Genomic DNA, 1,028,197 nt, shown 5'->3' with positions numbered 1-1,028,197 from the left:
TACAAGTTGACTGCATTTGCCCAGGAGATGAGCTCCTCTTAAAACACACCAGCCATGACCTGGAGTGTCATGATCCAGAAGGGGCTAAGGAAGGAGGTTGAGGGTACTCCAAAGAGCTGAGCCACCAGAGCTCCTTACTTTCCATTACACCAAAGTCATGCTTTGAAGAAACAGAGCTCTGCACTCCTCCCTGGCAACTCTTCTTTCCCTGAGAGGTACATTTGGAGGGAATAATCCCTCCCTACTTTGTGTACTTCTGCTCTGTCTTGTGTCCCTTGTCCTCTTCTGCCCTACCATGCTCCTGCCCACTTTCCACAGGAAAAGAATGTAGCATTCAGAAATTGTTCAGTCAATTCAACTAAACTCAGATGGCTTGTTCCCCCCCCCCCCCCGCCACAGCCACTGGTTTTCTGGATGCAGTAGGCAGTGTGTTTTCCGAGTCATTGGGGAGGCCCCTGTTTCCTGCACTCACTTCAATGTATTAATTTCTTTGACTGAAAGCGTTTCCCCTTAACAAAAGGAGTAAACATAAAGCCCCAATGGCCATTTACATGTTTGTATAAACAAATATATAAGGCTATTCCCTTAGAGCAGGTTTTTATAGAAAGAGGCAAGCATAATGAAACAGGGTCTACCTTATGGAGCTTCAGAGAAAAGGCAAGAGGCAGGGCTCAAAACAAGAAGTCTGAGGGGACCCAAGACTCTTCTTAACTGGCCAGCCCCTTCTGTACTCTACTCAATGGATGCCTTTCTTTCTTGATACTTTCCTTAACCTCCTCTGCCCCACTGTCATTCAATCCAAAAGGACCTTCTGTCAATACTGCATTGAGACAAGGAGAGCTAATGCCAAGGACCTTGGCTACATCTTCTGACATCTGCCCAGCCTTCACAAGAGTCTAATATTCAATTAACAACAACGAATGAGTGACCATAATCTTGCCTTTCCTTCTGGGGTGCCCATCTCAGAAAAGTGCTTTGTCCATACTGCCCCCTGGTACAACCAAGGATATCTGGACTGCCTGTGTTTGGTGGGCAGGGAAACAGGTATAGGAAAAGGGAGCAACTGACTGGTCATACCACAAGTTATAGGAATTTGTCTCAATAATTTTACAGTAGCTGCAGTTCTTACCACAGTTAACACTGAGACTTCAAGTATTGGGACTGCAACTTGGGCACAGCGATGAGTGTTCATGCACAATCTCAAATTCTCTCCCATTTGAGGTGGGTACTGTTACATCCCTTTTTTATAGAGGAAATCTGGTGGCAACAAGTCTGTAACCGATATACCCTATTTCTCTGCAAATCACTTTTTTGTTTCAGTGTAAGCAGAAGACCCTTTGGGGAGGATTTGTGGTGTGTCAGGTGCCCTTTCCTATTTTGATGAGATTCTGGATTTCATTAGAGTCCAGCCATCCAAATGCTATTGACAAAGAGAAATGACTCTTTAGGAAGGGGAGAGCTGAGGTGGGGGGGATTAGGTTATGAGGAAGGAGCTACAGGATGCCATCTTAGTCAAAACCTAAAAAAAAAAAAAAAAAACGGGCACAGGGATTCTTCTTGTGGACGGAGGGTTGTAAAATTGTGGCCTTTGGCAGCTGTGGGTTTAGGATTGACATCTCTTCCCCTCCCACACATGGCCTTATTATTGCCCTTGGCCTTTTACCTTTGATTCTACTTATTTCTCTTAAGATTAAGCCTGAGCCTCTCTCTAGCTGTTGGCACTCTCAGAGGGTTTGAAACTACCAGGTGAAATCTTTCTCCTTCTGAAAACTCAGATGCACCTGAGAATTGACCTGTTTTATTCAACTCCTATGGGACACCTGCAGTGAGCCGGAGTAGTCATCGGGGTGGGGGTGCTTACAGTTAGCTGGTGAGAAAGACACTGATTGGACACTCACACGGATAGTTAAGTCATTGCAATGTTGCTTAGCCCTGCAAAAGAGAAATTTCTAACAGAGGAACCTGGCTTATCTACAGGGATACGTAAGGATTCCCTAGGACGGACGGACGGACACACACACACACACACACACACACACACACACACACACACACTGTAGACCTTCAGGTTGAGTACTGGTGCTTTTCAGAGGTGGGCTGGCTGCTGGCTGTGCAGAAATATAGATGTTGACTATGCCTTAGGAGGTGCCTAGATGGATACAGTGCAGAACAAAACCAGCACACAGTGGGTACTTCAAGGAATGCTCAATGAGTGAAGTCTTAAAGTAAGTTGGTCCCAGTAAGCCCACCCTGAATGTTCCAGAGCACCACAGTCCCCTTTGGGAACCTGAAGCTATGAATACCATCTGAACAATGACCATTTCTGCCATATCTGTGCCCACCACCATAGAGCAACTCACTGTCCTACTGATTTTACCAAACCATTAGTCTCCACAGAGCCCTGCCAGCTTCTCTCTCAGCGTCTTTGGAGCTTGGCCCAAGACCCAGCTCCATTGATTTGTCTATTGCTTCATTCTGGTGATACATTTCTTGGTGTGGACAAAGGTGTCCTTTCAGTGCCAAGAACTATAGAGAAGGATACACTGACAGTCTGGTCTGGCTCCATGCTTCTATTACAAGCCTACCTTCCAAACAGAAAGGAAGATTTCCAAGTTTATAAGGGTCCACCAATGGTGAAGGGCCCCTGAGGCTGAATCTTAGTTTGAATATGGAGTTATGTTAGTTTCCTAGGGTTGCTGTAACAGATTACCACAAACTGGGTGGCTTAAAGCAACACAGATTTAGGGGCGCCTGGGTGGCGCAGTTAAGCGTCCGATTTCAGCCAGGTCACGATCTCGCGGTCCGTGAGTTCGAGCCCCGCGTCGGGCTCTGGGCTGATGGCTCAGAGCCTGGAGCCTGTTTCCGATTCTGTGTCTCCCTCTCTCTCTGCCCCTCCCCCGTTCATGCTCTGTCTCTCTCTGTCCCAAAAATAAATAAACATTGAAAAACAAAAATTAAAAAAAAAAAAAAGCAACACAGATTTATTCTCTCACAGTTCAGAAGTCAGAAATCTAAAATTAAGGTATCAACAGGGGTTTCCCTTTGGAAACTAGGGGAGAATCTTTCCATGCCCCTTCCAACTTCTGGTGGCTGTTGGCATGTCTTGGCTTCCTAGGCTTGTGGCTGCTCCATTCCAGTTTCTGGTCACATGGCTTCCTCCTCTTCTATCTGGGTCTTCTTTTCTGCTTCTTCTAAGGACACTTGTCATTGGATTTAGGGCCCATCTCAGTAATCCAGGATGATCTCATCTCAAGATCCTTAACTTAATTATTTTTCCAAATAAGGTCACATTCACCAGGTTCTGGGATTTAAATGTGGCTAAATATTTGGGCGGCGGAGGTGGGGGGGAGCACTACTGAACCCACTACAGGGATTAAGGAGGGAGATTTCTACCGAAGCCTTTGCATCTTGTACTGATGAAGAGCAAGAGCTAGAAGAAGTTAGTGCGAGGTGCCCTGGGACAGATCTCAAGGATTTAGGTTGAGGATGAAGCTCTCCATCCCAAAACACATCCAACTGCTGTGGTTTTTCCGTTTAGATGCAGATCTGACCATTTCACTCCCTATTCCAGACTTGTTTAATGATCTCCCATTATCTTTAGTATCAAGCTCTCTGCCTCCTCCAGACTTATATAGCCCTCTGTGGTTTGGCCTCATTCCTCACCTCCCCCTCAGTCCTGTGCAATCTGGAGGGAACAGCATGTAACTTCCCTGCAGCCCCTGCTCCCTGTCCCTGTGCTCCTCTCATTGGAACAGTCTTACTCCTTGCCTTTTGCCAGCAGCATGGTCTTCATCTACCCCCAGCTCTCGGGTTAGTTCAGGCACACTCAGGTGGGAGCTGTCTCCCTGGAAACTCTCAGTGTGACAGCCTGCCAGCCACAATGGCTGAGTTCTTCCAGTGCTGTCGATGCAGCAGATTTCATTTGTCCATCTACCCTACTGTGCACCAGGTCCTGTGCTAGGCCCGCAGCACAACAGTGAACAGGGAACACTCATCTCTGCCCTCCCTGTGTGATGCCTTTACCTGAATTATGGGGCACCGAGAACCCTGTTGGGCTGATGTAGGGGAGAAGGAATTAACTAGGTTTAAGGGTCAGGAAATATTTCTCTGTCTGATACAACCTGGAGAGTGGGAGGTGGGGCAAAGGGGGAGGTGGGGCAAAGATCAGCCTCCAGGTAGAAAGTACCCCACGTGCAAGGCAGGGAACCCAGAGCAGGGTCTCTGTGGGTCTGCATGAGCTCCCAGGGGTGAACAATGGAGCTCACAGGAAGCCCAGCCTAGATCATGAAATGTCTTGTAAACCAAGGCAGGAGGGACAGATGATAAACAAGAAAATAACAGGTTGTAATACATTAAAACAGATGGGTATGCAAATGAACAGGGAGCTCCTTTAGATTGAGTGGCCCTGAAAGGTCTTTGGGAAGAGATGATATTTGGCTTGAAATCTGGATAATGAGGAGGATCAGCCTGTGAAGATGGGGATGATGTCATGCAGAGGAAACTGTTAGTAGAAAGGCCCAAAGCTGGGAGTAAGTTCGGATAGTTTGAGGAACATCTCAAAGGCCACTGTGGCTGATGCTTGGTGAGGCAGTGGGTAAGGAGAAGTACGGGATGGGGTCAGGGGTCAGAGTGTAGAAGTCGCTGGAGGCCTTGTCAGGGGGAGGGGATAGGGAAGAGAGATGGAGAGAGTTCTTAAGGATGGAAAACTGTGAGGTCCCTCCTGAGGGAACAGGACCAGGCAGGGGAGGACTGCAGGCAGAGCCTGGGGTCCCTTGTACCCTTAGCATGTCCTCCTAGAGGCTGGGTCATGGATGGGGTTAGCATAACTAAAGGGTGGGTCTGTTTGGTTTCTGCAAACCCTTCTCTTTACATAAGCATTCCCAACCTGGAGAAGATTGCATGCAGGGTCCTGCAGAGCTCTACAAATGAAACCTCTCTCCTTCTCTCTCTCCTCTCTCTCTTGCACGCACGTGCACGCACGTGCACACACACACACACACACACACACACACACACACACACACCTCACCTCACCTCATATGCTCTAACCTTTGTGAGATGGGCCTTCAGAGGCCATCCTGAAGCTACCAGGAAGCTCAGATCCCCATCCCACCCACAGACCTTGGGGTCTCCAGGGACTGGTAGTATTAAGACACCCCAGAGGAGGGCAATGGTGGGGGAACGGCACAGGTATCGAATCAGACTTAAGTCTAACCTTGGCTTTGCCACTTACTATCTGTATAACTTTTTTTAAAGTTTATTTTTATATATTTTGAGAGAGAGAGCACAAGCGGGGGGGAAGAGTAGAGAGAGAGAGAGGGACAGAGAGAATCCCAAGCAGGCTCCACACTGTCAGCACAGAGCCTAATGTGGGGCTCGAACTCATGAGCTGTGAGGTCATGACCTGAGCCGAAATCAAGCTGGACACCAACTGAGCCACCAAGGCAGCCCAACTATCTATATGACTCTTGACAAGTTGCTGAGCTCCTCTGAGATTTAGCTTGGTGGATGTAGTTCAAATTTAGCTTAGTTTAATTCACTGGGAGCACATTTTAGCCTCCCCTCTAAGACTGAATGTAAGAGTGACTGCATCAAAGGCTTGGAGCAACAAGAAGGGCATTAGATTCCGGTTCAGTGCAGAAAATATTGTAAAATGGAATAGACATTTATGTTATTAAAAGTTTTGTGAACATTGCCCATGAGGAATTTTCTCTGGTCAACTCTGGCCCACCACCCTGCTGGTTGTAGGATGACCAGTCACCCTGGTCTGCCTGGGACCTTAAAGGCCTTTCCTAGGATGTGGGACTTTCCGTGCCAAAGCTGGGAAAGTCTTGGGCAGACCAGGGCATATTGGTAACCCTAGTTGGTGAGAGTTTAAAACATCCCACCATTTGGGTTTTTTTTCTAAGCGTGTCCTTTGGCCTTTCCTTTGACTCCTTGAGGTGCCCCTCAGCATTTTCCAATTAACTCCTTTTTGGTTTATGTTAGTTGACTCTGTTGCTTATAACCAACCCCATCCCCTGCTCTCTGCACAGTAGTAAGAATCTTCTGTAGGTTGACAATCCAGATCCCTGCTATATACCTGACTTTTAAACATCTGACTGTTAGCTGCGATCGGACCTTAGCCCTCACACTCCCCCTTCCTAACCTTCATGAGATGCTGCTCAGGCCTTGAACTAAAACCTCCCATCTAGTTCCCGCTCCATCTCCAGGAGACCTTGCCAGTTATGGTGTATGCTTGGCACCCCTGCACCTGTTTTTGAGTCTTAGGTTGATTGCTGAAAGCTAGAGGAAGCTCTGACATGGGAGCACCCAGACCTAAGCCCTTCTTTCATAAACTATAAAGCACCCAGAAGTATAGATCAGGACCTTTCAAATTTTGCATATATCCCAGGATTCAGCTCTAATCCGATTGGGATTAATCTGATTTAGGACCTATCCTTTTCTGTAGTAGGGTCCCCAAGAGTCCTTTAAAGATAGGCAGTCTGCCAGCCACCTCTGGGTGGACAGTCAAGGACATCTACTAGTGCCTACTACACCTCCCTGGCTTGCCCGCAGGCAGCTCCCTGAGACAGTCCCTCCTGCTGAACCAAAGCCAAAGGTCAAGGCAGGGGACAGAACTTTGTCTAGACCTCTTTGATACCAAAAACCAAACCTCTTCCTTGGATAACTTTAGAAATGAAAACGAAATGACATTAGGTGTTATTTTGCTGACTTTCACTCAATCTGTTACCCCAAGGTCTTAGGCCTGCTGACCAGCAGGACCAGATGGCGCCTTTTACAGGAATATCTCATCATTTCTGCTTTTGTGTAGGCCCTGAACATTCTAAGAAACAATATGTTTTCTCCTTCTGATTGACATATCTGTGCATCAGATATATTTTCATATATTTTTCCTATGACTCTGCTGAAAGCACTTGGCACCCAAGCCTAGTTTACATTTCGTGTCCTCGAGATGAGAGCTGACCTCGTTGAACAGAAGGGAAAGGAAGGGAAGGGAAGGGAAGGAAAGGTAAGGGAAGGGAAGGGAAGGGAAGGGAAGGGAAGGGAAGGGAAGGGAAGGGAAGGGGAAGAGGAAGAGGAAGGATTAGATGGTTCCACATTCATGACTCTATTTTGCAACCAGCCGTTTTTTGGTCTCCGGAATGTGACCATCTACACTCCACATTGCCCTAAGAACTTCCTGGCTGCCTCATGAAAGATGCAACATCTCTGACTTTGAAGTCTTTAGACCTGAGTTTGAATCCCAGGTCCCTGACTTACTTGGGCATGTTATATAACCTATCTAAGCCTCCGTTTTGGCTTATACTAGGCCAAATCTCCCAGAGATGTGGAGATCAGATGAGACAATGCTTGACAAGTGGTTGGCATGCACTCAGTGTCAGATATTAGGAGAAATATTCTCGTAGTCTCACAAGTCAAATGCAAGCAGATGTCACTCCAGCAAACATTTTTGGGCTCCTGTTGACATGCTCATCATGGCCAAAACCATGGGTTTTGAATGCTTCTGATCTGAACTGGCCCACTTATTAATTGGGAGGCAAATTAATCTCTATACACACAAGTTTTCTCATCTGTAAAATGGGAATGATAAAACCTACTCTGTAGGATTATTGTGAAGGTTAAGTTAAATAAAATGATATGTCTAACATGCTTAGTACAGATCCATGATTCCTTAACTCAAAACCCATGGGGTTTTGCAAAGCTTTTTGGATTTCAGAAAGATAATAACATTTATATGCTGTATATTTTGTAGTTTCTGGACCAGGTGTGAATAGGACCTCACAGTCCAACACATTATTACTTCTACATGGAAATCTATAAATGTCATATTAAGTTGGGGGGGGGGGTAAATAAAAACTCGAAATGGCCTTACATCCTACCTTGTGAGACAGGACAAGTGTAAAATTCACACTTGACAGATAACAAACTAAAGATCAGGATAGTGGATGGTTCAAGATCACATCGTCCAGAATTGACAACATGAGGGTCCCTGGGCCATCTAAGTCCCAGGGACTCTCCCCCTTACACCACACAGTGTGACAGATTCGACCCTACCTACAACCATCCTCTTGGCTTAATGAACTTTTCCCCCTCCATATACACACAAAGTGCCTACTAAACAGTTAAGTTTTCTTCTCATCTTTTGAAGCGTATGTATGTATACTTCTGTGTTCTTTGCAGATTCTGCTTTTCTTTACTTTGGTACCTGGTACACATTTCTCTGTGTGGCATTTTAAGATCACTTTTAAAAACTAAAGAGTCTTCCAGAATCATAATATAACCTTAATATAGCTTAGTTATTCCCCTATCACTGAGTATTTGCATGTTTCCAATTTTATGCTGTTCTAAAATAATGCTCAGTCACTCACTTTAAACTTTGCCTTGGAGATGAACAAGCACATCCATCAGAAAACACCTGTCCCTTGAGCCCCTGGCTGGCTGGCAGCCTTTGGGAGATTGTATTTCCAGGCACTTCAACTATATATTTGCTGTTCCCAATCAAGTAATCAATTAGGGTTTATTGATTACCTGCATGGGGAACAGGGTGCTCTTTGGTGCAGAAGGAAGCACAGAAGCACAAGCATAGAAGAGTAAGATTCTGAGTATTATGAAGTGTACGTGTAACCAAGCAGGTGTTTCAACTTCAAACCAAGTTGGGTTTGCGTCCAGCCAGTGAGGTCTTCTAAGAAAAACTGATCAGGGTGGGCACCAAAGTGTGACATTAGGGGTGAATGGCAAGAACTTCAAATAGGTCTCTGATCTACCTTTTTGCCTGTCAAGGGTGTTGGTTCTATTCAGGACTAAGGCACTAAAAGTGAAATAGTGAATAGGGAAAATAAGGTCAGGGGTTCCATGAAGCCTTCCCTAATTTGTCAAGTTTTACTTTCCGACTCTAATGGTAAGGGTGAACCATTAAAAATCAATATAGTACCACTTCCCTGACTCCCCTTGGTGGGGGCTCAGCAAAAGGATAAACAAGACCCGGTTGCTGGTTTTATCTTGCTTCCCCTTAAGCAAATTAACTAACCTTTTTTCCCCATCCATCAAATGGTAACAACAGTAATGCTCTCATGGGACTCACAGGATTGTAACAAGGATTGCTTAAGATCCTGACGAGTTTTTTAGAAAGAACGAAATGTTGCCCAAGTTACCTGAGGGAGGTCAAGGACCACATCTCATTCACTGCCACATCACAGGCAACCAGCACAGTGTGGGTCTGCACAAAGTAGGAGCTCAATAAACATTTGTTGAATGAACAAGGGAATTGGCAGGTGTTATCATGAACCCATAAAGGGCAGAGAACTGCCCATCATTTCATCAACTCTGAGCCTGAGGGAGAGGCTCCCTCCACTCCAGCTGCACCCCCATGTCCATCCTCCCTAGAGCAGTCCCCACACTGACTCTGTTACCCATGTATCTACTATAAGGAGTCCCATGTTCAGGGCAGTAAAGATTCATAGCCTAACATTCACCTCCAGTGGGGAAGCGTCGGCAAGCACTGACTTCAAGCCATCTCCTCAGGTTTCAAGGCTGCAGGACTCACTGTCACAAGGGACTGGCCAGCTCAGCCCTCACTTCCCGCTCCTGGCTGCTGAGGCAGGGGTACGTCAGGCCATTGTGTCAGCAGCAAATAGTAGCTCTCTGGCCAGTGGAAGACACCTGGCAACAGACAACAGCTGTGCCTTATCTACCTCCATCTGGGGCCTCAGGTGTCCCATCACCTCCTAGCCCAGCCAGCCTGCTGCTCCTGAGCATTTGGTGCCAACAACAGAGACCCACCCCCCCATACACAGCCCCCCTGCAAGCCTGTAATAGGGAGCCAGTTCCAGGTGGCTCAAGTCCGGCCCACTGGCTGGACTTTTCTAAGGCGCTCTCCTGGATTTCCTGAGTCATTCATGCTTCTCCTTGAGATATCCTAGAGAACAGGATGAGCTGTGAAGGTCGGCAGCTGTGGGGTTATAACAGCTGGTCACTTTCTAAAGCCTGATTTCTTTCCTCATGCCTTTGTCACTTTATGCCTTTGTCTCTTTATTTTATCTTCTCCACCGGACACACGGTCCAGAGAGCACAGCGCATTGCTAACTCACTGCTTTCTCATCCCAGTGCTGAGAACTGCGACCACCCCCAAAGAGGTGCTTCATTAATATTTGTGAATGAGTGAACAAATGAACTTTTTGCAATGCTTATTACATATAATAAATGAAAGTTATTATAAATAAGTGATTATGATAAGTACCTTTAAAAGGAAGCAGAAATTTCCAGTCTTTCAGGATTAATGTACACACTGTCCCGCCTTATTCAGTAATTATGTATTCATTCAGTCATTCAGTTATTCATTTAACCTTGTGTTTGATCTGTAAGAGATGAGAATTAAACAGTTGTATAATGTAGTCAGGGCTACAAAATAGGGGTGCAAATTTTTAGGAGTGTGTCTGATGGGGAGATTTAACCTAGTCAGAGAGGTCAGGGGAAACTACCTGGAGGAAGTCCCATTTGAACCCAGATCTAAACAAAGTCATTAACTGGGAGCCAAAGAATACTGCTGGGAGAGGGGATGCCATGTGAAAGGCCTAGTGGCAGGAGGGAATGTGCAAGGAGCAGAAACTGAGGGTCAGCTGGGGAGTAGGACTGAGTCAGCCACCTTGGAGAGGACAGCACAGCAGATGGCCAGCAGTGTCCACAGGTGCTCAACAGGTGCCCTGGGCCAGGGCATGGTGCCCTTTAGGAGATGTCACCTCTTCTAGGAGACTGTTCCCAATCCCCTCTTCCCCTCCTTGGTTAGGGTCCCTCCTTTGTGTTCCCATGGGACTCAGGGCTTCCTCTCATTGTTTAACTTATACAAGTCTACTTTAATGATCTGTTTTCTCACTTTTTGACCTCCTCATCTCTTGACTTGTGAGTTCTGTAAGTGCAGAGACCTTGGCTATTCATCTTATGCCACCAGTGCCTAACACAGTGCCTAGGACATGATGGGGACCCCATTAGTGTTTGATGAATGAATGAACAGACAGCGTTCCAATCATGGAGCGAACTGGACAGGTATTTGGATTTCTGCACACTCAGGAAGCTCCCGCTGAGCCCAGTGCTGCAAACAGGAGAGAGAGGACAGCGATCTATGCTGACTTCTGGAGACGAAGAGAGCCAGAAGGCTGGGGGAAAAACAGTCAGGGGATACTGTGCAATTAGTGACACATGAAGGAAAGGACTTACAGTGCAATCCTTAATAGGAAGGAGAGATGACAGTTTCAAGGAGGATATGTTTACCAGATGCGGAAAAGAAATTTCAACAGGTAAAATTGCATGAGTTTACATGGGTGAAAAAGAACATCAGCTGGTATTTAACAGATTCTAGTGTATTATGTGCCAAACGCTGTTCTAAGTGTTTTTCAAGTACTAAACCATTTAAATTCTCATAACAATTGCATGAAGCATTTGTCTGTGTCTATTTTGTCAGTGAGGAAACTGAAGAGCAGAGTACTCCTCCCCAGCCCCCCACAGTACCTCCAGGTCCAAGCAGCCAGAAAGTGACAGAACCAGGGTCTGAGCCCAAGCACTTTGATCTGGAAGCCAGGCTCTTACCCCCACCCCATCCTGCTCGCAAGCCAGCCCTTGCTCTGCAGCTGGTATACCTGAGGATTTGGTATCTTTTCAAAGATCCTCCTGAGAGGGAGGTATGATTCTTCCCTATTTTGCAGATAAGAAAATTGAGGCTCAAAGACATTAGTTTGCCAAAGATCAGCCAGCTGGTAAGTGGCAGAGCCAGGGTCAAGGATGACAGCCACCCTTACTACCTTTCTTATTCTCTCAATGCTCGCAGCTGAGCTCTAAACCTGCGTCATCTTCTGTGCCACTCCTTTGGCAGCTTAGGAACCACAGCCCCAGCCTGGCAGATGGCCGTACCTTGCACACATTTCTGACTCAGCAGCCCCTTATCTACTCCCTGGCTTCCTATCCCAACTCTGAGCCTCTAAACCGCATGACAGAGACGGGGACATCACCCCGACCTGGCATGGGATTAGGAACAGCCAAATCCATCAGCAACTTTTTGGGGAAAAAATAGGTACAGTTGAAATCTATTTATACTACCCTGATGGGCAGGAAGGCGACAGCCTGATCTAGGGAAGGTGGTTGAGGATTCAGCATCCCAGGGACCTGTGAGGCCAAGGTGAAGCATCCTGGGCAGGGCTTGGAGCCTCAAGCAGACCTGCTGTCTCACCACTTGGGTGCCAGGGTGCTTTTCCTAGTGCTGCTGTATCTTTGCTCTCTCCTGCTCCACCCCTCAGGGGTTCCCTCGTCCAATGGCTAGCAGGCTCATGGTGACCTGAGACCAGGACAAAGGGCAATTGGACCCAATCTAGCCTCTTTACACTGAGTCCTAGGGCCAAGTTGATCGCTCAGGCCTTTATTCTGTATCTTGTGGTTACTTTTCACTTCAATAACCTGACTCAAAAGCCATCTGATGCAGGTTTCACTACTCAGTTCCCCTTCCTGAAGGTGACATGTTGTTGTGACAGTCTGTGCCTCAGTTTCCCCATGTGTGAGAACAGAAACTTCTCAAGCTTCTAGCACATACAAGCTTGACCAAGGGAGCCCTCCCTGAGAAAATAACTGAAAAGATTTCCTTTTATGGGCTGAGAGAGGCAGCCTGGTGAGGGTAAGGGGCAAGAGACACTTGGCTTTCAGGATCAAACAGATCTGGGTTCAAGTTCTGGATTTGCCTCTTCCTATCTATGTGATCTCTGAGCCTTGGAAATCACAACCAGTCCAATCCTCAAAACAGCCTCTGAAGTAGATGCTATAATTGAGAAACGGGTAGAGAGGTAAGTTAGCTTGCCCACAGTCACAGAGCTGGTAGGTAGCAGAATCAGGTGGCTGAGCTCTGGCCTCTGCTCCTAACCACCACCCTACACTACCCTGCTTCCTATAAGACCTTGAAGAGCAGAATTCTGATCCTGGCCCGGCCAGTAGCTTAAGTTGCATTGTCGCTTGGGCCTCATCTATAAAACGAGGGAAGAAGACCCCTGATTCTACACAATGTAGCACTATCTTAGTCTTTAAGTTGTTTCTGGGAGTGTGTTGGTTCTGCCCCTCAGACCACAAGGTCCTGGGACAGTTGTTGGGAGATCTCTCCTCCTTGCCCCCCACATCACTATGCCTTGCCTCCTAGCCTTGGCTTCAAGGATCAGCAACCAGGGCTGTGAAAGAGCCTGTTCCCAGGGTCTCCTGGGTGTCCACAGCAGCCCTCTTCCAGGGCTCCAGTGTGCTGTGAGGAAGGAGGCTGTCTCTGGACAGCGTGGACCATGCTGTGCCGATAGCTTGCATCAAAGTTCACTTGGCTTTTTGGTCACATCAAAGTTCACTTGGCCTTTTGGTCACACTGGGTGACCAATTTAAAGTAATTCTGAGAATCTCAGTATTAGAGGGGAATGGGCAACCAGGACAGGAATACAGGAGTGTCATCTTCAGTGGCTCTGACCCACCTGGCTGGTGTGGCCTCATAACAGCCATCTCAGCCTAACCTAGGACTCAAGTTAGGGCTAAAAGAGTCTGAGCCCCTCCTATCTGGTCCAAATAGAAAGTTCTTCCTCAAGTTGTGCTGCAGTGTGACTTTCCTGTCATGTTCACCTTCTGGGGCGAGTGTGGCCCTTTAGAGAATGGCAGGGTCCCTCTCATGGGATAGTCCTTTATCAACTTGAAGAGAGTCCCTGTGTCCCTGCCAACTCCTCCATTTCCTAGATTAAACGTTCACATTTCCTTTAATTCTACATCTTGGGTCAGAGTTCTTTGAGGCTTTTTCCTCACCACCCTACTCTCTCTTCTTTCCAATCTGTCCTAATGGATTTTCCAGGAATCCCAACTCAGGATCTCTTTAAAGATACTATTCTCAGAGGGGTGCCTGAGTGATTCAATTGGTTAAGTGTTGACTCTTGATTTTAACTCAAGTCTTGATCTCTGTGTCATGGGTTCGAGCCGTGTGTTGGGCTCTGTGCTGGGGATGGAGCCTACTTAAAAAAAAAAACAACACTATTCTCAGAGCATAACACTCCAATGCTTGGTAGGCCAGGACTATTGTCTATTGTCTCCCTTTGCCATTTCTTTCCTCCACCCCCTCCAACTCTCCAGGCTTTCTTCTGGAAACTGCACCCCCCAAAACTCCACCACGTGGTCCTTGTAGGGATTGCCTTGCTCAGCTATGATTCTGTCCCCAAGGATAGCTGATGGGCCAAGAGGTTGGTACTATATTTAAGCTGCTCCAATCAATTAATTTCTTGGGATTTGGGGACTTGAGTGCCTCTCTGGTGGCTACAACTGTGAGATACAAAAACTCAGTAGCTATTGGCAGCTATATTGATCAGGACAGAGTAGGCTATGCCGTGGAAATGAATCAATCCCGAGATGTTAGTGGCTTATTCCAATGAAAATATATTTCCTTTCCATGTAAACTTTGATGGGGGTTGGGTACTTCTCCTCGGAAGCTCTTCTCCAAGTGGTGATTTAGGGATCCAAGATCTTTCCACCCTAAGGTTCCATCCTCTTAAAAGTCTTTCACTTCCAGGGGCGACTGGGTGGCTCAGTCATTTGAGTGTCTGACTTTGGCTCGGGTCACAGTCTCACGGTTTGTGAGTTCGAGCCCTGTATGAGGCTCACTGATGTCAGCACAGAGCCTGTTCCAGATCCTCTGTCCCCCTCTCTCTCTGCCCCTCCCCCACTCACAATCACTCTCTCAAAAATAAACATTAAAAAACAAAGTCCTTCACTTCCAGCTGCACAGATGGGGGTGAAGGAATGGAGGGGGTGGGGGGAGGACATGGAGAAATCCTGTCTGCTTTGAACAGCTTCTACCTTAAAGGATGCACATCACTTCCACTCACATTCCCCAGTCAGGCTGCAGTCTAAAGCCTCACTTAACTAACTGCAGGGTGGAGACTAGGAGAGGTCATCCTTCTTTGTGCTGAGGGAGAAGAGAAAAAGCAGAGATCTGTGAAAATTATCAAACTTGGGATAGGAAACTTGCTGTTGCCATGTTATGTGCAGAAAGCTGGTCTGTACTGAGAGAAGCAGGCATAGGCAGGAGAGGTGAGAGATGGGGAGAAAGTTCCTGACTAGATGGCTCCTGAGGTTCACCACCTTTTCTAGGGCTTCTTTTCTGTGAGATACCACGGCATACCTCCAGTACATTTCTCCTGTGGTAATTTTGTATTACTTTTGGTCACCTACATCTAAAGGAGACTTATTGAAAACATACCTTGTCTTCACATTATAATGCTACTCATGCAGACTAAATGATCTTTTTTTTTTTTTTTTAACCTTTTCACTCAAGCTGTTATAAATTCAAATCTCTGCATCAGGACTTCCTTGTCTATTTCATGTGACCTCTGCTAGCAAATATTTTAGACATTGTAGACCATACGATCCCTGTACAACTACTCAATTCTGTTGCTGTAGTGTGACAGCAGCCACAGATAGTATATAAACAATTGAACGTGGCTGTGTTCCAATAAAATCTAATTTTACAAAAACGGCTGCAGGCTGGATTTGGCACACAGGCTGTAGTCTGACAACCCCTGATCTAGGTGGTCTTTTTTAGATCTGAGCTTGAGATTCTCATATCTCCCTATAAAACATAATCTTGTTAACTTCGACCCATCTTTCATGTCAGCAGACATATTTTTGGATCCTGACTCTACCATTAGCATAGCAGATTCCCCTCCCAGCCCCTGCTCTGTGTCATGTGCATATCAAATGAGATTTCAGTGTCTTAACGGTTTGTCTAGACTAGCAGGCCCTTGAAAATGTAATAGGTGGTGACTGTGCTGCCCCTCCTGAGAAAGGACACACTGGGAAGCCAGGACCCAAAGATAAGATGTGTGACAGGACACCCTCCTAATCATTCCATGCCCGGCCTCTGCTGACCTGGGCCTAACACCCTATCTGTTTCTCTGATTTCATGGAGGGCATCTGGCTCAGGGGTGGGGCGGGAGTAATTTGGGGCTGTTTGCTTCCCTGAAGAATTCCTTTACTCAACATTAATTGTGATTCAGTGTGATAAGCCCCATAGGGACTTATTCCTTAACTGTGTCCTCCAGCAATCTCTGGGGCATCCTCCATAGGTTAGAGGCATGGATGGCAATCTTAGGGCTGGGTGGAATTTAGCAATCATCAAGTCTAGTACCCCTCATTATGTAGATGAGAAATCATGAAGGCGGAGATGTGAACAACTTGCCCAAAGGCAAGGAGGGCATCTGTGGAAGAGGCAAGCTGGAAACCGGTGTCCTGCTTCCTCCTTCCACATCCTTCCAAAAGGAACTGCTTCCAGTGAGCTTCCAGGCCATGAAGCCCCAGGAACCCTGGGTACTCAGTGCCTCTATGTGGGCTTTCCAGCTTACCATCAAAATGAACAGAAGATCTAGATTTTCCTGGGGAAAAAACTGGTTTTGTGGACTCTCATTGCCTTGGCTGTAAAGCCAAAAGGACTTTGAATTAGTCATAAGAAAACTGTGAAGTCCATGAGCTGCTTTGTAAATTGTCTTCCTTAAACCAAGGTGATGATGTTTCCTTATGAATTGTGATTTCTATGTGCATGTTTTTTTTTTTTTCTGACTCCCATGAGTGTTTTTTCCCAACACCAAATATGTGTTGTTTTCTCCATCAATTCTCCATCACCAACTAGGTGTCTAGCAATTCAATTCAATTCAATTCAATTCAATTCAATTCAATCCTGACACTATCTACCTGGAGTTAGCATCAGATCCCACAAGCTTTAGGACTCAGTCCCAAAGACTCTCCCCACTCAAAATACCAGCAAGTGGAATCCCCAGATGACACTTAACTTTTACCTGACCCATTCAGAGGTTTCCACAATTTCCCCCAAACCAGGTCTGATAATTCACTGAAATGACTCACAGAACTAAAGAAAGTCCTCTACTTATGATTACCATTTCATTATAAAGGACACAACTCAGGAAGAGACAAATAGTAGAGATACATAGAGCAAAGAATGAGGCTAGAGGGGAGAGTGGAACTTCTATTCCCTTTCAGGGCACATTACTCACTGAACACTTTGATGTGTTCACCAACCTGGAAGTTCTCTGAATCTCATTGTTTCAGAGTTTATATAACTCAATCTCCAGCCCCCTCCCCCACCCCCAAGAGTTTGAGAGCTGGGGCTGAACATTTCCACCCTCTAATCGTGTTTGGTCTTTCTGGTGATCAGCCCCATCCTGAAGCTAGCTGGAGACTCTACCCTGAGTCACCTCCTTAGCATAAACTACTGTGTGTTCAAAAGGACTCAGTATGAATATCAAAAGACATTCCTATCAGGGAATTCCAAGGGTTTGAGGAGCTTTGTGCCAGGAACCCAGGATAAAGAACCAAAAAGTACATATATTTTTATTATACCATATTATACTACATAGTTCCTGAATCAGCTAGGATATTTATAGTTGGATCCCTAGAAACACACTCTGGACACACAGTTTATCACACTTATCACTAAGAGGCCACCCACTTACCACAAAAGGCAAGGATACTCCTTGTCTTACTTAGTACCTGTTTCCTCATTTGGGATATGAGGCTTGACTGGGGCCATGCCAGTGTTATACTCCTGTTTCTGACTTGACAGCATTACCGCCATTCCCAGAACCTGGCCCTCCTCCCCTTTGCCTGTGCCAAGCCATCTCCTTGGAATGCTCTTCTTTCCCTTCTTTTCCTGTCAGATTGCAGGTGAGTAAAAAGACCTCAGGACACAGAATAGTTTGTGATAGTGGTAGGTCTTCTATGACAGGATGCTCTTAATTTGCATTTCTTTCATTTTTCCCTTTGGCTAGAAGAAAGTTTTACACTGTCAGTTTTACACTGTCACAGAACAAACACTTGCACTTTTTGGCTCACAACTTACAGAGCTCATTTAATGCAATTTTATTGCTTCTGTCACATTTCTGACTATCACAAACAAATCCTTCTCTATGGGGGTTGGAAGGACACATGCCCATCCTCCCCTTTTCCCTGAGGCTACATTTGTGGTCAAAATCATATTCATCTTCACAAGCCCTCCTCAAGTGCTTCCTCCTCTGTGAAGCCTCCAGGGTTCATCCAGGTAGAATTAAAACGGATCTTTGCATAGCACTTTGTAGCCTGGGCTCTAACATCTTGTTTATGAGGCTGTTGCCCGCAAAGGCTGCATTTGTTGTTTATCTTTGCCCTGAGGAGTATCTGACACATAATGTGGGCTTACTAAATATTTAGGCCTGATCTATAGGAGAGAGAAGTCAACCTAATTAGACAAGAACCAGGACAGGACACAGAGGAAAACTGGTGGTGGGGGCAGGGAAGGTGCTCCTTGATAGCCATCCTCTTTTCAGAGGAGAGGCTATTACTCATCTATGCCTGGTTCTGGTTTACTCTGCTTTTGGCACTGCTGGACCCACCTCCCACTAGACACACACATAGTTCTATTAATAGATATAACTCAAAGACAACAACTCCAAAAATAATCTCTTCTTCAAGGTCAATACAAGGCCACAGAAACACCATCCTGGTCAACCCATGGAACCAATGGGTGGACATTGGGTCCTAGGCAAAAAGACTCCCAACCCTCAAGGATGGGGCACTGTGGAGTGTTAGAAAGGCCACATTATGACTTTCATGGGACTTAGGCACTTGCGCCTTTGTGGGCTCATCCCTCCATAAAAATATACGTAAAATTATATTTTACAACTACGTTGGCATAAAGACAAATATAATCCAGTCTTGACTCATTATTTTTTTTAATTTTTTTTTCAACGTTTATTTATTTTTGGGACAGCGAGAGACAGAGCATGAACGGGGGAGGGGCAGAGAGAGAGGGAGACACAGAATCAGAAACAGGCTCCAGGCTCTGAGCCATCCGCCCAGAGCCTGACGCGGGGCTCGAACTCACGGACCGCGAGATCGTGACCTGGCTGAAGTCGGACGCTTAACCGACTGCGCCACCCAGGCGCCCCTTGACTCGTTTTTATATGTCTATTATTATTACATTCATCTCCTGATTTTAAAAGAAATTAAAACATTTTCATGGGTCCCTAAAAGTATTGTGGGCCTGTATTTGCCTGGGTTCTCCAGAAAAATAGAACCAATAGGAGATATATAGATTATGTACACATATTATAGATCTATATTATAGATATGTACTATAAGGAATTGGCTCATGCAGTATTGGAGGCTGAGAAGTCCCACAGTCTGCAGTTAGCAAGCTACAGACCCAGGAAAGCCGATGGTGTAAATTCCAAGTCTGAGATCAAAGGCAGGAGAAAAATCAATGTGCCAGCTCAAAGACAATCAGGCAGAGAAAGTGAATTCTCCCTTACTCTGCCTTTTTTGTTCTATTCAGGCTTCCAACAGATTGGATGAGGCCTACCCATGTTGGGGAGGACAATCTGCTTTACTTGATCTATGGATTCAAATGTTAATCTCATCCAGAAACGCCCTCACAGACATACCCTGAATAATGCTTAACCAAACATCTGGGCACCTAATAGCCCAGTCAAGTTGACCCATAAAATTAACCATCACAAGCTCACCCTTCATCAACTAGGCATCCATACACATCTTCTTAAACCATACTTATTCTCCAAATACAGACAATAAAAAAGGCCATAAATCTGCCTAACATGATACAACAATCTTGCATACAACCAAAAATGCACTCCTTCCCCAGAAGCGATAAACTCCTTTAATGATGTTTACTCTTCTTTCTGATATCATAGAACTTAAATACTATGATGTAAAATTAACAAATCTTTAAAACTATTATAGAAGGACAATATATCTTATGTTACATGATAAGGGAATGGGGGGGAGGGAAGAAAAAAGATATTTGCATACCAGTATATTCATAAAAAAATAAAGAGGAAACAGTCTTTACAATTATAGCCCTCATTTCTGTAACTGGTCATGTGGTCATAGCCTGTATTTATTTATTTTTAATAATGTCATTTTAAAAAATTTAATTTTTTAAAATGTTTATTTATTTTTGAGACAGAGAGAGACAGAGCATGAATGGGGAAGGGTCAGAGAGAGAGGGAGACACAGAATCCGAAGCAGGCTTCAGGCTCTGATCTGTCAGCACGGAGCCCGACGCGGGGCTGGAACTCACAGACTGTGAGATCATGGCCTGAGCTGAAGTCAGATGCTCAACCGAAAATTTAATTTTTTTTAGAGAGAGAGAGAGAGAGCATGCACATGAGCAAGGCAGAGGGGCAGACGGAGGGAGACAGAGAATCTCAAGAAGGCTCCACGCTCAGTGCAGAGCAAGACATGGGGCTCTATCCCATGACCCTGGGATCATGACCTGAGCCAAAATCAAGAGTCAAATGCTCAACCAACTGAGCCACCCAGGGGCCGGCATATTTGGTATCTAGAACGATTTTCTTCCATTAACCACTCTGTATTCCTTTTGCCTTCTGCAAGCACCTCAAGTAGTCATGGTTCTTTACCTGGTGGGGTGACCCAAATCTTCATTCCTGTAGGATCTGGGCCATTTAGAAGCCGTGCCTGGATTGAGTTGTTGCAGTTTTTCACTGACCTTACTCACAGGTCATGGTAATACCAAGAGACATCCTGAGAGAGCTCCTACATTCCAGACATACTCTCCTTTACCTCAGTGTGCATTCACAGTCCAATTTCCCCTTGTTAGTGAAGACCAATCATCCCCTTTAGTAGGGTAACTTGGTCTTCTTTGCCTGTTGATTCAGGGGCGTGGGGAGTCCAAACTGGCTGGGCTGTAGTCTTAACTTCCAGTTCAATAGAATAATTGTTGTGTCTCCAGGTGAAAACATTCCTCCCTTTGGAGCTAAGGCCTCTAGGCCAGCAGAGCATAAGGTCATGGGAACAGGAAGCAAAAATGTTGCTAGTGAGTAAGTAGGGGTAATAGTGAGCAGTGCCACTCCCGTTTCTATCTCTTGATTCCTGGGTCTGTGAATCCTGGCTATAGGGGAAACAGCACCATATTTTGACACTAATTCAGAGTTTATACAGCCTTCTGGAGAACTTTATCCCAGTCCTGCAAGGTATTGCCACCTAGCTGGCACTATAAATGAGTCTTCAAAAGATCACTCCACACTTCTATCAAACCATATCAAACCAGAATGGTGGGGAACATGGTAAGACTAGTGAATTCCACAATCATGGACCTATCGTTGCACTTCTTTTGCTGTGAAGTAAGTTCCCTGATCAGAAGCAATGTTGGGTGGAATTCCATGATGGCGTATTAGGCATTCTGTAAGTCCCTGGATGGTAGTTTTAGCAGAAGCATTGCACTATAGGTAAGGCAATTCTGTATCCAGGGTATCTATTCTAGTAAGAACAAAATACTGCCCCTTCCACAACAGAAGTGGTTCAATGTAATCAACCTACCCCAGGTAAGTGGACTGAGCACCCTGGAAAGTTGTGCCGTATCAGGGGCTCAGTGTTTGCCTCTGCTGCCAGTAGTTTGGACACTCATCAGTGGCCAGCTAGGCTAGCTTTGGTGAATAGAAGTCCATGTTGCTGAGCCCTATATAACCACCACCCCTGCCACGATGGCCACTTGGTTCATGAGCCTGTTGGGTGATGGTGGGGTGGGTGGGGAAAGAGGCTGACTGGTATCCACAGAACAGGTCATCTGATTCATTTGAATATTAAAATTCTCCTCTGCTGAGGTCACCCTTTGGTAAGAATTCACACGGGACACAAATATCTTCATGTTTTCCCCTGCTCCATTCAGAGAGGTTTATCCACATAACTCTTCCTCAAATTTCCTTATCACCAATTTTCCAATCATGTTTGTCCCAGATCCCTGGCCATCCAAACCATTGGCCATAGCCCAATGGATCAATGTATAATCACATGTCTGGTATTTCTTCTTCCACACAAAGTGAAAAACCCAGTGCATCCTCCCAAGAGTTCTGCCCACTGGGAGGATTTCCCTTCACCACTGCCTTCAGGGATGTCTCAGAGAGGGGCAGCAGTGCTGTAGCTGTCCACAGTCAGATGTGCCTGCATGCCATGCAGAACCATCTGTAAGCCAGGCCTGAGTCTTCTCTTCTCCTGTCAACTGATCATAGGGAACTCCCCATGAGGCTGTATGTGCAGGCTGGGAGAGAGAAGGCAGTGGAGCAGGGGTGGGGACCATGAGCATTTGGGTAACTTACTTTTGCCTTCAGGGTCTGCTCAAGCAGGATCATGTATATATTATTCCCATTTGATGATGGAATACATGCTGGACTTCATGGTTTGGTAGGTCAGATAACATCTGGTTCACAACAGGGAAGCTCAGGTTGCCTGATAACTTGGTTAAGTGTTCAGTCTCTGCTGAGGCCCAGTAGCAGACAAAGTGTTGTTTCTCAAAAGGAGAGTAGTTAACTTCAGAGGATGGGAGGGCTTTGCTGCAAAATCCTAAGATCCTGGTGCTGTGATTCACCTACAAGGGCCTGTCAAGGACTCTGAACAGCATGTCTATCTGCTGCTGACACTACAAGCATCATTGGGTCTACTGGATCATATGCCTAAGTGGCAGAATAGCTGTGTGGCAGCCTGGATCTGTGGCAGAGCCTCTCCTTTTCTGACCCCACTGAAAACTAGCAACTTTTTGGGTTCCTTAGTAAATGGGCTGGATAACATACCCAATGAGGAATATGTCACCTCTAAAATCTAGAGGCACTACAAAGCGTTGTGTTTCTTTCTTGGTTGTAGGAGGAGCCAGATGCAACTAATCCTTCACGTTTCAAGAGTTATCTTGACATGTTTCACACTACTGGACACATAGAAATTTCACTGAGGTAAAGGGCCCCTGGATTTTTGTGGGATTAATAAATCCTACCCTCCGACATGCAAATGTCTTACCAATGACTCTAGAGTCATTGCTTTTTCTTCTGTAGGTCAGTTAGCTAATGTCATCAATGTAATGGACCAGTGTGACATCTTGTGGAAGAAAAAAGTGATCAAGATCCCTGTGAACTAAATGATGACATAGGGCCTGATACCCCCAAGGGAGGACAGTGCAGATACATTGCTGGCCTTGCCCGCTGAAAGCAAAAAGCTTCTGGTGAAATTATGTTGTCAAGAAAAAAGCATTTTCCAGACCAATTGCTGCATGTGAGGTATCACGGACATGCTAGTTTGGCACTAATTCCCAGTCCCTCCAGGAATGTGGTATTGCTTTTGTTTCCTTTTTTTTTTTTTTTTTTTCTAGATAGATGCTTCTAGTGGACTTTCCCACCATAATAATCCTCACTCCACAGGTCAGGGAACCCATGTGGGGATTATACCAGCTGCTGAGTAGATCTATTCCAATCATGAATTTTGGAACTAGGGAAATAACCACAGGACGGGCTTGAGGACTGCTAGGGTCTGAATGTTTGTTTTAAAATTCATATGTTAAAATCCTAACCCCTAAAGGTGATGGTATTAGTAGGTGGGGCCTTTGGGATGTGATTAGGTGATGAAGGTGGAGACCTCATGAACAGGAGTAGTGCTCTTGTGAAAAAGATCCCACAGGGCTTCCTAGCTCCCTCCACCATGTGAGGATACAATAAGAAGTCTGCAGCTCAGAAGACAGCCCTCACCCAACCATGTTGGCACCCTGATCTTAGACTTCTAGCTTTTGGAATTGTGAGCAACAAATTTCTGAACCACCCAGTCTGTGGCATTTTGTTATAGCAGCCTGAATGGACTAAGACAGGGACCCAATGGGAAATGAATCAGAGTTAAAATTCCACTGATCACCTGACTTCCGTAAGCCTCTGCTCTGGTAGACGACAGTGACATTTTGAGTCTCTCGGAATTAATGTCACTTTGGAGTCAATGCCTAGTAGTCCCTGAAGGGCCTGATTATTTCCCAATGCACAATTAAAAGTAAAAAGTTAAAGTTTTTTATTTTATTTTTTAAAGTTTATTATTGTGTGTGTGTGTGTCTGTGTGTGTGTGTGTGTGTGTGAGAGAGAGAGAGAGAGAGAGAGAGAGAGAAAACAGACTTGGGTTGGGGAGGGGCAGAAAGAGAGGGAGAGAGAGAATCCCAAACAGGCTCCGCACTGTCAGTACAGAGCCCAAAGCCTGCTTGGGATTCTCCCTCCCTCCCTCTCCCTCTCTCAAAATAAATAAATAAATAAATAAATAAATAAATAAATAAATAAATAAATAAATATTTAAAACAATTAAAAAGTATACGTAAAAGGCTATAGGTCTCTTTGGGAAAGGCCAGGAGAAAAATTCACAGTATAAATTCTGGCAGTGTACTGGGGTTCTTCATTAAGGGAAACTGACTTCTCCTTCATTCCGGGGTTCTGGGTCTATAAACCTGCTCACATTTGGGAGTTGACTGAGGGAGCATGACTTTTTTTTTATGATTCAGGTTAAACTTTTGTTCATTTGACCCAGAACTTGTCTGCTTACACAGATCAAGTAAGAATTTAATAGGCTCCCTATCTATTTCACTTCTAGGAACACCATGATCAACTAGCTAACACCATAGATCTATGGGAGTCAGACTATTCTGATTGCTGCTTTGGCTCTGCTGTCCTTTACCATAACCATGCCCACTTTGCTTCCGGTAGTTGAGCGCTGACATTTGACCCCTACCATACCAGGATCCAATTACTCCCATTGCATTTAGGTTTCCCGATTCAGTGACTGTGGTCCTTACTATAAGGTCTGGCCTACAGATAAGAGTGATCCCAGGGGCGCCTGGGTGGCGCAGTCGGTTAAGCGTCCTACTTCAGCCAGGTCACGATCTCGCGGTCCGTGAGTTCGAGCCCCGCGTCAGGCTCTGGGCTGATGGCTCAGAGCCTGGAGCCTGTTTCCGATTCTGTGTCTCCCTCTCTCTCTGCCCCTCCCCCGTTCATGCTCTGTCTCTCTCTGTCCCAAAAATAAATAAACGTTGGGAAAAAGAGTGATCCCAGAGATTTTCAAGGATTCCTGGGCTCGTTTCACAGATTCATTTCTCACAGTAGTGGTGAAGGGTGGATATTCTGGACTCTTCCAGTGTGGGTGAGTAAATCTTAAATGATTAATCCACTCTAAAATTCCAACCCCCTTAACCTTTGACTCTCTTCCTCTACATTAAACTAAGGCTGGCATGGCATTTGTAATTCACCCACTGTGGGTCACCTTTTGATCCATATTTTAGCCAACCAGACAAACTGTTAGAGCCCTTCACGATGCCCTCAGCTGAAACATTAAATGCAGAATTTCTGCTTAGTGAACCCATGTCAATAAATTTGGCATGATCCAACTTTACGTTCTTTCCACCATCATCCTACACTCCCAAGCTTCATTTGCACAAACATTACCCAAATTTCTGTCTGTATAAATCAGAAAACTCAAATAGTTCTTTTGGAGTGCAGCACACCTCTTCATGGGTCCTACTTTGTAGCTCATCTTTAGGGACTTGAGTCTGGCTGTAGGTCTAGGAGCAGAGAGGTGATGGAGGTGGGTCCTGAGGAGAATCAGCATCGTCTTGCACGGCAAATGCCTCAGGGGAGGACATTACGGTTTCTTCAGGTTGTGCAGGGTTAGTGCCCTCAGATGAGAGGGAAAAGTTACTACTGGAGGTGGGGAGGCTGCTTCCTCTGGCAAAGAAGACTCTTCAGAATTTAGGGCCTTACCGTCCCCAGCTTCATCAGGGTCTTCTTACCTATCCCCACTCCAATTTATAGGATCCCATTCTTTCTCAGTCAATGCCTTCACTTTAACAGTAGACACCTCTCAAGAGAGGGAGCTCAATTTGTGGTGTAACTCAGCTAGTGGCACTTTTTTATTTTAAAAATGTCATCCAAGGGGTGCTTGGGTGGCTCAGTGGGTTAAGCAATCAATTCTTTTTTATTTATTTTTATTTTTTTTAACGTTTTATTTATTTTTGAGACAGGGAGAGACAGAGCATGAACAGGGGAAGGTCAGAGAGAGGGGGAGACACAGAATCTGAAACAGGCTCCAGGCTCTGAGCTGTCAGCACAGAGCCTGACGCGGGGCTCGAACCCACGGACTGCGAGATCATGACCCGAGCCGAAGTCGGCCGCTTAACCGACTGAGCCACCCAGGCGCCCCAAGCAATCAATTCTTGATTTTGGCTCAGGTCATGATCTCACCATTTGTGAGATGGACTCCCACATCAGGCTCTGCACTGACAGCATGGAGCTTGCTTGGGATTTTTATTCTTCCTGCCCCTCCCCTGCTTACCCTCTCTCTCTTACAAAATAAATAAACTTAAAAAAATTATTGCATTAATTGCATATAATTATTGCATTATTGCATATAATCCAAATTTTGCATTATACTCCATATTTATTTATTCTTCCCCTAAATATTTGCATAAAAGATGATGCTCCATTTTTATCCCGTAGCTCCACAAGTCCTGGAATACAGGTCCCCTACTTGAAGAAAAATGGATTAGAGAGAAAGGCCAGCTCTGAGGCTCTTTGTCAGAGACTAATGACACTACAAAAGTTAGGATCAATATTCTGCTGTCTTTCCTGCCTTCTCTTCCATCTTCCCATTTTCCAGATGGGGAAAGTAAGGCCTAGAGAAGGGTGCCTATTTGCTTAGTGTGTCAAGGCAGGGGATGAGACAGAATCAGAGCAGCAACACAGCAAACCAGGAGATCTTCTGGGTGTGTCTTCCATATCCTAAGCATCATCCAGAGACAGACAAATCCTACCTACCTATGTATTCAAATAGACCACACTCCATGTACCTAAGGCCCATTTAATATAACTTCACATCCATATCAAGGAAGTTCAATCTTTGAGAAAATAAACATTGACCCAGCTTCAAATCGGTGAGACCTTCTGCTGTTTATTTTTAGTTCTCTGGATGTGTGATCATCACTAATGCAATAAAGAAAATGCAGATGCTTCCCATAATTACCCAGATAATAAATCATGGTTGAAAGGCTGCTAGGGACAGTGTGTTCTGTGGCCTCGGCTAGGGAGGTAGCTCTGTCCCTGAGGAATAAATGAGATGCATTGGATGGGGAATGGATTAGACACTCCTGGCTGGTGTGTCCTGAGAGAAGGCTTGAGTGGGTATGTAATGTGTCAAAGAATGGATCTTAAGGGGTCTACATAGAATGAGTGTGGTGTGGTGTGTGTATGTGTGGTGTGTATGGCATGGTGTGTGTATGTGTGTTGGCATGTTTATGTGGCATATGTGTGGTCTGTTTATGTGGTATATGTTTTTGTATGTGGGGTGTGTGTATATGTGGTGTGGGGTGGGTGTAGGTATTGTGTAGTACGTGTGGTGTGTGGTGTATGTGTAGTGTGGTATGTGTGAATGTGTGTGGTGTGTATATGTGTGTGGTATGTGTGTGCAGTGTATGTGTGATATATATGCGGTATGGTATGTTTGTATGTGTGTGGTATGTGTGTGAATGTGTGATGTGTGGTGTGTGGCATGGTTTGCATGTGTATGGTTTGTACAGTTTGTATGTAGTGTGTGTGTGGTGTGTGTGGTGTATCGTGTGGTGTGTATGTGTGCAGTGTGCATGTGGTGTGTGTATATGTGTATTGTAAGTATGGTGCATGTATGTGGATGTAGTATATGTAGGTTTGGTGTGTGTATGTATGTGTGGATTGTGTACGTGTGTGGTATGTGTGTGGTGTGTGTTGAATGGTGTATATGTTTGTGTGGTGAATGTTCGTATCTTGTATATGGGGTATCTGTGTCTGCTTGTGTGGTATGTGTGTGTGTGCTACATATGTGAGTAGTATATGGTATGGTATGTGTAGTGTCGTATGTATGAGTGTAGTGTGTATGGTGTGTGTATGTAGTGTGATGCATATGTGTGGTATGTGTATTGTGCAGTATGTGTGTGGTATGTGTATGGTGTGGTGTCTATATGTGTGGGGTGTGTGTGGTATGGGTGTGGTATGGTGTGTGTATGTGTGTGATGTGTGCATGTGTGGTGTGTATATGATATGTGGTGTATATGTGGAATGGGTGGTGTGTGTGGTGTGTGCATGTGTGGTATGTGTGGTGTTTATGTGGTATACGTTTGTGTATGTGGCATGTGTATGGTGTGGTGTATCCGTGGTGTGTGTACATGCATGAAGTGTTTGTGTGGCATGTGTGTGGTATGTGTATGTGTGGCATGTGTGTGGTGTGTGTATGGGTTTATGGTGTGTGTGTATGTGTGGTGTGTGGTATGTGTGGTGTGGTGCACATATGTGCATGTAGTGTGTGTTTTGTGCTGTGTATGTGCATGTATTATGTTTGTTTGGTGCTGTGTACGTGTGTGGGGTGTGTGTGTGTGTGATGTGCTATGTGTGTATGTGTGTATGTATTTGTGGCATGTTGTGTGGTGTGTGTGGTATGGTGCGTATGTGCATGTAGTGTGTGTTTGTGTGGTGCATGTGTATGTGTGGTATGTATGTGTGGTGTGTGTGGTATGTGTGTATGTGTGTGGTGTGTAAGTATGGTATGTGTGTGGTGTGTGTGTGGTGTGATATGTATGTGCGTGTAGTATGTGTTTGCATGGTGTGTGTGTATATATATGTGGTGTGTGGGGTATATGTATGTGTGTGGTGTGTATGTGTGGTATGTGTGGTGTGGTACATGGATGTATGTAGTGTGTGGGTGATGGGTGGGTGGTGTGTGTATGTGGGGTGTGGTATGTGTGGTGTGGTGTGTATGTGGTGTAGTGTGTGTTTGTGCAGTATGTGTGGGGTGTGTGTGTGCACTGGAAGGGATGGGGGTGGGAAATGAAAAGACTGGGGGAGCCAGCTGATGGGTTTTGAACCACAGCGGGGAGGCTGGTGGCAATGGCATCTACTTCCAGGTGTCTAATGAGCATCCAAAGTGTTTTCCTGCCAAGACCCTATTTCTCTTTCTTTCTGGTTGAAATTCTTGAATTTCCCTTTTGTCAAAGACAGTTTGAGTTTAGTTTCAGCCACTGGCAAGGGAAAGAGCCCTAGGCAGCCATGGAAGAGTCCCGTGAAAAGAGCATTAGGCTGAAAGTCATGAGCAGAGGCTCTGTCACAAACTGCACTTATGACCTAGACTTAGTTTCTCCATTTGTAAAAAGATGAGTCGTTCCAGATTTTGGATTTCATGGGCCAGTTAATATCATTGCAAATAACCATGTCACCCACAACTATCACTAACATTTTATAAAGAGAGAATATTTTAATATTGAAAGTGTGAAGGACAACATCTCAAAATTAAAAAACAGAATTAAGCTGGATTTTAAGAAAAACCCACCATATCATTTGTATTTTTTCTCCATATTGCCCTAGACTGGAGAAAACATCATTGTGCACTGGTACTGCTCTGGTGCCTGGGGTTTGGAGACTTTTACATTTCATGAACTCTCGGGTCCATCTTCAAGCTCCAATATGGTAGCATTAATCTTCCAGCTCTGCACCTTCTTTCAAAATTGTCAGTCTGTGACTTGTCACTAGCCTAGCCCTTAGCGATTCTTTCCTCCTTCCGCAGCTGAGAAAACAGAAGTGTCTACTCTAATAAGGAGACATTTCCTCCTCAAGCACACACACTGATGAAAACCTACTGCTACTGCTGCTACTACTACTAAAATATGGCCAAGAGCCTATTCCTGACACGATTCTAAATGCTTTACTTGTTTCATGTTTAAAAAGCTAACTCACTTCCATTTCACAACAACCTTATGAGATAGGTGTGATTGTTATCTTCATTTTGCAGATAAGGACACAGGCACAGAGACCCAGGGGAGGGCACTGGAAAAGGCCTTCTGAGAAAAGGAGGAAGGATCAAGGGGAGATTAGGGATGGGACAAAATATCTTGGGGCCAGAGCATCCTACCCTGGGAGCTTTGCCAAGATGGGTCAAAGTGGCCTTGGGGAGATCTCTGGGAGAGGGCTCCATAGCTGGGCTGGGAAGGGTGTTAGACTGGATGCAGAACACAGATGGCAGATGGACTCTTTGGTGTTATCTCAGCCCAAACCCTTGACTCATTGGGCTTAACCTGTAAAATTGGGTTAACAGGCCTTACTTGAGGCTGGGAAGGAAGATGAGATAATAACTTCCTTGACTTTGGAGTCAGGGCATGTCTGAAGACATTGTCCTGTTCCCGCTCCCCACTCCTTGTCCCCCTGGCCCCTACCAACCTTCCCCACCTTGGTAAATGGCACCACCCAGCACTGGGCTGCTCAAGCTGGAAGTCAGGGATTCAGCCTGACTCCTCCCCATCACCTACTCCAGCCCAGCAGCACGTCCTCTGGGTCCAACCTTCCAAACACGTCTCCAAATCCCCACCTCTCTCTCAATTCCACCAACAATTCCAAGCAGCATCCTCTTTCACTTGGACACTGCAGGGGTTCCTAAATGTTCTTCTTTCTCCCACTCCTGCCCCTAAAGCCTGTTCCCAGACCTGCAGCCACAGTGATGCTTGAAAATGTAAGCCACAAAGGGTCCCTTGCTTAAAGACTTCCAATGATTTTCTGTTCTCCTCAGACAAAAATAAAAATCCCTAAACTTAGTCTGATTGGTCTGGTCCCTGCCCACCCCTCCAACCATCTCAGGCCACAGGTCTTGCCTTCACTCACTGAACCCCAACTCCGATGAGACTGCAGTTCCTAGAACAGACCAAGCTCTTTTCTGCAGGACCTTTGCACCTACTGGTATCTCAGCCTTGTGCTATTCCCTGTCAACTGCTTCTATCACCCAAACTCAGAGAGGCCTTCCCTGACCATCTTATCGGAAGCAGAATTTTACTTTATTTTCTATCACAGTACCTGTTTGTTTCCTTTGAGCCCTCATTATAATATAAACATGTCATTCCCTGACTTTGCCTATTTTTTGCCTTGAGTTCACTGGACTGTAATGTCCATGAAGGCAAGGTCATGTCTGTCTTTTCATGGTTGTAGTTTCCTTGTGCAGCATTTGGCACACAGTAGGCACTCAAGAAATACTTTTGGATAAAAGATGAAAGATCTATTCCACAGGTCACAATAGGATCCCATCCCAGTGTCTCTTCTTGCCCCCCACCCTGCCCGCTTCTGTCCCTCTGCTCTCTTCCTCCAGAGGGTAGGTCACCACACAGGAGGCTGGGAAAGTGCTGAATCCACTCTCAGAACTGGTTTCTGACCTCATGAGGAGGGCTACACAAGGTCTGAAGGTGGCAGTGAGGTTATGGGGTGGCAGATGGAGGCTGGGAGGAGTGACAGCTCCCAAGCACCTACTCTGACATCCTGAGAGAACTCTTTCCCCAGCCTGATCTCCCTTAGAGAAAAGGCGCCCCCTCTGCTGGACTGTGTGAAGCTGCTAAAGACTGGGTACCACCCGGGGTGCCTGGGTGCCTCAGTCTGTTGAGTGTCTGACTTCAGCTCAGGTCATGATCTCACTGTTCAGGAGTTCGAGCCCAGGGTCAGGCTCTGTACTGATAGCTCAGAGCCTGGAGCCTGCTTTGGATTCTGTGTCTCTGTCTCTGCCCCTTCCCTGCTCGTACTCTGTCTCTCTCTCTCTCAAAAAACAAAAACAAAAACAAAAATTAAAAAAATTTAAAGAATGGGTACCACCCAGGGGAGAAGTGGTCAGGTATCCAGGAAGAGGTGAAACTTGGTATTTCAGGGCCAGGGAACCGATGTGCTGGTTTGAGAGGAAGAGTTTAGATTCTCCCCCAGGGCTGCAGGACATCAAGAATGAAATCTGGGGTATGTTGTTGCCTTGCTGCCCCCCTCTCCCCCAGCAACTCTGTGGTACAAAGTAGACTCTCCCTTCCTACATAGATGCCCACTGGCCTGGCATCCTGGGCATTTGCCCAGCCTTCATGAGGAGGCTGGCCAACCTTGACTGGAAAGTAGTATCTTGTGACATCCACAGATCCTGGCAAGAAGCCCCAAGGCTTCAGGCAAGAATGGATCTGCAGGTTCCAGGAAAGAGGCTTCTGTGGGAAGCAGAGCCACAGTGGCATTTCTGCACCTCAGGGATCAGCCCACAGGAAAGTAAGAATCGTCTGGGAGCCAGAGAAGTTCAGAATCGCATTTGCAACACTCCCCATCTCCTCTGCTTATCCTGAAAAGTCAATACTTAACAGTCTCCACCATGCTGCCTTCTGATCTCTCTCCCTGCTCTCAATTTGGTGCAAAAATGGGTGATCAGAAAAATATCCTGATGCGCTGATCCCACACAGCAAGATTCAACATGAGACATGACCAAGGGTATAGTGGGATGACGCTTATGGGATGCCAGGCCTTGGATCAAATCCAAGGCAGAAAAGACCTGTTATCACCCAGGATCTGGGGGCCCAAGGGAGGAAAAGGACAGGGGGTGACATCCAGGCAAGGATGCTTTGAGGCGGGGACCCTAAAGATCTGGTATTCCAGGGGTGCCTGGGTGGCTCAGTCAAGCAACCGACTCTTGATTTCAGCTCAGGTCATGATCTCATGGTTCATGAGTTCGAACCTGGCATTGGGGTCTGCACTGTGTGGAGCCTGCTTGGGATATTCATATTCATATTCATATTCATATTCATATTCATATTCTCTCTCTCTCTCTCCCCCCCCTCTCTCCCCCTCTCTCCCCCTCCCTGGCATGCGCACGTGTGTGCGTATGCGTGTGTGTGCATGTGAGCACTCTCTCTCAAAATAAGGTCAAAAAAAAAAAAAAAAAAGGAAAATAGTTAAAAAAAAAAAAATCCAGTATTCTGTTAACTCTTCATGTGACCCTCCTAGGAGTTTGACAAATACCTGAAAACTTGTATTACCATGATGGAGTTTAAAAACAATTTATAGAACAAAATACAACATGATGAGCACCCAATGAGTGCTCTGTTACTCTGTCCTGTTGTGGCCACTGCTCTGTGGGCATCTCACACACGTGCATTTGCTGCCCACAGAGCTGGGTATTCTCTCTGCAGTCCTCATAATTTATTCCCTTTTCATTTCTGTAAATGCACAGGGGCTGTTGCTTCAAACACAGTTTGGTCCTCCAAATGCCCCCTGCACTGTGGTTGGCTTACAGTATAGTGGCTCTCACATCAGTGCAATTATGAGTCATCTAGCCTGCCTGATAAAATGAATATTCCTAGGCCCCCTTCAGATTATGATTTACGAGGTCTGAAGTGTGACCCAAGAACCTGTCTTTCTACACCATCCCAGGGGATTCTGGTTAGAGGGTCATAAGACGCCCCTGCCCCACCCTTTGAAAGGTACTGACTTAGAAGTCATTGTGCAAATGGTTGGTTTCTAATGTTTTCCTATTTAAATAATACTGCAATGAAAACTTTGTAGAAATGATTTTTTTCTTTTACATTATTTTCTTTAGACATTTCCTTATAAGAAGTATTATGGAATCAAAGGATAGGAATTACTTTGTAGTTTTTGCCAAATTAGTCTCCAGGGAATTTGAATAATTGAACATTAAGTTTTAGCATTTAAGTTGATTTTTGTAACAGTATACAAGTTGCTAAAACTGCAAGTTCGAGATATATAGTGGGACTGCACATTTTTCTATGTAGAGGTTGGTGTGTAAATGATGTGCTCACTTCCTTTGACTACTTATCAAAAAAGGAACAGGATACTGGCCTTTTATAGTTATATCAATTCCTTAGCTTTTTTGGATAAAAAGCTTTATTTGCCACATAGAATTCTCCTCCTTCTGTGGCTTTCATTTTTATGTTTGCTTTATTACATTCAGTGGCACAAAAGGCTGTTAAAAACACATTTGGATCCATCTACCCTGTCTGTGATATCTCTTTCATCAATAGTCAAAATGGTTTCTCCTCTTCATGGTTGAAACACATTTGCTTTTCCATTGTCTTCTCTGGCTTTTTATGACCCATTTGAAATGTATTGTAGTGCACGAGGTGAAAAATATGAATATAAGCTCATTCTGATTCATGCGGACGTCTCACTATTTAGATGATATTTATTCAATAATGATTCTTATAGCATTGTGTTGATGCTTATTCATCTTACATAAAGTTCTTAAATACCTTCAATCTATTTTTTCAGTATATTTCCCTCGTCAATTTTTCTTGTCTTTACCCTGATCGATTGTAGTGATAGCTATCTGGTTATTTTAAGTTCCCTAAAACATTTTTTTTTCTAAATATTTTGCCCATTCATACTCCAGATGAGTTTTACTATTTATTTGTTAAGCCCTGCAATGCAGCTCATTGTGTCTTTATATTCTATTGTAATCTTAACTTTATTTAGATTTCACAATCAAGATCAAGGTGCAGCTCTTCAGGGGCACCTCAGTGGCTCAGTCAGTTAAGCGTCTGACTTTGGCTCAGGTCATGATTTCATGGTTTGTGAGCTGGAGCCCCACATCAGGCTCTGCACTGACAGCATGGAGCCCGCTTGGGATTCTCTATCTCTCTCTCTCCCCCAATAAACAAACAAACTAAAAAAAAAAAGTATAGCTCTTCATTCACTCATGTTTTCCTTTACACCTTAACGTTTTCTTTGAAAAAAATCATTTATTCCAAGTTAAATTAATTCCCAGCTATTTACTTTTTGTTGGTCTGCTTTTTGTTGTTCTTTTTTTCAATGCAGAAAAGGAACCTACAGTGTGTGTTAAGGTTTGATTACCTGTTATTTCCTCTTTATCTGCCTAGGACTTGGCCCCAGCTATTTACTGTTGCGGGGGGCAGGAGGAGATTATTCTTGTGACTAAGCCAGCTCTCTCCTTTCTTCTCTCCACCTCACTCCTATTCTCATTCTCATGTTCACTAAAACACAAGCATTTTGACCCAAAAGCCTTGCAATAAAATGATACACTGTCCCCCCAAGCCCAGCCCAACCCAGCTCATGCTATTTCTTGGTTTCAGCCAGCAGTAATCTGTACGCTCCTCTGAGGAGTCCTCCATTTATCTTTCTCCCCTTTCCTTTCCCTCCCTTAAGATGGGCAGAATTGTCCTGCCTCCAGGACTCAGCATATTCCATTTATTAAATAAAACAGGAAGACACAGTATACTAGGTTTAATAAGCATCCTCTCAAAACTCATGTCCACGTAGGACCTCAGAATGTGAACTTACTTGGAAATATGGTCTTTGTGGATATAGTTAGTTAAGATGAGGTCATGCCTGGATTAGAATGGGCCCTAAATCCAATGACTGATGTCTTGATAAAAGGGATAACAGAGACACAGGCAAAGACAGGCGGATAGACAGACAAACAGGCAGACACACACACACACACACACACACACACACACACACACACACACACACGGGCGAAGGCTATGAGACAACAGAGGCAAAGATTGGACCAAGGAATCCCAAGGATACCTGACAAGCACCAGAAGCCAGGAGAGGCCTGGAGACCTGAAACAGATTCTCCCTCTGAGCCTCCAGAAAGAACCAACACTACCAATACCTTCTAGACTTCTAGCCTCCAGAGCAGAGAGAAGAAGTTTCTGTTGATTTAAGCCACCCAGTCTGTGGTACTTTGTTATGGTGGCCCTAGAAAACCAGTCCACACAGGATCCTTGGTCTCGCCTGAAAGCACCCCAATGATTTTAATTGTAGAATTCTCTAAAACACAGGGAAGTGTCTTTGTAAATCTGCCCCAAAGCAGAGAATGAACAGTTCACTCTGGAATGTAAATACTTAAGAAATGATGAGGTTTTTCCTGTTTCCTGACCAACTAAAAGTCTCTCTCTGTAGAAGGCAAACTATTTATGGCATATTCCAAGTTCTAAAAACCCAAGACTCTTTCACTAAGGGAGGTAGTGTGGTGTATTTCAAAAGGTTCAGAAGGTGGTCTCAGATGACCAGGGTCTTAATCTTGGCTCTGCCATTTACTAGAAGCCTAAGTGAGCAAGTTATAATCTCTTTGAGCTAGGCTCCCAATTTGTAAAAGGAGACAATAAAAACTATGCCTAACATATTTTAGGAAGCTGTTGCTGGAATCTGATGAGATAATTTCTGGGAAATTATTGTTTAAAACTGTAAAGTGTCGGGCGGATGTTACCAATCAATAGTGGTTGCCTGTGAGGTTGGAAGAACAGGGCAAAAGGGTGTGAGGGAAACTTACTTCTCACTGTATCCTCTTTTGTTCCATGTAGTAATGGAAATAATATGTTAAAGAATATTTAATGTGCACCCACAAACATATGGCCAACTAATCTTTGACAAAGCAGGAAAGACTATCCAATGGAATAAAGACAGTCTCTTCAGCAAGTGGTGCTGGGAAAACTGGACAGCGACATGCAGAAGAATGAACCTGGACCACTTTCTTACACCACACACACAAAATAAACTCAAAATGGATGAAAGACCTAAATGGAAGACAGGAAGCCATCAAAATCCCTGAGGAGAAAGCAGGCAAAAACCTCTTTGACCTTGGCCGCAGCAACTTCTTACTCAACACATCTCTGGAAGCAAGGGAAACAAAAGCAAAAATGAACTACTGGGACCTCATCAAAATAAAAAGCTTCTGCACAGCGAAGGAAACAATCAGCAAAACTAAAAGGCAACCGACAGAATGGGAGAAGATATTTGCAAACAACATATCAGATAAAGGGTTAGTATCCAAAATCTATAAAGAACTTATCAAACTCAACACCCCAAAAACAAATAACCCAGTGAAGACATGGGCAAAAGACATGAATACACACTTCTCCAAAGAAGACATCCAGATGGTCAACCAACATATGAAAAAATGCTCAACATCACTCATCATCAGGGAAATAAAAATCAAAACCACAATGAGATGCCACCTCACACCTGTCAGAATGACTAACATTGACAACTCAGGCAACAACAGATGTTGGGGAGGATGCAGAGAAAGAAGATCTCTTTTGCGTTGCTGCTGGGAATGCAAGCTGGTGCAGCCACTATAGAAAAGAGTGTGGAGGTTCCTCAAAAAATTAAAAATAGAACTACCCTACAACCCAGCAATTGCACTACTAGGTATTTATCCAAGGGATACAGGTATGCAATGTTTCAAAGGGACACATGCACCCCAATGTTTATAGCAGCACTATCAACAACAGCCAAATATGGAAAGAGCCCAAATGTCCATCGATGGATGAATGGATAAAGAAGATGTGGTATATATATACAATGGAGTATTACTTGGCAATCAAAAAGAATGAAATCTTGCCATTTGCAACTATGTGGATGGAACTAGACGGTATTATTCTAAGGGAAATTAGTCAGAGAAAGACAAATATTATATGACTTCACTCATATGAGGACTTTAAGATACAAAACAGATGAACTTAAGGGAAGGGAAGCAAAAATAATATATAAACAGGGAGGGGGACAAAACATAAAACACTCTTAAATATGGAGAACAAACAGAGGGATGCTGGAGGGGTTGTGGGAGAGGGGATGTTTAAATGGGTAAGGGTCATTAAGGAATCTACCCCTGAAATCATTGTTGCACTGTATGATAACTAACTTGAATGTAAATTTAAAAAATAAAATGAGATAAAATAAATAATAATTAAAAACAGACAGACCTGGGTTCAATCCCAGCCCTATAGCTTAAAGACCATGTGATCTTGAGCAAGTTATTTAGTCTCTTGGAATTGGTTTCTCATTTGAAAAATACAGAACAGAGCTAGGCCACAGGAACATTGAGTTAAACAAGATAATGCACTTATGGGGTTTAGTGTTGGCACCCAGCGTGTAGTAAGTGTTGAATAAATGTTAGACGTTGTTGTTAGCAGAATAATCTGGTTGGTTGGTTTCTAGTCATGGCTTTAGCCCACTTGAGTTTTGTGAACTTGAATGAAGTATTTCACCCCTGCAGGCACTTATTTCATATAAAAAGAGAGGATAGGTCTTGAACCTTAATATTCCTCTGACTCTAGGATTCTATGATCCCTTTAGTCCTAATGGGATAATTCCACTTGCCATGAGAACCAACATTAGGATAATCACATGAGGTAGCTGCCTAAAGGGCAAGATAAGAGAGGTTGCCAAAGTTCACCTGGCTTCTGCAGACCAAAGCCCATCTCTGTCTTCTGTCCTAGATCCCAGGCAGCAGTAGGGAGGCACTGTGGGGAGCTGGTCTGTGGAGCATCCTGGTAAATAACTAACACTGAAGGAAGGAAGGAAGGAATGCCAGGCCCTTAGGCCTACCTGAAAAACAGATTTAGAGGTCTGCAGGAAGGGGAAGTACTGGGCAGGGCAAGAGTCTGCCCCAGACTGAGTGCCAGTGAGAAAGGAGGCTGTGAGGAGGCTGAAATTGCAGTTTCTGGAGCTGTCTGAAGAGGCATTGTGTGCACTGGTTAAAAACCTAGCTGCGGAGCCAGATTGCCTGGGTTTGAATCTTGCCTCTTCCATTTATCAGCTGTGTGATCATGGTCAAAGTACTTAACATCTCTGGGCCTCAAATCCTCCATTTGTGAAACAGGAGTAAGGATGATAGTTCCCCCTACTGGGTTGTTGTGGAGAATAGTGTATATAAGAACTTAGCAAAGTGCCAGGCATATGATAAGTGCTACACAAGTGCCAGCTGTGAATATTTTTATGATATTGGGGAGCAAGATATCATTTTGGCCTTGGAACACTTGAGAATACATGTGTAGGTAGGTGGGTGGGGGAGTGGTCCCTCTGTTGTTTCATTAGAAAGTCGGAAGCATCCCCCCATGCTGACTGGAGGCCTGGGGCACGAGTGGAGCTCCTATAAGATACCTTCTGGAGACTCCCAGAAATGTGCAAGAGACTTTGTGAATGGTCCCGTAACAGTAGCAGAATATGCCAGAAAAATATATTCCTTATAATTACTATAGTCCCTCCATACAGGCGCTTGAGGAAACTAAGTTTATACCATCACTGTTAAGGTTCAAATCCCCTCAAGTAAGAGTATTTTTGGAAGTGCTAAATAGCAAATTATCTGGGCACCTGGGTGACTCAGTGGGTTAAGTGTCCAACTCTTGATTTTTGGCCCAGTTCATGATCTCATGGTTTGTGGATTCAAGCCCCACATTGGGCTCTGCACTGACAGCACAGAACCTGCTTGGGATTCTCTCTCTCCCCCTCTCTCTGCCCCTCACGTGCTCTCTCCCTCTCTTAAAAATAAACATTTAAAGAAAGAAAAAAGTAAATAGTAAATTGTCTTCAGCCATGAAGTGCAAATGAGTTTCTCAGATGGGCCAATATTTTAGTAGAACCTGAGGGAATAAGAACTGGAACTGGTTGGGGCAGGTCAGTCCTGCCATGAGCTCTGTGTGAGACAGAAGGTGGGTGGGGTCCTGGGTGGCAGACAAGAAGTTCTAAGTGTGCTTTGGGTGAGATACGAGGATGCTAGAGAGTAAGGAGAGGGGCATTGACAAAGGTGGCCTGCTTAAGTTTGGCCTTGGAGCCCCTGGGCCTTGGGTTGGCTGAATTTCCATGGCCACAGCCCATGAGGGCTGTTCCTCTGGCCCTCCTCGCCTGGTGGACCTTACTTGCCAGGTATACCTCAACTGCATGGGACTTGGCTGCCTCCTAGTGGCCACTGGGCAGACGTTCTCTTAAAATGGGCAGAGACAACAGGAAGATTTTACAAAAGCCATTTTGATAGTGCTTCACAGTTATAAGGCACTGTCACAAAAATGACAGTGTAGCTTTTCTGTTTGAATATGCCCCCTGTCTTCCCATAGTCTTCAGCCACCTCAAGCATATTATCTACGCCAACCCTTCCCCAGCCACCTCCAACACTCCACCTTTCAGTTTCCCTTGACTCATCTAATTTCTCCTAACAGGTGGAGAGGGTCCTGGAGCTTGGAGAAGCAAGGGAAGACTGGTGAGCTGACTCCTCCAGGGCCTTGGGTCCTTGCTCTAGCCAGAGATTAGAGAGTGTGGCTGGAAAATGACAGTCCCCTTCACTCAGCTTGTGCACACTCTCCCCTCTTCACATGGTGGTCCTGGCTCCCTGGACATGCCTTAGGACTAGAACTGCCCTGAGCTGCCTTCGCTTCCAAGCCACAAACCCCAGGAGTCCTTAGACTTTAAGTTCCTCTTAAAACCAGACTATCCACCACCACTCCCTTCCCCAAATCAGCACAAAGTCTGCCCTTTCTCTGATGCTATGGAAGGTACTCACACTTGGCCATTTGAGAGGCTTACCAATTGTCCCTATAGTGAAGGTGGCAGCAGGCAATGAAACATCCATCACAGCAAGATACATAGGGTCCCACACTTTCAAAGGACTCAGTCATGGTCCCCAGTTTTTGGTTCCTAACTTTGCTGAGATCACTGAAAACCCCAAGGGTGAGGCTGACATCCTCCTCCCTCGGTAGCTCAGCCGAGATGCTATCAGACTCAACAATACGCTCCCTTGTGTACAGAGTATCCTAGTGACCATTGTTCTGATTGTCTTTCCACAGGAAAAGGTAATCTGAGAGTCATACTGAATATTTTAAATGTTGGATGTTGAGTGTGTTTTGGTTTCTGATGTGTTATGTTGAGAAACCACTTAGAGATGTTTTATTTGGGGCAGCACAAAGCAGCCATTAAAATGGTTTCATTTGCAGTATTAAACTCTGTTTCTCCAGGCACAATACAGCAGTTGAGCCTGTTGGGATGATGTCCCTCCTTTCCAAGTAGGACTTGAGAAGAATTAAGGCAGAGAAAGGTGAGGATGCAATGGAGGGGGCCTCGGACTTCTCTGATGGACAAGAGCTGAGCTAGGACCATGTGGAACCAACTTCTAGGCACAAAGTAGGGTCACAGCAGAGGGTCCTTTCTGGTCCAATGGCACCCCAAGAGCCAACCCAACCCTGTCAGATTCACCCCTCCATGGAAGCCTCAGTAGGTACCCTGTTCAGGCAGGTCACGACCCAAGAGAGAATGCCAGATGTTGAGAATGGAAACGAGGGGGAAAATGGGGGTGGGGGGTGGGATCAGTTGTTTTACTTCCTTCTCTCTTAACAACCCTCAATATTTTAGCTTCTCTCCCCTGCCTGCTATTGGTATTCAATTCCACAGGACCATAATAGGTGAGAATGGAGAAGAGGATTTCAATTCCTTTCATCGCTCCAAATACTGCAGGAGCCATAGAAATACCCACCAAGGACTCATTTGCACTTGGATGCTTCTGAGGAGAGGGACAGCCATATACTTGCCCTCTCTGGAAGGAAACAACACCCAGTGAGATGGAAGAAAACCTCAGGACATATAGGAAGCTGGATTGGCACAAACCCCTGGGTCTACACCCTTCCCTTTTTTTTTTTTTTTTTACAGCTCCCTACCAACTGTGCCAGTAATCACCACAGCTCTCCCCCTTCTCCTCTCAGACTCACTACTTCCTGTTTCCTGTGCTATGAGCACCCTGATGCCCACTTTCCCTCCGAGTTCCCCAGTTCTGGCAATGGACACAGCCCATATCCCCACTTCAGACCTTCCTGGCCTCTCTCACTCTTGGTTTCTCCCTTCTGCAAGCACCATGGCTGCCTGGAGACTGTGCTAGAGGCTGAAAGGCATTTCCAAAATAGCCTCTGTTAGGAAAAAGCTGGTTGGGGAGGTTACTGGGGAGGGGTGCTCATAGATAAATAATTAACTGCAAAACCATGTTGTTAAGTACTATCATAGAGGCTGACACAGATGGTCATTTTATTCTTTAAATTCATCTTGCAAACAAACACCCTCCCAATCCCTTCTTGTCCCTTTCCTTCCTGCTTGAGACAGTGTTTTGAGAGAATGATGTTTGTTGCTGTGGCAACAAATGCATGAATGAGGACAGGGCAGGAAGTTGGGAAAAGCCTGATTTGTGATGGCAGCATTGAGCCATTGGGTCAACTCTGATGTCACCTACCTCCAGGCTCCTTGTTAAGTAGATAAACACATCTCCCTAGGGTTTAAGCCATTGTTGGTGGACTTTTGGTTACTTGGAACCCAAAGCATTGTAACTGATTTTCTTCTAGGTATGAATGAAGGAGTTAAGAGTGACTTAGGGACAGACTCATCACCGTTCTGGTAATCAGTCTGGGCAGAGTCAACTTCTTTGTGGAAAGGGACAGAAAGCCCCATGGTGGATGGACCCACTTAACCTGCATTCACTGAACTTATTCAGCCCTTATTTATGGAATGGTGCCTATGTGCCAGGAATCATGAGGAGTTGCTGTGGCTAAAATCAAGAGTAAAACCACACATAGTCCTAGTTTTCATGAAGCTTAGAATCCAATGAGGGAATAAGACATTAATCAAATAATAACAAGTAAACAATTAAAAGATGAGCTAAGCACATGGAGGAAAGAAGATGCCGTAAGAACATGCAACACGATACATATTAAATAAAGCCTGGGAGCCAGAAAGATATCCTTGAGAAAGTAATCTTTAAACTGGGACCTGAAAGAGGAAGAGGAGGGGTGTGCCAAGCAGAGGCTAGTGAGGCTTGGAGTATAGGGAGCTGTGCATGCAAAGGCCATGGGGCATGAGAGAACCAGGCTGGCATGAGAGCCCTGAGAGGAACAGACTGAGTTTAGGTGGGTTGAAAGTTTGCCTTCAGTACTTCCCCAAAATCTGGCCTACTAATACTCCTTGCCATGTCCCCTGCTTCTTCACTCATCCCACACTGCACCCCCCCCCCACCCCGGGAACCCTGTGTCTTCAAGGCTCTTTGACTAAAGTGCCATGCTGGGGTTCCACCCAGTTCTGCCCTTCCCTCTACTCTACCTTGCAAATGACTCTCCCCTCTATCAAAATCTCCTTTTCCTCTCCATAAATCAAGCTATTAAAGAATCTCTTCTACACTTTGTTGAGACAGAGAAAGAGCCGTTGGTGGAATTCAGACAGCAAGCAAAGAATTTCAGGCAGGAGGAAGGCCTTAGACATCATATGTCCTGCTCAGCGGTCTCCTGGCCTCCTCCATAAGACACTTGTGGGCTGGGGTGCAGGTCAGTCTGTGCGGGTGCGCTGGCCACTCCCCTCCTTTCCTGGACACGCCAGTAACTTCCCTCAGCGGCTGAACTCAGAAGTCTCCCTACCCTAGTTTTTTACTGCAGCAGCACCCAGGGCTTTGTGGGAGGGCTGGGCCACCCTCTGATGAATGGACTTCAAAGCGCCTAAAGAGAGGCAGTGGGAGGAGCCTCGCTTTGGAACCAGAGCAGGAGCCACACAGTTCTGGGGATGAGGCTGATCCCCAGTGTGCTGCGTGAGCTCAGGCTGTCACTTAGCTCTCTGGGCCTCAGTTGCCTCATCTGCAAAAATAAAGATGATCTTCTTTACAGAGTTGCTGGGAGGATTAGAAATAAAAATGTATAAAAGGGGGACAAAGATGAGGTTTTAAATCTGAGCTCAAGCACAGATGTAGCATAGAGATTAACAGTCCAGTCCCAATTCCAAATAGATTGCCCTATACATCTACTCCCACCTATCAGGCCCTGGGTCCTGAGTTTTTATTGGAAAACATGACGATCCCTAGATCTGCATTGTCTGATTTGCTAGCCACTGGTCACAGGTGGCTGTATAAATTCTAATTAAAATGAAATAAAATTTAAACTTCAGTTCTCTACACTAGTCTCATTTTAAGTGGCTCAATAGCCTTTCGTGGTGTCGGACAGAGCAGATATAGAACATTTCCATCAGCAAAGAAAGTTCTATTGGACAACAGGAACTTAGAGAAAGGAGCCACTTGTAAAGAGGAGGTATGTTTATTTTACTTGTCATCTCACTCCTGGACCAAGACACTGATTGGGACAAACTGGCAGTTAGAGAATCAATGGGAGTCTGGCACACATGAGTGCACATATATGTGTGTGTGTGTGTGTGTGTGTGTGTGTGTGTGTGTGTGTGTGTGTCTGCACATGCATACGTGTATGGGTAGCAGACAGGCCATGGGTCCAGCCTTCAGGCCTTCCAGATGATCTCATTGACAGTCACCACTTGCAGGGCTCGACCTGGTGAGTAAAGTCACAGAATGAAAACCCACCACAGAGATCTCAAACTTGGCCCACCTGTGAGACCCAGGGCTGGGGACAGGGAAGAGGTCCACAATCCTGGAATCTAGTCCTGACTCAGGACCCCAGGAGGAAAGGATCTCCTGGTGTTGCTTCTAAGGCAGAAGGAGAAGATGACACAGAGCTACAAGATACAAGTGTGCCGCCCTTAGGACAGAGGGCCATGCAACCCTGATTGCTACCTTGATTCAAGGGCTAAGACAAGGACTTGGCAGATAAAACAAATGGGCTCCCCAGGGAGTCTGCTCTACAAAAGATACATAAGGAGGGGACTGGGTCATTCCAGAGCCTACAGTAGGTCTGCCTCCGTGGGTTTCTTACTCACAAGTATGGCAGTCTCTCAAGCTGTTCCTGGTCATGAGACACAACGTGGACTGTTTTCCCAGCAGGCCTACTTCCCAGAGACCTTGGCATCATAGGTGACAGACTTCCTAGCTGACTCCACTTCCAAGAGCCACAAATGTCCTGAGCGGGCCACAGCCACAAAGAGAAACGCCCAGGGCACCCCAAAGCATTTCAGTGCTGTAGACTCAGCTCCCTGGAATTGTGCTGCAGGGATGCCTGCCCTCCCAAACGCCTTCCTCCTCTGCACTCACTCATGAGTTTCACTCAGAAGTCATTGGAGCCCCAGGCCTCTGGTCTGCATCTTGAGAGATTGTCTCCATAGTATATGATATTCAGTAAACCTTTTGAGTTAAGAGCCCAAAATTTGGAGTCAGCTCTGTACAAGCTTGGCAAGTTACTTCCATTTCATCATCTGCAAATGCAAATAACAGCATCTACTTCTTTGGGCTGTTGGCATTAATGGATGACTTAGCACAGTGGCCCAAATATGGCAGCTATTACTATTATTAGTTCTACCAAGATGCAGTGACATACAAGGCTGAGCCCCAACTCTGGCGGGTAGCTGGAGAGAGCTTCAGTAGAGGGGCCACAGAGATGGGTCTGAGAGAGAAGCAGGATCCTGCTAGAGAGGGAAGTGGGGAAGACCATTCTTGGAGGACAGTTGTCTTGCTCAGCCCTTAGGTCTACCTGACTGGGCGGACACCTGAGGCTCACCTTCTTCCTTCCTAAGCAATCATGAGACACCTGGAGGGGTAAGAGGGAGAGAGGGAAGGAAGAGGTAGCCATGGTCTGTGCCCTGGCTTGGGGTAGACACAAATCGGAGGGCTGGATAACTCACTACCTCATCTTCACATTGCTGGCTACAGTGTATCCCCATGTCTGGAAAGTGCAATTAGGGGTCAAGAGCAAAGCGCTGTCTTCAATAGAAGCTGTCTTGAGAGCGGCCTCTAGAAAGAGAAGGCACTACTGTTACCATGAAATGGCTTCCCCTGATTTATAATAGGAAGTGAAGAGCTGGTCTTGTTCTCAGAATGGCCTCAGAAATTCACTGTCAATTTTCCTGTCCTAATAGTGACGACTAAAATAGTAATAATGGCAATAATTCTTAAAACCTGCAATTTTTCTATTATCAATTTCCTTATTGTTACAGTGATAACTCATTCATCCAGAATTCAATATTTGGCAACCTCACTCATGTAAAACAAAGCACAGAATCAGAAATCAGGTGAAAAAGCAAAAGCCTGGAGAAGCTTTGGAGAAGCACATATCATGTGACGAAAGCACTCAGACACCATTTACCCTTATTTTCTGCACAGTTCTAATACCTTGGGTTATGTTTCTAAATTTAATCCGATTGTAAGCAATTTATACAGTAGCTGCTGGAGATGGGCACCCTGACAGCAGTAGGTGGCAATAAGGGAGGAGGCAAAGAAACTTTGAAGGGCAGACCAAGAACCGCAAAGCACAGCAACTGGACCTGTTTAAGAGGCAGTGGTTGAGGGCACCTGTGCCATTCCCACAGGATTCTAGGTTCTTACCAAGGAGCTCAGGACATACATCCCAAAAGTCCAACAGGTGTGTGATCCAATGATTTGGACTGTGTTCCTGCAGGGACAACCGGCACCCATCTAGTCTCAACCTCCCCTCAGCATTTCTGAGATGCTAGGTTACCTTCCTGCTGCCTGTCCCCCACCCCCACCCTCCCACACACATACTGAATACAGCCCAGGAGGAAAAGCCCTGGCATAGAGGTCTGAGTTCTGAGTGTGACCTCACAAGTTGTCCCTCTGACCTATCATTTATTCTTTGAACTCTTCCCAGGAAGCTCAATTTCCTCCCCCGTAAAAGGAATGTTGGACTACATAAGGTCTGACAGTCCATGTGTTCAGGGAGAGGCTGTCTGGGGCTGAGGGATAATGATCACCGACATGATCAAGGATATGCACAGGTGATATCTAAGTGCTTTACGGGCTAACCTTTAATCCTCTCAACAACCCTGTGAGGCTCCAACAGTGGCATAGGGCCCCACGACTGTTTTAACAGTCTGCTGCTGATACCTTGAAATTCTTAAGTTTTGAAACTGGAGCCTACCTTTTCATTCTGTATTGGAACCTGCAAATTGTGCGGCCAGACCTGAGTTCGAGGTCTCCTCTTTACAGGAGCTAAGTAACTCCTGTGGTTCCTAACCAAGGACAGTAGCATCATCTGGTGACTAGTTACAAGTGCAAAGTCCCAGGCCCAGCATAGCTCTCTAGAGTCGGATCTGCACTTTAAGGAGATCAAATGCAGAGTCTGCCATCTTAGCCACTGTTTGTCTGCTATTTTCTTCCATGTCTGCACTTACTGGAAACGTATCCTTAATTGAACAGGAAAGATCTCAATTTCTGATCTTCAAGTGAGAGGAGATTCACCTTGCTCAGGGGAGGTGGGCTTCTACACGGGCGGGCAACCCCAAAAGCTGTGGAGGAGCCAGGTAATTCAGAAGTTGCACCCGCAGTGGTCAGGACTCAGGCTGGGACTGGGGCGGGACTAGCAGGAGAAACAGCACAAAATTTAAGGAGACACGCGCTTTCAGGGGTGGACCTTGCACCTCCACACTCCGAGAGCCTCCTTAAACTCTTCGTCCAAGGCTCCCGCTCGCCAGGTGTTGGTGGGAAGTCTGCCTCGGCCTCCACAGCTGACCTCTGCGCGGCGCCTGCCCCGCCCAGCCCACGTGGTTCCGCGTTTGGAATGCGGTGAAGCGTCAGCCTCCAGACCTGGGAAGTTCTGGCCCGAGCTTCCCCCTCACTGGAAACTCCCAAAAGGGGTGTGAGTGATTGCTACTTTGAGAATTCAGTCTTCACGCCATCTCTTAGCATTTTTAACCTCACGAAGCCCGCAGCAACCCCCTACTCCTCACTTTGTCTAGGTTCAGAGCTCTGTGTTGGGGATTGTTGGGGCAGGCTTCGCCCTCTTCTAATCTCCCGAGCAGACCGCCCCACCTAGCAACTGATAGCCTCTCCCGAGGGCGGAGCTGGGTGCGTGGGGGCTGGGGACGCTTTTATGCCACCCGGCCTGAATGCAGGTGGGAGACCAGCCTGGAGACTGACTTGCACACCCGAATTCAGCTCAACCACATCACCTGGGGGACGCACAGGATTTCCCTCCCCCTGCCCCCGTCGTAGTCAGCAATGGGGCTGGTCTTCAGTTGGCACCCACGTTTGAATTCAGAGAGCCCTTCCCCCTAAGAGGGCTGAGAAGCTCAGGGGTTTTTCAGGACTAAGGTTCCCAGAGCTGACCCACCTCCTCACCAGGACAGGTTTCTTAAATGAGGCTTTTCCAATCCACAAATCAGAATCTCCTGGGGATGGGCATGGTCCCTGCTACTTTGTATGAAATAGAAGAAGGTGCCTTCTCTGGGCAGAAGCAGTCTTGCTAGGATGTGACTTGGCAAGTGGACAGAGACTTTAGGTTAAGAAAAATCCCCCCTCCCTTTAGAGAATGCAGCCCTGAGTTGAGGGCATGTGTGGACTGTGGAGCATAGCTTGCACTTTGGCTTCCATTTGCCCTTTTTATGCAGTACACAACCTGCCTTGTTATGAGTGGAGGCCCTGAGTGGTGCTGGTTAAAAGCCCTGCAGGTGATTCTGATGATTGGCCAGGTGGGAGCCTCTGAGGCCGGAGAACAAATATGACCAGATGTGATAGTGATACATGGTGGCCAGCACATGGCACCTTAGCCAGCCCCTTCCTGCTGGGGTTCCTCAGACATTCCCAGGCCAAGGTTCTACCACCCCTCCCCCCCTTTAAAAAATGTATTTATTTATTTTGGGAGAGGGAGAGAGAGAATCCTAACTAAGCAGGCTCTGTGCTGTCAGTGTGGACCCTGATGCCGGACTCCATCAGGAACTGTGAGATCACGACATGAGTTAAAATCAAGAGTCAGATGCTTAACCGACTGAGCCACCCAGGCGCCCTGCTCCCCCACGTTGCCCCCCCTTTTTTTTACACACACAAAATAAGCCAAAAGAAAGCCTAACCTCCAGGAATGACATTTAGAGAAGGGGGGAAGGGGGGAGAGAAGGAGGGGAGGGCCCTTATCTATATTAAACAGGTCCAGTTCTCCCTGAACAGACAGCTGAGTCATGAGATGCATCCTGCTCCACCCCCTGCCCTTCCTGTCCAGGAGACAGCTGCCACAAGCATTTCTCCTAAAAGGCTGGGTTCTGAGGGACAGGCAGGATGGAGGGCACTGGTGGGGAAGCAGGGAGTCTGGGCTGTCCCCGACCAAAGGCTGGCTGAACACCCTGGAGAGACTGACAGCTCTCTCAAGGTGTTTCAGCTTTGCCAGTGGAACAGTGAGGTGAGTTTCAGGGTGTTCATGAGAGGGCACTCCATCCGTCCATGTTAGGTGTTCCAAGCTGCACAGTCCTGGCATTGTCCAGTAGCGTCCTTCAGGATCTGGGACGCAGCTGAGGTGGAGAGCTGTGGGTATCAATGAACTTTCACCAGTTACACCGTGGTAGCAAACAACCCTCCCCCAACCTCAGTGTCTACAACAACAAAGGCTTACTTCTTACTCACGTTGGCTGTAGTTCTTTTCCCAAGTTGTGTGCACTCCTGGACCCAAGTTGTGGAAGCAGCCCCGATTTGGGCCATGCCAGGCTTGTGGAAAGGGTGGAACCAGGTGATGGCACTTAAATCTTCCACTGGGACGTGCAGGTGATGTTCTGTGGGTCAAAGCAAGTTACAAGACCCACCCTGAGTCAAAGGGTCAGGGAAGCCTACCACAGGCAGTGAATAATTGGGAACAAGAATGCATCTTACCACAGTAACCCTCTGACTTAGGCCAATGGGATTCCTTCTCCAAAGAGAGAACATCCTTTAGCGAAAGGAGACAGTATGAAGTAGTGGAAAGAACAAGGCTTGGAATCAGACAGGTCTAGATTTTAACCTGGACTGAGCCATATACTAGCTTTGTGATGTTGGCCAAGTTATTTAACTTCTCTGAATCTTCATTTCCATCTACAGAATGGGTATAATCCCCAATTCACAGGGAATTTTTGAGGATTAGATAAAATAGTATATGCTAAGTCTTTGGCACATAATAGGAACACAGTAAACATAAACTCTCTGCTCTTCTACCCCCTTCCCAGCTTTGGTATTTTATCCATAACTGTGGGGTACTTACAACCAATACTCCTACTAACTTCACAAGGTTGGGATCAAATGGAATTGAGGGAATTTATTGTGTCCTACTGTGTGCCAGGCATTGGCACTACACAATTTACTTTCATATTCTCATTTATTTTGCCCAATAACCCCGTGAGACAGGCACTTTCTTATCCCATTTTATGGATGAGGAAAATAAGGATCAGAGAGGATAAGTAATTTGCCAAAGGTCATGTAATGGCTGAAATAAGATGTGAAGTTTCCAGAACTCACACTCGAAGTGTGGTTTATTTTATGAGTGGTCTGTTTGGTACTGCTCCGTGATAAGCTAAGAACAGAAATGGAGAGTGTTTGGAAACTTTTATGGCAGCTGGGCATTGCCACGACATTCAAGTGCATGATGGATGGTTTTATTTCATTGAACAGAATATAGATGAGTTTGATTGATGCAGAAGTCTCTGGTAAGTTGCCTGTGGTGGAGGCTATGTTCTAGTCATGCACACTAGGACCACCCAATAGTCCACGACTCAGGGGAAATCAAAAGCACTGGTCTTCAGCACAGATGGTGTGGGTAGCACTGTTCTGGAGCACCACTTTTTGTGTTGGTGGGCCTGCCCTGCCACCTGTGGCAGACCAGGGGGATATTCATGGTTAATCAAAGTGGTACTTTGTCTACACTGATGTGTAAGGCCTGGGGCCAGGGTCTGTGTATTCCTCCTGGCAAGTGGTTTGTGCTTTGTACGTGGAACATATTCAATATGAGTCTCCACCTTGGTGAGTGAATGAATGAAATGATGAATGAATGAATACGTTTCTGGCTGTAAGAGAGCAACTTGGGATGGCTTTGAGCAAAACCATGAATTGGGCAAAATTTCTCTACCGGCTCTCTCTGCTGCCTTCACTTCTAGCTTCCTTCTCCTTCCTCTTTTTTCTGCCCAATGCCTTCAGGGTGCTTTCCCGGCTGCCCAAGACCCCACATGCCCCCCTTTTCCTGTGAGTGGTGCTCTACACTGCACCTCTTCACTGCCCTCTTTCCTGGCCACTTCCCAGTTCCGAGTCTCTTCCAGGGGGATCTCCCCCAGCTAGCCATCCCCTGATAAAGACAACACAGAGCCTACACATCTAGGAAGGGGCTCTGCTCCTCCCAATAAAATCAGCAAAGATTTCTAAAAATACTACAGGTAATACTGGTGTAGACACCCGAGACTGCCATTATCATATGCTGCTGGTAAAGACATCTTGTGGTATGTTTCTAAAAGGCAGTTTGGAGATGTGTATCAAGAATTTTAAAAATACACCTTTTAACCTAAAAGCATGCTTTCAACATTTATCCAAAAATAATCAGGGATGTGGCAGAATGTTTACGTACTGAGGTATTTATCATAGCATCATTTACACAGTAAAACAGGGAATTCAACCTAAATGAAAATGATGAAATACATTATGATATAGGCAGGATGAAATGTTATTCAACCATTAAAATTATGTTTTTGAATTACTTTTAATGATCTGCTAAGATGCTTATTAGCTATTATAAATGAAAAAAAGACAAGGTTCAAGAATTTTTAAATAAAAATATACGTGAATGTAAAAATATTATCTGCCTGGATGATGGGATTTGTGTGGTGTTATCTTTTTTTTTTTTTTTTTTGTAATTTCTAAACTTTCTATATTGAGCACAAAAATTATTTATGGTCAGCAAAAACATGGAAGACATTGTTTAAAGTCTTTTCTGGCTTTGCAGACAGAACTCTTTCCAGTGTGTGTAGTTATACTCTCAAGGCAGTCCTGTTCTGATGCAGGACACTGCTAGGGAAAGTGCCCTTGGCGTTTGCTGAGAGCTAGCCTTGAAGTACTTGAAGTACCTTGAAGTACTGTTAGCCTGTTTCCTGGTCTTGCATTGCCACTAACTGGCTGTTGGGCCTTGGACAAGTCATTTTATTTCTCTGGGCTTTGGGAGTCTTCATTTATAACATTCTGATTAGATTCTGATTCTGGATTCTGATACACTCATTAAGTCAATGTATTCATTGTAAGGATTCATGATTTACCGTTCTCTACTGTGAGTATCTTTAACAGTGGATCCTTATCTATAGCTAGAGGAATGACTCTCTAATGATGGAATTTCACATGAATCACCTACAAGCAAACACTGACCATATAGCTCTCTACAACTCACACATTCTAGATATTATCTGACCTTCTGAGAGAGTCAAGGATCCTTCCACATCAGCCTAAGTCTTGAGAGGGAGAGGAGAGTTGTCTGCCTGGAAGAGTAAGATAAGCTCTGGTGTTCTGAGCTTCCTTACCTTTCCCTCTCCTTTCTCCAAGTCTCAGCTGTTCACCACTGTCTGCTTCCTCTGTCTTCATCCTCTTCCCCATGGTTGAGTTGGGCTTATGTCAGCGTGGTTCCCTGGTGGGCTGGTGGCTCAGCCACTACAGCTGGGTGAGGAAAGAGTGTGACTCATGCCATGGGTCCAGTGAGTCAGACGGGGTGGGCTGGACCAGGGGCTTCCCCAGGACAGGAAGCAGGTTCTAAGTATGCAGAGGCCTTAGTTTCCTCCTGGTAGGGGGCACTTCCAGGAGAGAGGACCAGTATTGTTCCCTTTTCCATCTCTGTGAACTCATTCAGGAACACTTCTTGTCAAATGTATTGCCACCTCTTCCAAGTCTTAGTAGACTGTGTTAGTCTGTGCCAATCCCCTGCTTTCCTGGATTTGAGAGGAAGAAGGAGATGAGCAGGCCACAGCCAGAGCCAAAGAGGATAAGAATTTCCCATTCTATCCTCCCATGTCCTAGGTTTGAGCCCAGCAAGATTTCAGAGCTCATGTGATTCTTTACTCCTCCTTCTAGCTCAAGAACTGAGAAGTAAGTGTAGTATCCACACTGCCCTGGAGTTAAAATCCTACGTTGTGTGACCTTGGGCAAGTTATTTAACTATTTTGAGTTTCAGTTTCCTTTGCTGGGAAAAAACAAATAAAGGGATAATAAACTCACCTAATGGGATTGTTATACATTAAATAAAACCTCGCACCACTACAGACCTGGCTTCAGAAGGTACTGAGTCTATGTGCGTTTTGAAATGGAGTGGAAGATACATTCATTGCTTTTGGATTCACGGGGAGATCTGAAGTCAGTCAGTGAGAAGGCATTTCCGGGGCATTGGCACCGGTTGGGAATTGTGCACCAGGCTGGTTCTGAAAGGCAACCTGGGGTACTTTGTTCTGACAGAAACTTTTCTTCTCTTCTAAGCAGCTAGGGCCTTTCCGCTTCCTGGTGAACAATCCTTAGGGGGCCCTTCACACCCAGTGCAAACAATGAACAAGCTGAATGTGTCCTAAGGATTACTAGAAAGAATCAGTATTGCTATGTTTCCTTTTGTTGCAGGTTCCAATATGGTCTGGTAGGACATGACTGACCCCGTCCTCATTTAAATTTTTGTTATTTTGTTCATCTGGGGATTTTTTTTTTTTGCATTATTTTTGATTTTCAAAAATACTGCATTAAAATATAATTTATCTAGATTACTGAGTTCCTCGGCATGCCCTTAAATTTTGCACCTAATGAAGTAATCCCCAGCTGTAGCTTTTTTGGGGGTGGGTGGGTATATTCTGGAGGCAGAGGGCTCCTGCAATCTGCGCCTGCTTCTTTAAACCTGTGACCGGTTTTTTGTTTTTGTTTTTGTTTTTGTCAACGGGAACTTTGCCCTGCGCCCACCAGGGGCCAGGATAGAGTTCCCAGCTGGTTCCACTCCATCCATTCTCCCCCACCCCCACCCCCCATTTCCACTGAGCTCGGGATTACTCGGAATCCCTGCAAATCCTTTCAGTGCCGTTTAATTCCGTAAGTATTACTCTAGGGCCATACACTAAGTGCCAGGCAGGCACCTGGTTAAGGCTGGGGGCTGGCGAAGATGGGCAAAGACCAGACAGCCAGAGGGGCCGCGCGCGCTCAGGGGCACCTGGATGGGGCACCCCGCCCGGTCGGAGAGCGCGGGACGGGGAAGGCTCCCGGAGGCGACGGCAGGGCGGGACGCTCAGAGCCCGCAGACTCTGTACCCGGAGGCCTAACCGCAGACCCTAGCGCGCCTTTGCGGGGGCGACCACGTCAGAAACCCCGACCTGGCATGACTTCCTGCCCGGGAGGCCCCGCGGTCTCGGGCTCTGGACGCGGGCCAGGGAGGCGTCGCCCGCGCGGGGTCGGAGGTGCTTCCTGGGCGCCGCGGGCGCGCGGAGGAGCGGGCGGCGCGGGGACAGCGCACCTGGAGCGCCCGGAGGCCCGGCTGGCGCGCGCAGGGACATGGAGGACGGCGTGCTCAAGGAGGGTTTCCTCGTCAAGAGGGTGAGCGGACACTGGCCCGGAGGGCGGCTCCCGGAGCCGGGTCCCCAGCCCGCGCCCGACGGCGGTCTCGGCGGCCTGGGGACAGCCGGGTGCCGGGGTTGGAGGGCGGCTTCAGGTGGAACAGAGCGGCCGGGGCACACAGGCAAGGAGGAGAGTTCAGCTTGGCTAGTGGTAGGAGGCGGGGGGCGACTCCTGAAGGGTTATCTTAATTAAAACAACGTATTAAGCTGGAAAGAGTACAGTATTTAAATATGCTATATTGAAGCAACTTAAGTGTGCTCGCGGCGCCCGTCTATGTACGAACGCATCATCTCCTGTACTACTCACAGTAACCCCTGAGCGAGGAGGCAGCCCAGGCTTCTGAATGAAGCTCTTAGCGTGTAGGAGTCCCGGACCTCGTGTTCTTCAGCCCCTCGCAGTCCCACACGTGTAGCACCACTTTCCTCCCTTTCCCCAAAGGAGAAACTAGGTTCGGGGAGGTTAATTAAGCAGCTTGCTTAGGATCTGGGTGCTAGTGGTGATGGAGCGGGTACAAACCCATAAGGTTGACTCCAAATCTTATTCTGTCCACAGCAGGGTGGGTGTTGTTATCACTGAATTACAGATGAGGAAACTGAGGGGGCAGAAAGATGAAACCGCTTGCCCAGAGCCGGGGGACTAATAATGCAGTCTCCATCCTCAGTCCATGGCCCATGGCCTCATGCCCATGGCCCATGTCGCCTTTCCCACAACTTACAAGACTTCAGACAGACAAAGAGCACACAGATCAAGGTGGAAAAGGAACCAAAGAGCAGCTGCAAGAGGAAGTTCAATATTTTAAAATTCTTTTAACATTGATATCCACACTAAGGGTTTATACTAACATAACAGCAGGGCATAAAATCTGGGGATGAGACTTTTGGCTCTTCTACTGAGATTGTAGCTCTGGGAGGGAGATGGATGAAGAGAGATGATGGGGCTCCCCCTTCCATTGCCTCCCCTGGCGGTCAGAGCAGCCCTGAAGTCTCAGAATGCTTTCAGGTCCATGGGTAATGTAGCCATGCTATGTTACACATTATTTCTATAGGAGGGCAGGGGTGTTGTTTGCTCAAAACTACAAGCAGGAGATCTAGTAGGAGGCTGATGCCGGATCAAGGGTCAGGCTGGACACAAGCAGGTACCAAATTCCAAGCCACTGTGGTTAGTCCTTCTCGTTCTGTGGAAGCATCTGCACCTCAGAAAGACAACCTATGGCGGGGTTGCTCCAACTTTCCTGCACCTTGTGAGGTGGGAGGGAGAGTGTGAGCTGGGCAGGGCATCTGATAGGCATCTTTGATTGTCCACATAGCTTGGCCCTAGTAGGGGTCTCCCCCAGTTGCTGGAGTTTCCTCCCAAGATTCCCCACCACCACCACCATGCAGAATCCGGGAATGCTAGAAGGAAGGATGTGAATTCTCTTCTGGATGGCTGCCCAGTCCTGGGTCGCTGGCCAAGGGAGTTCAGGGTGCAGGGAAGTGAGAACAGTCTACAGGTCCAGCCCAAAGGCCCACAGAAGGCACTTGGCTGAAATACTGAATGCTCATTCCAGCTAAACCCAAAGCCTGGTGTTTGGAGGCTGGCCCTGAAGCTAGCGGAAACCACACCCTTTCCTGCAAGGTGAGGGACCTGGCTGGGTGCCCCTGCTAACAGTTCCCGCCTATTGATCAATCTCAACTTTTTCTCCCCCCCACCCCCACTCCCTCTCCTCCTGGGTGGCGCCGGCAGCAGCTTCTGTATCCACTGGACTAGTTGCAAGGCTACGGCCGTGGGATTCCATAGATTTAGGACGGTTTAAAGCCTGGGGTGGGAGCAGGGCCTGAGCTGGAAGCCCAGAGTACAAAACAGTCATCACCCAGGAGGGTGAAAGCAGTTGACGGGCAGGGGCATGATAGATCTAGCTCTCACTCCCGCCCAGACAAGAAAGAAGCAAAGCTCCAGGCAAAATGCAGGGCACTCACTTGGCCTGGCTTTAAAGGAGGGTGAGGGGGAAGGAAGTGAGATCAGCACGGACAAGATTGCTTTTCCTTTAAGAAGACACTGAGGTACTTCAGGCCTTGCTGCCCGGCTCATACCTCTGATGACCCTCTTAGAAAATGACATGGTAATGCTAACACCCTTTGGCCTGAAAATGTCCTTTGTAGGAAGGACTCTATCCCAAGAAAATACCATCAAAGCTTTATGAACACAGTATTATTTATGTAGTGAAAAAACTGGAAACTACCTATATGTCCGCACAAATAAACAAATGACTAAGTATATTATGGTTTTGCAGATGTTAAAAATGCTTATAATCTAATAACCCAAAAAGTGAAAATATAAAAGGTATTATTAGTAAGGAAAAATAGGCATAGAAGAAACAAGTCTGGAAGGAGTTCTGCAGGCTAGAAGTCTGAAATCCGGGTGTTAGCAGGGCCATGCTTCCTCTGAAACCTATAGGGGAGAATCCTCCCTTGGCTCTTTTGCTTTGACGTTTGCAGATTTTTCCTTCCCATGTAGGGAAAACCTTATAGGGAACAACCTATTGTTTCTTTATCCTGTGAATTTCCTTTACTTGTACTCACAACACTTCCCTTCTGACACTGCTGGTCACCAAAAGTGTAGAGGTTTTCCCCAACACCAAGCAATTCTCTGTGATACCAGCTACATGTCCTGCCATTTAACTCAATTCTGACACTATCTACCTAGAGATAGTATCATATCCCATGGGTTAAGAGATCAGTCCCACAAAACTGCCCCCCTCCACCCCACCCCACCCATACTTTAGACGCTAGCTGCACTTCTGACTGACCAATGGGCTATCGATTGGAGGTTCCAATACACCCCCTTTTCCATTTCAGTTAATTTGCTACAGTGACTCACAGAACTCAGGAAAATATATTTACCAGTTTATTAAAGGATATGATAAGTGATACAGATGAAGAGCCAGTTGGAAAACCTGGGTAGGGCAAGGTATGTGGGAAGGGGCATGAAGCTGCTATGTACTCTCCAGGCATGCCAGGCTCAGCACTTCCATGTATTTACCAACCCAGAAGCTCTCTGAACCCTGTATTTTTGGGATTTTGTGGAGACTTCATCACATAGGCATGATTGATCATTAACTCCATTTCCAGCCATTCTCCCTTCTCAAGAGAATTGGGGTGGCGTTGAAAATGCCAAGCTTCTAATTGTGGTTCTTTATGGTGACGAGCCTTCATCCAGGAGCCCACTTGAGTCACCTCGTTAGAAAAAAGACATTCCTATTACCCAGGAAATTACAAGGGTTTCAGGAGCTCTGTGCCAGGAGCCAGGGACAGAGACCTAAATATAAAACCTATTATCTCACGCAGGCAATTCTTGCCATTCTTGGTTTGTAGATGCATCACTCTAATCTCTGCCTCCACTGTCCCATGACCATCTTCTTCCTGTATATCTCACTGTCCAAATTCTCCTCTTCATATAAGGAATACCAGTTAGTATTAGGTCCGCCCTAATCCTTTATGACTTCACGGTATCCTAATTACATCTGCAAAGACTCTATTTCCAAATGAGATCACATGCATAGGTACCAGGGCTTAAAACTTCATACCTTTTGGGGAGGGAAACATAATTCAATCTGTAACAAGTACCATCTCTGATTTTCTAGGGTTGTAAGGTCTTGGGTAAGACCTTTATGGGCCTCAGTTCCCTCATCATTAAAGTAGGGAGTAGTATGGACTTTCTCAAAGGGTGCCTCCAGCTATAATATTCCATGCCTCTTGAACCCAGTCATAGGTTTGTTATCCCAGCTATGGACTCTCCTCCCTCTCCCTAAAGGGGTTCTAGGGACTCTAAGCCACTTGTGATTGGTCCAGTGGGCCTCTGGCCTTGGCCAGCCATTTGCAGACAAGGAGCCTGGAGAGGGAGGAAACTCCCTGGGTAGAGGGAAGCCTGGGATATCTTTCAACTTATACCACAGTAGTTTTGGCCTCCATCCCTTTACCTGGTGACATTAGACCAGTTCCTTATTTCTGCTGAACATGGCGTGCTTTTCTGTAGACCAGGGATAATGGAGTTCTCCTTCCCATTTTGTGGATTATTATGGCATCTGCCAACTGAACTGCCTGCTCCAGTCTGGCCCACTTCATTCAGCTGTTCTGCCACAGTGTGGTCAAGGTGATCTTCTTTTTTTTCTTTTTTTTTTTTTTTTAATTTTTTTTAACGTTTATTTATTTTTGAGACAGAGAGAGATAGAGCATGAACGGGGGAGGGTCAGAGAGAGAGGGAGACACAGAATCTGAAACAGGATCCAGGCTCTGAGATGTCAGCACAGAGCCCGACGTGGGGCTCGAACCCACGAACTGTGAGATCGTGACCCGAGCTGAAGTCGGACGCTTAGCCGATTGAGCCACCCAGGCGCCCCAAGGTGATCTTCTTAACATGAGAACCTAAGCCTTTCTTAGCAGCAGCTTCTTAGAAGTCTTCTAGGACTCCCCTCTGGCCACAGTATACAGATCAAACTTTACTGCATGGAACTTGAAGCTGACTGTGCCTGCATCACTTCTGTCCTTTGCCCACAGGCCTCTGAGCCTCATCCATACAGAACCAGTTGGAGTTTCTCAAAAGTGGAAGTGGTTCAAGCTCTCCTTTCCCTGCCTTCCTGACCTGACCAACTCTACACAACCTTCAAGACTCAGCCCCAGTAGCAGCTCTTCAGGGAGCCAACCTAACCCCACTCACTCTCTTTTGAGCTTCTTCTTCCACCTAAGCTGCTTTTCGGGGTTTGCATCATGACCTATATCACTTCTCTATTGTTCTATAATAGTTGCCTCAAACCTTAATGTCTTTTTTTTTTTAATTTATTTTTGAGAGTGAAAGAACAAGCAGGGAAGGGCAGAGAGAGAGGGAGACAGTACTGACAGTGCAGAGCCCAGTGCAGGGCTCGAACTCATGAACCTTGAGATCATGACCTGAACTGAAACCAAGAGTCAAGACACTTAACTGACTGAGCTAGCCGGGTGCCCTGCCAGAGCTTAACATCTTAAAGCCATAAACATTTATTGTCTCACATAATTTCTGAGGGGTATGTATTCAGGAAGAGCTTAGCTGCAAGATTCAAGTCTCTCATGAAGTTACAGCCAAAATATTGCCTAGTGTGGCACTCTCCTGAAGGCTTGGCTGACTGGAGGGTCCGATTCCAAACTCAATCACATGGCTAGTGGCTGGAAGTCTTAGTTCCTCACCTCTCTATAGGGGCCGGTCATGATGTGGCATCTAGCTTTCCTCAGAGTCCGTCTTTTCTAACCTAACCTGACAAATCATTACTCTGCCATATTCTCTTGGTCACACAGATCAGCCCTTGTACAATGTGGGGAAAAAGTATATATAAGGTTGTGAATACCAAAAGGTGGATATCCTGGGGGACCCCACCAGTCATCTGTCCTGGAACTTATCACATTGAGTGGCATCATTGTGTGTCTCCTCTGCTGTCTTGGGTCAGTATCTTGTTCATCTTTGTCTCCCTGCTGCCAGCCCAGTGCTTGGTGCAGTAGTAGTTAGTCATTGATTGTTGAATGAATAGATAAGTGAATGAATTATTTCCCTAATCATCTCATCAGGATTTTTGTTTGTTTGAATTAAAATTAATTTTCCATTATAAAAATAATACATACTTTTATTTAAAAAAAAAAACTAGAAAAGTACTCAAGGCTGTAAATTGAAAAATAAGTTTTCATTCTTGTTGCCTTATGTCCAGTCTTAGTCCTTAGAGATGACTATTAACAATCCTGAGGTATCCCTTCAGAAATTTTCTAAAATAGCTACTAGAGTCATATTTAGGTATCGTATGAAAAAATGTAAGTAAAAGTGCTTTACCTGTGTTAAAGACCATTGGCGCTGTGATTCTTGTTGACTCAGACTGCTGTGTTTGACCTTGAGGGCTCCACCAATGACCTTTTCTGCCATCTGTTAGGATTGGAATGCCTCCCCTATAGCCACAGTGGGCATGGTATTGTTACACAGTTAGAATATTTTGCATTATTTTATTATAAGCAATGATCCTAAGTGTCTCAATACATAAAACCTTTTCCCTTTCCTAGATGATTTACTCCACACACATCCCCGGAAGTAGAATTATTGGGTCAGAAGATTTGAACATTTTTTTTGAGGGTCACAAGCTGCTTCAGGGTTTCTACCTACACAGTAAATCCTTTCTCATCAGCCTTTCTCCTCAGACCTCTCACCCTTACTGTCAGGATCTGTAGTTGCTCATAAACACATTCCACTCTAGTGAGTTTGAACAGAAAGGGATTTCATGGAGGAATAATAACTATTAAGCAACTCAGGAATATTTGGGAGGGCCAGAGAACCTGGCTGGGATGCTATAAAGCCAGAGATGATGTAGCTAGACAAAAATACCTACCAGCACCAGCAGACATTTCTAGCGGAAACATCATTGCTGACATTGTTTGCTATTTGTCCCTGGTAGCCCTGGGGACTGGGTGTCAGAAGAACCTATTCTTCCAACATTGTTCTCTCCAAAAATTCCTGTTTCCCGTGGGAAACCATGCATAGGGGTGGCAGCCACTTGGTCACCTATCAGTTCCCTTCGTGCCAGGGGTTCCGAGAAATGTAGCATTTTGTCCAGGAAAGTACAGTATCTCCAAACTGATTTGTTCTGTTCAACATCTGTTGGTGACACTTTCTTGAACGTCTCCAGCCCCATTTCTCCTCTCCCTGTTGCTTAGTTTGCTAGAGTGTTGAAACAAAATACCACAGACAAGACAGCTAAACAGATTTATTTTCTCACAGTTGTGGAGGCTAGGGTAAAAGGTCAAACTGTCAGCAGGTTTGGTTTCTTCTGAGGCCTCTCTTCAGCTTGCACATGGGCACCTTCTTGCCATGTGCTCACATGGTCTTTCCTCTGTGCATATTCCTCCCTGATGTCTCTCTGTGTCTCTGAGTGTCCTTTTCTTATAAGGACCCCAGTCAGATTGGATTAGGGCCCACTTGATGACCTCATCCTAATCTAATCACATTTCTAGGGCCCTATCTGCACCTACAGTCAACACTGAAAGTTAGGGCTTTAATATATGAATTTGTGTGTGTGAGGAGTGACATAATTTAGCCTGTAACACCTATGTTTTAAGATATAAGATTATTTGACCTTCTTCACTTCTCTACCTCACACCAGCCCCCATTCCATCAACTAGGATTGCATTCTCTCTGTACACAATCTTTTGAGCCAACAATCTACTGCTAATGCTGCTTCAACAGCCCCTCAGAAGGGGGTCATCGAAAAAGAGGACCCGAGTCTGGGCCATGTGGGGAGCAGTAGAGAACCCCAACTGCTGAGACGTCAAAACCAAATCTTCTTTGTTTCTTGAAACATGTCTGCCCACATCAAGAAAAGCTGTCACCCGTCATGTTACATGTCGATCCTAAGTATGGGAGAGAGCAAAAAATGTAAACTTGAACTTGACTATGAAAGTTATCTTCTGTGAAGAGCTTGATCACCATGCAATGTAATAGCACTTAGACATATTAATAAATTCTTGTCATATTAACATAGTTAAAAGTTTTATCGAGTTGCCACAGTAAATTGTTTGGGCATAGCCCAGTGCTCACTCGGTCAATTCCCACAACTTTTGGTTCCCTAACAGCACTGTGCACAGTACACATCGAACAATCACAGTTCCACAGATGTGAGAACACGAGGAGACTTTGAACTTAATAAATGCTAGGAAATGTAAGCAAAGGAGTGAACTAGGGAAATGGTCTCTGATTCAGATAAAGCCCATCTCTCTTAGTTAGAAGCTCGCTCTTATTGGGCTCTGCTCTGGGAAATACGCCATGAAAGTTGCTTTCATGAGTATGTACTAAACCCATTCCTTTCTGATTCCTCAGCAGACATTCCCTCATCTGTTGGTCTGTTCTAGAAATAGGCTCTTTGCCTTTACCTTACTATCCTGTCCATTGGCTCTATGACTCACTTGAGAACCCCCAAACTACCCTGTCTTTCAGTCTTGCCATACCAAGCTAAGCAAGATTATTAGGGTCCTTAGCACTGGTAGACTGTTTGTGGCTTCAACTTTACAAATTGCCTACATCTTTGACTAGTGACATTCTTTCTAGGAATATATGCTAAGGAAAAGAAAATCTGAGAGGCAGATCAGAATTTATGTGCAAGAATATTCATTGCAGAATTGTTTATAACAGTGAAAAAAAGAAACAACCTCCGTTCAAACAATAGAAGATTGACAAGTAAATATTGCATCCACCTAGTGGTCATTCAAAAACATGTTTTAAAGAAATACATCGGTGTGAGATGATGCTCTGCAAAGCTCAACAAAACAAAAACTAGATAATGAAACTATATGTAACATGGTCCTGATTTTTTTTTTAAACCAGAAAGTAAAAACTAAGGAAAAAAGACAACAAGAAAACAAAATGTTAGCAACAGCGGTCTCCTAGTAGTAGGACTTCCTCTTCAGTATACTTTGTAGTTTCTTTCAAGGTTTATAACCACAAACAAGGTCAAATGGGAACTGGAAGGTCAATGCCAAAGGTCTTGGTTACATACTCAGATGACAAAGAGATCCAGACTGATAATGCTTTTTTCATGCACATGAAAATAAAACGTATGATTCTGAACTAGATCCTTTGGCTATTAAAGATATTACTAGGGCAATTGGTGAAACTTGGCTGGGGGTTGTGGAATCGATGATAATAATATATTAATGGAAATTTCCTGATGTTGATGGTTGCATTGTGGTTATGTTGGAAATATCCGCCCCCTTTTTTTGTAGGAGATGCACAATAAAATATTCAGAAGTGTTGGAGCATCATGTTAAGAATTTACTCTTAAATGATTCTATCATACAAGTTCTTAATACTATTCTTCAGCTTTTCTATGAATTGAAATTATTTTAAAATAAAAAAATTAAGTGAAGTTAAAAAAAAAAAAGATAATGCTGTCCCCCTTTCTGGGCAGTTGATCCCACGGCACAGTCTGGCTACCTGTGCTGTGGGACACCGCTCCCTGAACACAGTGTCGTCCCCTCAGCCATCTCACCACAGGGCTGTGCTGTCCATCCTCAGGGTCACATTGTCCACAACTGGAAAGCACGATGGTTCATCCTCCGGCAGAACACGCTGCTGTACTACAAGCTCCAGGGGGGTCGGAAGGTGACCCCTCCCAAGGGCCGGATCCTTCTGGATGGCTGCACCATCACCTGCCCCTGCCTGGAGTATGAAAACCGACCTGTAAGTGAAGGCCCCTGCTTCTCGGCTCCTTTCTGCCCGGGACCCTCTCATCTCTGGCCTCTTTGGTGAAGGTGATGTGGATAATAGGAAGAGCTAAGTTATCATTGAAAAAACCTAAATTCAAGTCCTGCTGAGCTGTGTAGCAGGTGTGACCTTGGGCAAGTAATTGAGCCTCTCTGAGCCTTAGTTCCTCCTCTATAAAATGGGGTAAAATAGTGACACCTCACTATCCCCCATTGATTGTATTGAGAATCATGCAGAAGGTAACAGTCTGTCAAAGCACCTTGTAGGCTAGGAGGAACCTCACAAATGGGAGCAACTATTGCTATCTTGGGGTTCAATGTGATGGCTTTCATCCCCTAAGGGGGTGAGTGTTCTAAAAGTCAGGCGCAGCTTCAACCCTACCATGAAAAATTATCTGAATCAGTCGTTTTTTTTAAGGGCCCATTTTGTGCCAAGAAATTTGCTAGGCTTGGAGGAGTCAAGGAAGAAAATGGTAAGAGTGCTTTCCCTGGAGTTAGTCATCTTATTTTGAAAACAAGTGGTTAATCAAAAAACATTCAGAGTTCCAAATGTTGGTATAAACATGATTAGTCATAGAGAACACCATATTCCTGAAGAGGAGGAAGACGTATTTATAGGCTGTTGAGTCAGGTACAGCATTGGGAGGAATAGAGACTTGGCAAAGATCTGAAAGAGGAGAGAGGCGGATATTCTGGAATGTCAGGTGGAAAGTCTTGAGTGAAAGTGAGGGGAGAGATAGGGATAGATTTGGAGATGACGATGGCCAGTGTGGCAAAAGGAGAATGTTCACCAAGGGAGCAATGGGAGATTGGCTGGGGCCAGATGGAGGTAATGGGGAGTCACTGAAGGTTCTGAAGTAAGAGAATGGACTGGTGGAAACACTCTTAGGAGGACTAAAATGAGGAACTACGCTCTGATTTTAATAGGTTACTAGATCAATAAAGAAGGGATCTAACCACTTATGTTTTTCTTCTTTGACTTTTCTAAACCAATTGACAAGCCTTCTAAGTATAAGAAAACGTTTGTGACAGTCCATTCTGGGAGGTGGGTTTCCTGGTATTATGTTAACTGCTGTACTCTTTTGTAGTTTTGACTTTTTCTCAAATAAGAAAACAAAGGGAGCTATTAAAATAGTGAGGCATGAAATAAAGCAAAAAGTAGGGGGAAACACAAGAAAATGTTATGAAGGACATGTCAACAGGACCTGGTTGACTGGATGTTGAGGACAAGGGAGAGGAAGGTATTGAGTGTCATTCCACCCTATGAGGCTGCAAAATGAAATGTCATTCTACAATTTCCTCTGCTAATCTGGAAGTGCCACTGATTAAGGGAAAAAGTCAGGTGGGGTAGCATTCTGTTGGGTGGAGGTGGGGCTGCCGGAGGATGCCCAGCCTGGGAAGACTGGGGCTGCATCTTCTTCCTTGTGGGTAAGAAGACCAAACACAATGTCTGGACACATAGCAGATGATTAGTAAATGTTTGTTGAATTGATGTTTAAGAAAGAAGAAACATTTACAGCGGAGACGTTTTTAAGAGGAAAAACCCCTAGTTTTCTAAGTGAAGTTAAGACTCTACTTCTCAATAAATTAAACCCCAGACCTTGTAGGGTTGCTCGTTAACCTGATGCCCTTTAACAATCTTTAAGGAATAGTGGAAAGCAAAAGTGCTGGTAGAACGGGCTGGAGATAGAGAAGCTTTCAAAAAAGGAAATAAGTGAAATTTGCTAACTGGAGTCGTGAACTTCATGTTAGTTTTCCCTAACATTCTCAGATTGTCATCCTCCCAGTTCAAGAGTACTTGACCTGCAAGAGGTCAAGAGGAGCCAGCAAGTTCACTAAGAACACGTTATGAAGTATATACATGTGTATGTGAATATATATACGTGTATACACACACACACACACACACACACACATATATATATATATATATTTATTTATTTATTTTTAATTTGGGAAGCTATGAAAGAGTATGTGTGGATTTCACATGGAATTATATAGTCTCTCCTGAAATTCTTTCATTAAAATGTTGATTGCAGACTGCCAGTGCAGGTGCAGGGAGCTGGGTGAATTTGTTCCCCTACGATGCTGATGAGTGAGTCAGTGTTAACTTGGAGGAACGGATTTGTGGTATCCTTTGGGACTGTGAACCAGCCTCATCTCATCACTGTTTTTACTGTTAGTTGAGGTGAGGGATGTTGAGTCTGCAAACAAAGCAAGTTGGGAATTAATGCACTGGAAGACAGAATCAGAATGAAATAGAATGCATCCGCTTTCCCAAAAGAAGCAGTAGGCTTCTAAGATGACATTTAATAGGGTCAACATCAGAATCCCACAGTGGCCAAAAATAACCCAAAAAACCCTAAATGCACATTTAAGGAATGGAGGAGATGTGGTCTACATCAAAAAGACTGTCTGCTGACCTCATAGAGTGCGAGTCTATGGTGCCACCAGAGCTACCTCGGGCCGTCAGCCGTGCCACCCTGTGCCCCTCAGAGCTTTCCTGGAGCAGCCGGCTCCATTCCATGGGTCATAGTTTATGAGAATGGCGACCACCTGCAGAACATGTAACAGAGCATGAGCTGATTAAGGGTTTAAGCCATATGATATGAGAAGTGTGTGAAAGATTGGGGATGACTGAAGAAAAGAGGACCAAAAGGAGCATAAGGAACAGTTCCTCCAACGTAGGTGTTAATATCCCCATATGACAGATAAAGAGACTAAGGCTTGGTGGGGTTCCTTTTTTGTTTTGTTTTGTTTTTTGAGAGAGGGAGAGGGCCCAGTGAGTGAGGGGCAGAGACGGGGGCTGAGGGGGGGAGAGGGACGGAGAGGGAGAGAGAGAGAAAAGTGGGGCTCACCCGAAGCAGGGCTCATGGTTTACCCGAAGTGGGGCTCGAGCTCACTCGATGAGGGACTTGAACTCATAAACTGTGAGATCATGCCCTGAGCCTAAGTCAGATGCTTAACGGTCTGAGCCACCCAGGCACCCCTTGGTGAGGTTCCTTAATGTGCCCAAGCGTTCACAGCTAAGTGGCTAAGCTAGGATTTGCATTCAGATCAGTTGGACTTGAAAGCCAGTACACTTCTCACTTCAGCACAGGGGCTGTCCAGGGAGGTAAGGTTAGTCTGTGTGATTAGAAGCAAGGAGGCAAAGTACCCAGGCAACAGTCCCTATGCTAACTAGTCTGTCCAAGAGGGAGAGCTTGCCTTGTGAGCCATGAGCTCCCTGTTGCTTCAGGTTGACAAGTGAATCTTTGAAGACCACCCCCTGGGACGTGGTTGAGGGGTTGGGAGTTCGGCAGCCACCAGATCTGTGTGTCCTGGGCTTGCTGTGGCCCCGTCATCTTTGTTTGGGGCCAACATTCTCTGGCCTGCCAGGCCTCTGAGTGCTGGTCTGACGAGCCATCTCTTCCTGCAGCTTCTCATTAAGTTGAAGACTCAAACATCCACTGAGTACTTCCTGGAAGCCTGTTCTCGAGAGGAGAGGGATGCCTGGGCCTTTGAGATAACAGGGGCTATTCATGCTGGGCAGCCGGGGAAAGTCCAGCAACTCCACATATTGAAGAACTCCTTCAAGCTGCCCCCTCACATCAGTCTGCAGTGAGTACCCAGCCCACCCCTGCCCCTCACCCTGCCTGGCTTTGTTGCAGCTGCTTCTGTCAGTGCGACTGGGGAGGGGGTGGGTTCTGTTGTTACTACACACGCCTGTCTGGTGCCACCATTGTGCGTCAGGGTTTTCTGCTGTCACTGTCCTGTTTGTATTATTTTTTCTGCCTGGGAGTGGCCCTCCCTCCCTGCCCTGCTCCTATGTAATATCTTGGGGCCTCTGCTGCTTTCACACCTCGATGTCTTGAGACCCTCCCTTCAATTTCAGCCAGGGTGCCTGGGGCTATGTCACAGCCCCCTAGGAATCTCCACTCACCAAGTCGCTGGTCTTGTTTGCAGCCTGGTGGCAAGAATGGTGTGTTCTGGTAGTGGCTGCATTCTTGCTCTATGAGGTTCCTCATTCATCCATCCATTTATGCATGCATGCATGCATCCATCCATTCATTCAGGAAATAGTTATAGAGGGCTTCTTGAATGCCATATACTGTACTAGGTGCTCAGGAGATGCAAATATGAATAAATAAGGTCTCATCTCAGTGGCTTTCCAACTCAGGGGCATAAATAGAAAATGAGAAAAGATCTTCCATTGGTGGCAGGAATCATCTCACAGAACAGAAGCAAAGCAGATCATTGGTGGAGGCAATACTCTAAAGTGGGGACGTCAGAAAGGAGTGCCATCATGGAAACTGTTATATCTACAGGAAATACCCTCTAGCCTCCCAGGCAGCAGAACTGTTACACCCATCAAAGACAAGGCACGAGTCCATTCCTGGGCTCCCAGAAAGCTCCATGCCAGTCCCTGAAATCTTGATTGTGCAGCCTGGGTGCTTGCTAGACCATGGTGAGTGCAGGAGGAGCAGTGGAGGTAGGAGTGGGTTGAAGTGATGGGTGACTTTGAGAAGTAGCTGGAGGAGGTCCGACTTCTGCAGATCATAGAGAATCATTTTGTATATTATTTTGCTTTTAAGTTGAAAGTAATAGCTCTTAAGTTTTGCTACAAAAGTAATACCCATCTAGTGTAGAGACATGAGAGAATTTAGATGAGCAAGAAGAAAAGAAACATCCTGAAATCCTACCTCTCCAATCTGATGCATTATGGAAATGCCTCTTGCTTTGTGATGTGTATCACACCGTTTGCCACTTGCTTTATACCTGTAGCAGCACTCTTGGACTCCACCTCCTACCTGCTGGTGTGATGTGGGTATCACACACTGTGGGGCCCCTCTCCTTTGCCTTCCTTCTGTGTAGTCGCATTGTGGACAAGATGCACGACAGCAGCAGTGGAATCCGGCCAAGCCCCAACATGGAACAGGGAAGCACCTACAAAAAGACCTTCATAGGTGAGCATCCCCTCTTGGGGGCTGGGCTGGGCAGTGGAAACCTGGGGCATGGCGACCTGAGACTCAGCCATGCTTGCCTTCCTGTGCTGAGGCCAGAGCTGCCTGTGGCCAATGGGCTGGTCTGAGATGGCCGCATGCTCTTGGGTAGAACCCAAGGCTGCCCAGGAGGTTAGGGTCAATGAGGTCACAGCCAAGCACCCCCAGGGAGGCTGGTCTGTAGCCTGTCATCTGACTGATGCTGCCCTTGCCCCAATGCAGGCTCCTCCCTAGTGGACTGGCTCATCTCCAACAGCTTTTCTGCTAACCGTCTGGAGGCTGTGACCCTGGCCTCCATGCTCATGGAAGAGAATTTCCTTAAGCCAGTAGGCATCCGAAGCATGGGAGCCATTCGCTCTGGAGACCTGGCCGAGCAGTTCCTGGATGACTCCACGGCCCTGTACACTTTCGTAAGTTAGGGAGTGGGTTCTTCTTGCCGCTGGGGCAGAGGGAAGGAGAAGGTAACCGAGTGAGGGCCAGGGGATCCACAGTCATGGGCCAGAGGCCTAGGGTTTGGGACTTCTTCACCCTCAGGGGGAGTGAGGTTTCTGTACCAAGGACTTTCCTGTCCCCTGTGGTAGTCCCAGAGCCTGGAACTGGAGCCTTTTTGTAACAGAGCCCTTGTTCACTCCTTCCCACTAGGCTGAGAGCTACAAGAAGAAGATAAGCTCCAAGGAAGAAATTAGCCTCAGCACTGTGGAGTTGAGTGGCACAGTGGTAAAACAAGGCTATCTGGCCAAGCAGGTATGCTTGTCTTGGAGAGGGAGATGGACAGAATGCCCCCAAAGGGTGGGAGGGGCTGAGCTGCTAAAGGGCACTCATTACCAGCAGAATCTGTTAAAGCAGGAGCCGGTGGCGGCTGCAGGGAGCAAGGCAAGAGGCATGAATGTGCCCGTTCACACATGTGTGCGTGTGTGTCCCAGACACAGGGGAAAGTACGCACAAGTCAGTATCACAATGCTAAAAAACGTCTGCAGCACTGCCCAGTTCATGCATTTGTCTGGAAGGACATTGCTTACTGGATCAGTGTTTTGCATTTGCTGGCCTTCAGCTCCAGAACGCTTCCTGGGGTCTCTGTCTTCTTCCGTGGGACTCTGCATACCCTCCAGATACACTTTTCGAAAAAAAAAAAAAAGTCTTTTAAGACAAAATTCTGCAGTGTAATGTCAGTGTTTAAAACCTGACTGTGGTCACTACCGCTAACCGTGTTGGAGAGCAGCCCTGTCCCGGGCACACATGTGGCCTTTCTACCTGTGCCTGACACACAGGCTATTCTGTGAACAGAATCCCCACATCCCAGCATGTGAAGTGACCTCTGCACACCCCTCGTGTTTGTGCATTTTCCCACACACCGTGTGAATGTGCATGTCTGTACCATGGACACACGTGCTGCTCAGTGCCCTGCCCGTTTTTACTTGGAGCACATGGCTGTCCTTGTCACCTGCTTCTTGCATATCAGGATCCTCATCTGCTCTTGGATTATTTACTGTGCATGCAACTGCCTATCTCCCCAGATAGATCTCTACTGCCGCTCCCAGGCCTGACAGGAGTCTAGTGAGGGGAGGCAGTGAGGCCCTGGAAGACCACGAGGAAGGTGTGGGAGGGGCTCTGGGTGTTCCAGGCTAAAGGGTTGAGGAAGCTTTGCGATCCAGGGGATGAAGCCAAAGAGAGTTACACACACACCAGTGTCTTACACATTTAGATTTTAACATAGAAGTGATCATTTCTTTTGCTGATGCAGAACGTTGAAGTGGTTTTCCCTGTATTTGTGTGCACATAAGTACATGCAACTGTGTAGGTTTGGGTTTTTTGCTAAGTTGACACTTAAAGTTGGTGCCCTTGGGTTCAAGTTTGCCCGTAGCTGACACCTGCTGCCTCCCTGTCCACCTTACACGCTGAGTGGGCCCTGAGTCATGCTCCCCTCTTCCTTCAGTGTGACCCTCTTTGGTTCTGGGAACTTGGCTAACTGTGACAGTGTTTTTGCTAATGTGTCTCTGAGCAGGGAGGTCCAAGTCACTGCAATCCCTGGGTCTCCAGCAGACTCCTCTTAGAAAGTAGTCTGTTGGAACCAGCTGGCTTGGATGTTTGGCATTAGCTGCATGGAGGTGGGAGGAAGGGACAGAGCTGTCACAGATGAGCTTGAACCCTTTCTTTGCCTCAGGGACACAAAAGGAAAAACTGGAAGGTGCGGCGCTTTGTTCTGAGGAAGGATCCGGCTTTTCTGCATTACTATGACCCTTCCAAAGTGAGTGTCACATGTTCACTTGGTACCCGTGTGTGATACTTCCAGACCCTTCTCTCCTGGGCATAGCAGGCAGCTGGCTGTACTTCCTTCCTTTCTCTCAGCATCCCTCCCTCCCTTCCCTCCCACAATCCAAGCTGCACTCGATGGTCTGATCATTCCCTTCAGCACGCCGTTGCCTGCGCAAGAGGGTTATCATTATTTTGAGAGGAAAGCATCTTTTAGTTTCTCCAAAGCTTTTTGTGTGGCTGGGGAGGGTGGAGCGGGCTGATAGACTCCTAACTAGTGCTTTCCAACCTCTTCACCCCTTTCTATGAGGAGATCCCATGAATCCTGCCCCTCAACCTTTTGTCCCCACCAGTGTTGTGGAAAGTTTCTTTTACCATGTACTGTTTAGGCCATAATTTACTAATTTTGTTTTCTTTTTTCTAATTGATCAAAGGATTCCTACTCTGAGTTTCAGATATAAGAATTATTGTGTGATGAGTTGATTTAATTCCAGTCAAAAGCAAAGAAAAATGGCCTTTTAGTTGGCCTGTCCAGCCTTGTCTTGGTAGATGTAGGATTTTCATTCATTTTTTGAAATATTGGAGAGTGGGCAGTTCCTCCATCACCAGGCTTCAGTCAGGAATTCCCGCCCTAACAGTGGCACACGATGGAGTGAGGGGAGGAATGTGGCCCTGCCACTGCTGGCAGTGAAATGAAGCCCAGATTTCCTTACTGGTGCATGCCACATGGCCGTGTGATGTCTAAATTCAGCCTCGCCTACTCTTCCAGATGACTCTCTGACTTCTTTAGCGGGCCTCAGGGTGGTTACAGGCAAGAGTTCAACTCCTTTTTCCCTTTTATGCATTCACACTATGCCTAATCAGGAATCCTTTCCGCTGCAGGAAGAGAACCGGCCAGTGGGTGGGTTTTCTCTTCGTGGTTCCCTCGTGTCTGCTCTGGAGGATAACGGCGTTCCCACTGGTAAGGTGCAACTTCACGCTGGCCTGCAGGCCTCAGGCTCCTCCTCAAATCCCCCCCTGCTGTGCTGTCAGCAGTGCTCTGCTGATGGACTGAGCTATGGGAGCGGAGTATGCTCTCTCAGTGAGACGAATGGTGTGAGTTTGAAGCCAATTTCAGAATTAGGGAAAAGGGCAAGGGGGGTGGTGTTCTTAGTCTTTTAACAACACAACTAAATAATCCTTGTCTCTGGTATTCTTTCCTTTCAGTTTCTGTGCCTACTGGCAGATAAATTGCCACCTAAGAATAGAAGCCTACAGTGTTTAAGGATTAGCAACACAGCTGAATGTCTATTAGCACGCTAATTTCACAATGGCCAGCTAAGACAGTATTATTCCCATTTTATGGACATGGAAATTGAGGTTCAAAGAAGTGAAACGAGTTAATATCAGGTCCCAAATCTGTGCCTGCTTTTATCATAAGCATACTGGATTCTTTGATGTGAATGGAACTGTAGATCTGTGGTTGGTGCAGGGAGCAGGCCAGGAGGGCACAGGTGAAGGACAGGGAATGGAGAGGAGGAAAAAAGGGAAGCGGGCATTGGGTGGGATTCCCCAACCACATACGTTGGCATTGAAAAACACTTCATGTGTATTTTTGTTTTTGGCTCAGTTGACTTCTAGCTGAAAGCAGACATGGCTACTCACTCACTGATTTTTCTTCTGCCCAGGGGTTAAAGGAAATGTCCAGGGGAATCTCTTCAAAGTGATTACCAAGGATGACACACACTATTACATCCAGGCCAGCAGCAAGGCTGAGCGAGCTGAGTGGATTGAAGCTATCAAAAAGCTAACGTGACAAGGGAGCGTGTTCCTGAAGGAACAGGACAAGGTTTCCTCCCTCCTACCGGATGGTACAGACAAGATTTCCTGGAGAATGGGTGTGTGCAGACTTATAGCTTCTTTGTATATTTTGCACTGCTTTGCAGTGAGACTGGTGATCCTTAGATCACAATCGGCAGTGGTGCTATTTCCTTCCCCACCTTCCTGTTAACAGCCTGGAAATGCTAGAACAACCATTAGGCGTCAACATCTTGACTTTCACCCATCTTCACAGCCAGCCATTCCTCGGGCACCAAGGTAGGGTTCCCTGTTGTAACACTAACTAGCCACGTTGCAATACTAAATAAAATGCTAATATCGCGTTGGCTGTCTCTGAAGTGCTGTTAAAAACTAACTCCTTCCTTGGAATTAATAAAAACTGCCATGTTTTTAGCTATTAGAATTTCCTGGACAAAGTTGTATGGTTTTCAAAGGTTTTCCATACTCGAGCCTATGTAAATTACTATGCAAGATTATGAAAACATGTCAAGTGACCTGTCACTTCATCTTAAAATGCTTCATCTTAAAATGGGGATGATGGCAAAATTTTGGTTGAACATTCCTTGAATATTGATTGGCTTTGAAAAAGAAGCCTGCATAAGCATATATACTGCAGAAATCATGGGCTCAGTTGGGAGAGATTACTCACACATACAAAAAAGAGTGAAGTTACAGTGTTTCTATGAAAAATGGCATTCAGAAAGAGATGCAGAGCAGAAGCTGCTGAAGGACAGAGAAAGATGTAAAAGAATTAAATTAAGGCATGAAATTTTTGTTTTAAACATTGAGACATGTAAGTACCAAGAAGCTTCACCAGTGGGGTTAATCTGAAGTAGTGAAAAGTCTGTATCATACAGTATCTTTAAAAACATTTTTATTACTTTCAAGTTTATACAGTAATCTGGCACAAGCTACTGCCAGCATTCTTGCCAAGTACAAGTGCTTAGACTTCCTTTAATGAATAGATATGTAACTTACATTTAAGGGGAATAGTATTTCCAAAGTGCTTAAGGAAAAAATTTTCCTTTTAGTTTGAACTGTCTCCTCTTAATCTGGTCTAGAAATACCTGACCTGAATGATCAGGAATTCCAAGCTAACGAGGTTTTATTTTATTCCTTACATTGTAAGAGACTGCCTTTTAAAGCACCATTTTCCATTTGGCATTTCACCAAGGTCTGATGTCCCTGGAATTAGTTTCTTTATTGCTCTTTGAATATCAACAAGTGTTTATCTAAATTAAACTGCATTTGGCTTGATGGCTTGACTCCAAATTGGTGCAACGGCACCGTTCTATATAGGTGTATCAGAATCTTCATGCATTGAAAAAAGTAGATGGCCATCACCTTGAGGCAAATCAGGGGGCAACTGTTGCCAAGGACCAGTACTTGAATTTTTAAAAATCCCAAACCATTTTAACTGATGGATCTTCATACAAAAGTAGCTAAAATGTTTGAAAGTATGGCAGCTGAGTAATCATCATAATGCTTGGCGTGATTTAGTGCTTAGCAGGTCTCTGTAGGTTTCCCCTAAATGAAAATGACCCATGTACGTACTGGTCCGTCTTCTTTTGCTATAAAATACAGCAAATGAAATGTTTTGAATGTTCCCACTTTTTCTCGGCTGGTTTTGACTTTCAATTATGATTAAATGAGACCCAAACTACTGCTAATTTTCAGTTGTGTGAGCTGATAACTGCTTTTACCTCAAAGGCAGAATGGGGAGTAGATGAAATTGTCAGTTTTTAATGAAAAGACGCTGTGGGGAGATGCAAGATTTGGATAAAGTTGTCAATTGTCCTTGTCAATCTGTTCCTCAGTTTATTTGGAGATGGGTGTGTAGCTTGTCCTCACGTTTGAAAGTGATCTTGTTAGGGCAGCAGGGTATATGTATGCTTTTACTTAGTTCTCTCCTTCAAGGTATCAGTGAGGTATTAACCTTTTCTCTGGGACGGGTCATAAGTTTGCAAAATTGTTGTAGAGCTGAGCAAAAGGCTTGCATGGGATAAAATCACTCACCATAGAGGTCACCGGTACTTCTCAACAGTTACGCCTTCGAAGTACAAAAACGTCAGTAAACAAGGTGAAAATTCAACTCTCCTGCCTACAGCAAACATTTAGGGAGCATCGGTTATATTTTGATGACATTCTTGATGTCACAAGCCTTATAGACTAGTTTTTTGACTCCTCAAAAAGACCAAAGTGAAAATCATGTGCCAATATTTAGATCCTCCTCTAAATATTCCCAGTATGGCATGCTAGCTGGCAATCAAGGCTATCTCGTCGAAATAGCCATAGGAAGTTATACTTTGGGATTTAAAAAGCTACTAGAGGCTGCTGAATTAAATAAAGGGACAAACCTCCAAAAATGGCACTGACTGTTTCACCAACACACTCTTCTATTTCCTAGTCCCTTTAATAATTGAATTAAGTCTAGTCCTCAGTCAAGTAAGGTGGGTTAGGTTTAATCTTTTATGTTTTTAAATAGCTATTCTTAGGAGTAATTAATAAAATGAATACATCTAGTACCTCAAGTATCCAAAGAGATTAAATCTATGAAACAGACCAGTCTTCAAACTCAAGACTTTCTACACCCTGGCTACTGTAACTTAACTTCAAATAGCAACTTAGATATGTATCTAAGTTACTATGTTATCTATGAAATTTCTTTACATTTCTTTACCTTTAGATTCATATACCTTTAAAACAATTAGCTCTTAAACATACAAATGATGGAAATATAGAAAAATCATTGTAATTGTGTTCAATCAGATCCCTATATGTTATAAAGAACTAAAGCTCTAGGTGGCACCTAGTGAATGATTTAATGGGAGAGAAAAAAAAAAAAATCAAAAGCTGAGCAATGATACTCAAAATAACTAAGGCAGCATCTTTAAAAACAAACAAACAAAAACTTTACCACCCTAAATTACAAACTCAGGGCGAGCAGCTTAGTACACCAACAAGAACCAGTGTGATAAATTCTCCCTCATACCATGTATTCTCAGTCTCAAACTGGCAAAAGGCACACATCCTATGTAATTTTTATATTGTGTTTTAAGGCTTTTTCTCCCTAAGAGTCAACTGTAACTGTGGTTAAAATTGAGAAATTATTTTCTCCAAACCCTTCTTTGAAAGGATCCGCTGTATAGATCCTTTGGTCACCTGCCCTTATGTTTCTTCTACATCTAGACTAAAAGGAAGATAATAGAATTAGGATCTTAGTAATCATAATGCTTTTAACTGGTGACAAGAAGGAAGAAGCCTATAGTTAAATATCCCAGAAATTTATTTAATGTTTGCTTGATACATTTTATATAGAAAGGTTGAGGCTATTTGCTTTGGGTGCCCCCTTGTAAATCTCATGGAGGCACTGAACTACAAAGGGGTGCCAATCTGGAGACATCAGAAATGGAAACCACAAGCCCAATTTTATGTTCTTAAAGATTTATCTCTAGTGAAATTAGGCCCACTCCCTTAAAAAATGCTGAATGTTGGAGCTATTGTGTGAAAACAGCTGACTTTTTGACTTTTAGGAGGGCATTTCACATTTTGGTCTGTTGGAACATTTAAATACTTGGAAATAAAAAATATTCAGCTTTGAAGTTTTCAATACTGGAAAACTTTCAGTCTAGGGTTTACAGCCAGGAAGGGCTGTTTTGCGTTCCTTAAACTGGACTCTGTTTCCCACAAGTTAATCTTCGGCTTTGGCTTCCATTTCTTCTGCATCATCGTCTCCATCCACTTCTGCATTCTCTCTCTCAAGCCTCTCAAGCTGCCTTGCAAGTTCGGTCTCATCTGTATCTGTGACCACTTTAGGCTGTGGAAGCAGAGGCATAATTTCAAAGTGAGATGGTTAAACAGTATACGAATTCAACTTTAATACTCTTATTGCCTAGTATTTTAACTCTTAAAAAAATACTTTTCCTTCACCAACTCTGCCATCTGTTCATTCTTGAGTGCTGCATCATTAATAAATTCCATTAGATAAATAATGGGAGAAATGTAAAAGAGTGAGAGTATGGGGAAAAGAAATGTGTACTAAAAGAAAATATTCCCTTCTATCATTTTTATAAGCCAAAACTGAAAAATATGACAATCATCTCGGTGGCTGTATCTTTCAAACCCATAAGATGTCTTATAAAAATGCATCCTCTGGGTTTAAAATAAATTACTTACTATTTTTTTCTAATTAGGTTTCATTCTTGTTGAGATGAAAATATTACTCTTGTTCCTAATCCTTAGATCAAATTTTAAGCCTTCCACATTAAATTCTGACAATAACCACTCATTTTTATTGTCTATTTTTTTTCTCTTTTGGGGGGATAAACCCAACATCCATCAGTGACCTTACTCCTGAATAACCATCATAGTTCTCATTTACTTCTAAATGAGTGACAGTTCTCATTTACTTCTAAAAAGCCCCTTTAAGGGCCCTCTGAGTCAATGATTATTTTATGCTTAGCAGAATTATAATCCTAGATGTATCTCATGTTTTAAAAGGCAGTGATTAAGTATTTTAGAATGCAAATCATTTAGAGATTTAAATTCCGTATGTATGTATATACATACATATGTATGTATCTAAGTAATCTCTAACCCCAAGGTGAGATTTGAACTCATGACCCCAACATCAAGAGTTGCATACTCTACTGACTGAGCCAGCTGGGCACCCCTAAATTTCTTATATATTTTAAGAACAAGGCAAAAACAGTATAGACCTTACCTCCATTTGGACATTGAAGACACCCCTCTTTTCCTCAATCTTTTCTTTTATAACAGCCATAGCTTGATTGAGGACAGAGAGGCCTTCTGTTCTCTCCAGGGTTGTTGTTGTCATCACATATCTAGGAGGAGCTATTAGATTAATCTAAGAAAGAAGAAAAAAATCAATTATGAACATAACAATACAACACAAAACCATCAGCATGTTTGAGAACTTTTTTGCTAACCTGCTGCCTTAACAAATCACCCTAAAACTTAATTTCTAATTCTGTAAGTCAGCAATTGGGGCTGGTTTGTTAATGCAGCAAAAACTAGTTGATACAGTGATATAATCCAACGTAAACAGTCCACTGAAAGACAATATATACAATTAAGACTTCTCCCTCTTTGGTGGCTAAAATAACTACACCCATCATCAGAACAATGGATAATTTGTTTCTAAAAGCAACAAAAATTCTTATTTGGTTCTAAACTAAACTGACAGAAGAAAATCTAAGATTCTGAATAACAACCATCTGGTTAATTGTACTGCTTAGAAGATTCAGACCAAAACTCCTAAAAGATGTGTGAATATGAGAATATGTTATCCTTTTCAAGATCCTATGGGCATTATGGGCACAGCAATTCTTTTTTTTTTTTTTTTTTTTTGAGAGAAGAGAAGAGACAGCCAGCAGAGGAGAAGCCGAGAAAATGAGGGGGAACAGAGGATCTGAAGCAGGCTCTGTGCTAACAGCAGACAGCCCAATGCGGGGCTCAAACTCACGAGCCACAAGATCATGACCTGAGCTGAAGCTGGACGCTTAACTGACTGAGCCACCCAGATGCCCCATAGCAACTCTTTATATTATAAAGGAGGTTTAGCACAGCCGGCTCTCTGGCACTAAATACCAACAGAAATCTTTATCCACTGTGACAGTAGCAGTAGCATCCCTTAGACAACAGCACCAAGAACCACTCTGCCCGACACCTGTTATGAAACATGATCATAAAAACAATCTGATTTGGTTTAGGTTGGTATTTTAGCAGGGAAAGAGAAAACATTACTCACCTTGATGGGCATGGTTTCTGTAGAACAATTCAAACCTGCTCTCAGGGCTTCTTTTACAGCATCAATGCCTTCATAACCATAACAAGCCACTTCAATATCTAAAAGTACAGAAATTGAAAAACATATACCAAATAATGCAAAAAAGCACTGAAAGGCTTAAAAATCAGAGATGTGGCAGATACACTAGCACTCAAACACTTATGAAAGCTTTCATAATCCTTTCAGTATAGAAATAACCCTATATGTTAACTTTCATAATTATAAAATCTGAATATGCAGTGAAATGATATCTTCTCCTCCACATCAAGCCCCTGAATGATGACTATAAAGGAGAGAAATTCAACAAACACCTTGCTTTCTGCCTATGCCTAGGTTAAAATCATGATTCCAACATCTCTATGCCTCAGTTCCTTATTTGTCAAGTGGAGAGGAGGAGTGTGATAAAGGCTGAATGAAACAATAACTGCAAGTTGCTTAGAACAGTTTAGAAATTGCATACCCTCTGACCCAGCAATTGCACTTCTCTGAGTTTGCCTAACAGAACACTCATATAACTGGGTGTCTATGTTACAAGCATGTTAATTTGTAATATTTTTTTCTCACAGTGAAAAAACTGGCAGAGGATAAATGTCCATCAAGAGAAGACTGGTTTATACTGGTTTTACTGTTCTATAAAATATCACACCTAGCTGGGGCGCCTGGGTGGCTCAATCGGTTGAGCGTCCCGACTTCAGCTCAGGTCATGATCTCATAGTTCATGAGTTCAAGGCCTGAGTCGGGCTCTGTGCTGACAGCTCAGAGCCTGGAGCCTGCTTCAGATTCTGTGTCTCCCTCTCTCTGCCCCTGCCTTACTCGCACTCTGTCTCTGTCTCTCTGTCAATAAACATTAAAAATATCACACCAACCCATTAAAAAAAAATGAGAAATAATCCCATGTTTTGCATGGAAAGGCAACCATGCTAGTTGAGGAAAATTTTTCATAGTATGATCCCATCTTTGTAAAAAACAAAAAATCTATGAATGTAAATAGCATATAGTCCTATACAGTGTATATGTGTAGGAAAAATGTCTGAAAAAATATACTCCAAACTATATTAACAGTGGTTAATCTGCAGACATAAAAGGGTATTACTGTACTATTAGAATATTTTAAAGTTATTTTCTAAAACAAAATTACACCCCCCCTTTAAAAAAAGGGGCTAACTTAATGTTAGTTGAATGCATATATGACAGTTTTCCCTTGTGTCAATATATACATTTTATGATTCAGTAGAAGCAAAAATAATTTCTTCAACTTTTCTTGTTATAAGAAATAGACATTTAGAAAAATTTATAGATGTTGATATAGCAAAATATTCTTTGGTAAGTCTCATCATTTAACAACTTTTTAATTTATGCAACGTATTTTAAACATTTAAAAAATCACTTACCTGCTCGAATTTTGACAGCTTGTGGTGTCAAACGCCTATTAATATTGTTAATAAGTACTCCCCGTTCATCTTCATTCAAATCTAAACTATCCAAAATAGATGGGTCTCTAATTAAAGCAAAACAAAACACACACACAAACATAAAAGATCAAAGTTACTTTACTAATAACTGACATCAAACACAGTACCACAGAATGTTTAAGAGCACAGGCTTTAGTGTCAAGACTGAGTTCAAATCTTAGCTCTGTACTTTAATAATGGTGTTTCGGTGCCCTTCCAGACCTCAGTTTCGAAACTTGTAAAATGAGGACGAAAACTCATTCACCCAGTCACTGGACTGTGGTATTAAATGAGAGTGCAAGTAAAGCACTTAGGACAATTATGACAAATTGAAAACACCTAACTGATTACTATGTAAAGAAAAATTTTAGAGATCTGGCTAAAACAAGGAATTTAAAATGTCTTCTAAAACATCTGGCATCCCACAATAATTAAGCATTTCCATGTAATTAGCAGTCTCTGTTTCAAGGAGCCTGAAAAGAACAAAAACATACAAGCAAATTTAAAAATAAAAGTGCATCCTTGGGAATCAGTAGAGGAAGGGATTACTTTCAGTCAGTGGGCTCAGGAAGGGTTGCATGGACTAACGTGGCATTTTACCCGACCCTTCTGAGTGCCACAAGGCAGGGACCAGGGTCTTAGTCACCAGCATGGTTGCGGAACATGAACAAATGAAAAAACTGAATGACTAAAAGGATGGTAGGGCTTTAAAAAGCAAAGGTAGAAGTGTTGTAAGAAAGTTATAAAGTATTAAAGTAGAAATGGCATGAGCAAGCATCAGGCCTAAACAGCAGGGGTTCGGGAATGAAAAGCAAAAGAATTTGGGTGGAGGGAACTTTCACTCAGCTAATACTGCCTACAAAATGTAACAAGACAAACCATCAGAAAATGAGCAATAAGATGAACAGATGTTTCACAGAAGCAGCAGTAAGCACAGGAAAACTGTTAACTTCACCAACAACCAGTAAAATGCAAACCACAACAAGATACTATTACACCTATCAGTTTGGCAAAAGGGAAAACAATCTGAGATATATACCAAATGTTGGTGAGGATAAAGAGAAATAGGAATGATCATACATCTGCTAGAGGAAATATAAATTGTAGAACCAATTGGGAGACTATTTTGACAAAACTGAGTCAATTTAAAGATGTGTGTAATCAGTCCTATGAGCCAACAACTCTACTGCTATGTGTATACCTCAGAAACTCCCAAACATAGAGAAATGTACATGTATATTCTTTTTTTTTTTTTTTTAATTTTTTTTTTCAATGTTTATTTATTTTTGGGACAGAGAGAGACAGAGCATGAACGGGGGAGGGTCAGAGAGAGGGAGACACAGAATCGGAAACAGGCTCCAGGCTCTGAGCCATCAGCCCAGAGCCCGACGCGGGGCTCGAACTCACGGACCGCGAGATCGTGACCTGGCTGAAGTCGGACGCTTAACCGACTGCGCCACCCAGGCGCCCCTGTACATGTATATTCTTAATAGCACTGTTCAAAAATACGGGATAAGGGTGTGTGTGTGACCTTATATCTCTTACTAGAGGAATAAAGTATATTCTCGAAATACTGTATAAAAATTAATATGAAGTAGGCACACATCTATCAATTTTGAGAATCTTGCTCTTAACAGCCTTAAGTAAAACTGTAAGGTACAGAGATCTGCAATGACAATAAATTTTGTTTTTTTTACATGAATAAGAAATATTTTTAAATACAAAAATTCTGTATGTACTTTACAGATATATATATGTAACAAAACTATAAAAATGTAAATAATAATGATGCATACTAATTATAGTAGTTACCACTTACGAGGGGAATGGGTTGGGAAGGGTAAAATATGGTTTCCAACTATCTCAGAAATTTTATTTCTTAATTAAAAGAAAAAAATATGAAGCACATGTGGCATAGAATTATCTTTAAATGTGGTCACTCCATGGCTGATGAAACAAAAGAATGTTAGGGAAAAGGAAAGACAACATATACCAATGCCGAGCAGTAATGGAGGGGGTGCTGGAGGTGGAAGTGAGAGAGCTAAGCCAGGACTGGAAGATGACAGCACACCAAATTATGAAATGTACTGGCTGACGGATGCAGGACTGAAATCAGGGAGGAAAGAAATATACCACAGTGCTTAGTGGTTAATAGCATAAGCTCCATATGGAGCCAGTATCTAGGTCTGAATCAGGGCTCTACCACTTGCTAGCTCTGTGCACATGGACAAATTATTTAATCTCTGCTTCAATTTTCTCACCTGTAAGACTGGGATAATAACAGCACTTATACCACAGGTTGTTGTGAGGCATATATAAATGTTAGCTATTCTAACTATTCTTCTTACCTTTCCCACAACGTAATACGAAGAAAAAAGTCACATGAGGGGACCAGGGGGACTCTAAGGGATTTGGAGCCCCAGAGGAGTTGGCTTGCTGGCGACTCTAACAGTCCCAGGTCTTACTTGGCCATTCTGAGAGCTGAGGGGACCAATATCCTTTGGCAGCACAAAGGCTGGGAGATTAACCTTGGTGTAGTGGTGAGGCTGCTCGTGGGGCATTAACATTTGGGAAAGAGTAGGAGGTGCAGAAGGAGAGACAGGAAGTACACAAAAGTGAAGGAGTCTGGCTATTAGAAAGGATACGATACTTGCTACAGGAGAAAGTAGAGGAAGGTAGCAAAGAAGTTTGCTTTTAGTATAAATGGGAGAAGGTAGAGCATATTTTTATACTAATGGAGCAAAACCAACAAAGATAAAGGCTGAAAACCCAAAAGAGAGAATAATGGATAAAAAGAGATCCCCGAGCAGTAGCTGTGCACAGGTGGTAAGATTAGTTTGAGAGCAGGAAGGATATGAATTCCAGCACAGGAGGTAATGACGGATGGGAGGGAGAAGTTTGCTGAGATAGTGGAAGGAGTACAGGAGATCCTGTGCAATGGCTTATATTGTCTTTATAAAATAGGTAGTGAAACATACCAGTTGAGAGGGAGGGAAGGGGGGGGGACTGGGTATCTGATGGAGAGTGTGGAAAAGCTCTAAAATAGCCACTTTAAGAATGGGAGAAGAACTGACAAAGAGCAGAGAGAATGTGAGGCAGCAGTGAAGGCGCAGCTGAGGTTGGAGACCATGAGTATGCAGTGGCACCAACCTGCAAGACTGTGGTTTTTCCTAGCAGCACCCAGTAGTCTACAAGTGTAGAGAAGGCAGGAACATCGATCCAAGGCTGGATGTAACAGAAGGAAAAACAGGGCAAAAGCTCATGACATTGGCAAGAAAGTTGTTGGAATGATGGACCATGGTATGTCTATGCTGAATAAGAAAGAGAAGGCAGGAAAGGGTGAAAAGACAGGGAGGAAAAAAAAGGTCTGGAATCATAGACTGGCAAAAGAATTAGGAAGACACAGAGTAGAGCTAACTATGGGGGAGCTGGAAGGACAGGAAGCTGTGCTAAAAGAACAGAATGTATGAATTACAGGTTTTGGAAACACAGCAAATTCTGGTGATAATAAGACCCAAGGTGAGGCCATATGAAAACTGGCTTAAGTGGCATGGGCTGAAGGTCAAAGGAACTAAGGTAAAGAAAATAAGGTTACTGTTATAGATGAGACATCTACACTGGACCTGAAGTTAACCAGAATAACAAAACTAGGAGGGGAAAACGTGTAAGCAGATAATGTGAAACCATATGGTTTACAAAAACTATGGTGTACAAAATTACAGATGCTTGGTTATATAGGATTGGCCCTTTTATATTATATTATTTTATATTATGGGCCTTTTATACTGAAATGTTTTAACCTAAATTTGGCAAGGACAGAATATGTGGATGTTGTGCTTTTATTACATGTCAGGCTTTCAACCCATGTGCTAGACCTAGCACAGCTGTGGTATCAAGGTAGAAACAGAGCCAAGAAGATGTTCTTACGAGACTGCATGCTTAAATGCATCATAGGCACCGTATCCGGGTCTCTTGTATTTGTCATCAAAGACCCAGGCAGTCCTCTGGAACAGGCTCTCCAGCTGCTCGTCCTTGGTGTACTCTAACACCTCAGCAACATGACGAAGAATACTGTAAACCTAGAAACAAAATGAAGAGTTCAACAATTCAAAGATTCAAGAGAGCTATTAAAAAATAGGTATTTTTATATTTCAGTAGACAGCATATAAAACCTTGGTTAATTAGACTACAATAATTCCTTAACAAAAGATTAACATACAAGTTCTTTTTTCATAGAGAAATATTGGCTTTCCAATAGTAGTTACCTCAAGTAGGTATAACAAGTAGAAACAGGATGTAATTTAGTGTCCTAAGACCCAGACTATGAGTTGACTCTGGGACTAATTAACCTCTCTGAATTTGTTTCCTCTTCTGGAAGAAGGAACTACTAACATCTCTCCTTTTTACAGCAGTGAGCTCTCACACAGGTCAAATATATCCAAATGCAGCACACTATAAATGGAAAATATTGTACAAATGTACAAAATTTATAAATTATACAAATCCTCTTATGCAAGTGCAAGCTATTATTACTACTCCATATGACAGCATGGAACCAGAATTGAGATTTTAATATTTTTCTGCTCTGTTATCATTTTAACAGTTATCCTTCAATCCTACCTACCTCCCACTCACTGCTGCCAAACCCTTTTTCTAATTTCCTAAAAATAAAAGGGCTTAAAGACAAGAGGTTTTCATGTTACATATGAAAATTGAGTGAGGAGGGGCGCCTGGGTGGCGCAGTCGGTTAAGCGTCCGACTTCAGCCAGGTCACGATCTCGCGGTCCGGGAGTTCGAGCCCCGCGTCAGGCTCTGGGCTGATGGCTCAGAGCCTGGAGCCTGTTTCCGATTCTGTGTCTCCCTCTCTCTCTGCCCCTCCCCCGTTCATGCTCTGTCTCTCTCTGTCCCAAAAATAAATAAACGCTGAAAAAAAAAATTTAAAAAAAAAAAAAAAAAAAAAAAAAAAAAAAAAAAAAAAAAAAAAAAAAGAAAATTGAGTGAGGAGAGGTACTAACATTGCCTATTTCATTCTATCACCTTATCATCCTGATAAGATCTACTAACATACTCATTTTACAATATTCTAAGGGGACAAAACAAAGTGAAAGTTTCCTAGAGTGGAGCTTATCAAACTTAGTGGGACTTGAAATACTGCATTAAGTGGTCAGGTGATGTCAATGCTGCTGGTCCAGAAACTACATTTTGTTTTTTTGTTTTGTTTTTATTTAAAAAAATGTCTTTAATGTTTATTTATTATTGAGAGACTAAGAGAGACAGAGCATGAGCAGGGGAGGGGCAGAGAGAGAGGGAGACACAGAAGCCGAAGCAGGCTCGAGGCTCTGAGCTGTCAGCACAGAGCCCATGAGATCATGACCTGAGCGAAAGTCAGACACTCAACCGACTGAGCCACCCAGGTGCCCCTAGAGACTACATTTTGAATGGCAAGGGCCTCAGATTATTATTATTATTTTTTAATTTACTTACTTGTTTTTTAAAAGTTTATTTATTTTTGAGACACACACACACACACACACACACACACACACACACACACACACACACAACCATGCGCTTGAGCACACAAACAAGGGAAGAGCTGAAAGAGCGGGAGACACAGAATCCGAAGAAGCACGCTCCAGGCTCCAAGCTGTTAGTATAGGGCCTGATGCAGGGCTTCAACTCCAGAACTGGGAGACCATGACCTGAGCCAAAGTCAGACACTTAACCGACTGAGACACCTAGGTGCCCCAGGTCATCAGATTATTAAGAAGGGATTTTACTGATTGTGTTTTCTAATGTGTAAACCATACTGCAGTAATAGTAAACAGATCAGTAAAAAAAAAGGAAAGGTTTGGATAATGGTCTTTTGGTTGTTTAGATTTGTATTCTCTTATTTATTGGGGTTACTCAAGATTTCAAAAATCTCTTCATTTAAAGCATTGTTTTCTTGGCATTTTACCTTGAGGACAGAAACACACAAGAGAGAGAGAACAAAAGAAAAAGAAAACAGAAACAATGGAAACAGTGCCATTAAGAACCTAAGACCTAGAGAATAAAGGATAATCTATATGGGACCAGAGAAGAGAAAAATATAGACAGAAGATAAAGAATGAAAAAAATGACTGTTCTTGCTTGATTAAGGCTTACTGCACAGAAGTAGGGAATTTCAGCAGAAATTAGAAAATGAAACAGAAAAGAACCCTAGCAAAGTGGGGGAGGGGAACTAGTAACAGGCCCCTGCCTGCCTTGCTTTCCTGGATTCACAAACCCTTTCTTTTTCTTTTTTTATTTTATTTTTAATGCTTACTTCTTTTGAGAGAGAGAGAGAGAGAGAGAGAGAGGGAGGAGACAGGGAGAGAGGGAGAAAGGGAGAGAGGGAGAAAGGGGCAGAGAGGGAGAGAGAGAGAGCGGAAGAGAGGGGCAGAGGGGGAGAGGGGGAGAGAACAAGCAGGTGAGGGGCAGAGAGAGAGGGAGACACAGAAACTGAAGCAGCCTCAAGGCTCCATCTGAGCTGTCAGAGCCCAATACGGGGCTTGAACTCACGAACCATGAAATCATGCCTGAGCTGAAGTTGGATGCTTAACTGACTGAGCCACCCAGGCGCCCCTTTCATTTTATTTTAGAGAGGGAGGGAGTGCAAGTGGGGGGTGGGGGAAGGCCAGAGGGAGAGAGAATCTTAAGCAGGCTCCACTTTCAGCATGGAGGCCAACTTGGGGCTTGATCCCACGACCCTAGGATCATGACCTAAGCTGAAATCAAGAATCAGATGCTCAACTGGCAGAGTGACCTAGATGCCCCGACCCTTGCTTATTCTTAACATACAATAGCTGGTTGTCTTGAATATCCCCAAACAGGGTTTAATGCCAGGAACTACATGTTACCGTAAGTCAAACTGACTGAAATCACCCATAGTTAATTTAATCTAAAATAACTTAAAAACACTAACATCCAATATACTCATTATAGAATAGCAAACCATAAGCAATGCCTTAAGGTAGTACCACCACCAGATAAAACACTGCAGTCATAACTCTTTTGAAATTAAGACTTCAAATTATTCTTCTCAACTCATAGTTGTAAATGGAAATACAGTTACAGAAAATTCATGGTTTTTTTTTTCCTGCCTATAATATTACATGCTGATTATTAAACATATTAAATAGTGAACTAATTTCACTCAAATATCGAACTTACAGTTTTGGATTTGGTGAATTTATCTTCACATTTGATTGCTTCCTCTGGAGAAACTCTTCTTTTTGACAAATCAATATATCCTGTATGAGAAAAGTTTGAAAAAAAGCTTAGCACTATGATAAATTTTTGCAACCATGTTGTTTGGTTGGCATATCTACACTTATTTCCCACTAAAATTATTATCAATAAAATGCTGCATAAGAAATATAAGATGAGAGATTTCTGTTTTCAGAAGGCACTTGTATCATGTAACTGCATATTCTGCATCACTTTAGTAGAGGGAACTAACTAATACTTTCAATTACCCAAATGAAAGTTAGTCAAAAGATTCTCTATACTTGTCTTTTTGGCATCCATCATCACAAGGTCAATTGTATTATCTATATTTTCTGTATTCTTGATGCTCCTTCTGTCTCCTGACCAAAACTGGTGCTTCCTCATGGTGGCCCTACATGGCATGTGGCCACAGCATTGGCCTCTTCATGTTGTCAATCACATCCATAAATTAAAATCCCATGGGTATATAACGAGACAAGCACTTAAATGCATTTTGAAGAATTTAAGAGAAAAATAGTCTTTTACATTTACCCACATATTTCCTATGTCAGGCCTCACACCTCATCGGCCTGCACAACTTCCTTTATTGTTTCTTATAATGGAGATTTATTAGGTAATACATCCTCTTAAGTTTCTATTTACCCAAAAATGTCATCATTTTTGATCTTCACTATTGAATATTTTCTTAAAATACAGAATTCTGGGTTGACAATTTTTCTTTCAGTGCTTTAAATGGTCAGTCATTCAATGCTCAGACAGCCACTATTTTCAGTAATACCATACTAATTCATATTACTATTCCCCTGTAAATCTCGAGTCGTTTTCTTTTGGCTACTTTCAAGATTTTCCCTATCTCTGTTTTTCAATGGTTTAACATGCCTAGATGTGGTCTTATTAGTATTTATCCTGCTTGAGGTTTGCCAAGCTTCTCCAGGTTGTAGATGTTTTTTTCAGTAAATACAGGAAACTTTTGACAACTATTTCCTCAAATATATTTTCTGCCCTTTCTCTCTCTTCTTTTGGAATAGAGCTTTTAATATTTGACACATTTTTTTTTCCTGCTCTGTTCTTCAGATTGGTTCTTTTACATTTATTTATTTATTTATTTATTTAAATAGCCACATATTATTATTTTAATCTTTATTTATTTATTTTTTTCTTTTTTAAAAAAAAAATTTTTTTTTTCAACGTTTATTTATTTTTGGGACAGAGAGAGACAGAGCATGAACGGGGGAGGGGCAGAGAGAGAGGGAGACACAGAATCGGAAACAGGCTCCAGGCTCTGAGCCATCAGCCCAGAGCCTGACGCGGGGCTCGAACTCCCGGACCGCGAGATCGTGACCTGGCTGAAGTCGGACGCTTAACCGACTGCGCCACCCAGGCGCCCCAATCTTTATTTATTTTTGAGAGAGAGACAGCGTGTGAGCAGGGGAGGAGCAGAGAGAGAGGAAGACATAGAATCCGAAGCAGGCTCCAGGTTCCAAGCTGTCAGCCCAGAGCCTGACGCGGGGCTCGAACTCACCGACCGTGAGATCATGACCTGAGCCATGGTCATGGCTCCTCAGCTGACTGAGCCACCCAGGTGCCCCTATTTATTTTTTGATAGTGAGAGACAAAGCACAAGTGGGGGAGGAGCAGAGAGAGGAGACACAGAATCTGAAGCAGGCTCCAGGCTCCTAGCTGTCAGCACAGAGCCTGACGCCGGGCTTGAACTCACAAACTGCAAGATCATGACCTGAGCCGAAGTCGGATGCTTAACCGACTGAGTCACCCAGGTGCCCCAAAATTGGCTCTTTTAAATGAACTCCCTGCAAGTTTGACTTGAGCCTTCTGCCATCTATGCTGTTAGCCCAGTGAGTTGTTTAGATATTAAACTTTTAATTTTAGAATTTGTATTTAGTTCTTTGTGAGTTTCTAATTTCTCTGAGATTTCATTTTTTTCATTCATTACAAGCTTATTTTCCTAATATTCTTGAGCAGTTAACAACATCTGCTTTAAAATCCTTGTCTGTTAACTCCAATATTAAGGTCACCTCTGGGTTGGTCTCCACTGACTGCCTTTTCTCTCCTGTTTTCTGAAATGTTTAGCAATTTTGGACATCGTGAATAATATGTGCCAGAGACTCTGAGTTCCTTTATGTTCCTCTTGATACTGATTTTTTGTTTTAGTAAGCAAAACTTGTCTGAATTCAAATATTAAAGCTCTGTTTCCCCAGGTGGAAAGCAACCAAAATCTGTTTAGATTTTTACCCTGTTGCCCCTCATGGGGCTGTACCCCATCCTATACGTTACTGGTTCAGGGTTCAGGCAGAGATTTGAGAATTTATAATTTAAACTAAGGGGCTCTCCTTGAGTTGGTCCTTTCTCTAATCCTCATCACTACCTTCCAAATGTTGTGGTTGTCCAGAACTCTCATCTGATTCTCAAGCCATTGAAACACTATAGACTTTCCACTAGAATTTTAGCTGCCCTGCTGGAAGCTATCTATGGCATGCACTCAGACAAACAACTGTAAAACTTATCCAGTGCAGTTCCTCTCTTCCAAGTGTTGATCTACTTTCAGTTTTGGCCTGCCTTTGGTTGCTCCCAACATCTTTAGGCACTTTTTTTTTTTTAATATATTTGTTCACAGCTTTTCACTGTTTAACTGTTACATTGGAACATTTGTCCAACAGAACCTAATCCTCCAATATCAGAAGTGGATGCCCTCTATAGGATCTTCTGTACTTTGCTTGTATCTTACTCTAGGATCTTTCCATATCAGAACACTGAGATCTCATTCCGTACAAAGTTGCGCTGCATGAATGTTACAATTTATTTAACCATGATTTTGATTGTTTCTTGTTTTTAATTAACACTGTGCAAACGGTGCTACTATGAAAATACTTTTACATCTACTGTACTTAAGTATACCTTTTCACTTTTTTCTGATTGCAACTGAAAATATATTTGATTCCTTCTTGTGTATATATTCTCTATGATAGAAAATAAAATACTAGACAAGACACCATTTTAAGTCCTAGTGGGGCAGTGATATGAAGACTTAACACAAGTTTAAGGTATAATTTGTCTTTAGTAGTTTAATAATAGGGGGTTCTACAAGTTAAGCCCTACGAAAACATATATAATAATCAATATGCTAAGTGGTAGTCACTACCTAAGGGATAACAAAATGTCTCTAAAGTTTATCACCTACGACTATAATCAGAGAAAAAAAATGTCAGTTATGTATAAAACCAATCACTTGCAGAAGTGTCACAATTAACTAGATGGCTGAGGTATTCAAAAAGACAAGTTCAATCAAGGTGATTGGTCTTTTAAGCAATGATGGTAACTACTATGTAAAACTAACACCTAATAAATTATAGTGAGACAATTATAACCAATTATTTTATAAAAAAATTTTCTTTTCCAACGTTTATTTATTTTTGGGACAGAGAGAGACAGAGCATGAACGGGGGAGGGGCAGAGAGAGAGGGAGACACAGAATCGGAAACAGGCTCCAGGCTCTGAGCCATCAGCCCAGAGCCCGAGGCGGGGCTCGAACTCACGGACCGCGAGGTCGTGACCTGGCTGAAGTCGGACACTTAACCAACTGCACCACCCAGGCGCCCCAATAACCAATTATTTTATGGAAGTTGAACCCCAAATTTACTTAATGGTATTGTACACTGTGTCTAGAAAAAAATGTGTTCACAAAGGTGAAGATTTACATGGAGTCCAGAAAAAAGGGGACAAGTAAAAAAATGAATACACATTCAGCACTATCTGAAATCTCCCACATGATTTTGGGGGAGTCACAAACATTCTGATAACCGAAGAGATACAGAATACTGGGTTTTGGATGTGTGTTTGCAGCATATTGCTTTTTCAAAGCTTATATAAAATGTTCCTAAAATCCACTGTACCTTTGCCCCATTTCCACGTTCATCCAATAATCTGATCGCAAATTTAGCTTTAAATCAGGAAAAAAAGCATCTTACAAATCTAAATGAACTAGTACTCTGGTTTACTTATCCTATCTCTTCTGAGTTTAGCCAAAATGAGTCAACTACCAAGAGCCTGTAACGTCTGGGAATAAAAGTCATTTCACCCACAAAAACTAGTCCTGGGATGTGCTAATTAAGCCACTACTAACTTAAGAAGTCTTACTTAGATGGCTAATTGGCATCCTTCTCTAACAACTCTGTATGTAAAAAGAATTTAAGCATAAAAGGAGATGTTTTTGTTTTGTTTTTACAGCAGCCAGCAATTAAAAAGAAAAACTAAAATAAAACATTTTTAAATCCAAAATATGTATTTTAGATATTTTTCCCACTTACCTTTTTCTTTGTCCACTCTAATGACTACCACACATTCATTCCTGCCAATTCTGATGAGTTTGTTTATAGAACGGATACGCCTTCTGGACAACTCACTAAGAAGAATCATGCCTTCAATATTGTTGTATTCCAGCAAGCTGACATAAGCCCCCATTTCAGCAATGGACCTTACGTTCACCATCACTACATCTTCCACCTCAGGAAATTTGTGTTGATAAAATCTACAACTTAGACCCGGCATTCTGCATTTTAAACAAAAGAATCAAGTGAGTGTTCAGTTAAGGTAAAAATAAAGAAATGTCAATTTTCCACATCTTGCCACTGGAAGAAATGATTAGTCTTCTCAACTCTTCAAACTTCTTAAATGGTACCAGAAAACAGATGGATGTTCAGGAACGAAGCTTTAATTTTTACTCCACATTTTTGTAGGGCTTGAGTGATTCTCCACATTTTTGCTCCACATTTTTGTAGGGCTTGAGTGATTCTCTGACATCAGTTTTAGAGGAATCATAAAAACTAATGACCATCTATGAAGTACTCTGAGACTTAAGGATTAAAGGTACACCTTGAAACACTATTTTAAATACCACCACTTTAAGAAATAACAAATGATGGGAAGCATCACGACTACTATAAACCTATCAACAAAACCAAAGCTACTCATTCTCCAAGTCAGCTAAGACTTTATATACTACCACCCACATAAAGGGAAGAATCTTCCCATTACTTAAACCACAGCCCTCACCATATATCAAACAATATACCCTATCATTTATTCTAGCCAAACTCACAGTATCATGTTACGACAAAGACCAAAAACTTATTAACAAAAAAATAAATATAACTAAATACAACTAAACACTTTACTTCTATCAAATAGGTATACCCAATCTTGAGAATAGCTTTATAGAACTCCATTACTATAAAGTTCAAGCATCTCTTAAACTCCAAGCACTAAATATATTTATTTTTATTTTTTATTTTGGGGGGAGCACACACGTGAGAATGGGGAAGAGAGGGAGAACAAGAGACAGAAAATCCTGAGCAGGCTCTATGCTCAGCGTAGCCCAACAGAGGGCTTGATCCCACGACCCTGGGATCATGACCCAAGTGAAATCAAGAGAAGGATGCTCAACCAACTGAGCCACCCAGGCGTCCCAACCACCAAGCATTAAATATATTTAAAACTATTCCCTTTGATCTACCCAACCTACTTTCAGCACCACTCCTTTTATGACCCACAAGACTGAAATTATACCATGCACAGGATCGTATTTTTAAAAGAAAGCTCTAAAATGAATCACAGTTGATTTTCATGTTTTTCTACTAACCTTAACCAATTTACTATTGTCAAAGTTCAGAAAACAGGCAGTAATAGGATCTAAAGGCCTACGAAAAATGTGTGAAAATTCATTTACTTATTTTTTTCCTAACTGGGCAATAAGGCTGCCATTACTTGATCTTAAAGACAGACCAACCACATCCAGCCCACAGAACACCAGAGTTCTGCTGCAGTTCAGTTTGAGAACTAATTGCATCCACATGTATCTTCACAGTGGCTTCCCACTGATTTTTACATCTACCACCTATAGGTATTGGCTACTGCCTGAGTACCACTTTCCCCCTAGTTCTATATTATAAATGAAGAAATTCAAACAGGCTAAGCAACTTGTTCTGTCATATACTGCTAACAACTGATAGTCAGAATTTGAACCTATGAAGTCTGGATCCATAGTCTGTGCTCTGATTCATCAGGCTATATATTCTCCCAGTATTACTGATAGATATATCAGAAGCATCTTTAAAAAATGCAATATACATATTCATTGCTGAATCATAGATCATAGATTAATGCAAACTTTTAGTACCAATCTATCCTGTTAAACAACAAAAATAAAGTGGCATATTAATAATAGGGCCAAAATGTAGTTCTCTTGTAGCTTGACAAAATAGGGATTTAGCAAATAAAGGGAAGTAGACATTCAATGGCCAGAATTACCCAGCAAGAAACAGCTGAGCTGGTTGTTTCATTCTTAAATGGCTTTTTTTTTTTTTTTTCCTTTTGGACAGCTGTTGTCAAATATCTGTATGTAAAGCACTAAAATTTGAGAGCTAGAAAAGTCTCAAACTGGGTATCAAAGTAAGTGATGTCACAGAATGTGTGAAACAGTTTTAAGAGATTTAATAGAGGCTAACCACATTTACTTACCAAATTTATGCAAATAGTAAAGCTGATAATTCTGGGGAATCAAGGCTTAATTTGATAATTAAAGAATACAAGTAATACTGTAAAAGAATCCTGATGGGAGAGATGAATGCTACTGCTCCAGGAGGTATCAGTCTCTTTACAATATACAAAGTAAAAAAAAAAAGAACACAGCTGATGGTATGTTATTCAACACAAAGAATAGCCAGTAAGTACAAAATAGCTCTAGACATGGGTTTCAGCCCTTGCTCTCCTACCTACTACCTGTTGTTGCTTGGGAAATGCATTCACATTAAACTGTAGTTTCTAGTCTGTGTCATGGACCTTGCAGGTTTGTGGAGTGTATCAAATTAGATTAAAATATATGTAAATCTGCAAAGTGTACTGTGCTGTACAAATAATGACGATAAAAGGCAAAGGAGTAATTTTTTTGTATTTTGTAACTTAATTCGTTAAACAATTATTTTTGCAGTATCTACTATGTACTAAGTACTACTAACACTTAAAGATTCTTACCTAAGGAAGTTAATCATAGAGTGGGAAACAAACTGGTAAGCATATCAATTGCAATATGGGGTACTAGAAAAGGATTACAGTGAAGCAGGGTTCCAGGGAACCAAGGAACAGAAATATTAAATGACTTCCTCAAGGATAAATACTTAAAAGGTACTGGAACAGGAACTAAAACCAAGACTTCGCATAGTAAATCCAGAATACCTTTAACCCACAGAATCTCAGTACGTCAGAATACTGCAATATGGTATGTGTTCTTCAATGCTGAATATCCACCTTTCAAAATGTATTAAGCCAATTTCAAATACCTTGTGCCTGGTCAAATGGTAGGTAGGACTCCTTAAACCAGTGCATGGTCAAGTAACCATAATAGATCCAGGACGTCCACATTCCTTTCCAAAGTTAAGTATGTTATGTGACAGAGACAATTCACGATAATTTTAATTTGTCTCTCACCGTCACCAGTAACGCTCTCTGAATGGTAGTTTCTAGAAGTGCTACACAAATAAGCTTTTAAACATTTCACTGTAGTTGAAATATGAAGCCCTGATTCCTACAAATATTACTGTGTGTCTTTTTGAGATCTTAGAATCAGTAACTGTCACTTGGCATTAGATCAACTCAGTAGACAGTAAAGCTCTATATAATTCACACACTGTTGAAAGACACATAATCACAAGTTTTTTTCCTTGAACAACTTCAATCGGGAGAAAAACCAGGACTTCTCTGCTACAACTTTTCTCCAAGAAACAAAGTAGCCTAAGTTTGGGGGATAATAAAGGGGACCTGAGGCTGAATACGCATTTAACCCTAAAATTCCCTTATCTTTTTAGTTATGTCTGTGAGGCCACAGCGTGTAATTCTCTTCTCATTGGTGCTGAAATACGGCAAACCGATACTAAGATTAGTGAACTCTTCAACAGTATGTTTTAGCTTCGATGCAAAGGGTGACTCATTCTGTAAAAATGCACAAGTCAAGCGATACAGTAATATGAGCATCAATTTAAAAAAAATCAATTATCGGACAAATAAACTATTCTTGGATCTTTCTAACCCAGCTCTTGTCAACGTTACGGACCACCCCAATGGTTCCTTCACGTGTCTGGTCTGGTTTCCACTGAGAGGTAGCATTTGCTTGGGGCGAAAGGAAAAAAAAGGGGTGGGAGCGGAATTCTTAGAGTCCTGGGGTGGGGGTGTCACAGCGTTTTCCCAAGGCCACCCCCTCGTCTCAAGGTACCCTCACAGTATATTGAAGGTGTACAGTCGTTTGGCCCACTTTCCTTCACAAGATCCCTCCGCTCGTATAATGACACCTCTGTTAACACTGCCGACCAAGCCGGCGCTGGCGGGTGGTGTCGGACACTTCCCGCGCAGGAACGGGAAAGGGAGGGGTGTTAGCCCAGGGCCTACTCTCTCTCGACCACCAGTCAACCGACACAACCAAAGTGAATTCTTGAAGAAACCGATCTGGGGGACTAATCACCTGAGGTATGTATGTGAATCCCGCGCCGGGATCCCGTGCCGTGCTCTTTAATCGCAGAGATTACACAGTCCAGCCGCAGCAGCAGCCGAACCTCAGCGTGTGCTTCGCTCTATCCCACCGCGCATGCGGAACCACCTCGCATTGCGCATGCGCCAATAGAACAGCGGTCCCTCTTCCTCACTGATCATAGAGTCTAGGTCCTCCGAAGAAAAGGAAGAAGGTAGATCATAGGAGGACCTGAAAAGTACGTTTTCTCGATTATCTGTCGTTTTCGTTAAGTAACCTTCAAGGCGCAGGGAACTGGTAGGACTCTGATTCCTTGTCCTTGAAGAATTAACTCTCTCTCAAAGCTTCTGTCAACCATGAGGTGGCGCTGTGACCAAAGACGAAAAGTGGAGGAAGAGAAGGAGTGTACTCCTCTCCTGTTCTTTCACCTCGCGCGTGCAAAGCCTTACTCAGCCTCCTGGGAGGGGGAGGGGGAGGGGCTAGGAGGCGAACCGGAAGTGAGGGGCGGTTCGGGGGTGGAGGGGGCGAGGCCTCAACATCCGGGCATCGCCTTTTTTTTTTTTTTTTTTGTCCTCCCCAACCGCCCCCGCCAAGTGCCAACAGGAAGCGGAAGTGAAGAATGCGTGTGTAAGAATCCCGGCTGCCACTTAGCAACGCGAGGAGGTCAGGTGATACAACCAGCTGACTCCCGTAGAGGAGGTCCCTGTGGCTGTGGGTGTTGCAGCCACGATAGCCCGGCCCAGACTCGAACCGAGCTATCATCGTCAGAATGTCGGGCAAAGACCGAATTGAAATCTTTCCCTCGCGCATGTAAGTAAAAGAACGGGTCGAGCAGCATTCATAGGTTCATGAACGCCTGTTCGGAGCAGCGACCCCTCCATACCCTGGACTAGCAGGGAGGTTCATTGTTTCCTGGGTAGATCCTGAGCTCACCCCGTCCCTTTTCGTGAGTCTGGGACGACGCTTCCTGATGACCCCCTCACATATTCCTTTGAGGGAACCAGACTGGACAGATCCCAAGCCGTAGGAACAGTCTGTCCGAACTGCTGGTTTTTATGGAGGTCCGCAGTCTTTATTCATTAATCGAGTCATTCGTTCCATATTCCCTTATTGAGCTGGGCACTGGGTTTATAGAACTATGAATCGTCGCCAGTTTTGCCTTAGAGAGCTTACAGTTTAGCGGAGAGATGGACAGGCCAGCGAGGTTTCATAAATACTTTGAGAAGGGAAGTTTACTGTGGTAAGCACATAGAAGAGGCTTCTAGGCCAAATTGGGGGTTGAATCGAATTGCACTAGCGTGGACGTCAGATTCGATCTTGGATCCCTTTTCTCATTTTCTAAGATCCCATGAAATGTCACCTGCGGCTGAAAGATATCCCTGAGTTTCCCAGACACTCTTTTTTTGCTTCATCACCATTGCCCCTTGTTCAGACCTCTGTTAATACCACCCATCACACTGTAAAGTGGATATTTGTTTACATATCTTTCCCCCTGGACTGTGAGCTTTCTCCAGGAGAAGAGTGTCTTAATAATCAATAGAAAGTCTACAAAAAATGTTCCTTGAGTGAACCTATGCCTTGGAATCTGCCCAGTTGTGGCCTGCCTTTCTCTTTTGTCTGAATTCTTTGGCAGGAGAAAAAGCCCTAAGTGTTTGAACAGTTGTAAAAGGTTTTGTAGTTTTCTCAAATGTGCCTAACAATGTGTGGAAAGTATAGATTGTTATTTTCTCTCTCTTCTTCCACTTCCTTTTGTCTTGTTTGTTTTTTCCAGCAAGGAGCAGGAAATCAGGTTTGCCTCTGACATTTAGATCTTTAGATTGTGGTCCTATTTCTTTGAGGGTGTTCTGTTCTTTTTCTTCATCTTGATCTTTTTCCTAGAGAATCTGAGAATGCTTAAAATAAAAGAATTATATTCAAACTCACTCCTAGATTTCTTTCCAGGGTGGCTGCAGTTCTTAATGAAATGAAAGCGTTTTGGGATTTTGTTATTTTTTACCTTTACCTACTGATTTTCTAGTAGATATTTGTATTAGGTGGGAAGCAAGCCCATTGTGGAGAAAGGCACTGCCTGTAAAATAGGTCAGGATCAAGGCTACTTTGAAGTAGTGAGATCTGCAGAACTCCCAGTACTTGAGTTTGAGTCTTACCAAATGTCTGTGCTGAGAGACCACCAAATTCTAGCATGGCCTAAGGCCATCAACATGGCTGCCTGAGAAAGCTCCGTGCTTCCAGGAGAATTTATTGTTTGTTCTATCCAATACTTTTTTTTTCTTTTCTTCTTCTTCTTTTTTTTTTTTTTTTTAGAGAGACAGAGAGCAAGAGGGGGAGGGGCAGAGAGAGAGGGAGACACAGAACCCAAAGCAGATTCCAGGCTCTGAGCGGCCAGCACAGAGCCTGATGCGGGTCTCAAACTCATGCACTGGAAGATAATGACCCAAGCCAAAGTCAGACGCTTAACCAACTGAGCCACCCAGATGCCACGATCCAATACTTGACAATAGGCTCCTGACTTCCCTTTCTTAAGGCATTCAGTAAAAGTAGCTTACAATTATGAATCCTTTCTTTTCTTTTTGAGATGTATATGTCTATTCTACAACTTAGAAGTCCCTTTCTCAAGGACCTGAAAGCCATTTCTTTGAAACATAGATATTAGGAAGGATAGGGCCTCTGTCTGCCAGTCTCTGTGGGAGGATAGAATCCTAACTTCATGATTGCCAGCTAGTAGACACAGCTTGCCTAAAGTCATTTTTACTGACTAACCCTTGGTAATTTTTCAGTTCTGTGACCCTTCTTGAGGCTGCTCTTAGTCCTCTCCCTTATTCCTTTGAAATACCCAACCACTTCTGCACAAATCAGAATGGAGCTCAGCTCTTTCTCCCACTGTTAGTGGTTACTGAACAAATTCTGTTTTCACCATTTTAATGTCTGGCTGTGTTTATCTTTGATAGTAGTCAGAATGTTAGCATTTTTGTTTTGTTTTTACTTTGAGACTAAAGTGAAAATAAACTTCTTTGGACTTATACAGGAAGACTAATAGGTTCCAAAAGGTGAAAACTGCTATTTAAGAGCACTCAGCTTGCTGATTGAGAGGAAAATCAGGTGCAGGAAGTAACTGCTTCTCTAAATATTTTCCCTAAGGCTTAGCAGTGGGTATTTTGTCATGCAGTCAGATGCGTTTGATTCAGCTGAAAACAGTCATCATTCTAGATGAAGGTCATACATTTTTCCTATGGTCAAGTGGCTCTGAAACTTATAAAAGAATATGTGTTTTAAGAGCTAGGATAGAAAATATTTTCGTGACTTCTGTGTCAGATACTTGCATCTTACAGGTTTTATGACATACTGGCTGTAAGTCCTTGGGCAAGTCACTCTTCAAATCTCAAGAATTAAAATTTGTCTGTTTCACAGAAGTGCCATTAGCTGGGAGGAAATTAAAATTAGCATGGTAAATTCAGTTTTATCAACCAGATTATCTTTTTTACAATAAACTTGCTGGAATCTGCAGTACTGGGATTTGACTTAAATTTGATCCAGCCCTTCGAGCTCAAATTCTGGTCCTTAGTGTCAACAATATGATATGTTAAATGTACACATTGGGGAGGATAGCTCCAGCTCAGGCTGGAAACTGAACCAGCTTTGCTTAGACCTTCAGTGAGGCCAGTGAGTACAAAGTCAGTCACTGATAGTTTTCAAAGAGAGAACTGTTCATCTGATGCTGTTTCTTTCTTTTTTTTTTAACATTTATTTTTGAGAGAGAGAGAGAGTGAGTCGAGAAGGGGCAGAGAGAGAGAGAGGGAGACAGAATCTGAAGCATGCTCCGAGCTGTCAGCACAGAGCCTGATGCGGGGCTCAAACCCATGAACCGTGAGGTGAGACCATGACCTGAGCCGAAGTCTGGCGGCTCTCAACCTACTGAGACACGCAGGCATCCCCCGCCCCATCTGATGCTGTTTCTAATAGGCAGCGTGGCATGTGTTTGGGATACAGTGGGACTAGGTTTGAGCCTTGCTTTGAGCCTTGGACAAGGCACTGGAGTCAGAAATCTGTTTAAGTCTATTTATTTTTTTCACCTAGAGTGAGAAAGTGTTTTGTTTTTCTAAGTCTCATTTTCAAGATGATGTTTAAAGTTTCTTCCAGCTATAGAATTGTCTCAATAACGTTTCCCCTATGGTAAAAGATGAGTAAAATCTAGGAATTTACCCAAAAGTCCATTAATACATGATACTTTGCAGTTTGTTACAACACTGGTAATATGAAATTATATCCCCTTATACAAATCATTTTATCAACATTATACAACATATTGTTAAATTGTATTACCCACTTTTTTTAAAAATTAAATTTTACCTGGCATAGGGTAGGAAGGACAGAAATGTCAATTTCTGCTATTACTTTCTTGACTTGTATTGGGATTTCTGATAGGAAAAGATTGGAATAAGGAGGTAAGGAGACTTCAGTAGTTTGCCACTTCTCAGAAGTCTTTACTTATATGTGTCATTGTTTCCTAGAATCATTTATAAATTAATAAAATGATTGCTGGTAGGATTTTGACTGATGATATGAAAACATTAGTGCCACACTTTTAATAGAAAAAGTAATAAATGGTTGTGGTATAAAACTCAAAAGGTTCAAAGGAATATAAATATAATAGTAAAAAGTAATCCATTTTTTTTCACTCAGTCCCATTTCCCAAAGGAAACTTATCAGTTTCTGTGAATCTTTTCTAGAAATATTCTCTGTATCAAAATAAGCATATTTATCCCTTATTTTGTATGAGTAAGAAAATATAAAATAGGGAGCATATGTAGATCTACCTTCCTCTTATTTTTTTTTTATGACTGCATAACATTCCCTTGGAAGAACCATGATTTATGGGACACTAATATCCACCCTTTTGCTACTACATATAAGGCTGGAGTACTCATCCTTAACCTTGTGTGTATTTTTGTGTATATGTGGGAGTAAATCTGTAGGATAAATTCCTCAAAGTGGAATTGTTGGTCCTGAGGTAAGTGCATTTCAAATTATGATATTTATTAGTGGACAGATTTTTTTTTAAATGCTTAATACATGTGTAATGGAAACACAGATATTATTTTAACTTACAAATCAAATTAATATTTTAACTATGGTGGCATTATAAGATAGAACTCCTGATAAATTTTATCATAATTTAATAACTAATTCCAGATATTGGTTAAAGAATTGTTTCTGTTTTAAATAAATGAACTTCTTATTTATGGAATGCTGAGGGTGGAAATCTACAGTATCGAGAAACCAATTAATTGTAACTGTCAGCACAAGTCCTATATATTCTTATTCTCATGACATCAAAGAATGAAGCATGATTTTAACACTGTATTGGGGAGATATTTGTATGTCTTTTAAACAGTGGGAATAAATGTCTCTAACTTTGTTTGTGTAGGGCACAGACCATCATGAAGGCTCGATTAAAAGGAGCACAGACAGGTCGAAACCTCCTGAAGAAAAAATCTGATGCTCTAACTCTTCGATTTCGACAGATCCTAAAGAAGATAATAGAGGTAGAATGAACTGTTTTTAGAACAGTTATTTTAGAGGTATCTAAGGAAAATCTAGCATGGCTATTGGCATTTAAATTTTTCTTTAAGTTATTTTAATTTAAAATTTTGTCTTTTTATTATTTAAAAAAAATTTTTTTGTGTGTTTATTTATTTTTGAGAGAGAGAGACAGAGTGTGAGCAGGGGAGGGGCAGAGAGAGAGGGAGACACAGAACTGAAGCAGGCTCCAGGCTTTGAGCTGTCCGCGCAGAGCCCGACGCGGGGCTCGAACCCACAAACCGTGAGATCATGACCTGAGCTGAAGTCGGACACCCAACTGACTGAGCCACCCAGGCGCCCCTAATTTTTTTTTCTTTCAAAAGTAAAAATACCATCATCACTGTAACAAGTTTCAGATTACTTAATAAAATTCAAACTCATTACTCTTGCCTGCAAAGCCCCACTTGATCCCATCTGGCCCCTGCCTGCCTCTCTGATCTCATTTGGAACATTCTCCGTACCATCTTCCTCCAGGACCTTTTCAGTAGCTGTTTCTTCTGCCTGAAATGTTCTTTCCTCAGAACTTCTTGTGATTTGCTCCTCTGGCCTTTCTGGTCTCTTCAGAGAGGCCATCCCTCATTACCTAATCAGAAGTGACCACCATATTTACTTCTGTCACATTTCCTTATTTTAGTTGTAGTATGTATTACTGCATATTTTCTTGTTTGGTTGGTTAGTTCCTTGAGAGCAGAGACTTTCTTGTCCCTAGAACAGTGCTGGCCCATAGTATGTTTCAATTCATTGCTTTTTGGGTAATTGCTATGTGAATATGGAAGTATATTCAAAAAGTGAAAGTTACTCCTCTTCCCCTACCTAACTACCCTTGTTTCATTTCCCAGAGTTCTTCATGACATTTTGATTTTTAGTCTTTTAGTCTCCCTGTCTGTCTTTCATGATGTTTTTAGCAACAGACATGCAATTGTTATATAATTCAATAACGTTTCCTGGCTGCTCCCCCTGGCAGAGTTTGGACAGCTATCTACATCAGTGCATAGATTTTCCTTTTTCTTTATAGCAGCTGCATGGTACTCCATTGAATGGACAATGGAATTTAGCCGTTTTCCTGTTGATGAATGTGTAGTTTTACTATTTTGTGGGGGAGGGTACTCTTAAATCCTTTTGTGTATGTGTAAGAGTGCTGACAACACTGACTCCATCTTTGGCCCTCCATCTTGTTCATGCGTGCACTATGACTTTGGGGCTATGTGTTCCAGGCTCCATGGAGGTTAATGTTTGCCGTAACCAGAATGTGGGAAGGCTTGTCCTGATCTTTCCTAAAGTGGCCCACAGAGGGCGCCACTTTAGGTAACTAGTAGAGATGGCTGGCACACAGAAGGTGCCACTTTAGGTAAGTAGTAGAGGTGGTTGGAAGAGCTGCTCGAGGTAACTAGTGGGATGGTTGGTGCACAGAAGGTGCCACTTTAGGTAATTATCCTGTAACCACTCCACCATGCCCCTTGCTCTATAAAAGCAGGGGATTATGGGCCAGGCTTGGCGGACAGTAGCTCTTTGGGTCGTTAGGCTTCCTGATCCCTCCCTGTTGGTAAGTTACTGTGAGTAAAAGGGTGTAACCGGTTCTGAGAGGCTTGCATTGTTTTTCTGAGTGCCTTCTCAGTGTCCGTCCTCCATCTTCTACCAGCCGGCAAGCCAGCCAGGAAACTGAAAGTGAAGCTAGCCTGGTCTAGGGGCCAGGGGTGGGGGGAGCCTGAGCTGGCTAGCCACCGCCACATGGGGAGACTTGGCCGGGTGTGTGAGTGCGGGGGTGCCCTGAAAATGTCCAAGGGGTTGGTGTATAGCCTGCCTGAAACCGGGAGAGGGGGAGAAAAGGAGAAGGGAGAGTGGAATACCAGTTGTGGCGGTGGCTTGGCAGTTGGTCTGTGTGTTGTGAGGTGCCATGGAGGGAGAGTTGGGAGTAGAGAGGGATTTGGAACGGACCGGAGAGGTGGCATTGGCTTTGTAAAAGGATGTGGGAGCAGCACGTTCTTCCCCTAGGGTTGTTCTGTCCAGAGGAATCCAGCAGCAGGGTTGGGGGGGTGGGGCACTTGGGAATGATGGCCGTTGGTGGCAGGCGGAGGAGGGTGAGTGCCCACTACCTCGCACTAAAGGGAGAACTGTGAGGTCTCAGGAGAGTTGGCGTCCTGAGGCCTGCGATCCCTGGGGTAATGGCTCTGATGAGGAGGATGTTTTCCTAGAGGGGGAAGATGATTTATAGGCATGCCCTTTGGTTGGAACAGAGCCCCAGGCTGCTTGTTTGCCTGAGGACGAGCAGAAGAAATTCCTATGCTCAGGAAACGACTGTGAGGGAATATTCTGCCCCTGACGTAGTGGAGCCAGTCAGCCACTTTAAGAAGGAGGGCCGAAAAAGGGGTGGCAGCTTGAGTGTTGGGACTGTGGGATACTGGGGAAGATGGTGTTCTGGTGGAGGTTTGGGACGTCAAAAATGGCCTCAGTCCCTGCTCAACCTGCCTTGTGACAAATACATGCCACAGTCCTAGGTGAGAATCATGGGCACTTAGCTAATTTGACTGGATAAATGCTAGTATTAAGATAACTTGGCCTAACTGAAGCCTGTCTCTGGCTTGCAGATGGCTGTGTCCTCACATGGTTTTTCCTCTGTGGTGTCTCTCTGTGTGTTGTAATGTTCTTATTAAAAGGACGTCAGATTGAATTAGATTCCAGCCTAAAGGCCTCATTTTAACCGGGGTTAGGACTTCAACATATACCTCATGGGGACCCAATTCAGCTTTAATTATATATGTATATATTCTATATATAGTAATGAATAAACAAATTAGAGAATAAATAATGCGTTACATACCAGTGTGCTGAACTTGTGACTGTGACTGTGAGCCAACCATTAATAAAAACTGAAATATAATGGGAATTAAAAAAAAAACTTGGCCTAGCAAAGGGGATATTCCCTGATCTCTATGCAAGAACTACAAGAAATTATACGTGAACTGGGAATGAAACCTGCCATTTATGCCTAGCATTTTAGAGGCCTCAACAAAGAATTATTTTTCTCTGGTATTGAAGACCTTATATTACAGTCAGCCCCAGGGGCATGATATGGGACTTAGTATCTGTTCTTGTCCCTTTGGTTAATCAACCCATTTGCTATAGTAGCTACTATGGTGGCTGACAAGTCAAACCAGAAGAATCTGTCATAAGGGAAATAGGTTGAAAAATGGGAAAACAAAAGGTCCTGCCAATGATAAAATGGCAGAGAGGGGGTCCATCAAGGTCTCTCAAAAATTATTGCCAAGATCTAATTTTATATAGGTCCCGGAGAGAAAATCTACACAACCCAGTTTGGTCTTGGTAAGCCTATGGAAGACATTGCTTAAGGGAAAGCAGTTTATTCCCTTGGAGGAAAGCTCAAGAAAACCAGGTGTGTTCCCCAGAGCACCTCTGCTAACAGGAATTTTGGGAGTGGATACACCTTACCCCTAGAGACTAGGGATTATGCTAACATTGCTTGCAGTAGGGGGCAAACAGAGGCTGCATGTTGAATTAACCATTTATTGGTCTTGCACTTACAGACTACCAGCTCTAATAGACACTGGAGCTGAATGCACACTTACGGAAACCCCTTGAAATTTGGGGGAAAAGTAAAGGCAGTAGATATTTATGTGGGGCAGATTATCAAAGTTCTGCAAACTAGTCTTTACTTACAGATTGCAGACTTCCTGCCTGTTGTTTTCTAGTGCATATCTCCCACATTTCTGAGTATTTTGGGCATCAATGTTCTGCAGGATCTGAATCTAACAACGACAGGTGGATTCAGTTGTGTATCCAAGTAGTGAAACTTGTTGTGGGTCATGGCAAAATGCGCACCTATACGGCTGCTGGTTTCTAAAGAGTAATAAACATAAAATGATATGAGCTACTTATTAGGGGGGGCATGATGAGATTATTGCCACCATTAAAGAATTAGAAAAGGTGGAGGTAATCAGGCCTGCTCAAAGCCCATTCAGTAGTTGGTTTGGCCTATAGTGAAATTTAATGGGACCTGGCAAATGACAGTAGATTATAGGGAACTCAGTAAAATTACTCTGCTCATCCATGCCATGATACCTAATACAGCCTTATTGTTAGGGGAAATCATGGCATCCATTAAGACTTATCATTACCTGCTAGACTTGTCTAATGCCTTTTCCAGCATTCATTAGGATGTGAATCCCAAGACCAATTTCCCTTCGTGTGGAACCCGAGTGACCTTCCAGGTGTTGCCCAAGGGTATCTCCTTAGTCCCTCTGTTTGTCACAGGATGATAGCCAGAGATTTGGAAAAATGAATATTTTCAGAAGAGATGGTGCTTTATCATCATGTCAGTGTTATGTTAACTTATGATGATTTATCCTCCCTGTCTCAAGCAGCCACCTCATTCTAGGTGTGAAGTCTTGAGGGTGAGAGGTAAATACCAACAAATCCAAAGACTGGGTTAATCAGTAAAGTTCCCGGGCATCATCAGTTTGTGTAAGACCAGTGATGCCACAGATGGTCATTGATAAAATGTAAACCTTCCTAGTCCCTAAAACGGTAAAGGAATTATAGGCTTTTTGTTGGTTTACTGGGTTACTGAAGACTACTTATTGCCTGTCTAGTGTGATAGGGCAGACATTAAGACCTTTTATATGCCTTGGTTAGGAGGGGAAGCTAATGAGATTGGGGTGCAAACCAACAAGAGGCTATCCTAAAAAATGACAGTAAAACAAGTACAGACCTTGGGGATATTAATGCCAGCTGTGACTTGTGAATTAGATGTAAATTCATGTCTAGAAGGGTTTGGTTGGGGCTTGTGGGATGGATGAAATGGGAAACGGATCCTGTTAGGATTCTGTGGCTTCAATTATGGAAGGAAACAGAAGCCAGGTAGAATCCCGTGGAAGCACAGGTATTAGTTATATATCTTGCACTGCAGCAGATGGAAGGCCTGAGTGCTGATTTGCCTGTGATGGTACGAACCTCTCTGCTGGTAGGAGGATGAACTAAGGACAGACATGTTCAGCAAACCTAAGAGTGCCTGTGCCCAGGTAAGCACCTTACAGAAATGGCATGCTTATCTACAGAGGAGGAACCTCCTCTCTCATGAGCTGCACCTGGTACTAGGGCTGGTCACTTAAATCGACCCTGCCCAACTTCAGAATTGTCTGACTTTATGCTTCCTTCCCGCCCCCAGTAAGGGAAGAGGTAGGCTCATCTCCAGCAGGTGCATAGTATACTGATGGCTGTTGCTGGGGAAACTTGCCTATTTGGCATTCCTCTGCCATCCAGCTGGATTCTGATGTACTTTGGTTTGTAGGAACTAATCAAAGTCAGTGGGCAGAATTGAAAATGGTATGGATTGTGTTGACACATGAGCCAGTGCCCATCAATTTGGCTGCTGACAGCTGGGCAGTGTTGTAAAGGTTGACAACATAGATGCAATGATGGCACAAAGAAGGCTGGGCTATATTAAATAGACCCCTGCGGAAAGTAGAACTGTGAGAAGATGTTTGGGTAGTATGCTCTAAGCCCAATGCAGCCATCGAACAGCCATCCAAGTATGGCATATGTCCCTGCTCACTCCCCGTCCACACTACCAGGCAATCCTGAGGCAAATGCTCTAGTCTGGGTATGAGCCCTTCAGCTGGAGAAAATGCTGACCCTGTCTGATGTAGCAGAATGGGTCCATCATAAATCAGGACACTGAGGTCCCAAAAGTACCTGAGAAATGAGATTACATTTTTCTGTAAAATATTCAGTCTACAAGCTGCTGACAAGAACTGCCCCCAGTGCCATCTCAAGCGATGGACCTTATGCCACACCCTGGGGTGTATTGGGTGGACTATAAACTCTGTTTCTCACTGGCAGATCTATTACATAAGCCCTTTGCCAGTATTGGGAGGGCACAAATATGTACAGACCTGTGTGGACACTTGCACAGGACTTGTACAAGCCTTAGCCTATAAAAAGAGCTAATCAGGCTGCAACTGTAACAGATTAACAAAACTGGAGAGCATGTACAAACACCCCCTACTCAGTGATCAAGGGACACATTTTACTGGCCATGATATCCAAAAATGGGCAGAGACCTGGGTATATTACGGACTTTCCACCTGCCGTACAGCCTCATTGTTGCAGGCCTAATTGAAAGGATGAATGGGCTAATAGCACATTAAAGACTTTATCACGGGTGGATCCCTGAAAGGATGGTCTCCAAGACTAACCAGCAATTCATCTCCTTAAAGCTATGCCCATAGCAAGACAGACATCTACATATGAACACCTCACCAGCAACACCCATGCAGTTTGCAGCTCTCGTGCAGGTGTTATCTGGAGACCCATGGTCTGTTGGGGGAGGAGGGCCTCCTTTTGTGATTGCTACAAGACCTCCCACATGGTAAGACTTTAGTTCATTGGAAATAAACTTGGAATGCCTCCTCCAGGTGGCTTGGTATCCTAATCCCTTGGGGCCACAGCCTCCCATCCAGTAGTATTCTTAACCCTTTATTATGCATTGGTCAGGGCCCAGCACATGCAAATAACTGCTTCTGAATTTCTGATGCTTGGTATTGAGGTAGGGTTGTTAGTGCAAACCGAAATGCCCCTGTACAATATAGGTACACCCTTTGATGATACTAAGGGGCAAAATACATGGGGTCTTTTCCCAGGGAAAATAAGCCAGGGGTGTTCTTAGCTCATGGGGCCCAAACCACTACCCTGTTGTTTATGAATGAAGATTTGCCACACCTGTTGCCTGTAAAACGTTTCTTACTGCCCTTAACCTTGCATCGTTAATGTTTCTATTGTGTCTGGAAGCGTCTTCTTGTCATAGGCCACCACTTACGCTGAAGTTGACAATTGCTCTGACTGCTGGGTCTGCAGAAAGCGTTGCTGGGAAATTGTAGTTAAGTATTTTCTTTGGTCGTACAGATCTGTTGTTGCTGCTGTGGTATAGAGATGCAAGTCCCCTCCCAATACCTGTCCGTAGGGTCATTGTGGAAGAAGGGTGTGTAAAGGTTATATGGGCCATAAAGATGTTGAGGGTAGAGTGTAGTAACGCTGACAGCACTGACTCCCATTTGTCAGTGTTCCATCTTGTTCGTGTTGCGCAATGACTTTGCTTGGCAACTGGTAGAGATGGCTGGTGCACAGAGGGTATCACTTTAGGTAACTCCCTTGTGATCTCCCCACCATACCCCCCACCCCCTCTATAAAAGCTGGGGGGTTATGATCCAGACTTGGCAGAGATAGCTGCAGAGCTGCCTGGATTGTTGGTCCCTCCCTGCATAAAACTGTAAATGGTCTGCAGTGCCTTGCATTGGGTTTCGGTCTCAGAGTGTCGTCTTAGCCTGGAAGATGCTCGACTGTCCCTTCTCCACCTTCTGACAGTATATGTACTGGCATTTCTCTGGAAAAATCTTAGAATCTCAAGGATTTATTCATTTAAATTTTTGATGGATAACTGTCAAATTGTTTTCCAAGTTGTTATACTAATTTACATTCCTGTCAAATGATTATGAGAGCACCTATTCTCTCAAATTCATCATAACTGGGTATTAGTAATCTTTTTTATTTGTTGCCAATCTATGGGACTAAAATTGGTATCTTTTAATTTGCACTACTTTTGATTGTCAGGTTGAGCATCTTTTCATGTTTACTGGTAATTTGATTTTCTTGGTGAATATCTTTTTGTAGAAGTTCTACAATAGTCTGGTTAGTGTGTAAAATGCCAAAAATATTTTCTCCTAGCCTTTTTAAAAAATATTTCTTGTTTGGTGAAGTCTTTTTTTTCTTTTTAACATAGTACTTGGGTTATACATAATGCTTAGAAAGGCCTAAAAAGATTAAGAAAATATTCTATGCTTTATAGTTTTTTTTGAAACTAATGACTTCTGGGGAGAGAGAGAGAGAGAGAGAGAGTGTGTGTGTGAGTGTGAGTGAGAGAGATGTGAAGAGGTAGGGATTTAGCTTTATCATTTTGTAAGTGGGTGGCCAGTTGAATGGTCTCTTTGTTACCAAATTCCCATATAGGCTTGCAACTCTTTCTCAGTACTGTTCTGTTTCATTGTCTTATTTTTCCCATATCGAATGAATTTCCTTATTGTAGGTATACATTTTTAAAAAATTAAAAAAAAATTTTTTTTTTAGCGTTTATTCATTTTTTGAGAGACCGAGCATGAGTGGGGGAGGGGCAGAGAGAGGGAGACAGAATCCGAAGCAAGCTTCAGGCTCAGAACTGACAGCACAGAGCCTGACATGGGGCTCAAGCTCACAAACCTTGTGATCATGACCTGAGCCGAAGTCGGACGCTTAACCCACTGAGCCACCCGGGCACCCCATTAAAAGCAATTTTTCTAATGTTTATTTATTTATTTTTTTTTAATTTTTTTTTCAACGTTTATTTTGGGGACAGAGAGAGACAGAGCATGAATGGGGGAGGGGCAGAGAGAGAGGGAGACACAGAATCAGAAACAGGCTCCAGGCTCTGAGCCATCAGCCCAGAGCCTGACGCGGGGCTCGAACTCCCGGACCACGAGATCGAGACCTGGCTGAAGTCGGACGCTTAACCGACTACGCCACCCAGGCGCCCCTAATGTTTATTTTTTGAGCAAGAAACTGAGTGCAAGGGGGGGGGAGGGGGCAGAGACAAAGGGGGACACAGAATCTGAAGCAGGCTCCAGGCTCTGAGCTGTCAGCACAGAGCCCATTGCAGGGCTCAAACCCACAAATTGTGAGATCATGACCTGAGCTGAAGTCAGATGCTAAACTGACTGAGCCACTTAGGCACCCGTGTAGCTATACATTTTTAATACTTGGCAACTCTGCCCTTCTGCCCTAACTTTTTTTTAAAAAAGGTTATTGAATATTCTCAAACGTTAAATATTTCGTTTATATTAAAGCCACTATGCCATTAAGATTTTGACTGCATTGCAGTGAGCAAATTGGCATGAACTCATTCAGGAATAAGATTGGTCCTTCAGTAAAGATCGTTTTCTATTTCTTAATGTCTTTATTCTGATGTTTTAATTATAAACTGTATGGTTTTGTAACACTATTAACTGACCATAACCAAAACTGTTAAAACAAAATTGGATATTTTTGTTATCAAGTCGTTATTTTAGGCACGCACCTGGCATAAAATACTGGTTATTAAAGAAATGTAATTTTGATGTTTTTTCCGTGTAATAAACTTGGTTGGATCAGTTGTTGGTTTATGCTTTTCCAGACTAAAATGTTGATGGGTGAAGTGATGAGAGAAGCTGCCTTTTCACTTGCAGAGGCCAAGTTCACGGCAGGGGACTTCAGGTAAGACTTAATGGGGTGTTTTGAAAAATCAAAGTGCTTTCATGTTCATAATTTCACTTCAAAGCTGTTCTTAATGAAAACCATAGAAGCAATAAAGACAAACGATGGGGGTGCAAGTGTTCGTTGCTACTACTCTGTCACCCTAACACTAGTGCCTTTATTATCATCCACATGTGTCTGTTACACAGTTGGAGGCACAGGGTACTTAACATTTTATAGTTTTCTTTTTTTTTTTATAAGTTTTTTTTTTTAACGTTTATTTATTTTTGAGACAGAGACAGAGCATGAACGGGGGAGGGTCAGAGAGAGGGAGACACAGAATCAGAAGCAGGCTCCAGGCTCTGAGCCATCAGCACAGAGCCCGACGCGGGGCTCGAACTCACGGACCACGAGATCATGACCTGAGCCGAAGTCGGCCGCTTAACCGACTGAGCCACCCAGGCGCCCCTAGTCTGTTTTCATTTAACATTGTATCATGAAAATTTTTCCTGGTTTTTACATAGCTGTATAACCTTTCTCTAAATGTACATAATTTATTAACCATTTCTAATGGTGGACTTTTGGGTTGATTTTCAGATTTTTTGAATATTAGAAAAGATGCTGTAAACATCTTCATGTATATATATTTTTTTGTTTCTGTAGAATTACTTCCTTAGGATAAGTTTGAGAATGGAATTGGTTGTTAAAGGGCATAAATTCTCTAAGGCCTTCGTCACATCAGTACATGCTTTACAAAGAATATAAAATGTTTTTGTTTTACAAAGGGGGTTTTGCCAGTTACATTGTATGATTCTCCCCAAATAACCTTGTGAGGTAAACCAGGCAAGCATTGTTATTCCTCATTTAAATTCAGTGCCTTCCTGAAGGCAAATGGCTATTTGGGGGCAGAGGTGGAAATTTTCAGGGTTTTTCATTTTTGTTGTCTTTACCCAATGATACAGTGTCTCCATTCTTAGTTTGTGTTATCCGGGAGCATTACCTAATGGGCAGGTCTTACAGCCTCAGGGGCAGAAGGCCTTTTGTGAAGAGATGGACTTTAATTTTGCCAGTGTTTGTGGGACAGCACCTTGCATTGACTTTTCTAGCAGAGACAGGGAATCAGTAGTATGAGTGGAATGTGAATGTGTTTTAGGGTGGTTATGGTGAAAACACTATAAGAACAAACTGGGGAGTCAGACAAAACCAGATGGAAGTTAGGTTCCAGGTTAAAGGAATTAAAGTCCTGCTTAGCCAAATCTAGAAGGTTAGAAGGAACGAATTTTCTCTAAATTACATTAGCTGAATAAAAGTCCTTAAATCACCTTTCTGGCACCACATGCCTGACTGAAAACTCAATCCATGTACTTTAAAATAATTTTTTGTTATTTTCTTATGGTTAATTTTTTTATATTAAATATAATTTGTTGTCAAATTGATTTCCATACAACACCCAGTGCTCATCCCAACAAGTGCCCTCCTCCATTTTCCCCTCTCCCCCACCCCCAACAACCCTCAGTTTGTTCTCAGTATTTAAGAGTCTCTTATGGTTTGCCTCCCTCCCTCTCTGTAACTTTTTTTCCCCCCTTAAGGTTTTGAAAAATTGTTCATTCTTTACTCTCTGAGGCCCTCTTCTTGCAGCAGTGATTTTTTTTTCTTTTTCTGGAAAGACCATTCTCGGAACATACTTAATTGTGCTATCTCATCCTTGTTGAAATTACCTGATCAGTCTCTGTAGTTTTCTCACTCTAAAATCTCAACTAAATCATGGCCTTTTCTCTTTCTGCAGCACCACAGTAATTCAAAATGTAAATAAAGCCCAAGTGAAGATTCGAGCTAAGAAAGATAACGTAGCAGGTAACTTTTCAACCCTTTAGCATGCCTGGGAAGAAAAGATGACGTTTATTTATTTTAATGTTTTCATTTTTGAGACAGCACGAGTGGGAGAGGGGCAGAGAGAGAGAGAGAGAGAGGTAGACTGAGAGTCCAAAGCAGGCTCCAGGCTCTGAGCTGTCAGCATAGAGCCTGATGTGGGGCTCAAACCCATGAACTGTGAGATCGTCCTGAGACGAAGTCGGACGCTTAACCGACTGAGGTACCCCAAGAAAAAAATGACATTTAAAAACTAATGTGTTCATACAGCAAGATCTTCATGTCCTAACTAATCTCTTCTATTTAGAACAAGTTTATTGGCTTTACATGTTGAAACCATTGCCAGAGGATGGGGGTGGGGGAAATGGGGAGCTGTTCAATAGCTATAAAGTTACAGTTACACAAGACAAATAAGTTCCAGAGATCTGCTGTATGACATAGTGTCTATAGTTAACAATGCAGTGTTGTGTACCTAAAAACTTAGGGTAGATCTTGTGTTGAGTGTTCTTAACACACACGAAAAGGGACACAATAAATCTTTTGGAGGTGATAGATGGGTTGATTGCCTTGATTGTGGTGATGGTATCATGGGTGTACCCAGGTATCTAAATTCATCAAAATGTATGTGTAAAATATGTGCAGTTTTTTTCCTGCATTTTATGTATACCTCAAAACTGAAAGGAAGAAAATTGTGACAGATCTCTTATGACTCAGGATAATTTGATTATTAAATAGGAATGAACGCTTAAGATAGCAAGTTCCTAAATTCATTTATTGAAACCAGTTCCAGTTCCAGACAGTCTCTTGACTTTTGAGTATTTGCTGAAAAAGAAACACAGGCGAAGAGTGGTGATTAAGAAACAGTACTTCAGGGGCATGTTTGTAATTCACACGTTTTGTATTTAACAGGGGTTACTTTGCCAGTGTTCGAACATTACCATGAAGGAACTGACAGTAAGTGTGAAACTTGGGTAGTCTGTGTCTCTGGATTCTCCAGGTTCCTCTTTAAACTTTTTTCTGGAAAATGGTGCTAGATAGACCTTCTTTGATTTCAGTGGCTCCAGTGTGTTAGCAGCCTTCTCATCTGGTACAGTTGGGACGATGGTTAGTTAAAGTGTTATGGCAGGGGTCTTAAAACATTGTGATGTCTTAAAATGTTTTATTTCCACCTAGATAAATATACAGTCATTTGCTATTAAAAAAAGACTTCTGTGTTGTCTTTCTGCATAAACTGCACCCATAATGCATTGTTTATAATTTCCAGTTTGAATTTCTTTAAGGTTTTAGACTCTCTGCTGAATCTTCCTAGATTTTATAGCTCAGCCTCAATTTTTTACAATTGTATTAGAATTTCCTAATTTGATAGCATTTTTTGGGTAGTAACACATCTTTGTTGATTCTTTTCAAAGTAGTCAACTTTTCTTCATAGAAACAACAGTTTTTGGTACTATTCTTTCATTGGTTCACAGAGGATATTTAGTACAGCTTGAATAAAGAAATGGAGCATCCTAGAGAGTCACTTGTTAATGGAGAGTTACTGTACTATGGGCAGGCATCAGGCCATATGATATAAGGGGATGGGCACAATGTGAATAAAGTGAAGGTTGGTTAAAAGCTTCTTCTATAGTTATATTTAGAATAGCTTCCTTAGGGAGAAAAGTATGTTCACTGTTAAGTCTGAACTCTGGAGAACAAACTGATGGCTACCAGAGAGGAGCTGGGTGGGGGATGGGTTACATAGGTGATGGTGATGGGGATTAAGGAGTACATTTGTGATGAGTACCGGGTATTATATGGAAGTGTTGAATCACTGTATTGTATGCCTGAAACAAATACTACACTGTATGGTAACTAACCTGAATTTAAATAAAAACTTAAATGCTTAAAACTTCACATCAAAACAAACATGTTCACTGTTCAGCATGCCTAGGGAGTAGGATGGGTACTTAATGTTTCCATTTAACAGGGGTTAGTGAATTTGTTTCTTCTTGGTTGGTATTATTCTGACTTCTTTTTGGGAAATTTATCGGGAAGATTATTTACGTCTACTTACAAGTGTTGTCTAACTGGTTCTTTCAGGTTACGAACTGACTGGTTTAGCCAGAGGTGGGGAACAATTGGCTAAATTAAAGAGGAATTATGCCAAAGCAGTGGAATTACTGGTGGAACTGGCTTCACTTCAGGTCAGTAGCAGGAGAACTAGAGACCTGCTGCGGTTTGATATCTGAGAGCCGAGAGGGGAAGCTTCAGGTCTTGAATCCACACATCCTGCACTTACTGCTTTAAACTGTTTCCGTGACTTTATGTAAAAAAAGCCAGGGATGTTTTGATTCCTTAAATGATGGCTTCTGTACCTTTGTGTCTACTTCTTACTACTAACAAAATGTGTGTGCAATGGTATAGTTTCACTCTTGTGTAGGTGAGAACAGCAACAGTGGATACTGGATTTAAATGTAAATATAACCTAGTTTATGCATGAAAGCTATTTTTTCCCTTTTGTGACCAGTTAATGTAGATCTATGTAATAGTGCCTGATTCTTTCCCCTTGCCACTTTTATAACATTAGGCACATCTGAAGTGAACAAATTAGAATAGCATAGAAATAGTATTAGCTCTGTGGAAATCTCACAAGAATTTTCCTGTTTAAGCAGATTGAAAAGTAGTCTTGGTTTCCAAATGTTCTCTACAAGTGCAGTCTGAGTGAAGCCAAGTGAACAGGACATGATTAGGAAGACTTCATGCTTACATTATTTGTTCTCTTATTTTAGACTTCCTTTGTTACTTTGGATGAAGCTATTAAGATAACCAACAGGCGTGTAAATGCCATTGAACATGGTGAGTGTAAGCTGCTGTGAGGCTCTTTGTTCACCCGCTTGTCCATACCTCCACATTTGTTATGTAACTGCTGGGAATCCGGCACTGATCACAAGGTGAATAAGACCTTGCCCCTGTCCACAGTGGGAAGGGCCATGAGTCAGCAGTAAAGTGTTACTAAGTGCTTTGATAGAAGTATGTTTATGATTTGGGGGTGAGTTACACAATGGAATGGGAAGTTAAAAGTTCTGAAGTGTTTTATTCATTCCTGGTTATGAATAAAGGGCAAAACTATTTTTCAAGAGCTCTAGTGTTTTCTTTAGTTCTTTCCAGTGATTCAGTAATCTTTTGAACACGTTAAATATTTAACTTTAAATCCCTTTCCTGTAAGTTTTATGTCCTGCTCTTCTTGATTCCTAAAAATTTTCCCATTTGATGCATTTTTTTCCCCATCTCTTATTGTTCTAAAACTACACTTAATGTTGGCACAATACTTTCTGTTCAAAGAACTCCGTTTTCATTAAAGAAATGCTCAATTTTAAGGTAAGAAAGGAATAGATTTTGAACAGCACAGGACTTATTTTGGTCTTTTGGTGTTAAAGATGAGGTTATCTCATTTTTCAAAACCACACACATTTCCTGGCTGGTTGCTAGTGCCAGGCTTTGTCAGTGGAATTGCAAGCAAAACAAAATGGGTAAGGTTATAAATCGTTCCAAATCTTCAGTGAGTTCAGTTTTTGAAGCAGATAGACAAATTCTATGTAAAATAGCACCTTATGACTACCGTAAAACTCTACAACTTAGTGCATTCTCTTTGCTTGATGATCTACTTTTTATCTTAATTATTTTTTTTTTTAAGAGTGCGAGTTAGAAAGAGGGGCAGAGGGAGAGCGAGAATCCCAAGCAGGCTCCATGTTGAGCATGGAGCCTGACATGGGGCTTGATCTCCTGACCCTGGTATCCCTGATGATTTACTTTTTTACAGTGGATTGGTGTTCTGTTTAAACTAGCATCTGTGGTTCAGTGTTACATATTCATATAAATCCAGTATATTCAGTGTTGTGTATATTGTGATTCAGTGTTATTGGTCTATAGAAAGGACAATAGAAAGGTATATACCAAAATATTTACAGTAGTTATTTTAGGGTGGTTGGATTATACTTTATTTTTTTTGTTTTCCAACTTTCCTGTATTAAATGTACATTAATTTTACAATTAGAAAAAGTATCTATTATACAGATGAGCACTGGCAGTTTGAAAAAAGGTTTGAAGTTCTCATATATATATATATATATATATACACATATATATATACACACATATCTATTTTTTTAAACCCTAGTCATCATTCCCCGGATCGAACGTACCCTTGCTTATATCATCACAGAGCTGGATGAGAGAGAGCGAGAAGAGTTCTATAGGTTTGTTGGAATTGGTCATTTTTTGTTTTCATATTCCAAAGGCTAGATTTTCTCAGAGACATGTTGGCTTACGTTCTTTAGAATTAGCACAGCCTGTATTTTATTGTGATAAATGAGAAGCAAGACCTAATATTGGTATAAGGCTATGGAGACTAATGTATGCTGAGTTTTGCATATACTTAAAATGTGGCACTCTAGAAAGGCCCTTAGGAGAAACTATTGATAGACTTGATTATTCTTTAAAATGAAATCCTAATTTAGATTGGGTGTCTCCCACATAAAAAGAAACTGGAATTAATCAGTTAACATTTATGTATTGCATAGTGAACATGCTCCAGGAGAAAGTATAAAGTACTGGGGGGCATTATGTAATCAGATAAATGACACCATTAGAGGATTAGCACAGTCCTCAGAAATGATGCATCTACCTGAGTTGGTTATCAACAGTTAGGCCTTGTAGGGACAGCAGATCCTCAATAGGTATAGTACACAGGGGTCAGTGTGCCAGCTTCCGAGAAGTGGGAGACAGGTGAAGGCAAGTATTCAGGAAGGATGTGGCCTTCTTGGATCTTGAGTAGCATCTGAGTATGATTTATAATCTTAATTATAAGAGGTTATTGTGTTTCTGTCCTTCAGTGACATTCAGGGTTGTAGTGATCCAGATGGAATGATCCAAAATTTTATTAAATGTCTGAATGCTCAAACGCTGTTCCATTATTAAGGGGCGGATTTCAAAGTTTATTCAGTCTGGGATAGTAACTTTTGAAGTCTGTTACTAGCTTAAAATGTCTATGTTCTACCTCAAATACTTTAAAAATGGGTTATAAATCACTAAAAATGAAAGTTTTCTAGTTTGTAGATGTTATTGTTACAAAACTAGAAGAAATCACATCTACTTAGAACTGAAACCATGTTCAGAAAATCCCCTCCTTGTTTTACAGGTTAAAGAAAATCCAAGAGAAGAAAAAGATTCTCAAGGAAAAATCAGAGAAGGACTTGGAACAGCGGAGGGCAGCTGGAGAGGTGATGGAGCCTGCTAATCTTTTGGCTGAAGAGAAGGATGAGGATCTTTTGTTTGAATAGTTTCCTGCTCTGGTTCTTTCATAAGCCCTAACATGGCACCGTTTTAATTCACGGTGTGTAGGTTTGGTACGTGTGGCTATTTATTTTTTGGCCTAAGAATTTCACTGGTGGTAACATTTCCCAGGATGTTGGTTATGGGGCTGCCTTTGCAAAATCCTAATTCAGCAACCATTTATATCATGTGAGATTTGTAGACCTTGCCCAGGAACCTGTAGAATTTACTCTGCAGAAATGGTACCCTATTCTGTTTACATCTGTTACAAGTGCTCTGCTTACCAAGCATATTAGGAAATTCCCCTTAGGAAACAGCAGTGGCCTCAGGCCAGCTGTCACTGTAGCACCCTTTGTTCCTACCTGCTCCCTGAGATTGCTGCAGCCATCCTTGTGTTACCGTGGTACTTCTCTCAAGCTTTATGAAACCTTCACTATTTTTCCTTGCATGACAGGTCTCTGTCTTGTCTGTCATGGGAGTTCTGCCAATTTTAATGTGACTATGGTGTAAACAGTAAAATGATTTAAAAATGAGTTGTTCTTTTATTTAAGAAATTTACTGCTAAAATCAGTCACGTTCTGCTCAGATCGGCACATGGGATTGTTACCTAAAGCATTTTCTCTGCAGACATGCAGGAGGTGGATAGCCTCCCTTTATCCCCTCTTCATATGAAGTGCTTTACTGATAAACTTACTGAGAGGACTGTTGAATTTTGGGGTACTCATAAATATGAGTGAGTTAAGGGGGGTCATTAATATTTTCTCATCTAAGAAAAAATACCTTGTTTCTTACTCTCAGGTGGTAACTTTTTATCTTCTAAACTGTAACAACTTGCTGTCTTCCACATAGGAAGATGAGGCATTTGAGTGGCTCTGTTAGAAGCAGACTGAGGTTTTTGGTGCTGTTTGATTTGGTGTGAACCACCCATGATTACTCAGGCTTTCTTGTACCCACTGTCTGAGGTGACTGGCTGTGGGAGAGTTTTTAGTGAAATTGTTAACACTAGGCTTATGAGTATTGTATTTAAGTCCATTGATAGCACAGCCAAGGCTTTTTAAAGTACCAAGTAATCTTGCAAACATTTAATACCTGCTATAAAATAATCTTAGTTGTGTGCCAACTGTTTTAAGTGTTTTATTTATCTTGTCACAACAACCATAAAGAGATACTTATTTTAACACCACTTTTCACAGAAGAAAACTTTGAGGCACAAGGATCTTCAGTAATTGGTCCTAGGCCAAAAAGCTAGAAGTAGTGAATCTAGGCAGTCAGCCCTTAGTGTTTTGATACCTTTAACCTCTATCCTTTTTTGCCTCCCCTAGATTTAAAACTTTGGGTGAAGGTAAGACACAAGGCTTGTGCTGGAGGAGCTGAGTTTTAGGAAATCCTGTTACACTGAATCTGAGCTTTTATTCTGTAAGTAACTTTGATAATGATTGGAAAACCAGTGAGTGAGTTCCTGAGCTTTGAAAATAGGTAACATTGACCTGCTTACATTTAATCCTCCCACTACCGGAGTAAGGTGTAAATCTTATCCTCTCCATTTTGCAGATGAGAAAACTGAAGCTTTGTCAGGTCAAATAGCAGAGCTGGCATGGAGGCATTGGTTCTTAAGCAGTATGTACTGCCTTTCTAGGAGGCAAAAGTTAGCTTGAAGTGTACTTATAGAGAGCCAGGTTACTTAATAGTTTTTCATTTAGGTAAAATTAGTGTTCACCTTAAAACACTGAGGCAAGAGAAGAACCTAGATTTTTCCCATGGCTTCTTAAAACTCCATTTTTTATTGGCCTTGGTCAAACTCCCTACACAACTTCAGATGACTTTATAGTTTTAGCATACTGATCAACTAGAAATTGTGAACAGTTTGTGTGGGGTGATGTGATCCATAGGGGAAGGGAATGATCAAGAATGGAAAGCCAGCTGGGTAGCAGGTATGTATATGTGTGACACTTTTTGTTGGTATGATTTGCTTCCTCTGGGAGATCTAGAGAGGTAGAGTAGAAAAGGGAGAAGTGAATGTGGTCTACTTGAGGCTAGGGTGGGAGTTAACCATGTCCTACAATCCTTGGCTGCATAGAAGTTGAATTTGCCTATTATATGATTAAGCTCACAATGTTAAGCTATCTTTAATTTTTTAAAACCAGGAGACAGAACCTACATCTGTACCAATAGGGGGCACTCCCCTGCCATTAAGAATACATGAAAAGGTATTTGACATTTCACCCAGAGAATCCAGTGAACTTTATGGCAAAAAGTTGAAGACAGGGTGGTTACGTGAGTTGAAACCTCGAATAGTGGACATAAACACAACTTACTCAATGGTTTTATTTGAAATATAATTTTACTTTTGTTTTTACAAGACAGTGTGCAGTAGGACAACTCAATAAGAGTGCAGATACAAGATAAGAGTACAAAGGAGGATTAACAATAGATGTCAAGAATGGTTACCTTTTATTAAGGCTAAATCCCTGGTTTATATTTTCCATACACATTCAGAAAATTACATTCAAATTATTCCTTATCAATATTCCTTAGGCCATAAGGAAAAAAAATCCAGACATTACATTTTTCATATAAAGCAAATCTGAATTAGTGTTAAGTACTGTTTTCCTTTCCAGTTGTTGTGACTTGTGAAAATTTAGCAAAGGAAGAGATTTCCTTATTTGAACTAATAGGCATTTTTGTAGCTATTGATACCATTCTATAAGTGGATAAGACCTCTCCCACACTGGAGTCGCCAATCAGAACCATAAGGGACAGGAAATGAACTGTGGCCAGAGCAGTTGGACAACTGGGTGTATAGCAAGGTTTTTTTCTTTTTTAAGGAAGTCAAAAACAACTAAGTTTTCACTTTGTGTAGGGGGATGCTGTGTTGAATATCAACACAATACATCCATGTTACTGGGACTGAAAAAAGTTTGGGATGTGAACATTTCTATCCCTCTACCAGTGCTAATGAGATCTATAGGACTTCACTGACCCTCAAAAAGTATACTTTGACATGGCATGTGCCTTGGTAGGAGATTTGCTTTTAAAGCCTGCAGGCTTAGGAACTGGCACAAGAGCTACTTAAACTGCCACCATTTTAGATGCTAGGGCTGAAAACAGTTTTATGAAAAGCAGCTCAAAAAACTCCACTGTCTACCATAGACTACTTTCGCCTAAGGAATGAAAGGTAAACTGGAGAACTGAAGAGTTAAGTGCTAATATTCCTTGGTTTTCACTGCCCGAAGCTGGAGTGTTTCAGACCTGAAAAATAGTATGTGTGGCATTCCTTCCCTTAACCCAGGAATGTTACTTTCAAGATAACCTTTCCTTAGGAAGAATTTCCACATAAGACACATTGCAGCCAACTTCAAGGCCATGCAAATTTGAACAGAGAACGGCAACATAAACTATCTACATTTGTTCAAATAAAATTACACAGAAATCAAATACATACACGACACCAAGAAAAACACCTTAAAAACAATTGCTTATGTTAAATTAAGTGACAACTCCATGTTATTCCAGTGTTTAGCTTTGGGAACAGGAAATGCTGTAGCTAAAATCATCATAAAAATAAAATCAAGACATTCACATTTGAGGTCATTTGACACACATCACACCATCCCTAAAGGCTTGAAAAGACTACAAAATAACTTTCCATGCCAATTACAGAAGTTAAAATTTAAAGCTACAGCTATAGAGATAGTATGAAAATCCCATTAGCTTAAACATTTATGGTGTAGCAAGCTGCTGCATTCTGGTCATAAGAGGCAGAACGTGATAGGATAAAAACCTGTTTCTATATGCTTAACCCCCCACCCCCCCAAGATCTTTTCCTACAATGTTCAAATGACTTTCAGGTCATCCTTTCCTTGTGATCTCAAAGTCAATTGTTCTAGCATTTCCCCTTGGATATAATTTTATTCCAATGCTGAATGAGTGTTATCAATAACCATTTGTCAATCTATTAAATATCAGTATACAGTACAGCAGCTATATTCATCACAGAATTCCAGTTTATTACCTATATGGCATAGTCCTCAAATTCTACTGTGCTCATGTATAAAAATGCAAAAACTGTCGAATGTGCTGTCTTCTCATGTATATGAAAAACTACTTGCATCATGAGGAAGAAACGATCAACAGTTTATGACCATCTGCCATTCATAAGTGTAACTTATACATTCTATTGTACTATACAGATTAAAGAAAGCAAGGTTATAGAATCAGTTGTGACAGTTTTAAAAAGATCAGCATATGCTCTGTAAGTTTAACTAGATCAGAATCTGTTGAATGTGCAGTGAAATCTGATCCACAAAGTAGCTAAAAAACTGATGTTTCTAACGGAATGTTTTAAGAATTAAAAGACACACAAATGAATTCAAGCCTAACAGAGTAGCTTGAGACCAAAGTGGCACCATTTTTCTTTTCAGGAAAACACATTTTTTAAAGTATCTCTGCACCCAGTGTGGTGCTCCAGAGATCAACAGTCTCATGTTCCACCAACTGAGCCAGCTAGGAATCCCCAGGAAATGATTTCTGATGACAAAACCAGCCTTCTAACCAAATACTGTCTTGCCCAGTGCACAGAAGCACAGTCCCCATCCCCCCAATTCCCACAAAGTCCTTTAACTGTTAAATAGCATCAATATTTAGAACTATGCGAGATATGGCCCGTTGGATATAGTCCCACAAGTTTTTCATGGAACTAGGGCCAGGCAGAAAAGATTTAGTTAGGTGAAAACAGAATTAAAGTTTTTACATGGATAAAATGGAACTGGTTGAAAGCTTCCATTTAGAATCCCCAAAGGAGCCAAGAACCTCTGAAGCCATGTATACAGAATAATAACTGCTATGAACAAATTGCCTAAGGGGAATTTCTTCTCCCTAGTTTGAGATCAAAGAATAGCTTATTTGGCCTTCCACCTGTACTCAGGGTCTTGCTGAAGTATCAAGGCTATCTTCCTAGTGGTAGGCTGCCAGATCAGGTCCAATCACGCCACAGAACGGATGTTTCCCTCACCTGAGCCAAGTGGATGGCACCCACTGAGGTTCAGTATCGAGTTTGTTAATTAATCTAAGCAATTCTTGATAGGCTTTATCAAGATCTGAATTCACAATTGCCGTGTCAAAGTAGTGCCCATTGTTCTGCTCCATCTCTCTAGTCTTCTCGATGATTTCTCTCAATTCTTCAGGCTGTAAAAAGAAGACAAAAACAGGTAATTCCGTTAACAAAATAGACGATGAGTCAGAGATGACTCAAGAACAAAAAATGACCTTATATTGCCTGCTATCTCAATATATGCAACTTCAGGAGCTCCTCCTCAACCCTGTTTTGGCCTCAGTGATTTCCTTTGCTCTGGCGTCAATTAGGACTCATACTGAATCATTTGGAATGCAACATAATCTGTTTGTACTGTTACTCAGGTTTTCAAATATTTCTGTCTTACCCACTAGACTAGAGGCTTCAAGAGCAAAGACTGTTACTTTGAATTCCCTACAGACCTTCGTTTTCAAGCATTTTAGGGCATTATAAACTTTCCCTAAAAAATAACATCTTTTGTAATACAGAGTGAACCCTTCCGGTTGAAGCAAGGGTGGTAGGACCCAAAATGCCATCTACTCTTGGCTTAATGAAGAGCCACTGCCCTTTATATCTGTTCGGCAGGGTAAATAAACATCAAGGGAAAAGAAAAGGATCAACAGAGTGGATATCTTTCTATGAAAACATTGGTCAACCCAAGATTTAATAATCTAATAAATGTTTACTTGCCTTTAAACTGCTTCTCTATTTTCAGTACACAAAGGAGGTCTTTAAAGATGCAAAAGAAGTATCCTAAGAAGAGTTTCAGAAATGATACAGAGTAGGCTACTTTAAAATACTGGGTAAAGGAAATAGCTGTTTCGTATAGATGAGCCTTAGAGATAAAGCTAGGTGCAAAACTTCTTCAGAATCCTCTGGATTACCAGGCACATGTGTTCAAGAAAGTAAAACAGCACCCAGATCACCCCTTGTCAATGAAGAGAACTAATTAAACTCAAGTCCAAATGTCTCAGATATAAAAGACACACCAATACTATATTGGACACTCAATGCAAAACAACTTCTATCATTCAACTGGTTGAACTTCTGTAACAGTAGGAAAACCTATTAAAAATAGGACAGCTCTGGCTTGTCCTGCAGCAGTTTCTTGTGTGGCTCTCTAATTTTCATTCTGGAATGTTGTGCATCTGGCTGTGGTACACAGAATCCTTTGTTTCCTAGGGGATTCTACTACACCATGATAACTAAATACACTGTAACATTCTTGCTAAAACTTATTCTACTCAAATCTCAGTATTATTGAAAGAACATTCCAGAACTCAAAACAGAATCTAAATTTCGTGGTGCTAGAGCTGAAATGTAAAACCCTACATCTTACGAAGATTCACATGAACAATCCATCTGTTTTTTCTTTATCAAATTTAAGACATTATTTTGTCCTTTGCCAAAATGGCATCTACCATTTGGTACTTTTAATTTCCTCTTATTTTTCAAATAACAATTTATAACTAAGATGAAACAAAGTGTTTTTGCTCAAAAAGTTTTGGACTGAAAAAACTGGCATAGGAGTTTAGTCCTCTCAGACCCCCATTCTAGCAGGAATTCAGAGTACAATCAGATTAACTGATTATTTACATTCTGCATCCAGGGAGGAACACCATCACTTTCCTGACTGGTCCATGTGGACTTGTTTTTGCTCAATACTTCTATCGTATGAGTGATAAAAAGCACTACTAGAAATACCAAAGGAGATAAAACATAAGTGGAATAAAAAGGCAATCAGATACACCACCCTCTAACATTCTAACCATTACATTTATGGAACATGCACACAGAACTGATGTTGGGTCATAAAAATAAGGCTCAAACATTTTTGAAAGGCTACAATGTTCTTGGACCATAATGGAATTACAAATCAATAAAGTATTTTTTTAAATCTCCAAATTGGTGAAAATTACATTCTTCTAAATAACCCATGTATTAAAGAAAAGGACAAAGGGAATTAGTAATTTCTGACAAGATGATAATGGAAAAATTACCTCAAAATTTGTAGGATGCCATTAAGGAACTGCTTAAAGGGAAATTTATAACTGCCTATTAGAAAAGAAAGATTTTAAAATCTAAGTTTTCTTCAGGAAACTAGAGCAAGTGCAAATTAAAGCCAAAGTAAGTGTAAGTTAATGAAATAAGAGACAGACAATAAAGAAAATTAACAAAGACAAAAGGCCTCTGACTCTGTTCTTTTTCTAAAGTGTTTGGTTATTCTTTTTAATTTCCATATCAACTTTAAAGTCATCTTTTCAGAAAATTTTTTTTTCATGTTTATTTTTGAGAGAGAGAGTGTGAGCAGGAGAGGGGCAGAGAAAGAGGAAGACACAGAATCCGAAGCAGGCTCCAGGCTCTGAGCTGTCAGCACGGAGCCCAATTCAGGGCTTGAACCCACGAACCGTGAGATCATGACCTGAGCCAAAGTCAGATGCTTAACCAACTGAAGCCACCCAGGTGCCCCTGAAATCATCTTTTCAATTTCACAGAAACATCTGGGATTTTCTTTTTTGATTACACTTTTCTTGAGATACAATTCATTTATAATTCACCCATTTTAAATTTTTTTTTTTTCAACGTTTATTTATTTTTGGGACAGAGAGAGACAAAGCATGAACGGGGGAGGGGCAGAGAGAGAGAGGGAGACACAGAATCGGAAACAGGCTCCAGGCTCTGAGCCATCAGCCCAGAGCCTGACGCGGGGCTCGAACTCACGGACCGCGAGATCGTGACCTGGCTGAAGTCGGACGCTTAACCGACTGCGCCACCCAGGTGCCCTTATAATTCACCCATTTTAAAATGAATGATTCAATCGTTTTTAGTATAGTCACAGAGTTCTGCATTCAACAGCACAATTTTAGAATATTTTCATCATCCTCCCACCCCAGCCAAAAAATCCATACCCCTAGGCAGCCACTCTCCATTGTCTCCCAACCCCCAGCCCTAGGCAACCACTAATCTACTTTAGGTCCCTATAGGTTTGCCATAAAATGTAATCATACAACATGTAGTTTTGTGACTGGCTTCTCTCACTTATAATGTTTTCGAGGTTCATCCATGATGCACCATGTAGGAATACTTCATTCCTTTTTCTGACTTTTTTTTGAAACTTCTAAATAAAACTGCAGTAATCAAGACTGTGTAATTAGCATAAATACAGCATGGAGTCCAGAAATAATCCTACCCCACTCTCCACTATATATTTGGCCAGGTGATTTTTTAAAAACATGCCAATTGAATTCAATGGGAAAAAGGACGGTCTTTTTCAAGAAATGATGCTAGAGCAACTGAACATCCACATGTGATTAAAAAAAATAATAAAAACAAAAACCACCAAACCAACACCATCCTTACTTCATACTAAAACAGACATTTTAGAGATTGTAGACCTAAGAGTAAAAGCCAAATACAAGAAAGCTATTGCAAGAAAACATAGGATAAAATCTTTATAATCTTGGAAGTAGGCAAATATTTTTAGACAGTATGCAAAAATCATTAAAAGAAAAATGAAAAAGTGTGCTTCTTTAAAATTAAAAATATTTTGAGAAAATATTTCCAGAATATATAAAAAAAAATTTACAACTCAATAAAACCACCAATTTAAAAAATAAGACATTTCACAAAAGAATATACTTAAATAACCACATGAAAAAATACTATCATTAGTCATCAGGAAAATGCAAATGAAAACCTTAATGATACTTCACACTTATTAGAATGGCAAAAGTTGTTGACAAACCAACAAAAGCGAAAGCTGGTAAGGATGTGAAGCAAATGGAACCAAAGTGGGAGCAAGTGGAACCAAACTGTTTTAAAAGAGCTTTACAACTTTATACAGTTAAAATATACACTCACCATTTGATCCAGCAATTCAAAAAAACCCAAAAACATCCACGTCCACCAAAAGACTGAATATTTCGAGCTGCTTTAATCCCACCAGCTCAAAACTGGAAACAACCCAAATGGTTTTTAACTGATGAATGAACCAACTGTGATATATTTAGCTCATGGTATACGACTCAGCAATATGTAGGTATGAACTGTTAGATGCAACACTGATAAATCTCAGTAACACTATGCTAATCAAAAGCCAGATGCAAACTTAAATATACACTATGGTTCCACTTAAATGAACTGCTAGAACAGACAAATCCACAGTCACAGAAAGGAAATTAGTGGTTGCCTAGGGAAGAATGGAGGGGTATTAACTTCAGAGAAGCATGGGGGCACCTGGGTAGCTCAAGTAAAAATCTTGTGGTTGTGGGATGGAGCCCCACATTGGGCTCTATGCTGAGCATGGAGCCTGCTTGGGATTCTGTCTCCCTCCCACCCCTTCTCTTTCAGAATAATAAACCTTTTTATTTTTAATTTATATAAAGAAGCAGGAGAGAATTTTCTAAAGTGATGAAAATGTTCTAAATCTTGACTGGCATGGCAGTGACACAGCTATACATTTTGCCAAAACTCAATGAATTATACAGGTAAAATATATAAAATAATTTCAATAAAGTTAATTTTTAAAAATTAGAAATTTCACGGGGCGCCTGGGTGGCTCAGTCGGTTAAGCGTCCGACTTCGGCTCAGGTCATGATCTCACGGTCCGTGAGTTCGAGCCCCGCGTCAGGCTCTGGGCTGACAGCTCAGAGCCTGGAGCCTGTTTCCGATTCTGTGTCTCCCTCTCTCTCTGCCCCTCCCCCGTTCATGCTCTGTCTCTCTCTGTCTCAAAAATAAAAATACACATTTAAAAAAAAAAAATAATAAAATAAAAAAAAATAAAAATTAGAAATTTCTCATTAGAAAATCAAGCATACTGTAAACTAGTAAAACATCTTGGTCCTGATTAAGTTCTTCATTTAAAAATACGTATAATTGGTATCATTCTAGACCTTACTCAATTTGGGATAGCTAATTCAAAATAAATAATAGGATAAATAATCCCATGAGAGCACTCCAGACGACCAACCCAAAGAAGGTTGCCTAACATGTTCTGGAATGGTATACAGATAGCCCTTTGCACAATACTGAATCCTTGGAGAAGAAAAAACTAACAAAAAAGTTAAATGTGCACATTAGAAAATTGAAAAATTAGACTGAACAAGTAGGATGAAGTCCACTCTCGTCCTTAATATCCAGCCTTTTCCTTAAACAACCATGGTATTTCTTCTGGTCTACCAAAGTAATTACTGGGCACTAAGTTTCACAGAGTATCAGTTTTGTTTTCTTTATTGTGACCCCCTCAAGAACAGCCAGTGACCATGTCTCATTTTTTTGGGTATCATCCCAAGTGCTAAGAACAACAGATACTTTGACTCTATTAATTAATGAACTTAACAATTATGTTGCAAAAACTGAAAAAAGGGTGAAACACTACTTTAACCAGATAGCCTACTTCAACCAGATTGCCTAAAGAAAGCAACCAGAATTACGCTCATCATGTAGGATGAGAAAGTCCTTGATTGTCTATAGCCTAAGACACTGAAAAATATGACCTTCACATACAGATTGAATAAGAAACATAAGCAGACCAAGAACGGGAAAAGATATTATCTTGGTGAGGAAGAAAGAGGGCTGGTGGCTATGGTGTATAGCCAAGAATCAGGAAAGGAGTGATGTTATGCTTTTAATGACTTTTTTTTTTTTTAATAAATGTTAAAAAAATTTTTTTTTTCAATATATGAAGTTTATTGTCAAATTGGTTTCCATACAACACCCAGTGCTCATCCCAAAAGGTGCCCTCAATACCCATCAACCACCCTCCCCACCCTCCCACCCCCCATCAACCCTCAGTTTGTTCTAAAAAATATGGAATGCTTCACGAATCTGCGTGTCATCCTTGCACAGGGGCCATGCTAATCTTCTCTGTATCGTTCCAATTTTACTATGCGTGCTGCCGAAGCGAGCACGCTTTTAGTGACTTTTAAGAATCTTATAAAAAAGCGTGACGATGTGTGTTCATGTTTTTTTTTTTTTTTAATTTTTTTTTTTTAACGTTTATTTATTTTTGAGACAGAGAGAGACACAGCATGAACGGGGGAGGGGCAGAGAGAGAGGGAGACACAGAATCGGAAGCAGGCTCCAGGCTCTGAGCCATCAGCCCAGAGCCCGACGCGGGGCTCGAACTCGGGGACCGCGAGATCGTGACCCGAGCTGAAGTCGGACGCTCAACCGACTGAGCCACCCAGGCGCCCCTTTTTGTTTTTTGAGAGAGGGCACAAGTGAGTGAAGAGCAGAGAGAGAGAGAGACAGAGAGAAAGAGAGAGAAGCGGGGCTCGCCAGCGGCTTGTGTTTTTTACCTGAAGCAGGACACAAGCTCATCTGACATGGGACTTGCACTCACCAACTATGAGATCATGACCTGAGCTCAAGTCATATGCTTAACGACTGAGCCACCCAGGCACCCTGTTTATGGTTTTTAAGGAGATTTAGAGAGAACAAATGAAATGAGGAGACCTAAATGATTCCTCTGTAAAACAGAAATATTTAAGATATCTGGGGCATCTGAGTGGCTCATCAGTAGAGCATTTGACTTTGGCTCAGGTCATGATCTCATGGTTCCCTGAGTTTGAGCCCCCCATCAGGCTCTCTACTGTCAGCACAGAGCCCGCTTTGGATCCTCTGTCCCCTTTCTTTTTGTCCCTCCCCCACTCACACACCCTCTCTCTCAAAAATAAGCATTAAAAAAAAGCGGGGGGTGGGGAGTGCCTGGGTGGCTCAGCTGAGGTCATGATCTCACACAACTTGTGGGTTCGAGCCCTGTGTCAGGCTCTGTGCTGACAGTGTGGGGCCTGCCTGGGATTCTGTATCCCTGTCTCTCTCTGCCCCTCCACCCTCATGCTCGCTCACTTTCTCTCAGAAATAAACATTAAAAAATAAAAAATTAGAAAAAATTTTTTTAAAAATCAGCAAAAAACAAGGGAAAGTACTTGTTACTTTGATATAGTAAGTCACTTGACAGTTTTCATTTCACATATTTAAACAAAGTCAATGCTTTCTGATTAAGTACATCAGTATAGTTTTGTTACTAACAATGTTTAGTAAAATGTGAACTACCTCAACCATGTCCAGCATCTAAAATAATTAAAAAAAATTTTTCCGTTTCAGGTCATTTGAGAAGACCAAAGGGAGAAGGCAAATAGAACATAAATTTCAATGAGAAAAAAGAGAAAAAAGAAGAGAAAATCAAGAGCACTCAAGTCGGCTCCCCACATATACAGAGTATCTAACAAAGAAAAATGGGTAATCCCTAAGAATCTGCTGAGCACTTTTTTCTTTGGGGGTAGAAAGCAGGGAGGTCACATAATCTCTATTGGAAATAACATGGACCCATGTAAAGAAGGTTAAGGAATACCAAGAGTAACCACACATTTGGGATAACAATAGAGACTGTGTGGGGAACAACAAGGGAAGTCCCTGCTTTGGAGAGCTGTCACAGTCCAGCCAGAAGCAACAACAGAAATTTTGGGAAAAGTGACAGGGCTCAAAGAATAATCAGTTTGAAAGCTTAAGCCGATGTAGCTTTTAAGCACTTGTGACATATTAGGTCATGACTCTTTCATGTTTACTTTCAGTGGAACAGTACAACATTATTACCTTTGGATTCTTGCCTTCCTTGGCCAATAATGCACGAAGTCTCTCTTGTGAAGGGGGTGCAATGAAGATAATATAAGGTTTCAAGTCTGAATTCCGGAGAGTCTTCAATGACTATTAAAAAAAAAATATTTTGGATCTTTATAATAATTTTCATCATTTATTTGCTTCCCAGTAATATACTTCAAATAATAATATCATTTAAAAAAAAAACAACATTGCCTATGTTTCCAAACATCTTTGTAACAATTCACAATATTTTAAGATCCTACCATTCACTGTAAGAATATATTATGTACCTATGCAACACACACACACAAATTAGCTTGCCCTGTTTATATAATGAAATAAAAATGACACTGAAGGTATACAACTATGTGATGCTAAAATATCCTCTAATAAGATCACATAAAGATTATAAATAACCATATTCAAATTCCATTTTGGAGGAAGTAGAAATAAGCAGTAATGTTATTGGGTGCTGGGATCTAAATACAAGCAGAATATCAAGAAAAATTTCACACACATATATAAAAAGAAGTTCTGGAAAAGTACACCCAAGAAAAAGCAGACTGAATTAGGAGATTGGTTTTCACCCTGCCTTTGCCACTGCATGACTGTGTGTTCCTCAACTGAAGCACACTGTCTAAACAGGGATTACAGGAACATGCTTTTTCTATCTAATAACATTATTAAGGCAATACGCTTTAACTACCCTAAGTTCTTTGATAAATGTTTTCACCCAATTTAATATTAAAGAATTCTGAAGGCATTTAGTGAAAGCATTTATACTTCTTTAAAATGTTTTTAATGTTTATTTATTTTTGACAGAGACAGAGACAACAGTGTGAGCAGGGAAGGGGCAGAGAGGGAGACACAGAATCTGAAGCAGGCTCCAGGCTCTGAGCTCCAAGCTGTCAGCCCAGAGCCCGATTTGGGGCTTGAACCCAAGAACCGCAACCGCAAGATCATGACCTGACCTGAGCTGAAGTTGGACGCTTAACTGACTGAGCCATGAGGTGCCCGCATTTATACTTTTCTTTTTTGTTTTTTTACATTTATTTTTGAGACAGAGAGAGACAGAGCCCAAGTGGGGGAGGGGCAGAGAGAGAAGGAGACAGAATCCGAAGCAGGCTCCAGGCTCTGAGCTGTCAGCACAGAGCCCGACGCAGGGCTCCAACTCACAAACCATGAGATCATGACCTGAGCCAAAGTCAGGCACTTACCCGACTGAGCCACCCAGGTGCGCCCCTGTATTTTTCTTAAATCAAATGTTTATAATTGAAATAGTAGAGACTAAGTTCTTTTGTCCACTAAAAAAACAGATGACCAGTGGAAAAAATAGTATGAGAACTTTATTTACCTGTGTACGAAGACTTAAAAGACATATTTTGCCAGAGTTGATCACTTGCCGTACAGAATCTATGCTGGTTCCATACAGATTCTTCTCAAATTCACCATGTTCAATGAACTTTCCAGCTGCTATGTCTGCCTCAAATGCTTGCCGTGAAACAAAGTGGTAATCTCTACCAGCTACTTCGTGGTCTCGCCTACTCCGAGTTGTATCTAGGCAAACAAAATCAGGTAAAAATAACGGGCACGGATCAGAGTAAAGATGGGGGATATTTCTGCTAGTCAGGAAAAATTTTAATTTTGTAATACAGAGGAAATGTAAAATGACGAACTGAGGTAATGTTAAGAGCCCATGTGTTTAACACTGACTGGTTTTATTTCTAGACTGAGAAATGAACAAAAACGTGGTTTTAGTATCTTAATAATAGTTACATTTAATTGCCGTAACACATTTTATGCTTACACTTTAAATTGCTTCTTGCATTTAAACACTACCATTTTTTTCCTAAAGTTTATTTCCATAAGATTAGGCACTGTGTTTTATTCACTTACTTACCTATTTATTATTTACTTATACTATTTAATTTTAAGATACAGCTTTTTTTTAAACGTTTATTCATTTTTGAGAGAGACAGAGCACGAGTAGGGGAGGGGCAGAGAGAGGAGACACAGAATCCAAAGCAGGCTCCAGGCTCTGAGTTGTCAGCATAGAGCCCGATGTAGGGCAAGATCATGACCTGAGCCGAAGTCAGACACTTAACCAACTGAGCCACCCAGGCGCCCCTAGGTACTATAAAATCTTTAAACAGAACTTCTGTGTTCAGACATTCGGTCTACATTTCTATCTTCTGCATCAGTTTAAAAAACAGAAGCTGATTCCATATTGAATAGGGAATCGTAAGAAACCCAAATTGAAATTCATTTAGAAAGTAATTAGTACCACAGGAAAAATGGAAATTTCTCAATAATGACTATCTTGAGTTACATATTCTCAAAAGATTTGATTAAAACAAAGTTGCTCTTTTCTGGGCAAAACTATTTTTGATGAACTGGATGAAAAATTTCCCTCCAGTTAGGTTCTAAGATAGAAAATTGAAAAGCACAGGAAAATGAGAATGCATCCAAACTTACGAGGAACCGCAGATGCAAAGCGGTCTTTTTCCTTGTTCATGAGCCTCTGACGCAATTCATTCTGGCCACAGTTCTGTGGACCAATCAGAATGATAGGTCTTTTCCTATTTGCTGGCTGATGATAAAGTGACATTTCCTCATAAGTTAAGATCTCTTCATTGTCATAATCTTTGAAAAAGAAAAAGTTAAGCCCTTCAGATAGAATTATTGCCATGTAATAAAAATGTACTCAAATTTTCCAAAAAATTGGAGAGAAGACACTTTATTATCATTAAAAATGCTTAGCTTTTGGATCAAGATAGTAATAACTGGGTAGGATTATATGAATATTTTCCAATGTGAGTATATACTTCCCAGGATACTACGAAAATAAATCAGACAATATACTGATCCTCTGGAAGTGTTTACTGCTCCTTATGCTTCATAGTTTGAATGTTTTAATACAATATAATTACACTCCTTCTTATGTAAAATAACTAGTTTGCAGCCAATACTCTGTCAGAGGGTGGGCACCAGGGGATAAACTAATGAGAATATTATCTGCCAGTTTTGTAAAATGGAGATAAGAGGGTTGGTTTAAGGATCAGACACAATATATATGCTGAGCACAACACCTGGCACTGACAAACATTTACAAATAGTAGCTACAACTAGTGTTATCAGAGAAAGTAGGGATACTTTTCTGTGATTATATAACTTGAAATCAGGTCATATGTGTGCTATCCAAACTTGGAATACTAACTTGAGGTCACGATTCAAGATGTATAAATTGTGAAAGGTGGGGTAACATTCCTAAAGACCATAACCCAGATGAAATCAGAGCTGTCAAGTGGTAAGAACAAAGGCAGAGAACTAGCAGCCTGCTATCTTCTCACTCCTGTTCTCACTCCCTGACGGGGAAAGAGCATCAGATATATGGTCACACTCGGCTGTAAGTTCCACGGGGTCAGGCAATCATTTTAGTCTTGCCAGTGCTTTGCACAGAGTGCAGAGTAGGAACCCAAACTGTCTAGATTCGAGCTCAACTATATATGCTTTAAGAACTAAAGCAGATTTTTAATATTTGAACTTCAATTTGTTAATCTGTAATCTCAAGGAATTTATTGTGAGACCTAAATGGATGAAAGTATCTAAAGTATATAGTTACTACCCCTGGAATAGAATGGTTATTATAAATGATAGTTATTATTGTAGAAATATAATTCCTGCCTTTCCCAAAATACTTTACACTCTGAAAAATCTGAGTTCTTCCTTCTAACATGTACAATCAGACTGTGGCAGCATTTTTATTTATGAAGACTTAGTTTATAAATCTGTAAGCTTCAGATATGCAGGTTTTCTATAATAGCTGTTAGAGCTGAACCAATTTAGTATGTTTCAAAAGATGCAGAAACATATATTACTTACCCAAATATAGAGCAAAGGATTAAAAATTCAATAAATCTTAATTACATAGTGATTTAATTAGCATTATGGATATTTATTTTGGGAAAAAAATTTTTATTAAAGTAGACTGAATCTCTTTTAAATAGAATTTTTCAATAACCTATAGTATTTTATTTTTGTGTTTAATTTGTGCTACCTAAAAAAAAAAAAAACAACTCAAGATATTGAGAGAATAATAAGCCTTATAAATTGTATAAGAAGTTAAGGAGTGCCTTTGCTTTATTATTTGGCTTGTTTCTGACATGAAGCAAAGCAGGGGGAGAAAATTCTAATAAATGTTAAGGACCAATGAAGAAGGTAATGAAAAGCAGTAAATGAGGTTGGGTTTATAAAAACTGAATGTGGAAACTGCCGAACTAAGGTAGTTGGTGCCTAATAGTCAACAGCCATCACTCAGGTCCAGCAGACTGCTGTCACTTGTGAACACAAACCCTGTGTTACTAGAGCCTTTGATGTGTAGAGAAGCTACACTTAAATTTTTTTTTTTTAAATCTTAGTAATAAAACAAAACAAAAACACTCTCCTTTTGTGCCTGACTCAGCCAACAGGTAGCAGGCTCTGTGGAAGGATTGTCTTGGTGACATGAGTTACTGTAAACAAAATACTAATTTGGAGGCATGTATTAATTTTGCAAAGAATTTAAGTAGGAAAAACAGGAATCTATCAAACACTACATAATGCTAAATTGTACTTTAATTTTTATGCCAGTTTTTCTCTAAACTCAAAACACTGCATTACTCATAGGATTCCAAAAGAAAATAATTTCTGCTAAACGACTTTCTTAACCACATGTTACATTAAGAAGCAAAATAGGACTAATAGTATAACTCCCTAAAAATAGCAGTTTAATTTCTTTCAAGTGTTAGATATAGACCTCTTTGAGATGTAAATCCAGCTATATCTTAGAGGAGAACTCACCATCATTTTTATTTGCATTATATAAAACCTTTTTCCTCTTCTTTTTATTCTTCTTTGCACACCATAGTTTTCCTGTTGAACAATCAGAAACAACTATAAATGTGGTACTTGTTTCCTTGAATAAAGCTATGTATTTCAAACTGAAGAACTGAAATAGTTTTCCATTGAAATTTATAAACACATATTACATTGTTCACAGAACTATTTTTCAGGGAAACAGTTACAATTTTCCATTAGTCTCACATCACAGACACTTTTTAATACTTAAATCTTGTCCTTCATTTAGAGTCCTAAGATAATCAGTTTTGCTGCTCATATCACTCTTACCATGAATACATCTTTCTTGACAGTTCTAACTGATTTAAACAGTTCAGATGGAGACCCAAGAAACCTCTCATTAATGTCAAATATTAAGTGTCCAACCTGATTTTTCTGGCTCCTTATCTTCCTCTATGGTTTGCTTCATAGCTTCCCTTTGCTGCTGAAAGCTTTTCCCTTAGTAGCAGAAAGAAAATAATTAGTATAATTAAATTAGTATAATTTAAGACAAAAGAATAGAAGGGTTTTTGTTTTTTTAATCAAGGGGAAAACACCAGAAGTAACTCTTCACTTATATTCCTTTTTTTGGTTATGGTAACCTTCTTTTAATTTTTTTTTTTTTTTCCGTTTATTTATTTTTGGGACAGAGACAGAGCATGAACGGGGGAGGGGCAGAGAGAGAGGGAGACACAGAATCGGAAATAGGCTCCAGGCTCTGAGCCATCAGCCCAGAGCCTGACGCGGGGCTTGAACTCACGGACCGCGAGATCGTGACCTGGCTGAAGTCGGACGCTTAACCGACTGCGCCACCCAGGCGCCCCGGTAACCTTCTTTTAATATAAACATATAAACCACAAAAGAAACAAACAGGCAACAATAATACAATCCATTATAAGATGTTTCTAATATGTCAAACACTAATGTTGGACTATGATCAAATGTAAATTAGAGGGTACATTATTTAATGGTAAGACACGTATTTTTTTTTTTTAATTTTTTTTTTCAACGTTTATTTATTTTTGGGACAGAGAGAAACAGAGCATGAACGGGGGAGGGGCAGAGAGAGAGGGAGACACAGAATCGGAAACAGGCTCCAGGCTCTGAGCCATCAGCCTGACGCAGGGCTCGAACTCACGGACCGCAAGATCGTGACCTGGCTGAAGTCGGACGCTTAACCGACTGCGCCACCCAGGCGCCCCAAGACACGTATTTTAAAAAGTTCTTGTGAATTCCCCTCCGTGGTCTCAGTCTAAGAGATGGATTGTGACAAACAGTTTTCCTTTTCACTCTCTTTTCCTCAACATGCAATTTTCAACAAAACTTAAAAGTTGTACTCTCTGTATTCTAGCACACAGTAATGTTTTATGACTAAAAGTATTAACTGGCCTCTTTTCAGCATTATTGTTATCAGTAATAATTACTGATATTTATGCTACATTATAACTGTTTGATTCTTTGGTTCAAGGTTTCTGTGAGTAGGATCAACATTTATTTGCTTTTCAAAGAACCTTCCAGCCCTTACCTCTCTACCCACTTTCCAGTGGTTCTTAGTAATCAAACCAGTTACTATTTATTTCCCTTTCTCATATACAAACAAATGAAAAAACAAAAAATTAGACACAGAAATAACTGGATGGATTCAATCATAAGATATAAATATGTTCTAGAGATTACTGGGTTAACTCCCAAAGAATAGATCGTACTTACTTGACACAAAACTTTATCCAAAACAGAGTCTTTTTAATTTTTCAATTTAACCAACAAGTAGCATTTGGAAAAGGTTTTTCTGAGGGGAGGATCACCATAAAGTAAACTAAAATAGTAGTAGATACCATTTGTTCCCAGTGACGATTTCTTATCAGGCCCCAATTGACAGATTTTTATGCATAACACTGATGTTTTTATGAAGCATTATTTTCTGAATTTACAGGTGAGGTAGCTACACCTCAACGAAATTAAATGATTTACTGAAGACTCAAAAGGAGCAGAATTAGGATTCAAATTCCTATCTCTTACTCTCCAAGACAGTGCTCTTTTCATAGTACTATGAAACCATAACATTTTATTTCCTCTTTTTTATGTTTTCCTCCCTTCAATGGAATTGACTGCTCTTTCTTCTCAATAACTAATAATGTATAATGAGATCAGTTTAATTTTAGATCATGTAGTAAAGAATCTGTGATACATATGGAAGACACCAGGCTATGTGCTGAGGGTACAAAGACATGAAACTCAGTCTAGCTGGCAGAATATATTCCCTTTTAAATCTTCCTGCCATCATATGAGAGTATGTCAGCTATAATTATAAGCCTCCAAATGTTTAAAGTATTAAGTTTCAGCCTCACTATCAACCAATCCTAGGACATGTTTTACTAGAATATAATATCTTATAATAGAAGATAAATAATAAACCAGTGTTAGAAAATTTAATAGTTCAATTTTTACAAAGCTTTCATTAAGCATTTACTATGTAGAAAGTATTACGTTGGATCTTGGTTCTGGATCATTTAAAATTATCTCAAATTAAATAAATTAATTCCAGGAGGTCACTTTACAAAATTATATGTGAACATTCACCATTTGAATTTAAGATACTACTCAATGTATTCCCTTGCATTTATTCTTCTCAATTCCTTTTTCTTCACATATACATATGTACATATATATGTTTTAATCATTTTTTTACTTCCACCTTTCAGCTACCAATGATACAAATAAATGAAAAACATTTCATTCTAAGTTTTTCCTCTTAGAATTAAGATTTTAATATAGGCGGCTTTCAAAGTTTTTGATTTTCATCTTGTTTTCAGAGATCTACCTTAAAATCAAATGTATTTTTTTTTGAAAGATAAAAGTGGTTTTACTTAAAAAACTTGGACTAGAGTTCAACTTTTTAAATTTTTATATCTAGTTTTTTTTTGTTTGTTTGTTTCAAGCCAAGGATTCTTGGAAATCAATAAGCAAATTCCATCTATGTTGGCATAATCTGCAGAACTCAGTGTATTTCATAAGAACAAAAGCAAAACCATTAATAGTGAGTCTGATACACTCAAGAAGCATTAAAGATAACCAGGTTATCTTCAGGAGCTATACAGACTGCATTCCTAGTAAAAACAAGTAACTATGGTGATGGAAAATTTTAGAGCACTAAAATTTTAAAGTAAGTAAAAAAGAAATAAAAATAAGTATCCGATGTTAACAGATTTAGAAAAAATAAGGAGCAAAATAATTTTGATCAGTTACATATTAAAATGTTTAAAAGCATTATAGTCATGTACTTCTATGGCACATTTTTATAGTACATATGGATGTAGACTGTTGTTATGACAGCAGACATTAATGGAAGGTAGACAATATGACTTCTTAAGAAGTCTTCTAACAAAACCATCATCAAACTCAAACTAAGGTGGGTTCATTTATTTGTCCTATAAAAAAAACCTTGCAAATGATATCACTGAAATCTCCTTGGTGCATCTCTATACTTTTAGAAACTCAATACAATCAGTCAATATACTCTAGTTCTAAATATTTATGGGCTAAGGCTGGCATGATGAGAAGATATCAAATTGATATTTGGCACGAGCACTAAGTAGAACATGATGGCTGCTCAATACCGCAGGATTTCTAGAGGAACATCTCATGTCTGTTACTGTGAAGAATCAAGGGTGTAGCATCATCCCCTGAAGTTAATATAAGAAGCCCATTCCTCATTCCTTGAAATATGACTGAGTATAGACAAAATCTGTTTTCAGCTTTTGGATTTTAAAGCAGACGGTTTGTGGCCTTCTGTGGTTTTATACACATAGACTCAACTGCATGAAAAAGTAACTACATCTGTTTTTAAAGGACATGAAAAAGTGAGTTCTTCTCTGTGAAGCCTTATATTTTAAATATATATTTTTTTAAGTTTATTTGTTTTTAGAAAGAGTGAACAGGGGTGAGGCAGAGAGGGAGAGAGAGAGAATCCCAAGCAGGCTCCACACTGTCAGTGACAGAGCCTGACATGGGGCTTGATCTCACAAACTGTGAGATCATGAACTGAGCCAAAATCAAGAGCCAGATGCTTAACTGACTGAGCCACCCAGATGACCCAAAATGATTTTTTTTTTAATTAAAAAAAAATTTTTTAAAATTTACATCCGAGTTAGTTAGCATATGGTACAACAATGATTTCAGTAGATTCCTTAATGCCCCTTACACATTTAGCCCTTCCCCCCTCCCACAACCCTTCCAGTAACCCTCTGTTTGTTCTCCATATTTAAGTCTCTTATGTTTTGTTCCCCTCCCTGTTTTTATATTATTTTTGCTTCCCTTCCCTTTGTTCATCTGTTCTGTGTCTTAAAGTCCTCACATGAGTGGAGTCATAAGATATTTGTCTTTCTCTAATTTCGCTTAGCATAATACCCTCTAGTTCCATCCACATAGTTGCAAATGGCAAGATTTCATTCTTTTTTATTGCCGAGTAATACTCCATTTTGTGTGTGTGTGTGTGTGTGTGTGTGTGTGTGTGTGTGTGTGTACACACACACACATACCACATCTTCTTTATCCATTCATCCATCGATGGACATTTGGGCTCTTTCCAAAATGTTCTTTTAAATATGTACTTTATACTATATTGTCTTTTTACCTGGAACAAGCCCAGCTAGAGGTTGATTATCTTCGTCCCCTTCTCTATAGGCTTGCCACCAATTTGGATCTTCTTGACTGATGACATGAAGTATATCGCCTTTTTGAAAAGATAGACCTAACTCTCGACATGGAACATAAGGGTCATCTGAGGGGTCATAGTCAAAATGAGCTTTCACATGGATCTAAAAGATAAAAAGGGTAAAAATCAAAACAACAGTAATGATGAAATGGCAACACAAAATATTCAGCATAAATATAATCAAAATGTTACAATTTTATTAGTGCAAAGCAATTATGAGTTGAAAGAAGGGAGGTTTAGTTAAGTAACTGCAGTATTTTCTCAGGCTTGTTTTCTTCAGTTAAGTTCATCACTCTGTTGATTACAAACATGTACTAGAGTACAAACAACAAACAAAAACTGTATAAAAGTATGCACAGGACTGCACTGTTAGCTGCTAACTGAGCCTGAAGTGCTAAGGGGCCTCAAAGGCTTGAGAGAAGCAGAAGGAATGTAACTGAGACCCTTTCCCCCTCTATTCCTGACCTTTGAAAACAATGACTCTGCAGTAAGGTATGTAATTTCTAAACCACTACTATCTAGAAATGTGGACTAAACCTCACCACATCTGTCACCTATGCAGGAGAGTGTCAGTTTCCCTGGTGCTGTTACCCTTCTTGAATACACTGTCAGTGCGACTGTGCCTTAAACTTCTCTCAGTGTTTCTTTTAAAAGGGATCTGTTTAGGTTCATAAACAATCACACCCCAAACTGCTAAAATCACCTAAATCAAGTTTATAATAAATTCCTGTGTATTCTATTTGTAGGCTTTGAAATTTAACTAGTTGTACGGTTATAATTTTTGCTAACAATTTTTCTGCATATCAAAAAAATGTGTTACACTTGCAGCATTAAAGGTAGGTAAGAATTCACATGAATCTTACTGAGAGCTAAGTTATTCCTATACTATTTCCGCCAATATACCTCTGTAAGATGTAACAAAGTTGTCTTAATTTTAATAAAGTAAAAAGAATTAATATTAATATTCTCTTTAACTTTCCATTATAATTTTCATCCAGCCTGTTAAGTGACATGTGGCATTTCCAAAATCTGTAAGAAGTCCATTTTCATCTAATGAAATCCAGCACCTATATGCAATGAGTGTTTCTGCCCCATAGAGGTTAAACTTCAGGTTTCAGCTCAATGAGCCAAGCAACTAATTGACAGCGTAAGAATTTTATTATTCGGAGTCCTTTTCTATCCAATTGTTATTGCCTTTTACATCCTCACCATAATTGAGGCCACCTATCATAAAAATAATACTGGTCTGCTTCAAGAATTGTTTTATGAAAGTACAGTATCTTTTTTCAGCTCCTAAAACACAAAATTGAGTATTTTCAATCAATGATGATGGATATATGAAATGTGATAAAACACTTTCTAAGTGATAGAAATATATCTCTATCTATCTAATCCATCTCCCTCCATAAGGCATAACCAAGAATCCTCATGAAAGTAACAGCCTCTTTCAGAAATTATGCTTGAGGGTGTCTTAAATATTTTTATAATTTCAGACAAATATTTTACTAACTACTATATATAGGAAATGAGAAAATCCAACTCCCAATATAAAACTGGCAATACTGAAATAAAGCAAATGATCCAGTTAAAAATGCAGAACTTACATAGCTAGTCTGCTTTTTTGGGGTTATCTTTTCATGGATGTACTCCGTAAGTTCAAATAGTACACAAATTCCACAAATGAAACATACCTGTATAACCAACATGCAAATCAAGAACGAGAATATCACCAGCACGCAAGAAGCCCTGACTCCTGTACCTTTTGGTCACTAACCACTCTATGTCCTCCAAGGGCAAACATCATCCTGATTTCTAGAAGCATAGATTAGTTTTCCCGGTATTTTGCTTCATACAAATGGAATCACAACGTACACACTCTTGGATTAAATATGGTTAAGAGACCTCTTTCATTTGGACTGTGTTCTGCTGCATTCCAGCTAGAGAGTGCCCTAAAGAGCCTTACTGTTAATGTGAAAACAGAGTTTTAACACCTTGAAAACTCTGCCAGGTAAAACCAAAAATAAATTTTAGAAAGTTATACAAAAGTAGCAGAGAATCAAAACACAGTTGAGACTTTGAATCAAAACACAGTTGAGATTATACATACAATTTATAACCTTGGCATAAAATGTAGGATAATCTAGAAGTCCCTGTCAACTATCCCTGTCAACCAACCTTCCAAAATCTGCTTAAATTGTTGCCTTTTTAGCCAAAGAGTCTTAGGAATCTAATTATGGAATCACAGGGATTATTTAAGGAGGTAGAGAGATTTTTGTTATCAGGCTTTTATTTTATTTTATTTTAAAAAAAATTCTTTTTTTCAACGTTTATTTTTTTGGGGACAGAGAGAGACAGAGCATGAACGGGGGAGGGGCAGAGAGAGAGGGAGACACAGAATCGGAAACAGGCTCCAGGCTCTGAGCCATCAGCCCAGAGCCTGACGCGGGGCTCGAACTCACGGACCGCGAGATCGTGACCTGGCTGAAGTCGGGCGCTTAACCGACTGCGCCACCCAGGCGCCCCGACAGGCTTTTATTTTAGACATTTAGGAGATCAGACTAATTTGGTCACCTGACTGACGATTTTATCAAATAGCTTTCTGAAAGCAATACAGAGCATGTTTTCAAAGTGTTCTGCTAAGATCACTTGCCTAGAATGTTTATCAAAATACTAAATTCTTATGCCACATCTCCGACTTCGACTCTGCATTTTAACTAGGTTCCTCGGATAACTGTTATGCACATCCCATTTAAAATGTACCCTAGTGCCTGGGTGGCTCAGTCGGTTAAGCATCCAACATCAGCTCAGGTCATGATCTCATAGTTTGTGATTCGGGCCCTGTGTTGGGCTCTGCGCCGACAGCTCAGAGCCTGGAGCCTGCTTCAGATTCTGTCTCCCTCTTTCTCTGCCCTTCCCCCGCTTGTGCACTGTCTCTCTCAAAAATAAATAAATAAGCATTTAAAAATAAATGAATGAATGAATGAATGAATGAATGAATGAATGAAAGAGAGAAAGAAAGAAAGAAATGTACCCTAAAATCTTAGGGAACTACTACCCTAAGGGAAACTAATTAGACCACTGTGGAGGCTGTATCTAGTTCAACGACCTTTGCCAAAGTCCAACAAAATCAGCCAGAGATGCTTTTCACTCTACTCCTGCTTGGGGTCACCCCTTGACCATTCAGATATAGCTGGTTTGGAATGGGGCCTCTCTTTGTGTAGGCTGAGGAACAGTACAGAGGGGAAATGCTTTGCTTATATGACAAGTTTATCTAGAGCTGTATACAATGTACCCTAAAATTAAGAGCAGAGCAAAAAAAAAAAAAAAAAAAACAAAGTTTTTTCACAGCAGAGCTTGACCATTTGGTTGAGCTAAAGTCTGAGCATTGCCTTGTCATACTCTATGTGACTTCTATCCATATATTCTACCGATCAACTCTTATCAGTGCTAGAAGGTATCTCCATCCATTTTTCCTCTCCAGCTCCTTTAGTGGCTATTTTTTTTTTACCATACAAAGGAAAACAAAGCCTTTTTAAAATGGAGAGATGCTGACCCTTCTAGAAGACTCCAGGGTTTAACAATGCTGCAATATCAGTACAATGTATCTCATGATCAAAATATTGTTTGGTTTCAAAACAAAACAAAATCTTGTGTTTATATACAATTACCTTCCAGCCCAACATTTTTCTCTGGGCCTTTTCATAGTACCTGTAAACTATTCACATTCGAAGTCCTAATGATGGGGATATGGTAAAAAGATAACAATTCATCAATTTATTTACATCTTTCCTAAGGGAGTCCATGCTCCAAAATAATTTTTCTTTGTAATTTTTATTTCTGTATTTCTTATTATAGATTTATCTTGAAGTTTTAAAATTATTTGTGGAAGAGAAAAGAATGAAAGTCTATCTATCTTCCTTTAGCTTTGGCCTAAACTCTACCCCTTGCTCACACTGTAAAATTAAGGGCAGCATCAAGAAAAGCCTTTCCAGTGTGTTATAACAGTTTCCAAATTCCTCCTCCAACCCTAGATTCCTCCTCCCGATGCCCACTCAAGGATTATCTTTGTCTGCTTCCATATTTTATATGAGAAGTTTTGGGTATCTGTGGGACATCCAGAAGTTGTTTAATAGAAGGGAGACAGAAATATGAACCTTAGCATAACAGCAAACTTAACACAGCAATTGCCCTAACTTGAAAAGGGATGTCCATCTAATATACACCGAAATTTCATAAAAATCTTAAATTTTTAAAAAATGTTTATTCTTGAGAGAGAGAGAGAGAGCAAGAGAGAGAGCAAGAGCGAGAGCATGAACGGGGGAGAGGCAGAGAGAGAAGGAGACACAGAATCCAAAGAAGACTCCAGGCTCTGAGCTGTCAGCACAGAGCCCAATGTAGGGCTCAAACTCACAAGCCGTGAGATCATGACCTGAGCTGAAGTCGGATGCTTAACCAATTGAGTCACCCAGGCGCCCCAGTATTCATAAAAATCTTACTGCATTATAAAATTCCAGATCCTCTTCCAAAGGAGAGAAAAAATTAAGATGAAAATTAGAGAATACATTTTATACTTCTTAACAGAAAAGTAAATACATTTGACAAAGGCAGTTGTCAACTCTAAAAACTGTGAACATCCTTAATCATTTTTTTTTAAACTGTAGAATTTCTTGCAAACACATAATACATATAAACAGACTGCTCCCCTGACCTGCTCTCCCCACAGTAAATACAACTATAGCCCAGATCTCTCCTTAGAATTACAGACTGATACATTCAATTCTATGTACTCAGTATGTCCACATGAATGCCCTTCAACCTGGAAAATGGACCTCTTCATTCTTCTCCCCAAATCTATTTCCTCCAGACTTCCCTTTAGTAAGCAGCACCACTATCCACTCAGTGGGTTATTCAAGCATCCTTGCTTCCTCTTTTACTCTCTGCATTCTTTACAAGGTCTTGCCATCTCTACTTCTAGAACACAACCTGATCTATTTTCTCTATTGCCACTGCTATCATCCTAGTTTAAGCCATCATCATACTTTATAATGATTTCAGTTTCCTAAGTCTCCTTGCTTCCCTTACTGGCTCTACTAATCCAATTTCCACACAGCGGCCAGATGATTTTTTTTATGTGTATTTATTTTTGAGAGTGAGCATGAGTGGGGGTAGGGGCAAAAAGAGAGCAGAACAGAGGATCTGAAGTGGACTATGCACCGACAGAAGAAAGCCTGACATGGACCTCAAAGTCACAAACCATGAGATCATGACCTGAGCTGATGTAGGCCACTTAACCGACAGAGTCACCCAGGCGCCCCAAAAATTATTTTTTTATTTTTTAATTTTTTATTCTTATTTATTTAAATATATGTTTTAATGTTTATTTTTGAGAGAGCCAGAGACAGAGCACGAGCAGGGGAGGGGCAGAAAGAGAGAGGGAGACAGAATCTGAAGCAGGCTCCAGGCTCTGAGCTGTCAGCACAGAGCTCAACATGGGGCTCAAAATCACGAGCTGTGAGATCATGACCTGAGCCGAAGTTGGACACTTAACCAACTGAGCCACCCAGGCACCCAAGAAATGTTTTTTTTTTAATACAAATCAGATCATGATACTAGATTTAATATCCAAACTTCCTGCTGTGGCTACAGAGATCTACTTGACCTGGTCCTACCTACCTCTCCAGCTTCATCTCTTTGAATCCTCTCCCCACCTTTCCACTCCCCCACTTTCCTCCACCTCCAAGGATTTCCAAATAGAAAGGTCTTCTGGCAATTAATAGGCCTAGCTTCAACTCTTCTTGCAGGTCTCAGCCTCATGTTGCCTCCACCCAGAGGACTTTCCTGACCACTTAATCCTATTTCTTTTTATTCTTCAGTGTTCAAGGCTGCTTATTTCCATTTTATCATTTACTACAAGCTATGGCTATTTTATGTCATGTTAATTATTATCAACTCCCTGCTTAGCATAGTGCCTAGTACACAAAAACAAGATTTTCACTGTAAGGAAAAAACTGGGGACCCCTAAGAATAGATTTCAATTATTAATACCATTTGGCTAGTGGCTAATTCTGTGTTTTGTATCCCTGACCTGTGATTTTTAGCATTCTCCTTTCCTAAGCCTATAAATTCCCCTTAAACCACATCTCTCTCCTATCCTCCCATCCCAATCCCCACAAATGAAGACTTCAGTCATGTTCCCAGTCTTCTTAAAGCTGTAAGTCTTCTGTAGGCAAAAGAGACCCTATGGCAATTTAAAACACTAATGTCTTTAGTATGCTTTTATTGTACTCAGAATCCAGTATCATTATTTATATAGCTACTAACAAGTTTTTTTTTTTTTTTAAGGTTTATTTACTTTTGAGACAGAAAGAGAGAGAGAGCACACACGAAGAGGGGAAGAGCAGCGAGCGAGCAAGCGAGAGAGAATCCCAAGCATGCTCCGTGCTATCACTGCAGAGCCTGATGTAGGGCTCGAACTCACAAACCATGAGATCATGACCTGGGCCAAAATCAAGAGTTGGATGTTTAACCAACTGAGCCACCTAGGCGTCCCAGCTACTAAGACGTTAATTCATCTATAGTTACACTTTTCTATCCTGGTATTCTAATTATTTTCTTTAGATTGATAATAAACAGTAATGCAATATTTAGTGGCTTTGTGGGACATTACCTGTTCTACTATACACTGTTAAAAGCATAATTTCTGGAATAAGCATAAGATTTAGTCCTTAGTCACTTATTAATAGTGGGCTTGGGCAATTAACTTGACCTAAGTTCTAGTTTCAATGCCTGTTGAAGGGGTTAAATAAAAATACCTGTATCTTTACAGGGATGCTGTGGGCATTAAATGAGGTAAAACCTATAAAAAACAATTAGTACCATACCTGGTACTGAGTAACTAATCACAATAATAGCTAATATTTATTGGATAATCAATAATCTCTGAATTTTCTAGTACATATTCCATCACTAATAGGCATTGTGACCCCTCACATTTCAATTTATTTCTGTTAGATCAGAGCACTGGACTACATGAAAAAAGTGCCTTCATGTTCAAATATTTTATTTCTGCCTTCCATATTATTTCAATTATATGGTAGACTAATCTAGAGTTTTGCACACTTGTCTGAGAACTCCCAACTTTTTTTTTCAAGTCAATGCAGACAGAAGGAAACTGCCATTTAAATGATGTTATGTTGGGGCACCTGGGTGGCTCAGTCAGTTAAGCGTCTGACTTCGGCTCATGTCACGATCTCATGGTTCATGAGTTTGAGCCCTGTGTCAGGCTCTGTGCTGACAGCTCAGAGCCTGGAGTGTGCTTTGAATTCTGTGTCTCCCTCTCGCTACCCTCTCCAGCTTGCACTCTTTCTCAAAAATAAACAAACATTAAAAAATAAATGAATGAGGGGCGCCTGGGTGGCGCAGTCGGTTAAGCGTCCGACTTCAGCCAGGTCACGATCTTGCGGTCCGTGAGTTCGAGCCCCGCGTCGGGCTCTGGGCTGATGGCTCGGAGCCTGGAGCCTGTTTCCGAGTCTGTGTCTCCCTCTCTCTCTGCCCCTCCCCCGTTCATGCTCTGTCTCTCTCTGTCCCAAAAATAAATAAACGTTGAAAAAAAAAAAAATTAAAAAAAAAAAAATGAATGAATGAATGATGCTGTTTCCTGGGACAAATGTGCCCATCACCCAGAAGTGAACTACAAAGGTGCCAAGACTCTTGCCCTCTGTGACTGATAGAGCAGCCACTGGTTGCTATGTGTGATGCAAAAGAAACCTAAATAAAGCAATACTTCTGATAGAGCTGACTCCTGCCCTCTGTGATGTCATAATTCAGCAAGTAAATATAGTGGGGTTGGCAGATAACTCCCATTTTCTCTTAAACACACATTTCTTCAAACATCACAAAACATACATCAGAAAGATACCTTTTGCTGCTCTTAATAGATCCTGACTTGTACCATAACAGTGGTCAATAAATTGTTTTAATTTCTTAAATTCAGCAATCTCACAGATAATTATTCTGCATACTCTCCAATAACTAAAATTATAATTTCCTATCACTGTTTTCTTTGTGTAAGCTTTAATAACAGTAATTCATTTTCAGCCAGTTAGGTTTGATAAAAACTTTCCAAGAGATATGGCAATTTTGAGAGTTCTTAACAATTTAAGAAGGAAATGAAGGAAAAAAAAATACTGTACATCATCTTTTCATTTTGAAAAGCATCTCTAACCTAAAGACACCTACAGATTGAAAGTAAGGGGATGGAGAACCATCTATCACGCTAATGGTAAACAAAAGAAAGCCGGAGTAGCCATACTTCTATCAGACAACCTAGACTTTAAAAAAAGACTGTATCAAGAGATGAAGAAGGGCATGTATATCATAATTAAGGGGTCTATCCACCAAGAAGACCTAACAATTGTAAACATTTACGTGCCAAATATGGAAGCACCCAAATATATAAATCAATTAATCACAAACATAAAGAAACTCATCGATGAAAAGCATCTCTACCATCAAATGCTGAATCAATGTGGGGCTTAAACTCACAATCCTGAGATCAAGGGCCACATACTCTACTGACTGAGCCAGCTAGTCACCCCCAAAATACTGTATTTTAAAATGGATAAACCTTCCGTCTTTTCCTTTCTCTCTGTCCCTTTATTATTTTTTTTAAAGCCCAGATAAGTAAATGCATATTCTAACCCTCCTCTGTGAAGTCTACTCAGATTGCAGAGCTACTTTTGAAATTAAGGCCTCGTTTACAGGGAAAAAGGCATAGAGAATGAGGCTGATGGAATTCAGGGACAAACTATTTCCTCATTTTTCTTCCTACAAAGCACTTTAAACAGAAGGAAGCTTGCAGATGCAACATCAACTTCACTATGTTCCATAAGGAATGAAGGGAAAACATGGAATGATAGCCAAAATATGAAGCATAACTGTGATGAAATTTTTTTTTTTAATTTAACGTTTATTTATTATCGAGAGACAGAGAGACACAGAGCGTGAGCAGGGGAGGGGTAAAGAGAGGGAACACACAGAATCTGAAACAGGCTCCAGGCTCTGAGCTGTCAGCACAGAGCCTGACGCGGGGCTCGAACTCATGAACTGTGAGATCATGACCTGAGCCGAAGTCAGTCGCCCAACCGAGCCACCCAGGTGCCCCATAACTGTGATGAAATATTGACAAAAAAATGAAACTGTGTTCTTTCAAACCATTATGCTTTTGTAGAAGTTAATAATAACAGACGCAATACACATCAGCCTTCTACATCAACTCAGCATTTTGAAGTCTGTAAATTTCCGAACAGCTTTACTGAGAAATAACTCATACATTATAAAAGTCACTACTGTACACAATTAGATACTTTTTATTAATTCAGAGTTGTACAACCATGAACAATTTTGTAACATTTTTTTTATCACCTCCAAAGGAAACCTCATACTGATTAAGAATCACTCCCATGCTCTCCTAACTCTCCATTCCTACACCTAAGGATCTACTACCTCCTGTCACTACCAATTTACCTATTCTGGACATTTCATATAAATGAACCAATATATGGCCTTTTGTGACTGGCTTCTTTCATCTAGCCTAATTTTTTCAAGTTCACCCATGTTATAGCAAGTATCAATACTTTATTCCTTTTTACTGCCAAATAATATTCCCTTCTAAAAATGGATAGATCATATTTCATTTTCCATTCATCAGGTAGCAGACATTTGGGCTGTTTCTACTTTGTGGTTAATAAAATAATGCTGCCATGAACATTCACATACAAGATTTTTTGAGGATGTGTTTTCAATTCTTTTGGATATCTAAGAGTGGAACTGTTAGGTTGTATGAAGTTTGTCTTTTACCATAGCAGTTGAATAAATGTTTAACATAAAGAGCAATAGATATTCTAAAATTAAAGCTGTACATACTTTGAAAAAGCACTTTTTCCTCCTACACTAAGTATGTTTAAGTTAAATAAACCACCTATAATGACAGAAAAAGAAGTTGCAAGTCATAAAAATTCTGGAAGAAAACTATGTTTTATTTTTTACTTTTCAGAGTTTACTAACTTTGAAATATTAATATTTATGTTTATTTAAATGAGAACTGCTGAATTTACCTTTTACTTGAGTGTTAAGAAATAAAGAGACATTTCTAAGACTCAAAAGTAAACATATATGTACAAGTTTTTGTGTGGATATAAGTTTTCAATTCCTTAGCATACCAAATGAGACAAAAACATATCCACACAAAAAAACCTGCATAGGACTACATGGATGGAACAAGACGGTATTATGCTAAGTGAAATCAGTCAGAGAAAGACAAGTATCATATGACTCACCCATATGAGGAATTTAAGATACCAAACAGATGAACATAAGGGAAGGGAAGCAAAAAGAATATAAAAACAGGGAAGAGGACAAAACATAAAAGACTCTGAAATATAGAGAACAGAGGGTTGCTGGAGGGGTTGTGGGAGAGGGGATGTTTAAATGGGTAAGGGGCATTAAGGAATCTACTCCTGAAATCATTGTTGCACCATATGCTAACTAACTTGGATATAAATTAAACAATAAATAAATTAAAAACCAAAAACCAAAAAAAAAAAAAAAACCAAAAAAACCCAAAAACCCAAAAAACCTGCACAGGGATGTTTATAGCAGCTTTACTGATAACCACCAAAACCTAGAACCAAGCAAGATAGCCTTCAGTAGGTAAGTGGATAAGCTACCGTATAACCAGACAATGGAACATTATTTGGCACTTAAAAAAAAAAAAAAAAAAAAAAAAAAAAAAAAGGAGCTACCAAAAGCTAAGAAAAGACATGGAGGAAACTTAAATGCTTATCACTCATGAAAACAGCCAGTCTGAAGTGGCTACCTACTGTTTGATTCCTCCCATATGACATTATGGAAAAGGCAAAACTATGGAGATCAGTGGTTGCCATGGACTGGGGTTAGGAAGTGCCGATTAGGCAGAGCAAGACAATTTTTAGGGCAAACTATTCTGTATGATAAAATGATGGATACATATGAACTATACACTTGTCAAACCCATAGGATGTACAACACCAAAAGTGAATCCTGATGTTAACTATGGTCTTTGAGAAATAATGAAACCGTCGATTCATCAACATAACAAGTGTTCTACCTGGTACAGGATGCTGATAGTGGAGATAATTATGTGCGTGTTGGGGCAAGAGATATGTGAGAACTCTGTACTTGGTGTTCAATTTTGCTGTGAACATAAAGTACTCTAAAAAAAAAAAGTTTGTCAATTAAATAAAAAAGTAAACAGTAGCCACCAGAAAATAAATAATGGGACATAAAAAAATCACTTACTACTGTTTCCTTGGCTGGAGGAGGCTTGATCTGTTGACTGGGAATCAGAACAAATGTCAGAGTACCATGCATATCAGACTGCAACAGAAAGATTAGGTTATTTAAAAATTGCCACTTACAAAAATCATTCTATGACCTTATAATCAATATTCCCTAAACTGGACTATTCTGGATCCCCTAGAACACTTTCTAAAAAGTTGGTAAAGATGAATGCTGTTTCATAAGGAAGCACAAATTGGGCCTTTCATGAACTCCATTATATTAAGCTACTCAGGAATGGGACATTCTGCAATTCTGGTCCACCACAGAAAGCAACTTAGCTTATAAGTCTTTGGTTTTTGTATTCCATTTGGTGTAAGCTTAGAAAAATTGCACAGTGAAGGACTGAAAGATACCACAGTGCTATAACAATTCTAGGTTATCTACTCTGGCACACATCAATTTTAATAAAGTATAACTTGAAATAGTAATTGTGACCAGGATTAGAAAAATGATGCAAATATACACATATTCTCACTTCCCAGATACATGGTCTCTGTCATTCATTCTATTTTTTAACTGTATGTAGTTTTACTGTCAGGTAACTATTATTTCCCAGTACACCACTGACTGCCTTGTTCAGATACCTCCAACCTGAACAGTAATCACAAATTCTCCAGAGATAGCAGGGAGCAGTGTTCAACATAGAGACAAGAGCCAATAAAACAAGGCCTAAAAACAATGACCACTGACACTGCTCTACCAAAGCAATGAATGAGTTTGGGTGAAAATAAGGACATTTTATAGATTCTTCAACAAACATCAATAGATAAGACAGATTCTATTGTAACAACTGATATTAAATAAATAAGAATAGAAGTCTGGTTTGTGGATATATACAAAGTGATCAAACTGCCCTCAAAGACAGACTATGAAATGGCTTCCTGATTATACCAGCACTGTCCAAAAGAACTTTCTACAACGTTCTAATACGGAAGCCATTAGCTATATACTACTCTTGAACACCTGAAATGCAGCAAATATGAATGAGGAATGTAATTTTAAATTTTACTTAACTTAAATCTAAATAACTAGCACCAGGAGCTAGTGGTTATTATGTTGGGCAGTGTACATCTATACCATTACTATTACCTAATATCATTAAGGAAACAGCAATCAGTTGAAGAGAATTAAAAAAAAAAAAAAAGAACTTAAAAATGATAAGGGTATGGACTTTGTTTTATCACTATTTTCCTACTGGCTAGCACATGGTAGGCACTCAATAAATATATGTTGAAGAAATAGTTATATTGTGATTTCAGAGGCAATATACATAGTAGTAATAAAGCTCAAAAAAAGAAAAAATCAGTGGTAACCACCCCAAAATGAAACTCTACTAATAAGTATTACAGAAATAATTATATCATGTGAAAATTCAGTTAGAAATTGTCTAAGAATTTTTAATATTTTTAAAATATTTTGTTTTGAAGTCTAATTACAAAGAAAACAGCTTTTAAGAATCTAACAGTTCTTTTTATTTTTTAACATTTATTTATTTTTAGGAGACAGAGACAGAGCATGAGAGGGGGAGGAGCAGAGAGAGAGGGAGACACAGAATCTGAAGCAGGCTCCAGGCTCTGAGCTGTCAGCACAGAGCCCGACATGGGGCTCGGGCTCACAAACCATGAGATCATGATCTAAACCGAAGTCGGACACTGGGTGAGCTGGGTGAGCCACCCAGGTGTCCACCTAACAGTTATTCTCCTGTATTAACTTACCAACAAGTCAAAAACCTCATTGACATCTTTCCCTCGAATTTCAATGCCATTAATCTCCAGAACTTCATCTCCTTCATGTAATAAACCACTTTTCTCTGCAGCACCTCCTTTTACTATCCGACTAATGATGACAGAATCCATCTCATTACGAACTGTAGCACCCTAAAAAAGGCAGTATGTAATTTTGAAATAGAAATGCACTTTTTTGTTAAACATTTCTTCATTAATTTTTTTTCTATTCAACAATACTAGCTTTCAGTTATCTTGAAAAAAAAAAAAACGAAAACAAAAAAACCTACCTTACACAACTAGAGTAACCATGGTAATTAGCTTTGAAAGTTCATCATTTTCCTTATATTTTGTTTCAGACACACTATATATTCATTAGAATCAAGCAGACTTCTGAAGTATACAACAACAGAAATATGCACTTAAAAACAACGTGAAGACCTATAATCAAATTTCTTCTCTAGATTCTGGATACTATTCATGGTTATACTATATTTAGACGTACTTTGTGAACATGATTTGTAACTATAAAAGTCCTTTTTTAAAATTCAAAATATGATTAAGGGATGAATAATAATCTGCTTGATTATTCAAACATTATATATTATAGCTGCAACCAATTCACATTTAAATGTATCAAACATTAGCATTCATTACATAAATTGAAAGCACAACTGAAATACATATGCTCAAAAAATGGAAATATGAAATATGGATTAAAAGCTTAAAAGCAGACAGAGTTCGTAACATTTTTCTCCTAAACTTTAAAAAAAAATGTTTTTTTTAATGTTTAGTTTTGGAAGAGATAGACAGAGGACAAGCAAGGGAGGCACAGAGACAGAGAGAGAGAGAGAGAGAGAGAGACAGAATTTGAAGCAGGCTCCAGGCTCTGAGCTGTTAGCACAGAGCCCTACTCAGGGCTCAAACCCAGGAACTGTGAGATCATGACCTGAGCTGAAGTCAGATGCTTAAATGACTGAGCCGCCCAGGTGCCCCTCTCCTAAACACTTAAAATTTTCTTGTAACTTTCCCAATTTCTTTTTCTGTGGGGGGAAAAAATCTAATTACATAACTGCCCATAAGGTACAGTCCCTAACTTATGTACCACACTATTCAAGATGTAATTTGAGACATTGTTTCTCTGAAAACAAAAGAAAGAAAATTGAGACAATGATAGCAGATTTAGAAAAGAGATCGGAAAAAAAAGTTTTACATATGACAACATTAAAAAACAAAAAAATTAATATTAACATTAAAGAATACATATTTCTAAATATATGTGGAAAATATAAGTAACTGTATTTCAAGAGATTTAATGGAATGAAAATATCAGAATTTCTAATTGTTTTTTTAAAAAGCTGGGAGAATAAATGAAGCAGATAATTTGTCCCTTCTTTGTTCCTCAACAATTATTTTACAAGCTATTATTTTCATCAAATCATAGGTAAGAAAACATGAACAAATTTTTCTCAACTGAATAAGGAACATGAGCAAGAGCAAGAACATAAAAGAACTCCAGCAAATCAACCTCAAAAAGAAAAACTACCAGAAATGTAAAGGGGTCTTCAATTATCTGCCATATAGAAGATCTCTGTGTAGAAAGGATCTCAGATCAGAGATGTGGAACACTTACCAGCGGAATATCTCGAGCCTTTTCGATACGAACTATTTTTACAGTTTCTCTTCCATACTGGCCAATGCTTTCATAAATTCTCTCATCTGAAATGGGCTCTAGCTGCATTTCCTGCTCAGCAACCTTATCATGGGCCAATAAAAGTGCCTGTTTCAAAGAAATCCACAGCATTTACAGTAGCAGCATGATTTCTGTAGAGAGATTTTTAACCTAATCATGTAGATTAATATTCTCATTTAAACCTTTAAAAGAGGTGCTATAATTATTTATTCAGATCTGTTTCCAAAGTTTCTAACTGAAGTACATATGCAACCCTGTGTCTTTTATAGCTAAAAATAAAGATGTGTTAAGTATAACAGGGTAACTCTCAGATGAGTTATCAAAGTCTAAAATGCTTATTAAACTTCAGGGGCACCCAGGTGGCTCAGTTGGTTAAGCATCCGACTTCAGCTCAGGTCGTGATCTTGCAGAGTGTGAGTTCAAGTCCCACGGCAGGCTCTGTGCTGACAGCTCAGAGCCTGTAGCCTGCTTCAGATTCTGTGTCTTCCCCTCTCTCTCTCTCCCCCTCCCCCCATTAACGCTGTCTCTCCCTTTCTCAAGAATAAACATTAAAAAATAAAATTTAAAAAATGCTTATTAAACTTCATAAAAACAAAATCAATTTAATGGACCAAAACCATAGAAAATTAAAATTTATGGAAAAATATAACCAAAAAAGGGGAAGAATTTTTTTAAATCTTTATTTTTTAGAGAGAACATGAGCAGGGGAGGGGCAAAGAGGGAGGAAGAAAGAGAGAATCCCAAGGAGGCTTCCCACTGTCAGTGCAGAGCCTGACGTGGGGCTCAAAATCAGAAACCATGAGATCATGACCTGAGATAAAATCAGGAGCCGATGCTTAACTGGATGAGCCACCCCCACCCAAGTACTCCCAAAAGGGGGGAATTTTTGTGAAAAATATAAACTTGTTTCAAAACTAATGTGGTTAATTTTAAATACAAAAATAGATAATCCAAAAAATAAGTAACTATATAAATATCTATATCTATATTATATATCTATATATATATTTCAACATAGTAATTTATTTTCCAGTGGGAGGTGTAAATAAAACAGGCTGGACAGATAATGTTTGAGGTTCTTTCTAGCCCTAAGAGATTTTGATTCAAAGAGATTTTGAATGCTAGAAAAATCACATATATATATACATACATATGGTTCTGTTCATTTTCTACCTGAATATGTGGAGCATTCAGCAAAGCAGTTAATTCTTGTCCTTCCTTCTGGTGGATTGGCTTCAAAACAGTTTGTACCTAAGAAACAAAAGATTATTTTTCCTAGGTTACAGGAAACATCACCAGCATCTATACAAGTCTTAAAAAAAAAAAAAAAAAGATACAATTTAAATTAGTAAAATCTACTTATAAGAAAGGAAAGCACTACAAAGAATTATAAGAGAAAAAAGGAATGTGTTTTTTCTCAGAGTTTTCCATCTTGCTATCATTGTTAACAGTGTTTTTTATTTAAAAAAATACACTAAAGATTTTGGTATTTATGACTATGAATGAACTGTGTTTTTTTTTTTTAATTTTTTAAATCTTTATTTTAGAGAGAGAGTACAAGCAGGAGAGAGGGGCAGAGGGAGAGAATTTTAAGCAGGCTCCATTCTCAGTGTGGAGCCTGACGTGGGGCTTGATCCTATGACCTTAGGATCATGACCTGAGCTGAAATCAAGAGTCAGACAGCTACTCAACCCACTGAGTCACCCAGGTGTCCCAAACTGTTTGCTTCTTGGAAGTTTCTATCAATGTACTATAAAATAGACTAAAGATGATTACATAAGGGAAGAAAAACTATCTTAACAGTTACTTGCTATTTTGTACTTTTAAAATATGTTTATATATTTTAAACCAGAGATGACACTTTAAAGAGTTACAGACTAACGAGATAAGCTTACATGAGAGTAATGGAACAATTACAATACCACAGGCACAGGTAATTAAAAAAGTCTCGGGGTGGAGCAATTCTTGCATTCATAGGAGAAACAATTATGATGAGTTTCTTTTAGCCTTTGTTTCCTTACCTATAAAATGGCACCTACCATTCAAAGTTTGAGATAATCCATATAAACTGCTTAGCACAGTACCTAGGCACACAGTAAAACCTTGGTCTGTGAGCACAATTCACTCAGGAAACCTGCTTGTAAACCAAAGCACTCATGTATCAAAGCAAATTTCAAGAACCATCGGCTCAGTTGTGATCATGTAATGTTTGGCATCACATTATTACTCATATTGTAAGAGACTGCCGTTTATCATGTTAAAATGTATTAGAAATGATTGCTTGGCTTGCAAGACACTCACAGAACAAGTTACAATCCAAGGTTTTAATAATAAATTACTATTTTAATACATTTCTAGATGTGAGTTATTCATATTTTAAGATTTCTATATTAATGTTCCTAAATTTCTATATTAATGTTCCTACACTTAAGTGTTAAAACAGTTTAACACAAGAATTATGTTTCTTAATGTTTTGACAGAGCTTGTACATAAAATCACCCGAGCATGGTGATTTTTTAAAGGTGGATTTCTGATTTCTTAATTTTAACTATATTTTATTGATAGTTACTTGTCTACTTTTTTGGGTTATCTGTCCTTAAATCACTTTGGCAATTTATATTTCCTTAAAAGAACCATCCACTTCATAGCACTTGGACATTTAACACCATAAAGCTGTAACTGTATTATAATTTTTTAATCTCCTATGTTTGCATTCATGCTTTTTTCTTTCCTGATGTTACTGGTATTTTTTTCTTTCATGTAACTTGGCAAAGGATTCTCTATTTTCTTGTACTAAAACCCAGTCTCTAATTTTAAATCTACTGTTCCTTCCATTTAAATAATGTAATTCCTGGGATGCCTGTGTGGCTCAGTCACTTAAGCGTCTGACTCTTGACTTCAGCTCGGGTCATGATCTCATCTCATGGTTCATGGGATCGAGCCCTGTGATGGGCTCTGCACTGACAGTGCACAGCCTGCTTAAGATTCTCTTTCTCCTCCTCTCTCTGCCCCCTCCCCTGCTCGTGCTCTCTCAAAAATAAATAAACTTAAAAAAAAATTTTTACAACTCAGACCAACAATCTGCTTTTTTAAGTGGTAAAAAAAACTCTGACAAGCTATTTTACAAAAGATAGGGAAACAGCCTATAAAAAAATGCCCACTATATGTTAATACAAACTAAAATGAGATACCATTACACATCTGCCAGAATGATAAACAGGAAACAAATATCAACAGGTGAGTGGTTAAACAAATTGCAGGATATTCATACAATGGAATACTACTACTCAGCAAGATGTTACAAATACTGATAAATGCAACACATGGATAAATATGAAAAAGAAGTCAGACACAAAAGACTACATATGATCTTATTCCATTTATATGAAATGTTCAGAAAAGGCAAATTAGTAAATAAAAACAAAACTGATCAGTGAAGGCCTAGGGCCCAGGAAGTGGGAAGGAGGTGTTACTGTCTGTAAAAGGCCATGAGGGAGCTTAGCAAAAGTCACGGATGCTTCTGTAACGATCACAGTGATAGATTACACAGGTGTATATCATGTGTCAAAGCATACTGAACTATACAATAAATGTACCCAATTTAAGCATATGTAAATTATAGCTCAATAAAGTTGGCTATCAAAAAAATATGTCCATAAACCCCAAAACTATGGGAAAATCTGGGTGTATCTCCTTTACGCTTAGTTTTACCGAAACAAGATCATACTATTTATATAATTTTATAACAGCATTTAATAACTACTTTTACTTGATATTAATTATAAAAACATTTTTCTATGTCATTAAATATCTTTTTCAATTCTAAAACAGAAATATAAACATTTTAATTTTTGTTGGCTGTCACTTACAAGATCACGTCCAAGCTCCTTAGTGTTATTCTTAGCATCATCTGATTTCTGCCTCTTCTCCAGCCCTATCACCTGGCACTCCTCATGCTATAACCTTTTTTGGTCCAGCCCCAAACTGCTGCTTCCTCCCTGCATGCATCAGGCTGTCTCCCTATGATGACCGTGAATGGTCCCTATGATGCCAGCTGTTCCAGCTACCTGAATTTGCTTAGGTAACATGTACTCATAAGTCTGAACAAACTTGATTTAAAATTGTTGATGGGACCAGACTGAGCTCATTATAGATGGAACTATTCTTTTTCAGCTTTGTTTGACTACTCACAGAATGGCTGGCAAACTGCATTCAATGTTTGACAAATTCAATAAAAGAGGACAGGAAGTCTTCCTTGATGTCTCCTTTACCTTTAGTCTCCATATAGGAACAATAGGTCCTATTAGTTTTCTATTTAAATATTTCTTCACTTCATGTTCAACTGCTACTCAAAATCTTACAGCTGGACAATTACAATAGCCTCCATATTTTATGCCTCCATTCTTGACCTCACACAATTTCTAAGTTTTTTGCTTTAAACTTTTCTTTACAGTGACTTTTTCATATTAAATTTGGGAAACATAAATATCAAAATAAGAAAATTACCTATCACCCACCACTTAAAGATAGCCTTCTTAATAATTTATTTTTTCCAATATCTCTCACATGCATGTTTGAAAAGGATGTTTGCATGTGTACAAATTATATCCATATTTTAATAGGCATCATGTTGAATATCAAATAAACCAATGTTTTTGCTTCTGAAAGTAACTAATTCAACCTATTGAAATTAGAAACAAATTCATAGTTTCCCTGTTCTCCCACTTTATATTTCACTATTATATATACTATTATGTTTTTACTTTTTCGTTGTAGTAGCTAGTCCCTCCAGAAAAATGTTAGTACTAGAGGCGAGAGTCTGTAGATTGTCCTGTTCCAAGCTTAAAAAGCAATGTGGTGGGTATTTCACCATTAGGCAAGATGCTCCCCCTTGATTTGATATTATTTATCAACTTAACAAAATGTACCTGGCTTTCTAAGAATTTTCACCACCAAGGGAAAGGTACTGAATTTATTTTCAGGTATCTTTTCTGCATCATCAAGTTGATCCTATGGTTTTTTCCTTTCATCTATTTGTGTAAGTTAATTATTTAAAAATATTTACCAACAAGGATCCATTATAAGTTAAATTTAAACTTATTAATACGGCTTATCTGGCCTTCAGGATCTGGACTCCAATTTTAAGACCATATCCTACCCTTTACTCATTGTTGAACAAATATGCCAGAAACTTTCTCAGTCACTATGATCTTTGTACCCTTTGCCAATGGAATGGCTTTTCCTCTTTCTTGGACTTCCTGGTAAATTCCCAATCATCCTTCAAGATTCAGCAACTTAAATTTTCTTCAAAATTTTTGCTTCCTCCCATCACTGCCCCTTGAATCAGGTACATCTATCACATGCTCTTGGTACCTTACTCATACTGCCATCACAGTACTTCTCATTAGATTGTAATTGATTCACTGTTCTTCCTCAGTGATAGCTTAACTCAACTTTCACTGGTCAATGGACATCTGGGTTGATTCCAGTTATTATCTGAATGCTAAAACAGTATTTGTACCTAAGCCTTTGTGTGGATACGTTTTCAGTTTTCTCAGGTATGTAACCAGAAGTGGAGTTGCTGGTTCATAATATATAGGTACGTTAAGCTTTAGTAGATATTGCCAAACATTTTCCAAAGTGGTAGTACCAATTTATACTCTATGAGAGTTTCGGCTGCTTCATAAGCTCACAAACATTTGATATTGCCAGTTTTTTTGTTTTTTGTTTTTTTAAGTCATTCTGGTGTCTCTGTAGTGGTATCTCATTTTGTTTTAATTTGTATTTCTCTGATAGGAATGATCTGAACACCTTTTCATACTTATTGACCATTTGGATTTTTTCTTTCTGTGTCTGTTCAAGTCCTTTGCCCACTTAAAAAAAAAAAAAAAAGAACAGTCTTTTTATTAATTTGTGAGAGTTCTTTTGGATTCAAGTTTTTGTTTATACATGTATACACATGTATATATCTCAATATCTCAAAATCAAATAATAAAATAAAATACTATTTCCTAGTCTGTTGTCTTACATTTTTACTGGACTAAGCAAAAAGTTCATTAAATGAAACCCAAGTTTTCAACCTTTTCTTGATAAAAGCACTTTAATGACAAAAATACTTGTTGTGGGGTTATTAATACATTTCCTATATTTTCAAAGATTTAATCTTGATTCAATATATAAATTTTATTATCTGTTATAAAATATTTAGTGTTTAACTGACACACAAAAAACTATAAAAATACTATTTTAAAGAGCTATAAAAACAGAGAACACTTCCTAATGTTTTAAGACATTCTTTCACTATATTCCTTGAATTTTTTTAAATTTTCATGTAAAAGTGATACAACTAAAGCATGAAGTAACCTCTTCTTTTAAATACTGCATATTAAAATAGTTGGAATTACGAATGCTAAAAAGCAGAACATTAGGTATTGGACGTATGAACAGCCTAGTTATTAGTCTTATGCCATTCACAAAACCTCACCTGACCTCACTATCAATATCCAGAAATATAAAACAGAAGGGTTGAATTAGGTGACTGCTAACATTTTTCCAGCTGTAAAATAAAGGCAATGAATGAGTCCATTTAACTTTTAGAATTTTGTTTTCAGATTTAAGACTTTTCTTTGATGAGCTCTGAGTATATACTTTTTTTTAAATGTTATGCACTCTAAGCCAGGGCTGCCACAGAGTTGTGCACGCACAGCTACAGGAAAGTTATTTACACTGCAGTACAACCACACACATTGTGACACACTGACTAGATTCATCAGTTTGTACTCATTTTAAGAACAGTCTCAGTCCAAGATAACTATCACCCACATATCTTACCACCACCAAAGCAACACAATCTCAAGTGTTACTGAAGATACTGTAAGGATGTGAAAGTAAACGTTCAGAAAGTCTCCTTGCTATGGCACTTTTAGAACTATGAATCATGTAAATACGTTAGCTATCTTAAAACTAATTTTCAGATTAATTTTTTAAAGTCCTCAACCCTTTCTCTCCCAAAGTATTTACTCTTTAAGCCACTTCTAGTTCTTTGTCTCACTTAACTCCTAAAACTTTTTAAGCTATGTATGCCTTTTTTATTCCTATTTCTTTTCACCCTTTCTGTTGTCTGTGTCACTTTCTTTAATTGGAACAATTCTGATCTCTCCTGCTTATTTCATTCTCTTTCCCACCCATTGTTCCATTCAACAAACAAAGGCCCAATAAGACAGAGAAAAGAATGATTATAATTATTTATCATGCATTCCTCCCAAACCTATACAATGAAAGTTACGCTGTATTTGTGAGTAAATAAAATCAAAGTAATGTCGGTTATTTTGATCTCTGCAAGGAAAGTAATTTTCAGAAAAACCATTTAAACTATAAGTAAAACCACAGAGATAATTTTTTAATTAAAATTTTTAAATTTTAATTTCATATTTAATTTCAATAATGAAAGATGAGCACAAAGAATGAGTTTCAACTAGCTCTTTTAAATTCGAGTGGACAGAAAACTTCCTCTCTAGGAACAGGACCTTATGTCACACTCTCCTGCCCTGGGTAATAATAGACTTCTCTCAGTTACTCTTGTCCACTGTATGCACCTAAATAAATAAAATACATTCTGTGCTCATTTGAAAAAAATGCCTCCTAAGGTATTTTATAGGTCTGTAGTTCTGAAAGTACTACTCTTCCCCAGAGCCCATTTTCTGTCTAGTGTCTGGGTTTAATCAAATAGATTTACTTGATGGGCTTCCAGAATTATTAGTTTTCATAATATCAAAATAACTTAAAATACTATAATGACAGAATTCTACCCCCCAAAACAGGAAATGACTTATATATATCTTTTTAAAACCTTCAATTTATTATTTTATTTCTAGACAGAGAGGAAATCTTAAGCAGGCTCCATGCTCAAGTGTGGAGCCTGACGTGGGGCTAGATCACACAACCCTGGTATCATGACCTGAGCTGAAATCAAGTCAGACACTTAACTGACTGAGCCACCCAGGTGCCCCTAAAACCTTCAGTTCAAAAGATGTTTGCAGAATACATTAACACTGAACATCAACACCAACAAACAGTAGAAACTAGAACTTCAATGTCAGCATGTTAACAAGAGAATGTCTCACTGTACATCAAAATTCAATTATTTTGGAGCTTCTATAGTTTTTAAAGAGGAAAAACTTCAAAGTATCTACAAGCAACAAATTTCAGAAGTTATATATTTATGACACCTGATTATCAGACAGAATTTTATCTCATTAGTACTCCTCTCAGTTTATAATGTATAATGCTTAAAACTATACATTTATAAAAGTACTAAAACACTTCCCTTTAGTAATTTAGACAAATATTTCTCTCACAATGTAAACATAATTTTATATATAAAACTAGAACTTCTTTTCATGAAACAGATCTCTGACTCTGAACTAAGTATGTATTTTTTCAGGATAAAATGCATTTGGCAAATTTTTCCTAACACAATAAATTAGTAACATGTGATCAGTAGTAATTAATTCAAACAAGCCTTATATTCACATCAGTATTTTCCAATAATACTGCCTTACTATCGCTAACAATTAGCTTGTATATGTCAAGCAGATGTTCAGAATACATACCTCTTGTGCAAGATCTTGTGCATTGGAGATAAGAGGAAAAGGAGGACTGGCCTTGTTCATGTGTACTGTGACAGCGTTGTGTATCTTAAATGCATTCTGGAAATCTTTATTTTGTACGAGTTGTAAAAGCAGTGAGATATCCTCCTGGCTCTGAGAATCTACCAAAGTATGTTGGATATGTTTAAGTGAAGAAAACAAGTCTTCCACTTCTAGTAGGAGAAGGAAAAGTATCCAAAAATTAATTGTTTCTGTTTTAATTCAACATATTTTAAGATAAACTTTCTTGAACCAATAACAATTTCTCAAAAAAAAGTTCTCAAAAAAAACTCCTTGCATATATTTTTGAGTTAATTCACTGTCATTTTAAAGCAGAACTCTACAAATTATACAAAATAGAATAACATTTTTTCAAGTGTTTTAAGTATAAAACTAATACATATGACAAAAATAAATGAGTAGGAATACAGACATGAATAAATAAATTTAAAACCAATAGTCCCATCATCTAGAAACTTTTTTTAACATCTTAGATCATTTCCTTTTTAAACAGTACTTTTTAATTATTTTCCTACATCACCAGTCTTTTAAAAACATTATATATAATTGCTCCATTACACTAAAGTTAAGCATTCAGGTTGCTTCCCTCCAATTTTTTGCTACTATACGTAATAAACATTTCAGTACATAACGATTGCTGAATACAAATTTGTCTGAGATTCTGATGTTTTCCTAAAATAACTCCTAGGAATACAATTTTTAGGTGAGATTCTGACCTTTTAAAGACCAAACAGCTTTCCAGGGAAGTTTTACTAACTTAATTTACATCCCATTAGCAATATTTTCCCCAATATTCAACATTACAGTTCTATAAAATCAATTTACTTAATGGAGAGGGTGAGATTTAGTAACATTTACCAGGCACTTCTTTGTGATTCATAAAACTCTTGTGAACATGAGTCTCCTAAAATTATATTGAAAGCTGTCGGCACATATTATGTGTGTGCATGCCTGTTAGTGTGCATATATAGCACATGTATTTTTCTGGGAGGGAGTTATCCCAAAATGGTTAAGAAACACGAGTTGTCTCTTCCCTGCCCCCCAGTAAGGTAGATGTATGCATGTGTTTGTATACACTTTGTCACATTTGTTGGCAACAGTTTTTTTCATGTTAGCTGTATATATGGTAGCCTTTACTACAGAAAAATTATTTCACTGTTTCTATACTTACAAACTCCTTCTCCCAGGTCATTAAATATCTGCCTATATTTCTTTTGGTTTCTACTTCATAATTAACTTTGACCTATCTGAAATTTACTTGGTAGAAATTTGAGGGGAAACTTTAACTTCAATTTTTTTCTTCCAAGTGGTTAACAATTATTGTAATACCATCTACTGAATAATCCTTCCTGTTCCACTGATGTATGACACCAACAAATTCTTACATATAATGATCTGTTTCTAGTCCACTGGTCTAATCAGAACCACAATATCTTATTATAGTAGGATTACAGTCTTTCCTCATATTGATAATACAAGTACTTGCTCGTTACTTTTTCAAAAATGTCTCTTAACCATTCAAAATGAGTTACAGAATCACTTTTCAAGGTACTTCCCAGTGTCTCCCATTTCTGCAAAAAAGAAAAGTCCTATTGAGATTCTGACTGAAACTAAACCTGTATACAAGTCTGGGAAAAACTGACAGTGGATACTACCTGTCTCATACTCAGTCACATGGGAAAAACCCTCTCAGCTTAAGTCTTTTTTGTTAGTTTTCTTCATGTAAGGTTTGCAGAAAAGCTACTAATTCTTATACACGTATCTTATAACCTACTACTTAACAGTTAAGTTTTTTCATAGATTCGAATAGTTCTTCAGCTGATTCCTGAGGTTCCTTATCTTTTCCCCCCAATCAAAACAGGTTTAGTCCTTATAAAATAAACAGATATGCTCTTTAGTAATCTAAAATAGCAAATAATCTAAAGCAGCAAATAATGGGGGGATAAAACTGGAGAGTCAAAACTGTCAATCAGATAGGCTAAGGAGCTGTGACCCAGAGCAATATAAAACTTAAAAAACAGCTAGAATTTAACCATAGCTAAGATGGATGGCATCTTTTTTTTTTTTTTCATGTGCATTTATTTTTGAGAGAGGGACAGAGCTCGAAAAGGGGAAGGGCAGAGAGAGAAGGAGACCTAGAATCTGAAGCAGGCTCTAGGCTTTGAGCTGTCCACACAGAGCCCGATGTGGGGCTCAAAACCATGAGTTGTGAGATCATGACCTGAGCTGACGTTGGACACTTAACCAAATGAGCTACTCATGTGCCCCTTTAAGATGGTATCTTTAACAGTAGACAGAAAGAATACAGGTAAAGGGAACTGGGAGATGTTGGTCAGAGCACAAACTTGGTTTTAAGGTGAATAAGTTCTGAGGATCTCTATGATGACTATGTCAATAATACTGTATTGTGTACTTGAAATTTGCTGAGTAGATCTTAAGCATTCTCATACTACACACAGTAACTGAGGTGATGGATGTGTTAATTAACCATGTATACATCAAATTATCACATTATACACTTTGGATAAATACAATTTTGCTCGTCAAATATACTTCAATAAAGCTGGGGGGTGCAGAAAAAGGTTATGGACTATCAGATTCGACCAAATTCAAAGAGGTCACCATGGAATTACTAAGCTAATAAAGAATTTCTAAGAGCATAAAGAATTCAATAGGCTTAAACTATCTTTAGAGCAAAACAGGAAAACATTTAATTAAAAAGGAAAAAGAATTACAAAACCAACAAAGTAGTTAAGATACTTGGGAGACTATCTTAGATTTCACTGAGTGGAAAATAAAATTCCTGTTTTAAAATTTTAGTAATTAAGAGCTCCGACTGGCTGTTGGGGCAATGAGAAAAATCAAGGGCTTCAGATCTCACTGCTCCCTGAAATCAATACACAACTTTATTCAGCCCAAAAGATAACCATCTATTGTCTTTTTAACCCCAAGATATTTAAACTTTTAAAGGCAAAGGAACTTTTGCATTAATCTCTTTTGTGTACCAAAGTCACCCATAAACAATACTGACATTGTAAAAAACAAACAAACAAACAAACAAACAAAACTCTATTGTTGTATCTTCCAGCTAGAATTACTGGTGTTAATTTGTTATACTGCCTTTCAGATTTTTTTTTTTTCTTTTAAATCTGGGGCACCTGGGTGGCTCAGTTGGTTAAGCATCATGATCTCACGGCTCATGATCTCATGGCTCAAAACTGTGTGCTGACAGCTCCGAGCCTGGAGCCTGCTTCGGATTCTGTGTCTTCCTTTCTCTCTGCCCCTCTCCCACTCACACACTGTCTCTCTCTCAAAAATAAATAAAAATTACAAAAAAAAATCCTGATCTAACTGTATAGGTCACAGAGTAAATGTTTTGCAATCTGATATTTTCCAATTTCTTTAGAATTCGTAAAATAAAATTACTGATCAGAAAACAACATTTAAAACTTTGATACATGTTGACAAATTGCCCTCCAGACTGTTACTAATACTCCTACCAGCAATTAACTTGAGTGCTCATTCCTACAAATGACCAAATTATAAGGATTAATTTTTTCATTGTTGGTGACCTGGTTAGGAAAAAATATATTTCTTAGCCTAGTAGTGAGATTGAATATATTTTCACAAGGTTAACAGCCATTTGTATTTCTTCTTTCACCTTTTTTCTGCTTCTCTTTTGCCTATTTTTCTATTAGAGGTTTTTTCCCTTAATGACTGGAATGACACTGATTATATAAGTATCTTAAGTCTTATGCAGAACTTACTGAATGTAACTATCTTTTCTTGCTTTAACAAAACAATAATTTTAATTGAGGATATTTACGAGAATTACTAAAAGAATGTATAAATTTTTGTCCTGAGTTCTACCTCAAACACAATCAGAATCTGTGTCTTTTTTAATGATATATGAAGTATAAATATAAATACATATGTATTAAGTTTATTATAATGTACTCTTCTGGTTAAGAACCACAGACTTAAAGGCTTTATTAACCTCAGTTACTATAATATTTTAAGACATGATATACTTGGTACTAAGGTAGTCAAACCTATTTTCTTCTATACTAAATGACCTTGATTGCTATATTGAGTCTTGTGTCTGTTTTTTATAGTTATTCTATTGCTTCATTGGCAACTGGTTTCTTTTGTTGTCCTCTTCGTTTCTATTGTAAACACAGCATATAATTCTTATTTAGAATACTGTAAGTATAAAATAAGACACTGTAGTCATATGCCATAAAGAGAAAATAGGGAAAGTAAGGTAGAGTACCTCAAACTAGGAATGGCTTAATGAGAGATGCAACTTAAAATCAATGACCTTATTTCAGGAGAGCAGTTAACAGTTGAGACACTGCTCAGATAGGAAATTTTGTGGAAATAGGAAATTTTGTGGTTAGTCCAAAATGGATAGTGTAAGGAATGCAGGTTCAGAGAAAGATGAAATCTGGCCAATTTGTGCATATTGAGTTCTAAAGCCACAAAGACCACCTAGGAGAGTTTAAAATCCAAGAGAAAAATAACACTTCTCAGTCAAACTGGAAATGTCTTTCACTCAGAAGGTCAGGGACCAAGGTAAGGTCTATAGGAAGAGGAAAGCTATAAAGCATAATACAACAGAGTCCCAAACAGGCTAAAAGACCTAGTAGCTACCTACATTAAGTAATATGTTGTGGGAGAACCTAAGGATCTTACCAATGCTAGAAATATTAAAAAACTTAACTAGGCCTAAGGTTCAAGATTATTAGGCTAACATCAAGACCAATTTAAACTTGTTATTTTTCATTCTTTACAACTTCACTCACCTCTTTGAAGTCCTAGTCACATTTTTGTTTAGTAAAAACTGTCTTCATTGAAATTATCTTTTCTTAGGAACTATCTCTAGACTTATTACATTATGAATGTTGCCAGACTGAATTGAGATCACCTGCACTTAAGCTCAGCTTTTAAAATTAAACATCGCCAACCATTTTTTGAAAACCTACAAATATGTATTTGGCCCATATTAGTCATTGCCATTAGTGAATAGTAAGATACAGAATATCAAATTATGTACATATACATTATTTTATTTAATTCTCATAAAAACCCTCAGAAATATTTCCCAATTAAAAAAAACAACCCCCAAACCCCCAACTAGAGACATATATAATTCAGATCAAATCTCTGGGGGATATAAAGCCATACAGTAAAAAATGGCACCCAGATAAAGAATCCATTTCTTCAACTTAAAAAAAATTTTTTTTTAATGTTTATTTTGGAGAGAGAGAGAGGGAGAGAGAGTGCAAGGGGCAGAGAGAGACAGAGACACAGAAACCAAAGTAGGCTTCAGGCTCTGAGCTGTCAAGCACAGAGCCCAACACGGGGCTTGAACTCACAGACTGCGAGATCATGACCTGAGCCAAACCAGGAGCCCCCATTTCTTCAATTTCTAAGGCAGTACTTTTTCTACCACACCAAAGAAATAAAAAAAGATAATTTTTTCCCTAGATTCTAGGGCTTGATTAGGTTATCTGTTTTGGAAAAACTGTCCTGAAATGTCTTTTTGCCCAATACAGCAGCATGTAATGCACATAGGTCAGTAATCAGAGGAGCTCATACATTTTAGCTATCTTACCATGTATCTTTAGAAGGAATTTCCTCTAGTTAACTCTTTGTGAATGTTCATACATATAATGCATATAATACATGTGTTTTACTTGCCCTACAAATGCTACTTTTATAATATTATGCAGGAAAGCTGCTCAAAGTACTCTTATCCTTCCAATCCAAGTTTCCATTAAAAATGTTCAGTGAACAAGCAGAACAGCTTAAATTAGCAGACACTCAGGGAATTTTTAAACTTCATTAAATATATGTAGATTGACAAGAAGATATGGACTAAAACTACACACAGTTGAAACAAATGAATATTTAAGAGAAAATAATAAGTAATAGAACCCAATGGTGAAATCAGTGGGTTTTTAAAGTTTATCAATTTAAAAGACATTAAAAATGATGCTGCTTCTGTCCAGTAAGTTTTAAAATCACATAGGAAGTACAAATACCTACAGCTTTAGTCTTAAAATATGGATCATGATAAATGAAATAGGTTCACGGTCTTTACTCAGTTCTTTACTAGAAAATTCTCAATGGAATTTTGACAAAGGGTCTTTGATATTAAAGATTACGTCTAATGAAAAATTATTGTGGGTAACATCAACTCAGGGATTCTCACTTTGACACATATTCACATTTTAAGTCTTCATATAAAAATTCTTAATTTCAAAGGTCACAGTAGTTAATTGTAGGTTAAAAAAAACCCTTTGTTCCTCTATTGTACATCTTTAAAAGCACTTTACAAATACATATCATTCAAGAACAGTTAATTTTCTATACAGTTAAAGAAATGTTCCATTGTCTGATGGAAGCTGTATTTGTTTACTTAAAGCAAATAAAAAGCCACCTAAGCTCTTCAACATTCTGTACAATTCCAGAAGGAATTTAAAAAATCCAATTGGATGCAACTAAATCATTTGTCAAATATGTACCCTCTTCTGTAATTATCAATGAAGATAAACAATAAAGAGAGGACAGAATCCAGAGAACAGAGACTCCCTCCCCCACTCCCATAAACAGCGAGACAGACAAAGGGGAAACACAAGGAGAAGCCACATGGACAGAAAAATAGATAAATGGAGAATCACAGGGTGAGAAAGAATGACATTGGTGCAGAGTGGGGAGTGGACAAAGAAGAGAATACTGTAGCAGAGAGATAACCACAATAAGGCAGGATAGAGGGAGGACAGAAAAGGGGATACTGCAGAGGAGAAGGCAAAGGCAGGTATAGGAAATCTGGGTTTGATGATAAATTCTAGTCTGCTACAGCTTCCCTACAAGAAAGTTCTTTATCTAACTTAAATTCTTTGTCCCACAGTTAGATCTATTTCTTCTCACTTGATGTTTAGTAGAAATTGTTTTAAGTTTCCATAATGTTCTCTAATGTTTCTTGTAACACTTAAATCAATTATTTATGTTAAGATTAACATAAATCAAAAATTTATGTTAATTTATCTAAAAGAAAAATTACTTACATTTGGCATTGGAATAAAATTAATCAGATAAATACAAACATACACACAAATCCACAAATTCACCCTGTGAACCCTCTCCTTTCCCCTCAGCCCTCTGCTAGTAGCCTAAAATGTAAAAGAGTTAAGATTTAAAATAGGCAACAGAAAGCAATCACCCAGAGTTGCTCTATCTGAAATTCTATCTTTGAACACCAAGACTCTAGGCAGCCATATGGGAGAATTTTTCGGCTTTAAGGGTAAACAATAAAATTACCCAAAGAAGCTAAGGAATCTCCATCTCTGGAGAAGTTTTGAAGTAATGGTGATAACCCTGGATTAGCTCTGCTTATTTTTACTTATGCTATCATTTACCCCATGTAAAAACACAGTTTCTAGAGATCTATTCTAGCATTAAGATTCTTACATGTCATTGCTTAAATAATACAGATTCTTTTAACCTATCCTCAGAAATTTCTAGATTTCAACCAACCTTTTGACTTTTTTCTGAAACTTTTTAAGATTTCTTTTCTCCTAAACTGTACAAACTGAATATTCAGATGAAGACCTTAATATTTCTGAGTAGGAGGAAACTGTATCAGCTCCAGTATATCTATCGCTGAATCAAAATTAGAACATTCATTCAGGAAATCTTTGCTTAAATAGAGGTAGACTTCTTTTTTCTTTCCAAGTTTAAGAATACAAAGTTCAGATCTTTGATTAATTTTTTTTTTTTTCAACGTTTATTTATTTTTGGGACAGAGAGAGACAGAGCATGAACGGGGGAGGGGCAGAGAGAGAGGGAGACACAGAATCGGAAACAGGCTCCAGGCTCTGAGCCATCAGCCCAGAGCCCGACGCGGGGCTCGAACTCACGGACCGCGAGATCGTGACCTGGCTGAAGTCGGACGCTTAACCGACTGCGCCACCCAGGCGCCCCCAAAGTTCAGATCTTTGAATTCCGGTTGTTAGTGGACTAAGTCAAAATAATTTCTTTAAATGTTTATTTATTGAGAGAGAGAAACAGAGAGAGCACACGCGAGCAGGGAAGGGGCAGAGAGAGAGGAAGACAGAATCTGAAGCAGGCTCCAGGCTCTGAGCTGTCAGCACAGAGCCTGACAACACAGGGCTCGAACCCACGAGCAGCAAGTTCATGATCTGAGCCAAAGTCTGACACTTAACCAACTAAGACACCCAGCGCCCCAGTCAAAATTAACTTTTTAAAAAATAATCAGGGGCACCTGGGTGGCTCAGTAGGTTAAGCGTCTGACTTTGGCTCAGGTCATATCTCGCAGTGCGTGAGTTTGAGACCTGCATCGGGCTCTGTGCAGACAGCTCAGAGCCTGGAGCCTGCTTCAGATTCTGTGGCTCCCTCTCTCTCTCTCTGCCCCTCCCTGACTCCTGCTCGCTTGCTCTCTCTCAAAAATAAGTAAACATTTAAAAAAATTAAAAAATAATAAGAAGCTCATGAAAGATCCTGAACAATATTCATTAACAAATTGGGTTACAAATTAAAAACAAATACCAGTTAAGTACACAGGCCAAAAATAGTTAAGAGAGCACAGCAAAAATCTCACCCCTAAATATGGTAAGACAATGAAAAACTGTTACTGAAGCCCCAGATCTGGGATGAGAATACGTGGGTCCTAGTTACTGCTAGATCACTTATTGGCTGCATTATACGTCACTGGACAACCCATCTCAAGTCTATGGGCCTTTCTATAAAATGGGTGGGTTTGACTAGGATAGTATTTCTCAAACTTTGCTGCCAATCCATTAAAAAGTATACATATTTGATTTCAACCCAGCATATTCATACCTATTTGAAATATAAGATTTATAAATACTCATGTGAAATATACTTTAATATTTTCTATTTTATTCTAGTTCTTTAAAAATTACTGATAGGATGGCTAGAATTAAAAGACACATAATACAAACAGAAGCAATGATGTAGCTTAAACTGGAACCCTCAATACACTGCTGGTAAGAATGTAAAACAGTGCAGATACTGTGGAAGGTAAGGCGTTCCTCAATAACTTGAACACAGAATTACCATATAACCCAGCAATTCCACTCCTAGGTGTATACCAAGAATTAAAAACAGGTGTTCAAACAGAAACTTGTACAGGAATATTCATAACACTATTCACAACAGCCAAAAGGTGGAAACAACCCGTTCCATCATCAGATGAATGGATAAACAAAATGTGGCATATATCCATACAATGGACTATTATTCAGCCATTAAAAAGGAATGAAGTACTAGTTTGTGTTATAACATGATGAATCCTGAAAATATTATGCTATGTAAAAATAAGCTAGTCACAAAAGGCGACATATTATATGACTGAGTTATAGGAAATTTCCAGAATAAACAAATCTACAGACAGAAAGTAGATTAGGGCTGTTGGGAGAAGACTAGGGAGTGACTGCTAATGGGTACAGTTTCTTTTTGGCGATTATGGAAACACTCTGAAATTATACAGTGGTGATGGTTGCACAATTTTGTGAATACACTAAAAACTCGGGAATTACACAGTTTAAAAGAGTGAATTTTATGGTATATGAGTATCTTAATAAATTTGTTATTTTAAAAAATAAAATGAAAATTTACCAGTTAAGATCAACAAATTAATTTCACAGACTAGAAAGTTAAAGGATCTCTGGTGGCTTCTAATTCTTACACAAGTTAAGTTCTAGGGAGGCAAATCAAAAGAGACTCTTAAATACAGAGAACAAACTGAGGGTTGCTGGAGGGGAGGTGGATGGGGAGATGGGCTAAATGGGTGATGGGCATTAAGGAGGGTACTTGTTGAGATGAACACTGGGTGCTATATGTAAATGATGAATCACTGGGTTCTACTCCTGAAACCAATGCTACACTGTATGCTAACTTGAATTAAAAAGACAAAGTTAAATTTCAGTCAAACCTTCAGTGTGCCACATATGTATTTACATTTTTTCACTTGGTCCTCAAGAAAATACAGAAACTGTAGTGGAGGCTCAGAAAAGTAACCTGTCTAGTGTCAACAGCAATTAAATGAAGATAAGTATTAAACTCTACATCTTAACTCCAGACACCCCTTTCCAATACTCAGTGATGTGAACATATCATGACATAATGATGCAAGTCTTTGTAAGAGGAGAAAAAGCTAAAATCTATTAATTTTTTAAAAGTTTTATTTATTTGGGAGAGAGAGAGCATGAGTGTGCACATAGGGGCAGGAAAGGGGCAGAGAGGTAGAGAATCCCAAGCAGGCTCCACACTGTCAATGTGGAGCCTGATACAGGGCTCAATCCCACAAACTGTGAGATCATGACCTGAGCTGAAATCAAGAGTCGGACACTTAACCAACTGAGCCACCCAGGTGCCACTTAATAGGTAAAATGAAGTTTTTGATGCATTGTATCAAAGACTGGTAACACTTAATTATTCTTCAGTAGAATGATGCTTATTTAACCACCAAACATTACATGTCTATCCACATATCCTAATGAATTTTCTATTCTTTATGTTAGATTAGCTCTAATTTTAGCAATCTGAACACATGAGAATGTGTTGGGTTCAAATAGACCCAACATGTTAAACATTAAATCTAGTACCAATAAGTCTAATCATGTCACTCAAAGAAAAAAAAAAGTTCCTCAAAGAATGGCTAAAAGAGCTTGGTAATATCTACCACAGCTGAGCAAAAATTTAATAATAATTAGCTTCTCAGAAGTAGGCTGAACTCAAGGTTTATTGGCACTGGAAGTTTGTTTGTTGGCTTTAAGTAAATGTTGCTAAAAGCCGATCTTTAAAAAAGCTTATCACAATCTAACAAAGTTCTAGTATATCCCATGGTCAGTCAGAAGCCAAATAACATCAGAAAGAAATGTAGAAGAGATATTATACTTTGTATCATCAAATACAGGAATACTATTGGCTTCATAGCTGAATATTCAGACACGTGGCAAAAATATGCAGATACTAATCAAAACTGAAACATGCTATTATTAATATAATGAAATATTTTATTCATCCTTAGTTTTCTGCCCCTTGGCGTATCTTTTATCTTCATACTAACAACATTTGGTGTGAATTAGCCCCTCTTCACAAATCTCAAGGGTCTCCTTATTAACCACAAAACAGATAGCTTGCCATGGGTGTGTTTGGGTGGGTGGGTGTGCCTTTCCTAAGGTCTCTTCATATGTGATAGATGACTTTATTCCCTCTAAATATTCTACTGTATTTACTTGTCTACAACCTTGGCCAAAAATTACTTCTATGTGAATACAAAAACAAAACAAAAAAAAAAACCAGTGGCACCTGTAAATTACAGGTATCTGAAAATGATTCTACTGTACTTCATTCTACTCTAACCTGCTTTCTGTTATTTTCTCAGGATTTCTCTCACGAAGTAGTTTGTTTTGCTTATGAAGAGAACAATCAGATTTTATTTGTAGCAAAGCAAGTTTTAATAGCTCATCTCAATCTTAAGGAAATCTTCCCTAATATATCAAAATTCTTATAATTTATAATATTAATATTGGTCATTTATTTGAAATTAAATTCCCACATCACTATTTTCTAATTTTCAGTAAGATTCTGACTGCTTCTAAACAAGAAAATTCAGTTCATCCTTTTGGAATATTTTCTATTAATTCCATCCCTGCACTTTTATTATTATACAGTGTCTAATTTATAAATCCTTTCATTAAAATCTATCAGACAACTAAGTTATCAAGTTTTCCAATCATGTTTTCAATTCTTAAAATAGTATTTTCTCTACTCACAGATAAATGATGATGTATCACTGGAAACTGAGGGCTCCCTCTCAAAGAAATAAATTAGTTGTTCAATTCTTAAAATAGTATTTTCTCTACTCACAGATAAATGATGATGTATCACTGGAAACTGAGGGTTCCCTCTCAAAGAAATAAACTGGTTGTCCCATCCTTCCCTCATTTAAAACAAGGTGGCTGTTTCTGGCTGAAAAAGGCTGAGAAGGTGCCTCCTGGCATGTGTTTATTAATCAAAATATTGGCAGGGAGACACATAAAACTTTAAGGGAGTACTTCTGTTGTAGTTTGATGAGTTAGCAAATTATGCACAGGAAAAAATGTTTGGTACAAAGCTATTACACTTCATTTTAAAATGAAAAATTAAAATTTAATATATTCAAAAACTGAAACTTTAAATAGCAATAACTCTATAACTTACACTAACTTTTCATGTTTCCTAGAATTAACACATTTGTGTTGAGTCTATTAACATTAAATTTACTACTTACTTCTCAAAATGTTAAATATTTTCTCCTAGTCAAGAACTGAATTACAGATACCTGGTACTACATTTTGAACTACTTTAAAATATGTGAAACAGTGGGTTTATTTTTTTTTTTGTAAATTTTTTTAAATATCTATTTATTTTTGAGAGAGACAGAGTGCAAGCAGGGGAGGGTCAGAGAGAGAGGGAGACACAGAATCCGAAGCAGGCTCCAGGCTCCAAGCTATCAGCACAGAGCCCAACGCGGGGCTTGAACCCAAGAACCGTGAGATCATGACCTGAGCCGAAGTCGGACGCTCAACCGACTAGGACACCCGGGCGCCCCACATGTATTTGTTTCTTTACTGAGACTACATGAATATTACCTATTAGATGGACAATTATGCCTGATCTACCTCAAGCAAATGGACAAATACTTTAATCTTAAAGAAATTTAAACAAAAAAAAGGAAAAAACCAATCCAGGCTTAGGCTGGATATATTACAATGTAATACAATGTAAATGTATATTCTCAATATATTCTCAATGTAAATATTCTCCGAATCATAGAGAATACTTACCAGAATATTTTAATAAAAAATAATGGGATTGGTGTGCAGGAAGGGAGGGCAGTAAGTTCAATGATCACATATTCTAAGTTTGGAAACATACATCTGATGTCAATCTCTCTTGTAGATTCAGAATGCCTATTAGTACTCTAAAGGATCTAAAGAAAGTCCCATAATAAGAGGTTTAATTTATTTAACCCACTGTTGTCAAAATTTATTTGGTCACAGAATTCTGTTTTGTTTACCTCTATTAATATCCCATACCATTAGTTTTTTGGTTTTTTCACAGAATGGAATTTGGAAATTCTGAGCCATGTTTTATGTGTATGATGCCATATGAACAGCTCCAGTTCTTCTTACTGGCAGTCATTAAAGAAAATCAAATAGATTATAAGCTACAGATGTTAATTTTATTACTATTTTACAAACTATAAGGAAATCAGAAATTCAAAATCTGAAAACTGCTTTTCAGTAATTTTGACATAAAAGTTTGAAATAAAAGGTGAGTTTCAAGGCTATGTTAGGCTACATGTAGAAATTTTTAATTCAAAGATTATATCTAAAAACCATGTTGCAGTGACTGAATGTTTAAGCCATGTGCTTTAGCTCTATGTAACTAGAAGTAAACAATCCCTCTTTCTTCCTGTACACATTTATGTTAAGGCAAGAGAAACAAAGTAAAACATTTTCCATAATTCTGCTGTATTTACTTACCTAATATTTTCACAGCATAATGAGGACTTTCTAAGACAATTCCTTCCTCTGTATCAAATATAGGGTTATCTATTCCAGTCTTTGGAGGAATTTGGGCTAGTTTCTTAAGTCTCATGGAAGAATTAAGGTCAAGTTCTTGTTTTTTCCCTTCTTCCTCTCGCCTACGCCTCATGTCTTCCTGTTGTTGCCGAATACGTTCCAATTGTGCACTTCGACGTACTGGCATCATCCTGGTGCCCAAATCTCCGGGGCAGTCAACAGCCATCTCTCGATGCTTCTGATGTTCCTCTGGTGATGCAAGATCAACATTTTTTACTTCGCTGTCTGATTCCTCAGTAACATGCCCATTCATATGGGATGTTGTCATGGTTATTTATAAAAACCTGTACCACTTTTTATAAATCAATTTCTCCTATAAAGCCAATCTCTTGATTCTGTAGTATAAAATCCATGTTACTTCAAAAAAAACAAAAAACAAAAAACTTCTCACATCACATAATAATGCTATGAAATGTATCCATGAAGGAAATCTAAGGGGAAAAATGGGGGAAAAAAAGTGTAAGAGTTACAATATAAAAACAGATTTTACACAGCACACTTCCAATCTATGCACAATACAGTAGCTCGTAAGTGTACAACATTTGGCTATACATATTAAATACTTTCTTTTCATTTGACAGATAATGCTGAGGAAATCAAATATTTAAAAAAATCCTCCCCCAGGAATTTGAAGCATACCATTTTTTTATAGCTGAGGAAAATCATGTATTGCAAAGTTTAGCAAAGCGGGAAAGTAAGAAAGTTTTAGGTACTAGTCTAGTAGAGAATAGGTTGCTTAAGGTATAAAGATGTTTTAGTCATCTCTGTATAGTTGTACTATACTATATACTATACTGTACATCTTTGTACAGTACTTTATACTCAATTAATACACAAGATTGAAATAACTTCCTAGTTAATTGCTAAAGAAACTGGCATATAGCAAACGATATTAGTGGCTCACTTGAGATTAAGGCAGTATTATGGAGGACAATTAACTTTTAGGAGTTCATGAGATGCAGGAGATACCTAATGAAAAAGAAACTTTTAATTAGCAGCTAAGGCATCTATAGGATAAAACCACACTAAGTGAAAAAATATATGTGGGTTTTCAGTATTCACAACCAGTCAACATTAAAAAAAGAATTAAAAGTTAATTTTTTACAAAGATTCATTCAGAGAAAATGGTAGTATCTGTCACTGCTCAAAAAAACTTTAAAGTCACACTGTACAGCAAATAAGAATATATAGGACTTTGGGGCACCTGGGTGGCTCAGTCAGTTGAGCGTCTGACTTTGGCTCAGATCATGATCTCATAGTTCATGGGTTCAAGCCCCACGTCAGGCTCTTTGCTGACAGCTCAGAGCCGGGAGCCTGCTTCAGATTCTGTGTCTCCGTCTCTCTCTGTTCCTCTCACTCGCACTCTCTCTCAAAAATAAATAAAGATTAAAAAAAAAAGAAGATACAGGACTTATAGACCAGAAAACTGAATTTTAATTGACTCTGCCACTTCCTCTAACTTTAAGACTTAAGACTAGTCAGTTTCTCTCTCTGAACCTTAGATTCCTTTGGAAAATTTATTCATAGGATTATTCTGAGTTTTATTTATTTTTTTTTAATTTTTTTTTTCAACGTTTATTTATTTTTGAGACAGAGAGGGACAGAGCATGAACAGGGGAGGGGCAGAGAGAGAGGGAGACACAGAATCGGAAACAGGCTCCAGGCTCTGAGCCATCAGCCCAGAGCCCGACGCGGGGCTCGAACTCACGGACCGCGAGATCGTGACCTGGCTGAAGTCGGACGCTTAACCGACTGCGCCACCCAGGCGCCCCGGATTATTCTGAGTTTTAAATGAGATAGTGTATGTAAGTTTTAAAACTAAAGAATATATATATGTATACTAATTCTTAGTATAAATTTGATTCTCTTATTTTAAAAATCCTTCAACATATTTTTTATTTTTATTTTTTATTTTTAGAGAGAGGGATAGCTGGAGCTGGGGAGAGGGGCAAAGGGAGAAAGAGAATCTTAAGCAGGCTCCAAGCTCAGTGCAGAGACTGACACGGGGCTTGATCCCATGACCCTGGAATCATTACCTGGGCTGCAATCAAGAGTCAGACACTCAACCAACTGAGTCACCCAGGTGCCCCTCCTTCAACATACTTTAGACAAGAAAAATATTTCACGGATGACACTGGCTTTTCATCAAGCTATTTCTTAGGCATAAACAGGCAGACTGTTTGTATATGTGTAAACCCACACATTAAATCTAATTAGTCTTCTCTGCTCAAGATTTTAAAAATATTTACAATAATAAATCTGCTTCCTCGAGTTGAACATCACTTCAGTAAATAGACTGGTTAGAGGACATGCTGACTCAGCAAAAGCAGAGTTTTCAGATAATATTCCTAAATGCCAGCCAATCTTCTGTCCAACAAACACCTTGTCACAGACTTCTTAAACCTACCTAGAATATGAGGTAAACCACTAGACCAACAAGCAGGAGAACAGATGCAAGCTACATAAGTCACCAGAATTACATTTTCACAAGAATTTTGGTAGACTTTTCTGTCTTATATCCAAATTTTAACTTCTCTCTTTATAATTATGTGACTTACACATAAACACCTTATAATTAGATTGCCTTCTTTTTCATTAAAATGAGAACTATCAGAATTACGTTAGGCTATCTTATTTCCTTATTTATTTATTTTGAGACAGAGAAAGCATGACCAGGGCACAGACAGAGAGAAAGGAAGAGAAAGAATCCCAAGCAGGCTCCGTGCTCTCAGCACAGAGCCCAATGTAGGGCTCGAACCCATGAATCATGAGATCATGACAGGAGCCAAAATCAAAAATCAGATGCCTAACCAACTGAACCACCCGGGCACCTCACATTAGGCTATTCTTAAGTTTTATATATTGACTATATGTAATGCAAATTCTCATTACACCTAAGCAGAAATTTATGTGGGAGTTACTGTAGTGCTATACTTAATTTTGATTTTAAAAATCTAGGAGTATGCATATTTCCAGAAAAATAAAAGTCTGAACTCTTCCTCTAATTATAATATTTACTGGATATTAAAAATCAAATTTAATAATGAATAATGTAATTTTTGCCTTAATGCTATTCTACAAAATTATGATCTGAAATTAAGACTCTCAGCATAAAAATTGTAAGGCTGTGTCCATATTCACCATAACAGATCATCAGGGAGGGGGTGATTATAGCTCATGCAAGAGAGACTGGGCCAGGTGATCTGGGTCAGGGTTTTCATGCTTGGACTATTAGCATACTTGTTTTTCTCAATCTAATCTCTTACTCTCAGAAAAATTTCTGCAACCTGATATTAATCCATTTAAATTCCATTTTGGTCATTTCCTTGGAGTGTTCATTCTACTGGGAGAGAGAGCAAAGAAAATGAATGATTATTCTTCCCCAGTTGGTTTCTCCTCATTAGATTCTAAATTCATTAAAGACAGGAGTCTAGTCTTATTTTTATACTCCCTAGTGCTTAACACAACGCATATCATAAAGAGAATGCCCAGTAAATACCTGTTCAAGTAACAATGTCAGAAATTCAGAGGACCGCACAGACCACAGACTCTAAAACTTAGTATATGGTAAGGAGTCACAGCAAATACGCAAAACATAAGGATACATTTCTTTGAGCAACATTTCAAAGAACAACAAAAAACTGGCCAGATAGAAGAGTCTGTTCCAGGGGTGCCTGTGTGGCTCAGTTGGTGGAGCGTCCAACTTCGGCTCAGGTCATGATCTTGCAGTTTGTGGGTTCAAGCCCCACAAGCTCTGTGCTCAGAGTCTGGAGCCTGCTTTGAATTCTTTGTCTCCCTCTCTCTCTGCCCCTCCTCTACTCACGTGCTGTCTCTCCCTCAAAAATAAATAAAACATCAAAAAAAAAAATCTTTAAAAGAAGAGTCTGTTCCAAGCAGAGGGAATCACATGACCAATAAGAATGAAGAGTATGAAAATATGGCACTTGCAGAAAACAGAATAGAATGCAATAGTCTGGATGTGACAATGAGAGCATATCATACATGAGTAATGATAAAACTGCAAAGGCAAGCAGAGGGCCAGAGAATTTAAGAGCTAAAGACTTTGATCTTTATCCTTAAAGTAGTAAGAATTATTATAGGATTTAAAGCAGAGCTGAAATGATCACATTTGCTTTTTCAGAAATATCACTCTGGTAGAAGTGTACAAGACTGAAGGGTGGTAATGAGACCAGTTTGAAGGCAACTGTAAGAAATGGGGTACTGAATTAAGAAAGTGATGAAGAAAAGTTATATTAAAAAAAATATATAGGTTATAGAATTGCTAAAAATTGGTGTCTTTATTTCATATAGCCAAAAGAGTCAAGAAAGAGAAGAGGAGAAGAAAGAAGTAGTAATAGCAACAGTAGCAGTAGCAGTAGTAGTAACAATTACAACTTTAACATTTACTGAGCACTTACATGCTGGAGAATATTGCAAACACTTTACACAGTATTCATTCATTTAGTAATCCTCATTACTACTCTAAATACAGTTCCAAATATGCCTATTTTGTAGATGAGGAAGTAGGTCTTGAAGATAAAATGCAGAAATAAAAAAGGCCATATGAACAAAAAGACTGGAAGATAAAAGGTGTGGGAAAAGTACAAATAAGGCTAGTTGAACTAAAGCAGTCAGCTTGTACAAGAGAATAGTGGCTAGAAAGTTTGCGTGGGTCCAACTTAAGGAAGGTCTTAAATAAAGTCCTTAATTCTCAAGACAGTAAGAAAGCCATCAAAGATTTAGAAAAGAGTGATTCATACATAAATATAAATAAGCATTTATTCTTGGCTAGGTACTACATACAGTTATACAGATAGGATTCCTGACCATTAGCCTATCTACCAAAAGGTCCTCAGGGATCTAGAAATTAATGCGTCCAGAGTTATACTCATTCTTTCCCTTTAATCCCCTCATATTCTCTTTAATCCTCCTCTTCTACTCTCAATTGTAATTAATGCCATTATACCTACCCAGTTACCCAAGACAACATAATGGTTAGGAAAACACACTCCAGAATCAGACTACTTAGGATCTAATCCTTTCCTACTCTCCTTTTAATATTCTTTAATTTTTTTTAATTTATTTTTGAGAGAGAGAGAGAGAGAGACAGGGTGCGAGCAGGGGAGGGGCACAGAGCCTGAAGCAGGATCCAGGCTCTGAGCTGTCAGCACAGAGTCTGATGCAGAGCTTGAACCCAGGAACTGTGAGATCATGACCTGAGCCTAAGTCAGATGTTTAACAAACTGAGCCACCCAGGTGCCCTGCCTAGTCTCCTTTCGAAAGTCTCAAATACATCCTCGTCCAAATTTCTAGGCCTCCCCAAACTGGTTATATGCCTGCTCTGGAATCCCACAATTCCTATCACATCTCTGATCAACCTAGACTACAGCTATTTGTATCTCTGTCTGCCCCATCAGACTAGAAGCATTTCAAGGTCAGGTACCACACTGACTCATCTCTAGATAAATGATATTGCCCAGCATAGGGGCCAAGCACACAGGAAGGCTTCAGAATAGGAACCCAAGCAGTGTGACTCCAGGACAACTATCTTTGGGTTAGTAGGTGGCAAATATCATTAACATGGAGAATACAGGAGAAGAATTAGATAGAAGAGGACAGAAATTGAAGAGTAATATGGGTTTAGTTTTGGACACATTAATTTCAAGGTGATTGCACTGTCTTATTCACCTAGTAAGGGATATCTAATAAGGAATAAATGCTTATTTCAGTATTTGAGCAAATCACTCCTCTGTTCAATACCTCTGATGGCTTTCATATTGCCTACAGAACAGAGTCCCAACTCACAAGGTAAATCCAAACTTTCTATCTTTACTACTTTTCCTGCATAAACCTTCTAAGTTAGCTTCCTTTTTATGCCTATCCCTTATCTTTTTTCTTCCTGCCCAAGTGCCTTATGAAATAAGAAATAGGATATGCTTCTCCTTTCATCTCCTGCCTTCAAGATCTACCTCAACCCCCATTTCCTTTAAGAAACCTTTCTAGACCACCTCAATTAAATAATGATCTCATCAAACACTCCAAAACACTTTGTAATGCTCACAAGTTAATTCATAAGGGCCATGAATGTTTCAAAAGTTATTCCAGAATCAAAGAAACATTATGCTACATCCTACGGTTCTAGCATCAAGATCATAATTCTCAAACAAACTGTGAATACTCCAGCTCATATATGTAGTCAATACACATCAATAAAATGTGACAACCCAAAGGAATTATATTCTCCCCCTCCAAATACACATACACACACAATAAAATGTGGCAGTCCAAAGGAATTAATACTCTCCCTCTCCAAAACACACACACACACACACACACACACACACACACACACACACACACAAGAAAGAAAAAGAGAAAGCCCTTTGACAATTGAGAAGCTGGTAAATAACTGAACTAAAGAATTACCTCCTTATATGTAAATAAAAGACCACCTTATGCAGATAATGTAGTTACAAATTCCTGGCCCTTAGAGTATTCCTCTCTTCTCAATCTTCTAGTTGTAAATTATTTTTATTTTTATTTACTTTTTTAACATTTTATTTTTGAGAGAGAGGGAAGGAACGGAAGCGAGGGGACAGAAGATATGAAGTGGGCTCTGTGCCAACAACAGTGAGCCTGATGCTGGACTCAAACTCATGAAAGGTGAGATCATGACCTGAGCCAAAGTCAGACGCTTAACTGACTGAACCACCCAGGTGCCCCATAAATTGTTTTTAAAATGCCTCAAAAGCCCACATTTCAAATCCTCATCAGACTCCCAGCTCACACCCGTGCTCATGAAAGAAAAAAGAAAAAAGAAAGAAAAGAAAAAGTTAAAAATCTTTACATAGTCCAAAAAACAAGAAAATGAACTTTCAGGTTGGCAGGCCAAAGTTGTTTCAATGCTAACTTCAAACCAGCAGGGGAAAAAGAGCTTTGCTTATGCGAGTTGGCTATAGGAGAAGGGAATAAAAGGAAGCTAAATAAGCTTCAAATAATTACAAATCATGAAGATTGGGAGGCCTGAAATAGCCTCAGGGATGGAGGCCCACTGAAAACTCCACACTAAGAGAAACATTTGTGTGACAGCTGGGGAATATGAAGATGGTTGTCTACACTAGTGTCCAGAACTCAAAAAAAAAAAAATTTTTTTTTTTTCCCAATTCATCCTTCCTCCCCTACTCCCACAAGTAATGCCCTTTGACTAGCAGCTGGGAAGTCTCATTTTAAGTGATCAGCATTCCTCTAACATTCTAAGAAGTTGGACTATTTGTTTCCATAGAAACAGCTTTGTCAGCTAACAGAAGATTCAAGCCAAGAATAGTGAAAAGAACTTACGTTATGCAAATTGGAAAGCACTAGTCTACTATCCTCTTAGCTTTTCTTCTCTGTTTTTTCACAGAACTCAAGCTAACTTTCTTACTCCGTAAAACAGAGGACAATGAAGTGTAAAGGTCTGCAGTGTTTTTTAGAGGGAGAGACTGAGAAATGTTAACTCATTAAGATATCTAATTCTGTTTGCAGATGGCTAGGATTTCTTGGTATGAAGTAGTAAAAATGTAAGTCCTCCTATATTTACTGGTCATCAATTAAAGTTCAATACAAATTACCTGAAATCAGTGAGAAGAAAGAGGTAAACATAACTGATAAGACCCTTTACAGATTATTAATGATAACCTTCTGACCTCTAGGTTAAGGCTCAAACAAAAATGCAATTTATATTTTTCTTTAACTATAACTTCTGGATCAATTTTATTTTTATTTTCTTAATTTTTACTTCTTTTTTAGTTTACTTATTTATTTTGAGAGAGCAAGAGAGAGTGTGCAAGTGGGAAAGGGGCAGAGAGAGAGGGAGAGAGAGAATTCCAAGCAGGTTCCACTCCTGATGCAAGGCTTGAACTCAAGAACCATAAGATCATGACCTGAGCTGAAGTCGGACACTTAATCAACTGAGCCACCCAGGCACCCCTGAATCAACTTTAAATATTAAGAATAGCTTATGACTCTGAAAGAATGGGAAGTGAAGGATCCAAAAAGATCCAAAGGAATATGACAAGTCAGGAACCACAGTTAATTCAGAGAGGGAAACTTTTATGCTATACTGGACCAAGATGGGAGAGGATCCTGTCCTAATGGAGCTTTCCTTCTGGCAGAGTGATAGGTAATAAGGAGCAAATATATGGTAAGATGACTCCAGGTAAAGATCTAAAAAGAAAGTGAAACAGTAATATAATAAACAGTGTGATGCTTAGAAGGGGTTGCAACATTAGATAAGATGGCCAGGGAAGGCCTATTTTAGGAGGTGATATTTGCACTGAGACCTGAATGACAAAAAAATGAGTCAGCTGTGGGAAGATCCAGAAATAAAGGGTTCTAAGTTGAGGGAACAGAAAGTACATTTCTACACGAATATCACCAGGAATCTCAATTTCAATATATCCTAAATGACTTCAGTTTCTTCCCTACTGCTGTTAGTTATACCACTATCTCCAAGATTTTTATCTTTTTCAAGCCCTATTATCTACTCAGTTGCCAAGATCTGTGGATTCTACATGGTTTTTAGAATCCACTGAAGGGTGGAAAATGTGCCACCCCAAAATATCCCACTAGAAGATACTGTTCAGAAAATGAAAAGGTATCCTAGAAAGAGGAAGAAATATTTGCAAATTATTTACATCCACTATAAATACTCATATCAAATAATCCAAATTTTAAAAATAGTGCAAGAGACTTGACCACTTCACCAAAGAAGATATACAAGTGGCAAAAATGAACATTTGGAGGGGCGCCTGGGTGGCTCAGTTAAGTGTCCGACTCTGGATTTCAGTTCAGGTCATGATATCGCAGTTTGTGGGTTTGGGCCTCACGTCGGGCTCTGTGCTAACAGCATGGAGCCTGCTTGACATTCTGTCTCTCCCTCTCTCTCTACCTCTTCCCTGTTTGTGCATGCTCTCTCTCTCAAAAAAAAAACAAAACAAACAAACAAAAAAAACAACTTTTTTTAGAAAAAAAGAACATTTGGAAAGAAACTCAAAATAATTAAAGACCAATGTATATTCATATACATTGTGTATTCAAAACGATTCACAAACTGACATTATATAAAAAATCCTGCAGAATGAATTAATGGTCCATACACTGTCTTCACAGAGGAGTTTTAGCTATATGTAACACTAAGTAAATACAAGTTAAAATTCAAATATATTTGGGCTATTCATGCAAAGTATTAACTCAGAAATTATTACTGACAACTTTCTTTTTTAATCCAGTGAGAAAATTCTCCATTTGCTTATATCAAACACAAAGTTGAAGGTCTTTGGAGACATTTAAGATGGCGAATTCACAGCAGGAATTGGTTAAAAGCCAAACAGTATCAAAGATATCAAATGGTTGGTTACTTGAACTCCCCATTATCACCTTCAACAACTTGGTAATAAAAGATTAAATGAGTCCAAAAGGTTAGGAAAGTTTCTAAAAAATTATTAGGACAAAAGGTAATTTATAACATTTCTAAAATGACCAGAAATGGATTTTTAAACATGTGGGATAAAATTACTTGCAACATTATGGCTTTTCAGCATATTGCTACCAATCAAGAATATATATGGCCTAGTTGGAGAATAAGGACAGTCTTGATAAGGAACAGAGCCAGTGTAAGAGATAGATGATAAAGCCAGAGTTGACTCTGAATGCTAAGCTAAACTGTTTGCATTTTCTCCTGTAAGCAATGGGAAACTATGGGTTTCTGAGTTTAAAAAAAAAAAAAAAGCAAAAATGGGCTCTTTAGAAAGTTACATCTACACTGTAACAACCAGAGTTGACCAGGGGAAATGTAAGTAGAAGAGTCAACAGAGATAATGTTTTAATACTTGATGCATGGGAGGATAAAGGAAGTAGCAGAAGGAATGAAAAAGGGATAACTTCAAACAATAGTTATTACAAAGGACGATCTGGTAGGATTTGGAGACCAGGAGCCAAATATAATTCTAAAATACTGAGCATGACAATTGAACCTGGGAAAAATTATGGGACCTTAAAATAGAAGAACTCAGAGAATAAGGTTTTTCTCCTTGAGAGGGAGAGGAGGAGGATAGGGAGAACTGGAAAGATGATAAATTCCATTTTACTTTTTTTAAAAGTTTATTTATTTATGAGAGGAGGGGAGGAGGGGCAGAGAGAGAATCCCAAGCAGGCTCCACACTGTCAGCACAGAGCCTGATGTGGGGCTCGATCTCACAAACTGAGATCATGACCTGAGATGAAACCAAGAGTCTGACGTTTAACCGAGTCACCCAGGCACCAGATAAATTCCATTTTAAAAGGGCACTTTTGGCAGGTTGTTAATGCTAGACAGGGAAACCAAAGAGGACAAGCTAGAGATGAAAATTTATAAGTAATTTATATATTCATACCTTACATTTGTAAAGCTTTTCAGTTTCCATAATAAATTCAAGTACATTATCTCATTTGAGCTCCAGTTTGCCTGAAAGGTAAGCAGGTTGGATATCTACACATTTTCCAGAAGATGTGGAGGCACAGCAAGTTAAGTCACAGAGCTACAAGTAACAGAACAGGAACTAAAATCCACATCAGTGAACTCTTGTGTGGATCCACAGTCCATTGTTAGTTACATCTCTATAAGATGATACTACACTGACTACATACTTCATTCAAAACTCACATAATTACATCATTCTTTCACTTTTAAAATATGATTGGAGAGAATTCATCTTTTCAACTGACTGCTTCATAAAACAAATTTTAACCCAGTAATTAATTTCGCTTATATGTTAACAGACTACAAGTACCACACTGTGGTAGCATGACATCTATTGCTCAAAGTTTCTAAACGCTCAGCAGAGGAGAGGTCGTCAAGTAGAGAAATGGTAAAAATTCATAGAAACTTCTCTCCTCATTTGAAAACTAAAATTAAGCTACAAACACTTCAGTTTCCTAGTGACATTTAAAAAATGTTATTCTCTACTCTGTATTGCTCCAATTTCAGTATGTGCTGCCAAACTGAGCCACATGTCCTACCGTGACAAACTTTTTAATATTAATTTATAGCTTGAAAAATGAATACCATAAAAATAAGACAGACTTGACAGATTAGTCTTGTCAGATAAATTAGCTGTCCCTGGGTGCAAATTTAAGTACTAAGAATCATAACTGTAATATCCCTAAATATGTTAATAATTAATTACACCAACACATCAATTCTCCTTCCATAATATCTCACACATATACCCTTAGCTTCTCCATTCTCATACCACTACCTTAAATCATATTCACATTATCTCTTTCGTGGGTTATTCTATGAACTTAAATCGCCCCAATCTTGGTCTTTCTAGTTGCCACTCACTTTACACAGTTGACCCTTGAATAACATGGGGGTTAGGAGTCATAAACTACTAACAGTCTACTGTTGACAGGAAACCTTACTGATAATATAAACAGTTGATTACCAAGTATTTTGTATGTCATATGTATTATATACTATATTCTCTAGCTCTAAAGTAAACTAAAGAAAAGAAAGTGTTACTAAGAAAATCGTAATAAGATAATATTTATAGAGCTGTACTGTATTTAAGGAAAAGAAGAAAACCCTCATAAGTAAGTGGACCCATGCAGTTCAAACCTGTGTTGTCCAAGGGTCAACTGCACTAAATAAATTCTCCTGAAGCACGCCTATTATCATGAGTGTCCCTTTTCAAAAGTTTTTTTGTTGCCATTCCCTTCTCTTCAGCTACTGTTTACCAAGCGTTTACTGTGTATCATTCATTCACTGTGCTAAACACCTAGCCTGCATTATTTCATTTTACCCTCACAACCATCTTCTTGCCGAATTTTGTAACTTAGCTTAGTAAAGACACTAAATTGTCCAATGTCAAAAGCTAAATGGCACAGTTGGGCCTCAAACTGAATTGTTTGACTCCAGGGTACTTTAACAACTTCTGGAGAACCCATTTCAAGTTCCTTAGCCTGTCATTCACATGGCTCCCTTGAATTAGTTCTAAAATACCTTCCTCACTCTATTTCTCCCTCCCTTATCTTCCAAAACTACCTGCTATTTCTAATACAAGCCCTGCAATTTCCCACCTCCACAGCTTTTTACATATTATTTCTTACATCCAGGGGGGAAAAAAAATCCTCCTGTTCAACTCCTTATCTGTTAAAATTTTCCTCTACCATTAAGAGTCTTATGAAATTTTCCTTATTCCTGCCTGCTCAAATCCACAACCTACACTTCTAGGGTACTTAATCTATGTCCCTGCTGTAGCATTTATTTATACATTTTCTTCTCCCCATAAGTTATATTTTCCTTTTTAAATCCCTAATACATTTCCATGTGTTCTGGTAAAAGAATCAATTTACTCTTTAATGTACACATTCAAATAAATCAGGTAACCTATTAGTTTCTTTCTTGCTTTATAGTCATCTCCTTCCTGGAGCCCTTCATTCTCTAGCTCTAAACTGGATATTTTCTTTTTGCCCAGATTCACTCATCCTTCTCCATCTACTCCAGGTCTAAGAAGGCTGACCTCTACAGACTGCATTACCATGTTTTCTTATCTTCTGGCTTCCAGTGGGCTCAGCTAGGGCGAAGTACCCATTGGGAGGGAGGAGAGAGGATTGGGTTCTTTATACCCTCACCTTTCTCCTGTGATATGGCAGGGGTTACGTTCCTCTAAGGCCACAGTTCCCACTAGGTGGCTCCTCGACTTACAGTAGCAGCTCTAGTAAATTCCTGTACTACTCCCTCCCTGGCCCATTCAGGCCTAAGCTTAGTAGGCAGCCGGCTGTTGCTAACGCTGGGATACTTCTTGGTTCCCTTAATTCACCCCACATCTTTTAAATAGTCCCTTCATCAAAACTCTCTTCCATTACTCAGGTTGATTTTGTCATCTGTTTTCTGCATGGGATCTGACAAAAACATGCTCCAATCTGAATTTATTCTCTAAGTCATCTTCATTCATGTATCCATATTCTAAGAAATTTTCCTCACCTCTCTCCTTTCTTCATCTACTTCCTTCTCCTTGAGAGACTTCCAAAAGGTTCCTAAGAAAGGGCACGTGGGGGTAAATTTTTTAAGACCTTGATTTACTTGGTACTAGAGCAGATTAAATCTTTTTTGTGTTATTCTTTTGCATCCTTGCACCCAACCTTAATTCCTCGCAGCTTTTTATGACTTCTGAGCCTGCTTTTTGTTGTTCTCCGCAAGGAAACATTTATAGTGAGTGACCCTTTTCTTCCAACAAGTAGGAAGAAAAACAAGTAGTATAAATATGTAAAAATATTTACCTTGGTAAAAAGTTTCTGTGTGAGTAACCAATCATCTTCAGTGTTGGAAACATAGGAAAACAGACATTGTGTACTGCTGACTCTATAAGACAGTACAATATTATGAAGAACAATTTTGCAAAGTCTACCAAAAATTTTAAATAAACCAGGAGCACCTGGGTGGCTCAGCTGGTTAAGTGTTCAACTTCTGCTCGGGTCAGGATTTCACGGTTCGTGGGTTTGAGCCCCAAATCCAGCTTTGTGCTGATAGCTCAGAGCGTGGAGCCTGCTTTGGATTCTGTGTCTCCCTCTCTCTCTCTCTCTGCCCCTCCCCCACTCATGCTCTGTCTCTCAAAATTGAATGTACGTTAAAAAAAATTTTTTTTTTTAATTTTTAAATAATCTTATGATCTATTAATACTTTTTCTAGAAATTCATCCTATAAAGTATGTTTGGAATAATCTGGGTATGTTAATCTATGTTTTCAACTATAAATATAATAAAACCTAAATATAGATCAAGTATTTCCAATGAAAATTTATCATTCTGTAAATTTTTTTAAAAGTTTATTTCTGAGAGACAGAGTGTAAGCAAGGGAGGGGCAGAGAGAGAGAAGGAGACACAGAATCCAAAGCAGGCTCCAGGCACTGAGCTGTCAGCACAGAGCCTGATGCAGGGCTCAAACCCACAAACTGTGAGATCATGACCTGAGCCAAAGTCAGATGTTTAACCAACTGAGCCACCAGGCACCCCTGAAAATTTATCATTCTAATCGAGATGTGCCATCAGTGTAAAATACACACTGAATTTCAAAGACTCCATATGGGAAAAAAAATGGATGTAAAACATCTTATTATTTTTAATATATGTGGAAATGGTAATATTTTATACATTATGTTAAATAAAATATATTATTATATTGCCACTAACTGTTCCTTTTAAAATTTGTTTTTAAATTAAAAAAAAGTTTAATGTGGCTGCTAGAGATTGAAGCTCTGTATGAACTGACATGGAATAAAAGCAAGTGAATAAAGATAGTTTCAGAATGGTGTTTACATTTCATACCATTTTTACAAATGCACATAAAAGATGTTTATGTGGGCACGTGAGTGGCTCAGTCAGTTGGGCATCTGACTCTTGATTTCGGTTCAGGTCATGATCTCCTGGTTCAGGAGTTCAAGCCCCGCATCGGGCTCCATGGTGACAGTGCAGAGCCTGCTTGGGATTCTCTCTCTCTCCCTCTCTCTCCGCCCCTCCCACACGCTCTCTCAAGACAAATAAATAAAAACTTAAAAGAAAAAATAAAAGATGTTTATAAAGTTATTAACAAAAAATCTAGAAGAATATACACAATACCGTTTTCACTTAATATCTCTGAAAAGTAAAGATAACAGACCTCTCAGGTTTTACTTTCTACTTGTACTTATGTACTATTTGGATAACTTACAAAATGCTGACCAAAATAAATGTGTTACTTTTATAATTTGGAGGAAAAACACAAAGATATTACCTTTTTGAAAGAAAAAAAAAAACACAGAAACTTTTAATTACAACTACTTTCTTAAAGTCTATAAAAGTTTACAGCACCAACAAAGCCCTTTCAAGAATTCTGGAATCTTTTCACAAAAAGAAGTAATAAAAATATTATCCCTAAGGCTGTAAACAATTTAATAAACAATAAAATAAGAATTCCTAAAAGAAAAAAAATTCCTAAATAAAGAACTTAAACCATCAATATGAGCAAGACTCATACTCAGAACTGCCTCTACCACACAGTAATGACTATATAACATCTTTACCTAAAAATGAGAGGAAACCATAGGAATAAGAGCAATAAGGGATACCTCAGTGGCTTGGACAGTTAAGTGTCTGACTCTTGGTTTCCACTCAAGTTATGATCTCGAGGTTTGTGAGATTGAGCCCCCCATTGGGCTCTGCATGCAGAGCCTGCTTGGGATTCTCTCTCTTCCTCTCTCTCTCTCTCTCAAAATAGATAAACATTTAACATCAATAACAACAAAAAAAAGAGTAAGAGCAATAATAAGAAAAACTTCCAAATGGGACCACCTACACTTTAAAATACAGAAGTCAGGTTCACAATTTTGATAGCACTGATTCTTTCATCATGTTAATAATGCACAATGACAAACTCTTAAAGAATCCCAATTAATCAAACTCTCATGACTATTCCTTTGCTTTCTAGATACATTATTTCTATACCTATCCCATATAGATTTTCTCCATTCCCTTTAATCTTGAGTGTCAATCCTTTAGTCAACTGCCTTCCCTGGAACACATGTATCACAAGTTTCAGGTCTGTAAAAATGCATTGTAAGAGACTCCAACTTTTGACCTCAAGTGATTTATAGCTTACAAGAAAATAATACACTCTAAAGGTCAGCAAATTAGTAGATGATTACCTAGACCTACATGGCTCATTGGTATGCAATTCAACAACTGGCCATAAAAAAAAAGAGAATAGTTTGCCCTGTCATTAAAGAACTACCAAATAACCATTTCTGAGCTATTAGGACAAGAATATTAAGCAAAATTGGGGCACCTGGGTGGCTCCGGTTAAGCAGTCCACCTCTGGATTTCAGCTCAGGTCATGATCTCACAGTTTGTGGTATCGAGCCCCATGTCAAGCTTCTTGCTAACAGCACAGAGCCTATTTTGGATCCTCTGTCTCCCTCTCTCTGCCCTTCCCTAGCTCACATGCACGCTTTTTCTCTCTCTCTCAAAATAAATAAATAAACTTAAAAAAACAAAAACAAACTTAAAAAAAGGATATTAAGCAAAATTAGTAACAACTATTCCTATCTACTGCTATCTACAAATCTGACTAAAGAAGGAACACAGTATTTTTCAGGACCAGAACTAGAGTTATATCAACAGAATAGGAAAGAAGAATCTAAGAAAAAAGACTGATGAGGATACAAATGTCACCAAGTTTAGAATCCACTGAACTTTTAGTACTATAGTACTGCAAATTCTGATTTTGGCCAGATAGTATTAGAAGGCAAAAAACATAAAGGAAATACTATGCAACATGAGTAATAAAAACAAAAGGTTAATTTTAAAGATTACTGTACTGCAAATTCTGCAGTTAAAAAGAGTTATTTATAAAGTACACTTTATCCAACAACGTAAGTACCCACTTGGCATAAAAGCTTGGATAGTTGCTGGCAAGAAAAAGACTGCTAAGGCAGTCTCCTTATCCTTAAGCAACTTAAAATCTAGTATGATAATCAGATGAGCAAATGAACAAAACCCTATACAACTGCAATGTTACTTGGTAAGTGCTATACTACAATGGCAGAAAATGCTATAAGAATTACTTGCAGAGGAAGAGCATTCTAAGAAAAATCTGTATAAATGGGAAAGAATAGAAGAGACAGGTATGAAAGGCATCCATTACACAAGGAAAAAAGTAAACAAAATATTAACACAAGCACGTTGATATTTGTAAAATTAAACAAATGCTTTACCTAAATAGAAGACTTTAAATCATGGTAATGAAACTCAATTCTGTGAATGCCTATTTAAAAGTGTACAGTAAAAACAACCTAGGGGAAAACACCCTAGAGTAATGCTTCAGTCAATAAGAGAAACTGATAAAATTGAGTAAAACTTACCTCACTACATATGTGAGTTGTTTATAAATAAGGTAACAATTATTTCCCCCACTGACTTTCACTGTTAATTCAGAGATGAAAAGAACTTTACTTCAACACACAATTACAATTTTTCATCACCGACTCAGTCTATGACAACCAATTCACACAATTCCTATAAAATTGCTTAATCAAATTAAGCAATTAATTAATTAAGCAATTGTTAATCACATGATCCACTAAAAGTATTTATTAAAATGTAATGCAGTTCATTGCTATTCCATGTGAATGTCACAGGTTTATAATCTCTCATCTAACATTTATAAAGTGCTTAATAAAGGCACTATGCTACTCATTCTTGATACAGCAGCTCAGTTAATCCTCAAAATAAAGCTCTGAGGCGTATTACACTATGCCACCCCAAAATGTGACACTTTGGCATAAGGATTTTTTTGAGCTAAAGGCAATTAAGAAACAGCAGGGGTGGCTGGGTGGCGGAGTTGGCTGAATGACTGACTCTTGATTTTGGCTCAGGTCATGATTTCATGGTCAGGACTCTTGCCAGCTCCATGCTGGGCATGGAGTCTGCTTAGGATTCTCTCTCCGTGTGTCCTGGGATAAGCCGGCCCTGGACACAGCACAGTGAGACCCTCCCCAAGAAAATCACAGTGGGTCAAAAACGTGGGGGTCTCTGATGTGTGGGGTTTTGAAACACAGCCACTCCTTAGATAAAACTCTGGAGAGAGGCACCACCTCATAGGTGGACAGCTCAGATACAGATAGGGGGAAGGCGAGAAGCTGATTTGGGGGCGGTGGGGGCGACACGGGAGGGATGACTGGTCGCTCATCTGTTAGGGGATGAACTTCCAACTCTGGAGACTAGAAAACAGGTGAAGCCATTTTCACCATTAGCCCACCAACACTGATTGACCCCAGTGAGCTACAGAGCACCACCAAGTGGAGAAAGGAGCTGTTATACCAAGCCCTGACCCACTGTGCCCTCTAGGCACATCTCCACTAGAGCAAGTTGGCCTGAAAACCAGAGCAGCAGGCCCCTCCCCAAGAAGACCAGCACAAATTCCTATGAGGAGCTTAGTCAACTGACCATAGACTGCTGCAAAGTTTCAGCTCTAGGGGAAACTGGATCTAGCTTCATCTGGGTTGATTTGTTTGCTTGTTAATTTTTGTTGTTGTTTTTCTTCTCTTTTGTTTCTTGCATACAAAAGCAAAATCTATTATTTTATTTTATTAGTCTTAATTTTTTTCTCTTCTATCAAGCTTCTCTTTTTAAAAAAATGTTTATTTTCAGAGAGAGAGTGTGCATGCACAAGCCAATGAAGGGCAGAGAGAGAGGGAGAAAGAGAATCCCAAACAGGCTCTGTGTTGTCAGCACAGTGCCCAAAAGGGGGCTTTATCCCATGAACTGCAAGACCATGACCCGACCCAAAACCAAGAGTTAGACGCTCAACTGACTGAACCACCCAGGTGCCCCTCTATCAAGCTTCTCTTAACAAGCAGACCAAAACACAACTTCCTTTATTTGATTTTTAAATTTTTAGTTCATTCTATTACTATTATTTTTTTCTTCCTCCAAAATGCCAAGACACAGGGATTCACCTCAAAAAAACAAACAAAACAGGAGAAACGACAGCCAGGGATTTAGTCAATGAAGATACAAGTAAGATCTCTGAACTGGAATTTAAAACAACGATTATAAGGACACTAGCTGGGCTTGGAAAAAGCATAGAAGATACCAGAGAATCCCTTTCTACAGAAATAAAAGAACTAAAACTAGTTGGGCCGAAATTAAAAATGTTATAACCGAGATGCAAACCCATATGGCAGCCATAAAAACAAGGATGGATGAGGCAGAGAAGCAAATTAGTAATACTAAAGATAAAATTACAGAAAATAATGAAGCTGAAAAGAGGGAAACACGGGTCAGGGATCATGAAGGCAGACTTAGGGAACTCAGTGACTTATCAAAACATAATAATATTTGTATCATAGGAGTCCTAGAAGATGAAAGGAGAGAAAAGGGGCAGAAGGTTATATGAGCAAATTATAGCTGAAAACTTTCCTAAACTGAGTAAGGACATGGACATCAAATCCAAGAAGCACAGAGAACTCCCATTAGATTCAACAAAAACCAACCATCACCAAGGCATATCATAGTTAAATTCACAAAATACAAAGACAAGGAAAGAATCTTGAAAACAGCAAGGGAAAAAGTCCTTAACCTACAAGGGAAGACAGTCCACAGAAACTTGGCAGGTCAGAAAGCAGTGGCAAAATATGTTCAACATGAACGTGAAAAATATGCTGCCAAGAATACTCTATTCAGCAAGGCTGTCATTCAAAATAGAAGGACAAATAAAGAGTTTCCCAGACAAAAACTAAAGGAGTTGCCCTACAAGAAGTTTTGTTGTTTTTTTTTTAACCCAAGTTAGTTAACATATAGTATAATAATGGTTTCAGGAGTAGAATTTGGTGATTGATCACTCACACACAACATCCAGTGCTCATCCCAACAAGTGCCACCATTAATGCCCATCACTCATTTAGCCCATCCTCCTACCCAACACCCCTCCAGCAACCCTGAGTTTGTTCTCTATACTTAAGAGTCTCTTCCCTGGGCATTATATGTAAGTGAAGAATCAGTGGGTTCTATTCCTGAAACCAATACTACACTGTATGTTAACTAACTTGAATTTAAATAAATAAATAAATAAATAAATAAATAAGCAAGCAAGCAAGCAAGGGAGAAAAAAAAAAAAGTATCTTCCAGTTTGCCTCCCTCCCTGTTTTTACCTTATTTTTCCTCCCCTTCCCCTTTGTTTTGTTTCTTCAAGTGCTACAAGAAATTTTAAAGGGGACTCTTTGAGTGGAGGTCAGGAGAAAAAAAGACCAAAAGCAACAAAGACTAAAAAGGACCAGAGAACATAACCAGAAACACCAACTCTACATGTAACACAAGGGTACTAAATTCGTATCTTTCAATAATTACTCTGAATATAAATGGACTAAATGCTCCAAAAAAAAAAAAAAAAAAAAAAAAAGACATACGGGGGTGGGACAGCACCCAGGTAGCTCAGTTGGTTGAGTGTCTGACTTTGGCTCAGGTTATGATCTCATGGTTCATGAGTTCGAGCCCGCATCAGGCTCTCTGTTGTCAGCTCAGAGCCCGCTTTGGATCCTGTATCCCCTTCTCTGCCTGCACCTCCCCCACTCATACATGTGTGCTCTCTCTCACTCTCTGTCTCAAAAATAAATAAATATTTTTAAAAACCATACAGTATCAGAATGGATTAAAAAAAAAGATCTATCTATATGCTGCCTACAAGAGATTTATTTCATTTTATTTTAAGTTTACTTATTTGAGAGAGAGAGAGAAAGCACACATGTGCCAGTGGAGGAGGGGCGGAGAGACAGAATTCCACGCAGCCTCCAAACTGTCAGCACAGAGCCTGATGCGGAGCTCAAACTCACAAACTATGAGATCATGACTCAAGCCGAATTCGGATGCTTAACTGACTGAACCACCCAGGCACCCTGCAACTCATTTTAGACCAAAAGACATCTGCAGATCGAAAGTGAGAGGATGGAAAACCATCTATCATGTTAATAGACATCAAAAGCAAGCTGGAGTAGCCATACTTATATCAGACAAACTAGATTTTAAAACAAAGCCTGTAACAAGAGATGAAGAAGGGCCTTATAATTAAGGGGTCTATCCATCAGGAAGATTTAACAATTATAAACATTATGCCCACAACTTGGCAGCATGCAAATATATAAATCAATTAATAACAAACAAAAAGAAACTCGCTGATAATAATATAAAAATAATAGGGGACTTTAATACCCTACTTACAGCAATGTACAGATCACCTAAGCAGAAAATCAACAAGGAAACAAATGGCTTTGAATTACACACTGGACCAGATGGACTTAACAGATATGCTCATAACATTTCATCCTAAAGCAAAATACACATTCTTTTCAAGTGCACATGGAACAATCTCTACAATAGATCATATACTGAGTCACAAATCAGTCCTCGACAAGTACAAAAAGACTGAGATCATACCGTGCATATTTTCAGACTACAACACTATGAAACTTAAAGTCAACCACAAGAAAAATTTGGAAAGCTCACATACATGAAGGTTTTGAACATCCTATTAAAGAATAATGTGTTAACCAGAAAATTAAAGAAAAAATAAAACAATACAAAGAAGTAAATGAAAATGAAAACATGCCAATCTAAAACTTTTGGGATGCAGCAAAGCCAGTCCTAAAAGGGAAGTATACTGCAATTCAGGCCTATCTTAAGAAGTAAAAAAGGTCCCCAAACACAACCTAACCTTATACCTAAAGAAGCTAGAAAAGGAACAGCAAATAAGACCTAAAGCCAGGAGAAGAAGGGAAATAATAAAGTTTAGAGCAGAAATAAATGATATAGAAACAAACAAAAATCCAGTAGAACAGATCAACGAAACTAAGAGCGGGTTCTTTAAAAGAACTAACAAAACTGATAAACCCCTAGCCAGATTTAACAAAAAGAAAAGGCACAAATAAATAAAATCACAAATGAAAGAGAGATCAGAACCAACACCACAGAAATACACGCAATTATAAAAGAATACTATGAAAAATTATATGCCAACAAACTGGGCAATCTGAAGAAATGGAAAAATTCCTAGAAACTCACAAATTACCAAAACTGAAACAAGAAGAAACAGAAATTTTGAACAGACCCATAACCAGCAAAGAAACATAATTAGTAATCAAAAATCTCAGAACAAACAAAAGTTCTGGGCTAGATGGCTTCCCAGGGGAATTCTACCAGACATTTAAAGAAGAATACCTATTCTTCTCAAACTTCCAAAATACAGAAATAGAAGGAAAACTTCCAAACTCATTCTACAAAGCCAGCATTACCTTAATTCCAAAACCAGACAAAGACCCCACTAAAAAGGAGAATTACAGGCCAATATCCCTGATGAACATGGATGCAAAAATTCTCAACAAGCTATTAGCAAACTGAATTCAACAGTACATTAAAAGAATTATTCACCATGATCAAGTGGGATTTATTCCTGGGCTGGAGAACTGTTTCAATATTCATTCATCAATCAACGGGATACACCACATTAATAAAAGAAAGGATAAGAACCATATGATCATGTGAAAAGATGCAGAAAAAACATTTGACAAAATACAGCATCCGTTCTTGACAAAAACACTCAACAAAGTAGGGATGGATGGAACATACCTCAACATCACAAAGGCCATGTATGAAAGGCCCCCAGCTAATATCGTCCTCAATGGGGAAAAATAGAGAACCTTTCCCCTATGGTCAGGAACAAGACAAAAATGTCCACTCTCACCATTAATATTTAACACAGTACTGGAAGTCTTAACTTCAGCAATCAGACAACAAAAATAAAAGGCATCCAAATTGGCGAGGAAGAAGTCAAATTTTCACTATTTGTCAACGACATGATACTCTATGTAGAAAACCAGAAGACTCCACCAAAAATCTGCTAGAACTAATACATGAATTCAGCAAAGTCTCAGGATATAAAACCAACATGCAGAAATCTGTTGCACTGCTATCCATCAGTAACAAAGCAGCAGAAAAAGAAATCAAGTAATCGGTCCCATTTGCAATTGCACCAAAAACAATAAGATACCTAGGAATAAACCTAACTAAAGAGCTAAAAGATCTATACTCTGAAAACTATAGAATACTTATGAAAGAAGTTTAAGAGAACATAAAGAAATGGAAAAGCATTCCATGCTCATGAACTGGAAGGACACTGTTAAAGTATCTATACCACCCAAAGCAATCTACATTTTTAACGCAATTCCTTTCAAAACAGCACCATCGTTTTTGCAGAGCGAGACAAACAATCCTAAAATTTGTATGGAACCACAAAAGGCCCCAAATAGTCAAAGCAATCCTGAAACAGAAAAAACAAACTGGAGGCATCTTGATTCCAGATTTCAAGCTATATTACACAGCTGTAATCAGCAAGACAGTATGGCAATGGCACAAAAACAGATTAATGGAACATAACAGAAAACCCAGACATGGACCCACAACTATATGGTCAACTAATCTTCAACAAAGCAGGAAAGAATACCCCACGGAAAAAAGACAGTCTCTTCAACAAATGGTATGGGAAAACTGGATGGCAACATGCAGAAGAATGAAACTGGGCCACTTTCTTACCATACACAAAAATAAATTCAAAATGGATGTGAGACAGGAAACCATCAAAACCCATCAAAATCCTGGATAAGGAGAACACAGGCAGCAACCTCTTTGACCTCGGCCAGAGCAACTTCTTACTAGACATGAAGGCAAGGGAAACAAAAGCAAACATAAACTATTGGGGCTTCATCAAGATAAAAAGCTTCTGACATCCACCAAAAAACTGCTAGAACTGATCCATGAATTAGGCAAAGTTGCAGGATATAAAATCAATGCACAGATACCGGTTGCATTCCTATTCACCAACAATGAAGCAACAGAAAGAGAAATCAAGGAATCGATCCCATTTACAATTGCACCAAAACACATAAAATACCTAGAAATAAAATCAACCAAAGAGGTGAAAAATCTATACACCGAAAACTATAGAAAGCTTATGAAAGAAATTGAAGAAGACACAAAAAAATGGAAAAAGATTCCATGCTCCTGGACAGGAAGAACAAATATTGTTAAAATGTCGATACTACCCAAAGCAATCTACATATTCAATGCAATCCCTATCAAAGTAACACCAGCATTCTTCACAGAGCTAGAACAAACAATCCTAAAATTTGTATGGAACCAGAAAAGACCCCGAACAGCCAAAGCAATCTTGAAAAAGAAAACCAAAGCAGGAGGCATCACAATCCCGGACTTCAAGCTATACTACAAAGCTGTAATACCAAGACAGTATGCTACTGGCACAAAAACAGACACTCAGATCGATGGAACAGAATAGAGAACCCAGAAATGGACCCACAAATGTATGGCCAACTAATCTTTGACAAATCAGGAAAGACTATCCAATGGAATAAAAGGCAGTCTCTTCAGCAAGTAGTGCTGGGAAAACTGGACAGCGACATGCAGAAGAACCTGGACCACTTTCTTACACCATACACAAAAATAAACTCAAAATGGATGAAAGACCTAAATGTAAGACAGGAAGCCATTAAAATCCTCGAGAAAGCAGGAAAAAACCTCTCTGATCTTGGCTGTAGCAACTTCTTACTTAACACATCTCTGGAGGCAAGGGAAACAAATGCAAAAAATGAACTACTGGGACCTAATCAAAATAAAAAGCTTCTGCACAGCGAAGGAAACAATCAGCAAAGCTAAAAGGCAATTGACACAATGGGAGAAGATATTTGAAAATGACATATCAGATAAAGGGTTAGTATCCAAAACCTATAAAGAACTTACCAAACTCAACACCCAAAAAACAAATAACCCAGTGAAGAAATGGGCAAAAGACACGAATAGACACTTCTCCAAAGAAGACATCCAGATGGCCGACACATGAAAAAATGCTCAACATCACTCATCATCAGGGAAATACAAATCAAAACCACAATGAGATGCCACCTCACACCTGTCAGAATGGCTAACATTAACAACTCAGGCAACAACAGACGTTGGGGAGGATGCAGAGAAAGAAGATCTCTTTTGCATTGCTGCTGGGAATGCAAGCTAGTGCAGCCACTATGGAAAACAGTGTGGAGGTTCCTCAAAAAATTAAAAATAGAACTACCCTACAACCCAGCAAGTGCACTACTAGGTATTTATCCAACAGATACAGGTGTGCTGTTTCCAAGGGACATATGCACTCCGATGTTTATAGCAGTACTATCAACAATAGCCAAGGTATGGAAAGAGCCCAAATGTCCATCAATGGATGAATAGATAAAGAAGATGTAGTACATGTACATATATATACAATGGAGTATTACTCGGCAATCAAAAAGAATGAAATGTTGCCATTTGCAACTGCATGGATATAACTGGAGGGTATTATGCTAAGCGAAATTAGTCAGAGAAAGACAAATATCATAACTTCACTCATATGAGGACTTTAAGAGACAAAACAGATGAACATAAGGGAAGAGAAATAAAAATAATATAAAAACAGGGAGGAGGACAAAACATAAGAGACTCTTAAATATGGAGAACAAACAGAGGGTTACTGGAGGGGTTGTGGGAGGGGGGATGGGCTAAAGGGGCATTAAGGAATCTACTCCTGAAATCACTGTTGCACTATAGGCTAATTTGGATGTAAATTAAAAAAAAAAAAAAAAAAAAAAGCTTCTGATAGTGAAGGAAACAATCAACAAAACTAAAAGGCAGCCTACAGAATGGGAGAAGACATTTGCAAATAACATACCTGGTCAATGGTTAGTAGCAAAATCTATAAAGAACTTACCAAACTCAATTACTCCCCCCCAAAATAATAATCCAATGAATAGGCAAAAGACATGAACACTTTTCCAAAGAATACAGATGGCTAACAGACATATGAAAAGACGCTCAACATCATCATCAGGGAAATACAAATTAAAACCATAATGAGATACCACCTCACACCTGTCAGAATGGCTAAAATTAACAACACGAGAAACAACAGGTACTGGCAAGGATGCAGAGAAAGGGGAACAATCTTGCACTGTTGGTAGGAATGTAAACTGGTGTGGCCACTCTGGAGAACAGTATGGAGGTTCCTCAAAAAGCTAAAAATAGAACTACCTTTTAATCCAGCAATTCCACTATTAAGTATTTACTCAAAGGATACAAAAATACAGACTCAAAGGGGTACATGCACCCCAATACTTATAACAGCATTATCAACAATAGCCAAACTATAGACAGAGCCCAAATATATATCAACTGATGAAGAGATAATGTGGAATATATACACAATGGATATTACTCAGCCATCAAAAAGAATGAAATCTTGCCATTTGCAATGACGTAGATGGAGCTAGAATGTATTATGCTAAGTGAACTAAGTCAATCAGAGAAAGACAAATACCATATGATCTCACTCATGCGAAATTTAAGAAACAACAAATCAACATATGGGAAAGGGGGAAGAAAACAGAGAGAAACAAACCACAAGAGACTTTTAATGATAGAGCACCATGGGTTGATGGAGGGAAAGTGGGTGGGAGATAGGCTAGATGGGTACTAAGGACAGCACTTGTGATGAGCATTGGGTGTTGTATGTAAGTGATGAATCACTGAATTCTATTCCTGAAACCAATATCGCACTATATGTTAACAAAATTTAAATTAATTGGCCCCTGGGTGGCTCAGTCGGTTAAGCAGCCGACTCTGGAATTCGGCTCAGGTCATGATCTCACAGTTCTTGAGTTTGAGCCCCACTTTGGGCTCTACACTGACAGTGTAGAGCCTGCCTGGGACTCTCTCTCTCCTCTCTGCTCCTCTCCCATTCTCTCTCCCTCTCTCTCTCTCTAAGTAAATAAACAAACAAAAAAAAGTTCTCTCTTCCTCTCCCTCTGCCCCTCCCCCACTCACACGCTTTCTCAAAAAACACAAAAAATTGGGGTGCTTGGGTGGCTCAGTTGGTTAAGTGTCAGACTCTTGATTTTGGCTCAGGTCAAGATCTCTTGGTTGTGAGATCAAGCCCACAGGCTCTGTGCTGGGTGTGGAGCTGCTTAAGAGTCTCTCAGCCCCTCTCCCCAGCTCCTCTGTGCCAGTTCTCTCTCTTTAAAAAAAAAAAAAAAAAAGGAAAAAAAGACAGTACACACAGGGGAAAAAAAATTCAATGCCCTCCCCTTATCTGGTTAAAAAGCAGGCAGAGGGGCACCTGGGTGGCTCAGTCTGTTAAGCATCCGACTTCGGCTCAGGTCATGATCTCACGGTCCGTGAGTTCGAGCCCCGTGTCGGGCTCTGTGCTGACAGCTCAGAGCCTGGAGCCTGTTTCAGATTCTGTGTCTCCCTCTCTCTCTGCCCCTCCCCTGTTCATGCTCTGTCTCTCTCTGTCTCAAAAATAAATAAACGTTTAAAAATAAATAAATAAATAAATAAATAAATAAATAAATAAAAATAAAAAGCAGGCAGAAACTTCCCTTTGTAAAGGTACAAGGAAGAGGACTCAATCCTGGGAAGTTACTCTTATCAATGGAGAAGGCACCAACTTCAATCTGTATAACAAACCTTACTAAAACAAACTTTATCTTCCATTAGTTTTCCCCACATACTTACCTTCCCACAATTTATATTCCTTAAAGGCCTAAACCTCTTTTCCTCTGTTTTGTCACTTTTCCACAATTTATTGCTCAGCCTGTTTCTTTGGGACTTCAATTCTTTTCTATGAGTATCTCCATATGCACAGTTAGTAATAAGCCACTTTTCCTGTTAATCTGTCTTTTGTCACAGTGAACCTAAGAGGATAGAAAAAGGTTTGTCCTCCCCTACCACCCTCTGAATTGGGCACTGATACAATTCCATTCTGCAAATAAGGAGTCAGACTTTGATAAGTTAACATACCCAGAGTCACACACAGGACAAGAAGGTATCGCAGCATTAACTCTAACTCTATAGCCTGAGTACTCAATCTATGCAAGGACTGTAACTACACTGTAATGCCTTTACACAGTAAAGGCCCTTGGAAAAGCAAGAAAAAGCCATTAGCAAATTTATCTGTTTATGTTTATATCTTTGTAGAAAGTTAATCAAGACTATGTGAAAGTTAGACACCGCCATTAAATACATTTATGGTCAACACAGGATATACGGAATTGCATTTTGAATCTCAAATTCTACCAAGTTCCAGGGGGTGACTAGGTTAGAACAGTCTCTGATATTTATTAAACTCACAAGCAAGGCTAAAATTTAAACAAATAATAAAAGTGCAAACTGGTAACATGCATCTACTATGGGCCATATTAAGCAGTGAGATATCAAGATAAAGACAATAGCTCCTAATCCTTAAGGAGCTTACAATTTACAGTTTCACGGTTCTTCACTTTAATTCAAGTACATTCAAACACTAAATCAAACATGGCATTCCTCAAAAAGATTTTCATCATACCAAAAAGACACTGTTAAAATAAGTCTTAAGGCAGACTAAAATACAGGCAAAGTAGAAAAATCCAAGGTCTCTGGAGTCAAATAAACTGAATTCAAATCCTTGCTATCACTCACAATAAGACTTTGGATAAGACAGTTAATCTCTGAGCCTCTGTTTCTTCATTTGTAAAAGGGAGAATACTAACAAACACCTTACAATGTAGCTGTTAATACTTAAAATATACACAAAGGATATACATACTATATAACACATTAAGAGATGGGGCAAGAGATACTGTTCTAGGTAAGAGTTAGGGGAAAGCAAAAAGTACTGTGATTTAGCCAAATGAATTACTACTTTTACTATAAAGTTTAAGTGTAAAAGGATAAGGTATTATGTCTAAATGGTAAGGTATAAAAGGAACACTGTCCCTTCAAGATACCTACAAAGAATTATCAAATTTCCTTTCATAAACTCTTAAGTATCTGTTGATTACTTTTAAAGTGAATCATTATTTTGAAAAACATCTGTAGGGGCGACTGGCTCAGTCAGTTAAGCATCAGACTCTTGATTTTGGCTCAGGTCATGATCTCAAGGTTTGTAAAACTGAGCGCATGTCAGGCTCTGCACTTACAACAGTGAGCCTGTTTGGGATTCTCTGTCTGCCCCCAATAAATAAATAAACTTAGAAAGGAAAAAAAATTTTTTTGAAAAGTATCTGTAGGATATATATATAGTCCTTAGATGAATCACGTGAGTTAGAGGTTTGAATTTGGGGTTCACGACCTAATTTCCATGAATCCCCTAATACTCTCCGCCCAATAGTGTGTGTGTTACAGGTGAAGGGTCCAAAGAACCATCAGATTCACAAAACATTAGTTAAATTTACATGTCCAGTATTAATAAAGTGGAATTTATGCAATTTCAGTAAGGCAATTTAAGGAAACGCAATAGTTTGCTGCTAGAAGTATGTATTAATAAAATGAATCACACTGAAAAAGTTTGGCATTATCTAATAAACTGACCACATCTATACCTTATCATCCAATAATTTCATTCCTAATTATATACTTGGGAACATTATTGTCCAATAGAACTTTCTATAATAATGGAAAAATTCTACATCTACACTGTGCAAATAATAACATAGCCACTGGCCATATATGGCTACTGAGCACTTGAAATGTTGCTCCTGCAACAGAGGAACTGAATTTTTAATTTCAGTTAATTTACATTTAAATAGTCACATGTGCTAGTGACTGCCATACTGGATACTGGAGAGCACAGCCCTAGAGAAACACATGTACTTATATACACCATGATGAATGTACAGAACACTCATAATACTCATAGCAACCAAAAACTAGGAACAACTCATAGGTCCACCAACAATAAAGTAATATGGTTAAATAAACTATGATATATTTAAATAAATTTGTAATTCTTAAACATTATAAACTCAATCCTTAAAGTCACTTGCATACTATTGAGTTAATTCCATGATCCTGCTTCCAATTTTGAACAACTAGTAAGTTCTCTTAATACAATCTAATGTCGGACCACCTGGGTGGTTCAGTCAGTTTGAGCATCCTACCTTGGCTCAGGTCATGATCTCACAGTTCGTGTTTCAAGTTCCATGTCAGGCTCTCTGCTGTCAACACAGAGCCCGCTTCGGATCCTCTTTCTCCCTCTCTCCCTGCCCCTCCCCTGCTTGTGCTCTCTCTCAAAAATAAACATTAAAAAAATAATAATAATAATAATTCAAAGCAATTTAGCTATAAACACAATTATTTCTAATCCTTATTCTAATAATTTCTAATATTTGGAATAACTTTAGATATACTACAAACTGTAAAAAACCTGAATCTCCTTAATTATTTAATATCTGTTGATCACAAAGCATTACACAGCAACAAAATTGGAGGAGGAGGGGCAAATACTTATTAAGTATCTACCACCTGTCAGAATATTTTGCTCAGGGCCTTCAATACCTTATTTTAATCTTTTTAATCATCTTCTGAGGCAGCTACATGTTACAGACGAGGAAAGTGAGAGCCTGGCTGGGAATTACAGCATGGACTAATTTCCCAACTAAGCTCATCCTAATGCTCTTACCACTACATTACTACAATTATTTTCATTTCTCCTGCTGACTTTTTGCCCAAAACAAAAGTAGGCAAACTAAAACCACAGGTCAAGTCAGGCAAACCCTGTTTTTATAAAGTTTTACTGGAACATTCACTTCTTTGGCTGCCTTTACACTGCAACAGCAGAGTTGAGTACTTGCAATAGAAATGATATGGCCCCCAAAGCTTAAGTATTTACTATCTTGGCCCTTTACAGAAAGTTGTCAACCCTTGTCTTAAAGGATCAAAATTGCCAAGAACCTCAGAGGCCTCAAAACTTCAATGTTCAGGGTCTTGGGACAACTAGTAAACTAAAAAGAAAACTTTAAAATTATATGAGACAGAGGCCACAATGCTTGAATTTTATGATTAAATCATATAAGCGCAAACTTATAAAAATGTTGAAATTAAACAGCTTGATTATGAAATTACTGAAACTTTATTTTCATAATGAAGGTTTAGTTTGAACTGATGGAGGAAAAACTTCACAATTCCAAATGTTAAAATGAACATGCATCTTTTTACCATATACCCAAAATTGGCATGAAGGAACATCTTCAGTACAGCAAAAAAGAGTCTTTTTCTTACAGGTAACTTATATTTCACTTCATATTTTTTATTTAATACATCGCTAAATTCATTCTACACTAAGACAAGCATTTATGTGATTTCTCAAAGGTCTGTGGTTGATTTTCTGATGTGAGGAAAGAGGCTGGGTTTTTGTTGTTTTTTAAAATTCCCATTGCTTTTGGGGTGCCTGGGTGGCTCAGTCGGTTGAGCATGTGACTTCAGCTTAGGTCATGATCTAACGGATCATGAGTTTGAGCCTGCGTCAGGCTCTGTGCTGACAGCTCAGAGACTGGAGCCTACTTCAGATTCTGTGTCTCCCTCTCTCTGTCCTTCCCCTGCTCACATGCTCTGTCTCTCAAAAATAAACAAACATTAAAAAAAAAAATTTAAAATTCCCATTGCTTTTATTCCAAGTAAAAATCTTCTAATTAAATAATTTCATCTTCATTCCAAATTTACTTCAGCATTCAAATAAATTTAAACAGCTTTCCTAAATTAGCATGAGAAGTATTTGATTACAATGATACAAATAATATTTTCTTCCTTCATTTAGTAATTTTAGACAAGAGTCCTGCAGTGGTAAACTACAGTGTACAAACTCCAGTATAGACCAAGAAAACTTAAGTCCTACCAATATGTAAAATGTACATAACTATTAAGGAATATCTTGACTCCTCTGCCTTTATAAACACTTTACTCGCAGGGCACCTGCACGGCTCAACTGGTTAAGTGTCCAACTTCAGCTCAGGTCATGATCTCATGGTTCATGGGTTAGAGGTCATGATCTCATGGTTCATGGGTTACAGCTCCAGAGCCCAGAGCCTGCTTCAGATTCTGTGTCTCCCTCTCTCTCTGCCCCTTCCCTGCTCGCACTGTCTCTGTCTTGCTCTCCCAAAAATAAATATACGTTAAAAAAAAAAAAAAACAAAAAAACACTTCACTCACAAAATTAAAAAAAAAATTTTTTTTAATGTTTATTAATTTTTGACAGAGAGAGAGAGAGAGACAGAGCATGAGCGGGGGAGGGGCAGAGAGAGAGGGAGACACAGAATCTGAAGCAGGCTCCAGGCTCTGAGCTGTCAGCACAGAGCCCGACATGGGGCTTGAACTCACAGACCGCGAGATCATGACCTGAGTCCGACACTCAACTGACTGAGCCACCCGGGCACACCTCTCACAAAATCTTATATTCAGTTTCCTTCTTCATTGTTAAGAATAAATGCTAATGTATACAAGTCAAAGAAAAATAACCCAAAATTACTTTTATTTGAAACAACTCCAGAGGTTTCCTAGAAATATGCAAGGCTAGTTCAACATTTGAAAATTGCTTAGTGTAAGTCACCATATTAACAGATTTCAGAAAAGATACCCACATGATTACCTCAACAGATACAGAAAAGGCATTTGACAAAATTCAACATCTACTCATGAAAAAACCCCAGGCAACCTCAGAGAAAATTTCCTTAACTTGATTTAGAGAATCTATGAAATTATCTACAGCTAACATCATATTTAAAGGTGAAAGACTGAATGATCTCCCTTTAAGAAAGACTGTAAACAAAGCAAAGATGTTTCCTTTCATCACTCCTATTCAAACATCTCATTAGAATGTGAGATGTGCAGTAAGTGCAATAAATCAAAAAAAGAAAAGGCATCAGATTAGAAAGAAACAGTTCTTTATTCACAGATGACATGACTGTCTACTTAGAAAACCCCAGGAAATCCACCAAAAAACAAACAAACACCCCTAGAACTAATGAACGAGTCTGGTAAAAACTGAGGGTACAAAGTCAATACAAAAAAAATCTATTATATTTCTATATACTAGCAATGATCAATTAGAACCCATGCTTTTTTAAAAAATCATTTATATTAGGACCAAAAAATTGAAATACTTAAGTATAGATTTAATCAAGTACTTACAGGATTTATATGTTGAAAACTACAAAACATATATGAAAGGAAGACCTAGGTAAATGGAGAAAAATACTATGTTCTTACTGGAAAAACTCAATTTTGTTAAGATATCAATCATCCTTGTTTATCTATAAAACACAATCCCATTCAAAATCCTAGCATATTTTTTTGTGTGGATATTAACAAGAGGATCCTAATATTTACATGGAAAGGCAAAAGAACTAAAATAACTAAAACAATTTTTAAAAATGAATAAATATGGGAGAACTCACATTACCTGATTTCAAGATTTGTTTTAAAACTATAGTAATCAAGATATTGTGATATTGGTAAAGGATAGACAAACAAACAGATCAATGAAACACAAGAGTCTAGAAATAGGCCCATAAAAATGTAGTCAAATGTTTTTTGACCAAGAGACAAAGGCAATTCAATGGAGAAAGGATATAGTCTTTTCAACAAATGGTCATGGAACAACTGGACAAATAAATGAAACTCAACCCTAAATTCTCTTTATGTAAAAATTAACTCAAAAAGGAAAACAGATCTAAATTTAATATATATAAAACTATAAAACTTGTAAACAGGAAAAACCTGTGTGACGTTGGGTTAGACAGAGTGCTTATATACAATGCCAAGAGATACACACACACACACACACACACACAAATACTGATACTTTGCACTTCATCAAAATGTAAAACCTGTTTTCAAAAAGCACGGTTATGAGAATGGAAAAGGCAAGCCACAAACTAGCAGAAAAATCACTGCAAATCACCTGTTTGACAAAGGACCATGAAAAACTCAAAACTCATCATTAAGAAAGTCCAATTTGGGGACAGCGCAATCAGGATAGGGCCAGAGGGGAACAGAGGATCTGAAGCCAGCTCTGCACTGACGGGCTGACAACAGTGAGCCCGATGTGGGGCTGGAACTCATGAACTGGGAGATCACAACCTGAGCTGAAATCAGATGCTCAACCAACTGAGCCACCCATGTGCCCAAGAAAATCCAATTTTAAAATGGGCAAAAGACTTTGCTTCACCAGAAGAAGATACACAGATGGTAAATAAGCATATGAAAAGATGTTCAACATATTAGTCACAAGAAAATGCAAATAAAAACCACAATGAGATAAGGCTACAAACCTATCAGAATGTAAAGGTAAAAAATCTGACCATACATAGTGATGAGGATGTAAAGTAACTGGAACATTCTTCACACATTGCTGGTAGGAATACAAAATGGTTCAGGCTCTTTGGAAAAGTATGCTGTGTAACAAATTACCAAAGACTTAGTGGCTTAAAACAACACAAATTTATTATTTTCCAGTTCTTTTCGTTAAAAATCTGAGATAGGTCTCCCTGGGCTATAATCAAGATGCTGGCAAAGCTGTGTTCTGTTAATCCATTTCCTAGCCTTTTCCAACTTCTAAAGACCACATTCCTTTAGTTTATGACTGACTCCTCTCTCCATCCTCAAAACCAAGAACTCTTCCATCTATCCCTCTGGTGCTGCTTCTGTTTTACATCTTTTTTTTTTTTTTTTTCTTACTATACTGCTTCTCTCTTTCCCTTTTAAAAAGCACTTTCATGATACATCGGATCTACCTAGACAATCCAGGATAACCTCCCTATTTTAAAGTCAACTGATTAGCAACCTTAATTCCACTGCAACTTTATTTTGCCTTTACCGAGTAACCTAATTTATTCACAGGTTCTAGGGATTAAGCTATCTTTGTGGGCCATTATTCTGCCTACCACACACCGGTTTTTAAGTTTAAACACACACTTACCATATGACCCAGAAAGGAAGACTTATGTTCACACAAAAACTGTTCCTAGAGATTTATAGCAGCTTTTTCATGGTTAAAAAACTCTTTTTAATTTAAAAAACTAACTCAAATATCCTTCAACTGGCAAATAAGCTAACTGTGGTAAATCCATACAATGGAATACTACATTCAGCAGTAAAACAGAAGGAATTGCTGATAGCCTCACAACATGGATGAATACCCAACTGTATTATGCTAAATGAAAGAAACAAGACTCAAAAGGCTAAATAAACACTAATTGATTCCGTTTATATGATAGTCTAGAAAAGACATACTCCAGGGGAAGACAACAGGTCATTAATTGCCAAGGGTTACAGGTGAAAGAAGGGTTGATTACAGAAGAGCAGCTTAAGGGAATTTTGGGTGCTGGATCTGTACCCGATTTTGGTAGTCACACAGCTCTATGCATTTGTCAAAACAATTGTCCAAGAAAAAGCATTAATTTCATTTCATGTAAATTAAAAATAAAGTTAAAATCTTTTTAAAACAAAGAAAACAAAACATCATTTATCAGATTGGCATAAAATTAATTATCTGACCATGCCACCTAACAATTCCAACTGCGGGCAAGGATGACTTGTATACTGTTGGCAGTAATGCAAATTGTTACAACTTTAGAGGATAATGTGATAGCAGCTAGCAAAGCTGAAAATGCACATCAACTTATGGCCCAGCAATTCCACCTACAGGTAGGTATACTTTCTAGGGAAACCCTCATACATGTGCTTAAGGAAACATGCACAAAGATATTCACTAAACATTGTTTAAAATACTGAAAATCTGAAAACAAAATAATTGAAAAACTGAAAGCAGTGAAGTAATTGCATTGAGTGGTTATTTAAAAAAAGAAAAGAAATGCAGGAAGATTCAATCGTGCTAGCTACATATATGATTTTGAGAAGAATAGTTTACTGGTTTGTTTATCTAACAATAGTATATAGTGAAAAGAGCACTGTACTTGGAATCTGGAGACAAGTATTCAGCATTTAGTTTCAACTTTGCCACTAATAAGCAGTCAAACTATGGACTCCTTAACTCTATAAACCTCACTTTCCTTTTCCTAGAAAATGAAGACGTTAAGCTATACAACACTAAGATTATTTCCAACTCAAGAATTCTATAATTCAATAAATATATAATCAAGAATTATAAAGAATCTATGTTGAGAAACTGTTTTTTCTCAGACACCCTGAAATCAGAAACTACCAGAGAAACAGAACATCTTAGTATATTGATACATAAAATGGACCAAATTTCCTCGTTTGTGATGAACTTTTTAATCAAGATCATAATTTAGAAAGAGCATATAAACCGCAAAACCCACCATACTGACTTGGGTCACCCTCAGGTAAAATTCTCCCATTTTGATATTCTAAATCAAGTTAATATTATTAATGAGTCCATCTTTACTTGTCAAGTTCAGGTCTGTCTACCAAAAGTCATTTAGATACATGATAAAAATTATTTTTTTAAAAAAGATAAAATAATGAATTGCTTTTCGTATTTTTGCCTGTTCATCTATAAAGATCTTACATTATAATTTAATAGCTTCAGCCTACTACAATAGTTTAAAGAGCCTTTTAAAGTTTATTATGCCATGTCCACAGGGAACTAGTGAAAAAAAAAAAAACCCACACACGCACACACAAGGTAGTTCATAATTCAAAAAAAGCTTACTTAACAATTTCATTACCACCAATATTTAAACATCAAAGACACCAATAACCACATGTCATTTGCTCCTACTGCAGAATTTAATAGGTTATTAACTTCTGGTATATTCCAAAGGCATAATTAGGATACTATTATTAAAGCATGAGATTACTTTTTTAAAAATCAGAAATATTAACACCTTTTACCTTGTCAAGAAAATCAGTATTTCAAAAGTCCTGTTCTATGGGCTTTCCAAATCTAAATCCTTACAATTCTAAACAAGCAAGGAGATAAAACACACACTTACATACTTCTAAAAACCTAGCTATCAGATTTTAATTTTAGCGCCACTGCCAAGAAAAACCTTCCGACCGAAACCTAAATTCCGTACACATTACTGTATGCCCATCAACTAAACAGAAGGTGAGTTGTTATTATTATTACGAAGTTACATAATTTGCACCAAAGATTATTTAAAGCGTCTTTCATTAAATGAAGGTTACAACAATTTACAGGCTTCAAAGTTCACCTTGCAAACTTGAAGTAAATTATCAGAAACCATTAACGACATTAGGGTTTTCTTTAAAAGTGGACACAAGGAAGTAGGAACTGTTTATTTGTTTAAAGAACGCAAAGAGCAGCCGAATACCAGGAGCTGAGTCAGGCAGAGGAACGCTGACTACATTCCGTCTTCTAAAGGAAAGTGTTCGCCCCGCCGATCTCCCCTTCCCGCTTTAGGGGGAGTCCCAGGAGTCGCGAACTCGGGGGCGGGGGCGCAGAGAAGAGGGGACTCCCTGCTGTGCCTCCGGCGTCTCGGGCCGAGCAGGCAGGAGCCCCCGCCAGGGTGGTCCCACGCCAAGGCAGAGGGAGCGGGCAGGGCCTGCCAGCGTTCCCCCCGGGGGACAAAGGTTGGGCTCACGCCCTGCGCCGCCAGCCTGCGGCTCCCGCCGCCTGGAGACGCCAGCAGAGCAGCCGCCGGTCCCGCCCGGGCAGTGCGAGCGGCGGGTGGGGGAGGGGACAAGCCCCGCCGCCCCTCCCCCGACGCGCTCCCGGGGACCTGTTGATTAAGATCTCTACACAGAGCCGCCGCTGGTCCTCTTACCTCTGCGCCACGGCGGCCGGCGATCCTCCCGCCCCGGCCGCTCCCACACACTGCACAAACGACAGCTCCCCTGCGGCACTTAAAATACCGGATAAAGAACCCAGAAACTCCCGATTCCCCACCTCACAATCCTTAGACCCCGCCTGCGCCCCACCGCCAGTCGCCGCCGTCACCGCCGCCACCGCCGCCAGCAACTCCGCCTCGAGACCGCGCGAGACCGGCCCCCGCGGCCGCCGCGAGACCGCGCACGCGCCCCCGGCACGCTGGCGCAGCGGGCGCGCCTATCCCAGTTCCCTCCTCGGCGCGCCCCGCCCGCTGCTAGGCCGGGAGGCTGGCGCGGTTCGCCCAATCCCGCGCCGGCGTGGAGGGAGGGCCCACTCGTTGGTCCGCCCCGCAGCCCCGAGCCGTGGGTCGCGCGCACTCGCGCGCCTCTTAAGTGAGACGCGAGCTGCTTTTTGCTCGTCCGCGTGAGGCGACCGCTTTGAGGTTGAGCCGCCCGGCCGAGCCGTGTGGGGACATAAGATTTCCCTGAGACTTAGTCCGACGCGGGCTGTAGTCGGGAGAGCCCTTGACCTTAGTCTCCCTGACTGCCCGTCAGTCAGCTCCTGAAGAAAATCTGATTCCCGTTGAGGCAACTCCAGTGTTCTGTGAGGCACGTCACACAATCTAACATTTGTTTAGAGAACCATGACATACTTAAACACCTGGATATGTGTAGCGTCCCACAGAATTCTCTGTTACGGCAGAAAACTCCAAAAAGCTAGCAGCTAGGACCGAGTTCTGAAAAACGGAAAGGAAGAAGGGCCACAGCTGTTTCACAAAACTCGAGTGAATGCACTGTTACCTGGGCCACCCCGTATGCAGTGCAAGGAAATCCACAAAAAGTCTCCAGGACTCCTTAGAAACGGTTAGTCACATCCCAAAAGGAAATAAAAAAGGCATGTATGTGACCTATTTTCTCTTAAATGCGTAAAGTAAATAATAATTCAAGAAGCTTCCTCTAAGCTCCTCAATGAGTTCTTCCTCTGGCACAGGGTTTCCCAGTCTTAGCGCTATTGAATTTGGAACAGCTAATTTGTCACGGGGGCTGTTCGGTGCATTGTAGGATGTTTAGCAGCATCCCTGGTCTCTCCCTATTGGGTGCCAGTAGTACCACTACCCCCATTGGTGACCAACAAAATGTCTCTAGACGTTGCCAAAGGTCCCCTGGTGGCAAAGTCACCTGCAGTTAAGAACCACTGATCTACCTGTTCAGAGAAATGGCCCCTTAGGAAGATAGTCACTCTTTACCCATATCTTCCAATTGCCTGGCCCCAAGCAGGTTTACAGAACACCACCGCCCAAATGAAGCCTCCAGCTACCTAGCCTTGCTTCACCAGCTGCTTGGACTCCTCTGTCACAGGACCCCACACTAATAGAATGGCGATCACTATCTGTGTGAGAGAGCAGCTACTGATCTCAAAATATGGGGAAATACCTTTCTAAAGTGCGTTCCAAATATTATTTTTACTTCCTAAAGGTATTTTCGTTTTAAAAGAGGGTGGACCCAATGGCAGATTAAAAAAAAAAAATGTATTCTCTGCTAAATATTACATTCCCAGAATCCCCAAATCATTCAAATTACTATCCTTGTGTGAAGAAGAAGAAGAAGAAGAAGAAGAAGAAGAAGAAGAAGAAAAGGTATAGAAAGTGGAGGTAAGGTGATTCTATTTGAGTTGTAGTTTTGATGATAACTAGTTCTGTGATTTGATGATAACTACTTCTGGGATACATGACAAGATTCCTGGGCCTAAATTTTCTCATCTGTAATATGTTTCTTGTTTCTGGGTTTTGTTTGTTTGGTTTTAGATTTAAAATTCTGGTAGCCTCTGTATATGGAATGTAACATGGATGGCTTAGGGGGTTAGAAAATATAGTATTCATCCTTAAAAAAGAATGAAATGGGTAATCTGTGGTTTAAAACCTCAAAAGAGTCATTCATTCTTGTCATAGGGAAGTTCACCCACTGAATCACTCTGGCAAATTTGTAACTAAGTATTTTGGGTGAAGTAGTAAAAGGCAAACTGTAAAGTCAAGTGTACAGTGGAAAGTAATGGCAGCAAATACCCTTCTGCCTTCCTTATTTTGGCATCTGCCAACAGCCTCTATTATATGTTTATATAATATAATGTTATACTATTTTATTTCATTCAAGTCTTGAGGAAATATGTTAATATTTCATTTCAGACATTTGCAACAGATCTGAAATCTCAGTTTTCAAGATTCTACCATTCACCATTATATGGGAAATCCTTAACTAAAGGATATAATCAATATCCCTCTGGTTTTCTTACCTCTAGGCACTAGTGAAAGCTGTTTCCATAACTGAGTTAGCAGCCTAATCTCTATAATTGTATGAACCAGAGATCAGAAATAATGTAAACTAAAAGAATACTCACTGATTCATGTATGTTATGAAATAAGCAATTAGTAGGTGAGTTCATTATTAACTACATATATTTAAAAAGTATAAAATAGCCAAAAAAAGCAAACCAACAGGGGTGCCTGGGTGGCTCGGTTGGTTAAGCATCTGACTTCAGCTCAGGTCATGATCTCATGGTCTGTGGATTGGAGCCCCACGTCAGGTTCTGTGCTGACAGCTTGGAGCCTGGAGCCTGCTTTGGATTCTGTATCTCCCTCTCTCTCTCTGCCCCTCCCTACCACCCCGTGCATTTGAGTGCGCACTCTCTGTCTGTTCTCTCTCAAAAATAAATAAACATTTAGGGGCGCCTGGGTGGCGCAGTCGGTTAAGCGTCCGACTTCAGCCAGGTCACGATCTCGCGGTCCGTGAGTTCGAGCCCCGCGTCGGGCTCTGGGCTGATGGCTCAGAGCCTGGAGCCTGTTTCCGATTCTGTGTCTCCCTCTCTCTCTGCCCCTCCCCCGTTCATGCTCTGTCTCTCTCTGTCCCAAAAATAAATAAACGTTGAAAAAAAAAATTTAAAAAAAAAAAATAAATAAATAAACATTTAAAAAGTTAAAGAAAGCAAACCAACAAGCCCTGAAGTTTTTGAATTTCATTGTGTTTAGTTATTATTTTGATGTGTTTCTTCACCTTTCATCTAGCTAAAAAAATTATGTCTCTAAGCTAAAAGCATTGTGCAGTTGTTGCCATGTGGAATGAGAGGTCCCACTGTCTAAGGTTAGCGACAGTATTATTTAGTACAGGTCAGTATCATTCAAATCAAATAGCTTTACTATTCACACATTAATTCAAAAAATATATACTGATACTTGCTGTACTGTAAGGAATTAAAACGTGACAGTTCTCATCCGGGAGGAATTAACAGGCAGCTTGGGAAAGGGACAAGACAATCCCATATAGATAAAATACATTAGGAAAGTATGGCAAATGAAAATAAGGTGTTCTGTGGACTCAAAGGTAAAGTCTTATACTATGTAATGATGGGTGACAAAGAAAGGAATAGAGAATAAACTATTGAAAATACCTTCAATAATAGAAAAACCAAGGTCTTGTACATGACTTTAAAAAGATGAGTAAAAAACGTTTATCAATTTAAATAGGTGAAGTACGCAAAGAAAAGTATGGGCTTATTATGGGAACAACAAGTATCAACCATAACTTCAGGGTAAGATATTCAGTATTTAGGATGTGAGTCATTTATCACACTTTCGTTTGTACCTTACTTGGATGGTTCTGTGCCAGGCTGGGGATGAGTAGACACATAAAACATGGTCCTGGAAAAATTTTATTTTGAAGAGAGGAGGTAGACAATTTCGGAGCTTTGAAAAAAATTTTTTTGATTTATTTATTTTGAGAGAGAGAGAGGGATAGAGAAATCCCAAACAGGCTCTGCACCGTCAGCACAGAGCCCCATATGAGGCTCAAACCCACGAACCACGAGATCTTGACCTGAGCGGAAATCAAGAGTGAGACACTTAACCAACTGAGCCAACCCCTTGGAAATTTTTTAAATGAAGGAAAGATCAAGACTTAATGCCAAGAGAAGGGAAATCAAGTTTGTTCTCCTTGAAAATAGCTATTAAAATTTCCCATATCTTTTCCTCACTAAGCTCCCAATCAAATCTCTATTTTGTCTGTACAACAAATCTTCGCTGCTGCTTTAATTCATATCTATATGTGAATATCTATGACTGGGAATGGGATGTTATCTGTGCTGAACTCCAGAGTTGAACTTAAATGCCTCTTTTATCCTCTCTTGGACTGACTCTGAGCTTTAACTCCACCACTGCTTCAAAATAACCTTTGTCAAAGTCATTAATTAGAGCCACTTTGTTAAATGCAAATGTTAATGTTTGGTTCTCATCTTACTTTGACTTGCCAGCAGCATTGGATGCCACTGAGCATTTTCTCCATTTTATCCTCTGGGCTCTTGAAAAGAGCTTCTCTTCCTACCCACTGGAACCTCCTCCTCATCTCCTTTGCTGGTTCTTTATCTCCCTGAATGCTTAAAATTGGAGTGTCCCAAGATTCTAACATTCAGTGTTTACTTCCTCTCTGCCTGGCTTTCAATCCCAGCTCTACCACTTGCTGACCGTTTGATCAAAAGAAAATAATTTCTCCGAGATTCAGTTTCCTCATTTATAAATTAAGGATCATGAAAGTAGCTACCTACTACAGTGGTTGTAAAGACTGAATATATATGTAAAGTGCTTATAACAGTGTTCTACACTGAATGCATTAATCATTTGTCCTTATTCTTATCATATTCTTCATCGTTCACTCCCTACATGATTTCATCTGATATCATGGCTTTAAATTCCATCTATACACTGTCAATTTTTTTTTTAAGTTTATTTATGTTGAGAGAGAAAGAGAGGGAGGGGTGGAGAGAGAGATGGAGAAAGAGAGAATCCCAAGCAGGCTCCACGGTGCCTGATGCAGGGCTCAAACTCAGAAACTTTGAGATCATGACCTGAGCCAAAGTCAGACACTTAACTGACTGAGCCACCCAGGTGACCCTACACTGTCAATTTTAAATTGATCTCTAGTCTGAACTTCTGCTGCAAACTCCAGAATCATGTATTCAACTGTTGGCTCAACATTGCCGTTAGAATTTCTAATGAGCATTACAAATTTAACATGTCAGAACTTTTTTAGGAATAACTTCTGTCTAAAGATGATTGTTTTTGTTCCTAAGTGGTCCTCTGTGTGGTGAAGAAGGGAGAGAGTATGGCAAATGCAAAAAGAAAAAGGAAAAGAAAACTATTTGCTCTTTACCACCTCCTCCTATGCTTCATGGTTGATTTTAACTACTATAATAATCCCTCATTTATTTATTTTTTAAACGTTTATTTATTTTTGAGACAGAGAAAGACAAGCATGAACAGGGGAGGGGCAGATAGAGAGAGGGAGACACAGAATCTGAAACAGGCTCCAGGCTCTGAGCTGTCAGCACAGAGCACGACGTGGGACTCGAACTCACGGACTGTGAGATCATGACCTGAGCCGAAGTCGGACGCTTAACCAACCGAGCCACCCAGGCGCCCCAATAATCCCTCATTTAATTAATACAGCTGAGAATTAGAAGGCAGAAAGCTCCTTCAAAAGTCAAAATTAGTTGCACGTCACTTTTATTCCTGAACTGACAGAAGTCTCTGACAAGCTTAGATATCTTTTTTCTAACATCTAAGTGATTATAAGGTCTTATTATATGTGTGATTCTTTAATGGATGTGTCAGTTCAAAGCAGACATACCCCTGCCATGAGACAGGGTCAAGGAAGTCAGTCGGAGGAACAGTTTCTGATGGAAATTACAGATCAGATAAAGGAGGTAATTCTAACTAGGAATTTGCAAAAACTCAGTGGAAACAGATATCTGGGATTTACAAACTTTTTTCCTCATCAAAAAATCAAAATCTTTAGAAGGTAAAATCCATTCAGTGGTTGTAAGGGGTGAGAGTAGGCTGGGGTGGGAGTTGGGGGGGGGCGTGGTTAATTGCAAATGGTACAAGGAAAGTGGTTCATTTAAATGAAAACATTTAGGGGCACCTGGGTGACTCAGTTGATTGAGCATCTGACTTTTGATTTCAGCTCAGGTCATGAACTCATAGAGAGAGACAGAGATGCAGAATCTGAAGCAGGATCCAGGCTCTGAGCTGTCAACACAGAGCTTTACGAGGTCAGATGATCCCGCGGTCAGATCATGACGTGAGCCGAAGTCAGAAGCTCAACTGACTGAGCCACCCAGGCACCCCTTCTATTTCATTCTTGATTGTGGAAATGGGAAAGAAATGCCTTTTACCTCTGGAGCAAAGATAAGAGGAGGAGTAATTCCCTGGGATTGTGAGCCGAGGGGAATGGAAAGAGGATTTTCCTGTCCAATAGAAATGTAATGTTAGCACATATGTAATTTTGTGAGATATTATTTAGTAGCTAATGAAGAAAGTAAAAGGAAACATGAAATTAATTTATAAGTTTTAACCTGATATATCCAAAATACTGTAATTTAAACACATAATGAATATAATTATTGAGATATTTTCTTATTTTTTTTTTGTACTAAGTCTTCAAAATCTGATGTATATCATATACTGAAAATATATCTCAATTCAGGTGCTAAATTTTCAACAGTTAAAGTGAAAAAATGTAGCCGTACCAAAACAATAAATTTATGTTTAATGAAAAAATATTCTATGCTGCTTAAGCTTTTAAATTTAAATTTAATTACAATTAAAAGAAATTTAAAATTAAGTTTCTCAGTTGCACTAGCCACATTTCAAGTGCTCAGTGGCCACATAGACCCAGTTGCTACCATACTGGACCATATAGTTCTAGAGATTTGTCTGTGGGACAAGAAGGAGAAAATGGAGGTGAGACATATTCCTTGTTGCGACTCAGGACACAGTAGAAATACCAGCACAATTTGTGTGAAATTTGAGAGAGAGAGAGAAAGAGAGAGAGAGATCTTCTATGTATATATCTTTTTTCCCCAGCTACATGATTTTGAACAAGTAACTTGGGTAAGCTCCACTTTCACCACCTATCTGTAAAAGAGAAAAGTAGTAATACCCCTTTAGATTGTGAAGATTGAGAAAGCATGCAAAGCACATTGTAGAATGACTGGCAGCTTTTTGAAAAGGAGTAAGTGGTGGCTTTTAAAAATCCAAACTATTCTTCGGATAGGGACTGTATGTAATTCTTTTTCTATATTTAAAAGCATAGGAGTTTTAGGGGTGCCTGGATGACTCAGCTGGTTAAGCGTCCAGCTCTTGATTTCAGCTCAGGTCATGATCTCATGGTTCATGGGACTGAGCCCCACATTGGGCCCTGTGCTGATAGCATGGAGCCTGCTTGGGATTCTTTTGCCCTCTCCTGTGCCCCTCCCCTGTTGTGTATTTGTGCGTGTGCACGCTCTCTCTCTCTCTCAAAATAAATAAACTTTTTTCTTTTTTTTAAGTATAGGAGTTTTAAAACACCTGTTTGGAAGTGGCATTCATTGATTCAGCAAATACTGTCTCTCAGGCCATGTGCTCAACACTTAGAACACAAAGACTTAAAGACCATGGTCCCCCTTCAAGGACCTCATAGTGCTTAATGTTAAAACAACACAGAGTTGGGCTAATGTCCAAGTGAGAAAAGTAAAACCAAAGAGAATAACAAATTTAACCAATAACTCCAAAGCAAAGAAGCCCTATAGATAAAAATTGAGTTTATAATTTGAAAACCTTAATAGTTCTGTATGTTTCTCTACTTTTCCTTTAAAACTGATATCCCCAATTATAATAATCAAGATGTAAGAAATTACATTGGCATGGATTTAAATACTTAATGATTGATTAGTAGTAGCCTTTATTTCTGCCACATGGAAGACACTGCCTTGTTTTTCTCTTCTGTTGGTTATTATTTCTTGAGTTGTTCTTATTTTTTAGTTTAGTAGTTTGTATTTATCTGCCAAAAAGATGGAAAAGTCAGTTCAATTCAAAGGTCTAAAACACAAAATATTTTTAAAGTTATTACTGTTAAGTGTAAAACATTAAAAAACTAAATATAAGTAAAATAAGTGATTGAAATAAGTAAAATTGCATTTTAAATATAGCTTCTCTTCTTAATCTAACAGTAAAGATCCTTTGGACAGATAAGATCTCATTTTTTAAATCTAGAGGTTGAAGTGATGTTAAAGGAACCTCTTATAATTTCTTAAATTTTTTGTTTTTAAAGGTTGTTTCTACTCATATAAGAATCTAATAAATCAAGATGCCAAGATTAAGATTATGGGCTTTAGTCTTTAAAATTTATAGATGTGTCACTGAATTATTTGCAAGTCCTTGATCTCCCAGTCTGAGTCCTAAAATAAGTCATATATATATATTTACATACACATAATACATGCTCACTATAAATAAGGGGCCAAGTAACTTTCATACTTTTTCAGTTGTGATAATATGAAGTCTTGATTAGTACCCAAAATTTTTCACCATTAAAAAAAATCATCTGGGGCACCTGGGTGGATCAGTCGGTTAAGCGTCTGACTTCAGCTCAAGTCATGATCTCACAGCTCATGAGTTTGAGCCCCATGTGGACTCTGTGCTGACAGCTCAGAGCCTGGAGCCTGCTTCAGATTCTGTGTCTCCTTCTCTTTCTGCCCCTCCCTGCTCATGCTTTGTCTCTCTCTCTCTCTCTCTCTCTCTCAAGAAAAAAAAAAAAAAAAAAAAATTAAAAAAAATTTTTTTAATCATCTACTTTTTCTTATATATCAGCAGTTCACAATTTAAATATCTGGGAGCCACTGTTTAAATTTTAGAAGCCAAGATTTAAATATGGTATGTGTATTACTATTTTTGCCCTTCTTTGCATTTGCAGATCTCTCTTCCTAAGACCCTGGGGTTTGAAATTTCATCATTATAGAAAATATCAGTCAAAAGATGGGATCATTGTAGAATATTGAGTTATCTTTAAATGAATTTCTCTTTCTAAATGCTGTAATATATTGAGAAATGACAGGGGTTGGGACCCTCCCTAGGTACCAACACACATCACCCTGAGTGCCTCCTTTACTGTCCACCGCCACCATAGAACAATATTAAGAGCACACTTATGGGAGGAAAGAGATGATGAAAGAACAGGCCTAGACGAAGGAGTGTGCAGAGAGGCCAGGGGGTATTGTGCATGGGCTTTTATCTTTTGGCTACACTGTTTTCCTCTGGTGCATTACGTCTGGCCCATGGTGTGCATCTGGGTGAGTTCCTATTAATAAGTGCCCAAATGCTAAGCTGACTGTGGTGGCAGAGTGACACAGAAGAGTGGAAAGAAGGGTGGGCACCTCAATTCCAACATCAGAGCCCAGATGAAATATGGCTATGTGGTTCCTGCCAAGGTTGGAAAAGAGTTTGAGGAGGGAACAAAGAGAAAGAAGAGGGATGAGAATGATGGAATCACTTGTAAAAGCAGCAGCAAGTAATATTCTTCTAGTGCCTCACCTGAAGCTCCCCTAATCCCTGTGCGACATTACATTTTGACACTTGAAGGATTCTAGAGCAGAAACTACAATGAACCCCCAACATTCCATTCCACCTCTATTGTTACTACAATAGAAGCAATAAGATTCAATGTCAAAAGATTCAATTTATTGACAACTTTTTGTGAAAGTGTCATGTCTGTCCTTTATCATCTATAGCAACTTATAATTGTAAAAAATTACCTTTAGGTTGTCTTACATGTTTTTTTCCATTGGCCTTTTCTTTTTCTGTTTTACTTTCCTTTCCTCACATCCATTCCCCTGAGAAAGGGGGAGACAGATGAGGCACAAGTTTGAGGGAAGTAAAAGATTTGACATGAGAGGAGGGAGCCAGCGGGCGAAAAGAAAAATAGTGAGGAAAGTGAAATAGAGATCATTAGAGAGGGAAAGTGAAGAAGAAAGAAAAAAAGCCAAAAGCAAGAGAGAAAAGCACAGGAGAGAGAACTCAATTTGGTCTTAAATTTAAAAATGTCTTTATTTTTCCCAATGGAGCCCATTGTTAAATTTCACAGTTTCCTTGTTAGGGTCCTCCCATCCTTTCTCTTTTTTAGACTGGGTTTCATAAACAGAATGAACATGGCTGCTTAAGATTGCAAAGAATTTGATTTGCAATAGTTAAGAGGAAAGTGGAAAAGAAAGATGGATATAAATGGGGAGGAAATTCCTGGTGTTTGGTAGCAGTTTTCCCTTCTCTATTTCTTGGATGTCTATCCTTTGTCTGATTGCTTTCCATCTTGGGAAAATACTATAGGATCAAAGGTAAGCCTAAGTTTGGGCTCACCGTAAAGAGATCAACAGAGCTAAAGTGAGTAAAACCTAGATAGGTAAGAAATTAAAAGTCAAGAAAAGGGACAGATGGACCCAGATCCTGAGAGACAGTGTTAGCCTAGGCTCTTTCCTGCAGCCTTTTCATGAAAACAGTACATTCAGAGTCCACTTTACCCAAAGCCTTACTCAGAAAGGAGAAAAAGTGTCCTTTTGTCAAACTGCTGAGTGGTTTGAGACATGAATAAGAGACCATGGTCCTCAGGTAGCATTGCCTGGAGTTGGGTGAATGTGAATCTGACCAGGTTAATAGGACCAGGGTTTTGTTTTATTGCAGTGGGGAGCAGTTACTATTCTGGCTACTGCCTAGAATAGAAATCAGATTCACAGACTCATTTTTAGTCTACATTTAGTCTAAATTCAATGGAACAAGGGATTAAGATTCTACTAATCCTTGCTCTTCTTGGGGTAAAAAGTGTTAAGTGTGAGTAAGGGTATGAAAGGGCAAAAAGAAGTGATTTAGAGGACTGTAAAAAGGGGGAAAGAAATGCTAAGCAGAGGGAAAATCAAAATACTATGCAAGCCTAAGTAAGGAAAAATGGGAAGACAGGAGAGAAAAGTGGAAAGAATAAGAAAGTACATGAAAAAAAAAAAAAACCAGGAAAAATAATTAATACTTTGTGAAAACTGCAAGCCAAATTTGTATATTGTACCATCCTCATGATTTAACAAGCTGAGTGTGACAAACGTCACTGCATGTTTGCTCTACCTTTGCTTAGCTCCTGATTCCCAGAGCCCCATTTTAAGCTGCCTGCTAAATTTACAAAGATGGGCCACCAAGACCATAAACATGTCAGCTTATAAAGTCATAACAGCTGAAAGGGTCTTGAGACAGCTAACCATGCCCTCTTCAATTCCTCACCCATATGCACACATATTTGGCAGCTGAAGAAGCTTGAGGTCCAGAGACATTAAATGACACATCCGTGGAACAGAGGAAGTGCAGTTAGAACTCAAACCTAGGGCTTTTGATTCCAGGTGCAGTATTTAATAGCTGGTTTCTTCATCATTGCCTTCCAGATTTCCTGTAATTCATTTTCCCAGCTTGTTTCATGGACTCATTACCTCCTAGTTAAGTTGCCTCTCAAACTCTGTCGTCCTTAGTTGTTGTTTTTTTTGTTTTTGTTTTTTTCTCTTGTCCCCAAAGTAGTCAGTCCAATAAATCTTGTTAACTGCATATTCACATCCTTGTTTCCATCTGGCTTTTTTTCCCCTCCTAGGTTCAAGACTGACACATTTCACCCCGGACCATTATAATGATTTCCTACCTGTAGCCTGCTGCAGCTCTCTTAGAGATTGCAATCAGAGTAATCGTTCTAAATTTTTTTTTTCAACGTTTATTTATTTTTGGGACAGAGAGAGACAGAGCATGAACAGGGGAGGGGCAGAGAGAGAGGGAGACACAGAATCGGAAACAGGCTCCAGGCTCTGAGCCATCAGCCCAGAGCCCGACGCGGGGCTCGAACTCACGGACCGCGAGATCGTGACCTGGCTGAAGTCGGACGCTGTTCTAAAACATAACACTCATTTCGTTATTTGTCTTTCAGTGGCTCTTACCTGCCAAAAGGAGGTCTGTACTATCCAGACTCCTTAGATGACCCAAGACTTCCATCATCTGGATCCTGCTTTGCTTTCCAGCTGCATCTCTCACTATTCCTAAATTGAATATGCCCAACACTGTCTTATTTTTCAATTTTGCTCTTACTGTATCCTGTACCCAGGATATTCTTATTTCCCTTTTCCTAACTCAAAGACTGCTTCCTTCATAGACTCTTTCATGATTTTCTCTCTTGAGCTAAAACTATATTCTCTACTTTTCTCTGAAAGCACCTATAACATTTTACTTTATGTTATTTGGGCCCATCTCTTGAGGCCAGGTGATGTCCTATTATGTATTTTTAATCTCTCTCAGAGTCTGCCACGGTGCCTCATATATAATAGATAAGGATCAAATGCTTCTTCAGTTCAACAAAACTAAGCCTGTGCCAGAAGACAGGTGAAAGAATCAGTCACATATGGAATGAAAATAAATGTATCAATATCCTACATTAATTATAAATTCCCAATGCATAAATAACTAGTGCTTCAGAATGTATGTTGTATGTGATTGTACTAATTATGTGTTAATAATATGCTAACATACTAATTATCAGTAATAAGGCTGCTGCAAGATTTATCCTTGCTTTTATTTTTATTTTTTTTTTTTTTCAACGTTTATTTATTTTTGGGACAGAGAGAGACAGAGCATGAACGGGGGAGGGGCAGAGAGAGAGGGAGACACAGAATCAGAAACAGGCTCCAGGCTCTGAGCCATCAGCCCAGAGCCCGACATGGGGCTAGAACTCACGGACCGTGAGATCGTGACCTGGCTGAAGTCGGACGCTTAACCGACTGCGCCACCCAGGCGCCCCTATCCTTGCTTTTAGAAAGTAAGATGAAAATATCTGGCTATTGGACATCTCTAGAATTTCTATAAATTTACTGTGATTTCATTTTGAAATAGAACTTGAGGTAAAAATTGGTAGGTGAAAATTCTATATATTGCAAAGGAGATTTTGCATTTTTCTTATAAACTACAATGGCATTTCCCTACAATGTTCTCAGGTTCAATACTGTAGATTGGAACTTCACATCTCAGTGAAGTTCATCTGGTACTTTTGGACACCAAAGCTCAGTGGTAAGGTCTACAGATAAAAATCCCATTTATATAAACACTATCCTCTAGTTGTTTGCTCTTCTTTGTAGGACTCTTGCAAATGTGACTGAGAATGCCTTCACGGGTTCTTGGATTTTAAAGCAGAAGTATTTTTTTTTCTCTCCATGATGTTCTTTTATGTGCATGACTGGAGCTGAGGCCTATCCACCCCTCAACTTAGACAGTAACTTAGAAGTAGGTCAGCAGGGGCGCCTGGGTGGCGCAGTCGGTTAAGCCTCCGACTTCAGCCAGGTCACGATCTCGCGGTCCGTGAGTTCGAGCCCCGCGTCTGGCTCTGAGCCATCTCAAGCCTGGAGCCTGTTTCCGATTCTGTGTCTCCCTCTCTCTCTGCCCCTCCCCCGTTCATGCTCTGTCTCTCTCTGTCCCAAAAATAAATAAACGAAACGTTGAAAAAAAAAAATTAAAAAAAAAAAAAAGAAGTAGGTCAGCAGCAAGCAAGAGGACAGATCTCCACTGGTGCCATATGACAAACCCCATGTTAAAAACTTGTTGCTAAGGGGCGCCTGGGTGGCGCAGTCGGTTAAGCCTCCGACTTCAGCCAGGTCACGATCTCGCGGTCCGGGAGTTCGAGCCCCGCGTCAGGCTCTGGGCTGATGGCTCAGAGCCTGGAGCCTGTTTCCGATTCTGTGTCTCCTTCTCTCTCTGCCCCTCCCCCGTTCATGCTCTGTCTCTCTCTGTCCCAAGAAAAAATAAACGTTGAAAAAAAAAAAAAACAAAAAAAACACAACTTGTTGCTAAGAAGTTAAAAGATCCTCAGACAGGAGAGTATGTAAAGAAACAACTGCTGAATAAAACATTAAATAGTATCACCCGACAGCAAAGCAGAGCCCCAGATACAAGTAAGGACTATACAATTGTAGATTTACCAAGAAATTTAGTGGTAGACCACTTTCCTTCCAAACCAGCAAGGATACAAGACCCTATTGTTTGGGTTCTGCCTGCTGAGCAGGCCTGGGAGTGGTTCATGCCCGTGAGCTGGATTCAGGGAACTGGGAAACTGACTCTACCAGCACAGAAAAAGTGCAGAGTTGCCTACCACTTGCAAGATAGCATGAGGACAGGCTTTGAAGAATAGTTCCTGCATGGTAGGACTCTCAGAATGGAGCAAAGGGGACACATCAAAACATCTAGCTGGATTCCTTTGCTCATAACTACTTTCTTCCAGGACCCAAGGTTGACTACTGGATACCAGAGATCACAAAGAAATGTAGTGGAATTTGTTCCATACCTGAAGTGCCTGAATCCGTTCTCATGCTCCTGCAAAAATAAACAGCACATTTCAAAATTTTGCCAGTGTAACCACAAATATTTAGAAAAGAATTACTAAGTAGGAGGTAACTGGCCTTTCCTAAATGCTTTGTAGGTGGTAATGAAACATGTGTAGCAAGCTAGGGTATTACATTATTAACACATATTAGAGTAAAATTACCTAAAATTCTGTCAACATGCAAGCTATCCAACCTGTAAAAGCCATAAAAGTGAATAGTATATAATGACACATAATCTATTTTTATTTTCTCTATCACCGGTCACTCGGTAAGGCTGTGGGCATCCCTATCCTGCTGCCTCTCCAGCGTTGGAAAACTCATTTGGGGCTGAGGCAGAGAGAAGCTAATCGCTGCTGCTCAGGGGCTTCCATAGAGTCTATTGTGTTGGGAATATAGGCCCTCATAGAGACGTGGGAGAAATTCTGGAATAGATGGATGCCTGGGGTTAGAAGGTGCCCACTTCTTCTGGCTTCATCACAATCTCTATGGCCCTGATGGAGGTGACAGCGCTTAGGAATCTTGCAGGCAAATGACATGCTCAAGTATTTGCCTAAGTTAGTACTTGGTTAGTTTACTTAGCTTACTGGATAAAATAGAAAACTATCTGTCAGGTGTTCAGACCATTTCACTTTCGGAAATGCCTTTGGATAACTAAGCTTTTGGATGTCTTTGGACAAAGAAGTTTTCTGCATTCCTGATTTTAAAAATTAATAACAATAATTAAAATACTTGTTTTCTTAACCTCATTAGCATGCTAAAACAAATTTTCACCAAATCTTTGTTTCTTGGCTACATTTTCAATAAATATTTTGGAAGCATGGCTGTTTGAGTAAAAAAAAAAAAAAGCATTTGGGAAGAATAATTACCCTCAGATAATAGCTTCCCAGATAAATGTATAAAGACATAATTATGATCCATTTTAAGAGGTCTGGCAAATACATCCAGTTGGAGGTCTACAATGGATCTTTCTGAAATAAAAGTAGATTAGTCATTTTCTAAGGCATTTGCAAATAAATTCTCCTGTAGCCTTCACCAAATAGGTTGGTGATTTAAATAAAGGTTGAGCTTAATGATAAAAGTTTTTGAGACTGAGAAATATTAAGTAAATGTACTTTAAAAAATTGGTGCAAAATTAAAATGAAGCCTGATATTATCCTCTTTAAAACAAAGGAAAGAGGGGCGCCTGGGTGGCGCAGTCGGTTGAGCGTCCGACTTCGGCCAGGTCACGATCTCGCGGTCCGTGAGTTCGAGCCCCGCGTTGGGCTCTGGGCTGATGGCTCGGAGCCTGGAGCCTGTTTCCGATTCTGTGTCTCCCTCTCTCTCTGCCCCTCCCCCGTTCATGCTGTGTCTCTGTCTCAAGAATGAATAAACGTTGAAAAAAAAAAAAAATTTAAAAAACAAAGGAAAGAGTCATAGTAGCAATATTGTCAAGGTATAAGAAGGAATAGAAATAGAAATGCTCTATAAAGTAAATCCTAAGGTAATGTTATAGAAGTCTCCATAGTCTTTCATTCATCCAGATCGAAACTGCTCAGTTTACATTTTAAAACTAATACATCTGAGGGCAAAATATTCAACAAGCTCATCGTTTAATTTTTTTTTTCATTTTCCCAAAGTACGCAGTTATAAAAATGTCACTGAAATCCATGGTCTTGGAGATGAAAACTAAATAGAACTTACTTATCACTTTCAGTGTCTTGACTTAATTTTACAACTGTCCCAGGAATAAACTGAATTCTATTCTGTTCTAGGATATTACACCTTTCATTCATAATGAACATTCTCAAATTAGGCTCTGGCTAGTAATTATGTTCCAGATGCAAATAGGCAATAAAAAAAGAACCCATACTTGATTAAATTGGGGTTAAAAGGATTACTTGGAACCCACATTTGTTTTTTGCTTTGTTTTTCTTTCTTTGTCCCCAGTACAGTCAGCAGAGAGAGGAAGCTGAGAGACTGAAAGGCAGAACCTTGAAGAAATTGGGATTTGTTAACCTTCACGATCCTTTTTATCTGTAAAATTCTATGATTTTTGCCATTTATATAGGGATTCATTTTCTCATTGTTTCTAATAGTGATCATAATAGTTAAACAAATCTTTGCACCTACAGAACATTTTACATCCTAAAAATTTAAGTTATACTTTTTAATATTTTAGTTTTATTTATTTATTTTTTACTTTTTTTATGTTTTGAGAGAAAGAGGGAGAGAGTAGAGGAGGGGCAGAGAGAGATGGGGAGAGAGAGAGAGAAAGAGAGAGAGAGAGAGAGAGAGAATCCCAAGCAGGCTCTGCACTGTCAGCACAGAGCCAGATGATTTCAAGATGTGTGGTTCTCCTAAGGATCACCCTTATTCCTTTGCTTTCCTTGACCCCTCCTTGGCCAGGAAAAAAGGTTAAAAAGAAAGCCAGCTTTGAGTAATTAATCCTCAGTTGCTTAAGATATTTTTGAGTAAAGGTTTTTGGTGTTGTGCTTTTTTGAGCCAGAATAGCCAAATTTCTTTTATCTACACTATTGGAAATGAAATGAATTATTAGTGATAATAATGACCATTTACTGGGCATCTAATGTGTCCCGAGATCGTTCCATACTTTTATTGCTCTATTTCTAAGAACGCTGCAACACACTCAGGTGCATTTACTGTTTCCATTCTGTTCCACTCCTTTAAGGAGTCCTCAGGATGTACTTATATTTGACTTCACCATGCTTTCTGTCATTCACTGTAGCAGTAGATTAAAATTACATAAGAAACACGAACAAGTCTTGACCCCTTGCAGAAGAATGTCTGATCTCTATCCAGGACAAATGGCCTGATGCTTGTTTTTGAGAAGATTCCAAGGAGAAAGATTCTACAACCTCCAGAAATTAGTTCCATTGTTTATTAATATCTAATCAGTAATATGCATTAATGCTTTTTTTATAGATTGGTTGATTGTCTGCTATATTGTTTTACTACATAATAAAGTTTTCTTTGTAAACTTTAGTTAAAATAATTTTCAGTTTAAATCCACTTTTTAATTTTTTTTTTTAACTTTTTTTTTTTTAACGTTTATTTATTTTTGGGACAGAGAGAGACAGAGCATGAACGGGGGAGGGGCAGAGAGAGAGAGGGAGACACAGAATCAGAAACAGGCTCCAGGCTCTGAGCCATCAGCCCAGAGCCTGACACGGGGCTCGAACTCCCGGACCGCGAGATCGTGACCTGGCTGAAGTCGGACGCTTAACCGACTGCGCCACCCAGGCGCCCCGAAATCCACTTTTTTAAATTTAGCCTTTAAATTTGGACTTCCTCATATGCTGAAGATGGTAATTGTCACCTATTCCCATTTTCTTCCTCAATTTAAATAGCTTTGATTTCTTTCCTGCATTAAAAAATATTTAAGTTTTGTGCCCCCCCCCCCCGGGTTCAGTTTTTGGATAGTATAGTAGAAAGATTACTTCAGAGGTATAGAATCATCTTTCTACTGTATTCAATGTAAGTCAAAGCTATGTTAGATTTATGTTCAGTCTAATCTAGAATCTGAATCCTCCCTTCCATCTCTCCCTTTCTCTCTTCCTTCCTCCCTACCTTTCCTCCCTCTTTTAATCTATTCTCTTTTTTTTTTTTTTTTGAGTAATTACCAAGCGCCTGGCATTGTGAAGTTTTTAATATCAGTTTATTTAATCCCTGTAACAACTACATGGTTAGTGTTATTTTCATTTTACAGATAAGGAAACTGAGACCTGAAAAAACTAATTTTTTTTTTTAATTTTTTTTTCAACGTTTATTTATTTTTGGGACAGAGAGAGACAGAGCATGAACGGGGGAGGGGCAGAGAGAGAGGGAGACACAGAATCGGAAACAGGCTCCAGGCTCTGAGCCATCAGCCCAGAGCCCGACGCGGGGCTCGAACCCACGGACCGCGAGATCGTGACCTGGCTGAAGTCGGACGCTTAACTGGCTGCGCCACCCAGGCGCCCCTGAAAAAACTAATTTAACTTGCCCTAGAGGAGGCAGAATTTGAACCCAGGGTTGTCTGACTGCAAAGGTCATTGTCTAGCTGCTGTGTCTTCCAATTAATGCATCCTAGCATCAGTTTTGATTTTTAAATTATACATGTAATTAATTGTACAATAAAAGTTTAATGGAAACATCTATCAAAAGCTACAACAAATATTAATTCCTTTAATCACCAACTATGTCCAAACACTGTGGTTTCTTATCATCCTGTCTGCAGAAATAAAATACCATTGTATATACATTTTTCAGAATTTCACACTTCCAGTTTGCAGTTCCTTATAGTCATATAGGTCTTTTTATTTTTTTTTTTAAGTTTTTTTTTTATTCAACGTTTATTTATTTTTGGGACAGAGAGAGACAGAGCATGAACGCGGGAGGGGCAGAGAGAGAGGGAGACACAGAATCGGAAACAGGCTCCAGGCTCTGAGCCATCAGCCCAGAGCCTGACGCGGGGCTCGAACTCACAGACCGCGAGATCGTGACCTGGCTGAAGTCGGATGCTTAACCGACTGCGCCACCCAGGCGCCCCTTTATAGGTCTTTTTATTGAAATTTTCTGATTCTTTTCCTAATGGGGATCTGTTGTTTCACTAAATTAACATACTATTTCCTGGTTAGCTATTCTTCTGCCAGGGGTTGTTTGGATTGCTTTCAGGTTTTAATTACAAAACAGTATGTTCAATTAAATTATTTTCTGTTTCAAATTACTTCTTTGCCACATGTTCCTTTAAGTCAAGGGGTATAACTATTTGTAGTGTGAATTGCCAAATCACTCTGTAGAAAGTTCCCACCATTTACAGTGTCCCCATCAATATTAGATGTAGTTAACATCTAATCAAAAGCCAAATGGTAAATGCTTAACTTGTATTTCTTTAATTATTAGTGAGATTGATCCCTCACTAAGTGTTTATTTGTCTTCTGGAGTAAATTTTCTATTCATAACTTTAAACCATTTGTTAATTGGATCCTTCACAAATTTCCATCAGCTACTTATATATATGGAAGGTAAAACCTTTATAGATTATTTACTATTATTCTTTTTCCATTGTATTGTTATGTATTTATTAAAATGATTTTTTTGGCAGATATTTATAATTGTTTTGCAATCAATCAACCTGAACTCTATTCTTTCAGAGCCCCACCTTGCTTTCAGATCTCTGTCCTTCCTCAGAGAAGCTTCCAGACCACTATAATATATCCTTCCTCCTCCTCAAATCACCTTCTATTCTGTTATCCTATTTTTGTTTTGGGGTTTATTTTTGAAGCTTTTTTTTTAATATTTGTTTTTGAGAGAGAGAGAGAGAGAGAGAGAGAGAACACGCACATGCATGTGCAAGTGGCATAGGAGCAGAGAGAGGACAAAGGATCCAAAGTGGGCTCGGTGCTGATAGCAGCAAACCAATGTGGGGCTCAACCTCACGGACCGTGAGATTATGACTTGACAGAAATCAGAAGCTCAGCCGACTGAACCATCCAGGTACCCAGTTTTATTTTGTTTTTTAATGTTTATTTATTTATTTTGAGAGAGAACGTGAGTGGGGGAGGGGCAGAGAGAGAGAGAGGAAGAGAGAGAATCTCAAGCAGGCTCCCAGCTGTCAGCACAGGGACTCAGTCTCACAAACCATAAGATTATGACCTGAGCTGAGATCAAGAGTCATACACTTAACCTGACTGAGCCACCCAGGCACCCCTCTATTTTTGTATTTATCACAGCACATTCCAGCTGGCATAATGTATTTTATTTGTGTATTATCTAGATCCACTAGAATGAAACATCCTATAACTTATATTCACAGCTGTATCCCCAGTTCCTAGCACAAAGAAAGTGCTCAGTAAATATTTTTGAAAGAATGAACCAAACTTTGCCATTGAAAATTTCTTCTGTTGCTTCAAAGGAAAAGAAGTGATGTTTCTTATGCAATTGAGGCAATTTCAACTGTTCCATTTTCTTCTAGCTTATTTTAGTTTTAAAATATTTTATTCTTTTGGAGTACCTGGGGGCCCAGTCAGTTGAGTGTCCAACTTCAGCTCAGGTCATGATCTCACAGTTGGTGAGTTTGAGCCCCCAGAGCCTGGAGCCTGCTTCGGATTCTGTGTCTCCGTCTCTCTCTGCCCCTCCCCTGCTCACTCTCTCTCTCTATCAAAAATAAATAAACATTAAAATTTTTAAAAAGTATTTTACTCTTTTCCCATCTGAAAATTTTTTTGTGGTGCAGCATAAATCTCTGACATTTTGTAGAGTTTTGCTTTTTTTCATGTTTTTTTTTTGAACCTCTATCAGTTTGACTCAGTTTTATTGTCTTAATGTCTATATCCTAAACTTTCTGATGGCCATTTAATTATAATACGGCTTAAGATTTTATACAACTGAGTCCCTCGATATATTCCAGCACCAAGTTTCCTTGAGATTCTTACTCTTCTCTTTTCCACATACTTTTTATATTATAATTTCTATGAGATATCCTATTGAGATAATTGGTATTATATTAAATTTATAAATTAATTTAGGCTTTATCATCTTTGTTGTCTTAAATATACCTACCCAGATAGAAAGCTTGTTTTTCCTTATTGAAGTGTCTTTGGTTTCTGCCACTAGAGTTTTGTAATTCCATGTATACAGGTCTCTTATCACTCTCACTAAATATTTAATTTTTATTGCTGCTTTTGAAAAATACATTCTCTTTTGTCAATGTATTTTTGGTTTGTTAATAAAAATCATGAAACAAATGATATTTTGTGAGTTTATCTTCTAATCTGTGACTATCCTAAAGTTGTTTACAAACTAATATTTTTGATGATTGTCAAGTTTTCTAAATATAAATTTCCATTTGCAAAGAGTGATTTTTAAAAATCTCATATTAATCATATTTCTTTGTCCTATTGCAATTGCTAGACTCCCTTAAATTATATTACATAGAAGTGTTAATAAGGAACATCTTTAATTTATTCTAAGTTTTAAGTAGAACACTTCTATAATTTTTCATTAAAAACAATTTCTTCATTAAATTTCTTGGGGCACCTGGGTGGCTTAGTTGGTTAAGCATCCAACTTCAGCTCAGATCACGATCTTGCGGGTTCCTCAGTTCGAGCCCCGCTCTGTGCTGACAGCTTGGAGCCTGGAACCTGCTTCAGATTCTGTCTCCCTTTCTATCTGCCCCTCCCCAGCTTGCACTCTGCCTCTCTCTATCTCTCCCCCGCCTCTAAAAAATTAAACATTAAAAAAAAAAAAAAACCACAATGCTGTCTCTGGTTGGGAATAATTATTTAAAAAAAATTTTTTTTTTAATGTTTATTTTTTGAGACAGAGTGACAAGCAGCGGAGGGGCAGACAGAGGGAGACACAGGATCCTAAGCGGGCCCCAGGCTCTGAGCTGTCAGCACAGAGCCGGATGCGGGGCTCAAACTCACGGACAGTGAGATTGTGACCTGAGCCAAAGTCGGACGCTTAAGCGACTAAGCCACCCAGGCGCCCCTGCTCTTCCTTTAAATAATGACTTATATTTCCTTAATTTCATGTTAAGCGCTTGCTACATTTTGCCCGCTAAGATTCTATGAATTTAACATTTATTGTCTTAAGTAGGGATTAATCTAGAATTTTATTTCTGGTCAGTCTTTATAATCCAAACAAATTATTTGCTTCAAAAAATTAGGAGAACATAACATAATTTTTCTATATTTAAAAGAGAACTTTACATTAAATAGAGATAATTCTTAGAATATCTAAGACCCTGTCCAGTAAAAGTCACAACTATGTTTTTCTCTTTCATGGGAGCTCCTGGATGACGTTGTTCTATGTTCTCAAGTTGTGACTGTGCCAGTTTTGCCTCTTTGTATTTTTGTTAAAGTCATTTATTTAACTTAGGGTTTCAAAGCTATTAAAGAAAAGCTGTATGTAATATTTCTCAATAACATTTTACTATTGTTCTTGTTAGTTGATGATGACCTCTAAATTTCTAATTTTATTATTAAAAAAAAAGTTGTCCAATGGTTTGCCTGTTTTGTCATTCTTTTTGAAGAACCAGCCAAACCCTGTGGAACGTCACATTACTAATAATTTTTCTCGTTTATTTATTTATTTATTTATTTATTTATTTATTTATTTTTTGCTTTGTTTTTGTTTTCCCTTGCTCCTTTTTTATATTTAAAAAGAATTTAGATAGGGGCTCCTGGGTGGCTCAGTCACTTGAGTGTGTCCAACCCTTGACTCAGGTCACAATCTCCAAGTTTGTGGGTTCAAGCCCCACATCAGGCTTTGCACTGACAGTGCAAAGTCTGCTTGGGATTCTGTCTCCCTCTTTCCCTGCCCCTCCCCTGCTTGTTCCCTATCTCTCTCTCAAGATAAAAACAAACAAACAAAGAAGAATTTAGACATAGTTCATTACATTCCCTATTTTCAGTCTTACTATTGTAAGCATTCAGACCTCTGTGTTTTTCTTTGGTTTCTTTTTAGTAGTTACTCTGAAATGATTGGATTAACTTTTATCTTTAGAATACATCAGTGCTCCTTCACATTCAGCTTGCAACTGTGTATTAAAATTATGAAAATATTTTTTTCAGATTATTAACTTATTAGTTGGAAATGTACAAAAGCATGAGAAATACATAGAGGAGAAAATAGAAGTATAAAGATGAAAGAAAGAGTTCCCATAGTCTAACTCCAAACTGTGGACACTGATTCTATCCTGTATTCTTCAGCCACACACAATTGATACCAGATAGACTCAAATGTGAACTGAAGGGTGTGAGAAGTTGATAGGGAAATAAAAATTTGACAAGGTTAAACTGAATGTGGATAATTTAGTTTTTTATAAAATTTTATTTACTTAAAAAAAATTTTTATACATTTATTTATTTTTATTTTTGAGAGACAGAGAGAGACAGAGCACAAGTGGGGGATGGGCAGGGAGGGAAGGAGACACAGAATCCAAAGGAGGTTCCAGGCTCTGAGCTGTCAGCACAGGGCCCAATGCAGGGCTCGAATTCACAAACCACGAGATCATGACCCAAGCTGAAGTCAGAAGCTCAAATGACTGAGCCACCCAGGCGCCCCTAAATTTTTATTTATTTTTGAGAGAGAAAGAGAGAGAGAGAGAGAGAGAGAGAGAGAGAGAGAGAGAGAGAGTATGAGCAAGGGAGGGCCAAAGAGAGGGGGAGACACCGAATCTGAAGCAGGCTCCAGGCTCTGAGCTGTCAGCACAGAGCCCATTGTGGGCCTTGAACTCACAAGCCGTGAGATCATGACCTGAGCCGAAGTTGGATGCTTAACTGACTGAGCCACCCAGGCTCAGTGGATAATTGAGAGTTAACGATGGTATCATTCAATTACATTGTATTTACAGTTGAGACTGTTCAGTAGCAAGGGCCAGAGTTGCGGGGACCTTAAAGCACACACTTAAATTACTTCACGTCTTAGCATCCCTGATATTTCCCTGCCTCACATACCTGGATTCCTCAGCCTTGAGAGCTGTGTTGCTAAAATCAGTTGTCCTTATTTCAGATGTTCTAATAATGCTCATCCTTTTGAATGAATTTATGTCACTTTCTTCTGGAGTCAAAGTAGAATGAAAACATCGTTCATCTTCGAAAGTCAGTGTTACATTTGAGATGGTGACATGTTTTGAGGATTCTTTGCATTCATTCTTAATTTTTGTATCTCGTAGACACCCAGGCTTCAGAATGTTTTCCATTTTTTCCTTTGAAAATAATAAACAGCAGCAAATCAGGTAACAGAACGGTGTCATACAGAAATAGATGATTTCTGGAGCAATATCTAATACAGTAATCATGTCATTCGTATTAACTGAGTGCCCTCGAGTGCCTGGGCGCAGTAATGAGGGAATGACGCTTGGTGTTGTGTGGCCACTGAGGAGGCCAGGCGGGCATCAGAGGCTTCTAGTGTGGGACCTGACACAGCCCATTCAGAAGCTCATGTGGTCAGGCACACCACTGTCACCTCACACGAGAAAACTAGTATTTAATTACAGCATTTCCTCTTTCTGAATTGTCGGGGCATGGAAGGTTGTCTAGAAATGCCTTGCCACCTGCTCTCCAATCTAATGTTGCTCTTTATTTAAGAGCATTTACCAGGTGACATGAGTTGGGAGGTTCACAATAAGACAAAAGCATTTATTTCTCAAAAGACTTAGAACCAATACCTAGAACTAATACTATAAAATCTCTCCTGTTGTCTTGATTTCTTGGTTTCTATTAATGCATCACCTCTCCTCACCACTCACTGTCTTCCTCAGAATCTGTCTCGGGCCTCAGAGGAATTGGTCAGTGGGTCCTAAGGACTCCGTCTGTCTGACATCCCTCATACCCGCACCCTCCTCCTCCCATCAGCACCGCCTAGTCCATCGCCTCTCCTGACTTCCCTCGAAAATAATACAATACTCTTCTTCCTTAAAGAAAACACGTTTTTTTTCCGTAACACATACTTACTGTAGAATATTTAGAAAATCCTGGAAGATATAAAGTGAAAGGGAGAATATTATTGTCTGCTTAAGGCCACTGGCCAGAAATAACTACTCCTATGGCACATGTCATTTAGTCTTTGTGCCCATTTATTTATTTTGTAAGTGTCTTCTTTGTGATAACATTTCAGTTCTATATCCTAATGATTTTATTAAAAGCATTCTCCTCATGTCATTAAAAATTGTGTAAAACTGCTTGAATTTTTTTGAATTAAAAATTATTTCTATTGTAGGAAATAGAAAATTCAGAAAAGTGTAAAGAGGAAAATATTAATCCCAGAATCTAGAAATAAACTGCTGTTAACAGTATGACTTTCTCACCTTCTATTGTTTGTGAGCATGAAATGTATTTTCATGTAATAGGAATCATACTCACTTTTCACTCAACTTTTCCCAATCATGAAAATTTCTGCAAGAAAAATTTTTCCAACAATTTTAATAACTACAGAGTAGTCATTCATTTAATAGATATTTACTGACTGTCTATGGTCTTGCCTGATACTGTCGTTGCTCCTGAAAAAAATAAAGAAGGCACCTGTCCTTTGTAGATTTACATTAGTTTAGCAATTCCCCTGTGGTGGATATTTAGGTTACTTTCAAATTTTTGTTCTTTCATTTTTACCAACATGGTATAGATACAGTATAATTAACGTCTTTACAGCTAAATCCTCATTCTTATTTCTGATTAATTCCTTAAGAAAGATTCCTAAAAATGGAGTCACTGAATCAAAGGGTATAAACATTTTTAGGTTCTTGATTCATAATGATTTCAAGAAAGTTTGGGCCAATTCTCATCCCTACCACAAACCTATAAGAATTCCAAGTTGACCACATCTTTACTAACACTGACTATTTTTCTTCTTCTTTAAAAAAATTTTTTTTAATGTTTATTTATTTTTGAGAGAGACAGAGAGGCAGAGTGTGAGAGGGGAGGGGCAGAAAGAGAGGGAGACACAGAATCAAAGCAGGCTCCAGGCTCCCAGCTGTCAGCACAGAGCCTGACACGGGGCTCGAACTCATGGACTGCGAGATCATCACCTGAGCCAAAGTTGGATGCTTAACTGACTGAGCCACCCAGTGCCCCTATTTTTATTCTTTTAATTAACAGTTTTATAGGTTATTTTTCCCCCAAGTTTGCATTCCTTTGATTACTAGTGAGGTTAAATTTTCTCCACGATATTTATTGCAGTTGCTTCTCCTGTAAAATATTTATCCTTGCCCTTTATGACTTTTCTCTTGTGGGCCCCATGGAGATTTTCCTCAGTAGTCCTCAAACTTCTCTCTTTACCTACATTCCATGTTACCGTCAGATTAACCTTTCTAAAAACACAGCTCCTTCACTCCCTCACACAGAGGTTTTTTACAGTTAAAGTTTGCCCAAAGAGCAAAGTCCACGCTTCTTAATTTGGCATTCAAGGTTTGCAGACAACTTTCGAATCCTATCCCAATATTTTCCGTATATATTATGCTCCAGCCAAACTGAACTAACTGTTCTTGGATATGGCTCTGTGGTTTTTCACTTTCTGGCTTTTTCTAAAGCAACTTACTTCTTTTGGTATTTTATTTTTCTATTTCCACCCTCACTTTTACCCACTGAAATTTCACCCCATCCTTCAATGTAGTGTGTACTTTTATATACATTTAAACTTTAAAATAGCCCTTACATATCAGTATCCTCACTTTGGAGATGAGGAAACTGAGGCTCACACAGCTTCAGTGGATTGGTCAAACAGATACGCAGCAGGGTAAGTTTCCAACCCAAGTCTTCTGACCCTGGTCCCAAAGTTCTTTCCATTCCACCACAGCTTTCTGATACTGGGTTAAATCTGATGGTAAGCATGGTCACGCCTCTTTCAGGATATGTCTTACAACTCCTTTATACTGGGGCTCAGGGATACTATCTCATTAAAATTACTCAGAGCACATTTCACAGCATTTTGATAATCAATGTCAAGGAGCTAACCAAGAAGGGTGATCTTGGTTATCACTCCTGTTCTTGATTATTAAGAATGAGTCTTCCATATCACATACCTTTTCCTCTTGCTTGGCCCTTAGTATGTCATCGTTTTCAAACACCACTGTAACCTCCGAGTTGCTTGGGACATCACAGACATCCGTGACTTCTGTGACTTCTGTGACAATTTTTATATCTGGGGCCTCTGTGACCTCATTTTCTGGAACATCTGTGACGTCTGTGACATCGGTGACATCTGTGAATTCTGAGAAATCAATGCTTTCTATGGCATGTACAGGGTCTGAACATGTGTACATGTGCGGGGTCTGTATGGCTGCAAATGCTGCAATATCCATGATGTCCACTGAACCTGTGATATCTGTGCTATTGGTGATTTCCGAGAGGCTTGAGACTTCTGACAGTTTGGAAGCTTTGGCTTTCTCCTGATTCAAGAGGGAGATGAGTTCCACCCATTGACAAAATAGGGTGTCCTGTTTACATGCAGGGGCACAGAGCTGCAGGTAGTAGGCTCGACCACTGACCAGCTTTACTTTGAGGCGCATATTCTCAGCATCGTGCACAGAAAGAGTCACAAACTGTAGAGGGAGAAACCTGCAAACAAACACAAATGTCATCTGGAGGCCTGATTGGAGACCTGTCAAAAGGCTTTTCCTTTTATGTTGCATAACAGTTGTGACAGTGAGATTCAGGGAAACAGGCTTGTCTCCCAGACGGGCCTGGGTTGGGGCAGGCACAAGGTTGAACAGTACCTTCTTGTGGCCACCATGTTCCCAGGTCTTGTCCTTAGCTTTTGAGGCTCAAAACTTTGATTTTTAGTACATGTAACCAGGCTCCTGAGGGCCATCTCGCTCAAAGCATACTCCTAAGACTCTGATGAGCTTAAAAAATCAGAGTATCAACTATTTATCTTGAGAAGTTGTCCTACTTAGTTAATCCTGGAAAGCTGAGAGAGAAGTTGAGTGATTGCTCTAGGTCATACAGCAAGTTAGTGGCTTGAGACAAGACTAGAGCTAATCCTTTTTTTTTTTTAATTATTTATTTTTGGGAGAGTGCAAGTTGGGGAGGGGCAGAGAGAGTGGGACAGAGGATCCGAAGTTCTGCACTGACAGCAGCAAGGCCGATGAGGACCTGGAAGTCACGATCTGCAAGCTCATGACCTGAGCCAAAGTTGGACGCTCAACAGACTGAGCCACACAGGTGCCCCAAGACCAGAGCTAATTCTGATGGAGGCTGAGATGCTGGGGAAAGAAGGACATGCCCTAGAGAGGCAGTTTATTATGAATCTTCAGTTCCTGTTACTTAGGTTTAGTTTTTAAAAATTAACTACCTGTTTGACTGCCAGCTTGTCATAAGCTATTTTCCCAGACTTTGAGGACACGACTCTATCATTTGTCACACAGTGCAAGTGAGATGCTCCCTTGGAGCAAATATCATTGGTGTTTCTATTTTCGGTTTCTCAGGGGTAAAGCATGTTTTCTGAGAGATCCTTAACCTCTTCCCTTTGTAACTCACCTGGTGAGCACCAGGTTCTCTGGAGAAGGAGATGTCAGGAGCCTTTGAAATAGGGGTTCTGAATCTTTCCGGGCTTCAGGTGTCAGATGTGCCAGAAGCATCACATTGGGGGTCTTGTGGGTGCTACTGGAAGAGCAGATGCCTACAGTCACCCAGTTGGCTCGGTTGTGAAGGTAAACGGATTCACCTCTCCTATTAACCTAAGGTAGAGAACAGGAAGAGGAGTTTTGTGATAAAGTATATGGCCCCAACAACCTGGCTTACCTGAGCACTGCAGAAAATAATGGAGAAATGAACCATGATGCATTTGTTCAATCACTTGTTGATGTGAATTCTTAGAAATATCACAGTGTGGGATGCCTAGGTAGCTCAGTTGGTTGAGCGTCCAACTTCAACTCAGGTCATGATCTTGTGGTTCATGAGTTCGAGCCCCACATCAGGCTCTGCTGACAGCTCAGAGCTTGGAACCTGCTTCAGACTCTGTGTCTCCCTCTCTCTCTGCCCCTTTCCTGCTCATGTTCTGTCTCTCTGTCTCTCAAAAATGAATAAACATTAAAACATTTTTTCAAAATAAAAGAAATATCACAGTGAATGGACGGACACAGTCCCTGGGCCATGGGGGTTCTGTCAGGGAAGGTGAACATTAAGCAAACATGTCACTAATCATTATTGCAAGAAGTATTCCCAAGTACAAGGTCAGGGTGCTGTGCTGTGAAGCATATAACAGGAGACTTGATTTAAGAGGAGATATAGGCAGTGGTGTGCTGGTAAATGTATAACAACTATCTCTTGGAAGATATGCATATGATAATTACATATTTTACTGCTATAAAAGATGAGTAGCACAATTTACAAACAATGATATTTACAATTTTCTTCATTTTAAATTCAATATAGTCAATTGATTCTCACACAAGTCTTCACTGACCTTTGCCAAATTTTTATATCCATAACCTCAAGAGCATAAATGATAGTAAAATGTAGTAAAATAATAGGAATGATGAGGTTTGAGTATATAAGTTTATACAATCTAATTTTTAATAATGGCTGTGTTAAACAGTAGACTTGCAAACTTCCAGAACACTTAGCTGCTCCAGCACACCCTGGACATAGGGTCAGAGAAATCTCCCAGAGGAAGAGACCTCTCGCTGAGACCTGAACAATATGAGATTAACTGACTGGACAGGAGAACTTTCCAGGCAGAGGAATAGCATGTGCAAAAATCCCCAAATCAAAGAATCTTGGCCAGTAAAAATCTCTGCCAGTTGGAAGATGAGAAGACTGAAAAGTGGCTAGACAGGGATGTGAAGGAAGCCAAAGAGGGGCAACACTTGGTTTCTCAGCTGTACGTTCTCAAAAAAAAAAAAAAAAAAAATCACTTAAAAACAGATATACTCAGAAAAAGGTTGTAGCCCACACTATGGACCTACCCAAAGCCATGCCTGATTAACAGCATTCAGAATTCATCCAGTATTTGCCCCTCAGGGATGGTGCTCCAGCTCTGGGGTTAAATACTGATAAACCTAAACTGGTCATGGTGATTTCATCCCCTTGCCAATGCTTGCTTTCAGCAGGGGCATGTGACCCCCTCCTGGCCAATGAGACACAGCAGGGGCCTCCTGGTGGCTCTGGGAACAGTTTCTCAGCCCTCACAGAAAGTTGCTAGGATGAGAGCATTTCGTCTGTTTCTGGCAGCTGTCACCATCCTGTTTGCATGTAATGTCCTGAGGGGAGCCAACCTGAGGGTAATAGAGCAAAAGGAGAGGACCAGGGTCCTCGATGACTCCATGCAAGGGAGCTGTGCTCTTTTACTTTGAGATCATTGTTCTTTTTTGTTTAAACTTGAGGCATAACCTGTGGCAACTTGCTGCCAAAGACATACTAACCTTGAGAGGTTGTGTACGTTGAAGGGAATAACTTACCCAGTTATGATATGGGGTGTGTCTGGTCTACAGGGTGCTAACTACCTCTCCCAGTGTTCATTAGAGCTTGCAAAAGGTTATTGGAAAAGGGTGCAGGAGGAAGTGAGCTCTTGGTTTTGGGGGTAGATTCCCGTGGTTCATCGCTTACATACAATACCCAGTGCTCATCCCAACCAAAATTCATTTTAATACTCAGTCATGTCATACATTTTATTCTTTAAAATGTCTTCTAAATCTAAGAAAGGAGCCATCTGAATGCTTTCCTGTGGTGGGATGTTTGAATTCATTGTAATTCCTTCATGTCATTTTGGGAAGACATGATAGAATGACAATTATGGTAGAGTTAGAACAGAATTCCCGGGTGAGAGTTTGCTGGGAAAAATTGAGGTGAATTTTCCTTTAACATTATAATTATTTTAGGTTGGTTAAAGTTCCAAAACTATTCCCTTTAACTGTCTCATGCAGTCCTTTATCACATTTAAAATAATTCTCCTCCCAATCTTTTCAGTTTCTTTGAGAAAATTAATTACTGAAGTTATTGGAACTTAATTCAGGGCTCAAATATGATTTACCTGGATAAAATTGCTCTCTAATATGGGAGGAGATACAAAAGGGGCATACTCTCCTCCATCCAACATATTTTGAAGATCTCCTGCATCTTGGAAGGGTGGGACGGAGATGGCATCTTGCTTATTGATCCTTGTGGTAGAGTTCCTATTGTTCTTCTTCATGGTGCTTACTCACAAACATCAGAGAGTCGAGGGGATGGGAATACAATGAACAGATACAGAGAAAATTTAATATGATGAAGTTGCCTCACTTACTTATTAATTCAACAAATTTTATCAACATCTATGATATGCCAGTCACTGCTTTGGGCATTGGTGATACATCTGAACATGATTGAGAAGATCCCTGTCCCCATGCAGCTTACACTCTATAGGAAGAATAAGCAACTTAAAAAAAAAAAAAAAAGGATACTGGATGATTAGAGCTCTCAAGATTCTAGAAAAGATCCATGTAACAGAAAATGCCTGGGGAATGGGGCTGGCAACACTTATTTATTTGGGCAGTTAGGAAAGGGAAAGAACCTCTCTAGGAGGCCTTGAAACACACACACCACATCCCCCAGACCATTATGTTCTGTCTTCCTAATTAATAGTACCACTGCTCCTGCCATCATGAAGAGTTCTCAAATCCTTTTTTGTGAGAACTGTATCAAAACTACACTACACTGAGAACGTCTTTTCCTGACCATTCACCCTTGACTGATCCTTAGCTCTTGGATGAGGATTTCTAACCAATGACTGTTGTCTATCTCCTCTGGTCTCTCGTTCTGGCTCTCTCCCCAGAAACTGCTTCGACAATGAAAAATGGCTATACATCATTGGATTTCGCCTCTTATCTACCAGAAATGACAGAATTCCAGGAAGGGAACATGGTCTCAGAATGTAATTCTATTCATATTTTCAAAAGATCACCCTTCCCTTTTCACAAGTTCCCTGCCAGTTAGAGTAAGGTTCCTTAACCAGCAAGCTGCTTATGTGTTCTGCCTCAGGTGTATAGTTCCACCTCAGTCCTTCCTCAGAGACTCTTTTTTTCCCTTTTGCTCAAGTGAAGGGGTAAGTAGTGAACATGTCTTGCTGCTGTCCCAGCCAGGGTCATGGGATGCAGACACCACTGCTACATGACATCCCATTAAGCATATGAGTGTGGGCATGGGAATTCCCCATCAGACCTTCTGCTGGTGGCAACTCAATGCCTCCCTTCAACACATCTGTACATGAACATGGGGAAAGTAAAAAGAGTCTGGAAAAGCAAGGAAGTAAAACAGTCTAGAGTGAAGCCAAAATGGAAAAAGAATGAGAAAGAAAGAAAGAGCATTAAGGGGATAAAAATGGGAAAGAGATAAAACCACCACCACCACCATCTAAAACAGAGAGGATGGGAACTAAGTCCCCATACCAGGATTCAAACCCTCATAGTCTGACTGGTGGAGCTTATGCCACTGTCCATGGTTCAATTTTGCCTTGACTGCTTGGAAAGCAAGGACTTGGCAAGAGTTGGCAAGGGTGAGAGGGGTCAGGATAGGTCAGGACAGATGGAAAAGAGGAAAAAGAGGGAGCACCAAAGAATACAGAAGACGTCCTTCTTCCTATTCCCTTTTATTCCTGAACAATTTTGTCTTCAATCCATTAGCTGGGACAAAGAGAGGCAGGAATCTGTACTTGGGGGAGTGGGGAGCCTTGGCTCAGAACCCAAAGGAGGCAAGAACACCTCTGTTGTCAGGATAAGGGGAGTACAGTGTAAGAAATCAGAGCCTAGCAGGGTGAGGAGGGTGTCTGAGCAGGAGAGAGGATGGTAGAGGAGGAGGGTAATTGGTTATATACAGGGGAACTGGTCAAATAAAATAGGAAAACTTGAGAATCTATACTGATATAAATAAATGAATAAATTAAAAGTTTGGTGAGGAACAGAAATTTACATAGCTCAAAGTACCTTCCACCAGCATACTTACTAATTTTCAAGGAGGAAAAAGTAACTTTACATTGAAGAAGCCGTGCAGACACCATCATAGTGGAGTGGTGAATGAACAACATCAGTAACGGGACAAATCAAAATGGTGCATCATCTTATAGGATGCAATGAGGGCACAGAGCATTCCCTTGTGATATTCTTCCCAAGGATGCATGACCCAAATCCAACCATTAGGAAATATCAGACAGAGCCAGTTAGAGGGATATTTGACAAAATAATTGGCCTGTGATCTTAAAAAATATCAATGCAAGTCAAAGTCAAAGAAAAGACTAAGAAACTTTTTCAGACTGAAGGAGACTAAAGAAACATGATAACTAAATGCAATCGTGATTCTGAACTGGCTAGGCAGCCCATTATTGGGACAACTGGTAAAATTTGAATGGGGTCTCAGGATTAGATGATGGTAATATGCAACATTCATGTTCTGATTTTGATGGTTAAATTTTGGCTCTGGAGGAGAATACCCTTGATGGTAAGAAACACAAACTAAAGTATTTGGAGGTAACAGGGCATCAAGTTGGCAAATTACTCTTAAAAGATTCAGGAAAAAAAAGACCTTTGTAGTGTACTTGCAATATTTCTGTATGTTTGTGATGTTTTAAAGATATTAATGGAAATAATACTACAAGGAAAGAGGAAGTAAAAGGTATAGAGAAGAGGATGGGGGGTGTAAAAGAAGATCTAGAGAAGATGGACAGGTTCTGAGGGTTAGAGTGCAAAAAGGCTTTATTTAGCCACGGTTTCCTAGAAAAGACCTTTGCAACAACAGTAGAAGAATCCTTATAGTGGTTGGATGGTAGGAAAAAAGCACCTAAAGTCTCATTGCCATCTACGTTTTCTCTCTTTCATGACTTATCCAACAGCACAAGGCATTTATACCATCATCACTTTGTTGAAAGACAGTGAAACTGCCTTAACAGAGACAGAGGACACAGCAAGTGATCAAAACATCAACTGGATTCTTTGGGGCCTAAATATATGGGGGACCTTCTGGAACATGACAAGAAATCATTACAAAAGAGCATTTTTGGATGAAAGCAAGGTATAATGGAGGAAAGAAGACAAAGGTCAGCAACCCTTTGGGTCAGGGTGACAAGCAAAATCACAGCAGTTGTTCACCCTCCACTTTCAAGAACAGCTGTGATTTCTTACACTTATCTTTCTCAGCTCAAACTCTCTCTTCATGTTCTCCCTCTTGAGTTCATGTGTCTCCCTTTTGAGATCTAGAAAAGTAGCATTCTTGGTCCACTGAGTTTCCAGAAGAGGAAAAGAGGCAAAGACAGCTTGGAAAGGAGAGGAAAGGAGACAGAATGGAGAGAGAAAGGGAAGGAGGGTATGTGACGATGTAGAGCTTAATACGGTCTCATTAGTATGCATCAACATATCTCACCTTAACTCAGGGCCAAGCCACAATCCTCTCTCCAAGACGAAGGTTTTAACTCATTTCAGTCTGGGCTTCCTCCTTTTCATGGTGAAGTCTTTTGTGAAGGAAACAAAAATAGAAAATAAAGTGCATACAAAGGAGGAAAATTTCAGTACAAATCCTTACTTTTATTTCATATCTGAGAGGTCCATGCCTTAGAAAGAGTTTTCCTAACAAAGCAAGGTGGGTGAAGTGCTCAGAGGGCTGCTGTTTATACCTGAGCTGAGCTGTTGTCAATGATTCTAATCATGGTCTTTTGGTGAGTGGAACCAGACAGTCACGAGTTCATAGCTCATGGTTGACCTGAAATTGCCAAATGGTAAAATCCTGGGCTCTTAAAGCAAGTAAGATATTTGATAATGTGACAAAGGAAGTAATATAGACTCAAATAACTATTGTACAATGGAGGGTCATAAGAAACCTGAATTATTTTCTTCCCATAAAAAGCCAGAGTAGCCTATATTACTAACTTTCCAGCTCACTATTTTGTCACTTGTGTATCGTTCTCCATATTGTGCTTGCAGTCACTACAGACGATACTTTTTTCTCTCTGTAAAATTCTGATTTAAATAACCCCTTTAGGAATACCTGGACAAGGTAAACCACAACCATAATAACTACAGAACTCAATGCCATAGGCCAGTGTGGAAACTGGTATAACTGGGACTATAAAGGATTCTGGAGTCAGACACATCCACGTTCATACTCGGGCTCTGTCGCCTACTTTTGTGGCCTTGGGCATGTTACTTAACATCTCTGAGCTCAAATTTCTCATCTATAAAATGATGATAAAACTACTTAACTCAATAGAGTGATGTATAGGAAACACTGAACACCATGGCTGTCACATAGTGAGCACCTGAGAGCTTATATTGGTCTACTGACACCTGCCCCTCTGTCAAAAAGTATAATTTACTCAGCATTTGCTGCCCTGGGTTCCCTCTTGCTCACTTATAGTTTCATATTTCCCAAGTTTCATTCATTCTAAGAAACATTTTTCCTCAGCTTAACTCTGAAATGGAATGTTCCTTGTGATCACTCAGCTGGTGGTGGTGGCGGGGGGGGGGGGGGGGGGGGAATTGCATGGTGGTTGCTATTTGGCTGCATATGCGCAAATTTAATTATGGTTATTCATGTTAAATTATGTACATTTATTGTACTACATGGGTTGCATTTAATTGTCATTTAAAATGTGTTTCTAAATCAAAAGATACTTCGGGACAAATGAAAATGAAAACACAATAGTCCAAAATCTTTGAAATTTTGCAAAAACTGATCTAAGAGGGAAGATTGTACAGGTCTACCTCAAGAAGCAAGAAAAATCTCAAATAAACAACCTAACCTTACATTTACACCTAGAAAAAGAACAACAAACAAAGCCAAAGCCAATAGAAGGAAGGAAATAATAAGTATTAGAGCAGAAATAAATGAAATAGGGACTAAAAAATCAATAGAACAATGAAGCCAGGAGCTGGTTCTTGGGAAAGGTCAACAAAGTTGATAAAAATTTAGTCAGACTCATCAAGAAAAAAAAAAGAGAGAAGACTCAAATAAAATCAGAGATGGAGGAGGAAGAATAACTAACAGCACAGAAATACAAAATATTATAACAGAATATTATGAAAAATTGTATGCCAACAAATTGGAAAATCTAGAAGAAAAGGTTAAGTTCCTAGAAACATATCATCTTCCCTAACTGAATCCTAAAGCAATAGAGGAAGAGACCAATTACTAGCAATGAAATTGAATCAGTAATCAAAAAAGTCCCAAAAAAGTTCAGGGCCAAATGTCTTCACAGGCAAATTCCACCAAACATTTAAAGGAGAGTTAAAATGTATTCTTCTCAAGCTTACCCAAAAAATAGAAAAGGAAGGAAAACTTCCAAATTCATTTTATGAGGCCAGCATCACCCTGAAAACCAACCAAAGATACTACAAAAAAGAATAAAGCTACAGGCCAATACCTCAGATGAACATAGATACAAAAATCCTTAACAAAATATTAGTAAACCAAATCCAACAACACATTAAAATTATTCACCATGATCAAGTGGTGTTTATTCCCGGGATGTAAGTGTTGTTCAATATTCACAAATCAATCAGTGTGATACATCACATCAATAAGAGAAAGGATAAAAACCATATGATCATTTCAAAAGATGCAGAAATAGCATTTGACAAAGTACAACATCCATTCATGATAAAAACCCTCAACAAAGTACGTTTAGAAGGAACATACCTCAGCATAATGAAGGCGATTTATGAAGAACCCCAGTTAATTTCATAATTAATGGTGAAAAACTGAGAGCTTTTCCTCTAAGATCAGGAACAAGACAAGGATGTCCACTGTTACCACTTTTATTCAATATAATACTGAAAGTCCTTCCCACAGCAATCAGACAAGAAAAAGAAATAAAAAGCATCCACATTGGTAAGGAAGAAGTAAAATTTTCACTACTTGCAGATGACATGAGACTATAAATACAAAACTCCAAAGACTCCAAAAACTACTCCAAAACTCCAAAAACTACCAGACCTGATAAATGAATTCAGTAAAGTTGAAGGGTACAGACAGAAGTCTGTTGCATTTCTATACACTAATAATGAAATAACAGAAAGAATTTAAGGCAACAATCCCATTTATAATTGCACCAAAAAGAATAAAATACTGAGGTAAACTTAACCCAAGAGGTGAAAGATTTGTTCTCTGAAAAGTATAAAATGGATGAAAGAAACTGAAGATGACACAATCAAATGGAAAGGCATTCCCCGCTCATGGATTGGAAGAATGAATATTGATAAAATGTCCACAATGTCCGAAGCAATCTATATATTTAATGCAATCCCTATCAAGATACCAATATTTTTCACAGAACCGGAATAATCCTAAAATTTGTGTGGAAGCACAAAAGACCCCAAATAGCCAAAACAACGTTGAAAAAGAACAAAGCTGGAGGCAATACATCCCGGATTTCAAGATACACTGCAAAGCTAGTAGTAATTGAAATAGTATGGTACTGGCACAAAAATAGACACATAGATCAATGAAACAGAACTGAGAGTCCAGAAATAAACCCACACTTTTATGGTCAATTAATCTACAATATACAGTGGGAAAAAGTCTCTTTAACAAATGGTATGAGGAAAACTGGATACTACATGTAAAAGAATGAAGCTGGACTACATCTTTATGCCATATACAAAAATAAACTCAAAATAGATTAAAAACCTAAATGTGAACCTGAAACTATAAAATTACTTAAAAAATAGGAAGTAATTTCTTTGACATCAGCTGTAGAAATATTTTTCCAGATATGTCTCCTCTGGCAAGGGAAACAAAAGCAAAGTTAAACTATCAGGACTACACCAAAACAAAAAGCAAAAAACAAACAAACAAACAAACAAAAACAAAAATAAAAACAAACCCAAACCCAAACCAACCCCCTCCCTCCCCTCCCCAAATCAACAAAACAAGGCAACCTGCTGCATGGAAGAATTTATTTGCAAGTCATATATCCAATAAGATGTTAATACCTAAAATATTTAAAGAATTTATACACCTCAACACACACACACACAAAAAACCCAATTAAAAACTGGGCAAAGGACTTGAATAAACGTTTTTCCAAAGACATTCAGATGGCCAAAAACACGTGAAAAGATGCTCAACATCAGTAATCATCAGAGAAATATAAATTAAAACTATAAGGAGATATAACTGTACATGTGTCAAAATGGCTAAAATAAAAAAGACAAGAAATAACAAGTGTTGGTGAGAATATGGAGAAAAAGGAACCCACATGCACTGTTGGTGTGAATGCAAATTGGTACAGGCACTGTGAAAAACAGTATGGAGATTTGTCAAAAAATTAAAAATAGAATTACCATTTGATTCCACTAATGAGTATTTTTACCCAAAGAAAACAAAAACAGGAATTCAAAAAGGCATATGCACCTTTATGTTTATTGCAGCATTATTTACAAAAGCCAAGTTGTGGAAGCAACCCAAGTGCCCAATGATAGATGAATGAATAAAGATGTATATGTATATATACAATAGAATATTACTCAGCCATAAAAAAGAATGAGATCTTGCCCTTTGCAACAACATGGATGGACCTAGAGGGTATAATGCTAAATGAAATAAGTCATTAGAGAAAGACAAATACCATATGCTTATATGTGGAATAATTTAAGAAGCAAAACAGACAAAGAAAACAAAAAAGCAGATTCTTAAATATGGAGACCTGGTGGTTGCCAGAGTGAAGTGAATAGGGGGATGGATGAAATAGGTGATGGGGATTAAGAATACACTTATCTTTTTTTTTAAATTTTTTTAAAAAAAATCTTTATTTTTGAGAGAAAGAGACAGCATGCGAGCAGGGGAGGAGCAGAAAGAGAGGGGGACACAGAATCTGAAACAGGCTCCAGGCTCTGAGCTGTCAGCATAGAGCCTGACGCGGGGCTCGAACTCACCAACCGTGAGATCATGACCTGAGCTGAAGTCGGACACTCAACCAACTGAGCCACTCAGTTGCCCCTCTTTTTTTTTTTTTTTAAGTTTATTTATTTATGAGAGAGAGAGAGAGAGTGTGTGCGCGGGGTAGGTGCAGAAAGAGAGGCAGAGAGAGAATCCTGAGCAGGCTCCGAACTGTCAGCACAGAGCCTGACACGGGGCTCGATTTCACAAACTGTGAGCTCATGACCTGAGTTGAAATCAAGTCAGGTGCTTAACTGACTGAGCCACCCAGGCATCCCAAGAATACACTTATCTTGATGAGCACTGAGAAATGTATAGAATTGTTGAATCATTATATTGTACACCTGAAATATAACACTGTATATTAATTTATACTTGGATAAAAATAAAATGTGTTTCTAATGATAATCTGAAAACATTTTGTTGATACCTTCTGATGTGGTCAAGAAAGTTCCAGTATAAAACTTGCAGAAGACCTGTCAGAGTTTAGGAAGAAGTTCCCAGAGACTGGAGTGGAGCACTCTTTTAAGAAATGCACAGAGGATGACAGAATAGAGTATGACAGACATTGTGTGGAAAACTTCTAAGTAATGAGAAAGCATTTAATTGTGTAATTAGCAGCATTTTTTTTCTTTCTCAGTGGTCCATAACATAATGGATATAATAATTGAGGGATCTTAGATCTGATGAAATGCAGTAGTCAACTTCTGCTCATCCAGAAGTGAGTGACAAAGTGCACATTAAAAAAAAAAAAAATCACTCTAAGAAAAGTGACAACCTGCAATGTCTACTGTTAGCAAATTCACGATAATCTGTGGATTCTCTGTGGTCACTAGGACTAGGGAATGCCCTTTCCAGCAGTCATTTATGTGGTCCCCAGGATCCCTTTGATGCAAGAACAGTCCCTCCAGAGAGCAGTCAGTGGACAATCTCCTGAGGGTACAAGTGTAATTGTGAAATTAGGGCCACAGAGAAGGAATTTGCAGTGAATTTGCAGCCACACTGGGCCTTGCCCTTCTCATCCCTTTTGAACTCTGGAACAAAATGGAGATCAGCTAAGGAGCTGAAAATGGAACAGAATCTTTTATCTTCACCTGTGTGGTGTTTGTTTCTAAACATTTGTTCCAGAATTGTTTTGACACTTTTGGATCATGTGTATAGATGGTAAAAATAAATGTGTGAATTTTAACTGGTTTTGTTGTAACTGTCATTCGAGATTACCAATCTGTCCACCACAAACCCTGCCCACACCTCTCCAATTATCCTGGTAATGAGCTGAGACTGCACTGTTCTTGAGACATATGAATTGTTCTGTGAAACCAATTTTGGCTAAACACACACACCACCACATATTTTGTCAAAGATCCCAAAGCATAATCATCAACTGTTAAATTAACTATTTAGGGGCGCTTAGGTGACTCTGTCAGTTAAGCATCCGACTGCAGCTCAGGTCATGATCTCATGATCGTGAGTTCAAGCCCTGCGTCGGGCTCTGTGCTGACAGCTCAGAGCCTGGAGCCTGCTTTGGATTTTGTGTCTCCCTCTTTCTCTGCCCTGTTCACACTCTGTCTCTCTCTTAAAAATAAATAGACATTCAAAAAAGTTAAAGAAGACCCTATTTAGTAGGTTTACTCTCAATATCTGGAGATAGTACTAAAGTTTTGGTATATATATATCTTTTTAGTTTTATAAATATATATTTATATAATATGTAAAATACACAATGTTGTATGTTAGATATATACATTGTGTATTACATATAATACATATTAATATTTTCCTATAACATTAAATATTTTAAAAGCAGGAGTTACCAATCATGGTGTGGACCTATTTGGAACATCACAATCTTCTGTAAGATGTACCAAAATTAATTGTGCCCAGTGGCTAAGCTGATGCTTGAGAAATGAGTTTCTCTTAAAAAGCAGTAGATAATTCATGGCCCTCACTCTGATAAGTTCCCTGTGCTCTGCTGTGCTTTCCTGTGGGAAGACCAGAACAGCCTGATAGCTCATAGCCCCCAGCCCTCTTATCCAATTAGCAACCCTTACTGAGATATTGTTATTAATTACAATGATTCAAAATAATTCTAATTTGTGTGGGCTGGACTTTTCCAGATATTTTTGTTCTCTTAATAATTTTACTTATGGATCAGTTTCTAATATAGCTTTATTGAGATATTGAGATATAATTTACATAGTATCAACTTCACTCATTTCAATGATTTTTAGTGTATTTACAGAATTGTACAGCCATCACCATAATCTCACTTTAGAACATTTCCATCATTTCCATGGATACATTTTTTTCCCCTCAGAAAGTTTTACATCTATTTGTTTTTGAGAGAGGGACAGAGCACAAGTGGGGGAGGGGCAGAGAGAGAAGGAGACAGAGAATCCAAAGCAGGCTCCAGGCTCTGAGCTGTCAGCACAGAGCTTGACGCGGGGCTCAAACTCACAAACTGTGAGATCATGACCTGAGCTGAAGGCGGATGCTTAACCGACTGAGCCACCCAGGTGCTCCTCCATGGATACATTTTTAATAAGGATAAATGTAGATAACGAAGCATAAATTCCTATGCATTTATGCTTCTCTTGCATTGCCCTGTGACCACTGCAGTTTAGAGAATGATATGACCACAATCATTATGATGAGAAATCTGAGCAGAGAGATGTTGCAAGTGAAATTTGCAACAGTGTTACTCATATTAATGAGTACACCATTTGTAGATTCCACATAAATATTTTAAAAATAAAGCGAGGCTTATTTATGCAAATTCTTTATGGAAGTTCATACTATCTTGCTTTATTAACATTACATGTACAATAAAGGTCTGCAGTATAAAACTCATAAATAAAAAGTAAATTTTAGTATTAAAAAACGTTGATCACATCAAAGGGCCAGTGAATGTATATGTTATAGAATTACAATAAATACGTTTTGGATGAATGTGTGAAATAGAGCAGAGAAACAAAGCAGACTTGCTATAGGGCATCAGGGGAACCTGGCTTCATTTCACACATACACAGAATCTTTTGTTATAACTTGTTCTACAAGGATTGTGTATTCATTTTCACAATCACAGTTTATGTTTTTGTGATAATTTATGCCTTTCCCTAGGCTCAATAAATGTTTTCTACATCTAATTAAGCAAGTATTGTACGGGGAGAGCGTGTATAAGGGTTTTAACTGTGTTACAGAGCGTGAAGGAATCTAATTGTATTTGAGATGGACCCTAACTTATCCTGTCACAAGCAGATTCTTTACATTCTTTGTTATTTCTTTTAATTAGTGCCCCCTCCCCCCATCCTCTTTTCTCTCTTTTGGCTTTAACCGGATGAAGATTAATTCAGGAGATAGTTACAAAAGGTTGCATTTTTCTGGAGAATTACAATGTGACTGTCATTTGAAAAAGCATTGTTGGCTACTTTTAGTAAAAAGAAAAGGTAGAGAGATTCCATATTAAATTGGATTACAAATCAGAAACCAATGCCAGCAGTTTAATGGGGACATGAAACACAGAGAGGCAATGAGCTGTATATATTTCAGGGATGGAACTTCTTCAGCTTTGCTCCAGACTTCCCATGACATCACCAGACTTCCTTCTCTGGGTAATGTTTCAAGATGACCAAGGCCCTATTAGGGCTAAGAATAGTGTGGATATGAAGTATATTCACCTGTGGGCGGTGGTGGAATGTCTTGATTTTCCCAGGAATGAATGTAGTCACTGTGGATTTTGTGGACTGGTGACAGTTTGACTTTAATGGAAATTGGGAAAGGGAGGGAGCAGGAGTCTGGGAGCCAACATGGAAATGTTTTCAGGGCCTTTTCTGATCACTTAATTTGGAAGGGTGTCTATAATTCTTTGCTATTTACCATTCCCATTTGATCTTTTCCCACTGGTAGTCTATTATAAAAAATTTTCCAACCTATAGCAAAGTTTTAAGAATTCTATAGTGAGAGGCGCCTGGGGGGCACAGTCGGTTGAGTGTCGCAACTTCGGCTCAGGTCATGATCTCATGGTTCTTTAGTTCAAGCTCTGAGTCGGGCTCGCTGCTGTCAGTGCAGAGCCTGCTTCAGATCCTCTGTCTCCCTCCTCTCTGCACCTCCCCTGCTCATGCTCTCTCTCTGGCTCTCTCAAGAATAAACAAAACAAAACAAAAAGAATTCTATAGTGAACGCCCTTATACTGACCACCTAGATTCTCTTGCCTTTTCTTCTGTGTGCGTTATTTCTCATCTGTAATTACATAAAAGCTCTTAAATGGCAGTGTTTACCCATTACTTGTTCTCTGTGGTACTTGTGCTTTCAGGTTAGTTCTTCATAGCACTTTGAAGCATAACATCTCCTTAGTTTTTTTTTTTAAACATTCTTAACACACTAGTAAACATATTTTTAGGATTGCTGCATCACAATTCTATGTTGCAGTTCTGGCCACCTTTGAGAAGGTTGGACTGTTGTGGACCGCATTCTCCCCATGGGGCTCCCAGCTAATCATTCAGCTTTGAACAGGAAAGCCCTGTATTCTGGATCTTCTCTCCCATTTGAATAATGAAAAGTGACCGTCTTTCCAAAAGTTCATTCAATTCTCACTCAATGAAAGAAAATTGGGGTAATGGTTTGGAAAACCAAAATTAATTAATTAATTAATTTCAAAGTTTATTTATTTATTTTGAGAGAGACAGAGCAAGTGGGGGAGGGGCAGAGAGAATCCCAAGCAGGCTCCGTACTGTCAGCACAGAGCCCCACGCAGGGCTTGAACTCACGAAGCCGTGAGATCATGACCTGAGCTGAAATCAAGAGTGGGACACTTAATAGACTGAGCTACCCAGGCGGCCTAGAAAACCAAAATTTAAAGACAATTAGAAAACTTGCTTTCATTTTAACGCAAATTCTCTATGAAATTATTTTTAAGAAAGATCCAGTAGCTAGAGTTAAGTCTCTGAGCTTTCCTGCTGTTCTGGTTGCAGTATAAGACATGAAACTAGAAGGAAAAGAGGAAGATGGAAAGAAAATAGACATTTTTGCCCTTGAAGTACTTGAATTCATTCAAGTACTATCCATTTCCTTCTTCCTCAGGTTCGCACTGAAATTGTACTTACATAGATGTGAGGCTGAAATAGATCTCTGGAGATCTCTTGGATGTCGAGTAGGAGAATAGTCTCCAAACAGCAGGTTTCCAACTCTTTTCACATTTCTTTGTCAGAAGGTGTTTATGTCTACCAGGTAGGCAACTAACCACTTAGTAAAAGAAGCAGAGGAGGCCACGCTGCTCTGGGCATTGTTCTATTGCTCCTGCATCACAATGTGTTGACATAGTCTCTGAAGTAAGAGAAGAGCTCTGGGAAGGAGCAGCCCTGAACGTCAGCCGCTGAGATCAAGTGTTGCCAGCATTCCCACTGGCAGCTGGGGAGCGGTACTTCTGGTTGTCTGTGAAGTTTACAGAGGCTTCTTTGGAGAAGAAAGTCAACTTAGCAGTAGAATCACCATGGAAAAGATACCATGCTGAGAAAGTTGAAGACACTTTATACTGTTTACCATTCAATTGATAATTCATCAATTTCCTTACATCCCAATTTTCTGAAACTTCAACATAGTTAAATCACTTTGAGCTTCTGTAAAGAAAAGCTTCAAAAGACTGTAGCATTCTTAGAGAGCAGAGGTGTCTTCATGCTTCCAGTGTCTGGTGTATTCTAGACATATCGGGCTCTGCACATATGTGGAGCCTGCTTGGGATTCTCTCCCTCCCTCTCTCTCTGCCACTCCCCCACCTGCTGTCTCTATCTCAAAATAAAGAAACATTAAAAAAAAAAAAAAAAGAGTTCCCAATTGAAAAAAAAAAGGGCATCAGTTCTGGTGATAGCTCTCCACATGTAACTGGTTCAGTCTGCAGACAAGGGCAGTCTCTCCACTCACAGACTCAAAGGTTTCCTGTTACCTTTGCTTTGGATACTCCTTTTCCTGTCTTCTATCCTGAATGTCCTCTTCCGGTTGGAAAACTCTTCCTGTAGTCATATGAGTACTATGGACTAGATTTCTAGTCACCTATTTCTTCATTCAGCCCAGTTATTGCATGATCACCACTTGCCATGTTCCTGTTCTTCCTGCCTCAGGGCCAGGAAACATTTTTCAATAAATATGATCTCCTCTTTTTCCAGGTCAATGTTAATCCTGATGAAAGTCTTTGGTATTATCTCACTTCCATTTTTTTTTTTTTTTTTTTGGCTATTGGTATATTAAAAAGTGAAGAATAGCAAAGGAGGGAAATAATCATGGAATATTTTAAACATTTACCTTTAAAATATTAATGTTTTTAAAACATGCATAGAATATAAAACCATATGTGTAACTTCATTTGGAGATGATGCCACAAGTCAGCATTTGAGGTGCTTTGTCAAAGTGAGGTCCATGACCAATTAGCTTCTATCCTTGTCCCTTCATGAGATGTGTTCACTAACTCATACCTTTATGGGCTCTTCTCTGTTGCATGTTCTAAGCTTGGGATATGAAATTTTCCTGTCAGGTTCTGGCTCTGGCCCCCTGCTGAGTGCTATATAAGGTCAATTCTGTTGGTTTGTTCAGTAATGAGTACCTACCACTTACAGGGCACCATGCATGCTGGGGTTACAAAGAGGAACATCTTTGCCCTCAAGGAACTTACCATCAACTGGGGGAGGGGCCATATAAGCAGACTCTTCCAATGAGATTCAGTGATAAGTAGGAGCATAGGTGAGGGGCACTTAGTCTAGTTTGGAGATTTAAGGGAAGGGTTCTTGGAGGAGTTAATGCCCAAACTAAGCCTTGAAAGAGTAGCCATCTTGTGCAAAGGCACGGAGGCATAAAATGACATGGTTTGAAGGGGTAACTGCAAATTGTCTGGTGTTACATAAAGTTGGAGGGGGGAAAAGTGAAATTGGAGGAGGCAGGGGCTAGGTTCCGGAAGGCTCTGAATGCCCTAACTGGGTTCTTGGACCTCATCTGCTGAAGTAGTTTTCAAACGAAGAGTCTTAGCCTGAGGATATTTGTGTTCTGGATTGATCACTCTAGCAGCAGTGTGAAGGCTGGATATGGGGAGGGCAGTTCTTGGGGCAGAGGAAAGACCGAGGTAGTAGCAGTGAGAATAGAAAAGAGAGGGTTACTTCATAACTATTGGTAGAGTTGACAGAATGTGGTGACGGATTGGACGTGGGGAGTGAGAAGAAGGAATGACTCAGAGGTTTCTGGTTGGGAAACTGGGTAGACCAGAAATCAAAATGCAGACAGAGGAACAGGCTAGAAGGTAGAGAATGAGTTCCTTGTTTGCAAGAATCCTTGTCAAGTATGGTGCCTTGTATTCAATGGGTATTTAGCAAATAATAGACTTTTTTTTTTCCCACCTAAACCTTTAGCGGCTTCCCAATGCTCTTAGCAGATTTGCATTATAAGGTGTGTGTGTTTTTGTATTACACCCAACAGCCTGCATATTTGTGGGCATGATCTGGCTCCATCCTGGCCTCAGTTCCCTCGAATTATATCTCAGACCACACTCCCATCCCTCATCATACTCTGACTCCTTTCTGATGTTGTATTCTTTAAGCCCTTTCCTCTGAAATGCTATTCTCTTAATTATTAACATGTGGGGCTTATTTTCATTCTTTAGATCTGAGCTCAAAAGTCACTTGTTTAGAGAACCCTTCTCCATCACTTGACCAGTGATCGTCTCTCAGCTCCAAATCTACCATTGCATTCTGCACTGTGGTGCTGGGGCTGGAACTCTGCAGTTTTTTGCCAGCTGGCTTCCTGTTAGGTTCAGTAAGAGGTTGCATTAGACTGCAGGGAGCTTGGAAAGCAGAGGGAAGGAAGAAGGAACTGGTGGTCCTTCCTGTTCCCTGTTTGTTTCTGTCAGTGTTGCCCTGGCAACAGCAACCGGTTCTAGCCTCCATTTTTTCCCCCCAACTCAGAATAAGCAGCTGGGCAGTGCCCACTCCTTAAAAGGTTGAATCCTAGCTCCAAAGGCTCTGACTTCTGAGCTTCTAGATTCTGATTACTCTAAACTCTTCCTCCTGCCACCCAGACCCAGTTGTGATAGTTGCTTCCTGTAGTTATTCCTCTGACATCTTAATGTTTCCTTTGTGCTTTTCCAGGTCTCTAACACCTATTTAACTTACTCCTACATTAAAGTTTCATAGTGTGATTTCTCCCTTTTTTATTAATGGCTGCACCCTGACACAGCCACCAAATATGATTTAGGCCTCTACCCAGTTAATCTCTAACATATTGGATTTTCTTCATAGACTTTTCATAATCTGTATTTCAAATAATTTTTTTTCTCAAAATCTATCTCCTCTACTTGGATGTCAGAGTCTTTGTCTCACTCATCACTGTATCCTCAGTGCCAAGCATGGAGGCTGGAACACTGCAGGGACTTAATAAAGCCTTGTTAAATAAATTATTGAGTTATTGCAAAAGTACTACAGGAGAAATATTGGTAACTGACCATACAAAATGGCCAAAATCAAGCAACTCTTTAGCCTTTTGTCTCTAGACCAAGTTATTGATGAACATTATAACAATGTAATTCTCTGTTAGAGTCCAGCTTAATGCTTGTTATAAGCATGTTAGAATGCAATGTATTATTTAACTCAGATCCATCATCATTGGTATAACAAGATACATAGTTTATTTGATTTGAATTCTGTACTTACACAAATGTCCACTTTCTATATTTGGGAATGATAAAGACTTACCTTATTATATAGAGTTTCATGAAGATCAGGAATTGGTTGTGGGTCAGATCCACAAAGTTTTCTCATTAGCAAATAATTTAAAAAATGAAAGCCATCCGAAGAATCCACTTGTTGTACATGCAACATCACTTAATAGCATTTACTTGGTGCAATTAATGTGCTTATGTTCTTTTTCTCATTGTGTGATATAGTTTGAGACAACTAAAACATAGAACCAAAAAAGTAGGTTAAAAAAGAACTGCTTGACTTCCATATAGTTATAAGCAAGAATCTGAAGACATCATCTATAGTCTTTTATTTAAGTATCAACTAAGACAAAAAAGGGTAACACATCATGCATGTGTAATTCTAAAATAACTTAGATCAAATAAATGCAAATAGATTAAATGACATTGATTCCCACTGTGCCAAGTAGAACCATTTCATTGAATCTTAAATTTTAAATTAAATTTCCCTTGTATCTACTTCAAATACACTCATTTTTTTTTTCTCTTTTCTAACTCAGAAGGAAAAAATGTTCCATTTCTACTCCAGGTTAATTAGACCCCAAGCATCCTTAAATCCAGCCCTTTCTTCCTTTTCTTTCTCCATCTGGAACCTTACTTTTGCATTTTTAATATGCTCACTATTGTTTTCCTCCTTTCTCAAAACTCACAAACAAAAATCTTTCTTCTGCCTTGTTATCAGTTCAAACTACCATCCAAGTATCTATCTTTTCTCATGTACAAGTTCCAAATAATTCATATTCACAGAGCCTATTTTGCAATCTGGCTTTTGTCCTCAATCCACTATTCAAATTGCACTCTTGCAGCTCACAAATGATTGCCTAATCAGCAAATCTTTTTGAGCCTTCATGCTTGACATTTTTGTTTTTGACAGTTGATTATCCTTCCTTCTTGAAACTCTCCTTGGCTTTGGGGATATTGCACTACTTGGTTCCTCCTCTTCAGCAAACTGCTCTTTTTTTCATTCCACTCATGGTCTTTTCTGTCCAACTCTTTAAACTAAGGAGCTCCCCAAGGCCCTCTCCTCTTCTCCTGTTAATCTTTCCCAACCACCCTTATGTTTCAAATACCACTGCCATGTGAACGATCCCCAAGATTACACCCAGACAGTATCTCTTTTGTGAACTCCTAACCTATGCTTTCAAATGCCAACAGGACATATCTACCTTAGTATTCCTCTACCATCTCAAATACGTATCCAAACTCATCATCTCCTCCCAAAAATTCTTTTTCTTTTTGCTAATGGTTTAACATTTTCTCAGCCAAGATGTAGGACTTTGATTCATCTCTTACTCCTACTAACTTCCCTTCCAAAACTTGAAATCAGTAACAAAATTCTTTCCATTCTTTATGTTCAGAAGTACATTGATCTGTTGTGATCTCCCCATCACCATCACTTCCACCACTAAGGTTAAGGCTGTCATCACCCCTCACCACCAGATCACTTCTTAACTGGTGTCTCATTCCAGTTTCTCCTCAATCCAATCTGTCCTCCTCAATGCTGCCAGGCCATTTTCCCTAAAAAGACAGTTCTGATCCGAACACTTCCCTGATCAGGAGTCTCTAACAGTTTGATTATCTCTAGAATAGATCTAGATTCCCTAACCTGGTTTTCAAGAACTTCATAGTTTGGCCTCAAACATGTACTTTTTTGGTCTTACAAATGTATCAATTTTGTTTCTGTAACTTGGTGTTTAAGAGTATGGACTCTGGGGACACCTGGGTGGCTCAGTTGGTTAAATGTTAAATTCTTGATTTTGGCTCAGGTCATGATCCCAGGGTGTGAGATGGAGCCCGGCATCGAGTTCCAGGCTGGGAGTGGAGCCTGCTTAAGATTCTCTCTCTCTCTCTCTCTCTCAAGAAAAAAAAAAAAAAAGAAAGAAAGAAAAAGAAAAAGAAAAAGAAAAAGAAAAAGAAAAAAAAAAAGAGAGTATGGACTCTGAAGGCAGATTGCTAAGTTCAAATCCTAGCTCTTTCTCTAACTAGTTATGTGACCTTGGACAAGTTTCTTAACTTCTTTGTGCCTCAGTTTCCTCATCTATAAATAGAAATAATAAATAATAGCACTAATTCTGTTGTGAAAATTAAACATATGAAAAGTGCTTAGAAATTTTGCCTGGCATATAGTAAATTCTGTATTACGTGTTTCATTGAACAAATATTTACTGATATTTACACATGTGTATATATGTCAGGAACTTCTCTAAGGACCCGGGGATAATACCAGTGAACAAAATAAACAAAAATCTTTGCCCTGTGGAACTTCCATTCTATAATAAAAATGATTATTATCAATTGTCCATAATTCTATTTCTGCAATACCTTTCCTCTTGCATCATCATCATCATTAAAATTCTACCCTTCCTTCAAGATCCACCAAAATGCCACCCTGCCCCTTGAAATGTTAACCTTATATGAGATTCTCATTTGAACTCCTCCAATTCTTTAAATCTGAATTATAGCATTTATCACATTTATCACATATATTATCAAATATCAACCATATTAAATCTTATAGTTCCTTGTACAGTTTTATTTCCCTTGATGCAGTATAGTGTCAGCTGTTATTCCTTTCATCCTTGTAAATAGTAGCAGGATGTACCTTGCACCCAAGCACATAGTAGATGCTCAATGAATGAATGAATGTAGGCAAAGAATACTTTACATGATCTTTCATTTAACTTCTAGTGATTAATCTTATGTTCTTTAACTGAAAATATAAAAGATTTAAAACATAGATCATTTTATTTTCAACTCGGGAAATATCAGATATCAATATCAAATTTTCCTTGTTTACTACTTGGCTTTATTCACCATCATCATTTGGGACCTTATTCACTAGTAGCCCAATTTTTGGTGTTTGCTTTGCTATGTATACCCTATAGGATATTTAATGTCCCTTGTTATCACCAGTTAGAAAGTGCCTTTAAGTTTTTACTACAGGAGCCAAGTGGATAAAGTATATTTTATTTGCATATTTTCCATGTGTAGCACAGAATTTTCCCATTTCTCACTGCCTTCCTAACATGAAAAAATTTCCAGTTACTCATCTGCAATACTGTGGTTCATTAGTTCTTGTTTTTCCTCCATTCCAAAGAACTGTAGATGTCTAAAATTTGTTTTTATTGCATCTCTAATAAGAAATTAGTTTCTTTTCCTCAGTATCAAGTTTCTTCCCTCTAAATTTGCTTGCTATTCTCTATCCATGACGGGAAAGACCAGACTGACTATAGGTTGTCTTGTACTTTCTAATTTGTATTTTCACAATGCTGTAGATCACAACGCTATGATAAAATGCAGAATATATTAAAAAAAATTTTTTTAATGTTTACTTATTTTTGAGAGAGAGAGAGAGAGCATGAACAGGGGAGGGGTGGAGAGAGGGAGACACAGTATCCGAAGCAGGCTCCAGCCTCAAAGCTGTCAGCACAGAGCCTGAGGTGGGGCACAAACCCTTGAACCGTGAGATCATGACCTGAGCTGAAGTCAGATGTTGAACCGACCGAGCCACCCAGGCTCCCCAGAATATATTATACTACATTTCAATCACCTTTACACCACTTACCCTTGCCACATTATCTTAACTATTCCTTTTATCCAAGCAGAATCCCATCAGAATGGCATGACAATCTTCTGTTTTTTAATAACACGCCAACACAATAGATTTTTAAATAATGATCAAGGATTTTTTTTATTCATTAAGTTTCAGTATCATTACAGAAAATGTTATGGTACAGAGTTGTTCAACATTATTTTTTCTTTGCTCTTGATTTCCACATGAATGCTGGTAACACTAATATCTGTACAAGATCAGTCTTTGATTTTATTTTTTGTTCTGTACAATTTTAAATGTATTGGTTAAAAAGGCTGTCAGCACTTAAGGAAGCATTTTTCCCCCAGTTTGTTTATTCAAATAAAAGGTATCCAGTTACCGCCCCAGAGTACTGTGCCATGAGGCTACCGGGGTGAGGCGCCTCCCGGGCGCTCTGCAGGTGAGGGTGCTCCCTGCAGCAGGGCTGGGCCTCCACCCGGTCACTCTTCTGTTGGCACTGTGCACATAAACACGATACATGATAAAGAACAAGCAAAAGCTCTCTGAAAAGCGGTTATGAAGCATACTAAGAAGGGAAATCCGAGTGTCGCCTACGCTAGTATAAATAAGCAGACAGCCTTGATTAAGAGCATAATTAGTTGTATTTTAAAGATGAGAAAAACACAAGTTCTGCAGGCACCTACTGCTGTCTACTAAAAGCTATCGCTATCAGACCTAGCATTGAACACACAAAGCAATTTGCAAGAAAGAAAAAATTTGCTTTGATATAATCAGAATAGAGTTGTCTGTTAAGATTTATTTTTAGGTGTTTTTTCTTTAAAAGGTATTTAAATTCTTTTGAAATATAGTTCAAGATGTTGACTATACAGATCAACTTTTATCCAGATCAGAAAAACTAGCTGTGCCGTTGCATATTACAGGATACAGTCAATGATATGTGGACATGCATCAAAGCTTTCTCCCTCTGGGACCATCATAGCCGTCCGATGACCATGACATCCACCACCTCGCCCTTGTGGAGTTCCACGTACTGCTCTGTCTTTGGAGGTAGCATCAACAAGCCATTGGCGCTGCGCATGCTCATCAGACGGCTGCTCATCTGGTTACCTAGAAAGAAATATCTCATTACAGCAGCATAAGCAGCACACTGTGTACATTTGGAGCCCTTGCGGTTCTTTTCAAAATAAACACCCATGAACAGAAACACAGGTCTTCAAGAGGAAGAGAGAAGATCGGACTTCCCAGTCCCTTTTCCAGGTGGCCTTGCTACTGTATCCTACTACCTTCTCACTAAACTCTAAAAATAAACAGCAGAAATTATTGCCTAAAAAGAATAAAATAGGATTTTATAGCATTATGCAAAACGCCATAGAATTTCTCAGTTCAGGCTAAAAAATGTTATGTGTGTCTGAAAAGAGAGGTTTTTAAAACTTATTTAAAACAAGATAATAATAGCAGTGGCTACCACTTTTTTTAGTATTTATTAAGTACCAGACAGTGTGGTGGGCATTTTACTTAACTATCTTATTTACTTTGCACAAGACTCAAAAGAGGTTAGGTAATTTGCCTACAGTCCTACTAACTAGTTGGTGGCCAATTTGAATGTAAGTCTGGGGGAGACACTGCCTATGTACTTATTCCCTCTGTTAACTGATGTTTGCACTTGATAGGACCTTTGTTTAGAGGGTAATACAGTTTTCTGGAGACACATCAGAAGTTATATAACTATGACTAGAATACTTGGGGATAAAAGTTTAAAGTCTAGAGGCGGTAACTATAGAATACTTGAGTTATCAATATTGATTTCTCAGTGCTTAAAATTTACCAATATTTAAGGTATAGTAGAGGCTACAGAGGATCACATTATAATTGAGCTTTAATCTCACATTTCAGAGTAGCATAGTCATAGTACAACCAAAGTTGTGCTCAGAATTTAGAGGTTGAACAAATAGACAAAAATCTTCCATAATTCTAAATTTGTGTTTATCTAGAAAATATGGCTCCATGGAATAAGTAAAATTTTGTTTTTACTCTTATTTTCTTCTTATGCTATACCATTAGGGAATAATTTAACTCATCTAATCTTTCAAAAAGGAAAATGTACAACAATTACTAAATTAGGTGTACCCAAAGAAGGGGTTATGCATAAATTTTGTGTTTTAATGGGATACATGGATAGACATACCCACAGATGTGAATGACTAACCTGTGCTCTGTGCCCAAGGCAGTGGTTCTTGGTGATGCCAAGTCAATATACAGCGATGGTATTCTGGGCGAGGATCCAGTTTTACATCACATGATAACTATAGAATATAGAGTAAATGAAAACAAACTTGATCACCTGATCATCTCTTAAAACTACAGGGTGGTGGAAATTGTGCAAAGAATAAAGTAGACGTGGAAAATATCTTGGCATTCTGCTGTTCCAACCTCTACCACCTTATGTTCTTAATACAGAAGTCCAGAAGTTGGGTTGTTCCAGTGAAAAGAGAAGACTAAGAAGTTGGTATTCACAGTGGGGAAAAGGGCAGATGAAAAAGAGAAGGTCTATTTTTGAAGTCTAATTTTATGGGTTGATAGCACAGGTACCTCTGACCTATGAATTGAGAAAGCGGATATTTTAACACCGAAAAATAAAAGAAATAGACCTAAAGAAACAAGCTCAATATCTATTTATATGTACGTCCATCCATCCATCCATCCATCCATCCGTCCATCCACCCGTCTGTCCATCTAATAAATATTTACTGAGGCACTCTTCAGCTACCAATTCATAGACCTATCTTTAACATAAAAGGGACGCTTTCTTTTACTCCTGAATATTCCCCATGTCCCAATACTGACCATACAATCTCTTTCAGGCAAATAAAAGTAGTCTCTACTAAAAGTTATACCATTTTTGTTTAGCCACATCACTGGTAATAAAAGAATTATGGAATGGCATCTTTCATATCTTTCCATTAAGGATGAAAACCTTTCTAATATAGCAACTTCAGTTTACACATGCAATGTAGAATGACTAATCAACCTTTAACCTAGAGCCATTAAAAAAATCTATTTCATTAAATTCATCCTGAAATCTGATAAATCAAAGTGATAATGTCTTGGTAGTAGGTACCTAAGAGGTATTCCTTGAACAAGTTTATATAGTGTATAATTATGGACGATAGCCTATCAAAGATTAGTTCAATTTTGGTGAATATAAGACTTGTTCCAGTGTATGAGAATTAACATTTTCCATTAGCACAATAATCATTGAAGTTACTCTACCTTAAAATGGAAGAGAAACCTTTTATTCAACTAGAACAGGTATTGCTTAGATCAAATGATTCAATTACAGCTTGAATATCCTAGAAATTTTTGTATTTTCATTTTCATTTGTTTCCATATATTTTTTAATTTCTTTTCTAATTGGCTGGTGGACCCATTCATTCTTTAGTAGGATGTTCTTTAACCTCCATGCTTTTGGAGGTTTTCCAGACTTTTTCCTGTGGTTGATTTCAAGTTTCATAGCATTGTGATCTGAAAGTGTGCATGGTATGATCTCAATTCTTTTATATTTATTGTGGGCTGTTTTGTGACCCAGTATGTGATCACAGGAAACCATCAAAACCATAGAGGAGAAAGCAGGAAAAAACCTCTTTGACCTCAGCCACAGCAATTTCTTACTCAACACATCTCCAAAGGCAAGGGAATTAAAAGCAAAAATGAACTATTGGGACCTCATCAAGATAAAAATCTTCTGCACTGTAAAGGAAATAATCAACAAAACTAAAAGGCAACCAACGGAATGGGAAAAGATATTTGCAAATGACATATCAGATAAAGGGCTAATATCTAAAATCTACAAAGAACTCACCAAACTCCACACCTGAAAAACAAATAATCCAGTGAAGAAACGGGCAGAAGACATGAATAGACACTTTCCCAAAGAAGACATCCAGATGGCCAACAGACACATGAAAAGATGCTCAACGTCACTCCTCATCAGGGAAATACAAATCAAAACCACACTGAGATACCACCTCACGCCGGTCAGAGTGGCTAAAATGAACAAATCAGGAGATTCTAGAAGCTGGCGAGGATGTGGAGAAACAGGGACCCTCCTGCACTGTTGGTGGGAATACAAACTAGTACAGCCGCTCTGGAAAACAGTGTGGAGGTTCCTCAAAAAATTAAAAATAGATCTACCCTATGACCCAGAAATAGCACTGCTAGGAATTTCCCCAAGGGATACAGGAGTGCTGATGCATAGGGGCACTTGTACCCCAATGTTTATAGCAGCGCTTGCAACAATAGCTAAATTATGGAAAGAGTCTAAATGTCCATCAACTGACGAATGGATAAAGAAGATGTGGTTTATATATACAATGGAATACTATTTGGCAATGAGAAAGAATGAAATCATGCTATTTGCAGCAATGTGGATGGAACTGGAGGGTATTATGCTAAGTAAAATAAGTCATACAGAGAAAGACAGATACCATATGTTTTCACTCATATGTGGATCCTGAGAAACTTAACAGAAGACCATGGGGGGAGGGGAAGGGGAAAAAAAATAAAGTTACAGAGAGGTAGGGAGGCAAACTCTAAGAGACTCTTAAATACTGAGAACAAACTGAGGGTTGATGGGGAGCCAGGGGAGAGGGGAAAGTGGGTGATGGGCATTGAGGAGGGCACCTGTTGGGATGAGCACTGGGTGTTATAAGGAAATCAATTTGACAATAAATTATATTTAATAATAATAAAAAAGAATATCCTAGAAATTTTGATTCAGGTAAATCTATCACCAATCTATTCTGGTTACTCTGTTTTTTAAACATTCTAATTATTCACTCTGACAGTCCTTGCTTTTCCTCTGGAATCCAGAATAAAATTCAATGCTGAAGTGTTTTTCCTTGGCTAAATCATACTAAACTCTTTCAGTTGATATTGCTTATGTTTATACTCTGTTTCGTATCTACTGAGGGGTAACTTGCCATTATTCCTGAATTATTGTGTGCCTAGCTAAGGGCAAAAATGTCTCTCTCTCTTTCAATCTGTGTATGGGGGTTCTCCAGAATTAAACTACAAGACTATTCCCGTGGCTGTGTTATTTGTTAGGTGTCTGAGCAGGTTTTCACCTGGCAAAGGCACTGATTGGCTCATGGTAGTACGAGAGAACAAATACTAGAATGGGGTGATATCTGACCTCCGCCTTCTACTCCCAGGTGTACCGTTAACTGGCATGCTATGTTAGGAAATTATTTTGCTTTCCTATACCTGTTTGTTTATCTACAAAATGGGGTTGTTTGTTTTAAAGGAAGATATTTATGTTAATTTAAAGAACAAGAATCAATTGCATCAAATTGAGGTGAATACAATTTTTTTTGTAGCCTTACAAACAGCTGTTCCTTTTGCTGAGATGAAACCGACTAGATTTTTATGGTATTTTATGAAAATGCAGAATACTTTATTAACCAATATATTTAGCTGTACTGATATTATAGTTCTGGCATATTATATCACTTAGCTTAAGAAATCACTTATTTACTATGAGTGTCAGTGCTTACATGAATGATGTACCATGAGGAAACACAAAACACATTTTTTTTGGGTGAAAAAGTTGATGCTTCACTTTTTAAAAAAAAAATGTTTGTTTATTTATTTATTTTGAAGGAGAGAGAGAGAGAGAGAGGGAGCAAGCATGAATGGGAGAGGTGCAGAGAGAGCAAGATAGAGACAGAGAATCCCAAGCAGACTCCGTGCTGTCAGTGCAGAACACAATGCGGGGCTTGATCCCATGATCCATGAGATCATGATCTGAGCCGAAATCAAGAGTCAGATGCTTAACTGACTGGGCTCCCAAGACACTCCTGATGTTTCACCTTTGAGGACTTCTATTCGTTCAAAACTAGAGTGGGCTATGGACTAAGACTATTTCCTCTGTTTCTTTTCAAGTATTTTTCTGACATGCAGTAGTCACTCAAGAGATAAAACTGGGGGTGCCTGGGTGGCTCAGCAGGTTAAGTGTCCCACTCTTGACTTCAGCTCAGGTCATGATCTCAGTTTGTGGGATCGAGCCCTGTGTTGGGCTCTGCACTGACACCATGGAACCTGCTTGGGAGTCTCTCTCTCCTTCTCTCTCTGCCCCTTCCCTTTGCTTGTGTGCATGCGGTCTCTCTCTCTAAATAAATAAACATTAAAAAAGAGGTAAAACTGTATTATGTGGTATAGTATCGTATATGTTCTACATGTAAATGTTTAAGGGAGAAAATTAGAGGAAAAAAAAGGTCAACAGAATGAGGAAATAAGCCACAAACTGGGAAAAAATATTTGTAAAAGACATCTGATGGATGTCTGCTTTCCAAATTATACAAAAAATTCTTAAAATTCATTAACAAACAACTTGATTAAAAAATGGGCAAAAGGCCTGAACAGATATCTCATCAAAGAAGATATACAGATGGCAAGTAAACATTGAAAGATATTCAACATCATATGTCATTAGGGAAGTGCAAACCAAAACAATGAGATATCATTACACACCTACCAAAGGTCAAAATGCAAAACTCTGGCCACACCAAATCCTGGTGAGAATGTGGAGGAATGGAAACTCTTAATCACTATTGGTGGGAATGCAAAATGGTACAGCAACTTTGGAAGATGGTTTGGCAGTTTCTTACCAAAATTAAACATACTCTTAGCATACAATTCAGCAATCGTGCTCCTTGCTATTTACCCAAGTAAAGGGAAAATTTATGTCCATACAAAAACCTGCACATAGATGTCTGTATCAGCTTTATCCATAATTGCCAAAATCTGTAAATAATCAAGGTGTCCTTCAGTAGGTGGATTGACAAATAAATGGTGGTACACCAGACAAGGAGGAAACTTATATGCCTATCACTAAGTGAAAGGAGTTAATCTCAAAAGGCTGCATGATTCTCGAAAAGATACAACTATGGAGATAGTAAAAAGATCAAGATTATAGCATAGAGGGAGGGATGAATAGGGAGAGCACAGAAACTACTCTGTATGAAAGGACAATGGTAGATACATGAAATTATACATTTGTCAAGACCCAATGAATATACAACACTAAGAGTGAATCCTTGATAACCCTGGGTGATAATGATGTGTCAGTTGGTTCGTCAGTTGTAACAAATGTACCACTTTGGTGTAGATGTCAATAGCAGGAGAGGTTGTACGTGTGTGAGGACAGTGGGTATATGGGAACTCTATGTACTTTCCATTTAATTTTGCGGTGAACCTAAATGAACTTAAACCTAAAAAAAAATTTATTAATAAAAAAAAGGTGAGAATATTTTGTTCTTCCTCTTTGTCCTGTCCATCTTACAGAGAAGTGGCCTAAAAAATTTCTCCGGGTAAATAATTATTTGCAAATCCAGTGCAATAACGTTATTTCCAGAGCTGTCAACAAGGTATTAAAATGGCACAAAGAAGCTAAGTAGTCAACCCTTCTTAGGGACACCGAGAAAGGCTTCACAGGGGATGTGATTTCTGAGTCTTATGACTAAGGAGTCTTGAAAACTGAGAAAGGAGATGGTGGTGGTTAGGGAAGAACCTTCTAGGAAGGGGAATAATCACAGGCATAGGCAGGGGATCTCATGTCCATTTTGGAAGCAGTAAATAGCTTACTATGGTGAGAGTTCAGGACGAGAAACAGATGAAGCTGGAGAGGGAAAAAGGCCATGGGGTGAAGGGCCTCCTATGTTCACATGAGCAGTTTGGATTTAACCCGGGGGTCATGTGAAGCATGGAAGCATTTTAGTTGGAGATGCTTACATGGTTAGAGTTAGAACAGAGGTTTAAGAGGAAGCAAGATTAGAAGAAAGGAAACCATTAAATATGTCAAGGATTATAATCTAGTAAATGTTGGAGCCATCATTCAAAGCCAGGCTTATTCGGTTACAAAAGTCAGAGGATATGGATGGTGGAAGCAGCTTTAGGAGAATGGTGAAGATTTGGAAGGCTGCTGTAAGGAATGGAAGAAGCTGATCCATAGGGTATAAAAGGATCATGAAGGGAATTTGGGCCCCTGCTGAGGTTTGTAAATTAGAAGTGCTAATGTGAACAGCTGTAGACTCTTCTCTAGTTGTGGCCTAGGAATAAAAATGAAAGATAAAGAAGGAAGGCTTGATCCAAGTTTGTGGATTTTTAGAGTGGGCTATCATGGAAGGAAGAGGCAAAAAAAAGTTGATATGCTACACCACAGGACTTAGGTTGGGTGAGGAAAGTGACAAAGCCAGTGCGGCTTAAGGACTTAAGGGTAGGGGTGAAAGGAGTGTTTATACCCTTTTTACAAAGACTGATAGTAACTTGCCCTTGTTCCTAAATTGTACATCAGAGTTGGTGATTTTGGGATGAAGTACTTCAGGGTATTGGAAGTGACTTGCTGAAGTAGAAATAAAGATATTTAGAATTGTAGAAATAAAGCAATTGATGGTAAGAGGTGAGCTAGAGAGGTAGACTATGAGACACTTGCCAAAGACCTGAATGAGGAAAAAGTGAAAGCTCCAGAAGGTTCAAGGGAATAGGTTTGGATGCAGGACTGTACAGATTGGAGAAAAGAATTTGTGAGAAAACAGATGACCAAAGGGGATTCTACTTGGGCGGGGGCCTAAGATAACATGTGCAAAGCCCTGGTTGATGCTGGGGGCCTGGACTTTGCTCCAATCTGGTCAAAGCTTCCAAAGAGTGGCTCAGGCAGCTTTACGTTAACTTTTTTGGTAAGTGCTATAAAAGTTATGAGGCGCTGATTTCATTAGTCTACCACAGAGATCCTTGAGTTTATTTACCCTGTAAATCATTTATCTAAAATTTATCATGTAACTTTAAAATGCTTGCACATGCTGCTATGGATCAGTTTCAAAATAACTTTTCCAAAATTTTTATAAATTATATTTTCATGTATATATTTTTCATTTCCTAATACGTTAAAACTGATTTACATCTCTTATAAATCATGGAAAGTCCTATAATTTTCCATATCCATTTTTTTAATCTATAGGACATAATATTATGATATAATAGGCATCCAATAACATTTTTAATGATCAATGACTGATCTTGTCACAATAAATAATCATATTTCTCTCTACAGCTGCAAACACCTTAGTAATTTTCCAACAAAATAAACATTTTGTTAAGATGCTTTGTATTTTACTGTTTATGACATCAGCCAGAAAGCATTCATGAAGTTCTCATAGCAGGAAGACAATAATGCTCAAGAGAAGAGATAAGATGGGAAAATTGGAATAGCCCAGTAGAGTTCAACATGCCCATACTCTCCCAGCACATGCTGGCCTAATCCCATGGGAGATGAAAATATTTTCCCTTTCCCTTCTCTTAATCATTGCCTGAGATGGGCTGTTAATACTAATAGGAGTTGTGTAAGGTATATTTCTAGAGAAACGAGTTGAGAACAAGGGGCAGTAGAGGGCACTTTGATGGGATATTAAGGAAATGTGTTAAGGAAACACAAAAGGATATCTGTTTGTAGAAGCATTAGGTTAATAATTCAGTGAATTAAGGTTACGTTTTTAATTGCCTACTGAAAGCCAGAAGTATTTCAACTTCAACCATAACTGACTCAGGTTATGGTGCAAGTGTTCTAAATTGATGTCAGAATGCACTGATACAAAAGATGACATTTTTTCTGTTGACCTTTCAAAATAATGCAGCATTGCCCTAACCACAGGACAGCTATATCAGAACCAGCACTACGAGTTACCGACACCAGCATTTAATAACTACCTCACTTTCTGAAAGCAGTAAGGATTGGGAGAGGCTGTGATTTTGGTGGCCATTTTGGAGAACAGTAATAAGTGGTGTCTGTAAGCTGCATATTGGATGGTCAGAAAACACAGACAAGAGGCTTTACCATATTTCAAGGAAGTGAATAAAGTTATGTTCTAAAAGTGACAGTTATGTCAGGAAAGGTGTGGGGGTGATTTTAGGAGTTAAAACCAAAAGAAGTAAACAGCCAAGGACACTGATGACCCATCTGACAGTCCCAGTGACACTGCTCTGTGGGAGAAGGGAGTTTGACTGATTCTTAGACTAATTCTCAATTCCATGAGTTGACAGGAGTGAGCAGCAGTGTGAACAATGTACCATGCATCAGTGTGATTGTAGAGCTCTAGCTCATCACTACTGTCAGAAAGGATAGCTGCCACAACGTCAGTTTTAGAGAAGAGATAATGAATGTTAAGATGAGAAATAAATGAAAGGATTCATAAGAACTTTGCAGAGTCAAAGAGAAATCCTCTTTTTCTCTCTTATAACAATGCAGATTTTTCTTATTTTCTAAATTTAGCAAATATGAAAATGGTGAGCAAATTCATATTATTGGTTTAGATGTCTAAGCTTTATGACTCTGACCTTCTGATTTGATCAGAATACTTTTTGTTTACTGATGGCTGTTTTTCTTCTTTTTCCATTAAATTTAAAATAAGACCACCACCATGATTATTGGAAAATCCCCCGATAATCTGTTTTCAGAATATATAGTTGAGCTTTTACTAAAATTTTAGGAAAAGGAGGATATCTCTTCATATGCTGGCCTACAAAATCTCAATATTTAAAAGGTCAATGTTAAGAATATTTGAAGTTTAGGGACACCTGGGTGGTCATTTGGTTTAAGCATCTAGCTTTGGCTCAGGTCATGATCTCTCAGTCTGTGAGTTCAAGCCCCATGTCAGGCTCTGTGCTGATAGCTTGGAGCCTGGAGCCTGCTTCGGATTCTGTGTCTCCCTCTCTGCCCCTCCTCTGCTTGCACTCTGTCTCTCTCTCTCATTCTCAAAAATAAAAAATAAACATTAAAAAAATTAAAAAGAAAGAATACCTGAAGCTTAGGTTTCCTTAATGTTTTATCCAATGTATTCTCACAATATTTTATAAACATTCCTTCTTCCTCCTCTATGCCTTGTGTTCTTCCTGTCAACTAATCATAGCATTCTGTCACATTGGAATTTATTTCAAAGCTCTCAAAAAATAACAGTTTAAGTATTGGAAAAATGGATATATATATGCAGAAGATTAAATTTGGACTCCTTTTTTACACAATACACGAACATTAACTCAAAATGGATAAAGGACTTATATTTAAAACCCAAAACAGTAAAAATACAAGAAAACATACAGGAAAAGCTCTTTGATATTGGTCTTGGCAATGATTTCTTGTATTTGACACCAAGAGCACAAGCCACAAAATAAAAAATAGACAATTATCCATAATTGTCAAAATAAAAAATACATATCCAGTATTTTATGTATAAAAAATACATATCCAGTATATATCAAACTAAAAAGCTTCTGCACAGCAAAGGAAACAACAGTATGGAAAGGCAACCTATGAAAAGGGAGAAAATGTTTCAAACCATCTATCTGATAAAGGGTTAATATTCAAAATATATAAGAGTCTCTTACCAGTCAATAGCAAAAAGACAAATAACCTGATTTAAAAATGGGCAAAGGACTTGAATAGACAGTTCTCTAAAGAAGATACGTAAATGCATATCAAAACCACAATGACATACCATCTCACAACTGTTAGGATAGCTATTAAAACAACAACAACAACAACAACACAAAAGATAAGTATTGACGACAATGTGGAGAAACTGGAATCTGGATATAATGTTGGTAGGAATGTAGAATGGTTCAGCCACTGTGGAAGAAAGTGTGAGATCCCCCCCAAGTTGAAAATAGAACATATGATTGAGCAGTTCTACTTCTGGGTATATATCCTAAAGAACTCAAATCAGGATCTCAGAGACATCTGCACTCTCATGTTTACTGTAACATTATTCGTAATAGCCAAGATATGTAAACAACTCAAATGTTTATTGATAGATGAATGGAGAAGGAGAATGTGCTATATTAATACCATGAAATATTATTTAGTTTTAAAAAAGAAAGATATTCCTACCATTTGTGGCAATATGATAAACCTAGAGTACATTATGCTAAGTGAAATAAACCAGTCACAGAAGGATAAATACTGAGTGATTCCACTTATTTGAGGTATTATAGTCAGTCACAGGGGCGCCTGCATGGCTCAGTCAGTTAAGCATCTGACTCTTGATTTCACCTAGGTCATGATTTCACAGTTAGTGGGATGGAGCCCCACATTGGGCTCTGCGCTGACAGTGTGGAGCCTGGTCAGGATTCTCTCCCTCCTTCTGCTGCTCTTCCACTCATGTGCTCTCTCTCTCTCTCTCTCTCTCTCAAAATAAATAAATAAATAAATAAATAAATAAATAAATAAATAAATAAACAAACAAACAAACTTAAAAAAAAAAGCCCTTTATAAAAAAAAATAGTCATAGAAGCAGAGAATAGAATGGTGATTGTCAGAGGCTGAGGGGAGTGGGCCATGGGGAATTGTTTTTCAATGGGTATAAATTTTCTCTTATACAAGGTGAGTAAGTTCTAGAGATCTGTTGTACTACACAGTACCTATAGTTGACAACATGGTGTTCTTCACTTTAAAATATGTTAAGAGGATAGTTCTCATGTTAAATGTTCATACCACAAATCAAACAAATAAAACCACAAAAGAACACAGAAAGTTTATGGAGGTGATAAATATGTTAGTACCTTGACTGTGGTGATGATATGGGCATATGCGTATGTCTTGTCAAAATATATATGTTATATATATGTAATTTTTTGTATGTCAATTGTATTTCAATCAAGCTTTTAAAAAAAGCAATGGTTTGATACTGTAGGTCACATTGCCAAGAGAATTATTAGTTATATAGAAATTGTGTTACATAATTAGTTGAGTAGTAGTAAATCAAACTGAAGTTAGTGTTGGTGGAGAAGGGGACTCTAATTTCTAAGTGGCCTTTTAACCAAGTATAATTTCTTAGGCTTAGTTGTCCTTTTCCTAACAATGTGGTCAACGTTTTATTTTAACTCGCTAGTCTGCTTCTAGTCCTTTGACTGTCTTTTTCCAAATTGTTTAAAATTTATCAGAGAGGTTGCGGAAAAAGTGAGAAGATAAACAGTTGGCTGTGTGACTTTACACAGCTGAAAGGGAATTCTTGTCCCTCCTTCCGTATAGGTTTATTTTAGGGTAGTGCCAGTCTCATTCTATTTGCCATTTTATCATTACATATCCACTTCCATATGGATTCTGCCAGAAAAAATTATTTACTTTAGAAGTTGTGGAATAATGTGGGCTGGGAATAAATGGGACCCTTTCCCCTCCATTTCTGTCATGATGGGGAGAATATAACTACATTTTCCCTCACAACGATTACAAAATTCTGGATGTTTATTTTGGGCAGTTGGAAAATCATATCCTTAATTGTTATTAGGCTTCAGTTTTGGTTCCTTGTCATTTAGAAAACATTACCCTGGCTTTGATGATGGTTGGCCGAGGATCCAAGATGCCCTGCATCTTTCTCAGTGCAGGCACAACAAAGAGGTTGCAGGTGACCACGGCTGACACAGGATTCCCTGAAAGTCAACCAAGCAGTTATTTATAGTATACGTATAAAAATTTGCCAAAAAATTACAATTGTCTATACCTTCAGGCATCATAAAGAGTGAAGTGACTAACCACTAACTCCTAATCTTCTAAATCACCTTAAATCCTGAAGGATGCCAGAATAGAGCTACAGTCAACCAAATACCACAGAAGGTATAAACATTTGTCTACCAGTGAAATGCAGAAACTTCTGATTCCCTGAAACTGTTTAACACAGTTTTTTATTTCCAATTTCCTGGGAACTATACATTGAAAGTCATTACTAATCCTTGTAAGTTTTAAAGCAGATTGTACCTGCTATTTTTAAAATATTTTAAAATTGCCACAGTAATACATGCTCCGTACAAAAACATTTAGAAAATACGTTAAGCACAAAGAAATGTATCCATAACCCCCCTCTACCCAGAAATCTCTTTAAATTAAAAAAATAAAACTAAACAATTTAAGCTGTGAAGGACTTGAAGAGGAATACTGTTATAGGCTGAATTGTGTCCCTTGCAAATTCATATGTTGAAGTCTTAACACCCAATATGACTGTATTTATAGGTAATAGGGCCTTTAAAGAGGTAATCAAAGTTAAATGAGGTCATAAGGATGAGGTCCTAATCCAACAAGACTGGTGTCCGTATAAAAAGAGGGAGAAACACCAGGAGCACATGTACGCAGAAAAAAAGGCATGTGAGGACACAGTGAGAAGTTGGCCATTTGCAAGCCAGGAAGAAAGACTCAACAGAAACCAGCCTTGCTGGCATCTTGATCTTAGACTTTCAGTCTCCAGAACTGTGAGGAAATAAATTTCTGTTGTTTAAGCCATTAGGTCTGTGATAGTCTGTTATGGAAGTCTGGGCAGACTAATAGAAATACCAAGTTCTTTTAAAATTATAAGCAAAACTTGAAGAATTCAGTTGTACCTCTCCAAGAAGAAATCTGGGTGGGTCATGCACTTCGAAGGAAAGAAAGGTGGGCAATGAAAAAAATGACTGTGCTGAGAACCACAGATTTCGTTTCGTGTGTGGTACTGTTAACTAAATAAACTGAGTGGCCCGAGTGAGTTCCAAACCTTTCTGAATCTAATTTTACTCTTCCCAAAATGAAAGGTTTGGACTACATGCCTCTCAATATCCCTCCTGGGTCTAAAATTCCAATTTTACTAACACATTAATCCAGTGGTATCGAGCATGTATATGTACGCGGAGGGCTTGGGATCGACTATTAGATTTTTAGTTTCCCTTGGCCTGGCTTGTGCTGCTAATTGCATCATCAAAGTAAAAGGCAATGGTTTAGCCTATTATTAGCTAAAACCATACCTTTAATTTTCTTCCACCCACAAAAGTAGTTAAGAATAGATTTTTTTAAGCTGTAAAAAGTGATGAGTAATAGTAATAATTTCAATAGAAAAATGAGTTGTCTTGCCCAACAGCACAGCAGACTCTTAATGAGAATTAATTGCTTTTCACCTGTCTCAAAATACACAGATGAACATGTTTCTGGGAAGGCAAAAAAAAAAAGAAAAAAGAAAAAAGCTATTGTTCAGCAACGATGACGGCATTCTTGTAATGCTGCTGCTTTATAAAATTACTCTAATTGAAAATGGATGGCAAACAATTGCAAATAGTGGTTATTTTGTGTGTAGGGGGAAGGGATTACCAATAACATTTCTTAACGCTTACCTGTATTTTCTAATGTTTTTATAGTGAACATATGTTATTACAGTAATTTTAAAAAGTTAAAAAAAATGGCAAGTAGATACATCAATCTTTTTTTTTTTAAAGTGTTTTTTTTTTAATTTTTTTTTAACGTTTATTTATTTTTGAGACAGAGAGAGACAGAGCATGAATGGGGGAGGGGCAGAGAGAGAGGGAGACACAGAATCGGAAGCAGGCTCCAGGCTCTGAGCCATCAGCCCAGAGCCCGACGCGGGGCTCGAACTCACGGACGGTGAGATCGTGACGTGAGCTGAAGTCGGACGCTCAACTGACTGAGCCACCCAGGCGCCCCTACATCAATCTTTTAAACTGCTTTAAAAGTTATCAAGATTAGGAGCTCCTGGTGGCTCAGTTGGTTAAATGTTCAACTTCGGTTCAGGTCAATATCTCACGGTTTGTGAGTTTGAGCCACACTGGGCACTGTGCTGACAGCTTGTAGCCTGGAGCCTGTTTCAGATTCTGTGTCTCCCTCTCTCTCTACTCCTCCTTCTCTCCTGCTCATGCTGTCTCTCTCTCTCTCTCCAAAACAAACAAACAAACAAACAAACAAAGTTATCAAGATTAGTAACAGTTTTAAATGTGCAGCCTTCAGAAAAGCAGAAATACAATCATGAATTTTAAAATCCTTTTAAAAGGAACCACTTTACTGATTCCACAATCTGAACATCTGGGTTGTTGCTGCCCTCTTTTGGTTCACTGAGGCTGGGCAGAGAAAATTTCAAATGAAAGTAGCAATTTGAAAATAGGTTATTTAATTATAACTTCTTTGGCAGATGAACAATAGTTCATAAGGAAAGGCAAAGTAGGCTCCCAGTATAATTCTTTGTCTATAGGGCAAGTCCTGTCTTCTGTAGACAAAGTAACAGTCTTTTCTAGGCAAAATGAAGCTAGGAAGAGAATTACATTTTTCCAGAGGATCTGAGCATACATACCTTAAAGGCCCTAAGGAGTTTTTACTACAGATACATTTGAGGACTACTTTACTTAACAGTCTTCTCTCTTAACATTTCCTGTAGGATATAAACCTAATCTTTTATGCTTATAGATAGGAGCTTTAGAAATGCTTTCAAAATTCAAAACTCCAAAAAATGCTTTTCAAAATTTTCTGCCTGTCTTCCTTTCCTTATACTCTATTTTGAGATTTATTTACTATCAAAAGCAGATAAGTATCCCAAAGTCACCAGATTTGTGCATCTGAAAGGAATAAGCAGGTTATTTTCTGAAGGAATCTGTCCGAAAACATAGAGAATAGGACGCTGCTACAGATCAGAGGATAATTTTAAAAGCTGGAAAAAATAACAAGTAGATACACAAAACCTCTAAACTGCTTTAGAATTTATCAAGATTGGTAATGACTTTAAAAGCATGGCTTTAACTGCAAGCCAAAAATCAATAAAAAACTGACTGAAAGTCTTTATAAACGGAACCACTTCGCTTTTTCTACTGTCTGAACATGTGAGTTTCTGTTCACACGGGAGCGAGGATGGGGGACAGTGATATGGTCAGACTGATGATGCCTGGGGTTTGGCTGAGAAACCCCTCATTCCATGTTGCCTGCCCCATCCCAGTCCAAATCTGGCAAGAACAAAAGCCAGTTTTGTTTTGTTTTGTTTTTTTTGTTTACCATTTACTTTCATGGGTGATTCAAGGCCCTTTGGACTTATGAACACAATACTTCTAGCTATGGGAGGTGATTAGACTGCTAACTTAGACCAATTTTTTATAAGGAAAAGCAGGTACCCCAGATAGATCTAGTGACAGTTAACACTTGGCTACCATTTTAGGGTTTGGGATATACTTTGAAAGATACTATCTAATTTGACTTTTACACCAATCATACAAAGTAGGCTTTAGCCCATTGTATAGATGAAGAAACAGCTTCAAAAAGTGTAAGTGATTTGCCCAAGGTCATACAGTAAGTAAAGCTGGGTCTTGAGCCCAGGTCTTTCAGATTCCAAATGGAGTGCTCTGATAAGGAACTGGTCACCTGGGTTTCAAAATGATTTTGATCATTTTTATAGGAAAAGCAAAAGAAACTGTTTCAATTATTCTTACCTGGTAGTGCAAAGATTATTTTTCTTACACCATCAATATCCAAGGTTGCAAATGTTGTTGGCAGGCTAGAGAATGAAAGAGATCATTTGTTAGGGGCTGCTAAGTAATGTGACAAGTAAATTAAGTACTCCAGTTTTCTTGCTATGTGGATTTCCATATAGAGTACTTATCATATAAAAATACTTTTCTGTTGACTCTTCTTTAAACCTTTATACCATGAATTGTTTCAAAAGCATTTACATTAATTTATTTTTAGCATCTTTATTTTCAAGTAACCAAACTTCCTGGTTTTCTGTAGCTTTTTTTTTTTTTTTTTTTTTTTTTTTTCCATTTCCTGCTAGTGCCAGAGAAGTGTATCTCAAATCCTGGAGTTTCTCTACCCTTCTAGTTGATAACGTCCATACTATTTTTGCTGGAGATCTACAACAATCATTCTTATTACTGCAAGACTAGCTGGTGATAGTCTATCAGATAACTGCCTGTTGTTCAAGATGAGTACTCCTCAACCATTTAAAACTATACTCAGCAATAAACACAACACTGGCTTTTATGAAGGGATTTTTTTGAAATGTCAAAATAAATAAAATACCATGACTAGAACAAAACTAAAGCAATATTAATTTAAAAATATTTATAAATTATACTTCCTCAAGATTCTGACATGAATCCTGATCATGGGGGTGTGGGAGAGGGCTGAGTGTAAGTGGCACAGAGTGGACAGGCAGTCAAGAATAGTGATATTTTTTTCTATTGATTATGCTTTATATAAACTTTTAGCTAAGATTTCCTTATATTAATGAAACTTGAGTAATGTAGAATCATTAGGGAATGTTAAAATTTCCATATAGTTGAAAAATTATCTCTTTCAGTACCTAAATCATTTTTATTATTTTTGCAACTTTGTCTTTCAAAAATGGATCACTCATTATTAGCTTTTGCAATAATATGATGAACATTAACATTTTTTTGATGATTCACAAATATCATTATTAACTTATTCTACTCTGCTATCCTACAGTGATGTAGGGTCACAAGGGTATATTGTGCATTGTTTTCACCTATAAACCATAACTTCATCCCACACACTGAGGGTCTTGTCTCTTTTCCCTTAGTTTTTTTCTGTGGCTCCCCTTCATGCTAGGCTCCATCATCTTGTCCCTTAAAGCTGGCTTTAGGTTTAGGAACCAGAGAGGATTAGTAATAATTATATTGTCAGAATGATAATAATAATAGTAATGTTATTATTTTGAAAGAAACATCTATGCATTACATCCATTATTTCATTTAACTTTCACAACAATCCCATGAAGTAACAGGTATCATCCCATTTTATAGATGAGGAAACTAAGACTCAGAGATTAAGAAATTTGGCTCAAATCACTTAGCTACTAAATGGGAAAACAAAGATTTGAACCAAGATTCTTTTAATTTTATGGCTCATAATTGGACAAGGCTCTCAGAGGGTCTACTGTGAAGTGTTAGTATGTGTACTATGTAACATCTATTTTTGGCTACTCTGAGGCCCTTTTTGCTTATTTCCTGATTCTTGGCTGTATTTTAGAAAAACTAGATTACATTATCATACCAATTTATGAATAGGTTATTTGGCAATGACTGTTACTATGTGATGAAAATAATTTCCAAGATACACTCCTGGCAACAGCTATGTTCACTGTAGACGACCCATAGAATTGTGATTGGTAGTCCTGATTGGTAATACTTCAAATGTCTTTTTAAATATCTCTGTGTCTAAAATGAAAGAGGTTAATTACATTCTTAATGTACTGTATGTGGGAAGAGCAAAGCTAAATTGTTCTTGAGCTTTTTATACTTCTTGTTCTACTATTAAGGAGCAATTACTTTTAAATTCTTATCTTTAGACAAGTATAAATTCTGGCCAAGTAAAAGGAAGCCCACTTAAACTTCTAAACTATTTTATTATAGCAAACTAACACACATAATAAGAGTGAGGAGGGAATGCATAATACTTTCCTTCTACTATATTTAGAGCCAATTTAAATTATCTTTTACATCTTGCAGACAGGTACTGTGATTTCTCTAAAGGTACTCATTTAAAAAGCATTCCATTACAACAAAACATTTTATCATGCACTGCTATCATGAGCGTCCTATTACAAGACTGTGAAGCTTTTGTTTAAGTTCTGGTAAGCCATTTCCTTCTAACTCAGCACCTATTGTTCAGTTCTCCTCTTGAGATCAGAATGTAACAGCATTTATACAATGACTGAGGTCGCAGAGTGTTATGACTTTAAGGGAGGAGAATAAACATTAGGAACTGATGACAGCGTTAAGTTGAAGTGGTAAAAAGATAAACTGAAAACAAAATAGTACCAAAATTATACATCACAGGTGCTGAGATTGACTTAAATAATAGATATTACAAATAATTCTCCTCTAGAGGTGAGGGCAACTAATATCAGCTTCTTTCTCACTACAAAAAGAACAGTCAATTCAATTTTTGAGGTTACTGAGAAGCACACTGACATGCTTTTGGGATGTCCTCTGTATTCTAATCAAATTAGTACTGCCTACAGGGATGGGAAAAAATGCCTGTGCACTCACAACATAATAATATTTACTTAAGACAAAATATTCTTAATGAGAATGATTCAAATTCAATAGTCTCAATAATAAAAGGACTTTGTTAGCAGCAGCCATATTGGGGCAACTACAGAAATATAATGCCAGGAATTTTACATTCTATCAAATTGTGGAGAAGACTTTAGGGTTAATCTTAACTTCATACTTAAATGGTAAAATCATGGTGATAAAGCCTAATCCTAGACCTGATGAGAGGTACCCAATAAATCGGGGAGTTGAGGAGGGATGCCTTTATACTTAAAAAAGGTTTCTGAAATTTATGATGTTCCCATAGCTCACTCCTAACAACTGATGTCTCACCTCTACTCTCTCTTAGGGTTCACATGAATACCCATCAGAGTATAATTCTGAAACGAAAGCATAATTACTGTTGTCCCTGACAGCATGGAGGTGTGCTAGAATTTGAATGCTCACCTCTACACTGAAGCCTTTGAATGGGGAAGGAAAAGTTTATAGAGTAACAGGTCTGAACAGGCAAACTATTGCTTAAAGACATGGCCACACATTTTCATCAACACCATTGTTTGGCATTCTTTGAGGATTTATAACTGATTACAGAACCTCCATCAGCCCTTCCTTAGGGAGTTATTAGCTTTAGGAGATGTGCCAGATCTTGGTATGTGGTTATTTTTGTTTTTCCCAGGAGGTGGTAAGAAGCAGTACGAAAGAGTACTGATGAAGTATTTTTGCAAAGGGAAGAAAAATTGAATCTGAATCTAATCAAGCTTTTAGATCTAACTTCTAGTCCATACAATATACTGGAAAGAGAGCAGAACAAGTTCACCACCACCACAACGGAGCCATTAGCCAAATCCATTTGTTAGGACAAATGATTCAGTTTCTTCAGCAAGTCAATGGCATGAAAAAAGGAGGGTAGAGGTAAATGTTCTTATTCAATATAGATTTAATAACCAAATACAGCTTGTGGAACTGATGAATTCTAATTCAAATAAAGCATGTAAGAAGGCATTCTCTCTTTTTTTTAATTTATTTTTTTTATTTTGAGAGACAGAGAAAGAATACGAGCTGGGGACAGGGGCAGAGAAAGGGAGAATGGGAGAAAGGGAGAGAAAGAGAGAGACAGAGTGAGAGAGAGAGAGAGAGAGAGAGCGCGCGCGCGAATCTTAAGCAGGCTCTACACTCAGCACAGAGCCCGATATGGGGCTTAATCCCACAACCCTGGGATCATAACCTGAGCCAAAATCAGGAGTTGGATGTTCAACCAACTGAGCCATCAAGGCTCCCCAAAGACATTATTTTTCTTAACATTTGGGAGAATTTTGAATATGATCAGGGTATTAGATGATATTAAGATACTCTTATTTATTTTGTTAGGTAAGAATACCACTGTGATTACACAAGAGAATGCTGCTGTTATCGTTATTATTATTTGAGATGTATACCAAAATGACATTGTAGAATTTGCTTTAAAGCAATAAAAAAACAAAAAAACCCCAAAACAAACAAACAAACAACCCAACAAACAATCTAGCCTTCTGTCCTCTCAAAAAGGGAAGGGAGGATTGATAAAACAGTCTGGGAAAATGGTGATAGTTACTGAAGCTAGGTGATGGGTACACGGGGGTTTCACTGTACTCCTTATTTTTGTGCATTTTGAGAATTTTCATACTAAAATGTTTTTGAAAGGAGAGAAAGCAGCAGTATGGAGAGAAAGAGAAAAAGAGAAAGAAGGAACTAGACATGGGAACTACAGAGAAAAGGTTTGGAAAATTGCTTTGCTTTGTTTATAATAAACCCAGTGACTCATAAAGAAGATGAATTCCCATTTCAGGTAGGCGCTACACTGATGCAAGGAATTCTAATACTATTTCTTTTATTAGAATAAATAATCCATAACAGAAAATGTAAAAAGAAAACATTTAAAACTTTGTTAGTCAAAGCAAGCCAAGCCAACCCCATATATGAGATAACAAGATTATTTTCATACCCTGGTTTCATAAAAACCCTGCCAAAATGGATCTGAGCATGAAGATCAATGTCCAGCACCTGCTTGAGATAGTCCTGCAAATATGAAAAATAATCACTTTACTTTCAAACATTCTAATATCAGACTTTCAAAACTTCAAATGAAAATAAAATGAATTTATAAGATTGAAATGAAAAGAAACACCTTATTTTAGTGAATTTGATTTACTTAAGACAAATATTCCTTCATCTCTTCATTCTTGTCATTCATTTATTCTTCAATATTGAGTACCTGGTATATGCTGAGTACTAATCTGGGTACAGGGGGATATGGGCTTGAGCAAAAGAGACAATGTCCCTGCTTTCATAAAAAATACATTCTAGTACAATTAGATAATAAACCAAATAACCACATTAGCATATAAATCATTACTTGATAGGCTACTGTTTCTCTTTTAATATAGAATTTTATGTCTGAGAAAGGATGTTAGCAAATAAGAAGCTTAAGAAGTTGTGCTGGGGCAGGGAAACCACATGTATGTATACTATATTATTTTACTTAATGGACTTAAAATAATGCACACATTCCTTGAGGAAAGACTTGGACATTTGCCCACAGACTGCCAAATCTAAGTAAATCAACTAAAATAAAAAATAGGGAGGGAGCTCTGAAACAGAGTAAAGGGAGTTTAATTGTTCCAAATGTATATTCTGCCAACAAAAACACAACCAGCTTAAAGTTACAACCAATCCACAGTGGTTTGACAAAACCTGACCTTTGAAAATGAAAGGCAACACTGCTATGCGGTTGGTTTTGTAGACATAAAGAAAACAAACTGCAGTCTTTAAAATTTCTCAACCTCTAGCTCTATTGCTGAGTTTCCTATTCATTAATCTAAGAGTAAGTCTAGTCACTTACTAAAATTTAAATATTGTACAAGCTTAGGATACTTTATTTTAAAAATATGTTCCCTTCTATCTCCACAGCCTCAGCCAACATCATCTCACCTGGATTACTGAAATATGTCTCCTTGGCAATAGTCTTGCCCTCCTCCAATTCATTCCCCCCACAGTAGTGAGAGAGATCTGAAAACAAATCTGATCAAGTCACCATATAATACTTCAAAACTTTCTGGTTTCCAGGAAGGAGTCTCATCTTTTTAATATCATATCTATGATTCTTGTATCTTCTAGCCCCCTTTTATCAATCATTGCTCTCATCAGGCAATCCTCCTCCCATCCAACCCCATTTGTCAATCTCTCTGTCTCTCTCTCCAGTTTGAAACTTTCTTGCCTCCGTTCTTTGAAAATGTTCTTACTTCTGTCTAGAATACTCTTTCTTTCTACCTTCCTCTCTCCACAGCTTATCTCAGTTTCACTTATCTTCTCAACCTCCCCTTCATTCCCAAGGCTAGATTTGGACAAAAGATTGTTTATGTTTATTTTGAGGCTATGTTGTTACATACAAATTTAGAATTATTATATTTTTCTGATGAACTGATCCATTTAAATATATGAAATGTCCCTCCCAATAATCTACAATCCTGCTTACCTTAATTTTCTCTGATATTAATACAGCCACACCAGCTATCTTTTATTGCAATTTTTTTCTAATCTTTTCTTTCAATTTGCTGTATCTTTCCGTTTAAGGTGGGCCCTTTATTACCATGATACAATTTATTGTCTTTTCATAATCCAGGATGACAATTTTTAATCGGAGGATCTAGTCCATTTACATTTAATACAATTTCTGCTACATTTGGGTTTAAGACTATCACCCTACTATTTGTTACTTCTGTTTTTATTTCATCTTTTCTTCTTTTGAATTCACCATTTTTTTTGTTATTTTAATTTCTTTCTCTTCAATTAGCTTGTTAGTTACTAGTTTTTTTATTATTATTTTAGTGGTTATTTTAATTTTTTTTTAATGTTTATTCATTTTTGAGAGACAGAGTGCAAGCAGGGGAGGGGCAGACAGAGAGGGAGGGAGACACAATCCAAAGCAGGCTCCAGGCTCTGAGCTGTCAGTACAGCCTGATGAGGGGCTCGAAGTCACAAACCACAAGATAATGACCTAAGCCAAAGTTGGATGCTTAATTGACTGACCCACCCAGGCGTCCCCTATTTTAGTGGTTATTTTAGAGATTATAATATGCATCCTTGGCTTATTATAGTATATTATAATTTGATATTTTTATTACTTCCCAGACAATGCATGAGATTTAAAATATGCTAACTACATTTATTCCTCTCTGCTTTTTGTGCTACGATGTACCATATGTTCTATATAAATATTTAGTATATATAATATTTAGTATGTATATATTTAGTGTATGTATGTGTGTATATATATAACTATTATATATATTTCTATATATATTATACAAACATATACTCTACATTTATGATTTAATATATAATATTTATATACAAACCAATTTTTTTTTTTTAAATTTTTTTTTTCAACGTTTATTTATTTTTGGGACAGAGAGAGACAGAGCACGAACGGGGGAGGGGCAGAGAGAGAGGGAGACACAGAATCGGAAACAGGCTCCAGGCTCTGAGCCATCAGCCCAGAGCCCGACGCGGGGCTCGAACTCACGGACCGCGAGATCGTGACCTGGCTGAAGTCGGACGCTTAACCGACTGCGCCACCCAGGCGCCCCTATATACAAACCAATTTTAACTTCATAAGACATTATTATTTTATACAATCAATAGTCATTTACATTTACCCATATATTAACACTTCTTTTTGTTCTTTAGTCCTTTCTGCATTTCCACACCTACACAATATTTCTGACTAAAAAATTCCAGTCTTTGCTAAGGCTGGTATATTTCCTATTTGTCCTTATTCCTAGAGCACTTCAAAGGTTTAAACTAAGAGCCTGAGATATTTGCCAGGGCCCCTCCCCACTGCAGGCCCTGAACTGCTAAGACTGCTAAAATTCTGTTTATTTTCTTAGCCTCTTATCTACTCTGTTATGGTTGGCTTCTTGGCCTCTTCTACCATTACACCTTCCCCCATCCCTCTGGTTTAGGAATTAGTAAATGCTTTGAGGAAAAATGTGGCAGAGAATTCTAGTGTTACTTCTCTGTCCTTTGCTTTTCTCTGAGATCTTGGTGCCTTAAATCCTGGATACCTCGGTTGTTCTCTTCAGACACCTGCTTTTTCTTCTCTTTTTTTTTATTTAAAAAATTTTAAAAATTTATATAGCTTTTATAGTTGTTCTTGGTGGGAAGCTTGGTCCAAATAAGCCACTGTATTATAGTAGGAGCATAAATCTCCAGACCTTATGTGCTGTTATAACACTATGTCCTTCTGATATCACACACATAGGTTATACTGCAATTGGCTGATAATTGGTATATATCCTTTACTGGACTATACAGTTTGTAAGCATAGAAACCTTGTGTATATATAACAAACCCCCAGTGAATAGCACATGCCTTTCATTCACTCATTTCTTAGTTTGACAAATATTTTTGAGTGCCTATTATACATCAGGGATTCTATATGTGCTAGAGATTTAATGGTGAAGAAAAATAAACAGGACACAAAGATGTTCTGTTGTGTTTTTACTGGTGAAGACAGACTAAAATAAGTAAAGCAACAAATAAAATAATTATAAAGTGTGGTACATGCTATGAAAGAAATAAACAGGTACTAGGATAGAGAATAATTGGGTGGGGTAGCAGATAAGGAAAGGCCATTTTAAAAGAGGTGGTGAGGATGAGAAGGATTCAGCCATATGAAGGATTCAGCCATACTTCCAGGCAGAGGGAAGTACATACTAAAGCAGTAAAGAATGTGCCTAGAACTAAAAAGACAATGAGTAGGAAAGAGGCATAAGATGAGGTTGGAGAGACAGGCAGAAGCTATATACCTGTAGGCTTTAAAGGTTATGATACAGAGTTTTAGAAAGCAGATATGCTCATTACATATTTGCTAAATGAATGGAAGTATTTTATTTTTCTTGCAAGCAAAAAACCTCTCTGTTGTTAAAAATGTCCCTTTTCATTCTTTGTGAACATGAAGGAATGCTTAACCTTGCTGTGACAGAGGGAAAGCTTGTACCAGACATAGCCATAAAGGCTGAGAATCATCATTGTTTTAAAGTTTTTGTCTACCTATAGAAGCAGCAAGGATCTCTGTCTGATATTCTGAAAGCTGGAGTCAGGAAGAAGAAAAATGAATGGGTGAAGAAGCAAGGCCTTTTCCACAACTCAGGTAAGAACAAACAACATTAGTCAAGTTGCAAAAGACTTTAAAATGGGCAACAAAGATTATTGGATGTCCAGTGTAGCACAAACTTCTGGCTTATTTGTGTGTTTCATCATCTTTGAGCTATTTTACAAAAATTAAGCTTTAGAAATGGAATATTATTCAGCTATAAAAAGAATGAAATCTTGTCATTTGCAACAACATGAATGGAGCTAGACAGTATAATGCTAAGCAAAATAAGTCAGAGAAAGACAAATAACATATGATTTCACTCATATGTGGAATTTAAGAAGCAAAACAAAAAACAAAGGGGAAAAATGGGAGGGATTGAGTGGGGGAAAGAGAGAGGGAGGGAGGGAGGGAGGGAGGGAAACAGAGAGAGAGAGAGAGAGAGAGAGAGAGAGAGAGAGAGAGAGAGAGAGACTCTTAATTATAGAGACCAAACTGATGGTTCCCAGAGGGGAGGAGGAGGGAATGGGTGAAATAGGTGATAGGGATTAAGGAGTGCACTTATGATGAGCACAGGATGATGTACAGAAATGATGAATTACTACATTGTACACCTGAAACTAATACAACACTCTGTGTTAACTAACTGGAATTAAACTGAAATCTTGAGAAAATTTAAGCTGTAGAAAACTGATGATAAACAAGATTATTATTCATCTGAGTCTGAATGTGATGGAGGTGTTGGAAGGGGCAATCCAAGAGCCTCTCATCCCCAACCCTCCAGTTTTAGCAGGATCTAGAGAGAAGAGCCCCCATCTTAGGGCCACAGTAAAGTTTGCTTTACCAGGAGGAAGAAGAAAAACATACCAAAACAATTATATTGTCTCTTAAATTAAAAGGTGCTCTGTTCTGATGGACTTAGATAAATAACTGCTTATATAAATAGAATATTCCTAAAATTATCAGGCTAGAAGAAAATTTAACATATTTTAAATCAGCTACATTAAAAGGTATTCTTATAATTTTAAGAATCAAAGATCACAAGTTAAGGTAAATCTTTAGCAAATGAGATAAGTTTTAGTTATTAAGAAAACCCACCAATGTTCTTTTTCTTATTTATCAGTGTTAAGCATAATTAGGCAAATATTTTTTATTTTGCTTGGGTTTGTTTTCCCTAAACTTACATAGGTTTATTCATCAAATAAGCTAATGCTATTCCTATATATTTTAAGAATGTGAAAAATGTAATATTGGGTACAATATAATTGACTCTTTATCCTGACAAACTTTAAATTTCAATAGTAATTATGTTTGTAGTATGTCAGCTTGAAAATAATTTTCAAGATCTTTAAGTAACTTAAAATCTTATTGAACTGATATTAATCAATGAATAATCATCAGAACACCCGGATGATTTCTAAGTAAGACAGAATCCTGGGTCATTGATAACTAAGCATAATTTAAGTTAATATACAGATCTTCCTTCACTCATGATGGAGTTACCTCCTGAACCTGCTGTAAGTTGAAAATATCATAAGTTGAAAATACATTTAATAAAGCTAACCCACCGAACATGACAGCTTAGCCTAAGCTACCTTAAGTGTGCTCGGAACATTTACATTACAGAACCCTTCTGTAAAGCCTGTTTCATAATACAGTGCTGAATATCTTATGTCATTTATTGAATACTATACTGAAAGTGAAAAAGAGGATGGTTGTGTGGGTACAGGATGGTTGTAAGTTTATCAGTTGTTTACCCTTGGGATTGTGGCTGACTGTGAGCTGCGATTTGCTGTGGCTGCCCAGAATCACGACAGAGTATTGCCCTGCATATCGCTGGGCTGGGAAAAGATCAAAATTCAAAATTTGAAGTCTGGTTTCTACTAATGTGCATCACTTTTGCACCATTGTAAAGTTGAAAATTCATTAAGTTGAACTACCATAAGTTGGGTACCATCCACACTTTTGTTTGAAAGTTAATATACTTTGTTTCTTACTTTTATATGCTAGGGAGAAGCTATATCTTTAGGTCATGTTAATTAATATGTTTGTTCATCTGTACTACATCAGGAAAGTACAGAAAGGATGCATGTGGCTGTAGAAAGTTATATTCTGTGTGTTTATGAACTTTGCTAGTCTTCTCAAATGCCTACATATGATTTCTCAATTATCTAGTTTTCACTCTGAAAGATAAAATTAGTTATTTCCTTAAACATTTTGATGAAATATGGGTGGTTATAATTATGCTAGTAACATTAATGACAGAGAAGTATAACGATGTGTGTTCTTTTGTTTTTCAAGGAAAAAAGAGTATTTTTTTTTAAAGTCCAGCCGGCCCTCAAAATATTTGATCTCAGGACACTTTACACGCTCTTAAATTAAAATTTATATGGATCCCTAGAGCTTTTGTTTATGTAGGTTATGCCTATTGATAGTTACTGTATTAGAAACTAAAACTAAAATATTAAAAAAAATGTTGGCTCATTTGGAAACAGCAATGATAAGGTCATGTTGTGTTTATATAAGTAACTTATTTTTTATGCATTGTTCTATAATTTTGACAATTCCTTGAACATTTGGCTTAATAGAAGTCAGTTGGATCCTCTTACTTTTTTCTGTGTTGAGTCTGATGAGATATTACACAATATACAGCCACTGGAAAAACTCACTGTACATTTATGAGAGAAAGAGAATAAAAAATTCAGATAAAGTCTTAGGAATAGTTCTGACCTTGCAGACCCACTTAAAGGGTCAAGGGACCCTTGTTCTTTGTTCTAAAGTAAAGTGGCGGTTTGTTGCAAAATATAAAATAACATAATAAAGGGCAAAACTTTGAAAAACACTTTTATTTGCCTTGGTTTATAATACCTGTGTCTGAAATGAAGCTGAGAACTATTTTAAAATTTTAGTAAGTTCATTCAAGTTTGATGAGCTTATTTCTTTAGTTTAGTGATTAATGTTTTCCCCATGAAACTAAAGGTTATTCTTTTTGTGTAATCTTCCTTTTGTGCTTTATGTTTATTTTGCCTTTTTTTAAAAGAAATAAAAAATAAAAAATGAAGTTTCCTCATTTATGAATGAGCTAAGATTTTTTACGATCATGCTACTTTCTATGCTTATTTCCAAATATTTTATTGTTGCTTTGAAAAATTAGGCAACTAGTATTGTTTCTCAGGTATTCATGATCCTATCTTAAAAGTTTTTTTTTGGGGCGCCTGGGTGGCTCGGTCGGTTAAGGGGCCGACTTCGGCTCAGGTCATGATCTCACGGTCCGTGAGTTCGAGCCCCGCGTCAGGCTCTGTGCTGACGGCTCAGAGCCTGGAGCCTGTTTCAGATTCTGTGTCTCCCTCTCTCTGACCCTCCCCCATTCATGCTCTGTCTCTCTCTGTCTCAAAAATAAATAAACGTTACAAAAAAAAATTTTAAAAAAAAATTAAAAAAAAGTTTTTTTTTAATGTTTATTTACTTTTGAGAGAGAGATAGAGACAGAGAGTGATTTGGGGGGGGGGGGTATGGAGCAGAGAGAGAGAGACACAGAATCCAAAGCAGGCTCAAGGCTTTGAGCTGTCAGCATAGACCCTGCCGCAGGGCTTGAACTCACGAACCATGAGATTATGACCTGAGCCAAAGTTGGACACTTAATCAACTGAGCCACCCAGGCGTCCCTCATGATCCTATCTTAATTGAGGACTCAATTCTTTTTTGACAGCTCTTTTGATTTTGCCTTGTAAAGATCAGATCTAAATTTAGTAAAAGGTAAAAATTTCAGAATATCTTTTACATCTAAAACTGTCTTTGAAATTTCCTAGAGGGCCCCTAGAAAATCACAAAGATTTCTTCTTTCATCTTATAAAAAGATATGTTAGAAAGATTTAGGTGTCTTTGATATGTTACCATTGTAAGAGGTTCATGGGTGGGGAGTTGCTGTCATATCTGAGAAGACATGCTCAGTGTGCCCAAGGTTAGATCCATATATGTGGAAGTTCATATAAATAGTTTAGAAATTGTGTAGAGATTTGGCAATGCCTTACTGCCCATATATGTTTGCACTCTCAGCGGGAACACATAAAAACTTTTATGAAATAGTTACTACTGTATCTCAATGGAGAATTTTACTTATCTTCTATTCTGAAATTATTAGTTACAGCAACAAATTAAGTACAGCCATAAAGTGTCTGTCATCTTTGGAAAGTTTCTGTTTTACTCTAATGCTTGCTTAAAGGCTCTGCTTTTTTTGTACCTGCCAACAAAGACAGATTCAGAGCACTAGGGAAAAGGACCATGGATAGGTAATTTGAACTTCTGACACTTCAAAGAATAGTCTCTTGGGTACAGGCACCTGAGGTGATACAGCTGAGATAACTATTATATAGAACCAGTAGACTCTGTCAGGAGTCCCAGGACTCTTTAGAATAGAAGCAGATGGCTTCATGAAAGCGGATTGCTAACCCAAATATAGCAGAACAAGAATGACACAGGACTGAAATAAACAATAAGTGAAATTTTATTGTATTTATTTGTTTGGAATACTGATTAATTTTAATAGTCTATTGCTGTATGGCTCTAGATTTGCAAAACAAAGTCAAGAAGGCCTATATGGTTAATGAACACTTTTGCTGTTAAATAATCAGGCCAAGCCTTTGAGACCAGCCTTTTTTGGTGATCAATAATGATCTTTATGATTATTTTGATCATATGAGATAGGAGGGAGACACTGTCAGGAAAAAATTAAGAGACTTTCAAATAGACAAAAAAAAAAAAAATTACTGGGTGTCCAGTGTAGTGTATCCTCCTTGGTTATCTGTGCCTTTCATTGTCTTTGAGCTATTTTACAATCCTGTAGGTTGTGAAAAATTTATAGTAATGTAATCATTCTTTTAAAAATGTTTATTAATTTATTTTGAGAGAGAGAGAAAGAGACAGCAAGTATGGGGGAGAGGCAGAAAGTGAGGGAAAGAGAATCCCAAGCAGGCTCTGTGCTGACAGTGTGGAGTCTGACGCAGGCTCAATCTCACGAACTGTGAGATCATGACGTGAGCCAAAACCAAGAGTTGGAGGCTTAACTGACTGTATAGTACTCTGCATAGTAATGCATATAAATTCTTTAGTTTTCATAGCAAAAAGCAGATACTATGTACTTGAAATTGTCAGTATTTTACAAAAGTAAACACTTGGGGGCAGAGGGAGGTGGAAGTAGGAAAAGATTTTGAGGGAAGCAACTGTGGAAGAGCCATTTTTTCTTGGCTGAGAAGAGGATTGAGGTCTGTGGGTCTCACAAGCATTAGGAGCTTCTTCCCCTTGCCCTAAGGCTTCCAGCTTCCCCATGATCTCAGTGTGTCTAGCAAGTCCCAAAGGAGCAAATAACTGAGACCTAATGGCACTAGAGAGATGCTCTAGGTGTATCCGGTGCAGACTGGTGACCACATGTGTCTTCCTGATCTGCTGTTGGCCTCTTAAGCCCTTTACAGTTTCTTGGCATAATCCTTGGTGTGGGTGAGTTCCATAGTGGCTTCATAAAATTTCTTGCCTGTTCTGTAGCATAGGTGCTCATAGTAGGATTTAAGTTGAATCAAGTAAATAAATTTCTTGCATACCTGAGTTTCTGCACACAAGATTCATGCTTGTTACATAATGCTTTTTGGATCTTTCCTTGACCTCCCTGCCTTTTCAGCGACTGGTTTTCAGGCTTAGCCCTTGGGCTGAAGCAGATGTTCTGTTTCTTATGCTTTTCTTTCCTCCTGCCACTGAGTACAACTGAAATTCTTTTTTGGCAACTAGAAGGTTGGCAGGAGTCTGCAGAACTTAGGCTTTATGTCTTTCTTCCCAGTTCCTTTTTTGTCTCATTCCCACTCAAGGAGGAAGAAAGGACAATTATTAGCTCCCATGGAATACTACGGGATGCCTAGTTCCTAAAATCTCCTCCCTAGTAAACTAAAGGTTTAGTGTAAGTATTTTACCATACAGATAGTAAAATAAATAAAACCAATGTGGTTTACTATATTGCTTCTTTATTTTTAAGTCCCTAGGAAAAATCACATATTTGTGAGCACTAATAAAGAAGGTTAAGGTTGAGAAGTGTTCTGTCCTTACCAGAGTTGAATCACAATTGCCAAACCTATGTATGTTATAAGCTAGTTGCTTTTAGAAATATTGGAAAAGACAAACTTCAGGTTTTTCAAACAGGTATTATTCTATAATTTTTGCAACCAAGATAATTTGCAACCAAGATAAATTATACATGAAATACTCCCTGGAAACAAATTTAACATTCAGTACTCTTTTAAAAAATTTTTGTTTTTAATGTTTATTCATTTTTGAAAGAAAAAGAGAGAGCACAAGCAGGGCTGGGGCAGAAAGAGAGAGAGGGACACAGAATGCAAAGTAGGCTTCAAGCTCTGAGCTGTCAGCACAGAGCACGATGCGGGGCTCTAACTCACAAACCATGAGACCATGACCTGCCAAAGTTGGACACTTAACCGACTGAGACACCCAGGTGCCCTAACATTAAGTACTCTTAACTTCAGGGTTTGCTCTTGTGTTACCACAGGGAGTTTGATGGTAATGAAAACAGACAGGCTGAAAATTATTTCTTATAGCTCTATGACAATGCAGACTTCAGCCCTGGCCTTTGTGATCTCAAAAGAGCTCTGCAGCAATTTGCTCCACCTGGGGCTAAGGACTTCTGTGAGACGCTAAGACTAACCTAGCCATCTGTCTGCTATAAGGAGAATACCTACCCACACTTCAACACTTTCATTCTTGGATGTAATCTGAGATGGTTGTCTTAGACTGAGATTCTCTATTTTTCTTCTATGGTTTTTGGCCACTTAAGGGCTGTTTGTAAACACTCTAAAACTAGTTGCGAATGAAAGGTAGACATTCTCTATTCACACAACTGAATTCTGCTAAAGAGTAAGGTTATAAATTTAGGCAGTTTTATAGCTAGAGAGGGCAGAGACCAAGAACAATCATATATATAAGATCTAGCCAAAAATTAATTATGCTCTTGGAAAATCTGAATTTTAGTAAAAACTGCCATTCTGACAATATTCTTACAATTTTTCAGTTTAGTCATTAATATGAAAAAATAAAAGATGGAAAGGGATTATAGGCCAGTAAAAACATTTTGTGTTCTGAAATATTTTTGAGCCAAAACATCAGGTTGGTTACTGTAGTAAAGTATATTTTGCTTTTACAACATTATTCAGTAGTCCCAATAATCATCATGAACCAACACATTTCATTAAGATATATAAATTTAATGATACTGGGACACTGGAATTAGGATTTTTAAAAGACTAAGCATATATTTTATGCAAATATACTTAGTCTTATAAAATCCTATATATGCTTATATATATGTTTGCATTTTATTTCCTTCATTTATTATGATTATGAGCCTTATTATTTGTCAAAAGGGGCAATGGAATGCCTAATTCTGTCTTTCTTCCCTCTGGGAAGCTAAGGGTTATCAGGTTTGGAATATGTGGCAGGGGAGGACAGGATCTTGGAGCTTTATCTTGGGGTTAAATATCATGTATAAAGGAAATCCTAATGTTATAGCAAAGTTGAGCGAGCAAAGAAACAGAAATCTACAGGGGAACATTGGAACCATTTTGCATGCTGTGGGATTCTCCAAGTTGCTCCTGATCTACCCATACTGCATCCCTTTTAGAATGCCCAGAAATTTCTGAAGCCCTAGGGATTTCCAGATTTGTGCAGGTCTGGTTATGGGTAACAGATATGTACCAGACTATAGTTAATAAACCATATGCAAGGACATTACAGCAGATAAATTTTCATGAATCCCATTTTTCATACCTTTTCCCCCATGGATACACCCCCTGATGTGATGATGACATCAGCACGACTGATACCCTCATTCAAGGCATTGAGTAAGTCATCTGGGCTGGAAAGAAATAAAGACAAATAAGTTAATCATAAGGACAAGATTTTACATATGGGTGCCAACTTAAAACTAAACCACTTTATTCACTGGGTAGGTATTAACATAGGTATAGCATTATACTATGTATGAAGTGGCAATCAAAAAGGTCTCTGTCCTTGGGGCGCCTGGGTGGCGCAGTCGGTTAAGCGTCCGACTTCAGCCAGGTCACGATCTCACGGTCCGTGAGTTCGAGCCCCGCGTCGGGCTCTGGGCTGATGGCTCAGAGCCTGGAGCCTGTTTCCGATTCTGTGTCTCCCTCTCTCTCTGCCCCTCCCCCGTTCATGCTCTGTCTCTCTCTGTCCCAAAAATAAATAAACGTTGAAAAAAAAAAAAAAAAAGGTCTCTGTCCAATAGGAGCCTAAGTCTTACTGCAGAGAAAGGACATCATAAGTGCAGAAATAGTGGCTACTGATAATTTCACAGGACTTTTTGTTCTAACAAGGAAGAGACATTGAGGTGTTGGTAGGCTGTCTAACCATCTCAGTTTGCCTAGGATAATCCCAGATTTAGTACTGAAAGTCACATGTCCTGGGAAATCCCAGGCAAATCAGGACAGTGCGTGACCCTAGATATTGGAGAGGTCACACAAGACTCTTTAGAGGGGATATGACTTAAGTTAGTTAGACCTTGAGAAATGGGCTGGATGTTTACAGGTGGAAGGAATGAGAAAAGGCTTTATAAAAAAGAATATCAGCCTGCAATGCAGCCTCACTGGGGATTAATATGGAGAAAATAAACTGTCTAGAACAGTCATGTAAGTCTATCTATTTTCCATTTGAGTCTGAAAGCAGGAAAGACCAGGGTCTCAGCTCAGACAATTGGGCAGGAGGATTTCCCTCTTACTCAGTCTTTCTTCTATTCAGGTCTTCAGTTGATTGGATGAGACCTAGCAACATCAGAAAGGGCAACCTGCCTTAGTTACTGATTCAAATGTTGGTCTCATCCAGAAACACCCTCACAGGCACACCTAGAATAATGTTTGGCCAAATGTGTGGGCACCTGATGGCCCTGTCAAGTTGACATATCAAATAAACCATCAGAGTCAGACTATGAAGGGCCTGTTGACCACGAGAAATTTACCTTTATCCTCTACACAATGGAACATCTTTAACATATTAAATAGGACAATGACATAAGCAGGTTTGAGATTTAGAAACTGAATTCTGTAGCAGTCTGGGGGAACTAGCATGGGCAAGGGCAGTCAGGAGGCTTCTGCAGTGATCAGGACATGGGGTGTCAGCTTGGGGAGCAGGTTGTGATGGAGACTGAGAGAAATGATATACTCCAGAGATATTTAGAACTTAGTATTGGATACGGGAGAGGGGGAAGAAAGAGAGGTCAGGGCTGAACCCAAGTTTCTAGCCTTGACAACTACAAGGAAGGGAAGGGAAGGGGAGGGAAGGGGAGGGAAGGAGAGGGGAGGGGAGGGAAGGGAAGGCGAGGCGAGGCGAGGCAAGGCAAGGCAAGGCAAGGCAAGGCAAGGAAAGGATGTAGAATGACTGGGATAGGATAGTATTTTGGAGGGCCCTTAAGCTCAAGAATTGGGACTTCATCTAACAAGAAAAGGGTGGTGGTGGAGGGTTCCCTAGAAATATGAAGAGGCAGTAGGTATTTATTGGGGAAAAAAGGGTAGGAGAAAAAACTAGGAAGGCAGAGACTGTATGAAATATTCTGAGAGGGTAAAAGGACAGGATGAACATCAGGAATTGAAACTAGGCAGATTCCTGATAGTCAACTGAAAAGACAAATATACAGGACCATTTCTTGCACAGGTCAAAGGCCTGGGAAGAAGAGGTGGAGCAAAATCAAGAGTCTATCCTCTGGATGTTAGAAGGGTTACAAAGGCATACTTTGAGATTGATGAAGCAAGAAATAAAACAAAGTGCCAGGCATGAGGGCTTATGGGCAGATAGGAAGGCAAGGGTGAGCTAAAAAGAACTATCTAGTTACTATCTGAAACTATAATGCACTGCACTTGCATTCCTCTTTAAATGACAGAGTGCAGGAAGGGAGGCTTTTGAGGAATATCTGTCTAGCAATACCCTTGTTTTCTGAGAACTTCTTACCTGTGCAGAGGGGATGTTCTCTTTCTCTCCCCTGGACATTCAACATGTACATCGAAAAAGGGAGCAAACATAGCTTCTGCTTTTCTAGTTCTAGTTGAGGCCTATTTTGCTCCTGAGTTCCATGAGATAGCCCTACATCTTCCCATAAACCCCTCCTTTTTTTTTATTATATGAAATTTATTGTCAAATTAGTTTCCATACAACACCCAGTGCTCATCCCAAAAGGTGCTCTCTTCAATGCCCATCACCTCCCTTCCCCTCCTTCCCACCCCCCATCAACCCTCAGTTTGTTCTCAGTTTTTTTAGAGTCTCTTATGTTTTGGCTCTCTCTCCCACTCTAACCTCTTTTTTTTTCTTTTTTTCCTTCCCCTCCCCCATGGGTTTCTGTTAAGTTTCTTAGGATCCACATAAGAGTGAAACCATATGGTATCTGTCTTTCTCTGTATGACTTATTTTACTTAGCATCACACTCTCCAGTTCCATCCATGTTGCTATAAAGGGCCATATTTCATTCTTTCTCATTGCCACGTAGTACTCCATTGTGTATATAAACCACAATTTCTTTATCCATTCATCAGTTGATGGACATTTAGGCTCTTTCCACAATTTGGCTATAGTTGAGAGTGCTGCTATAAACATTGGGGTACAAGTGACCCTAAGCATCAGTATTCCTGTATCCCCTGGGTAAATTCCTAGCAGTGCTACTGCTGGGTCATAGGGTAGGTCTATTTTTAATTTTTTGAGGAACCTCCACACTGTTTTCCAGAGTGGCCGTACCAGTTTGCATTCCCACCAACAGTGCAAGAGGGTTCCCGTTTCTCCACATCCTCTCCAGCATCTATAGTCTCCTGATTTGTTCATTTTGGACACTCTGACTGGCGTGAGGTGATATCTGAGTGTGGTTTTGATTTGTATTTCCCTGATGAGAAGTGATGTTGAGCATCTTTTCGTGTGCTTGTTGGCCATCTGGATGTCTTCTTTAGAGAAGTGTCTATTCATGTTTTCTGCCCATTTCTTCACTGGGTTATTTGTTTTTCGGGTGTGGAGTTTGGTGAGCTCTTTATAGATTTTGGGTACTAGCCCTTTGTCTGGTATGTCATTTGCAAATATCTTTTCCCATTCTGTTGGTTACCTTTTAGTTTTGTTGATTGTTTCCTTTGCTCCATAAACCCCTCCTTTGCTTAAGCTAGCCTCATGTTTTTTTGTTAACTTGAAATCAAATGGTAGCTCGGTGAGATAGCATATATTTCCCCAAATTTCTCTTGGTAGTGAAGTTTTTTCATGTCCCTTTACCTTAATGCACTATTTGATGGGGGAGGGAGGGAAACAGAAGGAGGTAAAGGGGGCGGAAGAGAAGTAGAAGATTTGTAACTAGAACATCATTTCACTCTTTTTCCAGGGGTGACAGAGGTAAGGAGAGGAGCTTGAGATTCATCTGAGAGGCTACCTTCAGTTCTCTAAGGCTCTGTAAGAGATAAGCCAACTGGGAGGTGGTATAGCACAGAGATCAAGAGTACGCTCTAAAGTCAGATGCCTTAGTTTAAATCCTGGGGCTACTACCTGTTAGATGGAGAACCTTGGACAAGTTGCCTAACTTCTCTGTGCTTCAGCTTGCCTTCTACAAAGTAGAGATAGTATAGGGTTGTTATGAGGATTAAGTGACATAATACATATAAAACAGTTTATGGAATAGTATGCAGTCCAAACTAAGTTTTAAAAGAAAGGTTAGTTGTTGTTGTTATTGCTGCACTACTGACAGAAGCTTATCATATAAGCACACCTAACAATCTGGCAGAGTTCAACTTTAGCATGTTTGACAGTATAGGAGAATATTCATGACTAAAACAGAAGAAAATCATAGTTTGGGCCTCAGATACATTCAGAACTACATGTGAAAAGTCTAAATGGCTCAATAGAAGTCAGGCCTGGTTCCGGCCTAAATAGTTTCATCTAATGTTCTCTTACTGGATCTGGATAAAATTCTCCTCTTCAAGCACTGGCCTGTCAATGAAGGTACTGGGGGTTGTTTGGCTTTGGGAAGCAAGCTCCCAAGGAGAAAACACAAAAATAGAAGTTTGAAAAATGGCTCACATGAGGTTCAAACTACAAACATAGGACTCTTTAAAATCATCCACTTAATTACTTATGCAGCCGAAAAGGTACCCAGGTATTTAATAAAGTTAGGATCTATGTGTAAAACACTTAAAAAACTTAAAAAAATCCCTTTCAAAGTTAAACACGTTGGGCAAACCTCTTGGAAGAATTATATTCAATAATGAATGTATTTAAAGTATTATTTTAAATGTTCATTTATTTTTGAGAGAGAAAGAGAGTGTGAACAGGGAATGGGCAGACAGAGAGGGAGACAGAGTATCCAAAGTGGGCTCTGCACTGACAAGAGACAGTCTGATGCTGGGCTTGAACTCATGAACTGCGAGATCATGACCTGAGCCGAATTCAGACGCTTAACTGACCACTCAGGGCCACCCAGGTTCCCCTTAAAGTATTTTTGCATTAAGTATTTTGTACAGGTTTTTCATCAATCTTTTTCATTTTGTGTTAGGGAAAAAGATAGGAACTTATCTAGTTGTGTTAAAATACTATAAGATATGCACATGTTGGGTTCCTGATTACTGCATGCCTAGAGCTCTCGGACCCTTTATCATTAGGGTGAGTCAAATGGTTGGAAAAAGGAGTAAATGGAAAGAATATAAACACAGGTTGATGTAGAATGTGGTTCTGGTGAATGGACAATGAATATCATCAACAAAATACAATTTTGTGTTAATATAAAGAGATGTTAGCCAATTTCACCAATTTTATAATACGTAATTTATAGCATGTCAGCTCTAGAGGATTATAGTAAAGTCCTTGGAAACAAAGCAGCAGTGACATGCACATCTTCATGGATTAATCTTTGTATGTGGATAAAGGTCCTGGGATAGGCCAGCTGATGATGCAAATAAAAACACTTTTCAGTGAATTTTTTCTTAATGATTGTTTTTATATTATCTGGGGGAGATTTTTCCCCCCTATTTTATAAAACTGCAGAGTCATCAACTCTCCACATGAAAATTTCTAATTTGTAGAAATAAACTAAGAGGGATTTTATGCCAAGTCCTTACCATAATTTATTATGTTTCAAAGAATATTGTCAATGTTGCTTTCTACTCTGCTGCTCGTGTATTCCTGTGAATCTTAAGGTTGGAAAGGCCTTTGCGGGGTGGGGGGGGCGGGGGTTCCTTGTGTTCAGTATCACAGCTGGGTGCATTCTTTGGGTCTTTCTCTTCTCTTTCTCCTTCTGCCCCTTTCTTTGACTCTACTTTCTGTTGCATACTTCTGTGCCTGGGATCTAATAAGAGATCACAGCTTACTAGAGGGACAGGTACAAATGTACGAAAACAGAGGATCTATGACTTCATTTATGTTGTATACTATAACTCCACTTATTACTTTACAATCAGTCTGTGAGGTGGATTGGACAGGTATTATCATGCCCATTCTACAGAAAAGGAAAGTAATATTCAGAGCAAAGTAGTGTTTTAAAGGTAGAGTAGACAGCAATAAGCGGCAAAGCTAGAACTAAAACCTCTGGATCCTCATTATGTGTTTATTCCATCCTACTGACTAACCAGACTGACTGTCCAGTTTTTTCAGAAGCATGAAATGTCATATGAGGAAAATTCTCATGAGAATGGGCCCTTGTGCAAAAGCACCAAATAGAGGATGTTAAGGCAAAAAAGTGAGAATCTGCCTATGCTGACTAGAAAAGTACATGTGGGGACATGTTAATATAATTCTGGGGAATGAAATAAATGTGATTCTTAATCCTATATTTAGATAGAAACTAAGTAAGATTTTGACTAAACATGACTTTATGGGCTTGTTTACAAGTCAGACATTTGCTCTCTTTTTTATGATATATACTGTTAAATTAATTAATTAATTAACTTACTTTGAGAGAGAATCTCAAGCAGGCTCCATGCTCAGCACAGAGCCTGATGTGGGACTTGCTCCCATGACCCTGGGATCATGACCTGAGCTGAAATCAAGAGCTGGATGCTTGACTGACCGAGCCACCCAGGTGCCTCCCATATTATATTTTAAATGACAACATATTTCCAACATAAGATAATAGCATAACACCCATGTATTCATCTCTCAGATTTGACAAATGCTGATATTTTCCATTTATTTCACATTCCCTCTCTGTCACCTTTTTACTTTTAAGAAATAAAAACAGATTTGCTTTCTAAGACTAGGCAATTATCTGAATGATAAAAGGAATAGGTAACAAGTATTATAATTGTGGATATTACAGTAGAATAAAAACAATTCATGATTTTCTCAGTTGTGTTAGAAAGAGCATGGTATATAATTTTCTGAAAGATGGGAGAGTAAAACTAAAACATTATAATCTGATCCTTTAATATGACTGTATATATCTCACATGTGTTTTTCATATGACATTACTTTGTACATATTAGATAATTTGATATTTAAGAAATAAAAGTAATGACAATAACATGTATGTTGTAAAAGAACTATGCGCTTTTGGGTGCCTGGGTGGCTCATTAGGTTAGGCATCTGACTTCAGCTCAGGTCATGATCTCATGGTTTGTGGGTTTGAGTCCCGCATTGGGCTCTCTACTGTCAGTGCAGAGCCCACTTTGGATCCTCTGTCTCCCTCTCTCTCTCTCTCTCTCTCTTTCACTCTCTGCCCCTCCTGTGCACACACACTCTCTCTCAAAAATAAATAAACTTTAAAAAAAAAAAAGAACTAGGCACTTTCACAGCTATGTGTTAATTTCATCATTCTATGAGTAGGCACAGGGAGAGAGGGCCCTGGGGTTCACAGAGGTGGTGAAAGGTTCAAGGTTACCCTATGTTCATTCTGTTCTTTTAAACTACAGTAATATTCACATAGTGAAAGACATTTTGTTATATACAGTGTGCCTTCAGATAAAAACTGTTTATTATTCTAACCTAAATATATAAATCTTATTTGTATATGTTAAATAGAGATGATAAAAACCCAACAATTTGTACTTTTAAAATTTGAACTATCTTCTCAGCATTGCTACTGGAGGGGATACTGGATTAAGCAGATTATGTTTCCTAGGTATATACCAGTAGCTCTCCTTTTCTCCAAGTGCAGCACATCTTAAAGGAATATTGTGATATCATTTATTTCTTCATTAACAGCTGCAGTTTTAATTAGATTTGAATGGTGATTAATAATAATTTCTTTGAAGATAAATCTAATACTAGCATTAGTCTGGATTTACTAGCACTTTCTATCCATTTTCACTTGAATTATTAAGTAACTACCCACTGTTCTCTTAGAGTACCAATATTATATAAAAGCATTCTACAAGAGAGCTGATTTAGAACAAAAAGCTAAAAAATGAAGTACTATGTGACAGAAAATAGAACTATTAATTGAAGGTCTAGAACCCAGTTTTGTCTCTACTGCTAATTAAGATGACTCTGAAAAATCAAACATCACATTTTGGGATTTCATTATCCTTACCTGTAAAATAAGAACATTTCGACCACATTCTTTCTATTTCTAACATTCATTGATTTAAATTACTTGAAGCTAAGTGGAATATAGTTTAAGCACAAAGGTATCATTCTTTCCTTCCTTTCTCTCTCTCTTTCTTTTTGCATTTCACTAGAACACTGGCAGCTTGCCATTGGTGCTCTGCAATTCATGAGCTGTGATTTCTGTGCCTTTTACCACTTGTGATCCTTTTTTCCACTACAACCATGTTCACCTAATGGCCACACTACCCTAGCAGCCTCCTGCGGGCTGAGAATAAATAAAACTCTCAGTAGGCAAAGGAAAATACCAGCAATCTAAGAGGCCAGCAGCTGGAGGGTGGTAGGATAAGCACAATATTTAGGACAGATGCTACTGAAGTAAAGCTGCTGGGGGAAATAAATAATTTTAGCAGCAGTAACAACAAACAAAGCACTAATGGAGACAGACTTACAACATGAAAAGGATGTTTTGGAATGGAAAACATGATTTTCAAATTTTAAAATTTAGTAGATGAAGGTGGAGATAGTGCCTGGTGCAAACTCTGTCAGTGGCCTGAAAGCCCAAGTGGCAGAAAAACCTCAAAGGAATGTACAGAAATACAAAGGGAGGGAAGTCAGTGCAGGAAATAATAAGAAAATTGGAAGACAGAGCAAGAGACTGTAGATTACGAATAGGAATTCCAGAAGAAAAAAAGGAACCAATGAAGGAAGAAAATTTCATTTATTTGAAAAGGTCTTGGAAATTTAAAAAAATGTACTGAGTTCAAGACAAGATTGCCAAAAAATATAAACCTAAGAATGTCTTGGTACAATTTTGTAATTTCAAGGATAAAACAGAAAATCTTACCAGCTGTCAGACAGAAACATGGGGGTTATTAACAAAGGAAAATAATATTAGCTTTGGACTTCTTACCTACAATACCAAAACTGCAAAACCATAGATTACCATAAATATACTCTGAGAAAAAAGGCCTGCAAGGTCTAAATCCTATACCCAGTCAGACACCATTGACCTATAAGGATAGAAGAATCATATTTGTGAAAATGCAAAGATTCAGATAATAAATCAACCAGTAATGTTTTGGAACAATGACTCTAAATGAAAAAAAAATGGATCAGATCAGAAATCTCAAGATAGGGGAAGACAAGGAGGGTAAGAAGCATTTTTGAAGCATATATATAAACACATTTATAAAACTATATATGTAGCTAAATCTAAATGAATAATGATCAAATAAACTGGAAAATTATAATGTATACACTAGATATGGATTCCCCAGAATGTGTACAGACTTACTACAAAAGACAACTTAATCCTCGTCTAGAATTCAAAGCATTTTCTCAGCAATACCTAAAAGTTTATGGGTGGGAGGAGATGGGGGAAGTAAAAGTTCACTGGTGTAGGGACATAGAGGAAATGGGAATGTCTTGGAAGAAGGATATAGTTAGCACCTTTTAAAAAATATAATAGTGGAGAAATGCATATTTGATTATGAGTATCAGAAATTGGAAGGAAAGCACGAGGGGAACGGTAAAGTCTAGCATACCTTCTAAAATAGTAAGGGGGCAAAAGGGAAAAATAGCACCTGGATGAAACCAATAACAGCAAGAAGGACAAGGAAGAAATAACAAAGTTGGATGAACTGTAAACATAAAGTAAGATGGGAGAAAAAATATCAAAGGAATAATTTATAGCAAATTTCATGGTAAAGCAAAATAAACTTTATGCCAGGATTAGGGTTATAATGACTTAAGGCTGGTACAAGATTGAGCCTTTTTTTTTTTTTTTAAAGGTCAAATCCCATTTGAATGTTATTCACAAAAGGTACAGTAAAAGAGGAAAGACTGGAAATCAACAGTAGGGTAAAGAGACACCAGCCAAGTGTAAATAAGCAAAAAAGCAAGAGTGGCATTATTAATGTTGAAGTGGAATTTAAGTTAAAATAACTAAAAAGCATAGAGAGGCAATAAATTGTGATAAGAGGCAAATTTATAAATTTGATATGATAATGTGTAGCTGTCTCACAAGACAAGGTCTCATGTTATCTAGGCTTCTTGGTTGCCCTGACCTGTACATTGCAGGCACTCAATAAATAAACCAAATTAACCCTGGCTTCAACTCAATTTCTCTATAATAGCTTTGGGAATGAAGAGTGTGCAACTGTTACGACTATAACGTAATATAGTAATACTGTCTGCAGATGGAAAAGAAGACACTACTTCACATTTATATAATCATAAATAGTGCCTTCTTTGAAAGGTTGTCATATAGAAGAGGGAGTAAATTTATTTGGTATTGCTCCAGAGGGCAGAATTAGGACTCATGGATGGAAGAAACAGGGGTGAAGACTTTGGCTTGCCACAGCAGCCATTCAACAAAAGAATGAAGATCTTTCTCACTAAAAGTGGCAAACAAAAACCTGATGGCTAGCTGTCAGAAATTTTCTCTAACATCTTCACTAGGTGAAAGTCTGAACTGGCTAACATCAGAAGTTCCTTTCAATTCTAAGATACTGTGATTCTCTGGAAATAACTGAAATTAGTATACACACAACGACTATTTTCTTTTCACATAGAGACTGAAGCATAGAGGGAGAAACTGACTCCAGCATTGCAATGTAAGACTCATCTTGCAGATCATACTTTTTTCCTCTCACTTTTTGAACATCAGGAGCATTTAACTATTTGACTTGAGTAAACAAAGTAAAAGCATTTTTCTTTCCAAAGCTACGACATTCACTTTCAGCTTGGGGAATGGCTACCAATAATAATAATAAGAGTACTCTCCCCAGAATTCCAACTTAATCAGACATTAAAAAAGCTTAAACTTAACAGAAGGGTAAAGCATATCTCAAAATAAATCTATCAGGGAATGCACGTAGCTTTCTCAATACTTTATGTACTTCAATTTCTGTGAAAGAATATGTCTAGAAGGTATAATATCTTTTGACTATAACATCTTTTCAGATTTCAGAGGGCTTTGGGAGACCATTTTCACTTCAGACTTTTTTTGCTTTTTAAAATCTGTGTCTGCCTTAAATTACTATAATCCTTATTTATTTGTTTGTTTATAAAGTAGGCTCCACGCCGAACATGGAACCTGAACTCAAGACTCAGAGATCAAGAGTCAGATGCTCCACCGACTGAGCCACCCAGCGGCCACTAAATGACTACAATCCTGATTCTGACATAAAAAAAAATTTTTGTTTTGTTTTATGATGAAGTCTACCATAAAATTCAAAACCAAGACAGAGCCTTTACCCAAGTTTAGATTTTATGGATTTTAGAGCATTCAGAATGCAAATGCAGTTTTATTTTAAAATATTTAATATAAACACACAGATGGACAACAGCTGCTAATTAGTTTCCTGTTTCATCTGTTACACCAACTGTGAGTTGTATCATTTTAAGATGAGTGAGGATGACAGTAGAAAAAGGAGAAAAATTGTAGGATTTAGAGATTAAGGAATAATGGCAACTGATCATACCAAGATAACAAGAAAACAGTTCTGAACATAAACTAACCATAGACTAATTTTTTCAGAGGTCAAGGATAAGTTCCTCAACTGCAAGTATTTTCTGGGTATCTACTTCATGTATTGAATCAAATTCCATACTACATTTAGCCATCATTTAGTCCTTCTTCAGTCCCACTGGGTGTTTAGGCACTATAAAGTCATGTAAACACAGAAGAAAGCATGGTCCCTGCCTTTAAGTTTATAAGCAAGTGCAGAAAACATATGACAAAAATTTAGGAAAATAAATAAACTAAGCAATGAAATTAATATCATTGATGGAATTCAAATACATAATTAAAGTGAAATTACATATAAGGTAAAATGGTATAAATGTTGAGTGGTACAGAATTTTCAGAATTGGCATGGGAGAATCCAGAAAGGCTTTCTAGAAGATATTACTTTCTATGGGGGACAAGTAGGAAAAACATTTCTAAATGTACAGTAATACCCAGAAGTTATGTTTAGAAGAATTGGCAACATCAACTATAACAGCAACTCTTAAGGGTTAAGAAAGGCAACTATAACAGCCACCAAGTCTGTCCCTGGGAGGGGGAATAATCTCTTGTTGTTAAGCCCATCTGTTGGGGTGCCTGGGTGGCTAGGTTGGTTAAGCATCCCACTCTTGATTTTGGCTCAGGTCATGATCTCAGGATTTGGGAGTTCTAGCCCTTTGTAGGGCTCTGCACTTGATAGTGTGGACCCTGCGTGGGATTCTCTGTCTCCCCCTCACTCTTTCCCTGAAAAATAAACATATAAACTTAAAAAAAAAAAAAGAATGTGCTTTCATTTATTAAAAAAAGCACGCATGTTAAAGTAGAAAGCACATTTTTGGTTGGCCAATAGAAAATGAGAGTCCTCTCTTAATAAACAAATCTATTTAGAAATCTATCAGAAAATAAATTATATTGATTCAAAATTAAAACTTTGCATTTTGAGCAGGAAAGGGTATTTATTTCTTTTTAAAAAATGTTTATTTACTTTTGAGAGAGCACATGAGCAGAGGAGGGGCAGATAAAGAAGGGGACAGAGGATCCGAAGCAGACTCTGAGCTGACAGCAGCAAGCCCAATGCCAGGTTCCAACTCACAAACCATGAGATTATGACCTGAGCTGGAGTCGGACGCTCAATTTACGGAGCCATCCAGGTGCCTCAAAAGGTATTTATTTCACAAGGGAAGAAAGGCAGTTTATAAAGATGACAAGAACTAATTAGATTTGGATCTAAATTCTCCTTGATATGTCCACTCTCACTGCTGTTGTTTAACATAGTGTTGGAAGTGCTAGCATCAGCAATCAGAAAACAAAAGGAAATCAAAGGCATCCAAATTGGAAAAGATGAAGTCAAGCTTTCACTTTTTGCAGATGACATGATATTATACATGGAAAACCTGACAGACTCCACCAAAAGTCTGCTAGAACTGATACATGAATTCAGCAAAGTCACAGGATACAAAACCAATGTACAGAAATCAGTTGCATTCTTATACACTAATAATGAAGCAACAGAAAGACAAATAAAGAAACCGATCCCATTCACAATTGCAGCAAGAATCATAAAATACCTAGGAATAAACCTAACCAAAGATGTAAAAGATCAGTATGCTGAAAACTATAGAAAGCTTATGAAGGAAATGGAAGAAGATATAAAGAAATGGAAAAACATTCTGTGCTCATGGATTGAAAGAATAAATATTGTTAAAATGTCAATACTACCCAAAGCTATCTACACATTCAATGCAATCCCAATCAAAATTGCACCAGCATTCTTCTTGAAGCTAGAACAAACAATCCTAAAATTTGTATGAACCACAAAAGGCCCCGAATAGCCAAAGTAATTTTTTTTTTTTTTAAATTTTTTTTTCAACGTTTATTTTTTATTTTTGGGACAGAGAGAGACAGAGCATGAACGGGGGAGGGGCAGAGAGAGAGGGAGACACAGAATCCGAAACAGGCTCCAGGCTCTGAGCCATCAGCCCAGAGCCCGACGCGGGGCTCGAACTCACAGACCGTGAGATCGTGACCTGGCTGAAGTCGGACGCTTAACCGACTGCGCCACCCAGGCGCCCCAGCCAAAGTAATTTTGAAGAAGAAGACCAAAGCAGGAGGCATTCCAATCCCAGACTTTAGCCTCTACTACAAATCTGTAATCATCAAGACAGCATGGTACTGGCACAAAAACAGACGCATAGACCAATGGAATAGAATAGAAACCCCAGAACTAGACCCACAAAAGTAAGGCCAACTAATCTTTGACAAAGCAGGAAAGAATATCCAATGGAAAAAAGACAGTCTCTTTAACAAATGGTGCTGGGAGAACTGGACAGCAACATGCAGAAGGATGAAACTAGACCACTTTCTTACACCATTCACAAAAACAAACTCAAAATGGATAAAGGACCTGAATGTGAGACAGGAAATCATCAAAACCCTAGAGGAGAAAGCAGGAAAAAACCTTTCTGACCTCAGCTGCAGAAATTTCTTACTTGACACATCCCCAAGGGCAAGGGAATTAAAAGCAAAAATGAGCTATTGGGACCTCATGAAGATAAAAAGCTTCTGCACTGCCAAGGAAACAATCAACAAAATTAAAAGGCAACCAACGGAATGGGAAAAGATATTTGCAAATGACATATCGGACAAAGGGCTAGTATCCAAAATCTATAAAGAACTCACGAAACTCCACACCCGAGAAACAAATAATCCAGTGAAGAAATGGGCAGAAGACATGAATAGACATATCTCTAAAGAAGACATCCAGATGGCCAACAAGCACACGAAAAGATGCTCAAAGTCACTCCTCATCAGGGAAATACAAATCAAAACCACACTCAGACACCTCACGCCAGTCAGAGTGGCCAAAATGAACAAATCAGGAGACTAGAGATGCTGGAGAGGATGTGGAGAAATGGGAACCCTCTTGCACTGTTGGCGGGAATGCAAACTGGTGCGGCCACTCTGGAAAACAGCGTGGAGGTTCCTCAAAAAATTAAAAATAGATCTACCCTATGACCCAGCAATAGCACCGCTAGGAATTTACCCAAGGGATACAGGAATGCTGATGCATAGGGGCACTTGTACCCCAATGTTTATAGCAGCACTCTCAACTATAGCCAAATTGTGGAAAGATCCTAAATGTCCATCAACTGATGAATGGATAAAGAAATTGTGGTTTATATACACAATGGAATACTACTTGGCAATGAGAAAGAATGAAATATGGCCTTTTGTAGCAACGTGGATCGAACTGGAGAGTGTGATGCTAAGTGAAATAAGTCATACAGAGAAAGACAGATACCATATGTTTTCACTCCTGTGTGGATCCTGAGACACTTAACAGAAGACCATGGGGGAGGGGAAAGAAAAAAAAAAGGTTAGAGAGGGAGGGAGCCAAAACATAAGAGACTCTTAAAAACTGAGAACAAACTGAGGGTTGATGGGGGGTGGGAGGGAGAGGAGGGTGGGTGAGGGGTACTGAGGAGGGCACTTGTTGGGATGAGCATTGGGTGTTGTATGGAAACCAATTTGACAATAAATTTCATATTTAAAAAAAAAACAAATAAAAATTCTCCTTGATAGAAATTTCTACTTTTAGAACATTAGGTAAACACCAAGATGTTAGGATATGTTTTGTTCACAAATTGTAAGATGTAAGGCAACGGGCTTTGCCCAAATAACCACTGTACTGTTAACTCTATCTTGATAATTCCTCCTAAATGTGCTAGTTTTTTAAGAATCCAATTTGCTGTCTCAGTGCTTGTTCCTTCTGTTTCATGCTCTAATGTGAAGAGGCAGCTTCACAAATTGGCAACAACAGGAGCAGGCAATTCAAATCCCGCACACCAATCTATGACAGAGCCTAGGAAGCCCAGTATGATTTGAGTGGGGCAGGCTACTGTGATGGCAATTTTCCAGAAGGGGGAACCCTTTTCTTAATTATGGGAATTTCTCAGCCCTGCAGGCCTTGAAAGGCTAGAAGGGCTAAGTCAGCAGTTACAAGCTACATTACCAAGCTGTTTTAAAGCTGCTGTAAAAATATAAACAGCTGAATAGTTAAAATCAGTCTTAGACATTATATAAACTCGATTAATGCTGAACTTTATCTAAAAAAAATTTCCCAAGGGGTTTCTGTATATTTGGATCATGATTACTGCTTATTTCATTGAAGAGGTAAATGTATAACATCCATCTATTTAAGCCCAAGGAAACAGCTCCCCAACTTTTTAAATTAGAGGCTTCCCAAATCCATTTGGAATTCTGCTCCCCTCCCAGTTTATATTTCTTTTTCTTCAGAAATATAAAACGAATTATCTCAGCCACAAAGCTTTACATTGTGCATTTTTGGGGGATGTGTCTCAGTTAGTAACGGAATTCTGTTGTCAGTGCCATACTTTCTTGCCTGTTCCTATGGCTAGGTTTTTGGACTCACTGTGAAGGGACCCTGTTAGATTCTTTTGGACAGTTGCATAGTTTCTAGGTTCCATGGAAAGAAACGGTAGTATAGGAAAAGACGGCAGGGCTACCTGATCTAGGAGATGTATTCCTACTTAGTGCTGTGTACACAGGGGTACCAAGACACTCCTTCATGGAGCTTCCTGCTGGGAAAGAAAATATCCCTGGCTAACTATGAACAAATCCTTTCTCCACTCTGTATAAGCCACATAAAACAGCAATTTCTCTGAGAAATTTTATCAGGAAAGTGAGGGAAAGGAAAAACAAAGAAAAACATATGTGCCCAAATGATGACTATCTTAACCAAGTCTGCCCACAATTATCTTGGCTGGCAAATATGGTATACCATACTCATTTACCTATCCAAACTTCCTCATTTGTCTCAGACTCTTCCCCCACAGTAGGGAAACAGTAGTAGTTCATGCTGCCTGGAGGACAAAAGGGGGCTAAGAAGTCATTGAACCAGCCATGGGAAAAAGAAAACCAGGACATCTACTATCCCATATTCAAGGTAGAAACAGGATGGAGCTTAGAAGTAGTTTATCCCTATAGACCCATACCAATTTGTGCCAATTAGAAACCTCTAGACTTGATTAGTTTCATATTCAGGTTCATACTCAGTGGTCCCTCTCTTTCTTTTTCTGTTACTTCCTGGCACTTATTGAATAGTTACCATGTGCTGGCACTGTTCTAATTGCTGAGGATACAGTCATGAACAACTTGTTTTACATGCCTACCAGCAGTTGAGGACAGCAGTTATTTACCATTTTACCTCTGCCATCAACATAGTTTTGGATATGGCAGACACTCAACAAATGGTCACAAAATGAATAAAATAAAAATTTAAAGACACTCGCAAATAATTGTGGGTATATGCCAAGATTTAGTGATGGAGGTGTTCATCATTTACTTGCAAATGAGAAAGATTAGAAACAACCTAATGCCTAACAATAAGGGATTGTATAAATAAGTAATATTAAACTTTATACTAGAGAATAATATATAGGCATTTAAGTGATATAGCAGAGAACTATGTAATCAGACAGATGTTTATGGTACATTGTGGAAAAATGAAAAGTTATAATAAGAGTATGATTTCTTTGTTTTCTTACACTCACATATATATGAACTCTATACACACATAGAATTGAAGAATAAAAGGAGAGTAATACTGGGTAATGGGATTATATGTTAATTTCCTTTCTTTGCTTTTTTTTGATGAACCTATATTTTCTAAATTTTCTTCAATGAACATTTGTTTATTCTAAGATTAAAAAGTTACATTAAAAATGTACACTAGAACCTCTCGAACAATGGCCCAAGAGGTGCTTAATAGAATTGGACCAGGAATAGAAGATGATCATGTTAACCCATATCTAAAGTCTTTTAATGTCTTACTGCTAATTACATCTCTGTAGACAGCATTAAAAGATACCATGCAGTTAGTACAAAGCGGCTAGCTTCAGGTAAGTCTTTTTTGCACAGCTAATTTGTAACTCACAGGTTATGTAAAATTGGTTGTTTGTAACCTAGAACACCTTTCTATATAAACATCTGTAAGTACTACACATGGTGGGTATGATTCTAGGGTAAACAAACAAACCTTAATTTAGCTCATAATGTTACTCGTATATTGCGGAATTACCCTGCAGTAGTACTAGCCTGAACTGTGGAAGCAAGATGGAAGACTGAAGAAACAATGTTGAAATATAAAGCATTTGCTTATGACATCTTCCCACCTACCTTTCTTTAGTCATTTCCTGTGGCCAATGCACTTCTTGCTGGGCCCCTAGTATCTTGCTATGCTAAGGTTCTGTTTCCGTACAGTTTTCCCACTGCCTCAAAGAACTCCAAGTTCTAAGTAATTTACTCCTGTTCATTCAGGACAGCAGATTTACTCAGATGTTGGATGTCTGGTTTAAATGTATTCACATTAATATGCAAACTTTCAAGTAGAATACTTTTTAACACAATTGTATCTTTAAATATTATATTATCAGAAAGTATAGCAAAGTGAATAGAACACATTCAGCCAGTATGTGGGATATCTGGGCTTAACAAACATCTCTCCTAAATAGGCTACATTGTGAGGGTCAGGCAGCAAGGAGATTAACAGTACCACTAAATTGTTCTTGTTGTTCCTGGCCTTCCCCCTTACTTCTCAAAATGCTTTTTCTCCCTTCCCTTCTTTTAATGTAGTGACAGAGAAACTTTATATGGTGAGTAGGAAAAAGGAAAGAATAAGGTTGGCTGTTTGGGAATCTAGGTTATTTGTAAGTTGAATAAATGTAGGGCTGACTACCAAAGTATTATACATTCACACTGTGTGTATGCTCTCTTCTCTTTTCCTTTCTCCTTTATCTCCCCACCCCCACAAAAGATACTATGAACTTGGTGTAACATAATAAATAACCAAACATAATAAATATCGCAAATGCAGCCCCAGCAGCTGTGAGAAGAAAGGTAAAGGAAGAAATTATAAAAGGAAGACTGTAATAAGTCCTCCTGTCATTTTCCTCATTTCTATATCATCTATATCATCTAAAGATTTGGATTCTGCAACTCAAGTCTTTAAAATTCATTTATAACTACACAGTTAATATGTAATTCACAATTTAAATTTTCCCCTCTGGCTTTTGAAATGTTCACAGCTACTATTTCCTAAGGGGTTTTATTCATTAAAATAGATATAGCCTATTTAGTTTATTAGCCTTAATATTAATGAAATACAGATGCTAAGTCCAATTAAAAGGGTAGCATGGTAGAGCAAAAGGTTCTAGAAAGGACCCCGGAGTTAAGACAGGCCTGGGTTGAACACCTTACTCTGCCTTTTACTAGCTGCGTAACTCTGAACAGTTTAATTTTTTTAAGTTTCAGTACTATTATCTCCAAAATGGGGATAACAGACACTTATCTGGCTCTGTTGTTTCAAGAGGCTTAAATAAGACACATAAGTGAGAGAACGTAGTACAGTGCTATTTATATATGATGGGTACTCAATGAAGACTGACATGTTTGCAGTAAGGAGTCTGGAGAAAATGGATGTATATTGGGTGGGAAGGGAAGAGAGGAAAGGATTAGAATTGAAAACTTCTTTGTATTCTTACTAATAACTGTATCATTCATCTCTGTAGTACCAAGGACTGGTACAATACCTGACACAGTAACCCCTCATAAAAGTTTTTTGAATTATTAGGGTGTGCTTATCCATATATAATAAAGCCCCAATTCTGCCACAGGTATAGAATACACACCTTAGAAAGGTCATACTAGTAGCAGAATCGAGGGTGAGTTAGAGGAGGAGAAGACTTAAGGAATGGACACCAGTTAAGATGGCAGTCTCATATGTCTAGACAAAAAATAAATGGAGCCCTGAACTAAGCCAGGACAGTACGGATGAAGGGATGAGAATGCAGAGAAGAAATATCAAGAAGGGAAAATCTCTAGGACTTAAATACAGGGGTGAGTGAAAGAGAGGACCTATGAGGACGTGCTCAGGTTTCTTCTGGCTTGGGTGACTGGGTAGGTGGTGAGGCAGTCACTGAGATAGAAGAATGAAAGGAAATGGAACAGGGCAGTCGTGGGGAGAGGCGGTAAGTGAGGTGAGGGGATGGTGAACTGATTTTTGGACAGGTTGAGTTTGCAATGCCCATTGAACTTAAAGAAGATGCACCTAGGAAGTAAGTGGATCTAGGCATGAAGCCCAAGACAGAGATGAAGTTTGGGAGTCATTGGCATAAGGAATCAGAAGGACAGAAAGCCAAGAGGGAGCAATGGGGACTCCTAAATTTAGGGAATGAACATAGGAAGAGGAGCTACAAAAATCAAGAAAAGATAAACTACAAATAAAACATGAAGAAGTGGAAATGGTGTACTGCTAGCGAGGAATGTAAAACCGTGGTAGACAGACCTAATAGCTGGGTTTTGCAGGCATTTTATTTGTGTTTATAGTCACATACCATTTTGATGAGGCTTTGTAATCCAGATGAAGACAAATCAACATTGACACTCTTCTGTTATATGTAATAACCATCACAATGTCTTTTGATTTAATCTCTTAAAGAAATTCTACTTCCAAATGTGAGTTTAAGCTCTGGAACTTCATAAAACATTTTTATTACTAATCTCTAAATTCTAGTACATTTCTAGTACATGTAATTTCAAAGGCAAGATCTAGGTCTGTTTAAGCTTTGTATCTGCAATAGCCTTGGTCTTAAGATTCATAGTAGATACATGATTAAATTGACAAAAATCCTTGTTATTTCCTGTGATCCATGGACCAACAGCTTGGTGTCCTTGGGAGTTTGTTAGAATGCAAAATCTTGGCCCACCCCACAACTGCTAAATCAGAATCAGCATTTAAAAAAAAAAGCTTATTTATCTGAGTGTGTGTGTGTGAGAGAGAGAGAGAGAGAGAGAGACAGAGAGAGAGAGAGAGAGAGAGAAAGAAACAGAGAGAGAGGGGTAGAGAGAGGGAGACAGAGAATCCCAAGCAGGCTCTGCACTGTCAATGCAGTGGGCTCCATCTCATGAACCACAAGATCATGACCTGAGCCAAAATCAAGAGTTGAACGCTTAACTGACTGAGCCACCCAGGTGCCCCAGAATCAGCATTTTAAATAAGATCTCTAGGTGATTCTCACAGGTACACAACCAATACTTCCTGACTGACTGAACAATGAATAAATAAATTGTATTGTTCTTTTACCTAGTCCATCTCCAACTTTAGCCCATGTGAAATGCCTTGGTCAAATTATCTTTGTAAAATAATGGTTATGATGTCAATTTCGCTTTTTTTTTTTTTTTTTAAAGCTTCAAATTTAAATGTATTGGGTAGTTTCTGCTTGGATTGCAAAGGCTTTCAAAGTCTGGTCTCAAATTTCTACCAAATTCACCTCCATTATCCTTCTACCTAAACCTCCTGTTCTAATCATTCTGGCCTGACTTTGAGTAGCTCGCTGTTTATTTCTACTTCTGTATTTTATTTTCTACTTCTCTACTTTTTATTCATTCCATGTTTCCTACTTGATTAACAACTCTTTTTCTAACTATACAAATTCTATTCATCCTTCATGTTTTGGCTAACATTGCACTTTTATAAAAAAAAAAAAAAACAAAAAACTCTGACCACTGTAGCGCAGATTCCTTTCTGACATATGTAGTTATTATCTTGTCTTCATAATGATAGCAAAGAATTGCAGACTGATAATTTCAAGACTTAAATTCCATTTTCACCTCTGCCAGTAACTTGCATAATGCTGGGCAAGTTCATTTAACATCTCTGTTTCAAATTTGTCTTTTTAAAAAACTGCTAGGAACTCCAACAGTCTTGTGTTACACATGCTGTGAGAAATTGTCTTATGGAATGTATTTTAATACACACAAAATATTTATAAGTGAATGCTTTTAAAATACAGTTGCGGGGCGCCTGGGTGGCGCAGTCGGTTAAGCGTCCGACTTCAGCCAGGTCACGATCTCGCGATCCGTGAGTTCGAGCCCCGCGTCAGGCTCTGGGCTGATGGCTCAGAGCCTGGAGCCTGTTTCCGATTCTGTGTCTCCCTCCCTCTCTGCCCCTCCCCCATTCATGCTCTGTCTCTCTCTGTCCCAAAAATAAATAAACGTTGAAAAAAAAAATTTAAAAATAAAATACAGTTGCTAACTATTAGGTATTTGAAGCACCTTTCCCCAAATTTTCACTATACCCTCTTTTTAAATAACATGTACAATAAACAGAGGAAAAATTAAGCCTAATTTAATTACAGAGTCTTAGTCTACAATTTCAACATTTATCATTGTAATTATGGTTGGTGATAAGAATAAGAGCTGAGAAGTAGAATCATAGAATTTAAAAACCAGACTCCAACCATATTTTAAATATAAGAATAGAGCTCTTACTCCCTACTCGTATCTGTCGCAACTGAGCAGGGGTTCTGGGCTTGCTGACATTCTTGAGCTGTTTCTCTCGTTGCTTTAAAGAAAGTGTAGTTTCTCCCATGACCCTCTTGTTTCCCTGGAGAGCTTCACAGAGAGGCTTCTGTATAACATTTGCTTTCATTAGCAAAGGGCTACATAGGAACGAGAAGAATGAAGAGGGAGGCAGCCTTCACAGAGTATCAACAGGCTGCAGATTAAATGTACCTTGTTTCCTTTGCTAAATTCCCAGCACACATTTCCATTAGAACAGTTATAAATTCTTTCCACCCACATTCCACCTCTGCATTCTAACCATTTACTCTGGGCCTCTTTAATATAGCACTCTAAGACTGAGAAAGTCTAGCTTTGCATTGTTGTATTTTAAAAACATTGTTCTCAGTTTTCTGGAACATATTTTCATTTGAGAAAAGGATATGCACTAGAGATATGTATATTCTCAGAACTGCCTATATCTTGCTTATACTTTTATTGTTCTTTATATTGTTTTCAAGGAACATTTTGGAGTTAACATATGAAACCAATATTATTAGTAAACATCTACCATAACTCAACAGTGTGGGCCTGAGACAATTAAATATTAGCATATCAACATATGAGGCCTTCAATGGTGTAACAGCAGCAAAAATAGTATATCAAGTAAGCAATTGTTTTTATATACAAAAGTGCAAAAATAGGAGGAGTGGACAGAATTATAGTCCAGAAAAGCTCAAGGTAAAAATGACACACACACAAAAGTGCTTCCTTTACCTTATAATATTTCTTACAGCCCATTAATGCCCTTGAAGGCAAGGCCAGAGGCAGTTGTAGGTGGGAAACAAATCCTAAACAATCTGGTGAGTTGGTCCCTAGAGTTTCTGGACCTACTCTGTGCTTTTGGAACTCTTGGGTTCCTCTTATCTCTTTTGGGAAGTTAATTTTTGTCTTTTGTAAAGGTGTACCTGCATCAGGATAACTTTTGGGTGCTTGAAGTTTATATGAAAGGACAGGTTAGGGATGCCTGGGTGGCTCAGTTATTTAAGCATCTGACTCCTGATTTTGGCTCAGGTCATGATCTCACGGGTTTGTGAATTGGAGCCCTGCATCTGGCTCTGAGCACTGATAGTGTGAAGCATGCTTAGGATTCTCTCTCTCTACCCTCCAGCGTACTCACTCTCTCTCAAAATAAATAAATAAACTTTTAAAAAAGTTAAAAAAAAAAAAAGGACAGGTTAATAGTCAGGCCCAAATTCACATAACTACTCGTCCTCCTGCTGCCCCCCGACCCCCGGCCCCCTTTTTTTTTCAGTGGGTTATTTCTACTCTTTCCCAAGGGCTAGGGAGCCTGGGTCAAAGTGATATTAAGTAACTGTCTTCACCAGCATGGGTTCTAAGTTGGCTGGTTACTCAGCTATAGGCATCTCTAAAACTAAGCATCCAAGTAAATACAAAGGTGAAGATTTTAAAAACAATGACATTTGAAAACATGTCTAACAGACTCTGTATTCCAATATCCTCAGAGAACGGAAAAAAACTATGAGGAAAGGAGAGAACTTTGAAAGGTGAAAGAACATAAAACTACTCCCTTTCATGTTATCAGCAAGATGCTATGTCCAAGGTTTGGATTGTGTTGTGTCCAGTTTGAGCTTAAGCTGGGGTGTAAGTGTCAGAGCATACTCTGTGAAATGGTAAGGTGGTGCCTCTTCAAAGGCACATTTGCTGGTTAATTCTTACCTTGTCCTGGGGAAGAAAGATCCAGATATAATGAGCTTTTCTCAGTGACAAGGTGGTTACAAGAAAGAAAGGGGCAATTATGGGTGACAGATACATCATGCTATCTATCACTTAGATTTGTCTCTGAGCTTTGTCTCTACCAGGTTGATGTTTGAATATTACTAAAAAAAGCAGGCAAGTGTCTTGTGAACTGGAAATCCTGATGAGAGAGGGCTGCATGGCAGTGCTGTGTGGTAGTGGGGTGCTCAGAAAAAGACTTGATCTTGATCACAGGTTGGAAGGTACAGAAATCCTTGGGGGAATTTAGCAGAGGGCTGAGTTAATTTAGCATATGGGGTAATTGCTCTTAGAGATGGGCAATTCTAGTCACAGATTCTAGTTACAGATGGGTGAATGAAGCCTGGAGAAACTTGGGTTACATAAGGCTACAAAAATCAATATAAAAGTCCTAGAAAAAACTGTACTTAAACTACAAAGGAGCAGTTAGTGCTAATTTTGACATTCTTTTTTATCTTCTTACCCGTGTCTTCCCTGTCTTTCTTGAAACAAGTGTGGGTGAATAGGAATAATACCATCACCATTAATTCCATTAGAATAAAGCCAACACTATCAAAAAAGACCCTTGTAAACTTAACATACCCACAGGAGAGCAAAAAGTATTTCTCCTGTTGTAATAGGCATTCTAGGAAAATGTCCCTAAAGGACATAGACATGTCCATAATTTTTTGGCTTCTGAAGAATGAGATTATTGAAAATTATTGTATTAAATTTGTCTCTTTAGCAACAACCCCACCTAGTTAGTACTCCCAAAATTCAAATTTGTACAAAAACAACTTCCAAATAAAATCCAATACTTACTTGTCTCCCACAATTCCCAAGTTGATTGTGGGGTAACCATGTTCCTGAATTGTTGCTAAGAGGGTTGAACGATTGCTGTCTCGAATCTTTCCTGGTAAGAGGTCATCTTCAGGATTTAGCAGCTACAAAGCCAAAAAAACCACCACAAATTATTCTCTTAGGATAATGTTGCTTATGGTTAATGGAAAAGAAGTAGATGTAGGACACAGGGGTTAGGATATCTAACACCTACAACAGTATCTGGCACATAGAAGGTACACACCCAAAGGGTCCCTGGATAGAGAGTATAGGAGGTTGGAAAAAATGTCCTTCCAGAATTAAAAAGCATTCAGAAGTTTAAATGGTGACTAAATAGCAGGCCAGATATCACACCTGCTTTGGCTACAATTTGACAATAGTGGTTTGTAGAGATTGGCCTTCCCAGTGGTTGCTCACAGGGGCAAACTAAAGAAAACAACTTTCTTTTTCCCTCCCAATATTCTTCTCTAGTTTGTCTTTCACTGAGAACATCTGAGGTAGAGACTTTGTGACATGATATTTTCAAGTCTGAAGAAAATGATTTTTTATATTTTTTTTCAAGCTTTTGATCTCTTCTCTGAAGCGGGATCAACAATATCAAAGAAGTTAAACTTACTTGAAGGAGAGGGAGACAAGTATCTTGTCTCTTTAGTAGCAAAATTAAACAAGTAATACTTAACTAGAAATATGCATAATTATCCCATGACTCTGAATTGAATCACCCTTTAGAGATTTAATATCTCCCATTATGTCTATGAAAAAAATTATTGGAAACTTATTCTATGTTAGGATGTTTCAGTGAGGCAGTGTGGTATATAGTGGGAAGAGCTTGGGATTCAGACATTCAAATTCAAGTTACCTAAACACATTATGCCTTAATGCTCTTACTTATAACATATAGTAATAATAATTGCCTTTAAAAGTAGTTAGGACTGGGGTGCCTGTGTGGCTCAGTCGGTTAAATATCCGACTTCAGCTCAGGTCATGATCTTGCGGTCCGTGAGTTCGAGACCCACGTCAGGCTCTGAGCTGAGAGCCTGGAGCCTGCTTCGGATTCTGTGTCTCCCTCTCTCTGACCCTCCCCTGTTCATGCTCTGTCTCTCTCTGCCTCAAAAATAAATAAACGTTAAAAAAAAAAGTAGTTAGGATTTATTGACGTAATGAACACTCAGTTAATGTGGGTAAATATATAATAAATATGATTATCTTCCTTCATGAAAAATGACATTTAAAGAGCACCTATTTTACCCCAACTATTTTCATATTTTACTCCTAGACGCTAGTGTAGATGGAATTAGCTTATAATGTAAATACAGATTTAGATCAGATTATAACATACTTAAGAGGAGGGGTCCTTAACACATGCAGACACACCAACGTACAACTTTAATTCACACATCAATTTTAAGATGTACTTTGAATCCAGAAATACAAAATGAATAAAAAGTACATCTTGGAGGTGAAAAAATCTGGACTATTACCTTAGGAAGTTGAAGGCAAGCCTGCACATTTTAGATACTTAGGCTGTTAATATGGCCAATACCTAGAGCTTCATATCTCAGTTCTCCCAAACAATAACCCCAAGCCCCTTCAATCTTCCTTCTGACTCATTAGTGATACCATGTGGCAGGACATTTGGCTTTATGTTGAAAAGTAGTAGCTTTGCAACCAACTGTTCCCTTAAAATAGCTAGAGAAAAACTGATCATCTTATTCAGTGTCACCTGGGAGTCTTGCCTTCAAATACTGCATTAATTTAACTTAATCGGATGCCATGTGACATTGCAACCCACTTTCATCCTTAGTCTGGCAGAGCTTAGAAAATTGCTATTGCAGTACTAATATAGATTAATTTTCTGATCTTAATTAACACACAGTTATTGAAGTCATTATAATTTTATAAAGGCCAAGGCTTACAGTTCTTTAACTCCATTAATCAGACAAGTTGCTTCAGAAAGAAACTGTGTGGTTATATAATTTTTTTTTTTTTTCACAAAAGGGTACTGACCAACTAAACAAGAGCCCTGTTTTTAGGGTGTTATTTTGCTGTAAACAGTTCTAGAAATAACAGAACAATTAGAGATCATTGGAGAACTAGTCATTTATCTGTAAAGCTGACATGATAAAATAATACTTAGTTAAATGAGGGTGTGGGATTTACAGTGCATTTCATGTATTTTCAAAGAAAAACAGAACGGAATGGGAGATGAAGGCTGAATATACTAGAACAAATTCACAATATTTCCTTTTAAAACTTAATCTTATTTTTTGGTTATCTTATACTTCTGGTCATCTTTGAAATGATGCCTGAAACCTGCCACGGTTAAAATACAAAAGAACAAAATAAAACAACACATAACCCATTATCTCCCTACCTTGTTACTTTCCTGTCTACCATATATTAAATTTCAATTTCCTGTTTCTGTTACTAGTGGTGCTACTGTCTTTCAAACATTTAAACTTTGATTCTTTTTATTTCCCTTTGTAGTTCACTATCTTCCCAAAGATAACAGTTCTTAAGAACATCCTATAACATATCTTCCTTGACCCTATGGTTTTAGTCATTCTCTTACCCAGGCGTCCCACTCCTTCATTTCAGATATTCAATGTCTAAATGTCTACAAATCATTATAATTGGCTATCATACATACAAACTCTTTCCTTCTGAGAAACAGAAACATCAACTTGCAAAACTGTACTATTATTTGTATAACAGAGAAACTGTACCAAACCATGACAAGTAACTCAAACAACTATCTTAAGTCAAATTGTTTTAACATAAACTTGTTTAGACTTATATACTCCAAGACCATGGACAAATTGAGACCATGATAACTCCAGATGGACTCATGTGCTCCAAAGATGAGACCATTTCAGCAACTCACCTATTTTATAAAATCTGACCAGTCTCTGCCTACACCTTACTTGCTAATTTCGACCTTAAAACCACCCCCAGTTCTCATGACCAACCTCAGTTCTCAAAGTCCTGTATATATCCTTCTGTAATATCCTCCATTTCTGGCACTACTGGGATTCTTCCATGGTGATGCTCTCCCTTGCTCAGAAATTTTTATACAGCTTTGTATGATCAACAAATTTCCCTGGTGGTTGTTATATCAAGACTTTGATAGTCCTAGAGGTCCCACCAAGACTTAGACAAGACCCCTTCCTATGAGTATTCTTATATTGGTTACATTGAACTTCACTGAGGTCTCTTGAGTCTCTTTGCTCCAGAGATTCTTTGCTTATGATGGTAAGTCCAGCACTTCCTTAAGGTCTGATCCTTTTTTGTTGAGCTCCCAAAGCTAGCTGATATTTATTTTGTTTGTTGTGAGAATAAGGTTCCCAGGACTTTTTGGTTATTTGATCAAATTTGTACAAATTTTTGTTTTTCTTGTGAAGATGTGTTAAAGCATTGATTTGATACTAATCATCTTGCTTGTCAACAAACAAGATGTAGCTTGTTTGGCTAAATTCTTGTGTGTCTGTAAGAGCTTTTCTTTGTTTATGTTTGAGAAATTGGCTTTGGGAGAGATCTCTTCTCTAACTATTCCTGCTGATTTTTAGGGTCAGCTGTTAGGGATTCAACCTTAGTGCTATGGACTTCAGGTATAATATATAAGCAATATTTTTCCAATTCATGGGTTCATCTAATAATAAAATTCTTGTACTTCCTGGCATAACTCTGGCTTGTTTTATTTTTCTTGCATTTATCTTTCAAAAAAGCATAAATTCATGAAGAACAATTTGGAATTCCAGTGGTCACTTTGAAGTACATATGACATGATCACATTTATGCACTTGGAAGCATGTTGAGAACAAAAGGGAAATACAATTCTGAATATTCAATGATTAGCATTTTTATTGTTATGCAAAGTTTCAAAAGGAAGTTTAAATAAAAATGTACAAAATTTAAAATTCTTTTGTTAAACCCTCATGAGGAGGTTCTCTGTCTCCTTTCTAAAAGAGAAATCACTTAGTTATTTCAAGAGACATCCTTCTTTGTTTCTGTTCTTCGGAGATTTAATCTTATGGTCTTGATTGAATTGTCAAAGGGCCTGAGATTGATTATAATGACTCACTTTCCCTTTTCTATGTTTTGAAATGGGCTTGTCTGCATAAGACTTCTCCCTTCTTTGCAAAGGGAAGATAATCAGGCTTCTCTAGTGGTCACTAACTCCATATCCATTGCAAACAGCTCCCTTATACATCCCTACTTTTCTTTTTCCTTTTTCTAGAATACTTTATTAATTGATCAAAAACCAATTCTAGTAATTATGGACACACCTTAGAAATACTCAGATTGTCCAGGTAAACAGATGTAACACATTGAGAGAAAAAGTCAGATTATAAACTCTAATGGAGATGTTTGTATTTTAAATAGCTTCTGATTAAACTCTGGGGAAAACAAACAAACAAACAAACAAAAAAACCTAATTGCCTCAGAAAGAAAAAAAGGGCATTTAGAGCTTTCAAACATAACTTAAGGAGTATTTTAAGAATTTGGTTTTTAAATACTGAGGTTTACAAATTGTATTTGAAAAAAGTCCACATTCTATTTCTACCATGATGACTCTTTGCACGAATTAGGCAGAGTTGATAATCTTGCTTCAAAAATTGTCCTGTGTTTTCTTCCTGACTTTACCAGCATGTAAGAAATGATACTAGAAATATATTCTAGTTTAATTTTAATTTTCTAAATTTCCTTTCCTAGTTTTGCTACAAAATAGCAATACTGTGTTCATCTAAGTCTGAGAATGATGATATGGCATGTCTCTGTGAAAAGAGGATGATGAGGTTCAAGGCATTCTACCCCAAAATATGGCAACTGGTACAGTGGATATTTCAAGCTGAAGGAATTTGAGAAACGGCATGTGCAAGAAGGACCTCCCCATTACACAGGTCATAAAACCTTCATGTGAGAGGTACCCTCCTTATGCCTGGAGGAAAGGAGCATCCTTATCTCTGAAGATGAAGGGACACAGAGGAATCCAAATGAACAAGAAGCCTTGCTAAGTTTCCCTCAGTTTACTACACTTTCCTCAAACCCTTTGTCCTATCATATTTTTCCACGACTTTCCACTCCTCATCAAGCCTAATATAAAAATGCTCAGGTTTGACTGTTTCTTCAGGTCTTCATTTTCTTATGAAGGCTCTTCTGTCACAAAAAACTTAAAAAAATGTATATGCCTTTTCTCTTGTTAATCTGTCTTTTGTTTCAGGGGTAACAAAATTGAGAACTTGAGAAATTAGAAGGGTTTAGGAAAAATATATTTTTCATTCTACAGGATGAATTCTTGTAAGGCTTCTATTAAATCATAAGATCTTATATGAAATTAAATTTTATTTTATTAAAAAATTAAAAAAATATTTATTTATTTTTGAGAGAGAGAGGGAGTGCCTATGAGCAGGGGAGAGGCAGAGTGAGAGAAGGAGACAGAGAATCCAAAGCAGGCTCTGTGCCATTAGCACAAAGCCCGACATGGGGCTTGAACCCACAAACCATGAGGTCATGACCTGAGCCAAAGCTGGACGCTCAACAGACTGAGCCACCCAGGTGTCCCTGAATTAAATTTTAATTGCCAGATCCTTGTTAACTTTAAGATCTTAACAAGTATTAATTTGAGCAATTGATAAATCATTTTTTTAAATATGAAATTTATTGTCAAATTGGTTTCTATACATTACCCAGTGCTCATCCCAACAGGTGCCCTCCTCAATGCCCATAACCCACTTACTCCTCCCTCCCACACCCCATCAACCCTCAGTTTATTCTCAGTTTTTTTCAACGTTTATTTATTTTTGGGACAGAGAGAGACAGAGCATGAACGGGGGAGGGGCAGAGAGAGAGGGAGACACGGAATCGGAAGCAGGCTCCAGGCTCTGAGCCATCAGCCCAGAGCCCGACGCGGGGCTCGAACTCGCGGACCGCGAGATCGTGACCTGGCTGAAGTCGGATGCTTAACCGACTGCGCCACCCAGGCGCCCCTCAGTTTTTAAAAGTCTCTTATGGTTTGCCTCCCTCCCTCTCTAACTTTTTTTTTCCTTCCCCTCCCCCATGGTCTTCTGTTAAGTTTCTCAAGATCCACATAAGAGTGAAAACATATAGTATCTGTCTTTCTCTTGTATAACTTATTTCACTTAGCATCACACTCTCCAGTTCCATCCACGTTGCTACAAAAGGCCATATTTCATTCTTTCTCATTGCCAAGTAGTATTCCATTGGGTATACAAACCACAATTTCTTTATCCATTCATCAGTTGATGGACATTTAGGCTCTTTCCATAATTTGGGTATTTTGGATATTACATTGCAGGCAATGTAATCTTTAACATACTCATGCTCTTATTACATACATCATTAACAGGTTAGAGTAACCATCATTAACAGGTTAGAGTAACCATCATTAACAGGTTAAAAAGGATATACAAAGGCAGAGGAATGCTTGTGCAAGGTATTGAATATGTTTAGTTTTTAGGTAAAAAAACAGAATATTTTTCTTCAGGCAAAAATGATCTGATTGTGCCAAAATATGAGGGATGACAGTGAAAAATATTTGGGAGTATTACACAGTAAGTATAGAAGGTCTAAAGGAAAATTACTTTTATAGCTTGGGAGTAATAATTATAAATAATGAATTCACAGAAAGGATAATATGTATGAAAAATATTGACAAAGTTGGTCATATGACATGGGTTTCTTCATAAGGAAAAAAAGCCTGTGCATTTTTTATTGCAAATCATTATTATAATTTGGGTTTTCTTTCTGTTAAAGATGGCCAAGTTATCTTGTGCCCAGATAACAAAGGTCCCTTTTTATAACCAAAATATTTTGTTAAGTCTTTGAGTTGTGGCATACTCTTAAATCACTTCAAACAAAAGCTTCTAATAATCACGGTCACTTATTGGTGATTTAAAAAATATTGTTTGCAAATATTTCTTGTTTTTATTTTGACTTTTTTTTTTTTTTAATTTTTTTTTTTCAACGTTTATTTATTTTTGGGACAGAGAGAGACAGAGCATGAACGGGGGTGGGGCAGAGAGAGAGGGAGACACAGAATCGGAAACAGGCTCCAGGCTCTGAGCCATCAGCCCAGAGCCCGACGCGGGGCTCGAACTCACGGACCGCGAGATCGTGACCTGGCTGAAGTCAGACGGTTAACCGACTGCGCCACCCAGGCGCCCCTTTTTTTTTTTTTTTTTTTTTTAATTTTTTTTTTTTTCAACGTTTATTTATTTTTGGGACAGAGAGAGACAGAGCATGAACGGGGGTGGGGCTATTTTGACTTTTATTAATATCTTTTCTCCTCTGACAACTCTTCTTGGTTTTGCCTTTCCCATATTCAGGATAAAACTGTTCAGATGTCTTTTATACCTTTAAAACAAGGTTTTACTTTCCTGGATGGCTACTAGGTAATACAAAGATTTGCTCCTTTCTCCTGATAAAAGGAAGGATGCTAAAGTATTTGACATATTTTTACATTGAAATTTAGAAATCTAGAATTGTGGCTTTGAAGTACCTGGCAAACTTTTATATTTGCCTTAATGTTAATCTACGTGGCAGTGGCCAGATGTGTAATCTCTGGAGCTTTAAATGCTACTGCATCTGCTAAGCTATACGGTTTAACAAATCGTCATGCAATAAATAGAACATGAAGACATGATGCTCACATAAATCAAAATGACTACTTCAGAAAATCTAATACACAATAATGGCCCATCAAAAAGTGATAAAAACTGGACTGATCACATCTCCAGAAGATAATGGTCTAATTTAGGCTGAAAGTGACCAGGAGTGGGGGAAACTGAGAAATGAAATTGAAATCAGGACTTCCAAAACAGATAAATTGTGTCACATGCTAACACAGAACACAAACTATTTTAGTTTAAATTGTTTTTAACTCCAGCTCATAAAGAGCTGTAATTATATATTTGCAGAAAGTTATAAAAATAGTACAGAGAGGTCCCCAGTTTCCTCAATAGTAACATTTTATATAACTATAGAATAATATTAAAACCAGGGAACTGACATTGGTATAAGGAATATGTATACTTCTTCGCCACTTTGCCACATATGTAGATTTGCATGACCTGCTACCTCAAATCAAGATGCAGAACCATTCCTTCACCTTGAAGATATTCCTCATGCTAACCCTTTATAGTCATATTCTTCCTCCTGTCCATCCCTAATACATCCCTAATACATTTTCCATCTTTATAATTTTATCATTTTAAGAATGTTATATAAATGGAATCCTATAATACGTAACCTTTTAAGATTGATTTTTTCCTTCCACTCAGCATAATACCACTGAGGTCCATCCAAGTTGATGCATGTGGCAATAGTTCATGGCTTTTTATTCCTGTTTCCAGTTTTGGGGATTACAAATAAAGTAGACCACTTATATTTAATGTAATTATTGATATGTTAGAGCTTACGTCTGCCATTTTATATTGTTTTCTGTTTGTTGCTTCTTTTTTTTGTTTCTTTTTTCCTTCATTCCCCCCTCCATTTTCTTTTCTTTTCTTTTTTCTTTTTTTTGTCTTCCTCTGGATTAAATATTTTTAACAATTCCATTTTGATTCACCTCTATTATTTTTGAGTGTATCTCTTTTTTTTTTTTGGTAGATGCAAATAAATATGTTCATCACAGCATTGTTTATTTCAATGGTAAAAAATGGTCAACAAATTATATATCTAACAATAGGGAACTGATTAATTATGATACATATAACAGAACTCTTTATAGACATTGATGCATTATGGACACATATCACTGCCATTGAAAGATTTGTGATATGCTATTTAACTGAAAAAATAAAACCCAGAAAATAAAATAGTATTTATGGCACTGTCTCATTTTTACAAATAAATATATATTTATATAAGCACAGAAATTGAATGACTATATATCAAAATGTTAGCAGTGGTTTCTTTCCCTTTTTGTACTACACTAGAATGCAATCTTCATGAGGACGGGGACCACTGTGTTTTTTTGTTAACTACTGTTTTCTGGCAACTAAAATAGTACTTGGCACATAGTAGGAGCTCATATATAGTAAGTAGTGAATCAATGCTTATTTGTATTTTCTAGTTTTCCTATAAGTAAGCTGTCACTACACCTAATCTCCTTATGTTAAAAAGATAGCGTACACCCAAAAAATTGAAAGTAGGGTCTTGAAGAAATATTTGCACACCCCTATTCATAGCAGCATCATTCACAATAGCCAAAAGGTGGAAGCAACCCAAGTGCCCATGATGGCTGACTAGATAAACAAAATGTGGGGTGTGTGTGTGTGTATTTATATACATAGAATTTTTATATAAATTTATATATAAGTTATATATATAATTTTTATATAAATATATACACACACATACATACACATATATATAATGAAATATTCAATTGTAAAAAGGAAGGAAATTCTGACACATGCTATAACATGGACGAACCTTGAAGATATTTTGCTAAGTGAATTAAGCCAGACACAAAAAGGCGAATTCTGTGTGATTCCACTTACAGGAGGTACTTAGAGTAATGAAATTCATAGAGACATAAAGTAGAATGGTAGTTGCCAGAGTCTGGAGGGAGGGAGAAGTGAGGAACTGTTGTTTAATGAGTACAGAATTTCAGATAGCTCTGGAGACTGGCTGAACAACAATATGAATGTGTTTAACGCTACTGAAATATACACTTACAAATGATTAGGATTGTAAATTTTATGTTAGGTGTATTTTACCACAATTAAAGATGAAAAAAAATTTAAATGTCACTGATGGCCTTGGCAAAAAGGGTTCCAGGAAATAGTGATGCCTTCAACAACAAAAAAAGGCAAATCTGGAAGGAAGTATTCCACTCTTTATGGTGGTAGAAAGGGAAAGATGGTGAGATTAGGTAATAATGGAACATCAGGTAGAAATATCCAAAGAAAGTTAAAAATGAAGGCTTGAATTTACAAAAAGAGGTCAGGATTGAGGCTATAGATATGGGAAATTACCCGCATGTATTCAAATGAGAGAAAAACTCTAAGGGAGAATTTAGAGAGTGGGAAGACATGGCAGTGGAACAGAATTTTGGGAAAGAATACTCCATTCAGCGAATGGGAGAAAGATAAGGAACAACAGAAGTAGTAGTCGGGGCATCAAAGAGGATGGAATCACAGAATATAAGAGACAGTTTCAAAGTGGTAAGTGAAGAATGTCACTGATACTAAATAGTATAGATAGGTTAGGGAGGATAAATATCAGAGCAGGATTTGGAGATTAGCAGTTATTACTGTCTTCAGGAAATCAGTTTCTGTACTAATGGGGCACTAAATAGATTTGGGATTTTTTTGTTTTGTTTTGTTTTGTTTTTGTTTTTAAGTGGATAGTGAAGAAGAAAATGCAATGAGTGCAGATCTCTCTTTGCACAAACCTAGTAGTCAGTAGGAGGGGAACAATGCACTAGCTCAAGGAGGCAATAGGGTGTTTAAGTATAGGTTTTCTTATGAGAGTGGTAATCACTGTATATTTGGATATAGAAGGAAGATGAGCCATTAAAGAGAAAGTAATCAAAGACATAGAAAAAAATAATTTAGAAAGTTATGAGGAAGGTGAGAAAGAATGAATTTAAAGGTAGAAGTAGAGGAATTGTTCTTAGAAAGAAATACCATTTCCTTTTAGATTGGAGGAAAGAAAGATAGCTAAAGGAATGGGGAAAATTTTTAGTTAAAGAAAAGATGAGGGAGCCCTCATCTAGTTCAGTTTGACACATATTTCTTAGTTTCATTTTTCCATTAAAGATGCCAAGAGTGAGAAAGAAGGACTATTACTGAGGTATAAAGAGGGTACAGAATGTATGAATGAACTATCCACAGGGGAATGTGCTAGGAAATCAACAAGACCGTGACATCAGGATTACCAAGCAACTTTAAGTACCAGGTTGACATTAAGTGGCAGAAATTTGTTGTAGGCTGGGTAATCACAGTTCTATTAATTTTTTCAGTAATGTTTCTCTGCTTGGGAGCAAAAATGGAGACAGTAGAGGATAGAGTCAACCAGTTTAGGTATCAGTGTAGAAAGCAAAGGAACAGATTAAAGGAGTGAGGCTATCTGAAGATAGTGAGAGCAACTTTAAAGTGGTTAAGTCATAGTCTTTAATCTGGAGAGTAAGTACAGTATAGCTAGAAGACACTAATGACAGTAAAAACTACTTAACCTGATAGGTTTCAGGGCTGCCATTAAAAGCTGGAGATATGAAATTTAAGGAGATTCCCGTGGGAAGCATTGTGGCATAGGGAAGAAAAAAAGTCATTACAACCAGAAGACTTAGTTGTAAAATCAACTTCTATCCTTACACAAAATAGATTATGTTGGGAAAATTGCTTTGTTTTTGAGCTTTAATTTTCTCTTACTTAAAATGAAGGATAATTATACTACCCTCATGATGTTGCTTTAATCATAAAGCACATAGTGGTACTGGTCACAGGAGATACTCAACTTCTTGTTCCTTCTCTTATTAGTGAAGTTAAATATAGTTTTCTAACAGCAGCTGCTTGTGGAGGGCCCCAAAGAGTAGTATATGGAGATTTTACAGAGACTTTACATTTTAGAGAGCTTGTTTGTACAGGCATCTGTTTTTGATGGTGGCCAAGAAAATGATAAAAGATGGAATAGAATAAGCAAACACGTAGTGGAGATGAATAGATTTAATTCTGTGTGTATGCACGTGCGCACGCGCGTGCGTGTGTTTGTGTGTATGTGATAGAGAGTGAGTGAGAGAGAGAGAGAGAGAGAGAGAGAAGGGATATTAAATGAATAAATGTAAGTTATGGAATATGACTGAAAATGACTGAAAGAGTACCCTTCGAACTAGAAGAGCCAGCACCTACTAAAGAAATAATTATTGCTTCTACTTGAGTAACTAGTTAACATGCATTGAGTCTTGACTTCCTGAACTAATTGGCAGTGGGCTGACTGATGTCCAGTGTAAAGTCCTTTAGGTCACCATCTATAGTTTTAAGGGGATCAGAATGTATTTGAGGAACAAAGAGATGATAGCATAAAGAGTCAAAATTAGAAATAAAATTGGAAAGTATAAAAACAAAACAAAAGAAAAACAAAACTGGGCAGTATAAAGGTTGAGGAAAGAGAAGGAAGATATAGCTGTCTCCTAAGGGTAAAATTTGTATCTCCTATCTCCTATTTATATTCATTTCCTATGTGACTTTATTATCTAGTCTCATGATTTTAAATACTGTGTATATGCTGATAATTTCCAAATATGTTATCTTTAGCTTTAATCTTTCCCCTAAGCTCCAGACAGTATGTTCAACTGCCTACTCAATATTTCTACCAGGATTTCTAAAAAGTATCTCAAACTTAACTTCTCCAAAACAAAAGCCCTGATTTCTGCCGCCCAATCTTTCTCACATGGGTAAGTGATAACTATCTCTAGAAACGCTCAGGTCAAAACTTTGGAGTTTATCTTGACTCCTCACTTTCTCTTATATAGTTCTACTTTGAATTAATAGCAAAACCTCTTGGCTTAATCTTCAAAGTATTTGCTGGATCTGATTATTTCCTACCAAATATTTCCCCATTTCCTGGATATTACATATCTTTCTAACTAGTCTCCCTTTTCTATATGCCATGTGATGTTGATATCAGAGTAAACATTTAAAAATTTAGGAAATGTTAGGTTTCATATTATCTTTTCCTTCCTCAAAACTGACTATTTAGAATGAAATGGTCTTATTTCTGTTATCTTTCCAACCTCATCTCCTTTTACTTTGCTCCTTTTCCTCTGTACTTCAGCCACATTGACCTCCTTGCTGTTCCTCAAACATGATGAGCATACACCCTACCTCAGAACTTTTCTGTCTGTTGTTCCCTCTGCTTGGAATTCAATTCCCCTTATGGCACACACCCTTAATACCTTCAGATTTCCACTCTAATTTTGCCTCATCAGTGAGACCTGATTACCCTATATAAAATAGAAGACTCTATCAGTCAGGTCTGGAAAGGAAAACCAAATCCTCTAGGTATTTCAAATGCAGGGGAGTGGGAGAAGAAAGGACTTAATACTAAGAATTGGGTACAAACGTGTTGGGAGGGTTGGAGAAACAAAAGGAAAAAAGTGTGTTTCCAAAGATTAGTAACTGCAGGAAGTCACCATTGTCTCTAGGGCTACTGGGGGAAAGTGATGTTACTGAAGGTTGAGGAGCTTATACTTCTGCTAACTTCCTTCCAACTTCTAATATTGTGTCAATACATCCCAAATGCAAAACCAATAGAGAGCCCGGGAAATTGGGTTTTCAGGCTTCTAGCCTTATTGTATAGGGGAGAGCATGAAAGGGCTGATGTAGGGTAGGTTTCAACAGATAATATTAAATAATTAATAATAATAATAATATCATTATAATAATAATATCATTATAATAATATAATTATTATAATAATATTATTATAATAATATCATTATTTAATAGATAATAATAATAGGTTTCAACAGCATATACCTCTTCTACTATCAGTCTTTATCTACCATTCTTTATTTTTCTTTATAAAACCACTGACGACTACTTGTTCATTGACTATCCACCTCTGTCCCACCTCCATTAGAATATAAATTTTGTAAGAACAGGGATTTGTCTTTCTTGTTTGCTGCTATATCCTGAGCAGTCAGAACAGCGCCTAGCATCAGTATGGTATAGTATACTAAATAGGGAGGGGTGGTGGAAATGGTTTGCCCCAGTGGAGAAGAATATTTTACCACTGACATTGTTTAGAATTGCCAGTGTATGGTGATAATAAAAAGCAGAACGACTTGTAGTTAGTTTTATTATTATTTTCTAATTTGCCACAGATAATGCATCCTCTTACGCGAGGGTAAATAATTAACAAAACCTTTTTCCATCTCTAAGGACAAATTTGACCTTGGGTTAACTTTCTAGCTCTGTTCTCCTGGAAATTTGATACAGATGAAATGTCAGCTTGTTACCAGGCAGCAATTCTTATGGCAAAAATGGTCTCTGATTGGTAACATGCATATGGACTAGAAGGAACTATAAATGAATTATAAATCCCTAGTGGAAAGTAACATCTTGGGGCTTTTGTGAATGTGGTGACACTTGTATCTGGACATTTCCCTTGTAGGGACCCTGGTAGCTGCCTAAGACTGTTATAAGAAATACTGATTCCCATGCAGAATATGCTTCTATGTTGGTGGCTCCCATACTCTTTTAGTATAATTCTTGTTCCATTGTACCTGAATGTCACTTGAAAAAAGAGAATAGCTCTTGGATGGCTGTGTAGATGATTAAGAGGACTAGTTTCACCAAAGATGAAAGTCTGGTGCAGCCTTGCTGGACAGAGTTTCCTGTTCAAAATCCTTTTAAATAAACTGGTTCATGATACAGTGTATTCACATCTTATATAAGTCTGATATTTAGTTAAGATAATCCCTGATGGGCATTCCAGCATGTAATAGATGCTTAATGAATATTTATTGAACAAGGCTGGAAGTGTCTGCCATGATTACATAATTACTGGACGGTATTACCTAAATGTTAAAATACATAATTTGTTGAAACCAACAAATGTTTACATTGGCTGTTCTGTATTAGTTATAGTTCATAACTGTACCTCTTCAATTTTGAAATAATTCCCTTATCCAGAACAAACACATGTACTCGTAAAATACTGGGCAGGTTTTAAAGACAGACATCTTGTATGGCATTCTTTGGGTTGCCTCAGGCCACTGTTCCACTTACCTATATACCACACTGGATTAAAAAGTGGACATATATGAAGCCACACATATCAGGGGAAGTTAGTACTTAAGAGGAGTGTGTACTGTGACTGATTAAATTATAGACTTGCCACATTAATAGACAAGTATAATTTCTTTTGGCCTATCTGAAAATTAATATTTTTTCCCATTATTTCTATCAAAGACCTCAAGCCTTTAGAAGAGATACTATACTTTATTCATCTTTTACCACCAGTTTCCAGTCTAGTGCCTGGTATAGAGGCAGTCAATAAACATATGTTGAAATAAATTATACAATCACAGAGAGTCACAAGAATGGCTAACCTTGGATGGAAATAGGGAAGGAATGTTAAGCTATATGGAACCAGAGATTTATAGAATTTAGATACATTAGTCCCTTGGAAAACCACAGTAAGTACAGCAGGTCAGAGAAAGTAGGGGAATGGAGTCATATAGTACCTATCAAAGCCTCTCCAAAGATAATCAAGCCTATGGAGGCAGGGAGCTGGGACTACAAATTCTTCCTTAGATTCCATGATGTAAGTATCATCTCTATTCTTACCCCATCACTTTTCTTTATCACTAGTAAATAGTTTTAATATTGAATGTGTGATAGTACTTTTTTTTTAAAGTACTACCAATGTATTCTGGGGGATAATTGAGAATGCTGTCCAGCCCTACAAAAACATTAGGAGGAATACAAGAAATATAGCTTAAACAAAGTTGCCTAATAACTAGTTACTTATGAATTTGCTCATTATCTTTAGCTTTCCCAACCCCCCTGAACTCACTGAGGTACACAAAGCACATACATAAATCACAAATAAGAATAGTTCATTAAATAAGCCAGTTTAACAGAAATTTCTTTCTGATGCTAAACATAGTGTCAGTTAGTCCTAGGGATATTAAAAACATTACTATGTAGAACACTCGAAAAGAATGTTTGTTTTGGGGGGTGCCTTGGTGGCTCAGTCAGTTAAGCGTCTGACTCTTGATTTTGGCTCAGGTCAAGAACTCATGGTTCATGAGACTGAACCCGCATTTGGTTTCATGCTGACAGCGTGGAGCCTGCTTGGGATTCTCTCTCTCCCTCTCTCTGCCCCTCCATCACTCACTCTCTCTCTCTCTCAAAATATAAATAAACTTAAAAAAAAAAAGAATGTTTGTTTTGGGTCAATCAATCATTTTAGGGAATGACCAGCGAAGCTATACAGGGTGTAGAATATGGATTCATCTCTCCATTAGCAAAACAAATATTCTATTCCTTTCTTTTGCCCTTTCCAAAAGAGCTATAAGGGTAATGGAAAGACCTTTGAAAAATATTCATTTTTAAGACTTTAAGAAATTAAAAACAATGGTACAAATAAATGGCTTATTTTCAGAACAAAATTAGGAGATTAAAAGAGAGAAAAAGGAAATCCTGTTAATCTTTTTAAAAATAATAAGGTGTAAAGTCGAAATAAATCTCTGTAGTATTTGATTCTGCTCTTAGGCTTTGAATTACCAGCACACTCATTTTTCAATATTCCCAGTTTCATTAGATCCTCCAACTGAATTTTTGTATAACCTAAGCAAAACATGAAAGAGGCAATTTTTCAAGAGTTCTCAGAGAAAGACTGACTAAATTCCCCATCCTGAATCAGGGCTGAAATGACACTTGACATATTCTGAGAAGCAGGCCACTAGAGAAGCTATCTTTAGAAAAAAAGAAAGAAAGGTTATCAAATCTTTCCTGGTGATTAAGAATCACATGGAACTTCCAGCAAGAAGGGCCAACCACTGTGTTCCAATTCATTGATTATTTCCCACACAGAAGTGGCCCATTATCTTGGCAGGTGGGTGGGCACAATGCATTGTCCTAACAGACTGGGCACTAAATGTGCACAGTTGAGTATCTATAGCTAGCAGTCAAAATTCTTTGTTTATATATACTGAATGTGTGGAAAAGCCATTGGTTGTAACATTTCATTCTAATAATGGAAGGGAGCATTTCTCAATATGTAATTTCTACTCCTCCTCTTTCTTCTGTATTTGAATTATTCTGAAGCTAATTTATTTCCCTGTAATGTAGGAATGTGGTAAAATCTATAATGCACAATGTTCTATTTACAACGAAGAGTTCAAAAATACTTCTATCTGAAGGCCCAATTACCCTCTCATCCCCCCCCCCTTTTGTTTTTACCTCATTCCCTGTTGACATGACTGCAACAACTGGAAACTTATTAACTTCAACCTCTGTGACGCCTACAGTTGCCAGAAGACCAATCTCTGAGGGGCCCATATGGGTTCCTTTGGCCAAAACGCATTCCCCTCTTTTAATGTCATGGCCGATGGGTCTGAAAGTCAAAGCAGAACCATAAGCAAGATGACTAAGAATAGTATTTTTTCAACTAACTTTAGTGTCAGAGAAGGAGGACACTCAAGAGGAGAAAAAAGTCAAGAGATGAGGCAGGAACAGAACCATAAAATAAAAGATTCTAAAAACTCAAGGCTTTTTTAATAAAAAACTTAAATCACGCAACAGAAGAGAGAAATAGGATTTCTATCTATTACTGATAAACAGTGTTACTTCACATTCGAAAACTGTTTTACAAATTACTTTATACCACATTACAGCCAGAAATGCCAACTGAAAACTTTCTTTGATGTAAGGTAAGAATTTATATGAAAATATCTAGTGGCATTAATGATAAGAGTCCATATCTTGTTAGCTTTGAGGTGAGGAGAATAACACTAATGAGGTTACCACAGAGATAGTTTCTATTCAGACAATTTAGGCTGACCCAGGTCTGTGGCTGCAGAAGTCCATTCAACTTGGCTTCCTGCCAGAGGGAATGTGAGAATTGTAGCTTTGTTATGAAGACATTTGAGCAAATTAGTATTGACAGGATCAGGGCAAACATATTCCTAAGTAAGAAAAATAATTTAAAGTATATGCACTATTTATGGTAAGACAGTAATCTCCTCTTTGTATATAAAGAGTAGCAGATTATTATTATTGATAGTCAGTAGAGGAGGGACTACCATCTAATTGCATAAAAACTCAGCTCTGGGATTACCTGTGTTGATACCAAATTCTGGATTCTCTAGGGGTACAGTTGGGTGACTCTGGATTATCTGGAAGTAGGATTAACTGTGGATTAAGTGGGCTCATGACTTTACTTTGTTCACATGTTGTTTTGACTATTTCATTTGCCTTTACCACATTTATGAAAAAGCAGGCAGAGCAGACATGAGATGTAGAATTAAGAAAATTCATTTTACTACTTGTTAAAATCCCTGAATGCTAATGGCTAATTAACTGAACTGTGGGTTTATAACAGCCATGCTCTCTCAAGTTCATGATCATGTAGAAACAAAAGTGGGCTATGCATTCTATATGTTATGAACTTACCTGATATCTTGGCCTGGCCGAGCTTGCACCAGAATTCGTACTTCAAGTTCCTCAGTGCCCTATAATGAGAACAAGTCATGTAATTTCAAACAGAACGATCTAACAGAATTTCTGGTCAACAGAATTTAGCTACTCAGATGCTTTTATCATCAGATAGGTCCAGGATACATACAAAGATAAAGAAATGGAGAACTATTTGCTAAACATTTGAACATGATAAATGTCTACCACAGGGTCCTAAAAAATTAGGTTTGATGCCAAGATATAAATAAAGGCTTTTTTCCATAATATTCATGCTTTTAAAAAATGTATCAATTAAAATATTGGATCTTACATTGTAAGCAGCATTCTCAAGGGAGAACAAAAGACATACCTATATGGCTACCCTAATAGATACAGTGAATATGTGTGGAAATAACCTGTTTCTTCTGTTCCCATGAATCATGGGTTCAATACTATGCCAAGTTTTCCAAATATCTGGAGAAATTTCAGTGAAGGGCTTACAGTTTGCCTGGCAGTAGGTTTCTGTAAATTAATGGTGATCATTAATTTTACATTTTGGGGCTGTGAATAATATTGTGATACTGGAATTGTGTCTTGTCATGTGGCAGAGTTTGTGGATATGTATGGTCTGGATTTCAATGCTCTGCTGGCTTCCCTGATGCCAATAAATCTGTTGGACAGTTTTAATAGCAAGCAACGTGATCTGTATGCCAAGAGTTGAATTTTATAAGCCTTTCATGTGGGAAAGTGATTAAAAAGAAAATCCCAGATCAAGAAAAGTGTTTGTCTCTCAGCACGCCCAAATTTTTCTATATGCCCAGCACAGAAGAATACTATTTATTTTTAGCTCTACCTTTTAAGATATAAAATATCTTAAACTTCTTCAAAAAACAAGATAGCCAATCATTAAAACCTCAGTTGAAACTATTCTTTTATTAGTGGCTGATCCTCTGGTTCTAATAATTGCCACTAGTTTCAGTGAGATGAAGGCCTGCTTAGACCAAAAAAAAAAAAAAAAAAAATCCCAGGGTCCTTTATTGTAGGCAAAAGAGGGGGCACTGACATATATTTAATATTTCCAGGTATCATTTGATGACAAAGAGTTTCCTGAATTACAGAAAACTATAGTTGATGGGTTATTAGGTTCAAATGGTTGGCTTAGTGTAATATTCAAGAATTTCTCTGTTAAATTCTTTTTCATTAAATTCTCCTTCACATTTTATCAGAAGCTAGTCTTGTTTTTCCAGAAGCTAGTCTTGTTTTTTTTTTTAATGTTTATTTATTTTGAGAGACAGAGAGAGAGAGAGAGAACGTAAGCAGGGGAGGGGCAAAGAGAGACAGGGAGAGAGAATCCAAGAATCTGACAGCACAGAGCCTGATGTGGGGCTCAATCTCACCAACCATGAGACCATGACCCGAGCTGATACGAAGAGTTGGACACTTAACCAACTGAGCCACCCAGGTGCCCCAAAGCTAATCTTGATGAGCAAATTTCTCAGCTATAAGGTATGCCAACAGTTAATATCTCTGCTCTTCTATCTTGAGATAGTTTCTTTCCTTGTTTGCATGTGAAATTTCTTGGATCAAATGTGGTTCAAATTCTGTTATAATCATGGTAATGATCCTAAAAACATTTCCTGTAACAAAAGCTTTTCAAATCTAAGGCAATTTCTATTTACTGGAGATCTATACACTACAATGTAAGATCCTAACATTACCAAAAAAGCCTGGATTAATCTTATAAACACTGCAGAAAATGGGCATGATTTATAATGTTGCCATAGGAACAGAGCCGTAAGACCTGGTGATGACGTACATCATCGGATTCCCTGATTAGTTCGGTATCTTCTACTTGTACTACTGCATCAGCACCGCAGGGGATTGGAGCACCTGTTGTAACCCGCATGACTTGTCCTGGCATTACTGTCTGAGTCGGCTGGAAATACAAACATGTAAGAAAGAATGGATTTGCTGTTGCAAAGCAAAAGTCTGCAGGAGATGTAATATTTTTAGAAACAAATCATAAAAGGAAAATCTTATACTCTTACTCATTTTGATCCCATGTAACAAAAACTACCCACAAACAGGTACGTTTACACCAAACAGGATTCAACTTGATTTAAGGTAGTGACCATTAGATGTCTTTCTTGATGTCCTGTCTTCCTTTTGAAGAACTGCCACTTACATTTGCCACTATTGTGTCTAACTTAAGTAATGTGAATTTTCTTAATACTTGTACGTAAGTGATTTGAGTGTCTATAAGAAAAAAAAATGCCATGCGATGTGATTTTATGAAAGACAATTATGAAAAACTAGCATGTTGGTCATTTACTGAAGTTCTGATATTTAAGAAATAATATTTAGTTATTAACTAAACTTTTTGATTTAATAAAGGCAAGCCAGAAAAATCATTTCAATTATTTCTCTTGAAAATAGTTCTAAACCATATTAGTTCACCTTTTAATAGTAAAAGTCTAGGAAATGTAATTAAATAATTCAAAAATGGGTTTCACTGTCTGTAATGATTTGGGTTAAACATTATATCCAAGATTTTCATTGTTTGAACTATCATATAGAAGGTACAAGAGACTGATTGCAGAACTTGCCCTGCAAACTTCTCTCAGCATAGAGAAAAGCATATTTTTTTTTTTAATTTTTTTTTTTCAACGTTTATTTATTTTTGGGACAGAGAGAGACAGAGCATGAACAGGGGAGGGGCAGAGAGAGAGGGAGACACAGAATCGGAAACAGGCTCCAGGCTCTGAGCCATCAGCCCAGAGCCTGACGCGGGGCTCGAACTCACGGACCGCGAGATCATGACCTGGCTGAAGTCGGACGCCCAACCGACTGCGCCACCCAGGCGCCCCTGAGAAAAGCATATTTTTATATGATCCATTTGATAGGTTTGATTTGGCCCCAGAAGAGTCACTTGTCATAAGCCATGACTTAGGTCACAGTTGGGAAAAGGAATGCTTCAAATTTCCCCTAAAAGAAAATTCTGATACGATGTTAACTTCTCAATAAGAAAGAGATTTTTCTAAAGATATCTGCTTCATAAACACTTAAAATCTTAGGTCACAACAATGTGAATATTGTGAACACTACTGAACTGTACACTTAAAAGTGGTTACAATGGTACATTTTATGTTATACATATTTCTAACACATTTCTATACATATTTTCTACCACATTAAAAAAAAATTAGGGAATGGTTAAGGGAAAATATCCCTCTACTGGATGTACAAAGTAAAACCAGAAATTTACTTATTAGAACAGTCTTAAAAATCTTTCAAGAATATTATTGCTGCAAACAATACCATCAATAGCTAAAATTATCAAACCTTTCAATCTGTGCAGAGTACAGTGTTAAGTGAATTATTACATTCTAGAATATAAATCCTACAAAGACAGGGATTTATTTTTTGTTTGCCTCTCTGATTACATCATCCTTCTTGATCTTGTGCAATGGCCCAGAAGGCTGACCTCTATGGACTATTTCAACCAGGTTCTCGCTTCTGGTTAGGTTCAGCCAATAGGAGTGGCCAACAAGAGATTAGAGGGTAGGAGAAAGAAAAAAGTAGGGTTTTTATTCCCCTTGCTCTTTCCCTGCTGGGCTGCAGTTTGGTGATGGCTATATTGTCTTTACTATTGATGGCTACAGCTTCTAGTGGGTGGCCCTATCCCGTAGCTATCAATCTCCCTTGATCCAGGCACCACTTTTTCTCTTTGCCCCTTCAGACTTAGAGGTGGTTGGTAATGGAGTGTCACTGTTGTAGCACCCAGGTGCTTAACATTCCTTTGTTTCCTTTAACTTCTATTTCTTGGGTATAGTCCCATTAATCACCCATTTTACACAAATATTTACTGCTCTATCATACCAAACCCTAGAAAGTGTCTAGCACAAAGTTGGTTATGAATAAATATTTCTAGAATGAATGAATGAACTCTGTATGATCTCAGTAGCTGACAACTACATGAAGTATTCCATCCTTCTTGGCTTATAACTCCAGTGTTCTCTGTGCTTTTCTCCCATATTCAATATTATTTCCCATATTCAATAAATTCAATATTATTTATTGTCTGGGACCTCTTAATCTACTACATATGACCATTTTGCAGTGCAATGATTTTTGATTAAAAGCGTTAAAGTTTTGATATGACATATACTAATGCTAAAACTATCTTAAAAGCCTGGGGAACAAAGATATTTAATACAGGCCTAACCAGGTCTTCCTTTTGCTGAAAGTGCCTTTTTGGTGAAGGTAGAAAGTGAATCCTAAAGTGAGTTTCAGGGCAGTTGCTTCTTAGGCTGTAATGTGTTAGCATGAATCCCTGCCTTAATTTATTCAGGCTCAATGTACCATATTCTGTAAATTTACTTTAAGTTTTATTGTGATTGTACCTGTAATTTTCTCTACTTCTTGGCTTAAACCAAGAAGCCACCTCTTAAGAGGTGTTTTTGGGTGGTTATTAAATAAAAAATTTGGCTCCTCTCTAAGATTAGTGAAGACTTCCTACCAGCTCACTGATATGAGATCCAAAGTAAAAGATATTATTGGGTATATAAATATTTTTATATAACCACCTAGAGTAGACATACAAAACTCAATTGAATGTAATTGGTTGAAAAACTCCAGGAATATGTGAAGTACTTCCTTTAGATTGTTAAGATTAACAATTCTTTAAGAGTAACTTGCTCTTTATTTGTATTGGTATGTCTTATGTTTTATATAAAGTAAAAATGTTAAAACCCCAATTTTTCCTTAATGGAGGTATTGAGTTTTTTGAGATTTGCCCAATGACAGCACTTCATAATCATGTAATATTTTCTTTGAAAGTGTCTAATGCTAATCAGTAGGACCAAAACAAACTATAAGTTTGATTTAAGGTCAAGTATTTTAGTACACCAAGAAAGAATTTTGTAAATCACTGTCTCTTTGTATGCAATGCCACCCAATTCTCAAGTGTACGTACTTTCAAAAAGTGAGTAATTTGGCTCTTATAAGATCTCTGAGATTGCTACAAAGTTTGTATAACACCTTAGTTATAGACAAAGGACATCACAGGTAATTTGAAGAAAAACCCCACTTTCTCATAGTTTTCATCTTTTTTTCCATCAACCTTACAAGAAGTTAGCAACTTTTAAGTATCATGACTTTTCTTGTGTTCCTAGTTCTCTAGTACCAGTTGGAAGTCTTAACTAGTAAATAAAGTTTAAGATGTCCGCAAGACCCTTATTAATCTGTTACCTATGTATTTATTACCTATGTATTTATACTAGGCTGTGACTACCACAAACTATTTGTAGTTCCCTAAGCACTCCATGCAATTTTTAAAAATACCTCTGTGTCTTGATTTATACTATTCTCTTGGCCTGGAATGTCCTTTTCTCATTTCCGTTTTTGAAAAACTCTCTTAGGTCCAGCTCCAATGTTATTTTCTTAATCCTCCTAGGATGAAATGCTCAACCTCTCTATTATGCTCCACAGTACGTGACTGATAGCATTAGTTTAGCACTTAACATATTATATTGTATTTAATTTATATTCTGTCTCCTCCCTGGATGTAAACTCCTTAAGAGTAGCAATCATATCTTAATCTACCTCATATACCTAGAACCTAACACAGTGCTTGGTATACATAGTAGGTATGTTTGATAAATGTTGAATAGACTCAATTGAAGATCAGAGACCTAGAATAATTGGTATTTTGTGCCTTTGTTATAAAAGTGGATGCTTTAGACACCCAACACTGAATAAAATATATATCGAAGTCAAATTCTGAGGTCACAATAACAGTCATTTATAAAAAAGGGATCCAGGCCTAGCTGTTCTTTTTGCCAGGAAAACAGTCATGGGGACTGAAACCAGCCTGTGTACAGCTTCTAATCACTATAGTGCCAGGCTTGGCTTCAGAGATCTGTACACATTTCTCCTCAATGCTTGAATGTAGGGATGAGGAGGCTAGGGTCATCACCACTGGTACCATCCTTCTCCTATATATTTCCTCAATTTCTCCCTATTTTCAGTACATATGGGAGCACATAATAGGCAAAGGAAGAAAAGGCATGAAACATAGCTTTTGTCCAAACTGCCATATTCACTCATTCATTCATTCGTCCATTCATTTCCTCCTTTATTTTTATATAGTCCTTATAACTGCTTGGTAGTAGTAGAGGAAAAAAGTACATTGGTCTTCTTCTGGTTCTATTTAATAAGGTAGGAACTCTTTTAACCAACCTCAGAAACTCACTAGATTAACATATGCTCTCTATTTCCTCTTAAACATAATGATGCTTACAGCACTATTTAAGTTTGAGGCTGTTCGACTCTTGTATAATTGTAAACTACTGCTTTACAGTTCAAATGAGTTTCTTCCCATACTTGTTTGTGCCAGTTTGTGGCAGTAGTTGCTACTGAAATATGTACTTTAATTAAATATTATGCAAATCAATGATATATGAGTGTGAAAAGAGTTTTTTTCCTATAAAAATTAAGTTAAAACTCTGTTAAAACTGAATTAAAAATTTTTGCTTAAAAACAACTGTCAGATTAGGTGTGGGTGAAGTAGCTTTTAAAAATTGTAAAAATATAATAAAAACCTAAAAGGATTCTATACTTAGATAATTTGCAAATGTCCTTGAATTTTTTTCCATTTTAAAGATCAAAACTGGAAATCACATAGAGTACTTTGGGGTGTGATTTATGTAAGAAAGACCAGAGACAAATTCAAATAGCAGATACTTATTAAAAGAAAAGTCTTGGCTTTCCATCAAATTACTGACAAGTAAATGTTCATTTATTTCAGTTAAATTTATGTTTATTTAAAAATATACAATCATTGTCCACTTATTTCCAATTAAATGGTCAATTACTGGTCTCAGAAGCATTAAATAGAGGACTTCTATTGTAATTCATTATGACCCATTAGTGCTTCCTTTTCTTAAAAGACATACACGCATACCTGTACACTGGCTAGCTCCCTAATGAGAAAAACTAATTTATTTTTTTTTTTTTTTAATTTTTTTTTTTTTTTCAACGTTTATTTATTTTTGGGACAGAGAGAGACAGAGCATGAACGGGGGAGGGGCAGAGAGAGAGGGAGACACAGAATCGGAAACAGGCTCCAGGCTCTGAGCCATCAGCCCAGAGCCTGACGCGGGGCTCGAACTCACGGACCGCGAGATCGTGACCTGGCTGAAGTCGGACGCTTAGCCGACTGCGCCACCCAGGCGCCCCCGAGAAAAACTAATTTAAATGATTAGGTAGAGAGGTTAAATAATTTGCTGCTTCTAATTTTCCTTGTTAGTAACACAAGTTGGAGAAAAGTCTAAGAAGATCACCTAGAAACTGTAGTTCTATTCACAACATTAATGTTTATACAGGAAGAATTATCCAATCACAGGACTGGAAAATCTGGGGCATGTCGGTGAAACATACCAACAATATATATTATTAGACACAGAGTAATAGACACAGATTCTTTCAGTTAAAAAATAATTCTTTTGTCTCTTTCTCATGGGAACCATCCTTTAACTTCTTTGATACCCTCTCTAATCCACATCTAAGATTTCCATTACAATGATGGTAGCTTAAAATTCGATGCTAAAAGTCCATGAAACTGAAATCTTCAGGGCTTTTCAGACCTGTGAATCTCACCTGTTCACCAGCTTGGGATTCCCCAATGATGAAACGATCTCCTGGGCCATCGGCAGCTGTTAGGTGAACAGAACCAAGAACAAACATCAAAATTGTCCTAAAGCAAGGAATAAGGGCCTAGTGTTGGAATTCTAAAATTTGACTCAAATGATCAGATAAGGCTTCAGGAAAGTATAATATTTTTCTGATCTCCTAGACCAGACAATATCTTTGTTACTACTGGTTTGATCTTCGATATCCATCACTCACAAGTACGAGTAGAAGTGATCCTAATCATGTCCTTTCTTGATGTCATGGGAGATGGTCACCCTGTTGCTCCATAATTTCCATATTTGTGCTTTTTGAATAGAACTATTTCTTCTAGCCTATCCTCCTAAATAAATACCACCTTTTCTATAGGTGTGTATGTGTGATGTATGTGTACATTAGTGGATACACCTATCTATACAGATATATTACTATTTACATTCCTATTTCTCCATTTTCTAAAAATTTTAAACTATTTCTTATTTTCTTATTTATTACTTGGTCTGATTTTCATAGTAATCCAGCCAAGTAGAAAGAACATATATTCTTTTTTTTCATCTAACATTTGAAGGAAATGAGTCACAGAATGAAGAGACTTAGGTTGAACAAGTTTTGGTTAGTGGTAGAGCCAGGACTAAATCACAGTCCCTTAATTCCCAATATAGTATTTTTTTAAAGTTTATTTATTTATTTTGAGAAAGAGAGAGAAAGAGAGAGAGAGAGAGAGAGGAGACACACATGGGAGGGGCAGAAAGAGTGAGAGGGAGAGAGAGAATCCCTAGCAAGGTCTGCTCTGTCAGCATGGGGCCTGATGCAGGGCTTGCACTCACAAACCATGAGATCATGACCTGAGCTGAAACCAAGAGTCAGATGCTTAACTTACTGGGCCACCCAGGCACCCCACAGTTTTTTTTAATAATGTGCCAAAATGCTATTTCTAAATCATGATATATAGGCAGTTCTGCATTACATTTGCTGACACACAGAAAAGTTAACACTTTCTATATGAATATTTTAATTATATTTGCAATCATGCTAATAATAAAAAGTATTTCTTTTAAAAAGGACATATGAAATTCACTTTTTTTATGTGACTACAAAGTGGTATTTTTCTTTTTTTTAAAAAAAAATTTTTTTTTTTCAACGTTTATTTATTTTTGGGACAGAGAGAGACAGAGCATGAACGGGGGAGGGGCAGAGAGAGAGGGAGACACAGAATCGGAAACAGGCTCCAGGCTCTGAGCCATCAGCCCAGAGCTTGATGCGGGGCTCGAACTCACGGACCGCGAGATCGTGACCTGGCTGAAGTCGGACGCTTAACCGACTGCGCCACCCAGGCGCCCCAAAAGTGGTATTTTTCTAAAGGCTTATATATAATACTGTTTATAATGAGTCACTTTTTTTTTTCTTTTTTTGGCATGGCTTTGGTTAACCTGATGTAGAGAGGAACAAGAATTAACTTTTTCTTAATGTAGTAGATGTTGTATCTTGTGCTTTATAGACTATCTTAGTTAATAAACTCTTGGCTTTCTTGTGCTTTTTAGAATCCTATTGTATTTTCAGTGTCCATTTGAAAAACATGAACAGCTTTTCTGCAATGCTATTCTTATACTGCTTTTGTGTTTAAAAATTTTTTTAGACATAAAACAGACATAGAATCATTGCTTCCACAATTATCATTTTAGCAATCTTATTTTATCTATCCCCTCATTTATTTTTACAGTATCTTAAAGTGAATTTTGATTTTCTTATTGAAGAAAATTAAAAAGTCAATTATCTTTCAGAATTCCACACTAACTACATCTCAAGGGTGAACAAATTTAAAGTATTTTTCTACTACAGATATTCCTAGCTTGCAACCTATCATAAGCAACCTAGACATTTTCTCTTTTTCCCTCTTTCACAAGGGGAAGTTAATGGTGTTTTAGAGTAAAACAAAGCTGCATCTGAATCCTAGTTCTGCCTATTATTAGCCTCAGGACTTTCAGCAAATTATTAAGCCTTTCTCTAAACTTCAGTTTTCTTGTTGAAAACATCGGGATAATCATACTTTAAAAATAATATATTTTAAAGCCATTTATTCCTTTCATTCATTCATTGAATTACTACTGAGTATATTCTATGCCCTAAGTTTCATATTAGGTGGTGGAACAGAATGGAGTAAAACCAGACATGGCTTCTATTCTAATGCAATGCCAATTTACGGCAATGTTCAAATCAAATGTGGAGGTGGGCTGTAAAATAAACTTGTAAATAATCTTTTTGATGTTTTTATTTTTGAGAGAGAGAGAAAGCATAAGCTGGAGTGGGGCAGAAAGAAGGGGAGACAGGAACTGAAGCAGGTTCCGCGCTGAGAGCATAGAGCCTAATGTGGGGCTTGAACTCACAAGCTGTGAGATCATGACCTGAGCTGAAGTCAGACGCTTAGCTGACTGAGCCATCCAGGTGCCCGCATTTGTAAATAATTTTAAAAATCAGAATGAATAGAAATATACTTCATTGCACATGGTAAGATGAATCACATTGTTTCATGAAACATAATTTTGTTTATATATGTGTGCATATGTACATTTATATGCATTGTATGTTACATATGTTATATATTTGTGCATAATGTATTTAATATGTGTCTTTCTATGGGTGTAGTTAAAACCACTGATGTAATGAAGGAGATAGATACTAATCAGATAGTCACATTAATAAATGTATAAATGCAAATTAAGAAGATCATTCTAAAGGAAAGGAACATGGTTTTATGAGAGCATGCAATGAAAGTGAGCTATACGAGAGAGTCAGGGAAAGCCACCCTGATAAAAGGATTTCTGGTGTGAATATGAAGGATGAGTGAAAGGTAAGTAGGCAGAAGGGGTGTGTGGGTGTGTGTCTGTGTGTGTGTGAAAGGGAGGGGGAAATGAGTGGAAATGCTCCATCTAAAGATCTTCACCTGTGTGCAAAGGTCTCTGGTTCATACCCTCCTTAGATCTTACACTCTAGCCACTCTCAATTTCTAGAATTGTAGCTCCCTGAGAGTACCAAGATGACTCCTACTTTAACTCCATTAATACATGCTACTTCCATTGCTTGGAGTGTCCTTTTCCTACCTGTGCTTTCTGATTAAAGACTTCTTAGTCTTTAAGACTCAGCTCAAGTGTCACCTTCTCTATGAAATCATATTTGACTCCTCTTCCTTCAAGAGTCAGCTACTTTCTCTTTTGTTTCCCCAGTGTATTCCCTAAACAACTCTAATTTATGGCTTCCTAATTATTTGCAGTTATTTGCTTATTTGTTTCAGGGGAATCCCTAGCACTTGCTGCATAATAGGTATTCAATAAATTTTCAATATGTGAAGTACTAAAAATGTTCAATAAATGAACGAGTATGGATTCTAAAAATATTTTTAGAAAGATGCATGCATAGGGGCGCCTGGGTGGCGCAGTCGGTTAAGCGTCCGACTTCAGCCAGGTCACGATCTCGCGGTCCGTGAGTTCGAGCCCCGCGTCAGGCTCTGGGCTGATGGCTCAGAGCCTGGAGCCTGTTTCCGATTCTGTGTCTCCCTCTCTCTCTGCCCCTCCCCCGTTCATGCTCTGTCTCTCTCTGTCCCAAAAATAAATAAACGTTGAAAAAAAAATAAAAAAAAAGAAAGATGCATGCATAAATGAACAAACAAATAATATTTTTCAACACAAAATGCTGTATTTTGGGGGCACCTGGGTGGCTCAGTTGGCACGTGCACTCTCTCAAAAAAAAAAAAAAAAATCCAAACTTCTGTATTTTGGATGCCTTCCATTTTCTGCTGGTCCATTTTTACAGTTTTCAAATGTCAGTCAATGTTCACCATCTATTTAGAATGTTTAAAAAGACTGCTCTGCTTAATTTTATATAATAACTTAGATTATGTTGCTATTCTGTCTAGCATAGTGCCTAGCTCATCATTGATTCTCAATAAATATTTGTTAAAAGAATAAAGAAATGAATTTGGCATTTCCATAATACTTAGGGGGAATGTTTGTAAACTGATTTGTACATATTAGAATTATGTTTTCAAAATTTTCTTGAATAATTTCATAAATGTGTATACTTTATTTCTTCAGTGAGATTATGAGCTTCTAAGAAACAGGGATCACTTCTTTTATTTCTTTTTCGAAACCCTCTGCTCTTCAACTTTCTTCCTGTCTTCTGTTCCTCCACATGTGCAAATACACCTACACTGAAAATGCCTTATATCAATGTTGTACACAAATGCTCCAAATAAATGTCACTGAATAATGAGCCTGCAATAGAGTGTTAAGAAGGCCAACAACTGAAAGAGCCTTTAAATGATTCTAAGCTGCAAGAAAGGTGCACTGACTGTGCAGAGAATACGTGCTCACTTGAACTATGTTCTTCACCTTGCCCTGAAAATTTCTATCTGGGAGACATGTCTCTATATTGCTAGCTAAAGAAGGCTCAGTCAAACCACATTATAGAAGGTTCTTGGTGGCAAGAGAGCAGTTGTTTTTATTATTTCTTTTATAAGAGTGCTTCTCAACCCTTCAAGTGTGCACAAATCACCTGCAGATCTTGTTAGAATACAGATTTCTGATTTAGTAGGTCTGGGACAGGGCTTGAGGTTCTACATTTCTAACAAGCTGATGCGATTAGTGCTCATTCCTGAACTACCTTTTTGAGGAGCAGGGCACTCTAAGACTGAACTGAATATAGACAAATTCAGACTTAGAGAAAATGTAAGGATAAAAACTAGTGAAGTACAACAGAAATCCTGATTTTATATTATCATGAAGCCTCACTATTTCTTATAAAGACAAAAATAATGATTGATCTAACTTGCTGATATTTATTTCAAAATATCTATTAAAGAGACAGGTGAAAAAAGGTGCCATTTTCACAATGAATTCTATAAGCCTGGGTGGGAAGGAGCAGAAGTGGAGGTCTGCTGGCATGTGATCCTAAAGCTTGTAACTAAGTAAGCAAGCCACAATATGCCATTAGCAAAACATGCATGGATTCCAAGGATTTCTGGAGAGGCTTAGAACTCCGCCCCTCTATATTCAGACTTTTCTGTTAGTAAGTTATTTTTCTTTTTTGTAACTGTAGAATTTAATTTGAAGGAAGTGATAAAAGTAATATAAATCAAATCCTAAAAGCAAATGTATTATACAACTGATTCATAATACTTCAGTGCTAGATCCTGACATTGTTCCCACTTCCACCTTCCTTTTTAAATTTTTTTTTTTAACATTTATTTATTTTTGAGACAGAGACAGACAGAGCATGAACGGGGGAGGGGCAGAGAGAGAGGGAGACACAGAATCGGAAGCAGGCTCCAGGCTCTGAGCCATCAGCCCAGAGTCTGACACGGGGCTCGAACTCACGGACCGCGAGATTGTGACCTGAGCTGAAGTCGGACGCTCAACAGACTGAGCCACCCAGGCGCCCCACTACCTTCCTTTTTTAATGTCCAGAAAACACTTTTAGTCTTCTTCACCTGTTTATTTGAAGATTTTCAATGATATCATTTAAATATGGATACCATTAGTTAACTATTCATTGTGGCAATGTATAGAATATGATCTTCCCGAGCCATCTGCTATAGAACAATTCTTCATTTTCATTTTCCAGCCATATGTGAACTCTCTTTAAGCCTCTTGAAACACTTTATAGCTATTCATTAGTTTTCAATAATAAAGAGTTTCAACCTCTTCATGTTAGGGCTGAATAAACTGAGGCTATAGAGATAGCATATGTTCAGAGGTCCTAGGAAATATCGTTGACAGACAAATAAGGCAGAGGGATTAAGAAACTGATTATGGAACCACACTAAGACTGGATGATAGGCAGCAGGATAATAGCATTTATGTATATACTAAAATTAAGATTATAGAAAGTGCTGGGGGGCAAGGGAAGGTGACAAGACTAGCACAGCAAGATTAATACTTTTTGCAATCATACTGAAGGATTAAATCAAGTGAGTTGTTTGGAATTTTAAATCTGTGGCTTTTTCTTAGGGAAAGCAGGAAGTTAAGGGTAGGACAGGTGAGTGAGAAAAGATTTTATATTCTTTACCATCATCTTCCTGGAAAAAAAATGCTCATTTATTGTTAGTATTGTGAAAAGAGATACTATATCCTTAAATATAGTATTTTAGGCTTTTTGGAACTGACTAAAATTAATTAATCTGAATATCTCTCTGCTCACTTGAGTAATACTCCCACATCATAAGGCCCTCTTCTTTATCCAGAATGACGTATAGTGGAAAGCAGTAAGTTATTAAATGGAAAACCAGCCGTGGCTAGAGATTTAGATGGGAGAAATAGAAAACTTAGAACATGGCTTTCCCGAAAGAACAAGACTAGCTCTGAATCAAAAAGGTTATACTGAATTTTCGTATGCATTTTAACCCACTGGAAGTACAGTGAAGTCTTAATGGTGGCTGGGTAGGCAGTGACATAAAGGGTAATTTTAAAATGTTCTTTTTAATTTTCTGTATTTTTCATATGCATGTATTTCAATCAGGATGTAAAAAAGAAAAAAAAAGCCTTTCAAATTTACTTTACCCAAATGGCAAAAATTTTTCATATCCTTCCAGAATTGTTTGTTATACATGATACTTAAAATAATTAGTGGCTTGTTCTTTCTTTTGCCTTTTTCTAAATCATCTCTGTAAAACAAGTTCTGAAGGGATAAGCCTTTCAAATAGAAAATTTTCAAGAAAGCTGAACGTGGTATTCTGAGGTACTTCTGCCTTCACGAACATCTCCAAGAAAACTGAGAAGACAGGCATCGGCATCTCTACAGGAAGGCAGAAATGCATCAAGATGATTAGCTTAATTAGTGTGAAGAGAGAAACAGCTCTTCAAAAATATGAATAAAAATACCAGGTCAATCCTAATTGGTAACATGCTACTTTCATTTTCTTTTCTCTGCTTTTATCTTTCAAATTCATCCCATTCTTGGGGTGATTGTTAAGGCTTGAGCCTGGCACCTTCCCCTTCTGCCTGAGCCCAAAATAAATCTCTCCCTTTCTCTTTAACGATGACGACGACGACGACGACGACGAGACGACTACTCACTCCATCCTGAATACGGTTTTAGGTTTATCACGTTACTTGTCTTCCTGTTACATCATCATCCCTTGATTCCTGCAGTCTTTAAACTTTATTCTTTTTTTTTTTTAAAGTTCTTTGTTTCAGTTTCTTTCTTTTTTAAAAAAAAATTTTTTTTAACGTTTATTTATTTATTTATTTTTTTAATTTTTTTTTTCAACGTTTATTTATTTTTGGGACAGAGAGAGACAGAGCATGAACGGGGGAGGGGCAGAGAGAGAGGGAGACACAGAATCGGAAACAGGCTCCAGGCTCTGAGCCATCAGCCCAGAGCCCGACGCGGGGCTCGAACTCACGGACCGCGAGATCGTGACCTGGCTGAAGTCGGACGCCCAACCGACTGCGCCACCCAGGCGCCCCAAACGTTTATTTATTTTTGAGACAGAGAGAGATAGAGCATGAACGGGGTGGGTCAGAAAGAGAGGGAGACACAGAACCCGGAACAGGCTCCAGGCTCTGAGCTGTCAGCATAGAGCCAGATGCGGGGCTTGAACTCACTGGCCGTGAGATCGTGACCTGAGCTGACTGAGCCACCCAGGCGCCCCTATTCTTTCTTTTTTTTAAAAAAATTTGTCCCTATTTGTTATTTGCTTAGTCATTTTTTACTGTCTTGATTTGCAACCCACATACCTTAAAGCAAGTGATCCTCCAACTGGTTTGGAGTTTTATGCCACATGTTTCTGAAGGATATTGGCTAATGCTTAGTGATCCAGAGCAAGTTAGCAACCTCTTTACACCTACAGGGTTAGCAATGCTCACTGGTGCCACTGGGTATTACTGGAAGGCCTAAGGCAAAGGCAGAGGAGAAGAAAAAAGGGAGAATAAAGGGAGTGGGGAGACAGGAACGGGAGTAAAGGAAGACAGGGGTGGAGAGAAGAAGGCACACGAAGTAGAGTGGTAGAGAGCCACAACAATAGCCTCAAGGATATTCTTTACCAAACACTGCCTGTGGGGAGTGTTCTAACACAGAAACTAGGACCATGCCTCTTTGTTCACTGATGTCTTCTATTGCCTTAATTATGATGTTGGTATATATACATAGACACATCAAACACTCTTAGTTTGAGATTGAACCTTATCCACAATGGTTATCTGTTATGTATTATGTCTCTGTTACATATTCTGTATCTTAGAGATAGCTACACTACCAACACTTCACAGGAAACACATAATGAATCACGAGCATGATAGTTTGTTAAACCTTTTATATTGTGAGATGTTATTTTAGATGGTTTGTATGTGTGTGCGTGCATGTGTGTGCACACGTGTGTGTGTGTGTGTGTGTGTGTGTATGCATGTGAAATAACTAAAAACACCACCACTTCAAATCAAAAGAAAAAATAAGATACCGAAAGGAAATTTTAAGTAAAATTTCTTTGGTATATTCTATAGTAGCAGAAAGGCTCTTTTGAGGCTCATGTGGGCTAATCACTCTTTCTGGCAACTAGAAAAGCTAAGAGCATAATTTCTTTTTATTGAGCTGTTGCTAACTCATGTAAAAATCACAGAACAACATTCTGTTTGAGAATAATTCTGCCTCCAATAATTTATTTTCTCACTTTCTCCTATATTATATTATCAAGAATGTAAAAAATACTTTCTTATCCCTTTGGTATTTCATCTGCTATAGTTGTTTGTTCTACTCTGGAAGTAAGAATTCCTTGTCATTTTACAGTAATCCTATATGGCTACCAATTATAAATTCAAAACAGAACTGACATTTTAGTTGGAGAATAAGAAGCAACAAGAGCCAATGAGGCTATCAGAAGATTGAACTAATTTTCTTTCTGGACAATATTCATTATAATAAGCACTGTAGAAGGAATACATTTGGAAGAAAAAAAGTCTAAGAGCTGCCAGGGATTTGTTATTCAGGTTCTCAGAAATACTCTCCTTTAGTGGGATCAAGCTGAATGAGGTACATCTAAGATAGTATTCCTGTGAAGGAATACACTAGTAGGAATTAATCTCTCCACCACTTTATTTACATAGAATATGAGAACAATTCAGATAAATGTTACCTTTCTTTCCAGAGATGATCTAAGGAAATGTGTTTATACTAATGATAGTGATAATAATAGTTACCATTATCAAACGTTTAAAAAAACAATTATTGTGTGCTTGTTTTTGGTGCCAGATACTTTACTAAGGCTTTCTAGGGTCTCATTTAATTCTCAAAACAACTTGTTGGGGGGTAAGTATTTTTATAATTATCATCATGGAGAAAACTGAAGCTCAAAAAGTTTAGGTAATTTGCTCAAAGTTACACGGATAGAATCGGTACTTGAAACCAGATTAACTCTGACTTTGCTTTTCGAAGCCCATAACCTTAACCATTTGCTATGTTGTCTCCAACACAAAAAGATACTGCTAAGAGATAGTGATGGAACATGGAGGAGATTAATGAATATATTTAATTATAAAAAAGAGGAAATTTTTTTAATGGCTAGATGGAGTAAAAGCAACAACAACAAACAAGTAAGAGACTTCATAAAGGACCATTAAAAAGGAACCTGTCTTCACAGCTCTAGTCAACTGGGAAATGTTTTTAGACATTTCTTCAATGATATCAGCCTTGAGTTAATAACCAATAATAGTTTCTAAGTAATTCACTTGCATTTTCATTTTGGGTTCTTAGATTAGACTTTAAGCAGGCAACTGCTATTTAGTATTTTGCTTTTAACCTTTATGCAATCTCAGGCAACTCCAAAGGTATAAATTGCTGGTACTATGTAAGGTTTCAGAGCGTTGAAATCCAGTTCTTCCAGGGAACCGTGCTTGCTTTTTAAGAAGCCCTTAATGATGTCTGGTTTTAAAGCAGAAGAAAAGACCACCCTACATTATCTCTGTGCTGGAAATCTGCTCTTCTTTCTTGGACCACATAGTTTTCAACTAGAAAACATCTGGAAAACTTCTAGACCAGGACTGTCTGCTACCAGTATGTGTAGAGGTCAGAAGAATAAATTATAGTATAGAGTTTCAATCAATCTCTACATATTTATTTGTCAACAAGCATTTTCAGGTAACTATAATACTTTCACTGAAAAGTTTTAATCCAGATTGTTATCTGTGATTAAATTATTTTGATAACCAAGGGGGAAACAAATGTAAAACTCCCTGGGTGCCTAGGCTGAGTCAAAAATCTGAAGGAAAAAAAATGCAGTGTATGATGATACTCAAAAACCGCAAAATATTTACCTCGGACAGCATAGCCATCTTTTACTGATGCTGGAAAGGGGGGTAGGTTGTCTTTTGCATACACATCTTGAGCAAGGACTCGCCCCATTCCATCTGAAAAAAGAGAATATAAGAAAAATATGGATGTTGAGAGTAATTGGTTAAATAGGCAGTCATAAACAAGGTAGGTATGTGTGCCTGTCTGACAAGGCTTGTATATGGGCTCAGTTAGACCTCCTGATTTCTATCCCAAGGAGTTGGAGACAGAAGGAAAAGATGTATCCTTATGTCTGAAATGAAAGATTAGATTCAGTCAATTAATAGTTATGCTTGCAGAGATTATCTGAATATGAGTGGCTACACAGTCATCAAAGATGTATTGAGTTTGATGTGTCATTAATCCTTTAACTACCCAAAGATGATTTTCTTTAAAAACCCAATTCTTAAACATTTTCTATTCATTTACCCAGTAATTTCACTTCTAGAAATCTATCCTAAGAAAACAGATAAATGTTTATGCACATATTTATTTCAGTTGCTTATATTAGTAAGAAAAGGAAAGAAATAAAAAGGTCAATAATATAGAAATTTAAATACACAATGGTCTATTTTTATGATAAAATATTATGTAAACTAAAGTAATATTTATGAGGAATATTCACTGACCAGGAAAATTTTTATGACATATGTTTAAAACACATGCAGAACTATACATGTAGTATATAATCTTAACTCTGTTAACATAGATGTGTACATGTCAATAGAAAAAGAGAAAGGCATATATGAAAATGTAATGCATTTGTTATGTTAGTATGTTTAGAATTATGTATGATTTTTATTCCCTTTGCTATACTTTTCTGAAAATTTCCGAGTTTTCAACAATGATCATATGCTGTTTTTACATTAAGCAAGTTTTTCTTTTTCTTAAGAAAAGTAAAGAAAAGGAATTTTAGCCTTTGATTTTGGCTTTATTAACCTAAAAAATTATTGACTCTAAGCAGAGGGACAGTAAACTATCTTGTGAAATGACTATTCAAACCACTCTGGATAATAATCATTTTTAGCTAGAGCTTAGGAATTTGAATCAGTGCCAATAAAAATAAGAGTTTCAAGAGTCATGACCAATTCCTTAAATCTTCTAGTCAGAATCTGTCTTATTATTTCAAAGAAGCAAAGGAATAATAGGAAGTGGAAATGGAAGAAGAGGGGGAGGGAACACATCAAGCTTGTCCCTAGAGACTGTAAGTAATACAGGACTTGATTTACAGGAGATGTTTGTATAATTTAGAAAACTCCATTGCTTCCAGAGCTGAATGGGTGTCTTTGTTTGTTTTTTGTTTTTGGCTTTGTAGGGGCTCTGGTTTCCAGATCCCAGGATCTAGAAATAAGTACAGAGAGATTTTTCATTTTGTATTCTGATCTACAGTGACAGTGATATTAACGCTTTCCTTTTAGGGAGGTGATAGATGAATTGGAAGGGGAAAATTCTTAGCCATTTTTAGCTTCAGATATTCCTAGAAGGTTGTAGCTATTCTGGACATATCCTGAAGCTACTGACCTATATTTAGTAAGACCAAGGAAGTGGTGAAACCAGAGAGTCTAGTTTGTATTCACTTATACACTATAAACTACCAAATGAACCTGATGGCGAGCCCCATGGCATTTGACAGGATCACAATAAACTTCCTGGGGTGGTTCCTTGCCTGGAACTAATCTGGCCTAGGGTAGTTCATGAAAATGTAAGTTATACACTAGCTCAGATTCTAAGAGAATGACTTTGCTGGGATTATGAATAGCTCAGTAAAGGTAATAGTTAATATTCAAAGATAGTACAAGGAGATTAAGAAGTATAAACTTCCAGTTACAAAATAACCGGTTCTCCTGGGTCTCCAGCTTGCAGATGGCATATCCTGAGACTTCTCAGCATCCATAATCATGTGAGCCAATTCCTCCTAATAAATCCCTCTCCCTCCCTCCCTCTATATACATACACACACACACGTATATGTATATATATATGTATATATGTATATGTATATATAAATATATATATCCTATTGGTTCTGTTTCTCTGGAGAGCCTTAACTAATTCAAACAGAATAGAACAGACCCTTATCTTCCACTATATATAAAAATTAACTCAAAATGGATTAAAGAACTACATATAAAACCTAAAACTATATCACTCTTAGAAGAAAAGATGCAAAAAGCTTTATGACATTGGGTTTGGCAATGGTTTTTTTAATAATGGTGATGAATACATAAAATGTTTTATATTTTTCAAACATTTTCTGATTTTATATTGAAACATTTCTCCCAACAATCTAAGTGGGCCTCACATTTTTAAGAAGCTTTTATTTAAATTCCAATCAGTTAACATACAGTGTTAATATTAGTTTCAAGTGTACAGTATAGTGATTCAACCCATTCATCACCTGGAGCTCATGACAACAAGTTGACCCTTTCACCTAATTTTTAAAATTTTATTTTTTATAATTTTTTTAATGTTCATTTATTTTTGAGAGAGAGACACACAGAGTGCAAGTTGGGGAGGGGCAGAGAGAGAGAGGGAGACACAGAATTCGAAGCAGGCTGCAGGCTCTGATTGGTCAGCACAGAGCCCGATGCGGGGCTCGAACTCACGAACTCGATCTCGAACTGTGAGATCATGACCTGAGCCAAAGTTGGACGCTTAACCAACTGAGCCACCAGGCGCCCCTCCCTTTCACCTATTTAACCCATTCCCCCCACCCACTTCCCTTCTGGTAACTATCAGTTTGTTCTCTATAGTTAAGAGTCTATTTCTTGGTTTTGGCAATGATTTCTTGAGCATGACACCAAAGGCATAGGCAACTAAAGCAAACATAAACAAATGGAGTTACATCAAACTTAAAAACTTTTGTGCATCACTACTGGGTATTTACCCCCCCAAATACAAAAACTATTTCCAAGGGATACATGCACCCCTATGTGTATTGCAGCATTATTTATAATAGCCAAATTATGGAAGCAGCTCACATGTCCACTGAATGATGAACGGATAAAGAAGATGTGGTATATATATATGTGTGTGTGTGTGTATACATATATATATATACACACATACATACAATGGAATATTATTCAGCCATAAAAAGAATGACATCTTGCCATTTTCAACAATATGGATGGAGCTAGAGAGTGTAATGCTAAGTGAAATAAGTCAGTTGGAAAAAGACAAATAATATGTGATTTCACTCATGTGTGGAATTTAAGCAACAAAACAAATGAACAAAGGGGAAAAAAAAGAGAGACAAACCAAGAAACAGACTCTTAACTATAGAGAACAAACTGAAGGTTACCAGAGGGGAGGTAGATGGGGGGATGGGTGAAATAGGTGATGGGGATTAAAGAGTACACTTACCAGGATGAGCACTGCATAATACATGGCATTGTTGAATCACTATATTGTATACCTGAAACTAACATAATACTCTGTGTTAACTATACTGGAATTAAAATAAAAAACTTAAAAAAAGATTATATCGAAAAAAAAACTTCTGTGCATTAAAGGACATAATCAACACAGTGAAAAGGTAATTGATGGAATGGAAGAATATATTTGCAAATCTGATAAATGGCTAATGTCCTGAATATATAAAGAACTCTTATAACTCAGCAACAAAAAGATCAAGTAACCCAACTAAAAATGGGCAAAAAACTTGAGCAGATGTTTCCCCAAAAATGGTATACAAATAGTCAGCAAGCATATGAAAAGATGCTCAACATCACTAATCATCAGAGAAATGCAAATCAAAACCAGAATGAGATATCACCTCACACCTATTAGGATGGCTACTATAAAAAAAACAAAAAAACAAAATAACAAGTGTTGATGAGAATGTGGAGAAATTGGAACCCTCATACACTCTTGGTAGGATTGTAAAATAGTGCAACCACCATGGAAAACCATAAGAATGTTTCTCAAAAAATTAAAAATAGAAATACTAGGGGCGCCTGGGTGGCGCAGTCGGTTAAGCGCCCGACTTCAGCCAGGTCACGATCTCGCGGTCCGTGAGTTCGAGCCCCGCGTCGGGCTCTGGGCTGATGGCTCGGAGCCTGGAGCCTGTTTCCGATTCTGTGTCTCCCTCTCTCTCTGCCCCTCCCCCATTCATGCTCTGTCTCTCTCTGTCCCAAAAATAAATAAATGTTGAAAAAAAAAATTAAAAAAAAAAAAAAAAGAAATACTATATGATCCATCAATTCTCCTTCTGAGTATGTATCCAAAAGAATTTAAAGCAGGGTCTCAAAGAGATATTTTCACACCCATATTCATAGTAGCAATATTCATAACAGTCAAGAGGTAGAAGCAGCCCGAATGTCCATCAATGGATGAATGGGTAAACAAAATGTGGTGTATATCTCTATACACTGAGACATGATACAACATGGACTGACCTTGAAGACATTATGCAAAGTAAAATAAATCAGCCACAAAAAGACAACTACATTATTCCACTTATATGAGGTATAAAGTAGTCAAATTCTTAGAAACAGAAAGTAGAATGGTGGTTACCAGGGGCTGAGATGAGGGGGAAAAGTAGAGTTATTTAATGGGTGTAGAGGCTTAGGTATCCAGTATGAAAAAGTTCTGGAGATATGTTTCACAACAGTGTGAATATACCTAATGTCACAGAATTACACAATTAATAATGGTTAAGATGGTAAACTTTATGTTAATGTTTTTTACTACAATAAAAAAAGGAATGAAGTACTGATACATACTACAACATGGATAGATCTTGAAAATACTAAGTAGAAGAACCCAGTTACAAAAGACCACATATTATATGATCCCATTATATAAAATGTTCAGAATAGGTAAACCTATAGTAGCAAGTAGACTAGTAGTTGCTTAGGGCTGGATGGGGGTGACAAGGTAAGAGGAGGAAGCTAACGAGGATGGGGTTCTTTTTGACATGATGAAAATGTTCTAAAATTGACTGTGGTGATGGTTGTACCTATCTATGAATATACTAAAAACCCTTGAACTATATACTTTAAGTGGGTGAATTATATAACATATGAGTTATATCCCAATAAAGGACAAGGATAATAGATGTTTTTAAAAATAAGAATATTTACCTCATTTGAACATGTAACTATATTTAGAAGAGCCAAGAAAAGTCATTATTTGTAGCATACATATACCATCTGGTCTTTAGAGACCTTCAAGAATCATGGAAAGAAAAATAAAACATTTCATCTGGAAAGAAAGAACTGCTTCATATTTAGTTAAGGGTACAATAACATATATAATTAACCATCTTTTTATTTTGGACTCATGCTAAATACAGAGGTTACTATCTTTAATTAAGGTAAATTTGATCCCTAGTGGATTTGTTCTGATTTTGGAGTTGGTATCAAATTAACAACAGAGATTAAATTTCTTCAAAGAGAAAAACATACATTACCTCAAATTTTTGTCTAAAAACCTAGGGCAAGGGAAAGGATTGGGAGAAAAATAGGCAGTTGATTGAAAAATGGTCTAGGCTACCAGCTGGCAGAAGATACAAGAGAACAGAAGGAATATATATCAGATACACCTCTCAGCTACAAAAGAAACTCTATCCACATCTCTCAGGAGGGTTCAGGACTAAATAATTGATAGCTTTTTCAATCAGTCAATATTAGACTTCACTCATTATGTGACCAGATGATCTATTTGGGAACTTAAAGAGTATACAGTAGTGCTGCAAATCACATGGGATATTCTTACATACACTTACCTACATGTTAAATCGTCCCTTCTCTTTGCCCATAGGTGGAGCCCAAGTATTAATGTTGAATAAACTTTGGGCGTGTGATGTTAGAAAAGGAGTCTCAGCCTTCAAACTTGAATTGGAACCAGGCAGGAGTAACTTCTCAAGTAGGTATTATGACTGTTTTAAGTTTATCATTTGGTAAAGAAGCCACAGTGAGCAGCTGAAGCTGTGCAAAATATATGATTTCAGGAAGACCTGAGCAAAATTACTTTTTCCCATTCTCTCCAGTCCAATGAAAGCTCCATTTATAATAAGCAAAACAGTTTCCCCAATATATAATTAATATAACTAATATGCTTTCTTAGGAATATTTGATGGTGGGAGTTTACAACCTTCACAGTCTGCAGTGAGCATTTCAGTTGTAGAAAGTTAGGTGGTGTGCCAAGAAGTTATGGTCCTGTATATTCAGAATCTGAGGACATAATATCCATTCTGTTCTACCATTCCCCCCACACAGTATTCTCTAAGTTCTATATAATAAAGAACATATAAAATTTGATAAAGATGAAGATGATAACAAATGCAAATTTCTAGATTCTGTGGAGATCAAAAATTTTAAAGGTAGGGCTATGTATCACTGGGGACGCTTGTCCATATATACAATTAAGTAATCAAGAGGTTGATAAGAAGAAAGGAATGGAAAAGATTAGTTGATGATTTACACTGTTTTGTGTAGTATGCTTGGTTATAAGGTGATAGAATTTTTATGTAGTCAGCAAGATACTTATATACAAGTCAGCTTCCCAAATAATAGTAGTCATTAACAAATTCTCTACTCTTTGGAGTGCTAGCTTTTTTACACTGGGATGACTGGCCTAAAAATATCTTCAGAAAGAGTCTTTACAGATTCAAATGGTTGACAATGGACATATATAGAAGGAAATCAAAACAGAGAGCTATTTATAAAGTTGAGTATGAATTGTAAGCATTGAATCCAAATGTATTATCTAAATGGTAAAAGTAGTATATTTAATTTGTTTGGATGGACATTTATTCTGGCCCAGATTTTATATATATATATATATATATATATATATATATATATATATATATATATATATATATATATATATAAATCTAAATTTAGATGTCTAAATTTAGGTGTCTAAATTAAGATGTTAGGATACCCAAATGACTTTTGGATATAAGAAGGAAAAGCATCTTAATTTTTCAAAGTCACTTATTGAAATGATTTCACAGCTGTAAAGTTCACTGTGTTGTTAGTTCTAAGAAGGCTGTGGAGGAAGTCAAGGGGCAACTCTGAGTTCAGTGGTCTGGGAAATTGATTCCTTGTCCTCACTTTGGTTAAGATCTATCATATTCATAGAACTTATCATAAAGATCATGATTCATATCATAAAACTATCAGTTTTATGAATCAGGAGTATAGGAAGAATGTGGCAGATAACAGAAGGCTGAAAAGAAAATATTGTCTAAGACTTCCTCTTATAAAACATGCATATAAATCCGTTTGCTGTTGATTACAAATTCCTCAAAAGCTTACTTAAGTTCATTGTGACAGCACTGATACTGCAACATTTAAAAACCACCATCCCATCCAATCTAGTGAGAGGCTACTGAAGGATACTTTTGACTTAATGGCTATCCATTGTAGTCACCAAACCAGTTGAGAGGGCAGGTTTGATACCATATGCTTACTCAGGCCAAATGACTGTTGGTAGGAACAATATTATTTATTTATTTATTTTTAAATTTTTATTTAAATCCAAGTTAGTTAACATATAGTGTAGTAATGGCTTCAGGAGAATTCAGGGATTCATCACTTACACATAACATCCAGTGCGCATCCCAACAAGTGCCCTCCTTAATGCCCATCACTCATTTTCTCCTCTCTCCACCCAATACCCCTCCAGCAACCTTCAGTTTGTTCTCTGTATTTAAGAGTCTTTTATGGTTTGCCTCCCTCTCTGTTTTTACCTTATTTTTATTGGTAGGAACAATATTAGATATTAGTTAAGGCTAGGGGTTAAGAGGAAAGGTGAAGCATATGAAGATTTGAGTTGTTACAGCATTAAAAAAAAACCTTAAAATGAAGTAAAGCATATGTACAGAAGGCTTCTTGATTATTTAACAGATACTAAATAGTTAACATGGTGGATCCCCTCCAACCTATCCCAATATAATTTATTCTCCATATATTCACTATATATTTGAAAGACTAGACAATATTTTGGTACACTATAGATCTCATTTATGCATTATAGTCTTCATTTATGTGAAAGTTTCATGTATAAACTGAAAAAGAGTGAATGATTGAGAGGTGAATATCCCTATGATGAAAGCAAGTACATTAATTACTCTCTAGTTACTCCAGAAGTCATGGTTATGGAGTAGTACAATGAAAATCTCTATGCTTTAAAAATATATAGCTTGTTCAAAGGGGCATTATGTTGTGTATTTGTATTTTTTCATCTAGGGATGCTCATTACCTGCCAAAGCAATGAGTAAGGACAAATATTACGTTATGGTTCTTATGTCATAAAATAAAAATAAGCTTTGTGCAAAGTTACAGAATTTGGAATAAATGCAAGTGTTATGATTACCAGAATGATTGTCATGATTTAGCAATAAAAAAAGATGCAATGCAATTGGTAACAAATTAATTCTTAAGTTGTATTGTGGTTTCATGATATCTGTTTTATTACTGAGTATGATAACCCACATCTGTGTCACCTATATTCATTTCTATATGTAAAATATTAAGTTTTAAAAATAACAACCGTGTAACTGTAAAAAGCATTTAACTTGACTAAAATAAAACAGTTTAGGAGAAGTACTTAAAAAAATATATAAAATGTTTTTAAGGTCACAGAAAAGGTTTCAGTTGGGAGTAAGTGCTCACTTCTTTTAGTACTTAATCATGGAAACTTTGCCACACCCAGGTCAAGTAAATAGGGTGTCACTGGTAAATGGGTAGCACTTAAGTCCAAGGGGTGAATTTGATGGTTAGGATTTGGTACAAGTAAATAAAATGTTTTTTGTATAGTTTGAACTATTTAAACTTTTCTTTATTGGTAATATCTCAATCATTGTCCTAGAAATTGTCAAGTGCTCCACAGGAAAAAAGAATTTTTTTACTCTAATTTCCATAATTTTGAACTACATATCCTACTATACTAAAAATTATTTCTAATTTTTTCAACATTGGTCCTCTATCAGGATATTGCCATGGTTATTAAAAGAAAGAGGGTGCCTGGATGGCTCACTTGGTTAAGTGTCCCACTCTTGATTTTGGCTCAGGTCATGATCTCATTGTTGTGAGATCCAGACCTGCCTCAGGCTCCATGCTAAGCATGGAGCCTGCTTGGGATTCTCTCTCTCCCTCCCTCTCTCTCTCTCTCTCTCTCTGCCCCTCCCCCACTGGCATGCGCTCCTGTGTGTTCTTTCCCTCATAATAAACATTTAAAGAAACATTCATTAAAAACAGAAAGGCAAAATATGCAAGAAGTATTTTATAAAAAGAAAAAAATACATGATAAAATAAAGCTCCTAGATGGAATGCAAGAAGAAATAAATAATAAAATTACCAACTATGATATTGACTTTCAAAAATTACTGGTGGCTTGGGGTGTCTGGGTGGCTCAGTCAGTTAAATATCTGACTTTGGCTCTCTTTCTCTCTCTCAAAAATAAATAAACATTAAAAAATTCTAATTCTATTCCATTTTAATGGAAACATTTTGCCATTGCTTGTATTCTGAATCATAATGGTTTTTTTTTGAGTATACCATTTCTTTTTTTTAAAATATAATTTATTATCAAATGGCTAACATACAGTGTGTAAAATATGCTCTTGGTTTTGGGGGTAGATTCCCGTGGTTCATCGTTTACACACAACACCCAGTGTTCATCCCAACAAGTTCCTTCCTCAATGCCCATCAGCCATTTCCCCCTCTCCCTCATCCCCCCCATCCACCCTCAGTTTGTTCTCTGTATTTAAGAGTCTCATGGTTTGCCTCCCTCCCTCCCTGTTTGTTAACTATTTTTTCCCCTTCCCCTCCCCCATGGTCTTCTGTTAAGTTTCTCAGGATCCACATATGAGTGAAAACATATGATATCTGTCTTTCTCTGACTGACTTATTTGACTTAGCATAATACTTTCCAGTTCCATCCATGTTGCTGCAAATGGCATGATTTCATTCTTTCTCATTGCCAAATAGTATTCCATTGTATATATAAACCACATCTTCTTTATCCATTCATCAGTTGATGGACATTTAGGCTCTTTCCATAATTTGGCTATTGTTGAAAGCGCTGCTATAAACACTGGGGTACATGTGCCCCTATGAATCAGCACTCCTGTATCCTTTGGATAAATTCCTAGTAGTGCTATTGCTAGGTTGGAGGGTAGTTAATATTTTTTGAGGAACCTCCACAGTGTTTTCCAGAGTGGCTGCACCAGTCATAACTTTACGGTTTTAACATAGACTATGGCACTTCAAAATAGATACTGAATAAAAAGACTGTAAGTAAATTATGTCAAATAAAGCATACATACTTAAAATGTGAAAGGATAATGAGGTATCCATAAAGAATGGAAAACTAAGAATCATATTTAAAGACTTTATCTTGTTTTAACCTCAGATATATTCAATAGAGCTGTGTAAATTAACTTAAACATCATTAAAACTCCTTCTTACTTTTTTGATTAAATATACATTATTTTCTATCGAAATTGCTAAAATGAGATATATTTATGATACGCTTTATTTTAAAAAAGAGGATACATGTATGGAAATATATGATGGTATGCATAGAAGAAAGTATAAAATAGGAAGATAAGTCTACCTGGTTGCAACATAGGGATAATTAGGCCAATGTTATAGGTCTTATTCCTATGGGAGTTAATTTTACTCAATTATATAACCATAAAAATAACTCCCCCAAACAAAGGGGCCTTGTGACTACTGTGATAACAGCCCATGTGTGTTATACCCACAATATTAGAGGAAAATAGTACCTGAAAGCACAAATACAGAGAACAGTTGGGTAATATAATCATAGATCAATATAATCAAAAATCCAAAGATTTTTGGATATGAAAAAGAGCATATTCTCTAGATGTTGTGCTTACGTGCGTATAAACACATATATGCACCACACTTCACAAATACATAGATAAGGATGTTCATATTTGTGGAATGCAGGGAGAAGTATAAAGGGAATGATGCAATCAGAAGCATAAATAGAAGGATTTAATGAGATGTACACATTTTAGAAGTGTAATGAAGTTTATGGACTAAAAAGTCTAAAAAGATGAGACAAACCGAAAGGAATTATGAATGAATTCAAGCAGCCACATTAATGGAAAAACCTACAGCAAATGCCAGCACAGACCAATTCCCAGAAAGATATCTTCAGGTAAACAGGATCATCCTAGGTGAAGACCTTACTAGGTGGAGGTAGAAATGAGGTAGTAATTTGGATAATAAAAATATATCTTTCTCAAACTTTTTAAAATATAACTATCTCAATTCTTTGCTTTAATTTTATAAAGCTCAACCAGAAATTAGCAGAAAAACAGTGAAAACTACTGTTTAATTTTCTAATTAGGTAGGAAGCACAGGCCTGAAAGACCTGGGTGAGTGGAAAATATAAAACAAGTTACAACAAAATGCATAGGGATCCAGAGATTGTTAACGTGGATCAACAACTGCAGCTGAACCAAGGAATTCTAGCTTTGACTTCGTAATTTACAATGTGCTTATCCTAAGGCTATGATTTTAGAATTCCAACATGTAGAAGGAAGGGAAGAAAATCAGTTACTAAATTCCAAATATGACAGCTTAGTGAAAACTAGATGATTTATACATATTCTTTCCTTTAACAGGACATCACAATGACCTTATTGGGTGGATATTATTTCTATTTTTATGTATGAGGGAAATAAGATTCTGAAAGGTTATGTAGCTTGCCCAAGTTCTCTCAGCTACTTAAAAAGCAAAACAAGGTACAGAGTATGTTTGATGGCAAAGCTACTTGCAGTAGATCTTGCTTCCTTTTTCCTTATTTTCTGACAGCCTCTGAACTGTCAGGAGGAATTAATGAATTCCTAGCATGATGTCTGAACCAGTTTGGTGAGAACCTCCTACCACTTGGAATTAGGGGCTTCCGAATTTCTTCAAGAGGGCAGTGAATTTCTGTGTTAGATCACTGCCTGAAGATATGCAGTTATCTAACTACTATGTTAGAGACAGGGAGCAGTCCCTCTGCTGTGGTCAGCATTATGAAAAAGATACTTTACTGTCTCAAACTAGTTCCAGCAGAAAAGCTTACAGGTTCCTTGACTAGAATTGCTTAAGTCCTTTATGGAAAAACAAAGAACCCAAGTCAGAGATGCTAAAATCTTTGGTAATGTAAATTTAAATAAGAATGCCTAGATAATGTAATCTAAAATAATGCTCCTAAGAAAGCAGAATTCTTTCTCTTGAAAGCTCAAGTTTTTCCATCATTAAGTGAAAGAGATTGGGAATTACAAGGAATGATGCCAGAATATTTAAATCTGCTTTACAGTAAGGGGCTGGTACTGTAGCAAATGTAAAGTTGTAATTTATTCACATCATTCCTTCTATTTTATTAAACTTTTTTTTTCTTAAATGTCTATTTATTTTTGAGAGGGGGGGGGTGCAGAGAGAGAAGGAGCACAGAATCTGAAGCAGGCTCTAGGTTCTGAGGTGTCAGCACAGAGCCTGATGCAGGGCTGGAATTCATGAACTGTGAGATCATGACCTGACCCAAAGTTGGATGCATAACCGACTGGGCCACCCAGGCGCTCCAAACGCCATGCATTTTACAAGCAAAGAGGATGAATCATATGTGGTAGTCTTACAAATCCTATCATCCATTGTTACACCAGGTATGCCTCTCCCAAGAAACCAAAGGAAGGTATTTATAATCAGTGGAGCACTTGCTCTTTAAAGGCCTTGCTTGCAGATAGGAACTGAAAATAGTAGATTAGGCCACAGACAACAAAAAATTCATCTGTAGTCCAAAAAGATTAAAACAAATGAACAATACTTTGCACATAAATGCACATGTAGGCACTTGTTTTAGAAGAATAATTTTCATATTGATTTGAGATGTAGTATGCTATAGTGGAATGAACAGCAGACTACGAGTCAAGAATCCTAGGTTACCCTAGGTTTCAAACATAACTATGTGTCCAACTTTAAGAACATTATTATATTTCTTTGGTCTTAATTTCCCTTATCTTTAAAGTAAGAGAGACTACTTGATTTCCAAATTACCTTCTTTCTATAACATTATAAGTATTTCATGTATTATACTCTAAAATTCCTTCATAGAGTTACCCTATGTCTTTGACCTTGACAGCAATCACTTCCAGCATTTCTGTATATGATTTATCCTTAGTTTTCTGGAATTATTGTTGAATCTTCTCAGACATAAAAAAATTTTTTTTAGAGATGTTACAGTTTCAAACTGCTTCACAGATTCAACGGTTCTGAACATTTCTTAGGAATGATGGGCTCTCCTCTATGGGCTTCTATAATTGTAGGTGTCGGAGAATTTTCACAGGCAAAATATTTAGGATTTCAGAGAATTGTGGAGGACTTTCAGTCTCCCCTGCCCTAGTCCCCATACTTTTCCTACTCAGTGATCAGTGGATGAAATTCAATAGTTAGAGGTGCATCTACCTGAAATAAAAATGAACTATGAAGGTTCTGGATAGAAGATCAAATCAGCTACAACATTCCCTTAGGTTCAAACCTAATCCAGAGCAAGGCCCTAACTCTTTTCACACCTGTAACACTGAGAGAGATGAGGAAGCTGCAGAAGGAAAGTTTAAGCTAGCAGAGGTCAGCTAATGAGGTTTAAAGAAAGAAGCCATCTCTACAACATGAAAGTGCAAGGTAAGGCGGCAAGTGCTGATGTAGAAGCTGCAGCAAGTTCTCCAGAAGACCTAGCTAAGATAATTCATGAAGGTGGCTGCACCTAACAACATATTTTCAATGTAGACTAAACAGCTTTCTATTGGAAGGAGATGCCATCTAGGACTTTCATAGTTAGAGAGGAGAGAGGTCAATGTCTGGCTTCAAAGTTTCAAAGGACAGGTCGACTCTTTTGTCAGGGAATAATGCAGCTGATGACTTTAAGTTGAGGCCAATGCTCAGTAAGCATTACAAAAATCCTAGGTCCGTTAAGAATTATGCTAAATCTACTCTGCCTGTGCTCTATTAATGGAACAACAAAGCCTGGATGACAGCACAGTGGTTTATAACATGGCATAATATGAATATTTTAAGCCCATTGTTATGAGCTACTGCTCAGAAAAAAAAGATTCCTTTCAAATATTACTGCTCACTGACAATGTACCTGGTCACCCAAGAGCTCTTATGGAGATGTATAATGAGATTAATGTTGTTTTAGGGACTGCTAACACAACATCCATTCTTCAGCCCATGGATCAAGGAGTAATTTTGATGTTCAAGCCTTATTATTTAAGAAATACATTTCATAAGGCTATAGCTGCCATAGATAATGATTCCTCTGATGGATCTGGGCAAAGTTAATTGAAAACCTTCTGGAAAGGATTCGTCATTCTTTTTTTTTTTATTTTTTTTATTTAAAACAAAATTTTTTTTTTCAATGTTTATTTATTTTTGGGACAGAGAGAGACAGAGCATGAACGGGGGAGGGGCAGAAAGAGAGGGAGACACAGAATCGGAAACAGGCTCTGGGCTGATGGCTCAGAGCCTGACGCGGGGCTCGAACTCACGACCGTGAGATCGTGACCTGGCTGAAGTCGGACGCTCAACTGACTGCGCCACCCAGGCGCCCCTCGTCATTCTTAATACCATTAATAACATTTGTGATTCATGGGAAAAGGTCAAAGTATTAACATTAACAGGAGTTTGGAAGAAGTTGATTCCAAACCTCATGGATGACTTTGAGGGGTTTGAGACTTCAGTGGAAGAAGTAACTGCAGATGTGGTGGAAATAGCAGAACTAGAATCAGAAGTGGAGTCTGGAAATGAGACTGATTTGTTGAGATCTTAAGATAAAACTTTAACTGATGAGGAATGCTTCTTATGCATGAGCAAAGAAAGTGCTTTTTTGAGATGGAGTCTACTCCTGGTGAAGATGCTGTGAATGTTGTTGAAATGACAACAAAAGATTTAGAATATTACCTAAACTTAGTTGATAAAGCAGTGCAACATTTGAGAGGATTGACTCCAGTTTTGAAAGAAATTCTGTGGGAAAAATGCTATCAAAGAGCATCATACGCTACAGCCAAATTGTTCATGAAAGGAAGAATCCATTGAAGCAAAAAACTTCATTGTTGTCTTATTTTAAGAAATTGCCACAGCCACCATAACCTTCAGCAACCACCATCCTGATCAGTCAGTAGCCATCAACATCAAGATGAGACCCTCTACCAGCAAAAAAGATTATGACTTGCTGAAAGCTCAGATGATGATTAGCATACTTCAGCAGTATTTTTTTTAAATTGAGAGAGAGAGAAAGTTGATTTTAAATTGAGAGAGAGAGAACATGAGAAGGGGAGAGGGGCAGAAGGAGAAACAGGCAGAGAGAGAGATAGAGACAGAGACAGAGATAGATAGAATCTTATGTGGGGTTCAGTCCCATGACCCTAGGATCATGACATGAACAGAATCAAGAGTTGGACACTCAAAGGACTGAGACATCCAGGCACCCCAGCGGTATTAAAATTTTTTTTTAATGTTTATTTATTTATGAGAGAGAGAGAGACAGAGCATGAGCAGGGGAGGGGAAGAGAGTGAGAGAGTGAGAGAGAGAGAGAGAGAGAGAGAGAGAGAGAGAGAGAGATACAGAATCTGAAGCAGGCTCCAGGCTCTGAGCTGTCAGCACAGAGCCCAATGTGGGGCTCGAAGTTGTGAACTGCGAGATCATGACCTGAGATGAAGTCAAATGCTTAATCAACTGAGCCACCCAGGTGCCCCCCAAGCAGTATTTTTTATTTAAGGTATGCACATTCCTCCAAAATGGATGAAATACCTAAATGTGAGATGGGAAACAATCAAAATCCTAGAGGAGAACACAGACAACAACCTCTTTGACATTGGCTGTAACAACTTCTTACTAGACATGTTTCTGGAGGCAAGGGAAACAAAAGCAAACATGAACTATTGGGACTTCATCAAGATAAAAAGTTTTGCACAGCGAAGGAAATAATCAACAAAACTAAAAGGCAACCAACTGAATGGGAGAAGATATTTGCAAATGATAGATCTGATGAAGGGTAACTATCCAATATTTATAAAGAACTTATCAAACCGAACACCCAAGAAACAAATAATCCAGTTAAGAAATGGGAAGAAGATATGAATAGACATTTTTCCAAAGAAGACATACCAATGGCTAACGGACACATGAAAAAATGCTCAACATCACTCATCATCAGGGAAATACAAATCAAGACCATGATAAGACACCAACTCACACCTGTCAGAATGTCTAAAATTAACAACACAGGAAACAACAGATGTTGGCAAGGATGTGGAGAAAGGGGAACCCTCTTACACTGTTGGTAGGAATGCAAAGTGATGCAACCACTTTGGAAAACAGTATGGAGGTTCCTCAAAAAGTTAAAAATAGGGGGAGCCTGGGTGGCTCAGTTGGTTAAGTTTCCAACTCTTGATTTCGGCTCAGGTCATGATCTTATGGTTCATGGGTTCAAGCCCTGTGTTGCACTTTGTGCTGAGAGTGCAGAGCCTGCTTGGAATCTTCTCTCTTCTTCTCTCTCTGCCCCTTCCCTGCTCATGCTATCACAATAAATAAATAAACTTCAAAAAAAGGTCAAAAATAGAACTACCTAATGACACAGAAATTGCACTACTAGGTATTTACCCAAAGGATATAAATATACTGATTCGAAGGAGCACATGTACCCTGATGTTTATAGCAGCATTATCAATAATAGCCAAATTGTGGAAACACACACACAGAGGAATATTACTCAGCCATCAAAAAGAATGAAATCTTGCCATTTGCAATGATGTGCATGGAGATACAATGTATTATGTTAAGTGAAATAAGTAAGTCAGAAAATGACAAATATCATATGATTTCATTCATATGTGGAATTTAAAAAACAAAATATGGGGCGCCTGGGTGGCGCAGTCGGTTAAGCGTCCGACTTCAGCCAGGTCACGATCTCGCGGTCCGTGAGTTCGAGCCCCGTGTCAGGCTCTGGGCTGATGGCTCAGAGCCTGGAGCCTGTTTCCGATTCTGTGTCTCCCTCTCTCTCTGCCCCTCCCCCGTTCATGCTCTGTCTCTCTGTCCCAAAAAAAATAAATAAACGTTGAAAAAAAATAGATGAACATAGGGCAGCAGGAAAAGAGAGAGGGAGGCAAACCATAAAAGACTCTTAACTACAGATAAGAAATTGAGGGTTTCTTGAGGGAAGGTGGGCGGGGGTACAGGCTAGATCGGTGATGGATATCAAGGAGGGCACTGGTTGAGATGAGCACTGGGTATTATATGTAAGTGACAAATCACCAAACTGTACTCCTGAAACCAATATTATACTATATATTAAATAAATTTTAAATAAAACTTAAAAAAATGCATGTACATTTGACATGCTATTGCACATTTAATAGAATTCATATAGCATAGACAATTTTTTATATACAGTGGAAAATTGAAAAATTCATTTTACTTTCTTGCTTTATTACAATATTCACTTTATTTTGTAGTGGTCTGGAACACCTGCAATATCTCTGAGGTATGTCTGTACTTTAGCATCAAATTGGAGAATGGATTGGAAGGATGCTAACTGGGTTAGGTGAATCAATTACAATAACCTTGGATGTTAATAATAAAGACCTAATCTAAATCAACAGCAGTGGGGATGGAGAACAAGGGATGGATTCCAGAGGATGTAGAAGAAACATGTGGGGGTAAAGAAAATAAGTTTAGTATTGGTCATATTATATTTATGAGCAGCAGGTATTCATTTGATGTACGAGTCTGGAGCTCAGGCAAGCTCTGGGAAGTGATCTAGACCTAGAAATCACATAATATGTGACACTCATCGGGTTATCCTAGGTAAATGTGTAAGATCTGAAAAGGGTCAAAGACAAAAACTCCAAAGAACATTTATATTTAAGGAATTGAAAAGGGAAGGCAAGCCTGTAAGAGCAAATAAAAGAGACAAGTACCACATTATTCATCTGTCTCTCTCCTATACTACAGTGAGATCCATGGGGCAGGAGTTTTGTTTTATTTATCTTTGTATATCCAGGACCTAACATAGTACCTGACATTTAGCAGATGTTTAGTAAATATATGTTGAACAAACTGAATATGTTTCTATATATAGTATTGTTGTTTAAACACCTAACTAAAATGCCTAGGAGGTTTAATTACAAAGCTCTTTTGCATTAAAAATTGAGTTTGATCCAACTCAAAGGTTGAATGCAAACCTCACTATTATTTTTTATCATCATGGTTGGAAACACTTGACAAGGAAGTTAACCATCCATGAAGAGTCTGCTTCCTTATGAGTGACAACTGATTTAATGTATAAATGAAGAGGAAACAAGCACATGAAGGGAAAGAGAATCCATGCAACAGCATTTTTTTTCCTAAAAGAAAAATAAAAATGGGTCATTTTCAGTTCTGTTTTCTCCTTAGAATGACTAGAATTTGTTTAAATGTAACTTGGCATACACAGTGAGATTATCCTAAGGAGTGATGTTAAGGGAAACTCTCCTAAAATTATTACAAGCCAGTGATGGTTAACTTATTTTTATAATAGGTAAAGTATTAAACTTTTTTCCAGCTTAAGTTTATATTTACATTTTCTGAAAATGTCTTGATGTTGATATAAAAATATCTGAATATTTTGCTTTTAATAATATAAAGAAACCTATTTCACTAAAATTGATTTCTGAAATCATAGAGCTAGTTGTTAATTTTGCACTCTAGACAGTTTTTAAGTCTTTACTTCCTTTAATGAGTAAAACAGAAATAAAAGGTCTCAGCCTGATGATATACACATATTTAAAAGAACAAAAGTCAAAGATTATAACTATATAAAAACAACTTTTGTTGAAGTAGGGTCAAGGACCAAGGAGACAGAATTGGGCACTTAGTATTTCACTAGTTTTAAGCCTTTTTCCTCAAGTTTTTATTTAAATTCTAGTTAGTTAAAATATACGGTAAAATTGGTTTCAAGTGTAGAATTTAGTGATTCATCACTTACATATAACACCCAATGCTCATCACAAGTGCCTTCCTTAATATCCCTCACCCATTTGGCCCATTCCCCCATCCACCTCTTTCCATCAACCCTCAGTTTGTTCTCTATAGTTAAGAGTCTCTTATGGTTTGCCTCCTTATCTCTCTTTCTCTCTCTCTTTTCCTTCCCCTATGTTCACCTGTTTCGTTTCTTATCTGGTTGGCTCAGTTGAAAGAGTATGTGACTCTTGATTTCAGGGTCATGAGTTTGAGTCCCACGTGTGGTGTAGAGATTACTGAAAAAAAAAAAACCCTGACCGTTCTTTTTATTAAATTTTTTTAATGTTTATTTATTTTTGAGACAGAGAGTGAGACAGATCATGAGCGGGGGAGGGCCAGAGAGAGAGGGAAACACAGGATCTGAAGCAGGCTCCAGGCTCTGAGCTGTCAGCACAGAGCCTGATGTGGGGCTCGAACCACAAACCGTGAAATCATGACCTGAGCCGAAGTCAGACGCTTAACCAATTGAGCCACCCAGGCGCCCTGAAAAGCTGACCTTTTTAAAAAAAGTTTTATTTATTGAAGTACTCTCTACACCCCACATGGGGTTTGAACTAATGACCCCGGGATCAAGAGTCACATGCTCTCCCAAGTGAGGTAGGTGCTCCACAGACCTTTTAATTTAAACAGAATTTTTTTATGTTTTCTATCATTTTTTATATTTTAATACTGAAAGAAGAGCACTATCATGTAGTAAAAAGATGAATTTAAGTCTTGAACTTTAGTCCTATTCCTTTTCTGCTGGTCTGAATCTGAGTGTCCTTGCAGAAAAATTATGGTGTTTGTATAGATGCTCTCTAATGTTCATTGAAGTTTGAATATTTTATGATTTATGAATGAAGTCCTTTATTTGTAAAATCAATCCTTTTGTGTTTATCTGCATAACAAAAACAATTAAGAAACTGTATTTTATTCAAATTGCACTAAAACTTCTATCTGAATATTTAGAAAGGGAAATGGTTGATTAAAAACTGAAAACACTGGGGAATACTACCTTTTCGTTATCTTTTCACAGGCTGGTCTCTATGTGCTATTAAACTAAGAGCTTATATGCTCTCATTGAAAATGAGAAGATGGATGAAGCAGAAAAACTGAGGTCAGACTGGTTGTTCAGTGATCCATGAATAAATTAATATATTTTTTATATTTTACATTTAAAAAGATGTTTTCCACAAAAGAAAACATGGTTAGGAGACACATTTATTATCTCTCATTTCTGACAGAAGGACATCAGGCAGACTCAGAGTTAACTATTTTTCCTTACTCAGTGCTGATAACTGTTTCTTTAATTTAGAGTATTGGTATTTTGACAAACAGGGTAAACATAGTTGATTGTTTTCCTTCTTTTTTAATGAAAAGGAAGTTTTATGGGTGGTTTACTCTGTATACCATTAATATTGATCTTAGAGTTGACGAGAAATAAGAAGCAAAAAAGCAAAAAGAATGATGATAGTAATTGTGATAATGGTTAATAACCTTTCTCTTTCAGGAAAACCATGTATTAACATTATATGAATCTTACTTGGAAAAAAATGAAAAGAAAAGGCAATGGGCGAATATAACAGTACCTCGGTAGTTGATGATTTCTGTCCCAAGCACCGGAGTCATCTCCAGGACTGTGATGAAGGCTTTGTCCATAGATGTTAGAGGAAAAGGAGACATGCGGTGTCTTCTAGCCACCTTGGTGATATCGACAGCACTGTGACCTAAACAGGAAGATAATTAACTAAGACTATGATGCTGAAACACTGATTAAAAAGTGGAAATGTCTTATAAGTATCATCAGTTCTCCTTTTCATGTCTGTAAATGAAGATTACAAGGTGAGAAATTTTCTCCTGCTTCCAAAATATAGCCTGCTTTGGTGGAACATTAAATCAAGTCAGCAATGTTACATTATTTGTCAAAACTTGGTGAAATTTAAAGATGTTACTGCATAATCCTTTTGAGTGCTTACTATGCATTGTGGCACTGTTCTAATTAATCTTCACAACAATCTTATGGGGAGCCATTATTATCTTTATTTACAGATGAGGATAAAGGGGTTTACATATCTTGGCCTAAATCACAGACCTAGCAACAAGCAGAGCCAGAATTCAAACCCAGGAAGTCTGGCTTCAGAGTCTATGTCCTTAACCACACACCAAACACTGAATTAATTAATGAGCTAGTTAGTAAAATGAAATACTCAAACTCAAATTTATTTAGGATTTCATAGGAAATTTTCTATTTTCAGAAAAGTCACAGAAAAAGATTATTTTTTAGCTACTCACTCCTTATTCACTCCCCTTCATGGCATTAATATCACCTACACACTAAAACTCCTCATTTATATCTCCAATCCTAACCTCTACCTTCAACTCTAGATTTATATGTCATCCAAACAGCTGGTGGATAAGAGTGTAAATCATCCAACATGCACTTGGATGTGTAACAGGCAATTCAAAGCTAACATGTCCAAAATGAAACTCTTGATTACCCACCCTTCTATTTTATCCTTACAATGTCTTATTCTCTTGCTATTTCCATCTCAGAAAATAGCAACTCCATTCTTCCAGTTACTAATCCCAAACCTTTTCATCAGAACCAAATCTAAACTACTGTTGAAATATATCTAGAATCTGACCATTACTTACCATCGCCATAATTACTACAATAGTTGAAACCATCACTTATTTCCTGGGAAATTGAATAGCCCCCTAACTGGCCTCCCTGCTTCTATCCTTGTTCCACTATAATGTATTCTCCACACAGTAGTTATAGTGATCCTTTTACATTTTAAATTGGATGGTGCTAATCTCTGCTCATAACTCTCCAACGACTTTCCATTTCACTCAGAATAAAATCTTTGCTATGGCCTATGGAGCCCAACATATTATGGCCTCCACTGTCTTCAACTCCTGTCATTTCCTCTCTTGATCACTGTGCTGTAGCCATAGTGATTCCTTGCTTGTCCTTGAGAATGTAAAATACATCTTCCCTCAGGGTCTTTGCACTTGCTGTTTTGTCTACTTGGACATTCTTCCGCAGATATTATGGCTCCATCCATCCTTTGTTTATTTCAGGTCATCAGAGAGGCCTTTGTGAAATGCCCTATATAGAATATTACCTACCATCACTTTCTATTCTTTTTACCCCACTTTACTTTTCTTCGTGTGTGTGTATATATACACACAGATATATATTCATATATATTCATATCCACATATCTATAATTTGTATCATATATACACTTATATTTATTTTTTTATAGCTTTATCTATGTAGAACGTAAGCTCCATTGTCTTTTTTGTTAACTGTTGTTATCTCCAATATCTAGAAGAGTATTTGGGACATACTCAACAATAAAAATAAATATTTGTTAAATCAATGAATCATTTAATGACAAAAAGGGACTTCTTAGATCACTATATCTTCATGCGTAAATAGCTTGGCCTTTCTTTAGAACCCTAACGGTATGTAGCCCAGACGGTAAACAGAAAAGGAGTAGCTACAAACACAGTTGCTTGGCTATCCTGTCTGCTATCTACAACTCCATTCTTCCTTAGCCACTCTGCAGCTGAGAGTGACCATATGACATAATTCTGGTCAGTAAGATGTTGAAAGCTGGGGGCAGGCTTCCTATGGTGAATAAAAAGATAAAGAGATAAAGCTTTAAGAGGAGAAAGCTTTTGCCCTTCTTTCTTCTTTCTGCTTGGAACATGGCCAGATACCGGGACTTGGCATAGCCATTTTTTAACCATGAGGATGGAAACGCACACAGTAAGAATGGAAACCTGAGAAGAAAAAAGAGCCTGCATCTCTGATGACAATATTGAGCTGCTGAACAAGCCCTGAACTATCTGCCTTCAGGCTTTTAATATTCAAGACAAATAAGCTTTTATTTCTTTAATCTACTTTATAATGACTGTATATATTCCTTAGTAGTAAGTTTCTACTCATTGTAATTTATTAAGTTTAATACTCCTACCCCAACCCCAGAAGCTGCTTCAGACGTCTTCACTGAATTAACTTAAAGGTACTGCCTCAAAGAGTTTCCATTCTAAGATATGATATTGTACAAGTACTCAAAGAAAAAGACCTATATAGATGCTTATACTTATGACATTTCTCTCCCATGGGTAATCATAAAATTACAAAATTTTCAAAGCTTGAAGGACCTTAGAGATTTAGTGCTAAACATGAATAACATTGTCTACTCAAAATTTAAGTAGGTGAACACTAACAAAGGATAATGTATGATATGATTTATCATTTACTTACAACAGAAACATAAATTTATTACTCATTTTCACTGAAGTCTCAACCTTGCAATTACATATCATAAAAGCATATTGTCACAACCAGTGTAATTGGAGAAGAGGACAGAGCTAGGTGTTTCTGTTTTTTATTCAGGTTTATAGGTCTCAAGTCTGATATTTTCTAAAATATATTTTACTTTCTATACGGTGCAAATTGTGTCTAACCTTATAAAAGCTATCCTCTTAAAATGTTTAGTTTCTGAGGAGAAAACTGTACTTTTTAACTGTACAGTTTATTTCTTGCATATGCTTTGTAATAGAATTTTTCTTATTAGAAAGTTAGTTTGATTATCAGTGATATACACACCCATTCAACAAATATTTATTGAATGCATTTTATGAGCCAGGTATGTTAGGGAATTGGGATACATAGAGTGACATATACTCTGCCATGAGGAACATTATAGCTCAGCAGAAATGAAAGATGGTAAATAAAAAAAAAAAAAAAAAAGAGCAGGAAGGTAGGAAACCACTCTAACTACAGAGATTGGTAGTTTTCTGTCTCTCTTTAATTGAAAATGGCAGTGTAGATATCTACCAGCCTAAAAAATCTTTCCCAAAATCTTTAAAATAATTTTGTATCTTATTTGTATATTTTTTAAGGGTACCTATCACTCTCCATCTTATATTATAGACATTTAAACATTTGTCTTAGTTACATTAGTCAATTGTAAACTCCTTGAAGGTATACCCTGTATGTTACTAAATTTGTGGTTTGTTTCCATTTTTTAAAGAAACACAATTTTAACTATTTTCTGATGTTGACAGCAGTGACTTGCAAGAAACTTCAAAGTGAAAGCTTCAGAAAATTTAAGAATAGTTATCTCTGACTTCTCTTATTTTGCAAGTTACAATCCCAAAGCACTTATATTTGTCCTGGGCCATTGAAGAACTAAATCACACAGGAAAAAGAATCAAGAACTGCTTTCCTCCACATTCTAATACTCTTCTTGATTCTGAGCCCAGCACAGAAATCTGATGGAAGAAAAAAAAGTATGTACTTTTATCTCTTGAAGGCCAGATGGGTTATATAGTCTGGTAGCCAAATTTCATTGAATGGTCCATAAAATCCAGTTCGGCAGAAGTAGGAAAGGAAGGAAAGAATAATTTTTTGTTAAAGTAAGAAGGTTATAATAAAAGGCAGCTTGAATTTTGGATAAAGAAAATATCCAAAAATTGAGAGAAAATTTGGATAGAGTTTTTCCTATAAAACAAAAATAAAATATTTCATAGCCACAAATATATTCTGATAGTTACATTACAAATAAATACCAGTGGTCACAAAGAGAATCTGTGAGGGCATCAGCTCCATTCAACTCATGTATGATACAAAACTAACATGCAAAAATACGTGTCCTATAGAGAAGATTATAGTGTTCAAGGGAATATCTATTTAACTTATAAATGTATGGTTATCACTGATAATTGGTAGGCAGCATGGCTATTTTGACAAAAATAAACTACTAAGTGCTGTAGGATATGGGATCTTTATATGGGAGTGGGGCAAGGATAGGGAAATGAAATCTAGACATCGCCTCCACTAGTAGCTGTCTGAACTGAGCAGAGAATAACAGGTTGAATTACTATAACATCTAAATTGATAGCATTCTTCTGCAATGGGCTTAATTTTCTCAAGTAGACTTATAAGATTAAAGCAATTCTAAATTGGCAAAGATTGACCACCTTGAGGTTTCCCTTATAAATCTAGGTTTCTATAAGTGAAACTTAACTCGTCTCTCTTATATTTTCTAGTGCGTAAGTCCAGTCATAGGGTTGACTTTGAAAGTAAAAGTCCTCAAAATGTTACTGGGATTTCCTGTCTTCTATGCAGCAAGACTACATAACACAGACAGTGTAAAAACAGTATGGGTTCATTCAGGATTGCCATCATCAAAGATATGTTTAAATACTAATTGCAATGTCTATGATGTATGAGGCCTTCAAAATGGCACAGAAAGTACAAATGGATTCCTTTCTACTGAGTAGAGTAACTCAAGATCTTTGTCATGTAGCAGTAACCGTTTTCTTATAGCATGGCTATCTTGAAATGAAGCTATACCAATTTTATACCAATGAAATTATTTTTCCCACTTCAAATGCATTATTTTTAATGTGACAATTCTTAATATACAATGTTTCATCCTGGTTTGAAAATACTTCTTTAAATTAGAAGTAAATGATGAAAAGATGTTTTCAAATGATAGAATATAACAGAAAAAAGGTATTTATGAAGGTTCTTCTTGATTAAATTAAAATCTTCAAGAGGAAACTTTATCCCTCAAGACAAAAATAAAAGAGTTCCCCAAACTGCCTAAAGTATAAATCATTATTCATTCTTTGGATATACAGAAAATCTCAAGGAATAGATTTGTTCTGCCCTATTAATAACACTGCCTTTATTTATCATAGTACTTGCAGCTTGAATTCATTATTTTTCTACTTTCTGGAGCTTTCAGAGAAGCAAACCACCTAAAATAATAAATATCTTTCCTAGGAAACCTAAAGAGTGAAAATGATAGTTTGTTCAGGTTAAATAGCTAGGACCTTTGGTAATTTGAGGAATTTGAGGTTTAGATATGTAAGCATTTACTCTTTCATATATATCTCTCTCTCAAATTAACAGAGATCAAGTTCAAAGCCCAAGGAAGCACTGGCGATGGTAGAGTTCATAGGCTTAAAATGATATAGCATTTTGTATATCTGAAAATAATCTCTCATACTTTTTTCAATTTAATAGTCTTAAACATCTTTCTACTTATTTATCCAAGATAATGAGCCTCATAGCATTTCTGACAAAATCTAGAAAACATGGCTGAAAGGATTGTGTTATTTTCTAGGGCAATATAAGAAATATTAAAAGAAAATACTCCTGGGATTTCTATGCATCAAGATTATGAAACAGGGAAATGTTTGCTCTTTAATCTCTATCTATGGTTCACTATCACCCACAGGATAAAATCAAATTCCTTAGAATAGTATACAAAGTGCTTCCTGGCTTCCTTTTCAGTCTCATCATTCATTCACTACTTCATTAGGAAATTGATGATATTGCAGATATTGGAATATAACATACTATTTCATATTTTCCTGCCTTAGCATATGATGTTCGTTCTGCCTAGAATGCATTTTCTCTTATCTTGTTTTCCTAAGAAATTATTATTCTTCCTTCACAACTCTCTTCAGTAAGGAAGTAATCAAATAATGATGGAACATGTCAAAAGGATCCTGCAGTCAATTGGAAGAGACTCTCTTTGGCCAAAACTGGGACAATTTAAGCATCAAAGTAGATTAGGATAGTAACAGATTACATAACCCCTTTAATAAAATAAAAATAAGATTCTATGAACAAACACTAATATAAATAAAGAAATAATGAAATAAAATTCTTTCTTACAACAGAATGCCAACTGATAAATGAAGAAATTTTGGAATTAGAAAGTCAACACTTGGCAACTATCATAGCAAGAATTGGTTCAGGTTAAAATCATCAACGGATAGTAAAACTGAAGGTAAAAATCTGAAGAAAAACAATGAATTTATATAGTTTCACTATATAACCCCACAAGATTCTACTAACTACAAAGTAAAATAGTAGTTTTGTAGTGGAAAAACCTGGAAGACAGCATCTTAACCAAGTGATCAAAATTAATATTACCAGTAAAATGGGAATGCAAATTGGTGCAGCCGCTCTGGAAAGCAGTGTGGAGGTTCCTCAGAAAATTAAAAATAGACCTACCCTATGACCCAGCAATAGCACTGCTAGGAATTTATCCAAGGGATACAGGAGTACTGATGCATAGGGGCACTTGTACCCCAATGTTCATAGCAGCACTCTCAACAATAGCCAAATGATGGAAAGAGCCTAAATGTCCATCAACTGATGAATGGATAAAGAAATTGTGGTTTATATACACAATGGAATACTACGTGGCAATGAGAAAAAATGAAATATGGCCTTTTGTAGCAACGTGGATGGAACTGGAGAGTGTGATGCTAAGTGAAATAAGCCATACAGAGAAAGACAGATACCATATGGTTTCACTCTTATGTGGATCCTGAGAAACGTAACAGGAACCCATGGGGGAGGGGGAGGAAAAAAGAAAAAAAAAAAAAAAAAAGAGGTTAGAGTGGGAGAGAGCCAAAGCATAAGAGACTGTTAAAAACTGAGAACAAACTGAGGGTTGATGGGGGGTGGGAGGGAGGAGAGGGTGGGTGATGGGTATTGAGGAGGGCACCTTTTGGGATGAGCACTGGGTGTTTTATGGAAACCAATTTGGACAATAAATTTCATATAATAAAAAAAAAAAATAAAAAAAAAAATAAAAGGACATAGTGGGATTTTAACATATTTGAACAAATTTGGAGGTCTCAAGCTGCAATTGTGTTTTAAAACTTCTTTGTATGAATGAAATTGCTATTGGAAATGATAATTGCATTTCTCAAATACCAATATAATTCAAAACATTAAAAAAATTCAACACAAAAAAAAATATTACCAGTAATGGAACAAAATGGTATCATGAACCTCTTGATATGGTGCATGGAGAAGGGTACAACATCACATATAAGCTATTTCTATCAAAAATGCTTAATCTGAATCAGACCATCAAGAAACATCCAAAAAGTCTAAATTTGAGGAACATTTTACAAAATAATGACCTATACTCTTGAAAAATGTTAAGGTCATGGAAAAAAAAAAAAAAAAAAAAAAAGAGGAATTGCTCCAGATAAAGGAGCCTAAAGGCACATAGTAGCTAAAAGTAATGCATGATTCTGGATTGGATCCCAGATCAGAAGAAGAAAATGTTTTTTTCCTTTTGCTATCAAGAACATTATTAGAAAAATTTGCAAAATGTAATTTGAATAAGATTACATAACAGCATTGTGGCAAGGTTCATTTCCTGATTTTGATAATTGCACTGTGGTTATGTAAGAGAATTTTTTTTCTTTCTTTTCTCCTTTTTTAATTTATAAAGGAAATATATATTTGAAGTATTAGGGATAAAGAGGCATCATGCTTGTAATTTACTCACAAGCAATTCCAGAAAAAAAAATTAATATATAGAGAGAAATGATAAAGCAAATGTGGCAAAATGCTAACATTGGGAGACTTTGGATGAAAGATATACAAGAATTCTTTGTACTATTTTGGCAACTTTTCTGAAGTTTGAAATTATTTCAAAAAAAAAAAAAACTTTTTCAATAGTCTCTCCTTTGTGAAGCAACACATAACCATTCCATGTTTTCTTCCTGCACTGAGGCACTATTAAATACTCTTAGGATTCTCATTACCTACTATATTAACTACATATCTCACAGTAATTATACTTATTTATATACAAGTCTATTTTCTTAACTAGATTTTCAGCTCTTTGAGAAAGGAAAACGTGTCTTAATGTCAAAGCTCAAGGATGCTGTGCACACAGTGGTCACGTAGAACATTTTTGTTGAACGAGTTCCTAAAGGCTTGATTTTAATCACTAGACTATACAGCTTGACAAAGAATATGGGCTGAGAGATAAACACTACATGTAATTTCAAACATTATTCTGGTCAGTAATTTCAATGTTCTGTTTACTAGAATTGTCTATTTAAAAAAATGATTGCAGGGGCACCGGGGTGGCTTAGTTGGTTAAGCATCTGACTTTTGGTTTCATCTCAGGTCATGATCTCACGGTTTTGTGGGTTTAAGCTCCATATCAGGCTCTATGCTGGCAGTGCGGAGCTTGCTTGGGATTCTCTCTCTCTCCATCTCTCTCTGCCCCTCCCTCATTTGTGCTATCTCTGTCTTTCTCAAATAAATAAATAAAGTTAAAAAAATGGTTGCAAACATTAAAAAAATTTTTTTTAAGTTTGAGAGAGAGAGAGAGGGAGAGAGAGAGAGAGAATACATGCACATGCGCTGGGGAGAGGAGAGAGAGAGAGAGAGAGACAAGAGAATCCCAAGCAGGCTCTTGCTCTCAGTGCAGAGGACACCCACGTGGGGCTTGATTTCATGAACTGTGAGATCATGACCTGAGTCAAAATCAAGAATCTGACGCTTAACCAACGGAGTTACCCAGGCACCCCCACACATTTTTTCAACGTTTATTTATTTTTGGGACAGAGAGAGACAAAGCATGAACGGGGGAGGGGCAGAGAGAGAGGGAGACACAGAATCGGAAACAGGCTCCAGGCTCTGAGCCATCAGCCCAGAGCCTGACGCGGGGCTCGAACTCACAGACCGCGATATCGTGACCTGGCTGAAGTCGGACGCTTAACCGACTGCGCCACCAGGTGCCCCCCCCCACACATTTTTTAATAATAAGCTGAAACTGGGTTTTTATTCTCTTTACCTTTTTGTTTAAAAGTGGTAAAAGCTCAATGCTGTAGGGAAATGAAAAAGAATAAAAAAATATTTTACCTGTGGTCAAGTAGTCAGGGAAATGGAAAATTAGCTTTGTTCAGTGTACTACCTAAATAATTAACCCTTATAGGTTATTTTTAGATCAGGAGGTTTATCTATGGAAAAATTATAAGGCCAAAAGGAGGAAAAATAATTTATTTCCCATGATCAGTTATAAACTGTCTTTATAGCTGTCTTCCTTTGGCTCTTTTTTTTTTTTAATTTGTCACATACAAATAAGTTAAATAGATATTAAAAGTAAACAGATAAACTTAGCTGAATGTACAGGCGAAAAAGAGATGAAATGAAAAAAATGGTATTAGAAGATACAATGATAAAATAGATTAGCTAAAGCAACATGAAAAAAGGATAAAATCATTTTTAAAAAACTATAAGTATGAGTCAAGTGTTAACACACCCAACAAAGGCAAGTAAAGTCTTTTGAGTTGAGGTGGATGCAAATGATCAACAGGAATTTTCCATTGTAGTGTTCCTAAGGACTGGGGGCTCTTGAGAAAGGACTCAAATCATGATCCTTAGGTTCCTGCCCTTACTAGCAGTACTAGTGGTGTATATACATTAAAAATTGTAGGTCCTGATTATAGCTACTATGGCAAAAGACCAGCTTTCAGATACAATCTTTCCCTTTCCTGCACCCCTGTTTCATCACCTTTCTCTTCTTTGCTTACACAATTAGTAATTATCCTTTGCTTTGCTGTCATTCTGGTTCAGGAATACAAACCTCAGAGCTTGTATATTATTTGGTTTGAAATCCCTTGGTTCATTCTTGTCCTGCTGTTTGATTTCTGGCTTTGTGCCCTTTTGGGTCTCTGAACTCCAGCTTGCTTTGTTAGGCTGCTAGGATCCCCTTTTTAAACCTAAATAGCCAAAAGGCTGAGAATTCTCTTATTCCCCAAAGTAAGAGGCTGTCAGGATATAATTTCAGAGTTATAAATATATGTATGTATATGTGTGTGTGTGCACATATATGTGTATGTATGTGTGTTGTATGTGGCAAACAGAACACCACAATGACCATAGGTGCATATTGATGCAGGCTCCAAGATCTCTGAGAAAACTTGAGATCGTAAGGTTAAAAATAACCTGAAATGACTTGAGTGAATTGCCTTTGGGAAATGTGGTCTGTTCTTTAGTACGCAGATAGGGATGTTCCTGAAAGGAAGCCAGCTGTATATAGCACAGTGCATTCACTCCCTTCTTTGACTTTGCTTCTGTCGTGAAGACTCTTATCGGAACATAGGTATCTGCAAGACTGCTCTTGTATGCAAGATATGTATGATAGCTGAATCGGATGTACATTGTTGACATGCTTTGCTAAGCTTCTGTTGTTAATCATTGCTGACCTGTTTTTCCTGAAAATGTATATAAGAAAATGTACAATAAACCTCAGTACCTCGGGCTGTTGACTCGGGGTCTCCTGTGCCTCGCTACACTGTGGTCTCTTTTTCTCAGTTCCTTCACTGCCCTAGGTCCATGGGCCATTTGAGGTCTACATGTGTGTATGTATGTATGTGTGTATATATATATAAATTTAAATATATATTTGTTAGTTTCCATTTAGAATGTTTTCATAAATGCCACTAGTATTAAAATGCAAAATTAGGGGTGCCTAGGTGGCTCAGTCGGTTAAGCATCTGACTTCGGCTCAGGTCATTGATCTCATGGTTTGGGAGTTCCAGCCCTGCATCAGGCTATCTGCTGTCAGGGCAGAGCCTGCTTTGGGTCCTCTGTCTCCCTCTCTCTCTGCCCTTCCCCTGCTTGTGTTCTCTCTCCTTCTCAAAACTAAACAAACATTTAAAAAAATGCAAAATTAGAATTGTTTTCTTCAGTAGGTTAAACATTCTTTAGACAATGGTAGAGAAGAAGTAATTTTTCTTTAGAAATCACAGCTACTATATCTCTAAAAGTGGAGTCTAACAAGTACCGTTTAAAGCCTTTTTCTAAGCATTAACTAACTAGTCTCTATAATGCCCTGGGAAAAAGAACCAAGAGAAGTTCAGAGTCATTTTTGTAGCTAGAGGAGTTTTACCAGCTCATAAAAGCCACATTTCCCTTAGTGAATCTTCTCTACATGGTGTTGTTTCTCATATTATTAGGTGTGAGCACATAAGGCTACAACTTCCAGAATACCTATTCTATTTATTAATTTCAATGACAGACTAATAAAAAAGTAAATTCTGGCTAATATCTTTTGTAAGAAGTAGACATTACTCAATGTGATCGTTAGGCATGTGGTAGATGTCAATTTGTATAGTTGAGAAAGAAAATCTTAGAACAGGTGATCACAGAGGCAAATATGAAGAGTCAGTGTCACTGGTGAAAATAGAAATAGTTTTTAAGGTATTTTGTACATAAGCAGAAATTATACAGTTTATTCTAAATTTATTGGGCACTTGATATTGTCCTCATCTTTCCATAGGCCTAAAAAAGGAGTTAATTCACAACTAATTCTGCTGATACAAGGGCTATAGTTTTTTTTAAAAAAGTATAAATTACAGTACAATTATAACTGTGAATTACTATACAACCCAATTAATATACAATCCAATGTGTATACTGGAAGAAAATAAAATAATTATATGTTAGTAGTAGTTATCTTTAAGTAGTAGGATGAGACTGATTTTTTCCCTACTTTTTTGTATTATTCAGATTCTTGAGAATAATCTTACATCACTTAAAAATATTTAATAAATGCTTTTAAATTTGAAATAATTATTTTCTTAGCCAAACCTAGCCAATATCTTCCAAAGTCATGGTCCAAATTCTGGGGTTCTAGGGAAATTTCTCAACATCATTTAATTGTATTTTTAACCATCAAAAAATCTTCCTACATGTATATGTGAAACTAATAAAACACTGTATATTAACTATACTGGAATTAAAATAAAGACTTAAAAAAAAGCTTCCTACTGCCGTAGGGTAACAGTTCAGATGACCTAGAGTAATTCTAGGCCTTTCATGATTTGTCCTTTCTCTTCAACTTCATCTCTCTTTGCTCTTACATATACTAGCAACAGCAAACTTAATTAATTTCTAGTACACAGCATGATTTTCTTCTGACACATCTGTCTCAACTGCTCTTCTCCTTCCAGCCCAACTAGCAAACACATACTTATTTGTTAAGACTATGAAGATAAAGTATGGGTCATATCAATATAAAATCTTGTAATTCACATATTGCCCAAGTTAAAAATTGGGGGTCATTTTTTACTTCCTTACCTGCCACATGTAGTTCCCAATCCTGTCAATTGTGATTCCTTAGTGTTTCAAAAAATCCTGTATTATTTTTTCTATTTCTATTGCTCCAGCTTTAATTCAAGCTCTCATCAGATTCCTGCTTCTGATCTCACCCGGAATCAATCCATTCTTCACATAGTGGTAAATGTTCTTTCAAAATTTCAAATTCGATCTTGTCATTCCATGTTAAATTCCTTTATTGACCTTTACAATAAAGTCCATTAAAGTCCCATTAGCATGGCAATTAGGAGGTTCATCTGCAAAAACTATATGGCCAGTTGGAGGTCATGATTTGATAGCTTCTCCAGCCTCTTATTTCCCTTAGTCCCTTCCTCCTCTTCAAACTGCACCCTCCTCCTCCATCTGTGTGCCACAATGCCTGGAGCATGGTAAGTTTTTCATAAATGTTAGATACTTGCATTAACATTTTAACAGAGCTATCATCCGAGATAAATAGATTTAAATTCAGCTGGAAAGAACATTTTGAAAAAAGCAGCTACTTTTGTTCTCATACAACCCTCTCCACTTTTCTTTACCCTGCTCTGTGTGCCCCAATAGGCTAGTGTTTATGGATAGGACCAATAGAATCCTTATACCTGTGGCTTCTGCTTGAGTTCAGCCAATGGAAAGCATTAGCAGGAGAATAGAGAGAAAAACAGTTCAGACATGATATTTATTCCTTTGGCCTCCTGTCTGCTGGTTGGCAGTGGTTATGTTCCTTTAATAAAAACCATTAGTTCTGTGAGACAGGCCTCAAAGACTTATTTTAGACAATTACTCCCTTACCTGACTCCTTGAGGCTTAAGGGTAGTAACAATTTCGTGCTGTTGCTAGCCCCCAAAGCTCTTTAACTTATCTTGCTTTTCCTTAACCCTGGCTACTCTGTTGTAACTAGTTCCTTTATTAAATTCTCCATTATCTTGTTTGAGTGTGTCATTTGACTCCTGCCAGGACTAAGTGATACAGCAGCCAAGGTGAGACTGGACACAATATGATTAGAGAAAAATGTAGAGATAAATATTGTAGAGCACTGGATTCCTAATGGGGACCAGAGGGGGTTGAGGCTGGAAAAGTAACTAAAATCAGACCATGGTGGCCCTTGAATGCTAGGCTTTGGAGTTTGAACTTTACCAAATAAGCCAATTGGAAACAATTTACATAACATTATCATGTAAGCCAATATTTTGAAGTTTATAAGCCTAAGAGTGACACCTATAAAGATTTCTTGTGGACTACAAATTCTACCATAGAAAGGTTGAAAAATTAGCTCAATGGTATATGTCTAAATAGATAGTACATCAAAATGAAAAGACCAGGGGTGCATGGGTGGCTCAGTTAGTTAAGCATCTGACTTTGGCTCAGGTATGATCTCACAGTTTGTGAGCTGGAGCTCTGTGGGGGGGCGGGATGGGAGTGGGGGGGTGGGGGGTGGGGAGGGGCTCTGTGCTGACAGCTTAGAGCCTGGAGCCTGCTTTGGATTCCGTGTCTCATTCTCCCTTTGCCCTTCCCCTGCTTGTGGTTTGTCTCTCTGTGTCTCAAAAATAAATAAATGTAAAAAAAAAAAAAAATGAAAAAAAAATGAAAAGATCAGATACCCAGATTTTTAGTTTGGTATGCTTTTTCCTATATCATACTAAGGGGACTTTCTTTCCTTCAACTTCATTACTAAATATTACTTCATTTACTAAATATAAATTGAATACTCTCTCCATGTAAGGTACTTTATGAAACATTAGGCAGTAATGCTGAGGTAAATAAGATGAGATTCCTATTTCTCAGTCGCATGAACACAGAAGTCAGACTGCATTTTAAGGAAAATGAAAAAAAACCCCACCAAAAACAAAATAACAAGTACATGCTTATGTTTTAATGTTAAAACAAAAAACTATGTATGATAATGCAGAAAAAGGAAAAACTAATTCTGATGGTACACATGGTAAAGTTCCACAAGGTGGTGACAACTGAGCTTTAAACAATAAGAAAAAGTGAGCAACATCTGAAACAGAATGAACAAAATAATTGAGATTTGAAAGTACTTTCAGAGAATGAGGGAACACCTAATGAGGTTGGAGGTGGAGAGGATGAAGTATCCTCCCCATAAGGCATAAGGCTGGTCATTTCAGTTGCAGACAGGATTTGAAGAGGCTTAGTACTGTAGAAAATGGAGAGTTAGTCAAGATTTTTAATAGAGAAGTGATACATAAAAATGTAATACTTGACTGATAGCAGATTGGAAGGAAGAGCAGTAAGTGTGCTATTACGATCCTAGAGGCTATAGATGAAGAAGGCCTGAACTAATATAATGGGAATTGGAAAAACAATATTTTGAAGAGTCATTAACAAATAGTTCTATGACTGTGCTTTGGGAAGGAGAGGTAAATATTGTGGTGAGATTTCAAGTTTGGTTATGACACCAAGTGGGAGTGACATTAAGATAGCAACAAAGAGACAACTTGAAGGGTATTAAATTTGGTTTCTGATGAGGGAAGTGTGAGATGCCAGCAGAATATCAGGTGGGGATTCCAGTATGTAACAACAAAAGGAGTTTGGAGTTTGGGAGAGAAAGGTTTTTCATCTTGTGTGACTGAAACTCTATACCTATGGAACAAATGCCACCCACCTCCTTCCAGCCTCTGGCAACCACCATTCTATTTTCTGTTTCTAGGATTTTGATTATTTTAGCTATCTCAGATAAGTTGAGTTATGCAGTATTTGCCTTTTGTGACAGGCTTATTTCATTTAGCATAATGTATCAAGTTTTATTCATGTTGGAGCATATGACAGGATTTTTTTTAAAGGCTGAGTAATATTCCACCATATGCTTATATTCATTCATCTGCTGATGGATATTTAGGCTTTAGAAGCTATCACGAATAATGCTGCAATGGACATGGATATGCAAATATTTCTTTGAGATATTGTTTTAAATTCTTTTTGATATATACTCAGAAGTGGGATTGCTGGATCATATGGTAGTTTTACTGTTAATTTTTGAGGAATTTCCTTAAAGTTTTTCATAGTAGTTGTGCCATTTTACCATCCCATTATTAATAGTACACAAGGGTTCCAAGTTTTCCACATCCTTACCAACACTTATTTCTGTTGTTTTGATGGTGGCAGTTTTGATTTGCATTTCCCTTATGATTAGTGATGTTGAGCGTCCTGTCGCATGCATGGGGCATTTACATATCTTCTTTGGAAAAATGTATATTCAAACGCTTTGCTCACTTTTTAATTGATTTTTGTACTTTTGTTGAATTGTAGGAATTCCTTCTATATTCCAGATATTAAATCCTGATAAATGGTGTAGAACTATTTTGTCCCATTTTATAAGTTGCTTTTCCATTCTGTTGATTGTGTACTTTGCTGTGAAGAAGTTTTAATGTTTAATGTAGTCCCATTTGCCTATTTTTGCTTTCGTTGCTGGTGGTTTGTGTTGTGTCCTCTGATTGTCCATTACAATATCATGAAGATTTCCCCCTTATGTGTTCTAATTTTATAGTTTCAGGTCTTATGCTTAAGTCTTCAATCCATTTTGAGATAATTTTGGTACATGGTATAAGATTAAGTGTCAATCTCTATTTTTTTTTTTTGCAAGAGGACATCTAGTTTTCCCAACACGGTTCATTGAAGAAACTATCCTTTTTCCGTTGTGTAGTTTTAGCACCCTTGCAAAAGATCATTTGACCATATACGTGACAGTTTATATCTGGGCTGTCTGTTTTGTTTCATTGGTCTATATGTTTGTCTTATGTCAGAACCACACTATTTTAATTAATGTATTTTTATAATATGTTTTGAAATCAGAAAATGTGAAGCCTGCAGCTTTGTTTTTTCTCAAGACTGTTTTGGCTATTTAAAATCCTTTGGGTTGCCTGGGTGGCTCAGTCAGTGAAGCACTGGACTCTTGATTTCAGCTCAGGTAATGGTATTATGGTTCGTGAGATTGAGCCCCATGTTGGGCTCTGTGCTGATAGCATGGAGCCTGCTTGGGATTCTCTATCTCTCTGCCCCTTTCTTACTCACACGTGCCCCCCCCCCCCAAATAAATAAATTTTAAAAAATCTTTTGATTTTTTCAGTGAAATTTTTTTATTAAAAAAAATTTTTAATGTTTATTTTTGAGAGAGAGAGAGAGAGAGAAAGCGAGCATGAGCAGGGGAAGAACAGAGAGAGAGAGAGAGAGAGAGAGAGAGAGAGAGAGAGGGAGAAATAGAATCTAAAGTAGGCTCCAGGCTCTGAGCTGTCAGCACAGAGCCCAACTTGGGGCTTGAACTCGTGAACTGTAAGATCATGACCTGAGCCGAAGTCAGATACTTGACCGAGTCACCCAGGCATCCCTTCTCTTTATTTTTTAAAGTGACAACTGACTGAGCCACCCAGGCACCCCAGATTTTTTCACTGAAAGAATGGTTTTTCTATTTCTGACAAAAATGTCATTGGAATTTTGATAGGGATTGCACTGAATCATTAGATTGCTTTGGGTAGTATGGATATTTTAACAACATTAAGTTTTCCAAACCATGAGTAATGGATGTTTTTCCATTTATTTGTGTCTTTTAAAATTCCTTCACCAATATTTTATAGTTTCAGTGTACATGTCTTTTGTTTCCTTGTTTAGTTTATTCCTAAGTATTTTACTTTATTGATGATACTGAAATGGGGTTGTTTTCTTAATTCCTTTTGGGCTGTTCATTGTTAGCATATAGAAACACAACTGATTTTGGATTTCTGAGTTTGTATACTGGAACTTTGTTGAATTCTTTAATTCTAACAGTTGTGTGTGTGTGTGTGTGTGTGTGTGTGTGTGTGTGTGCACGCACACACATACACACGCATAATTCAGGTTTTCTACATGTAAGATTGTGTCATTTGTGAACAGAGGTCATTTTATTTCTTCCTTTCCAGTTTGGATGTCTTTATTTGCTTTTCTTCCCTAACTGCTCTGGCTAGAACTTCCAGTACCATATTGAATAGAAGTGGTGAAAGCAGCTACTCCTGCCTTGTTCTTTTAAAAAAGAATTTTTTTTTTAATGTTCATTCATTTTTGAGATACAGAAACAGCGTGACCAGGGGAGGGACAGAGAGAGGGAGACACAGAATCCAAAGCAGGCTCCAGGCTCTAAGCTTTCAGCATAGAGCCCCAACGTGAGGCTTGAACTCACAGACTAGATCATGACCTGAGCTGAAGTCAGATGCCTAACCAACTGAGCCACCCAGCACCTGTCCTTGTTCTTGATCTTAAAGCAAAAGCTTTCAATTTTTTACGGCTGAGTATAATGTTACCTGCAAGCTTTTCATATATAGCTTTTATTATATTGAGGTAATTTCCTTTTATTCCTATCTGGTGAGTGTTTTCATCATGAAAGGATGTTGAATTTTGTCAAATGCTTTTTCTACATCTATCAATGATCATGTGGTTTTTGCTCTTTGTTCTATGAATTTGGTGTATGTTGATTGACTTTTGTATGTTGAATCATCCTTGTATCCCAAGTATGAACCTCACTTGTTCACAGTGTATAATCTTTTACTGTGCTGTTGAATTTGGTTTTCTAGTATTTTGCCCAGGATTTTTGCATCTATGTTCAGAAGAGATATTGGTTTGTAGTTTTCTCATAATATCTTTGGCTTAGGGTAATGATAGCTTCAGAAAATGAGTTCAGAAGTGTCCCCTCTTTTTCAATATTTTGGAAGAATCTGAGAAGAACTGGCATTAATTCTTGTTTAATTGCTTAGTAGAATTCTACAGTGAAGTCATCTGGTTCTGGTCTTTTTGCTGGGAAGCTTTTGGTTACTGATTCAATCTCCTTACTAGTTATTAGGTCTGTTTGGATTTTCTGTTTTTGCATGATTCAGTTTTGGTAGGTTGTATGTTTCTAGAAATTTATCCATTTCTTCTAGGTTATCCAATTAGTTGGAATGTAATTGTTCAAAGTAGTCTCATAATGTTTTTTTATTTTTGTGGCATCAGTTGTAATGTCTTGTTTTTCATTTCTAATTTTAGTAAATGAGTCTTTTCTCTTTTTCTCAGTTTGGCTAAGAGTTTGTCAAATTAACTAATGTTTAAAAAAAACCAACTGTTTTGTTAATTTCTTCTATTATTTTTCTATTCTCTATTTCATTTACTTCTTTTTTAAAAAATGTTTATTTATTGAGAGAGAAAGTGAGAGAGACAGAGAACACAAGTGGGGAAGGGGCAGAGAGAGAGAATCCAAAGCATGCTCCATGCTGTCAGCAAAGAGCATGACACTGGCTCAATCTCACAAACCAGGAGATGATGAAGTGAGCCAAAATTAAGAGTTGGATGCTTAAATGACTGAGTCACTCAGGTGCCCCATTTATTTCATTTATTTCTGCTCTAATATTTATTATTTTTTTTCCTTCTTCTAACTTGGGGTTTAGTTCTTTTTTTTCAAGTTCTTTAAAATGTACAGTTCAGTTGCTAATGAGGTCTTTCTTCTCTTTTAGTATAGGCATTTATGTTATAAACTTCCCTGTGTTATTGCTTTTGTTGCATCCTGTAAGTTTTAAATTGTTAAGGCTTTTTTTGTGTCTGTGTGTGGTCTAATATCTGATCTGTCCTGGAGAATGTTCTCTGAATATGTATGAGAAGAATATGTATTCTGCTGTTGATGGGTGCAGTGATCTGTACGTATCTATTAGGTCAAATCATTTTATAATGTTCAAGTCCTCTGTTTCCTTATTGACTTTCTGTTTGGTTATTCTATACATTATTAAAAGTAGAATATTGAATCCTACTATTATTGTGTTACTATCTATTTCTTGCTTCAACTCTATCCATGTTTGCTTTGTATATCTGGGTACTCTAATGTTAGGTGCTTATATATTTATAATTGTTATATCTTTCATTGTATGAAATTGACCTTTTTATCATATAATGTTTCTTATAACAGTTCTTGACTTAAACTCTATTTTGCCTGATACAAGTATGGCCACTCCTGCTCTCTTTTGGTTACCATTTATATGGAATAACTTTTTCCATACTTTTACTTTTTGCCTATGTGTATATTTATATATAAGGTAAATCTCTTGTAAATATATAGTTGTATCTTATTTTTTAAATCCATTCAGCCACCCTACGTCTTTTGATGGGGGAGTTTAATCCATTTATTTTTAAAGTTAGTACTGATAGGGAAGGACTGACTATCACCATTGAAAAAATTTTGTCTGTCTTATGGTTATTTTGTCCCTCTTTTCTACTCTTGCTGCTTTTCTTTGTGTTTCATTGATTTTTTTTGTATAGACTTTTGATTCTCTTCTCATTTCTTTCTGTGTATATTTTATATTTTGTGTGTGTGTGTGGTTTCTATGAAACTTACATAAAACATCTTAGAGTTACAACAATCTATTTCACGCTGATAATACTTCAGTCATATACAAAAACTCTACTCTTTTATGTCTTCCCATTCATACTTTATGTTAATTGATGTTACAAATCACAAATACAAATGTGTATCCATTAACATAGTCTTATAGTTTTTTGTGATTTTATCTTTTAAACTCTACACCAAAATTAAAAGTGCTTTACATACCACCATTACAATATTACAGATTTTTGTATTTGTTTATATATTTACCTTTGCTGGTGAATTTTATATTTCAATATGCATTTGTGTTGTTGTCTAGCATCCTTTTGTTTCAATTTGCAATTTGTCCTTTTATTTCAATTTACTGCAAACTGAAATGAAGACCTTGTAAGGCAGGTCTAGTGGTGATAAACTCCTCAGATTTTTGCTTATCTGTAAAAGTCCTTATTTCTCTTTAATTTCTAAAGGACAGCTTTGCTGGAAACAGTAGTCTTGGTTGGCTGTTTTTCTCCTCTCAGGACTTTGGATATATCATCCTACTCCTTTCAGGCCCATAAAGTTTTTGCTAAGAAAGCCACTGATAATCGTATAAAAACTTCTTTAAACATTATGAGTTGCTCTTGTTACTTTCAAGATTTTTTAGTTATCTTTAACTTTTGGCAGTTTGTCATGTGCCTTAATGTAAGCCTCTTTGGAGGCTTACAGCCATTATTTCTTCATATAAGCTCTCCCTTTCACTTTTCTCCTTCTGTAAGTCTCATGATGCATATATTGGTTTGCTTGATGTTGCTCTATAAATTCCTTAGGCTTTCTTCACTTGTCTTCATTTATTTTCACTTTGTTCCTCTGAATTGATAATTTCAAATGATATTTCTTCAAGTTCTTCCTTTTGCTTGATTTAGTCTGCTACTGAATGCTTCTACTGACATTTTTTTTCAAAGTTTTAAAATTTATTTTGAGAGAAAGAGAGCAAGCAGAGGAGGGGCAGAGAGAGAAGGAGAGAGACAATGCCAAACAAACTCCAAGCAGTTAGTTCAGAGCCTGAAGTGGGGCTCAATATCACAAACTGTGAGATCATAACCTGAGCGGAAATCAAGAGTCTGATGCTTAACCAACTGAGCCACCCGGCACCCCTCTAGTGAAATTTTCAAATTAGTTATTCTTCATTCCATAATTTCTGCTTGGTTGTTTTTTAATTATTTCTATGTCTTTGTTGATATTCTCATTTTGTTCATGCATTGTTCTCCTGATTTTGCATAGTTGTGTATCTGTATTCTCTTGCAGCTCATTTAGCTTCAAGAAAATTACTTTGAATTCTCTGTTAGGAAGTTCATGGATGTCTGTTTCTTTGGGGTTGGTTTTTGGAGATTTATTTTGTTAATGTGATTGAATCATGTTTCTCTGTTTCTTCATGTAGTTTTTTTCTGAGTTTTGTGCATTTTTTTCCTGAGTTTTGTGATTTTTTTCCTGAGTTTTGTGCATTTGGAAAAACAGCCACATCTCCCAGTCTTTACAGAATGGCTTTGTACAGAGGAAGACATTCACCAAACAGCCCAGCTACAGAATATGAGGGTTTTGTGATTTCTCTTGGCTGTGTATGTAACTTCCTAATCAGAGGTTTGCAGGTTTCTTTTTCAGGAGCCCATAATCTTACTCCCTCTGGTGTTTGCCTGCAGCACTGCAGTCTCTCTGGTGCTGTAGCAGCAAGTCAACTGCTCTCCTTTAATCTCAGTGGCCTCTTAGCATCCAAAGTGTGTCAGCTCAAGTACCCTAAGTCAGAAGAGACATAAACCAATCCTTTGCGTAGCACCCTCCCCCACAAACTGAACTGCTGCATGCATGCTACACTCTTTTCCCTTCTTCCCAGAGGATGAGCTGGGGGTTGCATGCTTTCTCCCCACCACACTGAGCTATGCCAGCCTCTGCATTATTTTAGGCTCTCTAGTGTCACTGCAAGTTGCCCTTGCTCTCACTTGCTTTCCGTGGCCCCAAGGCACCCAAACTATGCTGGTTTTATCAGCACTCTAAGTCAGATGAGACAAACCAGTTCCTTGGGCAGTCTTCAAAAGTTGAAACATTGGATATACATTCCATGCTTCACTCTCCTTTTCCTTCCAGTGAGAGGCTACAAGTTGGGTGTTTTCTGATGATCATAATAAGCTGTGCTGGCTTAGAGTCTTTCCCATTTTAATGCAGCTTTTCTTGGCTTGTTCTTAGCTTTGCACTCACCTGGGGCATTGCAATTTCTTAACTGGTTTGTGGAATTCTCACAAAGGTATTTTGGTCCGTATATTGTTGTTAAATTAGTGTCTCTGTGGAGAAAAGAAGGGTCGGACTTCCTATTCCATGATTCATTAACAGTGTTTTTAGCTATATGAGATAAAATATTGATGATGAAGAGGCTAAAAAAATGATTAAAAGTAATAAATGAGTCATAATTTTTCATATAAAATAAAACAAGTAAGATCAAATTTAAATTGAAGGCAAACACTACTTATGAATGTATTAGGTTTCATAAAAAAGAAAAACTTTGAGAACTTGGTAAATAAGCTATATGAAGATATATGAAAGAAACAGTTGATTTACTTAGATTAGATGAGGAAGTTGAGAAGGGCAGTGCTTATAAATGGTACCTCAATAAATATTTATGGAAGTGAACTGCTAATTATCTTTACTTATGTAAAGAGAAACTAAGTAAGTGATGATAAGCAGTTGTTTGGTCCAGTAAGTGCCAATCAAGAGGGTAAGGAATAAGATCACAGCAGGAGAGAATTAGGAAAATTCTTCTAAAAATAAGAACTACAAGAAATTAACATACTTCTTCAAGGACTATTTTATAATTCTCTTAAAGAATTTGTTTTATGTTTATCCATTTTTTGAGAGAAAGAGAGACAGAGCACAAGCAGGGAAGGGGCAGAGAAAGAGGGAGACAAGATCTGAAGCAGGCTCCAGGCTCTGAGCTGTCAGCATACAGCCTGACGTGGGGCTTGGACCCATGAATCGCGAGATTGTGACCTGAGCCAAAGTTGGACGCTTAACCGACTGAGCCATCGAGGTGCCCTTTAAGAATTTTTTCTCATAAAGAAAAAAACAAAACTCCATGGCTTTTAATAGCAAGGTGCAAGAAATTTAACTAGAAGACTTATCTACTTAGGACAGATTGAAAAGCATAAGACTGGAACCAAAACGTATGATAATATACTCTAGGTTACAGGTCCTGAATCTGGTGACACTAGTGAGGATGAATGAAAGAAGGGCTGGAATAAAAACTTGAAATAATTTGAACAGAAGGAGGAGTTAAGGAAAAAATAGCATTGGTAATAAAAAAAAAGTAATGTTCTTGCTTATGTTGATCATTTTCCTTCACTGTTTCCATTCTCTTGTCTTATTCTGGAAGCTCTGCTATCATTTCCCTACTCTGCTTGCCCAAGGTTTTCCTTTCATTTATTTACTCACTCACCCATTCGACTCGTTTATTGAGAGACAGTCATTGTCATAGATCCTGGGAACAGTATGAGTGAACAAGATAGATCAATTACTGCAAGGAGCTTAGGATGGAGTTGAGGAAATAGTTGAAAAGGGAGAAAAGCACTATACTGTAATGGGCTTGCAATAAAGTAAGAGAACTGCAGAGCACTAGAGGAGAACACAGGAGGGGTACTTTGCTCAGCTTTGGAAGTTGACCAAAAGCCTTTTGGAGGAAACGGAGGATATGTAGGAGTTATCTAGGAGGAAAGATAGAAGAAAAACATTTGGGGAAATTGAAAATTGCAGCACTGAATTCAAGATGGAAGTGGCAGAAGTAAAACTAGAGGTAAGCAGAAGCTAGATTGTAAGCAATTTTAAGGAGTTAGAACTTTAAGAACAAATAAGAAGCTATTAAATGGTGAAAATCATTAAAGGAGTATGAAAGGTTTAGATTTGCATTCAGAAAGATAAAAAATGGTTGTAGGAAAAGGGATAAAAAAACACTGTAAAGAGGTTTCATTTGGACAAGTAGGTGGATTCTTTCAGATATTGTGAAGAAGAGCATTGAGATGATAAATTTAACTTTGGTCATGTTGAGTATGAGATACTTCTGGAATATCCAACAAGAGATTTACAGTAGATGATTAGAAATATCAGTGTGGGGGTGCCTGAGTGGCTCAGTCGGTTGAGCATCTGACTTCAGCTCAGGTCATGAGCTCACAGTGTGTGGGTTCGAGCCCCATGTCTGGCTCTGTGCTGACAGCTCAGAGCCTGGAGTCTGCTTTGGATTCTGTGTCTCCCTCTCTGTCTGCCCCTCCCCTCGCTCACACTGTGTCTCTGTCTTTCAAAAATGAATAAACGTTTAAAAAAAGTTAAAAAAAAAGAAATATCAGTGTGAAGTTTAGGGAAAAGACCTAGGTTTACTGAAGCTTTGTAGGTGGATGATCTTACCCATATAGAATACAGTGTGAATGCAAAGTCTAAGGGAGAACTCTGAAAAATAACCGATATTTAATGACTGAGCCAAAGTAGGAGCCTTCAAAGAAGCTAGAGAAAGAGGAAACGGTTTAAAAGAGGGAACACCATTTGCAATGACATAGATGGAGATAGACTATTATGCTATGTGAAATAAATCTGTCACAGAAAGACAAATACCATATGATTTCATTCATGTGTGGAATTTAAGAAACAAAACAAATAAGCAAAGTAAGAGAAAAAGAGAAAGGAAAATCCACAAAACAGACTTAAATTAACTATAGAGAACTGATGGTTATCCGAAGGGAGGTAGATGGGGGGATGGGTTAAATAGGTGATGGGGATTAAGGAGTGCACTTGTTATGATGAGTACTGGGTACTGTATGAAATTGCTGAATCACTATATTGTACACCTGAAACTAATATTACACTGTATGTTAACTAACTGGAATTTAAATAAAAACTTAAAAAAGAAATTGAAAAAAAATATTAAGGATATATTAAGGAAAAATTAGGGAAAAATTAAGGAAAAATAGAAAACACAAATTAAAAAAATAAAAGGAGAGAACAATGTCAAAGAAGATAATTGTTTCAAGGAGAGAGTGATTAAAAGTGGTACCCAACCCTGACCTGCGTCCTCTAGGCTTTCCCTTTCTTTCTTAGAACTAGGCCCTCAGGGGTGGCAGTCAAATTATCTGATAAATTTACCTAAAATCGATGGATTCTAAAGGCTTAATCTGTTACCCCAAAGAGGATTTTCATTGAGGTAGTTTTTTGAGACAATGCCTTCATTCCAAAGAATAATTATTATAATAATAACATTAATACTAGTAGTGCTAGTAGTAGTAACAATAGCAGCTAACATTTACTGAGTGATTATTGTGTACCAAGCATTTCACTATTTAATCCTCATAACAACCCATGGGGTAGATACAGTTAGTGTCCTCATTCTACAGATGAGGAAACAGAGGCACCAAGACACTGAGCACTTATGCAAGTTCATGCAAGTGGAGAAATTAATGTTTGAACATAAGTAGTTTAACTCTAGAGCCTGTTTTCTTTTAGAAGATGAGCCGGTGGAGACAAGTGTTTGAGACCTGTAGATTTTTCAGTGTACCTCAAAATATATTCAAAGGGTTACCATTTGCTCTGTTTATGCATAAGCCTGAATTTGAGCAGCGTATCAGTTTAGAGGGCACAAGCTTATTCCATCACAGATCTTGCTTACTGAAAATTGTTTTATTGTTTCCTTAAATTAGAATTAACAATTGAGACCTATAATATTTTAAAAACTAAGGGATTTTAATGAGCCCTCTTTACATTACAGGTAATATTTGGCAAATTTGACGGTGAGTGTGCTGATAGGTTTCTTAAAGATATTTAAGATCATTATCATTAAAATGATGATGGCAAAAATGGAATATCTGACATTTGTGTATGGGTATTAAAAGTATGTGATAAGTGGGGTTATTAATAGAAAATCATGTATTATATAATATTCTAAACTAAATATAATTTCTGAAACCTTTGCTTGAGTAATAAGATGAGTAGGAGGAACCCTAAAAATAATAAAGTTCAGTTGATTAGAATAAGACTAGCAAACTCTTACACATAAAGTAGAAAAAGCAAGCCACATAGAAAGTTAGGAGCTGCAGATAAATACCTAAAATTTTTCACTTAATAGTTCTGGTAAGGATTTTGATGATATTCATCTCATCTGCATCCCATTGAACCCTGTTCTATTATATAATGAGTGTCCCCAATAAAATAGTAATGTCTTCAAGTAAACATGTCCTTAAGATAAAATTATTTTAAAATTAAAAGTCCATTAGAAATCTAGGATAAATGTGCTAGTCTTTGAGAACTGGCAAAACAATCTGGAAAAGAGTTATTTGAAAAGGAGAGAATTGCTGAGTCAGTTCTGAAACCGAGCCATGGGAAATCCCTTACTTTAGAAGTGTTTCAACTGAATCATGATTCTAGTTTCTTGCTGCTGAAGAAGTAAAATTTCTTAACTCATTCAAAGGAGAAAGTCAGTTCTGTTTTTATATAACCCAAAACCTGGAGCCTATATTTTACTTATTTTATAATTCATTCAAATAAGAATCTCTAGATATTAGCATACAATTTTATACATAGTTAAATGAAAAAGGATGCTTTCTTTTAGGCACCTAGTTAGGATGCAGATAAATTATTCCGTATTCTAGGGATATTTGTGCCTACATAACTACTGTTGTCTATTACATTAGGGTCAGAATTGACATGATTTTACTATTCTAGGTCTTCACCAACACAACTTAATCCAGAAAACTCTTACCTGGGAAGATAAAACTTACAAATACTTTAGTATTCATTCTAGGAACTTCTTGAAAGATCCATGAACTCTTAAGTAGCATCAAAGATACCTGACATAGCAAGACCTTTTTAAACTCTCACCCTCAAACCCTTGCACTGGAGGTGGCTTGCATATTGCTGTGGTACAAAGACCCTTCCCATGGAGTGAGGCATGCTGTGGGCACAGGGTCCTGGCCTCCACTGCTGGCTTTGGGGGACTGGCCTGTTTCAAGACTGTCAAGTGGCCTGGCCCTCAGGTGTGGCTGGAGATATGGGAGGAGGGGCAGCCGTGGGGTAAGGAGCACCTGGTGTTTGGCACAGTAGATCACAGTAGTTCCAAGTTTGACACTGATATGCTGGTTTCACTTCTGAGGCAAGAAAATGCAAATGATATTTGTGTAATAAAAATTCCTCCAGGGGCACCTGGGTGTCTCAGTCAGAAGTGTCTGACTCTTAGTTTTGGCTCAGGTCATGATCTCACAGTTTGTGAGTTCAAACCCTGCATTGGGCTCCGCACTGACAGTGTGGAGCCTGCTTGGGATTCTCTCTCTCTGCCCCTCCCCTGCTTGTATTCTCTCTTTCTTTCTCCCTCAAAATAAATAAATAAACTTAGAAAATTAAAAACAAATTCCTTCAGTTATGAAATACATAGATTACTTTGTGATTGGGCGTGGAATCTCTACCAGATACTTACATGTCATAGCTACTTCATTGTGAAAATGTACAAACACCTGAGATATAAAAAGTGAGCCTCACATTAAGATCTAAAGGAAGACAGATCAGAAGACTTAGTATTGTAAAATGGCAATACTACCCAAAACAATCTACAGATTCACTGTTATACCTATCAAAATCCTGATGGCTTTTTTCCTTTTTTCAGAAACGGAAAAGTCAATCTTCAAATTCATATGTAATGGACTCTAAGAGTTAAAACAATTTGAAAAAGAAAACAAAGTTGGAGGGCTCTCAATTCCCAATTTAAAAACTTACTACAAAGCTACAGTAATCAAAACTGTGTAAGACCAGTATAAGGATAGAAATATAGATCAATGGAATAGAATTAAGAGTCCAGAAATAAATCGATATATCTATGGTAAACTGATTTTTGACAAGGGTGCCAAGACCATTCAATAGGGGAAAGAACAGTGTCTTCAATAAATGGCACAGGGACAACTGAATATCTGCATGCAAAAGAATGAAGTTGGATCCCTACCTCACACTATATATGAAAAATTAAATGAATCAATGACCTAAATATAATAGCTAAAACCATATTAAAAGAAAACATAGGAGTAAAGCATCATGACCTTGGATTTGGCAATGATTTCTTAGATAGGATACCAACAGCATACACAACAAAAGAAAACTTAGATAAATTGAATTTCATTAAAATTAAAAAATTTTGTGCAAAGGACATTATCAATAAGTGAAAAGACAACCTAGAGAATGGGAGAAAATATATGCAAGTAATATATCTGATGAGGATCTAGTACCCAGAATACATGAAGAACTTTTATAATCAACAGCAAAAAGACAAACTAATCAATTAAAAATTGGGTAAAGAACTTGAACAGATATTTCTCCAAAGAAGATACAAATGGCAAACAAGTATATGAAAAGATGCTCCACATTTTTACTTATTAGGGAAATGCAAATCACAGTGAGATACTGCTTTCCTCCTACTAGAATGGCTGTAAAAAAAAATAAGGTAAGTTTTGGCAAGGATATGGAAAAATTGGGATCCTTGGATACTGCTGTTGAGAACGTAGAATGGTTTAGCCATTGTGGCAAATAGTTTGGCAATTCCTCAGAATGTTAAACATAAATTACCATCTGACCAGCAATTCCACCTTCTAGGTATATACTGAATATAACTGAAAACAGATACTCGAACAAATACATGTTCAGGCAAGTTCAAAGCAGCATTGTTCACAAAAGCCAAAAGATGAAACATTCAAATGTTCACCAACTGACAGATGCATAAACAATATGTATTAACTACACAATGGAATTTTATGCAGGAATTTTACTCCTTCCAAGAAGGAATGAAATACTGATTTTTGCTACAACATGGATGAACCTCAAAAATATTAAGCTAAGCAAAAGAAGCTAGACAAAATCATCACATATTTATATGGAATTGTATGATTCCATTTATATAAAACATCCAGAATAGACAAATCTTCAGAGAAAAAAGCAAGATTGGTAGTTGCCAGGGGCTGGGGGGAGTAGGGAGTAGAGAGTAACTGCTTAATGGGTATGGGATTTCCTTTTGGGGTGATGAAAAGGTTTTGGAACTACATAGAGGTGGGGATTGTACAACATTGTAAATGTACTAAATACTACTGAGTTGTTTACTTTGAAATGCTTTATTTTTGGGGCCCTGGGTGGCTCAGTTGGTTAAATGTCCAACTCGATTTTGGCTTAGGTCATGAAATTGAGCCCTGTGTTAGGCTCTGTGCTGAGCATGTAGCCTGCTTAAAGTTCTATCTCTCCCTCTGCTCCTACCCTTCTCTTTCTCTGTCTCAAAAAAAAAAAAAAAAAAAAAAAAAGCTTTATTTTATTTAATGTGAATTTCACCTTAATTAAAAAAAAAAAATTGAAAGAAAGGACACTGATGACTGGCTCTGTTTGGACTTTGGGAGCCATGGTAATTCATTTGATGTTCCAGAAACTAAATAAACCTATTAATTAGAGAAATTACATACCCTGTATTCCTACAATAGTTTAGATGGCATCTGAAACATGAAGACTTCATTCTTAGAAGAGAAGATGGTACTTCATATCTGACTCCAGTGGAATATGAGTAAGAATAAAATGAAATGAACTGTTTCAGTCATTTCAGATTTGAAATGAAAAATATAACTCCTTATCTCTGTGTAGCTGGTTAGGTTGTGGTTAATACAAGCCTTCTCTACTTCCTGGGTATGCATGCTGACGTGTTAAGGTAGTAGTTAAACGAGCTAATACACCAAAAATCAATGTGTTCAAATCACAATTTTAATATGTTGTCTTTAATCCTGTGGATCTCCTGGAGTTAGCACTGGCTCTTTGTTCAACTTGAGTTTTGTTCAGGTTTTTTAAAAAAAAAATTTTTTTTTCAACGTTTATTTATTTTTTTTGGGACAGAGAGAGACAGAGCATGAACGGGGGAGGGGCAGAGAGAGAGGGAGACACAGAATCGGAAACAGGCTCCAGGCTCTGAGCCATCAGCCCAGAGCCTGACGCGGGGCTCGAACTCACGGACTGCGAGATCGTGACCTGGCTGAAGTCGGACGCTTAACCGAATGAGCCACCCAGGCGCCCCGAATTTTGCTCAGGTTTTAATTTTGTGTAAATGCAAATGTTCTGCAGAATATGGCCAAAATTAAAAAAAAAAAATCACACCACACACACAAAATCCTTGCCTTGCTATGTCCACCAATCCTAACCTATTTTATCATGATTTTACCCAATTCTAACCAAACTGCCACAATGAAAAACTCAACTTAAACCTAGTTTCAAAACATCCTAAAATACCTCAAAGTTGAACTCACGCTGAAATGCTACTAACGGTGTTCTCTTTTATTACAAAAACTTATTTGTGGGGAGCTAGCATTTAACAAACATAGAAGCCACAGAGAGACCTAGTCAAGACTGACCTCCTTCTTAACAAAGCCCAAGACTCTTGATTTGATAACAGCAAGCTCCTCTGAGGCCCTCTGAGCCTCCAGCTTTAGAGAATGGGAGTGTCTCCCATTACTACAATGAGATAAGGAAGTCTCACATTAGTTCGAACTCTTGATTCTTCTTACAGCTCTCCAATTGCTAAGTTAATTTTGTCTCCTAGGAATAAGAAAGCATTTTTAGGACTTCTTTGATAATCAGACCAGATATATAAAAGAGCTTTTATCCTTGGTGGAAATGTGACTTATCACATTACTATCTGTCTATTCTAGTCATTCATTCATTCATTCATTTTTTTGTTGTTGTTGTTATACCTCTGTAAAGGGACAATTCATTGGAAAAAGATGGACATAGTCCCGGTAAGTCTATTTTTTCTTACTGGCCTTCAGAATTGAGAGGTTCAGGTTTCTTCTTAAAGTTGTGACCTTTAGATAAACTTTGCCCTGGGTCACTCATCAATGTCAGAGAAGTTTCCATGTTCTTGTTTTATTAGTGACAGTCTGGTTTTTGGAGAAAGGTCTCCATCAAACCTTTCCATGTTCTGGAACTATAAATATGTCAGTTTGTAGTGGGACAGCGCAGCCATTAGGTTTTGGAAGCCTGGCACATGAGGTGCCCAGCAACATTCTTGGCTGGATTATTCACAGGTTTTCAAGTTTGTCTTAGTCTAAATCTATATCTATGTTCCTTCAGGCCAGACTCCTACTTCTTACATGTAGTTATGCTATAACCCGAAGTTTTGCACTTATCTTTAATTTCACCAAGGATAATTTAGAGTTACAGTGGCCACTTTGGGGAACTTTCAATTTAGACAAAATTGTTTGAAAACGAACGAAATCTTGCCATTTGTAACAATGTGGATGGAACTAGAGTGTATTATGCTAAGTGAAATGAGTCAGTCAGAGAAAGACAAATACTGTATGATTTCACTTATGTGGAATTTAGGGAAAAAAAAAACCCCAGATGAACATATGGGAAAGAGAAAAAAAAAAGAGAGAGAGGAAAGCAAACCATAAGAGACTCTTAATGATACAGAACAAACTGAGGGTTGATGGAGGGAGGTAGGTGGGGAATGGGCTAAATAATTGATGGCTACTAAGGAGGGCACTTGTTATTATGAGCACTGGGTGCCATATGTAAGTGATGAATCACTAAATTCTACTCCTGAAACCAATATTACACTATATGTTAACTAATTAGAATTTAAATAAAAATTTGGAGAAAAAATAAAATAATTTGAGAGATGCTATATAACAAAAAAGGAACAAAATCCCAAACATCCAATGGGCTGGATTTTTTTTATTATATGAGGAAATATCCAAAAGAAATTAAGATTCCAAAATTGGCTCCAAGAAATTCCTTGGCCAAGGTAAAATAAAAGTGTGAAAAACTTTAAACAATGTCTTTTTTAGATCCTCCAAAATCACATCTTGAACTTCGTGGATTTTATCCTACTATTTCTCTTTCTTCATCCTATACTGCCCCATTCCCCTCTGCCTCATCTCTCCCTCTGCTCCACTCCCCTTTCCTTTTGGCTGGCCAGAACTTCCAAAGCTCAGTTACCTCTTGAACTTCCTTCAGAACAGAAAAATGCCCCCTAGGGTTGATTTTAAGCCCTGTTCTTCCTCTGAGCTGAGAATTATCAATGATTTTCCAAAGCCTAGAAAGGATAGAATGAAATTTGCAGAGAAAGAATAATTCTAAAAGTTTATAATCCAGGGCTTCCAGATCTAAAACATTTAGTTAATATCTAGTAGAAGCTTGAGATGCAAAAAAATTCCAAAGGAAAGGCAGAAAAAGAAGAACCTGACTTGCATAAGAAACCAGAGGGGTTTAGAAAAGCTATAGAAGTTGCTCAAGGTCTTTTGAAGGTTATTTACAAAGTCTTTCCTGAGAAAGTAGTTTGGGCTCTGATGTAGTCTTATAGGCAAAGAAAGGATGAGAACATTGGAGATTTCAGGGAGAGGCTCTTTAACACCTTTAGATAGCACTCAGGAGTAGACCTTAAAGTAGATGTGACTCCTAACTCTCTCCTAGTTTTTTTTTGTAACCTGTCTTAAGACAAAAATAGAGGGTTTTGTATGTAAGCAAAAACTAATATGGAAAATAATACCATTGCCAGACTTCTAGCATCCTGCTGAGTATTTTGAGTCTTAGAGCAATAACAACAAAAAACTCAATTAATAGATGGCCTTACAGATAAAAACAAGTAGATGCTCCTATCAGGGTTTTTAAATCCTGAAAGGAGGAATCTTTTGATAAAGATACTTATAGATACTATATATAAAAAGGACATTGAAAAAAAGAACTATTTTATCTTAGTTAAGAAACTAAAGGGGAAAAAAATGAAGTAAGTTAATGAAGGTGCTCTGAGGGAGAATCAAGTGCCCAGTTTTTTGTTCTACCCTTAAATTCCCAGGGACAAATTTCTCTAAATTCTCAAGGGCAACCTTATAAAATTTTTTGTTATTGATACAGGGCATATAGTATCAACCTGAACTCTATCACTGTTACATGATCTCCCCACTGGAAGTAAAAAACTATGTACTGGTGCACATCTCTAATAATCCTCTGACAGTTCCATTCATAACTGTATGCCCTAGATATTTAACAGAGGAAAATACTTCCCTCCTCTGTGATATCATACCTGCTAACTTGATAGGAGTGTACTGTATAAATGAAATTGCTAGATTAAATACTCTTCCTTGAAATCCCTTAGGACTTCCCTATGTCTTTTTAAAAAATGTTTACTTATTTTTGAGACAGAGAGAGAGGGGGAGAGAGAACACACACAAGCGGGGTAGAGGCAGAGAGAGAGGGAGACACAGAATCTGAAGCAGGCTGCAGGCTCTGAGCTGTCAGCACAGAGCCCAATGTGGGGCTCAAAGTTGTGAACTGCGAGATCATGACCTGAGATGAAGTTGGATGCTTAACCAACTGAGCCACCCAGGTGCCCCAAGGACTCCCCTTTTTGTGAGATTATAGCTAATTTGGGTATTGATTTGCCAGTACCTTTGTGTTTACATCAACCCCAAATTGAAAATCTCAAGGAAATGCCAGAACTTTTTCACTTTGTGGGCAAAAATTCAACTAATATAGCGAGAATTACTGGGGCTGAATATATTAAGATTCACACCAGCCATCCACACCTCTACTCCAAAGTACAAAATGCTCTCTTAAACCCAAATCTAAAGAAGCACTAAAATTGGTAGGTGAAAGTAAATAGAGAAAAGATTCGACATATTTTGTCTTTATTCTTGTAACACTTCTATCCTTCCAATCAAAAAGCCCAGTGGGTGGACACATGGATTTGTTTAGCATGTCAGGCCTATAATAAAACAGTCATTTCCCTTTTTCACACAGAACCCATCCCTAAACCTCTTTTATCTTCACTGCCTCCTGAGGCTGCATATTTGATGGTGTAGGTTTATGTTTTGTTTTCTTTAATACCGTTTAGGTCAAAATAGTCAATATTTGTTTGCCTTCTCCTAAGAAAATCAACAATATACCTAGACTGTTCAGTTCCAAAGGTTTCCTGAAATATTCTCCTACTTCTCACAAATTTTCAACCAGGACCTAAAGGACTCTATTTCCCTGGGATTGTACTTTTATTCAATATGTGGATAACTTTTTGTTGTGTTCTAAAGATGGAGTGACCTCTAAGACTGATTCCATCTATCTACTTATGGTTTTAACGCACAAAGAAAATAAAGTTTCCAAAGAGAAATTACAATTCTGTCTATAAGGTCATTAGCTAGAATATGCTTTGTTTCAAGGAAGTAAATTTCCTACTCCTGACAGAGTAAGGACTTTATAAAACTTTCCCATGACAGTAACTAAGAGATAATTAAAAGGATTCCTGACTCTCACTGACTTATTGCAGGCAATAAGTTCTCAACTTTTCTGAAACTGCCATGCCAAAATAAGACTTAACCAAGTTCTCAGAAACTGAACCTCTTCCTTGGGTGCCAAACGTGAGCAGGACTTCTGTGAGTTAAAATGAGCTCTTCAATAACTTCCTACCTAATTGTCATAAAACTTCATCCCTAGAATAAGAATGATCCTTTGCCAGAGGCAAATCTGCCCAGGTGGTAGAACTCTTGTGAGCACAGCGGAGATTTCCATTACCTAAAGATAACAGGGTTAATATATGCACTAATAGTAGATATGCTTTTCGGTTATTCCATGATTTTGAAATGCTTTGGAAATAAGGTGGGTTTTTGACCTCAGCAGGAATCCTAATTAAGAATGGTTAGCAAATTATAGAACTTTTAAATGCTCTAATGCTTTTTGAGGAAGTGGATATTACAAAATAGGAACTCAAACAGAAGGAGATAATATAGAGGCTAAAGGAAATGTTTTGATTATTAATCATGCCAGACTGACAGACAGCCTTCACTAAGATTATAGAACTCAGAATACCCCAAGGGACCAACTGTTTGGTTTAAAAGCCAGCTCTGAAATCAGAAGAGAGGTACTAGGAGAATTCTCAATGCAAATTGACTATTGGCTATTTTAGTAGCACTGAAAGACCTCAAATGGAATCTTGTAAAAATTTTACATGAAATTACATACCAGTGAAAGAACAAATTTGCCAATGTACATACTTTACATCGATGGGAAAGCTTTACTATATTTCATTTGCCACCAACATAATCCTGGTAAAACTAAAGGTGGAACATGGACAAAAGCCCAAACCTCAGGGCCCCCTTAAACACCTCTAAATAGATTATATAACACTAGCCTCTATAGTGGGTTTTGAATACGCCTTGATCATTCTTTGCTTGTTCTTGGGATGTTTGAAGTCTTTCCTTGACCATCAACTACAACTCTAACAGTAGCAAAATTTTCTTGATTTTGTGTTCCCAGCCTAGGGTCACAGGCTCCATGACCTCTCTAGTAATGGAGGCATCCATTTTACTGGGTCTATTACTAAAAAGTTTTGTAAAGCCTTGCCACTTACTTAAATATGTTATTGTCAGTCTCACCCCCAATCTTCAGGAAAGGTAGAGAGAAGAAATATAAGTTTGAAAATTAAATAAGCTAAACTCTTAGAAGACTCTTGTACTTCCATGGTCTAAGGTATTATCTTTAATGCCAATGAGATCAAGTCTTTCTGGGGTTCATGAACTCCCCCACATGAATTAGTAATAGGCCAGTCCATACATGTAGGAAGATCACCTTTGATTATAAATTCCACACTGAGAAGCAGATAGAGCTAATTATTGCATGGGATTATTCCTGCTGTCCAAGTCTCATAAACAAGTATGAACTGTCTTTCCTCAATACTCTTCTAAACAATCCTTGCACGACCTAAAACCCAGAGACATGGTCTTTTGGAAGGGACATCAGAGAAAGACAGCTCTGGTACCCCACTGGATGACCTTATAAGGTACTGTTAGCAATGAGCACAGCAATGCAACTCCAAAGGTTTGATTTTTGTATTCATGTCTCAGAAATAATCCATTCTTGAATTTGTGGAAAAGCTGGGGTGTTTTTAGGAACTCTCTAGAGGCAGATAGTCCTCTGAAAGAGACATCTTCTAACTAAGACCTGTGACCACGAGATGTAGAGAGCTTCTACCCAAGATCCATAGAACAAACACAACTGACTACCATGCTTTAATATGCATTCTTTGGTTCTTTATTTTCATTGTTATTCCCCACCCTGTGCGCCCCTCCCTGCCCTCCTAGTTTAAGGTTTCTTTTAACCATGTCATCTATATTGCCCTATTCTTAATATTGCTTTTTGCATTTTTAATTATTCATTGGTATGTGTTTAGTACCCAGCTATTATTTACTTGTAAACTAGCTAAAGCATACAATCAAACTAGTTTTGTACACATCTTTCTTTGGTAGCCACCCAGATTTTTTTGGTTCTACTTCCTTGTAATGAATCCATTGCTATCCTGGATAACTGGACTCAACTATTAGGTGACTTTTTCAGATGACAAAGTATATAATAGGCTAGAGAGATGGAAATCCAAAATCCCCTCTTAGATCATACCTAGACGAAAAGGTTCTCAGGGATTTTTTTGGTGGGAATTAGTTTTTATTTTTTTAATAAGTTTATTTATTTATTTTGAAAGAGAGAGTGAGCGTGAGCAGGGGAGGGGCAGAGGGAGAGAGAGAGAGAGAGAGGGAGAGGGAGAGAGAATCCCAAGCAGGCTCTGTGTGACAGCACAGAGCCTAATGTGGAGTTTGATCTCATGAACAATGAGATCATGACCTGAGCAGGAATCAAGAGTCAGAGCTGTAACTGACTGAGCCACCTGGGTGCCCCGGGAACTAGCTTTTGTAACCAAACTTAAAATTTTTTTTAATGTTTATTTATTTTTGAGAGAGAGAGAGAGAGAGAGAGAGAGAGAGAGAGAGAGACAGACAGACAGAGAGAGAGGAGGCAGTCTCCAAGCTGGGGAAGGGCAGAGAGAGAGGGAGACACAGAATCCGAAGCAGGCTTCAGGCTCTGAGCTGTCAGCACAGCTGTTTCTTTTCTCAGAAAAAGACTGTTGGATAACTTAATTTTTAAAAGAGGTGGGAAAAGTGGGTCTTGATTTAAGAGTCAAAATCCTCCATAGTGTTTTTTCATAGTGGCTGCACCAATTTACAATCCTACCAACAGTACATGGGTCCTCTTTTCTCCACATCCTCTCCAGCACTTGTTATGTCTTATCTTTTTGATGATAACCATTGTAACAGGCATGAGGTGATATCTCCTTGTGGTTTTGAAAATTTCCCTTATGATTACGAAGTGTTGAGTGCTTTTCAAGTACCTGTTGGCCACTTGTATATCTTTGGAAAAATGTTTGTTCAGGTCTTTTGCTCAGTTAAAAAATTGGATTATTATTATTATTGTTATTTTGTATTGAGTTACATGAGTTCTTCATATGTTTTGGATATTAGCCTCTTATCAGATACATGGTTTGCAATTTTTTCCCCATTCCTTATATTGTTTTTTCATTTTGCCGATCATTTCTTTCACTCTGCAGAAGATTTTTAGTTTGATACCCTATTTAAAAAAAATGTTTTTTAATTTTGTTGTCCTTTAGGTGTTATATCCAAAAAAAAATCATTGCCAAGACCCATGTAAAGGAGCTTTTTTCCCATGTTTTCTTCATGGAATTTCATGGTTTCAGGTCTTATATTTAAGTCTTTAATCCATTTTGAGTTAATTCTTTAAGTGCCGTTAAGACAGGTGTCAAGTTTCATTCTTTTTACATTTGCAAATTAAATTTGCATTTCCCCTGCACCATTTATCATAAGAGTCTATCTTTTCTCCATTGACTATTTTTTTAAATGTTTTTATTTATTTTTGAAGGAGAGAGAGAGACAGAGCATGAATGGGGAAGGAGCAGAGAGAGGGGGAGACACAGAATTCGAAGCAGCCTCCAGGCTGTAAGCTGTCAGCCCAGAGCCCGACGTGGGGCTCGAACCCACAAACTGTGAGATCGTGACCTCACCCGAAGCCGGACGCTCAACTGACTGAGCCACCCAGGCGCCCCTCCATTGACTATTCTTGACGCCCTTGTCAAGTATTAGTTGGCTATATATGTATGGGTTTATTTCTAGGCTCTTGTTTCTGTTTCACTGGTCTATGTATATCTTTTTATGACAGTACCACACTATTTTGATTACTATACCTTTATAATAGAGCTTAGAATCAGGGAGTGATGCCTCTCTCTTTGTTCTTCTTTCTCAGGGTAGATTTGGCTACTTGGGGTCTTTTGTGGTTCCACATAAATTTTAGGATATTTTGTTTTCTACTGTGTAAAAAATGCTGTTGGAACCTTGATAGGGATTGCACTGAATCAACAGATTGCTATGGGTAGTATGGGCATTTTAATAAGATTAGCTCTTCCAATCCATGACCGCGGGATAGCTTTCTATTTATTTGTATCTTCTTCAATTTCTTTTATCAATGTATCCTAAGTATTTTATTGTTTTGGATGCTAGTATAAATGGGATTATTTTCTTTCTTTCTTTTTCAGATAATTTCATTGTTATTGTATAGAAATGCTACTGATTTTTGTAAGTTAATTTTTTATCTTACAACTTTACTGAATTCATTGATTAGTTCTAACAGGTTTTGGTGGAGTCTTTAGGATTTTCTAAGGATAAAATCATTTCATCTGCAAATATAGACAGTTTTACTTCTTCTCCTCTAATTCTGATGCCTTCTATTTCTTTTGCCTGATTGCTCTCTTTAGGACTTCCAGTACTATGTTGAATAAGGGTGGAAAGAGTGGGTACCCTTGTCTTGCTCCTGATCTTAGAGGAAAAATTTTCAACATTTTACCACTGAGTATGATGTTAGCTGTGGGCCTGTCATGTATGACCTTTATTATGTTGAGGTTATCATGAATGGATGTTGAATTTTGTCAAATGCTTTTCCTGTGTCTATTAGATGATTATGTTTTTTCTTTCATTCTATTAATGCACCACATTTATGTATTTGTGTGTATTGAATCATCCTTGCATTCCAGGGGTAAATCCCACTTGATCACGGTGAATGATTTTTTTTTTAATTTATTGAAAGAGAAAGAGAGAGAGGGAGGGAGGGAGGGAGGGAGGGAAGGATAGTGCAGGTAGGGGAAGGGGAGAGAGAGAAGGAGAGAGAGTCTGCAGGTTCCACACTGCCAGAGCAGAGCCCGACTTGGGGCTGTAACTCACAAACCATAAAACCATGACCCAAGCTGAAACCAAGATGCTCAACTGACAGCCACCCAGGAGTCCTGTGAATGATTCTTTTAATGTGCTGCTGAATTCAGTTTGTTAGTATTTTATTGAGAATTTCTAAATCTATATTCATCAAGACTATTGGCTTGTAGTTTTCTTTTGTTGTGTTGTCTTTGCCTGGCTTTGGTATTAGAGTGATGCTGGCCTTATAAAATGAGTTTGGGAGTGTTCCCTTTTCTAAAATTTTTTGTAAGAGTTTGAGAAGGATTGGCGTTAATTCTACTTTAAAGGTTTGGTAAAATTCACCAGGGAGGCCATCTGGTCCCGGTTTATTCCTTTTTTTTTTTTTATTAATTTTTTTTAGTGTTTATTTATTTTTGAGAGGAAGAGAGAGAGAGAGAGAGAGGGAGAGGGAGAGGGAGAGAGGGAGAGAGGGAGAGAGAGAGAGAGAGAGAGAGAGAGAGAGAGAGAGAGAGAGAGGAGGCAGTCTCCAAGCTGGGGAAGGGCAGAGAGAGAGGGAGACACAGAATCTGAAGCAGGCTCCAGGCTCTGAGCTGTCAGCACAGAGCCCGACACGGGGCTCAAACCCATAAACCGGAGATCATGACCTGAGCCAAAATCGGATGCTTAACTGACTAAGCCATCCAGGTGCCCCCTGCTTTTTCTTTATTGGGAGATTTTTGATTACTGATTCAATCTCCTCACTAGCAATCAGTCTGTTCAGATTTTCTATTTCATGATTCAAAGGCTGGTTGTTTCTAATAATTTTTTCATATATTTTAGGTTATCTACTTTGTTGGGTATATAGTTGTTGTGGCTTAATTTTTTATCTCCTGGCTGAGAAAAAGGACTACAAACTCTGATCATAAGTCTCACATTTGTGTAGCTGGGTTCAGATATGTGATCTCCCCAGTCCTAAGTGCTGCTATACAATTGCTGTCTCATCAGATGGCTCAATAAATGATCATCCAATAACAACAACAGTCAACACAAGAGAACTTGACACCTATGAAGATTGAGACAACTTCTCTAGACAGTTGACTACTATTGTGATTTCTTAGTAAAGGTCTGGATTGACTGACTGATGACACTCTCAGACATCAGGCTGAAGACTGACCACAAGGATAACCTTGATACCTGAAATCATCTATAAGTACACAACCTTCTGTCTTTATTAGCATAACATTACTATTCCATTGTGTTTATTAACATAACTTCACTATTCCAGAAAAATCTCCCCTAAAAGACAGAAGTTGTAAGTAACTTCATTACTCATTCTAGAACTTCTTAAATAGTCTGCTTGAGATTCTCTCTCTCTCCCTCTCTGTTCTTCCCCCACTTGTTCTATCTCTCTCTCAAAATAAATAAATAAACTTTAAAAAATAGAAATTATCAAAAGACAATTTACATACCAAGACTCTCGGAATCCCTTGCCTTGCTATGTCCATGATTCTGAGATGATTATATAACAATCCTTATTTAATTTTAATCAAGCTCTACATTAAAAGATCTGCTTTAAATAAAAAATCTCCTAGGTATCCTGAGTTTGCCCTTCCCTTTCAGAGAAAGTATTAGTTGAGACTATGATTTTGTTGAAGTGGTATTCTCCCGTATCGTATGTGATATAAAATTTATAAGAAATATGTATTTGTTCATTCAGAAGACCAAAATATATTCCTCAGATATATTTGGTCTTCATCCACAGTTCTTGAGAATACCTCAGAGCCTTAGGATGAAATGAGTATCTTATTATTTAAAAAAAAATTTTTTTTTCAACGTTTATTTATTTTTGGGACAGAGAGAGACAAAGCATGAACGGGGGAGGGGCAGAGAGAGAGGGAGACACAGAATCGGAAACAGGCTCCAGGCTCTGAGCCATCAGCCCAGAGCCTGACGCGGGGCTCGAACTCACGGACCGCGAGATCATGACCTGGCTGAAGTCAGACGCTCAACCGAATGCGCCACCCAGGTGCCCCAGTATCTTATTATTAATCATGGTGACTTTTAGGCCCCATCCTAAGGCAGGGGCTCGTTTCTAGGAGGACCAAGTGATTTTTCATGTGATTAAAGGGCTGGAACTTTCAGGGGCACCTGGGTGGCTTATTTGGTTGAGCATTTGACTCCTGATTTTGGCTCAGGTGATGATTTCATGGTTCGTGATTTTGGGCCCTGCATAAGGATCTGTGCTGACAGCGCGGAGCCTGCCTGAAATTCTCTCTCTCCTCTCTCTGCCCTTCCCTGCTCTGTCTCCCAAAATAAATAAATAAACATTAAAAAAAAAAAAGGGTTGGAACTTTCAGTCCTACTCCCCCAGCCTCTGAGGTTGAATCAGCCAGTGGCCAATGAATTGGTCAATCATGACTATGTAATGAAGTCGTCATAAAAACCCAAGAAGAGCTTCTGGGTCCTTCTTTTACAGAGAGCTTCCACACCTGGGGAGCTAGCATGCTTCCATGTGCCTCAGAGCCAGGCACCAAGCTCCACAAGGACAGAAGCTCCTTTGCTCTGGATGTTGCCTTATGTTTCTCTTTATCTGGCTGTTGATTTGTAGCCTTTATCATATCTTTTAGTAAACTGATAAATGAAAGTAAGTGCTCCCCTGAGTTCTGCAAGCCACTCTAGAAAATTAATGAAATCTAAGGAGGAGGTCACTGGAACTTTCAATCTATAGCCAGTTGGTCAGAAGCACAGGTAACAGTTTGGGGCTTGAAAATGGCATCTGAAGTGGAATATGGACAGCAATCTTGTAGGACTGAATCCTTAACCTGTGGAATATGATGCTATTTTTGGGTAGATGGTGTCAGAATTGAGTTGAATTCTTGGACATCCTGCTGGTGTCTGAAAAATGCTTGGTATTGTGTGTGTGTGTGTGGACACTCCCGTCAAGGTGGAATTAGGCTGCAAACCTTAAAAGACCACAGGAAGAATAAACTCAGGTTTATTATCAACAGGTTGTTTTGATGACATTTTTGAGGCGCCAAAGGAAAGTTCTTACTTAGAAAAACATTACCAATGTTAACTCCTCCTTGGATAATTCTAGAAAAACTCCAAGTTTTAATCTTAGAAGTTAAGTTATAACTCTGTTCTTTTTTCTAGGATCTGTTGATGATGTTTTGTTTTGACAAATTTCTACGTATGCTAACAAAGAAGTTGATTACAGGCATATCTTGTTTTATTGTATTTCACATTAAGGTGCTTTGCAAAGATACTTTGCAGAAATATTGTATTTCACATTAAGGTGCTTTGCATATCTTGTTTTATTGTATTTCACATTAAGGTGCTTTGGTTTTTAACAAGTTGAAGGTATATGGTAACCCTGCATCAAGCAAGTCTATTGGTGCCATTTTTCCAACATTTGCTCACTTCATGTCTCTGTGTTACACTTTGGCAATTCTCTCAATATTTCACACTTTTTCATCATTATTATATTTGTTATGGTGATCTGTGATCAGTGATTAAAACTCACTGAAATTTCAGAGAATGGTTAGCATTTTTTAGCAATAAGGTATTTTTAAATTAAGGTGTATACATTTTTTTTATATGTAAGGCTACTGCATATTTACTAGACTACAGTATAGTGTAAACATAACTTTTTATGCACTGGGAAACAAAAAATTACTTGCTTTTTTGCGATATTCACTTTATTGTAAGTGGTCTGGGACCAAATCTGTAATATCTTTGAGGTATACTTGTATAGTTTTCTTCACCTTGACTATATTTTGGAAATGCTTTCCATAAGAATAGGCAACTCAGTAAATAAGTGAAAAAACGATGATAGTTACCTTGCTGAGAGAGAACTCCGAGGAGCTCACACTTGAACGGAGTCTTGAAGGATAAATAAGAGTTTTCTAGGGGACGCCTGGGTGGCTCAGTTGGTTAAGTGTCTCACTCTTGATTTTGGCTAGGGTCATGATCTTGCATTTTGTGGGACTGAGCCCTGTGGGGCTGGTAATCAGGCTCTGTGCTGTTAGCTGGGGATTCTCCCTTGGGATTCTCACTCATCCTAGCTCTCTGCCCCTCCCTTTCTTGTGCTCCCCCTCTCAAAATAAATAAATAAATCTAAAAAAAAATATTTCCTAGGAAAACAAGGGGAATGGATACTTTATGCAGTGGGGGAAAGAGTACTCCTAAAAGAACAGAGGCAGAACACAGCAGTGGGAGAATGAGGAACTGCTAATTAGGTCTACATGACTGCAATACAGTAGTACAAGGCAAAGGATGAAACTAAGGGTGATTAAAGCAGACTAAATAAGCAATTAGATATTGAAGTTAAGAAGTTCAGAGGTAGAGGGGGTGCCTGGGTGGCTCAGTCGTTAAGTGTCCGACTTCAGCTCAGGTCATGATCTCATGGTCCGTGGGTTTGAGTGCTGTGTCGGGCTCTGTGCTGTCAGTTCAGAGCCTGGAGCCTGCTTCGGATTTTGTGTCTTCCTCTCTCTCTGCCCCTCCCCCACTCACGCTCTGTCTTTCTCTATCAAAAAATGAATAAATGTTAAAAAAATTAAAAAAAAAAGTTCAGAGGTAGAACAGCTCATGGCGATGAAAGAGCCTTGGGTGTGGCTATGAGCGTGACTACGAGTTACCAAAGTGGTGTTGAAAGGAAAGACCTTAAACTTATAGATAGGTTACAATGTTGAATGGGCTCTCTATATGGATCTAAATGGCTATACGGACCATGTACATGACTATGACATCCTAAGAAAACATGATCAGGAAAACCTGGACCACTGTGATATCCATCCAAAGTGATTAATGGTCTATAAGCCAGTAAGAACATAACCGAAATGAAAGATGTTCTAACAACACAAAAATCCATGATAAAGGTGTAAGAAGATTCAAAGAAATCTGTTGTCAGTAAGAAATTATTTTTGTTCCTAACCATCATAATCACTATCAATGATCCATCATCATCTTGGGATCAACAATAAATAGAAATCATACAGTAATCACCATAAATGTCATTTTAAAAGCTCATTTACCTGCATAGTTTTATTTTAGTGAATATTATATCATCACTCCCCTGACTCAGGTTTCTCTCAACCTTAGGTCTTAGCAAGGGATTACAGAATGTTACATTTCTTATATTGAAGAGCCTCCCTCAAGTCACTTGTCTGTCAAACGTTGTGGAAACTTACAGTGGTATACCAGTAAAATCTGTTTGCTTCAATTTATTTTTATACAACTTTAATATAAAAGTCCTGGGCAAGTAATTGCAGTGTGCTTGCTTACCAACTCAAGGGTTTCAAGCTAACATAACAGATTCACAACACAGAAATGGGAAAAATTTACACTAAAGAAAATAAAACAAAACATGCATTTTAATCTATTTGAAGTTCTCCAATTACTTTTGTAACAGTAAAAAAAATACAGATATTCTACTGGAAAATCATCCTGTTTACTAAAATTCCCAGTGGTGTAGGTATGCAAGAGACCCATTTAGTTACGTATGGCCCACCTGAACTTCATTTCTTGATAAAGATCAGGGAGAAGATAGGATGATGTCATTAATTTTAAGTGACAGAGAACAATATTAAATTATTAGCATTTATATAGTACTTTTCTCTTAGGATCCCCAAACTTTTAAGGCACAACCTCCCTATTTCAAGGATACAGGTAAGGAAAAGCTATTTACAGTTCCTTTTTATAAGATAGAAACATGAATAATACACAAAGTTAAAGGACTTTCAAGTTAATATTAGTTAAGCTCTCCTTCCTGTTGAACCACAGTCTTATAGTCCATCTGAAATGATGGCATACTTACTGGCTCTGAGAATGTTCTCCTTGCTGCTGCACCTGGACTGGACCTGCAAAGAGAGCATAAACTCAGTAATTTAGGGCTCAAAACACAGATAGCCAGATATGTATGCATACTTAATGGGCAAGCTCCTGAGGTTTAGGAGCAAAGGCTCAATATATCTCAGATATCAAAACACAGTAGTAAAAATATATTACATTTCTTTCCTATTTTTTGTCTTTTTCTTACTGTAAAGAAAGAGCAGACTTCTGAAAAAAACTGGGGGTACAACATTATAAATGGCACAGAGGCAAAACCAAAGGCAATTTTTTATTGATGTGTACTGAAATTAGTATATGGAAAAAAATGTTACAACATATTCAGGTGTGAATACAGACCCCTAATCTTAAGGCACTGTGATAACTCTTGACTAGACTAATAATGCAATCCAGGTAATAAAGTTGTAATAAAATATTCCATTGTAGTAATTTTAGTTGTACACATTGATAAGGGGAAAACAGAGAAATCCTCATATATAATATTAATGTGTGATTCCAATGACTTTTGTTACTTACTGATTATAATAATTGGTTATAATATTGGCTATGAAAGATGCCTTTGTTGGGAATCAGTAAAACTGAACTCATTTATTTACCAGTTCTTAGGTGTGAATAAAGTTTATCAATCAGAAACCCTTATGCTTTGATGCAAAAAGTTGATGTCCAAGCAGAACATTCTTTTAAATGTTACAGAAGTGTTGAATTCAAAAGCCACATTGGATGGCATACATGTTTGTTAATATCTGAGGAAACTGTATTTAAACTGCACACCTCTTTTTTCCCACTCCCCAGCAGCTTGCCCCAAATGTATATATATACAACAAATTAATTTCTATTGCTTAACACAATCTACTATTGTAATGAAACAACTTATGAAAGAAATGTTGCAACTTAGGGTGGGTTATGGTTGTCCTTCCCTGAAAAGAACAATTGTTAATGTTTAAAGAAACAACAACAATAAAAAAAATCACAAACATACACACAAGAAAAACACACACACACACACACACACACACACACACCAAAAAAAGGGGAAAAAAGGGAAAAATAATTCCAGATGTTAAAGTTATTCCCTTTTGGCCCAGATTGTTTAGTTAGTTATAAGCTACACTAGAATGAAGAAGCTAATCTGGGAGATAATATTCTTACATTCTTTTACTCAGAAGTTCTATTGAAAAACAATTATGGACCAAATGGGAAAGGAAAATAATTAATGACTACTTAAAACAAAAATACAGGGAGAAAGACATGAGAGTGAGAAAAAGAAAAAGAAGAAAGAGGGAAATAGTCTAGACAAGAGAAAAGAAAGTATGGGTTTATAGAAGGAGCCAATATGTGAATGCAAAATGTTCTGCTATTTCTTATTGAAAATTCATACTAAGAAAGTAAGAATCTCTAATGAACTTGCTGCAAAATAAACAAGCAAGTTTGTACACCATGGAATGAAAATAGGTGTAACTATACCACTACAGCCTTAAAGGAGAAAAGAAACAAACACTAATAGACAAATTAATAGACACGCTTAATAAAGAGTTAAACTACATGTTTAAAAGCAGTTCAGGGAACACAAGAGAAAGCTAATAGAGTGAGAGAAAAATCTGGGAGAGAGAAGGAAAAAAAAGGGGATAATGCTGAAAGACAAAAACAGAGTTCAAGGAAGTCAAATGGAAGTCAAGAAAGTCTTCAACAAGATGTAGAAACAGAAGGAGCCCAAACCCATAGCGCAAAGCAATGTTTGCGAATGGAAAGCAGCTCCTTTGATCAGTAATAGTTACTCTTAAGTCGTAGCCTCTATTCCTCCAGAGTTCATCTTTAAGCCCTTCCAATTTAGAGTGGAGCTAGTGTGTGGATAGAAACAAGAGATTTATAATGAACAGAGCATTTCAGATGAGTAGTTCAAATTGTCTCATCAAATGTTTCAACAGATTTAGATAATGTCTAAATGGAAATGGTGGTGAAGAACTAGCTAGCTTTACCAAAAAGCTGAACCAAACCAAAATAGCAACAACAACAAAAAACCCTCTTCCTACTTTAGGTGGCTAAAAAATTAAAAAAATTGTTCATAGCATGAATTTAATAATGAAACCCAAAGTCTTGTTTTGTGGCACCTGAGTTCGTAACTATATATTTCGCAGAAATTTGGGTGATAAAAAATAATTCAGTTTCTGGAATGTGAGTATTCATTTTGGTTCACAAATTGCCAATAGCAGTGTAACCAATGTTTTCTCATTTACATTACACTGGCTATTTGACCTAGATTTGAGGAAAATCACTTACAATCAATGATTACATGAACTTCTTTACTTTGGTGATCTTGAGTATATATTAAAAAATGAGAAAAATAATTTTAAGATATTAAAAATGTATATGCAAAAGTGATGCCCCTCTCTCTTATACCATGAAACTGGTCACCTTTACAATATTTACCTAATTTTATAAAATCCCAATATGAAGATTTTTACCTAACTCACAATGTAATGGGATTTACTTGAAAAAATAAAATCAAGAAACAATTACTGTTCTTATTCTCATATATATAGATTAGAAAGAAGGTAGCACAGGTTTGTCCCAAGTTTTACAGTTCACTTTTTTTTTTTTTTTAAATCTTACACTGGCTTTTTAGTCAATGGAAAAACAAAAAACAAAAAACAAAGGGAAGTCTGAAAAACAAAATAAAATTGACATTTTGACCTAATACCAAATTTATTGGGGATTAAAAATGAAAGGTATGGTGTTCGATTATCTATTACTTTATTTTATTGGATTATGTTATTTTATTACAATTAACATCTAACTTTATGGTGTTGAAAATTAACCCCCTTTGAACTGGAATTAAACAAAAATAATGTCTAGAAACAGCATTTATTATATTACAGTCAGTGGAGGAAAAGAAAAACACAAGAGACTTACTGAAAACATAGGTATTCATTTACTAATCAAGACTGCTTTCAGACATCAAATAATTCATTTAATTCATTTCAACATGTGTTTACATGTATAATATAATTTTTGCTGAAGATCACATTGTACGGTAAGAAATCTTAAGCCATGAAACAGAAAACAAAAGGGGGGAGAGCATGTAATAATGGTAAAGAAAAAAAGTGAAAATGCTTTAAACAAAGCTGAGAAAATTTTAACAAACAACCACAATCTTTAAATACAGTTAGAGAAGTGACTTACCTTATGCTTAGGTCATAACAAGAATAGCACAGTGTTTAAAGTCAGCTCTTCATTATGGGAGGTACAATTGAAAGCCATAGGTTATAATAACATGAATTGCTACACAGAAATGAAGACTTTTTCAGCCCAACATGAAAAGCTAACTCTTATGGGAGAACATTTCAACTTATGTTTAATGCAGCATGAAGAACAATTGAGGGGGTAAACATCAAAACACATGAATCTCACACCAGTAAGAGAGACAGTCCAATCTCTCAGGAACACAGAATATTTAATCTGTGAGACTATAATCTGTGACACATAAGGGAAGGCACATCACTCTAACACTGAAAGATGCATGCATAATGTATAACCATCCACTGACAAGTCTCCCCACCCCATCCCACTCGTACACACACAAAACCATTAAGATACGGGGAAAAAATGTAGTGCCAAGCTGTTATGAAGAAAGCAGGACACACGGAAGCGCAGCAGTGGTCATGTGATTTGAGAGGTGTTCTTCCCTTAAACCATCCCATCACCATGCTTATTTTAAAGAAGCCAGGAAAAGACCCCCTTCAATGCTGCAGTAGCTATGAGCCCCCAGCTTGAAGCTAGTGTGTGGAATTTTGATCACCGTTCCCTGCGATGTCAGGGGCTCTCCAGTGGAAGCCAGATGTGTAACACCAGTTAGTGGGGTACAATGTGTGAATAACAAACATCCTTTCCCTTCTGCATTTCACAGAAGTGAGGGAGGAGAGAAACAATAAAATAAAGCCCATGTTAAGAATAGATTCATAACAATATAAAGATGTATAAATATTAAAATGGAGATTACATTTGATTGCAGGTTAGCACAACTCAGGTTACATAAAAACTGCCTCAATTTTGCTGCTCACCAGGCTAATATGTATTCTTTCTCCTTGCAAATATTAGGAATAAATCTATACAATATGGTTCATACTGAAAAATTCTGAGCGGTTGGTCATATGGGGTCAAAGTCGAGAACTAAAGAAGTTGTCTTTGATGGACATTAAGAAAGCCCTATCTTTCTATTTTTAGCATCATTTTACTGGTCAGCAGTCACATTTTAAATTAGAAATTAAGCTTCTGTATATCTGCTTACTTATGTAATTTGAGAAATTCTATGGCAATGGTGTAGAAAGATAATTTAAATTTTAATCTTCTTACATTTTAAAAGACAAACCACAACAAAGACTACCTATTTAGAAACTGTTACTAAATTTCCTATGTACTCTTCTCTACTGTCAAAACTTATTTTAACATGGGTTGTTCCTGCCAATAGGGTATATCAGCTCCTTAGAAAAAACTTCAACTTTGCTTTCCTATTATTGATAATAGTAAACTTCATCTATTTTTTATTCATATGTGACATGAAATTTAGTTAGATTTTTAATAATGCAAAGATTATTTACTTATATTACCATTTCCTCTCCCTCATCTATTCTTAGCAAGCCAGAATATCCTGACCTTCCCTTTAGCATGTCTTTATTATTTTAGGCTCTAGGCCCTCCTTGAATCTCCATTTCCTTATGGGGGAAATAAAGATTGTTAAAGGGCTCAAAGGAAATAAGACATGTATCAAGGATTTTAAGCTATAAAGATAGAAACAAATGTCAGTTATGATGTTATGATCAGTAGAGGAACTGACAGTTGTAAAATAATTATAATTATATCCTCCTCATTGTAACTTGATCATTAGCTAAAATGGAGGCAAAGTCTTCTTTCTGAACCCCCAAAAGAAATAAAACCCATGTACAGTTATACGCTTTCCAAGAGAGATTGACCAAAACTTTGGAAATGTCATAGCCATATGGCCATACATATTGGTAGGAAAGCAAGTTTTATATATATAAGTTATATATAAAACTTTTATAAAGAATATATAAAATCTAAGGCTTGCAGGAAAGTCTGAACTAGCTCCTCTAGAATATTTCTTGTACTCTTGAGCTTTTAGACTAAATGAGCTATTTATTCTGTCTGGAATACCTTTGGCTTATTTTCTGATCCAAATACTACTTGTCCTTTAAGATCTAGCTTAAAATGTGCCAGCTGCAAAAACTATTCCAAAAGTTCCTTAATAAGAAGTTATTTCTTCTTTCCCTAAGTTCTTTCTTTTCAAATTTTTATTTATTTATTTTTAAGTAGGCTCCACATCCAATGTGGGGTTTGAGCTCAAGACCCAGAGATCAAGAGTCATATGCTCTACCTATTGAGCCAGCTAAGTGTCCCACCCTAAACTCTTTTAATTTCTTTATTGAAATACAATTTACCTACCATAAAATTCACCCATCTTACGTATACAGTTTGATGAATTGTAATAAATCCCCATGGTTGCACAACCATCAATCACCAGAGTCTAGTTTTAGGTTTACCTAAATTCTTAAAGCCTCTTATCTGAACTTATGAGTTACCATAGTTATTTATATTCCAATTACTGATGTGGGTCCCTAAATGTACTACAGGTTCTTGGAGGGAAAGGATATGGCTTTAATTCTCTTTATATTTCCTACTATGTCAAATATAGTGCTCTGTACACAGTAAACATTTGCTAATTCTTAATGTTTATTTTGTAGTAATCATAGTTTTTTTTCAAACTCAGCACATTAAAATTTATTTTTTATAGTACAAGTATGATCACAGTCACTCCTGTACTAGCTTAAGAATGATTTTTACTTAGCTGGGTGGGCTCATATTAAGAAATGTAATATAAAAAAGCATGTGGATTTTAGGTCAGGTTAAGCAGACTCTTTATTTTCTAAGAGAAAAGGACATTCTATATCTCATATGGTGAGGTCACTAGAATGACAGCGATGATAGAGATGTTTGATGTAGTCTGCCTCTTTGACTTTGACTTTTCTACCCTACTTAACTTATTTAAGAGCAGTGTGCCTCTGAAAGAACAAACTTCTTTGAATACCATTTACTCATAAAAATAAAACTTAAGAGGACAGAAAAAAGGACCTCATTGGCATGTACTTAGATTACTTGCCTCTTCAGCCTACCCAGAAACAGAAGGAAAGAAAGGTTTGATTTAAACAACATTAAGCCAACAACTCTACAATCTCAGACTTTTAAAATTCTATTTCTTTACTATCTTAATTCTTATATCAAAAATGGAGAATTGGTTTAGAAAAGATCTTTCCATAGTTCCATTCATTCATCACTTTATCTGGATAAATTAGGGTACAAGTATTTGGCTCATCTGAACCTAATGACAATTCATTTGTATTTAATTAGATTTATATTACCACAACACATATTCAACTGAGGAACTCAGAGTTTTGCTTTATGACATGAAAGGCAGCATGATACTCTGGAGTCTATTGGTATGGTTTCTGATGTTGGTTTTTTCTATTCTTAGCTGTGTGACCTCAGACATGACATTTAACATCTTGGAGTTTTAATTTTCTTATCCATAAAATGGGGAAAATTAAGTAGGATATTGTTTGTGAAAGTGAAAACTATCATAAATGAAAAAGAACAATATAAGTCTAAGTCATTATTATTATCCTTATGTAGATTTCAAGTCACTTACATTTACTTAGGTAGAATCTGAGGTACAATGACAATAAAGAATTTGCTCCATATCATGCCATGAGTCAGTGACAAATGACAGACTATAATTGCCAATTTCTAGACTAAAATTTCAGAAAAAGGCTGAGTTAAAGTCTGAAGTTACCTTTGCAAGGATTAATCTAATGCTGTGTTGTATGATTTTACTCAAGCTATCTTAATTCTATGGGACTTAGTTCCCTCATCTGCAAAATGAGAATGTTTCCAGGGGTTTCAACTGAGGATGATAGGAGCCCTTGAGAGAACCTGTGGATAAAAGTAAGGAGTTCATTTACTAGGATGGAGAAAAAAATTAAAATTTTTATATTCACCAACCTAATTAAATTTTATTAATTTCTTTCATTATGAGCTTAGGAGACAAACCACAATAATATTAGCAGGATCTATTACTTCAAATTATTATGGATGTCTTAAAATATTGTTCATATTGACCAAGATTTCAAATTACAGTAGTGTAATGACTTGCTGCTAGATTTTGTTATTTAGTGCATTTTGAAAGAGGCAGTATTATTACACAATTTGTTTTTTATAGATATTTCTATGATTTTAATTTCATTAGTCTTTGTAATTGTACATATTTTATTTTATATATTTAAAAGTACTTTCTGAATAGAAGTCTGTAGACTTTACCAGATTTCCAAATGGCTCCATAGGAGAAAAAAGGTTAAAAAATTTTGAAATAGACAATTTCCAAGCTTCCTTTTATCTCTAGGATTTTGTTGCTCTAAGAAATCTCTCCTACATCCATCTGCTGCTCTTTGGCAAATCATATATAAAAGAAGTTTTTTCTTTTTTTGAGAACAATTATATAAAATTGGTAATGAAATTAACCAATTGCCCATTTAATAGCCCATCTAAGAAACAAAAAGAAATATGGTTATCAAAAAGTTATGAGCTCAGGCTTATAAAAAGTTTCTGCTTCACTTGCTCTTTTCCCATTGGTTTAGATATTTAATTACATGGAATAATCATTAAAAGTCATCACATTTAAAACTCCCTAACAAAACGTGAACTTCCACACACACACACACACACACACACACACACACACACACACACACACAGACACACACACACACGTATTTATCCACAACTAATTATTTTTTGAACTTTTAGTCATGTGGTGAACACAGATAAGAGCAACAAAGCTATTATCTATGTATAACATAAGCCTTTTCAGGCACACAGTATCTGTAAGCAATACAATTTTACAATCTTTTCCAGAGGACTATTTGTAACTGTTTCCCCACTGTTACATGAATTATTATTATCTTAAATTCCACTGAGCTTTCTTAATTTCTAGGTAAATGTGAAGAATTTTTCTTTCTCAGTATTGACTTCTTCTAAAAGAAGCTGGAACTATAGCAGGTTACACAGTTGGTGAAATGAATTATAATTAACACTTAAAATCAAAAGCCTATTTATGCTGCTTTATAGGTAACTTGGTGAGTTCCTTATTCTCAAAGAGAATAGTATGATATGCAGAACATAACTAAGAACAGAACTGGTTATCACCATAACTCAACAGAATACAAATTCAGATATCAATGGTGAATATCCTTAATGTATTATCAATAAAGCTTTAATTTTAAATTGAGTCACTCACAATGATTTTAAGAAAATTGTAAATCTCAGGCTGGTCTCTCTTTGGTACCAACAATATTTTTGAGTTGATGTCTGTTCTGAGAATTCTGACGTTGAATTAGATAAATATAAGGGATATATACTATCTAATCATCTGAATATATATATTCAGACTAAACTGAATAAACTAGTTTTTGACTGGTAGGGATTTCAGATTATTCTTGACACCATTTCTCAATCTTTAGATGAATAATTAATTACTTTATAGTGTAACTTGTCTTCACTCTAGAGATGACAAAGCAGGGGTTGTTACTGGCTTTAGATCAAACAGTAAAGTAGTAATGAAACTTAGCCTTCCTGACTTCCAAATTCATTTCTCTGTACACCAGTAAATGACCCTATCTTTCTAGCCTACCAGTGGCAATCAGTGCATTCCTAATCAGACCTTGAATTTTCATTGTCTTTTGCTCTTGACTATTTCTTGTAGCAATAAGAGCCACTCAGAATAGGCAGGTGGATGCAGGAGTGAAGGAAAACTGTTATGGTGAAAGGCAGTTTGGGGAGTAGCACTCTGGAGACAGCCTGCCTGGATTTGAATCTTGGCTCTACCATTATTAGTTGTATAACAGTAGGTAAGTTACAATCTCTTTCAGGTCTTTGTTTTCTAATATATAAAATAACAGCAATACCTATCTCATAGGATTTTTATGAAGAAAGTGAGACAATATGTGTCAAGTGTTTGAGTAGAAGAGTATCTGGCTCAGTGTGAATGGTATATAGGTGTTAGTTACTACTGTGTTTGTTGTTACTGTTGTTTGGATGATACTCTGGACCTGTAATTCAGAATGTTAGCTAATTTCTTTTGCTAACAAGAGCAACAACAGTTGCTCTCAAAAATAAGATCAAGTAAGATTACTTCAAGTATCTGAATAGAAAGTTTAAAAAAAACCCATGAACTTTATGGGTTTATGAACTAGAGCCTAAAAGACGAATATAGTTAATAATATAAAACTCTGAATTATTAAGCATTTGTAATTATTATCATTTTCTGGCACTTCTGGAAGAAAGTCACACTGGCTTTCATTAAACATGAGTTTTAAGAATACGGAGTTTTTAACTAGATTTAATATTCTCCTTGGTTTTCATTTAAGGGTAGCAGAATATGCTGTAGGCAAGGAAACGTTTTCCCTTCTTCTTTTCTAGGTTCTTTGGCAGGTGTAATAATTAAATTGGCATAAGACAGATTAACAGGAGAAAAACAAATTTAATTTTGTATGTACAGAAGCCCCAGAGACATAAGGCTCAAAGAAGTGACCACAACAATCAGCTTTTGTACCTTTGAGATAGAGAAAGAATAAATCTGTGAAGAATTGACAGGACAAAGGGGTTTGGGGTTACGGTAGTAAATTAGTGAAGTAACAAGGTTTGTTTATATAGCTTTTTCGGAGCTAAATTCCCTATTTCTGGTGATAAGGATGCTTTCAACACTTCCAGTACAGGAAGGGTCCTTTCACATGGGAGATTTATTTCTGCTTTCAGGGGGACAAAGGAGGGTTAGAGTATCCTTCTTGAGCTGGCTGTTTCTTAAGTTACTTTAACTCAAAATAATCAATATGCTATATTTTGGGGTGGCACATAAGGAGGAGCAGAATATGCCCCTCCAAAATGTACCTTTTTGGTATAAAGATTTTTTGAGCTGATTATTTTGAGAAACACTAGACACAAGAAGTTCCGAAAAGAGAGTGGAAGTTACCCTTTGGTAAAGGAAATTCATATTTATAAAAGAAATATATAAGTTTGTCTCCCTCTCTGTACCTGAAGAGAATATTATCAATGGAAACGACATAGATACAAATCTGTTTAATAAACCTTACTCTTATTTACTGTGTTTTTTTCTGGTGACCTCCCCATAACTGGCCTCTCTGCCTCCACTTAATTTTGTCTTTGGCTAAAGATGGTATTTAATTTGGTGGTTTAGGCTATCTTGGGGAGTTACTCTCAGATATATATGAGGTATACATTTTAATAAACTTTTTGTTTATCTCTTGTTAATCTGTCTTTTGTTACAAAAGGTCTTAGCCAAGGACTCAGAAAGGTAGATGGAAAATTATTTTCTTCCCCTAACACATTCTTAAATGTTACGTCATATCATTTACTTATTCATTAAAAAACGACAACTACTACTGCTTCTACTGAGTATAACACACCATATAAGAATTGGCTACATAGTTTTCCTTTCTCAAAGGCTGTTGTACTGCAGTTTTTATTTTTCTAAATGTTTAACTAGTACACATAAGACACATGGAAGATATACAAAGGCAAAGACATTTCTATACTATATTAGTAAAACAGCAGTGGGTTAGAAAATGTTTAGGATGTTCCTTTGAGGACTGGAGATAAGAACTAAATTTTCTAAAGCCTTATACTGTAACCATGTGTGGTATATACTATGTTAATCAAGTCTGTTATGACCTAACCAAGTAATAAATAGTTTACAGATGTAGTTTGATATTATTAGACTCTTGCTTACATTACACATGCCCTTTGCATTTTCTCTGAATTCTCAAGTTTTGGATGTCTGGGCTAAATCAAATGGAAAAGCAGAAAATCCATTGCCATTAAAATTAAATATTTAGCTTATAAAGAAGGGATAACTGTGTTAGAAGTTAATTTTTTTTAAAAAAAGGTAAACTCGTGACTCTCATACAAATATAAAATGAACATATGTCAAAGATTTCTATCTAAGTGTTAGTAAGAGAACCAGAAAAATGTTCCCATTGGTTCAAAAAAGAATTAAAAATACCTCACACACATGGGCCATCAGGAATGTTGACATGAACTTCAGATCAATTGAACAAAAATCATTTGCATCTCCAAATACACACGATGTTTATTCCTATGGATTAGAATAACTTCCATGACTATTTACATATTACAATTTAGTGTTGTACAATAGCTCAAAGAAGGGAGAAGACGATCCAGAAGGGTACCCTAGACAAGACAGCCAAAAATAAGTCTTGTCTATTTCAAAGTCTTTCACAATTTTACCTGAGAAATTTATGGCTTGGGAGTACCTATTAATAGAATTTGTCTATTAACTGAATTCCAGCTTATTTTTGAGTTTGTTCCCTAGTGTATACCTTTGGTTTTTAAGATTGTATGAAATACCTTCTGTAGTCACTTTCAAATGGACTGTAGATTTTGTCTTGACTATAATATTAAAATAGTGGTTTACTGTATTAAAAATGGAATAAATTTACATGAGATATACATTATATCTTTTAAGCGTCTGATTTAAAATATAATTTCCAAGGCTTAATACACAAAAATTTTTTGTAGTTTCTTTTTTATCCGTTTAGTGAAAACTCAGCTTGAAAACGAACTTTATTTGGTCAAGATTCAATCATGAAAAATTCTTGAGGGAAAGAAAACAACCCATTAAAATAAAAGAAATTCAATGTAAATATATTGGCCATGAATTACTATGTAATTAAGCATTATATTTTCTGATTGAAGTTTCCTTTTAGACTTTTTTAAATAGAAAAAGCTAAATAGCCATGTGTAAAAATTTTTGAAGACAAAGGGATATTTTTAGAACATTGTTAAATTTAGGTTTATCAGTATTTTGAGGTATTCCAGCCCACTTTAATTACCTTGCAAAATTTGCATTTGCTCTATATACATTCCTGGTTCTACTCCCTCATACTAGTGTAAGTTCACATTTATTTAACTCATTCTCAGGATGAAGAGGATAGGCAAGATTAGTTTAGATGTGTGCCAATCTTTATTTCAAATTAAGCTTGATAGCTGTAGGTCCAGGAACATGTGCTAATTTGATCTGCTAAAGTTAGAGACTTGCATATGCAATGAATCCTTCTTTAAGTAGACAAAAAATATAAAATTATGCTAACTACAGACCTTGGATAAATTACTCAACTGTTTAAGCATTGGTTTTCACATGTTACAAAAATCAGGATAATGATAACTTTCATTTACTGAAAAAATACTTCTTGAGCACCTACCCAATGCCAGGCTTAGATCTAGGTGTGGGGTAAAAAACATCAATAAGATTGACAGGGACCTTGGTACCATGGAACTTATATTCTAATAGGAGTAGACAGATAATAAACACTTAAACTGTTTAATATGTAAACGAGTAAGACAGTTTCAGCTAGCAATAAATGCTTATGAAGAAAATAAAAGATAGTAAAGGGATTGATAGGGTAAAACTTTTATTTTATTTTTTGAAAATTTATTTAGTTTTGAGAAAGAATGAGAGAGAGAAAATGGGGAAGGGGCAGAGAGAGAAGGAGACAGAAAATCCCAAGCAGACTCTGCACTATCAGTACAGAGACTGATATGGGGCTTGGTCTCATGTACATGAGATCATGACCTGAGCCGAAATCAAGAGTTGGACGCTTAACCAACTGAGCCATCCAGGGGCCCTGTGGGTAAAGCTATTTTAGATAGAGTGGACAAGAAAGATTTCTCTGAATAGGTGTCATTTGAGTTAAGATCTGAGATACCCAGAGGAAGATCAAAGAGAAGAACTGCCCAGATTGAGGGAAAAGCTAGTAGTATGCAAAGGCTTGTGCTTTATTGAGTTTCCACCTCATTGGACTATTTTGAAAATTAAATAAACAAACTAATGCAGGTAGAACATTTGATCTATACCTGACATTTAATAAAGGATAAATATGTTATCTCTGATGATAATAATAGAGGTGAGAATGATAAATGACTATGATGATTATCAAAAGTCAGCTACTGGAACTATTCTCGTCAATCCTTCTTAGTCTGGAACTGACCAAAGAAGAGTGTTGTAATTTGTCAGAAAGGCCAAGGATTGGTAATGAAAAGAGACATGGTATGTGTTTAGACTTAGGGTTCCAGCTAAGTGGTATATAAAAGTGCCTTTTGAAAATAATTTGATATTTCATAAAAATCAATGAAGTTATCTACGATAAAAGAGAATACTTTTTTGATTGAAGTTTTACTATAAATTTCTGCATAAAAGCTCTTGTGATACCATATTGTTATTAATCTGTGATAGCTACTATACTTGTTAGTATTCTTCAGACAGCGGATTTATAATTAATTAGAAGTGTTGAAGCATTTTCAAAGTTTATTAAAAAAATGTATCACATGGGCAAACTAAAGAAAGCTGAGTTATAAAAAACTTCTATGCTTAACAATCATCAATACTTATGTCCAAATCACATTGGGCTTCATTTGGAACAAAACAATGTTATTAATCATGCCAGGGGGGTGTTTTGGTTCAGTGTTAGTTCTTTTTGTTACTTTTGCATTCCTGTTTTGTTCCTTTTGATTTCCTATATATTCCTAGTATAGATCTATGGTATTATGGTTTGGTTGGGGTCCGTAAGAGCAGTTTTTGAGATTTAGCTCCTACTTTTGTCCAGTTTATTTATTGTCTCAGCAAAATAAACAGGAAAATGATCATATATGTGTGTGTGTATATGTATATATTCATATACACACACACACACATGCATATATACACACATACCTAGTATATAAACAGCTTATTGAAGGAGTTCAAATATCCTTAGAACAAATATCCTCAAAGTGTGCCACTTAGACATGGACTATTTTGAGCTGAAGGCAATCAAGACGCAGTGGGCTTAAGCGAAACTTCTGCCTCTCCCGTAACTACCTAGAAGAATTTAAATTGGGGGTCTTTCTCAGAATGAGAGTTTTTACATTACATAAATTTTATCTGAGTGACCTATATCTATGGCAGGACAAACATCTAATCACCAAACATCTGCTCTTTTTCTTCTTACTGCCCCGTGAATTGCCTTCCTTCCTTTTGAAGCCCAAGCCCTTATCCCATTCCTTAGCTCAGGGTAGCATAAATACCTCATTTTACATTTCTGACTTGACTTTGAACCTCTTGAGTATGTGAAATTCTCTTATGTACAAAATTAAATTTTTCTCCTGTTAATCTGTCTCATTTCAATTTAATTCTTAGACAAGCCAAAAGAGATTTTGAAGGTCAGAGAAAAATTTTTCCTTCCCAACAATACATATACATATAGTACATGTATGTGTGTGTATTTTTCTCTCCACTAGCACATACCAAAAATCACTGAAATCATGCTACTAAATCAGTGTTTTTTAAAAAATATAAGCAGGAACATATCAGTTTGTCACAGGAGCAAAAGGGATGATGAGAAATATAGTACCATTCCAATGCAGGGTTAATATATGCCATATATGTGGAAAGAATATATTTCTGATATATTTCTAATTTTCTATCATATAATGTATTGTTCTTATATAATGAAAATTCTATGCAAAGGGAACCTGAGCTTTGTCACAATTCCTTAATAGAAAAACATGTTAAAAGATCTAAAGAAATTACAGTAAAACATGAACATTTGCTAAATCTAGGTGGTCAGTATATGGGTGTTTTTTATTTATTTATTTTTGTATATTGGAAATATTTTATTAAAAAATGAGAACTATAAAAGAAAAGATAAAAGGGAACTGATTCACCAAAGGACACTTACATGAAGCTGCCAATACCCATAAACCTTTTAGTGTAGACTTCTCAAATTTGGAATGTGGGATCATCTGGATACTCTTTTGCCCTCTTTAGTCTAAGAACAAACACAGTGCCAATGTTTACAAGTCATATACTTTCATTATTTTTCCTCCACTAAGTATATATTAACTGAGAATGTTGTTAAACTGTAACTGCTGTCCTTGACAGTTTAACTAGTAACCAACTTACTCCCTCTATCCTTTCAGGGCTGCTTCAGGTAGCTTTGCTGTGCCCTGAATTGCTCAGCTGTTAAATGAGGAATAGAGTGAAGTCAAACTCTGCAGAAACTCATTCAGCAGAGCTTTCCAACTCTTAAATCTCTTATACACTAGCTATTCTTACATTTTTTCCACATAAGGAATCCTTCAATGATAATTACTCCTTCTATATATGCTTCTTTATTTTTTATTTACTCTGTAACTCTAAGGAAACTCCTACTTTCTCTTTTCTTCAATTCACTTATTATTTCTGTTAAATTTTAACAATTAACATGGGGGAGTTCAAGAGTGATTTTTTTCTCTTTTCTTATCTATGTTCTTCACTGAACATATGAAAAACAAGACAGAAGCTATTGAAAATGAAAGAAAAATACAAACTGATGTTGAAAATGAGACACTTGATCTTTAAAAAAATTTCTAAAATTCAAAACTGTTAGTATAATATAGACTGACCATTATAATTTTTGTTAAAATCAGTCTCATTCAATTGTTGACAGATTTATTTTGAATCATCAACACATCCTTCTTCAGTCCTCCCCTGCATACATATCTGCAATAATATAGTTAGGATTAGTTTATAGTCTATTATGATAGAACAGCTGTGAAGCAACTGGCTTTACAAATCTGTAACCCTGAACTCATTAGTATTATGTTTTAATGCAACTAAGGTGAAAAAGGTACATATATTCTTTTTATAAATAGTTTTTTCACAGGGTCACTGTATGACTTAGAAATTTTACAGTAGAAATGTTATACCTAATTCATTTATGCTAGTTTCATCCAGATTATCTCTCCCATACTCCTGTGAATTTGTTGGCTTAGAATTTGGGCACAGTATATGTTTGGGTCACCATATTCAAACACTAAAGCAGCTACACTCATCCCATTTTGTTCCTTTACAGCAAACTGATATAAACATTCACTTTAACAGAAATTATTAAGGTTGATACTCCTTCTCAGTGGCTGAGATGGGTTGGGTTATTATTCATTGAAAAGGGAAAGGAAAACAAGAAACAACTAGAGATAAAGAAGACAGGTAGTTTCTGTTAACACACACACACACACACACACACACACACACACACACGCACACGGAAAGGGAAAAGACACACAGAAAAAAGTGGAGCGTAGGGAACTGCACTAAGAAAGTAGGTGAATGTAAACGAGGTAATAACAGAATGGGGATTCTTATAGATTATTCTCTTCACACTTCTTACTTTAACGTTCAAAACACATGGTAGACCTTAAAAACACCAATATCATTCCTGATCTCAAATTGTCTTTTAAAGTCAATAGGCCATAGTCAAAAGGCATAGCTTATAAAATTTTAAAAGGTGTATGTGCATGTAAGAGAAGACAGAATCACATCATGACTAATCACAAGAGCAGAATTTCTCTTTGTGGATGGGATGCTTAAAATGAAGCCAAAGTGATTTCCAACATAACTTAAAGCAATGACACAGTGTGACTACATCTACCAGGATAAATGATTCAGTAAAGCAAAGTCCAAGTAGATAGCTCTAGTTGGGGAACATTTCAGACCAAGCCTTTGAAACAGAGTTCAGTTATGTTTGAAAGTTAGTTAATAAATTACAAGTTAACTGTCAATTAATTGTAAGTGACAATATAATGATACAGATGGACTGAAAAAGTGGTACTTACATGCCCAAGAACACTTTAGAAATACTACTATCACTGACATATAATAGTGAGGTTATAGAGACCCTTGCTATATGGTGTCAGCAGAGGTTGAGTGAATAACCCAAGATTATTTTGACTTGTTCTCTAATTCTTGAACTGTGTTACATGGCTCTAAGACAGATGACTTGGGGAGATTAAAGATAAACTTGCTATGTATAAAGAAACGGAAATGAGCTAAAGGAAGGCACTTAGATGCTTCTGAGCTTTCTGCTCATACAACACTTTTTGTTTGTTTAAACTTCATTAACTTATATATCAAAGGTTGGAATAACTGATAGCTGTATGGTTCAATTGCTGTACTAACAATAATTTTCATTGGGAACATCCTGATATAAATTAAGCAAAACTTAATAATTTATGCCCACAAAAATAATTTAGGAATATAAAGATTAAATGCCCAATTTCAGAACCATTCACTTGTTTCCCACCTTTTTGAGATGAAACTGTTATTTGAAAGTAAAAAAGAAAAACATTTTTCCCATTGGAAAAATAGCATCCAGTTTATTTTCTGGTAAGTAAAACATGCACATATGAAACAAGATAATGGTTAATGGAACTAATGAAGGGTGCTGATCACTTGATCATTAAACCAATGCTCCCATTTAAAATATTGAAGGCAATTATAAAGTTTGTTTAAAGATTTTGGAATTGTCATGGATATGAGGGATACGGAATTGTCATGGATACATATTTGATATATTTAAAGCTGGATGATTAGTCTGTGAAATCTGATGGTAAGACAATTAAAATCAGTCTTACTTGGATCCAAAGTACTTCTGACTCTGAGCCAAATATTTGAGATTGAAGATTGATTCAATGTTTCCTTGTAGCAACCTCTTGCATGTCCCAGTGGCATCTTTTTTTTTCCCTTTCCTTACTCTCCCACTCATGTATATTCTTAAAGGGATGCCTACCTCTAACAACTGAGAAGCACCTGTGACTAATTTAGCAGCATCTGACTGCAGGAGACCATTTTCTGCCACCGTTCCCACTTTTATTCCTGGGGAACTCCCTTCTCTGTCAAGCACTGCACAGTTCATCATTAATTACTGCAACTTCAATACTGAGTTCAAAAGGCTAGTTTGCTATAAGAACTTTTCTTTCAATGCAGATACACACAGCAGCCTTCTCAAAGAGCTATGCATCAGTTCATGCCATGCTTCTTAACAAGAACAGTTAGGCATGGTAGCCCAAACAGAATTAGATTTAATTGCTGTGTGCTGGGATAATAGCAAGTTGCCAAAGAGGAAAAAAAAAAAAAAAGCAGCAAGCTGATTTTTATGATTCTAGGCAATATTGAGTACAGAATGCCATGGACAAAATTTCAAAAATAGACCTTTCTTTTCTGATCCTAAGGAAGATTTAGAAATAACACAAGGAAAATTGCTAACACAATTGAAAACTATGTTTTCATGAAACTATGAAAGTCCATATGAATCTAAATTCCTTTCAGGGTTTCATGGAATATGAATCCAAAAATATCCTTAAGGTCTTTTTGAATTCACCCTTCTTTTGTAAGTTGCTACTTATACACTGAACTATTTAATATGGGAAAGTCAGAATAAATCACCTCTTCTTTAAATACTGAAGCAGAAAAGGGAATGAAAAACCAGGGCTTGTTTTCTTTCTCCATCATTCCCTTTCTTTTTTAACCCCCTTCCTCTTGTTTTCATTCTTTTTTTTCCCCTTAAAATGCAAAACATTTGAGTACCAACATAGCTACTTCTTTTCTTCTCCCCTCTCAATTCCAAGGGATATATGCAACATTGGTTTTCCTATGCATAACACATGTCTAGCTCTGTTTTATTATAAAATATTATATTTTACATAATAATCTATTTTTCATAATTCTTCACTTTCTATAGTAATAAAAGTCACATGAAAATTAAGTCAAAAGTATTTTAAAGGGTAGTAGATTCACAAATAATGCAAGCACATGTATTTCAAAGGATGTATGTAGCTTCAAGTTATCATCCAATGCGTTGATATTTACTCCTGGATATAAAATTCCTCACTGAACCTAAACATGAGTCTGGGTTCCCAAAATATTCAAGCTGAAGAGAAGTCAATCAGTATGATAAAAATGAGCATACCTATCAAATACTGACATTATATATATGTAACTATACAAGGTGAGCTTTTTAAAGCCAATAGAAAGGATGGTACCATATATTCCCCATTCTTTTTCTAACTTAGCATATTGATGATGATAGAGTATATCTTATAGAAAAGCCCTCAACTCTCTATAATTTTTAACTCTGTAATTTTTGTTAAAAATGAGAATAAAACGAATATTCTTAGAGAGATGCTGTGAAAAGATAAAATGATATTATTAAAAAACCTCTTGAATAATAAACATAGCACACACAGGATTATTAAGCCTGTAAATATTATACATTAATCTATTTTGGAAAATGATAGCTGCAATTGTTAAATAGCGTAGGAAGAATTTATTAGATAAACACAAGCAGGTGGCTAAAAATACATGGTAAAGACTATTAGTTTGATTAAAATATGCCCTTATATTCAACTGAGCGGACTTCAAAAAATACATAAAATTACTTTACATAAACAATATCACCTTTGCATATGTTGTTCATTCTAACCTATGATGCTTACTGGAGTCCTCTTTCTTTCAGGGTCTCCTATATCACTCAAATGTGTTAGATAACTTAGCAGAGCAAAGGAGAGCAGTTAAAAGGTGAAAATTTGCATTCTTCTCCAATAAGTAATGTTAAAGAGTAATATCATGCTTTGCCTTTGTCCCTCTTTTCCAAAAGGGTCTGTACTTGGCAAACAAATTAAATGAAACTACCACCAACTTAGAATAACTGACACAATCTCTATCTAGACAAAAATGTGGCCTAAAGAAATATTATGGCACTTTTAAAGTTATATAATAAGGTCCCAATAACTCAAATCTATTCTAGGAAAAACTACCCTAAGCAAGTTCTGTTTTGGGACTGAACAATAATTTGGTGAATTTTAAAATACTCCCCCCATGGCTATTTTGTGAACAAAGGACTGAAGAATGATGATTTTCCCATAGACTTTTCTTTAATGCTAATATTGAATAGCTTTAATTTTCAGAGCCAACAGCACTGCTTCTAGTAATATTCTTCAACATCACAGTCTGAATACATAAATATGATTAAAAAATAGACAATATACCAATTTGTAAAATCTTTAAGTGAGGCCCTATAATTTTTTCTACATTCTCTATATACCTAATACGGTAATGTCTACTCGGTATTGTAGATGCTTAGTAGATACTTGATGACTAATCATGACTTATTGGTAGTGTCAGCAAAACTGAAAGTATAAAGAATCAAATACAAATAACAACCATATCAATTTCAATTTTTACAATCACTCAAGACATCAAAATCTGTTATAGACTTTTAAGTTCAAAGCATGTTTTTTTTTTTACTTGTATTTATTTGGCACTCTGAACTTTCAAGTAGAAAGCAAAATGCACACAGCATGATCAAGACCCAATTCCTTTAAAATTGTACCATTAATATTTTAACAGTATTGAGAATCTTGTTGGCTACATTCATGATGACTTAGCTTTCTCATGGATAGACCAGGTAACAGAAGTCACCTCTTCTAATTCACAGTCATATATTTATTTTACTTTGCTAAGTTGGCTCAAAGACCTCTATGGTGTTTACAAGGTAATAAGGACAAAAAAGGCATTTAATAAGTCAGAAATATCAGCATTCACTAGAAACATATAGTAGAAATAATAACAGGGCGCCTGGGTGGCTCAGTCGTTTAAGCGTCCTAATTCAGCCCAGGTCATGATCTCATGGTCTGTGAGTTCAAGCCCTGCATTGGGCTCTGTGCTGTCAGTCCAGAGCCTGGAGCCTTCTTCAGATTCTGTCTCCCTTTCTCTCTGCCCCTCCCCCACTCACGCTCTGTCAAAATATGAATAAACATTAAAAAAAAAAGAAATAATACCACATAATAGAAAGCTTATTGAAATTTAACCATATAGGCATAAACCCCTGATATAAACATCCTCAACAGACATTGATTGATGATGCTGTCAAGAAGCCATTGACCCAAATTGCAAGTTTCCCTCTTCCTATACCTTCCCCTAGTAAGTGAATATTCTAAGCAAGATATCCCATTTGAGCTGTTGGAGGAAAGAAAGAGGATGAAAGATTCTGTTGCCATTTAGAGTTTGTCAGAATAAAAATGCCTTTCAGTGGGCTGGATTCTGTTAGAGGTTAAAATGCATTTCCCCAAGAAATAATGTTACAAATAGTACATAGATTCCTACATTTAATCACATATGTCTAGGGGTGCCTGGGTGGCGTAGCTGGTTAAGTGTCCGACTCTTGATCTCAGCTCAGGTCATGATCTCACAGCTTGTGAGTTCAAGCCTGCATGGCATCAGGCTTTGTTTCGATGACAGGGAGCCTGTTTGGGATTCTGTCTCTCCTTCTCTCTGCCCCTCCTCTGCTTGTGCTCTCTCTCTTTCAAAATAAATAAACTTAAAAAAATTAAAAAAGAGTAATTTTTAAGAAAATCATATATGTCTATTTGACTCCCAATTCAGTTAAACTACAGTGCTATTTCAGTTTTGAACACTAGTCTAGAAATCTGGTCAACATTTTTAGTTATTTTCATGTGAAACTACTTTGCTCTACTTATAAGTTGGTAAATGACAGTAGAGCATGACATATAATGGAATTCAAGGACAATATGATGATGGGGTTCAGGACATGCTACCTCAAAATATGGCATCTTGGCATGTTAAATATTTTAAACTGAGTAAGTTTGAGAAAATGGCAGAAGCAAGAGGGTCTCTCTGTCCTTGCCCTGCACTTCATTCTCGAAACAGGTCATAAGCATTGCCCTCCCTATACCCTGAGGAAAGGAGCATCCTTATCTCCAAGATGTAGGGACCTGTTTCCATAATTTGGCTATTGTAGATAATGCTGCTATAAATATCGAGGTGCAGGTATCCCTCTGAATTAGTATTTTTGTATTCTTTGGGTAAATACCTAGTAGTGCTTTTGAACAGGGGAAAAAAGGACCAGATAAAATTGATAATTCCATTTGCTGAAATCTAGGTTCCTCATTTCATTGTACCCAAATGCATATTTGTGTGAACAAGCAAAGAAAATTTATATTGCTGGTAGTCAAGAAGATGTTTATCTTAATGTTTAAAAATTAGGGGATTGGTGGTAAACCAAATCTGTCTGTAAATCTATCAGTATGAACCAAAGCAGGGTATGACCATGAGCTACTTAGAATCCATTAAACCTATGTAATTTATAGGAAGCTGTGCCAGCATGCATTGGATTACCTCCCATGTAGAAGAGACAAGTGGGTTAATTAAGAGAGAAGAGAAACAGACAAAATGCTGGCCTGTGGTACATAAGGCACATGAAGAAAAAGAATGCTAGGCATCAGCCTAGGGAAAAGTAAAATTCACTTTGATGTCAATTCCCCTTACTATTGGATAGAGAGCAATAAAAACAAAAATGGCCACTGGAAATGTATATGTTGGTCCTTCTTTTGACTTAAAATGCCAGCCAATACTCCCTTTGTGTCTTGGTAATAGATAAAGCTTTAATCAGAGGCCTATGTACAACTTATTTACCAATCAATAACACTAGATTCTGACTTCATTTTTGTTTAAAGCTAACTAAGGAATACTTACTACTGGCTTAACAATAAACCTCAGGTTTCTATATTTTTTTTATGTACCAGTTCTGATTCCCATACAAATTCCTATCTGAATTTATGAGAGCATGATTTTTCATAGACTTTAGTTCTCAGTGTTTTTCAAACAGGATGTCAAGGAGACTGATTGGGGTCACAGAGAATAAAGCTGTCCTGCTCTCGGTAAACTTAGGTTTCAACAACAGGGTGAGAAAGTCAATTCTACAGTTTGAGATTCTCTTCACTCCCATTACATCCAAGGTCAATAAGGATTTAGAATTGTAGAGACTGGAGTAACTGATATTGTTTGAGCCCACATTCAAGAAAAATTAGGCTGCTAACCCTGTTATTTATTTGTTTAAAAAGTGGCTATCAGAGTATACTGCAGAAACAGTCAGGCAGAGTAGAATGAAAATGTTTTAGAAGTACTGACTGTGATTACCATATGCTTTTAGAAATTAGAAAAATGCATGCAAATCTTTATATATGACACATATACAATGGGATATTTGAAACTGGGTTCTAACTCAAGATCTGGTCAATATGTGTATATTAAATACTCACTGTGTGCTAGATGGGGGAAGGAGTAAAACCTAAAAGAAGCTAAGTCAATGTCTTTACTCAACCAAGTTTCGTAAACTAATAATAGAGTGAATACTATTCTAAATATACCCATTAGGGGGTAATTCAATGTCATTCATTCAATCATTCACTCAACCCACATTTACTGAATACCTACTGTTTGTCCCAAATTGATCTAGCCTCTGAATTACACGTTTCAAACAAAAAAGCAGTTTCTGGTCTCCATGAGCTCACAATGCAATAGATAAAGACAGTTAAGTAAACATATTAATTATAACACCTCATGATAAATGCAGTAATAGAAGTTAGTACATATGTGGATACATATGTGGTACATATGTAGTACATATGTGGATATGCACGAGATGCTCCTAACTCAGTTGGAGGTAGGAGTTGAGGGGAGATTATCAGGAAAAACTTTCTGGAGCTGGGATATAGGAGCAGAATTTTAAGGGACAATTACACTTTGGTTAGCTGAAGAAAAGGCAAGGAAATCAGAGAAAAAGGCAAGTGTAATTCACAGATATGAGGGACCCTGGCAACTGAGAAATGGCAAAAAGTATGGCTGAAGCTAATTTCAACCATGACAGGAGGTGGTAAGAGGATTGTTGACGAGGTAAGGACCAATTCCCAAGGGTTATGGAGAGCCACTGAAAGATTTTAAGCAGGGGAATGACATGACTACATTAACATTTTAACAAGTTCGTTCTGGTGAGCAATGTAATGATTAGAGATGGTCATGGAATAAATGATGAGGGTAGAGAAACTGGTTTGGAGATTAATCTAGTAATCCAGATGAGAAATCCAACTAAATCACTGAAAGTATTCCTGGAGAGAAGGGCATAGGTTCTAGAGATACAAAAAACCCTGAATCTATAGGACTTAGGTTCTGAATGGTCATAAAGGATATAAAATAACTCTTGAGTTTCCAGTTTGAGTAATTGGGTAGTATCATATATTCAAATAGTGGATGAAGGAACAAAATTGGGGGCTGAGTTCATGTTCAAGGCGCTTATAACTCTGGAGAGAAATGTGGGCTATAGATAGTTGATGCCAAGGTAGTTACTATATTGTGACAGTGATATGTGACAGTAAAATATGTGAAGCTCCTAGAATTATCCCTGACCAAAGTTAATGCTATAAGTACAAACAGAAGTAATAATGATGATAAATGGTGATGATCATAATAACAATGGTTGGTTATGAGAACTTCTGTGGTGATAAAAATGTATATCTGTGCTTTCTAAAAAGGTAGCCACTAGCCACATGTGACTACTGAGCACTTGAAATGTGGCTACTGCAAATAAGAAGCTAAATTTTAAATTTAATTAATGTTAGTGAATTTAAACTGGCTATCATGCTGGTCAGTGTAGATATATAGTGAGAAATAAAATGAGAATCTGAGGGGTGCCTGGGTGGCTCAGTCAGTTAAGCATCTGACTCTTGATCTTGACTCTGGTCATGATCTCACAGTTTGTGAAATTGAAACCCATGTTGGGCTCTGCGCTGACAGTGTGGAGCCTGCCTGTGATTCTCCTTCTCCATCTCTCTCTGTTCCTTGCCTGTGCACATTCTCTCTCTCAAAATAAATAAATAAGCTTAAAAATAATTTTAAAAAACAAGAATCTGAGAGTAAATCAAGTTGATCATCAACATGTAAGGAACAGAAGTAAAAACAATCAAACAGGCAGAAGGAAAAGCAATATAGAGTAATACTGTCTATAAGCACAATTGAAATTCCCTTCAGAAGATGATTAGGGTATGTAGGAGTTGGTAGAGGTGGTTTTCTGGAGGAAGGTAGACTGGAGCTATTAAGTAGATGAGGGCATTTCAGAAAGACAAAATAGCACAAATAATGGCCAATAAGAAAGAAGGAATATAACAAGAAGGTATCCCTTGACTGGAGTGGTAGGTACATGATAGAGAATAAATGGCCAATTGTCCTTGTTTGCCAGGGACTGAGGGGGTTCCTGGAATACAGAACTTTCAGTTTTAAAACAAAATAGTCCTAGGATGTGGTACTTTCAATTCTAAACTAGGAGTGCTGGGCAAACTGGGAGAAGTTGGTCACTAGAAAATAATGTTAGATAAACAGTGGATTATAATTATATAAATTATAAAATTTATAATTTTATCCTATATAAAAATTATAAAGGATGTTGGGAGAAAGGAAGAAAGGCATTTACTCTTGATACAACAGCTCAGGGGTAGGCTACTATAGCTTTTTTGATTAGAGAACTGATGGGAATTAAGGTAATGCTTAGGAAGGTTAGTCTGACCTAAGAAGAAAGAAGGACTAACAGAGAGAATCCAATTGTTTGGCTAATGTCCCAAATCCAAGTCTGAGGTGATTAGAGCTTACACATCTAAGAAGAAAAAGAAATCAGTGCTTACTATGTCCCTGGTACTCTACTAGATTTTACATAAATTATCAATTCTCCTTGAAACCCGGATATAGAAACTTTATAAGGTTTAGATAAGTTGGCTGATTTAAGAATTCATTCACCATTTACTAAATATTTTTTGAATGCCTCCTATATGACTTGCCAAATTCATTATTTTACTAAAACCAGATTTGAAAGTAGATCTGGCTACAAAGTTCATTGTACTTATTACAAGTAAGAATTAAAAGGAGAATAATTCTCTCTCAAAGAAATACATAGCCTATAAAATACTTACATCAAAAGCTTCCTAAACTTGTTATCCATGCATTAATATTTCCTCATCTTAAACTTTAAAATTCTCATGCCATTGTTCCAGTGATCACCTCTTTTGTATTTCAAATGATCAGATTAGATGAGGCAGTGTATGAGGATAAGCAGAAATTCACAGTCAACTACAACAGTTTAAAAATCTTTTTGTTACGGAAATTTAAAAGTGTTATGCCCAAGTAGACAGAAGTACCCATCATTTTTTTTTTGAAAATACGTCAATCAATTCTTTTCAGTTCTTTTATAAGAATGTTTGATTAGATAGGTTTATCAAATATCCCAGTCAAATGTGCGTTTCCATTATCTTTATGGCTGGTCCCTTATTTGGACCTAAGAGAAAGGTATTTTCTTATTTTGATTCAAACAATTTATATATTCTGGTAAGCAGCAGTTTTAGTGTTTTTAAAAGATACTATTCCTAACAGATTTCTTCACACTATCTCCAAATTCCCAACTATTATAAACAAAGAGAATGAAAACAATGAATGCAAGAGTGACCGGAAAGAGTAAAACATCAGAGAAAACTATACTGAAATAAATAATACATTTAATATTAAAAATTTTCTAAGTGAGATTTTGTGAAGTAGAAAATCTTAGGTGATCATTTCACAGTGTAGAATCTTTATTTTATTTTATTAGTTTCATCCAAGGTAAATAGTTTGTAGTGCTACTGGTAGTTCAAAAATGGCTCTATTTTTTCTTTTAAAGAGGAAATGTTACAGTGTTTAAAATCTAGTTTTCTTTCTTCCCTTCCATTTTTCCTTCCTTCCTTGAATATGTAGACCTACTATTTGCAGTTCAACTGAAGTTTCCATTTCAGAAGCTCCAAATTGTCAGTCAGTCAAGGTTTGTTTAGATCAGAACTGGTGTTCTAAAAGTGTGATGGGTTCAAAGGGCAACTGTTTTGCAAGTTACAATTTGAAAATGTCACCATTTCTTTAGGTAGCTAAAAGCTCTTAAGCATTAAATAAAAATAAAATTAAATTTCAGTCTGTCCACTCAACAGTAAAAATCAATTTAACTTCAAAATTTCTAATTATTTAAATCAACCTTGCTACTGGGAAATCTAAGACATTAGATATAAGGTTTTAAAGGGTTCAATGATTATTTTTTTGTTTATTGTTATAAATCATAAAAAATTTACATCTAGTGTATATTACAACTTTTCAAGTAAGTCAGAAAGAGCACTGTTACTACAAGGAGATAGTACTCATGCTGGCTTTCTTCTAAACTAAGTGAATTCTGAAGCAATGTTTTCAAAAGATTTTAAAAAATGAACATTGCTGGAACACTGTTGAAAGAAAGCTGAGATTAGCTGGAAATGTGGAAGGTGAATTCTCTTTTTTTTACTTGGCTTGAGGGGATGAACAATAGTGTACACAACCTGTGACACCGATCTCATTACATTCATGATATTCTATGCATTCCAAATGTGAGGCCAATTCTAAGGTCAAGACAGAGCTAGCAGATTACATTTAAATAAGGAATAGTAAGTGCTCAATAAATATTTACTGAATGACTATATATAAGAAAAATAAGAATAATTATAAAAGGTATGTCTTTCTAATATTTCCTGGAATTAAAGTTTGCATCTAATAGATAAATTTATATCCTCTCACAAGGATCCAAACTATGTGATCAACCTGAACCAGGTAAATATAGTCCATGAAAATGTAAGACTACTGAAGGCCACCTACAGCCAACTTTTAATAACTCCTGAACAGCAGCAGAAAGCATGGTATTTAGGAAAAACAATTTTCTGACACTCACTTGGAAGCTTTATGACCTTAGGCAAGATATCTAACCCCTTTGAACTCATTTTCCTGGTTTGTATAATGAGGATGATGACAGTATCTTCTTTAAATATCTATAGTGAAGACTAATTGAAATAAGATAAATGAGATGTCAACCACAGAGCTTGTCACATAGTAAGAGAACTGTATTTTTCACGAAGGGGCAATCAACTACATGGAGTAACATTTGCTGAGCAGTAGCAGGTAAGGTTAGCAATTATCTTGTTCTTGGCCAATTCATGGATAGATTCCTTTTTGAACAAAGCTTATTTTTTGGTCTTATGAATGTCACAGAAGACAGTGACACGAAATTGATTAAGCCCACGTGCTCCAATAGGTACTGGAGAATTTATTTCTTTAATAGTGAAGGTCAGTGAAGATGATGTAAATGAGGGAAAGAAGATACTGAGCCATGGAAAGTTTGGCTACCTCCATAGTGATGCTATAAAATAAAAAAATGCACTTAAACAACAGTTCCATCAAGAGGTTTCCATATGAAAAATGACACATGAGGACATTTCTTGAAATTCTAATTAGTAAGAGTCAAAGTCTAAAATTTTATAAAATAATCATTTACCAATTTAAGATGAAATAGAAAAAAATTATGGAAGGTTATTCTGTATTCCCTAAGGAGTTCTTCAAGATATTGGTCTTTACAGCATCATAAATTAAACATAATCACCACCTATGGAGTCCACAGAGGTATGGCACTGGTAACAAAAAAACCCTACCACAAATGACAAAAAGAGAAACACATTTTATGACAAATAAATAAAGCTAATGTGTCACAATGAAAGTAACAAATCCAGATAAAGCCAGAGTTCATTTAAGAGCAGAGTGCTAGGGAGCAACAGCATACCCAATCCCATCCCCCCAGAAGCCAGTTCCACATTCCAACCTGAGAACCCTCCTGCAAACATGCTGTCACAGAGAAAGTAATACCCTGATGGATGCTGTAGGCTGTGTTTGAAGATGATGCCAATGGTAGACTTCTTATACACTCTCATGGGAAATGGAGAATTGCCTGGATGAAGTGTCAGAAAGAAATGGGTTATATATTTTTTACACTGGGAATCATAATCCTGGGGAATTAAGAAAAGACCTATGGAAAATGTGGTGATGAGATGATATCAATCTTGCCTTTCAACAGTCTGCTGATATCACAAGTCATTCATCTGCCTTTCATTACTTTCCTTTTCCTACAGATACATATTTCAAGAAGAAATTCATTCTCCATAAAACCAGTTTTAAAAGAAAAATCTAAAATAGCTGTAACATTCAAAAGAAAAAAATTACAGAAGATGGCTATAATTCTGTTGATTCAATAAATTCAACCTTGTGAGGCTAAACCCTTGTGGGTTTAGTCAGGCTCTTCCTTTCAAGGCTTTTATTTATTTTTTTTTTAAATTTTTAAAATTTTAAAGTAAAAAGATGTTATCTTGCCTGTGGTTCTGGAAACACAACCTGGTATTTCAGATGGTGCCATCTTTCTGGGTTTTTTGCATGATATTCTGAGACAGTATTTCTGCAAACAGAATAAAGCTAACAATACTGGCCTGCCCATGGTAGCTACCGTGGTCTGCAAAAACTACATGTAGAAATGTGTTTTGTCTATAAGATAAAAAATTAAGATCTTAAAATTCATAGGGTATTAAAGTTCTTTTATTTACTAGCCATCTTGAGGCACAAATTCTCTTTTCTCTCAGCTACTCAACAGTGCCTCTGCTTTGGAAAGGATATTCAAAATCTATTAACATTTCAATGAATCTGTTTCACAAAAACAGAAACACATGTACACTATGGTTTTACACAGTAAGAATAAGAAATTAGACCCCAAAAAGGCAAAAAAAAACATAGCTCAAATGTCATGTAAAATATTTTGTTAAAAGAGCACGAATCGGGGCGCCTGGGTGGCGCAGTCGGTTGGGCGTCCGACTTCAGCCAGGTCACGATCTCGCGGTCCGTGAGTTCGAGCCCCGCGTCGGGCTCTGGGCTGATGGCTCAGAGCCTGGAGCCTGTTTCCGATTCTGTGTCTCCCTCTCTCTCTGCCCTTCCCCCGTTCATGCTCTGCCTCTCTCTGTCCCAAAAATAAATAAACGTTGGAAAAAAAAAAAAATTAAAAAAAAAAAAAAAAGAGCACGAATCTCATGAGTGATTACAAAATTAATCTTCCAGATTATAAGAACCTTATGAAAATATAAGTATCAAGGAAACTATTTTCCTGAGTAACCTAATCAGTTTTTAAAAAGGAATAAATCTTCCATTTTATACAAAAATAGGGGAATCATATTAATTTTTCATTTAATAGACAATTTGGGATGCTGTGTCTATGGTTAATGGGACAAGATTGTCACTTATGTAATGTAAATCTTCAGCTACCAGAGAGACTTAGGCCTGAAAACCAAAATCTTTGTCTTTAGCCAATATTAGTTTAATAACAAATTACCTGGCTCAAAGAAATTTTTATGGAATTAAGGTGGTGGTAACAATCAAGTTGGCTGTTCAGACTTTAACCATTTCGACATGATACAGTGACTGCTAAAAAAAAAAAAGTTAACTTAGAAAACAGTACAGTATAAAAATATTGAAATTTCCTCCTAAAACAGCTAACTTTTCCCTTTTGGTACCCTCATCCCTTTCAGCCAAGTGCAAAGTGCAAGGCAAAATAAATTAAGGCAAAAGGAAAATAAAATAAGAAAAATGGTGAGGGCGAGCATGTTGTTGACCATGTAAGATAACACGTGCAAAGTATACCTCAGATACACTATAAGTAGATGAGCACGAGGGAAGCCGAGCCTGGTTTTGCAGTGGGGAAAAGAAAACACTGTTAAAGAGGAAGTGATAGCACAGTAAGGGTCTCAGAAGATTAGATGGCTCCATCACGAACACATTTGTCAGGTAACAAGATAGCCTTATAAGCAAACACTTGAGTTTGAAATCTCAAGGGTCAAGCTATTTGAGGAGAATCTTGTGATATAAAAATACCTGGCTTAAAAAAAAAGAAAAAAGTCTGTGACAGAGATGACTCCCTCTGATCAGATCTGGTATGATTTTACTGAGAAGATGTTCATTTAAGGTTAATTGGAAAGCAGAACACTGGTCATTTTTCTCCTAAGGTACTACACTGATCTTCATTGGTTTATTAACATTGGCAAACTATATGTGACGTTATTTATAGAATGAGGGCTCTATTGTACATCTTCCTATTGTTTTTTAAAGAGGGCACCAAAGCCAGCTCAGTATTCTGACTCTCATGTGCTGTTCCTATTATTCCATTCACAGTATTACTGAACATTCATATATATGTCCATGTGATATATTAATATATATATCAATAAAAACACCATAAAAACATAAAAACTGAAACACAAATTCTTATCTAGACCTTTTATCAGAATGTTTCATTGATCTTTTAAAATAGCTATTTTATACTCAAAACCATGTTTAATCTTCATGATTTGAGCTGATAATTTTCTGCCTTGTTCTTACTTTCTAGGTTGTCACACTGCTATGGTCATTTCTCTGGCGTCTTCTTTCATTAGGTTGTACAATGCCACGTGAGGTAAATTATTAAGTATGCAGTTTTGAGTTACAAATTCTTCATTAAGTTCCAAAATGCAAACTTAGGGTGGGGAAATGAAAGTATAGAAGATGACATAGTGGAGAAATCAGAAATGCTCTTATTATCTGATTTGTTCTTTAATTGTATTTCTAGCACCCAGAACAGAAGAATGTAGTAGATGCTCAGTAAGTGTTTAATGAATAAATGAACATACAAACTCTTTTTCTTCTATGTTTAAAAAACTGAACTGTGTGAAATAATGTTGAGAAGATTTTACATTTACCATCATAAAGATTTGTGATCAAATGTTATCACTACCACTTAACGGATTACTTTGAGGTATTTTCTGAAATATGGTCATTATAGACATCTTAAGAAATTGAATCTTTTTTTCCAACCACATACACATCTAATTACACATACACATCTTCAGCAAGGTGCTAGTTCTAACAAAACTTTGCATGTTTGTTCTATCTCCATAACTATATCCATAAAACTGAAAAACTTTATCTTTCATAAACAGTTGGAGTCTTATCTCCCCCTGCTCCCCTCAGTTCTCCATTTTCTGTTACTAGGGAAATTTGTCAAGGAGATCGTTTATTAGTACCTTATTTGTATATTAAAGTCAATTCTGGGAAGAGCAATTTGCAATAAGCATTAAACACGTCACAGTGTGTCATTCCTGCTTCCATGATGTCTTAGGCTACTGTGGGTGATTTTATAAGTATTAGATAAGAACATTTTTGTTCTAAACACAGATAGATTTTTGGTATTCAGTAGAAGTGAAATCTCAGAATTGTATTAGTTAACTTTACACATTAAATACCAAAAGTGAAAGGTAGCAAAATTAGTCTGTTTTCCAAAGAGATAATCCTGAAGTTGATTTACTGTCATCTTTGCCATTATTGTAGTCTGGTCATGTTTATAAGACATACATCATCTACTAAGATGCTCAAGATGTTACATAATTATTATAAATTAAATAGTAAATAAATAGATGTTAATATTTTGAGTAAGTGCCAACACATCAAACAAGGAAGACTTATTAGGAACCTCAAATAAAAATATTCTTCATGTAAGAACCAAAGACAATAAAATTTGCCTAAGAAAGTAGAGTTAACAAACAAACTGATGTTTACTCCTTTAAAAGCTACTGAATATTTAAGGACTAATCAATGTTGTAGCTGTTCTTCCTTTCTTCAAAGTTGGCTGACTTAATGCAGATGCCTTTTAGATAGTTAAGTGTCATATATTAAGATATGACATAGTTGATCATGTCAGGGTGTCTTTACCAGTTGCACAAAATTTCCTATAGACAGGATGATTTTAGGTACATTTAAATAGGAGAAACCAAAAGTTGGTCTCCAGGGGAAAGATCTTTAATGAAACATAATGAAGTAAAAACAGAAAAAAAGCAGAGTAAGCAAAAACACTCTAAAAACGCCTTTTAAAAAAGTTTGAGAGCAAGATTGGAACATATCTTTACACCCTAAATTTCTGTAGAGGCCTCCTCAAACAAGAGGAATTTATAATCTATATTTGCAGAAGAATAAAAAAGTAAAGGTGGAAGATCAGGGTATCAACTCTTTTAGACAGATATTATTCTGGGCAGAATAATCTGAAACCATCCCCAGAAAAATGAGCAGCTCTCCTTTCCTCAAGCTCTAAAATGAAGATAAGTTTACAAAGACTCTATTATAATCATTTCTATGTCCTTGTCATTTTGACACACTAGCCGGTTACAGCAGGTCTTGGTAAACTTTTTCTATAAATAGTCATATAGTAAACATTTCTGACTTTCTGTGCCATATGGTCTTTGCTGCAACTGTTCACCTCTGCTTTTGTACTGTAAAAGCAACCACAGATTATATGCACATGAATGAATATGGCTGTGTTTCAATAAAACTTTATTTTTGGACACTTATATGTTTTGGACACACATATGATTTTCACATGTCATGAAATGACAGTCTTTTGATTTCCCCCCCATCATTTAAAAATGCAAAAAAATCATTCCTAGCTTGTGGGCCCACAAGAGAGAAAAGGATTTGGGCCCAGAAGCTACAGTTTGCTGACCCGTGAGTGATAGCATTAATTTGATGAATATAAAAATGCAAAAAAAAAACCCTCCCAAATAATTTATCAAAAATATAAGAACAAAGACTGGAATAAAATATTGATCTTAAAAAATCTATAAAATCACAACTATCTAATCCATTATTTATATTAGTCCCATTTCCTAGAAGTCTTATTTCAGCATTCAGAAAATCATTCTTCAAAAGACTTATTCCTTTCTGACTTGATTCAGATAGTTTTCTTAAACTTACTAAAAACATAGTCTTATTTTAAGTGATAACTCCTCCCTTAACTTTTTCCACCTCAAATAATACCTTGTCTTTATTTATATTAGCATAGCGAGTACTTGTAATTATCATATTCTTTTTACTTCATAACCGAATTCCTAGGTCACTTATATGCCAATAATCTGTCTTCATAAATCATTTTCCCTTTGATTGTTTGTCAAAGCCTTTAAAAAACTAACATATTTGGTTACCTAAAACCTATCTGTATGTTTGCAGCTCAGTAGAAATTTACCATCACACTGCATACACTGAGAAAATATAAAATTTGTGGTTTTGGTATTTTTACTTCTCTCCTTTCTTTTCTTTCTACTAGTTTTTATTTCATGAACATTTATCTTCTTTTTCTCTGAATATTTTAACACTCAAGCTTTTCAGGGTTCCATCACTCTTTAACTAATTCAACTTTGTAAACTCACTTTGACTTAATTTTGTAAAGTATTAGTTTGTATCATCTTATGTTTCTCAATTCTCAACTCTGTTTATACAGTTTTTCAACTTTAAGCACTACTTTTAATGTTCTTCCTACTAGATTCCTATATTTGATTAAATGTAAAGGTAATTTTTTCCTTTATGTGGGATTTTTCAGTCATTATTCTCAACACATTATTAGTCTAAGGATTTGTAGTAACTTGCAATCATTAAATCAGATAAACTTTGTTTACAAGATGATAATTTGTAAAGCCATGTGATTATAGTTTTATTATTAAAAGTTACTAAAAACTGATTTAGGGTTCTGAATACTTCCACTTTGTACTACATACAGAAAATGATGATACATTTATAATTCCAGAACCTAACACATCCTACTTTTTGCTATAGAAGTGTCAATGTATGATAAAGAAGTACATTTTCATATGATAAATAAATTTTAAAATTATTCCAAAAATTACATCTTAGAATATTCTACCTTATATCATTGATTATCTGTAATAAGTAAGGATGCAGGAATCTTTTCTCTCTAAAATATAACACATAGAACATACAAATTGAAGCGTTAATGATTTAATTAAATCCTTATCCCAAAGATTTGAATGATGTCTCATTTTCCCAAGTAATAATAAAATATTTAAGTACAAACATGGTTCTAATCTTTCATCTTACTGAACTATTTATAAATGTTTCAATGATGTGAAAGGCACCTACATACTTGCTCTTGTGTATAGACGCCTAAAATACATTTTCACAAAATGGAATGGTCATTATATGCCAATTTATCTCATTTTAGAAACAAAATCTGTTTATATAACCTATGCAACTGAGAATAGCTTTATTCTGCTTCTAAGCAACAATTTTTAACATGCAAGGCTTTTTGTAAGGCCTTCTGGGGTAAGGGGATTAAAGGGGAGGAGAGAAACTAAACATTCAGCTCTTTGAAACGCATCTTCTCTGAACTGTCTACAGAAGATACAATTTGACTTTTGATAGTTTTCCTCCAGATACTTTTCTAGTTAATGGGAATCTTAGAATGTTATACCTCATATTCAATCTTATTAGACAAAAAAAAGGTAATCAGAACAAAGTGTGACCCAGTGAAATATAACAAAAGATGAAGACATTGGGGTTAGTCATTATATACTGTATCATGCAGTGTAGGTGTTGAAAAAAAGAAACTGAAAAGTGGCATGATATAACTCAGTTTTTGAAGCCAAAATTTTTAATTTAACCCTAATCTAACACTAACTCCCTTCTATACAGGCCTTAGCAAGTCTCAACTATCTAGTCTTGGTTTGACTGAAAAAGAAAATCACTTCTCATGATTGGTTACAAACAGTATGACACTAAATACATTAATTAATTAATCAGAATTTTTTTTAGGGCTTTCTAGAAGAATATCTAGGTATGTTCAGACTGATTTAATCATAAAATTCTTTTTTTTTTAAGACAGTGGAAGAAATTCTGGGAGTGATTATGGATGATCTTTCAACTTCTAAGAATATGGATAGAAAAGAATGACTGACTCACAAGAAAGTAGAAAAATGAGATACTTGCATTAATTGCTACATCAACTTAACTTAGCAATCAGAATTTAACAATCAGTATTAATAAAAACAAGTTTGTGGTTTAGTAATCAGAAATTTAATATAGAGATATACTTAACTATGTATAGTATATAATTAAAAACAAGCTGAGATATCAGAGAATTATAATATCACTATTATTGTTTATTCTATTCTTTATAAGAAAACTATTATAGCAATATGGATTAAAAGCATGACAATAATCTTGGGAGAAGTGGATCCAGGCCAGGCTAGGATTGATAGAAACTTCTTAAAAAGCATTAGGAATGGGATGTCAGAGTTAAATTGAGCCAGAAATTACTTACTGCACTAATTTAGCTTTTCTTCTGCCATATTTTACATCATAAACCATTTTAGAGATTTTATTTCCATTTTTTTTTGAAAAGATATATTTAGGAGAAGGACCAAGCATTCTGAGTCTGAACTATGGGTCACAAAAAAATACTACTGTTAGTATTATCTATCTGATACATGTATAGTATTGAGTAGCTATAAGGTATTGTTCTCCTTCAGAGTGCTGTCTTGGGTATAATAGCCTTTATCTCAAGTATTTGTAAGATGTTACATGACAGTGAAGATATTTACTGCTTAATTTTTTTTATTTTTAAACAAAAAAAATTTATCATAGCTATTCCCAAAGAGTCCGAGTTAAGAGAAGCCTATTAATTCAGAAGAAAATGTGTCTACTTGCTAGATTACCTATGATGATATTCTAACATTGATCATTTTCCTTGATAACTGAAATTGAATTATTAAGGATCTGGCACTTGGATCCAGCCAATAATTTATAATCCTGCTGACATATCCCACAAGGGGCAGAACACAGTCAATGGAAAAGCTCCAAATGAAGTCTCATAAAAAGTCTCAGAAAATTATACAATTGTATAAGAAACATAAATTTTGAAAAGAATTTTTATTTTGCATTGGAGCCAAAATGTTATTAAATCAACTTCAGTGTTAGTGTGACTTGCGTGTCCTCTACCCTGCCAATTTAATCTTTATTTCATAAACGTGAGCATGAAGCTGCAGCTAGAAAAGGAAGAGAGAGATAGGGAGAAAAGAGACAGAAAGTAAAAAAGATGGAGATGAGAGGACAAACCAATCAGATTTGGAATTACCAGTCAGCAGAAGTTTAGGAAAAAAAAAATCACCGAGTGAAATCGTACATTTACTCTGAGAGAGTATCCTTTCACATTGCCTTCTAGGTGATCTCTGAGCTCCTCCAGCTTTCGATGGAGCTACATGTAAACATCAGAAAATGAATTGAAAAAGCAACTTGTTCTCTTTCCAGTTTTCCTTTTTCCTTTTAAAAATAAGATCACAGCATTATACATTTCTCACTGCCTTTGGCAAACATTTCAAAACATTAAAGATCTTTGTATAACAGAAGAATACATGTTCAATAACCTATGACTAGGAAGCCAACGTTTTATTTTAATTATAGCATCTTTTTTCCCCAAAGTGTTAGAGTAAATAAATAAATAAATACTATAACTATCCTTATAATTCCTTAGAGATTCACTTTAAAATTTTCTATTTGGTAGAAATGTGGAATAAAAATACTTAAAAATTATGAAATTTGTCTTTCTTTCCCAAACACATTTTTTGATTTAAGGCTGAATGAATACATATTAAAGCAAATTGATTGAACCCTAACGTGTATCTTTTTTTCTTATACATATATATGTGTATATACATAATCATACTGTACATACACTTAAAAATAATAAGCACACAATTATAACTTGAAGTTCTATACAGCCAAAAGCCGAATTTAGAGATAATTAAACACACACACACTTGCACACACAATCCAATTTATAGCAGATGGTGCTGCACTTACAGATGCCATTTTATCTTTATTTCACTATCAATAATTCCTAAAAAGTTATGTCACACTGTACCTTTTCGCTTGAATCTGACTCATAATCCATTAGGCTAAACAATAGTGGACTTATCTTCCCTTAAAGACAAAGGTAAAATATGATACCTCACAAGAGACAGTGAGGAATGCTACTGATACATCATTGGGATGCATAAACTTGTATTTTTTTTACTGAATAATTTTAACCTGCCTTGATTTTGAAACAGGCATATAATCAACACTTCCCATCCCCTCTCGTTATCCTTAGTGAAAAAAACATAAAAAAAAACCCAACCAACCAAACAAAAAACCCCCCACAACAAATCACTACCCAGTATACAGCAGCGTCAGAAACAGAGAAGATGGCTTGTCTGGAATAAAGGACACAAACATACAGACACACCTTCATCCATGTGCACTCATGTGTGTGCACACACACAAATAAATAAACGACAACAAAAAAAGTAAAATTAAGAAGGCAGAAGAGGCAAGGAGAAGAAGGAGTGCAGAAATTAGTGCTTCATAAATTGTTAAATGAAAATGAAGGGGAGGTGTATAAAATTTTGAATTGACTTAATATTAGGCCTTAAGGTAGTTAATTGAATTTTGAGACACCCCAATGCAGTGAACTGTCTGTCATTTTGATTAACAGTTACTAATGCTGTTAGGACAAATGGGACTGAGAGATACAAGTAGTGGTTAATTTGGGGGGAAATTCCTCTGCACATTTTTAAAATTCAGCAAATTTTCTATCTTGCATTTATGGTGGCAGCATTAAAAGTGATCAATGACTATGTCTTTGTTTCTAAAGGGTGATAACTGGCTTACCTTTTCATTGTGATTGAATGTTAGAGTATCGAGTGCCCAAGATACATTGACCAAATAGATATTTAAGAACTAGCAAATGGGACCATCAGATCAGAAATCTTTGAGCTGTGTATTAGCAGATTACATACACAAATGGGCAAACATTTGGATATATATTAGTTTCCACTGATTGTTATATAAATTTTTTAATTGAAAAAAAAAAAAAAACCAAATGGGATTAAAAGTGTTTAAATACTATTAGCTATACATGAGCCCATTACACCAGCATCATATAAAATTCCTTTTCTAATTCTTAAGATTCATTATATATAACAAATGTTACTATCTCATAATAGTTATTTTTCTGGTATGAACTACAAATGGTAATGACACTAAAATAAAATTTAGTTACTTTTTATAAAAAAAGCAAAAAGGGGAGATAATATTCTGAAAATAAATATTAGTTCTCTGTGTAAGAGGAACTTAACACATAGTCAGTGACATCAGTCAGAGGAACGGTTTACTCTAGAACCCCAAATTATAGGCACCTGTAATGAGACAGTTGCCCTTTCTCTTGTTTGTGGTGCCATTCAAAGCTAGTTATTTGGCAGCTTGCCTTCAGCTGGTTGCTCTATGTGCAGCTGAAACAAACAAAAAAAAAATGACCCAACAGCCAATAAAAATATTAAAATAAAAAAATGGGATGGTGAAAAATGGAAAAAGCCCCCTTCCTCCCACCACCCTCCAAAAAGGAAGAAGTGTAGGCTATAGACGAAATCTTGCCAAAAAAATGTTAGAAACATATTTACTTTGAGGGATCCAACTCTACTAGCAACTCCTTTGCTTTCATCCGGCCGTCTAATTTGCTACAATGAGGGAAGATGGGTAAAAAAGACAGAATAAAGAAAAAGTGAACTTAAAAAATTTTCTACACATTAGTAATACATGCAAAACATCAATCGACTCTTTGAGGTACCTCTTAGGATGCCAAGGAGTTAACTAACCCAGAGGCTATATGACATGCTCTGCAAATAGGCTGGTTACTAGAATTCAGTCTTTATTATAGCACTATTCTTGAGATTAGGAAACGGGCACTTACTTTTGGTTATCTTGGGGACTTCTGATGTAGCAGTTTCTGGAGTAGTGTTACATTTGCATTTGGTTTACGAAAAACAAAAAATTACAAATATACCTATGCAGAGAACTTTGTCTCTTTAAGGATTATAGTGTTTATTCCATTATAATATCAGAAACATCAATGGTATGACTAGAAACATGAGTGTTCCCTAACTGGAAAGATCAGTTCCAACAAGCACCATTCTTGGTAGGTGACAGAGTGACGCTCCTCTGCTTGCTGACCCAAGTGCTGAGGTTGTTCAGCTGTAACTGAGATTCCCAATTAAACAATTGTGCTGCCCAACCAGAAAATTTTAATGCCAGACCAATGTTAAATACATCTGCTCCCTCAAAACTGTCTGTTATTTCAGTTAAATTTTCCTTTTGGGTAAGATAGAGAAAACTAAAACTGCCATTTTAAAAACTGGTTTCACTTTAAATGAGAAAAGGAAGATTCTCAACACAAAGTGTTTCATTTGATGAGGTACAAATTAGAATTTTTTTTTTTTGCTTTTTTATAGAGCTGTAACAAGAACTAATATTTGGTTAGAGAGGAAGATAAACAAAAAAAGTAGAGATGAAGGGTGAGGAAGCTTCAGACCAAGTGTTTTTACACTATGGGTTCCTATGCGTGCAGAATGATGGTTTCCATTCAGACCAGCATAGGTCAAGTTAGCTATGCTGGCTAGACGCTCGTGTGTGTGTGTGTGTGTGTGTGTGTGTGTGTGTGTGTGTGTGTGTTTGTTTTTTTGTTTTGGGAGATGGTAGAGGAAGCATCGATGTGATGCCAGGTTCCAAGTGTTAAAGTCCTCAGGAAAAATAAGACACCTGACCATGCTACAAAATTCTATTTCCTGGAGTCAGGCTGTAGATTATCTTATCCCTTTTAGGACACCACTGATAGCATATGGAGCCTGCTTAGGAATAATACTGAGAAAATGGAATTTTCATTTTGAAAAAAAGCATCATGGTACATAAGAATTATAACAACTTTTGGTTTTACTTGATATAGTTTTTACTAATGCTTCAGCATTAACTAAACATTATACACAAAAGATAATCACCAATGCTCATTCTTCTTGGTCAAACAGAATTCTCAAAATTAGAAACAATGAATACTAATTAGAATGGCAACACTGTAAGAGAGGGCTTCTGAATGGGCAGGGTACTTATAATATCTAGTCCTTCTCTTGTGCTATTTTCTTTGGTCTTAGAGAATATCTTTATACCAAAAGCTGTTTCCCATTTTAAGTGGAGACTCACAATATCTTGATTATAAACTAGGTAATTTCCTATAAAAAATATAAATTCTAATGCCCCATGCTGCTTTCTGAAAACTTTTAGAAGCTATGAAGACGTTCAGAATTGTTACCCAGTAACAAGTGAATACCATTTTCTATACAGTGTTTTATTTCTAGAAGGCTTAAAATTACATCAATTCCGGCAACATGAAGTATCTTTTCAAGGTTATTTGTTAATAACAAATCTAGGAACAATACCCACAGTTCCTGACTTCTAGTTTAAGGTTGTATTCCCTTTATAGGCGTGGAAATAAAAGGGCTGGAAAAAAATTGATGCTTATAAGAAGATGTATATGTATATATATGCCTCTGCCTGACTTGTGTGTATCTGTTTCTCCATTGATGGAAGAAATTTTATGTTACTGTATTTATTTATGGAAGAAATTTTTCCTCAACCATTTCAGTTCCAAATGCAAGTGCAATTACCAAAACTTAATGAGTTATAAGAAAGGATAGCCACCCGTGAACTCTAAGTGTAAAAAATAGACTATAATACCAATTGAAACAAAGATTTTTGGGAGTAGACAGCTCAACTGTCAATGCTTGACATCAATTTTCTGTATATAAGTCTGACTGTAAATTTAGACTATCACAAGAGGAAGACTTCAGAAAACCAATGTGGTTATTATCAAAGCCAGAGTGGTTGTAATTCAAGTGTCATGTGATTATTTTTGTGGCTCCTGAACCAGGTATAATAGCTAATACTGAAAAACTTCAGAAAGAATTTTTAAAAGTATGTCTCATAAACTAAAATTTGAGAACTAGAGAAAAGTCACATCAATAGATCTTAAAGTTTAATACTCTCATTTATTCTAGTCAACCCTTGATCATCAATTGATGGAATAGTATAAATAAAAGAAATTCATAGCTAATCCAAATGCCTGACTGTCATTTTTCTTTGACAATAATTTAAAAGTAATCACAAAAGATTATCATTTGGATGAAATAAATTACTTTAGTCTTCATGATAATTGTAAGAGCCTCACATCATTAGCTAATTTTACGTATATTTGCCTACGAGGCTAAACATTTTGCATCAGTAGTAACTAAGAGGAGTAAACTGCAAATATTTATATTACATATAGGATCACTGCAACATAAATGAAGTTTCACAATTGGATGGAAAGAATTGCGGGGATTATGATTGGTTAATATTATTAGTGTATATATATTAAAAATTAAAAAGTAGTAAAACAAAAAATGTTATCCCTAATAATTTTTCTACCCTGAAGAAAACCTTTTTATAAGCGTTTCACTGAGATTTCAAAAGATACAAATCAGAGGATCAAAACCATTTCAATTTTCTATTGAGCCTCTCAGCTAGAATATATTTAACAAAATATCTATTGAAAATAGTCTGAAAATATTGCAGTGTATCACCTCTTTTGCAACCTTTTGGGAATCTTTCTTCAGAGATTGATTACTGAGGAATCTATCCGCAAGGATCAATTACCAGGATGTGGCGTGTAAAAGCAGTGAAATGACTCTGCTATTTGTATTTACCTTTTTTTATGAGTTTGAATTCTAGAAATATCGTGCAACAGAAGAAACTGTCTGGATGCTAATACAATATGGGTTGTTGATTACCTTTGATTTAGTCCAATTCTCCAAACCTGAGTTCACTGTAAGATCATTTCCACTGTTAACAAGATAGAAAATTACCCCATCCCACCTTTACCTCTCTTGCCAACAATAAGTAGTTGTAAACGTTATATTTGTACTAAAGCAAATATGTAGATTTCGGCAAAGAAACCCAACTTTATATTAATTTTTAAAATAAAATATAAAACTTGAAAGACATTTTAGGCTTGTAAAAACCGTATTGTTATATGCCCGTATCCCTGGGTGTATGTATTCACACTTCTCTTTAGTTACTATAGATTTGTGAAAAAATTTGAGAAAAGATTTTATATTTTCTGGGTTTGAACTCTGATTTAGAGAGGTTAGGGGCTTTCTGAAGACATATCAATTAAAAAAAGCTCAGCTACTCTTAAATTCTTTCTCAGGTCTTTTCATTAAACTTAGACTTTCATGGACTTAGACTTTTATGGACTTTTTATGGAATGCCTAATGTAGTTCTTCCCTCTTTTTCTCATGATATATTTTATATTGACTTGAATTAAAACTGCATAGATTAAACATATTTCCTTTTTTTTTTGTCCTAGGAACTGAAGTGCTGTATTTTTAGAATTACCTAATTTACGTTCAGAACTACCCCAAGAAACAAATATTTCTAACCCTACTTTATTTTGCTACTTTTTAAAGTATGGGTATCATTGAGAGGAAATAAAACTTCTGTCTTAGAAATTATCTTCTAACCAATACCACTTAGTATATATTGGTACAGTTATAGATTGTTTCTGGTAGTTATGATTTGGAAATTTTTAAAAATGTTTTACTTTAGAGCTCAAAATTTAAACACACTCTTGTAAAGAAATATTTTTTAGGATCTAGTTAATAGTTCAATTCACTGCATTTCAGCTCTGTTGTTTCATCATAAAACAATTTGGTTTCATATGTGATTTACTGTGGTAAAGTAAAAAAGAGGGAAGGAAGAAATGTAAGTAAGATAAGTTATAATTATGTGTCAAGGAAAAAGAAATACTTCAATGCATTTCTGGAGAAAAGCAATATGATTATGAATTAAACCAATAAAAGGCTGCAAAGGTTAATGAAGAAATGAGAAATCAAAAATCAGAATCTTGTTAGCAAGACACAGATCCACCAACCTCTTCCCTAAAAAAATTTTTATCCTTAGGAAATCCTTTATTTTCAAGGATCTGATTTCTTATGGTATATTAACATTTGAAATGATTTATTTATAGTTTATTATGGATTTAAATTTTGATCTTTAAGTTTCTATAATAGCTTTGATTCTAAAACAATCTATACAAAATTAGATTTTTAAGCAAGTTATTTCCTGCCAGAGCATAATGCAATTCATGTTTTTTCCAAAATTTTTATCTCTCTGAAAGAATTATAAAGCCATCAATGGTATGGTATAAAAGAGTTATTACGCACTTCGAAATAACTTTTAAATAGTACAGTGCCTGTTATTAAGAATTATTTATTATTTGTATATGAAACAGAAAAAAATTTATTTTCAAACTTCCACTGAAATATGACACAATTTTCTACCCAGCAAGATTAAGAATAGAATGGCTTAGCCTAGATATAAAAATGCTCTGGTGTAAACAAATAAATAGTTGGTTTTATGAATATTTTTTATAAATCTGAAACTAAGCAAGACATCTCTCTTATCACCAGATTTTATTTAAATAACCAAACAAACATTTTTACTTTTCTGGTTGAAAACAATATATATGTTATAAAATAACTTGCAATTCTGTCCCTGAGCAGTACTGTTTACTAATTTTTCTAGCCATATGTTTTTTTTTGAGCATTTTCCTATGTCATTAGATATTCTAAAAGATATGATTTTTTAGGTTATATAAATAACTGATATATGTATGTACTATAAGTTATTTAATCATAGACATTAATGTTGGTTCTAAGTTTTCATGAATATGAATAATATTATGATAAATAATTTTGTACATAAGTCTTTGATGGCTTCTTTGATAATTTCCACTGGATAAATTTCTGGTAACTATGATTGATTATAATGTAAGAAAAAATTTAAGGCTATATATACGTTTGTGTGTGTGTGTGTGTGTGTGTGTGTATATGTATATATATATATATATATATACACACACACATATATATATATATACACACATATATATATATATGTGTATGTATATATAGTTGTTCACTTGAAGGTTACACAAATTTATATTCCTACTAGTGTGAATATGAATACTATCTATCAACTCTTTATCTGATAGATTTCTTGTAATTTTTTTTTTTTTCATTTTCAGCTCCACTATAAGGTCCTTGAGGGCAGGGTCAGTAAGTCTTTATACTGCTTTATACCATATTCCCAACACCTAGCATAATTTTGATATAATATGCACTAAAAATATTCATTGAATAATTTTCCGAATTAATGTATTGTTCCGTCGTTAATAAAAACCGAATGAGTAGGGAGAGCAGATAATCCTGAAGTTGTGGGTGAGAAAATACATGGCCAGTTTTAGAATATATATCTTTTTACGATAAAAAGATCTAGAGACTATTTTAGTTTGGGATATGCTCTGTATTAAAGTCATAAGTGAGACACATCAGTAATTTTGTTCAGCTGCTTTTTGCGCAAAACATGCCCTAAACCATTAAAAATCAATTTAGAGAAATCAAAACTTTTAAATTAAACTGAATGGTTGGTGTTCTTAATTTCACTGTTTCTTGTATTTCTACAGATCTTACTGTCCTATCTTCCTATAACTTGAATAGAACTCTAGTGGATACCAAAAGAAACCAATATTCCATTTAAAATAGATGAGCTTGATCTGAGTAAGAAAGATCTGAAATGAGGTTAGAACATTTTCAGTTGATGATCTTTAACTTTACATAGTAGCATGGAATGCAAAAGCTGGAATAAATAAATGTAAATTATTTTATGTTAATTAGATATTAATATATTATCAAAGAGAAGGGTAAATAGAGTGATAATACTTATTCAGTTAGTACAGAAACTTAGTACAGAGGAATGGGATTATAGGCCAACAGGTGATTTTAGAGAATACTTAATTTAATACCAGGATGTTACAGAAATAGAAACTGAAGTCTACTAAGTTCTCAAAAAGTTATAAAGTGGCAGACTAGGGTTGATAGCGCCTCGTAGGTGCAATACTTCTACATACTCAATGTTGTTAATTTTTCAAACAGCTTTGGATCCATAATTTTTAAATGTCTGCCAGGAAATCAGTCAAATGCAAATGCTAAACTTGCCTCTTCCATAATATCATTAAACTGAATTTATGAATATGCAAAAGTAATCTCTTTTGGGTATCTATATAAATTATAGGAATCAAGACTTATGAATTCTGCATATACTTTTAAAGGTAGAATTAATACAAGTTGCTATGTTTAACTAAGAGAAAACTAAAACATTTAACTTCTAGAAAATTATTACACTATTTTTTTTAAACTGGGTAATAGTTAACACCTAATATATCCAAATAGTAGTTGGCAAAAAAACTGCTACATCCCTGAAACAGAATACCAAATAAGCAATAATATTGCAGAAGATAATTTTTAAAAATGTAAAGAAGTTCATGACATAGAAAGATGTTCATATTACTAAATGAATGGGATAGGTTAAAATATTATATAGTTTAATAGTAACAGCTAACATTTAATGTGAAACAGAATACCAAATTAGTAATAATATTGCAGAAGATAATTTTTAAAAAAGAAGTTCATGACATAGAAAGATGTTCATATTACTAAATGAATGGGATAGGTTAAAATATTATATAGTTTAATAATAACAGCTAAGGGTATAGAGGTAAAGAAACTTTCTGAAAGTCACACATCTAGTAAGTAATAAAGCTGACATTCCTCACCAGGCCTCTCAAACCCCAGAACCTGAGCTCTTAATCACGGCCTTCCCATTATTCTCCATTTATATAAAATATTTGAATTTATAGAAAAAAAGAACAGAATATATAGCAAAATTAGAAGTTGCTATTTACTAAGGGTAGTTATACAGGAATTCTTTTTTTCCCCTGTAAAATGAGCATATACCTATTACTTTTTTTAAATAAAAAAAAAAATGCCACTTTAGACTACCTGAGCTATAAAACTGTTAACTCTGTAGCTAATAATTTCTGGTTAGTTGTCTCTTCTCAGGCTAACTAATCAAAATTCATTTGCAAGTTCAGATTTCAGGATGGCAATTATACATTTCACAGTTAAGTTATACTGAACTTCAGTGATGAACATATTTTGTGAACATTCAATAATTAGGCAAGGATGGGATGAATTCCACTTTTAATTTCTATTATATATAAAGGCAGAAGAGACAATCAGATGAATGAAGAAATAGAAATCAACATCTAATCCTGGATACTTAGCAGAATGTCACAGAATAACTATTAAAAATAATTTATAAATTCAAAATTTATAGCTAAAATATACTGTTATCATCCAATTTCAGTTTTATCAAAATATGAAATACTTTACCATATTGGGTAGTACCTTTCTCATTAGAAAAGAATATAAGAGAACCATCCTTTATTTGGAGTCTCAAAAATCTGTTTTGCTATCAAATCAGAATAAAGAGCAAAACACACATGTTGTTATAAAGGACAAAGTAGGCAATAATGAATGAGAGTGGAAATTAGTTATGTCTATAGAAGCCAGGGATTTAATGCAAATAAATAAAACAGTTTGGTGGGTATAAAGAATACCAAGCTAGTATTTATATATGTCAGTATTAGCCCAGTAATGTTGATCTGATTTTTTAAGGAAAAGCTGAAAATTTGTATTTTTATTTAGAAATCTCATCAAGTTTAAATGTTCCAAGCTAATTAAAAAAAATGGGCCATCCTCAATTATATCCCTAATAAAATTATCTTCCAATAGCTATGCTATAACTTGAAAGAGGGCTCTCTATGTATTTATTAGGACAGGATATCCCGGGGATAAATCAGTTGCTACCAAATACAGAAGTAGTATCACATTGGAAATGAACAGAATTAGCTGGAAATTACAACTGGGTTATGTGTCTTCAAAAGACTCTTAAAGTCTTCTCTCGTTTTCAGTTAGGTAGGAGGAACTCTGTTCCCTGCCCTAGAATTAATCTGGATCATAGAATCAGGGTGAATCATTTATAATACTTAAGCATGGTACTGGTGGTCATTTACATAAAGGATATAATCTCTGGACTGAGAATATCACCGTAACACTGTCTTCATGGAAAATGAGATTCAGCATACATAATTTCGACCTAGGATATTTTCAAGAAACGTAAGGCAGGTTACTTATTTTACTCTACTAGTCCTTTTAAATACAGTCCATGGACCCACAAAGGTCCTTGAGACCCTTTCAGGGTCTAAAAGGTCAAATTATTTTAACATTAATTTCCTTTTTCACTATATTGACATTTGCACTGATGGTACAAAAGCAATGGTGGGATGGCACTTTAGTGCAAATCAAGGCGGTGGATCCAAACAGTATGAATAGTCATCGTATTATTCACTACCATGTACTAATAGTTAAAAAAAAAACAAAAAAAAAAAACCCAAACTAACTGTTTCAAAAAAGAAGAGCTAGTTTCATTTAACATTGTCCTCAATAAAACAGTAAATACTAATTTAAAACTTGTCCCTTGAGTATGACAAAATGGAAAATATGCATAAAATACTTCCACTGCATACCAAAGGATGAACATTGTCTCAAGAAAAAGCACTTCTGCAATTGAGGTGCAAGCTGAACTAGCCAGGTTTTGCATAGAACACTGTTTTTACTTGGAGGAATGAAAGAATGACAGACAGACTATGATTATCCAGACTTAGATGTTTGGTAGACATGTTTCTCAAAACTGAATGAAATGAGCCTGCCAATTCAAGGAAAACAAGACAGGATTTGTTGCTTTTTGCCAAGGATAACATTCTAGCTTTTAAATAAAATTAGAATTGTGGAAAACATATATCACCATGAGCTTGAGAGCTTCCAACGCTTCCAAAACTTTTTTTGAGAAGTCTGGCGATTATATCAATGAAGATAATTTTTTGGTATAATATAATGAAATATGTCACCATTTGGAAGAACTTATATTTTCTAAGTGACCAATAAATACATTCCAAAACCATGTCCAAGTATAAGATTCATTCAAAGTTCAAGATGGCCCAACTGATTTTAATATAGCAGAGTATGGCAGAGTCCTCAACAGGGTTTTAGATTTCAGACTTCAACTAACTTTTAATAAACTATCAATTGTAAATTTTTGGTGTAGTGTCCACCAAAAGAAGATCTACAATTATGTGAAAATGCTCGTTCTTTTTTTTCTGACTACATAAATGTGTGAAGCTGAATTTGTTTCTTCATATTTCAACCAAAACATATCACAACAGACTGAAGTACAGAAGCAGGTATAAGAATTCAGTTGTCTTCTCTTAAACCAGACATCAAAATATATTTGAAAAATGTAAAACAATGCCATGTTTTTCAATATTTTTTGTTTTGGAAAATATTTTTTCATAACAATGTTGTTTATGTTAACATATAAAGGCTTTATTATTATTTTGAAGCAAATAAACATTTAAAAATTTCTCAGTTTTAATTTCTAGAACAGTAAATATTGCTAGATATAACCCACATAAGCTATTTTGGGTCCTTAAAAATTTACAAGTATATAAAGAGTTCCTGAGACCATTAAATTTGAGAATTGCCAGATTTGACCATAATGTTGAGACAATTATTTGCTTAGTATTCCCCAGATAGGGCAATTAACTTTGTACAAAAGAAAACTTCTATGTTTATGCCCAGAGGATGTACTTTTGATGTCACTAATTCTGTGCATTCCAAACACTTTGGCACTTGTTGACTCTACATATAGAACCCATAAATTTCTATTTGTCACTAACAATTGAACAGATGTTGATATACCAATGTTGATGTAATTTCAGACAAAAGCAAAGAAATTTAGCATTTAAAGTAGTCTTACTGATTTTGTTTAGCTCTTCAAAATAGTAGAAAATAATCTGTGGGTTCCACTTAGTGTTTTTATCTTGGCTAGAATTTTCACAACTTCACAAGATTCTCCAGACTTGGGAGCCTCAGGTTTCGAACCAATGAACTAACCATATCACATAATCACGCTGGTGTTCACAAAGGAAAATAGTGACAATGTGGAATCATTTGTACAAACTAATATGACTAAGAAAAAATCTCAGAGGGAATATAGATACTAGACCTGATACTAGATCAATAATGCCATTTTTATATGTAAAGGAAATCACACTGCCTTTCAGACATACACATTGAAACTGTGAATGAAGAAAATCATTTATTCTTTATCCAGAAGAATCTAAATTCATTTGCTCAAAGGAAAATAATAGAAACCTATAGTGAAATCATAATTCTGCATTTTGTTTGAATAGAAGATTAGGCATTAGTGTATTAAATGAACACACCCTTAATATTAAGGTTATTTCAATACACATACTTTTTAGTCATTTCATAAACTTTAGTTTTAGTTAGATAGTATTTATATTTTCTTCCTGAGAGGAAAAAAAAAACTTGTTTGTTAGTCTGGGCACAAAATTCTATTCTAATCTCTAAGGTACAGGGGATATGTAACAATAGACTACACTTATTTTTTAAAGTCAAACTTCAGATGCTTAGGCAACAAAAAGATACTTAAATTGGTCTTTAAAAATTATTCCCTATTTTAACAACATCTACTGGGATGGTGAACTGATTGACAGTTTGGATTTTTCCCCCCCCTTTTTTGCTCTGGTCATTATTCTTTACCTCATGCTTCTTGATTTCAAACAGAGATGCTACTAACTTTTATAATGGAAAAATCAGTATTCATATAAATTGTGAGTCATGTTTACTTTACAAGAGAATTTTTCTGTTATAGAATTTTTCTTTTAGCAAACCATTTTTTGGGAGACAACCACCATGTTAGAATTTAAGTCTTCTAAATATTGCCCACTACTATTGAAATAGAATCTACATACTATTTGACATTTTTGGCTAAGCCACTGTTTTACTTAGGGCAATGAAAGATTAAAATCTCGTTTGTTCTTACAAGATACTTCACACTGTCATAAAGCAAGTGGAGTAAAAATCATTTGTCATTTCAGACAGATTTAATCAAAACAAAATAACTGATATAAAAGAGAAATAAGTTTTTCCCCACATACAATAAAATATTATCTCATTTCAGCAAATAAATATTTGTTGGAGACAAATCCATTTAATAAAGAATTGTTTAGAAAAGATAATACATGGTTATCTTTACTAGATTTTGTACTAAAAAGGAAACCCAAATGGTATATGGTATACCTTTTGGTATATACCAAAAGGTAAATCCAAATGGTATAGATCTTGTCTGGTATATTTTATAGATCTTGTCCTCAATACAGCTGATAATTAAAAAAAATAAAAGGATAATCTATGATATGATATTGTATTATATTGTAGTAAACATATAAAATATGAACCTAAAATAATGTTTGGTATTATAGTTGTTGATCTAAAAGAAAACAGATGCACACATAAGTCCTTTAGCTTAAATACTGACCAGCTGATAAAAAGCTACAGACAGAAAGGTTGGAACTACTAGCTTTTAATCATAATTTGTTTATTTAGCTGTTTTACATTTTTACAAAGACTAGGTTAAGTGCTTCTGATGGTTATTCCCAAAGTATTCTGTCCTCTGGTGATAGAGCATACCACTTATACTTTATTATAATTTGTAATTGCCTGTTTGTCTGTTTGTAATGGTAAGAACAATATCTAGTTGCTCACCACTGCTTCCCCAGAACCAGGAAAAGACTCATTTAATAAATTAATAAACCCTGTTGGGGAGGCAAAGATTACATTTAATCACAGATCCAAAGCTCAGAAAAGCTGAGCAACTTGCTTAAGGTAGTGTGGTTATTAAGCAGAGAAGCCAGCATTTGAATCTATATCTTCTACTATCAAGTGTTTTTTCTACTGCTGATCATTCAAGACTGTACTATATTTCTCATGTAAAGAAAATGTATTTGCACATATATTTCTGCACATGACAGACTGCACGTCTAATCTGAAACATAGAAGAGGGATTTCTATGAGGTTTAGTGAACACTATTAGGTACTAAATTATAAATATCAGCACCAAGATGCAATAACAGTAACAGTAACAGTAACAATGTCAAACTCACTGGTGTTCTAATTTTATGCTGGCTGTCATTCATGGGATGTCTCATATATATCTCAGATTGAAGACGTTCAAAACCAAATGTATTAATTCCTTTTACCTTCAAAATGTGTTTCTTCTCTTATTATTCCTTAATATAGTTAGTAACATCATTTACCCACATCTCAAATGAGAAGCCCGGCTTTCTGACTTTTCTGCCCTAAATATTCTATGCTAAAATAAACAATTCACCTAGATTTATGTGCTAAAACCTATGGCCTTGTAATTTGACTCAGTAGGCAAAGACAAAAAGTCATTATTTAAAATACATAGAACTAATAGCTGAAGTTGGATTTTGAAGTCACTGAATTAAGACTTTCATGTACTAAGGATGTTTTAGTCTGAGAGTTCCTGATTGGTGATAATTGGCTGGTGACAGCCACCTTTAAAATGGTCATTATTGCTGAATTTTGTTTTGTTTTTATATATCCTTTTTGTCCCTGGTGAAATGTTCCCCTTAGAGACGTCTTCTCTGATAATCCTATTTAAGTAAGGTTTCCCTTCTATTATTTTCTATCAATGTAACTTTTCATTTCTGCTTAGCAAGAATTTCAATTTATAATTATTAAGTTACAGTAAAATTATGATTATCAGAATAATTTACATTTATCTTAATATTTATTTTAATATACATTAATTAAACTGTAAACTCCATGGGTGCAGTGACTATATGTCACTGATATAAAAGCAAATATAAGAATATTTAGTTTAGATTTGAATTAAACAGTCTTATAATTTGAGACTTTCAAAGATTAATTTGACTTTTTTATTTTTAGGATTTCACTTTAGTGAATTTGGAATGCCAAATTATTTTAAAATTGTATTTAATGTTCTCTTTGTAATTAGGATATAATTATAAAGTTTTAAAAAGGCTCAAGAACTGCTATGTATAACTGAATTTAGCTTAAAATATTTATAAATGTTCATAGTATATTATTAAGGAAAAGAATACTGCATCTTGAACAGTTCTGCATTCCCAACGTTTAGGTCTTAATATTTGACTAAACATTTATAGTGGACTTAAGTTTTAGCATTATTTTCTAGACTTCATAAATGAGTATAGCTTATATAATTGAGATTTAATGCAAACAATAAATTATTTTGTTAAAAAATTTTGAAAGTCATGAATGAGATGCTTCTTTGCAATTAAAGTCTTAGAATTCCATGTTTTCATTCAGTGGAAGATGTAAGCTGACTGGCACCTGAATGGCATTAACATACATTTTATGTCTAGAATGTTCTTACATTTTGTCTTCATTAAAGGTTTAGAACCATAATTTTTTTAAACTATAAATTAATATTGGTTGTATTTGACACAAGTCTAAAAACAATGATATACAACAGTAATAACACTGTGAGGACTTTGCTGAGAAGGTTGTACCATGGAATGTAAAAGCAACCGTACTACACATATGAAGAATGGCTTGAGATCACTTCTAGTTAAGTCCAGTTGTAACATTCTTAAAACTCAGGAAAAAGTTGGAATTGAGGAAGACAGCTATATAAGTGGTAAATCTGATGACAGAGAAAGCCATAGTTTGAAAAATTACCTGCATATCTCTTGAATAAATTTAGTGAAAATTTGATATTGAACACCATATCTTATCAATTAAGAAGGAATGTTACTGTTTATCTTTTGATGCCAATATTGGATCCATCATATTGAAATCTTGAAAGCACAAATGACTAACTTAACCAGGAAAGGGACATTCTGGAAGAAAGCAGTAATAGCCACAATTATGTCTGCTACTTAATTCATCATATACATGGAGATGTGAGGCAGCAAATAAATGTCTAATCCTTTTTTTCTCCAACACATGATTCAGTACTTGGGAAAAATTGTAAAAAAATAAATACTACAAAACTTCCTCCCTCCCCCAAAGGTTGGCATTAAAACTTTCTTTCTAATCAATTTAGATTTGTTTCCAAATATTAGGCAGCAACATTCCAAGTTGAATATGTTTGAAAAAATTTGGCATGATACTAGAGCAGGGAGCTACCCTAGCTTGGACAAATTAAAAAAAAAAAACCCTTTGGTGACATTATTTTGTTAATTTTGCTTTTTAAAGAAATGCATTCACCCTTTGCATAAACAAGTAACTTCACATCTATACTGATGAGTATGCTAAAAAATAACAAGTCTAGAGCAAAGAAACAGGAGCTACAGAAAGTGATATCTGTAGCTGTGAATGTAGGAGTAGACATTTTACATGAAATTTCTATTATCTTACTATTGGCCTAATATGCACAATCTGTAAAACAGTAAGTGGTAATTATCTTATAGTCCGCTAATTTTTCATTGCATTATCTTGCATGCAATCCAACCTTGACAAACAGAGGGAAATACTGGTTAAGTTTCCCACACTCAGATAGTAGAATAGGTGTAAGGTGCCAAGGAACTGTACTTACTTTTGGTGTTGGGCAGGAAGCTGTAGAAAGGCGAGATGTAGCCTGAGCACGAGGCGATTCTGAAGGAGTAGTGCTGAGGGAGGCTGTGTCTCGTGGGAGCACCTGAACACCACGAGAAATGATGGAGTCTGGAATCTGAACAAGAAAAACAAGGATGGCTTAATATTCTGAAAACACCAACAACACTGAAATCAGTATCAACACCTAACTTTTTTTCTATGACATTATTTGCTGCCTAGCTCTCATATATTTGGTGTCACTTACTGTTAGGTATAAATGCCTGTCCGTGAGTTTGGATATAGGTTTCTATCCAACAATCTGTGATAGGACGGAAACCTTCAGATTTAAAATATTTTCCCTGGCCAAATAATATTTCATGGAACTTTTTTATGAGAAGCAGTTTAGCATTATGGTTACGGAGTAAAGTGTTTGGCATTCATATACTGGCTCTGCCACGTAATAGTTATTTAATTCCTAGATATTTTCCATTTTCCTTTCAGATTCTCCACCCTTCTTCATCCTCTCTGCTCTAAACTGACCTGTATAGATAAAATCAACAAGCCAGTCTGTACTGTCTAGTTTCTAGTTGCATTCAGCCAGTGGGAGGCACTGCCAGGAAACTAAAGCATTAGAGGAGATTAAGATCTGGTCTTTATTCCCCTGGCTCCTTTCTACCTGGTCACCGCAGGCTGGTTAAGTCACAGCCCCTGTCAGATGACCCTTGCTTACAGCTCTTTTCTGGATTCCAGTAGGAGTTCCCTGTCTTTGCCCCATTAGGACTAGAGAATTAATGGTTCCCAGTATTACTAGTCCCAGGGAACACTGGGACACTGCATTGTGTCTTGTTGCTTTCCCTATAACCTGCCCAAACTTTTGTAGGCACTATTGTCCCTTCATTAAACTCTTCTCAATTATCCTTTTAACTATGCTATGACTTCTGCTGGGACGCTGACGGCTATAATTTTTAAATCACCATTTCCTTTATCTAAAAAAAATGAAGCTAATGATAGCATCTACCTCACTGGATTACTATTGAGGGTTAAATAAGATACTGTACATAAATTATCTAGCACTGGTAAGTAGTAAATACTTAATGTTTATTATTATTGATATTACACCTATCAACGTGATACTGATGTAACTGTCACTATTCTAAAAATATATAAACAACATGGATTATTTATTTTAAAAATTACTAATTATGTTGATTATAAAATTATTATTTTGCAGCATGCATAATTTTGTTCTGGGCTAGTACTAATGGGTTTAGGTTTTCTAATCTCAAAATGAGAACCTGACCACTTTCAAGTTTTGTGCATAAGAGGGGATGTATATGTGATAAAAGGATAAATAATTAACTAATATTCAATCAGCAAGTATCACTTACTATGTGAAAACAAGGAAGCAGCAGCCAGACTTTATGACTGGGAAGGTACTGCTGTTCTTATGTATCATCTGTTTCTCACAAAGGACATAATACAATTTCCATAGAAGCTCTTTTATTTAGTTTCCATACCAACATCCTCATTACTGATGGTATTGCTACCATGTTAGGGCCTAACATTTTATGAGATTTATAAAGAATATTCCCATAACTAGGGTGAAGGCAATGGGAATTCTGAGAAGAAAAACTGCTCTACCTAATACATTTGAGTACTGAATTGTGATAAATATTTTAAAGAAATGGTGGATAGTCTGGTTTAAAAGAGCTACATGTTGCCACTTATGTCTAATAAAAAAGGCCAAGTATTGGATAGAAAGTCAAAGAAGGCTCCTATTGTACTTCACTTGACACCATGTTTCTCTACTTCATAGCAATTTCCACATTCATACTATATTTATATGTATACTACATTTAGATGACTATCTCACATACTAGAATGCACTGTCATGATGAAACTGTGCTTTTGCTACTATTGTATGCCCAATACCTAAGAAAGCATATGCTCAAAGTAGGATGTATGTATGATATATAGATTGCCAGACTCACACACACAAGTATACATATACTACACATCTCTCTATGTATGTGTGTGTGTGTGTATGAATGTAAACAGAACAGCAGGATATTTCAGGGAAAGATAAGTTTAAATTTGAAGGACATACTTTGGGGTTAATAGTCTGGAGATACCCAATGAGCTATTAGAAATATGAGCTGGAATGGCTAACATTAAAAACTCAGGCAACAACAGATGTTGGCGAGGATGCGGAGAAAGAGGATCTCTTTTGCATTGTTGGTGGCAATGCAAGCTGGTGCAGCCACTCTGGAAAACAGTGTGGAGGTTCCTCAGAAAACTAAAAATAGAACTACCCTATGACCCAGCAATTACACTACTAGGCATTTATCCAAGAGATACAGGTGTGCTGTTTCGAAGGGACACATGCACCCCCACGTTTATAGCAGCACTATCAACAATAGCCAAAGCATGGAAAGAGCCCAAATACCCATCGATGGATGAATGGATACAGAAGACGTGGTAAATAGATACAATGGAATATTACTCGGTGATCAAAAAGAATGAAATCTTGCCATTTGCAACTACGTGGATGGAACTGGAGGGTATTATGCTAAGTGAAATTTGTCAGAGAAAGATAAAAATCATATGACTTCACTCATATGAGGACTTTAAGAGACAAAACAGATGAACATAAGGGAAGGGAAACAAAAATAACATAAAAACAGGGAGGGGAACAAAACAGAAGAGACTCATAAATACGGAGAACTGAGGGTTACTGGAGGAGTTGTGGGAGGGGTGATGGGCTAAATGGGTAAGGGGCTTTAAGGAATCTACTCCTGAAATCATTGTTTCACTATATGCTAACTAATTTGGTTGTAAATTTAAAAAAATAAAAAATAAAATAAAAAAAAAAAGAAATATGAGTCTAGAGCTCAGGAAAAAGTTAAGGATTAGATATATACTTTGGGAGGGGCACCTGGGTAGCTCAGTCAGTTAAACATCTGATTTTGGCTCAGGTCACAATGTCATGGTTTGTGAGTTCGAGCCCCATGTTGGACTCTGTGCTGACAGCTTGGAGCCTGGAGCCTGCTTCAGATTCTGTGTCTCCCTCTCTCTCTGCCCGCCCCCCCACCCCCAACTTGTATTCTTTCTCTCAAAAATAAATAAACATAAAAAAAAAGATATATACTTTGGTAATTATCAATGGAGGTGGTAGTTTCAGCCATGCAAATGTTTCAGATCATCCAAGGACAGTATGTAAAAGACAAAAGATGATGGCTGATAATTCTAGGTAAGATCCATATTATGGAACTCAGAAGATGGATAACAGAAGAAAAAATTGAGGAGAAAAAAAAAAAGAATCTGTAAATGAAATAATAGTACATCCTATTTTTCCTTGAGCAATCAGGATTTGTATCTATCATACTGGCTCAATATTAAATACCAAATTTTTCATTTTCAAAAGTATTTCAGTTTGGAAGATAAATTATTTGGTTTTCAAATCTTTAAGAAATTGTTAGACACTTAAAAGGAAAATCAAGACAGTGTGAACATAAGGGAAGGGAAGAGAGAAGAAACTTTCAATGAGATGTTAAAAGATATCAACTATTATAATATGAGTAGGATGAGAGTTGGAAAAAAGCCACTGAGAGCCTGAAAGACTCCACCAAAAAACTGTGAGAACTTATAAATGAATTTAATAAAGGTTCAGGATAAAAATCAGTCTACAGAAATCTGATGCATTTCTATATACACATAATGAAGCAGTAGAGAAAGAAACAAGTAATCAATTAAATTTACAATGGCACCAAAAACAATAAGATACATAGGAATAAGCTTAACCTGAAGATGTGAAATATAAAACACTGATGAAAGAAACTGGAGATGACACAAAGAAATGGAAAAACAGTCCATCCTCATAAAATGGAAGAACAAAGATCTCTACTATCCAAAGCAATCTACATGTTTAATGCAATCCCTATCAAAATATCACCAGCATTTTTCACACAGCTAGAAAAAACAATCCTAAAATTGGTATGGAATCATAAAAGATCCCGGATAGCCAAAAAGCAACCTTGAAAAAGGAAAACAAAGCTGGAGGTATCACAATTCCAGACTTCAAGTTATATTACAAAGCTGTAGTGACCAAAACAGTATGGTACTGGCACAAAAATAGACAGATAAATCAGTAGAACAGAACAGAAAACCCAAAAATGAACCCACAATTATATGGTCGATTAATCTTTTACAAAGCAGAAAAGAATATTCAATGAGACTTGAAATCATAAAAATCCTAGAAGAGGACACAGGCAGTGACCTGTTTGACATGGGCTGTAGCAACTTCTTTGTAGATATATCTCCTGAAGCAAGGGAAACAAAAACAAAAATAAACTACTGGGACAACAGCAAAACTAAAAGGCAACTGACAGAATAGGACATGATATTTATAAATTAAAAATCCAATAAAGGGTTAGTATCCAAAATGTATAAAGCATTATAAAACTTAATACCCAAAAAGTAAATAATCCAATTAAAAAATGGGCAGAAGACATGAAAAAACATCTTCTCAAAAAAGACATACAGATGGCCAATAGACACATGAAAAGATGCTCAACATCAGTGATCATCAGGGAAATGCAAATCAAAACTACAATGAAATATTACCTCATACCTGTCAGAATGGTTAAAATCACTAACACAAGAAACAATGGTGTTGGTAAGGATATGGAGAAAGAGGAACCCTCTTGCACTGTCGGTGGGAATGCAAACTGGTACAGCCACTATGGCAAAGTATGGAGGTTCCTCAAAAAGTTAAAAATAGAACTACCCTACTATCCAGTGATTGCACTACTAGATATTTACCCAAAGAATACAAAAATACTAATTCAGAAGGACACATGAACCCTGATGTTTACAGCAGCATTACCTACAACAGCCAAACTATGGAAACAGCCCAAGTGTCCATCAACTGATGAATGGATAAAAAAGACGTGGTATATATATACGTGTGTGTGTGTGTGTGTGTGTGTGTGTGTGTGTGTGTGTGTATACATTTCCATACATAAAAAAGATTTAAATCTTGCCATTTCTAATGACGTAGATGGAGCTAGGGAGTATTATGCTAAGCGAAATAAGTCAGTCAGAGAAAGGCAAATCCCATATGATTTCATTCATATGTGGAATTTAAGAAACAAACAAAACAAATGAGTAAATGGGGAAAAAAGAAAAAAAAAAAAAAAAGAAAGAGAGGCAAACCAAGAAACAGACTCTTAACTATAGAGAACAAACTGATTGTTACCAGAGGGGAATTGGGTATGGGGATGAGTAAAATACATGATGGAGATTAAGGGGTGCACTTGCTGTGATGAGCACTGGATGTTGTATGGAAGTATTGAATCACTACCCATACACCTGAAACTAATATCACACTGTATGTTAGGTAACTGGAATTTAAATAAAAACTTTAAAAAATGTCATTAGATCCAGCAATTAAAGAAGTTACCAGTAGAGTAAAAAGAGTAGAAGTGAGTTGAGGAAGCAAGTGGGATGATAAAGTGGGGTAATTTGTAAGAAAAGAGGAGACACATTCACTATTATTTTTTCCTTTCATGCTTGAAGTGAAAATCCATTAATGAGAAAAATAGGGAAATATAAGTGGCAAAGATAACTTTCATAAATATCTGGATATATATGTTGATGAATTAGCAGGGAGGATAACTAAGGATTTGGGCAAGGAATTATCAATAACATGGATCCAGTTATAACTGGCAACCATAAACTCACAATTTCATTATGTAGCCTAGAAATAAATTTTCCACCTATCTCAAAAGAAACTTAGGCAAAAGATAAACTTCGAAATTCTTTGCAGGAGTAGTTATTAGTTGTCTGAGAGGCAGTTCTTTCTTTCTTTTTTTTTTCTAAGTTTATTTATTTTGAGAGAGAGATGGACAGAGAGAAAGAGACAGAGACACAGAGAGACAGAGAGAGAGAGAGAGAGAGAGAGAGTGCACCTGATGGGGAGAGGGACAGAGAGAGAGAGGGTAAGAGAGAATCCCAAGCAGTTCAGAGCCTAATGACAGGCTCAAACCAACCATGAGATCATGACTCAAGCTGAAATCAAGAATCGGATGCTTAACCGACCATGCCACCCAAACGCCCTGAGAGATAGCTATTTCATTATTTGATGAAGACAGGTACCCAATTATAAGAGGTAAAACAAAAACAAAAACAAAACAAAAACTGGAGGTAAGGAAAAGGAGGCAGTGAATATGGATTACTCAGTTGATGGGTATTTGTACTGTCTCCGTTTTGGAGACACTATGAACAATGCTACTTTGAATATTCTAGCATGTATCATGATTAGTTTTAGGATACACACTCAAACACACACACACACTCAGAAACAGAATTGCTGGCTTTAGGGTAGGCATACCCTCTTTTACAAATTTCCAAACTGGTTAAGGCAATTTATATGTCTATCAAAAGAAAATGGTGATAGTTCCTCCTACTCCACAACTTATCTCTACCTAGTATTGTCCATACTAGCAATTTTTTTTTCAAATCTGGTAGTAGTAATAATATGTTTTTGAGGGCTTGATTTTCCTTTCACTATTAATAAGAAAAAGCATTATTTTATATGTTTATCAGGCATTTAGATGTTCTTTTTGGTAAAGACCCTCTTCAAGTCTTTTGCTCAAATATTCCCTTATTGGGTTGTCCTTTTTAAATAAATTGTTAGATGTCTGTATTTATTCTGGATAACTAGTTCTTTATCAGTTTTGTATGCTGAAAACATCTATTTCTATTTTATAGCTTGTTGTCTTACTTAATCATGTTTTATGATTAATAGAACATTTTAATTTAGCCAAATATACCAATAGTTTCCTTTATAGTTAGTGGTCTTTGTGTCTTAAAAGGAATCCAGCGGAAATGGCAGAGTAGGAAATGTGAAAATTCTATCACACCATGAAAGAGAGGAATAAACTAGCAAAAACTGTCAGAATCAACTTTACCCCAAATCTAAAAACTAAAAGTTTATAGCAACCAGGTGAATACTTAATCAAGAAAAAAATCAAAAATAAAAAACAACAACAAAAAACCAATTCCTCCACTAAACAGCTCAGTGGTAGACTTGAAGACACAGCTCACATTCCTCATAAGGTTCTTAGTACTGGAGGGAGAATAAACCTTATTCTTAAGAATTACAGTTCTTTGTTTCAACATGTCAGTTAGTTCACCGAAGGGCATTTAGGGCTTGCTTTTATTTCTCCTAACCTCAAACTCTCCCAGGGCTCCTACAGCTAACCAGCTGGTGGTACTGCCCCAAAATGTAAAGACAAATATATTAACTACTGCTGTCTGGGCAAGGGATAACAGTTGGGACAAAGAATAGACTAACAAAAACTTGGGAGGAAAGGCAATGTAATGAAACGCTTTCAGGCATAAGGACTTTGAAAAACTCCCACATATTCCTGGGAATCTAGAGGTCATATTTATACCCAGGGTTGGCCACATCCTCAGAAGACTTCACCTAATATTTCACCTCTTGTCAAACTTCAGACTCTGCACAAGCAGGAAATGAAGGCTAAGTCAAAACTGTAAACTGGCTGAGTGCTGAAGGCATGCCCTGACACATATACAGAGTCCAAATGCAAAGAATGAGAGATTTTTCTTTTTCAGTATATATTTATCCCAGACATTTAAGGAAATCTCTGTTGAATCACTAGCTGATCAAAAAGCTAATGGAACAGAGACTTCAGTAACCACACACGATAAATAATAATTTAATCAACAAACCAAAACCTATAATTATGACAAAGAGCAATGATATGCGTAATGGGAGTCCCAGAAGAAGAGAGAAAGAGGCAGAGAAAATATTGGAGGAAGTAATGACTGAAAACTTTCCAAATGTGATGAAAGACACAAATCTATATACCCAGGACGTTCAACAATTCCAAGTTAAAGAGATTTATACCAAGACACATAACAAATTGTTGAAAGTAAAAGATAAAGAATTTTGAAAGCAGCAAGAGAGAAGCAATTCATATGAGAGATCCCCCAAAAGATTAACAGCTGATTTCTCAGCAAAAACAATAAGGGTCAATAGGTAGCAAATTAACATATTCAAAATGCTGAAAGAAAATGGTCAACCAGAAATTTTATATCTGGCAAAAATATAATTCGAAATGAAAAGGAAATCAAAATATTCTCAGATAAACAAAAACAGAGTTCAATACTAGTAGACCTTCCCTACAAGAAATGCTAAAAGGAGTCCTTCAGGCTGAAATGAAAGTACATTAGATAGTAACTTGGGATTCACATGGAGAAATAAATAAACTGGTACTCTACAAGGTAGACATAAAAGTATTAATACATATTTTGGTAAATCTAATACCATTTAAAAATAAAACTATATAAGACAATAATTATAAATTTGTGTTGGTGTACACACAAGGTATAAATATGTATATTGTGAAAATAACATAAGTGAGGGAGATGGGACAAAGTTTTTGCATAATATTTAAGCTCATTTGGTATTAATTCAAATTAGACTGTTACAAAGTAAGATGTTAATTTAACCCCCAGAGCAACCACTAAAAAGATAACTAAAAGAATATTTGCCAAAAAAATGAGAGAAAAATCAAAATGACACACTAGAAAATATCCAGTAACTTGTTTTTAATGTTTATTTTTGAGACAGAGAGAGAGAGAGACAGAGAGAGAGACAGAGAGAGAGAGCGAGGGAAAGGCAGACAGAAGGAGACACAGAATCTGAAGCAGGCTCCAGACTATGAGCTGTCAGCACAGAGCCTGATGTGGGGATTGAACTCATGAACTGTGAGATCATGACCTGAGCTGAAGCTGGACGCTTGACCAACTGAGCCACCCAGGTGCCCCTAGAAAATACCATTATTCAAAAATGAAGGAAGTAATGAAAAAAATGAGGCATAAAAATAATAAGATATATAGAAAACAACAAACTGGAAAAAAAAAAACACCTTACCTTATCAGTAATTATGTTAAATGTAAGTGGATTAAACTACCCAAATAAAAGGTAGAGACTAACAGAATGGATTAAAAAAACATTATCTAAGTACAGTACATATTTTAGATCCAAAGACACAAATAGGTTGAAGGTAAAAGAATGGGAAAATTTATCTTATGCAAATGGTAACCAACAGAGAGCTAGAATGAAAAAAAAAAAGAAAAAGAAGACAGCTAGAATGGCTATAATAATATCAGACAAAATGGACTTTAAGATAAAAACTGTTACAAGGGACAAAAACGTGAATAATGATAAAAAAGGTCAATCCATCATAAAATATAAGAATTATAAACATATCCACACCTAAGGAGAGCCCCAAAGTATATGAAGCAAAAACTAACAGTATTGGCGAAAAAGTTTAACAATAATACTGAGAGACTTCAATGTTCCACTTTCAATAAATGGTTAGAACAACTCATCAGAAGATGCAACAAGTAAAACAGAAGATTTGACCAATGTTATAAATCAGCAACAATACAGAGGAAAAAATCTACCTGATAACAGTAAAATACACATTTTTTCTCAAGTGAACAAGGAACATTTTCCAAGTAGACTAAATGTTAAGCCACAAAATATGTCTCACTAAATACTGAAATCATACAATGTATCTTCTCTAACCATAATGAAAAGTAAGTAGAAACCAATATAGAAATAAATTGGGAAATTTACAAATATGTGGAAATTAAACATTCTTTTTTTAAGTTTATTTATTTTGAGAGGGAGTGGGCGACTGTGCATAAGAGGGGGAGGGGGAGAGAGTAGGGTGGGAGGAGAGAGTGGGGTGGGGGGAGAGGGAGACAGGTGGGGGGAGAGGGGGAGAGGAGGAGAGAGAGAGACAGAGAATCCCAAGCAGGCTCGGCACTGTCAGCACAGAGCCTGATGGGGTGCTCGAACTTACAAACTGAGAGATCATGACCTGAGCAGAAACCAAGAGAGGGATGCTTAACCAACTGAGCCACCCAGGTGCCCCCAATTTAAACACATTCTTAACTATGAGTTGAGGAAAAAATCACAAAGGAAATTACAATATTTTCACATAAATGAAAATGAAGACACAACATACCAAAACTTACGAGTACAGCAACAGTAGTGCTCAGAGAGAAATTTATAGTTGCAAACATCTACTTTAAAAATAAAGATTTCAAATCAATACTCTAACCTTACACCTTAAAGAACTAAAAAGAGAGCAAACTAAACCTAAAGCAAAGAGAAGAACTAATAATAAGTATAGTAAAGATAAATAAAATAGAGAACAAAAAGACAGTGAAATAATCAACAAAACCAAAGTTCGTTCTTTGGAAAGAACAGCAGAATTGACAAATTTTAATCTAGACTGAGAAAAAAAAAAGAAAATTCATATTACTAAAAGCAGGAATGAATGTGGGGACATTACTATTAATCACAAGGAAATAAAAAGAATTATAATACTATAAATAATTGTATGCCAACAATTAGATAACCCAGATGAAATGAAAAAATTCTTAGAAACATAGAAATTATGAAAACTGATACAAGAAGTAGAAAATCTGGAGTAGACATACAACAAGTATGAGTTAATAATAAAAAAAAACTTCCAATAAGGAAAAACTCAGGGCCAGATGGCCTTACTAAAGAGTTTTATCAAATGTTTAAAAACTAATTAACACAAATTCTTTACAAACTCTTCCACAAAACTGAAGAGGAGGAAACACTTCTCAAATCATTTCACAGGGCCACAATTACCTTGATATCAAAGACAAATGAAGACATCACAGGAAAATAATACTATAGACCAATATTCTTTATGAATATAGATGCAAACTCTTAAATAAGACACTAGAAACTGAATCCAACAGCATATTAAAATGATTACATACCATGACCAAGTGGGATTTATTCCATAAGTGCAAGTGTGGTTCAACATTAGAAATATAATCAGTATACTACAACACATTAATAGAATAAGAAAAAAAATCCACAAGATAATCTCAATTGATGTAGAGAAAACATTTGACAAAACTGAACACCCTTTCATGATAAAAACATTCAGAAAAATAGATATAAATAGAAGGCAACTTCCCCAACCTGATAAAGGGCATCTATGAAAAACCCATAGTTAATATCCTACTTTTAGATAAAAGACTGAAAGCTTCCTCCTAAGATCAAGATGAAGGATGTCTTCATTCACTACTTCTTTTCAACATTGTACTGGAAGTTCTAGCCAGGGAAATTAGACAAGAAAAGAAATAAAAGCTATCCAAATTGGGAAGAAGAAATAAAACTTCTTCATAGAGGGCATAATGTTATACACACAAAATCCTTTAACCCACAAAAAGAACTATTAGAGCCAATAAATTCAGCAAAGTTGCAGGATACACGAGGAACTCACAAAAATTGGTTGTATTTTTGTACACTAACACTGAAAAAATTTTTTAAAATTTCAATAAAAGAATCTCATTTACAATAGCATCAAAGGGAATAAAAATTTAAGGAATAAATTTAATTAAGGAGGTGCAGGACTTATACACTGAAAATTACAAAAAAAAAGACAAAGAAATGGAAAGAGGTATATTGTAAACATGGCAATATTACCTTAAGGGATCCCCAGATTCAATGTGAACCCTACAAAATCCCAACAGATTTTTTTTTTTCAAAAATAGAAAAACCCATCTCAAAATTCATATGGAAACTTAAGGTCTCCCTGTAGCCAAAATAATCTTGAAAAAGAAAGTTGGAGGATGCACACTTTCTCATTTGAAAACTTACTTAAAAGGTACAGTATTCAAAACAGTGTAATCCTGGCATAAGGATAAACATATAAATCAATGGCATAGAATTGAGAGTTCAGAAATAAACCCTGTTACATTTAAGGTTAGTAGAAAGAATAGTTTTTTTTTTCAATAAATTTTGTCAGAACAACTGGATATCCACATTCAAAAAAATGAAGTTGGATCCTTATCTCATACCACATACAAAAATTATTTCAAAATCAATGAAAGCCCTAAATACAAGAGCTAAAATGACAAACCTGCTTAGAAGAAAACATAGGAATAAGTATTCATTACCTTGCATTTGGTAATAGATTCTTAGATATGCTATCAAAAGTATTGGAAACAAAGAAAATTTACAAAAGATTTCATCAAAATTAAAAACTTCTTTGTATAAAAGGGCATTACTGACAAAAGTAGAAAAGATGATCTATAGAATGGGAGGAAACATTTGCAAATGATCTATCTGCTAATGGTCTAGTACCCAAAATATGTAAAGAACACTTACAACTCAACAACAGAAGACAATCCATTTAAAAACAACCTCATTTTTTTAGTTTTTATTTATTTATTTTGAGACAGAGAGCATGAACAGGGAGGGGCAGAGAGAGGGAAAGACAGAATCCCAAGCAGGATCCACACCATCAGCGCAGAGCCCCACGGGGGGGTTCAAACACACAAACCGCGGATCATGGAGTCAGAAGCTTAATGGACTGAGCCACCCAGATGTCTCTAAAAACAACCTCAGTTTTTAAAAGAGGCAAAAGACTTGAATAGACCAGTCTTCTAAAAAGATATACAAATGGCCAATAAACAACAATAAAAGGTGCTCATCATCATTAGTCATTAGAGAAATGCAAATCAAAACCACAATGAAATACCACTTCACACCCACTCAATGGCTATATATATATATTTTTTTCTTTAAGGAAAATAACAAACGTTGTTGAGCATGTAGAACAACTAGAAACCTCAACCACCACTGCTGGGTATGTAAAATGATAGATCTCAGTAGACAACAGTTTGTGTGGTTCCTCAAAAAGTTAAACAGAATTATCGCATGACTCAACAATTCTATTCCTAGGTGTACATGCAAGAGAATTGAAAAGTGGTGTTCAAACAAAAACTTGTACACATATGTTCATACCAACATTATTTTAATAACCAAAAGGTGGAACCAACCCAAATGTCCATCAATTGATCAATGGCTAAATAACATGTAGTGTATCTACATAATGGAATATTGTGCAGCCATAAAAAGGAGTGCTGATATATGCAACAACATAGATGAACGTTGAAAACATGATGTTAAGCAAAACCAGCCAGACATAAAAAGCCACATGTTATATGATTCCGTTTGTATGTAATGTCCAGAGTAGTCAAACCCATAGAGACAGAAAGCAAATTAGTAGTTGCCAGAGGTGGGGAAAGAAGTTATGGGGAGTGACTGCTTAATTGGTATGGGGTTTATGGGGGGGGAAGTGATAAAATATCCTGGAATTAAATAGACCTGATGGTTGCACAACACGTGAATGTACTAAAAGCCAGTGAACTATACACTTTCAAATGGTCAAAATGGTGAATTTTATGTTATGTGAATTTTATTTCAAGTATTTTTAAAAGGAATCCTTCCCTAATCCAGCATAAAAAAGTGTTGTCCTATAACATTCTACAAGTTTTATAGTTTTGCCTTTCATATTTAGGTCTCCAGTAATCTTAGAATTGATTTTTGTATACTTTATGAGATAGGTGAACAACATTTTTTTTTTTTTTTTTTGACACGGACAGCCTATTGTGGCAGCATCATCTATTGAAAAAAGACTTTTTCCACTAGTATGTAGTACAAACTATCATATGTGCCCATATGTGTGTTGGTGTTTGGGGGGGCTTAAATTCTGTTCCAATGGTCTGTTAAATTTTACACCAATGATGCAGTACTTTAATTACATCATTTTAAATCTTGATATTAATAAGGCAGGACTTTCCACTTGGTTCTTTTCCTTATTCAAGAGTATCTTGGTTATTTTTGGCCTTTGCATTTATTCTATATGTATTTTAGAAGCAGTTTGTCAAGTTTCTCTCTTCCTTTCTTAATTTAACACACACACACACACACACACACACACACACACACCACTTAGAAACTACTAGGATTGTATTTACTATGTATAGAAAAGTATAAAAAAGTTTTGAAAGGTAACCCTCTGATTTTTAAAAAAAGTGATTACTTCTGGGGCAGCGTGAAAGCAAATAAAAAGATGAGGGGATAGTTCAAATGGGTGTTAATCATCTGTTTTTTATTTTTTCATTTTTCATTTTTAATAAGAATGTATTCATGTATTACTTGTACAATTATAGATTTTTTACTAATAAAATCCACGAAAGGGATTATTTCAAAATTAAGACCTGGTCTACACAGTCAACAGTTAGGGAGAAGTAAAAGAATGAACACAATGTCTTGCATACTTAATAATGTCTTGATACTTAATAATTATTTCCTTAATAATAAAGAAGTAGAAGCAGCCACTAACTTTTAAGAATTATAAGCTCTCTTTGAGACAGAAGGAATAGAATGAAGAATTAACTCAGAAAAAATAATTTAAGCAGAGGGACAGATGTTTAGCCTTGGTCTTTATTTTAATAAAACAAGAAGCAAGAGAAGAGAATGGGGAAAAGGAGGAGGTGAAAAAAGGTTAAGCTCTGAAAATTGCAATTCATCAATGTGTATGAAGGAGTCAATAAGAGATGAACCCAAGGCTTGCCAAGGAGTAGTGAGGATCCACCTAAAGTAAGCAGAATTTATAGTGGGTTAAGTCAGCACAAATGAGAAAAAGAAATGCCAAATCACTTCCAAAGGAAATAACATTCCTTCACTTTTAGAGAGTAATCTGTATTCTTACTGTCTTATGCAACTGAGAGCATGGAGGAAACAATTAGTCCCAGTTGATCCCAAACCTTTTGCAGGTATGCTATGTAATTTTGAATGTCGATTATTAAACAACAGAATTTTCCCCTTTAAGGGAAATTGTAATGAGAACGCATAGTTTTTTTAAGGAACCGTGATAATTCTTTGAATCTATGTTGTTTTTCTGGTCTATTAATTTGACTGGGTGAATACTTGTAAAAGAAAAAATGGAGTTACAATATCAAACTCAGAACATGTAACCGAAGTATCACTTCTCTTTTTGAACTCTGTGGTCTTTTGAAGTGCCAGTAAGAATACTAATAGAATAAGCACATAAACTTGTATTTTGATGTCAAGGAAATTCATAAGTGAGTATACAATGCCCCTTGAATCATTATTTTTACCACTTAAAATTTTGTACTGAAAAAATGTTTAAATTTACAGAAAAGTTAGAAAACTAATCAATAGGAAGATGTTTGGATTTAATTTTGGGTAGGCAGTGAGCAAATTTATAATAATTGGAGCTAGTTTTTCCCAAAGCAGGCATGTATGAAGGGTTACAGCTTCCATAGCTACAATTTGTCAATCTCCGTAGCAGTGTTTTTAGAGTCACTGTCCAGCTTGGTGGTTAGCTCCATCATGTGTACCCTTTCCTGGTAACTTCTGTTTAAAGACCTTCAAAGTAGGCTGTATTTTCTTTTTTTTTTTTTTGTTTTTAAAGTTTTTATTTATTCTTTTAGTAACCTCTGTACCCAACATGGGGCTCAAACTCACAACCCTGAGATCAAGGGTTGCATGCTCCTGTGCCTGAGCCAGCCAGGAGCTCTGGGTAAGTTGTATTTTCTAAAAATCCAACTAGACATCCAAATATGCAATATAAGATCTGAATTTATAGTAAAAATAGATTACATATAAATACAAAATAGATTTTCAGAAAATATATATCATGTATCTTTCTAGAGCTTCTGATACTGTTATTTTAGTGGCTATGATTAAGTGTTATAAAAATTTTACTAAGGCACAGAACTATCAAATTAGTGTATCCTGTTCAGTAAGGCATTTAAGTCATTCATAAAATTCCTGTGGACAAGACAGACAAAGAAAGTGGGTTTTGATGGCTAGAAGAGACATATATGTTAGCTGGTTAACATATACACATACGAATAACCAGTAGGGTTTCTGTTAGCATGCAAAATCGCCTATCCTAAAAAAAGTTCTATCAGTAACTTCAATGAAAGCATGTTTAACATATATGCCAGTAACAGAGCTAGAAAATACAGGTAATATGGCAGATACCGATTTAAAAAAAGATCTTCTTCAGCTAGATTGATCAGATACATGTAGCAAAACAAAATTTAACAAGAATAAATGTGAGGACCTGCATTTAGATTAAAATTAATGACAAAAAATACAAAAGAATTATGATTCATATTTACAAAGAAAAGCCACACTTTATGATTTTGTCTAGTGAACATGAGGTCAACTATAACATATTTTTTTATAAATGTAAAATTTTAAATCTTCATGATTTTATTTCTTTATAAGGACTATTTATACTTATTAAAATTATTCTCATGTTGTTTGAAATTATTCAGAATTTTTGTTGTTCTCAATGGTATTAATCAGAGTCTGTATGAAAATTTGTTTTGCCATATGGACTTGTGTTCTAAGAAAATAAAAAGTATTATCTTGCTGATACCTGCATTTAAGTATCAATTTCTGATAGTTTATATAAACCACTTAAAATACTATCTGCTACATAGTTAGCATTAAAAAGTTACCTTCTTGAGGCGCCTGGATGGCTCAGTTGGTTAAGTGTCTGATGTCAGCTCAGGTCATGATCTCACTCACAGTTCGTGAGTTCAAGCCCCGCATCAGGCTCTGTGCCGACAGCTCAGAGCCTGGAGCCTGCTTCGGATTCTGTGTCTACCTCTCTCTCTGCCCCTCCCCTGCTCAACCTCTATCTTTCTCTCTTAAAAAATAAGCATTAAAATAATTTTTAAAAAGTTATCTCATCATCATTACTATAGTCACTTAATATATTGGCTTACTACAGGGAAAGAATATACTGATTATGTTTCATGGAAGAGTCCTTACACATCATGAGCATTGATAACTATATCTTGTTTTTTTATATCTGTCTTGTAAACTTAGTTAATGGATAGTCTCATGGAACATATTTAACAAATATTTACACAGTGTATAATATGTTCCAAGCTGTGCTGTATGTTGTATAGATCAATCATATAAACTAAGAGATGTGATACTTGTCCTTATGGACCTTACAGACTACATATATAGGTATCAAACACATGAATAAGTACACAATTGTAAACTGTGGTAAGTGCTATAAAGGAAAAGTATTAGATGCTATAAGAGAAAGTAACTGTAAGAATAATTTAGACTGGAGGAGGCAGATCAGGTCTTTCTATGAGAAAGAGATACTTACAATGAAACATAAAGAATAAATAGAAGTCAGCCAGGCAAAGAGTGGGGTTAAGAACGTTTTAGGTAGTGGGGACAGAACATTCCCCAAGGCAAGAAAAAGCTTGATGAAGCTTAGTGAGCAAAGAGGAAAGGGAGAAGAATGCTAAGAGAAAGGCCTAGAAAAGTTGGAGAGAGCCAGATCAAGTAGAATCTAGCAGAACAAGTCAAGGAGTTTTAGTTTTATTCTGTATGGAACAAGAATCCATTGAAAGTTACCAGTAGAAAAGTGACATGATTTACTTCATGCTTTAAAAAGTGGACTTGGCTTTGAGAGGAAGAGTAAACTGAAGAGAGGCAAAGGTGGAACTGATGAGACTAGCCACTGAAATAACTTGAGATGAAAGATGATGGTGGATTAGACCAGATTGTTCTCTGGGAATTCATCATGCCAAGTAGTTTCAAAATAGCCACTGATAAATCTCATAGAATTTTCTAGAATAAAATTTGGACTAGTTTTGTTCCTGATGAGAACACTAAACAGTTATGATATACTTATAAAACTAGTTCATTTAAGAATATATTCTCTTGTACTATACTGTGAGTTCCTCAAGGGCAGGGCCCAAACCATATACAATCATTTAAAAACTCACAAAATCCAACAAGTGATATATGCATATTAGTGTCGAGATAAATATTTGGTGAGTGAACGTAATACAAAAGGAAAGGAAAGATAAATATAGATTAGATCTATGAAAAGCTTTAGGGAGGAGGCTGGACTTTAGCTGGCACAAGAATTTTTTAGAATTTTTATTTATTTTTATTAAGTTTTTATTTAAATTCATTAGTTAACATACGGTGTAATATTAATTTCAGGTGTACAAGACAGTGATTCAACAGTTCCATATAGCAATTGGTGTTCATCACAAATGCACTCCTTCATCCCCTCACCTATGTAACCCATTGCTCCACTCACATCCCCTCTGTAACCATCAGTTTGTTCTCTATAGTTTTAAGAGCCTGTTCTTGGTTTGCATCTTTCTTTTTCCTCCCCTTTGCTTGTTTGTTTTGTTTCTTAAATTCTACAAGTGAAATCATATGAAACTTGTCTTTTTCTGACTTGTTTTGCTTCACATAATATATATACACACATACATATCACATCGACTTTATCCATTCATCAGTCATTGGACATTTCAGCTGTTTCCATAGTGTGGCTATTGTAGATAATGCTGCCATAAACATTGGAGTGAATGTATCCCTTCAAATCAGCAGTTTTATATCTTTGGGTAAATACCGAGTAGTGAGACTGCTGGATTGTAGGGTAGTTCTATTTTTAACTTTTTGAGGAACCTCCATACTGTTTTCCAGAGTAGCTGTACTAGTTCACACTCTCACCAACAGTGCAGGAGGGTTCCCCTTTTTCCACACCCTCACCAACACCTGTTGTTTGTTGTGGCACAAGAATACTTAATCTAAGGGATAGGCCTTGCAACTAAGCTCAGCATTTGTGTGCATAGCCCCTTGGAGAGGGGAGGCCACAGTAATCACATTTCCAAAGGAGGTCACCACCTATAAAAATATAAGAACCACTGGGGCGCCTGGGTGGCGCAGTCGGTTAAGCGTCCGACTTCAGCCAGGTCACGATCTCGCGGTCCGTGAGTTCGAGCCCCGCGTCGGGCTCGGGGCTGATGGCTCAGAGCCTGGAGCCTGTTTCTGATTCTGTGTCTCCCTCTCTCTCTGCCCCTCCCCCGTTCATGCTCTGTCTCTCTCTGTCCCAAAAATAAATAAACGTTGAAAAAAAAATTAAAAAAAAATATATAAGAACCACTTATTAGGCCTTAAATGATATCTAAAGGTAGAATAAGAAGGAAAAAGAAAGGATTGTTCAACTGGGCAAAGGAAAGAGGAGGTATGAAGAGAGAAATGTGTAAGTAGCATCTGAAAGCTGCGTTGGTATCAGTGAGGTGGTTGACTCCCTAAAATAATGAATGCTTACTTTTATTCAGACACTGAATTAAGTGCTTTTATATCCATTTTCCTATTTGAATATTCACAACTTAGTCATTAAGTAATCATGATGTTAATATCATTGTTCTTCCTATTTTAGAGAAGACTGGGGCTTAGAAAGGAGAAGCACTACACCCAATGTCATAGAGCTACTAACTGATGGATCTGAAAATATATGATGCCAAAATTCATGCTGTTTCATAAAGCACAATGCATATTGCTTCCCAAATATGAAAAAGGTCTTTGTAGTTTATTTTAATATAGCTTTCTACTTATTTTATGATAATAATAGTTAGCTTAATGTAAAACTTATAAAAACATACATTAACCCAAATAATCATTACTTATTCCTAACACATAGATACATAATTGGGTCACAATATTACTCAAAGGTCAATGCTAGAAAAAAACAATTGGCATCCTAACAAGTCACCCCTTTACAAACAAGAGCAGTGTTATAAGCACTTGTTGGTGTTTTTAATTGAAATCTTGAGAAAATCAACAGTCATTTTTAAAGAAGCACATTAGATCCATGGACATCTTGAGTAAAAATTTTATTTTCTTTTGTAAACATCCATGCATCTTTGTATTCCTTTCACAGGTCAAGAAAAATTGTGAAAGACTTTAAAATGGACAAAAATATTAGGAGTCCTGTGTAGTGGACCATTCTGGATTATGTTCACTGTCCAGTCTTTCAGCTACCTTACAACTCAAACTTGCAGAAAATAGTAATGTAACTGGTTTTTGTCCAAATGATTCTTTTATACAAGAGAAGTGCAATGGGCTGCTTTGCAGATAACAACTAAAGTGTTGCATCTATTTGTAAATTTCGTTTCCATTCATTTAGTTCTTAACGTTTACATATTTGTGTCCTTTGAGTTTTTCTGTGAACCAGTTGTAATACCTTTCTGGTTCCTTCAATAATTAATTAATGAAATAACACCATTGATATGTATTCATTTAGTATTTGTAATAAAGTTATGATTTTAACTTTAAAAATTATTCATTGACGGTTTTAAATTAAGGGAAGCCTAGGTTGCTCAGTTGGTTAGGTGTCCAACCACGGCTCAGGTCATGATCTGGAGGTCCATGGGTTCCAGCCCTGCATCAGACTCTGTGCTGACAGCTCGGAGCCTGGAGCCTGCTTCAGATTTTGTGTGTCTCTCTCTTTTTGCCCCTCCCTTGCTCATGCTCTGTCTCTCTCTATCTCTCAAGAATAAATATTTTTTAAAAAGTTTTAAATTAAAAATTGTTTTTAAAAATGTTTATTCATTTTTGAGAGAGAGACAGAGCATGAGCCGGGAGGGGCAGAGAGAGAGGGAGACACAGAATCCAAAGGAGGCTCCAGGCTCCCAGCTGTCAGCACGGAGCCCAATGTGGGGCTTGAACTCATGAACTGCAAAATCATGACCTGAGCTGAAGTCGGACGCTTAACCGACTAAGCCACCCGGAGGCCCCTTCTTTAACAGTTTGAGAGATCATCCACCAATATGCCCAATGAATTCAACTAATAGGACCAGATAAACCACACTGCTGGAGGAGTACACTTTCAAGCACTTGCTTAAGCCCACAGGTATCTTTTTGTCACAACCACAGGTAAATCCCGAATGCCAACAGAATTCTATTTTTTCTTTTGTTCATTTGTTTTGTTTCCTGAATTTCACATGAGAGTGAAATCATATGGTATTTGTCTTTCTCTGACTTATTTCACTCAGGATTATACTTCATAGCTCCATCCACGTCACTGCAAATGGCAAGATATCATTCTTTTTCATGGCTGAATAATGTTCCATAAATGTCTGTTCATGTCTTCTGTCCATTTTTAATTGGATCTCCCTAAGGATTTTAAGCCAAATTTCACTTTATTACTTTTTATTTTCTTCGTTTTTTCCCCCTCTCATTTTATATCCATATTAGTGACTGAGATAGATTTTTTTGACATCCATGGTCTAAATTATTACTGTTTAGTTATACTGTATTTATTTATTTTTAAAAAAATTTTTAAGGTTTTTTTTAAATTTTTTTTTTTTTTTTTTTATAGTTAGCTATACTTAACAGTTTAATCTTTTCTGGCCTGGAGTTTTTACAAACTATCATATAGACAGTGACTAAAACAAGTGATAATGTATCCTTCTAAGCTTTTATTTGAAGATTAGTAATCTCAGAAATTGTATCAAGACTCAAATCTCTAAATGGTAATAATGACAACATAATGAAGGAAAAGAAAACCAGGAGAAAAATCATGAGGCAAAAAGCGAGGTTAATTAAATATTAGTTTGACCAATTTGTTTGGATTTTTAAGACTTAAATTGATCCTTTTAATGGCTTATCTTAATTGAGCCAGGTAATTTATTTAAAGGTATTTGATAAAATTACTAAAGGAAAATAATAATTTCTGAGCAATGAATTTCTCGGGGTTGTGTGATAAATGCTTTTTGTCACATATGACAGAATCTTAATGATATTAGAGTATTTTAGGTACAGGAGAAACTATTAAATTCCTTGATGGAATATGCTCAGTGGCACTTACACTTTTAGAAAAAAGTATGCTGAAGATCCTTCAGAATAAAACACATCTTCCATAAAATGTTATACCTATCTCCAAGGATAGGAGGTAGGCTGTATGCTTGCAAAATCATTAACGCAAAAGCCTATTGTCTTACCCGTTCATCTGTACTGTCTGTTGCATGATGGGAATAATTGATGAGACCAGGAATGGGCTGCTCACCGTGTGCCATGATAACAGCTGGACTGGTGTAGAATGGATGCTTCTAATGCACAACACATAACAACTATGAGTACAGTGACAGGAAAACATGAAACTATACAAGCAAAATGACTGGAAAGGAAAAGGTGAAAACAAATGAAACAATGAAATGCCAAAAATTCTCAAATGTAGAATGACAATATCAGCTTAGACTTCAAATGTTGTAAGCTTTTTCTTAAGATGGAAATTGATGGCACTTTTTACTCTTTTAATTAAGAGTAAAAGAGAAGATACAATGATTTAAAAATGTACCTATTTAATCAGCTTCATAAAAACAAAATGAAACAAAACAAAGCAAAAATCACATACAACATAACTACTTACTAGTCTTAAGTAAAGACTTAATGGACCACTGAATAGATGTGGAGACAAAATCATTTGGTCTTCAGTGAAAGAACCACTTACTGGTGTAAAAGGACACCTTAAAAAGATCTCTACGATCCTTTACAATTTATGTGTTGTCAAAAATCCCCCCAAGTTATGTTCATAACCAAAATACCTGGATGACTCTTGAAACTTTAGGAATTACTTCATATAGTAAGACTAGGTTTTTAATCTTTATGCTCTCAATGAACAATCATTATTCTCAGAAGTGATATGTTACTTTCTGAAGATTTTAAAGCATATTGGGTGGATTATACTAAATATGAATAATAATGTAGATGATGTTCTATGACTAAGGTGACTAAATTTATGCAAGTACCACATGGTACTCTATTTACTACCAGAATTGCCCATAAAGAATCTGTAATACTTTGGTACTATTCTAATAATATTACTTTATTAAATAAAAAATGCAAATACATTGTATCTTATTTCCTCTCTATAGTACTTGGGTAATTTGGGTCAAGAAATATTTAAATAAGTGTTAATTGTTGAAAAACTCTGTCTTTAAAAAAATCTTTATTAAGCTTTCTCAACTAATTTTAAAATTATCTAAGGTCTCTTACCTTCAGTTTGCTGCTCCTTTATGAATTTGTGAATATTTGATGTTTTAAATATAAAAATATTATATATTTAATATGATCACAAAAATGATATTTCTGGAGAGTTCTTAAAATGTCACATTGTTTATCATTACAGCTATACTTCAATAGGTAACAGCAATATTTTTAATGCCTCAAAACTGAGAACAAACTTCAGTGCTTTCAACGAGTCCATCTACATTATGGAGGGAACATAGCTGTGAAGTGTCATAAATACCTTAGTTCTTTTTTAAGGATGCCTTGAAGATGTACTGAACTTACGAAAAAAATGGGACGGAAAGAGGGATGAAATCAGTACATTTACCTGTGGTTCCTTTAGATCTTTGGGTCTTTGTCAGCGGGCTTACCTTGGCAGCAATGGCTGCTGCAGTTATATGTGATGAAGAACTATCCTCTGTTGAAGCAACACCACTGTCTTTCTTCTCTTCTTCCTCTTCCTCACATTGAACCCCTTTGTCTTCTGTCTGCTTATGGGGGCTAGTTGTGGGAGGAGGGGAAAGAGGAGGTGGTGGGGAAGGTAAATCTTCAAGTTCATCATGCACTTCCTTTACTTTTACAATGGCATCACGTAAAAGGTCAATGGCATGAGGTAGAGCTGGCAGTATAAACTGAAAGCATTCCTGTATACAAGAGGAAGAAAAAAAATGAAGATAAAACACCTTTACAGGCATATAAAATGGTAGAAATCACATTTATTTGTGATTTTGGATCTATATTTCTTTCTGTCAGTCTTAAGAATAAATCATATTTAAGGTACTGTCTTTGTAATATGAAATATGAAGTAAACACTGTATATATTAAAGTATTCTCTGTAAGCTGTAGAACTACAGTAATGTATAAGCCTAGAGTACATTTTTCTTAAAGTAAAATTTCTATACAACTTTGGGTCTTAAAGAGGCATTATGAGAAAGGCAGGAAACAGTTTTCACCTTTCTAGTTAGAGCAGAGTACTAGAATTAACAAACCAATTGAGGACTGACTTAATTTATTTGGAGAGCTAAAGTTCTGACTACCATCATAAAATACAGCTAGGCAACATCGTGCAATATGCAAAAATAGATATGAGTTTGTACAGAGCACTGCATAAAAATCACTATAGTCTCCTGCTCAAGTGTCCACTGTTACCTGTAATGTATCACCAAAAGAGAATAGGTAGAACTTTAAAACCAGAACATAGGGCCAGATATGTCTGGGGAATGTATCTGGGCAGAGGTTTTTCTCTTTTAAAATAACTTACCTTAAAATCTAAGATATAAAGAAATATCTTAAAATTTACAGAGGGTTATGGGAATATCTGTAAGGGTGCCTAATCTTTTGACTTCTCTTTGTATGATTCAATCACCCTAGAGATAAAGATTATATGGCAAAGAATTTAACCTTGACTAACGAGAGGTCTGGCCTTTACTCTCAGCTTTTGGAAGGTGAACTCTAGTTCCTGGTCTTGCCTAAAAGGAATGTCGCTGATTGCCTGGGTGATCTGCCCACTGGACAATCTAATAATGTGGATTAGTATGAGGATTTAGGGAAACATGGGGTCAGTTTGGCCTCTGGAAGAACCTGGAGACTAAAGACAGTTTTTCCTCTGGGAAGACTAAAGGTCAACCATATGGGTAATAAGTGATCAAGTCCCAGTAAAAACTCTGGACATCAAAGACAAAGGTGAGTTTGCCTACTTAGTGATATTCTGTGTGTACTGTCTCATATTATGGCCAAGAAGAGGTAATGCTATCCCTGACTCCATGGGAGAGGATGAACAGAAGTTCCTCATTTGAGGAACCTCTCAGAGTTTGCCCTATATGCTACTTCTCTTGGCTGATTTCAATCTGTATTCTTTCCCTGTAATACACCATAACTTTGAGTTTAGTAGCTTTCAATGAGTTCTGTGAGTGCTTCTAGTGAATTATTAAAATTGAGGGTAGTTTTATGATGCCAGAAGTGAGGGAAGTCTCGTGGAGTGCTCCACATTTATAGCTGGCTAACTTTTGCAGTTGGCCCAAACTCCTTACAGTTGGTGTTAGAAATGAAACTCAGTAGAAAGATCCTGACTCATGTGATCATGAAGCATGATCTGGGAAGAGAACGGAAGAGGGTGGGGATGATGAATCTTTAGAGCCTGGATAAACACAGGATCATGCACAGTATGCAATTGTAACTGTGCTATGATTAGTTATTGGAGATAAAAGTTAGCAATGGAATTTTGAAATGAAAGATGCAACTTTTAAGGAGTTGTATTGGATGCATAGAGAAACAAGGTAAATATACAATCTCTTGGCTATTGTTATCTGTACTAACAAAAACAAAATGGAGAACATAGGGGTGGATCCTAAGGTTGCACCAAGCTTAGATTCTGGCTTATCTGACATATAGCTGCTAGCCCCTGAGCTGCTTCCAAAGAAAAATGTTACGCTGAAGGAATAAATAGTAATAAAGTTAGATTTATTCATTAGAGAATGGGGAAAAGAGAAATGGGAGACACAGGGGACTTGTCCTGTCAGGGTAGAAATACTTAAATGATTATTAAGAAATGGATGAATAAAGTGAGCACTGTTGGAGGCAAAAGAAAGGTCTTAATATAGCACCATTATGGGTTGAGCAGACAGATGGGGAGCACTGGTCTCCCAACATTAAAGGGTCCTAAACAAATCTAAATTTACCCTAGTTTGAAGGAATTTTAAAAGCTAGAAGGCATAGATAACTAAAAGAAACCTCACCTTGAATCACCTTAAGTGAGGGTCCCAAATCTAATCAATAAAAGTCTAGACCAAAGAGTCTGAATCCCTTGGTCCAACCCAGGCCTAGAGATCCAAGGCCATATACATACAAATGGATAAAATGGTCATGGGAGGGAGAAGATCCTTTTCTAGGATTCCTTGTCATGGCACTACTCATGTACTGTGATTCTAACACCTGTTGAAGTTCTAATGAGGGGATACAGTTAGACTGGAATTATACAGAGATACAACAGTTGATGGAATTATGGTGAAAGTTGGGATGAAAATTAGAATGTCTGAACAGTGAACTTTATATGAAGTGGTCAGTCTCCTTCACTGGAATGTATTATGGGGATGAATATTATGTTTGACTGGATAATTCTTCCCCTACCTAGTACTGTAAAACAAAGCATATAAATCTACTCTTCCACTAACATAGATTGTACATGTCAAGTGGGAACAAGTAAGATTGCCTGAGTCAACACAGGTTATTAATTGAAGAAGGGAAAAACAAATCAGCTTGATGGGCTGAACTGCATGTTTGCCCCAATGTTTGGGTTTTTACCAACTGATAGGAAGTGTCCAGGGGCCTGGTGGAGTGCAAACTAGGTTTATAGCAGAAACCTGTGAATGCCACCTAAAAACAACTGCTGGGATTTGGGACCAGAAAATTTCCATTTGAGGGGAAATTTCCATTTGAGGGGCTTGCTATTGGATTTATAATTGAGACTACCCTATGACTGAAGAACATAAAATTATCTTGAAACCTGAAATATCCATAATGTTTTAGGTAATAGTAGAGAAATGCTCTAATGGGAAGGCAATGCCCAGGAGAGTTCCATAATAAAATGGAAATGGTGCATATAGGATCATGCTACCAGGAGAATGCAAGGAGGTACTCACGAGCAGGTAGCCTCTTTTCACCTAGGGCCGACTTCGGAACCACCTGAGGAGCTGCTGGATCCTATGGCCACTTGGGCCACTTGGGCGGTGCCCTATAAACAGCTTTCTACTGATCAACAAAGAGCTGCTTGGTTTATGGATGGCAATTCCAAGGTGAAGGGACAGCATCCTGTTTGGAAGGCCGCCACTCTGATTGAAGAAGGTAAAAACAAATCAGCTCGATGGGCTGAACTGCATGGTGTTTGCCCCTATGTTTGGGTTTTTACCAACTCATAGGAAGTGTCCAGGAGCTTGGTCATATGGTTAGGCAGAAGGGCAATGGAAAATTGGTCTATCAAAGGGATGCCTGTATAGGACATGGAAATTACTCCGGGAATAGAAGGGGTATATTAAAGTAGAATACGTTAATCCCCATCAGAAAAACCCCCTTTCAGAATGGGAAGTTAACTGGAACTCGTGAGCAGATATCCGAGCATGCACGCTTGACATGGCACCTGGGCCCATGAGATGAATGGACAATGGAGGGCTGCAACAATGCAGAGATGGGCTGAATTGATAAATTTCTCTTGTACCCTCTGAGGCACAAAATGCCAACAAGAACTGTTCTGTCTGCTAACAAAAAAGACAGCAGAAAGCTATATGGCAGATTCCATAGGGGAAGGTCCTACACATAGCTAGCAAGTTGGACTGATGTTGCTAGTCTCTGGAGGCTACAAATGAGTCCTAACAGGAATAGACATTTACTCGGGACTGGGCTTTGCTTACCCAATGGTAGATACAAATGCTCAGTGTACTATGAAAGGACTAGGGCAGAAAATATTGTACCAATGACTGTAGAGTCACATTTCTTTAGACCAAGGTACACACTTTCATATTCAGAGCAATGATTTGATAGAAAATTTGAATGGGCAATGGAAACATTTGTTGTCTAAAAAAGGAGGAGCATGGCTTACATACTCTCATTAGTGTGTGGTCACATTCAACATGAGGGAGGCCAAGGGAGGGTCCCCACTAAATATAGTCCTCTACCTTTCTGGGGAAGAGAGGGTTGGGGGGTGATGTTGGTAAGACTATATTTTTTCTTTAGGCTATACTTTTTCTTTTATCATATCAGATCAACTTTCTTTTTTTCTACCTGATGCTGTGGTGACAGGAGCAGGGCTGCAACTGTGCGTGCCAGAAGCAGGATGATTCCTAAGCAGAAACTGTATCTTTAAGTCTTTATGTCAGAGTTTCTAAGGGCCTGATGAGGTAGATTATGCCTGACTCCATCTGGACAAATTGGGATTGAAAATGGATGCAGTTACATTGCCTGGTGTGTGCGATTGCTCACTAGTTCTGTACCTACTACGTAACCCTACCTAATATGAATGGAAAAGGACTAAGCAGGTGGCACTTGCTGAATAAGTATTACTGGTGGCAATTTGGACCAGCACAGTGGCCAAATCAACTGTCTCATTCAAAGATTTTCATAGGAAAAGTCCGAGTATACATGGAGAGAAGGAGGAATGGTAACTGGAGGTAAAGGAATGAGTACATGGGTTATGCAATGAAAGAGATCCAATATTATATTGGTGTCTCAAAATCCTTAGAACAAGAGGATACTGTTTCTTAGCTCAGTTGTAATAGATGCCAGAAGGGGTAAAGCCCTATGTTGCTGAGACTACTCCTGCTCTGGGAACCTGATAAGCCTGTAAACCTGAGTAGCATAGTTCTGGGAGACATTTTGGTCATATGATACGATGATGGACTAGGTTGTTAATATCTGTGTAGGACTCCAGTAGTGTGCCAGTATCTTCTGGCTCATATTTCAGGTTATATCTACCACCCTACTGTGAAATGTTATAAAACTGGTGTTGCTAGAAAGATCAGAATACTGATATTGATGATCATATATAATGGGAAATTGGGTTAAATCCTCCTCAAAATATAATACCAATGGAAAAATGATTGGCTTGAAAAAGTCAGCTAATTTTTGTGGTAAATAGTTCTGTTCAAAGTATCACATAATACAAATAGTAGCAGATTGAGGTAGAAAAATTAGTATATTAGTACAAAAATATGAAAATGTGTGTAATGGCTTTAGAGGATAGATTAGCTGTTTCTCAAATTCATCTCTCATACTGGCTTCTTCAAATTTTAGACATATTCATACTGATACTGTTGTTGCATCTGTAATATAAATGCTGTAGTAAATATAGATGCCCAGCCAGATAAATACAATCATTTTCTATAAGACAGCCTCAGCCAAAGGCCAGGGGGAAGCTTGTGTAATGAAGACTTAACCTTATCTCAAGAGAGTGTGGCCTTTGTTCTCAGTTTTTGGGATGTGATAGGAGTCTTTGTTTGCCTTGGAGCTTTGGCCACCAGACAGTATTAACAATGTGATTTATGATGGGTGCTTTGGGCATTTGGGTATCAGTTTTGCCTCTGGAAAGTGGTGGGGACTAAAGGAATCAGCATAACTTTTGGAAAGGGCTAGAGACTAAAGGCCAGCCATATTGGCAGAATGTGATGAGCCCCAGTAAAACTCTGAACACCAAAGGCTTGGCGGCTCCCTGATTGGCAATGCTCCCTGTGCTGCCGTACACTGATGCCAAAAGAATAATGCTTTCATGACTCTACAGGGAGAGGATTATAGAAGGTGTGCATTTAGTCCTTCTCTTTTACTCTTGGTTAACTTTAATTTGTATCCTTTCCCTGTCATAAATTATATCCACCAGCATAACATCTTTCAGTGAGTTCTGTGAGTCTTTCTAGTGAATTATCGAAGGTGAGGGTGGCTTTGGGAATATGCTAGGTTGCAACTGGTGTCAGAAGTGAGGGCAGCCTTGTGGAGTGCTCCAGCTTTTTGTTGACTAATTTGCAGTTGGCTAAAACTTTATACTAAACCATATAAATCTCAAGGTGGCTTACCTGAGATCCTTTCTTGCTACCTGGCAGGTTAATTATGAGAGTTTTACCTCTGATTCCACATACAGGCCTGAAAGGAAAGAGAAACTGAATGAATACTAAATTGCAATGAATGGTTGGTTTAAATGCATTCAACAACAGAGATCAAACGTTGCATTTCACACGGGAACAACTGTTTTAGAATGAAATTACTACAGCTAGAGATTCACCAATTGTTACACAAATTGGGCATTCTGGCTGAGGTTTTCACAATAGCTAGTGTGTTAGATTGTAAAGATGTACTGACATAAAATCAGAATATATTAGCCAATTTAAAGAAGTAATGGCCAAAACATCGTCTTTCTCTAGCTTCTTTGTATCTCATACAGTTCTAAGATTTCAATGAGATAAATGTAAAAATGTCTAGCACAGTAATATTTTCAAAAGTCTAAAACAAAAAGCACTCAAGAGTTGAGGGAGACTTAAATTTGAACTATTGCTTCTTAGCAAAGTGTAAATTTTAAAGTAAAATAAGGTCTCTCACAAATGAATGGCAGTGGGGAGAGTTTGGAGAGCTCAGCTGCTAACAGATCCATTGAAAAACAAGGGCAACTGAAAGCAGAAAGGTCTTTCAAGATTACTGTAAATTTCCAAGCCACTTTTAAACTAGGTGGTTAGATAAGAAACATAAACAATGGAAAAGCACTGGAAGACAGGAATCAAGAGTTGAAGGCCTGTATTTCATATGAGAGTTGGAATCATGCTTTTTCAATAACTGGCTGTGTTACTTTCACCTGGTAACATCTGATTTTCATCAGCTGAAAACAAAGGGATTAGTCTATTTCTAAAATTTTAAAACTAAGATTTTTAAGTCATATAACAATCTTTTCCCAAAACTTGTTCCTATGAATGAGATTATTAACTACTTTCACTCTCTGAAATAACCTAAATTTGTCTTATGTTTTATTGTTTTTTTTTTCTTGAGTCCTGTTCACAAAGACAAGAGATGATAGCTATTTACTTTAAATTTTCCATATTCTTTTAATTGAAATATAATTGACAAATAGCATTGTATTAGGTTTAGATGTACAAAAATGATGTGATATGTATATATATTGGGAAAGGATTATACAATAAGCTTAATTAACAACCATCACTACACAGTTATTATTTTTTTCTTGTAATGAGAACTCTTACAATCTACTTTCTTAGAAACTTTCAAATATACAATATAGCAGTATTTACTATAGTCACCATGCTAATATTACATCCCTTACATTTATCTTATAATTGGAAGTTTGTGTCTTTGACTACCTTCCCCCATTTCACCTATTGTGCAATGCCTGCCTCAGGCAACCACCAATCTGTTCTCTGTATTTATGAGTTTGGTTATTTTTAGATTCCACATATATGTAAGATAATACAGTTATTTGTCTTTCTTCATCTGATTTATTTCCCTTGACATAATGTACTCAGGTCCAACTATGTTGCTGCAAGCAGCAGGATTTCATTTTTACGTTCAATAATATTCCATTGCATATACATACCACAGTTTCTTCATCCATTCATCTGTCAATAGACACAGGTTGTTCTATGTCTTGGCTACTGTAAGTAATGCTACAATGAACATGGGGGTGCAGACATCTTTTCAAGATAGTGATTTCCTTTCCTTTGGATAAATACCCAGATGGAACTGCTAGATCATATGGTAGTTATATTTTTAATTTTTTGAGCAACTGCCATACTCTTTTCCATAGTGACTGAACCAATTTACATTCCCACCAACAGTACACAGCATTCCCTTTTCTGCACATCTTGTTATCTCATCGTTTTTGATAATAGCCATTCTAGCAGGTGAGTAAAGTGGTATTGCATTGCAGTTTTGATTTCCAATTCTTTGTATCTTTTCATGTAACTGTTGGTCATTTAGATCTTATTTGGAAAAATGTTTATTCAGATCCTTTGCCCATTAAAATTTTTTTTTTTTTTGTTTTTGACAGAGAGGGAGAGTGAGAGAGCAAGCACAAGTGGGGGAGAGAGGCAGAGGGAGAGGGATATAGAGAGAGAGAATCCCAAGCACGCTCCACATTCAGCATGGAGCCTGATGAAGGGCTGGATCCCACAACCCTGGAATCATGACCTGAGCTGAAATCAAGAGTCAGATGCTTGACCAACTGAGCATCCTTGACCATTTTTTAATTGGATTTTTTTTCTACTAAGTTCTATGAGTTCTTTATATATTTTGGATATTATTAACCCCTTATTGGATATATAATTTGTGAATATTTTCTTCTGTTCCATAGGTTGCCTTTTCATTCTGTTGATGACTTCCTTTGTTGTACAGGTTTTTAGGTTGATGTAGTCCCATTTATTTTTGCTTTTGTTGCCTTTGCTTTTGGAGTCAAATCCTAAAGAGCACTGCCTAAGAATGATGTCTAGAAGCTTATCCACTGTTTTATTCTAGGAGTTTTATGGTTTCAGGTCTTACATTCAAGAATTTATATTGAGTTGATTTTTGTGTATGGTTTAAGATAGGATAGTAATCCTATTGTCATTCTTTTTCATGTAACTGTCCAGTTTTCCCACCATTTATTAAAGACACTATCCTTTCCCCATTGTATTTTCTTGGCTCCTTCGTCCTAAATTAATGGACTACATATGCATGGGTTTTTTTTATGGGTACTTTATTTCGTTCAGCTGATCTGTGTCTGTTTCTATGCTTTTGATATATTGTTCTGATTACTATAGCTTTGTAATACAGTTGATTAGGAAGTGTGATGACTCTAGCTATGCTCACATTTCTCAAGATGCTTTCAATATTTGGGGTTTTCTGCGTTTCCATTAAGAATGATTGTTCTAGGGGCGCCTGGGTGGCGCAGTCGATTAAGCGTCCGACTTCAGCCAGGTCACGATCTCGCGGTCCGTGAGTTCGAGCCCCGCGTCGGGCTCTGGGCTGATGGCTCAGAGCCTGGAGCCTGTTTCCGATTCTTTGTCTCCCTCTCTCTCTGCCCCTCCCCCGTTCATGCTCTGTCTCTCTCTGTCCCAAAAATAAATAAACGTTGAAAAAAAAAAAAAAAAGAATGATTGTTCTGTTTCTGTAAAAAATGCCACTGGAATTTTGATAGGAATTGCACTGAATAGGTAGATTGTTTTGGGAATACGGACATTGTAACAATATTATTTCAATCCATGATCATGAAATATCTTTCCATTTATTTGTGTCTTCAATTTCTTTCATCAATGTCGTGTAGTTTTCAGTGTATAGGACTTTCACTTCCTTCGTTAATTTTATTCCTAGGTATCTTATTCTTTTTGATGCAATTGTAAATGAGATTGTTTTCTTAATTTCTCTAATAGTTCATTAGTGTATAGAAATGCAACTGATTTATACATATTGATTTTGTAGCTTGCAACTTTACTAATTTGTTTCTTAGTTTTAACATTTTTTTTTTTTGGTGTAGCCTTTAGGGTTTATTATATATAATAACATGTCATCTGCATACAGACAGTTATACTTCTTTTCTGATTTGGGTGACTTATCCTTTTCCTTTCTAATTGCTCTGGTTAGGACTTCCAGTATTTTGTTAAATAAAAGTGGTGAGGTAGGCATCCTTGTCTTGTTCCAAGTCTTAGATGGAAAGCTTCCAGTTTTTTACCATTGAGTATGATGTTAGCTGTGGGCTTATCACCTGTGTTATTATATTCAGATACATCTCCTCTATATCCATGTTGTTCAGAATTTCCATCATGAATGGATATTACATTTTGTCAAATGCTTTTTCTGCATCTGTTGAGAGGATTGTATGATTTTTTTAATTAAAATTTTTTTAATGTTTATTTATTTTTTAGAGAGAAACAGAGAGTGAGCAGGAGAGGGGCAGAGAGAGAGAGGGAGACACAGAATCAAAGCAGACTGAGCTGTCAGCACAGAGCCTGACATGGGACTCGAACCCTCAAACCGAGAGATCATGACCTGAGCCAAAGTTGGATGCTTAACCATCTGTGCCACCCAGGTGCCCCAAGTATTATATGATTTTTATCCTTATTTTGTCAATGTGGTCTATCACATCAATTGATTGATGGATGTTAAACCATCATTGAAACACTGGGAAAAAAATCCTACTTCATCATGGTCCTTTTATTGTTGTACTCAGTTTGTTAATATTTTGTTGAGGATTTTTGCATCTATGTTCATTAGGGATACTGACCTGTATTTTTCTTCTCTTGTAATTTTCTTCTCTGGTTTTGGTATCAGGGTAATGCTGCTCTTATAAAATGAATTTGGAAGTATTCTTTCCTCTTCTATTTTTGGAAGAGTCTGAGAAGGTTTGGTATTAATTCTTCTCTGTTTGATAAAATTCACCAGTGAAGCCATATGGCCATTGATCTGTTACAAGGTTTCAAATTACTGATTCAATCTCCCTATTAGTAATTGGTCTGTTCAGATTTTCTATTTCATGATTAAGTCATGGTAGACTGTATGTTTCTAAGAATTTATCCTTATTTTGTAGGTTGTCCAATTTGTTGGCATACAATTAATCACCATAGTCTCTTATGATCTTTGTATTTGTGTAACATCAGTTCTAACATTTCCTCTTTTATAAATGGTTTTATTTAGTTGAGTCACCTTTTTATTATTATATTTTTGGTGAATCCAATTTTTTAAATCTTTTCTAAGTATCAGCTCTTAATATCATTGGTATTTTTGTTGTTTTTATTCTTTAGATCTTTTATTTCTGCTGTTCTTTATTTCCATCCTTCTAACTATGGGCTTAAAATTTTCTGTTTTAGATCCTTGAGGTATAAAGTCTAGTTGAGGTCTAAAGTAGGAAATTATTGCTATGAACTTCCCTTTTAGAATTGCTTTTGCTTCATCCCGTAAGTTTTAGAATGCTACATTTCCATTTTCATTTCTCCCAAGATATTTCTTGATTTTGTTTTGGTTTCTTCTTTGATCCACTTGTTCAGTAGCATGTAGTTGAATCTCCATATATTTGTGATTTTTCCATTTTTCTTCTTGTAATTTCTAATTTTATACAATTATGAATAAAAAAGACACTTGATATGATTTTAATCTTAAATTTATTAAGATTTGTACTGTGGTTTAATATATGATCATGGAGAATGGACCAAGTGTGTTTGAGAAAAATGTGTATCCTGCAGCTTTTGGAAGGAAAGTTCTGTAAATGTCTATTAAATCCATTTGGTCTAAAGTGTCGTTAAGTGTAATGTTTCCTTACTGATTTTCTGTATGGGTGATCTAATCATTGATGAAAGCACAGGGTACTGAAGACTCCTACCATTATTGTATTGCTCTCTAATTTTCCCTTAACGTTTGTTAATTTTTGCTTTATATATTTAGATACTCCATTCTTTGGTGCATAAGTTTTAGCAAATGTTGTATCCTCTTGTTGGATTGATCCCTTTATTATTATACAATGACCTTCTTTTGCCTTTTTCTTGAAATGTGTTTTGTATAAGCATAATTATCTCAGCTTTCTTTTGTTTTCCATTTGAAAATATCTTTTTCCATCCTTTCACTTGCATTCTGTGCGTGTCCTTACATCTGAAGTGAGACTCCTGTTGGCAGAATATAGTGGGGTCTTGTTTTCATTAATCCATTTGCCACTCTATGTTTTAATTGGAGAATTCAGTCCATTTTAAGTAATTATTAATAGGTAGGGACTGACTGTAATTCTGTTGTTTTCTGGCTGTTTTGTAATACCTTTGTTTCTTCTTTTGCTCCCTTTCTTTGTGATCTGATGGCTTTCTGTAGTGGTGTGTTTCGATCCCTTTCTCTTTATCTTTTGTGTGTCTCCTATAGGTTTTTGCTTTGTGGTTACCATGAGGCTTACATAAAACATATTTATAACAGCTGATTTGAAGTAGATAATAACTTAAGTTTGAAAACATTCTAACGCTCTACATTTTTACACCCTGCACTACATTCTATTTTTGGTGTCACAATTTACATCTCTTTAACTTGCATATCCATTAATAAGTTACTACAGTTATAGTTATTTTTTAATACTTTTGCCATTTTTTTTTTTGAGACATAGAGTGAGCAGGGGACAGGCAGAGAGAAAAGGAGAGAGAGAATCCCAAGCAGGCTCCCCATTGTCAGTGCAGAGCCCTCACCAACCGTGAGATCATGACCTGAGCTGAGATCAAGAACTGGAGGCTTAAATGACTGAGCCACCCAGGCACCCCAATACTTCTTTTAACTTTCACATTAGATATATAAGTGATCAATCCATCACCATTAAAACATTATTCTAAATTCAACTATATATTTATTTTTACCAATGAGATTTACTTTCATTTGTTTTCCTGTTACTAAATATTACCCTTTTGTTTCAGCTAAAAGAAATCCCTTTAACACTTCTTGTAAGGCCAGTCTAGTAGTGCTGAACTCTTCAGCTTTTGCTCATAAGGAAAACTCTTTCTCTCTCCTTCAATTCTGAAGGACAACATTGTTTGGTAGAGGATTCTTGTTTGGCAGGCTTTTTTTTTTTTTTTTTTTCTCTCTGCACTTGAATATTTTTTGTCACTCCATTCTGACCTGCAAAGTTTCTGCTGAAAAAAAATCTACTGATATCTTCTAAGGATCCCTTGTATATAAAAAAAGTTTTTTTTTCTCTTGCTGCTTTTATGTCTTTCAGTGGGTCTATTTGGATTCATCCAATTTGGAACTCTTGGGCTTCTCGAGTCTGGATGTCTATTTCCTTCCTTAGCTTAGGGACATTTTCAGCCATTATTACTTCAAATAAGCTTTCCACTTCTTTCCCTTTCCTCCATCTGGGATCTTTACATTGTGAATACTAGTCTGCTTGAGGCTGTCCCACAAGTGTCTTAAACTATCTTCAATTTTTTTTTCTCCTTTGACTGAATTCCATTGCCCAGTCTTCAAGTTTGATGATTCTTTCTTCTGCTTCATCTAGTGTTGTTAAATTCCACTACTGCTTGTTTTAGTTATGTATTCTTCAGCTATGTGATTTTTGTGTGGTACCTCCTTATATTCTCTCTTTTGAAATTCTCGCTTTGTTCAGACATTATTCTCTAGACCTTGGTGACTATCTTTAGGACGATTATTTTGATCTCTTTATCAGTTAAATCATCTATCTCACTATCATTAATGTGTTTTTATGAGGTTTTATCTTTAAGGTACAGAGAATTTGACTGATACATGCCCCTGAGATCTTTGTAATTTTATACAGCAAGTTCATCCCATCTGTGTTAATGTAGATTCCTTTTCTAAGGATAATGGCAATGAATTTATCCTGACAATAATGTATTTCAATATATTTGTAATTTATAAAGTACTATGGAACTTGGAATTTAATTTCCAATTATAAGAATGTAACTCTATTTTCCAAGAATGTTTAAGATGTTTCAAGTATTAAGTCCCTTCACCACAAGGTTATTGGCAAATACAAATTCAGTTAATTCTTTTTATTCCAACTTTTTAGTAAACAAGCCCAGGACTATTATATTTCCAATAATACTTCATCTACTCTCAGATGACATCCTAAATAGTAGTGCTAATAAATGTATAAATAAAAACTCCAGTCAGTATTGTATGTATGTAGAAAAGTTATAATATCTAGATTACTACTTTTTTGTGTGTGTGTTATGCATGTATTGTGTATATAATTAAAAACCTTAGTATATATTCATGAGAAACTATATCTGTTACTTTCTCTTAATCATTTTGGACTTTTATTTTGCCACTTTTTCAAAAAGTCCATCAGTTTCTTTCAATATCTAAAAATTAATTTTGGGATGTGGTTTTTCATCTATAGAATGTCCAGAGTCACGGCAAAAAGAAAATATTTTAACTTTATATAACTCTTTTGTTTATTTTCACAAACACTATCTTATTTAATAATTTTCAAAAATACAAGTACTATAGTCTTAGTATATTCCAACTAAGGCATATTAGGAAACTAAGGACTCGTGCTAAGTATTATGAGATAAACGCAACTCTCTTCCTTAGGGAATTTACAAGTGTAATACAAAACATTAAAGCACATAAACAACTATAAGATAGTAGGTAATGTCACAAATTGACAAAAAGTGCTGTAAGTTCAAAATAAGAGTTGTAAACTTTTTGGTGAGGATATGAGGTAAGTCTTCATGGAAGAGGTAACATTTGAGTGATTTTCTAAAGGAAAATATTTCAATAGGTAGGAAAAAATGGGGGAAGGGTAAGAAAAAGAGGGTAGTTTAGATAGAGAAGAAATACAAGGTAAAAGCACAGAGACAAAAAAGAACCAAGTACATTTTGGGTATATTAAGTCTTTCATCTAGGGAGAGCACAGTCTACTCAAAAGACTAATGTGAGGTAAGAAGTACCGGTGGACAGATGTCATGGTCTGATAAATTAGTAATTTCCAAAATGTAGTCTCTGCATGAGAACATAGCATCATTTGGTAATTTGCTAGACATGTAAAATCTCTCATATTGCCCCTCTCCTTTCCTTAATGCTATTGGTCTACTCTTTACTATTAATATAATCCTGGCTTAGTTACATAGCCCCTCTAATGCTTAGTTTTCAAAACCTGAGTGATTGTAAGGATTAATATAATCTTTGAAATATAATGTATTGTATAGTGTCTAGTATATTATGGATAATCAATAAATACTGGCCACTTTTCCCTTAAAAAGTACATTGGGATTAGATGAAGAAGGTCATGAATTCCCTGTAAAGATGTAGACCTCTTTTTTTTAATTATTAAATTTTTAATTTCAATTCCAGTATAGTTAACATACAGTGTTATATTAGTTTCAGGTGTACAATATAATGATTCAACAAATCTATACATTTCTCAGTGCTCATTATGATAACAGTAATCTTAATCACCTTTACCCACTGCATCCATCTCCTCACCCACCACCCATCTGGCAACTACCAATTTATTCTCTTTAAGTCTTTTTTTTTCTGTTTGTTTCATAAAGTCCACATATGAGTGAAATCATATGGTATTTGTCTTTACATGAGTTATTTCACTTAGCATTATGTCCTCTAGATCCACTCATGTTGTTTCAAATGACAAGATTTCATTCTTTTTATGGCTGAATAGTATTCCATTCTATAGATATACCACATCTACTTTATCTATTCATCTATGGATGGACACTTGGGTGCCTTCCATATCTCAGCAATTATAAATGATGCTGCAGTAAATATAAAGATGCATATATCCTTGAATTTTTGTTTTAATTTTTTTGGGCAAATACCCAGTAGTGAAATTACTGGATCATATATGGTAATTCTATTTTTAATTTTTTGAGGAACCTCGTATTATTTTCCATAGTGGCTACACCAGCTTGTATTCCCACCAACAGTGCATGAGGATTCCTTTCTCTCTACATCCTTGCCAGCACTTGTTGATTCTTGTTTTTTATTTTAGTTATTCTGAACAGGAGTGAGGTGGGTATCTCACTGTGGTCTTGATTTGCATTTCTGATAATTAGTGATATTGAGTATCTTTTCATGTGTATGTTGTCTCTCTGTATGTTTTCTTTGGAAAAAAGTCTGTTCATGTTCTGCCTATTTTTAATTGGATTATTTCATTTTTTGGTGTTCAGTTGCATAGCTTCTTTATATATTTTGGGTGCTAACCCTTTATTATATATGTAATTAGCAAATATCTTCTTGCATTTATGAGGTTGTCTTTTTGTTTTGTTGGTTTCCTTGGCTTTGCAAGAGCTTTTTATTTTGGTGTAGTGCCAACAGTTTAATTTTGCCATTTGTTTCCCTTGCCAAAGAAGACAGATCTAGAAATGTTTTGATAGCAGGTGTCAAAGAGATTACTACCTATGTTTTCTTGTAGGAATTTTATGGTTATAGGTCCTACATTAGGCCTCTAATCCATTTTGAGTTTATTTTTGTGTACCATGTAAGAAAGTGGTCCAGTTTCATTCTTTTCAGTCTAGCTGTTCAGTTTTTCCAACATCACTCATTGAAGAGACTGTCTTGGGCGCCTGGGTGGCGCAGTCGGTTAAGCGTCCGACTTCAGCCAGGTCACGATCTCACGGTCCGTGAGTTCGAGCCCCGCGTCAGGCTCTGGGCTGATGGCTCAGAGCCTGGAGCCTGTTTCCGATTCTGTGTCTCCCCCTCTCTCTCTGACCCTCCCCCGTTCATGCTCTGTCTCTCTCTGTCCCAAAAATAAATAAACGTTGAAGAGACTGTCTTTCACCCACTGTATATTCTTGCCTCCTTTGTCATAGACTAACTGACCATAAAATCATGGGTTCATTTCTGGGCTCTTTATTCTGTTCCATTGATCTATTTGTCTATTTTGTCCCAGAACCATACTGTTTGGATTCCTACAGTTCTTCAGCATGTATTGAAATCTGGGATTGTGAGACCTCCAGTTTTGTACTTCTTTTTCAAGACTGGTTGGGCTACGTTCAGAGTCTTTTGTAATTACATATAAATTAGAAGATTATTTGTTCGGGCTTTGTGAAAAATGTTGCTGGAATTTTGATGGACTGCATTAAATCTGAGATTGCTTTGGGTGGTATCGACATCTTAACACTATTGGTTCTCCCAACCCATAAGCATGTAATACTTTTTCCATTTGTATCATCTTCAATTTTTTTCATCAATGTTTTATACTTTTTACAATTACAGGTCTTTCATGTCTTTGGTTAGGTTCATTCCTAAGCATCTTATTTTTTTGGTGGGATTGTAAGTGGGATTATTTTCTTAATTTCTTTCTGTTACTTCATTATTGGTGGATAGAAATCCAACAGATTTTTGTATATTAATTTTGTATCTTGAGATTAATGCATTCATCAATTCTAGTAGTTTTTTGGTAGAGTCTTTAGAGTTTTCTATATATAGTATGACATCTGCGAATAGTGAAAGTTTTACTTCTTCCTTATCAACCTGGATGTCTTTCATTTCTTTATCTTGTGTATTTGCTGTGGCTAGGACTCTCAGTATTATATTGATTAAAAGCGGTGAGAATGGACATCCTTGTCTTATTCCTGTTGTTAGAAGAAAAGCTCTCAGTTTTTCACCACTGAGTATGATTTTAGTTGTGGGTTTTCATGTATTACCTTTATTATGTTGAGGCATGTTCCCTATAAATATATTTGATTGAGAGTTTTTTCATGAAACGATGTTATACTTTGTGAAATGCTTTTTCTGCATCTATTGAAATGATTATATTGTTTTATATCCTTTCTCTGGTTAATGTGATGTATCATTTTGATTGATTTGAGAATATTGAACCACCCTTGTATCCCTGGAATAAATTCCACTTAATCATGGCAAATGACTTTTTAAATGTATTGTTGGATTTGGTTTGCTAATAATTTGTTGAGGATTTTTGCATGTATGCTCATCACAGATATTGACCTATAGTTTTCCTTGTTTGTGGTGTCTTTCTCTGCTTTGGTTATTAGGGCAATGCTTGCTTCATAAAATGAATTTGGAAGTTTCTCTTCCTCTATTTTTTGGAATAGTTTGAGAAAAATAGGTATTAACTTTTTTCAGTGTTTGCTAGAACTCACCTGTGAAGCCATCTGGTCCTGGACTTTTGTTTGTTGTGATTTTTTTTTTTAAGTTTACCTATTTATTTTGAGACAGCAAGTGCAAGAGGGGACTGGGGGGAGGAGAGAGAGAGAGGGAGGGAGGGAGAGAGGGAGAGAGAGAGAGAGAGAGAGAGAGAGAGAGAGGGAGAGAGGGAGAGGGAGAGAGGGAGTATCTCAAGAAGGCTCCATGTTGTCAGCATGGGGCCTGACGTTGGGGCTCAAACCCATGACCCATGAGATCATGACCTGTCACGAAATCAAGAGTCAGATGCTTAACTGACTGAGCAACTGTGGAGCCCTTGGGAATTTTTTGATTACTGATTCAATTTCATTGCTAGTAACCGGTCTGTTTAAATTTTGTACTTCTTCCTGATTCCATTTTGGGAAGTTACATGTTTTTAGGAAATTTGCTTTTCCTCCAGGTTGTCCAATTTGTTGGTATATAATTTTTTGTAATATTCTGTCATAATCATTTGTATTTCTGTGGAATTGGCTGTTATTTCTTCTCTTTCATTTCTAATTTTATTTTTTGGAGTCCTCTCTATCTCTTTTGATAATTCTGACTAAAGGTTTATCAATTTTGTTGATTTTTTTTCAAAGAACCAGCTCTTGGTTTCATCTGTTATGTTTTTTTTTTAATTTCTATTTCATTTATTTCTGATCTAATCCTTATTATTTCCTTTCTTATAATGGCTTTGGGTTTTATTTATTCTTCATCTAGCTCTTTTAGGTGTAAGCTTAGGTTGTTTATTTGAGATTTTTGCTCCTTCTTGAGGTAGGCCTTAAGATTGTTATAATTATTGTATTGTTAAAAAAACTTGCAACAAACAAAAGTCCAGTACCAGATGACTTCACAGGGGAATTCTAGCAAATGCTTAAAAAAAAGAGTTAGTACCTATTTTTCTCAAACTATTCCAAAAAATACAGGAAGGGAAACTTCCAATTTCATTCTATGAGGCAAGCATTACCAAGCATTGCCATATACATATACATATACATATACATATACATATACATATACCTGTACATATACATATGTATGTAATTATAGTATATATATACATATAATTATATTTTATATATGTATAATACTATATATAATTGTTAATAGAATTATAATATAATTGTATTGTTATAATCTCTCTTAGAACAGCTTTTGCTGCCTCCCAGAGATTTTGGATCAGTATGTTTTCATTTTCAATTGTCTCCATAGATTTTTTTGATTTCCTGGTGGACCCATTCACTGTTTAATAGCACGTTTTTTTTTTTTTAATCTTCAATGTATTTGTATTCTTTCCAAATTTTTTCATTTCTAGTTTTACATTGTTGTGGTCAGAAAGGATGCATGATATGATTTCAGTCATTTTGATTTTGTTTAGACCTGTTTTGTGGCCTAATCATGTGATCTACTCTGGATAATGTTCCATGTACACTTGAAAAGAGTGTGTATTCTGCTGTTTTTGGATGGGAAGTTTTGAATACATCTGTTAGATCCATCTGGTACAATGTGTCATTCAAAGCCACTGTTTCCCAGTTAATTTTCTGCCTGGATGATCTATCTATTGATGTAAGTAGCATGTTGAATTCCCCTACTATTATTGTATTATTGTCAATTTCTTTCTTCATGCCTGTTAATAGTTGCTTTATGTATTTGGATGCTTCTACATTGGGTGCATAAATATTTACAATTGTTATAGCTTTTTGTTGGATTGCTCCCTTTGTGCATATGTAGTGTCCTTTTTTTGACTCTTATTACAGTCTTTGTTTTAAAATCTATTTTGTACAAGATAAGTATTGCTATGTCAGCTTTCTTTTCACTTCTATTTGCATAATAAATGTTTTTCCATTCCTTCACTTTGAATCTGCAGGTGTCTTTAGGTGTGAAATGAGTCTCTTGTAGGCAGCTTATAAATGAGACTTGCTTTTTACGCATTCAGTCACCCCATGTCTTTGGAGCATTTATTCCATTTAAATTCAAAGTAATTATTGATAGGTACATACTTATTGCCATTTTGTTACTTCCTTTATGGTTGTTTTTGTAGTTCTTTGTTCTTTTCTTCTCTTGCCCTCTTTCCTTGTGGTTTATGATTTCTGTAATGATATGCTTGGATTCCTTTCTCTTTATTTTTTGTGTATCTACTACAGGCTTTTGATTTGTGATTTCCACCAGGATTATATATAACATCCTATGCATACAGCAGTCTATATTAGGATGATGGTGCCTAAGTTTGACACTATCCTGAAGAACCAAAGTTTTGTTCTCTCCCCAAGTTTTCATGTATATGATGTCATACTTTCCATGCTTTTATCTTGCAAATACCTTGACTGATTTTTATAGATACAATTGATTTTTATTATTGTTGCACTTTAACCTCTGTACTGGTTTTATAAGTGATCGATGTACTACTTTAATCATGTTTGTATGTACCTGTGAAATTTTTTCTTTTCATAATTTTTTAAATCCTGATTATGGCTTTTTCTTTCTACTCAAAGAATTCCCTTTAACATTTCTTGTAAGGGTAGTTTAATGGTGAGGAATTCTTTAATTTTGGTTAGTCTGGAAAACTCTTTAAAGCTCCGTCTATTTGGATTGAGAAGCTTGCTGGATATTCTGGTTGCAGATTTTTTTCCTTTCAACACTTTGAACATATCAATGCCACTCCCTTTTGGTCTGCAGAGTTTCTGCTTAACAAAAAATCACTAATAGGTTTACAGAGTTTCTCTTGTATATAACTGTTTTCTTTTCTGTTGCTACTTTAAAAATTCTCTTTTTGTCATACTTTTTGCCATTTTAATTATTATGTGTCCTGGTATAGACTCCTTGGGTTGATTTTGTAAGGGGCTTGATTTTGCCTCCTGGATCTGGATCTGAATGTCTGTTTCCTCAGACTAGGGATGTTTTCAGCTACTACTTTTTCAAATAAATTTTATGCTCCCTTTTCTCTCTCCTCTTACTGAAATCCCTATAATGAAAATATTATTAACACTTGATACTATCACTGAGTTTCCTTAATCTATTCTCAATTTTTATTATTTTTTGTATTTGCTGTTCAGCTTGCTTGCTTTACATTACTCTGTCTTCCAACTTGCCAATCTGTTCCTCTGCTTCTGTTTGTCTACTATTTACTCCCTCTTGTGTATTTTTTATTTCAGTTATTGAGTTCTTCATCTCTGGTTATTTTATATATTTTCTATCTCTTTGTTGAAGGTCTCACTGAGATCCTCTCACTGTTTTCTCAAGTCCAGTAAGTATGTTTGTAACTATTATACTGAATTCTTTATAAGGCATATTACTTCTCTTCATTTCATTTAGCTCCTTTGCTGTGATTTTGTCTTGTTCTTCAATTTGGGACACATTCCTCTTTCTCCTCATTTTGTCCAACTTTGTGATTTTTATCCTACATATTAGGAAAATCAACATTTCCTGATCAAGAAGTCTTGTAGTGTCTTGTAGTGCAATGTCCCCTGTTCACAAGAACGTGTTGCTTCAGGGCTGTCTCCTATGTGTGTTGCTTGCATTCCACTGTTGTGGCTGAGCCATGTCTGCCTTCAGTCCAGTTGGCTTCCATGGCCCTCTGTGCTTGTGGTGGGCAGAGTTTGGTCTCTGTGCAGTTAAGGGGTCAATCTGGGGCTGACTTGGGCTTGAAGTTTGGCTAGATCAGATGCCTCCCTCAGTCTGTTTGCCAGAAATGTGAGCACACCAGATTGCAGGGCACTCTCCCTGCATTGTTCCCCAAAAGACTCTTTGGTGGGAGGGGCCTGCAGTCATACCAGATGTCTGCCCCCAGTCTGTCTGCTGGGGTTGCAGTCACACTGAACTACAGGGTTCTTTCTTTGCTACTCCCTGTGAGGATTTAAAAATTTTTTAAATATTTATTTATTTTCGAGAGAAGACAGAGGCACAGCATGAGTGGGGGAAGGGCAGAAAAAGAGGGAGACACAGAATCCAAAGCAGAATCCAGGCTCTGAACTGTCATCACAGAGCCTGACACAGGGCTCGAACTTGCCAACTTTGAGATCATAACCTGAGTCGAAGTCAGGTGCTTAACTGATTGAGCCACCGAGGCACCCTTCCCAGTGAGGTTTTAATTGATGGGTGAAGCTGGCAATCAGATAAGATGTCTGACCCCAGCCCACTGTTGGGCTGCAGTTAACCTGTATGTATGGTTATCTTCCCTACTCCCCAGGGCAAGAACTACTTAGTCACTTTGGAGTGGTGCTGGCCACTGCTGGGGCTGCTCGCAGAATGAAACATGTTAGGTGCCACTTTGGAGAGACCCCTGATGAGTAGGGTGGGTTGGATGGAGCAGTCCACAGGAGCTTTTCAAACTGCTGCTTCTACACTGATTTCAGTGGGTTGTTTGCGATACTGTTCTCTTTAAGGGTGAGGATTCAATTTCCTATCACCTCTGGCTCTCCCAGAGCCAAGCTGCTGATTTTTAAAGTTCCTAGTGTTAAGTCCACTGGCTGTAAAACTCATGAAGTTAAGCCCCCCTGGTTTTCAAAGCCAAATGTTATGGGGACTCATCTTCCCAGGGCAGGTCTCCTGTATCTGGGGTGCCTAGTGTAGCCTGTTCTTCCTTTTCCATGCTTGTGGTATTCCTCCTGATGTGGTTAGTCTCATAGGTTAGTTTGGTTCCATACCATAGTTGCCCAGGTCTCTACTCTTCCTATTGTTTTTTTCATGTGGCCTCTTCTCTACAGCTACCTGTGGAGAGTCTGTTCTGCCTGTCTCGTTTTCTGGGTTTGTTACATTGACATGGCTGTTATCTAGGTGTATCCACGGGATGAGGTGAGCTTACGATCCTCCCACTTCTCAGTCTCTAGAATGTATTCCTTTTTCTTGCATTTTATTTATTAAAACGTTTTTTTTAATATATGAAATTTATTGTCAAATTGGTTTCCATAATTAAAAAGTTTTTTAAATGTTTGTTTATTTTGGGAGAGAGTGAGAGTATGAATGGGCAAGGGGCAGAGAGAGAAGGAGACACAGAATCTGAAGCAGGCTCCAGGCTCTGAGCTGTCAGCCCAGAGCCCAACACAGGGCTTGAACTCACAAACCACGAGATCATGACCTGAGCCGAAGTTGGACGCCCAACTGACTGAGCCACCCAGGGGCTCCAAGAATGTATTTTTTTTTATCTTTCATTTCATTTTATTTCAGAGAGAGGGAGAGAATGAGTAGGGGAGAAGGGCAGAGGTAGAGAGAGAGAGAATCTTAAGCAGGCTCTATGCTTGGCGAGGAGCTGAACATGAGGCTTGATCCCATGACCCTGGGATCATGACCTCTAAAGTCAGAGGCTCAACTGACTGAGCCACCTACACATCCCTCTAGAATGTACACTTAACACAATGGGGACCACTGATGGATTCTTTTTAATATTATCAAAGACTATGTCAAAAATAATAGTCTAAGATAACATGAAAGGGAATGATAGAAGATATAAAGAAAAAAAGTATGATAAAAGTTCAATGATTTTTTTTGCTTCATGTTCTGTGATGTATCTGTTTCAGTACCTTATACAGTACCTTGTTTTTTCTAGAGAATATCTTACTTCCTTTTCTACTGTTTTTTCTCTTTTCTCTTTTGAGGGAAGGGAGGGTGCAGAGAACTAACTTTTTCTTTTGCCATTAATAATATGGAAAAGATGTTAAGATGACTTGTAAGTAACTTAATATCTAATATTTAACTAGTGCTTTTTATCTGTCATATACTATACTAGTAATTTTATTTTCTACTCAGAACATCCATGAGGTAGGCATTATATATTACCTTTCAGTTTTTAATATGTAAACATAAATTTCTAACATCTTTGAAAGAAACTACTTACTCTTTAGTTCTAATTTTTAGATATTTCTACATATGATACAGAAGATAAAATTATTATTTTTGTCAGCACTAGAGTTAAGATAGCAACGTGTTATTCAACAAGAGGTTGAGATATATTTTCTTAAATTTACTTATGAAATAAACATCAGAAAAAGAAATATAAATAAGATAAGGATTTTTGTTTGTATCCTTTGAAAGATTGTTCTGGTTTTGTCTTCTTCAAACATATCAAATTAGAAAAGGCATAAACAGCCAGACATATTCAATATTAAGTGGTAAGACAGAAATAGTTTTTTAAAATAAGGAATATATTTAAAATCAAATTAACTCAGCGCATTACCCTCAGTAACAGATTGAATTATCATTAATTTCAATATAAATCCATCTAGTGGAGAGCTACCAAGGCAAAAAACAAAAACAAAATACAAGAATAAAAAACATGAACTTATTTCCCAATTAATTGTGGGATAATTTGTTATTTTTATTACTTAAACCACCTTCCAAAAATATAAACAGTATGGTTACTAGAGTGAATTCATTTCTTTATTCAGCAAGTATTGAGTGCTTACCATAGGCAAGGCAGTGTTAAGCAATGGGGTTACAAGAATGAGTAAATAATCTTGCCTTAGGGGAGTTTACAGATTTATAGGAAAATATCAGTAAGTGTTAAGATAATTAAATAGGTGCTACAGGTACATGAAAAACTATGGAAATGGTAGGAAGGCATTTTAGTCTTAGGTGAGAAAGGGTAATGGTGATTAGGGAAGAAAAGAAGGAAGAAAAAATTTAAGCTGCTACCTGAAAAACAGGTTAGAGGCAGACTGGGAAGAACATTCCAGGCAGAGGAAATGGTATGTAAAACGGACTCAGAAGCTAGCAAGAGAACCTGATGTGTGTGGTAACAACAATGAGGACAAATGGCTGGAACAGAGTAAATGGGTCTCTCCCCAAAAATTTGTATGTTGAAATCCTAACCCCAATTGTGATGGTGTAAGGAGATAAAGCCTTTGGGAGGTGCTGAGGTCATGAGGGTGAAGCCATCATAAATGGGATTAGTGCCTTTAAAAACCGACTCCAAAGAGCTCTCTCACTGTTGACCCATTGCCACATAAGGATACAAACATGAGTCAGAATTCTACAACCTGGAAGAGGCTCTCATCAGAACCTAACCATGCTGGCATTCTACTCTCAGATTTAAAGCATCTAGAATTGGGAGAAATAAGATTCTGTTTAGAAGCCACCCAGTCTATGATACTTTGTTATAGCAGCCCAAATTAAAACAGTGGGTGGGAAATGCTGCTAAAAAGGCAGTTAGCAGAGATAGTTTATATAGGCCCTGGAAAATAATCTTAAAGAAATCAATTTGTATTCATAGGAAAATGATCTTTCACTTAAGTTTTGAGAAGAAGAATAATATGTTGATATTTTTGTTTTCAAAGGATATCTCTGGGCTGCAATTTGAAAAACTGATTTGATGGGTGGGAAACAGGAAGCAAAGAAACCTGTTGAGAGAATGTTGGAATAATAGGAGATGAATTAGGATGGTTGCAATACTGATGTACAAAATGGACATGTTATATTTAAGTATATTCTGATTTACAGAGAATATGAAACTAACTTGTATTCTAAAATATATATTTTTTGAAATTTAAATACACAAAGGACAAATTTTTAAAATGAGAGAGATATATTTTTAACTTTTTATTAGTTTTTAAAATTTATATCCAAGTTAGTTAGCATATAGTGCAAACATGATTTTAGGCAAAGGTTCCTTAATGCCTTTTACCCATTTAGCCCATCCCCCTTCCCAGAACCCCTCTTTATGTTTTTGTCCCCCTCCCTGTTTTTATATTATTTTTGTTTCACTTCCCTTATGTTCATCTGTTTTGTATCTTAAAGTCCTCATATGAGTGAAGTCATATGATATTTGTCTTTCTCTGACTAATTTCACTTAGCATAAAACCCTCTAGTTTCAACCACGTAGTTGCAAATGGCAAGATTTCATTCTTTTTGATTGCTGCGTAATACTCCATTGTATATATACTACATCTTCTTTATCCATTCATCCATCGATGGACATTTGGGCTCTTTCCATACTTTGCCTATTGTTGATAGTATGGCTATAAACATTGGGGTGCATGTGCCCCTTTGAAACAGCACACCTGTATCCCTTGGATAAACACCTAGTAGTGCACTTGTTGGGTTGTAGGGTAGTTCTATTCTTAATTTTTTGAGGAACCTCCATACTGTTTTCCAGAGTAGCTGCACCAGTTTGCATTCCCACCAGTAGTGCAAAAGAGATCCTCTTTCTCTGCATCTTCACCAATATCTGTTGTTTTCTGAGTTGTTAATGTTAGCCATTCTGACAGGTGTGAGGTGGTATCTCATTGTGGTTTTGATTTGTATTTCCCTGATGGTGAGTGATGCTGAGCATTTTTTCATGTGTCGGTTGGCCATCTGGATGTCTTCTTTGGAGAAGTGTCTATTCATGTCTTTTGCCCATTTCTTCACTGGATTCTTTGTTTTTTGGGTGTTGAGTTTGATAAGTTCTTTATAGATTTTGGATACTAACCCTTTATCTGATACGTCGTTTGCAAATATCTTCTCCCATTCTGTTGGTTAGCTTTTAGTTTTGCTGATTGTTTCCTTCACTTTGCAGAAGTTTTTATTTTATGAGGTCCCAATAGTTCATTTTTGCTTTTGTTTCCCTTGCCTCCAGAGACGTGTTAAGAAGTTGTTGCTGCCGAAGCCAAAGAGGATTTTGCCTGCTTTCTCCTCTAGGATTTTGATGCCTTCCTGTCTTACATTGAGGTCTTTCATCCATTTTGATTTTATTTTTAAAAAAAAATTTTTTTTTCAACGTTTTTATTTATTTTCGGGACAGAGAGAGACAGAGCATGAACGGGGGAGGGGCAGAGAGAGAGGGAGACACAGAATCAGAAACAGGCTCCAGGCTCCGAGCCATCAGCCCAGAGCCTGACGCGGGGCTCGAACTCACGGACCGCGAGATCGTGACCTGGCTGAAGTCGGACGCTTAACCGACTGCGCCACCCAGGCGCCCCAATTTTGATTTTATTTTTGTGTATGGTGTAAGAAAGTGGTCCTGGTTCATTTTTCTGCATGTAGCTGTCCAGCTTTTCCAGCACCACTTGCTGAACAGACTGTCTTTATCCCATTGGATAGTCTTTCTTGCTTTGTCAAAGATTAGTTGGCCATATATTTGTGCGTCCATTTCTGCGTTCTCTATTCTGTTCTATTGATCTGAGTGTCAGTTCTTGTGCCAGTACCATATTGTCTTGATGATTACAGCTTTGTAATACAGCTTGAAGTCTGGGATTGTGATGCCTCCTGCTTTGGTTTTCTTTTTCAAGATTGCTTTGGCTATTCAGGGTCTTTTCTGGATCCATACAAATTTTAGGATTGTTTGTTATAGCTCTGTGAAGAATGCTGGTGTTATTTTGATAGATATTGGATTGAACATGTAGATTGCTTTTGGTAGTTTTAACAATATTTGTTCTTCCTGTCCAGGAGCATGGAATCTTTTTCCATTTTTTTGTGTCTTCTTCAATTTGCTCCATTAGCTTTCTACAGTTTTCAGTGCATAGATTTTTCACCTCTTTGGTTAGATTTATCCCTAGGTATTTTATGGGTTTTGATGCAATTGTAAATGGGATCGATTCCTTGATATCTCCTCCTGTTGCTTCATTGTTGGTGTATAGGAATGCAACTGATTTCTGAGCATTGATTTCATATCCTGCCACTTTGCTGAATTCGTGGATCAGTTCTAGCAGTTTTTTGGTGGTATCTTTTGGGTTTTCCATATAGAGTATCATGTCATCTGAGAAGACTGAAAGTTTGGTCTCCTCCTGGCCGATTTGGATGCCTTTTATTTCTTTGTGTAGTCTGATTGCTGAGGCTAGGACTTCCAAAACAATGTCGAATAACAGTGGCGAGAGTGGACATCCCTGTCTTGTCCCTGACCTTAGGGAGAAAGCTCTCAGTTTTTCCCCATTGAGGATATTAGTATTGGGTTTTATGATCATATATGGCTTTTATGATCTCAAGGTATGATCCTTGTATCCCTACTTTCTTGAGGGTTTTTATCAAGAAAGGATGCTGTATTTTGTCAATTGCTTTCTCTGCATCTATTGAGAGGATCATGTGGCTCTTGTCCTTTCTTTTATTGATGTGATGAAACACATAGATTGTTTTGTGGATATTGAACCAGCCTTGCATCCCAGGTATAAATCCCACTTAGTCGTAGTGAATAATTTTTTTAATGTACTGTTGGATCCGGTTGGCTAATATCTTGTTGAGGATTTTTGCATCCATGTTCATCAGGGAAATTGGTCTATAGTTCTCCTTTTTAGTGGGGTTTTTGTCTGGTTTTGGAATCAAGGTAATGCTGGTTTCATAGAAAGAGTTTGGAAGTTTTCCTTCCATTTCTATTTTTGGTAACAACTTCAAGAGAATAGATGTTAACTCTTCCTTAAATGTTTGGTAGAATTACCCTGGAAAGCCATGTGGTCCTGGACCCTTGTTTTTTGGGAGATTTTTTATTACTAATTTGATTTCCTTACTGGATGTGGGTCTGTTCAAATTTTCTATGTCTTCCTGTTTCAGTTTTGGCAGTGTATATGTTTCTAGGAATTTGTCCATTTCCTCCAGATTGCCCATTGTATTGGCGTATAATTGCTCATAATATTCTCATTATTATTTGTATTTCTGCTTTGTTGGTTGTGATCTCTCCTCTTTCATTCTTGATTTTATTTACTTGGGTCCTTTCCTTTTTCTTTTTGATCAAACTGGCTAGGGGCTTATCATCAATTTTGTTAACTGTTTCAAAGAACCAGCTTCTGGTTTCATTGATCAGTTACTGCTGTTTTTTGTTTGTTTCTTTGTTTTGATAGCATTGATATCTACTCTAATATCTATTGTTTCCAGTCTTCTGCTGTGTTTGGGTTTTATTTGCTGTTCTTTTTCCAGCTCTTTAAGGTATAAGGTGTAAGGTGTATCTGAGATCTTACTTCCTTCTTTAGAAAGGCCTGGATTGCTGTATACTTCCCTCTTATGAACGCCTTTGCTGCGTCCCAGAGGTTTTGGGCTGTGGTGTTATCATTTTCATTGGCTTCCATGTACTTTTCAATTTCCTCTTTAACTTCTTGGTTAGCCCATTCATTCTTTAGTAGGATGTTCTTTACTCTCCAAATATTTGCTATCTTTGCAAATTTTTTCTTGTGGTTGATATCAAGTTTCATAGCACTGTGGTCTGAAAATATGCACGGTATGATTTTGATCTTTTTGTATGTTCCATGTGCACTGGAGAAGAATGTATATTCCACTGCTTTAGGATGAAATGTTCTGAATATATCTGTTAAGTCCATCTGGTCCAGTGTGTCATTCAAAGCCATTGTTTCCTTGTTGATTTTTGATTAGATGATCTGCCCATTGCTGTGAGTGGGGTGTTGAAGTCTCCTATCATTATGGTATTACTATTGATGAGTTTCTTTTTGTTTGTGATTGATTTATATATCTGGGTGCCTCCATATTTGGTGCATAAGTGTTTACAATTGTTAGGTCTTCTTGGTGGTTAGACCCCTTGAATATGATATAATGCCTTTCTGCATCTCTTGGTACAGTCTTTAAAGTCTAGATTGTCTGGTATAAGTATGGCTATTCTAGTTTTCTTTTGTTGACCATTAGCATGATAGATGGTTCTCCATCCCCTTACTTTCAATCTGAAGGTGTCTTTAGGTCTACAGTGGGTCTCTTGTAAACAGCATATAGATGGATCTTGTTCTTATCCATTCTATTACCCTATGTCTTTTGATTGGAGCATTGAGTCCATTGATGTTTAGAGTCAGTAAAAGATATGAATTTATTGCCATTATGTTGCTTATAGAGTTAGAGTTTCTGGTGGTGTTCTCTGGCCCTTTCTAGTCTTTGTTGTTGTTTTTTTTTTTTTTTTTTCATTTTTTTCTCCCCTCAGAGAGTCACCCTTAAAATTTCTTGCAGGACTGGTTTAGTTGTCAGGAACTCCTTTAATTTTTGTTTGTCTGAAAAACTTTTTAAAATCTCTCCTTTTATTTTGAATGACAGCCTTGCTGGATAAAGAATTCTTGGCTACATATTTTTCCAATTCAGCACACTGAATATATCCTGCCACTCCTTTCTGGCCTGCCAAGTTTATGTGCATAGGTCTGCTGCAAACCTCATCTGTCTTCCCTTGTAGGTTAAGGATTTTTTTCCCTTGCTGCTTTCATGATTCTTTCCTTGCCTGAGTATTTTGTGAATTTGACTATGATATGCCTTGTGGATGGTCGGTTTTTGTTGAATATTATGGGAGTCCTCTGTACTTCCTGGTATTTGATGTCTGTGTCTTTCCGTAGGTTAGGAAAGTTTTCTGCTATGATTTGCTCACATAACCCTTCTACCCCTTTTTCTCTCTCTTCATTTTTTGGGAAACCCATGATTCTGAAGTCATTCCTTTTTAATGAGTCACTGATTTCTCTAAGTCTTAAATTGTGCTCTTTTGCCTTAGTCTCCCTCTTTTTTTCTGCTGCATTATTCTCCATATTTTGTCCTCTATATCACTTATTTGCCGTTCTGCCTCATCCATCCTTGCTGCCGTGGCATCCATTTGAGATTGCAGCTCAGTTATAGCATTTTTTGTTCCATCCTGATTAGTTTTTACCTCTTTTATATGTGCAGAGGGGGATTCTAATCTATTTTCGACTCCAGCTAGTATTCTTATTATCATGATTCTAAATTCTGGGTCAGACATCTTGCTTGTATCTGTGTTGATTAAATCCCTGGCTGTCGTTTCTTCCTGCTCTTTCTTGAGGTGAATTCCTGCTGAGTTCTGTGGCTTGGTTGTACAGATTGTTGTGTTAATCCTCAAATCAGTTTTCTAGGTGTGCAAGATGGTTTAGTGTTGATCTGACTATATTTCATGTATGCAAGACGCAAAAAAAATTCCATGGTGTTCCGCCATTTTGGCTCCTCCGACTAAAATAGGATATATTTCAATGAAAACTGGTCCTAGTCAAGATTCAGGCCAAAATTTTGATATTTCATGTTAAACTTGGATATATAAAGGCATGGATATATAAAGAATATTACAAAATAATTTTGTTTCCCTTAAAATTAAAAGTTTATTAAGTATTAAATACACAAAAATTTATAATGCATATGTAAAATGTAGGTAATAATAAGTCACCCATGTACCTAAAATCTAGGTTGAGATTATTATTTATATCTTCAAAGACCACTGTGTGTTTTATACTGATCTTGTCTCCTTTTTCCCAAGTAACTCTTTTCCTGACTCTTAAAACCATTTCTTTACTTTTTTTTTGAATGTTTATTTTTGAGACAGCGTGCATGTGCAAATGAGCAGGGGAGAGGTAGAGAGAGAGAGAGAAAGAGAGAGGGACACAGAATTTGAAGCATCCTCCAGGTTCTGATCTGTCAGCACAGATCCTGATGCAGAGCTTGAACCCATGAACCATGAACGAGATCATGACCTGAGCTGAAGTCAGATGCTTAACCGACTGAGCCACCCAGGCACCCCCTTACTTATTTTTATAAAAACTTTATCGAGACAGAATCCACATTCTATACACCTTACCCATGTAAAGTGTAAAATTAAAAAAAAATTTAAGTATTTCACAGAGTTGTGCAACCATCATCAGAATCAACTTTAAAACATTTTTATCAACTTACCCCCCAAAATCTCATACCCATTAGCAGTCCACATTTTCTCCCAATCTCCAGCCCTAAACAACCCATAATCTACTTCCTGTCTCTGTATATTTGCATATCCTGAACGTTTCACGTAAATGGAATCACACAACATGTGGCCGTTTGTGACTGGCTTCTTTTACTCAGCATGTTTTCAGGGTTCATCCATGTTGGAGCATATATCAGTCACTCATTTACTTAAAAAATACTTTTGCACAGATGTTTATCTAAATATATTGTTCTATTCAGTTTAGCATGTTTTTGAAATTTATATTAGTGTATATTAGTGTAGAATACTGTATATATTCTAATATAACTTGGTTTTCTCATTCAACATTGTGTTTGTGATGTTCTTCCATGCTGACATACATAGATAGCTTTAGTTCATTTTCACTGATGTACAGTATTCTATTATAATTATACCACAATTTATTTACCTATTCTTCTGCTTATGGGCATCTTTTACTTCTATTTGTTGGTATTATGAAAAAAAGCAGCTATTAGAAAACGTTCCTTTACATTTTTCTTCGTACCTATGCGCGAGGCTTTCTTTAAAGGGATGTTCTTCAACTTGCAGGTCAACGCCAATTAATAGGGTAGTAAACTAACTTAAATAGTTATAAGTAGTATGCCAAAAAAAAAAAATAGAACAGAAAATATCAGAATGACTTTCTTGTAGTTAGGATTATTGTTTCCTAAACATTTTGTAACTTCTATATACATATATGTGCATGTATATGTATACATATATGTATATATGTATATATATCCACATAGAGACATACACACACATATGTATGTGGGTACTGGATTACAATGTGAAGTATATTTCTTACTGTGGCTCATGGACAAAAAGTGTAAGCTACCTTTCTAGGGTATATTGGTAGATGTGGTTTATGAATCATAGGAATAAGTAGATGTACATCATTACTATATGAAAACAAATCATTTTCCATAATGTCTGTACCAATTTACACTTCCAACAGTAGTACTGCTGCCTATTCTGACGAGCCTTGATGTTGACAGTTTTTTAAAAATGTTGTTTGAATGAATAGATGATAAATGAAAAAGCAACTACAGTAAAATGTTAATAGCAGAATTCAGGTAGAATCTATAAGGGTATTCACTGTAAAAGTCCTTCAATGTGATATAAAAAAAGGTTAGGGTAAAGTTGCCTCAACTTGTAAAGGTTTTTTTTCAAAACAATACCATACTGGACTAGCCTTTCATTCTAGCCACCATTCAATTGATCTTTGTCCTATAAACAGTTTGGGTAATACCACTTCCCCTAAGAAGTATCCAATTGAGTTACTAGAAAGTAATTACATGTCTCATCTTGATCAGTTTGGACAAGGATATCCTGATTTTCCCCAAATTTTCTGTTCACCAGCTTTATCCTTGTTTCTCCACTTTTACAAATGTGCTAGAATGCTGTATAAGCACCTTACTGTTCATTTATATATTGGCCTTTTAGTTTTGCTCTGTTATTTATGTCTCTTCATCTGTTTGTGCAGGGTGTCCAAGACTTGTAAATTTCTAGAGGGCAGGTATGGACCTTTTGCATAGCATCTAATACAATGTTATCATTTATGCAATTAATAAATCCACTTTATGTAACAAGTTCAGAAAATTGAGCTAAAGTTATAATCTCCACATCATGAAATAAAATAAACCTTGCAAATGGCTGTATTAAAAATACATTTTGGATTTATAGGATAGCAATTGATGTATAGTTATGATAGTCATGACAGGACTCTTTGTCTTATTGCTAACTTTAAAGAGAAGACTAACAGCATCTATTAACTATATTTGCTTGATCAGGTTAAGGAACTTTCCTTCTTATCCTAGCTTGCTGAGAGCTGTTATTCATAGATGGGTGTTGAATTTTATTGAATGCTTTTTATGAATCAAATAAGAAGACTATATGTTTTTTTCTCATTAATTTGTTAATGTGGGGTTTCATGTTAATCAGTTATCTAATGTTGAACCATCTTTTTATCTTGGAAATAAATCAATCTTGGTCTTGATGTATTGTTTTTTACATATTGCTGGATTTGGTGTTTAATATTTTATTTTTGAAGTGCTTTCCATCTATGTTCACCATGATATTACCCATATTTTTCATTTTTTTGACTATTCTTTTCTGGTTTTGGTTAAGATTATTGTAGTCTTACAACATGAATTAGGAAGTGTTTACATTTCTATTATTCCAAAGAAAAGTTTATGTAAGATTGGAATTACCTGTTCCTTGAAAGTTGTATAGAATATGGCTCTAAAATGAGCCAAACTGTTTTTTAAAAATAGGATTTTTTTAACAACTTTAGATTTACTGAAAAGTTGAGAAGATAAAATATACAGTTCACATATACCCTGTTCCCAGTTTCCCCTATCTTTTAACATCTTACATTAGTATGGTACATTTTGTTAGACTTAATGACCAATATTGGTATATTACAATTAAAGTCCATACATTATTCATATTTCCTCTTGTCCTTTTTATGTTCTAGGATCCCATCCAGATTACCCTATTACAACATTTAGTTTTCAAGTCTTGTGATGTTCCTCTTGGCTGTGACAGCTTTCCAGATTTTCCTTGGCTTTAATGACCTTGACAGTTTTGAGAAGTATTGTTTAGGTATTTTGTAGGGTGCCCCATTTCTCAAGTTTTCTGATATTTTTCTCATAAGACTAGAGTTGTGGGATTTGGGGAGGAAGAGCATAGAAGTAAAGCGCTATTTTCATCACATCATATCAAAGGCACAAAATCATACCATGATACATGAATGTTACTGACTTTGATCACCTGAGGTATCTGTCAGATTTCTCCACAGTACTTTTTTCCTTTCCTTTCCATACTGTACTCTTAGGAAGGAAGCCATTTTGTACAGCCCACATGCCCCTTCTTTGAGGGTAAAACATATACATGAATAACTTGGAAATCTACATGAAAGACTTCTCTCTTTTTCCTCAGTGTTAATTTATTCAATTATTCATTTAGATCAGTGTGGACTCATGGATATTTACACCTTGGGTTATAATAAAGTACAACTACATTTTGTTGCTTAAACTGTTTCATGAAACTTTGGCCATTGGGAGCTTTGTCAGTTGGCTCCTATATGCCTTTGACATACATCCAAAAATGTGGGGTTTTTTGTTTGCTTTTTTGAGCAATTCTTTACTTTTGAGCACTAAAAGGTGCTCTAGGCTTATCTTGTATATTTCTTGCCCAGTCCTGGAACCAGCCTTTGTCTGAGAAGAAGTTCCTTTTATTGGTAAACAGTATTAGAAATCAAGATCTGAGCATTAGGTATGCTTGTTTTTACTGAAGTATTGTTTCTTTTGGACCCTTTCTGCTGAGAGAGCAAAGGAATATGTATGTATGCTAATCATGTACGTACACATATCTACAAATATTTCTATATACATACCATTTATATACCATTTATATTAAATAAACATGAATCCACACTGATGTCTCCAACTCTGAACACATGGATCATTCTAGCCTCCTCCCATTGTAAATATGTGATTTTCTACTGTATCAATGAGAAATGCAGTTCCCACCATTCACCATCCATTTACTTAATTGTTGAAACATATATAGTGAACATATATAGTGATATCAGCAAACATATATAGTAACATCAGAATTGTTAACTCAAGTGTGCAAGGGATAGAACTATCACCTAGAATAAAATGCTTATGTGCAATTCCTTTACCTTTAGCCTTACAAACACCACTTATATCCAAAGGTACAGTAGTATCCCTGCCCCCTCCCTTCTGCAATTTCACTTTCTATAGCTTCAGTTACCCATGATCAACAGCAGTCTGGAAGCAGATGGTCCTCTTTCTAACATATCATTGGAAGGTCAATAGAACACTATGTCACACTGCCTATGTAATTCACCTTACGTCATCACATTACATACGCATGTATCATCTCACATCACCACAAGAAGAAGGGTGAATAGAGTACAATAAGATACTTTGAGAGGAAGACCACATTTACATAACTTTTACTACAGTATGTTACTATTGTTCTATTTTATTATTAGTTATTGTTGTTAACCTCTTACTGTGCCTAATTAATAAAGTAAATTTTATCATAGTTAAGTATGTATAGGAAAAAACATAGTACACATATAAGGTCTAGCACTATCTGTGATTTCAGGCACCTATTGGGGATCATGGAATGTATCCCTGTGGATAAAGGGGGACTACTGTATTTAGGTCAGCATCTTTTCCCTCCAGCCCCTTCAGTGAGATTGTTTCCTATATTAAAAAAAAAAAATGTTTCTTTATTTTTGACAGAGAGAGAGAGAGAGAGAGAGAGAGAGAAAGAGAGAGAGAGAATGAGTAGGGAGGGGCAGAGAGAGAGGGAGACCCAGAATTTGAAGCAGGTTCCAGGCTCTGAGCTGTCAGCACGGAGCCTGACGTGGGGCCCGAACTCATGGACTGCGAGATCATGACCCGAGCGGAAGTTGGACGCTCAACCGACTGAGCCACCCAGGCGTCCCTGTTTCCTACATTTTTAATATATTTAGTTTCTCTTCTCAGAGTCTGCATTATTTTCTGGGATATGCCAACTGCCTAAATGCTGTTTTTAAAGAAAATTCTGCATATATTAAGCATTCTTTGTAACGTAAAGTTCTGTGAGTTTTGACAAATGCATAACATATGTTTCCATGTTTCAGCCTATAGTATCATACAGAATAGTGTTATTGCCCTCAAAATTGGCTGTGATTCATCTATTCATCTATGTCCCTCTTTCCACAAATCCCTGGCAGTCACTGATCACTTCACTGTCTATACTGTTTTACTTTTTCCAAAATGTCACAAAATCAGAATCCTATGGTATGTATCATTTTCAAATTGGCTTTTTTTTTTTTAACTTAGCATATGCATTTAAGATTCCTCCACGTCTTTTTTGTGGTTTGATAGCTCATTTTGTTTTATCATTGAATACTATTCCATTGTATGGATGCAACACAGTTTGCTTATACATTTACCTACTTAAGTACATCTTGGTTGATTACAGTTTTTAGCAATTATCAATGTTCACATGCAGATTTTTCACGGGCATAAAGTTTTCAAATCATTTGGGTAAATAACTACGAGTTCTTTATTTTGGATGCAAGTTCTTTTTTAGATATTGTGATAGAAGAACTAGATGAAAAACCAATAATGATACAGAAAAACTCAAAGGCACCATCAATTATCCGGATCTAATTGACATAGAATAGTCCACCTGACCAAACAATCTATATTCTTCTCCAGTGCTCATGGAACATTTACCATGAGAGATCATATCCAAAACCATAAAAATAAACCTCAACAAGTTTAAAATAATTGACATCATACAATGTGTTTTCTGATAACAGAATCAAATTAGAAATCAATAACAGAAAGATAATAGGAAAATTCCCATACACTTTGAACCTAAACCAAGTTTATAAATTTCTAGGTAACCAATGGAGCAAAGAAGTCTTAAAGGAATGAAAAAAAAAATACTGCAGTGATTAAAAATGAAGAGACAACATATCAGAATTTGTGGGATGCACCTAAAACAGTGTTTCTAATACATTAAAAAGGAGGTAAGTCTCAAATCAATATAAGCTCCCACCTTAAGGACTGTATACAGCAAAATAAACCCAAAATAAGATAAACAATGAAATCATAAAGATAAGAGCAGAGACCAATGAAATTTGAATATGGAAAAATAATAGAAAAAGCCAATGAAACAAAAAGCCCAATCTTTGAAATAATCAATAAAACTGAAATATCTTAAGCAAGACTGAGAAAGAAAAAGAAGACAAATTACCAATATAAAAATGAAATAAAAATATTAGTACAGACAATGAAGACAAACACATATCAATAAGGAGATACTAGGAAAGTACTACATACGTAAAACTTAGATGAAATGGGAGAATTCCATGAAAAGTACAAAATGCCACATTCAATCAAAAATAAAATAATTTGAGTAGCTTTATAACTTTTAGGGAAATTGAATCTACAGTGAAAACACTCTAGAAAAATAAATCTCCAGGCCATATGGTTTCGCTGGTAAATTTTACAAAGTGTTCAAAGAGAAATTAATATAAATTCTACATAAACAAACTCTTCCAGAGAAAAGAAGGAGGAACGCTTTATTTACTACTTTTTATGAAGCTAATATACTTCGGTAAGTAAATACAGATAGAGTAAAAAAACCTGTAGAATAGTATCTTTTATGAATATATATGTAAAAATTCTTACCAAAATATTAGCAAACATATTTCAGCAATATATAAAAAGAATGGAAAAAAATGATATGACATAACCTAATGGAGATTATTCTAAGAATGCAAGACTGGTTGTATATGTAAAGAGGTCAATCAATATAATCTACCATACAGACAGAAAAAATAGATCACATAATTTATTAATATATGTACAAAAGCGTATCAATATTCATTCCTGGTAACAATTCTTCAGAAAAATTTGGAATAGAGACAAACTTTCTCAGACTTTAAAGCTTTTATAAAAAAGCCTACAAATCACATTATACTAATTGATGAAGGACTGAAAGCTTTTCCTGTAAGATCAGGAAAAAGTCAAGGATGTCCATTCTCATCATGGCTACTGAACACAGTGGTGGAAATTCTAGTCAGTACAACTGGCAAGAGAAAAGAAAGAATCAAGGCAGGCAGATCAGAAAGGAAGCAATAAAACTGCTCCTATTTACAGATGACATGATGAAAGACTCTTAAAACAAAACAAAACAAAACAAAAAATACCCTCTTAGATCGCACTAGTATTTAATCAAGGCTGCAGTACATAAGATCAGTATACAAATTATATTTCTACAAAGAACAAACTGGTGGTTGCCAGAGGGTAGCAGAGTAGGGGGATGAATGAAATGGGTGAAGGGGATTGGGAGGTACAAGTTTCAAGCTATTGCAATGAGTAAGTCCCAGAGATGAAAGGTACAGTATAAGGAATACATAATTGTATGGTAACAGATGGTAGCTACACTTGTGATGAGCATAGAATAATGTATAAAGTTGTTGAATCATTATATTGTATACTTGAAAGTGATGTAATATTGCATGTCAACTATACTTAAATTAAAAAAATTAAAACAAAATACTGTTTACAGATTTCTTGTGTCCAGTACTTCATGTTAGAAGCTTGAAAATTGTCACTCCATCCTACTAACAAGTAAAAGCCTGAACAGACTGAAAAATCAACTCTTTTTGAATCTGTAAGAGAGGGGAGACACAGGGCAAACTGCTGTCTCCATGACTGGAGAGGCCAACAAGCAAATACAAGAAGTTCTGGCTTACCACAGTAGAGAATTGCAAGGGAAACAGCTGCAAGAAATAGTGCTGAGGTGGGAAAACCTGAGTTGTTATTAATGAATTGCTGGATGCTCAGTATGGACAAGTGGAAGTTAAAAATTCTAGGAGGACCTAGTCATAGGGAACCCTCCAAAATATTGTGAGATTTACCTCCAGGAGCATAACCAGGTTCCTATAGTATATACTGAAGAAAAATCCTTGTGCTTCCAGCAAGGGGAGAAGAAAGGAACCATTTTGAAACACCATTAGCACTCTGTTCTTCTTAACAAGGCGTGCCTTCAGAGGTAACTAGTTAACCAGAGGATAATCTGCTGGGATATTATCAGAGACTAATTGACCTGGAAGACACAATATACCCCACTCCTGCTCCCTCTAGCCATGCTGTCCCACCTAAGGTTGGGGGTGGTGGTGAGAAAAAAACTACAAACACTTGTGAGGTACAAAGTCCAGAGGCAATGGTTCACTAAAGTACAGAGACCTGATGTAGGGATACAGAACACTTTCCCTCCTCCCAAATTTCATCACCATATTACTAAAGGCCTATTTAAAACAGTTCCTTTTATGTGAAAAATGGGGCAACCTCTTGTATTGTTGGTGGGAATGCAAATTCGTGCAGCCACTCTGAGAAACAATATGGAGGTTCCTCAAAAAGTTAAAAATAGAACTACACTATGATCCAGGAATCACTACTACGTTATTTATGCAAAGAATACAAAAATACTAATTTAAAAAGATACATACCCCTGCAATGTTTATACCATCATTATCTACAAATTAGCCAAATTATAGACACAGCCCAAATGTCCAATGATTGATGAAAGGATAAAAAAGAGGTGTTTACACACACACACACACACACACACACACACACACACACAAATATTACTCAGCCATTAAAAAGAATGCCATCTTGACCTTTGCAATGATATGGATGGAACTAGAGTATCATGCTAAGTGAAATGTCAGAGAAAAATACCATATGATTTCACTCATATGAGGAATGTAAGAAACAAAACAAATGAGTCTGAGGGAGAAAAAGAGAAAGGCAAACCAAGAAACAGATTCTTAACTATAGAGAGCAAAATGATGGTTACCAGAGAGGAGGTGGGTAGGGGAATGGGTTAAATGGGTGATGGGAATTAAGGAAGGCACTTGTGATGAGCTCCAGGTATTGTATGTAAGTGTTGAATCACTAAATTGTACAACTGAAACAAGTATTTCACTGTATATTAACTGGAATTTAAATAAAACCTTAAAAAATAATCTAAAGAAACCAAACAAGTTCCTTTTACCTAGTACACAATGTCTGGCTACCAAGAAAAAATTACAAGGCATACTAAAAGGTAAAAACACAATTTTTAAGTGAAAGAGCAAACATCAGAACCAGATATGGCAAGGATGTTGGAATTATCAGACCAGGAATTTAAAATAAGAATAATATGTGAAGTGCTATAATGGATAAAGTAGATAGCATGCAAGAACAGATGGGCAATGTAAGCAGAAAGATAGAATCCAATGAAAGAATGAAAAAGAAATGCATAAAAAAAAATTGAACAGTAATGATGAATGCCTTTGATGGGCTCATAGCTGAGAAAAGAATTTCTGAACTAGAGGATATATTAATAGAACTTTTGAAAACTGCAAAGTAAAAAGAACACAGACTGAAAACAAAACAAAATATCCAAGAACTGTGGGACAACTAAAGAAGGTATAACATGTGTGTAATGGGAATACTAGAAGAAGAAAAGAAGAAATACTTAAAATGCTTGAGAATTTCCCCCAAATTAATGTCAGACACCAAAATAGTCAGAGAACTCCAAATAGGATAAATGCAAAAACAAAAAACAAAAAAAACCTCAAACTATACCTACACATATAATTTCAAACTATAGAAAATCAAAGAGAAAGAATCCTAAAAGTCAGAGGAAAAACAAAACCTTTATGTAAAGAGAAACAAAGATAAGAATTAACCTGACTTTTGCTCAGAAACCATGCAAGCAAGATGAAAGTGGAGAGAAATGTTTAAAGTGTAAACAGAAAAGAACAACCAACTTAGAATTCTGTACACTGTGAAGTTATCCTTTTAGCAGTGCAGGAGAAATAAAGACTTCTCAAATAAAAATTGAAGGTATTTGTTGACAGTAGATCTGCCTTGCAAGAAATGTTAAAAGAAGTGTTTAGAGAAAAGGTAAATGATATAGGTCCTTACACAGAGCATAAAAGAAGGAATAATGAAAGTAAAATAAAAACTTATTTTTCTTATTCTTAATTGATCTAACATATAATAGTTTGTTCAAAATGATAAGATCAACAGTATATTCATTATATATGCTTATGTATATATTTTACGTGTATATGTATCCTTATGTATATAAGTGAATGAATGACAGCAGTTATACAAAGGATGGGAGGAAGGAAGGGATTAGGATAATTTTGTTATTACAAGGTGTAATTATAAGGTATTCCATTTGAAAGTGGACTTGGTTAGTTGTAAGTGTATATTGTAAACTCTAGGGCAACCACTAAAAAAAGTAAAACAAGAAGTATAATTGATATGCTAAGAAAGGAGAAAAAACAGAATCATATATAAGGCTCAATTAAACAAATGGCAGAAAAAGTGAAAGATAAAAATAGGAACAAAGAATGGCAACAAATAGAAAACAGTATTGAATATGGGAGACATTAATCCAACTATATTAATAATCACTTTGAATGTCGATGGTCTAAATGCAAAATTAAAAGACAGTGTCAGAGTGGATTAAAAACACAACCCCAATATATGTTGTTTACAAGAGACCCCCTTTAAACATATAAATATAGATTAAAAGTAAATGGATATATATATAGAAAAACCTATCATGCTAAAATTTATAATAATAATAATAATAATAATAATAATAATAACAACAACAAAGCAGGAGTAACTATATTAGTTTGAGACAGAGCCGACTTCAAAGCCAGGGCAGTTGCCAGTGCTAAAGAAGGACATTTATAATGATAAAGGGGTCAATTCTCCAAAAAAACATGTTTTTAACAAGCGGTCACCTAACAACAGAGCATCAAACTATGTGAGGCAAAGACTAAAAACTACAAAGAGAAGAAATTAAGCCCACTATCATAGTTGCAGACTTCAACACCCCTATTTCAGAAATGGACACATACTACAGGCAGAAAATCAGTAAAGACATACCTAAACTCAACAACTCCATCAAACACTGGGTATAATCGACATCTATAGACTACTTCATCCAACAATGACAGAATACACATTCTTCTCAAGCTCATGTGAGACATTCACCAAGGTAGACCACTTTCTGGGCCATGAAACACACCTTAACAAATTTAAAAAGGATAGAAATTCTACAGTGTCTACTCTCAGACCACAGTGGAATTAAACAGCACACTTTGAAATAATGCTTGAGTCAAAAAAAAAAGAAAAGAAAAGAAAAGAAAAGAAAAGAAATAATACTTCAAGGGAGAAATATCCAAGAGAAATTTTGAAATATTTTGAACTAAACAAAAATGAAAGGGAGTAAGAGAATTGGCAAAATAGCTGAAGATAATTAAGAAATACAAATTTCTAGTTATAAAATAAGACACAAAGATGAAAAGTAAAAAAAAAAAATAGGGAGAGAGAAATTTCAAACTTTGAAATGCAGAGAAAGCAGGGTTTAGAAGGAAATTTATAGCCTTGAACACTAAAAATAAAGATCTTAAATCAATCACCTGAATTTACACCTTAAGAAAAATAGAAAATAGAGGCGCCTGGGGCGTCTGGGTGGCTCAGTGGATAAAGCGTCTGACTTTGGCTCAGGTCATAACCTCATGGCTCGTGGGTTCGAGACCCATGTTGGGGTCCATGTTGACAGCTCAGAGCCTGGAGCCTGCTTCAGATTCTGTTTCCCTCTCTCTCTGAACCTCCCCCACTCACACTCTGTCTCACTCTTTCTCAAAAATAGATGAACATTAAAAAAAAAATTAAGAAAAAGAAAATAGAATAAAAGCAAAATAATTCAGAGTAAGCAGAAGAGAAATAACAAAAATTAGAGCAGAAATCAGTGAAACTGAAAATTGGCAATCAACAGAGAAAATCTCCAAAACCAAAACCAGTTCTTTGAAATGATAAATAAAACCAATAAGCCTCTAGCCAGGCTAAGTACAAAAAAAAAAAAAAAAAAAAAAAAAAAAAAAAAAAAGAGAGAGAGAGAATACACAAATTACTAATATTAGAAATAAAAGAGAGGGTATCACTACAGTTTCTATGCACACTAAAAAGATAATAAAAGAATACTTACAACAACTCCACACTCATAAATTTGATAACCTGGATGAAATGAACCATTATATTAAAGATGCAATCTGCTAAAATTCACATAAGAAGGAACAGACAATCTAGATAGGCCTATTCTATTAAAGAAGTTGAATCACTAATTAATAATCTTCTAGGGGTGCCTGGGTGGCTCAGTCGGTTGAGCGTCCGACTTCGGCTCAGATCATGATCTCACAGTTTGTGAGTTCAAGCCCTGTGTTGGGCTCTGTGCTGACAGCTCGGAGCCTGGAGCCTTCTTTGGATTCTGTGTCTCCCTCTCTCTCTGCCCCTAACCCACTCACATTCTGTCTCTGTCTCTCTCAAAAATAAACGAACATTAAAAAAAAATCTTCTAAACAGGAGGCACCAGGTTTGGATATATTCAATAGTGCATTCTACCAAACCTTTAAGGAAGAAATTACCCCAATTCTCTACAATCTTTTAAAGAAGATAGAGACAGAGGGAATACTTCCAAACTCATTTTATGAGGCTAGCTAGTATTAGTCTAATACCAGCCAAACAAAGACATTAGAAGAAAAAACCTATACACAATATCTGCAAAAATCCTCAACAAAATATTAGCAAATTGAATCCAACAATGTTAAAAAAAATATACACCATGACCATGTAGGATTAATCCCAAGTATGCAAGGCAGGTTCACCATTTCAAAATCAATTAATATAATGCATCAATCACATCAACAGGCAAAAAATAGAAAAGTCACATGAGCATATCAATAGATGCAGAACAAATATTTGACAAAATCCTACACCCACTGTGATAAAAACCCAGTAAGCTGGAATAGAGGGGCATGAGGGAAACATCCTCAATTTGATAAAAAATATCCACAAAAACATACATCCAATACATTTCTCAATGGTGAAAATTCAAAGCTTGCTTAGTAAGATCAAGTATGATATCCTCTCTCACCACTCCTTTTCAACACTATACCTGACATTTTTAGCTACTGCAATAGGACAAGAAAAGGAAATAAAGGTATTCAAATTGGGAAGGAAGAAACAAAACTACCTTTCTTTATATATGACATGGTCATCTAAGTAAAACATCTGAAAGAGTCAAGAAAAAAACTTCTGGAACTAAGAAGTATTATGGCAAGGTTACAGAATACAAAGTTAAAATACAAAAGTCAATCATTTTCCTATATATCAGCAATAAACAACTGAAACTGAAATGAAAAATATATCAGTTACATTAGCAGCCCCCCAAATGAAAAACTTATATACATCTAACAAAAGCTATCAGACTGAGTGAAATCAATGAAGAATTAAATAAAGTTCCTATTCCATGTTTATACATAAGAAAAGTAAATATCATCAGGATGTCAGTTCTTCCCAGTTTGATCTATAGATTCAATGGCAATCTAAATAAAAATCCCAGCAAGTTGTTTTATGGATATTTACAGACTGATTCTACATTCTCTATGGAGAGACAAAGGATCCCAAATAGTCAACACAATATTGAAGCAGAATAAAGTTAGGAGACTTATACATATGGACTCTGATTCCCTTCTATAAAGTTATAGCTAGTGTGGTACTGGTGAAGGAACAGCAAATAGATGAATGGAACAGAATAGAGAACCCAGAAATGTAGAAACACATAAATATAGTAAATTGATCTTTGATAAAGGAGCAAAAGCAATACAACGGAGCAAAGATAGTCTTTTCAATAAATAGACTGGACATGTACAGGGAACAACTGTACATCTTTCTCAAAAATTAACTCAAAATGGATCATAGAACAAAATGGAAAATACAAAACTAGAGAACTACAGGATAACACAGGAGAAAACATAGATGAGTTGGGTATGATTACTTTTTAGATACAATGCTAGGGGTACAATCCGTAAAGGAAATAATTGGTAAACTGGACTTCATTAAAATTAAAAATTCTGCACTATGAAAAACAATGTCTAGAAAAGACAAGTCAGAGAATGGAAAAAATATTTGCAAAGGACACATCTGATAAAGAAATATTAATCAAAATGTACAAAGAAACCTTTAAACTCAACAATAATAAAACAAACAACCCAAAAAATGGGCCAAAGACCTCAACGGATAACTCATTACAGAAGATATACAGATGGTAAATATTCATACGAAAAAATGTTCAACATCATATGTCATCAGAGAAATGCAAATTAAAGCAATAATGAGATAACACTACACATCTACTAGAATGGCCAAAACTTGGGGAGCCTGGCTGGCTCAGTTAGTGGAGCATGCCACTCTTGATCTCGGGGTTGTGGGTTTGAGTCCCACATTGTGTGCAGAGATTACCTAAAAAAAATCTTAAAAAAGAAAAAAAAAGAATGGCTGAAATTCTGAACTCTGACAACACCAAATGCTGTTGAGGACACAGAACAACAGAAAATTGCATTCATTGCTGGTGGGAATGAAAAATGATGTAGCCACTTTGGAAGACATCACAGTTTCTCAGACAATCCAGCAATTCTGCTCTTTGATATTTACCCAAAGTAGTTGAAAATTTATTCACTATAAATTTATTCACCAAAATTTCACACAAAAATCTGCACATGGATGTTTACAGCAGCTTTGTTCATAACTGCCAAAACTTGGAAGCAACCAGATGACCTTCAGTAAGTGAATGGATAAATAAATGGTACATCCAGACAATGGAATATCACTCAGTGTTAGAAAGAAATGAGCTATTAAGTCATGAAAAGACACAAAGGAAGCTTAAATGCATATTATTTAGCAAAAGAAGCTAATCTAGAGAGGCTACATACTATATGATTCCAGCTAGATGACATACTGGAAAAGTCAAAACAATGGAGACAGGAAAAAGGGCAGTGGTTGCCACGTACTGAAAAGGAAAGAGGGATGAATAGGCAGAGCACAAAGGATTTTTAGGACAGTGAAATTATCTGTATGATACCATGAAGATGAATATATGTCAGTATACATTTGCCAAACACATAGGATGTACACTACCAAAAGGGAACCATAATGTAAATGTAACAAATCACTCATACATTGTTGGTGGGGATGTAAAATGGTACAGTTATTGTGGATAATGATTTGGCAGTTTATCATAAAAGTAAACACATAACTGCTATATGACCCAGCAACTGTATTCTGGGTATTTATCCCAGAAAAACAGAAATTTCTGTTAATAAAACCTGTAAACAAAATTCAGAGTAACTTTGTTCATAAAAGCCAAACCTGGAAATGACCCAGATGTCCTTCAATAGAAAAATGGTAGAACAAACTATGATACATCAATTCCAGGGAATAATACTCAGCAATAAAAACCAGTGGACTGTTGATTCATGTAACAATTGTTTGAGTCTCTAGGGAATTATGCTGAATGGAAAAAAAACAATCAAAAAGGTTACATACTACATGATTCTACTTAGTTAAATTCTCAAGATGGCAAAATAGAGAAATGGAGGACAAATTAGTGGTTGTCAAAGATTTGGACAGAAAGGCTGGGTAGGAGATAGGTAGGTATGGCAAAAGAAAGACAACGGGAGAATCCTTGTGGTGATGGAATTGTTCTTTATCTTCACTGCATCAATGTTAATATGCTGATTTTAATTTTGTGCTAGTTTTACAAATTGTTCCCATTGGGGAAAACCTGATAAAGGTGCATGGCATTTCTAAGCAGTATTTCTTACAGTTGCATGCCAATCTACAATTAGCTTAAATAATTCCACCAAACACTTAAAGAAAAACAGACACCATTCCTCCTCAAACTCTTCCAAAAAACAGAAGAAAAGGGACTTCCTAACTAATTCTATGAGGCCAGCATTGCCTTAATATCAAAGCCTGACAAAGAACAACAAGATAAGAAAACTACAGGCCAGTGTCCCTTATGAACATTGATGTAAAGATCTTCAACAAATACTAGCAAAACAAATTCAGCAGTATATTAAAAGGGTTATACACCATGACCAAGTGGAATTTATCCCTAGAATGCAAGGATGGTTCAGCATATGAAAAGCAATCAAGGTAATACACCACAGTTGTAGGATAAAGGAGAAAAACACATTTAAATGTTTGGTAGAATTCTCCAGTGAAGACATCTGATACAGCCATTTTATATGTAGATAGGTTCTTGATTACTGATTCAATCTAACTTGTTACAGATCTATTTGGATTTTCTATTTTTTTCTGATTCAATCTGCATAGGGTTTGTGTTTATAGGAATTTGTCCATTTCATCTAGGTTATCCAATTTACTGGCATACAATGGTTAATAGTACTCTCTTATAGTACTTATTTCTATAGAATTGATAGTAATGTCCCCATTTTTGTTTCTGAGTTTAGTAATTTGAGTCTTGTCTCTTTTTTTTTTAGCCAATATAAGCTAAAATTTTTCAATTTTGTCCATCTTTTCAAAGAGTCAATATTCGGTTTAGTTGATTTCTATATTGTCATTACATTTTCTATTTTATTTATCTCTGTCTTAATCTTTATTATTTTCTTCCTTCTGCTGGCTTTGGGTTTAATTTGTTCTTTTTCTAGTTAAGTTGTAATGTTATGTAGTTGTTTTTGAGATCTTCCTTTTTTTTAAATGTAAGCTTTTACAGCTATAGCTTTCCCTGTTAGCCTTGCTTTCTCTGAACCACTTAAGTTTTGGTAGGAAACATAGAGCCAGAAGACAGTGGAATAATGTTTTTTCTATAGTGCTGAAAGAAAATAACTGTTGATCCAGAATTCTACATCTAGTGAAAATATCCTTCAAGAATGAAGGTAGAATGAAGATATTTCTAGATGAAATAACTACTATGAAGAAAAGCTACTGAAGGCGTTGTCATGCTCTCAACCAATAAAACACCACAGCAGTGATCACACTTAAATAAGACTTATTATGAATCAGTTGTTGTTCTAAGCACTTTATATGGATTCAATCCAAAAAGGTTGTTACTATTAACATGTTCATATACACATGAGGAAATGAAAACAAAAAAGACGTTAAGTAGCTAGTAAGTAGTAGAGTCAGAACTGAACCCAAGCAGTCTGGCTTCAGAGATGATGCTCTTAACTATTACTTGATACTATCTTGTAACTAAGTTGTTATAAGTTACAAGTTGTATAACTTGAGTTTATTTAATCAAATAGATAAAAACCATTTTAAGCAGATTTAGAAATTTAAAAAATTATTTTTATTTAATGCTGTTTTCTAGAGATAAAAAAATAGGAAGGCAAGGCAACAACTTGTATTACTTTACCTTGAAAAAAATCATATAGAATGAGCATGAAACACTGATTTATCAGCAATAATCATAATAATAAACATTCTTTGAGTACTTACTATGTGTCAGAAGTTGTTTTGGGGTCTGAGGATGTAAAAATGAATGTGATAAAGCTCCTGTTCTTAAGGATTTTATACAAATTAGGTAATACAGTCAAATAAGTATATAATTACAATATAGCATGTGCTATAACAGAAGCATGTACAAAGCCCAAAGTACATACAAGGTAACAATGATATAAGAAAGGAAACATCAATATAATCATGGCTGTTTTAAGACAGTAATATTTTTAAAAGGCCTTGAAAAAAGGCCTTGCTCACAAAAAATGAAGAGTTAGGAAAATATTCCACAATTTTTTATGCATGATACACACAGACTACTCTCTGTTTTAAACTTGTAAATAAACTCTCCATTAAATAAGCAATGAACAGAAAGAAAAGCACATAGAATCTGTTACCATCCTGTGTAATTATTTTAATTTTCAAAGCCTTCAGCATAAAGACGATAGACTTATTCCAAAGTACTTAGAATCACCTCCTGCTGATTAAATTTCTACTCACTCAATAGTCCAGTGCTCAGGAATTATGTGGATTCAGAAGGTAGAAGAGGAATTAATCCAGAAAAATCTTTCAATAAGACGGAAAGTGATATTTCTATACTGGATAAAAAAAGCTATATTGAACTTAAAGAGTTACCTTAACAGTTGCAAAGAACAAGTTCTCCAAGTAAACTCTGGGATCCTTAAGGTGAGGATTATGCCTTATTTTTCTTTCTATCCTTAGTATCCCTAATGGTTAATACAGGGCTTGGCAAATAGAGCATTATTATTTCTGCTCAATTAGATTTTTATTATAAAAGAATCAACAAGAGATGAAGTTTAATTTTTTCTTGACCATATTCCTTGTATGCCAACAAAATGTTCTTTTATGTCCAAAGGCCACTGCTTAATTCCACAGAGAAAAGGGATCAAATGTGACCCTTGACCTCAGAAATGTAGATATGGTTAAAAAAAGACAGCTTAAAAGAATCAATGCAAATTCCTTAAAGATCAGCATGGACTTTTAAATTTACAATTTCTACATGCTACTATAATTCTTTTTTGCTCTTACTGAAATTAAATGTTATAGTACATGTCACAGCAAAGAGAATATAGTAACTAATGACCCATTCACATTTTCCTGTAGCTGTGCTTCAAGTAACTGCCATTAATGGGATATAAACCCTGTCTAAGTAACAGAAAGGACATTATGATTCATATTCCATGTGTTACCGTTACATAGATATATTTAGTTTTGTATTCATAATGTACACAGGATGAATAAATGGCTATACATGATGATTATGAATCCCTAAATTATAATGTTGTCGTGTATTTTTAGATTGCTCAGAGATCAACTGTCTATTAATCAATGGTCATTAAGTCAACAGGTTCTAAGTTGATACTTCTGTCTTTAACTTAAATGATGTATGCTGTCCTCATTAAAGAAGATTTTAATCTAAGTTACTAAAACAATAACAAATAACTAAAACATCAGAGAGAAAGGATGTCAACATCTATGTCAACAAAGGCACAGTTTTAAATACACTAACTTAAAACACTAATAATATTAATTTAGCTTTTTATGACCACACATATATATGCCTATTTAAAAATTTCTAACATATGAGAATAACTTACTGAAAAAAAAATTCTGTTTACTGTTATTAAATTAGCATTTAATGACAATTAACGAATATTAATTGATGATTACAAATAATCACATACAAAAATAATTTTACATCTTAATAAACTGCACTCTTCTCTGGGTCAGGATTGATAACTTTTAGCATAATCTAATATTTTCTAAAAGTTTAAAGATAATATGTGAAAAAAATCTTGAAGGAAACTGGTTAAGATTTATCTAGACAGGATACTAAGACTCTTAACTCTGGGGGGAAAAAGGGAGCAAATTTAAGTGTTATTGGCTAAAGTTTCTTATATTAATCAGACTATTGTAGTGATTAGTGGTATGGAATTAATTTTCTTTGCAACATGTTGGTGACTTTCTTACCTAGAGAGCATGCCCAGAGGTGTAACATTAAGTGATCCCATCAGCATTGCCAGGGCCATCCCTGGCGCTTCCCGTTCTATTACTTCTTTTGTGGCCTGTAATTAAAGATTAAATAGCAAACTGAGTGAAATAAGCCAAAAAGAAGGAATGCAGAGTAGTAAAGTTAACTTAAAAATAATGATAAATCATGCTTTCTATAAACCATACTTTGTAGTTTCCCAAACATTGTATTTATTGAGACTCAGTTCTTTGGGACTTCTGAATAAAAGCTGACAACCAGGACATCCAGGGAACTTTTATATATTAGCAGACCTTTCTTATTTCTTATAATTCAGAGGTATTTGATGCAAGTCTCATCTAAAAACCTAAATTTCAAAATGAAATCTCAGATTGTTATAATAGCTCAATGATTTTCACAGTGCAAGAAATCTGGGTATTTTTCTTTGTCTATTACACATGAAATAATTAATCCCTAAAACCTGAGATCATTTTGTTTCTGTCCTAGCTCTATGATTTTATGATACAATTAAAAGGAACTCAGGAAGTACCAAGTTAACTTTCTCATGTTTTGGGTAGAAGAAAAACTAAATTTACCATCTTTCATATTTTCAATATAAATTATCTTAGTATTTTTAAAAACAATTAATGGAGTGATAGGTTTTAACTATACAATAGATGTTTTAAGATAGAGCATTTTTAAGACTGTGTAGTTAAACCTGAAGTGAATTAGACAGGAAAATTTCACTTTCTAAAGGTCAAAGTAGATACATATTTATCATATTGTGATGGTAAAGATATGTTTAACGCTCAAAGTTGGGAGTGAAATAAGTGACTAAATGTATTCTTAATCCTGTTTCTACATATGAAGTAATTTAAAGTAATTGGGAGCAATACAGGAATAAAGTTTGCAAAATAAACTATTCCAGTACAGAAGAAGAAAGGCAAATGAAATAAAAGATAAATTATGGAGGAATATAGAGAAAGATTAATTTTTTAATATTTTATTAGAAGTAGAGGGACAGTACTAAATCAGATTGTAGCTCCGGCAAAATTTAGGTCAAGGACTTGGCAAAATAATTGAACTGTATCAGGTATCCCAGCATATGTCCACTGAATCCCAGCATAACGTGATATCTAACAATGGCAGAAATTTTAAAGGAAAATTAACACTACCATAATGTCTTTCAATAAAACCTGCCTTAAAAATAGAGGGCCAGCAGGCAGGAGAAAAGGAAATTCTTAAATTCCTAAGTTTGGGAGTTAATTACTTTTATTTAAATATATAGTTAAAATAATGCCAAGCTAGCATTATCCGGAATCTCTCCTTGGTTTTCCAAACTCAGCTTTCTTGTATGATTCTGAGGTCTCCTGAGAAGAAACACTATTTCCATGTGATAAACTATTTATTGATGTTTGTAACCTTTACTTAGAGACTGTAAATCTTAGAGTCTTAAAAATCAAGTATGTCATATTACTGAGAACAATCTTAAAAGAATTCTTTGGACAGGGCTAACATTTACTTCATCTGCTTGAAAAAGTCACATAAACAGTGTTCAACATTTAATGAATTTGGGAACCATATAAAGATGATGTACTCCAAAGTATAGTAGCATACGTTATTTAAGGACAAAGGAAGAAAATATTAAAATAGCTGAGAAGTCTTTCACTTAAACACATACCTCAAAAACATTTATCCATCCACGCAACAAATATTTATTAAGCATCTAATACGCCCTAGGTAGTATTCTAGAATTGATGTTACAGTAGTGAATAAAACAAACTTCTAAGAGTGTGTAAATTCACCGTCACCTACCACATGAAAAACCTGATTGACAAATTGTAAATGAGAACTATCTACAAGAGATGTAATTCAATAATTTTTATAGATTCTCTAAAATAAACCACTGGATTTGGCTGGACCACAGTGGTCTACCTACAATGCCTCTTCTCACTTTTCTAAGAATTGTTTTACTATATGCAACTGGATCCAGTGAAATGGCTCAGTGAAACTCGTATTTATATTAGGAAGTATTTAAGGCCATCGTATACCACTTTGCACTGTGATCCTCTTTAGGAGGAGCTATATGAGAAACTTTCTCTCAAGTGTCATACTTAGGAATGGGTACTCCCCTGGGCTACCAGTTTTTGTTTGTTTGTTTGTTTGTTTTTAATTATGATGCTTATGAATCAGTTACCCTTGAGAAGAGTCAAATCTGTGTATCCTTTTTAGTAGAGAACACAACCTAATTTCATCTTATTTTTCCTTTCCTTATTTTCCCACATTTATTCTATTAAAAGGTCTATTTTTGCTTCATGTATTTGGGCAAACCATCCTAAATATCTTTTCAGAGTATTAATAAATATATGGATGATGAATGGATGGATGAATAAACGTATTCTTTACACAGAGGTCTTCATCTTTTTCTAAATGTAATTTAGGGAGGACAATTAATGGCGAAGCCGACTAGATAATCTGGGCCTCCAGACACAAATTTTGCTTGTTTTAGAACATAAAAGAAAAACAGATACTTTGGTGATGCCACTAAAAGGCACTGGTGTCTACAGTGGTGAGTGCAGAAGTGTCACACTCTTTCAAGGACTAAATACAAAACAGCATTTTTGATTGGATATATACATTTTTTATCATTCTCTTGTTGAACAAAAATGAAACCAATGAAAAGAATGATAACAATATCAATTTCTGAATTCTTTGAAGGATGCGTATATATATATACACACATATATATGCATACATACACACAAGATATTTCTAAATAACACACAGAACAGTCCTTTTTTTTTACATCTATATCAAATATTATCTTTTCCATAAAACATTAGAGCCCTTCTATTTCCTTCGTATTTTCTCTTCCTCTAAAGCTGTTTAGTATAGCAGAAAGATCACCATCTGTGAAGTCAGACAATGCCACAACAGTTACAGTTCATGAGAGTAAGAGCTGGATGTATTGCAGCACCTAGGACAGTGCTCAACATATAGTATGTGTACTCAATAAATATTTGTTGAATAAAAGAATGAATAAATGAACCAATATAGGTTTGAAACCCAGCTTTATCACATAGTTGCTCTGTGAATTAGAACAAAATATTTAACCTCTTGGAGCTTCAGTGTACTTATGAATAAAATGGAGATAATAATGAAACATACCTACATCTTAGGAGAACTAAATGATACAAGTCAATAACCTAGCATAGAACAGGCATTCAATACATGGTAATTCTCTTTGTGCCTCTTCTTTCTAATCCACCTTACTTCCTTGCAGTTTTGATTGATTATACCAGTTAGAAAATAGGAAACATACAAAAATCCAGAAATGAAACCTAGAAACAGTGGTTGAGAAGCAAAGATGAGGGGAAAGAGAATGGAGAGCGAGAACCTAAATGTAAGAACACTGGCAAGTGGGAGGCAGGGAGCAGGATACTGAAATACTGGATCTAAAAGAAACAAGCAGCCAAATGAAGTGGGAGTTGGAAGGTGGACAAGAGGGCAAGAGCCGGGTAAAAACATCTATAAACCATAAATGAAAAGGTACAAGAAGGTGGCAAAGAGCAATGGAATAAAACTTAACTTAGAGGAAATGAGAAAATTGTGTCTAAATTAGTAGATCATAGAAACAGAAGAATGGTTTTAATAAGTGTAGCTTTATCTGTGCCTGTTAATGAGTAGGTAACAAGCATTCATTATCAATAGGCTATTCATAATGAATGGCAAAAAAGAATGCCATTAAAAGTTTGAAATTTTTTAATTAAATTGTTTCTAACTTTCTTATACATTATCTTTGTTTACTTGAGCAATAGGAGAAGTTTATATTCCTACTTCACATATAACCTTTTCTGAACTAGTGGAGTCCAAAATAATGAGGTTTAATTGGATTTAGCCACTCTCTTTAAATAAAACATTTCATATTTAACTTCTTAATACTTTCTAAACTATGAAAGTTGTTAAATACTTTCTAAACTATGAAACCACCTAGGGAAAACCACTTATTGTGATCTTTTTATCAAAGAAACTTTTAAGACACATTAAAGTCAGAAAGTGCTTCATAGACTGTTCAAGTTGCAAAAAAAGGGTGTTATAAACAATAATTTTATAGCCCCGAGAACTTGCCAATGAAATTCAGATCCATTTTAATTTCACAGGAAAAACAATATCAAAAAATGTTATTGCTAACGGGCCATGTGGTTTAAATATGTACAGGACACATAATAGCTAAATGTAAATGTGCAGAAATTCCTTATACTCATGGTGACTGTGAAAAACCACTTAGTATAGTGCTTTTCTTTATTTTTCTAGACATATTTTTATCAACAGAGCATAACCTATGTATTAATATCTATATGACTGTAATTTGACTATATAGATTTAACAAAATTTCCTAAGAATTACTGCAGTGCCCTCTGCTGATTAAATAGTCTTAAATAACAAAGAGTATCTTTAAACCTTTTTTTTTTTTTTTTTTAACGTTTATTTATTTATTTTGAGAGAGAGACAGCGCGAAGCCCTATGTGGAGCTTGGACCCATGAACCATGAGATCATGACCTGAGCCGAACGAAACCAAGTGTTGGCACCTCAAAATCTGCATTTCTAACTAGTTTCTGGTTATGCTTGTGATGCTGGTCAAAGGACCAACTTTGAAAAACACGTTACAGATGGAAGGAATGCTGTAGATTAATGATAATGTGTACCACCTGATCTAATTTTCATGCTCACCTTGTATTCAACTTTGTAAAGTAGACTGAAATAAATATGAGGAGCCTTCATCAGAGCAAAATATAGACCTACTGAGGAGATAAATTAGGTAATAAATAGGCAGTTTAATGACAGCCAATTAAATTTACCCTACTTTATCAATTAAAGGGTAAACACATTAATTTTATTTTACACTTTAAAAAAGGGTTATAATAAACTAACAATTCAGAGTCTGCCTCTGTAAGTATCGTATGGCACACAGAAGCTATCTTTAATATATTTTTTTCCCTTAAGACTACACATGATGGATAAAACTTGTACACGACTAACTCCTAGATATTCAAGAAGGAGCACCAGCTACAAATCTACTCCTTTCTCCTTTCATTTAAGAGACAGAGCATAATGGAAGCAAGAGGGACATTATTCTAAAGGCAGCCTTGAATTTATTCTAATTGATTAAAATATTCACTTGCATAGTTTAATTTTTTATTAGTTGCAAATACCTTTCAACCAATCATAACACATCAGTGTATCATAACATGTGACTAAGTGGTTAAAGGCTACTGTTACAAAGGAGAAGTTGCAACCAGGGAATGAAGGTACTTATCTGAGTTTTATTTGGAAGAAACGATCTTATTTATATACTTCTTTAACTCAGAGTTTTTAGACTTCTTAAATATTTACATTTTCTTCCACTCCTAGAAGAGTGGAGATACTCTCATTTTGTTTTTCAGTTAAAGTTGCACAATGTTTAAGTAAGATCTGAGTATGATGAAAGATCAAAGGAGACAAAAAGCACACAAGAGTAAAAATTTAAGTACCACAGCAATGTCATCTTCCATCCCAATGAAGTGAGTATAAGATGCCAACAGCCCCACAGTTCAACTCAGTCCTCATTAAGTGTCACCAAGTTAACATATCACCAAGGTTTAAAGATAAGTATTTCTTATAACATGGCTCCCTAAAGCAAGCTAACCAGTTTATCTAGCTCAACAAAAGGATTTATTTTAACATTAGAGTAAAAATCAGTTTCTGGGCTACTGAGACTGTCTTCATCATGGGTAATTAAAAAATTTCCAAGTATTATTTTATGAAAAATCTCACCTTGTTTGCTAACATTTAGATCCCAACCAAGTTGTTAACCAATTTGAGAGTATATGGCAAATACTTCTTAACTTTACTTTTCTCTTTCCACAGTGAGTTATTTTTTCACATTAAATTCCTCCTTTATCTAAACATTAACTTGATAATCAAATTATCAAACAAAAATCAGGGAACTCAGATGATAAAATTATTTTTATAAGAGATTTTCATGAGAATACTTATCTTCATATTCCACTTATATAAATAGCACTACTTCACATCTCATTGCAGGAAAAGGTGAAAGACTAGTGATACTTCTATGGATTATTAGTATTTTTATATCTGTAATATACATTTATTCACTTTTGGCATTATGTAAAAGACAATAAATGTTTTTAAATTAAAAAAAAATTTTAATGTTTATTTTTGAGAGAGAGAGAGAGAAAGAGAGAATGAGCAGGGGAGGGTCAGAGAGAGAGGGAGACAGAATCCGAAGCAGGCTCCAGGCTCTGAGCTGTCAGCACAGAGCCTGATGCTGGGCTTGAAGCCACGAACCATGAGATCATGACCTGAGCCGAAGTCGGACACTCAATCGACTGAGCCACCCAGGGGCCCAAGAAAATAAAGTTCTTTATGGTAGATACATAGTACATATGTCTTTCAATCTATATAGAAAAAAAAATGTTACTCATTCATGCTCCTTTTCAAAAGCTGATTGTGTACATAAGGGAAAATATCCTGTTTCTCAAATCTGAAGAAAAATGAAGTCGAAAGATGATACAATTTAAAATTGTATAATAAGGGGGCTGTCTGGTTACTCAACAGGTGAGAATATAGCCCAGTCTCTGTATTCCACCTACTCTGGAGTTGTTTTTTGTTTGTTTGTTTGTTTGTTTTTTGAATGTGGTTAGAAGTGTACAATTTAAACAGAAACATAACAGCTGCCTAAAATCTATACATTGAATTTCCACTTTACTAATGATCACACATAATTACTTGGTATCCCTAAACCAGTGCAAGTTTTAATATTTATATCACAGTGTAAGTTTAGGCTGTCCTTACACATCTTAATTGAGAATAAAAGAAACAAGCTCCTACTTTAGACCTATATGTACTGTTTGCAAATGGCTCACTGCCAATTGATTTTAGACAGTCTCAAACTTTGCTCTCTTGCCCTAAGGTATGCTAATTCTCACTGTGGACTCTTTATAAAGTATCTACATTACGAACACATAATTATCATGTTTAAAGTTCTCTTTCTACAAAATTAGGTTCTCACAAAAATAGTCACATGGGATAAAGTGAGAGGAACAAGACATAGGTGAAGTCAAGGAACTGGGATAAGTGGAAGAACTGCTGAGAAGAGAGAGAAAACAGGTAAAAACAGTTCCTTTCTGTTTTAATTATCATTATAAAGTGTTGTATTTTGTCATCTCATACCACCTTCAATTTTAAAATTAGAAGCCAACTGGGAAAGAAGAAAATGAGTAAGTCCTTCCTAAAAACAGTAATCCAATATTTCTGTTATTTTGAGATAAACTTAACTAAGTTCCATTAGTAAATATGAGAGAAAAATGTGTACACATAAGTATTTGGAGCCTATGGCATGCTTGAGCTTGAATTAAACAAACTGCTCTACAGGTTTGCTCATCTAAAGACTGATTTTAAACTACTAACCTCTCTTGGGGCGCCTGGGTGGCTCAGTCGGTTGAGCGTCCGACTTCGCTCAGGTCACGATCTCACGGTCCGTGAGTTCGAGCCCCACATCACAGGCTCTGTGCTGACAGCTCAGAGCCTGGAGCCTGCTTCAGATTCTGTGTCTCCCTCTCTCTCTGGCCCTCCCCCCATTCATGCTCTGTCTCTCTCTGTCTCAAAAATAAATAAATGTTAAAAAAAATAAAAAAAAAAATAAAGCTACTAACCTCTCATTTTATGATCGTCTCACTTTTTATTCATCACCTATAACCTAAGAGTCCTTCATTATTTATATAATAAGTGAATATCAGCTTATGTTTTTATTTTTATGCCTCTGGAAACTTATCTCTCAGTTTTCCATTTTTAAAGAGGGGTCATGATGTTTGTTACTCTTCTTATAAAACTAAAGTATTAACACTATAAAGTATTTTTAGCTAACTAAAAGGATGTCACAATATAATGCTAGTTATGATAACATACTCTACATTTAATTTATAATGCTCTGAAAAAAAGCTTATTTCTCTATTACACTGGAGAGTTAAACATGAATATCATTTAACCACATAATTCAATAGTAGAAATATTCACATCAGAAGTTTTTATTTATGTGCTTTTACAAAACACCTACAGATATTCTCTATTTAAATAGTTAACATATTCTTATATTACATAATACAGAAGAGATTTATTACTTCTCTTTTGGTAAAATTCTATAACTAATCCAAAGCCACAGGGTAAATCAGTAGAAAACCTCAGAAAGGAACTCATACCTGTAGACTCCAATTCTGAACTTAATCCATTAATCATTATTATATGCTTTCAGTTTATAAGACATTGCACCCTATTCAGACTTAGGATTTTTTTCCTTTGCTTAAATACAATAAAACATATAAAATACTTAGTATCATTCCTAATACATATCAAGTGCTTAACAAATGTTGGATACAATTATTTGTACTAAGACACAAATCTGAAGTCATCTATGTTGTATAAGTTGTTGCTATAGTCAAAGCAATTGTGAAAACTGAACAGTTCTATCAGAAACATGTAGAACAGAAGCTAGGAGATGAATATGTCTGTTTGTAATGTGTTTGAATGATCAAAGGATGTCTGACAAATGCAACATGCCAGCAACAATCTTTAAAACTTAATGAAGAATTGGGGTGCCTGGATGGTTCAGTCGGTTGAGTGTCCGACTTCAGCTCAGGTCATGATCTCGTGATCTGTGAGTTCGAGCCTGGTGTCGGGCTCTGTGCTGACAGCTCAGAGCCTGGAGCCTGCTTCGGATTCTGTGTCTCCCTCTCTCTCTGCCCCTCTCCCGCTCATGCTCTGTCTCTCTCTGTCAAAAATAAATACACATTAAAAAAAAAAAAACTTAATGAATTCTCAGAGCAGTGGTTTTGAGGACAACAATTACCAGAAAGATAGCCTTGGACACTACCATAAATCTTTGGGAAAAGAATGTGCAAAGACTGAAAATATCCCTTGAAGGAAAAAGAACTAACAGCATCTCCTGATTTATGCTTTCACCCAAGTCCAACAGAAAACAGTAATGTAATTATGTACCTAAGCAAAGATGAAAAACTATGTCAGTAAATTTTATTAACTTAAATTTCACCAACGATCACACACTAAAACTTAAAGCTGTAAAAACAGTAGCTGTCAGGACAGGAATAAGACTCAGGATGGTGTAAAATAGGGTAACACAAAGAGGCAATGTTCCATTCACTTCAAGTTAATGCTCTGCTGCTCATCTTAAACACAGGGGTCTAAACATACTCATTTTATTACCTATCTATTTATTTATTTTAGAGAGAGTGAGACAGGGGAGAGGGGCAGAGGGAGTGAGAGAGAGAATTCCAAGCAGGCTCCATGCATGGAGTCTGACGCAGGGCTTGATTCCACAACCCTGGGATCATAATCTAAGCTGCAATCAATAGTCAGGAGTTAAATCAACTGAGCCACCCAGGTGCTCCTTAACATACTCATTTTAAATCAACCATTATTATACTTCACAGTAGAAAAGTTTATTTTTTAAGAGCCTCTACAAATACAAGAATGGATAAAAATAATTTAGTGAGTTACAACCTAGGAGAACTATAAAAGGAAGAACACATTATTTACTAAATAAAATTGACATAAGTTAAATGAAAGAAGGTCTTTATGTTTATTATATTGGAAGAAAAATCTCTTAACAAGAACTTAAAAATGATCAGAGGCTTAATTTTTAAAAACTGTTGTAAAAAGCAGTGCAGCTATCCTCTGTCACTGAAAAAGTATAAACGCAGGAATGCAAAAAAGATCATAAATAGAAAAAAAATCTTGAAAATTACAGTTCTTATATATACTCTAATTTCAAATATGTGTATATAAAAGAAATATTTTTTTTCAATGAGATTCCTCCAAGGAATCATAATTTTTATACACACATGCACACACACACACACATTTTTTTTTTTTTTTTTTGGTATGGAATATGGGGCTGATATCTATGAATCAGGATGTGTAATTTAAGCTCTGAGGACTGAGACTTTCAGAACATTCATACTATCGTACCTAGAATAAGGAAGTTCGCTATCCAAATGAAGCCTGTGTGGTGTGGCCTCTTTAAAGATTGAGATTTAAGAGAAGTCAAATAGAGTTGACCACTGGGCAAAATAATTATACTTTGTAAGCTGAGAATAATGTATATGGGTGTGTGTACACATGTATACATGTCCTAGGATTGGGATTGAAGTTGTCAAGTTAGGGACATAGGAAACTGAATAGCTGACTTTATTAGGGCAGCTGGTAGACGTGAGGAAGAAGTTGGTTGTATCTACTGGCACAAAACAAAGCCCGTCATCTAGTCAGAATGGGAAGAAAGGATTATCCTATTAACAGACCCAAGACACACATACCAACATACACACACTCCTGAGGCTGTTCATTTATAACCTTTCCTCTGTTGATGCTACCTTGATGCTCTAGTCCAATGATACGCTCTAGGAATTGTACCCTAAGTGTGGCTCAGGGTATGCAACAGCCAAACCAAATTCACAAGAATCAACCAAAAAAGGATATAAAAAATTCAGATTAAAAAAAAAAAATAAATTCAGGTTTTTAAAACAAACCTGAAGGATTTGGTAACCAAGCAATATTATTTTACATTAAGACAATTATGAGGTTTATTCAGGTCCTCTCCTCACATAAAAAACTGTCCAAGAGCAGAGGATGCCCAACGCAGGAACATCAAGTGGGGCAGGTGAAAACTGGCATTTTGCTCAAATCTGCAATAGGAAAGGTAGACTTCAATACCTGACAGAATTTGCCTCTAGGGAAAGGACAGAAAACAAAGAAATAGGTGGGGATGTGGAGAATGGCAAGACTGGATTCTGTCATGTCCTGGTTTCCCAGGAGTTTTTTTTTTCCATAATGCAAGTTGCCCAGAAGCTACGAGACATTTTGTAATTTTCTCTGAATAATTTTCAGATAACACAGCTGTGTCAAATTCTCTATCTTTTTAAGCTTTTTATATTACAAAATGATGGGTTTATGTAAGGAATATTTTCCTTAATCTTCCTGACCTGGCTCTGATCAGCAGCAATGAAAAGAAAACATCAAAGAGAAACAGTAGTTGTTTAAACTTGGAAGGAATCAGAAAAAAAGAATAAAATTATGATATAGTATTCATTTTCAGCATCTCAAAATAAACCTGGCCTAAATCAATCAGGGCAAATGTAGGTCTACTCTTAAAAGTTATTTATAAAAAAGGAGATTAAATCTGAGATGTTCTTGTGTCATTAATAGATTTAATCTATTAAATAGATTTTTACTGTGAAAAGCAGTAAGAATATTTAAGGCAAGGGACAAATAATAAGGTTTATTATCATAACTGAAAAGCAAGCTCAGAATTACTTAAGTGCTACCTCAGAACAATATGAGACACTATAATGTTTTGAGTTTAATATGATATTAGGTATGACTATGGGCATAAATCTTTATTTTATTTTGTATCTAGAATTGTTTTATTATTTATTTATTTATTTATTTATTTATTTATTTATTTATTTATTTATTTTAATATATGAAATTTATTGTCAAATTGGTTTCCATACAACACCCAGTGCTCATCCCAAAAGATGCCCTATTCAATACCCATCACCTACTCTCCCCTCCCTCCCACCCCCCATCAACCCTCAGTTTGTTCTCAGTTTTTAAGAGTCTCTTGGGAGTAAATCTTTAAAGATAAAAGGACACTGCTTTTGGTTAAACTGTAGATAACTGCAACCTGAGACTCAAAAATGAGTGAGTTTTCAATCCCGGTATATTAAGATCATTCTATAGGTTGGTTTCAGTTTTTTAGTTAAGTAGAACAGTGAAATTATTACAATTGAGAAGTAAAATTATTATGTGGGAGGAACAAAGCTTTTAATATTATTTTTATGTTAAATATATGCTAATTTCATTATGTGATAAAAGATTTTAAGAAGTTGTTCCCCAAAACATAAGCGTAAAGGCATGTGCAGTAGAAAAATTGACAATACTGAATACATTAGAAAAGAAAATAATACAATGTGTAATTCAGTTTTGAAATATAATATCTTCATTCAAGAAAACACTTTAGAACTTTTCATGTAACCCATAAATTTAATAGGTACATGGCATCCTAGGATTTGATATATTGTCCTAATGAATACAGTCTTAAGTGTCTTCTCAGGCAACATTTTATTTATTTATTTATTTATTTATTTATTCATTCATTTATTTATTTATTTATTTATTTATTTATTATATGAAATTTATTGTCAAATTGGTTTCCATGCAACACCCAGTGCTCATCCCAAAAGGTGCCCTCCTTCAGGCAACATTTTAGAACAAGTTTCTGTCTTATATTATGAACCTCCGAGTAGACACTTCACATATTTACAACACAAAATGAAAACTTGTATAAAATAATTTACAAAATAACTTTTTCAATACTTTGAAGGTATTATTTTACTGTCTTATTCCAATGTTGTTTAAAAGCCTACCGTCATTCCTATAAGTGATCTTTTATTTATGGCTACTTTTAAGATCTTCTCTTTTATTTTGGTTTAGAAGTTTCACTTTTACATATTTATTTTATTTATCCTTCTCAATTTACACCATATTTTGAGGATGTGTGGTTTCATGTTTTTTTAGCAGTTCAGTAAATTTACAGCCATTACCTCTTGAATCATTGCCTTTCCTCCATTCTTTCCTTTTGGGGCTTTGATGTAATGTGGTTTGGACCTTCTCACTTCTTCCTCCATACCTTATGTCTCATATTTACATAACATTTTGTCTCTATGTAGTTATTCCAATATGAGGTAATTTCCTCAGATACATGTTTCAGTATGCTAATTCTCTCTTCTGCTGGTCTAATCTGCTGTTTCATCTTTTTACAGATTTAAAATTTTTAATGTATATTTTCTCATTTCTAGGAGTCCTATTTTCTCCGAAATTGCTTATTCAAAAATAATGATCTCTTGCAATGTCTTTATCTTTGTGCGTCTTTGTTCTTTTGAAGATTTCATCATCAGTAGGTTAAACATACACCCTGGCTTGTCAGGGACAGTTTGATATACTTCTGTTGTGTCTGCATCCTGTCTGGTCTAGCAATAGTCCTAAACAAAAGTTTCCCAGCGTGAAAAATGAATGATAATAGTCACCAAATTCTTAGCTATATTATATTTTGTCTTGGACAGTTCTAGTAGTTGTCACATTTTTCAGTCCACCTATTGATTAATGGTTTTGTTGATATTCATTACTTGATCTTAATCTGTTAGAGTATGGCTGACCCAAACTGGGGAAAATTTCCTTTGGAGAAAATTTATTTCTGCCTCTACCTTTCATTAGAGAGTATGTTTAATCACTGACTGGTTCCACTTTAGCCTCCCACAAGGATCTCACAGTCTTAGGGAATTCCAGGCTTAATTTTACACAGGGTTTTTGTCCAAGCCTAAGTGTCTCACCAACAGTACAGGTATAGCCATCTGTCCTCAGGGCTTCTCCTCCCTTTGCAAAGTCCAGGCTTCCTACAGTTATGCTTCCTGCTCTCTGCTGCTTTGACCTTCAACTCATGGTATTTTGGGGGACACAATGAATCTAACGACTGACACTGTTTATGTCCTTTCACATAGTATGCCTCACAGGTTATTTCTTTGTACTGGGTCAAGTTTTTCTAGAGTGGGAAGGCTTTTTAAGTACTAAAACAACAATTATTCTAGGCTGTACCCTATTTGTAAACTGTTGTTATTCCCTATCAGATAAATGTCTTTTACACCATTACACTGAAATGTTTGATACACTGCAGATTGCCCTATAGAAAAATGGTACCAATTTATACTCTGAACAAAGGTCTTTTCACCCAAGCCTTGACACTTCCAGGCAATCTTTATCTTAAATAGTTATTTAAATGATGTGTACAAAGCAATACAATATTTTCAAATTTTACATTTCTTACCAGTTATAATGAACACATATTTAAAAGCAATTTGCTTCTTTCCCATTGCAAACTGCCTGAATGTATCTTTTGCCTGTTATTCTATATTGGTGTCCATGTTCTTGCTGTTGAATTATTAAGAAATTTCTACATATTTAAAATATTAAACTTTAGCAGTTTAATCTCTTGCAAATATTAATTTTTAACATTTAACATTTGTAACAAGTTTTTGCTTAGTTGGCATTTTCATTAAAAGGTTTCCAATGCTTATTAACAGCGGGGGTTTCTATCAATGTTTTTATTGTATTTTCTTTGTTTTATGTCTTACCTAGAAAGGTTTCTCTTGCCTAAAGATAATAAAAATAATCTCTTAATTTTTAAATCATAAACTTATAGTTCTTAATGTTTAATTAAATGTTTTTATTTAATTAACTGTAGTTTAATTTTGTGTTGTATGATCAATGTCCACCAAAATGGAGAGCCAATTTTCTCAACATCTTTTACTGGCTGATCCTTCTTTCCTCAATGTCTTGAAATGTCACATATATAATATGTTAAATTCAATTTCACACATAGGTATGTTAATAAAATATCATTTGGTGGCATTTATCTCTGACTTTATTTTCTTGTAACATACCAAATATTTTAATCACTGCGCCTTATATCATGTTTTTACATCTGAGTAAAGCTCTCTCATTGTTTTACTTAAGAAAAAAATCACAAGCTATATTCCCCCCAAAATCCATTGGGAATTATATCTCATTTATCTCAATTTAAGGTAAATTGACAATTTCACAAAAATATTTGCATCTAAGAATATGGCATAACTTCCAAGTCATTCAAGCTATATTTTATGTCCTTTAATAAAGTTTTCTTTATTCAGGTCTGGCAAATTTTTTTAGTTTATTCTTGGGTATTATGAAGTTTACTTTTTTCTGCTATTACAAATGAGATCTTTTCCCATTACTTTTTCTAATGGTTGTTTCTAGCTTAAGTAATACTGGCATATAGATTTTTATAAAGGAAAATACCCTTTATTTAACCACCATGCTGAACTCTTCTTGATTCTAATACCCTTTGAATTGATTCTTGAGTTTTCTAAATGAATAATCATATCTCTTCTCTGGGTCACAAAGAGACAACTATCTTAACCATTGTCTCTGCAATAAATACCTCTTTGAAGTAATACTATTGCCTGGTGACAATGGGAAGCTTTCTGACTCACTGCCTTTATTCTCTTTAGGGATGCATGTACAAAAAAAGTAAAAGACAGTAATCTCAGACCTAGAAATAATGACTGGGAACTCTGTTAACTCCACTATAGATAGTTTCTTTCTAATTCATATCGATACAATATTTTACTTTCTTTCTTCCTTTCTCAACTCTTGCTTTTGGTGTATGCACCAACACACAAGCACTTGTCTCATTTTTTTCTTCCTGAGCCAAAACCCACCTGCTTCATGATTAAATGTATAAATTTAGTGAGAGATAAAAATAAAATAAAAATAGTGAAATTCTGGAACAACAGAAAAAAGTCATAAATTTGAAATTAAAATGAAAAATAAAAGCTACTACCTTTAGTTTAGACTTGGTCTAGACTGTTACCAGTCTATGATTCTATGGATCATATGGATCCATATTCTATGGATCATATGGATTCTCCATGAAGATTTCATCAATGTATTCATTTTCAACTAATAATAAATGTTTTTCTACAAGTTTGAATACTATAGATAAACTTGGATGTTATTTTGAATTCAATTTTAATTGCTGACATTGAATTCTATCATTTTTCTTCACTGTACATATTTTATATTTCAGTAACACACATAGGATTTTGGAAGTTGGCTCAGGAAACTAACCTTTGCAAATTCCATACCCAGTTAGTCAAAAGTGCTATTAATTAATTTTATCCTCAGAAAGTAATCTATCCCTATCTACCCTTGTCTTCATTTAGCTACTCAGCATCTTTTGTTTGAATATTTTAATAACCTCCTGATTAATGTTATAGCTAAGTTTATGCCCATTTAACTCATTGTCTATTCTACCAAAAGCGGTCTTTGTAAAATGTAAATCTCACTACGTTCATTGCTGTTTAACATCTTTCAAAACAATCTTTATTTTCTACTAGAAAAAAACCCAAATGCCTTTTATAAGACACAGACAGCGTCCATCATTTGGCCTTACCTACCTCCCCAGGCTCTCTCTTGCCACTTCCCCTTCACATCCCTTTCTGCAGTCAGACTGATCTATTGGCAGACTTAAGATCTCAGCAATTGTGTCTTTATGGTTGTTTAATATATATTGGCATAGTCATAAAAACAATTACTGTATGTAGTGATAATGAAGAAACAACTACATGTATCAAGTTTATAAACATAATGTTGAGCAAAAGAATCCAGATACAAATGATAACACAGTATAAGATTTCATTTGCATAAAGTTTACTAAAAAACAAAAATAATGATGTTAAAAGTCAAAACTGTAATTACTCTTGAGGGTTGGGCTGTTACTGAAAGGGACACAAAAGGGGGCTCAATCTGGGATACTGATAATCTGGTGTCTTGATCTGGATGCTGGTCAGTATGTTCATTTCTTAAAATGTTCATTTTTTTATGTTCATTTTATGTTCATTTCTTAAAAATTCATTAACCTGTTAGCTATACTTTTTGTGTGCTTTTTGGAAATTTAAGTGAAGAGACAAACAATAAGAACAATAAAAACAACAGTTCCAATATTATTTCTTTGAAAATTTCCCTAAGTCCCTCAGGTGAACTTTATCCTGCTCCTAATATATCACAAACACACCATTACTATACTGATGATCATGTTATAGTTTATTTATCCAATTCTTTCCCTTTCCTAACCATCCTCAACCTAACTAGTAACTTCCCTCAGTGCTAAGATCATAATTTTCTATACATGTGTCCCCAACCCCAAGCACAGTGCCTGGCAGTCAGTGAATACTCAATATTATTATTAAATGAGGATCTCTCAATTTCTGCACTATTACAATTCAGGACAGAAAATTTTTTGTTTTAAGGGCTGTTCAGGGCATAGTAGGATATTTAGCAGCATCCCTGACCTCTATTCACCTAATGTCAGTAGCATCCTTTCAGTTATAACAACCAAAAATGTCACCAGGCATTGCCAAATGTTCCTCAGGCACCAAAAAATCCCCAGGTTGAGAAACACTTACATAAATAAATGTTTCTGTGGAAAAATTCAAGCCAAGTGTTAAACGATTCACTTACCAAAAAGCTTTGGGCATGAAATGATTTGCATGTGAGGGGCAACTAAAAAAAGAACAGGCTCTTTTGAGCAATGGAGGGAATTAAGCTCTACCTATCTGAAAAAGTCTATAAATGCTTTAAATGTCTAGATAATCAAATGGTAATTCACATTAATTGCATGCAAGAATATTGTTTCTTTTGGAATTCGTATGTAGAAAAATGAGTTTGCCGAGCAAAAAAAAATGTATAAATAGGATTGTATATTTGGTATTTAAAAAACATGACTGCTAAAGTAGCTATGTATATTCAATGTCCTAATGATAAATTATTTTGTTAAGATTTAGATCTATGAATGGATCATTAATTCTGGAATATTAAGTTTCAATAATTTTCTATCCACACAATATTTAACATTGGCATCCCATAAGATAAGAATAGTTATAAAATAAACCACTGTGCATCAGCTATGGAAGAAAAAAAACCTCATTATGCACATAACTAGCTTGATAGAAAATAATGCATTCGTACTTTATTAACTGTATGCCTTTGATTCAGGATTATTTTTTTGAACTTGACCTCTGCTGTAGAGGGTAAGTAATGAAATAAATGAGTACTATTATGTTAATGGAGCTCGAGAAAAGAGAAAATAAACTGATTTTTATGTATATATAGTTTTTATTTTATATATATAGAGAGAGAGCACCAGGGGCAGAGAAGAGCAAAGGGAGAGAGGGAGAGAGAGGTACGGGGGGGGGGGGGGCGGGAGAGAGAGAGATAGAAAGAGAGAAATAATCTTAAGCGTGCTCCATGCTCATTGTGGGGCCTGATGCGGGGCTTGATCCCACAACCCTGGGATCATGACCTGAGCCGAAATCAAGAGTCAGATGCTAAACCGACAAAGCCACTCAGGAGCCCCTAAACTGGTTTAGATTTATGATATAGTCAAAATGATATAGTTAAAATATAAATCTCATTATGCCAAAATTATTTCCTGACAACCAATTTCTTAAACATCTCTTTGTAATTAGAATCAACTTTCAAGAATTGGCTACTGAGCCAAAGAAAACAAAACAAAACAAAACAAAAAAAACAGGCAATTTACAAAAGAAGAAAAAACTAGACAAATACAAGAAAAGTGTTTAATTCATTGTTAGTCTACAATATGCCAATAAAGCCAAATAATTTTCATCCATCAAGCTGTTAAGATTAGAAATAATGAATGTTTAATTCCAAAAACTGGTAGTATGAATATATAAATTTATACATATATTCCTGAAGTCAGTTTGGCAGTTATGTATTATGAGAACTAATTCTGAATCAGTTATTCTATTTGAAGGAAATATTTCTAAAGTTATAATCAGAGATGTTTTTGACAATTTATTTATAAAGAGAATGTCTATGATACGAAATAAAAAGAGCCTAAATGGTTAATAACAAGGAAATGAAATTAATTATAGCTTGCTTATACTCTGTAGTGATTGGCAAATCTCATTTTTTTTGTAAAACAGTTGTTAAATGGAAAAAAAGCTTAATTTATATAAAAAAAAGTGGTTAAAAAGCAAGGGCTATGGTGTCAAGACTATCTAGATGAAATTCTAATTCTATCACCTTCTACTAGCTCTGTGATGTGGGTTATTTCATGATTTAATCTTTCTAAAACTAATTTTTTCACCTCTAAAGTAGTACTTATTCTGTAGGTTTGCTGTTAGTATTAAATAAGACATTACATAAAGTGCTTATCACAATGCTTGGAACGTAGTAAGTACACGGTAAATTTTAGTAGCTATGATAACAACTAGAAACCCAAGATATAAACCTGTATATATGATGGGTTCTCAATATGAAAACTAATGAATTAGTCCCAGATAATAATTATGTATCAATTATTGGTGATTTTCATTTACTTCATTTTGCTTTCCTATATTTCCCAAATTCTTTTTTAGAAAAAAACCCATATAATCAGAAATCTATACTCAGAAAAAGATAGGTGCTGTTTCTTTTAAGGCTATTAATATAAGGCAAGATAAGTATTTAAAAATCCTTACCTTTTCCTTCCCCTAAATGACCATATACTCTTCTCATCTTTAATCTCATCTATAATACTTTACAATCTCATCTTTATTACTGTGTCACAATAAAAAGTCATCATTTTATGCTCTTATTGAACACCTATTACATGCAAAATACTGTGTTCCTAATATTCTGACACTAACTGTGAAGTATGAACATTTGAAGACAGATTTTCTTGTTAATAACATAAGAGCTTTCTGCAGATGGTCTTGGGTTTTAGTTTTTAGTAACTAACCATAATGAGAAGCAAGATATCTGAAAAGGCTCTTTGCCTTTATCTCCTCACAAGAATGATCTTAATTTTGATCAGAAGGCATTAAGTTGAGAATGAGAAAATATAAATTTAACTTACAAAAGATACTTTCTTTCAGAATATTTGTTTAAGATGTCTATAATGGGATTATTACTTCTAACTGCAAAGTAAATACACATTTACTCCTATAATATAGTTAGGAACAAACCAAAGAAAAACTGATTCTTGAACACCTGAGATGTTTTTATGCTGCTGATATGAATAGAATATAAACTCTATTTCTTCATAAAAACTAAATATTACAAGAAACCTAAAAAGTATTCAGAGACAAATACAAAATGTTTGGGAGTGGATTGTATTTTGTAAATATCCAAATATCTAACCAGTGAACTTTTCAAGTATTGATTTTGATATTCATGAAATTAAATACTATTAAACATACATAAAGGATCTTTGCATCAAATAGCTTCCAGAGCTGAGGCAATTAACTTTCCCTCAATGATATCTCTCACTCCATAGGATCTCTTGTACCACAGGAGTACTGGGTTAATTTTTTCCAGCAACACTGAAATATCTGATGGACAGAGAGCAAAAAGGAGAAAAAGAGATGAGGGGATGTAGAGACTAGTTATTAGTGCCTGCTATTGTCATTGTTTATATTCAAAACTGAAGGAGTAAAACTACCTCCACAAAATATTTGTATCAGGAAGTTACAACTTCCTTGTAAGGTCCTGAATATCTTCCACTGTTCTTCAGGAGTGAAAAGGAAAGAATGACAACTTGTTTATTAGGCGTGGTTGCCTACAAAGAATCTCCTGATTGCAAGGAAATTTAGAGGATTTTGTTATTCAATGTACAAAAGACTTGAGTCCTATAGGTAAGAGTGTGTTAGCAACACTGTCTTTTCAAGTTAACTTTCATAAAAAAGAAACACATTATACAACTTTCAATTTAGCTTTTCTCAAAATAAAAACAGGATTTCAGAGATCAAAAGAAGTATATTTATTACTAATAAAATAAGTTTAATAAAATGTTACTCTTATATTTTCCTTTATCTCAGATCTTATACCTTAAAATTTCTGCATAATCTTTATTTTTCACAAAAAATATTTTCCAGAATAAATACAAGTAAAGCAAAATCTTTTAAAATTATTCATTTTTTTTTTAGAAAACAAGTTAATTCTGGATGTAATTTCTATTTTAGTGCTTCTCTACTGACATGAGAACTTAGACCCTCCCTCAGCTATGCTGGCAAGATAAACAACTTTAGTAGGACATCAGGAGATGAGAGGAAAAGCAGGTTACTAAAACTTTCTTAGGCACAGCACTTTAAAGAGATTCCTTTAAAGCAATCATTGTGAATTAGTGAGCAGTAGGAATGAAGCTTACTGCTCTCAAGTATGAAGGCACCCATCAATATAGGGAGAACAAATAAATTCCTAATTAAAATGGCTAATTAACCAAATTCATAATAAAAACTAATGAGTAGGACTGAAATTCTGACACCAGGAATTCAAGTGAGGTTTAGTTGACAGTGAGTATAAATTAAATTCCCAAACATTTTCAGTATTGATATACAGCTGGAGAATACCTCATTGTGCTTGCAATAACATTCAAGAACAACCTCCTGAACATTAGTTATCAATTTTTCTCTAACCACTTTCTATTCTTCCACTACAAAATTAGTAACATTGGGTTTAGATAATGCTGTTTATTAACAGTTACCAATGAATCACTAATCTGCCACTGAATGCTTCAGGTTTTTAATTAAAGAGATTCTTATTGGCATTTAAACTATTACCAGAGTCCTCCAGTTGTGATGAGGCATTAATTATAGAACAAACTCTTATTCCTGAATCACAGATGCTTAGAATTTCCTTATATACAATTACTCTGATTTTGAACATTTTCCCTGAAGAACTAGAAGAAAATAACAAAATTTTGAAATGATGTTAGAAATTCATTGTTTTGTTAAATGTCTCTTTCCCTCTCTTGGGCCTTATCTTTGTGTTATGTACTCCTAACAGACTACATAGCATAGAACAAGCCTGTTTAAAATAGGTTCTGAGAGAATTATTGGAAGTAATGAATTAACTTTTCTCCTATGGTTATAGAATAGAACTAATTCATGTACCACCCTTGGGAGGATTGAGAAGTCACACAAATCATTTTCTGTGTTTGATAGTTTAGATGAGAAACCCTGGTTGAGAAAAGCAAGACAAAGTATGTAAAATCACCAAAAAATTGTTGAGTTAGAAAGTGAAAACATTATCACCTAATGGATTGAAAGTCTTCCTTCCAAAATCAATTTTTTGCTTACTAAACTACTCCAGTTTTAAACTCCTTGAAGACAAGGACCAATTCTTCCCAACTTTTGTAACTCCTGTAAGGTCTAGGACACTATGGTACAGAGTTCAATTTAACTCACACTGTGTTTTACCAGTGGATTAAACACACACACATGCATATACATAGTGCCTAAACCATTATCTCCAGCCTAATGAGTCAGAATCTTTGGTGGGGTTGGGCCTAGCAATCTTTTTAGTAAAATCTCTACAGGTAGAAAACTGTGTGTCCAGAACTGAGTACCACTGAATTTAAAATGAATTCCTAATCCTATTGCTGGTTCCTCTAAACTTAACCTAGCTCTCTCATCTCAATCCAGTTATCTTCATTTAAATACCTACTTCTTTACAAGTCTGCATTATTCCATTTCAAAGACATGCCATCATCTGTCCTAAAATTGGTATATATTTTTTGATGTTTATTTTTGAAAGAGACAGAGAAAGGGTGAGAGTGGGGGAGGGGCAGAGAGAGGAGACACAGAATTGGAAGCAGGCTCTCCAGGCTCCAGTCAGCACAGAGCCTGAAGCAGGGCTCGAACCCACGAACTGCGAGATCATGACCTGAGCAGAAGTGTTGGCTTAACTGACTGAGCCACCCAGGTGCCCCAAGATGGTTTATTTTTTTTTTCAACATTGTTCAGAATGATTTTTTTTGTCCTTCAAACATCCAACATCTGTCCAATTTCATTCTCCCTTTCATTCTTAGAACATAAGGTCTTCTAAATCTCACTTGGCATTCTGTGTCTTTCTAAAAGTTTATAATTTTTTGCTCCTAATGCAATATCTTGGACTTATCCATCTTTCATGTTACTTATATAGTTCCCCTGAGGTCTTTAATTTCCTCTTAGACAAGAATATTAAAAGCTAGGGAGTTCACTTCTAGGTAAATACCCAAAGAATGGAAAGAAAAATAGACATTGCACACCAATGTTCATAGCAGTAATATGCATAATAGCCAAGAAACAACTCAAGTGTTGTCTGTCAACAGATGAATGGATAAACACATTGCAGTATATACATAAATGGGATATTATTAGTCTTAAAAAGGAATGAATGGGTATATGCTACCACATGGATGGACCTTGAAAATACGATGTTTAGTGAAATAAGTCCAACACAGAAGGACAAAAATAGTATGATTCTACTTATATGAGGCACCTAGAATAGACAAATTCAGAGACAGATAGTAAAACGGGGAGTGAGGAATGGGGAGTTACTGTTTAATGAGTATAGAGAGTTTCTGTTTTGGATGATGAAAAATTCTGGAAACAGATAGTGGTAACGGCTGTACAAAATGTATTTATTAATGCCACTGAACTGTACACTTAAAAATGGTAAAAACAGTAAATGTTATGTGATGTGTATTTTGCCAAAATAAAAAAAAAATAAAAAGCTATTGAAATGATTTTCTTGACTTTCTTACAGCAGCCTTTTTCTTGATACTAGTTTTATCTCTATTGTTAAAGTAAAAGAAAAAAACAAGTGTCCATACCCTTTTTCTATATTCTCTAAATTTATTACTCTCTTTTTAGCTTTTGCCTTTTCCTTTCCATTTCTTTTTCATAAAAATAAAATAAAATTTAATATGGAGACTCAGAATATTTCACACTTCAAGCACAATGATGTTGTGGATACATATAAAGAACACTTAAAATCTACATACACACCACATGCGTGTGTGTACACACACACACACACACACACACACACACACACACTTGCATACATACATATACACCCCACTTCTAATCTCCTCAGACTCTTGAATTGTTTACAAATTTCACCAAAATTTTTCTCCACTTCTTGTTTGGTCTTGTTTTTCATTTAAATATGAGTAAATAAGACATCAAGCTTCACAGTGCAGATAATTTTGTATTTCAAGTTCTTCTTAGATGCCAAGTACTTAGCAAATAATGGGGAAATTCAATTTAAAGTTTACCCACACACAAGAAAATATAGTTTAAAAGGAGGGAAAGATAAATACATCAAAAGAATCTCTAAAGAAGTGATATTACATAAATTATGGGGTGGCTGAGAAATGATATTCTCAGAGGAAAAAATGGAGCAGTGGAAAGCTACTTTAACTACAAAGAATCATAACTAAATTTATTATTTTTAGAGATGACACTTTTAAGTTTCAAAAAATTCTTGTATCTTACTAAAAAGGAAAAATTAATAGGAGTAACTCATCCTCAGGAAGCCCCAGAAAAATCATGGAAAATAAGTTATGAAATAAATTTAATATATGGAAAATCACTGAAAGATCCTATATACAAGAAACAAAAGTATACAATATATGATATCAAAGGTCAACTGAGGCAAAGATGATAAATTATTTGAAAAAAAATCTATTGTTAAATAAGGGAAAGAATGTGGAGTTGTATAAAAAGGCAGAAAGGATGGTGATAGTGAGTTTAAAAGTCAGTTTAGGAGTAAACTGGATTGGACTGTTAAATAGTGAAGCATTTTCCTATTTCTAAGATATGTTTGGACAATACGTAGGCAACACTTTTCTTGGAAATAAAATCTGATCAGGGTTACAAGACAACAGAGGAACAACGCCAGTGATTTACCAGATGCAGAAAAGTATAAAGGAAGTAATATGAGCCGATCAGCAAGTTGCAAGTCTGATTACATAGGAGATGAATGCAATGTCTTTAGTTAATTAGTGAAGCAGCCATGGCAGCAAATAGGTAAAGGAGACAGTAGTCAAGCAACCTCAGTCAGCAGTCCAACTTAGTGGCACAAGACAAGTGGAGATAGTTAGCAGAAGTGCTAAACAATCTGAACCTACTTATAATATCACAGGCACAAATTGGGCAGGACAAGATCAAGCAGGCAGATAGCGTAGCACTTGGAAGGCCATGATATAGGAGAATGGTAGGAGAGCAGATAGACAATGCTGGGTAGTCTAAAATGCTAAAATAGCAGATGGATATGGCAGTATCAGGCCATTTCCTGATAGACAAAGTACCAGTAAGTGAAGAATGCAAATCATTCAGCAGATGCATAAAAGTGGGGCAAAAAGTAGAGGCGAAAATCAAAGGCAGTCAAAGCAATAAGACAGAACAGCAGAGAAGCAATGACAGATCATCAGAAGCAGTTGTGTAGGGTAGGAAAAGCTCTCAGCAGGGAACAAAAACACCATTCAGGAAAAGATGAAACTGAGAGTAAAGCCAGTCTCCTGAATTGGGTTTCTTCCATCTAGGAAACACTCATCAATAAACTGCATATGAGAATCCACAAGAGAACAGCACACAAATGGAAGTAGCAGATGAATCTGAACTCTATTGCCCAGGGATACAGAATGATCCTAGAACATAGATACATAACAATCCACAAGGAAATTAAATGGATGGGAAAAATGGGTCCAAGCATTCTTTATGATGATAAAAAAAAAAAAAAAAACCAAAACACTAAAAATTATTAATCTGGAAATGATTGGCTGGGATTGAAGTCTTCGCTTACCCCTTTCTGGAGCCCACAAAATGGGAATGTTGGGAATTTCTGCAGCAGAAAAACAGAAGAGAAAAGGGATTTCTGACTCCCAGTTTGAGGAAAGCAGGTCAAATTTAGGGCTGTATGAACTGGTTCAGGGAAATAAGAACCAGCCTGAACCTTCTCCATTCCTCAAAATCAAGCAATTTCTGAGGTTTGGGAAAGGTTTAGGAAGCCCTCACCCCATCATTTCCCACAACCTCCCCTTTCACACTTACCTCCAGTGCAAACAGTTTCCAGCAAGGAGGTACTTGGGAAAACTCACTCCCATGTTTATACCATGGCAAAATTTGAGGATGGCCAACTAATGATACTTTCTGTGTAGGTCAACTTTCTGATTCAATGGGATCCCTGCTATTTGTGAATAGGAAGAGGGGATAGGTTACTAGAAACTACCTACCTCTTTGAAAGTGGATGAGGAAAAAAATCAAGGGCAGTAATACCGATAAATAAATAGTAATACCAGTAAATACGTTGGTGATCTCATCAATCGTCACAGATTTTAAGTCCCTCAAGATGCTGATGACTTTAAAAAAATAGTGTCTCCAGTCTAGACTTCTCTGCCAACTTAACATCTCCACTTGGATAGTTCATTTCCATGACCAAATTAAAACTGACGTTCCTCATCAAATCTACCCTTCCCACAGCCTTCTCCATTTCAGTAAATGGCAACTCCATCTTTCCAAATGCCCAAGTCAAAATCTTGGATATTATACTTGACTTCTCTCTTTCTCTTATTTTATCTGTTATCTCTATCTTCAAAATATAGCAGTAATGTATTTCTCACTACCTTCACCTCTATTATTGGTCTAAGTCACTATCATTTTTCACCTGCTTATTTCAATAGTCTCCTAAATTATTTCCCTATTAAAATATAAGTTCAATCATGTAGTGTCTCTGCTCAAAACTCTCCATTATCCTAAGGGTGGCATACAGATTCTACATGATCCATGGCTTGCTCCCTCTGCTCATTTATGTCTTTGCTCAAATGTCACCTTACCAATAAGGCCTTCCTTGACGGCCTTTTTAAAATTACAACTCTCTTTCCTGCCTGTGCTGTGCTACCTATTCACCTTTCTTGGTTTATTTTTATCCACAGTACTTAATATCATCTCTAATATTACACATCTTACTTGTTTACTTATATTTGTGCCACCCACTAAAATGTAAATTTCATAAAGGCAGAAACTTATGACTTCCTTGTTTACTGCTGTATCCCCAGCATCTTGAACAATGTCTGGCATATATACAGCAGGCACTCAAGATATAATTGAATCTACAAAGTGTTAATTTCTTGTGGGGCATCTCTGTTCTCTGTCTTAAATTCTCAGAGCATTCTTCTGAAAGCTCAGATACTATGAACCTTTGATTAACAGAGGAGATTCTAGCACACTTTAGGGGTTGGCAAATCATAGCCAATGGGACAAATCCTGCCAGCTGCCTGTTTTTTGCATTGCCTGCAATCTAAGAGTGATCTTTGAATTTTTAAGTAATTGAAAAAAAATAGAATAATAATATTTATATCATGACATGATAAAATTATATGAAATCCAATTTCAGTATCCATAAATAAATTTTTACTGGGGCACAATGAGGTGCATTCATTTATACTGTCTTATGATGGCTTTTGTGCTACAGGGCTGGCAGAGTTGAGTAGTTATGACAGAGAACAAAGAACCCACAAAGCCTAAAGTATTTATTGTCTGGACCTCTAAAGAATACATTTGCTGACCCCTGTCCAAAGGTATTTTATACTTAGAAGGCAAAGAGTAATAACTAAATTTTGAGCAACACTAAACTAGACCATTGTTGTTAAATACTGTTGCTGCTGTTGCCCAAGATACACCTAGGAGGGAAGATACATTTATACTAGGATTTGCTTTCACATATATAAAAGTAACCTTCTCATTCTTCTAAATGTTATTAAATAACATTAATGACTATTAATAGTCATTCATCTATCTATCCCACAATAAAGCAGCCTCATCTTAAGGGATAGAGCATAGTATAAGTAAGACTTAAAAATGGTGAAAAGGAAGGGAACAAGAAAGTAAATAGGGCCCACAAATAGAGCTCATATCAAAGTATCACATAATTAACTAATACCCTGTTTAACATATCCTGATTAACTATAGTGGGAAATTGTCATGATGTGAATCTCTTTTGAACCTCATCAATGGGGGTCATACTGAACTGACCTTGTTATAATGGGGTCTCCTAAATAACTGTAGTCTTAAATCATTACAAGCGTGAAACACATTATAATAAGACTCCATTGGATTTATACAATATTCAAAACTAATAGTTATTTTCTCATTGGTTCAAATGTCTACATTTTGTCAAAAAGTATTTTAAAAATTTGCAAAACTCTATTCAAAATCACCTCCTAATCACCTGACTCATCTTTCCTTACATAAAGTTTCACCCTAAGGATTATGACATGCAAGTATATTATAGTATATGCTGCAACCAAACTTACGGAAAGGGGTGAAAAAGGTGAGGGGGAAACACTTAAATTATACCAATGACATCCACCACTACTATGCTACCTTTAATCTTCATAAAGAAGTAAAATTTATGTCCTCTTACATCAGTTGGTCGTTGCTGCACAATCAACTGCTTCTTTTGGATTGTTATCTTTGTGAAACTGACAACAGTTCATTTTCAAAACCCAAACTTTCAATAGCGTTACTGCTTCTTTCTTCTCAGCATTTTTTAAAGGAATTTGGATTCTTCCCCTAAATTCTCACTTATGTGTCAATCTTAATGCTTATCTGAAATGATTACTCCTTCCACTGGGCGATTGTCCTCTACTCTTTAATAGCAGCCATGTTCTTTCCAAGTTCTAATATAAGAAAATAATACTGGTAAAATTATTAGAATCATTCCAAATAGTTTATTTGTTATCTGAGTCCACTTTCTGACTCCCTAACAGTTTCTTTTTATGGTAGGCAATATGTTGGTATGTCAATGGTTTGTTTCCAAGAAGCTCAGAGGACTTCACAGGTGTAAACTCATTTGTTGTCATTTTATTACATTTTGCGTGAAAAGCAACATTAAGTCTAAATGGAGGTCTAACACAGAGAGATGAATCTATATTCTTGACCAGACAATGAAGAAAGGGATATCCTAAAAACTTCTTTCCTGTAACTATATCTCTAGATAAATATGCTTTGGGCATTTTATACTTGTAAAATATTGAATGATTTTTTTTTGTCGTTGTGTTAGTATATATTTTGTAAAACTAAAGTATTCTGGTATGCCAGCATCTGCCATTTTATGACAGTAGCCTTGTAATGGTAAGTTAGAAAGATGATTTCAAGATTTTATCACTCTGATAAATTCAAGGTAAAAATCAACATTTAGCATGTCATCTCTATTTCTTTCCTTTCCCACAGTTACATCAGTGTATATTTTACGTCTTATCTTGCTTAATTTTTTTCCCTGGAGAAAAATTCTTTCAATATTTATTCAACCATCATCTACTTATTTTTAAGCTACAGCTCTTTATATTGTAGGTGATAACAGCAAATATTTATGTAGCAAATAAATATTTTTTCGTGTTTTACTTATGTTAATTCACATAATATAACTATCCTATAAGGAAGTAGTTTTATTCTTTCTATAGGAAGGTAAGTAAGTTGTATAAGGTCATATACTAGTAAAAGGTAGATCTAGGATTCAAACTCAAGTAGTCTGTGCTCTTAACTACTATGTTATGCTGCCTCACAAATGGTTATGTGGGCAACACTGCTTTTCTAGTAAGAGCTCTAATTAGATACAGAATTTTCCATAATAAATATATTTGTATTTATTTGTATGTTTTATTGATAGCATCTCTCTGCTTCATAAGGGCCCCCAAAAGCTGGGTACATATTCTGATACAGAGTAGGCATGCAATTAAGAAATATACTCAAGGGAATGAAGACAGCATTTTATATATGGGTTCTTCACATATGAAATTTTTGTTTTTGTTTTATGCTCAAAATTCTAAAATTCTGACCTTGAGGAGCAATGTGTTTTTCCCTCTATTGATTTTATGTGGACTAGGAGACTTTCAACATAATAGTTTTAAATTCAATGTCACTTATTGCCTTAATTACCTTATCTAAATGATTAAATTTTGTACCTTTACCTTTCCCCTGGTACAATTATACCAAGGAGTTTTTCTTTATAATGTATAAGTGAAATAGAGGTTGAATGTCTTGGGAAAGTTTGTATCTAATGGAAACAAATGAATGCAAAGAAAATCTACAGAAGAATGTGGACTTAAGAGGAAAATGTAACATTTACCTTCAAATATTAGAATTATCATGTAAAAAGGAATTTACCTTCTTTAGTATATTGCAGAAAAGAATTGGAAACATTGATTAGGAAATTATAAGGTGCCAGGTTTCAGTGTGACACGTTTGGACTTTCAAACAATTAGAATTGCAAAACCAACAAACTCCCAGATGGAAGAAGTAGTGATTGAGATGTTCAGACAAAGGTTGGGAATGATGAAAAGGGTACTAGGACTTTGAACACAATGGCCTTTGAATTCTCCTCAAACTCTGAGATACCATGATTTACCTATTTTTTATATAGTTTGTAATTTTATATAAAACACTAAGCTAACTTGAGACAAATTACTGATGAAATCCATGATAAGAAAATATTCCTTGATTGTGTTGATTGTAAGATAAACATTGACTGAAATGGTTTCCAAACAATAAATCAAAGAACTGGAACTTGGTGCTTCACAGCAGTCTCAGTTTTATCTATAAATAATGGTGCGTATAGTCACTAGGTACATTAACAAAAATCTTCAAAAAGAATGAAGTTAGTCCTACTGAGGAATGTGTTGATCTGTATTTGAATAAATGACATCTCAAAAGGGTCTACTTTTAGCCTTGATGTCATGATTTTACTGTGTGTACTGCTTCATAGTAGACTTATGAATTCTGGCTTCTAAGGAATCTTGGCATAAGGACAGTTGCTGTTTTTAATCTCTACAGATGGTGCTACTCTAGATGTTCTAAGAAAGAGATTAAAATAACATAAGTCTAGTTTATCCATCCTTCTATGTAAAATGAATCCTCTTCTCTAGCCAGGAAGATTTTCTTAATTTTATCTTTCTCTGTAGTTTGATCACACATTTCCCTTTCTTCTTTACTCCCATTAGTAATGTCCTCTTCTTTCCTAATCTGAATCCTATTTCTCTCCTTCAATTTTAGCTTAAATTCTACTTGTACAAAATTTTTACTGATTAATTAGCTTTCTCTTAATCGTTCTCTTTAAAGAAATCTTCTGGCTGAACATTTCTGATACTAGATTTATAGTGTCTTGATTTGTCAGGTGACTATTTGGGGAGTACATGTACATTAGCACTCAGTGAAGCTCAAGGTGCTTGATAAATACTTGTTAAACTATTACTTGTTAACATAATACTTGTTAAACTAAGAAAAACTATAAACGCTTTAATTTTTAGCAAACTGGTAGCTCCTAAATGTGCCTATGCTCTGAGACATATACTGCTTTTTAATGGATACTGCCAAATAATTATAAACCCCAGAATAAAGTGAGCTATTACGAAAAAGCTACCCTGAATCTCATATATCTCAGCTTTTTCAAGCCAAATTCCAAGAAGTTTAAACTACAGAGGAATTAGGGACCTAAACAAAATAAACAGGTTCAGGTAGGATATAAAGAGGTACTTAATGCAACTGCACTAATACTCCGCATTCCTCATATCATTTACACTATAAAAATTCTTAATCTTATTCCTTTGTCTCATGCCTGAAAGTAGTAGTGGGGAAATGTTGACTGATATCTTTATTTTTTAGACTATCCATGAGGTATGTTAGTAGCTAACAATAGATACCTGAAGTACAAGGGTTAGTAGGAGAAATATTTGGGGCTGTCAAATCTAATTGGAAGTAATAGATAATATTAATTAAATGAGGAAGAAAAAGGTAAGAAAAAAAATAAACATTTACCAAACATCTACAAAGGTGCCAGGTTTTATACTAGATCATTTTACATGCATTATTGTCACTATTTTGGATAACCCTGGACAAGTCAATTAATTGATCTGTGTCTCAGTTTCTCCATCTATAAAATAGATGTAAACCACATACCTCGTATGGTTGTTTTGAAGACTAAATTAATTAACATATGCTTAAAACAGCTGCTAACACATAGTAAGTGCTATATATAAATATTAGTTATTATTATTGGCTACCTTTATTATCTCAACCACTAGAAACAACAACCTTGAGAGGTAGGCATTAGCTAATTTAGTAAATGAAAAAAGTGAAGTTTGAACATGTTAATTTGCCTTAATTTCACAGTGGTAGAGTTGGGATTTAAATTCAGGTCTATTCGACTCTATGGTGTTAGTGTATCCCAACATGTTAAGACAAAGACATGGAAACATATTTCTTATGTCCTGGGCTATTTCATAAAAATTAAAGGAAGAGATTAAAATGGCATAAATTATAGCCATATCTGACCACAGAAGAGTGATATATTTTATTCAATCTAGTTTGAAACGTTTCAAGTGCAAGGGTTTCTGATATTCTGCTTTATCAATTTCATATTGTTCAGTTACCCTTACAGAACAATTTTAAGAAACTCAAAATCCTAGTTCAATACGGTTATATTTAGCTTTAGCACATATGACAGGTATTTTATTTTAGTAAAAAACAATCATAGCACTACAAAATAAACTCTAATGTTCATAGAGTTTTAGAATATCAGTATATGATATTTTTCCAGGGAAAGAATCCATGTTTCCTGAAGAGTATCATATATACTTGAAAACGATATAATTTAATCGACCTGTGTTAGTGATTAAATTTTCTTTCGAAAACAGAAATTATTAGATATGATATTTTTGGGTATAATACAGGAATTTTTCTGTCAAAATGTCTGATGTTAAGTTTTAGGTGAAGCTGTTAAATGTCAGTTCTCACTGATTTTCACAAGTCACAAATTGAGAATCATTAATGTATAGTCAGTAACTCAGGTCAAGGATGTCTCCTTCATTTTACTTACAGAGTATTGTTATTTTTGAAGCTTTATAATCAAGAAAGAAAAATGGCTAATGACTGCATAAAATGATACCTGGCCTACAATACACTCACACCTAAAATGATGAAATACATGAATTCTGACAAATTGATTATAAAACAAATTTTATAAAAAAATTTTTCTTTGATTTGAGATTTTTGTGAAAAAATTTCTAATAACTTAAGTGGAAAATATCTGTAGAAAGGATTAGATAGTAATTTGTTCCAAAGAAATATAAATACTATAGACTATACACAGAATATGCCTTCTAGAATTCATAATCTTTTCCCAGAAAAACATCCTTTGTACCAAATTTTCAGTATTCTGTTCCCTTCAGCATTGGTCATTTTGTCAGATGCTTCTTCAATTCCATAATGAACCATAAGAATCCTTTTTAATGAATATCCCTTATATCAAAATTTATAGTTTCCTGAAATTTTTGCTATTTCTCCTTTTGCTTGATTGTTTCATCATGCCCAATTATATCAGGACACTTGTTAGAAGGTACTGCTAAGAACAACAGTTCAAAAAATTTTTAAGAGTGAGATTTTATTTAATGTATAATAAATCCATTACTTTGATCAGTTTAGAAGTTCAAAATTTTATATATTTTTAGAATAAGGGATCTTTTACTAATGTTATACTGTATATTGAGACAATGTGGCAATATACTTCATTATGGCAGAAAAGCATTTTTCTTTGCTCCTTCTAAAATTAAACATTTAAGAAATGAAACCCAGTATCATTTCAGATTACTAAAGAGAAAAAGATAAAAATCAATTTTTAAAAAAGTCCCTAAAATATGTGAGTAAAGATGACATTGTCATCCAATAGACCAGGGGTCGACAAACTTTTTCTGCAAAAGGTCAGATGGTAAATATTTTAGGCTTTGCAGGCTATAAGGTTTTGGTTGCAAATATTAACTCTGCTGCTGTAGCCACAAGCAATACACAAAGGAATGAGTGTAGCTGTGTTCCAAAAAAACTTCATTTATAAAGGACACTGAAACTTAAACTTCAAATAATTTTCATGTGCCACAAAATACTATTCTCCTTTTGATTTTTTTCAGCCATTTAAAAATACAAAATCCATTCTTAGCTTACAAGCCACATACAAAAACCAAACCAAATCAAACCAAAACAAAAAGGCAGGCTGGATTTGGCCTATATGCCTCCTTTGCTGACTCCTGTAACATATTTAGAATTCTTAAGAATAAGGACCATGCCTTATTCATTTTTTAACTCCAGCACCCAGCAAGTATGGCAATGCATACATATTAAGGATTAAAAATAAAAAGTGATGAATGAATAAGAACTAAGATGTATGCTGGGCTTCTGTTTAAATATATATATTTATATATACTTAAATTATATTAAATAATTTAACATTTTCTAATTTACCATAACATGTCATCAAAAATTGCTTGTTAATTGTATATACACATTTTTTAATGCTTCTTGATCTTTTATTGTCTTCTAGAATTTATGTGTAAAAAAGGGCTTGACCTCAGTAATATGTCCTTAATTATACTTTTTACAAATAAGATTCTTTAAATAACAATTTCAAAAAAATAATAAAAAAAATAAAAATAAATAACAATTTCTATTTTGGACATAAGTTGTTTTCAACTGATAATGGGACATGATGAGATAATACTTTATACAGCAATGAATTCTTATGTTCTTTTAAAAAATGTTTATTTATTTAGTGAGTGGGGGAAGAGCATGTACTCATGCTCACAAGTGGGGGAGTGGCAGAGAGAGAGAAGGAGAGCGAGAGGGAGGGGGTGAGGGAGAGAATCCCAAGCAGGTTCCATGCTACCAGCGCAGAGTCTAACGTGGGGCTGAAACTCATAAACCGTGAGATCATGACCTGAGCCAGAACCAAGGGTTGATGCTTTAACTGACTGAGTCACCCAGGCAACCCTGAATTCTTAAGTTCTATGGAATTTTATAATTACTAGCATTCACCAATGCCAACAGATTATCCAACCTTTGCCAGATCAGAGAAAATAAAAATTATTCTTAAAAAATGAAGATTTTCATATCAAAATAAAAGTCTAAAAAGTTGAAGGGAGTAGATTATTATGCTATTATATATAAGCTTTGATAGCATCTCATATTTATTAGAGGCAGGGAGCAGGTCAGCCGGCATGTAAATATCAGATGAATCATATTCTAAGCCACAGGGCCTAAAAATAGAAACAATCTCATAATTTAGGAAAATCAATTCTTATTTCTATATATGAACAAAGGAAACAGGACATACTTTACTGAACTTGCTATTCCACTTTTCTTTTAATACACTTGGGAAGAAACCCAAGTCTATAAACTTTTCATGTTCTCTTGGGTTCATACCCATAGACACTAAGTTTAGATTGCTTTATTTCATTTATCCAGTTTTGGAGGAATCCAGTTTTTTCCCTAACAACACACATATTCCACAAACACTTGTCCTTTGTGTTTGTAGATTAAGCCAATTGTCAATTACCGACTATAAAACATTAGTACCTTAATAGAGAAGTTTTATTATTTTACCTTAATAATTAATATTTGTGTTTTCTATAACTTCTCACTATTTAAAAAGTTTTGCAACTGTAAACTGTACATAGTTACATGTAGTCTAGAAATAGTTACTTCATTTTTCAGGCACAACTATCTAAGACATGTTAAAGACAAATAACTGTATTATGACAGAACTCAAATTATATTTATGGATTCCTAGAAGATATCCCTGTGTTGTATTTTAGATATCAGAAGAATGGCAAGTATTAAAGTGTGTAGAGAAAATGGGAAATCAGTAGAATTATTTCTGGTTGGCCTTACATTGCTTTCATGTTTGTTTATTTTTCAAAGGCATAACAGTTCTAAGGACTTTGCTGTAGATAATCATACCATATGTATATGTAAAAAAGATGTAGTAAAGTGAACCTATTAAGAATCAAGATATCTACAATCAGCTAAGTTACCTATTCTCAAAAAAAGATATTAAAAAGCCTTATTTATGTATATTTTTAACTTATTAAAAAAAAAACCCACCCTAATACAGCTCTACACAGGTAGTTGTTATAGGCACATATAAGAATTTAATTTAGGTGCTCTAAGGGGCACCTGGATGACTCACTTGGTTAAGAAACTGACTCTTGATTTTAGCTCAGGTCATGGTCTGACGGTTTGTGAGATTGAGCCCTGATGTGGGTTCTGTGCTGACAGCTGTCAGCTATGAGTCTCTCTCCCTCTCTCTCAGCCCCTCTCCTGGTCACGCATGCATGTGTGTGCACATGTTCTCTCTCTCTCTCTCTCAAAATAAATAAATATTAAAAAATATATTTAAAAAACATCTCTAAGATTTTAAGTTAACTAAAAGACTTCATTTAAGGGGCGCCTGGGTGGCTCAGTCGGTTAAGCATCCGACTTCAGCTCAGGTCATGATCTCGCGTTCCGTGGGTTCCAGCCTCACGTCGGGCTCTGTGCTGACAGCTCAGAGCCTGGAGCCTGTTTCAGATTCTGTGTCTCCCTCTTTCTCTGACCCTCCCTGTTCATGCTCTCTCTCTGTCTCAAAAATAAATAAATGTTAAAAAAAAAAAAAAAGACTTCATTTAAGGATAAAGGTTTCTTAATTTCAGATATAATGAGACATACAAGGTCAGGGAAAGAGACTCTTGTCAATTAATGGCACTAAAAAAAAATGGATGGGATAGATATTAAAATGGTAGAATTTTAAACCTCTATTTCACATGAAGATGAGAAAGATAAAATATGAAGCTTACTATATCAAAATTCAAAAAATAATTTAACAAGATTATAAAGATTTCATCGATACACTTTAAATCTACCATAACACTGTTTTCGTCCTTTTGGTAGTTACATACAAAAAATACTACCAAATTTGTCCACTTAGTGTTTATGTAGCAACTAATAATAATAATAAAAAAACTAACCCTTAGAAGTTAATCCTTGCATATACAGCACTTACTAAAATGCCAGAAATAGTTCTCACTGGATCCTCACAGCTCCCAGTAGGTAGGTACTTTCGTTTACCTCACTTTATAGGAAACTGAGGCACAGAGTAGTTCAGTAATTAGTCTATGGTCACCCTGTTAGTAGCAGAGCCAAAATTCAAAGGTTTACATTTTCAGCCTAGCATTTGGTATTAACTTGACACTCCACAGAAAACAAAATACTTAACTTTGTGTGCAAAGCATTCCCTCCCAATTAAAAACAATGCTGTTATCTGATATAAATTCTATAGTAACTTTTTTCTGTTTTTTTCTGTAATAAAAATAAATAGTATGAAAATCTCAAACCATCACACAAAAAACAGGGACATATAAACCCAAGGCCATTTACTTCAAATACTTAACACAACAAACTCCAAAAATCAAGGTCTTCACATATGTATGCAATTTTCTTACAAACAAAACACAGACACACCTCTATAGGAGATGGCTTCCCTTCAATTGTACTTTTTAAGTTGGTCTCACAGTTTAAAAGAAATGTAAAAATTGGCCAAAGGACCACTTCCCCATAAGATTCAGAAGCTAAACTAATTATGTAAGAATGATTTCTTTTCTGAGCAGTTGAAATTAACAACTTCCCAATATAACTCTATTCTGATTGCTTTAAAAGCAAACCATTTTATTTAGAAGTCTAAAATTAGAATAATATCCAAAAAATTGTCATGATTTTTACATAGAAGAACAGTAAATATTTACACTTTGTTTAAAAAAATGTCCATTTTCATATCCTAGAACAGTGGTTTTCAAAGTCTGAAAGTATGGTCTGTAGACCAGCAACATCTGCACCACCTTGTTAGAAATACAAATCCTTGGGACCCACTGCAGATTTACTAAATCAGGAACTCTGTGGGTGGGTCCAATAATCTGTTTTGATAAATCCTCAGCTTGACTGTGGTGCAGGCTAAAGTTTGAAAACCACTACAGTAGAGTAAGAAGGACAGTAAATATTTAATAGATGCAGAGTAAAAGTATCTTGCTGTTAAGTAAACAGTAGATAAAATTGTGTTCTGGTTTGAAAATAGAAGGATGTACTTAATATTAAGTTGAAATTCAGCCAGCAAACATTTTTTTGGGAGGTAAAGAAAACAATACCACAAGTGGTGATATAAGTTTGCATATGACTCTGAGGTTTACGGCTTCTTCTTAAAAAGAAAAAAGACTCTTTCTCCTGTATCACTGAGCACTGCCTACTCTTCATTTTCTCCCTTAATTTTTCTACTTATGCAAAGGTTTAAGGTGATTCTTGTGGCATAAAGCCTAGATATTAATTCTGCTTTGGCTTATTAAATTCTGAATTTAAATTCATATTAAAATTATGCAATATGTAACCCTTTCTCTTCAAAAGTACTATAAATTTGGTATATGTATTCTATCACAATTTCCTGTGCTTTGAGACCAATGACAAGGGTATCTGAAGAACAGAGATATCAGATACATTTTGAATTACATTAACAAAACACATTAGACCAGATGCCATGCTAAGAATCAGAGTTCTGCTATCACCTCCTTTGGCAATATGTCTGAAGTTCAGCTTATATCACAGTCCACTGAACAAATGCAAAATTACTTTCTGTACCAGTTCAATCTTCCTCATTTTATATCATGTCTAGTAGAAGTCCAAAGAAAAGTAGTCAAAAAACATTTTCTATATAACAATCCTTCCACAGAACAGTTTTTACATTCTTAGAACCACAAGTCTTCTGTTCTGCCTAGCAACATTATAAAAGTAATATAAAACATAGTAAAAAAGATGAAAAATAAAATGACTAGCCTACTCCTTGAAAAAAGAAAGGCACAGACTATCTCACCTCTGGAGTGACATCTCGTGGTGCAAACCCTGTTCCTCCAGTTGTTAATATCAAATTAAGTTCCTTTTCATCACACCAATCTATCAGGGTTTCCTGAAAGAAAACAATAGTATTGTCACATGAAGAAGAACTTACCTGCCCACTCAAAACATCCACATATTCAAATACTTTATATACCAGTGAAGAAACACACATTTATCTCAGCAATCAACACGAAATTCTGAAGCACAATTCATGGAACATATTTACTATTGATCAAAACACATTGCTATTTCTGTATTTATTTTATGCAGTATAAAAATAAAGGAAGCATCAAATTTTTAAAATAAATGAAGAAAAAATGAAACACAGGAAATATCAGAAATTAGGAGCTTATAAAAAAGTCTAATGTTGGATATTTGATAAAATCTCAGAGGGAAAACAGAGCATTCCAATAAAGATTATAAATGGACTCTGGTTTTTTGATATTTCCATTTTTCTCTGTTTAAGTCTGTCCAGATCTGATAGTCTGGAATAACTTTATCTTTCTTTCCACATATCTGCAATGGTTTGTGAAATAATTTTGGTGTGAAGGTTGGATATTGTTCAATCAAGATTTTGTTTTTATAACTATATAATAACCAGACACTTGGAGGTATGAAGAGGATAGGTAATATAATAGTGCTAATATCTTGATCTTTCTGAGCAGTGGTTCAACCAACTGTGTCTAAGGTTTAAAAAGAGAGTAGGGGTGCCTGGGTGGCTCAGTCGGTTAAGCGTCCAACTTTGGGCCCAGGTCACAATCTGACAGTTTGTGGGTTCAAGCCCCGTGTTGGGCTCTGTACTGGCAGCTCAGAGCCTGGAGACTACTTTGGATTCTGTGTCTCCCCCCTTCTCTGTCCCTCCCCTGCTCACTCTCTGTCTCTCTCTCAAAATAAACATTAAAAAAGTTAAAAAAAATTTAAAAAGGGTAACTTATTTATAAAATACTGTAACTTATTATTTATAAATATTATTTATAAAACTGTAACTTATTAATAAAATTTTCCTTATTTTTAAACGTTAGAGAAAGATCTCTGTTTAGCATGTAGTATCTCTCATGCTCTGACATTCACTTTTTTTTTCTATTTAAACGAAATAAAATGCCTCTGTATTAGCTTGAGAGTACTATCCTGGTTTTGCATAGCTATTTCTTTCACTTTCAGTTAAACATCTATCCATTCTTCTATCTATAACATAGGCATAGATAGATGAAATGTTTTCAACTTTAATAATGGTTATTTCTGGATAGATGTGAAGTACATTTTAATTCCTTTTTATTTTCTTTTGAATTTTCCAATTCTTTAAAATCTGTATGTATTATTAAAAAATAAAAGGATTTTACAAATTGAACTTTCTGGTATTTGTTCTTTATTTAGATAGCCAGCACCTTAATGTCTCATTTTTTCCTCAATTTTCAGCCAGCTCAGAAATAAATTTTATACTCAACAACTATGCATATTCTATACTGTGGTAGGTTAAATATAACCACATATTCTTTATAAATCCTCCTGTCAAGAGGTAGAGTCTACTTTCACCAATTCTGCATCTGGGCCAGACTTGTACCTCTGATCAGGGCAGAAATTATGGTATATGAGTTCTGAAGGTTAGGTCTCAAAAGGCCTCAAATCCTCTACCTTCACTCTTTTGGTAAACTTCTCTTACCATGAAAGGAAGTCCAGTCTAAATAATGGAATGAAGAGAAAACATGTAGAGAGAAAGCTTAGCAGAATAGAAAGCACCAAGGGCCCAGACCCCCGAGTGAGGCCATCTGAGTGAGACACCTAAGCAAGCCTCAGTTGAGTCGACCAATTATTTCAGCCACATGAATGACCCCCAAGTAAGACCAGAAAAAGATACACTCAGCTAAGCCCAGCAAACCCACAGATTTGTGAGAAATAATAAATCATTGTTGTAAGACACAAAGTCTTGTGGTGGTTTCAATGGAACAATATAGTACATATAAAATTACTTTCCTAGTTAGCATCTTTGCATCCTCCTGCTGTTTTCAATTTATATTTATTGTATTTTATTAGTCATAAGTCTACACATCCTTTACAAGAATCTTCACAACAGCTTTGAAAGTAAACCTGATGTGAATTAGGTTTAAATAAATTGCCATGAAGACTCAATTTTAATCATTCAGTTTAAGAAACATACCAATGCCTAGTATGTGCCAGGGAAATGTGAGAATGAAAAAAAATGTAAGACAAATGGCCTTGATGTCAAAGATCGCAGAGGTATGAACAAATTAATACAGCACATCAACATATCATGGTTAGTGCTATGAAAGAGGTGTGATCATCTTAAGAAAACTGTTTTACAGATATTACAGGTATTTATGAATATATAACATTTTCTTTACTGTGACCAGAATGAAAACCATCATTGCAGAGATTTTTTTTTTTTTTAATTTTTTTTTTTTTTCAACGTTTATTTATTTTTGGGACAGAGAGAGACAGAGCATGAACGGGGGAGGGGCAGAGAGAGAGGGAGACACAGAATCGGAAACAGGCTCCAGGCTCTGAGCCATCAGCCCAGAGCCCGATGCGGGGCTCGAACTCACGGACCGCGAGATCGTGACCTGGCTGAAGTCGGACGCTTAACCGACTGCGCCACCCAGGCGCCCCTAGAGATTTTAAGCAATATTTTTCTCTTGCCCAAGACTAGAGAACACCCAAAAGAGAAAAATGGGACAGTAATAGAGCCACCATTCGGACATCTACCTAGAGTCTCATACTCATCTATTACAATAGATATTTTTTCTTTTCTCTACATTTATTGATGGAAACATGAATCACTGAATTAAGTAGACCTCACCAATATAAAACCATTTGAGAAATGTCATATTTTCTTTGGTTTATTAAAGAATCTGATATAACCACCTAAGAAATTCCTATCTATACTTAATGAGACACAGCTTTAGGACATGTCAGTAGTCTCCACTGACTCCTCCAGACAATTTATTCCTTGTGTGTATTACCAGGCATCCCTTTGGGATAGCACTTTTCATATTTTACTGAAATTTACTTGTTTACATGCCTCCTCCTCTATAAAAGTGATCTCCAAAATTCTGATCATATATCTGTATACGTAAAGTAAATTCTGAATGTTATGCTACAAAATATTCAGCATGCCACACAAAAAGATATTTAAAGATGACATAATAGCTTTTGTTTTGGGGCGACTGTGTGGCTCTGTTGGTTAAGCGTCTGACTTCAGCTCAGGTCATGATCTCACAGGTCTTGAGTTTGAGCCTCACATTGGGCTCTGTGCTGACAGCTCAGAGCATGGAGCCTGCTTCAGATTCTGCATCTCACCCTCTCTCTCTGCCCCTCCCCCACTTGAGTTCTATCTTCTCTCAAAATTAAATAAACATCAAAAAAAATATTAAAATATATTTAACAAATGTGTTCAAAAATCCACTAAAACTTTTCTAAGGGAACATTTTTAAATGGATAGGGATATTGTTTCCTAGTTTTTAAGTGTGCAGTTATTAGTTTTCATAAATGACAGAAATACCATTTCCATGAACAAAATAACATAATGCAAGCAGTTTTAAGTTATCTAAGTATCTTAACTTAAGCATGCTTTTATATTTTAGGAAAATTTTCCTAAGATCTTTCATGTCTTTTCCCCAAAATTGTCTACTAAATTAGCTTAACTTCTCATTTATTTTTCTAGGCAGATTCTGCCATTCCTTGTCTGTTATCTCATCTTCAATTATGTTATCTGAACTAGAAATCTCCCTCTCTGGTCCTTTCTGGCTTTGAGAATCTACTCCAAATCACTTTAAAATTAGCATTCTAAAAATAGATTTCTTTAAAACCTTCCCCCCAAACCTACTTTTTTCCATTAAGACAATATCAACCTATTTCCCAAATATTTGTTAATGTAGTTGAAGCTTTCACCAAAACCTTCAAAAAACAAACTCAAACAATAGTTATCATTTACTAGAGTAACACACTTAGCAAGTGATTACTTAAATGAGAAGTATAAGGATTCCTGGGATATCTGGGGATTGTAGACACAAGGTAAATAGGAGTTTTCATCCAAGGAGTATCCATGCATTATTTTTCATACATTCTTATTTTATATTTGCATTTATATAAACATTATATGTATTTATAACATATATTCTTAAAATATACATGTCATGTTTATATAGTCCTTAGAACACTTCCTATCTAGAGAAGATCCCCAAATCAGGATTTTGTTGCATTTCAAGTGACTTTTTGTTATTCTCACACCACCAAAAGTGTCAACCCAGAATGCCTTTTCAGGCTAATTTTATAATTTTCCTCCTGAGAAACAGGGCTTCTCTTTTTCTCACGTGGACTGACAGCTTAATCTTTAGACCAATTTCAGTTTAATTCTATTCATTTAAACATCAAATACTATATTATTCAAATACTGTACTGCTTATAAAGTTATTTTAGAGAATGTGAATGATTGGAGTTCTATTTATTGTTTACCTTAATTAATGCAAAGATCCTCCAGTTATTGTGTCAAATGGTTTTGAATAGATTACTATTATTCCAGATAATGCTTCTTCTGTACTTTATAAATGCTTTTTATCAATACAATTTTCTCAGCTTTACTAGATAACAATATATTAATCCTCTCACATTTGAAATAAATAGAAATAAGTAGATGTAACTACATCACATGCCTACTTATTCAAAAAAATTTTTTTGTGCTTAAGTATCTCTAGTATATTGTTCTGAATGAAGGGAACTCAGGTCCACATTTTGTACTCATCACAATAGCATGCAAACAATGTATTGTGATGAGGACCTAAACTCAATTCCTTCACAAAATACCAAGGATTTGCTCCTATTGATGGAATCTCACTGGTGCAAATTAAACACTTGGCAGAGTACTTAACACATAGTAACTGGTAAATAAATGGTTTCTTTTGTTATTTTTTCAACATTATTTATGCCAGAGTTACAGTGGCCTAAGTGTGAGCTTCTCCATCACTTTAATCACCTTAGAAGACCCAAGTAGAGTCAGGGTTCATGGTACTGCTTTTATCACTAACTCTGAGAGGCCAAAAATTGAAATATTTTAAAAGGGAAGATTCCGTAAAACAGAACAATTAAATGATTTACAGAGCTAAATGGATTGAAGAGATACTCTTTTGGCCTTTTTATGCTATTTTCCCTAAGGCCTTCCCTGAACTTAAGAGCCAAATTTTATGCATATTGATATTCTTCAGTGATTAATATAATAGGTGACCTGAATAAATGGTGATGGCTCTACTGACATAAAGCTTGGTCTAAGATTGACTGGACCTCTGAAGAATTGGGAATAAGTAATTAAAGCCATAGAATAATAAATCAAGCACATTATGACTATGACTCTGATAGGAATCCTCAGGAATCCACCAAATGTAAGAAATGCAACATTAGAAACCTGGTAAATATTAGCAGTCACTACACTTCTGAGAGGGCCCAGGAAACCACAAATTTACTTTCTGTCTCTATGGATTTGCCTATTCTAGATACTCACAAAACTGAATTCACACAATATGTGGTCTTTTGTAACTGGCTTCTGTTAATTAGCATAATGTTTTCAAGTCTCATACATGTTGTAACATTTACCAGTACATCATGCATTTTTTTTTTCAAAAAATGTTTATCATGGTAAAAAAGTTATATAATAAAACTTGTATCTTAACCATTTTTAAGTGTACAGTTCAGTGACATTACACATTGCATTCACAATATAGTGCAATTGGCACCACTATCTATTTTTGAAAACTTTTATCACCCCAAACAAATCAATATTCTTAATTCAGGGTTGGCTTGGTTATTATAAAACTTTATTCTCTGAAATGGAGTGCTGAAAAAGTTGGTTTTAACAATTTGTTTGTTTCACAGTGTTTCTATGGAGGAATGGGAGTTTTGAACTCCAAAACTAGCTATTCTACTGTCCATTATTAATTCTAAATCAATAGATAATCTTTCTTAAGAAATTTGCCAAGGAAAAACAGTACATTACCATTAGTATGGTCACTATCCTGTACCCAAAGATTATTTTTTGAATAAGAATTAATATTTTCATTTTCCCTTTATTCTACATATAATTCCTACAGTATAGTTCCACTAATAAACAATACCAAAACTTTCCAAACACAAATAACTAGGCATGAATCTTACTGGTTTAAAAGCTAATCCAACATGCTTTAAAGTTTTATTTAATAACTATACATTTATTACATGATTGCACTGTCATTAATCTTAAACTGGTTCATGTGGGACCCTGAAATTAAAGATAAAAAGGTACTTTCAAAACTCTTTAAAGCAATTGTATTTTTCAGTTCTACAATTTTCACTTGGTTCTTTTTGTTTCTATTTTTTCTGCAAAGACTTTATATCTCTTCATTCATTACAAGCATATTTTCCTTTACTCCTTGAGCCTGATTATAGAGCTGCTTTAAAAATCGTTGTTAATTGAAATAACTGGGCCATCTTGGGGTCCGTGTCAGTTGATTATCTTTTTTGAGAATGGATCACATTTTGTTTTTTTATGCGTTAAATAATTCTGGACTGTATTCTGGACATGCTGAATGATATGTTGAAGAAACTCTAGGTTTTGTTATATTGCTTTGAGGAATGTTGATTTGTTTTTATTTTAGTAAGCAGATGACTTGGGTAGACTCAACTGCAATCTCTGTCTGCTCTACAGTGATGGCAATTCAAAATTCAATTAAGTTCCTTTAGTCCCAATTGCAGTGTTTGTAGTTTACCCAGCACTATCATGGTTCGGAGGTCAGCCAGAGACCTAAGGGGCTTATTTATAGAATTTGAAGATCTTCTCTTTGGCTCTCTCCCTTCCAGGATATCCCCACCCCTCCATCAGTTTAAAGCATCTGTGCTTGTCCCAAACTCTGTTCTTCTAGCCAGTAAGCTTGTAGGTTTTAGCTGCCACATACACCAGACTGGGACCTACTGTCAGGATAAAAGTTATACAAATGGGGTATTCAACAAGAGCCTTCTTCCAAATGACAGAATCTTCTTGCATTTGGTTGCTACCCAGTGTTTTCAGATGGTTATTTTTTGTTTAGTTCAGAGTTTATAACTGCTATTTGTGATGACAGATGAGTCTTTTGATAGGAGCTACTGAGCTATACTGGACTAGAGCTTCCCCTTAAAGCACTAGGTATTTTATTTATCAATAAAATTTAGTACCACCTCTATGAGTTTGGCATTTAAAGCCATTCTACTCACTGTTGTAGAATAGGCAATACGAAAACAAAATGAGTGGCTATGTGAAAGAAATTTGATTAAATGTATCATCTGTTTTATAATTGTAAAGTAGGTTCTAGAAATGATATTTGGTGAAAAAAATGTTTTATATTTCAACCTATTCCTATTTTTTATTCCATTTTTAATTTTTTGGGCCCACATGAGAATATTCTTTGTGATTTTTTTATAATTCTAAAAAACATGCTTATTAAAAAGACAAAAATAACTCAATCAACATAAAAGGTATAATGAATTGAAAGTCATTAAAAATTTAGCAGAGATAGGGAGAGGAGGGAAGATGGCGGCGTAGGAGGATGCTGGGCTCACCGCGCCTCCTGCTGATAACTTAGATTCCACCTACACCTGCCTAAATAACCCAGAAAACCGCCAGAGGATTAGCAGAACGGAGTCGCCGGAGCCAAGCGCAGACGAGAGGCCCACGGAAGAGGGTAGGAAGGGCGGCAAGGAGGTGCGCGCTCCACGGACTGGTGGGAGGGAGCCGGGGCGGAGGGGCGCTCGCCGGCCAAGCAGAGCCCCCGAGTCTGGCAGGCAAAAGCGGAGGGGCCTGACGGACTGTGTTCCGACAGCAAGCGCGACTTAGCGTCTGGGAGGTCATAAGTTAACAGCTCTGCTCGGAAAGCGGGAAGGCTGGAGGACAAAGGGAGGGAGAGCTGCTGAGCCCCCGGACGACAGAGCTCAGTTTGGTGGGGAGCAAAGGCGCTCACCAGTGCCATCTCCCCCGCCCATTCCCCAGCCAAAATCCCAAAGAGAACCAGTTCCTGCCAGGGAACTTCCTCGCTCCGCGCAAACACCCAACTCTGTGCTTCTGCAGAGCCAAACCTCCGGCAGCGGATCTGACTCCCTCCTGCTGCCACAGGGCCCCTCCTGAAGTGGATCACCTAAGGAGAAGCGAGGTAAGCCTGCCCCTCCTGCCCCTGTGCACCTTGCCTACCCACCCCAGCTACTACGCCAGATCCCCAGCATCACAAGCCTGGCAGTGTGCAAGTAGCCCAGATGGGCCACGCCACCCCACAGTGAATCCCGCCCCTAGGAGAGGGGAAGAGAAGGCACACACCAGTCTGACTGTGGCCCCAGCGGTGGGCCGGGGGCAGACATCAGGTCTGACTGCGACTCCGCCCACCAACTCCAGTTATACACCACAGCACAGGGGAAGTGCCCTGCAGGTCCTCACCACGCCAGGGACTATCCAAAATGACCAAGCGGAAGAATTCCCCTCAGAAGAATCTCCAGGAAATAACAATAGCTAATGAGCTGATCAAAAAGGATTTAAATAATATAACAGAAAGTGAATTTAGAATAATAGTCATAAAATTAATCGCCGGGCTTGAAAACAGTATAGAGGACAGCAGAGAATCTCTTGCTACAGAGATCAAGGGACTAAGGAATAGTCACGAGGAGCTGAAAAACGCTTTAAATGAAATGCAAAACAAAATGGAAACCACCACGGCTCGGATTGAAGAGGCAGAGGAGAGAATAGGTGAACTAGAAGATAAAGTTATGGAAAAAGAGGAAGCTGAGAAAAAGAGAGATAAAAAAATCCAGGAGATTGAGGGGAAAATTAGAGAACTAAGTGATACACTAAAAAGAAATAATATACGCATAATTGGTATCCCAGAGGAGGAGAGAGGGAAAGGTGCTGAAGGGGTACTTGAAGAAATCATAGCTGAGAACTTCCCTGAACTGGGGAAGGAAAAAGGCATTGAAATCCAAGAGGCACAGAGAACTCCCTTCAGACGTAACTTGAATCGATCTTCTGCACGACATATCACAGTGAAACTGGCAAAATACAAGGATAAAGAGAAAATTCTGAAAGCAGCAAAGGGTAAACGTGCCCTCACATATAAAGGGAGACCTATAAGACTCGTGACTGATCTCTCTTTTGAAACTTGGCAGGCCAGAAAGAATTGGCACGAGATTTTCAGTGTGCTAGACAGAAAGAATATGCAGCCAAGAATCCTTTATCCAGCAAGTCTGTCATTTAGAATAGAAGGAGAGATAAAGGTCTTCCCAAACAAACAAAAACTGAAGGAATTTGTCACCACTAAACCAGCCCTACAAGAGATCCTAAGGGGGACCCTGTGAGACAAAGTACCAGAGACAACACTACAAGCATAAAACATACAGACATCACAATGACTCTAAACCCGTATCTTTCTATAATAACACTGAATGTAAATGGATTAAATGTGCCAACCAAAAGACATAGGGTATCAGAATGGATAAAAAAACAAGACCCATCTATTTGCTGTCTACAAGAGACTCATTTTAGACCTGAGGACACCTTTAGATTGAGAGTGAGGGGATGGAGAACTATTTATCATGCTACTGGAAGCCAAAAGAAAGCTGGAGTAGCCATACTTATATCAGACAAACTAGACTTTAAATTAAAGACTGTAACAAGAGATGAAGAAGGACATTATATAATAGTTACAGGCTCTATTCTTCAGGAAGAGCTAACAATTATAAATGTCTATGCGCCAAATACTGGAGCCCCCAAATATATAAAACAACTACTCATAAACATAAGCAACCTTATTGATCAGAATGTGGTAATTGCAGGGGACTTTAACACTCCACTTACAGAAATGGATAGATCATCTAGACACACGGTCAATAAAGAAACAAGGGCCCCGAATGACACATTGGATCAGATGGACTTGACAGATATATTTAGAACTCTGCATCCCAAAGCAACAGAATATACTTTCTTCTCGAGTGCACATGGAACATTCTCCAAGGTAGATCACATAATCGGTCATAAAACAGCCCTTCATAAGTGTACAAGAATTGAGATCATACCATGCACACTTTCAGACCACAGTGCTATGAAACTTGAAATCAACCACAGGAAAAAGTCTGGAAAAACTCCAAAAGCATGGAGGTTAAAGAACACCCTACTAACGAATGAGTGGGTCAACCAGGCAATTAGAGAAGAAATTAAAAAATATATGGAAACAAACGAAAATGAAAATACAACAATCCAAACACTTTGGGACGCAACGAAGGCAGTCCTGAGAGGAAAATACATTGCAATCCAGGCCTATCTCAAGAAACAAGAAAAATCCCAAACACAAAATCTAACAGCACACCTAAAGGAAATAGAAGCAGAACAGCAAAGGCAGCCTAAACCCAGCAGAAGAAGAGAAATAATAAAGATCAGAGCAGAAATAAACAATATAGAGTCTAAAAAAACTGTAGAGCAGATCAACGAAACCAAGAGTTGGTTTTTTGAAAAAATAAACAAAATTGACAAACCTCTAGCCAGGCTTCTCAAAAAGAAAAGGGAGATGACCCAAATAGATAAAATCAAGAATGAAAATGGAATTATTACAACCAATCCCTCAGAGATACAAACAATTATCAGGGAATACTATGAAAAATTATATGCCAACAAATTGGACAACCTGGAAGAAATGGACAAATTCCTGAACATCCACACTCTTCCAAAACTCAATCAGGAGGAAACAGAAAGCTTGAACAGACCCATAACCAGCGAAGAAATTGAATCGGTTATCAAAAATCTCCCAACAAATAAGAGTCCAGGACCAGATGGCTTCCCAGGGGAGTTCTACCAGACATTTAAAGCAGAGATAATACCTATCCTTCTCAAGCTATTCCAAGAAATAGAAAGGGAAGGAAAACTTCCAGACTCATTCTATGAAGCCAGTATTACTTTGATTCCTAAACCAGACAGAGACCCAGTAAAAAAAGAGAACTACCGGCCAATATTCCTGATGAATATGGATGCAAAAATTCTCAATAAGATACTAGCAAATCGAATTCAACGGCATATAAAAAGAATTAATCACCATGATCAAGTGGGATTCATTCCTGGGATGCAGGGCTGGTTCAACATTCGCAAATCAATCAACGTGATATATCACATTAACAAAAAAAAAGAGAAGAACCATATGATCCTGTCAATCGATGCAGAAAAGGCCTTTGACAAAATCCAGCACCCTTTCTTAATAAAAACCCTTGAGAAAGTCGGGATAGAAGGAACATACTTAAAGATCATAAAAGCCATTTATGAAAAGCCCACAGCTAACATCATCCTCAACAGGGAAAATCTGAGAGCTTTTTCCCTGAGATCAGGAACACGACAGGGATGCCCACTCTCACCGCTGTTGTTTAACATAGTGCTGGAAGTTCTAGCATCAGCAATAAGACAACAAAAGGAAATCAAAGGCATCAAAATTGGGAAAGATGAAGTCAAGCTTTTGCTTTTTGCAGATGACATGATATTATACATGGAAAATCCGATAGACTCCACCAAAAGTCTGCTAGAATTGATACATGAATTCAGCAAAGTTGCAGGATACAAAATCAATGTACAGAAATCAGTTGCATTCTTATACACTAACAATGAAGCAACAGAAAAACAAATAAAGAAACTGATCCCATTCACAACTGCACCAAGAAGCATAAAATACCTAGGAATAAATCTAACCAAAGATGTAAAAGATCTGTATGCTGAAAACTATAGAAAGCTTATGAAGGAAATTGAAGAAGATAAAAGGAAATGGAAAGACATTCCCTGCCCATGGATTGGAAAAATAAATATTGTCAAAATGTCAATACTACCCAAAGCTATCTACACATTCAATGCAATCCCAATCAAAACTGCACCAGCATTCTTCTCGAAACTAGAGCAAGCAATCCTAAAATTCATATGGAACCACAAAAGGCCCGGAATATCCAAAGGAATTTTGAAGAAGAAGACCAAAGCAGGAGGCATCACAATCCCAGACTTTAGCCTCTACTACAAAGCTGTCATCATCAAGACAGCATGGTATTGGCACAAAAACAGACACATAGACCAATGGATAGAATAGAAACCCCAGAACTAGACCCACAAACGTATGGCCAACTCATCTTTGACAAAGCAGGAAAGAACATCCAATGGAAAAAAGACAGCCTCTTTAACAAATGGTGCTGGGAGAACTGGACAGCAACATGCAGAAGGTTGAAACTAGACCACTTTCTCACACCATTCACAAAAATAAACTCAAAATGGATAAAGGACCTGAATGTGAAACAGGAAACCATCAAAACCTTAGAGGAGAAAGCAGGAAAAGACCTCTCTGACCTCAGCCGTAGCAATCTCTTACTCGACACATCCCCAAAGGCAAAGGAATTAAAAGCAAAAGTGAATTACTGGGACCTTATGAAGATAAAAAGCTTCTGCACAGCAAAGGAAACAACCAACAAAACTAAAAGGCAACCAACGGAATGGGAAAAGATATTTGCAAATGACATATCGGACAAAGGGCTAGTATCCAAAATCTATAAAGAGCTCACCAAACTCCACACCCGAAAAACAAATAACCCAGTGAAGAAATGGGCAGAAAACATGAATAGACACTTCTCTAAAGAAGACGTCTGGATGGCCAACAGGCACATGAAAAGATGTTCAGCGTCGCTCCTTATCAGGGAAATACAAATCAAAACCACACTCAGGTATCACCTCACACCAGTCAGAGTGGCCAAAATGAACAAATCAGGAGACTATAGATGCTGGAGAGGATGTGGAGAAACGGGAACCCTCTTGCACTGTTGGTGGGAATGCAAATTGGTGCAGCCGCTCTGGAAAGCAGTGTGGAGGTTCCTCAGAAAATTAAAAATAGACCTACCCTATGACCCAGCAATAGCACTGCTGGGAATTTATCCAAGGGATACAGGAGTACTGATGCATAGGGGCACTTGTACCCCAATGTTCATAGCAGCACTCTCAACAATAGCCAAATTATGGAAAGAGCCTAAATGTCCATCAACTGATGAATGGATAAAGAAATTGTGGTTTATATACACAATGGAATACTACGTGGCAATGAGAAAAAATGAAATACGGCCTTTTGTAGCAACGTGGATGGAACTGGAGAGTGTGATGCTAAGTGAAATAAGCTATACAGAGAAAGACAGATACCATATGGTTTCACTCTTATGTGGATCCTGAGAAACTTAACAGGAACCCATGGGGGAGGGGGAGGAAAAAAGAAAAAAAAAAAAAAAAGAGGTTAGAGTGGGAGACAGCCAAAGCATGAGGGACTGTTAAAAACTGAGAACAAACTGAGGGTTGATGGGGGGTGGGAGGGAGGAGAGGGTGGGTGATGGGTATTGAGGGCACCTTTTTGGATGAGCACTGGGTGTTGTATGGAAACCAATTTGACAATAAATTTCATATAATAAAAAAAAAATTAGCAGAGATAGCCCATTTTAAATTTATGTCAATCATCCTTTCACACAAATTTCTATAAATAAATAAATACACATGCATTTACAGAGATGCACAATGCACACACAGGTATTTTTAACTTGTTTGTTTTTCATTTCGACAACACGTCATGAGTAAGCTCACTATAATGAATTCTAAGTCTACACAACAGTCTGCATATTTTAATTTGAAAACCCTACTGATATTTACTCTGCTTTTAGTTTTTCTCATCTATAAACAACAACGTTTACCTCTTTAAATTTTCTAGCTGTGAGGTACTGGGGTAGAAGAAGAGGTAACAGAAAGGGAACAAGATTGGGGCAAGACAGACCTGGGTGCCTGTTCTTCCAGTTCCAGTCGACTAACTACCTTTGGTTCCATAGGCAAGATACTAAAACTCTTTGAAACTTGGGTCACTGTTTAAAACAATAACATAAATAAGAACATGAAAAGCATCTACTATCATTCTGGGTCCAGAATAAAAACTTAAAAAATAAATGTCTGTTTGTATGCACACATGTGTACATTCATGCACATTATGAAACTTCTTAAGGAAGCAAAGATATTGGTCAAACCATATTATTTATTACCAGCTTCTGTATATACCAGTGTGAAAATGTGATGTGAGCATATATCTTCATGTTGAAATTATACAGTGAAAAGGAAATAGAAAAATTTCTGTCATAATTCTATCACCTTCTCTCAAACATCGGTAATATAATTCTGACAAAGTTTTGTATATGATATGGCTTTATCTTTGAACATTTTATTCCAGGCTGAGTTAAACCAGTAAATAATTAGGCATGGATAACATATATTGTATAATTAATTTAATTCTACTTAAAAATCTCCTTAACAAAAACCATCTGGAAATAGTTGCATTCATTGATATTTAGTGCTTTGTGGAATATAAAAGGTCTGATTTACAGTGACTCAGTAATAACTGTCACTGTGGTTCAGTTTTTTGTTAGAATATTAGTGGAAAAAAATCCTTAAGGTGTTACAATGTAATTTTAATGTCTATTAGTAAAAAAATAGAGGAAATTCATTTTTGTAAGGTTAAAGAAAGTATAGTATTCTGGTGGAATTTTAGCCAATATTTTTGTATCAATTATTACATAATAATTAGTAAGAGAAACAATAGAACATTGATCTATTTATAGGCAGCAAAAAATAGCAAAAATACAGGTAGGCTTAAACTATCTTTTCAAAGATGGCCAAGAACTAGAGATCAAATTGTCCTAATGTCATCAGGAAAATTATGATTCCACATTATACAATGGGTAATCATAAGTTGTGGGTGGAAAAAAAAAAGGAGGGGCATGGACTAAATGTTCAGAAATGTAGTAGAGAGAAAACCTGTATTAATACAAAATTTATCATACTTGAAAACTATGTATTTTTTTCCATCATTCCTCTGACGTTCTCTTACTGTGAGAAGACAGCATAGGAAAAGGAACTCTCAGTGACATGAATAGTACCAGTAAGAAAAAAGAGAGATGAAAACCACCAACAGTGAATAAATCAAACAAAAGCACTAAATTATTTGGTTAGGGGAGTGAATAAATTTCCTAATACAGGATCTTATATGCTTTAAAGACCAGTGAGCGGAGGAGTGAAGATGGTGGAGATGTAGGTGGACTGGGATTTCCTTCATCCCTCAAACACAGCTGTATTGAGGTCAGAACACTTAGAACACCTAGGAAATCAACCTGCGGAGTGACAGAAAGATCTTCACAGGTAGAGAAAGACAGCTTGGTGGGACAGAGGTGCATGTATGCGAATTTGGTGAGATCACAGAATTCGAAGCAGGCTGCAGGCTCTGAGTTGTCAGCACAGAGCCCAATGCGGGGCTCGAACTCATGAATCATATCATGACCTGAGCTGAAGTTGGTTCTGAGCCAAAGTTGGACGTTTAACTGACTGAGCCACCCAGGCGCCCCTCCACCAGACATTTAAAGTAGAGTTAATACCTATCTTTCTACAGCTGTTCCAAAAAATAGAAATGAAAGGAAACCTTCTGGACTCATTCTACGAAGCCACCATTACCTTGATTCCCAAACCAAAGACTGCACTAAAAGAAGAATTACAGGCCAATATCCCTGATGAACATGGGTGCAAAAATTCTTAACAAGATATGAGCAAATAAAATTCAATAGCATATTAAAAGAATTATTCACCATGATCAAGTGGGATTCATTCCTGGGCTGCAGGGCTAGTTCAGTATTCACAAATCAATCAGTGTGACACAGCACATTAATATAAGAAAGGGTAAGAACCATATGATCCTGTCAAAGATGCAGAAAAAATATTTGACAGAATACAGCATCCTTTCTTAATAAAAACCCTCAAGAAAGCCGGGAGAGAAGGAACATACTTAAACATCATAAAAGTCATAAATGAAAGGCCCATAGCTAATATCCTCAATGGAAAAAAAATTGAGAACACTCCCCCTGAGATTAGGAACATGACAGGGATGTCCACTCTCACCACTGTTGTTTAACAAAGTGTTGGAAGTCCTAACCTCAGCAATCAAGACAACAAAATGAAATAAAAGGCATCCAAATTGACAAAGAAGAAGTCAAACTTTCACTCCTTGCAGATGACAAGATACTCTACGTGGAAAATCTGAAAGACTCCACCAAAAAACTGCTAGACTTGATAGATGAATTCAGCAAAGTCCAGGATATAAAATCAACATCCTATATGAATTTCTATACACCAATAATAAAGCAACAGAAAGAGATATCAAGGAATCAATCCCAAATACAATTGCACCAAGAACCGTAAAATAGCTAGGAATAAACTTATCCAAAGTAAAAGATCCGTATGCTGAAAACTATAGAAAACTTATGAAAGAAATTGAAGAAGACACAAAGAAATGGAAAACCATTCCACGCTCATGGACTGGAAGAATAAATATTGTTAAAATGTCGATACTATCCAAAGCAATCTACACATTCACTGCAATCCCAACCAAAATAGCACCAGCATTCTTCATAGAGCTAGAATAAACAATCCTAAAATTTGTAAGCAACCACAAAAGACCCCGAATAGCGAAAGTAATGTTGAAAAAGAAAACTAAAGCTGGAGGCATCTCAATCCGAGACCTTAACGTGTATTACAAAGCTGTAATCATCAAGACAGTATGGTATTGACACAAAAACAGACACAAAGACCAATGAAATAGAGAACCCAGAAATGGACCCACAAATATATGTCCACATATTTTCGACAAAGCAGGGAAGAGTATCCAATGGAAAAAAGTCTCTTCAACAAATGATATTAGGAAATCTGGATGGCAATATGCAGAAGAATGAAACTGGACCACTTTCTTACACCATAAACAAAAATAAATTCAAAATGGAAGAAAGACCTAAAATTTGAGACACGAAACCATTAAATCCTAGAGGAGAACATAGGCAGCAACCTCTTTGACCTCAGCCATAGCCATTTCTTACTTGACATGTCTCCAAAGGCAAAGGAAATAAAAGCAAAAATGAACTTTTGGGACTTTATCAACATAAAAAGTTTCTACACAGCAAAGGAAACAATCAACAAAACTAAAAGGCAACTGATAGAATGGGAGAAGATATTTGCAAATGACATCCAATAACGGGTTAGTATCCAAAATCTATAAATAACTTACCAAACTCAACACCCAAAAACTAAATAATCCAGTGAAACAGTGAAGAAATAGGCAGAAGACATAAATAGACACTTTTCCAAAGAAGACATCCAGGTGGCTAACAGACACATGACAAGATGCTCAACATTGCTCATCATCAGAGAAATACAAACCAAAACCACAAAGAGATACTACCTCACATCAGTCAGAATGGCTAAAATTAACAACTCAGGCAACAACAGATGTTGGCGAGGATGAGGAGAAAGGGAATGCAAACTGGGGCAGCCACTCTGGAAAACAGTATGGAGGTCCCTCAAAAAATTAAAAATAGAACTACTCTATGACCCAGCAATAGCACTATTAGGAATTTATCCAAAGGATACAAAAATGCTGATTTGAAGGGGCACATACACTCCAATGTTTTTTGCAGTACTATCAGCAATAGCCAATGTATGGAAAGAGCCCAAATGTCCATCAACTGATGAATAAAGAAGATGTGGTATGTGTACACACACACACACACACACACACACACACACACACACACACACACACTGGAATAGTACTCAGGGATGTAAAAGAATGAACTCTTGTCATTTGCAGCAATGTGGATGGAACTGGAGGGTATTATGCTAAGCAAAATAAGTCAGAGAAAGACAGATACCATATGATTTCACTTATACATGGGATCTAAGAAACTTAACAGATGACCATAGGGGAAGGGAAGGAAAAATAAGATAAAAACAGACAGGGAGGCACACCATAAGAGACTCTTAAATACAGAGAACTGAAGATTGATGGGAGAGGGGAAAATGGATGATGGGCATTGAGGAGGCCACTTGTTGGGAAGAGAACTGGGTATTGTATGTAAGAGAATAATCATGGGAATCTAATTCTGAAGCCAAGACTACACTGTATGTTAGATAACTTGAAAAAAAAATACATACATACATATATACTTGATTTCTAAAATAATAAATAAATAAGCAAAAAAAAAAAAATAAATACACAAATACCACCAACATTCATTATTCCCTCCAAATAGAACTGTTCCTCCAAATTTCTTAGTTCAGGGATTGGCATTATTTTTCATGAAGTTGTCTAAGCTAAATACCTGAATTAATCTCTATTTCTATTCCTCATTTCTCAACTCTATTTAGATCATGTCACACAGCTGTCATTATGTGATTACTATATATTAGGTACTTGGCTAAACAAACATTTACTTCTCACAACAATAGTAGGTAGGTCTTGTAATTCAACAAAGGTAGGCTTTTATTTCTAGGAAAACACAGAATGGTTAAAATACACACAAGGTCACAATCCAATTCAGATGCAGAGCCTGCTTTATTAACATTGTGACATACCTCCCATATTTTCCATTACTGTTGCTACTGACTTGAACCTTGTCTTTATCATCATTCATCCAGATTGGTATAAAGCTAAGTGTTCTGCCTCTATTCCCCCTTCAAATTCATTTTGGTAAGGACAATACATCCTCTGAAATAAATCTGGAAATGTCTTTGCTTCAAAATTTCTAGAAGCTCCCCTCCCTAAGGCAACCAAATCATTTACAATGTGACTCCAACGTAACTTTAGCCTCATTTTCTGCAATTATTAACAACCCCTTGACTTCAGCCAATTTGCACTTCCCAAAAACACTGTTTACTCATGTTTAGTGTCTTTGTTAATATTTTGTTTTGTTTTGTTTTAGAAGCCCCTTCCATAATATTCTCCATGAATTTCTTGTCCCTGTAGCCAGAGTTAGTCTCCTCTGTACTACAAAAAACTTCTGTACATATATTTAATATAGAAATTACATTTTATAATAAAATAGTCTCTTCTAGACGATGAATGTCTTCAGGATCATTTAAACAACAAATAATTATTCATTAACTGTAAGTGAAAAGATTGGCAAGCTAACCTATACTAAAATTAAGGTATTTCTATTCATCAAAGAAATTTTTAAGAAAACAGGGAAGCAGCAGAGATAATGTGCGATACATCAAACAAAGGAACATATAAGGAATACCTATTAATAAATAATAAAAATATAGTTAACCTAATATTTTAAAAGTGGAAGACATGAACAGTCACTTCATAAAAGAAGATATTCAAATGGCCAGTAAATATATAAAAAGATGTCCAACATCATTAGTCATTAGGGAAATACAAATTGAAAACAAATTTTGGTATTACTATTATGAAATGATTAAAATGAAAAAAGACTGATAATACTAAATGTTGGTGATAATGTGAAGCAAACAGGAGTTCTCATAAAATGATGTTACTGTAAAAGTAAACATGTACCTGGGAAAACTATTTGCAGAATCTAGTAAAATTATTCATTTCCATACTCTATGTACCAGTATTTCTAGGTCATATCTAGTCTATTAGGTGGATATCTATTGGGTGTGCATACATATACGCACCAAAAAAAATGAATAATACCCACCTCATGTTTGTCATGAAAATTAAAACAAGTTAGCATTTAAAAATTTTTTTAATGTTTATTTTTGAGAGAGAGAGAGAGAGAGAGAGCATGTGGGTGCAAGAGAGAGTGGGGGAAGGGCAGAGACAGAGGGAGACACAGAATCCCAAGCAGGCTCCAGACTCTGAGCTGTCAGCACAGAGCCCATAGTGGGGCTCGAACTCACGAACCATGAGATCATGACCTGAGCTAAGCTGAAGTCAGAGGCTTAACTGACTGAGCCCCCCATTCGCCCACAGTTAGCATTTTTAAAGCACTTGCAACAGTGCTTCATTCATCAAACATTAAACAAACAGACCAGAATCCAGGCAAAAGGATTTTACTTTATAATTTCACTTTACCAAAGCTTAATCAACTGATAAACTACTAGATATAATAAAAGTGTTTCATAAATAATTAAAGGATTTATACATAAAACAAACAGCTTTTCTGTATCCTAGCAATAGTGAGTTCAAAAAATATAATAAGGGAGTTCTGCTTTGGGGTAGAATGCAGTAGGTCACAGCAGGTCAATACTTATATAATAATAAGTAAACACAATCAGATAATTACAAATTCCTACTTTTAAAGACACAGGAGAAACAGAAACAATAAATTGGATAAATACAATTCCAGAAATGGGGAAACATTCCTGAGTTAAACTGATACTCTCTAGCTTTTCCCATCCATCTGCCAACCCATCCCCACTGGGGGTATTTGATGATTGAGGTCATAGGGCTGACAATCAGCTTTTCTAGGCAAAGAGTCTCTAATGGGAGGAAAATAAACCAGAAAACTTTTAGACATTTAGGAATTAGAAATCTGAATATACTTGAGCCCATGGCAGCTTTTCTCCTTAAAACAACTGTAGATTGTGGTGCTGTACACAAGGCTGTAAAGCTAGACAACAAGCTTATTAAAGACAGAGTAAAATCTTCATAGTGCTTAAAAAACCAAGACCTGTTAGGGACATAAGACTAACCATGGAACAATGCCAGTTTTCCCTTCAGGATGTTTGCCAGTTTTTGAGGCACATATTAGTTAGGCTGCAGGCAAGAGAGCTAGGCTGCAAACTATGACCAGCAGAGCTAAATCTGCTGTTATTGTTCGGGAATAAAGGGATGTAAACCAACTCTTCTCAACCCAGTTCTAATCCACATCAATTCCTGATTAGACTGGATTGATCAGTTTCTCATACTTTCTGTCAGGAGAAAGGGAGACATTCTATGATGGGTGATAAATCATCTACAAACAATATGGTCCTTTAACATATAAATTTATAAAAATTACTTGGCATGCAAGAAAATAGAATCCAATACTAAGATAAAAAAAAAAAGATGGAAAATCCCACAACAGATGCAAGGGGAGTGTGTAGCCAACTTCTTTTTTTTTTTTTTTTTTTTGAATTTTTTTTTTTTTCAACGTTTATTTATTTTTGGGACAGAGAGAGACAGAGCATGAACGGGGGAGGGGCAGAGAGAGATCGGAAACAGGCTTCAGGCTCTGAGCCATCAGCCCAGAGCCTGACGCGGGGCTCGAACTCATGGACCGCGAGATCGTGACCTGGCTGAAGTCGGACGCCCAACCGACTGCGCCACCCAGGCGCCCCTAGCCAACTTTAAAATAACCTAAAATTAATACATTCAAGAAAATAAAGTATTTTTTTTAAAAAAGAGAGGAAACAATAGATAATTTCAGCAGAAATTGGAATCTATAAAAAAATTAAATGGATGCACTAGCACATAATTACAATATCTGGAACTCAGATCTAAATGGGCAGGTTTATCAGGATTAAAGAATGTAAACTCAGGTCAAAAGAAAAAATGCAGCAGAATGCAAGAATATTAAAGACAAATCAACAAAAAAGGTACAAAATGATACAGAGAAAGAATGAATAAACAGAATAGGACAAAACACATATGTGATACATACTCAAGAGGTCTAATGCATGTATAATTAAACCCCAGAAAGAGAAGAAAGACAGAATGGGAAGAAACAATAGTCAAAACCAATATTTAGAAATCTTCCAAATTACTATTAGAAATGACAAAAATAATGATTAGTATTAAAAAAAAGTAACATATGCATGTTGTAATGAGACCTGGGATAAATCACACACACGTGCATACACACACACACAAAACTAGCAGAAAACAAAACAAAAACCCAACAAAATACCAAACTACAATCAAACTATATATAACTAAAAAATTAATAAAAGAAAAAACTGATAAAAGCTACTCTATTAATCTAAAAGAAGACAAGGAGAGGAGACAAACTGATTAGACAAATAGGAAACAAACAATAAGTACTATATTAATAATTATAATAAATGTAAATGGTATATATGCTGTAAGCGAAAAATAGATGTTTCAGAAAAAAATACAAAGATGCTTATAAGAGACATTTACATTTTAAATAAAATAACAAGAAAGGAGACATAAATACATGATAGAAAAAGAAATGTCATGCGAACATCAACCAAAGTAAAGTGGTTGTAGCAATATTATAGCAAACCAAGTAGAGCTAAGAGGCAAGAAATGTTAGATGAAAAATATTTTACATTGATAAAAGAATCAATTCAATAAGCAAATACAAAAAATATTTTATAAACAACCAGTAACATAGCTACAAAAAATATAAGGCAGAATTTGACAGAATTAACAGGAGAAATACACAAATCTCCATCATAGTTATTTATATACAACGTGAAACCCAATCACTACAGAAGGTGCAGACTTTTTCAACGCAAAGGTAACAATTACCAAAATAAACAATACATTGGACCACAAAGCAAGCTTCAGAAAATTTTAAAAAACTGAAATCATAGGAAGGGAAAGAATCAAGCACTTAACCTGCTTTTTCGGTATAAACTGTATCACTGCGTAACTATATAGTAGATAAGGGAAAGCATCTCTTTAAAAATGTATTCTAACAAAAGAATTTAATTCTGCCATTCCTTTGGGTTGTTATTTGCATGACATATGTTTGCTATCCTTTTAATTTTAACCTCTATGGCACCTTTCAATATATAACATGTCTGGTGTACATAGTATTATAGTTGGGTCTTTAATAATTTAATAGTTTGACAGTATATGCCTTTTGACTGGATTAATAAATCCATTCACACTTAATATTATTGATATAGCTGTGTATACATCTGCCATTTTACTTTGTGCATTCTATGTGTCTCTTATCTCTTATTTATTCTTCTATTACCCCCTTACTCTTTTCTTTTGCATGAAATCAATATATTCCAATGTGACATTTTAATTCCTTTAATGATTTTTTTTAATGATTTATTTTTGGAGCTATTTTCTTAGTGGTTGTTCTAGGGTTTACACTGCATATCTTACCAAATCAACTTCTGATTTATAGCAACACAGAAACATTACTTCTATACAGTTCTGTTGTCTCTTCTTTTTTGTGCTATTATTCTTATCCATGTTACCCATATATTTTTTAATTTTTATTTTTTTTTACCGTTTATTTTTGAGAGAGAGAGAGAGAGAGAGAGAGCGCGCATGTATGCAAGCGAGAGAGTGGGCAGAGAGAGAAAGGAGACACAGAATCCAAAGCAGGCTCCAGGCTCTGAGCTGTCAGCACAGAGCCTGATGCGGGGCTCAAACTCACAAACCGTGAGACCATGACCTGAGCCGAAGTCAGATGCTTAACTGACTGAGCCACCTAGGCGCCCCCCGCCCCATATATTTTTGTGTGAACAAAAAGATATACATATACATACATACATAAAATCCAACAATACACTGGTATAATTAATATGTTGCATAGTTTATGTCTATTAGAAAAGCTGAGAAAAGAAAGTGGACAAGTACATGTAGACAAGAGTTTGTTGTATTAACATTCTTATTTGTTATTTTTGATTCTTCAATTTTGTTCTTGTGGATTTGAGATACCATTTGGTATTAAATACTTACTTCAATGCAGCTTTGCTTCAAACCACTTTCTTTGTGCTGTTATTGTCAAATATATTACATTGCTATGTTATAGACTCAACAAAAGTTACCTTTGTATTCTTTTATACAACTGCTCTTAAAATTAGTTGAGGGGTGCCTGGGTGGCTCAGTCAGTTAAGCACCTGACTTTGGCTCAGGTCACAATCTCATAGTTAATGGGTTTGAGCCCCACATAGGGCTCTGTGCTGATAGCTCAGAGCTTGGAGGCTGCTTTGGATTCTGTGTCTCCCTCTCTCTCTGACCCTCCCCTGTTCACGCTCTCTCTCTCAAAAATAAATAAACATTAAAATAATTAAAAATAATTAGTTGAGAGGAAAGGACAAGAAATACATATTTATACTGTCTTTTATAAATACATAATTACTTTTACCAGTGCTCTTTTATTGAGTATGTGGATTTAAATTGCTGTCCATGGTCACTTGCTTTTTAAGCCTGAAGAATTTTCTTTAGTATTTCTTATAAGATGGATCTGCTAGCAACAAATCCTCTCACAGTTTTTGTTCCTCTGGGAATGTGTTTCTTTCATCTTCAATTCTAAGAGATAGTTTCCCTGGATATAACATCTTGGTTTGTTGACAGTTTTTTTCTTTCACTAATTTGAATATGTCATCCTACTGCCTTCTGCCTTCTTTTATTGATGATAAGTCAGATGTTAAGTTTATTGGGGCTCACTTGTATGTGATGAGTCATTTTGTTTATATTGCTTTAAAAGTTTTTGTCTTTTAGCACTTTTACCATGATATATGGTGTGAAATAAATGTTTGTGTCCCACAAAAATTCATAATTTGAAACCATAATCCCAATGTGATGGTATTTGCAAGTGGGTCCTTTAGGAGGTGATTAGGTCATGAGGGTGGAGTCTTTACGAATGAGACTAGTGCCCTTAGAAGAAGAGGCCAGGGAACTAACTAGCTTTTTTTTTGTGGCATGTGAGGATACTAGAAGTCAGCTGTCTGCAACCCACTGAGGATCCTCACAAGAACCTGACCATGCTGGCATACTGATTTCAGACTTCCAGCCTCCAGAAATGTGAGAAAAAACATTCTACTGTTTATGAGCCACCCAGTCTATGGTACTATGCTATAGCAGCTTACACTGACTAAAATCATGTGTCTAGGTGTGGATATCTTTGAGTTTATCCTATCTGGAATTGAAGGAGTTTCTTGGATGTATAATGTTTGTAATCAAATTTGGCAAGTTTTCAGCCATTACTTCTTGTAAGGTTTTTTTTTGGTGCTCTTTTCTGTTCTTTTATTCCCGTTATCTATATGCTGGTATGCTTAATGATGTTCTGCATTTCTCTGAGACTGTTCATTTTTCTTCATTCTTTTTTCCTCTCTGGTCTTCAGCTTGTATAATCCCTACTGATCTATCTTTAAGTCTGCTGATTCTTTCTTTTGCCAACTCAGTGCTATTGTTGCGCAAACCCCACTGGAGAATCCTCCGTTTCCGTTATTATACTTGCAGTTCTAGAATTTGCCTTAGCCTTTTAAAAAATAAAATTTATATTTCTATTGATAGTCTCTATTTGATGAAATATTGTCATCATGGCTTTTTTTCTTTCAGTATGGTTTCCTATAAGTTTTCTTTTTTTTAGCATATTTAGAAATCTGTTAAATTCAATATCTACAGCTTCTCACAGGCAGTTGTCTGCTTTGTTTCACAATCTCCTATTCTTTGCACGTCTTGCAATCTATGTTAAAAAATGAACATGCTGGAAAGAAGCCAGACCAAGATGGTAGCATATGAAGATCATGAAGTCACCTCTCCCATGGACATACCAAACCTACAGCTACATATGAATCACCTAAAGATTCTGAAAACTAGACGAACTGCTTCTCCACAACAAAGGGTAAAAGGACAACACTCAGACAGGTAGGAGAGGCAGAGACATGATCTGGCTAAAAATCCCACCACAGGTATGGTGACACACAAAAGGAGGGATCTCGTCAGTCTGGTATTTCTCTCAGAGGAGTAAGGGGCTAGTGCCCCACATCAGGCACCCCAACTCTTGGGATCTGCACCAGAAAGATGAGTTCCCCAAAACATCTGCTTAGAACACCAAAAGGGCAGATATCAAGGTACTTAACTGGCTATAGGAAATGGAAATTCTCTTTTTAATGGGCTTGTGTATAGTCTCACTTACTCCAGGATCCAGCACAAAAGCACCAACTTGAAAAGTACCTACATTATATGTGAACAATCAGGCCTTGCTGATCTGGGGGTATTCTGAGGCAAAGGACAGTTGGGATTCTCTCTGGAGACTAAGGCATGGGCAAATGCCATTTGTGCACTCTAAAACCTACCCTGTTAGCATAGGTAGGTGCACTCAGATGTGGCACCCTTCCACTGCCTACCACAGGGGTTGCAGTGATCCCCCACTTCCTGACTGAGGCAGGCAAGTGTGAATGGTTACAGCATTCTCTGGCCCCCTTACTAAGAAAGTCAATGGTCACAGGTGGTGGCAACACTCGCTCATACCCCAGCAGGAGCTGATGAGTAAATGGTCATGTCACTCTCCCACCGCCAACCCAGGGCCATGGTGTATGCACAGATAGGGCACTCTCCTGCAGCACTGCCGAAGGTCACAGGCATACTCAGTCAAGATATTTTCCCACTGCCTTTCAGAAGCTGGAGTGTGTGCCCCATATTTTATACTCTCAACTGCCCTGCTAAAGCCAGTGGGTGCACACAAAGCACAAAGGAAATGCCCCTTGTTCATCTGGCCCTGGTAGTCAAGGGAGTTGGTATTCCTGAGCTCAGAGGCACAAGAGCAATTAGAAAAACAGTTCTCAAAAAGAAAACATCCCTAGAGCACTCCACAGACAACAGATTGAAACATACCCCCACCTTCTTGTGAAAAAGGCCTATATACTTATATTGAATGTTTAGCCTAAAGGACAGGCTCCAGGTTTCCCACACATCTATGAGCTATGAAGGCACTTTCAAGGAGTGTAAACAAGGAGACACCATCCTGTGTAGCCCTCAGTCTCACTACAGTTTGAGGAGATTTCTCAGAAAGGAGCTCTACAATTACCCTGATTGTTGCAACAGTTGCTCAGAGTACACCTCCAGATCTTTTGGTATGGAGGTAAGCAGAGTTTATTATTGTGGCCCTCCCGGACTGTATATATTGCATGCTTTAAAAGCTGCTGTTTGAGGGTCTGGCTTCTGCTTTGCCTGAAACTAGGTGCTAAATGCGATTCCTCCTCTTGGAACATTGACAGGTATTGAAAGATCCTCAACAATGAGGGCATATAAAAAATAAACCAGTATATTTAGACAATCACAAAGGTTCAAAAGATAACCAAGAACAAGTGCAAGGGTGAATGAAAAGGCTCATCATCTACACAAGGCGATACCTTCAAGACTGAGAGGAGGTAGCTGTTTTGCCTAATACATAGAAACGAACAGAGAGGTAAGCAAAATGAACAGAAAAATATTTTCCAAACATGAGAACAATACAAAATCTCAAGAAAAGGCCTTAATGATATAGAGATAAATTATCTAATAAAGAAATCAAAATAATAGTCACAAAGATGCTCACTTAACTCTCAGGAGAAGAATGGAAGGGCATAGTGAAAACTTTAATAAAGACCTATATAATAAAAATATATGAAAGCAGCAAACAGAAGACACAGAACTGAAGAATATAGTAACTGAAGTGAAAAATACATAAGAGGAACTCAATAGCCAACTTAATGAAATGAAGAAAGGATCAGTGAGCTGGAAGACAAAGCATTAGCACTCAACCAGGCAAAGGAGAACAAAAGAAAAAGGAATTTTATAAAATGAAGATAACTTAAGAGACTGATACAACAACATTAAGCATAATAACATTTGTGAAAGAGAACAGAGAGAAAGAGAGAAAAGGGCAGAATACAGATTTGAAGAAATAGTTGCTGAAAACTTCTCTAATGTGGAGAAGGAAACAGACATCCATGTCCAGTAAGTCCAGAGAGTTAAAAAAAAAAAAAAAAAAAAAAAAAAGGACCCAAAGAGATCCACACCAAGAAATATTAAAATATAAAAGTTAAAGATAAAGAGAGAATCTTAAAAGCAGCAAGAGAAAAGCAGCTTAAATACAGGGGACACCCAATAAAGCTATCAGCAATTTTTGCAGGCAAAATTTTGCAGGCCAGAAGAAAGTGGCATGATGTATTCAAAGTCCTGACAGGAAAGATTCCAACTAAGAAACCTCCACCTTGCAAGATTATCATTCATAATTGAAGGGGAGATAAAGAATTTTTCAGATAAGCAAAAGCTAAAGGAGTTCATCACCAATACACTGGCCTTACAAGAAAGATTAAAGGGACTTTTTTAAAAGAAAAAGAAATGGCACTAAATAATAACAAGAAACATATGAAAGTACAAATCTCACCAGAAAAGGTAACTATATAGCAAAGATGGTAGATAATTCACTAATTAAGTTACTATGAAGGCTAAAAAACAAATGTAGTAAAATTAAACTACAATAATTAGTTAAGAGATAAATAAAAAGAGCTAAAATGTAACCTCAAAACCATAAAACACAGGGGGAAGTTGTAAAAATGTAGTTTTATAATGTGTTCAAATTTAAGTTGCTAAATAGACAGTTCTAGTCATAGGATGTTATATGTGAACCTCTCAGTAACAACAAAGCAAAACTTTATAGTAAATACACAAAAGATACTATAAAATAAATCTAAACATAACACTAAAGAAAGACAACATACCAAAAGAAAGAAGAAACAGAGAGGAACTACAAAAACAGCCAGAAGACAATGAATAAACTGGCATTAAGTATACCTCTATCAATAATTAAGTGTAAATGGACTAAATGCTCCCATCAAAAGACAAAGAGTGACTGAATGGACAAAAAATAGACTCATCTACATACTTCTTCCTACAAGACACTCCTTTCAGAAGTAAGGACACATACTGACTGAAAGTGAAGGGATGGAAAAAGATATTTTATGAAAATGCAAATGAAAATAATGTAGCTATATTTATTTCAGACAAAATAGATTTTATATAGACATTTAAATTTTTAATTTTAATTTTAAATGTTAAAAAAAAATTTAAATTTTAAAAACCATTTAAATTTTAAAAGACAAAGAGGGGCATTACATAGTGATAATGCAGCAAGTAGATATAACATTTATAAATATATAAGCACCCAGCACAGAAGCACCAAAATAATATAGCATTATTAGCAGACCTAAAGGGGGATATCAACAGCAATGCGATAATAGTAGAGGACTTTTAACACCCTACTTATCTCTATAGACAAGTCACCCTGACAGAAAATCATAAGGAAGCATCAGCCTTAAACAACATATTAGATCAGATGGACTTAATGGTTATATATAGAACACTCCATCTAAAAGTAGCAAATACACAACCTTCTCAAGTGCACATAAAACATTCTCCAGTATACTCCACATGTTAGGTCAGAAAACAAATCTCAATAAATTCAAGAAGATTGAAATCATACAAAGCATCTTTTCCTCCCAGAATGATATGAAACCAGAAATCAATTACAAGAAGGAAACTGGAGAAAAATCATAAATACATGCAGATTAAACAACATAGTACTAAACAACCAATGGATCATCAAAGAAATCAAGAGAAATTTAAAAAACCTAGAAAAATGAAAACATAAATATTAAATACCAAGATCTACTGCATGCAGCAAAACCAGTTGTAAGAGAGACCTTAATATAGCAATATAATCCTACCTGAGAAAACAAGAAAAATCTCAAACAATCTAAATTTACACATAAACTAAATAAAGAAGAACAAACCAAGCCCAAAGGTAGTAGGAGTAAGGATATAATATATATCAGATTGAGATAAATGAAGACTAAAAAGACAATAGAAAAGATCAATGAAATTAAGAGGTGTTTTTTTGAAAAGATAAACAAAACTGATAAAATTTTAGCTAGATTCACTCAGAAGAGAGTGGGCTCAAAAAAATAAAATCAGAAATGAAGAAGAGAAGTTACAACTGATACCGCAGAACCAGACAGGATCATAAGAGACTACTGCAAAAAATTACATGCCAACAAACTGGATAAAAATGATAAATGCCTAGATATATACAATCTTGTAAGACTGAATCAGCAAGAAAAAGAAAACATAAATAAAGTAATTACTAGAAAGGAGATTGAATCAGTAGTCAAAAACATCCCCCCAAATAAAAGTTTAAGACCATATAGCTTCACTAGTGAATTCTATCAAACATTCAAAAATGATTTAATATCGATCTTTCTCAAACACCTCCAAAAAACTGAACAGGAAGAAAAGCTTCCAAACTCATTTTACAAGGCTGGGAGTAATTACCCTGACACAAAAACCAGATAATGACACTACCAAAAAAAAAAATATATATATATATATATTTATATATATATATATATTTATATATATATATATATATATATTTATATATATATATAAATATATATATTTTTATATATATATATATATCCCAATATCCTTGATAAACAGAAATGCAAAAACCTTCAACAAAGTATTAGCAAACTGAATTCAGAAATGCATTAAAAAGATCACACACCACGATCAAGAAGGCTTTATTCAAGGGATGCAAGAATAATTCAACATTCACAAATCAATCAACATTATCATCACATTAACAAAACGAAAGATAAAAATCATAAGATCATCTCAATAGATGTAGAAAAAGCATTTAACAAAATACAATCTTCAGTTATGATGAAAACTCTTGAACAAAGTGGGTATAAAGGGAACATACCTCAACATAATAAAGGCCATATAGGTCACACTCATAGCTAATATCATACTCAACAATGAAAAGCTGAAAACATTTTATCTAAGATCAAGAGAAAGATGTCCACTCTCACCAGTTTTATTCAATATAGTATTAGAGGCCTTAGCCATAGCAATTAGGTAAGAAAAGAAATAAAAGGCACCCAAATTGAAAAGAAGCAGAACTATCACTATTTTCATATGACATAGTACTATATAGATAGAAACCCTAAATATTGCACCAAAAAATTATTAGAAAAAATTAGGTAAAGCCGTAGTCTATGAAATTATTATGCAAAAATCTGTTAAATTCCTAAACTCTAATAATGAATTATCACAAAGAGAAGTCAAGAAAAGAATTCCCATACAGTTCCAGTCAAAAGAATAAAATACCTAGGAATAAATTTACCCGAAGAAGTGAAAGACCTTCAAACTGACAAACAGAAGAAACTGATGAAAGAAACTGAACAAGTCACAAAGAAATGGAAAAATATCCCATGCTCGTTGACTGGAAGAACAAATATTGTTAAGATGTCTGTACTATCCAAAGCAATCCTCACATTTAATGCAATCCCTATCAAAATACCAACAGCATTTTTCACAAAGCTACACCAAACAATCCTAAAATATGTATGGAACCACAAAAGACCCTGAATCGTCAAAGCAATCTTGAAAAAGAAAAGCAAAGCTGTAGTAATCAAGACATTACTAAATGGGAGACAGGAATCCATAAACATCCTAGAGGAGAAAACAGGCAGTAACCTCTTTGACATCAGCTGTAGCAACTTCTTACTAGACATGTCTCCTGAGGCAAGGGAAACAAAAGCAAAAATGAACTAGTAGCACTTCGTCAAGATGAAAAGCTTCTGCACAGCAAAGGAAACAATAAAACTAAAAGGCAACCTGCACAATGGGAGAAGATATTTGCAAATGACATATCTGATAAACGGATGGTATCTAAAATATATAAAGAAATTATAAAAGTCAACACCAAAGAAACAAATAATCCAGTTAAAAAATGGGCAGAAGACAGGGATAGATATTTTTCCAAAGACTACATACAGATGGCTAACAGACACATGAAAAGATACTCAACATCACTCATCTTCAGGGAAATACAAATCAAAACCATAATGAGATATTACCTCAACCCTGTCAGAAAGGCTAAAATTGAGTTAATTTTTGTATAAGGTGTGAGATTTAGGCTGAGGTGTTTTTTTGGAGGGTGGGGAGCAGTTATGGATTCCAATTGTTCCAGCATCATTTCCTGAAAAGGTTATTCATTGAACTGGTTTTGCAGATTTATTAAAAATCTGTTGAACATATTTGTGTTAGTCTACTTATGGGTTGTCTATTCTGTTTCATGTATTTTTTTTTCTGCCAACACTACACTGTCTTGATTACTGTAACTAACAGTAAACTTTACCATTGGATAGAGCTAGTCCTTCCACTTTGTCCTTTTGCAAAATTATTTTAACTGTTCTAGGACCTAGGTTTCTGTATAATTTTAGAATAAACTTATATAATTGTATGTCTACAAAAAAACCTTGTTGGGTTTTTGATAGGAATTGCATAAACCTGTAATATCAATATGGGGAAAATTACATCTTTAGTGTGTTCAGTCTCCCAACCCATGAACATGGCATGTCTGTCCATTTCGTTAAGTGTCCCTTTATTTTGTTAACGTTTTGTAGTTTTCAGCATACAGATTAACATATGTGTGTTGATTGGGGTTTTTGTGTGTGTGTGTGACTGTTGATCTTACATTCCTCAAATTAACTGAATTGACTTATTACAGTTGTAGGAATTTTTCTGTAGATACCTTTTTCTATGTAGACAATCATGCAATTTGCTAAAAGAGAGTGTTGTTTCTTACTTTCCAATCTTTGTCCCTTTTAATACTTTTCTTGCCTTATTGTGCTGCTTAGAACTTCTAATACTCAGTTGAAAAAAGAACTTCTAATACTCAGTTGGAAAAAGTAGCGAGAGTTGACAACTTTGCTTTTTGTTCCAGGAGGAGAGCATTTGTTTTTTTTCACCATTAAGTATGTTGTTAAGTGGTAAGTTTTTTTGTAGATGCTATTTATCAAGTTCAGAAGTTCCCCTCTATTCTTAGTTTGCTGAAAGTTTTTATCAGGAATGGATTTTAGATTTTATCACTTTTTTTTGCATCAATATATATAATCATATAATCTTTCTTTAGCTTGTTGATATGGTGGATTAGATTGATTGCTTTTCCAGTGTTGAACAAGTTTTGCATACCTCAAATAAATCTCATTTGGTAGTGATCTATAATTTTTTTATACATTATTGGACTTGAGTTGGTAATATTTGGTAGATTTTAAGTTCATGATAGATATTGGTCTGTAGTTCATTTTTTGCACTGTTTTCCTGATTTTGTTATCAGGAAAATACTAGCCTCATAAAATAAGGTGGGAAGTATTTCCTCCCCTTCTATTTTCTGGAAAAGACTAAAGTTGATGTCAATTCTTCTTTAATATTTGGTAAAGTTCTCCAGTGAAACATCTTGACCTGGATATTTCTTTTTTAGATTTTTCATTGTGAATTTAATTTCATTAATGGTTGTAAGACTACAAAGATTGTCTATTCATCTTTCTTCATGTTGGTAGTTTGCGGGTTTTGAGGAAGTGGTCTATTTCTGCTAAGATGCCCAATTTATAAGTATAAAGTTTTTCACAGTATTCTCTAATTATCCACTTAATTGATGGAAGATTTGTAGTGGTAGTCTTTGTTCAATCCTGGTATCAGTTTTATCTTTGTTAGTCTACTGTGTATCAACTTTATTGAGCTTTTAAAAGAACTCTTTATTCTGTTGATTTTTCTCCATTGTTTTACTGTTTTCCATTTCACTGTTAAGAATTCTTGAGTATTTCCTGTCTTCTTGCTTTGACAATATTTGGCTTATCTTTTTCTAGTTTTTTTTTGAGAAAGAAACATGGATTATGGACTTTAGAAATTTCCTCTTCTGTAAAAATTAATGTATTCATGGTATATCTTTTTCTAACTTTTTATTTTCAACCTACCTATGTCATTGCTTTTCAAATGAATTTCTTGAGGATAACATATATTGGATTTCTAGAAATCCATATATCAATTTCTACCTTTTTCATTGGTATATTTAAATTATTTATATTTAAGGTAACTACATCTTAGTACCAAAATGTGCCATTTTATTATTTGTCTTCTTTCTCATACCTTATTGGGGATTACTTGAACAAACTTTAAGATTCTATCTTAATTTACAGTGTATTTGAGTACAGTGTTTTGTACATTGCTTTTTAGTGGTTGGTTTGAGTGGATGCTTTGTATATTATAATAAACAAATATAACTTATCTCAATCTACTGGTATTGACATTTATCATTTGAAATGAAATGCACAAAATTTACTTCCACTTAGTCTCCCTTTACCTTCCCATATTTAAGTATGATTGTATTCATTTACTCTACATGCACTGTGCACATCATATAGTTTTAAAATTTTTGCTTCAATCTTCACATATGATTTAAGAAAACTATAAGATAGCTTGCTATATTTATCCATTCGGCTGTTCTTTCCTTTTTTAAAAATTGCAAGCCTTTTTCTGTCATTTCCTTTTCCTCTCTTTTTTAAGTTTTTTCATTTCCTTTTTTTCATTTCTTTTCTAATTCTCTTTAGAGATTTTATTTAGCCATTTTTACAGGGTACTTTATCTAGTGACAAATTCCTTAAGTTTTCTTTTGTCTGAGTGTGTCCTTATTTCCCTTTCATTTCTGAAGAATAACTTCACTGTATATGGAGTTTGTGATTGGTAGTTCTTTCTTTCAGCACTTGAAAAATGTTGTTCCACTTCCTTCTGGCACAACTGCTCCCTGCCTCCCTCCTCCAATCAGCCATTTATATTAGTGATTGTACTTTTCAGTTCCGTAATTAGCATTTTGTTCCTTTTTGTCATTTCTATTTTCTTTATTTGTTTCAAGAAAATTAGTAATTGCTTGTTGAAGCATTTTTATGATAAGTGCTTTGAAATCTTTGTCAGATAATTCTAAGGTCTGATTCATCTTTGTGTTGGTGTCTATTGACTATTTTTTTCCACTGAGGTTGTGATTTTTCCTGCTCTTGGTATGATGAGTGATTTTTTTACTATACCCAGGGCATTCTGGATATTATGAGACTCTACATCTTATTTAATCTTTTTTTTAAGCAGATGTCTCTTTGTTGTAGTGTGGTATGAGGGCTATATGAATATATATGTGCAGCTTCTTGCTGGGTCCCACTGACACCTCTCTGGCAAAATTGAGGCACTGCTTCATACTGCTTCATGAATTTAGGTAGAAATTTAGGTCCTCTCTTGGCCCTGCTGAAACCTTTCTGGCCAAAGTGGGGCATCACCTTCCTCCACATTATTGAAAGTAGAGTTATATGTTCAGCTCCCTGCTGGGCCCTGCTGATACCAAAAGGGCAAGTAGAAGATTAACTTGTACTGGGAATGAAGTATCAATTATTTCCATCTCATTCAGTCTTATTGATGCAGACAGGGATGGAGTTACATTTCTCTTATAGGCCTCAGTGACACAGGAAAGGGAAGGTAAAGCAGAGTGGTGAGTGGTTCCACCTTGTGCTGTCTCTTTAGTCTTATTGCTGCTGGGTGGGGGTGGAGACTTGGCTCATCATTGGACTCCACTAACAATACCCTGCTGTAGGAAGCAGAACACAGCCTGTTTCCGCTGGGCTGATGGAAAATCAACTACCCACCTGGCCTCACCTACAATATACTGGCAGGTAAATCAGAGCACTATCTGTTCTGTCATGTGGAAGACTGAACGGCTCAGCCCTGCCAACAAACACTACCAGGGGAGAAATTCAAAGCTTTGCCATCTGCTTTTAGGGGGAGCAGGGGGTGAGGTGGAAGATCAGCTTCCTGCTTGGCTCTGCTAAAACCATGGGGGAACTAAGTAGTTTCCCCACTAGTGTTTGGCTGCAGTAGGGTGAGTATTAACAAAGGCTTTTGTTCTGTTAGTCCACCCTTGTCCTGGGTCCTTTGGCTTGAGGAAACAGACCTTTGTAGTTTTTTTTGTTTTGTCTGTACCTGTGGGTATTTCCAGGTTAGAGGCTTCATCAGTGTTCTGTTCAGTTTAAATAGGAGGCAAAAGGGAAACCCAGCTAACTCACTGCTGTGTCATTCCTCAAGTCCTGAAGTCCTTATAAAGTCTGATTTCTTCTTCCTACCCTTGAGAGTCTTTCTATGCTTGTTTATTTTGTAATGTCCAGGGGTTTTTAGTTATAAAAGAAAACATCTGGGAAGAATAGGGCTACTATATCTTGGCTAGAACCAGAAGTCTCGTCAGTAGGAATACCTTTGAAATTTGATAAACTTATCGTAATATTATCTGGATTAATTAATACATGAACCAACAGAATAACAAACACCCCTCCCCATCCACAAACATTTCCTATTATGTTTTAAAAGCACTATAACCACAACAGTGTGGTGCTAGCAGTGGAACTGGTAAATAGATGGATGAAACAAAAGTTCAGGAAAAGACAGACTTGTGTATGTATATGTGTGTACCCAGGCATATGAAAATTTAGTATATGATAAATGAGGCAACTCAAACAAGTAGTGGACAAGATGGCTTTTGCAATAAATTGGGCTGGGAAAATAAAAATATATTTGAAAATATTTTGTAAGTTTAGTCATCCCATATATAAAAATTTATACCGATATAAATTACAGATAAAGAATATTTAAATATTTCTATTTAAATATTTCTATTTAAAATATTTCTATTTAAAATAAATATACCCAAGGTGGTAGTATATTTAAATATTTCTATTTAAATATTTCTATTTAAAGATTTCTATTTAAAATAAATACACCCAAGGTGGTAGTATAACTGGTATAATTATCTTGGAAAACAGTTTGACTTCATATAGAAAAGCTGAAAATACACATTACTTAAAACCCAGAAATTCCATTCCTTAGTATATACCTCAGACAAACTTTACACAGGATGCTTTTATAAGAATTTTATAACATCATATCTCATAATAGCTCCAAATGGAAGCAAGCTGAATGCCCACTGCGAAGCGGAAGTCTCAATAATTTGTGGTACAATGGAGTATTTTACAGCAAAAAAACAAAACAAAAAGAACAAAAACAAAACCCTCTAAAATCTTAGCCATAGAAAACACTATGAATAAATCTCATAGTGTTGAACCAAATAAGTAAGGCACAAAATAATTCATTTAAAATTCAAAGAGAAATACAAATATATTATAATATTTAGGGATGTATATAAAAGTAAAACTAAATAAAAGCAAGGAATGGAAAACAATAAAAACTCAGGGTATTAAGTGGAACACATGGGCATAACTGGGCCAGGAATGTATTTGCACTTTATCCCTTAAGCCTTTGGCCAAGCATCCATTGACTATGAGGTGATATATTGTAATTAATAAATACATGCTTAATTCAAACTATGCATGAACTAAATAATAATTTCTGGTGCTAGAAAAATTGTGAAAGATTACCATACCGTATAAAAATTGAATTGTTTCATTAATCAATTATATTTTAATGTTTATTTATTTTTGACACCGAGAGAGAGAGACAAAACATGAGTGGGAGGAGGGGCAGACAGAGAGGGAGACACAGAATCTGAAGCAGGCCCCAGGCTCTGAGCTGTCAGCACAGAGCTCAAAGTGGGGCTCGAACTCACGGACCAGGAGATCATGACCTGAGCAGAAATCGGACGCTCAACCAATTGAGCCACCCAGGTGCCCCTCATTAATCAATTATAATTTAATAATAAACAAACACATATATATTTACTTATACATGTTATATTGTGGATATATTTCAAATTTAAATGCAGTTGTACTATTTAGATATTTAAAATTACTCTGGTATTTGCCAACTAAAATGAACATTACAACTAGATATTTCACATTTCCTATAATTCAAACAAAAAAGATTACATCTGATTTCAGTTGAAAATGCTAATGGTGCCATCAAATAAAAGTTGATGAAATATTTTATAAAAGGTTTTCTTCTGACACTTTAAAAAGCAAGAAGCAATTTCATATTTTTTTATGCCTCAAGCCTCAAACTCTCTGAAGCTGTTTTAGATATAATGCCATCAATTAATTTAAAAAATCATATATTAATGTCATCCATGAATCATGTTTTTTTGAAGGAATTTCTTGAGGGATAACTCTTATAACTCTAAAATTTCAAAAATACAATGAAAAATTACTTCTTTAGAGGAAAATATTAAAAAAATTGGCAATGTTTTTGCTAATTAATTAAGCTAATAAAAAATACATGAATCCTCTAGCTCTTAAATGGGTCAATAGTTTTGGTTCACTGTTATTACCTCATATATCCTTTTAGGTGATTCCACTTACTAGCATGGCCTCAAGCAATTCTTGGATAAGGACAAATCCCATTATCAACAGAAAGATAAAATTATCTTCCTTCTGAATTTCAGGCTGATTTATCCAATGATTTAATGAGTGTTTGGTTATCTGAGAGAGATTTCAAATTATTAAGTCCAAAATTATTCCTCTTTTCTCTCAAATTTATTCCTTATATCTCCTCTTTCAGTAACATAAGCTGGATTAGATCTAAGGTTTCTCCAAACTATTTTATGAATTTATATCAAGTTCGAATGAGTCATTTGACACTTTTTTTTATGCTAGAATGTAATTATTGAATTAGTTCCTGATATTGGCTACACAGAACACCTGACATGTTATAACGAATAGTATATTATTTAATAGAGACCAATTACATTAACAGATTTAAAAATAATGCAAGCAAATTAAAAATAATTTACTAAGATTTGAGTTTATTGAACTCAATTTTGGAAAGTTTGATTAAATCAAGCTTAATGATTTGTTGAGATCTTTACATGTCATTGTTAAGAATTTAACTCAGTACTGTTGCCCTTGACTATTGCTACTCAGTTGTTAAATTTTATTTATGTAACAGATAGTAAGTTCAATTCTCATTGGATTGTAAATTGCTCTTACAGAGCATGTTATGCCACATGTTATGCTAGAAGACTAATAATCCATACGACTTAGTAAAATGTTAAAAACAGAAGAATGCAATAATGATGTGATTTTCAAAGAATAAGGTCAATTTTTCATTTAATGTACTACAAATTTTAAGTCGCAGTTTGCATACTATGTTTTCAATGGAACCAGGAAATATTTTCTAGAAGACTGGTACTATTTATAGTTAGTGAAAGCTTACAGGGAAAACAAATTAAAACAAAATAGAAAGATAATCTGTTATGCATTCTAATGCTTTTATACAGTGTTTAAGTAGATTTTTAACGTAGTTTATAGGAAAGGGTTCTTTTTTGATTTTCCAAATATTTTTCATAGAAATGCACTGATAATGGTAATTGAAATCTATCTGATATATATATATTAATTAAAATAGAATAACTGTGAAATAAATGATATCCTAACACATCCAAAGATCAATAGTACAAAGAAAAAGCAATCCTTCCCCCCACTTCCCTGACCTGTCAAGATATTAAGTCTTTGTAGAGGTGAAAAATGCCATACTATACCTTGATTTCTTCTATTTCATCTGGTACTATCTTGTATGCTGATATAGTCCCGCCCAACCTGAAATTAGGAAAAGAAAATATTCTCAAAACCAGCAATAGCGCAAAAAATATATGGACTATTTCTTCCATTAGCATCAAAATGCCACCAGTAATTGCCCATTGCCCACCCCAGTAACCATGACGTAAAAACAACTTTTTATGCTTAGGTTTTCCATATATTACTTAAAAAGTGGTAGATGATGAATGACTACAAAAAGAGGAAATATTAAGTTATATTTTTAACTATAAGTAAACCTCTCATTGATACTTTTAATGATGCTACCACTTTTACTGACAGATTCTGTCACAACTAAGATGTATGAAGCACTAATAGCAGACATAGTAGTTTCCTTATTGGTTTGTTTTTAATTAACAGAATTTACTTTTTAGAGTACTTCTGAATTTACAAAAAACATTGAGTAGAAAGTAAAGAGATTTATTTCCCAGATTTCCCATCACAGTTTTCCTTGTTGTTAATATCTTAGTGTTGTACATGAGTCACAATTAATGAACCAATAATGATTTTGCTTCTTTTTAAAAATAATGTATGGAGTGCCTGGGTGACTCAGTTGGTAAAGCATCTGACTTCGGCTCAGGACATGATCTCATGGCTCATGGGTAGGAGCCCAGCATCTTGGATCTTTGGTGTTAGCATGGAGCCCTGTGTCTCCCTCTCTCTCTGCCCCTCTCCCACTAGCGCTTTTACTTTCTCAAAAATAAACATTAAAAAAAATAATTTAAACAAGAGTCAGAGAGGTGGGTCCAGCATTGTCCAAAGGAAAGAGATGAGTGTTTTGAGGATTACAATTTAATTCCTAAAATACAATCTTTGTCTTGAGGGAGTGAGGTTATTACATGCCATGTTCACCTGTTTGAAAATTTTTGTTTTTTTTTTGGAAATTAGCTAAGATTTATGTAACGCTTATCATTTGCCAGGCATGTGATGTATCATCTAATTCTTATAACTGTTATCATTGTAAAAACGGGGAAATTGAGACACAGAGTGATCCAGTAATTTTCACAATTGAAGGAGGCAACTGAGATGCACATTAATAGTAAAATATATAACAGATTTCAAATACTTGATACAAAAAAGACTAATTTAAAACAACTGAGTATATTTTAAAACAATATGATGGATATATTGAGTTAAATTGTTATTAAAGTTAACACCATCTACTTCTTTTCAGTTTTTAAAAAGTCACTACTAAAATTTTTAAATTAAAGATAGCTTGCATTTCTTGGCGATTATCATATATCCATCAAATAGGAACTCTAAGTTCTTAAACTCCAAGATTATTTACCTATCATTACTCAGATTCAGTGCTTAAAAAGGAACTTTCTGATTACTTATTTGACTTTATAAGTATCTGAATTTTAGAAAAGAGGGAATCACAAGGCATTTACACACTTTAGATACTTTAGGATATCATCTCCTGTCTCAAAAGTAAATTAATAAATGACATTTTTGGGGCTGCTGGTGATTAAGTGTCTAACTCTTGAGTTTGGCTGAGCTCATGATCTCATGCTTCATGGGTTTAAGCCTCAAGTCAGGCTCTGTGCTGACAGCATGGAGCTTGCTTGGAATTCTCTTTCTCTCTGCCCCTCCTCCACTCATGCGTGCTTGCTTATGTACTCTCTTTCTCTCTCAAATAAATAAATGAACGTATAAAAATGACATTCTGGTTTCCATTAAAAAATAACTTTATCTGACCAAATGAATTTTATTGAAAAGTCTACATTTAAACTCTTTAATATTACTATTTATACTTGCTAATGGAAATAGGGTTCACATCTTGATTTGAGAATTACTTCCTAGATTTAAAGTGCCACAACTGAATGATGAAAACACTCATGACATTTAACTTAATTCATATTATACAATATATATAAGTGATATACCAAAGAAGACCATAGTAAGTAACTGGCAAAAGAGGACGTAGCTACTAAAATGAAAAATTATATAACCATTTTAAAATTTTTTTTAGAGAGAATGTGAGTCAGGGACAGGGGCACGGGGGGAGAAGAGAGAGAGGAGAGAGGAGAGAGAGATGAGCGAGGAGCGAGGAGAGAGAGAAAGAGAGGAGACAGAAAATGAATCTCAAGCAGGCTCCATGCTCAGCATAGAGCCTGATGTGGGGCTCAATCCCAAAACCCTGGGATTATGACCTCAGCTGAAATCAAGAGTCAGACACTCAAGTGACTGAGCCACCCAGATGCCCCTATATAACCATCTGTAAGATGTTTGAAGTAGGCATTTAAAAAATGTTTTCACTGTCAATTATTTAAGTTTTCAAATTAAAAGTTGAGATTGTTGGGATATCAATGAAGAAATTAGAGCAAAAAAACTATTGAAAACTCAAGGACTTCAATTTAGAGTCTTGCAAATAATGGGTTAATAATTTTATTCTTTGAGTTTATGATATGTAATAGATACAATCAAGGGAATGAGGATGCAAAGAAATCACAGTCTTGTATGGAAGCAGATTGAGTAAACAAGTATCTGTAATATAAAGCAGTAAAGTGTCACAATAGAACTAGGCAGAAGTTGAAAGTTTGAAATTATTTCAAAAAAAGAGTTTTTAAAAAATACCTATCACTGTAAAATAAACTGATAATAACACAAGCAGCCCACAACAACTTTTAAATAAATGGCTATTACAGAAATACTTTTGATTCGTTAGTACAATTATGATTCAAAGATGCAGTGTTGATAACAGTTGACTTCTGGAAGAAAAATTAAAAAGTTGCTATGATAAACTTCAATAAACAACTCATTTTCTCTTGATTAATGTTGACTAACAGTACTCAAATACTGCCTTTCCTGAAATCCCAACCTAGGGAAGGTAAACTTCCAGATTAGTATTTCTACATCAGCTCAAATCAATTATAATGGTCTTTTTTTTTTTTTTTAAGTTTATTTACATATTGAGACAGAGAGAGAGAACAAGCTGGGGAAGGACAGAGAGAAAGAAGAGAGAAATCCCAAGTAGGCTCCACACTGTCAGCGCAGAGTCCAACATGAGGCTTGAACTCACAAACTGTGAGATCATGACCTGAGCTGAAAGCAAGAGTTGGACGCTTAACTGACTGAACCACCCAGGCACCCCTCAATCATAATGGTCTTAAATGTTTTAATTTAATTAATTTATTTTTTATTTGAGGGAGAGAGAGAGAGAGAGAGAGATTGAGTGAGTGAGTGGGGAAGAGGGGCAGAGGGAGAGAGAGAATCTTAAGCTCCATGCTCAGCAAAGAGCCTTATGAGGGGCTTGATCCCATGACCCTATGATCATGGACCGAGTTGAAATCAAGGGTTGGATATTCAACTGACTGAGCCACACAGCCACCTCTGGTTTTAACTGTTAAAAAAAGGCAAGTAAAATATGATTTAATATGAACCTACTTGGATTAAAATGGATATGGGAGATACAAATAATATGCATATGAATAGTATGCTGACAAAACAGTAGGATAATTGTATTCTAAAACAAAGGAGACTTGGAGGGCGTCTGTATTATACATAACATAGAGTAAAAAAAAATTTAAGCTGATATAACATCAGAAAAAAAATCTCATAAAAAGAAACAATCTAGAAGTAATTAAAAAAAAAACAAAGAAACAAACAAAAAAACTGAGTCATAAGTGAGTTTAAACAAAGAAAGTTCAGGGGGTGCCTGGGTGGCTCAGTCGGTAAGCGTCCGACTTCAGCTCAGGTCATGATCTCACACTCCATGAGTTTGAGCCCCACATCGGGCTTTGTGCTGACAGCTCAGAGCCTGAAGCCTGCTTCAGATTCTGTGTCTCCCTCTCTCTCTGCACCTCTCCTGCTAATGCTCTCTCTCTGTCTCAAAAATAAATAAAAACATTAAAAAATTTTAAAAATAAAAAAAAGAAAGTTCAAGAATAAACTTACTTCAAACTATCTTTTTTTCCTATTCCACAACTAAAACCAAATTACGGTAACTTCACCATCAATTTTGTCCCATGAACTGATTACTGAAGATACATTTCTATTTTTGTGGCATCAAGAAACATAGCCAGATTTAAAATACTTATAAATTTAGCATACTATCAATATTCCATTGTTACTGCACTCAAGGCAGAATCTTTCCAATTTTCATGTTCTTTCCATTACAATACACTTCTCATTGTTGAAGAAAGACTACACACTAGTAGAGTTCTAACTTACTCTAGTCAATATATAAAAATGGTATTACATTGACAGTGACAGTGGTAATAATAGTACCAACACTACTAGTATTGGTATATTGAGCATTTACATGTATTTACATGTATTTTCTCATTTAACTCCTATAACCTATGACGATTATGAAAAAAATGAGACAAGCAATTTTTTTGAAATTCCCAGAACTAGTAATGGCAGAGCTTGGCTTAAGAACCGAGTTCTAAAATTCATAAGAAGATTGTAAAACTCATATGAAAATTCAAGAGACACACAATAGTCAATCACAAAAAGAAGAAAGTTCGAGGATTCCCACTTGCTGATTTCAAGTTACTAGAAGGCTACAGGAATCAATACAAAGTGGTACTGGTATAAGGACAGACATATAGCAACAGAGTACAACTAAAAGTCCATAAATTAAAGTCACATTTATGGTCATCTGGTTTTTGTTTTCCTTTTTGCCATGGAAAATACATGTAATAAATTTGCATTTTAACATGTATGATTCAGTGATGTCAATTGCATTCACAGTGATATGCAACTGTCATTACTATTTCCAAGCTTTCTATCACATAAGCAGAAAATCTATAACTATTAAGTAATTGATGTCCCATTTTCTCCAGATTTTTTATGAATTCGACTACTTTAAGAACCTCATATAAGTGGAATCATAAAATATCTGTCCTTTTGTGTGTGGCTAATTTCACTCCGCATAGTGTTTTCAAGCTGCATCCACATTGTAGCATGTATCAAGAACCACTTTATTCCTTTTAATGACTAATATCTCATGATGCATATACACTACATTTTATCTATTCATCTGTTAGTGAACACTTAAAATTGTTCCAATTTTTTTGTTATTATGAATAATGCTGCAACCAACATTGGAATATAAGTATCTGAGTCTCTCTTTTTAATTCTTTTAGGTATATACCTAGGAGGTGGAAATGCTCAGTCATATGGTAACTCTAAGTTTAGCACTCAAGCACTGCCAAACAGTTTTTCACAGTGGCTATACCATTTTACGTCACCAACAGCAATGTGTGAGGGTTCTAATTCATGCTTACCAACACTTGTTATTTTTATCTTTGTGTGTTTTTAAATTTATTTTTCAAATGTTTATTTATTTTTGACAGAGAGAGAGAGAGACAGAGAGAGACAGAGCATGAGCGGGGGAAGGGCAAAGAGAGAGGGAGACAGAATCCGAAGCAGGTTCCAGGCTCTGAGCTGTCAGCACAGAGCCCAACGCAGGGCTTGAACTCACAGACCGTGAGATCATGACCTGAGCCGAAGTCGGACACTCAACCGACTGAACCACCCAGGCGCCCCAGTGTGTGTGTGTGTGTGTTTTTTAATGGCCACCCTAATAAGTATAAACTGGTAATTCTTTGTAGTTTTGACTTGTATTTCCATAACAACTAGTGATGTAGAGCATCTTTTCAGATGTTTGCTGGCCATTTGTTTATCTTCTTTGGAGAAGTATCTGTATTCAGGTCCTCTGGCCATTTCATTCACATTGGGTTGTCTTTTTGTTATTTAGCTGTAGTTCTTTACATATTCTGGATATTAAATGCTATCTAATATACGATTTCCAAATATTTTATCTCTTTCATTTTCTTTTTTTTTTTAATATGAAATTTATTGTCAAATTGGTTTCCATACAACACCCAGTTCATTTTCTATCTTGATAATGTCTGTTGACGTACTAAGGCTTTTAATTTTGGTTAAGTCCAATTTATCTTTTTTTTTGTTGTCGTTGCTAATGTTATTGGTCTCGTATATAAAAATCCATTATCACAGAAACAGTAATTCAAAAGGATACATGCATCCCTATGTTTACTGAAGCATTATTTACAACAGCCAAATTATGGAAGCAACCCACATGTCCATCAAAGATAAATGGATAAAGATGTGGTATATATACAATGGAATATTATTCAGCCATAAAAAAGAATGCCATTCACATAGAGCTAGAGAATATACTGCTAAGAGAAATAAGTCAGAGAAAGACAAATACCATATGATCTCACTCAAGTGTAGAATTTAAGAACTAAAATAAATGAACACAGGAGAAAAAAGAGATAAACCAAGAAATAGACTCTTAACCATCGAGAACTGAGGTTTACTAGAGGGGAGGTTGGGGGTGGTGGTGAAATAGGTGATGGAGATTAAAGAGTACACTTAACATGATGAAAAACAAACATCCGTTGCCAAATCCAAGATCATCGAGCTGTTCTAGCAGTATTTGTTAAAGAGACTTTTCTTTCCCAAAGCTGTTGTTACAACTTTGACTTAGCATCCTTGTCTAAAATCAATTTCCCATACATATATGGATTTAGTTCTGGTTCCTCAATTCTATTCCACTGGTCTATAGGTCTATTTTATAACAGTGCCACACTGTTTTGATTTTGGTAACCTTTGTAGTGAGTTTTGAAATTGGGAAACATTCTCCAATTTTGTTCTTCTTTTACGTAATTGTTTTGGCTGTTTGTGGCCCCTTGTAATTTCATAATTTCAGGTATGGTTTTCTCATTTCTATTTTTAAAAGGCTGTTTGAATTTTGATAGGGTTTACACTGAATCTGTAGATCACATTGACTAGTACTGATATCTTAATAATATGAAGTCCTCCAATCCATGAACATGGGATGACTTTTCATTTCTTTAGCTAATCTTCAGTTTTTTCAGCAGCTTTTGTAATTTTTCACTGTACAAGTCTTTTATTTCCTAGGTTAAATTTATTCCTAGACATTTTACTTTTCAGAGAGCATTTTAAAAGGAATTGCTTTTAATTTCCTTTTCAGATTGTTTATGCTGGTATATAGAACTGCGTAATTTTTGTGTTCTTCTACCCTGCAATTTTAGTGGACTCTTTTGTTGGCTATAACTTTTTTTTGGATTCCATAGGATATTCTATATACAGAATCAGAGTTAACTGTGAATAGCAATAGATTTACATTTTCTTAAACAGTATGGATGTCTTTTATTTCTTTTCCATGTCTAAATGCTTTGGCTAGAACTTCCAATGCAGTGTTCAATATCAGTGGTGAAAATAAACACTCTTGTCTTGTTCCTGGATTTAAAAGAAAAGTTTTTCCGTTTTTCACCACTGAGCATGTTAGATGTGTTTTTCATGTCTTTTGTCATGTTAAGGAAGTGCCCTTCTACTCCTAGTTTTCAAAGTATTTTCATCAAAAAAGGGTGTTAGATTTAAAATTTTTGTTAAATGCATTTTGTGTCAAATGAGATGATGATGTGGGTTTTTTTTTTCCATTCTTTAATGTGTTGTATTACAGTGATTTTATTATATTGAACTATTCTTGAATTCCTGTGATAATCTTATTTGGTCATGGTGTATAATCCTTTTGATGTTGAATTCAGTTTCCTAGTATTTTGAGTATTTTTTGTATCTATATGTATTCATAATGGATACTGGTCTGTAATTTTCTTTTCTTGTGATGTCTTTTTCTGGCTTTTGTATCAAGGTTATGCTGGCCTCATTACAGATGTTCTATCCTCTTGAATTTTTTGGAAGATGTTGAGAAGCACTGGTGTTAATTCTTCTTTAAGTGTTTGGTTTCATTCACAAGTAAAGTCATCTGGTCCTACATGTTTCTTTGTTGGGAGGTTTTTGATTACTGTTCAATCTCTTTATTTGTTATAGATCTGCTGATATTTCCTATTTCTTCTGTCAGTTGAGGTAATTCACATGTTTCTTGGAATCTGTCTATTCATCTAGGTCATCAATTTATGGGCATACAATTATTCACAGTATTCTTTATAATCCTTTTATTTTTGAAAGTTGGTAGTAATATTCCCACCTTCATCTCTGACTAGCTTTTGTATCTTCTCTTTTTTCTTAGTCAAACTAGCTAAGATTTTCTTAATCTTTTCAAAGAACAAACTTTTGGTTTCATTTTCTCTGTTGTTTTTCTATTCTTCTGTATTTCATTTGTCTCCATCCAAATCCTTATCATTTTCTTCCTTTCTCCCTTTTCTTTTTCCCTCTTTCTATCCTTGCATTATTGCCTTATCTTGTGTTTAGCTGATTTTTTTCTTTTTCTTTGTAATGAATTACAGTAAAAGCTTGATTACAAATAACATGTTCTGTGAGTGTTCTGTAAGATGAGCAAACATTTCTAATAAATTTCAAATTAATAAATGAGTGATGTCTTATGAGTAGTATATGATACTGAATGTCACATGATCACAACTGAGGCAATGGTTCTTGAAATTTGCTTTGATGTACAAGCATGTCTCCACAACAAATTATGTTTGGAAACCAAGGTTTTACTGTATTTTGATTCCTTTGTCATTTTATGTTATGTATCTTTTAGATATTTTCTTTGTGGCTTTCATGAGGAATATATTTAACTTCCTAAATTTATAACAATCTGGTTGAATTAATAACTTCAATAGCATAAAAAAAAAAACAACTCTGCTACTCTATACCTCTATCCTCGTCCCACTCTTATGTTGTTGTCACAACTGTGTTTGCTAGTTTGGGGTTTAGTTGTCACTTCTTTTCTAGTTCTTCAAGGTATAAAGTTAGCTCATTCATTGGAGATATTTCTTCCTTTCTAATGATGGCATTTCTAGCTATAAATATCCCTCTGAACAGTGCTTTCACAGCATCTCATGAATTCTGGTATGTTGTGTTTTGTTTTCACCTGTCTCAAAATATTTTACTAATGACTACTTTTTGAACCACTGGTTAAGAATGAATTACTTAATTTTCACATACTGTCAATTTTCTAGTTTCCCCCCTTTGTTAATTTCTAGCTTCATCCCATTGTGGTCAGAGAAGATACTTTATATGATTTTAATCTTTTTAAATTTACCGAGACACCTTTTGGTAGCCTAACATTTGCTTTATTATGTAAAGTGTTCCATATCTCTTTTTGTATGTTGTCAACAATTGCCTATTGAAGCATAACTATGCCTGGCTTTCCTAACTTATTTTAAGTATTAAGTATGATAATTCATTAATTTTCTTAATACAGATTTCTTTTAAAAGTTTTAATTATATGACTTTTCTGAATGAAATAGTCTACTACCTATGTAATAAAATAAAGAAATATTTGATAGTGGTTATTGCCATAAGTGAAACCATTCCAGAAAAAAAAAAAAAGGTCCAAATTTATTGGTAATAGTGATGTTCAAAGGTAATTCAGAGTTGCTCTGAAATATTTTAATTTTCTGTCCCTACCTAAAATCTGCTTCTCCTTTACTTTTCTCCAATTTTTGCTGTAGTAAATATTACTTCATCCAGAAGTCCATGTCAGAATTGTGGAAATATTCTTGGATGTCTTCCTCTTAGTCCCTACAACAATTAGTAACTGAGTCATATTTCTACTTAGCTTAATTTATCTTGAAAATACTTATTCCTCTACTTCCAGATTGTTATTTAAGAGTTTATAATTTCTGGGGCGCCTGGGTGGCTCAGTCGGTTGGGCATCTGACTTCAACTCAGGTCACAATCTCATGGTCCGTGAATTCGAGCCCCGCGTTGGGCTCTGGGCTGATGGCTCAGAGCCTGGAGCCGGCTTCCGATTCTGTGTCTCCCTCTCTCTCTGCCCCTCCCCCGTTCATGCTCTGTCTCTCTCTGTCTCAAAAATAAATAAACGTTAAAAAAAAAATTAAAAAAAAAACAAGAGTTTATAATTTCTAACCATAGTTTTAACAGTATCCTTATCATAGATGCACCAGTCAGACCTTTCTAAAATGTAATTTTTGTCATGTTGCATCCTTATTTTATATTTAATATCTTAAGTTTGATGAAACAACTCCCTTTGTAACCCAATTTTTGACTCCATTTTTTTTTCTCATTTCCTGTTACACTCTCACAGCCTCTTTATTCTAGCCATGCACAATTATCAGTAGTTTCATTAATGCATTAGGCATTCCCTTGCCTCTTTGTCTTTGTATTATCCCTAAGCTGAAAGCCCTTCTGCATCCCTGAAACTCCTAATCATCCTTCAGGAGCAAAATATCACTTTCACAGGATTTATCTAGATTCTAGAATCAGAGATATGCTCTTTTTCTACTATAAGTAGTACCTTACTCTTACCTGCATTCTGGGATTTATTGTTGTTGTTGTTGTTGTTGTTATATTTATTATTTACCCAGAGATCTATATTTCCCATTAGATTAGGAAGGTACAGATTACATTTTGAGTTAGTTTTGTAACTGACACACAGTGGTCACTTAAAGCTTGGTAAAAATGTTCAATAAATTAATGAATGATGAAAATGTTAACCACACTCTTCAGGGAATCCTTTGTTAAAAGCAGTATCTCCATTTTAATATTTTTTATCATACATTTTTGGTACACACAATGTGGTGTAAACTGACTTCTTTTATAAAATAATTCTTAGATGTCTTAGTTTGAGCAGTATTCTACTCTCAGAGCTTTCAGATTGACAGAAGAAGTAGGAAATGTTCAGTGATTTTAAAAGAAGCCAAACTATTGCTTCATACATTAATATTAATGAATTAGCCTTATGTAGACAATATTCTAAAAATATCTGTGCATAGGGCTTGGTTCTCTCTATTTTAGAAGTTATCAGATGTCACTTAAACATTAAGTAAGGTTAATCTTTTTTCCTCCCAGGGAGATCATGTTATCTAAATGATGCTAAAGATTATGATCCCATTGGAAAACTTCTATCAGATATAAAAGGGAGACTACTAGACTTATGTAACATACACGCATATCCAACAAATTCCACAAGTGGTTATTTTAGTCTATTTTTATCCTATGCTTAAGGCCCTGTGGTACTCAATAAAGTCCTAGCACTAGCTCTAATTAAAATTCAAATCTAAAATTGTTACAAGAAATTATATCTCCTAATAATGTGGCTTATCACTGGTTTAAGATTTACAGTGTTAAGACAAAAAATGGTAAAATTATCAAATCAAGAAACTGGATGTCCCTTCATTCAATTATATTTCTGCCACTGATTTGTCATAAATATTTCATTCAACAATTATTTCTTTCTCATAATACTTTTTGATTTCTTAAAGTTATCTTAAATGCTATAAATCACCATATGCCTCAAATAAATATAAATAATACAAATATAAAATCACCAGGTGCCTCAAATAAAGAGCAATTTTTTAATTAAAAAACACAAAAAAACCCACATTCCTCTAAAAAGGAAAGTATTAAACAGTGTCTAGGTCTAACTATAATCAGTCATACATAATGTAAAATGCTACTATATGCATCAATCTTTCAAAATATGGTTTCTTGGGAGAGAAGTCCATAAATCAACAGTTCTCTAAATTTTATTCCATTAGGGGAAGAAGTTTTAGGTTTTAATATCACAATTTCAGTGACATTCAGAGAAAAGGCATGCTTTAAGAAAAAGGTGTAATATCTGAGCAGATCTGGAAATACAACAGTATAGAAGCAAACCATCTTTCAAATTTTCATAGACTCTAAAGAAGTACACTTTGTGTCATTTTGAAATACAGCTAAATTTCTAAATATGCTGTCAAATAGAGGAAAACAAAAACCAACCTGGAAAGTGGATGCATGCTAACAGCACAAAGGAAGGAACTCTGGTCTGCTCTTATTTGAACAATAACATAACTATGTAAAGCAAATATTAAATCAAGCAGATAGCAATAAAAGTTAGGTTAGGTAAAATTGTGTTCAATAACTTTGAAAATTCCCATGTGAGTATCAAATAATTGACTAAATATCTCATTGTGTGGTACGTGTGGAATACCTGACTTTTTTTTCATTTTTTTAAAATATGAAATTTATTTTTAAATTGGTTTCCATACAACACCCAGTGCTCATCCAAAAAGGTGTCCTCCTCAATACCCATCACCCACCCTCCTCCCTCCCACCCCCCACCAACCCTCAGTTTGTTCTCAGTTTTTAAGAGTCTCTTATGTTTTGGCTCTCTCCCTCTCTAACCTCTTTTTTTTTCTTTTTTCTCCCCCTCCCCCATGGTCTTTTGTTAAGTTTCTCAGGATCCACATAAGAGTGAATACATATGGTATCTGTCTTTCTCTGTATAGCTTATTTCACTTAGCATCACACTCTCCAGTTCCATGCATGTTGCTACAAAAGGCCATATTTCATTCTTTCTCATTGCCAAGTAGTATTCCATTGTGTTTATAAACCACAATTTCTTTATCCATTCATCAGTTGATGGACATTTAGGCTCTTTCCATAATTTGGCTATTGTTGAGAGTGCTGCTATAAACTTTGGGGTACAAGTGCCTCTATGCATCAGCACTCCTGTATCCCCTGGGGAAATTCCTAGCAGTGCTATTGCTGGGTCATAGGGTAGACCTATTTTTAATTTTTTGAGGAACCTCCACACTGTTTTCCAGAGCGGCTGCACCAGTTTGCATTCCCACCAACAGTGCAAGAGGGTTCCGGTTTCTCCACATCCTCGCCAGTATCTATAGTCTCCCGATTTGCTCCTTTTAGCCACTCTGACTGGCGTGAGGTGATATCTGAGTGTGGTTTTGATTTGTATTTCCCTGATGAGGAGCGACGTTGAGCATATTTTCATGTGCCTGTTGGCCATCCAGATGTCTTCTTTAGAGAAGTGTCTATTCATGTTTTCTGCCCATTACTTCACTGGATTATTTGTTTTTCGGGTGTGGAGTTTGGTGAGCTCTTTATAGATTTTGGATACTAGCCCCTTGTCCGATATGTCATTTGCAAATATCTTTTCCCATTCCGTTGGTTGCCTTTTAGTTTTGTTGATTGTTTCCTTGGCAGTGCAGAGCTTTTTATCTTCATGAGGTCCCAATAGTTCACTTTTGCTTTTAATTCCCTTGCCTTTGGGGATGTGTCAAGTAAGAAGTTGCTGCGGCTGAGGTCAGAGAGGTTTTTTCCTGCTTTCTCCGCTAGGGTTTTGATGATTTCCTGTCTCACATTCAGGTCCTTTATCCATTTTGAGTTTATTTTTGTGAATGGGGTGATAAAGTGGTCTAGTTTCCATCTTCTGCATGTTGCTGTCCAGTTCTCCTAGCACCATTTGTTAAAGAGACTGTCTTTTTTCCATTGGATATTCTTTCCTGCTTTGTCAAAGATTAGTTGGCCTTACTTTTGTGGGTCTAGTTCTGGGGTTTCTATTCTATTCCATTGGTCTATGTGTCTGTTTTTGTGCCACTACCATGCTGTCTTGATGATTATAGCTTTGTAGTAGAGGCTAAAGTCTGGGATTGTGATGCCTCCCGCTTTGGTCTTCTTCAAAATTACTTTGGCTATTCAGGGTCTCTTGTAGTTCCATACAAATTTTAGCATTGCTTGTTCTAGCTTCGAGAAGAATGCTGGTGCAATTTTGATTGGGATTGCATTGAATGTGTACATAGCTTTGGGTAGTATTGACATTTTAGCAATATTTATACTTCCAATCTATGAGCATGGAATGTTTTTCCAATTCTTTATATCTTCTTCAATTTCCTCCATAAGGTTTCTATAGTTTTCAGCATACTGATCTTTTACATTTTTGGTTAGATTTATTCCTAGGTATTTTATGCTTCTTGGTGCAATTGTGAATGGATCGGTTTCTTTATTGGTCTTTCTGTTGCTTCATTATTAGTGTATAAGAATGCAACTGATTTCTGTAAATTGATTTTGTATCCCGCGACTTTGCTGAATTCATGTATCACTTCTAGCAGATTTTTGGTGCAGTCTATCGGGTTTTCCATGTGTAATATTATGTCATCTGCAAAAAGTGAAAGCTTGACTTCATCATTGCCAATTTGGATGCCTTTGATTTCCTTTTGTTGTCTAATTACTGATGCTAGCACTTCCAACACTATGTTAAACAACAGCGGTGAGAGTGGACATCCCTGTCGTGTTCCTGAACTCAGGGAGAAAGCTCTCAGTTTTTCCCCATTGATGATGATATTAGCTGTGGGCTTTTCATTAATGGCTTTTATGATGTTTAAGTATGTTCCTTCTATCTCGACTTTTTCGAGGATTATTATTAAGGGTGCTAAATTTTGTCAAATGCTTTTTCTGCAGCTATTGACAGGATCATATCGTTCTTATCTTTTATTAATGTGATCTATCACATTGATTGATTTGCAAATGTGGAACTAGCCCTGCAGCCCAGGAATGAATCCCACTTGATCATGGTGCATAATTCTTTTAATATGCTGTTGAATTCGATTTGGTAGCATCTTATTGAGAATTTTTGCATCCATATTCATCAGGGATATTGGCCTGTAGTTCTCTTTTTTTGCTGGGTCTCTGTCTGATTTGGGAATCAAAGTAATGCTAGCTTCATAGAATGAGTCTGGAAGTTTTCCTTTCATTTCTATTTTTTGGAACAGTTGAGAAAGATAGGTATTAACTCTGCTTTAAATGTCCAGTAGAATTCTCCAGGGAAGTCCTCTGGTCCAGGACTCTTATTTGTTGGGAGATTTTTGATGACTGATACTATTTCTTCCCTAGTTATGGATCCGTTTAAATTTTCTGTTTCTTCCCGTTTGAGTTTTGGTAGTGTGTGGATGTTTAGGAATTTGTCCATTTCTTCCAGGTTGTCCAGTCTGTGGGCATATAATTTTTCATAGTATTCTCTGATAATTGCTTGTATTTCTGGGGGATTGGCTATAATAATTCCATTTTCATTCATGATTTTATCTATTTGGGTCATCTCCCTTTTCTTTTTGAGAAGCCTGTCTAGTGGTTTATCAATTTTGTTTATTTTTTCAAAAAAACAACTCTTGGTTTCATTGATCTGCTCTACAGTTTTTTTAGATTCTATGTTGTTTATTTCTGCTCTGATATTTATTATTTCTCTTCTTCTGCTGGATTTAGGCTGTGTTTGCTGTTCTGCTTCTATTTCCTTTAGGTGTGCTGTTAGATTTTGTGTTTGGAATTTTTCTTGTTTCTTGAGATAGGCCTGCATTGCAATGTATTTACCTCTCAGGACTGCCTTTGCTGCATCCCACAAGGTTTGGATTGTTGTATTTTCATTTTCATTTGTTTCCATATATTTTTTAATTTCTTCTCTAATTGCCTGGTTGACCCATTCATTCTTTAGTAGGGTGTTCTTTAACCTCCATGCTTTTGGAGGTTTTCCAGACTTTTTCCTGTGGTTGATTTCAAGTTTCATAGCACTGTGGTCTGAAAGTGTGCATGGTATGATCTCAATTCTTGTACACTTATGAAGGGCTGTTTTATGACCGATTATGTGATCTACCTTGGAGAATGTTCCATGTGCACTTGAGAAGAAAGTATATTCTGTTGCTTTGGGATGCAGAGTTCTAAATGTATCTGTCAAGTCCATCTGATCCAATGCATCATTCAGGGCCCTTGTTTCTTTATTGAATCTGTGTCTAGATGATCTATCCATTGTTGTAAGTGGAGTATTAAAGTCCCTGCAATTACCACATTCTTATCAATAAGGTTGCTTATGTTTGTGATTGTTTTTATATATTTGGGGGCTCCCGTATTCGGCGCATAGACATTCATAATTATTAGCTCTTCCTGATGGATAGACCCTGTAATTATTATATAATTCCCTTCTTCATCTCTTGTTACAGCCTTTAGTTTATAGTCTAGTTTGTCTGATATAAATATGGCTACTCCAGCTTTCTTTTGACTTCCAGTAGCATGAAAGCTAGTTCTCCATCCCCTCACTTTCAACCTGATGGTGTCCCCAGGTCTAAAATGAGTCTCTTGTAGACAGCAAATAGATGGGTTTTGTTTTTTTATCCATTCTGATACCCTATGTCTTTTGGTTGGAGCATTTAGTCCATTTGCATGCAGCGTTATTTGAAAGATATGGGTTTAGAGTCATTGTGATGTCTGTAGGTTTCATGCTTGTAGTGATGTCTCTGGTACTTTGTAGTCCTTGCAACATTTCACTCACAGAAGCCCCCTTAGGATCTCTTGTAGGGCTGGTTTAGTGGTGATGAATTCCTTCAGTTGTTGTTTGTTTGGGAAGACCTTTATCTTTCTTTCTATTCTGAATGACAAACTTGCTGGATAAAGGATTCTTGGCTGCATATTTTTTCTGTTCATCACATTGAAGATTTCCTTGCATTCCTGTCTGGCCTGCCAAGTTTCAGTAGATAGATCTGTCACTAGTCTTACCGGTTTCCCTTTATATGTTAGAGTGCATTTTTCCCTAGCTGCTTTCAGAATTTTCTCTTTATCCTTGTATTTTGCCAGTTTCACTATGATATGTTGTACAGAAGATCAATTCAAGTTACATCTGAAGGGAGTTCTCTGTGCCTCTTGGATTTCAATGCCTTTTTTCTTCCCCAGATCAGGGAAGTTCTCAGCTATGATTTGTTCAAGTACACCCTCAGCCCCTTTCTCTCTCCCTTCCTCCTCTGGAATCCCTATTATATGGATATTGTTGCATTTCATTGCATCACTTGGTTCTCTAATTTTTCCCTCATACTCCTGGATTTTTTTATCTTTTTCTCAGCTTCTTCTTTTTCCATAATTATATCTTCTAATTCACGTATTCTCTCCTCTGCCTGTTCAATCTGAGCTGTGGTCACCCATATTTTATTTTGCACCTCATTTATAGCATATTTTAGCTCCTCCTGTTTCTTAGTCCCTTGATCTCTGTAGCAATAGATTCTCTGCTGCCCTCTATACTTGTTTCAAGCCCAGCGATTAATTTTATGACTATTATTCTAAATTCTTGTTCCATTATATTGCTTAAATCGGTTTTGATCAATTTGTTAATTGTCGCTACCTCCTGGAGTTTCTTTTGAGGAGAATTCTTCCATTACGTCATTTTGGATAGTCTCTAGAGTGGGGTGGAACTGCAGGGCACTTCCCCTGTGCTGTCTGGAGTAACTTGTTTTGGTGGGCGGGGCTGCAGTCAGACCCCCCCACTGCTGGGGCCACAGTCAGACTGGTGTGTACCTTATCTTCCCCTCTCCCAGGGGCAGAACTCACCGTGGAGTGGTAGGGCTACTTGCACACTGCCAGGCTTGTGGTGCTGCTTCTATGGGATCTGGCGTATTAGCCAGGGTGGATCTGCAAGGTGCACAGGGGTGGGAGGGGCAGGCTTAGCTCACTTTGCTGTGGTGGTCCCCTGAGGGAGGGGCCCTGCAGCACCGGGAGGGGGGCAGGCAGACCCGTCGGAGGGACTGATCCACAGAAGCACAGCATTGGGTGTTTGCACAGTGCAAGCAACTACGGTGACAGAAACTGGTTCCCTTTGGGATTTCGGCTAGGGGATGGGAGAGGGAGATGGCGCTGGCCAGCGCCTTTGTTCCCCGTCAAGCTGAACTCTGTCTTCTGGGGCTCAACACCTCTCCCTCCTGTTGTTCTCTCGCCCTCCTGCTCTCCGAGCAGAGCTGTTAACTTATAACATTCCAGATGTTAAGTCCCACTGGCTGTCAGAACTCACACAGTCCAGCCCCTCCGCTTTTGCAAGCCAGACCCGGGGGCTCTCCCTTGCTGGGCGGGCTGCCCCTCCACCGCCCCGGCTCCCTCCCACCAGTCTGTGTAGCGTGCAGTGCCTCTCTGCCCTTCCTACCCTCTTCCATAGGCGTCTACGCTTGGCTCCAGACATTCCATTCTGCTACCTGATTTTTTTTTAAAGGAAAAAATATATAGGTACAAAAAATTAAATTCATATTATAAAAATGTCTAAGGGCTCTTGTGTTGCTCAGTCAGTTGAATGACTTTGGCTCAGGTCATGGTCTCATGGTCTCATGGTCTTATGGTCCATGGGTTCGAGCCCCGAGTCATGGTCTGTGCTGATAGCTTGGAGCCTGGAGTCTCCTTTGGATTCTGTGTCTCCCTCTCTCTCTCTGTCCCTCCCCTGCTTGTGTGCTCGCTCACTCCCTTGCTCTCTCTCTCTCTCTCTCTCTCACAAAAATAAATAAACATTTCATGCTCATGGACTGGAAGAACAAATAATTAAAATGTCTATATTACTCAAAGCAATCTACACATTCAGTGCAATCCCTATCAAAATACCAACAGCATTCTTCACGGAACTAGACAAACTAGACTGACAAACTCTTAGCCAGACTAAAAAGAGACAGAAGACTCAAGTAAAATAAAAATTTAAGAAAAGACATTATCACTGATGCTACAGAAACAAAAAGAAACATAAGAAACTATTAGGTACATTTATACGCCAACAAATTGGGTAATATAGAAGAAACACATAAATTCCTAGAAAGGTACAGTCTACCAAATCTGAATCATGAAGATTAGAAAACCTGAACAGACCTATGCTGATTGAATCATAAGTGAAAAATCTCCTAAGAAAAAGAGCCCAGACCAGATGACTTCACTGGTGAATTCTACCAAACCTTTAAAAAATAATTAACACTAGAGGAGGAGTTAAGATGGAAGAGTAGTAGAGGCGCCCTGAGCTTTTCTCATCCCTAGATCAACATCAAATCATTCTGAACACCTAGAAAGTTGATTTGAGGACTAACACAATAATCTGCAAAATTTGAGCGACAGATCTTGGCAGGTATGCAGTGAAGAGGGGTGATCTGGGGGGAGAAAACTTGCAGTGCCAGAGGATAGGGAGCTGTTTTTGAGCAGAGAGGACAAAGAGAGAAAGAGAAAGGGGGGACAGAGTGCAGCATGCTGGGATTGTGCAAGAAAAGCACTCTCCCTGAAAAGAGCTAGAGAGAAAGAGTGAAACCACTCGCAGAGGACTGAACAAGAAATCTGTTCCACAAAACCACTGGAAAAAGGAGTGGGTTTCACCACGGCCAGTTTGTTGTTAACAGCGGAGCACAGTCTTGTCTGAACTTTTGAGCTCAGTGCCTGGAGATGCTCTGATGAGGAAGCCTGGCAAATTCCAGGAATGGGCAGTGCAGTCTGAGGGGCCCCTATACCACATGGGGAGAGTGGTTTCTTTGCTTAAGAGTACATTTGGTAGAGGCTAGATGGCCTGTGGGCAAAAGTCCTGGCAGGCCCCAGAGAGCTGCCATGTTTATTGGTACAGGAACAAAGACGCTGGCTGAGGGCAGCAAACCCTGGTACCAGTTATGTGTTGCAATTTACCATACTCAAAGTCTCTGCCACTGCATAGTTGCACAAATGTTTTCTGGGACAAGTTGGTAGCTGGCCATTGCTTCACAAGACCATCCCCCAGAGGATCAGTGCAGGTATGAACCATGGGGGTGTCTGGGGTTTTCAAACAGCCCTATTTGAGATAAAACTATGGAAGGAGGCACTGCCTGGCAGGCAGACAGCCTGGACACAGAGTAAAGGCAGGGAGTGGAGGAAAGGCTGAGACAAAGGAAGGGTGACTGATTGTGCATCTCTGAGGCCATGAAATTTCTGCTCTGGAGACTAGAGAGAGGGGTGAAGATATTTTTACTACTAGCACACCTGCACTGATGGACCCCCATGAACTAAGCAGCACCACCAAGGGGAGAATGGAACCTTTACACCAAGGCCTGACTACCTGCATCCTCCTGGCACATCTCTAGAAGGGCAAGTTGGCCTGAGAAACAGAGAAGCAGGCCCCTACCCAAGAAGACCAGCACAAATCCTTTCCACCCGCTTAGTCTATGGATCATAGTATGCTGCGAAGTTTCAGATTTAGAGGAAATTCTATCTAGACTCATTTGGGTGTGTTTTTGTTTGTTCATGTTTGTTTTCTTTGCTTCTGTTTTTATGTTGTTTTTTTCCTCCTTGGATAAAGAGCAAATTTTTTATTAATTTCATTTATTCTATTTTATATTTTTTAATGTTTTAATTTGAAATTTTTTATTAATTTTTTTTCTTCCTCAAAAATGAAAAGATGGGGGAATTCACCCCCAAAAAAAGAACAGCAAGAAATGATATCCAGGGATTTAGTCAATACAGATATAAGTAAGATGTCTGAACTAGACTTTAAAACCATAATTGTAAGATTATAAGTTGGGGTTGAACAAGTACAAAGAATTCTAAAATTTGTATGGAACCAGAAAAGACCCCAAATAAGCAAGTAATGTTGAAAAAGAAAATCAAAGCTGGAGATATCACAGACTTCAAGTTGTTTTACACAGCTTGATTCATTAAGACAGTATGGTACTGACACAAAAACAGACATACAAATCAATGGGAGAAACAGAGAACACAGATATGGACCCACAAATGCATGGCCGACTAATCTTTGACAAAACAGGAAAGAATATCCAATGGAAAAAAAGTCTCTTCAGCAAATGGTGTTGGGAAAAGTGGACAGCGACATGAAGAATGAACCTGGACCACTTTCTTACGCCATGCACAAAAAATAAACTCAAAATGGATGAAAGACCTAAAGGTAAGACAGGAAACCATCAAAATCCTTGAAGAGAAAACAGGCAACAACCTCTTTGACCTTGGGTGCAGCAACTTCTTACTTGACATGTTTCCAGAGGCAAGGGAAACAAAAGCCAAAATGAACTACTGGGACCTCATTAAGATAAAAACTTTCTGCATAGTGAAGGAAACAATCAGCAAAACTAAAAGGTAACCAACAGAATAGGAGAAGATGTTTGTAAATAACATATCAGATAAAGGGTTAGTATCCAAAATCTATAAAGAACTTACCAAACTCAACACCCAAAAAACAAATAATCCAGTGAAGAAATGGTCAAAAGACATAAATAGACACTTTTCCAAAGAAGACATTCACATGGCTGACAGACACATGAAAAGATGTTCAACATCCCTTATTAGGGAAATACAAATAAAAACCACAATGAGATACCACTTCACACCGGTCTGAATGGCTAAAATTGACAACTGAGGAAACAACAGATGTTGGCAAAAATAAGGAGAAAGGGGAACCCATTTGCACTGCTGATAGGAAAGCAAACTAGTGCAGTCACTCTGGAAAAGAGTATGGAGGTAGCTCAAAAAGTTAAAAATAGAACTAACCTATGACCACGCAAGTGTACTAGTAGGTATTTATCGAAAGGATACACAAATACTGATTCAAATGGCGCACATTCACCCCAATGTTTATAGCAGCACTATCAACAATAGCCACATTATGGAAACAGCCCAAAAGTCCATCAACTGACGAATGGATAAAGAAGATGTGGTATATACGTACAACAGAGTATTACTCAGCAACCAGAAAGAATGAAATCTTGCCATTTGGAACAACATGGATGGAACTAGAGTGTATAATGCTAAGCAAAGTAAGTCAGTGAAAGACAAATATCATCTGGTTTCATTCATATGTGTAATTTAAGAAACAAAATAGATGAACATAGGGGAAGGGAAGGAAAAATGAAATAAGATAAAAACAGAGGAGGCAAACCATACGAGACTCCTAAATATAGAGAACTGAGGGTTACTGAAGGGGAGGTTGGTGGGGCATTGACTAAATGGGTGACAGGCATTAAGGAGAGCATTTGTTAAGATAGACAACTGGGTATTAGATGTAAGTAATAAATCACTAAAATCTACTCCTGAAACCAATGCTACACTATAGGTTAACTAACTTGAATTTAAATTTAAAAAATTCTTTGACACTAATCCTTTTTAAACTAAAAAACAACAACAACAACAAAAAACAAAACAAACCAAAAAACCCCACACAACTGAAGGATAGGGCACACTTCCAAACATATTTTATGATGCTAGGACTACACTGACATCAAAGCCAAAAAAGACACTACAAAAAACCAAAAACTATAGGTCAATAACCCTGATGAACACAGATGTAAAAATCCTCAATAAAATAATAGTAAACCAAATTCAGCAGCACATTAAAAGGTGAGACACCATGACCAAGTGTAATTTATCCCTTGGATGCAAGAATGGTTCAATATATCCAAGTCAATTAATGTGATACACTGCATTTTCAGAACAAAGGATAAAAATCACATGATCATCTCAACAGATGTAGAAAAAGCACTTGATAAAATCCAACACTCCTATGATAAAAAATTTCAACACATTAGGTATAGAAAGACTGCAGCTCATCATAATAAAGCCATACATGAAAGTCCACAGCTAACTCATACTCAAACTTTTCCTCTACAATCAGGAATAAGACAAAGATGCTCACTCTCACCTCTTCTATTAAACATACTACTAGAATTCCTAACCAGAGAAATTAGGCAAGAAAAATAAATAAAAGGCATAGAAATTAGAGAGAAAAATGTATCATTTTCTCTGCTTTCAGATCACATGACCTTGTGCATAGAAAACCATCAATACAACACCAAAAAACTGCAAGAAACTAATGAATAAATTCAGTAAAGTTGCATATTATCAAAGTAATATACAAAATTCAACTGCATTCTATGCACTAACTACCCCCAAATAAGGAAAACAATCCCATTTACAATAGCAACAAAAAAGAAAAAAAATACTTAGAAATAAACTTAATGAAGGAGGCAAAAGACTTGTATACTGAAAACTATAAGAACATTACTAAAAGATATTTAAAAGACACAAATAAATGGAGAGACATCTTGTGTTCATGGACTAGAAGACTTAACATTGTTAAAAAATGTCCATACTACTCTCAAACATCTTCTGAGAAAGAAATCTAGAGGATTAGGTTAAAGAAGAGGAAATAGACAGCTTTCAGGGACTGCTGACCTTCAGTGATGTGGTCAAAGAATTCTCTCAGGAGGAGTGGGGATGCCTGAACCACATTCAGCGGGAATTGTACAGGAATGTGATGTTAGAGAACTACGGAAAACTCCTCTTGGGTCTCATTGTGTCAAAGCCAGACCTGGTCATCCTTTTGGAACAAAAGAGGAACCCTGAAATGTGAAGAGAAAGGAGACAGTAGCCTTACATCGTTATGTCTTCTTATGACACCCTGGGATTGTTGACAAAGACAAGCAAAGAAGAGTTATTCCATAAAGTGCTATTGGGAAGATATGGAAGCTTGGCTTTGAGAATTCACAGTTAATGAAAGACTGAGAAGGTGATGGAAGGAAGTGAAGGGCAGAAAGAATGTTATTATGGATATAACTAAACTGAGACAATTACCCTTAATTGAATCCTTACTGCCAAAAGAGATAGAGAATATAAAACATTTTGGGGAAAACTCCAGTTAGGTTTGCAGAACAATGTCTTATAAACAGAAAGAACCAACTCCATTTTTTAAACATACATATTCTCTGAAAAGAAATTTGGAAAATCTGGAAAGTCATCTATTCCATGCAGAAACCAATGATTTAAATCACTTCAAACATTTCTGAAAATTAGAAATTTAAAAATGAATATAAAAATTGTAATTGTAATCAATTTGAAAAGTCCTTTTCTGAGGGTTCATTATTCTTCTACAACAAATAATCCCTTCTTGTTCCAAAGTCACCTAATTTTGATAAACATAGGAGAGTCTTTATCCCACCTCACTGTTCAAAAGTTATCACAGACATAATTTGGAGCAACATTTTATGTGTAATGAACTTAGGAAGAAGGCCTTTTGTGAAGACTTTATTTTTAATAATTACCAAGGTATTTATAATGGAGACAGAGCTTCTGAATGCAATGAATCTGGGAAAAAAAATTAACAAGGATCAAAGCCTAATAAACTTCAGAGAACTCAGTTTCCAGATACCATTATAAAAGTAATAAATGTCTGAAAGTTTTCTATAAAAAAAAAAAGAAAATGAAAAAAACCAAAAAACCTGTCCATATTTCCCAAAGCCATCAACAGATTCAGTGCAATCCTTATCAAAATTCCAATGGCATTTTTAATGGAAATAAACAAATCTTAAAATTAATATGGAACCATAGAAGACCTGAAATACTCAAAACAATTTTGACAAAGAACACTTTCTGATTTCAAAATATATTACAAAGCTACAGCAATTAAAACAATACAGTACTGGCATAAAGACAGACATATACACCAATGGAAAAGAATAGCGTCCAGAAATAAACCCACACATAAACTGTCAACTGCTCTTGACAAAGGTACCAAGAATACACAATGGGTAAAGGATAGGCTCTTCAACAAATGATGTTGGAAAAACTGGACTTTTTAACAAATAATTTTGGGGGAAAGGGTGAAAAAGGGGTAACTTATAGATTAAAAAATATTTAAGAAATATATCAAGTCAAAACAAGTTTGTTTGGATACTGATTCTGAAAAATGAAAAGTAAAAATGAAAAAGAATTATAAGACAAATCAGGAACACCTGAACATATACTGGGTATTTGCTATTAACATTGATTTTTTAAGGTATGATAATGGTATTATTGTCATTTAAAAAAACGAAAGTGTTTCTGCCTTTGAGAGACACGTACTGAAATATCTGTGGATATAATTATTTGATGACAGAAATTTCCTTGGAAATAATTCAGTAGTGTATGGGGAGAGTGGAAGTAGAGATGAAATAAGTTTGGCTATGAATGATTAAATGTTGAAGCAGTGTAATGGTACGGGGGGGTTATTATACTATTCTCTCTTTTATGTATGTTTCAATTTTTACATGGTAAGGTTTAAAAATGAAAAAAAACTGGGAGGAGAGGAATTGTAGATAGGGAGTAGAGAAATATTCCATACTATAAAGGGAAGCTTTATTACAAAGGGAAAAAGGTAAATAGGTCAATAATCAGAAGGAGATATCTTTAAGCAAATATACTTTTAAAGGATAGGAAAATAACAGCACGTTTTTAAGCTGATAAGAAAAGTCAAGTGAAAAGAGAAAAATAAAAATTCAGGAGACCGGAAAATTTTGGTAACTATATCTTCAGATGGATAAAAAGGGATAGGATTTAGAACACAAATGTATGACTTGACCTTTGCTTATAAGTCCGCATGGTTCTTTCACGTATATTCATCACTGATAACACATGAAAAGACAAATTGTTTGAATTCAGACGCAGGAAGGTATATAGTTGTAATAAGAACATAGGGAAATTCTCTTTTGATCTTCTTTTCTCCATGACACAAGAAGCAAGGTCATAAATAAAGAGGAGGAGATTGAGGAGGAGGTGTTGGAGATTTGAAGACATACAGAAAGGTACAACTACCATCTAATATGGTGAAAGAGATAATGTACTAGTACAGGGCTTAGGAAAATCTGGTCTGCTGTCTGTTTTTCTAAATACAGCTTTATGGAACACAGCCACATTCATCTGTTTATTTATTATGTGTATGGCTACTTTTGTGCTATAATAGCAGAGTTGAATAGTTATGACAGAGAACATATGGCTCACAGTATAAAAATCTTGTTACCTGGCCCTTTACAGAAAAAGTATGCCAACTCCTGGGCTAGAGAAATAAATCATAATGCTATGTGACAGACCAATATGAAGTTAATGATCATGAATTTAAGCACAAAAGAGTCATTTGGTTATATGTTTATCTCCAGCTGCATGGAAGCAGATCCAAAATAGATGGAAAGTTGGGATTTAATCAACTTTATGGTTTACCCAAGTGTATTGTTTCTTATGGCTATTGTAACAAATCACCACAAACTTGGTAGCTGAAAACAATGTATTCTCTCATAGGTCTGTAGGAGAGAAATCTGAAATCACTATTGCTGACTGAAAATAATCACTGAAGTCAAGGTGTCAACAGGGCCACATTCTCTACAAAGGTTCTAGGGGACAATCTGCTCCTTGCCTCTTGCAGCTTCTATGCCTTGGTTTGTGGCCCATAACTATAATCTCTGTTCCCTGTTCACATTGCCTTCTCCTCTGTATGTCTTCTCTTTTTGCCTGTATGAAATTTTTCTGTCTCTAATAAGGACACTTGTGATTGGATTTAGAGCTCACCCTGATAATCCAAAAAAATTTCCCATTTCAAAATCCTTAACTTAATCATAAACTGCAAATACATGCTTTCATTTTAAGGTAACATTTAGAGTTCCAGGAATTCGTTTTGGGTCACTATTATTCAGCTAAACAAACTCAATGAAACAAGAGAGGGACAGGAAAATTAAAGATGTGTTGAAGGGAGTAATTGTAAAGATTGACCATAGGATATAAGCTGGGTAAAGAGGGAAATGAAAGGGATAAAGAGCTAATCAAAAGTCAATGAATCAGAGGTCCCAGAGAGATCAACTGCAGCTGAGTTACAAGAAGGAGTTAGAGAAAGAAGTGGTGACTAGAGAGAGGGATGACTGAAGTAAAAATTATAGAAGGGTTGTAATTGTTAGCAATGTAATAGTTTAGGGTATGACCACTAGATCCAGTGACTCAAGAAGAATGAATGACAGCACTGGATGAAAGGTGGCAAAGGAACTGAGAGTCTGAGAATCCTTTTATTCCTTCTGTTTTAAACTTTTATTAATATTTTTGGAATACCAGTGTTTTATAGAATATAAGATAACAATGCAGAATTAACAAATACATGCATCTTAGTTACTATTAACCCTAGAAAGATGTGATAACTGCATAGGACTTAATGCACTGTAGAAGAAAGGCTGGAATAAATTTTTGCTCTAATTCTCTGCAGAACAGCTTTCAGGGTTTACAGGTTTAATCAATACTAAAGGTAATACATAAAGAAAACCCTACATGGGATCAAATATTTTAATTATTTTGGGGGCGCCTAGGTGGCTCAGTCAGTTAAGTGACCGACTTTGGCTCAGGTCATGACCTCACAGTTAGTGATTTGGAACCCCATGTCAGGCTGTGCACTGACAACTCAGAGCCTGGAGCCTACTTTGGATTCTGTGTCTCCCTCTCTCTCTTTCTGCCCTCCCCCAGGTGTACTCCCCTTCTCTGCCTCTCAAAAATAAATTAATTAAAAAAAATTATTTTTCAGGGTGCCTAGGTGGTTCAGTCAGTTGAGCGGCCAACGATTTCAGCTCAGGTCATGATCCCAGGGTCATGGGATTGAGCCTGAAACTCAGCGCAGAGCCTGCTTGGGATTCTCTCTCTCTCTCTCTCTCTCTCTCCCTCTCCCTCTCTCTCTCTCTCTCTCTCTCCCCCTCCCTCCGTCTCTCCCCACCTCTTAAATAGATAATTAATTAATTAATTTTCCAAAATATACCAGAAATAAGATCATAACTAGCATATTCTTCAGGAAGCAAAGGAACAATAAGAATTAAAATTTGGTTTCTTAACTCAATTTATGTACATTTCATAGATGCTCAGTAATTTTCTTAAAATACTGTCAATAAATACCTATACATTATCTATATTCTTTGCTGTCTTGAGACAGCCCAACACCTCTTCAGCCTCATCTCCCAGTATTACTGCTTCCTTTACTCCACCACAATGCACTTACTAAATTTCAAACAATTTAAAATCACATATAGATGCCCAAAGATCCGTATCTTTTCACATATCCACACCTTTCTGTACAGTGTTCTCTGATTGATCCTTCTGGCAGACAGCTATATGTCTTTTAAAACCTAAGTGAAAAGTCAAATTTTCTGGAAAATTATTTTGGACATTCCTCTCTCTCATCCCTTCATTAGTCCTTCCCTCTTATATGGTTAAACATCAACACCTCTTTTCTATCTATACTGTGTACCTATTTCTATTGTTTTACTTTATAAATCTACTAGTATAATGTACTGTTCTGCATAGTTGTTCTACTCATTACTAAAAGTGGGGTATTGAACTCTCTAGCTGTTGTTGTTGAACAGTCTATTTGTCCTTCCAATTGTCACTTTTTGCTTCTTGTACTCTGAGACTCTTAGATGGATGTGTGTGTGTGCTTGTTAATTCTTTCTGATGGATTGACCCTTTTATCAATGTAATATGCCCTTCTTTAAAACTTACTGCAAAAGTCAGAGACTGTTTCTATATTACAAAACTTGGCCTGATGTATAGAATAGGTGAGAAATAAATGTGTTTTTAAAATAAAACCTATTTTAATTTTCAATAACATAGATTACACAACCTCCTATAGAACTATATTCCAATGCCCCATTTTGTGTACTTTTTCCTATAGAATAATAAAAATCACTCATTTTGCAATTCATATTGATATTCTTTTGTTCTGCTTTTAGTATATATATACCAAACATATAGTCACATTTCTATATATATCAAGTCTGTGCGCTAGATGGCCAAGTCATTACTCAGCTTTCTCTTTAGTAACTTAAAATTTTCCAGTAAAGAAAATTCTTATAAATTTGATTTTCTAAATCTTTGAATATTCTTGTGGTTCTTCTCTGAATTATCTCCAAATTCCTCAACTAGATCCATATTCTAAATTAATGAACAATTTTCATCATTTGTGTACCCTTATTTATACTGTTTTAAAACTTTATTATCAATTTATAATGCCTTATTTGGTAAAACAATTAAATATGTTCCTGATCTATGTAAGTATCTCTTCTCTAGTCAATCTCAGATATATTATTGACAAGTATTTCTATTTAATAATCCTTTGAGCACCTACTATGTACAAATATTGTTATATGCTACCAGGAAACACACAATAAACAGTGGTAGCATTTATTCATTATAAATTTATGCTAGTTAACTGCAACTTAGATATAACTGCTGCTCAATGGCCATTCTGTGTATATGATAGCAATTATTCTAAATTTCCACTTTTGCCCAAACTTTTAACACATGCCTATCTCTTCCTTTTACCAGATAAATTTTCCTTCTTACTAAAAACACAGAAGTTACTGATAAATTATATTTTTGTATGCTTGATCCCAGAATTTATTCTTCTCTTTTTTCCTTTACGGGGGGGCAGGGTGGAAGGTGAATCAGCAATGGAAATCTATAGGATGATAATCTCTCCAGAACTTCATAGTCCAGACTAGAAATTGAGCGTACTAGGGAAAAACAGCCTAAGCTAGTGAGTAGAAATATGAAAATGAAAAAATCCTTGGGAAGGAGGCCCACTGTGCCACTAAATGTACTGTTGAAATGGCTGATCTCGGGGTTTGGGCTGATAACAAAGCCAGTATAAAAACTGAAGAAGTTGTAAAGAATAAAGGAACTGGCAATCACGATAAGACAGAACATTTTTCTGAGAATAACAAAATTGGAGGAAGAACCAAAGATGATGTGGTCAGAAAAAAATTCCAAAAGTTAATATTCTGAGGGTATAAAGATTTAAACTATGTAAATCACATATTACTTTAAATCAGTACAGAAGGCAAAAAATGGGTCAACAATGCCCTTGAAAGACCATTACAACTACTCTACATTGGAAATTTACATACTGTCTTCTTCAATATTATAACTCTAACAGACATAGTTTCCCTTTCAGAATCAGAACAGACTATTGTTTCTTTGTGCCAACAATGAATTAACTGGTTTGAGTTTTAGAGGCTGTGTTGTATCAACAATATGTGTTGTTTTTTTTTTTTATTTACTTTATCTATCTATCTATCTATCTATCTTTATTTATTTTTGGGAGACAGAGAGAAAGCAGGGGAGGGGCAGAGAGAGAGGGAAGCACAGAATCTGAAGCAGGTTCCAGGCTCCAAGCTGTCAGCACAGAGCCTGACACTGGGACTGAACCCACAAAGTGTGGGATCATGACCTGCAGGCGGAAGTCAGATGCCATCCAGCTGAGCCACCCAGGCCCCCCAAATTTTTATTTTAAAAATGTTTTAAATGTTTATTTATTTTTCAAAAACACAGTGTGAGTGGGGGAGGGGCAGAGAGAGAGGAAGACACAGAATCCAAAGCAGGCTCCAGGCTCTGAGCTGTCAGCACAGAGCCTGATGCAGGGCTCAAACCTATGGACTTGAAGACCATGACCAGAGCTAAAGTCGGATGCCTTACTGACTGAGCCACCCAGGCACCCCTGTGTTTTTAGATACCAGAAATTTAGTCAGTGTGGCCAGATGCTCAAATTGTAAGAGGCATTGTAAGTAGTGACATCGAACCAGCTAAATGGATTATAAATTCAAGTCTCTTGTCTCATACTCACTCCAAGGGATAAACACATTGAGTACAATGCCTACTGAACACCCAAAATATTTAAATAATTCTTTTCTTTTTGAACATATCATTTGATATTCATAAGTTAAAAGCTTGTATGCTGTGACTCTATTATAAAGAATAATGGAGTTGGAGAAGGAGATTAGAATCAAGATTGAGAAGCTAACTATGTTGGAAGCTACTGACAGGCTTCCTGAACTTTCCTAAAATGGCAGATAACAGGAAAAGTACAGTTGCTAAAGTCATTATTCTGAAAGGCTGGCTGAGCAGAAAGCAAAATTAATGAAATTTTCTATTTGTCTTTGTTTTCAGCAGCTTGATACAATATGCCTAGCTGTATGTGTACATATGTGTGTACATAGAAAATTTTTTTGGTTCTTGAATGTGCAAATGCTTTCAATTTTTATAAAATTCTCAGTATTTTTAAAAATATTGCTTCAATATCATTCTCTCTTTAAATTCTAGACATTTTTACCATGTGCTATATGTGTCTTAGGATCTATTTTGGTTTGAGCTTTGTTTTTTGTGTGTTCCAATGTGGCTATGGTCAACTGAACTCTCTCATTGTTCATTTATTTTCTCTTTCTGCGCTTAATCTTCCATTATACATATCTAATGAATTTTTCATTTCATTTAAAGCACCTTTCACTTCTATACTTTCCATTTGACTCTTAAAAAAAAAACAAAAACAAGGTTTTAGATTTTTCCATCTTTTATTTTTATGAAGATATTAATTGCAGTTATTTTAAAATATCTGATAATTTTGGTATCTTAATCACCTGTGGGTCTGTTTTTTCTCTTGGTTTTAATTACTTGGAGGTGTTTGCACAGGATAAATTTCTAATGAGATGACTGACATTAAGGTTGAGAAATATTGTAGGCTCTGGATGCTGTTATCTTCCTTAAAAAGGTTATAACAGTTTTCTTCTGTCAGGCAGACTGAGTACCAGTGATTTTAGTCTTTGTTGGGGCTGATATATTTTAGTATTTTGCCTTCTCCTAAAATGTGGTCCTTCTGGGGTCTCAGCTAAGTCTGTATTGTTTACCAAGGCTCTCCCATGTTGGCAGGGCTTAAATTGAACCTTTCCTTCAGGCCCATGCAGTGCTAAAATCTCTGCTAACCTCTTCAGGCTTATAGATTGCTTTTTGATGAATTTCCTGGAATTTCAAAATGTACATATAGATCTTAAGAGTTGGTTAAAGTTGGCTAATAACAGTTAAGACTCATTTTCCACTGGGGTGCTCATATTCTACACCAGGAACAGAAAAATGCCCTCAGGAAAAAGCCAGGATGAATTTGGAGCTCACCAGTGCTTCTATTCTCTCAAATATCATACTCTCAAGTAGTATGTAAATTGGTTGTTCTCCAGTTCCTTCAAACCATTGTTTTGGATGTTTTATTCAGTTTTCGTTGTTGTTTTCAGTGAAAGGGCTAACCAATACAAGTTACTCCATTACTGCTGGAATAGAGTCTCATCATTGCTTGAATGAGAAAGATTAATGTGAAGAACTACTGCATATCAAATGAAATTAATTACTGAGATATAGATTTCATTGTAAAAAGATAACTGTATGTACACAGGTAATAAATTTGATTGCTTTTTCATTACAGTGTAGGTTCAGTCATTCTCAAAATCCCAAGTTAAAGAATCATCTCCAGGAAATGCTGCATATAGACCCTTGAACTGTGGGGACCATAACTGAATAGTAGAGTCAAGATATATAATATAACGTTACAATTGCTCTTATCTCACTGACTTTTATTTACTTCCTGGTTATTTGTCTCTTACTTGCTGGAGTTTTAAAACAGGAACTAAAATAGGAAGTTTATTTAGGATTATCTTGGTGTTCCCAATGTAATTACAAGAGTCTTAAAAGTAGAAGAGAGAATCAGAGAGATAGCACTGTGAAGAAGAGGGTGCCTCACTGTTCACTTTGAGGTGGGGAGGGGGAGCTATGAGTCCAGGAAAGAAGGTGGCCACTAGATGCTGGAAAAAACAAGGAAACAGATTCTTACCTAAAGCCTCCAGAAAGGAAGACAGCCTTGCCTACATCTTGATCTTAACCTAAATGAGATCCTGAATAGGATTTCTGAAGTACTGAATTGCAAGACAACAAATTTGTGTTATTTTAAGCCATTAAGTTTGTGATAATTTGTTGTGGTAGCCATAAAAAACTAATATAGAAGTCAACATACAGTGTCTAAAACTGATACCACAAAGGACATGGTCTGAAACATATATATAAGTATCAAAACTAAAAGAAAGTGTTTGGTTATGGAAGCAGCGGGGGGAAAACCTAGATTACTAGTTTCTATAATTGTTATGAGCTATTTTGCATCATTTGATTTTTTTAAACACGAAAGATTACTTCAATGAAAAATAAGACTTAAGTTTTAAAGAAAAACCCAACAAACTAAGGAGGTTGTTTTTACGGTGGAAAAACCGGATTGCTCTTCTAATGTTTGCCTGGAGTAAGAGTAGAGGATTCAGTGAAGCTAAATTGTAGCTGATCTTTTCACTGTTTTTATTTTTACCTCTAGCCAGCAATTATCTTTCAAACTTTTCTGTTCTCCTCACCTCAAACATTATCAATTCTTCCTTCTCACACACTAACACTATAAACAAAAGGACTAACAGGAAAAAAGGTTTGCTTATCATGACTGTCAGCAGTAAAACAGTTTATTTTTATTTGCAAGTGAATTGAAGAGAGGTTAGTGGAACTCATAGTATTACATTACCCCATATTACTGATGGGAAATTTGAAGGTAGAGGGAAATGTGGATGGAGAATATCTTAACTTCAGGTCTATGAAATGAATTCTGGTAAAAATCTGAAAGAGGCGTATAACAATACAAAGATACCATGATTTTTAGAGAAAGCGCAAAGGCAAGATGCTTCTAGTGAAAACTGCTTGGAAAAGGACTGTTCTAAAACAAAATGATATTCTTTTTCTACAGACCTTTAAAGGAAGTGGTTATCTCAATTCATTTGACATGTAATCACACATGCTGTCTTGTTTTGTTATTGTTTCTGATGTGTGTGTATGCGTGTGTGTTTTCTTTTCACAATGCATTATAAATTATTAGAAAGCAGGAACAGTTCTTACCTTTTTTAAAAGATATATTACTGAGTGTTTAGCATTCTTATATGCATACATAAGGCACTTTATATATAACTCTTAAATAAATATGAAGATGTTTTTACATTGAGAAAGATGAATCATTAAAGATATACCTTGTTCATTCTCTTCTTTTTTACTCCTATAACTAAGTCTTCCCTGTTCCCTACTAAGTGGTTCAACTAGGCTTCCTGCCAAACCTAATTCAACATTCTGACAATTTACCTTAGACATTATAAGCTACTGAAGTTATAAATTTGAATAGCACTGAAGGAGCATATCTCTATAGCATTCTTTATAGCCCAACAACATGAACTTGCAATAGCATGGGAATTCAATAAAACACTAAAAAAGAACCAAAGGTACTTTTAATAAGATTATAATTTAATTGCTTTATCTACATACTTATGTTCTGTTGAAAAAAAAATCTGCTAAAACCACCAGAATAGTTTGTAACTGCCAGCAATTTTGCTCCCAGGGGTCATTTGGCAATGTCTGCACACATTTTAATTAGTTACAGCATGGATGATGCTACTAGCATGCAGTGTGTAGAGGCCACTGCTTAGCATCCTACAATGCACAGTAAGGCTTCTCACAACAATTATTTGTTCCAAAATGTGAACAGTGCTAAAACTGAGAAATACTGCATTAAAGGAATGAAGACTAACTAGAAAATGAGAAAACATTTTTTTAGAAGAATTCACAATATATTTTTCATGGCTTCTGATACAGATCTTTCCAACATACGAATTTAACAGTAACAATAACTATACAGTTTTGTTTATTTAACTCAAATAATTTAATGAGCACCTATAATGTCACAGCAAAGTGTTGTGCTATGTGCTGAAAAGAATATAAAGAAAAAAATTTAGAGCACAAAGAAGTTTAAGTCATCATCCATGTCTATCAAGAACTGACAATACAGTTAGAAAAATGTGATATAATTAAGTATAGCAACATGTAGTTAAGCTTAAAATGAATGATACAGATAATAATAATGATCAAATAGTAGAGTACAGAATATAAAAATCAGAGTGGGCTAGAGTGGCTACTTATGACCTGAAAAAGAAAATGGAATTTATTTATGGCCTAAAGGGGATTAAATTTAGATAAAGATAAAGGAAAAAAGTACTTCATGTGAAAAGTATAGTGAGTTAAGATAGTAAAGATCTACACTGATTACCTATAGCACAAGTTGGATGTTCAAATGAAGTAGTCTAGAGTTGGAAAGACACAGGGGGCAGGGCCAAGGAAGTCTTAAATGTTAGGCTAAATAATGCTGTTATTATAAAGTCACTGAGAAGCAAATGACATTTCTTTGATGAGTGACATAACATACGAAAGTAGATTTCATTAGTGTGTTAGTCAAATACCTAGAAATAAACCTAACCAAAGAAGTAAAAGATCTATACACTAAAAACTATAGAAAACTTATGAAAGAAATTGAAGAAGACACAAATGGAAAAACATTCCATGCTCATAGATTGGAAGAACAAATATTGTTAAAATGTCAATACTGCCCAAAGCAGTCTACATATTCAATGTAATCCCTATCAAAATAACACCAGCATTCTTCACAGAGCTAGTACAAACAATCCTAAAATTTGTATGGAACCAGAAAAGACCCCCAATAGCCAAAGCAATCCTGAAAAAGAAAACCAAACCTGGAGGAATCACAATTCTATACTTCAAGCTGTTTTACAAAACTGTAATCATCAAGACAGTATGGTACTGGAACAAAAACAGACACATAGATCAATGGAACAGAATAGAGAACTAAGAAATGGACCCACAAACATATGGCCAACTAATCTTTGACAAAGCAGGAAAGACTATCCAATGGAAAAAAAGGCCCTTCAGCAAATAGTATTGGGAAAACTGGACAGTGACATGAAGAATGAACCTGGACCGCTTTCTTACACCATGCACAAAAATAAACTCAAAATGGATGAAAGACCTGAAGGAAAGACAGGAAGCCATCAAAATCCTAGAGGAGAAAACAGGCAACAACCTCTTTGACTTTGCACGCAGCAACTTTTTACTTGACATGTACCTGGAGGCAAAGGAAACAAAAGCCAAAATGAACTATTGGGACCTCATCAAGATAAAGAGCTTCTGCACAGTGAAGGAAACAATCAGCAAAACTAAAAGGCAACTGACAGAATGGGAAAAGATATTTGCAAATGACATTGGATAAAGGATTCGTATCCAAGATCTATAAAGAACTTACCAAACTCAACACCCAAAAAACAAATAATCCAGTGAAGAAATGGCCAAAAGACATAAATAGACACTTTTCCAAAGAAGACATTCAGATGGCTAACAGACACATGAAAAGATGCTCAACATCCCTTATTATCAGGGAAATAAACACCACAATGAGATACCACCTCACACCAGTCTGAATGGCTAAAATTAACAACTGAGGAAACAACAAATGTTGGCAAAAATGAGGAGAAAGAGGAACCCTTTTGCACTGCTGGTGGGAATGCAAACTAGTGCAGTCACTCTGGAAAACAGTATGGAGGTAGCTCAAAAAGTTAAAAATAGAACTAACCTATGACCATGCAAGTGTACTACGAGGTATTTATTGAAAGGATACAAAAGTACTGATTCAAATGAGGTACATTCACCCCAATGTTTATAGCAGCACTATCAACAATAGCCAAATTATGGAAACAGCCCAAATGTCCATCGACTGATGAATGAAGAAGATATGGTGTGTGTGTGTGTGTGTGTGTATGCATACACACACACACACACACACACACACACACACACACACACTAGAATTACTCAGCAAATCTTGCCATTTGTAACAACTTGGATGAACTAGAGTGTATTATTCTAAGTGAAATAAGTCAGAGAAAGGCAAATACTATATGATTTCACTCATGTGGAATTTAAGAAACAAAACAGATGAACATAGGGGAAGGAAGGAAAAATAAAATAAGATAAAAACAGAGGGAAGCAAACCATAAGAGACTCTTAAATACAGAGAACAAACTGAGGGTTGCTAGAGCGATGTTGGGTGGGGGCGATGGGCTAAATGGGTGATGAGCATTAAGAAGGGCACTTGTTAAGATAGACAACTGGGTGTTCTATGTAAGTTTGAGTCACTAAATTCTACTCCTGAAATCATTATTACACTATATGTTAACTAACTTGGATTTAAATAAATAATAAAAAAATAAAAGTAGTCTTGCAACTGAATTCAACAATCAATTAAAAAAAGTGTATTAGAGTTCTCCAGAGAAACAGAATAATTAGATATGGATATTCATGTAAATAGATACAGAAATATAGATATAGATACAAATATATATACAGATATAAATGTCGATACAAATATAGACATAGATGCAGACTGAAGATATTAAGAATTGGGTCACATTGTCATGGAGCCAAGAAGTCCAACAATCAGCCATCTGCAAGCTGGAAAACCAGGAAAGCAGGTGGTTATAATTCAGTCCAAGTCTGAAAGTCTGAGAACCATGGAGCCAGTGTCCAAGGGCAGAAGATAAATGGTCCAATCTGTACATATTGATCTTAAAGATCAAAAGCAGAGAGATAATTTGCCCTTTGTTGGCTTTTTTGTTCTTTCTGGCACCCAGTGGATTAGATGATGCCTGTCCATATTGGTGAGGGGGATATTTTTTACTCAGTCTACTGAATCAAATGCTAATCTCTGCCCAAAACACCCTCATAGACACACCCAGAAATAATGTTTTACCAGCTATCTAGGCATTCCATAGGCCAATCAAGTTGACACATACAATTAACCATAATTGGAAGATTACTTTGGAAGCAGTATTGTAGCATGAGGTGACAGAAACATCAGAAAAGGGATAATTATAATAATTTATGTATGTGATAATAAGAATCTGATTTAGAAGAAAAAAAACAGACTAAAGAGCAGTAGGGAAAATTAAAGAAGAACAGTCAGATTTTCTTTTTTAAAGAAGAGTAAATATTTTGCACCTAACAGTTTAAGAAAGTTTGGAAAGTGTATTTCACATAAATCTGCAAAACACCAGATAGAGAATTAAAAAACCTTAGCTTGATAACAGCTTTATTTCTGACAAAGAGTTATAAGACTTTAGGTAAACTGCTTAATCTCCCAAAGAGCCAGATTTTATCAATAAAATAGGCAAAATTATGACCAACTTTCTCCCTCATAAATTTTTTGCCAGTAACAAATAGTACATATGAATATACTTTATAAAGTCTAAATGCTACAGAATATAATTATTATTCAAAGTAAGAAAAACTGGAACAGTTTTACTTATTATATGACTATAATAAATACAGGGCTTACTAAGATATGATTGTCTTAAAATGAGTAAAAATTACATAATTTTTAATTTTAGATGATTAAAAACTAAAACTCTAACTCCAGGTTTTTTACACGGTTTTATTTTGCTTAACTGTAATTTATTTTCTCCATTTTGATAGTTCAACTGTTATATGACTTTCTGAATACAAAAATGACTTTCAATTACATGTATTTTCTTATGGATTTATACAAAACAGATAGTATAAAATACTATAGTGATAAGAGTACTTACTTAGAAATCAAATCTGCTGGGTTTTATTTCTAGTTATTATATGAACTTGAGTTATTTCCTAATCAATTGGAAACAACCTAAATGTCTAAAAATTATGCAATTTTTATCAAATTATCAAATTTTATCAATTTATCAAATTATCAAGATTCTTTGAATTCTAAGAATTCAGAGAAAAAGAATATATGAATCAAAGAAAGAATATATGAATTCTTTCAAAGAAAGAGAATTATTCAAAGAAATAAATTTCTTTTGAATTTTCCAAGAAAAAGAATATATGAATCTATTCTATAGTTCTGTATGCAATATTATGCTCACAAATTTGAAAATGCTAAAGGAAGATTTCCTAAGAGAACATGAATTATAAAAATTGAAATAAGAAGATGTTTAAAAGTAAAAAAAAAAAAAAAAAAAAAGGGGGCCAACCACCAAGAAGAGACTTAAAAGGCAGACAAGGTACACCTGGGTGGCTCAGTTGGTTAAGTGTCTAAGTGTCCAAGTGTCCAAGTCTCGATTTCGGCTCAGTTCATGAGTCTCATAACACAGTGAATCAATAGATAGTGTCTATCTTATACAAACAATTGTACAGCATTAAAAATATTTGATAAACTAGCATTAATTTGATGCCAAAACTAGGTTAATATCTTTTAAAAATGTAGATGCAAAAATCTTAATAGACTGTAGCAGTGTATTAAAATAAAACCATATAATGTCCAAGTAAGGTTTATCTCTGGAATAGTGTTCAATATAAATGAAAAAACAGAAGACCATCTCAATAGATACTGATGTTTTTAGTAAAACATTGTTTTTAATGTTTATTTATTTATTTTTGAGAGAGAGAGCAAGCCGGGGAGGGGTCGAGAGAGAGGGAGACGATCCCAAGCAGGCTCTGCGCTGTCAGCACAGAGGCCCACAGCGGGCTGGAACTCACAAACTGTGAGATCATGACCTGAGCACAAACCAAAAGTTGGACACTTAACTGACTGAACCACACAGACGCCCCTCAATAGATATTGAAAAAGTACTTGATAACATTCTAATTCGCTCCTGATTCAAATAAACAAAAACTAAAGCTTCAAATAAACTAGGAATAGAAGGAAAATTCCTCAACCTGATAAAGGGGATATATAAGAAATCAAAAGTAACATAGTACTAAATGGTGAAATATTAGAAACATTTTCACTAAAACAGGAACAAGTCTGGAAATCACAGTACCTTCAGTTTTAATTAAATCCATACTTCAGGCCTTATCAGAACAAATAAGAGTTCAATATATTGGGTGGACATGAGATTAATAAACAAAAATCAAAACACTAATAATGACCTATTAGAAAATGTAAAAGAAAAAAAGGGCTATGTTCGCTATAGGAAATATACATGCACATACCTATATATACATTCATACACACTAACTAGAAACAAGCCTAATGAGTAATTTGAAAAATCTGCTTTTTCAGCAAAGAAAGCTGTGTCTGCACTTGCGGATATCTTTTTGTGAAGGCACTCCTTTCAAGGTTAGAGTCCCTTCAGACACCTAAAGGTTAATCTGCAATATTAGAGGTTGTGTTGTAAACTCATGGGCCATGTTAATTCAATGTTTTAAGGTAATTTCTTTCGACATATGTATGTTTGTTTCTGTACATTCCTCTAATCAGTGACTGGGCTCTCTAGGCTAACATAGGACCTAGCTCTCCCTGTTGTCTTATACCAACACTTGGCATTTTTATAATACTTGTGTTGCAACTGAGGACATTTGATTTTGTAACTCTCAGTTTTACTATATGTCAACTTGAGTGTACAATTTCTGAGAACATAAAGCTATGTATTATGTTTTTTACCTTCTGCAGAACCTAACAAATCCTACAAAATAAGCATTTAATAAATATGTGTTGGTTTATTGATTTTTGAGTGATTTTAGGGAGATTTTAAAGCAAATTTGTGTTAGTACAATCACGCATGTAATGACCAAAATGACGATATAGTTTACACATTTAGAATATTAAACCCATTTGTTTCTAAATTCTATTTTCATTGGATTTATTCCCATGTTGGCTAGGAGATAAACTCTAGGCATTTGGTTACAGCCTTACACTCTTAATCTAATGATTTGGTAAAGGAATAGTGTAGTTAGAATTTGCTATAGTAAGCATTTAGTAAATGAATATGTTCTTGATTAAAATTAGGCAATTTTCAAAGAATGTCAACACATTAAAGCAAATGAACTTGTTATCCAATGGGGAAGATGAAGCCCTATGGAAATCTCATAGTGAGAATATTGAAGAAATACCTTTTCCTTTGCTTATTCCCTCCTGGCGGCCTAGAAAACAGCTCTTTTAGTTCTTTACACGTTGTGTTGGAACAATTAGATATCAATATGCCATCAAATGAATCTTGATCTAAACCTCACACAAAAATGAACTCATATTGATCTTGTATCTAAAAGTAAAATCATAACAATTTTTAAGAAAACACAGGAAAAAATCTTTGTGGCCTCCATAGCAGTTATTCAAACAGTTCATGAAAATTGAGAACTTCTGCTCTGTGAAAGACACTGAAGAAAATGAAAAGACAAATTACAGATTGGCAACAAATATTAGCAAATCACACATCCAACAAAAGGCTTGTATATATCTCCACAAAGGATATATAAAGAACTCTCAAAACTCAACAGTAAGAAAGCAAACAACCTATTAAAAAATGGACAAAAGATTTGAATAAACACTTGATCGACAATGATTTACAGATGGCAAATAAGCAAATGAAGAAATGTTCAACACCATTATCCAATAAGAAATTGAAATTAAAACCATTCACTTGTAGTGATGAGTACTGGGTGTTGTATGCAAGTGTTGAATCGCTATACCATACATGTGAAACTAATATTACACTGTATGTTAACTAACTGGAATTTAAATAAAAAATTTTTTAAAAATTAAAACAATTCTGAGATACTACTACATACCTACCAGAATGGCTAAAATAAAACAATACTGGGGCTCCTGGGTGGCTTAGTTGGTTGAGCTCTTGTTTTCAGCTCAGGTCAAGATCCCAGGGTCATGGGATGGAGCCCGGTGTTGGGCTCCAGGCTGAACATGGAGCCTGCTTAAGATTCTCTTTCTCTCTTTACCCATCTCCCCCGGTTATGCATGCTCATTTGCTCCCTCAAATAAAAATTAAAATTATAAAATAACATAAAATAATACCAACAATACCAAGTTCTGAATGCGGAGCAACTGGAACTCTCATATATATTGGTGAGATGTTACAGAAATTCAGGAAAATAAGTTGGCAAGCTCTTAAAAATTATACATAATACTTACTCATAGAAATACTTGCACATAAATGTTGGTAGCAGTTTTATTCATAAACTTTTAAAACAAGTGATATTTCAGATAAAAACATAGGTTTCAGATTTTCATTTTAAAAACCACTAAACCCCCATACCCTAAATGATCTGGCAACATAGGTTCCACCTTAAAAGAGGGCAACACTGGCTGGTGAAGAATAGTAACTTCTCTATGTTTAGGGCATGCCATAGCTTTGCCCCCACCTCTTACAGTTAATGCATATGCATTGATCTGGCCCATTTCATTTTTGTATGTTACTTGCCTGGTCTTTTATGGCAGAACTATCAAAAATATGTGTGTCTCCTACCACAGTGTCAAGTTTATTGCTGGATAGTGGTTGCCTGGTCAGGGACCACATTTTTTCAGTTACTTGACTCCAGATGTGGCCACATGACTAGTTCTTACTATCAGCAGAGTGATCTGACTTTCAGGCCAGGATTTTAAGAAGTGTGCTTTTCTCTCCTTGCCATCTGGAAACAAATGTCTCCAAGACCTTAACAGATGATGAAGCCACAAGATGATGAAGTAAGATGTGCCCCAGGCATACAGAAATATTCACATTGGATTATTCCATAAAAAGTAAATAAAACTTCTCTTGGGTTTAAATCAATGAAATTTTGCGTTTGTGTTGTATCTAGTGTTATTAGCTACACATGGTTATTTACATTTATTAAAATATTTTTTACTCCTCAGTTATACTAGCCCATTTTAAGTGCTCAATAGCCACATAAAGTTAGTGGTTACAGTGCTGGACAATACAGATAGAATATTCCCATCTTCACAGAAAGTAGTATTGCGAAGAGCCACTCTAATATACACCTGTAGGCACGTGCGTTTGTAAGTACTGATTTAGGACCTGAAGCAAATGGAAACATTTACTTGTCAATTTGATGTAAAACTATTCAGGAAGGATTAATGAAAGTATTATTTGATATGGCAGATAGAGGTTAAGAAATACTTTGATACTCTCATCTAATTTGGGTCTCCTAAACCAACTTTTTCAGGTTGGCAAGCATAAATTTCACCTCTTTCATTCAATAGGAGCATATTCCATCAACAGATCTTTCTTATTATACAGGTAAAATTTAATATAATATATGCTTAATATAAAAGTATCAAAGAAAATAGTACTGAGGCAGACTTACTATATATATTTTTTGAATGTTTGTTTATTTTTGAGACAGACAAGCAGCGGAGGGGCAGAGAGAGAGGGAGACACAGAATCTGAAGCAGGCTCCAGGCTCTGAGCTGTCAGCACAGAGCCCGACGTGGGGCTCAAACTCATGAACCTTGAGATCATGACCTGAGCCGAAGTCGCTTGCTTAACCAGCTGAGCCACCCAGGTGCCCCCAGACTTACTATATTGAGAACAAATAAGTGAGGGTAGAAAAGCTAGTGTCTATTACTATTCTTATTTGCTCCCATTTTAATAAGGATTAATGATTTTCATAACTTTTTGTTATAACAAAATTTCAGAGTAGAAATAAATTTTGAAATTCCCTTTTAGATCAATTTTGGCATCTTTAGAATCAAGACATATTGTGGTTTTGAAGAAAAAAAGGCATTTTTATCTGCAATCTTTTTCAATGGGCAAATAAATGGGTGTTGACTTCCAGTAAAAGACAAACTACTTAATATCCAGATAATTAGAAATGCAAATTAGGTTTTCAAATTCACAAATAATGTCATTGTTTTGCCCTTCATGGTCAAAAGCACCTTGGAGTTCTAACGCTTTTCTCAATGTTTGGTTCTGTTTGAAGCTGCCTTGGACCTTCCAGCCTACCTAGTATTCTTTAGGCTTTAGTGAGTACTCTTAGCCAGTGAGATTAACAAAACCTTTCTCTGTATATCTATAGATTATGCATTCCTTCCTACAAAGAACAGAGCACTTCTACATGTCACCAGGCTCTTTGGCACCACCCTCAGCACTGAGGAACCAGACCCTTCTGCACAACCTCCAAGTACCATGATAATGTCTGTAGCTGACACCACCCGTCTGCACATAATCAAGAAATGTCACACACTACTACACTCCCTTACCTGACAAATTGCCCTAACCCCTGTAAAAATTCTCTGGGCCAGGCAGAAACCTTGAAGTTGGCTTTTGGACAAGAGTCTGCCTTGCTCCCAGATGGCCAGCCTCCTGAATAAAGCTCAAATTCCTTTTTTTTTTTTAATTTTGTATTTATATATTTTTGATAGAGTGTGAACAAGGGAAGGGCAGAGAGAGAGGGAGACACAGAATCTGAAGCAGGCTCTAGGCTCTGAGCTGTCAGCACAGAGCCAGACGTGAGGCTCAAACTCACGAGCTGTGAGATCATGACTTGAGCTGAAGTCGGATGCTTAACCGACTGAGCCACCCAGGCGCCCCTCAAGTTCCTTTTTAATGAAAACTAGTCTCTTTAGTATTGGCAGCTGAACTTGGGTTTTGGTAATATGTTCACAGTCTGACTAAAAGAAGTTGTAGTCCATTTCTTCTTGTTCTCTCTTCCCTCATTATCATCATTAATTGAATTGTTGGTCGCTATTAACGCGCAGAAACACTGCTTAGGCATTTATCTTTATAGCACTTGAATACTTAGAATTATCAGGCATGCAGCAATGAAACAAGATAAATCTTTATTCCTATAGAGAATCTTACCTGAGGTTAAAATATAAAGATAGTAAATACCCTACAAGAGGAATTCTAGAACTTCTATGGAAAGGTTTATGTGTCACTAACTCATACTATAACTGATATAGGATGGTTACTTTGCCTTCATAATTAATCATTTTTTTTTTGAAATTGTGAATACTTGCACTTTTCTAAATTATGTACAAAACTACCTTTTTCTTTCTGTAGTCCAGCAGGAAACAATGTTGATGGACAAGATAGTAATTTTGAATGTAACATAAGAATCTGATGAAATTCTCCTTTATTTTTACTCTACTAATAATTGAATTTGTTACCTGCGAAAAAAGTTTTCCTTTTCATGGACATTCAATAGTTCCATACTTTTAAATGTGGCATATTTGGCTTATCTTCTATAACTTCTTGCTTTAAAAAAAATTCAGTAACAGAAGACAGCAAGAAGCTGATGACTTTCAACACAGTCAGTACTTACAGGCTTAGTAAGAAAAAGGTGACAAATACCCACATAGAAATTGACGCATTAAAAAAAAAATGTTAGCCTATGCCTTTCACAGAATTTATAGAGCTTACTTTAACCATATGCTCCTTCTATATTTTACACCAATACCAGATTTTCTGCTACTAACTCAGTATCATTTTCCTTCTAGGTGTTTTCCTACATATTACCCATTTGGAACTGGAGGCAGCCATAATCATATGTATATAATTCTTTAAGTTGCTTCAACTTCCGGAATCTCTAAATGTGAGCAGTAAAACTGAAGTCCAGCAAAGGTCTTACTTGACCTTCATTCCTCTAGCCTTTCCACAAGTTTTAGAAACTACTAATTCCCTGAAGTAAATCCCTTTCTGCTTTAAAAAAGTAGAATGGGGGCACCAGTTGGTTAAGCATTCGACTCCTAGCTTTGGCTCAGGTCATGATCCCACGGTTTGTGAGTTTGAACCATACAACAATCTCTGCACTTACAGCTTGGGATTCTCTCTCTCTCTGTCTCTCTCTCTCTCTCCCTCTCTCTACCTCTCCCCTGCTCATGCACTCTCTCTCAAAATAAACAAACTTAAAAATTAATTTTAAATAAATAAATAAAAGGTAGAGTGATTCTTATTTTTCTGATTGAATCCTGATTGACACAGTGACCTACTCAAAAAGCTAGAAAAACTAACACCAACCTAAACTTCTCCAAAGTACTAAAGAGAGAGAAAAAGACAATTAAAAAAAAAAGAAAATTACACCAACAAGAAACAGAAAATTTAATTTGGAAAATGAAAAATGAGTTTCTATAGTTAAAACTGTAAGCAATCTCAGAGAGTTACTAAGATTCTTTCAAAAACACTATTTAAGAAAGGATATTGTTTATCTGGCCCCAGACATTTAAATTATATAACACAATAGAAATGGACTTTTCCCCTCATTAGTCAGAAGTCTCGGGATGCCTGGGTGGCTCAGTTGGTTGAGCGGTCGACTTCGGCTCAGGTCATGATCTCGTGGTCCGTGAGTTCGAGCCCCGCGTCGGGCTCTGTGCTGACAGCTCAGAGCCTGGAGCCTGCTTCAGATTCTGTGTCTCCCTCTCTCTCTGACCCTCCCCCGTTCATGCTCTGTCTCAAAATAAATAAACGTTAAAAAAAAAATTTAGAAGTCTTATGTTTTCACTAGTCTTCACTGAAACAAAAACCTATAAGGGTATCATTCAATAATATTACCACTCATGTCTAATCTTCTCTTTTACTGTTTTAAGTAAGAATAATGGTAACCATCTGCTACAACTGCAAAAATAAACCTGCAACAGCGCCACAATATCCAGCTGTTATTTGGAAAGGAAAAGGTAGGTGTTGTCAACCGACAGCATTCCTGCAAAACATTCTCCTCTTAACTATTTTACTCTTTAGGAATCGTTTTATTTCCTTGTAATAGATTTAAAAACAAAAATTCAAAACTTATTAGCTTTTAGGTGTGATTTGTAGTTATGCATTTTCCTGCTGTTAAAACTAAAATTCAAATAAAGAACTGGAATAAGTTTCTACTTCAAGATGCTCATATATAATTCATTTCTGAAGGCTTGGTTTTAAAGTAATTTTCTGGGCACATGGCGTTGTATGCATTTAACTGCCTCGCATGTGAAACTACAGAATAGTCATTTGTTAGATGAAAGAAATAAGCAACAGGTTTTTAATTGAGAAATATTCAATGGGCAGAATACAAAGATTAAAGGAATATGCAATGGAAACTCACTTTAGCAATATTCAGGGTAATGTGTAGAATACAAATTGATGGGTTTGGCTTGAAGAAGGTTATAATCTTGATGAAAAAGTAAAACACATATAAATAAATAAATATAGCATATGTATATATATGAATAGTATATATACGTATAGCATATATGCCATATAATATAGATACATGTCACATAATATAAATGTATATATTTATTTAAATATAATATATAACCTATGGTAACAATATATATTTTAATGTGGAGAACAACGGCAAAAGAAAAAAATTAAATTGCCTTACAACTTGACAGCCTATTGACAGGTCTCTGAGACAGGCAGAGTGGCCTTCCTCTAGGAATTCAACTGCCTAGATATTAATACTTTGCTAAGGGCAAAAGGCAACCTTAGTTTAACATTAGCCTGACCTCCAGGATCCTGTGTCCCCTATAACATATAAAAATTCCTTTGAAAATTTCTTTATCTTTACCCACCCTCCTCCTCCAGATATGTTAACAATCAACCTCCAAGCATATGGCCCACTGATATACATTTGAAGGGTCTCATGACTAAGGTTTTACAAGAAAGTAGTAAATGACCTTTTCCTAGCAACAGCTAGTCCCTCAAAGTTCTGGAAACCTTGCTTCCAAATTCCTGAGAGACTCACATTATCCACCATCCCCTCCCAACTTAAAAGTATATAATTAGTCACTCCTCATAACCCCATTGCAGCTCTTTTTGCCCACAGGTCCTGTCCCTGTGCTTTAATAAAACCACTTTTTTGCACCAAAGATGCCTCAGGAATTCTTTCTTGACCATTCACTCCCAAACCCCAGGATTTTCACATCACATTTTATATATCATCCCTCACATTTTCTCATATTAGATATATATGTGAAAATATGTTATCTTATATGACATATATGGGAAAATATGAGGAAAAGCTGTTTTAAATATGAGAACATGTGAATGAGAAAATTACATGCATACTCCCTACACATAACCAAATGTCTCAAAAGCTTTTTGTCCATTTCTCAAACAAAGGTCTTATATCTCATTTAATTGCAATTTCCCTACTTTCTCTCTAAACTCATTCAAAACTCCCCTCTTACCTTAACCTTTCTTTCTCCTTTCAATTCCTCCTTCTCTGGTCACCTCTTTATGATGTGAAAGAATCCAGTATATCCACTTTTGGCTTCTTCAATATGCCACTCTAACAGTTATCCAGAAAGGGAGTTGAAAGGTATTAAGGGTATAACATGTTGTGAAAATATATTTATGTCCCTATCACATATGAGTAGATGAAGAGAAAGTAGATGATAATTCTGAAAAATAGGAAATTATGAACAAAAGCAAAGAAGGTAGAAATTAGAATTGTACACATAGAAGACAGAGGCAGCAAAATAAGGAAAACTGTGCTGAAATCTAGTAGAAAGTAAGGGGATTTTATATATTTATTTATTTATATTTATATATTAATTTATATATTAATATTTATATATTAATATATATTTATAATATACATATAAACACACACATATATGGATGATAAATTATGGAAGCACTGGAACACAGTATGGAATTCTGACTAAGATGAAAATAGTTTGTACAAACTAGAATGCAATATTGGGTGAGGAGTACCTGCCATGATACTCAAACACAGAAAAATTAATTCATAGCTAAGGTTGAGGACAGATCCCAGCCCCTCCCAACCAGAGAGCCTATTTCAGAAACTGCAGCTAGCCTAGAGCAGCTCATCCCACTCCTGCTCAGGCAAGGGGGCTGGGACATAGCTCTCCTGTAGAAAGTGTCTTCCAACCCCATCTGACTAGAAGGCTGATGACAAAGCCTGAAAGCTGTGTGACTCAGCAGTGCTCAAGCCAAGAGAAGGGCAGAGTTGATAGTTTGTAAAGAAAAGCACATGGCCCTGTTTGGCCAGGGAACTTAGAGTACAGATTGGCTTCAGTTAAGACAACAAACAAAACTTCACCTGTTTTAGGGATCCGTGGGTGGCTCAGTCAGGTAATCGTCCAACTTCGGCTCAGGTCACGATCTTGGTTTGCGTGTTAGAGACCTGCACTGGGCTCTCTGTTCTCAGTGTGGAGACCACTTAGGGTCGTCTGTCCCCCTCTCTTTTTGCCCCTCCCCGCACACACACTCTCTTTCTCTCTCAAAAGTAAATAAACATTAAAAAAAAAAAAGGGGGGGGGTGCCTAGGTGCTCAGTCAGTTTAGAGTCTGACTTTGGCTCAGGTCATGATCTCACGGTCCATGGGTTCGAGTCCTGCATCAGACTCTGTGCTGATACCTTAGAGCTTGGAGCCTGCTTCAGATTCTGTGTCTCCCTCTCTCTCTGCCCCTCCTCTGCTCATGCTGTGCCTCTCAAAAATAAACAATATTTTTTTAAAAAAGATTTTCACCTGTTTTCAAACTGCTTCTCCCCTTGGGTCCAGGCAAAAATATCTAATTCCCGGTCTGGCTCATTGTTGAATACAACCTTCAGCCCATTTGACCAAGGAAACCAACAAGAACACATGAAAACTGTTTAACCAATTCAAAAGCCCAAAGACACTTGAGCTGAGAGCAAAACCCATGGCTTCCCCTGTCTGGAGACCAAAACTGGTGGCCCCACCTGACCAGGGAATTCAGTTCACAGTCAGGACTGATTTGGGCCCCCAAACAATTTGTATAGGCCATGGGCACTGGCCTGCTGATCTGCCAGGCATGGAATCTAATTAATAAGCCCATATACTAAAGATTACAGTACTCAGTTTCCATAATCTAGAAAACCTGACCCGTGAATTCACGCAATTGTGCAGTACATTCTATAGCCTCAATTAGGTAAGAAGCCAAGCCAGAAGCCCTACCCCATTGCTCTCAGACAATGGCACAGCCTCAGCCCCATCCATGTCCTCAAGTTCAAAGAGGCATCTTCCCTCAAAAGAAACCATAGTAGCAGGCATAATTGCCCAATGACATTAGCTGTAAATGTACCCAGAAACCCAAACTAAGCTGACTGATGAACCATTGCTAACAAAGGAAAATCTGTGAGCTCTGGAAGAGAAGCCCCACTATTCAAAAGTGCAGACACCAATGTAAGGAATCAAGGATCATGAGAAATAGAGATCTATGAACTATGAGACAAAGAATTCAGAATAATCCTCTCACAAAAATTTAGTTAACTATAAGAAAACAGACAATGAAGAAGACAATACATGAACAAAATGAGAAGTTTGACAAAAACTAACACAAAAACAAACAAATCCTAAAGTTGAAAAAATACACTAACTGAAGAATTCAATAGAGGAATATCAAGGGATACAGGAGTGCTGATGCATAGGGGCACTTGTACACCAATGTTTTTAGCAGCACTTTCAACAATAGCTAAATTATGGAAACAGCCTAAATGTCCAACAACTGATAAATGGATAAAGAAGTTGTGCTTTATATATACAATGGAATACTACTTGGCAATGAGAAAGAATGAAATATGGCCTTTTGTAGCAATGTGGATAGAACTGGAGAGTGTTATGTTAAGTGAAATAAAGACAGATACCATATGTTTTCACTCTTATGTGGATACTGAAAAACTTAACAGAAGACCATGGGGGAGGGGAAGGGGGGGAAAAGTTAGAGAGGGAGGGAGGCAAACCATAAGAGAGACCCTTAAAAACAGAATAAACTGAGGGTTGATGGGGGGTGGGAGGAAGGGGAAGTGGGTGATGGGCATTGAGGAGGGCACCTGTTGGAATGAGCACTGGGTGTTGTATGGAAACCAATTTGACAATAAATTTCATATTAAAAAAAAGAAAAATTAACTTGTTGTTTAAGCAATCATTATTTTTCATTTTTGGGGGAATAAATAATTGTTCATATGGTAAAAAATTCCAAAATCAGGAAAAGTATAGTAAAAATTCTTCCTTACCCTGATATACTAGTTTCCTCTATGATGTTCCTCTAGGCATATAAAAACAATTGTGTATGCAAATACACACACATATGCATATAGATCCTTTTACATAGGTATACTCACTACTGCATACTTTATTATTCAATATTCATGATAATGTTTACATAATCTTCCAAAAAAGATGATCTTAGAGTGAATATCTCTAGTTCTTAGAGATTCTTTCAGTTCAAATAAAATATACCACTAAATTTTATTTTTTCATATAGTATGGCTTTTGCTAGATTCTCCACACCCATGTCACACACACTCACTCTCAACTAACATATCTTGTCTCTACTTGGTTTTTATTTCCTTTCACCCTTTGTATTACTGCTGATTATACTGGTTTTTAAAAAAATGAGAGGAAATTTAATGAGTTGAACTCAAGCATGTATAGACAAGAAAAATAACTATTTTAGGCAATTCAAAGACCACTATATGCTATTTCTTCATTAATTGCCATATATCTCTATTCCTGCTTTGCACAATTTGGAAATATTGCTGTTCTGTCTTGTTTTATGTGATTCGGATTTAAATAAACACAACCTAGATTTATGAAATTTCATGTTCATTATCAGTGATGACTACTATTCTCAGAACATGTGAAATAATCAAAGGTACTCATTTACTTATTTGTATATCCTAATGATAATTATATGTATTAATTTTGCAATCATCCCATAGTTAATGAAGAACTGGGTATATGATAAAAGTAAACATAAGAATCTAAGAGATAATAAAAACAAATGGTTCAAGTTTAGGATCTGTCAGTTATAAATCTTTGTGTCCTCGCAGCAAATAATCTACTCTTTCTAAACTCCATATTGCATGGTTATAAAACAGAAAATACCATCATCTACCTCACAGGGTTACTACGACAACAAATAATAAAAAAGTGTGAAGCCATTTTGTAAATTTTAAATAAAACTAAGTAACTGGTAGCTGTTAGATATTTCCATGTCAATGCGCAATGAACATTCATATCATATGCAGAGTAAATCGACAAACTCTACAAATATTTTTAAGTTAACTTGTGAGTTAAACATTCAAAATCATAAATATACTTTTTTGAGCAACTACTACTATATGCCAGACAATGTGCTATGACAGGAGATAAAGGAGAAAATTAGACAATCTTTGTGCTCATACAATTTATAATAAAGGGGAGACATTAAACAGATAATTGTACAAAGAAAAATTAATTCTAATTGTGATAAGTTGGTATGAAGAGGTAAACTCTGGCATGTATTACTTTGGCTCATTCACCAGCCCAAACATTCTAGTAGACTCTCTTTTTAACTACCCTTTTCCTTTTACCTGTTTTAGAGCCTAACAGTACACAGTATTTAAATTAGTACCTTTATATTCTTGACTCACACTTAACATGTAAGAAAGAAAAGTACGTTAATTTGGGTAGAGATATATTTTATATCTCTACATTGGTTGATAATGCTCACAGATCACAGAAATTTTTTATATTCCATAATGTGACTAAACGATTCTAGCCATATACAAATGTAACATTTTGCAGAAGCGTACTTCACACAGAAAGAGATCTGAAAAAGATCACCAGAAAATAACAGTCAAACAGCTCTATAAAGCCTACTACCCAAAGAGCTAGGAATACATGGAAACTATGCCAATAACAGGAGGGTACATTGAATAGCTTCTTAGAAAAATGTCTACTATTCATGAACCACTTGATCACTTTTATGAGGCTTCAAGCACTGAGACAGGCTTGAAAAGTTGCCCAAAGCTAGATCAGTGTTGAAAGTTTGGTTTAGCAGCAAACCTCATTTAAAACCCTTAAGATTCAGTTTTACTGTAATAGATTTATATTGAGCAAATATAGTCAGTAATATCAAGCTAATTACTACATTTAATCTCTACTGGGAAATATCATTGAAATTTTAAAAGTACCCTACTTGCATGAAACTCTCCCTGATATTCTATACCTCTATAACTTCATATTCTTAGAAATTGATGTCACAAACCATAGCATTGTTTTAGACAAAATCAGAGACAAAGATTTCTAATTTCTACTAAAATTGAAAGACTACAAAATTACCAATTACATTTTTTTTTACTTAACCTCCAGTGACAAATGCATTATTTGGCTGCAGGCTTTCTTCATATAGCGCTATAGGTCAATATACTGTCCAAATATGGCCAAATGTTTCCTTACATTGACTGATAATGTATTTCAAACATTTCTACAAAAAAATACAAGAAAAACAAATATAAAAACATCCAATTAGGTTTTATAATTGATTCATAGGAAAGTGCACTTTGCCACAGCTACACCTGAGATATGACAACTTCTCTAAATATGACAGCCCTCAAAGGTCAAATATATTTTAATTTTTTAATGAAGAAAATAAATTATTGTAATTTAATTTCTCCATGGACACAAAATGAGTCTAGGTAAAACAAAATTACTGCATAAAATAACATGCAGTTCTTAAACAATTTTATAGATTTGTGGTAGAAAATAAGATCTTATTTATATTATTTTATTACTTTTAAAAACCATGAAAAGATTTAAGACCATATTTTAAAAGGCCCATCTCACACATTTCTTATACTATTGCATAAGTTATACATACTAGTCAATGTACAGAAAAATACATTTAGCAAAATTTTAAGTTATCAATTTTAAATTAAAGTCTTATTGGCATCACATTCTGTACCTTATGGAACAATATGAGAACTTCCAATGAAAACTATCAACCATATACTACACTAAACATATTGAGAGTTTCCATTATCATCTCATTACATGTTAAATAATATACAAGTTAGATAAATCAGACCAATTTCCTAAACTATGGAAGAAACATTACCCTATCATCAGATAATCTTAAAGGTTTCGATTGTGCTCTTATTAATTAAAGGCACTGGCAGGGAATAGATGGCATATTCAAACTCAGTAAAGGAAGAGAGTTTAATAAAGTTATAAACTAGGCTCAGGGAAACCACCAAGCAATAGGGTAATACCACACAGCTAGCAATGATGGTAAGCCATTACACCCAGCAATAAAGACGTAAAGGGAATTAGCAGTAACTACAATGTAAGAGTAGTAGCTGTATGGACGTGGAGAAGGGTTGCAAGAAAGCCCCTGCAACCTGGCATGGAGTGAGCTGAGAAAAAGAGCTTTTTGATTTTACACTGAAGACCCCAATCCTAGTTCTCAGGTACCAACTGCCAACCAAATATATCCAATTTCCCAAAAGGAAGATATAAGGTTCACCTTAATAATGGAATCTACAGTTGTAATTTATCCATTCCATTATATACACATATCCATTATATATATATTCATACTATAGAGATAGATTAGATTAGACTAAGAAAACAATTCTATATCAAGAGAAAAAGAAAAAAGGAAGCCAAACTGTCATGAATACTTGAATTACAAGTAGAAGGAAAAACAACTGTAGTTACAAAGGGTGTTATTATTCTGGATGTTATTATTCTTGGTTTTAAAACCTAGAACACTTTATATATAAAAGATAGTAATCAGAAATAGTTATTATCACTCTGTTATGACATTAAACTCTCTAAGAGCACACATAAATACTGAATACAATTAAAATTGCTACTAGTTTTCCCTCATAAATTTTTGGTGAGAATGTAAAATGGTTCAATGACTTCGGAAAACAGTTCCTCAAAACTATTAAACATAGAGGTAACACGACCCAACAACTCTACTCCTAGGTATTTACCTAAGAGAAATGAAAACATACGTTCATACAAATAGCAACCTTATTAATAAGAGCCCCAAATGGAAATAACCCAAATTTCCATTAACTGATGAAATAAACCTTGTATGTCCATATAATAGAATACCATTCAGGAATAAAAAGAACCTAAGTATTGATACATGTTGCAACATAAATTAACCTCAAAACATGCTAAGTGAAAAAAAAAAAATCACGCACAAAAAACTCCACATGTTGTATAGTTCAATTCATATAAAAAGTCCAGAATAGGCAAATCTCTACAGATAAGAAGTAGATTTGTGGTTGCATAGAATAGGACTGGGGAGGTGAGGAGAGAAGTGTCTGGTAATGGGCACAAAGATTTCTTTGGGGGTGACAGGAAAGTTCAAAATTAGATTGTGGTGACTGTTGCAAAACTCTAAAAATACTGAAAACTAGTGAATTACATAGATTTTTAAAAAATGGGTCAATTTTACGTAAAGTATATTTTGATAACATTTTTAAAAACATAATGCTAGTTTAGTTTTTTACCTTGGTATGATTGCTTCTGCTAACATGGTCTAATGAATAAGACCAATAATGTAATAGTCTATTTTCCTGTTGGACCAACAGATAGAGATGTATCTTTTGTTTCCATTATCAATTAATGATACAAGAAAAAATCAGACTAGAACTTGCCTTAAAACATTTTTTCAGCAGAACAGACATATTTGTATCAGCTATTGCTTATATTACACAATATATAATATAATATAATATAATATAATATAATATAATATAATATAATATAATATACAATAGTCACCTTAAAACTCAGAGGCTTAAACCAAGCATAAATTATTGTTTCCCCTAAATCTGTGGTCTGGCTGAATAATACCTTTTCTAGGCTGGGCTCAACTGGATTCATCCACGAATATGTGGCTAACTGGCATGTTATCTGATTCAGAGAGGGCTTGGCTGAGGGGTGGCTGTCCTTAGAGTTTCTTGTTCTCTTGAGACAAACTGTCACAGTATGTTCTCAGTGGATGGTGGATATGTAAGAGAGAAAGCAAATACATGGAGTCTCATTGCATTAGTAACAGCAAGTGAGCTCATCAAATCCAGTTATAAGACAAGGAATTGTGGGTGAGGCAGACTTTCTTGCCTTATAACTTTGGATTTGACCATTTAATTCACTGTTTGAATTAATGAAAGCCATGATGAAAATTAAGGAGCTTAAGTGCAATTGAAGACATAAAAAAGAATAGAATAAATTCAAAGAAAGTAGAAAAAAAGGAGATAATAATATGTAAGAACAGAAATTAATAACATTCTTCAAGATGGGGGACAGATTGGCCACTCATATAAGATTAACTGATTTGTGTGTATAGTATTCTTCCTAAAAAATGCTTGGGATAGGGGCGCCTGGGTGGCGCAGTCGGTTAAGCGTCCGACTTCAGCCAGGTCACGATCTCGCGGTCCGTGAGTTCGAGCCCCGCGTCGGGCTCTGGGCTGATGGCTCAGAGCCTGGAGCCTGTTTCCGATTCTGTGTCTCCCTCTCTCTCTGCCCCTCCCCCGTTCATGCTCTGTCTCTCTCTGTCCCAAAAATAAATAAACATTGAAAAAAAAAAAATTAAAAAAAAAAAATGCTTGGGATAATATCTTGGCCCTCAAAGAAGGAGAAAGTAGCATTTTTGGCTATGGCTTTTTGGCAAAAGTATGTGACTGTAGTACTTACTCATTTGCAACCTCAAATACTTTATTTGAGTGAGATATAAAGCACACTCTAAGTATTATATTGAAACTGCAGGCTTAATAAATGGTATACACAATGGGCATATCTGAGAAATACACAGAAATATCATTTTCACTAAAACTGTATTTATCCCCCTGGGTCAAAGCAGGCCAGTGAAATCTCAAGGTACTCTTCTAATTTTCTGGCATATTAACCCAACTTTCTGGATATTATTTAAACTACATATCTCCTTACATGTTATGACATATGAAGTAGATGATGAAAAAAAGAAAAAATGTACTACATGTACAGCTAAGATTAGCAACCAATCTCCTTCAACAATAAGATTTCAAAAAGAAAAAGATGACATATTATGTGATTCATCCTTAAAGGATTTAGTTAATTCATTAAACAGATGTTAAATGCCTTTAGGTACCAACCATTAACGTTAGGCGCTGGGTATATAAAACAGGCTCCACAAATTTCAAAGAATCAGAAGGATACAAACTAAGTTCTCAAAACACAGTATTATTAAATACAAGTCAATAATAATATGATAAACACAAAAGTCACATATATTTGGAAATATAAACACATTCTTCTAATAAGTCTTGTGACTAAACAAAAACAAAACTAATGAAAAGGCTGCATATCAAATTCTGTAAGCTGAAATTTAAAGTTATAAAACTGTGCAATAGAAAAGAGAATGGAAGAAAATTAAGAAGACTAATGTGAAATTTAATAAATAAAAGAGAGAATAAATTGAAAGTAGAAGAGATGACAAAATATAAAAGCAAAATTTAATAAAAAATATACAACAGAGAAAGATTAAAGTAAAGGTTAAAGTAAAAAACTATGATCCTTCAAAGACTAATAGACAAAGTCTGATGAAATACCCAACACACCAAAAAAAAACTTTGAAAAGATACAAATAAGTAATATTTGTAATAAAAAAGAAACAGAACTACCAATCTAGCCAGCTTTCAAAAGACAAGGGGTTAGTATGAACAATTTTAGCATAATAAACTTGAACAGTAGCAAAGTGGACACATTCCAGTAACAATGTAACCTTTTATTTTTTAAATTGTATTTATTTATTTTGAGAGACAGCAGGAGTGAGCAGGGGAGGGGCAGAGAGAGAGGGAGAGAGAGAGTCCCAAGCAGGCTCTGCGCTGTCAGCACACAGCCCAATGTGGGGCTTGATCTCACAAACTGTGAGATCATGACCAACGCCAAGATCAACAGTCAAACACTTAACTGACTGAGCCACCCAGGTACTCCACAATAACCTTTTACAACATACTCAAGATGAAAGAGAGAGTCTCAATAGTACTAACACCATTCAAAACTGAATCAGTAGTTAAATATCTTAACAAAGCATAAGGCCCAACTTTCACAGAATGAATGCTTTTAGTCTTATACAAGTGTACAATGACAAAAATAACAAGGAAGTAAGGAAATAAAACAATCTCAAATTCATTTAATTATAAGCAGTAAAACCTTGATATGAAAACAAAAACCAGGCAAGAAAAGTAGACAAAGATGAATTACAGGCCAATAACACTCCTAAAGAGATGGAAACATTGAAAACAGAGTAAAGGCAAGCCAGCAACTACAGAATGCATAGAAAAGATAATACTACATCTGTTGAGTAGGAGTTCTAGAAAAAGAAGAGAAATACATAGCAAGTGAAAACAATTCAACAAAAGAGGAAAATTTCCAAAAGCAGAAAGACAAATCTTTCAATTGAAATGACTTATCAAGTGCCAAACAGGATGAACAAAAAAGAGCCATAACTAAACATGTTATTACATGCAATTTCATAAAATTTCAGATAAGAAAAGATCTCTCAGAGTTAGAAAAATAAATGGTTAAGAGAAGGAAAATAAGAAATTCAGCAACACTAGACAACAATGTAGAATTGCTTTAAAGTTTTGAGGGCAATTGATTTCGAATCTGGAATTCTACAACCAACCATAGTATCAGCTAAGAATAGGGAAAATAAAACCTTTTTTCAATGATACCAGAACTCAGATACTTTACACGGCAATAGCTGTGTAGTAGGTCTAGAGAGCAAACGGGCTCTGGACAAAATCAGAGTACTCTGGGAAGATAAAGATGAAAATGTGCACCAGAGTAATACATGAGAAAATGAGAAACTTAATGATACGGTAACAGCATACACTATGGCGGGGGGCGGGGAGGGGGGAAGGCAATTAGAAGCCTCTAAAAAAACTATTAAAAAGTCACAATCCAAATATAAAACAAATACAAATGAGTCATTATTTTGAACTCATGGAGTATAGGAAGAGAGAATGCATTTAATCTTGACATTCTTCTTTGAGTAGCAGAGGGTTAGGGGACGTAGTATTACAATTCCTTATCTATTAAGCTTGTTATATCACCTGATTCTGCAATGAAGAATATGTAAAAATTACAAACATTTACATACAATTTATTAGATTACAATTTTTAGAATCAATGCTTAACAAAGCATGGAAGACTAGATTATAAGCCCCATGAAGGCAGATATTACATAGTTAAATGTTCATCACAGCATCCACACCACCTAATAAGGTATCTGTTACTTCAAAAGCAATCAGCCAAAATGTATGCAATGAATGATTTAATATGGCTCTAAAAAGTAATGTAAGCAAAACTAAAAGGCAGCTTAAAAGGCAACTGATGTAATGGGAGAAGATATTTGCAAATGGCATATCAGATAAAGGGTTAGTATCCAAAATATATAAAGAACTTATCAAACTCAACACCCAAAAAACAAAGAATCCAGTGAAGAAATGGGCAAAAGACATGAATAGACACTTCTCCAAAGAAGACATCCAGATGGCCAACTGACACGAAAAAATGCTCAATTCACTCATCATCAGGGAAATACAAATCAAAACCACTATGGAGGTTCCTCAAAAAATTAAAAATAGAACTACCCTACGACCCAGCAATTGCACTACTAGGTATCCATCCAAGGGATACAGGTGTACTGTTTTCAAGGGGCACATGCACCCCAATGTTTATAGCAGTGCTATCAACAATAGCCAAAGTATGGAAAGAGTCCTAATGTCCATCAATGGATGAATGGATAAAGAAGATGTGGGAAGATGGCGGCGTAGGAGGACGCTGGGCTCACCGCGTGTCCTGCTGATGAATTAGATTCCACCTACACCTGCCTAAATAACCCAGAAAACCGCCAGAGGATTAGCAGAACGGAGTCGCCGGAGCCAAGCGCAGACGAGAGGCCCACGGAAGAGGGTAGGAAGGGCGGCGAGGCGGTGCATGCTCCACGGACTGGCGGGAGGGAGCCGGGGCGGGGGGCGGCTCGCCAGCCAAGCAGAGCCCCCGAGTGTGGCTGGAAAAAGCGGAGGGGCCTGATGGACTGTGTTCCGACAGCAAGCGCGACTTAGCGTCTGGGAAGTCATAAGTTAACAGCTCTGCTCGGAAAGCGGGAAGGCTGGAGGACAAAGGGAGGGAGAGCTGCTGAGCCCCCGGACGCCAGAGCTCAGTTTGGTGGGGAACAAAGGCGCTTGCCAGCGCCATCTCCCCCGCCCATCCCTCAGCCAAAATCCCAAAGAGAACCAGTTCCTGCCAGGGAACTTGCTCGCTCCGCGCAAACACCCAACTCTGTGCTTCTGCGGAGCCAAACCTCCGGCAGCGGATCTGACTCCCTCCCGCTCCTCCTGAAGTGGGCCCCTCCTGAAGTGGATCACCTAAGGAGAAGCGAGCTAAGCCTGCCCCTCCTGCCCCTGTGCACCTTGCCTACCCACCCCAGCTAATACGCCAGATCCCCAGCATCACAAGCCTGGCAGTGTGCAAGTAGCCCAGACGGGCCACGCCACCCCACAGTGAATCCCGCCCCTAGGAGAGGGGAAGAGAAGGCACACACCAGTTTGACTGTGGCCCCAGCGGTGGGCTGGGGGCAGACATCAGGTCGGTCTGCGGCCCCGCCCACCAACTCCAGTTATACACCACAGCACAGGGGAAGTGCCCTGCAAGTCCTCACCACGCCAGGGACTATCCAAAATGACCAAGCGGAAGAATTCCCCTCAGAAGAATCTCCAGGAAATAACAACAGCTAATGAGCTGATCAAAAAGGATTTAAATAATATAACAGAAAGTGAATTTAGAATAATAGTCATAAAATTAATCGCCAGGCTTGAAAACAGTATACAGGACAGCAGAGAATCCCTTGCTACAGAGATCAAGGGACTAAGGAACAGTCACGAGGAGCTGAAAAATGCTTTAAATGAAATGCAAAACAAAATGGAAACCACCACATCTCGGATTGAAGAGGCAGAGGAGAGAATAGGTGAACTAGAAGATAAAGTTATGGAAAAAGAGGAAGCTGAGAGAAAGAGAGATAAAAAAATCCAGGAGTATGAGGGGAAAATTAGAGAACTAAGTGATACACTAAAAAGAAATAATATACGCATAATTGGTATCCCAGAGGAGGAAGAGAGAGGGAAAGGTGCTGAAGGGGTACTTGAAGAAATAATAGCTGAGAACTTCCCTGAACTGGGGAAGGAAAAAGGCATTGAAATCCAAGAGGCGCAGAGAACTCCCTTCAGATGGAACTTGAATCGATCTTCTGCACGACATATCATAGTGAAACTGGCAAAATACAAGGATAAAGAGAAAATTCTGAAAACAGCAAGGGGTAAACGTGCCCTCACATATAAAGGAAGACCTATAAGACTCGTGACTGATCTCTCTTTTGAAACTTGGCAGGCCAGAAAGAATTGGCACGAGATTTTCAGTGTGCTAGACAGAAAAAATATGCAGCCGAGAATCCTTTATCCAGCAAGTCTGTCATTTAGAATAGAAGGAGAGATAAAGGTCTTCCCAAACAAACAAAAACTGAAGGAATTTGTCACCACTAAACCAGCCCTACAAGAGATCCTAAGGGGGACCCTGTGAGACAAAATACCAGAGACATCACTACAAGCATAAAACATACAGACATCACAATGACTCTAAACCCGTATCTTTCTATAATAACACTGAATGTAAATGGATTAAATGCGCCAACCAAAAGACATAGGGTATCAGAATGGATAAAAAAACAAGACCCATCTATTTGCTGTCTACAAGAGACTCATTTTAGACCTGAGGACACCTTTAGATTGAGAGTGAGGGGATGGAGAACTATTTATCATGCTACTGGAAGCCAAAAGAAAGCTGGAGTAGCCATACTTATATCAGACAAACTAGACTTTAAATTAAAGGCTGTAACAAGAGATGAAGAAGGACATTATATAATAGTTACAGGGTCTATTCATCAGGAAGAGCTAACAATTATAAATGTCTATGCGCCGAATACCGGAGCCCCCAAATATATAAAACAACTACTCATAAACATAAGCAACCTTATTGATAAGAATGTGGTAATTGCAGGGGACTTTAACACCCCACTTACAGAAATGGATAGATCATCTAGACACACGATCAATAAAGAAACAAGGGCCCTGAATGAGACATTGGATCAGATGGACTTGACAGATATATTTAGAACTCTGCATCCCAAAGCAACAGAATATACTTTCTTCTCGAGTGCACATGGAACATTCTCCAAGATAGATCATATACTGGGTCACAAAACAGCCCTCCATAAGTTTACCAGAATTGAAATTATACCATGCATACTTTCAGACCACAATGCTATGAAGCTTGAAATCAACCACAAGAAAAAGTCTGGAAAACCTCCAAAAGCATGGAGGTTAAAGAACACCCTACTAACGAATGAGTGGGTCAACCAGGCAATTAGAGAAGAAATTAAAAAATATATGGAAACAAACGAAAATGAAAATACAACAATCCAAACGCTTTGGGACGCAGCGAAGGCAGTCCTGAGAGGAAAATACATTGCAATCCAGGCCTATCTCAAGAAACAAGAAAAATCCCAAATACAAAATCTAACAGCACACCTAAAGGAAATAGAAGCAGAACAGCAAAGACACCCCAAACCCAGCAGAAGAAGAGAAATAATAAAGATCAGAGCAGAAATAAACAATATAGAGTCTAAAAAAACTGTAGAGCAGATCAACGAAACCAAGAGTTGGTTTTTTGAAAAAATAAACAAAATTGACAAACCTCTAGCCAGGCTTCTCAAAAAGAAAAGGGAGATGACCCAAATAGATAAAATCATGAATGAAAATGGAATTATTACAACCAATCCCTCAGAGATACAAACAATTATCAGGGAATACTATGAAAAATTATATGCCAACAAATTGGACAACCTGGAAGAAATGGACAAATTCCTGAACACCCACACTCTTCCAAAACTCAATCAGGAGGAAATAGAAAGCTTGAACAGACCCATAACCAGCAAAGAAATTGAATCAGTTATCAAAAATCTCCCAACAAATAAGAGTCCAGGACCAGATGGCTTCCCAGGGGAGTTCTACCAGACGTTTAAAGCAGAGATAATACCTATCCTTCTCAAGCTATTCCAAGAAATAGAAAGGGAAGGAAAACTTCCAGACTCATTCTATGAAGCCAGTATGACTTTGATTCCTAAACCAGACAGAGACCCAGTAAAAAAAGAGAACTACCGGCCAATATTCCTGATGAATATGGATGCAAAAATTCTCAATAAGATACTAGCAAATCGAATTCAACGGCATATAAAAAGAATTATTCACCATGATCAAGTGGGATTCATTCCTGGGATGCAGGGCTGGTTCAACATTCGCAAATCAATCAACGTGATACATCACATTAACAAAAAAAAAGAGAAGAACCATATGATCCTGTCAATCGATGCAGAAAAGGCCTTTGACAAAATCCAGCACCCTTTCTTAATAAAAACCCTTGAGAAAGTCGGGATAGAAGGAACATACTTAAAGATCATAAAAGCCATTTATGAAAAGCCCACAGCTAACATCATCCTCAACGGGGAAAAACTGAGAGCTTTTTCCCTGAGATCAGGAACACGACAGGGATGCCCACTCTCACCGCTGTTGTTTAACATAGTGCTGGAAGTTCTAGCATCAGCAATCAGACAACAAAAGGAAATCAAAGGCATCAAAATTGGCAAAGATGAAGTCAAGCTTTCGCTTTTTGCAGATGACATGATATTATACATGGAAAATCCGATAGACTCCACCAAAAGTCTGCTAGAATTGATACATGAATTCAGCAAAGTTGCAGGATACAAAATCAATGTACAGAAATCAGTTGCATTCTTATACACTAACAATGAAGCAACAGAAAGACAAATAAAGAAACTGATCCCATTCACAATTGCACCAAGAAGCATAAAATACCTAGGAATAAATCTAACCAAAGATGTAAAGGATCTGTATGCTGAAAACTATAGAAAGCTTACGAAGGAAATTGAAGAAGATTTAAAGAAATGGAAAGACATTCCCTGCTCATGGATTGGAAAAATAAATATTGTCAAAATGTCAATACTAGCCAAAGCTATCTACACATTCAACGCAATCCCAATCAAAATTGCACCAGCATTCTTCTCGAAACTAGAACAAGCAATCCTAAAATTCATATGGAACCACAAAAGGCCCCGAATAGCCAAAGGAATTTTGAAGAAGAAGACCAAAGCAGGAGGCATCACAATCCCAGACTTTAGCCTCTACTACAAAGCTGTCATCATCAAGACAGCATGGTATTGGCACAAAAACAGACACATAGACCAATGGAATAGAATAGAAACCCCAGAACTAGACCCACAAACGTATGGTCAACTCATCTTTGACAAAGCAGGAAAGAACATCCAATGGAAAAAAGACAGCCTCTTTAACAAATGGTGCTGGGAGAACTGGACAGCAACATGCAGAAGGTTGAAACTAGACCACTTTCTCACACCATTCACAAAAATAAACTCAAAATGGATAAAGGACCTGAATGTGAGACAGGAAACCATCAAAACCTTAGAGGAGAAAGCAGGAAAAGACCTCTCTGACCTCAGCCGTAGCAATCTCTTACTCGACACATCCCCAAAGGCAAGGGAATTAAAAGCAAAAGTGAATTACTGGGACCTTATGAAGATAAAAAGCTTCTGCACAACAAAGGAAACAACCAACAAAACTAAAAGGCAACCAACGGAATGGGAAAAGATATTTGCAAATGACATATCGGACAAAGGGCTAGTATCCAGAATCTATAAAGAGCTCACCAAACTCCACACCCGAAAAACAAATAACCCAGTGAAGAAATGGGCAAAAAACATGAATAGACACTTCCCTAAAGAAGACATCCGGATGGCCAACAGGCACATGAAAAGATGTTCAGCGTCGCTCCTTATCAGGGAAATACAAATCAAAACCACACTCAGGTATCACCTCACGCCAGTCAGAGTGGCCAAAATCAACAAATCAGGAGACTATAGATGCTGGCGAGGATGTGGAGAAACGGGAACCCTCTTGCACTGTTGGTGGGAATGCAAATTGGTGCAGCCGCTCTGGAAAGCAGTGTGGAGGTTCCTCAGAAAATTAAAAATAGACCTACCCTATGACCCAGCAATAGCACTGCTAGGAATTTATCCAAGGGATACAGGAGTACTGATGCATAGGGGCACTTGTACCCCAATGTTCATAGCAGCACTCTCAACAATAGCCAAATTATGGAAAGAGCCTAAATGTCCATCAACTGATGAATGGATAAAGAAATTGTGGTTTATATACACAATGGAATACTATGTGGCAATGAGAAAAAATGAAATATGGCCTTTTGTAGCAACGTGGATGGAACTGGAGAGTGTGATGCTAAGTGAAATAAGCCATACAGAGAAAGACAGATACCATATGGTTTCACTCTTATGTGGATCCTGAGAAACCTAACAGGAACCCATGGGGGAGGGGGAGGAAAAAAGAAAAAAAAAAAAAAAAAAAAAGAGGTTAGAGTGGGAGACAGCCAAAGCATAAGAGACAGTTAAAAACTGAGAACAAACTGAGGGTTGATGGGGGGTGGGAGGGAGGAGAGGGTGGGTGATGGGTATTGAGGAGGGCACCTTTTGGGATGAGCACTGGGTGTTTTATGGAAACCAATTTGACAATAAATCTCATATATTATTAAAAAAAAAAAAAAAGAAAAAAAAAAAAAGAAGATGTGGTGTATACACACACACACACACACACACACACACACACACACACACACACCCTGGAGTATCACTCGACAATCAAAAAGAATGAAATCTTGCCATTTGCAACTCCAAAGACAAGAGACAAGAGAAAGACAAATATTATATGACTTCGCTCATATGAGGACTTTAAAATAAAAAACAGATGAACATAAGGGAAGGGAAGCAAAAATAATATAAAAACAAGGAGGGGGACAAAACATAACAGACTCTTAAATATAGAGAATAAACAGAGGGTTGCTGGAGGGGTGGGGTGGGGTGGGGGGAGACGGGTTAAATGGGTAAGGAGCATTAAGGAACCTACTCCTGAAATCACTGTTGCACTATATGCTGACTTGGACGTAAATTTTAAAAATAATTAATTTTCTTAAAAAAGTAATATAAAGGGTAGAGATCTTCACAATATGAAAGTAATGGCAAAGTTGACAGAATCTGGGAAACAAAAGAAGAAAAATAAAGAAAGAAATGGGATATTGATTTCCTCAGTGTATAGAAAGTGAAGTAAAGAGACGGTGTTTAAACTTTACATTGAAAGAAATGGATGCATATTAGGTGAAGTAAAAAACTAATCCCATCAAAGAACTAAATCAACATAAGTATCAAAAGGGGGGACAGGGAAAGATGTGATGATGTGAGTCAATTCCTCACCTTTTAGAGCAGGAAGTCCATAAATATTCTTTACATTTGAAGACTTAGGAAAAGGAATCAGACTGTCATTTTTAGTTATGATGGTAAATATGAAAACGACTAAAATCTGAAATAGTTAAAAGTGTCTCTAGGGAACTGGTATAGGACTACATGTGGAAAAAGTAATATCTTCCTTTTAAATTTATGGTTTTTTAATATATGAAATATTTTACTACTTTGAGAAGAAAAACAGAAAAATAGATTTCTTAGTTGCATAAATTTTGTAAACCTGTCACTAGATGGCAGTCTAAGCAGAAATCTAGACATGCAGGTGACAACCAACACCAGCACATCTTACACTTAAACATTTGAATTCTGATGGAGTAGATCTAGTGTGGGACCTTAAATACTGCGTTACTTAAGAAGTCCTAGATGATCTGGGGCGCCTGGGTGGCTCAGTCAGTTGAGCGACTGACTTCGGCTCAGGTCTAGATCTCACGGCTCGTGAGTTCGAGCCCCAGGTTGGGCTCTGTGCTGACAGCTTGGGAGACTGGAGCCTGCTTCGGATTCTGTGCCTCCCTCTCTCTCTGCTCCTAACCCACTCGCGTTCCGTCTCTGTTTCTCTCAAAAATAAATAAATATTTAAAAAATTAAAAAAAAAAAAAAAAAGAAGTCCTAGATGTCAAAGACACTGGACCAAGGACTACATCTTGAATAGACAACAGAAATTAACTTCTCATTTCATAAGCTCATTCATGATTACTCTAAGAAATTTTACAATTTGAGATTCAGCAGGAAATTAAGACAAACCCAGTACTTTTCTTTTAAAAGTATATCCCTACCAAAAATGCATGAAGATATAAAACATACAATTGATAAAACCAATAAAGTCACTTTTTAAAAACTTAGGTTGTGCCTGTATCCAAGTAAAAAGTTAACTTACATATGAATTCATCTAAATTTGTGACAAATCAGTAAACCCCACTGATCAGACACAACAGTGACACATGATATTAAATTTAGACAAATATTATTTTTAAAAATCCCACAGAACTATTGAACTATAATTTTTTTAAAAGCAATTATTCAGGGATGTTATTACAGTCAGATTATTCAAGTGTTAAGTAATCCTCTAAGACTTTAATTTGACAATATCACAAATATTTGGTAAAACTCCACATTTAAGGTCCAATTGGTTGGTAATGATTTTGCAGTTATACTTACAGAAGGATAGAAGAGATACTTAAGTACAGTAGCTCCTAAGAATTTCTTAGCAGGCTCCTAAAATTGACACTGATCTTCCCATTAATCTCATTAATATATGTTAATCTCTTAATCTCTCCCAATGACATAACAATTGTCGGTTTAGACTTTAGCTATATACTAATTATAAATAAAATATTTACCATCTTCATTACTCAGATGAGTAAAGGAATAAATAATAACTGTGAAGAAATTGAGAGCCTCTAATTCCCTAGTCAATGTTTGTAAGCTGTAGACCAGTGCAGTCCAATAGAAATCTATGCTAATAACCACACTATAATTTTAAACTTTCCTTTTCTAATAAAAAAAATTTAATGTTTATTCATTTTTTGAGAGATGGAGACAGAGCGTGAGTGGGGAAGGGGCAGAGAGAGAGGGGAGACAGAATCTGAAGCAGGTTCCAGGCTATGAGCTGTCATACAGAGACTGATGTGGGGCTTGAACCCATGAACTGCAAGATCATGACCTGAGCCAAAGCCAGCCGCTTAACCAACTGAGCCACCCAGGCGCCCCATAATTTTAAACTTTCTAGAAGCCACATTGGAAAAAAAAAAAGTAAACAGAAATGGGTAAAATTAATTTTAATATATTTTACTTGATTCCATATAACAAAATATATCATTTCAACAAGTAGTCAATTAAATAATTATTAAGGAGATATTTTACATCCATATAAGTTGTTAAAATCTGATGTGTATTTTATAATTAGATCCCAGTCTAGACTAGCCACTTTCCAACTGCTCAACAGCAACATGTGGTTAGTTGGCTACCATACTGAATGGTGTATATCTAGATCAATGTTCGCCAAAGTTTTCTTGATTGAACATCCCATCTGTAAAAATTGTTAGCATGCACTTCCAGTTTTTCTGTGTACATTTATGTATCAATTATTGCTTACCCTTGAACAATGCAGGATTAGGGGTGCTGACCTGCCCTCCAACACAGTCAAATATCCATGTATAACTTCTGACTCCCCACAAACTTAACTATTAATAGCCTACTGTTTGACCAGAAGCCTTACTGATAACATAGTCAATAAACACATATTTTGTATGTTATATGTAGTATATACTGTATTCTTACAATAAAGTAACCTAGACAAAAGAAAATGTTATTACAAACATCATAAGGAAGAGAAAATACATTTACAGTACTATACTGTATTTATCAATACCATAAGTTTGCATCTGTTTGCAGGATGAATCATATCAGTACCTACAGCAATATGATAGGATAAAAGGCACTGTAGATGTTGTATTACTCACACTAAACATCAAAAATGAAAAGATAAGGGGTTCCTGGGTGACTCAATCAATTAAGCACCAACTCTTGATTTCAGCTCAGATTATGATCACATGGTTCCTGAGTTAGAGCCCCTCAATGTGGCTGTCAGCAAGGAGCTTGCTTGGGATTCTCTCTTTTCCTCTCTCTCTGCCTCTCCTTTGCTTGTGCATGAGCTCTCTCTCGCTCTTTCAAAATAAATAAATAAACTTTAATAAAATGAAAAGATAATGTGAAAAAGAAATTCCTATTTATTTACAGGTATAATGATTCCTGCATTGAAAACAAAGAAGCAGCAATATGATTGCTTTGTGGTATCTTAGTGTAATCAAATATGACTGCTTATGGCAGCCTAGTCTATACACTAATGAATGGTTATAAAAGTTTTATGGCATACAGTATTAGTCATATTCATGATATTGGAAACATTAGTTTTTTTTAAAAAAACACTTACCTATGACAGGCTGATGTACAGTTTCTCCAATTATGTGAGATAGGCATACTATACAGTAATGTAATTCTTTGGAAGCAAAGTCATAAAACAGTAAAAGAACACATTATAATTTTACACAGTATTAAAAATCACTCACTTAATGCCTAAATAAGGATAGGCCATCTACTTCCATATAAGACTTGCACACAGTGTTGTACATGATGAATACTTAGGCAATGATGAGGATTATAATGACACAAAAGTATCTCATACAATTCTTGCTGTATAGTTATTAGACTTTCACATGAAGACACTTGCATACACAACAGATAAGTTTATTGACTCTACACCATGATGATTATTTATTATTCATTAAGTGAAAGTGGATCATCATAAACGTCTTCACCCTTGTCTTCACATTGAGTAGGCTGATGAGAGGGAGGAAGATGAGAGGTTGGCCATGCTATCTTGGGGATGGCAGAGGTGGAAAAAGTAGAGGAGGTGGGAGAGGAAGATACACTGAATAGTGTAACTTTATGGAAATACATTATCATTTCTGTCCAACATTTTTGCTTTTTCATTTATCGAAAAATGTTTCTATACAGTACTGATCCTTCATCCACCATTTGCTATAGTTTCAGTGCTCATACCAAAGTCCGTGTCATTAAAGAAGTCAAAGTCAGTCTTGAATAATCTGAACCCTTCTGCTAGATTGTCTAAAGTCATTTTATTTTCTGGCACTTCTTCTACGTCTTGTTCCTCATGATCTGACACTGTTTTGGAAGCACTTATCAAGTCATCTTCTGTTAATTTCTCTGGTGTGTTGTCTATTAGCTCTTGGGTTTCTCCGAGATCTACATTTTGAAACCCTTCACAAACTGCCTTTTCCCCCATATCCACATTCTCTTTCATTATTTCCTTGATTAGCTCTATCGTAAATCCTGTGAAGTTATGCACAACATCTGGATAGTTTTCTTAGGAGGAATTTATGGTTTCAGGCTTGATGGCTTCCACAACTTTTCCTGTACCAATGATGGCATCTTCAATGGTCTAATTCTTCCAGACTTTCGTGATATTCTATCAGGGTTCTCTTCCATGGTGTTGACAATTCTTTACATACAGTACTGTGTAATAACATTTAAAGGTCATTATGACCCCCTGATATAGAGGCTAAATTAGAGACGTCATATTTGGGGGCAAAGAGACCACTTCAACATCTTTTGTAGCTGAATTCATGGGGTTCTGGGTCACCAGGGGGCACTGTCCAATATCGAAAGCACTTTTAAAAAGCAGTCCCTTACTAGAAAGATATTTCCTGACTTCAGTGACAAAGCATTGATGGAACCAATCCAGAATAAGAGTTCTTGTTATCTAGGCCTTCTTGGATAACAACCAAAAGACTGGCAGCTGGTGTTTATCTTTTCCCTCAAGGCTTGGGGGTTGGCAGCTTTAGAGATAAGGGCAGTCCAGATCATAAACTGAACTGCATTTGCACAGAACAGAATTAGCCTATCTCTTCCTGCCTTAAATCCTGGTGCTCACTTCTCTACCTTACTAACAAATGTCCTTTGTGACATTTTTTTTTTCCAGAATAGCACAATTTTGTCTTCAATAAAAGCCTGTTCAGGCAAATATGCTTTCTCCTCAAATGATTTTCTTAATGGCACCTGGGAACTTGTCTGATGCCTCTTGGTTGGAAGAAGCTGCTTCTCCTGTTATCCTATTACCTTGACGCTGAGCATGGAGCCTGCTTGGGGCTTCTCTCTCTCTTTCTCTCTACCCACCCCCCCCCTCCCCTGCTGACACTCTTTCTCTCTACATATAAAAATAAAAAATAAAAAAATAAAAAATAAAAATATGTGAGAACTACAAGAGACCACTTTTTAGTGTGATAAGCCTTTCATTGGATAAGCTCTCTAGATGGTTAGCATCACATGGTACTTTAAGCGGAAACTCACAATACTTGAGGTCACCGCCATAGCAATGAGGTGGTGATGAAACTATTACAGTACTACAGTATGTAGTGATTATGTGCAATTATGATTTAATACTGCAACTTTATGTTTGTCTATATTTCTCTCAACTACAAATATTGCCATGTACAGTCTGTAAGTGTGTGTATAAGTATTGATAAGTTTTAATAAAAAGTTAATAATAGATTTGTGTATACTTACGGTAGTATATTATAAAAGAAACTATTGTCTATATATTTTACATACTTGTGAAACATGTTTTTCTTTTTTTATTTTTAACATTTATTCATCTTGAGAGTGAGAGACACAGAGCGTCAGTGGGGAAGGGGCAGAGAGAGTGGGAGACACAGAATCCAAAGCAGGCTCCAGGCTCTGAGCTGCCAGCACAGATACCGATGCAGGGCTCAAACTCACGGACCATGAGATCATGACCTGAGCTAAAGCTGGATGCTTAACTGACTGAACCACCCAGGCGCCCCACACCCAACTTTTTCTTTAAAATTTTCAATATTTCTAAGCTACACAGTTTGTAACTTTTTGTAAATTGTCACTAATATCCAAAGTATTTCCAAATATTCACTGAAAAAAAGCTAAATATGAGGGAACCTGCACAGGGACACCTGGGTGGTTCAGTCGGTTGAGTGTCTGACTCTTGATTTCAACTCAGGTCATGGTCCTAGGGTTATGGGATCAAGGCCCACATCAGGCTGCATGCTGAGCATGGAACCTGTTTAGGATTCTCTCTCTCTCTCTCTCTCTCTCTCTCCTCCTCTCTGCCCCTCTCCCCCACTCATTCTCTCTCTCTCTCAAATAAACTTTAAAAAATATATTAAGTTAAATTTAATTTAATCAAAAAAGAAACGAACCCACACAATTCAAACACCTGTCAACTGTATATGCATATACTATAATCATTAGATAATATTTCAAGATACAAAATATACTTAAGGCAAGATACTCTACATTAAGTGGGCATATGAGCCACATGAGAGCTTGTTAAAATCTAGATTCCTGAATCTCATTCCTGGAGATTCTGATTCAAAAGGCTTTAGATGAAGGCCAGAAATACCCATTTTAAACAAGCTTTCTAGGTGATTTTGATGCAGACAGTACAAGAGCATACTTGCAAAAACACTGCTATAGACCTCTAGTTCTCAAATTGTGATTCATAAACACCCACATGTTTGCAAAAGGCGGAAGGTGCCCTAATCTCTCCTCTAGCCAGAGTGCATTTCTAGTATGAAAAAAAAAATGAAAGGACAGGTGTTATAAGACAAATCTACTATAGGACAATGCTTCTTTTAGGAGCCTTCAGAAGTTCATGACCAAAATGTGAGTGCCACAAAATTTTCAATATTATTTACTGTTCTTCTGCTATTTATCTGACATTGATATCAAAGTAACACATAATTAATTATGATCCAAATTCAACCAAATTAGAAAATCAGCCAAATGACTAGCCACAACCACAAAAATTTTATTTTTAGGACAACTGTTTCAGCTCGCCTGGCTTGCTGGAATCTAGCCAAAGCTATGTTGCACAATTAGGAGTAATAGTAACATGGGGAAGTAATACATTAGGATCAAAATGATGAAGTCTTAGAACATGTTCAGTCTACCTCAAATTCATTAAATTGTGGACTTAATCATCAGATTTTCCACATAGATAAAATATAAAAAGGTCAATGACATTTAGAATTTTACTGAGACATGTTAAACTTTATTTTGTTCCTATCAAAAAAAGTGTACACTGACCTTATTATAAGCCAATGTGTTACCTCTGTTAATTTTTTTTAATGCTTATATATTTTTGAAAGAGAGACAGAGCACGAGCAGGGAAGGGGCAGAGAGAGAGGGAGACACAGAATCTGAAGCAGGTTCCAGGCTCCAATCAGCACAGAGCCCAAGGCGGGGTTCAAACTCCTGAACCACAAGATCATGACCTGAGTGGAAGTCAATTAGGATACTTAACCGACTGAGCCACCCAAATGCCCCTTTGTTACCTCTGTTTAAAAAAAAGAAAAAAGAAAAAAATGAAAACAATGAAAAAAAAAAGAAATAAAAAGCACTGAAACCATCTTCTCTACTCCTCCCAAATTAATTTCCTTCCTTCTGGACCAATGAAACTATAGCCATCACCTTTGTGTTAGTCCTTTTTATATTTGCAGATTCAGAAAACAGCTATTACGTCTGATTTTAGTATCACAATAGTGTCAAAAAAGTGAAACCCAACCAAGAAATCCCTTCTGAAAAATCTCATAATCTATAAAAAGTATATTGGATTTGTTTGGGTTATTTTATTTAAGCTTTATTAAAAAAAGATTTCTGAGGTAATTTAGTTTAATTCTCCATTTTAAAATAAAAAATATAAGTAAGTGTCTTGTCCAAGATCATCCCAGATAACACTGCATAGAGGCACAGAAATCATATCTCTTGGCTTTTATTCCAGTATTCTACTTGAACATGACGCTTTTGTTATCTTGTTAGATAAAATGTAGACTAGATATCAAATTTAAGAGATAATACTGGGCATATTTTTTAACTTGCCATAAATTGTCTATAACAAAATGAACAAAGTAGATGTTCTTGTTATACGTATATGTTAATTATTACTATTATTATAGGAAGTAATTGCCAAACTGGCCACAAAAAGTACTAGCATTCAGTGAATAGAAAGGCATATGGACTAAGTAGACATAAACTAAGGAGAAGAAAAGAAAAATGACAGGACTGGTAAAGAAAAGTCTCACACTTCTTTAATAGTCAAACTCTTTTCTGATGATCCTTCATACAACAATGAAGCAAAAGTCATTAGAAAATACAGAATTCATTATTTGTTTCATTGACTATGAAAGCTATTTCAAGGGTGTGCTAGTTGACTAACCAATAAAATTAGTTAAGGTGAGGAATCATAAAAACAATAAATTACATGGTTTATTTTACGTTAAAACATATAAATGATTATCTATTGACCAATATTTTGATATGGAACTAGGATCTGCTCTGAGTATGGGCCTTCTGATTGGAGGTAGCACAAGGTTTCTTTCATTAGCCACACCTAGACTAAGTAATTATAAGTTCTTTTGAAACAATCATTAGAATAGATTTTTGATTTTACCTCATATATAATCTAACCACATCTAATTTAAAAACAATATTTAGTAACTCAACTTTATAATCTTCCCCAAGTTTATAGAAACAGAAATAGATTTTTCACTTATTTAAAAATTAAAAAAAAAATTTTTTTTTCAACGTTTATTTATTTTTGGGACAGAGAGAGACAGAGCATGAACGGGGCAGGGGCAGAGAGAGAGGGAGACACAGAATCGGAAACAGGCTCCAGGCTCTGAGCCATCAGCCCAGAGCCCGACGCGGGGCTCGAACTCACGGACCGCGAGATCGTGACCTGGCTGAAGTCGGACACTTAACCGACTGCGCCACCCAGGCGCCCCTTATTTAAAAATTTTTAACATTTAACTGAGCAATTACAATAAAAAGATCTACTGGCATAAAATGGTTTTGGATAAATACAACTGATTCTTAGAAGTATAAATGTCAACTGCTGGGAATTATTCTAGAGAGTAGCCTAGCACTCTAATGGCAAATGTTTAGTGTACAGTTGATCCTTGAACAACATGGGTTTAAACTATGTGGATCCACTTAAATAACAACTTTTTACTTACATTATTGTAAACGTATTTTCTCTTCCTAATTTCTTATTTGTATTGGGAATTTGCATTTCCCTATTTGTCTTGTGTATTCCCACAAGAGACCTAGGGGTGAGGGGGGGCACTAAGCCACCAGGCAGGGTAAGTGACCTTCCTCCAGCAGGAAGCTCAGGCTAATTTTCAGGCAAACCCTCATGGTTGCCAGGTGGAACACTCCAGGTGGTGTTGGTGCGCTTTGGTGGAGGGTGCACACTTGTAGAGCAAGAGGTAGGAGGGCAAGTCCTTCTCTATTACCAGAGGCTCTTCCATGAGACCATACCACTTAACAGCACAGCTGTTCTTATCAAGAGAACTTGGTGAAGTTCCACTTGGTGACATGTTCTAGGATTCTTCTCCCCTTGGGCTGTACTTTCATACACTTCTAGCAGGTGGTCATTGTCTCCATTCACATACATGTTGTACATACGAAGTGTGATGTTATACCCAGCAGCAAATTGATGGTCTCTACAGTACCCCCTGGTTTTTGCCTCCTGAACTACTTGCAAGAGAAGACCAAGATCTATAAACATCACTTAGAATATAGGGTGTGCAGGGCAACCAGCTGAGTATAATTTATATCTGTTTTGACTCATTGTGAGGCCACAAAGGTGATGATACACATGAAGTCCCGGTGCTTGTTCAGTTTAATTATGCTCCCCTTGATGTCCTTGGCTGACAACTAATGCATGGAATGAGCATAGTGCCAGACTTCCCAGGATGTACATATGGTATTGGCTGGTGATAGCTATAGTCCCACATAGCAGCTCTGGCTTCCTTCCTTATGATTTTCTTAGTAAGATTTTCATTTCTGTAGCTTACTTTATTGTAAGAATATAGCATATAATACATATAACATAGAAAATACATGTTAATCAACTATGTTATCATTAAGGCTTCTGGTTAACAGTAGTCTATTAGTAAATGTAGGATGAGTCAAAAGTTGCATGCAGATTTTCAATCGAATGGGTCAGTGCTCCTAACTCCCATGTTGTTCAAGGGTCTACTGTATTTTGAACATCTGTCAGTGTGTTTTACATAAGCAATTGAGAAGACAGGTTAAGCTAGTGAATTGATTAAGGGGACGTCAGTTAAATGTGGATGTATAATATCTTGTATTGTTTATATTTTGGCATTTATTTTATTTGATCCATTATATTATCATGGCTTTATACCTTTCCACAAAAAGTTTTTAAGATCAGGAACAATTTTTTCCTACTCCAAAACCTAGAAATATGCCTGTGAACAGGAAGAGCTTTACATATGCTTATTTCAAGAATAAAAGAGGTGAGATCTCTCAATAACTCATCATATTGTCTACATTTATCACAAGTTTTCCCTTACAAAATAGAAGTTAGAATATCCATATCTTGTTCTATGAAATAGAAGTGTCCTTATATTAAGAAATTCCTTAAGTCAGAAATATGGGGGGCTACATTCTGAGTAGTAGATACCATAAAGTATAGTGGAGAAGTGATACTAAGGAAAATGGCCCTTGGAACTGGTGGTAACTATTGCAGGCCATGACGAATGTTCTTAGCCAAAGTCACCAATTCCAAACTCATCATTTCACTTAAATTTTAGCATATTACAATTCAAAACATCAGTAATACATTACATGTGACAAATCTAAAATACTATTTAAATCTATAGCTAATGATAGTTAATTTCAAGTTCAAAATCTGCTTTATCAATTCTACATCTAAAATACTGATTTAGGAAAAAAACATGATTAATGTAGCCTCTTAGGGACTGGTATGGTATTGGCACAAAAATAGACACACACATTTATAAATGAACCCACATCTATATGGTCAATTAATCTTTGACAAAGCAGGAAGGAATATCCAATGAGAAAAAGACAGTCTCAACAAATCGTGTTGGCTAAACTGGAGAGCAACACAAATGAAGAAAGAATGAAACTGGACCACTTTCTTACACCATTCACAAATATAAATTCAAAATGGGTAATACATGTGAGACTTGAAACCATAAAAATCCTAGAAAAGAACACAGGCAATATCCTCTTTGGTTATGTCGGCTATAGCAACTTCTTTGCAGATATATCCCCTGAGGCAAGGGAAACAAAAGCAAAAATAAACTACTGGAACTTCATTAAAATACAAAGCTTCTGTACAGTGGAGGAAACAATCAACAAAATTAAAAGGCAACCTACGGAATGGGAGAAGATATTTGCAATCTGCATATCAGATAAAGGGTTAGTATCCAAAATATATAAAGGACTTACAAAATTCAACATCCAAAAAACTAATAATCCAATTAAAACATGGTCAGAAGACATGAATAGATATTATTCCAAAGAAGATATATCAATGGCCAACAGACACATGAAAAGATGCTTGACATCACTCATCATCAGGGAAATGCAAATCAAAACTACAATGAAATACCACCTCATACCTGTCAGAATGGCTAAAGTCATAACACAAGAAACAACAGGTGTTGGCAAGGATATAGAGAAAGAGGAACCCTCTTGCATTGCTGGTGGGAATGCAAACTGGTGCAGCCACTGTAGTAACAGTATGAAGGTTCTTCAAAAAGTTAAAAGTAGAACTACCCTATGATATAGCAATCGCACTACTAGGTATTTCCCCAGAGGATACAAAAATATTGATTCAAAGGGATATGTGTAGCCTGATATTTATAGCAGCATGATCTATAATAGCCAAATTATGGAACTAGCCCAAGTGTCCATTGACTGATGAATGGACAAAGAAGATGTAGCATATCCATACAATGAAATATTACTCAGCCGTCAAAAAGAATGAAATCTTGCCATTTGAAACAATGTGATGGAGCCAGAGAGTATTATGCTAAGCAAAATAAGTCAGTCAGAGAAAGACAAATACCATATGATCTCACTCATATGTAAAACATAAGAAACAAAACAAATGAGCAAAGGGCAAAATAGGGAGAGAGATAAACTAAGAAATAAATTTTTAATTATAAAGAGCAAACTGATGGTTACCAAAGGGAAGGTGGGTGGGGGGATGGGTAAAATAGGTGATGAGATTAAGGAGTACCTTTGTGATGAGCACCAGGTATTGTATAGAAATGTTGAATCACTATATTTTACACCTGAAACTAATACTACACTATATGTTAACTAACTAGAATTAAAATAAACACTTAAAAAACTAAAGATATAAAGAAAATCTTAAAAGCAGCAAAAGAAAATCAACTTGTTACATATGAGAGAACTCACATACGATTTCCTCAGCTGATTTTTATTAGAAACTTTGTAGGACAGAAGAGAGTAGCATGGCATTTTCAACGTCCTGAAAGGAAACTTCCAACCAAGAATACAAGCATGGCTTGAACTCCACCACATATTTCTTCAACCTCAGGCCATGGCTCTTGGTTCTTATTACCACTGCTTCCAGAAATGAATCCTAATAAGGACTGGGACATTATAAACATACACATACACACACACACGCACAATGAATTTCTGCAGTAAGTATTATACAGACTCAGGGGCATATTCAATCATGTCCAAATGGAATAGAAACCACAATGAAATGGCACAAACCTGTCTAATGTTTCTGCTAATTCTCATTCATGGCACCTTATTTCCTTTCATATTCATTGGGCTTTTCATATTCATTGGGAAATAATTTGTGGTATTTCTTTTAATTTAAAAGTAAAGTATATTCACCAGAGAATTTACATTTCTTTCTGTCAGGTGCTCAGAAGCACCTGAAGTCATGGCCTACAATAAACAAAATTCACATATTTAAGGTTTTTTGTACAAGTGATATTTGAATTTGAATTATAAATTCATTCTAAAATCAGTTCATAGTTACTTCTCATGCAATTTTCTTCAACTCCTGTTTTGTCCAGCTGTAATGCTTCATTCTTCCGTTTCCAGTCCTCTGGGAATGGGAGTGAGTGTTTTTGTATGAGTGATGGTGGAGGGAGTGTAAGGGTGACTAAGCTTTCTCCACATGTTTAACAGTTTAATAGAATGCTATTTAAAAAGGAAATAGGGGCACCTGGGTGGCTCAGTCGGTTAAGCGTCCGACTTTGGGTCAGGGCATGATCTCACAGCTCGTGAGTTCGAGCCCCATGTCGGGCTCTGTCCTGACAGCTCAGAGCCTGGAGCCTGCTTCAGATTCTGTCTCCCTCTCTCTCTGCCCCTCCCCTGCTCACATTCTCTCTCTCTCTCTCTCTCTCTCTCTCAAAAAAATAAACATAAAAAAAAATTTTTTTTTTAAAAAGGAAATATAGGGGCACATAGGTGACTCAGTTAAACATCCGACTTTTGATTGCAGCTCATATCATGATCTCACGGTTCCTGAGATTGAGCCCCACGTGAGGCAATGCATTGACAGTGCAGAGCCAGCATGGGATTCTCTCTCCCTCTCCTTTTCTGACCCTCCTTTGTGTACTCTCTTTCTTTCATAAGAAATAAACTTTAAAAAAAAAGGAAATATAAAGTATTCAATAAAACATGTAACTCATAAAAATGGCTAATTGAAGACATTAATTAATTTCCTGGAGTTATAAAGACAATTATTAAAATTTCATTACAAGGTGGGGAGCAAACTTTCCTAAACATTTCTAACAGAAGATTCTTAATCAAGGTAATGATTTTAAACATAAATTTACCTAACAGAACTCTAAATTTAAGAAGTCAAATATATTTATTGTTGGAATAAATATACTGAGTAGAGTTTTTGTTTATATTTATTTAAAGAATTAGATATTTTTAACAAAATAATTTCATCCAGATATAGAGGGTCCTTTCTATAAGAGAGTTTAAAACTCTATTTTTTTTAATGAGGATAATGGAATATTTTGCAAGTAAACTTTCTACATCATTCTATTTCTACTCAAAATAAGACATGCTGTACAAAATCAAAAGTCAACAATATAAAGGTTTTGAAGTATTTCCATTTTTCAGATTTTAGTCTAAAATACTTATGGGTATTTAGCAGAGCAGATGGCTCAAAAGGCTAAATATTTGTAGCTTAGCATTTTAAATAGAAACGATACCCTTTATAATAGAGTAACTATAATAGAATGACTTCTGTTGACAACAGACTGTTCTTAATGTAACTATTTTGGGGTAGGAAGAATATCTGTTTTAGTTTAACAGTTTAAAATAAAACAGAAAAGAGTTTTGAATTAACAGTGCTTCAATTTCTAACTTTAATTTCATGTTACTGTTTTGAGATAAAATTCAAGAATGAATATAAAATAGGTAACAACTGGTTTCCTAACACCACTACCATGTCAGTATACCTTTTCAGACATATTTTGTGATTTTAAATGTTCCTTGGAAAATCAAGAGTAACTTGGCTATATATGGCCAGGGAAAAGAGTTCTATCTAATTCCACCTCTGTGTAAAGTTAACAGCAAATCCACATGAAAGAGTTCTAAAGTTTGTAACTTGCTTCTGAAGACTCCCATGAGTACAAATTACAAAAAATCAAATGAGCTGTCTTTATGTACAATGACAGACCAAGATATTTAGTTAACTCCCCCCACCCTTGTATAGCATATCTAATAAAGTTGACTAAAATATGTTTTTAAAAACCTATTTAAAAACTTATTTATTCAGTGGCTGGGCTCACTGAAAACTAAAGAATTTATAAAAGACTATAAGAAAAAAGGGGGCAGAAATCCAGATAGTTAAGAATTCTAAGGCTAGTATTTGCTGAACCTTGGTGGCATCTGCTGATGTGTGGCCTACAGTTTGGTCATTAAGAGTCCTATTTTTAAGGGCCCAGAATTTAGAGCTCAATCTGGAAGTGAAGTCATATTATTTAAAATCCGCATTCAAGACTCTGTAAATCATAAACTATGAAAAATAAACAAATAAACATAATATAAACAAAACCCCAAACAGGGAGGTTACAGATATATATGCCTGTCTCCTGGGAACTAGGTAGAATAGAAAGATATGAAAGGAGAAAAAAAGACTCCTTTGAGAATTAATAACCACAAACCAACACTTATGTAGGTTTATGGCCTAAATTCATACCACTCAAAAATTTGGTAGTTCCAGAGTTGGTACTACCTCCACATGCATGGGAGAATCACATTTCCTGCAAAGGGATGAATTCACACATTCAAAAGTCTCCAAAACAAACAAAAAACTACCATAGGAAGTATATGTAGAAAAATCAAACTACAGAATCTGACCTGAAAATACTGTATTAGAATTATGAGATAAAGAACATTAATGTACTTAATGTGCCTACAGAAAGTACTAAATATAAGAAATCTATCTAAGCAGATTTGAAAATAACCGGCCAGGACATCCACGAAAAAAACATCTAATAATATTTTAGGATTTGGTAAAAAAGAAGATGGAAGGAGATTAGACATAGTTGAAAAGAGAATTTATAAACTGGAAGACAAGTCTTAAGAAATGACACAGACTGCAACAAAAAGAGGCAAAAATACAGAAACTCAAAACAGAGGTAAAGAGATATGGAGAATGGTTGAGATAATTCCAAATACTGTAAAAGTTCCAGAAGGAGATAATGAATAACAAATAATAAAAGGCCTTTTATTGGATCAAGAAATGTCTTTATGTTCTAGAAGCACAAAGGTAAGAACACTTTCAAAATGAAAAATTCACAGTGAAAAACTAACTCTATATAATGAGACTTCTATGGACTATAAACTGTAGATGACTAAACATAACTATGTGTACACTATAACAATTTTCACTATTGTCTACTATGGAAATAAGGTTACTGAAAATACTAAAAAATCTAATAATCCATCAAATGATGCAAAAAAAGCCAGCATGTACAATAGGGACTAAGAATTAACATAAAAATCTAATCTTTAGTGTTTACTTCCAATCCTCAAATCTAACACATAGTAATTTTTGTTCCCTTGATCCTCCATCTAATTAACTTCCCTAAGTTGAAAATAATACCTTCAGTATCACTTCAAGAAGCCTTCATTACAGGGTTGCCATAAATAGGAAAATCATGTGACCTCTACAATGAAAACTGCACAAGCTTTGGAACTGGATTTAAATGCAAGTTTCACCCATTTAGATGTGTAGCCTTCAGCAAAATAATTCATTTCTTTGATCTTTGGTTCTTTACCTATTCAATGGAAATAACACTCAACTCAGGATTGTTGCCAAGTATTAGATGAGATTAAAAAATAATGCCTACAGCATAGTAAGCACCCAGAAAATAATACTTCTCATTCTCTGTACTTCCATAGTACTCTATACATCAGTTACCAAAAAAAACGTATCTATACTGACTGCCAAAGACAAGATCTCCAGGAAAATGCCATCAAAAATGACCGAAATCACACTTGAAGCAATTAAAAAAAAAACAAAAATTGGCTACATGACAGAGTCCCAAACTTTCTCAGTTCAGGATGCCCTTAGTGTCTCAATCATCTTTTATGACATTCCCAAGTCAAAAGAAATAGAGTTCTGTTTATTAAGAAGTTCTAAACAACACAATACATTTTTATGTCCTAACAACTTACTAGCTATATTTTAAAACCACAAAAATGTAAAGAAAAATAATATTTTACTTTCATTATTAAGTAACCACAATTACTCATGGATGGGTGCACCTGTTGAGCCCTGCACTTTTTCTAAACCTTGGAATAATTATTTAGTGCATATTAATCAATATTACTGAGTACAACTTAGCTAAAATGCATCTCTTTCCACAGATCAAAATCTATTCCTGAAACTAGTTTTACAAAACTACTTCTGAATATTTTAATATTACTTTTCTTCTGTCATTTAAGCTTTGTGGCCTTTCATGTCTTCCAAATAAGCCTTGGCATACTAACATTTTTTTTTTTTTGTCTGCCCACACATTATCCTCCCCCAATATTTTCTTTTAAAAACAATTCCAGAATTTTGACTTCTGACTAAGATGGCATAACAGAGACTGGATTTTCTGTACTGCCTAAAACAACTAAAAAAATTCAGGCAAAATATATAAAACTATGGTATTCAAACAGTGAAACTCAGGCAGTGAAGGACGGTGATCCCAGAGAGATGGGCTTCTGATTACCTCCAGTTGAAAGTCTTGAGAGAATAACCAGGTTGCTGGAATAGAAGAAATCCAAGTGGAGCCGAGCAGACTCTGCATTGAGGAGACTGAGTGCAAGGGAACCACATTTAGGCACAAGCCTAACTACTATGATAAATCCCTATTAAGTCCCTCTAAAACAGCATCCCAGTTCTTCTGGCATTCATCCTTCTTTGCTGCAGCAATCAATATGCTTATCAATATTACATAAAGTTTTTTTTTTTTTTTTTAATTAACTTCACCAGGAGTGATATAGCACATGACAGTCTTGGCGATAGCTAGCTGGTGGGCTTTCATGAATTAAAGTCCCAACAAAAAATTCAAAAGGCTTCCAATGCTTTTACAATCTTGGTGGGAGATCACACCAGGATTACAGCAGATAAGAAAAAAATTTCCTAAGACTCTCTTGTTCTATACAAAAACAAAACAAAAACAAAACAAAGATAACTGCCACTTTTCTTTCTGAGAAACCATTAACTATTAGGGCCCACAGAAGACATAACTTTTATTTTCCATACATTCCATTTTCTTCAACATTGCTAAATTGATTTTAAATGCAAATTTAATCATATTATACTCCTACTCAAATGCTCATATGAGGTTAGCATACAATAAAATGCAAAGACCTTGGGTGTTGTGTTTGATAAGTTTTGACAATTTTATATACTTATGACACTGCCATCCAAACAAGATACAGGATATTCTCATCACCCCAGAAAGTTTCAACATGACCCTTTTTCAGTAAACTTCCTCTCCCCTAGGCAATTACTTTCAGATTTCTGCCACCATAAATTACATTACAGAATATTTTCATAATTTTTATATTATATAATTTATTCAACTTGTTTTGGTTTTTAAAACTGCAACTTTCTACACATAAGTCAGATATTTGTGCATATTTTTAAAGATGGATCAATATATTGTTTCTAGCGGTTTGTGAGCAAGTAAGGATTTGTCTCTTAAGTATATGCATTTCTCTTTTGTTCATAGGGATTTTCTGATAAAACCTTTTATGAAATATCTGACCTCACTCGTAAGAGAAATACACTATATAAATGCAAACTAGTTATAACACAAAATCATATTGTCAACTAGCACTTTGCTCATTTACCAACCAATAAAAATTAAGAGATTTCATAGTATCTTTGAAAAAAGATTGTCTAGCAAGTGCAATTAGGTGTAGGAAAATATAAAAAGGGATTCATTACTGGGTTGATTTGCTCATCACTAATAGTAAAAAATATACTAAGTATTCACCGGAACTCAACTTTACAACACTACCATCTTCTAATTAGAATTTGTTGTGAATTTAATTAAGCCCTGCCTTTTATGAATTTCAAAATTCTTTTACTTCTGCTGTTACACTTCTACTGACAGAGAGCCTCCTGAAAGCTTGGGAGTGTTAATTATTCCAAATTTTTTCTGGCATAAAGCTAAAAAGAAAGCACTGTAGTACATGTTTAAGAATAGTGTCTTTTTATTAATTTAACAGTGAATAACAAGGCATATTTGATGTGTCTTCCAAAGAAGTGTTTAATTTGTGGCACTACTTGATAATTTACACTTTCTAATTTTAAAACGACTTATTAGCAGTAGCTGTTACTTGTATGTCTTTCAGTTGAAAGAGCTGACTTAGAGCTGATTACAATAATAGTAATTGCGATGCGAAGCACCAGATTTATGAACATGGTACATTATAAATATTAAAGTAAAGTAGGAATTTTGATACTTAGTTGTCAGAAGGACTTTACTGATCTATTAAGTGCCATGTATGAACTGCATAACCATCCTGTGATTCTATGCTGAATATTATAAAATGAAATAATTTCTCTTAAAAAACCTGCAGTGGGGCGCCTGGGTGGCTCAGCTGGTTAAGCGTTCGACTTCAGCTCAGGTCATGATCTCACGGTCTGTGGGTTCAAGCCCTGCGTCAGGCTCCATGCTGACAGATCAGAGCCTAGAGCCTGCTTCTGATTCTGGGTCTCCCTCTCTCTCTGCCCCTCCCCTGCTTGTGCTTGCTCTCTCAATCTCTCTCTGTCTCAAGAATAAACAAACACTAAAAAAATTTTTTTAAAAACCTGTAGCAAAATTTTAGTCTAACATACAAAAACTGGGTTTAATATTCTGTACTTACAAAAGAATGTAGAAACGGGATAATTAAAATTATCTTTTTCATACTTAAAATCATTATTTACAAGGATCTATTACCACAATATGAGGCACATTGTTTTCTAATGATTGCAAATACGAGGGGGAAAAAAGATTAGAACTAAACAAAGAACCAACTAAATCAAGACCCAAGAAAGTAACTACATACACCTTAAATTTGACAGTTATACATTTAAAGTTGCCAAATGTCTCAGTCAGCTTAAGTCGTCATAACAAAATACCATAGATTTGGTGGCTGAAACAGCAGAAACTGATTTTCTCACATTTCTGGAGGCTCAAAGTATGAGATCAGGGTACCAGCATAGTTGGGTTCTGGTGAAAACTCTCTTATCTTGCCTGGCCACCTTCTTGCTGTGTCTTCCACTTGGTGGCACGCTGATCTCAAACTTCCAGCTTTAGTGCTGAAGTATGCGCTAGGTTAAGCCAATGAGCACATTCCAACAACTTGCCAAAGAGAGTGCTCATTTCAAGAATGTTACCTAAGCCAGCCAATACAATCTGAGTGAATTTATGGTCTTTCTTGGGGAATTCAGAGATATAAAAGCTTTATCTTGATATCAATAGCCTGAAATTGCTGTCAACTCTGTCAGTTTGAAAGAGGGCAGGTTGAGAGTAGTAGGAAAAATAAACAAATAGTCAATCAACTGTTCAATCAAAACAAAAAAACACACCTGGAATTCTGATTAAGCCATATATAAAGTCTACCCATAGACTTGTTAAATTTTGTAAACCAGTATATTCATTTTATTAAGACAATTTGAGTTGCATTTTATGTCATTTTCCAGATGGTAAAAACACAGTATGGTAAATTAATTTTCTCTTAGAATGATAACCTAGAAAAATCTAGATTCAAAGTGTCACACAAAAGAGTAAGCAAAAGCAACATGATAGAAAACAAAACCTTTCTTTTATCTTGCCATACCCTATTTTCTGATTTACCATTTGTCACAAAAACTGTCATTTAATTAATTGATTACTTATCTACTAAATAATACCAATAAGGGGTGGGAGTACCAAATTTATACTTAACTGGCTATGGTTTATGGTGTGTGTGTATGTGTGTGTGTGTGTGTGTATTTGTGTATATATATGCCTGTCAACTTTCTTTTCATATGCCAGCAAATAGAAAGCAATTACTAACACTTACTACAACACTCTAGAATTATGTTGATAATTAATTCATTTTCCTATCTTTGAGAGTCAGAAGGGTCCCTAATGGCAGGGTACTAATCAACAAATAGACAAGAAAGAACCCAGCTTTTCTGAATCTGTAGGAAAGCAGTTTATAATAAAACTTACAAAGTTTTGTTTTGTTTTGTTCTGTTTTATCTTGGTCGATGTTATACAACATGAAGAAAGCTGAAACTAAAAGTATGATACACTAAACTTAATCCATATATTGTGCAACTATTTTGCAAGGAGTTCATATGTATTATTTTCCTCCCTTTTAATTGATCCTAGGCCAAATATTTTAAATTTGAATGTATTCCTTTCATTCTTTGTTCACTTGCCTACTTATATTTTTACATAATTGCAAGTGTATTGTGCATATAAATATAAATAATGCTTTTTGATTTATGTATTTCTTTCTATGATACTATAGGATTCATAATTACAAATTTTAATGGTTAGAAATGACCCCACTGAACAGATAAATAATAATTTAGATAGCGATCTATATTTAGATATTGCCATATTTAATATCAAAATTTTAGAAATAAAAGATAAATTAATGTAACTTTTTGGGTTATATCCTTAAGAAAAATAATCAAAAATAAATTATTGAATCAAACCAAAGATAGTTTTATAACTTTTTTTAAATGTTTTATTTATTTTTGAGAGAGGCACAGAGAGAGAGAGAGAGAGAGAGAGAGAGAGAGAGAGAGAAAGTGTGTGCAAGTGGGGTAGGGGCAGAGAGAAAGGGAGACACAGAATCTGAAGTAGGCTCCAGGCTCTGAGCTATCAGCACAGAGCCCAACGCGGGGATTTGAACTCACGGACCACAAGATCATGACCTGAGCCAAAGTCGAATGATTAAATGACTGAGCCACCCAGGCCCCCAAAAGGTAGTTTTATAATTCTTGATAGAAATGCCAAATTTCTGGGGCACCTGGGTGGCTCAGTCAGTTGAACCTCTGACTTCAGCTCAGGTCATGATCTTGCGGTCACTGAGTTTGAGCTGCATGTCAGGCTCTGTGCCGTTAGCCTGCTTCAGATTCTGTGTCTCCCTCTCTCTTTGCCCCTTACCCACTCACACGTTCTCTCTCTTTCTCAAAAATAAATAAACATTAAAAAAAATTTAGAAATGCCACATTTGTTTCTAAAATTGTATGGCTTACATGGCAAGTAGCAATATCCAATACATTGATTTTTTTTTTACCACAGTAGTGAAACTGTTAACATTTTCTGAAATTCAAGGAAAATTTCTGAAAACATATCCTATAACAGGCTTACCTTTGATGCTTCCTAAAATTGCAAATTTTGGGGGGTTACCCCTATTCTCATAAATCAGAATCTCTCACCTATGACCTAGTAATATACAATTTAATAAATTCTTACCATTTGTACAATAAAATTTGCCCAATAAAGTTTGAGAACTATTCTAGTAAATTATCTTTATTGCTTTCTCAGATAACATAAGTAACTCAAGTTAAAAAAGTAATGATTGAGAGACAGCATCTATTCAACACTTTCCATTTAGCAAAATCTATTCTAAGAGCTTTTACTTGTTATTATCTCATTTTGTCCTCACAATAATCCTATATAGTAGGTAAGATTAGTACCCAATTTTGCAGGTATGGAAACTGAGGCTCAGTGGTTAAATAGCAATGCTAAGTGAAAAGCACACTATTTCAATCCAAGTTATCAAGCTCTTAACTGTTGTGCTATACTGCCTTTTTTATGTCAATTATTTTACCAGATACTACTCCACCATAACTCATTCATTCCCTTTTAAAAAAATTAATGCTTATTTATTTTGAGAGAGAGAGAGAGCACGAATGCCAGCAGAGGAGGGGCAGAAATAGAGGGAGAGAGAATAGAATCTCTAGCAGGCTCCACACTATCAGCTCAGAGCCCAAGGCAGGGCTTGATCCCAGGAACCTTGAGATCATGACCTGAGCTGAAATCAAGAGTCACACACATAAGCAACTGAGCTACCCAGGCACCCCCTATTCATTCCCTTAACAGATATTCTACTTGTGGGCAAGGCATCAGATCTGATTAAATTGGCTACAGAAAGTAAAAGCAGCATAAAACAAAGGGAGAAAATACAACGTAGGGAGTTTAAATAATGTGAGTATAAAATACAGAGAGAAATAATATTTTTCAAGCTCATAAAAAAGAAATTTTATACATGTAGTGCTATTTTTATATCCATATATGTATAAAAAAGATATATCACGACCTGGTTAACTTGCAGCTTCTGAAAGGTGATGATGCACAGACTAAGATTAGATTCACTTTAACATAACTCATATGACACAGAAAGTATTTTGGAAAATAGACTTCTAAGATTCCAAATCCCTGAACACATTCTGGGAATTATAAACAAAGAGGAGCAAGATACTATACGATGGATAACTAGAAACTATATGGCATTTGTAGAAGCAATTCTAGTATTTCAACAGCTTAATATAAAAATATCAACGAACTTTTTGAAATTTGAATAACTTAGAACCAATGATGACTTATGGGAGTAGTATGTAAAGTATGTACAATAGCATTCATAATCTCCATGTGCTCCCGGAACCAGTCCAGGAGCATGCACACTATTGTCAGTTAATCATCCTTATAATGAAAACTGTAAACATGCATTTCTTGCTCAAAACTTTCCTTCCCTTTGTCATTCAAGTCTCTTCCTCCAACATAGTTTCCCATTACTTTCCTTTATACACATAATGCTCTGAACATTCATTGTTCCCCAAACAATTCATATTCTTTTTTAATAGCCACAAGGGTGCCCCTGTAATGCAGCTTATCTCTGGATATTGATACTCAAATACCTTCTCCTAAATGAAGGCTCTGTTGAAAAGGAGATACACTCTCTTTAAAATACTTTATACTTTCTGATGACATGTAAGTGGGAAAGCCAAAATTTTAAATTAGGTATTCTTATTTAAGAAAATTACTAAGTATGAGAGACTGACAAGCAATGAAGAAACAAACTGAATGTAACTGATGAAGTTCCTCCCCTCAGAGTGCTTTCAATCCTGTTTTTATTGTTATTTTCTTTTATATTTTAAAGAATAGTTGTTTACAAAACCCTGCTAATCTTTCATTAATCTAAATCTGTAGGAAGACGTTCAGACAATAGGGCCACAACATGAACTTTACTGATACAATGAGGCATTATATAATATCTTCCTATACAAATTAGTTGAGAAATAAACAAATAATGTGGAGAACAAAAGCAAAGGAAAACATAGGGAAGAGTCAACAGGAAGAGAAGTAGGAGGACCCGAAGTTCCATCATTCTTCAAACACAACAGTATTGAGGCCAGAAGATTTACAATTCCAAGAATCCAGACTACAGAGTGATAGAAACATCTCCAGGGGCCCAGAGGGACAACCTGGCAGGCCATAGGTGTGTAATTGTGAATTGGGAGAGATAAAACAGATAGGGTAGGCATGGAGGGGAGGGATCCCCCTCTGTGGAGAGACATCGGGAAGAGAAAGAGAGGCTATGGAAGGAAGTGTAGGATTGTATTTGGACAAGAGAAAAACCACGGACTGGGGAATGGAAAAAGCAGAGAAAGAACGAATTCTAACTTGATCCAGGGTTGCGGGGATTTCTGTGGAACAGGGCCTGTTGCCCAGTACAAGCACGGGGGGTGGAGGGGAGTGGAGCCAGCCCCAGGCACAGTAGCTAGTTCAGAGGCACAGTAGGAAAAAGCAGTCCCCTTCCTTAAATGCTGTGGGAAGAAGGTATATAGCGGCTCTAAGGACAAAAGACCATGCAGGTGCCTGCCACCCAGAGGCTCTGTGTTGGCTGGCTGTATAGAGTGACACTACCCTGGAACCAGGGCGTGTGGAGCACAGATCCTTTAAGACATCTGGTTTTGAATCCCAGGTGCCCCAGAAGACTGTGAAGCAGGACAAACCAGCCCACTTGCGCCCACATGGCACTATGAGGAAGGCCTGAAAAAAAGTGGTCTGGAACACCCGGTTCGGGGAGAAGACATTGGGGTGTCACCATTTTTTTTCCCATCACCAAGAAGATGGAGGTTCAGGGAAGGGACTGCAGGCCCACAGTGGAGAAGAACCTGCCTACAGCAAACTGCACTCCTTTGTGCCTGGTAACTGTCTATCTACCCAAGCAAGCTTGACAATGACGGAAACAGACAGCCCCTCCTCCAGACCAACACAGCCACCAGTTCCAAGGGACCCAGCAGTTTTGTGTTTTCTGATCTGATTCTTGGTCAATTCCTATTTTGTAAATATATATATATATATATATATATATATATATATATATATATTTTTTTTTTTTTTTTTTTTTTTTCTTTCCCTTCCTTTTCTTCCTCTTATTTCTTCCCTTCTCTATTCTGGTTGTTGGTTTGTTTAAGCAGACATTTTTAACCTATTCTTTTTACACCACTTCTGTATCTCCTTCTTATTTTCCTCTCTCTCTCTCTCTCTCTCACACACACACTCTGGATTAAGCTGTATAGTTTCTCTGATTCTTTTCTTTATCCCCACTCCTATCATTTCTCTTTGTATGGGATAGGCTTCTTCCATAACCACCCCTCTTTTTAAATTTTTTCCAGGTTACCTCAATGAACAAATCAAAGGATACCTGATGGAAGGTCCAAACCACCACTACGAGTAGGGAGATAAAGCAACCAGAGTCACAACAAAAGAGAGCACACAACACACTCCAAAAACACCTCCTGAAGGGCCAGGCCTTGGATAGCATATGACCCCTCTTTAATATAGTAGTGCTTGCCGGTGCAGGACACATAACAAGCTTTTAAAACACATAAAGGACAGAAAACTAGCAAAAATAGTCAAATGGAAGAATTCTCCACAAAAGAAATTTCAGGAAGAAATGACAAAGAATTGCTCACAAGAGATATAAACAATATATCTAATCAAGAATTTAGAATAATAGTCATAAGACTAATAGCTGGGCTTGCAAAAAGCATAGAAGGCAGCAGAAAATCTATTGCTGTAGATCAAGAAACTAAGAAACAGTCATGATGAATTAAGAAATGTTGTAAATGAGGAACAAAATAAACTAGATACAGTGACAGAAAAGATGGAGGAAGCAGAGGGGGAGAATAAGTGAAATAGAAGATAAAATTATGAAGCTGAGAAAAAGAGACATAAGAAAATACTAGACCATGAGGGGAGAATTAGAGAACTAAGTGATTCAATGAAATGTAATAATATCCGTATCATAGGAGTTTCAGAAGAAGAGAGAAAGGGGCAGAAGGTTTACTTGAAGAAATTATAGCTGAGAATTACCCTAATCTGGGGAAGGAAGCAGACATTAAATCCAGACAGAGAACTCCCTTCAGATTCAACAAGAATAGGTCTTCACCATGGCACCTAATAGTGAAACTCACAAAATACAATGATAAAGAGAATTCTGAAAGCAGCTAGGGACAAACGGACCTTAACTACCAAAAAGGGTAGATGCATAAGGGTAGTAACAGACCTGTCCACTGAAACCTGGCAGGCCCAAAGGGAATGGCAGGAAACATTCAATGTGCTGACTAGGAAAAATATGCAGCCAAGAATTCTTTATCCAGCAAGGCTGTCATTCAGAATAGAAGGATAGACAAAGGCTTTCCCAGACAAACAAAAAATAGAGTTCATGACCACTAAACCAGCCATGCAAGAGATCCTAAGGGGGACTCTGTCAGTGGAATGCTCCAAAGAATACAAAGGACCAGAGACATCACCACAAGCATAAAACCTACAGATAACACAATGACACAAATCTGTATCTTTTAATAATCACTCTGAATGTAAATGGACTAAATGCCCCAATCAAAAGACATAGGGTATCAGAATAGATACAAAAACAAGATCCATCTATATGCTGTCTACAAAAGACTCATTTAAGACCTGAGGACACCTTCAGATTGAAATTGAGGGGATCGAGAACCATCTATCATGCTATGGGAAGTCAAATGAAAGCTAGAGTTGCCATACTTACATCAGACAAACTAGATTTTAAACTAAAGGCTATAATAACAGATGAAGAAGGGCATTATGTCATAATTATGGAGTCTATCCATCAAGAAGAGCTAACAATTGTAAATGTTTATGTCCCCAACTTAGAAGCACCCAAATACATTAATCAGTTACAAACACAAGCAATCTTATTGATAAGAATACACTAATTGCAGGGAACTTTAATACTCCATTTACAACAACAGACAGATCATCTAGGCAGAAAATCAATAAAGAAACAATGGCCTTGAAGGATACACTGGACCAGATGGACTTGACATATATATTCAGAACTTTTCATCCAAAAGCAGCAGAATACATTCTTCTCAAGTGCACATGGAACATTCTCCAAGATAGATCACATACCGGGTGACAAAATAGCCCTCAATAAATATAAAAGAATTGAGATCATACCATGCATATTTTCAGAGCACAACACTATGAAATTTGCAATCAACCACAAGAAAATGTTAGAAAGCTTCCAAAAACATGGAGGTTAAAGAACACCCTACTAAAGAATGAATGGGTCAACCAGGAAATTAAAGAAGAAATTTAAAAATGAATGGAAGCAAATGAAAATGAAAACACACAAATGAAAATGAAAACCCTCTGGGATGCAGCAAAGGCAATCCTAAGAGGAAAATCCATTGCAATCCATGCCTATCTCAAGAAACAAGAAAAATCTGAAATACAAAACCTAACTGCACACCTAAAAGAACGAGAAGCAAAACAGCAAAGAAACCCCAAAGCCAGAAAAATAAGAGAAATAATAAAGATTGGAGCAGAAATAAACAATAGAGAATCCAAAAAAAAAAAAAAAAAAAAAAAAACCAGGACAGATCAATGAATCTAAAAGATGGTTTTTTGAAAAAATAAACCAAATTGATAAACCCCTACCAGACTTCTCAAAAAGAAAAGACAGAGAGCCCAAATAGACAAATCATAAATGAAAGAGGATAGATCACAACCAACACCATAGAAATACAATTATTAGAGAATACTATGAAAAATTATATGCCAACAAACTGGACAACCTGGAAGAAATGGACAAATTCCTAGACACCCACACACTAACAAAACTCAAATGGGAAGAAATAGAAAATTTGAACAGACCCTTAACTAGCAAATAAATTGAATCAGTTATCAAAAATCTCCCAACAAGTAAAAGTCCTGGGCCAGATGGCTTCCCAGAGGAATTCTACAAGACATTTAAAGCAGAGTTAATACTTATTCTTCTCAAGGTGCTCCAAAAAATAGAAATGGGAAGAAAGCTTCAGACTCTATGAAGCCAGCATTACCTTGATTCCCAAACCAGACAGAGTTCCTACTGCCACAAAAACAGACACAGACCAATGAAATGGAATAGAGAACCCAGAATTGGATCCACAAACGTATGGCCAACTAATCTTTGACAAAGCAGGAAAGAGTATCCAATGGAAAAAAGACAGTCTCTTTAGCAAATGGTTCTGGGAGAACTGGACAGCAACATGCAGAAGAATGAAACTGGACCACTTTCTTACACCATACACAAAATAAACTCAAAAGAGATTAAAGACCTAAACGTGAGATAGGAAACCATCAAAACCCTAGAGGAGAAAACAGGCAACAACCTCTCTGACCTCAGCTGCAGCAACTTCTTATTCAACACGTCTCCAAAGGCAAGGGAAACAAAAGCCAAAATGAACTATTGGGACCTCATCAAGATAAAACGCTTCTGCACTGCAAAAGAAACAATCAACTAAAAGGCAACCGATGGAATGGGAGAATATATTTGCACATGAATATCAAATAAAGGGTTAGTATCCAAAATTTATAAAGAACTTACCAAACCCAACACCTGAAAAACAAATAATCCAGTGAAGAAATGGGCAAAAGACACGAACAGATACTTTTCCAAAAAAGACACCCAGATGGCCAACAGACACATGAAAAGATGCTCAACATTGCTCATCATCAGGGAAATACAAATCAAAACCACACTGAGATACCACCTCACACCGGTCAGAGTGGCTAAAATTAGCAACTCGGGAAACAGATGTTGGTGAGGATTTGGAGAAATGGGAATCCTCTTGCACTGTTGGTGGGAATGCAAACTGGTGCAGCCGCTCTGGAAAACAGTGTGGAGATTCCTCAAAAAATTAAAAATAGAATTATCCTACTACCCAGCAATAGCACTACTGGGAATTAATCCAAAGGATATAGGAGTGCTGATTCATAGGTGCACATGAACCCCAAAGTTTATAGTAGCTCTTTCAACAATAGCCATGTTATGGAAAGAGCTCAAATGTCCATCAACTGATGAATGGATAAAGATGTGGCTTATATATACAATGGAACACTACTTGGCAATAAGAATGAAATCTTGCCATTTGCAACAACGTGGATGGAGGGTAATACACAGAGGGTATTACACTAAGTGAAATAAGTCAGGCAGAGAAAGACAGATATCATTTGTTCTCACTCATATGTAGAACTGGAGAAACTTAACAGAAGACCATGGGGGAAGGGAAGAGGAAAAAACAGGTTCAAACAAAGAGGGAGGCAAACCATAAGAGACTCTTAAATACAGAGAACAAATTGAGGATTGATAGGGGGACAGCGGGAAGAGAGGGGAAATGGGTGAAGGGCATTAAGGAGGGCACTTGTTGGAATGAGCACTGGGTGTTGTATGTAAGTGATGAATTATGGGAATCTACTCCCAAAGTGAAGAGCACACTGTATACACTGCATGTTAGCTAACTTAATAAATTATATTTAAAAAAAAATTAAAAAATTAAAGGGGTCATATATTTACCAAAAATTCTAAAAACAAAACAAAACAAGGAAATGTAGATAAAATTAAATCTCTGTATAATTTGCAGCCCACTGACAAATACTTGAGACAGAAGAGTATGGCTTTCCTCCAGGAACTCCCAACCATCTTAATGTTAATGCCTTGTTAGAGGAAAAACAACCTTAGCTAGACCTCCAGAATCCTGTACGTCTTCTTTACCACATCAGAATCCTTTTGGAAACTTCCTTTGTCTCTACCCCTTCCAACTGAAAAGTATATAATCAATCGCTCCTCACAATCCCAGTGCAGCTCTTTGTGCCCATAGGTCCTGTCCCTGTGCATTAATAAAACCACCTTATTTTCACCAAAAATGTCTCAAGAATTCTTTCTTGACCATTCATTTCCAGATCCCAGATCAAATCATACCATTTTGGCACCAAACATGGGTAATGAGTCATCTCAACTCAACTCTTGAGTTTTTATTCTCTTGCAAAATGCATTTCATCTTAAAGGAGATTCATAAAAAAGGGCTTCTGATGATACAGGTTTTTGTTATCTTTAAAATCATAAAACTAAAATTGTTAAGAATTCTGGAACTAATTAAAAGCTGCATTCAAACTGAACAAGAATTAGTAACATGGAACTGAATCAACTGAGGAAGATGATTACAGTTTTTGTGACTCTTATTTGAAACCTGATTCTCTGATGTTTGCTCTTCCAGTTTAGGGAAACATTCTCTTAAAATATCCATGACCACATAAATATGAAAAAACATTCCTTTATGAACAGCTTGAAGCATTTAAACCCTCTACCTGAACCCTCTGAAATATAGACACTCTCAGTGAATACTCTTTCTTTCATCTTGGCAATCATAGTTACTTGTATAAGTTCAATAAGAATCTGTTCTTATAACAGGACACCATTGAAAATACTGGTTATTTTATCAAGGCTTTGACTAGAATGTCATATTTGAGAGACATGCATAGACTCAGATATGACCATACAGTTTTAAGGAACTAAGGTTGACTGTATGAAGAATGAAGCCAATAAGAGCCCCTTGGAAATGTTGACCTGATAATAACCTTGATTATAGAGTTCCCAAAAGCCTTTCCAGGTGAGTAAAGAATGTCACTTCTTGTTGGATGCAGGAACCTCAGGATATTTTGGGGACCTCCAGAAGAGGAATTTGCCCACATCTACAGGTATTGCAAACATGTCTGATGGCAAGCACTTGGCTTGGCTTCTGGCCTAGAGAGGCTACTAAAAGTTCAATCGAGGGGCGCCTGGGCTCAGTTGGTTAAACGTCCGACTTCAGCTCAGGTCACGATCTTGCAGTTTTTGAGTTCAAGCCCCGCATCAGGCTCTGTGCTAACAGCTCAGAACTTGGAGCCAGCTTCAGATTCTGTGTCTCCTCCTCTCTCTTCCCCTCCCAAGCTCATGCTCTGTCTCTCAATAATAAATAAATGTTAAAAAGTTTAAAAAAAATAAAAAAATAAAAGTTCAATTCAGATTCCTTATAAAAGTTCCAGGAAAGCAGACTGATTGATTGATCTCTCGTTCTCTTTCTTTCCCTTCCTTCCTTTTCTTCCTTTCTTTCTTACCTTCCTCTGTCCTTCCTTCCTTCCTTTTTAATTTAAATCCAAGTTAGTTAACATATAGTATAGTAATAGTTTCAGGAGTTGAATTTAGTGATTCATCACTTACATATAACACCCAGTGCTCATCTCAGCAAGTGTCCTCCTTAATGCCCATGACCCATTTGGCCCATCTCCCCACCAAACTCCCCTCCAGCAACCCTCAGTTTGTTCTCTGTATTTAAGAGTCTCTTATAGTTCAGCAAAGCAGATTTTAAAAGAGCTACAAGATCAATCACTGTTCTTGCTAAGCTTATGTAAATAATTAGGCCAAATTTGTTAAAATTTGGTTTTTCAAATGAGTTAGTCTTCATTTGGCTATCTTTAATAAAAATGAGGGTGATTATAGAGCAAAAATCTGTTTTGATAACCCATCTTTGTAGATATTAGATTTTAAGCACTTGAGACTCAAGACATAGGGTTTGTAATTTGCTGCAACCATTAACTTATATTTTTCTTTTGTTTCCATAAAGGTGCCTCTCATTAATTACCTGATTGCTTGCTAAACAAAACAGAGTATATAATGGCTAACACCACTTACTACACAATTAAGGCCTTAAATGACTCTCAAAATGGCATCAGATATTTTAACTGCTACACAAGGTGAAACATGTGCTGTCATAAAAACAGAATATTGTGTATACATTCCAGAAATCACAAAAATGTAACAAGGTTGCTAAAAGATATAAATATTCAAACTGGCACTTTAAACAATTTTTCCTTTAGTGATTGGTTAAACTCCTGGACTGGAGGAAGGTTTTGGTCGACTATCAAAGGCCTTTTTTATTGGGCTTCTTTTTCTCATTATAATTTTGTCTATTTTGTTGTCTTTTCTGGTGTTTCCCTGCCTGGTGCCAAGACTCCTTCACTGCCAACAGATGATCCTTTCTACTCAAGGGAGCTCATTTATGCTACCCTGAGTTCGGCTGCCTCTGCCTTTGTTAATTCCTATATATAAGTTCCCCCAACTGATCAACGTTGGCCCATAGGTAGAGACATCTCTATGCCCCTGTTCAGCAGGAAGAAGTTACAAAAGATAAAACCTTCCACCCTCAACAACCTTAAAGATTTAAGGGTTAAAATTGTTCAGGGGAGAATGCTGTGGAGAACAAAGGCAAAAGGAAATGTAGATAAAATTAAATTTCCTTATAACTTTGACAGCCATTTGGCGGCCCACTGACAAATACTTGAGATAGGCAGAGTATGGCATTAGGCCATGAACTTCAACTTCTTAATGTTAATGCCTTGCTAGAGGAAAAAACAACCTTACCTTGACAACAACTAGACCTCCAAGATCCTGTAAGTCTTCTTTAGCATATGAAAATCCTTTTGGAAACTTCCTTTGTCTCTACCTTTCCCAACTTAAAAATATATAATCAATCAGTATAATCAATCACTCCTCACAATTCCAGTGCAGCTCTTTCTGCCCACCAGTCCTGCAACCATGATTTTTTTTGTTTTGCTGTTTTCTTTTTTAACCCACCTTCCCCTCCCTGGCACCCCCCCATCAGCCCTCAGTTTATTCTCAGTTTTTAAGAGTCTCTTATGGTTTGCCTCCCTCCCTAACTTTTTTTTCCCCTCCCCTCCCCCATGGTCTTCTGTTAAGTTTCTCAGGACCCACATTCACCATGCTTTAATAAAACCACCTTTTTTTTTTGCACCGAGAATATCTCAAGATTTCTTTCTTGACCATTTGCTCCTGAACCCCACATCAAATCACATCATTAAAGTGATAATCTCATGACACATTATAAGTCTGTATTCTGTTCCTATGTTTGGATCCATTTTATAAATTACTTTATGTTTTGATCTCTGTGTCTAAAAGATTATTAAAAGTCCTTCACATGTTCAGCTTTCACTAACTTAAAATCATTAGAAAGGCTTTCTCAGCATAAAGTATTGGTGATAGGGACTTTTCCACTAAATTCTACTGGAAGAAAAACAGGCTGACCATGTACGTAGTTTAAAGTAAGAACAGCACCATACTGTTACATGAAAACTACTTATGTAGATCTATTTATTTAACATTTAAAAATATATAATATGATAATACTCTAGCTTTCTTCTAATAATGAAGAGCAGGTAAATCCAAGAAAATCTGGCAATCTCTCAGACTCATTTGAAAGGATCCATAATATGACACTGTTACACAAAAATTATTTTGAACTAAAGGCATTTGAGTATCTGAAATTATTTCTTCACCTAAAAGTAGAGCATTCCAAAAGAACTCAGTTGTCATAAATACCCTCCCAGGGAAGAACTCTAATCTCCCCAGAGGAAAAGTAAACAGCACACCAACAGAGACACAACCATAAAACTATCATATCTCTCATCTGTTTTCCTAAAGACACGTTTATCTGTCCAAAGTCATTTATCATATCATTAGTGATCTTTTTCCTGTCCTTCTAAAAAGTGACTTGTTTCCCTAAAAGTGCTCTTCTTCTCCTTCCATTTCCCTATTAAGATGGTATATAAGGCCCAAATTCTAATACATGTTTGAGTCACATTTCTTTGTGAACTCTGGTATACACATATGTGATTAAGTTTATTTCTTTGTGATTTTAATTTGCAGGCAACCAAGAATTAAATTAAGAGGATAGAGGAAAAGTTTCTCCTCCCCAAGACAGTAAATTAAGGCCATAGACTTAGTCTTACAATCTCTATATTTTCTTATGTTTTGTAGCCTATTAAAAACATTAAACATACAAAATACCTATTTGTTTTAAAGTGAGTTATTTTCTTTTGTAAATAAATTCCCAAGGAAAGGTTGATACTGTCTGAATGTGGCTCAATTCTTATGAACTCCAGGCAGGAGGTGTTATATTGATAAAAGAATTTTCAGATATATAATGAAGTAACATTTCACTTAGTGTATGCCCTTTCAAAATATTTCCAAAACTTCAACCAAGATATTGAACACCATTGCAGGCTTTTCTCTCCTTTTTCTCTAATTCTGTTAACTCCCATTGTTTGAAGGCAAAGAAGGAAGGTGAAAAGACAGGTAAGAAGGGTAAACAGTCTGTTGGGCTGTTTGCTAAATAAAGGTATGAAGCTTTGAGATGCTTCTAAACTAAAAGAGAACAAACTAGCTTAAGCTTTATTTTACAAATCAAGTTAAGTACCTTACAATGTTATTAAGTACTTTTATAATTATCATCTAAATTTGAGTGCATGTTTTCCATAAACAGTTGAAAATCTTTCATCAAAGTACTCAAGAGAGAGCACCAAAATCTCAGCTTTTGAAATTTTTCAGTGAATTGAAATCACTAGAAGAAATGGATTAATTCTTAGAAACACAAACTACCAAGACTAAATCATGATTAAACAGAAATCTTAACTGATGAGAGAGCTTGGGGAAAGCTGAGGGCAAAATACAGGCTGGCATCCCGGCCCTCCCCACCCCTGCCCAGTGGAATATGTGTGATTCGCCTCAGACACTTCTACCTACCCAAGAAGAAAGGAAAGGGGTTTAAGTGCTTGCCATGGTAACGTGGGAAACTAAGGCAAATGAAAAATTAAATTCCCTTACTGCCTACAGCCCACTGACAAGTCCTTAAAACCTGCAGAGTGACCTCCCTCTAGCACCTCAGCTGCCTCAAGGATGACACTTTGCTAAGGGCAAAAGGGAACCTTGTCTTAACATTATCCCAACCTCAAGGATCCTATAAGTCTACTTCCTTTATTTCAACTGCCTCAAGATATATTCTGGCAATCATACTCCAAGCTTATGGCCTCCCCAATATATATATCTGAAGGGTCTCATGACTGAGGTTCTATTAAATGGTAATAAGTGGTGCTTCCCTAGCAACAGCTAGTCCTTCAAGGTCCTGGAAACCTTGCTTCCAAAATACCTTAGAGACTATTCTATTCCTGACCCCCTCCCAACCTAAGGGTATATAATAAGCTACCTGTCACAACCCCACTGCAATTCTTCCTGCCCATGGGTCCTGTCCCCAGGCTTTAATGAAATCACCTTTTTGCCCCAAAGACATCTTCAAGAATTCTTTCTTGGCCTTCGGCTCTGGACCACTCCACCATCACCCCAAAACTTCATTATTAACAGACCAAGTATAAGGAAGGACATTGAATCAGTAATCAAAATCATCCCAAAAAGCAAAAGTGCAGGACAAGATGGCTTCATTGACAAATTCTACCCAATGTTCAAAGAATAATTAGTATCAATCCTTTCAAATTCTTCCAAAAAGCAGAAGAGGAAGGAACACTTTCAAACTCATTTCTCAAGGCCAACGATATCACAATACCAAAACTAGACAAGAATGTCACAAGAAAAGAACAGGCCAAAATCTCTGATTAACATATATGCAAAAGTCCTCAACCAAATATTAGCAAATCAAATTAAAAAATACATTAAAAAGGATCCTATACCATGATCAGGTGGGGTCTGACTTCAGGGATGAAAGATGGTTCAACATCTACAAATTAGTCAATGTGATACACCACATTAACAAAATAAGGATAAAAATAATATGATCATTTCAATAGATGCAGAAGATGCATCTGACAAAATTCAACCTTCATTTATGATAAAAACTCTCAACAAAGCAGATATAAAGGGAATGTACCTCAACATAATAAAGGCCATTTATAACAGCTAGTGTCAAACTCAATAGTGAAAGGGAAAAGCTTTTCTTTTAGGATCAGAAACAAAAAATAAAAATATGCCCTCACTCACTACTTTCATTCAACAGACTGTTAGATATACTAGCCAGAGCAATTAAGCAAGGAAAAGAAATGAAAAGCATCCAAATTGGAAAGAAACAAGTAAAACTGTAACTACTTGCAGTCATAAAATTGTTACTACTTGCAGATGACATATAGAAAACCCCAAAGACTTCACTAAAAAGCTGTTAAAATTAAAACAAAATCAGTAAAGTTGCAGGATAAAAAAAATCAATACACAATATATTGCGTTTCTGTTTAGTAATTGTAAGCTATCAGAATGAGGAATTAAAAAAGCAATCCTATTTATAATTGCATCACAAAGAAGAAAATACCTAGGAATAAATGAAATGAAAGAGATAAAAGACCTGTATACTGAAAACTATGACATTAATGAAAGAAACAGAATTAACAATCCTAACATTTGTATGGAACCACAAAAGACCTTGAAGAGCCAAATGAAACTGAGAAAGAAGAACAAAGCTGGAGGCATCATGGTCCCTCATCTCAAACTATACTAAAAAGCTTTAGTAATTAAAACAGTATAAAATAGTCACATAAATCAAAAGAACAGAACAGACAACCCAGAAATGAACTCATGCATATATGATCAATTAATTTACAACAAAGGGGCCAGAAATATACAATGGGGAAAGGACAGTCTCTTTAACAAATGGTGTTGGGAAAATTGGACAGCAACATGCATAAGAAAGAAACTGGATCACACTATCTTACATATACAGAAAAATTAACTCAAAACAGATTAAGACTTGAATATAAAGACAGTAAGTTCCTTCACATCAGTCATGACAATGATTTTTTGTTTAGACTTGACACCAAAAGCACAGGCAACAAAAGAAAAAACAAATAAGTGGGACTAGATCAAACTGAAAGCTTCTGTACAGCAAATGTAACCATGAGCACAATGAAAAGGAAATGTATGAAATGGGAGAAAATATTTGCAAACCATATATCTATGTGATAAGGGGTTAATATCCAAAATATAAAGAAGTCCTATTACTTCAAAATAGCAAAAAAAAAAAAAAAAAAAAAAAAAATCCAATTAATACATAGACAAGGGAACTGAATAGATACTTTTCCAAAGACAACATACAAATTGCCAATGGGTACATGACAATATGCTAAACATCACTAAACATCAGGGAAATGCAAATCACAACCACAGTGAGATATCATCTCACACCTGTTAGAATGGCTGCCACCAAAAAGAGGTAACAAGTGTTAGTGAAGATCTGGAGAAAAGGAAACCCATGTGCACTTTTAGTAGGAATATAAATTGGTGCAGCCACTAGAGAGAACAGTATGGAGTTTGCTCAAAATATTAAAAATAGAACTACCAGGGAGTCTGGGTGGCTCAGTCAGTTAAGTGTCCAACTTTGGCTAAGGTCATGATCTCATGGTTCATGGGTTTGAGCCCCATATCAGGCTCTCTGCTCTCAGCAAGAAGTCCACTTCAGATCCTCTGTCTCCCTCTCTCTGCCCCTCCTCTACTGGTTCATTTTTTTTTTCTCTCTCTCTCTCTAAATAATAAAGACAGAGAGAGGGAGGGAGGGAGGGAGGGAGGGAGGGAGGGAGGGAGGGAGGGAGGAAGGAGGGAAGGAAAGAAAAAAGGAAGGAAAGAAGGAAGGAAGGAAGGTACTATAAATGTATTTTCTCTTCCTTATGATTTTATTTCCTTTTCCCTAGCTTACTTTATTGTAAGAATATGGTATATAATACATATATCAAATATATGTTAATTGACTATGTTGGCAGAAAGGCTTCTGGTAAACAACAGACTATTAGTAAAGTTTTTGAGCAAAGTGGATTTTTTTTTCAATATATGAAGTTTATTGTCAAATTGGTTTCCATACAACACCCAGTGCTCATCCCAAAAGGTGCCCTCCTCAATACCCATCGCCTACCCTCCCCTCCCTCCCACCCCCCCATCAACCCTCAGTTTGTTCTCAGTTTTTAAGAGTCTCTTATGCTTTGGCTCTCTCCCACTCTAACCTCTTTTTTTTTTTTTTTCCTTCCCCTCCCCCATGGGTTTCTGTTAAGCTTCTCAGGATCCACATAAGAGTGAACACATATGGTATCTGTCTTTCTCTGTATGGCTTATTTCACTTAGCATCACACTCTCCAGTTCCATCCATGTTGCTACAAAGGGCTATATTTCATTCTTTCCCATTGCCACATAGTACTCCATTGTGTATATAAGCCACAATTTTTTTATCCATTCATCAGTTGATGGACATTTAGGCTCTTTCCATAATTTGGCTATTGTTGAGAGTGCGAGCAAAGTGGATTTTTGACTGCACATGTGTTCAGCATCCCTAATCCTCATGTTGTTCAAAGGTCACCTATAATGTTGGGATGCCAAAACACATGTAGAGGAAATATGTGTAATAACTGTAAAAATAAGGGAGGAAATAGAGCTAAAATTGTTTTTTAAACAATTCTGTATTAAAAGATGATGTCAAAAGAATTTAATGGCAACACACAGAATGGAAGAAAATATTTTCAAATCATATATCTAATAAGGGATTAATATCCAGAATACACAGAGAATGTCTAAAACTCACCTACAAATAAACAACCCAATTCAAAAGTGGGCAAAGGACTTGAACAGATACTTCTCCAAAGAAGATACACAAATAATGAAGAAGCACATGAAAAGATGTTTAACATCACTAATCACTAATAGGGAAATACAAATCAAGTCAATGAGATACCACCTCACATCCATTTGGATGGCTACAATCAAAAAAGGAAAATAACAAGTGTAGAGGGAATGTGGAGAAACTGGAACCCATGTGTGCTATTTGGGCAAATTTTAAATGATACACCCACTGTGGAAAATAGTATGGCAGTTCCTCAAAACATTAAAAATAGAATTATCAAAGAATCATGCATTTTCACTGCTGGTTATATATATGAAAGAATTAAAACCAAGATCTTGAAGAGATATTTGTATACCAATGTTCATAGCACCATTATTCATAACAGGTAAAATGTGGAAATAACCCAAGTGTCCAGTGACAGATGAATCAATAAATGTGATATATGCATACAATGGAATATTACTTGACCTAAAAAGAAAGAAAATTTTGACATATGTTATGACATGAATGAACTCTGAAGACATTATGCTAAGTGAAATAAGCCAATCATAAAAGAACAAATATTGTAGGATTCTACTTATAGGAAGTTTCTGGAGTAGCCAAATTCATAGAGATGGAAAGTAGACTACTGGTTGCCAACAGCAATTCCTAAGAATTGGAGGGAAGCACAGAATGGGAATTATTGTTTAATGAGTACAAAGTTTCATTTGGAAAAGATGAAAACATTATGGAGATAGATGATGTTAACTGACCACTGTATGAATGTACTTAATACTACTGAACTACTCACTTAAAAATTATTAAGATGGAAAATTTTATTATGTATATTTTGCCACTTTTAAAAAATTTAGGGATAAGGGAGGCCAACTACTTCATAAAACATTTTGACACTTCTTTAAAATATTAAACATGAAATTACCATATGAACTAGCAATTCCATTCCTTGCTATATATCAAACAGAAAACATACTTCGAAACAAAAACTTCACATGAATGTTTATAACAATATTATTCATAAAAGCAAAAAGTGGGAAAACTCCAAAGCCTATGAACTGATAAATGGATAAACAAAATATGATATATCCATGCAATGGAATATTACTTGGCAATAAAAATAATGAAGTACTGATATATGCTATAAGGTGGATGAACTTGAAAAATACTATGCTTAGTGAAAAAATCCAATCACAAAGAACATACTTACTCATTCATGCAAAATATCCAAAATAGGCAACTATATAGAGACAACAAGTAGATTAATTGTCTAGGAAAGGGAGAATGGGGGAGTGGTTTCTGAGGAGATGAAAATATTCTAAACATTTGATAGTGATAATGCCTACACAATTCTGGAACATACTAAAAACCACCTAGGTTATTATTTAAATGGGTGAATTGTATGGTATGTGATTTACACCTTGAGTGAAATGTAAGCTCTTTAAAAATTAAAAAGATCCCTAAGAAAGGGAAGTCATATATCTAATTAGGTTTCCTACCTACTTTGCCCACCACCTCCCCAAGAAAGTTAAAGTATATTCACAAAGAATTAGAGGAAGTATAACAAACATGATTTCAGCAAGTCTGATCTCCTCAGTGACAGCCAGTTCAAATCTAAAACACTGTGTTCAGGGTTGCCTGGGTGGTTCACGTCATGATTTCATGGTTTGTGGGTTTGAGCCCCATATTGGGCTCTGTGCTGATAGCTCAGAGCCTGGAGCCTGCTTTGGATGGGGCTCTGTGCTGGCAGCAAGAAGCCTGTTTGGGATTCTCTCCCTCCCTCTCTCTCTGCCCCTTCCCCACGCATGCTATCTCTGTTTCTCTCAAAATAAATAAACTTAAAAAAAATTTTTTTAATTAAAAAATAAATAATAAATAATTAGACTTTCTCTAAACTTTAATTTCTCTCGAAGGGCAAAAAAATACTAGGGCACTTATAATTAACTATGCTGTTTAAGTAAGAGTAGAAAAGGCAGCAAGGGCTGGCCTCCTTGAAATTGCTGCCCAAAGTCCAGTATTAGGGAAAATTTCCTAGCTGGGTAGAGGTAATTTGATTCTCTGTAATCTCTCAAAGAATAATCTCAAAAGATCTCTAAAAGAAACGACTCCGGGTGCCTGGGTGGCTCAATCGGTTAAGCGTCTGACTTGAGCTCAGGTCATGATCTTGCGGTCCGTGAGTTTGAGCCCCACGTCGGGCTCTGTACTGACAGCACAGAGCCTGGAGCCTGTTTCGGATTCTGTGTCTCCCTCTCTCTCTGACCCTCCCCCATTCAAGCTCTGTCTCTCTCTGTCTCAAAAATAAATAAACGTTAAAAAAAAATGTTAAAAAAAAAAAAAGAAAAGAAGAAACAACTCGTATCTCCTAGCTTTCCTTTTGTCATTTTCTTCCTAATTTGGGCTGAGTCACAAGCACATATGGAAACCCATTAGGGTAGCATACTTATGCAGACTTTTTATTAGCAAGCTTCTTGACCTCCCTATTTGATTGTCTTCCCATCCCACAGCCAGCAATCTCCCACTGAAAAACTCACAGAAGAGGTCATACAGTGGACTCAATTGCCATTATTCCATTGATGCTTTTCCTTTGTAGGTGTTAAATCTCACTCTCAGTCTCACTTTTAGTCTCTATAGTCTAGCTCCTCAGATTTGGCCAACCTAAGTCCAAACCAAGAGAAACAAAAGTTCTGTTCCTCCTCCTCCAAAGCAAAATTGAGGAGAAAAATAGATATACAGATGATAGGAAACTTAATTGTGAGAGAACAATTAAATGGTCAAAAATTATATACCTACAGACCATGCAAAAAAATATTTTCAAATATTTTAATGTCAGTGCCAAGATGTAGTCATATATTTTATAAACTTAGAACACAAATTAAAGTCAAATGCCAAGTCAAGTCATTGTGCTACACACCTTAAAAGTACAGACTATGTGTCAATTTTCTCTCAATAAAACAGAAAAAAAATTTTAACTGATACAAAACCAAAACAGTAAAAACTAAAGCTGGAAGTGGAAAGAGCACAATATCTGGTTGTCAGGCGGCCTATCACTATGCAGTTCTATGAGCTGAGATAAATCACAAATCAGTTGAGTTTTGGTTTTTATATCTCTACATTAACAGAATTAAACTTATTGAATATGACTCCATGTAGGAAAGAAAATTTCAAAAGTAGTGTGACCCTAAGGTGATCTCCACTGATTCCATCTCCTGGTATTCATACTTTTGTGAAATCCCCTCCCCCCGTATGGGTGGAACTTGGGACTTCCTTCTAACCAAAAGAATATTGGAAAGGCGACACTATATCACTGTTAGGCAACCTTATTTGGCAAAGATGATGGGAGCTCTGGATGGAAAATAGTCAACACCCAGAAAAAAGCAGAGCATTCAGCCATATAAAACAAGGATATGAATTCTGCCAACAACCTGAATTAGTTTGGAGCAATTCTTCCCTAGTCAAGCCTCCAAATGAAAATGCAACCCAATCAATTCCTAGGTTACAATCTTTGGAAACCCTGAGGAGAGGATCCAGCTAAACTCTGTTCAAAATCCTGACTCATGGTGCTGTGAGATAATACATGTGTGGGTTTTTTTTTAAGCCAGCAAGTTTGTGCTAATTTATCACACAGCAATATAAAAGTAATATAAGTAGACAGTGCAATCATCCATTTGTTCACTCTGACCATTAATGTCAGATGTGTCGATGTATTCTGGATAAATTAAATACATGGATATCAAAACTTTGTTTTAATCATTAGTTTTAACCTTCTAGACTCTCATTCACTCAACCCAAACTGCATTTCTAAACAGGATAACATACAGAGTTTCCATTCTTTCTCACAATCAGTCTTTCCCCTTTCTCTCTCTGCCCTCTTTTTCTTTCCTTCTTCTCTTTCTCAGTCCCCTAGTCTCTTCCTGCCTCTCCATCTCCCTACCTTCCTTCTTTCCTTCACTTTTTCTTTTTAAACAAATCCTTCATTTCAAGGATCACCTCTCCTTGAAATACTTCATCACTGTTCCATTAAACTTTTATATGCCTCTATAATGACACTCCTCAGTTAAGATATTATAATAGAATGGTAAATGAGAATCTTTGACTCTTTTCCTTTTTGATTTATAGTGGTGAAATTCTTCTATTTAAGAAAGAATGAAAAAACAGAAACAACCTGTCACTATTCCACCTGCTGTCTAGCCAGTTGTAACTAAAGTAATAAATTCACCTGAGTCATTTCACATTTGTGCATATGATATAAATAGTTAATAATATCAGCAAATATGGAACTATTATCAATTAATTGAACCATATCCTTTAAAATTATTGCAGATACACTACCAGTATCTAATTGAGATACTTTGTGCAGGTAAACAAAATGTTCTATTTTAAAGAATTAACAATTTTTGACAATGTATACATTCTTCTTAAATTAACAACTGAAAATGAATACAGTAGATCTCTCTTAGTTTACCTACTCCCTTTTTCTGAGAGAAATTTAATTTGGGTATCCCATCATTCTGGCCACAAGTATCTGTCCTATGACTGATCAACCAAGACAGACTGCAAAAGTGACTGGCTGATGTCAAATGACCAAATTAACCGGAGTAACGAGTTCAGAACTCTTCCATGAGATTTTACATTTCAGAGCTGGAAGTAAGGAGACAGCATGGAGCTAGAAGCAAGGAAATTAGAGTAGCAGCCATCTTCCTGGTTTCATGGAGAAAGTCTGACTGTCATAAGTGAGACTAATGCCAAGAAAGACCAGAATAGATGATGAGAGGGGATAAGAAACAAACTCATTTGCACAAACTCCCTCAATCTATTCTTTGGGGTTTCCATACCTGATCTGGTTTCTAGGCTTTCAAGATTCCATGAGAAGTACACTTTAAGCCAATAAAATCCCATTTTCCATTTTAAGCTAGTTTGATTCAGGTTTCTGTACTATAAAAATAAAAGAGCCCACTTATTAAAATGATGCATTATTTCATTTAAAAACTCTAATACTGTATTGGTCATCCATACACCTTAGGTGGCCAACTCAACTCAAATATTGTCCATCCTCAATCATATGGTCCTTGACTACAAAAACAATGTCTGTTAAACCTAGTTCTTAAGAACTTAATACAAGCATCTACTAGTGCTTTTCTATTAAATTCTAAAACAAATAAATCCACACAAAATATACATTCTCAGGAATGTATGGAAGGACAGAAATGAGAGAAAGTCTTCTAAAAGGAAAGTAAAATCCAAAGTCTTTGGATTTGCAGTTCTGACATAGAACATAGTACTATAATACTATAGTACCAACCTAAATTAACCTGTATTGTTCCAATATATACTGTATAAACCAATAAATAGATAACCCAAAAAAGAACCTGATTAAAAATGATAAAAACTTACATTTAGAGGTAATATTACAAAGACAACTTTGGTAGCTTAGATTTAGCAGAACTGTTGGAAGCAGAACAAACTGAATGATCAATAATGTTTAAACAGCTGCCATTAAAAAATCCATTTTCATGTCAAATCAATTTATCGTCAGAGAAACAAAGGATAACATTATAAAAATTCTTGTATTTTGTTTAATAAAATTAAAGGTCTCAAAGACACTCTAAAACTGAAATTTAGCAAATAGACCATAAAAAACATTAACTAAATTCATTTATCTGAACATGTGGTATGAGAATGTACAGCTCTACGGAAAATAACCACTTCAAAAACTACTGTTTATCCTCTGCTGACTGGCATTTTTAAGAAATTCAGTTCACCATAGCAACCTGTCTTAACACCAGCAGATAAGTACAGGCTATATTTAGATATGATTGCTTTCCAGACGGCAATCCTGCTTTTTCTTTACATTTAATGCCATGATCCAAAGGACCAAAATATCACTCAGTCAGATTGTAGTGTGAAGTCAAACATACTCAGGGGGATAAAGTTATGTTTCAGAACCATGAAAAGAAGTTTTCACCTGGTGGTAAGATTTGTAAAGAAGTACATTAAAATAAATAAAATTTTCATGTCTAAGGAATTTATAATCAGATACAACTATTTTATTCAATTTTATCTATGAAATGCCATCATTAAGCACTAATAATCTATAATATCAAAATACATTTTTACTAGCACATTGTTATTATTTTTTAATTAGTATACTGCATTTCCAATCTCGTATCATTTAACTAAAAAATAATTTTTTTTTTTTACATAAAAGTAATCCTTACAGATGAGGTGTAACAGGAATTGCAGTAATACAAGGCAAGTGATACAATACAAAATAAGGGAAATAAATTCATTGAAATGCTATTGTTATGAAATTACATATTTACACTTTATAGTCTTCATTATGATAATGAAAGGAAGTAAAATAGTTTTATACAGTTTACTGCACAATATACCAGAGTATCACAACCAACATTTTTCTTTAATGTCTAGATGAGTTACACTGAAATCATTAAAAAGACAAAATGTAAAGGAATGAAGTTCAATTAAAAATACCAAGAACAGGGGCGCCTGGGTGGCTCAGTTGGTTGAGCATCCGACTTCAGCTCAGGTCATGATCTCACAGTTTGTGGGTTCGAGCCTCGCATCAGGCTCTGTGCTGACAGCTTGCTCAGAGCCTGCAGCCTGCTTCAGATTCTGTGTCTCCTTCTCTCTCTCTGCCCCTCCCCCACTCATGCTCTCTGTCTCTCAAAAATAAATAAATGTTAAAAAAAAATTAAAAAAATACCAAGAACATATCACCTCACACCCATTAGGATGCTACTATCAACAACAACAACAAAACAGAACAGAAAATACTGGGTGTTGGTGAGGAAGTAGAGAAATTGGAACCCTTGTACACTGTTGGTGAGAATATAAAATGGTGCAGTCGCTATGGAAAAAAACAGTATGGCAGTTCTTCAAAAATTAAACACAGAGGGGTGCCTGGGTGGCTTGGTCGGTTAAGCGTCTGACTTCGGCTCAGGTCATGATCTCACGGTCCGTGAGTTCGAGCCCCACATCGGGCTCTATGCTGACAGCTCAGAGCCTGGAGCCTGTTTCAGATTTTGTGTCTCCCTCTCTCTGCCCCTCCCCTGTTCATGCTCTGTCTCTCTCTGTCTCAAAAATAAATAAACATTAAAAAAATTTTTTTCTTTTTTTTAAATTAAACACAGAATTACCATATGATACAGCAACTCTGCTCCTGGGTATACAACCAAAGAACTGAAAGCAGAATCTTAAAGAGATAATTTGCACATCTATATTCATAGCAGTATTATTCACAATAAACAAAAGATAGAAGCAACCCTGTGTTCACTGATGGATGAACATGAACAAAATGTGGTGTACATATATCCAATGGAATATTATTCTTCCTTAAAAAGGAAGGAAACTGACACATGCTACAACATGGAAGAATTCCCTTGGGATTATTATGTCAAGTGAAATACGCCAGTCACAAAAAGACAAATATTGCATGATCCCACTTATATGAGATTTCTACAATAGTCAAAATCATAGGAACAGAAAGTACAACATGAGTTGCCAGAGGCTGGGGGTTGGGGGGATGGGGAGTTATTGTTTAATGGTAGTATAGAGTTGCAGTTCTGAAGGATGAAAAACTTCTAGGATTGGTTGTATAACAGTGTGTATATATTTAACATTACTGAACTTTACATTTAAAATTGGTTGGGATGGTAAATATTATGTTATGTTTATTTCATGACAATTAAAAGACATAACCTAGAACATTGACAAGAAAAAGTATTTATTCATTCATAATATAATTTACCCAGAATTCAGAATTAAGGTCTATTCTATTGAATCATCCTTTTTTATTAATCATAAGAGGTTATAAATTGGTAATATCTTTTTTTCAAAATCTTGGTATTACTGAAACAATTGAAAATATACTCTGAGTACCATAAAGGAAAAAAAAAACCCAAAGACTGACATATTTGTCATGTTGTGCAAAATTCTCAAAGAATATAAACTTTCCCTATTTGTAAGGAAAATTATTACTATCCTACATTATGAATCATATTTCTAGTGTCACAAGTTGGCCAATTCTGCTATGAATTAAACAACTGTTCCTATAATTACCTTACATAACACACATAGGATGGTCCTAGATTTTTAAAAGCTTCTTCAAATTAAATAAAACAACACATACCCACCATACCCACAAACATAATAACCATCAACACAATGAATTATACAAACAGATGTCCAATTCTGTTAGCCCTTTTCATTCTTAAGTTATTTTTCCTCTTTTGATTCTTAAACAGCTTTAATAATTTCTATAAATGAATCTGAGTTCAAATAATTATTTGTGTTAAATAGATTATAATTAAGTAATAGGAAATCTAAGGTATAATTATGGTAATATGTTTTATCTTTCATCTTCAGCACATAGTCAATAGAGATTTAAAAGTATTTTTGAGTTACCTCTAGAAAGAATACAACTAAACATAACTTAACATTATATACAGTGTTTCGTTTGCATGTAATGTCATATCTCTAGCATAGATTACAAGTAGCATAAATGATTTTTTCATAATGTAAATAGCATGCATCCCTCCACTTAAACAAAAATTAATTATATTATGCTAAGAATAACTTCTTATATATATTAAAAGTATATCACATTGGATATGTTTCTAATATGTTGAAACGTCAACTTAAATTTGACAATGCTTTTCAATGTGCCATTGAGAGACCCCAACTAAAACAAGAGGTCTTATAACACAACTCAATACATTATACACACAGAGTTAAGAAATCCATCTTAAAACACTTATAATCCTAAATATAAGGTGAGCTATTAAAACAGTTAAATTGTTTATTTCAAAATTCGACATGCAGGAAAGTTACTACTTCAAACAAATCCTTGAACACATTCATTAGAAAAGAATGTCAAGTTCTTCTACTTGGTCTTACATTTAACCCCTGCAAGACTGTGATAGAAACAAATATTCTCAGAATAACTATCAAAAAGAGAATTTCTCAAGTATCCATCCCCTTTACTTCAATTTTCCCAAAAGTTACATTCTGTTCTCATTATTAAAGCAGATCAGAAGTTAGTAATAAGTCCAGAAAGTTTTTCTTAGGGATTCACAACCTTCTCAACTTTTTCTCCCAGAGCATCCCACCATCATGTTCTTGTATCATAGCTCACTCAGTTCATTCAAGTCCAATAATTAGTTTTACTATACAATGGAAGCAAAATCTTGGGGAGTGTATTATACACAACCTAGATAAATTATGGAGGACCTATCACATTATTCCACTGCCCTGACACAGATTTGAAAGTATGATTTAGTCACTTCCTTTTCTGCCTTTTCATTCTCCTCTGAAGCAGTAAACCCTTAAAACTTTACTCATCCATTTATAGACACACACACACACACACACACACACACACACACACACACTTGATTTGATTTGATATTTGTACTTTGTCCACAGAAATTCCATACTTGCTCATTTATCCAATTACGACAAACTACATACTGCTCCAAGTGTCAATATTAACCAGACACCATGGGTTCTCTTCAGCTTAATTTTTCCTTCTTTCTTTCTTTCTTTCTTTCTTTCTTTCTTCTGTTTTCCTTATAACAGCCTTAGTGATTGGAAGACTTAATTATTCTTTACACATCACCTACTTTCAGCATCAGCAGCTCAAGTAGGTAAGTCATAAGTCTACCAAATAGGTAAACACATAAAGCACTCATTAAATACACATATCATACCGTAATATTTTTTATTTGGAGCATTTATTAAAATCACATATGTATGCAATTTTAACAAACCTTATACTAGTGTGGAGGTCTCATCAAACTACTTTTATAAGGAGGAGGTTTTGTAAAAACATTTCCGACATATTTTCAACTCAATGATGCAACATAAACAATTCAACTTCTATAGAACTATGTAGTGTACATGAATCAATGAACAAATAGTAAAGACTTCTGTCAGGAGTTTAGGACAGAAGAGAAGTAATGGCTTTAACAAAAAGAAAAATCCTTACCCATGAGGTATCTATTAAGTGAATACTGCTATAGAATGATAACTCAGAATAAAATATTTCCCATAGTAACAACTGAAAAAAATACATCATTTTTCTACACAGGACACTTCCTTCCTTAAAGAGCTTTGCTAAGGAACAAATATGTCTCTAAAATATGAATTGAGTCATTAATAGTACATTTTGACAATTCTTCATAAAAAAAGTTCTTTCCAAATCCAAGTGGCAAAGGCAAGAACAAATTATCACTAAATTCTTACATTCAAGACTAATGCCAAGTTAAAAGAATGATGCTAAATTAAGATATATGCTATTTAAAACCAGAGACTTAGAATAATTTTGTTCAGCCCATACAGTAGTAATCTGAAATAAATTCTTCTAAGAATACTAAGATTGAACGTAAAATTTAGTGCATGATGAATATCATTCTGTACTCCGGGAAGAAGTATCAAATTCTCTCAGAACACTATAACTCATTGTTATAATCAATTATTCAAGTATAATTCTCCATGGCTTTTATATTATTAAAGTCTACAGGAACACATCTTTTCCACAAAGACTACATTACACAAATACTACTACTGTGACCAAAAATATGCCTTACAAATAGTACAATAATGGAACAATTTACATTATTCATTCAAATGGATGAAATCTTTCAGAAAAATTATAAAGTTGCCTCCCATATCCATATGGAAAACAGAACTCTTCATGCAAATAAATGTTATCAACATTAATTTACTCAGAATATTTACAGCAACATAAAATAGTTATATTCTTGATTAAATATTTATAGACTGAAAGGACAAATGTCAGTCTTCACTGGAATAAAAATCATGGAGAAAGAATACGGATTCCTTCTGAGTAAGGAAAAGAGAAACAGAACTGAGAGACTTGAGTCTGGAAACTCATTTGTAAATTCATTACATTATAAACTTCAAGATTCAGTCATTTTCAAGATTCTGTGTCTTATGACTGTATTTTTTTAAATAACTGGAAAATCATTGAAGAATCAATATCCTTCAGATTCAACACATGCTTGTGTTTCATTCATCACAAAATACTCAATGAATTACTAGTAAAACTTGTGGGAATATAGATTATATGTGATGTGAATGACTGATTTCCTGTTACAATATATTTTACTGAATGCATTACACATATTAAAAAAAGCACCTGCCAGCATTCCATTTTCTTTTCTCTATTGTCAAAGGCTTAACTAGTCTTTATTTTTTTTTTAAATAAAAGGTGATCTTACCCAGAGGTGAGATCATCTAGGTATGTTCATACAGAAGATAATATGCATATTTTATACTAAATATTAAATTATAAAAATTCATAAAAAAGAGACACTAGTAAGAACATTAAAAATTGAAACCTATAAAACTCTTCAAAAATTATTTCCTTATAAAGCTTTCTAATATGAAATATTATAAATATATTCTAAATAGTCAAATATATTATTTATAATTATTTTATATTTTTAATTGTTCTTACAAGTATTATAAATGATTATGAACTTAAAATTAATGTGAGCAAATTCAATTGCACCTTCTCCAGCAAATAAATTACGCATCATTTCCCTGCTCAGTAGCTACTGCCACACTGGCAAGATATGATCAACCGTTAGTAAGACTCCTTGAAAGTCCATTGTTAATCATAATGCTATGTCTTCTTCTACTACCTATTTCTAAAAAGAAACTATTCTATATCTTCACTTCTACTGAAACTATTGGATGTACTTCACTATATGTAACTCAAATTGTTAGAAAAGAAAAAGTTGGTGTGCCTGGGTAGCTCAGTTGGTTAAGCATCTGACTCTTGATTTCAGCTCAGGTCATAATCTCACAACTTGTGAGACTGAGCCCTGCAATGATCTGTCAGTGCAGAGACTGCTTGGGATTCTCTCTCTCCCTCTCTCTGCCCCTCTCTTACTCTCAAAATAAATAAATAAACTTTAAAAAAAAAAAAAAAAGAAAAGAAAAACTACTCAACCTCAAATCAGTTCTTAGTTACAATTCTTTTGAAAAAAGTCACACCAACCATGAAGTTTTGAATTATGCTTAGCAATGAAAACCAAATACTCACAAAGAAGGATCTTGTACGAGATCTTTGAGATTTATCCCACTGCGATCTTCTGCAAGATTCCTGAAGCAACTATCACTCACTAAACAAGAGAGGGAGAGAGAAAAAGAAAATTAATTTTTGTTTACATTTTATTTCAATTACTACTGACAAAATGGTATTTTAAATTAAAACTGGCTCTCTGGATGGCATTTTTCCAAACAGTAATGTTGATCAATTTCTGGACCTAGCAGATTTTGCAACAAATATTAATATTCAATAACAAACCAATAATCTAAGCATACAAACTTTATATAAATACAACACATACAGCCAGGGCCACTCTGGAAAACAGTATGGAGATTCCTCAAAAAATTAAACATAGAATTACCTTATGACCCAGCAATTACACTACTAGGTATTTATCCAAAGAATACAAAAGTGCTGATTCAAGGGGCATATGCACCTCAACGTTTATAGAAGCACTATCAACAATAGCCAAATTATGGAAAGAACCCAAATGTCAATCAACTAACAAATGGATAAAGATATTTTATATATATGTGGGTGTATACACACACACACACACACACACACACACACACACATGAAATATTACTGAGCAATCAAAGAAAATGAAATCTTGCTATTTGCAATAACATGGATTGAACTAGAGTATATATTGAGTGGAATAAGTCAGAGAAAGATAAATATCATATGATTTCACTCATGTGGAATATAAGAAACAAAACAGATGAACAAAGAAGGGAAGGAAAAATAAGATAAAAACAGAGAGGTAGGCAAATCATAAGAAACTCTTAAATACAGAGAACAAACTGAGGGTTGCTGGTGGGGTGTTAGGTGGGGGGATGGGCTAAATGGATGATGGGCAATAAAGAGGGCACTTGTTGAGATGAGCACTGGGTGTTCTATGTAAGTGATGAATCACTAAATTCTACTCCAGAAATCATTATTACACTGTATTTTAACTAACTGGGGTTTAAATAAAATTTAAAAATTAAACTAATAAAAAAAATACAACACAGAAAAGACTAAACACATAGGTCTAAATTTTGTTCTTACTTTTATAAGACTAAATTACCAGCATATAGTGGCAAATCACTGATTCCACAACAACTAGGGGAAAAAAAAGGTAAGTTGTCCCTCCAAGTTATATTTTTAAAGATATTAGACAACAATGTGAGCTAATAAGGATAATGAGGAGAAAAGTGGTATCACTTCTTAGGTGAGTCAAGCTTCCTAATTATTTTCATTTCTAGGAGGATTTGCCACTTATAACCTAAGAGTCAGAAAGAGGAACACTACTAGGGAAAAGAGAAACCAGCATAGTTCTTGATGGTTCACAGGCTGGCATGACAGACTGAAATCCATTGGAACTCTAAAACATAGACAGTTTTCTGCTGGAGATTTGCTGAGGGCCAGGACTGCACAAGATGACTTGGAATGAGGAGGAAAAAAATGGGTCAGAGGGCAAATAATGTTTTCTATAGTACTGTGGTGATTAGGAGTCAAAGTCATATTACAGTAGGTGGAGCCTACCACTTTCAGTGTAGAACTTCAGATCTCCCCTAAGAATAATTTACTCTCAACCACAAGCAAGGTGGGAGGTGGGAAGTGGGGAGGGGGTGAAAAGGGGACAGAACTCAAAAGATAAAGTAAAATTTCTCATAATTTCACAGTACTTAAGTACAAAGTCACATCGGAAATATGGCACACAACAGGTTTTGCCCTTAAAGACATTTAAAACCCGAGGTAGACTAAGTATATATCTAAAGTTTTCACTCTATCCATCTCAATTTGAAGTTGAGTTAAAGTGACTGGCACTTAACACTAAATAACATTTACGTTAATTTCTATGATCTTATAATAAATAGTATTTGGTATATTACAGAAATTACAAAATGTGACCAATAACAAAAAGAAAAAATTATATGTGTGTGTGTGTGTGTCTGTGTGTGTGTGTGTGTCTATAGTGACACACAGATGATACAGAATCAGAAGATAAGGACTTTACAAAAACTTAAACTTTCAAAAAACCTATTTAACAGAAGTTGAAGATACAGAAAAATATTCACACTTGATGAAAGAAGTAAAATTTCAGCAAAGAATTAAAATCTATGAAAAAGAATCAAATAGTAATTTTAGAATTGAAAAACACAATATCTGAAATTAAGAAATCAGTGGTTGAGCTGACTTAACACAGAAAACACGGGATTTGTGAACATGAAGAGATCAGTAGAAAATATCCAAACAGAAGCAATGGGGGGAGGGGAAAGGTGAAAAGATCAGAGGAAAAAAAAACATGTGGAAATCAAACAGCCCAATGTAATTGTAGTTGAGTATATGACTCCAGCTTTGGTTGAGAGAATGGGGCAAAGCAATATTTTCAGATAACAGCTGAGAATATTCCAAAACTGATACAACACACTAATTCACTGACTCAGGAGGAACATCAAACCCCACATTGGAAAAAGTAAAATAACACAACACCCAGCAGTCAAACTACTGAAAATAAAAGATGGTAAGAAATCTTAAAAAAAGCCAGGAGGAGAGAAAGGACACATCACTTTCAAAGGAAAAAACAATAAACCTTACAGCTGATTATTCAACATAAACTATGGAATCCAGAAGACAATGGAAAGATATTAATAACCTGATGGAAAACTGGAAATCTAAAAGTATATACCTTGATAAAATATCCATCCCCAAATTAAAGGCAAAATAAAACTTTATTTATATTTTTGTATTTGTAGCATAAATATTAAGTATTGATTATTTTCTATTTCAATTTAACAATTTTATTATATATAACTTAGTCATTTCTAACCTACAGAAGGATCAAAGATAATATGACATTCGCCTGATTCCTTTCAAAGATTCAGTACCTAATATTTTATTTGGATTTTATATTCCCTTTTTTATAAGTCCCTGAAAATTATACATCTGTATCTCTCTCTGAATTTAATGATAATACCTATAAACAATGATGCTTTAAAAATATTTGAAGTTGAATAAAGTTTGGATTTTTTTATTAAATCCAAAAAGATATTCCCCACTTTTTTTTTCTGCCACGAGTGAAATGATTTTCATTAATATATAATTTTCATTCCATATTTAACAGACACTGATCTCAACCTGTTGATTTACAAATTTCCTTTTTGTAATTTTAATACAAATGCTCTTTATTACACCATTGCCTGAATAGGGCCAAAGGAAAAAGATAAAATGTTGACACAGTGTAAAGAAAGTGGTTTCCTGCTGAGCTGAACTAAAATTGAAGCCATAATACATCATAAAATTTGTTCTCATAAAGTTTCTTGCCTAATTTGGCAAATATGAGAGCTTATTTATAAACTTCAAGAGTCTGAAAATTTTGGAGGCTTAATTAAAATGGAATAAACCTTTGCTCCTTTAAAGGCTTGCTAGTCAGCTACCTGTGAAATGAGTTTTGCTAAAGAAGGGACTTTTCTAAAATTCATGTCCCATCCAAATTTTAAGTTAAAAACAGAGGAAGAAACCTAAAATGGTCTGTTAACAAAAATTCTAAAACTTTAGGTGCCTAACAACGTATATCATATTTAAAGTTTTATTTTTTACCAACACAACAAATTTTGTTTTTTTAATTGTAAATAAGAATATAGTACTTTTTAAGAAGAAAATGAACATGATTTTTTTGTATGTAAACACATTAAAATCAATCATTTTGGATCACCATAATTTATTCTTTCTTTTCCCACAGTATATGATTACAGGAACTACTACACTCTTCATTCCACAGACTAATAAAATGTTTTCAACATGTCACCACAAATATCAGATAAAATGGAAGAAATTATAACAGAAACGTGGTCAAACTTTATGGTACTAACATGAAAATTATAAACTTGAACTTCAATCTGTTTTAAATTGATATAATAATTAACTTGGAAGGACACAAAGAAAAATTAGAAATACTCGTAAAATTGGAGCGCCTGGGAAATCAACTCTTGATTTTGGCTCAGGTCATGATCTTGCAGTTCTAGCTCCGCATTGGGCTCTGTGCTGTCAGTGCAGATTCTGCTTGGGATTCTCTGTCTTCCTCTCTCTCTCTGTCCCTCCTCTGCTCACTCACACTCTCTCTCTCTCTCTCAAAATAAACATTTTTTTTAAAGAAAGAAATATTTGTAAAATGGACTCTAGCAGAGTTCTTGTCCAATCATATGCACTTTTCCCTGAAAATGTTAAACTTTTGGATCTATAATCAAGAAAATAATTGGTACTTGTTATATGTTAACAATTTCATATTTATCATTTCACTTAATCTTCTTTATCATCCAGTGATAAGCCTATCTGTGTTACTATTTTACAGATGAAGATAGTGAAGCATGGGGAGATTAAACATCCTATCAATCATATAGCTAATAAATAGAAGTACTGGGAAAATCTAGATGCTGTAACTCTAGACCTTCTACTCTTAACCACTATACCATATAGAGACCATAGTTCTTGTCAATCATTCACATATTCTGGATTCTCCTACATTTCCATAACTTCAAAACACATAAAAGTTATACAACTAAAATTCATTATAAGACACTAAATTTCAACTCAAAGCATTATTAAAGAATTACGGCTTTTAAAGTAGAATAAAACACTACGGATCATCTAGTTAAGTGGTTAGTTAACCATGCGTCATTATCTCATGGGTTTTATGGAGGTATCTCAGATCAATGACATCCATTTCCACTTTAAGCTAAAGAGCTGTATTTATATTTGAAAAAAATACTGAAGAAATTTTTATAGAGGCTGAAACACATATACATACACACACCTCAGAAGAGTATTAGTTCTACTCATCAGTATTTTATAGGTGAGAATCACAGTTTGCCTACGGTCAGCAAGAGTCAGCATTCAAACTCAGTATATACTTAGAAATATTTACGAAATGGATCCTAACGAGGTTCTCGGCTAATTATAAATACGTTATTTTTGTATATAGTCATTTTTTTTTATGATTTACAATCAAAGTAATAGTTGACATTATGTGCTGAACACTTCATGTTCATTTTCCTACTTACAAGTATTATGTATAATCAATATGATCTTTGATAAAATCTTTATAATGTATTTTCTCAGTCCTACTATTATGGATTATTCCATCTGATTACTAGAAGCTATAGTGTGAAAGATCTAGTCATTTCTTTCTTTCAGGATGACATTTATATTCTATCTTGTTCTGGTCAGGAAGAATTTTCCTATAACAAAAGTATTTCTATCACCAAAAATTCTTGTTTAAAATACAGCTTGGTAAGAATTCAGTATTTATTTAACCTACTGTATTGTCCATATTTAAGAACGTGAAAATAAGGTACAACTTGATAATTGCTAAGTTGACAGTAAAAACAGATCCAATTTAAAACTCATTCATTCCATAGTTTCAAAATACCCAAGTGAAATAAAATCCCAAAGAAATGGTTCTGTGAAAACAACTGAAAATTAAAATAAAATGTAAGTTTATACTATCTAGAGATTCTAATTAATTTATTCAAAGTTAGACTGAACAAATTCAACAATAGTTTACAATCACAGAATAAGATAAAGATATTGATATAAGTGCTTCAAAAAATAAATACTTGAGTATCAAAAACTTAAGATCTGGTTCTTGGAAACACCACATACCTTTCTAAAAATTGTCCCCTTCTATGATCATAGTGTGAAAGTTAAATGTTTAGTGGAAAATGTCAATATGTTATGATTTTAAAATACCACCAAAAATTCAGCATGTTACTTGTTTATTCTAAACATATGTAATTAACAGCTGACATAAGAAAAATGAGACTGATTGCATAAATCTTAGTCACATTTTTCTTTTTTTTTTAATTTTTTTAACGTTTATTTATTTTTGAGAGAGAGAGACAGACAGACAGAGCGTGAGTGGGAGAGGGGCAGAGCGAGAGGGAGACACAGAATTTGAAGCAGGCTCCAGGCTCTGAGCTGTCAGCACAGAGCCTGACATGGGTCTCAAACCCACGAACCGTGAGATCATGACCTGACCTGAAGCTGAACTCCAGCACTTAACCAACTGAGCCACCCAGATGCCCCATATTTTTCAAGATAAATCTATTTTGTTTTAGTTATTAAGGTGAAATTCGTATAATACAAAATTAACTATTTATTTTTTTCAAAATTATCCATTTTAAAGTGTAACGTTCAGTGACATTTAGTACATTCACAATGTTTTGCAACCACTACCTCTATTTCCAAAATCATTTTCATCATCCTAAGAGAAAACCTGCTACCCATTAAGCAGCAAGTCCCTATTCCTCCCTTCCCCTAATCCCTGGCAACCACCAATCTACTTTCTATCCCTGTGGATTTAATTATTCTGGATATTTCATACAAATGGAAGCATATATGATTTTTTTGTGTCTAGATTATTTCACGTAGCATAATATTTTCAAGCTTCATCTATGCTGTAGCATGTTGCATTACTTCATTCCTCTGAATAGTTAGATAATATTCCATTGGCTAGATAATATTCCACCTACTTCCATGGTATGTAAGTACCACTTTTGTCTATCCAGTCACCCTTTTGGCCATTTGGGCTGATTCCACTTTTTGGCTATTGTGAATAGTGCTGAATGAGCATGTATGTACAAGTACTTATTTTGCACTTGTTTTCAATTTTGGGGGGTATATACCAAGAAACTGAATTGCTGATCATATGATAATTTCATGTTTAATTTGTTTGAGGAACTATAAAACTGTTTTCCAAAGCATTTGCACTATTTTACATTCCACCAGCAATGTAAGAGGATCCCATTTCACCACCAGCCATTACGGTCATTTTAACTCAGTCATAATAGTGGGGTGTAAAGTATCATCTCATTGTGGTTGTGATTACATTTTCCTAATGATAAATGGTGTTGAGCATCTTTCCATGTGCTAATGGCTATTTGTATATCTTCTTGGGAAAAATGTCTATTCAAGCCCTTTGTATACTTTTTAATCCAGTGGTTGATCTTTCTGTTGTTGACTTGTAAGATGTATTTATATAGTCTGGATACTAGACCCTTATCACACGTATGATTTGCAAGTTTTTTATCCCATTCTGTGGGTTGTCATTATGTCCTCTTGATAGTGTCCTTGAATGTACAAAAGTTTTTAATTTTGATGAATTTCAATTTGTCTATTTTTTATTTGGTGTCATATTTAAGAAACCATTACCAAATCCACGATCATGGTTAATTTCCCATATGCTTTCTTGTTAAGTATTTTATAGTTTCAACTCTTTAGGTCTTTTATCCATTTTGGGCTAATGTTTGTACATTGTGTGAGGGTAAGAGTCTGACTTCTTTCTTTGACAAACAAGTGTTTACCTAGTTGTTCAAGCACCATTTGTTCAAGAGGCAGTTCTTTCCCTATTGAATGATATTGGCTCTCTTTGAAAAATCAATTACCTATACACATATGGGCTATTCTGGAGTACATCATATTTTCTTGATCTATTTGTCTACTCTTATGCCAATATCACACTCTTCTGATTACTATGGTTTGTAGTGAGTTATTAAATTGGGAGCTGTGAGTTCCCCAACTTTGTTTTTTCTTTTTCAAGATATTTTTGGTGACTCATAATTCCTTTCAATTCTATATGAATATTAGTATTCTGATCCATATTTTACACCAAATTCTGATCCTTATTTTAAGCAGACTCATTTCAAAACAGATTTTCCTATAACCAATTATCTATCCTCAGACACTACTTTAAATTTTCTTCCATGCCTAAGTCCTATGATTTCCTACCCACTAAAATTTCCCTGAATTCTTCTTAAAAAAAAAAAAAAAGGTAAACTAAGCACAAAGTACTATTACCAAACAAACTGAATGATGTAAATGAACAACAAACTACAATAAATAATAGTGATTGAATTTTGGTAATTTTCTTAATGTATTCAACCCAAAATTATAAGCCAAAACAATGCTTTTTTGTAAAAGATATTATACTATAATCATTTCACAACTATCATTTCTTTAATTTTAAATAATTTTGGGGCACCTGGGTGGCTCAGTCGGTTAAGCATCTGACTTCGGCTCAAGTCATGATTTCACGGTTGGTGGGTTCAAGCCCCAGGGTCAGGGTCTGTGCTGACAGCTCAAAGCCTGGAGCCTGTTTCCGATTCTGTGTTTTCCTCTCTCCCTGCCCTCCCCCACCCCCATGCTTGTGCTCTATCTCTCTCTCAAAAATAAATAAACACTGGGAGAGGGACCAACATGGTGGAGAAGTAGGGCGATCGGTACTTCCCACGTCTCTCAAACAAAGAAGGGCTGAAGCCAAAGGACTTTGAACCCAGAGTCTGAGAGGAAAAGACACTGAGTCTACCAGGGAGAAACTGGGACAACTTGATGGGCCATAGGTGGGTGGTTGCGAACTGGGGAAGATAAAATGGGCAGCATAGACATGGAGGGGAGGAATCCCCTTCTGCAGAGAAACAAAGGGAAGAGAAAGCAGCTGGGAAAGTGTAGGCCTATATCTGGACAACAGAAAAAAACCTCGGACCAGGACGGAGAGGGGTCCCATCTCTAACTTCAGGTTAGAGGATTTCTAACTGCAGATCCCATTGTCGAACTGGGGCAAGCTGTCCTGTGCACACCTGGGGAGGAGGGGACCAACCTCTGGGTTTGGCGCTAGATCAGGGGCGCAGTCCACAGCAGGAACTGGTCCCCTCCCCTGAAGTACTGTGGCACAGGACAAAACCAGCAGGGACTACATATCAGGAGGTGCTTCCCAAGTAGCCGGACTCATGGAGCGGGAGTTAAGGAGTCGGCGGAGTGAGACAGCTTCATCTGCGCCAGGACACAGTGAGGATGGCTCCAAAGGAGTGCTCTGGCTCACCGGGTAATGGAGAAGTGACTGGGGGGTGGCCATTTTCCTCCTCACCACCACCAAGGTGGGGCCTCAGGGATTGGTCCATGGGACCCACACTGGAGGCGAGACCAGCATATACCAAACCACGCCCCTCAGTCCTGGGTAACTGCATGTCTTCTGGAGCGGGATAGACAATGCCAAAACAGACCCCTCCTGCAGACCAGCGCTGATGAATTGCCTGGATTAATTCTAGGACAATTCTTGTTATATAGATATATTGTCCATTCCATTTTGCTTCTTAACTCTCCCTCCACTAGGCTGGTTACTCTGGTTATTGGTTTGTTTGAACAGACACATTTAATCCATTCTCTTGATACATGCTCTACACCTCCTTCTTTATATTCCTTTCTCTCTCTCTTTGGAATAATCAAGCAGTATAGTTTCTCTAAGTAACTTTACCTAAATTTCTTTTTCCCTTCCTTATTTTCCTTTCTCTCTCTCTCTCTCTCTCTCTCTCTCTCTCTCTCTCTCTCTCGATTAAGCCTTTTAGTCTCTCTGCCTGGTCAATGTTTATTTTTTCTTTTTCTCCACCCCTGTCATTTCTCTTTGTATGTGCTCTTCCATCAGCACCACATCCACCCTGTTCTTTGCTTCTAGCTGGTGTCTCTGACTTTTTTGCTTTTGGATTGTTTTTAGCTTTTAGTTTTTTTGTTTTTGTTTGTTTTATTTGTTTGTGTGTTTGCATGTTTTTGTTTCCTGTTTGTCTGTTTTCCTTTCCAGAGCTACTTCAAGGAACAAATCAAAGCACACCCGGTGGAAGGTCCAAAACATAACTATGAGTAGGGAAATAAAAGAACCAAAGTCACAATGACAGCAAATAACACTCTCCAAAAAACACCTCCTGAAGGGCCAGGCCATGGACAGTATATGAGCCCCCTTTATAAATATAGCAGTGCTCACAGGTGCAGAGCACATAACAAGCTTTAAATTCAAAACGGACAGAAAGCTAGCCAAAATGATGAAACAGAAGAATTCTCCTCAAAAGAAATATCAGGAAGAAGTAACAGCTAAAGAATTGATCGAAATAGACATAAGCAACATAACTGAACAAGAACTTAGAATAACAGTCATAAAATTAATCACTGGGCTTGAAAAATGCATAGAAGACAGCAGAGAATCTATTGCTACAGACATCAAGGGACTAAAACATAGTTTTGATGAATGTAAAAATGCTATAAATGAGGTGCAAATAAAATGGAGGCAGCCACAGTGTGGACTGAAGAGGCAGAGGAGAAAATAAGTGAATTGGAATATGAAATTATGGAAAAAGGGGAAGCTGAGAAAGATTTAAAAAATCCAGGATCATGAGGGGAGAATTAGAGAACTAAGTGATTCAAGCAAACTGAACAATAACCATATTATAGGATTTCCAGAAGAAGAAGAGAGAGAAAGGGGCTGAAGGTATACTTGAACAAATCATAGCTGAGAACTTTCCCAATCTAGGGAAAGAAACAGTCACTGAAATCCAAGAGGCACAGAGAACTCCCTTCAAACATAACTAGAATCGATATTCTGCATGACATATCATAGTGAAAATGGCAAAATACAAGGATAAAGAGAGAATTCTGAAAGCACCTAGGGAAAAACAGGCCTTAACAAACAAAGGTAGAAACAAAAAAGTAGCAGCAGACCTATCTACTGAAACTTGGCAGGCCAGAAAGGAAAGGCAGGAAATCTTCAATGCAATGAACAGGAAAAATATGCAGCCAAGAATCTTTTAACTGGCAAGCCTGTCATTCGGAATAGAAGGAGAAATGAAGGTTTTCCCAAACAAACAAAAACTGAAGAAATTCATTACCACTAAACCAGCACTACAAGAGATCCCAAAGGGGACTCTGTCAGTGAAATGTTCCAAGGACCACAAAGTACCAGAGACATCACTGCAAGCATGAAACCTACAGATAACACAATGACTCTAAACCCATCTTTCAATAATAACACTGAATATAAATGGACTAAATGTTCCAATCAAAAGACATAGGGTATCACAATGAATAAAAAACAAACAAACAAAAAACCAAGATCCATCTATTTACTGTCTACAGGAGACTCATTTTAGACCTGTGGACACCTTCAGATTGAAAGTGAGGGGATGGAGAACTGGCTATCATGCTACTGGAAGTCAAAAGAAAGCTGGAGTAGCCATACTTATACAAACTAGACTTTAAAGTCTGAACAAGAGATGAAGGAGGGCATTATATGATAATTACAGGGTCTATCCATCAGGAAGAGCTACACAATTATAAATTTCTATGCACTAAATTCGGTAGCACCCAAATATATAAAACAATCACAAACATAAGCAATCTTACTTATAAGAATGTGGTAAGAATGTGGACTTTAATACTCCACTTACAGCAATGGACAAATCATCTAGACAATCAGTAAAGAAACAATGGCCCTGAACAATACATTGGACCAGATGGACTTGACAGATATATTTAGAGATCTACATTCCAAAGCAGCAAAATATACTTTCTTCTTGAGTGCACATGGACCATTCTCCAAGATAGATCACATACTGGGCCACAAAACATCCCCCAATAAATATAACAGAATTGAGATCATACCATACACACTTTCAGATCACAATGCTATGAAACTAGAAATCAACCACAGGAAAAAGTCTGGAAAACCTCCAAAAGCATGGAGGTTAAAGAACACCCTACTAAAGAATGAATGAGGGGCGCCTGGGTGGCGCAGTCGGTTAAGCGTCCGACTTCAGCCAGGTCATGATCTCGCGGTCTGTGAGTTCGAGCCCCGCGTCAGGCTCTGGGCTGATGGCTCGGAGCCTGGAGCCTGTTTCCGATTCTGTGTCTCCCTCTCTCTCTGCCCCTCCCCCGTTCATGCTGTGTCTCTCTCTGTCCCAAAAATAAATAAAACGTTGAAAAAAAAAAAAATTAAAAAAAAAAAAAAAAAGAATGAATGAGTCAACCAGGCAATTAGAGAAAAATTTAAAAATATATGGAAACAAATGAAGATGAAAATACAACAATCCAAACCCTTTGGGATGCAGCAAAGGGAATCCTAAGAGGAAAATACATTACAATCCAGGCCTATCTCAAGAAACAAGAAAAATCCCAAATACAAAATCTAATACCATACCTAAAAGAACTAGAAGTAGAACAGCAAAGACACCCCAAAGCCAGCAGAAGAAGAGAAATAATAAAGATCAGAGCAGAAATGAACAATATAGAATCCAAAAAAAACAGATTAATGAAACCAAGAGTTGGTTTTTTGAAAAAATAAACAAAATTGATAAACCTCTAGACAGGCTTCTCAAAAAAAAAAAAAAAAAAAAAAAAAGAGAGAGAGAGAGAGAGGACCCAAATACATAAAATCATGAGTGAAAATGGATTACAACCAATCCCTCAGAAATGCAAGCAATTATCAGGGAATACTATGAAAAATTATATGCCAACAAAATGGACAACCTGGAAGAAATGGACAAATTCCTAAACATCCACACACTACCAAAACTCAAATGGGAAGAAACAGAAAATTTAAACAGACCCATAACTAGTGAAGAAATAGTATCAGTTATCAAAAATCTCCCAACAAATAAGAGTCCTGGACCAGAGAACTTCCCTGGAGAATTCTACTGGACGTTTAAAGCAAAGTGAATACTCTTTCTCAAGCTGTTCCAAAAAATAGAAATGAAAGGAAAACTTCCAGACTCATTCTATGAAGCTAGCATTACTTTGATTCCCAAACCAGATAGAGACCCAGCAAAAAAAGAGAACTACAGGCCAATAACCCTGATGAATATGGATGCAAAAATTCTCAACAAGATACTAGCAAATCAAAATCATCAGCATATAAAAAGAATTATTCACCATGATCAAGTGGGATTCATTCCTGGGCTGCAGGGCTGGTTCAATATCCGCAAATCAATCAATATGATTCATTATATTAATAAAAGAAAAGATAAGAACCATATGATCCTGTCAATACCTGCAGAAAAAGCATTTGACAAAATTCAGCATCCTTTTTGAATAAAAACCCTCAAGACAGTCGGGATAGAAATAACATATTTAAACATCATAAAAGCCATTTATGAAAAGCCCACAGCTAATATCATCACCAATGGGGAAAACTAAGAGCTTTCCCCTTGAGACCAGGAACACGACAGGGATGTCCACTCTCACCACTGTTGTTTAACATAGTGTTGGAAGTCCTAGCATCATCAGACAATTAAATGAAATCAAAGGCATCAAAATTGGAAAAGATGAAGTCAAACTTTCACTTTTCACAGACGACATGATACTCGACATGGAAAACCCGACAGATTCCACCAAAAGTCTGCTAGAACTGATACATGACCTCAGCAAAGTCGCAGGGTACAAAATCAATGTACAGAAATTGGTTGCATTTTTATACACCAATAATGAAGCAAGAGAAAGAGAAATAAAGAAACTGATCCCATTCACAACTGCACCAAGAACCATAAAATACCTAGGAACAAACCTAACCAAAGATGGAAAAGATCTGTATGCTGAAAACTATAGAAAGCTTATGAAGGAAACTGAAGAAGACACAAAGAAATGGAAAATTTTTCCATTCTCATGGATTGGAAGAATAAATATTGTTAAAATGTCAAAGTAATCTACACATTCAATGAAATTGAATAAATATTGTTAAAATGTCAAAGCAATCTACACATTCAATGAAATCCCAATCAAAATTGCACCAGCATTCTTCTCGAAGCTAGAACAAGCAATTCTAAAATTTGTATGGAACCACAGACAACACCGAATAGCCAAAGTAATATTGAATAAGAAAACCAAAACGGAAAGCATCACAATCCCAGATGTTAGCCTCTACTACGAAGCTGTAATCATCAATACACCATGGTATTGGCACAAAAACAGACACATAGACCAATGGAATAGACCATAGAACCCAGAATTGGACCCACAAATGTATGGCCAACTAATCTTTGACAAAGCAGCAAAGAGTATCCACTGGTAAACAAAACAAAACAAAACAAAACAAAAAAAACATTCTCTTTAACAAATGGTGCTGGGAGAACTGGACAACAACATTCAGAAGAATGAAACTAGACCACTTTCTTACACCATACACAAAAATAAAACCAAAATGGATAAATGACCTGAATGTGAGACAGGAAACCATCAAAACCCTAGAGGAGAAAGGAGGAAAAAAACCTCTCTGACCTCAGCCACAGCAATTTCTTACTCAACACATCTCCAAAGGCAAGAAAATTAAAAGCAAACATGAACTATTGGGACCTCATCAAGATAAAAAGTTTCTGCACAACAAAGGAAACAATCAACAAAACTAAAAGGCAACCAACGGAATGGAAAAGATATTTGCAAAATGACATATTGGACAAGGGGCTAGTATCCAAAATCTATAAAGAGCTCACCAAACTCCACACCCGAGAAATAATCCAGTGAAGAAATGGGCAGAAAACATGAATAGACACTTTTCCAAAAAAGGCACCCAGGTGGCCAACAGACACATGAAAAGATGCTCACTGTCACTCCTCATCAGGGAAATACAAATCAAAACCACACTGAGATATCACCTCACGCCAGTCAGAGTGGCCAAAATGAACAAATCAGGAGACTGTAGATGATGGAGAGGATGTGGAGAAATGGGAACCCTCTTGCACTGTTGGTGGGAATGCAACTGGTGAAGCCACTCTGAAAACAGTGTGGAGGTTCCTCAAAAAATAAAAATAGATCTACCCTATGACCCAGCAATAGCACTGCTAGGAATTTCCCCAAGGGATACAGGAGTGCTGATGCAGAGGGGCACTGGTACCCCAATGTTTATAGCAGTGCTTTCAATAATAGCCAAATTATGGAAAGAGCCTAAATGTCCATCAACTGATGAGTGGATAAAGAAATTGTGGTTTATATACACAATGGAATACTACTTGGCAGTGAGAAAGAATGAAATATGGCCTTTTGTAGCAATGTGGATGAACTGTAGAATGTTATGCTAAGTGAAATAAGCCATACAGAGAAAGACAGATACCGTATGTTTTCACTCTTATGTGGATCCTGAGAAACTTAACAGGAACCCATGGGGGAGGGGAAGGAAAAAAAAAAAGTTAGGGAGGGAGGCAAACCATAAGAGACTCTTAAAAACTGAGAATAAACTGAGGGTTGATGGGGGGTGGGAGGGAGGGGAAAGTGGGTGATTGGCACTGAGGGAGGCACCTGTTGAGATGAGCACTGGGTGTTGTATGGAAGCCAATTTGACAATAAGTTTCATATTAAAAAAAAAAAAAAAAAAAAAAGGAGTGCCTGGGTGGCTCAGTTGGTTAAGCATCTGACTCTTGATTTTGGCTCTGGTCATGATCTTGCAGTTCATGAGTCTGAGCCCCATGTCAGGCTCTGTAGTGACAGTGCAAAGCCTCCTTGGGATTCTCTCTATCCCTCTTTCTCTGCCCTTCCCCTGCTCTTTCTCTCTCAAATTAAATAAACTTAAAAAAAAAAAAAAGACCCTTAAAAAATGTTGGCAAATAGAATTCAGCAATATAAAAATGTAATTGTACACCATGACCAAATGCGGTTCATTCCAGGGTCACAAGGCTGGTTCAACATTTGAAAAACAACCAATGTAATCCAACATATAAATAGGCTAAACAAGTACAATCACATGATCACACAACTGAAGCAGAAAAAGTGTTGTTCAATACTCCTCTATGCAAAAATTCTCAAAAATAAAAAAGCAATAAAGGAAAATTCCTCAACTTGATAAACAGCACTTATAAACAATCTTCAACTAACACCATTCTTAACAGTAAAAAGACTGAACGCTTTCCACTGGAGGTCAGGAACAAAACAAAGATGTTGACTCTCTTCACTCTTATTCAACGAAATAATGGAAGATTTAGCCAGTGAAAGAAGGAAATAAAAGGAAATAAAAGACTGGAAAGGAGGAAGTAAACTGTCCATTACTGTAGATGACATGACTGGCAAAATAGAAAATCTACAAAATACCACTAAAACTGATAAATGAGTTCACCGAGATCTTGGGATAGAAGATCAATATACAAAAGTCTATTTTATTTCTATAACTAGCCATGAAAACATGAATGGTGAAGTTAAGAACATAATACCATTGGCAACTATTCAAAAGAAAATTAAATACTCATATGCATATACAACAAGTCATGTATAAAACTTCTATACTGAAAATTACAAACTACTGGTGAAAGAAATATAAGACCTAATAAATGGAAAACCACATGATGTTCATGGATTTGAAGACTGAACACAGTAAAGATGACAATTCTTCCCAAATTGATACACAGATTTAGCATGCTTCTTTTTAAAATCTCGGTGAGTTTTGTTGTGGGGATTAAGTTTAAGAATCCTCTGAGCTTTCACCAATGGATTAACAAGGCTTAGGGCAGAAAGCCACCACAGGACAAAAGCACCCAGCACAGAAGAAAGCACAGAGTGGAAAGCCACTTCCACAGGACAAAAGTGTTTGAGAACAGGTAGAGGTAGAACGCCACCGCAGCAGGGCGGAAACACCCAGAGCTAATTAGCAAGAAAAATGCCTTGTGAATCCTGAGGTAGCATGCTCTATTTGTCTTAGCCCCTAGAAAAGTTAAGATAAACAGACAGTAAATGGCTGTCTGCTCGGCTCTGGGACTTTGATTTGTATTCACCCTAAAGCCTAACACCGCATATCTTTGAAACCCCTTTTCTCTTACACATATGAGTTAATGATTACTGTTTTATTGTCTCTTTCTGCACATCCATCATGCATTTAAGCCTTCCAATCCTAATAAATACGGAGCAAGGACCCTTACTCAGGGCTCTTGTCTCCTCCTGGACATTAGCCTCTCTTGTATTCAATTCTGCATCCACTCTCTTACTGGACAAGAGAGAACTCCAGACTCAAAGTCTGTCACATTTTATGTATATACAGGTATTATTATTCTAAAATTCATATGGAAAGGCAAATGAACTAGAACAGCTAAAGCTATTTTTAAAAAAGCACCTAATGTGAGAAATCATTCTTCTAAATTTCAAGACTTAACAGTTATCATGACTGTGTGGTATTAGCAAAAGGATATACACATGGATCATTGAATCAGATCAGAGAACCCAGAAATAGACTCACATAAATAGGCTCAACTCAGTTTTGACAAAAGTGCAAAAGCAATTCAATAAAAGACAGACCCGTACAAATGGTGCTGAAGCAAGTGGACATCCTTAGGCAAAATTGTAACCTCCACCTGTTTTACACCTTATATAAAAATTAACTCAAAATGGATCATGGACTAAAATGTGAAATGTAAAACTATAAAAATTTTAGAAAGGAAAAAAAAGAAAATCTTAGGTTGTAAAGGAACTGGATAACTCATTCCTAGCTAGTGGGAATGCACAGGGGTATAGCTATTCAGCAATACAATTTGGCAATTACTTTAAAAACTAAGTGTGCAGAAGTGCCTGGGTGGCTCATTCGAATAAGCATCCAACTTTGGCTCAGATCATGATCAAGCAGTTCATGAGTTTGAGCCCTGCATCGGGCTCTGTGCTGACAGCTCAGAGCCCAGAGCCTGCTTTGGATTCTTCCTCTTTCTCTGCCCCTCCTCCACTCAGACTCTCTTAAAATAAACATTAAAAAAAAAAAAAGTATGCAATATTCATGCAACCGAGAAACTGTACTCGTAAGCATTTATCCCAGAGGAATGAAAACTATGTTCACACCAAAACTTATATTGGAATGTTTTTTTTTTTCAATATATGAAGTTTATTGTCAAATTGGTTTCCATTCAACTATATTGGAATGTTTATAGCAGCTTTGTATTTGGCCCAAACTGGAAACATCTCAGATGTCCTTCAATGAGTGAACATTAAACCATGGCACTATCATACCAAAGAATATTACTTTGTTATACAAAGGAACAAACTACAAATATATACCACAATTTCGATGAATCCATAGAAAATAAAGTAACCCATAACATTACATGCAGTAGGATTCCATTTACTTAACTTTCTTGCAGTAACAATATCATAAAAATGAAGAACAAATTAGTGGTTGCTAGGGTTCCAGTGGGGTAATAGTAGGAGATATGTGGGTGTTTTATAAATGGGCAACATGAGGGATCACCGTGTTGATAGAAATTCTAAATATCTTCACTGGATCAACATCAACGTCTTGGTTATCACATTGTACTAATTTGTAAAATATTACCTTTTGGAGAAACTGGATAGAGGTTACAGAGGATCTCTCTGTATTAAATCTTATAATGAAATGTGAATCTACAATTATCCCAAAATAAAAATTTTAATTTAAAAAGTCTATTACATTTTTATATACCATCAATAAACAATTTGAAAATAAAATGAAGAAAACAATTCCATTTAAAATAGCATCAAAAGAATGAATACTTCCAAGTAAATTTAACAAAACAAGTGTAAGACTTACATATTGAAAACTAAAAAATATCACTTAAAAATATCTAAATAAACACCCTATTTTCCTGAGTTAGAAAATGTAATTATTAAGATAGCATTACTCCTCTTGATCTATATATTCAACATATCTTACTAAAATCTCAGTAGGCTATTTTGCACAAACTGTCAAACTGATCCTGAAAAAAACTGATCATATAGACATTAGAGGGATCCTCAACAGTCACACACTTGAGAAATAAAAAACTTGGCAGACTCACACATCACATTTTCAAAAGTTATTACAATGCTATGGTAAATCAAGTCAATATGGTACTGGCATACAGACATATAGATCAACAGAATTAAATTGAAAGTACAGAAATAAACCCTGACAGTTAAGGTCAATTAATTTTCAGTAAAGGTGCCAACACAATTCCATAGAGGAAAGAAGAGTCTTTTCAACAAATGTTGATGTGACAACTAGATATCCACATGCAAAAAGGTGAAATACTACTTTAAACCACATATTAAAACTAATTCAAGATGGATTAAAAAAAACCTTAACATATGAGGCTAAAACTCATGTTTCATGTCCTGAAAGACAACACAAGAGTAAATCTTTGTGACTTTGGATTAAGTAATGGCTTCTTTGGTATGATATCAAAAGCAACAAAAGAATAGAAAAAAATGGATATCATAAAAATTAATAATTTTTGCTGGTAAGAACACTAAGAAAATGAAAGGACAAACCCACAGAATGTGAGAAAATATTTGTAAATCATCTATCTGATAAAGCAGTATCCAGGATATATAAAGATTCTTACAATTCAACAATAAAAAGACAGCCCAAGTGATGTACGGAATTGTTGAATCACTCTATCATACAACTGAAAGTAATATAACAATGCATGTTAACTATACTAGAATTTAAAATAAAAAAATGTTTGAAAGACAACCAAATTAAACAATGACTAAAGGATGATGAGTCAATAATACAGAAAAGCTGTCCAACATCATTAGTCATTAAGAAAATGAAAATGAAAATCAAAATGAGATAAAACTTTACACCAAACAGAATGGCTACAATTGAAAAATCAGGTAAGTGTCAGTGAGAATGCGGAGAATTTGAAACCCTCATACATTGCTGGTGGAAAATCAAAACATGCAGCCACTTTGGAAAACAAATCAGCAGTTCCTCAAAAAAGTTAGACTGTGACTGTATACCTCAATAATTTCACACCCATATATATACACAACAGAAGTGAAAACGTGTACATATGTACATGCAAAAACATCTATGCAAATATTCATAGCAGTATTATTCAAAATGGCAAAAAAAGAACTTCAATGTTCATCAAATGATGACTGGATAAACAAAGCATGCAATGCTAATAAATGAGTTATTATATGGCAATAAAGAGAAATAAAGTACTGATAAATCACACAACATGGATGAACTCTGAACAAGATTATACTAAATGAAAGAAGCCTGACACAGAAAGGCCACATATTACACTGATTCCTTTTATATGCAATGTCTAGAGCAGACAAATATACACAGACAGAATGTAGATCCATAATGGACTATGGCTTAGGAGAGGACAGAAAATAAGGAGTGACTATTAATGAGCACAGGGTTTTTCTCTGGAGTGTGAAGATACTCTAAAATTGACAGTATTGATGGTATTATGACTTTGTTATATACTAAACACTGAGTATGCTACAAACCACTGAATGTATTAAAATACACTTTACATGGAAGAATCTTATGATATGTACATTATATATAAATAAAGCTGGTAAAAAATACAAAGATGAATTCCTTTATGACCTGGGTATCAGAAGAAGTTTATAAAGATAATTGAAAATCCAGAAGTAATAAAAGATGAGTATATTCAACTAGTTTAAAAAAAGTTTTGTGAAGCCAAAGTACTCCAAGAATGGATTCAAAAGACAAATAACAAATTACAAAATATTATTCTAAACACATGTTATACAGTAAGTGCTAATATCCCTAATGTATAAGTTATACTTAAAAATCAAAAATGAAAAAAAAAAAACAACTAAAATACTGACCAGAGTGTTCAGAATAAAAGATATTAAAAGGGGGCGCCTGGGTGGCGCAGTCGGTTGGGCGTCCGACTTCAGCCAGGTCACGATCTCGCGGTCCGTGAGTTCGAGCCCCGCGTCGGGCTCTGGGCTGACGGCTCAGAGCCTGGAGCCTGTTTCCAATTCTGTGTCTCCCTCTCTCTCTGCCCCTCCCCCGTTCATGCTCTGTCTCTCTCTGTCCCAAAAATAAATAAACGTTGAAAAAAAAAATTAAAAAAAAAAAAAGATATTAAGGGGTGCCTGCATGGCTCAGTCGGTTGAGCGTCTGATTTTGGCTCAGGTCATGATTACGTGGTTCATGAGATCGAGCCTACATTAGCGCAGAGGCCTTCAGATCCTTTGTCCCCCTCTCTCTCTGCTGCTCCCCCACCCTCTCTCTCTCTCTCTCTCAAAAATAAACAAACATTAAAAAAAAGATATTCAAATAGCACCTTAATATATGAAACAATGTTCAACTTTACTTACAAAAGATAAATGCAAATTAAACCTAAATTGAGATACTATCATTCACCTATCAAACTGGCAAAAATTCTAATGCTTGGCGATGTTACTTTGCTCAATAGGATGTGGGGAAAGAACTTACTCTCCTTCATTGTTGGGGGCAGGGCAGAATGTTACAACTCTTGTAATGGAGGATTTAAGCATATATAAGAAAAGTTTATAAGCATTTGCTTTTTGACTCAAGAATTCCACTTCTGGGAATTTACACAGAAGATACATTTTGAACAATAGAGAAAAAAAGGTTACATAAGATTATTCACTTATTTGTGAAAGCAACAAACTGGGAGCAGAAAACACTGAATGTTCATAAATACTCATACATAAAATACTGGGTAGAATAATTATCACACTTCCACACAATGTAATATTATATAACTGTAAAATACATAAAAGGTCTCTGTGATTGATAATTTCCAGGATATTAATATGTGAAATTAATATTAATATGTGAAATAAGCAAATTGCATAACATTATTGATGCTATTTTCAAATAAGAAAGAAGGTAAATTTAGAGACTATATAAGTATCTACCTCTTTAAAGAAGAAACATGTAAGATTAACCAAAAAATGAAATTGGATCCCTACAGAGTAAAAGAACAGGGTAGAATGGATAGGGAAAGGATTGAGAGGTCTCTAAGTATACTTTTTGATATAATTTTTATATTTGAACCATATTCATGATGTACATTCAAAATGTTAAAATAAATGAAGATGAAAAAATAAAAATATAGGCACCAGATTAACCCAACCATAACTCAAATTAATAACCTAACAGCACTAAAGAAAAAATAAGACCCAGGATTCTCTATGGAAGAAAGGAGATGCAAATACAGAAGAGGGTAACAAGAGAAAAACCATGAGATTATGGATTGTATTTTAGGTTTCAGTAGGAATTCATGATGCTCATACTTTTTAATTTAAATTTTTTTTCAAGCTGTGTCTACTGAAAAGGCCAAGAGTTCATGACACACAGTAACAATGAGGACATCTAGCACCCTGGAGGGTATGTCTAATTCCAGGTCTAGGGCAGAAAAACAACACAAAGCAAAGAAAGAAACATTAAATGAAACTGAAATATCATCTTGTGATAAAAAGTTTAAAAGTGGTCAAACACAACAGAGAACATGTCAAAATGATACAGGAGCCAACGTGAAGAACTGCCCAATGACAAATTTGGAATTATTGAAACATCAGAATGAACAATGATATAACAGAGTATGAAATATCTAACTTAAAAAAAGAAACAAAGGAGAGACTGGGCAAAACAAAAATCTCTCCTTTATAGGGGAATGTGAATAATACCTGTAGAAATAATAATAGAATTAGACAATTATCAGTTAACAACCTCCAGAGTAATAACAGATGTAGGAAAGAATTGTCAGTGGATGTTAAAACGCTGGATAAAATGTTGTAAAGGAACTGACATTCTCAAAACATTACCCCACAAATAATTCATAAATAACTTGTAACGGATTGGGAGAAGATATTTGCAGATGACATATCTGATAAAGGGTTAATATTAATATTCAAAATATATACAAAACCTACCAAACTCAATACCCATAAAACAAATAATCCAGTTAAGACATAGGAAGAACACATGAAGAGACATTTTCCCCAAACATCCGGATGGCTAGCAGACACAAGAAAAGATGCTCAGCACCACTCATTATCAGGGATATACAAATCAAAACTACAATGAGATATCACCTCACATCTTTCAGAATGGTTAAAAGTGACAATTCAGAAAACAACAAATGTTGGCAACAATGCAGAGACAGGGGAACATCCCTTACACTGTTGGTGGGAATGCAAACAGTTACAACCACTCTGGAAAACAGTATCGAGGTTCCTAAAAAAGTTAAAAATAGAACCACTCTATGATCCAGCAATTGCACTACCAGGCATTTAACCAAACATACAAAAATAGTGATTCGAAAGGACACATACACTCCAATCAACAACAGCAAAATTATGGAAAAACCCCAAATGTCCAACGAATGATGAATGGATAAAGAACATGTGGTGAAGAATGAAATCTTGCCATTTGAAGTGATGTGAATGGAGGTGGAAGATATAATACTGGGGGAAATAAGTCAGTCAGAGAAAGACAAATACCGTTTGATGTCACTCATATATGGAATTTAAGAAAAAAAACAGAAGAATATACAGAGAAAAAAAGAAAGAGGCAAACCATAAAACAGTCCTAACTGTACAGAAAAACTAAGCGTTATTGGAGGGGAGATGGGCAGGTGGACAGGTTAAATGTGTAATGGGTATTAAGGAGGGCACTTGTTCCTATGAGCACTGAGTGTTAATATGTAAGTGATGAATCACTAATTCAACACCTAAAATTAATATTACACTATATGTTAAGTAACTGGAATTTAAATCAAAACTTGAAAAAATCAAAAAAATGAAAAAAAGTAAGTTAGAGAAAGCCAAATACCATCCATCTCATTATATGTGCAACAACAACAACAAAAAAAACCCCAAAACAAACAAAGAGACCCTTAAATACAGAGAACAAACTGGCAGTTGCCAGAGAGGAAGGAGGTGGGTGGGAGATGAGCAAACTAGATAAAGGGGATTAAGAGGTACAAATTTCCAGGTATAAGTCACAGAGATGAACAGTACAGCACATGAATATAGTCAATAATGTTGCAATAATGTTGTATAGTGACAGATGGTGACTACACTTATTTTGGTGAGCACTGAGTAATGTACTGAATTGTCAAATTAATGCTTTATTCCTGAAACTAAAATAATGATGTATGCCAATTATACTTCAATAATCAAAAAAAAAAAAAAATGAAGAACAGTTCCATTTTATTTTTCTTAATTAAAAAAGTTTTTTTTAATATTTATTTTTGAGAGAGGGAGACAGAGCATGAGCACAGGAGAAGCACAGAGACAGAGGGTGATACAAAATCTGAAGCCAGCTCCAGGCTCTGAGCTGTCAGCAGAGAGCCCAACGCAGGGCTCAAACTCATGAACTGTGAGATCATGACCTGAGCTGAAGTCGGGCTCTTAACTGACTGAATCACCCAGGTGCCCCAGAACTGTTCTATTGGACTAAAGAATCTAGACAAATAAAAGTAATATATGACCATTAATTAAACCTTAGATTAAAAATAACAATGGTGATGCTAAGTCATAGATCTCAACATAAGGCTTCTATAAGAAACCATGTTAAAACATCTTTTCAACTTTGAAATAGGCAATGATTTTACACTGTACACAGAAAACTATAGTCACAGGGAAAAAAGTTGATAAAATAGACCATCAAAATTTAAAACTGGTCATCAAAATGATACCATGAAGAGGGGCGCCTGGGTGGCGCAGTCGGTTAAGCGTCCGACTTCAGCCAGGTCACGATCTCGCAGTCCGTGAGTTCGAGCCCCGCGTCAGGCTCTGGGCTGATGGCTCAGAGCCTGGAGCCTGTTTCCGATTCTGTGTCTCCCTCTCTCTCTGCCCCTCCCCCATTCATGCTCTGTCTGTCTCTGTCCCAAAAATAAATAAAAACGTTGAAAAAAAAATTAAAAAAAAAATGATACCATGAAGAAAATGAATAGGCAAATCACAAATTGTGAGAAAATATCAACAAAGTATATATCTGATGAGGAACAGCTATCCAGAATACAGAAGGAACACTTACAAATGAAAAATAAGTAAAATATATGAACACATGCTTCACAAATGAAGCTACAAAAATGACCAATAAGCTCACAGGTCTTATTGGAGGAGGAGGAGAAGAGACAGGTGGTGGGTCAACATCGTTAGTCATTAGGGAAATGCAAATTAAAACTATAATTCAATACTAATATAAACCCAAAATACTTTCCTAACACATAAAAACAGACACAGTCAAAATGAGTAAACAGAAGAATATGTCACAAATAAAAGAACAAGACAAAACCACAGCAAGAGACCTAAGCTAAATAGACATAAGTAACATACCTGATAGAGAATTTAAAATAATGATCATAAAGATATTCATCGGATTTGAGAAAAGAGAAGAGGACATCAGTGAGACACTTAACACAGAGTTAAAAAGGAAACAGAGACGAAGAACAAAATACTTGAAATTAAGAATACAGTTGATGGAAAAAGTATCAGGCCAGAAGAAGCTGAGGAATGAATTAATGAACTGGAAGACAGAGTAATGGAAACTACCCACACTGAAAATGTGAGGGGGGGAAATTAAGCAAACAACAATAGACTTAAGGGAATCAGTGACTCCATCAAGCATAGTAAAATTTGCATTAGAGGTATCACAGAAGAAGAAGAGAGAGAGAAGGGGGAAGAAATTTACTTGCAGAAATAATAGCTGAATTTCCCAAATCTACAGAAGGAACCAGTTACCCAAATCCATGAAACACAGAGATCCCCAACAAAATCAACCAAAGAAGTCCACAAGAAGACACATAGTAATCAAAATGGCAAACAGTAGTGGAAAAGAATTTTATATCAGCAAGAAAAATAAAAACATTAAAATACAAGGGAAACCCCATGAGGCTGTCATGGACTTTTAAGCAGAAACTTGTCAGGCCAGAAGGAAGTGATATGATATATTCAAAGTGCTGAAAGACGAAAACCTACAGCTAAGAATTCTACTAAGAATTCTACTAAGGCTATAATTCAGAATAAAAGGAGAAATAAAGAGTTTCCCAAACAAAAACTAAAGAAGTTAATGACTACAAGCCACTAGACCTACAAGAAAAGTTAAAGGGGAGTTTCTGAGTGGAAAGGAAAGACCATTAGTGAGAGTATGAAAATTTAAAAAGACAAAAGCAGTAAAAATAAGTATTTCTGTAAAAAACTGGCCAAAGGATTGATGCCAAAAAAGAATATAAAATATGACACCATATACCTAAAATGTGGGGGGCTAGGGCTAAATAAAGGGTTTGAATTTAAGCAACCATCAACTTAATAAGGACTGCTATATGCAGAAGATGTTATAAACAAATCTAGTCGTACCCACATATCAAACACCACTAATAAACATGAAAAGAATAAAGAGAAAGGAACTCAAGTATATAACAACCAAAAAAAACCCCACAAACACCAACCAAAAAAAACCCAACAAACCATGGAAGAGAAGATCAGAGACAAACTACAAAAATCACCATGAAACAAGTAACAAATCTTAATGAATACATACTTATAAATAATTACTTTATTTGTAAATGGACTACACACTCCAATCAAAAAACAGAGGAAGATGAAATGTATAAAAAAACAAGATCAACATATATGCTACCTAAAAAGGACTCATTTCAGACCAAAAACACCTGCAGATTGGAAGTGAGGAAATGGAGAAATATTTATGGATGTGAAAAGAAAACCAGGGTAGCAATGCTTATATCAGACATAAGAGACTTTAAAACAAACACTGTGACAAGAGATAAAGAAGGACACTATATAATAAGAAAGGGGTCAATCCAACAAGAAGACAAAACAACTGGAAATATTTATGAACCCAACACGGAAGCACCCAATTACATAAAACAGCTTATAACACACATAAAGGAACTAGTTGGAGACTTTAACAAATAATAGTAGGAGACTTTAACATCCCACTTACATCAATGGACAGATCATCCAAACAGAAAACCAATGAGGAAATAGTGGCTTTGAATGACACACTACCAGCTGGATTCAACAGATAATATTCCATCCTAAAACAGAATACACATTCAAATGCACATGAAACAGTCTTCAGAACAGATCACATATTAGACCACAAAACAGGCTTCAACAAATTTGAAAAGATTGAAGTCATGCTTGCATCTGTTCTGACCACAATTGTATGAAACTAGAAATCAACCAAAAGAAAAAAAATCTGGAAAGAGCACAAATATGTGGAGGTGGTTAAATAACATGCTACTAAACAACGAATCAGTCAAATAAATCAAAGAAGAAATCAAAACGTACATAGAAACAAACAAAAATGAAAACACCATGGTCCAAAAACCTCTGAGATGCAGCCAAAGCAGTTCCAAGAGGGAAGTTTATACAGGCCTACCTATCAAAGCAGGAAAATCTCAAATAAACAACCTAAACTTACACTTACAGGAGCTAGACAAAAGAACAAACAAAACCCAAAACTAGTAGAAAGAAGGAAATAATACAAATAAGAGGAGAAATAAATGATACTGAAACTAAAAACACAACAGGACACACCATGAAACCGGGAGCAAGTTCTTTGAAAAGATCAACAAAATTCATAAACCTCTAGCCAAACTCAGCAAAAGAAAAAGAGAGAGACTGCGGGAGAAAGGACTCATATAAAATCATAGGAAAGAGCAGTAATAACAACCAACACCACAGATATACAAAGGACTGTAAGAGAATACTATGAAAAATATTATTACCAAATTGGACAATCTGGAAGAAATGGGAAAATTCCGAGAAGCATATAACCTACCAAAACTGAAGCAGGAAGAAATATAAAGTTTGAACACACTGACTACCTGCAATGAACTGAATCAATAATCAAAAAACTCCCCATGATTAAAAGTCCAGGACCACAGGTGACAGCTTCACAGTCAAATTCTATAAAACGTTTAAAGAAGAGTTGATATCTGTTATTTTCAAACTTCTCCAAAAAACAGAAGAGGAAGGAAGACTACCAAGTTTATTCGATGAGGCCAGCATTACCCTGATACCAAAACCAGATAAAGACATCACCGAAAACAAAGAGAACTGTAGGCCAATATCTCTGATGAACACAGATGCAGAAATCCTCAACAGAATACAGTATTGGCAAACTGTACCCAACAATCCACCAAAAAAATCATTCACCATGATCAAGTGGGATTTATTCCCGGGATGCAAGGGTGGTTCAATATTCACAAATCAATCGATGTGATATATCACATCTGTGAGAGAAAGGGTCAAAACCATATGATCATTTCAGTGGACACAGAGAAAGCACTTGACAAAGCACAACACCCAGTCATGATAAAAATTCTCAACAAAGGAGGTTTATAGGGAACATACCTCAACATACAAAAGGCCTTATATGAAAACCCCACAGCTAACATCATGCTCAATGGGGAAACACTGAGAACTTTTCCTCTAAGATCAGGAACAAGACAAGGATGTCAGTTCTTGTGACTTATTCGACATAGTCATGGAAGTCCTAGCTACAGCAGTCAGACAACAAAAAGAAATAAAAGGCATCCAGATTGGTAAGGAAGAAGTAAAATTTTCACTACCTGCAGATGACATGATATTGTATATAGAAAACCATAAAGACTTCACCAAAAACTCCTAAAACTGATAAATGAATTCAGTAAAATGGCAGAATACAAAATCAGCATACAGAAATCTGTTGCTTTCTATATGCTGATAAGTGGCAGAAAGAAATTAAGGAATCAATCCCATTCACAATTGCAACAAAAATAATAAGATACCTAGGAATAAATCGAACCAAAGAGGTGAAAGACCTGCACTCTGACAACTACAATAAAACATTGATGAAAGCAACTGAAGTGACACAAAGAAATGGAAAGACATTCCATGCCCGGGGGTTGGAAGAATTAATATTATTAAAATGACTACACTACCCAAAGCAATATACAGATTTAATGCAACCCCTATCAAAATACCAAAGCATTTTTTACAGAACTAGAACAATTCTAAAATTTGTCCAGTACCACAAATGACTCCAAATAGCCAAAGCAATTTTGGAAAACGAAAGCAGTAGGCATCACAATTCCAGACTTCAAGCTATATTACAAAGCTATAGTAATCAAAATAGTATGGTACTGGCGCAAAGGAGGCACAGGGATGAATGGAACAGAATAGGAAATCCAGAAATAAACCCCAATTATATGGTCAATTAATCTTTGACAAAGCAGGAAAGAACATCCAATGGGAAAAAGTATGTTCAATAAATGGTAATGGGAAAACTGGTTAGCTACGTGCAAAAAGATGAAACTGGACTATTTCCTATACCACACACAAAAATAAACTCAAAATGGATTAAAGACCTAAATGTCAGATAGGAAACCATCAAAATCCTATAAAAGCACAGGTAGTAAGGTCTCTGACATCAGTAATAGCAACATTTTCTAGATATGTCTCCTGAGGCAAGGGAAATAAAAGCAAAAATAAACATTTGGGACTACACCAAAATAAAAAGCTCTGCACAGCAAAGGAAACAATCAGCAAAATTAAAAGGCAACCAACAGAATGGGAAAAGATATTTGCAAATGACATATCCAATAAAGAGTTAGTACTCAAAATATAAAAAACTTAAAAACTCCACAACCAAAAAACAAATAATGCAATTTCAAAATGGGCAGAAGATATGACAAAGACATATAGACGGCCAACAGGCACATGAAAAGATGGTCACCATCACTTGTCATCATGGAAATGCAAATCAAAACTACAATGTGGTATTACCTCACACCTGTCAGAATGGCTAAAATCAAAAACACAGAAACAACAAGGATTGATGAGGATGTGAAAAAAAGGAACCCTTCATGCACTGTTGGTGGGAATGCAAAGTGTACAGCCACTGTGGAATACAGTATGGAGTTTCCTCCAAAAGTTAAAAATATAACTACCATATGATCCAATAATCACACTAATGGGTATTTACACAAAAAATACAAAAACATTAACTCAAAGGGATACATACATGCACCTTTTTGTTTATAGCAGCATTACTTACAATAGCCAAATTATGGAAGCAACCCAAGTGTCCATCAATACGGATGAATAAATAAAGAAGATATGGGATACACACACATACACAGACACAAAAATGCAAACACACACACACACATGCAAACACATATACACGGAATGGAATATTATTCCGCCATAAAGAGTGAAATTTATTGCCATTTGCAACAAAATGGATTGAGCTAGAGAATATTGCTAAGTGAAATAAGTCTGTCAGAAAAAGACAAATAACTATTTTTTTGGTGTTGAGTTTTATAAGTTCTTTACAGATTTTGGATAATAATCCTTTATCCACTATGTCATTTGCAAATATCTTCTCCCATTGCCTCAGCTGCCTCTTAGTTTTGCTGATTGTCTCCTTTGCTGTGCAAACCCTTTTTAACTTGATAAGATCCCAAAAGTTCATTCTTGCCTTGTTTCCCTTGCTGCCAGAGACATGTCTGATAAGAAGTTACTGTGGCCGAGGTCAAAGAGGTTGTTACCTGTTTTATCCTCTAGGGTTTTGGGGGTTTCATGTCTTCCATTTACTTATTTCATCCCTTTTGAGTTTATTTTTGTGTATGGTGTAAGAAAGTGGTTCAGTTTTCCCAACACCATTTGCTGAAGAGACTGTCTTTTTTCCATTGGATATTCTTTCCTGCTTTGTCAAAGATTAGTTGGCCATACATTTGTGGGTCCGTTTCTAGGTTCTCTATTCTGTTTCGTTGATCTATGTGTCTGTTTTTGTGCCAGTACCATACTGTCCTGATGATTACAGTTTTGTAATACAGCTTGAAGAAATGGACAGAAGAACAGACGCTTTTTGAAAGAAGACATCCAGATGGGTAACAGACACATGAAGAGACGCTCAACATCACTCATTATCAGGGAAATACAAATCAAAACCACAATGAGATACCACCTCACACCTGTCAGAATGGCTATAATTAACAACTCAGGCAACAACAGATGTTGACAAAGATGTGGAAAAAGGGGAACCCTTTTGCACTGTTGGTGGGAATGAAAACTGGCGCAGCCACTCTGGAAAACAGTATGGAGATTCCTCAAAAAATTAAAAATATAATTAACTTACAACTCAGCAATTGCACTACTAGGTATTTATCCAAAGATACAAAAATGTCGATTCAAGGGGCACATGCACCCAAATGCTTATAGTAGTACTATCACCAATAGCCAAATTATGGAAAGAGCCCAAATGTCTATCAACTAATGAATGGATAAAGAAGATGTGGTGTGTGTACATATATAATGGAATATTGCTTAGTGATCAAAAAGAATGAAATCTTGCCATTTGCAACAACGAGTATGGAGCTAGATTGTATTATGCTAAGCAAAATAAGTCAGAGAAAGATAAATATCGTATCTCACTCTTATGTGGAATTTAAGAAACAAATTTAAGAAACAAAACAGATGAACAGAGAGGAAGGAAAAATAAGATAAAAACAGAGAGGGAGGCAAACCACAAAAGACCCTTAAGTACAGAGAACAAACAGGTTGCTGGAGGGGTGATGGTGGGAGGATGGGCTAAATGGGTGATGGGCATTAAGGAGGGCATTTGTTGGGATGAACACTGGGTGTTACACGCAAGTGATGAATCACTAAACTCTACTCTGAAAATCGTTATTACACTATATGTTAAGTAACCTGGTTTTAAATACAATTTTAAAAAAAGGATAAAGACAACTGCCATAGGATTTCACTCATGTGGAATTTAAGAACCAAATAAGCAAGGGAAAAAAAGAGAGAGAAAGACAAACCAAGAAACAGACTAGACTGTTAGTGATAGAGAACAAAACTGATGGTTATCAGAAGGGAGGTGCATGGGAGGATGGGTGAAATAGGTGACAGGGATTAAGGAGTGCACTTGTTTTGATCACTGGTTGATGTATGGAATTGCTGAGTCACTATACTGTATGCCTAAAACTAATATAACACTGTATGTTAAACTGTAGTGGAATTAAAATAAACAAAAATATTTTTAAAAAAGATGTAGCATCCAGGAAAGAGACTGTGATGTTATTGGGATATATTATAAGCAATTCAGAAAAACTCAGACAAATGGAATCAAACAAATATGTTTTAGATGAGCATAATTCTCATCTAAATTCTAATCTTATCATTCATTTCAACTGTCTTTTCTAGTTTTCATTTGCTTCATAGGTTTTTAAGCACCAACTTCTCCATTTAATGCTTGCTTCCAGAATACTTTTATGAAGTTCCTAAAATATTCAGGAATTCCCAAGGAGTAAGTTAAAAATTCTGTATCAACTTCATCACATGAAGATATATTACTACACAGAGGAATAGAACAACCAGCCACTCTTGCTTAGGAGAGATCATGAATTATTTTTTTCGTATCTTTCAGCAAAGAAAAGATAAATACAGAAACCTTTCCAAACATGAAGTAAGTATAGAAAACATTTTCATGTCTTAATGAAAAGTTTAAATTAGTATCTTAAATTATACATTTATGTTTATAAATATAATATATAAATATATACAAATATAAATTTATATAAAATTACAAAAATATCCACTTCAGAATTAATCACTATTATTTAAGAACAATCACTAACCATTTTACAATTTTGAAAAACTTGTAAAACCTTAATTTGTTTACTTAGTAACTGATTTTCAGTTTTTACAATCTCCTTATCTGTCTTGTGCTGGTATAGAGGTTAAGAACCCAGACTCTGACCTTAGACAAAGAGGATTTGGCCCAAGTGCATCTATTTAATAGATGTGACCTTCAGCAAGATAGTTAACCTCTCTATTCCTTGAACTTTTCATGTTTAAAATGAAGCTAAGAGGGGCACCTGGGTGGCTCAGCCGGTTAAGCGTCCGACTTCGGCTCAGGTCATGATCTCACGGTCCATGAGTTCGAGCCCCGCGTAGTGCTCTGTGCTGACAGCTCAGAGCCTGTAGCCTGCTTCAGATTCTGTGTCTCCCTCTCTCTCTGACCCTCCCCCATTCATGCTCTGTCTCTCTCTGTCTCAAGAATAAACATTAAAAAAATTTTTTTAATAAAAAATAAAAAAATAAAATGAAGCTAAGAATAGCACTTCTTTCAGAACTGTTACATTAAATAAATCAGTACATATAAAGTAATTAGAACATTGCTTGACACATTATAAATGTATGCTGCTATTACTTCAATTGCTATAATTACTACTATTATTTCTGCTTTGGCTTAGTGATAAATTCCCTTAAAAGGATGAAACAAAAAGTGAAGCATTTTTGATGGCAGGTGGCATTGTTGAAGGTTTATATAATTATCAAAGCAAGCAGAAAAAATACCAATGTGGGCAGAGAACAAAATTAGTCTTAGAAAATATCATAAATATCTAAAAAAGTATACCAAATCACCCTCTTACACTGTAATTTAGATAGACTTACACAAATTTAAAAAGGATGGTTCCTGCACTATACAGATTTTTTTCAGAACCTTAATATATACTTGTAATCACTTCTTCCCAAAATCACAAATATAGCTCAAGTTTTACTGGGAATTTTACAGAACTAATCAAAAATCTAAGTAATTAAGTACAGAAATCCAAATTTCAACAAAGTACAGACAGTTTTAGAGGTAAAGTCCAATGAGTATACCCGAAGTCAAAAAAAATGATTAATTAAAAGATGCAATTAAAATCTCAGAGTGGCACCTGAGGGTGCCACTCAGGGTGGCTCAGCTGGTTAAGCGTCTGACTTAGGCTCAGGTCATGATCTCATGATTTGTGGGTTCCAGTCCTGCATTGGGCTCTGTACTAACAGGTCAGAGCTTGGAGGCTGCTTTGGATTCTGTGTCTCCCTCTCTCTCTGCTCCTCCCCAACTCATACTCTGTCTCTCAAAAATGAATAAACATAAAAAAAGAAATTTTAATCACAGTAGAATTAAGCCATCACTTTTGAATAAACCTCAATTGGTTACATTGACTGTTCATGTACATTCCTATCTCCTTGCTTTGGCACAGGTATAAGACTCAAAATAAAACTGTAAATAATCAGTACCATTAAATGATAAAAATGAAACAGGAAATAAACCATGATTATTATGTGGAAAAGGAGTAAAAAAGCCACTTCCTCTAATATCAAATAAACATAGATAAGGCTTGAAAGTAGTGTGTAAATCTTTATTTTCCTAAAAAAACAAAACTCCCTTCATGCTTTCTTCCAGTCACTACTCCACCCACAATAGTAGGAATTACTATCTGACTTCTAAAACTATACATTAGTTTTGCCTGTTTCTGAACTTTACCTAAATCATACCTTTACATAAATCATTCTTTTTGTATCTGGTGCCCTTTGCTGAACATTATGTTTATGAGATTCTTCTTTGTTTTTCAATTTAATTTTATGTTGTTCATTCTCATTGTATAGTATTCCATGGTATAAAATTATACAATGATTTATCCATTTATTATATAGACACCTGGGTTGTTTCCAGTTTAGGATGTTACAAATAGTACTGCTATAAATACTCCAGCACATGTCTTTTGGTGAACATAAGCAAATATTTCTGTTAGATACATACCTATGAGTGTAATTCTTGGGGCATAGGAAATATGTATGTTCAGGATTGGTAGGCACTGTTCAGCTTCCCAAACTGGTAGTACCTATTTGTGTATTAATTATCTGATTGTATAACTTCCTCACTAACCATTGGACATGTCACCTTTTCATCCAGATACTCTGGTGAAGTGTAAAGATATTTTGTGGTAGTTTTAACTCACATTTATCTAATGATTACTGATATTGAACAACTTTATATGTTCCTATTGACCACATACTGTTTGTGAAATATCTTTCCAATTCTTTTGATCATTTTTTAAATTCGGTTGTTATAGATGAGTCTTTTGTTGAATACATGTATTACAAATATCTTCTTTTATTCTATTTCTTTTATACTATCGTTCCTAAAGTTCTGACTTATAATGTGATCCAATTTATCAATTTTACTGGTTACTGTTTAAGAAATCCTTGCCTAACCCAGGGTCATGAAAATATTCTCTCATGATTTCATCTACAAGCTTTATTTCTCATCTTTCACAGTTCAATCTATCGATGTATCTGAAATCGATCTTCGTGTATGATTTGAAGACGTCGATGATCTTCTTTCCTGTAAGAATACCCTAAGAGAAAAAAATTATTTTCCCCATTGTATTGCAATGTTATCTTTCTTATAAATCAGATGATAGTATTTGTGTAAATCTTTTCATGGACGTTAATAATTTTCTGTTGTACTATAACAAATTACACAATTTTAAGTAAGCAGCTTAAGACAACACAAATTTACTATCTCACAACTCAGACTGAATTGGTTTGCCTGATTTTTCTGCTCCAGGTTTCACAAAACCAAAATCAAAGGGTCTGTCAGCTCTCATTATGAAGCTCTGGAAAGACTCCACTTCCAAGCTCATTGAAGTTCACAGAATCCAGGTCCTTCAGTGTCAGGACCAGCGTTCTGTTTCCTTGCTGGTTGTAGCTGGGGATTCCTCTTTTCAGCTAGAGGCTTTGCTCTTTGCAACTAGAGGCTTCTCTAGCCCTTATACATGCCTAAATAACAGTGCCATTAATAATAGTGCATAGGATCCTTCTGACACTTGAAATCTCTCTGAATGCCCCTTCTATTGCATGTCTCTTCTGCTTTCAGTCAAGAGTAAATTCTGTCTCTGCTTTCGAGGACTCCTACAATTAGACTGGAAACACACATGATAACTCAGGATCATCTATCTTATTATCTCTAACCTTAATTACATTTGAAAAGTTCCTCTGGCTAGGTAATGTGATACATTACAGGTCCCAGGGATTGGGTTGGACATGTCTGGAGGCCATTAGACTCTTTACAAAAATGGATACTCTATTCTGTTTCATTGATTTATCCTTGCACCAATACCACAGGCTTAATAATTCTAGTGTTATACTAAGTCTTAATGTCTGGTACTAGAGTCTTGCACTGATTTTGTTACTCCTTAAGATTCCCTTGACTACCTTAGTTCTGTGAATTTCCAAACAAATTTTAGACTAGTTCATTAATTTTCAAAAACATAAAAAACTTACCTGACATTTTAACTGAAATTACACTAATCTTTATAGCTATAAATCTATATGATCCATATGGTCAATTTTGGTTAATGTTTTATATGAATTTCAAAAGAATGTAAATTCTATCATTTTCCAGTGACCTATTCCAGAGTTGTTACCTAGGACACTGATTACTCAATTTCCTTATTTTGGGATCACCCACTTCTATCAGCTATTGAGAGGAGTATCAAAAATTCCCCCAGTATAACTGGGATTTGTCCAGTTATTCTGTTTATACAAATATTTCTTTATATAGTTTAAAACTAACTCATTATGTACATATAGATCCATGATTATGATAATTTCCTGATATACTGACCCGTCATTGTAAACATCTATCTTATACCTAGTCTTGGTCTTAAAGTCTACTTTGTCTGACATTAGTAGAGCTACATTAGATTTCCTTTAAGTGACTGCATGGCAATCTATCTTCTATCCTTTTATGTCATTCTCCTTGTTCTTTATATTTAAGATGTGGTTCTTGAATGCAGTATACAATTGGGTTTGGTTTTGTTTTACACAATCTGACAAGATTAGTATTTCAATTGTAATGTTAGTCTATTTATATTTTATGTAATTGCCAATACGATTAGGACAAAACCGAGCCAGACTGAACTTTACCACAACTGCAACTGAGAAATGGAATATGTTTCTGAGATAAACTAAGCTACAGAATGGTGATGTCTCTATCTTATCTCGTTTTTCTATTTGTTATAGACAAAGAAAGCTAATTTGATTCCCCCGTTACTCCATTCCACTCAGAAGCAAAGCCTCAACACTTAGCTTTTTACATCATCAAATATTACTTGAAAGCCTATATTAAATACAAAATGACGTGCAAAGTCAAACTTAGTCACTGAATAATCTTTACACACATTCCAGCAGCACTGCTGACATTTTACAGTATAATAATAAGATAGTGGTACACTTTTGAAAATTCCATAGGACAAAAAAAATGTCTAAAGTAACTAATTTTATACTACTTTTTAATATGACCAAGGAAAACAATTACTATAGATACCTTCCCAATTTCTTTTACAAAAAAGATTATCATACATATTAACTAGGAATAAACAAAATAATAAGATCCATTCCACCTAGGCATTTTATCTCATCACCAATATTTTGTTCCAATCCATGTTATCCCTAATACCTCATCAAAACCCTATATTTAATCTTTTCTTCTAAAAGACCATTTCTTAACCTCCAAGAGACTCTGAGTTACCCATCTAAAGAAAAATATGAAAAGTACTACTTACTCTTAAATATAAAATTGCCCCAATGGTAAACAGTGGTTTTAAGTAAAATCCAATCCTTTGTAGTCATATGAAGCTTTCTATAATGTGTTCCCATTTTTCCTTTTTATCATCTTTTTTTTGTTTATTTTTGAGACAGACAGAGACAGAGTGTGAGCAGGGGAGAGCAGAAAGACAGGTAGACACAGAATCCGAAGCAGGCTCCAGGCTCCAAGCTGTCAGCACAGAGCCTGACACAAGGTTCGAACTCACAAACCACGAGATCATGACCTGAGCCGAAACCGGATGCTTAACCAACTGAGCCACCCAAGCACCCCTTTTTTATCATCTTGAGAAAATATTTATCAATATAAGCTGAAATAATAAATTGATATATACAATATCAGATTGCATATACATGCAATCTCTCTCTATATATATAGATATCTATAGATATCTATATATATAGATACATATTCTCTCCCTCTCTCTCTATGTGTGTATATATATATAGAGAGAGAGAGAGAGGGAGAGGGAGAGAATATATATCTCCAGGTATTCTTTTGCCTTTCCCTTCCATTTCCAAACTTTAATTATATTCTTCAAGGTCCACCTTAACCTTCAGTATGCCAGAAAAAATAATCGCCACCATTCATCGGCTGGGCCAACTAAGCAACATAATTTAAAAAATATTTTATGTCATTTCATGAATAATTTACAGAAATAAAAATAAAGGGATAGTGATATTTTATTAGAATGTGGGGTTTTATAATCTACAATATCCTCTAAATGCAAACAACTTCTCTCATCAACTGTCATACAGAACTTGGACTATTACTATTGGTAAATATTGATTCCAGACATCAAATACATTCGAAATTGGATCTGACTTATCATTACTTCTAGTTCTTCCTGCACTTGCATCATCAAAATGCAACACTTGAGGGGCACCTGTGTGGCTCAGTTGGTTAAGCACCCGACTCTTGATACTGGCTCAAGTCATGTTCTCACACTTCATGAGTTTGAGTCCCACATCAGGCCTCGAGCTGACAGCTCGGAGTCTGCTTGGAATTCTCTCTCCCTCTCTCTCTGCCCCTGCCCCACTCGTGCACTCGCTCTCTCTCTCTCTCTCTAGATAAATAAACATAAAAAAAATTTTTTAATGCAACACTTGAGGAATTATCTAAAACCTTAGATAGTTCATAGTTTTGAAGAGAAAATGACCATCATAGCTAGGCTGACTGCTGGCCCCATTGACCAACAAGCCCATGGTGGCTACAGCTGAGCCTCTTGCTAACAGTGTGCGAACCCAGTCTGAGCAGCTCATTGCGATAGCCAGTCTCAGCATTGGCCCTGACACCAGCAAGCCTAAAGCTGCAGCTGGGCTACTAAGCTAGCAGCATGAGGTGCAAACCCAGTCACAGCAGCTCACTGCAGACAACCAGGCTGAGAGCCAGCCCAACATCAGCATGTCCACAGCAACTGCAACTGGGCCTCACAGACAGCCACATAGAATGCAAACACTGCCCACCAGTGCCCATAGCAGCTGAAGCTCAGCCATAAGAGGAGTGCACATGAAGCCCACAGAGGAGATACCCCTGGAGCACCTGGTTCTGGGGACCAAGGGAGGACTGTGTTACAAGGCACCACAAAACTCCTTCTATACAAGGCCACTACTTTCAAGACCAGAAGACATAGCTGGCCTACTCAAGAGAAACAAACAGAGATTTAGATAAAATGAGGAGACAGAGAAATATGTCCCAAATAAAAGCATAAGACCAAAAGCACAAAAAAGGAGCTAAACAAATGAAGATAAGCATTATGCCTGATAAAGAATTCAAAATGGTCATAAATATACTCACTGAACTTGAGAAGAGTAGATGAACTCAGTGAGAACCTCAATGAAAAGACAAGAAATTATAAAAAAACAAACAAACAAACAAACAAAAAAAAACAACCACGTAGAGCTGAAGAATGCAGTACCTAAAAAGAAAAATATACTACAGGTAATCAACAGCAGATTATGGGATGTAGAAGAACAGATCAGCAATCTGGAAGACCACATAATGAAAAGCACCCAAGCTGAACAGCAAAAAGAAAAAGGATTTTTTTAAAAAACAGTAAAGGTTAAGGGACCTCGAGGACAACATCAAGCATACTATCCTTCACATTATAGGGGTCCCAGAAGAAGAGAGAGAAAAGGGGGCAGAAAATTTATTTCAAGGTATAATCATTGTAAACTTCCCTAACCTGATGAAAGAAATAGACATCCAGGTTCCAGAAGCACAGAGAATTCCAAACAAGATGAACCCAAGGAAGATTACATGAGACACTTAATAATTAAAATATCAAAAATTAAAGATAAAGAGACTATCTTAAAAGTAGCAGGAGAAAAGTAAGCCATTACACACAAGAAAAACCCCATAAGGCTACCAAATGATTTTTTAACAGAAACTTTGCAGGCAGAAGATAATGGCATGATATATTCAAAGCGTTGAAAAGGAAAAAACCTACAAACAAGAATACTCTACCCAGCAAAGGTTATCATTCAAAATTGAAGGATGGATAGTTTCCCAGACAAATAAAAGATAATGAAGTTCATCAACATTAAACCAACATTAGAAGAAATGGTACAGGGAGCTCTTTAAGTGGAAAGAAAAGACCATAACTAGAAGTAAAAAAAAAAAACATGAAAGGAAAAACTTTTACTAATAAAAGTAAACACAGTAAAGGTAGTAGATTAACCACTCACAAAGCTGTAAAGAAGTTAAATAACAATGTCAATTATATACACACACACACATACTATTCAAGAAATACACAAAATATGTAAAATATGACATCATATACATAAAGTGTGGAAGAGCAAGCAAAATGTAATGATTTTATAAAGTGTTCAAACTTAAGAGACCATCAACTCAATACCGACTGCTATACACATAGATAAACATCCGGATGGAATTGCTGGATCAGGTGACAGTTTTTGAGCAATTGCCATATTTTTTTCATAGAGGCTGAACCAATTTACAGTCCCCCCAATAGTACACACAGGTTCCTTTTTCTGCACATTCTCATTATCTCATCTTTTTGATACTAGCCATTCTGACTGCTATGGGGTGGTGTCGCATTGTGGTTTTAATTTGCATTTCCCAGATGATTAGTGATGTTGAGCATTTATTGTATACTTGTTGGCCATCTGTTTGTCTTCTTTGGAAAAACATCTATACATATCCTCCACCCAGTTTTTAGTCAAATTGTTTAGAATTTCTTTGGTGGTGAGTTGTATGATTTTATACATTTTGGAAATTTACCCTTCCTGGATAAATCATTTGCAAATATCTTCTCCCATTCACTAAATTGCCTTTTTGTTTTATTGATGATTTCCTTAACTATATAAAAACTATGATATAGTCCAGGTTTATTTCGGCTTTTGTCTTCCTGGCCTACAAAAAAACATATCCAATGTCCAAGAGATTACTGCCTATGTTTTCTTTTGGGATTTTCATGGTCTCAGGTTTTACATTTAGATCTTTAGTTCATTTTTGTACATAATGTAAGAAAGTGGTCCAATTATATTCTTTTGAACATACCTGCCCAGTATTTCCAGCACCATCTATTTAAAAGACTATCTTTTTCCCAATTGTATACTCTTTCCTCCTTTGTCACAGATTGACCATATAAGCATGAGTGTATCTCTCTGAACTCTCAATTCTATTCCATTGATCTGTGCATCTGTTTTTGTGTCAGTACCATACTGGTTTGGTTACTACAGCTTTGTAGTATAGTTTGAAATATGGAATTCTGGTATCTCTAGCTTTGTTCTTCCTTCTCAAGATTGCTATAGCTATTAGGAATCTTTTGTGGTTCCCTGCAAATTTTAGTACTATTTGTTCTAGTTCCGTGAAAAAGACTATTGGTATTTTGATAGCCATTGCACTGAACCTGCAGATTGCTTTGGGTAGTATGGAGATTTGTGCAATATTAATTCTTCCAATCCATGAGAATTGTATATCCATTTATTTATATTTATTTTTATTTATATGGACTTATATGGGTATACAAATATATACATATAAATATATATTATATATAAATATAAATTTATATAAATATAAATATAGATATTAATATTTATATATAATAAATATCCATTTATTTCTGTCTTTGGCTTCATCAATGTCGTAACATTTTCAGAGTATCAGTCTTTTACCTATTAAATTTTTTTAGGTGCTTTATTCATTTTAATGAAACTATAAATGGAATGTTTGCTTGTTTTTCTACTATTTTGTTATTATTGTATGAAAATGGAACAGATTTCCATATATTGATTTTGTATCCCACAACATTACTGAATTCATCTATTAATTTAATAGTTTTTTGATAGTCTTTAAATTCTATATATAGTCACCTGCAGATAGTGACAATTTTATTTCTTCCTTATCAATTTGGATGCTTTTTATTTCTTTTTCTTGTCTGACTGTCATGGCTAGAGATTCCAGAATTCTGTTGAAAAGGCGTGAGAGTGTCGTGTCTTTTTCCTGATCTTAGAGAAAATCCTCATAGTGCTTCACCACTGAGTATGATGTCAGCTATGGGTTTCACATGTGGCCTTCATTATGTTGTGACATATTCCATCTCTATACACTTTGTTGAGAGTTTTTATCCCAAATGGATGTTGAATTTGTCAAATGCCTTTTCTACATCTACTGAGATGACTATATGGTTTTTAGCCTTCTTCTTTTTAATGTGATGTATCACTTTGATTGATATGCATACACTGATCTACCCTTTCATCCCTAGAATAAGTCCCACTTGATCGTGGTAAATATTTTTTTAAAACATTCTTCTGTTTCTTACAATGATTGTTTCCTCCAAAGTCCTTTTTGTTTGTTGCTTTATCTTGCTTAGTTCTTTAATTCACTGGATATTCATATTAAGATTTTGAACATGGGATATCATCTGACTTAGCAGGTTATACATGGCCATGCTCTAATGTTATTCCAATTCATTTAGGATAAAGTATAAAATCCTCACCAATATGTAACTCGGATTTTAAATTCTAACTTATTACCTTTCTGCCTTAATATAACAAACATGAAACGTTAACAGATTTCATGAATTAAGTATTTTTCTTACGATAATCAGATTACAATTTTATCTCATCAGGAAATATGACTGTAAGGTAATAACAACCTGTAATATATAGATTAGCAATGAGCTAAAATATAATTAAATTTTATTTTTTATATTAAATCCAACCCCTATTAGAGACGTTCCCACCATCAAGTTTAAGGAAACTGAATTAGTTTCTTTATAAGACAGTATAACAGTTCATGAGAAAATGTTAATTCAACAAACAATTGAAGGGATACCACATTTAAAGTATTTTCCTAAGTTCTAGAAATATAGTATAGCTAGTGAATCAAATGTGAATATGTATAATATAATGGGTATAATAATGGAAGTATGTATAAAATAAAATATGTGAACATTGGTAAGTGTGGAGCTAATTTTGCTTATGTCTCTCTAGGGAAATCAGAAAGCTAGTGGCCTTTACCCTCAGTATACCAAGATCTACAGTACTTTGTTTTAGTTTTGTGTTTTTTCTTTGGAGAAGTCTAACAACTTGTAAGGATATTTCATGACTTTATTCTCTTTCTTAGAGGTCTCACAAAGAGCAAGTTGCTTTAAAAAAAAAAAAAAAAAAGATCATTTTAGAAGGAGCTAAGATGGTGGAGCAGCACAGAGACCCGAGCTCGTCTTGTCCCTGAAACACAGCCTAGATTGGCACCAAAACATTCTGAACACCTAGGAAACTGATCTAAGGATTAACACAAAAATCTGCATAACTTGAGCCACAGAACTCAGCAGGTAAGAGGTGCAGAGAGGTAAATTGAGGGGTGAGGGGGAAGAGAAGAGTCTTAGAGGGTAGGGAGCTGTTTTTGTGGGAGTACAGAGAAAGAGAAAGGGGGAGAGTGCAGCACATCAGGATCGTGCAAGAAAAGCAATCCCCCAAAAGCAGCTGGAGAAAAAAAGAAAGAGTGAAATCATTCGCAGGGACTAAATAAGAAATCTATTCCCCAAAACCAATGACAGGAAGAAAGGAGAGTGTTTCAATACCACAGGATTGTATAAACAGTGGAACACAGAGTATGAAGTTTGAGAGCTCAGTGCCTGGCGGTGTTCTGGTGAGGAAGTAGTGCAAATCCCCAGAAGCAGACAGCAGGGTGTGAGGGGTCTGTGTGTCACACAGGGAGAAGCAATTCCCCTGCTTGAAGTGCATTTGGTAGAGTCCATACAACCTTCCCACAGGCAAAGATCCCAGCGGACCCCAGAGAGCAACCATGTTTGCTGGTTTTGGGACAAAGATGCCAGAATGCAGTGAAACCTGACACCGACTGTATGCTGTGATTTGCCATAATATCCAAACCCCTGCCACTGCGCAATCGCCCAAACGTTTTCTGGGGCAAGCCAGCACCAAAGCATTGTTCAATGAGACCCTCCCTCAGAGAGTAAGCATGGGTCCAAGCCGCAGGTCTCTGAAGTGTGGTGTTCTGAAACATAACCCCATCTGAGATAAAACTCTGGAGAAGGTGTACAGCTTGGACACAGACAGGGTAGAGGTGAGTGGATAGAGGCCTGAGACAAAGGAGGGGTGCTTAATCACGGGCTGGTGAAAGTGTGAAGTTCCTGTGCCAGAGACTAGGGAGCTGGTGAAGCCATTTCCACCTCTCCCATGTGCACTCATGCACACTACACTGATCCATCCCAGTAAGCTAAGCAGCACCACCTAGTGGAGAACGGAGCCATTACACCAAGCCTTGCCCAACTGCGCCCTCTAAGCACATCCCCTACAAGACCAGCACAAGTCACTCCACCTGCTTATTATATGGAATATAAAGGGCTTCATATTTCAGTTCTAGGGGACACTGAATATAACTGCATTTGGGTTTCATTCTGTTTGCTAGTTAATTTATCTGTTTCTTTTGCTTCTGTTTTTGCTTAAATTGGTTTTTTTTTCATTCATTTATTTCTTCCTCTTTCTTGGATATAGAAAGAGAAAAAATTTATTTTCATTTTTTTTACTTTGAGTTTTTATTTTTTATTCTATTTCATTTTCTTTTACTCTATTATATATAATTTTTATTTACTAAATTTTCTCTTACTTTTTTCTTCTTTCCCCTTTTTTTTCTTTTTTGCTATTCTATCAAGCTTCTTTCAACAAGCAGATCAAAACACATCTATGATCTTCCTTTGATTTTTTTGTTTTATTTATAGTTTTAAAATTTGTATTGTATATTTTGTTAATTTCTTTCTTCCTCCAGAATGACAAAATGAAGGAATTCACCCTAAAAGAAACAACAAGAAGAAACAACAACCAGGGGCTTAATCAACACAGATATAAGAAAGATTTATGAACTAAAATTTAAAACAAAGGTAATAAGAAAACTAGCTGGGGTTGAAAAAAGCACAGAATCTCTTTCTGTGGATATAAAAGAAATAAAATATAGTCAGGATGAAATTAAAAATGCTATGAATGAGATGCAATCTTGGATGGATGCCATGATGGCAAAGATGGATGAAGCAGAGCAGCAAATTCACAATATAAAGCAAAAAATTATGGTGAACAATGAAACAGAAAAAAGGAGGGAAACAAAGGCAAAAGATTATGATACAAGACTTAGAGAACTCATTGACTTATTAAAACGCGATTAACATCTAAATCAGACAAGGGGACAAGGGAAATGAAGATTTATGTGAGCAAATTATACCAGAAAACCTTCCTAATCTGGTGAAGGACATAAACATCAAAATCCAAGAAGCAAAGAGTATTCCCATTAAATGAAAACCAACTACCACCAAGGCATATTGCAGTCAAATTCACAAAATACACAGAGAAGAAAAGAGTTATGAAAACAGCATAGGAAAAACATTCTTAACCTATAAGGGAAGACAGATCAGGTTTGGAGAAGACCTACCCAAGCAAACTAGGCAGGCCAGAAAGGAGTGGCAGGATATATTCAATGCGCTGAAATGGAAAAATATGCAGCCAAGAATTCCTTATCCAGGAGGCTGTCATTCAAAATAGAAGGAGAAATAGTTTCCCAGACAAACAAAAACTAAAGGAGTTTGTGACCATTAAACCAGTCCTGCAAGAAACTTTAAGGGGGACTCTTTGAGTGGAGAAAACACAAAACAAAACAAAAAGAGCAAAAGCAACAAAGACGAGAAAGGAAGGGCAAAAGCAACAAAGACTAGAAAGGAACAGAAAACATCACCAGAAACACCAACTCTACAGGCAACAAAATGGCACTAAATTAATATCGTTCAGTACTCACTTTAAATGTCAATGGACTAAATGCTCTAATCAAAAAACCAAGGGTATCAAAATAGATAATAAAAGAAGACCCATCTATATGCTACTTACAAGAGACTTGTTTTAGATCTAAAAAGATTGAAAGCAAGTGGATGGAGAACCATCTATGATACTAATGGTCATCAAAAGAAACCTGGAGTAGCCATACTTATATCAGACAAACTAGATTTTAAAATAAAGACTGGAACAAGAGAGGAAGAATGGCATTATATTGTAATTAAGGGGTCTATCCACGAATAAGATTGAACAATTGTAAATATTTATGCCCCCCAAAGTGGCAACAACCAAATATATAAATCCACTAATCACAAATGTAAAGAAGGTTATTGATAATAATACCATAATAGTAGGGGGCTTCAACACCCCACTTACAACAACGAACAGATCATGTAAACAGAAAATCAACAAAGAAACAATGACTTTGAATGACATACTGGACCGGATGCACTTACAGATATATTCAGAACATTTCATGCTAAAGCAGCAGAATACACAATCTTCTCAAGTGCACATAGAACATTCTCCAGAATATCACATGCTGGGTCACAAATCAGCCCTCAACAAGTACAAAAGATCAAGATCGTACATTGCATATTTTCAAACCCCAACGCTATATAACTCAAAATCAACCACAAGAAAAAATGTGAAAAGACCATGAATACTTGGAGATTAAAGAACACCCTAGTAAAGAATTAATGGGTTAACCAAGAAATTAAAGAGGAAATTAAAAATTTACATGGAGGCCAATCAAAATGAAACCACAACAGGCCAAAATCTCTGGGATGCAGCAAAGGTGGTCATAAGAGGAAAGTATATAGCAATCCAGGCCTTTCTAAAGAAGGAAGAAAGGTCTCAGATACACAACCTAACATTACACCTAAAAGAGCTGGAAAAAGAACAACAAAAAAATCCCAAAACCAGCAGGAGAAGGGAAATACTAAAGATTAGAACAAAAATCAATGATATCCATCCATCCATCCATCCATCCATCCAATAGTAGATCAATGAAACCAGGGCTGGTTCGTTGAGAGAATTAACAAAATTGATAAATCCCTAGCCAGTTTGATCAAAAAGAAAGAGGAAAGGACACAAATAAACGTATGAATGAAACAGGAGAGATGACAACCAAAACCACAGAAATACAAACAATAATAAGGGAATTTTATGAGCAATTATATGCCAACAAATTGGCAATCTGGAAGAAATGACAAATTCCTAGAAATATATAAACTACAAAATCTGTAACAGAAAGAAATAGAAAATTTGGACAGACCCATAACCAGTAAAGAAAAATTGAATTAGTAATAAAAAATCTCCGAACAAACAAGAGTCCAGGGCCAAATGGCTTCCCACAGGAATTCTACCAACCATTTAAAGAAGAGTTAATACCTATTTAGTTGAAGCTATTCCAAAAAATAGAAACGGAAGGAAAACTTCCAAAATCATTCTAGGAGGCCAGCATTGCCTTGATTCCAAAACCAGACAAAGACCCCACCCAAAAGGAGAACTACAAATTTCCCTGATGAACATGGATGTAAAAATCCTCAACAAGATACTAACAAACTGGATCCAACAATACATTAAAGGAATTATTTACAATCAGTGGGATTTAGTCCTAGGATGCATGCACGGCTGATTCAATATCCTAAGTCAATCAATGTGATGCATCACGCTAATAAAAGAAAGGATAAGAAACACGTGATACTCTCAATAGATGGTGAAAAAGCATTTGACAAAATACAGCATTGTTTCTTGATAGGTACTCTCAAGAAAGTAGGGATAGGTGGATCAGACCTCAAGATCATAAAGGCCATATATAAAAGACCCACTGCTAATATCATCCTCAATGGGAAAAAAAATGAGAGCTTTTCTCCTAAGGTCAGGAACACAACAAGGATGTCCACTCTCACCAATGTTATTCAACATACTGTTGGAAGTCTTAGCCTCAGCAGTCAGACAACACAAAGAAATAAATGGCATCCAAACTAGCAAGGAGGAAGTCAAACTTACGCTCCTTGCAGATGACATGACACTCCATGTGGAAAACCCAAAAGACTCCACCAAAAGAAAATGCTAGAACTGATACATGATTTCAGCAAAGTCGCAGGATATAAAATCAATGTATAGAAATCAATTGCATTTGTATATACCAACAATAAGGCAGCAGAAAGACAAATCAAGGAATCAATCCATTTATAATTTCACCAAAACCCATAAAATACCTAGGAATAAACCTAACCAAACAGGTGAAAAATCTATCCATGGGAAACTACAGAGAGCTTATGAAAGAAACTGAAGAAGACACAAAAAACTGGAAAAAACATTTCATGCTCATGGACTGGAAGAACAAATGTTAAGATGTTGATGGGGCACCTGGCTGGTCAGTCAGTTAAGCCTCTGACTTCAGTTCAGGTCATGATCTCACAGTTCATGAGTTCGAGCCCCACATCAGGCTCTGTTCTGACGGCTCAGACCTGGAACCTGCTGTGGATTCTGTGTCTCCTTCTCTCTCTGCCCCGCCCCTGCTTGCTCATGCTCTCACTCTCTCTCTTTCTCTCAAAAATATATATACATTAAAAAATATTTTTTGAATGTCAATACCACCCAAAGCAATCTACATATTCAAAGCAATCCCTATCAAAATAACAAGAGCATTCTCTACAGAGCTAGCACAAACAATCCTAAAATTTGTACAGAACCAGAAAAGACCTTGAATAGCCAAAGCAAACCTGAAAAAGAAAACCAAAGCTGGAGGTATCACAATTCCCAACTTCAAGCTGTTTTACAAAGCTGTAATCATTACAACAGTCTGGTACTGACACAAAAACAGACACATAGATCAGTGGAACAGAACAGAGAACCCAGAAATGGATTCATATATGTATGGCCAACCAATCTTTGACAAAGCAGGAAAGAATACCCAATGGAATAAAGACAGTCTCTTTTGGGAAAACTGGACAACACACAGAAGAATGAACCTGGACCACCTTCTTACACCATACACCAAAATAAACTCAAAATGGATGAAAGACCTAAACATAAGACAGGAAGCCATCAAAATCCTCAAGGAGAAAACAGGCAACAATCTCTTTGACCTCGGCCACAGCAAGTGCATACTTGATATGTCTCCAGAGGCAAGGGAAACAAAAGCCAACATGAATTATTGGGACCTCATCAAGATAAAAAGCTTCTGCACAGCGAAGGAAACAATCACCAAAACTAAAGGCAACCAATGGAATGAGAGAAGATATTTGCAAATGACATACCAAATAAAGGGCTGGAATCCAAAATATATAAAGAACTTATCAAAGTCACCACCCAAAAAAGAAATAATGCAGTGAAGAAATAGGCAAAATAGATAAATAGACACTTTTCCAAAGAAGACATCCAGATGACTAACAGACACATGGAAATATGCTCAACATTAGTCATCATCAGGGAAATACCAATCAAAAACCACAAGATAGCACCTCACACCTGTCAGAATGGCTAAAATTAACAACTCAGGCAACAACAGATGTTGGCAAGGATGCGGAGAAAGAGAGGAACCCTGTTGCACTGCTGGTGGGAATGCAAACTGGTGAAGACACTCTGGAAAACAGTAGTGTCTCAAAAAATTAAAAATAAAACTACCCTACAACCCAGCAATTGCACTAGTAGGTATTTATCCAAAGGATACAGGAGTGCTGATTCAAAGGGGCACATAATAGCACTATCAACAATAGCCAAAGTATGGAAAGAGCCCAAATGTCCATCGATGGATGAATGGATAAAGAAGATGTGGTGTGTGCATGTGTGTGTGTAAAATGTAATATTACTCGGCAACCCAAAAGAATGAAATCTTGCCATTTGCAACAACATGGATGGAACTACAGTGTATTATGCTAAGCAAAATAAGTCAGAAAAAGACAAATATATGATTTTACTCATGTGAAATTTAAGAAACAAAACAGGTGAACATAAGGGAAAGGAAGAAAATAACATAAAAACAGAAGGAGACAAACCATAAGAAACTCTTAAATACAGAGAACAAACTGAGGGTTGTTGGCAGGGTGTTGGGTGAGGAGATGGGCTAAATGGACAAGAGGCATTAAGGAGGTGCTTGTTGGGATGAACACTGGGTGTTATATGTAAGTGATGAATCACTAAATTCTATTCCTGAAATCATTATTACACTATATATTGAATAACCAGATTTGTATTTAAAAAAATCATTTTAACTTTGTGATTACCATATAGATCTGTTGGGTCCCTTTATAAGTCTAAGATGTATATTGGTATCACAGAGTTCTTATTTTTCCTCTATTTTGAATTTCTTTGAATTATTTCATCATTTTCATCAGTCCTTTCATCAGTCCATTTCCAACTATCCTTAAAAAATTAAATTAATAACAAAATGGAAGACTAATGCAATTAACTAAAAAGGCGATGCAATAGTTTAATCAATAGTCACTACTGCATCATCCTTTACTTTTCTTACCAAGTTGCCCAAAGTATTGCATCATTTTTCAAAAAAATATAAAAGGCCAGGAACCCATACTTGTGGTCTGCTTTTAGCTTTCATTGAACACAACTGAGAATTCAGAACTTTTTATTTTCTGCCCATAACGGAAAAGATACAAAACTTGGTAAAGGAGACTTTCATGATTACCAGCCAAGTCACAAAATGAATGCCTGTACAGCAGTACTGTAAACCGATGTTGATGCTAAAGTTGATCTTACAAGCAAATTCTAACAATCTTCAGATGACACACTATGCTAGATGCATTTTCTCAAGAATAATTGAGAAAATAATTTCTGAGAACAAAAAGCAAATAATCATATTCTCATCCAGTTAGTCCAACAGGAAGGACTCCATCACTATGTTTTGCAACAAAAACCTGGGTCATCCCATTTTGCTAAAAGCACATGTGATACTTTTTTTTCATCTTTTATGATTTTGTGCTAAAATGTATTGGATGTGGCTTGTAAAGTGGAACAAAAACTGAAGGTAAGCGTACACAGGTGATAGGAAGGAAATGGATGGTGTAGAAATGAAAATAAGTCATTGTCTGGTTATTGTAAGTGGTGCTCTAAATCTAAAACTGAAAATGTTTTGCAGTTTGGAGCAAGAAAATGGCCATTTTTTCAGACTTTTTTTTTTTTTTACTTTTTAACTGAAGTACAATATTATAGACATTATATTAATTTCAGGTGTACAACGATTCAACAATTTTATATATTACAAAATGCTTATCATGATAAATGTAGCTACCATCTGTCACCAGACAAAGCTGTTACAATATTATTGACTAACTCCTTATGCTGTACTTTTTATACCTGTAACATTTATTTTATAATGAAATTTGTACCTCTCAATCTCTGTCATCTATTTGCCTATGCCTCCAATTGTCCTCCCCTCTGGCAGCCACTAGTTTGTTCTCTATATTTATGAGTCTATTTTTTTTCTTTTGTTGTTGTTTGTTCACTTTTTGGATTCCACATAAAAGTGAAATCACATGGCATCTGTCTCTGACATAATTCACTTAGCATAATACCCTCTAGATCCATCCATGTTGCTGCAAATAGCAAGATCTCATTCTTTATTATGGCTAAGTAGTATTCCATTGTGCACATATACCACATCTCCTTTATCTGTTAGTCTATCAAAGAACACAAGTTGCTTCCATATCTTGGCTAGTGTAAATAATACAGCAATAAAGACAAGGACGTATAGATCTTTTTTAACTAGTGTTTTCATTTTCCTTGGGTAAATACCTGGATTGTATATTTCTATTTTTAGTCTTTTGAGGAACATGCATGCTGTTTTCCATGGTGGCTACACCATGTTACATTCCTATGAACATTGCACAAGGCTTTTTTCAGAATTTTGTTTCTGAAAAAACACACTGATCAGATTTTCTGAATCACCAGCAGCTAAATTAGTCTCAAAGGAAACAACATTAAAAGACATTTTAAATGGCAGTTAAATTGAAAACGTGTGGTGCCAATAATGCATATAACTCAACTGAAGTAAGACTATTAAAAGCTATTGCCAAATTTGTACATACATGGGCAATGTCAACTATGCCATAATAGTTGTTTCAACAATGTTTAACATGCAATTCAAATTCAGAGTGCTTTTAAATCTGTGTGTTAAATTGATGATATCTGATAACAAGCTTAATGTATAGTACTAAACAATATATGCCTTATTTACCTTTAAAAATCTATAATTTTCATAACCAAAGAAGGGTCAATGTTTCTTTAGGAGAACTTGCTAATGATCCTAGAATGTGTGTTTTGAAATAATCATTGAGATTGACAACAGAATGTTACTCCAAATGGAAAATTGTCACATGCCCAGGTTTATCAGACAGATGTTTTCTTAGATATCTTACTTGATTGGAGATCAAGTCAAGTTAATAGATACTGCTTTTCTTTACTTCAGGCAGGTCAAAGAAGAAACTCCTTCATTAATCAGAAGTAGCAAAACTTTCAAGAAGATAAACACCACAAATAAGGTACACCGTAAATCTAACCTGAAGCAGAGAATCAAATTTGTTATTAATTATTCATAGATTAATAAATTTGGGATCCAAAAGGTCTTATTTATAATGTTTAATATCCATGTGGGTAATAATCAAATAGGTTAGCATGAATTTTAAAATATATTCTAGCAAAAACTGCACATGAATATCACATAAGTACTGAAGTTCTGATTAGATGTGTTGTCTGAGGAATTAACTCTTAACATGCTGACATTCCACATAAAGTCAAATTTCTGTGCCTTTGAATTTCCTCCTGTAGTATCAAAAAACTTGGTAATGTGCTCTCTGATTTCCATTCTATAATATTACCTTGTACTCTATTAAAATGTTGCCATAACTTACCAGCAGCAGCTACAATGCATTTTTAAGTAACAAAACGTGTTTTCTTTTACTTTGAATCTTTGTGACACATCTTTCCATTTAATACTGAATACCAATGCAATTCCTTGATTCGAAAGAGAAAAGCCAAGAAAAAAATAATTTTAATTGATATTCACTTCCTCTATCTGATTTTAAATAATTATTGTTCCATAGTTACTTCCCTGATTCTGCCTAGCTACAATGTTTGAATCACAGAGAGGATTATAATAAAAGAAATTTGCATAATCTATTCCTTTGAGATAAAGTAACATGAGGAATAGCAAAATACAAATAAAAACTATTTATTGAATGATTCCTATATATCTCACACCAAAGTGCTTTCTGTGCTTTATATCATTTAAAAGCTGTTCCCTAGGGACTTCTACCTAAATTATAGTCACAAGAGAATGCCATTCTCATCTTAAAAAATAAGTACTTGCTAAACAAATAATAGTAACAAAAACATTAAAAAAAAAAAAAAAAAAAAAACCTGTCACAGAACTAAGAGGCAAAGAAACCTAAAAGAACTAAAATCCAGAAAATGGAAGAAGAGAAGAGCTACTTTCATCCTTGGTAGAGTAACTGTAGCAGGAAGATGGGGATTAGAAGAACTAGAAACATCTAAATGACTATTTAAAGATAAGGCTGGGCTAGCATGATGACTAAAATCTCTAGAACCCTGGCCACAAAGAGAGTCTGTACTTGTTGGCCAACTTTCCCCTTTCTGGCTAAGCTGACACACTGAGGATGCAACCAACCAAATTAGCCAGAAAAAGAAAGAAGCATCATATCCAGGAATGGTCAGAGCAAAAATCCCATATTTTCAGAATAGATCTACATAATCTCCTATCCCTTTAGCCCTTATCATTAGCAAGGAAGCAGTCAAGAGATGATCCCTTTCTGAGGATGACCAAATTTAGCATCAAATTGCCTTACCAAGGTATGTATACCAGGAGCAGTTAAGAACAGAGTCAGAAATCTTCCTGAGCTGATGTTAGAGGAGGCCAATCCAGTGCTCAAGGCCAATTCAGATACCTGTGGATGGTATAAGACATAGAACTTCCATCAAATAGTTGGACTATTGGCCCACTGAGTTTGGCCTTTGTGACAAAAAGATCATTGTCAGAATATAAATAGTTCAGAAGGCCAAAATACATGTCACATTAGTTTCAGGGGCCACAATGGTATGGCCAGTCAGTGATGGCCTGACTGGTAACAACATCTGACTGGACAACACTACCATTAACTGAAAAAGTTATATGAGGCACCAGGAGTAGACTCAAGATGGAATGAAGCACCAACAGTAGACCCAAGATGGAGTCAAATGGTCCTTCACCATGATAAAAAGGGGACGACTTCTATCAGGAGTAATAGGTTTGGCAAGAAGTGACAGCTTCCACATCATAAGCATACAGTACTTACTCTATTGTTGACCCAGTCTATGATGATGGGTATACTGCCATAACCAGTACAATGATGGATCTAAGTGGCCAGGGTGGTGATCTGGGAATGTGGGTCTGATCAGCCATTTGATTCCAGTCAATCTCATTTAAAAACAGCTCCTGACTCTAAGCATCAACATGAGTGACCAAGACCTTCCAAAGAGCAGCTATGATTTGTTTCCTCAGTTTGTAGCCCACATGAAGGATGTGCCTTTAATCTGCCAACACTCAGGAAAAACAGAACTTACTTGATCCTTCAGAGTACTGTTAAGGCAGGACTTGGCCTTTCTTAAAAAGGGCAAACAAATATTTTAAGCTTTGTAAGCCACATACAGTCTCCAGCGTGTATTCTTTTTATTCCTAATGTTTAAAAAATGTAAAAACAATTTCCAGATTAAAAGCAGTATAAACATAGGCTACAACCAGATTTGGCACACAGGCTGAAGTTTGCCAACCCATAGTCTAAGGCAAAGAAAACAACTTTCAATTCAGCCTATTGTGTGAATCAATCCTTACCACAATTAGTCCTCTAGAGTTGTCCTTGGAGCTGGAGGGTGGCTGCCACCCTGTGGACACTTAGCTGAACCATCAGTGAACCAGGCCTAAACACTTCAGGTAAACTGTACATGATAAATCCACGGGATTTACCCACAAGGTCAGTTTAACATTACTTCCGTACTGCGAACTTTGTTTAAATCTATCAGTTGAACTCAGGTACTTTTTCTCCTACCAGAATATGACCAAGATGTCTAACAGGCACACATCAGGAACTATAGCATAAATTATGATATATGATTATGATATTCCCAGGGAGAACACAGGGGCAAAATGCAGTAAGAGAGGAAAAAGACAGTAGGGACACTAGAAAGCAGCAGGCTTTTTCTCTCCTTTGGCTGCTCACTTAAGGTTTGGGGCTAGACCACAATTACTTACTCTCTCATATAACTTCTGATATCTGAAAAGCACCCAAGTTCAGAGAACCTGCATATCACTGCATCTTTTCCCTACAAACTTTGGTACTTCAGCAACTCTGGCACCCAGCTTTCCCTCCTCACATGGGACTAAAGAAAATGATGACTTGAGCACCTGTATTCAACAGTGCCATAAAAATTTGAGTTCTTCCTCTCCTTCTCTGTCAGTCTTTGTCAGATACGAGTTTTGCAAATATTTTCTCCAATCTATAGTTTTTCTTTCCATCCTTTTAACAGTCTTTTACAATACAACAGTTTTTGGTTTTGATGAAGTCTAATTTATGTATTTTTCTTTTACGGCTTACGCTTATGGTATGATATCTCAGAACTCTTAATTGACTCTGAGAAAACAAAGATGTTCTCATATGTGTCTTTTAAAAGTTATGCTATTGGGGCACCTGGGTGGCTCAGTCGGTTAAAATGTCTGACTCAGCTCAGGTCATGATCTCATCGTTCATGCGTTTGAGCCCCATGTTGGGCTCTGTGCTGACAGCTCAGAACCTGAGGCTGCTTCAGATTCTGTCTCTCTCTCTCTCTCTCTCTCTCTCCCCCCCCCCCACTCCCCGACTCACATTTTCTCTAACAATAAACATTTAAAAAAATTAAATAAAAAAGTTATGCTATTAATCATAATTTAAAATTTCTGTTCTTCGAAAGACACTAGTAAAAAATGAAAAGTCACAGACTGTGAGTAAATATTTGCAAAATATATATCTGACTGGCATTCAAATATTTGCTCAAATCTCAATGAAAAGGAAAAGCTCAATAAACAAAAGATTTGAACATTTCACCAAAGAAGATATATGTATGGTAAAAATAAATAATTAAATAAAGAATAAAGCCAAAAAATCCCACTTAAAAAGATGTTAAATATTATTATTAGTTGCTAAGGAAATGCAAATTAAAACCACATGCAACTAAATACCTATTAGAACAAGTAAAATTAAAAAGACTGACCATATATAGGTGAGAATATGAAGGAACTGGTGATGGGATTAACATACTGCTAGTGGAAACAACTATACTGTAAAACAACTTGGTAGTTTCCTAAAAGCTAAACATATACCAGGGTGTCTGGGTGGCTGAGTCAGTTGAGTGTCTGACTCTTGATTTTGGCTCAGGTCATGATCCCAGGGTCGTGGGATAGAGCCCCATGTTGGGCTCCACACTGAACATGGTGCCTGCTTAAGATTCTCTTTCTCCTTCTGCCCCTCTCCCCTGCTTGTGCACATGCTTTCTCTAAAATTAAAAATAAAAAAGTTAAACACATATCTACCAAATGATCCAGCCATTCCACTCCTGTAATTTACCCAAATGAATAAAAAAAAATATGTCCATACTAACACTTATATATGTACATTTATAGCAGCTTTATTTGTAATAACCTAAAATTAGAAACAACAAAGTGTCTATGAGGAGGTAAATAGGTAAACATATTCTAGTATATCCATACAAAGGAATATGAGTAGGCAATAAAAAGGAATATTAATAAGAGCAACTTCAAAATAACTGTGCTGAGTGAAAGGAGTAAGAAACCTGACAATATACTATATGATTCCATTTATATAAAATTCTAGGTAAAGGAAACTAATCATTGTGATAGAAAACAGCTCAGAGATCAATGGAGGTAGAGTGGAGCAGAAGAAAAAGATTACAAAGGAGAACATGGCAACGTTTTGTAATTCTTGGAGGATAATGTATAGATATACCCTCCTGATTACGGTGACAGTTTCACAATAAATATATTCATCAAAATGTACAAAATCATGTATCTAAATTTTTGAATGTTTTTCATTATTTATTTTGGAGAAAGAAAGAGACAAAGTGCGAGCAGGGGAGGGGCAGATAGAGGGGGAGACACACCATCTAAAGCAGCCTCCAGGCTCTGAGCTATCAGCACAGAGCCCTACACAGCTCTCTAACCCACGAACCGTGATATCATGACCTGAGGGGAAGTCAGATGCTCAACCGACTGAGGCACCCAGGCACCCCTAAAACCATGTATTTTAAATGTACAGTTTATTGTATGTCAATGATGCCTCAATAAAGCTGTTTTAAAAATAAATGGAGGGGTGCCTGGGTGGCTCAGTCAGTTAAGTGGCCAACTCTTGATGTCAGCTTAGGTCATCATCTCACAGTTCATGGGGTTGAGCCCCGTATCAGGCTCTGTGCTGACAGTGTGGAGCCTGCTTGGGATTCTCTCTCTCTCCCCCTCTCTCTCTCTCTGCCCCTTCTCTGCTCACACTTGCTCTAGCACTCTCTGAAAATAAATAAATACAACTTTAAAAGAATAAAAAAATAAATGGAATCAACACCAAAATTAGAAGAAAGTATCAAGCCAAGGGAAAAATAGCAAGACCCAACTGTATGTTATTTATTTAAAAATATAATTTTCAAAAGATAGAAACAAACAGGTAGAAAGTAAAAATTGGAAAAAATATGGAAACTTAAAGGGGGCAATGGAGAATTCTTGTTAAATAGGTATAGAGTTTCCATTTTACAAAATAAAAATAGTTATAGGAATGGATGTTGGTGATGGTGGCACAACTCTGAACGTATTTAAAATCACTGAACTGCACACTTAAAAATGGTTAAGAAGGTAACTTTCATGTTACATGTATTTAACTATAATAATAATAATAAAAAAAACCAGTATGGTTATATCAGTATCAAACAAAGAATGCTTAAAAACAAAGACAGAATAAAGGGATTTTCTTAATGTTTAAAAAGGTCAATTTGTCTAATATACATAACATATTGCAACAAATCTCCAAATAGGTGAATAAAGAATTGACAGAGCTGAAAGAATTTATTAATCTATAACCATTAGATACATTAGATATTTTAATCTAATTTAATCAGTAATAGAACAAGTAAAAAAATTAATCAACAAGTATATAGAAGATTTGAACATTATCAACTTCTTTCACATAAACATTAATAACAGCCAAAGCAATCTTGAGAAAGAAGAACAAAGCCAGAGGTATCACAATCCCAGATTTCAAGACACGTGACAAAGCTATAGTAATCAAAACAGTACGGTGATAACACAAAAACAGACATAAATCAATGCAACGACAGAGAGCCCAGAAATAAACCCACACTTACATGATCAATTAATCTACAACAAAGGAGGCAAGAATATATAATGGGGAAAAGATAGTCTCTTTAATAAATGGTGTTGGGAAAATGGGACAGCTACATGCCAAAGAATGAAATCAGATCACTTTCTTACACCATACACAAAAATTAATTCAAAATGGATTAAAGACCTAAATGTGAGACCTGAGACCAGAAAACTGCTAAGAGCAGACAAAGGTAATAATCTCTAGGACATCAGTCTTAGTGACATATTTATGGATATGTCTCCTTAGGCAAGAGAAACAAAGAAAAATAAACTTTTGGGTTTCTACAGAAATAAAAAGACACAAGAAGGCAACCTACTGAATGAGAGAAGATATTTGCAAATGATGTATCTGATAAGGAGTTAATATCCAAAATATATAAAGAACTTATACAATTCAACATGAAAAAATTACAAATAATCCAATTAAAAATGGGCAGAAGACCTGAATAGACAATTTTTCCAAAGACAACATATAGATGGCCAACAGACACATGACAATATGCTCAACATCACTCATCATTAAGGAAATGCTAATCAAAACTACAAACAGATATCACCTTATACCTGTCAGAATGACTAAAATGAAAAATACAAGAAATAACAAGTGTTTGAAGGGATGTGGAGAAAAGAAATCCTTGTACTTGTTGGTGGGAATGCAAATTGGTGTAATCTCTGTAGAAAACAGTATGGAGGTACCTCAAAAAATTAAAAATAGAAGTACCATATGGTCCAGTAATTCCACCACTGGGTATTTACCCAAAGAAAATAAAAACACTAATTTGAAAAGATATATGCACCCCTATGTGCAACATTATTTACAATAGACAATATAAGCAAACCAAGTGTCCAGTGACAGATGAACAGAGAAAGAAGATATGGTTTTATTAAGACACACACACACACACACACACACACACACACACACACACTGAAGTATTAGTTGGCCATTAAAAAGAATGAGATCTTACTGTATGCAACAATATGGATGGACCTAGAAGGTATAATGCTAAGTGAAATAAATCAGTCAGTTTAAAAAGACACACACTGATGATTTCACTCATGTGAAATTTAAGAAACAAATGAACAAATAGAGACAAAAACAAAAACAAAACACCAGACTCAAATATAGAGAACAAACTGGTGGTTGCCAGATGGTAGGTGGGCAGAAGAATGGGTGATAATATAAAGGAAATTAAGATAGATAAAGGAAATTAAGAGTACACTAATCTTGATGAGTACTAATATATAGAATTGTTAAATCATTATATTGTATACCTGAAACTAAAAAAGAAAAAAAAATGGGGCACCTGGGTGGCTCAGTCAGTTAAGCATCTGACTTCAGGTCATGATCTCATGGTTTGTGGGTTCAAGCCCCACATCGGGCTCTATGCTGACAATTCAGGGCCTGAAGCCTGCTTCGGATTCTGTGTGTGTCTTTCTCTCTTTGCCCCTCCCCTGCTCATGCTATGTCTCTCTCTGCCTCTCAAAAATGAATGTTAAAAAAAAATTTTTTTTAAAGAAAAAAAATTACAAGGCATGACACACAAGAAAAACAGATACTTATGGGTACACAAACATTTGCCAAACAGATCTTGTGCTGAACTATAGAATAAGTCTCAATAAATTCTAAAAGACTGCAATTATACAAAGTATGTTTTCTGACCTCAAGAGCATTACAGTAAAAACTCAATAAAAACGAGAAAATTTCACAAGCAATAGGAAATTTAGGAAATGTATTTCTAAATAACCATATGCCATAGAAGAAATCACAAGAGAAAACAAAAAATACTTCAAACAAATAACAATACCCAACACATCAAAAATTTCAAGAGGCCGATAAAGCATTTTGTAGGGAAAATTACAGTTTTAAAAGCACATATTATAAAAGAAGAAAGTTTAAAATCAAAGATCTAAGTTTCTACCTTAAGAAACTTGGGCCAGGTTGGGGTGGGTGGGGGAAGGAAGGCAGGGAGAGGTAACCAATTCCAAAGTAAACTGAGTAAAAGGAAATGATAAAGAATAGAAATCATTAAAATAAAAAATAGACAAACAATAGAGAAAAATCACATCAATAATTGGGTCTTTGAAAACCTTAATAAAATTGATAAGTTTGTGGCAAGACAGAAACACACACACACACACACACACACACACACACACACACCCTACCATATCAAGATGAAAAGATCTGATATACATCATAAAAGATTATACACATTAAAAGTATAAGGGGATATTATGACCTATTGCTTGCTAATATATTTCAAAATTTAGATAAAATGGATGATTCCTTGAAAAACTACAACTTACCAAGATTCACATAAGAAAAAACATAAAATTAGAATGGTATTTTCCCTAATTAAGAAACCTCCACCTCCTAACCCTATCTTTAAATATATATGTGTGTGTGTGTGTGTGTGTATATATATATATATATATACACACACACACACACACACACACACACACATATATATATACACACACATATATAGATAGAAAGATATAGATATAGATATCCTCCAATCCCAGATTCTGATGATTTTATTGAAAAATTCTATCAGATATTTAACTTCTTAATTTATTTTATGAGGCCAGCATAATCCTGACCAAAATGATCAAGGATTTCACAAGAAAACAAAATTACAAACCCAGACCAGTACCTATCATGAGTGTAGATGCAAAATCCTTTTTAAAAAGTAGAAAATGGAACACAGAAATATATAAAAAGGCTAATACTTCAAGACCAAGTTGGGTTTATCCCACAAATGCAAAATTGGATTAACATTTTAAAACCTGTACACAGACCAATGCATAAAACAATAGAACCTTCCCAATAGATACTGAAAAAGCATTTTAAAAAATTCAACCCAAATTCATGATTTAAAAAAATCACAAGCGCCTGGGTGGCTCATTCAGTTAAGTGTCAAATTCTTAATCTCGGCTCAGGTTGTGATCTCACATTTCGTGAGTCTGAACCCCACATTGACTCTGCACTGACAGTGTGGAGTCTGCTTAGGATTCTCTCTCCTTGTCTCTCTGCCCCTCACACCCCCTGCCCATGCTCTCTCTCTCTCAAAATTAATAAACATTTAAAAAATTTTAAACTCTCTTTAAGCTAAGGATACAAGTAAACTTCCTCAATCTAGTATAGGGCATCTAGTAAAAATAAATAAAACCAAAAGTTTAAACGCTTATGATAGTGAAGTACTGAAGGTGTTCCCACTAATAACTGGCAACAAAGGAAGGATATTCACTCTGACCACTTCTGTTCAATACTGTGAACAGCTGAGATCCCAGCCACTGCAACAATACAAGAAAACAAGTAAGAGTAATAAAGAACAGAAAGAAAGAACTACCAGTCTTATGTAAACTCTTCCAGAAAAAAGAGTGAGCCCTTCCAATATAACCCTGATAACATTAAACAAAAAAAAAAATTATAAGACAACCTCACTCATAATCATATATACAAAAATCCTCAACATAATATTAGCACATTAAATCCAGTGATTACAAAATACATACCAGTCAAGTTTATTGGAATATAAAGTTGGTTTAGTATTTTAAAAGCCAATGCACACAATTTATTTAATATTTTTTCTTTTAAAGGAGAAAAACATATTAACACCTCATCTTTGTAACAAAAAAATTAATTAAATTCAACATCCATTCATGTTAACTACTCTGAGTCCACTACTAATAGAAGGAAACTTCCTTATCTGGTATCTACAAAGGATACCTACAAAAACCCTAAAGCAAACATTACACTTAATGGTGAAATGTTAAAAACTTCCCCTTTCAAATTAGGAATGAAACAAAAATATCCACAATTATTTCTATACAAAAATGAACAGGTGGTGCTAGGCAATACAATAAAGAATATATGCAAAAAATACACAAACCATGAGAATTAACAAGTGAATTTAGCAAAATTAAAGGGTATAAGGTTAATGTAAAAAATTAATAGCAACAAGCAATTAGAAATGAAGATTTTCAAAATGATACCACTTACAAAAGCATCAAAAGATATCACATAACCATTCATAACCTTTCATTTCATTATGTCTAATGAAAGATATGTAAAATCTCCACATTGAAAATTATGCACTTTTATTCAGAAAAAATTAAAATAACTAAATGGAAAGAAACATCAAATTCATGAATCACAAAGCTCAATATTTAAAGATGTATCTTCATTCCTTTACATCTTAATTAAGAATAGTAAATAAATGTAATGACATACAGTAGGTTGTAAAGTGGGATTCAGGTGGCAGTACTATGTTGTATGGTAGTTAAGAGCATATAGGCTTTGGCATTAGTTAAGCCTAGGTTGAAATCTTTTTCTACTTCCTACTTGGTTTGATCTGGGACAAGTTGATCAACCCACAAGAAGCTTGATTTCTAAATTTAATTGTTTGTTGGGAAACTCAATTAATTAATTATGAAAAGTTCATTTACTACTATGTTATTTTTATTGTCAAGATCTCAAAAACTTTTAATTGGTGAAGAGCTGAGCTTTGAACGTAGGTGAGCTGGGTCCAACGTTTGCACACTTAGCAACAAGGCTATATAGAACCTCTCAAAAATATCAGAGTGGCAAAAACAAAGGTGAATTATATGCTGTCATCAAAAAGCTTTGGGGTGCCTGGGTGGCTCAGTCAGTTGAGCGTCTGACTTCAGCTCATGTCATATCTCAAGATTCTTGAGTTTGAGCCCACACTGGGCTTGCTGCTGTCAGCACAGAGCCTGCTTTGGACGCTCTGTCCATCTCTCTCCCTCTGCCTCTCCCCAACTTGTGCACTCTCAAAAATAAATAAACATTAAAAAAAAAAAAAAAAAGCTTTCAGTAGGGAGATGGAGGAAAAGACAAGACACAAACAAATAATTACAGCCGGTAAATATTAAATGAGCAATAGTTAAAATTAAGTAATGATAATACCAGATACTTGTGAGCATATGAAACAACTAGAACTTTTATTCATTGCTGTTGGGAATTAAAAATCATACAACTACTTTGGGAAAAGGTTTGGCAGTATCATATAAAGTTAAAAATACTATTTGACCCATAATTCTGCTTATATGTATCCATGACCAATGAAAACATACAATCTTCAATATTCAAACAATCCATGTTTGTGAATTTGCCTACTCACTAAAATTCATTTGTAACCCAATAATTAATATTGGCAATATTTCACAATAATTTATGGACATGCACAGAATAAAGAAAAATTTTAGTTGCCCAACATTCTCATCTGAAGTTGAATAAGGTAACACACTTACTGCCCTGTTTTAACTCTCATATTGTAAATGAGTATCCTTGTTGTAGTTTCTTTAGTGCCATGTTTTTTGTGTTATTGTGCTTTGTGTTGGGGATACTTCTGTTTAGAATGGCCCCTATTACAGTACTGAACTGCTATCAAGTACAGTAAAACCTTGGTTTGCGAGCATAATTCATTCCAGAAACATGCTTGTAATCCAAAGCACTGTATATCAAAGAGAATTTCCTCATAAGAAATAATGGAAACTCAGATGATTCATTCCACAACCCAAAAATATTCATATAAAAATGATCACAATACTGTAATGTAATACAAAATAATAAAGAAAATACAAAATGTAAAGAAAAATAAATTAACCTGTACTTACCTTTGAAAACCTTCATGGCTAGTGTGAGGGAGATGAGAGAGAAGAGGGTTATCATGTAGGACAATTTTCACTCTCACTAATGGAATTACTGCTATCTGTTGGCTTGACGGAATCTTTTTCCTTCATGCAACTTTAACAAGGAACCTATCCAATGACATTTGCTTTTGCCTCCTTTTGAGGATTTTGTGGAAATGTGACATTGCATTGTCATTAACCAGATTAATCACTCGCACTACTACAGCCTTATTCGGTGGTGTTTTTTTACAAAATTTTGCAGTTTCCCACATTTTACACAACTCCCTAATCTCATGTGAAGTGAGGGATTCCTCCACTTCACCATTTTTTCTCCTCCTCTGCACAGGAGATCTCCTCCATAACCACTTGCTGTTGCTCACAATGCAGATCCATCAGTTTGTCAGTTGTCAGCTCCTGGCCATGTTCCTCCACCAGTTCTTGAATGGCATCCTCATTCACCTCCAGTCCCATGGTCTTCCCCAAGGACACAATTTCAGACAACTGGCGGCGCCTGTTCATAAGCAAGCCCCTCTAAGTCATGTCCAAAAACACAATCAGGCCACAGTTTTCTCCAAGCAGAATTAAAGGTTCTCTTGGTGACCCCATCCTAGGTTTTATCAATAATCTTGAAGCAGTTCACAATGTGGAAATGATTTTTCTAAAACTCTTGGAGAGTAAGGTTTGTTCCTTAGGTCACCTCAAAGCATTGCTGAAATAGTGCTTTGGTATAAAGTTTTTTAAAGTTCGAAATGACCCGCTGATCCATGGGATGGAGGATTGGTGTGGTGTTGGGAGGAAGGAAATTGACCTTAATGAACTCAAATTCCTCCAGTAAGTCATCCTCAAAGCCTGGAGGATGAGCAGGAGCATTATTCATAACCAACAAGGCTTTGAGTGGCAGGACCAAAAACCTCGTTGATCCACTCAACAAACAAGATACAAGTGACCCAAGCCTTGCTGTTGGACCTCCACATAATGTTTAACTGGCTCCTCTGCACCTTGCGTTTCTTGAGGGCTTGCGGATTCTCAGAATGATACATGAGCAGGGGTTTGAGTTTGAAATTCCTGCTTGCATTAACACAAAACAAGAGGGTGAGATGGTCTTTCATGGGCTTGTGACCTGGCATTTCATTATCTTCTCCTGTAATGTAGGTTCTCTTTGGCATCTCTTTCCAGAAAAGCCCTGTCTTCATTACAGTTAAAAACTTACTCCAACAGGTTAACACTCAGAAACCACGAGCTACTGGAACTCGGTAGTGAACGCCTCGGCTGCCTTAGCATCTGAACTCTCAGCCTCTCTGTGCTTCACAACAGTATGGATGCCACTTCTCCTCTTAAAGTTATCAAACCATCCCCTACTTGCCTTGAAGCCTTTTTTGTTTTCTCTCGATGTACCTGGCAGTTTACTTACACGGTTGGTGTATGAGCCCTTTGCCTTCTCACAGATAAAGTTCTTGGTCACAGTATCACCTGCTACTTACTTCTAATTTATCCAAACCAGAAGCAACTTTTCTACATCTTCCAGAACATGTAGCCATTGCTTTGATATTCTCGTGACTCCTTTTGCTGCATCTAGCCCTCTGATTTCTTCTTTCTACTTTAATATTGTGCAAATGGTCAATGTAAACTTCTTATAAAATCTTCCAATTTCAGCCACTCACATACATTGTTCATATTTCTCATGAAATATGATTTCCTTCTTAACTTCCACTGTAATCATCTCCTTCTTCTAACTGCCTTTCTTTTCAATTTTTTTCTGCATGGGGGCCATTGTATACGCTCACATGGATGTTGACTACATTACGGTATTAATAAATTCTTGTCGTAAATTGTATTTAATGTAACTGGAAATAAGGCAGCAGAGGAAAGGGTCTATATCTGCAGGCAGCCTGACCTAGAATGAAACAAAGCATTCCTAAGCTTACTCCTGTATGGAAAAGCAAAGAACTGTCCATAGGTGCTTTGAAATGACAAAAAACACACAAGTGCCGGTTGTGGGCACCTTCCAATGTTCTGAAAAATCGACTGCTGCCAAACACTGCGACCTGAGATCAAGCATCCAAGCATGGCAGATAATCACCCAAAATTCCAGAGAGAGAGAGAGAGAGAGAGAGAGAGAGAGAGAGAGAAGAACCATTGGCTCAACTGTGACCACGTGACATTCAGCATCACGTACTACTTGTATTACAAAACATCACTTGTTAACAAGTTAAAATTTATTAGAGATGTTTGCTCGTCTTGCAAAACAAGTTACTTGCAATCCAAGTCTACTATATTCCAAAGTGCTAGAAGGCTATGATATGCCTTAAGGAAAAATACATTTTAGATAAGCTTCATGTATATACATGAGGTGTAGTGCTGTTGGACATGAATTCAGTGTTAATCAACAATATATATATTGAATAAGGTGGCTTTAAACAGAAACACACATGAAATAAGGTTACTTTTTGATCATTTGACAAAAACACAGTGACCGGAGGCTCAAAGGAACCTAATCTTATATTTCCTCTAGAAGAAATGATTCTGTATTAGCTAATTCAATGTTCACAGTGACTTTAGAAAACATAACTAATGCATATAATGAGAATCAACTGTATCCACAAAAAGACATATGCAAATATCCACAGCAGCTGTATTGACAGTAGCCAAAAACTGAAAATAACCACAAATGTCCATTAACTAAACAGATAAATTGTAGAATAATCATACAAGGCAATAGTACTCAGAAATAAAATGGGAATAACAAGCAATAACAAGGGATAAATATCAGAAACATTATGCTGAGCAAATGAAGCCTTACACAAAGAGCATGCATAATTCCATTTACACTGGAAGAATAAGAAAGATACAAATATATGGTGAAAAAAATTAAACAGTGCTTGCCTCAGAGTAGGAAGACTGACTGGAAAGAAGCATGAAAAACTTTCTAGAGACAGAAATATTCTGTATTATGGAAGTAAAGGGAAGTTCATGTGTGTGCTTAATAGCCAACACTATAGAGCTAACACTTATGAATTTTAATGTATGTAAATTTTACCTCAAAGAATTAACAATAACTGAGCAGATGTTGGACAGCAGAGGGAGATATAAATGAAACAAGAATGTCATAATGATACCTGCTGTATCTGGGTGATGGGCACATGAGGGTACATCATACTGTTTACATTGTATTCCTTAAATTTTCCAAAATGAAAAGTTAAAAAATAGAAGGAATAACAAATATGTAGAGGAACTACAAGAGAGAAAATGAGCTTTACAAAAAAGAAACAAAGTGAAACTTGGTTTGAAGGCCTTCATGGAAAAGTCATTAGAACTGAGAACATTTGATAGATTTTGAATATGAGACAAGGAGAGGCCATTTCAGAAAAAGAAAACAGTGTAAACAAAATCGTAAAAGTACTATTAACGTTGGACTATTTAAGGAACATTTTGGCTTAGTGTAATGCCAAGAAATGAATAATGGGAATTTAAAAAAAAGAATGGGAGATAAACCTGAAAAAGTAGACAGAAGATGAAATCACCAAAACATGACTGAAATGTTAGGCCAAAGAAAATACACTGGGCAACTGGAAATCATTCTGTACACTGAAGTTTGGCAATGGCAGGATCAGAGCTAACCTGTAGAAATTTTAATCTAGCAGAAATGTGAAGGATAGTATGGAAGCATTACAATGTCCCTGTAAAAGATAATAATGCTCTAACACAACAATGCCAGGGAGATTACAGAGCCAAGGGCACAGACATTTGAATTGGTAATTGATAGCTAAGATTTTCAAGAGAGCAATGATCAAGTAGCTCTGAAGAGATTTAAACACTAAATACTTTTCCTTTTCCTCAATACGATATAATACTGAGAACACTAACCTACTGAAAACAGGATATGTTGAAGTCTAATGCCAATTTCCTCAAGATTTACAACTGGAGGTGTTAAATTACAACTAAAAGTGTCAATCCAATTAATGTTGGAATTTCAGTTTTATATGCTGTTTTAAAAATAACCTTGTTATGGAACTACATAAAAGCATAAGCAAAGATTCCAGATTTGTCACAATGTACTCCAAATAGCAATGAGTATATTTTCTATACTCTGTTGCCCTTATAGAAATGTTAAAACAAAATTGATTTATACTGGTGTCAAGAGCATCTTATCCAGCAAATGTCTATCAAAACCCTACCACCACCACCAAAACCTATGGCTGTAGTCCTGAAAATAATGTTTTATATTCAAAGGAATAAACCTTAGTCAAGAGAAATCACCACTGCCCTTCTTGTAACTGCTAAAGAAGAAAAAAAAAGAAACACATTACTAAATTACTAGTAAAAACTACCCTACATATATCCCTGAACTATATTAATTTCTTATCTGGAATATTTCTACTCAAGACAAATTCACAATTATTAAAGTTTTATTCTTTGAAAGGCTTTATAAGGACAAATTATTGTCCATCTTAACAATAATAAAAATACTGTCTTAAAACTAAAGAATAATTTTAGATTACACATAAATACTTCTAGTATAATACAGTTGCATATTAATCTTATGAAGAAATAACAAAATCTGTTTTACTAAAATAGTTTTAGAGAGAGAGCTAAATTTGTATTGTTAAAAAATTTATTTATTTTGAGAGAGAGAGAGAGAGAGAGAGCACGCGCACGCGAGCACTAGCAAGGTAGGGGGGCAGAGAGAGAGAGAGAGAGAGAGAGAGAGAGAGAATCCCAAGCAGGCTCCACACACCTCAGTGCAGAGCCCGATGTGGGGCTCAAACTTACAAACTGTGAGATTATGACCTCAGTTGAAACCAAGAGTCAGACACCTAACCCACTGAGCCACCCAGGTGCCCCTAAATTTGTATTTTAATTATACTTCAATTATAGCCAGAAACAAGATTTCATTCAATAAATATCATTCTATAACCTAGAATCTACAAAGTAACTATTTTAGTATTTTTTTTAAGTTTTTTAATGTTTATTTATTATTGAGAGACAGAGCATGAGCAGGGGAAGGGCAGACATAGAATCTGAAGCAGGCTCCAGGCACAGAGCCTGACGCGGGGCTCGAACTCATGAACCGCAAGATCATGATCTGAGCCGAAGTCAGACAGTAACCGACTGAGCCACCCATGCGCCCCATTATTTTAATATCAAAAGTTTAATATTAAATTGTGCTTGCAGGTATATATTCACATCTGAATACATACACACATGTGTATGCATATATATATTACACATAGTAAACTTTTCACCTTTTGCTAATGAAGATAATCCATGAAAGGAGATAAACATCAGAAAATAAACTTTAAGAGTAAGGAAGAGAGTAGTATTAAGCAACATACATTCCCATTGTACATGTTTACAAATGCAGATATTAGAGACACAGTTCCTACATTCCAATAGAGGTTTTACCCCTTATACTTTGTATGAACTCTGGCAAAATTTCTAACAATCAGAATTCCTCATTTATAAAATAAAATACTAGGGCACCTGGGTGGCTCAGCTGGTTAAGCATCCAACTTTGGCTCAGGTCATGATCTCACGGTTCGTGGGTTCGAGCCCCATGTCAGGCTCTGTGTTAAGAACTCAGAGTCTGCAGCCTGCTTTGGATTCTTTATCTACCTCCCTCCACCTCTCCCCCACTCGTACTCTGTCTCTGTCTCTCAAAAATAAACAAACATTAAAAAAAAAATGTTTAAAAAAAATTACTACTTATAGTTCATACAACACTGTAAAAATTAAATGAGATAATCTAATTAAGGTGCTTAGTCTGACACATAGACTAATACTATAAACCCAATTGTTTATACTCTAAGGCCATGACAAATAATATATTTAAAAGGTAGCACAGAGTCATATTTTATCATAGTGGGCAATGTACAGCTGACTGTACAGCTTCTGTTCCTCTGTACTAGAATATTCTCCTCAGGGAATCTTAACATTAATGATAACACGTGTAATCAAATTTTTAGTTATGAAGAAATACAAGCTTCCCTCTTTACATTTAAACCTTGCATTAAATCTTATCACCAAGATAAATATTTATTTAAAGATATAATTTGGTAATATTTAAGATAAAATAAAAGTACAGCTGCAGAAGTATAGCTGCAAGATAAAATAAAAGTACAGCTGATCGTGCAAGTACCACAATCAATATATGATTTAAAATCCCATTCTCTTTATCCTAAAAAATAGTAATCATGTAGAAAAATTTACACAAAATGATGCTCAGCATAACACTACTCATGATATAATCGTATATAACTAATGGCCAACTGTTGGAGATTAGTCATATTTTATGATACAGGCATTCAACAGCAAATTGTATAACCATTTAAATGGCATGGGAAAAATGTTCATAAAGTTGAAAAAGGCAATGAAGAAAAGACTTCTTACAGTATGATCCAAGGTTTGTAAAATATTTACATACGTGCACATATAAGCAGAGAGAAAACAAAACTGAAGGAATTACAGCAAAATGTTATGATTATTTATAAATGGAAGTGATGCAGAAATTTTTTATTTTCTTCTTTGTCTTTTTGCAGTTCCCAAATTTGATTATTTTATTATTAAAAGGTTAGATTATTGGGGCCCCTGGGTGGTTCAGCAGGTTAAGCGTCTTGACTCTTGATTTCAGCTCACGTCATGATCTCATGGTTTGTGGGATGGAGCCCTGCCTGTGTCAGCTCTGTGCTGGGTGTGAAGACTGCTTAAAATTCTCTCTCTCCCTCATTAAAAAAAAAAAAAAAAAAAAAAAAAGTTTAGATTTTTTGGAAATTAGAAATGTTATTCTTTTCACATTTACCCACATATATATTTCCTACCACTAGGATTTCATAGCCTACAGAGGGCACTGACAATGTGATCCCATGCTTAAGAAGAAAATGTCTTCAATTGTCTTTAATGAAATACATGCTAAATAATCCCCATTTCAGCTTCATAAAGCTGCTATGTGTAAAAGAAAGAATCAATATTGAACATTAGATTAAAAATTAATTTCTTGGGGGACAAAAAAACTTGACTAATAACAAATGCTAAACTATCTATAACTCCTATTTCAAAATGCTCAATTTTATTGGCCTTTGATTGAAGCCTTTGTGATGCTTAAATTTTGTCTTCTACTTCTCTCCCTAAAATATGTGAGTTCAAGAAGCTTGTAAGTTACATTAAAATTCTGTTTTCTTTATTTTGGTAGTAATTTCTCTTTCTACTTTGAATTCTACCTTTTACAAAAATCAAATCATTTTATCCAAAATCAGTATTTATTAATTAATTACTATAGGCATTAACATGGAATTGGACTAAATAATCTCTAAAGTTCTTTCACTAAGATTAAGATTTTATAAAAATCTATATAACTTTATAAAACTGAATCCTTTAATATGAACAAACATGACTAATATTCACATATCTAGTTATGTGTCACTTGTAATTATATTAGTCACAAAGGGTTTTGGAGTATTCATTTAGTAAATAAAACATTTCCTATGGGTTTCCTATGTAATAGGAACTTTGGTAGGCATTAGGAATGTAGACAATTAAAAGCCACAATGTTTGCCCCAACTAGCTTATACTCTAGTAGATTTATATTATGTATATACTATTATAAATCAATTCAATAAGAGCCCAACTCTAAGAAAGTAATTATAATTTTGCCTATTCAAATTAAAATATTACATTTGAACTAGAGCCCGAAAAACTCTTAATTTTCTGGTTTTTATGATGCAGCTGAAAGGTATGGTTTAATGAAATGTAGCTGAAAATGATGATGAATATATTACAAAAGTCTTATATGAGAGGATAAAAAGCTTCTATATTTTAACAATTCTTAACAGTATTTGATTTTTTTTTAACTGTCACAAAACACCCACTCTTTGCAGTCTTACTGTAGAAAAACCAGTTACTTTCAATTAGTGTTTCTCCTTTTTCCCTAATAAGAAATCATGCAGTTTCTTTATTTTTATAATTGTATATTTATTTATTTATTTATTTTGAGTGGGGAAGGGCATAGAGAGAGGGAGAGAGAGAATCCCACACAGGATCTGTGCTGACAAGCACAGAGCCCAACATGGGGCTCAATCTTTTCCTACTTCGATTCAATGAAAGAGCTTAAAAACAATAATAACAAGATAGCAATGAACACCTCTGGGAGATTAAACTCCCTAATACCACTATCAACTGAAAGTCATTTCTTCTAGGTAAAGAAAGAAAATGCACAAAATGAACCAAGGATATGTTTGTTATAACTGAGAGTAAGCTAACTATCAAAGATATATGCCTCCAAAGTTTCTTAATTTCAATGTATTCAAAATTATATTAATGGCCTTCTCTCTTAAACTATTACAGTGTTTAAAGACTACATAACCTACAGGGTTAGATGAGATAACCACTGAGTTTCTTTCCATTTCGTTATTTTGCTTTTGGCTTTTAGGGGTGGTGGTAGGGAAGAAGGCACTGTATTCTTTGGTTAAGAACAATCATCCAGGGGTGCCTGGGTGGCATAGTCAGTTGAGCGTCCGACTCTTGATTTCAGCTCAGGTCATGATCTCACAGTTCAAGAGATGGAGCTCCACATGGGGCTCTGTGAAACAGGACACAGCCTGCTTGGGATTCTCTCTCTCTCCCTCTCTGTCTCTCTATCCCCCCTCCCTCCCTTCCTTCCTCCCTCTCTCTATCTCTCAAAATAAATAAATAAACTTAAAAAAAAGAACAATCACTCAAAGCAAGACTGTTAGGTTCACTAAGCAGATAACCATGAGCAAGTTAATTAATGTCTTTCTCAGAGTTTCTGTATTCTCATATGTAAAAAGTGCACTTGTGAGAATTAAATGAGACAATATAAGCAAATCATTTAGCTTAGAACTTGGCACAATAATGAAAGGCTAGAAAGAATGAAAAAGAAATAACAATCAAATGTATATATATGGTTAATAGTTTTCCACAATAGATCAAGGACTTGAATCCACAGATACAAGAAACAAATGAAAATAAACAGAAATCCATACTATATATAATATAATCCAGATATATTATACTGAAACTGAAGTACAAGAAGAGAAAGAGGTGTTAAAAACTACCCAAGTAAAAGGATAGATCACTTACAAAGAAATGACATTTAGATTGATAGATGACTTCTCAATAGCTCAAATGAAGCTGGAAGATAATACCTTCAAAATGCTAAGAGAAAATAACTACTCACCTAAATGGTAATGGTGTACCTTGAGAGAAAGGGGAAATTACTCCCCAAGAGCAAGCCAAAACAAAGACATTTTCAGATAAATAATAAAGGAGTTTGTCAAGCTTTCAAAAAGAATTTCTTGGGGCGCCCGGGTGGCGCAGTCGGTTAAGCGTCCGACTTCAGCCAGGTCACGATCTTGCGGTCCGTGAGTTCGAGCCCCGCGTCAGGCTCTGGGCTGATGGCTCAGAGCCTTGAGCCTGTTTCCGATTCTGTGTCTCCCTCTCTCTCTGCCCCTCCCCCGTTCATGCTCTATCTCTCTCTGTCCCAAAAATAAATAAACGTTGAAAAAAAAAAAAAAAAGAATTTCTTAATGAAGCATGCCAAACAAGAGGAAATATTTCCTTAAAAGCTGTAAGAAGTGAGTGAACATGGTGATCAAATAACTTGATTAATATATGTGTAAAGGTAAACAATATAAAACAACAGTTATAATGTCTAATTTAAGGTATACATAAAAGAATTTTAAAACTTAACAAAAATAGAGAATGCAGGTTCAGGACAGTGCCAGGTCACAAGTGTTAAAAACAAATTTTTTTTTTTTTTTTAATTAAAGAATGAAATACTATAGAAAACTCAAGCTGAAAAGGATAAATGTAGCTAAAAATCAAATCTAATATAATAAGCCACCTTAATTTTTAAAAGACACAATCATATTGATGCAATAAAGGCATTTCACAAAATCCAAAACTCTTTTATGATAAACAAATTCAACAAACTAAGAATATAAAAGAACATACCCAATATGAAAAATGGCGTTTATAAAAAATATAGTTACATTATTCTCAACAAAAGGATTAAAGCTTTCTCTGCAAGAACAAGAATGAGGATGCCTTTTAACCACCTATATTAAACATTGCACTAGAAGTTTGAGCCACAGCAAGTAGGCTCAAAAAAAAAATAATAATAATAAATAAAAGGCATCTCTACTGGAAAGGAAAATCTACTACTAACTATATTTGCAGAAACATGATCATTTACACAGAAAAAACAAAGGAATACACAATAAAGTTTTTAGAAATAACAAGTTCATCAAGATTACTGGATACAAGATCAATATACAAAATTCTATTGTATTTCTATACACTAGCAATGAACAATTCAAAAATGAGATTTAATAAACAATTATATTAATAGTATCAAAAAGAAAAAATACTTAGGAAATTTTCTTTAAATATAATAATTATACAGTAAAAACTACAAAACATTTTTTAAAGAAATTAAATAAGATGTAGATACATGGAAAGATATTGCATGATCATGAATTGGAAGAATTGCTATTGTTAAAATGGTAATATAATACAAATGTTCTAGGGATGCAATGCAATCCCTATCAAAATCCCAAAGGCCTTCATTACAGAAATATAAAAACTGATCCTAAAGTTCATACAGAATTGCAAAGACCCTGAATTGTCAAAAACAATCTTTAAAAACATGAACAAAGTTGGGACACTGGGGTGGCTCAGTCAGTTTAAGCACCTGACTCTTGGTTTCAGCTCTGCTCATGGGCTCACTGTTCTTGGGTTCAAGCCCCACTTCGGGCTCTGCACTGACAATGTGGAGCTTGCTTGGGATTCTCTTTTCCTCTCTCAGATGCTGCCCTGCTCACTCTCTCTCAAAATAAATAAACTTAAAAAAATTAAAAAAAAAAAAAAAAGATAAACAAAGTTGGAGGTCTCATACTTTCTAATTTCAAACATACTAGAAAGCTATTACAATCAAACAGTGTGTTACTGGCATAAGAATAAACATAAAGACATAGGGAACAGAATTGATAGTTCAGGGGTGCTTGGGTGGCTCAGTTGGTTGTGACCGACTTCAGCTCAGGTCATGATCTCAGAGTTTGTGAGTTTGAGCTCCACATCAGGTTTGCTGCTGTCAGCACAGAACCTACTTCCAATCCTCTGTCCCTCTCTCTCTCTCTAACCCTCCCCTACTCACGCTCTTTCTCTCTCTCAAAAATGAATATTTAAGGGGCACCTGTTGTGGCTCAGTTGGCTAAGCATCTGACTTCAGCTCAGGTCATGATATCATGGTTCGTGGGTTTGAGCCCTGTGTCAGGCTCTGTGTTGACAGCTCAGAGACTGGAGCCTGCTTAAGATTCTGTGTCTCCCTCTCTCTCGGCCCCTTCCCCTACTCATGCCCACTCGCACTCTATCTCTCTCTCTCAAAAATAAACATTAAAAAAATTTAATGAATATTAAAAAAAAAAGAATTGAGAGTTCAGAAATAAATCAATACATCTATACATTTTGTTACCATGTCACGATCAAATGCTGCCAAACCATTCAATAGGGAAAGAATACTCTCTTCAACAAATCATACTATGACAACTAGATATTCATAAGCCAAAGAATGAAGTTGGACCCCTACCTCATATTATATACAAAAATTAACTCTAAATGGATCACACACCAAATAATAGGTAGATAAGGCTCCAAACTGTTAGAAGAAAACATAGGAGTAAACCTTTTTGACTTTGTGTGAGGAAATGGTTACTTAAATAGAAGTATAAACTATAAAAACATATATAAATAGGATATCATCAAAAAATTTTTAAATTATGTTTCAAAAGACAACCTCAAGAAAATAAAGACAACCTATAGACTGAAAGAAAATTTTTGCAAATTGTGTGTGTGATTAGGGATATGAATTCTTACAACTCAACAACAAAAAAGGCAACCCAATTTAAGAATAGCAGAGGATTAACTCGATTGTATATCTAAATGTAAACCACAGAACTATAAAACTCTTACAACAGAAGAGTAAATCTAAATGACTTTGAATGTGGCAATGACTTTTAACATACAACATGAAAGCCATGATCCATGAAAGGAAAAAAAATTAATAAGTTGGACTTCATTAAGATAAAAAACTTCTGCTCTGCAAAACACACTGTCAAGTGTATGAGAAGACAAGTCACAGCCTGGGAGAAAATATTTGCAAAAGACATATAAAGGACTTTTATTCAAAATACATAAAGAACTTTTAAAACTCAAAAATAAGAAAGAAATCTAACTCATTCAAATATGGGCAAAAGACCTTACTGGACACCTCACCAAAAAGATTTAGAGGCATGTGAAAATATGTTCATCGTTATACGTCATTAGGGAATTGCCAACTGAAACAAAACAGAGACACTACCACACACCTGTTAGAATGGCCAAAATCTAAAACAATGACACTACCAAATGCTGACAAGGATATGGAACAACAGGAACTCTCATTCATTACTGGTGGGAATGCAAAATAGCACAGCCAGTTTGGAAGTCAGTTTAGTAGTTTCTTAAAATACTCTTACCATACAATCCAACAATTGTGCTCCCTAGTATTTAGCCAAATGAGTTGAAAACTTATATCCACACAGAAATCTACATGTCAATGTTTATATTAGCTTTATTCATAATTGTCAAAACTTTGATGCAACCAAGATATCTTCAGCAGGTGAAGGGACAAATAAACTGTGGCACATCCAGATAATGGAATTTTACTTAGTGCTAAAGTAAAGGACCTACCAACCCATGAAAAGACATGGAGGAACCTAAAATGCATATTAAAAGGTGAAAGAAGCCAACTGAAAAAGCCATCCCCTCTATGATTCCAATTACCTGACATTCTGGAAAAGGCAAAACTATAGTGACAGTGAAAGGATCACTGATTGCCAGAGATTAGAGGAAGAAAGAATGAATAGGCAGAGCATACAGGATTTTTAGGACAGTGAAACTCCTCTATGATTGAATAATGGTAGATACATTTGTCAAAACCCATAGAACGTGCTATACCAAGAGTGAATCCTAACATAAACTATGGACTTGGATGATAATGATGTGTATATATGGGTTCATCAATGATAACAAATGTACCATTCTGGTGCAGAATTTTGATAATGGAGGAAGCTATGCATATGTAGGGGCAGAAGAAATATAGGAAATCTCTGTACCTTCTCAATTTTGCTGTGAGCATAAAGTTGCTCTAAAAAATAAAGTCTATAAAAAAAAAAAAGTGAGCAGAGGATCTGAATAGACATTTCTCCAAAAGGATATAAAAATGGCCAAGAAGCACATGACATGATGCTACACATTGTTGGTCATTAGGGAAATACAAATCAAAACCACAATGAGATACCAAAGGATAAATAAAATAAAAAAGACCAACATAGCAAGTTTTTATGAGGACACAGAGAAATTGGGACCCACATACATCACTGGTGAAAATGTCAAATGATGCAGCTACTTTGGAATGTTTGGCAGTTCCTTAAAGAGTTAAACATAAACTTATAATATGACACAGCAACTCTACTATTAGGTATTTACTCATGAGAAATGAAATCATGTGTCCATAGAAAAACTTGTATATCAGTGTTCATACCAGCACTGTTTATAATACCCAAAAAGTAGAAACCCAAATGTCTATCAACTGATCAATGGATAAACCAAAGGGGTATATTCATAAAATGTAATGTTATTTGGCAATTAAAAGAAATGAAGTATTGATATATGCTACAACATGGATAAGTCCTAAAATTATGATGCTAAATGAAAGAAGCCAGATACGAAAACAAAAAACAAAACAAAACAAAAACCATGTATGATTTCTTTTATATGCAGTGTCCAGAACAGTCAAACAATACAGAGAGAAAATAGATTAGTGGTTGCTAGGGAGTGAGTGGAAGGGGGAAATGGGAGTGACTGCTACTAGGTACAAGAGTTATGGGGTCATAAAAATGTTCCAGAGGCAGACAGTGGTAATTTTTCCACTTTGTCAATATACTATATATCACTGAATTCTGTACTTTAAAAATAAACATAAACAAACCAATAGAAAAGTTACCTTTATATTTATTCAAGTAGAAAATCTACTCAACACAAGATCAACAGATAATACCAAAAAGACATTGTTACCATGTCATCACATTACTTTCATTCTACTTGTCAAAAACTTTTGTTGCTTCCCAGAAACAAATGGCATTTCACTCAATGAATACATTAATAAGAGGTTTTATTCTTCAATTATAACATTACCAATATCTTTTATTAGGTCCACTTTGGAGTTTTTTGCTAATCCAGTATCAAACACACTTCAGGTTCTATAATAAGGTACAAGAGAAATATACAGATGGCTGACAAGATACAGAATATAAGATGCAGAAATAAATTAACAGCTAAATGTTTGTCTGGTTTCAGAATAATTTGCTTTAATGTTACTCTCCCTATAACATGGCTAAAATGGTGCTACACGAAAATTGAGTTTGTTTTTGATTCTTTGCAGCTAAAAAAAAAAAAAAAACAAAAACACTTTTGCACTTGGTTAAAACAAAAGGAAATTTTAAAAAGTGGAAAATTTAAATCTCATGGCCAATATTGCTAAACAAACATTCATTAAATAATACCTCTTAAATCCTCATCTTCCCATAAACCCCTCCTTTTTTTTTATTATATGAAATTTATTGTCAAATTAGTTTCCATACAAGAACCAGTGCTCATCCCAAAAGATGCCCTCTTCAATGCCCATCACCTCCCCTCCCCTCCCTCCCACCCCCCATCAACCCTCAGTTTGTTCTCAGTTTTTAAGAGTCTCTTATGCTTGGACTCTCTTCCACTCTAACCTCTTTTTTTTTTTCCTTCCCCTCCCCCATGGGTTTCTGTTAAGTTTCTCAGGATCCGCATAAGAGTGAAACCATATGGTATCTGTCTTTCTCTGTATGGCTTATTTCACTTAGCATAACACTCTCCAGTTCCATCCATGTTGCTACAAAGGGCCATATTTCAATCTTTCTCATTGCCACGTAGTACTCCGTTGTGTATATAAACCACAATTTCTTTATCCATTCATCACTGGACATTTCGGCTCTTTCCACAATTTGGCTATTGTTGAGAGTGCTGCTATAAACATTGGGGTACAAGTGCCCCTATGCATCAGCACTCCTGTATCCCTTGGATAAATTCCTAGCAGTGTTATTGCTGGGTCATAAGGTAGGTCTATTTTTAATTTTTTGAGGAACCTCCACACTGTTTTCCAGAGTGGCTGCACCAATTTGCATTCCCACCAACAGTGCAAGAGGGTTCCCGTTTCTCCACATCCTCTCCAGCATCTATAGTCTCCTGATTTGTTCATTTTGGCCACTCTGACTGGTGTGAGGTGATATCTGAGTGTGGTTTTGATTTGTAGTTCCCTGATGAGGAGCGACGTTGAGCATCTTTTCATGTCCCTGTTGGCCATCCGGATGTCTTCATTAGAGAAGTGTCTATTCATGTTTTCTGCCCATTTCTTCACTGGGTTATTTGTTTTTCGGGTGTGGAGTTTGGTGAGCTCTTTATAGATTTTGGATACTAGCCCTTTGTCCGATATACCATTTGCAAATATCTTTTCCCAATCAATTCCGTTGGTTGCCTTTTAGTTTTGTTGGTTGTTTCCTTTGCTGTGCAGAAGCTTTTTATCTTCATAAGGTCCCAGTAGTTCATTTTTGCTTTTAATTCCCTTGCCCTTGGGGATGTGTCAAGTAAGAAATTGCTACGGCTGAGGTCAGAGAGGTCTTTTCCTGCTTTCTCCACTAGGGTTTTGATGGTTTCCTGTCTCACATTCAGGTCCTTTATCCATTTTGAGTTTATTTTTGTGAATGGTGTGAGAAAGTGGTCTAGTTTCAATCTTCTGTATGTTGCTGTCCAGTTCTCCCAGCACCATTTGTTAAAGAGACTGTCTTTTTTCCATTGGATATTCTTTCCTGCTTTGTCAAAGATGAGTTGGCCATACGTTTGTGGGTCTAGTTCTGGGGTTTCTATTCTATCCATTGGTCTATGTGTCTGTTTTTGTGCCAATACCATGCTGTCTTGATGATTACAGCTTTGTAGTAGAGGCTAAAGTCTGGGATTGTGATGCCTCCTGCTTTGGTCTTCTTCTTCAAAATTACTTTGGATATTCGGGGCCTTTTGTGGTTCCATATGAATTTTAGGATTGCTTGTTCTAGTTTTGAGAAGAATGCTGGTGCAATTTTGATTGGGATTGCATTGAATGTGTACATAGCTTTGGGTAGTATTGATATTTTGACAATATTTATTCTTCCAATCCATGAGCACGGAATATTTTACCATTTCCTTATATCTTCTTCAATTTCCTTCGTAAGCTTTCTATAGTTTTCAGCATATAGATCTTTTACATCTTTGGTTAGATTTATTCCTAGGTATTTTATGCTTCTTGGTGCAATTGTGAATGGGATCAATTTCTTTATTTGTCTTTCTGTTGCTTCATTGTTAGTGTATAAGAATGCAACTGATTTCTGTACATTGATTTTGTATCCTGCAACTTTGCTAAATTCATGTATCAGTTCTAGCAGACTTCTGGTGGAGTCTATTGGATTTTCCATGTATAATATCATGTCATCTGCAAAAAGTGAAAGCTTAACTTCAGCTTTGCCAATTTTGATGCCTTTGATTTCCTTTTGTTGTCTGATTGCTGATGTTAGCACTTCCAACACTATGTTAAACAACAGCGGTGAGAGTGGACATTCCTGTCATGTTCCTGATCTCAGGGAAAAAACTCTCAGTTTTTCCCCATTGAGGATGATGTTAGCTGTGGGCTTTTCATAAATGGCTTTTATCATGTTTAAGTATGTTCCTTCTATCCCGACTTTCTCGAGGGTTTTTATTAAGAAAGGTTGCTGAATTTTGTCAAAGGCCTTTTCTGCATCGATTGACAGGATCATATGGTTCTTCTCTTTTTTTTTGTTAATGTGATGTATCACGTTGATTGATTTGCGAATGTTGAACCAGCCCTGCATCCCAGGAATGAATCCCACTTGATCATGGTGAATAATTCGTTTTATATGTTGTTGAATTCGATTTGCTAGTATCTTATTGAGAATTTTTGCATCCTTACTCATCAGGGATATTGGCCTGTAGTTCTCTTTTTTTAATGGGTCTTTGTCTGGTTTAGGAATCAAAGTAATACTGGCTTCATAGAATGAGTCTGGAAGTTTTCCTTCCCTTTCTATTTTTTGGAATAGCTTGAGAAGGATAGGTATTATCTCTGCTTTAAACATCTGGTAGAACTCCCCTGGGAAGCCATCTGGTCCTGGACTCTTATTTGTTGGGGAGATTTTTGATGACTGATTCAATTTCTTCGCTGGTTATGGGTCTGTTCAAGCTTTCTATTTCCTCCTGATTGAGTTTTGGAAGCATGTGGGTGTTTAGGAATTTGTCCATTTCTTCCAGGTTGTCCAGTTTGTTGGCATATAATTTTTCATAGTATTCCCTGATAATTGCTTGTATCTCTGAGGGATTGGTTGTAATAATTCCATTTTCATTCATGATTTTATCTATTTGGGTCATCTCCCTTTTCTTTTTGAGAAGCCTGGCTAGAGGTTTATCAATTTTGTTTATTTTTTCAAAAAACCAACTCTTGGTTTCGTTGATCTGCTCTACAGTTTTTTTAGATTCTATATTGTTTATTTCTGCTCTGATCTTTACTATTTCTCTTCTTCTGCTGGATTTAGGCTGTCTTTGCTGTTCTGCTTCTATTTCCTTTAGGTGTGCTGTTAGATTTTGTGTTTGGGATTTTTCTTGTTTCTTGAGATAGGCCTGGATTGCAATGTATTTTCCTCTCAGGACTGCCTTCGCTGCGTCCCAAAGCGTTTGGATTGTTGTATTTTCATTTTCATTTGTTTCCATATATTTTTTTAATTTCTTCTCTAATTGCCTGGTTGACCGATTCATTCTTTAGTAGGGTGTTCTTTAACCTCCATGCTTTTGGAGGTTTTCCAGACTTTTTCCTGTGGTTGATTTCAAGCTTCATAGCATTGTGGTCTGAAAGTATGCATGGTATGATTTCAATTCTTGTATACTTATGAAGGGCTGTTTTGTGACCCAGTATGTGATCTATCTTGGAGAATGTTCCATGTGCACTCGAGAAGAAAGTATATTCTGTTGCTTTGGGATGCAAAGTTCTAAATATATCTGTCAAGTCCATCTGATCCAATGTATCATTCAGGACCGTGTGTCTAGATGATCTATCCATTTCTGTAAGTGGAGTGTTAAAGTCCCCTGCAATTACCACATTCTTATCAATAAGGTTGCTTATGTTTGTGAGTAATTGTTTTATATATTTGGTGGCTCCTGTATTCGGTGCATAGACATTTATAATTGTTAGCTCTTCCTGATGGATAGACCCTGTGATTATTATATAATACCCTTCTTCATCTCTTGTTACAGCCTTTAAAGTCTAGTTTGTCTGATACAAGTATGGCTACTCCAGCTTTCTTTTGACTTCTAGTGGCATGATAAATAGTTCTCCATCCCCTCACTCTCAATCTAAAGGTGTCCCCAGGTCTAAACTGAGTCTCCTGTAGACAGCAAATAGATGGGTCTTGTTTTTTTATCCATTCTGATGCCCTATGTCTTTTGGTTGGCGCATTTAGTCCATTTACATTCAGTGTTATTATAGAAAGATATGGGTTTAGAGTCATTGTGATGTCCATAGGTTTCATGCTTGTAGCCATGTCTCTGGTACTTTGTCTCACAGGATCCCCCTTAGGATCTCTTGTAGGGCTGGTTTAGTGGTGACAAATTCCTTCAGTTTTTGTTTGTTTGGGAAGACCTTTATCTCTCCTTCTATTCTAAATGACAGACTTGCTGGATAAAGGATTCTCGGCTGCATATTTTTTTCTGTTCATCACATTGAAGATCTCCTGTCATTCCTTTCTGGCCTGCCAAGTGTCAGTAGAGAGATTGGTCATGAGTCTTATAGGTCTCTCCTTATATGTTAGAGCACGTTTATCTCTAGCTGCTTTCAGAATTTTCTCTTTATCCTTGTATTTTGCCAGTTTCACTATGATACGTCAGGCAGAAGATCGATTCAAGTTACGTCTGAAGGGAGTTCTCTGTGCCTCTTGGATTTCAATGCCTTTTTCCTTTCCCAGATCCGGGAAGTTCTCAGCTATTATTTCTTCAAGTACACCTTCAGCACCTTTCCCTCTCTCTTCCTCCTCTGGAATACCAATTATGCATACATTATTTCTCTTTAGTGCATCACTTAGTTCTCTAATTTTCCCCTCATACTCCTGGATTTATCTTTTTTCTCAGCTTCTTCTTTTTCCATAATTTTATCTTCTAGTTCACCTATTCTCTCCTCTGCCTCTTCAATCTGAGCCGTAGTTGTCTCCATTTTATTTTGCAACTCATTGATAGCATTTTTTACCTCTACCTGGCTGTTCCTGAGTCCCTTGATCTCTGTAGCAAGAGATTCTCTGCTGTCCTTTATACTGTTTTCAAGCCCAGTGATTAATTTTATGACTATTATTCTAAGTTCACTTTCTGTTATATTGTTTAAATCATTCTTGATCAGTTCGTTAGCTGTTGTTACTTCCTGGACATTTTTCTGAGAGGAATTCTTCCGTTTCGTCATTTTGGATACTCCCTGGAGTGGTGCGGGACTGTGGGGCACTTCCCCTGTGCTGTCTTGAATAACTTGCGTTGGTGGGCGAGGCCGCAGTCAGACCTGATGTCTGCCCCCCCAGCCCACCGCTGGGGCCACAGTCAGACTGGTGTGCGCCTTCTCTTCCCCTCTCCTAGAGGCGGGATTCACTGTGGGGTGTCGTGGCCCATCTGGGCTACTTGCACACTGCCAGGCTTGTGGTGCTGGGGATCTGGCGTACTAGCTGGGGTGGATCGGCAAGGGGCAGGAGGGGCAGGCTCAGCTCGCTTTTCCTTCGGAGATCTGCTTCGGGAGGGGACCCTCTTCCGTGGGCCTCTCGTCTGCGCTTGGCTCTGGAGACTCCGTTCTGCTAGTCTTCTGGCGGTTTTCGGTGTTATTTAGGCAGGTGTAGGTAGAATCTAAGTGATCAGCAGGACGTGCGGTGAGCCCACCGTTTTCCTACGCTGCCATCTTCCCCGGATCCTCTTCTAAAGGTTTTTAAAGGAAGCATAATTCTTTTCTATAGGAAATGTTCAGTCTTTAGCTATTTTGTAATAAATCTGAACTTTTCTTTTTTCAAGAGAGAAATGGTATGGTATAAACAGAAGAACTGAACTCAGTCATCCAAAGATATATCAATCATGGCTCAGCCAGTTATTAATTGAGAGACCTTAGTCAATTTACTAAAACTCTCTACAACCTGTTTTTCCATTGTGAAAATATGTTTAACAATACCAGTGATATCTATATAAGGGCTTCAGGATAGCAATCTGCCTACAAGCACAGAAATCTAAGATTTATCTTAAATTTCCATGGCAAATATACTATACACAACCTAAGTTTATTTGGGGGATTTGGTGGGGGTGGAAATTAGTGGTGGAAATAACAGGAAAAGTTAAAATACCCTAATGTCAATCCCTTAGTGCTGCCAACAGACTATATCCATTTAATAAAGACTAGTATATATTCTTAATAAATGCTAGCTATCATCTTTCTCTTCTGTATTAAACGACTTAAAGAGATAAATGATTTTAAAATCCCCCTTTTCTAAAAATGAGTTCTAACCATTTAAATAATTCATAATTTGAAATAGCATTATTAGGTTTAATTATTCTTCAGTTATGCTAATCTTGAGGGACATGAATCACCACAATTCCCTTTTTTCAAACCAATTCCTATGCCTTCTAATATACTTTCCCCTTTGTTCTGATAAGCAATTGGACATTCAAGTGACAAATGAAATAAAGAAGCAGTCTAAAGCAGTGCCTCTCAAACTTTCATTTTGATGTAGTCACCCAGGAATCTGGAAAAATCTGATTCAGTAGGTCTAGGGTTAAAGTATGAGACTACATTTCTAACAAACTCTCAGATGATGCTGTTACTAGTACACAGACCAAACTTCAAGTAGCAAGGGACTAAAACAGGGTATATACTGGGTTATTATAAAATTAGAGGGGCACGTGGGTGGCTCAGTCAGCTGAGCATTTGACTTTAGCTGAGGTCATGATATCATAGGGGTTCGAATCCCACACTGGGCTCTGTGCTGACAGCTTGGGGCCTGGAGCTTACTTCAGATTCTGTGTCTCCCTCTCTCTCTGCCTCTCCCCCACCTGTGTGCTCTTTCTCTCTTAAAAATAAACATTAAAAAAAATTTAATAAATAAATAAAATTAGAGATGAAGGGACTTTACAAAATTTGTAATCCATCCAAAATCAAGTATATCCTTCTGCTTTAATGATAAGGACAATAAAACAGAATTTAAGGGTCTTGGGTAAGGATACTTAGTAGTTACTAGTAGAGCCAGAGAAAATCCAACTTATCCTAACTACAGATTCCATGCATTTTGCACCACACCAGTGCTTCTCATACTTCGGTTATGTGTGTATAATTATGGAGCATACTCATGTAAATCAATACAGGGAGCCTAGAAATCCCTAGAATGTGCCATGATACAATTGTTCCTTTTTCAAGTAACCCAGGGTATTATTCAATTATGGCCAAGATTTGCCAATCAAGGTCTAAATAGTACCGGTACATCTACACTAAGGAAAAATGAATAATACATGCAAATCTTCCTTCTGGTATTAAGAAATTCTGTTCTGTTTTGACCAATCTCATTCTAAGATTTTTGAGAGAGAAAAGTCAAGTCTCCATTTGATTGATTACCAGATAAAGCAAAGGGAAGAACTAAAGGGATTATCCCCATCTCCACAAGACTAGTGAGATTTCACTATGGACAAAAGTATAACTAAATTTTACCATAGGACCCACAATGTGTGTCCCGGCAAAAATTACATACAATTCTTCTGTACTCCTCTGCCCCTAGTCACAGAAGGAACAATATCATGTCTGAAACCAACACCCTTTGGAAAAGTGAAGAGTCCCACTTTCACACAACAGACTGAAAGTAGAGCACATACATATTAAGACACTGCAATAACAAAGACTAAACAGTATCTTTGACCCATCTCTCCTAAAATTTCTAATTTTTTGTGACTTATAATAAAACAGTCCAGGGAAAAGAAGGAAGACATCACTAATTTCGGCAATTCTTAAAACAATATACCAGCTTTTTCAAATGTCAGCATTTTTAATCAACTCACTTTTTAAACAAAAACTTCCAAATAAAACCTTTATGTCACTGCCACACTGAGAAAAAGGTATGACTAGCCATAAAGAAAGGATGACAGTAAATAGATATTTCATTAAACTCTAAAAGAGAATGTTGCCCACAGAATGTTCTGAGCCTCAGCCCCTCTTTGTTGCAAAGGGAGAATACTAAGTGTTCCAGGTGTTAAAGGCTTATGTTTAAGATAGTGAAAAGGACTGAAAGAGAATTAAAAAGGGAAAAACTTTTTATAAGAAATTTGATGTTACTTAATGCTTTGTCTGTAACATCTCTAACATCATACCAAGCATCTGAATGTGACACACTTTGAAAAACACTACACCACACCATGTTGTTTCATAATTTATATTTCTCTCTGATAAACCCCACAAGAGCTTAAAATTCTATCAATAAGAAATGATCTTATATTTAATTTTCTACAGCACCTAGTCCTATAACTGGTACACAGTAGACAGGCACTTCATCACATGTTTCAGTAAACTGAAAAAACATGTCATCGAACCAGGCAATTTACTTAGAATTGTTACATTCTTGGAGCTGTAAAGACTCATAAGATCACCTACTAGTCCAACTTACTCATTTAAAGATATGAACATTAAGGACCTAAGACATGAAATGACTAGTCTAATATTCAGACTTGTTTTTAGTGACACTGAGATTTCTTAGTTCTCATCCTAAGAACTCTATGAAGGTAGAAGTCAAATGAATTGCTTAAGGAAAGTGAAACCTGGTGACGTTTTATTTAAGGTCAGAAGGACATTAGATTGGAAGGAAGGAAGAAGGGAAGGGTCATATACATTCAGAGAAATAAGATGCTCAAAAATGCTCCATAAGAAGTAGAAGGAGAAATCTTAGGCTAGCAAAGATTTCCAGTCAGAATTCTACTACATGTTTAAGATTCTCCAGGTTAAAGGGTAATAAAAATAAAGCAAAGGATCCTCTTAAGAAGGTGGCTGTGTCCGAAATCTGCCTTAGTGAGAATTTTCTAAATTTTATCACGAAAGAATTGTCCCAAGCCTGGAATCTCAAACATTTGTTGACTCTACTGGCTTCCTCCCAACTCCCCACCTTCATTCCTGAATTCACTACAAGTATATGTTCAAGACTGTAAGAAGAGTAGCAATAAAAACACAAAACACAAGTAACACTTGAACTAAAAATTTAGTTCAAAACTTAGAAAATGTAAGGCCTTTTCTAGTCCGTAGGAAGAAAAAAAAGAAAGAAAGATATAAATTTGAGGACTAAAGTAGAGTTAGCGTCCATAGCAGATGAGCTTAAAAAATGAACTAGCAATACTACTATGTATGAAAAATAAAGTGATTTTGTTTGCAAATGTGACTTAAGTTTTTTTTGTTAATTTAATAAGAACTTTTGTTCTCTCATCCATTCTTAAAAATAGAACACAGTTCAAAAATTCTACATTATCCACTTTAATTTGAATTCACTGAATTTTTATTATAATCCAACATTTTATGCAACTGGCATGACATGATTTTTGGTTTGTTCACTTCTTTTGTATTTTAATTACAGTGTAGTTAACAGAGTTATCTTAGTATTAAGTGTACAATAGATTCAACAGTTCCATATATTACTCAGTGCTCATCAAAATAAGTGTGCTCTTGGACACCTGGCTGGTTCAGTCAGTTAAGTGTCCGAGTTCGACTCAGGTCATGATCTCATAGTTCCTAAGTTCAAGCCCTGCATCAGGCTCTCTGCTGTCAGCATAGTGGAGCTTCAAATCCTCCATTACCCTTTCTCTCTGCTCCTCCTTAAATATGGTTAATAATTTACAGAACATGTCCTTCTTTCCTACTGCAGCTTAACTAGGATTCTATAAATTTTCTTTTGGAAATATTAATGAATTATCTAGTAACACCTCACTTGAAAAATAAATTGGTTCTCTTCCAGTTGATAAAAATGTGAAATAACAGTTCTTTAACAGTTCCTCGTTAAAACTAAGAGAATATTAGAGAATATGTTTTCAAAATACTAACTAGGCTGTCATTATCCAGTTTTCAACGTAGAGTTATAAATATTTTCTTCTTAAACATCATTGCACTCTTCATTTACTGAATGGCATACTTACCTACCTTTCTGAGTTAGCTACCCTAATTTAAGCTTCTTACTGGCAGAGAGTACATCTTAACACTTTTTTATAGATCTCTCAGTGCATAGTACATGAAGATACTCATAGTGACCCTTGAAAAATATCTACATAAAAAAGGCACAAAATAAAGTTGATCACGAAACATAATATTCAGCAAAAAATATATTCAATAATTATTTACTGAGTGGGGTATATAGTGAACAAAAGCAACAGAAGTGACACCTAGGGGCCCCTGGGTGGCTCAGTAGGTTAAGCATCCAACTTCAGCTCAGGTCATGATCTCGCGTTTCATGAGTTCAAGCCCCACATTGGGCTCTGTGCTGACAGCTCAGAGCCTGGAGCCTGCTTCAGATTCTGTGTCTCCCCCTCTCTCTGCCCCTCCCCTGCTTGTGCTCTCAAAAAATGAATAGACGTTAAAAAACAAAAAAAAAAAATTTTTTTAAGTGACACCTATAACCTATTACCCAGACTGATAATTTAATCTGGAAATTGTGTATTTGAGTTCTGAAGTAATGAGTTTATTATTCCCATAATCATAAAAGGGAAATAATCCACATAAACTAGGTTGTATTAATGGCACTACAATATCTGAGTGACCATCTTCATTTAGTTATCATTCAACAAGTCTCTTCTGAGTACCTGCAATGTACTATAGGACCTCACAGTCCAAGATACAAACAAACCCCTGGAGATTTTAACAGGAATCAAGGTAATCCTCCTAGATCTATCAAGTTTTGCATCCCACACTTCTCTCATTTTCTTGCTCCATATCTGAAGAGTTGGGCCCTTGGAAGATTCCAGATGAAAGCAATTCATTATTAAATAGAGTTATCTACTTATCTGTTAGGGCTTAGCACTAGTCACCCTTCCAGACCAAGTACTGACATAGACCCACTACTGCCAAAGCAATATTACCATCCCAAGTACCGTAGGCTACTAAACAAATCAAATACCACCTCTAGGCTCTAATGTCTGCTCTGGGGTCTCAGCTTTCCCTACCCAATATGTTCAAGATTCCAGGGTTGGAATTTGCTTCAGTATCTGCTTCTCTATTTTCTTACCAGTTCTGTATCTGGGGATCTGAAGCCATGTTCCAGGCCTCTGCTGAATAGCAAAATTTGGCTCCAAGATATTCCATCTGTTCATGATGATTACCTATAACTGAATTTCCTGATATGCCCTGCCTGATTTACACTAGCTCCACTTGAAAAGTTAGTATCAACAACATTATTGTAAAGACAACCTAGAGTGCCACACCTTTTGGTTACTCTTTTACCTATTCACTTTAATTCCCAAGGTCAGCATCTACAGCCAAATCTATTGTATGAGGTTCCAAAGAGGCTAAGTGTCTATTAAGTCCCAGACTTCTTAACAACTGTCAACAGCTCTGTGTTGCCAAGAGAAACCTTGTCATTTATCACAAAATGTGATGTCCTCAGCTTTATGCTACAAAATATTTAGGAGTCTATAACACTCATAAGTTGGTTACTAAAACTCAAAATATCTCCACTTCAGAAGATAAACAAAAACTAACTAATTACCTCCCATTACTAGGTCTGATTATCAAAGATCTTACAGATGATGAAGAAAAAATTCTTTCCCTCAAGAGGCTCAGTCAAATGGGGTTAAAAGACTTACATTAAGTTAACAGTGAGAGTAGTTTAGGAACACTTACAACAAAGACTGGGAAAAAAGTAGACAAAAAAATATTTACTAGTTGCCTACTATATGTCAAAGACATAATCAATACCATTCCTTAGTATCTTTATTCCTTCATAAAACTGCCTAGCTATCTTCTAAAGTCAGCTGCAGAATTAAGAAAATACTCAAGACACAAGGATTTACATCTCTAGTATGTCTACCTGATTAAATGGAAGTATCTCTTCGAGGAGGACTATTAAATACCTGAATGGATTACAGTGAAATGGTGTAATCTCTTTCTCCAGAGAGTTTTTAAAGTAGGTTACTGATAGTCAAATGTCAAAAATACTTAAGGTTTAAGGTTCTTTAAGGCAAGAAAATGAATTAACTAAATTCCCAGTAATATGAAAGTTAAAGGTAGAGGATAGAGGGAGACCTTACAAAAAATAACATAAGATGATAGGAGTTCAGTAGATGTTAAAATTATTACCACTCCTAATGAAGACAAGAATCATCATCTTTTGAAGTGACAAATGGATGGTATAAAAATAAAACAGAAAATCCTGGTGCACCTGGGTGGCTCAGTTGATTGTCTATTTTACCTCAAGTCATGATCCTAGGGTCATGGGATGGAATCCTGTGTCCAGCTCCATGCTGCACATGGAACCTGCTTAAGATTCTCTCTCCCTCTGCCCCTCTCATGTTCTGTCTCTTTCAGTATTTCTCTCTTAAAAAAAAAAAAAAAGATCCTAAAATAAATAGGAATCAGAAAGATGAATATTCTTTTTGCTTTTGTTTTCTTACATTGCTTCCTTTTATCCTGAAAGTCTTGACAGAATTTTGCAGATCTGACACAACCTTCTAGTTTCATGTTTTCAAGTATCTCCTTACCTATTTTAAATCTCAGATTATTCATGTAGCAGTGTGGTAAAATATCAAAAATAAAATTAAAAACACAAAAGTATAAATTAGTATCTGTCAGTCCACACACAAAGGCAGGGGTTTGGCATCAAATTTTTCACTTTAAGCATTACTTATGTTTTGTATTTTTATATATATCTTTTGTTAGTGCTTTTAGTTGATTTTTGAAAATATGGGAATAAGTTTGATCACAATAGTAATAATTGTTGTTAATAATCATTAATAAGTTGTTAATAATCATTAACATTTTATAATATTTTTTACATTAGTATAATCCTAACATTCACATTAAGGTTCAACAGTCTATTATCAAATTATATGAAAGTAAATCAAGTCTCAAAATGGCTAATTTATCCAAACACCAGAATTTGAAAAGAGGAGTTAGAATTAATAACCTCTAAAACCCTTCTAAGTCGTAACACTTTATTACTGTATTGTTGGCTTCAAGCCCTTGCTTAGCCTTTGGCACTCAGTACTAAAAATGGCATATCAGAGTTCAGTATATGCTATTTTTCTTGCATTGGCAATACTCACTTTGTGGCATTTTGTCATAGACTCTGGGTCTGGAGTTTTCTCTTGTCCAGCAAGAGAGAGGATGCAGGATTAAAATGCGAGAGAGGCTAATGTCCAGGAGGAGACAAGAGCCCAAGTAAGGGTCCCTGCTCTGTTTTTATTAGTATCAGAAGGCTTACAAGCATGATGGACGTGCACAAAGAGACAATGAAACCATGAACATTAACTCATGGGTGTGAGGGAAAGGGGGTTTTGAAGATATGTGGTATTACGGATTTGGGTCAATACAAAACAAAATCTTGATGCCGGACAAATGGTTGTTTACAGCAGACACGAGGCACCACTTCTGGTTTACCTAAACTTGCCTAGGGGATAAAACAGACAGAGAATGTACCTCAGGGTCAACAAGGCACCTTTCTTTTACTAATTAGCTCCGGTCCTGGCAACTTTTCCCTGCTTTGGTCCAGAGTCCTGTTTGCCTGTTTTGTCCTTCCTGCCTGTGAAAGCAGCTTTCTGCTACTGTACTAAATTTTAGGGGAGCGTTTCCACCCTGAACACCTAATCTTGTTTATGTAATCTTGGATGCTTTTATTCTGAGGTTTCCTATTCCTATACCTTTGTTGTATACTGGGGGCACTTTGCCCTGTTTACCTAATCTTGTTTACCTAATCTTGGATGCTTTTGTCCTGTGGCTTCCTATTTCTTTATGCCTTGTTAAACCATAAGCACAAGCTCAGGAAATTCCTAAGCTTATTGCCCACAGCATTTAGTTTAAATATAGTTGTATCTGGACTAGAAGAATGGACTTTTGGTAACTGATGAAACAGACAGAAAGAGAACAAAAGCAGTGCCTTCCTTATCTTCTATTAAAACAAAACAAAACCAGGGGGTAGCTGATGTCTCAGTCGGTTCAGTGTCCGACTTTGGCTCAGGTCATGATCTTACAGTGTGTAGGTTCAAGCCCCGCATCAGGCTCTGTGCTGAGAGCTCAAAGCCTGGTACCTGCTTTGGATTCTGTGTCTCCCTCTCTCTCTGCCCCTCCTCTGTGCACATGCATGTGCTCTCTCTCAAAAATAAACAGACATTACAAAAAATTTTTTAAACACACACACAAAAAATAAAACCTTAGATTCATACATCCAATGGTCATATATCGTATACTTAAAAGGAACAAAGCCTAGTTCTCTACAATTAAACATCAATAAATTATAGGTAAGAACATGTGTTACAATTTCCAGGCAAAATTTACCTTATGCTTTCAAACATAAGACACACTTTTAATTGTAAAACGGTTAACCTTAGTTATAAGGTGATTTAACAACTTATATTAGTGTTCTGTCCCTCTCAGACTACACAGTTTGGACCAAGTCTTAATCAGAAGTTATATAATTGTAACTGTAAAAATTAAGAGAAACATTTCTTCTTTCTTAATCATTTTTCCTTTGCCAAATGAATGGAAGAAAACAAATTGTTAGGTCCTCTTATTCACATTCTAAAAATTTAGACAAAATTATTCTCTTTTTAAAATATTTTAGCTCTCTAGTTTTACATTAATAACAAATAATACTTCTAATTGATTTATTTTTGGTCAGATGATAACTATTCATTTCCATGAACTGTCATACTCTTTTTCTTGACTTTAAAGCTTCAGTAATTTTAAGAGTTTTAAAAGAAAATGCATTTACATTTATATAGCAATATGATTCGCAAATTTTTGCCATACCAGCTATTAAATTAATGTTCAAAACAATTCTGGTAATCTTGAAGAAAACTTCATTTTCTTGATAAGGAAATTAGGCTGAAAGAAGATGCCTCTTGTTTGAAGGAATGTGAATCCTAAAGTTAAACATAGGTATCTAGTAGCAATCCCATTTTCCTACCATACCACAGCAATCAAATAAAGATGACATTATTATAAGAAATAATCAACTCCAAATGGAATCTAAGATTCCTTATGCCATCATGTAACAATTTGTCCTTGTGAAAACAAATGAAAACAAATCATAACCTTATACCTAGACAAGGTATAAGAAGTCACTGTACCCTTTCTCACAAGATGCATTACATTTTTTTCCCTGAGAGAAAATGAATAACTTATGCAAATTCCCTGTTTAAAGATCTATTGCCATTTTTCATGTTTGATATGTTTGTCCCCATAAACAAATTAAGGACAAACCTGTCACTAGTTTTCCAAGCAAGGCAAAAAAGAAGTTGTGACTGAACCTCACAATTTCTGCCATAGAGAAAGTAATATGAAGGATCAGAACACTTACATTTTTTCTAGAACACTCATGTGCTGGTATGTATGGAGGCCTGAACACAGTTTGGAGGTAAAACTTCTATTGCCCAACTATAATTTTTCAGCTAACTAAACTAGTTCTGAGTACAAGGACTTTTTAAACAATTGAAGAGCCCTACCTTCAAGTGGAGATATGGAAAAGTACAGGTATTATTTGCACTCCATTGGACAAGAAATAAAGTGTGGGAGAAATCCTTTTGATAGGTTTCTATTTCCTAGTGTACTGAAATTTTCATCTCATTGTAATTTAAAAAAATCAAAGTACAACTAGACCAGAGAAAGGCAGTTCTAGCATCCCTGAAACTGTCAGTTCCTAGAACAAATATGATTCAACATTAACCCACAGAATAAAGAGTTTAATAGGCCAAAAAATAATTCAGTAGTCCAAACACAAGTTGGAATAAAATTGCTAATTAAAAGTGGTTTAAATACAGCATTGAAAGTAACTGCTTTAGAGATTTTACAAGTCAAAATTCTGATGGATTATGAGCAAAGAATATTGAAATTTTTATTTTAAATTAGTAAAGAAAGACACTTAAAAGTGGAAGATTCTGGTTTTATTTCCTAATTCATCATTTTTTTCTAGTTCTTTTATTGACATCAAAATATTTATCCATTCTCCAAAATCACCTATGAAACTGAGCTCATTTTTATATCTCTTTTCACCTCTGCCAAACATTCTATAACTAAACAACTATTTGTTTTCATTCTTCTGAGTAATCAATTTCAGTCACTTTTGTGTAGATTGGTTCTGAAAAACTTCATAGGTTTATTAGAATTGTGTTTCTAGTCTTCTCAGAACACACTACTAGAACTTATATTCCAAGTATATTTTTTATATTATTTGCCCGTTTTTTTTGGTCAGTTTTCAGGTTTTGCTTTGTTTCCTCCACACACTACTCCCTCTTTCTGAACTCTGACCCCAATACAGTCCCTTCTTACTTTCTTCTAACAACTCTGACCATTCATTTCACTCATTTTCTTGGCTTTCCTTCCTTAGGTTCTTTTATATGGACATATTCTAAGTTGCCATTCTAAGTAACTGCTTTTCTCTCCATAAACCCATGACAATGGGTTTTATATGCTAACATGCATTAATTTAACTTCCTATTAAATATGTCAAAAAGGATTATTATAATCTTACTTTCATAAAGAAACCACCTTCATTTAAATTGTTTTGCCTAACAATTTGAACAGTGCGTAATTATTTTTTAATTTAATGTTTAATTAAAACGCTAAAATACTAGGTTATCCTGATTACACAACTTTCTTTTTCTTTTTTCAACGTTTATTTATTTTTGGGACAGAGAGAGACACAGCAGGAACGGGGGAAGGGCAGAGAGAGAGGGAGACACAGAATTGGAAACAGGCTCCAGGCTCTGAGCCATCAGCCCAGAGCCCGACGCGGGGCTCGAACTCACGGACCGCGAGATCGTGACCTGGCTGAAGTCGGACGCTTAACCGACTGCGCCACCCAGGCGCCCCAACACAACTTTCTTCCTCATTGACATTCTTTACAATAAAATATAAGAATGTATTTTTTTGTTTTACAACAATTCATTCAAAACCTTTTGATGACTATCTACTATATGCCAGGTATCATGCTAGCCACTAAGGATATAGCAACTGCGAAAATAGCCTGCTGCCTATAATTTAACTGTTACCAAGGAATCCATCTACTTAAAGTAGAAGTTCAACTCTCAGAAAAAATATACATCCTATTTCAGAGAGGACAATATATAGGAATTAGGACTTGGCTACAGAGATGAAGCAATTCATCACTTAAGCACTTTCTTGCTTTTTATTTTAAAACAAGTTTGGAGATGATCTTTATCACTAAATGCCAAGTTTTCTGAACAATAATGTAAAAAAAAAAAAAAGAAAAGAAAAGAAAACATGAAAATGCCAAAGATCAAAACCACAGGAACCCTCAATCTAATTCAGCAGTCAGCAAACTATGGCCCCACAAACTGGTCTTCTGTTTTAATAATGTTTTACTGAAACACAGCCATACCAATTTGTTTATGAATTGCCTCTGCCTACTGTTGAGCTATGATAGCAGAGCTGAGTATCAAGAGTCTGTATGATCCTCAAGTCTAAAATATTTATCATGTGGCTCTGAACAAAAAACTGTGCCAACCTCTACTCTCAAAATCAACTCTCAAAATCAAATAATATCAACTCTCAAAATCAAATAATAAATTTTAAAAATAGCTAAATTTTTAATACAGTTTAAAAATCCAATAATTTTACACAACAAGACACAGAGACATGCTTACACTATTTAATTAGTATACATCTATACCACTTAATTACTAGGATTTATTCCACTAGGAGATTGCTGACCCTCTCTAGATTTTTCATATGTAAAATGTTGATAAAGAATTGTTAGTTGTTACAAATAAATATAATAAAATATGGTTTTCATAAAAATTAAACAAGGGCTAAATGAGATATAAAGAGTTTAAATGGAAGAGCTTATGATGACTGGCACATAAAATTTACTCAACGGAAAAAATAATAATAACAGAACTTCCACTTGTTTCCATGACAGAGTACCTGGTATCTGATCACCTCTTTCACCATATCCAACTATAAAACTGAAGCAACAGATAGAACAATATCTATTTTCAGATGTTAGACAAAAGAGCCCAAGACAGAGATCCCTAAGAGAAGTAAGGAAAATACACAGTAAATAAGCCCCACAACAGTCAAGGCTTTCTGCCTGGAAACATGGTCCAAACTACCCTTCAGGGAGGTAGAGCCCAAGCAGAGCACAATGAGCTAAAGATGCAGATAAAGAGTTTAGGGACACTAATGTAGATGGAATTTGCAGAGCAGTTTACCAAAAAGTAGGCAGTTTTACAGAAAAGGAACTCCAGAATATGCAATAAGGTCTACAGCTCTGGCAAATTCTATTGCATGCACAGAGTGAGAGTCTATGAAATCTGCACTTTATAGTATTAGGAAGCCTGCGTTACTGATATTTCAGAAATCATAGTACTGCACTATTTAGGAGTCCTGACCAGCCACAGTAAATTCACTGAATGCTCCAGACATTCAAAGAAGATCCCAGAAAGGCTACTACTTAGTACATTTACTCTAGACGTGTGTAACAAAATTTCGAAAAAATCAAACTGACAAAAGAACATACGTTATATGATATAATACACAATTAAAACTATACAATATATAATTGTACAATAAAAATTACTTGCAAATTCAAAGACTTTGGAAAACATGACCCATAACAATAAAAAACTGAATATAGATGGGAGTATACAAAAACTTTAGCTTTATATAAATATTTTTATGACTCAAAGGGAAAAAAGACAATGAGTTCATAGAGAACAGCAACACGAAACCAACTTTTTTTAAAAGCACAAGGGAGCACCGGGGTGGTGAAGTCAGCTGAGTGTCCGACTCTTGATCTCAGGTCATGATCTCACAGTTTATGAGTTCGAGCCCTGCATCAGGGTGGGTGCTGATGGGGCGAAGCCTATTTGGGATTCTCTCTCTCCCTCTCTCTCTGCCCCGCCCTTGCTTTCTCTCTCTCTCAAAATAATAAACTTTAAAAAACAAAAAAGCAAAAGGATTTCCAGTTCAAGACAGAAGGTGAAAAGAGCTAGAAAAAGTGTCACTCACACTAATACAAAAAAAAAAAAAAACCAGACAACAACAAAAAACTGTTACAACACCAAATTATCAACTCCTCCTGAGCCCATCAGAGAACTAAGGCCACAGGTCTTTCTTCAAAAGACAGTCATCAGTCACCTAGAGAGTGAAATAAGACATGAGCCTTTCCTAACCCAGGACAGTTGCCACTGAACACTATATAAACTACCAAGAAAATTAAACTAGAAATTTTAAATAAACTACTAAAGGCTGACCAGGAGCTATCAAAAGAGTGTGAAATCCTGGGGGCCACAAACAGGAGGATGGGGGTGGGGAGAAGGTTGTATGTACACTTTGACATCCTGATTTATAATAAGAAGTATAGATTTGTTCTTCTTCCCTTTTCCTAGCAGAGTTCCTAAAACCCTTGTAATTTCCAAAGTGATGGGAGGGATAAAGGTATCTTCTGTTATTCATAACAAGTGCATTTCAACTACACCTGAGTTTATGTTAATGAGGTGACTTTTGAAAAGCCACATGATAACCTAAGGATGGGGACTGGTTGTCAGGAAAACCAACCAACTGATTAGAGATTAACCCCAACATCCTTCACTTACATGTTGGTGGACATGTGGAAATGCTGAGAGGGTAGCATCTGGAGAGAGCAAGGAAACCCCTTGGCTCTTCCCACATAATTTGGCCTATGCAACTCTTCCATCTGGCTGTTCCTGAAAAATATCTTTTTATAATAAACCAGTAATCTAATAAGTAAACTGTTCTCCTGAGTTATGTGAGCCACTCTAGCAAACTAATTGAATCCAAAGAGGAAGATGGGAATCTCTGATTTCTGCGACTTTGGTCAGAAGTGTAGGTAACAACCTGAACTTAGGTAATTTAACAATCTGGACCTGAGAACAGCATCTGAAGTCAGGAGGGAGAAGTCTTATAGGACTAAACCCCTAACTGGCGGGATCTGATGCTAACTCCAGGTAGATAATGTCAGAATTGAGTTAAATTGCAGGACACCCAGATGATGTCATAGTACTGTTGGGTATGTGGCAAATCCCTAAGTGTTGTAAAGTTGAGTGTTCTGAGCCAAGCAGAATGTTTAAAGTCGAGGACACATACAGGAGTGTTTTTCCTTTACATATTCCTTCTTGCACACTCTTCCTCCTGGAACCTGACTGGGAACACAGAAAAGCTGAGGGAGAATTCTGAATAAGCTCCCCATTGCTGGCTAAAGGAGAACAGTAAACAATGCTGCCACTCCACCCGTAACCATCTAGCTTACCTCCCTTACAAAACAAAACCTTAATCTGCAGCAAACCTGTACTGGAGGGCACTAGTGCAATTCTATTCAACCCAGATCAGAAACTTTGACTACAACTATTTGGTTATCTCCCCTGAGCAAAATCTGTAATATGCAGGAAGAGGTGCATCAAAACCACACCTTCCTGGAAACACTACAGCTGTGAGAAGAAAACATGGTGAGTGGTGGGGGTTGGTCTACCCTTAGAGGAAAAGTAGGAATACATGCTGGTCTCAGCATTACAACTGAAAAAGGAACAGATATACTTGTAAAGGCCTTAATCTCAATATCCAGGTTCAAAACACCTGCCTAAAATCGAGACTTAATGTTAACATCACGATAGTAGGAGAGTGTATGTACACTTACATGAACCCATACATACATACGTTCAACCACAAACAGACACACACACACCACCACCACCGCCACCAAACACACACACTCAAAGAATTATTCCCACATTAGTCTAGAACCCCGTTTTCTTTAATTCCTTCATTAGGTCACATATTGCAGTCAACAAAATGATTGTTTTTTAATTTTTATTATTGAAGTATAGTTGACATAGAATGTTATATTAGTTTCAAGTACATAAAACAGTGATTCCACATTTCTATACATTATGCAACGCTCAACACAGTAAGCATAATTACCATCTGTCATCATATGACATTGTTACAATATTATTGACTATACTCCCTATGCTGCAATTTTCATCTCTGTAACTTATTTATTTCATAACTGGAAATTTGTACCTCTTAATCCTGTTCACTTATTTTTCTCATACCCCCACTCCATTCCCCTCTCCAAACCACCAATTTGTCCTCTGTTTATTTCCATCTTTTTGCTTGTTTTTCTGTTTTGTTTTTCAGAGTCCACAAATAAGTGAAATAGAATGATATTTGTCTTTCTCTGGCTTACTTCATTTAGCCTAATACCCACGAGGACAATCCATGTTGTCAGAAATGGTAAGATCTCGTTCTTTTTTATGGCTGAATAATATTCCATCGTATGTATGTGTGTGTGGTGGGGGGAAGAGAGACTGTGTGCATGACACATCTTTATGCACTCCTCTATTCATGGACACTTCAGCCACTTCCATATCCAACTCATTGTAAATAATACTGCAATGAACAGAGGGGTGCATATCCTTCCAAATTAGTGTTTTTGTTTACTTAGAGAAACACCCAGAACTGGAATCACTAGACCATACAGTATTTCTATTTTTAATTTCTTGAGTAATGTCCCATACTGTTTTCTACAGTGGCCACACCAATTTATACTCCCACCAACAGTGCATAAGAGTTCCTTTTTCTCCACATCCTCACCAACACTTGTTATTTCTTGTCTTTCTGAAATTAGCCATTCTGTCTGGGGGTGAGGTGTTATTTCATTGTGGTTTTGATTAGAATTTCCCTGATGATTACTGAGTATCTTTTTATGTGTCTATTGGCCATTTGCATGTTTTTGCTTGCTTCCCCTGCCTGAGGAAACATATTCATAAATATGTTAAGGCCAATGTCCAAGAGATTACCTATGCTTTCTTTTAGGAGTTTGATGGTCTCAGGTCTTACATGTAGGTGTTTAATCCATTTTTGAGTTTATTTTTGTATATGGTAGAAGAAACTAGCCCAGTTTCATGTTTTTGCATGTAGCTGCCCAGTTTTCCCAGCACCATTTATTGAAAAGACTGTCTTTTTCCCATTGTGTATTCTTGACTCCTCTGTCATAGATCAATTGACCATATAAGCATGGATATATTTGAATTCCCAATTCTATTCCATTGATATACATATCTATTTTTGCATCAGTACCATACTACAGCTTTGTAGTTTAGTTTGAAATCTGAGATTGTAGGAGCGCCTGGGTGGCTCAGTCAGTTAAGTGTCTGACTGCAGCTCAGGTCATGATCTCACAGTTTGTGGGTTCGAGCCCCACATCAGGCTCTGTGCTGACAGCTCAGAGCCTGGAGCCTGTTTCATATTCTGTGTCTCCCTCTCTCTCTCTGACCCACCCCTGTTCATGCTCTGTCTCTGTCTCAAAAATCAATAAAAGTTAAAAAAAAAAATTTAAAAAAAAGAAATCTGAGATTGTAATACCTCTAGCTTTTTTTTTTTTTTTTTTTTTTCTCAAGACTGCTTTGGCTATTCAAAGTCTATTGTGGTTCCATACATCTTTTAGGCTTATTTGTTCTACTTCTGTGAAAAATCCTGTTGGTATTTTGATAGGCATTGCTCTGAATAGGTAGATTGCTTTGTATAGTTTGGACATTTTGACAATATTAATTCTTTCAATCCAGAAGCATGGTACATCTTTCTATTTTTTGAAGTCTATCTTTGATTTCTTTCATCAACATTGCTTTGTTTTCACTTTACAGGTCTTTCTTGGTTAAATTTATTCCTAGGTACTTTATTCTTTTTGGTGCAATTATAAATGGGATTATTTCCTTAATTTCTCTTTTTGCTACTTTGTTATTGGTGTATAAAAATGCAACAGATTTCTAAAAACAAAAATGCAACAGACTTCTGTACATTAATACAGAGCCTTGAACTTTACTAAATTCAGTTATTAGTTCTAACAGTTTTTTGGTGGAGTCTTTTTTGCTTTTCTATATATAACATGTCACATGCAAAGAGTGGCAGTTTTACTTACTCCCTACCAATTTGGATGCTTTTTATTTTTCTTCTTTGATTGCTATGGCTAGGACTTCCAGTACTATGTTGCATAATAGCAGTGAGAATATACATCCTTGTCTTGTTCCTGATCTGAAAGGAAAAGCTTTCAGGGGCGCCTGGGTGGCTCAGTGGGTTAAGTGTACAACTTTGGCCTAGGTCATGATCTCATCGTTTCCAAGTTTGAGCCCTGCCTTGGGCTCTGTGCTGATAGCTCAGAGCCCAGAGCATGTTTCAGATTCTGTGTCTCCTTCTCTCTCTCTGCCCCTCTCCCATTCACGCTCTGTCTCAGAAATGAATAAATATTAAACATTTTTTTTTAAGGGAAAGCTTTCAGCTTTTCACCATTAAGTATGATGTTAGCTGTGGGTTTGTTACATAAGGCCTTTATTATGTTGAGATATATTCCCTCTAAATCCATGGTGCTTTTTTTAAAATGCTTATTTATTTATTCTGACAGGGGATGGAGGGGCAGAGAGAGAAGGAGAGAGAGAATCCCAAGCAGGCTTTGCACTGTCAGTGCAGAGCCCAATGCAGGGCTTGATCTCACAAACCACGAGATCATCACCTGAACCAAAATCAAGAGTCAGACACTTAACATACTGAGCCACCCAGGTGCCCCTATGCCACTTTGTTGAGAGTTTTTATCCTGAATGGATGTTGAATTTCATCAAATGCTTTTCCTTAATTTATGAAGATGATTGTACAGCTCTTATCCTTCATTTCCTTAATGGGAGGTATCACATTGATGTGTGGATTTTGAACCGTCTCTGCACTGCTGGAATAAATCCTACTTGATCATCATGAATGATTCTTGTAATGTTGAATTCTGTTTGCCAATATTTTAAGTATTTTTGCATCTATGTTCTTCAGAGATATTGGCCTATAGTTTTCTTTATTTAGTGTCTTTGTCTGGTTTTGGTATGAGGATAATGCTGGACTCATAAACTTGGAAGGTTTCCTCCCTCTTGTAGTTTTTACAACAATTTGAGAAGAATAGGTAGAATTAGCGGTTTTGGTAGAATTAATCTGTGAAGCCATCTGGTCCTAGACCATGTCTGTTAGGAGGTTATTGATTATCAATTCAATTTTGTTACTAGTAATAGATCTGTTCAAATTTTCTATTTCCTCCTCAGTTTTAGAAAATTGCATGTTTCTAGGAATTTAACCACTTCTAGGTTGTCCAATTTGCTGGCATATAATTTTTCATAGTCTACTATAATCCCTTGTGTATCTGTGGAATGCATTGTTACTTCTCCTCTTTCATTTTTGGTTTCATTTGAGCCTTTTACCTTTTCCTTGATGAGTCTGGCTAAAGGTTTATCAATTTTGTTTATCTTTTCAAAGAACCAGCTCTTAGTTTCATTTACCTGTTCTATTGAGTTTTTTTAGTCTCTATTTCATTTACTTTCACTCTGATCTTTGTTATTCCCTTCCTTCTACTAATTTTTGACTTCATTCTTCTTTTTCTAGTTCCTTTAGGTATAAGGTCAGATTGAGATTTTTCTTGTTTCTTGAAGCAAAAGGATTATTAATAAGATTCTGTCTGATTTAAAACTTGCACCCTCCCAATTTCTGAGTCCTAAATGATATTTATGTATAGAAAGAGGTATATTTAAGTAGAAGTCAAAATATTTTGGCCGGGGCGGGGGTGGGAATCATAAAATGTCACCAAATATTTTAGAAGCAGACTGGATTTCGGACATAAACGAGTAATTCAACTCCACTATTTAAAAAGTAGAAAAAACTAATGCCACAGGGTTTTTCCCAAGGTCATACAACTAAATAAATGGCAGAGTTGGAACTGAAACCCAAGTTTACTCAGTTCTTAGTTGATGAATACAATAACCAAACTTGCTAGCTCATTAAAAAAATTTTTTTAGAAAGTTTAGGCTCAAAAGCAAAAACAAAAAAACTATTATTATTTAAATACTATTCCCTGATAATAAACTAACAGTTCCCCATACCCTACAAAGCAGAAATTCCTTCCTAACTTTGGATATAGCAAACTCAAACTACATGTCACTTTAAACATATTAATAGTCATTACTACCATAATTACAACATTGATTTTTGGTATGGTATGGAGACAACTCAGAACTTCAGAAAACAAAAGAAATTTCACAACCAGTTTTCAAGCTAAATAACCTTAGCAAACATATTTATACTCGTACATTTAAGTTTATATGTAAAGTACATCAAGCAAGGCCTAAAAGTGAGAAATAGTTTTCCAAATTTGTGAATCACACAATGCAACCAACTCTTTCAGAATTATGGGTTGTATAATCATTAGGTTTATCTTGTTCGTTATACGAGAAGGTTTTCACATAAAATTACTTAATTTTGAAAGGTCAAACACCCAGCATTATTGGGTTACTTACTAGTTGCTTCTAAGAAGTACCTTTTATTATAAACGGCATATCTAAGTTAAACACAATAAGAAACAGCATGACCAAAAAAATGCATGTATCCTACACCAGTTTAGCAGATTTCTTTTGTCAAGACACCACATTCACTAAGAAATGTGTCAAGTCCGGGTAAAACTAACCTATGATGTTCAAAGCACCACTTTTTTCTGAAAGATGTCCATTGTCATCAAAGAGAAGGACTCTCAGCCCACAGTTCAATAATTTGCCCAAAACAATAGTATTTTTCAGTATGAAAGAGAAGTGTAATTAAAGAAGTACACAACACTCAGCCATAAAAGATCAGCAAATGGAATGGACAATATATTTACCATCACAGGTTCTACCAAATCCTTTAAACTGTGACTGCTATAATAAACTGAATTTTTATGAATAGGCATAAATAGTGGCATACAATAACCCTTTCCTTGTGGTAATTTCTTTTAATACCACCTTTGTAAATTAAACAAACTCTGACATACACACATAACCCCCTTATCTTCCTCCCATTTTATGGATGAATCATCCAACATAAACACTAACTAGACATAGCAAACTTTACTAATTACAAAAACTTTGCCATAAAATTCGAGGAAAAGATTTAATGATATACACGGCAAGGAATAACATTTTCTAATACTTTCCAGTGTTAAAAAATTCTTGGCTTACAATTATATTAACACTTGTAAAGAAGTAACTTATAATTATCAATCTAGATTTAATTGTAGCATACTAAAAATAAAACAAAGTACTATTTCTTTTTCTATCCTTACTTGTACCAGGAAGAATTTCAAGTCCAAGTATATTAAAAAAAAAAAAAAAAATGAGAGAGAGCATAAATTAAACATGTGCTCTTAAATACAAAAACAAAACAAAACACAACAGTGAGGCCAAAGTAAAACCTGAAATAAGGCTAAAAATGTACCATTAGTGTAAACCCATTTGTGTCTGTTTTAATAGTTGTATACATTAGAAGACATATCTAAATAAAGCCAGCTACTAGTACATGTATAAAATGTTTTTTTTAAAAGGTTACACTAGAAATTTATAGTGATTACCTTTAAAGAAAAAGACAAGGGGTTGAGGTCAAAAAATATCTTTCATTTTACAATTTTTTTTTTTTAACGTTTATTTATTTTTGAGACAGAGAGAGACAGAGCATGAACAGGGGAGGAGCAGAGAGAGAGGGAGACACAGAATCTGAAACAGGCTCCAGGCTCTGAGCTGTCAGCACAGAGCCCGACACGGGGCTCGAACCCACGGACCATGAGATCATGACCTGAGCCGAAGTCGGACACTTAACCGACCAAGCCACCCAGGCGCCCCAGAAATATCTGTCATTTTAAACAAATATAATATACTGAATATATCATGTGTATATATTTTAATTTTTCAAATACAAATAAATCATAAATAAAGTACTAAGTAGACCATGAGAAAAGAAGTGTTAGGTTGCCACAACAACAAAATTAAGGTTCAAGGGCATGGAAAACACAGAGGATTAGATAGTACTAAATACCCTTTAAGTGGAGAGAATGTGGTATTTTTGTAGGAAATGGAGTATAGACGTGGACAGAAAGGATAAATTGCTATTTACCACACCAAAATGTTGGATTTGTGATCAAAAGAAGTCACCTGAAGAAAAATACTACTACTTCTAAATTCCTCCTACTCTTTACTTTCAACCACTGGCTAGCTTTAGGATTTAAAAAAAGCCACATACAGAGTCTCGAGCCCCACCTAAATAAAATAAAAGGCTAGAACTATATTAGTGGTACCCAAGATCAATTTTTTTAAATGAATTTTAGTCATTCTGAGTAAACTGAGACAACTGAATGATAATGTATTAAGTTTTTCTACAAAGCTAACTTTACGGAATTTAGAAGCCTTTTTTATTCAATGAATTTTGTCCTTTCCACTTTTTTGATATTTTATGATACAACAGCAACAGCTAATAACATTTGTATTTTATTATGCTCTTAGAAAAATAAAAAGTTGTCACTTCTTTGTCCATCTTCCACACTTTTTTAATACATTTTACTAGTCCATGAAATCCAAAAATGTAGAACCCACTATAGTAAATGCTAAGCATAGTTATTTTTGAGTCCAATGGAAGGTTTAAATCTCCTTGTAATTTAACGTTTATTTATTTTTGGGACAGAGAGAGACAGAGCATGAACGGGGGAGGGGCAGAGAGAGAGGGAGACACAGAATCGGAAACAGGCTCCAGGCTCTGAGCCATCAGCCCAGAGCCCGATGCGGGGCTCGAACTCACGGACCGCGAGATCGTGACCTGAGCTGAAGTCGGACGCCCAACCGACTGCGCCACCCAGGCGCCCCAAATCTCCTTGTAATTTAATAAGGAGCCACATTTACATAGAAATAGCTATCTATATCCCTGGAGGTTTAAGGATGAATAGGACTTCAGAAATCATTAGGAAATCATTTAGAATATATGTTCATGCCCCCTGAATGCTTCAAATGGAAGATGCAATTATTTTATTCATCAAGTACCTATTGTGTATCTACCATGTCAGTAATGTAAAACATTTAAGATAATAAAAACTTGCTATGGTCTCACTTAAACTGAATAGCAGAACCAAGGGCTTGTCAGTGGGCAAGAAAACTCAGACTAGAAATTACCAGTACTTGGTATCAGAAAGTCATACACATGTCCAGTGAACAGAAATGCAAGCAGTCAAACAAAATTACCAAGATGAGTTGGCAAAATAAATAAACTAGCCATAGGGTCTAGGTTTTAGGAGCAAACGTCCTTTCTCTAAAAAGAGATGGCAATGAATTAGATAGGATACCTATTACTAGAACCAAAGTACTGAAAAAAGTATTTGGTTATCATAAACAGAAACAAATATACTGAAACTGATATGTAAAAATAAGAATATAGCAGCTAGTTTCATTACTAGCTTAGTAAGGAACATTTCCTTTAAACTAGAAAGAGGTTGGTCCTATACTAAGGTCTAGCTGCACTTTCAAATGAGCATTAAAAAGTGTCAGATGAAAAATTTAGAGAGCTAAATGAAAAGGAGCAAGGTCATTTAAATGAAGTCTAGTATTCAGAATACAGAAAGAACTTTTTATTTCTCTGCCTTTGAAACAAAAGTGAAACCATCAACAAAGAATTAGATACATATATAATAAACCCACTAAATTGTAAACCCTATACATGCAGTATGAGGTTTAAATTCCATCTTAATTTGTTGTGTACAAAATTACCTGTGCCAGATATTACATCCTATACTATTCTTTACAATTATATTTCTAGCATTAAAGAAACTTAAGTTTATGAGTCTTACAATTAAATGATTGTAATTCTTTTTTTTTTTTTTTCAACGTTTATTTATTTTTGGGACAGAGAGAGACAGAGCATGAACGGGGGAGGGGCAGAGAGAGAGGGAGACACAGAATGGGAAACAGGATCCAGGCTCTGAGCCATCAGCCCAGAGCCTGACGCAGGGCTCGAACTCACGGACCGCGAGATCATGACCTGGCTGAAGTCGGACGCCTAACCGACTGCGCCACCCAGGTGCCCCTGATTGTAATTCTTAAAGAAGTCTAGAGCTTTACATACTGTTTAATAAAAAGTTCTTCACAGATTATATATTTAAATCAATAAAATCCCTTAAAAATAAAAAATTATTTACGTGCCTCCTTATTAAAAGCTGTCAACATCTTAATCCCCAGATTTTATTATCTTACATGGCAAAAGGGAGTTTGCAAATGTAATTAAGATTATGGGCCATGAGATAGATTATCCTGGATTATCTGGTTTGGCCCACTATAATACCTTGAGTCTTTAAAAAAAAAAAAAAAAAAAAGAAAGAAAGAAAGAAACTTTCTCAGTTGTTTTCAAAGAAAGAGAACAGAACAGATGGCAATGTCAGAAGGACTAGACCCAGTATTACTGGCTTTGAAGATGAAAAGAGGTACCCACAAGCCAAAGAAAGCCAGCAGCCTCTAGAACCTGAAAAAGGGCAAGGTATCATCACATTCTCCTCTACAGCCTACAGAAAAGAAGGCAGCACTGTTGACACCCTGGTGTTAGCCCAAGGAGATTCTACAGAATTATAAGATAACAAATTTGTATTGCTTAAGCTACCTAGCTACCTAGTTTATGGTAACTTGTTATAGAAATAACAATATGTTCTAGAAATAGAAAATTAATGCAGTACATATTCTGCAAGTAACTAGGTTTACAAATTAAGATATTAACTTCAATTTACTCAGCCCAATTTTATAAACAATACACACACATGAAATAAGACACAAACATACATATAGACAAAAACACTAGACTAAAAATAAGATAATTTATATTCCAGTTAGTCTGACAACTAAATATTTGTCTGACCCTGGGTAAACTATTTCTTTGTCATTTGGACACCAATTTCTCCATCCATAACATGATTCTATAAAGCAATGGTTATGAAATAAGTCAAAACAGCAATTATAGTCAATGCTATCTTAGACTCAAGAAATCTCAGGATTAAACAGAGTATAGAAATATCTATTAATTCAAGATTATATTAATGATAATAGCATTGCATTATTAATTCCATTTATAACAGTGAATTCTATACTAAATGATATGAACAATTAAAAGAAGAATGACTTGGAGCACCTGGGTGGCTCAGTCAGTTAAGTGTCCAACCTCAGCTCAGGTCATGAGCTCGCAGTTCATGGGTTCAAGCCCCAAGTCAGGCTCTGTACTGACAGCTCAGAGCCTGGAGCCTGCTTCAGACTTGTGTCTCCCTCTCTCTCTCTCTCTGCCCTCCTCTACTCATGCTCTTTCTCTCAAGAATAAACATTTTAAAAAATTTTTAATAAATAAATAAAAAATAAAAGAAGAATGACTTCAAATGTGTAACAAAGCCCTTAACAGAAGAACCACATTTCAAGGCTGGAAAAAACAAAGATTTCTTTAAAGTCTACGATATAAAAAATATATGGGTCTGATAATTATATACAAAATATTGTAAAAAATATCAATTATAACAAGGTATTTATGTCATTTCCTAAAATAAATTCTGAGAGTATACACTATCAGAATGCTATAGTTCTTCATGAAGCTAATAAACCATCAGTCTTCTACAGTGATACTTCAAGATTTAAACAGAAAATAATTTTAAATAATTTTTCAAATGAATTACTAAACTACTCCTAAAACAATGATTATGTTAAGACTATCAAATCTCTGGCAGACAGTAATCAGTGCCATTTACTATAAATTCCAGCCAGATCAAAGAAACATTTTCAAACCAAAATGAAAATCAAGGGCAAGAGGAAATCCCAAATCAAAATATGGAATTCCACAACTACTAGATACATTTATAACTCAAATAACTGAAAAAAATAACTCTGTTTTAAGGGATTTAATCCACACATAATTCTGAAGTAGCACACATTTTTTTTTTGTTTTGTTGAAATTTACCACAGTTTATTATTTTTCTCCTCTTTTGTGTGTAGGAGTACCACTTTTAATCAGTCATTCCTAGAAATTTATGGCCCAAGCAAATTTCAAGAAGGAACTCCCATATTGTTTGTTAGGTAAAAGTAAACATATTGAACTCTTCCTACCATTTAAGCATTATAAACGCTGTAACCAAAGAAGCTAGCCAAAACTTTATCACCAATTATGTTTTCAGTTCGCTTGCCAGGGCATTTTTGTATTTTCATACATGCTATCTAGAACCTTTGAGGAATTAGTGATGAATTCTACTTTGCTAAGTGTGCAGGATAGGCATAAGTCAACATTAACTACTCTTTGTATAAGGCAATATACTAAGCACCCTTTCGGGGGGAGGTGAGGGAGGGTAGTGAAGAGAAATAGGTGTCTAAAGATCTTTTAATGCAACTGGGAAGGGAGCAAGAAGGAAAGGAAGGAGGCAAAGACATCACCATTAAGTGTGCATCTACAAAGCCCTGTGATGGGTACTTTTTTGTTTTATACTGTTCAGAAATCCTGTTGTGGATGACAGAAGCTGATTCTGGCATATTTAAACAGAAAGGAAATTAACAGCTAACCTACTGAATCTAAGAAATATGGAGAACCAGATTTGGAAAATGGTAAGGAATCAAGGAAATATAAGCAGAAGAGTCTTGGCTCAGAAATACTGATTAAGATTATGCTGCGAAAACCTCTTGCACTAGTACTGGGACAGTTGGACATTAGCCCCTGGACACTTACTACCACCCCAGGAAATAATCTTTGTTTCCTGCATCACTGCATAACTCTCCAGATTCAAAGTTCCAGTAGAGTTTGTGTTGGGACAAAGCTAGGTCATGTGCTCACTCCTTGCTGCCAAGTAAGAAATGGAATGTATGTCCTTGTTACTCTAACAAGGGTAGGCAGAACTCAGTCCCCACCAAAACTGATTCATTGGTGAACAAGGTTTGAAATGGAAAGAAGATTCAGATGTTGGACAGCCAACAAAATGGCAAGACTCACTGCTGTCTACCACCTTGCTTTCCTAACATCCATATGCACCACTCGTCCTTTATGTTAAAACAAAAATTCAGGGGTGCCTGGGTGGCTCAGTTGGTTAGGTGTCTGACTCTTGGTTTTGGCTCGGGTCATGATTTCACGGTTTGTGGGTTCAAGCCCGATATAGGGCTCTGTGCTGACAGTGCGGAGCCTGCTTGGGATTCTCTCTCCCTCCCTCTCTGTCCCTCCCCCGCTCACTCTCTCTCAAAAATAAATAATTTTTTTTAAAAATTAAAAAAAAAATCTCTACATTAAAATAAATCCTCCTATAGTGTCTGGGTAACTCAGTTAGGAGTCCGACTTCAGCTCAGGTCATGGTCTTGCAGTCCATGGGTTCAAGCCCCATGTTGAGCTCTGTGCTGATAGCTCAGAGCCTGGAGCCTGCTTCAGATTCTGTGTCTCCCTCTCTCTGTCCCTCCCCCACTCGTGCTCTATCAAAAATAAATAAAAATTTTAAAAATTAAATAAAATAAATCCTCTTGCCTAAAAACAATGACCCATCATAAAATAGAAAATGTACTCATCTTCCCAAAGGGAAATGACCCAATGTCTCAATAGTCTCTGCAGTCAGCTCCAAATTGAATATTTTATTCTTTGTGATATTTTATTCCTCCTCTAGTGATGATATAATCCTATCTTTATATAATGTAACTACGGTCTAAACTGTAAAGCAAACCACCAACATAACACAATACACAATAGTGTGGAAGAAAGGGAGATTATGTGAAATACATGGCAAAATAAAGAAGTAAATACAAGACAACAGTAGTCACATCTATAATTTTTCACAAGATATTTACGATATGTGGTGCATGTGACTTTCTTTTTTCACTCCCTACTTCATCTTCCCTTTCCTTTCAGACAGCATCTTAGTTGGCCAGGGTTTGGTTTTGGGGGCCCTTCCCATATAACGATGTAGTTGTCTTCATTAACTTTTTACAGCTTGGCAGATAAATAACTTATGTTCCATCCATACTTCTCCCTGTCCGCATTACATAGCAACAACCTTACATGCCCCTGATAGCCAAAATCAATAACTTCTAACAACCTATTAACAACCACCAGACCCCCCTCCCCCTTGCCTCTTTGTCCAGTAGTATCTAGAGCTGCAAGTGGCCAGGTATCAAGTCTCAGCTTTAATTTTTTTTTTTTTTTTAATTTTTTTTTTTCAACGTTTATTTATTTTTGGGACAGAGAGAGACAGAGCATGAACGGGGGAGGGGCAGAGAGAGAGGGAGACACAGAATCGGAAACAGGCTCCAGGCTCTGAGCCATCAGCCCAGAGCCCTACGCGGGGCTCGAACTCACGGACCGCGAGATCGTGACCTGGCTGAAGTTGGACGCTTAACCGACTGCGCCACCCAGGCGCCCCTCAGCTTTAATTTTAATAGAACCATTATAGCCCTATAGGAGCACTCCCCACTTGGATTCTAAAATCTTGAATGCAACAGAGCCCAGGTGTCAATGGGCAGCCCCACTTCTACTCTTGGTTCCCAGACATATGTGTTTTATCTAATTGGGAGCAAGTTTGTCTTAAAACACATGTCTGGGCAAATTAATTTATCAAAAATATTTTTAAGACATTTATACAGGGGCGCCTGGGTGGCTCAGTCAGTTAAGCGTCTGACTTCAGCTCAGGTCATGATTTCACGGTTTGTGAGTTCGAGCCCCACATTGGGCTCTGTGCTGACAGCTCGGAGCCTGGAGCCTGCTTCTGATTCTGTGTCCCCCTCTCTCTCTGCCCCTTCCCTGCTCATGCTGTCTCTCTTTGTCTCTCAAAAATAAATGTAAAAAAAAAAATTTTTTTAAAGCAATCTTTAAAAAAAAAAAAGACATTTATACAGATAAAATGATACTGTTATCTCTTAGGCTTTGAAATTCCTACATTCTGAAGAATTAAAATAAATAAACTCAATATTACCTTTAAAAAGCTACTTGTTCAATTAACAACACAGGAAAAAACAGATGTTGGCAAGTATGCACAGAAAGGAGAACCCGTGTACACTGTGGGTAGGAATACAAACTGGTGCAGCCACTGTGGAAAACAGTACAGAGGTTCCTCAAAAAGTCAAAATTCGAAATACCCTATGACCTAGCAAATGCAACACTAGGTATTAACCCAAAGGAGACAAAAATACTGAACCAAAGAGGCATATATGCTCCCTGATATTTATAGCAGCACTATCGAAAACAGCCAAACTGTGGAAACAGTCCAAATGGCCACTGACTGAAGAATGGATAAAGAAGATATGGTATACATACAATGTAATATTACTCAGCCATTAAAAAGAATCAAATCTTGCCATTTGCAACAACGCAGATAGAGCCAGAGTGTATTATGTTAAGCAAAATAAGACAGAGAAAGACAAATACTACACGATTTCACTCATTTGTGGAATCTAAGAAATAAAATAGACAAACATAGGGGAAGGGAAAGAAAAAAAAAAGAGGGAGGCAAACCCAAAGAGACTCCTAACTACAGAGAACAAAAACTGAGGGTTGATGGAGGGAAGTGGATGGCGGGTGGGCCAAATGGGTGATGAGCATCAAGGACAGCACTAGTGATGAGCACTGGATGCCACATATAAGTGATGAATCACCAAACTCCACAACCAAAACCAATTTTACCATATATATTAACCAACTAGAATTTAAACAAAAACTTGAAATTTAAAAAAAAAAAAAAAAAAGGCTACTTGTTCAGATTCTCAAAGAATAAAAAGATACATAATCTATTTTATTTAAGCCACTATGAATATAGCATGGGCAGAGCCAGGTGGCTATTTTGAGATATTCATCATTAAGATAACAGCTAATAGAAAATATTATTCAAATATTAGCAGATCTGGGGCGCCTGGGTGGCGCAGTCGGTTAAGCGTCCGACTTCAGCCAGGTCACGATCTCGCGGTCCGTGAGTTCGAGCCCCGTGTCGGGCTCTGGGCTGATGGCTCAGAGCCTGGAGCCTGTTTCCAATTCTGTGTCTCCCTCTCTCTCTGCCCCTCCCCCGTTCATGCTCTGTCTCTCTCTGTCCCAAAAAAAAATAAACATTGAAAAAAAAATAAAAAAATAAAAAAAAAAACAAAAAAACAAATATTAGCAGATCTATGTAAACCAGAAATTTTTAATTTCGGTTTTTGTATTCTTACCCAATACCTGGTCCTTTTTCATAAAACTCCTCTAGTATTATATGCTAAGTAAAGTTTTATAGCAACAGAGATTCTCACTAAAGCTAATTATAAGGAAACATAAAGTTACAAGGCATAACAATGTTAAATCCTAAAAGTGCTGTGAACATTTGTGTTTGTGGTGAATTGTTACATTAATGTCCCTCAATAAATCTCACTTCCTATATCTATCCTTGGTTGTCCCTTTCCTCATGACTCTAGATGTAGTCATGTGACTTGTTTTGACCAATGGAACACTAGCAAACATGAATCAATCAGAAGCTTAATTTGGGTTTGTGCATAGGACTTTCTCCTACTAATATGTACCAGTATGAGGTGAAAAAAACTGAACTGGCCTCCCTGCAAATGAAACATCACATGAAATGAGAAACCCAGGCATTCCAGTCACCCTAGCTGAGCCTGGTGCCCTGATGATCTATCAGCTACATGCAACCAGATGACTAGACTAAGTCCAGGTGAAGCCAGCATAACTGACCAGGCTACCAACAGAACTGTTATAAATAAATTGTTATTGTTTTCGATTCCTAAGTTTTGGGGTGTTTTCTTATACAACATATCTGACAGAGGATGCTACAAATATCCTGTATTATTAATATTGAATCCTGTGTTACACAAGAATGAATGGAAGGCAGACAGAACGAATGGGAACAATAAGATTGTCCTGGAAACCTCTAGAAGGGGAAGAAAACTATCCCTTGGAAAATATATTAGCACACACTTTTTAACAGTCAAGATGATTTTTGACGACAGCCTTGTTTAAACACACTTAAATCACAGAATCCAGTGGATTCAGAAGGAAACATATAAATAATGACAGTGAAACCACAACTACCTTTCTTGTAATTTAATACTTTGGTTTATGAGAAAAACATGGAAGCTTTAAGAAGAAAATTACACAGTACCTTCAAAAACCACATAGCATGTTCTACCTTATGATTTAATGTTAAAAAAAAGTATCTTCTTTCTCCTAGAATATTTCCCTTAGAAAACATAATTCTGCCAATATAATTATAGACAAATTTCTAAAGATGTAATTTATATAAGCAGTCATTTCTATTTATAAATGCCAAACATCTCAGTCTTTGTTCACTTAAATCAGTGTTGCCTTGCCTTTTATTTAAAAGTGGTAATTACAAGTTGCTTTCTATTAAGCCATCATTTTATCATTACGTTCTTGACAAAGCTTGGGAAAATATTTTAAAATCTTAGTACTCAATAAACATTATCAATTTGTTTTTTTAATTAGAACATGTAACAAATGCTTGAAGTAGAAGTCTTTGTATATTCTAGTACCCAAAGATGCTATTACAATTGCCATGAAGGATCATCGATTTAAAACGGCAATGAAAGAAAACATGTCTGTCAATCTTCAATGAACTCAATAATATAAGAATTATATTAAATGAACCCATTTAATATAAGACTGTATAAACAGGTTTTTAAAACTAGTTTTTAAATGGAGGCATTTATAATTTGGGGCCCAAAGTTAGGCTAATCTCTCAAAATCAGTTGCTCTGAATATAAACGTTTCATTTCATTTTCTACATCAGAATACATACCTAAAAAGGAGTATCTAGTGGGATTATTTAAATCTTTCTAATTATGCCCTTCCATTTCTATTGTTTTTTGCAATCCTTTCACATAAATAATTCTGACTTCAAAAATATCCTGCCTTGAACTTCCTATCAAGATGGCATAGTGAGTTTATATTTAGACAGACCCTATCACAGCTCCAAACACATGGTAATGGCAAAAGAGAAAGGAAGAAAACTGAGGGGGGTGGGGGATGGGGATGGGGAGATATTTAGCTAGCCTTAAAAAACAACAACAACTCAACTAAAAAATGGGCAAAAGACCTGAACAGACATTTCACCAAATAGGATATATGGATGGCAAATAAGCACATGTAAATATGTTCAACATCATTAACCAATAGAGAAATGCAAATCACAATGAGATATCAGTACATACCTACTAGAATGACTAAAATAAAAATACAATTACAAATGCTAGCAAGTATGTGGAGCAATTAGAATTCTCACACATTGTTGGGGGATGCAAAATGGCACAGCTACTCAAGAAAGCAGTTTGGCAGTTTCTTAAAAGTTAAACATACACTTACCATAGGACCCAGCAATCCCAGCAATCTAGGTATTTACCCTAGAGAAATGAAAACATATGTTCACACAAAAACCTGTACATGAATGTTTACAGCAGCTCTGCTCAAATACTCCAAAACAAAAACAAAAAACAAAAAACAAAAACACCCAGATGTCCTAACTGTCCTTCAACTGGTGAATGGATGAACTGTGGCACATTTGTACAACAAAATACTACTCAGCAATAAAAAGGAATGAACTATTTATACATGCAACTTGGTTGAATCTCAAAAACATTATGCAGAATGAAGGAAACCAGTCTCACCTAAGGCTAAATAATGTATGATTCCACTGATACAACATTCTTAAAAAGATAAAACTACAGTGATGAAGATCAAAACGGTGGTTGCCAGAGGTTATAAGTAAAGGAAGGCATAACTAAAATGAAATAGCACATGAGAAGTTTTGGTTTCATTGGGATTATTTTCTATCCTGACTATGGTCATGGAGACATGCACCTATACATGTGTTAAAATTCATACAACTATGCCAAAAAAGGAAGGGGGATGCAATAAGTGAAGGGAATTAAGTGCACACTTATCTTGATGAGCACTGAGTAATATCTGGAATTGCTGAATCACTATATTGCACACATGAAACTAATATTATGCTGTATGTTAACTACATTAGAATTAAAATAAAATTAGGGGGCCTGGGTGGCTCAGTTGGTTAAGTGGCCAACTTCAACTCAGGTCATGATCTCATAGTTGATGAGTTTGAGCCCTGCATCAGGCTCTGCTCAGGATATTCTCTCTTTCCCTCTCTCTCCGCCCCTCCCCAGTGCGTGTACCCATGCTCATTCTCTCTCTCTCCCAAAATAAACTTTAAAAAATAACTGAACTTAAAAAAAATTTAAGAATTAAATCTATATTTACATATTTTAATAATTACATAAATAGTATTTAAATATTTATATTTATTCCCCACATTGCTATCTTGTGGTCCAGAAATAAAATAAAAATGTAAAGTGGTGAGCAGAGCTAAAGCTACAAACCTATTGAGCTCCTTTGTACAGAAGAAAGCAGTAGCAGATTTTCAGTTCCTGTAGGGTAATAGGAATTAAAGTTTGCTAGCTCTAGCAAAGACCACAGCTAGACTCACTGCTTGAACTTACACTACAATCCTAGTCTCTGGAAAGATGGATGAGAGGAAAAAATAAAACTACTGTCAAAATACTACTGAGACTAAGGCTTTAAAGGAATTGCAGAGAAGGAGCCCAAAACCCTGCAAAGATATTATTCCCCTCAAGTTGTTGACTTACTCCTAAACTGCATATATATAAGGCAAAACTTAAGAATGCCAAAAGAAAAAGACAGCTGGGAAGTTAAAGATCTGAGCTGAGATTTCAGTAACCTCACAACTGAAGAGATTACAATTTAGGGCCTGGCAATTTAAAAGGACCTTGATAAAATAACCTGGCCTTTGAGTTGAGACTTCAGAATGGCCTGGGTTTAGGACTAAAGGCCCCAACATCAAGTAAGAACAAAAGTGAAATAGCTCAATCCTAGCAAAGCCTAAAACAAGATCACAAAAATAATTCACAAAACAGACATGTAAATATTTTACATCAAAATATCATTCCCGTTTTAAGTGTAAGCCTTCAAATACTTATGTTCCTATTGTATGGATTTAAAACAGCTAATTCATGTGAAGCCAGTTTATGTCTCCTAGAACTTCAGTATTCATATAGCTGTTGCTCTTTTCTAATAATAAGCTACTTTACCTTCTATCCTTTCTCTTTCCTGCTTCCTATGAATTCAGCTGGTAAAAGATTCAACTTAACATAAGCTAATTCAACCTAATGAAATCTTAGTTCAGCTGTTCTGCTAAATCATTCATTTTCCTAGTTCCAATCAGATTAGATGAAATCATTTTTATACACAAAAAAATAAAAAGATTGCTGGTCACTCTATTTACTGGAGTTCTCTTAAACCTGGTTCCCTCACCTAAGTCCAAATGGCTATGGTTGGAAAGAACAGTATCAAGAGATAGAAAATGCACACCTGCCTGGGTATACTTCTTATGCAGAGGCCAGTATTATAGAAGCGATATCCCTCAGAAAGATATGCAGGTGGAAAAGCAATCACTTTAGAGTCTAGGCTTAAAGGCCAACGGAGTCTCAAAAATTAATACTTGTGCTCTGCAACCTCCTCTTAAATCATTCAATATATACTGACTATCAACTATACATGAATAATATTATGCCATATGGCAAATAATTGTGTAAAAGAGGGTCCCCATACTTAGGAAGTACGCGATCTAGTTGAATAATATTCATATACATGAAACACTTAAATAACAAATACAAGGTAGAATGTGATTAAATGCCAAAATGAATAGAAACCACTGAAAAGTAAGGGCTTGAAAAAAAGTCTTAGAATAATTTTAGATACTCATCACATAAAAATGTTGTAGTAGTTACCCATTCATTAACCGGTAAGTTCACGTTCATCAAAGCAGACTGAGGAAGGGCACCTGGGTGGCTCAGTAGGTTAATCGTCTGACTCTTGATTTCAGCTCAGGTCATGATCTCACGATTCATATGATCGAGCCCCACATTGGGCTCTGAGCTGACAGTTAGGAGCCTGCTTAGGATTCACTCTCTCCCCCTCTGTCTCTCTCTGCTCCTCCCTCCCCACTCAAAATAAATAAACATTAAAAAAAAAAAAAGCAAACTCGGGAGAAATCCCAAATACTGAGACAAACCCTATTTTTTTAGGATAACAACTGTATTTCAGAAGATTTTGTGTAAGTTTATTCTTAAACTTTTTATGATGCATTTGGTAGTACAGTCAATATAAAATGGAATCCATCTCTCTGTGCACTCTTTCAAAAGAATGATTCTTTTAAAAAACAGGATGATTCATTTACTTGTTCAATAAATATTTATTAAGCATCTGCTGTATGCCAGACACTGTCATAGACTCTAGGGAGACAGAGTGATAAACAATAGAGACATTTGTAAAATAGCCACTTCATTCTCCTTTTGATAAATATTTATGAATACTATATCAATTTAGGAAGGAAAATGAAAATTATCACTTGGTAATATTATAGAACTTGATACAACTTAAATGTGTGTACATAGATGTACATATATATTTGATATACCATATGTGTAATATACCATTCTATGTAATCTACCATATGTTCAGGATCTGCTACAGAGATTTTATTTTGTGACACAATAAACACTGGGTGCTTATGCTACTACCATTTTCTGTTTTTTGTTTTCTGTTGTTTTTTTTTTTTTTTTAATTTTTTTTTTTCAACGTTTATTTATTTTTTTTTGGGACAGAGAGAGACAGAGCATGAACGGGGGAGGGGCAGAGAGAGAGGGAGACACAGAATCGGAAACAGGCTCCAGGCTCCGAGCCATCAGCCCAGAGCCCGACGCGGGGCTCGAACTCACGGACCGCGAGATCGTGACCTGGCTGAAGTCGGACGCTTAACCGACTGCGCCACCCAGGCGCCCCTGTTTTCTGTTTTTAAACTAGTAACTTGTTTATCCTTCAAATTCTGAATCCACTTTCGTTCCAATATTTTAAATCTATACATTAACATTACCTGTCACAAATGAATAGACATTTTTCCAAAGAAGACACACAGAAGGCCAATAGACACTATGAAAAGATGCTCAACATCACTTACCATCAGGGAAATACACACAAAACTACAATGAGATACCACCTCACACCTGTCAGAATGGCTAAAATCAGCAACACAAAAAACAACAGGTGATAGCAAGGACGTGGAGAAAAGGGAACCCCTTGCATTACTGGTGGGAATGCAAGCTAGTGCGGCCACTCTGGAAAAACAGTATGGAAGTTCCTCAAAAAGTGAAAAATAGAACTACCCTATGATCCAGCAATCACACAACTAGATATTTACCCAAAGAATACAAAAACACTAACTCAAAGGGATACATGCATTCCCAATGTTTATAGCAGCATTATCTAATCTACAATAGCCAAATTATGGAAACAGTCCAAGTGTCCATCAATTCATGAATGGATAAAGAAGATGTGGTATATATCTATACACACACACTGAAATATTACTCAGCTATAAGAATGAAACCTTGACATTTGCAATGACATGGACAGAGCTAGATAGTATTATGCTAAGTGAAATAAGTCAGTCAGAGAAAGACAAATACCATATGATTTCACTCATATGTGGAATTTAACAAACAAAACAAACAAGCAAAGGGGGGAAAAAGGGAAGCAAACCAAACAACACATTCTTAACCATAGAGAAAAGGTGATGAGGATTAAGGAGCGCACTTGTTGTGATGAGCACTAGGTGGTGTATGGAAGTGTTCAATCACTTTATTGTATACCTGAAACTAATATTACACTGTATGTTAACTAACGGGAATTGGAAAAAAAAAAAAAAAAAAAAAAAAAAAAAAACTATAGTGAAGAAACTGATGGTTACCAGAAGGGAAGTGGGTGGGGGTATGGGTTAAATAGATGATGGAGATTAAGGAGTGCACTTGTTGTGATGAGCATCAGGTGATGAATGGAACTGTTGAATCACTATATTGTACAACTGAAACTAATAGAACACTATATTAATTATACTTACATAAAAACATTAATAAAATATATTATCTGTCATATATTGGCTGAGAACTATCAAAACCTTTATATTGTACCATGTATGTATGATTCTACTCTTGCCATAATAATTTGCACTGGAAAATTCATTCAACTTAGTAGGAATGAAGTCCTTACACACCCATTTTAACAGAATGAAAATGAGGTAATTAGGATCATTTCTAAAGTCTGTTGTGGCTCTGAAAGTCTGATTCCCTGACTATATAATTTACAGTATAAGAGCAAAGCATACATAAAATCCAATCACCTAACAGGTTCTGTACTTAATTTAAAATGTCATTAGTCCCATTGTTGAATTGGCCATCCTACAGAACCTAACCTTAAGTTTATTTCTGTCCTCATCTCTACCCTTGATTACACATCCATCCTAGCATAAATCCTAAGTCCATGTGGTTTTCAAACATTAAAACCCAGAAAGTCCAGGAAGGTAAAATATCCTAAAACTTTTAGATAAGTAGCCCAAGACTTTTAATTTGTACTAAATTATATCTAATACCATTTCACAATCAAGATGAAATAACAAGGCTTTTTAATAAAATTAAAAAGGAAGATAAAGAAGCCAAGAAATTAAAATTCATATTGAAAACCAGTAATTTAGATTAAATGAGAAATTAAATATAAACTATAAAAAAGAACCAAATGAGTTCTTAAAAGTACTCTATTTGAAATTAAAACTTTAGTGGAAGCATTTAACAATATACTGGAGATGGTAAAAGAAAGTGAATTTGAAAACCAATCAATTAAAATTATTCAACTTTGCAGAGAGAAAAGGGACTGAAGAAAAATGAATAAACCTTCAGGGACCTGAGAACCAATATGAGATGATCTAAAATATGTGTAATTGTGTTGCTAGAGGAAAAAAGAATGAGACTGGGACAGAAGAAATATTTAAAAAATAATGGCCTAGAACTTCCCAAATATGAAGAAAAACACCAAGTTTCAAGCAGTGTAGCCAATCCCAAGCAGAATAAATACAAAGAGAACCACATCTGGGCATATCATAGTCACACTGATAAAAACCAAAGATAAAGAAAAATATTGATCGAATGCAGTCAGAGAAGGAAAAAAGAAGGAAAAAAGACTTCATGTATAAGACAAACAAGCATGACTGCTAACTTCTCATTGGAGATCAGAAGACAATACAACAGTGTCTTTTTTTTTTAATTTTTTAGATGTTTATTTATATACATTTAATATAATGTATTAAATGGGGGCGGGGAAGAAAGACAGACACTGAATCTGAAGCAGGCTCCAGACTCTAAACTGTCAGCAGAGCCTGAAGCGGGACTTGAACTCACAAGCTGTGAGATCATGACCTGAACTGAAGTTGGATGCTTAACTGACTGAGCCACACAGGCATCCCTAAAATGATGTCTTTAAAGTATGAGGGTGAGGAGGTGGGAGGGTAGAAGCAACGTAAAATTTTGTATTCAGCAAAAATATCCTTCAAAAATGAGGTAGGCATTTTCAGCTAAATAAAAACGGAGAGATTCCTTGCCAGCCTATATACACAATATGAAATGCTAAAGCATGTCCTGTAGGCCAAAGAGAAAGGATACCAAATGGATACTTAGACTTACAGGAAGGAACAAAGAACACCAGAAATGGTAAATAAGTTGGTAAAATACAAAGACTGTTTTCTTTCTTCTCATTTTGCTTAAAAGTCAAATAACTATTCAAGGCAAAACACAGCACTGTAAGGTGAAGTTTATAACATACATAGAAGTAAAATATATAACAATAATTACATCCAAAAAGAGGCAATAAAATGGAATCATACTGTTGTAAGGTCTTACACTGGAAGTTGGAACAAGGTAGCAGGGTGAGTCAAATGGAAAATGAGACATCAACAGAGAGATGTAGGAAAGGTTAAATGTGAGGTAACTTTCCAAGGAAACAGAAATATTCTTGTGTTGGTGATTATGTGGAAGATACACGGATAAGTTGTCAATTGGGGCAACAGAGGTGACTGGGTCATATATGTATCTTAACATACTAGAAGCTAATCCAGGCTTCTACAGAGCAGGAGTGGGAAAACTCCAAAAAATAAGAGAAAGCTGCAAGATCTCTTGAGATGTAGGATCAGGACCTGCAAAATAGCCCTTAGCCTTATTCAATTGGCCAAAGAAAGTAACACAAGGGTGAGACAAAAGGCCCTCACAATGGAAGGAGAAACCAAAAACTGTGCCCATTTTTGCAATTTACCACAGTATGTTTAATAAAGAAAAGACAGAAAAGAGGCAGTTTACTAACAGTGAAACCAAAGAGTTGATGGTCATTGGAACATGTGAAGTACACAGGATGCAGAGAACTGTAAAATAGGTACCAAATAACCACCAAAGAAACTTAGAAGCCAAGATGATGAGAATTTCTTTAAAAGACAAGAGGATCATGGAAATGGCATATTACGTATCCTTACTACTGAAACAATCACTATGAAAAAGCCTAAATGGGGTTGCCTAAAATGACAAAAAAAAAAAAAAAAAAAAAAAAACTATGTATTTTTAAACCTAAGTTAATATAACTTAAGGACTTCTCAAAATGCTACCAAAGTTGACTGGATGACTTATTAATATTAGCACACTTGGAAATATCTTACCTTAGCATTATTTTGTATGAATAAATTTTTCAGTGATATTTCTTTTACATTAATTCAAATTGATAACGCTTGTTTTAGAAAGGTGAATAACTTCAAAGGATTCACTGGAAAAGATATTTCAATGCCATCTTCCTTTCAGTTACACTAAAACATTTAAAATTGGCATCAGCTGGTCATAAATAAATCAAAAATCACAAGTTAACAGCTTTATATTAACTGAATATGGTAACTTAAAAACTAGATACCTGAATAATTCAGCATTCTTTTGAAAAGTACAAACAAGGATTCCACTTTACTAAGTCTATTAAGTAGCTATCACTGAATGTGAGATTTTGAAATCCCTTTTTTAAACTCCCTCATTCAAAAACTAGGTTACCTTTAAGTTCTTTATTTTTTATTTTTATTTTTTTATTTTTTTAATGTTTATTTATTTTTTTGACAGACAGAGAGAGATGGAGCATGAGCAGGGGACGGGCAAGAGAGACACAGAATCCAAAGCAGGCTCCAGGCCCTGAGCTGTCAGCACAGAGCCCTATGAACCGCGAGATCATGACCTGAGCCAAAGTCAGATGCTTAACTGACTGAGCCACCTAGGCACCCCTAAGTCATTTACTTCATTGAAATAAAGTTGTAGTGTAATATAATGTAGTGGGGTTAAGAACATGTACAAGCCAGACTACCCAGGCTAAAATTCCAGCTCCACCAGTAAGCTATGTGACATATCACTCCAATTCTCTGTGCCTTAGTTTCCACATATGTAACATTGGGAAAACAGGCCATACTATCTCATCAGGTTATTAACTTTTAATTGAGTTAACATATATAAAAGTGCTCAGTACAGAGCCTGATATATAGTAAACATATGGGTTAGTGATGATGATGATGATGATTTTCTCATGTTACATAGAAAAAGCCCTGGATTGGGGCTTATATGTTGATTCTGCCACTTGTTACATCTCTGAGCAATTTACTTGACTTCTATGAGCCTCCTCCACTTCCTTACCGATAAAATGGTGGACTCTAAGCCCTCTTTCAGTGTGAGAATCTCTCATTATGCTGTAACATCAAGGAGAAAATTCACAGCTACTTCTCTTATTAAATTAGGAACTCATTTCATCTCTTTCCCCTGCTCATTCTGAAATTCTTTCTTTCTCCCATCTTATTTATTTTCATTCATTTTAATATTTAACTAATTTTCTTTAGATTCACCAGTCCCATTTTTTTCTTACTTGTCTCTGCTGATATCTTCCTAGGGGCTTGATACAATTAAATTCTTACTTGTCTCTACTCAGACCATTTCCTATAACCCAGTCTAGCTGTGGTTTGCCACACTATGAGGGAATAAGAACACCAATAAGCACAACATTTTTACAACATTCTTCCATTTAAGTCTCATAAGCATCACTCTGTAAAAGGTTATCACACTCAGAAAGAATGTGATGTGACTCATAACATGCAAAACCAGAGTATAAAACTAGGATAAACACCTCAAAATATTATTTTAATATTTTAATTTTTAGTATTTATTCCTTACTTTCCCTATCTTACTAGAATGAGCATGAAATGGGGCGCCTGGGTGGCGCAGTCGGTTAAGCGTCCGACTTCAGCCAGGTCACGATCTCGCCGTCCGTGAGTTCGAGCCCCGCGTCAGGCTCTGGGCTGATGGCTCAGAGCCTGGAGCCTGCTTCCGATTCTGTGTCTCCCTCTCTCTCTGCCCCTCCCCCATTCATGCTCTGTCTCTCTCTGTCCCAAAAATAAATAAACGTTGAAAAAAAAAATTTTTTTTAGAATAAGCATGAAGTTAGTTATTGAGAAGACTTAATTTTGAGCACCAACTCTGATACTTACTGTTTGACTTTGTACAGGATATATCACCACTCTGAACCTCAGTTTCCACATTTATAACACTGGGATAACAAAAAGGTTTGTAAGAATAAAACAACAACAACAAAAATATGTTTCATAAAATAAGGAGCTATACTTTTTTTCAACACCTTGTTGTTGCCAACACCTGTCTAAGTCTGATTCATCGCATAATTATATTTTCTCCCCTTGGCCAATGTAGTAGCATAAGATTGTTATCAGTTTTTACTCACTGTTCTGAATTAGTTCTCAGACTCTTTTGCTCCTTTTAGATCTTCTATGTTTGGAAAAGTAAATTCCACTGAACCAAACTAACATGGTAACCCAAAAATTTGTTGAGCATCAACTACACGCCAGGAACTGTGAACCAGAAAATATATGGAGAAAAAGAAGAGATTTCCTAAAATGGGAGAAACATCATTAAAAGTAGCAGTCTGATGTCTGATAAATTTTTTTCCACCTACAAGAAACTGAGAGATCTTTTTCCTCCTCTATATTTCTACTCCTTTAATTTTAACTCTTTCCCCCTTCTCTGTTAGAAAGAGGGAGAGAACATAAAGAAGAATGAGGAAAAGCTTGTTCAGATGCAAAGGCTACACCAGGGAGAATGAAATAAACACAGAACTCCCAACACTTCCTGAGTAACTAAGAAACGGGAAGAAAAATAACAAGCATGTATAGCTTGCCTGTTATCGTCTGGACTTCAAGTATACTGTCACAGTTAATATCTATACAATCTTGAGGAACAGGCATTCTTATTTCACTCAAAAAATATTTACTGGGCACATGGGGCGCCTGGGTGGCACAGTCGGTTAAGCGTCCGACTTCAGCCAGGTCACGATCTCGCAGTCCGTGAGTTCGAGCCCCGCGTCAGGCTCTGGGCTGATGGCTCAGAGCCTGGAGCCTGTTTCCGATTCTGTGTCTCCCTCTCTCTCTGCCCCTCCCCCGTTCATGCTCTGTCTCTCTCTGTCCCAAAAATAAATAAACGTTGAAAAAAAAAATTAAAAAAAAAAAATATTTACTGGGCACTTATTACATGCTAGGCACTGTTTCAGTTACTAAGAATGTGTCAGTAAATAAAACAAATAGATGAAGATCCCGGCCCTAGTGAAGCTTATTCTAACAAAGGGAAAAGACAATAAACAACTCAACATGTAAATTAAAAAATATGTTAAATGGCAATAAATGCTATAGAAAAAAAATAGAGCAGGTAAGGGAAATTAGGAGTATACAAGGGAGGAATATATGTGAAAAAGAGAGTTTGAGAAGGTGACATTTAAGGAAGTTGGTCCTGTGGTTCCTGGGAGCCAGGAGACAACTCTGAGCAGGGAAGTGAAACATTTTACTTTTGGAAGGGGATCACCTGGCTACTGTGTTAAGAAAAGACTATAAGAGGGAGTGTAAAAGTGCAATGGAGAGACAAATTACCAGATTACTGCAGTAATCCAGGTGAGATAAAATGGTTTGGACCAGGGTAATAGCAGTGGAAATAGTAAGAAATTGATGTATTTTAAATACATTTTCATATTTTCAAAGTATGGCTTGACAAGCTTTTGATTACAAATTGGTTGTGGGAGTAAGAAAGAGAAGAAATCAATGGTGGCTCCAACTGGAAAAAATGTAGTAGACATTTACAGAGCTGAAAAATATTGTGGCAAGAGCAAGTTTTGAGCAGGAAATCAATAATTTGGATAGAGACATATTAATTACACAATGTTAATTAGACATCCAAATGGCAATGTCAAGTAGTATATACACAAATATATATCCCCTACTTGACAGACATAGATAGATATAGACATAGGAGTGTGGAATTCAAGAGAGGGGTCTTAAATGGAGATATAAATATAAATTTGGCAGTTGTCAGTATATAGTTGGTATTTAGAGCCATGGTCACAAGGGAGTGAGTGTAGACAGAGAAGAGAACCAAAGACAGATACTCCAACTTTTAAGAGACTGAGAAGAAGGAAAAATGATACAGGAAGAAAGATCTTTTAAAGTATAATTTCCTGGAAGCCAAGAAGGGATAGGCAAGAGACAATAATCAACTGTTATCAAATGTTGCTGCTAAGTCAAGGGAGATGTGTATTGAGAAATTAACTTGAGATTTGGCAATATAAAAGTTATTGGTAACTTTATCGAGAGTAGTTTCAATGCAATGATAAAAAATAACTGTACTGGATTTAAAAGGAAATAGAAAAAAATGTAATTGGACACAGTGAGCATGGACAACTCTTTCAAGTAGTTTGTTGTAAATGGAGAGCAAATAAAGTATTACCTGGTAAGGGAAGGACGGCCAAATAAAAGATGTTATAAAAATAAAACATCTTTTGTCTTTTTATGGCAGTGATGCAGTACTGAGAAAACTTTAGTGAGAGTAGAGAATTGATGAAACAATATTATTAAGGATGCATAAATAAATGAATATAATGCACAACAGAGATACTGGCTTTAGAAAAGTTGAAAGTAATAGGTGAGAATATAGAGTATAGGAATTAGAGATTTTGGTAGGTAGATGGATGTGATAAAAGGAGTCCATGCAAGTTCCCTTCTGATTGCTTCAATTTTTTTTCAGTGACTTAAGAAGCAAAATCATCAGCTGAGGACAAGATTGGGGAAAAGATACTGTCAGGAAGTCTGATGAGAGAAAACATGAAATAAGCCATCTAAGAGAATAAAAAAATAAATGCCCTAGGAAAATATAGTATGAATGCCAGATAATATAAAGGACTCACTTGATGTTTATGACCATTAATTTAAAGTAAAACTGGGGCACCTGGGTGGCTTAGTCGGTTGAGCTTCCAACTTCGGCTCAGGTCATGATCTCACGGTCTGTGAGTTCGAGCCCCGTGTCATGCTCTGTGCTGACAGCTCAGAGCCTGGAGCCTGTTTCAGAGTCTGTGTCTCCCTCTCTCTCTGACCCTCCCCCTTCATGCTCTGTCTCTCTCTGTCTCAAAAATAAATAAACATTAAAAAATAAAAAAATAAAACTCGTCAGCACGATTTTGCATTTTCCTCTAGACATAGAGGTCCACAGGTACAGATTGAATTTAAAAGAAGACTGAATGCCACCTGGGTTATACTTTTTCTGAGTATGACCAACTTAGAGTCAGACAAGAAAGTTAAGGGGTAAATGCCACGGAGCTGAGAATGTATGCTACAGATAATAAAAAACCTATAAAATTTAAGTTAGATAAAACAGGAAGTGATGACTGAAGGAACAGAGGGACAATTTAAAGATTGGATCAATAAATCAATTATTATTTCTATTTTATAAATACAACTTAAATAAACTGCCCAAATCACACAGCATTTTAGTCACACAACTAGAAAAGAATCTGAATCCAAATGTGCCACATTCAAGTCACTCTTCCATGGTACCAACAACACCAACCTGTCTTGTAAATTTAATTTTCATTGGCATGCCAAACTCCATTGGGTTGGACCTAAGGCAAAATTACACATTAGACCATTTTTCCCAGCCCTCTTTCACCTCCCTCTTCTTCTATGGCCCAAATGCTAAGAGTCTTTCAGAGTCCAAATGCACACATGAGTCTTGCCCTCCCGAATTTGTATAAAGTTACTTGCACTTTTCCCTGCCAATGAAACCCCTTCATGAAAATCTGAAGCACTAAAAATTGCTCTCAATATGAAAACATCTATAAATGACTAAATAAACATAACCTTCTTCATGGGTAGTCTCATTCTAACAGGGTGTCTGTTTGACCCATTTTAAACTTACTGTGAAATACATTAGGTAGAAATAGTTGAGCTGGACCAAGAATTTTTTGTTAACTTTTATTTCTAGCACTCTTTCCCTTAAAAAATATACCCTTTACAAAATTCCACAATTCTGAATTTTATCTTCTCTCAGAAAATAAGAAAGTGATGATACTACATGTCATGGATCAGACCCAAATTTTGGTTAAAGATGTTTTCTATTTAGAAACTGAAATATTATAAATTGAAGTAAATTGAAAGTAATAAATAAGTAAATTGAAAATTAATTATAGTAAGTCGGGGACTACCTGGCAAAGGAAGAACTAAATGTAACCAGTTTAAGGCCTCTTCTGTAATTATGAGTAAATAGTTAAAAAGACAAAATCTTATTTCTAATTTATGTCAAGATTATCATTTTCAAAGAACTATCAGATTAGCATAACAGGAAGGTTTCAATCCTGAATATACACCAAAGTATCATCACTGATGACCTTAGAGGGCAGAAGGTAGAATTCTACTAGAAATACTACACACCTCTGTATTTATTTTCAGTTCGTATGTGTGGTAAATTTTATTATAATTTGTAATTATTCTTTCCACCTGTTCCTAAGTAGCTTTCCAAAAAGATAATCCTCTCCACCTGTTCCTAAGTAGCTGACAGTACTCTTATAGAGAAGTAAACATCTCTGCCCCATTGACTTTGGCTATTGATTTGCTTTGGCCAATGACATATAAACAAACATCCAACCAGAAGTTTCAAGAGCCACTGTGTATTTCTGCCAGATTTCTTTCTTTTTTTCCCTGTTACAAGAACAGCATGTCCCAAATAGAAGTTGTTCTCCAGCCTGGATCTCAGAATCATAAGACACATGGAGCAAGAGCAAAGCTACTGCCAGCCTTAGCTAACACGTAGCAAGAGCAAAACATAAACCTTTGCTATTGTAAGCCAATGAAATACTGAAGTATTGTAATCTGTTATGCAGCCTAACTCAGCAAAAGTTAATACAGCATGTATTACTTTTATAATCAGAAAAAAAATACAGTTCACTGCTTCAATCTTTAAAGACATCAGTTACTGTGATATCTCAAAAGCAAAAAAATGAATGAAATCCTATTCTTAAGATATCAGAGAGCTTATGAAGTAAGAAGTAGATAAACTAAAATTCCAAAAGAGAAGAGCCCTTGCTAGCTGAGTTGACAATCACCTGCTATTTCTTTCCCAGGAGCATTTAAACATTCTGGGCACTGACTGAGAATGGAGATTGATCCAGGCAGAAGGACTGGTAAAAACAGAAAGCAGCAGAGCTTTTTAGAGTGGTGGACTAAAAATTAGAAAGTGCCAAATGCAAGGCTAAAAGGGATATTTGCTGAGTTCTATGGTGATGCAGGACGCTGGGAGAATGAGCTAGAATGGCAGAGTGAAATCTCCCTCAGTCTCATGGTACTTAGCAAAAAACCTGCTAGAAAAGGGAAATAACCATAAGCAGGTTTTCAATATTTGCCTGAATTTGAAGCAGTGTGAAGCAAGAGATCAAAAGGCCAACCTCAAAACTTCCAAAGAACAGACTTGAATCTCCTGTAATCTTCCAGATGGTAAAGAAACATCCTGACAGTTTCTCAGTCAAAAACCTAGTAACTCAAGACTGGCAAAAGAGACATGACTAACTAAATCTTACTAAAACTGCAATCCAGACTGACCCTAATTAAATTTAGTTCAATTCTTTTTTTTTTTCAACGTTTATTTATTTATTTATTTTTTGGGGGGGCAGAGAGAGAGGGAGACACAGAATCGGAAACAGGCTCCAGGCTCTGAGCCATCAGCCCAGAGCCTGACGCGGGGCTCGAACTCACGGACCGTGAGATCGTGACCTGGCTGAAGTCGGACGCTTAACCGACTGCGCCACCCAGGCGCCCCTAAATTTAGTTCGATTCTTAATTAAACTGTAGTGTCAGCACCACAGCCAATTGGCTCAACAGTTGAAAAGGAAAACCATCTCTGAGAATGCAAGCTGGTGCAGCCACTCTGGAAAACAGTATGGAGGTTCCTCAAAAAACTAAAAATAGAACTAGCCTACAACCCAGCAATTGCACTACTAGACATTTATCCACGGGATACAGGCGTGCTATTTCGAAGGGACACATGCACCCCCATGTTTATAGCAGCACTATCAACAATAGCCAAAGTATGGAAAGAGCCCAAATGTCCATTGATGGATGAATGGATGAAGATGTGGTGTGTATGTGTATGTGTATATATATATATACATATATATATGTGTGTATATATATATACACACATACACACACACATATACATACAACGGAGTATTACTTGGCAATCAAAAAGAATGAAATCTTGCCATTTGCAACTACATGGATGGAACTGGAGGATATTATGCGAGTGAAATGAGTCAGTCAGAGAAAGACAAAAAACATATGATTTCACTCATATGAGGACTTTAAGAGACAAAACAGATGAACATAAGGGAAGGGAAACAAAAATAATATTAAAACAGGGAGAGGGACAAAACAGAAGAGACTCAAATATGGAGAACAAACTGAGGGTTACTGGAGGGGTTGTGGGAGAGAGGATGGGCTAAATGGAGCACTAAGGAATCTACTCCTGAAATCATTGTTGAACTATATGCTAATTTGGATGAAAATTTTTAAAAATAAAAAATGAAAAAAAAGAGAAAAGAAAAGGAAAACCATCTCTGGAGGAAGAGATTTTTTTCAGCCTCTATCTAGTTAAATATATAATTTAACTAGATAGAGGCTTTTATTTAATATAATTTAAATTATATACATAATTTATTTAATATAATTTATTTAATATAATTTAAATTATATATAATTTAAACAATTATATATTGTTTACTATACAACTTTAAAAAAATGAACATCTATTCATATAACTACTCTACTTTTCATTATTATTCATGGTATATTTTTTCCTTCCTTAACAACATATGTGAAGAGACAAGAAAATATGACCTGTAATCAAGACAAAAAGCAGAAAACAGAAGCAGTCAGAAATGATGCAGATAGTGGAATAAGCAAAGACTTCAAGCAATTATTAATATGTTCATAAACAGAGAAAAAAGTAGACAAAATATATAAAAGTATGAAGACAGTCAACAAAAAAAATGGAAATCTATTAAAAAAAGAATCACACAGACTTCTTAGAATTGAAAAAATAAGATAAATTAACTTAAATTCACTGGATGGATTTAATATTTGTCTGGGCACAGCAAACGAGAGAACTAGTAAGCTTAAAAACAAGTTAGTAGATGGGGCGCCTGGGTGGCTCAATCAGTTAGGCATCTGACTCTTGATATTGGCTCAGGTCATGATCTCACAGTTCATAGGATCAATTCCTGCATCAGGCTCTGTGCTAACAGTGCAGAGCCTGCTTGGGATTCTCTTTACCTCTCTCTGCCCCTCTCCTGCATTCTCTCTCTCTCTCTCAAAATAAATAAATATCCTTAAAAAAAAAACAGTAGAAATACCTAACTCATAGAAAGAAAAGAATAAGCACAACAGACATATGACATCTAATGATGACAAAACATCTAACAAGTTGAGGAGAGAAGAGAGAGATTAGGGTGGAAACACTTAAAATATTTATTTATTTAAAATTTTTCCTGCAAAAGATGAATGCAAATAAAATCATGCTTAGACACTACACAAACTGTTATAAACTACAAACAAAAAAAATTTGTTAAAGCAGTCAAAAAAAGCACATTACTTTTAAAAGAGCAACAATAAGACTGATGGCTGACTTTCAACAAAAATTATGGTAGCCAGAAAAGGAGTATTTGTAGTGTTGAAAGAATAAAAGATACCAACCTAGAATTCATCATGAGGAAAATTTTCTTCAAGAAGTCAAAATAGAGACATTCACAGACAAAAGCTAAGAAAATCTGCATTTAGCAGATCAGCACTAGATGAAATATTAAAGGAATTTCTTCACGGAAAAGGGAAATTATCCCAGATGGTAGCAAAGAACTCCAAAAGTAAATGAAGGGCACTAGAAAGGTTATATATGTGGATAAATACAAAAGAACACTGTTTAAAAAATGTCTATGTGGGGGCGCCTGGGTGGCGCAGTCGGTTAAGCGTCCGACTTCAGCTCAGGTCACAATCTCTCGGTCCGTGAGTTCGAGCCCCGCATCGGGCTCTGGGCTGATGGCTCAGAGCCTGGAGCCTGTTTCTGAATCTATGTCTTCTTCTCTCTCTGCCCCTCCCCCGTTCATGCTCTGTCTCTCTCTGTCTCAAAAATAAATAAACGTTAAAAAAAAATTAAAAAAAAAAAATGTCTATGTGGTTTATAACACACGTTGAAGTAAAACATATAAACAAACAGCAGAGAAGGAGTAAATGAAATTAAACTGTGTTAAGTTTTCCATTGTTCGTAAAAGTACTGATACTAATAAAATATTAAAATCTCTATGATAACTAAAAAATTATAATTGTGGAAGCTCTAAACAAAAAGCTAATAAAAATGAAATTTAGAAAACTTGGCAAATCAAAAAATAGAAAAATTTTAAAGAACAAAAAAAAGAAAGAATATGAGATAGAAAATAACAAGAGAAATGATAGATTTCTATCCAACTATTATTAGTAATTACATTAAATATAAACAGAATAAACATTCCAGTTAAAACACAGATTGTCAAACTGGATTAAACAAACATGACTGAATAATATGCTATTTCCAAAAGACACTTAAATATAAGTGTCTTAAATATAAGAATAAGATAGGTTGAAATAAAAGGAAGGAAAAAAGTAAACAACAGAATTACTGATGAAAAGACTGAGTGACTATGTTAACAGAAGTTCAAAGTAGACCTCAAAGCAAGAAATATTACTAGAGATAAAGAAGGATATTTCATAATGACATAATGGTTCAACCATAAATTGTAACAATTCTAACTTTTTATATACCTAATAAGAGTTCCAGAATATATAAAGGAAAAGCTGAAAAAAACTGAAAAGAAAAGAGATACAATCATAGTTGGTGATTTTAAGATTCTTTCGTCGTACTGATAAAAACAGGGAAAAAAAGTCTTTAAAAGATTTGAACAACTCAATTAACACTAACATCAACAACTCAATTAACACTAACATCAACAAACTTCAGAATAAACATTCTTTCCTAGTACAGATGAAATATACCAATCTAACACAAACTCCTTCAGAGGATTGAAAAGGGAGACAAAAAGAACACTTCCCAATAGTTTTTATAAGGTCAGCAAATCTTCATATCAAAACCTGACAAAAATTTTACTAGAAAGGAAAAAATAGGCTAATATTTCTTATCAATAGATGTAAAAATCCTAAATAAAATATTAACAAATTGAATCCAATTATACATCATGACAAAGTTGGATTTATCCTAGGAGTAACAGGATAGTTTAACACTGAAATCAATCAGTGTAATTCATCATATTATATACTTAAAAACACAAACCAGATTATCTCAATAAAAGCAGAAAACCCATTTGATAAAACTTACAGCCATTAATGATTCAGAGAACTAGAAATAGATGGGAACTTCTATAATCTGATAAAGATACCTACAAAAACCTACAGCCAACAAAATAATTGATATTGAAATACTAAATATTTTCTCCCCTAAGTTTAGGAATAAAACTATCACTATTTCTATTACCATTGTTCTGAAAGTCTTGGCCACTGCAATAAGGAACAAAGAAAAAATGTACAGAGACTGGAAAGGAGTAAGTAATATCATTACTCCCAGATGATATTGCTGCATAGAAAATACAAAAAAAAAAAATCTACACACTATGAAATATTAAAGTGATTAGGAAGGTTGTGGTTTACAGATGAAAATACAGAAATCAGTGGTATTTCTATGTATTAATATGAAACAATTGGAAAATGAAATCTAAATAAACTGTATCATTTACAACAGCATCTTTGAAACATCAAATATCTAGCCATAAACCAAAGATGTATGAGAAATCTAAACTGAATACCAAAGGGGTACCTGGATGGCTCAGTCGGTTAAGTTCAGCTCAGGTCATGATCTCATGATTCTTGAGTTCAAGCCCCACATTGAGCTCTGGGCTGACAGCTTGGAGACTGGTGCCTGCTTTGGATTCTGTGTCTCCTTCTCTCTCTGCCCCTACCTCCCTCCCTCCCTCTCTCTCTCTCTCTCTCTCTCTCTCTCTCTCTCTCTCAAAAAAAAAAAAAAAAAAAGATTAAAAAAATAAAATAGAATTATCTGAATATCATAAAACACTGCTGAGAGAACTTAAAGATCCAAGTAAATAGAGGGTCACCTGGGTGGCTCAGTCAGTTAAGCGTCCAACTTCGGCTCAGGTCATGATCTCACACTTCGTGAGTTCGAGTCCTACGTTGGGCTCTGTGCTGACAGCTCAGAGCCTGGAGCCTTCTTTGGATTCTGTGTCTCCCTCTCTCTCTGCCCCTCCCCAGCTCATGCTCTATCTCTCCAAAATAAATAAACATTTTTTTAAAAATTATCCAAGTAAACAGATAGATATCCATGTTTACAGGTTTATAGAATGGAAGATTCTATACTGTTAAAGATGCCAATTCTGTCCAAATCGATGTACAGCTTCAATGCAATCCCAAATGTAATACCAATCGATTTTTGTATTGTAATGATTCTAGATGCATATGTATTTAGTATTAGTATATGAAGTATAGCTCCCCTCAAAAGGAAAAACACTGAAGGAGAAAAAAAATTGGAAAACCTATACCACCAGGTATCAAGACTCAGTATAAATTCCTAGTAACTAAGACAGGATAATACTGGTGTGAGGATACACAAACACACCAGTGGAACACAATATACACTCTAGAAACAGAGCCATCTGATTTATATCAAAGGTACCCTACAATCGAGTAGGAGCAAATGGATATCCATAAGCTGTTAAAAAAAAAAAAAAAAAAAAGCTACTGATTTCTACCTTGCCTCATTCATACAAATTAATCTGAAATGCACCAAAAAAGTTCAAGTACAGGGGAAAGCAATAAAGCTTCTAGAAGAAAATTTTGGAGAATATGTTCATGATCTTATAGTAAGCAAAGATATCTTATACATGCACACACACACACACAAAAAAAAAAAACCCACTACACATAAAATTTAATAAATGAAACTTCATTAATACTAAGAATTTTTATTTATTAAAAGACACTATTAAGAGAATGAAAAGACTAGCCACAGACTGGAAGGAGATATTTGCCATATATATGTCCAAAATACTTACATTCAGAATTATAAAGAATTCCTACAAATCTGTAAGACAGCCCTATTAAAAAATGTATTTAAAATATTAAATATTTAATATATCTTAATATATTAAAAGGTGCTCAACATCATTACTCATCTGGGAAATGTAAATCAGAAACCACTATACACCAACCAGGACAGCTAAAAGTAAAAAGATTGACAACACCAAATTTTGACAAGAATGCAGAACACTGAAACTATCTTCCTTTGCTGGTGGGGATAGAAAATGGTAAAACTTTTTTGGGAAATGACAACCCAGCAATTCTACACCTATGAGGCAATTTACTCATCAAAAGACATACAAAATCATATTCATAATAGCTTTATTAACAATAGTCAAAACTAGCAATAATTCAAATGTCTATTAACAGAAGAATAATGATCCATTCATTCAATGGAATACTACATAACAATAAAATGAACAACTGCTACACACAACATGGATGAATATCATAGACATAATGATGAGTGACAGAAGTCATTCTATTTATACAAAGTTCAAGAATAGGCAAAAGTAATCCCTGAGGAAAGAATCAGAATAGTGATTACTTGGGCGTGGCATGGGAAATGGATATTGACTAGTAAAAGGCATGAAGGAAGATTCTGGAGTGCTGGAAATGCTCCATATCTTGATCTCGGGTGGTACTTACAAGAGTCTATATACATGAAAAATTCATCATGCTGTGCAATTAACATTTGTGCATTTTACTGTATGTTATATCTCACATTTTAAAAATGTTACAGCAGGAAATTCAAATGGGTGTATACTGGGGTAAATCATTTTACTACAAAGGATAACCGTATAACGTTTTTAATACCCAAGACTACGAGTAAGGTGCCCTGGGTTTTAGCCCCATACTTTATCATGTAACCCTAAATAAGTCATTTAACTGGGTCTTAGTTTCTTTACCTAGTAGAATGGGTTTGCCCAGATAATCCTTAAAGTTCTATATCTAAAAATCTGTGTCTTTGAGATAAACTACTTAATTAAAAAATCTAATTCTTAAACTTCAAACTACCACACAGTCACCTAAGGCCTGAATGTAGCAAAACCAAGTTAGCTCTTGTAATTCTAATTAAGGAAGGTTAAATCAGATAAGTCATGCAGCTGTTCATACTGAATTTCCTATACCTATATTTAAGTTCATCTACTTTAGCCAAGACATTCTAGTGCCACCCCTTCAGCAGCCAAAAAAACCTGACAGCCAGATTATCTTTCCTTGCTTTTCCCAGGATGGGTTATTCATTCTTCCAGGCCCCACTCAAACACTACCTTCTTTAAAATACCATCCCTCCTCCATATGCTAACTTGGATGCAAATTATAAAAAATAAATTATAGAAATAAAAAATAAAATAAAATAAATAAAAAATAAAATAAATAAAATAAAATAATAAAATAAAATAATAAAATAATAAAATAAAATAATAAAATAAAATAAAATAAAAAAAATACCACACCATCCCTCCTACAGCCATTCTTCAGTCTAAATTCATTGTTCCTTCCTCTGTGCACCCACAGTATGTTGCTTATACTTCTATTATGGCTCTTCACTCTGTCTTATACTTACTTGTTTTTTAATGTTTATTTATTTTCGAGAGAGAGAGTGCAAGCAAGGGAGGGGTAGAAGGAGAGGGAGACACAGAATCCAAAGCCAGCTCCATGCTCTGAGCTGTTAGTGCAGAGCCTGACACGGGGCTTGAACTCAGGGACCACGAGATCACGACCTGAGCTGAAGTCAGACGCTTAACTGAATGAGCCAACCAGGTATCCCTTATAGTTACTTGCTTTCATGTATGTAAGTAGACCCTTTCCAAAGGAAAAATATACTCACTTAGCCAGCTAGATCAGCCAAATCAATCCTGGAAATCAATGAGTAACAGCACAGTAAGATAACTTTCATATTTGATTCTATATTAACAGTGGCAAAGTGAGATAGTATATACTAAATGCTGCTGTCCCCTACTCAAAGCAATAAGAGAGTATTATGAATATTCAAGATACTGAACTAATCCCAGTCCTTACTTTAGTCTACTCTCCAAAAAATGAAATATCTGTAGGCAGATAGCTGAAGAAAGAAGTAAATTAGTCCTGCAGTGGGGAAACAAATTATTTATGAAATTATTTTATCTCAATAAACAGATGGTTAGGGAAGAAATAAGTAAACTATTTTAGGATTATATATTCAGCATCATTTTTCTGTTAACTGACCCTGCTCCTGTCCACATGGTTGGTACAGCATAACCTCTATCCTTTGATCACAAATGACTGGTCCAGGACAAAGTTCTTCCTCAAAAATTTTAGAAACACAACTGTGAAAATAAAGTCAGTCCTTCTCTGGATAGCTGAAATGGGAAGATATAAATAATATAGAAACTGTTGATGGCACTGTTTTTTCCATTGTGAAAAAGGCAAATCTGTGGTGAAAGAAAATAAAACTTACAGAACAAAGCAAAAATGAAAAACCGTCCTGAGGACCTTCAAACCCTAGATCCAATATTCCTAAGGCTTCATCCTATACTTAGGTTTTATGAGATTAGACACCCCATTATTCTTATAATAAATTTCCTCTTTACTAAAGCTAGTTCAATTTGAACAATTCTGCGATAGACAGTTACTCTGACGACCCCCAACTAACCACTCTTCCTAGTATTCCTAGTCTCTTCCCACGGTGACTCTGGGCTAGTGCTGTGACCAATAAAAAATGGTGAAAATGAAGCTGTGCCAGTTTCAGGCCTATTCCTTAATTGGGCTGGCAGCTTCTGCTTCCTCCCTCTCATAATGCTTGCTCTTGGAATGCTTCTTGGAACCCAGCCATCACACCATGAGGCTAATGAATCAGCCATGTGGATAAATCCACATGTAGGAGAACCAAGGCCCTGGACAACAGTCCCATTTAAGCCTCCAGACGACTGCAGCTATACCAGAACCCCAACTAATGCCACCTACAACAGAACCACTGAGTTAATTTGTAGAAATGTGAGAGGCATTAAACTGTAGTTTTAAGCCACTAAGTTTTGTGATGGTTTATAAATGCAAATTTTAACTAACATAAAAGTTCAATTCACATACAAGTAATTTGGAATTATACTTTTCTAACACAGACTATGTCTTGGAGCAGGATTTAGCAAACTATGGCTCTTGTGCCAACTCTGGCCCACAATCCATTTTTATAAATAAAGTTTTATTGGAATACAGTCGTGCTCATGCATTTACATATTGCTTATGACTACTTTCATGCTACAAAGGCAGACCTGAATAGCTGTGACAGAAATCATATAGTCCAGAAAGCCCAAAATATTTACTATCTGGCCTTTTACAGAAAAAGTTTGGTAAATTCTATCATACAGTACTTGGCAAGTGTTTTTAATATATAAATGACTTAAAATGTAAACCTACTTTACAACTAACTCCTCATACTCAAAGGATGGATGACACTATAAATATTTAGTGGTTTTAGCCTCACATAATGTGAAGCAAATCACATGCTTGCCACATGCTGAATGTTTGTGTCCTCCCAAAATTCATTATGTGAAAATCAGTGCAATGATGTTTGAAGGTGAGGCCTTTGGGAGGCGATGGGGTCATAAGGATGGAATTAGTGCCCTTAAAAAAGAGACCCAGAGACTTCCCTTCCCACTTTTGCCATGTGAGAAGACAAAGAGAAGATAGCTGTCTATCAACCAGGAAGTGGACCCTCACTGGACATCAGATCAGCTGCTGGTACCTTGATCTTAGATTTGCCAGCCTCTAGAAACATGAAAAATAAATTTCTGTTGTTTATAAGCCACCCAGTCTATGGTACTTTATTAGAGCAACCCAAAAGGACTAAGACAATATTGAACTGGTCTGTATTGTTTGTTAAGTCAGAGTACAGTCAGTCTAATATATTAATCATGGGCAGGAAAACAACAGAGTAATAAAATCAGATCCATAATTATTTTGCTTATCAGTTCCTACTATGCGGGTAGGGGATCTCAAGTTTCTCATATATTAGATATGACCCACTTCTGAATTCCATTAAAAATCAGAAAAGCATGAATGTTTCACCATAATGTATAGTTGACAGGGTTTTTTTCCACCTAATAATACTTCACAGACCGATCTGCACAATGCTGTAAATTCTACAGATTTTCTTTTGGCATCTGATATTTCATAAGTATTTCCCCCTTTTTATACATAATATTCCTTTGCCTTATACCCCAACTAATTGTTACTTCAATCCAAGCACAATCAGGCCCAAGTCTTGGCTCCTTATCCCTGGGGCTTACTCTTTTCCTCATCTACCAATTAAAAATCTCTCTTCTACAAATCAACAATCATCTATGTAGTTTTATTTTACTATTGCTTTACCACCCTGAATTACTGCATCATTTGTATAATATTTAAAACTTTTCTACTTTCTTTACTATAGAATAGAACTCCATTAAATTACCCACATAGGTAGAGGCAGTTTTCTCCACAGATCTTAATAAGACTTAAAGAATATCAGAAACAGTTTCCCATCTATACTTTACTTTAAATGTATATATCAAAAATCTCAAATTGTCATTAGTTATTACACTACAAATACCATCTTCTTACCCTTACAGCCCAAAATTTAAGATAGAAAATAGGAATTTAGATCAAGACAACCCCAGTATAATAATCATCTTTAATGCTGCTCCTAAAAGAAGATAATACGAAATAGTGGAAAAACAGCATGAAGATAAACCATGACTAGATCAGTTATCTAAAAGATGTATTAGTGGGGTAGCAGACTGGCTCAGTCAGTAGAGCATGCAACTCTTAATCTCAGGGTCATGAGTCAAGCCTCACATCACACAAAGCGCTTACTTAAAAATAATAATAAAATAATAATAATAGCAGTTATATTTATGGATTTCCATTACCATGTTTATAAAGGTAATTACATTCAAAGTTATTACAATAAACAAACATTTAATAAGTACTTATTATGTGGGCACGTTCATTAAATGTTTACAGTTATCTCACTTATCACAACAACCCTCTAGGGCAGATATTGGTATTACTCCCCATTTTACAGATGAGAAAACCATAGCTTAGAAAAGTTAAGTAACTCTAAAAATTTAACTTCATTTAATTTAGGTATAAACCCAGGTGGTCTAATCCAGAGCCCACTATTCCAAGTATCTGTGTGATCCTAAAACAATAGTGTTCATTAGAATTATAGGTCTTATTTTTACAACAGCTTTATTTTAAATATGTAAGCAAAATATTTACAACTTTTTGCAGGGGAGGAGTACTAATCTTGGCTTTCCAGATCTTGATATATATCTGTTAATTAAAAAAGAAAAATGTAATACTTCAATACATCCAAATCACTAGCATTCTTCTAAGCTTGACAGTTATTACATGTATGTAATGTTTATTCCAAATCTTAAGCACTTTGTGATTTGAACTCTGTAGCATGTGATATTGAAGGAAATAAATTGCACATATTTTGCAGTGGAAGTAACAGACATTTATTTCCATTTATATTTGGTATGAATGTCAGTGTCGATGTCTAGCAATTTTTCCTATTTGAAGTAAGGAAGGCATTTCAGATCAATAATTGTGCTGTCAGTAACAGATTGTAGGTAACATGAATACAAGCAATAATAGAATGGTAAATATGAGGCATGTTCTGAGTTTGAGATTAATAAGATTTTAGAGCTGAAGGAGATTTTAGAGAACATCTCTTCAACTTCACACTTCACAGATAATGATACCAAACTCCCACTGGAAAAATCCGAAACAATTTGATCCAATGTTCTTTCTCATGTAATAATAACAAAACAAGATTGCTCTTTCTAGTTTTCACTATCACAGATTTTCTGAATAATATATTCAGTCAATATTTTAATACAAAAAAAAAAGAAATGGGAATTGGTAAGCAATTGAATATGTGTGTGTGTATATATATATATATATATACACACACACACACACACACACGTATATATACATACATATATATATATACAAATCCAAACTAAAAAAATCTTCATGGTGGAGATTATTATAGGTAACCACTATTTCTACAGCAAAAAGCTAAAAGAATAAATATAAGGGTCTTACACAGACTTCCAAAAGACCATTTATAGGGGGAAAAAAACACAATTTCCCAAAGAAGTATTGAATTCTGGTGTGCCTTGAGAAAGTGTTCCATTCTCAAAAAGTTTTAGAAACACTAGACTAAAGTTCAACAGGATCCACAACCATAATATCACTCATGTCTTTTATGCTAATATGCTTTAATATATTATGAATCTCCAAAAGAAGGGATGTTATACAGCACTTTTTTTCAAATTTATTTGAAAATAAAAACCTCTTGGGGCGCCTGGGTGGCTCAGTCAGTTGAGCGTCAGACTTCGGCTCAGGTCATGATCTCGTAGTTCGTAAGTTCAAGCCCCGCGTCGGGCTCTGTGCTGACAGCTCAGAGCCTGGAACCTGCTTCAGATTCTGTGTCTCCCTCTCTCTCTGCCCATTCCCCACTCATATCTGTCTCTCTCTGTCTCTCAAAAATGAATAAACGTTAAAAAAATTTTTTTAAAGAAAAGAAAAGAAAAGAAAAACCTCTTCACACCATACCTATTGTAATATGTCCCAGAGAAGTGTTGCTAGAACAAAATTTAGAAAACACTGGGAGAGATTGTTCATAGGAAAAAAAGACTAAAGACCCATAACTGATCATAAATTTAAAATAAAGTAACATAAAAAGGCTGTTGTAAAAACCAGTAAAATCGTACTATTACATGTATATTACTATTCTAAAATGTCATTAGATAAGCATTCTTAAACACAGCATGAAGAAGTGGAAGTCAGTCATAGTTAACTGACAAATCAATTAGCCACTATTGATATTAAGGGGTCCTGAGTTTAGCCCACTAATTCTCACAACTTAACTTGCTCCAGTTTGAATTTATAACTATCTGCCAGAGAACCCTTTTCATGGAAGAAGCGGGAGAAAGAGGAAAAGGAGAAAGGAGAAAAAGGAAAAGATGTAATAGACTATATTCTTAGGAAAAAAAAGTACTCACTCTCCTAGTCATAATGATTGGTTCAAAGAAGGACAAAGGAGCAACTTGCATCATACTCAGGAAAACAAAGCACTGAAATGAAGAGTAAGAGTTCATGATTATATTAATTCCCTGATCACACTGCTTGAGATCCTAAAATCAATTCTTCCTCTATACTCCTACATAGCTACATAAATTAGTAACTTCCCATTTTCACTTAATTTTGAGCTAGGTACCTGTCATTTGCAGTAAAAGGGTACTAATCCACATATGTAATTCAAGAAAGAGATCTCAAAAGAACCAGTTAAGTAACAAAAAAGATCATACCAAATGAAGAGGAGAATATTAATTATAATTAGCACATTATTTTTGGAAGGCAAGTTTCTAATTTCTATCAAAATTTTAAAATTCATATACCAATGACCCAAAAAGTCTAGAGTAATTAATCTTACATTTAAAAAAACTCACAAATATGCAATGATAAATGTACAATGTTACTGTCTACAACATTTGTCACAGCGAAAAATTAGAAATCTCAAGGTTCATCAATTGAGGATTGATGATTAAATACAGAATAACCTATGACTGATGATTAAATACAGCATAAAAAGAAAATATCTATATGAACTAATTGTTACATGCCAAGAAGTATAATGTGGTAAAGGCTCACACTCTAGGAAGAGACTACATGGGTTCAACTTGCGGCTTGGCCTTTAAATTTCGCCCATCACAGTAATTTGAGCAAATTACTTAATCTTTCTCTGCTATAATTTCCTTAACTGTAAAACAGTGATACTATTATGAGGATTAAATTAATAGGCTCTATGACAGGCTCTAGAAAAGCATTTTACATTTGGTAAGCTCTCAAAAAAGTTAACTATTATTATTTTCACTAATACAAAAACATGTCCAAGACATGCTGGAAAGGGTGGTAGGTGCAGAATACTATGTATGAGCAAAGATCACAAATTCAAATGACAGAGCTAGGTAAAGAATATAAATAGGTTCAGTGGGAATTGAAAGAAACTGGAGAACACATGTTCTATTTCCAGGGGACAACCACTTAACCAACTATTGTCATATGAAAAAGAGGTTGCCATGTTGCTGAGTCTTAAAAAGTTAAAAATATGGGTTTATATGAAATATATTTTTAAAATATTAGAAACACACTTTTTTATAAAAACACAGCCGGGGCCTAATGAATCATGTGTATTGGTCAGTTATGGCCATCGGTCTGCCAATTTGCAAACTCTGATGTAATAAACATATGCTTGTATACAGAAGAACAAAAATAAAAATCTTTTTCTTATTTTTAAATGTTTATTTTTGAGAGCGAGTGAGTGGGGGAGGGGCAGAGAGGGGGAGACAGAAGATCTGAAGCGGGCTCTGCACTGACAGTAGAGATCCCCATGGGGGGCTTGAACTCATGAACCATGAGATCATGACCTGAGCTGAAGTCAGATGCTTAACCAACTGAGCCACTCAGGCACCCCAAAATTAAAAATCTTAAAAATGATTAACACTAGAGAGAAAGAGACTGGGAAAGTAGAGTGGTAGGGCTTAATTTTACACTTTACCTTTCTGTACTGTTACATATTTTACGATAACACAAACATACTCGATAAGTTTTTAAAATTCATTAACAACGTGCTAAGTATTCAGAAGCTATCCCATTTGCAACTAAATTCAAATGTAACTACTATCGCGGAGACATCAATGCTATCATAGCATAATTTTTTAAACTTGCATTAGGATCATAATTCACTATTGACTCTTAAGTGGAAGGGAGAAAAGGTGATCACATTTTTAATGTTTCATCCTTTTTGTGTCTGAAAATAGTATTTACCCTATTCAATTTCTTGTGTCCAAGATATCCAAAAGTTCTTAACCTGAATTAGACTTTAAAGATCATTAAGTATACTTTTTTCTTAATGTTTGTAAAAAAAAAAAAAAAAAAAAAAGAACTTAACAGTACATTTCCACTTAGCACTCAAACTGGTCTCTTCCTTTCATGAGTTTCTGCATTTTTATTAACATTTTCAGCATCAGGCAGACACAATTAGCCATGATCCTGAAATGTCAAAGTACAAAGAAATATGTAAATGTCTTTTGGTCTTATAGTAATAACCATTCCTTCTCTAATGCCCTCAACCCAAAAGTGAAAACAATCATTCTTTAGACCTGCAAGTCTAAATGGATATGCTACCATGTTTAATTCTTATCAAGGTAGTTTGTGTGCTTCCCAAGGGTATAGTAGATTAGAAACTAGAAGGTGAAGGGCAACTTATAAAGGCCATAAGGATTACATAACAGGCGCCAAATGCTTAGAACAAATTGAACATGTTTATACCATGTATATAGGCCTGATAATTGTTAGCTATAATTACTTAAACCTGATTGAACAAAAATAAATTATGTTCAATATCTTCTATGTTAGAAAGTAGGAAATATGTAATGGTTTAAAAATTCGTGTCAAAAATGGCTTTACACGAAAAGTTTTGATGTTTATACTTAAGTAATCTACATCAAAAAGAAAATATAGAAGCACTTTATTCCTTGAAATGCAACATAAATGAAGCATGAATTTGTCAATATCCAAGTTGACTAAATAGCGTGTTCCTATTAATGCTAAAATATAAGCTCCAAAAGGACTAGGACTGTATTTGTCTTATTCACCATTGTATCCCTCACTTTAGCACAGACCCTAGCACATAGATGTTGAATACTGAATACATTATTTCCTTTGTTCATCACATTAACTCTATTAAGTAAGCATAATTACCCCCACTCAAAGCTAAGGAAACAGAGGTAAAATGCAGTTAAGTGTCTTGAAAGTCATAGAAGACATAGAACTTTTGATTCCTATTTTATGCTATTTTGACCATCAGAACTGACCTTCAAAATAACATTTTCAGAATTTCTTCAACCTATAAATTTTTCATTTTTTAAGATGACATTTTTAAAAATTACTGTAAAATTACTCTAAAATAATCCTCATAAGACTTGCCCATCAACTAAGAAGCAAATATATCAAACCTGATAGTATAAAAATGTTTCAAATACACATTATTAATATCATCCTCTTACTAGCAATATATAGAAAAATACTAAACCCCTGAACTGTCTTCTTACTAGTAACAGTGAAGTTCTGGTTAACCTAAGTGTTTTTGGGTAGCTGCTTCCTAAGCCACTATATAAATGTCACACCACCCAATTTTTTTTATTATACATCTCCTATGCCATTACTTCATTAATAGGTGCTACAACAAAAGGACACAAAAGACATAAAGCACACAATCTTCTGTTTCAAGAACTTTAAAACCTACTTTGACTAAGATGTTTATACATGAAGACATTACCAAACTGCATCAAAGCAACATATGATAAGAAAAGGAAGATAATTAAATATACACTCCAAGTTAGACATATATGGTAGGCATTTTCACATACGTTATCTCAGTTCTTACAACTCTGTGAAATAAGTATTGCCATCCTCATTTTGGAGAAGGAAACTGAAATTCAGAGAGATTAAATGACTTCCCAAAATAAAGACCAAATCTGGGTCTGAAATCTAAGTTTGTTTGACTCTAAAGTACTTTTGTCTTTTTTTAAAACTATACCTTGTAGCCTCCCACATATACATGATTACAGGGTATAGACAACATTTATAAATACTGCAGGAAAACAAAGACATCATTGTAGAGAATAATTTCTAGGATTTTGTTGAGGAAGTAATGCTTGAGCTAAGTCTGAAATTAAGTATAAGACTGACACTACTGATAACAGAGGATTATCAATGTCACAAAAATTTTTCAATGTTTATTTACTTTGAGAGAGAGCATGAGAGGGGGAGAGGCAGAGAGAGAGAAAGAGAGAGAAAACCAAGCAGGCTCCACACTATCAGCAGAGTCCTACAACGTGGGGCTCAATCTCACGAGTCATGAGATTGATCATGACATGTGGCAGAAATCAAGAGTCTGAAGTTCAACCAACTGAGCCACCCAGGCGCCCCAACACAAAAAATTCCAAATGAAAAAAAATCTAAATATTTTTCCTTCAGTTTATACTGACAGGACTTAACCTCTGAAATTTTATCTTTTCTTCCGTTTCTTATTCTCTTGCATTTTTCTAACCCCTCCCATCATGATTTTCATTGAGACAAAAAATATTAACTAAGTCTGATATCCTATATTTCTCTTTCCAGTTGTTCAAGATGCTAAAGTATAGAAACATTGCCATGAGAGTTTAAAGTGATCTTAGAGAATGACTCCTTCTGGTTAGTGGTAAGAAAAGCTAAGAGTTAAGTAATACTACAAAACTTTACTGGCCAATCTAGCATTACAAAGCCAGTCTTCTAGCGTTCTTCCCATGACCCAGTGCTCCTTAAATTTTTGGTGTCAAAGGACCAATAACAGAGAAGATTGATGAGGTCTGGAGCTGTAAAATGGGTTTACTTGAAATGTCTTTGAAGTTTCTAATTTTATCTTAACAATTCATGTGAATTCTACATTCTGTTCCTAATTTACACATACTTAAAGCAGTTTAAATTATACATTGTCAAGTAAAATTGATTCTAAGACTTAGAATCCTTAAAGAGTATCCCTTGACACAATATCATGTACCCAATATGAAAAGCAGGACACAAATTGTATAATGCCCCTTTTTACCACATCTCATTTCCTTGCCCCCTTATTTTTCAAATTAGGAATTTTTTTTAAAGCATATAGTAAGTTTAATTCCATTCTTTCAAAATGCATACTTACTGGAAAAACTGTAAAAATAATCGGGTTGTTTAATTATAAAATTTAAGAAAGTTTAATTAAAATTAATATATTGAACACAAATTCACTTATGAATTCATTGAACAACCTGGATACAACTTCTACATGAAGATACTTCATTAGACTTTTGCTTTTGGGGTGGTTGCTCAAAAATTAAGCAAGACTGCATGCTATCCATACTAACTACAGTCCCAAATACTTTTGAGCAGGTTAAATAATCTTTTCTTCTTCTGTGGTATTTATCTTCTCTGCCCAGATGTGAAGGAAAAAAATCTCTTGTGGTTTCATTGCTTCTTTTTTAAGATCTCTTTTTTTTTTTTTTAACAGCTCAAATTCCAAATATGTTTCCTTGTTCTTCAATCCTATTTACAGGAGGAAAGTATAAGTTTTATCTATTTTACTGAGTGTTTCACAAAGTACTTTATTCACCTTAAATACGAATGTATCACCAGTAAGAATAAAATTAGACTCTTATTCATTGTTTCTTCCCCAGCAACATACTGATTCTCCACACCTCAGTTAATGTCAAATAGTCATACATGATTTTAATATAGTTAAAACTCTTAATATATAACAACATAGGTACTGCTAGCTTATAAGGTTGTTAGCCAGTGATGATAGTATATTCATTAGAAATTAATGATTTCCTACTTTAGCTAAACATTTAATTCTCTAATACGTTGATTTCAACCAAAAATTCGTGAAAGAATGACCTAGTTTGAGGAATAGAATTCTTTTTAACAATGGTCATACAGATCAATATTGGTATGTTTGCCTGAACACAAAATTCCATTCGGTAGAATTTAAGTTTGATTTGCAATACGAATTTGCCTAGTTAATGACAACACCTATTCTCAAAACAAAGATATATAAACATCAAAAATAAGCTTTTCAGAAAACGTACAAGGATAAACTTGAGGAATGAAATAAAATAAATGCCTCAACAATTTAGACTTACATGATTATAATCTCCTCGGTTTAGAATCTGTTAAATATTTTGAATGACTTTATTTATGAATGACTAAAATACTGCCTATATGTAATATATTTGGTGTTCTACTTTACAATTAGTTTTTAATCTCTATTATCTAGTCTTATATTTGTTCTAATATCTTCTACTGATTACAGATCCCTATTCTCATTCTCTATATTATATAAATGCATGCATTCATTAGTTTCCTGATGTTTCTGTGAAGCTTTAACAGTTAGAGAACTAGTGTGCTCCCTGGATAAAGAGTTTATTTAGAAATAGAAAAAAGTAGGTGAAAAGTGACACATTAATATATAATGAGTCTGCTATAAACCTAAAATGTTTCCGTGATAACCAATTTTTATGTACCTAAATGTTCCCATTTTCCTGATAATTAGCATAACTAAAACAGCCATGTCACACTAATTATTATAATCTAATTTTCAAGTCCAAAATGATTCAAGACCATTAAGCAAAAAGAAATGCCTCTGCTAAATATTTTCCTACCACTTTTTCAAAATTCTAATATTTGATGAGAATTTCAACAGACTGCATACTACATCTATTTGCAAAATTCATAGCCAAGATGAAGACTAAAAAAAATACAGAGGATGAGAAGTTTCAAAGTATACATATGATTTTTCAACAGATAATAAAAAATGTCACAATGAAAGTCAATTAAAGACTTGAGAAATGACAACACAATTTCACCAAAATACAAACACATTGTAAAATGTGTGCATAGGTAGACAATACTTTCAATCACCTCTTAAAAATAGATAAAAATACTTATCATTATCATGAAGCATGTAGAAGATATTTTCTAAAACACGCTCTCCGCCTTTAAGAGAGCCACAAATTATAACTCATAAAATCACAATTTTAAGTGAGGCCTCTTAATTCAATTTTCTTAAGTATGAAGTCATAGTACTAAGTTCAATAAAGAAAACTTTTACACAGTAAAACTGCAAAACTTTAAGTTATATGAGACGCAAAATCACACAACATAGCTTCATTTTTGTAGGGTTTTTTCTTGCACAAAATCACATGGAATATCAAGACCACAAATTTTAAGCTGTCTGTAATAAACATCCTCTATTTGCAGACTGAGAACTGGTGTTCTTTCCTCTGATTCTTCTGTTTCCAGGCTCTTTCGAAGTTGACTATAACTTTTCAAGTAAAAACATAAGTTATTTCTGACTTCACGTGTCCATTTTATCACCACATACTATTGTCCTCCATTACCATTTCTTCCAATTCTGAAACTTCTTTTTCGTTCCTTCAGCTATATCCTTATTCTTGACCCTAGACTTTTCCCCCTAAACTACTGTACCTCATTTTCATGAGACAGCTTCTCCAGATTACTGTTAATTCCACTGCCAAAGTTTTCTCCTTGACATCTTGCCTGTGCCACCTACCTATTCCACCTAAGCTTTTCAAGGTCCTTGCATTTCATTTTTATTCTGCTCAAGAACCTCATCCTCACAATATATTCATTTATAAGGTTGCCACTGACTTTGAACTCCCCTTTGAAATGCCAGTTTCTTCTTACCTTTAGTAAATGAACCAAATTCTCCCTTCAGATAGTCACATTTGCTCCTAATTCATCTGGGAATGGAATTCCTTTTACATTTAGCCCTCAAACACAACATAATTTATTTAAATAGCAGCACAATAATTACATACATTGTTTCTTTAGTTGTTTCCATACCAATATTATCCCTATTAGTATTGTAGGGATAAAGATAAGGGCTGTTATCTTTCAAAGCATTCTGTACACCTATCTACTGTGTCACTTTACCCAGGTAAGAAGATTCACTAAATAAAACTATTAGGGAAAGCTTAAATTAACAACAACAAAAAAATACTTTTTTTTTTTTAAACGCTATGGTTTAACTTGAAAACAGCTTTGACCTTTCGTTTCCATGGACAGCTGAAATACTTTGGATTCTATTAAGCTTCACTCTTACTACTCTATCATTTTTCAAAACCGGCTGGACTGTAAAGAGCAAGTTGAAGGCTGATAGAGGCTGTACATTTTTACACCCGTGATTAGATTCTTTGAAAATCAGCAGTGTCAACTCTAAGAATTCTGATACAACTGAATCTTCACACAAGGCAACAGTTTCAGCACCAAAAGAAGAGAACAGCGCATCATCTGCTTTTTTTTTTTGGGGGGGGGGGGGGGGGTTCCCTTCCCTGCAACTGGCTTACACTAGTTTCTCTATCCCAGGGGCTTTCCATTAGGAAAATTCAACAAACCACCATTAACATCTGGAAAGAATACCACGGCAAGGCAACCCTTTTACTTAAAAGAGAGGAAGGGGTGCCACGGATATCTCCTTTTCATAAAACTCAGCAGCCAAATAAGCTTAGCACTCAATATCTACCGACAGAGATTTTTTTTTCTACCTAATAAAAGCAAGTCTCATTCAATTTAGTCCCTTCTCGAGCACCGTCTCAACCTGTCAGAATTTGACAAGAGAAAAAAAAAAATAAGAAGTGAGGGGCGGGGGACTAGGGAGACACAAGGATTCCCGTCTACATCTCTTCTTTTTCCAAAATCACAGCAAGTGTGCCTTGGATTTCCTTCACTCCAAACTAAGCCCTCAGATTCCAAATATAGTTCTTTAACCCCCACTTCGCCACTGAATTACACACAAACCTTGCCAATTACAGAACCACAGCAGAACCCCCAACAAATTGGCTTGCTATTCATCTCGGAAGTCATGCCCTGCAGCAACTGCCTACCGCCGAACTGAGGGATATTACCCAAATACAACGCAACGGAATCAGACATGCAGAGCACACACAGCTTCTGCGAGGGAGGGAAACGAGACCCAGGAAAAGTGCGCTGCTCACAAGCCTTGGGACCAACCGGAGAGGGGGGTTCCCAGAAAGGAGGGGGACAGAGAAGCCCAAGTCAGGGAATCCTACCCTCTCAAATAAAAAGCCCCGGCCGCAGGGTGCAGCCCGTTCCTCTAAGAAAACCAAGAGGCGGGCAGAGAGAGGGCCCTTTGCTGGGGAAGGCGGAATGCAGACACTTTCCGAGGTCTGGGTGCAAGCGATCCCCCACCTCTCGGGACAGACAAGGGGTGTCCCACGGGTGGTTGAGGGGATGCCCGACTGGCGACGGGTAGCCGGAGGCAGAGCAGAGTTTCGCCTGATATTCCCCAGTGTGGTGTCCGGCCGGTGCCCGGGGCAAGCACAGCTACAGCAGCGCGGGGCCGCCAGCGGAGGGGGGAGGGGAGGGAGGGGGTGGAAACGGGAATCCCCCCTCTCTAAGACGAGCACTGGCGGAGGAAGCGCGCCGGCCAGTCAGAGCGGCGTGCTTCAAGCTGCGGAGCCGGGATCCCGCCGCCTGCACCGGCAGCAAGGAGCCCCGCAGCGCCCGCCGCACCAGCCCCTCAGTCCCCGGGGGCCAGGGACTTCGGCTGCGAAGGCACTGGGGCCTGATATCCCACGGGCCGGCCCCAGTTCCTGGGGGGCCCGCGGGAACACCCCAACCTCCGGCGGCTCTCAGCGGTTGTAAAACGCGCCCCCCCCGTCCCCCTCCTCAGTCTTCCCTCCTCCCGAGGCCGCAGAGAAGAGTCACCACAGACGAGAAGCCTGAGACTAGTCGGGGACAGCAGCCGCGACGGTCCCGGACCTCCTCCCCCGGTTACCTGTGAGGACTCCGACACGGATTTGATGGTCGTGGTTAGTGAGGATCATTCCCTCGGTCGCCATGTTTCCCAGCGCAGTCACCGCACTGACAGGAGCCGGGAGAAGCCGGAGCCCGGAGCGCGCGGGCCGGGAGCGCGCTCGCCTCGGAGAGCGCGAGAGCGAGAGCGCCCGGGGAGCTCGCGGCGACCGGGCAAGGAGGGGGAGGCGGCCGGGCGCTCCGCGGCCTGCGCGGGGGAGAGGCCCGGCCCGGAGTGCGCGAGTCCGCGGTGGGGGGGGGCGGAGTCAGAGCGCGCGACTCCGCGTCCAGGTCGGAGGAGGCTAGCTGCGGTAGAGGGGTCGGGGGGCGGGCCGCAGGGGGAGAGCGCGCGGAGGCGTCCGACGAGGCCGCTGAGACCCAGACCGCTCTGCGGTGAGCGAGACCGAGACCGGCTAGATAGCAGGCGAGTGAAGGGAAAGGAGTGCACACGCTCGGAGGGTTGCGGGGGCGGACTCGGGGACAGGGGCGGAGCTACACCGCGAGGCGTGGAACTCGTGGAGAGTGAGGGGAGGTGTGAGAGCTCGGGTTGCAGAGTACTGGGAGCGGGAAGGAGGCGGCCCAGCCCGAGAAGGACGGAGGAACGCTCCTGGGCGCGCGAGTAGCGGCGGATTGGCTGGAGAACGCGGCGCGGGTGCGCGCGGGACGCGAACGCCGCCTCAGCCGAGCCCCAGACAGAAGCAATCCCCTGCCGAGCCAGCGCGTCGTCGTTAGCCGCGGGCCAGCTCTCCGGGCCGCGGAGCCGCTCTCCCAAGGGGAGGAGAAAAGGACTCAGCATACGGGGCTTCTTCGTGCAGCCGCTGGACCCCATGAAAGCGCCAGGAAACCTGCAAGTGGCTTAGAAAGCTACGTGGGTGGCAGAACGGTGGCCACTGAAACCGAGAGCCCGCCGTAGTGAAGGAGTTATCCTGTCCCGCCTCACCTTCCCGCTTGCTTCGTCAGTCGGCTCGCCCTGCCGGAGGATTTTCATTTCTTCTCTGCTTTAGGATCCCATTTCCAAGTGTGTACCCACAGGACGGTCCTCACAAGCGAAGCAGAGCATCCTGAATGGGCATAACCTGGCGTTTCTTCCTCCCGGTGTCCCGTGGTTTCGTGGCCTTACGCTCCATCACCACCACGGTCTCTGCTTTTAGATGAAAAGCACCAATCTCAGAGAATGAGAACAACGTGTTCCTTGCCCCTGAACCACGATCGAAAGATTGGAAGTAGAAGCCAGGCCGTGACAATTGAGTTTCATTTCATCATTTGTAGGATGTGAGATTACCATAAAAATAGTTTTTGTTGTCACTTATTTTCATGTACCTTTCATAAATGTATTATTAATCACCTTTGGCAATTTCACCTTGGCTTCTTGTTGTTTTCTAGCCTTTTCAATTTGGGAATTAAAAAAATAATACACACATTTTTTTTTTTCCTAACGTTCTTAGCCATGATAAAAAACTTGGGGAGCGTAAGAATGAAAAGCAAATTGTCAAAAATGTATAATCAACGTTTGTACGCAATTAAAATCTCAATTTGATGGTTATGTTTTTTTATTGTGCCATTGAAACATGGACTTATCCTCTAACTGAAGATTCATATTGTTTTGTATTTCATTTTGAATAATGGGAATACGAAGTAGATGATGGATGAAACTGAGGTGGGATAAAATAGTAAAACTTCTTTTGAGTATGTGCATTGCTAGTATTTTTTATGGTAGATAAAAAATGGAAGGCAGATCATAAAGCCACTTTAATAATCTATCACCATAGAGCCTGGTGGCCAACAGATTCTAAACTAGTTTCAAGTGAGAGAGATATATGTGAAAATACCTCCAAGAAAATGGTTGGTTACGTTGCTGCCTTTGCAGTCTATATTGCAATCTTTTGCCTTTGCAATCTTTATTCCCCACGGCTCCCTCAAATTTGAAATAGTTGTAAAATGTCTTGAATTTTTAGAGAAATCCTAACCCTGCCTACTAATAGGTTCTATGACCTTAAACTAAGTTTGGGGTTTTTAAGGTTGCAGACTAAATAGGCACCCTCTCAACTTAGAATATTCTATAATTATCTGTGGAAAGAAACTGGTATTTTCCTTTCACAATAAATAACAGAAAACAAGGGACTTCCTGTATCTGTAAAAGTAATAAGGGTGAAATTCATTAAAATTTAATTAACTCTAACATATATGGAGGTTTGTTTGCTGAAACTACTAAAATTGCTGAAAAAACTAGTATTAATAGAACTAAATTGGACAACTATAATATGTGCTTGTCTTCCAACAATTTTCCTCAAGTGTATTCATCTCTGCTAAATTTAGCAAAATGTAACAAAATTTGCACAGGAAGAACTCACTGACTTTAATGTGACTTTTTTAATGTTTTTTTTTTTATCTTTATTTTTGAGAGAAAGAGAGAGGCAGAGTGTAAGCGGAGGAGGGGCAGAGAGAGAGGGAGAGAGAATCCAAAGCAGACTCCAGGTTCTGAGCTGTCAGCACAGAGCCCAACACAGGGCTCCGACCCACAAACCATGTGTTCATGACCTGAGCCGAAGTCAGATGCTCTACTGACTAAGCCACTGGCGCACCCTGCAATGTTTATTTTTGAGAGAGAGGCAGAACGCAAGCAGGGGAGGGGGCAGAGAGGGAGGGAGACACAGAATCCAAAGCAGGCTTCAGGGTCCCAGCTGTCAGCACAGAGCCCGACACAGGTCTTGAGCCCGTAAACCGCGAGATCTTGTCTTGAGTCAAGGTCTGAGGCTTAACTGACAGACATCCTTACTCAGGTGTCCCTAATGTGACTTTTCTTTTACTGCTGCTTATTGAATGAATATTGCAGTATGCACATGCTTTTTTACTCTTGCTATATAGTATGGCATTTCTTCAAAGTTCACCCTGGAAGCAAGCGTTATAACAAAAAATTTTTCTGGTAAGAAGAGAGTAGCATTTCCAAATTTTGACAGATGTCTCAGGAATATACTGAGGGGAAAGGGGAAACAAAAAGTGAAAAAAAGTTTGTACCTAAAGAATTAGAAGGGCCCAAGGATTCACTGTCTCTATTAAGGTTTTAGTAATGAAAACAACAGGGGTTTACATTTACTAAAAATTAACAAAAGATAAGCATCTGACTTTCATAATGATTTTCATTTTGAAGATGAAAGACAAATGAGTTACTAAATGAATAAAAGTTGTGTTTCCATTTAGTGTAACACTTAAAGTGTGTTTACACTTAGCCCTCCTGGTACTTGAGTTTTCCTATGGTGAATTACAATTTCAGTATAAGGCAAAAGCTTACTGGCTTTTCTGGGGTCAGACTCTCCTCATTGATGTTAGATGTGAGAAAGAACAAATTTGGCAATGGATTATTCTCCCTGTAAGGCTTCTTCGATTCTTGCCCTCTTTCCTGATAGGCTAATGACCACAATTAAAACAGTCAATTAGGGGCACCTGGGTGGCTCAGTCAGTTGGGCGTCCGATTTCGGCTCAGGTCATGATCTCGCAGCTCGTGGGTTTGAGCCCCGTGTGGGGCTCTGTGCTGACAGCTCGGAGCCTAGAGCCTGCTTCTGCTTCTGTGTCTCCCTTCTCTCTCTGCCCCTAACCCACTTGCATTCTGTCTCTGTCAAAAATAAATATTAAAAAAAAAAAAACAGTCACTTAAAAATGGGTGCAACATAATTGAATTTTTTTAATGCCATTGAATTGCACATTTTAAAATGATTAAAATAGTAAATTTTGTTATGTGTATTTAGCACAGCAACAACAAAAATTGGTACAAGGTGAAACTCTGGTTGATTTTAACCTATTATTTTCCCCAAAGGATGCTTGATTATAGTCAAGATGAATTTTAGACAGGCTGAGTTAGGCAGTGTATTAGTTCCTAAGTTAGGATGTCATAACTAAGTACCATGAACTGGGTGGCTTAAAACAATAGAAATTTATTTTCTTAAAGTTCTGGAGCCCAGAAGTTAAAATCAAAGCAAAGCCATTCTCTCTTCTGATTGGTTTTTCTCTAACTGTATAGTGTGATTATCTTTCCATATCAATAAATATGCTTCTATAACAAAAAAAGGGGGGCGCCTGGGTGCCTCAGTCAGTTGAGTGTCTGACTTCGGCTCAGGTGGTGATCTCACAATTCGTGAGTTCGAGCCCCACATCGGGCTTCTCTGCTGTTAGCACAGAGCCCACTTGAGATCCTCTGTCCCCCTCTCTCTCTGCCCCTCGTCTGCTCATTCTCTCTTTCAAAAATAAATAAATACTATTTAAAAACAAAAATTCTTCCCTGCCTCTTTCTAGCTTCTAGTGGTTGCTGGCAGTCCTTGGCATTCCTTGGCTTGTAGCTGCATCATCCAGTCTTTGCCACCATGGCTTTCTTGCCTATATGTATTTTCACTTGCCCTTATTGTAAGGATATCAGTCATTGGATTTAGGGCCCACTATCATCCAGTATGACCCCAACTTAACAAATTACATCTGCAAAGACCCTATTTCCAAATAGGTCACATTGTGAGATTCTGGGTGGATGTGAAATTGGGGGGAAACTATTCAACACAGTACAAAAATTCTAGTTAGAATTTTCCAAAGTCAGGTGAGATAAGTTTATACACTCCTACTAATGAAATTGACATTTTGCTTTTTTTGATGCCTTTGTTATTTTTTAGTGAAGTGAAGCTGAGCCATTTATCATGTCCATGGACAACTGTGTCCATGGAGTTTGATGGCGCTTATTCGAGAACAATTAGGACACTGTTTTCCAATGTCTGCCATGTTTATAAAAACAAATTTGAACTTTTCCTTGGGCTTTTGATATTGTATTTCTGCTGCCCAGATTTCTGCTTGAATAATTTTGTGCCTAGGTCTTTCATATTTTTTTTTACTCCAAATGTATAAGAACATTTTGGCTACAAGTGACTGATCCTAGTTTAAGTCAAAAGGCTCATGCAGTTATGAATTCCATACATGTATATAGCTTCAGGGTTGGCTAGATTCAGAATCTGTAACCATGTCATAAAAATGCCATCTTTCAACTATGCTTTCTCCTTTGTTGACTTATTTCTCATATTGGCTCTTCCTACATAGTGGCAAAATTGGTATTGTCTTTTGTAAGCAATAATTTAGATCGGTAGTTATCAAGTTTGTCTGGGGACACCTGGAGAACCCAGGACCCTTTGGAGGGTCTTTAAGGTCAAAAAGATTTTCATTCTTAATACTAAGGCATTATTTGTCTTTCCACTCTCATTTTCTCTTTAGATACAGTGGAATTTTCCCAGAGGCTACATGATATGCAATGATATCATCACCCTGACAGCTAATGAAATGTGTTTGTATATTTCTATATTTAAAAATTATTTTAATATGGTAAATATTTATACAGGTAACCTACTTAAAAGTTCTTTGGAGTCCTCAATAACTTTTAAGGGTGTAAAGGGGTCCTGAAACCAAAAATCTTGAGAACCATAGAACTAGGTCATATCCCCACCCCCAAAGTACTTACACTAAGGCAAGTTAACCCAATTGGTTAGGCCTCAGTTATGTACTCACCCAGAGGATGAGGATCAGCTGACCCCTACCAAATGGCTAAGACCAAGGGAGGGGGGATCAAGGTACCATAGGTAAGGCTAGTGCCTCGATAGGTTCACAGTTAGTTCAACTCTTCTTACAGACTCCTATCTCTCTCCACTGTTACTACAGATTTTATTCTTTTCTGAGGACACTAATTTGTCTGTTTAATACCACCCACATTATCTCCTGTGATCATTCAGAAGATAGAGAACCTTTTCCTGGTATGTCATGACAACTTACACACAATCATCACTTATTTATGTCTGCTTATCTATAAAAGAAGGAAGCAAGGAGGGGAAAAGTCAGATTTCTAAAGAAAACACTGGTTTTTCTCCTTCCTTAATTCAAATAAAGGGTAGACCATAGAAGAGGAGGACAGTATTTGCTAGAAGAAGAAGAAGGAATTATCAGGTAAGAGAAAGGAAAGAGAGATTGTTAAATCAAAAGTAACATTAGGTTCCTAGAAACTACTTGATTTCTCAAAAGCACTCTGTCTATAAGGCCTTCAGGTTTTAGGATTCAGTATACACAAGCCAAGAAAAAATAGTCCGAAGCTTGAAAACTGACATGGTTTGAGTTTTAGTTTTATACTTTTAAAAAAATGAAAAACATCATGCTTTTCCTAAATTATTATTATTAATTGGTTTCCATGATATCAAACTTAGCTTAAAGCCCAGCTATTCTAGGTAAATATATTTGTCTCTATAAAAGCAATATACAATAAGAAAATTATTATTATTATTTTTAACTTTGTGATTTAACTTAATTTTTTATTTTTTTAAATTTACATCCAAATTAGTTAGCATATAGTGAGGCAACGATTTCAGTAGATTCCTTAATGCCCCTTACCCATTTAGCCCATCCCCCCTCCAACATCCCCTCCAGCAACCCTCAGTTTGTTCTCCATATTTATGAGTCTCTTTTGTTTTGTCCCCCTCCCTGTTTTTATATTATTTTTGTTTCCCTTCCCTTATGTTCATCTGTTTTGTCTCTTAACGTCCTCATATGAGTGAAGTCATATGATTTTTGTCTTTCTCTGACTGACTTATCTCACTTAGCATAATACCCTCCAGTTCCATCCATGTAGTTGCAAGTGGCAAGATTTCATTCTTTTTGATTGCTGAGTAATACTCCATTGTATATATATATACCACATTTAATAAGAAAATTATTTTTAAAAAGAAAGAAAATTATTTTGTTAGCCTAAATAACCTCATTCTATCCTAGATTGACTAATAATTGGAGGAAATGTGATATATAGGAGCATTTAAACAGTGTTTTGGCTTAAAATGATTCTTAAAGTTTGAAATGTTATAAAGCATAAGTGAATATGTGAAGGAAGTAGAGCTGATGACCACTCATTTTTACCATATAGTAATTGCATTTCACATTTATATTTCTGTGGATCTCCTGCTGTGGGATCGATTGGTTACAGAGCAAGTATCCTTTTCTAACATGGAAACTTGTTCTTTCACAACTCCTAATATTTGATGATTAAATACAGAACATATGAAGCAATAGAGACTTTGAATTGTGAACAATACAAGCCCCTCCCAATGTGCCAGAGGGGCTGTTAGAAATTTGCCTTGGCATGTGACAGATTTCAGAAACCTCTGCCTTTATAGGCACCACACAAGGTAACCATAGTCAAGTGACCATAGACCATACTAAAGCTGGATTTTCTACCTGGATCTAAAAGTGTAAGGCAATATGCTTGCATACTGCCACATGTCCTTTTGATGATTGCAATTCTAGACTAAAGATGAAAGTATCATCCCGTTGTTGGCCTTATTTCATTTAGGAAAGAAGTGTAACAAGCATTTCTAATCACTTTGTGGTCATTGCAAAAAGGCAACTTTTGGAAGTGAAATGTTAGCAAATATTCCCTGAATAGCTCAAAAGTCAAGGTAAAATAAATAAGCTACAAAAACAGTACTATCCAACATTATGGTTTGTAAATGTATTACTAACAGGACAAAGTTTTCCTCAGCTGAGGTTAAAACTGAGAAGTATCTCCCAAGTACAGTCAAGAATCAGAGGTTTTATTCTCAGAGAAACATAACTGAAATATTATGAGTGTACATAAAACTGTAATAATGTTTCAATTCCATCAATACTTTCTGATTGCTAATTCAGTTTCCCTAATAACTTAATTCTTAAATGGGAATGCCCTAAATATAGACATATTCCAACCACCTTGGAAGGTATAGCCATCATTGTAATTTAAATTGATTCCATTTATCAGTGATTCTCTTGGGAGTTTGAGGAGTTTGGATGAGCTGCTGATCTGTTGGGTAAGTTGACCAAATAAATTTGTACCTACAAAGGTAAGATCTATATTCTGGATTATCAAAATGCAGATACTCACAAATATCCAGCCAACCCAAATGATAACTTTGTACTGCCATAGAAGTGCAAATCAGAGTCCAATGTGAAGTTTTACAAAGTAAGATAAAAGGCTTTGATATTTCCGTTTTGTGTTTTGAAGAAACTGAAAAATTTGGCGGATTTGAAGGAAAGGTGGTAAGTGTGACTGATAGTAAACATACAATTTTGATACTTTGGTGATGGCAAATGATTCATTGTGTAAGAAGGGATAAATCTTTCCCAACAACTAGTTTATTTCATGCCTTAGTTAATGAAGAAAAAAGGGGGGAAAGGTCAGATACTCATCTAAACCTATTGAATGCCAAACAAAAAATGTGCATATGATTTTTAAAGCATTTGAATGGTGCTCTTTTAATCCAATTTTAAAATTGGGAATCTAAGACCCTGAAATTAAATTACTTATTTAAGTAGTCAGTGTACAGTCAGATTTTATATTCTTGACTTTAGCTCTCATTGCTCTGTCTAATCCAATTGACTTGGAAAGTCTCTCAGGACTGCTGAAGCATACAAGGACTAGATAAGTACAGAGGTGGCTTTCTTGAAACAGAATATGGATTACATATTCATTTTACTCAGTTGGGAGAACATGAAACTATCTCTGGGCTGCCGAACCTGTTATTTATGTGGTCAAGAGAGGAAAGATATGAATTAGATTGGAATATGAACTGGTACTAAGAAAACCTGAGCTCTGGTAACTATCCTAACTGTTAACATCCCCAATTAACGGTGGGACTTTGGACACTCTTTCAACAAAGCTGAACTCCAGTTTCCTCTTCTATAAAATGAAGGAACATCATATTCATTTAAAGTTCCTTCTAATACACAAATTCTGTGATTACATATAAACATTTTCAAGTTTAAAATTAAATTTTTTTAAAAGTTTATTTATTTATTTTGAAAGAAAGAGAGAGCAACTGGGAGAGGGGCAGAGAGAGCGAGAGAGAAAATCTCAGTCAGGCTCCCCACAGTCAGCACAGAGCCCGAAACAGGGCTCAAATTCACAAACCATGAGATCATGATCATGTCATGTGTCATGACCTCAGCCAAAGTTGGACGCTTACCTGACTGAGCCACCCAGGTGCCCCCAAAATTACATTTTTAAATACATCTTTACAGATTTAAATTAACCTTGGGGGAAAGAAAATTTTTAATCGGACGGCTTACTTTGCTCATACCAGAATATAACAAGGGATTCCTACAGACTAAGAAATGTTTTGTAACAAATAAACTTTCTCCCTATTGACAGGATTCTGGAAATTAATGACCACTTAGAGTAAACAAAAGATCTGAAGATCTTGGACAGCAGTATGATCCAAAATGACACAAGACAAGGTATCAAGAGACCTGGGACTTTACAATTAACTGTCTGAGGCATTATGCAATATCTGAGCTTCTATCTACTCTCAGGTACTGTGTTAGGTGATCAAAATGAAAAGATAAACAAGACATAGTCCTGGGCCTCAAAGAGTTCACAATCTGGTGAGAGAGAGATAGTTGGAGAAACAAACACTTCCAATATAATTCATTAAATGTTATGATAAAGGCAAGAAGACCTGGAACAGTGAGTCTCAAACCCAGTTTCGCATAAGAATTTCCAAAGGAACTTTTAAAAAATACAGATGCTCTGGGGGTAGGGGTGGGAGGGAGGGGAGGGTGGGTAATGGGCATTGAGGAGGGCACCTGTTGGGATGAGCACTGGGTGTTGTATGGAAACCAATTGACAATAAATTTCATATTAAATAAATAAATAAATGAATAAATAAATAAATAAATAAAAATTTTAAAAAAATGCAAATGCTCTTGCCCTATCTTTGAAAGATCATGACTTAATTGTCTAACGGAGGGGTCCAGTGAATTGGGTTTTTTAAATATTAATATTAAATTTATTTTAAATTTATTTTTTAAATTTACATCCAAGTTAGTTAGCATATAGTGCAACAATGATTTCAGGAGTAGATTCCTTAATGCCTCTTATCCACTTAGCCTATCACCTCCTCCCATAATCCCTCCAATAGCACTCTGTGTGTTCTCCATATTTAAGAGTCTCTTGTTTTGTCCCCCTCCCTATTTTTATATTATTTTTGCTTCCCTTCCCTTGAGTTCATCTGTTCTTCGTCTTAAAATCCTCATATGAGTGAAGTCATAGGATATTTGTCTTTCTCTGACTAATTTCGCTTAGCATAATACTCTCTAGTTCCATCCATGTAGTTGCAAATGGCAAGATTTCTTTCTTTTTGATTGCCGAGTAATACTCCATTGTGTATGTGTGTGTGTGTGTGTGTGTGTGTGTGTGTGTGTATATATATATATATATATGTATATATACTACATCTTTATCCATTCATCCATCGATGGACATTTGGGCTCTTTCCATACTTTGGCTATTGTTGATAGTGCGGCTATAAACATGGGGGTGCATGTGCCCCTTCAAAACAGCATGCCAGTATCCCTTGGATAAATACCTAGTCGTGCAATTGCTGGATCATAGGGTAGTTCTATTTTTAATTTTTTGAGGAACCTCCATACTGTTTTCCAGAGTGGCTGCACCAGTTTGAATTCCCACCAGTGGTGCAAAAGAGATCCTCTTTCTCCGCATCCTTGCCAACATCTATTGTTGCCTGAGTTGTTAATGTTAGCCATCCTGACAGGTGTGAGGTGGTATCTCATTGTGGTTTTGATTTGTTTTTCCCTGATGATGAGCGATGTTGAGCATTTTTTCATGTGTCTTTCGTCCATCTAGATGTCTTCTTTGAAGAAGTGTCTATTCATTTCTTTTGCCCATTTCTTCACTGGATTATTTGTTTTTTGGGTGTTGAGTTTGATAAGTTCTTTATACATTTTGGATACTAACCCTTTATCTGATATGTCATTTGCAAATATTTTTTTCCCATTCTGTCGGTTGCCTTTTAGTTTTGCTGATTGTTTCCTTCTTTGTGCAGAAACTTTTTATTTTGATGAGGTCCCAAGTTCATTTTTGCTTTTGTTTCCCTTGCCTCTGGAGATGTCTTGAGTAAGAAGTTGCTGCGGCCAAGATCAAAGAGGTTTTTGCCTGCTTTCTCCTCGAGGATTTTGATGGCTTCCTGTCTTACATTTAGGTCTTTCATCCATTTTGAGTTTATTTTTTGTATGGTATAAGAAAGTTGTCCAGGTTCATTCTCCTGCATGTCGCTATCCAGTTTTCCCAGCACCACTTGCTGAAGAGATTGTCTTTATTCCATTGGACATTCTTTCCTGCTTTGTCAAAGAGTAGTTGGCCATATGTTTGTGGGTCCATTTCTGGGTTCTCTATTCTGTTCCATTGATTTGTCTGTTCCTGTGCCAGTACCATACTCTCTTAATGATTACAGCTTTGTAATACAGCTTGAAGTGTGGGATTATGATGCTTCCAGCTTTGGTTTTCTTTTTCAAGATTGCGCTGGCTATTCAAGGTCTTTTCTGGTTCCATACAAACTTTAGGATTGTTTGTTCTAGTTCTGTGGAGAATGATGGTGTTATTTGATAGGTATTACATTGAATATGTAGATTGCTTTGGGTAGTATTGACATTTTAACAATATTTGTTCTTCTTATCCAGGACTACGGAATCTTTTTCCATTTTTTTGTGTCCTCTTCAGTTTCTTTCATAAGCTTTCTATAGTTTTCAGTGTATAGATTTTTCACCTCTTTGGTTAGATTTATTCCTAGGTATTTTATGGTTTTTGGTGCAATTGTAAATGAGATCGATTCCTTGATTTCTCTTTCTGTTACTTCATTGTTGGTGTATAGGAATGCAACCAATTTCTGTGCATTGATTTTATATCCTGCAACTTTGCTGAATTCATGGATCAGTTCTAGCAGTTTTTTGGTGGAATCTTTTGGGTTTTCCATATAGAGTATCATGTCATCTGTAACAAGTGAAAGTTTGACCTCCTTGCCGATTTGGATGCCTTTTATTTCTTTGTGTTGTCTGATTGCTGAGACTACTTCCAATACTATGTCAAATAACAGTGGTGAGAGTGGACATTCCTGTCTTGTTCCTGACCTTAGGGGGAAAGCTCTCAATTTTTCCCCATTGAGGGTATTAGCATTGGGTCTTTCATATATGGCTTTTATGATCTCAAGGTATGATTCTTCTGTCCCTAGTTTCTTGAGGGTTTTTATCAAGAAAGGATGCTGTATTTTGTCAAATGCTTTCTCTGCATCTATTGAGAGGATCATATGGTTCTTGTCCTTTCTTTTATTGATGCGATGAATCACATTGATTCTTTTGTGTATATTGAACCAGCCCTGCATCCCAGGTATAAATCCCACTTGGTCATGGTGAATAATTTATTTTAAATGTATTGTTGGATCTCTTTGGCTAATGTATTGTTGAGGATTTTCGCATCCATGTTCATCAGGGAAATTGGTCTATAGTTCTTTTTTAGTGGGGTCTTTGTCTGGTTTTGGAATCAAGGTAATGCTGGCTTCAGAGAAAGAGTTTGGAAGTTTTCCTTCCAATTCTATTTTTTGTAACAACTTCAAGAGAATAGGTGTTAACTCTTCCTTAAATGTTTGGTAGAATTCCCCTGGAAAGTCATCTGGCCCTGGACTCTTGTTTTTTTGGGAGATTTTTGACTACTAATTTGAGTTCTTTACTGGTTATGGGTCTGTTCAAATTTTGTATGTCTTCCTATTTCAGTTTTGGTAGTGTATATGTTTCTAGGAATTTGTCTATTTCTTCCATATTGCCCATTTTATTGGCATATAATTGCTCATAATATTATCTTATTATTGTTTGTATTTCTGCTGTGTTGGTTGTGATCTCTCCCGTTTCATTCTTGATTTTATTTATTTGGGTTCTTTCCTTTTTCCTTTTTGATCAAACTGGCTAGTGGTTTATCAATTTTGTTAATTCTTTCAAAGAACCAGCTTCTGGTTCATTGATCTGTTCTTTTGTTGTTGTTCTTGTTTGTTTGTTTGTTTGTGGTTGGTTTTTTTTTTGGTTTTTTTTTTTTTTTTTTTTTGGTTTTGATAGCATTGATTTCTACTCTAATCTTTATTATTTCCAGTCTTCTGCTGGTTTTGGGTTTTATTTGCTGTTCTTTTTCCAGCTCTTTTAGGTGTAAGATTATGTTGTGTATCTGAGACCTTTCTTCTTTCTTTAGGAAGGCCTGGATTGCTATATACTTCCCTCTTGTGATCGCCTTTGCTGCATCCCAGAGGTTTTGGGTTGTATTGTTATCATTTTCATTGGCTTCCATGTACTTTTCAATTTCCTCTTTAACTTCTTGGTTAGCCCATTCACTCTTTGGTAAGATGTTCTTTAGTCTCCAGGTATTTGTTATCTTCCCACATTTTTTCTTGTGGTTGATTTCAAGTTTCATAGCGTTGTGGTCTGAAAATATGCATGGTATGATCTGGATCTTTTTGTACATGTTGAGGGCTTTTTTGTGTCCCAGAATGTGATCTGTTCTAGAAACATTCCATGTGCACTGGAGAAGAATGTGTATTCTGCTGCTTTAGGATGAAATGTTCTGAATATATCTGTTAAGTCCATCCAGTCCAGTGTGTCATTCAAAGCCATTGTTTCCTTGTTGATTTTCTGTTTCGATGATCTATTCATTGTTGTAAGTGGGATGTTGAAGTCCCCTACTATTAAGGTATTATTATCAATGAGTTTCCTTATGTTTGTAATTAATTGATTTATATATTTGGGTGCTTTTACATTTGACACATAAATGTTTACAATTGTTAAGTCTTCTTGGTGGAAAGACCCTTTATGATATAATGCCATTTTTCATCTCTTGATACAGTCTTTATTTTAAAGTCTAGATTGTCTGGTATAAGTATGGCTACCCCAGCTTTCTTTTGTCAACCATTAGTATGATAAATGGTTCTCCATCCCCTTACTTTAAATCTGAAAGTGCCTTTAGGTCTAAAGTGGGTCTCTGGTAAACAGCATATAGATGGATCTTGTTCTTATCTATTCTGTTACCCTATGTCTTTTGATTGGAGCATTGAGTCCACTGATGTTTAGAGTACTGAAAGATATGAATTTATTGCCATTATGTTGCTTGTAGAGTTAGAGTTTCTGGTGGTGTTCCCTGGCCCTTTCTAGTCTTTGTTGCTTTTGGCCTTTTTTCTTTTTTTCTTCATTTTTTTCTACCCTCAGAGAGAGTCCCCCTTAAAATTTCTTGCAGGACTGGTTTAGTTGTCAGGAACGCCTTTAGTTTTTGTTTGTCTGGGTAACTCTTTATCTCTCCTTCTATTTTGAATGACAGCCTTGCTGGATAAAGTATTCTTGGCTGCATATTTTTCCACTTCAGCACATTGAATATATCCTGCCACTCCCTTCTGGCCTGCAAAGTTTCTGTGCATAGGTCTGCTGCAAACCTGATCTGTCTTCCCTTGTAGGTTAAGGACTCTTTTTCCCTTGCTGCTTTCATGATTCTTTCCTTGTCTGAGTATTTTATGAATTTGACTATCATATATTTTGTTGATGGTCAGTTTGTTGAATCTTATGGGAGTCCTCTGTGCTTCCTGGATTTTGATGTCTGTGTCTTTCCCCAGGTTAGGAAAGTTTTCTGCTATGATTTGCTCACATAACACTTCTACCTTTTTTTCTTTCTCTTCATCTTCTGGGACTCCTATGATTCTGATGTTCTTCCTTTTTAATGAGTCACTGATTTCTCTAATTCTTCAATCGTGCTCTTTTGGCTTAGTCTCCCTCTTTTTTTCTGCTTCATTATTCTTCACAAGTTTGTCCTCTATATTGCTGATTTGCTGCTCTGCCTTATCCATCCTTAGCATCTGCCATGGCATCCTTTCGACATTGCAGTTCAGTTGTAGCATTTCTTATTTCATCCTGACTAGCTTTTACTTCTTTTATCTCTGCAGAAAGGGATTCTAATCTATTTTCAACCCCAGCTAGTATTCTTATTATTGTGATTCTAAATTCTCATTCAGACATCTTGCTGGTATCTGTGTTGATTAAGTCCCTGGCTGTCATTTCTTCCTGCTCTTTCTTTTGGGGTGAATTCCTTCATTTTGTCATTTTGAAGGAAGAAAAGGAATTAATACGGTAACAAAAATTAAAATTAAAAAATTAAAAACAACACACACACACGCACACACACAAATCAAATAAATGATGCTAGATTGTAGGTGTGTTTGGTCTTGTTGTTGAAAACCAAAAAAAAAAAAAAAGGCGAAAAAAGCAGGGGGAAGGAAAACGTTTGAAAATTTGAAAAAAAAATGAATACAATGAAATAGAATAAAATGAAATGATAGACAAAAGGAATGAAATCTTTCCATCTTGAAATCTTTTGCAACTATGTGGATGGAACTAGACATATTATGCTAAGCGAAATTAGTCAGAGAAACACAAATATCATGTGACTTCACTCATATGAGGACTTTAAGATACAAAACAGATGAACATAAGGGAAGGAAAACATAAATAATATGAAAACAGGGAGGGGGACCTAACATAAGAGACTCTTAAATATGGAGAACAAACAGAGGGTTACTGGAAGGGTTGTGGGAGGGCGGATGGGCTAAATGGGTAAGGGGCATTAAGGAATCTAATCCTGAAATCATTGTTGCACTATATGGTAACCAACTTGGATGTAAATTAAAAAATAAATTAAATAAACAATCTTTTAAAACTGAAATTATGGAAGCAAAATAGAATTTGAAAAATTCACAAAAATGTAAACCATATAGTGGAAAAAAACAAAGAAAAATATTTTTAATAAAAATTGAAAATAAAAATAAATTTTTACTCTCTCTGTATTCAAGAAAAAGAAAAGAAACAAAAAAAGAGAAAAAAAAAAGAAAATTGAACAGATGGACCAGTGAACACACTGAAATATGATTGAAATTACTTCATTTTCCCCTAGAGGTCAAACTATGAAGAGCTTTATAGTCCTTAAGCTAAGCAAGCGGATTTGTGTTTCTGAAGAGTGAGGTTGGCCCAGTTGGGCAGGCTTAGTGTAACATCTCCATTCTCCACTAGATGGCGCTGCTAGCCTACTGGGGTGGAGTGTTGCGGTGCTCGGAGGTGCCTATGCGCATGCAGGGGAACAGTGAATATGGCATCACCCGGCTCTCCAGTCTCTAGTATCAAACCGTGCGCTCTCCCCAAGCAGCAATCGTGCACCTGTCCTTTGTCCTCGGCTTCCATCCACTCCCCGCTTTTATGGTCTGTGACCAAGCCCCAGGTAGCACCTCCCGAGTTTTATCTCAGATGCAGCTATGTTTCCCAACCCCTTACTTCTGAGGGACTGCAGCTTTGACCCGTTCTGCTCCTCTGTGGGAGGGTCTCACCCAGCAATGACCGGGTGCCGGCTGCTCCCAGGAATGTTCAAGGGACCATGCTGCTGCTGCTGCCCAGAGACTGCAGCTGAGTGCTAGCCTACCCCAGAAAAAGTTCACGCGATCATGTGGCAGCCATGTTTCAGAGATTATGGAAAATCACACCACACAGCTGGCACCAGGCTTCACTCCCAACGACCTTGTTCCAGCACCCGTGAATGTGGTTTTTCTCCCGGGCCCACTGGGGCCTTTGGGGGAGCCACACAGCCTCTACCAGATGTCCTCCCAGCAGGGGAACTGCCTCTCCCTGTGTGTCCCAAAGACCCTCAACTTCACTCTGCTCCTGGGGATTCGCCCTTCTCACCAGGGCACCACCAGGTATTGAGCTGTGGCATTTCAGACTCTACACTCCTCCTGTTTATAGAGTCTTAATGGAATTTAAACCCTCTCCTTTTTCCTTTCTCCCTTTTTAGTTCAGTCCCTGCAGCTGTTTCCACTTTTCCACTTTCTCTCCAGGTGTTTTTTTTTGGGGGGGTGCTTTTCCCGAACCCTCCCTCCACCCCTGTCCTCTCTCCACAAGCAAAAACAGCTCCCTGACCTCGGCGGCTTCTTTCTCCCCAAGTTCACCCCTGCAGGCTGCATACCTGTGGATTCTGTGGTTCAGGTTGTGCAGATTGTTGTGTTAATCCTCAAATCAGTTTTCTATGTGTACAGGATGGTTTAGTGTTGGTCTGGCTGTATTTCATGAATGTAAGACACAAAAAAACTTCCATGCTGTTCCACCATCTTGGCCCCTCTCCCTAGTGAATTGGTATTTTTAAAAGCTCCCAAGGAGATTCTAATACAATAGTTAAAATTAAGAATTGCTGGGATGGGAGAAGGGCACCAAACTCAGCCCTATGGACAAATGTTAATGGGCAAATAGACAAGGAGAGAAGAATCAACTTTATGCAAAGGCATGGAGATAATAGACCTCATGGCACATCAGGGGAATTGCAAATAGGTCTGTTGAGCTCAATATATGAAGAAAGGTAGATACAGTGAAAAAGGAGACTAGAGACATAGGCAGAAGGTAAATCATTATATGGTCTATGAAGGAGTTTGGACTTTATACTAAAGTCAATGGAAAACCAGTAGGAAAAAGACATGATCTCATTCCTCTTTTAGAAGAGACAGCTTCAGGTGCTGTGGAAGATAGAATAGAGGAACTAGAGAGGGGAAACCAATTAAGAGCCATGCTAATCTAGGCAGGAAAGAGGGCCTGAACTAACACAGTTAGGTAGAAGATAGGAAGGTAGGAGATATTAAAGGAAAAGATAACGAGGAGGCAGATAACTAGGAGGCAAACTAGGACAGTTGGACATGATAGACGAGAGAGTAAAAAAACTGTAAGGCTTATAATTTTCCTTATTTTGTATGTACTTTTGCTCATATGTTAGTGATGGATCTGTGCAGAATGAAACATTTCAGAGGTGGAGAGGAACAGCCTTTCATGGACTTGTTAACAACATACAATGTGGTTTGAACCTAGTCATTTCAAAATCAAAAGCTATCAAAATAATCAGGGACTATTTTACAATCCCTAAATGACTAAATTCCTGACATGCTTAAGGTCAAACATCTAACTAGCATTTCCACCTAATTTAGTGGGGACAGAATAAACTGCACTAAAACAAAGGTTTGAGAGATTTTAATTAACACAAATGGCTGTGCCTCGTCTTTAAACCTGTCCAAAGCAAACGGAGTGAAAGCCTTCTAATCCTTCAGAGCTTCATCTGGCAGTGACCTCAGAAAAAAGATCCTCCCTCCTACATCATCAAACTGATTTCCTTTAGCTCTTTGTTGTTCTGTGTAGGTTTTTGATCCCAGAATTCTCTACAACATAGAAGGGCGGGGTGGGGGGAATCCAAAAAACAATTAAAACATCAAGTGCCCTGGCACCCACTTTACAAATCTCCTAAAAATATTAAATTAGAATGTACTTTAACAAATAAATTCTAAAAATCTACACCCACTATCTATGCAAGCCTTTAAAATAATTTTGAAAATGAAACTAGTTCTTACCACATTAGATTCGTTTTTGCTGGTAGTTAATCTGCTGGTAGTTGTAGTGTTCACAGTACCTGGTGGGAAACATTAGGAAAATGGGAGCTTTCTTTGAGGAAAAAAACCCAACAAAACAAAACCTGGTTTTATTTTGAGTTGTAAGGCTACTAACATTCATCACACATCACATATCATTGCATCACTGTAGAATGACTCTGGCATTAGCATTAATGTGGATTTTGTAATTGTGTTAGAAAACAACTTCAAACAGTATTTTTAGAGTTCAAGTGGCAAACCCTTCTCTGCTGAGGGCCCATGTCCCACGGAGGGAAGAAAATCATTTGAGGATTATATGCAAGTAGAAATAATTTTGAGAGCCTACAAAGCATATGTTTAATATAACTTTTACATGAAGAAATGGGATGATAAATTTTATATATATATTTCAGATAACCCAGATACATATTCCATAAAAATGGCCAACTGTGGACAGTAGAGAACAACAAAAAAGATAAAGGTGGGCGAGGGGACAAAAAAAGGAGGCAGACAGAATGACAGGCATAGGCTGAGATGAAGAAGAAGAGAGCCAATAAAAAGCGGGGGGTGGGGGGAAGAATTGTGGGGCGTTTAAGTAGGCTCTGTAGTGAGTCTGTCCTAGGTTAGGGTTGCCAGGATACCCAGTTAAGTTTGGATTTCAATAAACACTAAATATCTTTAGTATAAGCATGTTCCATGAAATATTTGGAACATGCTTATACTAAAACATTAATTATTTATCTGCAATTCAAACTTAACTGAACATCCTCTATTTGCTAAATATGACAACCCTATCCTAATAATCCTGCTGAGTTTCCTAAGTGTGTGATATTACAAAGTTTGGAAGCTATTGTCACTCAATGAAATAATCATAATATTAATAAAGGTACAGTTTATTTTTTTCAACCTTCAAAATTTATTTTTAGGAAGGAAGAATTTTATTCTCCCCTGGACTTCTGTGGGGTTTTATAGGAAGTGAAAAAATGACTTCGATTCAAAATTAACTTCATAACCTACTATAGGTAGTAGTAGTAACTATAGTAACTACTATGTAGTACTACTATAACAGAAACCTAACTTTGACATTCAAAGTTCGAGTTGGGTTGCCTGGGTGGCTCAGTAAGTTAAATGTCTGACCCTTGATTTTGGCTCAGGTCATGATCCCAGGGTCATGGGATTGAGCCCTGAGTTGGGCTCATGCTGAGCATGTAGCCTACTTAAGATTCTCTCTCTCGGGGTGCCTGGGTGGCGCAGTCGGTTAAGCGTCCGACTTCAGCCAGGTCACGATCTCGCGGTCCGTGAGTTCGAGCCCCGCGTCAGGCTCTGGGCTGATGGCTCAGAGCCTGGAGCCTGTTTCCGATTCTGTGTCTCCCTCTCTCTCTGCCCCTCCCCCGTTCATGCTCTGTCTCTCTCTGTCCCCAAAATAAATAAACGTTGAAAAAAAAAATTAAAAAAAAAAAAAAAAAAAAAGATTCTCTCTCTCACTCTACCTCTGCCCTGCTCCCCCACTTGCGTGAGTCCTCTCTATAAAACAAAACAAACAAAATAAAATAAAGTAAAATAACAAAATCCACAAAAGGTTCAAGTTGCCTCAAAGCTTTAAAAAGCCCATATTTAGGGGTGCCTGGTTGGCTCAGTTGGTTAAGCTTCCTTCCGACTCTTGAGGTTGGCTCAGTCAATATCTCATGGCTCCTGAGTTCGAGCCCAATGTCAGGTTCTGCACTCACAGCATGGAGCCGGCTTGGAATTCTCTCTATATCCCTCTCTCTCTGCCTCTACCTTGCTTGCGCTCTCTCTCTTTCTTAAAATAAATAAACAAACCTAAAAACATATTTATCAAGGACCCAGATTTGAGCTGTGGGTTTCTGACTCTGTTTTCCAGCATTTTAGCTTAACATTATTTGGCAGCACTTACTGGAGTATATGTCAGCCATCAGGAAGAGTAATACTAAAGTGAAGTAAAGGTTAAAGCCAGGAAGAATGACTTGCTTTAAGAACAGAGAGAGTTATAGAATAAATAAGGTCTCAAGAGTATTCATTTCCCACCTCACTGGGCTTTCATCTGAATTTATAAGTGTAGCAAAATATTCACATCCAACCTTCAGTCTCTTCTCAAAAGAACTCAAGGAAATGCCAAGAGTATGAATTCAGTGGGGAGAGGAGGTGGAGGGGAGGAGAGAAAAGAAGTCTGTCAGAATCAAATGTCTTATCGTCAGTTATATTATTGCCGAAGATAAACTTCCTCTTTAAACTACCAGCAGGCATGATGGAAAAGTCAGCTGAATTGAAAGATTATTTCATGCCTGTGCTCCTAAGATACATGGCTGCCAAAGACCACGAACTGTTCTCTTGACTCTACAGAGGCTGGGGAAGGACTGTTCCATAGCCTGGGTCAAATTGTAATTTTACACTGGTGGGAAAGCAAATCCCTTTATATGTGACCCATGTCCATAAGGACTTCACTCGGTCTAAAATGTTTTTCTCTTCTATAAGCCTAGGCGAGGCGGAATGCCAAACAGATTAGATTGACAAAGGTAATGCTATATATAACCAGGGCCTCAAGAGGGTTTGCAAGTATGGATTGCATAAAGTACAACAAACTAATATTAACACAAGATTGTATCTTGCCAACCAAATAGATCACACCACTGCAACACAGCCAACCAGCACACAGGACAGTTTATGTGGGAGGAGGGATTCTTGGCCAAGAGTAGTGGGAGAAACCTTTTTTCTATTTGGAAATGCCTAGAACAGAAGGGCCTATACCCTGATTCGCTGGGAGGTGTGTCCAAAATGACACTTCATCCTTTAAGACAGGTTTGTGAAATTCAATTCTTTTGAAACTAGAGGAAAATGAACTGTATCTAGGAACAGTATTAAGGACTTAAACTTCAAAAAATCAACACCGTGTACAATTGCCCAACTCATTTTATAATTCATTGTCCCAATTACCTGACTTTTCTGTGGTGGAAAGAAACAGTATTAGATAGGGATTGTGGAGGAAGTGGACAGTGGATGTATTTGGAATGGAGGGAACTCTAGTTCAAGGCATAGAATAATAGGTAAGGATTGCACAGCAGAATATGGAGTTTATTAAGGTCTAATCAAGGCTGCCAGTAATACACCTCAGTGCAGAGCATGGAAGAAAACATCAATAGTTTTTTTTTTTTTCATTTGGTATATAAATGTAGCACATTTTGTCCTAAGAGTAATAGAAGGCCAATCTCTCTGACGATATTTCAGGTTTCCTGAATTACCATTTGTGGACTAGAAGCCTGGATGTGATTGGTGCCACCTACTGGGTTAAATGAAGAATTACAAACTGTGAACCTATTTTGAACTGTTTCCTTTACTACTAAACAAATTACCCTTAGGGAGTATGAGTCTTCATTGGGACGATTACATATTAAAAAGTTGATAAGTTCAGATTTAAATCATACCTTTTAGATGTGGAAGGGTCATGAGATATCATATGCTTTAACACTGGCATTTTCTGCACATTTTAGGAGATGAACTTTGGAGATGGAGTCAGAAGCCTGGCTTTTCTGAACTAGTTTTTTGTCCTATGATACCTACCCTAGAGAGTTATTGTGAGCATTACCCAAAACCACATGTTTTCAATATGCTCTATAATATGTTTTGACTGTCTTAGGCAAAGAAAAAACTGAAACTAAAGGACTTGCCTGGGTTATTTAACTGTTTAGCCTCAGAATAAGGCCCGTGGCTCATATATCTGACTGTAAAACCAGAGCTTTTCTATTAAAGTACTGTTTCCAGAAATTTGATGGTGGGATGATTTTGAGTGGCAACTGAAATAAATTTAGGAGGTGCTAGAACACAGCATTAAATACTATATAAATCACAGTGAAAAAATTACTCCCTTTTCAGTTCTTCAAACTCGATTGCATCAAGGAGAAGTTTTCGGTTTGGTGCAGGTTTGCTTTAAAACTCCCCACACCATGCTAATCTCACTTCCTAATAAAGATAAAACGGACCTCAGGCTTTAGCATCTGGTTAGAACATTAAAATCTTGTTTTCAGTATACTTATTAAGTTTACTTTCTATTATGGAAAACTATTATTGGTTTTCCACTTAAAATAGGAATTTTGGGGCGCTTAGATGGTTCAGTAGGTTGAGCCTCGGACTCTTGATTTACAGCTCAGGTCATAAACTTGTGGCTTGTAGTTTCGGTGTAGGGCCAGGTTCCGTGCTGGCAGCGAAGAGTCTGCTTGGGATTCTTTCTCTGTCACTCCCCTTTCCCCTCTCCCTTCCCGGCCTCCTCCACTCTATGCATGCGAGCACTCTCTTAAATAAATAAACTTAAAAAAATAATAAAACAGTAATATTAACTTTATTTTCCAGGAATGCATTAGGAAATTAAGGAAGTCAATCTAAATGGAACATACTGAATGAAAAATAGACTAAGGGAATTTGGGAAACACTGAGCATGACTAAACCATATCACATCACTGTTGATAATGTTATCTTAACATAATTACTTTAAAAATCCCTCTGTGAAGAAAACTAATGCTTCTTTTGTTCTTTTTTCAATAATCAAACAAATAAGTCAACATAAACAAAATCTAGGACTCAGATTTCAGATCCCCTTAGGCTCAAATAAACCCAAAGATTTTGTGTTATGTGGGTGTTAGAAAATGAAACTGGCCTATAATCAGTGTTCAGTGAATGCACAATCAGTAAGACAGAGCAGTAATGGGTCACACATGCCTGTAGCTACTTTCATTTGTGGTAACTGGAAATTTAGTGCCCTATCACTTAATTCTCCAGAAGCATAAAGAGGAGATAAGAGAAAAGATGGTACGATCTGTGGGCTGCCCTAGTCCAAAGTTCAAAGATTCAACGTTCTGCAAGGAAGGAAAAAAAAAAAAAAAATCTCCATAGGGTGATTGAATCAAATGGAACCCTTCACTATTTACTAATCTTGACTCGATTTGAATCTGGAGCTAAAAGATTTTAAACTCCTTACTCTAAGATCCTTTGAAATGACCTTCAGCTAATTTCAAAGTAAAACAAGAATCTGTCCTTCTCATACCCTCTTCTCCTCCATCTTTTAAATTTATACCTTGATGACTTTATATTGCTTCTGATTGTATTCTAGGTTCTTATTGGAGAAGAAAATCTCAAGCTTTCTGTTTCCAATTCTTATCAAGCAATAATTAAAAGAAAAAATATAAGTAGAACACGGGTTAAAGGATGGGTAGTAGATCCAGCCATCTAGATTTTGTAAATTTTATCTATGGGCCAAGTCAGACTAATAGTGTGCTGTGCACATGGACCAAATCATCTTGAACTGACCCATTGCTTTTTAAAAATTTCAGATTGATAATTTTTTTATTATATTGTGCCAACAAAGATAAGAAACAGGCTAGGAAATTTAGATTCTGAATTCACCTTAGAAATATTGTTGAGGGCATTAGCTACTATAACATATGTAGAGTATCCCATCTCCATGGAAGAGAAATTTCTCTCTGGTCTCAGTACTAGTAAAATGTATATTTCTCCTGAGCAATTGGTTTATTGTTATTTTGTGGACAATGTAAACCCATGTTTCTTTTTCTGGGAAATCCAGAACCAAGTTTGAAGCCTGCTTCTACCAACTATATATAATACTTTCATCATGTATTTTCATGTATTTACCTGGCTTCAACTTATTTTCTCTTTGATTTGATTTACTCATATATTTATTTAATCTTATATGCTCTGTGTGATTTTATCAGCTGTTCAAGCCCTTAATAGAATAAGATTGAGAAGAAATTAGAGATATACATACTGATACCAATACTAATAAAACATTGTCATCCCCTAACCATGATTTCTCACTGCATGTGTCTTTTTTAAAATAGAATTCAGATTCCACACAGGAGCATCTGTACTAAGTATTTTCCCATTCTTAAGTAGACTGGTATATTCATGGGGGGTAATTTTATTATCTTGTTTCACAATTACATATATTCCGTACATTCTTTTGTATATATTACATGTTATACGTAATTAATTAAAAATATATAATTTAAATTATAAAAATAATTTAAATTAAAAAATAGAGTTCAGATTCATAGATCCCTGAAAATTTAAGAACATTTTCTCCTGTCCCTCAAAAGCTATTCTTTTATTTTTATTAAAAAAAAATTTTTAAGTGTATTCCCTCTTGAGAGAGAGAGACAGAGCACGAGCAGGGGAGGGGTAGAGAGATTGAGAGGGAGACACAGAATCTGAAGCAGGCTCCAGGCTCTGAGCTGTCAGGACAGAGCCCAACACGGGGCTCGAACTCACAAACCATGAGGTGATGACTGGAGCCGAAGTTGGACACTTAACTGACTGAGCCACCCAGCCGCCCCTATTCTTTTCTTTTTCTTTTCTTTTTTTTTTTTTTATGGTAAAATATACTGTTTTCTCTAATGATGCCATAAATTCTTTGGGAGGGGGGAGGAAACACTGAAAATCTCAGAGAAAAATCTGGATTGGCAAAACTCACACCCATTGTCAGATGGCTATCTCTTTGGCCTTCTGTTCTGAAATAGCAGAGTCTATTCCAACAAGATTCATGAGATCAAACCACAATAATTCCTAGGAAAATGGAGGAAGTGGGGAGGAAACTAATTTTATCAGGTGTCAACTGTGTATCAACTACATATACTAAGTACATAATATGTAATTTAGTCTTTACAAAAGAAAATTCATTTTCTCCAGAGGAATCCTTACTTTACCAGAGCTTCTGAGAAATAATAATGATAGTTATAAAACTTATTATGTCACTACTAACATTTAATTTACTGTGTGCCAGGCATTGTGGTAATCACTTTGCAAGGAATGGAATTTTCAATGTAAAATAAAATAAAACCTCCACATGTATACCGATACTTTACCTACCTCGAGACCCAGGAAGATTAAAATATGCTTGCTTTGGCGCCAAATTCTGCTGTAAGTTCAGTGACAATTTCAGGTCATTGGCTTTCTGGTAGTTCTTCAAGGCTTCAATTCTCAACTCAATCATTTTGCCATTAAAGCCATTCTACAGGAGAACACTTTTCAGAGCTACACATATAGTATTGGCTTCTCTAAACCACCTGTTACTTGAAACCTTTTTACTCAGAAGTTTAAAATGATCCCATCATGCTCAGTCTTTAAAGTCGGGCAGAAAGTATTTGTGATTCCCCCCACCCCCATTTCAAATAGAACAAAATCAAGACTAAAGGAAAAAAAATGTATTTATCTTAAGTTATTCAAGGTGAAGCTGGAGATAGGTTTCCACAGCAATCTCGCCATGGAACATTTCTTTTAGCAGGATAATTGGTAATCCAGAGGAGGGCATAAGGATTACTATTATGAAACTAAAAGATGTTGTATTATTTGAGTGAAACTGTATCCCATGTCCAACCTTGGAAGATCTTAGTACCTGAAGGATGTTGGCTTGTTCCTGATACCTGACCCATTCCATTTTCCTCTGTGGCTTTTCCTGGTGGAAGAAAGAGCTTCTGGGTGACAAAATAAATTGAGATCAGAAATCAGCGTTCTCAAAATGCTGCAAAGACTTCATAGCCAAAGTATGCTGTCATAGATTCACTAATAAATTGGTTTCAACTGCACAGTCCTTCTAGTAGCCCTCATCGGTACAATCCATGCTCTAAAAGCTAAAAGCTAAATGAATAGAATCAATTTTTATGAATAAATTTGTTGTGAGAAGATTAGATACAAGCATAATATCCCTAAATAAATGTTCAAAAACAAATTAGCTATTATTTTGACATCACATAGTTATTGTGGAGTTACATTGTTGGTATAGTTTCTCCCACTTTGCCCTCGTTAACATTATTTCCCCTAAACTTGCAATGCCACTCTGAATCAAATATAATATCCCAAAGGAACCACATCTCCTATAAAACTTGTATCAGTTTCAGGAGCATACTAATACATTATTAAAAATTTCCATTCTATCACCTCTAAAAGCCCCTACCATTCAGAAAGATCACACTACCTTCTTTTTCTCTTTCACTTTCTCTGCACATGATGTCTCCAGTTCATTCTTGGTCTTCCTAGGTGAGGAGGGGGTTTTGGGAACCTGGGATAAAAGAAGAGAGCTAAAGGAAGAGAAGGTCCCAGGAAAGAAGTACAATGTCTCAGCCAACAGTAAATCCAACACACATATGCTCAAGGCCCAGATCCCGCCTATTTGCCTGCCCAAATTAGCCCTGATTGTCAACAGGCTGTTTCCAGCAGTGTGGCATCAACAACCCTGAAATTCTAAGTAACATGTAGTCCACTTGCCTTCCCGTCCTGCAAGTCTGCTTTGTTTTTTATCTGTGGTGCTTTTTGTTGATCACCAAGTTCTTCTGTGTCGAATGTCTGTAGAGAGACGTTTTGGCAAAGCTTTAAATTAGTGGGAATTAGTGAGGGAAGTGGAAAACCAATATAAGTCAAGGTTTTTTGGTTTCTGCCAGTCAGGAAACTGTCAGGGTTCGACCAGAAAAGTGTACTACCAAATGGGGTTCAGAACGGAACAAGTCCTTCTATTTGGTCTCTTTAGTGTAACTTATAACAATAAAACCTATTAACTGTACCCTTATTAGAAGCCATCAGTACTGTAAGCTACTTGCACATTTCTTTACTTATTTACAATATGCTACTACATTACAAACATTCTCATTTAAGCCTCACAGGACTATTTTTACTTCCATCTTTTCCAACGAGGAAAAGATATTTGAAGAGGCTAAGTCATTTGTTTAGGGTCACACAGCTACAAAAGTACAGAGCTGGAATTTGAAGCAGATCTTGTGAACCCTGAAGCTTATGTTCTTAACCCCTGACCATACTGTTTTTCTCTCTCCACTCTCTGCTGTCTAAAACTATGGGTAGGGAAAGCCAATCACAAGCTAACATACAGGGACATCCCTTTTAAAATCTTTTGGGAGCTTTGAAGAAGCTGGATTTTCATAGATGAATTGTGCTGGCATAGTTCTTATCACAAGGACTCAAAAATAGAAGAACTAAAACTGACAGTTCACAGAACTGATTTGTAGCTACCTCTCAGAAGTAGGAGCAGATCTCAGGTCAAGATGCAAGACTTGATGGTATCCTGATTATTTGTGGAAAGTTAATATGAAAAAAGCAGTCAGAGATCACACTACACACTGTTTATATCACAAGACACAATCTATTCTTCTAGTCTTCTAGTCTGTGAAAAAGCACTCAAATCCCAACGACTTAGACTACAAAGGAACATCCACTCCCACCTGGTTTCCCAGCAAAAGGCCCTACTATTATATATTAGGCAATGCCGTGATTGTTGCAAAATCATAGGAGAATTAGAATTAGGTATTTATTCATTCATTCATCCAACTTACATTTATTGTCTACTATGTTCTAAGCATTGTGCTACATGCTAAGGATTCAGAGATGAACAAAGCAATCAAGAAACTGGAGGAGCTTGTATTCCAGAGGGGGTCAGGGAGATAAGAAACAAGTATAATCATAATTACTACTACTACTAATAATAAAATAAAAATAATAAGTTTAATTATAAAAAGTGCTATGGAGGACATGAATAGAGTTATATAATAGAAAGTGAGGAAGGGGTTCCCTATTTTATTTATTTCTTTTTTTTTTCAACGTTTTATTTATTTTTGGGACAGAGAGAGACAGAGCATGAACGGGGGAGGGGCAGAGAGAGAGGGAGACACAGAATCGGAAACAGGCTCCAGGCTCTGAGCCATCAGCCCAGAGCCCGACGCGGGGCTCGAACTCACGGACTGCGAGATCGTGACCTGGCTGAAGTCGGACGCTTAACTGACTGCGCCACCCAGGCGCCCCTATTTATTTCTTAAAAAAAATTTTTTTTTTAATGTTTATTTATTTTTGAGAGAGAGAGAGAGAGAAGGAGGAAGGGCCAGAGAGAGAGGGAGACACAGAATCTGAAGCAGGCTCCAGGCTTCAAGCTGTCAGCACAGAGCCCGACGCAGGGCTGGAACTCAGGGACCACGAGATCATGACCTGAGCCAAAGTCGGACCCCCAACCGACCGAGCCACCCAGGCGCCCCGGGGTGCCTTATTTTAGATAGAGTGAACAAGGAGGACCTCCCTGAGGAGGTGACATTTAAGCAGAGACCTGAAGCATGAATATGAGCCAACCAAAAGAAATAGTATTATAGGCCAGGGTAAAGCAAAAGCCTTGAGATAGGAAGAGTCTGGGCATGTTTGAGAATCCATAAGGAGGCCTGTGTGGGTTGCATAGAAAGTAAGGGGAAGACTTCTATGAGAAGAGAGAGGCAGGCAACAGCCACATTATGCCACAATAAAGAGCAGCTATAAATGGTTTCCATAAGAATAATGACGTGGTTTGATTATTTCAAAAATATCACTCTGGCTGCTGTGCGAAGGATGGATTGGAAGGAGGCAAGGATGGAAGCCGGGATGTGACAAAATGAGAATGGGGACCAGAGGAGAGGGAAGTTCTTTGCATTAGGGTCTGTAAGACAATTCTATCAAGAGATCCTTAGAGGCACACCTTGTTCCATAGCATCTCCATTTCCTTCCGAAGCATCTTGTTTTTCCTTTCCTGTTGGGGGTGGGGAGGAAACCAAACAAACAGAAACGTGTTTGTCCAGTCATTAAAGTGAAATTGGAAGAAATTATAAATAATGAGGGGAAAGGGATGGGGACACAGGTATAAAACAAACCATAAAGGAAGGCAATAAATAGACCTAGCTCAAAATCCAGGAACATGAGAGATGAGTTTGATGATGATGATAAAAAAAAATAATGATTTTTAATAATAACTATAATTATGGTAATCATAGTATGATATCAACAGAAATGTGTTCCTCACACAACACTTAAGATGTTCTGATCATACAGAAGTTTCTCTGGGGCTTAGACCACTAATTTATAATTTTTAAGATCCTTTACCTTGTTGGTTTTTTAAACTCTTATGAGTCTCCTGAAGCAAACTATTTCTTTTATTTTACTTTGGTATTTTCTATTCTTTCTGAAATGTGAAGGGTTAATATGCTTGTATTACTAACCCCTAAATGAAAAGTTTTTAAGAGTCAAAAAGAAATAGAATTTTTGCTACCAAGTCTTGAATTTGCCCAACATTTCATCTGACCCCTTTCTAGATGAAGGAGATAGGAGTATTGGAGCCTCAGATGCTAGAGATGAACTGTCTTTCCTTCCACATCTGATGGTAGTAATTGAGTTGAGCCCTGTTCAGGAGGCAATTCCCTGAAATGCCCACCAACCTCTTACCAGATTCTGCTTCATCTCCTCTGCTTCCTTAATGAGCTCCATGACTGAGGATTCTTCACTCCCCTTCCCTGCCATGATCTGCCTCATGATCTGTAGACTAGAATGAAAAGACGTCACAAAACATAATACTTCCTAAAGGTAGTATTAATACTCTGCAAGCAGTCAGAAAGCGTTCTGTCAAGGGAGAGAGATGGGTGCTGAAGTCAGGAATTACAGAATTCCTTCTGGACATAGTAGCTCTCTATAGGATGATTTTATTCCCAATCGACATTTGCCTCAGCTGTGTGCTCTAAAATGAATTCTGTGTTCAACAATGCTCAAAACTTAGGACTCCAACAGCCAGTGAGACTCTTCTTTACTCCTTCAGAAAAATATTTTGGTGTATGGCTTTTGGGGCAGAAAGGGTGTTTTGCCCCTGTGAAGAAGGAGTTCATAGAATCTGTTGACTTCAGCATAAGTCCAAGAATTATGTCCTACCCCATCTCTGTTGGTATTGCTTCTCCATGTGAAAGACATTTGAGTTAGTTGGGGAAACCACTTATATCCTTATGGTAGCTCTCAGAGAATCCAAGCCATCAAGAAGTTTCTAACAAAATCTGAATCAATACCAAGTGAGTCAAAGACTCTCTATTCTTTAAAAACATTAATTTATGCTTATGTTTATGGTACTTTTTCCTCCTTAATTATAAGCAGCGAAGCAAGCCTTTGTGTTCTCTTGCCCTGAGAGACGTTTATTTCTGCATTGTAAGCAGCTGGTGCTTGATCACAACTTTCTGCCTGGCTTTTGCTCTCCAAAAGTCGGGGCTCCCTGAGATGCTTACTGTAAGGGTAGAGAATGAAGGTGGATCCATTAAGGTGAGATTCTTTGAGACTGGAAAGGAAACAAAGTTGGTGGGTCCCAAGAACGGTGAGTGCTCTAGTTAAGAGTTGAGACCTTATCTGCCTAGCATATTAAAGAGGCCAGACCTCCAGAAGACTCCTAGGCCCAGAAAATTTTTCTATTTCACTGCTTTGCATGGGAAGGGCAGAGTCATCTACCCTGAAGTGATTCCACAAACATGTATAAGGAGCTATCAGTGTAACCATGATAGACTGACGATACTAAAGGCTCTTCTCTGTTTCTCGGGTGGGCATCCTAGGGAAGAAGGGTGATAACTGTAGCTCCTTGAGATGAGGGCTGAGTCATATGTAATTTTACTAAAAGTAAATAAAATATTACTTGCCACTGATTTGTGGCTACAAATTCTTTATCTATTATAGCTAAATGTCTAAACCTTTTTAAAAATGTAAATAATCATTGTTAATCCTATGGATTAAAGTTCTCCAGCTTTTTCCCCTCTAGGAAATCCTGAGTAGGGAGCCCTTACCTTCTCTGTTTTTCTTCCAAGTTAGACATCAACTTCTGGAATAAGAGATTGTTCTTATCTTCAAGAGGTTTTAGGATCTCTAGCAGTTCCTGCTTCCTTAGCTTCAAGTCCTCATTCAATTCCTTCAAGTAGTTGTCATCTATTTTGGAACATCTGTGGGAAGAATAATATCTGTCTTTAGCCTAGGTTAATAATAGAGACTCTTCTTTCCCTTCTGGATAGTTACCACTTGGCATCTGTTCAAGGCTCACCTTACTTTTAAGGGCAAGTAAGATCCTGAAGGGTTTGAACCACTTGTCATCTTGAAGGGAAATTTCTACTCTAAGAATAGAGATGTCTTCTTGAAAATACGTGCCTTCTTGTTCCATTCAGTTAGGTCATCATTTTTCTGCTGCTGTTCTTGAAACGTCTGTTGCATTGGACTGGTTTTAGCTGCAGCTTGAGTCACAATGGCCCTAAGACCACAGAATCAACAGGTCTTTTAAGTAACTCCAACATCAGAGACAGCTTGTTGACTGAAAATACTGTTAGATACATCTGATCAATTCTTTCCTTAGGTTTAACCAATGCCCAAAGTTTTATCCTGAAGTCTTTGATTGAATGGGGCAGAGAATCAGAACACATCTATATTATGGAATTCCTAGAAAACAGTGGCTGGTCAAAAATAACTCACTAACACCACCTTCCATGCCAAGTAACCTCCATTAAATGTCTACTACATACTGTCCAGATTCTGTGAGTAAGGAAAATATAAATACAGAGCATCTACCTTCTGAGGGTCTTAGGAGAAGAGAAAAACCTCTAGGAGACATTTTTGAAAAATAAAGGCCAAACTGGCAAATATAAGCTATGGATATAATAGTGAGCAATATATGAGCTAACTATCATTATTTTCCTATCTTCAAAACTTGATATACTACAGGGCAAGAGAGAATAATACTGGACACATAGCAAGAGACATAATTTGTGGAAAATCCATACTATCGGTATGTCCTTCCACAGCCAGGCTTTTTCCTGAGAGACTGCAAATTTACACTTACTTCCAGATTCTGATTCAGCCTCCATTTTTCTTCCCTTGCCAGAACCACATTTCTCCTAGACTAAGATTTTATGTCTTCTTCTATGTAACTTAGTGAGCAGAAAATAACCCAAAGAGTCACACATGTGTTTCTTCAAGCCCTTTATTTTTTTTATTTTTTATTTTTTTCTTCAAGCCCTTTAAACACAGCTTTAGGGCAATATTTTTAGTGATGTCCTCAAATATGAATTAAGTCATGTCAGTTTCAAGTATTGACTGAGCATTTCTGGGCATCTTCTATGGGCATCCTCCAGAGTAACTTAACCTCTTTGTGTTTTGGGAAACCTTAAAGGCAGAATATTGTAGTGGAAATAACACAAGATTTAGTTCGTCGATCTTGGTTTGAATCTTGGCTTCACTGTGAGAAGTGAGCTGACTGTGAGCAAGTTACCAAATTCTCTGAGCCTCAGGTCCCATTTTTGTAAAAATGAGAATGGCAAAAGGTTTGAGTGAGAATTAAATATAATATTATATGAAGTTCCTGGCTCATGTCAGGTGTTTACTTTTTCATGTGTTTTTGGTTGTTATGGGTTTGGGGATTGTTTAATGCCCTAAGCAATACAAAATACAAAGAAGGCTGATTTATATGAGGCTGATGAAACTTAAACTTCAGAGCCCTTTATCTTTACAAACTTCTCTCAAAGGCTCCATACCTCATTTTATATCCATAATTTTGTATTCTTTTTTTAGAAAGAGGGAAATCTCCAAATTATGTATACTTCAGGGTCCCAAAAAACCTGGATCTGCCCCTGGTTGGATCTGATAAATATTTCCTATCAGGATCTTCTACAGCAAACCTTCTTAGGCAGTCTCTACAAATACATTTTCTAAAGCAAATATGTGCCACTTGTACCTTTTGTATGATAGCTAGTATAATATGACATTAAATTAGAACAGTCATATCAGATGAAGCACAATGTAATTCACACTGGTTGTCTTAAGAGTTCCCATGAAAGGTTTGGATTTAATGAGGGTGAACAAACTAGCTAAAAGAAGGAACTAAGTGGACTAATTACTAATAGTTTTTTTAGACTGTAGATGTAGGTGGTATCAAATAGTAGAGAACAATAATGGCATTGATACTAAAGCAGAGCCTCTTTAAATTTCATGTCTTAATGTTTGGTTGGCAGAATAATGTTAGAATTTTAAAACACTTAATGGACAGGCAGCATCCAACTCACCTTCCTTTGTGTCCTTGCTTGCAAATGATTGAACAGGGAAGAACATTTGCTATTCTGACATCAGAATATGTTCTTTTCAGTGGCCAATCAGCACCTTTTATTCCCTAACATTCCGATGCCCATTTCTCCAACTTGTAATCTGACTTCAAGAAGAATATTTGTCTTGTAATAATGTATACATTAAAAGAGCTTAAAATCAAAAACTAGTATTGAATGGATAATTGATAGACCACATTAACTCTGGGACAGAGGTAGGGAGGGTGAAGCTATAGATGACCATTAGAAATTGAAAGGAGGGAAGTTGAACACTGATTTTTCCTGCAGTAGAAAGTTAAGTCATCTGTTGATTGAGGAAGCATGGTAGGAAACTTGGGAAGAGCAATGGCTTGAGGTTTGGAATAGTACCTGCACCATGGAAAAGGAAGCCAACCAGGCAAGAGTGAAAGGATCGCCAAGTAGTGCTAAAGGTCAAGGTGAGTTTGGGAGTTGCAGATTGTCATGGCATGAATCAGCAGTTATACAATTTCTCCAGCAGTACTTGGCAAGATAGAAGCAATAGTAGGAAGAACAGATGGTTGGTTGACTCTGAGCTGCGATTTGGCAGAATATATAAGCAGAAGTTCAAGGAGTAAGGGGGCTGAGCAGTCTGGTAAGAGTATCCATAAAAGAGAGAGTTGATCATGGTATTCACGCTGTGCAGGGAAGAAACTGAAGAGCGGGTGGTTAAGAGGAGAAACCAGGAAGCGGTTGAGTTTAAGGGGTCTAAGGAAGAGGAAAAGGAGGTTATGGTCAGCGAACATACTTCTTATGAAATAACTTGTAGGACCTCACCACTGTTTAGATAAATTATAGTAGCAAATCATATTTTTTTTCTGCAGTAAACATTGTGTTTCTTTGTCACTGCATAATATCCACTGAAATTCATATGGTACCTCAAAATAGGCCTTATAACAAGCTATTTACAATGACCTCATCCAACATTATAGCATTTGATTTTAGTATCTGTTAAGAAAAAGCGTGAATGCTCTATAATTAGAGAACTCAGAGCAGTAACATTTTAGTGTTAGTTTTACCAGTAAAGAATCAGATTAGTCTAATTAAGCCAGGTTTCCAAGAATAGAGGCAATTATTTTCATATTAAGGGGGAAAAAAGTAAGAGTGTGCACGAGACAAAGAAGTTTTTCTATTCTCCCCTCCCTCAGTCTTGGTTGTGGCCACAAAATTCCTGAGGGAGGAAACATGAAGACCTTCTGGTCCTTTCTGACCCAGAGCCAGTTCAACCTTGAAGATATTATAAGATTTCCAATAAGTAGAGAAGTGCTGGAAAAATCATAGACATTAGGTTCTTAAAGATCACCCACATCTCCTTGTGCTGTTTGTTAGGACCACTTTGTTGTCTGTTTTACCTCTTTATAGCTGTCCCAAGCTAGGTAGCATCTACATTTGGAGTGAATCCGGGTAGTTTTGAGGATTGAGTTACATTTCAGGACTCTTGAATTCCCTGTGTTACTGTTGAGGTCTTTTTGAAAGTAATGCATTTTCTCAGTGTGTCCAGATACTTAGTACAATGGTCTTCACACTGAGGCAGGTGAACTTTCACAAAAGCATTTCAGGAAAGGTGGAAATGAGGTTGGTTTTCAGTGAGTCTTTTGCTGGATCTTCAATTTCCACAAGCACTCTTCACTAAAATGGATTTGCCTGCAAATGCCCCTTGGCCACTTTGCTCATCTCCCTTTTCTTAATCACATTTTTCCCTTTTGTTAAAACGAAATACCTTTCAACCATCTGAAGTCTTACTTCAGCGACGTGTTTATCTAACTTTAGAGATTTGCTCAGGGGATGGGTTTAAAAACTTCTAGGGCATTAAACTAACCGCAGTTCTGGGGCGCCTGGGTGGCGCAGTCGGTTAAGCGTCCGACTTCAGCCAGGTCACGATCTCGCGGTCCGTGAGTTCGAGCCCCACGTCGGGCTCTGGGCTGATGGCTCGGAGCCTGGAGCCTGTTTCCGATTCTGTGTCTCCCTCTCTCTCTGCCCCTCCCCCGTTCATGCTCTGTCTCTCTCTGTCCCAAAAATAAATAAACATAAAAAAAAAAAAAAAATTTAAAACTAACCACAGTTCAAAATGCTGGTGTTGGGGTTAAAGAGAGGGAAAGATTGTTAATGACTGGATTACAAATTATTTTGCAGGTCAGGCGGTTTCCAATTCTTTGCTTTCAACAAAATTGAAGGATGACCTAATAAAATTGTCAGCTTAAATTTATTACAAATGAGATTTTGATGATAAATTACTATATGGGTTTTGGCTTATCATTCAGAAAGAGTTCAAAGATTTCAGTGACACTGCTGTAACAAAATACCTTTCATTCCTATCTATTTATTTGTGTAAACAAGTTTTCTCAGTGAGTATTGTATATAAAGTAAATAATATAAATAAAATTGATGCTGAAGTCTATATTATTCTAGACTAGAATAATATAGGTAAAATATAGATAAAATAATATTCACCTGTAAATATGTGAACTAAATCGGGGGAGGGGACAGTCTACCCATCAATTAATACAAGCATTTCCAAAATAACTTTTTATACTTAAAAATCATTTATGAAAAAAATTGTGTACTACTAATAATTATAACGCTAATGCAACTCTAAAGAAATGTTAACATTTAGACCCTTAAGGTCACAGGAAATAAAAAATAAAATTTCAATGTTACATACATAGTTTGCAGAGAAGTATGATAAGGTGATTAAAAAAAAGTCTTCCAAGCATACAATATGTTGCATTTGAATAAAAAATTCTGTGGGGAAATGGGATGGAAATGTGAGTTCAAAGAAAAAAAGGAGAAAAATATAAAAATTTTGACTGCTAAAGAAGGGCTTATTCACAGTTTTAGATGTTATTGGATATGGGTTTTTAAGATTAATTGCATACATTTTAAAGTGATATAAAAGATTTATTTGAAAATGTCAGTATGTCAATACACCAGAAATGTTTTTTGTAGCTATTTAACTTAAAATAATAAATTTTAGAATCCAACCTAAAAACATGTGAAATGATATAAAACATGTGAAAATTCTTTTAGAACATACAAGCAAAAAAAAAAAAAGAATTAAAGACCAGCACTCTTGCAGTGGTTCTAGGCTCTGATGTATTTAAGAATCCCCCGGGAAACTTGTAAAATCTGCAGATTTCCAGGCTCACCCCCAGAGATTGCTACTCTGTAGATCTGCAAAACATATGGTTTTAATAAGCACTCCTAGGTGATTCTGATGTGTGGTCTGTGGACTGACCTTTGAGAAATATCACTTCAAGCTTTCTTCTCTGACCACAGTGCATCAGCAGAAAGCTTCTTACTTGAGTTTTTTTTTTTTTTTTTCTGGGCCATCTGTAGAACTGCCTCCTCTGAGTCATATTTTGTGTCACACCTTCACCTTTTGCTTGAGATGTCCTGAGAAAATTTTATGAAGGCTACCTGCATTTGTGAAGAAAATCACCCAAGACATCATTCCATCACCACCTCTCCCAGTCACCAGCACTTCCCACAGGTGACCACAAACCATAAATTTCTTTCAGAATTTGGTACTAAAGAAAGTGTTGCTTCTTTAGGAAAATACTGACATGAATTTTTCTTAGAGATATATCAGTAAACTAGTTTTGTTTTTCTTTTCTTTTGGTTTGCTAAAAATCTCAGATAATTTTGTGACCTTGGACATTTGGATCCTAACCTCTGCTTATGACCTTCTAACCTAATTAAAATTTTCTTGGTCTTGGTTTTTTAATAAGTTTTTCTTTTTTTTTTTAATGATTTAAATTTTTTTAATGTTTATTTATTTTTGAGAGATAGAGACAGAGCATGACTGGGGGAGGGGCAGAGAGAGAGAGAGGGAGACACAGAACCTAAAACAGGCTCCAGGCTCTGAGCTGTCAGCACAGAGTCCAACGCAGTGCTCAGACTAGGGAACAGTGAGATCACGACCTAGGCCGAAGTCAAGACACTTAACTGACTGAACCACCTCTTTTTTATGATTTTAATAAGTTACCTCCAAATCCTTTCTAGAGAAGTATAAATAAGGAAACAAATTGGCAAAATTATTCTGTTTCTATATATTTGTTAAATATATGGATAAAATATTTGGAACCAAAAGCATTTTCTAGTTTTATTCATCTTTGTATGTGTTTATGTGTGTGCATGTGTGTATGCGTGTGTGTGCATCCATCTGTAAAGGAAGTTTGCTTGTGGATGTAGAGAATGGATTGATGGAATTTACTGTTACATGTTGGGTGTACTCATTTGTAAGGCATATTGGGTTTTCAGGTGCACAACTGGATAAATGGAAGTTAGGACAGACTAGGTGGACTAGGGGGGCTGGTAGAGTACCCAGGCTTCAGTTCCATGTGGGGATTGTAGTATGTTGCAAATAGGAAAAGTAGAATCTCTTAAAATGGAAAAGTCTAATAAGGAGATCCAAGGCTCACAGAATTCACCTTAAGGGAGGTCCAGATCCTATGGTCTGGTATCTATAAAGATGCCAATGTTCTTCCAAAGATACCTTAAATTTTTTGACTGTCCTTGAAAATAATGTTTAGTAGAGGGTAGAAGATAGAAATATGTAGTCTATGTATGTATGTATGTATACAAGAATCATTTATTTGTCATATATTCTAAAAATCCTATTATAGACCTGCCCAGCCTCAGGATTAGAGTCAAATGAGACAAACAGGATAACATTCTTACTTTTTGCAAGGGCTATTATGAGTCTCCTTCCATAATTTAGAAAAAAATGTATGTTTTTGGCCATAAGGTACCTCAGGTATAAGCCTTGGCAGAGAGAGGGGGAGAAAGGGCAGCAGAGGCCCAGTCTATAGTGGGGTGAGGGGCCACCACTCAGCTCAAGCCCAAAATTCAAACCCATTTCTGCCAATTATTGACCCCAAAAGAAAGTAGAAATCTCTGTTTTTATGTGACCTCTTGACATTTTTTTTTAAGAGAGAGAGCAGGGGAGAGGGGCAGAGGGGGAGAAAGAGACAGAATCCTAAGCAAGATCCATGCTCAGTGAGAGCCTAACGCAGGCCTCGATCCCATGATCCTGGGATCATGACCTCAGTGGTAATCAAGAAGTAGGATGCTCAACCAACTGAGCCTCCCAGGTGCCCCTTGATCTCTTGACTTTTAAATGCTGCATGGACCAAACAACACATCTGTGGATTTCATTTGGCTTCTAGAGTACCAATTTGGAACCTCAATTCAAGATAAATCCATCCATTTTTTTTTCTGGGCTAAGATTTTTTGTTTTTGTTTTTGTTTGTTTTTTTCCTGTACTTAAATTATCATTTTTAAAGAGGCATTTAAAGGGGCGCCTGGGTGGCGCAGTCGGTTAAGCGTCCGACTTCAGCCAGGTGACGACCTCGCGCTCCGTGAGTTCGAGCCCCGCGTCGGGCTCTGGGCTGATGGCTCAGATCCTGGAGCCTGTTTCCAATTCTGTGTCTCCCTCTCTCTCTGCCCCTCCCCCGTTCATGCTCTGTCTCTCTCTGTCCCAAAAATAAATAAACGTTGAAAAAAAAAATTTAAAAAAAAAATAAAGAGGCATTTAAATACAGATAATTCAAGCAGTGTTTTGCAGGACTCAAACTCAGGAACCGTGAGATCATGACCTGAGCCGGAGTCGGATACTCAACCAACTGAGCCACCCAGGTGCCCCTAGGAAGTCCTCTATAAAACCACTCTTGGGCATATGATCATGGTGAAAGAGGGACAGATACGTTCTTTCTCTTGCTCATTGAACAGATTCAATATTTACCAAATTGAATTGAACTTGATAGTTAAAAGTATCAGCATTTTTCAGCTTAAAACCCTTTCATACGTAGCAGACACTGTTGCCCGCCTATATCAGTGCTACTTCCTCTTTCTGCCTTGTGTCTAGGCCAGGGTTGGAATCACAGTTGGTCTGAAGCAGTCCTGACAATTCAGATCCTCTTTGCCAGTGATAGGTCTAAGAATGGACATAGAGTCAGTCCTGGCTAGGGAAACATAAGGGGAAGACTGCTGGGGTTTCCAGGCAGAATGTTTCTTCTCTAATAAAAGGAGGAAAAAAGAAAGAAAGAAAAAAGTATATTTACGTTCTGTCTTTCCTTTCCTACTTTGGACACTGTCCTCTTAGGGCAGAAAATTCGGAGGTACTGTAGGCATTTTACAAGGAGGCGGAAGGCCAAGAGAATTACAAAGAAAGGAACCCAGCCCCCTGATGTGGTAGAGCTGCTGAAATGACTTTTGAACCACTTACCTTCAGACTTCTTGTCACATGAAAAGATTAAGTGCCCTATTGTTTAAACCATGGATAACAAGATTTTCTGTTACTTGCAGTGTAAAGGATTCTACCTGGAATACCATATAAATGCAGGGCTAGTGGTGTGTCAGAACTAGCTCACACAGGCTTGTGAGACAATTGTGTCTATCTCTTCCCAATTCTACTCTCAGTGACTTGGAGTTGGTAGCTTTAAATAACCTATGGTGGGAGTATTTATACTATGGAAGGAACTAGGCCAACGATATTTACCAGGGCTTTTCCCCCTCGAGAACTGGTTGTTAAACATTTATCAGCTGCCCACCACTGGGCAACTTACCTTACTCCTCACAGGTAATATAATAACAGCTACTAAGCTATTTATCATCTTTTTTTAAATTTTTTATTTTTATTTTTTGGTAAGATTTTATTTTTAAGCAGTCTCTACAGTCGACATGGGCTTGAATTTACAACCCAGAGATCAAGAGTTGCTCCACTGACTGAGCCAGCCAGGCGCCCCTATTTATCATCTTTTAAAGTGCATTTTTAATAGAAAATGGGTAATAGATTATATCAAGACATTTTTAAGTTGTGGAGTTTTAGAACTGGAAGGGATTTTAGAAAATTTAAGAAGGCAAAATTAAATCTTGAGTGATTTTAAAACTAACCTAGCATTACATAACTAGTTAATAACAGAGTCAAGCCTACATTTTGACTCTTTATTCCCATCTTAGTAATCTTTCCAGTACACCATAGAGCCATTATATTACTTATACAATAATAATAATAATAATAATAAATAATTCTTTGCTTATGAACATCTAGCCTCAAATAAAAATACTAAGCTGCTGAGATATTCAATTTCTCTATAAATAGACCAACCTAGCTTTGATAATGCATATAAAAAGCCATGTTTATATATATATATATATATATATATATATATATATATATTCTAAATTTTAGTCTACTCAGCAAAGATGCAGACCTTAAAGATGGCTGACATATGGAAGCTGTTAGCATGAGATTAAAAGCTGCCAACAACCTTCAATCATTACTCACAGTAAGTCCCGACAAGTAATGGGATGATCAGCTGGGCCTGTGCTGCCCCGGGTACACCAAGAATACTCGCGCAGAGAGGGAGCTGCTGCCACATCCATTCTCCAGAGGCTGAAGGACTGTCAGCTGAAGCCTGAGCTCCTCTGCTGGATTGAGGAGAGGCAGACCATCTTGAAAGACAGAAACTATATTGTGGGATAAAAGGAATTCACAGAGGATCTGGAATGGACAGTGGGGCAATGGAATGCCAGATTCTGACAACTTAGGTTTAAAATAGCTGACCAAATTGGCCAGCAGAGATTAGATATTGAAAACACTCAGTACTGGTTGGAGTACTTGTGGGGGCTTCACAGTGCTGGTGTGCATGAAATCTGGTACGTTTTTGGAAAGCAATTAGGTAGTATCCTGCATATCAATAACTGCAAACATAAAGATGTTGCATAATTTTGATATAATGTTGAGCACGTGGTGATACATACAGGTGAGTTCATTATACCAGTCTCTCTATTTTGGGGTACAGTTGGAATTTTTCACAAAATTTTAGGAAATGTATATAGGATTTGGCTCAGGAATTCTAATTTTTATTGATCCATTTTAAGGAAATATCATATATAAAAGATTAATGACCATTTATTATAAAGTAGTAAAAAAATTGGAAGCAATCCAAATTTCTAACAACTGGAGAATGGGTGAATACATTATAATATGTCCATACAATAAAAATGCAAAGGAACCATTAAGATCATATTTTGAAAGATATTTAATAAAAAGAGAAAATACTCAAAACACAAAATCAAATAATAGAGAACAGTATAGTATGTGTTTGTGTCTGTGTGTCATTTAGAGAAGACTGAAGAAGATGCACTAAAACCAAGGTGTTCTCAGTGATTATGTTTGTCCTTTATTTTCTGGATTTTCCAAAGTTTCTCTAATACGCGTGTAGAAACTTTTAAAATTAAAGACTTTTTTATTATAAAATCAATACATGCTAACTTAACAATAGAAAGTATGGAGAAAAAGAAAATATTGAAACGTCTATACTTAGAAAAAATAATAACAAAATAGAAAACAGAACAAACAAAAAACTTCATGTTACTTGCAGATACTTCTGATAATGAAGGGTATCTGTCTTAATCAGCACTGAAGTCCAGAAGGGAAAACTGCACCCAGAGCATACATCTGAGTAAGCAGATTAATGGTTAATGCCATCAGGGAGATGGGGGATAAGAGATAGACCCTCGGGCTGGATGTTTGAGGTTGAGAGAAGGTGGTAATTGAGAGTGAATTTTTTCAGGAGCAACTGTGTTGGTGTGAGGCTGAGAGAGGCAATGATAGGCAAAGAAAGGACTTAAAAGATTCTTGCTCTGCATTCAGAATGCACTCTCTACGCTGGGGTGCATATTTCTCCACTCAAGAAATGAAGAGTGAAGAGATTATTGTGCTAATAATTACTGTGTGATTTCCCAACTGTGTGTCTCCTAATAAGAGAACAAGTTGAGAATGAGCCAAGTGAGGCCCAACACAATTTATTTCAGTTATACGGTCACCCTCAAGTTTAAGACCTTGGTTATCCCAGATATGCAACCACAGGCTCTAGAAACCTGACCTGAAAACCCTAGTTTAGACCAGTGTTTGACAACTTTTTTTCCTCATGCGACGCGTAGGAAAGATGACATTCCCATATGGAACAATTTCCCATGGTGCACCTAGGGTTAAGAGACATGTCTCTAATTCTCTCCAAACTAAGAAGGCAATGCTAATGAGTGTAATGCTATTATAAAGAAATCCTTGACTGTACTGTGATCTTTATTTGAAAATAGTGATTAATTCACGAATGATGGTTGTCTTTAACAAGCTCATCCTTAGGGTAGGTACGGTAGCCACCACCGGTCTCACGCTTGGAGGGAGGGCCATGTAGGTATTACACCTATTCCTACTTTCTGAATATAATTAAAATCGCTTTCAAAATTTCTGCCTTTAATGATATCCCAAGAGGTTTATGAAACTTGCTGACCATGCAGCCTCCTTTCAAGTGAGATTAGCTTGGACAGGCGGGACAGGCTGAGTTGCCCGGGTTCCACACCCATCTGGGAGAGGCCTTGCTCTTTGACTTTTCTCAGAATCAAATTATGAATAACGTCACTTGAAAGAGTCCTGCTCTTTTATCTTAAATAGGCCCTTTTACCTTGAAATTAAAATGGGGGGTCAGAGTAAACTAAGAATGATGACTGATGATATTTATTCATTAATTAACCAATTATACATTTCAACATTTACTGTATGCAGGCACTGCTCTAGGCTCTAGGGATTCAGCAGTGAAAGAAGACAGACAAGATTGATCCCTACTTTCATGAGGCTTTCATTCTAGTGGGTGGAGACATCAGACATGAAACAAAATTGGAAGCACTGTTAGTTTATTTGGGCCCTCATTCAATTCATTTATTTAGCTAACATGTACCAAAAATATCTAACATGTGCCAGGCATTCTAGATGCTTTCACATAAATCTCATTTAATTTTTGCATTAACTCTGCACAAAAGTATGTTATTATCTCCTTTGTTCAGACGCATAAATAGCACAGCTCATTGTAATAGCAAAAGAGAGGAAGCAATCAATATGTGCGATATAGGAGACTTGTTAAGTAAATTATAGCAATCTGTGCAATAAAATACTATATTATGTAGCTATTTTTTTTTATGTAGCTATTCTAAAGATCTCCATGTGCTGATATGGAAAGTTGCCCAAAATACAGTGTCAACTTAAAAAAAAAAAAAGAAAAATGCAGAACAGGATTTAAAATCAGCTCTTGTTTATGTTTTCTTCAAAAAAAGAAAAAAGATATTCATACCCCTATGTTTGTACATGGAAAGTATATGAGAGACCACATAAATAATTCAATAGTGATTCTAGGGAAGGGGAATGGTGATTTAAGATGAGAGGAATACTTACTTTTAATTGTATATCCATCCTTTGACAGTTTGAAATGTTAACCATATGCATTAATTATTTTTTCAGTTAAAGTTGCTCATGTTTTCTTAGAAGAATGTTGATTGACCTTCTGAAAACTTCAGGGAAATGATTGGCTTGTGTTTAAGGTCATGGGAATTTAATTTCGAGGTCTTTAATTTAGGAAAGAAGATAGGTAAATGTCATGTAAAGGAAAAATATATTAACTTGTATGCTTCAAGGTAACTGTGTGCGCCTATACCCGTGCTTGTTGAAAAGAACTGGTGGGTTTCCTGAACAGAAACTGAGGGGCCCAAGGTAAAGGATTAGACACGATTTAAGGGAAAAAGAAAAGAGGATTTAGAAAAGGTGCTAATGTTTCATTCTTTGTATTCATAGCACCTGGAATAGTGCTTGGCGCTAGGGGATGATGTTTGTGAAAGCACAGGAGATTATCTGAGGATGTTAGGGGTGAGGATGCATGGCAGGTGATTGAAGTTAAAGCACTTTCTGGGGTTCATGATATGGTTTGATCATCTCAGCCAGATGAAGATGCAAGGGAAAATGTGGTTCAGAATATAAATTACTCAGTTCCTTCTCATCCCCAGTAGAAGGCATATCCCCCAAGTCTGCTGATTTGGAAAATCCTTAGTTTTTGCAAGGACTGAATTCCTTTGCTTGTTATTTATCAGCATTCTGCTGACAAGCCTTGTTCCTTCTCTGTCCTTAGCTCCTTTTTTGTTTTCTTGTTAAAAGATCTATTTAAAAAAAAAAGCAGTTCAGTAGCTCAACTGTTTCAAAATCTCATTTCATCTCATTTGTCATTTATTAATGGGCCTATTTTCTCTCCAGTATTTCTTATCCCTCAGATATATTTGAGGAAATTCTTTTTTAAATCCCTGGGGCTATTATTATATCACTAGTTCTTTTTACTGTCTTTTTAAACATCAGACTCAGACTTTAATCACTCTATATATTACTCCCCCCCCCCCTTTCCCACTTTTCTTTTTCAAAGTACTTTTTTTTCTCTTCTAAATCTAGTATTCTGAAAACCCCTAGTGAGTCCAAGCTGGATGTATTTTTGTTTTGAGAAATTTATCAGATGAATTACAATTTATTACTGCTTGCCTCTAGGTTATTTAAGGATAGTCTGGTCTTTTTTTAGCTAACAATTTCCTATATCTTCTATCAATAGGAAACAGAAACATGCAGCTCATTTTGTGGTCATTTAATATTTTCCCCTAATTTTGCTTTGATATCGGTTTCTTAACTTTTAAAAACAGGTTTATTAGGAATCCATTTTTAATAAACCCTGACATCCTAAACATGTCTTTTGACCGAATCCCATTTTAAAGGCCATTTTAATGTTCTTTTGCATTTCAATATTCACTTGATGCTATTGGACAGCAGAATCAAGGCAAGGAAAAACGCTTTGCTATCAGAAGGACAGTGGAAAGAGCAAACATTAGGTTCAGAAGTAGGAATCCACTTTTATGATGTCTTTCTTTTCTCTCTCTTCCTTCCTCCCTCTTTCTTTCTTTCTTTCCGTCTTTCCTTCTTTTTTTCTTTGATTCAGACTTTGCCTATCTCACTTTCCCCAACTGGAATCAATCATCTCCTCCTCTCTTCTTATCTAATATCGAAAAAGACACATAAGACATTTTGCAAAACGCTATGAATGCCCGTGAAAAAGGGCATTATGTAAATGTCCAGTATTATTATGCTGGAATCTTGCCATTATGCTGTTTGCTAAAGAATAAGATTTAGAATAATATTCTCCTTTCAACCTTCAGTCCAGGGAGGTTCAGTTACCAAAATACCAGAAGAATGAGCCTACATGGTAGGCTCACAGCAAAGATCCAAACACTAAATTTATGCCTTTTTATTAATGATGATTGCTGTCATTATGTTCAACCTCTTGTGGCAGTCATGGTAATGGAGGGAATTGAGGGCAAGATGAGTTGCCTTTGCTTATTTTGCTCATAAGGAGGGAAAAGACAACAAAGGAGTGGGTCCTGGCTGTAGTCCAAATGAGCCAAACAGCTGTGGGGGGGGGGGGGGAGGGGAAATGATGTTGCATAATGGGAATGAAGTTTGTGTAAATATTGACACTGTGTATATAAGGGAAAATACTGCCTTAGGAGGCACTAGAAGGTACAAGGCTGTGTTAGACATTCCTAGATGTAAAGGAGTTACCATCCCAAACTGGGCAATTTAAGGGCACACCCATAAAACCCAGTCAATCTCATAACAGCTCTTGCTTCCTGGCTGCCCCAGTCTGTAGTCTCTGCCCTGAGACCTACTCCATTACTTTGCATTTGCAGTCAACCATTCTATTCGGAGCCCCTGTGTGTAAGACTAGGTGCTCCTCAGAACAACGGGCAACTAACTTGCTGTAAGTGTGCAAAAGATTGGTTCTCAAAGTTTCATAGAAAAGATGACTTTTGGATGGGAGGTCTTAAGGGATGAGTAGGGGCTCACAAACTCAAGTGCCTTGGGACAGTTAACACAAATATGTGACGTAGGCTAGAGAAGTGCTAAACTGCTTGTGTTGCTGGCTAAGAATAATATGTGCTTCAGTATCTATTATAGGCCCAATGAAATAACCAAAAGCAGCACATATCCAGAGCCCTAGAGAAATCCTAAGCCACTGGTTTGAGACCCCGATTTACATAGATGGAGGACGGGTAGTGAGGCACTACAGAGTGAAAGAGTAAATATGAAAAAAAGAAAAAACAAAACACCATCACATGCACATTATCTAAGAACTCTACTGGCATTGATGAATTTATCACAGGGATTGATAATATTTCAGAAGCAAAGGTATAAGAAATGACCTCTATTCTTTTGAAAAGATAAAACTGGTAGAGAAAGATCTAGTAGCCCAGAGTAAGCAAAGGACATTTTAAAGTTCAAGGATTTAGAGATACCCCATAAATATTTCACTATTTATGCTAACACATTCTTTAAAATGCAGGTGTCAGTCAGAAAATTTTAGATTAGATTACCTCGTATGACCTAGCTGAGATTAACCCCTCAAAACAGAATAGAAGATTATATATGGAGAGAGAGGGGGGAAATTTAGAGTTTGAGGCTTGGGTAAAGTCAGAATTGTAGATGGGTGTGAGTGCTCTGGCAGGCTGAAGGCAGCTGAGGAACCCTGCAGGTATGGGGGTGGGTACTGCAGGAGAGGGAGGAGGAAAGCTTTGTCTACTGCGCAATTTTGCCTAGGGCAGCTAATTGCTTGTGCCCAGAAAATTGCCTCTGGAAGCCTTGGGCAATATGAAGTCGGTTTTCCCTGATGCCTAGTTTATCAGGTTAAGTTGAAATTTGGTAGAGAGGAGAGGAGGGGAATGATGAGCTGAAAGAACTCCTGAGCTGAAAGAAATCTCAAAGGTCACCAAGTTTTTCAAAAAGTGTCTATACTGACAAAAGAGGGAACTCGAACCTCCGGAAGTAGTACCTCCACCAAAAAAGCAACCCACCACTAGTGGCAATATTTTTAGGTACTGAAAGGGGAAGGGGAAGGGGGGACTTCACTTGATAATTAGTTCCAGGATTCATCCCGGTATGAAGAATATATGAAGTAAGGGGAAGGATCTAACATTCATTGAGTCTTTAACATGTGCCCATGCTTTGTACTGGATACATGATATTTATCACCTCACTTAATTTTCATAGCAATTGTGGAACAAGTTACCATCATCATTTAATACAGGATTAATAATTCTGAGATTAACAAATTTTCCCATGGTTGTTTAGCCAGTAAGAGGTAGAGTTAGAATTTGAATCCAGGTATGTTTGACTAGACCATCCTGCCTCTTTTCCACAGATGGAAATTAAATGCTATGTACTGTGATAGGTGATTTAGGGATATAAATCAATAGGGATATAAATAAATAGTTTATCCTTGTCTCTTAGAGTTGATAATCTAAAGAAGGAAAACCCTGAATTAATTAACTGGTCATTTGAGCTTTCTATTCAGTGTCCCAATCTATAAGAAGTGGAGGAGATCACTCACAGCCACATAGATGGCAAGATACTCTCAGTGTTCGTATAATTAAAAAAAAAATAAGGTGAGGTGCCACAAATGGCCAAAATCCTTTTTATTAATCTGCATAGCTTTGCATGGCATATAGAATAATGTTCCCAAACTGTCCTAAGATATTAATAGGCTCAGCAAAAACAAAACAAAACAAAACCCTAAAGCCTGGTGTTAGCAATATTTCTTCAAAAATGCATTTCAAAAATAAATGTAAGGAAAATACTGAGCACATTTCTGTTCTTCTTATTGTGCAGTATCTGTCTATAAGAAATGGTGGACAATCCTAAGAACAAAGGAAGTTGCATATGTCACCTGAAGGGTAACTGACAAGGTGCTCAATTTATTCGTTAATACGGAGTCAAAATTGACTATTTTACCAATGTAATGTAAACATTAATACATGTTGATTCTTTCATGATCTTCAGCCTATATTATGCATATTTGTGATATGGATAAAATTTTGCTTCAGTCTAACAGAAGTTACATTTTCTTTGAAACCATATTTTACTGTCTGCTTTAATCCAGATGCCTATTATATTTTATGAGTTTGTGGTGATTTTTCATCATCACGTTATAATGAGATCAAATCTGTTTGGGAGATAGTAATCAAGTACTTTTTGCCAAGTCGATAACCACGTTCTGATTCCCAAGTTTCCCAACGGGTACGCTGGTCTTCTTGATTTGGTTTTCTACTTTTGAACTTTTGCTACTTCATTAGACAGATTTATAGTGTCCAATGCACATAGATCCACAGTATGAAGTACACACAAACTTAACACTTTGCTTACCCATATAATGACAAAAAACATATTATCAGAATCAGTAAAATAGCACATTTTATGTTACATGTTACATGTATTTCACGTGTATTTTAATTAAAAATAAAACATATCAGAGGTCACAATGGGACATAAGAATATAAACTCATGCATTGCAAAAAATAATATTTTTGGTGTCATAATTTTACATAAAATAGAAAATAATATTTTATTTGTGTGAAACAAACCGTATAAATTGGAGTTAATTGTCCCATAAAATCTAAACCAGAAATATATTCATGAGAATATTTACATAGAATTAGGTAAAAAGCTGGACCACAATTTCCAGGAGGATATTGCTCACTGGTATTCCTCAGCACTTGGCATAGTGCCTGGCACTTAGTATGCATTCAACAAATATTTGTTGAATGGATAAAAAGATTATTTCAGCTCTGGGCCTCTTTTCTTAGTTGCCTATTTAACCTGTTTACTCTCTAGAGCAAGTTACATAATTTATACTTAATGTTTCCGGGTTCCCAGTTCCTTTAGAACATAAATTGAACCAGTGTGATTATAAAACTTGGTAAATTGCAGATTAAAAACAAACAACATAAAAACCTATTGCTGTAACTAATAAATCTGAGTAAAAACAATTGTTTAAAAAAAATTTTTTTTAATGTTTATTTATTTTTGAGACAGTGTGAGTGGGAGAGGAGCAGAGAGAGGGAGACACAGAACCTGAAGCAGGCTCCAGGCTCTGAGCTGTCAGCACAGAGCCCGACATGGGGCTCAAACTCATGGACCGTGAGATCATGACCTGAGCTGAAGTTGGACGCTTACCAACTGAGCCACCCAGGCACCCCAAAAACAATCGTTTAAAAATAGTTTTAGGTTTTAAAAATAGTTTTAGGTTTTATTTAAAAATCATTTATATACCTTTATTTCCATATGAGGATGAACCATATGAAACTGTCTTTTGTCAAAATTGGCAATTTCATATGGTTTGATCTTAGTTTTTAAAATTTGATCTTAGTAATTTATATTTTTTTATAAAGTTTATTTATCTATTTTGAGAGGCAGAGAGAGCATGAGCTGGGGAAGGGCAGAGAGAGAGGGAGAGAGACAATCCCAAGCAGGTGGCGCTCTGTCAGCACAGAGCCTGATGCCGGGCTTGAATTCTTGAACCATGAGATCATGACCTGAGCCAAAACTGACTCAGACACTTAACCAACCCAGGTGCCCTAGTAATTTACAGATTACTGGCTAGTTTATGCCTACAGTTTCAAGTGATGGAAACATTGAACCTTGGAAAAAATGCAGTGTTCATTGAAAGGGCTCTTCTTTGCTTCCAAATGCCAGGGACTGAAAGTGATCTCAAAAATTGGAACAAATATTACAGCATCTTCATTAAAATACGTGAAGCTGACACTTTTACTACTAAATTTTATGGTTAATCACAAATCTCCTACCACAGACTGTGGAATGAGCATCTGAATGTATTGTAAGAAGATTTAATGACCTTAAATATTGATTACCTTAACACGTAGCAGTCCCTTCCATTTCTGAAGTTAAAACAAGCACTCTCAATTAATATGGTTAAAAAAAGGATGAGAAATTCATGTATTTCATAATTAAAAGTATCATAATAAAGTGGACCTATAATTTGTTTTCAAAAATATTGCCAATAATGATAAAAGACAGGGAAATTAATTTCGATCATTCATTATTTAAATAATTTTAAGTCTCTAAGTGATCATAATGATTTGAATGGTCTAGGTCAGGGCTAGGACAATGGCCCCAGAGCCAAAGCAGTGACATGGGCAAAGTCTTACCCAGGAAATAGAACAATGCTTTGCTTCTGTTGCCATCCATGTCTCCTTTAGCTACCTGTGGACACTGTCACGAGAGAAACCCCCAAGTAAAAACCTATAAAACTGAGAGGTGTAAAGGGGAGAATTAGGAGCACCTGCGTGGCTCAGTCAGTTAAGCATCTGACTTCAGCTTAGGTCATGATCTCATGGTTTGTGTGTTTGATCCCCATGTCATGCTCTGTGCTGATAGCCTAGAGCTTGCTTCGGATTCTGTGTCTCCCTCTTTCTCTGCCCTCCCCTGTTCATGCTCTGTCTCTCTCCTTGTCTCTGTGTCTCTCTCAAAAACAAATAAACATTAAAAAAAAAGGGAGGAGAATTAGACAGGTGCAGAGTGCTATTACCACCTTCGAGTTATAAGCCAATGCATCTCCTTTCTTCTCCCAGCCTCTGTTTAGCAAGAGAAGGGTTAGGCTAAGTTTACATGAGAATGGCTGGTTATCCAGACTTGCCAGTAGACCATTCCAACATTAGTGGGAGGAGTATGTGAGGCACTGCATTTTGGTGACCGCAAAACTTTCCAGACATTGTCTATGCTTATATTTATTTCTACATTAAAAACAATAGTACCAGATAATACTTGCTGCATTATAGCTTGCTTTCTAAAAATTAAAAAGTATGTATGTTATGAACTCCATTCCTGTCATTCACTATTTTTATACAATATTCTTTTTAGAGTTGCTTAAAATTCTGTTGTGTGTGTGGTACTCCACAGTATGTCCACACAATCCTCTGTTGTTGTTCACTGTTTTTCTGAATTCATTTCTTCACTGGTATTAACAACATGGCAGCTAAATCTGAGCATAAATTCTTAATTCTTTTTTAGGGGAAATTTAGCAAATTCTAGAAGTGGAATTTCCTGGTTGACGATAGGGATTTTGAATAATTTTCCAGAGGGAACAGTTAGCTCCCAAGAGCAGAGATAAGGAAGAGAGAAAAGTCAGGCCGTAGGGTGAACCCTCTCATACTGGGGGAGCTTCTGAACGGAGTCTAGATGAACTCGTTTAGAAATACAGAACACATATTTGCGACCTCACGCTTAGACAATTAATTCAAGGTCAGGCCAGAAAGACAGGGTGAGACAATTGAAAATTGTATTTATTATGTGCCAAGCAGTGCTATAAGCAATTTCTGTGTATTATCTCACTCTATTCCTACCATAACTCAGAGAAGTAGGTAAGAATAGAGGCAAGAGAAGTTAAATGACTTTCCCAGGGTCTCATATCTAGTATGTGGCAGAGCACAGAACCTTGTATGCCTTTAACAACTGTGCATTCTTGCTTCCTGTCCAATATGCTGGCTGCTTAGGCAGACAAGCTAGGAAAGTCCCCAAATAAAAGTCCACAATGCACACTACATCTTTCTAAAATCTCCTACTTTTCTCTTTTTCAGAAGTTAGAATTCTCCACCAATGCCACATTCTCTTTTGGTAGTAAGTACAATGATGATAAACTTAAATATTTTAGTATTTGTCACTAGTCATGCAATAAGTCATTTAAAAAATTGGTCTGTATTAATTATAAGTGCATCAACTATTGCTGCAGTTTAATTACTAAATTCTGATAGTTGGTATAAATAACCAATTCCTTTTGTATGATTGTACTTGATCAGGACATTGCAGAATTCTCATTGGATGTATTCTTTATATTCCAATTACGTTGAAAGTCAATCAGGGATACACAGACACAACAAGGAAGATACAGTAATTGTCCTTTCCAGGAAGTAATGCTGGTTAGGTTTTGATTTTCACACAGTATATATTGTTTTTATTTTTTTTAATGTTTATTTTATTTCTGAGAGAGAAGGGGGGGTGGGGAGGGATAGAGAAAGAGGGAGACACAGAATCTGAAGTAGGCTCCAGGCTCTGATCCATCAGCACAGAACCTGATGAGGGGCTCGAACTCACGAACCCCGAGATCATGACCTGAGCCAAAGTTGGACGCTTAACCAACTGAGCCACCCAGGTGCCCCCATACATATTTTATTCTAAATAAATATCTGAAAACGTCCAAGTCAACATGTTCTGCATAAAACATGGGCTCTCATAACACTGTCACCTCCTTTAAAATGGTTGAAGATAGGGGTGCCTGGGTGGCTCAGTCAGTTAAGCATCTGACTTTGGCTCAGGTCATGATCTCGCGATCAGTGAGTTCGAGCCCCGCATCTGGCTCTGTGCTGACAACTCAGAGCCTGGAGCCTGCTTTGGATTCTGTGTCTCCCTCTCTCTCTCTGCCCCTCCCCTGTTTGCGCTCGGTCTCTCAAAAATGAATAAATGTTAAAAATAAATAAATAAATAAAATGGCCAGAGATATGTACACATTGAAATTAAAGAGTTCCTCAAAGCACCCTTGAATGACTAAAAGAGGATTGTGTTTATATTCAGGTACAATTATCAGCTGGAAAAGATGTTTTCCTTGCCCCTGTTGCTGCTGCTTCCTCCTTCCTACTTCAAAATCCTCAGTCCCTTTTAAGTATTATCAAGTAATATAGCACAGTGGTTAAAATTATGGGTTCTGGAGCCAGAATACCCAGTTTCCAATTCTAGCTCTGCCGCTTACTAGCTGTGTGATCTGGGTAACTTCCTTAGCTTCTCTGTGTCTTAGTTTCTTCACCTGAAACTCCAAACTTACGTCTCCAGACTTGAGACCTCCTAAGAATTGCAGTTTTGTGTGGTAATTGCCCAGCTTCTCTCTCAACATGACTGTCTAAAAGGTATCTCAAACTTAACATCACCAAAGAGGACCTGCCTCATTCCTACTCTGCTCTGGCATGTAAATGGCAACACCACTCAAAACGCAAATCTAAGAGCTTCCTTGATTCTTCTTTCCCTCTCATTTCCATACCTAATCAATCAGTTCTATCCCCTTTACCTCCAAGACATATCTCAAATCTTCCCACTTCTTCCATTTCTACCAGCACTACCTTCTCCAGGCTATTGTTATCTCATGTCTGGGCTCCTGCAATGTTTTCTTTTCTAGTCTCTATTCTTCCCCTGTTACTTCTCCAAAATCTAATCTTCTTATAGCCAGAATGATTTTTTAAAATCATAAGTCATATAGTCACCCTCTTACTCCATATCCCCCAGTGGCATCTCATTACCTTTAGAATAAAAGCCAAACTCCTTAATTTAGCTTTCAAAGTCTGAAAAATCAGTGCTGTTGTGGGTGAAAGGGTGTCCTCCCCCAAATTCACGTGTACCTGGAAACTTAGAATGTGACCTTATTTGGAAATAGGGTTTTGCAGATGAAAGTAAGATGAGGTCATACTGGATTAGGGTGTGCCCCAAATCCAATGGCTGGTGTCCTTGTAAGAAGAAGAAAGGGTGCAGAGAGAGGACATACTGAGGAAGACCACATGAGGACAAAGACAGAGATTGGAGTTATAAGACAATGTGATACTCTACATTCTACACAAGAATACTGAGAATTGCTGAGAGACACCAGAAACTAGGAAGAGGTAAGGAAATATTCTCCCCTAGAACCTAGAGTCTTTGGAGGAAGTAGGTCCTGCTGACACCTTGATTTCAGACCCCCTTTGCCTCCAAAACTGTGTGAGAATATAATTTGTTTTTCTAAGCCATCAAGTTTGTGGTATTTTGTTATGACAGCTTTAGGAAAATATTACAGGTGCGTTTATACCTCTCCAGCTTCAACTTGATTGCTCTCCCCTTGCCCTCTACCCTCCAGTCACACTGGTCTCTCTCTGTCCTTGGTGTTAGAACATCAAGCTTGTTCCCACTTCAGGGCTTTTCACTAGCTGTTCCTTTTACATGGGAATGCTTATCCCTGATCTTTGCTTGGAATCTTCTTATCGTTCAGCTCTCAGCTAAAATGTCACCCTATCAGAGATTCCCAGCTCAACCATCATTTCTTTTTTTTTTTTTGTAATTTAACTTTATTTTTTATTTTTTAAAATTTACATCCAAATTAGTTAGTATATAGTGAAGCAATGATTTCAGGAGTAGATTCCTTAATGCCCCTTACCCTTTTAGCCCATCCCCCCTCCCACAACCCCTCCAGCAACCCTCAGTTTGTTTTCCGTATTTATGAGTCTCTTTTGTTTTGTCTCCCTCCCTGTTTTTATATGATTTTTGTTTCCCTTCTCTTATGTTCATCTGTTTTGTCTCTTAAAGTCCTCATATGAGTGAAGTCATATGATTTTTGTCTTTCTCTGACTGACTAATCTCACTTAGCTAATACCCTCCAGTTCCATCCACGTAGTTGCAAATGGCAAGATTTCATTCTTTTTGATAGCCGAGTAATACTCCATTGTATATATATATCACATTTTCTTTATCCATTCATCCATCGATGGACATTTGGGCTCTTTCCATTCTTTGGCTATTATTGATAGTGCTGCTATAAACATGGTGGCACATATGTCCCTTCCAAACAGCACACCTGTATCCGTTGGATAAATGCCTACTAGTGCAATTGCTGGGTCGTAGGGTAGTTCTATTTTTAGTTTTTTGAGAAACCTCCATACTGTTTTCCAGAGTGGCTACATCAGCTTGCATTGCCACCAACAATGCAAAAGAGATCCTCTTTCTCCGCATCCTCGCCAACATCTATTGTTGCCTGAGTTGTTAATGTTGGCCATTCTGACAGGTGTAAGGTGGTATCTCATTGTGGTTTTGATTTGTATTTCCCTGATGATGAGTGAGGTTGAGCATTTTTTCATGTGTCGGTTGGCTATCTGGATGTCTTCTTTGGAGAAGTGTCTATTCATGTCTTTTGCCCATTTCTTCACTGGATTATTTGTTTTTTGGGTGTTGAGTTTGATAAGTTCTTTGTAGATTTTGGATACTAACCCTTTATCTGATATGTCATTTGCAAATATCTTCTCCCATTCTGTCAGTTGTCTTTTAGTTTTGCTGATTGTTTCCTTCATTGTGCAGAAGCTTTTTATTTTGATGAGGTCCCAGTAGTTCATTTTTGCTTTTGTTTCCCTTGCCTCCAGAGACGTGTTGATTAAGAAATTGCTGCGGCCAAGATCAAAGAGGTTTTTGCCTGCTTTCTCTTCGAGGATTTTGATGGCTTCCTGTCTTACATTGAGGTCTATCATCCACTTTGAGTTTATTTTTGTGTATGGTGTAAGAAAGTGGTCTGGGTTCATTCTTCTGCATGTCGCTGCCCAGTTTTCCCAGCACCACTTGCTGAAGAGACTGTCTTTATTCCATTGGACATTCTTTCCTGCTTTGTCAAAGATTAGCTGCCCATACTTTTGTGGGTCCTTTCTGGGTTCTCTATTCTATTCCATGGATCTGAGTGTCTGTTCTTGTGCCAGTACCATACTGTCTTGATGATTACAACTTTGTAGTATAGCTTGAAGTCTGGGATTGTGATGCCTCCTGCTTTGGTTTTCTTTTTCAAGATTGCTTTGGCTATTTGGGTTTTTTTCTGGTTCCATACAAATTTTAGGATTATTTGTTCTAGCTCTGTGAAGAATGCTGGTGTTACTTTGATAGGGATTGCGTTGAATATGTAGATTGCTTTGGGTAGTACTGACATTTTAACAATATTTGTTCTTCCTATCCAGGAGCATGGAATCTTTTTTCATTTCTTTGTGTCTTCTTCAATTTCTTTCATAAGCTTTCTATAGTTTTCAGTGTATAGATTTTTCACCTCTTTGGTTAGATTTATTCCTAGGTATCTTATGTTTTTTGGTGCAACTGTAAATGGGATCAATTCCTTAATTTCTCTTTCTGTTGCTTCATTGTTGGTGTATACAAATGCAACCGATTTCTGTGCATTGATTTTGTATCCTGCAATTTTGCTGAATTCATAAATCAGTTCTAGCAGTTTTTTGGTGGAATCTTTTGGGTTTTCCATATAGAGTATCATGTCATCTGTGAAGAGTGAAAGTTTGACCTCCTCCTGGCCGATTTGGATGCTTTTTATTTCTTTGTGTTGTCTGATTGCAGATGCTAAGACTTCCAATACTATATTGAATAACAGTGGCGAGAGTGGACATCCCTGTCTTGTTCCTGACCTTAGGGGGAAAGCTCTTAGTTTTTCCCCATTGAGGATGATATTAACGTTGGATCACTTGTATATGGCTTTTATCATCTCGAGATATGATCCTTCTATACCTAGTTTCTTGAGGGTTTTTATCAAGAAAGGATGCTGTATTTTGTCAAATGCTTTCTCTGCATCTATTGAGAGGATCATGTGGTTCTTGTCCTTTCTTTTATTGATGTGATGAATCACATTAATTGTTTTGCAGATATCGAACCAGCCCTGCATCCCAGGTATAAATCCCACTTAGTCGTGGTGAATGATTTTTTTAATGTATTGATGAATCCGGTTGGCTGATATCTTGTTGAGGATTTTTGCATCCATGTTCATCAGGGAAATTGGTCTATAGTTCTCCTTTTTAGTGGGGTCTCTGTCTGGTTTTGGAATCAGGGTAATGCTGGCTTCATAGAATGAGTTTGGATTTCTATTTTTTGGAACAGTTTCAAGAGAATAGATGTTAACTCTTCTTTAAATGTTTGGTAGAATTCCCCTGGAAAGCCATCTGGCCCTGGACTCTTGTTTTTTGGGAGATTTGTTATTACTAATTCGATTTCCTTACTGGATGTGGGTCTGTTCAAATTTTCTATTTCTTCCTGTTTCAGTTTTGGTAGTGTGTATGTTTCTGGGAATTTGTCCATTTCTTCCAGATTGCCCAATTTATTGGCATATAATTGCTCATAATATTCTCTTATTATTGTTTTTATTTCTGTTGTGTTGGTTGTGATTTTTCCCTTTCATTCTTGATTTTACTTATTTGGGTCCTTTCCTTTTTCTTCTTGATCAAACTGGCTAGTGGTTTATCAATTTTGTTAATTCTTTCAAAGAACCAGCTTCTGGTTTCATTGATCTGTACTACTGTTTTGTTTTTTGTTTTTTGTTTTTTTTTTTGGTTTTGATAGCATTAATTTCTGCTCTAATCTTTATTATTTCCTGTGTTCTGCTGGTTTTGGGTTTTATTTGCTGTTCTTTTTCCAGCTCCTTAAGGCGTAAGGTTAGGTTGTGTATCTGAGATCTTTCTTCCTTCTTTAGGAAGGCCTGGATTGCTATCTATACTTCCCTCCTATGACTGCCTTTGCTGCATCCTAGAGGTCTTGGGTTGTGGTGCTATCATTTTCATGGACTTCCATATACTTTTTAATTTCTTCTTTAACTGCTTGGTTAGCCCATTCATTCTTCAGTAGGATGTTCTTCAGTCTCCAAGTATTTGTTACCTTTCCAAATTTTTTCTTGTGGTTGATTTCGAGTTTCATAGCATTGTGGTCTGAAAATATGCATGGTATGATCTCGACTTTTTGTAGTTGCTGAGGGCTTATTTGTGTCCCAATATATGGTCTATTCTGGAGAACGTTCCATGTGCACTGGAGAAGAATGGATATTCCGCTGCTTTAGGATGAAATGTTCTGAATATATCTGTTAAGTGCATCTGGTCCAATGTGTCATTCAAAGCCATTGTTTCCTTGTTGATTTTTTGATTAGATGATCTGTCCATCGCTGTGAGTGGGGTGTTAACATCTCCTACTATTATGGTATTACTATCGATGAGTTTCTTTATGTTGGTCTTCTTGGTCTATAGACCCCTTGATTATGATATAATGCCCTTCCTCATCTTTTGATACAGTCTTTATTTTAAAGTATAGATTGTCTGATATAAGTATGGCTACTCCAGCTTTCTTTTGTTGACCATTAGCATGATAGATGGCTCTCCATCCCCTTATTTTCAATCTGTAGGTGTCTTTGTCTAAAGTGGGTCTCTTGTAAACAGCATTTAGATGAATCTTGTTTTCTTATCCATTCTGTTACCCTATGTCTTTTGATTGGAGCATTGAGTCCATTGACGTTTAGAGTGAGTCTGAAAGATATGAATTTATTGCCATTATGATGCTTGTTGAGTTGGAGTTTCTGGTGGTGTTCTCTGGTCCTTTCTAATCTTTGTTGCTTTTGGTATGTATGTATGTATGCATGTATGTATGTATATTTTCATCTTTTCTCCCCTCAGAGAGTCCCTCTTAAAGTTTCTTGCAGGGCTGGTTTAGTGGTCACAAACTCCTTTAATTTTTGTTTGTCTGGGAAACTTTTAATCTCTCCTTCTATTTTGAATGACAGACTTGCTGGATAAAGTATTCTTGGCTGCATATTTTTCTGATTCAGCACACTGAATATATCCCATCACTCCTTTGTGGCCTGCCAAGTTTCTGTGGATAGGTCTGCTGCAAACCTGATCTGTCTTCCTTTGTAGGTTAGGAAATTTTTTTTCCCTTGCTGCTTTCATGATTCTCTCCTTGCCTGAGTATTTTCTGAATTTGACTATGATATGCCTTGTTGATGGTCAGTTTTTGTTGAATCTAATGGGAATCCTCTGTGCTTCCTGGATTTTGATGTCTGTGTCTTTCCCCAGGTTAGGAAAGTTTTCCACTATGATTTACTCACGTAACCCTTCTACCCCTATTTCTCTCTCTTCCTCCTCTGGGACCCCTATGATTCTGATGTTGTTCCTTTTTTTTTTTTTTAATGTTTTTTTTTTTAACGTTTATTTATTTTTGAGACAGAGAGAGACAGAGCATGAACGGGGGAGGGTCAGAGAGAGAGAGGGAGACACAGAATCTGAAACAGGCTCCAGGCTCTGAGCTGTCAGCACAGAGCCCAACGTGGGGCTTGAACTCACGAACTGCGAGATCATGACCCGAGCCGATGTCGGACGCTTAACCGACTGAGCCACCCAGGCACCCCTGATGTCTTTCCTTTTTAATGAGTCACTGATTTCTCCAATTCTTAAATCATGCTCTTTTGCTTTAATCTCCTTCTTTTTTTCTGCTTCATTGTTCTCTATAAGTTTGTCCTCTATATCGCTGATTCTCTGTCCTGCCTCGTCCATCCTTGCTGCTGCTGCATCCATCCGTGATTGCAGCTCAGTTATAGCATTTTTAATTTCATTCTGGCTATTTTTTACTTCTTTTATCTCTGCAGAAAGGGATTCTAATCTATTTTCAACTCCAGCTAGTATTCTTATTATCGTGATTCTGAATTCTGGTTCAGACATCTTACTCGTGTCTTTGTCGGTTAATACCCTGGCTGTCGTTTCTTTGTGCTCTTTCTTTTGGGGTGAATTCCTTCGTTTTGTCATTTTGAAGGGAGAAAAGGAATTAATGAGGTAGAAAAATTGAAATTAAAAAAATTAAAATTAAAAAAATATTAAAATTAAAAATTAAAAACACACACACACAAATCGAATAGATGATGCTAGATCATAGGTGTGTTTTGGTCTGGGTGTAGAAAGTGGTTTGACAGATTAGAGAAACAAAAAAAAAAAGGGGGGGGAGAGAAAGAAAAAGAAATTGTTTGAGAATTTGAGAAAATGAATACACTAAAGTAGACTAAAATACACAAAAGTAGAGAATATAGTAGAAAAAAATTATAGAAAATTATTTTTAATAAAAATTAAAAAGAAAAAATATGAATTTTTTCATTTTCTGTATTTAAGAAAAAAGAAAAGAAACGAAAAAGAGAAAAAAGATAAAAAAAATAAAAGACAAAAAAAAGAAATCGTTGAAAATTTGAAAAAGTGTAATACATTGTAGTAGACTGAAATAAAATGATGGGAGTATGATAGAATTTGAAAAAATTTACATAAAAGCAAAAAATATAGTAATAAAAATTAAATAAAAATATTTTTAAAAGAAATTGAAAGTAAAAATGAAGTTTTTCTCTTTCTGCATTCACGAAAAAGAAAAGAAATGAAAAAGAGAAGAAAAGAAAAAGAACAAAAAGGAAATTGTTTGAAAACTTGAAAAGGTGAGTACACTGAAGTAGACTAAAATAAAATGATGGAACTAAAGTAGAATTTGAAAAAATTTACACAAAAGTAAAAAATATAGTAATAAAAATTCAAGACAGATATTTTTAATAAAAATTGAAAATAAAAATGAGTTTTTTCTCTTTCTGTATTCAAGAAAAAGAATTGTAAAAGAGAAAAAGGAAGAGAGAGAAAAGAAAATTGAATAGATGAACCTGCTAACAGATTGAAGTAGGACTGAAATTGCTTCATTTTCCCCTAGAGGTCAGTCCATGTAGCTCTTTATAGTCCACAAATTAAGCTGGCGGTGAGGTTTGTGATCTTGAAGAGCAAAGTTGGCCCAGTTGGGCAGGGCTCGCTGTAACAGCTCTGTTCTCCCCTAGATGGCGCTGCTAGCCTATTGGGGTGGATTCTTGCGGTGCTCGTCGGTGCGCATGAGCATGCGCGGGAGTGGTGAAATATGGCACCACCCAGCCACCCAGTCTGTTCTCCTGGATCAGCAATTGCGCACCGATCCTCCATCTTCAGTTCTCATCCACTCCCCGCTTTTCTACTCTCCGTGACCAGGCCCCAGGCAGTACCTCTCTCCCGAGTTTTGTCTCAAATGCGGTTGTCTTCCCCGGCCCCTTACTTCTGAAGGACTGCGGCTTTGACTTGCTCCGCCCCTCTGCGGAATGGTCTCACCGAGCAATGGCCGAATGAGCAATGTCCGAATGTCAGCTGCACCCAGGAACGCCCACTGGACCCTGCTATTGCCGGTGCCCCGAGACTGTGGCCAGGTGCCACCCGCCCCGCAAAAAGTTCGCGAGATAGTGGAGCAGCAGCTTTTCAGGGTTTATGGAAAATCACAACACACATCTGGCACCAGGCTTTACCCTCAACAACCTTGCCCCAGCACCAGCGAATGTGGCTGCCTTCTGTGGTCTGCTGGGACCAGGTGGCTTCAACAGTCTCTACCAAATGTCCTTCCAGCAGTGGAACCGCTTTTCCCCGTGTAGCCCGAGGACCTCGCGGCCCCCATTCTGTTCCTGGGGATTCACCCTTCCCACCAGAGCACCTCCAGGTATCGAGCCGCAGAGTTGCAGCCTTTGCGCTCCCCTTGTTTACAGCCTTAATGGAATTTAAACCCTCTCCTTTCTCCTTTCTCTTTTTTTAGTTTAGCCCCTGCGGCTGTTTCTAATTTTCCACTTTCTCTCCAGCTGCTTTTGGGGAGGGGTGCTTTTTCCCATATGCTTTCCCTCCTCCCCAGTCTCCAACCTCTCTCTGCCCACAAAAGATGTTCCCTACCTTTTGGGGCTTCTTGCTCCCCAAGTTCAGCTCTTCGTGTCACGTACCTGCTGAATTCTGTGGTTTAGGTTGTGCAGATTGTTGTGTTAATCTTCCAATCGGTTTTCTAGGTGTGTAGGATGGTTAATTGTTGGTCTGGCTGTATTTCATGGACGCGAGACACACAAAAAGCTTCCATGCTGTTCCGCCATCTTGGCTCCTCCCTCAACCATCATTTCTAAAGTAGCTTCTCAAACTCTCCATATCGCATCACCCTATGTTAATTGTCTGATTTTAATTGTCTGCTTTGTTATTCGTGTATGTGTTCATGTATGTCACTGCCCTCTCAATACACACACACACACGCACACACCTCCCACTTGAATTCACTAACCTGTACTAATATAGTAGCCACTAGCCACATGTGACTATTTAAATATAAATTTAAACTAAAATTAAATAAATTTTAAAATATTATTTTTGGGACATCTGGGTGGCTCAGTCTGTTAAGCGTCTGACTTCAGCTCAGGTCATGATCTCACGGTTCATGAGTTTGAGCTTCACTTCGGCCTCTGTGCTGACAACTCAGAGCTTGGAGCTTCTTCAGATTCTGTGTCTTCCTCTCTCTCTGCCTCTCCCTTGGTCATGCTCTGTCTTGCTCTCAAAAATAAATAAAAACACTAAAAATATTTTAAAACGAGGTTTAAATATTGTTTCTAAATGATGATAGCCACATTTCAAGTTCTCAGTAATCACATGTAGCTAGTGGCTACCATATTGGACAGCATAGATTTAGGACATCTTCATCACTGCAGAAAGTTGTATCATATAGTACTGCCCTAGAACATAAGCTCCAAGAGAAGAGGAATCTTATATCCCCAATACTTTGAATTTGTATGGGACATACTAGATAATAAATAAATATTTCTTGAATGAATAAGTAATGAGCTTTCAAGAAAATTAAAGAAAAAAAAAACCAAAAACACTGCTGAGCCTTGATATGAATGAGCTTCATAAAAGTGAAAGGCAACATCACTGCTGGTGGAGACCAATATGGCTTTCAAGGGAAGGATGACTTCTATTCTCCTTGCTTTTCCACTGGGCAGTTTCTACAAACATATCTGCCGTTGATTATTCTTTTTGCTTGTTTGGTTTGTTTACTCAAAACACTCAAAAGTAGATCTGCTTGTAAACAAGATTTCAAAAAATTCTCTCATCTTGAGTGGTGGCTTATTTGGCTTACAAATAAGAACTTCTAGGAGGGGTCTGTTGAGAGGTTGAGGGAGGACAGATGGGGTGTGGGTTTAATATTATCTTCTGTGTGGTATGGTATTTGCTCTGGATGTCTAAAGAGACAGTGTTATCAATCTCACATCTTTAGTAATTATTTCTCTATGCTTTGATTAATGTGGGTGTACAATGTGTCTGATGTAGCAGCATGTGTCTGAAATATTCTGAGCAAGAGGGATCAAAAAGTTTTTTAATTTTAAAAATGAATTTTAAATAGGCTAAAAAGAATGAGATTATTTAATATAACAGGTAAGATACTATATTACTGCATTAGAAGAAAAAGCATGGAAATATATCTTTGTCAGACTTGTAGGACAAATAGAACCAGTATATTTTTAAACTATTAAATCCTTGGCTATAAGTGTCCTGTTCTGTTTTCAGCTTATCACAACCAGGTTAAGATTTAAATTTGTGAGTGTCTGCTACAGTGCTTAGCATATAAAAAAAAATCAATGTTGGTGTCTACTCCATCCCATTCCTCTATTTAATACTCAGATATATGTCAAAGCTCCTACAAGGAAGCTCATTGATTAGCTAATGGAGAATTATTACTTCAGGGCACTCATGATTGAAAAGCTAGGGACGGACAAGCAATCTGGAGACCAGTTCAGAATGGGTGAACTTGATGAACTTGAATAATATTTATTAAAACAGCCATTTCCTATTATGAAATTGACCATAGAGTGGGGTTAGGGCACTGTGGAAATGGAGGATTCATAACTTTGTCTGAAACAGTGTACAGATGCTCTGTGCACTGTTACCTAATTGGAATATACTATTTCCAAATCATAAACTTTATGGCTTTAGAATCATTGCTAATGTTTTTACATGCAATTGAAATAGAGGAAAATACAGGGAACTAGATAGGACTTCTTTGCTGCAAAACAGAATAAAGAGGGTGTGTGTGTGTGTGTGTGTGTGTGTAAGGGAGAGTGCAGAGAGAGGGAAGGAGGAGAACAAGTAGAAATGATGGTGTATGCCTGATATCAGAATTCAAAAAAACAGAATCTTGAATGGATTCAGAAAGTTCCATCCAGATTCTAGACTAGACGATCTTTTCCTCTAACTCTCCAGCACAGAGGGGCATCTCAGCATTTCTGTCTTGTGTTCAGTGGCCCAAGCTTAGGCCTGAGAGTGATTAGCTCTTCTGGTAGAGGTGAGGTTACCTCATCCCTACTGCGGCTCTGATGAGAGGCAAGAAAGGAGCATGAGGGCTGCAGCACATTGATACCTTGAACCTTGATGAGTAGTGCCCTCTTTAAAGTGACCCAATTTCACATCCCAATGTAGGAAGAAGGAAGTCTTTAGGCCACGGACAAAACTAATGAAGAAAAAAGTGTGTGCTTTTTGGGGGTTTGCCCTGCACACTCCACCTTCTAGAACATCTCCTCTATTAGAGACAATATTTCTTCAGGGAAGTCCCCATATTTTTTCTTGCTTTGTGTGTTTTTCTGCCATGAGTGGGAAAAGAGGAGAAGATAGTGAGGAGAGCAAAGTCAAGGTGAAAGGGATAGGGATAAAAAGGAAGGGGCAAAATATGGCAGTAAGGGACATTTGTGAGGTTCCAGATAGGCCTGGAAATTAAGCCCCCCATGGCCCTGCTTATAGAAACATATCTGGTTAATATATATTTAGATAGCTGATATAGATAGGTAGACAGACAGACAGACATATATATATATCCACACATACATACATATGCAGGCCTGAAATGTAACTTGAAAAAATGTACTCTCTATAAAAATGATATGTTAGCCCTTCCTGTGTGGAGCCACAAGAACTGCCATCTTTTTGCCTTTGAACAGTTGCAGTGGGTCTGGATAAAAAAGGACAGGTTTCTGGTGGAGGAATAGGGTTGTGGGATGGAAAAATAGAGAGAAGGGGGATGGAGGAAGAAGGACAGAAGGCAAAAGCTTTTGCCAGGGATGCTACCCAGGGATCTACTTAGATGCTGTAGGCAATAGCAGAACCAAGTGTGTGTCTTGAACTGGCCCCATGGCTCCTCTGCTAGATTTGAAAATAGGTTTCCTTCTGAGTTGAGATCATGACCTCATAGCACCCACTTTGTCTCCACTTTTCTTTTTTCCATTGACTCCTTCTCCCTTTTTTCCATCTCTCTCCAACAGTTGTGCAGAGAAGGAAGTTGCAATAGCAGCTCTCATTTTGATTCTTTCTGTCTTTGGTCTCAAACTTCTTATCCTAGGAAAAGCTTTGAAGACCCTGCAAGACTCATGGCCCTATTTCACCTTTGCCAGGCACTCACTGTTCCCAGAAATTGAAGGAAGGAAAAGGATTAATGGCATTATTTTGCTGACTTTGTTTCAACTCAACCCTGAACCAAAAGGTAGATGGAAGACAATGGAGAAATAAAGGTTGGGCAAATAAACAACTGTTCTCTTTTTGAGAAAATCTCTGCATGACAAATCTCAAATTGGACAAAGTAGGATTAGCACTTTATATTGCATAAGCCATCTGTCACTGCAGGTTCAGGCAATCAAATGGCAGATCTAAAATCTCTAAGGGATATGTTATTCTACAAATGATAAGAGAAAAATCTGTGATCTGGGTGTTGCAGAAATCAGAATTATGGGGTCAGAAGGAGCTGATCTAATGGTCCAGTTGCTGCACCCTAAAACCTAATCAATATACTATACTCAGACCCATCTCTCTTCAACCTCTTTTATCACGACTTCCCTACTCTAGAAATTTCATCCTCTTCCTATTTCAAATATTTTCTTTTTTCCTACACGCTTTCTTCCAAATTGACATTCCTGTAAATTTTAAATGAGGACTTCAAAGCCCAGCTCTACCTTCCCGTTGTCCGTCTGTAAGACCTCTGTTTTAGTGAAAGCATATGCCCATAAATGCACCATGATCAGCTTGCTCTGTCCCTTGCCTCTTTTGGGCTTGATCTTTTCCCTCTAGAATGTGTTGCTTTATATTCAACTTCATCTGCTCCAAAACAGTTCAACTTTGGCTCAGTTCACATTCTCTAACTTCAGTGCAGCCATCCCTAAATGTAGCTTCATTGATATCTCTATAATCCAACACTCTATAGCTCTTAAAAGACTATAGTCTAGCTTTTGATTATATGCACTTGCTCACTTTTCAAATAACATAACATGCAAAAAAAGCCTTACAGTCTAAAAAGCGTAACAGTGTCTGGCATATAGTAGCCATCCAATAAGTATTAATTAATTCATTTCCTTCCTCATTATTATTGCATATTAATTGTTTTCTACCCAACACGGTTGACAGTTAATAAAGAAAATGATAATTTTATTCCCTTTTCTGTGTGTCCCCCATAGGGCCTGGCACCCTGGAGAGCACTCAGTAGATAATCAATAGATACTTACTGACTGAATGATTGATCGACTAATGCACTTTGCATTTGGATTCCAAGTACAGAAGGCCTTGAGGATGTCTTGGTTTTCCTCCAAATGATCGGAAATTGACCTCTACTACTACATTACCTCTATTACTGCTCTTTTGCAGATGAGAAATTTGAAATACAGAGAAAACTTAAGTACTCCCAAAGTCAAACAGGACATTAGTGATAGCTACAAGCTAAGAATTAGAGGGCAGTCATCCTCATTGCCAGTCCACTGAATTTAGAGTCATTGAGTCATTTTTTTCTGACATTGGTAACTTTTGTCCAATCTCTGATGCATAAACTATAGCATGTTGCTATATGACTCTGCTTCTCTATCTTTTTAACTTGTTTAATTTTGAGTGACTCTGACTAGTAAAAATGTATCTTATTATCTATCATGATAGTTTAAATTTTTTTATTTTATTGAGGTACAACTGACATATACCATTATATTTGTTTCAAGTGTAAAACATAATGATCTGATATTTACATATATAGCAAAATGATTACCTCAGTAAGTCTAGTTGGTATCCACCATGATACATAGTTATAATTTTTTTCTTGTGAGAGGAACTTTTAAGATCTATGGTGATTGCTTTTTGTTTCTTTTTGGCCTTTTAAAGTCAGTAACTGTGTCTTATATGCCCTTACTTACATTTTTTTGGTGTCTAGCATTTTACCAGACATTTAATATATGCTCAATAACTATTTGTTGAATGGATGAATATTATCAGATAAAATGATCTTTTTAGGGTACCAAACAACATACCTAAGTCCTCTTTATGGCATTGAAAGGAGTTATTTTTATTCATAAATAACCTCATGGCCTTATTTTATTCATAGCAATTCTTAACATTAAATTATAACTCCTTTGCCTAATTATTGACCTTTAGGGATTACATAAGCAACTGAACTACTATATAGCATGGTCCCTGGTTTGACTCCGAAACTATAGTCTAAACTAGGCTTTAATTTTCAATCTACAGATAAGAGTATAACTCTTACACATTTAAGGAAAGAAAATAACCTCTTCCAACTGAAATAAGAGGTAATTTAAGGAGACAGAATTATTGGCCCCAAGTTAGCAAAAAGCATTTTATCCCTGACTCATCTGTGCCGTATGGATTTCATAACTGATGATTAGCTTCTCTTAATCAGTTGAACATCCATTTAAGGGACAAATTGATTAGCTCCTTGCATAATTAACAGAACACTAAGTACCATCACTTTGAGTTGAAAAAATTGTTTTGATTAACAGTAAATATGCAGTTTAATGTTAAGACATTAAATGGTGTTATCTCAAATCACTCTTAATCTGTTTTTTTTCCCCAAAATGTTAAGGAGGTGTTTGCAGCTAGCTCAGTGACCAATGTTTGCAATTCCCAAAGCATTTTCATTTTTTTTCTGGCCTGCATTGAATTTATTTTTTTTTATTTTTTTTAAACATTTTTTTTTAATGTTTATTTATTTTTGAGACAGAGAGAGACAGAGCATGAACGGGGGAGGGTCAGAGAGAGGGAGACACAGAATCTGAAACAGGCTCCAGGCTCTGAGCTGTCAGCACAGAGCCCGACGCGGGGCTCGAACTCACGGACCGCGAGATCATGACCTGAGCGAAGTCGGCCGCTCAACCGACTGAGCCACCCAGGCGCCCCAGGCCTGCATTGAATTTAATATACCTTTTCCACAGAGAAAAAGAGCATAAAAAAATGTGTGAATAATAACATTAGTATGTGATCAAACTCTCAGTTTGTACTCTCTGCTTAGTGAAATGGCAAACACAGCTCTGAAGCATAGAACAAGGAAAATAGTTAAATATTAAACTTTTACAAATCATTTCAAAAAGAATTGGTGAAGAATTAAAGAAGAGTTGGCAAGAATGTTCAAACAGAGAGAAGGGTTAGTAGAGGCAGCAGGATCCATACAGGACAAGGTTCGCAAGCTGGTTGAAATCACAGAGTTAAAAGAGTAGAAACACATAAGACAGTAGCAAAATAAAAGATGGGAAAGGCTCTTCTTGTGGAATTCAGGTCAGGGGAGATATTCTGATGGGAAAGAAGAACCAAGCAATGAATTTTACAATCCATAGGGGGTCAGCAAAGTTGTTGAAAAATGAGCTATGTCAGTAGTCCACAGAAAGATGCATTAAATTGCACAAACACATAATTAAAGCTAAACATTCAGAATGTTAAGGCCGCACCATCCTGAGCCAGATGGTAGTTGATTCTGACTACACCTTGGGCACTAAGGACCTAATTATTCTTTTCAAGGAAGTGTGCAGGTGTTAGTGCTGGAGTTAGTGCTGAGCAGGACAGGTTAATGGAGGTGCTGGGATATTTGAAATTGATGAGGCCTGAGGCAAGTTTCAAATACTATTTGAAGAAGTTGAGGAACTCATGGACATGCAAGGAATTTGGTTAGGCTTTTTCTGAAAGTCTACATGTACTAAATATTAATCTTTTAAATTCATCTCAAATCACTAGTCCCTGTAAGGATTAGTTTAAAAGAGGACTGTTTTGTAGACTTGAATCAACAGGATGCTCAAAAACTAGTCAAAAATCATCATTTATTTTAATATTACTATTCTATCAGTTCAATTAGAGATGTTTGGCTGTGACAATGTAAGCATTACTTGAATGGTAGCAGAGACCAACTATCTGCCAAGAAACGGCCAAATAACATGAATTCCAGTAGACTAGCTTCTCAAACATTAGTGTTCATAAGTACCTGGCTAGCAAGGTGAAAATACAGATTTCTCAGATTGTCCTTGGTGATTCTGATTCAGTAAGTTTGGGTTGTGACCGGAGATTCTGCAATTTTAACAGATACTGATAAGAGATCCATGGACCATCTTTTGAGAATCACACACAAGCCGAGTTCCTTGAAGTTAAGGATGACTATTTTTTTATCATCACTTTAAGGACTTTAAGGTGATGATGCTTGACAATCATTAACGATCATTTGTTAAGTGAATGAATTACTTGTTGAACTTTTACATCTCATGATTATTTCTCATGCTGGTTTATTCTCCCTTAGTATCATAGTATTTTCAGGTTCCACTATGTTTGCCCAGAAGTTCTATATCTAAACTCTTCATATTAAACAACAGAATCATGTTTAATAGTTGGGGTCAGTGTGCATTCATTTATTCAACATTCAAAAAATATTCCTCAAGCTCACACTATGTAACAGAGACTGTTCTAAACACTTGAGACATATCTGTGAAATGAACAAAGATTGCTCCCTCATGGAGCTTACATTCTAGAAGGACACATGTATCTACTTCTAACCCTGAGGTTTTAAAATTATTTTCTGGGAATATAATTATGTGTTGTAAGTTCTTCACACCAAAGAGTTTCTTATGGAGTCCTGAATTAAGTAAAAAATTCATTTTGGCAACTTCTGAAGCTCACCAAGGAGAAGAAAGATTGGTTTAAAGGACCAGGGAGTTTTATTTTTGCACATAAATATTTATGTGTGTAAAGGGGTGTGTGGTTAATTATAAGCGACAGGAGGAGAATGACAGATGCTTAGATCCTCTGTCCCCATGGAGAGACAGACCTTGCTTGTTGGAGTGTAGTGGCACATCGTGTGGTCTGTGTACTGAATCACTGATTTAAATATTGCAGCAGCTGGAGTGCAAAGTATATCAGCAAATACTACAGGAGGAGGAGCGTGTGTGTCCTGAATACAAAATAAGAATGGAATAGGTTTGCACAGTCACATTGAGCAAGGCTGTAGATGGCATTTTGCTTTTTACATTTCAGTTTAAAAGGAGAGCTGGAGAAGGGTGACTGGACAGTCCAGAGGACACAGGCAGATATATAAGTGGAAGGCTTGGTATTCCTTTCTAAATCCTAAATTTCTATTCCCTGAGGGGGGGGGGGTGGAGAGAGAAAGAGAGAGAGAGAGAGAGAGAGAGAGAGAGAGAGGAGGGAGATTCTCATTCTGCCAGGGAAAATCTATTCCGAGAATTCATCTCCATAATGAAAGCACTAAACCAAACAAGGATAGTCCCTATTTCAGTGCTCAAGGGGAAAATGAGAAGGAGAAACTAGTTTTCCTTAGCAGCTTTCATTTTAGTGGTTCTACTTTTGGTCTAATATGAAGTTCAAAATCTTTTTCTCACTTTTCCTTTAATAAATAGTATCTATAAAGGCCCAGTAGTTTACACAGACCACACCCTACCTTATTTACTAATATTTTCCTAATTTACAGATTAGAAATTGAGGTGCAGAGAGTTCAAATGCTGTTGCACAAGATCACTCATTTATTAAGTAGCAGAATGATGACTACATTCAAGTCTCTGATTACAAAATCTGTTCCTACCATCATACTGCCTCTTATTACTCTTATTCCTTCTTTAATTTTATTTTTACTTAAAAAAATGTTTTATTTCTTTTTGAGAGAGAGAACGCCAGCAGAGGAGAGGCAGAGAGAGAGGGAGACAGAGGATCCAAAGCAGGCTCTGTGCTGATAGCAGCAAGCCTGATATGGGGCTCAAACTCATGAACTGAACCATGAGATCATGACCCGAGCCGAAGTTGGAAGCTCAACCGACTGAGCCACCCAGGGTCCTCATTCCTTTTTTTTTTTTTTTAATTTTATTCATTTATTTTGAGAGAGAGTGAGAGCAGGGGGAGGGGCAGAATCAGGGAGAGAGAGAGAATCCCAAGCAGGCTTCACACCTGCAGTGCGGAGCTCGATGTGGGGCTCGAACTCACAAATTGTGAGATAGTGACCTGAGCCAAAAGCGAGTCGGACACTGAACCAACTGAGCCAGTCAGGCACTCCTCCTACTCCTCCTTTTGTGATTGTTGTTGTGTTTCTTTTCCCCTTTAAAATTCTCCAATTTAGAAATGACAGGAAAGCTGAGGGAGTGAGGTTTTGTGGGTGGGAGGTGAAGAAAATGGTTAACACTGATGGGTAGAATTTTTCTACTTACAGATAATGTGTTGAAATGAAGTAGGAAAAAAAATAAAGAGCAGCTTTAGAAGTATGAATTCAAACAGTAAATGAACAGATACATTACATTGAAACAATGAAATAGCTAAAAATGTTAACTCCCTTTCTCAATATTCTAAATGTCTATGCTATGGCCTATACTGAAGATTTCACATCATCTCATAAACTTCTTGGGAGAGACCACCTGACTTAAAAATATCCCCTCAAAATTCTGTGATATCCACAAAAACAGCCACCTCAATCTCAACCTGCAAATGTCAATGATGGTCGTCAGAAATTATGGCCCATAGTATTTAATATGATAATCCCTTGTGAGTCTGAGTCATAGCTCACCATCCATGTTGACGCCAGTGAGTTTGTAGTGTTCATGTGAAAACAGCAGGGAATAGTGAGCTGGATTCCATTCTGCCTCATGCCTCATCAACCAGATGGTTGGCTGTATCAAAGCCAGTAATGCTGATGTCAGAGGCGAGAGAACACAGCTGGATTTTCAGGTTCAAGGGGAAAGAGGGAATCTATAATGCTGAAAGTTTGGGAGGAAATTGCCTTTGGACTAGTGGATAGAGCCAACTAGAAGGGATGGAGAGTTTTTAATGTTAAGTCCTACAGCAACATTTCTGTGTAATTGCTTTTTGGGCCATGGTAGGATTTGAATCCTCTTTATCTCACACCTGCTAACAGACTTACTGGTGCCAGTCAGCTAGTTATCGTGCACCAGATCCAGAAGGGATTTTAGCACTGACACATGAGACTCCTACCAACTCCTGTATCTTATTATCCCTGGTATTTCTGGTGACTAGCTTGAAATCCAAAAAAAAAAAAAAAAAAAAAAAAAAAAAATGCAAGGATGGAAATTAGCTTAGAAGATTAGCTCCTAGGAACTTGTTGATAAAGATTTTACTTTTACAAGTAAATCAGTGTAATTTTGCACCTGGACTAGGGTGTGAAAAAGGTGACACCTGCTTTTTGTTCTGGCTTGGTCATACCAGAGCTAGCAGGAAACCTGACTGCAGGCGCATGGGTCAGGGGAGAGGTGACAGGTCTGTTTCCCTATCAGGACTTACACAATATAGGAAACTTGGACAGAGGGCCTCAGTCTTTATTCGCTCATAGTTGCTGCTAAGATGTTCATTCTCCAAGCCACTTTGGTCCATATAAATATGAACACTCTCTTGCAGCAAACTTGGTCATGGTTCCAAAGGCCATGGTACCTGGTATCCATGTGTTGTCACATCATGGGCCATCCATGTTGACAACTTGTGGGCCAGTGCATGGGAGTGAGGTCTAAGTCTTCTATCTATACCTGAAACAAAAAATATCTCCCTTCCTCTTCCCCAAATTTCTGCTCTACAGGTATCTTTCTCTTTCACCAGAGTTCGGGCCATTAATCCCTGTTTTCCAAGCACTAGCTTCCTCCTAAACACAGATCTGGGTATGAGGTTGGGGGAGTGAGTGGAGAGTTACTTTCAGGGTCTCTTCTGAAGCACAAAAATCTACTAAAATAATTCCCACAGGGCAAAGGAGGCTGATCACAGAGACATGATTATTCTTGGAAGGGAGGTAGGATAAGGAAACTTTCCCTTTTATTCTATGTATTCTCCTACTGCAGCAAGAACAAGGTAACATTAATATCTCAATGAGTCATCTTGCCACAGAGAAGTGGATGACCTGTAGGTTACTGAGGTTCAGTGAAGACTTGTGGGATATGCACATACTATCTATGATTGAATCAAGCTTAGTAGTGTAGGACCAGAGAATGATTGAGCAACGAATTGCAGATGAGTGCTTGATACAGGACAATTCAGGTAATACTTCATTGGGACAGTAATTGTGGCATATGGTGTCAGGAGAGCAACATATCCAGAGAGAGAGAGAGAGAGTTCTTCAGTCTTAAGTGCACAGGAACAATAAATAGTATTTCTGTTGTCGAGTGCCCACATATGTGTGCATAAAATTCGTAACCAGTAACCCCTCTGTGATGCTGTAAAAAAGACAGTTTCACAGTTGCTACAGCAAAGGGGTACTGTGGATTTTAAACTCCAGGAATTAACCTATGTAAATGACTTCTGGGTAGCAGGGAAGCCTTTTTTCAAAAAGCACTCAGCCCAGAAGTTGCTCTTTTCTTGCCAACATTCTGGGTGATTTATACAACTGTTCTCACTGAAGAGTGCAGAGAGAAGGAATTTTGCAGCAGAACGTAATTGTGGGATTGGAGACAAGAGATGTCCCCTGAAGTTGTAATGATTGCACAGAAGCAGAGTGAAAAGATCAGCTGAGCCAAGACAAGCACATTTATTTTAGCTGTAACAGCATACTGATGAGATAGAGTTAATAGTTAACACCTCAGCTACCTGGTTCTTATTACTGTCTATCATTTATAAATAATAACTACTATATGCCCGTTGAGTTTATATTACAATAAAATAAAGAAAAAATAGTGTGCAAGTACTAAACAGTCACAGTGTTGCTCAGTGCCTATGATAGATTGCAAAAAATGGCCATAATTTTGTCCCTTCTCTGTATCCATACCACTGATAATGCCCTCCTACACTGACTCTGGGCTAGGCCATATGGCTTATATTGGTAAATGGAAAAATAGAAAATGTGACTAAGGGAGAGACTTGGAAAGTGCTTGAGTAATGAAACTTGCAGTGTTGCTGCTCTTAGAATCCTGAACAATTGTGTGAATAAACCCAGGCTACCATGTGGGAGGAAAAGGGACATGTGGTCCACTTATCCCCATCACCAGAGCCAACAAAGAACTGAACCCCAGAGAAGCCCAGATGAAATTGTTACCTACGCAATTGTGAGCTAAATAAGTTGTTTTTGTTTTAAGCCACAAAATTTTAGAGTATTTTGTTATACAAGTTTATTATACAGCAATAGATAATGGCTGTAGTGCCTTATATACATATGGCTCACTTGATATTCACTAAAACCCCATGGAATATGTAGTATTATCACTTTCCTTCCACAGATAGGGAAACAAAGGGAAAGAGGGAATGAGTACATGGACCCGTCTCATACAGCTTGTAGATGACAGCCCTGAGACTGAGGCAACATGATTCCAGAGTCCATGCACTTAACTGCTGTGCATGATCAAATATTAACTTATGTCTCAGTTAATTGTTTATTAATCTGACAAAACAAAACACCTGTTTTCAAAAAAAGCAGTTCAATTATTTATTTTTATTTTTTAATTCTTTATTTATTTTTGAGAGAGAGAGACAGGCAGAGTGTGAGCGGGGGAGGAACAGAAAGAGAGACACATGGAATCTGAAGCAAGTTCCAGGTTCTGAGCTGTCAGCGCAGAGCTCAATAAGGGGCTCAAACTCATGAACCATGAATTCATGACCTGAGCTGAAGTCAGGCGCTCAACTGACTGAGCCACTCAGGCGCCCCTCAATTATTCTTAAAAAATTTTTTTTATGTTTATTTATTTCTGAGACAGAGAGAGAGCATGAGTGAGGGAGGGGCAGAGAGAGAGGGAGACACAGAATCCAAAGCAGGCTCCAGGCTCTGAGCTGTCAGCCCAGAGCCCAACACGGAGCTCAAACTCCCAAACCATGAGATCATGACCTGAGCCGAAGTCAGTCGCTCAACCGACTGAGCCACCCAGACGCCCCATTTATTTTTAATTAATCTTTTCATATGTCTCTAAAACGTCTCACACTAAAAGAACCCCTTAGGGAATTTGTGGCTATGATAGAGTAACTAGAACCATATTTATTCACCTTCTTGAAACAACATAAACCTGGGCAAAATAGATGCAACAATGGGGTTCAGATGATGGTAAACAGACAGCACAGAGCAATGATTCCTGAGACAAGGGAACAAATGAGGTGAGCCCTACAATCATAATAGCTTATCTGGAGAGAGTTTCCAGATGCCAATACAGGAAAGGGGACCCCAAACAGACACTAGCCATCATGTTGAATTGAGGAGACAGTTTGAAATTTAAGCAGACCAAGATGGCTAGAATTTTCAGATAAAAATAAGGGCCAGGGGAGAATTTCATAGACAGAGATCTTTGCAAATCTGTCAAAGGAATTCTTTGAGTCTTTGTCTAAGTAATTATCTGCTCGTGCATGTGAGAAAATTACCTGAGGTTTTAGGAAGAACCCTGGAAAGTAGGTAGATTTTACAGGGGGGGCGGAATTGTTGGTGTTCTCACTAGCTGGCCAAATTAATCTCAGATTAAAGGCTGCCCTAAATCTACACTAACAAAGTATAGAGCAAACTTTGATGTGATCAAACTTATTATAATTAATTGAACTGCATTCCAGAACAAAGTTTAGCAATAAAGGAATACAACAAAATCTAGCACATTACAGTATACAACTAAAAATGTTCCACATCCATGAAAAATTATCAAGCACCCAAAGAAGCAAGATATCATCTATAATTAGGAGAAAAATCAATAGAAGCATATCTAGAAATGACAGATAAGATGGAATTATCTGAGAGACATTAAAACTCCTATTTCCATATGTTTGAGAAAGGAGAGGAAATAAAAAAATGAAGAAAGGGAAGATACAACAACATCCCAATTGAACTTCGAAAAATAAAAAAATATATATCAGAAATGAAAAATAATCGAATGGAATTAATGGTTAATTATAACTCTGCAGAAAAAATGATCAATGAATTTAAAGATGTCACAGTACAAACTATCTAAAATGAAATGGAGGAAAAAAAATCAATGACAAGTAAATCAGTACTTTGTGGGACACTATCAGGTAGTCTAATGCACATGCAATTGAAGCCCCAGAAGGAGAAAACAAGGAGAGACAGAAAACTATTTGAGGAAATAATAGTAAAAAAATTTCCAAATTTGATGAACACTGTAAGCCCACAGATCTAGGAAGTTCAATGTACCTCAAGTAGAAGAAACAGAAGAAAACCACACAAAACGTATCATAATAAAATTGCTGAAATCCAATAATGAAGACAAAATATTAAAGCAGCTAGAGACAAAAGGCATAGTTCATAAAGAGGGACAAAGAAAGGATAATAGACTTCTTGCTAAAAACCATGAAAGACAATGGACTGATGTCTTTATAGTATGGAAGGGGAAAAAAATATATACGTGTGTGTGTGTATACACACACACACTAAGATTACATAACCAACAAAAATATTTTTCAAAAAATAAAAGCAAAAAAAAAAAAGACATTTTCATAAAACAGAAAAGCAAAAGTGGAATTTATCACCAGCAGCCTATACTGCAAGAAATGTAAAAGGAAGCTCTTTAAACAGATGGAAAATAAAACTAGATGAAAATTTGGATCTATAGAGAAGAATGAAAGGAACTGGAAATGGCAAATATATAAGAAGATATAAAAAATTTCTTTTATTAAAAAATTCAAAAGATGATTATTTAAAAATAATAACAATGTATCTTGGGATTAATAATAAATGTAGAAATAAAATATGCCAGCATAGCACAATGGATGAAAGGGGAGAAATTGAAGCATATTGTGGTAAGATTCCCACAATATACATGAAGTGGTATAATATTATTTGAAACTAGACTATAATAAGTTACAGACGTAGGTTTTAAATCTGAGAATAAGATGTTCAGGCTTTGGCGATGGTGAAAAGTAGCCACTAGAACTGCCTTTGAAGCTGTTTAACCAACCAACAACTCACATCAGTGAACATGCCTTTGCAAGTCAACAGATCAGTGTCAGCCCTTCACTACTGAAGTGAATCAATCCAGGATGCACTCACTTCCATAAACATGCCACTGAGTGTCAACCAGTCAACAGTCATTTTACCTGAGTCATCACACTTTCACTTACACCTCTCAAAGTCCATCAATTCCTGAACTCCACATTTCCAAAACCAAATATAAAAATCAGTAATCTGCTTTGCTCTGAGATACTCTGCCTGATCAGCATAGCGCTTCTTTTCTATTGCTTTTTTATTTCAATTATTAAGTGGTAGTTGATGAGGAGAACAAAGGCAAAAGAAATGTAGATAAAATTAAATTTCCTTACAACTGATAGCCCATTGATAAATACCTGAGACAGGTAAAGTAAGACATTCCTCAAGGAATTCACAACTGCCTTAATGTTAATGTTTTGCCAGAGGCAAAAAAGCAACCTTAGCTTGCCAATAGCCAGATCCCCAGGATCCTGTAAGTCTTCTTTAACATATGAAAATCCCTTTAGAAACTATTTCTACTCCCCTACTTAAAAGTATATGATCAAATGCTCCTTACAATTACAGTGTAGCTCTTTCTGCCCATGGGTCTTGTCCCTGTGCTTTAGTAAAAACACTATTTTGTATTGAAAACATCTCAAGAATTCTTTCTTGACTAACCCACATCACATCAGTGGTCTCCTCTTCTCTTGACAAATTCTAAAGCAATCTGCAAAACCAAAAAGTATAGCCAATAGGCCAAAAATGAAGATAAAATGGAACCATAAACCATATTCAATTATTCCAACAGAAGACAGGAAGAGACGAAAATAGAAAACAAATAACAAGATGTTAGCTATAAAGCCAACCACATCAAAATCACATTAGATGTAAAAAGCCTAAACAACCCAACTAAAAGGCAGGGATTATTAAAAATCAAGTCCCAATTTTATGTTATCTATAGGAAACCAGTTTTGAATTCTAAATATACAGATAAATTAAAAATAAAAGGGTAAAGATATACTACACAAATACTAATTTAAAGAAAGCTGGAGTGATTATATTGATATCAGATAAAGTAAATTTCAGAAAAAGGAATATTACCATGGATAATGATAAATGGGTCAATTTATCAAGAGAACATAACAATTCTAAATATGAATGTATATAATAACAAACCCTCAAAATACATAATGCCAAAACTGATGGAAATTAAAGGAGAAATAGAAATCCATAATTATAGTCATATTTCAATATTCCTCTCTCAGAGATGATGGTAAACGGAGAGAGAAAATTAGTAAGGATATAGAAGACTTTACATGGTTTTCAATGTGGAAAATCCTAAAGAACCTCTAAAAAACTACTGGAACTTATAAATGAGTTTAACACAGTCACAGGATAGGAGGTAAATATCAATTGTGTAAACAACTTGAGAAATCAGTTATATTTATATATAAAATTCATTATTTGTGGATTTTATATTTGCAAATTTGCTTACTCAAATTTATTTGTAATGCCCAAATCAATGCTTACAGTCCTTTCATGTCATTTGTGGACATGTACAAGAGCAGAGAAAAATTTGAGTTACCCAACACTCATATTCTCAAATACACTTGAACAAAGTGATGCTCTGCTTTCTTGTTTCAGATCTCATATCATTAACAAGTATCCTTTTTGCATGCTGGTGTCACTCTTTTTTTTTTTTTTTTTTTTGCATTTTGTGCTTTTTGTTGATGAGTATGCTATTTCAAAGTATTAATGACCGTGCTATACCCAAGTATAGTGCTGAAATGCTGAATAATGTTCCAAAGTGCAAGAAAGCTGTGATGTGCCTGACTTGGTTTGGTTCATTCAGGCATGAGTTTCAGTGCTGTCAACTGTGAGTTCAACATTAATGAGACTACAATATATATTAAATAAGGTGTCTTTAAACAGAAATAGACAAAAAAACAAGGCTATGTTTTGATCATTTGATGACAATGTTGTGAAAAGAGATTCACAAGAGCCTAATCCTGTATTTCCCCTAGGAGCAAAGGTTCAGGATTCACTAATTTAGTGTTTTTGGTAGCTTCATAAAACAAGTACTGCAAAAAATGAGATCAATAGTACTTGCAACAACTGGAAATTTCAATAAAAAATACCACTTTCAATAGCATAAAAAACTATGTAATATTTAGGAATAAATTTAATAAAACATCCTAGAGCTGTATATTGAAAACATACATATTATTGTGGGAAATTAAAGACCTATATAAATGGAGAGCTATACCATGTTCATTAATTGCATAACTCACTGTCCTTAAGATGTCGAAATCCAGCAGTCTTCTTTTTTGTAGAAATAGATAAGCTGATGCTAAAATTTATATGGAAACACAGAAGACTTAATATAGACAAATCAATTTGGGAAATAAAGAACAAAGTTGGAGGACTTATGGTATGTGATTTTAAGACTTACTGTAAAATGATCAAGATAATGTGATTTTGGCCTAAAGATAGAAAAATAGGCCAACAGAACAGGGTCTAAAATATATCTTAATATATATATGGTCAACTGATTCTTGACAAAAATGCCAAGGCAATAACTAGAAAACATAATCTTTACAACAAATATGCTGGAACAATGAAATATTTATATGCAAAAAGAATTCCTCTGGTGTGACTTAAAGTCACTGTATGGATGGACAATTAGAAACAGGATTCAAGGTTTTTGAAATTTTATAAGACAATGGCTGGAAGGGGCTATTCCTGGAATAATTAAATTCTGAGGTGCATTTTTGGTACCTCAAGTTCTGGAGATGACTTCTATTTCTGAAAATTGGTGTTCTTAAGTATATAGGGTGTACTTACTAGTTTTTACACAAAAACATCTTTGTTGTTGATGTTATGCATAGTAATTAGAAAAGTATGCTGGGTTTCAGTTTTCTCATTTGTAAAAATGGGTATAATATTTTCTATAATCGGTACTTTGGGGAAAATAATATGTGGAAGATTTTTGGAAAACACTTAGCTAAATGTCTTTTGATACTGGTGCTATAGTCTTAGAAGGATGTGATACCATGTGAAATCTCCACATGATAACTAAGTCTCATTTTTTACTAAAAATTTCAATAGTTTCTTTCTTAATCAAAAATTTTCTTCACAGCTGATAATTAGGCAAAATTACTGATTTGATTTTGGTTCCTTTTTCTTTCCCATCTATACCTTTGTGGAGTCAAATGACTGAAACCTGATTTGCAGGAAGAATTGTAAGGCAGAAACATACTTCACAAGAATTTAATCAGTTGAATGGGGAAGGTTGCCTTAGGCAGGGTACTGTGCTGAGCTCTCTGTAGGAAAAGAGCTGGTGATGGTAAATCTCGGGATTCCCAGATATGATCCTGGATTACAGTATTTGCAGGCCACTGTAAAGGAATTACACAATCTGTATATATTATATAACACAGACAGCAGGGCCTGTACCCTGTAATCAAATGAATGAATATTTCTGCAGTGAAATATGTAAGAACTATAAATAGCCTCCTAGCCATTCAGGTTAGATTTGCAGATGAATGAGTAATGAAAAAAACTTTCAGTTTTAAGAGCACTTCATATTTTGCAATTGTAGATAAGACCGCATCGTTTTCAGCGAATCATGTTAATGTCTTTTAGGTTGAAGTCATGAAATATTAAAAAATAAAATAGAATTCAGGGGTCATGTTGTCTAACCACTTTTACCAGTTAGGAAATAGTAACAATATTAAAGGAGCACTTAAGATGCTAGCCCTGCATTATCTCATTTAATCCTGCTTGGCCATCACATTAACAAATGTCAGCTCTAGCCTCCAGTAAAGGACCAGACCCAGATCATGCTTGGGCAAATCAAGCAAGGTTGATTAATCAATGACACAGAAGGAAATCAGCATGGTGGCAAAGGCAGAAGTCCAAGCATTTAGGGTTTCTCCCAAAGGGCCACACCAGTGGACACAGTGGATGGCTGCTTAGTATGAATGATTTAGCACTAAAGGGACATTCAATCGATTCATGAGAGTAGTTCTTCCTGATTACTCTATTTAAAAATAACTTTCCAGTTTGACTTATTCTTCAGCTTCCTCTATCTTTTATTTTCTATTAGAAACTCTGGTTATAATACTAGCTAGACTTTATTAAGTGCCTACTGTGTACCAGGAATATTATCGTTTTTAATCCTTACAACACTTAAGGTGGATATTATCACCACCATTAACAGATAAGGAAACTGAGGTTCTGAGAAGCTAAATACCTTGCTCAAGACTGCACAGAAGAAACATTTCTGGGATTTTAATATGGGTTTGTTTTTCCTTTACAATACAATCTTAAGGTTCCCCTTTAAGAAAAGTGCTGTACAGAAATCTTAATGTAAGCCTAGGTAAATTGGAAACTTATTTACATTATAAAGTAATACTCACTTTACAAACTCATTTTCTTAAAAATCAGGATTTCTTTAAATTATGATTTCCTTGGCACATTCTGTTTATTGGTCATTAGTTACTTGATGGAGAGTCTGAGGGACCATAGCCAAATGCTGATCAATCAGAAATAAGGATAAAGACTTTCTGGAATAATAAAATAAATCACCTGGGAAGTACAGCTAAACATATTTCATTTTCCACAAATACATGTATCTTAGAAGTGAATTGAGTTAGGCTGGAAAGATCTCCTTGCCTAGGTAGTTAGGAGACTTTTTTTTTTTTTTTTAAGTAGGCTTCATGCCCAGGGCAGAGCCCAATGCAGGGCTTGAACACACAACCCTGAGATCAAGATGTGAGCTGAGCTAAGAGTCAGATGTTTAGCCCACTGAGCCCTACCCAGGCGCCCCAGGAGATGTATTTTAGAAGTCATGCATTAAAAAGAACTCTGTTAGATGTTAAGAGGAGAGTCATTGAACAGAACTGAAAACTGGAGACAAGATTCTTATTCCATGAAATGGGAAGATAAATAAATAGATTATGCTAAATGCTATAAACAAAGAAATGCTGCTAAAACCCACCCAAAATGTTGCCACAGTTATTTTCACTCTATCAAGCTCTTCAAACTTGAAAATTCATGGGGTACATTGATTAGAGTGGCAGAAGGTGATTTAACATCACAGGACAATAATAAAGAATTAGTGGAGATGGGATAGGGTACATAACAAACATATTTTGCATAAACAAAAATTAGCTTTCCTGTAGAGGATTCTTCAGAATGAGAAGATGACACATAGAGATGAAAATGACATGAAGGGAAATTGAAAAATAAGCTTCTGCTTTAATAAACCTCTATGATTAGGTTAGAAGATATATGCAGGATTAAATAGGGCCCAACCCCTGATTCTGAAAAGCAATTCTTCCTAAATACTCCATTAAACATTTTTTTCCCAGCTTTACTTCTTCATCTTCATCAGTGTTTTATTTTGTACTGTGTCATTGTTTTTCAAATATAAGCATTTGGTTTCATCATCATATTCATCTGAAGCAGGCCACCTTCCTTCTTTTTTATAGACTTCTTTATATTTTGATTGCTCTATACCTACAAGATACTGGAGTAAGTTCCTTTTTTTCATAACAATAACAAAACCAATAATAATAGCATCAACCATTTGTGGCCTTCGTTTTTTGCTAGAGAGTGTGCTAAGTTCTCCATATGATTTATTCTCATTTAATCCCCCAACAAGGAGAAAACTGAGGTTTAGAGAGATTGGTGATTTGATCTAAATAGTAAAGCCAGAAACTGAACATAAGGGTCGCTTGACTTCAGAGTCTTTGCTCCTAACAGTTGCGTGGCTTTAGCCTCCTCCCCTTCAGGTGTGACATCCTTGGTGGTGGTAGGCAGTGTCCTGAGGCCACAGTCCTAAGACCACTGACTTGTGGAGGGAGGGAGGGCTCTCCAAGAGACCTCAGGCTCTGTCATCTGATAACTGAGCAGTAACTGTTTGGTCTCTTTATCTACTTATACATAACTCTTTAGTTCCTGCATATTCTTAGAAGATCTTTGGAGGGGTCGATAGATATTATTATTATTATTATTATTATTATTATTATTATTTTAATGTGTATTTATTTATTGAGAGAGAGAAAGAGAGAGAGAGCACAAGCAGGAGAGGGGCAGAGAGAGGGAGAGAGGGAATCTCGAGCAGGCCCCACACTGTCAGCACAGATCCCCATGTAGGGCTCAATTTCACAAACTGTGAGATCATGATCTGAGCCAAAATCAGGAGCTGGATGCTCAACTGACTGAGCCCTCCAGGAGCCCTGAGAGCTATTATTTTTAATCTCAAGGTTAGGTCATGAAAGAGGACTGGTTAAAGATTAAATGACTAGGGGCACCTAGTTGACTCAGTTGGTAAAGCATGTGACTCTTGATCTTGGGTGTCATGAGTTCAACCCCACGTGGGGTGTAGAGCTTACATTAAAAAAAATTAAATGACTTGCTGGGAATGGATTTTGAAGGTATTTGGCTCCTCTGAATTAGGCCCAGTGAGAAAGAGAAAAACAACTCAGGTGAGGTAATTATCCTTACCCTGGGTCTAAATGGGTTCAGAGTTAAAGCTCTTGGTACCCAACCCCCACAAAGGTTTGTTTCTCCACCACTGATCTGCCCCAGTGGAACTGTGTTCTCCAGATTTATCTTAGTGTACCTTGGGACTGTCCCTGGAAGGCTACCGCATAAACTTAAATGCAGTAAATTGAGTTCCATGTTTCTACAATGGACGGAAAGAAAAGCAACAAAACAAACAACTCATTATGTTAAATCTGATTTTAATTCTCTTTAAGAAAATTAAGCAACTGGCACGATATTTTGGCAGCTTTTTGACAGCACCCACATTTGATTTGATGAGATGCATGCTCCTATTTGAGTTGTGTCCAAAAGAGGGCAGACAGATGGAAGGCTTTTACAAAAGGAAAAAAAAAAAATCCTGGTTAGTGTAAGCCTGGAATTCCTAATTTGCTTTTAATTTTTTTCTTTTAAAAAGCAATAAATAGGTCTTAACAGATGGGCTAACTCTTGAGTTAGAAGCACCCTTTGAAAAATTACAAGCAATGAATGCCTTTTACAGATGTAGAGAGTTCAAACACATGCAAATCATAGCAAACTACACAGGGTGAGGCTAGAGAAACAGAAACTTTCTGAGAAAGGAGGTTTAGAGAAATAAATATATACTCAGCTATAAAACAATTTTGCTGTGACCTTCCAGCACAGTTTTTCAAACTGTGAGTCATGACCCATTAATAGGTCATGAAATCATTTAATGGATTGTGACCAGAATTTGAAACAAAAGGTGGTGTGTAGGTGGGGGGGGGGGGGGGGGGGGGGCAGGGGTACAAAACTGGAAATATTCAGAATGCACCATGTGTGGTAAAATAAAGGCTGTTTCATGATGGTTTGTTTCCATCACACACTGTTTACTGGGTCATGATGTATTTCTAACTATAGGTCATGGTGAAAAAAGTGTTTTTAAGATGCCGGTCTAGGCAGATGACTAATGCAACTATATCGCAATATGCCTCCATTCATGAATAATCAAGCTTCAGAATGTATTATGTAGTGTTAAGACTTGTGTTGTGCTTCTGAGTATGCCAAGTATATTCAAGGAAATCCTAGTTGGCTTGAGGAGAGTTGGCCAGGGGTGGCCTGTGAAAATGTCCTACCTGCCAGATATGCCTGGCAAGGATGCCTGAGAAGACTCAGAAACCTTGTGCCTGTTGGCATGAGGTGAAAACCCAGAGAATGGGTGATCAAGTGCCTTTCTTTTGTGTCACCAACTCAAAGAGATATTACTTTCAGATCCAAGAGGATGGTGTGATTAGGTGCGTGATAAAAAGCAAGAGACCCAGAAGGTAAGCACAGAGCAGAACAAAAAAGTGACACTTGGTTTTCCTGTAAATAGTTCTTAATGATAAAGGGTAAAAATGGTAGTCTAACATTTATTGAGCACTTAATATATGCTACTATTGTGTTAAGTGTTTTCCATAAATTATTTAGTAATGATTTTAGGACATAGGCACTATTATGGCCATTCTATAGATGAGGAAATGTATGCTCAGAGACATAGGGAAATCTGTCCAGTGTTACACAGTTATTAGTGGTGAAACCAGAAGTTGAATATAGTTTTGCCGCCAAAGCCTGAGTTTTTCCTAATTCTGTGTATTGCCTCAGTTGCCTTGATTTATTATATTCATGGCCTAGGCTTAAAGATGTCCTCTTTCACCAGAATACACAGCAAGAACTTAGCTCTATGAATTATCCTTGCCTGAGTCCCTTTTTTAGTCCACTCTCTGCATCTAGTCCATTAGCTTTCTGCTCAAAATATGGGACATACCATATCTGCCCACTTCTCTCCATTTCAACTGCCTTTACCCTAATCTATGCCACATCATCTCTCGTTGTAGGCTATAGAATATTCTCCTAACTGATCTCCCAGCTGTCACTCATGCTGCCTTTTGATCTATTCTACACATGGCAGCTGGAAGAATCTTTTAAAAACATAAATTAAATACCATCACTCTTTTGCCTGAAACCCTATACTGGGTTTCCTTTGAAATTGGAATAAAATCTAAACTTCTGAGCATGCCTACATAGACTTTCCCTGCCTACCTCTCCAGCCTCATCTCCTACTATGCTCCTTTAGCTTTGACTTAAGATGGCCTCAGGTATTGTATCTGCTCTTCTCTTTGCCTGGAAGGTGCTTTGCCCCAATCTCAGCAAAGCTGACAACTTTCCTGCACAAGACTTTCAGAAGCTGTGTAGATGAGGAGGTATTCCCCGACCCACCCAACTCATGACGCTGAATACCCACTTAGAACCCCTGTACCAGTTACCTCAGATTTACTTTTTTATAGCACTGTCTGAAGATATCTTCTTTACTTGTTCATTATCTGTCTCCCCATTTAGGCACCAAAGCACTAGGACCTTGTCTGTGTTGTCCTTGACTGTATCTCTAGCATTTTGAACAGGACCAGATTGGCCATAGGAGACACTCAAAAAAATCTTTAATGTGTAAATGAGTGGATGGTTGGATGGATGGATGGATGGATGGATGGATGAATTTGCTCCAGGATTTTCCAAAGGCCCACATTCTGAGGGCTCCAAACCTAGACAAACTATGAACAGAGTGAAGTTACAATGTTCTCCTGGTCATGCTAGTTGGATATGGCATTTTGAAGCCAAAGGGTCTGAATTTTGGCTTCCTCAGTTATTGTCATGTTTGGTTCTCCTTTTCCACAAGGTCATCACCCTGACAGACTTGAAACTCTTGTAATGTGTTGTCAGAAAACCAGAGTTCTGTGATGTTCGAATCCTGATTCTTTTATTTGTAAAATAAAGACAAGAATAATTTTACCTAGTAGGGACATTTCAAAGATTAAATAAGAGAGTGGGTATGAAAAACAAATACTTGCTATTGTAATTACCAGTCTTTTAAGGTACTGTGGAAAAATGAGGAGTGAACATGGAAGTGCTTTTGTTAATTCCAAACTCAGGAAAGTGCCCTCCATCTGGGCTTCATCCTCAAGGCAACATTTTCCCTTTAACTCTACATCCAATTATCTTCCAGTTTCTATCAATACTTCCTCTTCCCTGTAAGGTGGGAATAAGCTCGCTTCATCCCTTTACCATTTGAGATCTGATGCAGGGCCCTATAATTTGATTAGATGAATTGACATGTCTGGAGCTCAGAGATTTTTAACAAAATATTAGTTTTCTTTTCCTGAGGAAAGTTCATTTGTCCCTTTCCCCAAGATACCCTGCTTTTTGGTGTCATGGAAGGCTTTACTATGCTGTGAAGATCTGGGTGTTTTCTTGGCTTGTCAGCCCTCAGTTGTTTGGATGCAGAGTGAGGGAAAACTCCTATAGTTTCCCCCTTGCATTCCTCAAATAATTCAGTTACTGAAACCGGATATGATTCCACCTGGGTACCTCTCCAACTGCTAACTGGCCGAAGTGATCACATGCTTTTACCAAACCAGCCTCACTTGCCTGGAATCTACCATCATGGTTTTCTCCAGGAAGACACTCATTTTTTCATTTGTACTTTTGTTGGTAATAAACTTAATTTATTATGATTTTTAAATAAACTTCATTTTCCCATTCTTTCTTCCCTTCCCATTTAATTATTTATCAGCTGGACTACTGTAATGGTCACGGAGTGCTTTCCTTGCCTTTAATCTCACAGCCTTACATCCTAACTTGCTATTATTGTTATTATCTCATCCCCTTAGGTCCTTCTCCTGATTTTCACAGTGACAAACAGGTAATCCAGGAGACAAATTAAAGTCAGAGCCATAAAGCTGCTGAGGTGTGGTTTCTACCTTTATCATCCATCTCAGAGGAGCTCCTTGAAGTGTGCTAACTGTGGACCAAACAAGAGAGTATTGCCCCAGCAGACCGATTCCAGCCTTGACTATGTACTAGATTGCTGGGCAACCTGGGCAGCTCACATTACATCTCTGAGCCTTAGTGTGCTTGTCTGAAACAATAAAAATAGTAATGGTTAAAATTTCTTTTGTAGTTACCATGTGCCAGACACTGCTTTAAGTATTTTACATAGACCTGTTTATCTGTCCAATAACCTGTTCAGGTAAATACTACTACGATTGCCTGCATTTTACAGATGAGAAAAATGAGGCACAGAGAAATTAAGGAACGGGTGTAAAGGCACACATCTAGAAATAGTTGGGACTCTGATTCAAACCCAGGTAGTGGATCCAAAGTCTGCACTTGAATGCTGTGAAAAGAAAGAGTTAAATTAAAGGAGCTTCCAGGGTCTCTCTAGCCTTAAAAATACCCTAAGGTTATATGTCAGAGAAGGCTGCTTGTTCCCCCAAAAACACTAAGGGCAGGAACAGAACTATGTTAAGGTGTGACACCGGAGTCAGTCCAGTTCATCCTCAGGCAGGGAACATTGTCTAAATATAGAATCTCCCTTAACATTGGAAGGTCTGACTAAACTGGGTTAGTTGCTGGGCAAGGTGCTAGAGGCAGAGGAGGCTGAAAGGTGTGCCAGCTGCGCAATGGTACCGTGTAACAATGTAGGGCAAGATTTCTCCCTGAGCTCTGCCCTCCTTGCCTCATTGCTTTCATTGTATGTCCTTTTGTGGGATTATATAATGCTGATTAAGGTAGATTACTTTATGAATCAATCCTCCTCTCAGAAAAACAAGGGCATTTTGCCAAACCCCTTCCCACCAGGATAATAATTTTATGCCTTTAGGTTGATTCTCTTTGTGTTTGTTTGTCAGTTGTAAGAGAAACGCTGGCGTGTGTCTGATCCATGCACAGCTGGACTGTCTATGGGCATGCATACCTTCCAATGATGTTAAGTTCCTCTTTGAAAGAGGTTTCTAGGCCCTTGAAGTACTGTTGTGGGTTGAATTGTGTTCCCCCAAAAGATGTTCAAATCTTAACCCCTAGTACAAGGGTAAGTAAGTGGCCTTATTTGGAAATGTAATATTGCTTACATTTGCAGATGTAATCAAGTTATGATGAAATCCTGCTGAATTAGGGTGGGCCCTAATCCAAAGACTGGTGTCCTTATGAAAAGAGGGAATTTGGAATCAAACATACAGTTAGGGTGAAAGTCATGTGACCATGGAGGATAGACTGGAGTGATGCTTCTACAAACCCAGGAAAGCCTAAGATTGCAGGCAAACATGGTGGCAAGATTCTTCCCTGGAGCCTTCAGAGGAAGTATGGCCTGCTGACACCTTGATTTCAGTCTTCTAGCCTCCAGAACTGTGAGAGAATACATTTCTGTTGTTTAAAGCCACTGAATTTGTGATAGGTATGGCAGCCCTAGGAAATGAATGCAGATACTTCTCTAGACCCTTTGCCAAAGACTTTTGAAGGATTTTGTAAACATAATTCCATTATTCCCCACAACATAAATTGAATTGTCTGGAAGGAAGAGTACTGTGAACATAGAGCTAGACCACAGGCCAGAAGACCTGAGATACGGCTCTAGCTCCACTTCTAACTAGCTCTGATTTGGGAGAAAATCACTGAGGTTTTATAATTTTTTTTAATTAAGGAAATAGGATGATTATAAAAAATACTGCCCTACGTGCTTCATAAAGTTGTTATAAGGATCAGTAAGGATTTCCATTTACATAGCACTAGGATGCTTACAAAGCACAAGCAGGTAAAAACATTACTTATTTGTTCTTCCCAATCACCCTACAAGGTGGATAAGTTTTTGATCTCATGTTGCAGATCAATGCAAAATTTAGGGAAGCTGTTTACTTGCCAAAGGAAGTAAATACCAGGGACAGAGTTTTTTGTTCTCTACCTATACCCTGCACTCGGTAGTGCTTAGGAAAACACTTGGTTCGTAGTGAATGGTCAATATATATTCATTGAATGAATAAAGGAATGACTAAACCTTTATTTTTGGACACTTAAACATGCAGTTCTTTTCTTTTATTTCAGTTCATTTCATTTTATTTTTAAAGTTTGTTTATTTCTGACAGAGAAAGAGGCAGCACATGAGCAGGGGGAGGGGCAGAGAGAGAGGGAGACACAGAATCTGAAACAGGCTCCAGGCTCTGAGCTGTCAGCACAGATCCCAACATGGGGCTTGAACCCATGAACCAGGAGATCATGACCTGAGCTGAAGCTAGACACTTAACAGACTGCGCCACTCAGGCGCCCCAAACATGCAGTTCTTTTAGAACACTGCAGCTGGGAGAAGGTTAATGTATTAAAGTATACAATATACAGTTCCATTCATTCATTTATGCACACAAAAATTTTGATGAATATTTACCAAGGGAAATACTGTAGGCAAGAGGTGGAGGTAGTGAGAATGGCCCACATCTGAAAATATTTTGAGGGTAGACCTCACAGGATGTTGTAGTTGATTGGATGTGGAATGTGGGAGACAGTGATGTGTCAAGGATGACTCCAAGTTTTTTGATATGAGCAAACTGAAATCCAATGAGAGTGGATTTCAGAATTATCAGGATGGTGAATTCTGGGGTGCCTGGGTGACTCAGTTGGTTAAGCCTCTGACTTTGGCTCAGGTCATGATCTCACAGTTCATGAGTTTGAACCCTGCATTGGGCTCTGTGCTGACAGCTCAGAGCCTGCAACCTACTTCGAATTCTGTGTCTCCCTGTCTTTTTCCCCTTCCCCCACTCACTCTGTCTTTTAAAAATAAACACTGAAGGGGCGCCTGGGTGGCTCAGTCGGTTAAGGGTCCGACTTGAGCTCAGGTCATGATCTCGCGGTCTGTGAGTTCGAGCCCCACATTGGGCTCTGTGCTGACAGCTCAGAGCCTGGAGCTTGTTTCCGATTCTGTGTCTCCCTCTCTCTCTGACCCTCCCCCGTTCACACTCTGTCTCTCTCTGTCTCAAAAATAAATAAATGTTAAAAAAAAAAAATTAAAAAAAAAATAAACACTGAAAAAAAAAGATGGTGAATTCTGTGGGAGAAACAGTTTTGGAGCAAGAGTGGGGAAACCAGTTTAGTTTTGGACATTTTAATTTAAGTTTCATTGTAAACTTCTAAGTAGAGATGTTGTGTACACAAATGAGTCTGGAGTTGAGGGAAGAGGTCCAGCCAGTCAGGTGGGAGGAAAACCAAAAGGGAGGGGTGATAGGAAAGCTGAGGGAAGGTGCTGTTTCAAGAACATTTTAAAACCAATTACACAGAAAAGAGAGGGACAATTGCTAAAGCAGTGAACTCAATTCACATACTGCTGCCTGGTTGAGTTAGGTGAAACTAAGTTGCTTTCATTTAATATGATAATTTGGAAGCAATTAATAGGTAACCTTGACAAAACAGTTTAGGTGTAAGTGGAACCAAATCCTTATTGCAGTGGTTTCAGGACAAAATGATGGGAGAGGAAGTGGAGACAAAAATATAGACCCATTGGAAGAGTTTTGCTGGAAAGGGGGCAGAGAAGTATTGTGGTAGCTGGAGAGTAATTTGATGTCAAGGGAGAGAGGTTTGTTTGTTTGCTTGCTTATGAAGAGGGAAAATACTAGTGCATGCTAATGGTAATGACCCTATATAAAGGAGCACTTTGATTATGCAGGGGAGAGAAGGGGGCATTGCTGAGGTGATGTCTTTGAGTCAGTGGGGGAGATGAGATGCACTGAACAAGGAAGGGGTTAGCTTTGGAAAGGAGCAGAGAACAGATTCAGTGTCACAAGAGGGAAGGAGGGCTATATGGGCACACACACCAGTTGTTGTTTGTTACACAGGAGAGCATGTGGAAGTTTTCTTTGAATGCTTATCTTTTTTCTGCATTGTAAAAAGCAAGGCCATCAGCTAGGAGTGAGGGGGAAGAGCTGGAATTATGAAGAGATGTGACAGCCCAGGAGAGTGGGAGAGTGAACAGACTAAGGAAACATAGTGGTAAGATTTCCAGGCAGCCTCACATAAAAATGAAAAGGATTAATTTGATGAGTAGAAGCCAAGGGCCAGAAATTTTACACATTTGTTGACAGCCCAGCCATGGAAGCTATGCTCCAGACCTTGGGATACAGAGAAGAATTCTGACCTCCAAGAATTTAAAATCAGGTGTCAGAGATAAATAATAAACACATGAAAAATTCAAATAATAATTTAAGATAATAGAAGAGATATATGTGACAAGAAAGCGTATTAAGATGCTGGATATATTTAAGGAGTTCAGAGGAAGGAGAGAGGTGATCAGAAGTGATATGATGGTTGAGCCTCATAGAATAGATAAATTCAGAGAAGGGTAAGTGAAGATAAAGGAAATAATAAGAACAAAGACTAAAGCCCAGAGAGAAAGTGGCAGAGAAATATCATCACCAAGTAGAGTTGCCAGATAAAATACAGGATGCTCAGTTAGATTTGAATTTCAGATAAACAACAAAGAACATTTCAGTATAAATATGTCCCATGCATATTTATCTGAGATCAAAGTTAACTGGATGTCCTATCGTTTTATTTGCTAAATCTGGCAAACCTATCACCAGGATTGAAGGAAACCAAAAAGAATGTTAATTGAACTAAGGAAAGAGAGAATTAGACAGAATGTAAAGATGGGATGTAAAAGATACTGGGTGGTAGCAGATGCTTCAACAACGATGGAAATGAGATTTTGTCATTAGGACACCCTTGACGGCATTTGTCATAGCAGTGAAGGCAGAGGCCCAACACAATAGATAAGCACCACCCAGTAGAGAGGTCTGATAGTAAGAATGGAGAGAAATATAAAATCTAGGTCAAATATGGAGATGGACCCCAGGCCTTGGGCTAAGGCTACTAGGATGCTATTTACATTTAGATAATGTGTGAACAACCCAGATCCTGTCTTTAAGACCCTCTGTAAATTCCAGAGATTGGCTCAACAGTGAGATCACAGCTTAGCTGGCTTGGTACTCTAGGGCTCAGGTATCCTCTGTTGGGGATCAGAACAAGTCAGGGAAGCACAGCATCATTAATAAAATATGAGAGGAAAAAAAAGATAGAAATGCTACTGTCAGTAAAATGCTCATTTTAATTCAATAGTAGACCAAATTTGGTTACTCCCAGATGGAAATCAGACTGTGAACTTCAGATTATAAATTGTTTAATAGAACACACTCTTTTCCCAGGAGACCCTACACTGGATTTGATTTTATTACAACCGGGTAGAAGAAAGCCTCAAAGAAATTCTCCAAGAGCCAAATACTAATGTGCAGAAGACAATGGCATAATTGTTCCTGCCTGGCCATCAGAGGTAGGAGCCTGATCACTGAGGACAGCAAGTCCAATGGCTGTGGACTGTCAGTGGGTAGAAGTTGTGGAATGACAGGGGCACCTGGGTGAATGGCTCAGTTGGTTGAGTGTCTGACTCTTGGTTTCGGCTCAGGTCATGATCTCATGGTTCGTGATTCAAGCCCTGCATCAGGCTCAGAGCCTGCTTGGGATTCTCTCTCTCCCCCACTTGTGCGTTCTCTCTCTCTCTCTTTCTCTCTCAAAATAGATAAACTATAAATAAATAAATAAATAAATAAATAAATAAATAAATAAATAAAATGACAGCGACATGCTTCTCCAGCCACATTTTATCTTTAGGTGCCTCAAGTTTCTTTCATATCATTATAGAACATTTATTGCTGGAATGCCTGCCTCCAGGCAGGGGGGCAGCTTTTGGAAGGTTTTGGGTTTTTTTGTTTTGTTTTGTTTTGTTTTGTTTTTTTAAATGAGGGTTAACAGAGTGACCTTTGACAGTAACTGCTAATGGATTAGGGTCAGGGATGGCTCAGTGCTCACAGACTTTAAAAATATTGTCATCTATCTTTCTCCCTGAATGGAGTGTTCATCTTGCCAGTTCCTATAGTTAATTAGATTGTTAACTCTGCCTATTTATAGCAGCAAACACTTCACTGGCATGTACCAAATGCTGATTATTAATCAGGGGCCTCTCCTGACTCAGGGTGGAACAAAATGTAATTATTCAAATTAGATTTAGGCCAAGGTCCAATGACCTCACAGGCAAGATCCTGATTTTGCAAGCACTAGTTTCTATAAGCTGCATCTCTGGAAGACGTAGAGATTCCAATCTTCAGGAGCATTGGGGTTAACAGTGATGTTGAGTTTAGGCACCTCCCAGCATCCTTAAAAGGATTGCATTCTCTGCTATATTTGTACCTATGCACCTGCCAGCTCATGACTCAAAATCAGCCTTACCCAGTAAATCATTATACAAAGTAGTTATGGATGTAGAATTTTAATAGCAAATCAATGAAAGTTAATTTTCATGGATGCTATTAGGAAGGGTGTTCACCAAGGCTGTCTCTTATCATATATCACATTATTTTATACTTTGGGAGAAAAGCTAAATTCTTATGTAGCTGATTTCAAAAAAAGAAAGAGGCTTTGGAATGGCCCAACCTTCTTTACTATATTTGAGCGAGTGTCCTCCCCAACATTTACCATTTAGGCCTTTAGTGGGAAATAAGGATACCCTCAGGGTAGGCAGGATGCAGGAAGAAAACTTGAGAGGAGCTCTTGGGGTAGTTTGCAGTTGCTCGGAAGAGGGGTCTTCCTTCAGATACTGATTAAGGGGTCAGGTGAGCACAGCATTTGCTATGCCCTCCATGCCTTCTGTTCATTGGGTGAGATGTTTGTTACTCTAAGTTCCTGCTATGCTTGGGCCTCATGGTTTTTCAAGTGTGCCAACTAAGTAAAAATGAACTTTTTTTTTTCTTTGGCAAAATCAGGTATTTTATACTTGAGAGTATTTCCATTTTCATGTGATACCCTAGGAAACATAGAAAGTGCTTCTAAGTTCTTGGTGGGGTGATGAGTGGAATAAGTATTTTTTAAACAAGTGCATATAATGTAAGATTCATCATTTAACAGTGTACATTTCAGTGGTTTTCAGTATATTCTTTATGTTGTACAACCATCACTGCTATCTAATTCCAGAACATATCCATCACCTCAGAAAGAAACCCCATACCTATTAGAAGCTAGTCCCAAAGCTAGTCCCAGCTAGTCCCCTCTCTCCATTCTCTACCAACCACTAGTTTACTTTCTGTCTCTATGGATTCGCCTATTCTGGACATTGCATATAAATGCCATCATATAATATATGGCCTTTTGCATCTGGTTTCTTTCACTTAGCATAATGCTGCTGATGGACATTTGGGTTGTTTCTACTTTTTGACTATTATCAATACTGCTGCTACGAACATTTGTATACAAGTTTTTGTGGAAACATGTTTTCAATTCTCCTGATGAGTAGAATTGCTGGATCCTAAAAAAATTCCATGTTCAACTTTTTGAGGAATTCTATACTGCTTTCCACAGTGCCACATCATTTCACATTCCTACCAGCAGTGTATGGTGAAGCCCATTGCCTTTCAGTTTCAAATTTCCACAAGAAGCTTCTGGTTACCCCATCTCCATTTTGGGATGGGTTCCCTTTGGGGCAGATTTCTACTCTGTTCAATGTGGCTCAGGATGAGGTGGGCAGTAGAGTGTGGGAGCAGAATGGGGTCACATGGTACAGCCATGCAGAGGCTCATTGCAGCACAGTTCTCAGAAAAGAAGGGATTGTCTGGTACTTTTCTTTTCTTAATGTTTATTTATTTTTGAGAGAGAGTGAGACAGAGACAGAGAGATGGCATGAGTGGGGCAGGGGCAAAGAGACAGGGAGATACAGAATCTGAAGCAGGCTTCAGGCTCTGAGCTGTCAGCACAGAGCCCGACACCAGGCTTAAACTGACACGCTGTGAGATGACCTGAGCTGAAGTTGGACCCTCAACCAACTGAGCCACCCAGGAGCCCCGGTCTGGTACTTTTGATAGTTCTCCTCTCCTATCTAATCCCACCTCACCCCCCAGCATACCACCGTGAATAGTCCTGAATCATGGAAGTGGTCAGTTGATGACAATTCACTATTTTTAAATTGAACTGAGCCTTGAACTTTTCTTTAAGATACAGTACACAACTCTTTAGTGGCTCATAAAAGGTAACATGTTCACTTAGAATGGATATTTCTTATATCAAATCTGTGAGGCAAATGAAAACTCTAACTCAATGTGGAACTGTTAACTGACATGTGCAAGATCATGAAGTGAGTTAGCAACCATCCTGGAATTAGCATTTGGAACCTCAGTGCTGCTGATTGGGTTCTCAGGCCACTTGTGGGTTGAAACCATAATTATTGTCCTTCCTTGTTATTTTGGGATCCAAAATCCCATTCTTTATTCATGTCTTTGGGGAATTTGTAGGCAAAATCGCACTTACACTTTCCAAAATGAGTTGCTTTATAAAAATCCCAGAATGCAGCAAGCCCATCTGTTTCCTCTCCTACATTAACTTATTTGTTGCAGTAAAACCCCAGACAGTCCTCAGAGGGATGCAGTTATAGGAAAGAAAACTGATTATGAGGGAAAGATTTTAGGGTCATTGAGATTTATTCCACTTATATGCAAAGTCTGCGTAATGTGTGCAATAGCCTGAGATCACCTTGGCATAAGGCATGGCTCACGTTTGAGCAGCTAATCGTGCAGACTGCGCATGAGGGGAATAGTAAGCAAAGGATTCCCACCACAGAAGGTTTAACAATCAGGAGCTTAAGATATTGCAATGGAAATGAGGCTGGTTGTGCAGCATTTTAACTGAGCATTACTCTGGATCTTGTCTCCTAGTGTTAAGACTCTCAAAAATTATTGATTTGGATCCCAATGGGGAGAAAGATTTAACATTTGCCTTGTTTTCTGTGAAAGTCAAAATAAATATACACCAGCAACTTGAACCTGAGGTAGACTCTGTGTGTGTGTGTGTGTGTGTGTGTGTGTGTAGTAGAGGTATGTAGTAGATGTAGAAATCTGAAAGTGGAAGGTAAATAATGATAGATAGCAAGCCTTTCAGATAACTTGTATTTACTCCATATTATTTATAATAATTTACAATCATTTTTCATACTATTTGTAGGGTTAAGGGACAGGGGTCTTTATTTCTATTTCCTAGATAAGGCTCTATCTAAAAGGTAGAGTTAGGTGGCTGAGTCCCCATGGCATAGCAATATAAATGTTATGTGAACATGCTACCCAGCTCTCGGACTATGGACAGTATTGCTTCTCCCCCACTCCTGCCTCCCAAAGGACCTCCAGATACAGCAGATGACACTGATGGATGGTCCCCACCTGGCTCTTTATTGAAGCCCCACATTGTACACAGAATGGGTGAGATAGTGGATGCCTCAGTCAGGGTGGGCAGCTAACAGGTCAATAGAAACTCAACCTGAAATTGCTGTTATAGCACCTTATTATAGCTTTTGGCTTTGATGTACAGCTACAGCACTTTGTAATTCAGCAAATGCGATGCTGTGGGACTGCACCATTAGGTAGAGCTGTAACTGGAAGTCAGGTGATCTCCAGCCCAACTGGAGCTCTGTGACCTTGGGAGGATTTCTCAATGTTTCTGTGACTGTTTCTTCACCTGGCAGGGCAGTAGAATGGGTGTTAGACTTTCCTAACCAAGATCAAGTAGGATAATGCATGTGAAAGCATTTTGAAATGAAAAGAAAACATATTGTTAGTACAACAAAGTTAGACAAGTCAGAATTCCCTTGGGGGCGTTTCCTTTCTAAGTTGGAAAAAGTGGGAGAAGAGAACAAATATTCTTTGGAAACGGGTATCATATACTTTGTCTCGTGTAACCCCATCAAGGTAGACATTATTCCCATTTTGTGTATGAGTTGACTTAGGCTAAGAGAAGATAAGTGACCTGCTCAAAGTTGCTCAGTTCATTGGTACTCAGCAGAGGCAAGACCGGAAGCAGTGTGTCTGCTTTCAAAGCTGTGTCTAAGGTATGTGATCCCCGCCTCACTGTTCCACCCAGCATTTACTTCCACATTAACAACCCATCCCTTTTCCCTTGTTTCTGCCACTTAACTGTTATATGACCTTGGCACATTAAACCCTTTGAGCCTGGTCCTTCAGCTGTAAAAACAGGATTAATACTACTCACCTTCCAGACTCGTGCAAAGATTAAATGAATTAGTCTACCAGTAGTGCCTGGTCAGGTGTGGGCACAGAGAAGGTGCCTCATCTCTCTCCACCTCCAGTCATCTGCCTCATCCATGATGCCCACTCTGCAGTGCTCCCAAAGTTCAACCTGTGCCTCGGGGCTTCCCTTCTTGTTTCAGCAAGAAGAATGAGAAAATGTCACTGAGCATTATCTTTCCATTTCTACTGACATTAGAAAATTTTTGAGAAATACCCTTAGATATTTCTAAGTTAGGCACCTGAGCATGATCTTTGGAGGAAAACTACTCTTTAGTTGAGGGAAGGATTTTGCCTTGAGCCGTTGCTCAGGATGCTATCAGAGTAGAGGTTTCGATGTCATTGGTCATTTTGTCTGTATTTCCCTAATAGCTGAAAGCCATGGCACTGCTATACTTCCTAGTTCTCATTACTAATCTCACTTAATAGTTATCAATAAATGAATGTTGATAGTTTGTGAGATCACATTATTTCACTTTAAGATACTGATTTGAATCTGCACATCTGACTCTCCTTTCCTCCCAAATTCCATTTGAAATGACCAAAGAAATATTAGGAAACATTCATAGCAGAGCTAGAAAACAGAAAATGAAGCATACTGAGGCCAGAAATTTTAAGAAATTTCTATAAAATACTGTTTATATAGAACTAGATTTAGGCTTTACTGTATGGTAATGAGAGGCTCTTATTTTATGAATTGTTTTTAATTTTTTTTTTCAACGTTTATTTATTTTTGGGACAGAGAGAGACAGAGCATGAACGGGGGAGGGGCAGAGAGAGAGGGAGACACAGAATCGGAAACAGGCTCCAGGCTCTGAGCCATCAGCCCAGAGCCCGACGCGGGGCTCGAACTCAGGGACCGAGAGATCGTGACCTGGCTGAAGTCGGACCCTTAACCGACTGCGCCACCCAGGCGCCCCTATGAATTGTTTTTAAACGCTTTGTTGGGAGTTTAGTTGTATCCCTCAAAATGATCTGTTCTAGCCCTAACCCTCAGCACTTACAAATGAGACCGTATTTGAAAAGAGGGTCTTTTTAGATGTGGTCAAACTAAGATGAAGTTATAATGGATTAGGGTGGACTCTAATCCAATGATTGTGCATTTATTTTTAAAAAAAATTTTTTTTTTCAACCTTTATTTATTTTTGGGACAGAGAGAGACAGAGCATGAACGGGGGAGGGGCAGAGAGAGAGGGAGACACAGAATCGGAAACAGGCTCCAGGCTCTGAGCCATCAGCCCAGAGCCTGACGCGGGGCTCGAACTCACGGACCGCGAGATCGTGACCTGGCTGAAATCGGACGCTCAACCGACTGCGCCACCCAGGCGCCCCCTATGATTGTGCATTTATAAGAAGAGGGATATTTGGAACAGACTATGCAGGAAAGAAGGTCATGGAATGATGGAGGCAGAGACTTGAGCAGTACAGTTGCCAGCCAAGGAATGCCAAGGATTTCTGGCAACTGGCAGAAGCTAGAGGGAGGCAAGGAAGGCTTCTTCCCTAGAGCCTTCAGAGGGATCATGGCCCTGTCAAAACCTTAATTTTGGACTTCTAGCCTCCAGAACTGTGAGAGAATAAGCTTCTATTATTTTAAGTCACCCAGTTTGTGACAATTTGTTACGACAGCCTTAGGAAACGAATACGAGCTTGACTGAAAACTTTAAAAATGGATTTAGGGAAGTATTGACCCAGATGCAATAAAAGAAAGACTCACCTGGAAAGTAAGTGAGTAGACTCCCTCAGCAGAGTCCCAGATAATCACCAAGCTCAGACCAAGAGGGACTCAAAAATATGTGGGTTACATGTGGACCCTATAAATGACCTCGGGAAATTGGAGCTTGACTCCACCCTGCTATGATCTTCCATGTCAAGTAAAGTGGAGGCATCATCAGACCAGGTTTGTACTGAGGAAGCTGGGCTGATGGGAGAAAGGGCTGACTTGGGGATCACACCAAATACAGAAAAGCATGAGCTAAGCATGATGGACTAAGCAAATGAATTCTCTTGCATATGCTCTTTTCTAACTTCTGGGTATAACCTAGACTGCCAATCTTAAAAAAATAAAGCTACAAAAATAGGAAAATTCCCCTTCCTCCTTTGTCTGAAACTGAATAGTTTGAGATCTGTACAGTTTCTGATAAGCCATTTTTCAAATCCCCAAACAGGAAAAATGTAGACATTCATTTGTTAAATTCAAATTTTTGTTGAACACTTACTATGTGCCAGACATTATGCTAGAATGAGAGTTTCATTCAGAGATTTGCATCACATGCAAAGATCTGGAGGCAAGACAAAAGAGAGCATGAGGCAATCAAAGAGTGACAAGAATGGGTAAATAGGGAAAAACCACTGGGGCTGAGAAATTATTCAACAATTATTCAAATTATTCAAACAAGGGAGACCAGTCAGTGCAATCAGACTCCTCTGAATGGACTTATTCCAAGAAACCAGAAAAAGAAAGGACTTAGGTGAATCACCAATTCCTTTTAATATTTCAGTACAAGATTGGAGAGGACACTCTGTTTATGAAAACTGAACAATCTGAGGTTAGAAAATATTGCCATAAGATCAGAAATATAATCCTTAAATTTAAATTTTAAATAAAGGGAGCATAGAGAAAATTGAATCCTGAAGTAAATTGGTGAATTAAATGATCAGGTTGAGAAATTCTCCTAGAATGCAGAGGAAAATGTACAAATTTAACCATAAAGCATATAAAGGAAAGATGTACAGGGGATAAATCCAACAAATCCAACATAGGTATAATAAAAATACCAAAAGGAGAGAGCAATTAGAGAAATGGTAACAATAAAGAAATAATAGGAAAAAAATACGAAAACATTTGAGTTTTAGACTGAAAGGATCTACCAAGAATCAGGCAAACTTAGTGTTCAGACTCCCACACTGAGATAGAACTCAATGCAGGTTCCTTCTTGCAGTTAGGTAAAGCAACAAACAAAACAAAACAAATTATCTAGAAAGGGAAAAGAAGAATGTCAGTATACTACTTTTCCATGATACTAATTGTTGAAAGACAGGGAATAACATATGTCGAGTTTTGAGGGAAAATATTATTATGCAAGAGTTTCTTATTTGGTTTATATGTGAGGGCAATAGAAAAATCTATTCTCAGACATTCAAGAACTCATAAAATATTCCTCTTCCTGAGAAAACTCCCATAGCTTCTTCCTGAGAAGAAGTCCTATAGCAATTCAAGAAAAAAAAATCAAAATAAGGAGTCCAAATTGGACGAAGCCAGAGCATCATAGAACTTTTTGCAAGAGATGAAACCAGTAAAATTTGGTATCAGTGTTTAAATAATTGCTGTTAACATATGAAATTTAGCAAAGATATTACAAATGATAATAATGTGGATCCAAAAACATAGCTTATTTAGATAAAAACTTGGGAATGTAGAGGAAAAAGGAGGAAATAAATAGCTCTGTGAGTATATGAATTTTGTCTGATTTGTTTACTATTTTTCTCCAGGCTTAGAATAGTGTCTGGTATATTGTAGGTACTTAGCAAATGAATGAAAAGTCTGCTAAATCTCTAAACTCAGTTAGAATTTATAACTCCCATGCATCACTAGTAAAAAGACTATTGGAGAGAAAGATGAAACACAAACACAATTTACAGCAATTTGAAGAAAATAAAGGGCAAATGTCCCCTCCCCAAAAGATGCTTCATCTAATGAATAATTAGGAAAATTGCAAATTAAAATAACAAGACATACCAATTCCCATCCATCCATCTAATTGCCAAAGATTAATACTCTGACATACCAAATGTTGGTGACCATATGAGGAAACAGGAACTCTCTTACTCTATTGGTGGGACTTTAGTAGTAATGCTTTGGAGAATTTGGAAATATCAAGCAAAGTTGAAGATGTGTACACTCTAGGATTTAGCAGTTCCACTACTAGGTACATACCCCAAGGAAGCTCTTGTAAATATACCCCCATGAACTCCTGCAAGGATGCTCATTGGGTATTGTTTTTAATAGTTAAAAATTAAAATCAACCTAAAAGTCCATCAAAACGGAATAGATAAATGTACTGTGATTAACTCATACAATTGAATAATATACATCACATAAAATTAGTGAACTACGTTTGTGTTTTAACTAAATATCAAAAACTTAAATTTAGTCAAAGAGCAAATTCCAGAATGGTATGGATAGCATGCTAGCATTCGTGTACATTTAACAAGTCCTCAAAGCTACACCCACATTACTACGAATTGTGTATGCTTACATAGACAGTGAGAAGCAAGGACTAAGTGGAAATGTGCCAAATTCACAATAGTCATTATCTCTGGGGAAGAAGAGCAGGGGAGTTTTGAGATTGAGATTGTGGATTGGAATAAAGGACTTCAATTTCATAATGTTTTTACTTCTTTTATTCAAAAAAGTCTGAAGCAAAGTGACAGAGTGTTAACATTTGTTAATTCTCAAAAGTGGATACCTGGGTGTTTGTTATAATATTCTTGTACTTTATTTTAAAAATCTTTCACACTCCCCCAAAAGTGTAATAAGTATCTAACCTCATATCCTTACAACAATGATTCCATCAGAAGACTGATGAGTTTCTAGTGGGGGGTGGGGAGCATGGGGAAGGAGTGGATCCATGTAACTTCTGTAATGATTTAAAAAATGACAGAAAGCTTTATGTGTGTGATGTGTATGTGCATTGTTTTGTTTTGTTTTGTTTTGTTTTTGGAGAGGATGCAACTCTATCACTTCCAAAGGTATTTAGAAATGTATGACAGAAGACTTTGATTTGCATAATACTTGACTAGTGTTACTGGCATTTAGCATCTGGGGCCAAGCATGCTAAATATTTTGCGATTTGCAGGTCTACACCTACACAAAAAGAATTGGCTAGCCCCAAATGCCAATTACATTCTTCTGGGAAACATTGAGTTAGAAGTTGCATCCTACTGAGAATGACAGAAAATCCTGTAATTAATAGTTTCAACAAATAATCATTTTTCTTTTCTTTTTTTTAATGTTTATTTATTTTTGAGAGACACAGAGACAAACCCACAAACCATGAGGTCGTGACCTGAGCTGAAGTCGGATGCTTAACCAACTGAGCCACCCAGGCGCCCCTTTGTTTTCTTTTGTAACAGGAATTGTGGAGGTTGCTGATACATGTTCCGTGGCTCAAGGGTGTCAGGGCTCAGTTCACTCTGCTTCTATTTGTTTTTCCTGATAGTTTCACAATGGCTGCTAAAGCTCCAGCCATCAAATCCTGTCCAGACAGGAATAAAGAAGGGCTAGAGAAAGAATGGGCAACGCCTGTACAAAATACCAAATATAGCTATTTGGAGGAAAATAAGACTTTCCCTTAAATCTTCAGTATATTCTATTTATGTCTCATTGTACCACATGGTTTTGCTTGCTGCAGGAGAGCGTTGTAGCCTTTATACCAGAAGAAGGCAAGGACAAAGGGATTTGGAATGGGTGTTAGGAAGTCAACCACAGTATTTGCTGCAAAAATGAATAGGTTAAATTTAATACTAAAATAACGAATGGGTATATCAAAGCTCATTCAAGAAAATAGAAACCACTCTAAATATTTACCAGAGAAGGAATTTAATGCAAAAAAAAAAAAAAAATTGGTTACACAGTAGATAGAAGAGTAAAGTTAAATAGGGGACAGTGAGGCAACCCAGAGATTAGCAACCTTCAGGAAGCTGCTATCCACTCTTGGTTAGAAGACAAAGGGAGAAGGCAGAATTACTAGGGTCACTTGGCAGAAGCTAGAACCAGGACAGACCCATTCAGCAGGAACTGGAGCCAGAGGGGAACTGGAGCTATTGCAGAAAACAACACATGAGAGACAGTGGGGGAAGAATACCTTGCTTATCTCTTTTTCCCACTGGTTTCTACCATTGGCCAAATGCAGCTGGGAGCCAGCTGACAGTCTATAGGATCCACACTGTGATGCAGAGCTGAGTAAGAGAAAGAGAAATAAACTGGAGGGAAAACAGGCCCAGGACCAAGCACACCGAGTCAAAATACGAGACACCCTTCTATGTTACAGTAAAGGAAGGTATAGATGATAAAAGTAAATCAGGGATGACAAAAATAATATCAGATGATGCAGAATTCAAGGCTCAGGCCGTTAAATGAGATGAAGTGTTTTCCTTCTTTCCTTCCTTCCTTTCCTTTCTTTTGTTTTCTTTCTTTCTTTCTTTCTTTCTTTCTTTCTTTCTTTCTTTCTTTCTTTCTTTCTTCTTTTTTATTGCTGACGGGTGCAATCCATAACAAATATGAAGGAATCATTGAAACTAAGTGCTAAACAGCATGGCATCAAATATATATACCAAAACCTCTTATAAATACCCTCTTAGAAATACAATGAGAACCATAATCATAGAGGGGACTTTAGTCCTTGTGATAGATCAAGCAGACAAAAGTAAATAAGCACATTCAACAAGAGCTCATATTAAGACATATGGCAGCAGCCAAACCTGAAATCAGAGATATTCACAGCTTTAAGTGCTTTTATTAATAAACAAGAAAAATGAAAATAAATGGATTCAATTATGGCTTCAACTCAAGAGAACATAAAAAAAAAACAAATATAACTTTAGAAAGTGAGAGAAAGGAATCAATAAAAACACAAACAGAAATCAATACATTTAAAAAGAAAAGTAGAATTGGGGTCCCTGGGTGGCGCAGTCGGTTAAGCGTCCGACTTCAGCCAGGTCACGATCTCGCGGTCAGTGAGTTCGAGCCCCGCGTCGGGCTCTGGGCTGATGGCTCAGAGCCTGGAGCCTGTTTCCGATTCTGTGTCTCCCTCTCTCTCTGCCCCTCCCCCGTTCATGCTCTGTCTCTCTCTGTCCCAAAAATAAATAAACGCTGAAAAAAAAAAAAAAAAAAAAAAAAAAAAAAGAAAAGTAGAATCAATAAATTTACCAAGAGCCTATTTCAAAAAGATCAACAAAAGAGACAAACTCTTGGATTTAACAAACACACACAAAAATGAGAAAAGACCCAAATGCACAACATAAAGAATAAGAAAGTTAATACAATCACAGATACAGAGAGTAAACACATTGTAAGAGCCATACTGCATGTGAGTTAATCCTAATACATTTGAAAATCTCAATGATAAGAATACTTTTACAGGGAAATGGAAACATTACAAAATTGAGAGGTCTTATGACTTGTGAGACCCTGCAGTTATACTCAGTCTCCTAGAAATAGTAGTCTTCTGTATTACATCTATCATGACGGCATACTGAGCTGTCTCCCCTGTGAGACCATAAGCTTTCTGAGGTCAAGGACTACATCTTATTTGATTTTGCATCTCCAGTATGTAGCTACAGGATACATTGCAGATGCTCAGAGATGTTCATTGAAAAAATTTTTTCTGTCCTCCCTCCCTCCCTTCCTTTCTTTCTCTCCCTGCTCTTACTTCCCTCCTCCTTTTCTTTCCTTCTTCAGCACCCCATAGAATAATCAAGAAGCAAGATCCATTTAGCTCAGAAAAAAGAGTGCCATGTTTATGCCATTCTTTAGGTCCTATTGATGGTCTATTCTCTATAGATTCTGTTCTCCTGTGAAGGAGGCATGTGCAGGCAGGCTCCCGTGTAGGGTCCATAGAGCATTCCTCTGCAAGCAGCACCGCTTATCAGGAGCTGCCCGGAGCTGGTGACTCAGAGAATGGCCCAGCAGGCCCTGGCTGTTGCTAGGAAACCACAATTCCCTGGTGGAACCCAGCACAACACTTGCAGGTTGTCCCTGATAACTTAGAGGAAAAGAAAAGCTGTCAGAAAAGGTAGAGGGAAAAACAAAAAAACTAAAATGAAGAAAGTAATTTTCCTTTCTCTGCACTAATGACATGTATCTACAGGGATTAGAGACAAAAATAATCAAAAGAGAGGTTGGCATCGTTAACAAAAACTGTTTTTGCTCTTGCTACTTTTGACGTTGTCGAAATGTGCTGCAAGAAAATGGCCAAAAAGATGTCTGTTTTGTAGATGGTCTCAGAGTTCTCTGGAACTTTGTCCATGGAAGGGTCTGGGGAAGTGATGAAAGGCTCTCCCCTTTCATCCCTGTCCACTCCCTGATTGGGACCTCTTCAGCTGCCTGGTCAACCTACTTATGCAAGTGAATGCTTGCCTTGGCCTCCAATACACTTTGACCAACTGCAAATCAGTGTTGCCCAGGCACACCTAGAGAGGAAAGGGAAGGAGAATAATAGAACCCTATAGCAGTGGTTCTCACAGTTGACTGCATGTCAGAATTACCTGGAGGGTTTCTTAAACACAGATTGCTGGACCCGACTCCCAGTCTTTCTGTTTCAGGAGGCCTAGGTGGGGGATAAGAGTATGCATTTCTACTAAGTTTCCAGGTGATGCTGATGCTGCTGGTTTAGAGACCACACTTTGGGAAGCTCTGCCCTAGACTATTAAGTCTTGCAAGGAATTGTCAATTCACTTAACTGATGAAGAAACAGAGGTTCAAGGAAGTGCACTGGGTTGCCCAAGGTCACTTAGCTGCTGCTGGGTGGGTTCAAACAGAGGCTTCCTGAATTGAACACCAGTGCTTTCTCTACTACAAAATGCTCTCTAAGCAGCGTGCCTCTTTAAAAATTCTCCAAAAGACTCCAGATGGCCACCAACAGGGGTGGTCCTATCAAACGAATGCCAAGTTGCTAAATCCAACCCCGATAGCGACAGCTTTGGATATGAAGTCAGAGACGGTTTGCAAAAGCCTTTGTGTTCTTCTCAGCGTTGTCTCTCATCTTTCTAAATACTGCAGATAGAAAAGGAAGCATGTTGAGGAGGAGCAGACACAGCTAAGCAGGACTCCAATATGTGTCCAAAGAGGCACACCTCCAGTGCCATGCTGCCAAACGAGGACTGTCGGTGGGAAGCCCCATAAGCTTTGGACTCAAACAACAAGGCGGGTCTCCCTCTTGCCTGCCCCCACCATCCTCCCTCCCTGGCCTCACTGTGTGCAGAGGTGGCTTCAGAGATATATTTAAATCTTAAAATATATATATCCTTTCCACTTTTGCTTGACTGTAGGCTTCGTCATTCATTGAGGCTAATTGTAAGCTGCAGGATACAAAAAGAAAAAAAAAATCAAGCAAACAACTTGCATTAACAAGGCCTGGCTAAAGCAAAAGTAGGGTGAGTATGGAGTTTATCTTTGGTCCCTCTGGTCTCCTTTTTGACACTCATGACTCTCCAAGGCCTCAACGCTTCCCTGCCCTTCTTGATTTCTAGTACAACCTTTACTTCTCTACTTTACTTCTTCTAGACTTTACTTCTTCTTTACCTCCATCTAAACTCTGCTAAGGTGTGAGCTGAAAAATATTGAAAGGGTTATTGCTCATAGGTCTTTTAATTGTAATAAAGGGTGTTTGAAGACTAAACACCCTCCAATGCTTGAAAAAATGAAGCTCTAATGATGAAATTTTGGGGGATTTAGGGGTTAAGGGGAGAGTCACTAAGAACCAGGGCCTTATTCAGAATTTTTTACATTGTACATCATAGGTGGTCCTTAATTTGTCCCCCGTTAAGGCTAAGACTTACCTTGTGTATTGACAATGCTGGCAGTGGCTCATGCCTTAGGAACCATCACCTGTAATTGTAGTTCTTCTGTTATTACAAGAACTTTATGTCCACTAGATGGCATTCAGATAGAGATGGTAGACAAATTCTTGTTTCTATAGCTTATTGATGCAAAGAAAAAATGAACTGGAGAGCTCCTCCTTCCTGCCAGGATTTTTAGCTTTGTTCTTATTGTCTCTGCCTCATGGGGTGACCTATGTTTGGGACTCCTACTGAGTTAATGCATAAAGATATGACATTTTACTTGTGTATAGCGCTATATAGTGTTCAATGTGCTTCGATGTATGTTCTTTCCTTTGAGCTCACTTCTTGACTTGTAGAGATTATCATTTCCATTTCACCTCTGAGGTAAGAGGTTCAAATATATCAGCTAGAAAGTAACAGAGCCAGAATGTGAATCTAAACCTTTGATTTCTGGGGGTGCCTGGGTAGCCCAGTCAGTTGAGTGTCTGACTCTTGATTTTGGCTCAGGTCATGGGATCGAGCCCCATGTCGGGCTCTGTGCTGAGCATGGAACCTGCTTAAGATTCTCTCGTTCTGTCCCTCTGCCCCCTCCCCCACTCGTACTCTCTCTCTCTAAAATAAATTAAAAAAAAAATTCATAAACCTTTGATTTCTGATTCTAAATAGACCATATTTCATCCCCAAACAGTAAATTAGAGGTGTATCATAGAAATGACGGTTGTTAGCTGACTGAGTGGGCAGAGAAGCCCTTGGAGGACTGACTGTGGTTAAGAAGTGACTCTGGCCAACATAGGAAAATATTGAAAAGGGGAACATTATGATGCCAGCCTTTCTTCTGGTGATCTCAGCAGATGTCATGATTTGTATGTCTTAAGTCCAGAGTGGTAGGGGCAGACAATAACATGACTTTCAGGAAGGCAGGAGAGTAAGAAATTATGGGCAGAGAGGAAAGATGGTACTTAAAATACAGCAGTGGGTTCTCCCAGAGAATTTACTCATGCAGTCAAAACAAGTCCTGTGAAGGTGAGGAGGCTCCTTCAAAATCACATTTCAGCTGAGAATGCAAAATCACCATGGGCAAATGGAAGAGCTTGTGCTGGCTGAGGTCCCCTAGGAGTTATCTGTATGTTGTCTGCTCACTTAATGCTGTATGCAAGTGTTACAGTATTGTATTTCATTAATATTGCTCTGGTGTAGAGTGGTTGCCTTATATTTCAGGTGCTTCCAGGGATGCTGGGAGAGGGAATTATGTTAACTAGCAATATTCCATGCATTTAATCACTCCTGGGAAATTAATATAGCAATAGTGTTGACTAAGGAGTTAAGAGAAGAAGGAGGGCATTTCAGGTGTGTGGATTAGTGGATTACAGGCACAAACGTATCAAGATGGAAATGAGCTTAATCTGTGGGGAAGAATAAAAGGCCCTGTCTTGTCAAAGTGGAGAATCAGGGAGTAGAAAGTACCATTGGAAAGATAACTTCAGACTGGCTTATAAGGTGTGGTATGTCACTTTGAGGAGGGCTTGCCTTGATTATGGACATCACAATTTTTAAGAAAGAATCATTTTAGAAAGATTATTCCAGCACTTCACCGAATAGTTTTTAGTTGGAAGAGTCTGGGGCAGGAGAAAGGATATAAAGCTATTGGTATAATTTTTATAAGAGGTAACATAGGGCTGACCTTGTATGGAAAGGGAGAGGATGGACAGATGATGAAAGACACTAAGATGAGTCCCTTTTGTTTGCCAACGAGAAAGTCAATTGTTTATTGAACATATTGTCCCCACTGGGATCTTGTGGGCAAGAAGCAGGTTTTCCTGCTATTCTCTTAACCTCGCATTGTTGCTGCTTGTTTCCCAATGTGGTCTCCCGTTGTCTTAACGGAGCAGTGGCGCTCTGCTCATTAAAACTGTGCAGCACATTACAAGCATCACTCATTTTAAGTAACTGATTTTATAGCATTTCAAACCTGCCAACTTGATAAATTAGGCACTGTACTATTTTATACAATCTGGAGTCTCAGATCTAGGGAATTTTGAAAATTAGCAAATCCTGTGGCAAATGGCAGCCCCTGCTGGCAAATATGATATTACAGGCTAACTCTAGTAGACAATGTAATGGCCCAAAAAAAAATGAACAAAGAGAATAAAGCTGCTTGAGATAGAAGGGCTGAGGAGGGGAATCCATTAGTTTGGAGAAAGTGATATATTTCAGGGAAATACAAGAAAAGCAATCAGTGACAGTAAGATAACCCCAAAGTTAAGGAACAAATCCAGAGAATTTTTAAAGACCCAATATGGGTATGACTATGTGAGGTGCTTGGACAATATCAGTGTGATGGTTCTGACCTCATAAGCAATTCTACATTTAGAATGACAAATTCTAAGGATCTAAGTGCTGCATAAACTTCTTTCAGGATAACATTGCAACCAGCATTTCAGTAGTCTGACTACACTCCGCAAAATTTCTTCCACAATTATTTTGTATTTAATGCATTTGGGAATTATTTTCTTGGGAATTGTTTCCCCTGTGAAAATACTTTTTAATGTATTAGAAATTGGTGTGTTCATGAGGAGGTGGGGTATGGCTTCACTTTATAGCCCTTGTTAAATACAATTCATACATTCTCTACAGTTGGATTTTCCAGACTCATACATGATTCAAAGAAGATTACAGAGGTCTTTATAAGGTTTGGTCATAGATTTTTCAGAGAGACTGGTGTGTAAGAAAACTTATTTGTTTACATTCCACCTTTTATTTCCAGAAATAATTTAAGACTGCTTTAAGGCAGATGAGGTCAGCAAACTGTAAAGAACTAACTCTTCTCCTCAAGAATCTGGTTGGGAACATAAGAGCAGGTGTAAAAAATGAATGAATAATAAAAGATTATCTATAAGAAGGTAGAAAAGCGTTTCTAGAACTTGATTGCCTGGGTCAACATCCTGGCAGTGTAGTTCTTTAGCCTAGAACCTTGGGTAAGTTGTGTAAGCTCTCAGTGTCTGACTTGTAAAATGGGGATAATGACAGCACCTGCCTCATAGGGTTGTTGTGAGTTTTAAATAGCTTCATATACGTAAAGCACTATACAGAGCCTGGAATTAGTAAGCACTATATGTGTTACCTACTATTATTATGGAAAGTGGTAAATGAATGACATACTCAGTAATCTCTGCAGGAATTAGCTGGGAAATAGTGGTATAAATAAAGAAATAGTGAAAAGAACAGAAAGCGAAAAGTGGAAGAAATAGAGAAGAAAAGAACACAGAAAGATAAACTGGGGAGGCCTACAGGGAAGGTGGTGGTGATTCATGTAACCTGAATTTTTATAAAAAAAGAAGTAGGATTTATGTGATAGAAGAGGCAGACAGAGTGGCTAAAATCATAGTGCATGTAGCCTGTTACAGGGAAGAGGAGAGGCTGGTCTGATTGAAGCAGTGTGGGCACAAAAGGGAAGTATTTGAATCCCATGCTGGGATGATCATGGAGCTGAGGAGTCAGAACTTTACTCTGAAGACCTGGGAGCTGCTTGGGTTTGCATGGGGGAGTGTGGCACATCAGGAAAATTAATCTCTGCTGCAAGGGTGAAGGATGTTGCAAGGGCCAGGAGTCTGGCCAGAGGTCATAGGGGATGGAAATAATTTTCTCTCTACCCTTTTGGGTTCCTACCTGAGATGCCTGCAATAAAAGGCAGATTTACAGGAGAAAAACAGAAGCCTATTACCATGTTCACCTCATGTACACATGAAAGGAAAACTGAGTGACTCCCCAAGGTGGCTTAGAATCCAGGACTACACAACATCTTAAAAGGGAAAGCAGGGTGGGGGTTGGAGGTCTCTTAGGGGAGAGTAAAGGAAGATGAATGGGCCTTTAGAAGAATAGATGGAAGGTATGATAGTTTGTGACAAAGTTTGTCTGGGTGTGGTGTGAACTTTAGTCTCCTCTCCTGTGGTAAGAGTCCATCTTCCCTGGTCGCTATAACTCCTGGGGAGAGGATTGACGATAAGTGAGTTCCTTTTGGAGGATGACAGGAGTTTAGAGTGAGTCTCTCCTTGCATCTGCTGGTTTTCTAGTGCCTGCATCTCAAAAAAATTGATATACCAAAGTGACAGATTTGAGGTGGCATTTTCTGCTACCCTTCAGGGTTAAGTCGTGTGGGAAGTGCAACAATGAGAGTCTGGACAAGGGGAAAGGCAGATGGAAAGATGGTGAGATGAACCTCACTAAGAACGACCTGAAGACATTGAATGTAGGGGCCAAGAGAGGGGCTGTGGGAGATTCTACTGTTTGAAGCCAGAGACACTGGGATAGTTGAAGTATCAAGTGATCTTAGGAGGAGGCTACGGGTGCTGTAGATGATATTCTAGACATATTGAGGTTGAGGTGGTAGGAAAAAGTGAACACTCATAATAATGTCTGGGGTAGTTTATATCAAGACAAATGTCCTTATCAGCTCTAGGTTAGAAGGTCTCTTTGAGTATGGGGTACATCCCCAGACAGAAATCCAAATGATTTTCTCAACTTTTCATTTGTAGTACCTTTCATTACAGGACCAGTGATATCACTGCTTTTAGGCTGAATCTGGGTAGCATTTGTCTGTAAAGTTTTCATCATTATTAGCACTAAGTGTGGCCCAAGCATCCTGGATAATTCACATTTAGCCTTTTGTGCTGACTTTCTGCCTGAGGACCCCTATGTCTCTTCTTCCAATTTAGCATTAATATTAATGATGACTGTTAGAGCAGAAAATCAGATCAGCAGGCAGAGTCAGATCTGCTTCTTTAAGTGCTCTCAGTTTACCCAAATGTGAAGATCTGGGGGTGCATTTGCCCTTCAGGTGAAGTCTGGTAAGTGATGAGAAGAACCCCTTTCCTCAAGTGAAAGGCTGATGCATTAGGGGTGGTTCACTCTTTGCAACCTCATTTAGCAGCACACTAAACAGTGGTTCATTAAGCTGTAAGCATCTGCATCATGGCACCAGAGGCTTCTGAGGGCACCAGGCTGAGATAGTGGCTTCACTGTTTAAATCCTGACTCTGGGACATTTAGAGCTCTGTAGGAAGAACAGACAGAGTAGCGAGTGCAGTGAAATTGAACGTGGCCAGATTTGCCCTAACATTGAATTAATGCTATAGGCACTGAGATTCAGAAATAGTAACAACATAACCCATAAAACAAGATGGGGTAAATTTTGCAGGGGATCATTTGTTTTTCCATTTCAAGGCTTGAGTGGTCAGATGTAATAGGGATAGGAAGGAAAGTAGAAATAAAAATTGTAATCTTTAGCTTGGCCCAGCTGCCAAATCATGCTTAGGTATATTTTGATATGTCTTAAGTTTTAACCCCAATTTTCTTTTTCCTATGTGGTGTCGGGGATGGGTTCAAAATTATCTTAAGGTTATAAGATTTCTCCTGTGTGTAATCTGATCTCTTGTTCTTCTACTCGGAAGTCAGCAATGCCCCCAGTGGCAGTGAACACAAATAGCTCAATATGCTTTGAGTCATAGTTTCCATTTTTATAACTTTTGCTTGTTTTATGGTCTAATTTTAGGCCTGACTTATTTTTTCCTCTTAGTGCTATATTAATAAAATTCACAATGCCTTGAATGTAGCAAAGAGTCAAATGTTCATTAAATGACTGTTTCATAATCACAGTGTGCAGGAAAAAGCTCAGCAAATCCTGCTTTTGTGATGCGATCGCGCAAACAGCATAGGCGTAAAAAGTAAGGCACATTCGGCTTCCAATCCTATGTCTCTCTAGGCAAGTTAGTTGAACTATCGTATCCCAGTTTCCTTATCTGCTAAATGGGAATGTATGACCTTCACAGAATCATTGTGAAGAATGAAGAGGTAACGTATAAAAAGTGCCTGGCAGAATACTGAGCATACGAATGAGCCCTTACAAAGTATTTGCCACAGAAATCAATAACTCCACGGCAAAATTTCCTAAGACAAGGACATTTCTCCAGATACAGCAAAGTTTCTGAAGTGTCACGCTGATGATCTAACATCTATTAGGGTGCTAGCTTTGTGTTATAATCCTCTCTTTCTGTACACATTTTTTAACTGCCAGATTTGTGGTGAAGGGGAACTTGGATGTCTCCTAAAATGATGTGAAATTTTTCTAAAGGTAAATTGAAAGGAATTTACTCTCTGTTTTTAATAATGTCAACCAAAGGCAAAAGTGGACTAGTGGACTCTATAAGGTACGTTTTGACTTTCCATGAGAGCTTAGGATTGCTTAAAATGATGAGGAAACAATAAAAGTGTGAAGTGAGCTGTATGAAAACTTCAGTATCTCAGAATTTGCAGACAGTATTATGGTATAATGACCTGAAGAGTGGGCCACTGCCCCCATTGGAGCCACCAGGGATATTCATGTTCTCCTGGACTTGCCAGACCATTTGCAGACAGCTCGAACCATCATGAAGAAAGACTGTATAATGGATCTACTTTCATTTTAGGGCTTAATTAATTTTTCTCCACATCGTAGTGAAGTAGAATTATTTCTGGGAAAGAAGTATTGGAGTTTCATGCTAGTAGGCAGTTGGCCTTTCCTATCAATTATCCATAACTTAAGAAATCAGAGGAGAGAGATAGGCTCAGAATTAATGAACAAACCACTCAATAGAACAGGTAAAAATGGAAGCCCAGGTTCTTGACCAAACGTTCTCCAAACTTGTTGTTAGCAGTGGAAACTGAGCCTGTAGTCCTCAGGGAGATTGACTTGATGGTCTTCAGAGACACCAGGTGCATCTAAAATGCTATAACTTACTCCCCTCCCCCATTTTTTTTTAAAGATGTGGCTTACTTCTCAGTCACATCCTCTCTTGGATGCATCTTAATGCATATTTCCTCTTAAAGGGACAAATTCACTATTCTATAACATTAAACATACGCACTGAAAAGCTGCCTTATTGGGTAACCATCTTAAGTTTTATGACAAATTACCTTCATTTTAGCAGGCACCTGGGATGTCTGTTTACTAGCTGCGACTCAGAACTCCTGCAGAGGGTTATGAGACTGGATCTGGTGCACTTGTGACTCTACTCACATATGACAATGGGGAACCCCTGCAGATGGCAGCAGCACTTCAAATTTCACCAGCCAGGAAGGGTTTGTGGTTCACACAACCAGAAATCAAAAGACGCTGGCAGAATCCTTATTGTAGTCCTTGTGCCCTGACCATTTCCAGCCACTATTCCAGATTCCAACTTTACCGCTTCAAGTCCCGCACAGCGTAGAGCATGGACAGAAGGAAGCAAAGCCCAAGAAATGTCTGTCTAATTCCCTTTATCAAAGAAGAAAACAATTTAAAAACTTTCAACACCCCAGCCCCTCCATTTCCCTCTTAAATGTGGGTTCTCTCTCCAACCCGAGTGTGAAACGGAAGGAATAGAAACGGAGATTGTCGATCATACACTGATTTTTAAAATGATATTACTCTCCACAGGCTAGTTATACTATTAGACAAAGAATGAGCAAACTATTCCTTTTGCTTTCTATTGCTATAAATGCCCATTAAAGAAAATTAATGTCTGTTCTGTAATTTCTGAGAAGTATGTACAATGCCTGGACATAAGAGGTATCCATAAATATGACTCTGAGTCTTTCACATCTGAATGGAAAAGCTGTATTATTTATATAATTTCCTTTGTGGGGTTGAAAATATAAAACATGTAGGCTGATAATCACATTTACATTCATAATTATTTCTAACTTAGATTTTAAATTGCAGAGGCAATACTAGCTTATATAAAATGTCCAATAATTCAGAAATATATGTAGAAAAAGTTAATAATCCTCTCTTCCCTATCTTCCTTCCTGAGGCGACTGTTAAATATGCTCATAAAAATACTTAACAAGAAGGTAGGATCTTTCTGTACACATTACTGCAGCTTTCTGTGGATCAATAGAGTGAAATCATATATAATAGCTGCATAGCATATGGAATATGGAATACTATAAAAACTGATGTTTTTATTTCTGTTGGCCAAAGTCCTCAAAGTGGAATGTTATATAGAAGAGTTTTGTGTCCTGCAGACTTTTAGTGAATACTGCCAGATTGCCCTCTAAGAAGGGTATAACAATATTTGATTGTCATTTGCCTACATTCTTACCAGCATTTGATGTTACCAATTAAAAACAATTTTTTTTGCCAATCTGCTGGATAGAAAATGGCATCTTGATTAAACTTGCATTTTCCCAGCAAGATCACATGGCATAGTGTCTAAAGGCATGGATCTCTAGTCCAGCTGCCTGATTGTGTTGCCTACTACCTATGTGACCTTAGCAACTTCCCTGTGACTCAGTTTCATTATTCCCATTGACAATAGGAAAAATAATAGTACCTGCCAAATAAGACTATTATTGGGATAAATTGAGTTAATATTTGTAAAAATTTAGAATAGTACCTGGTGCTTAGAGCAGTGCCTGACACATAATGAACACTATATGAGTTAAATAAATGTTGGTGATATTGAACATCTTTTTATATTTTATTAATCATTTGCATTTTTCTGCTAAATATGAATGTCAAAATATTTAATTTCAGTGTAAAAAAAAAAAGTGGATGGAATTTTTTTTTTCACTTTTGAAATCACATTACTCCCAGGGAAAAGCATAGTAATTCCTGCCCCACCTCCCTTCTCGAAGAAACACTCCACTGCTTGGAAATGCCAGATGCCAGGATGCTGAGAAGAATTTTGCCGTAATGTTTGAATGAGAAGGAAAATAGAAAGGTTTTGAAAAATAGGCAAAAAATGTTCTAAGTAAAAGAACAATCCAGGATTAACCATAAAAGGTAATTTAAATTTTTCTTTTCTAATGCCGATGATACAATTTTACAAGTGAAAAATCATCATTTGATATCTTGGATTTCAGAATAGCTCAGCCTTTTCTTGTTGAGATTACTAACCACATACCTCTTTTCTCAATTGGTTATTTTTCACTTGGATTTGTCCTCTACAGGGAATCTTGTATTATTTATCAGTCATATAAATCTAAAACCACCCAGCATTGGGCTTGCTTAAATGTCAGAGACAACTATTTCTTGTGTTCTTCCTCTCAGCTTCTGTCAGCAACATGTTCTTTTTATGTTTTCTCTACATCTTTAGTGTGATGGAAAGATGCTCTTTCATCAGGCATCAGTTTTAACCTGTTTTGGTTAAATTCACATTTGAGTAGTTTTATTCCATTTCAGAATTATTGGGGGTTGGGGAGGGAGGGCAGCTGAGGTGGAGAGGGGGAGGAAGCAAGGGGAAGGAGGGGGAACTTTCTGAACCACATTCATTGGCTTGCATGCACTATTCTTAGGCAACATCAAACTGACTTTTATTGAAACTTAGAAACAATGGCAGGCAGTGGGAATGTTTATGGAAAAACACCCCTTCATAATCTCAGCTTCAAACCTTCTGATATCCTACACCATTTCCTATTTTTCCAGCTCATTCCCTCCAGTCCTTGGGCTCTAGTAGCTATTCCACCGCTCCTCCAATCCATTGACCCCATCACCTTCTTGCTGATCATTACCTCTCCTCAAGTCTTTACTGCATGATTTAATTCCCTTGTGTACATATTTAATTTCCCTGCCCCTTTCTGCCTCCATCACCCTACTCTGAATTAATTACCACAAACCTAAAGTGGATCAGGTAGCCAGCCAATCTTGAAGCATTTCCCTGAATTCATTCCCTCTCTCCTCAACCATCATCTGATCCTTTCTCCTCTCCCCTCCAACTTCCAACGCCCCTCCCTACTCCTCACTCTCAGCTCATGACCTGATTGTTTATTTCACTGAGAGGATACAAGCAACCAGAAAAGAAATTCCTCATGCTTTCATCACCAAAACTCATAACCTAGGTGCATCTGTGCTGACAAGCCAGCCTTCAGCTGTTGATGTAGGGGGCAAACTATCCCTGTACCCCTGTAGGGCAGTCCTTGCACGTGTGTGCTAGATTTTGCATATTCTCCAAACTTGCTGCTTACTCAAGGGCAACACTTCTGCAATTTTATATTCTCTCTTGCATGATCAGTCTCCTTCTCCTTACTTAATCATTACCATCAGCATACAAGGGTTCTACAATATCTCATCTTTAACAAATTTTTCAATAGAGGCATTAATTGTAAGCTTTATAAACAAATTTCTGTCCGGTCATTTTATTGTATTGTATTGTATTGTATTTTTTATTTTAGAGAGAGAGGGAGAGCACATGAGGCGGACAGAGGGGCAGAGGGAGAGAGAGAATCTTAAGCAGACTTTACGCTCAGCACAGAGCCCATTGTGGGGCTTGGTCCCAGGAACCTGGGCCAAAATCAAGAGTCTGACACTCAACCGACAGCCACCCATGTGGGGTCCTGTCTGGTCATTTTAATGAGGGAAAACATTATGTGAAAAGGTACGAACATGAAACTGGATCTTTTCTTTTAGTGGAGCATAAAGCATTTTTTTCAAAGCCCAAAATTAGTGACACAGTAAATAGACATTCTATAACATATGCTAAAGTAAACTTGTTAATTGTCATATTTGAAAATGGAAAGACTCCAACATAAAGCAGAAACAGGAGTTATCAGGTTTTGTGGAGGAATAAATGAATGTTTATGGGCCACCAATTCCTAGTGAACTTAGGAAGTCATGTAACTTTGATACAGATAATGTTAAAATTAGTTTAGGAGTGGTATGGCTTAGACTTTCCCACTCCTAACAAAGTACCAGGGAGATAATATACAATCCTTAAATGTGAAGCTGCTTAATGCATTAATAAACTCAACATATCACCTAAGGAATCTGAACACTTCTGCTTCTCCAAATGGTTGAATTGTAGTTCTCAGCACTGAAAGGATTTATCACCTGTGAGTATACAGGGGCCAGGTATATGGTGCCAGATTGGTGGTCAGTCCAGGTCAGTAGACTCACTGGCGCCTCTCATCTCACATGGCTGGAGTATACGGGCCTGTGATTCTGGGAGGCACTTGGCTGACTGGTGAATGGCTGCCAGCCCTGTTACCTTCTTCTGTTGGACTTCCAGTCTCCCCCAACTGCACCTTCAATTGGGTCATGTTCTCTGCCCTGTCACTGAATACTGCAAGGACATGCCTGCCATCTTGTGTTGGCGCTCTGAAGCCCTAAGCATCTGAACAGTAGAAATATTTGCAATTTCAGTTGCAAAATGTCTGTTTCTATCCAGAAACGAGACCTATGTTTGCTGAAAATAAGATAAACCACTGTTTCAGATGTCTGATTTTCCAGAAGTCATAGGTAGTAACATCCTTGGTGCTGAGCCACACGAGGTGTACCCCAAATCCCCAGGGCAAAGGATTGACATGTAGAAGCACTTCCTACCCCAGAGATAGTAGCATTTTGGGGGGATAAAGTCAAACATGGTGTCACACTAAGCACACCTTGGATATTCCTGATCCAGGACCCATTGTGGCTCTTTCCCACCAACCTAGGCGCCAAAGCTCTGTGCCTGAATACTAGGCAAGTACCAGCTCCTCAGTGTCAAGTGCATAGCTACTGTTAAAAAACAAAATTCAACTGAGTAAATTTGAAGATCTAATTAGGTTTATTAAATGATTCATGAATGGGGCATTATCCCATCTAGCAAACAGAGGGAAGCTCTCAGAAGTTGCACAAAATGGAAGGTTTTTATAAGAAGGTTGCTGGGGCAAGAGAGTTATAGGCAAAAGAAAAGAAAGTATTGTTTCAGGCAAGATCACCTTCCCTCAGGGGAAGGGCAGAAAGTCTTATTATGCAGAGTACCTCATTCTTCCTTTTTTGGTTGTGGGGGGGGGGGGGAATGGAGAAGGACCTTGTGATAGATTATCTCCTTGCTACTTTCTGATTCGCAGGTTAAGACTACATTTCTGAGGGGAAGATAAAAGCTGCAATTAGGTTAGGTATTAAGGCCTGGTTTGGTGACTTGGCCTGGCCAAAGTAATGCCATTTTGGGCCTGTGTTTTTCTTTTTAACTCCACTCTGGGGACAGGATGCCACTTCACTCACCTGTCATGGCTGCTGACCACTACCTCATCTTTAAAAAATACCTCCTTGGACCCCTAATTATCCTCCAGCTGTTGCCCATTTTTATACTCCCCATTACAAAAAGTAATTGTGTATGTTCTTGTTCTCACTGTGTATCTTTTCCCATTTTTTTTTCCTGAAACCCAGTCTAACATTCCTTCCCCCATGCTGTCTGCATTGTCAAATCCAGTGATATTAGTTGCAACTGACACAGGTGATCACTCTTTCCTTTTTATGACGCTTTCTTCTCTTGGTTTCTAGAACACCATACTTTCTGGTTTTCCTTCTGGTCCCTTCTATGGCTCCTGCTCCTCTTTCTGATCTTTTAACATCACAGTGCCCCAGGGCCCAATCCTTGGGCCACTTCTCTCTCTTTTCACACTAACTTTCTTTGTGATCTCAGCTAGCCCCACCCACAGGGATGACAGATGAAATACAGGATTCCCAGTTAAATTTGAATTTTAGATACATAACCAATAATATTTAGTCCTGTAACTTTATTTTCTAAATCTGGCAAACTTATGCTAATGACTCCCAAATTTCTCTCTCTAGCCCAAATGACTCTCCTGAACTTCTTATAAATGGCAAAACTGAATCTTGGATATTTAATAGCCCCAATATCTCCACTTAGATTTCTAACAGGCAGCTCAAGCTTACAATGTTCAAAACAAATCTTGATTCTCTTTCCTCCCATCAAAGTTACTCCTCTTGCAGACTTCCCCCTCTCAGACAATGGCATAACTATTCTTCCAGTTGATGTACTGGTCTTTGACCCCCTTTTCTCACTTGCTGCACATCCCATCCATTAGCAACCCCCAGAGACAGTAATCTTCAGAATATAATCAGAATTCTCACTTCTGCCACCTGCACTGCTACCATGCGGATCCCAGCAGCCTTCTAACCCAATATACACTCCACAGAGAAATTTGTTAAAAACATAAACCAGATCATATCACTCCTCTGCACTAAAACCTATAATGTCTTCTCTTCTCTGAGTAGAATGCAAAATCCTTACCATGACCTGCAGACTGCATACCATCTGTCCCTCTGCACCTCTCTGACCTCATGGGCCATCACTGGCACCCTTGCTCCTGTAACCAAACCAACATGAGTTTGCTTCTTGGTGAGTCAGAAACTGCACCAGGTTGAGTGATTGTACAAAGAAAACTTTATTTGCAGCATATAAGGAGATCACGGGGAATGGCTTCCAAAGCTGTGACTCCTCCAAGCAAGGGTGGATGTGTTCACTTTACTTAGGGTTAGGATGAATTTTACATAGGGAAGCCTTGGCATTGCAGATAGAGGCGGGCACAAGGTATTGCATGAGTCTGAAGGAAACATGGCTATACACGCATTGTATGTTATGTAGAGGAGGCTCGTGCTCCTCCTTGGGCTGAGGTTTTAATAGTATAAAGATGTAAAGGTAGTTGTTGGTCATTCTAGAGGCCACTCCATGGTCCTTCTGTGCAGGTGTGAGTCTGAGGTTAAGCTCAAACTGGTCTGGGTTGTCTGGGCTGCTGGTGGTCTTGTCAGGGCAGCTGGTATCCCTGGAGGAGTGATTTCACTTTCCTTCCCCCCCCACCCCCGAGTTAAGAGATAAGCTGGAAAGAAGAGCTTAAAGAAAAATGTGGGACAAGGGTCAGTGAGTACAAGCAGCTGGGCAGTAAAGCACACTCTAGCCTCTAGGGTTTCATTACTGTTCCCCTGGTTGGGATATGCTGTCCCTGTGTATCTGAATGACTGGCCACCGTCCTCTATTCCAGCTTCAGCTGCAATGTCACCTGATGAGAAAGGCATAACAACCACCCCATTGGACACCTTCTCCCTCCATCATGCTCTTGTAAGGGCCATGGGCAGCTCGCCCCCAAATGTGCCACTTTGGTGTATTGATTATTTTAAGTAAAAGTTACTTGAAAGACAGCCTATGCAAGGACACTCAGACCCCCCTCTGTCTCTCTGAGAGCAAGAAATTAATCTCCATGTGAAAGGCACCTTCTCTGTACCAGGAGGTAGACATCCTTATCACTGGATATGGGAAGTTTAGACCCCAGAAGGCTGTATAAACAACCCTTGTTACTTTTTACTGCTTTACTACTCCACACCAAATTCTGTTTAGAATTTCTTACTAATTGAAGCTCCCAAAGTTAAGCTTTTTTTTTTTTTTTTTTTGTCTTGTCAATTCCTCACAGATTTATTGTCTCTGTGCCTAAAGAGTATAAAAACTGCCCACTTTGGTTATTTCTTTAGGTCTCAGTTTCAGTACTGGGCCTCCGTGCACACATAATAAAATTTTGGCTTTTTCTCCTGTTAATCTGTCTCATGTAAATTTAATTCTTAGTCCAGCTGGAAGACCTGGAGGCTAGAGAAGAATTTTTCCTTCCCTTCACTCTGTTCCTTAAGCTTCCTTCATACTACTTAGCACCACCTGGCAAGTTTATTTATTGTCTGTTTCCACCCTTTCCCACAAGTAGAGTGTAAACTCCATGAGAGCAGGGCCTTGATTTTGTCACTGCTGGCTATCTGGGGCCAGGAATAGTGCTTGTGACCATGATTGCTCATATTTGTTGAACAAATGATTGAGTAAATTAATGAATAAAAGAGAAGAGATTTATTTTTTTGGTGGTTGTGGTGAAAGAAACCATCATCTTTCTTTTTGTTCTGTATCTTAATTCCACTTATAACCTAGACATCTTTCTTTTTGTCAGCTTAACTTTTCAGCTTTGCAAAATGTGTAAGTGGGAATAGCTGTTCCTTCTCTTGAGAAATCACTAAAAACCTTCCATTATTTATACGGATTTGAGCAGAAAGAGGGATGCATCTTTCACTAAAATAATTTAAGGGCTCAGGATTGGGGAGCCTCAAACCAAAAGTAAGTACAAAAAGTTGAGTATTTGCTCTTGCAGCCTTTTCAGAAAATATACATGCCCCTGGAATGATGCATTGTGTTAGAATATAGGTATTACCTTAGAGTTTGCAAAGAGCTTTTATTTCCTATCATCATCTCCATTTCACAAGAGGGAAGCTGAATCTCAGAGGGCTTACAAGGTAGATTATAGGTGGAGTAACTACCTGAGTCTGGGTTATCAGGCTCAGTTCAGCTCAATAAAACAAAGAGGTTGGGAATGCAAGCTGGTGGTGTAGCCACTCTGGAAAACAGTGTGGAGGTTCCTCAAAAAACTAAAAATAGAACTACCCTATGACTCAGCAATTACACGACTAGGTATTTATCCAAGGGATACAGGTGTGCTATTTCGAAGGGACATATGCACCCCAATGTTTATAGCAGCACTATCAATAATAGCCAAAGTATGGAAAGAGCCCAAATGTCCATTGATGGATGAATGGATAAAGAAGATGTGGTATATATGTGTATGTATGTGTGTGTGTGTATACACACCCAATGGAGTGTTACTCAGAAATAAAAAAGAATGAAATCTTGCCATTTGCAACTACGTGGATGGAACTGGAGGGTATTATGCTAAGGGAAATTAGTCAGAGAAAGACAAAAATCATATGACTTCACTCATATGAGGACTTTAAGAGACAAAACAGATGAACATAATGGAAAGGAAACAAAAATAATATAAAAACAGGGAGGGGTACAAAACATAAGAGACAAATATGGAGAACAAACAGAAGGTTACTGGAGGGGTTATGGGAGGGGGGATGGGCTAAATGGGTAAGGGGCACTAAGGAATCTACTCCTGAAATCATTGTTGCACTATGCTAACTAATTTGGATGTGAATTTAAAAAAATAAAATTAAAAAAATTAAATAAAAGAGGTAAGACCTTGAAAATTGGTTCTTATCAGAATCACCTAAGTTGACTGAGTTGGGAAACATGTCTTTCCCATAAAAATTATGGATAGAACTCAGGAAAGTGACACTGTCAAAAAAAATTTGAGAATTTTCATAGAAAGATTGAGAGAACAAATTCAAAGACACTTTCATCTTGGCTTCCATTTGCTTATCTGTATCTATTAACTTAGAATTTACTTTATACATTTTTCCGTATGTTTTGTTCAAGAGTGAACTGTTTTTGTGGATTTCTCAATCTTTAGTGGATTTTGAGATTTTAGAAGCCTGTGATTTAGAATATGCTTGTCATGGGGCGCCTGGGTGGCGCAGTCGGTTAAGCGTCCGACTTCAGCCAGGTCAATCAAGATCTCGCGGTCCGTGATTTCGAGCCCCGCGTCGGGCTCTGGGCTGATGGCTCAGAGCCTGGAGCCTGTTTCCGATTCTGTGACTCCCTCTCTCTCTGCCCCTCCCCCGTTCATGCTCTGTCTCTCTCTGTCCCAAAAATAAATAAACGTTGAAAAAAAAAAAAAAATTAGAATATGCTTGTCTTAGTCCTTTTGGCTTGCTGTAACAAAATACCATAGACTGAATGGCTTATAAACAACAAACATTTGTTTCTCATGGTTCTGAAGGCTGGAAAGTCCAAGATCAGGGCTCCAATAGCTTTAGTTTCTAGTGAGGGTTGACTTCTTTGTGCTGTGCCCTCACATGGCAGAAGGGTGAGGTAGCTCTCTGGAGCCTTTTTTATAAGGGTACTAATCCCATCCATGAGGTCTCCACCCTCATGACCTAATCACCACCTAAAGGCTCCATTTCTAAACAGCATCACATTAGGGATTAGGTTTAAACATATGAATTTAGGAGGAATATAGACATTCAGTATGTGGCAATGCTTACATTATTTTTTTGAATATGTAATTGCTGTAAAGTCACAACATTAAAAAAACAATTACAGTGTGGTGCTTTGTGGATCTTAGAGGGTCCCAAGATCTTATTGTCAAACATAATAATTTACTACTTCCTCCTCATGGTAGAACATAATCTATTCTATATTATAGGATAGATTATTGGTTTGCAGCCTGTTATTAAATTAAAAAAAATTTTTTTAATGTTTATTTATTTTTGAAGGAGTGAGAGACAGAGTGTGAGTGGGGGAAGGGCAGAGAGACAGGGAGACACAGAATCCGAAGCAGTCTCCAGGCTCTAAGCTTCAGAACAGAGCCTGACGTGGAGCTCGAGCCCACAAACTGCAAGACCATGACCTGAGCCAAAGTCGGACGCTCAACCGACTAAGCCACCCAGGCACCTCTGTTACTAAATTTTTTATAAGTGGTAAAGGGCTAGCACTTTGCATGCTGGTATCTGGTCTCCAATCTTTGCCATTGGAAAAAAAAAAAAAAAAGTCATCTTGAAGTCAATTTTCAAACTAGACCTGCCATGTTTACTATTCCCGGCTGCTGTCTTCCTTCTGGCTCCTTGTAAGGAAAGAGCACACCCAGCAAGTGTGATGTGAGCACCCTCGGAAACAGGCTGGTCAGAAATGTAAGGTGAAGTGAGAATCCACCTTGCCCAAAAGAATTTCTCTGCTGGCAACTGCTTCTTCCCACTCCTACGTGGCTTTAAATTTCTACCTGCAGGAAATGTTGGGAAGAAGTGGGCCCATTTAGGGCTTTTCAGAGAAGGTAAAAGCCTTAAAGGGAATAGTGGAGATCCAGCAGCTAAGTAAATAGCAGGGTTTGGCTAGAGAAGAACTGGATGGATGTTTCTCCCAAGGTGGAGGAGAGGGTAGGATGTCTATGTGGAATTCTCCAATGGAAGGAGCTGATGGGGAAGTATTTCTGGGAAAAGAGCCTGTTTCTGAGGGTGCTCACATCACATTTGCTGCTTGTGTTCTTTCCTTAGAAGGAGCCAGAAGGAAGATAGCAGCCAGGAATAAATAGTAAACATGGCAGGTCTAGTTCTAGGGTATTTCCTCTCTGGAGTATTCAAGCAGGATACGGACAAGAAGCATTGCTTTAGTTCTCTTACTGACATTAACAATCCTATTCCTTCATTGTCCAACAAAATTTCACCTGGATCTCTAACCATTATGGGGATACTTGTGAGTGAGTGGTGGTGGCCTAAGGGATTGGTTGGGTGATATATGAGTGACAGGTGGATGGGTAGAATCCAGGGAGTGCTTGCACTAGAGGGCCTGGTGACTGTTGTCCTATCTGCAGTGTGTAAGGAGGGTTAGAGAATTGTCAGGGGCACAGGGTGTTGAGAGAACTACCAGTCAGACCAGAGAGAGGCAGAGGTTTTTTCAGACTATAATAGGACAACAGTGAGGTTTTTCAAAATTTGCCCTTAACAATGAAATTTGTATAAATCTTACTGTATTCTAGGTAATACTCCACACATTTTACATATATTCATGCATTCAATTCTTATAACAGCCTGTGGGGAGGCAATTTTATCATGCCTGTTTTACAGAGGAAACTGAGACACAGAGTTTAATAACTTACCCAAGGTTAAATAGCTAGAAACTGGCAAAGGTGAGGGCCACGTGGGTGGCTCAGTCAATTAAGCATCCAACTCTTGATTTCAGCTCAGGTCATGGTCTCATGGTTTGGTTTGTGAGAATGAACCCCACGTTGGGCTCTGTGCTTTCTCTGTCTCTCTTCCTCTCCCCTGCTCACACACACACTCTTTCTCAAAATGAAGAAATAAACATTAAAAAAGAAAAAGAAAAAGAAACTGGCAAAGGGAGATTGAACCCAGGCAGCCTGGCTCCAGAGACTGTGGCCCTTGCAGCATACTACACAGCCTTACTACCAATGTTTCAGAAGTGGCTGGTTGATCAGTTTTCAAATAATTCAGAGTCACTGACTTGAGCTAGATAGCAAAGACCATGAGCAGTGGTGGTGGTGCATACAGGGGAGATAGCAGCATGAGTTAAGGAAATACTTGGAGGTAATGGTAGGATGGGTGTTGCACCAGAAAGGAAGGCATCTGAATGGGGTGAAGGTACCCCATTCATGCTACTTACAGCCTATCTGTGCAGATACACCCGGGAATAACACAAAGAAACCAGAGTTAGCTATTTGTAGTTTATTGTATGATTTTCTGTAGGCCCAAAATATATAAGTTAGTGCTTATTTTTATGGTTGCTGTAGAATTTCAAATAGGAAATCTTTAATGGATTACAATCTGAGTTCAAAATGATCACATTTTGTACCTAGTTAAAATCACTGCAGGTTATTGAATGTTCTGGTTTTGAAAAGGAACCAAATGTTTTTAGCGTCCTTTGCTTGAGAAAAGAACACGTTAGTCCCAGGTTATTTCCAGTTTGATTTTATGGCATTATGTATCTATCTGCCATTTGATAAGTTCCAAGATCAAAAACTAGGTAAGTGACTGAGATCCTATCACTCCAACAAAATAAATGTGTTATGTGGTCAGCTTATATTCCATCAGAAATTTAGACTTCCAAATCAGGCTACCAGCCATGTTGTAACTCTAAAATTTTCAAAACCAGTTTGGAATTAGCCAATGCTGATTGTCTATGTGATTGAAACTAAGGACCAGAAATGACGCTTGGTACTTCTTTATGGAAATGACAGTTGCCTCCTTCTTCTCCTCCCTGCCCCATTCCCTTCATCATCAACATCAACAGAGATTCGTATGGTGTGTTACAGTTGACCAATCATGGCACATGATGTTGAGTTTGCTTTGCATTTTCTTCACTGTTTCTACTTTCCATTGAAAGCTAATAAGAAATTATTGAAAGTTGAAATTGTTCCTTTGTCTTTTAAAACTGTGACAGGGACATATACAATTACCAACTCTTGGTTATTTAACATACTTAAACAGTGGTTAAAACTATGACAGCAATAATTAGGTCAGTTGACTTGGACAATTAAGGGATGGATATAGTCTTTGAACATTAAAACAAATAAAGAACAAAACCAGGCTTTGTAAGACTGAAAGATAGGAGGGTAATTCCAAGTATGTAGTCTTTTTATATTAATGTTATTTTATATCAGAAAATTTGTCTTAGAAGTACCTAAAGCTGATTGCAATAGAGAATAAAGAGAAAGATATCAGAAATCGAGTAATAAAATTGCTACAAATTTGGCCTGAAAATTTTTTTGGAATAAACGACCTAGGTGATTCACGCCTGGGATTGGGAATATGATGGCTATACTCAGACATTGTTTCTTGATCTGACATGCTAGGCAAATACTTCGGCTTCTGTGTCTCATTTGCAAACTAGCATTCTCTGACCTGACTTCTAAAGGAAGGTTACTGCCGAGGGCCAGCTGATAGGAATGCTTATGAAAAACAGCCAAGAAGAGCACAGTGCCGTGTAAATGCTAACCACCCATGATAATGATAAAGAGAGGGAGGAAAGGTATGTTGCCTTCTTTGCCTAACTTTATTGTGTGGAGTTTGACCTTCAGGAAAGTCATTTTGTTTGTGGGTGTGTGAGCAAGCAGGCGTGCATTTGAATTATCATAGAATATAGATTTAATAATTTTCAAGATGTTTTTATTTTTAAGAGTTTTTAGATGTCAAGTCAGGAACTTTCAAATTTGTAAAATGAAGGCATTTTTCCACATAAAGTTTTTTCTCCTGTGTCTCAGCTTGGATGTATACATAGATGGAAACACAGTTTTTCTTGTCATTAACCAACTTTAAAGGCAACTTCAGTTTAATAGGCTGTAGCTGAGTGCTCCCAGCCCAGTCAGCCTCTCTCTGCTTGAGCACAGGCAAGAGTAATTCACTCTCAGTGGGAAGCAGAAAGGGCATGTACTATTTTCCTAAGAAACCAAAGTAAAAGCTCTGTCTCTGACAGGCAGTGACACCCCCAGCCTACCCCAATGGTGGCCGGGTAGCAAGTCTGTTGAAAACATTTCCCACTGTTGTCACTGAAGTGTGTGGATTTATTTCCTGGAGGGACTACCCCCTGGAACAGTCTTCCAGGTGTGACTGCCCCCACAGTAAACTCTCATCCTAATTTTGCATTCAGCTGTTACTTCCTGGAAAAGGGTCAGAAACCATATGGGAGAGTAAGGATAATAGTAGCAAAGACCCAAATATTGTAGGAGATGAGGATCCTGGTTCCTCATGAAAAGACTTCATTTGAGAGAACACAGTTCTCACTTGAAACCTTAATTGGACTGTATGATTTTTGGTTCTTTCAAATTCTTCAACATTTGGTTTTGTTCTATGAAAAGTTCTAGGAAACCACGCTGTAGAGAAGCATCCCATTTCTCAAATGCTTTTAAAATTAAGACAAGACTTATCTGGCAATGGCATCACAATGCTTGGCAATGTCCAAAACTGATTTCTATTTTTTTGTTCTAACTGGAAAATACATCTGGGTTCATAACCTTGAGTCTATAAAAGTCATCATCTGTTGTTTCACCAAGATCTTTTAGGGAGAAACATTTCATCTATTGTTCCTTTTCACTTGGCACTTGGCCTTGGAGACGATATGGAAAAAGCCGTGAACTTTAATTGCAATACTGAATCTGCTATGAGTCTGTATGCAACCTGATCCTTCATAGCACGCATTCTGCTTTGCAAGAAAATGCAGTGTGAAGTTTGTTTGCCATTCATGGTTTTGTCCTTTCTCATGAATAGGTGTAGCTTCTGGCATTTCCTTTCTGCCTATTTGTTTATCATCTGTGACCAGGGCAAACTCTGTCTGTTTACACCCAACATTCAAAAGTAGCTAAAACAAAGTGCAATTCTTCCAATTCTTCGTGTGCCTACTACAAGCAAGGCACTCTCTTGGGTACAGAGTTCATACTCTTCCATAGCTGGTGGGGAAAGTAAGAAAATATCTGTAAATACACTCACATTTACTTGCTCCTGAGGGCCATTTGTGTCTTTTTTCTCATTGATATTTCAGTGGTTTCTCTCCTCTGAATGTAAGCCCACAGAACAGTGTTTGGATTTAGTTGTACATCGTACATTGTCGTTGTTGGCATTCAATGTGTTACCTCTTACAAATAGTAAGAACTATAAATCTGTTTTTGGTGCTAGCAAGAGTCTTGCTAGGAAAAGAAAGAATAAGGAGGTAGAGATTTTCTTAAGAGTCTCAAAAGGCCATAAAATTCTTAGAGACCTTGATTTTCCTGGCATTTATCTTTTTCTCCCTTCCCCATTTTCAGTATTATTTGATTTACACCAATAAGCAGGGCTGAAGGCTATCTCCTGTGCAGATTCTCTTGGGTGTGGATAGAAGACATGGTTTGTAACCCAGACTGCGTGGAGTTCCAGCTTTGATGAATGGGTCTTTGATGAGTCCTTTGATCTTGCTCAATTTTTAGGGATTTGTTTGCAGACACCTGACAACCAGCACACTCAGCAAAAACAGCCTTCAGACTTTATTTCTCTCCCACCCAGGGAAGCCATCAGCCATGCCCTTTTATCTCTTCCACTAAAGCTAGATTGTGTCTCTGGCTTGAGCTTGCTGAATTGGTATTAGTGCTCTCAACTTTCTCATTCTCTGAACTTTTACTCAAATGAAGCAGCTGTTGCTGGACTTTTGATGAAATTGAATGACATGAGACCCAAATTCAGTAGCTCCTTAGAGGGCTATGGTGCCTGGGGAGGTGTGAAAGGGGAAGAGTGGGCAGAGTTTCTAACAAAGCCTGGCTCTTATTCCCACCCACGTCTGTGTTTTTCCTAGGTTAACAGATCCTGATGCTGAGCACAACTGAGACAGAGAGGATGACGTGAACAACTAGGACAAAGATTGCCAGGCTGTGGATGGTGCAGGTAGGATTAATAGCAGGAAAAAGAAGTGACTAGCTCTAAGGGTAGGGAAATAAGGGCTCGTTCTGAGGTTCAGAAATTAAGCATATCTGCATGAAAAACATTTCTGGGTTAAATTGGAAAGGAAAATGAGCACAGATTTGGATATATTTGGATATAGTTATAAACTTCTTACTCAAAATAGTCTTTTTTTGAATATCTTATTCATGCTGCTAAGTCATAGGACTTAATGATGATGGGGAGTTGAGTTAGTAGGACATTTCCTGGAAAAGGAGTACACAAGATCATACGTTGTCAAATAAGGTGTATTTTGTTGTTGTTGTTGGTGGTGGTTTTTTGTTTTGTTTTGTTTTGTTTTGTTTTTAAAAGGGCATTGGGGAGGGACCCTGGGTGGTCAGTCGGTTAAGTGTCTGACTCTTGATTTCAGCTTAGGTCATGATCTCAGGGTTCGTGAGTTTGAGACCCCTGAGTCGGGCTTCGTGCTGACAGCATGGAACTTGCTTGGGATTCTCTTTCTACCTCTCTCTCTGCCCCTCCACCACTCATGTCCTCTCTTTCTCAAAATAAATAAATAAACTTAAAAAAGAAAGAGTACATTGGGGACATTTTTGATATAGGTGTTAGAAGAAAGGTACCATTTTAACATCTCAGAGCACTTGATGACTATCTAAATGATACAGGGAATTTGCACCAAAGGTATGGAGAAAAACAAGAATATGCTCTGGAAAGGGTCGGTCAGGGAAGGCTTTATGGAAGAAGTAATGATAATAGCTATCAGGTGCCTACTGTGGGCGTTTCTTTGTACATAAACTATTTCATGATCTTCGTGAAAGAGATGTATGATTACTTTCATTTTACAGATCATGAAACAGAACATCAGAGAAGTAATTTGTCTAAGGGTTTCCAGTTCATCACTGGTAGAGCTGGGGTTTGAACTGGGGCAATTTGATCCTTTCCTTCATGTCTCACTGCCTTCACTTGGGCCAGATGTGAAAGATGGGTGTGATTTAGTTGTAAGGTAGAGCAACTTAGGACCAGTATTGAACCTAAGGGAGGAGAATGGCCCAGGAGAGGGAAAAATGAGCAAACACTGTTCCTTGTCCTGCACGTTGCCTGTGGTAATGGGGAGTGAAAATGACACCAGCTTAATGTGTGTCCAGCCTAGATTCATGAACCTAAGTCTCCTGGCACTAAGTAAAGCTCTTTTCATGATGTTTTAATATATTTTATTCCATAGTGGGACTAAAAGATAATAGATTTTAAAATGCAAAAGTGTACCACATTGTGTGTGAATTTGTTAATATATAAAAGAAGAATGGAGGACAGTTTGAAAGCCAAAGACACTAATCTAAGTCCTTGAAGAGAGGTAGGGAGAGACTGAAGGCAACAACATCAATTCCCTGGTTTTACCCCTGGTGCGGTGTGTGTGTGTGTGTGTGTGTGTGTGTGTGTGTGTGTGTGTGTGTGTGTGTGTGTTTGAAACTGTTACTGTGTTTGGGGCACAACCAGAGGCTCCTAGAGATACTTCCAGTCCTGTTTGGCTGTGGGCCCACCTACCCTCCAAGGACAGAACTAATTGTTCAGCTTTTTATCTTATCATTGGCAAGGCTTACTGTTATTTTCAATTACCCAACTCCTAAACAGCTCATATTCACTGTATTTCTCTCTCTGGAGGCACCAGGCTAACTCAGGTTCTGGATGAACCTCACGAAAACAAACAATATTTAAGATAATTTTGACTGAGGTGAAATTTTGTCACACTGTCCAGGCTTGATATCTATCCGTCCTGTTCTGAATATCTGATTCATAAGCCTCTCTCATTCCTGAGCACTTATTTGCTTGCATGGGTTTCTTTTCAGCTCTGAATAACCTGTAGCTCCTGCAAACTTTCCAGGTAGTTCCCGGAAAGGAATCCACCCCCTTAGACTTGTTGCAGAACAACCCTTCAGTGGACATCCGCTGTTTCTGCCTGCTGGCAATAATGACTCCTCCCACAATGCAAATGACACTTGCTAAGACTTCCAATTAAAATTGGTTCTCTCTTCACATGTGCATTCCTGGGTGCACTTGTGCCTGCGTGCACGTAGCACATGAAAAAGTAGGCCAATCAGATACTCTCTTCAGGAATTTAAATCTTAAGCAGATTGACCCAAGGATGGGAAGTGGTTGGAGGAGTGACCTGAGGTGACCATCCAATAATCTTGCTATTGAGATTGCCCGGCTCTTCTTATTTCTGACTGTTCTAATGTCTAAGGTTCAGCTTTTCTTTAATTTTTGTGGATTTGCCCATGTGCTTCCCCAAATTTCTTTTTTATTGTTCAAATTAGCTTGAATCAGTTTATGTTGTTTGCAACCAAAGAACTTTAATTGATACAGATCCTTACTTATTTGAAATTACAATGGCCAAGAGCAGAGTGGTAGTCAGTGAGATGACAAAGGCCTTTCTGTTTGAGTCCTAAGACTGCTCCCTGAGTGTTGGCATGAATTTGTTCTTTTGGTGCTCACTTGAACCTCAACTGAGAGCCTTTCCTATGTTCTGCCATTCTGGTTACTTCAACCTAGGGTTGGCCTTCTTCGGACATTCCATTCCCAGGACAGCTTCCTTAAGCTGCCCCTGGTCTACCACATGATCTGGCACTAGAAAGTTTACACTTTCTGTGTCTGGTAGTTTCTCTAAATGTCTCCCCATTTCTCCACAAATCCCATGGGATGCCCAAACATGGTTTCCATTCTTCTGTCCTGGGGGATTCACTATTTCATGAACCCCTCCCTCCCAGGTCCATCGCCTCCAGGCTATGAGGTGAATCTGGGATTGGGGCAGACCTGGCTTGGCTGATCTTATTTCCACTACTTATATGCGACTATACCTAATCTCTCCAGGCCTGCCTTTTAAAAAAATTTATTTATTTATTTTTTGAGAGACGTAGAGAGAGAGAGAGAGAGTGAGAGAGAGTGAGCATGAGTGGTGGAGGGGCAGAGAGAGAGAGAGAGGGTGATAGAGCAGGCTCTGAGCTGTCAATGTGGAGCCTGATGTGGGGCTCAAACTCACAAACCGTGAGAGCGTGACCTGAGCCAAAGTCGGATGTTTAACTCACTGAGCCACCCAGGCGCCCCATTTTTTTTTAAATAAAGGATTTTTATGGCTGTAGAAATTCAGACTGCTGTCTATGTATTGGTATTGGTGTGTATTGGAGACAAGTTTCTGGGCAAAAGAATGTGGATAACTTAGTGCAAACTATTAGTCTCTTGGGAGAAATGCTCTGCATGGGCTCTGGGGATGATAAATTTACTGGTGTAATTTTATATAGGAAATTTCACAAATAAAGAAACATTGGCCCAGAGAATTTCAGTCACTTGACCAAGCCCCTATAGCTAGCTAGTTACAAAACCGTATCTGAAATTCATAGTACTTTCTCTCTGAAAAATACTATCCATGCTGAAAGTTGCCCTGGATGATTTGCCTGCATGGTTTTTTTTTTTTTTTTTTTTTTTTTGTTTGTTTGTTTTTTTGATCCATTAACTCTAGTGCCAAGTTCACTAGAGAGACTATCCCACATGAGATGGAAATGATAGTAAAGGCCTGAATACAGAGGGAGAGTGAGCTTTTTCCTGCATGAGAAATAGGACAGGTCCCTGTTTTGTTTGGTTTATTGAATCAAGAAAGTATAAGCTCCTATCGCTTAGAGTCTGGGCTCTGTCTAGTGATTTTCCAGGGCAACCTGGTGCTAGGGCTTTCATATCCAGCCAGCAGGGATAGTTGACAGGGTTGGCCTGTGTCTAAGCAGGGAATGGACACCCATGAGGGTGACCTGGTCATCCTGGCCCTGCACAGTTGATTCAGCTGAGAGGTACACACAGCCCCAAAGAGCAGAGCTGCTCTGCCAGCTTCTTATCATCACTTACTAGTCCAGGCAGGCATTTCCCCCCCCCCACCCCACCCCCAGCAAGGGGAGGACTACTGAGTTACATCAGACATAAATGAATCAATACAAACTAATTCCTTCACAAAAGAAAACCTAATTAGTCACACTGCTCTCCAAATCAACTGCCTCTCTCTCTCAGCAGCTGACACATTCCAATTCTTGCATACAACTTCATTCTGATTCTCATTAATGAAAAATACATATCTATGTTGTTATTGTCAAGTCTAAGCCTTGCCAAATTTGTTTTTTAGAATACAACCAATAATGGAAACTTAATTACGGTCTTAGAAGGGTTTTCACAATTTAGAGAAAAATCAGGCTTTATGTTAGGAAATAGAATAAGTTCACAGCAGGTGACGATCTAATCAGAGGTGAGTTCTCACACGGCTGCCTGTGTAAGAGGGAGATGCAGAACCCGGGGATGACCCCAGGGCACCCCTAGAGGATGTTGCAACCCAACTTCAGCTTCTAGGAAGAATGAGCATTTCCCACAGGCCTTTCC

At 36.9% G+C, this 1,028,197-nt stretch overlaps 7 protein-coding genes, 2 long non-coding RNA genes and 1 other non-coding gene across 53 annotated transcripts; 3 read left to right on the top strand and 7 right to left on the bottom strand.

Annotated features, from left to right (window-relative positions):
• Nucleotides 1–42,887: 42,887 nt before the first annotated feature.
• On the bottom strand, nt 42,888–46,871 carry LOC123584020. Of its 2 annotated transcripts, XR_006705116.1 has the most exons (3): nt 46,265–46,849; nt 45,712–45,778; nt 42,888–43,768 (listed from the first exon to the last, which is right to left on the bottom strand). It is a non-coding gene; the product is annotated as an uncharacterized LOC123584020 (long non-coding RNA). The 2 variants fall into 2 exon arrangements; XR_006705115.1 differs by lacking the exon at nt 45,712–45,778 and having other exon boundaries at nt 46,265–46,871.
• A 6,434-nt stretch (nt 46,872–53,305) lies between these two features.
• Nucleotides 53,306–72,295, top strand: PLEK2 (pleckstrin 2). Its single transcript, XM_045451327.1, has 9 exons — nt 53,306–53,664; nt 62,737–62,901; nt 66,343–66,524; nt 67,779–67,870; nt 68,129–68,316; nt 68,549–68,650; nt 70,068–70,151; nt 71,039–71,117; nt 71,824–72,295. The coding sequence occupies exons 1-9, from the start codon at nt 53,623–53,625 to the stop codon at nt 71,949–71,951; spliced, it is 1,062 nt and encodes a 353-aa protein (XP_045307283.1). The 5' UTR covers nt 53,306–53,622; the 3' UTR covers nt 71,952–72,295.
• A 2,947-nt stretch (nt 72,296–75,242) lies between these two features.
• Nucleotides 75,243–95,461, bottom strand: EIF2S1 (eukaryotic translation initiation factor 2 subunit alpha). Its single transcript, XM_045451328.1, has 8 exons — nt 95,010–95,461; nt 90,808–91,049; nt 86,429–86,508; nt 83,162–83,313; nt 79,175–79,281; nt 77,745–77,842; nt 76,698–76,841; nt 75,243–75,791 (listed from the first exon to the last, which is right to left on the bottom strand). Exons 2-8 carry the CDS (start codon nt 91,046–91,048, stop codon nt 75,666–75,668), a joined length of 948 nt encoding a protein of 315 aa, XP_045307284.1. The 5' UTR covers nt 91,049; nt 95,010–95,461; the 3' UTR covers nt 75,243–75,665.
• Nucleotides 95,462–95,621: 160 nt separating this feature from the next.
• Nucleotides 95,622–117,580, top strand: ATP6V1D (ATPase H+ transporting V1 subunit D). 4 transcript variants are annotated; one of them, XM_045451330.1, is made up of 9 exons: nt 95,622–95,825; nt 100,441–100,558; nt 109,810–109,889; nt 111,655–111,722; nt 112,647–112,691; nt 113,817–113,920; nt 114,506–114,572; nt 115,894–115,972; nt 116,914–117,580. In XM_045451330.1, the coding sequence occupies exons 1-9, from the start codon at nt 95,785–95,787 to the stop codon at nt 117,053–117,055; spliced, it is 744 nt and encodes a 247-aa protein (XP_045307286.1). In that variant the 5' UTR covers nt 95,622–95,784; the 3' UTR covers nt 117,056–117,580. The 4 variants fall into 4 exon arrangements, with proteins under 4 accessions (XP_045307286.1, XP_045307289.1, XP_045307287.1 ...); XM_045451331.1 differs by lacking the exons at nt 95,622–95,825; nt 100,441–100,558 and adding exons at nt 105,428–105,631; nt 106,829–106,980; XM_045451333.1 differs by lacking the exons at nt 95,622–95,825; nt 100,441–100,558 and adding an exon at nt 102,038–102,138.
• Nucleotides 117,581–119,369: 1,789 nt separating this feature from the next.
• On the bottom strand, nt 119,370–213,879 carry PALS1 (protein associated with LIN7 1, MAGUK p55 family member). Of its 5 annotated transcripts, none has more exons than XM_045451322.1 (14): nt 213,745–213,879; nt 176,358–176,887; nt 162,718–162,926; nt 155,279–155,356; nt 154,046–154,192; nt 152,404–152,565; nt 150,647–150,724; nt 139,229–139,412; nt 134,983–135,054; nt 134,560–134,631; nt 132,196–132,363; nt 131,075–131,277; nt 129,715–129,825; nt 119,370–122,231 (listed from the first exon to the last, which is right to left on the bottom strand). In XM_045451322.1, the coding sequence occupies exons 2-14, from the start codon at nt 176,722–176,724 to the stop codon at nt 122,055–122,057; spliced, it is 2,028 nt and encodes a 675-aa protein (XP_045307278.1). In that variant the 5' UTR covers nt 176,725–176,887; nt 213,745–213,879; the 3' UTR covers nt 119,370–122,054. The 5 variants fall into 5 exon arrangements, with proteins under 5 accessions (XP_045307278.1, XP_045307281.1, XP_045307279.1 ...); XM_045451325.1 differs by having other exon boundaries at nt 176,358–176,645; nt 213,745–213,855; XM_045451323.1 differs by lacking the exon at nt 213,745–213,879 and adding an exon at nt 213,623–213,730.
• LOC123584503 lies at nt 127,921–128,027 on the bottom strand. The gene has a single exon (XR_006705471.1). It is a non-coding gene; the product is annotated as a U6 spliceosomal RNA (small nuclear RNA).
• A 7,533-nt stretch (nt 213,880–221,412) lies between the features above and the next one.
• GARIN2 (golgi associated RAB2 interactor family member 2) lies at nt 221,413–257,489 on the bottom strand. Of its 10 annotated transcripts, XM_045451316.1 has the most exons (11): nt 257,330–257,489; nt 247,888–248,051; nt 247,716–247,803; nt 244,360–244,522; nt 241,866–242,065; nt 240,410–240,944; nt 237,348–237,598; nt 227,868–227,896; nt 224,439–224,447; nt 223,282–223,359; nt 221,413–221,531 (listed from the first exon to the last, which is right to left on the bottom strand). In XM_045451316.1, exons 4-10 carry the CDS (start codon nt 244,516–244,518, stop codon nt 223,346–223,348), a joined length of 1,197 nt encoding a protein of 398 aa, XP_045307272.1. In that variant the 5' UTR covers nt 244,519–244,522; nt 247,716–247,803; nt 247,888–248,051; nt 257,330–257,489; the 3' UTR covers nt 221,413–221,531; nt 223,282–223,345. The 10 variants fall into 10 exon arrangements, with proteins under 10 accessions (XP_045307272.1, XP_045307267.1, XP_045307269.1 ...); XM_045451311.1 differs by having other exon boundaries at nt 223,282–224,447; XM_045451313.1 differs by having other exon boundaries at nt 223,298–224,447.
• A 7,133-nt stretch (nt 257,490–264,622) lies between these two features.
• Nucleotides 264,623–895,827, bottom strand: GPHN (gephyrin). 23 transcript variants are annotated; one of them, XM_045451291.1, is made up of 27 exons: nt 894,653–895,392; nt 885,258–885,329; nt 743,146–743,224; nt 628,329–628,386; nt 589,390–589,482; nt 576,481–576,519; nt 551,180–551,274; nt 507,145–507,211; nt 500,962–501,234; nt 499,525–499,632; nt 477,773–477,907; nt 462,934–462,990; nt 460,620–460,691; nt 423,884–423,926; nt 379,307–379,444; nt 358,688–358,780; nt 348,360–348,415; nt 342,502–342,636; nt 340,698–340,756; nt 339,486–339,639; nt 322,528–322,649; nt 298,320–298,407; nt 286,347–286,420; nt 281,777–281,841; nt 277,881–277,984; nt 266,718–266,814; nt 264,623–265,618 (listed from the first exon to the last, which is right to left on the bottom strand). In XM_045451291.1, coding segments are annotated over exons 2-27 (2,439 nt in total). In that variant the 5' UTR covers nt 885,259–885,329; nt 894,653–895,392; the 3' UTR covers nt 264,623–265,484. The 23 variants fall into 23 exon arrangements, with proteins under 23 accessions (XP_045307247.1, XP_045307241.1, XP_045307245.1 ...); XM_045451285.1 differs by lacking the exon at nt 885,258–885,329; XM_045451289.1 differs by lacking the exons at nt 460,620–460,691; nt 885,258–885,329 and adding an exon at nt 454,265–454,306.
• LOC123584014 lies at nt 607,329–624,544 on the top strand. Its single transcript, XR_006705114.1, has 3 exons — nt 607,329–607,441; nt 613,512–613,514; nt 624,534–624,544. It is a non-coding gene; the product is annotated as an uncharacterized LOC123584014 (long non-coding RNA).
• A 16,734-nt stretch (nt 895,828–912,561) lies between the features above and the next one.
• Nucleotides 912,562–927,915, bottom strand: CCDC196 (coiled-coil domain containing 196). 5 transcript variants are annotated; one of them, XR_006705113.1, is made up of 12 exons: nt 927,857–927,915; nt 925,849–926,052; nt 925,598–925,750; nt 924,231–924,327; nt 923,491–923,541; nt 921,255–921,332; nt 920,965–921,048; nt 920,386–920,445; nt 919,860–920,001; nt 919,465–919,556; nt 912,951–913,009; nt 912,708–912,761 (listed from the first exon to the last, which is right to left on the bottom strand). XR_006705113.1 is itself a non-coding variant. In XM_045451281.1 (11 exons), exons 2-11 carry the CDS (start codon nt 925,896–925,898, stop codon nt 912,642–912,644), a joined length of 894 nt encoding a protein of 297 aa, XP_045307237.1. In that variant the 5' UTR covers nt 925,899–926,052; nt 927,857–927,915; the 3' UTR covers nt 912,562–912,641. The 5 variants fall into 5 exon arrangements, 4 of the variants coding, with proteins under 4 accessions (XP_045307237.1, XP_045307239.1, XP_045307240.1 ...); XM_045451281.1 differs by lacking the exon at nt 919,465–919,556 and having other exon boundaries at nt 912,562–912,761; XM_045451283.1 differs by lacking the exons at nt 919,465–919,556; nt 919,860–920,001 and having other exon boundaries at nt 912,562–912,761; nt 920,386–920,464.
• Between the last annotated feature and the right edge of the window lie 100,282 nt (nt 927,916–1,028,197).

Source organism: Leopardus geoffroyi, chromosome B3 (genome assembly GCF_018350155.1).
Source record: "Leopardus geoffroyi isolate Oge1 chromosome B3, O.geoffroyi_Oge1_pat1.0, whole genome shotgun sequence".
Taxonomy (NCBI): Eukaryota; Metazoa; Chordata; class Mammalia; order Carnivora; family Felidae; genus Leopardus; species Leopardus geoffroyi.
This window is presented reverse-complemented; position numbering and strand designations above follow the sequence as displayed.

Coding starts and splice junctions, on each gene's coding strand:
- EIF2S1 (XM_045451328.1), bottom strand. CDS start 91,048: ATGCCGGGTCTAAGTTGTAGATTTTATCAACACAAATTTCCTGAGGTG. Junction 83,314..86,428: donor AATTCACCAAATCCAAAACT/GTAAGTTCGATA, acceptor TTTTGTTTCTAG/GTTTACAGTATTCTTCGTCA. Junction 75,792..76,697: donor TCTTCAATGTCCAAATGGAG/GTAAGGTCTATA, acceptor CTGCTTCCACAG/CCTAAAGTGGTCACAGATAC.
- CCDC196 (XM_045451281.1), bottom strand. CDS start 925,898: ATGACAAGTGGTTCAAACCCTTCAGGATCTTACTTGCCCTTAAAAGTA. Junction 921,049..921,254: donor CAGACTTGCAGGACGGGAAG/GCAAGTGGACTA, acceptor CTTTTATCCCAG/GTTCCCAAAACCCCCTCCTC. Junction 920,002..920,385: donor AACAAGCCAACATCCTTCAG/GTACTAAGATCT, acceptor GTTCTCCTGTAG/AATGGCTTTAATGGCAAAAT.
- GARIN2 (XM_045451311.1), bottom strand. CDS start 244,518: ATGAAGAAGAACAATAGGAACTCTACCACAAGGATCAATAAGCAAGAT. Junction 237,599..240,409: donor GGGCCAAGCAAGAGGAAAAG/GTATGTGATATG, acceptor TTATTTTCAAAG/GAAAAAATGGAAAACATTCT. Junction 227,897..237,347: donor CTCAAGGCTGAGGAATCCAG/GTATGTGAGGCA, acceptor TTATTTTTGCAG/GAGCATGAGAACGGATTCAG.
- ATP6V1D (XM_045451330.1), top strand. CDS start 95,785: ATGTCGGGCAAAGACCGAATTGAAATCTTTCCCTCGCGCAT. Junction 95,826..100,440: donor GAAATCTTTCCCTCGCGCAT/GTAAGTAAAAGA, acceptor TTGTTTGTGTAG/GGCACAGACCATCATGAAGG. Junction 115,973..116,913: donor GAGCGAGAAGAGTTCTATAG/GTTTGTTGGAAT, acceptor CTTGTTTTACAG/GTTAAAGAAAATCCAAGAGA.
- PLEK2 (XM_045451327.1), top strand. CDS start 53,623: ATGGAGGACGGCGTGCTCAAGGAGGGTTTCCTCGTCAAGAGG. Junction 53,665..62,736: donor AGGGTTTCCTCGTCAAGAGG/GTGAGCGGACAC, acceptor GTCCATCCTCAG/GGTCACATTGTCCACAACTG. Junction 71,118..71,823: donor GGATAACGGCGTTCCCACTG/GTAAGGTGCAAC, acceptor TCTTCTGCCCAG/GGGTTAAAGGAAATGTCCAG.
- PALS1 (XM_045451322.1), bottom strand. CDS start 176,724: ATGACAACATCCCATATGAATGGGCATGTTACTGAGGAATCAGACAGC. Junction 155,357..162,717: donor CACAAGATCTTGCACAAGAG/GTATGTATTCTG, acceptor TTTGTTTCTTAG/GTACAAACTGTTTTGAAGCC. Junction 152,566..154,045: donor AGGCTCGAGATATTCCGCTG/GTAAGTGTTCCA, acceptor TGCCTTTTTTAG/GGTGCTACAGTTCGTAATGA.
- GPHN (XM_045451285.1), bottom strand. CDS start 894,716: ATGGCGACCGAGGGAATGATCCTCACTAACCACGACCATCAAATCCGT. Junction 743,225..894,652: donor CCGTGTCGGAGTCCTCACAG/GTAACCGGGGGA, acceptor TCTCTTGTTTAG/TGAGTGATAGTTGCTTCAGG. Junction 277,985..281,776: donor AATAATCTTTGCACTACCAG/GTAAGAATAATT, acceptor GTTGACTTTCAG/GGAATCCTGTGTCAGCCGTG.